The sequence below is a fragment of the Schistocerca nitens genome, chromosome 7 (assembly GCF_023898315.1).
Source record: "Schistocerca nitens isolate TAMUIC-IGC-003100 chromosome 7, iqSchNite1.1, whole genome shotgun sequence".
NCBI lineage: Eukaryota > Metazoa > Arthropoda > Insecta > Orthoptera > Acrididae > Schistocerca > Schistocerca nitens.
In genome coordinates, this window is record NC_064620.1 from 74,887,177 (window position 1) to 76,040,609 (window position 1,153,433).

At 43.2% G+C, this 1,153,433-nt stretch overlaps 1 protein-coding gene across 1 annotated transcript; it reads right to left on the bottom strand.

The window, feature by feature from the left end:
• Positions 1-29,471: 29,471 nt before the first annotated feature.
• Positions 29,472-610,236, bottom strand: LOC126195479 (KH domain-containing, RNA-binding, signal transduction-associated protein 3-like). Its single transcript, XM_049934109.1, has 8 exons — positions 609,949-610,236; positions 185,799-185,935; positions 148,433-148,549; positions 109,611-110,009; positions 82,106-82,464; positions 45,741-45,808; positions 34,195-34,261; positions 29,472-32,493 (listed from the first exon to the last, which is right to left on the bottom strand). Exons 1-8 carry the CDS (start codon positions 610,169-610,171, stop codon positions 32,127-32,129), a joined length of 1,737 nt encoding a protein of 578 aa, XP_049790066.1. The 5' UTR covers positions 610,172-610,236; the 3' UTR covers positions 29,472-32,126.
• Positions 610,237-1,153,433: the final 543,197 nt, after the last annotated feature.

The following is a 1,153,433-nucleotide window of genomic DNA, read 5'->3' on the forward strand; positions in this document are numbered from 1 at the left end:
TAGGTAAATTTGTATCTCGTTAAATTATTTGTATGTCTTCGTGGTAGTTGCAAGTGTTCTGTGACTGTAAAAGTCACATATCTTTTTGACGGATCAATCTGATCTTAATAAGGAATTTTAAACATTTAACACGGGCAGGAAACGTATGTTGTGCCAGAACGGGAACGAAAAGGATTAAATCCAACTGATACTGAATACGACACAGTAGGCTGATTCGCCTTTGTTACAAGCAGTTTCACTTGCACTTTTGCAACATATTCTGTTAGTAGTGTGTCAGTTATGTTCTGATTTCACTTTTTAAGAAATATTGGTAAACAGGAAATCTTTAAACAGCAATCCAAAACCGTAGTAGTCTTCAAAGACCTGAAATTTCACTTTTGGCAATTTCTTAAGTTACCGATCCCACAGAATTTAGCATTACGCAGTTTGTGTGTGAATTTTACGAATATTGCATTGTAACCGATCGTTGTATGAAATATATAGCGTATGTTGAATTGTAGCCTGTACAGTCCTTTCGAAGTTTTAATTTAACCACTAAATGCTTACAGCGTCAACTCTGCAAACTGTAACTGGCAGACAAAAATGTAGTCTCTCGACACAGTCTCCATTGAGCTCTGATCGTTGCTCTAGTGATATTCTACTCTTTGCCTCCAAGGAAAATAAATTGCAAATAGTTTTCGTGTCTGCGTAATTCGTCTGTCGGCGCAGATAATCTCATCATTAGACAAAAATACCCCCCCCCCTTTCCCCCACACCAAGCCATTTATGAGATGTTAAGGAACGGAATAAAAGATTAAATGGAATGAAATCTGGGGAATGAGGTGCACAGCTATTTCCCAGCCAGTAAATTTCTACCACTGCAATGTACTGTCTCCAAACATGCGCGTCATCCTGGCGCATACACTCACTTCAAGACGTTCATCTGGGTCGTCGCTACTTCATAACAGTCTGTGAATGGCCCAGTAACGTTCCGTAATATGCAACAACCACTGCATTTCTCCATCATGATACTACCCATGAATACCAGAAACACTCTAGCTCCCTTTTTCCACCAATTAAATGGTTCTTCCTGCGAATTTTCCCCTTCACCAAACCAACGCTTCCATTGAAGTTTGCGTTCAGAGTATAACGGCCTATCCCCATTATGTATATTTCACATTTCGTCTGCCCAACGTTTATGCCCTGAAGTTCATAGTGCACTTAGCTGAATAAAATGCAGAACTTCGTTCAGAATATTATGTACTAACCCTCTGAGATGTCCACCATGTCATCGGTCTTGCGACTATTAGTGCAACGATCGATACCATGAATCTTATATATCACTGCTTCAAAATGGACATCAAGCGGGCTATATAAACAGCGCTGTCTACATTTATAGTCATTTACTCATCAATGAACAGCTCTTCTGAGTGTTATAGGAGAACCTCCAAGAACGTGCCTCGAATCAATTTGCACTAAAGTGCGCGTCATTTACGAGGGCGGCCCAGTTTAGGTTCGTTCTGCGCATCTGACGTCACAAAACACAGTCAGCCAATGAACAGGAAACGACGTTGCCAGAGCTCGACTGCAGTGCAGAGCACGGACGAGTGTCTTCAGTTTTAGAAACGTTCAGTCATAAATAAATTAATTGAACAAAAGCAATGCCTTGATAGCAGACTTCCTATAAAAGAAAGTTTGGAAAAAGCATTCTTTATACCAACTGCTTCATATTCTATTAATTAATTAAACCAAACAAGCAATAAGCCTCCTAATTCAGGCGATAGCAAGGAAATTCATTCTCACCAACCGCTTTTTCGCAATAAAGAACAGCGGTAATTGTTTATTTCCTATTGTACTTCGATGAAACGTGAGTAATTCATAGTCATACCGACAGTGTTTGTCGGTATTTTGCGTGACTTTTTAAAGTACTCCAGGAACTCTATTGAACGACGAGCTGCGTTAGCGTAACAGTTAAAGTGCTTGGCTGCTAAGCAAAAGGTTTCGAGTTCAAATTTTGTTCGCTGCTTAATATTTTCTTTATTTAAAAACAATATCGAAGTGTCTTACTTCATGAATTTTATTCGTTTTAATGTAATTTTTTGAAATTTCTAGTGGCAACTAAAATCGACCATACGGAAAGTATACGCTGTGGACTTTTACCTCTGCAAACTCTTCAAAATTTCGTGCAATGGTTTACTACATTTAATGCTGCACAATAACTGCGTTGAACATCGAAACAAAATTAAGTCATTTATGGGGGGAAGGTATCAGTAAAGAAGATACGTAGAAAATAAATTTTTGGGCCAAATAGTTTTTGTGGAATCGAATGATAAGTGTGTCAAAGCAGTCGGAAACACCATGTGTCAGCACAGGCGAGCAGTGCAGTGACAAAATCGCGCACAGCGCGGAATGCGGGGAGCACGTCTCTGTAGCAGCGAAAGGGTTAATGCGGCCGTGGTGGCTTTTACTTCATGAACTGCGCGCTCCCCCCTAAACGTAAGTTTGCGAACTATACTACACTATGGCGCTGCTTCTCTTGGCGCGTGCAACTGGCAATGCAGCAATCTCCCGCGTCTGGGCGGGCATGCGCGAGCCGCCAAGATAAAAGAATTGAACTATAGCATAGCATTTCAAGTTTTTGAATGAAACATGTTTTATGACCGCGCACTATTCCTCTTCAATCATTTCTCCGAAACGTACGACCATTAACGAATTATATACGAATTTTTTTCCTCTGTTTTCCTTCTTCTCCGTTAACATTGCCTGTCTTGGATTATAATGACTTGACAAATGTAATGTATTATATAAATCCAATAACGTTATTGTATGTCATTTCCCAGGTATGTATGTAATTTCGTTGTAATTTTATGAATTTCGGCCCATTAGGAAGGTGAGCCCAATTGAGTGGAACCTGTTAGTGGAGTTGAGTACCATGAGTAAAACGGACTGTTGTTATCAGTTGCAATAAACTGTGTCGTCTCTGGTTGGGTAGTCTCAGAACTGTATCGGAGTCTTTGTGAGGGCCGGGCTCCTGAATAGTTTAATATTGGTAAACAGTTTAATTTTGGTGATGTCCAAGTAAACGGGCGGACTGCGCATCAGAGTTGACATTCGACGAGCCGTCCGCTGTTTCTGCTGACAGTTTATGATCTTCGTATTAAATTAACCCGACTAGCCCAGTTCTGTTCCATTTAGAGAAACAGGGAAAGTTTATTTCGGGGGATTTTGGCGGACCAGTGATCAACGAGACAACGGAGCATCGTCTTAGGTAGGAACATGGAGGCGCACAGAAAGGGAGATGGCGCTACAGAGTTACTGTATACGTTATTTTGAAGTCGGCGCCGCCATGTTAGATGCCCCAAAACAACATTAGACTTGTTTACATGGAGGTTGTTAACGAATGCTTTTTGTTCGTAATTTCTGACATGTTCACGCGACAGTTGTTTTGAATAGTAAATATTATGGTGATTACGGTAAAGACAATGTCAGGAAAGCATTTTCAAAAGGTTTTCTGGTCTTAAATGCATATTTGTTCCGGTAAAATGACGCATAATTCCCTCATAAATGTAACTTTCTTTTACTTTGTACATTTCAGATAACCAAGAGGATAAGTATGTGATGTGAATAGGACTATTTCAGCCGGCCGCGGTGGTCTCGCGGTTCTAGGCGCTCAGTCCGGAACCGCGCGACTGCTACGGTCGCAGATTCGAATCCTGCCTCGGGCATGGATGTGTGTGATGTCCTTAGGTTAGTTAGATTTAAGTAGTTCTAAGTTCTAGGGGACTGATGACCATAGCTGTTAAGTCCCATAGTGCTCACAGCCAGGACTATTTCGTAGTCCATTGGAATCCTCTTGTACTTTATTTGCGTCGATAGCTGGTGAAGGTAGAACTCCAAAAACAATGCTTGTTTCCTTACTCTTACTGATCCTTAGCCGGCCGAAGTGGCCGAGCGGTTCTAGGCGCCACAGTCTGGAACCCCGCGACCACTACAGTCGCAGGTTCGAATCCTGACTCGAGCATGGATGTGTGTGATGTCCTTAGGTTAGTTAGGTTTAAGTAGTTCTACGTTCTAGGGGACTGATGACCTCATATGTTAAGTCCCATAGTACTCAGAGCCATTTGAACTGATCCTTACTCGTTACATTTTCAGACCATATGGACAAAAGTTTAATTTCACGTTTGTGAAGAAACCTTACCTACGTTTCCTTTGTTACGCCATAAATGTCTGCAATGAGGAAAGAGCCTCCATTCAGAACTGTGTTCTCGTTTTATTAGTATGCCAGTGCGTCAGTGAGGCTGCAGTATACACATCATCTTGCTTTGAAATGTTACCTATGAAGTGTCATTCAGTGTGTACTCACTAACAGCAATAAACACAAATTAGTCTGTTAAAGCATGTTCCAGAAATTTACAATTCAATAAGTGTCACCAGAAGACAGTTCTGATGTTATTATTCATTCATCCATCACACAGGAGATGAAATTTGGTGCAGTGTACTCCTCAGATACGACTATGATCATCAGAGTGCATAATAAGAAATATTATGTATATTAGATGAAGCGTACATGGGAATAACGATTAAGCTCCATCGAAATCTAAAATTTAGTTAGTGACACTATCTTATAGAGGATTCGAAGTACTATAACGTGTCATAGTTTTGTTTTCTTGTAAAAACGATGAAAGTGCTCGAAAATCTGTGTCTAAGTTCTGATGTACTTGAGAAAAACCACTAGTGTCCACTCGGTGCAGAGGAAGAACGATTAAAATCCATTTTCTACTTAAGAGATTTCTTCATCTCCTTTTAAGTCTCATAATGCTGTAGCTTCATGTTATTGGCTTTACAACACTTGCCAGTCATTCACGCATAGTAAACGAAGCTCGACCAGTTACATTGTTTAGCAATAAAGAAAAAAACCGATTTTTAATGCTCAACAGAGCATCCAAAGTAGGCTGGAAAAGAAGTTTTTTGGTAAGCTGAGCAGAAATACTCATTTATTACCGAGATTGTGCTCCGAGTTATTTCTTAAGTGAAATGGAATGCGCCATAAATGCCTGAGAATGAAGGTGAGCATTCCAGTCCTGTGCAGAATACAATTTCAAGGAAAAGAAAAGGGTTGAGACGTATTTCTAATTCTTTAAAAATATTACGGGTAGCGAGTCACGTTACATATAACGATTGCAGATTGAGATGTTTTCAGAATCTTCCATTTGTAGAAATGAACAGATAAATTAAGGAATTCAATCAAATGGCTTCCTGTGACACTCAAAACTCACCTGACTGTGAGGCGGCGAAGACCAAAGAAAACTCCAGAAGAAGCTGCATGTCATTATTTTCCCTGTGTCTATTAACGACGCAAGCTGGCATTTTTTGTCGAACAACTTTCACGACTCGAAACAGTCAAAACACCTGAAGGCAATGTTTCAGGACAACGATGGTGGACGTCGGCGTCAAATTTTTGATGTCATGACTACCACCCTTATTTTTATCTCCACAGGTAGGAAGCTGCAAGCACACTGTCGATTGTCAATCGACCTTCTATTTTTGCTGGGTATTAATACAAACTCCTGCAGACAAAATATTATTAAGTTCTCCTCCAGTAATACTTAAAATTCGAATTGCATTAGTGTTGTTAACGAGTATTTCAGTATTACAACTTTCCCTAGTTGTCGCGTGACGAAGTATGGTAACATTACGGTTATACTGTGGACACTAGTTCTCCATTACTTTGTTAATTCAGGTTAACACCGAAGTCATACGGTAACTAATGTTATTTTGAAGACACTGGAGCAAAGAATGAACAATTTTGTTCTATTGATACTGTGAACCCACGTTATTAAAGATAGTGCTCGTGAAGCAATACAGGCATTTACAAGCCTAAAGTTAAAACTGTTTACAGCTACGTCATTTCAAGCCACATCTTCACTCATTCCTCTGTTTCGACGTTTACTTGTTTGCTGATTACACTGCCTAATATTTAAAGTTTTCCACCAAGAACATTCTGAATACTAACAAATCTAAGTTTCTAACAGTAGTAAGACAATACGTATTAAATTTATTACCTTGGTGAGGGAACCCAAACTTATTTACTGTAACTGTAACACGTACCTAAATAACATTTCTGCACATTTTTATCTGTTTGTGTGTCTAAGTTACATGTATTTATTTTGTGAGATTAAAGTGTGCAAGTGAGCCGTATCGGCGAAGTCAGTCAGCCTTTCCTAGAGACAGACGCTATCTACTAGAAAAAAAGCAGACACATGTTGGTCCTGGATAGGAAGTCTGCTTAGCTCTGGATTAAGTGGACAGGTTCAAATGGCTCTGAGCACTATGGGACTTAACATCTCAGGTCATCAGTCCCCTAGAACTTAGAACTACTTAAACCTAATTAACCTAAGGACATCACACACATCCATGCCCGAGGCAGGATTCGAACCTGCGCCGTAGCGGTCGTGCGGTTCCAGACTGAAGCGCCGAGAACCGCTCGGCCACCAGCGGCCGGCTAAGTGGGCAGGTACGTGGCTCTTTAGTCGTAACGCTTTACGAGGTGTTAACGTTTTGCCAACATCTCTACCGGTTATGTGCAGTAAGAAGCTTTCAGATGTTATGAGCTAATTGACAAGGTGGGGCAAGCTGTTTGTAGGACACTGTGAAGGTAATTACAGAGCACGTTGCTGAACGCCAGGCCCTTAAACTTTTCATAAAGCAGTCTTAACCTAACAGAAGTGGCAGGTCGGAATTAGTCAAAGTGAAGAACTGTACAGTATTTAATAGTCCAGAAGTAACAGCGGCAGCAGTCGACGGTGTCAATCATCAAATTTAAATTCTGTCACCTGCCATACAGGGATCCTGGAACAATCAAACATATAATTGTACAGCACTACATTGCTCCTGTTTGAGGCGCGTGTAAAATGACGTGAAAAAGGAAAAAATGACAGTCTCGATGGACAAAATATTAGACGCTGCATGGTCAGTTATTTGTGAGTCAACTGACGACGACGACACGCCGGAGTTCGCTGAAGCATTTGCAAACATTCCTGAATACTCAGACATGACGTAAATGATGGAATGATATCTGATGATAAATAACAGTCATTTGTTCGTCTACAGACAACGACGATAGTGATGATTGATTATGTGGCGATGCTGACGCTATACTTAGACGTTACGCCACACACAGAGAGCATGAAATAACTGTTCATTTGGAACGCCAGGCTGAAACTGCTTCGGCCAAAATAATGCTCGTGAAACGCCTGCGGTATCGTACTGTACATGACGGAAATACAAATCTGACACAATAGGAACTTATTATTTCGACGTAAAAAACTGACCTTTTTTTCAATATGCAGTCCAAATGTGAAAATAATGTGTGTGGTCATTGCGGCTAACCAACGTCACTACTTCTAATGAATTTCTAGAATTTCAATAATCCTGATGACCAATGATGTAACGCAGCATCAATGAAGGAGTGTGCAACGTATTGATGCTGGTCTGAGGGAAAGAGTTACAGATAGTGATGTGTGAAGGCTGCGTTGCCCTTTGTTTTGGGACAGCAAAAGTAATTTAAATGGAAATCTGAAGCCAGAAAAAAAGACATTGCTTTTACGGATTCCACCTCCCCATGTGCCGTGACATGACGAAATGCAGGAACAAAGCAGCACTGACCGTCGATTTTTTACAAACGTGAAACCAATCGTATGAGGTATTTCTGCACTTTCGGATTAATAGCGCCATTGTAATGTCACTGTAACGCTCAGCACATTTTAATGGTGTGTGTGTGTGTGTGTAACATAAAAGATTCATCTTGAATTTTTCGGAATCTCTCTTCCGAGAGAAGAGGCAAAACACGTCCTCACATAAACAGCGTAAAATTTACGACCGTAAAATGAAATAACGCAACCGTATGGGCTGTCGTTCCTTCTGCGCATTATATAGGAAAAAATAATTATAGCAGAATAATTATTCTTCATCTCTTGTGAAGAACATATTTAGAACGTAACCAAGGAAATAATTTTCCGTAAACGATAGGCATGCTGTACTGCAGTGAAATGGAAGAGGAAAGGAAGGTGATGATTTGAGCTGAATTATTTAATAGCTTAAGAATCTGTCAAATTGCTCTAAACTTTTAGTACAAGTGAGAACCATTGTATGCGTTGTATTGTTAGGAAAGCTAGAATTCATATGTCACCGCAGAGTCATGTATTGTGAACAGAGGCATGACAGCCGGCCGGCGTGGCCGGGGGGTTCTAGGCGCTTCAGTCTGGAACCGCGTGACCGCGACGGTCGCAGGTTCGAATCCTGCCTCGGGTATGGGTGTGTGTGATGTCCTTCGGTTAGTTAGGTTTAAGTAGTTATACGTTCTAGGGGACTGATGACCACAGATGTTAAGTACCATAGTGCTCAGAGCCATTTGAACCATTTTTAGAGGCATGACAGACGCGATCAAAACAACAATTCGTGACTAGATTTGAAAGTAACTCAGTCTCATGGATACATGCTGAAGTGTCCAACGACGTGCCTGGTCTATATTTCACGAAGAAGCAACGCAGTTACGTCTTATATGACAGTCTCACGGCCAACTATATGCGAACCTGAACAACGAAACTCTTCACGTCTATGTTTAAATTAGCGTCTGTTAATAATCCTCAAGATGAACTGCAAAAGGAATCGCTGTACCCACCAGTATGCGTAACACATTGTTTTTCTAGGCCGCGTTCTGTTGCAAACCGAGTCACGTATTAAGCCACTGAATTATTGAATTGACACTTGACCAGCCGAACCATCGACCCATACGATATATCAAATAAATGAAGCTGTTTCTTCTGTGTCGTGTGTCTCCACAAGGTACAACATGGGACATGCACTTGCGAAACACGGAGCGGCTACATCCGAAACGTGCGTTTCTAGTTTCTGCTTATCGGGACAGTATAATGATGACCTTTTACGAAACAGTAAGTTTCTTGTAAGCGCACTGTGAAACTGAACTAACTAACTTTGCAGAATTTTTCCTGCAATTCATGAAATGTCTTCATTTTACCCCGTCCACATACGCAATATACTGCAAACTGTGTAATGATAATTAGCAATCAGACTAATCTACTTTCCTTTGAGAATACGTTTTCGTTGTTGCAATATCTCCGTGTCATAGCCCTTTCTATTTCATTAACCGACACATGACGTCCAGCGATGGCGTTCACTGAACAACATCCGTTCGAACCTGATAACAAATAATGGAGGAAAGATGAGGTTTAATGTCCCGTCGATGATTAAGTTATTTGTGACGATGCTCAAGCTCGGAGAGGAGGATAATGGGGAGGGAAATCGGGAGATTCTTCTTAAGAAACCAACCTTTCATTTGCCTTGATCTAAGTAACCGGAAGGATTTCATCCATCGTCTACAGAATGTGAGTGCAAAGTCTTACGACTGCGCTACCTCACCCGATTCCCACAGGATGCAGAGTAAAATATGTACTAACTGCACCATTCATGCTGTATCTTTTCCTGTCCATCGAACGTGAGGAAATGACGTGCAGTTTAATGTAAGTTGCTTCCTTACTGGGACACAGATTCCAAACAGATACTGCTGAAAATAAGAAAAGAGATTTAGTTGGAAGACTAAAACGTGACTGATAGCATACGTATAAGTGTAGGATTAAATTAAGGCAAAATTTAAAAAAATTAAAATTGCTCCGATCGAAACTCAATTATGCATAATGTTCGAGTTTGAGCTTCAGTATCCTAGTCGTTAAGACATTCAAAGCCACTGAAGTCTTCAGCCAAGAAGGTCGAAGTTGTTTTTCAAATCTGGTAGAAGAATTAACGAGAATAAGGAAGACTTCAAAATTTTAAAATATAAAGTAACTAACTAGACTACAGTATTTTCAAAAGGTGGGCGCAAAGAACTCACTCCCCCCCCCCCCCCCCCCACACACACACACCCTTTATTTCGAGGGTTAATTAAAAATTACGGAAACCCTCACTTACTGCACTCCACGAGTGACAAAACAAATGTTTGTTATTATTACTGAGTTACAATGTTGAGCACCTGAAACACATTTTATAAGAAGAGAGATAATACACAGAAAATACTGTAAATCAATTTCGGCATACGGGGATCAGTCCATGCTGAAGTTGATTCTGTTATAATTAATACAAATCCTTCGAAGGGGTACACAAAACTGGGATCTTTTAGAAGACAACAGGAATGGGCTATCGGAGGAGCTAGTCTTTACCCAGATTCCATCAGGAGAGTAATGTTACGTGCATAAACTCCTGCGTGGCGGACGGCTGTAGTCGATGACAGGGGTGCAAGCCTCAATTGGATTTTAGGAAAATGTTCGAGACAGCGCCGTAACTGGAATGGTACCTTTGTACGGGGAGACGGGTGATTCTGCCACCTACTAGGAAAGTGTGGCACTCCGAAAATCCTTCCCCGAGCAGTGTGTTCAGACGGTTACCTATGTCGCCGTACGGCCTTTACCGGTAATTAGTTTGCCAAATTATGTTACTATTTGTTTCAGCAACAAGACAGAACTGAAGAAAGAGTTTTTATTACACTTCAAGTGGCTGAGCGAGAAGAAAGCCTCTACGCAAGAGGCAATTCTCCTTTGTGGATGATAGGAAACGTACGCGGAATATTTCTGAGTTGAGTTGCGTAAGACGAACAATGTCTCATGAACGCAGGTAGGTGTATTTTTTAACGGCAGCTGATCGTGGGTTGTTATTCGGTGGCAGACTTGCATTAGATGCTCAAGGAAAATATCTAGCAGGACGAGTCGCTGATAAAAGAAACGAACATGGCGAGTTTTGTTAAGATAAGAACAAACTGTGTTGCATCCGAGGAAGCTGAAGTTTGGCGTGACTTCGAGACCTCCACTTCCTAACCGCTTAACACCGCCGATAGCCGCATAATGTGCGCTGGTTTGTGACGGAATCTGCGAAAGCGAGATCCGCTGTACACAGAAATGTGTCAGCGAACGGGCGCACGATACTACACGCGACGAAATGAAGTGCATACATCCCATTTTTTTTTTTTTATCCGGACTTTGGACTGGTACTGGCACCGGTAACAGTAGAAGTTGACCTGGAAGAGTTCGTCTCCGCATTTGAAAATCAATGTCTCACGTGTGGTGATACAGAAGAAGATGTTTTCGACTGTGGCGATGAGGATGAGTTACTAAAACAGTGATGGAGAAGGAATAAGTGACATATTTTGCATTAGGAATGTACGAGTAAACAATCTCGACTCACAAGCCTTTCCGCTCAAGATACTGAAGAGCCTCTTCTTCAAATATGATTTCCTCACCTGCCTGGCAAAGCACGAGGGATTACAGACGAACGCCGGCCGTGGTGGCCAAGCGGTTAAAGGCGCTACAGTCTGGAACCGCGCGACCGCTACGGTCGCAGGTTCGAATCCTGCCTCGGGCATGGATGTGTGTGATGTCCTTAGGTTAGTTAGGTTTAAGTAGTTCTAAGTTATAGGGGACTGATGACCTTGGAAGTTAAGTCCCATAGTGCTCATAGCCATTTGAACCATTACAGACGAACACTTTTTGTGATTGATGAAATGTATGATACATCATACTAATAACGAAGCATGGAACATGAATCGCCAGTACAAACATTTTTACATTCGAAGGACGTGACAGACATAAAAGTTTTCACTGATCTCTTGTTCATGAGTGCTGTCTTGAAACATTCTGGTTTATGCCACGACGTGTTTTCCGAGATTCATGAGCCACCTATCTTTCCTCGTATTATGTCTCAGGAAAGATTTGCACCCTTTCCACAAAATTTGAGATGATAAAAGAACAAGGGAGTCGAGAATGACAAAAGATAAATTTGCTGCTTTTCGGGAAATTTGAGATACTTTTGTAAACCCATCAGAGTAGTTGAGGATTGATGAAACATCACTCAATTTCCGCGGTCTGTGTTCCTTCAAAAAGTTTATAGCATGTGTGCCGTCAGAGTGCTCTATTTCATTTCAGGCATCCTATGTACCTGAAAAGAACAAACAAAAATGAAGCGTGATCTATCCATACCTACAAGTATTTTCTCAGACTCACTGAATCAGTGACAGCAATCGAAATGTGACACCTGATGACTGGTTTACTTCTTATGAGTTGGCAGAGGAACTATAAGAGAAAACTTCCTTTAGTAGGTACACTACGAAAAAATACGCATCCGATACCATTACCCGCATTGTCGCCAGCACCAGTTGGAACTGCAAAGATTGCTATCAAGATAACAAAATGTTATTTTCATTCAAGCCTAAAAATAATAAAAAGGTAATCCCAATGTCATCAACGCACCACAAAGGAACAATAAGCGATGACTCAAGGAACGTGCGAGTTACTGAATTCCGTAACCCAAGAATAGGTGGAATGAACGTGTTGGACAAACTCTGCAAGGACAAGACTACCTATTGGAAAACCAGAAGTGAACACAGTGATACTTTCAAACATAAGTCGAACCAATATTCCTTTCCCATACGTGTACAAGCCACTTTCCACTGCAGCAAAGATTCTGTGTCACACCCAGTCTGAATTTGCAAACGAAGTATAGACGATTGAACTTGCTTCATCCTTCGAACGGCAGAAATGGAAATGAATTTTGTGCTAAACGCAATTAATGCGTATGTAGAGAGCACAAAACGGCATGGCGCCTTAGGCATGAGACTGATGATTCCATTGAACAGGCATGTGATCTTCCTTTCTGTTCGTGGAATGGTTTGGTTCAAATGGCTCTGAGCACTATGGGACTTAACTTCTAAGGTCATCAGTCCCCTAGAACTTAGAACTACTTAAACCTAACTAACCTAAGGACATCACACACACCCATGCCCAAGGCAGGATTCGAACCTGCGACCGTAGCGGTCGCGCGGTTCCATACTGTAGCGCATAGAACCACTCGGCCACCCCCGCCGGCAACGCTTCACAAATTAAACTGTGATTGTGGACTACAGATGTCAATGTTGGCGTTGGACCAACGTGGAACACGTAAGGAACTGGCCAGGAGTTCCTCTTATGGTGACTTATAAAAACTATTAAGTGTCTGAATAATTATGGCCGGACTAACAGTATAAACACAAATATTTCCAAATACAAATGTAATATTGAAGTACTGCACCATAAATATGGTTTACCGCGAGAAAATGGTGTAATATTATGTGTGGCTTTCAATCGTTGGCATGTCATCTGCCAATTTTTATTTACTGTACTATCACGAAGTTTGGTCCATCAACGAATGTAAAGTCTCCAGTAGGCTTAATGTCAGTCATCCTCTGCACTGTAAACTTTAACCTTACTTATGTACTGTTGTTCTTGTCAAATATGCCAGCGATAACACCAGTGGCTCGCATAACCGGACACATGCCTCTGCTCTCAGCAGTAAGGCAGCTTGCGAGGTAACGGGCGAATTGTGGCGCCCTGAAAATATTCTAACAAGGGAACCTCCCCATCGCACCCACCTCAGATTTAGTTATAAATTGGCACAGTGGATAGGCCTTGATAAACTGAACACAGATCAATTGAGAAAACAGGAAGAAGTTGTATGGAACTGTGAAAAAATAAGCAAAATATACGCACTGAGTAGTTCATGGGTCACATAGGCAACATCATGGACAATGTGAGCTCTGGAGCGCCGTGGTCCCGTGGTAGCGTGAGCAGCTGCGGAACAAGAGGTCCTTGGTTCAAGTCTTCCCTCGAGTGAAAATTTTACTTTCTTTACTTTTGCATAGTTATTATCTGTCCGTTCGTTCATTGACGTCTCTGTTCACTGTATAAGTTTAGTGTCTGTGTTTTGCGACCGCATCGCAAAACCGTGCGATTAGTAGACGAAAGGACGTGCCTCTCCAATGGGAACCGAAAACATTTGATCGCCAGGTCATAGGTCAACCGATTCCTCCACAGGAAAACACATCTGATATATTCTATACGACACTAGTGACGGCATGTGCGTCACATGACAGGAATATGTTGTCGACCCACCTAGCTTGTACACTTGGCGAATGGGTAAAAAGATTCTTCTACCTTGCCCGATTTAGGTTTTCTTGTGGATCTGATAATCACTCCCAAAAAAGTGATGAAAACATAAGAGTTTGTCACATAAACTGAAAATAAAAAATTAAACTTTTTACTCGATGGAAGATTTGAACCAAGGACCTTTCGTTCCGCAGCTGCTCACGCTACCACGAGACCACGGCGCTCCTGCGTTCCGAGTCTCCCTGATGTTGCTTATCTTCTCATGAACTATTCAGTTTGTATATTTTGCTTATTTTTTCATAGTTCCACACAATTTCTTCCTGTTTTCTCAATTGATCTGTGTTCAGTTTTTCAAGGCCTATCCACTGTACCAACTTACAACTAAATCTGAGGGGGGTGCGATGGGGAGGTTCCCTTGTAAGTTGGCGTGCCCGCACAGGACGCTCGTCAAAGCCGCGGCCCAGCAGCAAACACGTGGTGCCAAATGTTAGCCAAACGAGAGGGCTAGCCCCAGCGCATGGTCCAGCCGCGTGGCTGGGAATTCCGCTGTGACGAGGACGGCGCTTTGTGTCGATGAAGGAGACGTCTATGCAGGGAGTGCCAAAGATGGCGGACTTGTGAAACCGTCATAGTAGCCAGATGAATCATGATACCTCAAAAAGAAACATGTACATTACCATTATTTGCACGACGATTCTGATGGTGTAATCAGATTTTCAATATCTTTATTAGTTTAAAGTTTAGTATCTGACGGTGAATGATACAAGTAACACCCAGCTGTAGGAATATTTATATGATTACACGTTGTTTACATGTAAATCCACCATTTCTTATTTGTTTCGATACGTTTGTGTGTGGGTGCGTTGACTTGAAGACATGGCGCGGGTGCTCTAGCCAATCACAGCGCTCGTCATTGAGGAGTTCGGGAGCGGTGCGGCAGTGCTGGACAGGCCGGGACAGGACACGGAAAGTGCTAAACGGCGCGGCAGACGCAGTCGGCGGAAAGACTTGGACAGTGGCGCAGTTTGCGCGTGGTCGCGGAAGATAGAAAATTTTTCGAGTGCCGACCTGTGTGATTTCCGTGGCTTCTGCAGTGAATACGTAGTGTGCATTTAGAAGTGAATGCCTCGCGAGCTATGTTGTTGTTTGTTAATAACTAATTACGTGCTGTAGGAATCTACTGTTTCCCTGTTATTCAACTTATATTTTATTTAATTGCTGGACCATCGACACCAATAAGTGTTTTGCAGAAATATACCGCTTTCTCAAAAGTACTTCTACTGTCGTACTCATCATTTAAAGTCGTTAAGATAGTACCTGCAGATTTTATTTAATTGCAATCTTTCAGTTATAAAGTTATTTCCATAATTCGCAATTGCCGAGTGATAAGAACCTTCGACCATTCCATTAATGTGTGTATTCATATGGTATACTGTAGACTCAGCAGTATTTGGCTTGTAATGCGGCTACTACGTATCCCAGCCCCTAGACAACGAAACCAGCCAATACTTTACTATTGGAATTCTGAGTCGGAGGGTGCGCAGTTAATTTACGAAAGCCCGCAAGCTGCGATACGTCAACTCTGGTAACGAAAGCTCTGTAAATATTAATACTGCACGTTCATCAAGTGCGTATAACTTATGTATTTATTTCCCCATCGGTCTTCAACACTATAACAAAAAGCTTTACTTACATTAAACTTTCCCAGTGTTAGCACATGTAGTTTCAATTCTTGTAGAGCTGCGTGCCGAAGTTACACACAAAAAACAATAGTTTAAGCTTGACTGTACAGCTCAGGGAAGTGCATACCGGGTTCCTGCACGTTTGCAGGTCGCCAAGCTTGGCGAGGCGTGATGTACTGGGCAGCTACTGCACCGTATCCACCGGATTCGCTCCGTTGTTGGTAGTGCTGTGTTATCGCTTCCTAAAGTGCAGTTCGTGATGTGTGAAGCATTCCGGTACGAAGTGGCATCTTTTGTAATCTTGCCAGCTGTTCGCAGTAGTTTCTGAATTAAATCAGCGAAAAACACGTTGTACTGTGTTGTTGCCGAGTGCACGCCTGTTTCCGAGGTTTAGAATTCTGGCGTGAACGATTGTCTCGTTGTTCACGAGAGGGCAAAGTCAATATTAAAAATGCAAGGCTATGTTCCAAACATTTTCGTCCCGAGGATTACAAACTAGACACGTAAAATGAATTGTTGGGCTTATCTAGAAGAAAGTTGCTGAAGTCAGATGCAACTCCATCCCAGAAAATACCTAACTGTTGCGGAAAGAAACTTGTTGCAGGTTCTGACAAAACAAAAGACAACGTAACACAAAAGGGAACGTGGTAGTAACATCAGAATAGTGCGGGAAAAGGCTCTCAAAACACTGGAAGTTTTGCCCCCCCCCCCCCAAAAAAAAAGGGTCGTCAAGTCAGTTAGCACAGAAATCCCTTCAGATCAGATAGTAATAGGCAAAGAGCAAGAATATAAGGATTTGAAAAAAAAAAAAAAATTGGCTATTGTGCAGAGCAGAAACGCTTTACTGGACAAAAACATTACAGCTATGAAGAAAGCTAAGAAACAGTGTATACCTCTCAAAACATGTGTTCCCTCTAGTAAGAATTCGGGAAGAGTAAGTAAGGAGGTTGAAACTATACTTTCTCAATGTTTCACCAAAGGACGAATTCGGTGCCTGCCCGTTTCAAAAAGGAATTGTTTCATCATTAAATTAACTCCTTTGACGGGACAAGTTACATCGTGACTGCCAGACTGCTTCAAGAGTGTCTCGAAAATTTCTTTTCTATAATTCGTGGTCTTGGTGCACTTTAGAATAATCCGATGGCCTTAGAGGTTAAAAATACAATTACGTACCAACACGTACTGGCAAAGCGACAAGTAAGGCTTTGTCCCGTGAGTCTTCCAGAGATCAAACTTCCGCAGAAGACACTGTGGGCGAATTCGAGTAATTTATTTCTAGTGAGTCGTGCAACAAAGTAGCTGACACATGTTAGGATACTTCAGATAAAGAAGATTTGCTTCTAGATGGCGATCTTCGTGATTCAACGTACTCCTGTGAAGATGTCACTGACGATGCTTTAATATATTTGGCAGGATACATCACATTCAAGTGTAAAAACATCGACCGTTCGTTAGGAATTACAACAGCAAAATCCAAAATTAACAGCTAAACAAGACCAGATAAGCGTACTTTCAAAAGGTGCGCTCACTTCTCCATCACCTGTGAAATTTGCTGGAATATCAGATTTCGAAATTATTTTTGCGTTTTCTCTTGGAGCAAACGTGTCAAGGAATCATTAGCAGCACTAGTACAATCAAAATTTCCCGCAATCGAAAACAAAAAATTGATTTGTATGTACGAACGAGAACTTTCATCTCCATTAGATTTTTGACTAAAAGACCCAAATGGAATGCGATGAAGCAGGCTTCGGCGAAAAGAAATCTTATCTGAACCGCGTCATCTTCAGCAACTTCCAATAAAATTTTCCACGTCATCATCATCAAATAAATTTCGTCGTTTATATCATAATATTCTGTAAATATGTCTGAACTAAAGTTGAACGTAAAATTGTAAAATACTCAGCGTGCCCACGTTCTGAAGCCGTAAGTTTTAGTGACGATCATGTACAGCTAGCTTTGGATACCAACGAATATTAGCATCAGTGTTTTTGTCGCTAAACATTTCCTTTCGAATATTTAAAAAACTAGTTCTTTCGAGTCATCCTGAACCCCACCAATGAGATGCTCAAAATCGAGCAAAAACGGACGTGAAAAATTAGTTTACTGTGAGAGATTTTCGTGAGTGCGCGATTGCGCCAGTTGCCACTTGACAACACATCGCCGCCGACAAGCCACGGCGTACTCACTGAAATAGTCTACCTCCCCCGCCCCTCCCCCTCTCCCCGACGAAATATTAGTCCTTGTGCAATATTAAATCACAAGAAGATTATTTCGAAATTTTGATGTACTTATCGGTGAATATCAGCCTCTGTATTACTCAGGCGAGTAACAAAACGAAAGTAGTGAACACTATGTAACTAAACGTTAAGGCTCCGAAAAACACAGATTATAGATATACTCGCGCAAAAGATTCACCAAAGTACTTGAAATTCAATAAAATTATGAAAAATAAATTCCAAGCAAGAGGCACGAGCCAGATAAGGCAGCTATTGACAACGCATAAGACACGTTCACTAGTAATGTCTCGATAGCAACTGCAGACGAGTTCTTTATCTTTACCACTGTCCTTGGCAGAAGAAACGCACGTACGTGGAATGATGCTACTAGTCCGAATGTGACGCAAGGCAACCTCCGCAAAACCGGTGGGACTTGGTAACGCTCAGTCATTTATTACTGGTAGAATACATTGGCTTTCCAGCGGAATTTTTATGCCCACAGAAACAGATACGGCGAACGTCCCTCACTCTGCTACTGACTGAGGAAAAACATAGCTTCGACTACGTTCTGGTATCCACTGTCAATGTACCAAGAAGTGATTAGTTAAATTTTTCTTATTACAATCATTCACACGACGCAGTCACGCATTCGATGCGCGACGTTAAGATGGCCCAAATAACACTAAATTAATTCCCAACAGCGGGATCGTTTGTTTCTGTCTTTCTGCCGAAGTTGTGGTTGACTTCAAATAAAATTCAAAACAGAAGATCCAACGGTGCAGTAGTCTTTTAGAACAGCTGACATCCACTGTGAACAAAGTTGGCTGTAATGAGATCAAACTGCGATAAAAATGGGTTGTAAATTGAGTGGGCTACAATGGAAAAAGTTGCCGCCAAACGCATCTCTAAATCACTGCGGTTGGAAATTCTGGCTGTTCTGAATATGCAGCGAACGAAACGGACTCCACACAATGTAATTCAATTCTCATTTCAAGACAAGGAACAATTTCCGTCTTCTATGAGCACTTCAGCAACTATAATCCGCAAACAAAGTGACTCATTTATTCCGAAAGCTAGTGTGTGTTTACCTACTGTTATGGGTTGTTTTCAGCGAGAATCCATTATACATGGAAGATGACGTTTATTATTTGCTTGTACTGAGTATGAGAAAGAAGTGGTTATCGTTATTATTCCTGTTCAGAATGCGTCCCTTAACTGAAACTATTAGTCTCTCTCCTAGTCAAGGATGAAAATATCCACTATTTCTTAAAGCGACGAAACTTTATTATTGCGTGCCAGAATGAAAACACACGAGAAAACCGCGTACAGCGACACAAATATGAATTGGTTCGGGCTGCTAAACTTTCATTACAGTTTTTCCAAAAGAAGAATAATTTCTCAAGTTATTCCAAAATGTGAACTGCCTCATCACGAGCTCCAAGTTAGCATTTCGTAAGGCTTTTTTTTTTTTTTTACTAGATTCCGTTACGTATTCTTTCCGATTAGTATATATAAATGAATTAGTAATTTTAGAAACTATGTAAATGGACATCGTTTTTGTTTAATTTCTTTATCACCAAGACTTCCGAATAGAAAAATGTTTGAGACTAGGCACTGCTCAGTTCCGCAGGAAATACTACACAGATGGAAATTCCATCGAAGGTTGGCTCAAAAAATGGTTCAAATGGCTCTGAGCACTATGGGACTCAACATCTTAGGTCATAAGTCCCCTAGAACTTAGAACTACTTAAACCTAACTAACCTAAGGACATCACACACACACCCATGCCCGAGGCAGGATTCGAACCTGCGACCGTAGCAGTCCCGCGGTTCCGGACTGCAGCGCCAGAACCGCTAGACCACCGCGGCCGGCCCATCGAAGGTTGCCACGGACTGTCGCTAAACATTTCCTTTCGAATATACCAAAACAAAAAGGAACGAGTATTGCTTTCTTGTGGATCACTCTTCGCGAAGGTCCGCTTAAGCTTCCGGTGTATTGTGGGGTGCCAGAACGCGTACGTCGTTCGCCTTCACACACGTTGATGTTGTTGTCCATTCACTTGTGGACTGTCTCATGTCTGGACCCTCTTCAGAATTTCTTTATCTCTGGTGCTGGCACAGCAGCACGGTCGTGGTCGGCAGGTGGAACAACAGCACAGCTTGCGCGTATAGGCGCACAGAGCGGTAGGAACGGACCACCTACACTTGTCCACCTAGCTGCTTCTGCTGTGTCATCTGTTCGACCATGCCCACAACGCGGCCGAACATCCTCGTTAGCATGACGATGTCGCCCCTTCTGACAGCGTCAGCATATCTGGTTCAGGGCGTGGTATTGTTTCCTTCTGTGCTGCCCCCACTGCTGCGTGTGTGCCGCCCCACATTCCCGTTCCATCTCGTGTGGGCTTCCCGCCCGCGCCTGCTGCGTGCGCTTTCTGACGCCTGTGCGCCCTCCTCTGTTGCTGCAGTGGCACAGCTGCTGCATATGTGACCGTCCGCTGTGGCAGCTCTGCGTCAGCGACATCGCCCGTCCGACCCGCACTGAGGCAACACCGACTCAAAGGAAGGCCTCGGCGCTAGTTCGTGACGTCACGTCAGCTAGGCACGCCGAACGCCAGGTCTGTTGCAGCCAGAAACGCCTGGGGGTGCTTATCACTATAAATCTCTTATTTTTGGACAAAATGTTTGGTATTGTTTTGGATTCTGCAGTTTTATTTATATGAAAGATTTTCTTACTATCGTAAAGCTACAAATAAAGATCATGGTTCTGTATTATTGAATCCTGTCGAAACGAACGTAGATCAATATGAGAAAATGCTTTGCCCCACTGCAAGCTTCGGAAATTTTACATTCAAGTAACTATATTTACTTGATTCATTTTGTTATCGAAACTTACCCCAAACCCATTACAATTAACTCGTTTCATTTAGTTATATTCGTTTGACATCGTCACTGGAAATGTGAACTAATTTACATGTGTAAATGTCCAACTGTTGCCAGTCATTAGATTGCAGTCGTTTTCAACGAAAGGAATTCTAAATAGGAAACAAAATAGCTTCATACATCAAAAATGCTGCCGAGCTTAAACTTTTTTAAACATGCACATTAGAAAAGATAAATATTCCCCTCTTGCAACTGAAAGGAGAAACTTTATAAGATAAAAAAAATTTATTTGATAAAACAAGTATCTCTCTTTTGCCTCTTCTTCTGACCCCCACCCCCTCCCCCAACGTGTACAATCGCAAGATGTTTCAGTAACATTCAGTGCTCCTCACCCCATAGTCAACCAAGATACCTAAAGAAGAGCACCAATATGTTCACAGTTTCTTGTAAAAGCAACCCAGTACAAACGTAACTTCCCCAGATTTACAAATAAGGTAAAGAAGCACGAATTCTGTTGCTGCTGGACCATGAAGTAGTTTTCGTATGTCAATCCTTAAAACAGGTGGAAATTTAAGTTCAGGAGTACACTATTTGTTGAGAAGTGTAATGAATTGCACAATTAATTGATTGCAGAAGTCTCTCAGAACAATGTGTGTTGGTCAGCTACCGCCAATAGTTTCACATTTTCCTGTGTCAGAGAGGGAGACACCAACATTATGAGTATGCCTGCAACAGACCTGGCGTTCGCCGTGTCTAGCTGACGTGACGTCACGAACAAGCGCCGAGGCCTTCCTTTGAGTCGGTGTTGACTGAGGTCAGTGTTAGGGCGCGGGCGTCGGTTGCAGCGCCCCACCAGACGGCTTGTGTCACAACCTGCCTGGAAAGTGGAGCGGGCCACCGTCTTCTTTGGCGCCCCCTTTCGGGTATTCCACGTTGGCGAGCTATTCGTCACGCATTTTCCACCACAGTTCGCATACGTCGGCTCCTCCTCCTCGGTTTTGAAGGCCGCCAGCGAACTTCACGCAAGCGTCAGGCACCGATCAGTGGCTTGCTACGTGCCCAGTGCTCTGACATACGAAGAATTCCAGCAACCCTCGTCGCGACCTCAGGTTCTCCATGGTGACCGCCGTCTTAGCCACTAGGGCGAGTCCGAACAACTTCTGATTTTCGGAGTTGCCCGTGGCGATGGCCGGAAGGAGAGGAGCATCTTTGCTTGTGTTCACGGGTTTCATACGCACCACGAACCCAGGGTGATCAGACCACATTGGCCGCATGAAACTGGAAAACACAGCGTCTATCAGCTTGTCTAGACTCGTGGCGAAAGGGTAAAATGCCCACTGGTATGCGGCCGGTTCACTCATCACGTCTTTGCAGCTGTGGAGGTTGACTCTGGTGATTTTACAGTGAACTTCACACTGTGACCCTGTTGCAGGAATCGACGGTAATCATGTCACTTGGATAATGAAAGGTCCTGCTTGGCAGATCATGGGCTGAGCGTGCTCGTGCCAAGATCTTCATCTGCAGTGGCGGCTGACGTGCCAGCAACGTCTTCTTCGTCTACGACTGTGAATGTGCCGCCAGAGCCACTGAACTACGAGACTATCTGCATATGGTGTGTGTGCTCGATTTACTTGGCTGGTTACAAGTGTAGGCCAGCCTCACTTGTCAACCACAGCCTTACTCATGCTCCCATAGCAGGCACAGGGAATTCTGGCAGCAGGTTTCTCTTCCATTCACCATACTCAGGGATCATATTTGATTGTCACTTGCAGCGTTCTTGACGCTGCTCGTCAAGGTGGAGTTCTTTCTCCTGCCTCTCCCTGTGTTGTTACAGTGGCTCACATTCAGGTGGCTCTGCCTGTAAGCAGAATATGAGGCTCTCCTTCTTGCTATATTTGTTGAGGAGCAAATTCTGAGTCTGCCATTTCCAATGTTCAGTTACTTCTTTCTGTCAGGGAGTGTTGTCAAACTCCGATGTAATAGCAGCGATATATGCCGCTGCTAGGAAGAGTTCTGTAGCGCACTCAGGCCTGCTGTAGCTTCCTGCAGCATGAACTCCCATCTCTTTCTGTTTGGCAGTCTGTGACACCATTGGGGGTCATCGCAGTTGGGGGGTGGGGGAGTGCGGGCTGCAGAGATCGCGGATTGGTTTGCCAACGTAAGAGTCTGTGTCAGTTAATGATTTGCCACACCCGTCATTCTGTTCACCATTCATCTGAACTCAGGCCGTGCCCACAACACCTTAGACGATGGCTAGACGGTGTCATACATTGTTATGACATCAAACGTCTTGGCGAAGTCACACGAAATAACATCATCACAACAATGTTAGAAAATACACGTATTTTCAGTTATTCAAATGTAGTCAACCCTCCCTTTTGCGACTGACATTTGAGAAGATACATGGAATATGAACTTTGGGGCTGTCTGCTTACATATTAGACTGATACCACAATCCGGAACAACTGCCTGCAGGAAGTATGGCTGCATCACAGTGGCACTGACATCTGGGGATTCCACCGATAATGTATTAGATTTTGCTTGTCCTGTGGCTGTCTAGCCATTTAAGGCTCCTGTCTATACTTATTGCAGCATGTCATCTGCATCACAAGTAAAATCTGTACCGAAAATTATAGGCCTAGATTATAATCTTCAAAAATTACATATTCAGGGGAGAAAAGGCATATTTCAATTTTGAGGTTTAAATTTACTGCAGTGGATCATTTCTTGACTGTATTCATCAGGCAACCTCTTACGGTGACAGCTGTCAGTGCCACTGTGACTGCATTCCTCATACTGCTCTGCCATTTGACAGCATAGACAACACCTCCTTTGACTCATCTGATGTCCAAAAATGATAGCACGTAATGAGAATTGCCCATCCCTTGTTAGTCTGGGTGTGGCAGAATGCATGAACATTAGCAAAACTGACAGTCAGATACAGATAAGGAGTTTCGATGACACATTCTTCTTTTGCATACAGATCTGCATTCCAGATCCCCACACAAAGAATTATATATGTAAATGATTAAAACCACACCAAAGTACTAACAACTGAGTGGCCAGTGGCACCCATACTCTGTGTAAAAATTAACTGAACACACATTTTTATTGTTACTACAGCAGTAGGCATTGCAGCTATCAACATGAACATAAAAACAGAAAACATAGTCCTGGGATAAAAGTGCACGTACAGTCTTAATTATTACGTATTACAGCTACTCTTCTTGTAGCTGTGAGTCAATCCTACGAAGATTTTAAAACCACAAGAATTTTTGCATCTTCGCTGTCAAAAACAATTCCAGAGACATGCAAAGCACTTTATGATGCACTCCAGCTATCATCTGTACCCTTGTTGACTTTTATCACTGTCTTCCTGGTCAGTAAAATTTTCATGATCTTCACAGTCAGGAAGTGACTTATCCGCACTCACCACAAATATTGTTTATATTGATGTATTCTGAACTTCTCGGTTCACAGTAAATCTTAGTACCACAAAGTTGGTACAGAAATACCACTGACAGATTAACCACCACACTTACTTTCGAAAACTTTCCTCCTTTTCCTTCCCAACTGGGGACCCTATGCCTTGTACTTTTAAACAAACTCACTGCTCGCTTCGAGAAAAGTTTAATCAGAAGATATTTCCTCTGAAGCTAAGACCACTAAATATTCTTTATTTCATGATGATCGGTTTCAGCAGAACTTTGAGGTCATCAACCGATCTTTGGTAATTTGAAGTGCGTACATACTGATCTCATAGCGGGAACACATTCCTCTCTTAATACAGCATAAGCACATTGGTTTGTCAGTAATAAAAAAACGAAAATATGAAACACACATTGCGCCAAAGGTGTTCACTCGAGTGAAATTGCATATACATTTTACACCTATGCCATTTCACTTCAGTGAACACATTTGGCGCAATGTGTACTGTACGTTTACATCTTAGTATTGCTAACAAACCAATGGGCTTATTTTGTATTACAAATGGAATGTGATCCCACTACGTGGCTGACCTGTACAAATAAGTAATTTCTGCAGATCAGATGATGAGAACAAGCATCTGTTGCAACCGGTCATTGTGAAATAAATAGTATTTAGTTATGTTGGCTTTGAAAGAAATTTCTTTCCATTAAATCAACAGATTGTTCCCATCATGTTACATGTCTAACCTACATCTAGAGAAACGCAACCACTTTGACATAGGCCTCAGTCTTGAAATTTTTATTTAGGTCCTCTTTGGATTTTGCTTCCCACAGACACCATCACTCTTTGTATATATTTATGTACTCACGAAGTCCTTGGTCCAGCAATGGGAATGCAACACGATTGCTTTGTCCACGGCCGAATGCACTGATGGACATTGTACGGTGCTCCACATTCACCTCCTGTGAAGAAGTCCAGGCATTCTTGCAAGCTCTTCTACATGGTTAGGTGTGTGTGTGTGTGTGTGTGTGTGTGTGTGTGTGTGTGTGTGTGTGTGTGTGTGAGTGAAAAGATTCCATAAAAGTGTGGGTTACCTCAAGCACATAAGTCTATGGGCATTTAACACCCTCTTGCTCTAAAATGAAAATATGTCTTAAAACATGTGTCATGCTGCTCGTCCTCGCACCTGCCTGGCAGATGCACCAATTGCCACAAATATTGCCCACAGCATACTGCCCTAGTGTGATACTTGCTGCAGGTTATATACCAGTGCAAGGCAGCAACTGGCTTACCAGAATGTCATTATGTAATCTCTGTATGGTAACAGGAAAAAGGTGTAAGAATGTTCGGGTAGTTGGCAGTTGCATTTAAATTGGGTACTGGAAACCCTTCACAGTGCCCGCCTAGTGGCACTGCACAATCCAGACGATAAGTTTGTGTTAGCCTTAGTGATGACACTGCCATTTGACGTTTACGTCTTGCACAAGAAGCTCTTCGTAAACTACCGATCTCCCTCCTGGCACTGCATTTCATAGACAATCCATTTTTTGTACCACACATTCATGAAATTAGTGGCCGTGGAGGGGTCTAGTGGGTAGAGTGCTAGATTTTAGTTTTGGAAGTCGTAGGTAGGAGTGAGAATTTTTACTCATTTCAGTCCCTCCAGAACAGCTGCAAGTCCACTCAGCCCTGAAACGACAGTGAAGAAAGGCTGTACTCTACGTGCTACCAGGCAACTAGCCTGGTCACGTGATTCTGGCAATGTCTTTTAGCTTTAGATCAATTGCTTAACCAGTCTGCAGAAAGAACTGTTTATGAATGCTTCCGTCTCTCACCCAGTTCAATGAAATAACAACATTTGACCGTAGCCCAGGTTTTTAAAGCTACACCTGTGCAACTTCATAATCACTAAAACCTGAGAAACCAATTTAACATGGACTTACGAGACACAGTAACTACCTCAGTAAATGAAATATTGGCACTCAGTCTCGGTGAGAAATCTTCCAGTAGTTAATACGATGTATAGAATTTATCTAAAATGTTCCTTCAATTACTTGAAAACATTCAATAAGACTAAAATCAATGCCTGAAGACAATGCTCTTCAGAAACACTACATAATAGGGCACTGTACATCAGTGAAATACCATTTTGGCCTTCAAAAGTGTGTGTGTGTGTGTGTGTGTGTGTGTGTGTGTGTGTGTGTGTGTGTGTGTGTGTGAGAGAGAGAGAGAGAGGGAGGGGGAGAGAGAGAGAGAGAGAGAGAGAGAGAGAGAGAGAGAGAGAAACACCACATTTTCTTGCTTGTGGGGAAATAGGCACAAAGAAATGATACCTCAAGCATAAAAAAATTGATGCAAAGAGGAGAAAAACTGCTAATGGAGAGTGTCAAACCCTCTACAACTTTTTTCCCTTTTACAGTGTACTGCATCACAAACAGCACATGATAATTTCTTGATGTATTAGTGGACAACAAACATATTTTCTAACTGTCTTACAAACTCATTACTCTTGTTGCATGAAAGTTTGAAGACGTTTAGAATACATGAGAGTATAAAACTTATCCTTAATTCTGCTGGTATCCATAGCAAAAAAGTTGAAAGATTTCAGTTTATCCGAGCTGTGTGCTGTGGTAATAAATAACAAAAAAAATTTACATGTTGTTATTAAAATAACCTACTCATTTACAAATGAAATTCTCTCTCTCTCTCTCTCTAACACACACAGTAATAGAAAATAACTGTTTCTATAATTATTCACTACTGATACTGTGTAATATTTACATTTCTGGTACTTTGCAAGGAAGAGGGTACATGCTCTGCAGGATTCAACTTCATAACAATAACTGCCTTCTTATTACACCATGCCGTAACTTCTCCAATTCAAGATTTTCCCCCTGAAAGAAATGAAGTCCTTACCTGAGTCCCTAGAGACTTAAGTGTTGTGAACCATGACATCCCAATACACAGTCATTTTATCTTTTATGCATTTTGGTATTTTGGTATTTTATTATTTAAGCCCTGAATGCTTGAAATAGTAGTGCACTGTATGATGCAGTAACATCAACATAATTGACCAGTAGGATTATATGAAAGTATAAACAAAAGTGTAGCTTATGGAAATTTGTATCTGGCTAGTATAATTATCTCAAACCCAATTGTAAAAAAATTGAGAGAAAAATAAATATATCAGAAAGATTTTGTGTGTGTGTGTGTGTGTGTGTGTGTGTGTGTGTGTGTGTGTGTGTGTGTGTGTGTGTGTATTAATATCCTAATTTTATTCTGTTGTCTGCCAAAAATGATGTCCTTGAAAAACAAGTGTATATAGCAGGTTCAAGTACATACATAAATAAATGGCTTACAAGTTGAACGTTCAGTAAATACTAAATTTAGAAAAATAATTAAAAATATATTTCATTAATACTCTATAATTTGTACATCTTCACTGAGCTAGAAGAACAAGCATTTATGGAGTATAAGGAACTTGGTCCCACATATCCCTTTAAAAACATTCACTGCAGCATCACCCATATGAATTTTCTTGCCGAATCTTCTGAACTGATATCCATGCAGCTGGAAAGCAGAATGTTACTGATTAGTTAATCACTATCAGGAAGATTACAGTACAAATTCATCCACACAAATAAACTTCTTAAGTTATACATCATCAAAACCAGAAGTCAAGAGAGTAAACTTACATATCACAGCCTTTTCAAAATTATTTACAAGTCAGGCAACGACAAATATTTCAACTGTTAATTGATCTGTAACATTGGCTATCAAAATTCACTTACTACAAAAAACTTTACAGGGTCAAACGTGAAAACATTTGCCAATAAACAAACATAAATACAAAAAAGAGACATAAAGTCAGTGCTAATTGATTTTAGGCAGGGATAACAAGAATAATACTAATAACTATCAACATTTTGGGGCCCTTTGTACTTCCTCTTAATGAACAGAAGTAACTTATTTCTCACTTCACTTGTGTTAATAATCTACTTCCATCCCAAAATACGCTTAACTATACATCACAAATTATCTACAAATACAGATATTATATTCAATATCTATAGTCATTTTATATCAGTCATTAAAATGAGATCAATACTTGCAACTCAATATTTATTGCTGTGGGTGATGTAAATCTGATTACTTAAATCCACAAACACATGTGGACAACACTGGGTGTTTTCTGTAGCTAAGGGCGGAAGTCACAAGCTAACCTAACAACTTTCAGAGTAAATATGATTTTAGGCTGAGAGTGTGTAAAGCAATTATACTGAAATGTTAGTGAGATCTATATTAATTTAAATGATTTATTTTAATGCTGGTGAAACATATTGTTAGATGCTCCTCTGCTAACTATAAATTCATAACACTGAATTTTAAAACAACATTAAACATGAATTTACCTTTATTTTACTGATATATTACAATTATATTATTAGACTACCTGAACTCATTTGAGTAACTGATCTCTTTAAGAAGTTAACATTTTATTTCATTCTATGTATTCTTTAAAATGTTTAGAATTGTTTTATATGAGATGAATGGAAAGGAATTTATAATTAGCATTTTCAATAAACATAACTAATCCCAAATCAGTAAAGAATTGCAACATCATTAGTTATTATGACTTATTTATGCTTGTGAGTGTTTGTGGTCATACTTAATTAAGTTTCATTATTCGTCAGCGAAGAAGGAGCATAACTTTCTCTTTACATGTCTGAGATGTTTAGTTATAAATTCATTTTTGTAATGCACATACAGTAAACAATATATTTTAGCAGTGCCTTACGCTCCAGTTAACACAGACGAAAATCTACAACTTAAAGAAGTAGCCACAAACAAAATCTCACCGACAACCTAATAAATCATAATACATATCTATATTTTTAAATTATATATTTAAATAAATTATTTACCTGTTTTGCAACTTTCTCCAGAGGTGATGCTCCATTGTTACTCAGACATGTCGTTTGATTTATGATTTATTTTTCGAATTTTCAACTTGTGAATTTATAGTTACTGAGTTATACTTTTTACTTGGAATTTGCTTGAGGTTTCTCTAAAATTGCACTTAAGAGCATATTAGATCTCAAATTAGACATGAAGAACGCAACAAACAAGAAACTATAGACGATTTCTAAAAGGACACTGGATACCTTACTGCATACACTGAAATAAATGATTTCTGAAATTTTGTGTGTGTAAAAACGCAGTGTTCTGCACTCCTTATGAGCACCTGACATCAGTTATTGTCGCTTTTAAGTAAATGTTTGTGTTTTAAGAAAAGACAGAAGCAGATTTCATAAATTTTAATTAAGGAAGATTTCAAAATCTTCATTGAAAAAACATACAATTTTAACCATAACTTTTACATCTAATGAAAACTGCTCATGTAATATTTTTGTGTTTCTTTTACAAGTTTATATTTTAATGCTACGTGTAACATCCTTTTTAAACATTTCACAAAACTACTAACAACATTACTTTAAAGAAATTAATTTAAGATTATTGAAAGAAAAATAAAACTAAATTAGAACATTTTAAATGCTTCTTTTATAATGTACTACACACCACTAACTTTTAAAGGCTATTAAAAAGTTCTTGTCCAAGAACACCACTTGGCTCTAAACATACCACATGTTCCATTATCCTGCAAACATGACCATAGATGACTCAGCCTTTTTACTTATCAGACACTAATTATCTTTAATTACAGTATGATTTCTGAGATTTAAAATATCTAAAACATTTCAGAAGCTAAGGAGAATACACTACAGTATTTTGCATCACACACAAAAATTCAAGACTTAGGCTGCTTTGTCGTATGGACAATAAAGTAATAAGGACACCAGTCATAACAATTTATTCACTGCCCTTTAGGTAAAGGCTTTCCGTCTACGCAGATATCTACTTTAGTGATTAAAAATTCTTTCCTGCCCCTTTTTAGTCATCAATATTGACAGCCTCAAAACATTTGGGGTTATATTTACAATGTTTGTTTTAGATACAGTTTTCAAGTCATTTGCACAAATTCTAAATTATTGAATTATTGGATAGGTATTTCAGATGATCTGCTTGTAAAAATATATTGCAGCAACCTGAGCTACATACTGTGCGATTTAGGCCTACTTTAAATAAAAATCATTCACAAATGTATTTAATTCTTCAATAAAATCAGTACACATGAAAATATATTTATATATATTTCATTTGAACAATGTTTCCTAGACAACGGGCTTCTCAGAAAATTTAAATAGTGAGATGTGAAGTAGCTAAATCTACACATTTTGATATCAACAGATTATTCGTAAGAATAAAGCCCAAGAGTGGGTTAATATAGATTGGACCACTTTAGTAATACCAATTCAGTCAAGACACCATCAGCCACAAACCGAAATATAGGTACCATGGCAAACATTTAGTGCCACACGTGTTCTGATTGTCATCCCATTGAATGCTACTTTCAAACAACTGCTGTGAAGTAACCCTGTATCCAATGGTATTTCAACCAGATTCTTTCAAGAACACACATAAAATCCCACAATAGTTTCCATTCCAAATTCTTAGTACACACCACTGGCCACAAAAATGCGATATATACATATAATTGTATGTAAGTTCTGTAGTTGTGTGAAGCACGTGAAACCAAATCTGAAAGTAAACGCTGTCCACAAAAGTATAGGATTTACATTGGCTTTTACATGATGTCTGATTTAGAAACGAAAAGATTACAGCACTACCATAAAATACTAGTAGTATTTTAGGTCTATCATAATATGAAGAAAATTACTAAATACTGGTTGACTTCAACTAACACATGTTACAGTAAATGTGACAAGAATACTATGTTTACTTCTAATATTCAGTACTGTGAATTGTATATGTGCTTCGACAAAACTAATTCCCACTGCCGATGCTCACAAAACAATTACAGTCAAGTGTTGCACATTAAACACATTTATAAACATCTACATATTTCATGCAGTACCATACACCATCTACACTAGGAGCTATAAGTGTTTTAGCCCAGTACAATTAGAAAACAAAAAACGTAAAACTAAAATTTGCTAAATTTTAGTTCAAAATGATTATAAAGAGATGTGTCACGTTTTTATTTCTGATCCAGCCTTGTCGAATACAGGAGGACGGAGTAGCTAGGGTGAGATAGAAGTGTACTAAAATTTATGCTGAGCCATAGTCTATCGTGAAACAACTCCGTGTAGTGTACTAGTGGAATAATCTATCCCAGTACAACCTGTCACATAAATGTTTTATTTGAGTCTATTGTCCATATTCTGACATGTAACTGCACACTTCATTAACATACAAAATTTACAGCTCAAATAAAATTTTAGCTTTTCCTCTCACACTATGGTGTGTGAAATAATATTCTGAATTTTGGTATTACCAACATGTATGATGTCAATATGGGAGACAAAAGAATGAAATATTACACACCATTTTGCAAGAATAGAGCTACTAATTAATTTAAGGAAAATCAATTGTATGTTAATGTCCTGGTTCAAACAGAATTTTATGTCAGAACACGAGAGATAGTCAAAATGTGAAGCACATATACAATGGGAAAACATTTATGCGACTCTTCACGTCCAACTAAATAAATGAATGAATGTCGAACCAATCGATACTAATGCAAAGGATAGACTAAATACATCTGTCGTTAACCTGTTTTAATGATTAACACCAAATTACTGTATATGGTGTAGACATCCCTATTCTTCTTGTCCAAAGAATAGGACTAGATTAATGTTTTTTCTTAAACTCGAATTGACACCAAGCTTCGCTCCACTTTTCTATCTTCTCTGGTGAGAGCGAGCGTCTGTAATTGGTACAGTATCCGTGTTTTGGTTATGGAGTCAGTAGGCGGCCCGCGCTAGGCTATACTGGTTAGGCAATGCTGCGGCACTCACTGGCAGCGCCGGCCTCTGCTACTGGGTCGGGTGCCGCTGCCGCTGCTGCAGGTGGTGACTGTGGTGGTGCAGGTGCAGCAGCTGCTGCTGTTGCTGCTGCTGCTGGTGGACATGCTGGTGGTGGTGGTGATGGTGGTGGTGATGGTGGGGGCGGGCCGCCGCCGCTGCCGCCGCCGCAGCAGCCGCCGCTGCCGTCGCGCTCATTACTTGGCTGGGCGCGCATACGGAGTGGGGCGGTAGCGCGGCCGGTCCGTGCTCACCCCGGCCACAGTGCTGCTCTTGAAGGCCTTCCAGCGGCTGGCGGAGTCGTCTGCGAACAAGAGGTGGCAAGGAGACGGGGGAACCGGGTGCGGAGCCTATCTTGGAACTCGAGAAACTGAGGGCACTAGAAACGGGAACAACTTCCCGATGACTCAAATAAGCACAATGGTAAAAAGTCACCCCAGGGAGACATCAGACTAATACACTGTGACACTGTCTCTAGCCTTTTTAATGGACTCAATTCAGAATAGGACTAAGACTAGTCCACAAGGTTCTACACGCATGACCCACACAGCTAATGCCATCCATTGACGATTACATCCCATACAGCAACCAAATTGTGGCGCTATTGATACCTACGTTTCACCCACTGCTTGACAGTCCCACCCATTTTCTAAGGGATTAATGCCAGGTGATTTAGTGGGCCAGTGGAGATGTGTTAGGATGCCTGAATATACATCAAACCAGGAAGATCATGGCTGAAGACATCCTGGAAAACGGAACTGTCCACAGAAAACAGATCATGAATATTCAGAAGAAAGTCCAATACTTAGTCACCGAGAATTTTTAACCAAATGGTTTATGTTGAAGACTGATGGTGGTCCAAGTCATGGTACGAAAAACTCCCTAAGACATTAACGAAGTGCTTCTGCCCTGAAATACACACTCCACACACTACGGATTAAATGTTTCAGTGGGTCGTCGGTGCAATCGTAGCCTTGCATCATTTAAAATAACGCGAAATCACGAATTGGCAGACCACACTACATGCCTCCAGTCACTTACTGTCCAGTTTCTGTGTTGTTTGGCCCCCTGAAGAAGTACAGAATTATGTGCCGCTACGAGAAAGGGCCTTTTGCGAGGTACCCGACTCCAATTATTTCCACTGCACGCAGTTCCGTTCGCAATGCTAGCTCGGAAACTGGTCACGTTGGACCTACATCCACTGACAGCATCAATTCCTGTCGGACTTGAAATCTATTGACATTGACAAAACGTGAAACTTGTTTCTCGTTTCTGCCGGTTTGCATATTTTTGCATCCCCCGTTCTCATTCTGCGTTACACGGCTGCAAGTGGTAGCCATTCCTTACAGAACGTTGGGCAATCAGCGCTAATGTGACTGTATGTGGAATTTCATTCACAGTGGTCAGGCCCACATGCAAATACAATGGTTTCTTTCTGACATTCAGTCACGTCTCCACGGCGGAGGGTCACATCACCGTCTAGTGCCAGTTCGACACCATCTGCAGTGCACCAAAGCGACCAATACGCTCTTTTAAGGGTGGACTTCATATTTTGTTCAGTGATATTGTGTTCAAGAGTACTTCCACGCTCATCCAAGGTGAAATGATTTTGACAGGAACGTTTTCTGATGCTGTCGCTGTCAGCTATTACATCCGTTAGTATCTTTATTTTCAGGCCGTAGATGACGACTGTTGGCGGAAGATACAAGCTGCACACTGATTGTCGTGGCGGAAAACAAATGGGCACGTACTAAGTATCAGTATTTTTTTAGTAAGTCTGTGAAATTATACTGTAAGGAGAACTGTCGAATCAGAAGGTGATGAGCGCAAATCTTAGCTTCATAGTTCTCATGCTGCGTTGTCCGCCGTAGAGGTTTTATTTTAGCACTATCAGCCGTGGACCACAGTTCTTCCTCGGGTTACGTCTGGAGTCAGTAAATTACCATTGTTGTAAATGCGGGCAGCGCCCTGCTTAACATAGGTCCAGGAAAAGAAACGGCTGGATTTAGTGCCTTAATCGTGTATGGCACCAATATTGTATTTTTAAGAGCATTTAACTTTCTGAAATAAAGCAGCCTGCCTCCGTGGCCTGGGAGCACCGTCGTTTGCTGATGAAGTGATGGTACCCGCCTCTGGCATATATGTGCCTAAGCAGAAAATAAAATGAAAAGTAAGGAAATCGGCGTCAATTAGTAACACTTTGTATGATGACTGTATTTAGAAATAACTAGATTGCGACACTGATTTACTAGTTGTGACAAATGCGCCACATGCAAATAAAATTTTAAAAAAGGAAAATTACAAAGTGGAGTAAGACTAGACGCAGATAACGTTAAAACAACGTCGATTAGCGAGGACGATGTAGAGAAGTAACAAACCACAGTTATACGCCTTCGTATTCGAGAGGCCCTACCACAGCCTATTTTCCACCGCCATTCCGCTGATGCTCTCGAGGCATCGACAGATACGTGCTGGCTCCGCACATTGACAGTATTTCTATCGAGGTTTTCCACTAACAGTATATAACAACGCGCGAATATGATGACCAGGTGCTTCGTCACACAGTTTGAATACCGCGTATGCTCCGCAGCTAAGTGTGAAAGTTGTGCAAGTCTTCCCAAAAATCTTTTATTAAAAAGGAGGCGGGGAATGTCCAAAATACTACGGCCAAGCGTGCCAGTAAAGCGGAGGACCTACCCCGTTGCCCGTAATTTACATGGTAAGCGTTACGGCGGCGTTCTTAGCGTCCATACTTAAAATGTTTCTCTTTGCTTTCTACAAAAATTTCAAAGCAAATCTTGACAAGCTTCGCGTAGCTACGCTCATTCTTTTGAAAGTTTCACCTGCCGAAATGAAAGAAAATCCCTCCATTACAATGAGCATAATGCCCTGGAAACCTCTGAAGGGGAAAAAGTTACACGTATTAAACACATAGGATGAAATTTCATTTCCCTATCACTTTTCGGAAACTTGCATCGGTGTCTGGAAGTTAATGAACCTCGTATACATCAAATGACTATTGATCTCATTGATTCTTGAAGAAATTGTTTTCAGCCTTTTGCACTGTGTAAAAGAACCCTAAGTACACTGTTTTTCCCCTAATATCGACACGTGGAATAACGCGAGGAAACAATAATTTATTGTATCTAATCGCTTTCAGTGTAGCTATTATTAACTGCGTGAAAATCGCTTACCTTGTCTGAAATTCGGGGACATGATATCCTGCTGTACGAACTATTTGGCGGCTAACTGGTATTTAGCTCGAGCCTGCGCGTTTCAGAGCCTGCGCGTTTCAGAGCCTAGTAAACCGATATGCCATTTCACAACGACCCCAATCTTTCAATAACAGTACTTTTTTTATTGAGTTTATGGAACTTGATACACATGAATGGGTGTAAAACTAAATCCTATCTGTCGCAATTATTCCATCTTTGGTATAGGCCTACAGGGAATCTAAACCACAGTTTTGGGATCGAAATCTACTTTCATCAGCCCCTGATCCTCTCCATGACGGAAATTCAGGAACAATTTTCACATAATGAAAGTAGTAATCATGATGACAGTTTTAGTAAGTGGATAATTATTAGGACACAACTACCGCCCAAGCTGTGGATCGAAACTCAGCCAGGCCGCAGAAACACAGCGCTGGAATTCGCAGCAACACCCCCACGCGAAGACATTCCTTACGTAAAAGACTGCGTCCTTGAATGTTACACTATCATTCAATCCACTGTGGTGATACTACCACTACTGCTAAAACAAACTTCTTGCAGTGACGCTTTGGAAAGGAGCAAAGCCACGAGGTGATGTGAGTTGTAAGGTCAAGAATGCGTGTATTACAGGAAGTTGTTAAGCAGCAGGTGAATGATGCCACATAGTTTTGTCCAGTAGACGAACTGTCTCCAAGATGGGGAAACCAATTTACGACTTCCTTATTAGAGGGACGCCGAGTCCACAATTCGGTTACAAGAAAGTAAATTAAATTCACACGTTATCTAAATTTCACAAATTTTTAAGACCATAGTGATGCACACAGAGCTTCATGCCATAAAAAGTTTGTACTGAAGACAGAAACTGATGACTGTTAACGTGTGGAACTTCACAGCCAGCCTTTTCCCATTCTGAAAGACCCAGTGAAACGACGAATCATGTAGAGCGTATGCGATTGTGTGCCAAGTAATGGTAAGCAGAGATTGCCATTTAATTTTCCAAACAAATAATGCCAGTATTGGATGGAACGTAGTTGCCAACATGGGAAAATGTGATAGGTGAAACCAGTACAAATTAGACAGACAGGAAATGTACGGACAGACATCTATGCGCGTGACCGACCATTATTCTACAACAAATATGTATTGCAAAAGTTGAGTAAGTCGATGGTGTGCGCATTACAACAGGAGGGACAAGACGATGAGCGGAGTGTGAGTGTAATTCCAGTATCTAGTAGCATAGCGCACACAATAAGTAACCCATGGAGGATATGGTTAAATCTGTTATGCTATTAGACAGATAATTCTGGAGTATTATGAATAATACAAAGGAACACCAACCTCACAAAAATTCACAGCTTTTGTTACACAGAACTGGACGTCACGGTTAGCAAGTTAATTCTGAGAAAACTTGTCTTATCTCCGGAATTTTGTTAAGAATCGTGACAAAATAAACACGTCATGTGCGCGAACGAGACGACGAAGTTTCAAAAAGTGCAAAGTACATTATAATTTTGAGAAAAACAGACGGGTGGATTCGCATGCGAATAAATGTTGTAGAAGTGTGAAAATGGTATTACCAAACCAAAGTGCAAAGTTTATGCTTAATTACTGTGTTAGCTGTCCCCCTCGTCCGGTCTGTCGGTTTCTGAAACTGTGATATCACGCGTATCCACACCATCCACAATGGAAACCGACATCACTGTTTACAGTTTCCGTATGTCTTTTTGCGAAACCGGAAATTGCGTTCGATCAAACGGAAAAACAAATGTGATGTCTATTTCTGTTACGGAAAATGAAGCTTCGTACCTACGTAACTGTGGAGTTGCTTTAGAAACTGAAATGCTGTCTATGATCATTCTAAGACAGCCTCTTAACCCAAAGCAAAATTTTCACTGCTTGCCAATGAAATGAAATTTCCTCGCGAATAAGAACAACCAGTCGGACCAGAAATGAGAAACCAAATCGGTCATAAAGAGTGGAGAGAAATTCCCGACAAAAGGTGAACGTCAGGCTTCGAGTGCCTGCCCAGAACAGTCTTGACCTGTCACACCTCTGGATGACTTGATTCACCACAGTTTTATTTGCAAGCAAATCGTCTCCAAATTTTCTACCGTGGTGTGTCTGCCACTATCAAACGTTACGACTATCGGTGTGGTGCTTTCCTTCATTATCATCACTTTCATCACCCCATGTTGTCTCCATGTGGGAAGAGAATGGCAATAGTTACGATGCTCGTCATCTGCATCAGATATTTTACTCTATTTAAACACAGTGTGTTTTTTAATTCGATTAAGTTGTTATGAGTTAAACAGGTTTGACGAATACGAGATAGCAATATGAAGACTACAGTAGTCGCCACCACGTAATTCGTAGCGTTCTTGTCACTGTAATTAGGACGGCGCCAAACGATGTCCATTATATTAGTGGATTTTCGGAAGCCTGCCCCCTCACAAAAGACGACATGTCAGGGTACTGAACGTGTGCGTTGCGCCACTAGGGTTTGTACAGCTGGGCTGGTCAAAAGGCATCGTGAAAGCTGGAGCTGACTCTGGACGGTTCTGCTGTTGTTATTGTTGGTAAATGATCATTCACAGGGAGGATAAAGAAGCTAGAAGCTATACAGGGTTTGATTCACAGGGAGGATAAAGAAGCTAGAAGCTATACAGGGTACGACAAACGTGCCAGTTGAGATTTTGAGATCATAAATGGTGATATTGAAGGTACGTTGTAGGCCGCAGTGTGTTCTGATAGGAAGGGAAGTGACGGTTATGTCAGTATGAATGCGATAGCGGCCTATGTTTGGAGACATTGGGAGTTAGCAGTGAACTAGGTTTGCACCAGCCGCAGATGCTATCTACCTTCTTTGCAGGCACCCTTGGTGCCTTGCCTCCCATATTTCTTCACGTACTGTTACTTTAAGGCCAAAGAAGAACAGTAAGATTCTATGATGTGACCACCCACTTCCATTCAAAAATAATTTTCTTATCCGGGGCATTGCGGGAAACTGCCGGCGATTACTTCGTAGTTGCATGCGATTTCTTCGCAGATGTAACGAATCCCGTAGTACAGGACACAACGGAACGTAAGACTAGCAGCACCTGCCGTACTTTCTAAAAGGAAAGAATAAATGAAGGAAAGCCTTATCATGCAAGAAAGAGAAAGGCAATGATAAGAACTGCTGGGAGAGACATGCTCGTAAAAATATTCAGCAGCTAACACATATATATGATTAAATATCTACGGAATGTTTCATGCGCTGCAACATTCAAAACAACCGTCTACCAACTTCCTGGTTAGACCTCCGAAGAGTCAAATTCCCAGCATCAGCCTTCTTTCTTGATGAGGGTAGTTTTATAATGAAAGAGAAGTAAGATGTGTAGGAAAACAAATATTGTATAAACAAACTTTATGCCTATGCTTTGAAATGAATTTTATACATGCAAACAAAGAAATTCAACTTTACTTCTGTATGACATTCAACTAACAAGATTGCAATTCACAGTAAAAAGACTAATAAATTTAAAACAGTAATAAAATGCATGCTAATAAATAGTATCGTACTGGTAACAAACTTTGGTGCCAATATTTTTGACTATCACAAACTACATAGCCTGAATTCTGAGAAAAGTTTTTCAAATTTAGACTGGATACCAGTGATTATTACTCATGTCACACTGATGGCAATAGCATAAATGCCTGGCGAATTTCACTCTTTAGTAAACGTTCCTATTTTTCAACACCCGAAAGCAAATAAACCAGCAGAATTTAGTGCCTTTACAGAACTTTATATTACGTAGGAGCGCAAAATTTTCTATACATGTCACCTCCATACTTTCCTTTAGGTTTATTTTCAGGTCTTTGCTCCAGGCAAGAGCGAAATATCTGGAACGACTGCATGTTTGAATACATCCTTCTCGACTTGGGGTCGGGGTAATCTCGGATCCGAAGAAGAAGACGTGTTTCTCTCGTGTCTAACAAACCCTTGCGAAAGATGGACACTGATCAATTACGACATTTCTTTAACAGTGAATATTTGACACAAAATCAGGGCGTATAATCAAGTGTGTTTGCACCTAAACAAACCGCAAAGCGTTTGCTCAGAAAATTACTGTTACGTCAGTGACACACTTAAGCACTCATACTACAGCATCGATATGCGTCAGCAGGTTCCAAAAACGGCGAACTACAAGTACTAGTGGGGATTTAAACCTGTGTTCTTGAAAGAGGTAGCTGCAATGTCATCATCCTTCAGCGAAAAGTGAAATAATCCGTAAATTGGATCTATGGAAACTAAATGAAGTCTCATTGGAACACATTTCACTGACTACGTTTACATCTCTCTCTGCTATCCACGTTACTAATTCACTCTTTTTGTTCGTGGCGGACGAGTGAGTAGGAATACATATATCCCACGGTAGACTGCATTCCTCTGCATATTACACACATGATAATTTGGCCTTGATATATGCAGCGACTGACCTTTGATGCACGAACTCAGAATGGCCACTGGTGGTGCGCTGGGGCTATTTTAAAATCCGTTCTTAAAACTTTGCGTTCGTGCGAACTATGGCATCTGCTAGATTACTTGCACAAAAACATTAGGTACCCGATCTATCTCTGACTACAGACACAATATTTCGTAATAATGCGAATCCACACGTCACTAGAACAGCAGTACAAGACTCATTATTATGAATAAATCCTCCATGGATTTCACAATAAAAACGAGGCACTGCGTGGGGCACAAAAAAAAAAAACACCACCTCAATGGACACCTTGATTTGTAGATTCCAAACGTGGAATAGGTACACGGCGCAAGTACTAGGGATTAGCAACATCGTAACTTGTGAATATTAGCGTGTTTTTGGCGCCTGCACCTGCTAGAAGAAGTAAATCGAGATGTTACTCCGGATAATACCGGGCAGAGGCTCCAACAGACGAAACACTTCATGGATAGCTGAACAAAGAACAGAAAGACTAGCCACACGCACGCTGTAGAAAAGCCAGGGCGGTCTGGGTGTTGGGTGGTGGGGGACGCCTGCCACCGTGAGAGACTACGGTGACAAAAAGAAGCATCATACTTAAAACGAGTTTCTTTAAGGATTTCATTTAGTCTAGAATGTATAAGTTTTGATTAATGCATTCTTCGCACTTTGACAAAAGTGTATACTGGCAAACTGTAAGTGTTGTGTGTAACTAAAGCCTGTGTGTTCCAATCTGATGTTTTCAGGATCAAGTTTTATTTCAGATTGCAAGTCGGGCGACTGTGCCACGCCGGCCGAGTAACTGTACGCTTAGATACAGCGCAAGCCCAGCAATCTGCCGTGGTGCGGCTGTCAACTGCCATTCGTGGTAGCCGCGGCCGCGGCGGCTCCTATTCCCGGCGTGATGAATATACATGAAGTTGCGCGCCGCGCTACACGCCGGCCGTCAGATCGATAGTCGCGCAAGCACGGTCACCCGTCAGCGCGTGAGGCACTGCCACGTGGTCACGCCGGGCCATAGTAACGAGACTATTGAGCAGGACGTCTGCCGCAACCACACGCAGCATGAAAAGGCCGTCGTTCCAGTATCTGACGCACCTTTTGGTGCCACTATGGCTGAATAAAAGTTTTGGATACAGCACCGTGCATCCGGTACTGGCCCGACAGACCGCGCCATTTGTGAAATTACATACGCCACAGCACATGTTGCTGATGGTTGTCAACGTGTCAGGCTGCTCGTAGAGTCGTCCGTTTTGGGGTAGCTAGAGCTGTCAATGCGAGATGCTACCTGAACAAGTCGGCAATACAGATCAACATACATTTCTTCCCATCTACCACGTAAATACAGTGTGCGGTCAAAGACGCAAAGTAACGACCGCTTGCTAATATTTAGTGTGGGCTGTACGATATCACAAGACAACGCAACAGTGCTAGGCAACATGCAAGGTACATCTATGACAAAACACCAAATTGCATTACTAAGGAAACATTTTTTGTAACGTGTTAAGGGTTTTACTATCTCGCACTGTGTTCTTATACAGCGAAATGCTTCGTCAAAATCCATCAACTCAGTGGCACTGGCACCTACAGACGTGATTTTGCTCTCCGTCGCTGCGCAATCCCGTGGAAAACAAGCAGAAATTTTCTGACCATGGGAAGGAACTAATCGGTTTTTGTTTGGACTTGAATCGATTCTAATTTGAAGACAGCTGCCAGTCATGAAAGCCATTTGGCTAGAACACAAATTAGCTACATCAGCTTCGTTTTGAGTCATAGCTCGTGCACAACGTTTTCCGTCAGGTGTAAAGAGTTCGTAGAATGGCACTGAGCTGGTCAACTTTTATACAATTTATAAAACTGTCAGGACACATTCATTGAAAAATAGTTGCGCATTAATAATCCACGACAAATAGTTTCTTAGTCATGTGATGAGTTTGTTTCCTGTTCACAGGTTGTTGTACTGCCTACATAAGTAATCTAAATGGTCTCTATGTAGCCAATAATACTATCACGAAACTACAAGAGAGCACCACAGCATAATTTACCTTATTACAACGGAGAAGCCAGGGTCAGATAGGCGTGGAAGCGATAACAATCCCGGAGCAGTGGCGTCAGATGCTTTTTCCGATTAATGTGAAAATTGCTCGCTGCCGGGAAAATCGTTAAGATATAGGTGACAGCAGAGATCTGAATAGCAATAAGGAAACTCATACTGCACAATGTGAGATGTCAGTGACATAGCTTCAGCGCCTATTTGCGTAGCAGAACCCAAGCAGCAGTTTCCAAGCACTCGCCGAGTCTTCACTCCTAAATGCAGGAGAAAACATCACTCAATTACATGATGCGCAAGTACATCTAAATCCCTTTTTTTACGACCATCTTCCTTGATACAGGAACACAGCGAGTAGTTTGGTTGACGTCCAAAGTACCAAACTACCCCAAACTCATGTCGACATCCACAAGGTTCGATCGAAGGGACTGGCATGTTCATAAGCGATGTACATTTGCAGAAACGAATTACGTGAAAAGCTGATCTGTGTAGTAATACGTCGATGACGTCAGCCTCACAGAACAGAACCACCATTTTACAATATACGAGTGATAATGTGTATAAATGTAAGACCATGCAGTACAGAGACCGATTTTCACTAATGGTCCCAGTGAACAGATAGACACTGACCTGCGATAGCTCGGCTTACTACAGCCAGGGAGAGAGATTTAGGAATAAGGAAGGAAGATATAGGTTTCATGCATAAGAGCGGTAATTGGGGGACTGCAACTTCATATACACTACCTGGTCAAAGTCTTCGGACAACTATTAGTGGACCACTTGAACGGTGTGTCCATCCTTTATGACGGCTTGAACTTTGCTGGGGACACCTTCAATGAGGCGTCTGAATGTATGTGGAGGAATGACAGCTCATTCTTTCTCAAGACCGAAATCGGAGAAGGTAGTGATGTTGGATTCTGGAGTCTGGTGTGAAGTGGACGTTCAAACTCATCCCATCTGTGTTCCAGTGAGTTCAAGTAGGGGTTCTACTCATGCCAGTCCATTTCAGGAGTACTGCTGTCTATATACCATTGTGCCTCACAGATGCTGCTTCATGGCAGGCACCTTGTGCTGAAAGAAAAAAATCACGTCTCCGAATGGTTACTCGAGACACACCCCATGCCATAGGTTCATCTCCAACGTACATCACCGTTGGCACTGAACATGGTGACATGTAACGTTTTCGAAAACCCAAACCCTTCGATAGATTTCCATAGGGTACAGCGTGATTTATCGCTCCAAGTTACTTTTTTCCAGTCATCCATTGCCCAGTGGAGTCTTTCGTTACACCTCAAACGTCGCTTTGCACAGATTACAAAACTGTGTAGGTTATGAGGAGCTGGCGGTCCACTGCACCACATTCTTTTTACCTCCCTGAATACCGTCACTCTGGTAGCTGGTAGCACTTTGGAACTCACCAATGATTCCTCCTGCTGATTCCACGCTCACTCTTTCACATCCTCCTCCGCAATGTTCGACATTCTTTGTCCGTTCCTTCGCGTGTCAACTTCAAAAACGCATCACTACTAGTGACATCAAGTCCACGTTCGGAGTCACTGAGCTCTTTTGACCGACGCATTCTGTTGTTACATCTTCGTTACTCAAAATGCAAGAATGTCCGCTTGCTTTTTACAATGGCGGGTCCGACTCGCGCGACATCTGACGTAATTTCCGCATTATATACGGATGTGCGGGCGGGTACGTGTGATCCAAGTAGTTTAACATTAGGTGACTTAAAGCGATAGCGCTGGAGGCAGCTACACTGGAATAATGTGATGGTTTGTGGTAGAAGGGGGAGGGATTACAAAGAAATGGGCTAAATAAAATGATACGTTCAAGATTGTCACTATGATGCACATACCAGTGGCATGAAAAATTCATAAAGCTATCAGAGAAGGTAAAAAATTTCACCATTCAGCACGACGATGTGTTAACGTAAGTATCATTACAATGCCTCTACTCCCTGTCGTCGTCATCTTCCTTTCGATGATCAGGCTACTGACTGATCCGAAATCACCAACAGAATCATTCCCATCTTTTCCGAGGTCTTCCATTATCTCTTTTCCCGTTCGGCTTTGGTTTCAGAATTTTCTGCTGAATTCTATGATTTGGCATTTACATAGATTGTTCGTCTCCTATTTTCATGATACTTTTGGATTTTTCATTCACGTTGAAGATATGTAATTCTGTTCTTCCTCTTCAGAAATCTCGTGTCTAACTCAGTTTTTTCCCACGGCATAAGACTGGAGCTGCCCTCACTCCATTGAATTTTATGATGGTCTCTTTTTGGACTTTATTCCTAAAGTTTTGCTAACGGTAACACAGACAATGGGTGTGTCGTATTTTCAGTATCACACCCTCAGTAACAGTTTCGCAAGATTGTTCTAGAGCTGAACTATCTGATACAATTTTTGATCAGACTGGATACTTTCCTCAGAAAGCCATTATTTGCGTTTGTGTATTTTTATAAAGACTTTTCATTACCTCTACAGGTGATATGCCCGAATGGATATCTATTCGGACATATCTTCCATATGCTATCATGGCTAAAGCCTTCTCAAGATCAAAATGGTTCAAATGGCTCTGAGCACTATAGGACTCAACATCTGAGGTCATCAGTTCCCTAGAACTTACAACTACTTAAACCTAACCAACCTACGTACATCACACATCCATGCCTGAGGCAGGATTCGAACCTGCGACCGTAGCGGTCACACGGTTCCAAACTGAAGCGCCTAGAACCGCACGGCCACACCGGCCGGCCTTCTCAAGATCTTTTAAGGTCATGTTTCAATCCATTTTCTTCCCCAGGAATAAATGTTCTGTGATATTCTTCATGCGGTTATTGACTATCTTTGAATACAGTTTGTAACCAGGGTTTAGAAGGTTGATGCCACGGTAGTTCTTACAGTCACTCGTTTCCATTTCTTGCAGAGAGAGATTACTTACATTGTATATCAATAGTGTGCTACCTTGGAATTCCTACCAGTTTCATTTATTAATTGTAGAAGTCTTATCCAGTGATAAGCCTCCTTGCTTTTATTCTATTAGCAATATAACTGGTCAGATATAGGTGTATGTTATCACAAACATGAAGTGTACTTATTTCTGTTCCTCCCTTTAGAGGTAGGAAGTGACACAGCAAACACAGCAAGATAGCCTAGTTAATTACGACGCTTGTTCGACGAAACGGGTGGGAAATAGGGACTGTGAAACATTAAATGTCATTCTTTTAAGAAAGGTTCCGGTGTAGGTTTCTGTAAAACTGATTGCTCATTTCGTTGTTATTTCCATTTCTTGCGTTATTATAGCTGTTGACAAAAACTCAGCAACACCATGACAAGGATAACACCAAGGACCACTACCGACAGAAACTCAACTGCCTAGTATAGTAGTATCGAAAGACCGTGAAGACATGTACATATGAAAGAGCGAGGCCGTAAAAAAATCTATCAAGGATGCATATGAATTTAAGAAAAATCGCCCAAAAATTGTAATTCAAAAAAAGAGATGGAAGCAGATGACAGAACAATAGGCATATAGTTAGGCTGGCTTAAAAGAAAAAGAATGCAACTATCTCTTTGTACCTGAAAGTGATTATCGTCAAAGAAACTAAATTTGTTTATGTGCACGGCCAGTATCAGGAAGCATAACAATCAACAAATAAATGAACCGTAATGAACCATTCTCCTTACGCTTTTGACAGTGAGACGGTGGTCGTGAAATGCAGTCTCAGGCACAGAAAAAACGATTACGCTTGGAAAGTCACTACAATCTCGTGGGAAGTTAGAGACAGCGACAGAGACGGCGTGGGAGCAAGGAGAGAGGAAGAGATGATGCGCAGCGAGGAGGAGAGTTGACAGCCAGGGTCACGACTTACCTGGGTAGGCAGCTGCCGCGTCGTAATAGTCGCCGCCGCCCTCCTCGTAGTCCTCATAGCCGCTGTACCTGAAAAAACGCCAACACTCACCGCTAGCCTAGGCACTCGCTCTCCGCCGCACCTAGTGCAGCGGGATCTACACATGTAAGAACTGTCACTGCCCAGTACCCCACCAGAATAAGCGACGACCGACGTCGCTCCCAACGAGTACAATATTTAATATTTAATGAAATAAAAGAAATTAGACCTCCGCTTTGATTTTTTTCTGTATTTGTACTAGCAATTTAAACAGAAAATTTTAGTACAGGCATCCAGATTCTGATTCCTGTCCACCTAGTAACAATGAAGGTCCTGATTTCGGAACGTACCGTAGCTGCAGCAATCGAAGGCTTCATGAACATGCCCGTTTTATAGTCTGTATTGGCAATTAAAATGTATTGCCCAATTGTTTTCAGAGTAACGTTGATTTCTGAAACTTCCTGGCAGATTAAAACTGTGCGCCGGACCGAGACTCGAACTCGGGACCTTTGCCTTTCGCGGGCAAGTGCTCCACCAACTGAGCTACCCAAGCACGACTCACGACCCGTCCTCGCAGCTTTACTTCTGCCAGTACCTCGTCTACTTTGGAAGGTAGGAGACGAGGTACTGGCAGAAGTAAAGCTGGGAGGACGGGGCGTGAGTCGTGCTTCGGTGGCTCAGTTGGTAGAGCACTTACCCGCGAAAGACAAAGGTCCCAAGTTCGAGTCTCGGTCCGGCACACAGTTTTAATCTGCCAGGAAGTTTCATATCAGCGCACACTCCGCTGCAGAGTGAAAATCTCATTCTGGAAACGTTGTTTTCTCTTTTTCAACGAGCACAAATTGAGTAGCTGTACACCTCTCTACCTTTAACACTTTAAGCAAAGTGGGGAAAAAAGAATTATAAGTGTACTCTTTACCTTTCTGGCGTATTCATACGAGTTTGAAGGAACGACCCTCCTTAATTGATATGATTCTCTTCTTACTTGGCAGAATGCCGGCTGTGCTTAACTTTTTAACAAAATACTTTATGGCAGACCGAAAATCGAACACCAGTATTTCCCTTTAACGGACACAGCACTTTCGATAAGTCAATTACGCACACACTGCTAACTGCCCCAAAGCTTGAAACAGACGCAGTAATTGTCAGGAAGACATGTCGAGGAGGCGGAGTTGACGCTTCGAGAACATCTGTGAAATTTAGTCCAACAGATCGACAGGAAAAGCACGGTCTGCAAAGAGCAGTGTCCTGATTCAAGTCCACGTACCGGAAGGAGCTTTATCATAAATGATCAATCTCAAAACTTTATTACTGAGCAATCTTCCGCAAAATCACAATATTTTTTTTATAGGAGCCACAAGAGAAAACTTATTTCCTTTACAAAATAAAGAAATCAATATTACTGAGGTTATGGGCAATTTAATTACTCGAAATCTTCGAACATTATTAACAAAATCTGTAAATCTTGAAACAGAAATTATATGTACTGCTGGTAATGGATTTCTTAATATTGTTTGGTGACGATAAATTACTTAACTTCTCGGGCAGTGACTATTATCTATTATTAGCAGTTTTAGATTATTAGCCATATTAACCACAGATTAAAACAAATGGAAAACGTAGCGTGTGACAGCTTTACGTGGAATGTTAGATTTTAAACTTTATATGAAGACATTACAAATTAGTTTAGAATATATTATTACATTAATGAACAGGTATCATACATTTATTCATATGGTATTTAGTACAACTTATGATAATGCATGTCATTAAGGCGAATAAGACATGATAGCACTACTTCTATGATTTGTTATCAAATAATGAACTAAACTCGAAACAAACTGTAGACAGACTGTGTGTGGCTAAATATTGCTTATACCAGGTGCTTATAATGGAAGTGACAGTGTTTCTAGTGCTGCAGTGTGGGCTGTATACACCGAAAAACGCTGAAACATTACAGGTATGTTCAATAATCAGCCTTCTCGCAGAAAAAAAAAATTGGTAGTGCTACCTTGTGCCACCAAGTGAAAATATGCCCTGCAAGCAGTGAGAATGTGGCGCGGGTGCAAGAAAAAGGGAGGGACGATCAAACACATCGTACATGCGGTTCTGGCACATTAATTAGGATATGATCACGAGTTACGAAACACGTTCACACAGTCTCCCAACTCAGCATCACGCTGCATCCTTGAAATGAATGAGCGTATGGCATTGTTGGCCGGGACATGGCATGGTCGACAACTGCTCGCAGCATGTTCAGTGTAATCAGTGATATGTAGTCGTATCTTATCCATCATCATCCCCGATAAACACGATCTCAGAAATACCCGCACAACTATAAGTTAAATGGATTTAGGTCGAGGGCTCTGGAAGATCACATATCTTGAAATTGCCTAGAAATGAAGCGGTCGTTACTGAAGGTTTCTCGAAACATATCTTTCACCTCTCAAGTGACGTGTGATGGTGTCGCCCCATTTTGCATGAAAACAGTGGCCTGGACAATGTTGCGTTCTGGAAAAGGAGGGATCACGTGTTGCACAAGGAGGTCCTCATAACGAGCAGATGTCACTTTACACCTTAATACACCTTACAAGCCGCGAGATGTCATTTCCTCAAAGAAAAGCTGACCGAGAATGGGGGAGCTAGGGAAGTCACATCCCACAGTTACATCAGCTGAGTGCAGTGGAAATTTCTGCACAACACTTGTCGCAGCAGAACCCCACATCCAACAGTTCTGTGCATTCAAGGCACCATGCAAAGTTCGTCCAAAGTACAAATACACTACCGGCCATTAAAATTGCTACACCACAAAGATGAAGTGCTACAGACGCGAAATTTAACCGACAGGAAGAAGATGCTGTGATATGCAAATGATTAGCTTTTCAGACCATTCACACAAGGCTGGCGCTGGTGGAGACACGTGCAACTTGCTGAGATGAGGAAAGTTTCCAACCGATTTCTCATACACAAACAGCAGTTGACCGGCGTTGCCTGGTGAAACGTTGTTGTGATTCCTCGTGTAAGGAGGAGAAAAGCGTACCATCACGTTTCCGACTTTGAGAAAGGTCGAATTGTAACCTATCGCGATTGCGGTTTATCCTATCGCGACATTGCTGCTCGCGTTGGTCGAGATCCAATGACTGTTAGCAGAATGTGGAATCGGTGGGTTCAGGAGGGTAATATGGAATGCCGTGCTGGATCCCAACGGCCTCGTATCACTAGCAGTCGAGATGACAGGCTTCTTATCCGCATGGCTGTAACGGATCGTGCAGCCACGTCTCGATCCCTGAGACAACAGATGGGGACGTTTGTAAGACAACAACCATCTGCACGAACAGTTCGACGACGTTTGCAGCAGTATGAACTATCAGCTCGGAGGCCATGGCTGCGGTTACCCTTGACGCTGAATCACAGACAGGAGCGCCTGCGATTGTGTACTCAACGACGAACCTGGGTGCACGAATGACAAAACGTCATTTTTTCGGACGAATCCAGGTTCTGTTTACAGCATCATGATGGTCGCATCCGTGTTTGGCGACATCGCGGTGAACGCATATTGGAAGCGTGTATTCGTCATCGCCATACTGGCGTATCACCTGGCGTGATGGTATGGGGTGCCATTGGTTACACGTCTCGGTCACCTCTTGTTCGCATTGACGGCACTTTGGACAGTGGACGCTACATTTCAGATGTGTTACCACCCATGGCTCTACCCTTTATTCGATCCCTGCGAAACCCTACATTTCAGCAGGATAATGCACGACCGCGTGTTGCAGGTCCTGTACGGGCCTTTCTGGATACAGAAAATGTTCGACTGCTACCCTGGCCAGCACATTCTCCAGATCTCTCACCAACTGAAAACGTCTGGTCAATGGTGGCCGAGCAACTGGCTCGTCACAATACGCCAGTCACTACTCTTGATGAACTGTGGTATCGTGTTGAAGCTGCATGGGCAGCTGTAGCTGTACACGCCATCCAAGCTTTGACTCAATGCCCAGGCTTATCAAGGCCGTTATTACGGCCAGAGGTGGTTGTTCTGGGTACAGATTTCTCAGGATCTATGCACCCAAATCGAGTGACAATGTAATCACATGTCAGTTCTACTATAAAATATTTGTCCAATGAATACCCGTGTATCATCTGCATTTCTTCTTGGTGTAGCAATTTTTAATGGCCAGTAGTGTATATTTCCAGCCATATGCCATCCATTTCCATGAGCGCGCAAAAAAAGGACAAAGTCATGGTAGTTTAGCCCATCATGGGGCTTCATTTTGTGCACATTCTGAATCTTGAATGGATACCAATATAAACCGTGCCGTAAAATCTTTTGAACTGTTGACTAGGGGAGAGAGAATTCCCTTGACACAGCTGGAGCACTGGCTGCAGAATTTGAGGCGTGTTCTGTACAGTCGACTATAACTACAGCAAGTCATCAACCGTCGTTGGAATGCTTTGCCTCCCTCTCCCTGCCGAATCACCTACTTTACGTGTTGTTTCAAATTTCTTGATCACTTTCTTCATTGACGTGGGGCCACCTCGCAGATGTTTCTGCCTGCGATATCCCCGAAATGCAGTGCTGCTATTCTGATAAAACAACTTTACCAGCAGTACACAGTCTTTCTTCTCAATAGTCACTGCGTTTCGTACAGAAAACTTCACCCTTCTTAATACTTTACACCACTCACTCCAAACCAGAAATCAGCACACATTGCAAAATGATAAACAGTATACTAACGTCAAAACAGGGAACATTCCACATTCTGGCTGCTAATTGCGACATATTTTCACTTGGTGGCACAAAGTGCAACTATTTTCTTAGCGCTCTCCGTGAGCGCACCGATTAGTAAACGTAACCACGTTTTTTAGTGTTCCGCGATGTATACAGCCTGCACTTCAGCACTGGAACTCTATCAGTTGAATTACAACCACCAGGTATTAATGCGTATAGTTTTATCTTATCTATCATTGGGTACTATGTAATTTTCTTCCGTACTTCTTAAATCAGAACTCGATGTAGTTACTGCTACTGTCAGATTATACTTCCTTTTTATGCAATATTGGAACAAGCATTTCAACTCAACAGTTTTCTTTAAGTTTTGCAACGGTCTACTTTTTTAATCATTAGTAAGAATTTTCAGTGGAATTAAATTCATTGTTACTCGCGCAACTTGCTATTATGTGTTAACTCTTACTACGTGGCCCTAAGTCCGAATGCTTCAGGAAAATCCAAATAAAAACATTTGAATTATTAAAAGACCTTCCCAGTAATTTTCTTTTCACTGGATAAGTTAACTTTAGTTCAATTTTTTTACACGCTTTGATTAGATTTAACATGTACATAGCTTAGACTGGTTAACAACATCAGCTGAAACATTTGTCGGCAATATATCGGCTAATACCGCAGGTTTCTGTGTGGCTGTCTGGATTCTGTTATCTTCGACAGCAGAAAACTATTTGCAGCAATGGACGTAATCGTTTATTTATTCTGCGACGTTTTTCCAGTGCGTACTGATAATGCAGGAAAGGGATCCAAAAACTGATGTTGGGCGTCACGGTGAACTACTTCCGAAGTATATTTTCACGTATATACCTCTCAAGCATTCAAACGAATCGATCGGAAGCCGCGCTGGAAGATACCCTCGTTGGCATTCTTTGTAGAGAATACATGTCCCGCTACCGCTGAATTTAGATTATTCATGACTGTGGGACATCGCACACGCGACAGAACGAATCTGATAAAGATTTTTACTTGGGCCCCTTTCACTTCAAAACCCGTAAATGAATGACGAGCCGGTACGTCTTTATTTTCGCAGAAATGAGGATTTGTGTTAGCGACCAAGGCTTCCCTAAATCCAGAGCTACTCATCCTCTGTTGGTCGACGATGTAAACTTAGTTCTAATGGCTGACCTCTCATTTGCGTGTAGCGCAACCGTTGCTCAATGTTTTCCATAGTAGTTCATTGTTACAAACAATACACTTCAGTTGATGTCGGCTAAGTACAAGAATATAAAGTGAGAAAGCACATCACCTCATGTCGAGTAATGTCAGCACAGTCCATATCGCCATGGACGTACGACATATGTCAACTGACTGAATACAATGACATCACGTATTTCTTCAAGAATTCCATTGACGGTAAGATGACGAACCAAAAAGCGAAAAAGGTGGAGCTTATTTCCGCAATAGTGTTGACATTAAGACACGAACATCAGTTCAATATGACAAAATGTGTGTGTCATTGCCTTGTTGAATAGATATCCTTGCATTCTCCTGGGATGGTTTAATGATACCTACACGACAACGATGAAATTGTAATTCGAAACCGAGTTTCATCTTCGTGCGAGTGCAGTGTTTCACCACTGCACCATTTTACTCTTTGTGAAAGACAATACACGCAAAAATGCAAGGCGATACTATTATTTGTTTGAGAATTAAGCATTCCTGTTAGAGCTGACACCGATACACCTGTGTATTTGTAACAATCCTCCAAAAAGTGGTAGCCAGTATCTTTAAGATGGTTAAGGTTAGAGTCTCAACGACTTTAGAAAATGGAAGTGTATTCAGAGTGTCTCTCACTACAATTCATTCGCTGTAAACGTGATGTGGCTTTTAAAAGAACGATTAAAACCCTTCTTCGTGAGGGTCCAAATGTCAAAGACTTAGAAAGCTAATTTTCTTGTCATCCAGCAATTTCTGTAACTTTTCCTTGCAGAAATGAAGTTCAGAAATGTCTTGAGATACCAAAATATGAATATCACAAATAAGAAACTAACATCTATATAAGCATACCAGAACGTTTGTAATGGCGAAATGGCATCGATTCATATTTCACCACAAGCCGTTGGTGTAAAGTTAAACTTCAACTATAGGGGCTAACTTTATATGAGTTTGACTACTAGTACGTGACTATCACACAAATTATAATTTCCCGTTAACAGCACTCGCTGCTGCTTTTTTTTCTTTTTTTTTTAATTATCCCGTTTGAAATTTCATCTCCAGCGAGGCGAGACCACAGAAACAAATTTACCTCGTAAACAAATACTGGGCAACTAAATGTCTGCAGTACGTCTTTCAATTTGTACGAGATGCGATCCTCAGATGGATGTCACAAACTTGGGAAGAGAGAGTTTTTTAGCACGCAGTAACTTGACTTTATGTTGCTCTGCAAGTCTGCTCGTTTCGGGATGACGACACAGATGTCACGTCGAATTCAGTGGGAATGTTCCACTCTTATCATGACGATAGTTTAGCTTGAAACAGTTGTGCTGTGAATAATGACCAGATAATATTTCATGATACCTCAATGGACGACCATACATCCAGTATCAAAAGAACACTGTACTCTCATCTCTGTGGGTTGCCTCTGGAAACAGGCCACATGGCTAAATTCTCATAGAGTCCCAGCTTTTTCCATTGTATAGTTCGCAAACGTGTCATGGCTTGATTCTACGCAATGCCCTCCCGATAACCTTTCATGCTGCCCCAGATGAGTTTTACTCGTGGGGCATGTGAGACACGTCAGAGCGATTTCTTGATATGAGAGAAGCGTCAAGTTGTCAATGTCGCTAATCGAGTACAAACCACAACATACCAACTAAGTCACGCACCCTATGAAGCGGTGCAATACTACGTGTATTAGAAACCATCTCGATTATTTCGTGACCAGACTCTGCTAATTTAAGTTCTGTACCGTCATCTGAAAGGGATCAACTTACGTTTCTTGTAGGCGTATGTTAATGGCATTGTGATTTAAATGTCCTTCAAGTTAAGTCTTTCGAAGGCGGTCCAGGTGAAGAAAGCCAACGTAGTATTCCTTAAATGCTACTAACATGCAGCAACTTATAGTCTATCCTTCATGAAAATATTCTCATGTTACACTTCCACGAAACGTTAACAGCACGACCGATGACGGTCATTTCAGACTCGTAACACAGACTTACCTACAGTTGCACTGCAGCTACAGGCAAAGTAAAGCTCAACAATCACGGAACACGTACCAAGAAAAAAGCGTATTTTACCACATAAAGACTAGGGAAAAATTTTGGCACAGTGTCTTGTTCAATGAACGTCATTGTACGTTACCACAACAATACGGTATTGGCATGCGAATCTTTTTGTAACCAATAATGGAATCGTTCCGGTCGCATGCTGCGATAAAACGTCGAAGAAACACAGAGTCCACTGCTGAAGAAAGAAAAGTTCACACACAACACCTACATGCAGTATAAAACTATTGCTGTGCATACCACATCAAAACAAATGCATGCAACATCAAGTAAAATCATTGACACATATAAGGTTTCTGTCATAAGCCGTAGATGCAACAACAGCTATCAGCCTAACACTGATGACCTGCGGAAGGCTCTAATCTGACACCACATAAATCTGGCGTACAATAGTTGCAGGCAGTATTACTGCTGATGACACGAAGTCATTGGTTATGAAATGGTGTTACGTAAGAAGGTCCAACGGATTACAGGACACAATGAGGTTACTAAAAGCAGTACTGACGTGAAGCATCGTCTCCTCCAGTGACAAAAATCACTCATTTGCAACGTGAAGCATCGTCTCCTCCGCTGATAGAATTTACTCGTTTGCACCACGTTTTACAGGTCAACCTGCAGAAATCGACTGCCTCGTATCTCAGTTTCACCTATCACAGTTGATGGTTCCTATTACCTTTCGTTAGAAACTAGGAGACCGGCTATAATGGTAGAAGTGAGTAACACGAATTTCGTCCACTGGGAGGACACATTCCTCCTCCCCCTCTCCCTCCCTTCCCACAATAATCTAGAGTTCCTTACCGTTCCTGTGTACTACATGGAAAACAAAAATTCTGCAAGACTCCTTTTACCCCTGTAATTGGTGAAGCTGACATAGTTTCCATAGTTTTAAGCTTAACTTTCGACAGTTCTGTAAGAATATTATATGCATCTAGAAACGAAGAAATGTCGTTTCCTTTCGTAATCGGCCCAAAAATTGCAGAGCTACGCTGTCTGCCATGTTTTCGCACACAGTCGTAGTCAGAAAGACAGAAAAATTTCCAAGAAAGCCTTATATTCTACGCTAAAAGTAAAGTCTTCATTTACAAAAAGGGTCTTTCACACTTATCATAATCCACCTACCACTTGTATTCATAATATTCAACAACGAACACGTTCTTACATATATGCTTAACGAAAATTAAGTTTCATTAATGTTCTAAAATCAAACAAGCTCTAGTTGACGAGCTGCCACTTATCAGAGAAATATGTTGTATATTTATGACTCAAACAGAAATTTCGCATAATGGTGAGCGAAGTTGTTGCACAACTAGTTACTCGGACAGAAATTGAACCAACCGTATCTCCATTTTGAGAAATGTAAGAATGAATCATGTCCATGCATTCTTGAAAGAAAAACAGTTCTTATAGGACACAGTAGTGACCAAAATTGGAGAAGTCAAGTCCTATGTATTTACGTTTGAAAACAAAGTATGTGTCGTTTTAACACGCTATTCTGTCCCATGAAAGCCATCTGTCTACTGACACTAAATGAAGGTTACTAATAACGCTTACACCCATCAGCTCCCTTCTCAAAGTATCAGTAACTGGTGTGAACACATTTGTCTGTCCATGATTTCCTGCTCCACTAAGTTGTCCGCTTATAGATGTGATTTTAAATGTCAGCATAGCCAGAAATCGAAACGATTACGCCCAGGTGAAAAAAATGTGGATGGCCTCAATCAATTCACCATTCACTGAAATTTTGGGTTAAGTAAAGTCGGTAGGATGCGTAAAAAAGTTTTTGGTGTCCCGCAAAGCATAAGACATACCCATTTCTCAGCAAAGGTAACTTTTTCCAACAGCGCAGAATTTTTGATAAATAACACGTATGCAGGGCGTTCCTGGAAGAATGGTCAATATTCAGACACATGTCAGGAACGATAATTCGAAGCAAAAGAATCTAGTACACATGGGCTCTAAAATGCATACCTGACGAGTTACGAGCACTTGTTCAGTACAAGAAATGTGTTTCGCATTAGCGAAGATGAACAGGTGTTCACCGCTCCTGAGATATGCGTTTTACAGCCCATGTTTCCTGGACTATATTGCTTCGAATGGTAGTTCCTGTCATGCCCCTGAATATTGACCATTTCTCCTACGACACCCCGTACACCCATCTGTGGAGGTAATAACCACCCTAAAGAGTCTGGCACCCGGAAGTTGATAATACAGCAAATCTGATGCCTCGCTTCCATGACAGCTCAAGGATTCACCATTGTCACACGTGTTTATTGTGGCAATGTATTATACCGCTGTTTGGGAATTTCACCTTGAATGTAAATAAAATGAACGTTGTCAACTGCCGGTCAGCACTCTTTCTCTGAAGCCACCGGCTAAACTGGCATGCAGTATGGTGCTTTTTGGCCTGAGCTATAAATTAATTGGATAAATTAACTACTCTTGCAGGACTAACCACATAAGAATGAGGCTTGCCATTTTCCGCGCAATTATTCCATGATCCTCATCTACATGTCAGAATAGTTGCCCCTCCATCTCTGGTGTGCGATTTGTGCTATGCTACTATGACCTAGTCCTTGTTGCAAATGATCGTGCGTCTGAATATCGTTGGAATACCACTTTTTCAGACGGTATGCAGAGTTGTGGATATTGATGGACGTACACGACGCGGTCCTGTACAGTAACGCCACTGAAGATGTATTTATGGGATTTCAGCCGAACTATTGTTGCCATTTTATGCACATTTCGATGACCGACCCAACCGCCATCTTGAGGAGCTGCGAGATTTGTTTTGTCGTTAAATCAGAAGAGACTACCTTGTCTGGCATTTCTCGTGTTGAGTTACAGATCTCACGTCAACTCTAACACTGCTGATACTGATCAAGTACATTCATTTTACTTTGTTATTAGCACAACATCAATACAGTATCTTGATGGGGAATGGCTGTTGGAAGATGCACTTTTGTAACGATAGAAGTCAGCAGCACAGTCAGAAGACGACTAAGAACAGAGAAAAACAAACATTAAAAAGTAAGCACAAATAACTTCAAGAGAAATGAAGCCTACATCATGAGGAACTGAATGTTGCACGTAACAGTAACGAGGATCAGTCTCAATAGATATTTGTTTCGGACATACGCATATAGGACTTTTTTCGTAGTTAATATCAGGATAGTTTCTATCTGTACCATCAACTGCAAGAATAAGGGAGTATTTATTGTACTAAAGTTTCTGCGTATAGAAATAAATGCTTCCATGACATCGAACGGAGTTCGCTCTCCATACGTTTCTGTTACAGAAACTCCGTTCGATTTCATGGAAGCAGCAACACAGCAGGCCACGTATGAGATGCAAAGTGTATTCGTGATACCCCAAAAATACTTGTATTTGGTCGTCTACGACCCCAGACGTGGTGTACTGATGTAACAACACTCCGCTTAAATTCGCCTTGGATCATACGTCCACAACTGAATCGAAAACTTAGGAAATCATCGTCGTCGTCAGCGTAGTAGTAGTTTTTCTGTACTGTGAGCAAGTCCATGTCTCTACTTTTATGGTCAATCGCTTCCTTCTGTTGTTATATTTATATCCATTAAGCAGATCGTCCAGGATATGAGTCCTCTTCCGACGTAGCCTTCTCTTCCCGTCCAAATATCTTTCAAATTGTTACGAAATTTTCTTCATGCTTTCTCAGTAGACACCCAGTCCACTTTTTATTTTATGTTCACTTACATCCAACAATGTCTTCTTTCTCCAACTCCCAGGGCATCACTCTGTCAAAACTTTTTTCTTCTTCTTCATTCTCCACCACATGCATATTCCAAATGCCTCCAACCGCCACCTGGCTTCCCTTATAACACTCGAGGTTTCAGCGGTGTAACATAGCCCACAAGCTATTACTGTCTTACCTACTTCAAGTGAGACTATAGCGATATGTCCACTTGCACTGAAGAAATTTCCTACCAGTCTTTTCGCCACATTCATAGTGCTTTACTTCTGATGGGACAGAAAAGAAGTTCAAGATGCATAGTTTTGAAGCTTGCCGTGAGTTAAATTAAAAAACACAAATCTACTCACCAGCTCTACATCTACATCTATACTCTGCAAATCACATTTAAGTGACTGGCAGAGGGCTCATCGAACCACCTTCACAATTCTTTGTTACTCTAATCTCGTATAGTGCGCGGTAAAAACGAACACGTATATCTTTCCCCTTATTTTATTATGGTGATCGTTTCTCCCTATGTACGTCGGCGTCAACGAAATATTTTCGCATTCAGAGGAGAAAGTTGGTGATTGGAATTTCGTGAGAAGATTCCTCCGCAACGAAAAACAGATTTGTTATAATGATGTCCATCCCAAATTCTGTATCATTTCAGTGACACACTCTCCCCTATTTCGCGATAATACAAAACGTGCTGCCCTTCTTTGAACTCTCTCGATGTACTCTGTCAATCCCATCTGGTAGGGATTCCACAAGGCGCAACAGTATACTAAAAAGAGGACAGACAAGCGTAGTATAAACAGTCTCCTTAGTAGATCTGTTACATTTTCTAAGTATTCTGCCAATAAAACGCAGTCTTTGGTTGGCGTTCCCCAGAACATTTTCCGTGTGTTCTTTCCTATTTAAGTTGTTCGTAACTAATTCCTTGGTATTTAGTTGAATGTACGACCTTTAGATTTAACTGATTTATCGTGTAACCGAATTTTAACAGATTCCTTTTAGCACTCATGTGGATGACCTCACACTTTTCGTTATTTAGGGTAAATTGCCAATTTTCGCACCATACGGATATCTTTTCTAAATCGTTTTGTAATTTGTTTTGATCTTCTGATGACTTTACTAGTCGTTAAACGACAGTGTCACCTGCAAACAACCTAAGAAGGCTGCTCAAATAGTCTCCCATATCGTTTATATAGAAAAGGAACATCAAAGGTCCTGTAACACTACCTTGGGGAACGCCACAAATCACCTCAGCTTTACTCAATGACTTTCCGTCGATTACTACGAATAGTGACCTCTCTGACAGGAAATCACGAATCCAGTCACATAACCAAGACGGTATTCCATCAGCACGCAATTTCACTACAAGCCGCTTTTGTGGTACAGCGCCAAAAGCCTTCCAGAAATCAATTTGAAATCCCTTGTCAATAGCACGCAACACTTCGTGCGAGTAAAGAGCTAGCTGTGTTTCACAAGAACAACGTTTTCTAAATCCGTCTTCTTTTACGTAATTCATAATGTTCGAAAACTATGTTCCAAAATTCTGCTGCATATTGACGTTAATGATACGGGCCTGTAGTTTGGTGGATTACTCCTACTACCTTTCTTGAATACTGGTGTGACCTGTGCAACTTTCCAGTCTTTGGGTTCGGATCTTTCGTCGATACTGCTCTGATACTGAACATCAATTTTCCCAAGTCAGAATAAATGCCAGAAAATGTTAATACGGCGATTTAATTCCAAATAGCACAATGAATATGATGCAACATATGGTTAAGAAGTCTGCCTCCGCAGCCGTGCAGTCAGCGCGTCAGACTCGCTTGCGCAGGACCCGCGTTCAATTCCCGACACTGCAAGAGATTTTCCCTTGGCGGGAGGACTGGCAAGGAGTGCACTCAACACGGTGATGCCAACTGGGAAGCTGTCAGATTGACAGGTAGAGACTCCAAGGTCTGAACGGCTGGGAGAGCTGTGTACTGACCCCACGCACATCTGCATGACAGCACATGGCAGAGGAAGACACGGCGGCCGGTCAAGATGGGTGGCCTTCAGGCCCTCATTCAAGAATATAGTTTAGCTTCACTATGGCTGTATTCTCTACAGTCACTCTCCAACCAAGAAAGGACTTTTCTTCGGGTTTCTGCTGCGTGCTGTATGGATCCAGTTTCCCCTTAAAAATGTTATATTCTTCTTGGATTTGGTGAAGCGTCGCACGGAATCTCCAAATAGTATCGCAATTACTTATGTCACTGATCTTCACTCATACTTCGTAACAGTCGTTTTCAACTCCATGGCTGAAAGTGTCTAGACAACGAGTACTAGCTCGGCAAAGCACGCCCTTCCACCGATGTTACTAGCTTCGTCGAAACTTCTGAGAACAGGTGAGACTAACTGAGAGTCTTCCTTGGAACTGAGAGTCATTCTCAAACCTTTTGGAGCAGACCGTAATCTCTCTGTGCTGCTTGCATCACGGGCAGTTGGGGGAGATCGAAGTGTATGACGTGCCTCCTCAATGAGGTTACATCCTAGTGCATCTGAGTGTCGAAGAAAACAAGTTGAGAAGATTGGTTACTATTGGAACAATCCACGCAAAGCAGTAGCAATAAAACAATTTTGATGAATGAAATGCATCAGCAGTAATGTTTGGAATACCTAGACCATTCTCATGTTACCTTTTTATTAGGAGACATCCACAGAAGTTAAGAAAGACCCGATTATCAGGATTCAAATTAGCTACATTGGAGTGTTTCTGTGGCGCTCGATTCCCATGCAGATGGTTGGAATGAAAAAATACTTTATTCAGGCCTAGTCACTGAGTTGCGCTCCAATGTTTTGGTATTTACTTAAGGCCCCCGCCAAAGCATCTTTCAGAGTAGAAGGTACAAGACACCGTTAACGCCGACTCAACAGTCGAACGGGCAGAAACTTGGGGCACTACTGTGTCGTCCTTACGTCTAACCCCGACAATTACATACTCCTACAACACAACGATTTCAGGTGCTATCTTTAGAACCAACAGGAAAGGAAATAAGGTCAGGTACACGACGGGAATTAATTTCGAATTAGTACTTGCAACGATAAAGGCACGACTCTTGCGCTATTCCCAACTATGAAAAGACGATTATGTTTATCCCCTCTAAGGGTCATACAGAAAATTCGTTTCTGCTCCCCCTATATATAACATGCGATGTTAATTGGGACACTCGTTTCTATTCGTAAGACTTCACCTCGTGTCTTTTCGGGACACTAATGTAAACGTGGAAGTTGGCATGGTCTCTTGCCGCAGAAACATATGCTGCCGAAGAATAGGTAGTGCAGCAGCAGTTACTTTCGGGAGATTTATTGATCCGGTGACATCACCATTAATGGTTTCACTTTGTTCACGTAAGACTACCATGCTGCTTCACTGTCTAAAATTCAGTGTACACACAGAAACTCTCTTCAGGTGACACACTGGCCGTCAGCACGTATGTCAAACTTTCATGACATATCACGGAATTATATGAAGCACTTATGCGCTAGTACAAGCTCTTGCTCCAGAAACAGCAATTCGATTCTCTAATTGCAGACTTTCCGAAAACCTCAAAACCACGAGAATTTCGCCTTATTCAGTACACTTAACTTTATCTTCCTTCTTCAGTTCTCTTTCCTGATACCCACTACCGTTCCGCCTCCATTTCATTAGGGGTAGTCGCGCCGTGCCTTCGACGTCCTGTGCTATAACGTCATGTAAACGTACGCTATCCATCTCTTCACCTACATTAAGTTCAATATATCTGATCAGATAATAGGTGTAAAACATCAGATGTTCCCAACATTTATAATGAAGTGGCTATAAATGACGTATGACACACATGATGATGTAAGCATTTTGGTTTGTCGCAATTCACCGATTTACATGTCTATACTGCTTCTCATTTGATCAAACGACGCGATGTTTGCCCCATTACAGCTCTTTCAAGCCCAAAAACTTTCTAGATATTCGCCAGGAATCAGAGCTGGCATCTCGACGATGGCCGAGCTTCGCCAACTACTGGACCACGGGACCAGTCAGTGATGCTTCATAATAATGAATGTCAAATGAAAATAAACTACAAGCAGCCACAGACTTAAAACTTATGTTTATATATCCATCAAAATTCTGTCTCTCCACAATTAAATTGTCACAATCACTTTACCTTATCCCACGATGGTGCTTCGAGATAAATCATTCAGTAGACAAAATGTAGTTATGTCGGACCTAAATTAACAGAGAATCATGTGTTAACTAGTAAGTCATTAGTCTTAGGAACGCGTTGATATAGTAAGTATTACGGAAAGTAACGTTGTAAGGGTTGTCCTGTAACGTAACTAGGATGTAACCTATCGTCAAAATCTCCTATGCCACTACATTCACGAATGAACAATAAGATTAAACACTCTACTGCCCAGATCTCAGATTATAGGACAGTTTCGTCAATTATAATGATGTCTAAATGTCAAACCTAATAGTCCGATAATATTAGCAAACCCACCGTAAGTATAATGTTGCATGCACGATTACTCTAGACGTCACATTATTGTAGCACCCAAAAATGATTTATTCAACTTCGTGATTGCAACATTACGGCGATGTAACACATACGATACGTGGCAGGAAATGTTTTTGCAACTTTAGAAAGTAATTTTCATTTTCGCGATGTCACATTAATTTGGCATTTCATCTCCTGATTTCGTGTACACGAAATGACCCTTCCGCAAAAATTCGTTCTTTGTGTTTTGATGTTGTCAGAGTTATAAATATAAATTCATAACCAAAACTATGCATCAACCACACGCACGCGAAGAAACGTCTATCTGTAGATGTGGGCAGTTTTTTGGGGCTAGAGTAGAGCAGGGTAGGGTAGAGGGGTGGACAAAAATACGGAATCATCAATACGGTATAGGAAAACCGTCGGCATTCAAGACAGCTTCCAGTCATCTCGGAATAGTAAAATAACCTGTTTTATGCTTTCAAGGGAATCTTGTAGCATTCTTCTTGTAAAACAGCGGCAAGTTAGGGTAAAATAATATTGCGATCTGGTGTCTGTAGTAGACAGAAGAGATGTCTGTATTAGCCAGAAGAGACGCTACAGTTATCCTCGTGCTCACAAAACCAGTCTTGAACGATGTGAGCTGTGCGAACAGAGGCCCTATCGTCTTGGAACACAGCATCACGATTGGGGCACAAACATTGTATCGTGGGATCGGTCTGATCAGGCAAAATGGGCACGTAATCGCTGGCAGTAATGCGGTCTCGCGGAGCAACCACGGAGCCCACGGAATACCACGATATTGCAGCCCCTGTCATCACCGATTCCTCGCCATGTTTCGTTCTTGTGACGTAAACTCGACCAAAGCTGAAAACGCTGCGAAACAAGACTCATCCAAGCACATGACATTCTTTCATTGCTCCACAGGCAAGGTCTTAAGGCTTCGGCACCACGGGCACTTGTATCACTGATGAGTCGCTTTGAAATTCCAGTTCGAGCTGCAGTTCCCTGCCTCTAGAGCTCCCTTCGTGTTGTTTTCGAGCTAACAATGTTAGCGAGTGCGACATTCTATTCTGCAATGATTTTTTAAATTACCGTCCTCTTATTTTTCGACACCATTCACTTCAATGATCGTTTGTCACTTATTCAACACACAATTCGTCTGCATTGTGACTTAGCGGCTGCTTTCCCGATTTCCCTGTCTGCAGTATAAATCTTCGATACGGTACCTTCTGAAACACGAAACCCTTCAGCTATCTTGGTTATCAAATCACCCAACATATTAGCATCAACAATTTTCCCATGTACGAATGCACTGAGCTCCGACATATTGCACTCACAACTACGCAGAACACTGTTCTGCCGACGACTGACGGTTGCTACGTATTGAGGAATTCGCCCAAGTGCCGTTCGTGTTCAAATAAAATAGTGAAACCTGCATTTCTGTTCAGGCGTGCATTTCTCGCAGCGTTTCCTTATTTTTGTCCATCCCCTGCAAATCGTATAGAAACACAGTCATTATGGAAGGAAAAAGTCTGAAGTGACAGTACGGACCATCCTGAGAGAAACTCATAATACAGAAATACGCTCTCCACTCTATGATTTCCAAGATACCGTTCCTACGAAGCCAGAAATGGAAACAACGACGTTTTATGTTGTGAGTCTCACTTGACGAATTCTTTTCAAGAGTTTTGAGGTAACTCCAAGTCTTTTTGTTTTTCTCGTAGGCAGAAGATTATATCAGGGAAACCGGAAAGTCTTGATAGTTTTGCTGCATGGCCACTGGAGTCGGCTACCCTCCTTTCACTCGGTTGTTGTTGTTGTTGTTGTTGTTGTTGTTGGTGGTGGTGGTGGTATTCAACTAGGTACAAAAATTCCAACACGAAAAGAACTGCTTGCCGGTTTTTGAATGTTATTCGCATGTTCCCCCATGAACCATGGACCTTGCCGTTGGTGGGGAGGCTTGCGTGCCTCAGCGATACAGATGGCCGTACCGTAGGTGCAACCACAACGGAGGGGTATCTGTTGAGAGGCCAGACAAACATGTGGTTCCCGAAGAGGGGCAGCAGCCTTTTCAGTAGTTGCAGGGGCAACAGTCTGGATGATTGACTGATCTGGCCTTGTAACATGAACCAAAACGGCCTTGCTGTGCTGGTACTGCGAACGGCTGAAAGCAAGGGGAAACTACAGCCGTAATTTTTCCCGAGGACATCCAGCTTTACTGTATGATTAAATGATGATGGCGTCCACTTGGGTAAAATATTCCGGAGGTAAAATAGTCCTCCATTCGGATCTCCGGGCGGGGACTACTCAAGAGGACGTCGTTATCAGGAGAAAGAAAACTGGCATTCCACGGATCGGAGCGTGGAATGTCAGATCCCTTAATCGGGCAGGTAGGTTAGAAAATTTAAAAAGGGAAATGGATAGGTTAAAGTTAGATATAGTGGGAATTAGTGAAGTTCGGTGGCAGAAGAAACAAGACTTTTGGTCAGGTGATTACAGGGTTATAAATACAAAATCAAATAGGGGTAATGCAGGAGTAGGTTTAATAATGAATAAAAAAATAGGAGTGCGGGTTAGCTACTACAAACAGCATAGTGAACGCATTATTGTGGCCAAGATAGACACAAAGCCCATGCCTACTACAGTAGCACAAGTTTATATGCCAACTAGCTCTGCAGATGATGAAGAAATTGATGAAATGTATGACGAGATAAAAGAAATTATTCAGGTAGTGAGGGGAGACGAAAATTTAATAGTCATGGGTGACTGGAATTCGTCAGTAGGAAAAGGGAGAGAAGGAAACATAGTAGGTGAATATGGATTGGGGGGAAGAAATGAAAGAGGAAGCCGCCTTGTAGAATTTTGCACAGAGCATAACTTAATCATAGCTAACACTTGGTTCAAGAATCATAAAAGCAGGTTGTATACCTGGAAGAATCCTGGAGCTACTAATAGGTATCAGATAGATTATATAATGGTAAGACAGAGATTTAGGAACCAGGTTTTAAATTGTAAGACATTTCCAGGGGCAGATGTCGATTCTGACCACAATCTATTGGTTATGAACTGCAGATTTAAACTGAAGAAACTGCAAAAAGGTGGGAATTTAAGGAGATGGGACCTGGATAAACTGAAAGAACCAGAGGTTGTACAGAGTTTCAGGGAGAGCATAAGGGAACAATTGACAGGAATGGGGGAAAGAAATACAGTAGAAGAAGAATGGGTAGCTCTGAGGGATGAAGTAGTGAAGGCAGCAGAGGATCAAGTAGGTAAAAAGACGAGGGCTAATAGAAATCCTTGGGTAACAGAAGAAATATTCAATTTAATTGATGAAAGGAGAAAATATAAAAATGCAGTAAATGAAGCAGGCAAAAGGGAATACAAACGTCTCAAAAATGAGATCGACAGAAAGTGCAAAATGGCTAAGCAGGGATGGCTAGAGGACAAATGTAAGGATGTAGAGGCTTGTCTCACTAGGAGTAAGATAGATACTGCCTACAGGAAAATTAAAGAGACCTTTGGAGAGAAGAGAACCACTTGTATGAATATCAAGAGCTCAGATGGCAACCTATTTCTAAGCAAAGAAGGGAAGGCAGAAAGGTGGAAGGAGTATATAGAGGGTTTATACAAGGGCGATGTGCTTAAGGGCAGTATTATGGAAATGGAAGAGGATGTAGATGAAGATGAAATGGGAGATAAGATACTGCGTGAAGAGTTTGACAGAGCACTGAAAGACCTGAGTCGAAACAAGGCCCCGGTAGTAGACAACATTCCATTAGAACTACTGATGGACTTGGGAGAGCCAGTCATGACAAAACTCTACCATCTGGTGAGCAAGATGTATGAGACAGGCGAAATACCCACAGACTTCAAGAAGAATATAATAATTCCAATACCAAAGAAAGCAGGTGTTGACAGATGTGAAAATTACCGAACTATCAGTATAATAAGCCACAGCTGCAAAATACTAACGCGAATTCTTTACAGACGAATGGAAAAACTGGTAGAAGCGGACCTCGGGGAAGATCAGTTTGGATTCCGTAGAAATGTTGGAACACGTGAGGCAATACTAACCTTAAGACTATCTTAGAAGAAAGATTAAGAAAAGGCAAACCTACGTTTCTAGCATTTGTAGACTTAGAGAAAGCTTTTGACAACGTTAACTGGAATACTCTCTTTTAAATTCTGAAGGTGGCAGGGGTAAAATACAGGGAGCGAAAGGCTACTTACAATTTGTACAGAAACCAGATGGCAGTTATAGGAGTCGAGGGGCATGAAAGGGAATCAGTGGTTGGGAAAGGAGTGAGACAGGGTTGTAGCCTCTCCCCGATGTTATTCTATCTGTATATTGAGCAAGCAGTAAAGGAAACAAAAGAAAAATTCGGAGTAGATATTAAAATTCATGGAGAAGAAGTAAAAACTTTGAGGTTCGCCGATGACATTGTAATTCTGTCAGAGACAGCAAAGGACTTGGAAGAGCAGTTGAACGGAATGGACAGTGTCTTGAAAGGAGGATATAAGATGAACATCAACAAAAGCAAAACGAGGATAATGGAATGTAGTCAAATTAAATCGGGTGATGCTGAGGGGATTAGATTAGGAAATGAGACACTTAAAGTAGTAAAGGAGTTTTGCTATTTAGGGAGTAAAATAACTGATGATGGTCGAAGAAGAGAGGATATAAAATGTAGACTGGCAATGGCAAGGAAATCGTTTCTGAAGAAGAGAAATTTGTTAACATCGAGTATAGATTTAAGTGTGAGGAAGTCGTTTCTGAAAGTATTTGTATGGAGTGTAGCCATGTATGGAAGTGAAACGTGGACGATAACCAGTTTGGACAAGAAGAGAATAGAAGCTTTCGAAATGTGGTGCTACAGAAGAATGCTGACGATAAGGTGGGTAGATCACGTAACTAATGAGGAGGTATTGAATAGGATTGGGGAGAAGAGAAGTTTGTGGCACAACTTGACTAGAAGAAGGGATCGGTTGGTAGGACATGTTTTGAGGCATCAAGGGATCACAAATTTAGCATTGGAGGGCAGCGTGGAGGGTAAAAATCGTAGAGGGAGACCAAGAGATCAATACACTAAGCAGAGTCAGAAGGATGTAGGTTGCAGTAGGTACTGGGAGATGAAGAAGCTTGCACAGGATAGAGTAGCATGGAGAGCTGCATCAAACCAGTCTCAGGACTGAACACCACAACAGCAACAAGGAAAAACGTAAACCCAGGTTCAGTTTAGCAGTATAAAGTCTGAATAAAGGACTTGTAAAACACGCTGAACTTGGTGATGGCATTTTTAATAAAATCGGCAAAAATAAACATACAATAAAACAGGAGAAGTAACTACCTTGGTAGACGAATAATTAGCGTCACTGTCTTCGGAGCGAAAAGACCTGTGTTCAATCTTCTGAGTTCGCAAAGTCTGGAACAGGGTCCACTCAGTCTCGTGAGATAAAGGATAAGCCGCTTCAATAAGTAAGCACCAACATCATCATCATCAAGAATCATTTACTGGCAATGATGCTGGAGGTATTGGCGACATGTCCATCGCATGTCTCGGCCAGTCTGAACAGGCCTAAAGCCTAAGCCCTGACGTGTGTTTACGTTTACGGTACACAGGAAGTGGTCATCTGTTAATTTACCGTCACCTACACTGTTTCCATTCCTTACAGTTTCAAACCCATGTACAGTAAAACCTTGCAAAAACCGACATCGGACGGTCCAACTTCCCGTTAGTTCGGCCATCCCGTTTCCGGTATTTGTTTACGTACAAGAGTCGCCAGGTAAATCAGTCGATGACTCATCGCTTCCGATATGGCTCAGTAGCCAGGTGACCGTTGAGAGGTGCTGTAGTTCGATCAGTTTTAGTACGAAATAGCTTGTTTCTATCTCGCTTCACTACTAGTGTGCATGAATTTCTTTTATAAATTAGTGACTGTGTTGTTCTTGCATACCGAAGTGTGTGAAACTAAACTAAGCCATCAACTAAACGCAAACACACGTGACGCTGTCTTTAGCGGCGAAACTGAATATCTCTGAAAGGTTAAATAAAGGCGAGTCCCTTCAAAACATTGTAAGTGAGGCAGAGGTTGGCATTAACAGCACTGTTTAAGACAGAGAAAATATAAGAAAACTCTTGAAAGATATCCAGCGAACACTGATGATGAGAAAGCATTTAAAGTATGCAAGACTTTTGAGGAACCCTAAAAGTGAAATTCTTGTGAATGTGGTTTGAGCAGGAGAGAAGAAAAGAACTCCGTTGTCTGTACCAATCATGAAAGAAAAGGGGTTGATTTTGAGTAAGAAATTAGATGCAGACAATGAGAATGGAAAGTTTAAGCAAGTGAAGGCTGGCTACATCAGTGGAAAAAAAAACGAGACAGCATTAGAAATGCAATCACAGGGTGACAATTATTGAACTATACCAGAGGGTGAACTATTGAACTGTAACACAGGGTTACAATTATTGAACTATATGGAAAAAAGGAAATTAGTTACATACTACGGCGTGTACACAATTTATTCAACATGTAAACTTCACTGTGGATTTCGGATTTAGGTTATGACATGTTCGATATGCTTACCATCATTGGCGATGACGTCGCGCAGACGAATAGCGAAATTCTGCATGACCCGCTTAAGTGTCAGAACATAGATGCTGTTTTCAGCTCAGCAAATGGTTTTGGGTTATTGCTGTACAACTTGTCTTTAACATAGCCCCATAACAAGGGGTCGCCTGTGTTCAGATCCGGAGAACATGGCGACCAATCTAGGACAACGCCAGTAGCCTCTGGGTATCCCAGAGCCAGAATGCGGTCCCGGAAGTACTCCTCCGGGACATCAAACACTCTCCTGCTTCGATAGGCTCGAGCTCCGTCTTACATGAACCACACCTTGTCGAAATCAGGGCCACTTTGGGTAATGGGGATGAAATCATCTTCCAAAATCTTCACGTACCGTTCGGTAGTCACAGGGCCATCAAGGAATATCGCACCGATTATTCCGTGACTTGACACTGCACAACACACAGTCACCCGTTGAGGGTGAACAGACTTCTCGATCGTGAAATGCGGATTCTCAGTCACCCAAATGCACCAATTTTGCTTACTCACAGATCTATCCAAATGAAAGTGGGCTTCGTCAAAAAGCCAAACTGCATGCGCATACTAATTTCCATCATGCCCCGCGGCCAACCATCCAGTCTGAATGTTCTAACGCAAACCGTTCAGAAGTTATGACGATTTTATTTCATATAGTTCAATAACTGTCACCCTGTGTCTTCTGCGTGAAGCTGTCTGCTAACGAAACAGCTGCCAATAAATCTGTTTCGAAATCTGAAAACTTAGTTAAAGAGCTTAAGCTCGTCTTTCATGAAGAGTACACATCGATGAGTTTAAGCCAAACTACAAAATGCTCCCTACAAGAACTCTTGTTGCACAAAATGAGTCTGTAACTGGTACAAAACTTGTCAAAGACATAATTACTATTGAAATCTGTAGTACCACTCACGGTGCAGAGAGAGAGAGAGAGAGAGAGAGAGAGAGAGAGAGAGAGAGCTATACTATACTAATACTTGGCTAAAAAACTACTCATCTCTCTCTATATAGACTTGGAGAAAAGTAGAATAAATGCTTCATTTCTTCCTACCAACGTAATATGCAGAATCCAACCCTTGGCCCAGGGGAGCGCTGTGTGGCCGAAGAGGCGATGACGTCGAAAATACATTGGATCAATTTTACAGCGGACACAAAAATGCAGCAGCTTGTTTCAAGCGATGAAATAAAAAAAATACAAAAGATTTAATCTATACAACTACCGAAGCTTGGGAAGAATTGACGGCATCAACGTTCGAAAAATCTTGGTGCAAACTGTGGCCAAGAACGAATAAAAATAAAGATGAAACGTCAAAAGAAACGAGTGAAGTGAATCATGACGAAACAGTCCAAGCAACAGGCGATGAAAGTTAAGCAATGAACACTCCACTGATTTTGGATTTGCAACTTTACAACCGCACTTTAAGCCCAGAGACGTAAGTGGATCAATACAACCTGACGTTCACCGTACGATATAAGAAGAGTTAACTGATAACAAAATCACTGACGCTGTAACTGCAACACCGAGAACAAGAAAGAAGATGAAGACAACGAAGACAATGAACCTATGGTTCGAGTAATACGTATAGATGCTAAAAATTCATTTGATATAACCCTTCAATACATCGAACAGTGGATTAGGAAACGGCGGCACATCGACACAAAATGAAGGTTGTATGTAATCTGATCAGAAAAAGAACATTAAAGAATTTTTTCGTCCTGCTTAAGAAAATAACGTTTTTCACAGTGTGGCCTGACGTTTCAAACAGAGTGGGCCAGTGCAAGTCAGTTGTGTGTCAATGCAGTACTGTAATAAGGAACGTACAGTTGTTAAACTTTCACTCACAGTAACAGTATGTTACTGTAGGATACAGACGTATTTTAAAGTACAGGCATTACTTTACATTACAATTTCGTGTAATACTTTAATGCGTCGACGTTTTCTTTTCGTTTTAAGATGGAACAGTATTTCCAGTTGAAAACAAAAGTTTTACTGTACTGTATTGTGATGCTACGCGTAAAAAAAAAAAAAAGTTTCTCTGATAATTCAGCCTTTCAGGGTCCCGACCACGCTCCCGATCCCGTAGAGGACGGATTTGTGAGGTTCTGCTATACATCGCAACATTTGGGAACAGAGCACGTGTTTATACAACGTGTGTCCACATTCCTGTTACATAGTTTTATAATTTGTAGTAACGATATGATACTTCTCATTTTGTGTAGCTTACGTTAACATTCACATACTACGCTGTATAATTCATGTCTCGTTTACTTCTGGTAAGTATAATTTTGCACTATCACAACCGTAGTTAATACTGCACACATCAGTTAATCGGTCAGGAATGTATTAAATGTAACAATGAAATAGTATCGCCTCTTCAGATGGCAGCCGTGGAACGTGTAATCAATTATTTTTACATGTTTGTACCTATGCCTACAGCACGGAAACAGTACACTTCTCTATGATAAGTATTCGAACCACTGCAAGCCCTTAAAGAGACTAACAGAAATTTAGTAATACTCGGTGTGATGTTTTCCTCGGAATTATCCAAACTTTCACGTCTCAAAGTTTGCTCGTTTATCCCTGGAGGATCTGAAATTGCCTGATGTTCTAACTCACTGAGCTAAGCCAAGAGCTTCTTGAACACACGATACGTCCTGACTAATGTATCAAACGCTCGCGTCTCCTGCTGACGTAGTTACAGGTTCAAAAGAAGTGATAAATACATAGTAGCTATTATAATCGAAATGTTTCCTGACATTAAGATCTTATCGAAGGAACAACAGTCGCATTTCGCTATTATCTCCCCTGATTAGTGGAAAAGTGCCTACAAGCTTCGAAACTAGTTTCTTTTCTTGATTCCGCAAAATCTGTCTCCATGAATTTCGGTTTTGTTGATGATCACAAGCAAGAAACACGACCCTTTTTGTGGTGGTAACAGTGTTGACATTTGTATCCACAAAAAGCTTTGTATTTTATTTCTGAGCATCGCCAGTGGCCAGTCACAATTACCGTTTGTCATGGTTGAATTAGATCGAAAATATTTGTTACGCTTAATTTTCGCTCTGCAGTACTTTTATTTGCAATTTTATTACAACGTTTCAGCGTATAGGAGAACATTACTAGAGCTATGAGTGAAGACTAGTGCCAATACAGCAAAGTAAAAATTTGGCAATAGAAATAGGTTCCGTGGTTCCTGTCTTGAAAATAAAAATTTCTTGTTTCCTACCTCTGAGGGGTTTTGTGGGCGCACGACAGCAAGGTCTTCAGCGCTTTCTACCTCTGACCACACACGTTTCATTTATGTTACACCATCATCACTGAGTTTCCTTTTATTCAACTGTAAGTAAATTCGTACATGTCGGATTAGAATACATTTTAGTTGGTACTGTGGTAATCGTATACCCAAAAAGTGTTTCAGTAAGAATGTATACCTTAAAAACAGTTTATCGTTCATGTCAGTATCACCTACTGTACAGCTGATATTTTAAATCTAGTTTACCTTATGTCACCGAATAAAGATTTCTTTCCGTACTTCCTACGAAGCGAAAATTCATCTACATCTACATGACTACTCTGAAATTCGCAAGTAATTGCCAGACGAAGGATTGATCGAACCACCGACAAACTTTTTCTCAACCGCTCCACTCTCTAAAATCGGGCGGGAAAAATGAACACTTAAATCTTTCCGTGCGAGCTCTAATTTCTCTTACTTTATTTTACACGTCTAGTGCCGTAGGGTTAAATCGACGAGCAAATCTCCAAGGTACATGAAATCACAACGTAAAGGTAATAACAGATAAAATAAAATGTTGTTTATGAACCCAAAAAAGGCAAGCCATAGGCTTACGTAAACGCTATCAACAATGTAACACAGGTATCAGCTTAATTTTTCAAGGAACTCCTCGATAGAATACGAGTGACCCATGAGGAAACTCTTCAGTTTCGATTTGAAAGCGAGAGGATTAATGTTAAGATTTTTGAATTCTTGTGCTAGCTTACGGAAAATGGATGCAGCAGTATATTGTACACCTTTCTGTATAGGAGTCAAGCAAGTGCGATCCAAATGCAGATTGGATTTCTGCCTGGTATTTACGGAGTGAAGGCTGCTAATTCTTGGGAATAACCTGATATTGTTATATTGAGAGGCGAATGTCAGAAGACCCAGAGTAATGAACAGGAGTCGACAAGAGGTTCGCGAACTTACACCACTAATTGCCCAAACTGCCCGTTTATGAGCCAAAAATATACTTTCAGAATAGAAAGAGTTACCCCAACATATAATACCATACGCCCAAAGCTAATAACTAGACTACAGCCGTGACCTGCACTATTTGAAGCAGTGCCAATGTTGCACACAACATACTCTACTACCAAGCTAGTGTCATCAATAAAGAGAAATATTTTAAAACCACCTGTAATACTAGAGGGCATATCATTTATATAAATAAGGATGAAAAGTGGCCGAAACAGTGATCCCTGGGGCACCCCCTATTTGACCATGCCCCACTCACACCCCACATCATCGTTGTTCTCAACACTGTGGATAATGACCACCTGCTGTCCGTCGTTAAACTAAGGTGTGAATCAGTTGTGAGCTATTCCCCGCATTCCGCAATGGTCCAACTTCTGCAGCAATATTTTCTGGTCAACAAAATCAAAAGCTTTAGCAAAAGAACACAGCATTTTGAGTTGTCAAACTACTTCTTGATAGCAAATTATGTGAAATACTCATAAAATGATCAATTATCCTTACATACACTGTCTTTTCAATAACTTTAGCACTGATGGCATAGAAATAGGTCTAAAATTTGTCTGTATTATCCTTTTCTCTCTTTTTATAAAGCGGCTTTACTATTGTGTACTTTAGTCGTTCAGGAAACTGAGCATTCTTAAAGGAAAAATTACAAACATGACTCAGTACAGGACTAACATGTGCAGCACACTGCTTTAATATTCTGCTAGCCACTCCATCATATCCATGACAGTCTTTTTAGTCTTCAGTGATTTAATTATTGATTCAAACTCCCCTCTCTGAGTACCACAGAGGAGTATTTCAGACATCAATCTCGGAAAGGCATTTTCCGAGAGAGTTATATGATTCCCTGTAGAAACTCATCAGCAATGCTCAGGAAGTGATTGTTAAATACTGTACGTAAATCTGACTTAACACTAACAGAAATATTTTTGCTACGAATTGTCTTCGACCTTGTGCTGCTAACCAGACACTTCCTTCATGACTGATCAAATGGTTTTAATTTTATCCTGTGAATTAGCCATTCTATTTGAATACCACATACTCTTTGCCTTCCTAGTAACATTTTTAGCACCTTACAATACTGATTGTAATGGGCTATTGTAACTTGATTGTGACTACTTCTAGCATTCTGATGTAAGTGCCATTTTGTTCTACATGTTATATTTGTCCCACTTGTCAGCCCAGCCACCCAGGCTGCCTTTTACTGCTAGTACTATGTTTAGATCGTTCTAATCGAAAGAAACTTTCAAAGAGTATGAGAAGTGTGTTAAGGAAAGCATTGTATTTGTCATCTTTTTTATAGGCGCTATAAACATCCTGCCACTTTAGTTCCCTAACGACTTTTAAAAAACTCTCTATTGCCACTGGATAAGCTTTTCTACATAGTTTGTAATTATACACTCCTGGAAATTGAAATAAGAACACCGTGAATTCATTGTCCCAGGAAGGGGAAACTTTATTGACACATTCCTGGGGTCAGATACATCACATGATCACACTGACAGAACCACAGGCACATAGACACAGGCAACAGAGCATGCACAATGTCGGCACTAGTACAGTGTATATCCACCTTTCGCAGCAATGCAGGCTGCTATTCTCCCATGGAGACGATCGTAGAGATGCTGGATGTAGTCCTGTGGAACGGCTTGCCATGCCATTTCCACCTGGCGCCTCAGTTGGACCAGCGTTCGTGCTGGACGTGCAGACCGCGTGAGACGACGCTTCATCCAGTCCCAAACATGCTCAATGGGGGACAGATCCGGAGATCTTGCTGGCCAGGGTAGTTGACTTACACCTTCTAGAGCACGTTGGGTGGCACGGGATACATGCGGACGTGCATTGTCCTGTTGGAACAGCAAGTTCCCTTGCCGGTCTAGGAATGGTAGAACGATGGGTTCGATGACGGTTTGGATGTACCGTGCACTATTCAGTGTCCCCTCGACGATCACCAGTGGTGTACGGCCAGTGTAGGAGATCGCTCCCCACACCATGATGCCGGGTGTTGGCCCTGTGTGCCTCGGTCGTATGCAGTCCTGATTGTGGCGCTCACCTGCACGGCGCCAAACACGCATACGACCATCATTGGCACCAAGGCAGAAGCGACTCTCATCGCTGAAGACGACACGTCTCCATTCGTCCCTCCATTCACGCCTGTCGCGACACTACTGGAGGCGGGCTGCACGATGTTGGGGCGTGAGCAGAAGACGGCCTAACGGTGTGCGGGACCGTAGCCCAGCTTCATGGAGACGGTTGCGAATGGTCCTCGCCGATACCCCAGGAGCAACAGTGTCCCTAATTTGCTGGGAAGTGGCGGTGCGGTCCCCTACGGCACTGCGTAGGATCCTACGGTCTTGGCGTGCATCCGTGCGTCGCTGCGGTCCGGTCCCAGGTCGACGGGCACGTGCACCTTCCGCCGACCACTGGCGACAACATCGATGTACTGTGGAGACCTCACGCCCCACGTGTTGAGCAATTCGGCGGTACGTCCACCCGGCCTCCCGCATGCCCACTATACGGCCTCGCTCAAAGTCCGTCAACTGCACATACGGTTCACGTCCACGCTGTCGCGGCATGCTACCAGTGTTAAAGACTGCGATGGAGCTCCGTATGCCACGGCAAACTGGCTGACACTGACGGCGGCGGTGCACAAATGCTGCGCAGCTAGCGCCATTCGACGGCCAACACCGCGGGTCCTGGTGTGTCCGCTGTGCCGTGCGTGTGATCATTGCTTGTACAGCCCTCTCGCAGTGTCCGGAGCAAGTATGGTGGGTCTGACACACCGGTGTCAATGTGTTCTTTTTTCCATTTCCAGGAGTGTATATAACATTTATTTGAATACTAAAACCTTTTAATATTGAAATTTGTGTATCATGGTCTGGAAGGCCATTCACCTTTTTACTAACAGAATGCCCGTCAAGTAATGAAGAATGAATAAAATGGCTCTACTATTGTTCTCCTGCACCCTGCTTGGAAAAAACGCAGTCTGCTTGGTACTTCCTATAAAGTGAACCAAGAACCCTCTCTAGCTCGAGTAAAAATGCTCTGAACTCAGTGTTAGGGGACCCATAAAGAAAAATAATTTGACGTTTAGTTTCACTAAATTCAACTGCCTCTGCACACATTCAAACACCTGTTCAGCGCAGTGCCGCGATACGTCTACGGACTCAAATGGAATACAGTTTTACGTATGTGGCCATTCGCCACTCCCCCACTACGCAAAGAACTCCTTGAAAAACAGTCAGCTAATCTGTATCCTGGTAAAGGAAGCATCTGGATTGTCAAATTATTTAAGTGGTGCTCTAATATAGTAATAATGAAGATTCAATTTATTAAGATGACGGTTCTCCCTCTGTAGGTGTGCGTCGACAAAATATTTTCGCTCTCGGAGAAGGAAGTTGGTGAAATTTCTTGAAATTATCTCGACGCACAAAAAAAAAAAAACTTTGTTTTAATGACTGCTATCGCAAATCGCGTATAATGCCCGTGACACTCTCCCCTGCTTGAATTTTTTTTTGTCCTTCGTCAATCCATCTGCTAAGGATTCTATACCGTGCAGCAATACTCCGGAAAAGGCGAACTAGTGTAGTGGAGGAGGAGGATATTAGTGTTTAACGTCCCGTCGACAACGAGGTCATTAGAGACGGAGCGCAAGCTCGGGTGAGGGAAGGATGGGGAAGGAAATCGGCCGTGCCCTTTCAAAGGAACCATCCCGGCATTTGCCTGAAGCGATTTAGGGAAATCACGGAAAACCTAAATCAGGATGGCCGGAGACGGGATTGAACCGTCGTCCTCCCGAATGCGAGTCCAGTGTGCTAACCACTGCGCCACCTCGCTCGGTACTAGTGTAGTGTAGGCACTCTCTTTAGATGATCTGTTGCATCTTCCAAGTACACTGCCAATGATACGCAGTCCGATTCGCCTTCTCCACATCATTGTCTGTAAGATCGTTCATAACTGCTTGTGATTGTTAGCCCTAGGTATTTAGTTGAATTGACAGCCTTCAGATCTGTGTGCTTTCTCGTATTACCGAAATTTAAAGGATTCCTGTTAGTACTCACGTGGACGATCTCGCACTTTATTATTTTTAGCCAACTGCCACTTTTCGCGCCATACAAATCTTTCCCTATCATTTTTCAACTGGTTTTGATCTTCTTATGAATTTACTAAACGGTAAATGAAAGTATCATCTGCAAACAGTCTAAGAGGGCTGCTCAGATTGTCTCCTAAATCGTTTATACAGGGTGAATTGCCTAAACTTTGCACCGTACATTTTGCGGAATGGAAAATTTTATTGATCACATTTCGCAGAATGGATTGGTAGTCAGGGGTGCGTACTGTTAGCCATAAACCGACTGTAATAATACTTAGAAAGTGTATTTTTGTGCAAACATATACTTGTTTAAATGGAAAATGCCAACTGAAAAGTAGGGTAAATCAGAATATCTGTGGTGCTTGTTGCAGGATTCTACAGCGCGACGTTAATGAGATATCGGATTTTGTAAAGTTTCCACACCGACGATTCTTTGAGCCATTCAACCTGCATAGTTGTTCGGTACGATGTTGCTATGCTCGCTAACAGTGTGCTAGTGTGGTCCTTGAGTGCATGGCGAGCTGCTTATCAGTCAGCGTGTGACAGTCCAGGCAATAGGTCGTGAGTGGACGATAGGTTTTACCAACGCAGAAAAAGTTGACATGCTCATGGTGTATGGAGAGTGTAGAAAGAATACAGTTCGTTCTTGTAGGATGTATGTGTCGAGATATCCCAATAGACGTCAACTATCTTGGCAATTATGTATCAAACTCTTCAACGAATTACGTGAAAGTGGTAGTGTATCACATAGACATTGTAACAGAAGGAAGAAAGTGACGACAGAAGAGAAGAACTTTATGTTCTTGTTGCAGTTGCAGTTCATGCACATTAGCTTCCATGCAATTGCACGAGGAAGTAGAGTGAGTCAGGCACGTGTCCTATGCATTCTCCATTGACGTAGGTTCCATGCCCATCACATTTCTCTCCATCAAGAGCTGCAAGGAAACGATTATGAGAATCGTGTTAACTTGTGTACACAGGCATTAAGACATGGTTCTCCAGATGAATCATGTATCTTATTTAGTGAAGAAGATACATTTACCAATTGTGGGCAGGTCAATCGCCGGAACGTGCACTGCTTGTCTGCTGACCGCCCCGGTTGGCTTCGTCAGATGGAACGTAGCGTCCATGGAGGGTTAACGTGTGGTTTGGGACACTAAACCACCAGTTCACAGGCCCGTTTTTCATAGACGGAAGTCTGAACGCGCCCAAGTACTGTAGATTCCTAACAAACCATCTTCCACGGATGATATAAGACGTTCCTCTGGAGAGGTACCAACATGGTGGCTGTCCAGCCCATAGTGCACGAAGTACTACAGCATGTCTTCACGAATTGTTTCCAAACCGTTGGACTGAACGCATTGAACCTGTACTTTAGCCCGGTCCATCCCCTGGATTTGATGCCTTTCTTCTGTAGGGAAATCTGAAAGGCTGTGTCTACAGGGACATACCAGCACCACCCGATGATATGCAACGACGTATTACTGCAGCCTCCTCGGACGTCTCCGCTGAAATGCTACCACGTGTGCGGCAGACGTTTCAAACCAGACTGGAAGCGTGTGTTATCGCTGCCGGTGATAATTTTGAACACAATTTACAATGGTCAGTTGTCTCATTATTGGTCAGAAGCTACGTAACTAGTGTATGCACTTGTGTTGTTTGTTAGTGTGTGCTATCACAGGTATCGTACCAGAGTTGGTGAGGGAGATTTTCAAAATACGCAATAGAATCCAAGCAACGAACATCACTGACATTCTAATCTATCTTACTTTTAGTTTGTTAAAGTCAACAGGCACTGTTCAAATCAAAAATTTATTTTGTACAAAAAGATACACTTTCTAAGTTTATTAGATTATAATCAATTGGCTGACAATAAAAGCCGGTGACTAGCAATCCACTCTGTGAAAACCGCACATCACTAGCATTTTCAATTTCCGTAATATTTCCGGTGCAACTTTTTGGGTGATTCACCCGTATACATTACGAACAGCAGAGAGCCTATACACTAACTTCTGGAACGCTACATAAAGCTTATGTTTTTCTGAATGACACTTCGTCACCTACTATGAACTATGACCTTTCTGACATGAAATCACGTATCCAGTCGCACAACCGAGACGATACTCCCTAGGCACGCAATTTTTGTTGGAGCCGCTTGTGAGGAACGGTATCAAAAGCCTTGTACGAATCTAGAAGTAAAGAATCAAAATTTTAGTTCCCCTGTCGATAGCATTCATTATATCGGAAGAATCAGACGCTTGTTCCATTTCAAATGTACGATGTTTCTGAATCCGTGCCGACTGTGTGTCAAGAGATCGTTTAATCATCTTCGAGCGCAAGTTTATTTTGCAAAATCCCACTGCAAATCGACGTCAGTGAATTTTAATCTAAAATGATGATGAATGGTTTGTGGGGCGCTCAACTGTGCGGTCGTCAGCGCCCAGACAAAGTCACAATTTTTACACGGTCCAATTTTTTTTGCAGTCCGATCCAGCCTCTGTCACGAGTGGTGATGATGAAATGATGAGGAAAACACAGACACCCAGTCCCCGGGCGGACAAAATCGCCAACCCGGCCGGGAATCGAACCCGGAACCCCGTGAACCAAAGGCAGACCGTGTGTGGAGTTCTAAATTTCTGAGTATGCTGCACACTGCGCATTCGCAGTAGTGGGGATCTAGGGCGGTGTCTGCTAACGTCAGAAGTTAACTTATTCTGGCCAAGCTCACTCTTGTTATGGAAATGGATTTCGTGCTTCCGCGTCTCTTAATATATCTTGCGTTGTTTGCTGTGCTTTCGTGACACACTGGAAAGGTTTCACGGGATGTCACAGTAAGAATTTTTCCTACTAGTGTTCTATAAATGCGCAAACACATTTTTTCCACGAAGAAAAAGCGGAGACATGCACAAATAAGAACGTTAATAGAGAAATGGAATTCATTCCAAAAGCGAAAAAGTCAGACTTATTTGACAAAAAAATAACTTTTGATGCTTCAAATAATTTACGAAAATTCTGCCAGATGACGAGAGAGAGAATAAAGACCAGTGCCACCATAAACCAAATACGACCGACGTCAGAAGTTACCGATAGTGAAATTAATAATCAATGGGTGAGGTACCATAAACTCTGTCGCTCTGTTTTTTGACAAGGAAGAGAGCAGGATTCCACGCAGAATTTAAACAAAATCCACCACCTCTATTGATAAGGTTACTTCCTAATTTAATTTCAACAGTTTCCTTAATAACACTATCCAAACAGCATGAAGTGCATGCCAGAATCTCCGTGTTGTATACCATTTCCACAGATGACCGGTGTCAAGATAATGCTCTCCAATGGCAGATGTGCTCGGCTGTTGGAAGCTTGTGTGCCGCTTATGCCCAGTACACCTGTCATCCACAGTCCTGACCAGCATACGACATGTCACAACGGCAAGGAATACGGCAGACACCCGCCCTACGGAAACGAAGATCATCCTTTATGGAACCTTAAAGGACCATGATCTAATATGGCGGTCGAAGAACTGCGGATAGGTAACAGTAGGTGGGAGTGTGACTCGGCCGGGGAGCGTGCCGAGATGGTCCGGGCATTAGTGATAAACACTGCGTCCGTGTGGAACTGTGATTAACGAAAGTGGCAAATAACTAGGGAATCCCGGGTTCGAGTCCCCCGGCAAACTTTTCAACTGTCGCCGCTGAACCCGACGAAGTTAGTATCATCATCAGTTCCAACCCTTTTCTTTCCCTTGTCCCCTCTCCACCTTTAACTTACTAACACAGTATACGTCGGGGAAAACTCAGGATCACATTGTTTACCTCTTCGGGGAGGAAACGTATCGTTGCTTGCGAATTTTGGATAAACTTTGCACCAGAGGATTAAGACTGTAATGTGCACAATCGTTTTTGCTGAGGGGTCGTGATCAATCCAACGTTTGCCGAATCTGTACATTATATTAATTCTCCTACCGCCAATCTCATCAAGCAACGCAGTGGCCTAGTTCTGTTGCTAAGAAAGCAACTGAAATTAAATTACCACGTAACCTTATAAATAGAGATGGTCGTTTTTGTTTAAATTCGGCATGGACTCCTGCTCTGTCCGTTGTCACAGAACAGTAGGACAGCTACCACACCCTTGGTTACTGACTTCAATGTCGATAAGTTCTGACGTCGTTCATCTATGGTTTGTGATGGCGCCAGTGGTGTGTGTGTGTGTGTGTGTGTGTGTGTGTGTGTGTGAGAGAGAGAGAGAGAGAGAGAGAGAGAGAGAGAGAGAGAGAGAGAGAGAGAGAGATCTTCCCGGAGCTTCTCTGAAAACCGAGAATTTAAATTACCTTGCACAGCCCTACTTGCTGCAGTTTCGCCTTGAAAATTGAAGGGCGTGCTCCTGTCGAAATATCGGTGGTTGTCGACGACGTTAGCCGGCTGGATTCCCGTAAGTTATTTGAACACTGATTACGCCGGGAGAAACTGATGTCTCATAATTTTCGGTGCTATTTGGTAATTAGCGAGAAAACGAAATATAAAGGATAAAGTAAAAAGGCGATATTAACTGAATTATAGATACCGTTTGGTTGATTTGCAAGTACATATACGTATTGAATTATTTGGACAACACTATTTCTGCTCTTTGAATTATCAAGCCTGTACACAATTTATGACACAACCTTCGATAAGAACAGCCGCGACAAATTTTGATTTCGTCATTAACAAACTATATTATCATTGCTTGATCCTACATTTTGTTACGAGATTTCGATGTTTTTTGTAAAAAGGAGAGTCCGTCTTAACCTCACTTTCACCTGTCAGTTGTCGAACTGCACAGCAGACAGCTCTCACCACATACACAATTTTAGCGTTGGCGTGTAAACATACTAACCACTTGAGACAGATGAGAGACTGTACAGAATGAAACGTTAAGAGCGGGGCAGTAGACTCACTGTCTCGAAGAGTTCATTGCGATATGAAAGTCAATGGTGTACAAGGGGGTTTTAGGTGATCACTAACGTTGCTTCGAAGTACAGCTAAACTTATTGCAGTTGCAAAAGACGCCGTAACAAAAACACTACAATTACGTAATTGTTAGTTCCGACCTGAATAGGTAAAAAGCCGACGAGTGTATACTGCACATTCAGACAGCAAACAGAGAGCTGGTCGGCTACTCACCCCGTAGCAGCGTACGAGTCGTAGGCGGCGGTGTCGTAGAAGGTCCCTGCGGCAGCCCTTTCCTCGTCGCCTGCGCCGCCGTACCCAGTCTCCTCCATGGCAGCGCGCGCGCGGTCCAGTATGCTGAGGACCTTGGTCTTGGTGGGCGTAGGGCGCGGCAGCAGAGCCTGCGGGGGCGGTGGGGGCGGCAGTGGTGGCGCCGGCTTGCGGAGGCCGCCGGGAGGGCCACGCACTGCGCCCGGTGGCGGAGGCGGGGGCGGCCCCAGCAATCCGCGACCGCGCGGGGGCGGCGGAGGACCTGCTGGCACCCCGCTACCCGCAACCGCGCTGCGCAGCGGCAGGGCTCGGCCGCGCGGCACCTGAGGACAAACCTCCATTCAGCATCGTTGCGATGCACGGTTCCCGACCCGTGCGTAATCACGGTTTTGCAGTAATGAATAATACTACTTGGGTAAAAATTGGCTGTTGCTCTGCTTATGCCTATACTTGTGTTCACTAGGTAAACTGATATTGCGGATCCGTTCTTAATAACTTGAGAGTCCTGAGGAGGTCATCTTTACTCCTTAATCAATCGCTGAATAGAGCTCACACAAAAATAATTGACACACAGCTCAACCAAAGCAATAAGTCTCATCACAGGGTATATTCGCCACGTCATAAAGCACTGGCTGGCTACCAGTTCTCAGTTCTCACTAGTAATCCACCACCATTCAGAAGATCAGTCATTGCTGAACGTGTGAACGGAGGAAAAAAGAGTTACCAATTCATTCAGAATTTTCATTAACAGAACCCTAATAACTGCGGTCTATAAAACTATCGTGGCACACTTCAATCGTTTTGCAGAAGATTCATTTCACCACTCAAGATGCCTGAAACAACCGGTGGCAGGAGCAAATTTACGTGGTACATCACTAACTAATTAAAACTCCTCGAGAGCGACCAGTACGTTTTCATCTACCTTGACGACAATGGTATATACCGAATCGGATCAGAACTGACTGGGGTAGATGTGGAGCACCGGTGCGCTCATGGGGGTAGAACCCCTCTCCTGAATGTGACCGCAGCGAAAGGCAGCAAACTGTACATCATGTACCATTCGAATGTTCCCCCAGAGTATTCAAACACACAATGGAAGACCTTCACAATTTGCCTGCTGAAACTTCCAGCTGGATTTCAAACCTGGATGTAGGGCTACAAGCCGTGCGGAGTGGCCGCGCGGTTAGAGGCACCATGTCACGGATTGCGCCGCCACTCCCGCCGGAGGTTCAAGTCCTCCCTCGGACGCGCGCGCGTGCGCGCGTGCGTGTGTGTGTGTGTGTGTGTGTGTGTGTGTGTGTGTGTGTGTGTGTGTGTGTGTGTGTGTGTGTTTTGTTCTTAGCATAAGTTGGTTTAAGTTAGTTTAAGTAGTGTGTAAGTCTAGGGACCGATGACCTCAGCAGTCTGGTCCCTTAGTAATTCAGACACCTTTGAACATTTGTAGGGCTACAAACCCATTATACACTTGAGATTGTCTGCATCTGTGTAGAAATGTACATATTAGCTGTAAATAGTTTTGTATCACCATAGAAAAAATATAATAATTCGATTCGGGTTTTAATTCAGTTTATAATTTTACATACAGCGAAGTTGATGTGTCAAAACGACAAAGCATAGGCAAAATGCCCGGCATTTAATCCATGGAAGCCGTTCCAGAAACCATAAAATCAAATTCTATTCGCATATGGGGACATATTTCCTTCGGAAGAAATTAAAGGGCTAAGCGTAAGTGTAGATTGCCTTGACACAGTTTCTACAGCACGCTCAATGTTTTTGAAGATATGTCGGGGCTGACACCAGTATCAGGAGCATTTCAATATCAAGGTCCATCCGGTTCTTTGTTAATGGTATTCAATCCACGAGATCGATTTCGAAATTACACAATTTCACTTTCAGACATGCTTGTGGCAGCCCATCTCAACCGTAACATTGAAGCAAATAAAGTGATCCAAAATACAATTACACAGAAAATCAGTAACGCTACTGCAAAAGCATGTATATAAAATTGCCACAATTTATGTGCACTCAACAGCATGGCCAAACATAATAGTAAACGAAGTTTCATGCCTAAACAATGCCAACTAAATCTGATTTTAATTGGAGGAACGGAGGGAAAAACACTGCGGTTGAATTACGCCTATTCATCTCTCTGCGAAGTATGTATTTTTCTAAGTATATGTGAAAATTTCAAATTGTGTTGCGGATCGTCACACAGTCTCACTTCGCCACGATCAGCAAGCCAACATGACTGGTAACGCTTTTACTACTGTCCTTTATCGTCAATTGACAATGTAAATTAAACTTTCCTAAAAGTAACAATTTAACGGAGTTACATGACTAAACGTAATTTGCTCTATCTTACACTTTGTGGTACCGTAAAAAAAATGACTACGGTTGCAGAAGATACTCGCACGAGGAGGAGATGTGCGGGAGGAATGCGGTTTGTTTAACATAAAGCCAGCAATGAAGGAACAAGGGCACTGGCGATATTGGACTGGACAAAGAATACTGTATTGTCTGCTGAAATTATCATTCCGGAAACCCTCAAAAATGTTTTAGGTAACAGCAAAAGAAGTGACCAAAGAATGGCTACACAGAGACTTAAAAGTGGTGCCTCAAACGACGAACCCAGTTTAACCTTTCCGTCATTTCATTCCTAACATATTTACACAAGGCATCTGTTACGGATACGACAGTTCTCAAACTAAGGTCCAACAAAAGTACAATGTCTGATGACTACCAGCATTATCTTACAACTCGCCCTCTGTCATCGGAGAGGTTTGTTTCCTTCATGTTGTCCGTACCTATGTCCTGATCTAGCTGAAAATTGAACACAGCCTCTAATGATATTCACCTCATAAATTCGGTTGATTATGATATTTTTTCTCGCTAAATGGCATGGAAATCGAAGGTTTCAAAATTATCTGTTTGTCTAAGTCTGTTGCAGCAGCAAGAGGCAAGGTCAGTGAAAGACTGCATATTCCAAAATTAAAACTGAACATAGAGAGCTGTGGTGTCACTGTGAGCTGAGATCCCTTCAAGGCTGCCAGCTGCTTGCATGAGGAGACAAGTTCACGCGGCCATTCTTGAAATACTGAACGTCGTATTTAGGCTTAAGACGTGTCCTTAAAATATCATCACAAAGAATCCGTTCAGAATATATGATCTGCTACAGCTCGGATGTACCCGAGTGTGCCTCGATATTTTCTCCAACAAAGCGTACCTTAAGAAGCACAACGTTATTTGATGTCTACATGGGCGCTTAATCTCACGACGACAGCAGAATGTCTGAAAACAGGACACTTTTCATTCTGTTATAAATGGAGCATCTGTTCTGAAACGACGACGTAGTTTTAAGAACCGAGCAGGTGACGTCTGAGGAGCAGCGGAGTGGATGAGCCGTCTGAAAAGCAGGCAGGTGACCAAGTACTGCGCTTGCCAAACGACTTTGAAGAAATGTGAACAAGTAATTCCTTAGGTGAAAACAATGGATCTCTGTCATCCAGTGACACACGAAATAAAATTCAGCAAGCGGTTATTCACTATGACTTGCAAGCTAATACCAGGTTCTCAACTTAGATATATTAATATTTGCTACTGTTATGCATCTGGTAGAAATTCCGTACGATCTGTAGAAGCCAAGGACAAACATGAACAGTGATGTCTTTGTTACCTTGAACTTTTTCGGCAAGTCCACAAGGAATATACAACGACGTCTTTAAAGTAAAGGTCACGGAGTAGAAAAATTCCAGCAACTTGTACATATGTTGACTCTCACATAAATCTAGCTACGATGAAAATTCCGCGCGACAAAGTGAGAATACGTTTTAATAAGAGTCTGCGTGAGAGGATGAAGAAACATACTATACAACCAACACTGGATTTGCGTGTCACTGGAAAAGAAAACACACAGTTGTAATCTGGATGCAAATAATCACAATTCATTATAAAATAATACACGTTATATGACAATACCACAGTATTTTGCGACCGTAATAAAAGCATTACTTACACTAAGACTACGTGAGACGCTACATAATCTGTGTTAACCGTGTAACTGCGACTACGGAAAAAATGGCTAAAAACAAAGACAAACTGTGTCATTCAGAGCAGTCTAAGTCTATGAAATTATTGTTGTTTTTGTTGTGGTCTTCAGTCCTGAGACTGGTTTGATGCAGCTCTCCATGCTACTCTATCCCGTGCAAGCTTCTTCATCTCCCAGTACCTACTGCAACCTACATCCTTCTGAATATGCTTAGTGTATTCATCTCTTGGTCTCCCTCTACGAATTTTACCCTCCACGCTGCCCTCCAATGCTAAATTTGTGATCCCTTGATGACACAAAACATGTCCTAGCAACCGATCCCTTCTTCTAGTCAAGTTGTGCCACAAACTTCTCTTCTCCCCAATCCTATTCAACACCCCCTCATTAGTTATGTGATCTACCCATCTAATCTTCAGCATTCTTCTGCAGCACCACATTTCGAAAGCTTCTATTCTCTTCTTGTCCAAACTATTTATCGTCCATGTTTCACTTCCGTACATGGCTACACTCCATACAAATACTTTCAGAAACGACTTCCTGACATTTAAATCTATACTCGATGTTAACAAATTTCTCTTCTTCAGAAACGCTTTCCTTGCCATTGCCAGTCTACATTTTATATAAAATTATTAGTATTATTAAAAACTATCCTATAATGCTTGTCTTAATCTGCCCTTTGAAGAAGCACACGACAAAACTGACCAGTTCTCCCGAATTTCTACAAACCTAGCGTTACATTGCACTCTTAATATACTAATTTCAGTCGCATATCTGCATTCTAGTTATTACTACCACGGGAAACCGCAATCTGGATGGGCGGCAGGAGTATAAAACCCGCTCCACCCAAATGTTAATTCAGTGCCGTAATCAACCTATCTCTGTCAGGAGGAAATACTGTCTAAATCGTCCTGCATATCCTTAAAAGTCAAATGGTTCAAATGGCTCTGAGCACTATGGGACTTAACATCTATGGTCATCAGTCCCCTAGAACTTACAACTACTTAAACCTAACTAACCTAAGGACATCACACACATCCATGCCCGAGGCAGGATTCGAACCTGCGACCGTAGCGGTCGCGCGGTTCCAGACTGTAGCGCCTAGAACCGCTCGGCCACTCAAGCCGGCCTTAAAAGCCATTGAGGGTCAATACTTTACTTTCCTACACACACACACACACACACACACACACACACACAAAAGTTTTGCATCACCCCGGTTCCTAGAACTCCTGAAGATAGACATTGACTGCGGGTATTGAATCACAGATACAGTTCCTTTGACTGTTCATGTCACTAAACTGGCCCAAAGATGTAAACAACCATGCATCAGCAGCGCCTATTAGACGGAGGGAGTGCGACAGCCGATCAGTTCCAGTCATTCCACCAGGAAGTCAGTACACGGCTCGTGTTGTCTGTAGTTCAACCATGCCCAGACGATCAATACCGCAGTTCGATCGCGTCCGCATTGTTACTTTGTGCCAGGAAGGGCTCTCAACAAGGGAAGTGTCCAGGCGTCTCGGAGTGAACCAAAGCGATGTTGTTCGGACATGGAGAAGATACAGAGAGACAGGAACTGTCGATAACATACCTCGCTCAGGCCGCCCAAGGGCTGCAACTACTACTACTACTACTACTACTACTACAGTGGGTGACCGCTACCTACGGCTATGGCTCGGAGGAACCCTGACAGCAACGCCACCATTTTGAATAATGCTTTTCGTGCAGCTACAGGACGTCGTGTTACGACTCAAAACTGTACGCAATATGCTGCATGATGCGCTACTTCACTCTCAACGTCCATGGCGACGTCCCTCTTTACAACCACGACACCATGCAGCGCAGTACAGATGGCCCCAACAACATGCCGAATGAGCCGCTCAGGATTGGCATCACGTTTTCACCGAAGCGTGTCGCTTATGCCTTCAACCAGAAAATCGTCGGAGATTTGTTTGGAGGCAACCCGGTCAGGCTGAATGCGTTACACACACTGTCCAGCAAATGCAGCAAGGTGGAGGTTCCCTTCTATTTTGGGTTGGCATTATGTGGGGCCGATGTACGCCGCTGGTAGTCATGGAAGGCGCCGTAACGGCTGTACGATACGTGAATGCCATCTTCCGACCGATAGTGCAAACCATATTGGCGAGGCATTCGTCTTTATGGACGACAATTCGCGCCCCCACCGTGCACATCCCGTGAATGACTTCCTTCAGGATAACGACATCGCTGGGCTAGGGGTGGCCAGCATGTTCTCCAGACATGAACCCTATCGAACATGCCTGGGAAAGATTGGAAAGGGCTGTTTATGGACGATGTGACCCACCAACCACTCTGAGGGATCTACGCCGAATCGCCGTTGAGGAGTGGAAAAATCTGGACCAACAATGCCTTGATGAACTTGAGGGTAGTATGCCACGACGAATACAGGCATGCATCAACGCAACAGGACGTGCTACTGGGTGTTTAGAGGTACCAGTGTGTACATCAATCTAGACCACTACCTCTGAAGGTCTCGCTGTATGGTGGTACAACATGCAATGTGTGGTTTTCATGAGCAATAAAAAGGGCGGAAATGATGTTTATGTTGATCTCTATTCCAATTTTCTTTACAGGTTCCGGAACTCTGGGAACCGAGGTAATGCAAAACTTTGAGATATGTACAATAGCGTTGTCCTATGGACAATACTATCGTCAGGTTGCTCAATGTCAATCACAGGTCGACTACTCAAACGTTCTTCCAGCAAATCACGCATTTTACAAAAGTGAGTGTACGATAGTTTTGTAAAGCCTTGTCGACAGTTTTGCAAAGGCCTCATCGCTACTGCTGTGGAGGCCAAGTTGCCACTATTACGGTAGGCCGAGTTTGAGAGTTGGTGCACGACTTCTGATACAGTACATCGCTAAGACAATTTCTCCCTGCCACTATTACACAGCTATGTCCCAGCGTCGGGTAACAGGATAGGAGAACGAAGGCTCTACAACACTCCGACAAATTATTAACACAGTCACACAAATGAGTTTAAAAAGTTTACCTATCTTAAGTCTGCAACACTGCTTGTAATATAACACGAAAAAAGGCCCTCAATGGCTACGTGCAAATAATCGTAGGTAAACTTCACAGTACGTAGCAAATATAATTTACAACTACTGTCTGTTCACTTCTAAGAGTTCACTAAATTACGTTCCCTGTGAAGCCTGGACGAGTGCCGAGTCTGTATGGCACTAGCACCAGATCGAATCTTTGCGCCTGTGGTGCTTTAACCCTTGCTGTGTCTTGTGCGAACGACACAGGAGATAGCATCCCTGCTGTCAGAAAACAGTGTAATACGAAACCAAACACCCACAAATATAGTTAGGCGGAATGTGCAAGGACGAACCTTTCTTTGTAATACTGCAGACGCAACACACATGCAGAAACGATTACAAGGGCCATAGAAATTGCATACTCCTGACAATGTATCCACAAGAACTGCAGTCATGTTCGGCAATATGTGCGGCAATATATTTCCGAGCCAGTAATGTTTACAAGGGCCACAGTATGGTAGCGAAATGAACAAAGGCGAGCTAGTGGAAGTTAATGCCGCGCTTCTGCATTTGTATTTCCCAAGTGATAAAAGTTGGCAAGCAAAGAAGAAACCGAGCTCCGTGGATGCGTTCTTTTTCACGTAAACCAACTGTTTCCGAAACATTACGATGTTCGCAGATGTGACATACCTTTTCCACAATGTTCACGCACGATTTCGAATATATTTTTGGATCACGAGCTCATTCGGTGCGGTCAACCGCTCCTGCGACACTCAGCAAAATGACGTCTTACAGAGGGAAGTGCCAGATGAATTCCAACTCCGGTTCACAAGAAGATGTATTCAGAATGACTGAGCACTTATTAAGAATGCTGACCACTCGGAAGAAGTCAGCCAGTGTGTCTAAAATGTGAAGCTAACAATAGTATAGTTCCTGTTGGGCTCCTGCAGGAGCTGGCTGAACAAGTAAATCAGAATTAATGAAGTCACCATAACCTGTTGTTTCTTCCGCGGTGGGGGTGCTGCTGTTGAAGTACCACCCAGCAGACTCTCATAAAATCCCTCATACCAGACACTCCCCCCCCCCCCCCCCATGAACCATGGACCTTGCCGTTGGTGGGGAGGCTCGCGTGCCTCAGCGATACAGATAGCCGTACCTTAGGTACAACCACAACGGAGGGGTATCTGTTGAGAGGCCAGACAAACGTGTGGTTCCTGAAGACGGGCAGCAGCCTTTTCAGTAGTTGCAAGGGCAACAGTCTGGATGATTGACTGATCTGGCCTTGTAACATGAACCAAAACGGCCTTGCTGTGCTGGTACTGCGAACGGCTGAAAGCAAGGGGAAACTACGGCCGTACTTTTTCCCGAGGGCATGCAGCTTTACTGTATGATTAAATGATGATGGCGTCCTCTTGGGTAAAATATTCCGGAGGTAAAATAGTCCCCCATTCGGATCTCCGGGCGGGGACTACTCAAGAGGCTGTCGTTATCAGGAGAAAGAAAACTGCCGTTCAAAGGATCGGAGCGTGGAATGTCAGGTCCCTTAATCGGGCAGGTAGGTTAGAAAATTTGAAAAGGGAAATGGATAGGTTAAAGTTAGATATAGTGGGAATTAGTGAAGTTCGGTGGCAGGAGGAACAAGACTTCTGGTCAGGTGACCACAGGGTTATAAACACAAAGTCAAATAGGGGTAATGCAGGAGTAGGTTAATAATGAATAGGAAAATAGGAACGCGGGTAAGCTATTACAAACAGCTTAGTGAACGCATTATTGTGGCCAAGATAGATACGAAGCCCACACCTACAACAGTAGTACAAGTTTATATGCCAACTAGCTCTGCAGATGACGAAGAAATGTATGATGAAATAAAAGAAATTATTCAGATAGTGAAGGGAGACGAAAATTTAATAGTCATGGGTGACTGGAATTCGAGTATAGGAAAAGGGAGAGAAGGAAACGCAGTAGGTGAATAAGGATTGGGGCTAAGAAATGAAAGAGGAAGCCCCTGGTAGAATTTTGCACAGAGCATAACTTAATCATAGCTAACACTTGGTTCAAGAATCATAAAAGCAGGTTGTATACCTGGAAGAATCCTGGAGATACTAATAGGTATCAGATAGTTTATATAATGGTAAGACAGAGATTTAGGAACCAGGTTTTAAATTGTAAGACATTTCCAGGGGCAGATGTGGACTCTGACCACAATCTATTGGTTATGACCTGTAGATTAAAACTGAAGAAACTGCAAAAAGGTGGGAATTTAAGGAGATGGGACCTGGATAAACTGAAAGAACCAGAGGTTGTACCGAGTTTCAGGGAGAGCATAAGGGAACAATTGACAGGAATGGGGGAAAGAAATACAGTAGAAGAAGAATGGGTAGCTTTGAGGGATGAAGTAGTGAAGGCAGCAGAGGATCAAGTAGGTAAAAAGACGAGGGCTAGTAGAAATCCTTGGGTAACAGAAGAAATATTGAATTTAATTGATGAAAGGAGAAAATATAAAAATGCAGTAAATGAAGCAGGGAAAAAGGAATACAAACGTCTCAAAAATGAGATCGACAGGAAGTGCAAAATGGCTAAGCAGGGATGGCTAGAGGACAACTGTAAGGATGTGGAGGCTTATCTCACTAGGGGTAAGATAGATACTGCCTACAGGAAAATTAAAGAGACCTTTGGAGATAAGAGAACCACTTGTATGAACATCAAGAGCTCAGATGGAAACCACGTTCTAAGCAAAGAAGGGAAAGCAGAAAGGTGGAAGGAGTATATAGAGGGTCTATACAAGGGCGATGTACTTGAGGACAATATTATGGAAATGGAAGAGGAGGTAGATGAAGATGAAATGGGAGATACGATACTGCGTGAAGAGTTTGACAGAGCACTGAAAGACCTGAGTCGAAACAAGGCCCCCGGAGTAGACAACATTCCATTGTAACTACTGACGGCCTTGGGAGAGCCAGTCCTGACAAAACTCTACCATCTTGTGAGCAAGATGTATGAAACAGGTGAAATACCCACAGACTTCAAGAAGAATATAATAATTCCAATCCCAAAGAAAGCAGGTGTTGACAGATGTGAAAATTACCGAACTATCAGTATAATAAGCCACAGCTGCAAAATACTAACGCGAATTCTTTACAGACGAATGGAAAAACTGGTAGAAGCGGACCTCGGGGAAGATCAGTTTGGATTCCGTAGAAATGTTGGAACACGTGAGGCAATACTAACCTTACGACTTATCTTAGAAGAAAGATTAAGAAAAGGCAAACCTACGTTTCTAGCATTTGTAGACTTAGAGAAAGCTTTTGACAATGTTGACTGGAATACTCTCTTTCAAATTCTAAAGGTGGCAGGGGTAAAATACAGGGAGCGAAAGGCTATTTGCAATTTGTACAGAAACCAGATGGCAGTTATAAGAGTCGAGGGACATGAAAGGGAAGCAGTGGTTGGGAAGGGAGTAAGACAGGGTTGTAGCCTCTCCCCGATGTTATTCAATCTGTATATTGAGCAAGCAGTAAAGGAAACAAAAGAAAAATTCGGAGTAGGTATTAAAATCCATGGAGAAGAAATAAAAACTTTGAGGTTCGCCGATGACATTGTAATTCTGTCAGAGACAGCAAAGGACTTGGGAGAGCAGTTGAACGGAATGGATGGTGTCTTGAAGGGAGGATATAAGATGAACATCAACAAAAGCAAAACGAGGATAATGGAATGTAGTCGAATTAAGTCGGGTGATGTTGAGGGTATTAGATTAGGAAATTAGACAAAGTAGTAAAGGAGTTTTGATATTTGGGGAGCAAAATAACTGATGATGGTTGAAGTAGAGAGGATATAAAATGTAGACTGGCAATGGCAAGGAAAGCGTTTCTGAAGAAGAGAAATTTGTTAACATCGAGTATAGATTTAAGTGTCACGAAGTCTTTTCTGAAAGTATTTGTATGGAGTGTAGCCATGTATGGAAGTGAAACAAGGACGATAAATAGTTTGGACAAGAAGAGAATAGAAGCTTTTGAAATGTGGTGCTACAGAAGAATGCTGAAGATTAGATGGGTAGATCACATAACTAATGAGGAGGTACTGAATAGGATTGGGGAGAAGAGGAGTTTGTGGCACAACTTGACCAGAAGAAGGGATCGGTTGGTAGGACATGTTCTGAGGCATCAAGGGATCACCAATTTAGTATTGGAGGGCAGCGTGGAGGGTAAAAATCGTAGAGGGAGACCAAGAGATGAATACACTAAGCATATTCAGAAGGATGTAGGTTGCAGTAGGTACTGGGAGATGAAGAAGCTTGCACAGGATAGAGTAGCATGGAGAGCTGCATCAAACCAGTCTCAGGACTGAAGACCACAACAACAACAAACAACAACCAGACACTCATTCTCATATGTTTGCTGGCGTCTCTGTACACGACCATGATTAGACTGTGTACGTAATGCTGAACACCATCGTCTTCATCAGCTGTTTACAGGGAAGCGAAGGCCACTGCAATGCCAGGTAAACCTGGTAGGTCGCCACGTTCTAGCCTGAACGAGGGCCCCCTAGTCTCCCTGTTAATGTACACCAGTTTCTCAGCACGTTCATCGTCGCTGGCCACGGTCGAGTGTGGGCCGACGACTTCGGTCATGCTGGATGTTACAGTTCAAACACTGTCCTCTTCCCAGTGTCGTAAGCGGCAACCAAGAGTTCATCAGACTGCCGGGCGTTGTGCTGAAAACCAGTGGCTGCCGCTGCTAACACGATCTGTCCGAGCCAACAATGGTGACCTTGGCGACTAGCGCACTTGCAGCACCTATGTCAGGATGTTTCATTAACGGCCAGAAGAACAGTTCTAGTCTCTACCATCTCTTCTACACATGTCCAGCGGCATTTTCTCATGGCCTACGATTAACCGATTGCTCCACCACTATTAGGGTCAACTCCCAGACCAAATGTTCTAGGGTCAGTAGTTTCTGCATCAAGAGGACGCTCCAACTGTGGCATCATCGCCAACTACGGGTTTTAATTTTGATGGTAGAAGTATGGTGAGTGGACTTCCTATTTTTGTTGCTTCTTCCATTCTTGGGCACGGGACAACGTTGGTAGCGAGACCTGATATGCACAGAAACCTGCAGGTACGATGCATGAAACCTTAAGGACACCTGCAGGTGTGTTTCGGTTAGAGGATAACTGTAGGAAGCAGACAACGTATTATACTTTTTTGTTGATAGAGTATGAAAAAAGGCCACGGTCACAAACACGAGCAAAGACGACTCTGAAAGCGGTCAGAAGATGGGTGGAACATGTAACCAAGCAGGAGGAAACTAATGCTACTTTGGAAAGGCACGTGGATACACTGACAGGAGGCAATGAGGCTATACAGGGAGGTTATGTTTGGTTTGTGTGGCACCCAACTGCGCGGTTATCAGCGCTCGTACAAATTTCCAATCTTTACTCTGTCCAATCTCACCGCTTTCATGAATGATGATGAAATGATGAGGACAACACAAGCACCCAGTCCCCGGGCGGAGAAAATCCCCAACCTGGCTGGGAATCGAACCCGGGACCCCGTGATCGATCGATAGGCTGCAACGCTAGCCACTAAACCACGAGCTGCGGACGGACCCTTTTATCAGGTAAAACGACTGAGGATACGTCAGTGTTTACTGATAATTTTGGAAGCAGCCGCGAGTCTGGAGTGTTGTTCAGATGAACTATGTTTGCTCATGGCTAAATTATGGTTAATGGGCGAGGCAAAGACGTACATAATGCAGCATGAGGTGTTGAACAACATAAATAGAATTCAGTAAACAGAGTAGAACAAGATTCTTTAGGCATCATCTCAACGGCATGCCCCAAAAATGGAATGATTCGGTGGTAACGTTCTCAGATACGATTAGCAAAATAAATGTGCAAACTTATGAATTGACACAGTGCGCCAGTATTTTTGAGAACGCTTCCACCCAACATGTCGAGGAGAGTGCAGGTGGAAAATCAAAATAATTTTGCTTCTGCCATTGAGGTTGCTACGTAGCTGGCAACCAAGTGCAGGATAAACGAAGCGCTTTTTCCTCGAAGGTAAAACTCAAGTGTCGGGGCGCCACACTTGGAAGCAATGCAGCAATCACAGTGCTATGAATGTAATACGGTAGGGCACCAAATTCAGGATTTTAGGAATGAGAAACAGAATGGTCAAAGTCACTGAAAAACTATTCCACAACCATCAAACAGCATACCCAGAAAAGTTCACTGCTACAAAGACATATGCTGAGGTGGAGTGTTGTTTGGCCGACATAATGAATGGTACGGAATACAAGTTATTAGTGGACAAAGGGCTATGTGTCGGCAGAAAGTCGTGACCTTCTGGGTACGAAGAGGCTGAATTCTCGGTGTTACAGGTTGTGGGGAGTAGGGGACAATAAAGAGGGTCAACTGTCCTCAACTGTTATATGTAAGCGAGGAACTGTCGAGAGCAACTGGAAGTGTTGCTGCATTCCAGTGAGGGGCACTGAACAATCCTGGTGTTAAAAAATTCTGGAATCCCGGTGTTGGATTTACTGAGTAAGCATCACACTGAAATTTATAATTCACAGCACAATGTCGAACATGACGGACTGTTGTTACTACTGAGAGAAACAGCTGCGAATATACACTGATTGGCCAGAACATTATGACCACCCTACCTAACAGTCGGTGTGTCCAAAACTGGTACAGGTAACAGTGGCGACATGTCCTTATGCAAGCATGAGGCCTTGGTAGGTCGCCGGAGAAAGCTGGCACATCTGCATACACATCGCCTAGTTCCCCTAAATTGTGGGGAGGGGAGTGATGAGCTCAGACTCCATGGTCAGTCACATCCCAGATGGGTTCAATCGGGTTCAAACCCGACGATCGGGGGGGGGGGGGGGGCAACACATCAATTGGAAGTCGCCACTGTGTCCTTGAACCAATCCATCACACTCCTCACCTTGTGACATGGCGCATTATCTTGTTGAAAAATGCAACTGCCGTCATGGTGCCTTGCATGAGCTCCAATGGACGATGGATGCTCCCCAGAGCAGAGATGCGAATCCTCCCCAGAGCATAATGGAGCCGCCGCCAGCATGTCTCCACCCAGCACTACAGGTGTCAATGAGCTGTTCCCCCCCTCCCCCCCCCCCCCAGAAGACAATGGATTCGCGCCCTCCTTTCGGCGTAATGAAGAATGTATCGGGATTCATCAGACCATCAATGCTCTGCCACAGTGCAAACATCCACTGCCGATGGTCGTGTGCCCATTTCAATCGTAAATGTGGATGACGTGGTGTTAATGTTGGCACGTGGATGGGTCATCGGCTGAGGAGCGTTTGATGCACTGTGTGTTCAGACACACTTGTACTCTTCCGAGCATTTAGTCTGATGCTAGGTCCGCCACAGTACGCTACCTGTCCTGTATTACCAGTCTTCCCAGCCTACAACGTCCGATATCTGCAATGAGGGGTGGTTGCCCAACCCCATGACTTCTGGATGTCGTTTCACCTTGGTTTTGCCATTTATTGAAGATGCTCACCACAACACTCCTCAAACACCTGACAAGTCGTCAGGTCCCCGAAATGCTCGTGTCGAGCCTCTGAGTCATCAAAATCTGCCCTTGGTTATGTGCCTTCCCCCACTCTACATACAGATCCATTCTCAATGATACCACATGCACTGTGCTTTTGTGTACACTAGCAGGCATTCCTCGCAACATGACGTTATCGCCTGTACGCGTCTCTATCGATAGTAAGTCGGTGGTCATAATGTTCTGGCTGATCAGTGTTTGCTGACACAAGGTTCTCATAGGATGAAGGTGGAACCCATTAAAAACAGCACACACAATCACTGAGGTTCACTTCACATATAAAATACCAGAAGGCGCAGTGTAGGTACTGACCTCCCAAATGGTATTTTGTGTGTTCTAGAGCGACTGGAACATAATAACAATTTGCATATGTTGCAAGGCATGGCACACACTAAAAATGTGAATGGAAAGTACTTGGTACCAGTTACTGTGGATGATTTTGGCTCTGACGAAGTGGTTTTACTGGAGGGGTTATTAATTTGGTTACCCTGCATGAGGGCACCTCAGAAATGTCAAGTGTGGACCTGTGCAAACTGTCACTGCAACTGCATTACGCAAAAAAGTACAGCACTTGAAGGAGAGTGATAGGGTAGCCATAGAAATGCTCCTGGTATATGCGTAACTCTAGCGTGTTATGTCACACAGAAACTCGTTTTTAGATTGTGATGCAAAAAGAGACAGCCAAAGTTGCAACTCTGGGTCTCTCTTTTTGCGACACAAGCTTGTCATACAGTTCAAGAATCACCAGCGACAGCCGTCAATCAACTGCCGAATGATGGCATTTTTAAAGGGAGTTGTAGTATATGTGAAGTCCCCATTGTCATCATGCCCAAAATATCATCAGAAGGAACATGGAAATACAGGTCTTACTGCCAAAATCGTTACCTCAACGTTGGAACTATCATGGAAGCGTACCCTACATAAAACATCATGGAAACATTGGACAGTCTGAGTCAGGGCAAGCGTTTTTCACCGATGGATCTACAATGTGGTTAATACCAGAAGGAAGTAGTGCAGAGGACCAGCCGAAGACTGCAATTACTATCATATGTTGGCGTTACCAATATGGGCAAATGCCTTTTCGACATTGCCTTGCCAGTTAGCACTGAAAAGCGTTATTTTGCAGTGGCAGGAATGAGCTATTAGGTCATGTAATTAGCAACAATGGCATCAAGGATGACTAGAAAGTGATATGTACAGTCTGACTTCTCGCCATCACAAGCAGGGAAACAACTGCAGTCATTTTTTGGGATTATGAAATTATTATACAAAATAAGTCAAAGTGTTTGCTGACATTACTGGACCGGTAACGCACTTGCTGAAGAAGGGTGGGAAATTTCAGTGGACGGCTGACTGTCAGTCCCCCATTTGAGGGATTCAAAAATGCACTAACAACTAGACATGTGTTAGTATTTCTGAATTCAAAAAAAGTTTATCCTCTCTCGTGATGAGGGCAATCAAGCAGTGAGACGCGTTCCGAGTTACAAAGTCGGTAGTAAAGAGCACCCAACAGGACATGAATCGAGTCACAAAACCAAACAGAATTACTCAACTACATAAAAGGAGATTTTGAGCTTGATCGAAAGTATCACTTACTTTCGTTGTTATTTGTAAGGCAGGAAATTTGAAGTTGTAACCGTCCACATGGCATTAAAGTGGCTATTAGGACCGAAAGATCCTTCAATCACATTGACCTGATGATGGGCATTAAAATTTAGCGAAATTGATTATGAGGTAGTGCACAAATCTGGTAGAAAGCATGGCATTTCAGATGGTTTGAGCAGCCTAACTGGGGGTCATAAAAGAGCATAGCCAAAGCCTTGCAGAATGGCAGAAGGTGCAGACCACTCATGCAAACTGCCACCCATTCTAAAATGCAACCACAGTTCATTATGCAAAATTAGGTACTGTGTAGATGACAAGGTTCAGGCCACATATCATGGCACTTCAGCAATGAGGGAAGAAGAACTACAAGAGGTTCACCATCACATGTTAGCAAGAGATGCAGGGCGAAGAACAGATTGTAGACTAGCTGAAAAATTATCGGTGGAGGATGCGACGACAGGATATTGACCAATATGCAATGAATTGTGTGCAATTCATCAGCCATCGACAAACATGACTTTAAAAGTTAACGTAGACATCTAAGCCATTTGAAATAGTGAAGACGGATATTTTGGGTCCATTTAACCAGACACTGGCATGTAACACGTACACGGTAACCTTCACAGACCACGTTTCACATCTCTCTCTCTCTCTCTCTCTCTCTTTCTCTCTCTCTCTCTCTGTGTGTGTGTGTGTGTGTGTGTGTGTGTGTGTGTGTGTGTGTGTGTGTGTGTGTGTGTGTTTTACCTGACGCTTTTCTGTGCCACTATGCTCTCTGAAGGAAATGTGTGGTTTTCTTTTCATTATGTTACCAGTAATGGGCGCCTGAAGCATTAAAAAACCTTGCTCCATCATTTAACCTGGTGTGTGTGTGTGTGTGTGTGTGTGTGTGTGTGTGTGTGTGTGTGTGGGTGGGTGGGTGTGAGTGCAATGAATAAATGTGGCTTTTCGTGAAAGTAGCCAGTAGCTTTGTATCTGCTGCAGCAGTTTTTCTCTGGGGCTCCAGTTTGCCAATAGCAATAGTGGAAATAGAAACGCAAAATGTCATGCAGGGCCGGCCGGTGTGGCCGAGCGGTTCTAGGCGCTTCAGTCTGGAACGGCGCGACCGCTACGGTCCTACGTCCGAATCCTGCCTCGGGCATGGATGTGTGTGATGTCCTTACGTTAGTTAGGTTTAAGTAGTTCTAAGTTCTAGGGGACTGATAACCTCAAATGTTAAGTCCCATAGCGCTCAGAGCCATTTTTTTTTGTCATGCAGGGCCATCAGAGACAGTGCGACAGTGGGTAAAAGACGTAAGTTGGCAGGTAGCGACAATCGCATTTTTGGTGGCTTTTCACACGACAGGTGAGCGGAAATGGTTAATAATTTTGTGTGGAGAGGGCTCTTACTGTTCTGCTGGTGGTTGTTAAGTACAGACTGGTCTGTGGCCAGTCTACAGAAGAAAGTATTCCAGTTACTCAGTGGTTGAATTTTAATAATTTTATTTCCATTCTTTGGTTGTCAGTTTTAATCATACTAGTTGTTATATTAACACTTTTGAGGAAAGATTTAAGATCAATCCTGAGATTTTTAAATAAGAATGCACTATGTAAGAGTGCACTATACTTCATGTGTATGGTAGAACAAACAGACAGGTCCACAGATTGGTAGTGTAGTGATTTCATTCTCAATGTACCGAATAAACATTCTCAATGTAACGGATAAATTTACGAATTGTAATTATGATTGGTTAGTTGGTTTAAAAAAGGGGGAGGGGGAGGGACCACACTGCTAGGTCATCGGTCCCTCATTCCGATTAAAATAATTCCACAAGGGTGGGAGTATGATAATCGAGACATACAAACCCCAACTGGAAGAAAGGAGACCCCACAAGAATGACACAAGAGCAACAAACACTAAAATGGATAAAATTGGACAAGAAAACCACAGAGATGCAAGAAACATGTGGAAGGGATCAGAAGAAGAGAGCAGATTACCATGGCTGGCTGGCTGGCCATGACAATAAAAAGGAGAAGCCAGCCACTCAGCAACATATTAAAACCTCCACGAATAAAGCACTAGGGTGGAGGACACAAAGGGACAAAGGACATGCGCAAAATGCTCAAATGATAAAATCCACCCCCACGAATAAAATGAAAAACTAAAGCTGCTGTTGAGGCACCATCACCAAACACCAAAGGTAGGGTGCTGGGAAAGTTAAAAGTTCACCGCAGAACGGCTGAAAGTGGGGAGTCCAGAAAGAGGGGCACGACTGTCATTTATGAGCCACAGCGACAATGAGGTGTGACCTCACGACGAAGAAGGTAACCATGAATTAGCTACATAAGGCCAATGCAGAGCTGGCAGAGGCCAACTGATAATTTGTGAGAGGACTGTATGGAAGACTTCCACACATTCATAGTCTCCTCAATAACACGCAGTTTGTTGTGCTTACTGTTACGCCATTCCGTCTCCCAAAGCCAAAAAACCCTGCGGCATAAGAGAGAATGCACGTCAGTTTTGGAGATGCTCATCTCCAGTAGCGGTTTCTGCGTAGCCTTTTTAGCCAGCCTGTCAGCAAGTTAGTTGCCTGGGATTCCGACGTGTCCTGGGGTCCACACAAACACCACTGAATGACGGGACCATTCCAGGGCAAAAATGGGATCCTGAATGGACGCTGCCACAGGATGGTGAGTGTAGCACTGGTCGATAGCTTGTAGGCTGCTCAAGGAGTTAGTACATAGGAGAAATGACTCACCAGGGCCTGAGCGGATGTGCTTAAGAGCACGAGATATGGCCGCTAGCTCTTCAGTGAAAACACTGCACCCATCTGGCAAGGAATGATGATCAATATGTTCTCCATAAACATACGCAAAGCCTACGTGACCATCGAGCCATCGAGGTGTACGTGAATGGACCTCGAGGAGAGGTGGTATCAGGAAGGATTCCAGTTCAGATAGGACAGAACGCACGTGAACCGCAATCTTAAGCCCTGACCTGGGCCGTAGATTCGGGAGATGAACCGCCATGGTTGGGAAAAGGAGACGGTAATTCATATGCGCAGGTGAACTACAAACATGTGTAACCTAACTATCGAGCAGTTGTGCAAGTCTAACCTTCAATGGAGGGACTCTGGCCTCTGGACTCGTTTAAAAAGCTCACGTCACTAGGCGAAAGCCAAAGTGATGCAACTGGGTCGAGTAAACGCAACGCTGGGGGCGCCGCCGAACCACAAACCAGACTCCCATAGTCAAGGTGGGATTTAACAATGGCTCTGTAGAGCTGCAGCAGCATAGAGCGATCTGCACCCTAACTGCTGTTGCTCAGGCAGCGGAGGGCATTGAGGTGCTGCCACCGCTTAAGCTAACAAAAGTGAGGTAGCCAAGTCAATTGGGCGTCGAAACCAGTCCTAAGAATCGGTATGTCTCCACTACAGTGAGTGGATCGACATTAAGGTAAAGTTCTGGTTCTGGATGAACGGTGCGACACCGACAGAAATGCGAGACACACGAACTCGCGGCTGAAAATTGGAAGCCGTGGGATAGAGCCCATGACTGCGTCTTGTGATTGGCTCCCTGTAGGCGCCGCTCAGCAACCCCAGTACTGGAGGAGCAGTACCAAATGCAGAAGCCATCCGCATACAGCGAAGGTGAGACCGATGGCCCTACAGCTGCTGTTAGACTGTTAATAGCCACTAAAAATGGAGAGAGAGTCAATACGGAGCCCCGCAGAATGCCATTGTCCAGAATACGGGGAACTATGGGAGGCACAGACTTGGACATGGAAAGTATGGAGCGACAGCAAGGGTTGGATAAAAATCAGGAGTGGGCCATGGAGACCCTAATCATACAATGTGGCTAGTATGTGATGTCGCCAGGTCGCGTCATATGCTTTATGCCAACGACCAGATGTTGGCGTCTGGAAATGGCTGTTCGGATGGCAGACTCGAGGGAAACAAGATCATCAGTGGTAGAGCGACCATGGCGGAAGCCGCCCTGACATGGATACAGTAGGCCACGTGACTCCAGGACCCAACCCAACCGCTGACACACCATATGTTCCAACAGCTTACAAAGAAAGGTGGTGAGGCTGATGGGCTGGTAGCTACCCACATCAAGCGGGTTTTGCCCATGTTTGAGCACCGGAATGATGGTGCTCTCCCGCCATTGCGATGGAAAGACGCCATCGCACCAAATCCGGTTGAAGATGACGAGGATATGTCGATTGTAGTCAGATGAGAGATGTTTAATCAGCTGACTGTGGATCCAATACAGCCCAGGAGCTGTGTCGGAGCAACGTTAACGGCACTGAGGAGCTCACACTCTGTAAATGGTGCGTTATAGGATTAACTGTGGGGTGTAGTGAACGAGAGGACTTTCCTTTCCATCTGACGTTTGAGGGTGGGAATGGCTGGGGGTAGTTCTCCAACGCAGAGGCTCGAGCATAGTGCTCAGCGAAGTGCTCGGCAATCGCGTTTGCGTCCGTAGATAACACGCCACTGACGTTAATGCCAGGAACACCTGTGGGGTCTGGTACCCAAAAAGACGTCTGATCTTCGTCCAGACTTGGGAAGGTGACGTATGGCACACAATAGTCGTCATTTACCTCTCCCAACACAGCTGTTTCCGTCATTTTATAAGCTGGCGAACGCGGGCACGGAGCTGCATAAAGGCTATTAGGTGCACTAGAGAAGGGTGCCATTTAAGTCGCTGTAGACCTCGCCGACGCTCTTTAATTGCCTCAGCGACTTTCAGGGACCACCAAGGGACTGTCTTGCGCCAGGGTCAACCTAAAGAACGAGGATTCGCGTTTTCCACCGCAGAAGCGCCCATTGCAGTGACCTGCTAAAAGACATGATCCATGACACCATGTGGGGGAGATGCAGATGTGAAGGCTTCCCAGTCTGACTTCCTTAAAGCCCATCTGGGTAGGCGTCCGTGAGCATGACACCAGGGGAGTGACAGGAAGATGGCGAAGTAGCCACTACCACACAAATTGTCATATGCTCTCCAGATGGGAGAAGGAAAGTACTGCAAACTGAGAGATCAATAGACGAATATGTGCCGTATTGAAATGTGTAGTGGCCGCAGTATTTAAGAGGCAGAGGTCGAGTTGTGACAGTAAATTTTCGACCCCTCTACCTCGGCCAGTAAGAATGGAGCGACCACCCAAGGGGTTATGCGCAATAAAATCTCCTAAAAGTAGGAAAGGTATACATTGCAGACAGTTATTTTCTGCGTCGTCCTTATCCTGACAGCCACAGCTTCAACAGGGTTTTGAACGGCCACAGGTTCGCTACATACCGAGTTCAGGACATAGACGCAAACTCCAACTGAAACTCTAGTATAGTTGCTACGGTTCCTGTAGTATCTCTTATAGCCACAAAGGGCAGAGGTCCACAATGCCGAGAACCCGGTTTCCTGGAGGGCAATGCAGAAAGCAAATGGCTCTGAACACTATGGGACTTAACATCTGTGGTCATCAGTCCCCTAGGACTTAGAACTACTTAAACCTAACTAACGTAAGCACATCAAACACACACATCCATGCGAGCAGGATTCGAAACTGCGACCGTAGCGGTCACGCGGTTCCAGACTCAAGCACCTAGAACCGCTCGGCCACATCGGCCGGCTGCAGAAAGCAGCTGTAGAGCTTAAAAGTTGCCGTACCTCAGCATGGTGGTGGAAAACACCGCCGTAATTTTACTGGAGGATTACGTGATCTTGAGACTGGGAAGACATTACACACTCAATGAGGCAGTTACGCCTCAGGGTCACCTGCTGCCACCAGAGGAGTACCTGTGCGATAGACATCCATTGTGTCTGAGGGTCCAGCGAGATCTATGTCTTCAGTGGGCGCCAGAATCTTCACCTCATCCTCAGTCACAGAGCTTGTAGGTAGTAGTGGTGTGGGTGCCACTGCAGTGACTTGTTTCTTGGGGGTCTTTTTAGGTTTCTCTCGCTGCTCCTTAGGTTTGTCCGGCTTTGAGGGCTTCACTGATTCAGTCTCAGCGATTGAGGAGGACCGTAAAGCACTATGGCTAGCTACCTTTGGTTGCTTCAGCCACTGGTGGGTGTGAGCTTTGCCACTGGTAGGAACCTGGGAAGAGAGTCACCCAAGGGATCCCTTCCTGGTAAGAGGAGCTGAAGAAGACTTACGCTTCTCTGGCTGGGAAGTGGGGACTGACGTCCCCGATGGTGGGGGGGAGCGGTGTTGCTCCTGAAGTAGGTTGTGCAGGACCAACAAGGAGAGAAGTGCCCCCCACCATCAAGGGGGTAAGTGGAGTCTCACGACTCTGAGAGCCAACAGTATGCAGTGGAAAGGAAAATGGGGGAACCGTTGTCATAGCGGCACGTAGGTTGAGTTCATATGCACAGGATGTAGCGTCTCATAATTTCTCTTACTCTCAGTGTATGTCAGGCGGTCCAGGGCCTTGTATTCTATTATTTTTCCTTGTTTCTGGAGAATCCTGTAGTTTGGTGAGCAAGGCTAATGGTGCTCTCCACGGTAGACACAGATGGGAGGTGGGGCACAGGGAGTATTGGGATGTGAAGGACGTCTACAATCCCGACAGATGATGCTGGAAGTGCAGCGAGAATACATATGGCCGAACTTCCAGCACTTAAAGCACCGCATCGGGGGAGCGGTATATGGCTTTAGGTTACAGTGGTAGACCATCACCTTGTCCTTCTCGGGTAATGCGTCACCTTCAAAGGCAAAGATGAAGGCACCGGTGGCAACCTCATTATCCCTCAGACCCCGGTGGACGCGCCGGGCGAAATGAACAACTCGCCGCTCTAGATTGGAGTGCAGCTCATCGTCAGACTGCAAAAGAAGGTCCCAGCTTGTCACAGGCGAGTAGTGCCCGTGACTGGGCAGACGATGCTGTTTTCATCAAGACCGACCCCGACCGCATTTTGGACAAGCCCTCGTCCTACCCAAACTAGTCCTCTAAATGCTCCATAAAAAACTGAGGTTTCACTGACGAGAAAGATTCCCATCAACTTTCGTACACACAACGTACTGGGATGAATAAGCTTTGATGCCATCCTTAGCCTGGCGTTTCTCCCATGGTGTGACTGGGGCGGGGGGGGGGGGGGGGCGGGGACGATTTGGGGTCGTATTTCTCAGCATTGAAGTTAGACCTTGACCGCTTAGAGACTGCTAGTTTGACCATCAGCAAGAGATGACGTACTACGCTTCATGGCGTGTCATCCACCCTAATGCCACCCACTCCGATCAGGGGCCCTCCCCATGGGCGTCAGCCAGCCGCAGCAAAGAACACCTGGCAGGATAGCCATTGCTGGGAGTCCCAATGCCCCAGGGTGATGAGCATCTACTCCTTAGCATACGTGGCGAGTTAACGGCGCAGGCATCAGCAGAGCGATCCCTGTGTGGTCATGGGGCTACAACCAACAGGGTAAATGGCGGCCCACCAAAACGGACTGGTTACTATGCTGGATATCAGAAGCAAACGAACTAAGAATTCCATTATCGTCGACAGCGCAGAAAGTGATACTGCACAGAGGGTATAAGAAAACGTACCCAGCAGGGTGGCCTCGCCCAACAACTGGAGAATGAGCGGAAGACCAGATCCACGTCGACAAAGGACGTGAGAGGTCTCAGCGCATGACTGACACAATGCACCAGTAAGGCGCCCTTCCCCAATTGGCTCGCTCTTCGGCAAAATTTTTAAAACTGGAGGTCCAACCCTACAGGGGACCATGATATAAAGGTCGAAACGTGTGAGACTCCTTTTAGTCGCCTCTTACAACAGGCAGGAATACCTCAGGCCTATTCTAACACCCTGATTCGCAGTAGGTGTAATATGAGACGTAATTTTAGAGTATATTGAGTTTTCTGAACTTGAAAGTCAATGGCTTTGTGCAGTCTATTGTAGCGTGAATGCCTGTTATTCGATAACCTGCAGTGAATGTGTACACCCAATCAGCTAGTCAATGTTACGCAAAACATATTCCAAATTTCTATTCTAATCTTCTGTCGGGTTTCTTAACCACAGTAAAATGTCCTGCATTTTCCAATCAATCAGAAGGAAGGAAGATTAGAGTCTAACATCCCGTCAATTGGAGGAGACCCCATCAATCAGTACCAACTGGAGGAGACCAATCAATCAGTACATTGATCTGTAGTGTGGAATTAATATCTGCACAGTCAAATTATTTTTTTTGCTACAAGAATTGAGTTGGTTAGCAGACTTCCTCCATTTGTGAAACATGATCACATTTAGTTCATCCTTTCATTAACTTCCCAAAATATGCTCCCACATTGTTTGTAATCCTTGCTATATTTCTGTAAATTTTGTCTAAGCTGTACCTCAAGGTCTTCTTTGTTTGTACTGTGCCATATGAACACTGTGTTCATCAGCCCAAGTAGTATCTCAGAACACTCTGTAATTTTACATGTATGTAGATGAGCCAGTCGTCCACCTAGAATTAGTACAAGGTAAGGTGAATTTGTCTGAGAAAACGTGTGGCCCTAGGGTGGAGAGTGCCTCGTGACAGACTGAGCAGGCCACTGCGGCCATTACTTGCAAGCCAGATGTGTCAGCAAAGGACCAGATGTGGGTTAATCCCAGTATGGAGAATTTTGGCAAGAGACAATGCTCAAAGAAATAGCAGCGTCAATCTTAAAGACAGTTACATTATGGCTCTTTGAGAGAGTATAACAATTTACAGTATTATATTAACGTAAATCTAAATACATGAGCAATCCCAGAAAAATGAGGCGCATCCAGCGACACAAGAATAATTTCAGTACCTTTAGAACTATACAAATTAATATTGAACAGTGAATGAACAATTTCACAATGAACCTATGAATTAACAAATTTTAAACGCTATGTGAGATTTCAACATCCAGTATCTCAGATAACAGCTATCATCCTGGACAGCTATGTATGTGTATCTATTTTATTTTTGATTAATTACACCGTTTATATCTTTTTATTATGGAAATGTTTGCGAGAACATCGTATTCTCCACATTTACATAGCAAATGAACACAGCATCAATACCTCATATTTTGTCATACTTGTGCATTTATTTAATGAACAGTTTACTATTTTGCCAGTAGCTTTATTAAAGTGTCGATAGCAAGTGCTATTAAAGAAGTGTGTTAATTTAAAAGTGGTCAAATTCATGTGTTAGTGGACACCACAATTCAACAGAGAATGAAAAGACACTTCTGTCAAGATGGAATTATTGTTTCAGGGTGTATACGCCGACAAGGAAAATAAATTCCACTATTTTTCCCGGATTTCCCCATTAATAATGCACTTTCAAATGGTGCAAATGGCTCTGAGCACTATGGGACTCAACTGCTGTGCTCATAAGTCCCCTAGAACTTAGAACTACTTAAACCTAACTAACCTAAGGACAGCACACAACACCCAGCCATCACGAGGCAGAGAAAATCCCTGACCCCACCGGGAATCGAACCCGGGAACCCGGGCGTGGGAAGCGAGAACGCTACCGCACGACCACGAGATGCGGGCAATGCACTTTCTCCCGGGTGAAAATACACTTTTTCCGTGTTAAGTGACAGTATACTTTTCCTCGGAACTGTAAAACTTATCAGTCCTTTGATTACAGTTTTATACACCAGCATAGAATTTCCTGGCACTTTAGAAAACGAAACCCAGGGAAAAAAACACTTTTTGGGAAGACATTTCATGCACAGCAACATGTACACTGCCTATTTTCGTATTACGAAAGTATAAATTCAAATTCCACCAAACATCGCATGTTACTTTCCGAAGCATTGAAATCGAGATTGCGATGCGCTTTTGTAAGCGTCATAGCTCATGTCACATGATCTCGCCAGCGGATAACAGTGGGTATTCAGAGCATAGGACATGTAGTCAGCCAATAGCAACATCACTGTTATGTAGCGCGAACATACAAATAAGGAAAAATTAATGGTTTAAATTAACATGCATAGCCTTGCTACAAGAAAAGAAAAGCCTTCACATATAATATTGGTCTCTAAGATTAATAAGCTGCAAGAGAAGCTAAGCTTTCACATATAATGTTGATCTTTTTTGCGTGTGTTACACTTTAAGACACATCACATAAATGTGCCAGTAAAATTTTTGACGACGACATGAATGTCTGATGTTCTGGGCTGGAAATTCTTCTAAATAGTCGTCCTCAAAGAGTTGATTTTTATATGAGAGTCAAACGCTCTGTAATTTAAGAAATTCGTATTACATTCTCGCACATAGTTCATCTTGCGTAAAAGGAAATTTACTTTGAAAGTAACGCTTTTCAAACAACCATCGCAATATTTTCCCACGACCTGTTAGAAATAGGTTCGTTTCAGCAATTGCCGGAGAGCGCCAGGTAACAGATCCGTTAGATAAAATGAAATAGGCTTGCCTAATATTGCAGCAATTGTAACACACCAAATAAATGTCACTGTTTTGGAACAAATGGTTATTTTTACAACACGACAGAACACAATTCACGAAGTACCAATATCAAAATGCCTATTACGCCTACTACAAGCAAAGCGGAATTCTAGTCAAAGCACAGACTGTTTGACTGCAGGATCACAGCTGCAGGTTATTATTTGCTGCAAATTAGCTGCGAGGCATGAAAGCAGATGTGCACGGCTCGACCCTATGACTACATCGAGCTATTCTTGGAGCACTGGCTACAGGTCGGCTATAGCTACAGCAACAACTGCCCCGGGAATGGGCCGCCTCCCTCTCTGTGGTACAGCACCTAGTTCACTTTTCTTCTCAATAGCCATTTCGTTTCGTACGGAAAACTTCAACCTTGTTAACCCTTTATACCAACAGTCTCTTCATATAAGAAATCGACACGTGTCGCCAAGCAACAAACAGCATATTGACATCAAAAGGAAATATTTCGCTTTATGGCTAATTACACCGCCTTATTTTCGCTTGGTGGAAGAAAGTGGAACAACTATTTTGTTCATCATACTCCGCGAGTGCACCGATTAATGAACATACCTACGATGTTCCAGCGTCCTGCGACGTATACAGCCCGCATTGCAGCACTCTGAACACCCTCTGTTTATAATAGCCATCCCGCCCCTGGAACAGCTGGCTGCATCACCAATAATGCCGGGCTATACTGCAATATTGCTGTGTGTTGCAGCCACATTGCAGCAATAAAATGGTGCACTCCCACCACTTTAAATAAAATTACTGACTAAACATAAATGATGATGTCAAATTTAAAGAATTTCTTACAGGGTTATGGTTGCGTCCAGCGGCGGCGGCGGCGGCGGCGGCTGCGGCAGCGTCGTGCGCGGCTAAACCCTGTTTCGCTTGGTACGGGCTGCCGCCCAGCAGGGGTTGACTAGGCAACAGTACCTTCCGTCCTGCGGCGGCGGCAGCTGCGGCGGCGGCGGCGTCTTGGACGCGCACGCCCGGCTCGCCGGACACGGTCTGGATGAGCTCCATCTCGCGCATCTGCTCCTGCCGGATCTCGTCGTTCGAGTCGGGGATGAGGTACTTGCGCAGCTCTGCCAGAGCGTACGCTATGCGGGCGTGCGCCTCGGCGGGGGGCGCGAACGCCGCTATCTCCACGTGCAGGTCATCGCTCAGGTGAGCATACTTTGGGTCCTTCGACGCTCGAAGCTCCTCTTCCTGTGGAAACACGAAACAAACAAACGATCGAGAAGTTGGCTAAATGGAGGAACACCCTGCAGAAATATTAACTTATCGTGGTTGGCTTTACAGTCACTTAAAGCTTTTAAAAGGACATGGTAGTCGCCACTGACTGTAGAAATTATTTATATTGATTATCGCAATTACGACCTAGTGGTGTATTGTAGGCTCAGTTTTAATGCAAACAATGTACAAGAACAGTGGTTTGTTGCGATTTATGTCATAGATGGCTCTGGTACGACAACATGTAGCCTTGTCAGAGTGTTTTTAAAGTTTGACATGTGCTAAAGCACAGTCTTTTGCAGTGTACCATTTGATAATCGCCTGCAGGCAAAAACTGTAATAGTGAAAATAAATAAATTCTACAGAGGCCTTTTAAAAACCCTGCATAAAGTACGAGTTCAACAAAGACTTAACATTCTGGCTTAAAACAAGCATGATTAACGTCTTCATTGAGTCTGCAAGAAACGATGGCGTGACGGTATGTCTTCGAGTGCAGCGACTGACATTGCGGTACCACAAGTCTGCTAATTACCCACAGCATCCATCTTACGACCGAATATTTACGTCGTATATAAAGTTATTTGGGCTCATATGCTTTAAAATGTTGTGGCTCGCTGGATCACTGGTAAAATACGGATCCTAAGATATCTAGTTCGATCTCGAGGCAGTCCTAGGGTTTTTATCTATCATACACCACATCTTTCACCTCTGGCAATGTTTGTTAATGTGAAAAACGCCGAGCCGCACCTGGCTCGGAGACCACTTTAAATTTTATATTCCCCATTGTTTGAGTTAAGTCAGTTCGCAGGTTGGAGGAACGCAGCGGCATACCACCTCCAACGGGACCAGGCCTAGCAAAGCAAATGGAGTTCAAACCAACTTTCGAGATGGTCATAACATTACTATATTTGATAATAACGGTGGGAGAACAAACGTTTCGCTGCCTTATGAGATAAAGATAATTTTGAGTAACAAGATAGTCTGAAAACCATACGGGCCAGAAAAATATCACAATCAAACACGCGATTCGACGTATGGAGAACTATATCTTCGAGGCACTGTGCTGTTGTCTTGTATGACTGCATGAAAAAGGAATATTTCGACTAAGAAATATTTTGGTAAAGGTCCAACGATACGTCTGTATGTATCGTATAATACTTAGAGACTGTATCATTAACGCCTGGCTCCAAAAAAAAAAAAAAAGCCTACACCACAGTGCAATAAAACGCATCATTTAGTATTTCACTGAAGTACGTGGGTGAGGTTTCGGCATGTTCTAAACATTACCACACAAAATAATTTTTCGTGAAAAACCACGTTATGTCCAGTCCATTTATCCAGCTTCTACGTCTAGCAGGACATGGGAATCTATCCTCTTAACTCTGAAATTGAATCTGAGCCATCACCAACCACTACGTACTTGGTTAAAAAGTTGGAATATTTTAGACACGTGTTCTCCCAGCAGCTCTTCTGATACGTCTAACGCCTTATCAGACTTTCCCACTTTAAAAGTAGTATCGAATAGTGAAACACTGGCTGTGAGAAAACCGGAACGGAAGAGAATCGAAGCATTTGAGATGTGGTGCTCCAGAAGAATGTTGAAAATTAGGTGGACTGACAAAGTAAGAAATGAAGAGATTCTCCGCAGGATCGGCGAGGAAGGGAATATATGAGAAGCACTGACAGGAAGAAGGGACAGAATGATAGGACATCTGCTGATACATCAGGGATGACTTCCATGGTACTAGAGAGAGCTGTAGAAGGTAAAAACTGAACAGGAGGACACAAATGGGAATACAGCTAACAAATAATTGAGGACGTAGGTTAGAAAGTATCGACTATGAACCTTTGAATCGCCTCAGCAACTAGGTAGTTCTGATGAAAATATAAAAGCCAGTTCAGTGCTTTAACGGTAAAATAACTTAATATCATGTTGCAAGAACGCGGCTAGAGGCTGTTCATTCACATTAACGTAAGGATTATTTCTGGAAACTGAGTGCTTTACTCCTGAAGTAATGAAATCAAACTAATTTTAACAACTCATGTGCCGAACTTCACTAACAGATTATACTTAGTGTGGGGTATTTTTCTGAACAGATGGTTATGAACCAATACAACTTCGTGATTTAACCCGTCAAAACGATATAACGTTAAATGTGTATGTCTTCGTGTCTAGAAGAACGACTTGTCTATTTCAATATAAAGGAAAACGTAGCTGCAGTGTTTCACTATTACTTCTCATGAAACAAATTCGAAAAGAAATGAGGGTCGCGTTTAATGTCCCGTCGAGGACGAAGTCATTACACGCGGAGAAAAATTCAAATTGACAATGGTGGAGGTGGAAATTCGCCTTACCGGCTTCAAAGGAAGCGCCAAGGAATTCGTTTAATTCGATGTGGTGAGATTATCGAAAACTTTCATCTGGATGGTCTGGTGGAGATTCGATTTCTCTCTTCCCAACGCGAGCGCAGTGCATTAACCACTGCGCCCCCTCAGCCGGTAACGAAATCAAGAAACAGAGAATCAATGAAGTACGATATGGCATAACGATTGCTGCACAGATACAAATAACGCCCATGTACCGTTCACACATATAAGTCAATATTTTAGTACGTGTAACCTTAAACAGAATCAAAAGGAGCTCTTTAAGATCAGGCATATGTTCATCAAATATTCTGTAGAGTTCAATGAAAAACATTTTAACAGGGTTAACTACTCAGCTCAAAGACAAAAATGTTACTTCTATCAGCATTCACGAAATTCTTCACCTCAGCAATTCGTCGTAAAACTGAAGAATGGAGATCTGCGAAACGCTGTTCGTGGGAAACGGTATAACGAGAATCCTTTGCTTCCAGTACAGTCACTGTTGTTTTTAGCCAGTGGTACATGGCAAAGTGGAAAGGTCTATTAATCATTCAGGGAAGCGAACAAAGTACTTACGTGAGAAAATATTTTTTAAATTATTTCTGAGGTCATGTGGAACTCAATAATTGCTGGAACTACCTCAAACGCAATGATACAAACGAAGATAAAAATTTATTTCCATCTGTATGTTCAAAATCAGTTTACGGGCGAAAAGAAAAATCAGTTTAACAATCCACCATAGGTCGCACTCTGATAATCGACACTCGGCGGGTGAACGGAAGTCGAAAATGAAGGGACAACAATTTTGGCTCAGGTGCCAACAGTCACTCTTTTCCCAGAAAATCAGGGTCAAAGCTTCATTGCCACTTTATCAGCATTTTTGCGCAGTGTGTATCTAGATGAGATGGTAGCGCAGCGGATAGCACGGCTACGAATTTTTGCGCCCTGTGTTCAAAACCACGTGGAAGTACGTGAATCAGTATTTTTTGTGACATCGTGCAATACAAAGGAATTCTTGATAAAAGAACTCAGCATTTCAAATATTATTAAAAACATCTTTCACCAACACAATTTACACGGAATTACACTTTCTAGAATACTGTTGCTATCAGTATCTGCCTCTTATAAGTCAGTGGCAAATTTTGTCCTCGAGTCCAACAAGTTATGTAAAAATGAAACCGTTTCTGTACACTACTGATTCGTGGGGTGGGCATAGTCACTGTGCAGACAGCTCATGTGGATACACGTGCGCCAGCGGACTGATGCGGTAGTGTTAAAACATTGACTATCATTTGTTCGCAAACTATTGAATGTTGGCAACTTAGCCACAAACTGGTGACCCTTTATTTTCACCTTTCTTTCACCATGACAAGTTCGACTGTACCACAGGGCTACGTATGGCGGGTTCCCCCTTGATAACATACGTTCACAAAACGCATCATAGGGCTCAGCATTCAAAAGTTGTAACTTGTTTCCTATCGAATAAATATTTAATACCGTATCCTCGGAGAAAGCACATCATGGAAAACACAATATGGTCGGCTAGCTAACCACACTTACAGTTTTGAAGCTAGCTACCAGGAGGAGGAAAGAACGGTACATCACAAAGCGTTGATTCAGGCAATGAACAACTGTTTCAGCTGCCTACAGTTTTCAACCTCGCGGGCGGGACAGTAAAGCACTGGGTGAGTATCCCGTCTGTTGCCAACTGTCTCCATGAGTTCCGTAACCAGGCCGACGCGTGGCGCAGCGAGGCTCGTTTACAAAGCCCCAGTTCTGGCAGCGACGGCGGGATGCAGGATGCTTACGTTTCGCAACCAGTAGTTAAATAAACGTCAGCCTGCTGGCGTGCCGCCCACGTGGACGTTTTCGTCACCTACTAGGCAATAAATAACGCACTAGTTCGCTTCCTTGTTTAATGACCGAGACAGAGTGATTTCTATTACACATGTTTCAAACTTCAAAGGAAAAAGATGCCACAAAAGAGGCCAAATTGCTCCACGGACGTCAAATTAAGATTGCGCAATGGAACAATTGTGTCATTCACAATTACTTAAAGCAATAAGCTGGACGCATGCTCTTCGATTACCTTACTATTAAAAGTGGTTAGGATTCACAAAATTGACCAGCCATTTGTCCACAATTTCGTGGAAAAGAGTTACGTCACCGTTATGAAATTCGAATACGGTATTACATCTCGCGATTGATCAGCGTTGTAGAAATTCACATACGTACTTTAGTTAGTACGCGTTGTGAGTGTGTGTGTGCGTGTGTGTGTGTGCGTGTGTGTGTGTGTGTGTGTGTGTTTTTCAGCTCGTGGATCACGTCTTCTGCTAGTACATCATGTTTACATACATCAAAATTTTATTACCTACGCCCCTGAGAAACGCCTACCACATGCAAGGAAGGCAGCAGGCGCGCTCGTTACCCACTCCCGGCGCGGAAAGGTAGCAATATTACACATGTACGATCTAGCAGAGAAAACGTCGGAAACTCCGTAAGGCTATTCGCAGCCGATGCGGTTGACTGCAAGAAGGTAACAACGCCAAAAAAACTGTAGCGATTTGCAAGAGGACCTTCAGAGGATTGAAGAATGGTGCAGGAACCGACTTTGAGCGTTAACGTCAAGGAACATAATGTACTGCGTATACGTAGGACAAAAAATCCACTTCTGCACAGTTACACTATAGACGACAAATTGCTGGAAACAATGTCTACCGCAAAATATCTCAGAGTAAGCGTCCAGATAGACCTTATGTGGAATCACCATATAAAACAAATAGCAGGAAAATCAGATGCTAGACTGAGATTCAAAGAAATTATTTCACGGAAATCTAACTCATCTTCGAAGGAAGTGACTTAACAAAACATTTGTTCGGCCGATTCTTGAGTATTGCTCACAGCTCTGGAACGATTACCAGGTATGAGGGGGAGGGGGAAGAAGGAGGGAGGGGTGGGGAGAGAGAGAGAGAGAGAGAGAGATGCAACGAAGAGCAGAGAGTTTCGTCGCAAGGTCTTTTAGTTTACGCGAGACGGTTTGCTCTAGAAAGAGTCCGACGATGTGTTATCTCTTCCCACACACATCTCGCGAAAAGACTGTAACGAGAAAATTTGAGATATTAGAGCTAATATGGAGGTTTACCGACAATCTTTTTTTCTGACACGCCATTCATGAATGGAACAGGGAAGGGGAGATCAGAATAAGGCAGCGTAAGGACCCTTCGCCACACACCGTCAAGCTGAAACTTCCTGGCAGATTAAAACTGTGTGCAGGACCGAGACTCGACCTCGACACCTTTGCCATTCGCGGGCAAGTGCTCTACCGACTGAGCTATCCAAGGTCGACTCATGCCCTGTCCTCACAGCTTTACTTTCATCGGTACCTCATCTCCTACCTTCCGAGCTTCACACAAGCTCTCCTGCGAACCTTCCAAGACTAGGGCTCCTGGAAGAAAGGGTACTGCGGAGTGCTAGTCTTGCAAGGTTCGCAGGAGAGCTTCTGTGAAGTCTGGAATGCAGGAGACGAGGTAGTGGAGGAAGTAAAGCTGCGAGGGCGGGGTGTGAGACGTGCTTGGGTAACTCAGTTGGTGGAATACTTGCCCGCAAAAGGCAAAGGTCCCGACTTCGAGTCTCGGTCCGGCAAAAAGTTTTAATCTGCCAGGAGGTTTCCTATCAGCACACACTCCGCTGCAGTGTGGAAATTTCTTTCTGACACCATCAGAACTGCCGTATACGTATATCAAGCGTGCAAACGAAATTCGATTCGTTATTCTTAGATTTAAACAAGAAATATTTCCTAGAAATAAATATTTCCAAAACACCAAATGAGAAGAACCATTATGATTGTTTCTTCTTCCTTCTAATGTCAACCAGTTACACGAATTTAAAGCTTTTTTCTCGTCTTGGTGGTATCGAGCTACACAACAGCTGTCGTTTTTCGGGAGTCCATGGGAATTAGTAACTATTCGTTTCGTGTACATACAACTTCTGTTTCTGTCCATATCAAGTCTACATAGGAAGCCCGTGGTAAATGTTGTGGAAACGTGATTATATGGGTTGTGGTAGGTAGGTGTCAAAACCGATATCGTTAAAGAATTTCGAGAACGTGTTCGCCTGCGGTAATTTGTTCCAAAAGCACGCATTGGTTTAAGAGTTTCTGTGATACAATTCCTACAAGAAGTTTATACACCAAACTTACCGACTCCATGTGATAGATCATCTAAAAGATGGAGTAATCACTTCTGAATATCTTCAGTACTAGAAAGTAACTTTGTAGTCTTTTTAATTTTTGTCATCATCGATCAATGACTGGAATTAGTCGCACCAATAGAATATCTACGATATCGATCTGGAAAATTAGAGATGGGAAGGGCGCAAAAATCTTGTTTCGGAGAATGCGTATACCAGATCTATGAAGTTGGTTTCTTCCAAAGTAGGCCCAATGTTTCCTAAGTATTGTCTCAATTTGTAATTCTTATTGAGACAGAAACTAAGAGGTAAGGAGCCAGAAAAGGATGACTCGTCAAGGGCGTGCCTACACCACTCCAAAGAGAAGCAGAACAACTCAAAAAAAACTCGAGCTGGTCCCATGAGACATGCTACACTAAAAGATATTGGGCACAACGGAAAGTTTTTATCTTGAAGGTGCCATAGCGGACGTTTGAGGATAAGTCGTATATATGACACACTGTCCACGATGGCGGACCTGGACAAATTAGTTGAGCTAAACACAAACCTTTCACCAAAAAGCGTATGGTGACTAGCACAGAAAACATCTAGATGAATAGAACGGTCATGTTTGAAATTCAGTTGCTTTTAGCGATTGTCTCTTCTGAAAGGTAACAGACACACCACGCTCTAGCTACATCCTTACTTACATGTACCAGAGTTTGAAAAGAGAAGTTCACTCAACCAGTCACGAGTAACCAACAGAACAACACATGGAACAGGCCTGCTTTGAAATATCTTCACGACGATACGTTTATTAACGGACCGTCGGGATTCGTTACCGGGGCGCGACAGCTGGTGGCACTGCGAATCAGAAATGTACGGTGTGTCCATTCGAAACGAGTGCACGATGCGTATATTCATTAGCCAGCTGGTCCTGGGACCCGCAGCAACAGTTCACGCACTTCAATTCAACAGCCCGCACGGCAGAGCGTCACGTATCCGGTCTGGCAACAGTCCAGCCGCGTAGAGCGCTGCGTGTGTGATGGGCACGCACGTCCACCTAATACCAAACAGCATGGCGAATGCTCGTTTCACCATGGAGAGGACCGGCCTATAACCTGTAAAAAGCGACACCTCGGCGTCGTTCTGGTTCACGCTTTTCGATTATAACCCTCGACACCCACGTTGTAACACGTAATGGCGTTAGCTCAATGAAATTATTAACATCTTTATAAATATGGTAGTATAGAAAAGATATTTATCCTGAGCAACCGACAGAACATTGAGCCTTAAGAAACAAAAAGTAATAACCTTCGTGGACTTCACAAAGGCATATGACTCCAACGACACACAGACTCTTATTAGGATCCTGAAGAACAGAGGACTAGATAGAACTACACAAGAACTCATAAAAGGAATTCTGACACACAAAAGCAAGAATGAGATTCAGAGGAGCACTGTCAAAAGAATTTGAGGTCATCACAGGTGTTAAATAGGGAGATGGATTGTTACCATTGTTGCTCAGTATAGCACTGGACGAAGTGATCAGGCAGTGGAGAGCAATAAACGAGGAAATGGGAATACCAAAGACCCTTGTGGGGGGACAAAAAGGACAACAGGGCTCCAGTGGACAGCCTAGCCTTTGCAGACGATGTAGCAACAGTGAGACGGAAGAAGACGCAAAGACACAAATCGACAACGTAAGTTAGCCAGAAAGGTGGGTCTGTGGATCGCCTATAACAAGACAAAGACATTAAATACCACTGCAACTGGGAAACACTGAAATGCACTGTGCAAATAGTGGACAAATTTAAATACCTGGGAGAATTTATACCAGGAAGGAACAGGAGCAAGGAAGGAATAACAGAGAGGATAAAGAAGAATGAGGTCAGCCTTCTGTATGACGAAAGAGATATATATAATAAAAAGAACTTATCCACAGAGGCAAAGATAGCCTCTACAAGGCAACGGTGAGGAATGCAGTATTATATGCTGCTGAGACGATGACACTAGGAAGAAATGGGGCAGAACAACTACAGAAAGAAGAGGTCCCAAAAGAGGTGGAGAGATATTGATGCGAAGACCTAGGGAAGAACTAGGGAAGAACTGTACCGGAACATGAAAACAATATCCTAGGAAATCAGACTCAAAAGGGTAAGGTTTGCTGGACATATAATTAGGTTGAGTATGGACAGAATGACAAGTATGGACAGGAAGGACAACGGGAAAGACTGGAATCAAGTGGATTGTTGAACTTCGGAAGGACTGGTTGGAATTGGGAATCAAGGTCGAAGGAAAGGAATTGGAGGAACAAATATAAACCCATCAATATGCCGGAGATAAACGACAGAGAAGAATACAGGAAAAGATTAGAGTGTCACCAGTGAGGCAGACAGGAGAAAGGACACTGAAGATCTCGGGAGAAGAGAAGAGAAAGAATGAAGAGGTTCTGGGAGAAGAGAAGAAAAATGCAGTGCACGAGGGGGCTACCTGTGGTCCTACATAGGACGTAGCGGAAGAAGAAGAAATACGGGTAGTCTCTCTTAACGTTGGCCAGCAACCGCCAGCCTGCTACCGACAATAGTCTAAAAACTGGCTATCTTCAAGCTGGGTGAAAGAAAAACATTCCACTACACCAGTAAGTTTCTCTTAGCAGTTATTAAAATTATACCTATCCTGTTAACTGAGTTTCATTTTCATAATCCTTGCTCGTAATAAATACTGATGGAAAACCATCAATTAAAACATGTATAGTTACGAGATATTAATTGTACGCAATCGGAAACTTTAAGATGACCAAGCGGTCGATGAAAACTAAGATATTCGAAACTAATAATTAATAGTCCTCTCTGCTGTGGGAAGCACGCTTTAATGAATAACTCGGACAGATTGAAAATGTGTGCTGAACCAGGGGCTCGAACACGTATGCTTACACTGTGGGAGTAATACTTCTCGGACACAGGGCTGATGTCTCAAGTCAAACCTTCAATTTGCCAGTGTTCTGCTTCTGTTTTCCAAACTAAGCGTAGAGTTTCTGTCGGGTTTTCACCCTGATCATGCGGTCACCTTGACACAATATTTCAGCAGTCCATATAGCTGAAATATTATGCCATGATGAATGTATGACACGACTGCAGACCAACAAGATCAATTAATGTGCTGGGAGACTTTACGCAGGCGCATCTACAGATGACTCTACTTACTTGATAATTACATTATACAGGGTGTTACAAAAAGGTACGGCCAAACTTTCATGAAACATTCCTCACATGCAAATAAAGAAAAGATTTTATGTGGACATGTATCCGGAAACGCTTAATTTCCATGTTAGAGCTCATTTTAGTTTCGTCCACCTACGCTCAATGGAGCACGTTATCATGATTTCATACGGGATACTCTACTTGTGCTGCTAGAACATGTGCCTTTACAAGTACGACACAACATGTGGTTCATGCACGATGGAGTCCCTGCACATTTCAGTCGAAGTGATCGTACGCTTCTCAACAACAGATTCGGTGACCGATGGATTGGTAGAGGCGGACCAATTACATGGCCTCCACGCTCTCCTGACCTCAACCCTCTTGACTTTCATTTATGGGGGCATTTGAAAGCTCTTGTCTACGCAACCCCTGTACCAAATGTAGAGACACTTCGTGCTCGTATTGTGGACGGCTGTGATACAATACGCCATTCTCCAGGGCTGCATCAGCGCATCAGGGATTCCATGCGACGGAGGGTGGATGCATGTATCCTCGCTAACGGAGGACATTTTGAACATTTCCTGTAACAATGTGTTTGAAGTCACGCTGGTACGTTCTGTTGCTGTGTGTTTCCATTCCATGATTAATGTGATTTGAAGAGAAGTAATAAAATGAGCTCTAACATGGAAAGTAAGCGTTTCCGGACACATGTCCACATAACATATTTTCTTTCTTTGTGTGTGAAAAAGTTTTCCTGAAAGTTTGGCCGTACCATTTTGTAATTCCCTGTATATAACGTTTCACTGTTTTATATCGGTACCTTTCTTATACAATAAAGGTTTCTTGAAATTACTGCAACCAGTCGCCTTTTGTTGTTCCATTTATTTTTTTATTATTCCGTTACCGGTTTCGAACCACCTAGCGATTCATCATCCTAAGATACATAAATTGTCTTTTTTTTTTCTTTCTGACACCGAAGGAAGTGACTTAATTGCACCCTGGAGCAAGTGGTTCGAGAAGATGCACTAACGCAAAGAAATATGTTTTAAAAAAAATGTTTTCAGGAAAACAGCTCTTTGTACCACTGTTACGAAAGATGTTTCAGCAGCCCGTTAACTTGGGGTTAATAACAGAACAATTACTATCATGATCATTTATAGCAACATAATTTCTCTTGATTTCATACTTTTTCCACTTAGCCTTCTTTCTTTAGACATATAGAAGTTCATCTTCGAAATTCTCTGCGCTAGCATACTCTAAATATTAATGATAATTTTTGCCACAATCCACTCAATACGGTGCTCAGCCTATAAGAATGCTTTCTTCTTTCGTGAGCGCGTATTTTTCTACCTCTTTCTATAAGAATGATTTCCTCTTTCGTGAGCACGTATTTTTCTACCTCTTTATATTTCGATCTTATGTCCCACGACATACCATCACCTCTCCTGCAACATCTACGACATAATGAAAGTTTTCAAGTTTTCCGTTGCCCTTAAGGTCGTATTTTCTTCGCAACAGACTATATAATCTTCTAAGTAACTCATTTTTTTTCCGACTCTGCGTCAGAGGAAGCCTCTGTGCTTTTCATCTTTCCGTGTGCTATTCCTCTTGTGGAGGCTTTTCGTCAAAGCTTTTATTACTTCCGCAGCACGCAATTCAAGTGGCTGAATTAACACGCCGTGGCTTAGTCTTAATCCGCATTTAATAAGCGCTTGTCTTGCTAAAATATATATATGATGCTCTGACCGAAGAGTAATAAGAAAAAACAAAAGTTTTACAATATTATCACAGATGATAGACTGAACAGTCTTACAGATGATGACGACGAGCACGTCAGTACTCTCATACTCGGTGGGAAACTAATTTTCTATTCTTCTTTCATATATTCCCGATGATCAGTGTACAACGAATAGAGTAAAATACTTTGTATTATTATTACCTCTCCCTTTGCTTTTGTGTTGTTACGTACAGAGATTAACAATTGTTTTTGTGGCTACGTATACATCCTAGTACTCTTACCCTCACCTCGTTCTAGTGGATAACATACTGGAAATAAAAAGACTGTTTGGCAATCTGTCTGAAATGTTGCTCTCTTGTTTTTACCAAGGGCGTAACTTGAGATGTATGTCTTCTTCACTTTAACAACGCGGTTACAGGCAGTCCATCACTTTCATTCGCATTCCCGTAGACCCAGGAAAAGAATGTTTATGTTTAGAGTGTGTGTGTGTGTGTGTGTGTGTGTGTGTGTGTGTGTGTGTGTGTTTTGGAGGAGGGAGAGGGGGGAAGAGAGAGAGGGGGGGGGGAGAGAGGGGAGGAGAGAGGGGGGGGGGCCATAGTCAAACAAATGAACATTCCGCACGTATATCGAAGTTACAACGAAGTGCCGATTGATAAATTTTCAAATAATCTCTACAGAATAATTACACGCTCTGAAAATTAAAATAGCTGAAGGGCATATTTAATGGTGTTTCACAGCCAGCCTACGAAATTGTGGGTCAGAGACCTCAACATTTATGAAAAATTCAGCATGTGAATACAATTGGTATACAAGTCTCAAAGCAGACTTGTCCAACGCAAAATGTAAATAATGTTAAATAACCTTTCTATAAACGAGAAAAAATATTCAATAAAGCCATGCACGAGTCACATAATTCTATACCGATGTCGCAAATATTGCTCATTCATAAAAGTGATGCACAATAGTATTTAGTTTTTCGAATCAAATGTCGCAGTGAAGCTAAAGATGCGTGAACTACACAGTGGCACTCCGGAAATAGCACTGGAACGATAAGAGTTCCGAAAATGAAGATGAAGCAGACGTTCAGAAACATTTGCTTCGTGTTTGCACCTACACAGCACCATTCCCGCACACAAAGTACTAGCAAAAATCTGCATTGGAGGGGCAAAGCAGGTCGACATAAGCCCGACACGTTAATAATATCACATTTAAAAGTAGGCTACTGTTGAAACCAAGGGGCACACGACGACCTTCGCGCATATTATGGAGATGCCGAGGAGTCCCCGTTACTCGAAGACTGTGCCCTTAGGCATTTCGTAATGTCAACATGTCAAGAGAGTGCTGAAAGACATCTCAATGTTATCCAAGACATTTTCTACACTCCTTTCTTTGAAATTTTCTAGTCTTGAAATTTTGTGAAACCGTTGTACACAGCATGAAACTGCTGGGCAATTCTCATTGATTTAAGATCTCATTCGGTCCGCGAAATACGATCGGATGGCATAATTGGTAGATTGACACCACGAAAAGCAACGACGCTGCGTCGAGTGTCGGTTGGACATAACGTTTTTAGCGAATACGAAGCTCGTAGGCGTAATGAGCCTCGATCTATCGCTATTCGAACTTGTACCACATCAGTTCTGACATAAACTATGCTCCTGAACATATCGTCCGATTCTGGGGGAAGGCAAATTTATGCCGACATGCCTCGCGAGAGAATACGACCACTGTGAGGTTTACCAAAGAATGTCGCGCATTCACGTGCGAAGCTATAAGAGAAAAATACACACGTGGAGTTGTGAATGTGTGCATACAGAATAGCGCGTCGTTCATATATTACCGAGTAACTACAATACTTGCCAACTGACAGATTTAACATTGCAATTATGTTGCCTCCCGACGCGACACTGGATATTTAAGTGATGAATTGTTTACAGAATTCACGCCAAATCTAAAGGAAGCAAGCAAACGCCAGACGCAGAGAGATGTTTAGTTCAAATGTTAACACAGCGTTTTGTAAAGCTAGTGCTTCGTGGATTGGAAAGCTATAAAAGGAAATATGTACAGTGTTTGTCGCCACGAATACTGCTGATGACACTTAACTGCAGAAACATGATTGAGCAATAAAGTCAGGAAAAAATATGTAATTTAAATAACGACCCAAGTGCCATTCCTACCACGATATCAGCAAACGCCATTAGCGGAAAGATTCACAAATCGAAGGATGCTGTTAAGGTGGTGGTTGTCAGCGTTGCTCAGAAAGGCCCTCAAAGCAACGAGACTTAGAACGGGACTGGGCTAAAAAGGAATGAAATACCAGTGTCTCACGGCGGCGGCTGCCGCTATGCAGCTACGTAAACCAAAATTTGTGTGTGCATCGGACCAGACAATGTCGACCTATGTCGCCTCCACCAAAGCGCCAGCCTGTATTATCAGCGAGAAGGAAACGCGACACAATACGGACAAGAATGTGATACAGGAACAACTGTCGCTGGCCCTTTTTTAATTCTGTTTTCTTCTTGATGAATATTACTATCTCGTTTAATCTTGGCCTTGCGTCTCCCGATGAAGTCTTAACACGACCGAGTTCGCGAAAATGCTTCGAAACAACGACAGAACAGGTACTCGATGAAAATGCCGCAGAGACGTGCAAATAACCTAAATCTATTGTAGCGGTAGTCCAGACAACGGGAGGACAGGGGCGGAGGTAGATATCATTAAAAAATGAAAGAAAGCTAGGCGTCGCTCCTACTGTTCTGCCATTAGCAACTATTCTCATCTCTTCCACGAAATATCATTTAACACTCCAAACTGCGTCGGTTTCATGTCTGAAATCTAGAACTAAACCAAAATTGCAAATATGTTTGACTCCGGGCTGATCGCGATGCTTTAAATATACAAAATGAAACGCCTATGGTGAAATAAATGCGCATTTCAGAAGTACGAAGACGGATTTGAAGTACCTCTACCAATCTAATAATTTTATTAAGGCACGGTATTAGAGTCTATTCACTGAACAAAGGACGTAAAAAAAAATTAATTTAAAAACATGTACAAAAAAGAACTGGACGAAAATATCACAAGTGTTGAGACAGAGGATTATCTTGTCAACGACGAATAAATGTTAATACTTTCATTCGTGCTGGCAAACGCTGTTCTCACAACGTAGTCCTTAAAGAATGGAATAGCTCCGTGCCAAACAGGCAGGAACACAAGCGACCTATTCTATAACAATAAAAATAAAATTTCATTGATAGCACCACCAACTCCGTACCAACTGTACTGTTACGCGAGATCGCATAAGCAAGAAGGCAAACAGAAAGAAAGCTAGATAACAGTAGTAGCAGTAGAGCGCATTCACAATACTCTTACACTTCGCCCCCCAGACCAGGCAGATCAGGTATTACCGGCAGCAGCTGCGTTGACGGGCAGAGGGCGCCCCGCCGTATCTCCTAGCCTTAACGCAGTTGGGCAGGAATTACGGCGCTGCCGGCCCGACCCACAATGCACCGCAGCCGGACGTCCGGCGCGGCGGCAGGGTGCGGAATGCGCGCGCGCGGCCAACGGCTCGCCTGGGCTCCCTAATGGCGGCCGAGTTTAGCGCTAACACCCTTACAGCGCGCCGACCAATTAGCGCTCCCAGGGGGCCACGTGACCTCGCTAATGGTCGCCACTAATTAGAGGCACCACGGCGCCTTTTCACTTTGCGCGGACGCTGGAGCCGTCGCGGTTTCCGGACCCCCCTGGAGGGGTAGCCAGAGCCAGACACACCAACTCTACGCCCCCTGGAAAGTCCGACTCGAGGTCTCGAGTTCGCTACCGCCTTTGCACCTCGAGCTACCATTTGCGTAACAGGAGAAGCGGGTTTCTTTGCTGTTTACACAGGGGCATCGCGCAAACACCTGGATCTTGAGATTAAACTCATTCACTCACGCTATACTACATGGTGTCGTACAGGATTATCCGAAATTAGATTATTTCGCCCTAATTATTCTTAACATTTTTGCGGTTTAACTACTGTCCGTACGTAGAAACAACGTAATTACCTCCTCGCACATTGAGTAGCTGCTGGTGGCATCTATACATGAGGTCAAATACTGTCAACACTCAATATATGGCGCACGGTCACATTTGGCATGCACGATAAAAATATTCAATACTTCTGAGAATTGGTGCACACAAATCTTAAATCGTGCTCAACGAAATTTTATATCATTCCTTAACCTTAAAATAAGGTTTTGGCAATGTGTAGTGGCTGTTAGTTGCACCAAAGTTAGTATCCAGTCACTCCGTTTTCTAAAGTTTCTTTACCGAGGGAAACCAACGATTACTGTCTCAATTTAATTCTCGTGCCATTGAAAAGATGAGTACCATATCTACGCTTATTATCAAAGTACGAAATTTGTGACTGGATTGAGATTTTGTAAGTGAGGACGCAGCTAATTATCTTGAATGGAGATCAGACGACAAGTGCAGTAGTAACATAGGATGAGACCCATGAAAATGTGCTGGGACCCTTGCTGTTCATATTTTAAATTAATGAACTTGCGAGCAATATTAATAGTAACCTCCGACTTTCCGCAGACGGTGCAGTAATCTATAATGAAGTACAGTCTGACACAAGCTGCACAAATATTCAGTCAGATCTTAGTAAGATTGCGAAGTGGTGTAAAGATTAGCAACGTACTTAGAAGGTTCAAAAATACAAAACTGCGCGCTTCAGAAAAAGGGAAAACGTAGTAGCCCATGTCTATAATATCAATGAGTCACAGCTGGAGTCGGTCAATTCATAAAATACCTGGATGTGACTATTTGTACATACATGAAATGGAATTGTCACGTAGTCGCAGTCGTAGGTAAAACAGTGGCAGATTGCTAGGAAAATGCTATGAGTCCACTGCAGTTCATTGGTACAATACTAGCGAAATGTCATCAGTCTACAAAGGAGATACGTAAGTTCATCGGAAGAGGCTGCATACAATTGCTCGTGCGGCCCATCCTACGAGGAGCGTTCAATATGTAATGTATAACATTTTTTTCTGGAAGCAGGTTGGTGTTATCCAGGATTCCCGTACACATTATTCCCCACTGTTTTGGCTACAAAAGACTATTTTTCAACATAACCTCCGTTCAATATGACGATATTAAGCCACATTTCTGGGAGGGCTGGTACCGCTCTAATGGTCGACGTAGTAGCCAACGTCTTGCCGCATCACTAACCTCGCCAGCAACCACTTATTGCTTCCCGCGGAGTGCATCCTTCAGTGGACCAAAGGGATGGAAAGCGGAAATGCGAGATCAGGGCTTTAGGGTGGACGAGGAAGAACAATCCAATGACGTTTTGTGAGCTCCTGTCGGATGTGCAGATTTATGTGGGGCCTAGTGTTGTCATGGAGAAGCGAAAGTTTGTTTGCATTTTTGTGGCGACGAGCACGCTGAAGCCTTTTCTTCAATTTCCTGAGAGTCTGTCGGCACGCGGGAGATCGGACAGGTTTGCACTACCTTGTTGCGATTATGACAGACTCCTCGCCCAACGGCTCACCGCGTTTTTGTTCAGTGCCAGATCTCCGTAGACATTCTGCAAGCGCCTACACATATCAGCGATGCTCTTGTTTCCCGCCAAAAGAAACTCAGTGACCTGTGTCTGCTTGGAATGCACCAATCTGAACGCTACGAACTGCGCCGCCACCTATTAGAACTTCGTGAAACATGTCCCACAACAAATTCCACATTTTTCAATCAAAACTGGCTGAGGAAAAAAATGTAGCAATACTTATTGAACGCTTTCATACAATAAAGCTGAAGTGTCGGGGACCCATACCAAATAGTAGTAACAGCGGATATGGAACGGATACAAATGGCAGCATGAATGGTTAGGGGTTTATTCGATCCATGGGAGAGCGTCACAAAGACGCTAAAAGAAGTGGCACACGCTTGAAGACAGAGCAAACTATCCCTTGAAAATCTCGTTAGAAAACTAATAGAACCAACTTTCAGTGATGACTCTAGGAACATATTACAGCCCCCTATGTATCCCTTACACGAAGATCACGAAGACGAAATTATACTCACGCCAGCGCGCTCACATACGAATAGAAAGGGAAGTACCCTGTACCACGCACTTCCCAGTGGTTTGCAGAGTATCCTGCCGTAGATTAGATCACCTGCAGCAGCGTTCCCGTTGCGCGCTTTCTTCTCAGCTGCTGACAGAAACTTAGTTGCAACGAAGTTATTAGCCGAAATACATTTTTTGAATCACAATATGCTGCACTGGTTGTCGTGGATTGGGTTACAATATCATTTTCGTTTTGGCTTTTTAAGTACTGCTCGCTTTCAGCTACACAGCCATTTCGAAGATCATGGTGTAACCTGTCAATCGGACTTATTTGGGTTACTATCAAAACACGTTCAAGGAACACTTGGCCTGATGTTATTAATTTTTAAAGTTCGGCCACCTAAGTGCATTTTTAACGAGGTATAAAAGCCAACGTTAGCTTTGGGCTTGAAGGTAACTTTTGTGTCCGTAGTTGCTTACAAATAAATTTGATTTTGGATTTTTTTTTCTTTGCCCAGACCTGTATCGTTGAGCATCTTCAGTGGTTTATTTATTGCTTTCTTTCAAAAACTGGAAAAACTGCTTTTGTTTTCTGAACATTGTAGTTTTTAAAACATGCTTAGGTTTATGCAGCATCCTGAATTTTGCAGTACAGCAGTTTTCATCTACAACTATAGAGAACGTATTGACATTAAACTTACATTTGGAATGTAACAGTAACAGTTACACAGCACAGAACAGAAAGCTACAGACACCGTAGCATGTCTTAACAAGGTATAGAATTTTTTTTTTATTTTCCGTTTGAGAGTACAATACTCTTAAAAACTGAAGTTCGTTACGTACAGAGCCTGAAAAGTAATTTTACCCGTTATTTGAAAGAAAAACTAATTATATATGAAGTTAACATTAACAATAATTATAACAGTAGCAACGGACGCATAGTCTAATATCAACGAGGGTACTTATTGCCCAATGAATACTTTGCTGTGTCTTTTCACACCATACCGTACGATTAATTATCGTTAATAGCAAGGCGTGTGGTATGAGACTGGACGTATCAACCCGAAACCGGTAACCACAGCAGCTGAATTTTATAACAATGTAACTGAGACGGACGAAATAAAAATCATCCAACTTCCTCAGTAAATATTTTTAACGGTCATATGCTGAGTGACTAAATTCAGTAATTACTTTAAGGCTATGAGTCCACTTCCAATTCTGAACGTGTTATAGAGTCTGGCGTTTGAAGCTCAACCCCGTCAAGTGCAAATGTCGGCGACCGCCAGTTTTTTCAGACGGGAAAATGATCTTAGAGAATTTCTTCTCGGCACTCTTTGCGGAAAGTTATGGAGGGGAGGGACACACAGAGATGGAAGGCAGGTCCGAGACAAAGCGCGCGGCGAGTCGCGGCCAATTTCGTTACGCAAGAAACAAATGAAACCCGCCGCACAGGCGCCATTAGCGCGAGGGCCGGCGCGCAAACACTTTATTTCCAGCCACGGAGAGGGCGCAAAATAAAACGGCTCTCGTTTCGGTCTCATTACAACTCATTTCAGCAGCAAAGGGATGGATATTTCAGAGAAATTGGCCCAAGGCAGCGGTACAGGCCACACGGCTGGCCTCCGGATTGGCCCCCCATCCCACGGCAGGCGTGATTAGCCATTAACCACCCACTAGCCTCAGCAGCCCCCACGTCGCAGAGGAAACATCAAAATTAACCACAGCTCTGCAACGACGACCTGTAACTAAATCGCCAAGCACCATGTCTTGCTGTGAATTAACACGGCAGAAATATAATGTGTTGAATTCAAGCTGACAGTGTGTTAGCAGAGGCAGTAGCACAATTTCATTTTAATGGAATAGCTTTCCTGAATGTTGCGCGAGCGTAAACGATGATTCACAACAAGAACGTCAAAACGCGAAAGGTGTGAAACACAGCACTACGGTGGTCGTCTTGAGATTCCTGGATTGCTATTGCTTTGAGCGTTGATTGGAGAGAGAGTCCAGCATGAACAAGACCAAAAAGGCGTCTATGCTCTCAACTGGAAATCAAACAAAATTATGGTCGCCAAGGAATACGCATGACGCTGTGGAAGATGTGTCACGGATATTTGTTAACTGTGATTACTGCAAATATTGCGCTGAGAAATGACGAACGCCAACCTCAGTAGCTGGAACATGAGCAAAATGAATGCTGTAACACTAACGCCAGCAGCACATAAAAGCTGTAAGACCGAAGTTACACGAATACTAGTACCACGTTTTGCCTCTGGTTCCCCATTGTTTTGGCACGAGTCTTGTGTGGAGGGATCGTTTCCCTTCTCTGAAAGTGTTTCAGGTAACCGTTGGTTGCATCTGACAAGATAACAGATATAATATTCTTTATGAAACAGTAAAGCTTCCAAAATATTGGGACTTCGTCACTGACAAACAAAGAAACAGTATAGTGAGACAGTGATGAGATACTATCACACAAATACACAGAAAATCCAACTACGGGTTCATTACCTTTAAGAAGATAATCCTCCAAATATAACACAATCTAGTCTAACAAGTGAACTTTTTGCTGGGACTTATAGTCCAATAGTCCGAAGCGGCAAAAGTGCTACGCGTGTTAATTTCACCATTTTTCAAAATATCTTCCAACCATTGTGATCTGTTTCAATCTTCTAAACCGTGATTTTTTTTTTTTTTCAGTATGGAAAAACAGTGTCACTTAGGCCCACCAGCAGAGACGAGCACCATGACTTCAAAGTGCTTCGAAACGACAATGGACAGACTATGTATACCTACCAACCAAGTCACAAACAAGTTGGAAAATTCCAGAAAAAAGTGAATGTGGCGAATGAATCGGCAAATATGGAAGGGGGGACCGGTGCAATTACGTCCACTACTGCCGTGTGGTTCCCAATGTTTCTCAATATCCCTTCGTGATATCTCAAAATAAGGTTTTGTTATTGTGCGAAGTCAATTGAGGCTATCCCTCTACACACAGATTTGAGGCAGCATCTACAAAGATGCTTTTGATCTCCAAAATCGGTTCATAAAAAAGCTTTCGACCGGTGGGAAAAGACTTTCGAAATGCTAATGTAATCAATGCGAATGAAATCTGCGCTCTTAATAATAATTAGCCGATTCAGAACCAAATAAAACGGCATGCATCGACAAATTTGAAGTCAATCGTTTCCACATATGGCACGGAATCTGCAGTGCTTCTCTTCGATAAATGAAGACAGAATTATCGCTGAGTAGCTGCAGAGAAATACAACGAAGGTTGCGTCTTGATAAGGATTGTCCATATTCACTTTTATTTTCTCCCTATCACAAAACGTCAAACCAAAACATTATGACCACTGTCCACAGCGACGTTGCATGCTGCTGGTGGAGTTGCGGGCATGTGACGCGGTAAAAAAAAGTATGTATGCGGAGCAGACACGGGCTGAGGATCACCCTAGCGAAGATATGGGCTGCAAATGGGCAAATCCATTGAGAAAAGCGACTTTGACAAATGTCAGATTATTATTATTATTATTATTACGCAGAACCTGTCAATGATTACCGCGAAAACGGCGAAGCTGGTCCAATGTTCACGTGCTATTGTCGTGAACATTTATGAAAAGAAGTAGACTAGGCGCTAAATGATTGGACGTCCACGACTCTTCACACAACGTTGGGTTCGGAGGCTTGTCTGCTCCGTGAAGTAGGATAGATGGTGATCTGTGGCATCTCTGCCGAAAAATCACATTGCTGGTGCACGCACAAGTGGTCCGGTACACATCGTGCATCGTATACTGATGAACATGAAGCTCCGCTGTAGACCAACCCCACGTGTTCACATGTTGACCCAACGACACCGTCAATCGCGACTGCAATGGGGCACGTGGCAATCGGGATTCGACCGTCGATCAATGGAAACGTGTCGACTCTTCGGGATAATCACATTTTAGCTTCACTACGTCGATGGTCGTCTCCACAAACGCCGTCATCGAGGTGAACGGAGGTGAACGGCGGCTCAAAACGTGCAGTGCGCAACGAAAGCAGACTGTTGGGAGCATTATTATGCTATGGGGGACATTCTCCTGCGTTAGCATGGTATCTGTGGTAGTAATCGAAGACATGCTGACAGTCACGAACCACCTGCATCCCTACATGCTTGGTGTCTCCACTGACGGCGATGTCATCTTTCAGGAGTATAACTGTCAGTGTTTCGATGCCAGAACCGTGCTACAGTGGTTTGAGAACCATTATAGTGAACTCACATTGATGTCTCGGCGAACAAATTCGCCTGATGTACATACTATGGAATCCATCTGGGTCGCTACCGGGCGCAATCACCATGTACGCAAATCAATGGCCCGTTATTTATGCCAATTATATGACCTGTTCGTAGACATCTAATGCCACATACCTCCATAAACCTACCAACAAACTGTTGGATCCCCGATACGCAGAATAAGTGGTGGACGAGCAAGTTCCTAAGCAGTTCGTCCTAACGTTTTGGCTCATCAGTGTATGCACCATAAGCAATATGTTTGCATACAAGAATAATAATAATAATAATAATAATAATAATAATAATCATTCCCGTGGAGGCCCGGGAAAAGAATAGGCCTCCGGTATGTTCTGCCAGTCGTAAAAGGCGACGAAAAGAACAAACCACTAATAGGGCTAACCCCCCTTTTAGTGTGATTACTTGGTTCAGGACAGAACTAAAGAAGCCTCGGACAAGCGCCGTCATGGTCGGGGACGGCGCTTGAACCCTATGCCCGCCCACAATGGTAATGACACTGCTAGCCAACTGGAAAATGATTTAAATCCAAATAGAGGTGTTTTGCAGGATATGCTTCCTGCAACCACCCTAGAAGGAAAACAAAGACAGAGGATGAGATGGTCAGATGAAGTTAATCGACACCTCATGTTCTGTTATTACCAAGCAACAAACCTAGGAACCAACACAACTGGATACAGATCACAAGTATACACAACATTTATTACCAGATACCCAGAATTAAAATTTTTAACAGAACAACGTCTAGCTGATCAGATTCGTGTAATAATAAAAAATAACAGGATACCCCACAGTCAGAATTAGAAAACATCAACAAACAAGTACAACAAATACTGGAACAAAATAATGTGCAATTAGAAGAAGAAGAAAATACAGTAATGGACTCAAACATCCCAGAGCAAACAAACAAAGAACAACACGCATCAATTAAACAATCAGAGGAAAATGAAATTTTAAGACAGCCACCAGCACAAGCACAAATAGAACACGAAGTGACACACATGTTAGATATAGAAGAAAAATTTCAGTTGACATATATAGAATACAAAGACACAAATACAGACATTAGACCATTCTTGCATAGACCACCAAATAGCCCACAAGTCGAAACAACAATAAAAACTATCAACACAATCATACACAACAAAATAAATGAATACACAACTATGGAAGAGTTACAACTACTGGTTTATGTAGGAGCACTCACTACACTAAATATACACACTAGGCAGATATCAGAACCAACCAACACACAGAAGAAACCCACAAAACCAGCACGGCAACACAGGCTACAGATCAGAATAGAAAAACTGAGAAAAGACATCGGACAGTTAACACAATTTATAAGAAATGAAATATCAGACAAAAAACGAAAAAGGTTAGGTAAAATCTCACAACAAGAAGCAATAGAGCAATTAGATGAGAAGAAGCAAAAATTACAAGCTTTGGCGAAACGACTTAGAAGATACAAAAAAAGTGAAAATAGAAGGAAACAAAACCAAACATTCAACACAAACCAAAAGAAATTTTACCAAACAATAGATAACACACACATAAAAATAGACAATCCACCAAACATAAGAGACATGGAACACTTCTGGAGCAGCATATGGTCAAACCCGGTACAACATAACAGGCATGCACGGTGGATACAAGCAGAAACAGATACATACAAGATGATACCACAAATGCCTGAAGTGATAATTTTGCAACATGCAGTCACCCGAGCAATTAATTCTACGCACAATTGGAAAGCCCCTGGAAATGATAAAATAGCAAATTTCTGGCTAAAGAAGTTCACCTCAACACATTCACATCTAACTAAATTATTTAACAGTTACATTGCAGACCCATACATATTCCCTGATACACTTACACATGGAATAACTTATCTGAAACCTAAAGATCAAGCAGACACAGCAAACCCAGCAAAATATCGCCCCATAACATGCCTACCAACAATATACAAAATATTAACTTCAATCATTAAACAGAAATTATTGACACATACAACACACAACAAAATTATAAATGAAGAACAAAAAGGCTGCTGCAAAGGAGCGCGAGGATGTAAAGAGCAACTGATAATAGATGCAGAGGTGACATATCAAGCTAAAACTAAACAAAGGTCTCTACACTACGCATACATTGATTACCAAAAAGCTTTTGATAGTGTACCCCACTCATGGTTACTACAAATATTGGAAACATACAAAGTAGATCCTAAATTGATACAGTTCCTAAACATAGTAATGAAAAACTGGAAAACCACACTTAATATCCAAACAAATTCAGATAATATCACATCACAGCCAATACAGATTAAGCGTGGAATATACCAAGGAGACTCATTAAGGGGATACGGAATCACCTATCCCCGCAATGTTAATATATGCCTACTATAGGGAACATTTTCTCACAAACTACTGGAGACGGAGAGGTAAAAATTTTACTGTATGTGCATTCATATGTTACAACAATACTGAAACAACAGTTTATTGTCAAAGTATTTTCTTACAGAGATATTGTACATTTATTTTTAAGTAAATTTTTTCCATCGCTTTTTACTAGACTATCACCCCTAAGTCTTTTGTAAATCAAGTAATTAAAAAATCGTTGTTTCAGTATGTAATAGGGACCTATGTCACTACGTCATAAAAATTGCAGACTTCTAGGTTGACCAGTACCTGAGATAATGTTCCTAGATGAAGTAAAAAGTAAACTTACGGGAAACGGAGAAAGAAGATTAAAACATTCCTGATCCGTAGCTAATACCCCCTTCACAGTCTTCATAATCATCTTCAAGTCTTCTTTTGGCACCCCTCTGCACCTGTCTTGCTTTTTTCACTAATGTCTTGATTATATTATCAGCATGCCTTAGTCTGTGCTGATCTAAAAAGAACATAGCACGTACCGTACGGGAACCAACACACATACCCAACTTTTGAAGGACCTGGCATTTAGTTATATTTCCAAGATTGAAGGTTGCCACAGCATCATACACACCAAAATGTATTGTATTAATTCCGACAAACACTGTTTTTGGGAGACGATGCCATATCACACTATTCAAGCACTCGTTGGGGTTCTGCGTTTTTCCGTGAAGACATTTCATCAGAAGACTTCCGTCAGCCAGATCTCTGAAAATGGGCTTTATTTCTGCCATGATGGCTGATGGTAGACTGTGGTGGTGAATGTATTTCTCTCCTGTTGTTAGTCCCCTATTGTATTTACACCAGCTGTTTTCACCTTTGGGGCACAAACCATGTTGTGGATGCTCATCCGTGGATGCGGTGTGGAAATATAAAGCCCATACAGCTCTCCTCATTTCTTCAAGATTGCCTGTATTTTGCCTGATTGCAAGGCCATAGCAGTTCTGAATGTGGTCTATTATGGAATCAGTCAATCTTCCTCTGCCATCCAAGGTTTTTCCCATCATCTAGTTTTTTCCCTTTCATAACTGATTTTAACCTTCTCAGCCTGGCACCCATTCTCTTCTGCACATGTCCTATACATTCAAGTTTGCTTATATTTACACTGTTCCCATATGGTTTGCTTTCCAAAACTTCTTTGAATGCTTTAGAGTCACCATCTCCCAGATATTTGACATAGCGAACATTATACCACTGTGAAGAGCGATGAAAAATTTTCTTCACCCCAGCAACCTCCATGCCACCACTACTACCATAATAATTAGCAATACAGTCATCACTGTGTTCATTTTTCAGCCTGCCTGTGCACCTACAGTATTTAGACATTATTGCAACATCAATAACCTTGCCAGTATCAACACCAGTTGCTGTTACAACACCATTGTTGGAGGTGTGGCCCCTTTTCTGCCACGTGCCATCAAACGCCACTGTGAGGTCACGACTGCCGTCATTTTCTTCCACTGCTTCTTCCACAGCAACCTGCATTGACTTCTGTGCTACATCTTCAACTGCAGATCCTAGTACATAATTGTAAGCTTCAAACTTTGAAGGTGCACTTGGAAGATTTAGAACACCACATAGCATATCACCAGCTGCTTTGCCCTTACCAATTGCTCGCAATCCATAAACTAACCTAATATTTACACTATAAAGTTCAGTTTTCTTGTATCCATTATTTACAGTTACTGAAACCGAACTTGGAAACTTACAGCTGTATTTACAAACACTGCATATTAAATTAAACTGGGCAGCCAGGCCAACATGGGATTCTACTTTCAGAGAAACGTTTCCATGACATTTTTTGCAGCACAAACTGTTTTCAAGAGCTTCACACAATATATTCGTATCAATGAGTTCAAAAACTTCATTCCCTCTATCAAGTAAATTATATTTCTCTTCCAAATCTCTTAGTTTTTTATGAGAAGCACTGTTTTCATTTGGTGTAAGTTCGTTCGGCAAATCAGTAATAAGTGGATTCACATTTTCCAACAGTGATGATGATGAACTGCTTTGCTTTGCTAATGAATCATTATTTCTTTTCTTTTGCCAGTTCACACGCTTTTTAAATACTTTTGCTTTAGCTCTAGGCATTTTCACTGCGAAAAATGAAGCACTAAATACGAAATAACTCAACAACAACTACTTTCTTATATCACACTGTTTACAAAACAGTCCCGCCACAAAGTCAAAGAGTAACTTGAGGAAACCAGAGAGAAACATTTTCGGGCAACTAGTGTATAAATAGTCGCTGGAAACCGGGATATTTGAATTCATGTCACTTTAAAGGTACTGCCAAAAAGTTCGTGGTCAGCCACGAGAGACGTGTATAACTAAAGCGCAATACCCGATCTCACAAATATATAAAAATAAAATAGTTATAATTGTAGTAGAGCTATGTATGATACGTCATTTTAAAGAGGAAACATGGCAGAATATAATACACCAATAAAAAAAAATTCGATTTTTTAACCCAAAATCCGATTCCGTATCCCCTTAAGTCCTTTCTGGTTCTGCCTTGCTATGAACCCACTATCCAACATGCTAAATAATACAAATTATGGATACAATATTACTGGAACATACCCACACAAAATCACACATTTGCTATACATGGATAATCTAAAACTACTGGCAGCAACAAATCAACAACTCAACCAATTACTAAAGATAACAGAAGTATTCAGCAATGATATAAGTATGGCGTTTGGAACAGACAAATGTAAGAAAAATAGCATAGTCAAGGGAAAACACACTAAACAAGAAGATTACATATTGGATAACCACAGCGACTGCATAGAAGCGATGGAAAAAACGGATGCCTATAAATATCTAGGATACAGACAAAAAATAGGAATAGATAATACAAATATTAAAGAAGAACTAAAAGAAAAATATAGACAAAGACTAACAAAAATACTGAAAACAGAATTGACAGCAAGAAACAAGACAAAAGCTATAAATACTTATGCCATACCAATATTGACCTACTCATTTGGAGTAGTGAAATGGAGTAACACAGACCTAGAAGCACTCAATACACTTACATGATCACAATGCCATAAATATAGAATACATCACATACATTCAGCAACAGAAAGATTCACATTAAGCAGAAAGGAAGGAGGAAGGGGATTTATCGATATAAAAAACCTACATTATGGACAGGTAGACAATTTAAGAAGATTCTTTATAGAACGAGCAGAAACTAGCAAAATACACAAAGCAATCACTCATATAAATACATCGGCTACACCACTACAATTTCATAACCACCTCTACAACCCGTTAGACCACATAACATCAACAGATACGAAGAAAGTAAATTGGAAAAAGAAAACACTTCATGGCAAGCACCCGTATCATCTAACACAGCCACACATCGATCAAGACACATCCAACACATGGCTAAGAAAAGGCAATATATACAGTGAGACAGAAGGATTCATGATTGCAATACAGGATCAAACAATAAACACCAGGTATTACAAGCAAGCATATTATTAAAGATCCCAATACCACAACAGATAAATGCAGACTTTGTAAACAACAAATAGAAACAGTAGATCACATCAGAAGCGGATGTACAATACTAGCAAATACAGAATACCCCAGAAGACATGACAATGTCGCAAAAATAATACATCAACAGCTTGCCTTACAACATAAACTTTTAAAACAACAAGTTCCTACATACAAGTATGCACCACAAAATGTACTGGAGAATGATGAACACAAATTATACTGGAACAGAACCACTATAACAGATAAAACAACGCCACATAACAAACCTGACATCATACTCACCAATAAAAAGAAGAAATTAACACAACTAATCGAAATATCCATACCCAATACAACAAATATACAAAAGAAAACAGGAGAAAAAATTGAAAAATACATCCAACTGGCTGAGGAAGTCAAAGACATGTGGCACCAGGATAACGTTGACATCATACCAATTATACTATCAACTACAGGAGTCATACCACACAATATCCACCAGTACATCAATGCAATAGAGCTACATCCAAAAAATGGTTCAAATGGCTCTGAGCACTATGGGACTTAACATCTGTGGTCATCAGTCCCCTAGAACTTAGAACTACTTAAACCTAACTAACCTAAGGACATCACACACATCCATGCCCGAGGCAGGATTCGAACCTGCGACCGTAGCAGTTGCGCGGCTCCGGACTGAGCGCCTAGAACCGCGAGACCACCGCGGCCGGCGAGCTACATCCAAACGTATATATACAACTACAGAAATCAGTAATTATTGATACATGTTCAATTACCCGAAAGTTCCTAAATGCAATATAACACATACCATACAGTTAAAAGGAAGTGACGCCTGATCAAGGTCCGCGCCACTTTTCATTTTTAACCAGACTTAACGTCTGAGAAAGTAAAGAATAATAATAATCACAACTTCAAAACAGTGTTAAACCGGACACAATAGACATTCTTGAAATCGTCTGAAGCAACAGGGGACATTCGAGTGGTTTCAAAAAATCCGTACCCGTACTGTTTACACAGACCACTGTTCATCCGCAGGAAAATTGTAAACTGCTACACAGCGCTGCCTTATCGCCGACCAATTACTTAACAAACATGCGTATTTTGCAGATGAGGCGGAAGAGCTGTCGCTGGTAACTTGTCTCACATTCAGTGAAACAGTAGTCAATAACAATTCACCGTAGAGTCCCTAACGTGTGCTAGGCTGTAGTTTAACCACAATATGGCCGCTGGTGATAAGAAGAGTGAGAACAAAAATTGTAAACCATTTAATAGTGGTGATGCAACAGTAACTAGTCCCTTTATTTTATTCGTAAGAGTTCGAAACGTATTAACCGTACTTCTATTAAAGAAAAGAAATAAATCACCATCTTTCTGCATAATACAGGGTGATTCAAAAAGAATACCACAACTTTAAAAATGTGTATTTAATGAAAGAAACATAATATAACCTTCTGTTATACATCATTACAAAGAGTATTTAAAAATGTTTTTTTTTTCACTCAAAAACAAGTTCAGAGATGTTCAATATGGCCCCCTCCAGACACTCGAGCAATATCAACCCGATACTCCAACTCGTTCCACACTCTCTGCAGCATATCAGGCGTAACAGTTTGGATAGCTGCTGTTATTTCTCGTTTCCAATCATCAATGGTGGCTGGGAGAGGTGGCCGAAACACCATATCCCTAACATACCCCCATAAGAAAAAATCGCAGGGGGTAAGATCAGGGCTTCTTGGAGGCCAGTGATGAAGTGCTCTGTCACGGGCTGCCTGGCGGCCGATCCATCGCCTCGGGTAGTTGACGTTCAGACGATAAGGTTTCATAACTAACCTTTTTCGTAGGACTCTCCATACAGTTGATTGTGGAGTTTGCAGATCTCTGCTAGCTCTGCGAGTCGATTTTCCTGGGCTGCGAACAAATGCTTGCTGGATGCGTGCTACATTTTCATCACTCGTTCTCGGCCGTCCAGAACTTTTCCCTTTGCACAAACACCCATTCTCTGTAAACTGTTTATACCAACGTTTAATACACCACCTATCAGGAGGTTTAACACCATACTTCGTTCGAAATGCACGCTCAACAACTGTCGTCGATTCACTTCTGCCGTACTCAATAACACAAAAAGCTTTCTGTTGACCGGTCGCCATCTTAGCATCAAGTGACGCTGACGCCTAGTCAACAGCGCCTCAAGCGAACAAATGTACAACTAAATGAAACTTTATAGCTCCCTTAATTCGCCGACAGATAGTGCTTAGCTCTGCCTTTTGTCGTTGCAGAGTTTTAAATTCCTAAAGTTGTGGTATTCTTTTTGAATCACCCTGTATATCACCTCAGGAAGATGACTGGTTAAGTCGTTTCTGTGACACAAAGCGTACAGTGGGTACACACACTATTCCCGAAGACGGATACACAGTGCGTAGGTGCGCCAGTCGAACGCTCGCTTCATAAAGAGTGCGAAGCATGCTGCAAAATCTCGTTGTGCGCCATAAATAATGGGATGGTGAGAGGCACCCGAACGACAGTAGACAGTCGTCCAAAGACTTCCTAGAACTGGTGGTACGGCAAGCCGTACCGACTTGTTAGGTAGATGTTCCGTTGGTTGGTTTAACAGCAGAAGGGAGGGACCAAACTGCTAAGTAATCGGTCCCTCGTTCCGATTAAAATAATTCCACAAGGGTGGGAGTATAATAATCGAGACATACAAAAGATAGCTGGAAGAAAGGAGAAAACCACAAGGGCAACAAACACTAAAATGGACAAAATCAGACAAGAAAACTACAGAGACACGCAAAAAAATAAGTAGAAGAGTTCAAAACAAGGCAGCTGATTTCCATGGCTGGCTGACCATGAGAATAAAAAGGAGAAGCCAGCCGACATTCTGCAACACATTAAAACCTCCACTCCTGTAACACTAGGGTGCAGGATATAGAGGGACAAAGTACATGCGCTAGATGATAAAACCCACCTCACGAATAAAAAGTAAAACTAAAGCTGCTCTTGAGGCATTTTCGCCCAACACTCAAGATAGGGTGCTGGGAAAGTTAAAGTCCACCGCAGAGCAGCTAAAACTGGGCAGTCGAGCAACAGGTGCACGACTGTCATTTCTGAGCCACAGCGACACCGAGGTGAGTCCATGCAACGGAGGAGCGAACCAAGCGTTAGCCACGTATGGCCAATGCAGGGCCGTCAGACGACAACTGATTCCCTGTGAGAGGACCGCATAGAAGACTTCCACACATTTGTAATCTGCTTAATGACACGCAGTCTGTTCTGCGTACCGTTATGCCATTCCGTTTCCCAAAGCCGAAAAACTCTGCGGCGTAAAACAGAACGCAGGTCAGTTTCGGAGATGCTCATCTCCAGAAGCGGTTTCCTCGTAGCCTGTTTGGCCAGCCTGTCGGCAAGTTAGTTAACTCGGATTCCGACGTGTCCTGGGGTCTACAGAAACACCACTCAACGACGGGTCCGTTCTTGGGCATAGATGGACTCCTGAATGGACGCAACCAAAGGATGCCGAGGGTAGCAGTGGTCGACAGCTTGCAGGCTGCTCAAGGAGTCAGTACACAGGAGAAATGACTCGTCAGGGCCTGAGCGGACGTGTTCAAGAGCAAGAGATATGGCCGCCAGCTCTGCAGTGAAAACACTGCAGCAATCGGGCAAGGAATGCTGTTCAATATGACCTCCATGAACATATGCCAGAACTACCTGTCCGTCAAGCCATCGTGCCGTCGGTGTAAACAACTTCATGGCCCCAGTACAAGTCGAGAATCAAGAGGAAGTGATAGCGGAGAGCTGCGGGGTTAACGGAGTCCTTAGGGCCATGCGAAAGGTCCAGAAGAATCTCCGGCCTAGGTGTACACGATGGAGGTGTACGTGACTGGACCTCGACGAGAGGTGGTAACAGGAAGAACTCCAGCCAGAAGGGACGCGGACCACAATCATAAGCCCTGACCTGAGCCGCCGATTCGAAAGATGAACCGCCGTGGTTGGGAAAACGACACGGTAATTCGGATGCGCAGGAGAACTACAAACGTGTGCAACATAACTGGCGAGGGGCTCTGTCTTCCACCAGGACACTGGTCACCGGACTCGTTTTAAAGGCTCACGTCGCTAGGCGAACGCCACAGTGGTGCACTGGGTCGAGTTAACGCAACGCTGAGAGCGCCACCGAACCGTAAACCAGACTCCCATAGTCCAGGCGGGATTGAACAAGAACTCTGTAGAGCTGCAGCGGAGCGATCTGCACCCCACTTGGTGTTGCTCAGGCAGCGGAGGACATTGAGATGCTGCCAGCACTACCGTTTAAGCTGACGAAGGTGAGGTAGCCAAGTCAATTGCGCGTCGAAAGCAGTCCTAAGAATCATTATGTCTCCACTACAGTGAGTGGATCGTCATTAAGGTAAAGTTCTGGTTCTGGATGAAAGGTGCGACGTCGACAGAAATGCATGACACACGACTTCGCGGCTGAAAACGAAGCCGTGGGATTGAGCCCATGACTGCGCCTTGTGAATGGCTCCTGTAGGCCCCGCTCAGCAACACCAGTACTGGAGGAGCAGTACGAAATCCAGAAGTCATCCGCATACAGAGAAGGTGAGATCGGCGACCCAACAGATGCTGCTAGACCGTTAATAGCCACTAAAAATAGAAAATTAATACAGTGCACTGCGGGAACGAATTTCTCCTGAATACGGGAGAAACTATGGGAGGCACAGACTTGGACACGGAAAGTACATAGCGACAGGAAGTTTTGGATAAAAATCGGGAGCGGGCCTCAGAGACAACACACACAATGTGGCAAGAATATGATGTCGCCAGGTCGTGTCGTATGCTTCATTTAAGTCAAAAAAGACGGCACCCAGATGTTGGCGTCTGGAAAAGGCTGTTCGGATGGAAGACTCGAGGGGCCCAAGATTCCAAGATTATCAGTGGTAGAGCGACCATGGCGGAAGCCGCCCTGACATGGAGCCAGTAGGTCACGTGACTCCAGGACCCAACCCAACCACCGGCACACCATACGTTCCAACATCTTACAAGGAAAGTTGGTGAGCTGATGGGCTGATAGCTATCCATATAAAGCGTGTTTTGACCGGGTTTGAGCACCGGAATGATGGTGCTCTCCCGCCATTGCGATGGAAAGACGCCATCGCACCAAATCCGGTTGAAGATGACGAGGATATGTCGCTTGTAGTCAGATGAGAGATGTTTAATCATCTGACTGTGGATCCAATTCAGCCCAGGTGCTGTGTTGGGGCAATGTGCAAGGGCGCTGAGTAGCTCCCACTCTGTAAATGGGGCGTTATAGGATTCACTGTGGCGTGTAGTGAACGAGAGGACTTTCCTTCCCAACTGTCGTATGAGGGTGCGAGAGGCTGGGGGGTAGTTCTCCAACGCAGAGGCTCGAGCATAGTGCTCAGCGAAGTGCTCGGCAATCAAGTTTGCGTCCGTAGATAACACACCACTGACGTTAAAGCCAGGGACACCTGTAGGGTCTAGTACCCATAAAGAGGTCTGATCTTCGTCCAGACTTGGGAAGGTGATGTATGACACACAATGGTCGACATGTATCTCTCCCAACAGCCCTGTTTCCGTCATTTTATCAGATCGAGAACGCGGGCACGGAGCTGCATAAAGGCTATTAGGTGCACTAGAGAAGGCTGCCACTTAATTCGCTGTAGACCTCGCCGACGCTCTTTAACTGCCTCAGCGACTTTCGGCGACCACCAAGAGACTGTCTTTCGCCGGGGCACCCTAAAGAACGAGGGATCGCATTTTCCGCCGCAGAAACGATCGCTGCAGTGACCTGCTCAACGACTACGTCGATGGCACCACGTGGGAGAGATTCAGAGGTGAAGGCTTCCCAGTCTCCCTTGTTTAGAGCACATCTGGGTAGGCGTCCGTGGGAATGACGCCAGGGGAGTGACAGGAAGATGGGGAAGTGGTCACAACCACACAGGTCGTCATGTGCTCTCCAGTGGATAGATGGGAGAAGGCCAGGACTGCAAATTGAAAGATCAATGGGCGAGTAACTACCATAAGCCGCACCGAAATGTGTGGTGGCCCCAGTACTTAAGAGGCAGAGGTCGAGTTGTGATAGTAAATTTTCGAACTCCCTACCTAAGCCAGAAAGCATGGAGCCACCCCACAATGTGTTATGCCCGTTAAAATCTCCCAAAAATAGGAAAGTTTTACAGAGTTGATCAATCAGTGCAGCCAATGTCTTCAGGGTACTGCACCACCTCGAGGAAGATATACATTGCAAACAGTTATTTCCTGCGTCATCGTTATCCTGACAGCCACAGCTTCAAGAGGGGTTTGAAGTGGCACAGGTTCACTACATACTGAGTTCAGGACATAGACACAAACTCCAACTGACACTCTATTATAGTCACTACAGTGCCTGCAATATCCCTTATAGCTGCGGAGGGCAAGGGGTCCGCATTGCTGAGAACGAGGTTTCCCGGAGGGCAATGCAGAAAGCAGGTGTTAAGCACAACAGCTGCCATACCTCTGCCTGGTGGTGGAAAAAACCGCCGCAATTCCACTGGAGAATTACGTGGTCGTGAGACTGGGAAGGAGTGAACACTCAATGAGGCAGTCTACAATGCAGGTTCGAAAGTTGCCACCAGAGCAGTAGCTGAATGATAGACATCCATTCTGTCTGAGGGCCCAGCGAGATCTAGGTCCTCAGCGGGCGCCAGAATCTCCACCTCATCCTCAGACACAGAGCTTGTAGGTGGTGGTGTGGGTGCCACCGCAGTGCCTTGGTTCTTGGGGATCTTTTTCTTTTTAGGTTTCTCTCACTGCTCCTTACGTTTGTATGGCTGGGAGGGCTTCACTGATTCAGTGTCAACGACTGAGGAGGACCGTGATGCCCTATGGCCAGCTACCTTTGGTTGTTACAGCTACTGGCAGGTGTGAGTTTTGCCACTGGTAGGAACCTGGGAAGGGTGTCACCCGAGGGATCCCTTCCTGGCGACAGGAGCCGAAGAAGACTTACGCTTCTCTGGCTGGCAAGTGGGGACTGACATCCCTGAAGGTTGGGGGGAAGGGGTGTTGCTCCGGAAGTAGGTTGAGCAGGACCAACAGGGAGGGAAGTGCCCCCACCATCAAGGGGGTAGGTGGAGTCTGACGGCTCCGAGAGCCAACTGTACGCGGCAGAAGGGAAGATGGTAGAACCGTTGTCGTAGCGGTTGTAGGTTGATGTCATATGCACAGAATGTAGCCTCTCGTAGTTTTTCTTAGTCTCAGTTTAGGTCAGTCAGTCCAGGGTCTTGTATTCCACTGTTTTTCTTTCTTTCTGGAGAATCCTGCAGTCTGGCGAGCAAGGCAAATGGTGCTCTCCACAGCTGACACAGATGGGAGGTGGGGCACAGGGAGTATTGAGATGTGAAGGACGTCCAGAATGCAGTCAGGTGACTCTGGAAGTACAGTGGGAAGACATGCAGCCGAACTTCCAGCACTCAAAGCACAGGTAATGTGTCAACCCCGAAGGCCAAGATGAAGGCACCGGTGGCAACATCATTATCCCTCAGAGCCTGGTGGACGCGCCGGACGAAATGGACAACTCGCCGTTATAAATCGGCGCGCAGGTCATCGTCAGACTGCAAAAGAAGGTCACTGTGGAATATAATACCCTGGACCATATTTAAGCTCTTATGGGGCTTGATGGAAACAGAAACATCCCCCAACTTGTCACAGGCGAATAAATCCTGTGACTGGGCAGACGATGCTGTTTTGATCAGGACCGATCCTGACCGCATTTTGGACAAGCCCTCCATCTACCCAAACTTGTCCTCTAAATGCTGCACAAAAAACTGAGGTTTCATTGACAAGATAGATTCCCATCAACTTTCGTACATACGAGGTACCGTGGTGAATAAGCTTTGCTGCCATCATTCGCCTGGCGACCTTCATCGCTTGGAGACTGCTGGTGTTTGACCATCAGTAAGAGATGACGTACTACGCTTCATGGCGTATCATCCACCCTGATGCACTCACTCCGACCAGTCCAGTCCCCCCCCCCCCCCCTCCCATGAGCGCCAGCCAGTAGCAGCAAAGACCACCTGACAGGATGGCCACTGCAGTGAGTCCCGAAACCCCAGGGTGATGGGCATCTACTCCTTGGCATACGTGGGGAGTTAACGGCGCAGTCATCAGCAGAGCGATCCCTGTGTGGTCAGGGGGCTACAACCAACAGGGTACATGGTGCCCCCACCACAACGGACTGGCTACTGTGCTAGTTATCAGCCGCAAACGAACTAAGAAGTCCATTATCGTCGACAGCGCAGATAGTGACACTGCACAAAGGATGGAGAAAAACGCACCCAGGAGGGTGGCCATGCCCGACAGCTGGGGAATGAGCGGAAGTGCAGATCCACGTTGACTAAGGATGCGAGAGGTCTCAGCACATGGTGGGCACTATGCACCATGTAAGGCGCCCTTCCCCAATTTGCTGCTCTTCGGGAAAATTTTGAGAAATAGAGGTGAAGCCCTACAGGGGACCATCACATGAAGGCCAAAACGAGTGGACTCCTTTTAGTCGCCTCTTGACAGGCAGGAATACCTCGGATCTATTCTAATCCCCGGACCCGCAGGGGGGAGATGTTCTGTCAACAGTATTTCAAGCGCCAGAAAACCTGTTGCCAACACAGTTACTGTGACATCGTAGGCTTTCCCGGCGTAAAAGTAATTAAAATCTCTTCGGGTTTGCTGCGGGATCCTAAAATCAACTCGTTTCGATATTTCGGCGATCCAGCTGGTAGCCATCTATAGGAGAACGCTGATTCTGCTGTTGGGTCCCGCTGAGACTGACGCCACGCTGCCAGTCGACATCCTACATAGGCCACCGTACCGTACACGACGCATGCGCCGCCCCCAACGATATATCGCACTCAGGGACGATACTCCAATACTCCGGCAGCAAACTCGAAGAGACTTTCAACAGAGTTAATGTTCGCGCACTTTTCGCTTTTCCTTCTCCTCTCGGCTCCTCTTTCCTTAATCTGCGTAAGTCGGGTCACTTCCGACAAAGAACGTAGGTAAGTCACAAACTGCCATTATTTACTTACAAACGATACTGTATAGAACATAATTAGCCGCAACACCATAGTTGAATCACATGTGTGTTTGCAGCAGCAAAGTATTTACACTGCAATAACTTCAATTTCGTACACGAAATATTTAAGCAATCCCCTTAATAATTACATATGTTTCGCACGAAACACAAAACGAAAATCCGTTCTCTTTTGTTGGTAACACACTAAGAAGATAGAACTTCCTAGTTCCGAGTTGCCCTGCCAAACTCAAATAACTGTTTATCGATGTACACAGCTTGTGCTTAGGAACAGTCTGTCAAGTACTGCACGTTCTGTTGACTGAATGACTCCAGAAAATTCTGTGATAAATGAAGGGAAAAAACTTCAAAATAGGTGGAATATTTTGTAATATTTCTTTAGCAATAAAGGTAGCATTTCCTTAGCCACCTTCCACCCAGCCGCAACCTTGGCACAGTCCACACTCACGCTCAGACGCGGCTTGTTCTCGCAGCCCCGTTGAGCTGAAGTTGAGGATGCTAAATGGCCGCTAAGAATTGCACCGCCAAGGTAACTTGGCGCGGCTCTGGATGCCTGCTGCTCTGCTAGCAAGTTGCCGCCACGCTCCCTTTTAGCATTCAGTGCGTCGCCACCGCTTCCCTGTTTTAACTTTAAACGCACTGGCGAAATGCAACGGCTGTGGGGCCAGGTAGTTTTCTTAACTGAGTCCCTTCCCTGCACTCGGCAACGTGCCCGAATTTCTACTGCTGCTTCCTTCTCAAGCACGAACTCTGTGCAAATGGCAGCAAGCACGGTCCATTAGTGCTTACGTTTCTGAAATCTATGCTTCAATTACGGGCATAGAGGTCGTTAGAAATTCCAGAACATGTACTACTGTTCACAAAAGCCAGAGAGAGAGAGAGAGGGGGGGATTGAAAGCTTTAATGCTCCGCAAGAAATGTGAAGTGTATTACTTGTGGAGAACTGACAATTTACGAACAGATATTAAAGCCATGACGATGGCACAAGCCATACATTTCATAAGGTATACGCGGAATATCCGACATTACTGATACGCGCAACTAGGAAATCACTATTTCAAGGATAGGCGGTCCACGAATTATTTTGCGTATCTCGCTGGGGGAAGACAAATTACCATCTACATTACATCATTACATTCTAAACTGGTACCGGCCCAAATAACCATCTAAATCATTCACGTTGATCACGCACTAGTCACCGTGCTCAACAATTCTGCCGGTACTTGAAAGAAACGAAATCCAAAAGCACTGGCAATCCATCACAACCAGGACCGCGCTTCTGACATTTGGCAACCGGTTACTACTGCCCAGTACATACGTCTTGAGTGTGTTTTATGAAATCTCTTCACGTTTCTCGTTTGTGTTCGAGATAAAAATTCACCTAAAAAAGGCAGATACTGGAATGGATGGTGCATATACCTAAGGGTCGTTTCCAACCGATTAAACCGTCGGGCACGATTTACAGCACAGCAAGTAAATATTCATCAGACGAACACGACAGAATACGAAACCACAAAAGAAATTTATGTACGATAATCTAATTTATAGAGGTGAACTTACTTTTTGCTTGTCTTTCATGGAGCCTCGCCCAAGAACCGCCATTTTCGTCATCGTATCTTCTTGTAGTCTCTTCATAGAGTTGCCCTTTGGTCCTAAAAGTTTTCCAACGAAGTTGAACTGCAAAAGAACAATGAAGTAGCTATTAAACACCAAACGGCATATAACACACCATTAACGTTTTCATTATTTTTACAGCTCTTATGGTGAAGAAACTGTTGTTAAATAAATAGTATGAGATAAAAAATTAAATTTCTTTTTTCACATGTCTCACATAAAACAACGGGTTGTATGTAGAAAATGGTTCAAATGGCTCTGAGCACTAGAATTACTTAAACCTAACTAACCTAAGGACATCACACACAGCCATGCCCGAGGCAGGATTCGAACCTGTGACCGTTGCGGTCGCTCGGTTCCAGACTGAAGCGCCTAGAACCGCTCGGCCACCACGGCCAGCTGTATGTAGAAACTCTCAGTTATGGGAGCTACTTAAAAGCTACATTCTTTAACATTAATCGATCGCGTTGAGTGCAACATACTTCATAATATGAGACACGTTCTTCAGATTTCCTGACATTCTCTCAGTTGATAACATTTAACTCCTGTCCACAGTGATTAATGAATAACTTCAGTTACTTTACGTACATTCAGGGACAAATGAAGCGCATCAGCCCTTACACTAGACTAGCCAAACAAACGTATGCCACTAAGTGAACGCAGAGCCAGTATTCATCTCAGGCCATAGGAAACGAGTATACAAACATGGAACGTCCTCAGCTACAGTAGAATAATACTGTATGTTAGTTAAGGTTTTCTATTTGGACATTTGTAGTAAGTTCCTACGGGACCAAACTACTAATGTCATCGGTCGCTAGGCTTACACGCTACTTAATCTAACTTTAACCTACGCTACGGACAACATACACACCCATGTCCGAGGGAAGACTCGAACCTCCGATAGGGAGCTTTTCTATATTTGCTGTCAAAAAATTATCTCTTGCTACTGTGTGCATTTATGTAAAGGAACAATATTAAAACATACCACTCTTTGATGAAGAAAAATCAATTTTATAAAATTCATTGTCCACATCGTGAGATGATTTATTGCCCTATTGGATTTATTCATGAAAATGACTTAATTTAATTTCCCTGTACACATTAACAACTAGCAGTAGCAAGTAGACACATAAGGAATACAAGGAAAAAGTGTCATACATGGCATGTATTCCTCATACGACGCTACAGTTAAACTCACACAGCAGTTTTTAATTATTTTTTCTCGAAAGACACTGCAGTAAAGCTAGTGAGCAGATTAAAGGAGTCATACTTTTCTGCGGCGAGCAGAATTAATTTTGTGACATAGAAGTTTATATGAAATATTAAAACGATCTTTTTCTACAAATATAGAGAGCAATACCAGCAAATATGAACTGATTCATATAATTTTGTGTACCCCATTCTGTATGAATCCATAATTTTTCTTCTTTTCTTCGTTTAAAACATTTGCTGTAATTCGGTGTGTGTGTGTGTGTGTGTGTGTGTGTGTGTGTGTGTGTGTGTGTGTGTGTGTGTGTTAAAATTATTAATGCACCTACGCATTCGACCTCAAAACTGTCGTCTTTTATCAGCTTTCTTTTGCTTGTGCACCATTACACTAATTCACCCATTCGAACACAACCGATTACTGTCCAGTTTCTCACAATCTAGTCTCATATCCATTAAATGCAGTAGATATTTCTTATCATTAGTACGAAAAATTTGATGGTACTTCTGTCACTACCATTTACAGCAATAATCTACCTTTTTATCCCTTACTATGATAAAAAGTAATTGTAACCGACAAATTGAAAACGTCACGTGTCGTCCCTATCAATCTCTTTGCTTCGGTATGTAGGAGAAAGAAGCGGCATTCATTCGCATCAACTGGTGGACGACCTTGTCTTGATTTTGCTTGCGCACTGTAGTCAAGAGTAGCAGCCACTCTCGGGCGCGATAACGCTTCGCACTTAAAAGCCTCATTCAGCATATCTGCTGGTCTATCTTGCTAACAAGAAACGCCTTTTACGCACCTTGCTGCCTCTTTCTGGAGCTTCTCTCTCGCATGTGCTGAGAGTTCTGAATACTAAGCGACAGCAAAGCCAGTTCTTCATTCTTCTTCCAGTTACACTTCTTCCTTTCTATACGACTCACGCGTCTTTATTTTCCATCTTCATTAACTGCCTGTTATCACCTTCCTCTTTCCGTCCCACTTCCGAATTTTTCTCAGACGCCCATTGCTCCCAGCACACACAGTTAAAACCTTCCTTCCCGCAATCTGCATTTACTATTTGCATTTATCTTGAGAGACTGTGAACTTGAGTGTTTTTATCGGCGCTACTGTAATTTCTAAATGTAGTAATCGATGTTATATACATTACGTTTAACGTATAATTTGTAATATGAAATATGTAGAACGCCCGGCTAGATCTAAGAAGCGCCTCATCGGGACCTTAACTCTTTCTCCTGGGCTATGCGAGAACCACTGCCGAATTGCAACAAAATGCGCAAGGTACTTGGGACAATCTATCGCAGGATGCCATTCGGCACCTTTACGATCGTTCGAATGCCATAATACACACCTGTGTTGCCGCCATAGGGCGTTACACTGCGTATTGATGCGAATATTCTGGCACCCTTAACTGTAAAAAGGCGCACTGGATTCGATCTAAATTTGTTATCATATACTCCTATCACGCTATTTCTTATCCTTGAGTGCATAGCCTCTTTTTTTGCATGCATATCAGAAAAATCAGTTCTGTAGATTACTTGGGCAGCTATTATACACACAAGGTTTCCCCACTGTTTATAGAAGCGGAATCCACACAGCAAATTCAACCGCTCAAGACGGGAAGGGAACCCTACTTTGGTCATCAAGAGAAACAAACTCTTGGGAGCAATGTTAAGTACATACAAAGGTACGGTGCTAACAAACGTAAAAATTATTATTCAATCGTGTTTAAAACTGTTGCAATGGGTCTACGGATAAGAAAGTCGATGACAGTTCGTAACACACGAATTAATTGCCCGTTTCGCTACCAATGCACCTTTAAGAAACTTGACAATAGGAATTCCATAGGAATGGAATGGCGTAATTAACTAATCAGAGGATGAACACACCTCTTGGTGTTTGGTGGTGGGTGTTTCAAGTAACACTTTCCCCCTCCGTGCATGAATGGTGCGTGTCTCCGTATTCCTCTTATGGTAATATCATAGTAGCACGCAATACCCCTACCTAGACAACCGCGATGTTTTTTTAACATGTCGCGATGCTCTACTCCACTTACCGGTTTTTCTAAAAAATGTCTAGTAATACTTTCTTGTTATCAAGTTTTCGAATACGGGTACAGTCGGCGGAGTTGCGACCGACTATCGCAAATGAAACGTTGCATTTGCTTAAAACAAACATAGAACTTGCGAATTTGACGCATCGTTGAAGTAGGTGTCATTAGGGGAAGATTAAAAGCTAAGACTGGACTAGAATAATGTATAACGTTCGTGCAGGGTACCCTCCGCCATATGCTGTAGAATTATCAGCGGAATATACAGGGTGAGTCACCTAACGTTACCGCTGGATATATTTCGTAAACCACATCAAATACTGACGAATCGATTCCACAGACCGAACGTGAGGAGAGGGGCTAGTGTAATTGGTTAATACAAACCATAAAAAAATTCACGGAAGTATGTTTTTTAACACAAACCTACGTTTTTTTTTAAATGGAACGCCATTAGTTTTGTTAGCACATCTGAACATTTAAACAAATACGTAATCAGTGCCGTTTGTTGCATTGTAAAATGTTAATTACATCCGGAGATATTGTAACCTAAAGTTGACGCTTGAGTACCACTGTTCCATCGTGTGTATCGGAGAGCACCGAATTACGTAGGGATCCAAAGGGAACGGTGATGGACCTTAGGTACGGAAGAGACTGGAACAGCACATTACGTCCACATGCTAACACCTTTTTATTGGTATTTTTCACTGACGCACATGTACATTACCATGAGGGGTGTGGTACACGTACACACGTGGTTTCCGTTTTCAATTACGGAGTGGAATAGAGTGTGTCCCGACATGTCAGGCCAATAGATGTTCAATGTGGTGGCTGATGTGTCGGCAGCTGGGCCAACACCTTGTAGATAGAGGTGGCTTAAAAAGGCACGCGAGACTAACGCAGACGGGCGTGAAGTACTGGAACAGGATACGTAATTAATGCTATGAAGAAAAGAACGGAGCTTCTCATATACTTATCTTTAATTTCTTCTTGTACATCTCTATGGTGAACACAAGTGAGACTCTAATTACAATCACTGTAAGGCTAATGGCGCCTTGCTAGTTCGTAGCCATTAACTTAGCTGAAGGCTATTCTGTCTCTCGGCTAATGAGAGAGAAAGGCTTCGTACGTCTAGTCGCTAGCTCTGTCGTCCGTACAACTGGGCTGAGTTCGAGTCAGTCTCTCGAGACCTGCCTTGTGGTGGCGCTAGGTTTGCGATCACACAGTGGCGACACGCGGGTCCGACATGTACTACAGGACCGCGGCCGATTTAAGCTACCACCTAGCACGTGTGGTGTCTGGCTGTGACACCACAGTGGCCATCATTTGCTGCACACAATTGCAGTCTCTGGCGTAATGAATGTCGTACACGCCGCAGTACACCTGGTGTAATGTCGCCGCAGGCTGCCACAATGCGTTGTTTCATATCCTCTGGGGTTGTAGGCACACCACGGTACACATTCTCCTTTAACGTACCCCACAGAAAGAAGTCCAGAGGTGTAAGATCAGGAAAACGGGCTGGCCAATTTATGCGTCCTCCACGTCCTATGAAACGCCCGTCGAACGTGTACCTCACCCCTCATGGTAACGTGCATGTGCGTCAGTGAAGAAGACCAATAAAAAGGTGTTAGCATGTGGACGTAATGTGCTGTTCCAGTCTCTTCTGTACCTAAGGTCCATCACCGTTCCCTTTGGATCCCTACGTAATTCGGTGCTCTCCGATACACACGATCGAACAGCGGAGGAGTGGTACTCAAGAATCAACTTTAGGTTACAATATCTCCGGATGTAATTAACATTTTACAATGCAACAAAAGGCACTGATTACGAATTTGTTTATATGTTCAGATATGCTAACAAAACTAACGGGATTCCATTTAAAAAAACGTAGGTTTGTGTTAAAACATACTTCCGTGCATTTTTTTATGGTTTGTATTAACCAATTACACTAGCCCCTCTCCTCACGTTCAGTCTGTGGAATCGATTCGTCAGTATTTGATGTGGTTTACGAAATATATCCGGCGGTAATGTTAGGTGACTCACCCTGTATATGCAGAATAGACTGGGGAGCGAGAAGGCCGTAGTCTTGCTGAAGGAACCATTCCGGTATTCACTTGAAATTATTCTCGGAAAACAATAAACGTAAATGATATAACGTAGACTTTCAAGGCCAGTATTTACAGCCTTAGTCACACCTGTCTTCTGAGAATTAGGTCGAAGTTTAATACATGTTTCTGTGTTGGTGTTTCCTCTCCCTCTGGGGAAAACATCCCCAGAGGAAATGAAGATACGTGTAGCTAATGTGAACTGCCTTTAAAAGCGAATGACTGTACACTGCACTTGCACAGCAAGCAGAACATGCCAAAATGAAATAGAAGAAGCTACGGAGCTTATTGGTAAATAGTGGTAACAGCACCTATTCTTCTACACTACTGTATAGTTCCATAACATCTTAGGTCATGGTTAAATGACGTCACGAATCGACTGTTTTAGGCAAATAGTTTGCCGGTTTTGCCTGCCTGAGAAAGTAGTGTGCACATTGATTCGCTGTTAAAAAGCAGTTTACGTAGGAGAATCGCCTACAGACATCTCCACTGCTTCTGAGGCAGTCTCCTGTTATATAGGAGACACAGGCAGAAAATATGCTTTGGACCACGGCCTATTTCTCTGAAAACCCATGTCACCAAAGAAACAAATGTAAATCTGGATGACGTACTGACGGAATTTTTAATCGCTCCACTCCTTCCCCCTTAAATATTAACCAAGTGTCAGACGAACTACGCCACATGCCACATCGTTTGCAGTCTTCAAATAAAACGCCAACATGAAAATCCTTTCCACCATTGGTAATTAATGTACTTTTAACATGTGGCAAAGTCACTGTGCACACGATCACGATTAAATACTGATCCCAGTATCTGAAACTGCGTTAAACGTTGACGAATGAACCTCTTTGGACTCAGAAAAAACTTAATGATTTTGCTCATGTTTCAATACAAGAGAAAAGTCAATTATTCTTTTACTGCGCTTTCAGGCGTAATTTCCCTATATGACGAATGAGCTCTAAATATATAATCTATCCTTCCACCTCTTATCACTATGGCCATGAGAAAACTCCGGATATTTCAGAATAGTTGTGCTGTCGGTGAATATTCCCTCAAATTACAGTAACGAATTGGAAACGACTAGATCATGGATTATTAATTAACAATATTTCGTCGTCAATCAAAAATTTTATTTTTATTTTGTCCAGCACATTTCGCAGCTACTCTATTTTCAAAGGCTGCACGGATATACTGGGCTAACATCTGCTTCCGTTTTTCGCCTAATAGTCACAGAACGACACAGTTGTTACATTTTACGAGATAAACTATACTTCCAGAGGGGTTAATGAAACAATGTTTGAGGAATGAGAGGAAGTCTAGTAAAATATTACGTACGCTTGATCATGCAACTTTCGTCTTCTACACTGATGAAAAACTTCCACATTTTCACTTACATTTTGAAAATTTAACGTGTTTGTTATAGTACTACATGCATGACTCCAAAGTGCACATTAACCTAACATGTTTGTTACAGTACTACAGCCGGCCGAAGTGGCCGCGCGGTTCTGGCGCTGCAGTCCGGAACCGCGAGACCGCTACGGTCGCAGGTTCGAATCCTGCTTCGGGCATGGATGTGTGTGATGTCCTTAGGTTAATTAGGTTTAAGTAGTTCTAAGTTCTAGGGGACTAATGACCTCAGCAGTTGAGTCCCATAGTGCTCAGAGCCATTTGAACCATTTTGAACAGTACTACAAGTCTCCAAAGGTGCGTATTAACCTATGTTAGAATGACGTGATGGGGTATTATATTTACTATTATTTCTATTCACGGACTTGACGGAATTAAATAAGACATTAAAAAATTACTCATAGGAGTTGCAGTTAACATTTTAATTTGACGTGCTTAACTATACAACTGTTTCAACATTAAACATATACGCAACTGGTTAATTCATTTCTACTGAAACTGACACAGAGTATCACAGAAACACATTATGCCTCCATTTATAGACCAGTGAATAATAAATACATCGTGTGGATATAAAACAATAAAAAATCATAGAAAAGACTGAAATACGTAGTCTGCACAAATGATTAAGATAGGATTTGAATGTAATTTCCTTGTTATCACCGTGTGCTACACTATGGCCCACTAGTCTACAACAATCAAAAACATTTACTACAAAAGTCTTCATTCGCTACCATATTGTCGTCAGTACTCCAGAGCATTTACCAGGAATCGAGTCCAGCCGACTCACTGGAAACGAAAACGTGTATTTGCTTTCCGCAACCGCTGCCAGACTGCGCAGGATAAGAAGCTCGACAGAACCGTGAAAAACAGCTAGCAGGCAAAGCGATGTTTCGTAGGGATTGCACAAAAGTGCACCCCCAACCCGTGACCAGCAGAGGAAAGTGGCGGATGTAAGACCTGTGGAACACGGAGACGACGGAGCATTTTTACGACTTATAACAACGATTAAGACATTACGTCTGAACGTCACGTAGTATAATCCGCCGGAGATTTTACGACTGTGGACTCCAGGCCGCGGGACTGCGACGCAGGAGAGCAGTAACATTTGCCCAAACGACCAACATTTAACCCCAAGAACGCCGCGGAAATTGAATTCCTTGTTGTTTACGACTGCAACGCTCATAAAAACATGAGCCACAAGAAAGAAATGCCCGTATCCTCGGCACGAATTCTCAATCTGACATGTAACAGCATCGCATAGGATGACGAATTTCAGTGCGTGGAACACATTAATGACAAAAGATTCGTGTTGTTGTGACTTACTAAAACGTAATTTAATGGAGTAAGATTTTCTGAAAGTATCTGTAACGAAGGTAACAGAAATAATGTCCCTGGCACAAATGTCTTTTATCACTTTTGAAGAGGGAAGGAAGGAAGCAAGAGTAATCAGGGTGGCTAGTCCAAATCCTTACTTTGAAATTGACCAACATTCTAAATTCAGAAGAGTTCTTCAGTTTAAATACCTTTGATCACGTTTCAACAGTAAAAATATTATAACAATGGATATAAACGAAAAGTAGCCCACGGTCAAGATGTCTGTACTCACTAAACAACCCACTAAAAAGAAAAGCTTTGTTACTCACCAAAAAGATGAAAATATACAACACTATAATCTGCCCCATAGTACTATACGGTTCAGAAAGCTGGACATTTGCAAAGAATGGAAGAGAAAAACTGAATGTTTTCGATAGAAAAGTAACAAGAAAAATCTGGGGACATGTGTCGGAGAATGGCGTATGGAGAGTTCGAAAGAACAATGAAATTTTTTTAGTTAATAAAGCAACCGACTATCACACAGAAATTAAAAAGTAGGAGACTGCAATGGACTGGACATGTGGCTAGAATGGAAAATAACAGAATCGTCAAGAAAGCATTTGAAGGAACCCTCCAGGCAACAAGACCATTGGGCCGACTTCGTACAAGGTGGAAAGATGACATAGAGAAGAACATCGCAGCATTAGGACTTTCCACAGGGTGGAGAGACTGTGAGAGATAGAAGGCAGTGGAAGCAGATCTTTGATGCAACGCGTGGTCTACACGGTCTGTGATCGCTAAGAAGAAGTAGTCACACTTGGAAAAAAAATCCCTGAGATTTTCAGGTGTGCGGAGGAAGATGGTGTCATGAAGCCCCTGTTGGAAATTAATGGTGAGCAGGGAGGGGGCAGCGCATACCACAATAATGACTGTTCTTTCCTCTGAGCTAAGCTGTGTACCAGCCATAATCAGTAGTTTAACTGCAGTTTTTAAATATCGATAATTTATATGGAATAATATTCATGTACTTAAACACACTTCGAAATATTGAGTATTTTAAAATTTGTTGTTTATAAAACTCAATAATATTCAATTTCAATGGCAGATTAAAAACGCTGAATTCTTGTGATTTTGTGAATTCCTGAAATTCCCTGAGATTATCCAATTTTTCTAGGTAAAACATAATTCTCTGAGGATTCCAGATTTTTTCCAAAAAAATCGCGACAGTAGAACATTCTAACTTGCCGTCGACACGCTTACGATATGATTAAAAATCTGGCAAAAAATGCTCCTTCAATTCCTGTAAGTACCCAAGACAGTTTCTGTGAGCGGGCAAAAAAAAAAAAAAAAAAAAAAAAAAAAAAAAAAAAAAAAAAAAAAAAAAAAGGGATACTGTAGATGTACAGTGAAGATATGTGTATGTGATGTGTGTCCGGAACGGGTCAGATGTTTCAACGTATCCTGCAAAAAGCAAATTCTATCTTTCCACTCAGGCAGATAATTTAACCCATCACCGATTGTAGTGAGGCAGTGATTACGCACTGAATTCGAACGCCAAAGGAGCGAGTTCCGAATCCCCTTTAAAGTAGACTCACCATTTTTCTGTGTCACTTGAGATAGCGCTGGCTCGTTAAAGTCACCATTTTCGCTTCCGTACCCTATTCTATTGCCAATGACCTAGTCATCAGTCTCTAAGGATCTCGATGTCGACGACAAACGAGGCTCAGACTTAATATTCTTTTTAATCTTTCGTGAAACTTTATTTCTCACACCACCTTTTGCATGAAATTAAGGTCTAATTTAGGCATTATTAATCGACATCCATACATGGCATGAATGTCTGTTGGTATATTCACAAGTAGTTTAGCACAATGAAACGAACCCTAGGTGTTTGTAAGCTCCATATTCACTAGCACGCTACTATTGGTAGTGAGGTGGCACTATTGATTTCCCATCTGTTTGGCGCCAAGTGATCAGTAGTGAGAGGCTGGCTATCTAACGCGATGGAACCGCGGCAATCTTGGGCCCGCAAAAGTGTTGTAAACATTGTGACACAAGTATAATCATCGACGTGCAGTCGTTCGTGTGCATCAGCACTCAATCGTTCGTGCGCAAAACGCGAATGCAGCAGAAGTTTGGAAAATGAGACAATTGAGTCAAAACACAAGAAATACGATTTGATGTTTCCCCGCATCTCCCGCGTCGCACCACGTGAGAACTGGATTAACTACATTCCCACGAACGTCGTGTTGTTGGATTGCAGTGAATGTATTTGAATGTGACCACAAGAATAACATGTTTAGAGTGTGAGCAGTTCAGCCCTGTAAAGTGCACGAATATTACTAATAATCGAAGTTCTACCAGACTCGTGTGACGTCACTTGGTAGTGAAGCAGCAGCACTCGCACCCGCCCCGCCAAATTCCCCTCTCTACTTATTTGAAAATTGCAGGGACGTTCCAGCATCGTTGGAGTCCAGTACTACGAGGGGAAAAAGCGAACGTGGTTTGAACACTGCAAGGTGAGTGGGAGTTGAGGCATACGATCGTTAAACATTATATATGCAGTCAGTTCTACAAGAAAGTGTACACCATAATTTTAAATGTGACGTCCGCAGGGACGTCTCTGGTAGTGGTCTCGAATCTGTAATCAATGCAAAAAATGGCTCTGAGCACTATGCGACTTAACTTCTAAGGTCATGGCTCTGAGCACTATGCGACTTAACTTCTAAGGTCATCAGTCGCCTAGAACTTAGAACTAATTAAACCTAACGAACTTAAGGACATTACACACATCCATGCCCGAGGCAGCATTCGAACCTGCGACCGTAGCGGTCACGCGATTCCAGACTGAAGCGCCTACAACCGCACGGCCACACCGGCCGGCTGTAATAAATGCAATTTTGCACAGTGTATAGATAAGCGGTGTGAGAGTTGAATGTTTTGTTTTGTCGGTTGCAATTCTAAATGAGTGCAAAATATAAGGAGCGTTCAAAAAGAAACGATCCGGAGGCGTAATTACAGAAATCAGTACCTGTATGTTAGAAGTATTGACCCACTTGTCCCACTGCGACACAAGGCAGTGAATGACTATCTCATAAGATTCTCGGGGCTGCGATGTTAATTAATTCTGCACGTACAGCTGGACGACGTCGTCCGAGGTGAATCGTTTGCTTCTCAGAGCCTTTTTAAGGGGACCAAAAATGACGTAGTCACAGGGAGAGGTGTCCGGACTGCATGGAGTGGCCGAGAACCGCCCATCTGAATTTCTGCAGAAATGCCACGACTGTGTCGGCCGTATGAGGTTTTGCATTGTCGTGGAGCAGATGACCCCACGGGTGAGATTGCCTGGTCGTTTCGATTTGATCGCTTGGTGAAGGGTGGTCAAGCTTTGCGATTAAGGCTGTGCATTCACTGTTGTTCCGTCCTGCAGGACGTGAATCAGAAGGGGGCCATTTTTGGCCCCCTTAAAAAGGTTCGGGGGGGGGGGGGGGGGGGGGGGCGAACGATTCATCTCGGACGACGACGACGACGTCCAACTGTACATGCGGAACTGGTTAACATCGCAGCCCCGGGAATTTTACGAGACAGCCTTTCACCGCCTTGTGTCACAGTGGGTCGAGTGTTTCAGCAGCCAGGGTCAGTTCTTCTAACAAAAAGGTACTGGTTTTTGTAATTATGCCTCCGTCTCCTTTCTTTTTGAACGCCCCTTAAATGTGAAGCGCCACGAGGCAGTGTTCCTTGTAAACCACCCAAAGGAACCAAAGCTTTCATATGGAGCTGCTGCTAAAATTCTTAGAAAGTCAAGGACATTCGTTGCGTAGTGGGTCAAACGATATTTAGACGCTGGAAACGTGGACGACTTACCGGAGAGATAATGACGGCGATTGGATTAACTATTAGGTGATTGTGCAATTAGTAATAACCAATGTTTTTGTGTAAACATATACTTATAATAGTGTTTTTCATTTCATACAGATAACAGCGTATACTTTCTTGTGGAACTGACTGTAATCCCCTCAGCCCATCCGAAGGGTTGGGTAGTTTGGGGGAAGAGACCAAACAGCGAGGTCATCAGTCTCATCGGATTAGGGAAGGACGGGGAAGGAAATCGGCTGTGCCCTTTCAAAGGAACCATCCCAGCATTTGCCTGGACAGATTTAGGGAAATCACGGAAAACCTAAATTAGAATGGCCGGACGCGGGATTGAATCGTCGTCCTCCCGAGTGTGAGTCCAGTGTGCTAACCACTGCGCCACCGAGTTCGGTCACCTCATCCGAAGGTTCGGTTACATGTTGGCAACATTGTAGCTGAAATCGAATTACAACTGTGCTGATTTAAATGTCTTTCTCTACGGTCTTCATGTCAGAGATGAACAAAATACAACCATAAAAGATTTATTTCTATCGTTATAGTTTTTGTTTTTCAAAGTATCTCAACATGTCGTATCTAACTGTAACGACTTATCGATTAAGTTCAGGAAGTCCGTTACTTGATAGACGTGTCTTGTCATTTTGCAGCATACAAAAAACCATTGAAGAATACAGAAAAACTAGCTAACACAAGGAATGGAATTGCTTTCCACCCCTGTTATATAACATCTATACTGGTGAGTAACTATAAACCTCAAAACCAGAGCATTAATATAAGGAAATCATACTGCTGTAGGTGCCATGTAATGAAAATCTTTTGACGACCCAGTGGCCGAGCGGTTCTAGGCGCTACAGTCTGGAACCGCGCGACCGCTACGGTCGCAGGTTCGAATCCTGGCTCGGGCATGGATGTGTGTGATGTTCTTAGGTTAGTTAGGTTTAAGTAGTTCTGAGTTCTAGGGGACTGATGACCGCAGAAGTTAAGTCCCATAGTGCTCAGAGCCATTTGAACCATTTGACACAGGAAACAAGATGATTCGTGCCATTTAAGCACTATCCAATTCCTACGAAAACGATGACTTTAAGCCTAATAATGGAAAAACGCAGATGTGCGCATTTAATCTAAAACAGATAATTAAGTATACTCTGTGATAGTCATCAATTACTCAGATACCTAACTTCCAAATAGAAATACGTACTGCACTCCCGCAACTTAATTCCGCTGCGAGGACATTCAACACCGCTTGAGGTGTACATTCTAGCTCCTTTAGCGTGTCATCCCTTGACTGTACTCTCGAGCCTCCGAGAACGATGCGTCAGCCTGGAGGAACTCTACCAATGCTAATGATGGAATATGACGTATTGTGACAGAAAACATCGACCTTGGTTTTGGGATGATGTCGCAAAACGGAAAGGTGTAACAACCAGAGAACTTTGAAAAGCTAGAGAGATATCACATGGTAATTATTATATCCAAATTGTAACATGGGGAGGTGTCTAAACCGATTGTGAAACTGAACGTCGCAGTGCAGAGCAAACACGAAGTAGTAATGCCTTGATGAAGAAAGTGAGACGTTAGATTGGATGTACATGAAGGATCTCTAGCAACTCTTGTTTTATGGAAATTTAAAATAAATGTTTATTATACACTGAAGAGCCAAATAAACTGGTACACCTGCCTAATATCGTGTAGGCCCCCCGCGAGCACCCAGATGTGCCCAAGACGACGTGGTATGGACTCGACTAAAGTCTGAAGTAGTGTTGGAAGGAACTGACGCCAAGAGTCCTGCAGGGCTGTCCATAAATCCGTAAGAGGGGTGGAGATCTCTTGTGAACAGCACGTTGCAAGGCATCCCAGATATCCTCAATAATGTTCATTACTGGGGACTCTGGTGGCCAGCGGAAGTGTTTAAACTCAGAAGAGTGTTCCTGTAGCCACTCTGTAGCAATTCTGGACATGTGGGGTGTCGCATTTTCCTGCTGGAGTTGCCCAAGTCCGTCGGAATGCACAATGGACATGAAGAGATGCAGGTGATCAGACAAGATGCTAGCGTACGTGTCATCTATCAGAGTCGGATCTAGACGTATCAAGGGTCCCATATCACTCAAACTGCACGCGCCCCACAGCTTTACAGAGCCTCCGCCAGAGTCCCCAGTCCCCTGCTGATTTGCAGGGTCCATAGATTCATGAGGTTGTCTCCTTACCGTAGACCTCCATCCGCTCGATACAATTTGAAACGAGACTCGTCCGACGAAGCAACATTTTTCCAGTTATCAACAGTCCAGTGTCGGTGTTGACGGGCACAGGCAAGGCGTAAAGCTTTGTGTCGTGCAGTGATGAAGGGTACACGAGTGGGCCTTCGGCTCCGAAAGCCCATATCGATGATGTTTCGTTGAATGGTTTGCACGCTGACACTTGCTGATGGTCTGCAGCAATTTGGGGAAGGTTTGCACTTCTGTCACGTTGGATGATTTTCTTCAGTCGTCCGTGGTCCCGTTTTTGCAGGATCCCTTTCCGGCAGCAGCGATGTCGGAGATTTGATGTTTTACTACCGGATTTCTGATATTCTCACGGTACACTCGTGAAATAGTCGTACGGGAAAATCGCCGCATCATCGCTACCTCGGAGACGATATGTCCTACTGCTCCAGCACCGACTATAACACCACGTTCAAAATTACTTAACTCTTGATAAACTGTAATTGTAGCAGCAGAAGCAGATCTAATAACTGCGCCGGTCCTTGTTGTCTTATATAGACGTTGCCGAACGCAACGCCGTATTTTGCATGTTTAAATATCTGTGTACTTGAATATGCCTGCCTGTAACAGTTTCTTTGGCGCTTCAGTACAGATACTCTTTTCTGCCGTCTGCGAGTATTAAGGCAATTTATTATGCTGGACGTCAGATGGTGTTACGCTACATTTACTGAATGTGTGGTTTTATTTTACAACGTTTTCATTGTCATTTTACGACACGAACGAATAAATACCAGCAGCATTTGTAAGATTAGGCGCAGCAGTTTCCGTGTCCCTGGGAGGCATCTTCCCCCGACATGGAATGCTGTCTCGGCGGCCCAGAGGGAGCCACAGCACACGCATCGATTGGCGCGCTCGGCCAGATTATTAAATCACACAAGTCCCGCAGCGAGCCCCGGGGCCAGTAAGCGGATTAGCGATGGCGGCCGAGCGAGGGCACACCAAAGCGCGCAAAGAGCAGCTTGGCACGTGACCGCTTTCCGAATGGCGGTTGTCTCGCGGAAGCAGAAGGTCTGCTCATAGCGCGTGACGGCGACGGAATGCGTCGCGCAGCAGCTGGCCTTGGCGGGAAAATGCAATCCCTTGAGAGTTCTTTCCAAATGCCCATAATATGATTAGAAATAACGACCAGAAAACGACTGAGCAGAGTTGAGGAATCTCCTACAAAGTGCCAAAATTACGGAATAATTCAAATGGCTCTGAGCACTATGGGACTTAACATCTATGGTCATCAGTCCCCTAGACCTTAGAACTACTTAAACCTAACTAACATAAGGACATCACACAACACCCAGCCATCACGAGGCAGAGAAAATCCCTGACCCCGTCGGGAATCGAACCCGGGAACCCGGGCGTGGGAAGCAAGAACGCTACCGCACGATCACGAGATGCGGGCACGGAATAATTAATCGATAAAAACCATTCAAGTAATTAAGCACCTGAAAGCTATAGGAACGTTAAGAAATAAATGTTTTAAAACGGGCCCAACGAATACTGGTATCCAAACTATAAGGCGATCAAGAAATGAGCTTACTATGCAGGTCGCCTAATCAGTCCAGACGGTATTGCAAATTTTTGTTGTTTACTTTATATTTTTTCTACTTAAACTTTTGTCTTTAGTTTTCAGATATCAATTACGGTGACCCGTGTGCCAATTAGAATCGTCATCTCAGCAGAGGATGTTTGTTCCCGTAAAATACGCTGGCGAACAAGCCCTTACGCACTACTTTTTGAAGAGCCAGTCAGGAGCGTGGCACAACGTGAAGACGCTCTCTCTGCCTGGGCATGACATTCATTCCCCCCCCCCGCCTTCCTCTCTGACTATGCTCCGATAATACGTCATATCCAACCTTGACTGACTTGTGGTCTGTAATTCTGCTGCCGGCCGCCTTGACCGAGGGTTCTAGGCGCTTGAGTCCGGAACCGAGCTGCTGCTACGGTCACAGGTTCGAATCCTGCGTAGGGCATGGATGTGTGTGATGTCCTTAGGTTAGTTAGGTTTAAGTAGTTGTAAGTTCTAGGGGACTGATGACCTCAGATGTTAAGTCCTATATAGCTTAGAGCCATTTTGTAATTCTGGTCTGGGGTGCCCAACTGTTAATTCCGCATTACATATGGGTGTCCGCATACTTTGGATAAGGTAGTATAGTTATTCCAGCAATTTTCGCAGTGTGCATCCAAAACAGCATACGATTGTCGCCTTCTAATATTTCGGCTGATAAGCCGCACGGACATATTGAAGGTGTGCCGTCGAAGTTAGAACTACTTGACACGATACTGTGGAGTAAATGCTCGGTACAGAGAAGGCAGACAGCAACAAAAGCGTTGTTATAACTGTTTATCTGCGAACTGTACTTCCACAGCTTCCTGACCCAATGAGTCCCAACAGGATAGGGCTGTGGCCAGCATCTTCAATTTCCTTAATCCATGTTATGGCCAATGAAACCATTTTCAGCCACTGCACATTTGTTTGCAGAGTGTGTGTGCGTGCGTGTGTGTGTGTGTGTGTGTGTGTGTGTGTGTGTGTGTGTGTGTGTGTGTGTCGCTGTGTTCGATGCGCCGTTATTGCACAGTGAGTCCTGTTTTTCCTTAACAACTTACACCTCACCCGCAGAGAGTTTCTTAAATAGTTGCTTTTCGTTAAAGCATATCATCTTCACAGGTCCCAGAATATCTGCCCGTCCTGGCCTGCGGCCGAAGGAACATTCATTTTACGCTTCTTCATTAATCTGCGTTTTCAAAAAACATTTCGCACTTACGGTAGAAACGCCACAGACTTTCTTCCTGCTCTCCCTTTGGTTGGCCTGGTGTTTTCGCTTGCAGAGCTCTCTTACTCTGATGTTTTGTGTATCCATTTTCAGCAATACTGTACCAGTTCGTCCCGTAGGCTGTCACAGTCTGACACTACTACATAGATCGTATGTACAAAAATTTTGAGTACGCTAATACTTTGCGAAGAACGGTCGTAGTTGGACACCTGCAAGCGTAAATCAATATGGGTGGGCTTACGGTGCACGCAACTGCCTAACAATCCACTCTCCTAACGTCGACCTGATTCATCCAAGAACGGTACACAGCAATTCACTTCCCGTTCCATGGTAAACCCTATCTTTTCATGAATGTAGTTCAGTTGCTCAAGAAATACCAATTTATCCTCATCGCTGAGTCGAACTATGAACGTATCACCGACACATGTTAGAAAATTACAGACTCCATAGATCATTTGCGACTGCGCAATTTCTATCTACATGATGCTGAACAAATCAGTTTTGCAGGTTGCATACGCATGATTTTTTGTGAATGGCTACATGTTGGCCATTTACTGATAACTAAATAACATACCGGCTTAAATTTGATAAGAATAGACAAATTAGTCTGGTGCCACTAATCAAGGCAAGTGCAACACACATTTAACAACAAAGTAGAGATTATGATCTCCAAGACTACAGGCATTTAATTACGTGTTCGTCTGAAGAGAAGAAGGAATTTCCCAGCAGAAATGACTTGTAATCAAACTTAAAATTTGCATATCAGATACGAGGTAACATACTGAATTCGTAAGCTGTAGGACAGCCTCACATTCTGAACTCCGACTGCAGTAGGTAAGCCGGGAGACATTTCCTTCAACCGTATTTGGTTAACGTGGAGACGGTAGGTGGCGAAAAGAGAAGTAGCTGACCACCAGAGATTCCATCAAGGTCCTGCATTAAATCCCTAATCACTCTACAGTGTCTATATGTGACGACAGATGGAAAACATGATGCTACATTAAAGGTGTAGGTTATGTGCTGGTATCGGATTTCACCATGTCCCTTTTCCTCGTTTTTAAAATTGAAGGCAACATATCACGGTTACCTCGACAAAAAAAGGTCACAGTTAACCAATGTCAGAGTTACACATATGACTACTTGGTCCCCGTTGCCAGTAAGGTGGTCAACGGTAGAAGAATTTTGCACTTGAATCAGTTACTAAACAAATTGCCATACCAAGTGGCAGTTTGAAAAATGAATCATCATTGTTTTTCAGTACTGCCGAAACATAGAGGTTTACCACTTGATAAAGTATGATGTAGAAAAGAGTAACACAGGCTGCGTCCGCTAAGACTATGGATGACCTTATCTCCCGCTCTAAATTATCAATACAATCTCTTAACATGACACGAATAAAAATAAAGGAACATTGATAATGAATAAAAACTGATCTTCTACAATGAACTGCGTTGAGATTCATGCAGGCAATTCGCATACGTATGTATTTACGTGAGATGTTCTTGAATCTCTGCCTGACAGAAGTCGTTTCTATGGACCGCTTGATTATGAACAGTTCTCTTTCTTCCTGTCTCCGCTGCCCTTCCACTTTCGGCCACAGACTTAATAAACTACGGGGAAATTGGTTCCACGGGGAGACACCGGCGTCTTAACGGAATTGCCGAATTCACTTTTCTCGGGCGGAAAATGCGCTGGGCGGTCCGCGATAAGAATGCAATCACACGCGCCTCCCAAGAGGGGGCACATTACGTGGTCGGGTGCCCGTGCGTCAGCTACCGAGAAGAGCAATTCCGCAGCGAAAGCCACATGTCTGCCGAAGCACACAAACTTCAGCTAGAGCACTGTTTCTAACGAAGCAGGTGCGCTGTATCTACTCGTGACGCTTTTACTACACGTAAGTATTCGTACGTGTATCAAGAATTGATCATCGTCGAAACTATTAGGAAGGGAAAATATGTGTTGCGACCATACCTACATACGCAAGAAATTTTTTTGTTTGTTATTGTCTTCTCTGAGTCTTTAGCAGAATACGCATCTTTAGTTCTGCGCAGGTTTTCCGGTTGTCGTTGACTTGCTTGCCGCTGAGCACGTTTCTCTATATGGCTCGATATTTATGAATTTCTTTGTTGAAAATTATGCTCTTCACTTTCTGTAAAGACGTAATTACTTTGCAAGGCGTCGTGTAAACGAGTTGTGCGTCATTATTTGAAAACACCGGCAGGATTAGGTGCCGTAATAAAGGAAAATTGGAAATTTGTTGTAAGTTCCTATGGGACCAAACTGCTGAGGTCATCGGTCCCTAGGCCTACACACTACTTAAACTAACTTACGCTAAGGGAAACACATACACCCATGCCAGAGGGAGGACTCGAACCTCCGACACGGGGAGCCACGCGAACCGTGGCAAGGCGCCAGACCGGGCGACTACCCCGCGCGGCCATAAAAAAAGGAAAGGTTTCAAATTCCAGAACCTCGGTGTCCACCTTCTCTTCTATTATGAGAAGGAAAGTTGCTACTCACCATATAGCGGAGATGCTCAGTCGCAGATAGACACAACAAAAATACTCTCACATTTAAAGCTTTCGGCCATTAAGGTCTTCGTCAACAATAGCCACACTTACCCAAACAAACCACACTGCCAGTGTGTGTGTGTGTGTGTGTGTGTGTGTGTGTGTGTGTGTGTGTGTCGTTGACGAAGGCCTTAATAGCCAAAAGCCTTAATTTATCTGCGACTCAGTATCTCCGCTATATGATGAATAGCAACTTTCCTTCTCAAAATATTGTAACATTCCATCCTGGACTTCCATTGTTTGATTCTCTTCTGTTACGTTTGATGCCCGGTTTTTGAGGTACAAATATGCAAATATCTAAGCGTACTTAGGCTAGTGTCATTACCAGTATTTTAAAGAGTACAGAGGTGCTAAACAATTTTGCAAGGAGTATGCTAACTTTAGTACGATGTTGCAATGTACACTGTTAGTGCTAAGTGCCACTTGCGGCAGCATTCACTTTCATCGTCGATGAATCTGTAAGTGTGGCTGATCTCTGAATCATTTTAAATTTCATCTGATCTCAAATTTTCAAAGCAGTTGTTATCAAAAAAACCTCTTAAGCTGAAATTAATGCGACTTGATCATTACTTACACTTACTGCATTACGTGTGAAAATACTTTACATAGAATTTATAAAGTGTCTTAAATCTTCGACTGTAAAATCTGCACAAAACCCTCCACTTCACGCAAAATTTACCTACAGCAGTTGTCCATTGTTTGCTTCCTTTCTATTTAGGAAGATTTGCAGCCCTGTAGCATCCGCCATAGGTCGGCCAGCTTTAGCTGGAACGTTCAGACTGTCCGATTTCAACACGTTCTTGATGGCGTCAGTATTTGTCCACGTTCATGTAACAATCTAGCTGAGTCGATGATTGAAACTGTTCGACTCTTCAGTTAACAATGGCCATCGTTTCATAAATCAAATGGCTGTGGTCCTCACGATGTTGGGCCAAGGGGTTCTACAGTACTATTACAACGATGTGAGTTTCCTGCTTTAGTAGCTATTTGTTCAATTTTTTCTTGAGATAACGTTGGTTTTTTTTTTCAAAATTCTTGGGAAACAGTCATTTGAAAACCAGTTGAAAAATGCTCCTGTCGGAGCACAAAAAAGGCGAATATGTTCCTCTTTATAAGACTGTCAGAAAAGCGGGGAATCAGCTGCCGCAGTCCTCATAGCGTCTTCCTCACCAGATATTCTGGTGTGTCAACACATTAGCGCTCTTTTAGCGCGTTCTAAATCCTTTTACCCAATCTCTTTTTGTAATTAAGCCTTCATACTCAGGACCCTCTCACTGCTACTGCTGTGTGTGTGTGTGTGTGTGTGTGTGTGTGTGTGTGTGTGTGTGCCTCTTCTAAAACTGTCTCCTTTTTCTACCATTGATTTACAATACATCCCTGTCTCCTCTCTCACTTAAACTGTTTCCGTTTGTCTTTCTTTCCCACTGCCACTGTCTCCACCAGCTCGGTAACTCCAAACTTCTGTGGTTTCAACTTACTATTCCCCTACACCCAAGTGTTTAAAATTTGGTTCAAAATGCGTCATACCCCACACTAATGTGTTAAAACTACGCCGGTCTGGGAAGGTCCAGATCCCCTAGCCTACGTATGGTCTCCATTCAGCTGCATTCCCTATGTCCTATCTTTTGCTCCCACTGCTCTTATCTCTGGCACTGTGTCCTCTCTCTTCCACCTTCACTGTCTCTCTTTCACTCCTTTTCAGCATAAAAAAAATCACGAGTATGATCGCTTGCCAAAACTTCTGGTAAGAAAGGCGAATGAGGAAACTGGTTCCCACTTTCCTGTAAGTCTTTTGAAGGGATGATACTAGCCTTTTTTGTGCTGCGACAGAAGCATTTTTCAACTGGTTCGCTTCTTTCCCTGTTACAGCAGGGTGTGCTGCTTACATGAAACGAATTACTTAGGTCAGTAAAAGCTTTGAGTTTATTTATATACGTCCTCACATTTATAACGCAGTCCACGCCGAGCCGTTCATAGCACAAGCGCAGCGCCGGCCAGTTAGCTGGACAATGCAGGCGCGGCCCATGCATATAGCTGCCTCAGCGGTAACAGCAACACCCGGCTGGCGTGCCCATGTCAGATGGCTGCAAGACCGTACCGAGCCCGTCACGCTATGCTACGCCGCAGTTGCCTTATCCGCTGCCGGCCTCCTGGGGTTTTATAAGCGGATACAGGATCTGACTTTAATCAGTCTCGTCCTGGACTTCAACTCCGCTGATACCACGACGCCATGCTATTCGTTTCGCCTTCATCAGGATTTCAAACCGGCTCTGGAACTGGACCATTCAGAGATTCCTCTTCACGGCACTTCAGCCTCTGTTTCATCCACAAACTCTGTTGATCGTCGTTCCAATGGCTGCTCTAGCCCACTATTGTTAGTGTAGTATTATTATGTTTTCGGCTTTCCCTTGTTGCGGAATGAAGTTTCTGTCTACTCACGCCTACTATTATTTGTTGTTCCCCATTCACAGACAAAACAAAAAGTACGGAAAATGTAAGTTTTACATAGAATCGTTTACTTTAAATTTTTTAATACTTTGCCAGTCGATCGCAATTCATAGAAAACGGCCAGCTTATTTGTATCTTAAAACAGTAAAAGTATTATAAGAAATGTTTAACTTAATTCGGAGTCTTTCCAGTTTTTCATAATTTTTGGCAGTCGTTTCATGTTCTTTCCAGGCATGTTAAGACCCTTTCTAGCTCATTTTTTTGTCACTGCAGTACCACTTTGCTCACATTTGTATGGGCGTGAAGAACCCATTACACAGTGCATACAGTACTACAGGTGAAAAAATGCTGACTAAAAACCTATTTTCGCTACCTTAGAACACTTGTGATGACACTAGAACGTTTGACATGTGTTCCCTACGTTAGCTAAAACTACATTTACGCCTCAAACCGGATATTACCTCTGGATTTCCGCAACGGATAGCAATGTCGAAAAAAGTTCAAGAGCCCAAAAGCATCTTATTAACAACATACGGTAAAAATTTCAACCATTTGCTACGAGTAGTAACTACCGAAATGGCCGTCCCCTCAATTAATACTTATCATACCCAAAATCATAGTTTTCATTGTTTTCACTGCAAGTACGCATGAACAAACTGTGCTTTAACACGCCTACGGTCCACCCTAAAGCACACCCAACGCAAAAGAACCAACCGATTTGCTCAATTTGCCTGGGCTGGAGGAAGTGTGTATTGTTTAAGTTTTGACCCTGTGCTGAAGGATAGCTACAGTATACCCGTTCTTCCGACAGGTAGTATTCGTCAAACGAAGTTGACACTCGGCCCGTTGGCTGATCGGAGCGACTGTAAGCCGATTTTTCGTTTACGGTCGCTCCCATCAGCCACTGCGCCGCGTGTCAACTCACTCTGCGCGAACAGTATGCAATAATCGCTACATCAGGGGCTATCCAGAACACTTGACCCTTCATCTCTGTGATCAACAGAACAAAGTCTGACAAATGTATTTCCTAATAATGCTATTATGCCATTCTTATGTTCCTGTAAGTCAGGCACAAACTTTAGGCTAAACGTAAGTGCTAAATTTGGTGTGTGTACGAAGCGCACCTAGTGATTAAGAAGTCACGGCGCCGCCTGTTTTCGTAAGAACAGCGCTGCACACCATAGTAAAATGGGTGTGCCATATAGTAGCATCAGCTCTTCGATATAACGGAACTGGCCGCGCCTCGGATGTTGCGGTTGGCTCGCAAGATAGCACGCGCGGCTGTGGCCACGTGTTGCTGCTTGTACTACATACGCCGCAGTACATGGCGGCACTGCGGCACCCAGCGGCCACTCAAACAGGTAGTGTGTCCCAAGGCAGTAAGTTTATATGAGGCGACTCCCAACAAACTGTTAAGAAAGTGGTGTGCATGTTACGGAGGCCTGGACTACTCAGCGAGCAAAGGTAACCCACTCATAATCATACCCTTACACGTGCATTTTCACAGACCTTAGGTATCCTTAAGTCCTTAGTGCATAGGGCGCACTGTATATCCTATAAGGCAATTTGCAAGAGCTCACATACCTCAAGTGCATTTTTAAATCGAATGCATTTTCTCCGCAACAAATTCGTTGAGCATTCAACGCAAAACCTAGAATGCAGGTATGTGATGAGGAAGATGATTCCTTCAGATCTAGTGCGTTTTTGCCCTATGTGGGTACTCTTTCATCGAAGATAGGTCGTATTCTTGAAAAACAGTGTGTTAAGGTGATCTTCCGGCCCCCCACGAAGATTGCAGCTTTACTCGGCTCTGTGAAGGACGATTTACAGCTTCGTAAAGCGGGTGTGTATCAGATTCCTTGTGTAAATTGTGAGAAGTCGTACATAGGTCAAACAACACGCACCGTGCATGAGAGGTGTGTGGAGCATCGAAGATACACACGCTTATTACAACCAGACAAGTCAGCAGTGGCCGAACATTGTATTGATACAGGGCATTCCATGAATTACAGAGATGTGAAGATTTTAACATCCACTTCTTCCTTTTGGGAACCTGTCTTAAAGAAAGCTATAGAGATTAGATAAGCTAATAATTTCATAAATAGAGATAGTGGTTTTAATATGGACAAAGCATGGAATCCGGCTCTTGGGGTAAGTAAACAGCAGAGAAGTCGTCATGATGTCACTGCCGCCGATCATACATCGGTAAGAGAATCGAATGTCTGTACGCCTTCGCCACAGGCGGCGCATATGTAAGCGTATTTCTCTGCCGCCGACCAGCATCTGTGACCAGCATGCGCAGTACCGCCGCGGTGGAGCATATCTACATCTACATTTATACTCCGCAAGCCACCCAACGGTGTGTGGCGGACCGCACTTTACGTGCCACTGTCATTACCTCCCTTTTCTGTTCCAGTCGCGTATGGTTCGCGGGAAGAACGACTGCCTGAAAGCCTCCGTGCGCGCTCGAATCTCTCTAATTTTACATTCGTGATCTTCTCGTGAGGTATAAGTACGGGGAAGCAATATATTCGATACCTCATCCAGAAACGCACCCTCTTCAAACCTGGCGAGCAAGCTACACCGCGATGCAGAGCGCCTCTCTTGCAGAGTCTGCCACTTGAGTTTGCTAAACATCTCCGTAACGCTATAACGGTTACCAAATAACCCTGTGACGAAACGCGCCGCTCTTCTTTGAGGCCGCGCTTGGAATCTTGACATCAGTCTTGTGACTCACTCTCAGGATGGCCGAACGATACGCGGCAGAAATATCAGTGGAGGAAATTTTATTTACGCGGCTACAAGCCCGAAATTTAATGGACATACCCTTACATCTCTTTGTCCAAACAAATAGGTCGGATAACCCGTCTTGCACATTTTTGAAAGTAGTAGGTGCATGATACAGTCTTACAGCAGTTTACAATACGCCCAACAACATGCACACGGTCAACACCAGAGTATTATTGTTCGCAAGCCTAGCAGATGCTAGCGCAATCTGATGTTTTTACAATTTAGGTGAGTGCACTCTACGTTTAACATTTGTATTAAGGTACAACTGATTGCCTGATCCGGACTTGATATCTTGACGCCTGCGCTGATCCGGGCTTGATTCCGACGCCTGCATTTCGTAAACAGCACTTTTGAATTAATCTACGAGAGTGTAAGCCTCAACATGAGATTAGCTTCTCCCAATAATTAGCAGTCTAGAGACGGGACAAGACTCCACTGCCCCTGCCCTCTCACAATGTAACAACAACAACAACAACAACACACACACACACACACACACACACACACACAGAGAGAGAGAGAGAGAGAGAGAGAGATTGGGGGGGGGGGGATGAACCGGGTAACTTGATCGGTGAACACGCTGGCGGTTCATCCGCAGAAAGCTCCCCTCTATACGCCTCTATAAGCCCGTCACACGACGCAACCAGACGGCGGCCTCCTGCAGCGTGCATGGATTGGATTAGCGGGCGAGCGCCTTCTCCCCGGAAACAAGGTTTAGTACTCCCAATTATCCTCTTCGCTCTCAGCCTGAAGACAGGGTCTGATTGTACAACATTAAATACTGTAGCACTGTAACTGGTGATACGTAAAAATGCTGCAACTACTACCTCAACATTCTTAGATCGCTATCAGGCACTTCCCTCATAATATTTCTCAAAGCTGTTAATTTTCCTCGTTTCTGTTCAATTTAAGAATGGAGCATAAGATAAACAACTGGTTTCAGTAGAATTTCGAAACTTTTCTTTACCACTTCCCTACGGCCCTTACTTTAAAATAATACCCTCCTGGAAATGGAAAAAAGAACACATTGACACCGGTGTGTCAGACCCACCATACTTGCTCCGGACACTGCGAGAGGGCTGTACAAGCAATGATCACACGCACGGCACAGCGGACACACCAGGAACCGCGGTGTTGGCCGTCGAATGGCGCTAGCTGCGCAGCATTTGTGCACCGCCGCCGTCAGTGTCAGCCAGTTTACCGTGGCATACGGAGCTCCATCGCAGTCTTTAACACTGGTAGCATGCCGCGACAGCGTGGACGTGAACCGTATGTGCAGTTGACGGACTTTGAGCGAGGGTGTACAGTGGGCATGCGGGAGGCCGGGTGGACGTAGCGCCGAATTGCTCAACACGTGGGGCGTGAGGTCTCCACAGTACATCGATGTTGTCGCCAGTGGTCGGCGGAAGGTGCACGTGCCCGTCGACCTGGGACCGGACCGCAGCGACGCACGGATGCACGCCAAGACCGTAGGATCCTACGCAGTGCCGTAGGGGACCGCACCGCCACTTCCCAGCAAATTAGGGACACTGTTGCTCCTGGGGTATCGGCGAGAACCATTCGCAACCGTCTCCATGAAGCTGGGCTACGGTCCCGCACACCGTTAGGCCGTCTTCCGCTCACGCCCCAACATCGTGCAGCCCGCCTCCAGTGGTGTCGCGACAGGCGTGAATGGAGGGACGAATGGAGACGTGTCGTCTTCAGCGATGAGAGTCGCTTCTGCCTTGGTGCCAATGATGGTCGTATGCGTGTTTGGCGCCGTGCAGGTGAGCGCCACAATCAGGACTGCATACGACCGAGGCACACAGGGCCAACACCCGGCATCATGGTGTGGGGAGCGATCTCCTACACTGGCCGTACACCACTGGTGATCGTCGAGGGGACACTGAATAGTGCACGGTACATCCAAACCGTCATCGAACCCATCGTTCTACCATTCCTAGACCGGCAAGGGAACTTGCTGTTCCAACAGGACAATGCACGTCCGCATGTATCCCGTGCCACCCAACGTGCTCTAGAAGGTGTAAGTCAACTACCCTGGCCAGCAAGATCTCCGGATCTGTCCCCCATTGAGCATGTTTGGGACTGGATGAAGCGTCGTCTCACGCGGTCTGCACGTCCAGCACGAACGCTGGTCCAACTGAGGCGCCAGGTGGAAATGGCATGGCAAGCCGTTCCACAGGACTACATCCAGCATCTCTACGATCGTCTCCATGGGAGAATAGCAGCCTGCAGTGCTGCGAAAGGTGGATATACACTGTACTAGTGCCGACATTGTGCATGCTCTGTTGCCTGTGTCTCTGTGCCTCTGGTTCTGTCAGTGTGATCATGTGATGTATCTGACCCCAGGAATGTGTCAATAAAGTTTCCCCTTCCTGGGACAATGAATTCACGGTGTTCTTATTTCAATTTCCAGGAGTTTATTTCACACATCACTGCCTATTGTGCATATTCAATGCCGCTATGTTTCCTCCAGAAATGGCTCTAAGCACTATGGGACTTAACAGCTGAGGTCATCAGTCCTCTAGACTTTGAACTACTTAAACCTAACTTCTTCACACACATCCACGCCTGAGGCAGGATTCGAACCTGCGACCGTAGCAGCAGCGCGGTTCCGGACCGAAGCGCCTAGAACCGCTCGGCCACAACGGCCGGCCCTCCAGAAGTAATTCACTTCTCTTTCAAGCTCCTCAGCGTAACGCGCTGACCACTGAGATTGGCAAGACAGGACGATAAAGATACAGCAGTTTACATTATATTATGCTGGTGTCTACCATCAGAAAGACTCCTTGCAGAGCACACACTGAACGACAGCAAATACGAGTATTTGGATGCCAAGGAGTGTAGAACGCCGTTCCCTAAGCAAATCAGCAACTGCTTTTCATGAATCACAAGACGCTTTCCGTAAACATGATTCACGGCATATGTGAAAAACAAAGAAGGTTCGCCCGACATCATTCAAATATGTTTTTACGTTATACTTGTGTCATTAGATTTTCTTTTGTTTTCTTCCTATCGAATTCACCAACCAGAATTACGTAACACCTTCAACTGCTCTTCTTTTTCTGGTGTTTCCTATTTTTCCAGAGCTCCAGTTTCTCCCGCGTTGTCTTTTCCTTTCTTCTGTCCATGTATCTCCTAGGTATTTCTTTAATCCGAATGCTACCGCCGATTTCTTCGTCCAGACACAGGGAAATATTTGTTTCGTTAGCCAGTCCTCATTCATTCAGTAGAGATGACCCAAAAGGGTTAATCTTCGCTTAGCCGTCACTTCTGCTATTTTCTTTATATTTCTGTAGATCTCCTCATTACTTCCCATTTGCAGCCATCTGTAGTTTGTACTGCACTCATTTTTTTAACAATCCGTCGCTCAGGTGCCTCTATTCTGTCCAGCTTATAGTCATACCACTGTGGTATAGTGTTAAAGTTTTATTTGTCTAAAAATGCATTTCTTATTGTAAATATACTTTGTCAAACTATATGCTCTTTCCATAGCTACTGCAAAATTTTCAAGTTCATTCTATTGTATAATTTACTTAGTCTATTTTACCTATTTTAGTTTCTATGAATTTCGGTGCATTTTTTACATTTGTCACGAATTTTGTTCCTTTAGCTGAAATTTTGAGACCATAGTTATTTGCTAGTTATTTTGTCTTTAAGACAATTTTTTCTAACATTCCTTGTCATTTGTTCTCTAAAGCGCTCACGAAAGGTAAGAATTGACATTGATTTCGCACTAGTAGCCGCTGCATTTTTTTTCCCCTTACAAATTAACTGGAAACGACTGAAATTACTTCAACCTTTGCTCCGTTTCGTAATGTTGCTTGGTTACCAATTTAGAAACAAGCTGACGCAATATTCAAAAGTGCTTTCATTTCGGACTTAATTCCTGTCTTGTTCATGTCTTCAGGATGTGAGTCGCCGACTAATTTGTTTGAAATGGTTGAGAGACAAACGAAAATACACAAGATACGTTCCATTGCCATCCTGTGAATCAGCAGACCAGGGCAGTATTTTTGAACTCTCGACTGTCTTCTTCCATCCACTGGTGTACACTTCAAGCCACATAACTTAGTGCAAAATGTGGTTAAAGATTTAATCTTCGAAAGAGAAACAAAATCACGAACGGCTGAACGAGATCTACCCGTATGGATTCGTAACCAGTTAGGAGTGCGTCATAAATAGATTACTGGCGCCAAAAAATGCGACGTAAACTTTATCCAGATCAGCCAGCAATGCTCCAAAGCGTCTCGCAATACACGACGACGTCCATCTGACCTAGGGAGCAGGGCGCGTGAATCTCCAAAGAGTGTTTCCCGTCGACTATCAGCAGCATTCCAGTTAAGGAATTGTTGAGCGCCATGTGTGTCAACTTAAGAGCAATATCAGTATTTCCTGAAGTGTTGTGAACACGTGACATACAATGGCTCCGTTAAGACATTTACACGCAAGCGAGTCATAAAAGCCATGTCATGAACTGTATGGCTCCTTTCCTGTCCAGAAAACCGACTATCTTTCCGTTCCGTGCAGATTTTAAACTGAAAGACGAACAGAGGTACACTCTAACCATAATTTATTAGTTATTAACCGCAGACTAAAAATTAGGAAAATGTAAAAAGTTAGGAAATTAAGAAGATGGGACACGTGAAAGTTGGAAGAACCAGAGACTGCTGAAACTTTCAAAGAATCAATAGGCAACGATTGGCGGAAACTAGGGAAAAGAATAAAGTAGATGAATGTGTAGCTTGGGGACACGAAATAAGGAAGGCAGGGAAAGATGAAATAGGTAAACAGGCATGGAGATGTCTAAATCCTAGAATATCACATGAGATACTGACGGTAATTGATGAAAAACGGAAACATAAAAACGCAGCAAATGAAGCAGACGAAAAGGAATACAGACGCCTAAAAATGAGACTGACAAAGAACATAACGGCTAAGCAGTAATGGCTAGAGGATGGTAAGGACACAAAAGCATATATAACTAAGGGATAGATAGATATCGCCAATAGCAAAACTAAAGATATGCCTTTGGAGAAGAGAAGCAGCTGTATGAATATCAAGAGCTCAGATGGAAAACCAGTACTGGTAAAGAAGGGAAATCTGCAGGGTGGAAGGGATGTATAGTGTGGTTAATCAGGGGAAATGATCTTGAAGGCAATATTGTGCACAGTCCAGCCATGTTGAAGTGGATGGATGTAGTAGTTTTTTCACTGGGGGGATTGCAGTGGCGTGGGTGTTGGGAAAGTGGATCAGGCTCATCAGTGGTTCTGTAGGATTTGCAGCAGAGATAGGAAGATAGTGGAACAGGAGGGGAAAATTGCTGCCCTTCAGGCTGAGCTAGATCAGGCTAGGGAAGATCTGGACAGGTTAAGGAGGGAGAACGGCAAAGAGAGGTGGGAAGTGGCAACAGGTAGCAGAAGGAACAGGCCTAGAACTAAGTCTGACAGTTTTGTGGTGAATGTCAAAAATAAGTTTGACCTGTTGCTTCAGTTAGAAACTGATGAGCCTCAAGCAGAGGTAGGTGTAGACAGGACACAACAAACTTTCAATAGGAAATTGAAAAAGAATGTAGGAAAGTCATCGAAAAGGAAGAAAGTTTTGTTGTTAGGCAGTTCTCATGCCAGAGGTGTAGGCCAACTTCTGCAGGAGGAATTAGGACCAGAATACCAGGTCACAAATTTTTTCAAACCAAGTGCTAGTCTGGATCAGGTGACAGAGGATTTAGGTTCACTCTGTAAAGGATTTACCAGGGAAGACACCGTGGTTATTGTGGGAGGGCCAGGGAACAGCATCGACAGAGATCCTGGGTACAGTATAGAGTGTGACCTGGTAAAGATTGCGTCGGCATCGAGACACACCAATGTTGAATTTGTATCTGTCCTGAGACGCCATGACCGGCCTCATTTGAACTCTTCTGTTGGGAGAGTTAATTTGGAGTTGGAACGGCTGCTTGGGTCGGGTGCGGGGGCTCATATTGGTGTGGTTCCTGTTGATTATCTCAGTAGGTGGGACTATACCAGGCACGGCCTACATCTCAACAGGAAAGGGAAGGGGAAACTGGCTGGGGTAATAGCAGGAAATTTAAGGGGGGGGGAGGCACTGCCATGAATGGTAAAATACCAGTGGTTCCAGGTGTTGGAGCAGCACCTTTTTTAGGATAGGTAAGACAGAAAGATGTCAAGTTCTACAAGAGGTCAGGATTGAAACAAATCTTCAGTTTAGGAAAGAAATTAAACAGCACAATTCTAGCACATTGGATAACCAGTCACAGCTATCAATTACAAATTTTCACCAATCACCAGAAATTTTATCTCCACCAAGTTGTATCTCAGTCCTAGGTAATTGCATTGATGAATTAAAGTCACCCAACCCAGTTGACATAATCTGCCTCTCTGAACACCGTGTGACCACTGGTATAGGAACTAGGCCTAAGCACAATGAGAAACTCAGACAGGAGAGTACTGCAAATGTTAGAATAAGGAAAGGTTCTCATAAAAGTATAATTAAAAATAATGTAAGTATATTTCATCAAAATATTGGGAGTTTAAAGAATAAAGTAGATGAGCTTCTGGTTTGTTTAGAAGATTTAGAAGCTGAGAATGAAATAGATATACTATGCCTGTCTGAGCATCACATTGTTACTGATATGGATAAGGTAAATGTAAGTGGATATAAGCTCTCTGCACATGTAATGAGAGAAAATATGGAGAAAGGAGGAGTTGCCATATATGTCAAAAGTTATCATTGTGCAAAAAGTATAGAAACAAAAAAGTTTTGTGTAGAGAAACATATAGAAGCATGTGCCTGTGAGCTTAAATTAAATAAAGGCACATTTATAATTGTAATTGTATATAGGTCCCCATCAGGAAATTTTCATCTATTTCTGAAAAATTTGGACTCCTTGTTGAGCTATCTGTCAGACAGGGGGAAGCAAATTATTATTTGTGGGGACTTCAATGTAGATTCTCTGAAAGAGGGTAATAGGAAAAATGACCTTGAAGTATTACTCGGTTCTTTCAATTTTTCACCCGTTATTGATTTTCCTACTCGGGTGGTAAAGGATAGCAGCTCACTGATAGATAACTTCTTTATAGACCAAGATAAGTTTAACCAGATAAATGCTCAGCCTGTTGAGAATGGTCTTTCTGATCATGGTGCACAGCTAGTTACAATATATGACATAGCTCCATTCAGCAATACTAAACAGTCCTCCAAAGTAGTACGTTCAGTCAACGATTTAACAATTGCAAATTTCAGGGAAAGCCTACAGCAGTTAGACTGGGATGAGGTGTACCGTGAACCTGATGCTAATTTAAAATATAATTTATTTCATGACATTTTTGTAAATGCATTTGAAAACTGCTTCCCCAAGAAAATAGTTAAATGTACTCGTAAGAAACCTTGTAACAAACCATGGCTTACTAAGGCTATAAAAATATCTTGTAACCGGAAAAGGGAAATGTATCTGACAGCAAGAAAGAGTAGTGACCCAGAAACTATCAAAAATTATAAAAACTACTGTGTTATATTAAGAAAAGTTATTAAAAAATCCAGGAGTATGTGTATCATATCTGAAATCAGCAACTCTGATAATAAAATTAAAACAATTTGGAATATTATTAAAAGAGAAACAGGTCAACCAAGAGCAGATGAAGACAGTATTACCATCAAATTGAATGAAAACTTTACGAACAAAAAGTCAGAAGTTGAAAATATTTTTAATAATCATTTTCTAAATGTTGCGGATATAGTAGGATCCAGGTGTTCATTAGAAGATGCTAGGCTGTTAATGGAAGAGGCCATACCTATGCAATTTGATACAATTGAAATCTCACCCACTTCTCCCTCTGAAATTAGGAAAATAATAAACTTGGTTAAAAGCAAAAATTCACATGGAATTGATGGCATTTCCAGCAAAATACTAAAAGCTTGTTCTCAACAGATAAGTAAGATTCTCAGCCACCTGTGTAATAGCTCTCTGGAACAGGGCATTTTCCCTGATAGACTGAAATATGCTATTGTTATACCTTTGCATAAAAAGGGGGATAGATCTGATGTCAACAATTACCGTCCAATCTCCCTTCTAACAGCTTTATCCAAAATTTTTGAGAAAGTAATGTATTCAAGAGTAGCTTCACATATCTGTAAAAATGAAGTACTAACAAAATGTCAGTTTGGTTTCCAGAAAGGTTTTTCAACAGAAAATGCCATATATGCTTTCACCAGTCAAATTTTGAATGATCTGAATAACCGAACACCACCCATTGGGATTTTTTGTGATCTCTCAAAGGCTTTTGATTGTGTAAATCATGAAATTCTGCTAGACAAGCTCAAGTATTGTGGCATGAGTGGGACAGTGCACAAATGGTTTAATTCGTACCTAACTGGAAGAGTGCAGAAAGTAGAAATAAGTAGTTCTCGTAACATGCAAAGATCAGCACATTCCTCAAACTGGGGAACTATCAAGAATGGGGTTCCACAAGGGTCAGTCTTGGGTCCTTTGTTGTTCTTATTATATATTAATGACTTGCCATTCTATATTCATGAAGAGGCAAAGTTAGTTCTCTTTGCTGATGATACAAGTATAGTAATCACACCTGACAAACAAGAATTAACTGATGAAATTGTCAATACTGTCTTTCAGAAAATTACTAAGTGGTTCCTTGTAAACGGACTCTCACTGAATTTTGATAAGACACAGTACACACAGTTCCGTACAGTGAATGGTATGACGCCATTAATAAATATAGACCTTAATCAGAAGCATATAGCTAAGGTAGAATATTGCAAATTTTTAGGTGTGTCCATTGATGAGAGATTAAATTGGAAGAAACACATTGATGATCTGCTGAAACGTTTGAGTTCAGCTACTTATGCAATAAGGGTCATTGCAAATTTTGGTGATAAACATCTTAGTAAATTAGCTTACTACGCCTATTTTCACTCATTGCTTTCATATAGCATCATATTTTGGGGTAATTCATCACTGAGGAATAAAGTATTTATTGCACAAAAGCGTGTAATCAGAATAATAGCTGGAGTCCACCCAAGATTATCCTGCAGACATTTATTTAAGGATCTAGGGATATTCACAGTACCTTCTCAGTATATATACTCTCTTATGAAATTTGTTATTAACAACCAAACCCAATTCAAAAGTAATAGCAGTGTGCATAACTACAATACTAGGAGAAAGGATGATCTTCACTATTCAAGATTAAATCTAACTTTGGCACAGAAAGGGGTGAATTATACTGGCACTAAAGTCTTTGGTCACTTACCAAATAGTATCAAAAGTCTGACAGATAACCAACAAGTATTTAAGAAGAAATTAAAAGAATTTCTGAATGACAACTCCTTCTACTCCATAGAGGAATTTTTAGATATAAATTAAAAAAATATATTTAAAAAAATTAAAAAAATAAAAATAAAAATAAAGAAAAACAAAAAACCACAATAAAATAAAGTTGTTATATTAACTTAAGTATGTTGTTAAATTAACCTAATTATGTCATGCATTGGAAAATTCGACTCGTTCCACATCATTACGAAATATCGTATTCATGATCCATGGAACTAGTATTAATCTAATCTAATCTAATCTAATCTAATCTAATCTATGTTCGACGTCAACCTGTAATAACCACTCAGAGACGGCAGATGGCAGTACTAGCAGTCCAGAGTGTATACACCGTGTCAGCAGCATGCGGAAATCAATGCGAAAACGTAGCAACTTATGTGACGTCCAAAACGACATGATCATTGGTTTTAACAACAGAGGTGGAAGCTTTTCCGAAACGGCTAAGTTTGTTAACTGTTCGCGTGCCGCCGTTGTCGAAGTATACGGTGCATGGCAAAATGGGGCTATACAAAACCTTCGCGGAGGCAGATGTGGTGCACCAAAGGCCACAGATGACACGGGTGAACGACGGCTGCGGAAATGTGTACGGGCGAATGGACGTGCAACTTTGAGCTACTGACCGCCCAGATAAACCAAAGGGCTACCAACAGTCTATCCGTAACGACTGTTCAGCGAATGTTGCTGCATATTGGCCTCCACAGCAGGCGCCTGGTTCATGCAACCAGGCTGAATGCTGTTTATGGCTACGAACGCTGAAATTTGCATGCCAGTACCGCCACTAGATGGCCTTTTCGGATGAATTACGTTTTATGCTCCATCGGATAGATGGCCGTTGATGCGTACGGCCCTGCAACAATCGTCTGAAGGGTCCAGGTCAGAGGAGGGAGTAGAAGGAAGAACCGATCAACTCTTTAAGTGTCCATCCACCCTTGGGGACCGTGCCCACCCTTACATGCAGCGTACTTTTCCTCGGTACTATGCCATCTACCAGCACGACAATGCAATGGATCACAGCTCGCTGTGTACGTGCATGGTTCGAAGAGCACGAGCATGGGTTTACCGAATTCCCCTGGCCACAAAACTCTCCGGATTTAAAACCAAGAATATGTGGGACCATGTCGATCGGGCTGTGCACGACATGGACGCTCAACCGAGAAATCTAGCGCAGCTGTCCACGGCACTGGAGTCGTCATGGTTCCACATTCCTGGCGGTAGCTTCCAGAACCTCACTGACACACTTTCTGCAAGTCTCGCAGCAGTTCGCGCTGCGAAAGGTCGTTAGTTACGCTTTTGATAGGTGATAACTTTAATATGACTGGACAATTTAGAAAGGGAAGAGGAAGTAAATGAAGATGAGATGAGAGATATAATACTGCGAGAAGAATTTGATGAAACAATGAAAGACCTAAGTCGAAACACTGCCACAGGAGTAGATTAAATTCCTCTAAAACTACTGATACTGATGTCCTTGGGTGACACAGCCATGATGGAGGAGACGGAGGAAATGCCATCAGACTTCAAGAAGAACACAATAATTTCAATTCCAAACAAAGCAAGTGCCGATAGAAGTAAATATTACCGAACTACCAGTTTAATGGGACATTGCTGTAAGACACTGACACGAACTATTTACGGAAGAATGGAAAAATTTGTTGAGGCCGTTGTCGGGGAAGATCAGTTCAGGTTCTGCAAAAATATAGGAAAGCGCGAGGCACTAATGACTCTACGAAATATTTTAGGAGATGGGTTAAGGAAAGGTAAGCCTACTTTTCTAAAATTTGTAGATATATAAAAAGCTTTTGCAGTGGTGAGTAGAATACGTTCTTCGAAGTTCTGAATGAAGGAGAGAGAAAATACAGCGAGCGAATGGTTATATATAACCTGTGCAGAAACCAGACGGCAATCCTGAGAGTCGAAGGGCATGAAAGGAAAGAAAGTGATTGAAAAGGGGTTGAGACAAGGTTGTACACTATCCCCGGTGTTACTCAATCTGTACACTGAGCATGTAGTAAAGGAAACCAAAGAAATATTTGGAGAAGGAATTAATGTTCAGGGAGAAGAGAAATAAAATATTTGAGGTTCGCCGATGACATTCTAATTCTGCCACATACAACAAAGAACAAGGAACATCAGTTGACTGGAATGAACGGTGTCTTGAAAGGAGGATGTAAGATGAAAAAAAAAGTAATGGAATATAATCGAATTAAATCAGGCGATGCTGAGATTAAGAAAGAGACTAAAAGCAGTAGACGAATTTTGCTTTTTGGGCAGTTAAGTAATTTATGACAAAGTAGAGAGACTATAATATGTAGACAGGTAATGACAAGAAAGCATTTCTCAAGAAGAGAAAGTCTTTTCTGAAGGTATTTGTCTGGAGGTTGCCTTGTACGGAAGTGAAACGTGGACGACGGGCTATTCAGACGAGAAGACAAGCTTTTGAAATGTGGTGCAGAGAAGGATGCTGATGATTAGATAGGTTGATCGCGTAACTGTTGTGGACGAACTGAATAGAATTGAGGAGAAAAGAAAGTTATGGCAGAACTTGATTAAAACAAGGAATCAACATCATGAGGCAACAAGCAACAGCCAGGGAAGTGTGCAGACTAAAAATCGTTGAGGGAGGCCCTAGGCGTCAATACAGTTAGTGAATTCAAGTGGATGTGGCTTGCACACAACAGGGTAGCGTGAAGGGGCTGAATGTACCAGTCTTCGGACTGACGACGACGGCAACAAAACAAGAAGTTACAGCGACTACGGGAATAAGGGAAATGCGTACAGACAGCATGCCAAACCCTGCTCACTTCATCGGTGCGCATCAACGAATACACACATTACAAACCAAACGCTCTAGACAGGTAACCTTCGTCTCCAAGATGCAGTCATAACAATGTGACTTTTTAAGATTACTTAGATTAAAGACAACGCCACTAAGACCTTTTTTCAGTGTCTAGAGGAAAGATATTTGCTGATGTAACAGACTCTACAAATTACCAACTTCTGCTACGAATGGTAAGGTGGTGGTTGTGGTTTTCGTATAAAAAGTAGTAGAAGCTTGAAACTGTGGTGTGGGTGATATTGGTGAACATTAGGGAAAATGAAGTGATATTCGGGAAATAACTCAAAAGAAAACAGAATCAGATGGGCTCGTTGGGAGTACTCACCTTGGGATGCTCCTTGATGGGCACGAGCACCTTGACTGCGACGCGGATGGGCTTCTCGCGGTATATGTCCACATACTTGCTCTCTCGGGGCAGCGGACGACCTTGCGCCTGCACGCGGGCCACCTCTTTCGTCACCTCTGAAACGACACAAAAATTTACACTAAGCACGTTCACTTCAAACGAAGACAATGCAAAGGTTATTATACAATTTGTATTTTTTTGCAGACACACGAACGAGGCGCATCATCATATATGCTATTTGTATACATTACCGTACTGAAATGCGCATGGTGCCATAGTTAACGTCAACAGAAGTATTTTATGTCCAATTTCACAATGTCTAAAGGCGCTGGTAACTTTCTCAGACTAATAAATATTGCACTATTTTATCAAGAAATCTATCAAATTATATTATGGTAGTAAAACACATGGGATAGATGCCACATCAGGACGTATCTCTCCAAATTTCAGTGCAAATAAGCACATCAGGCAAAAATTTAGTCACTTACGGGAAATATAATAAAGCTAATACCATGTAACACCGTCTCTAGATTTGGCAACAACATGAAATAGGCAAGCCAGAAAGATCACAAATTTCTTCAGGTTGCCAAATCCAGTTAAAGCCAATCAATGGTTACATCCCTTAGAGCTGCCAAATTGCGGTGATGTTGACCGCCATGCCTTATTCGCTGTCCCAGACATTTTTATGCGACTAAGGTCGGGTGATTCAGAGAGTAAGTCGAGGTGTGGTAGGGTGTCTGAGTGTTCCGTCACATCAGCAAGACTTGCGTGCAGTCCCGTGAACAGCGATGTGTCCCCAGCTGAAGATCCAAAACAAAGGACATGATGAAATTAACGCCGCGGTTCGTTTTCACAGTAACCTGAGTGAGTGCGCCCAATTCATGGTACGTAAAACCACCAAAATATCACAGAAATACTTCCTGCCTATAGTGCTCTCAACAAAAACTGGACTCATCGGGTCTTAAGTTCGCCCGACACGCTGCTCCGTTTAAAAAGAGGTAAAATCGTGACTCGTCGGACCACGCTACACTCTCCAGTCAGCTACTATTTAGTTTTCTTGTTATTTGGCTCAATGAAGAGGTGCAGCTTTGTGTATCACTGTGTGCAATGGCATTTTGCGAGGTTACCGACAACTGTTGTCTCGAAAATCGGTTGAGATGGACCTGCATTCAACGACTGCAACTACTCCTATCGGGTTGGAAAGAGTTTAAAATCAAAAAAATGGTTCAAATGGCTCTGAGCACTATGGGACTCAACTGCTGTGGTCATTAGTCCCCTAGAACTTAGAACTACTTAAACCTAACTAACCTAAGGACATCACACACATCCATGCCCGAGGCAGGATTCGAACCTGCGACCGTAGCAGTCGCACGGCTCCGGACTGCGCGCCTAGAACCGCGAGACCACCGCGGCCGGCCAGTTTAAAATCAACTGTTATTGACAAGAGGTGACACGCGTCTCAGGACCCTTTCGGTTAGGGTCTTTTTATGATCACTGTTCCTATGACTTGTTAAATGGCTGCAAGTGGCACACCGTTCCTTGTAAACCCACTGGACAGGCCGCGCTGATACAACAAATCGGGCAACTTCTTTCACGACGTGGTCATGGCGACGTCCGATCTACATAGACATTTTCTCTCATTTTGTCTCCTCTCCACGTCAACCCATTGTACTGGGCTGACTTCACACAACCGAAAGTTGCGCTTCTTTGTTGATCCATTACGGACTGTGGGACAACGGCTGGCATAGGCCTATATTTCTTGATGCAATAATTTACCAACAGCCGTATGTACTGTAGAAATTTATTTTATGAACTTCTTATATGCTACCAGTTTCGGCATAACATTGATGCCATCTTCAGGCCCCACACGTCATAGTCGTAAAATCGCTATGCACGGAAGGAGGCATATAACTGGATCCGTTTTACGACTATGACGTGTGGGGCCTGAAGATGGCATCGATGTAATGCCGAAACAGGTAGCATATAAGAAGTTCATAAAATAAATTTCTACAATACATACGGCTGTTGATAAATTATTGCATCAAGAAAGGTGCGCTCGTAACCCCCCCCCCCCCCCCCCACACACACACAGTCAGTACTGAACTACGTCGGCAGTGGAGTTTCACTTTACCGCCTGATATCAGTTTTATACCATACCAACCACCTGTCCCAGTTTCGCACAGGTAGCAATCCATCTATGGCCGGACGACTTGTTTATAGTATGTATTGATGTACAAAAACCCACCTAATGATTCATTTGTCTATTAGCAAAATCCGTGTCGAGCTCCCTACAGTAGTTTCTGATGTTAACTTTCCCATAAACGTGGTGAGAAACTTCAATATTCTGGTTAACATTCCCTGCTCTATGTAGTTGAGCTAACTCTTACTTTACTGCTTTTCGCACCACATACCGTCATAGCTCCTATCATTGACAAAAGATGTCAATTCACACCTCAATTAAATACTGAACAGGTAAAAAAATAACGTATTTACAAACTCATCATTACTTAGCGATAACAATACATATTCTATGTCTATCTATTATTGAAAACAGTATCGAAGTCCCTGAGATTGCCCCGAACATACAGACAGAAACCACAGCAGATATCTTAACATACAGACAGAAACCACAGCAGATATCTTTTATTTATAACTTGTATAGATACAGCGGTCCGAAGTGACTAGTGTGCATAGCTAACATTTTGTTCGACGAGTTTAGCTGAAAAAAGAAATCACTGATTTTAACATACACTAAAAAACATAACAAAATAACTTCCACAACAAGCTATTAATACTGATTTTAAGGAGATACTCTCGTCTGTGAATGAAGACCTAGACCTGGACGATTGTTGCTTCTTTCTTAAATCTGGATAGCCAGGTGAGCGTACTATACCCGATTCTCCCGAATGCCAAATTTTGTATACTTTATGTACCGCCTTGCTGAGTATGGCAATCGAACTGCTCACAAGGCTGCCACAGTGTTGTCTTCTTTATTTTTTCTTTCTTTTGCACGCAAACTGGATATATTCGATATGGAGGCGAGGGGAAACCCCCACAGTGTCTTTATGTGGCGAAAGTTATCATCATATCAATTGTAGAACCAGGATATGCGCATACAAAAATTACAGCAGAAACAAACTGTCCTATTTATATGGTAGACTAATTTAAGCATCTTAATATACCGAAATTCTCATCCAGATATTCTGCACCTTTCATGAAATACTGTGGTCTCATTACCAGTTATGACAATTTTTGTGCTCTTACAATGCCGCAGTTAAAATATTTGTTATTTTCAAACACTCGTCTGAGCTTTTGCTTTATAATAACAAAATAATTTCATTCGAAACGAACTGCACTGGGATTCATAGGGCTATCGTAAAGGCGTCCGTAACAGAACGGCTGCTCGATGTTTTCACTTTTTTATCTGCACACATGTGTCATTTTGTTATAATCCTGTATTACAGCTTCAACCTGAAATGAGTTGTGAAAATCGTCTGCACTACGAAAGAACACTGTCGTAAAGAGCACATAAACTATTCTGTGGATGGGACAAATTAAATAACTAAAACGAATGTACAGTGCTATTGTGTTTCTGATGATTATCGATGTATACCAAAATGCTTATTATTCGAACACTGACTAAACAGAAGTACCCGTCTCACAGCAAATACTTGTGTAAAAAAGATATCCATGATTCGCAATTTTAGTGGAAGCACCATAATTTCTAGTTTTGTAAGTGCGCTAACCACAATTAAATGACTATCAATTTAAGATACGTAATTAATGTCTTGGTATGCAATCAACACACAGATTAAGGTGAGTACTTCACACCCCAATTAAATACTGAACAGGAAAAAAAAAACGTATTTACAAACTCATCATTACTTAGCGATAATGATACATATTCCAACGTTGGTGTGTGAAGTACTACTTGGCAGAAACAGCTACTGAATGCCCCATTATATCACTGTCTGACCTTGTCCATCGTTTACGTTACTGCTGTTTTACTAGCAATATACATCAAATAAATGACAGTTCATCAAAAAATTACACTCGGCAACAACATAAGAAGGGAGATACATCACAACAAACCGCTGGTGCATGGTATGCAATGTAACATGATATACTGCAGTACGAACGTTCAGAAAGGATAAACAACACAATCAGACGCTTAATATTCACGAGACGAAGCATGCACATAACGTCAAAGTGCCTGGAGTGTGCATACCAGTTCTTTGAGATGCTTTGAGCCGCAGTTTTAGGTCGCAGATTAAGGGCAAAAAGGATAAGTGTGGGGAGAAAAGGAAACATGGCTGGACTGGCTTTACGAAGCAGCACGGAACTTCTCCAGTCCAAGCTTAGGAGCTAAGTAGACTCGTAAGCCGGATTACCGTGTTGCAAGTGCTAAGAGTCCAAAAACCTGTGATGTCGGAAGAGACCAAGTTCTTTAACGATGTTCAAAATAATTCTTATGTTTACGTACATTGATGCCACACACATCACAAAATCAAACATACATTGCACAGCGTATCTATCCTTTTTAAACGATTTGTTCAACATAGAAGTGGGCGAAATACTGTTGGAAAATGAGCTACTATCTTCCCTATTACTTTCTTTCTGTTAAGTAAGATTCGTGTTTTTACAGAGAAGTTAGTGATACATTTGTTTTCCTTGGGTTTCGTAATTCCAGTGTTCCTATCTTCTTATAAATTAATCGAAACAAAAACAAAAGCCAAATGTTGTTTTCAAGTCTTGGCGATCGGGGAAATAGTAACTGGGACGAGGAAGCAAATTGATAGATGTATAATGAAGATCTTGTTGGAACAATTATGATGTAATTCGATATCTGAAAAGTGGATATCTTGATTTAGATGTGTGATAAGAAATGATCCAGTATTACGTGACGATTCGTGGCTCAAACATTAACTTAGTACAACAAAGCTCAATATACAAAACATGCGCAATTTAGGCCTATATAAATTTACCATTCAGACAGAAGAGGAAATGAAACTTAATTTCTTAGACATTACCATACACAGAATCAGCAACAAACAATTTTGGAATTTTCAGGAAACCTACAGCCGCAAGTACAACCATTCAATCAACTCCAACCACCCCTAAGCACAAGTTTCGGACACATGCTATACAGGCTCAACAGAACTTCACTGGACAAACGCAACTACGCACAAGAGCTAAACCCAATACGCCAGATAATCAGAGAGAATGGATACAGCACATAAATGATAAACAAACTGAACAACAAAATTAAAAAACAAATTAAAAGAATCACCAGCCACAATAGAGAACCAACAACACTAACTCCAGATAAACGCAGGGAACCAGGAACACCCTACAAAGAGTACAGCATGACATATACAAACATGCAGTAACAAAAACGTCGACAGAGTGAGAAACATACTGAAGAACCAACGTCTACAAATATCATTCCGCACAAATAACACACTACAAAAAAATCTAAGCACTAATAACACTTCTGCCGACAATTCTCCGAAAGCTGGAATATACTAGTGAACCTGTAGTTCGTGTCAGTCGGTCTACGTAGGCCAAACATGCAGAAATTTCAAAACGAGGTACTCTGAACACCTCAGGGCCCTAGGAGGCGACAGTACACACTTCAATTTTGCAGATCATCGAATACAAGAAAAACCACCATCCAAAAAACATGGAGACTGATATTAAGATCCTCGGAGAAAGCAACAGAGTCTATCAAAAACTCACAATAGAGGAGAACTAGCGGATACAAAAAGCAATAATGCAAGGAAAGAGAGTCCTGAATGAAAATACTACACTTTCATGACAAGCACGCACGCACGCACGCACGCACGCACACACACACACACACACACACACACACACACACACACACACAACAGCCGCATCACACTAGTTCTGACGAAACATTCAAAATTCGCGCCACAGCAAATAAGGCCAACGATGAACAAGTGAGAAGCGACAATACAACGATGAACAAGTCAGCAGCGAAAATAACATAACACCTCTCACTGAGTGTGGAGCCAGAAGTGTCTACTCAGATCACATATCGTCAAATTTTCTAAAGGTACATGTGTAGTGAACTAGTGAACGAAAAAAAGTTTGTGAAAAACTGCATGGAAACAGTGCACTGAGTAGCAGCTGATCGAGACATCAACTGTAGACAGGCAACAGGACGAAATATGTAAGGACAGAAACGCACATAGCCTCTACCCACGAAACAGTTTTTCACTAACCTCTACCCACGAAACAGTTCTTCACAAGTACCCAATTTTTCTTCATAGCTAGTTTGCAGATGATATGCTGTCAAAAAACCGACGAAAAGCGGTACAAAAACCGATGTATAATAATGCAGTTTATTTAGCTATGTAATCTTAAGGTAAATGTCTAAACAAAACAAAGCAAAATGCAGATACTGTAATTCTTAGGCCTACAATAGATAAATTATTGTAAATTTGATATGGAACTTTACAGAACTCAACATTTGACCCAAAGAAGACGACACATAAGTAGTGGAACAAGCAATGTTTCAGCACAGTTTGTTTGTGCAGGTTGCCTACATCAGGTGCATGTATGCACTCAGGGGCAGACCTATTGTTGTTAAGTGCTTTCCCATGTCACTCCCATTTCCTTTTGACTAACAGTCTTTTAACCTATTGTTCCACCCACCGCTCCTCCATCGCTGCTACAGGTACAATTTCAGTTCTGAGTTATTGGAATATGGCCCCCTCTCACTCCTATCAATTTGATTGACTACATAATTAAATTGATCGATTAATTAACCTCTCTGGTGGGAATGTGCCACCCCCCCCCCACCACGCCCCCTGATGGGAAGTTCAAATTCCATCAGGACAATGCAACCTCTACTAACCTAAGAAAATGGTGGGAAGATAGGTCACAATGACTACTTAATTAAATTGATCAATTAATTAACCTCTGGTGGGGAAGTGCCATGCCCCCCTGGCAGGAAGTTCAAACTCCATCAGGAGAAAGCAACCTCTTCTAACCTAAGTCATCCAACCACCACCTCTTTCTAGGAATTGGCGGGAAAAAGATTCAGTTTATCGATCATTTGGAGGGTATTCGAGTGTAGTGTACGGAATATTGTTTAAACAATTTAGACATTGTGTGGAATATTGTTTATTTAAACAATTTATGGGATTCAAGGCATTGTATAGGATATATGGAAATTGGTGGAGAGGAAGGATCTCATAACAGGAAATTAAAGGGTATATTGTTTATGTATAAAAAATTCCGTTTTTGGGGGGTTGGATTTCTCTTGCTCCTCTGCTGTCTGGAAACATGTAGGTTTTGCAAGAAGCAATTACATAGGGCAAACATACACCATAACCTAAGGTTTGGTACTGTACTCTGTGTGCCGGCCGGAGTGGCTGGGCGGTTCTAGGCGCTACAGTCTGGAACCGCGCGACCGCTACGGTCGCAGGTTCCAATCCTGCCTTGGGCATGGATGTGTGTGATATCCTTAGGTTAGTTAGGTTTAAGCAGTTCTAAGTTCTAGGGGACTGATGACCTCAGAAGTTAAGTCCCATAGTGCTCAGAGCCATTTGAACCATTTTGTACTCTGTGTCTTAACCTAATGTTTGGGTATTTGTCGGCACTTGACCTATTGTTCCGTTAACTGGTTTTCCATGGCACCCCCATTTCCTTAAACTATTGTACCGCCTTTGATACCAAATTAAGTAATCAGTTACGTCCTCTCACCATTTTCTGTTACACTTCTCGAATTTCACATGCTCTTCAATGACATTTCTGGCGCATTCTTCTTGTCACTCACTCCCTTAAAATATTGCACTGCGTTTCACATAAAAATTATGCAAATTAATGTAGTGTTCTGCACATAACTTGCTGTTCTGCTCCATGTCACCCACTCATGCTCTCCCCTCCCATTAACTACTGTACTGCTACCACCACATTGATATATAAAATTATGCAAATTAATTAAATCGGTATTATTCACATGTATGGGGTAGTTTTTCTTAATTCGCAGCATTCTATTGGTTGGTGAAATCGATGGAATATAGTTTAAACAAAAGATTGCTAATAAAAAACACATCCCGTGACACGACGCCGGAGCCGCCCCCGCCCTGCGAGCCACTGCAAAGAACGAGCCATCGCTATCACACGTATACAGTTAGAATTCTTCGAGAGTTATACTGACGTCACAGAACTCCAGGGCGCGCTCACGCTGGCCCCATACGCGATGACGCATAGCTCTGATATGGTCCAGCACAGAGAGAGATGTTCCAATGCTTCCCAGAATAGCACAGGGTGCATTGCTCCTGGCGATCCTTTCGCCATTGTTTTCTGCAGATGGGACTTTCAGAAGTAAAATTATTTTGCACAGATTGCTAAATTGCACTGACAGTTAAACATTGCAAAAGTTGCCTACAGATCATCAAATACATACCAGACTCAGAATATTGGAAGCCCGAAAATATTTACCAGTGTAACTACAATTAAATATTATGACTGTTGCTACAGTCTGAGACTGATTGATGTACAGGTAATGTCTCTTCTTAATGACTGGTTCTGGAACGATTCTCAGTATCTATAGCGAACTCTCGCAAATTGCATAGTGTCACAGAAATACTTAACATGCGCTTTTGTAGGAGTTTTCGTGATGTCTCGGCCTTTATGCATGGATATTCTTGCCCTAACACAACCTGTATACGAAAACAGCACAGAATAACATGGCAGCCCGTCCATCACATGTTACCGTTCCTGCTTTCAACATACGCAAACGTTCTCACCGCTAAAAGCCTGTGCTAGCTTGCGAAAACACCGTTAATCATAAAAACATTCTTGTTGTTTGGAAAGAGAGCACTCTCTAAGAACAGACGGGAGATATCAGAACAATTACACAAACAGAATTCGAAGCACTGTCTTACAGAAGAGAAAAAAATGGCCGGAATTTTCGGTATCTTACAGCTACGGGTCTGGAGACGTCCTAATGCCACAGTGGCGGATGAGTGACGGCTTCCCCGCCAGAGATGGATGGTCTGCTTCAACTTGTCTTTGAACACTTGCTTTCTTAGAAATTTCTGTATATACCTTGTCTCCATCTTGTTCAAATCAGTTTGTAGACACTCATGTCCCGGCACAATGGATGTCTTCTGAATGAATAGAGCAGGATGATTGTTTTTGTACAGATCACTATATTGCATCGACAATTAAACCCTGCAACATGCCCTACATATCGTAAAATATGGAAAGGCTCTTACACTCAATTTCACTGTTCTCCCACTGACGACAGGAGCTTGAATATTAGAGCATGAAACAAATCTCCAACCCAGCAAGATATCACCATGTACCATGTCCATGTAGTAAACATACATTTCCTATCCTGCGCCATACAAAATCACCCCTTTTACATCATTCTTACATATACCGTGAAGACAGACAGCACCATATATACTCCTCACTGCACTGGGTATTTCCATGCAAGGTCGGCTGTCATCGACCCACAACGGGTGACCAGAGCACTCTCAGCAGACCGAAATAACTCTCAGAAATGTTTTACAAACCCGGACTCGTTACCCCTTGGCACAAACGCATTACTGTTTCTTGTCTGGACCTGCTTGCTTGCTCCCTTTTCTACGCCCCTAAATTGTTTAAATAAACAATGTTCCACACAATGTCTAAATTGTTTGAACAATATTCCGTACACTACACTTTAATACCCTCGAAATGATTGATAACTGAGTCTTTTTCCCGCCAACTCCTAGGAAGAGGTGGTGGTCGGATGACTTAGGTCAGGGCTTAACAACTGGCCGGTTTTGAGCGCGAGTACTCGCGTCTGCTCAGGCACGTGCTCGCGAGCAGGTGCAAGGTCGCGGAGTAGGGAGGGAGGGGAAGGAGGGGAAATGCGCGTGCATGTTTGAATGTGATCTCGCGTTCTTAGCAGATTTAACTAGCCATCTGAATGCTTTGAACATTTTACTACAAGGCAAAGATCTGCTAATTACTCATTTCATAGATCGAATACGAGCTTTTAAAATGAAATTGACACTTTGGGTGAGTCAGCTGGAAACAGGAAATCTAGCTCATTTTACTAAATTATCATCCATGCAAGATGTCCACAAAGACTGTGAACATTACTCACATAGTTTAGTTGTATCAGCGCTGCCCGCATCTCGTGGTCGTGCGGTAGCGTTCTCGCTTCCCACACCCGGGTTCCCAGGTTCGATTCCCGGCGGGGTCAGGGATTTTTTCTGCCTCGTGATGGCTGGGTGTTGTGTGCTGTCCTTAGGTTAGTTAGGTTTAAGTAGTTCTAAGTTCTAGGGGACTTATGACCACAGCAGTTGAATCCCATAGTGCTCAGAGCCATTTGAACCATTTGTATCAGCGCTTTCAAGATCTGACAGCACTAGACAGTGATTTTGATCTGTTCTCTCCATATTCAGCGAATAGATTCGTCCTGAGCTGCAGCAAGAAATTATTGACTTGCAGTGTGACAGAGAATACAGAGACAAATTTCAGAACAAGAAAAACATTTTGGAATTCTACAGACACTTCCCTCAGGATAGATTTCCTCGTTTGCACAAACTGGCAGCTACAATAATATCAATGTTCGGTTCCACGTATGTTTGTGAAAAACTGTTCTCTGCAATGAAATGTAACAAGACGCGCCTGAGAAACGCATTGTCTGATCGAAATTTAAACTGCACGCTGCGCCTAAAATGCACAAGAACAATTACTCCGAACATAGACGCAATTGTAAAGGGAAAAAAGTACAAGTTAACCGAGAACCCCACATTTCAGTGACACCTTTTATTGTGTAACAGTTCACAAATTAATGCGAATGTAGAGGCATACACTAAGCTAATAAAATTATGTGGCGTATGTACATTCTCCTTTATTTGTTTCATTTGTCGCAGTAATAATTCGTGAGTGATATCCCTGCAGGTGGCCGCGGATTTACATTGACTGGCAGCAGCTGTTGTTTGCCCCATGTGACTTTCCCCACTCTCCGCTCTGGTCCGGTAGTGGGGGTAGCGTGCTCGCACTGCTCAGTGCTCGCGCCTTGCTGCTCACAGCTTGCTCCGCGAGCACGTATGTTGTGAAGCCCTGACTTTGGTTAATGGAGGTGCCCTTTTTACCCGCCATTTTCTTAGGTTAGTAGAGGTTGCATTGTCCTGATGGAATTTGAACTTCCTGGCAGGGTAGCATGGCACTTTCCCACCAGAGAGATTAATTAATTGATCAATTTAATTAAGTAGTCATTGTGACCTGTCTTCCCGCCATTTTCTTAGGTTAGTAGACGCTGCATTGTCCTGGTGGAATTTGAACTTCCCACCGGGGGGCCGTGGTAGAGGGGTGGCCCTACCTACCAGAGAGGTTAATTAATCGATCAATTTAATTATGTAGTCAATCAAATTGCTAGGAGTGTGAGAGGGCCTATTCTAATAACTCAGACCTGAAACTGTACCTGTAGCAGGGATGGGGGAGGGGGAGGGGTCAGGTGGAACAATAGCTGTCAGGGGGAACAATAGCTTAAATGCCTGGCAGTCAAAAGGAAACTGGGGTGACATGGAAAAGCACTTAACAGAACAATAGGTTAAGTACCTGTCAATCAAAGGAGAACAATAAGTTTGCCCCTGAGTGCATACCTGTCCCTGATGTAGACAAACCACACTAACAAACTGTGCTGAAACATAGCTTGTTCCACTACTCACATAGGTGTCGAAATGTGTCTGGGTAAATATAAAGCTCAAAAATAAATAAATTGTGCTTGTATAGGCTGATTTTCACGACAACCCAATTTTTAAATCGCAAACACAGAAAAGTGTCAAGAGGAGCTTCAAACCTTAGTAAAACGAGAACTTCACTGAAACTAGATTACTCTCCTGATGATATTAAATTTATTACTCCTAAGACCCCAGTCATTACTGTAGTTTCGATAGCTATGTGCATAACGCATTTTACTGACTTCTTACTGGTCAAGTAAATGGGTAAAACAACTTGTTGCCAATCACATGAATATAATATTTTATAGCTCACTTGTGGATTTTTCTGCAGCTTGCTAATCCATGTCATGCATCAGCACATTTTCCAGATGGAAAATAGAGCCTGTTGCAATTACAAGCAGCACATATTCTTGTCATCTTCAACGTAAATGTGATCGGTCAGGAATGTGATGGGCTTTGCAGGCCACAGATCGTATCGTAGTACAAACATCTGACAAGACCTGTCCAAGAAGAGAGACTGACATCGAGAGCAATCCTCCTGTGATGTTCTTTGGATGTTAATGGAAGACGTGCACTACAACCCAATTACGCACCTCTCAGGAGAAGCATTCGCAAAGACAACTCCCGTAAACATTCCCAGAGGGTGTTTCAAAATGCGCAACTATTCTTTCAGGTTTAAAGCCTTCGCTTTATGGAAGGGGGAGAGGGGCTTACATGCTTTTCTCGAGACGTTACCATAACGCTCCAACCCTCCGAAGATGCAAGGAATGTATGACGCTGGTCTGTGTCTCCTTTATTTACATCTGCAACTGTGCATTCCGCCAAGGGGCTCGGTATTGGAGTACCGGCCTGATTTTCCATCTTATTCCATTTGCGAATGGTGCGTCGCAAGAGCGAATCTCGGTAAGGCTTCGTATTAACTTTAATCTAATTTTATCCCTCATAGTCATTACGCGAAATGTATGGCGTGGGGTGAGGTGAAATTGGGAAGGAATTGGTTCAGGTCACCAGTTCACAGAACTGTGAGAGCAAGATCTTCAACAATGCGCAACATCTTTGCTGCATGGTTCTCGCTCTCTTGATGGTTGAGCATTTCCGAAATGCACGTACCTCCAGCGCAATTTTTCTGTTTTGTGTTAATTTAACTGCACAGTAATTCTAAATTCAATAACGAACAAAAATCGTTAGAACTAGAGCACTGATGTATTTTCTTCAAGGATGAATGACAATTTCTCAACATTGTTGCAGTGAAACTCAGTCTGAAATCTGGTTTCTTCATTACTTGTTTCATGTATTCACTCGATCTCTGTGTATACCAACAAGGTAAAATTGTTAACAGCGGTCTATGCGTAAAAACCCATCTAGAAAGATTCTAACAACAAAACCGACATTTCATCAAAACTGCAAACGTCATTTTAGGCACACAGGTGCTGAAACAAGTTTGGGTAAAAAGAAAGAACAGCGTGTTTGCAAAAAGGCGAAACCCATATCCTATTATCTCACTGCAGATGGCAGAACCGTTCTCGCCGCTCACTGGTTTGGAGAGCAACTGGTAGCTGGAGCCAAGATTGGAACATCGTCGAAAACACAAGTTTGGACACCTATTAAGTGTTCTGGTTGTTGTAGTTGCTTAAAAGAGTACACTTGGGGCCACAACTTTGATAACGTATTCTGAACACTGTAGCTATGATCTGTGACACTTCCGATAGCCTGCTAAGCGAACAGGTTCTGCGTTAGTTGATTACGCTCAACTTCCAGCCACGCCGCTGCGGCCTGCTTCAGCGCCCGGCCCACGGGTCACGTCCTGGCCAGTCAGTTGCCCCCAGACTCGCTCGGCGACCGCCAGCACCTATTGGCCGCTGTCCGCCCGCACCTGCAGCGCTGCGCTGCGTGCCGAGACAAACATGCGGGCGCCGGGGACGCTCGTGCCTAACGACGCAGATCAATACGACGCGACCACGCTGACGCTATGCCATGCCATGGCCTACCGCGCGCTATCAACTGAAGCTGCCTGTATACACACACACACACACACACACACACACACACACACACACACACACACACAGAAGGAGCCAAACACGCTATCGGCTGGCTAACATGTTTGCAGCCTCAGAATGACGAAATAGCTTAATTACCGTTAGACCCACATGTATATCTACCCTCTATCGGCTATGCAAGCAGAACCATTTACTGTTAAATACACAATGGCTCCTTTCTGTGCCATGCATGGCTGGAGCTTGGAAACTATTTCTACTTGTATGCCTTCGTGCGTGCTGTTTATATTCCTATTATATATTTGCGGCCTCCACGGATTCAGTGCGTTGGGGGCCGAGGAGGAGGAGGAGGAGGAGGAGGAGGAGTAGTTTCCATCTACGAAACTGATTTTTACAATTTATTTGTTGATATTTCACTAGAAACACGACATTCTTCGACTGTAGGTCGGTTAATCAACCTTGGAACCTCACGAAGCATATCCCTAGCGTATGAAGTTAAACACGTCCGCGGCATCTGAATATGTATTAACACCATTTCGCCATACTCATCATGTTCCCAGTTAGTATCCCACAGACTGGTACATACGTTTTACTAGCCGCATCTTTAGCAGATGAACTGCAGTTCCACAGTATTCTACCGTCTTTAGGCTTAGCTGGAAGCGAAATTATTTGATCGTTATATTTCGCATCCCCACAGACTGTTACTTCCAGGCGTATTAGGCGTGGTTGACTCCAGTGGAGACTCAATAATCCCGTAGGCTTTACGCATGTAGTCTGCGCAACTATACATTTATGTAGATTATGTGCTAATTTGCGAATACCGAACCCATCGATATCTACTATCAGCTTTGAATCATGAAAATAGAGACACAAACCACCACCTAAAATCTATTATGCCTGAAACATTCAACGCAAAAGAAATACAATTACTCTCATAACATCACATTCGTCAGCTTCTCTAAGTCAGAATCAAATGTCACCTTCCAACCCTAACTGGACCTGGCTCCACTACGTTTCATTTCAGTTCAGTCTGTCAGCATGACCTACATTCCAAAAATAACCTAATCAAAATTTTAATTGTTGTAGATATACCAATCCTCAGTATCTAGTTATATTAATTATTTTTAGATTGTATTTGTTTACGTGCAACTGAATAAAAGCAATTTATGTTGCACCAGACGCCTTTCGTCTTAATTTATTTAAATCCCTCAATGGCAGTATGTGGTTGTGTTATACATGTGTGATTGATATTTTGTTCGTGATGCTATTCTTCTACCCACGAACCCTTTCCATCAAGTTTTTCAAGAATTCTTAATGATCTTGATAGAAGGTAAGATTCACCTGTAGAATAGAAAGCACACATTTAATGTAACACCAACACACAATACTACTGAAGAAGCCTTAATAAATTAACGCGAAACGGCAACATACAAATTTATTCAGTTTCACATAGGCATAACATAAAAAATCAAGATAATGTAAATAAATATTTTTAACTTTTTTGACATGTATGGCGTGACACACACTACATCGTCAAGTCGTGGGACATTGCCGACGTCTGGTATCGTGAAGTTCAACCCATTCGCTAATTTTGATTAGGTAACACTTCCGGAGAAATAATCACATCTGCGGAAAGTTCGAGACTGCTGCATTAAGAAACGTGAACAGTAATAAATCTAGCATCCTTCCCAGGGCAAATCTGAAATTATTTAGTATATGTCAATTAACATTCATTAATTATTTTAATTGTTGTTTGTAAACTTCTATATTTACTTCACGTACCATACAGAGCTCAAATATTAATCCCCCAAAATAATTAGATAAAATTCTCAAAAAATTCTCAAAAAAATCGATTTTCAAGGTTTCCGACCATCTTAAATGTGCTTGTCAAGGTCGATTTTTATCGACAGACCGCGTGGCCGTGGCTGTGTGGTAGAGTGCTCGCCTACCACGTAGGGGTTTTACGTTAGATTCCAGGCTGACGGAAATTTTCAAACAGAGATGCCTGTTCAAATGGTTCAAATGGCTCTGAGCACTATGGGACTCAACTGCTGAGGTCATAAGTCCCCTAACTTAGAACTACTTAAACCTAACTAACCTAAGGACAACACACACATCCATGCCCGAGGCAGGATTCGAACCTGCGACCGTAGCGGTCGCGCGGTTCCAGACTGTAGCGCCAGAACCGCTCGGCCACCAGCGGCCGGCAGATGCCTGTCCTACTACCAATACCGCGGAGTTTAAAATACATAAAGATGGACAAAAATTACTTGCATTCGAGACTGGTAATCGCTCATTCGAGTCTCGTTTCGGTTACTACTTTTTCGTCGTTTTCCGGTCAGTTCGAATACCTCCGTCACTTAAATATAAAATTTAGCGAATGTATGGTAACTAACAGATGTCTAATTGCTATTTTCATGAAAAATGCATGTCTTCTTATTTCTAATTATATATCGCATACAAAAAGCCAGTTTTCATTGCAAATATAAGAACTAACAAGGTAAAGAAATGAGGAAGTTCTCCACAGAATCAGAGGGGAAACGAATATGTGGAAAACACTGACACGAAGGATAGGTTGGTTGGTTGGTTTAAATGAGGGGGAAGGAACCAAACTACGTGGTCATTCGTCCCTTGTTTCTAATAAAACAATGCCACTAGTCTCCAGAATGAGATTTTCACTCTGCAGCGGAGTGTGCGCTGATATGAAATTTACTGGCAGATTAAAACTGTGTGCCCGACCGAGAATCGAACTCGGGACCTTTGCCTTTCGCGGGCAAGTGCTCTACCAACTGAGCTACCGAAGCACGACGTACTGGCAGAAGTAAAGCTGTGAGTAACGGGCGTGAGTCGTGCTTCGGTAGCTCAGTTGGTAGAGCACTTGCCCGCGAAAGGCAAAGGTCCCGAGTTCGAGTCTCGGTCGGGCACACAGTTTTAATCTGCCAGGAAGTTTCAATGCCACTAGTGTGAGAATAAAACAGGAAAAACCACAAGAACGAAGGAAAGGCAACGAACACTAAAAGAAACAAAAGAGGACGAGGAAACAACAGAGAGACGCTAGAAACAGAAGAGAGAAAAGCAAGAAAGCAGATTACAGTGGCTGGCCGACCATGAGAATAAAAAGGAGAAGCCAGGCCACTATGCAACACTTTCAAACCTCCACCCTAAAAGCACTAGGGTGGAGGACACAGAGGGACAAAGGACATGAGCTAAAACTTAGATCCAATGATAAAACCCACCCTCACCAATAAAACGTAAAACTAAATCAGCCAATGAGGCGTTGTCAGATAGAATGAGCGACAACGAGTCCGGTAACCCAAGATTCGTCGCTGGGCAGTCAAAGTGGGACAGTTCATCAGAATATGGGCCACTGTCAACCAAGCGCCGCACCGACACTGAGGCGGGTCCTCGCGGCGCAAGAGGTAACCGTGAGTCCCCCAAGCGTGGCCAATGTGGAGCCGGCAGAGGACATCTGATTTCCTGCGAGAGGCCCGCATGGAAGACTTCCATACATTCGTAGTCTCCTTAACGACACGCAGTTTGTGCTGCGTTCTATTATGCCATTGTGGCCGAGCGGTTCTAGGCGCTGTAGTCTGGAACCGCGCGATCGCTACGGTCGCAGGTTCGAATCCTGCCTCGGGCATGGATGTGTGTGTGATGTCCTTGGGTTAGTTAGGTTTAAGTAGTTCTAAGTTCTAGGGGACTGATGACCTCAGACGTTAAGTCCCATACTGCTCAGAGCCATTTGTTATGCCATTCCGCCTCGCAAAACCGCAAAACCCTGCGGCTTAAATCAGAATGCAGGTCAGGTTCAGAGATGTTCATCTCCAAAAGCGGTACCCGCGTAGCCCGTTTGGCCAGCCTGTCGGTAAGTTCGTTGCCTGGGATGCCGACGTGTCCTGGGGTCCACACAAACACCACTGAACGACGGGACCGGTGCAGGACGTACATGGACCCCTGGATGGACGCCACCAAAGGATGGCAAGGGTAGCACTGGTCGATAGCTTGTAGGCTACTCAAGGAGTCAGTACACAGAAGAAATGATTTCTCGGGGCATGAACGGATATACTGTAGTGCACGAGATATAGCCACCAGCTCTGCAGTGAGTAGACTGCAGCCATCGGGCAAGGAATGCTATTCAATATGGCCTCTGTGGGCAAAGGCGAAGCCAACATTACCATCAGCCATCGAGCCGTCCGTGTTAACCGCTTCCGAGCCCCGGAGCATTTCACTTCAAGAATTGAGAGGAAGTGACAGCGGAGAGCCGAAGGTTAACACAGAGCTACACCACGGAAATGTACGTGAATGGACCTCGAGGAGAGTTGGTGAAGGGAAGGACTCCAGTTCAGACAGAACAGGCGAAGCGCAACATTTAGGCCTGACCTGGGCAGCCTATGTGGGAGGTGAACCACCGTGGTTGGGAAAAGACGACGGTAATTAAATTGTTCAGGGGAGCTATGAATGTGTGCAACGTTGACTGGCGAGCAGGGAGGGACTCCAGCCTCCACCAGTACGTTTGTCACCGGAATCGTCCTTAAAGCTTCTGTCGTTAGTCGAACTCCGCAATGGTGCAATGGATCGAGCAAACGCAATGTGAGGGCGCCGCAGAACCATAAATTACACTGCCATAGTCAAGGCGGGATTGAACACGGGTCTCTAGAGCTACAGCAGCGTGGAGCGATCTGCACCCCAGTTGGTGTTGCTCAGGCAGCGGAGGGCACTGAGGTGCTGCCAACACTTCCGTTTAAACTGACGAAGATGAGGGAGCCAAGTCAAACGAGCGTCGAAAACCAGATGTAAGAATCGATATGTCTCCACTACAGTGAGTGGATCGTCATTAAGACAAAGTGCTGGTTCCGGAAGACCGGTACGACACCGACAGAAATGTATGAAACACGTCTTCATGGCGGAAAACTGGAAGCCGTGGGCCAGAGCCCATGACTGCGCCTTGTGGATGGCTCCCTGTAGGCGACGCTCATCGACACCAGTACTGAGGCAGCAATACGAAATGCAGAAAACGTCTGCATACATACAGAGGTGAGACGGAGGACCCGACAGCTGCTGCTAGACCGTTAATGGCCACTCAAAATAGAGAGACACTCAATACAGAGTCCTGCGGGACGCCATTCTCCTGGATATGGGGGGGTATTATGGGAGGCACCTACTTGGACACGGAAAGTACGACCGACAGTCTCAACTCACGCACGGCAATGGCGCGAGAAGATCTGAAACACACTTCTCAGACATCTCAAGTGTCTGTTGTACCAAGAGACAGGCAGCTTCGACCAGCAAGCAGGTGTTATCCGTTTCTACGGGGGTTTCATACAAAAAATTGTTCAAATGGCTCTGAGCACTATGGGACTTAACATCTGAGGTCATCAGTCCCCTAGAAATGAATGGTTCAAATGGCTCTGAGCACTATGGGACTCAACTGCTGAGGTCATTAGTCCCCTAGAACTTAGAACTAGTTAAACCTAACTAACCTAAGGACATCACAAACATCCATGCCCGAGGCAGGATTCGAACCTGCGACCGTAGCAGTCTTGCGGTTCCAGACTGCAACGCCTTTAACCGCACGGCCACTTCGGCCGGCTCCAGTCCCCTAGAACTTAGAACTACTTAAACCTAACTAACCTAAGGACATCACATACATCCATGCCCGAGGCAGGATTCGAACCTGCGACCAACGGCTTAACATAGCCCCCGCGGATTAAGTGAATTCGCAATAACGACACAAAAAGGGCTAGTCAAAGCGTCATAGCCGGCCAGAGTGGTCGAGCGGTTCTAGGCGCTACAGTCTGGAACCGCGCGGCCGCTACGGTCGCAGGTTCGAATCCTGCGTCGGGCATGGATGTATGTGATGTCCTTAGATTAGTTAGGTTTAAGTAGTTCTAAGTTCTAGGGGACTGCTGACCTCAGAAGTTAAGTCCCATAGTGCTCAGAGCTATTTGAACCAATTTTGACCCAAGGCGTCATATCGTTTATGCTTCAAATGCCTGTAAGGTAAAGATAGTGACAAAACATCTCACATAACGTGCACTACGTCTAATTCTAAACCAACAAAATGTCTTACAGGCAAGAAATACTATTTACCATTTGGTATACCAAATGATCTGGTGTCTCAAAACCTTGTTGATAATTGCTACTTCTGTTTCAGCTTTTTATCAAAGAATATCGTGTACCCTAACCTACCATCGGCAGTTGGAACCTTTCAAAAAATGTTTCAAAAGGCTCTGAGTACTATGGGACTTAATATCTGAGGTCATCAGTCCCCTAGAACTTAGATCTACTTAAACCTAACTAACCTAAGGACATCACACACATCCATGCCCGAGGCAGGATTCGAACCTGCGAGCGTAGCAGTCGCGCGGTTCCAGACTGCAGCGCCTAGAACCGCTCGGCCACCGCGGCCGGCTGGAACCCTTCCCTGTGATGAAGACCTACCAGTGCCAGATCTTCCATTCACATGCGAAGAAGATCCTTATCCACAAACTCATTGTCAGAACAATCGTAATGTCGATCAAGTGAAGAGAAGCACTTTTAGTAACACACGTAGACATGAACGAGCTAGTTAGTGATTCATACTTATTCAAAGAGCAGGCAGAAATTTTAACTTCACATCTTAAGGAACGGAAACATTACGATAAAACAAAAATTACTCACTACAGGCAAAGTAATAAAGATCTGATACCACACTATCATCCAAGATAAGCCTGAAGGGTGCACTATTCGTACTACATAATGCCGTCTTTACCTACAGTACTCTCTGTGACAAAGATAATTATGAAAATTTGGTACTTTAAGCTATTAACTATGAAGAAGACAAATGGGAAATATGTGGTGATCTTAAGGTACGTGACTTACTAACTGGTCTCCAGAGTATCTCACAACGTGTTGCTGTTGTTTCCTTCGTCTTCGAGACAGCCGTAAAACAGATGGACATTATACAGTTAAACAATTGCCACAAGCAGAGGGATTGGCTCCAGTGAAAGAAAATATGAAATATGAACCTTCGGTGGATTTTCAAAATGTCTTTCTTTCTCCAGTGCACATAATATTCGGACTTACTAAGATTTTGAAAAGGGGAGCTATAGAAATGGCTTACGCACCTAAGTGAAGTATCCCCGAATTAACCGACGCAAAACTGGAAGACGGGACTTTTAGTGAGCCACAGATTAAGAAGTTAATGGCCCATAATTACTTTGAAAAAATATTTGAGCCAGTCAGAGCTTGCAGTCTGGTGTTCTATTAAGGATGTCGTTGAGGGTCCCCTAGTGAATACAAGAACAGAAACAGTGACGTATTAGTGGGAGATCTTATACAGAACTATAAAAACTGTGGATAAACAATGCCTCAAAACTGCACTTCCTCGATTCGCATTTAGATAGTGACGAGCATGGAGATAGAATAGATTCCATCATCACGACATATTGCTGACTGAATGCCGCTATAAAGGTAAACGGAAGCCTTCAGTGTCAAGTGACTACTGCTTGTGTTTGATGCGCGAAGATACACATTCCAGAGGAGGAGAATGTCATCAAAAGCATCCATCCATCCATCCATCCATCCATCCATCCATACATCACCACCACCACCACCACCACCACCACCACCACCACCACCACCATCATCATCATCATCATCATCCAGCAAAACAATGTTGTTGGTTTGATTTAAAAATCTATGTTAGACCTAGGACACTACAGTAACTCAGTTTTTTGCCATGAAGTATATTACTCGTATTATTGCACAAATTTGGTGTAGGAATTATACAGACCACTACAGTCTCTGTTTTCAAACAAAGATTAGTTAGTTACTTTCATGCTCCATGGACATTTTGCACGATAAATCGTCATGAGTGGGACGAGTCGTTTTACATTCATATTGCAAATTAATTATTACATCTATTTGTACTCTAAACATCACCACACAATTTTTTTTATTTTGTAAACCATCGTAAGTACAAACCTGCAGCTTCGGAATCAGCAGGTCCAAATTAGTTCCAACAAGTTTTTTTTTTCCACTGTAATCATACAGCGCAAACAATGTTCGAAATAAAGTGTATCTATAGTGCTTCCCCTGTCCTCTCACTATTCGTAAATCAAAAAGTACTTCAAACGCTGGTTGCTCAGTGGCAACGATAAATCCGACGCGTTGTACCTAACTACCTCAAGCAGCGGTCGTCAAACTGTTCAGCTCAAGTGCCAATACTGACACTGTGGGGCAGCACCTCGGACCGTGAAAGTGCTGATCTTATTATTAACTGGTAATCTACATAAACTTCGATGTTATGAATCCCCAATCGACTAACTGCAGCTACGGCGCGATAAGTTATTCACCGGCCTCCAAGTACTGATCGTTAGAAGTGAGCACCATTCGTGTAGATTGTTCTGTTTTTCTGTATGTTGTCATTCTCAGGAGTCCAAAGGTGTGACTGCGTGACGAAGTGGCGTGGTGTTGTGCTGTGCTGTGTTGTATAGATGAGTGGATCATTAACAGACTATTAACAATAATCGTACTTATATTTAAACGCATTAAGCAACGTGACACACGATCACAAACGTTTACTAAATGGTTTGAGTATCTTTTTTCTTCTACTCACTGTGTCGTAACACAAAAGCCTGAATCATTTAATGCCTCTTGCTACAAATAAGTAGTTTATTCACGAATCTATGTTACGTCTGTGTCGAAATTTATGGCATACCATCTGACGGGTACGAATCGCGAACGACCAGTAGTTGTCAGTGCTGGAGAACATTCCCTTTCTCACTTCCTCTAACCCTGCAATGAACGCGCAACTTATACTTAACCCATTGCTCTAAAAATAAGCACCCAACATTAATCAGCTCACGGCAGAATTCACCAACCTCAATTAAAATTAAGCACATCTTCAAAATTGCTGTCTCTGTATTTTTGCTTGTTATTTAGCAGGAAGACTACACTATTCAAATGGTTCAAATGGTTCTGAGCACTATGGGCAGTAACTTCTGAGGTCATCAGTCCCCTAGAACTTAGAACTATTTAAACCTAACTAACCTAAGGACATCACACACATCCATGCCCGAGGCAGGATTCGAACCTGCGACCGTAGCGGTCGCCCGGTTCCAGACTGTAGAGCCTAGAACCGCTCGGCCACACCGGGCGGCCCTACACTATTAAGAAGTGCTTAACGTTAGTTGAGGTTTTTGGTTTCAGCTGTTAGTTGCTAGGTGCACACTATTGCCCGCGATGGTGAGTGTTCATCGGAGGTGAGGGGGGGGGAAATCTGGAGTGCCCCAGGGAAGTGTGGTACGTCCGCTGTTGTTTTCTATCTACATAAATGATCTTTTGGATAGGGTGGATAGCAATGTGTGGCTGTTTGCTGATGATGCTCTGGTGTACGGGAAGGTGTCGTCGTTGAGTGACTGTAGGAGGATACAAGATGACTTGGACAGGATTTGTGATTCGTGTAAAGAATGGCAGCTAACTCTAAATATATATAAATGTTAATTAATGCAGATGAATAGGAAAAAGAGTCCTGTAATGTTTGAATACACCATTAGTAGTGTAGCGCTTGACACAGTCACGTCGATTAAATATTTGGGCCTAACATTGCAAAGCGATATGAAGTGGGACAAGCATGTAATGGCAGTTGTGGGGAAGGCGGATAGTCGTCTTCGGTTCATTAGTAGAATTTTGGGAAGATGTGGTTCATCTGTAAAGGAGACCGCTTATAAAACACTAATACGACCTATTCTTGAGTACTATTCGAGCGTTTGGGATCCCTATCAGGTCGGATTGAGGGAGGACATAGAAGCAATTCAGAGGCGGGCTGCTAGATTTGTTACTGTTAGGTTTGATCATCACGCGAGTGTTGCGGAAGTGCTTCAGGAACCCGGGTGGGAGTCTCTAGAGGAAAGGAGGCGTTCTTTTCGTGAATCGCTACTGAAGAAATTTAGAGAACCAGTATTTGAGGCTGACTGCAGTACAATTTTACTGCCGCCAACTTGCATTTCGCGGAAAGACCACAAAGATAAGAGAGATTAGGGCTCGTACAGACGCATATAGGCAGTCATTTTTCCCTCGTTGTGTTTGGGAGTGGAACAGGGAGAGAAGATGCTAGTTGTGGTACGAGGTACCTTCCGCCACGCACCGTATGATGGATTGCGGAGTATGTATGTAGATGTATTGCAAAATACGTTTGAGAACCACGAGCCGTACGAACACTTGATTCGAGCCGCAATTTGACGGCCGCTGGTCTAAAGCTTAAGTAACGGACATTTTGTAACGGATACACGTGTCGACGGTGACGGACACACGCCGATGAAAATAGAGTCCTTACTTCTATAGCACTGATCTAGTGGCACCGCTTATTCGACGTATAGCTTGGAAAGTGAACTGACAAACTATATTTACAGTAACCACTATGCTGTCCTGTGTTAAATGTGTGTGTTTTTTGCTTTTGCAGGAACACAGTGTTGATAGTTCAGCGGAAGTTAAGTGCATTAGAGCGTGGGAAACTGTTCTAATATACTATGTCGTCACAGACGGTGCAAACCTCACTTGGTACAGCCGAACTCAGACAGACAGACAGACAGACAGACTGCGTGGGACACGGAGGCGGCCGTGGCGGCGCCGTGGCTGGCGTCCCCCGGAGGCGGCACGGTCGATACGGCCCCCAGCACGTCGCGCCTACCTACACCGCCGCACGCACACGCAACCGCCTGCTGCCTTCCCCAGACAGGTGAAGCGTGTCTCGGGAACAACCGCCGCTAGCTGCTCATCCAGTAACACAGTTAACTCCGGCTTGTTTTTGTTTTCCCTGTCTTCCTTCCTCCGTCAGAAACAAGACAATTTGTGAACAAATATTCATTGGTAGGAATGGTAAAAAGCGGACGGTCAAAACCGATATCGGTATTTTAATCCAAAATAATTGATATTTTCCGATATTTCTTTGGTATCTGTTGTAGCAGGTGTTTTTTTAATCTTTTACTAATAACAGATTAAAAATTAAAGATTTGTCTGCCATTTCTACGAAATTATAAACGAGGAAGGAAATTACGGTAACAGCAATAAATTAAAAACTTAACAAACATTTCATTCATATTATGCAACAGAAATAGCGGCCGATTGTTGCCCGTGTCTACATAATATGCCTCTTATCTGCTTGTAGCCCCTGAAAACGAACAAACTGACATGAAATACAGAGTCCTTCAACCTCAGTTTTCATTCTTTAGCACTGACTATTCGTAATGCCCAAATTGCGGTAATAACCGATTACGTCATCATTTTTAACCGAGTTTCAAAAAAATTCGAATCTACAGGAGAACACTTTTTTTGTATTATCTAAGCACCCATCACTTTTCGAGAAAAGCAACGAACGGTGAACAGACTAAGTTTTTAACTTTTTTGTTAATTTAATATTTTGATTCTGTGTGTTTTGAAACTAAGAGTGTGAAGATTTTTCACACTTTTTCCGGTTTCTACGTTTATTACAGGCAATAATACGAATAAAAACCGAAAATCGGTTTATTTCAGAAATCGGTTATTTTTGAGCCTTTTTAACACGATCAGGTTAAACAGTATCACCGAAAACCGGTTGTCTCAGCGATACCCGTCTTCCCTACCGTAGCTCACAGCACCTCTACAGAAATAGTATCTTTAGGCAAATGAGAAGAATGCTTCCAACAGGTGAGGCGGGGAAACAGTCCTTCCCCTTGCTCCCGTCAGTATCGAGGCTACCCACTGTGTCATCAGCCGTCCAAAAAATATTCCCTTACCTGCGGACTTCAGCTATACCTACATCATTACTCTGCCATTCACAATTCAGTGCCTGGCAGGGACTACCGTTCCACACAGAAAAATGAACACACTTAAATCTTTCTGTACGAGCACTAATTTCTCTAGTTTTATTATGATGATCATTTCTCCCTAAGTAGATTGGCGACACTAAAATACTGTTACATTCAGAGGAGAGGGATAGTGACAGAAATTCCATGAAAAGATTTCGCGGCAACGAAAAAGGTCTTTGTTTTAATAACTGCCACCCCAATTCGCTTATCAATACCGTGACACACTCCTCCCCTATTTCGCGATGACAAAAAACGAGCTGCCCTTCTTTGCACTTTTTATATGTCCTCCGCCAATCGTATCTGGTAAGGTTGCTATACCGCACGGCAATGCACTAGCAGAAGACGGACAAGCGTAGTGTAGGCAGTCTTTAGGAGACCTGTTGCATCTTCTAAAATGCAGTCGTTGGCTTCCCTTCTCAACAACATTAATTATATGACCGATCCAATTTAAGTTGTTCGTAGTTCAATTTCTAGGCATTTAATTCAATTGGTGGCGTTTAAATGTGTGTTCTTCACAGTGTGACCGAAATTTAAAACAACTCCTTTTAGCAGTCATGTGGAGGACCTCACATTTTATTGTTTTAGATTCAACTCCCACTTTTCGCACCACACATACGCCTTGCCTAATCATTTTGCAATTGGTTTTGAGCCTCTAACGACTGTATTATATTGTAAATGACAACATCATATACAAATAATCTAAGAGGGTTGCTCAGATTGTCTTCTACGTATTTTATATATAGGGTTATTCTAAACGATGGACCCATTTTCAAAAATTCGTATTTATTCAAGTAAAAATCCAAAACGAACAACCTTTATACCAATGAAAAGAGAAAGTTTCAAAGTTTCTTTTCATAATTTTTAATATCAGTTTAATAAATTGAATAATTTATAATAATTTGTAATTAAATAGTTTTTAATAATTATTTAATAATTAGAAATGTTATAATTGTTGAATGTGGCTACCGTTTGCTGCATGGCAAACATCGACGCGGTAGCCAAACTCGTCCCACACGCGCGAAAGCGTACCTGTTGTTACTGGGTGCACGGCACCACTAATGTATCTCCTTCTTGCATAAAACTTCCGCCATCTGACTATATGTTTTAAATTCAATTTACTTACAGCCATTATCAAATGAAAAAAAAAATGAAAAGAAACTCGATACACCGTATGGATCGTATAGTGCAGAGAAAATACGGCAAGAAAATAAAAATCAATACATATTTAAGGAACATTACGTACATACCACAAAATGCCTGACATGTCATTCTCGAAACACAACACATATCTAGTCATATACACCAGTCGTCGCATCAGAGGATGTTCGTACAAACTAAAAATTGTAAATGCGCCTGAAATGAAGCACAGCAGAAACAAGTTATCACACTATGTCTTTTTTGCACAAAAACGACTGTGATCATAAAAAGAAGTTAAAAGCGAGCATAGGTTCATCCAATCGACGGAAGGAAATAGAGCTAAAAACAAAGACTTCCCCTTGGAGAAAGGTCCCCAAGATATGCCCTAGAGGCAGCGGAGGTCCCGAACCAAAGATTAAACGTCCTTCGCCATACTGCCACGACTGCGCGATCGAAAGCCCGTGAGCTGTTCCCTAAAATGGCCGGTAACTCAGACGGCATGCCGGTTAACAAAAAAAGGGCATTGGGTCAGGAAATGGCGAACCGTGGAAGGTTGATGGCAATGAGCACAAAGTGGTGGGAGATCACCACGTAACAAATGGTGATGGCTAAAATGACAGTGCCCAAAATGCAACCCAGCTAAAATGATCTCACGATGAGAGGGTCGAGAGAGAGTCGGCCAAGTCATTGGGAGAGGTTTAATTCTCTGGAGCGAGCTTGTTCCCGTGAAGAGAAAACCAGTACTGATGTCAAGGTGACACCGACTGCCGACAGACGGCAACACGGAGATCATCCGAAGGATTGGAAGAGCTAGAAGGCTGAATTAGGAGGACTGCAGCTTTGTCAGCAGCCTCATTTCCCGTCAGGCCGACATGACCAGGAACCTACATGAACATCACGGTGGTTCCCTCAACATCGAGCAAGTAGGAGCTTCCTTGGACCCGTTGAACTAAGGGATAGACTGTGTACACCACACAGAGGCTCTAAAGGGCACAGAGAGAATCGGAGCATACAACACAATTAAAAAGCCTGCGTCGCCGGATATACTGGGTGGCCTGATAGCGGGCGAAGAGCTCTGTCGTAAAAATCGAGAAGTGTTCTGGAAGCATATACCGATAATGATCAATGCCAATGACAAAGGCACAGCCGACAGCAGGTCTTAGAGCCATCCGTGTACACGGAGATGCTATCGCTAACTTGCATGCGAAGGTCAAGAAACTTAAACGGCACATCGAATCTGGAATAGCTTCCGTGGGAAGCGAATGAAATCCAAGATGAACACGCGCTGCCGCAGGACGCCAAGGCGGTGTAGGGTTCACAGCCATCGGCAACGCGGCAGGTAGCGTGAAGTTAAAAGCTGCTAGAGCAGGAGCGAAAAGCGAACTGCGTGAGGTAACAAAGAAGGACGGGCGGCCGAGCATGGCAGAAAAATTGCATGCGTATTAACTGAAGAGGCTATCACGCTCGTGTGACACTGGTAGTTCTGCAGCTTCTAAATAGCGCCTCTCACAAACGGGCTAGTGTAAAAGCGCCAGTGTATTCCACGACGATGGATTGTGTTAAAATGGCGTAAAACATACGGACGTGCAGAGAAATAAATGAAAATAACTATAGTCTAGTTTCGAATGGACAAGGGATCAGTACAAACGGAGGAGGATGGACCGATCCGCTCCCCAGGACGTGCTGCTTAGGAAGCGGGACATTAAAGAGACCAGGTACAGTATGTGGCCAGGTAAGACATCTGGGAGGACCGAGAAAGTTTCCCGTCAAGCATGAGTCCCAGGAATTTTGTAGTTCCAGCGAATGGAAGAGCAACAGCCTCAAAATGTACAGATGATGGAAGAAATCCACTGCGCCGCCAGAAATTCATTGAAACGGTTCTGTCAGTGGAAAAGAGAAAGCCATTGTCGATGCTCCACGAGTAAAGATGATCGAGACATCTCTGAAGACGCCGCTCACGGAGACAAGTCCGTGGAGAAATCAAATAGATCGCAGATTCGTCGACGGAAAGAGAGCTGGAGATGCCTGGTGGAAGACAGTCCATAATAGGGTTAGCGGCAATATCGATGAGGACGCCGCTCGGGTTGGAGCCTTGTGGCACCCTGTTCTCCTGGAACTGGATAAAGGTGTCCCACAAGGCCGAACCCCACACACACCTTGAAAACTTGGTCTTTTAAAAAATGCTGAAGAAATGACTCAAATAGCTCTGAGCACTATGCGACTTAACTTCTGAGGTCATCAGTCGCCTAGAACTTAGAACTAATTAAACCTAACTAAACTAAGGACATAGCACACATCCATGCCCTAGGCAGGATTCGAACCTGTGACCGTAGCGGTCGCTCGGCTCCAGACTGTAGCGCCTAGAACCGCACGGCCACTCCTGTCGGCCCTGCTGAAGGAAATGTGGTAGCCCCACGAGTAGAGTACAGAGGATACCTGTCCTCCAGCAGGTGTCTTACGCTTCCTCCAAATCAAAAAACACGGTCAAAGTCTGGTATTTCTGCAGAAAACCGTTCATAACGTTGGTTGACAAAGTGATTAGATGTTCAACTGCAGAAAGGTGCGCACGAAATCCACATTATGCAGTGGTTAGACGATTGCGAGACTCGGACCACCACACAAGCTGGCCATGAATCATACATTCCATCACCTTGCAAACACAGCTGGTGACCGAAATGGGGCAGTAGCTAGAAGGAGGTGTTGTCCTTACCGGTCTTAGCTATGGGTATGACAGTGGCTCCACGCCAGCATTTGGGAAAGAAGTGCTTGCCTGCAAGAGAAAGATGCTGCAACATCTGAATGTAAACATCGTCCAGCCCTGCGGCACAAGAACGAGAGGAGGTGAGAGCATGGTCAAGCTCCCTCTTAGTAAAGGCGGCCTTGTAGAACTCTTGATTCCGAGAGGAGAAGGCTATCACCCGAGCCTCCTCCACTATTTTTCGATGGAGGAATGCGGGTAATAGTGGGTGGAGCTCGAAATCTCCGCAGAATAGCGACCCAAGGTGTTTGAGATAGTAATAGGGTCCACAATGACATAACCTGCTATAGTCAGCCCGGAAATCGGGAAATGAACTTCGGCCCGGAGAGCCGACGGAGGGTGCCCCACACAACAGAAGAGGGAGTGAAACTATTAAAAGAACTAGTAAATGAAATTAAGCTAGCTTTTCTGCTAGCTGTGACGACACTGCACATGCAGCTGTTTATAATGATTACAGTCCGCCATCGTAGGATGACGGTTAAAAATGCGGAGAGCAGGTCTCCGTACGCGAATGGCGTCGCAGCATGCCTCAGTTCATCAGGGGAGTGGAACACAGCGCGGTAAAGAAGTGCGAGGTATGGAACATTCTGTGTCGGTAAGGATAATGTTCGTAAGGTACTCTATCCGGTCACCACAAATGGGGAAATGTTTGTCGAAGGTCGCCAGCGAGGAGTACAGCCTCCAGTCAGCCTTAGAAAGCTGCCAATTGTGTTTACACACAAGTTGGACAGCAGTCGTCAAACGGATAGTGCAGGGAAATGGCCGCTCGAATATGTATCAGAGAGAACAAACAACTCGAGATGATGGGCAAGCAGAACGGGAGGTCCAAATGCAAACAGGTGTGCATGCAGTCTCAAAGGAACATGGTGTGCTCCATTGTTAAGTTAATTGAGAAGGTCAGTCGAGAGGTAGCCTCTCGGAAAAATCGAAGTGGACCAGAAGGAAACTCGAGAGGTCAAAGCGGTTGCAAGGATGCAATTTCGTTTCTTGGAAGCAACACGCAAGCACACACTGTGATTCAAAGGCAGCCGTAATTCCTCATTTTTGGATCTAATGCCACGAACGTTCCATTGGAGAAGAGCCACAACTGGGAATGGGGAGGACGGAATAAGTGAAGGGCAATGACCTCGGTGGCTGCTGAGTGCCAGCCTTCGAGGACTCACTGCTACAGGGCGCAGAGGCTGGAGGATCCTGTTCCATGAAATCTATGGAGGCGTCGACATTTTTCCTTGATCGGTTGCCGATTCCAGGGCAGAGAAAAGGTAGGCAGTTCGCACTGACGAAATGGAGATTGGCTGGGTGAGGATATCACATGAAACCATTTGCCTTTGTTCGATTTCTTAGAGCTTTTGTGGTTGGCATATGAAGACATTTTTTGGCTTGAGGGACTTAAAAAGCTTTCGCAAGAGTATTACTTCCATACTTTCCGAGCTGCGAGTTGCGGAGCATGTGATTTCACTGCGAGGGAGCAGGTGGGGAGAGCGCGAATATTTGGTGATTTTTGCAGCTGTAGGAGTAGGAGGAGATAGGGATGTTAAGGTGATACTTGGTGATTTCGCAACCGAAGTCCTGAACTGGAGGTGCAAGTCTGCTTGACCATGTTGTTCATGGAGCGAGGCATACCGAGAACAATACTATAAGCACTTGATGTTAAAACGCAGGGCTTTCAATTACCAACAGCTTGCGAGCAACAGGGTAGGGTACTTTTTCCTTCAACCGGATCTCCTGGAAGGCCCACTCATCGAGATACATAGGATACTCATGGGACCAGGCAGCATTGTCGCCATCACAACCGATACAGAGGAGAGGAGGAGGCTGGCAATCACTCTCACGAGCATCTCTACCACAGGGAACACATTTGGCCATGTTTTTAAAGGGCACGTGGGAGTGTTATGATGTTGGTAGCAACACATCGTGCAATTGACCCATGATGATTTCATACGCTGCCATCTTTGATGGAAGCATTACTCGATCAAATGAGAGAAAAAAGTGCATGTAGGCACTAAGTCTGCATCAGCCTTTTTGATTATCCGACAGATCACAAAAAAATGGTTCAAATGGCTCTGAGCACTATGGGACTCAACATCTTAGGTCATAAGTCCCCTAGAACTAAGAACTACTTAAACCTAACTAACCTAAGGACATCACACACACCCATGCCCGAGGCAGGATTCGAACCTGCGACCGTAGCAGTCCCGCGGTTCCGGACTGCAGCGCCAGAACCGCAAGACCACCGCGGCCGGCCGACAGATCACAGTGATGCCCTGATCAGGGTGATACTTTTGGATTTCCCCTCAGTCGAACCACCAAGAAGCCCAGTGTAAATTACACCAGGTGAAGAATTCAGCATGCAACGAGTCTCCACACTAACAGGATAGCCGTGGAAGAGTGAAGCTGTTTGCGGCTGGTGTGCTTGAAGATCACCGTTGCTCTCCAGAAGAACAGTTCCATTACAGAAGCGAGAGCAGAATTTCAGGGGACCTACAACTACATCAACACCTTTCTGAATAATAAACGGATTAACAGCAGAAGACTGACCTCCTTCAGTACATGACACCACGAGGTGCAGCTGGGATTGTCACTGAAACGCAGCCTCGTTCCACATACGTTTAGCAGACATAGATTAACATCATGATAATGGTTCATCGCGAAAAAATCCGCCACGATTGCCAGTGTCTCCAATGTTGCGCTCCTTCCAACTGGGGGCGCCCTGAGAGGGAGCTCACCTGTCTTACGGTATTGTTCACACCTCAGGTCACACCTCCTGAACTCCAGACAGGGGGACCAATCGGCAATTGGGAAGGCAACACCTCAGGCAATTACCCCTCCCTGGGCCTGGCCTGCACCAGAGGGTACGTGCGAATCCTACCTGTCGATCTGGGACTGGGAATTACGCGTTATCCAGTCACCTGTTCCACTTCACTTCAAAAGCATGGGTCGGCCTTCAGGAGCGCACAGGTAGGAGGATGAGAGGAGGTAGGAGATGGAGAATGAAGAAAGAAGGAAAAAAACAGACGAGGGAATGCTTTGATGCTTCAGAGCGCATTTCCGAAAATATCCAAGACATGTTCCCCAAGAGAAGGGAAAAAGAACAGCGGGAGGATAGGCATGTAGCACGGAAAGCAAGGAGGTGCTGTGAAGGCTTGGGTCCCATGGCAGCCAAGTACGAACTCTCCTCCCCTTCCTCTGCTTCGGTATTTGAGGTCTCTCTGTTTCATATTCCTACCTGTGCACTCCTGAAAGCCGACCCATGCGCTTGAAGAGTAACGGGTGACTGGGTAACGCGTAATTCCCAGCCCCGGATCGACACGCACAGTTCGAACGTAACTGCTGGTGCAGGCCAGTGCAGGGAGGGATAACTGCCTGAACTGTTACCCTCCCAACTGGCAATTTTTCCACCTGTCTGGAGTTCAGGAGGTATGAGCTGAGATGTGACAGTGGGGGTAACGACTAGGAGTAACACTTTTCATTACCACTTCACAACTAGTTACAAAGCCAAAACTACTGTGTCAGCTATATGATCATTGGAATGCTAATACCATTATGAACAAGGAGAAAGGAAGTATTTTTTTTTTTACTCTGTGTTCAACAGAATTTTGGCTGAAATGGGTACATCGGCGAACAAAGTATGGTAATGAAGATTCCAGAAAAGCACCAGCGTATCAAGGTAAGCGCCTTACATCTTACTGAAGGTGGGTTTTACAGCTCTACCTGTGGTGTTGTACCTGAAATGAGAGCTTAAAGCCCAGGCTCTAGAGTATCCATCAAGTACCTTTCTTCAGAAGCAGTTCTTATGGGTACAAGCATGCACAGTTTATGATGTTCAATATATAACCTCTCCATTTATGAACATCCTACATAGGTAACGCAAACGTTCTATCATATTATGAAGCCGGTTACAAGCTTAAGACAGCATCCGTTTTACGCAGGACTATTAAGTCCACCACTGTTGATGAAAGATTATTCCCTACCATGGAAACAAGAATGTTTGATTGGATGATGGCCATTTCCCTACTTCATCATACCAATCGATTCGATGTAGCTCACGTTATATGTCGTCAGAGCACCATCTCCCTCGTCTCAAGATCTAAAAGCAGCGGATCACACATCAGGAAAAGAGGTATTCCTAGAACAGAAGGAACGGATCCTGCTTCAGTTGATAATGATGACAATTGTCATGGGTGAGTTCCACCTATAACGGTTCGTGTTTCGCTTTAACGTAAAGACAGGAACTGCTGTCAACTCAAAGACAGCAAAATACGACACCGTAACTAAGCGAACATCGCAGGATGGGGAAAGTTCCCAACATCATTGAAGCGCGGGAAAAGCTGGAGGTGGCTTTTGATCGCCGCAGCGCCTAGCGACACCCTCGATTCAGTTGCCGAGCTCGAGGGCGGAGACGAGTGCGCCTGGCGCGCATTCAGCCGGGGCGGGCTTTCAGTGAAAAACCGCCGAGCAACCGACCTGTCCGCCGTGAAAGCGGCGCAAAGTCCCGTAATCTGCAGCGGCGCGGCCGGCTGCACAAAGCCAGGGGACTCTGCAGAGCCGTGGTGGCCTCAACCACGTGCCGTAATACCCTAGCGGCCTTCCCCACATGCCGTTCTTGAATCACTGAAGTTCGCATGCGGTTTATTCGTTCCGTTTGCTTTATTAACACACGAATCTCCTAAAAATGTACATCTGAATTTAATTGAAACTGTATGTAAAACGTGGGCCCGAAAGCGAAGAGCTTTCCAAATACAGGGAGTATACGTGGACAAGAAAAAAAATTATTGATTTTTCCGGTTAAAAACACTTGGCGCGTGAAAACACTATATCCCGGCTGAAAGTACTTTTTTCCGTGTTAAGTGACAATATATTTTTCATCGAAGCTGTAAAACTTATCAGTCCTCTGAATGGTAAAGATACTATACACCGTCGTAGAACTTCCCGGCGGTTTAAGAAACGATACCCAGCAAAAACCAACATGTTCTGGATAGATCTTACATACGGTTTCGTGAACACTGCATATTTTCGTATTACTGAAGTATAAACACGCATTCCACCTATTGTAGCACAGTAACTTCCAAAGCACTGAAATGGAGATTGCGATGCGCTTCTGCCAGCCAATCATAACTCACGTCAGGTGATGTCGCCAAACAGTGACAGCAGATATTCAGAGCGTAGGACACGTGATGTACGAGTAGTTACCTCGGCAACCTCACTGTCACGTAGAGCGAACACACATGGAGGAAAGTTTAATGGTTTAAATTAATATACATACAATATACCTATAACAAAAGCTAAGCTTTCACATGTAATACTGGTGGTGTTTAGTGTGTGTCACCCTTTATATCAAACATAAATGTTCCAGTAAAACTTTAAATAATGGCATAAATCGCTGGTCTTCTGGGCTCGAAATTTTTCTAGGTTGTCAGTTCTCAAGGTTTTAAGTTATGAATGACAGTCGAACGCTCTGTGATTTAAGAAAGTCGTCGCACAATTATCACGTGTAACATAATTCGTCTTGCTTAAAAGGAAATTTACTTTGAAAGTAACGCTTCCCAAACCATCATTCGCAGTATCTTCCCGAAATCTGTTAGCAACGGAAACACTTGTGACGTCACGCTCATCGACAGCAGTTTGATGTTACAAAGATGCACAATGCATAGTTTTCGTCCTAAAACCTTTGACACATTTTGCTGTCGACAGACGCTTGTGTGTGCACTGTGTTTTGTCGTAAATGACGCATTTTCTTTGCTACTACAGTTTTTATTTTTGTGTTGTTCTCTCGTTTAAGTTGTGCTGATGCAGTATTATTCTGCAACTGCGGATTACAGTAAAATTCTTTGTCAGATTACCAGTTGTTACTGGCCAAAATCACAGAAATTTAACTGAAAACTAAACCAATGAAAAATTTTCCGAAATTCTAAAAATTCCTGGAGTTTTCCCGGATGAAAAAATTCTCGCGTTTTCTTGCGATTGTTCCGGGGCGTATACACCCTGAAATATCTTACGAATTATCTATGACAATCACTTCAACTTAGACGTTGGTATTTTATGTGGAAAGAGCGATATTGTGTTAAGAATAACTCGGCGTCTTGAATGGACTGCAGCTAGCGACAACATCTGCAGTGGAACGAATCTGCTGATGCTGAACATATCATTGGCATTGGTCTTAATATGAACTACGTTAATGCCAGTAAGTCTGCAATCTATCACTCAGTATTCAAGTTATCAACAAAGACTAGAAAATATCGATGGTGGATATTCTGAAGTATCTTGATGAGTTTTTCTATCTCGATAACTTCTAGAACATGAGTGCCTTCCCAACCCTCAGTGCACCAGAAAGAAGATGTACCAATCTGGCTGCCTTTGTCGTCTATTATACATTCAACACAAGAAGTGTTTCGTCCTAAAAGTAAAGCCTTTGTAAATGACTGTACCTTCGACATCTCTGTGATTTTAATAACTGTGGTAGACTCGCTTTCTCGCTGGCAGTGCCTGTAAGGTAAACTTATCTGCGGCAACTATATCAACGAACACAGATGATGGTTCCAAAATACGCAGCCGAAATATTACTACAAAAGTTAACTGCAGAAGACTGCACCATCAGCTTAACGTACAGCACTCAGTAAATTTCATAATAATACACACTGTTCTCCGTCAACAACTTAACGAATACCAGCCAAAGGTAAGTTGAGCGAATAACAAGATTAATGTTACACTAGGTCATCGATGTTGTCCTCCTATCGCACGCCGGGTAGCTGTTTGTATTTCTGTATCTGCACGCAAGTTGACCGCATGTGCCCTATGAAACAGGCGCGCTATATTACGAAGCAGAGAGGCCTGCAACCGAATGTTTGGGTTAAATGTTTCTGTACATATTTAGTTGTATGGGCATTTATGGACACTGCTCGTGTCGAAAGAATAAATGCTAAAATTGTGTGCGCTCAAAATATATATAGTACTTCAAAGTCATTATATAAGTTATGCATTACCGTTTTCATTTTTATACAGGAGTACTCATAAACGTGCAATGAAATACCTTGAGTGTCATCCGTTACGCTACTACGAGACCACGCTCAAAGTTAATGACAGCACGAGACTAGCACGCCTCATCAGTTCCAGTAATAATTCTGTCCAGCGTTTTAATACTTCTTTTACCTTGTGTACAGTGGCTGCAGTGGGTGGAGAAGGACTGTAGCAAAGTTCTCTTCGCAACTGCGATAGTTATCTTCGTGCCGTGATTATTAGTTGGCGTTCTACGGTTCACTTTTAGATAGTCCCGAAAGAAGATTAGGGATTAACGATCCGCCAACAACGAAATCATCAGAAAAGAAGAACACTAACAGTCTGGAGATGGATGCGGATGAAGTGGTGGTTAGGCAGTGACCACTTGAAAGGAAACATGCTGACATTCGCCTTGGTAGATTCTGGCAAACTCCAGGAAACTTAAATGCGAGCAGATCGACGTGAATTTAACTCTCACTCCTTCCGAATGTTAGCCCCGTGCCATTACAATTGCATAACCAAAAATCATACAGATCCTAGGACGGTTACGTCCGCCTGCTTGGCATTGAGTTGTCGGTGCGCTGCCGAAAAACTCAAATGTTAGCAAATCCCCGGAAAGCCTGAAGAATTACGTATTAACCATCTATTCCTAGGAATAATAAACCGAAAATAACCTTGGGAACTTCACGAAGTGGTTCAAATGGCTCTGAGCACTATGGGACTTACATCTGAGGTCATCAATCCCCCTAGAACTTACATCTACTTAAACCTAACTAACCTAAGGACATCACACATATCCATGCCCGAGGCAGGATTCGAACCTGCGATCGTAGCGGTCGCGCGGTTCCAGACTGAAGCGCCTAGAACCGCTCGGCCACACCGGCCGGCGGGGCACTTCACAGCTATTGTTCTTTTTAACAACACTGAAAGATATTCATGACTGCGGAAGTAAATGCGGTGTGAATATTAATTTAAAATGACAGAAAATATACTAGTCTCTAAATTTCCTTTAGAAATTTAAACTTCGGACTCCTTAAACACAATCTCTGATCTTTTCTGGTCAAGAGCTGCGATACGCTGATGCTAACACCACCCGTAAAGTAGTAGTAGTAGTAGTAGTAGTAGTATGGTATTCTGCCTTACGGCAGGTCTTGTCGTAGGTTAAGCCTCTTCCACTTTTGTCTGTCCATAGCCAGTCTTTTCATTTCTGAATATTTGCTCCTTTTATATTGTCCAGCATTTGATATCTTCTTTTTCCTCTTCTTTTTCCCTCCACCATTCCTTCTATTCCTTCCTTCAATAAACAGTCCCTCCGCAAACAATGTCCAATCCAGTTCCGCTTTCTCTTTCTGATAACTTTCAGCATGTTTCTTTCTTCTCCAAATCTTCTTAATACTTCATTCCTTACTCGGTCTTCCCATTTCACTTTTACCATTCTTCTCCATATCCACATCTCTAGTGCCTCCAATCTTCTTTCATCTTACTGCCTCAATGCCCAGGTCTCCGCACCATATAGTGCAACGCTCCAGATGTAACATTTGGCAAATTTCTGTTGGGCAATACATATCATCCATTATTACACTTCCCAAGCAACTGCTCTATTTCCTCTCTCCCTATTTTCATACGACATTTTCTCCCTTTTCCTCCAATTACCATGCTTTTCGTTTTCTTCTTGTTAATCTCCATTCCATACTCTTCTAATTTTGTGTCTAGATCATCTAACATTTGTTCCATCTCTCTTGCACTCTCTGCCATCACAACCATGTCGTCTGCAAATCTTATACACTCCACTCTCCGACCCCCTTCACAGGCTCCTCTCCTTCCTGGGGCCTGCGAGATGACCTGGGGGAGTCGCTGCTACAACCTTGCGACTCTGGCTAAAAATGAGGGTGAGATGCGAATACAAGAACTCAACAAGAGAGTTCTCTTAGCCTCTCTCACCTCAATTCTCCACAATCCTACCTACACGTGGTGCCCCCGTTAAGCTGAGCAACCCAGTGGACGACTGGGTAGCCAACCTCGGCGGGAAACTGAGTCAGCGAGCCGACAGGATGTGGAGGACAGCGGAAGGCAACGGGAAACCACCAGTGGAATTATTCCCTAGACGTTCATGGAATGGGCCACCCGTAAAAGGAACTCAATAAAAACCGGACATAAAATCCTGATTTAGAAACGAAACGTACATCCAAAACTAGCACTTTAATACTTTCTTTCACACTTCGTTTCACTCAACACACAGTGCGTTAAAAATTAATGAGTTATGTGACTAAATAAATTTGAGTGAAGTTGATAAAACACTAAGACATACGATGGACTACTCGAATACAACAAACGAAAAGCACTTTCCAGGGCGGGAGATGTTAAAATAGGCGGCTGCGGCGGCGGCGGCAGCAGCAAAATCGCCCGAGAGCAACGAGATTATTCGTGATCCGATTAAACGGAAATCTATCAATCCTGAACTTCCCCGGGATCGTAGTTATAAACACAATGACTCAATAAATTTTTGAAGTAGATGTATGTAAACCGTCCCGTCACCAAATTCTATATTTAGGACGATTTGTCGCAAACTGGAATTCGTCCGAAGCACGTGAACGTTTATACGACGTAGCCTACTTCATTTTCAGCATTTATGAAACCCATGAAGGGCATCATGAAACTGCGACAACAGACGTAAACATCGAGAAAAGGTACAATATGATATTGTTCTATCAGCGATTACATATCTGATATGGCTGATGATGCTGGCGTACAGGAGGAAAGATTATAATATATTCTACAAGAAGAATTAAATAGGCGGGAATACTGTGTACGATGGATGCTGCTGTTGATCGAGAAGGAAAGCTGATAGGCATGAAAAGCTGATAGGCATAAGAATTTCTCATCAATGTTTGAGGAGTTTTAAAAAAAAACGTATTTTGTGCTCTGATTTCTTACTGTACACGAGACATTCATTCGAGTCCAATATTTGATGCATGTTAAGGAACATGCAACTGAAGTAAAGGGTAGGAACTGTTAGTCTTGCGCCAAACCAGGCAAACTGGTCGAAAAGCTTACGGCCGTGCGTCCTATAACGCAAAAATTACCTTGCAATTGGTAATACAATAAATGGTAGATGTCACGTACATTTCACGAATCACCTACATGAAATAAAAAGGGTGAAGGCTATTGGATTATAGAAGACAAATATGTTTCATTGTAGCAACGTAGGAAATAAGAGTTTCCCACAAAGATTCTTTGACGATGAGAATATGTGAGACATGGATTATAAATTGGCCCAATATCCATCCTACAGTCCACATTTGTATTCTGACATTCACTTACACGTATTCTCACAACCAAAGAAACTTACTGCCACAGACATACCTCGAGTTAAACGAAGAGTGTGTGCTAGCAACAGATGGTTATTTTTATGACTTTCAGTAACATGAGGTACTCATTGGGAAAACGTCTAAGTGCACTGACCGAACTTAAGACTGCCAAAACATCTGTTTGACTGACTTTTACGGCCAGGTATATACCGCTTTTACCTTGCTCCCGTATGTATTGGTCCCTTATTCTGTCATCTCCATTTTTCGAATGGAGGTGCTTCATGTTCCTATTTTCATTTGCAATATGTACACAAATATATTCATTTGTTCCTTTTTAAACCTTAAAGTGACGTCATGCTGCTCTTGTATTCTTGCACATTTCGTTTTCAGAAGGGCTACTTCCAAATTAAACCAGCTGCTAAGGGCATATGAGCAATGAAGAGATTACTTCTAGATTGGTCACATACACAACAGCTGACAGTAACTTACCTTAATTTTTAGATATATTAACTTAGAATGGGCTACTGCGTCTGATCCTCTCATGTGTGTCTTCAGAAGAGAGAGAAATGGGCTGCTTTATGTGAAATACTAATTAACTGAACGCCCCTTTGTCTATTGTACTGCTTTACTAGACCATCACACAATGTCATATGGTCTTGCCTTTCATTCAACCTGAGAATCCACACTCAGCAGATTTTGGGAGGGTATTTTGTATAGTTTCGGGCTCCTCCAATTGCTGTCAGACTACGAATGTAAAGGTTTGCTAGTTCCGTCTCTTTTTTAGCAGTTGTTTTTAATAACACGTATTTTCCGGTACGATCACTGTATAACAGCCAACTGCGGTATACTCGTATATGAATTCAATCCGAACAAATACAAAATAGTACCTGCCTTATAAAAATAAATTTGTATGGCTTGATTTATAAAAAAAAGTTCGCCATTTCACAAACTACTCTATAGCTCCTCAATAATCCAGGAGCACATCTGAAGATGTTCTGGACGAAACCGTCGGGAACAAAATTGTTTCATGCACTACACCACACAACTCTGAATATTCACCAGCAAACCAACGAAACAAGTTGGACAATATATGCAACTGATCAGTAAACTAGAACGCTGTTCACAAGCTTTAGGAAACTTCAGACCATTGATTACGCTTTTCTGGATAAAAAGCGAAATGCTTCCGACGTAAATGAACATGCAATATTCAGAGGCATAAATGACGTTCTCACTAAGTTAGCGAACTCAAAGAGCTTTCGGATTTCGACCCGCAATCCATCCATACGTGGCTGCCTATTTTTCTTCTACCCACTTGTGGATTTCGCCTCTCGCAACACGTTGTGGCTGAAATAGGCAGGTGGAGAAAAATGAAGTTTTTCTGTGGCTCGGACACACAGTTTAACTGCACCTTCTCCATTAACTTTAAATACCACCATACCCAGTAAAGGATAGCAGTGTCAAATCACAGATCTTAATTCATCATCGTCACCATCACCATAATCGTCGTCGTCTAACATCAAGGCGCTATCATTGCAGCCTTAATACTGTCTCCTCTGTTGAGTGTTTCGAGGCAGTGTACTTTTTGATTAAGTCCATTCATTTTTCTTTCTTCCCTAAAGTCTTTCCTTCCAATATGCCAGTCAAGAATCTGTTGTGACGTATCACGCGGCAAACTAATTTTGTTTTCCTCTTTTCTGTGGCAGTTTCATCTACTACTCTGAGGACCTACTCGTCCGACTCTTTCTCCATCTTCTTTTCAGCATCCTTCTCCACATCCACATTTCCAAAGCTTCCAGGTGCTGTATACCCTGTTTCACTAGGACCCATATTTCACAGTGATATAACAGAACACCACAGACAAATCTGTTGATGAATTCGTTCCAGCTTCTAATACGTATACGCCTGCTTATCAGAAGTATTTCTTGTTACTTTAGGTCTGTTTAGCGGAGGTGCAATTCTCCTTCCGATTTCCGTAGTGCACGTACTGCCTAGAGTGCAGAACCGACTGCACTGCTGTATGGTTTCATTATGTATCTTGATGTTTGTTTCTCTTCACTGGATACTTTTTTTTTTTTTTTTTGACAACTACTATTTTGGTTTTGGAAGCGTTCAGTTGCTTAAGTTTGGTGTTTCATCTACGTATTTCATAATTTTTTCATGCATAGAAAGCACAACCACAGGTAACAGGAAGGCGGGGAGGGGAAGGGGGAGGGGGTGGAACCTAGGAGCGACTACGGATCGATCCCTAAGCCGCGGATTAGGGGCTCACGTAGGAAGCCAGCCGGCAGCCGTTACCTGGCGAATGGAGTCCCGCCAGCCAGGCTTCAATCTGCGGCCCCAGTCAAGCTTGGTATGAGCCGCGACACATCGATCTGCCCGGCTGCGACGCTCTGCCTACGCCACGTTCCGACGAAGCACAACGGGGCCAGTCGGTCGCCGTGTCCTCTGCGCCGGATTGGGTAACACGTATGAAATTACCTCTTCCTACACACGACGCCTGTATGTAGAACAGTCCTTCTTTCAGGAAAAGTCCACTAGCCTTACATATGTGTACACTATATATCATCTCTCCTCCGATCCCACAAAATCTTTTGTAAAATTATGTATCTCCCAACAGTTTTCATTGTACGTGTGAACACTTTCCTTGGGTTACGACAGCGTCGTTATTCGCTTTGAACTTTTTACTCCTCCAGATTCTTGGCCGAGTTTAAGAAATTTATCTACATACGCGTCCCTTAAGCCACTGCAGAGTTCGCAGCGAATATTTTTGTGCCACTGCTGGTTGTTCTCTTTGCTGTTCCAGTCATAAACAGAGTAAGGGGAAAAATGATTGCTTCGAAGTCGCATATCTTCTCCTTGCGGTCCTAAACTTAGTAGAATTGTTCTACAGTCCTTCGCAAATACTTTTTCTCTACACATCCTCAACAGCGTTTCGCGAACCCGCATTTGCGACAAACTGAGGAACGATTCCACTGCCTCCAATTTTCATCTCGTTACATCGGGAGAACGTGAGGCAAGACCACAGACCAAACAGGAATTGAACTTTTCTTAAGAAAATAATTGCAGCTTTTGACAACACCTTTATACAGAATGACGAGATTCACGCGTGGTGAAGCAGCACCAACCATCTTATTGAAATCTAGGGCAACATCGAATATAATAGTAACTAGGAAAAACTGTTTCAGGTAACAACGGCAGCAACGTAACATTGCAGGACGAGAACAGAATCTGAGGTTCTTGGCACGTCAGCGGTGAAGTGCATTTCGTATAACTTCGTTATCAAAAAACTAAGTATGAAAACAAGGAAGCCTGAAGATCTCGACGTGAACAGATGCCAAAATACAGTACGTGGCGTGGAAGTGTGGCTTCTACCCTAGGACTAGATGAAAGGAAACGCAGATTTTGACAGGTCGGACAACTGTATGCAAAATTTTATTTGTATAAAAATTATGGTATGAACTGTATAAGTATTGTTTGTATTATTCCAGAAAAAAATCCACTGAATAGGTCTCTGATGTAACAGCCAAGCGCTTATCGAGAGTAACTATTAATTTCAGCAAGAAAAGGGCGTTTAAGTTTATAAAACTTTCACACTAGCTACGGAAAATGGCCATAACAACAAACTTGTTAGCCTAATTAATGCGCTCTGTTTTGTAATATTTAATTTGTAATATGTAATCTCTGTAAGATTTACCTGAAGTTTTCGTAAAGTAGCCTTTATTTTGTCTCTTCTGATTTTGAGTGGTTCTCAACGACTAACTTTCAACCGCATACTTTTCTCGGGATAATACATTTAATTACATGCCTTATAATCCTCCTCTGACACTAAAAATCTGAAGACAATTCTAAAGAGGTTACAAGATTAAGCTGACATACCTTGGAGGAAGAAACGATGAGTCAGTATTTCTCTACACTACCCCATCTCATGCAAGATGTTGCAATCTTGGGGTTTCATCGAATCTGGCGCCTCTGGCGCATATGCAACAGGTCCTTCAGTGCGTGCAGGTTGACTAGTGCAACACTGCATAAATGCGTCTGTGGAGGAATGTACGATATGGAGGACGACCAGAGTGGCTGCCGCGTCGATATCAGTACGGTGCTTGACTGAACACCGTCAGGTTGCTTGATTGGACAAAAGAATTTGGTTTTGCTTACTGTTATCTTGTCCTTGTTTTTGGGAGGCTGTGCATGGTACGTATGGTAGTACGAGATGCGCAGTACACTAGCGGCGTGTGTAGGCTACGGCAATGGGAGAATGGGAGAGGGAACGAGAGCTTTGTATTCGTGGCGTCGGCGTCGGCGTCGCCGTGCCGCTGGCGGCAGCCATCGCTTGCGGCTCAATCAATACCGGGCAGGCAACGGCAGCGTTAGCGGTAGCGGCCAGCGCGCTGTCACTAGTCACACCACGCCACGCCGCTGCCCGCGGGCGGTCGCCTTTGATTTGCGTTACGCAACAACACCCTAGTCCACCTAGGTCGCTTTTCCAGCTTAATTGAATTACTGCGCTGGGTTCATTCACGCTTTTTCAAGGTTGTGAAAAGTTATATCAAACACCGTGCGCCAGAAAAGTACGTTACTGGTATCCTTGAACAAGGATATATCCATCAATTGCAATGTATATTTGGCAATATTTATACACCGGGTGGAAATCGTCAACGAAATATGTTTGTGGGATGTCAGAAGTCTCTCCGTATGTCCATCGAAATGACATGGACACAGCTGAAGACTTGAAATAAAAAATGTTGCAACTGCCAAGATCATGAATTTCAGAAGATGAGTTAAGTATGCTAGATAATTAAGGGTCATAATAGTATCATTAATGCGTTTTATTTAAAAGTTAAGAAAAATAGGGAGCTAGTTTCCAAAGGAAATCGTAACCATCATATTTTAATACAATGAAAAACTTACTTAAAGTGGAAATGCAATAAAAAGTTTTAAGTGGCACAGTTCATTATTCACCAAAAAGATAGTGAAATTCATTCTGCTTTTGTTACACTTTTTCTCAAAACAGGGATACATTCCCAGGCCTCAATTTCATTTAAGCTTCTCCTGGTCTAACTTCTGTTTATCTAACCATAGCCACTGTACTTTGGATTATGTTTAGATTTGCCGTGTTTGTATTACAATACGCTGCATTCTTGAATTTTACAAATTTTATGGAGTCAGATGCATTCATGTTACCCATGATAAATGGCTTTATTTGTCTCGATTGCTGTATCATGTTCTTGTAAATCTTCTGTAACAATACTTTTGGTAACTCAAGAACAAACATTCTGGCGACTTGTGGCGTAGGTTAGTGATCAGACTTACCTCCTTCGCTGGACGAGCTTTTGTAGGGATACATTTATACTTATGTATTCATTCCCTCCATTTTTCAGTTTTTTTTCTCCTCATTGCTACCACTGTAACTTTTCCCTTAATTCGTCGTTTCTCTTCACAAACTGTTACAAACATCTGCTGCCGCCGCCATTTTACCCTTGCTGATAATTAAATGTGCGATACGTAGAGCCGTTCGTACGTTAACAGCGGGGGCTGTTAAACCTCATGCCATCTGTTGATTGCATTTAGTACTACAATATTTATTCGTTGTAGTTTAAGCCTTTTCTATACATTAATGGTCTTGGCATGTACACCCCATTTCACACAAAACTTCAAAATTCCTTATTATAACACTTAAGGCCTTTTTTTATCTCAAGTCTTCAATTACGCACGACTCTGTAACTCGTAGCCCCTTATTTCTGAGAGGATGGTTCCGGGAAGGGAAAAAAGAAAAAAAAATTGTCTCCGTTACACATACGAAAAACATTACCGATAGTGACCATTCGAATCTCGTCGTGTTCACCAATCAATCTGTAGATAACGATTTTGTGACACCAATTGTAGGAATACGAATACGCTGTTCCATACAGATTAATTTAATAACATCAGATGACTGTAAGAAAAGAGTTATCTGGGAAAGTCACAAAGCTTTTAAAATGTTCAAGAGCGTGTCAAGAGAGGCAGCTTGCTAAAATACCTTGTAAGTAATTTTACCATATGCGGAGGCCGTTCAGCGTTGCGTCGGATAAAGTCGCTGAATCTTTAGTGCTGATGCGGCACCTGCTTATTACATTTAACTGTAACGCTGAAGAGGGGCAGGTGCTCTGCCGAAACGCAAAGTTTTAGATTCACCATCCGACCCTCCGCCCTTGCGTCAACAAGATTTACTACGGCGGAAACGCATTTGGCAGCATAATTTTATCAGTTTTTAAATTATTAACACGAAGCACACAAGAAATATGTAGTGACATGTTCCATTTTGTAACACAGGCAGGTCTACTTATGGCCAGAATAATGAACTATTGTCGAAATAGGACCACACTACATTGCCGAATTACGTGTGATTTCTGCCACTCCACCTGGCAGCTCAGCCTGGCATAGGAAACTATCAAAATTCAAAAGTAAACAACACATCAACATTTTGAGATGAACATACATTTACACACATACAACACGCAAAAACACAAGAAATACTACATATAGAACACTTATAGTACAAAAGGCGAAGTAAAGAAAGTAATAATTTCCAACGGGTTAAATGAACAAGAATTTAAATATTATATAAGCGGAAGAGTTGGCCACGCCTAGTAATCCGTAGGGCAAAAGAGGATAAGTATAGGCAGACCCATTTATATGAGGATTCTATCCGCGTTTTCTTGTAATCGCGATTTTAGTTTTAAATACTGTGCTGTTAACAGTACGCGAAAACAGAAATGCATTAGTGCATCTCAACGTTCATCTTCTGTCATGTTTGTGGAGATGTGAATCGTTAGTTCTGGTCAGCAGAGCTGTGAAGTTGTACTTGACATGGCCTTTACTTAAAATGTCGGGTAAAAGGAAAGCAAGTGTTCCTGTCGAGGGAACGAAGCGTGTACGAAGTTCGTATTTATTAGAAACAAAGAGAGAACTTTGGATCGCTATGAGAAAGGGGAGCGTACTGTTGACATTCACTGTGCTTGGGACCAAGTGAATCAACTGTCTGAACTGTTCATGACAATATGAAATCATTCGAAAAACTGCTCACTGTTCAACTGACTTAAGTGTGATAAGACTGACCAAATCTCGCACGTAAGCGACGGAAAGAACGGGGAAAGCATGCTAAGCCACTGGACTGAGCCCCACAACCAACAGAACATGTCCTTTGTCTGGAGCTGCTATTCAAGCTAAAACCAAGAGCTGGTATACAGTTTTAAAGAAAGAAAAATACTAGCCAACACATTTCACAGCCAGCTCGGGTTTGATCGCTTTAAGTACCATTTTGGCCTCCGAAACATTAAAATAACAGGAGAGGCAGCTGCGACAGACGAAGTTGGAGCCGAGGAATTTAAAAGCAGGATGTAAGTAATTATGACACAACAAGACTATGCTGCGAGGCAGGTTTTCAATCTTGACAAAATGGACTTACTTTAGAAACGAATGCCTAGCCCTACGTTCATTTCTATTGAAGAAAAACCAGCACCTGGATATAAGTAAATGCTGCAGCGGATTGCAAATTAAAACTCCTTATTATCTACCACTCTCAGAATCCTGGCGCACAAAGGGGTTTTAAGAAGAGCGGGCTGGGTGTTCATTGTACATGAAATAACTTCAGGGAATTGTTGTGTTTCAGTGTTAAATTTTTAAATGTATAAATTTCGGATTAAAATGCTTTTCACTAAAATAATAATTATTTTTAGTAAAAGTACTAAGAAACGATGCTATTGTAAACTTAATATGTGAGTAAAATAGAATCTAACGCTGTATTTTACATATAAAATGACACTCAATTTACGTGAATCCTGTATGCGCAGCGATCCCGCGGAACGTAACTATCGCGTGTAACGAGATTTGCTTGTAGCTTTAAAACGTAGCTGCTGCGCAAGTCTGTCACGGTCAACCACGTGACGTGATTTTGCTAATTTTCTGTGGCATCAGCAGTGTTATGTAGCTATATACGGCTTTCAGTGAGTGTTGTTTGCATTTCGCAGTGGAAAGCTGGTAACAGCACTGCAAGCTGTCAGAGCTTGTTATTCAGCTTTCACAAACTTTCGTTTTCCCAGTTTATGCGTTTCCGGCTGAGAGAGAGAGAGAGAGAGAGAGAGACTTAAGCTGCAAGCGGTATATTCGGGTAGTCTACGGGATTTTGTAGGTAACAGTATGTCTTTCTGCATTTGTGAGCAAAGACGGCAAGCACGAAAAACGAATACGTGGTTCTTACACTACCTGCCTTCTCCCGGTGGTAGGGGATCTGGCTTCACCAATGTACAGCTACCTGTCCTGAAGTAAATTAGACTGGAAAACGCAGTGCTCGGATACAGCACAATTTACAACCGAAAGGCTGCAATAAGAAGTGATGGCAGGTAGAGAGATTTAGAGCTTCCCTGTGCCATAAAACCCGGGAAAGAGATAGTAGCAACGCAGAGACGTCCGACATACCCCAAGAGGCTGGACCACGTATCGTCTGTGGAAGAAGTGGAAATATCAGTGGTCGCGAGATGGAGTCTTAATTACCAAGAACCATTTTACTACTACTACTACTACTACTACTACTATTACTACTACACAATTTTTCCGACATCAAGTACAATGTGTAGAGACATCCATTTATAAGGTAAGATCTTTAGACTGTGCACATTTTCCAGCCAACGAAAAACGAATTATGATTAAGAAGTTCCCATGCAATACGGATGAAATCCTTATATGCGTGAATTGAACGGAGCGTGGACTGCAAACCAGACTACTTCAACACAACAAAGTCTCTGTTCCTTCCTGGGTGTCTTTCTTACTTACTTACTTCTCAAAGCGGTAAGTCCTAAAATAATGCGTTTCAGGTGTTACGAAACACATAGAAGTCACTTTAGGGGTTAGATATTTAGGAACACACACTATACAAGGTGTCACCTAACGTTACCGCTGGATATATTTCGTAAACCACATCAAATACTGACGAATCCATTCCACAGAACGAACGTGAGGAGAGGGGCTAGTGTAATTGTTTAATACAAACCATACAAAAATGCACGGAAGTATGTTTTAAACACAAACCTACGTCTTTTTAAATGGAACCACGTTAGTTTTGTTAGCCCATCTGAACATACGAGGGCTATCCACAAAGTACATTACGTTTAGGAATTAAAAATAAATAAAGTATTGGAATTTTTTTATTATATACAGATGAAAGCCACACTTAAATACTACTTTTCTACACAGTTGCCATTAAAATTGAGGCACTTATCGTAGCGATGGACGAGCTTGGAAACTCCTTCCTCGTAAAATTCGGCCGCCTGCGCCTTCAACCATGTAATGACTGTCTTTTGGGGCAGAAAAGGTGTGATTTTTTTGGATTTCCTGTTAAGAGGCACTACAATAAACTCTCAAACGTATTGCCAAACTCTGCACAACCTCAGAAGAGCAATACAAAACAAGCGCAGGGAAAAGTTGGGCTCAAAGATCTTGCTGATTCACGATAACGCCCGGGCCCACACGGCAAATGCCACTCATGAAGTTCTCGAATCTTTTAAGTTGGAGTTGTTTTCTCATCCGCCGTACAATCCCGACCTGGCACCGAGCGACTTCCACTTATTCCCAGCAATGAAGAAGTGGTTGGCTATGCAGCGTTTTGATGACGACGCACAGCTTCAGGAAGAGGTAACCACGTGGTTGAAGGCGCAGGCGGCCGAATTTTACGACGAAGGAATTTCCAAGCTCGTCCATCACTACGTTAAGTGCCTTAATTTAAATGGCAACTACGTAGAAAAGTAGTATTTAAGTGTGGCTTTCATCTGTATATAATAAAAAAAAATCCAAATACTTTATTTTTAATTCCAAAACGTAATGTACTTTTTGGATAGCCCTCGTATAAACAAATACGTAATCAGTGCCGTTTGTTGCATTGTAAAACGTTAATTACATCCGGAGATATTGTAACCTAAAGTTGACGCTTGAAACCTCCGACGTTCAGTTGCGTGTTGTAACAAACACGGGCCACGGTCGGCGAGCAGCATCTGCAGGGACATGTTTACGATGACGACCGTGTTTACGGGTGTGGCTGTAGTGCACTGTTGTGGTTTGGTCTAGCTGTCGCAGTGTCCGCATGTAGCGCTTGCTGCTATTCTTATCCTGCATTCGTCTCCGCACGCAGACCAACTGTAGTACACCGTGTTACCAGACGTCTGTGATAGTGTAGTGTTGTAGGAACTGTGACTTTGGTATATTCGAACTCTGAAAAGGCGGAGATGATACTCATCTATGGCGAGTGTCGACGAAATGCAGCTGAAGCCTGCAGGGTGTATGCACAACGGTACCCGGACAGAGAGTACCCAACGTGCCGCACATTGCAAAACATCTACCGCCAACTGTATGCAACAGGTATGGCCGTAGCACGCAAACGGGTCCGTAACAGGCCCGTCACAGGAGAAGCGGGTGCAGTTGGTGTGTTAGCTGCTGTTGCCATGAACCCACAAATGAGTACACGGAACATTGCGAGAGTCGGTGGACTGAGTCAAAGTAGTGTCATGCGCATACTGCATCGTCACCGCTTTCACCCGTTTCATGTGTCGCTACATCAGCAATTACATGGTGATGACTTTAATCATCGAGTGCAATTCTGTCAATGGGCATTAACAGAGAATGCGTTGCAGTTCTACCTGTTTACTGATGAAGCGGGTTTCACAAACCACGGGGCAGTGAATCTACGGAACATGCCATTACTGGTCTATGGACAATCCTCGCTGGCTCAGACAGTTAGAGCGACAGCGACCGTGGACTGTAAATGTATGGTGCGGAGTCATTGGCGACCACCTCATTGGTCCTCACTTCATTGCAGGGGCCCAAACAGCTGCAACATACATCGCGTTTCTACAGAATGATCTGCCAACGTTGCTCGAAAATGTCCCACTGGAAATGCGTCGACATATGTGGTATCAGCATGATGGTGCACCTGCACATTCCGCAATTAACACTAGGCTGACCCTTGACAGGATGTTCGACGGGCGTTTCATACGACGTGGAGGACGCATAAATTGGCCAGCCCGTTCTCCTGATCTTACACCACCGGACTTATTTCTGTGGGGTACGTTAAAGGAGAATGTGTACCGTGATGTGCCTACAACCCCAGAGGATATGAAACAACGTATTGTGGCAGCCTGCGGCGATATTACACCAGATGTACTGCGGCGTGTACGACATTCATTATGCCAGGGATTGCAATTGTGTGTAACAAATGATGGCCACCACATTGAACATCTATTGGCCTGACATGTTGGGACACACACTATTCCACTCCGTAATTGAAAACGGAAACCACGTGTGAACGTGTACCTCACCCCTCATGGTAATGTACATGTGCGTCAGTGAAAAATACCAATAAAAAGGTGTTAGCATGTGGACGTAATGTGCTGTTCCAGTCTCTTCCGTACCTAAGGTCCATCACCGTTCCCTTTGGATCCCTACGTAATTCGGTGCTCTCCGATACACACGATCGAACAGCGGAGGAGTGGTACTCAAGCGTCAACTTTAGGTTACAATATCTCCGGATGTAATTAACATTTTACAATGCAACAAACAGCACTGATTACGTATTTGTTTATATGTTCAGATGTGCTACCAAAACTAACGGGGTTCCATTTAAAAAACCGTAGGTTTGTGTTAAAAAACATACTTCCGTGCATTTTTTTATGGTTTGTATTAACCAATTACACTAGCCCCTCTCCTCACGTTCGGTCTGTGGAATCGATTCGTCAGTATTTGATGTGGTTTACGAAATACATCCAGCGGTAATGTTAGGTGAGTCACCCTGTATATGTAAACAAAGACGTTCTGCAGAGCATCATCACATACACTGAATTATCGATGGTCGCCATAAAAAGATAAAAAGGGTAACTCTTAAATACAGGGAACAAAATTGCATAACATGTGATTGGAAATCGGTTAAAAACAGAGTTTAAACAAATACGTCGTACTGTAGAAATTGTCTCCATGGCAAATAACTGAAAACTGTTGTTGAAGATAGCGACGAAAACTGGAGGAATATCAGTACGCAGTTTCGTGTAAGTTTCATGGATGATATTCCCGCGAAAGGTAATTCCCTAAAGTTGAGAAGAAGAAGTGTGCTACAATGAGATGATGGTAAAGACATAAATAAGGACTTAACAATTCAACACGATTTAATCAGCGACTACTTAGGCGAAAGGCTACATGACTTCGGAGGGTAAGAACCTTGGATGTTTTCCAAGACGTTTTACTATTCTTTGAGCGACACAGTTCAGCTCGACGTTTAACATGCCCGAAAGGCTTCATAATCGATGGGTCAGAAGAGGACAATGTATGTCTTACAAGGTTAAGCTACGCGTTTTTTTTTTTTTTTTGCGGAACCAGTAGTTGAGTCGAGCTATTAGGTGAGGTGCCGTGGTATGTCCCCGCTCCTAATTTCGTCTCCTCAGGAATTTTCTTTTTCTACTGTTGGTAACGAAAGTTTAGGTGCGCGTACATGCGTAACCTCTGTCCTTCGTATTGTTGAGCGTGTTTGTTGTGTGAAGCACACGTGAAGCTTGCGTTACGAAAGAATTCATTTTTTATGCTGAAGTGAGTTTGCTTAGCAGTTAAATTAACCGTCCGCAATTCCAAGCGTGAGCACTGATCTGTACTCAAATATTGGGCTGTATTTCAGTCGTGTGTTGTAGTTTCCGGTGTGCAATCGGCATAGTTAAAGGTTGGCCTACGCTGCTGTAGTGGCCAATATAATAAACCTGAGGCTGTTCGTAACTTCGTCCCCCGTGCGGTTCCTAGTTTCGTCCCAAGGTAGAAATCTGTATTCCTATTGAACACTGATTTGTTTGATATTTATAAGCGTGTACCTTTTTTGGCATGGGAAAAAGCAAGGGATGAGAAATGGATTCATTACACGAAATACTTAGTTTGTTACCACGAAACATGCTGTTTATCTACAGAGACTTTCAAATTCATATTGTACGCATGTATGGAAGCATGGAAAAACTTGAAGACTGTTCATTCATGATATTCAAGTGATTCACTGTGGTGAAACTGCGTGACAATGTTTAAATTAATTGTACTTTATGGAATTTTTATGGTGAACGAAATTACGAACGCTTATATTGTATTTCTATTTTTGCTTTAGTATGTTACAACTGAAATGTAACTTGCCTTCCAGTGGAGCATAAATTCAGAGACTTACATAACAATCGGTAACCTTTTCCGTAACTTCTCAGGACTTAATGCCGGTCCTAACATACGAAGACGACAAAATTTTGGCCCCCTACCTTTCCAGGTGTACTTTCTTTGGGAAGTAATAAAAAAGGGATCTTGCCTTCTCTTCCTTGTGTCCTAATGAAGTACGTTTCTCCCCCTCATACCTAACACCACCAGTTTTTTGTGTTTTTTAAAGAGTGTATTTGTAAATGATGTAGCCAGTGTTGATTAATGTTGCTTAGGTCCTTCGCACAGTAGCACTCACTTCAATAAAAATAATAATCTCATTTTCATTTGTAATGTAATATTTAAAGAAGATTTATAAATTGCAATATATTTAAGAAAGCTTTATGAATTGTTCATAATTAAAAACGCTGATGACATATCATAATTCAATGTTTGAGTTTGCCTATACGTAGGGTTGCCAGGTGTCCGGCTTTAGCCGGACATGTCCATCTTTTTACGGTCGTGTCCGACCAAGTATTTGTTACGTTCGGTCTGTCCAATTTTCGTTGGGTTTTTCGGGGATCAGGTGGAGAACGAACTACTAAGGTCATGTCCAAGCTAACAACGTTGATGATGTGTAATTTAAATCTTCTGATCAAGGATCAGAAGAAACGATTTCCAAGAAAAATTACAGTCTTGATCAAGTGGGTTCAAATGAAAAATAGTAATGCTTAACTACAGATTCTCGCTATTTTTTAGTAAGCGTAACTGAAGTGATCTAAAGAAGGAAGAAGTTTTCGTTTATTTTGACATAAGATTATCTTGTCAAATTCTGAGGCTGTTTACTGATCTCTTTTTTAGTTTAAGCATGTTTATGGTGGATCTCCCAAAAAACTGACTGTAACTGATTATTAATAAACGACTGAAAACACCCGACTGACTTTATTTCTATTTAAAATAAAGAGGAAGTCCGGCTTTTCTATTTTTGGACCTGTCAACCACGCTCCAAGCGCCACCTGGTGGCTTAATATGTTTACCCTGTAACACACCGTGCGGCGTGCGCGAGTTTGGCCACTCATGATGAGTAAAGATGTCCAATGCTTCCTAGATACGCTGTATCCATTAAGGTATGAATTCAACTTGACGCCCTACCAAGACTTAAGCTACATCTTGTTACTGTATAAAGTCTATTTGTATCCATTCTTATTTCATTTTTTGTACAACGGGTCGGAAGATACTGTACAGCGAAAAGCGTCAGGCTACAGCATTTATGCCCCGCGTCGATCCATAATTTATCATACTTCACCATACTTCGTAGAAAAGCTTACAATGATATGTGATCGAAGGCTTTTCCCGGCGTATGTGTTGTTTCCAGGGCTCTCGCGATCGTTTAAGTGCCACGATAATTCGGCGAATAACCTTTCCGCCATCATCAGGTGGTTCTGATGGAATGGTCTGTCTGCTTATTGTCGGTGTTATTTATGTCCGTCAGTCGGGCTTTCCATCAGAACCACCTGACGATGGCGGAAAGGTTATTCGCCGAAATATTGTGGGATTTCAACGACCGCATCCAGCTGGACACCCGAGAGCCCTGGAAACAAGGCTTGCACTGCTGTAAGCCAGAATCACTTAGGATCGGTAGCAAGCTGCATCCCATAAAACGTTAGATGATCACGGAGCATAAACCGTCCATTCAGAAATGCGCCCTGTGCCAGCAGGCGTGAAACACCGCAGCTACCTTACTATCGGTCTTTGACTAGTTTCTGGACACACACCAAGTATGTGCAATGAACTGAATGTGTTTTCGCGTAAAGTGATTTAGCGAGTTAAAGTGCCTCGGAGTGTTCGACTTCGAACTGTCACTAAATTTGTGTGGAGATAATTTTAGAATATGAAAAGGTGCTCGGATATGTGATAGTTAGAATCGGTGAACTTATGTTTGTTACCATTGGATTGGCTCCCGAGGCTGCCTTTTCCTTGATTTTTCCATTAAAAAACAAGGATCATTACTTGGAGACTTTCACTAAGATTTGAGAATTTCCCGTTTCCCATTCCATTATTCACATTCTATTGTATGTTCGTCTGGAACCACTATCGACGGAGGAGACCAATTGAGACATCGAAAAAACTTTACGAGACATGAGGTATGCAAACCTCTTAATGGTGAATTACGGAACTTGGAGGTGTGCTGGACCTTCCCTTTACTGTTTGGTCAACGTAGCCCTTCACACGCAACAATTCGCGAGGAAAAACTTACGGTGTTCCCATGTCCGACGCAGTAAAATATCACGGCAGAAATACTACTTCTCACCACAATTCATTAAATAGTTAGGCAGCGGGCTAAAACATTATCCGAAGGAGAACGTTTACTAAGAGTAAAAATAAATGAATTTCAGCGACTAAGACAAGGATAACTTATTTGAGCCAAACATGGTCGCAGATCCACTAAAATACTGTCCAAAGTAATTAAATATTTAACTCCTTACGCAATCCCAAGCCCACTTTACGGAACATCATTGACGGCTAAGAAGAATGTAAAAAGAGAGACTGCTGAGAATACGAAAAGAGTGAAAGAGATGATGACGAGAAGAGAATAAATAAATAAATAAGTCCGCGTTCTAACATCTATGACACAGTGATGACGGTAAGTTAAAATGTCAAGTATTAATTTAAGTAGTTGCAGTTAACTCACACACACTTTAAGTATATTGCTGTGATAGCCAAATACTGAATTCGTGAATGGCTCGTCACCTCTTATGTTTGGGGTAATCTCCCCACAGGTTTAGTAATAATGATTCAAATTCAAGGTTTTGTGTACCGTGTCTGAATATGGAATTCAAAGAACGCATGCTTTTTTCGCGTGTGAAGTAAAAAGTAGAAGTTACATGCATTGGCAATAATTTAACGGTCTACGTACATTACGATTTAAGTTCATGACAAAACCGTGTTTTTTCGTCGATATTCAGTAAACAATATACGCCTACAGTCGTTAATTACTAGTGCGCCAAGTCAGTAATGTGGCAAATTTGCGATGTAGTCTTAACATCGAAGCTGAACCACGGCGATGTTCGTATACATGCGCACAGCACAGCCACATGTGACTTGCATACTAATTTTCCAAAAATATACTGAGATGTCTAGAATCGAATCCCGTACGACTTTTTTGTTATCTTTTACGCAGCCACACAGTCATCATTACTTCTTTTGACTGATGAAACGGTCTGCAAATTTAAGAAGCTCATAATTCGTTTGTAAACTGCATTGTGAAAAAGGCGACAGATGCGGCTGAATTTCGAGAATCTGCTCGTCTCCACCGGCGCAGCAAGCCGAACGAGAAAGCCTGAGAGCTTGCTAGAGTTAGAGAAGCGAGGTGGAAGCACGAAGTTTTGCCCGCGCGATGAAACCTGCACAAAACACCACCCACTCGCACGAGACGCCCGCAGAAGAGGACAAAAACAAGAAACGTGAGTCGCTAATTTTCTGAAGTTTCATCTTATCCTGCTGTCGCGCCTTGCTCGTTTATTTATTTTCCTTTTTTTCTTACAAAAGTGATTCAGAAAGTTTCTTCTGAAGACTGCGGAAGAGGCCATCTGTTCCTAATTCAGAATTCTACCCGTCGAGGCACAGAAGATCCTCAGCGTCAGTAGTTTCTCGGGCTCTCTTACTTTCCTGCACAGCTACAGTCTTGGATATCAGGATACAATCTGAAGTGCGTCAGTCACATTCAGCAAAAAATCTTCGTTGTATTCTGTCTGTTGTCAAATGGTAGCACTACTCTCAAAATCCAGCACGTAACTCTAATCTTCATGTGTGTAGCAGAACATAAACACAAAAGAGATTTACTTCGTAAGCATAGTGTCTCACACCAAGGTTCGCAGTACTCAATATTGTTGAACGATCATGTCAAAATAAAGCGTTCTTGAAACACTGCGAACAACACCTTCGTCGCTGATAAATTTTATTTCCTTCCAATGCTTGCTTTCTGTAATTATGCTTTGGTCCCATAGTTGCAATTATCACGTTTGGGCTGTCACTTGTGGAATGAAGTTCATCAACCTTTCGTACCCCGCAAATCAAACAGGGAGCTATTTATTTATAATCGCCATTAAAAAAGTGTTCATAGATTTTTTAAATGAAAACCATTATAGCCAGTGTTTTAGCTGTATCAAGTGGGAATCTGTGTTTCACACGCTTTTACACCACGTCATACGTAATCATCGGAACCTCATAATCTTCATTCTACTTGAAATTGGGAAGTTGAGAAAAACATTTTAATATTTACCTTGAACTCATACTCCAAAGTTGACCAACTTTTCCCCAGGACTCTTACAAAACTGAAACGAAAGGAAGGACCCTTAACTTTCATCATTCAATATTAGAATGACAGAGTTTCAACGAAGATGGGTTCAGTAGAGAAATTTTCCAGTGCCTGAAGAAAAGAAATTAAATAAAACTACTTGCAGAGCCTTACTCTATGGAAGTGAACTAAAGAAAGGCATACGGAAGGTGGTAAAAGGTCATACTCCTGATAGCAGAGTAATATCCAATTGCTGTAACACAACACAGAATGAGCAAATCCAGCTGAGATACGTCTAATTCAAATGTAAGTGGACATTTCAAATTAGAGAGGGGCCGGATGACAGCGATACGCTCGCACGAGGCAGATTTGCCGCATCCCCCCTCGAAAAGCAGCCGCCATCCATTCACACGGCATGATTTATGAATAACAGGTTAATTACACCACCACGGTGGCGTAGCGGCTTTGCGGCCACATCAAATTATTACCACTTCTCGAGGAAGAGTAGCCGGGCATTATGGATGAGCACGGCTTTCGCTGACGCGGGACGGCTCAAGCATTTCACACCAACGTGGCTCCGACGTGTTATTACAGCACCTTGCAGAGACCCCATCGTGTACTAGCTATTCAACTTACGAACAACTGTATCCGAAACATCAGCGTTTAGTAGACTTCATCATCCAAACTTAGAAGAAAAAGGAAATGGAAGACCAGATTTTGTAACACACCTCACCATAAATGAAGAAGCAGGTCTGATTGGAAAATAACACGGCAGGTATATGCCGCAGCCGTTCTAATGGACTCATGACAGCATTCGCCTAAAAGGAATAACAAATAATAATAATAAAAAAATTCGCAGGATTGCTAAATATAAAAGAATACCTAATTCTTGGGCGGCGTGTACGCCGTACCCGAAGAGAGTAGAACAGTAGCACATATTAAGAAACATCAACTGAAAGCAGAATGGTCCATTGGCAACAAGACCTCAGAAACCACGCTGTAAGGGCATACTTAGTATGCAGTGTCCTCAAATGCGTTCAGGTGAACCAGGGACAGCTTCCCTTCCTATTTTCCACCTCAAAAAACACATACAAATAGGTTAAAACGCACAAATAAATGTATGCAATTCGTAAGCAGATGGTGTTAACGGCTTGTGCCCCCAGTTTTGGGTTGAAGTAGTAATAAAAGAAATAGAAGACGAACTGCACCTAGTAACACAAACATAAAGCGAAAAAAGTGACTGTGAAGAACGGAAACAACGCGGGAAACACTTCTTCCAGTAGTTTCTAAACTTTCCTGGCTCCTGGCTCTCTCAACACGGATTCTATCCGCGGCGCCCCACGTCAAGTCATTGATCTACTTAATGCAGTGGATACTGTCAGGTTAGTTACGTGACAAACAATTTATTGAACAGATCTATTATTAATACGATTAACGAATGAGATGCTTGTTCACACCAACTTTTCGCATCTCGAACTAGGAGGACATAATGGAAGTCTGGCCCTAAAAAGCGAATTTGTCGATATTATTGTTCGTAACCGACACACAAACAATAATGAATGGTCTTCAAAAAAAGAATTTCATATTGGGAGACAAATGAGCTTCATTGCTATTACAAACTCTTGAAATATGAGACAAAAAAACCAGCGGTACGATCTTCATTATTTTTCCTTTTTCGTAACAGTATTTTTTCCGAACGCTGAAATCATCTATTTATTTTAAAATGAACATATTGTGTCCTTGCAGGGAGAGATTTAACTTTTGAAGGGCATTACGTAAATATGGTAGTTTGGCAAAGACACCCCCTTTGAAGTGTAGGGCATACTGGTGTGATTCATCAAGAAAAGTGTGCAATTTTTGCTGTAACTGTGATGTGCGAGACTATACGTTAAAACGAGAAAGCCATCGTTAAGTTGTGGTAGTGCAACGTAAGTCAACAGATTTCTATTCGATTTGTCTTCAATCGTGATTAGTGCAGAAGGTGTCTAGTATAGAGATATTTTCAGGACGTGGCACACAACGAAGCACCGACACTGGCCACAACTATTCCTATTCCCAGAATGACACCTGAAACTGATTTTTTCGTCTTCTATTTCTCGAATCGCATTAGGGCAATGCCTGTATTTGCGGAGGACTACTGTCTCTTTAACGTTGTTTCCACTACACTTAAACTTCACTGGGTAGAACACCGTTGGCAATAGCATATTACGTTGTGTATTGCCCTCCATCTATGTAGGTCTACTAGAAAAGACTGAACTGTTATGGAAGAAAAACATAATTTATAACCCGTTCCTCTGTAGTATAAATAAAGAATAAAATATCACGAAAATGCTTATGAGAACTCTTAATTAGAAGCGATAGGAGTGGTAAAAACACGATATGCCTAAAATTCGCAACTCTTCGAGCAAATGTTCTTATCAGCCTTCTGCCTTTCTATAATTAATGTGGAAGATATGGAAATCTTGCTGTTTTTCTCTCTGCTGGTGCTGTTTGTTTCATTAAATGGGTAATAACGTTTTTCGTGTAACGCTGTAGTGGTCTTTCAGCAGATTACAAACAGATAATGGTGAGACTATTTCATATACTTTCATTTACGTCCATTCGAATAACTTCGTTAATCCATAAATTGTTCGCTTTTGTTAATGCTTGTCAATGTTGTCCCGAGAACTTTTAATTGGATTCGACTATTTATTTCCCATTCCAAAAATCCCAAAAAATGTAGCAGAGAATAGGTAACAATGATGTAAGTCGGGGTCATGTCAGTATGAGGAAACTGCATCGGGAGACCCCAGAGACAAAAATTTGCATATCCAATAAATACTTTACAGACAAAATGAAGTCAGAAAACCGGGAGATGGGGAAAGCCTCGTGACTTGATGCCATTCAAATAAAATGCGATTCATGTCAGTTACTAGTATATTCAAGAAGCCCCTTCACTGGATTCATGTCGCTGAGCGCATAAAGCTCCATGTCACTACGAGGCAGAACAGATCCCTGGAAATTGTGCCCAAGTCGGGTCAGAAGCCACATACACTATATACTAGACCACTGTGGCCAACTGTGTTGCAAGCCCAAAAAGAGACAAAGTCTCATTGCATCATGCACGTTCTTTAAAAATCACGATGGAAAAACAAAACATACAACCATGTGCGTCAAAGGGCGAACACACCACGGACATTCTCATTAAATTCACGAAGTACTCACACAAAACTCTGTTTTCCAAACCACCACACTTCGTATTTTTGTGACAATTAGATAAAATTTCATGGGTAGCAGAGGGGCACACGCAAGCAAACTTAGGGAATTTTATGTGGAACACAGTAGACGCAACAATATAAATTTAAAATAGTTGTCGAGAACCGTTAGGAGGTATCATCGTCCTTGATTTACCCCTACTAACGCTTAAAAGAGCTCACGACAAAAGAGCGGAAGCAGTAGACAAAACGTTACCAAACACGGCACGAAAGAGAGAAAGTCTGGTTTCTCCATTCACGAACAATATCAGTAATTAGATAACTGTACTCGTATATTTGGCTATTATTTTATATTTGGTAGCCGTCTGTGACTATTCAGTTCTAGTACAAAAAGGTACTGTGGTGTGTCAGACAACTGGATAGACCTTCATACATAGCGAGCCGGTCCTGCACCCGCCAAAGATCACGTAGAGGGCTGAGACACACAAGTGGAATGGGAGTTGGCAGACGCCAGTTTCCCGACCTCTCACAGGGAAATCCACGCTAAGACACGACTCAGCATAAAGCTGACCCTCCATCACAGCAGACATTGTTACGACGAACATAACACGAACTGCTGGTAATATGAATCACACTCTGAATAAATTAGAAACGTGGAATTTACTTTTAACATAAATGAATGTATCTGCACACTTATTTCTGCCTTGTGTGTCCCTTCTCCCATCCCTGTGTTCCTCAGATGAAGAAAACTATACGCAGTACAAAGCTTTTCACTGTACTTCGTGTTCCTTTAGCTGTGATTGTTATGACCCCCTTCAAAGATAAATTTGCGCGTTGCTGAACTGATGCACACAGGATGAGTCCGAACTCCGCCGATAACATTTCGGAGGTTGTTCAAGGGTATTTCGTGATTATCTTGGTGTTATAGACTCGTGGTCTCCGGTTAATAGTTACAGAGTAATTGCATTTCATTTGATTTCTGACCACTTATTTTTTCAGCTGTACTGCACTGAAGGTATCCTCACAACACTGTCGTTCTGTGTGTCCTGTTTGGAAAAACTTGTCAACGGTATGTAATTTGAATGAATGAAACAACAGTAATGGCGATTTTACATTTCACCCGGAAGCTTCCATTCAGTTCTTTCTCGATTTTGTATTTCCGGTAGTGTTAGCCGAAAAGTAACAGTGATACACACAAATATGGACAGGTTTACAGATGACACTTGGCCGACATATGCCTCGTGTGACGGTTCACTGCACGCAATGGAACGAAGCAACTGAGCTTTCCCCACGGCGATGTCAACCAGAAACAACCAGTGTATATGTTTCGTTTGTGGGTTGCTGCCTCAAGATCGTTTCACACTTGTCCAGCTGCCGTGTAAACAGAGCCAGGTGCACGGCTGCCGGATACGCACTTTCCACGTCAACACGGCTGTCATGTAAACGCCGCGGCAGCCTGTGCCGACAGTACCTGACAGGCTGCAGCGACTGCACCACATCAGTTTCACACGAAACTAAACAAATGGATCGCAATAAATTAGCTACGTGGGTGTTCTTTTAGGCTCGTTTCACACTGGGACACTTGTGACGGTCACCGGTGACTGTGGCGAACACTCCTGGGTCACTGGCGTCCCACACTGCAGCTGTTGCCAACTGATTAGTTGGTGAAATGGACTCGAGCGAGGAGGAACTGTTGTTAGTACTTGTAATGAGGAGGAGGAGGAGGAGGAGGAGGAGAATGAAGACAAAACGTTCATTACACATACATCCACTGCTACGTGATCGGCTGGAGAAAGGATTGTATTACACCCTTTATGACGATCTGAGACAATCTGAGAAGTAGTTTTTTCAGTATTTTCGAATGTCAAAAACTTCATTTGATGTACTACTAGAAAATGTGAAAGAAGCAATCACAGGAAAAGACACTATACTAAGGAAGGCTATCCCACCAGAGGAAAAACTTCCTCTTACATTAAGGTAGGTACTGTAGTATTATTTTATTTTATTGAAAGCACATTTTACAGATTTTAACTGGTATTAATATACATTACAAAATATTGTAAAACTTTCACTTATAGTTTTAAGTTCATTGTTTCTCTGCCTGTGCTGTTGAAAAGTATATTAAGGTCTCGTCACTGTACTCGGAGGCCGCTGGCGAGCACACAGCTGGTAACTGATCGAACAACCTCGACTGTCCTCCAGTGTAGCCTTGAACTGTTCCATGATATGCACGGTCGTGATGCGGATCCCCCGTAGCGTAATTTGGTAACGGCGAAAATCGTATTTGGGACGGAGAGGAAGCAGAAGCGCTGTAATATTGTTGGGCATTAATAATGACATCCATCAAATCTGATTTCACTTTCAATCTTGCATGACTGGGTAATTTTTTAAATTCAGGTACTAAAGACTGCGCCGGCCAGTGTGGTCACGCGGTTAAAGGCGCTTCAGTCTGGAACCGCGCGACCGCTACGGTCGCAGGTTCGAATCCTGCCTCGGGCATGGATGTGTGTGATGTCCTTAGGTTAGTTAGGTTTAAGTAGTTCTAAGTTCTAGGGGACTGATGACCTCAGATGTTAAGTCCCATAGTGCTCAGAGCCACTAAAGACTGCATAAACAAGCTATCTTCGTCGGCTTGCTGTGATGAATTGTCTTTTCTGGCGTACTTTTCCTTCAAAATGTTATATAGGATATCTTCTTCTTCAAGACTCTTCATTTCACGTGGCCTTTTTTGCCGTCGCTCAGCAGTTTTTTCACGTGCCTCCTGCTCTTAAGTTTTCTCCTTCATCAAACTCATTTGTCTTCATCATCATCATTGTCAATACTAGACGTAGTGTTCTTACAGTCAGTTGTTAGGAATCGCAGCTGATCGAAGTAGATATACTTCTTCCTACCAGTTGCTGCAGAACCACTCTTTTCTGTTTTTTTCCTTAATAACTCTCTGGTATAACTGGCCCTTAAGCTCTTCCATTTCCTTTGAAGGATTGTGCCTGCAACAAACAAAAACCACCATAGTATTGTAATATCTAATATATAAAAATGAATGTTTGTTTGGTTTTGTTCGTATTTTATGCGCAGCCGTACCGTTCATCCGACTGCGATGAAACTTTGTCACTTGCGCGAAAGTTATAGGCATAGTACAATTATTAACATTTATTAAAATTGTAGTTGCCGGGTGTTTCAGCTGGTTATCTATAATGTCTACGTGTGCGTGCGTGTGTATGATTGTGTGTAACCTGCATAATTTTGTAGTTTTGCTCCATATGCTTTATCTTTTTTTTTTTTTTTTTTTTTTTACAGGTACTTGGGGGCCGGATCATCCATGATGGACTTACATTTTCAGTACAGAATTGGAGTATCAACTATCTCGTATATTATACGAGACGTTTGCTCTGCCATATGGCGTAAAATGAAGTCAAAATTTTTTCCCGACCTCTCGAAAGATCTATGGCTTGCCTCAGCTGAAGGATTCCATAAGAGGACCAACTTTCCTCATTGTGTGGGTGCAGTGGACGGGAAGCATATCAGAATTGTAAAACCCACTTCCAGTGGTTCACTCTACTATAATTATAAGAACTATTTTTCCATTCTGTTGTTAGCTGTTTGTGATTCGACGTACAAATTCTTATTTATAGACGTTGGAGCATATGGGAAATCGTCCGACTCAACTGTGTTTCGTAATACAGTGTTAAATAATAAACTACAAGATGGTACGCTAGATTTACCTGCACCAAAACAACTGTCATTATCGTTTGAAAGACCTATGCCATTCATGTTAGTAGGAGATGAAGGTTTCGGATTGTCAAAATTCGTTTTGCGCCCTTATGGTGGAAAGTATTTAGACATTAAAAAACGTGTGTTCAACTATAGACTGTGCAGAGCTAGAAGGTACATCGAGTGTACTTTTGGAATTCTTGCAAACAACTGGCGCATTTTCTATCGACCACTGGATGTTAAATTAGATTTGGCAGAGTCTATTGTGAAGACATGTTGCCTCCTCCATAACTTTGTGCGTGATCGTGATGGAATACAGTTTGAGGATCCGTTAACTATTCAGGGATTGCAGGAAATGTCACCTTGCTTGGTCCATGGAGGAAATATTGCGAACGGTATCAGAGAAGATTTCGCAAACTACTTCATCAGCCCTGAAGGCGAAGTGCCATGGCAGCTGCAAAAAATCTAAGTGCTAGAAATGTTACGTGAACATTAATGTCGTTAGGCCTAAATGTTCATTGGAATTGTATTTGAAATGTACAGTGTTCAATTATTACCATGTTAAGTGTAACAAACCATACTGTTGCGTTCACTGAACTGATTAAAACTTGCAATTAAAATTATAATTACAATGCACTTTTTTGTATTATAGTTGTGTGTACCTAATTGAACAGAACCCAAGCACGAGCACTGTTCTCATTCGTGTGTCAAAAACTTGTAAGTCAATAGTATTATGGTAAATAAATAAAATTCATTATTATAGTAACAACATATGCGTAAATTATTGTTGTTTTGAATAATATTTTAACTGTATTTTTCGGACCATAAGGCGGAGCGCTTATTAGACTACGAAAAGACGTACTCTTAATTTTGTTATGAAAACGTTGAAATAAAACTATTTATTTTATTTTACTTTCATTCGCCCTGTAGGGGTGAGTACATGGTTTCTGCGCTCATCCATTTTGTCCATTCTTCTCGCATTGAGACTGCATAACAGTACACTTGCTATTGATAATGCAAAAGAAAATGGGTGAGGGATAGCATTCTCCTTGTAGGTTATTAACCTCCTAGCCTCGTACAGGGGTAGAAAATATATTTAGCTATTCTTGTGGTCCGAAAAATACGGTATTAAAGTGAAAAAAGAAAATAGAACTTACCAATTTTGTTTCTTTCATCTATGCTCTTTTCATCGAAATCAGGCACAAACTTCATAATAATTTCTTGCCATGCTTTCATTTTCATGACTTTGTTACTGTAGTCACCGCTTTTCATATCCCAAATAACGGGACGACTTTCCACTTCACTTATAAAATCTTCTGTGTTGATGAACTCTAAACTCATGGCTGCACTGTATGGAGAACCACTGGGCTCAGCAACGGCTGCCTGTCTGTTGGCAACTCTGCACTGCTGTGTCTGTGATCGGTGTCCCAGTGTGTACACTCCAATACAAGCTAATGCATGTCCGGCGGCGACCGCAGCGAACACAGTGTCGGTGTCCGTCACATGTGGCGAGGGTGAGTCACTGCTGGGTCACCGTGACTCGGTGACTCAGTGCAGTGTCCCGGTGTGAATGCTCCAATTCAAACAAATCTATCAGTGACCGTCACCGGTGACCGTCACAAGTGTCCCAGTGTGAAACGAGCCTTATAGTCTCCTGAAGAAAAGACCAAATAGAATGCAGTGGATTCACCCAATCTACATGAGATAATGTTGAGGCTTTCTTTATACTTTTTTGGACTTGGGAAACAATGATAAGAAATTTTTCTACTATTTTACGATGAGCATGCAAACTTTTGACGATCTGCGTGTAAGAAAGTATTCAGTCCAAAGCCGCAACACATTGTTCAGAAAATATATCCAACTTCTGGCGTGTTAGCAATCACAATCAAGGAGAATTACACATTTTAAATTTTATTTTAATTCCCATTCCTGTTTCAAAGTACTTTACTACATTATATAGCATTATAAATTTGAAAGATATTTAAGAATCAAAAATTATGTAGTAGAATACAATACTGTAATATGCAAAACGACGTTTACTGTGAAAAAAAGAAAAGGAAAAAAAAACGAATTTAATGATGATTCGAAGTGGTCTGAGACAGCACTTGACGTGCAAAATGTCCCTGTGCAATCTTTGTAACGGAACTGTACGCTAGGGGGATGGCTATCCCGTGCTGATTGGTGTCCATGGGATGTATAAGGATAAATAGCCACTCTTGCATTTACTGGCTTTTTTGCGTTCTTTCCCTTCAGTTTCGGAGATGATTTGGAACTCTCTCCGCTGAGATATGACTACCACATCGTCATTCAAACCGCCTAGGAACGAAATTGTCCCGCTGAAAAACGACGTATGCGAAATCAAAAATGGTTCAAATGGCTCTGAGCACTATGGGACTCAACATCTTAGGTCATCAGTCCCTTAGAACTTAGAACTACTTAAACCTAACTAACCTAAGGACATCACACACACCCATGCCCGAGGCAGGATTCGAACCTGCGACCGTAGAGGTCCCGCGGTTCCAGACTGAAGCGCCTAGAACCGCTCGGCCACAGCGGCCGGCTTTGTACGTATGCCGATCTCGCTTTTGTTTCAAGGCACCTATTCGCTCAACTGGATCTGGTTTGCTTCCTTCTGCTTTAGCAAATGTTACTTTCTAAAATGTTTCAATGTCCACCATGATAAAAAGAGGTAAGAAGTACAATTTCACACGGAAGAACACAAAAACAATGGGGACTACAACAACAAACGCCAAACACCGGCAGATGTGAACGACAACTACGTCTAGTAGCCCCTGTTCCGGTGGTCACTTAGGTTTGCCGTCGCAGGTAACAGCACGGCAGCTGTGTGCAGTTTCGACGGCTCCGGACAAGTACGAAATGTGTGTCTACAGTGTACCTTCCGAAAGCCGTGTACCAACGCCTTTACATGCCAGCCTGGGAAGTGTGGCACGATCTAAAATTCGAGCCTATCGTACATCTTTGACTCATCTCCCAAACTCTGATAGTTGGTAAACTCGCTCATGAAGTTATGTTGGCAATGATCGTATCCTGCCCCACCTAACCATTCGAATTTCCGAACTCTCATATCGACAGACTTTAGCAGCGCAGAATAGAAAACACAAGGATCGGAAAGTATGTGTACCAACGATCAAATCGTGGCAAACCGCCAAAAACTACACAGCAGCTTACCGTTGAACCAGCCCACGGTCGTTACTCTGCGCGCGTATTCGTCCACGTTATATGAGCAGGTAGATTCTGGAAACTGCGTATTGCAGGCCTTTTCACAGTTGTTAAAGTATCTGGTGGTCGAGTTCGGTTTCACTCTGTATAGCTACAACATGAGCAACACAAAATATGAGGAGACATGATTATGTACCAGCAGGCAGAATGAATGACATCAGATGGAGACAAGTTTCAGTACAACACAAAAAAGTATCTTTAACACTAAGCCTTTATGGAAAGCAACTAAACTGACAACACGCTCATTACAGCCGCTTTCGTCACCGCCAGAGCGACCCAGTGGTGGTTGCGAAAGCAAACTTGTGCGTCGCATTAGGCGACTGGAAAGACCCCATTACTCCGGAGCGCGCTGCCGAGGACCCGTAAGGTCCAAATTTTACTGTTGCCTGCAGGCTCTGCGCAGCTGATGCGCCGCCGCTCTCGTCGATACAGCGGTTATTATGCTAGCCGACAGCTTCGCTTTTATGGCGGCGTATAACCGTAACCCCGATTTAGGACTGCGATTGCTCGCGGGCTAAAATTCTCGTCTCTAGCTAACAGCGGCGATGACAGAGTTGGTGGATCCGTGGAGAGTTAGTACGTAAGACGCGTAAGGCGTCTCGAGCGTTAAAGTTGGTGCTTCGTTTCTTAAAACGACTGCCAGTACAGAAAAGAGAAGCAGTTTATTATTAGTGGCGACGAAATTGCTTCAGTCAATATTAATTGGTGCTACTATATAGTTTCTACGCTCCTAGGCGTGATGGAGAATTGCATCGTCCGACCAAGAAGTCCAGATACTGATTTTATTCCTGGGGTATAGGCGATGTCAGCGGAGTAACTGCGGTGGCAGTTTCAACTAACTACTGTAAACGACAGATGTGCGAAGTTCTATGCAATTCCGACAGATGGCATATCCGTACTGAACCACCAAATGGTGTCTATGGATGGCACTCCTTACAAGCAACATGCTGTAATCGAATTCATGAGTGAGGAAACTGGGTGTTTTTAATACGAAACTGCCATAAAACGACTAAGTGTAGAAAGGGCCTCTAACGGTTCGCCATGATCGAAGAAGGTGCGAATGGCAATTCGAAAATGAAAACAATGCTCACTGCCATTTTTTGACGCTCGTGGAATTGTCCAAGGGGTTCAGCGGGGATGGTTCAGTTACGTTTCAGAGGTGTGTCATGTAGGAAGCGTCTCATCGCTATCAAGTATAATATTAAGGCGCTGTGTACTATCGGGACGGAATTCCCCAACCTATTGTCCAGCCATACAGACAACAATTCAGCTATACGTTCGAAAGTATAAATAAAGACATAAACATACAGATAAAGAAGCGAAAGCCTTAGTGCATAACAAAGTAAGCTGCAAACCACAAACATACATCCACATTACTACTATAATAGAGGGTCTCTTCGGTCGCATTCACGAAGTCAACAGTCTAGCCGTGGTACTTTTTAAATGCATCAGAATCCAAGCGTGTTACAATGTACGGGGTGGACAACACACTACTGAATGTCACTCAGTAGCAAATTATTATTTCACTGACATGCAACGACGTGGGATTTCGAACAGACTACTTTTATTTTAGTTGTAACTTTATTCCTCCACAGTTTAAATGTAATTTCAAAAAGGTTATTATTTAATTCCTTGCTCACCTTCAATGTAGGTCCACACAGGATCGCTAGTATGTCGGTGGTGCAAAATATATTTTACAACATTTTGTGTAAACGTCAGTTCAAGCCGGGTAGGCTGTCATTTCGCGTGTATCTCGATACGGCGAAACTGGGCTACACGAGAAACTCACTCGTGTAAACCATGACAAACTTTATTGAATGCGGTCAAAGGAGAAATGGCATAGAAATATAATAGCTTCTAAGAATACGAGCCCACAACTCAAACGTTAATCCGCAAGGAACAGTACATACAAGTTATTAGATAACTATGCACTGATAACTGGACACTGAAGATTAAAAACATGGAGCATAAATCAAAGAACACACAAAACTGAAACACATACATAAAACACAGCGCCTCTGGTATCTGGCACAAAATGTTTGACAGCGCAGTGTCTGCAAACAAACGTACACGGCGCGTGCGACACACTACATAACGGCAGACGGTCGCTACATAAATAATGTGTACGTAAATATATGGCCGTCAGGATGGGCTCTATACGTTTTATATTCAATTCTTCCCTTACTATCTGAGTGTGGCCCTATTGGTAAGTTCCAAACAAAGTTCTAATGTTCGGAGTTAAAAATTCTAAATCGATCTAGGACTCCTTTTCACTAGTCGCTTCCTTCCCTTCTGGCAATGTTTTTACACGTAAAAAATATCTTATTGCACCGTAAACTCGAGGTCCACCTTTAAAGTCAGTTTGCAAGTCGGGGGAATGCAAGGACATGCCACATCCAGCAGGATCACAATTACTGCAGCACTGTCATGCTCAACTCAAGCTTCGATTTGAGGACAGCCATAGTTAGTTACACGAATTTGATTATTTTGAACTGGAAGAAGCACATTACTGAGCTTCCCAAAAAATTACGTTCAGCTGCTTTTCCTCATTGTGTAATTGCTTAACCTTGGGAACAAATGAATCAACCTCCTAATACATGTATTTTTCTTATTTCCACACAACAATGAGTTACGGAACAATTTTCTGGGGCAACTCATCAGGGAAATACTGAATGCACAAAAACCAACTGTAAAAACAACATGTGATGTTCACCTGCTGTAGTCACGTAGGTACCTCTTAAAGGAACTGGGCATTTTAAATGCATATATTCGCTAATTAAACTCGTCATAATCCATCGCAATTTAAGAAGAACAGCGATATCAATACAAGACTAGAGGAAAACATGACCTGTACTGATTTCGCTGTTCTTAAATTATGATGTATTATGACAAGTTTAATTAGCGAATATATGCCACTTTATGTCCACTGCTTCGCTCGTGCAGAATGTATGGTCTGCACAGATTTCGTTTGTTTTGGGAGGCTGTAATCGAATCTGAATTTCGTTACATCCACTGGAAATGTGCAAATCCTCACTTTAGAAAAGATTTAAGTGACCCTTTACAAAGCTGCCAGTCTTTGCGTAATTAAAGTGTTTCAACGAGTTTAATATCTTATGGAGAGTAGTAGTAGTAGTAGTAGTAGTAGTAGTAGTAGTAGCAGTAGCAGTAGCAGCAGCAGCTTTATTCATCCGTAGATCTCTTTTTACAAGGACACAGTACATGTCAAAGTATTTACAAGTTCAGACCAATTTAAAATACGCTAATTCGAATACATATACAATTACAGACTTCTAGTTAGAGACAATCATTAGATTTACTCCTGGTATACAGTACGTTTTTTTACAAATAACTTATTTAATAATGTAATGCCACAATGTTCACGCATATGTCACTATCAATCACTGCACGCACTATACACACATTGTTTCATAAAACTTCACTCTCTACACACGCAAACACACTGGTGATCTCTGGGCCATTTTCTGTACTGCAACTTCCCATTTGCTATCCTGAAAAACTGAGTCAGCATCCCTCTATAATGAGTAAGATGTTGAGCTCAGAAAGAGGAAGAGGTGTTAGTACTGTGCTATTCATAGCTTGGGGGGTAACTTTTTCTAGAAAAGGAAAAAAGAAGGAAAAAAACACTGTGGAGGTGTTGTGTGGCACGTTGGATGTTTTATAATCATTATCATTATTATTATTATTATATTATTATTATTTATTTTTACAATTTTTTTATCAAACCCCTACTCTTGTTTTATCTAAGTAATCCTTCAATGTATAAAATGTATTGCATAACAGGTACGTTTCAGCTGCCTTTTTAAATAAGTGTATTTTTGCAATTTCTTTAATCTCTTTTGGTAATTTATTGTACAGTTTTATTCCTTGGTAGAAAATGGTGTTTTGAGTTTTATGTTTATTTTTACTTGGTAGATGTAAGTTGAGTCTAGCTATTGTTCCATGGTCATGGGCAGAGTTGTTTGTGCAGTAATTACGAATGATATTTTTGACGTGTACAACTGACTGGTAAATTTATTCACACAGAGCAGTTAAAATCCCCAGAGCTTTGAACAAATCTTTACAATGAGCTTGACTACTATTTTTGGTTATTATTTTATGGCTCTTTTCTGGAGTTTGAAAATTGTGTTCATATTCTGTGAATTTGTTCCCCAAAAAGAATGCCACAGCGAAGAACTGAGGGTACATAAGAATAGTATGTGACTAAAAGACACAGCATGTTACATACTGATGACAGGATTCTAAGGGCATAACATGCTGATGACATTCTGTTTGCAAGTACCTTTGTGTGTTCACACCACTTCAACTGAGAATAAATATTCATTTCTAGAAATTTTGCATTTGTTACACAGTCTATAGAGGCGCCATCTACATTTAATTTAACATTGTCATTTTCCCTCTTCAAACTGATATTCATCACAGTTTTTTTTATATTCAATGTCACTTTATTGCTTATTGACCAATCATAAACTTCCTCGAGAGTTTCATTTGCTTTCTCAGGAGTTCTCTTGTTTTCTCAGTGACTATAATATTGCTGTCATCAGTGAAGAGAAATTTTTCACCATGACTAACACTACTGGGAAAATTATTGATGTATATCAGGACTAGTATTGGTACGAATATGCTACCTTGCGCTTCCGTCGCAAACTGGTGAGCAATGCTTTCAAAACTTTCAAGTAGAAAGCCTGGTTAACCACCCCGCGGAAGAAACTCTGAATGGACGACTCCTCTCACATCTGAAAAACAAAACAGTACTGTTTTATTGTTTGATTTCACCTGACAACCATTCTTAGGAAGAGGCGCGAGTTTTCCACTGACTTGATGCTGCTTTGATTCACGATCGTAAGGATAACATCAAATTTCGTCACCTGTGATAATTTTCGAAAAAAAGCTTGAAATCATTTCGGGACTCTTCTTTCAAAGCACAGCATGGCCTCACGCGACCTTGTTTCTGTTCAGCAGCCACTTTTTCATTCCCAAATCATTTGCCACAATTCACTGCACTGAACTACAAGTCACTCCCAAGAGCTCAACAATTTATAAAATGGTCCGTCGTCGATCTTTGCTGATGACTGCACATATGTTTTCAACAGTTTCATGTGTTCGGGCCGTGGAAGGGCGATCAGAACGAGGTTTGTCATCAACTGACATTTCACCAATTTTTAATACGGGAAAACCACTCATACCCTTGAGTTTTCCCCACAGCATCGTCCCTGTACGCCATTTTCAACATTTCAACAGTTTCTGTTCCACTTTTTCCGAGCAAAAAGCAGGGTTTCAAAGCTCCACGCTGTTCACGAAAAATAGCCACGGCAAAAACGACAATCACACAAAACAGTGTGCACTATAAACTCTGCTGAAAGTAGTCGTGGCCACCTTTCAGCGACGGCAATTTGTTTACTGACTGGAGTGTTCGCTCCTAGCGGCAAAACACGGTACTACGGAAGCTCTGCCCACCACAAAAGCAGTTCGGTTTCCTTTGGGTACCCCATTGTACGATAAAATGACTGACAGGCAGCAGAACGAGTTTGAAATCCAACCTAAATTCATTTCTCGTGGAGAATTCCTATTCCTTGGACGAAATTCTATTTAAAAATTGGTAGTCGTTAAAAAAAAAGTAGTTAAGTTAGTGGCATGAGTAGGACTAAGAAACAATCTTCATCAATGTTAACACCGACCATGTATACCTGCAAACTGACTCGCTCTACGTCATTTCGATAAATGACTCATTCAAATGATCTATAGAACTAACTATATTAACGACTGTCTAGAATACTCAAATTTGTTGCAGACCCTTTCAATAATCTTTGAATAACTATTACAGAGTTCACAGAGATCGATCATGAATACAGGTTGGATATTTGATTGTGTACCTCCAGGCCCTATAAAATTCCGAACGCTACGTCGACTGTTACGGAAATCAAAACAGCAATGCACTAATCAAGATTTCCGTATCATCTCATCTTTCCAGAAGAGCATTTGAAGCACATCGATCTAAAACAGCAACCATCAATTTAAGCGAATGATCACCAGATCTGAAAGTAAACTACATGTTTTCCAAAAAGGAACACAATTAAGTTCTGCACTCAAACTGAAATTACATTTGTCTAACCACTCCCCGACACAACCTGTAGAAGAAGGAAGCTGAACGGAAGGTAACTTTGTTATGTTAAAAGTCTTTTTAAAAACAATGCAGATGGCAAAACTAGCCTTAATATAAATTATGCATAGATGAATGAAGAAGAGTTGGAACCCTCGGAAATGTCTAAATGGTTTCATGGAGACCGTGAATTTGCAAGCGTTTGTTTACCAAAGAAGGAAACAGAGCAGCTCAGTAAAATAAGAAGCTGTGGCTATCAAACAAGTATTGTCAACAAAACAAGAAAACAGTGAGGCTTGTTAAACCACTTCAGCTGACTGCAGTGTGACGGCACGAAGAGTTGAGAGAGCGCCTGTCAGCCAGCTTGAGGGCTGTTTACCTACTTCAACGGAATAATGCGCTAGGCCAGCCGACACGGAACTGCTATTACTGGCGCCACTCACTGTGTAGGACAGCAGATCCACATACTACGTTCAATACACATAATGGCTATGTCTCTCTTCCTGAGCGCAAGCAAATGTGTGTATTAGATAATAAATATAAATTTGAATTACGAGAAATATATTTACAAACGATACTCCTCCGCGAATCGTATGTATGTTACATATACATACTGACAAAATGCGTTACATTTAAAAACGAATAGAACTGTCCTGTACAATTACAAAATATAGTAAGATATGACCAATCGAAAAAGTAAAAACTGTAGAATTATTGTTCGCTTCTTATTTACAAATAGCTTCTAGTTTACTCACATGTTAATCGTTCTACACATTGTTTTCTTGTGTCTGCCTAGGTTTCCACCTGATGGACCCAACACAAATCTCCTCATGGCAGCTTAACGCCAAATCGCCTTCTTACGATGCCATATGGAAATTGGAAATTTGTGGTAAGGTCTTTAGCGGACCAATCTGCTGAGATCATCGGTCCCTAAGTTTACACACTACTTAATCAAACTTTAACTTGCGCTAAGGACCACACACACACACACACACACACACACACACACACACACACACACACACACACACACACACACACACACACACACACACACACACATGCCCGAGGGAGGACTCGAACCTCCGACGGGGGCAGCCGCGTGGATCGTGACAAGGCGTTCTAGACCGCTCGGCTACCCCGCGCGGCGATGCCATATGAATTCAGTGGCTTTTTATATCTTGAAGCTATACTCGGCAGTCCACTTGCAGTTTGTGGAGGGGAGTACTTCTGGTATCACTACAATTTACCGCCTTCCATATTTCTATCGTTAATGGTACCTTGGAAGAAAGACTGTTGGTTAAGTCTGCGTACGAGCTCTAATTTCTGATTTTCTTGTCATCATAATTTCGTCTGACGTATGTGAATGGCAGTAATATGCTAATCGACTCTTCTTGGAACGCACGCTCTCAGAATTTCTACAGTAAACCTCTCTGTGATGTACGATGCCTCTCTTGTAGCGTCTGCCACTGAAGTTAAGTAAGCTTATCGGCTAATGCTCACGTGAATATTGAACTAATTCCTGAAGAACCGTGCTACTCTCTGTTTGATCTTAGCTATCTCTCCTATGCATCCTACCTGGTGCTAATCACAGTCTAACGAGCACAACCCAAGGATTGCTCTAACTAGAATTCTGTCGGCTACCACTTTAGAGGGTGAAATCACATAATTATTTTCAATTATATCACCAATGGTATTGATTAGTGTGATTTACCGTCAATAACTTCTTTTCTATCCGACGATTTCGAGCCATTAAGAAACTGGTGTTTTCTATTGCCTACAAAGACATAAATCCAGTAACAAAACTTGTAAGATATTCCGTAAGCTCGTATTTTGTTTACCAGGCAAAAACGGGGCATGACACGCGCCTTCCCGAAGTCAGTGAACACGAGATTCACTGGGGTATCTTTATGTGGATCTCATGGACGAACGGCTGGAGTATCACAAGAAAGCTGCTTGATTACTGTAGCGGTGCTTCTCACTCTTCAAAATAGCCAAATATGCAAGCACAAAACCTATTCTGTAATTCTGAAAAACATTGACGTCAGCGAAACAGGTGAATGTGCATCTATCCTCCTTGAAAACGGTAAGCCTCTGCACTTTTTCCAATTGCTTGGAATCATCCGTTGGCTCAAGACTTAGATGAACCGCTACCTCAAGGAGAGCAAGTTCATTCGAACAACATACATACCAGATGTCCCAGTAGGAATGGTCAGTAATCAAGGATAGGAATGACCATTCGCTGCAAAAAGACTCTAGCTAGCTGACATGGGACATAAAACGCATGTCTTCAGCAGAAGAAATATGTTCCCCAATAACAAAAATGAACAAGTCCTTCCCGTACAGTATTCATTTTAGAGCCCTTGTTCATAAGATTTTTTTTCTTCAAATGATCGTTCCTTCATATCACTGAATTGACCATTCCCCCTGGGACAGCCTGTATGAATAACGATGGTCTACTTCCTTCTCTGTCTTTAATGGTTTTAGTTAATTTTTACTCCGCAGACATTTTTCTTAATATGTCGTTTCGGTGTTCTGGTCTGAAACTTTGTGACAGAAAACTATCATCTCGCACTGAAACAGGACCAGATCTGCACGTTTACCTTATTTCAGTACCACTTCAGCAAAGCCCTTCACTGGTTTTAAGGTACCAACTGCAATCGGTAATACGAAAGACACCTTACCTGGATGTGGGTTTCATAACGTAAGCTGTGGCAACGACCGGCTCGCTGGTGGCAGCCATATACAATTGATAGTCCACACTCACCTGCAACGAGAAGAAAAACGTTTTAAGATACCGAATGGTTGGGTTTGGAAACAGAATGTACAGCAAATAAAATCATCCGAAAGTTATCGTTTCGAAGTAAAGAGATACGGTAATTATTATTATTGTTGTTATTATTATTAAATTTACATTATCATACCAATCAGTGGAATACAAATGAGCTTATTTTACTAATGCATTTCACTGCTTGTTCTCCTAGAATATCTTTATCTTCCAGCTCAAGTTCCTTCTATGGTCCTGTGTCGACCTTTGTTCCGAGAATGCCAGTTTAATTCCACAGTTTAATTCCAATTCTTTCCTTCGCAACTTTTTCTGGGTTGCCCATTTCCTGAGCGTGTGTTTCAATTACAAGTAGTCATTCGTTCTTAATCATACTGACAGTTGTCTAAGGAGTGTAGCCTAATGCGTCTAAGCGACGGAAAAGTGTGCATATTTTATCGGCTGCTTCCTCCTAAACAATCCTTGCATAAGACGGACACAACAGCAAATAGAGGGCTAAGTTGCTAGAGAGTAGAACGATTTCAGTTCTGTTATCCGTACAGTGCATTTTAGACATCACCAAACTAAAAATAGCAGTCACTCATTTAGAGTGAACACAGTAAAACCCTAGAGAATGTTCACTACATATTGAAATAAAGATGTTTTTACCGAAAAAATTCTGTTCTACAAGTGCATGTTTTATTTCTTTCTCCTGCCAGCTTCCAAGGTTCAAAAACTACACGGAGGAAAAGCCCATTTCTTTCACTGTTCGTAACACACACACACTACTACAACAAAGCTCGAATCACACGAGTCAGTTTTGTTCTGCTTTGCTATCCACGCTCTAAGAATGAAACAGAACTAATCTATCAATACACACGCCTCATGTATTATTCTGACCAGCTTACTGTCAGAAGAGCAGACTGCATTTCCTCCCCTTGCCTGAATACCGGCTTCAGTTTTGGACCGCTGAAACTGGCAAATTCTTTCGCTGCCGCTACCGCATTGCGTGGTAGGATTTATTTTGCTGGACGTCTGTAATGGGCTGTCAGCTCGCTGACTGACACACAACTGGCCGCTTCTCTCGCGTTACAAAACTCTCAAGACAGCAAATCTGAATGCAACGATACGAAGCTGTCAATCAGTTTGAGTATTTTCCAATAATCGTTTGTAACATCAGTAGCTGTGATAGAGCTAGGCATGTATTTTTCGGCCCAATGTATCGAATTTCCTGTATTTGACTTCCTCTTTATTTCTCTTTTTCTGGAATGTTTAAAAAGTTTTCTTTTTTACTATATGCGAGATTGTATTCTGTCCCGAATCTTATCAGAGATGACTGGCTAAATTATTCTTACCGCACAATATGTGAAAATTGTACAAGATGATAGTCAAAAAACCCATTTCTTCCAAAAAACAACCTTTGCGGTAGCATGGGAAAGATTTTAGACATTTCAAGACATGTTTAATTTTATACACATCAGTAATTGAACAATGGTGGAATTTTTTATGGATGACAATGCGCCATGTCATCAGGCCACAATTATTCGCGTTTCGTTTGAAGAACATTCCGGGCAATTCGAGCGAAAGATTTGGCCATCCAGATCATCCGACATGAATATCAGAGAACATTTATGGGACATAATCAAGGTATCAGTTCGTGTGTAGAATCCTGCTCCGGCAACACTTTCGCGGTTATGGACGGCTATAGAGGTAGCTTGGCTCAATGCTTCTGCAGGGAACGACTTGTTGGGTCCATGCCAACTCAAGCTGCTGTACTACTCCGGGCAATATGTCCGACACGATGGTGGTGGTTAGTGTTTAACGTCCCGTCGACAACGAGGTCATTAGTGTCCGACACGACATTATTATGTATCCCTCGACTTTCGTCGCCTCAGTGTATGTTGCTTGAAGTCGCAAAAGTAATAACGGACAGACGGGCTACATCACGCCCAAATTCTGTGTTGGGCAACAACAAAAACAAATGGTAAGCAGTCATAAAATATAAAAACATTACCTCGCTATGAATATATAAATCACGGCCTCACTCTTACGCATCTGTTCATCCCAAGGCATTAGCCACAGAGCTAAACACAGGAACAGAAATACTGTTACTGGGCGGCTGAATAATGGAAAATGGTCGCACTGAGTGATTAGTCGCAAATTAGTAAACGCAACGACAAGGTACCAATACGCCGAAAACCAGATGGGGGCAATGCATCCAGTTTGTCAACACAGAACCTTTGAGGCAGGCAGTGGACGTATTCTCGTGTTGGGGACGGCCAGATGTGATAGAATAGGTGCCCCCGATACATCTCCCACAATGTCTCACCGATTAAGGATAAGGGAATGTACTGTTCGATCACGTGCTCACCCACAGTACCCTGCACGTGAGGTGTGCCTTTATCAATTAGATTCACCACTCCATCGCTTTCATAGTCTATCATAATGGTTTGACTAACTCTCCACGGACATAAGGGTAGGGTGGATGACTGATCCACTCACACAGCCACAGGTCATCTGATATCAATCCATACGAAGCGCTCCTAAACTAGCACGCTGTAGAGCAAGATGTGCGTGCCTTGGACCCAGTTCCAGTTGATCACAATGAGCTATGGGCGGCAATTCAGTTCTGAAGCCTACCCAGCGCTTCTGGTGTCTTACGGAGTTCATGCCACGACGTGTTGCCCCGCCCATAACGACGAAGGGAGTTGCTACCGCGCTATTAGGTATGTTTGAATCACTTAGGAACTCATGAGAGTATGGATCAATATTTACTGTAACATCATTCTCGATTACACCGAAGTCAAGCGGAATTTCCTGACACTACATACGTAGATAGCTTACTGGCATGTTTGCGGCACGAGCTTTAAGCGCCTTCTCCATCCATACGCATGGAGTAATGTTACGTCAACTATAGTAATTGCCACGGCCTTTAGAGGCAGTTGTTCGGTGTACAAATCATTAATTCACCGCAGTTCTGATTTAGTCATATGGACAAAAAACACAGCATTTATTTATTGATTGACAGAGGGAAGGATGACACAAACATTACCTAACATGCCTAGTTTGTCACTGTGCCCCAGCTTTGACGGTCGCAGGTTCGAATCCTGCCTCGGGCATGGATGTGTGTGATGTCATTAGGTTAGTTAGGTTTAAGTAGTTCTAAGTTCTAGGGGACTGATGACCACAGATGTTAAGTCCCATAGAGCTCAGAGCCATTTGAACCATTTGAGCCCAGCTTTGAATGGTTATTATAATCAAGTGGTACCATAGTTTCTTTCTTGATCTACAATGGATGTTCTACCATAATAGCAGTACTATATATGCTTTTATCTTAATTCTGAGCGAAAGAAGAAACACAGTCACTACCCTTAAAAATCAAATTTGCGGTAAGAAGCGTGGAGGTAAATTGAAAGAATGCACTATGGGAATATTTACGCTAATTAAGATGTAGGCCATCTATACATATCAGATGACCGAGTCGTTTGTCATTTTCCAACCACTTGTAGTTAATAAAGCATAATATTATATGAAACGAGTCGCAGCGTGAAGTAACGATACCTGGTGGTGGTTCATTCCATGTCTGTGATTTATCGCCACTTCAGCGACTTGAGAATCAGTTACGCTGCTTGCTAATTCATGCCAGCTGATGATTTGACTCAAAACATTTAAATTATCTCTAACACACATTTTACCGTTATCATTCTTACAAGATACAGGCTGACAGATGGACAGTGCATTTCACTCAGATGTGCTAGCCACAAACATCCCTTGTGATCTGCTAACAGTCTACGAGTTAAAAAAAAAAAAAAAACAGTATAATTAAATACTGATACAGAAAAGGTGCCAGTATGGCTATCAACGATTGCACTGTCCTGTATGAAGAAGAACAATGTGATAAAACGGTCGTTGGAAACAAGTGTCTTCTCTGGAAAGTCAGAAGTTCACCAGAATCTGTTGGAATTCCGACTATTATTTCTCATACGCAGCGCTGCGTCTGTGAATCCCGCAGTCTATAGGTCACCGCAGTAATCTGCCAGCACCGTTAGAGAAAGGTAGAATAACCTGCCTCACCGAAACGGGCACTAGATCTCACAACCGGTTTCTCTAGTGAACAGAGGATCTTTCGCCATAAAAAAAGGAACGCCGCCTAAGAGAAAGCTTCTCGAAGCACCATGAAAGTTACTACAGTGGTAAAGACGCAAAGGGTTAACAAAAACATCAGCCAATGAAACACAGGCAAGGGGGAAGACAGTCTTACAGGACATTTCGTAAAACATGGCCACGGAAGTAAATCAACTCATGATGACTCTTTCATACATAAATATGTTTATCAAATTCTACCTGAATTATTCTTACTTCTGTAAAGGGCAATGTGAGGACTACGTGAGAGAGTGACAGAGAGAGAGAGAGAGAGAGAGAGAGAGAGAGAGAGAGAGAGAGAGAGAGAAGTAATGCATTTCAACCAGGGTGGCTCTTCGAATAGGACTATACAAATTCGAATGAAGTAACTTTGTTATTTAAGTTATTCGCCTGTTGCTTCATTTTTCTTTCGCATTTTTGTAAATATTGCCGAAAGCCGGTTAGCACTGCTAGCTAGCGTGCTGCAGGTCGCCACTTCAAACCCGACCGCTAGAAATTACTTGTTACTTACTCTTTATTATACCTAGAAGACTTTCAAAATTTCTTACGTTTCATAAGGTTTGTATATTCTGGAATATGCGATGTTTCTATAAACAGTAGAACTCTCCGTCTAGGAGGTCAGTTATGTTCTGGCTATACGCTGGTGTTCATAAGAGCTGTCAATGATAAACATCGTACTTCATTGACGATTTCGGATTTGGCTCTGTCGTCAACAAAACAACGACGGAACATAACACATAGGATAAAACAGTAATTCCTCGGACGCTATGCGACGTGTATGCAGTATTGTTTCTTATTAATTCTTCACAGCGAATATGAATGCCTATTTCGTTTTTCCTAGTTTCTGAATCTTTAAAACTACTGTCGAAAGTGCCGTTAGAAGACTGACCTCAAATAACACGAGCCACAAATAGCTCAAGAAAAACTAACTCATTTAAAAGTTGCTGCCGGAAGACAAAACTGCTTTAACAAATGTCCTAGATCTGTAGCTACTCTTGTAAAACAAAACTACAAGTATAATTATCCACTGATTCGTCATCAACCTCGAGTTTGGAAAAACAAGGAATAGACAATACTGAAAATAAAAGGAAACGTACGTGGACGCTAAAAACTTTTTTAAAAATGGGTTATGGAATTGGTTGTGTTTGTCACAAATGGTCATTAGTTCTAGTAACACAACTCTCACAACAATGACACATTCGAAATCCACATAAATGCCTGACGACAGTTTGGAATTAGCCGTCTACGCTTAAAGGGACAGTGAGATAGTGGCGAAGCTACGGAGACGGAGTTAGGTAAATAGACATATTCCGCTATGACTTGGCGTCCTCCGTTGACAACAGGAATGTCTTAGAATCGCCCTTACTTGTCAACGCGGCCAGGTGTGAATAGTGATCACCAAAGAAGTAACATCAATCCTAAAAATCAACTGTTTTGTACGTAAAATAAATAGATCTGTAATATCGAACGATGCAGAGACCACGACATGTGACTCTCTGAAATTTATGTACTTTCCAAGCCTTGACGCTAAGCAAGTCTATTGCCACATGGCAGAGTTTCGAGGACACCGTTCGCACAAATTGGATAGAGCCAAAATTACCCGTCACGGTTCGATCTATGACAGCATTCGAATGACGTCAGAACGCCATGACCGGGGCCTACGTGAAAGACAGGCCGCGGCGAGTACGTCACGAAGGTAGGGCTGAGCTAGCTCGCTCGCTCAACTCAGCAGACAAACTACGTTTCTACACCTGTTAACTCCTAAATAGGTGCGTACGTACAAACGAGAATTGCATCTTCTTCTGGGATCCCCTATTATGGAGTCTGTTATTAGTCCAACAGTGATCGGAAGTCCATAGGCCTACTCAGAATTTTTTACAGTTGTACTGGGGTACAATAAAATTAAAATCATACCAAAAAGATTATCATTTTCATAAGAGACCACTTCTTGTGTGATATAAGGACTGTTAAGCAGAAGAGACTAAATGCTACAAAGTAGCCGTTATACCTTTATATAGAGTATTGATCTTCAATTTTGTTGTAGTGCTGTTACTCAGACTTCATAATAGCAGAGTCCAATGGAAGATGCAATTCTCTTTAATACGTACCCAACCAGCTGCGAGATAAGGTTTAGAAACGCGTTTTGTCTGCTGGGCTGAGCGGGCGAGTTCAGGCCTACATCCGTGACGTAGGCGCCGCGGCCTGTCTCTCTCGTAGACCTCGGCCGTGACCGTTGCGCGAATGTGAATGAACACTTTAGCTTTTCCTGCCTCTGCTACTACAAACTAGCTTGAGCTTTACGTACTTCCCTAGTTACTGACCTAGGAGAATTAAAGCACCTAACTCCACTACATCCGACTGTCTTGCACAGCAGCAAACAACAATAATAATAATAATAATAATAATAATAATAATAATAATAATAATAGACCCCGTGGAGGCCCGGGAAAAGAATAGGCCTCCGGTATGTTCTGCCAGTCGTAAAAGGCGACGAAAAGAACAAACCACTAATAGGGCTAACCCCCCTTTTAGTGTGATTAGATGGTTCAGGACAGAACTAAAGAAGCCTCGGACAAGCGCCGTCATGGTCGGGGACGACGCTTGAACCCTATGCCCGCCCACAATGGTAACGACACTGCTAGCCAACTGGAAAATGATTTAAATCCAAATAGAGGTGTTTTGTAGGATATGATTCCTGCAACCACCCTAGATGGAAAACAAAGACAGAGGATGAGATCGTCAGATGAAGTTAATCGACACCTCATGTTCTATTATTACCAAGCAACAAACCTAGGAACCAATACAACTGGATACAGATCACAAGTATACACAACATTTATTACCAGATACCCAGAATTAAAAAATTTAACACAACAACGAATAGCTGATCAGATCCGTGTAATAATCAAAAATAACAGGATACCCCACAGTCAGAATTAGAAAACATCAAACAACAAGTACAACAAATACTGGAACAAAATAATGTGCAATCAGAAGAAGAAGAAAATACAGTAATGGACTCAAACATCCCAGAGCAAACAAACAAAGAACAACACGCATCAATTAAACAATCAGAGGGAAACGAAATCTTAAGACAGCCACCAGAACAAGCACAAATAGAACACGAAGTGACACACATGTTAGATATAGAAGAAAAATTTCAGCTGACATATATAGAATTCAAAGACACAAATACAGACATTAGACCATTCTTGCAAAGACCGCCAAATAACCCACAAGTCGAAACAACAATAAAAACTATCAACACAATCATACACAACAAAATAAATGAAAACACAACTATGGAAGAGTTACAACTACTGGTTTATATAGGAGCACTCACTACACTAAATATACACACTAGGCAAAGATCAGAACCAACCACCACACAGAAGAAACCCACAAAACCAGCATGGCAACACAGGCTACAGATCAGAATAGAAAAACTGAGAAAGGACATCGGACAGCTAACACAATTTATAAGAAATGAAATGTCAGAAAAAAAACGAAAAAGGTTAGGTAAAATCTCACAACAAGAAGCGATAGAGCAATTAGATGAAAAGAAACAGAAATTACAAGCATTGGCCAAACGACTTAGAAGATACAAAAAAAGTGAAAATAGAAGGAAACAAAACCAAACATTCAACACAAACCAAAAGAAATTTTACCAGACAATAGATAACACACACACATTAAAATAGACAATCCACCAAACATAACAGACATGGAACACATCTGGAGCAACATATGGTCAAACCCGGTACAAAATAACAGGCATGCACGGTGGATACAAGCAGAAACAGACACATACAAGATGATACCACAAATGCCTGAAGTGATAATTTAACATGAAGTCACCCAAGCAATTAATTCTACTCACAATTGGAAAGCCCCTGGAAAAGATAAAATAGCAAATTTCTGGCTAAAGAAGTTCACCTCAATACATTCACATCTAACTAAATTATTTAACAGTTACATTGCAGACCCATACACATTCCCTGATACACTTACACATGGAATAACTTATCTGAAACCTAAAGATCAAGCAGACACAGCAAACCCAGCAAAATATCGCCCCATAACATGCCTACCAACAATATACAAAATATTAACTTCAGTCATTACACAGAAATTAATGACACATACAACACAGAACAAAATTATAAATGAAGAACAAAAAGGCTGCTGCAAGGGAGCACGAGGATGTAAAGAGCAACCGATAATAGATGCAGAGGTGACATATCAAGCTAAAACTAAACAAAGGTCACTACACTATGCATACATTGATTACCAAAAAGCTTTTGATAGTGTACCCCACTCATGGTTACTACAAATATTGGAAATATACAAAGTAGATCATAAATTGATACAGTTCCTAAACATAGTAATGAAAAATTGGAAAACCACACTTAATATCCAAACAAATTCAAATAATATCACATCACAGCCAATACAGATTAAGCGTGGAATATACCAAGGAGACTCATTAAGTCCTTTCTGGTTCTGCCTTGCCCTGAACCCACTATCCAACATGCTAAATAATACAAATTATGGATACAATATTACTGGAACATACCCACACAAAATCACACATTTGCTATACATGGATGATCTAAAACTACTGGCAGCAACAAATCAAGTATTCAGCAATGATATAAATATGGCTTTTGGAACAGACAAATGTAAGAAAAATAGCATAGTCAAGGGAAAACACACTAAACAAGAAGATTACATACTGGATAACCACAGCGACTGCATAGAAGCGATGGAAAAAACAGATGCCTATAAATATCTAGGATACAGACAAAAAATAGGAATAGATAATACAAATATTAAAGAAGAACTAAATGAAAAATATAGACAAAGACTAACAAAAATACTGAAAACAGAATTGACAGCAAGAAACAAGACAAAAGCTATAAATACTTATGCTATACCAATATTGACCTACTCATTTGGAGTAGTGAAATGGAGTAACACAGACCTAGAAGCGCTCAATACACTTACACGATCACAATGCCACAAATATAGAATACATCACATACATTCAGCAACAGAAAGATTCACATTAAGCAGAAAGGAAGGAGGAAGGGGATTTATCGACATAAAAAACCTACATTATGGACAGGTAGACAATTTAAGAAAATTCTTTATAGAACGAGCAGAAACTAGCAAAATACACAAAGCAATCACTCATATAAATACATCGGCTACACCATTGCAATTTCATAACCACTTCTACAACCCTTTAGATCACATAACATCAACAGACACGAAGAAAATAAATTGGAAAAAGAAAACACTACATGGCAAGCACCCGTATCATTTAACACAGCCACACATCGATCAAGACGCATCCAACACATGGCTAAGAAAAGGCAATATACGAGGGCAGTTCAATAAGTAATGCAACACATTTTTTTTCGGCCAATTTTGGTTGAAAAAACCGGAAATTTCTTGTGGAATATTTTCAAACATTCCCGCTTCGTCTCGTATAGTTTTTACTGACTTCCGACAGGTGGCAGCGCTGTACGGAGCTGTTAAAATGGCGTCTGTAACGGATGTGCGTTGCAAACAACGGGCAGTGATCGAGTTTCTTTTGGCGGAAAACCAGGGCATCTCAGATATTCATAGGTGCTTGCAGAATGTCTACGGTGATCTGGCAGTGGACAAAAGCACGGTGAGTCGTTGGGCAAAGCGTGTGTCATCATTGCCGCAAGGTCAAGCAAGACTGTCTGATCTCCCGCATGCGGGCCGGCCGTGCACAGCTGTGACTCCTGCAATGGCGGAGCGTGCGAACACACTCGTTCGAGATGATCGACGGATCACCATCAAACAACTCAGTGCTCAACTTGACATCTCTGTTGGTAGTGCTGTCACAATTGTTCACCAGTTGGGATATTCAAAGGTTTGTTCCCGCTGGGTCCCTCGTTGTCTAACCGAACACCATAAAGAGCAAAGGAGAACCATCTGTGCGGAACTGCTTGCTCGTCATGTGGCTGAGGGTGACAATTTCTTGTCAAAGATTGTTACAGGCGATGAAACATGGGTTCATCACTTCGAACCTGAAACAAAACGGCAATCAATGGAGTGGCGCCACACCCACTCCCCTACCAAGAAAAAGTTTAAAGCCATACTCTCAGCCGGTAAAGTCATGGTTACAGTCTTCTGGGACGCTGAAAGGGTTATTCTGTTCGATGTCCTTCCCCATGGTCAAACGATCAACTCTGAAGTGTATTGTGCTACTCTTCAGAAATTGAAGAAACGACTTCAGCGTGTTCGTAGGCACAAAAATCAGAACGAACTTCTTCTTCTTCTTCTTCATGACAACGCAAGACCTCACACAAGTCTTCGCACCCGAGAGGAGCTCACAAAACTTCAGTGGACTGTTCTTCCTCATGCACCCTACAGCCCCGATCTCGCACCGTCGGATTTCCATATGTTTGGCCCAATGAAGGACGCAATCCGTGGGACGCACTACGCGGATGATGAAGAAGTTATTGATGCAGTACGACGTTGGCTCCGACATCGACCAGTGGAATGGTACCGTGCAGGCATACAGGCCCTCATTTCAAGGTGGCGTAAGGCCGTAGCATTGAATGGAGATTACGTTGAAAAATAGTGTTGTGTAGCTAAAAGATTGGGGAATAACCTGGTGTATTTCAATGCTGAATAAAACAACCCCTGTTTCAGAAAAAAAAATGTGTTGCATTACTTATTGAACTGCCCTCGTATACAGTGAGACGGAAGGATTCATGATTGCAATACAGGATCAAACAATAAACACCAGATATTACAGCAAGCATATTATTAAAGATCCCAATACCACAACAGATAAATGCAGACTTTGCAAACAACAAATAGAAACAGTAGATCACATAACAAGCGGATGTACAATACTAGCAAATACAGAATACCCCAGAAGACATGACAATGTAGCAAAAATAATACATCAACAGCTTGCCTTACAACATAAACTTATAAAACAACACGTTCCCACATACAAGTATGCACCACGAAGTGTACTGGAGAATGATGAATTCAAATTATACTGGAACAGAACCATTATAACAGATAAAACAACACCACATAACAAACCTGACATCATACTCACCAATAAAAAGAAGAAATTAACACAACTAATCGAAATATCCATACCCAATACAACAAATATACAGAAGAAAACAGGAGAAAAAATTGAAAAATACATCCAACTGGCTGAGGAAGTCAAGGATATGTGGCATCAGGATAAAGTTGACATTATACCAATTATACTATCAACTACAGGAGTCATACCACACAATATCCACCAGTACATCAATGTAATACAGCTACATCCAAACTTATATATACAACTACAGAAATCAGTAATTATTGATACATGTTCAATTACCCGAAAGTTCCTAAATGCAATATAACACATACCATACAGTTAAAAGGAAGTGACGCTTGATCAAGGTCCGCGTCACTTTCCATTTTTAACCAGACTTAACGTCTGAGAAAGTAAAGAAATAATAATAATAATAATAATATACGCAGATAATCGTGGATACGAGCAAAAAATCGCACTTCGCAAAGGAATTTTCAATGTTAGGTGTGATTTCACGTGCATTATTCAAGACGTCTTGTTTTTGTTTTTCGGCCTCTTTTTTCCGCCGTTGCAGATATATAAGTTATATACGTTAAATAGCTACCGTCTTTAGCAACTGTAATGCAAGTCTTATCAAGACCAAACGCGCACGTTTCGCTTCATTCTAAAACATCTACAGTGGTCAGTTGTTTTTGCTGTTTACGTCATTCTTCCTGGTCTTCCACGTGTGTGTGTGTGTCACATTTTAGCACACAGCACGGTAACTGCCAGTAAAAACGCTCTTGTTTTGTGTTATAAGAACCATTGCCATCTCGCCATTTCGTGTATTTTGTTTTTAATCCCGTGTGCTGATATCTACCACATATACTTGGAAGAACAGGTAGAAAAAACACCCGAATTGGCGAGATGACAAAGGTTCTTCTCAACACCAAAACGTGCATATCTTTGGTGTCAGTGAAAGTGCTGCGTGCGAAGACCTGAGACATACGTGGAAGAACGCAAAGAATGTCCTAAACAACAACAAAAACAGGACCACTGAAGAGGCTTTACAATAAAGCGAAATGCGTTCGGTCTTAAGACTTTCAATACAGTCGCAAAGGCGATAGCTATTTAACCAATATAAATTAACCGAGATTTTGCGCAGTCCTCGTCAGTTATAGCTTCGGCCTCATATGTGCCACACTGGGTCCAGAAATCTGGGGTCAATTCCCGATCAGTTCTGGTATCTGTACTGTCACATAACGCTTTTCGCGTCTAGAAAACCCTTTAGTGTTCAAACCTGCCTTCAGGGTAATGACAGCTTAACCTTTCTATCACTTTAATGGTTGAAAACGAAGGTTATTTTCTTCCCTATAAAGCAATACGCCAAACATTTCCGAAGGCTGAAATCGACTTCGCCTTTTCTCGTGCATGGTCACTGCCTTCTATCCGCAGCTTTGATAACAGTTTCTTTTTCTGCGCGAAGTTGGAGACTGGCATCTTATCTCTAGTATCAAATCGGCGCACAAAATTACGAGGGTTGCCCAGGACGTAATGCACCGCATTTTTTTTATTTTTTTATTTTATTTATTTATTTTTTTTTTCCTCAGCCGAAAACAGTGCTACTAATGCGAAACGTTACGTATGTATTATTCGAAATCTCCTGAGTGAGCGCACCAAGTTTCCGTCACTTTCGACAGATAGCGTAGCTGGAAGACAGTTTCAAAATGGCGTCTGTAGGTGATTTACATCACAAGCACCGGCCGGCTGTCACACCTGACATGTAGAAGCGAACTCACGTTGTCATTCGCGAGGACAGACGCATTACGACTCGGCAGTTGGCGCTGCATCTGTCAATCAGGAAAGGACGTGTGGCTGCTATTATCCTCTCTTGGATATTCAAAAGTATGTCCAAGATGTGTCCTGCGGTGTCTTATGATGGATCACAAATCGCACAGAAAAAACATTTGTCTTGATTTTCTGCAACGTTTTGAAGCTGAGGGGAGGCCTTATTGTCCCGGATTGTGACAGGTGATGAAACCTGGCTTCACAATTTTGAGCCCTAAACAAAACGACAGTCGAATGACTGGCTCCATTCCCATTCCCCACAGACGAAAAAATTCAAAACAATTGTTTCCGCCGATAAGGCCATGACCACCGTGTTCTGGGACTGTAAAGGTGTGATTCTCATTGATGTGACGCCAAGAGGCTGTACCATTAACTCTGAAGCACATGTTAACACATTAACAAAACTCAAGACGCGCTTCCGGTGGCTTCGGCGCCACAGTAACCCAGGAGAAGTTTTGCTGCAACACGATAATGCTCGGCCCCACACAAGTCTGAGGATTGCTGAACACATCGAAAAAAGGGTTGGACAGTGATACCCCATCCACCCTACAGCCCTGACCTAGCATCCTCGGATTTCCACTTGTTTGGGCCATTAAAGGAAGTCGATCGTGGACGACATTTTGATGACGATGAGGAAGTATTCACATACTGAAGCACTGGCTCCGCCACCAGGACAAGGATTGATACCGAAAGGGCATACACGTCCTTGTTTAGCACTAGTAGGAGGGCACAGAACGGGATGGAGATTACGTGGAAAAATAGGGTGTGTAGATAAAACACCATTCTTTGGTGTGATTCTCTGTATGTTCAATAAAGAATAGTTGACGAAAAATGCGGTGCAGCACTCGTAGTTCTGAACATCGCCGAAAAATTTGATTCCTAACCGGTTCTTGACCAGTGTACACAAAATGCGGCACTCACCGTGAACAAAGATTTGACACGGTTAATTTTCACCGTAACAAGCAGCGGAGTCTTTCATCCGACACGGCGGTGGAGAGAGAAACGTTTAAAGCGGCAGACTTTAGACAGGGAAGCACGTGGGCGATGCGGAGGCGGCCGTCGCCCGACGGCGGTGAATTTTGCAGGGCGCGCGCTCTCACTTATTCAGAAGGCCTCGCCGCTGGCGAGCGCTCCTACGCCCGTCGCGGCTGCTGTAATTATCAGGGGGCCATAATTACCGGGTTAGCGGCTGGCGTCAAGCGCTCTCTACCGTGAAATATTGTGATCCGCGACACCATACTTAGCTCGGGATCTATTTCGCAAAACAGAACAATTTTATCTTCTAGTAGTAACCCTTATTTTGTTCCTGTGATGATACACACTGGTGTTCACGAAGACAGCTATATCCGGAATAAAGTGCCCAAACGGATCGTAGGAACAGTGCGCTAGCGTAAGTATTAAAAACTGCACAGATATGGCGATCACGTACGGCAACCACGCGCAAACACTTGTGTCCGTTATGCTCCTCGCAAATATACATTGTAAACGGGAAAACGAATGCCAGAATGTGTCGGTGACGGATCTGCGTGTGAGTGACATCTGAAGGACCTGTCATCTCGAGATGGGTTGTTTCTCATACGGTTGTGTATCGGCTCGTACGGGTAATGTTGCTGTGATAATGATGCGTTGTGTGGAAGCCAGCGGGTAGAACAAGGCTGCATTCCCAACTAGCGTGAACTCTACATTTAATTCGACCTCGACAGAGGGTGATGTATTTTCTGCAGAGCCATACCAGACTGTACAGCTTCGTCCAGACTGCTTTCTCAATGAGAGTCCTGAAACGATTGTAAACCTATCTGCGTCTACGGCTCTTCGCCGTCTGCTACTACCTGTACTGATGACATGCAAGTCACTGCATCAGCTTTCATTGATTAAAAAACACAAACGCATCGGACTTTCATGGGCACATGAACACTGCGCAGTCATGCAGCATGTTTGAGTCTATTGTTTTCAGACGATTATCACTTCAACCTGCTATACAGTGATGGTCTCAAATGAATTATGGTATCAGTCTAGCAGTTCTTGCTGGGAAGCAGTGCATACGAGTTATGGTATCAGTCTTGCAGTTCTTGCTGAAAAGCAGCATAACACACAAAAGCTAAACAACATTCGTATGATTTCTCCAAGATAGGCCTGTGGGCAAAGCTCTTTGAACACGACGCCTCACCGATCTTAGGATACGCTAAATTTTTTCACGCCTAGTAGTGACGTATCCGTTTATTTAGTAGTAGACAATCATCATTCAAGGAACACGGCGAAACCTTGTCAGAAGATTTTACGAACAGCTTTGTAAACTACTTGAACAAAGTTTTTCCTTTCCCGAAATTTAAACTGATTCACACAAAAACTTCTAAATGGTGCATCTTCTGCAAGGGCATACTGTTCTGCTGATAAGCAGAATCCATTCAGAATCATCCTGTGGTCTATCTCGTCTGTTGATGAGCAGCGTATTCGTAGATACGCATTCACTTCTAGGATCGAAGTCGATAACGCACACCAATGTTGTAAATTTTGAACTTGGGGTAGTCTGTTCGAATAACAGCGAAGCAACAAATTAGCTTCATTTTAATTTGGTTCAAAAACTAATCACTGATTGTAGAGGGAGGGCGGTAGGAGACTGGAGGAATTAACTGACAGGGAAAAGGGTAGCTGTCTCTTTCCTTAAGGAGGAAGTCGCGGTCGATAGTCTAGGCGAGGCAAGTGTCCATCACATGACACGGACAGATGGCTGCCTCTAGCAAAGGGTCTCGGCTGTTCATTGGGTCAGCGGGGATGCGCCTCCTGCTGGGATGCGAGGGCGGATTGACGACTTCTGATTAAGCCCGCCACTCTCAGACGCAAGGCAATCTCTAACTCACGACGCAGCAGAGGACATAAAATGGATTTCGGAGCGTGATTACTCTAAGGGACGATTATATGTGAAGACAGCAAAAATCTACGACGTTTCTCAAACGTAGTAGTACTACACCTTTAGCATGTTCACTGAATAGTGGCCGATCTTTCTTAACAATGTTATTCTTTACTTTTCCTGTTCCATTTGAAAATGGATCGTGGGGCATATGGTCTAATGCATGTTTGCGATGGGTGCCTAGCTTTCGTTTTAGTTCTCTCCGCTGCAGAAAGCTGTAAACACACAGTCTGCTTATGGTTTTGTGTTAGCTATGGAAATGTAATGTGTCTTGCTCTCCCTGTTGTACGAAGTCGCTCCCTTGTTGGCCGAACAGACAGAATAGAAAAATCGCAGTGTATCTGCTCACAGACTGCATTATTTTCATATCTCACTGGGCCAAATACACACACTATCTATATTCATTTGGGCTGACTTCCTCTGTAGCGCTCCTCTAATGACTCAGTCCATCCTTCAAGACAACCACACGTGTACAACGTGCACCTCAGTGTGGTGTCATTTGTTACCTGAGGGTTTGATATTAGTCATATTCTTGCAAGCAGACTTTAGCAATCGCAACTAAGAAGCCAGCTTGAAAGTAAGTGATACGTAACTAGAATAATGCAGAGGCACCAAAGGGGGGGGGGGGGGAGAATAGTAAAATCCCATACTTAAGCTGGAAGGAGGTTTCGGTTGAACATCCTGACAATAAAGATCTCTTCAGGAATGGAACTGTAGCTCGTTATTGACCGGGATGGGAAAGAGCTTGGTCGTCTCCTTATCAGAAAGTTCATACATACCTTTGATTCAGGCGATTTAGGGAAACCACAGAGACCCTAAATGCCTTTGGTTGACGGGGATTTGAACGCCGCTCGTAATATATGCTAGTCCAGTTTCGAGCGGTCCTCCTTGCTACGGCTCTGCAAAACATACGTGGGAGTCCACGCTGGCTGAATTTCTTCAGCGTCCGGCTGCAGTAGTTTGGGGCTCCGATGCTTTCGCAACGCCCTCAATAGTAAGCCACCGCAGAAATCATATCGTAGCAGAATTTACTGCTGTGGTAAGCACAGTAAAAAAAAAATATACTGGGGTCGAGATTTAGACTACTACTCCTTAAATGACAAAACCTTATCAAGCAGAAGAAAGGATCACTATAGCGACGTTTCCGCTAATGCCATCATCAGATCTGTCATTATGATTAGAGGAAGATATGAATAAACGTGGTTACTGTACATTACTAGGCTACAACTGATACGCAATGGTAATCTAAAATTAACACAACTTATCTGCCTTCATTCTTATTTAACAGCTAGCCGAAACGTCGTTGTAAATAAAGAAATATATTTCAGTGATACAGACGACTTTCTTCATAAAAATCCGCAAAGTTCGCAGACTCTTTTAGGGAATTTATTTCTCTTATTAATAATTTCCTTTTTTTAAATTATCTTTATTGCTTAAGAATTTTAACACCAAACGTTAGCTATAATTTTAGCAGTGGGCTCTGTAGTGACCAATATGCGGTATATTACTATAGCTGCATAAAATGCATGCACCATGTTTTTCTCGCCGCCCCGGCTGCGTGTTTCGGTGCTCTTTTGTAACGTGCCTCCGCCGAATGCGGGCAGTAACCCCGGCATCGGAAGTAACAAATGTCACCTGGGTTTGGGATAAGTTTCAGTCGCCTCGCTTCGCGCAGCGGTTTTACTGTTAAGACGCTTGCTACCGTCACGTACGGAAGTGCAGTATGACAGAAGACATGTCTCCATGAAACTAATAACACCAAACAAAGCCGCCTAAAATAAAATGGCGTATGCACTCGAAAAACAAGACTAGAATTTTATGCCAGTGTTTATACTTGTGATCGAGAACTTTCGAAACATTGTCTGAGAGTCATCTCATTTGGTACCTCTGCAAGAAAGCCGGAAGTTCGTTATAGAAAATATGATAACCAGAAATCGAAATAATGTATTTCCCAGTGAATTGCTTTGGCGCCCAGAACGGTACACCGTCGGCAAAACAAAGAAAGCCTTCACAATGAGTCCAACCCACACGCGGACTGCCGATTACTCACTCCGCGAGCGAGAAAATTTACTGCGGGCGTTCCTGGCAAACACGGCGCGAAATGAAAGACGTTTGTTTTAATCCGGGGTACCCGCGGGGCCGGTAATCTGATAAAGGCCGCAGTAACGCGCCGGTCGCTCCCGGTTAGAGGGCGGTGACCGTGCCCTGAAGGTGCCACATCCTCGTCCAACTTTTTTCCCCCTCCTTTCAGTGAGAGAGACTCCGCAGTGCGACCGCCTGGAGACCGAATTACAGGCGGAAATTTCACGGAAATATTTCTACAGCGCTCACGAATACGCGGTGGAAATTAAGCCGTTTCTTTCCAAGCAGCACGGACGGATTCCGTTACCGCGTATTTTATTTCCATATTAAAACTTCCGCATTTGAAGTATGATGTACCGCATCAATCTACGATGTCTGAGAGCAAAATGACACTTACTTTAATTTTTTTCCCTTCAGATTTGATTGAGAGAAGCAAAGTAATGCCGCGCCACCTCTGTGGAAATCGTCGCATTACATTATCGATTAAAAAAAAATTGAAACGCTCCAGAAATTCAAATTTGAAGTACTGGAACATCCTCCATATAGTCCCGATCTTGCCCCTTCTGACTAACACTTGTTTGGTCTACTCAAACAGGCATTAAGGAGCCGTCGATTTGCTTCGGACGAAGCAGTGAAAGAAGCGGTGCATTCCTGGTTCGCAGCTCAACCGAGAACCTTCTTTTATGAGGGCATCAGTAAGCTTGTATAACGATGGACCAAGTGCGTTGAAACGCAAGGAGAGTACGTCGAAAAATGATATTCTTGTAAGCTGCCTATTTGATTACAACAAAATTTTACAACTACTTTGCGGATAATAATTGACTTACCCTCGTAGTAAACTCTACTCTACGGAATTCAATAACAGATCCAAAAATGAAAGAATGAGAGTGTGTATTATTAGCTTTGAAATTTCATTGGAGTGGGACGATTATTGTAGTGCACTCATTTCTGCTAAAACCTCTCGTCTGTAGCTCTTGTTAACGCGTAAACGATTTCGAGTAACTAATGCTGCATGTATAACATTTGCAACGGCGACTGCCCTAGTCACTAAATCTGGCACACACACACACACACACACACACACACACACACACACACACACAGCCGAGGGAGGACTCGAACCTCCGGCGGGAGGGGGCGCGCAATCCGTGACATGGCGCCTGTAACAGTGTGGGCATTCCGCACGGCCTTAAGTCACTGACACTACTAAACATACTAAAGAGGAGAACACGCAAGTGCCATAACCCGATTTCCCAGAAACTTCACTCAGTGGAAGAGGAGTCGAAATAAGCGAAAACGAGTCTCGGCATATCCGTAGATAATCGACCTTTTCTAAGAAAACGACGTTCAACGTTTATGACGTAATTTTGATGCCTTTTAGGGTGGACCGAAATTCTGGCACAGCACCTAGGGTCAAGGCCTCTAACTTTTGATCCACGTGTTCGAAACCAGATTACTGTTTTTACTTCTCTTATACGAGGGCGGTTCAGAAAGTAACCTCCGATTGGTCACAGTGCGGGTTGTGGGGGGAGTAGCGACGCCATCTGTGCGTTCACGCACTCAACAGGTCATTCGGCATCAAGCCGTGGTCGAGTGAACGTCGTACCTGCGCTAGTTTAGTTTTTGTGGCAGTTTGAAATGTGTGCTGCAATAGAAAACCCCGCCAAATGTGAAGTGCGTGCTGTCATAAGGTTTTTTACAGCCAAAGGATATTCTGCAGCAGCTATTCATCGTGAGCTTTGTGCCGTGTACGGACCAAGAGTTATGAGTGAAGGAGTTGTCCGTGAATGGGTACGTTTATTTAAAAGTGGACGAGAAAACGTTCATGATGAAGAGAGGAGTGGTAGACCATCATTGGTGACTGACGAACTCGTTCAGACAGTTGATGCAAAACTTCGTGAAAATCGACGTTTCTCAATGTCGGAGTTGTCTACTGGTTTTCCACAGATTTCTAAGACTCTCCTGTACGAGATAGTTACAGCAAGATTGGGTAACCGTAAGTTCTGTGCACGATGGGTGCCCAAAATTCTTACCGACCACCACAAAACTCAAAGAATAGCCTCTGCATTAGACTTTCTGTCACGTTATGAGGACGAAGGAGAACCATTGTTAAACAGAATCGTGACCGGTAACGAAACCTGGATTAAGTACGTGAACCCTGAGACAAAAGAACAATCAAAGATGTGGGCACATTCAAATTCGCCTACCAAACCAAGAAAAGCCTCGCAAGATTTTTCTGCCAGAAAACTGATGGCAACGGTGTTTTGGGATGCCAAAGGGGTGTTGTTGGTTGAATTCATGGAACGTGGTACGACCATTAATCAAGACGTGTACTGTGAAACAATAAAAAAGTTACGACGGGCTATACAGAACAAACGCCGTGGTATGCTGACTTCCGGTATCATTTTTTTGCACGATAACGCCCGTCCTCACTCTGCTCGCAGAACAACCGCCCTTCTTGAGTCCTTCAAGTGGGACGCTATCAACCATCCACCTTACAGCCCAGGCCTGGCGCCAAGTGATTATCACCTCTTCATGCATTTGAAGAAATGGCTCGGGTCACAGCGGTTTGATGACGACGAAGAGCTCAAAGATGCGGTCACAGGCTGGCTCCAGGCACAAGCGGGTGATTTTTATGCAGAAGGAATTTCAAAGCTTGTGAAGAGATACGATAAGTGCCTCAATCGCTATGGAGACTATGTAGAAAAATAGTGCAAAGATGTAGTTGTAAGATGTATATATTAAAATATTTTTATTTAACTTGGTGTATTTTTTTAAATGAACCGGAGGTTACTTTCTGAACGGCCCTCGTATTTTCCATGTTCGTAGGTTACTACACGAATGTTTCTTATCAAGCTACAGGATACCAGGGTGTTATATTAACTGTAAAATTACAATTGGGTTTCACAATAACTAAAATACATTTATAATATATGTGTGTATGGTTGTTTCAGGGGTCACAAACCGTTTAACTTATCTCTTATATTTTATTCTTACATAAATTCTTATATTTTATTCTTCTATTTATTTCAAGTTTATTCTTCATGAAGATTTCGTCCATATCCTTGGATGATACCGATTGTACAAACATTCGAAACAGAAATACCGAACACTACGAGCATCGCGAAGTGATATTTCTTCGTATAAACGGGAAAGAAACGTCGGTAACACTACTTAAGATTTCACGCATTGGCAGTAATTTCGCAGCAAAATACGCATAACGGATCACTTTACCGAAAACTGGCGCTTGCAATCGATTATGAATCAAGATAGACAACAGAAATTTCACCAAAAACAATTTCACATTATTTTCTCACTCATTTACTGGCCAGACATACAGATGGTAAACGAATGAAGACAACGCTATTTCAATTTACAATTGGAAACATTCCTGTAGCAATCTTCTACAGATATGACTAGATAAACAAAGAACAAAAATTAAAATGGTAGTTGGGTTTCGAACGTAGAGCGCAAAACGGTGAAGAGCCCGACGCTAGCTACCGTACCACCGCTTCAGCTGAACTATTTATTCGCTAAAAAGCACACAAAGTACCTCGAAAACTTTGACCATCGTCTTCTCAGAAATGGCCGAGTACCTACCGACAAGTCGAGAAATATGTTCGCTTATTTTGACTCCTCTTCCGCTAACAAGGGGACCATACGAACTTCCGCTCACCGATTCGATTCATACTCACAGGCCGGGTAAGGGACGACTAGGACTTCTTAACATACGTAAACAGCAAGGCGCAACTCTCAACCGCTTTCGAGAAAATCAAGTTTGGACAGTTTACGCGTGCTTATATACTTCGTATGGGTCGCTAGTAATCGTAGTTCCCAACCAAGCGAGTAGAAGTTTAGTTTCATAAAAGCAAGGTCGGTGGATCGAATCTCGCTTCCGGTACTCTTTTTCTTATGTAATTTCTATGTAATTTTAACAACAGATATGAGTGTTCCGCCGTGAAAATGAGCGATGACCGATCACCGCTTCGAATGTAATCGAAGTCTGAAAAAAACGCATGCACATTCAGAGATTCGGGGTTCATTACAACTGCTGTACGTCGCAATAATTAATGTTCCGCATGTTCCTCCGATCATTATCATCATTATTCGTACAGTATTCCCTTCGTTACTCATTATACTTGCGACACACAACTGTACTGATTGTTTCTAATCTTATTACGAATTTTTGTTGGTTTTTTTTCAGGATAAAGATAATGAACATAATAAATGGCCCAATTAATAGTGACGGACTGCACTAACATAATAATTGCCGGCCGGTGTGGCCGTGCGGTTAAAGGCACTTCAGTCTGGAACCGCGTGACCGCTACGGTCGCAGGTTCGAATCCTGCTTCGGGCATGGATGTGTGTGATGTCCTTAGGTTAGTTAGGTTTAAGTAGTTCTAAGTTCTAGGCGACTGATGACCTCAGAAGTTAAGTCGCATAGTGCTCAGAGCCATTTGAACCATTTGAACATAATAATTACGTTCGAAGGAAAAAAGTGCAGGCAGGTATATTCTACCTATGGACTTCGCGCTCCTGAGACTAACCGCCTAATGAGCTAGTCTGCAGACATCTTGAGTACCAGCAACCATCACAATTACAAACATCACAAAAAGTTTTGAATCACTTCGGATCCGAGAGTTCCGGAACCTGTACAGAAAATTGGAATAGAGATCAACATAAACATCATTTCCGCCCTTTTTATTGCTCATGAAAACCTCACATTGCATCTTTATATCATCACAGAGCGAGACCTTCAGAGCTGGTGGTCCAGACTGCTGTACACACCGGTACCTCTAATACCCAGCAGCATGCCTGTATTCGTTGTGGCATACTATCCACAAGTTCATCACGGCACTGTTAGTCCAGATTGTCCCACTCCTCAACGGTGATTCGGCGTAGATCCCTCAGGGTGGTTGGTGGGTCACGTCGTCCATGAACAGCCCTTTTCAGTCTATCCCAGGCATGGTCGAAAGGGTTCATGTCTGGAAAACATGCTGTCCTGTCTGGTCCAGCGATGTCGTTTCCTGATGGAAGTCATTCCCAAGATGTGCACGATGGGGACGCGAATTGTCGTACATGAAGACGAATGCCTCGCCAAAATGCTACCGATATGGTTGCACTATCGGTGGGAGGATGGCATTTACGTATCGTACAGCCGTTACGACGCCTTACATGACCACCGGCGGCGTACGTCAGCCACACCTAATGTCACCCCAAAACAGCAGGGTACCTCCACCTAGCTGCATTCGCTGGACGGTGTGTGTAAGGCGTTCCCCGCCTGACCGGGTTGCCTCCAAACACGTCTCCGACGATTGTCTGGTTGACAATCATCGGTGAAGAGAACGTGATGCCAATCCTGAGCGGTCCATTCGGCATGTTGTTGGGCCCATTTATTACGCGCTGTATGGGTATGGTGTCGTGGTTGCCAAGATGGACCTCACCATGGACGTTGGGCATCATGCAGCCTACTGCATAAGTTGTAACACAACGTCATGTGGCTGCACGAAAAGCATTATTCAACATGGTGGCGTTGCTGCCAGGGTTCCTCCGAGCCGTAATCCGTAGGTAGCGGTCATCCACTGCAGTAGCAGTAGTAGCCCTTGGGCGGCTTGAGCTGTCATCGACAGTTCCTGTCTCTCTGTATCTCCTCCATGTCCGAGACACCAAAAAACTTCCCTTGTTAAGAGCTCTTCCTGGCACAAAGTAAAATGCGGACGCGATCGAACTTCGGTATTCACTGTCTAGGCATGGATGAACTACAGACAACAAAGGCCGTGTACCTCCTTCCTCGTGAAATGACAAACTGATCGGCTGTCGGACCCCCTCCGTCTAATAGGCGCTGCTCATGCAAGGTTGTTTACGTCTTTGGCAGGGTTTATTGACATCTCTGAACAGTCAAAGGGACTGTGTCTGTGATACAATATCCACCGTCAACGTCTACCTTCAGGAATTCTGGGAACCGGGGTGTTACAAAAGATTTTTTGATGTGTGTATGTAAATACATGTAGAAATTTTAAAACTCCTTATTCTCGAAGACGGTCGAGAGTTGCATCTTCCTGTTTACATGCGTTGAAGTCGTGGTCGTGCCCTACAAATCTTGTCATTATGAATTAAATCGGTAAGGAGAAGATCGTACGAGCGAGGTTTCTGGGAAATGGGGTTATGGCGCTTACCGTGTTCTCCTCGTCCGTGGTAAGAAGCAACAAGATTCAAAGAAGAAATACATGCTCATTCTGTGACAAGGTGTAGTAAAGTTGAATAAGAATTATGCCACAAGCTGCCAACAGTTTCCATTAACTGAGAGAAAGTACGAGGAACAGAAATGGACTAAAATAAATGCAGAATATGAACAATATACTTACAACATTTAAATCGAGCGGTTCACACACGGATTCGGAAGCATGAACAGACATACATGAGTCCACAGAACACTATGAGAGGAAACCAGCTTCTATGAAACAAAAAAAAAAAGGAATGATTTACTCCATCAAATTTTACGAATACAAGAAAAAATAAAACTGAGTGTGGTCAACCTATTCACAAAAAGTGGTAATCAGGAACAGAATGCTACGAAACCAGCTTCTGCGTCATGTTATCTCGGGTGATTTTGAGTTTCCGGCACGTGCTAAGGCGCAACTATGTCCACTTAATTATGGTTACGTAGCCGAATTTGCAGTATTAAATTTTACAAACAAATAATTTTACAGTCACAATGAGGCAGTCGAATTTGTAACAATTTTACGAACAAATAATTTTACCGTCATAAGGAGATCTCGGGCTCATTCACGAATTTCTACATGATTGTGAATCGCAGCTGCAAGAAGTTAATACTGGTTTTTTATTAAGATTTCTCGAATATATTACATAACAAGGCCATAAAAACCTTTCGGTTTACAGGCACGCACTTCAACTGCTGGACTACCAGGCCCACTAACAAAGCATAAATGAAAAACATAGTCATCTAAGTCGCGTATTTTGAATTAAAAATAAATACGGATTTTCGCGCTGTGTTTTCTCGTATTCAAAGTTCACTGCCTTACTAGTATATTTCTTATATTTTGGTTCCTCCAGTTCGCCAGCTCCTACACGAATTGAAAAAAAAAAAATTCACAAAACCAAGGAAAAAAATCTGAACGAAGAAGTTGGCAGTAGTTCAAATTGCTTTTGTAAGACCGTTTGTAAAACCCCATGGGCACGTTCTGTAAACACGCCTACTGGCTCTCCGCTTCAACTTTTTCCACGGAACCCTCCGCCCCCCCCCCCTTCAAACACAAACTGTTTACATGTAACATTTTTACACAGTTTTTGTACTGTCGTGCATACACATGGCAATCTCTGTGATATTTTTTTTCATCCCATTATTTATATGGTCTGTATACCTGCGTGTACTGAAATCATTTATTCTGTTAAAAAAGATGAGCCTGAAGTAGCCCGTTAACATTATTCCGCTAGTGGACAGTTACGACTAATGTGATTATGAATAAATTTCTTCTCCAAACAGTTTCATTTTTAGTATGACAGCGACGAAAGTTCTGGTAATGTTGGACGCTACGTACATATTAATTAAAATGAACTTATTTTTAATGGCTCAAATTTTAGGACACTCACTAGTTCCCGCCCAAGCATACTTGCAACTCGTTCCCGCACCACTCGCGCATTTCCTGCGATGCCTGCCTGACCTCAGCGCCACCGACAGAGCTTGTATCGTGGAGCGTCGCGCCTAATTCCCCACTGGCCTGACCGTGACCTGGCGTGTTCCGTGACGCAACTCGGCGCCGCCTGAACCTTGGGCAGACTTCAAAAATAGTGACCGCTGCAGAAGATAACCCGCCCGTGTGCTCGCTTCCATAAAACTGCTGTTGCCGATGCATTCGCAACTCTGGACTGGTTTTAGAAAATTGTAAATTTGTCAGTACTTTATTCGAAAACAAAAGACAACATGGGGTGGGGGGGGGGGGGTGGAAGGAAGTAAGGAAGGAAGGGTGGGCGAGTAGATAGGTAAGTAGGTGGGTGTCAGGACGGAAGAAAAATCGACGTTTAACGTCCCGTCCACGAGGCCATACATCACCTCGGATAGGACGTAAGTCGCCAAAGGGAAGTTGTATTTTTTTTTTTCCACACGAACCAGCACATTCGCTTTAAACCATTTACAGCAAGCGTGGCTAACCTATATCTGAATCACTGGAGACTGAGCTGAAGCCTGCTCCACTCGTATACGAAGTCTTAAGGACTGTGAAGATAAAGTGAACAGCTTTTGAGAATTTTACGTTACCTTACGAACGTGCGCGATGGCAAGACAAGCTTGATTCACACAGCTTCCAATTATCTGTTTTCCCAATGGGAGAGCGTGCAGTGTAGGCTTTAAACATGGTCTGACAACCAACCTTTCTCCAATTTATTACCGTTTCTCTTGTCTGTAATCAGCACACGCGCTGCAGTATTGTATCCACGTACATTTAAAAAAATTGAATTCTTTGGCAAATTTTACACATGTCAATTCGCTGCTTTATCGCTCTGAACCATCAACATGATCCTACGTACTGATTAAAAAAAACACCACCAATTGTGTCACAGAGTTAGTTTAATCTCGAAAAGAGAAAAATGTAAAGGAGAAACGCTAAGGAAACATTTTAAATGAGCGCAGGTTTTCCCAGAAACCCGAATTGCTCTGAGTTTACAGAATGTGTTATTTCTTTTTCATTAAGAATTTGATTCAACCCGAATGAATTTTAGTGCAACAGACCTATATGCCCTGTCTACACTTTCACTGTGAGCAACGTACGAGTGCGTTAGCTCAGGCTCAGTACATTCAATGAGCTGTCAAGCGTCAATTTAACGCTTCGCCGATTGTTCAGAGAAGCAGCAAATTACGCTGAACTGCCAAACTGCTGCTATAAGCATGCGTATTCAAACATAGAGAGATGGAAACACGCAGAATACGTCGATGCCGTGGGCAACGCATATATAAGACAAAAAGTGTCTGGCGCAGTTGTTAGATCGATTACTTCTGCTACAATGACAGGTTATCAAGATTAAAGTGAGTTTGATCGTGGTGTTATAGTAGGCGCACAAGCGATGAGACACAGCAGCTCCGAGGTAGCGATGAAGTGAGGATTTTCCCGTAAGACCATTTCACTAGTGTACCGTGAATATCAGGAATCTGGTAAAACATCAAATCTCAAACATCGCTGCGGCTGGAAAAAGATCCTACAAGAACGGGACCAACGACGACTGAAGAGAATCGTTCAACGTGACAGAAGTGCAACAGTTTCGCAAATTGCTGCAGATTTCAGTGGGGGGCCATCAACAAGCGTCAACGTGCGAACCATTCAACTAAACAACATCGATATGGGCTTTCGGATCCGAAGGCCCACTCGTGTACCCTTGATGACTGCACGACACAAAGCTTCACGCCTCGCCTGGGCTCGTCAACACCGACATTGGACTGTGGGATGTCTAGAAACATGTTGTATCATCTGACGAGTCTCGTTTCAAATTGTATCGAGCGAATGGACGTGTACGGGTATGGAGACAACCTCGTGAATCCATGGACCCCGCATGTCAGCAGAGGACTGTTCAAGCTGATGGAGGCTCTGTAATGGTGTGGGGCCTGTGCACTAGAGTGATATGAGACCCCTGATACGTTTAGATACGAAACTGACACGTGACACATGCGTAATAATCATGTCTGATCACCTGTATCATGACCATTGCGCATTCCGAAGGACTTGGGCATTTCCAGCAGGACAATGCGACATCCCACACGTCCAGATTTGCTACAGAGTGGCTCCAGGAACACTCTTCTGAGTTTAAACACTTCCGCTGGCCACCAAACGCCCCATACATGAACATTATTGAGCATATCCGGTATATCTTACAACGTGCTGTTCGGAAAGTATCTCCACCCCACGTACCCTTTAAGATTTATGGACAGCTGTGTAGGATTCATGGTGTCAATTCCCTCCAGCAGTACTTCACACGTTAGTCGAGACCATGTCGCGTCGTGTTGCGTCACTCTGCGTGCTCCTGGGGGGGCCTAAACGATGTTAGGCAGTTATACCAGTTTCTTTGGTTCACCAGTGTATGTTCGTAGAACAGTAAGTCCAACCACTCGACAACAGGATGAATAAGCAGTCTAAGCTGCACGTTAAATTCCAATAACATTACCACGACAACTTTTCCAGGGAGTATAGTTGTTTCCCACAAATGGAGCATCGGAGACTTTGAACAGTTGTTCTGTGTGTCTGTAGTCAGACAGTAAGTGACCAACCCCCACCACTGCAGAGACGAGTCCATTTATTGCGGAGGAAACAGTTTCGGGACTGAATCTTGAATACTGAGAACTGAATCCCGCTTAAGTTTGCAGACTTCATCAAGTCGCACATTCAGTCAGAGGGAAAATTATATGTGACACAATCACAGAAAAAAAGAGACAAGTTTGGTGGAGGTAGAGTTTTGCTGCTGATTGCACATAATGTTGTAACTGAGTACGGAGCTTCACACCTTAGTTGGTGATCGGAGGAGTTGTATTACTGCTCATAGGTATAGTGATTACGTTTTACAACGCTTAGTACTATTTTTCGTATAGGCAACTTCTCCACAGAGATCCTGTATGGGGAAGATTACGGACGTCGGACGTCCGCGGCGGCCTCCTCTGACCACCAAAAGTTTTCGAAGTTGCGGTCTACATGGGGTACACTGGGAAGAAACTGCAGCCAGCCTACTACCTCAAGGACTATTCCCAAATTCTGCACACCTTGTTGTCAGAAGAAGCAAGCATCTATACACCTCTTTAATCGACTTAGAAAATTCCACGTTACTGTCAAGGTTCCTGGGGCTGCTAAGCATAATCGAAAAACCTATAATTAACTTTTTAAACTGTAAATGAAATTTTCGCTTTTATTACAATTTTTCAATGTCTGTTGTCGGCTTAGAATTTTCTGGTCACTTGTTTTGGGAACTGGTATGTGCCAAACGTCTTATGATTAACCTCTATCTCGATCTGCAACCAGACATTCTGTCCAGGAAATATGCTTTCATTTCTTAATTACATTTAACTTTTCAACGATGGTACACTGCTGAAAACAGCATAAATACTTTTTTCCTCTGAAGTCTAAATATCTCGACCGGTTTGTGTGGTCTTTCATCTTTTTGTTATTTCTGCTAATTTCGTTGCCTCCGTCTAACTACTACAATATACACCGACGGTCCAAAATGTTCGACAATGATTTTATTCCTGGCGTACAAGTGACTCAAGCGCATTGGCTACGGTGGCAAATTGAACAACTGTAAACAACAGGCGTGCATTTGCCCAGTCAGTTGCGAGCAGGCAATGTTCAGAAGTCGACGTGCTACAGTAGTGTGTCACAAAACAATCGAGCAACGAACTAAACATCTCGAAATCAGGTGTTCAAGATACCATCCAGAATGTTTTTACGATGCGAAAAGTGTGTGCAAAGTTTGGCCCGCACCCTCTGACTCGCCAACAATGAACAATGACGGATAACGCCTGCCGCTACTTGATTGAAATGAAAAACACGGACAATTCTTTTCTGGAAAACTCATCATGGGTGACGAAGACTTTGTGTTATGAATACGAACCTACCACAATACGACAAATTCCAGAATGAGTCAAGGATCGTCGCCAAGACCGAAGACGCACAAGCTGAATAACATCCCAAACACTGTCTTTTCTGAGAGTTCTTCCAAGGTTGTAAGATCGTTCTGTGCGTTGTGGGAAGACAATATAGAACAACCAAAGTATCAGAATCGCCTTCTTAACTTTTCTCTATTTTTTATTCATCCAGTCCCGAAACCTTTTGAACTCTTATAATTTGCTTCGTCTGATCCTGCAATTAATCGTTTCAGGGTCAAGTTCATTCTTGTGGTACAATTTTTTCCATAAACTATCTTACTCGAACATTCGTTTTGTTAACTCTTCGTTTCCCGCCTTATCTGACGACTTTAATTCGTCGACACATCTACACGTCAAAGTCTTACCGTTACTACTTCTAAAGATTTTCTGTGGTCCATATTTCATTTCCATACAATGCTACGCTTCAGCTACCACGTTAAGAATCGTCGTCAATTTCCATTTCATTAACTGCGATCCCTTTCTCTCGCAGTATGCGCCTTGCAAGATGTCGTTCGTACTGACTATTGCTTTATGTAACACGGGATCTTTGAACGATGATTAATACGCTACCACAAAACCAGACTTCAAAGAAAAGAACGAAATCTGAACAGCTATAACATAGTTTAGTTAAACATGCAACATGAGACAGAAAATGAAATTACAGCAGCAGCTCTACCTCTTACCAGTGTTTCCGCAGAATGCGTAAACTATTTTAATTTTGGAAATAGGTTTCCATTCATAAATCATTCTACCGCCACCATACTAAAGCTGTCCTTAGCCCTTTCAGTGAAACCGATAAATATATATGCCACTGGTCTCAAATGCTGTTTATTACCTAATTTACAGTAAACAATCTATTTTTTATTAACATACTGAAAATAGTTTCCCTGGTCAGTATGTATTCCATGTGTACGTTTCGATGTTGGTAGGCTTGAGATACCAGCGAAACGTGGGTAATGGTATGAATATTTACCGATGGTCTTTGAGGCACTAGTCTTCGGAGTGGTTTTATGTTCGTCTACCATTTTTCACCTCTGGCTTTACTCTTACAACATCATCTGATATAAAAGGCTGTACGTTCAATTCACATTGACGTTTCCTAGATTATAAAGTGAATATGGAAGTCTTTCGTAAGCATATTTACAGTTACGCTTCCATTCGTGTCATACACGTACGCAAAAAGGTTGTCGTGAATTCAGTTTGTAGTTACATCACGTTTTGCTTGTTATACGCTGTGAAGTGCTTTTTCTAATTAAGAATGAACAGTGCACATAACATTGTTTCACAAATTATCTCGGAAACATTAGCCGTTGAGATAATATAAATTATTTCCGCTGATAGTGCAAATGTAGGATGATTACTGAAAATATGCAAAAACAGTTCTGCGCACACTTTAATGTAATAGGCACAGTACTTACTCATTTTCGGTTGGTTTTTGTGTAGATCTTACTGACATTCATTAATTTTTCTTTTAGATCTGTAAGAATGACATAACGGAGGTGGTATAGTTCCATGGCAGATGACGTTCTAGCTGGTCATGTAATGAACTGCTAGGAAGAGAGTACAATAGGGCACACGTATGATACACAATTTGGAGGACATTCTGATGTAGCTACTATCTCTACTGTTTGAAACACTACTACGGGTAACTGATGATAATCTGGGTAACACAGCGTCTACTGGGACAGTGGGTGAAAAGTATAGTACAGATGCAGGAGGTAGGGTGGACTGTTCGCCTGTGCTTGAAGATGCATTTCATGAAAGTCGTGAAACTGACTGAAATACTGAAGTAACTGCAAATGCGGATTGATATACATAGTCGAAAGTTGGATGTCAGACGCAGTCTTTGGAGTATGTCATCGTCCTAAGGGTATAGATTTACTAAGACAATTTGATATTATTTCCTGCAGAGTTTTGGAACTTACCAGTGAAACTCCCACGTAAGATTTTGTGCTCCTGATTCACTGATATGAACATTTACCACCCTATAACTCATGGTAGGCTTAGAAAAACATAATGAATTGACCAGTTTTATTGACTAGTACATAATGACATGTATTTCACTGTTATTCTCGATAGGCTATTTTGTGACCTAAGGGTTAAAGCATGTTAATTTTCCACTGAAATTATTCAGCTCAAATAGGACAGTTAACTCCGCAAAATATCTGCCTGCACCACTGATGGCAAACTTCCTGTGAAATCTTACGATACTTGCCTTTCAAGCAACAAAAGCAAACATATCGCATTTCGTTTTAAATATCGGCATGAGTAAAGAAAAGTGATCTCGTCTGGTCCCATGATGTCTTAAAGGAAACTAATAATTTTCTACATATTTCTTAGCAACGCCTTAAAGAATGTCAGTCGCTGCTTTTTTTTTTTTTAAGTTTCTGTAACTGTCTTGGATACACGTATATTCGTTCCAAAATCTCACCGACGGCCATTTAATCCGGCAGATTGTGATTCAAGACTGGGATATTAAAAGAGGTCTGAATAATCTTGCGAACAGATAAAAATCATACAGGCCAAAACACTCTAAAGACTTTCAACGGATCTGCAAACCTAGAAATAAACTCTAGTCACGAAATTTTTAATCCCACCATTATTCACAGCTGGTTCTCAATCGTATTACTATCTCTTTAAACACTATAGATTTCTGCAACAAACGATCAAGGTGTGCTGCACTGTTCGACTAAGAAACTGTTTTCGAATTCGCGTACAAGGTATCCATCACGCTCCTCTCGCTCATCGGGTGGCACATAAATTCGTATTAGCATAAGCGTCCCAGCTTACACGACGGACACATGGTCGTTTATTATCGGTGCTATATATCGTCATTGGCGCATCCGCTGTTACATCTGGCTATATCCACCATGGTGGGTAGGTTGGCTACGTGTGATTCGCATATTCTGACAAGAGAGGCACGAATCGCGACAGACATACGTCGCAACAAGAATCGTGTAACGGTCATCACATTTGTATAATGGTCGACGTAGAATGTGGGAGTGCTGGTAGTGATTATACATCATGACTGACATTTCACTGCTCTGTTCGTGCAACGTCCGCTGTGCAGTAAGAATATCCGCATGAAGCCTCGCGCCATTTTAACTACAATTCAATATAAAGTGATGTCAACTGAAGATTTTGAAAGCCTACTAGAAGGGATGGATACAAAGTTCTACGAATGTCCCGAAATATTTAAGTCAAACTATATGCGTCAATTCTAATTCAAGTGTTCATCGACACAGCTGTTTAACTGTATCAAACTACTTCTTCAGTAACATACTTTGATCACTACGATAATTTACTTTCTGCTGCACGACTCAAACACATGTACATTATCTGATCAAAAGTAACCAGACACCTATTAATGGACATTAATACGGGTGAGTGCCTTTATGGTGCCTTGAACTCTGCTGCAGAACTTCGAGCCCGAATGTCCGTGGAGTAAAGGCAGTCGATACTTCCTCAAGAGCCGAAACCTGAGAAGGTAGTGACTTTGGACGGTGGGATCTGGAGCGAAGTTGACTTCAACCCAAAGCTGTTCCGTTAGGTTCAGGTCGAGGGTGGGCAGTGCAGTCCATTTCAGGAATATTACTGTCCACAAACCACTGCCTCAAGTTGGTGCTACGTGAGTGTCATGCTGTACTATCAATTATCCGTCTGCTAACTGTTCCTCTACTGCACGCGGTACGCAATGCTGGGTGTATATTCCGATTTTTACCGTTTTCTTAATCGCAATAAGTGGACCACACCTCAATCACGAAAAATACTCGTATCATAACACCGCCTCCTCCGCACTTCAATGCTGGCGCTACATATTACGGATGGCAGGCAACGTCCTCGAGGCACTGCAGGCATTGGCTAATCCTAGGCACTTTCATCGGGCTGCTACAGGGTATAGCGCGCGTCTCCAGCCCAAATCACTCGTTTCCAGTCATCCATCGTCTGGTGGAGTGGCTCTTTACACCACCTCAAGCGCTCAAGGGTCGTTAACCATCGAGTACAGAAATGTGTCACTGACTACAGAAATGTGTGGCTTATGAGGAGCTGCTCGACCGCCGCACCCCATTCTTTGTAACTTCCTACGCACAGTCACTGTACTAGCTACACTTCTAGTATCACTTTGGGACTCCCGAATGATTCCTTCCGCTGTTTTTTTTTTTTTCCACCGACCGACTCAGCTATTACTGCTGACCTACTGACAACACAATAATCCCCCCCACCTGCTTTCATACTGGCGAGTCTGCCATTAGTTACATCTTGTGGTCAATTCCAATTAAACTTGGGATCCGGAAACTTTTTAACAGATGGTGTACACTCGGCATTCAATTGCACAGTACATGGCAGTTGGCATCTCTTGAAATTATTTGTTACTTCAGTTCCTGTTCGAAGCATCACGCGAAGAAATGTATATGCAAACTGTAGTTGTCGACGTCACATCTACGATTGGGGCATGCATTTTACAATCTGTCTCGAATATATGTTCTTGAAATTTGCCAAACGGTTTTTCTGGCAAATTTACCGCAGCTTTCTAAATATATCTACAACGTTATTTAGGTATCTCTGATTTTGTACATCCGTTCCATTGCAAAGGCCTTCGTAAAGTAAGCCTAGCTGTTTAATCGATATAATTGCTTTCTGCGTCGTGTCAAGCTGTACACCTTCTGTTATGCCCTGATTTGACGTTTGATATGCAATTAATTTTTTTAATTAATTTCAAATATTCCCAGTAATAAGCACCTGACTCCTTGATCTTGTCGTCTAGTCAAAGCTTAGTATGCCAGAACGCCTAGCCACTTTCAATAATATATACAAAGTCGCAGCCACAAACGACAAGTACTCGTCCTGATGCAGACTGCCTCCAATAGCAGCCAAATCGTCGGTCGTTTTGTCGCATATGATGCTGTCACGAACCAAGAACCATTTTATTGTTGTCGACTCAGTTAAATCTGTTATCACTTCGAAAACCTGCAGGTAACTCTGTGAGGCCATAAACGTCCGTGGGACGCATAACTGAAACGTTCAACACTTTTAGCGCCTAGGAGACGAGAAGTAAAATTATGATGATCTATTCACTATGGCGGCAAACCATTAGAACAGTTTATTTTATTCAGCACCTTTTTTTGCCAGTAGTTCTTAATAATAGAACCATTTAATCTCGACCGTTCTTCCTTCCGTATTTTTCACGAACGGATGAGCACCTAAGAACCTGATGCACTATCAGCAAAAGCTTAACAATTTATTTCGAAATTTACATCGTTCAATCAACTCTGGTATCTCTGTCGGGTGTTTGGTGCAACGACACACTTCTTGACGTCATGCCCAAAGAATTAAACAAAGAAAGCAACAACTAAAACATACATTGCAATCCGGGCGGATGCCAAGAAGGATCTCTTGCATCGATTCTCTTTTGTGAGAAGTAAGATGCAATCATAACCATATTCGCCGAGAACTCATTTAGCATCTTCAAATTAATCTTTATGTCCAAACAACTAACTTACAGGCGGAGGAGAACTGGACGAGGTATGAGCACGTGTCATTTTTTGATAAATCCTACCAGTTGCCTACGATGATCTAGGAAGACTACGCGAGATATATGAATCAAAATGGGTGGAGGAGGATATGAGTACCTTTCCTCCCAAATATGAGTCCACTGTCAAGGACTGCGGTGTGTTATTAGGTAATTTTCTGCTTTGCAGTCCGTCCACCATCCGCTTAGTTTCGTGTGTGGACTTTCGTCTTTCAGATACATTGCAGGGCGTGGTTATATGAAATCAGTTAACTTGCAACAGCTGCATGTCACCTCATTTCAATACACCAATTATCTACTGGCTCGAAAATTTACTTGCAAGATCTCCAAAATTTATTTGCCGAATCTGAAGCATTCAAACGTCTTCTGTAATCATACAAAATCTGAGAAAGTTCTGTTTCGGATATTGCACGATGAACAACGTAGTGCTCCGACATGGTTCAATGACTGGGTGGCGGACTGTTCCGCATAGAAATTTGTGTAGCTGCTGCATTAAAAAAATTAAATAAATAAATAAAAAATTTTAAAAATAAAAAACTTGCAAACAGTATTGCATAATGCTGAAACAATACTCACTCGCAGCAGAAAGCGACTACTGTTAATAATTGGGTTTGTTACTGTACGTGAGAAAATTATCTCTATAACGTACCAGATATTCAGTAAAATTATCAGCAGTCACACACACACACACACACACACACACACACACACACACACACACACACACACACACACACTTCTTCTGACAAAAAATTACACTGATATCTAACGGTAAACATAAAATAAGTAAAATAGAGTACCTCCAGTGGCTGGTAACAGTGAACTTGTTGTTTCATTTAATGTCAATAACAGTCACGGTAAAGCCTAACCTAAAATGTTCGCATTTAAAACTGAAGGAATTGTTCAATATCGCTACAGCTTTACAGTATGCTTCATCAGGGCGGTGAGGAATTCAAAATCTAAACTAATCTCAGCATTATTACAGGGAGTTTTCAGATTCTTCGAATAAAATTGTACGAACTAACAACGACGCTAAGGGTAGCAGTTGTAGAGTTTTTATTTTTCGAGTAGTTGAGTACAATGTCTAGATGGACAGCAAACGAAACAGAATAGTAAAATGGTCCGGAGTGATTTTCATAAACTGAAGAGTTTTCAACACCAAGCAACCTATTTGTCAGAGGACACTTCACAGCGAGCATGTGATACCAGTTTTGACTTAGGGCAACAGGACATGTGCTTTCAACGCGGATCTAAATCAAAACCTGATTGTTGCTACCGGACAATTGAGAGATGCGTGCTAAAATTTACACGGAGAGTCGGGAACAGACTGAGCGTATAACGTGATCAACAAATCGTTCGGATGACATCAGAACGTTGTGGCCATTGCGCGAATATGAATGAACACTTTAGCTCATCTTTCTTTTGCTACTAGAAACTAGTTTGACCCTTACGTATACGAAAGCAGCTTATGTCGGAGAACTGGAACACCGGACTCCACTATCTGACGCTGCCTCGAGAAGCAGCAGACGGAATATTACGCAGAAAATTATGGTTAAGAGCTAAAAATCGTATTTCACCAAAGGTTTTTCAATCTCTCTACTGCGAATTTACTTCACGATTACGTAATACAAGATCTTGCGGAGTCGATCCCACCTCTTCTTACTGCTGGAGAGAGAATAATGGTGCCAGCACAGTATCGAAGATCCAGGCGCAGCTGGAACATCCTGCTGCTTTGCTGCACTAGACGTGTCTCGCCGCTGGAATAAATGACGGCCATCTACGGACGAGACTAGCCGCATCCTTCTTGGTCGCCAGCCTTTTCAGCGGTCGCCGCTGCCGCCGCCGCGTGACATGTTCATGTGTGCAGTCAGGCGTAGCCCGACAGAGTGTCGTCTTTTCTGCCTCCTGAGCTCGCAATATCACAGCAGCACGGTACAATCTTCATCCATCACGGCATTTAGTTTTCGCGTCTTTACTCTTCCTTGCTCAGTTTCCTTTCCACTGACATGAAAAATGTCGCCAGGGAGGTACGCGCGTTCGCTTGTGAGAAAAATCAATCATCCGAAAGAAATGAAATGTGGAGTAAGATTAGGGTATCGACAGTGCGCAGTAGAAGAAACAGCGTCGACGATACCGATTACTGAACAGTATCATTTGTACCCAGATGTATACCGGCGCATTTTGGAATAACTTGAGTTGCACATCGTTTTTGTTCCTTATTCTTTTGCACTCATCCAGATTAATACCGGATGTGCTCTATATTGTTCCTGTTCAAATGGCCCGACTACACATCTGCTTTATTCCGAAGCACGCCACCGCACAATGCTACCTTCATTGCGAAAGAGACACGTCACTTGGTCGGACTATTTTTATTGTTGGTCAGTTGTGTCGAACACAACTATGTGGACCCAACGGAGCAAGACGCGAAATAACAAGAGCAAAACAGCTTATTTTTGTTACTATATTATTGGCCTCAGTGTTCTCAGGATCTCTTTTTTCGTAAGACTTTACTTCCTTGCAGAGCGAAATAACATTAACTACGAAAGGTTATTGTTTCTTAGACTTTTGTAAATGCGCTGGTACCCAAATAGTAGCAAATAATATTGGTCAGTAAACACAAGTATCATACGAAGTTACATTTGGATCCTAACATTAAGAATTGAAGCACTACTCTAATGCACTCCCAAACAGAGAAATGATTAGAATACAACAACAGTTTATAAATGGCTAATACCACAAACCAAGAAGGCAACATCAAATATCTGAGAGGAAAGATAAATCTAATACGTTTATGTAGATCATAAACACAATGACTGAAAGAAATAGCCGTAACTCACTCTGCAGTACACTGGCAGATGGGCAGTACAGGCCTGCAAGCATTTCGGCTCCGAGAATATAATGTAGCGTGGGAAAAATCTTGCGTCATGGCTGGTGTAACGATGTTCATGTTGTTAGAACGGATGTCCAACTAAAACAGACATTCAGAATAATCTGACGAATACTTACCCCGCGTACTACGTAAATGGCTGCCGGTCGAGGCACATATCGAACCACCTTTAGTTAGTAGCGTCTCAGACAGACAAGTAGAACCAAATATCTTAGTCATCAACTGCCTAAATTCTCCTTGATAACAACTGTTAGCGTTTAACCGAGCGACACTGGAAGTGGCCGTCTGCCATAAGTTGACAGTCCCTGGTCTACGTGACTGATTCTATAATAGTGTCGTTGGAGCAACACTTATTTGAGTACAACTATGTATATGGAATGTACAGAGCCTAAGAGACATGACGAGTTTGCGAAGTGCAGCACTGGACTGACTAGAATAAATAAGAACACGATATTTTTACTCCATTCTATACCCTTTCTAATGGCAAATAATCAAATAAACCTACTTCTGAAGCCTTTTTCATTAGATTTAAAACACTCGTAAGATGTAATTGTTTTTCATGTATGGGTCCAAACCTGTTCCTAATTTTTTAAATGAAGTCATTTCTCTGTGAAGGCTGTTTTTACATTCTGAAGTAAACACTATTTAGCAATTAGCTAATTTCGCCCCCTTGGGCATTATTAAGCTACATCACAAAAATTGTTATGCGTTCAGCATGATATATTCCACAAATCAGTATAGGGAAAAACTCATCTGACAGCTTGTCTAATAATATGAGTTTCGCAAAAACTTTGAAGGTAAGGGCACAACTCTCACAGGTGTAAAATCCATATGTAGAAAGGGAGAAGTGCAGCCCTTCTGCAAGTTTTGTTACTGTGTGTGTCATGTGTGTTCCAATTTCATTAGTTTCGCTACCATATGTTTATGGTGTTATGTACCCTGATACAATAATAAGAGCTAAGTGTTGAAATTTTTGTATTTTAGATGAGAAGCTCATGTTTGTCGTAACTGCCCCTGTACCTCCTGAGATGGGCCAGGCTCTTATTACAGATGCCAGATGTTAATTTCCAACCACCCCCCGCCAAAAAAATCAGATGTGTGGACATTAAGCACAACAATTTCTATTGTGATGTAGTTTAATAATAAACAAACAATGAAGTGAAATTAACTGCTAAATAATGAAATTAAAGTGTTTCTTTAACAAAAGCATACGGACGAAAATTATTTTCTTTAAAAAATCCTCTTAAACCTAGCTGTCCACGCGCTTTCGGTAACACGAGCATTCAAGTTACAACATATAGGTTTTTTCTCACATACTCATCACACGAAAAGTATGAGGCTTGTGTCCCTTCTCGATGTAATCCCCCTGCAGTAGCACACGTTAGTGAATGTACGACCATGGAGAGTGTATCTGACCGTTGGAAACGGCCAAGAGTCAATAGGAGCGAGGTCGGATGAGTACGAAGCATGAGAAATCATTTCAAAATTATTACGAAGGAAATGTAGCGTCGCGTTCGCTCGATGCGCTGTTGCGTTGTCTTGATGAAAGAGCGCACGTGCAGTCTTTCCAGAAGTTTCCACGCAATGCTGGAAGGAGTTTGTTCTTAAAAACATCTTGGACATATGCACCTGCTGCTGTAGTGTCATTTGGAACGGACCAAGTTAGGATTATGCCATCGCTGTTCCAGCGCTAGAATTTTTTCGTTTACTTTTGTTTTGTTTTTGTGGCGATGAGGGTATGCTTCCATTGACGTGACTGGCGTTTCGTTTCAGGATTAAAAAACAACATGCATGTCTCTCACACTGTCACAATCACTGAAAAGTAAGTCCCATTCATGCCGTCATCATCCCGTCAACATTGCCTGGCAACACGCCACGCGCGCAGCCTTGCAATCGTCCGTTCGCATTTGTGGCACCCACCTGGAGGGCACTTTTCGCATTGTCAGGTCTTCATGCATGACTGTGTGCACCCATCCTCCGGAAAAGCCAACTTGAGAGAGGATGTGGTCCACTTATTCAGTAATCCTTAACATCAACTTTCTCCGAGGTTGTCTTTGTTTCTTGTCACGCGACGATCGGCGTTCGTTTAACTGTCGCATCCACGAACGCGCTTTAGATATATCCATGACAGCGTCACCACATGTCTCACTTCGCTGGTGATGGATTTCAATTGGTGTCAAACTATGCAATGGAGAAAACGTATGATTAAAAGCTGCTCTTGTGATGAAAACGTTGCCACTTAAAGTATAAAAACAGCGCTCTCTCCGTCGCTGCCGCTAAAGTTAGGTATGGAGTACGAAGCTGCTATCTCTCTCACGCATGCCAAATGGGTGCAAGGGATTTTAAAACTAACCGTACGTTCGTATCTGTTTCCAGTTCTGAGGGGGAAAAAACTGGAGGTGTTGGAATTTGAGTACACCTCGTACAGTCTTCTGATATAGTACCGGAGAAGAGATGGGGCTTATGAGTTTTTCTCACTGGAAAATGGCTGGATCCATAGGACCGCTAGGCTGACACCACATTGGGCTAGGCCGCTCTGGGGCGAGTCCCAGACCGGTTTAGAGAACGGTGAACCTTGTACGGCTGCGCAGGTAAACGAAATACGATGAAAATTCCTGTGACGTGACATGCCATGCCGGGCCGGCCACGCACGGCTGCGACCTCGGCCTCGCGCCATGTTAGTTCCAAGGCCGGCCGGGGGTTAAGGACCTAGCAGTAGCACGCCGCACAAAGGGACAATGCGGACAGGTCGCTCGTAAACCGACACATCGCTCCGCACTCAGGATGCGCTCTCGTTACCAAAGCGTCCGGTATGGTGGTCCACCGCAAACGGCGGACCTGGTATTCAGCTTTATTCTCAGGATGTCAACTGACTAACACGCTGGCTCTTCCCGTACCCGAAAGGAAACCAGGAACGTCGCCTGCAGCACTGATGCTGGACGAAAATGTCGCTGTATATGATTTGCGTGTCGCAAAAGAAAAACTTTAGAGCGGGTAAAGCATACCCCTGCAATTTAAAAGGAGGATTTAGTATCTACACTACTAAAAGTAGGGCAGAATACAGCCCCCACTTGAGATCAAAGAGAATTGTACATTCAATACTAGATTGCGGTAACATTCTGTAAGACTTTTCCGTTGAGATCTCGCACCAATTACATCCGGTGATTAAGGCTTGTGTGTCGGTCATTTGTGACGCTGGTATTTTAATGAAGTATCAACAGTGAGCATCTAGCACAATATATTAGTTAAGCTTTCTATCTGTACCGCCTGGTCGTATATACGAGGGGATACTGAAGATTCGTCCGGTCAGAGGAGAGAAGCTGGTTTTATGTAAAGGTTTCGCGTGACTTTTACACAGCACATTGTAAGCAACGAGTCAATGTAGAGATTCGTCATCTACGCTCAAGAAGTAACCAAAATGTAACCTATACAGCGATCACTGCATAAAAGCGCCTCTAAGGCGAAGATTACATGAAACAGTGAGTACTATTTTACGTCATCGAAATAAGAGGCAGTCACACACCTGGAAAAAAGTCGACAATCAACCAAATTAACAACAGTGCAAAAGGATGAAGTAAATTTCTTCGTCTTTGTGCCACATTTTAAAGGAATTTATAACAGCAATGTACCAGTACATAAAAATGGACTATTTCTGCCAAAATGTCAGGCGCGCTGAACTTCAACGTTTACTCCAGCGGTAATCTTTCTACAGATTATTCAACGATGAGGGCATATATACGTCTATAATTACATATATATAGTACGTACGAATGAGGGCACTAATAGCTGAAATCTAGCTCTGCACGTTATTCCGTTGATGAGCACATGTGTTCTTACGCAAAGGACGCTGAGTTATGGCGCTACTGTGCAATCTTTAGCGGGTTAACATGTAAATACGAGGGATACATGCCACACAAGTACCAATAAGTTGTATCTTGCAGCAGTTCGTGGAGGCAAATAAATGTCTTGGGTAAGACGGTTACGGTTAAGTGTTGTGTTTGTTGGGCACATAGTATTCGAGTCGTAGAGTATAAAATAGCAGAGTGAACAAATTTAGTAGCCACTCCTTGTGACCCGATCGTTGTCGGATTAGACTCAAGCTGATGATCACCGTCAGCGCTATGTGTGAAGGTAATTCAATGTCACCAATCGCTATTTCATTTCACAGCTGTTAAATGATTCTAGGAGGAAGAAACTTTCAATGGCTGTACGAAAAACGTCGATCGTGAGCTTTTGTCCGGCACTTTCTTCCTCACCTTACACTGAGTGCCCAAAGACGTTTGAGTACCACAACGTCTTCTCTCGCTAGACAACTCGGGGCAGCCTCTTGAGTCACACGTCTGACTTCAAGTTTTATATCGCTGGTTTATTCTGCATGCTCGGCGGCCAGCCAGATACTATTCAGGTGACATCGTCTGCGATTTTTTCGGATGCCTGTTGCAGGTCTTTCTATTTGATGCCACTTCGGCGTGATGAAGACGAATGATTGAGACGGCACAACCTGTCACCGAGCAAAGAAAATGTCCGACCCGCCCGATAACAGAATCCAGGGCTCCACGATCCAGAAGCGGCTACGCTGACCACTACACCACGAGCAACGGACATGCCGTAAGCACTGCTCTCACACAAAGGCACGACGCGGCTTCGCGAATATAGTCAGCTGCGCACCGCAAGTAGAGTATTCATAAACGAGTCTCAGTTTAACCTGGGAAACGAATCTCGCTGTCAGTTCATCTGGCGCTCCCCTGGGCCACTTTCAAATCCTGACAATAATTTGTAATGGGTACGATATGGCGGCGGGTCCATCTCATCTCACACACTCCCAAGCAGTCTTACCAACCGGGGTCACATTAATACATTGCTCGATGCTCCTACGAATCACGTACAATGGTTTACCAGTTACAGGGAATTTGAGTACTTTTTCAAACTTATATTAGCTCAGTAGATGGACCCTGTAAGGACATAATGTTCGGCCTTCACGGACTACAATACCACAAAGTAAACGAGCTCAATTAGACGTGACTGTTTCCTGCTTCTATAGTGACTGAATGTCAGCACTGCCAGCTTGATAATAACTTCACGAAAGAGCCATGATGCATTGTCCTCCCTGTCACGCAACCGTGCTTAAGTGCTGTTACGACGATAATACTGAACCGTGTATGGAAGGTCATGGAAACAAGTGTTTAGAGGACACCCACAGTAACGACTCCTTTAAAACCCACAGCCATCACCTACGTACGAAACGGGAAACGAGCCCACAATCACCGCTTTACGAGGCAGTGACGATTCCCTGAGTCGTACAGAACGGCCACCATTTACAGTTAAGGAATCTGTTTAATTTTATGGACGTCATAACAGTTCACGAGCTCGAAGTTATCGTCATCCGAGCTTCTCACGCCAGTGTTGTTTAATTACACTTTCCTCGTTCGTTGGTATTTTCTTAGCAGTTGCTGTCGTACCAGTCAAAAACTAATTCTAGGTATTTTCTTAGCAGTTGCTGTCGTACCAGTCTAATACCTAATTCTATCTTGAGGTTTTTATTTTGTTCGTGCATCGTGTAATACGGGCTGTTTCAAGCTGGGCCCGTGCGTGCCGCGTGCAGCGTCCCTAGCGAGGGGTCGACCACTAGCGGGGCTGGTCGATAGGTCGCCCTCACCTGCTCGACGGTCCTTGAGGCTGCTCTCGACCGCCGTCGAGGCCAGCACGCCGAGGGTATCGTGGCCCCCGCCGACACAAACGGAGCAACGTACTCAAATGTGCCACCGCCATGGCAACTCTCAAGCTAAGAGTACCTGCGTGCTACAAGACGGCCAGACTATCACTACTTTCTCGTTGTTGTCGCCTATATGCAGCAGTGTTCCGGTTCGGGGTTCGCCGTAAGTAAGGATCAAAGAGCAAAGAAGAAGTGAAACAAACCAGTTAAATCCATTTCTTTTCCCCTTCCATCTCAACTACAAAAACATATCCCGATACAACTAAAAATTAAACGAAATGCTATGTAACTCTTAGCTAGCAACCTTTCAACTAAACTCAAGGATACATAAACAACATTACGATTTCTACACAGTAAATTACTATTCATATGCAAAAAAGCAGCAATCTACTGATTTTGTGTTAGCCACATGTTACAATAATTCAACACGAAATATAAACATCATGACTATTCATTACTCATAGCCTGATATCGATAATACTCTATGGGCAGAAACTCAACAAGCTGTAATGACACAGTTAAATCAAAACATTCAATTACATTTGAGACACACACTTTTAAAACATAAAGGCACAACATGCTTTTCGTTAGTTCATTTGTTTATTTTATTTGACAATTCAGTATGAGGTATTTCGATGTAAGTGCCAATGTCCCATAAATGCAACAACTAAGGCCGCCTATTAATGGCGCAGGGAACTGTTTGCATAAACGTTTACAGTTTATTTCTGAGTGAAACTGTAATTATAGTTATTACTATTTATGTGATACGTATTATATACACTCTGTAGTGTTAAATCGTAAGCCATGTACATAATTTTATTACATCTGTGAGGAACTACACTAATTGGACAAAGATTTTATTTGTTATAACAGCTTCGAGTAAGAGTATGTGGACTCCTGGCAACGTGACAGTACGTTTGTATTCGGAATGCAGAGGTATGAAAATGTGCTATCTCGAAGAACAGCGTGTCTTGTCGTAACTGCTGTGCAGATATATTACGGAAGGAGGAAGAACTTTGCTGCACTGAATGACGTTATGTAAGTGTGTCACACAGATGCCACCGAAATACGCGACGTCCACGGCAACAATGCAGCAATCCAGCTACGCTGGTATACTTACTATAACGTGTTTCTTTCGGCACAAATAACAGACAATGCAATGAACTCGCTTTCTTTTGTGCTACAACGTAACGCCATATGGCAATTGTGAATTTGTAACCTAAAGTCGTATAAAGTCGTTTCACTGAAATCTCTCCGCCAGAGCAGTAAAAATAGTAATTTCATTACCTGCACAGTATCTTTTACTACAGCAGTCGTGTTACCTATGCGTGATTAGTAACATAGACTGAATGCTTACATGTATGTATGTATGTATTTATTTATTTACGTACAGTAATAATAATTATTACTTTACCAGACCACGCGAAGCATTTATGACTACCCGTTCTTCCAGTACTCTTTCATTCGTTCGCTACAGGCCCTTTTCCTTTCTTCGGTCCTCTTCGCTCTCTGGGCTTTAGGTGCTGTCTTCTCTGACATTACTTCCCACTTGTGTATTTTGTGTCTATAGACGCTTTTGTCTGTTATGTCCGCTTAATCTATCTGTGCTTTTTCCAGATCAATTTTGACTTGTGCTATCCAAGGTGTAGTGGTTTTAAGCCTCTGTGTGTATCTGAGTATTCTGTTGGTGAGTCTGGTCTGTGGGAGTCTGCTTATATGGCCGTAAAATTTTAGTCGTCTCTTTCTGATGTCCGCTGCGAGGTTGGAAAACTTCTCTGTGGTGTCTCCGGAGTGAAACGTGTATCCTTCGTCTATGAGTTTTGATCCAATCATTTTCCTGATAACTTTTCTTTCCTCGGTGAGGATCTTCTCTAGGTAGCCATTTATGTGTAGCGTCTGTGTCTGGCAGGCGTATAACAAATGGTTCAAATGGCTCTGAGCACTATGGGACTCAACTGCTGAGGTCATTAGTCCCCTAGAACTTAGAACTACTTAAACCTAACTAACCTAAGGACATCACAAACATCCATGCCCGAGGCAGGATTCGAACCTGCGACCGTAGCGGTCTTCCGGTTCCAGACTGCAGCGCCTTTAACCGCACGGCCACTTCGGCCGGCAGGCGTATAACACCTCAGGTTTGATTGTAGTATTGTAGTGACGAATTTTGATGGAGGTGGCAGACTTTTTTGTTTAGATACCCTGTAATGTCAGCCTTTCATTTACCATAACAACACGAAACAATTTCTCTAGCTTTAAAATTCCAGTTTCAAAAATGTGCAACTGCAAAAGTAAGAGTCCATAATTGTGTGCGCTTGCAGTTATCGTTTAACACCGTGTTGAGCAATCCGGTGCACTCAGGGTCGCATCTTTTAATTAAGCAGGATTATTAAATAGAAAAGCCCCGACGACTGCCTTACAAAGCTCACGTATCAAAATAATTTTTAACTAAGGACACACTGCTTCTTAACACGTAATAGGCAGGTAAAAAAAATACGGTACCCATTATGTGATTGTGCTTACTGTCCAATTCGGAATACAATGCATCAGATATTACAATATTGTGGAGAAACGGAATGCGTTCATCATCGATATTTGCATATCAGGTGATAGCAGAATCGAGGAGAAACAACTTGAAAAATTTGCTAAGTACAAAAAGTTGAAAATTAGCCTGCATAGCGACGCCCTTAAACCAATGAAAGTGGTTCCAGTTGTTCTTCGTGGGCGCCTGAATACCACTGACATTGATAAAATATCCAACTGCCAACTACAAAACGGCACTATACTAGTATCTGGACAAATTACCTGCCCATACGCCATCTAGTCAGAGAAGCTTGGAAAGCATCCTATTAACGCTAAAACACGAAATCAATCATAGTGAACTCATCCTTTGTGTTTACTGTTAAGTCACAATCAAGGATTAGGCAGAATCTGCTATCTGCTACACGCAGTAAATAAATATTTCGTTAAGTGAAAGATTATAACTAATTGTACTTTTAATTTAAGTAATATGTGGTTACAATTTGGTTTAAGTTCGAGCCATACAGAATTGTCCGTTATGATAACAAGATCGTTACTTGCACCCGGGGTAACCACCAATCTTGATCAGATTTCCCGTCGAACTGAGGGTGAATTTAAATTCACTGATGACTAACCCAACATAGTTGACACAAAATAAGGCTAACACGAGCCTAAGTATTGCTGATTCGTTCCACCTTATACAGAAATAATTTTACGCCGTATCTTTGACATATATGTTTCGCGTAAGATTCGCTCACGTGATGCAGAAACGCGAAGCATGTACAACACCTGTGTGGCCACAGTAAAAAGAAACGAACTTCCAGTAGTATTACAGAATAGCTGTATGCTCTCTAGACAAATAGACGTTTGAACCCGAGAGATTTTACTGAATTGACTCACTTCATTTGCACATACAATTAAGCTTCTTACCATATCCTTCCTTAAACAACAATGCTCAAATGCACCCTGAAATCTGTTGTGTTCATTGTGTGATGGTTACTGCTCTGCAACGCCATACACTGACCACCTACAGATTTAGACGGCAGAATTAACACACTAAAATATATTTCGATAACAGTGAACGCAACAAGACTGTTTACAACAGTCAGTTGAAACGAATGTTCCTAAAAACGCCGTCTCTTCAATTTTTAAATACTTCTCGGTGTGTGTGTGTGTGTGTGTGTGTGTGTGTGTGTGTGTGAGAGAGAGAGAGAGAGAGAGAGAGAGAGGGGGGGGGGGGGGCGAGTTTGAAATCACAACAGTATTTAAAACTTATGGAACCAGTGAAACACACACACACACACACACACACACACACACACACACACACACACACACAGAGACGTTCACTAAAGACTTTAGACTGATGAAGGTTTGAAAGACAGTGCAATGGCAGTACTAGAGGTGCTATGATCTCTTTCTGCTTTTTCTAGGTTCTTTTTGTATTACTTAGCCACAGATGATATTGCAATCAGCTGTTTATTACTCCTTATCTCCCCTGCCCGTATTACTTTCGGAATCACAGTAATGCAGTACGCTGCCCTTACTGTTAGACAACGGAGCTTTTCCCACTCCTTTTCATTCTTTTGGTTCAAACGATTCTTTCTACGAGCTGACACTGTGCAGGTGTGCTCAAGAGAATAAGGACAACAATACAAATAGGACATCAATGCAAATACTTTCGCAGCCTGAAAGCTGTGACTCTTGATAAAAACTCAAAATGCCAAGACGCTAATCGAGAAAACAGTTTTTTTCCAGGTTTCTGCGTCACACTGAACAGACCCTGTAACAGGATGTAACATAGGCTGCTTGTTACCATGGTTGTTCGTTACTTTTGCGTGGCATGCGGGAATACTTGCATGTCGCTTAATGAACTAGCGGATGCTTCTGGAGTATTAACAATGGGACCCATTATGTAATCCTTATTCACAGACCAACAGCCATCCCTACAGAGAAGCTAACGTTCATGAAATACGTCGTTAATCAGAGATACGTCTTTTAAGAACTATAAATAAAAGAAAGTGAACAACATGTTTCACTCCTAGACACAAATCATGGTCATACAGTAAGCAGTTACTAAGATTTTAAGTTTCCACACGATGGAAGACGAAGCACCAGTGTCATTAATGTGGCATCAATTCTTTGGCCTACCAGAGATGAGACTGTTTCGTTTACCAAACAAATGGTGAAGAAAAGAAACACATGTCCGGCCGTGGTGCTACGAAAAATATGACAGAAGGAATCAGGAACTTGATGCACCAACCCAATATTAGACAACGACGGAAGTAACAGCAATGTTACGACTGGCGCAAAGTAGCAGTGAGTTCGGGGACACGAACTGCACAGTAGTCGCAAGATCTTGAGAACTTGTAATCTCCAAAAACGATCTACACGGTGAGTCTCAAAACTCCTTGACAATTGTTTCACCGGGCTTCACTCGTTAAGTTCTAGAAAATGGGAATGTGAAAGGTTTTCGACGTTCGTCAAATCATGTTTACGTAATTGCATTTTTAAGACAGCATAAACACATTTCATTTTCAAAAACCGTTTGCTTAATAACAAAACGCCAGTGTTAGGTATACACCATAGTGTCTACTGAACCTCTCACGCAACGACTGGTGGAGTGTGGAATCTAGGTAGCTGTTTCCTCCGAAACGTTCGGGAAAAAATGGAACACCGTTTTTAGCAAGAGCAAATTAGTCACCTTTTTTGGTGAAAGAAGTCACTGAGAACTCAGCGTTAAAAGCCCCATAACCCAAGGCCATGTCAGCCAGTAAGGAAAGTCGAACGCTTTTAAATATTATTCACGTACGATTTTTCTGTCAAAAATGGGTGGTACGCATCAAACAACTGATGATCTGCAAGCACAGACTGCAATCGTCAACAGCAATACTTCAAAGGCCTTCCTGATACAGGTTCGTCCGCCTCCAGTAACACTTATCACTTTCAGTGCACAGCATAAATTAATAATCCTCTGCTCTCTATCATACAGAGCTATGCCCGTTTCATATTTCAATAGCTGAACATAAATGAAGTAGCGATTAATTTTCATGATCAGCTCTTTGCGACAGTTGAAGCAGCTACACATCACATTCTTCAGCAACTTATTACCAACCTGTCGAAAGTATGAGAATAAAGTTAAATTACGAAGAAAGCTACAATATTTCAAACTCTCACTGGGCTAGGAGAGAGTATCCAATACATCACAACCTTTCGCCAGCGACAGTACCGTCATCACGGTATGCCAAGCGTCACACTAAATTAATGGCTGCAGCGATGTGGCAATAGTGCACGGACCTGGAATGCGCACGCATGCCCCAGAGACCGTGCACTGGCGAAGCCACGCGTACATGGCATTCCTCGCATGGCGTATAATATAGTCTAGGTGGGTCCCTATGCATTTAGCTGAAACACAGACAAGAACAAGATATATTCACGTATCTCTCGTTACACGATTACTGGGGACAGACTAAGGAGAAATTACGTATGAAAATTGCAGGATTGAAAGCCTTTAAATTTCTTTATTAGAACACTATGAGCTGCTTCTTTAACCTACTTATAAAAATCCATATATTTATATTTTGGTCAATCTTAAATGGCTGCTGATTTCCCTACAACAGAATCTACACAAAGAACATATACACTAAGTACTGCGACGGCGCTAAACAGTTTTCAACTATCAAGTCGCAGTATTCATGGACGCTTAAGCTAGTAGATCAAGGCGTAAATCAGTCATTAGTGAGAATGTTGCTCCTTCAGCACGGGTTCCTAATGCAGCAGTACACGAAATCTATTTTGTACACGTCCGAACTAAGAGTGTTTCATGAAAACAAATACAAAACTTGCTGAGTCCAATTAGAAATCCACATATTTGTAATTATACTAAAGGGAAAAAGTCAAAGGTCTTAAAAGCACTACAGGAGCCATTAACTTTTCTCCAAGAGAATTATGTCTTCTGATGCTATCGAAAAAATTTCGGAATGGCTTTGCTGATTAAGCGAAGTATTAACCGCTAAAACGAAGTTACAGATCTACGCTTCGACACCTTTGAAAAAAAAATGGTTCAAATGGCTCTGAGCACTATGGGACTCAACTGCTGAGGTCATTAGTCCCCTAGAACTTAGAACTAGTTAAACCTAACTAACCTAAGGACATCACAAACATCCATGCCCGAGGCAGGATTCGAACCTGCGACCGTAGCGGTCTTGCGGTTCCAGACTGCAGCGCCTTTAACACCTTTGAAGACTTTATGTACTCTAAAGATAGTACAGTGCAAAATAAAATTGCTGATTAAAATCAAGCCATAGTAAAAATATTTACGCATAATTATGCTCACCGTATTGTTCTTTATTAATTATATCACACTACTTTAGTCCTCATGGACACATCCTACAGTGTATTCCCTACTGTGAACAGCACGTGTTTTGTTTTTATCCCTCCGTCCTCCACCGATGCATATATGTAGATGGAAGGCTGCTGATTAACTTTAATTCCGTCCTGAATAAAGGCTTCACAGCAGACATCAGAATACACAAAAACTTAGGGAAAGGTAATTTACTAACCACAGCTGCAAGCTTAAAGTAAATGGAATACAGTTACAATTCACATTTTCATTTAATTAAACAGTTTTACATTACTTTCATTACGCACATGAATTAAAGGATTAAGTTTCTATTTCACCTTTCCACAAGCTACTAGTTTCAGTGTGGAACAGCACTCACATGCCTATTTTAAATCAGCTTTTTCTTGGACTGTGTACTATCTTTATTCCAACTTTATAGCTATGTTTCAGTGTGCTCTTCCGGCACAGTCGCTAATAACTACATCTAATTAGAAGTAATGAACGTTTAACAGAATAATGAAAACCTTCACTTTACCTTTTTTCGTAAGAAACTGCGCAGTTATTTCGGGAGCACACAAGCTGCTTCACAACGAAAGACCGATGTTTGTTCGAACGATTAAATCAGTCTAGCAATAAATTAGCCTGATTAACTTACAGCGGTACGGAAATCTACGAACACAAAATCAAGAGAGACCAACTCGTATTCAGAAGTCCATGACACACGATTCTACCTAATAACAACGTTCATTCTGAAATAAGTAAAAGCACTTTTCAAAACAAGTATAAAATTATTTTATTGTGCTTCTCTGCCCCAGGCCATGGAAACAGTATCATGACCCGTCTCGCCTAGTTAACAAGTCATGATACCGTTTGTGTGACCCGAGGCTTAAAAACATAACAAAATAATTTCGCTACACGACGATCACTGTGTGTCCCTTAGTAGTAGGCGTAGTCCCTGCAGGAATAAAATGCTATGGAAAAGGATTCGAAGGTGACATAACTCTAGTGGTCAAATGTAAGACTGAATAAATATTACACGGAATGAATGAGTTACAAAGCAGAAAATTTATGTAAACAATCATCGAAAATTATAAAGAGAATAGTAGAAACAAGATAGCTGAACTGAGAAAAACATTTGTAAACTGGTGAAGAACATAAAGCCGTCCTCTTGTGTCGAAAATTGTTGTCGGATGGAATATGGAGTCTCCGAAAAGTTCAGTTGAGGTGGACCATCTAGATGATTAAAAAAATAAGCTAGATGAAGTACGAAATGAACAAAAACCAGAAATAATATATGAGGAAGCAAGTCTATAGAACGAAGCTCACAACAAGAAGGGGGTACGTCAGTGTGATACTACACGGGGTAGAGGGCAGTATCTAATCTTTCAAAACGATAGTGCTTTCAGTCGTGACTGTAGAGACTGTGTCGCAGTTCTTTCCGCCTTATATTGTTTCCGGTAGCCAAACTACAAAAGAGACGGAATCAGCTTTTCTTTAGGAATCTTCGATAGCTACGGACCCCAATGAACATGCATAAGGTCAAAGCGTTCCGAGATTGAAGAACGATTATCTAAATACCGAGAAAAGCAAAACACACCGGTCCAGTATACAAATTATACAATTTATTTTTATGCATGATGAACCGATGCGGCAAGCTACAATCAACTTTATGACCTGGCTGACAATATTAATCAGACTTATTTGGAGATATGTTGCTATCTATAGTTATCTTAAACAAAAAAAAAACAACAACTCTTGAGAAATCTCCGGTCAGATCTAGGATTTCACACTGGCGCAAAAACTGGTAACCAGCTTTAAACATACAAAAATGTAAAACTGTGCACTACGTAATATATAATATCGTATGACAACATTTAACTTCTGGAATCAGTCAACTCATACAAATACCTGGTTGTAAGAATTTGAGAGGGAGTGTAATAGAATAATCACACAGGCTTCGTTACAGGTACAGTAGGCGGTAGACTTAAGTTCACCCGTAGCATACCGAGAGAATGCAATCACTCTGCAGAGAAGATGGCTTACAAAACAATCGTGCGCCCCAAACCAAATGGTACTACCGGAGGATTTCGAGAGAATACAAAGGAGGTCAGCACAAATGACCACAGATTTAACTCAAGGAGGGCGTCACAAAACAGTAAAAAAAGCCTTATCTGGCAGATGTTTGAAGAAATGTGTGGACTGTCCCACAACAGCCTGCTTACTCTGACACCCAGTACTGCGTAAAAAATCTAGAAATATACTAACGCTTCCGCACAGACGGCGAAGACAAGAATGATTATCGCGCGCACGGAGACAATTAAACAGTCACTCTTCCAGTGTTCCCTATGCGAACGGAACGGAAAGAAAGCCTAAAACGTGTTTGCATTGGGAAGGGCCGTCTGCCACGCACGTCACAGTGGTAAGAATGGCAGGTAAAGAGGAGCAGTTAGTACACGCTCCGCGCTGCCAGACTTCCCGAGCCATCTGGCCGGGCGTCGCTCGGCGCAGCGGGGGAGCGAGACGCGATTTAAGGCGGCGACAGCGGCGCTGAATGCGCGGCCATTAGAGGCGCCGGCGCCCGCTGTGTACCCGCGTCGCAAAACGGCGCTTAGCCCAGCAGCTCACGGGCTAACGACTTACCGCCATTCGGGGAAGCAAACCAAATATATGCCACGCGTCAAGGCGCCGACCACTACAAGCGTTTGCATCCATATTTTAGAAACGACTGGAGGATAAAAATTTGGGACGGAAAAAAAAGCACATACGAAGCTTTAATCTTTAGTCGCGACGCAGCCCAACAAGTAAAGATTTTCTAAAAGCTACTGGAAAACGAAGGGCAAGGATAGATTGGAAAGGTACGGAAGCTTTGGGCGTGAAATGCAAAAATATAGGTTACAATTTATTTCTAAATTTTCAAAAATTACACTTTATTTAGTCACTGGCGACTGGCGAAACTTTGGTACTTCCTCATAAACGCGGTTATTCCATCCATATGCATACTCGTTTGGAAATTCACAATTAGCAATTCACAAAGAGTTTGCTTTTCTCTCCGTAGAGCAAGTCGTTTAACGAACAGTGCAATACATAATTATAACGAAGGCTTGTACGACCTGTAATTGCTAGTGAATCATCAGGTTGCACGGTCTTGATTCCTGAAACTTTCATGTTTCTAATGTTTTGTCCATAGTTACGTTGGACATCTTCAACAGCGGAACTCAGCGGGAACCCGGAGCACCTCTGAAGATTTTAGAGGCAGCTCTGAACGAAACGTCAGGGAACGAGAAAGTTTCGTGAGGTACGACCAGATAACACGGAAGATTAACCAGCAACAAAATGGCAGTGCGTAAAGATAACTTACTATTAAGTTTGCGCCAGGAGAAGCATAAACAAATTAGACAAAATCGATCACAGCCCACAACTACGTAAAGGAAGCACGCCAAATCACATCTCATGCTACACTCACTCCTATTTTACTGATGCTGAATCGTTTCAAGGCAGCCTCGCCGACGTCTAACAAGGGGACCAACATAAATGTAAACAATGTTCATGGGTCTTGGATATGTTGTAGAGGGACATGCCCTGAGTATGAGGCTATCCGCTTTTTTAGCGACGAGCTTTGGTTTTCGAGAAAATTGATTTTGAAGTTCCCTGCGCGCTGCAATATTGTCATATTTTGATGTGATGTACCTGTTTCAAATTCATAGTCTCAAGATCGATAATGTTCCATTTATCACGACGAGATCCGCCTCGTTTCACATTCTCTTTCCATCGTTATAGCATTGATTTATGTTTTAATCGAGAGACGCCGTGGGACTGCGAACTCTTTAGCCTGCAATTCGGATGAGCTACTGCAAGAGCGACTGCTTGTTCTTTGTAGGACAGGCACATCATCTGCTGGTTCATGTGCGAATTCGTCGGCGACAAAATCGCCATCTCCCTCTACTCCCGTACACTGCAAAGTAAATAGCTTCATATTATGTCGATTCGCCCGCAAGAAAGAGGTCATCCACACAAAAGTGAAACTTACTGCCTCATATTCGTGCACCTCGTCTTCTACGTTGATGTTTATTAATTCTTCGCCATCGATGATCCGTCTCTCGGCCAACAGGTCTTGTATTGCAATACATTTCTCATTGCCAATTGCAATTGAATTAGCAGAGATCGTGCTGGGCGGTGTATTTTTTAGAAGATTTAAATCACGAAGCAACGTTTCGGCATAAGTGATGACGTTAGTGATTTCGCCTCTCGATTGTTCATTCAACACTTCTACCTCTGATGTATCTTCTTCTGGCTGCACTTCTGTAGACACACTTGGGTCGTCCATTTCACTGTATTCTTCGAATACGCACGGGCACGGCCCTAACCAATGGGCGCTGAAGACAAATGCAAACTAGCGGTTTAGGAGCTAGGTAACCGCCGTTTGTTTGACCACAGAGGTACATGTTCATAATACGCAGAGGATTGTCCGTGCGAACTCTGTGTAGTATGAAATTATATCACCGCAGCCAAATAAAAGGTGGTGGCCAGGGCGATACACTGTCGCAATACACTGAGTTCGCACGGCATGTCCGCGCGGACAGTTCGCTTTCTGTTTGACCGACCCTACACAATTTAAACTTCCTAATAATTTCACAAAATTTACACTGTTTGTTGGTATTCTGTAAAATAAAATGGGAAAATGTCGGGCTATTCTGATTTAAAAAAAAAGGCAAAAACGCGGAAAGGACACGAACACGGTAACTCCAGCGTGGTAGCTGTAGACCTTAACCACTGCCCCACGCTCACTTGGGTGGAACACGGCTAACGTTACGCGTATTACAGCGCGCAGTGAACTTCAAAATCATTTTTTTTTTTCGAAAACCAAGACCCCTCACTAAAAACGTGGATAGCCTCATACTCAGGGCATGTCTCTCTACAACATATCCGATGCCCATCAAAATCCGTTATTTACACTTCTGATGGTCCCCTTGTAAGTGGTATTTTTCCTGTATACAGTATAGTCAGAAACAGTCTGAAAAGCTTGTAAGGTTGTTACCGGGCAGGCTGTGCTCTGTAATAATTGTTACGAAAAAATTCGAAGCGTTGCAACGTTTCAGAGTTAATTAGCATTGACGTTAGCCAATAAAGTCGCTGCATGCGCAAATTCAAGCGGTCCGCCAGGAACCATCAGTCAGTGTTCAGGTGTTTTCAATAGCGTAGATCAGTGGCTCCCAACAGGTGGTCCGCGGACCCCCAGGGGTCCGCGAGCTATGCCAGAGGGGTCCGCAAGATGCTGTTAGAATAAAAAATATATTAAATATATTTCGTATGGTAACAGATTTTTTGTTTTGGCCGCTTCCTGCATGAGCAGGGCTTTAGCGAACGCTAACTTCTGCGTCTACCGTCTTCCTAGAGCCAACTGACACTAGCACACTCTAGCGCAAAAATTGAATTGGATAGAGGCAAATAGTTCTGCTGTATGCCATTAGACTGCGCGCGCTGCCTCTTTGCAGCTGACAAATGACAGTCACTTTACACAGAAACATTTCAGATGACAATCGTCCATTGTTAATTTATTGCTAGTGCTTTCACAGACCGTGTTGTTTACACATTCAATATTCTGCATTAAAACAGTAGTGTTTGTTAAGCGTTGTTTTTCGCGGAAGCTACAGTTCGCGTAGTTAAAAATGGACCGTTGGTTAAAAAGTGGTTCGTTAAAACGAGTAATACCTACAGATGAAGAGGAAGATAATGCATTTGATGTTCAAGGACGTAAGTCAGTGACTCTCAAACCGAAGTTGTCAGTGTCCATTGAACCTAACCCTTCCAAGATCAGTGTTAGGCTTACTGGAAAAATTAGAAAATATAAATCTGATTACTTGGAAATCGGTTTTACGTTCACTGGACCTGAGGAACAGCCTAAACCTCAAGCTCGATATTTTTTCAATAATGAATATGTCAATGTTTTTTCTAAGTACCAAAAATAGAAAACGGATAAAAAGACTCTTAATTTGGCTTTTTTAGGTACTTGATACTGTGATATGACAAGGTACCAATCATGCTCGATGAGGGGGTCCTCGAGAAAATTTTGTTGGGAATCCCTGGCGTAGATAATAGCACACGAGACCGCTCAGCCTTTGGCTCGGCTTCGATCCTTACTACAGTAGCATGTCCAATTTCAGTATTGTCCTCTCGTTAGGTTTTAAAAAACCGAAGGAAAATCACGTTTGCCGATACCGTCCCTGGTGGCCCGCTTGAATTTGCGCTCACAACGGCCTGAATGACTAACTCCAATGCTAATTACCTGGGAAACGACACAACATTTCTAACTTCTTACTTAACACTTATTTCTCAGCACAACCTACCCTGCAAAACTCTTACAAGTCTTCCCGACAGTTTCCGACCGACCAGTATATGAACCTAAATTATTGTTTCCTTACTCCTGTTATCTGACACAGCACGTAAATCCTTAGGAGTGGGACTATTCTGTCACACTCTACGATTGTAAGGTTTACAATTTAAGCATCAACATGCCAGAAGTATGATTTAAGAATTTAATTAACTCAAACAATTACCGGTTCGCATTTTTACAAATCCATCTTCAGTTGGCTTCTTACAGCCTTCCTTCCTTTCCTACTGGTGCATCATTTCGTGTTTGTTAGTGGTGTGGTGCGCTAGTACAAAACGAGCTCCAACAAGAAAGAAATGATAATTGTGAGAAGCCAGCTTACGAGGAATATGTAAAAATTCGAAACTCGTAATAACTTGAGTTAATTAACGAGAGTTGTCGCAGGTTGCTGCTCTATTATACATCTCATAATTTTACTACAGCCATATCTCTCAACACATCAAATTTTGACAAAATAGCGTACACTCTACGATGCTGAAAGCACGCTGGCAGCACATAAAATCCGTGAAATTTCTATACACAATGGAAAAAAGTAATTATTGGGCAATAACGGTGTTCTGTAAACAAGGAAAGAGAGTTGTCTCCTGGGCAGTTCGGAGTACAGCCGTTCAGTTTTATTAAATAACGAGAACAAATGTCGTTACGCCGTCCTGCACACCTCAACAAGACACTGAGTTAGTGAAGTATTATTTAAACTTTGAAATTACTACGGTAGCGTCACGAGTTGTGCACTGCCAGAGGGACGAAATCCACAATAAGAGGGAAGTGTTCTACGTGGCCTAATGTTGGTAGTACAGGCTGTAGTGTGGGCGCCAGATTATATGACTCACGGATCCACCACAACGTACATGATGTGACGCGCCATTTGTGATTATTGGGTCCCGCTGCATTCACATGGCACCACGTGGATGACTTCACAAGCTCTGTGACGACGTGACCCCTAGATAATCGTCCCCGCAGAAACCTGGGAGGTACGTCCATTGTTCGCCGTAACCCCTTTTTCTCAGGCTTAGTGCGTAGCTGCGCCATACAATGTAGTACGTGGGTCACAACAGTTATTATGCAGCTTTCTACGCTTGAAGCTAGACGCCCTACTTCGCGAACTCTGCCGTCTGCCTTCACCTCTCCACTTAATAGTAACAATGGATATTGACCCACATGCAGAGAAGTAAACAGAAGTCGGCGGCATCCCATACAGGAATACTAAAAAATATTGACGTATACGTAGCGGTTTGGTATTACTGTTGCCGAACGTAATCGCGAACTTCTTACAGCTGTAAGTAACTGAACTGTGTAATTACTGTTGGGTATTCCTATGGTTTATGGTATTTCCCATTACATATGGAAATTTTTATATGGGATACACTATTCCCCTTCTTGGAATTAACGGTTCTGCGGCCATACTTTTACTCTCCCTTTGCTCACTACTTGCACTGGAGTCGTAGACCCATGCTCAGGCATTTATTATCGTTCTGATAGCCAAACTGTTACGCTGCAATATGTGTACAGATATACCAGGATGCAACATGACTGCTTGGCTAATGTGAGCCAGAATGACAGCTTGAAAATGAGGTTGAGACCTTGTAACTAGTGTTGACCGCAAAATTATATTACATCAAGATAATTAAAAGATTTCTAAAAAATAATTTTTAAAAATAATTACGCACGCTTTGCTCCATCACCTGTTGAGGCAAGTCTTACAAAATAAATAAAAAGTTCATCTATGGAACTTACTTCCAATGCTCCACTGCAACGAAAAACTAAAGCCTGCATCCAGGAGAATTCAAGTGAGCAGCGATTTAAGATAATAAATGTGGTATTGCATAGCCAAACTTAAGCACAGGGACTATCTTTAGTCTCTATTAACCCTTCGACTGCTATGTGCAACACGGCGGTCGCGCCTCTTGTGGTGCATTGCTGTGCCGCTCGCCGTGAGCTGGGTGGTGAATGCTTCTGGCGCGCTCGCAACGCGCAATGCTTCCAACACGCTCGCTGTTTTTCGGCTTTCGATATTGTTCTGGTCTTTGGACTGGCTTTGGAAGAATTGCGGGTATTTATTTACAATATTTACACTTCATTTTCGTGTGAGGTGTATTTTTATTATAATGTATATACAAATGAAGACGTTTACAATAGCGATGTACTTTTACATTCTCTCAAAACAAGGTTTAACAGTTTTTATTGCTGAAATTGTTTGTGATAAGTTTTGAAGCACGGATAAGCACAAAGAATTACATTGCATTCCTTACAGCACAACTTAGTTTGTTTCCTAACACCATTTCGGGCACAGACTTGTTCTTTTCCCACTGATCTGGTAAATGTGCCGCCACGTTTAGTCTTGTAGGGTACTCTTGACGTTTAACACCACCTGCTGTCTTGCAATCGAAGTAAAAAAATCGCAAAACTTTCTCTAATTACATTGAGATGAAATTTTTCTTACTTCATTTTTGTCCCATATTTCCGGTATAAGCAAACGGCATTGAACACTGCCATGTCCAAAATATGGAAAAACAATTTCCTGTACCACTTAGACGACTTCCGTGTACTTTCCACTGCTTTTATTTGCATGCCGCTTTGGTCGACTAGTCCCACTGACTTATTGTAATCTATTAGCACACTCTGTTTCATTTTCAGATCACTCTTCCGACCTCTTTTTGAAGTCATAGGCATTTCAGCTTTGTGGTACATTGATAGCACTAGTAATTACAGATGGAGATGAATGAGAACAACGTCTGTAGATTGTGAACTATTCGTAACAGAATCTTCATCTGAATCGCTGTCTATTGATGAGCACAGCGATTCTTCAGAGTCACTCTCCTTCAACATCTATATTATCTCTTCGGAGGTGAGGTGGTTTTTACATGCCATCGCAATTCAAAAATTCACTATGCAAACACAAGCGAATAACAGGCGACTGATGTCTGAACAAGGAATACAGTAATCTACATCTACGTGATTACTCTGCTATTCACAATGAAGTGCCTGGCAGAGGGTACAATGAACCACCTTCAAGTTGTCTCCCTACCTTTCCAGTCACGAACGGCGCGCGGGACAAACCAGCACTTCAATCTTTCTGTGCGAGCCCTGATTTCTCTTATTTTACCGCGATGATTATTTCCCCCTATGTAGGTGGGTGCCACCAGAATGTTTTCGCAATCGGAGGAGGAAACTGGTGATTGAAATTTCATGAGAAGATCCCGTCGCAACGAAAAACGCCTTTGTTTTACTGATTGCCACTTCAATTCACGTATCATGTCTGTGGGACCATCTTACCTATTTCGCGATAACAAAAAACGAGCCGCCCTTCTTTGAACTTTTTCGATGTCATCCGTCAATTCCACCTGATGCGGATCCCACACCGCGCAGCAATACTCCAGAATAGGGCGGACAAGCGTGGTGTGAACAGTAGGCCTGTTGCACCTTGTAAGTGTTCTGCCAATGAATCGCAGTCTTTGGTTGGCTCTACTCACAACATTATCTATGCGATCGTTCCAATTTAGGGTGTTTGTAATTGTAATCCCTAAGTATTTAGTTGAATTTACAGCCTTCAGATTTGTGTGACTTATCGCGTAATCGAAATTTAGAGGATTTCTTTTAGCACTCATGTGAGTAACTTCACTCTTTTCTTTATTCAGGGTCAACTGCCACTTTTCGCACCATAAAGATATCGTATCTAAATCATTTTGCAATTCGTTTTGGTCATCTGATGACTCTACAAGACGGTAAATGACAGCATCATCTGCAAATTACCTAAGAGGGCTACTCAGATTGTGTCCTATGTCGTTAATATTGATCAGGAACAATAAAGGGCCTATAACATTTCTTTGGGGAACGCCGGATATTACTTCTGTTTTACTCGATGACTTTCCGTCTATTACTACGAACTGTGACCTTTCTGACAGGAAATCACGAATCCAGACGGCTTGTAAAAAGGCGCGAAACTACAGTTCGACAGAAATCACAGCATCGTCATCTGTTGCTGTGTGTAAAGCAAATTCCTAGTTCAAGTGCTGTGAGGGCCGCTGAAAGCGCTGACATCGACTTCAAATGCAGTTGTGTTCCGCATATTGAAACGCCATCTGTTGCGGTTAGAGCAAACGATAGAGTGTGGCGAGGTCCGCCAGTAGCGCTGCAAATAAACAGACGTCTTATTCAAGCGCAGCTAAACATTAGGCGGGCGAACGTCTCAGAACTTGTACAGCAGTCGGCAGCACCTGGGGCACGGCAGCGCTGAACTGCAGTGGCAATCAGCCACACCCAGGGCACGGCGCGCTCGGACTGCTGTAGCAGTCAAAGGGTTAAACAAACAAAGCGGAATCGCAACTATTACAGTCACCAATGACGTTTTAAAAACAAGCGAAACAAATTTAGTTGACATGAAGACTATATCTCAATGTCAATTCAATTGCCCGTACATCGTGAAGCCATGTAAGCATACTGGTGTATCGCTGACGTATCGATAGTCTTTCAGGCGAGGGTAGAGCGAATAGCCTTGTTCGACGTCGTTTGCCTGTCAGAAGGTCAATGATCAATTGCGTCGGTCTGACAGGAAACAAGGGCGCCGACACTGCTACCAAAGCTGCAGTCCTCGCTAGTTCTTACATTCCCTCCGTTGATCTCTGTGCTACCGTCTGTCAGCAGGTGGTGTCACTTTGGCATCACAACTGGTCCTCCATTCATGGGAACAAGCTCCGGGTTATTAAACCTCTCCCAGCGGCTTGGCGACCTCCCCTCGGCCCTCACGCCGAGGGGAGATAATTTTAGCTACATTGCGTATCGAGCATTTGTGCTTATTGCCCTCAATCTTTCACGGTTCGCAATTTCCTGACGGATTGCCCTTTTTTTTTTAACCACTTACGTTCTCATTTGTGTTTGCCGTCGGACTTATCGGCCACTTGAGCGAACGTCGCGCAAGCTGTCAACCGTGTTTTACTTTTTATTCGTCGTACCAATATGGCGAAGGACATTTCATCGTTAGTCAGGACCTCCGTTTCTCTATGGCGTATTTTACAGATCTTTCTCCATGTACCTGTTTTTAGTTGTCTTCTTTTCCGTCGATTGGGATTATGGTGTATTGCTAAAACAGAGATTTAGGAACCAGGTTTTAAATTGTAAGACATTTCCAGGGGCAGATGTGGATTCTGACCACAATCTAATGGTTATGAACTGCAGATTGAAACTGAAGAAACTGCAAAAAGGTGGGAATTTAAGGAGATGGGACCTGGATAAACTGAAAGAACCAGAGGTTGTACAGAGTTTCAGGGAGAGCATAAGGGAACAATTGACAGGAATGGGGGAAAGTAATACAGTAGAAGAAGAATGGGTAGCTTTGAGGGATGAAGTAGTGAAGGCAGCAGAGGATCAAGTAGGTAAAAAGACGAGGGCTAGTAGAAATCCTTGGGTAACAGAAGAAATATTCAATTTAATTGATGAAAGGAGAAAATATAAAAATGCAGTAAATGAAGCAGGCAAAAGGGAATACAAACGTCTCAAAAATGAGATCGACAGGAAGTGCAAAATGGCTAAGCAGGGATGGCTAGAGGACAAATGTAAGGATGTAGAGGCTTGTCTCACTAGGGGTTAGATAGATACTGCCTACAGGAAAATTAAAGAGACCTTTGGAGAGAAGAGAACCACTTGTATGAATATCAAGAGCTCAGATGGCAACCCAGTTCTAAGCAAAGAAGGGAAGGCAGAAAGGTGGAAGGAGTATATAGAGGGTTTATACAAGGGCGATGTACTTGAGGACAGTATTATGGAAATGGAAGAGGATGTAGATGAAGATGAAATGGGAGATAAGATACTGCGTGAAGAGTTTGACAGAGCACTGAAAGACCTGAGTCGAAACAAGGCCCCGGGAGTAGACAACATTCCATTAGAACTACTGATGGCCTTGGGAGAGCCAGTCATGACAAAACTCTACCATCTGGTGAGCAAGATGTATGACAGGCGAAATACCCACAGACTTCAAGAAGAATATAATAATTCCAATCCCAAAGAAAGCAGGTGTTGACAGATGTGAAAATTACCGAACTATCAGTTTAATAAGTCACAGCTGCAAAATACTAACGCGAATTCTTTACAGACGAATGGAAAAACTGGTAGAAGCGGACCTCGGGGAAGATCAGTTTGGATTCCGTAGAAATGTTGGAACACGTGAGGCAATACTAACCTTACGACTTATCTTAGAAGAAAGATTAAGAAAAGGCAAACCTACGTTTCTAGCATTTGTAGACTTAGAGAAAGCTTTTGACAATGTTAACTGGAATACTCTCTTTCAAATTCTGAAGGTGGCAGGGGTAAAATACAGGGAGCGAAAGGCTATTTACAATTTGTACAGAAACCAGATGGCAGTTATAAGAGTCGAGGGGCATGAAAGGGAAGCAGTGGTTGGGAAAGGAGTGAGACAGGGTTGTAGCCTCTCCCCGATGTTATTCAATCTGTATATTGAGCAAGCAGTAAAGGAAACAAAAGAAAAATTCGGAGTAGGTATTAAAATTCATGGAGAAGAAGTAAAAACTTTGAGGTTCGCCGATGACAGCAGTTGAACGGAATGGACAGTGTCTTGAAAGGAGGATATAAGATGAACATTAACAAAAGCAAAACGAGGATAATGTTATGTAGTCAAATTAAATCGGGTGATGCTGAGGGGATTAGATTAGGAAATGAGACACTTAAAGTAGTAAAGGAGTTTTGCTATTTAGGGAGTAAAATAACTGATGATGGTCGAAGTAGAGAGGATATAAAATGTAGACTGGCAATGGCAAGGAAAGCGTTTCTGAAGAAGAGAAATTTGTTAACATCGAGTATAGATTTAAGTGTCAGGAAGTCGTTTCTGAAAGTATTTGTATGGAGTGTAGCCATGTATGGAAGTGAAACATGGACGATAACCAGTTTGGACAAGAAGAGAATAGAAGCTTTCGAAATGTGGTGCTGCAGAAGAATGCTGAAGATAAGGTGGGTAGATCACGTAACTAATGAGGAGGTATTGAATAGGATTGGGGAGAAGTTTGTGGCACAACTTGACTAGAAGAAGGGATCGGTTGGTAGGACATGTTTTGAGGCATCAAGGGATCACAAATTTAGCATTGGAGGGCAGCGTGGAGGGTAAAAATCGTAGAGGGAGACCAAGAGATCAATACACTAAGCAGATTCAGAAGGATGTAGGTTGCAGTAGGTACTGGGAGATGAAGAAGCTTGCACAGGATAGAGTAGCATGGAGAGCTGCATCAAACAAGTCTCAGGACTGAAGACCACAACAACAACAACAGGATTATCGTTAACTCCTCTCTTTGTCTCCGTGTTCTACAACTATGACATGGGCGCTATGACCCTAGTTGTTTTTGGACAATCTGCAGCTCGTGGTAGAGTTCTCGCTTCCCGAGCACGGGGTCCCGGGTTCGATTCCCGGCAAGGTCAGGGATTTTCACCTGCCCGAGATGACTGGGTGTTGTTGTCGTATCATCATCATCATCAGCAGCAGCAGCAGCAGCAGCAGCATTCATCCCCATTACGGTCGGAGGAAGGCAACGGCAAACCACCGCCTTACCTAGTACGGCGATGCAGGTCTCCCCCATCGTTCCCCTACGCTCTGGCGAAAAGCATGGGACTTCATTTTCATTTCAAAACAAATGAAACAAAACAAACAGCATGTATGGTTGGACTGTTTGAATCTCAAGAGCACTGGTTGTTTCAGGTATCTCACACCGACCTATTGAAACATCCACGTCGAGATTCGGTCAAGCGCAAGCTCGTATAATGAAAGAAGTAATTGTTTAGTACGGACTGTGGTTTTCATCGAATTATAAAGGAGCTTTTGCCCCTTGAATTTCATGTGTGATCTGTGTTACACGTATTTGAATTGGATAATATTACAACAATAACTTCGGCACATCACAATGGATTATGCGGTTGGAATGCAAATACCGACTACGTCAATTCTGGAAAACTCGAATATCATTAAAAACAAGTACCCCACTCATACAGTTATAATTGGTGGAGACTTCAATCTACCCTCGATTTGTTGGAAAAAATACATGTTCAAAGCCGGTGGTAGACAGAAAACATCTTCCGAAATTGTACTAAATGCTTTCTCTAAGAATTACTTTGAACAGTTAGTTTATGAGCCCACACGAATTGTAAATGGCTGCGAAAACACACTTATTCTTGGAACCCAGACCTGGCTGAAAACCTAAGTGGAAAGCTCTGAGATATTTAGCAAGATGTGAATGTATATCGGCAAGACAGATTAGAGGCCATAGGCGGTGGAGTGTTCATAGCAGTAGAAAAGATATTGTCTCGACGTTGAAGTTGAGTGTGGCAGTGAAGCCATAACAGGTGTAGGTGAAACCAAGTTCATTGCTGGATGTTTTTACCGGCCATCCGACTTTGCTGTGACAGTACTAGAATCATTCAAAGCAAGTCAACAGTCAGTAGCGTGCAAATACCCAGATCATGCAATACTAGTTGGAAGCCTGTCATGCAGAAAAGTTTTGAACACATTTTCCGAAAACGCCTTGAACAACTAACTCGGCAGCGCACACGCAGTGGAAATATCTTAGACCATGTACCTACAAACAGGCCGGATCTTATCGACGATGTCAGTACAGAAACGGGAATTAGCAATCATGGTGTCGTTATAGCAACTATGCTTACGGAAGTTAATAAATCAGTCAAGAGGGCTAGGAGAGTGTTTCTGCTAGATAGAGCAGATAAGCAGTTAGAATCTCACTTACACAGTGAATTCGCATCACTTAGCTCAACTAAGATGGATGTAGAAGAATTATGGGCAAATTTTAAGCAGATTGTAAATCGCTGTCTGGAGAGTTATGTGCCTAGTAAGTGAATAAGTGATGGGAAAGACCCCACCATGGTTTAATAACAAAATTCGGTGGATGCTGAGGAAGCATAGGCTGTTGCACTCTCGGTTCAACAGGGAACGCACAAGTGACGATAAGCAAAGGTTAGTAGAGATTCGTGCGTCTGTGAAAGGATCTGTGCGCGAAGCACACGACAGTGGCGGAGAACCTAAGAAAATTCTGGTCTTACGCTAAATCGCTAATTACGTCTAAGGCTTCCATTCAGTCCCTCGTTGACCTTTCTGGAATGGCCGTTGAAGATAGCAAAACGAAAGCTGAAGTTTCAATTTTCAAATTCAATAAATCGTTCACACAGGAGCATCGTACAAACATAGCATCATTTGACCATCGGACAGACTCCCGGGAGGATGACATAGTAGTAAGCATACTGGCGTGTAGAGAAACAGCTGAAAGATGTGACAGCAAATAAATCACGAAGTACGGATGCAATCCCAGTTCGATTTTACAAAGAGTACCCGTGGTCTACGGGTAGCGTCTTTGATTCATAATCAAAACTGCCTAAATTTTGATAACTAATCAGCATTGGCGGCCGAAGACTTCCGGCATAAGGAGTCAGCCTCATTCTGCCAACGGCCTTGTCAAAGAGGGCGGAGGAGCGGATAGAGGTTCAGGGCACTCTCTTGTCCTAGGGGTGGGAAATTGCCCCTAAAGGCGGAAGAATCAGCAATGATCAACGATATGAGGATGCAGAAGGCAATGGAAACCACTGCATTAAAGACACGTAACGTGTATCCACAGGACATGTGGCCTGTAATTGAAGAAGTGTCATGATCATCTCTCCACTGGCAAAAGATTCCGGAATAGACCCCCAATCGGATTTCCGGGAGGGGACAGCCAAGGGGGAGGTTGCCATGAGAAAAAGATTGAATAATCAACGAAAGGATAACGTTCTACGAGTCGGGGCGTGGAATGTCAGAAGCTTGAACGTGGTAGGGAAACTAGAAAATCTGAAAAGGGAAATGCAAAGGCTCAATCTAGATATAGTAGGGGTCAGTGAAGTGAAGTGGAAGGAAGACAAGGATTTCTGGTCAGATGAGTATCGGGTAATATCAACAGCAGCAGAAAATTGTATAACAGGTGTAGGATCCGTTATGAATAGGAAGGTAGGGCAGAGGGTGTGTGACTGTGAACAGTTCAGTGACCGGGTTGTTCTAATCAGAATCGACAGCAGACCAACACCGACAACGATAGTTCAGGTATACATGCCGACGTCGCAAGCTGAAGATGAACAGACAAAGTGTATGAGGATATTGAAAGGGTAATGCAGTATGTAAAGGGGGACGAAAATCTAATAGTCATGGGCGTCTTGAATGCAGTTGTAGGGGAAGGAGTAGAAGAAAAGGTTACAGCAGAATATGGGCTTGGGACAAGGAATGAAAGAGGAGAAAGACTATTTGAGTTCTGCAACAAGTTTCAGCTAGTAATAGCGAATACCCTGTTCAAGAATCACAAGAGGGGGAGGTATACTTGAAAAAGGCCGGGAGATACGGGAAGATTTCAATTAGATTACATCATGGTCAGGCAGAGATTCCGATACCAGATACTGGATATACTGGATTGTAAGGTGTACCGAGGAGCAGATATAGACTCAGATCACAGTATAGTAGTGATGAAGAGTAGGCTGAAGTTCAAGACATTAATCAGGAAGAATCAATACGCAAAGAAGTGGGATACGGAAGTACTAAGGAATGACGAGATAAGTTTGAAGTTCTCTAACGCTATAGATACAGCAATAAGGAATAGCACAGTAGGCAGTACAGTTGAAGAGGAATGGACATCTCTAAAAAGGGCCATCACAGAAGTTGGGAAGGAAAACATGGGTACGAAGAAGGTAGCTGCGAAGAAACCATGGGTAACAAAGAAATACTTCAGTTGATTGATGAAAGGAGGAAGTACAAACACGTTCCGGGAAAATCAGGAATACAGAAATACAAGTCGTTGAGGAAAGAAATAAATAGGAAGTGCAAGGAAGCTAAGACGAAATGGCTGCAGGAAAAATGAGAAGACATCGAAAAAGATATGATTGTCGGAAGGAGAGACTCAGCATACAGGAAAGTCAAAACAACCTTTGGTGACATTAAAAGCAACGGTGGTAACATTAAGAGTGCAACGGGAATTCCACTGTTAAATGCAGAGGAGAGAACAGATAGGTGGAAAGAATACAATGAAAGCCTCTATGAGGGTGAAGATTTGTCTGATGTGATAGAAGAAGAAACAGGTGTCGATTTAGAAGAGATAAGAGATCCAGTATTAGAATCGGAATTTAAAAGAGCGTTGGAGGACTTACGGTCAAATAAGGCAGAAGGGATAGATAACATTCCATCAGAATTTCTAAAATCATTGGGGGAAGTGGCAACAAAACGAATATTCACGTTGGTGTGTAGAATATACACTCCTGGAAATTGAAATAAGAACACCGTGAATTCATTGTCCCAGGAAGGGGAAACTTTATTGACACATTCCTGGGGTCAGATACATCACATGATCACACTGACAGAACCACAGGCACATAGACACAGGCAACAGAGCACGCACAATGTCGGCACTAGTACAGTGTATATCCACCTTTCGCAGCAATGAAGGCTGCTATTCTCCCATGGAGACGATCGTAGAGATGCTGGATGTAGTCCTGTGGAACGGCTTGCCATGCCATTTCCACCTGGCGCCTCAGTTGGACCAGCGTTCGTGCCGGACGTGCAGACCGCGTGAGACGACGCTTCATCCAGTCCCAAACATGCTCAATGGGGGACAGATCCGGAGATCTTGCTGGCCAGGGTAGTTGACTTACACCTTCTAGAGCACGTTGGGTGGCACGGGATACATGCGGACGTGCATTGTCCTGTTGGAACAGCAAGTTCCCTTGCCGGTCTAGGAATGGTAGAACGATGGGTTCGATGACGGTTTGGATGTACCGTGCACTATTCAGTGTCCCCTCGACGATCACCAGTGGTGTACGGCCAGTGTAGGAGATGGCTCCCCACACCATGATGCCGGGTGTTGGCCCTGTGTGCCTCGGTCGTATGCAGTCCTGATTGTGGCGCTCACCTGCACGGCGCCAAACACGCATACGACCATCATTGGCACCAAGGCAGAAGCGACTCTCATCGCTGAAGACGACACGTCTCCATTCGTCCCTCCATTCACGCCTGTCGCGACACCACTGGAGGCGGGCTGCACGATGTTGGGGCGTGAGCGGAAGACGGCCTAACGGTGTGCGGGACCGTAGCCCAGCTTCATGGAGACGGTTGCGAATGGTCCTCGCCGATACCCCAGGAGCAACAGTGTCCCTAATTTGCTGGGAAGTGGCGGTGCGGTCCCCTACGGCACTGCGTAGGATCCTACGGTCTTGGCGTGCATCCGTGCGTCGCTGCGGTCCGGTCCCAGGTCGACGGGCACGTGCACCTTCCGCCGACCACTGGCGACAACATCGATGTACTGTGGAGACCTCACGCCCCACGTGTTGAGCAATTCGGCGGTACGTCCACCCGGCCTCCCGCATGCCCACTATACGCCCTCGCTCAAAGTCCGTCAACTGCACATACGGTTCACGTCCACGCTGTCGCGGCATGCTACCAGTGTTAAAGACTGCGATGGAGCTCCGTATGCCACGGCAAACTGGCTGACACTGACGGCGGCGGTGCACAAATGCTGCGCAGCTAGCGCCATTCGACGGCCAACACCGCGGTTCCTGGTGTGTCCGCTGTGCCGTGCGTGTGATCATTGCTTGTACAGCCCTCTCGCAGTGTCCGGAGCAAGTATGGTGGGTCTGACACACCGGTGTCAATGTGTTCTTTTTTCCATTTCCAGGAGTGTATGAGTCTGGCGACATACCATCTGACTTTCGGAAAAGCATCATCCACACAATTCCGAAGGCGGCAAGAGCCTACAAGTGCGAGAATTATCGCACAATCAGCTTAACAGCTCATGCATCGAAGCTGCTTACAAGAATAATATACAGAAGAATGGAAAAGAAGATTGAGAATGCGCTAGGTGACGATCAGTTTGGCTTTAGGAAAAGTAAAGGGACGAGAGAGGCAATTCTGACGTTACGGTTAATAATGGAAGCAAGGCTAAAGAAAAATCAAGACACTTTCATAGGATTTGTCGACCTGGAAAAAGCGTTCGACAATATAAAATGGTGCAAGCTGTTCGAGATTCTTAAAAAAGTAGGGGTAAGCTATAGGGAGAGACGGGTCATATACAATATGTACAACAACCAAGAGGGAATAATAAGAGTGGACGATCAAGAACGAAGTGCTCGTATTAAGAAGGGTGTAAGGTAAGACAAGGCTGTAGCCTTTCGCCCCTACTCTTCAATCTGTACATCGAGGAAGCAATGATGGAAATAAAAGAAAGGTTCAGGAGTGGAATTAAAATACAAGGTGAAAGGATATCAATGATACGATTCGCTGATGACATTGCTATCCTGAGTTAAAGTGAAGAAGAATTAAATGATCTGCTGAACGGAATGAACAGTCTAATGAGTACACAGCATGGTTTGGGAGTAAATCGGAGAAAGACGAAGGTAATGAGAAGTAGTAGAAATGAGAACAGCGAGAAACTTAACATCAGGATTTATGGTCACGAAGTCAATGAAGTTAAGGAATTCTGCTACCTAGGCAGTAAAATAACCAATGACGGACGGAGCAAGGAGGACATCAAAAGCAGACTCGCTATGGCATTTCTGGCCAAGAGAAGTATGGCAAAAAAGGCATATTTGGCCAAGAGAAGTCTACTAATATCAAATACCGGCCTTAATTTGAGGAAGAAATTTCTGAGGATGTACGTCTGGAGTACAGCATTGTATGGTAGTGAAACATGGACTGTGGGAAAACCGGAACAGAAGAGAATCGAAGCATTTGAGATGTGGTGCTATAGACGAATGTTGAAAATTAGGTGGACTGATAAGGTAAGGAATGAGGAGGTTCTATGCAGAATCGGAGAGGAAAGGAATATGTGGAAAACACTGATAAGGAGAAGGGACAGGATGGTAGTACATCTGCTAAGACATGAGGGAATGACTTCCATGGTACTAGAGGGAGCTGTAGAGGAAGACAGAGATTGGAATACGTCAAGCAAATAATTGAGGACTTTGGTTGCAAGTGCTACTCTGACGGCATTAGCCGCTCACCTAGCTCGCACTTATCTTGAATCTCTCGCCCAGCACAAACTCCCAAACGACTGGAAAAAAGCGCATGTCACTCAAGAATATACGAAGGGTAAAAAGTTACAGACCAATATCACTAACTTCTGTTTGCTGCAGAATCCTTGAACATATTCTCAGTTCGAATATAATAAACATTCTTGAGACAGAGAAGCTTATGTCCACGAATCAGCATGGCTTTCGAAAGAATCGCCTGTGCGAAATTCAGCTTGCTCTGTTCTCACATGATATACTGAGAACTGTGGACGGAAGGCAACGGGCAGATTCCATACTTCTAGATTTAAAAGAGCATCTGACACGATGCCCCATTGCAAGCTGTTAACGAAGGCACGAACATGTGGAATAAGTTCACAGATATGTGAGTGGCTCGAAGACTTTTTAAATAACGGAACCCTGTGTGTCGTATTCGACGGTGAGTGTTCATCAGAGACAAAGGTATCATTAGGAGTGTTCCAGGGAGGTGCGATAGGACCGTTGTTGTTCTTTATAAACATAAATGATTTGGCGGACGGAGTGGGAAGCACTCTGCAGTTGTTTGCTGATGATGCCTTGGTGTACGGTAAGGTCCCGAAGTTGAGTGACTGTGAAAGGATGTAAGACGACTTAGGCAAAATTTCCAGTAGGTGTGATCACTGGCAGCTAGCCCTAAACGTGGGAAAATGTATGTTAATGCGGATGAGTAGGAAGATCAAACCTGTGATGTTCGGATTCAGTATTACTAGCGTCCTGCTTGACATAGTTAAGTCCTTTAAATGTATGGGCGTAACATTGCAAAGCGATATGAGGTGGAACGAGCACGTGAAAACTGTGGTAGGGAAGGCAAATGGTCGACTTCGGTTAATTGGAAGAATTTTAGAAGGGAGTGGTTCACCTGTAAAGGAGACAGCATGTAGGACGCCGGTGCGACCTATTCTTGAGTACTGCTAGAGTGTTTGGGATCCGAAGGAGGTCGGATTGAAGAAAGATATCAAAGTAGTACAGAGTTGTTACTGGTAAGTTCAAACAACACGTAAGTGTTACGGAGATGCTTCGGAAACTCAAATGGGAATCCCTGGAGGAAAGGCGACGTTCTTTTCGAGAAACGCTATTGAGAAAATTTAGAGAATCGGCATCTGAAACTGACTGTCGAACGATTCTACTGCCGCGCAAGAACCATGAAGATAAAATACGAGAAATTAGGGCTCATACAGAGACACAGACAGTCTTTTTTCTTCGCTCTATTTGCGAGTGGAACAGGAAAGGAAATGACATGCAATGGTACCTGGTACCCTCCGCCACGCTCCGTACGGTGGCTTGTGGAGTATCAATGTAAACGTAGGGGCACCCGAAAACACGGCTGGCCGCTTTCGTGTCGCCCCGTTTGCAGTTTTCCGGCCAGCTCGTCCGTGGACGCCGTATATCATGCTGCGCCAGGCGTCCCACAAGAGACGCAGCCGTCAAAATGCAATCCGAGTCGAACCACGAGATTGAGGGGCCGACGAGTATTTCCCTCGGGAGAAGCGACGATAAAAACTGGTGCCCCCAACACACACACACACAGAGAGAGAGAGAGAGAGAGAGAGAGAGAGAGAGAGAGAGAGAGAGAGAGAGAGAGAGACGCACGCCCGGGGCAGTGTTGTCGGCCGAGAATAGAAACACGGCGGCGTGGTGTATTTCCAGACGAGGATGCATGTGGTGCTCAATGATTTCTTCATAAAAAGGAACTGTCCAAATAGCTGTAAAATCCCAAGTTATCCAAGTATTTGACAACAGAGGAATGACATACGCCCACCATCACAGCAATGTCTCTTACACTACGGCAACTGCCACGATATGGAAACTTCATAATATGAGCATCTGATCTGAAATTTAGTAAGTTGACTACTATATTCAAATTTGCTTTGGTCAGTTACGTATTTCGTATGGTACAATTCTTGTTCCTAGATTCCAGCCATCTACAAAAAAAATTGTATTTTTCTTATACTTTTAAATCCTTCATGTGTTATTCTTCTTTATTAAATGTACCTAAAGATGCAACTCGAACGTTGTGAAACCTGTAGTACTATTACAGGAGCATACAAACAGCCGTCTCTAGCTTATTTTTCGAGAATTCACGTGTCCCGCCGTATGGTGACTTTCTTTTCAGTGTCATTTTCTGAAGCTTTCTGCAGGCATATTTTGCTGCGTGGATTGTTGCGGGCTCTACCACGAATTCTTAAAGGAAAAGTTTAAGATATTTGTTTACGTTCGTATTGTGTCGATTCTGTCACATGATAAGGTGGCATTCAAACGTGTCCTTGTTCACTTCGAATAGTAAGTGTTTCTCACTTTAGAATGAAGTGGCAACAACATATTATCAAAGCACAGGATACACAAAAGCGAAGGAAGAAAACTGTTCATTACACAATCTTCCCCAAGTTCCACAACTGAAAGAAGGAAAGAATTTCATAGTTTCTCTGGTGTTCTCCATACGTAACGACTATCTGCCAGAGAGAACAGTGTAAACGTGAACTTCTCGGATTATACGATGCTTCCATTCTTCGGCAGACCACGTTTTGTATCCTCGCACCACGGACATCCGTTTGCGAGAGGGTTCCCTTGGTTCTGAGTAATACGCTGGAACCGGTAATCTAGTCTGTAACATCCTTCAGTGGGGATGCAATTTCACTAAACTGAACGGAGAGATCTGTAGCGATTCACTCTATGTTATACTCCTCCCGTTGGCGTTGCCTACTTTTGCTGAAATGAGCACTTGCCTCAGGCTTTCTGTCCTGACCGCGAACCTGCCATCAACTTGCTCTCATGCTTGTAGGCGCAATTACCTTTCATCTCCAGCTTAATGTGGTTATGGACACGCCGCTAACAGAAATTCAAGTTGAACGGGGAATTACACAGATATGTAAATACGATAAACAGGTATATTAAGTAAAGCGCTCACATACTAGTATAAGAAGCTCATTTAATCAATTAATATGACAGCACTGGAATGAATGGCAAAGCCCACTTGAAATGTTCAGTTCGCGGAAAGTTGACGTTAGGTACCGGTCGTACTTCCAAGCTATCATCGTAATATTTCCTAGGAGTTGTTGCAACGAGCGAGCAACGAGATGCTTAAACAGTGAGGTCGTTGAAAAGGGGCAGGCTTCTCTTAAATTTCTGAAGTGTCAGCAAAAAGCAACACCCACTGCTAAAACATGGCACCCGAAATGTTGATCCATGTGACCGAAGAGGCTGTCGGTACCCATCGCTGAAACGTGCATGGTCCAAAAAGTGACAGCCACTGCTCGTTTGAGCGCTATTTAAAACCTCGGCTCCCAGAGGGAAAAAAATCAACAGACTAAGGTGGCACTAATTTTTATGAACAACCAAACTTTGTTGTTTTACAGCAGTTCTGAAAGGACCACTCTGCGACGTAAAGTCGCAAAGCACTGGCGTCTTTTGACGCCTAACTTCACCTAGGAGGTATATTCCTGTGCGTGAAAGCTTTCCATTTGCTACAAAGACTTCGCTTTAATGGAAATTCCGATTTTGGCGGTTTTATTTACTTGTTCTCGCATCAGAAACATATAAGTTATACGCACTAATAACTATATTATCCTTGCACAAACTTTTGTCATTTCAAATGCAGTTTATGTTCCTTGGTGATGTCTTATCTTCGTTGCAGGAAGCAGGACACACTCGGAATTAAAGCATAGTATGTACAGCAGGGTTTTCTCCACATTCACACTGTTGAAGTGGTTTCACAATTACAGCCTGTACTCAGCATGTGTAGAATTGTCGGGCTCTGATTCTCGCTCCTGGTCGCCGTTCTCTGCCAAAAAGTTGGAGGACAGATCAATAAAATATTACAAATGTTAAAAGCAAGCATCCAATGAATCATCAAGTCATAAAGCCTGATCAGTGTAGCGCCATCTTGTCAAATTAATCTTTTTATCTGCCAACTGCGTATCTCAAAAGGTTCAAATGTCTCTGAGCACTATGGGACTTAAACGCTGTGGTTATCAGTCCCATAGAACTTAGAACTACTTAAACTTAAGTAACCTAAGGACATCACACACATCCATGCCCGAGGCAAGAATCGAACCTGCGACCGTAGCGGTCACGCGGTTCCAGACTGTAGCGCCTAGAACCGCACGGCCACTCCGGCCGGCCTGCGTATCTCAGTCTGTTCCGGAACTTCCAAACCGTCCATTCTCATACTAGTCAGGAGGTAACGTTTCCGAAACATTCTTGCAGCCAGGGGGGAAGATATGTAGGTCGTCGCTCTCCACAGTTGCTTTTTCAGCCGTGGTTTTAAGTGCTGTCGATGTTCTACGAAAACTACTCCTTTTGACTCCAGTCGTTGCGGGTGTGGTTCTTGTCCTCACAGAAGATGACCTATATCCTGCTCGATTGTCAGTCTTTCCTTATTCGTGGCTCTTCCTTTATGCTACGTTGCTATTCCTGCGAGGGGTTAAGACATCCGACTGTAGTCAATTTCAAGCAACCTGTTATGATTCTGCGGGCCTAACTCTGAGCTATGTCCAAATGTTTGACATGTGTTGAATTAAACCAAACAGGACAAGGGACAATTAGTAACTTTTTAATAGAAAAGAGAAAATACCCCATCAGCTACACTATTTACTTCGCCATCTATCAGTCGCCCTCACATCGGAAATAAAAATTATATGCAAATTTGGATACACAATAATTAATGAAGTTTCTTAATTTAAGACCAAAATTTAAAGTTTTATTATGATCCCCTGAGAGCGTATTATCTGACCTACTCACACAAGAAGGTAATGGGATGTACAGGAAAGTCAAAATACAAAGAGGAAACAAATGGAAATTTCAGTGCATTACAAATTAATCAGTAACGCAACAACAGTAGCCTGCGCAGATGCGTCCCGAATACTGTGAAAGCGGACTTAGGCTGAAATCCTTTTATACTGATGCAGCCAGACAAGCGAGGACGATAGCCCGGCTGATACTGCTGGAGGCAGTGAGGCGGCAACGCTTATCGCTTGCTGGAAGCCCGCTCTGCTCCAATTAAGAGCTCACAGGGTGAGGCGCGCGCCCGCCTGCAGGTGGCACGCTGAAAATTCAATAGACGCGCGTTCTTCGCGCCCGCGCCGCCACCGCCCCCTAAACTTGCCACCCATTACTGCCTCGTCTTGGAATCTCGCCAAGAAACTGTTCGCCGAGCCAAGCACAGCCGAGAACTCGCCGGCCGACAGTTAACGTGCAGCGCTGAACAACATACGAGATTCCCGGCGGACTTTTTTATTCGCAACAGTCCAGGAGTATAACGGCTCGCAAATTGTTTAAGAAGAAAGTACCAATTCGCGTATTGGATGAACGCATTTCGTTAAGCAAAGCTCACTCCATCCAGGTATTAGCCGACTATTGAGGTGGTTTCACAATTACAGCCTGTATTCATCACGTGTAGAATTGTCGGGCTCTGATTCTCGCTCCTGGTTGCCGTTCTCTGCCAAAAAGTTGGAGGACAGATCAATAAAATATTACAGATGTCAAAGTAAGTACCCAATGAATCATCAAGTCATAAAGCTTCAATTAATCTAAATCATACGCAAAGTTGATGAAAAAGTATAAGTAAATGTGCGAAAGATACAGAGGTAAAGCAAAATGAATGTGCTTTAACGACAGAGCAACGTAGGTGACACCTTACATTAATTTAGATCATGGACACATTTGTCACGAATTATGTATAAATAAACGAGCTAAAATTGGCAGATCAAGGTACTTGACCACAATTAAGTCGACTGACGATAAAGCGGACAGCTATTCTTATTACATGGCTTCTCATGACATCGCGATTGGGGGAGAATCTTAGGTAAGGTCACTCTGTTGTTAGGTTTTTTGTTTGTTTTTAAATATCAGTTGTTCAAAATGTTGTACAACATCCGTAAAAAAGTAAAATAATCTTAAACTGATTCTGCTTACACTACTACAAAGAGTTATTTCATGCACTATAGCGTGCCCTTTCCTCCGCTATCTAGAAACTGTTTTAAAAGTTTATTTACAGGCGGAAATTTACAAAATATTCTGCAACAAACACAGCTTCATCTCACCAATGGCGTCGAATAGCGATACTGGAACGTGCGCAAGAGACTTCCGATTGCTCTTTTCCTTACTAAATATAGATGCACGCCAGTCATAAATTATGTCATTCAAAATATCCAGACGGAACCAGTGACAGCCGATTTATTACGAAAGACTCGAGTAATCATTGAGTGAGATGAAAAAGAAACTGACGGTGTCTCGTAAACATTGGGGCCACCCATGAGCTGGAGTGCTGCCAATCAACAGCCCCAGCACACCGGAAACTGACGGACTGTACATAGTCCCAGTGATAGCCGCTCGCCAGATAGGGAAAGTGAGCAGAGCTAAGTGCAACTCACCGATCTAGCAGCTCGCTCTCTCATGTAATATACTACTGTGCGACGTAACAGTATTTTCTCAAAAGCAGAAATTAAAGATGCTTCAATGTAGAAGTGCCTTAATAACGAATGATGTACCTATAATTAATACACATTAAAAATACAAACGTGAATTCCATGAACCGCTTACTCAGCTTACAAGGATTTCTGTAATTAATTAACAAAATTTTACGCAATACTAACTTTATTTTGATGGGACCTGATTTTTCATTACGTTTTCCCGTAGGTTCCAAAGCCGGCCAGATTACATATAGCGTGGAAATGGTGTGTTTATCAACTCAATGTTCTGTTTTAACATCGCTAAAGAATCTCTACTGGTGGTAGTGTGATCTTTTCATTCTCTGATCTGCGAATCAACTCACCCAGCTAATTATTGGAGTGACGCGAAGTGCAGTTTTACTTGGAATCCAAAGTTGAGACTTAATATGTATAAGTGCGAAACATTTCTAGGATTAATTATAAACGCCAAAAGAATCCTAGGAATAGTTCAGAAAAGAACTCAAATGACTATATTGTTTCACTTGTCCTTAAACTCCAAGCAATGGTACGCTCTACTACGCAATCGATTCGAGGATGACGAACTTCACAAAAGACCTCTGTCGGTGTTATTACTGTTGATTGAAAATGACAATGTAGTCGCTGGAGAACGCGGAAAAACGGTTTAGGCGACACAATTAGCTTGCTCTAGTTCTGTATAAATACAAATCAATAATGGGTGATAACAAGAAGTACAATAAGCTGTTGACACTCTGAACTAGATACAGGTATCTTCATAGTTAAGTAAATATCCTAGGACTGCGTAGTGAAATTACATGCAGAACCCAATGAAAATCTCGTGCATCTATAGAAACGTAATTTTTTGACGAGAAGAATAGGATACAACAACAAGAAATGAACACACCTGACACGATGATGACCGCTGAGTGTACACGAAAGGAAGGAAGGAAGGAAGGCAATAGGGATGGAGCACATGCTCGGATTGGGGAAAAATGGAGAAGGGAAATCGGTCGTGTCCTTCACAAGGAAACGATCACGGTATTTGGCTAAAGTGATTAAAGAAAACCATAAAAAAACCTAAACCTGGATGGCTGGAGAGAACAAGTACGTTCTACGGAGTGATTAACATCTACTAACGTATGTGTCTGGAACAAGGCTACAAATTGCAGTTCTACAACAAGGTGAGGTAACAAATGTGAGGATCGGGTTATTACCTGATAAGGTAACAATGATCGATGTCAACAACATAAACTGTGAAGAGTGAAGTTACTACTGCAGTAATTCATTGACTTTCGAAGTCCACTGTCGTGGATGATGTACATTTAATGCAACTGAAGAGGCATCAAAATAATTTACGACAAAGATTATTTACATACGTTATAATCACTATAAGTACATGTTAATGACACAAAAAGAGGGTTCTCTTTCTCTAGCAAGGTGACAGTGATTAATAGGTATGGATAGTTCTGACTTAACGTGAAATTAATGAATAAAATTTTATGCTGAATGTGTAAGATCTATGGACTTCGAAAGCTTCCCGTACGTAGATCATGTTGTAGATCAACGTGTTACGACACAGTTCAGGGAAAATCGTGCTGCTGACGATCATAATGCACGGAAAACTATTGAGACAGCCTCTATCCGTCAGTGGACGTCAAATCGCCAATGATTATCATAGCTCATACGGATCACCCGTGATCCGATAACTTCAAAGAATGTTTTTTGGTTTCACGGTTTATGTTCGCATCCTCGTCCTCTTCAAACATCTCAGGAGTAAAGGTGCTGAAGGTGACAACTATTCCGAAACGTAAATCACACAAAACGGATAACAGAAAAACATAATGGTGTTCAGTGAAGTTAATGGGAGTAGTGTAGGTCCATACGTTCGCGTTTCGTTTACTGCGATGTTTTATAAAACTACACTAACGAATACAAGGATTAGAAGTTTTACCTTCGGTTCTCTTTCAACCAACTGTTTGGAACTGGTGTAACGCGAGTACTTTAGTTCGGTTTACATATCTAAAAAGGTAGAGGTAAACTAACCTACTGGATTATCGCAATTGTTTGCACGCTACAGTGGCAGTAATGTTACTACATGCCAACACTATTGGCTTGTCACAGCATGACGGTCCCGAAGTAGAAACTATGTTGCTGTTAAGTTACAGGCGACATTAAAAGGCTATGATCGAACACACCGACTGCATTGCAAAATCTGTTCCTTGATCACTTAAGGAAAGGCATTTAAACCGACAGAAAAAGCGCAGCATTCCTGTAAACAGTTGGATGATTCTTCGTTAATGCTGTTAGTATAAATGACAATGTTAATTTTGACGTACAAAGGCAGAAACTGCGTGTCACAGTGATGAAGCCTACCCGTTCTTTCCCTACATCACTTCAAGCGAACACTGTGATGATTCCTCGACCAACGAGCTGTCTCGAAAACACATGTTGACGAGAGGCTATATACAGACCTCATTCTACATCCCTAGGAGACACATGTGCCACATTTCTACGACAGCTTGCAGTACTTAAAGCGGTCAGCAGCAGGTAACAGAACTGCGTCTGTTCGCAACAGATATAGGTGTAGTCATGGCGTCCTGTGAACTGTGTACGGATGTAAGACGCCCGAATAAACGGACTAAATTTTAACCGAAGTTATGTTCTTCCCTTCGTATTACCGGACGATAAAAGTTGTAGACTCGTCCTTAGTCGCGTTTATATCGAAGAATTAGGGAGTCATAATGAAGTCGCTCTGAAAATTAGGTAATGTATGTTATTTTACGGGTGTGGACGAATCAATACTGTTGTTCTGATTGTGACGCAGAATTTCATAGGAGGGGATCAGTATTATCTTTCTTTCGCGTCAACAAAGAACTTTATAACGTCTGCAACTCCTGAGTCTCGGTCGGGCACACAGTTTTAATCTGCCAGGAAGTTTCATATCAGCGCACACTCCGCTGCAGAGTGAAAATCTCATTCTGGAAACATCCCCCAGGCTGTGGCTAAGCCATGTCTCCGCAATATCCTTTCTTTCAGGAGTGCTAGTTCTGCAAGTTTCGCAGGAGAGCTTCTGTAAAGTTTGGAAGGTAGGAGACGAGATACTGGCAGAAATAAAGCTGTGAGTACCGGGCGTGAGTCGTGCTTCGGTAGCTCAGTTGGTAGAGCACTTGCCCGCGAAAGGCAAAGGTCCCGAGTTCGAGTCTCGGTCGGGCACACAGTTTTAATCTGCCAGGAAGTTTCATATCAGCGCACACTCCGCTGCAGAGTGAAAATCTCATTCTGGAATGAAACACAAGTTTGTTATTCAGAAGTCGGTGTCTGGCTGAATAACTATACGACGATCAGAGTTCTTAGTCATGAGCAGATGCCTGATTTACACGATCGTTTCCTTGTGGGCGTGTATCAAATGTCGTATACAAGTAACACTGAATGTGACTGCCTCTTCAAGGCGACTGTGGACAAAGTTGTTGACCATCTTCGAGTGTTTTTTTTTTTTTTCCCATGGCAAAGATCGAATATCGATGAAACATTGCCGCGCCGTAACTTTATAGCTATTTACACTCATCTTAAATTATCAAACTGTCTAGATTCAAATTTTGGGATTCCTGTTTCTAATATCAGAGAAAGGCGTTCAAGCGAAAGAAATTTTGATAACATCTCTAGAGAGAAATATCTACTGGGATACGGGACACTTGTGCAACTGAAACGATACAGATTTATTGTGGTAGCACTGTGTACAAATAGTGCGAATAAAACTGAAGAGACTTTCAAGGAGCATGTGATTCTGCGAACAGAAATTTTCTCTTCGTGCGGTAAAACACAGTGGCTTTGTTGGTGCCTACACCTGGGTTGCGTCACGAAGATTGAGGCTGGACGCACGAAGAATGCGCGGGGATTTTGCTGCGGCGGGAGAAATAGCAGAGTCTAATTCCGGAACAGTCACACAGAAAACATTGCGCCAGGGCCAATGTAAATACGCAGCTGTAACTTACATCTTTTTTGAGAAAATAATCACGGAACCGAAACAGACGCCACATCAAGGCCAAACCTGACTTCTCATCAAGAAGTTGTTAAACTTAGTGATCAGCCCTTAAATACGTATTTAACCTTTCACTAATTGGCACAAAAGCCAACATATTATTAACAGATTCAAAAGCCAACACATCAGTGACAGATCCGAAAGCCAACATAAACATGTGTGTTCTAGTTCACTGTTTTGTCGGGATGGAATGTACTATTTGGCAGAACAAAATTGAAAATTTCTATATTTATAAGTCCTTGAGTACTACACATACTATTTGCAGTAAGATGGCACTTGGAACACAGTTTACCATGAAATCTGAAAGAAAGAAATCAGACGTGTACAGTATTCTGACATTTCAGGAGAATATCATAAATACAATCAATCAAAGAGCAGAAGGTTAACCAGATGATAAAACTAGAGAGACAGTTTTTACGAAACATTGCATACTAACCACAGAGAAAGACTAGTAGCTTGCTGGCGATATGTAAAGCGAAGTTACGGTACTACGTTCCACTAGAGAAATTAATCTTTATCTAAGATAAATGTTATGCATGTGATAATCACAGGATGGCAACATAGTGAAAGAACTGGAAGCGAGGTGTAGCAAAGCTAATGCAGTGAGCGCTCAGCTACGATCTACTCTCTTCTGCAAGAAGGTAGTCAGTACCAAGACTAAGTTATCTGTGCACCGTTCAATCTTTCGACCAACTTTGTTGTATGGCAGCAAAAGCTGGGAGGATTCAGGTTACCTTATCAACAAGGTTGAGGTTACGGATATGAAAGTAGCTAGGGTGTCCACAATGAGGAAATCAAAGAAAAACTGGGAATGAACTCTATAGATGTAGCAGTCAGGGCGAACAGGCTTAGATGGTGGGGTCATGTTACACGCATGGGAGAAGCAAGGTTACCTAAGAGACACTTGGGTTCAGCAGTAGAGGGTAGGAGTCGGGGCAGACCAAGGAGAAGGTACCTGGATTCGGTTAAGAATGATTTTGAAGTAATAGGTTTAACATCAGAAGAGGCACCTATGTTAGCACTGAATAGGGGATCATGGAGGAATTTTATACGGGGAGCTATGCTCCAAACTGAACGCTGAAAGGCATAATCAGTCTTAAACGATGATGATGATGACATTTCATAACGAATGTGGTTTATCTAAAACACGTAAATCATTGATAAGGAGTATATAAATTTGCTACTTCCGTTTTGTTTATGAAATCTGAGTGGCGTTTGGTAGTATGAATCGGAAGAAACCTAACTACACTGTACTGTCGAAGCCATGGCCGAGTCGTAGGCTTTTCCAGCCAGTTAACACAGTACGGTATAAAATATGGCGCAACTCAGTTTCTGCTCGACTATATGCTTCATTACCCATCCTACTGACTTCTAACGCAGATAAGCTGTGCAACTTGTCTAGGTACGTATCGTCGTGGTTCTGTAGTGACGCAGAGCAGCTCGGCAGGTCATCCGGCCACCCTGAGAGCAGGGAACGTAGGTGGGTGACATTTTGCACCGCCCACGTCGCGTGCCATGTACGAGTACAGAAAGCGCAAGTGACCACTCCAAAGTCTCAGCCCATCATCACACATTTCGACGTGTCTGTGGCAAATGTGAGCAGTTCCATCTCGCAATACATCCGTTATTGACAATCTCGATAAGAAATTAATAATATGCGGACCTAGTCATTTATTTACATATAGATTTGAATAGTTTAGTCATAATGACTGGGTACCAAATATAATCGTCGAAAGTAACTTAAAAATAGTTCAGTTATATACAAGAAATTTGTCCTAATTAGCTCTGGCGAACTGTAAGATGTTTTTCGACAGTCAATACTGAGATACTATCAGTTGGACTGAAAACAAACCAACTTTTCGTGCACGACTAGTTTTACAGCTTACAGGCGTTTTCAGCTTTGCGCTTTTTCCATTACAGCGTGAAAGCAACTGTGTTTTATGGTTACGACGTCAGCATTGCACGTGTCCACGGTCAGAAGACATAGCACTTAACACAGACAAAGGAGTCTTTTAAATGTAACACGTGTCCACTGCAGGACCAACAGCAACCCGGTCGGTTACACACGGTAGAAACTTTACAATACCAAACTCCAGGTGGAAAATTCCCAATCTCATTTCTTTATGTTTGTGTAACATCCATGAGGTCGCGCATTTCTACCTGCTACGAGCTGAGGTTCGTTCAAAAATGTTTCAGCAGAACGAAAAATGACAGAGAAAGATAAGCAGCAACAGAGAAACCTGTGGGAATGACTACGGCTGAAATTCACACCATTCTGCGACGTTACTTTCATGCTGAAATTCTTTTTCAACCATACTCCTTAACAGGGAAGCAGGTATCACACTGTGTTTTGTGGTGTAAAGTAATACTCAAATTACAAAAAACTGCACACCTAGATATGCAGCTAGTATAGTTAAATTTGAGGGAACTCCTCCTTTACACACCATCCAACTTAAATTACAAAACACGGAAATGCGGATTTGAACTCGAGGTTGCTTCCGGTGTCAGAAAATTACGGTATGTCGAGACAGTATCGGTGGATGTTTGCTTCATCTTAAAACCAGAAAATAAATGCTCCACTTTCAAAAGACAGTCACTGATAAATAACACGCGTAACAACGGCCGCCTTTAATCAGAGAGGTGATTAGAAGCGTAAGTCCTATACAGAAACGCCGGTAGTTGCTTCAGCAAAACACCAAAGCAGATAATCTAGACTTTGTACTATCTAGGCATGACTAAGCGCCAACACCTGCTCTCCATTGCCTAATCTTGCAGCATGTGAATTCGCTTTATTTCTGCTAAGGATATTCGGCTTTAAGAATGAAGAGAGGTACTGAGCGCTGTAGAGGTTATTTTAAAAATCTTGAATAAATATTACTTGTGTAAATGTCCTAGTACATTTGGACGTGCATGACTACCACTTACCTCTTTCAAACCTATGGAACACAGGGGTGCAAATCTTGACAGAGCCTGTGTGTTTTTAAATGGCTGTTCTCAGCAATGTCGAATTACTGAAGTCTACACACTTTTTTATTTTTTTAGAAGTATATAATGTGATATATATTTTAAGCTCTAACAGTAACGAATATTTTCCTTGCTCACTATACACTGTAATCGGTATCGACGTCTACGCTTGATATAGTGTCCTCGAACCTCCGATATTGCTTCATGATGTTTAAATAAGCATTGTATGCTGAAGACGCTATAATCTCCTTCTGGAGGAGCGGAGTTCTAATTACTACATCAGCCATCCAGATTTATGTTTCTCTAAATCACTTAATGCGAGTACCGCAGAGAGCATTCTGAGGTCTCGACCGATTTTCTGTCCCATGATCGTCCTGAGATTGAGCTTTGTCTAACGACCTCCTCGTCGTTCGGGCACTCTGGAATTGTCCTATTGTACTCAGAAGCATTCGACTGCACAAACGTGTAACTTTTATCGCCCATGCCAAAACATAAAACATATCAGCATATATGTGACACGCCTTGTTCCGTGCTCCACCTACCGCAGCCAACCTACTATTTATAAACTCACAGACACTTGCGTGAGGTTCGCGGCTTCACCACAGTTTTTCTATGCCTGGATCGCTAACAAATGCCAAGTGTCGTTGACGACTTTTTTACGACCAAGCAGTTCAGGGTCTATTTAGTAATGATAGTTCCTCCGCGAATAATGACGGCTCTGCTACAACACGTATTACATATCCCTTGCGACTTTCGGCAGTTGCACACTACGTCTACATTGCTACAGTCAAGATTTTGAATATTTGCTTCGAAGAAAACTTTAATTTGACAACAGAGAGCCATATACCGTTTTGGTATTCAAAGATGTCTTCGTCGATTCAACATATTTCTCAATGGCTCAAATTCTCCTTCATTTACAACTCCTTTTAACGGAGTTTCACATCCAGTATGTCGTAGCTGCATTTTCCGAAATCAATTTGAAAATGAATTCAAAACGAAGTAGCCTTGTTGGATGATGTACCCTACCTATTCTGGAATCTGTTTGGAGTTATTTAGTGGAAAGACACAGAAAGTGAATCCGGACGGCTGATACAGCATTTTAATCCCCATTATCTTACAGAGAGCTCCACCGCATTTCGCCAAGCAGCTAATTTGCGTTAAGAGTTATCCGCGCGAGAGGGAAGGAGTCTGGGTACTTGCCAACCTTCCTCCTAAAAACGCGAAAAACCTCTTAGTAAGTGCACTTAAAGATACCCTGCTACTTCTTTGACACATCTGTTCACACAGCTTCCTCCAACACGATGAGCGCGCAGTAGCCACGAGGGTAAGTTCCCGAAATTACCAAAGACTGATAGTGTTTTCTTATTTTACCACCTTGGTAGGTACAGTCCTGTTCCCACTGGAACAAGTGGAAAAGATCTAACTGAAAATCTGTGATGGGGCAATATCACTTACGAGAAAGCAAAAATGTAGGTCATAAGGTTGTATACACACAAACAGTACGAAGGATGAATAATGCTGCTGAGACAATGTGTTCGTCAGCTCAGTTCAGAAATGAGACACACCACTCATAGTAAGCACAGAATTTTCATTTTGGGCTTAATATTACAGCGATGCGAGATACTAATTGTGCAACAATTAAATGGAATGTGTCTAAAAATCCGTTAATAACAATACCTTAAAAAACAATAAGATATTTATAAGATTAATGTGGAGGATCCGCAAGGCTAACATTCAGATCTGTGTCACCATCGTTAAGCAAAACTACAGTTATTGGTCTGTCTAAAACGGATGATCTGCCAACGTGGTTGAAATGGTAGTCACTTAGAGGATGCTATTTTCAATACATTAAGGAAATCAAAACATTGACTATTTTATGATTGGGTGTAACTATCAATTATTTACTTTTTTATAAATTGAATTATTAGTTTCGATTTTTTTAAAAGCATATTTTTGTCTCACAGCTTGTATCAATCTACTCTACGTACATACTATGCAAGCCACCGTATGGCGCACAGTGGGGAGTACATCGCACCACTGTTCGTCATATCCTTTCCTATTCGACTTGCAAATGGAGAGAGGGGAAAAACTACTTCCCATACGCCTCCGTACGAGCCCTGATTTCTCTTTAGTTGGTCTTCGGCGCGCCTTACACGGAATGTAAGTTGGCGGCAATAGAATCGTTCTGCAGTCACCCGCAACTGTCGGTTCTCTAAATTTTCTCAATCGTGTTCCGCGAAAATAACGTCATATTTCCTCCGGGGATTCGTATTTGAATTCATGGAGCACTTCAATTATACTAGTGTGTTGTTCGAATTCACCGGTAACAAATCTATCAGCATGTCTGTGAATTGATTCGATGTCTTCCTTTATTTCTACATGGCGGGGATCCCAAACATTCGGGTAGGACTCAACAATGGATTTCACAAGTCTTCTGTCTCCTCTGTACATGAACTACGCTTTCCTATGATTCTTCCATCAAACCGAAGTTGACCATTCGCCTTCCGTAATACTGTCTTTACGTGCTCGTTCCATTGCATATTGCTTTGCAGTATTACGACTTTGTATTTAATCGGCTTGACTGTGTGTGGCAGCAGACCACTAACACTGCATCCAAATATTACAAGACTTGCTTTTCCTGCTGATCTTACACTTTTCTACATTTAGAGGAAGCTGCCATTCCTCATATCAAACTAAAATTCTATTCAACTCATCCTGTATTCTACAGTCACTCAACGACAATATTTCACCGCACAAGACAGTGTCATCAGCAAACAGTCCCTGATTGCTGCTCATACTATCCCTCAAATGCGCCGTATGACGTAACAGTATTTGTAACCACTTCCGGTAAAGTTCAGTTGACAGGTCAGCCACAACACTGCACCCTGCGGAGTCAGACGAGGTGCTGACTCACGAACCGCCAGTTGGCTAGCCTGCCAGCCGTCGCGTAACTCGGTCGCCGTGCCGCAAAGCCAAGGCTGTGCTATACTTAGGGGGGCAGTGCGTCTTACGACACACAACCGCTGTGCGCAAGTCCTGCTCACTGGTGCCAACCACCGAGTTGGCCAGTGTGGGCGAAGCGTCTCAGGTACTCTGTTTTCGAAATACACCGTCTCAACTGCGCGAAACATCCAATAAAATTGGAACGCGGGCTTGCTCAACCACTTAGCGAAGCACAAGTAGCGCCGACGGCAGTGTGCGTCCGTGGAAGACTGGGGCACAAGCTTACAACTTATTCCGCATGCGCTCTGCTGACAAACCTTTACTATTCGCTAGCAAAGGATCGTTTATCAGTGATATATGACTTATTACGTCGAAAAGTAACATTCGTTCCGATTTGTCAATCTCCAGTCTATTTAATAATTTAGAAGTACATAGTCATAAGCAGCGCCCCTTGGGGAATCTTATAGTGCAACGTAAAATAAGGAATGCTTTTGCAAATATACAGCGTGAACTACCAGTAACTTACACCACAAATACTGCGGAGAAGGAAAGTGTATTGATGTGAGGTTTTCACAGAACGGATTGATAGTCAGACGTTCGTATTGTTAGCCTATCAACAGATTGAAACAAAACTTACAAAATTAATTTTTGTGCCAAATACTTTGTTTTAATGGAACAATGTCTAACAAACCAAAAGTGGGGTAAAATGGAATGTCAGTGTTGTTTGTTACAGAATTCTAGCGGAAGTAGTTAACGAGACATCGCATTTGAAAAGGTCTCCCATCGACACTAGTACAATGCTTGTGGTAGCATACACTAAACAACAACGCAAGTGCATAAACCAGTTAAGTCGATTTCGTACAGTAACGAGACAACTGAACATCACAGGTCATGTTAAAAATGACCACCGACAGCGTCAATACACGCTTCCAGTCTGGAGCGGATCAACTGCTGCTTACATGCTAGCATTTCAGCGGAGATGTCCGAGCAGACTGCAGTAATACATCGTTGCTTATCGTCGGGTCTAATCGGTATGTTCTTGTAGACAGCGTATTTCAGCTTTCCCCTCAGAAAAGAAGTCTACGGGCGTCAAATACGGGGTGAAAGTCGGCCAAGGCACAGGTTCTCTGCGTCCAATCCAACGATTTGGAAACAATTCGTGAAGACATGCTGCAGCACTTCATGTACTATGGACTGGACAGCTATCATGTTTATGCCACAGGTTCCTCCTAGTCTGCAGAGCAACGCCTTTTAACTTTTGTGGAAGATAGTCTGGTGGGAGGCTGCAATACCTGTGTGTGTTCAATGTTCCGTCTTTGAAAAACGGGCCTTGAAGATAACAGTTCACTACCACCCCACACCATTTCTTTCACTCCATGGACGCTGACGTTCCTGACGTTCCATCTGATGAAGCCAACGGGGGCTGTTACCATACACAAACACACTGTAAGCAAACATAACAACATTGTACCTAGCAACTACACAGGACGTCGGCATGGAAACGTTTCAAAATAAGATATCTCGTAAACGATTTGCACTAGAATCCTACAACAAACACCACTGACATTCGCATTTACACTATTTTTAGTTTTCAATATCAACAGGAATTGCTCGATTTTAAAAAAGTTTAAATTTGCACAAAAAATACACTTTTCAAGTATTGTTATAATCTGTTTATTGGCTAACATACGAGCCCCTTGAGTACCACTCTATTCTGTGGTAACTGCACATCAATAGCACTTTCCATTTCCGCAATATTTGCGGTGCAAGATTTAGATGATTCACTCTGTATGAGGTCTGTTCGCCGGCCGCTTGTGGCCGAGCGGTTCTAGCGCTACAGTCTGGAACCGCGCGACCGCTACGGTCGCAGGTTCGAATCCTGCCTCGGGCATGGATGTGTGTGTTGTCCTTAGGTTAGTTAGGTTTAAGTAGTTCTAAGTTCTGGGGGACTTATGACCTCAGCAGTTGAGTCCCATAGTGCTCAGAGCCATTTTTTGAGGTCTGTTCAAAAAATTCGGGAACTTTGTCCACAAAATTTTTCTACGCTTACCTTTTACTTATTGTGCATGGTCATCTTCGACATACTCTCCTCCTCACTGATACACCGTTCCCAGCTCCGTTTCTACTTCCGGAAGCAGTTTTCGTACGCCTCTTGCTGGACCGCGCAAAGCGCCGTCTGCGAATTTTCTTTTATCTCGTCTACCGTTGCTAATCTTCGTCCTTTCAACAGGGTTTTCAACTGATTATTGGCTTTGACATTTGACCTGAACTGACGAGGGTTTTTTTTTTTTTTTTTTTTTTTTCCCTCCTTGGTGAACCTTTCCCGATTCACTGCGAAGATTAAGCCTTGATCTCAGCATCATAATGGTAGAGCCACGTCACATCACCAGTTATGATTCTCTTAAGGAACATCTCGTTCTCATTTGCGTGATCCAAAAGCTCTTCACAGATTGCGAGGCGAAGGTCTTTGACTCAAGAGCCGTGGGACGAATTTGGCGGAAATAGGATGCCTTCCAAGATGCTGTATCGCGCTTTCATGACATGATCCAACTGAAATGTTACATTCTTCTGCTATCTCTCGGGCAGTCAGTCTTATATTGGCAAGCACAATTTTGTTGACGTTCCTAACATGAGCGTCGTCGGCAGACATCGAAGGGCGTCCTGAACGAGGTCATCTTTTAACTTTCGTCCGGCTATTTTTAAACTGTGTGAACCATCCGTAACACCAAATACGGCTTAAGCACTCGTCACCACCGTAGGCTTTCTGTATCATTTGTTGTGTCTCTGTAAAGGTTTTCTTTAGTTTCACGCCAAATTTAAAGCAGATGCGTTGCTCCTCTACCTCTGCCCTCTCTAAATTCGCAAACTCTGCGTCATAACGTTCTACTCTATATAGTACTGAACACTACCTAACAGACATACAAAAATGAAACTTACGGCAGTTACACGTCAGGCACAGGCGTGTAAAGGGGATGCCAACCGCATTTCGCTCCAACACATCGTTATGATGTCACGTCATCGTTAAATGATGATGTCGCTGGCGCGCAATTACGGATCTTTCGGATTTTTTTGAACAGACCTCCTATATTCAGACGCAACGTCATATCGCCACACCGAGGAAAAAGTTCAACCAAATTCTCATATACGATTTGCTCCCATGAGCGCAATGCCAGCAGTTCAAATGGTTGAAATGGCTCTGAGCACTATGCGACTTAACTTCTGAGGTCATCAGTCGCCTAGAACTTAGAACTACTTAAACCTAACTAACCTAAGGACATCACACACATCCATGCCCGAAGCAGGATTCGAACCTGCGACCGTAGCGGTCGTTCGGCTCCAGACTGTAGCGCCTAGAACCGCACGGCCACTCAGGCCGGCAATGCCAGCAGTAAATGCTTTTGAAGAACTGGGGTGCGAAAGTAAATCTCTGCTTCTTCTGACGTCAGTGCTACGTCACCGGAGCTATCTTAACTAACGATGAAAAGTTAACATGAAATGTGGTCACATTAATGCACTGTTAATTAATAACAAAGCAAAGTCAACTAAACTGGAAAGGCTATTTTGCTTATAGGCTAACAATGTATGACATTTAATAATGACACGATATTATTTTGCTTATATTGAAATTCTGAAGTATTCCACAGGGAGCACGCGCGCACACAGCTAAAAATGACGACGTTAAGAGCCTTTTTTTATAAACAGTACCGTCTCCATGTTCTGAGCAATTGCATGAGTGTTGAGGAAATCAAAATGTCGCGGTTACCATAATGCATATTCTGTAATTCATTCTGGCTTTCAAGAAGGCTAGTTACGTGGAAAGTAAGATTACTGCTCTCCTGATCACAGCAAAAGACAGATCCGTTCCGAGAATGCGACTCTTCAATTCACCTCAAGAAAAAACAGAACAGTATTAGTAGTTAAACAGAGAGAGATCCAAAATGTTTTAAGTTAATTATTCACCATCAGTGGACATCACTGCCAGACAGAAGAAGAAAGCGATACACCACTTTTAAATTCATTTTTTCGTCGTTATTGACATGACCAAGGAAACAGATAACTGAATTTTTCTTTTTGGGCCATGCTACTATGTAGCCAAGCATACTTTCACAGCGAAAAAGGAATTGTATCTATGTCTCAGGGGTTAGGAACATAATAAGGGAATGAGGAACCGAAAGTAGTCATTGAGTTTTGCTATTTGCCTACGGCCTTATTATTTGCCTCGATCAAGTCTTGTGTTGTAACACGATTATTCCATTACAGGGCATATGAACAAGTGACCCGGATCTTGTGTTGTTCTCCACTCACAGGACACTTCTCCGTCAATTGGAAGAATGCTTCATTTCTGTATGCAGGTACAGCAACGGGGAACGCCGCCCTTAGACCACTGAGTGATCTAACAGGGTGGGGAAGATGGTTTCTTCTGAAAGGATATCCGGCGGCAGCTCGCTCTTCCGTCTGCTGACGCGATTAGACTACTGCGTTCCTTTCAGTTGCTGAGGCCTAGCGGCGAACTACTACTACATTCAAATCGACACATTAAAACTTGATGATCATACAATAGTTGACAGAAATTATCACTCTGCTTAGTCCTCGCCGAGTCGGCAACTGCGGTCCTTCTGACGATGAAGCTATTCCAACAATCGGGTGCAATTTACCATCTGGATTTGGCTTCATACATCCTGAAAAGATACGGACCGTCTCGTTGACTACAGTGTCGTTTTTACAGTATGTTTTAAAGAAAAACACACAGTGTAAAAACGTGATACAGCAGGAAAACCACACCATGTGGTAAGAAGGTATGAATACACAATTTTATGTGCTCTTCAAAAATCTGTAATTACGATTTAGAAACTATTTATATGTACTTAAACAGTGAAGAACATTCCTTATGTTTAACAGCCATAATAAAAAAAAACACTGACGATGCTGCAACTGCAGTGAAACATGTCTGGAACAAAAAACAAACTTGTGTTTTGCTAAAGGCGGACCCCACCCAAAAACATGTCATTTTTTCTTCTTATCCTGGAGAGAGATCTGGAAGATTCTATTCTGCAGAGAGTTCCTATGAGGGATGTCAGTTGGTAATCAATTGTGCGATTGCAAATTTTATTCAGCAACTTTCTGTCGCTGACAGTGTCTTAGGCAGCTAAGTCGACATAGCCAATTCCAGTTATCCTGTCCTGCTCGAAATATAAATTTAACAGCAAGGTAGTATTTTCTGTTAATATCCGTATGGAGTGTAACCTCGAAAGGAAGTGTACGTGGACGATAAACAGTTCCGACATGAATAGAAGCTATTATAATCTGGTGCTACAGAAAAATGTTCGAAATTAAATGGGTGGATTACATAGCTAATGCCTTGTGACAGCCAGAGCGAGAGCACCAGCAGCAGCGAGTACTGTTTGTATAAAGCGTTTATTTTGCATTTTGTTTACGACCTTCCACTAAGGAAGGGATTCTATTTGTGTTTATCTGCTCTGCATAGAAACTAACAGTTCTTGATCGTTAGAAGAGAAATTTATTTTGTACTTATTTGCTGCGCTTAGCTTTTAAATAGTTTTTCTGGGAAAACCTAGCGTAGTTTTCGCGTCTCGTATTTCAGTGAGTGTTTCTTGATTATCAGAGTAGCTCATCAGAAGATTATCTTGGGAATTTGTCACCGTATAGAGTGGGGTAAACATAGTCATGTGTAGGGACTGTGGTTGTTGTGAGCGGACGCAAGGAGAATTGGCTACTCTTCGGGGGCAGGTGGAGGCTTTGTCTGTTAGGCTCATCGAGCTCGAGGCGCAGGCGTCGGCTCGTAGTGGCGTTGGGGCAACTGTGGTGAGACCTATGCCTACTTCGGTGGCCTTGGAATCACATGGAACCCCTGATGTCGCTGCGTTTTCCGGCAGTGAGCATCTTACCGGTCAGCCATCACTCCAGGGTGAATGGCGGACAGTGGTGGGCTCGCGCGTGCCTGGCCGAAAGGCGAAGGTGGGATCTGGCCGCGTGGCAGCTGCCTTACCCCTTTCCAACAGGTACGGGGTGCTTCCTAGTGGTGATGACATCGTTTCCGAGCCACCACAGGATGCCTCGCCTGTTGGGCCAGTGGCCGATTCTCCGGCAAGGTCCCGACAGTCACAGAGGGCGGGCCTATTAGTTATTGGGAGCTCCAACGTTAGGCGGGTTATGGAGCCCCTCAGGAAAATAGCGGGTAGGTCGGGGAAGAATGCCAGTGTGCACTCGGTGTGCTTGCCGGGGGGTCTCGTCCGTAATGTGGAGGAGGCCCTTCCGGCAGCTATTGAACGCACTGGGTGTGACCGGCTGCAGATAGTAGCACATGTCGGAACGAATGACGCCTGCCGCTTGGGTTCTGAGGCCATCCTTGGTTCCTTCCGGCGGCTGGCTGATTTGGTGAAGACAACCAGCATCGCACGCGGAGTGCAAGCTGAGCTTAATATCTGCAGCATAGTGCCCAGAGTCGATCGCGGTCCTCTGGTTTGGAGCCGTGTGGAGGGTCTAAACCAGAGGCTCAGACGACTCTGCGACTATAATGGTTGCAAATTCATCGACCTCCGTTATTGGGTGGAGAACTGTAGGGCCCCCCTAGACAGGTCAGGCGTGCACTACACACCGGAAGCAGCTACTAGGGTAGCAGAGTACGTGTGGCGTGCACACGGGGGTTTTTTAGGTTAGAGGGACCCCCCCTTGGGCGAAACGATAAAATACCTGACGGCTTACCAGAGAGAACATCAGCATCGTTGATAAAGAACGTCCGTCCTCAGAGACCAAAAACAGGAAAAGTTAACGTAATATTGGTAAACTGCAGGAGTATCCAGGGCAAGGTTCCTGAATTAGTATCGCTTATTGAAGGAAATAGTGCGCATGTAGTATTAGGAACGGAAAGTTGGTTAAAACCGGAAGTGAACAGTAACGAAATCCTAGACACAGAATGGAATATATACCGCAAGGATAGGATAAACGCCAATGGTGGAGGAGTATTTATAGCAGTAAAGAATTCAATAATATCCAGTGAAGTTATTAGCGAATGCGAATGTGAAATAATCTGGGTTAAGTTAAGTATCAAAGGTGGGTCAGATATGATAGTCGGATGCTTCTATAGACCACCTGCATCAGCAACCGTAGTAGTTGAGCGCCTCAGAGAGAACCTGCAGAACGTCGTGAAGAAGTTTCGTGATCATACTATTGTAATAGGGGGAGACTTCAATCTACCAGGTATAGAATGGGATAGTCACACAATCAGAACTGGAGCCAGGGACAGAGACTCTTGTGACATTATCCTGACTGCCTTGTCCGAGAATTACTTCGAGCAGATAGTTGGAGAACCAACTCGTGAAGCTAACATTTTAGACCTCATAGCAACAAATAGACCGGAACTTTTCGACTCCGTGAATGTAGAAGAGGGTATCAGTGATCATAAGTCAGTGGTTGTAGCAATGACTACAAGTGTAATAAGAAATGCCAAGAAAGGAAGGAAAATATATTTGCTTAACAAGAGTGATAGGGCACAAATCGCAGAATATCTGAGTGACTACCATCAAACGTTCATTTCTGAGGAAGAGGATGTGGAACAAAAATGGAAAAAATTCAGAAACATCGTCCAGTACGCCTTAGATAAGTTCGTACCGACTAAGGTCCAAAGCGAGGGGAAAGATCCACCGTGGTATAACAATCATGTACGAAAGGTACTACGGAAACAAAGAAAGCTTCATCATAGGTTTAAGAGTAGTCGAATCATAGCTGATAAGGAAAAGCTGAACGAAGCGAAAAAGAGCGTAAAGAGAGCAATGAGAGAAGCATTCAACGAATTCGAACATAAAACATTGACAAACAATCTAAACAAGAACCCTAAAAAGTTTTGGTCATATGTAAAATCGGTAAGCGGATCTAAATCCCCTATTCAGTCACTCGTTGACCACGATGGCACCGAAACAGAGGACGACCGAAGAAAGGCAGAAATACTGAATTCAGTGTTCCGAAACTGTTTCACTGCGGAAAATCGTAACACGGTCCCTGACTTCAGCCGTCGCACGGACGCCAAAATGGAAAATATTGAAATAAACGATATCGGAATTGAAAAACAACTGCTATCACTCAGTAGCGGAAAAGCATCCGGACCAGACGAGATACCCGTAAGATTCTACAGTGATTATGCTAAAGAACTTGCCCCCTTTCTATCAGCAATTTATCGTAGATCTCTGGAAGAACGTAAAGTACCTAGCGACTGGAAGAAAGCGCAGGTCGTTCCCATTTTCAAGAAGGGTCATAAATCAGATGCGAATAATTATAGGCCTATTTCGCTTACGTCAATCTGTTGTAGAATAATGGAACATGTTTTATGTTCTCGTATTATGACGTTCTTAGATAATACAAATCTCCTTCATCATAACCAACATGGATTCCGCAAACAGAGATCATGTGAAACTCAGCTCGCCCCATTTGTCCAAGAAATTCACAGTGCCGTAGACACTGGCGAGCAGATTGATGCCGTATTCCTGGACTTCAGGAAGGCATTTGATACGGTTCCGCACTTACGTTTAGTGAAAAAAATACGAGCTTACGGAATATCGGACCAGGTTTGTGATTGGATTCAGGATTTCCTAGAAGAAAGAACACAACATGTCATTCTTAACGGTTCAAAATCTGCAGATGTAGAGGTAATTTCGGGAGTACCGCAAGGAAGCGTGATAGGACCTTTATTGTTTACAATATACATAAATGACTTAGTTGACAACATCGGTAGCTCCGTGAGGCTATTTGCAGATGACACGGTTGTCTACAAGAAAGTAGCAACATCAGAAGACTCGTACGTACTCCAGGAAGACCTGCAGAGGATTAATGAATGGTGCGACAGCTGGCAGCTTTCCCTAAACGTAGATAAATGTAATATAATGCGCATACATAGGGGCAGAAATCCATTCCAGTACGATTATGCCATAGGTGGTAAATCATTGGAAGCGGTAACGACCGTAAAATACTTAGGAGTTACTATCCGGAGCGATCTGAAGTGGAATGATCACATAAAACAAATAGCGGGAAAAGCAGGCGCCAGGTTGAGATTCATAGGAAGAATTCTAAGAAAATGTGACTCATCGACGAAAGAAGTAGCTTACAAAACGCTTGTTCGTCCGATTCTTGAGTATTGCTCATCAGTATGGGACCCTTACCAGGTTGGATTAATAGAAGAGATAGACATGATCCAGCGAAAAGCAGCGCGATTCGTCATGGGGACATTTAGTCAGCGCGAGAGCGTTACGGAGATGCTGAACAAGCTCCAGTGGCGGACACTTCAAGAAAGGCGTTACGCAATACGGAGAGGTTTATTATCGAAATTACGAGAGAGCACATTCCGGGAAGAGATGGGCAACATATTACTACCGCCCACATATATCTCGCGTAATGATCACAACGAAAAGATCCGAGAAATTAGAGCAAATACGGAGACTTACAAGCAGTCGTTCTTCCCACGCACAATTCGTGAATGGAACAGGGAAGGGGGGATCAGATAGTGGTACAATAAGTACCCTCCGCCACACACCGTAAGGTGGCTCGCGGAGTATAGATGTAGATGTAGATGTAGATGTAGAAGAGGACCTGAACTGACTTGCGGAAGAAAGAATTTATGCTACAACATGACTGAAGGAAGGGATCGGCTGATAGTACACATCATGGCGCACCAAAGAATCGTCAATTTGGTAATGGAAGGAAATACGGGGGCGGGAATGGGGAGTTGAAATTGCAAAGGGAGACTTTCCAAGGCTTGAATACAGTAAGTTAAAACTGACGCATGTTGCAGTAATTGAGCGGTGAAGGTGAGGTTGTACACGACAGACTACAGTGGACAGCTGCATCGCGCTAGTCTTCGGGCAAATACAACAACACAATGAAAATACGTAGGAAAATGTGTCAGTTGTCCTTTGTACTATTTCACCAGACGTTATCTGATTATATTACCAATACATTTATTGTGACAAAGTATACTTCCCCGTGCTTGCCAAAGGCTGAAGTTTACTACTGAGAATGTTTTAATTTTTGCCCTAAACCAAACAGCTGATTGAACTTTGGTGTATGCATATAATGAAGTATCACGGGAAAAGCGACAGCCACACTTCATGGGAGACAGGCATAAAAACGTGATCTAAATACGAGTCAACGCTACAATTAATTTGGAGGCAGATCATACCAGACCTCAGGTTATAGGGGCTGTTTAAATGGAAGGGAAGAAATGTCATGTCCATATTACTGGAACTGAGTGAATACCGCAAGTAACTCATTACTACACTACTTTATCTACAGTGAAGTCTTGGTTGTTCAAATTATTCTGATTTGACTTCTGTGATGCCAGTGGGTGGGAGAAAGTAGCGGGCGGCCCCTCCGCAGAAGCTGTTCTTCGCCGACATGCCCTTATCCTGAAGCAGAGGACGATTCTGGGGAATGGAAGTAGCAGCAGCTGCGCACCAGACATGGCAAAATAAAAGGCGAGAGGCCAGCGACGAGTGTTTGCAGCTGACAGCCAGTGTTGGCAGAACGGCTAACCCAGAACCCGTGCCTGGGGACGTAGCACGAGCACGCCAGCTTCCCGGGGAATTGCCGCTGGCACGATACGTGTCCGGGCTGGAGTTCCCTCGAGAGTAGACGCGTCAGGCGATGGAAACTTCGCCCAGCTGGGGCTTATGGTGCTCGTATATCTGGCACCCAATATTCTGCTGGCCGAGCGTGGAACCCAAGTCTTTGTTTATATCAAATTATAAAAGAACATTCTATTGAGAATAGAAAGGGAGTGGGAAGGCGACTGAACTGTGTAGCTAACTTGTAAGTAATATAGGGGAGAGAAAATAAACATATTCATGCTCCTCTACTGTAGCAACTTGGTCACAGATATGAGACTACAATATTTGATTCAAAATCACATATCTGCAAGAGTACGAGAGTCATTTCTAAACTAATGGCCACATTTCTTTTTTTTTCTTTTCTGATTTGGCTCTGAGTATCCGAGACAGATTATGTTGGTTAGTATTAATTTTTTTAATAATCCTACTAATAGCCGGTAGGCTTCGCTGTCCTGTATCAGGTCACAGTAGCAGGACAATGGGGGCGAGATGCAGATGAAATAGTTAAAGGTTATTAAATTGCTCATAGCTGAATAAACTGCGTCAGCTGAAACCAATCGAAGGAACTATACAGCTGAGTAACGGAAGACTGTGGGTACCGCGTTTCAGTAGTGGTGGGAAGCATATGCACGACTTGTCGGGCAGGCGTTGGTGATGATCGGCAGATTACACCACTGAATTACGTGCGCAGCTGAATGTCAGCTGTAAAGCCTTAGACAAGATGTTAAAGTACCTTGCTTACTGCAATGTACGTGCTAGGGACGGTTACACGAGACAAAAATAAAATCAAGTAAGTTTATCGGGACATACTGGACCGATACAAAGATGAAAGTGATAATTTTCTGAAAACTATCATCACCAGATGTGAGACGTTCGTTGGTTGGTTGGTTTGCGGGATTAAAGGGACCAGACTGCTACGGTCATCGGTCCCTTCTTCCAAGTACTAAAAACAACCACAGAGAATAAAAACGATTAACAGAATAGAGCACAGACGACACAGAACAAGAGAAACTGAGACAAAGACCAGACAAAACGAACTAAAATCACACAGAGTGTGACGGTGGTTGGCCGACTATAGAAATAAAAAAGGAAAAGCCAACCACTTGAAACGCATTAAAAATTCAGTTTAAAACCGGAGGCCAAAGGCCAGAATCAACACAAAACTATAAGATAAAACAGAAACACTTAGATTAAATGATAAAAAACCCCTGCCCGAATAAATCGTAGAACTAAGTCAGCCGTAGCAGAGTCATCTGTTAAAAGGGCAGGGAGCGTGTCAGGCAGTGCGAACGACTGCCTGAGCACAGCTAAATGCGGACACTCCAATAAAATATGGACCACAGATAAAACGGAGCCGCAGCGACATAGAGGTGCGTCCTCACGGCGCAATAAGTGGCCGTGCGTAAGCCGAGTGTGCCCAATGCGCAGCCGGCAGAGGACAGCAGACTCCTTGCGGGAGACCCGCATGGACGACCGCCACACAGTCGTCGTCGCCTTGATTGGACGGAGTTTGTTGGGAGTGGGCAGATTGCGCCATTCAGCGTCCCAAACCGAAAGAACTTCGCGGCGTAAGACTGCCCGCAAATCAGTCTCCGGGAGGCCAATCTCCAGAGATGATTTACTAGTGGCCTCTTTCGCCAGGCGGTCAACATTCTCATTGCCAGGTATCCCAACATGGCCTGGGGTCCACACGAAGACCACAAAGCGGCCGCAACGCGCAAGAGTATGCAGGGACTCATGGATAGCCATCACCAGACGAGAACGAGGGAAACACTGGTCGAGAGCTCGTAAACCGCTCAGGGAATCGCTACAGAAAACGAAGGACTCACCTGAGCAGGAGCGGATATACTCTAGGGCACGAAAGATGGCAACCAGCTCAGCAGTGTAAACGCTGCAGCCATCCGGCAAGGAACGTTGTTCGGAATGGTCCCCTAGAGTTAGCGCATACCCGACACGACCAGCAACCTTCGAACAGTCAGTGTAAACAATTCCAGAGCCCTGATACGTGGCCAGGATGGAATAAAAGCGGCGGCGGAAGGCCTCTGGAGGGACTGAGTCCTTCGAGCCCTGTGCCAAGTCGAGCCGAAGGCAAGGGCGAGGAACACACCACGGGGGTGTACGCAGAGGTGCCCGGAAAGGAGGTGGAACAGGGAAAAACCCAAGCCCGGAGAGAAGCTCCTTGACGCGTACGGCGATCGGACAACCCGACCGGGGCCAACGGTCTGGCAGATGGACGACTGACTGCGGGAACAGGACACGGTAATTTGGATGCCCGGGCAAGCTAAAAACATGGGCAGCATAAGCAGCCAGTAATTGTTGGCATCGTAACCGCAGTGGAGGGACACCTGCCTCCACTACTATGCTGTCCACAGGGCTGGTGCGGAAAGCACCAGTGGCAAGGCGTATCCCGCTATGGAGGATTGGGTCCAGCACCCGCAACGCAGATGGGGAAGTTGAGCCATAAGCCAGGCTCCCATAATCCAGACGAGACTGGATTAAAGCCTGGTAGAGCCGGAACAGGGTAGATCGGTCGGCGCCCCAGCGGGTGTGGCTCAAACATCGCAGAGCATTGAGATGCCGCCAACACACCTGTTTGAGCTGCCGGATATGAGGCAGCCAAGTCAACCGGGCATCTAAAACCACCCCCAAAAACCTGTGTGATTCCACCACTGAAAGAAGTTCGCCGTTAAGAGAAAGCTGCGGCTCCGGGTGGACAGTACGTGGCCGGCAGAAATGCATAATGCAGGTCTTGGCTGCCGAAAACTGGAACCCATGAGCTACAGCCCAGGACTGCGCCTTGCGGATTGCGCCCTGTAGCTGACGTTCAGCAGCTGCAATGCCAATAGAGCTGTAGTAACGGCAGAAGTCGTCAGCATACAGGGAAGCGGAGACAGAACTTCCCACGGCCGCAGCGAGCCCGTTAATGGCTATTAAAAACAGGCAGACACTTAAAACAGAACCCTGCGGCACGCCGTTCTCCTGGACGTGGGAGGAACTATATGAGGCTGCGACTTGCACGCGGAAGTTACGATACGACAGGAAATTGCGGATAAAGATCGGCAGAGGGCCCCGAAGACCCCATCCATGAAGCGTAGAAAGGATGTGATGACGCCATGTCGTATCGTACGCCTTCCGCATGTCGAAAAAGACAGCGACCAGGTGCTGACGGCGGGCAAAGGCAGTACGGATGGCCGACTCCAGGCTCACCAGGTTGTCGGTGGCGGAGCGGCCTTTACGGAACCCACCCTGAGACGGAGCCAGAAGGCCCCGAGACTCCAGTACCCAATTCAAGCGCCGGCTCACCATCCGTTCGAGAAGCTTGCAAAGATTGTTGGTGAGGCTAATGGGGCGGTAGCTGTCCACCTCGAAAGGGCTCTTGCCCGGTTTCAAAACGGGGATGACAATGCTTTCCCGCCATTGCGACGGAAACTCACCCTCGACCCAGAGACGGTTGTAAAGGTCGAGGAAGCGTCGCTTGCAGTCCACTGAAAGGTGTTTCAGCATCTGACAGTGGATGCCATCTGGCCCAGGAGCGGTATCAGGGCAAGCGGCTAGGGCACTGCGAAATTCCCACTCACTGAATGGAGCATTGTAAGATTCTGGGCGGTGGGTGCGAAACGAAAGGCTCCGACGTTCCATCCGCTCTTTAATGGAGCGGAAGGCCAGTGGGTAATTGGAAGAAGCGGAACTAAGAGCAAAATGCTCTGCCAAGCTGTTGGCAATTTCGTCGGAGTCTGTACAAACTGCTCCATTCAGTGAGAGCGCAGGGACGCTGACAGGGGTCCGATAGCCATAGAGGCGTCGGATCTTGGCCCAGACCTGCGATGGAGAGACATGGAGGCCAATGGTGGACACATACCGCTCCCAACACTCCTGCTTGCTTTGGCGGATAAGGCGGCGGGCCCGCGCACGCAGCCGTTTGAAGGTGATGAGGTGTTCAATGCAGGGATGTCGCTTGTGACGCTGTACCGCCCGCCGGCGATCTTTAATCGCTGCAGCGATCTCAGGCGACCACCAAGGCACAGTCCGCCGCCGAGGGGACCCAGAGGAACGGGGAATGGCAGATTCGGCGGCAGTAACTATGCCGGTGGTGACCGATTGAACCACCGCATCAATGTCATCATTAGAGAGAGGCTCAAGAGCGGTAGTAGAGGAGAACAAGTCCCAGTCAGCCTTATTCATAGCCCATCTGCTAGGGCGCCCAGATGAGTGACGCTGTGGTAAGGACAGAAAGATCGGAAAGTGGTCACTACCACACAGGTCGTCATGCACACTCCATTGGACAGACGGTAAGAGGCTAGGGCTACAGATTGAAAGGTCAATGGCGGAGTATGTGCCATGCGCCACACTGAAGTGTGTGAAGGCACGATCATTTAAAATCGAGAGATCGAGCTGCGACAATAAATGCTCAACGGTTGTGCCTCGACCTGTTGCCACTGACCCACCCCACAGAGCGTTATGGGCGTTGAAGTTGCCCAATAGCAAGAAGGGTGGCGGCAATTGGGCTATCAGCGCAGCCAGGACATGCTGCCAGACATCACCATCCGGTGGAAGGTAAAGACTGCAGACGGTAACAGCCTGTGGCGTCCACACCCGAACAGCGACAGCCTCTAAAGGTGTTTGGAGAGGGACAGACTCGCTGTGCAGAGTGTGAAGGACATAGAGGCAGACGCCACCAGACACTCTTTCATATGCTGCCCGGTTCTTATAATAACCCCGATAGCCACGGAGGGCGGGGATTCGCACTGCTGGAAACCAAGTTTCCTGAAGAGCAATGCAGAAGAAAGGGTGAAGGCTGATAAGTTGTCGGAGCTCAGCTAGATGGTGGAAGAAACCGCTGCAGTTCCACTGGAGGATGATATTGTCCATGGCTGAGAAAGGCGTGAAACGACTGGGAAGGCAATTTACGCCGCTTGTTCACTCACTGCCACCGATTCAGTACCCATACGAGTGGCATCCATGGCGTCTGAGGGACCGGCGAGATCAAGGTCCTCAGCGGACGCTAGAATCTCGACCTCATCCTCAGTCGCAGAGCGCGAAGGGTGCGGTGGGGTTGGTGCCACCGAAAGTTCTTTGGCCTTAGAGGTCTTTCTCTTGGACTTCTCTCGCTGAACCTTGGGTTTCACCGGCTGGGAAGGCTTCACCGATTCAGTCCCCGGGACGGAGGAGGATCGTGATGCCCTACGCCCGGCTACTGTTGAGGACTTATGCCATTTTCGGCCGTCATCCTTCCCGCTGGTGGAACCCTGGGAAGGGAGGGTCCCAAGGGAACTCTTACGGGCGAGAGTAGCCGAAGAAGTTAGACGCTTCTCCGGCTGAGAAGCGGGGACGGACGTCCCCGATGGGTGGGAGGAGGTTGCTCCTGAGGTAGGTGGTGTAGGAGCAACCGGTTGGGTAGAGCCCCCCACGGGCAAGGGGGCAGGAGGAGTCTTACTGCTTATCGAGCTGGCTGGAAGTCTTGAAACTGATGGGGCTAGCACAGTTGTTGTAGCAGCTGCGTAATAAGATGTCATTCTCACAGGATGGAGTCTGTCATATTTCTTTTGGCCTCAGTATAGGTCAGCCGGTCCAGGGTCTTATATTCCATGATTTTGCGCTCTTTCTGAAAGACTTTGCAGTCAGGCGAGCAAGGGGAATGATGCTCTCCGCAGTTGACACAGATGGGAGGCGGGGCACATGGAGTATTGGGATGTGATGTGCGTCCGCAATCTCGACATGTGAGGCTGGAAGTGCAGCGGGAAGACATATGCCCGAACTTCCAGCACTTAAAGCACCGCATCGGGGGAGGGATATAGGGCTTGACGTCGCAACGGTAGACCATCACCTTGACCTTCTCCGGTAATGTATCACCCTCGAAGGCCAAGATGAAGGCACCGGTAGCAACCTGATTGTCCTTCGGACCCCGATGAATGCGCCGGACGAAATGAACACCTCTACGCTCTAAGTTGGCGCGCAGCTCGTCATCAGACTGCAAAAGTAGGTCCCTATGGAAAATAACTCCCTGGACCATATTTAAACTCTTATGTGGTGTAATGGTAACGTGAACATCCCCCAACTTGTCACAAGTAAGTAACCTGCGTGACTGGGCGGAGGATGCCGTTTGTATCAGTACTGACCCAGAGCGCATTTTGGACAAGCCCTCCACCTCCCCAAACTTGTCCTCTAAATGCTCGACGAAGAACTGAGGCTTTGTGGATAGAAAAGACTCCCCATCAGCTCTCGTGCAAACTAAGAATCGGGGCGAATAACTATTACCTCCATCCTGAGATTTACGCTCCTCCCACGGCGTGGCCAGAGAGGGGAACGTTTTCGGATCGTACTTTTGAGCATTAAATTGAGCCCGAGAACGCTTAGAGACTGCTGGCGGTTGGCCGCCAGCGAGAGATGATGTACCAAGCTTCATTGCGGGTCATCCGCCCTGATGCCACCTACTCCGACCAAGGGCCCTCCTCACGGGCGCCACCCAGCCGCAGCAATAGCCACCTGGCAGGATGTCCATTGCCGGGAGTCCTGATGCCCCAGGGAGACGGGCATCTACTTCTCGGCATACGTGGGGATTTAACGGCGCAGGCATCAGTAGAGCGATCCCTGTGTTGTCAGGGGGCTACAACCAACAGGGTACATGGCGGCCCCACCACAACCGACTGGCTACCGTGCTGGATCTTAGGTGCAAAAATGTCCAAGGTCGTCGTCGCAGTTAAAAGCAACACTGCAGAGTGCAGCGTGGTAATCGCACCCAGTGACGTATCCTGCCCCAAGAGACGGAAAACGAGAGGGACACCATCGCAACGACGAGAAAGTCGGCTAAAGGTCTCAATGCACGACGGATACAGTGCACCATGTAAGGCGCCCTTCCCCAATTGGCTCGCTCTTCGGAATAATTTAGAAAGATGGAGGTCAAACCCGAGAGGGGACCATCACATAAGGCCGAAACATTTGAGACTCCTTTTAGTCGCCTCTTACGACAGGCAGGAATACCGCGGGCCTATTCTAGCCCCCGAACCCGCAGGGGGGAGATGTGAGACGTGCTGTCATCATTTCTAGCCTACGCAGAGTGTGGTTCTTCTGAGTGTCTCGGAGCCTAAGGCAAAAGTCAATTCATAACGCTACAATATGACGCCAACTGCACTGAAAGTGCAAATTTCCAGCGTTAGGTCACAGAAGACGACAAATTTCGGCTTGCAACACGGCAACTCCGTGTTCCACAACAGTCTTGCGGCAGTCGAACTCATTGCCAAATATGGCTGAACTGTCTAACCACGTCCACCGTACAGTCTTGATTTAGCACCTTCAGGCTTCTATCTCTTGGGGCCTATGAAAGTTGGTTTGCATGTCCAAAATTTATGTTGCTCAGATGCTATCGTCAGAGCTGGAGAGTGACTAGCTTCAGGTGGTTCAGATTATTATGACAGCAGGCAGCATGCAGGCTCTTGATCACCGTCGGGAAAAGCTGACGCGAGTGGCGGGGACTTTATGGAAAAATTCTGGTAAGTGCGAATACGACTCACGCTCCGAGGGTTCCGTACAAACTGAATTATGTGTATAGATACTGTATACTCGGGATCGAGAATTTCGACGATTTCTGCCTTTTATCGAGACTGGCATGATCTCAAAGTATGTCGCCGCATATTATGACTGAATAGACTTGGAAGTTTAGGTTTTTTACACCGTCAAGGGACCATATATCTCTGTATGTCACATAACTGTCAACCTGATACGTCCACCCGTTCCTTAGAAAACGGGGTCTTAACAGGAAAGCACGCAGTGTGAAAACAAAACAAATTATCTAAAACACGTTTTTCGTGTAATGTAATTACACATTAACAATTTTCAGATTATTTTCTTTAGTTGTATTGTGAAACCTTGCGTCTTACCTAATTTCATGATTCCAGGTCAAGTTACCCCCGAGGTTTTGATGCGTGAGTTTGCGAGTATCGAAAGTAAGTGACGTAAACGGCCGTATCTTTTAATTGCATGACATCGAAGCTCCCATGTTTTATATCGCCAAGGGATTGTGGACTTTAATATGTGGCATACCTTTCAACTTGATGTGTCTACCCGCTCCTGAGGGAAATGATTTTCAACAGCCGGACAGACAGTCGGAGTCAGTAAGAGTGATCCTATAACTGTTCCGTTTTTACCGAATGAGGTACGGAACCCTAAATGTGACAATATGTGGCTGAAATCTTACACTTGCGGGTGGGAGTGCAACTCATACTGGTGTCGTAATTACCTGTGACAGTGCAATTCACATAAGATTTCTACACAATAGTTTTCTGTTATACACTTAACACTGAGATACGTAAAATATATTCCGTATGTGCAGTTTCAGTAGTTTTTGACACTAGCTGGTAACACGAGAAAAAAATCTCGAACTGAAAATACACGCTATTAGAAACCAGAGTCATCTGGCCTTTTCGTTTGCAATGAGACTGTTGGCGAAAGGCGAATAGTTTTGACATTTCAAGACAAATGGCTATGGATACAACTGCTACTAGTCAACACGTATTTCATATTCCGGGTTTCTTCAAACTGATGCTGAATTGGTACGTCTGTCTGTGTGCGGGGTCGAGATGTGAGTTCTGTTTGCGAAGATCGTAATTATTTTTCGAGGCGATGGCGGAGGGTGAGGGTGTGAGCTGCCCACTCACCTTCCTCTCGCTGGCTACGGCCTTGAATTGCCAGCTGGTATGAGAGCACTGCTGTCTCATTTAAGTACTTCATGTTTTCGTCATTCGGTAAAGAGAACTGCCAGAGGCAGCGAAACGGCAAAAGCGATTGTGTCGCGCGCTCTTTGTAACGAGCTAGTATAAAAGTTGCTGTGTACACAGAGGTTCATGTTTACGACGTGCCCGTATCGTTTACGCAACGCAGCTAGGCTCTCGCTCCGCCGTTATACTGAATGTGAGGAAATGGTTCTAGCAAACACGCTCCGACCGTTCCGTTAAGGAGAACGCACACTTTATGACCGATTTCCTATAGGAAATTTCATTTCTGGGTACTTCTATGCTCGGAAGTAGAACTTCAGTACTAAAAAGTAATATTACTAGTACATTCGTGCGTCATCCTCAATGAACGTATTCAACGTAATACCTTAGCAGCTACTCTCGCAGTACTGTCTTCCAAAACTTGCAATGTTTCGTGTAACGGCATTAGTACAGAAAAAAAAATCTCCCTGTTGTCGAGTTTTAACCACAATCAGGACAGTCGCAACTTCTAGAGAAACAGCACAAAAATTTCGCAAGGAATAATTCAGTTAAAAGTAAATCTAATTAGCAACCGCACAGGTAATTTTAACACTACAGTGTTAGGAGTGGACCTGCTGACGATGGCATGCGATTGTCTTTCAGTTGTCATCACTCTCAATCGATGGTGCAATTCGACTTTTGTTTAACTGACAGCAGCTTTTGTGAGGTACAAGTGGTTTCAATTGCAGCAAAACTGCTTATTTCTGGGGACGGAATCTTGAACTACTGGATTCGTAATTTGAGCCACTAAACCGTCTGAAGTTAGCTGAGGGCTTACTATCCACAAAGTAAGTTTCATGGAAGCATAACCAGGAACATTTACTATTTTTTTCGCATTCGGAACGGAAAAACACTGCCAAAGTTTACGCAACGACGAATATACTTACAGCTTCGACACAGAATCTCGCCTCCGTTGGACATACCTACGGCTTTGTGGTATCTAGCGCTGCCGCTGCAACCTGCCCACTCACCTGGAAACAAGAAGGGAAGCTCCCATTAGTACTGACCTCGACTTTAATGCCGAATATACAATATTACTTAGGAATGTAACATCGCTACAAACTTTAACGCATGCAGAATGTGTCGCCTGTACCCGCGGGAAGCGAGTTAATTGAAGACAGACAACTGCTTCGATTTTGAATACGACAAGACAAGGAGCACTTCCATGGTCAGATTTCTAATTCTTGCATTCTTCAGGCAATAATATGTAGAGACTACCTTCATTCTGTGTTGTTTCTTGACCAAGATATTATAAAACATGACCGTTTTCCCAAGACGTATGACTTTACAAAAACCAATGCCACAATATAATTTAACAAACCTGCGATATCGGCAAAAAAATAGGTAGCTCGCCTACGACAAGGGTGACTTCAAAGAATCAACTATACCATCAGCGAAGGAATCGTCCTGCCTGACGTGATTAAGAAAAATCCAGGAAAACTTATACAAGGACGTTAAAACCGATATCGTAACTCAGTCAGGTCTTCAAGCCTGCGCCACCCCACTCGGATTTAACTGGAAAGATAATACGTAAGAGGAGTGCTGTTAGTCTGACGCTTACGTAAGGAAGGGGTTGACAAGCCATTACCGCGGTAGCGTGAAGCTGTGTACCACGTCAAGCCCCCTCGCGCACGCGCCTTCTTACTTGTATTGTCACTACACTTGGCGCAATGGTACTATATTAGATTCTTTTGTTTTTAGGATTAGCGATTAACAAGGACTGCGGGCGGTGATGGAAGAACACTTTTAACGGGTCAGTACAGAATTTGATTGTCTAACAGTACCGCCTCTAAGCTTGCCAGTTAGATGTTGGACAATAAACTCACAAACAAATGTTGTTCACTGAAGAGCAAAAATTATCTCGTAACTCCATCTTGAAGCAGCTCCCAATACTTAAGCCTTTTTCCCGAACCCTGTCCTTTCGTTGCATGTCTTCCTGCGCAGCGTCTTCCTATCAGCCGTGAGCGTGCCTTGCGGCCGGCCTATGGGATGAACAAGGACAACATGAGTAGACGGCTACAGCCACGTTCACATCAAACGTCGCCCCTACGGCACTCTCCGAGCCTTTTTGTTCTCCCAACGGCGGAGTAGAGATGTCCTGGGGAGAAAAGGAGAAAGGGCAGCACAGGCGGAGGAAAGGGTAGAGGGAAGAAGGAAAATATGCTGAGCGGCGCTGGAGGAGGGTATTCTCGAGATATGGGCGACCGGATGGACGGTCGCATTCATAGGACGTGGTACGCCGGCAGATAAGCTCCGCTCACAAGTCTCCTTTCCGGACTAAACGTACAGCTCTGACGGCATATCCGAACCAGTACAGCACTAACATAATGAAGTCACCAAGAGCCCTCTACTGAAATGACGTGTGGGGTAGCCCAGTCTCCGCGGTGCGTGTCGTTAAGACACACAAATGACCGCAAAACATCTACGTTTATCGCAAAACTCGTAACGATTTATATTTTAAGTGAGGTGGAGATGCAATAAATATTTTGATTATCACGTCATCAAAATTACTCATTTGCCAGGTGACCAACATGTACTAGCGATCTCTACCGTGTATAACTGTTTACATTCTGGAAACTAAAGCTATATTGTCCCGTCAACGCTGGTATCATCAGAAGCAGTATACAATATACGCAGGCAAAGATGTGACGTTGTTAAAGGAACAGTTACAGCATTTGGCTGATGTGGTTTAGGAAATCGAAAAAAAAAAAAATCTGGTTCTGAATCGCCAGATGGGAATTAGAATATTTCTTTCCCAAATATGTCTAGTTGCCTAGGCCACTGCATTGTACCACTCAGTTTCTGGACATGTTTCCTATACTGTTACTTCAGAATGGTTGTAAGTGCATTACCATGATTCGTCCAGCTTACTCATCATTTACTCGAATTCCAGAACACACAAATCCAGGAATGAGATCGCTATTTAAAGTGCTAGAGGTCCCTATACCATGTGAATCAAGACAAAAGCCTAGCAGCGCGGCCACTATCGCCGGAGATTCGAGTCCAGCCTCGAGTGTGTGTGTGTGTGTGTGTGTGTGTGTGTGTGTGTGTGTGTGTGTGTGTGTGTGTGTGTGTGTGTTTTCTTAGCGTAAGTTAGTTTAAGTCTGGGATCGATGACCTCAGCAGTCTGGTTCCTTAGGAATTCACACGCACAATGTGAAAGCTTAGCAACATTTTAGGAATAGTACCATGGATCCAGTTACTCTAAAACCTTCATGGATCCTGTTACTCTAAAACCTTCACGTACTACTGTAAACGTCTCTAATAGTCGCCATTTCGACGTAAGTGGACTTGACAGCTAAAACACGCTGCTATCAATTGGACTCTGGGGTACTGATCCTTAGACCATAAAGCCATTTCACATTGTAACCTTAGTACACATAGAGTTATTAAGAATCAGCCTTACTGTAGAAACCCTTTTCATTTCCGGAAATTGTTGGAAATCAACTAGTGCCGTCAAAAATGGGAAAATATTATGACCTACTACTGCTGCTGCTGCTGCTGCTGCTGCTACTACTACTACTACTACTACTAGTAGTAGTAGTAGTAGTGCTACGACGACGACGTCGCCGTTACCTAGTATGGCCTAAAGAATTTGTTTCAAAGGCGAGGCAGGTGGTAAAAATTGACTCTCGCTACACAACAACGTGTTACACATTCCTGTCGGGGAGGAACATACTTTGAAAAAGAACGACGCATTCCGTATCAAATCTAGATTAGTGTTTAGTGTGTAATGACCCGGTCGCAGATGGGAAATGAAATGTACGTAAAGAAACCACAAATTGTAATTCTTCAGGCTTTCCGACGAGGCGTTGGCATGTTGAATAATCGGATTTCTGAAGGTTATTCACGTCTTTCCTGCGTAACTCGCAGTCTTTTTCAGGTGCTGTCTGACGGAAGTGACTAAATACCAGTAGCAGAACAGCACCTGAAGACGTCTGCGAGTCACGCAGCTGAAATATCGTGCAGCAAAGACGCGAAAAACCGGCAAAAACCCGATTATTCAACATGACAAACCGCAAATTTATTGGGAGAACTGAACTCATCATTGACAGTCTTGTAGCGTTCAACCAGCACACAAACCTGTCTATATATTCGGCGTGCGGCTACATTTTAATTGTTATTTTAAAACGCTCCCACCTGAAATAGTACGACGAATGAAAGTGTAACCGCGCTATGTTACAGGGTCACTGTGTAGTTCCGTGGTACGGCCTTTGTGACTAATCGGTGCTAGAAGGGAGCGCACTTTAAGGATGAGAGGGAGGGTGGCGGTGGTGCGGGGGAGGGGGGCGGGCGGGGATTACGCTGACCCCAACGCACGAACTTCAGTCGTTCCCGCCCGGGTAGGGCGGACCCCATGCTTAACTGGGAGGTTTAGGGAGCTCGCAGCGCCAGGGTGACGTAAGTCCAATATTTGCTCCAAACACCGATAAACTAGTATTTTTACCCTTTCTGTTCCGTGGTAATTGAAAGATAACATAGTCTAATCGCAGGGTAGCCATGTGGCCTACAACGACCAACTTTTCGAATTCACGACTGCCGTTCGGAGTACGCTGCGCTGTTATCTGCGGACGAAATGTCACCAACTTACAAAATATTCCTTAATAAGAAGATTCCTGAAACGGAGTCGCCCAAGATGGTAACGTTGTTCTGGCTGCTATTTGGGTTGTTATACTCATGCACGCAGTAAACAATGTTGATAACAGCACATCAAATAATCTATGGTCTTTCCTATTGTTATTTCAGTATCTAGCGGATAGCGACTGATAGCGGTTCTCGTTACTGTGGGCAATATAAATACGTAAAAAATCTTCGAGTGAATCGTTCACGTGGAAATTTATAACACTAAACTTATCTTCGCGAAGATGGAAAACAAGGTCAATGTACGAATGTGTAACAATACCGGTGGGATACAAACGGAGCTCACACCAGCTCATCTCACCGCAGTGACATTTGAGTGACAAGCACCATTCCCAACACGCCTCTGCGCCTACTGATGTGGAAAACAAGAACCACATCAAGAATGTAATCTGTCTTTCCTCCCATCTATTAGTTAACCAGCTGAATGTGCACACCCGAACAGAGGAACCTCACGGTTCTGCAAACGAGTTTCAGGCGTAGGTTTACCTTGTGACATGCCGCCACTAGCTCTTGGCACCAAACGGAACAAGCACTAACACACAGCTGTCGTAAATGTGTCGACACTTGCAACCACAAGAAGAGCAGAGATGAGTAATTAGCCGAGAGTGAAGCTGTAGCTCTTTAAAGTGGCCCATTTCGGCGCCTGTGATACATGTTTGTTCTGTATTGGTCTCTAGAGTATTCAGTAAATGAACGGTTGGCGAGGCGCAATATCGCTTTCTGGTGTTAGTCTGTCAGAAGCTAGGATCACGATAACCATTGTATTTACTGCCTTCCATTATAGCATAATGTTCAAAACCACGAAATACTACCATTTGTGGAATTCCTTGATATCTGCAGTAATTTTAGGAACCGAATGGCCAGTCGATAACGAATACTGCAACTATGATAAAAGATCATTGCCAACTTCAATTCAGATTTTATTCCTGGCAAACAAGCACACTTGATGAAACACTTTTCATAACAATCGCGGCATCAGTCATGTGGCTTTTGTATGTTATAAGAGTCTAGGGGTATGAAAGGGAAGCAGTGGTTGGGAAGGGAGTGAGACAGGGTTGTAGCCTATCCCCTATGTTATTCAATCTGTATATTGAGCAAGCAATAAAGGAAACAAAAGAAAAGTTCGGAGTACGTATTAAAATCCATGGAGAAGAAATAAAACCTTTGAGGTTCGCCGATGACATTGTAATTCTGTCAGAGACAGCAAAGGACTTGGAAGAGCAGTTGAAGGGAATGGACAGTGTCTTAAAAGGAGGATATAAGATGAACATCAACAAAAGCAAAACGAGGATAATGGAATGTAGTCGAATTAAGTTGGGTGATGCTGAGGGAATTAGATTAGGAAATGAGACACATAAAGTAGTGAAGGAGTTTTGCTATTTGGGGAGCAAAATAACTGATGATGGTCGAAGTAGAGAGGATATAAAATGTAGACTGGCAATGGCAAGGAAAGCGTTTCTGAAGAAGAAAAATTTGTTAACATCGAGTATAGATTTAAGTGTCAGGAAGTCGTTTCTGAAAGTATTTGTATGGAGTGTAGCCATGTATGGAAGTGAAACATGGACGATTAATACACTCCTGGAAATGGAAAAAAGAACACATTGACACCGGTGTGTCAGACCCACCATACTTGCTCCGGACACTGCGAGAGGGCTGTACAAGCAATGATCACACGCACGGCACAGCGGACACACCAGGAACCGCGGTGTTGGCCGTCGAATGGCGCTAGCTGCGCGGCATTTGTGCACCGCCGCCGTCAGTGTCAGCCAGTTTGCCGTGGCATACGGAGCTCCATCGCAGTCTTTAACACTGGTAGCATGCCGCGACAGCGTGGACGTGAACCGTATGTGCAGTTGACGGACTTTGAGCGAGGGCGTATAGTGGGCATGCGGGAGGCCGGGTGGACGTACCGCCGAATTGCTCAACACGTGGGGCGTGAGGTCTCCACAGTACATCGATGTTGTCGCCAGTGGTCGGCGGAAGGTGCACGTGCCCGTCGACCTGGGACCGGACCGCAGCGACGCACGGATGCACGCCAAGACCGTAGGATCCTACGCAGTGCCGTAGGGGACCGCACCGCCACTTCCCAGCAAATTAGGGACACTGTTGCTCCTGGGGTATCGGCGAGGACCATTCGCAACCGTCTCCATGAAGCTGGGCTACGGTCCCGCACACCGTTAGGCCGTCGTCCGCTCACGCCCCAACATCGTGCAGCCCGCCTCCAGTGGTGTCGCGACAGGCATGAATGGAGGGACGAATGGAGACGTGTCGTCTTCAGCGATGAGAGTCGCTTCTGCCTTGGTGCCAATGATGGTCGTATGCGTGTTTGGCGCCGTGCAGGTGAGCGCCACAATCAGGACTGCATACGACCGAGGCACACAGGGCCAACACCCGGCATCATGGTGTGGGGAGCGATCTCCTACACTGGCCGTACACCACTGGTGATCGTCGAGGGGTCACTGCATAGTGCACGGTACATCCAAACCGTCATCGAACCCATCGTTCTACCATTCCTAGACCGGCAAGGGAACTTGCTGTTCCAACAGGACAATGCACGTCCGCATGTATCCCGTGCCACCCAACGTGCTCTAGAAGGTGTAAGTCAACTACCCTGGCCAGCAAGATCTCCGGATCTGTCCCCCATTGAGCATGTCTGGGACTGGATGAAGCGTCGTCTCACGCGGTCTGCACGTCCAGCACGAACGCTGGTCCAACTGAGGCGCCAGGTGGAAATGGCATGCCAAGCCGTTCCACAGGACTACATCCAGCATCTCTACGATCGTCTCCATGGGAGAATAGCAGCCTGCATTGCTGCGAAAGGTGGATATACACTGTACTAGTGCCGACATTGTGCATACTCTGTTGCCTGTGTCTATGTCCCTGTGGTTCTGTCAGTGTGATTATGTGATGTATCTGACCCCAGGAATGTGTCAATAAAGTTTCCCCTTCCTGGGACAATGAATTCACGGTGTTCTTATTTCAATTTCCAGGAGTGTAGTTTAGACAAGAAGAGAATAGAAGCTTTCGAAATGTGGTTCTACAGAAGAATGCTGAAGATTAGATGGGTAGATCACACAACTAATGAGAAGGTATTGAATAGAATTGGGGAGAAGAGGAGCTTGTGGAATAACTTGACTAGAAGAAGGGATCGGTTGGTAGGACATGTTGTGAGACATCGAGGGATCACCAATTTAATACTGGAGGGCAGCATGGAGGGTAAAAATCGTAGAGGGAGACCAAGAGATGAATACACTAAGCAGATTCAGAAGGATGTAGGCTGCAGTAGGTACTGGGAGATGAAGAAGCTTGCACAGGATAGAGTAGCATGGAGAGCTGCATCAAACCAGTCTCAGGACTGAACACCACAACAACAACAACAATTGTGAACAGAATCGTCTAGTGTAGATTAATCTAATTTTCCTCACAGATAAACTTATAATTAGCCACCCGAAGCAAATGTGATGAACGCTTCAAAGCTTGAAATTACTTCTAGACACCAGATGAATACCATCGCGTCTCCCTGCACTCGACGACTTAAAGACTGCTGCTTCTTGTCTACGTAGCTTACAAAAACCTAACACGTGTTACTGCTGTATGGTTAAGGCAAGTAGTAACTCTGACGTCACTAATGCAACTACAGACTGTTAGAACGACGCAGTGGCGACTTATGAAGATCTTCTAGCCTCTGCTGCAGATCCACGCTGACGTCACTGCTCAAAAACGAACAGACTTGAGGATTGGGCTCGGTCTGTGCAACCGCATCTCGATATAATCGGGGAAGATTAAATACAAATATAGGCGCAGATAAGCTGAAAGAGAAGCACATAAGAATGTGGTATCTACACTCATAATTGAAGGTAAAGTTCTAGGTACGGAACAAATCCGTCGACATGGTATTCACATTTTCACTGAAGGTATGACTATCTTTTTCTTTGAAAATTCTTGCGCTTCACGCCACGCCATAGATAAAATCCAACTTTAATTATAACGAACTGTAAAAAAGGGACAAATTCTAAGAGGTGATGCAACGTTTATCTATGCATTTTTTATCCAGCTAGATCTCAACTACTCTACAGCTGATTTCAGTGTGAATAAAATTTACATGCTGTTTGTATGGACATTTTTAAATTTTAACAGATATACATCTCATATCAAGAAGACGTTACAACGAATATGGAGCTCCTGTGATCAGATCATCTTAACTCAGCGGCCATTAGAAGAAATGTTAACCATTCTAAATGCATTCAGCGAAAGTCTATACAACATTCTGGGAGTTAACAGCCTGGATCAGGGTAAAAATGAGTTTACATCTTTTATCCGTAAGAGTCGCGAGAAATGCCACAAATTACTTAAAAAGCTTCATCAATGACTCCGTGAAAACTTCTTTAAAATTACCTGATGGGTCAAAGGCTCCAACATAGCCTCTCTAGAGGCGGCTAGCAGTACAGATTAGTACGCACTATACTAGCCCAATATCGGTTACCTACGACAACTCATAGAACCCCATGCCAGTTATCTCTTTTTAAAGTTCCTTGGGCCCATGCTAGCCAGAGCTATTTGGAAAGAGCCGGTACACATTTTCACATAACCGTTATTAGAAATTTTAAATAAAAAAGGAATTAAGAAAACACGAAAAAAATTGTAACACAGTATACGAATAAGTAAAATATTACAGAGAAACATTCTCAACTACTGCGAAGAACTCCTGTACAGAATAGATAGGGTGTGCCAGGAGGAAACTGTTGAATCTAAATGTGAAGACTTATGGTTTATCAAGTTTTTCCCTTCCAGTTCTGCTGGAAGCCCGTTGGAAATGGAACAGGTTGAGCAGTGCTCACATTTCTGTGCACATCTTGGGTAGTATTATTCACGTTCAAATCGTTTTTCCGTCTGGTGAACACTGAATGAACGTTCAGTTTCTTTTGAATGAGTCAGTATTGTCATAAACGAATCTCACGTTGGAGTAAATCTACACGTATGGCAGAGTTGCAATTCCGACAAATTTGAACAACGGCATATGCATTATACATTAGATTAAAATGGTTCACATGGCTCTGAGCACTATGGGACTTAACATCTGAGGTCATCAGTCCCCTAGACTTAGAACTACTTAAACCTAACTGATCTAAGGCATCACACACATACATGCCCGAGGCAGGATTCGAACCTGCGACCGTAGCAGCAGCGCAGTTACGGGCTAAAGCGCCCAAAAAGCTCGGTCACAGCGGCTGGCTAGATTAGATTAATCGTGCGTATTTATCACACTGGAGTCCGAAGACGAGGCTCAAAGACAGTTCGAGCTAACATAAATCAAGGTAACGTCATTACTAATAAATGACGAAATAGGCGCCCTTCGCGGCTCCACCTTGCGAAGAGCCATACATCAAGGAGAATCACTCTTGGCAGAACAGTCATCCTGTTACAATAGAACTGCTCGTGAGAATAAAATGTGACGGAAGGTACGAGGGCAAGACATCGGTCAGGCTTATTTCCTACCTGAAATTCATTCATAAACTGAAATCACTCACGAGGTTCTTCGGCTTATAAATATACTGCAAGCTATTTATTCAGTTTTAATGGACATGCTCCCAGCTTGCCAGTACCTACACACCAGGAAATGCTTCCACGGTTTAGTGTCCAAGTTTTCTGAAGGCTGCCGCGGCGTGGAAAGTCAAACGCAGAGCGGCAGTTCGCGTACACCTGTGGAAGCAGGTGAGAGTGAGCTCAGGATATTATAACTTGTGACGACGAGAGTTTCTTTTCTAGGTGGGCCAGGAATAGGCACGGCCAGCGTGGGCACGAACAATTTGGCGGCCGCGCTGCCTGTGAACGGCATTAATTTCGCTAGCTTAACTGCACCTGTGAAGATACCTGGCTATTTTCCGATGTTCCGTGGGACTCAAGTACGAACCGGCTTCTGTAATAAAACTTCGTTATTTTTAGCACATTAGTAATACCGTTTATGTTTGATAAACCCCGTTTGACGTTCACGCGGAGAGCTGCGCACTGAACACTGAGGCGCATCTTGCGTGGATGGCAGATGATGACGTGTGTGTCACATCGCAGTCCACCTCGGATAGTCAAGTCAGTCATTACGAATTGCTGCGAAGGCAAAGTCTATCAGAGTTAAATGTTTTTCTGCTCATTCCACATCCAAAATCAATGATACTAGTATAACCTCGTGTACTCTGAATTTGAGAAAACAGTAACATCACGTAGGATGCATGCTACAAAAACTACTGTTACATCACAGGTTAAGTATGATATAGTACATAAATATTTTGGTTCGCTGGAGCGTACAAGATCTCGGAGTTTGGGGATTCACCATGGAGTGAGCCTCCAACTGCTGGATTTACTGACTCTCCAGTGACGTGACCAGTCACGGGATACCTCTCACCATAGCGTACGACCCTCTTTTACCCAGCGTAGTGCAGCAACACTACGTGGCATGGACTCAACAAGTCATTGGAAGTCCCCTGCACGAACAGTGAGCCATGCTGCCTCTACAGCCGTCCATAATTGCGAAAGTATTTCCGGTACAGGATTTTGTGCAGGAACTGACTTCTTGATTTTGTCCCATAAATGTTCGATGGGATTCATCTCGGGCGATGTGGATGGCCAAACCGTTAGCTCGAATTGTGGCTCGGTGACATGGCGCATTGTCATCCATAAAAATTCCATCGCTGTTTGGGAACATGACGTCCATGAATGGTTGTGAATGGTCTCCAAGTAGCCGAACATAACTATTTCCAGTCAATGATCAGTTCGGCAGAGGACCCAGTTCAATCCGTGTGAACACAGCTCACACCATTATGGAGCCACCAGCAGTTTCCACACAGTGCCTTGTTGACAACATTGGGTCCATGGCTTCGTGGGGTGTACGCCACATTCGAATACCACCATCAGGTCTTAACAGCTGAAACCGGGACTCACCTGACCAGGCCACTGTTTTCCCGTCGTATAGAGTCCAACCGATAATGGTCAGGAACCCAAGAGAGACGTTGGCGGGCCGGTGTGGCCGAGCGGTTCTAGGCGCTTCGGTCGGGAACCGCGCGACCGCAACTACGTCATAGTTCTCAAAGATTCTCCGCGACTGCTACGGTCGCAGGTTCGAATCCTGCCTCGGGCATGGATGTGTGTGATGTCCTTAGGTTAGTTAGGTTTAAGTAGTTCTAAGTTCTAGGGGACTGATGACCTCAGATGTAAAAATAGTGCTCAGAGCCATCTGAACCACTTTTTGAGAGACGCTGCAAGCAATGTCGTGCTGTTGGCAAAGGCACTCGCATCGGTAGTCTCCTACCAGAGCCCATTAACACCAAATTCTGCCAAACTGTCAGAGCGGATACATTCGTTGTATGTCCCACATTGATTTCTACGGTTATTTCATGCAGTGTTGCTTGTCTCTTAGCACTAACAACTCCACTGAAACGCTGCTGCTCTCGGTCGTTAGGTGGATGGTTGTCGCCCATTGCATTGTCCTTGGTGAGAGGTAACGCCTGAAATTTGGTATTCTCGGCATACTCTTGACACAGTGGATCTCGGAATATTGAATTCCCTAACGATCTACGAAGTGGAATGTCCCATGCGTATAGCTCCAACTACCATTTCGCGTTCAAAGCCTATTAATTTCCGCCGTGAAGCCATTATCACGTCGGACACCTTATCACATGCGTTACCTGAGTAGGACTTTTGTCGCTTCAGTGCAGAGGTAGTTGCATGGATTGACGTTGCAAGGGAATGTGCCCCGGTTACCCCTCCACCTCCCATACGCAATTTAACAGTAAATTTACGTCACATCATTAGCGGCTACTGGAGAATCTTTGAGAAAATGGTTGGCTCTGAGCACTATGGGACTTAACTTCTGAGGTCATCAGTCCCCTAGAACTCAGAACTACTTAAACCTAACTAACCTAAGGACATCACACACATCCATGCCCGAGGCAGGATTCGAACCTGCGACCGTAGCAGTCGCGGAGAATCTTTGAGAACTATGACGTAGTTGCATGGATTCACAGGGATACGTTGCATGGGAATATGCACCACTGCCCCTCCCCCCCCCCCTCCACCACCCATGCGCAATTTGCTATATGCATCACGTCGTTGGTGGTTGCTGTAGAATCCTTGGGAACCGTGGCGTGTCAGTGGCTCATCAACCACACCCAAACATACTCAATGAGTTGTTTGTCCCGCGCACATTAAGGCCTGTGAAGCATTGGTAATTTTCGTTCTCTGATGTCACTCTAAATAAAAAGTCATGGACTCAGTAAAAGAAAATACTTGAATTCTCAATCCTCCCTGGTTTTGTAGTTTTCTGTGCAACGGCGCCTCTAATGGTCAGAACTAGAGAACTGGCACATCCCTTTGGCCAGGGCCGCATTTTTTTATGGTTTCATATAAGCAGTAAAAGAAAATTGTTTGCTACCAATAATTTCTCACGATATCTGATTAAGATTTATATGGTTCAAATGGCTCTGAGCACTATGGGACTCAACTGCTGTGGTCATCAGTCCCCTAGAACTTAGAACTACTTAAACCTAACTAACCTAAGGACATCACACACAGCCATGCCCGAGGCAGGATTCGAACCTGCGACCGTAGCAGTCGCACGGTTCCGGACTGCGCGCCTAGAACCGCGAATAATGCGAAGTCATGTATTGAAACACTGGCATTACCGTTACTATCTGCGGTAAAAAAAATTGAATGAGACCTTAAAACATTTACATCTGAGCGATTTAGAAGAATTTACGGTTAATGTTCAAAAACAGAAAGAGTTACAAACACGAGTTAACGAAATGTCTCTATAACAAGTGCTCCAGCTCTAGACAAACTTTTATTACTTTACACGCATTCAAGTTCTTAAACAGGATTGTTGAGTATGCTAGACGTACGAGGTATCTTTAGTGACCGATACCAAAAATGACTGGCGTAATATAAACTGAAGTAAGCTGGGAAATGATGTGTTAAACATTAACTTTTCTAACGTCTCTACTGAGCGTACAACGCATTATCACAACAAAATGTCCGTACAACACATTATCACAACAAAATGTCCTGTACTTCCGTGAAAAGAAGTGCACGATAGTACGCCTCACCAGAATGAGAAAAGAACTGAAAAAAATATCAAGGAATTGCAAACAGCATTAATAACATCTTAAAAAAATACACAATATTTAGAAGGTTACCAACAAACGAGGAAAACAAAAAAGCCCAAATAAAACATTAAAGAATGGAAAAAAGTGTGTGGTGGCGAAAAAGAAGAGTACTGGAAACTGCATTCTTTAGAATCTTGACGACAGATTTACGATAGAAGCTGCCACCATTGTTCCCGGAAAGTTGTTCCGGTGGTGCGAGCCGTCGTGCACTTGAAGCGTAGCTCTTTAACATGAACGCACGTGACCCCATTGTCTAACAGCAAAACAATGAGACCTGTGCACCGCTACGCACGAGTTCTCTCTCCCGCACAGTAAGCCAGCCACCCTCCTGACGTAAGGGCACTCCCAGCGACAGCGGAGTTGCCCCGGCCACACAGTATTAACGCGCCACGCCGTCTGCAAACAAACTCGTGGTCCAGCCGGCCGTAGTTAGCATAACCGGCAGCCGCGCGCGCCCACTGCCAACTCGGCCACTTTCTCGCCACAGAGGGCCCGCCCCCTGTTGTTGCTGCTGTTCCTCTTGTGCGCTTCGTTCCCAGGGCCGGCCTGTCTGCTGAATGAGAGAGGTGCTGCTCTCTGCTGTGGTCACGTGAAGATGTGCAGCTACTCAGCAGTATGCCTCCTTTGTCCTGTCTACGACGGATCATCTCGTCAGATTCATCTTTTTTGTTTACTTAATTTAAGAATTATCGAGCGTGGCATTGTCAGATACGGAATACCAGTTCACACGAACAAGGAAGATAATAGGAATGGGCAGTGATGATACTCACATAATCATTTTGTCACCCTGCTAGCAGAAATGAACCTTGATTACAGACACAAATTACTGGCACAAAAATGGAAAATAAACTGGTAGAAGCGGACCTAGGGGAATATTAGTTTGGGTTCCAGAGAAGGCCATACTGACCCTATGACGTATCTTAGTGAAACGTTGATGATAAAAAGTTCGGACATGAAATTTTTGAAACATGGTGCTACAGAATAATGTTGAGGATTGGCTAGATAAATCGCATAACTAATGAAGAGGTGATGATGAGGTCTCAAACTCCGAGGAGCGTAGGGGACGATGCGGGAGACCCGCACCGCCTACTAGGCAAGGTCCTAGCTAAGGTGGTTTGCCATTGCCTTCCTCCGACCGGAATGGGGATGAATGATGACGACAAAGACGACACAACACCACCTAGTCATCTCGAGGCAGGGAAAATCCCTGACCCCGGCGGGAATCGAATCCGGGACTTCGTACGCGGTAAGCGAGAACGCAACCGCAAGACCACGAGCTGCGGGCAATGAAGAGGTAATGACTCGAATTAGTGGCTACGTAGGTTCGAATGGCTGCAGAGATGAAGAGCTTTTAACATGACAGACTAGCGTGTAGAGCTGAATTAAACTGTTCTCTGTACTGAAAACCCCAGTTGTTATAATACGTGACATACAGGTACGACGATATCGTCCTCTTCGTCACACCTTTATTTTATGCCTTAAAACATTCAAGGTGTCTTATAGTACATGGGTACCAATAAAATATACTGATAATATTATTATTGTTTACAGTGAAATTTATCCCAAGAATATGGTCGTAATGTGCTGAATGTGGAGACCCGAGAGAGTGAAAGCACTTCTTTTTTTGCTCAAAAGGCAATGGAGATGAGGCAGTCTTGGCTGTCACGTTTACCACTTTTCTAATGATGTTTGAAAAACCGATTTACTGTAACCTAGATGTTAGCGAGTGTCTCCGAGTTTTCTAACAGCTTTAAGGAAGACGGGAACTGCATTATTAAGAATGCCAAAATACCTGCAATATTTCAGCAAAAGAAAGAAGTAACGAGCATTGATAGTGCAACAGAATTCTCGTTCCCTTAGCGCAATATCGTTTGCGGAAAAATCTTGCTTTGTTGCTTATCATCGTTTGGGAAAAAATAGTAGGGTTTACTTTATTTTGGAAATTTGGCACTCAACAGAAATAAGTAACACAACATTGGCGCAAACTACTTCTATCAACAGGTTCCAATGGTGGCATGATTGTGCTGCCTTAAAGTCTTGGAACGTACCATTTCCTGAGTGCTAATGCTGTTAGCTATTATTTCGGCATCGCAGACCGGGACGTGGATGTTCCTCAACATGGAAATAATGGCCTGGTCTGTCAGTAACCCGTCTAAGCGGGTTTGTGGCGGGGGCCTGCTAGGCTGACTCCAAAGGCGAGTGATTTCCTCAGGATATGCGGTCTTTCTCCAGCACGAGCTGGAAATAAACTTCAAAAAACAGAAGTCTGCTCTCTGCTGGGTGCTATTAGCGAGAGCATGTCATCCAATGGAAATGCTTGAATTCTGTTCCGGAGGAAGCAGTAAGCAGTCACTGAAGTTTGCTCAGTTCCAATAACTGTACAGGCAGCCATGATAATTTATAAGCTAGTTGTAATTTTAACTTGTACCACCTTTGAATGGTATGATACCTTTTTTAAAAAAAAAGTGTAACTCCGATATATTCGAAGGATACTCGGTAATCATTACATAATAATAATAATAATAATAATAATAATAATAATAATAATAATAATAATAATGTTGTAGCTGCAAATGATAGTTACAGTAACAGACAGAAGTAAACGCATATCGAGGGCCGTTTTTGTGTCAATTATGAGAAGAGCTGAGGAAAGTAAGAAAAATAGGTGGGAGGGAGAGTGAGTAAAATAAATTATGTTTCAGAAGGGAGGCGCAAAGAAAAAAGGTCTGGTAATCTCTGATCTAGAGCAGTGTTTCGGTTTTGTAAGAGTGCGTGCACATGGTAGGCAAAGCGCCTTGTATCAGATTGCGGATGCGTTAGCTAGAGGAAGGTGGTGTTCAAGGAGGGATCTGATATTTAATTAAAAGTCACAGTTTTTCCATGCAAACGGACTGTGGTCCTTTTGTGAGACTGATTGCCTGCTGACTTCAACTCTGTGGAGATCATCGGCAGAATATGCTAAAACCGATTAGGAGACGGTGTGTTAACTGTTAGCAGTGTTCATATTCCGTCAAGTAGTCGGGATTAGTGATCTTCCAGAGAGAGAAATCAAACAGTTCACTTCCGTGTACTTAGCTGCTGTGAATTACGCTATTGCATATACTCGTTGCCTGGACTTCAATCAGACTTCCAAAAAGTCTGGTTGATGTCCAGACAGTGAGTGCACACAGCAGCCCAAGTCACAGCACAAGAAGACGACGACTGGATCGACTATCGCAATTTTGCGCATAAAATGGAAACAATAACTCGGTTGAACACAAAGAAGCACATCAACTGCCTCTTAAAATCTGAAGATGACCGGTGTTAACTGCAAAACATTTCATAGTGGATAAAGTAGTTGCTAGTACTTGAGTATATACTGTGTGGGACTCTCTTGTAATGGTTAGGTAGTTTGGTTCGAATCAATTTTTAATAAAAATAAAATTTTTATTTCGAATTCCTAATCGCATTAAAATAAATTAAAACTTGTCAATAAAGGGGAAATGTAATGACTTATTGTGAAATGGAAGGTTATACACATCCATGATAATGTAGAATAAGAAGTACTTCACTTTGTTTGATCTTTCGCATTTTTGTGTGAAATTGTATTGTACTGCGAATACTAGCATTTTAATGCCATTAATAATTAAAACCGTAAAATTGTTCTTTTATTTAATAAATGTGATTCAGTATCTGTTATCTAACATTTCCGTTTGTAATCGATATGGAATTTAAATACAAGCAAAAACATTTTCTACCAACGAGATTCGAACCAATCACTTCACGATTACTAGAATTATAGCTACGCTTTCAGCTACTTGAAACTACGTTATCATCCACAAAATGTTCAAAGGCGACTTTTTCTAATTTTATTACGGAATTTCGTTGTACTGCTTTAGAGAATACACGGACTTTCAAATTCTGTTAAGTAGAGAAAATCGAAGAGGGCCAGTCCGTAGCGTCCCCTCGATAGCCGACTTAATAGTACAACAGTGGCGGGGACCAATCTGGATAAGCCAAGAACGAATCCAAGCACGTTTGTGAAGCGATACGTCGCGTAATATTTTTCGTGCACCTTACAGTGTGCAGTCCAGCAGCGGCTGCTAGTGCGGCTCCACGCTACGCCTCGGGGGCTCCCAAGTCAGACGGAAGGAACGTCCCACGTTCGATGAAGGCAGCGTAACTGATGACTATTCGGACGCGATGTGCATTCCGACACTTTCTGCAACTGTGCACAAGGATTTTCCCGTCCCTACATACACGAACAGAGCGGAAAAAGGGACGTCGTAGCGTCTGCGGAGGTTCCCACTGGCACGCACAGAAATTAACTAGTGCAATATGAAGGTAGACGCGCGCCGGCCACGTGCCTTTCCTGCCCGCGGCGCACGCTCGGCTTGCTGCCGCCGCGCTCTGCCCTCAGCGTCACCTCTCGCGAGATTTCCCCTGCCGACGCTGACGGCCGGCGCCCAGACGCCGCGACCCGCGTGCACTCACTCTCCTGTCGCCCCGGCACGTGCGGAATGTGTCCTCCCGCACGCGGACAGAAAAATAAGAATGCCCACGCTACGTCTCTCTGCGCAGCGAGCAAGGTCATTCCCGCGCCTCGCGCTCCCACCACCACCGTTAGCCCTACAGGTCTGGTGAAGAATGTTTGGAATAGCGTCAAATTCTAGCTCACCTCTAAATAATATCTGCTGTTGTAGCCTTACAAGCCACATTTTTTTAGCAAGGTACTTAGCGATTGCCACAAAAAAATTTCTCCATCGTCAACTATAAAAAAAGGATGTATCAAAAAGAATTACCTGATTTACACGAGGTAAAAACTAAATGAGTACACTTTCCATTAAATAACCCCACAAAAAAAATCGCATGGGGGTCATGGCTGGCGACCTTGGAGGCCAAGAATGCAGGGCAGCGTCTGGGGGTCCTGTGCGCCCTTTCCAGCATTGAGGCAGTGTGTCATTGAAAAACTGACGTACGTTGTTATGCCAGTGTGGTGGCGCTCCATCCTGTTCGAAAATGAAGCATCGGAATCCTCTTGTAGTTGTGGAAAAGCCTATTCTGAAACATTTTTCCTGGGGGCACATGTGAAGCAAAGTGTGTTCATCTTCCATCTGCTTCGTGACAAGCACAAAGTAGCAGTCGCCATAACTTCTGTAAAAGCAGATACGAATTTAGTTATCGTCTATACGTTGTTCGTACTGTTGCTGGTGGGCGTGCAGAGCATTCGTAAGTGCACAGCTAAAACAAAGATTTTGGGAGGATTTTGCAATTGATCCCATTTTTGTGGTATGTCTTTATGAATAACTACGGAGTTTAAAAATCAGGTCATTCCTTTTGAAACACCTTGTACTTCAACATATTACATGGGAAGTCGAAGTATTATATCATCTCCAAAAATAAAGCGTACTATTTGTTTGCATGTGTATGTCCGAAGTACTGGTACACACTGAAATCCCTGCGCCACAATAGCGTAGCACGCTTCTAGAGAAGCTCAACCAAAGTGGCACAGTCCACTGATAAAGTGCTGTTCCGCGAGGTAATTCGTTTCTGCAGCAGTGGATACGCTGCAGGTATGTCAGGGCAATGCAGATGGCTGAAGCAGTTATCTGGATTACGTTGAAACATTGCAACATTTCCGCTGCTGTCAAAAATTTTATCAATAGGCTGTGACATTTCGTTTTTGCTCTTCTAGCCACGCGCTACGGTATGTGATGCTCGGTTTTCAATGCGTCCCTGAAAACAAAACAAAAAAATTGAATACGCAACTTTATTTTTTCAAGGTGATAATTAAAACTTCATGACTATCCCTCGCATATTCGACCCAGCGAAATTTAATGTTTACGTCTTAGTCTATAAACAGATCTGGTCAAACTACGCAATACTCCGCTATAAAGGAGATCACTGATTAGCACCAAATCAAATTTCCAAAATGCAGAATAGGAATACATTACCTGGGGCTGAATCAGGCGAACAAAATAAAAGTGCTAATCTTAATCCCAACGGACGCTTTTCCTAGCATGACTGCTACTGTGTTCATTGAAGAGTTAAGCTCGTGTAAGTACATGGTGCTTATAATTAAACTTTTTCTACTTGAGCTAGTGCAGACGGAAATCTAGTAACCGTAAGGGTGTTCAACTTCACAGGAATGATGTCCAGACTGTGAGCTGAAGGATTTGCGTTGTTAACAGAATTAGAGTCACCACTTGCAGTTGCCGGCCGGGGTAGCCGAGCGGTTCTAGGCGCTACAGTTTGGAACCGCGCGACCGCTACGGTCGCAGGTTCGAATCCTGCCTCGGGCATGGATGTGTGTGATGTCCTTAGGTTAGTTAGGTTTAAGTAGTTCTAAGTTCTAGGGGACTGTGACCTCAGAAGTTAAGTCCCATACCGTTCAGAGCCATTTGAACCATTTTGAACCACTTGCAGTTATGCGCCGGTACTGGTAGGGTGACGTAGGGCTAAAACGCAAGCATCTATGTGCATTACAGTCGCAGAGTGTCAACATAGGTCTGGACAAGGTGAGCAGGGCTTCACTCGTAAAGCTGATTTACCTACACAACAACAATAGCGCTGCTGCTCTTCGCGTGTATCGACGTTTTAAAGGAATACGTAGACGTTCTCTTTCCGTACCGGGGTTGAAGACCATGATTCGGAAGATTGCATTAACTGGAGACCTGGAAACAACTCCTGGGAGAGGCCGACGGCCAACTGCGTCATAAGTTGTTGAAGAAGTTACTCTTGCCATGACTGAGAATGCCGGACGCAACGTGCCATCTTCAAGCAGTGCACGAGCTGCATCACGACAGCTGAACATTCCGTCTACGGTTCGAAAAGTGCACCGAACAACTGTGAAATGGTATCTCTAGTACGGTTCCAGGCTGTCGTATATGCGTACGTCATAAATACATTGAGCAAGCTTTGTAACCTGGAACGTACAAATGGTACGCAGTTAACAAATATTACCCTCTCATGTAGAAATTATTTTGACGGAGGCGCTATCACGTAGCAGAAGTGAAATTACAACTGCCCTGTATTTTCATTTGTCTCATTCTTGGTCACTGTACAATCAACTCTTATTCAAACAATCCATTTAATAGACACAATAATAATAAATTATGGTTCTACATTTGCGCGAGTGATCCATCGGGATACCACCCTGGAAAGCCTAAAACGCTGACACGGTCATCTTTCAACTCAAAAACGATACCCGCCCACTTTTGTGGACCCCCTTCAAAACAGTTCTGATTATTGCTTAACGTCATCAGTCTACCGAAAATATCATGCAGAGCAATGAGCCTTAACACTGCGTTGAAACATTCCTTCGCTGTCCTCTTCGATCATAAAATCGATAAACATGATATTTAGCAAGTACACAATGAATTTTCTTCATGTCCAAAGTTTGGTGATGATCGTGTAACCTTTCCCGTGACGCACCTAAGTCAACTATCGTTTTCCCACGTACATTTTATTGCGCTCTTCCACCGATGCATGACAGATGAACTGTTTCAAGAGATTCATGTAGTACTTCTCAACCGGCCGGCCAAGCTGGCTCCGGAAACAGGTTTTACTCACTGATCTAGAAATAAATATAATTAAATACAAATGTAGAAACCTCAATGTTGTTTTGGCTCAAGCGATTTTCTAATCTTTCAAATGAAAATGTTAGATAACAGCGAGAAATACTTTTTTTTTTTTTTAACGTTTCAAGTCAGGGTAACTAATTCCAGGTGATATTAAGCAAATGTTACTTTCACTAAAAGCATAGGAGAAAAAAAAACTGCCACTATGCAACAGCAGTGCAACTGCACTGATATAGGACATGGTAATCAGTGCTCGTACATTTGAAAGGTAGGTGAAATCACTCATCAGTGCCAAGGACCGACGAAATCCCGTCAGTTTCTGTACAGAAAATATGAGGAAGGAACTCCACTCTTGAAGATAATTTATTCGTGATTCCTTGGCCAGCCTGGAATTGGAAAAAGATCAACATACATCCATAAAATAGGTTGCAAAATCGCTCCGAAGAACTATAGTGATTTAATATTCATTTATTTGCAAGAACGTTTGAAGTGTAGGGTTTAGCGTCTCTTAAGCGACAATCTTGCTATTGTCCTTACTCAATTTAGGGAAACTGGGGACATCTGACCATTCATGACCAAACGGAGGCCGCAACCCTCACTTCTCCTTAACCACTGTGCTACCGCGCCCTGCGCCTATTTGTTGCGAAATTGTAAAACATTCTCCGAGTTCACCCATAGGTACCTTTCTGCAATAAAATGAACTTATCCATGAAAACAGATTCCGAAAACACCTTTCACGAGAAACCCAACTCGCCAAAATCTTTGTCACGGTTGGAGAATACAGGAGATTCGGCATTAATGTACTTCCCAAAATCTGTCAATTCAGTTCCACGCATTTGAAAGTGCTATGTGATTGCCTTTGAAATGAAAATGTCCTGACAGGCAGAGCGCAGCACGGCCTCCTGGTTGGAGATTCAGTTAGACTACGTCTGTAATACCTCTTGTGCTTCATGTTACACATTAAGTAACTCAGCGGATAGTACTAACTGAAATCTTAGATGGCAGCATTCGATTTATTGGTATAATACCGAAATTGTCTACGACAGACATTCCTAACAGGATACTTGTACAGTCTATACTTAACACTGCTCAAGTCTGTGAGGTCGATGCGAGGGCAAACTAACGAGGAACGAGGAGAGTATACAAAGGGAGTTGACGCAAATGGTCACAAACAAGTTTAAGGTTCCTGGTTCACCAGAAACACTAAAAACAGACGATGGCTCAGTTTCTTTGTAAACGACTGCCAATTTCTTTCCCCACTCTTCAGTCTCCAATGACTTCGTCGTCGGCTAGACGTTAAACTTCTACATTCCCTCTTCGTTTCTTTCTCACTTCCCCACTTGTTTCACTGCCACAAGAACGTAAAAGTAATGTTGAAAAATCGCAATTGACAGGTATCCTACGAATAGATCGTGTAGCGATCGTGAAAATAAAATGCAGGTTAATAAAATCTAGCAAACAATCGTATAAGTAATCATTCTTCGCACGCAATGTACATGAATTGAACTTCAAGAAAGCTTGATACTCAGCACAATATAAACTACCTTCTGACATACATGTTCTGTCATCTTCAGATTTTATACGTAGAGCACACTTTAGTTGTCGGGAGTTTATTATTCAACATGATTTCGCAGTATAACACGGTCTGTGGGTTAATCTCTTTCGCATGAGATGGAAAAATAAGGAAAGAACTAGGGAAAAAGGGTCAGGCGGGTCGAGGATTCAGTAATGTTGGCAGCACATTAAGATAAGCCAGTTCTTACAAAGAGCAGTTATCTAGCCCTTCTCATTAGCATCTATAACGATGCAATCTCGTTGGTATTCATAAGGGTCCATCAGTAATCCACATAAAACTTCAACTTCAAAAGTAGTACAGGGGTGTTAGTTAATCCGCTTCTTGGTGAAAGCAGAGGACTTGTCGCAAAACAGCAACGCCCTGTGCTGTGAGCAACGCATCAAAACATTACTTATTAACCGTTCTAGCAAGCCCGACACACAAACTGTATCCTGTTCAGGTCCTATTTTGCAGATGAAATTAATAATGTTAATTACATAGATGTGGGACCGATGACCTCAGCAGTTTGGTCGCATACGATCTTACATAACGTGGATGCGTTACAGAGTAAAATTTATAATTACATGAGTATAGAGACCTACGATTCGAAACAGTCTACTACCGTCTCAGTGAAAAGCACTTAATGAGGCGGCAGAAAATCATTAGGGTTCAGAAAATTAGAAATTTTTTTCCGCCGTCAGTCTCAAAATTCTAAGGACATCCTACTCATAGCAAACAAGTTCCAAATACCTAGGAATCGTTATAAACAACTTTAATTGGAGCGAAAATACAGAAAAATTGGATGGGAGAGAGTGTTATTACAACACTTAAAAGCTGCGACAAATAAAGAAACTTCTTACATTACGCTAGTCCTCTCTCTTCTAAGAGTATTATTGCTGCGCAGACATATGACTTCAATCCAGAAGGAATCGTTTTCTGGTATCATGAAATAAGGGAGAGAGTGTTCCCATATGATAAGAATGTTGACATGGTAATTAGAACATAGCGATTGTTACTGCACAGCAATCATTTTCACAAAATTTGTAACAACTTTCTTCTCCGAAAGCCTAAATATTTTGTTGCTTCTCATTTACACAGCAATTAGAAAAATCAGAACTCGATTGCAAGGATTTAGTTCTTCATTTTTCCCACGTGCTATTCGGCAGTGTGAGATAGAGAGATACACGGTAAAAGTGGTGCCTTGCTCCCTGTGAACTGCAGTAGATACAGAACTCTTTCGGAATGGTAGTGAAAAAACGCTGCGACAGGTATTCTTCCAATCAACAATGCTTCGTCTACAGCAGATTATATCAAAGTAACAGGAGCTGCAAGGCATTGAAAACTGTAAAAAATATATGAGCCGCATTAAGTCCGTGTCAGCATCAGTTTCACTCTAGATTTTAACCCACATCACTATGGCTGTAAACGCACTCTAGAACAATTATAGCCAACGGAGAGCAAAACTTATTTTTACTGTCATTCATGTTATAGCGAGAGTTGAAGGTAATGTTTTTAATAGTCTGTTTCAGATATTATTCCGAATGGAAACAAGTGCTTTGTTACTGCTGAATTTAGTTCTTTTTTCTAGAGCTCACTTTCGTACGTCTAAAACTTGATATCAAACTTTCTGGTAATGATATTTCATCAACTTTCTGACGCACTAGGAATACCCTAAAACTTTATAACCGATATTTTAAATACAAAGTTATAGTTCCTTTACAGTCTCACTGTCCAAGAAATACGCAGGAGGTGGTTCCTACTACTAAGTAAAAACGGACATTTTCAGTATCCATTGTACTGCAACAAAATTAATTTCATACAGAATGCTTTTCAAGAATCCCTACAGTCTCATTGGTAAGTTTACAAAAAACATTACTGAATAGTGTTTTTTTATAATCTTTAACGTCCAATAGCATATCTTTCTACAGAAAATTTTTGCCGTGCAACCACGGGAGACAAAAGTAAGTTGCATCATTCATATTGCATCCTACACGTCAAATTTGTGTTACATGGAGAGAAAAAGACATTCTGAACATTTTGTTTTTCGGCTTTGACTGTATCTCAGTATCCCCGTCAATGTGTAAATGCACGGTGCCAAAAACATAACTACCTGAAACGAAATAAGTTATCCTTATTAAGAAACACGAGAAGGTGTATGCCGCCTAGTCGTAACTGTGGCCGTTATATGATTCCGTTGTCTCTAACACTGCGTTCTCACAAAAGTGAGTATCATTAGTATCATTTTCATTTTGGCTATCAAGTACGATCCTCTCGGATCACGAAGTCATACTTTTTCAGACGCGTGTTCAGCCTCCACGAGTACAAAAGACGCTATTTGAAAACTATGTCGCAATCACAAAGCTCGAGGGCGCCACACGCCGCCGCCGGCTAGTGTAGGTATTTCTGAGCATCCGTGTGAAACAAAAGGCTGGCAGTCAGCTGAGAATAGCTGCGTGTATCGCGTTACTGCACGCCACGTGCCGTGCGGGGGAGGGTGTGTTGACACGCAAAAGTACAAGCTATCACATGGAGCACTGAGAAGACACTTGCTATAACGCTAAGGAAGCATTCTCTAGGGCTTCCTTTCGCACTCAAGACGACCCAACTGTCGTCTCCGGAAGTCACAGTTCTCAAAGACAACAGCACAGAATCATGGCATCAGACCAAAGGAAATCGCGCACGCGACACATTCCAGGTAAGCAGTAAAATAGTAAGCTTTGTCGTGACGTCTGTGAAAGTAGGCGTTTGTTCCTATGCTATTCACTTGCCCTTCCTTTATTGCAATTTATGCCCATTATACTAGGGAGTCAACTACACACCAGCGACAACGAAGCAGCAGTAAATAATTCAGAACGCATGGCGGTCTCTTTTTATTACATGGAGTAACTTTTTGCCTACATTCACTCAAATGCTTAATAGAAAGTTCGCGACAACTCTTCCTTCAGCGGTCTTGCAGTCAGCCTATGATTATGTAACACTGCGGTAAGCATGCACTGCTTACCGAATAAGGAGGTTCAGCTGTTTAGAAGAATAAACTTGTCAATACTGTGGTCGAGACCAATCAACGTCACGGACAAAAACAGGAAATGTTGTAAAATGCTAATATTAAACCTTCATACAGATACGGAACATAAACACGTATCTCGGCCATATTTAAGAATTCCAATATTAAATTCCGATGAAATAACTGGCAAAAATAGTATGCTAGTCCAACAAATGCTTTATTTTTCTGTTTCAGGCAACGTGATACATGTTTATGATAAGATCTCATCTGTCACATTATTACACTGCTCAGTGTCACTTAATTCATCAGAATAACGCTGTTTGGTGAAGTGCAGAGGAAGAACACCAGACCATTCTCATGAAGATCCTATACTCTAGACCTTAGTTGTAGACAAAGAGAATGTGAGCATTTGATATTTTAAAAAATCGGCACTCGATTCACACCGAGTAGTGAAGCACTGAAAAGTCCTACCACATCGCTGTAACACGAACATACACAATTTCGCAACACAGCTTCCATGTGTAGCCCCTGGGTATACATGTAGACATCGGTCACGATCATTTTACTTCGCCAGTCCATGCAAACACTGCACTACGAAGCACAGAAGAGCTGCCTTAAACGCATTCGAACGACAGCAAACTATTCTGCTTATGCAAACGGCTGCAAGAAACAAGAAGTAAAACGGACGAAAGACTAACGAATGCTGTAAAATGCTTCAATGTAGTAGTGAATGCTATTTACGATAGCCATTCTCACGTCAACTTCGGTTCAATCGCCTGGAATATTGGGTTATTTACTAGGCCATTACGCAAGAACAGCCCGCTATGAATACGTGTAGTGTTCTAAGCATGAATAAGATCTCTGCAGTACGTCTACAAGGAACAATACGTCTGAACAAATAGTGCAGACGAAACGATTGATCTTCAGTTTTATGAAAAATCATCAGTAAATACATGAAGTATGTTGACAAACTGATCAAACTACCGTGTTTTCTAATCTTTTCTGTTACGCTTTATATCCCGCAGCAATCTCGCTCAATATACTCAAAATAGGCGCTTCGAAATTCCATGAACTTAACCGACCAATTATTAGACTTTATCGCAATAACAACGTGTCACGATCGTTACGATAGGTATCTCCTGAAATACGAGGGGCGTTTGAAAAGTCCGTGCAAAGTCCGAGAGATGGCACCACAGGCGCGTATCGAGGTCATGTTTAGTTAGTAGCATCTTTGGAAAGAGCGAACACCACTTTCAGCCACATTAGTCTATTTCTTTGAGTTTGGCATTCGTGTTAATCAAGGAAGAAGAGTGATCGTCAAAAAATGGACGAAAAAGAACATCGTGTGGTGATTAAACGTTACTTTATGAAAGGCAAAACGCCTCAGGAGACTAAAGAGAAGCTTGACAAACATTACGGTGACTCTACACCTTTGATTAGAACAGTTTATAAGGGGTTTCAAAATTTTCGAAGTGGCCATATGGGCACAAGTGATGCTGAACGTTCTGGACGCCCTGTGGAGGTTACGACTCCATAAATCATTGATAAACTCCATGATATGATGATGGATGACAAAGAGTTAAGGTGCGTGAGATTGCTAGTGCTGTGGGCATCTCGAATGAACGGGTACATAGTATTTTGCAGAAACATTTGGGCATGAGGAAAGCTATCCGCAAGATGGGTTCCAAGATTGCTCACGCTTGACCAAAAACGGAACATGTGTTGCAAGGATGGTTTGCAGCTGTTCAGGAAGATTCCCCAGGATTTTAAGCGTCGTTTCGTCACTTTGGATGAAACATGGATACATTATTATATTCCTGAGACCAAACAGTAATCTAAACAATGGGTTACCAAGGCAGAATCTGCACCGAAAACGGCGAAGACCATTCCTTCGGCCGGAAAGGTTATGGCGACCGTCTTTTGGGATTCGCAAGGGATAATCCTCATCGACTATCTGGAAAAGGGCGAAACTATTACAGGTGCCTATCATTCATCGTTATTGGACCGTTTGAAAACCGAGCTGCAAGAAAAACGCTGGCGATTGGACTGCAAAAAAGTCCTTTTCATCACGACAATGCACCAGCACACACCTCAGCAGTTGTGAGGATTCAACTCGTTTCACATCCTCCCCTAATCTCCATACTTGGCTCCCTCGGACTACTACTTGTTCCCCGATTTGAAGAAATGGCTGGCGGGACAAAGATTTTATTCAAACGAGGAGGTGATTGCAGCAACTAATAGTTAAAAAAAACTTCCTGGCAGATTAAAACTGTGTGCCCGACCGAGACTCGAACTCGGGACCTTTGCCTTTCGCGGACAAGTGCTCTACCATCTGAGCTACCGAAGCACGACTCACGCCCGGTCCTCACAGCTTTACTTCTGCCAGTATCTCGTCTCCTACCTTCCAAACTTTACAGAAGCTCTCCTGCAGAGTGAAAATCTCATTCTGGAAACATCCCCCAGGCTGTGGCTAAGCCATGTCTCCGCGGTATCCTTACTTTCAGGAGTGCTAGTTCTGCAAGGTTCGCAGGAGAGCTTCTGTAAAGTTTGGAAGGTAGGAGACGAGATACTGGCAGAAGTAAAGCTGTGAGGACCGGGCGTGAGTCGTGCTTCGGTAGCTCAGATGGTAGAGCACTTGCCCACGAAAGGCAAAGGTCCCGAGTTCGAGTCTCGGTCGGGCACACAGTTTTAATCTGCCAGGAAGTTTCATATCAGCGCACACTCCGCTGCAGAGTGAAAATTCTCATTCTGGAACTAATAGTTATTTTGCAGACTTGGAATATTCCTATTATTCGGAAGGGATTAACAAATAAGAACAGCGTTGGACGAAGTGTGTAAGTCTAAAAGGAGACTATGTCGAAAAATAAAAAAGGTTTACCCTAAATACGTAAGTAGTTTTTATTTTTGCACGAACTTTTCAAACGCCCAACGTAAGTTCACTTCGTATGGGTAATTTTGGAGACATCCGTATATCACACCTGGAAAAAGAAAATGCTAGTTATCGACTTATTCCACGAGAAAATTCTTCAGCCTGCAAGCGATTTTCGTTGTGGATCAGCGTTGCTTGAAGGGATTACAAGATACTAACAGAAACAACCTATCTCTCAACTGCAGCTACAAAATCCTGAGTCAGGAATGCTTGTTTGTTTGCTTCCTTTGCTAGTTTCGTGCCATTTCAGCCTGACCATCAGATAAAAAGTGCAGACTTTAATTTTTATTATTATATTGTTGCTGGTCAATAGAGGTTGAATCGTAGGTCACTATAGGCAGCACTTGTTCTAATATTCCATTGCCGCTAGTTAGTTTTATAGTTCATTCACGTACTTAGATACAACGAACTATCGTTGCATGACCGCCCTACACACTTCAGTTCCACAGAATATGTCGGATCCTAGATATTTTCTTACCACAGACCTTGTAAGTAATAATGAAGTGATATTGCTTGGTGTTTAACCCTGTGAATGCAAGGGCAATATTCTAAGAACTTCGCCAATGCTGTTTAAATATAGCGAAGTACAAGGTGACAAAAAAGAACTTTCCATATTTGAAAGAATGACAAAATACTAATGATTGCGGGGAGAAACTTGCTTATTCAAAAATAGATGCGGGTAAGTGTTGCCCACTGTGAGCAACACACGTTTCTAGACGCTGTTTTTGAAATCTACCACCGCCAGACGTACGGTGTGTTGTGCAATAGCTGTTATCTCCACCTGAGTAACTCTTTTGATGTAGGCAAAAATTTTTCATGTTGTTGGAACATCATATCACATCACGTTTATCCAGTCCTAATTCGTGAAGCTGATTAAATAAGAAGTTGTCAATCATGGCAACGTAACGGTCGGACGTGCCCGTAACAGCTACACTATCCTTTAAAATAAAAAAAAGGAGAGAGAGAGAGAGAGAGAGAGAGAGAGAGAGAGAGAAGCTTAAACTGCACAAAATCAGTTGCTTTTACCACAGGGCAATGGTCTTTCGCCCAAGATTCTGTGGTTATGATCAGATCAATAGTGGAAATTTAGTTTCTTTACACAACCTCGTTGACGTAGGGGGCCTGGGTTCGAGGCCAGAATGATGCAAATATTTAAAGAAATTGATATGTTCCACGAGCATTTTCGTAAAACATAAAGATGAAAAAATTTGTTCGTATTTTTAAATTTAAACATTTTTTCATAAAAGATCAGCAATTAAGATTTATATTGCATTGAAAACTGAATGTGTGTGTTAGGTATGTAGTAAGAAATATGAATATGCGCATTTTCATAAAACTGATTATTAGATGTGTGTTTATTAGCATGTACTTGATGAATTTTACATTTCGATTATGTAGGTATGTGCAGGTATTCGAACTGAATGAAAAAGAGGCAAATTATGACCGTAACGAGACTCAAACCAGTCATCCAGCGATTACCAGCCTCGAGTGTTCATGATTTTTTCCTATCTTTACGTATTTAACGCTTTACGGCAATGCTCGCGAAACATGCATAAAAAAAATTTGGATCACCCAGGAATCGTACTCAGGTCATATGCATGGCAGGCAAGCATTAAAGAAAGTCAATTTTCAAGAGAATTTTTGAGAGTTGCATGTAAACGTTTTGGAAAACTGATTTTTGAATCTGAATTTCATGTACCATAAATATAAAAAATTACAAAAATTCGATTGCCGTGTAGTCTCATTGTGTGTAGTATGAGGCTCTATGGGCAGTCATTGTTTTGTCCATTCTGTCGTTGCTACATATTAGCACGGAGGGATTCAGCTCATGACACAGCACTTAGTCTACGAACTGTTTTCAATATTTTATATTTTTCAATAAAATAAGACTATAGGTATAACGCATCACCTTTTCTACCTCTCATTCGGGGGTGAGCTTGAGGCAGCACGTAACTTGAACGGAAATTTATGTTTGAGCAAAAGTTACTGAGTGTAGCTGATGTTTGTAGATAGATTTAGTATAGGACTACGGTTCACACTGGATAAGTTTAAGGTAATTATTTTCTTCTAAAACTCGGTGTTCTCTGAGGTTATTACAAAGATATGTGAAATAACTTCTAAATTTTCTTATATATAAATAAACAGTTACCTATGAGTATGAATAACGGTATAATGCGCATCTGGATGTCCGTCAGACTCAATGACTGTTTTATAAGCACTTACGTCATTTTTCGTGATTCTTGTCAGATCTACCCAACAACCTGAACGTCGAGTAATTGGTGAACCACTTCCACGAGATTAACCATCGATGTCCGTGAACTGGCTAAACGAACTCCGGCATTTGGGGGTATTCAACACGAGTAACCTACAAAGACCGTTCCAATCACTAGGTAGCTGCGCGTAACGCGAAAACAATACGCTCATTCTACAGAGCGGAACAAAAAGCTGTATTGGAACATCGATTTCGAGTCGTAAATGCATAATCGTCTTTTCCACTCAATGTGACCAGTTCTGCGCTTCCAACAGACTAGTCCATCCGAACAGTCGACGGGGCATGAAATTCAGTCCAACAAGGTAGAAAGGTTACTGCTCCACATTCAATTATTACATCTGATATATAAATGTATGTGGTGTCTGGATCTCCGGAGATATTGGCAAGAACATATTCTGCATTTGTGTGTATCAATAAGGTGTGACGACCGAAGATCCGTTCTTTCACTGCAGATGCACACACAGTCCAATCTCTTGCTGGAATCCGTAATGGCGAATAAGGGGTTCATGGGTACGCTAGTAGTGTGTAACATGCTGGTGTTTTGAATCGGATGGGAAGCGTGCACCGATGGCTAAGGCGCTTAAAGCGACCGCTCGTGTTACGCGGGAGATCCGGGTTCGAGTTCCGGTCCGACACAAATTTTCACCCGTTCCCATTCATTCATTTCGATGTCCAAATGTCGAACATTAGGTGGACTGATAAAGTAAGGAATGAGGAGGTACTCTGCAGCAGAATTGGTGAGGATAACACTGACAAAAAGAATGGACGGGAGGGCAGGGCATCTGTTAAGACATTAGGGGCATGGTACTAGACAGAGCTGTTACATGCAGACAGCAAAAAACTGTAGAGGAAGACAGACACTGGAATACATCCAGCAAATAATTAAGGATGTAGGTTTCAAGTGCTTCTCTGAGGTGAAAATTTGGCACAGAAGAGGAATTTGTGACGGGACGCTTGGGACCGGTCGAAGACTGATTTAAAAAAGCACTTTTTTCGGGAGATACGACGTCATAAATATTGAGCTGCGTCAAAGAGAGACTGTAGGGCGAAATACGCTAGACGTACAGGTGAAATGTTTTAAATATGTGAAATGTTTTAAATATGTGTGAAAAATATTTGGGCGTGTGCGAGGTAAAAAGCCACAGGTAAAAAGCTCATCCGCAACGCCTGGAACAATTTCAATCAGCTTGGTGCACATATTAGTTACTATCTCGCAAGAAATAATGTAGGAGTAAGAACCACAAGCCCCCTATTGCGATGAGTGTGATAACATGCAGAGTGACGGGAAAACGATGACATGGATAGACAGCGAGGGAGGAGGAGGAGACAGACACGGATAGGAGGATGAGGAGGTTGACAGAGATAGCGGAGGGAGAAATGGAGAAGGAGATAGGTGAGGAGGTGGAAAGAGAAAGAAAAGAGGAAGAAATGGACAGAGGCAATAGGAGGAAGAGATAGGCAGAGAGATGGGGGAGGAAGTGACGAAAACACAGAGGGAGAGGAGGAAATAAAGAGAGGGGAGGAGATGGAGAAATAGAGGAGGGAGGAAGAGATGGACAGAGGGAGTGGGAGGAGGAGATTAGCGAAGAGATGGGGAGGGGGAGACGGAATACAAGGTGGAAGGAGGAGCTGGACAAAGGGATGAGGAGCAGATGGACAGAGGAGAAGGCGAGCAGATTGATTTGGGGGGAGGGGGGTAGGAGATGGACAAAAGAGGCGGTGGTATAGATGGGCAGAGAGGGGGAGGAAAGAGGTGATAGACTAATGTAAGACTGGAACGAATACATATCCGGGCAACGCCGGATAGGCACGATAGCTCAGAATAAATTAGAGCAATGTACCAAGGATTAAATATCTCACGTAAGTTAATTTTAAAAATTTACCGGGTATTACGGAAGAGTATTCATTATTAAATTACTAAAACATAGTATTCCCAATTACTGACAAAATGTTTGAAAACTCTGGTAAATATATTCGATGGAACATTTCGTAAGTTATCAGAAAATACTTTGATGGCAAAACTGCAAAAGAAAACCATAATAAAAAGCTGCTATTTATGGCAGATTATTTGTTACAGTCAAATTTACGATGGCGAACAGATGATTGCCAGTATCAGTGGCTAGGAGTCATCTTCAGATCTACCGTCAGTTACAGACTTACAACCACTGCTGTACCTCTCGACAGACACTTTTACAAAACTCTAATTTGCTGAATACATGTTTACAAATACCAATTGTGGTGGAAATATACTTTTCTGAAGAAATAACTTGGGTATGACAGTTGTACGAGAATGTATTGCATTTTTCATATATTTAATATAGGTATGGTGTTCAATTAAGATATAAAAGACCTAATCATAGAAATACCATTTAATTTCATGAACAATTTGTACGTGCTAATAATACATGGGAATTGAAAGAACGTCTGTTTTAATGAAGCATACAACCGGGGTAGTTTAGGGACTCTCACGTCGAGTCGAATGGCGTGGCATTTACGGAGCCGCACTCTTCCAGTTAGCCACACGGAATTATTATGGCTGCAAAGTAGGTTGCTGACTTGGACGCGGGGAAGGAACTGACAACGAGAAGAAATCAAAGCAGGTGGCTGTTGTTGCTTTTCTTTCACGTTGCTGAATCTCAGTTTATGTCCTGGTTAGGGAACACGGAAATAGGATCTCGGCGCTTGAGAAATGGCGTCTGTGCACTGGGCTGCGAGCTCGACGGAAGCAGCGGTAAACAAACAGCACACTGCAAGATAAAAGGTGGCTGCCCACTACCACAACGCATGTGCGTGCAGCGTTTCTTATCCTTCCCGTGCTTCTATAACTGTACTGCTTCAAACAGAGGAGCAGGAAGAATAGGATCGAAACGGGTAAATTGAAGTGGCACTGGCGGTTGCTCGGATTACTGTTCGTATCATGTTAACTCTAACATTCCCCAATAAATCCAACAGGAAGTTCCCGCACCGACGTGTATACAGTACAGCCACACTTCGTTAGAAGTTTAAGCATTAAAAGTTAGACACACGCTTGGCGATAGGTTCCTGCTGCAGTGAACAGTGTTGTCAAGCTAATGTAAATGGATCCGACTTACGTATTATCTGCAGGATGAATGGAACCAGCAGGCGCCACAGCAGTGAAACAAATTCAGATCATTTTCTGTGTACCGCTAATCGTAATCGTGTGCCCTTGACGCCACATGCCCTGTGAAAATACACTGCCTGACAAAAAAAAGTGAAGCATCCAGAAACATGGTCGCATATCCATGTAACTTCGTATACTTACACATAGTCGGCGGGTATCAAATGATTTAGAGTTGCAATCCTGGTGACAGAACGGTCATCGGAGTACAGTAATGTTGTGCGTGGTTAGAGTTGTTACCAGGCCTGGTAAGGTATATAAGGGACGTGAACCGCGTCAGATGCTGAGTGAACACTGTAAAGGATACGTACTCATGAGAGAAAGCGTTATCAGCGCCTGACGGAGTTTGAAATGGGCCTCGCTCTGGGACTCCAGCTGGCCAGCTGTTCGAATCGCGCCAACATCCACATTTTGAGACATTTGGATGTGGCACTGGCTTCTACTGGAACATGAAAGGAGGCATACTCTTCGTTATGGTTACGATAGACCAAATCTGACAACCGCAAGGCAGGTTCGCCGTATTGTGCAGCCAAGCACATCGTAACCCCTTCACATCTGCACCTGCCACCCGAGAACAAGTCAGACTGCCAGCAACATTCTGTGTCCTCACCCACTACTGGTCGGACTAGCAGCTGCCAGAGTAGGGAATTACTGTCCCTTGCGTAATCTGACGTTAACACCACAACACAAACGGCTGCGAGGTGCCATGATCGGTAAGCATGGACAGCTGATGAACGGCGTCGCATCGTGTTCAGCGACGTATCGCAGTTCTGCATTACCCGAGAAGTCCATCGTCAGCGAGTATGGCGGCGATCTGTGGAGAGGTCCCATTCTTCCAGATCCACGCACGGCGAGAGTCTCTATGAACTGTATGCGTGATACTGAAGTACTCCTGTGGTCACGAAGATAACCAGATCTGTACCCGATAAATCATGTGTGCGACCAGCTCGGATGTCAACTGCGTCCCAATGCCAGTATACAGGATCTAGTTACAACAGCTTTGGCCAAGCTTGCCTCATGTAGGATACAATGGTTTTAGGAAGCCCTTCCCAACCGAATCAGGGTGTGCATCCAAGGAGAGGGAGGGTGCAACTTACACCGATAAAAGTGGGCCGTCCTGCGAAATTCTTCATAAATTTGACTTGACTTTGTAATAACATTGCCTCTGAAACCGCGAAATCTCATTTCTTTTCGCCGGCCGAAGTGGCCGTGAGGTTCTAGGCGCTGCAGTCTGGAACCGCGAGACCGCTACGGTCGCAGGTTCGAATCCTGCCTCGGGCATGGATGTGTGTGATGTCCTCAGGTTAGTTAGGTTTAACTAGTTGTAAGTTCTAGGGGACTAATGACCTCAGAAGTTGAGTCCCATAGTGCTCAGAGCCATTTGAACCATTTTTTAGCCATTTCTTTTCTTCATCCCCATCTGGGCACATAACTTTTTTGTCAGTGTTGTACGTTTATTTTTTGTGTGCCATAGCAACACAAAGGCGGAGAATCTCTTATGATATAGCGAGAAACGGACCTTTTTTTTTAAAAAAAAAGTGTTAGAAACAGTCCACATTGCTTTGTGAAACATTTCCATGAGAGGCAGTTTCACTATGTTCCAATACGTTTAATAGAATTCCTTATGTAGCCCTCCGGACGTGGATCCCATTACGTTAAGAATTTCGTTTTTTATACAACATATAAAACAATTTTCGGTTTTACCTATTTTTACCCCCCATGAACCATGGACCTTGCCGTTGGTGGGGAGGCTTGCGTGCCTCAGCGATACAGATGGCCGTACCGTAGGTGCAACCACAACGGAGGGGTATCTGTTGAGAGGCCAGACAAACATGTGGTTCCTGAAGAGGGGCAGCAGCCTTTTCAGTAGTTGCAGGGGCAACAGTCTGGATGATTGACTGATCTGGCCTTGTAACAATAACCAAAACGGCCTTGCTGTGCTGGTACTGCGAACGGCTGAAAGCAAGGGGAAACTACAGCCGTAATTTTTCCCGAGGACATGCAGCTCTACTGTATGATTAAATGATGATGGCGTCCTCTTGGGTAAAATATTCCGGAGGTAAAATAGTCCCCCATTCGGATCTCCGGGCGGGGACTACTCAAGAGGACGTCGTTATCAGGAGAAAGAAAACTGGCGTTCTACGGATCGGAGCGTGGAATGTCAGATCACTTAATCGGGCAGGTAGGTTAGAAAATTTAAAAAGGGAAATGGATAGGTTAAAGTTAGATATAGTGGGAATTAGTGAAGTTCGGTGGCAGGAGGAACAAGACTTTTGGTCAGGTGATAAGTTTATATGCCAACTAGCTCTGCAGATGATGAAGAAATAGATGAAATGTATGACGAGATAAAAGAAATTATTCAGGTAGTGAAGGGAGACGAAAATTTAATAGTCATGGGTGACTGGAATTCGTCAGTAGGAAAAGGGAGAGAAGGAAACATAGTAGGTGAATATGGATTGGGGGGAAGGAATGAAAGAGGAAGCCGCCTTGTAGAATTTTGCACAGAGCATAACTTAATCATAGCTAACACTTGGTTCAAGAATCATGAAAGGAGGCTGTATACATGGAAGAAGCCAGGAGATACTGACAGGTTTCAGATAGATTATATAATGGTAAGACAGAGATTTAGGAACCAGGTTTTAAATTGTAAGACATTTCCTGGGGCAGATGTGGATTCTGACCACAATCTATTGGTTATGAACTGCAGATTGAAACTGAAGAAACTGCAAAAAGGTGGGAATTTAAGGAGATGGGACCTGGATAAACTGAAAGAACCAGAGGTTGTAGAGAGTTTCAGGGAGAGCATAAGGGAACAATTGACAGGAATGGGGGAAAGAAATACAGTAGAAGAAGAATGGGTAGCTCTGAGGGATGAAGTGGTGAAGGCAGCAGACGATCAAGTAGGTAAAAAGACGAGGGCTAATAGAAATCCTTGGGTAACAGAAGAAATATTGAATTTAATTGATGAAAGGAGAAAATATAAAAATGCAGTAAATGAAGCAGGCAAAAAGGAATACAAACGTCTCAAAAATGAGATCGACAGGAAGTGCAAAATGGCTAAGCAGAGATGGCTAGAGGACAAATGTAAGGATGTAGAGGCTTGTCTCACTAGGGGTAAGATAGATACTGCCTACAGGAAAATTAAAGAGACCTTTGGAGAGAAGAGAACCACTTGTATGAATATCAAGAGCTCAGATGGAAACCCAGTTCTAAGCAAAGAAGGGAAGGTAGAAAGGTGGAAGGAGTATATAGAGGGTTTATACAAGGGAGATGTTCTTGAGGACAATATTATGGAAATGGAAGAGGATGTAGATGAAGACGAAATGGGAGATATGATACTGCGTGAAGAGTTTGACAGAGCACTGAAAGACCTGAGTCGAAACAAGGCCCCGGGAGTAGACAACATTCCACTAGAACTACTGATGGCCTCGGGAGAGCCAGTCATGACAAAACTCTACCATCTGGTGAGCACGATGTATGAGACAGGCGAAATACCCTCAGACTTCAAGAAGAATATAATAATTCCAATACCAAAGAAAGCAGGTGTTGACAGATGTGAAAATTACCGAACTATCAGTTTAATAAGTCACAGCTGCAAAATACTAACGCGAATTCTTTACAGACGAATGGAAAAACTGGTAGAAGCTGACCTCGGGGAAGATCAGTTTGGATTCCGTAGGAATGTTGGAACACGTGAGGCAATACTGACCTTACGACTTATCTTGGAAGAAAGATTAAGAAAAGGCAAACCTACGTTTCTAGCATTTGTAGACTTAGAGAAAGCTTTTGACAATGTTGACTGGAATACTCTCTTTCAAATTCTGAAGGTGACAGGGGTAAAATACAGGGAGCGAAAGGCTATTTACAATTTGTACAGAAACCAGATGGCAGTTATAAGAGTCGAGGGGCATGAAAGGGAAGCAGTGGTTGGGAAAGGAGTGAGACAGGGTTGTAGCCTCTCCCCGATGTTATTCAATCTGTATATTGAGCAAGCAGTAAAGGAAACAAAAGAACAATTCGGAGTAGGTATTAAAATTCATGGAGAAGAAGTAAAAACTTTGAGGTTCGCCGATGACATTGTAATTCTGTCAGAGACAGCAAAGGACTTGGAAGAGCTGTTGAACGGAATGGACAGTGTCTTGAAAGGAGGATATAAGATGAACATCAACAAAAGCAAAACGAGGATAATGGAATGTAGTCAAATTAAGTCGGGTGATGCTGAGGGAATTAGATTAGGAAATGAGACACTTAAAGTAGTAAAGGAGTTTTGCTATTTAGGGAGTAAAATAACCGATGATGGCCGAAGTAGAGAGGATATAAAATGTAGACTGGCAATGGCAAGGAAAGCGTTTCTCAAGAAGAGAAATTTGTTAACATCGAGTATAGATTTAAGTGTCAGGAAGTCGTTTCTGAAAGTATTTGTATGGAGTGTAGCCATGTATGGAAGTGAAACATGGACGATAACCAGTTTGGACAAGAATCGAATAGAAGCTTTCGAAATGTGGTGCTACAGAAGAATGCTGAAGATAAGGTGGGTAGATCACGTAACTAATGAGGAGGTATTGAATAGGATTGGGGAGAAGAGAAGTTTGTGGCACAACTTGACTAGAAGAAGGGATCGGTTGGTAGGACATGTTTTGAGGCATCAAGGGATCACAAATTTAGCATTGGAGGGCAGCGTGGAGGGTAAAAATCGTAGAGGGAGACCAAGAGATCAATACACTAAGCAGATTCAGAAGGATGTAGGTTGCAGTAGGTACTGGGAGATGAAGAAGCTTGCACAGGATAGAATAGCATGGAGAGCTGCATCAAACCAGTCTCAGGACTGAAGACCACAACAACAACAACCTATTTTTAATGCCTGACGGAACATAGATAATTCTCGTATTTCCTCCGGTACACCCAACGCCCCAATCTGCTTCTAATATTTTAATGACTTTGGTTTTAATGCCTTTTTTCACTGTGATAGCAGTGCTTGTATTCTGTATGAGTGCATAGGAGGTTATGCTACCTAGATTCAAGGACGATACCTCCTGAAGCAGTATGAAGTCCGCTGCTGCCGAAGTGATGTATTCCTCCATGCATTTACTTTGTTTCTGCTTAACAGCCGGTATCAAATGGAATCGTGTTCCAAATAAACTGCTGTTCTATGTGACATGTGGAACGTACCGCAACACACGTTGAGAAAGTACATTCGCACGTTTACGTCAAATGAGCGCCACCATTTACGCCTGTTTTCACTGACAGCCGTTCGGAGAGCTCTATTCGGTAACTCCGCGTCCATTGGCCGTCTCTGTTCCGGTCATATTAACGTCCGCTCCGTTCACTCCGGCCGGCCTCCAACATGCTCGCCGGCTTTCACGGAAAAACAGTCTTAGAGGAGACATCCGAACGGAGAGCTCTACACAGTAACTACGCGTTAATCTTCAATTAGCCGGATCTGGTGACCAGCTCTAGCACACAGTACAGGTAACGCAACAGCAAACGAGACACGAAAATAGTAGATGGCTTTTTGAATAGTGCACTACATTTCTCGAATTAAGATCTGGAATGAACTCTGAATATTCGAGATCTGGAATGAACTCAGAGAATATTCGACCGCAGACTCTAAGCATCGCCTTCAATGAGTTCACTGCTCGGCTATACGCTAAAATCTTCAAAATAATCTCTCACACGACATAATTTATTTATCACACAGCTATAGTATTTGTTCAAGAAAGGTATCCCCCCCCTCCCCCAGCTAACGTATGCTTTGTGAATGTAGTCCTAGAATTTTACTATGTATTCAACAACCATTTTTTCATAAATTGTACTACGAGAGTTGCCCAGGAAGTAATGGACCGATTTTTTTTTTTTTTTCTCAGCCGAAGCTACGAATGCGAAACGTTACGTATGTATTATTTGAAGTCTCCTGAGTGAGAGCGCCACCCAGTTACCGTCACTTCCGACAGATAGCGTAGCTGCAGGACAGCTTCAAAATGGCGTCTGTAGGTGATGTACGTTACAAGCAACGTGCGGTCATTAATTTCACACTGCAGAGAAAGTAACTGTGGAGAATATTCACAAACGCTTGCTCAAGTCTATGGAGCGTCTGCTGTAACAGGTGTACAGTTAGTCGCTGGGCACGGAGGGTGACGTTATCAGAAAGCGGTTTGGCGGAGCTCCCCGATTTGCAGCGGTCGGGGAGAAGAATCACGGCTGATGCATCTGACATGTTGCAGCGAGCCTCCTAGGACTTCCACTTCTTTGGACCATTAAAGGATGTCATTCGTGGAAGACATTTTGAGGACGTTAAAAAGAAAAAGGTGGTGAATCACACTGTGAAGCACTGACTCCGCCACCCGGAGAAGGACTGGTACCGAAAGGGCATACACGCCCTTGTTTCGCGCTGGAGGAAGGCTAAACGGGATGGAGATTACGTAGAAAAATAGGGGGTGTAGATAAAACGCTATTCTTTCGTGTGTGTAATTCTCGTTATGTTCAATAAAGAATCGTTGAAGAAAAAAATGCGGTGCATTACTTTCTGGCCAACCCTCGTAAATGCATACGATGTTTAATCAGTAGTCCGCTGCTGGTCGTTCTTACCAGTCCCGCATACAAGTAAATAGAATTTAACATTTTATTTTCCGGATTATGCAACGGCCGTCTGGCAGGAGATGGAAAAGGTCGAAGGGTGTGCGCTGTAAGTGCAAGTGAAATGCACCGCTACATAGTGTTCATTAGTGAATTAGTTTCCCCATTACTTGGTTTTTCCGCCTATTTGCGAGCCGCGACGCAGCAAGATAAACGTACAGGTATAATACAACTGTATTTCCGCAGAAAGAAGATTACAATCACGTAACAACATACATTTCGCGTAAAGCAATCCCCACAACAACGTGATTGTTTGGTAGGAGGTATCTGCAGCAGCGGCACCAGATAAGCACTGCTGTGGATGTACGGTTGGTCCAGACCAAGCGTATTTTGCTGCCGCATTAATTGAGCTTCACACACTTCGAAATTTTTCCCTGTACTCAATGGTAATCACGGCGTCGTCTGACGAAGGCCGGAGATGTAATAAAAGAAGAAGAAAGGAAGACAGAAGGATTATTTAAATGCACAATACTTCGACATCATATCAAAGTCGTGGCAGATTAAAAGGATATCACCTAATATTGCAAAATTCTTCACTAACTCAAGTCAGAAGTGTGTGTGATATTATAAAGACAGCACTACGAGAAATGCAGCATCAAATAGAAGAAACACGATTTTATATTCATTTCTCAATGAACAACGATAGTTATAGTTCTATTTGGAATCTCGTTTACCACACTAAAGTCCATCTTAATAGCTGAATGGTCACCGCGGCAGAATGCCATTCGAGGGGGACCTGGTTAAATTCCCGATTGAAATTTTCTCCGATATCTTGTCTTCATCATCATTTCATCGTCATCGACAAGGAAGTCACCGAAATGGTGTCAACTGAGAAGACCTGCACCAGGTGAACGATATAGCCGACGGGAGACCGTGGCCACATGCGCCTTTACATTTGTACCACAGTGACGAGCAGAATACGAAATATCGGAATCGGAAGCCCCCAAACAGCCACTGACAAAAACTTTACGTTATCCACGAAAGCATTACGTTATCTAACACGGTAAGAAAATTTACTTGAACACACTTTTCATTGTTGGCGTGATGCACTGACTCCGGCCCTGTAAGTCCGGGGATCAATGCCGGATAGGGGCGGATATTTTCCCTCGATCCACCAAGACGGTCCCGTGTCCACTTAGTCCTGCTATCAAATGAGTACCGAGTATCACTCATGTGGATAAAACGCGGGCGGGATGATGGCCGCCACCATCCATCTTGTGCCGCGACGAAGAAAGACTGTTTTCTACCAACAGCCCGAGAAATTTACATTGACATCACCGAACCAGTCCCGTAATTTCATAATTTTACGGGTTCAGCTAACTGCATTACACTGCTGATAATTTGCAGCACGGTTTGTAGCTGACAGAATCGCACTGTTACTGTTATTTTCTGTCAAAGCGCAAAAAGCTTGTGAAGATAGGAGTTATACCATTTACTGTTTAGTAAGACTTCGGCTCCTCAAGGGAAATTTTGTCGACTATGGTGTACGCCCAAAGTATGCCGTTTATTCATAAAGTAATTTTAGTACTCGTCTGTATTTATGTATTATGTCGTGTCCTATTTTTTCACGTCGTCGCCTCATATGTTCCACTATTTTAATATAATTAAAATACCACTTGCTCTTTTCAGACTGTGCAGTGAATACATATATGGAAAATACTTCATCTCGTCCGTAATAGTTAATAGACGTTCCACTAACATAACTCCTACAATGCAGATAACAATATAAAAAAGTATGATGCTGAATTTCCAATAGTTTGTCTGCAGCTTCGGGCGCATAGCAACGCGCCTTGACTCTACTATATAAAGGTTCCTTAGCCTAAACTGGATGTAGATTTGCCTTTTAGGTTCAAAAATAATTTCTTCCGCAGCAGTGTATCGCATTAAATGCGCCACACGTAGAGTTGGTTGGTTTAAAGGCAGGGAGAAGAGACCAATCTACGAAGTCATCGGTCCCTCGTTGCTAATAAAACAGTGCCACAAGGGTGAGAATAAAACGGACGAAACATATAACAGAAAACGTAAAGAAAGGAAACCCACAAGAACGAAGGGAAGGCAACGAATACTAAAAGGAACAAAAGAGGACAAGAAAACCACAGAGACGCTAGAAACAGAAGCGAGTAAAACACGAAAGTAGATTACAGTAGCTGGCCAGCCACGAGAATAAAAAGGGAAAGCCAGCTACTCTGCAACACATTAAAACCTCCATCCTAAAAGCATTAGGGTGGAGGACACAGACGGACGAAGGACATGTGCTAAAACCTACATAGAAGTATAAAACCCACTCTCACGGATAAAACGTAAAACTAAAGCTGCTGTGGAGGCATTGTCGCCCAACACCGAAGGCAGGGTGCTGAGAAAGTTAAAGGTCTGCCGCAGAGCGGCTAAAAGTCGGCATTCCAGTAAGAGGTGGACGACTGTCATTTGGGAGCCACATCGACACTGAGGTGGGTCCTCGCGACGGAGTAGGTAACCATGCCTTAGCCACGTATGGTCAATGCGGAGCCGGCAGAAGACAACTGATTCCCTGCGAGAGGCCTGCATTGAAGACTTCCACACATTCATAGTCTCCTTAATGACACGCAGTTTGTTGTGCGTGCTGTTATGCCATTCCGTCTCCCAACACACGTAGAGTACACAGGGCCTACATTTCAAATTACAACGATTCTGGTAAATTACACTGTGACAAAACATCGAAACAGAAGTGTTGCGTAGCTTATGTTCACGTGTTACTACGCGTGGCAAGATCGCACCTGATTATCTCTGACTCTGATTCATATTCCTGACAATGTCTTGGACTGGGATTAGTGCCAACATTAAATAAATGAGGTGGAAAGAATACGAGGACGTGAAATGTGCCACTTTATAAAACAACAAAATGGAAAATATACCGCCTAGTGACACAGCACAAGTTAGGTAATATATCATGGATAGGGCTCGTCAGTGGACACAGAACTTCTATTCTGCTGGAGACAGGGTATTCGACTCATACATATTTCACTAGTAATGCTTCTAAAGTATGGATATTTGTAATCTTCACTGAAACTACGACTCCAGTCTCTTACGTACCGCTCTAGGCGTACTCAAATTTATTACCTGGCTTTCCGAGAAAAAGTATCTGGCTGGCCTGTCTATTGTTTCGCTGTTGACAAGCAATTATGGGGTTATAGGCAAGACAAAATTAGAGTCAGCTTGAAAGCCACAGAAAATGCGTATGGTCGAAATGGATACATATAAAAATATTAACATAATTCGCTTACTATTTTTGCCTTCAGGTTTAGAATACTCCCCAAATACTTATAATGAGAGTTCCAGAAAAACATTACTGATCGTCATGTTACAGCTAAAATTGTACAGTAACACGAAATTAACAGTTGCAGGTAGCACTGGATCATAAGGAAAATTTCATAGAAAAGTTGCTGCTGGTCCCTCGGTTCAATCACTAGCACTACGTCAGAAAAAAAAAAAGAAAAAAGAATCTGGAAGACCCTATCTTTCAACATTCTCATCAAAACGGTCTAGCTTGTAAACAGATGAATGTAGAAAAGTTGCCAAGATTTGCGGAGGTAGCAACATAATTTCTACGCTTATAACAGAGTTAACTGTACTACTCCCTTCGGCATTCTGACGTAACCGGGACTAAATGAAGTGAAACGTTGCCTAAGTTTAAAAAGAGCACAGTGCAGTTAAAAGTATAGGACGACACGAAACATAAGCAATAGTCGAAAAGGGAGTGAGACAACGTTACAGCCTATCCGTCATATTAATCAACCTGTATAACAAGCAAGCAGCAAAGGTAACAAGAAAGAGATTGGAAAAGGAACCATAATTCATGGAGAAGGAATAAACCTTTACTGTTTACCGATGATATAGTAGTTTTGTCAGAGACGGCGAAGGTCTTTGAAAACAGGTTGATCGAAGTGGACATTGCTTCGAAAAGAGGTTGTAAGACGAACATAAAGAAACGTAAAAGAATGGTAATTGAGTGTAGTTGAACCAAGTCAGCTAACACTGAAAGAAGTACTCAACTTCTGCTGTTGGGGCAGCAAAATAATCATCGGTGGTCGAAGCAAGTATATGAAATGTACACTGGAAACTTTTCCCTGAAACCGAGAAAAATGTTATCAAATATAAATTTATTTGCTACGAAGTCTTTTCTGAAAGTGTTCCGAGTGTAGCCTATATGTAAGTGAACGAGGACTATAAAAGCTTTTGAAATGGTGGCTGTACAGAAGAATGCCGAAGATTAGATAGGAGATTGGATAATTACGAGGTGAGGAATTGAACTGGGAGAAAAGAAATTGATGGCACAACTTAACTAAAGAGAGACACAGCGAGGCATCACAGAACAGCTAATTTGGTAACTGAAGAAAGTGTCCAGAGTAAAAATGTTAGAGGCAGACCAGGGGTTAAGTCGCTGTAGTTGCGCAGGCAAGAGGCTTGCACAGGACAGACTAGCGAGATGCGCTGCATCAAACCAGACTTGGGACTGATAAGCACATCAACATCATTTACAAGGTAGCTAATTTAGGAAACTTTGGTCACAACGTATGAGCAGAGACGGGCGAACTAACATGTGGACGCACTACGGCTTACATCAGCAAGTCGGCCCCCGTAACAGCTTTACGGCGCGCGCGCAATCCCCGAGCTGCGCCTCATCCATTATTCGGCAGAACAACACGCAGGGCCGGGCCGGAGCTAAGGAAACTCGCAGGCTACGGAATATTCAATATTACAGCGGGACCTGGCCGCCTAATGGAGAAAAGTCCGAGCGGCCGCTATCTAAAATTAAACTGGGAGTCCCACGCGCCCGATAGCGGGAGGCGAGCCCCCACCCTCTCGAAAATGAGCCAGTAATGAAACTCGCAGCCAGATAAACCGCCGACCGAGTGCTTCTGAATCGGCTGTTAATTAAAAAACTTGGCATACTTGGAAATGAAGGCGACACAACAGCAGGCGGCGAGCTGCTACGTTGGCAGCAGCCCCAACCAGACAATCGACAGCAGTCGGCGGCGATAATGAACGGCGCGTGTGTGATTCCTGGGCTCCCATCATGTCTGCACTGTTGTGAGTGCCCGAGGCGGTATTCTGCTGCTTTACTGCCTTTTTTTCCCAACATTTCTCATTCCTTCCGCGGGTTCGGCACGCTGCAGCTCGTTCCGAACTATCGGGAAGAATGAAACGTCGCGGCACGAGACAACTGCCACGAGTTGCTGTCCCTAGTAGCCTCTTTCGGAACGTACGTATCGACGACGAGAAACGTACGGTGACAAAGGACAACGGATTTTATGACCTCAGTATAGACACAAAGCTAAAAAGCGCCAGATTCAATCATTCGTAAGTGGCGCCCGTATTTAATTTTCTGCTGTCAGATACATTTATCGACTATCATTCTGAAAAAATGAACACAAACAACAAGAAAGAGCAAAAGAATAATATACCGTACAATAGAACAGCAGTTGTGACTGCTGTAACAGTTGCTACTGATCGATGGATGGTGTAAATTTATTAAACGAAGTTACCATTACAATCGAATGAAACTGAAGAGTGGGCTAAAAGTTGACGTCCAGTCAACGGAAAACTCACTACAAATGCAACACAGGCTACGATTGCGGAATGAAACCGGCAGTCCGTGTCTTTTCAAATAAACTATACTGGCATTTGCCTTAAGCCATTAGGCAAACCGCGGAAAACCTCAATCTAGGTAGCTCCCCCGAGTGTAAGCCACGAGCATTACCTCTACGCCATCTCACTCAATGAAAGTGAAATACCAGAACGGAGTTACACGCTACAGCATACCAGCTAAAAACATAAACAATACACCATAGGGGAGGAGGGGAAGGGGGGGGGAGAGAAACATGCTGCTGTGCTCCATCTGTTACCTGTTTTTCGTCATGTCCAATTTTTCAGCTTTTTGCAATAATGACAAAAGGTTTCTCTCCAGGGTGCATGAGAGATGACTGGTCAAAGGACTCTTTTCTTCTTCTCCTCTCTCTCTCTCTCTCTCTCTCTCTCTCTCTCTCTCTCTCTCTCTCCCTCCCCCCCCCCCCCCACCCTTACAGTATCCGTAAGAAGTTGCCTTCAGTAATGAATTTGAAATTCCTGTCAACCGGGAATGGCCGAGATTGTTCTTGCACACAAACGACTAGGAAAGCCGTGACATTATTGTAAAGAGAGAATCGCGATAGCGGCCTGGCATTCGGCTGCTGTGCGTGGTGTGGTATGAGAATTGACCACTGGGGGAAGGACGACGCCGAATCTCACGGCGGATGGCGCTGATGAATACTGATGAAATGAGGCGTCTAATGACGGACTAATGGAGGCGTGGGCGCCGCAATTTGTGCACGATAAATCGCCGCCGATCCGCCCCACCATGAGTAACGAAATTGCGGCCTGCCGCGCGCAAGATCCGTTAAGCTGCATGCGCGCTCCCGGATGTCCAGCGCATTTCTGGTGCGCTGACATCGATTGGGAGAATACACCCGCGCGCATACAGCTCAGCATGAAAATCTCGCAACGCGTATTGAGTCAGCTGTACATAGCACAGCAGTTTTCTAAAGGAGCAGGACTGATATCTACAACCGACCATCTTACATTAAAATGCTTCCAGCCATTAGGAAAGAACAGAGGGAAGATTAGGGCTTACCGTCCAATAGACGACTAAGTTATAGGAGACGGAGCACAAGGCTGGATTGGGAAAGGAAATCGGTCGTGACCTTATCAAAAGAACAATCTTAGCATTTGTCTTTAGCGAGTTACGGAAGGACGGAAACCATGTGGGTGGAAGGGGTGTGAACTGGCTTCCTTTCAAACACGAGTCCAATGTGTTACCAGTGTGCCGCCTCGTTCCGGAAATCAGGCCAAATGCAGGGTTGATGCTCTGTGCAGCTAAAAATAAAAATCACTCCAGAATTCACCTTACAATAGGCAGCAAAAAATGCTTGATGTACTACTGTCTCTCCCGCCTATCCCTAATCGCGAAGAGTGCGCGGTAAAGTTGACTGTCAGAAAGTATCTGCATAAGTTCGAATTTCACTTACTTTACACTTACGTTATTTCGTGAAATATGTGTGGGAGACAGCGTTCTTTGATCTTACTGGAACGAGCGCTTTTGGAATTTTAACCATGAAGTCGGTCTCTTTCGCGCAACCTCTGTCGTAGTGCCTGCCACTGATGTGAGACGAGAATCTACTGGACTAAAAGAACATGTGACGAAGCACGCAGATCATCTTTGGATCTCCTCCAAATCATCTACTACCCTACTTGATTGACGTGCATACTTGGTCAAACAAGTGGGTTTTGTTGGTTATTTCTCGCTTAAGTAAATTGGCCGGCCGCGGTGGCCAAGCGGTTCTAGGCGCTTCAATCCGGAACCACGCGACTGCTACGGTCGCAGGTTCGAATCCTGCCTCGGGCATGGATGTGTGTGATGTCCTTAGGTTAGTTAGGTTTAAGTAGTTCTAAGTGACTGATGACCTCAGATGTTAAGTCCCATAGTGCTCAGAGCCATTTGAACCATTTGAAATTTAATTTCGTAACGATTCCTCCAATGAGTGCGGTTTGCCATCTGACTTTCTCATAATCACATTTATGTGGGCGTTCCAACTTAAATCGCTCCGGTCATGTAACGCCGTATGTCATACAAATGAGCATTTCCTGTGAATGATTACTGATGGGCTCGCTATACAACAATGGGCCTACATTCTGTTTTTATCTGTTTACGTTGTGGATCAGACGCCAGTCCCTGCACCAAGCGCCAATCCACTACAGGTCTTCCTGTACCTTGTTACGATTTCTAATGCTGTGACTTCCAAAAACACAAAACTGGTTATGTGAACGGTCTCATGAGGATCCGAACTCGCTCAACCATGTCTTTAATGATCAAGTGAAACTCCGAATAAGTGGTATTGATCTTTAACCACTGCAAAAACTTTGAAAGCAATTCATGAACTTTAGGTATTACTAACTTTTGCGTCACTAGAGGCACTGCAACACTTGACACTAAATTCATGTAACACCAATACGAAAGAAGACTTATATCATACAAATAGTGGTATGGAGACAGCAAATTAGACAGTCTTCTCACAGTAAGAGTTCTGGGACAAAAAAATGGTTCAAATGGCTCTGAGCACTATGGGACTTAACATCTGAGGTCATCAGTCCCCTAGAACTTAGAAGTACTTACACCTAACTAACCTAAGGACATCACACACATCCATGCCCGAGGCAGGATTCGTACCTGCGACCGTAGCGGTCGCGCGGTTCCACACTGAAGCGCCTAGAACCGTTCGGCCACTCCGGCCAGCAGTTCTGGGACAAACGTCACTGGGGGCATCTGAGTTACTTAACCCTACTGCCGTTTCCTGGCATCTACATATTTAACATCTACAAATTTAACAGCTGTAAATTCTAACAATCTTTCCAGTAGAACAAAATTGTCCAAACATTTCTCTTCGTGATAACATGCTTTAAAGTTAGGCAACATCACTGTGTAACTTACCGTGACTGAATTACATAGAGGCTAAACGTTCTCATTAAGGGCCATTAAAAGCTCAGCTCGAAAACGGATGTTAAGAGCTGAACTTCTAACCGATGTCATTAGAGATTCAGTGATGATGGATGGAATCAGCTGAGGCCTTGTTGGAGGAAGCATCCTGGTGAACCTATTTAAGACAACGTAAAGAGTTCAACAACAGGGTTGCCCGTTCCTCACGAATACGTATTCGGTGAATTAAAGTCCATATTTGGATTAGAAAGATAATGCGGGACAAAAAGCAAAAAGAATGTCAGTCACCACCAACGTAACATACAGAAATTCATGATTTCTTGCGTAGCGAGTGGCCGTTTAATGACAAATCTAGTCGGAACCTCCTGCTCACACGTTTTATGTAGTTGTCACAGCTAGATGCGGTGTCGCACACTGAAGTACGTTCTGCTGCATGGCGAACACTTCATCCGATGAGCTTAATAATCACCACTTTGAACGCACTAACGTCCCTGCACATAGTTTCCAACGTTTAGCTACTCGCAACGGTTATCCACTGACATACTGGGTACGGAGACCCGTACAGAGGCTTAACAGCACCACCTGATGATCCAGCTGTTTGGCCTAGTGCAGCTGAGGCAATTATGCCTCTCGCCGTTGTCGACCGATACGCGATAATGTGTCAGCGCTGTCACGAGCCAAAAACACGTGTAAAACCGCGCCTGCCCGCTCCATTAAATGTAACTTTGTAGCAAATGGAAATGGACGTCGCCGTGTACGTTCGTGATTTTGATAATAGCCCGATGATGAGCACGGGTACTTGAAATTATTTCCATTCTAGCCTTCCTGATGAGTATTCATAACGTACAGGCCCGCAGAGCTAGTAGCAAAAGTGTCGACACACCTGGGAAATACGTACTGGTTGTCAGCATTCACTGGAGAATCAGCAGAAAAACAAATACCACAGTTAAAGAAATTATGGCTGTGGGAAAAATGAGGCAATAAATATCGCCTGCGAAGAACGTCAGAACTAGTCATCAACCGCTAATTCAGAGAGAGTATTAATATAATCACTTCAAGTTTCCTGATCGACTCAGACTGATTAGAATTTTATACGACAATATTAAGAATTCCAAAGGGAATCAGCAAGTGATAATGCCCAAATTTCCTTTTGAATCATTACTAATGTTTATGGTACCGGAACGGACATAGGACGGTGTGTGTTCAAACACGTGTGGCTAAAAAAATTTGGAGGCTATATATATGAGAATCTCTTATGATTAAATCAATCGGGAAAATCGAAGGAAAAAAAACCGCTAGTTTGTGATCAGGACTTACGGTTTCAAACCACGACAAATTTCGGAAACTGAACTAAACAGACCCGACGGTACATAGTGGGTCGGAATTCCGATCAAAACTGATAGAGAAAATATTCCTATTTAGGTTATTTGAGCTACTTGGCTGGCTATGATAATGTTCCCATTATTACATCTTGCATTCAGCAGCTTATTCCAACTGTTGGTCTTGTCAATGTTACCGCTCTGCTAACCATTCGGCTATCCGAGTACGTCTCGTGTTCGACCCAAATCACCATATGCTACACATTACAGAATAGTGCCCCTTGCCTATTCTTCCTCTTTTTCTCGTAGCTCTACTGTGTTCCCGCTAAAGGTCGGACTTTACTGTGTGTCTTTCGTTAAGTGTTTTCAGTCTAGTTACTCGGACCATGAAAGTTTGAAATAGTCTGCTGGATGATGCATATAATTAAAGGCAAATCCCTAGGGTAACTGTTTTATCATATATTAAGAATTTTTTTTAATCAACGTTCGAACCAAAAAATAAAATATCATAAAGCATAATGAAAAGCGAGAGCTAATGTTCATATTCCGTGAGATTCCAATACACGTCGAATTGTTCGATGAACTGTGTATCATTTTCTCCGTGATACATCTCTAAATAAATACTAGAATCACTACCCCAGTAATAACCTACAAATGAAACGGCAGCGACAATATGCCGTCGTTCGTGTGTTTCGTGAAAATAAATTTAATGTTTAACTCTTCGTCAGATTTATACACGTAGGGCATTAAACGATATCTAACACTTAATGTACTTTACCATGGATAAATATAAAACAAAAATTACATCAATCAATGAGAAGAACGAAAATCAAAATATGATTAACCAAAAGTGAAAGCAATGTTTTGTGGAATAAAGACTATGTTGATTTCTTGTTCCTCCAGCATAACATTCGAAGTTAATAGGAGAGTGTTTTGTGTTACGCGGGATTACTGGCAACCAGAAAAGACCGTAACACACAAGTGTTGACGTTACATCAAAGAGTCGCACAAAACAAGACAAATTATTTGAACTTGATCAAACTCAGGGAAAATATTAAGATGCAGCGAATGGAAATGATTACTTTTATAATAAGTCTGACAACTAATTAAATAGTAGATGTGTTCTTGCCTGTTAATGTAAAACAACTTGGAAGGAATCATAAGATCTACTCTAAAAGACCATAATGAATTATTCTACAGGTCAAAATGAAAGTCAGACCTGGAGATGTAGTGGTAAAGCGCGTGCCCGGAAACCGAGAGGTCGCAGGATCCTGTACCAAATAGACGACGTTAATTTTCAATCTACCTTAAAATAATGTGTCCTGCATATCTCAACGAAGTGAGGAGTCGCTAGTAACGACACGTGTTTCGGATTCCACGTTAAACCGTAGGTCCCCTTTCCACGACAGGGAAAATGCAGTAATTAGCGACACCCAAGTCGCCGAAGAGACGTCCATCTGAAAGACTTGCACCCGGCCACTAAGCCACACCAAATTATTATTATTAACGAAGGAGAAAGAGGATTTTCTTTGAATTACAAAAAACCTGAGCTATAATACGCAGCGTAATGGTCTCCAGAAAAACAGGAGGCTCCAAAGGTTGTAAGAGACGTCTCATACTCCATCCCTACTGAAGGAGAAGAGGATAACAAGCATTTTCAGACAAACTTGACGGCATATAAAAAGTGACTTTTTGACCAATCATGGATTTATCCTCCATATCGGTACCATCTTTTCGACTTTCACAAATTTTAAATTAAATTCAAAATAAAGAAGGTCAAAAATCCAAAGATGCCGATTTTTGTTGAAAGAACCTTACTTCTTCGGATGTTCTCTATGGTACCGAATTTTTCAACTTTGGTGTCAGACTTGTTATTGATAAGGACCATTTCTGCTAAGGTTTGACAGAGGTTTGTTTGAAGACTGCAGTGCTTTACTAGGCACGGACATACTGGATGAGTTATGCCGTAACCTTCCTCTAACTTTTGAACTGACACGTTATGGGTGCCTGAAGTCTCAGCAGCTTGTAGTGATGTCAGCTGGCGCCAAAGTTGCAACCTGGTCTACCAACGTTGGACAACATTACGGCGACGAACTTTTGAGACGGCTAATTGTCAGTAGAACTTCGCTACTCGCGTTGAAGAGACGCAAAAAGCACATTCCTCTTACAGTGGCACTCGCCCTTCTGACAGTCGACAACTTGTGGCGGAAAATTGTAGCATCGAATGTTGGTTACATCTTCAGTCCAATACAACCAATTACTCTGTAATGAAGCACCGAAAGCTACGAGTACTTTGTATTATTAGGGTCATTCAAAAAGAAAAGAGCCACGGGCTGCAAAGTTAAAACCGATGAAGAGATCATAATTCCACTGCCTATGGAAGAAGGTGTGGTCCCTATGAGAGCGTTTAGGCCCCAAAATCGCCGTTAGGGTGGCATGGGCGAACACCCATGTGACGGCACAAGGAGCACGTGCACGCGTCAACCGTCCACTATGCTCAATAGCGCTGAAATTAGGGGAAATGGAGGCTTCAAAGGAACAGCTAAGGGGTGCATTGCGTTTCCTGTCAGGGGAAGGAGAGCATTGACCGGAAATTCATCGTAGTAAGTCACAAGTGTGCGAATATAACTGCATGTCCGTTGCAAAGGACCGGCACAAACGATTCAAAGAAGGCCGACGGATGTTGTCGGCCGATGACGCACGACCCGGAACGCCAAACCGCATTACCGATACCGCTGTTCAGCAGGTAGATGTCCTCATTACTGAAGACTGGCGAGTTCCCGTGGCAGTCACTGCCTCAGAGGTGGGATTGGGCGTCTGGATTGCTACGGGCATGAAGTACATTTGCGCCATTCTTCGACGGATTTCCATTCCCCGCACTCCTTCCGCTATAAGGAAGCGCACTACACCGCTTTTGCTCCTCTTTCGGAGCCCCTATTTCTCTGTATTGGGTACCACCGTGTGCATATGCACCTGTTCGCTCTGTCGTCTCATGGGTGCGTGGCGTGCGCCCATACCCGTCTAGCGGCGAGTTTGAGTGCCTCAACACTCTTACGGGGACGAGACCTTCCTTCCGTAGGCAATGACATTACGGTCCGTTTAGCTGTTTTCATTCTGCAACCTCCGGCCAGTTTTCTTTTTGAACGACCCTCATACAGGATGTCCCACAGAAAACCGGTACTACTCACGTACTGGTTAATCATCTCTAGTCGAACTGCTTGTGAAGTGGCAACACTGTCTCGAAACTTGGCTACCCTGTATTTTATCGGAAAGTTGAGGGCAGCTATGTATTCGTGCGTCAGTAGTTCTGAGAAGCGTCTACTATTGAGTTGTTAGAAGAATGGGCCAGTTTGCATTAAAACAGCGAATTGGTATTGAGGAGTGTTAACAAAAAGACAAGCTCCACCAACGAATGTAAAGAAATGTTTCAAGCGAAGTATCCTGGTAGGAAACTCCCCATGACCAACACTATTCAAGATCTGTACAAGAAATGGAGGGCTGTAAGATACGTTCTGAATGTCCAGAGAATTAGGCGACCGACAGTGAGGACCCCCGAAATTAAAGCTCGCGTGGACACTACGAGAAGTCACTGCAAGTCAGTAAGGTGGTTATCGCAGCAGGTTGTTGTGCCTCGTATATCGTGTACTAAAAGATGTGAAATTCAAAGTCTATCGTGTGACTGTGGTGCAAGAGTTGAAATTTGAGGATCAGGAAAAAAAACCGAGCTTTTTACTGAAACCGGCTGTTAACATCAACTGCTAACGGTTACTTGGGCCACTCGCTTTACTTCATGACAGATGAGGCCTGGTTTCGTTTGTCAGGCTATGTAAACTCCCAGAAGTGCAGATACTGGTAGCAGGACAACCTACATATTCTCTATGAAGAACCTGTCCACTCACAGAAGATAGGTGTTTGGTGTGTGTTGTCCGGTATGTGCATTATTGGTCCACATTTTTCAGTTACACCTTAAACAGTGTCAGATCTGTAGAGATCTTTGACTTTCTATGCACAGCTGAGATGCAGAAAGCTGTATACTGTATTCCAACAAGATGGAGCAACCGCTCTAACGGCCAACCAAAGTATGGCCCACAGCAGCAACGTGTTACCTGAAGAACAGACTCGTCAGCAAAGCCTCTGGCCCCCAAGGACCCTGGACTCTTATGTATGGGACATAATAGAAAGTAGAGTGTATGTTGACAATCATCGCACAATAGACAACTTAAAGGGAATATTATTAGAGAAATTGACAAGATCATGCATGTCGCTTGTAACGTCATCGAACGATGTGAACGGTGCTCGGATGCCCATGGCCACCACTTCCAGCACAATTATGAGCAGGTAACAACATGTTTTTTGATGTTACTATTATCTATTCTTTTTTAGTTAGTTCATTGTTACTTGAATCACGAGCGTGCAGCGTATCATTTTTATGTAGGACACCCTGTAAATACAAAATATCCCTGAATATCCTCCGACATTTTGTTGGTGAAGTTTGGGTTCATCATGGATATTTCTTGAATTTGTGGAAGGCAAACGATCAGTACCTGCTAACTACTCTCGTGCGTCGTATAGCGCAATCTCGTGTGTCGTAGGTAATTAAGATCACATGAACAACGTCAGCAAACGTTTCTATTACGAGTTTGCAAGAAAGAAGGGACCTTACTAGCAACTTGGACCGTAAATCGATGCTTGCAGGCAACTAGGCTGATGGAACGCCGCGGGCAGCTGGCAGCGTGAGCGAACACCAGCTGGCTGCCATCGGCCGTCGCCGCTAACAATGGCCCTTGCAGCGCTAATTGGGATGTGCCGGTGCCAGCGCAGCAGTAAGCGTCCGCGCGTCATCGCATAGGAGATGGTGCGCGCCCATATGGAACGGCATCAGCGGTCGCCAATGGAGCGTCAAGTCCGCGGGCGAGCGCACGAGCTAGGCAGCTAGCGTGTCTACCGCCGAGGCTGACGGCAAGATTGATAGCGCCTGGCGATAATTTATAATGCGTTAACTGCGCAGGCAAAACAGTGGGAAAAGAACGCAGCCGATTCGAAGGCAATTTCGAGGTAATGTTTACAAAAACAACAATTTCAAATTTGCTGGTTAATTAGCAAAACATTTTTCCGCTGTGGGTCGAAATTAGATTACGCAGTGTTCATGAAAGCAAACTATTCTGCCCCAGCATAAAAGCTCATTAACATTCAGCACTTCTTGCGGAAGTCTAGGCAATCCATCACGCGCACTAAGGTATTAATAGTATCCCACATCTAAACCAAATAACAAGTTTGATGGTGTGGCCACTTTCCCGCAGAGAGTATATTACTATCCGTTTTATAAAGTCAATCATCTTTTTGTTATGACAATACAATACTCATTAATGTTCCAGGTGCGTTTCGCCTTTTATATTAAGTGCACCTCCAGTGTTTTAACATAGCAGTTTTTGATTTTACCTGTGCCGCATATACGTTCGAAACAGTTCACATCGTAATTTTCAAATTGAGGTCTGTCCTACCAAAATTTGAATTTCCTTTCATCCCCTCATAGATCATAAGGCACTCTTACGATAAATCTGCACATATTAGCGTCGTGACGTAGGCTATAGGTTTTCTTGTTTCTGTTACACTTATTTTTGGTGTAAAACGCTTCGTAATTGGCATGGTAAGAAATTCAGCTTTAAATCACTATAATTGCGATGATTTTGTAGTACAGTTTTTGTTCACTTAGTGTCTCTTGTCTTATGTTTGTTAAGTGTCGCCGACCTGTCGTTAGTTTTTACGTTAGCGTTATGTTAAGACTTGTAGAGTAAGGTTATAGGGAGACGGAGGGAAAGGGGTGGGGGGCGTTCAGAGATTTGACTGTGAATAAAAGAGCTGTCCGACGTGGGTATAGAGAGGGGGGGAGGTTCTAGATTTTCAGAAAACTGGATATTTTGCTTCTCAATTTACAGAACGAATAAGCTACATTAACCTAAAGCGCAAGAAAAATTGTGTTAGCCTGTCATTCTCGAAAATAACGCGCTGAATTTTTAATCTCATGTGTAGTCATTAACCGAAAGAAGAAGAATAGTCTACTGACTACCAAGCTGCGTTTGTTGGTCTAATACTGAGGAAGACGGGAAATAAAGCTCTCATCTTGTCGATTAGATTTCAGTTTTCCGTGGTTTCCGTAAACCACTTTACATAAAATTCCGGATAGTTCCTTTGCGAACCACACGACTGATTCCTGCCCTTCCTTGTACCATCACAGTTTCTGTTCCGCCTCTACTGATCGACAGTACGTTAAACGATATTTACATTAATCTTGATGCAGCAATAAACGGCGAGGAAGTTGATGCGTTCATCGGTAACTACACTGAAAAGATCTGTAAATTGTCGATAACAGACGAAAGCGGTAATCTCTCATGTATTTAGATCACAACCGTGACAAATAAATATTCACTTATAATCTACTCAGTAATCGTACATATTATTGGAATGAACAACAAGCGAGGTATTTTCTAGTAGAGTTCATTATCCCCACTTTAATTCACCATCGACCTGATTCCACTGTCAAACGATACAGAAAATAAAGCCTGGGCTATCAAATAGCGAGGTTTTCAGTTGTATCCTAACTGCTGTTACTGAATGATCGGAAGTTTTATGAAAAATCTAAAACTGAAATCCTGTCTTAGACGAAAGCAGTCCAAATCCTCAGCAATAACATGAGAATGGAATTGGGCTTAAATGAAGGGCAAAATCTCACGAAGAGAAGGAATCGAAATGTCACACGAAGAAACCATCAAGTACAACCAGCCAGAAACCTACAAATGCCAAGGTACTCTGCAAATTGGACATCAAGCATGGTCATGTAAAAAAAGCGGTCAGGAAAGAGGGCATCAAGAGAGACCAGATGAATTTTGAAAAGCAAATTAAATGCTGGCAGTATCATTACGGCACTCAATACCTGGCTGGTACTCGTCAAATGCGCAGCAAACATTGTGCATCAGACACAATTATAGCTGAATAATCTGGACAGGAAAACAAGAAAACTCATAACAATTCATCATGCACTCCACCAACGCAGTGATGTCGACAGGTTGTACCTGCCCCAAAAAGGCAGGAACCATCTCGCAAATGAGGGAGACGGTGGAGAAAGAGAAGCATGCATTGTCAGACTACGTGAGAATCAGCGAGGGATCAGCTCTCTTTGAAATCTACAACAGAAAGTTGGGTAAAGTAAATCAAGAATCAATACTGAAAAGCTGCAGTCCAATGCTGGACTAATAGCCTACGTGTAATAGAATGTGGCATGGGCAGTTTTTAGAGAAGATTGAAGGCACCGAGCAGAGAAGCGCAGTGGTTAGCACAATGGACTTGCATTCGGGAGGACGACGGTTCAAACCTGCGTCCGGCCATCCTGATTTAAGTTTTCCGCGTTTTCCCTAAATCGCTTGAGGCAACTGCCGGGATGGTTCCTTCGAAAGGGCACGACCGCTCCCCTTCTCCACACCTCACTAATCAGAACTTGTGCTCCATTCTAACGACCTCGTTGTCGACGTAAGTTGGTCCTCCTCCTCCTCCTCCAAGATTGAAGGTAAAATAGATAAAGAAAAGACCTACTGAATCCTAAAGAAGGCAACTGAGGGACTGATTTTTGCTGCACATGAATAAAAAATGGTTCAAATGGGTCTGAGCACTATTGGACTTCACATCTGTGGACATCAGTCCCCTAGAACTTAGAACTACTAAAACCTAACTAACCTAAGGACATCTCACAAATCCATGCCCCAGGCAGGATTCGAACCTGCGACCGTAGCGGTCACGCGGTTCCAGACTGAAGCGCCTAGAACCGCACGGCCACACAGGAATAAGCCACCATCAAATTCAGAATCGAGAAATCAGCTAAAGTCATAAAGAGCAGACTCTGCAAAGAAGCTGACGAAACAACTCACTATATCTTGAGCTGTTGCAGAAAGAGCGCTCAGACTTATTACAATCAGAGGCACAATGATGTGACGCGAATGATCCACTGGAACCTATGCCAAAATTACCATCTGTCGGTGGCAAGGAACTAGTGGAACCACAAGCTAGAAAAAGCTGTTGAAAACGACCATGCCAATAATTACTGTGGGACTTCCAACTTCACACAACTGAAATTCTGGAACGTAACACAAAGACATCACAATTGTGGAGAAAAAGAAAGTGTTCATCACTGACACTGAGATACCAGTTGAGAGCAGAATCGACGAGAAACAACTTTAAGAACTTGCCAGATACGACGACCTGAAAATCGAACTACTGCGACTCTGGCGTAAACCAGTGGAAATGGTCCCAATGATTTTGGCACACAGAGAACAATGCCGAAAGATCTTTCATTTTTAGTTCACTACTGCTATTTGAGGTCAGATTTTGTTATTTCGCCATTTCGAGATAGTGGGTGGAGCTGCGGATGCTAGAAAATGGAGTACCAAGTGGAAAAATCGCAACATTTTTGACAAAATCTTCTGTTGTTAGATCAACTGTGTCGTGACAGCAGCCAGATACATTTACGCTATGTATGGGGATAATGCCATTGGACAGAGGACTGAAAGTTAATGGTTTACTCGTTTTAAGGAGGATTTTTTTGACATTAGTGACCACGTTCAGGAAGACCTTGCAATTTGCTGGATATCGTTTAAACATTGACCCACAATGATCCAGGTCAGCGCACTTGAGAATTGGCATATGTGTTGAACTATGATCACTACATCATCGGGCGACATATGCACGCGATAGGGAAAGTTCAAAAATCGGGTGTATGGGTACAGCATGCTCTCAGTCAAAACCGCAAAAATTGGCGGGTGGCCGTATGTGCACCTCTGCTTGCTCGTCATCAATTGGTTCGTTAACAATACCGACCATTTCTATTCTGTATCGTAACTCGTGACGAGAAATGGTGTCTTACACAACGTAAGGAAAAGAGAGGAATAGTTGAGCCCAAACAAAGCAGCAACTACGCCGTTCGAAGACCTGCGCCCATCCACAAAAGCTGTCATGCACTTGGTGGAACAGCGACGGTGTGGAGAACAATGCTTGGCTTCGCCGAGGTGTAAACATCACATTTATTGTTAACATCTGAGACGTTTTGCAGACGCAATCCAAGAGCAACGACCAGAAGACGGCGTGAACTGATGCTACTCCACGATAACGTTCGCTTGCATTCAGCCAGACTGACAAAAGGCACTACACAGGAATCGCGTTCGAAGTCATTCCGCACCTACCTTATTCACCTGGTCTTGCGCCCTCTGATTTTCGCCTTTTCCGCTCTCTATCGAACTACCCTCAACGAACTTCCTTTCCGTATGAGAATTCGCTCCCCACATGGCTTCTCTATTCCTTAACCCCAAAACCACGTTATGTCTACAGCTGCAAATCGAAAAGCTACGCCAGCATTGGGCGGACTGTTGTAAATAGTGAAGGACAATGCATTATTCATGACTGGAGTCTCTTATGTGCACCTGTTTTGTTTATTAAACTTATGGAAAACACTGACATACGCACGAACTTTTCATTATTATTGTGGATTTTTTTTTACAACAGACTAATACAAAATTTGAATCACGTGAGTATTGTACATTTAGACCCTTTGTATTAATAAAATTTCTGCCTAAACAGTAAGGATACGAAATGACACCTTAAGAGATATACAGTGGCTTATTCTTGTAAAAGCCCTCCCTCTGCTGCTACCTGTCCTGACCATGACCCAGGCATTAGCTTCATCTCGTACTTGCAGGCATAAATAGCCTTACATCACAGTGATGCGATCAAGTTACTAACTGAAATTATGGACGAAGGGGGGGGGGGGGGAGAGAGAGGGGGGGGGGGGGAATTCAAAGCTACGTACTTAAAATTGGTAGTCAGGCACGAAGAAATAGATATATTGAAATAAACTCAGATACAAACACAAGAAACTCAATGTGATAGCTCTGAAATCAGTCGCAAAGCGTGCTTGAACTTCTACAGTGTATTGGACTGAGTGTCGCTGCTCGGTCGGCAGGACAAAATCACACATAATAAATTATGAGAAAATGAAGGCGGACGAGAGAGAGAGAGAGAGAGAGAGAGAGAGAGAGAGAGAGAGACTGTGTGAAAGGAAGCTGTATGGGCAGTGGATCTTCGAGCGGTATCTGAACGGCAGCATGGATGATTCCTCGGTTCAGTTGCAGCCGATTTCACCTAGCACGTGTATTCCCTGATAGTGAAAGCGTTTCTGCGAAGATCTGGTTTTAATGTGTGGTAATTTGTAGCTTTTTTTTAAAACACAAACAGCAGAAAATCAAGGAAAATACCTCTCTATGTATTATTATTCTCTATTCATCATCATCTCTCGGCTTGCTTCACATCACACACAAAACTGATATGCAAATTTCCACACTCAATTACCAAAGTTTCCGTATTAATATTTACCCCCAAGAGCTTAATTTTCTTTAGTCTAAATAATTCTAAAGTTTAATCACACTCCCTTGAAGGCTGAATTACAACACAAGAAGCTTTAACGAGCGACTGAATATTCATAATTACACGCTGGAATCATAGAACGTATCAGAAATAACGATATATTCTTCAGTTTTCTCAGGCAAGTTTTGGAGCAGAACAAAAACCTGAGTGAAAGATATACGTGAACGAGCCTCTCGTAAGTTTTTTCACGTTTTTAATCGCGATAATTGGGCAAGGAATAGTGTGGTAGCGGAAGCTCACAGAGGGGAAACAGAAGGGAATTCCGTGGCTGTGTAGAAGAGCCACAAGCCGGAGCGCGTTCTGCGCGAGGCTTTTGATGTGCCACTCGGAGGCAGCGGGCGCGGCTAACCTGATTAACAAACACGGCACGCCGTCCAAGGTGAGAGCAGAGGGGGCGACGCTTCCCGCGCGCTCCCTTCTACATTCTCTGTGTGCAGCCATGTCGATTCCACTCACACACCAGATTTTAAGTGCACTCCCCTACAATGTGCATTATCTCTCAGCACTTCAAGACAGAGGTCTTCCACTTTTTCATTGTTCTTGCTAGGTACAAAGAACAGCTCCGTGACCATTCGTAGCTCTATAGAGCTGGTAAGTGCAGAGTAAAATAGAAGTTAACTTCGGGGGAGGGGAAGGTGCCACTGGCGTTTTAACAGTTCTGCAGACAGTGCTACGCAGTGCGTAAAGGAGAAATAGGATGAAATGCAACAAAAGCAACTTTAATTTTGCATCACACTTGATCTTCCAAGACATTTCAAAATCGCTTTTATAGTTCTTGGTGTGCTTGTGATACAAAAGAAACAGAGGTTTGAAGACTTGTTTACGTACCTGCGTCACTGACCACCGACAGACGAAGTTGAAAGTGTGCCTTTAAGAACAACGCTGTGTAATATTACTGAATTCTCTTATATTTCTTACTCGGAGGACTACGAGTATAATGTAGGTAGTAAATGTTACACGTAATTTTCTATTTATTATATCCTCTTGTTATCTAAATAGGTCTCGCTTCCCAATCAAGTAACGACATAATGATTAAATCCAAAGTCAAGGTCTACATAAATATAATACTACAACCAGCCTGACACCTTAAACTGCTTGCAAGAAAAGTGATGTTTCAGAAGCATGATAGATACAGTCGTCTATTAGATGCTGAATCCAAATTACGATTGACGTGCATTCTACCATAACACGATACTGTCACGAGCGCTACGAAATTTAGGCATTTTTGAACCATAATGAAGACTACTAGGTTGAAAATTTGTGATGTTACACTAGTTACTGGCAAGTAATTTTATGTGAAGCTTCAGAACATCAGCTCTTAATTTTATGTCACATTCTTGAGTTGAATACATCAATAAATAATAATATTGATCATTTTGATTAGAGGCTTGGAATTTTAACATTCTCGCAGCAGATACTCAACATGTAATAAATTTCGACTGTAATGAGAGCAAAACACACTGTTAGCAATGGAAATATAGTAATTCAATATTTAGAGATTAGAATCTCATATACACATGCGGCCGCGTTTTGCATTTTACGCCTGGATGGGTACTCATGTACGAAGTTATTGCATATTTGCTATCTTTCGTTTGTCGGACGCTCGAAAGTCTGGTACACTCCGACCACAGTTAAGTATTTTTCTAATTAATACTACAGTGAGTTATGTCTGCTTCAAGATGTTCAACTTAATAATCTGACAGAATGAAAATCTGAATATATGGAGCTCGCATGGCAATTAATGAATAGTAACTAGACATGCTGCATTTCTTTCGACGGGACATATGACTCATGCTTCATACTTATTTCCAGTTGAAAACATAAGAAATAAAACAAACAAAAAAATTACATGCATCGTTCACATACTCGTTCTACGTGAGCAGCAATGTGTGGACGCTGACACGCTGACTTGACTTCTACTCCGTGCTTTCTGCCACTATTTGCAGTTCATTCAACCCCTTTTGTTTAATACAACCAGTATCTGGTCGTTCATCCAGAGCGCAGTGCTGTCATTCTAGTAACAAGACATGCAATAGAAAGTATGGGAAGAAGTCTTCAAAAGGAGACGTAATGCGCCATTTTTTCTGTAACTTCTTCACTTTTATTCAATTTTCATGCTATTTCACATGGTATTAAGCTGAAGGAACGTCTCTATACGAAACTGCGACTGATTTCTCGAAACACTTTCGCGACTGACTACGAAATTAATTAATCCGTTCTGCGTGTCTTCGTTTGAGGTCACCTATTTTACAGCCGAAGTCTTCACACAATATTTCTCTGGACGAGACAAATTTAAAGACACTGTCATTGTCCCACAGCATGGTCAACAATTTGTGTTTGTAGAGTTCGTTTATTATTCTGTTCGTCCCAGGAAAGCAGACATTAAAAAAGATGCAAGATCGATCGTAACATAAGTTGTCCAACGTAATCGTTACGCTGCGCGACCGAGACACATTAAACCGAGTTATCGGGCAAAAAAGAAGGGTGTTTGGTGGTGCACTGTAAACAACAGCACTGTCACACGCCGAGTTCAGGAGCGGCGAGCGGTGATATTACTTTTTTCCGCCCCCGACAGCCCATAAAATTCTTTTCGGCGCGGCAGGAAACGGCCGTAGCCCAGTGTGTCCCAGGGGATGAGGCGGTGCGAACGGGGCCCCGCAAAATTGCATCCCCCTCATACGGCAATTACTCTGATGTATTATAGAGCTCCCAGTCCACAACCTCCAGCCACTGCCTCTATCGCTCCTCTTAAGTGCTTTTTTCTTTTTAATATCCAGCCACGCATTTGGCGATTCCCGGAAATTATTTTTTGCAAAAGTACCTGGACTGCTCTGCCCGGCCAATTTGCATCGGAATAGCCTAACGGGCACAAGGGCAGTGGATGCATTTCGTGGTGGCAGTACTAGAAGCTCTGGGCATGGCGGTCAGCGCAGCTATAACACGATTAACTCTTTGCGGTTACGTGTCGAGTAATGAACGTAAACTCTTGAAATTGGACCGCAAAAGGGTTTAACGGTAGGCGGCAATCGTGCAATAACCAATGGCGTTTCACGAGAAGAGAGTGATGGAATGCGAATTTGGAGCGGGTACGTGGTATACATGAACCTCTGTGACTGCAACTTAGAAATACAGAGGCTTACTCCATGACAGAGGGATTCGCCTGTATCTCGCGCGAAGACCTCTGCTGAGTTTGAACAGCCAGCAACGATGCTATATGACTCAGGGATCCAACAGGGAGCATCCGATGAATAACACATGACTCAGAAGCCAGATACCTCCGTTATTGCTAATCGTACAATTCACATTTAAAGAGACTGATTTTATTTTGGGACTTATCTAGTCCTGCTGCTTGCCATTCTCATTAGAATAATGGTGAAAAGTAAAAAAAAAAAAAATATATCTGCAAAGCCATACAAATGTCACATTTTATTTCGTCTAACGCTGTTTTCCACGATCCACAAAAGGCAGTATTATGTATGTTGCCCATATCGTTGACGAAAGTGAGCGCCTCTTCTCTATGATTTACCATGTAACTGGTAAATGTTACAGTTTATTTTGCTTGGCGAGCAGCAAATAAAATGTCACAGGTGTGGTGTTCATGTCAATTTATAGATGCTGTTAATGTGAATTCAATTGGCAAATAAGCACGATAACTCGGCCAGTATTTACTGCAGAGAGAAACGAGTAAGTAAATGGTTCAAATGGCTCTAAGCACTATGGGACTCAACTGCTGAGGTCATTAGTCCCCTAGAACTTAGAACTAGTTACACCTAACTAACCTAAGGACATCACAAACATCCATGCCCGAGGCAGGATTCGAACCTGCGACCGTAGCGGTGTTGCGGTTCCAGACTGCAGCGCCTTTAACCGCACGGCCACTTCGGCCGGCAACGAGTAAGTAACTAGCCATGTCCAAATACTGATAAAATGGTCGCCCGACAAACTATTCAGCCACGTGCTGATCACTAAATGAGAGGACCGCTGCTATGAATTACTTTCGTCTCATGTATTTTCACTTTTTAGCAGAGGCTCGACTTCGCAATTTTCATTCATTCTTTACTACTGAATACACTACATACAGTCGACGTATGTTAGCATTAACAACAATACATCAAAACCTGAAGTTAAAATTATGATGTTCAAATTTTTTACAACAGCGCAAGAACACTGATTTTAATTAGAATCATAGGGGGAGCTTGTACTAACCAAATTCAAATTAAGCCGAATATCATAGACCGGCGCTAGTGAGATGATGAGAACAGAAGAATTAAACTTCCTCTCACATCCAGATAAGAGATATACAGAGAAAACATACGAATACACCACGCTACACTAAGCATTAAGTGTATAGTAGTAGGACGATATATTAAGTGGTCATGTGTCAGATATACTGTAAACTTGGATAAGAAGCACGTCAAATGTGGAAGATCTACGGAGTTTTCACGTGCCGCTGATAAAATAAGAATGGCGAAGAGGAGGAGTGGAAACCATGGTCACTCGTCCCCTGAACCGAGCGGGGCAGCGCAATGATTAGCACACTGGACGCGCATTCGGGACGACGAAGGTTCAAATCCACGTCCTTCCCGAATCCGACTTGTGCTCCGTCTCTAAAGACATCGTTGTCAACGGAAGCTAAACACTGATTCTTCATCCTCCTCCTCCTTCGAACCCTGAAGGATCGTTCTCACAGCCTTTCCTTACGTAGTTCTGCGATGGTGAAATTTTCATGGAAGGAATATTCTACCAATTAGTAATGCGTCCTCACTCGTTGCTTTTACGTAAAGAGGCAAGTTGTTTCACATTTTTGTACCGGTTACATGCACTGGTGGGCAATGCACGGAACAGAATTCTGAATCCATATGATACCGCTACTGGGACAGGAATTTAACGAGCAAGGAAGTGGAATGACAAAGCCACGTGTTTTTTAGATGAACTAGTAGGGAGTTAGGGAAGGGAGGGGGTCGCAGTTGTGGTGGTGATGCAGACTGGGTTCGGAGGAAGAACACAACTTCTCTCCCGGCCCACAGAAATTAACGCTAGCACAGCATGACGGACTCTGTTTCTCTGTTATCTGGGTCGCGCTAGAAGCCACAGGGAGCTCTGACGGTACGTTTCCCATGCGCGTATCGTTAACTTATGAAAAGAAGTTTAAGATACAATACAGATCGGCGTGAAAAACTTTATGGAAAGTGGAAACTGTTTTTGTTATCTCCCGCTAGTTGTCTCTCCACTTGAGAGATATATATATATATATATATATATAAATTTTGTGTGTTTATGTAACCTCACTAGCGCAATTAGTACTTGCTGATGAGGATCGCTGATATGTTGTTGTGAATATAGTGTGCGCGTTCCGCAACGCAGTCATGTTTGTGTCAAATGGGTGGCATAGTATGAGGCCATAAAACTCCTATTTGACACGCGTGTTGAACACGAATTCGATCATTCTGATTTTGGATTTCTGCGACTCTCTCCGAATTATATGAGACAAATTACGGAATGCGCTTATTAAAAAAAATAAACAAACAAATACAAACAGGATCGCATTCCTTCACCACTCTTTTTCAACTTACTAGTAGTCGGGTCTCGCTTCTTCAATGTCGAAAATACGTTGAACTCGAAACTTTATTATTTTAGCATTAGTGTGTTATACGAGGGCTATCCACAAAGTACATTACGTTTTGGAATTAAAAATGAATAAAGTATTGGAAAATTTTTTTTATTATATACAGATGAAAGCCACACTTAAATACTACTTTTCTACACAGTTGCCATTTAAATTAAGACACTTATCGTAGCGATGGACGAGCTTGGAAATTCCTTCGTCGTAAAATTCGGCCGCCTGCGCCTTCAACCACGTGGTTAATCAGTAACCCGGTAGAAATACGATTTTTGTGGATTTCCTGGAAAGAGGCACTACAATAAACTCTCAAACGTATTGCCAAACTCTGCACAACCTCAGAAGAGCAATACAAAACAAGCGCAGGGGAAAGTTGGGCTCAAAGATCTTGCTGATTCACGACAACGCCCGGGCCCACATGGCAAATACCACTCGTGAAGTTCTCGAATCTTTTAAGTGGGAGTTGTTTCCTCATCCGCCGTACAGTCCCGACCTGGCACCGAGCGACTTCCACTTATTCCCAGCAATGAAGAAGTGGTTGGCTATGCAGCGTTTTGATGACGACGCACAGCTTCAAGAATAGGTAACCACGTGGTTGAAGGCGCAGGCGGCCGAATTTTACGACGAAGGAATTTCCAAGCTCGTCCATCGCTACGATAAGTGCCTTAACTTAAATGGCAACTATGTAGAAAAGTAGTATTGAAGTGTGGCTTTCATCTGTATATAATAAAAATTTTTTCCAATACTTTATTTATTTTTAATTCCAAAACGTAATGTACTTTGTTGATAGCCCTCGTAGTATCACAGACCAACCATCTGGAACTTCGCATTAATCTGAAACCACGCAAAATATATACACCTCCGTAGCTAACATGTCGGAAGTCGAGCTGCGCAATGCCGGTGACAGACGATTGCATTTGGAGAGTAAAGTCATGATTATTATTGTTGTTGTTGTTGTTGTTGTTAAGTGAAAGACGAAACCACCTTGTTTAATGAATTCACCTAATGAACGAGTCATCAACTTTGTCACATTCTTTCGTTTCGAGATGCACTGCCACCGACCCAGCGTACATTATCTACTTAGGCTTGAAGGATGGTAATGCGTGACATATGACGGCTAAAGTTACTAAGGAAAATTACGGTGATGAATGCAGTGAGTACCCCGCTTAAACTTTTATGATCCGTAATCAGCATCACGTGCATGTCAATCAAAACAGAAAACATCCTAATCGTTGCAGAAAACTAGAATGGCAGGCGTCATAACAGAACAGTCTGTGCAATACGTCATTACTGTTCATGCGAATCAGTAACGATGACACGGTATCTGATTCTCCGCCAGTGACTTCATTTGCTGCGCCTGAAAATGGCGTACCGGTAACAAAGGAACACAGTTACAAGCGGTGAGTGTGAACGGCGGGAAGCGCGGGCCTGTACCCCGTTAGTCACGACACTCCAGGCCGATCGATCGGTCGTATGTTTATGTGCAATGGTTGCGAGCAGGGCCACACCAGCGTCGGCAATTTTTCCCCACGAGAGAAATACGTGCGCAGCATTTCCTGCGGTGACGAAGCGCACCCATACATTACTGTAGTTGCGTGCCTCTTCTGCTGCATTACGTACACAGCCATGACTTGCCCCCTACACATCCCAATGTTAAAACGTCCGTTCTTTTGTTACATTTAGCGTGCATGGGATATGGGGCAACTGCTGAAGCAAACGAATTCGATGTATCTCTAAATTCACAAATATGTCCACTCTTTCTCATCCACTACAGAACGTATTCTTTCGGAACATGATATTTATTTATTGTGGATAAAAGAGGTATGATAGACAAAAAAATAGAATGGCAGAGCAAATGAATCATTTCTTTGTGGCTATTAAGCGAGTTTTTAAAGTAAAGAGCATAAACCATTTCCGTTCTAAAAAAAAAAAAAAAAAACGATAGCTGTCGTCTGTTGTGCGTGCAACATGCAGAATAAACTCTAAAATAGGTCACCAGCGATGAAAAGAAGCGAGACATTTCTTAAGATACAGTGACGATATGAACAGTAATTAATCATAATGTTACAATATCTTTTTTTCTGCAAAAGCACACGCGCAGTTGCTTATTAACTTCGCATTGCCCTCAGCTATGTTGGAGCCTCTATATTTGCAGTTACTAATGCGACTTGCCTGTAGGAACGCTGATTAATGAGATACGTGGGGCTCTATATGTTACTCCACAGTCCAGAGGAACTCCCACTACATAATATCACGTTTGGGCGAAGTTTGGACATCAGGATTTGAATGTGCGGTGTCCACACTAAGTCAGTAATGTCATCTAAGACATCAGTGAATCTGACTTCACACTACACAATGCTATGTGCAATTAAAACAAACCATCTTCGTACAACGGTCCAAAATATCTCGCAGCTTCACGGCTGTGTGCCGCGAGGAGTAGCCACGCTGTCTCAGGCGCCTAGCCACGCTGTCTCAGGCGCCTTGCCACGGTTCGCCCGGCAGGACCCATCGGCGGTTCGAGTCCTCCTCCCTCGCGCGCGCGGGTGTGTGTGTGTGTGTGTGTGTGTGTGTGTGTGTGTGTGTGTGTGTGTGTGTGTGTCCTTAGCGTAAGTTGGATTGAGTTAGATTCAGTAGTGCGAAAGCCTAGGGATCAATGATCTCAGCAGTTTGGTCTCATAGGAACTTACCACCACCACCACCACCACCACCACCATTTCTGAAGTGGGAACTCCACTCTTTTACACAAACACCCATTCTGTGGTATAAATAAGTAGTTAGAGTTGTTAATGCGAATACTTCTTTCGTCACAGAGCTAGGACTTTACAATAAGACCAGTCTAACAATCGATAGAAAAGGGGGAAGAAGGAGAATAACGAAACAATTGGTACGTGGTACCGTAGCATCACTTCTAGATGTGTGAGAGACAGGCATTTTGCTTGTGACCTTTCAGTCTGCAACTGCGAGTTCATTGTTCCACCTCAATGCTGTCCCGAAATTCCAATTCCTAGTTTCACTACAAATTACAAAATAGGGGCGAAGTCTGTCCAGCACACCACAAAGATCTACAACAAATAAATACAAACATCAATAAAAGTTTTGCATCACCTCGGTTCTGTGAGTTCCGGAACCTGTACGGAAAATTGGAATAGGGATCAACATAAACATCATTTCCGCTCTTTTTACTGCTCATGAAAACCACACATTGCATGTTGTACCACCATACAGCGAGGCCTTCAGAGGTGGTGGTCCAGATTGCTGTACACACTGGTACCTCCATTACCCAGAAGCACGTCCTCTTGCATTGATGCATGCCTGTATTCGTCGTGGCATACTATCCACAAGTTCATCAAGGCACTGTTGCTCCAGATTGTCCCACTCCTCAACGGCAATTCGGCGTAGATCCCTCAGAGTGGTTGGTGGGTCGCGTCGTCCATAAACAGGCCTTTTCAGTCTATCCCAGGCATGTTCGATAGGGTTCATGTCTGGAGAAAACGCTGGCCACTCTACCACTCTAGTCGACCGATGTCTCGTTATCCTGAAGGAAGTCATACACAAAATGTGCACGATAGGGGCGTGAATTGTCGTCCATGAAGCTGAATTCCTCGCCAATACTCTGCCGATATTGTTGCACTATCGGTCGGAGGATGGCGCTCACGTATCGTATAGCCGTTACGGCGCCTTCTACGACCACCAGCGGCGTACGTCGGCCCCACATAATGCCACCCCACAACAGCAGGGAACCTCCACCTTGCTGCGCTCGCTGGACAGTGTGTCTAAGGCGTTCAGCCTGACCGGGTTGCCTCCAAACACGTCTCCAACGGTTGTCTGGTTGAAGGCATATGCGAAACTCATCAGTGAAGAGAACGTGATGCAAATTCTGAGCGGTTCATTCGGCATGTTGTTGGGCCTATCTGTACCGCGCAGCATGGTGTCGTCGTCGTAAAAATGGACCTCGCCATGGACGTTGAGAATGAAGTTGCCCATCATGCAGCCTTCTGTGCACAGTTTGAGTCGTAACACGACGTCCTGTGGCTGCACGAAAAGCATTATTCAACATGGTGGCGTTGCTGTCAGGGTTCCTCCGTGCCATAATCCGTAGGTGGTGGTCATCCACTGTAGTAGTAGCCCTTGGGCGGCCTGAGCGAGGCATGTCATCGACAGTTCCTGTCGCTCTGTATCTTCTCCATGTCCGAACAACATCGCTTTGGTTCACTCCGAGACGCCTGGACACTTCCCTTGTTGAGAGCCCTTCCTGGCACGAAGTGACAATGCGGACGCGATCGAACGGCGGTATTGACCGTCTAGGCGTGGTTGAGCTACAGGCAACAGGAGCCGTGTACCTCCTTTCTGGTGGAATGACTGGAACAGTTCGGCTGTCGGTCCGCCTCCGCGCTGCTCATGCATGGTTGTTTACATCTTTGGGCGGGTTTAGTGACACGTCTGAGCAGTCGACTGGACTGTGTCTGTGATCCAATATTCACAGTCAACGACTATATTCAGGAGTTCCGGGAACCGGGGTGATGCAAAACTTTTTTTGATCTGTGTATAAGAACCAAACGGCGGAGAAGTATCTAGAATCTAAAATCTCGTGAACAGTTCATCACAGGCGTCTTTTAATTATTGCCATCGACACTACTAACTTTGGACGGGTATTTTACTCCTGTCCGTTATCATAAAACGCAGCACTGGTATCTTATATTTTTCCATACATTTTTTCCGAAAAGTTTCTCAATTTCGGTATTTAAAGATTCTATAAATGCCAAATAAATAATTTCTTATTGTACATGAAAGTAACATTTTCACTTATCGCACCGAGTAACGAAGCGCAAGACATTATGAACAGCACGTGCATTTTAAGTACAAAAACGATTTATTGACTGAAAAGCGACGATATGAAGTTCTCTATCTCAGATTACTTTCTTCTACGTTTGTTACCTAAACATAGAGAATATTCTATAGCTTACGTTATTAAAGCAGGAGAAATAGTAATGACAATACATGACTGGTTTCCAGGTAACATCCTGAATAAAATCGGACTGACCAGCGTGGCTACGGGTAAGATTCATAAAAAGGACCTTTACGATTCGACAAATTTTCGTTTTTAGTTTTTAGCCGTCGTTTTCTAATAATTCGCACAGCGAATACGCAGTTCTGTTTTGGCTACCAAATTTACGAACGAACCATCTGGTATCAGTGGAGTAGCTGTGCATGAATGAAGAAAATAGAATGACAAAACAAATGTCGCGTTAGCTCTAAGTCTTTATGGAGAGTTTACGTTACGTCGCTTTCAGTTATTTAGGTCTATATAACTACAAGTTACTATTAAAATCGAAGAGAGAATTCAAGTAGTTTCCTAACGTACTGTTGAGGCTTGATTTGAGACCTGCGAATACCGAAAGCATACTCTTGTGAAGTGGGGAAAAATGCCAGAACATTGGCAGCTAACTTGGCATTTCTATCCGTAACCTATCAACCTGGTAAGCAATCTATCGAGCTACACTATCAAGGGGAGGCCACGTTTGGAACGCAGATTTACTGCAACGTTCGTACACTCGTAGTACTCCATGAGGACAACAAAATGTGTAAGCAGTAGCGCGTACTTCTCAAACGTTATTGAAAAAATCGCAAGATAATTTCGGTCGCCAAATATATACCTGTGCATGGCCGTTATTTTCACAAAGCGGCGGCAACGTAATCGTACGTCGTCTGTCGCTGGATCGAGTCCTGTTCGTCACTTTTTTTTTTCCTTCAACACAGTCATATTCATAAAACGTTACATCGTGACTAGAAAAATGGAATTGACACCCGGTTCGTCGAGAACTGCGCACGAGGAATTTCATGAACATTCAACCCACAGTGCAGTTGCGGAACGTCGTTTGAAAGATGCGTTCGTATATTTTGAGAGTCTTCTTCAAGAAGCGGACGTCATTGTTACAGAAGCATCAGCAACGATTTCTGCCGATGCAATGGTGATTGGAGAAGAACTGTATCGGGCTACCAAGGAAATGTTCGAAGAAAAAATACTCATCATTGACGAGGACCTTATTCATTTTGATGGAGTAGACGAAGAAGATCAATTCCGTGAAGTCGAAGAAAATTCGTCCGACGATGAAAATTATGAGCCAGCAGAAAAGGCGATTATGTTCCGTTGTTAAACTGGAGAAAGAGCACCCAAAATGGAGTCTTCGAACTCTCCAGATAAAAGGGTCTAGAAGTTTGAGAAGAAAAAACAAATTGAAGAGATGGGAAGAAAACATAAAATCTGGAGCTAAACGATCGTTAAGTATTCGGTAACTGATTCGTGGACGTATGACCGTTTCGTGGAGTCTCGCCGAAGTTATCACTCTACATCTAATTTTCTATATCTTCAACAACCTCAATCGAAGAAATAATTATATTAATAAAATGAAACTTTGATTTTACTTTTCAGGTAACAACCAGAAACCTACAGCACTGGACTCTGGCTGCTGCAGGCCAATTCCAATCGGAGGACTTCATCTTCAAAGCATCGCTGTCATGGATAAAAAAATTCAAAGTACGGCATAGAATTTGGCAGAGGAAGATCACGCAGTATGTGAGTTTGAGGGAATGTGTGTCTGCGGAAGAAACGCTGGAAGCCCCGAGAAAGTTTCAATTGCAGACGAGGACAGTCATCCGGAATTTCGAAAAAAAAAGAAAAAAAATTGTTATCACTACAGACCAGACAGGTTGCCAGTACCAGTCCACATACAACAGAACTCTCGCCGAAAGAAATTCGAAGACCGTGTTTGTCAGAAGACGCGACGCTAAGGTAACGCACTCGTACACGGCACAATATGCGATAACATTGTGTGGCGAATTATTGCCATACGTGTTTCTTGTTTGCGAGAAGCCAAGAGGAACTTTGGACCAAAGGTTCAGAACATCGTTGACAAATTAATAAAAGATCTTCCGAATGTCGTCGTAACGAGTTCGAAATCCGGGTAACTTACCACGCGATTATATAGTTCATTTTTATCTAGCGTCATGCTTCCCTACGTGAAGAAAGAAAAATTCTTATTAATAAACGATTCTTGGGGGGGGGGGGGGGGGGTCAGACGAATCCTTGTTTGTACGATGAAATTTTCACCGATAAAGAAGGCCTTGGAACATGTACGGTTAAAGTCGTACCTCCGAAATGCACGCCAATTTGCCAACCATGCGATGTTTATTTCTACATGCAAGTTGAACATTTCATTAAGTGTCTTAAAAATTGGTCTTATTTAATCGAAAGAGAACGAGAAATTGCTTCTCGTGAAGACGCTATTAAAATACACTCGATATTACATGACCAATTATCAGCGCCGATATTTAAGGAAATGCTGTGTTATGCATGGTTTGCTTCCAAATTATCGGATGAAAGAGAGGTTTTTAAAAATGTTGGCGAGGTTTGTTTTTCCACGGAAAACCTCAACAGACCTTGCGTATGTGGAAACATAGCATTTATTCAATTCAACTGGTGCCGTTTAACTTTATGTTTTCCATGTTTTTACGAAAAATACCATCCTGCAGCTTGTACTCGTAATGTTGAAAGCGACGATTAGTTGTACATCTTTCGATAGCTGTCTGTGGCAATCAAAATTTGCAGGTAACAAGTAGTTTCGGGCTCCTTCCAGGTATAAGGGATTTCTCGAATCACGGACAAGCAAACATTTTCAGTATCACTGTTTGCGTTTATATGGTGCGGAGACCTGGACACTGAGGAAGAAGATGAAAGAAGATTGGAGGCACTAGAGATGTGGATATGGAGAAGATTGGAAAAAGTGAAATGGAAAGACCGAGTAAGGAATGAAGAAGTATTAAAAAGGGTTGAAGAAGAAAGAAACATGATGAAAGTTATCAGAAAGAGAAAACAGAACTGGATTGGACATTTTTTGAGGAGGGACTGTTTATTGAAGGAAGGAATAGAAGGAATGATGGAGGGAAGAAGGGGACGAAGAAGAAGATATCAAATGCTGGACAATATCAAAGGAGACAAATATTCAGACACGAAAAGACTCGCTATGGACAGACAAAAGTGGAAGAGGCTTATCCTATGACAAGACCTACCGTAACGCAGAATACCATACTACTACTAATGCGTTTGGTCGTTTACTAGTCGGTAGTTATGAATATATTATATTATTTGTGATAATAAAAATTTGTAGACTGCCAAATAACATTGTAAATTTAATAAAAGTTCATCTGGTTACACGTATTTTTCCCGTTATATCAATTGTAAATATAAATAGTAAAAAATATGACTATTGAAAAAAAAAGTGACGAACACGACTCGATTCAGCGACCGACGACCTACGATTACGGGGCCTGGACGCTAATCACTCAGCCGCCGCCGCTTAGTGTTAATAATGGCCGCCGCTTTGTGATAATAACGGTCACGCACAGGTACATATTTGACGACAGAAACTATCTTGCGATTTTCTCAATAACGCTTGAGAAGTTCACGCTACTGCTTACACATTTTGCTGTCCTCATGGAGTACTACGAGTGTACGAACTTCGCAGTAAATCGGCATTCCAGACGTCGTGGCCTCCCCTTGTATGTGATCAAAAGTATCCGTACACCCGCAAAAACATACTTTTTTCATATTAGGTGCATTGCAGTGTGCTGCCATCTACTGCTAAGTAATCCATATCAGCGACCTCAGTAGTCATTAGACATCGTGAGAGAGCAGAATGGGGTGCTCCGCGTAACTCAAGGACTTGGAACGTGGTCAGGTGTCATACGTCTGTACGCGAGATTTACACTCTCCTACACATCCCTAGGTCCACTGTCTCCGATGCTACAGTCAAGTGGAAACGTAAAGGGACACGAACTGCACAAAAGCGTACAGGACGACCTCGTCTTTTGACTGACAGAGACCACCGACAGTTGAAGAGGGTCGTAATGTATAATAGGCATACATCTATCCAGACAGTCCCACAGGAATTCCAAACTGTATCAGGATCCACTGCAAGTACTATGACAGTTAGGCGGGAGGTGAGAAAACTTGGATTTCATGCTCATAAGCCACACATCACGCCCGTAAATGCCAAACGACGCCTCGCTTGGTTTAAGGAGCGTAAGCACTGGACGATTGAATTGTGGAAAAACGTTGTTTGGAGTGACGAATCACGGAACACAATGTGGCAATCCGATGGCAGGGTATGGGTATGGCGAATGCCTGGTGAACGTCATCTGCCAGCGTGTGTAGCGTCAACAGTAAAGTTCTGAGGCGGTGGTGTTATGGTGTGGTCGCGTTTTTCATGGAGGAGGCTTGCATCCCTTGTTCTTTTGCGTGGCACTGTCACAGCAAAGGCCTATACTGATGTTTTAAGCACCTTCTTGCTTCCCACTGCAGAAGAGCAATTCGGGGATAGCTAGTGCATCTGTCAACACGATCGAGTACCTGTTCATAACGCACGGCCTGTGGCCGAGTGGTTACACGCCAGTAACATCCCTGTAATGGACTGGCCTGCACAGAGTCCTGACCTGAATCCTATATAACACCTTTGGGAGGTTTTGGAACGCCGACCTCGTGCCAGGCCTCGCCTACCACCATCGATACCTCTCCTCAGTGCAGCTCTCCGTGGAGCATAGGCTGCCATTCTCTTAAGAAACCTTCCAGCACCTGATTGAACGTATGCCTGGGAGAGTGGAAGCTGTCATCAAGGCTAAGGGATCGGGATACTTTTGATCACATGGTGTATATTTGAAGAAGCGAAACCACAAGTATACTGTTGTTAGAGAAATATTTTCCAGACACGGTTTGTTTAAGACGCTGCTGGCCAGAACAGTGTACATACGTGCGGCTTTTGTGAACAACGTGCGCCAACGGCGAGCAGTAGCCGAAATAACTGATCTCTTGCCGATGAAAATTCGTGCACGGAGCAGGAACCACGCGGATGGCGAAGGCTTGCGTGCGACGCCACTCGGGCATTCCTTTGTGCGCCTGTCAGCCACTGGACAGAGGCGCCCATCTGTTGCGACCGATACCCTTCACATAAACCAGTCGTCCCTTTTCCTCTCCTTGATACTTTATCGCCTGCCACTGCCAGGATAAAACAGTAAGAGGAAGCAAAAAAGTTGTGTTCGCGGTGTTTCCTTTCAGCGTCGATTTATGCATCTTTGAAGCCTGAAGCCAAATACTCCATCCAGAATTTTAGTTTACTTTTAACAAGTCAATCGGCTTTCCAATACAGACTATAATCCTCGTGTGAGGATATATATGTGTGAAATACAACTACCATCTGAAGCACTTACTCGCTGTGTAGACTCTACAATTAATTCAAGATACCGGCATTTTTACCACATATCGGTAACTCCATAGTGTTCATCACTCTTTCCTTCGATGCATCTCGCCCATTTACATTTCCTGCGAATTAAACGCATACAAGTTGCAACGAATAGTCTCTTCAGAAGTTAAACATATACAATCTACACATGTTCCATCAACATTCAGTGTTACACACTCTCATTTGCAAGGAGTTCCCGAATTATAGTTTCGAGCATATTTTTTCCTCTCGACAATGGATGAGAATTACTTTCTCCGGCTACTGTTCTACCTACGATGTAGTTAATAACATCATAAGTTTTGCTTTTATAAAAGAATATTTAGTTATTCAACAACTTCAACTTTGTCCCCTTCAAAGTAACCCCCGTAAGATGTCACACACTTGTGCCAGCGTTTTCTCGAATCTTGGAAGCACCTCTGGAACTCTTTTTTTTTTTATGGTGTTCGGCTCCTTCGGCGATTCTGTTTTTATCTCATCAAGGGTGATAGGATGACGTCCTTTCATTGTAATCTTCAGTGCCGGAAGTGGAGAGGAGTTTCTGTGGGCCATATCCGGCGAGTACGGTGGCTGAGCCAACATAACGGTTTTGTTTTTTTACCAAAAAATTACGAACAAATGAGGTGTGGGCGGGAGCATTATCGTGTTGCAATTTCCACGGGTGATTTCGCCACAATTCCGGTCTGATCAACGCAGATGGTCTGTAACTTCCTGGTAGTATTCCTCATTGACCATAAGGTAGAACTCATGATACTCATCACAACCGATGAAAACTGTAAGAAGAATATGACATCAAACTTGTCTTATGTTTTTCGGTCTTGGTTCTTCGGGCAGTATCCTTTGGGACGACTGGACCTTGATTTCGATGTCACATCCGTACACCGATGTTTCTCCGGCAGTTATAACCTCCTTTAGAAGTTCTGGATCGTTGTCGACTTCGTTCCGCAATTCCTGAATGATGCCTGCGGGTGGACGTTTATGGTCGAAATTCAACAATTTCGGAACAGACTTTGCTGCTACACGTTTCTTGCCCAAAACATCTGAAAAAATTGCTTGGCATTAGCCTAAGTATATGCCGACATTTGCAGCAACCTCCGTGATAGTGATTCGGTGATTTTCCATAACTATTTTTGCTTCTTCCTCATTGTCGTCAGTAATATTGAAGTGCTAGAGCGTCAAGGGCGGTCATCGTCTTCAACAACTTGTCGACCCTCTTTGAAACGTTTACATCTTGTCTTGCCAAAAGCCACAGTCAAAATTTCGAATACGATGCTGCACTTTATTACATTCTCAGGCAAAATTTAATGCAAATTCCTTGATGCATCTTCCTTGAAAGTAAAAATTTGCGGAGTACTCGAAAACACTTACAACCTTTTCGACTGTCAACAATAAACTAAATACTCAAAACAGCTGAAAATGCAAATACAAATCAGAAATACGCGTACCAACAAATAACAAATATTTTTAAAAATCAGCTGTATAAAGGCCGGGAAAGTAAAAAGAAGTCCCTTTACTTTTTGATCACAGCTCGTATTGTGAACGACTTCCACCAATACGCATTAGGTGTCAGAATTTCCCAGTGTCTTGAACGCTGCACGTTATCTTGGATATAAGGAGACGTGGGCAGACGAAGCAACCTCTAGTTTGTCCAGGAAAGTATCTTAGAACGCTTTCTGTTCATGTTTTACATTAATGTCCTTACAGGCAATACCAGTATTGACCTCAGACTTTTTGCTGATGATGCAGTTATCTATTTGATGCACTGTCTAAAGAAGATGTACAATTATTCAGTCAGTTCACAAGATTCTGAAGTCGTGCAAACTTTGGGAACGTGCTATGAATGTTCAGAAATGCAAAAATGCAAAAAAGTAGTATCCTGTAGCTAAAACATTAGTAAGTCACGACTAGAATCAGTCATACAATTTAGAGTGTAACAATCTGTAGGAATATGAAATAGGTATTCTGAAGACTGAAACATATGGTGTAAGAATTCTGTTGATACACGCAGCTGATCTGCGAACTTCTTAGTAACTAGGACACATTATGTGGTAACATAATTAAAATGGCTCAAATGTAGATAAAGCACGTGGTAGACTTTTGGTCATTCGTAGGATGAGGGGAAAATGCAGTCCAGTCTACATGGAAAACTGCTAACAAAACACTTGTTCGACCAGTCCTAGAATACTGTGTACGTGCATGTAACACAGACGAAATACAATTAACAGGGGATATTGAACATACCTGAAGAAAGGTAGCACGAATTACTGGGGGTTTGTTTGATTCGCGGGATGCGGCCACAAAATTCTGAAACACCAGAACTGGCACACGCTTGCAGATCGACGCCACCAATCATGCGAGAGCCTCCTAACAAAGTTTCCAATACGAGGTGGTGAATCTAGGAATCAGCTACCGACTACTTGTCACTAACGCAGGAATCACGAAGACAAGATTAATTACAAATGAACAGACATTTAAGGAATCTTTCTCCCGCGTTTGATATGTGAAGGGGACTGGAAGAAAGATTAACGCGTGGTACAATTGGAAGTATTCTTTGTCATACACTTCACTGTGGTTTACAGAGTACTAATTTACAGGAAGCAGTAGACGCACTACGGCAGCAATTGAAAAATCGTGTAAGATAAAACGGTGGGAGCGTTATGGGTAAATGACGCAGGAAATAATTACCATAATACGGCAGTGCGCGAGGAGGCGAGAAAGACTTGTTTACTCTGCAATGCTAGCGCTACAGTACGGACGCTTCCGAACTGATTGCCACCCTCGACACAGGAAGCAGCAAAGGCAATTACGGCGTCGTGAAATGGTATCGATTCAGCGCGGCGCGGGGCGGCATGAGTTGCGGCTCTCCTCTCGCTGTCGGCTGGCACGCGGCCGTTGTGTGACGCCCCTCGAAACCGCGCGCTGGGAAAGGCACTTGCGGGAGGGCTCTCAAATTAAGAGGATACAGCCGGGCGCCGCGCTCGCCGCTGCCCGTGAATGCTCGTTTAATTTAGAAAAAGCAGGGCGCGAGTACGCCCTCCGAGGCATCTATTTACTTTTCGTCCGGCACCCGCCGCAGTCCGGCGCCTACCCATTTGCTCGCTTTTATTGCGTAATTTTCTCTAATAACGGCGCCAACACAACACGCTTGCTGTCCCGATTCCCTCCGCTGCGCGGCTAGCGGTCCACTAGAGAGCTCAGATACCGACCTGCTCTCCCCGCATTAAATATCTTCCCTCCCTCGGCCGACCAAACAATGGCTGCACACAATAATCCCGGTCCTGCACACAATAATCCCGGTTCGCTTGCTGTCGCGTCATGAAAGGTTGTGGTGCGTGTCATGTCCAGGTACTAGTCTCTTCCAGTCGCTCTTCCTCTAGACACTCTTAGGTTACAGGTTTGGTGTTCCACAGCTCTACAAAGAATATCGTACAGAGGTTACTGCCGAATATTATCAGCAATGAGGAATAAAGACAGACTTCTAAATACGGAAAGCCATTACTATAGATAGCCAAACTTAAGTACACTCAATCACCATTTCGAATGAGAAGTTTCTTATGGGAAATCATTTTCCTGCTTAGGCTGTTTTATTGTAACGCACATATTTGGCTGGATCAGTGTCTCAAAATCAAATTAAGTGCACATTAAAGAACGTAACAGCACGACTCTAGTTTTAAGACACTAATCACACAATCTGTATTCTCATTTTAAGTAGTTACAACACAATATATTAATGTGTTGTATGATGATACAGTGAAAATATCATCATAAATTTATTTCATGTCGGTAATAGTTGTGCTCAGAACTACTATGGTTGTTCGAATCCCGCACTAGGGACGCGACCAGATGTTTCCTCTACACAGATGTGAGGAATGTATCACACTGTTAGCATTCCAATATTTTTTGACTGTGATGTATCTTAGAAATGCCTAAGGGGGTAAAATTAGATTATCGCTAAATGATGAAGCGAATTAATTATTTCAAAACAATATGGCCAATGCAGGAAAATGACTTCGCTCAAGGAGCACCCACACTCATAAGGCTATCGAATTAGGAGACTGAAGAAGAAATTTGGGAAACGACTGGTGCGGCAGGCAGGTAATCGGACACAACGTTACTAGCTAGACACATCTAAGAGGCCAAAGTTATTTATAGAACAATATTTCAGAATCTTGGCTACAAATGGCTAGATCCAACCAGCAGAGCTGAGACATCTCTATAAATCGAAAAACATTATCACAAGACGCAGTAAACTACACACAGCCGTTCGGAAAAATGTAATTTCAACGCCAGTGGGGAAGACCACTCAAGATAAACTGAAGTGGTGTGTCCAGCGAATTTCAAAAGAATACTTCATGTTGCCAAAGAAGATAGTAAAGGCTGAAGTTATGAAAGAACGGGGACGGCCAAGAAAGATTTGTGAGGACGGAACATAAGTCTTGTGGGTGGTGGACTGTATGCAAGTCAGGCGGTAGCTGCAGCTGCAGACAGAGACGTACTGAGATCTTTCGTGCCCTGACGTGGCAGAGGTGGTGGTTTCGTAACATGTCTGAGTGTTCCCTGCATGCTGTATCATCGATGATAACAAGGTAGGGACTGCAACGTTGATCTTCAAACTAATTTCCTGTGATATAGAAAAGAAACATGACCTGATAGGTTGTGCCCCAAGCGTCAAGATTTAACTTTCGCCTGTCTTGGAATCACGAGATCAACGCACTGAATGTTAGGAAAGGTAATCTGAAGGAATGCTACAGATCGCAACAGGCAGGGCAATATCGTAACGGAAAAAGGACACGCCAGAAAACTGGAAGTGAGGAACCATCACGACATTTGTAGTGATGATAGGAAATCGAATCATGGTGGCTTGACAGATTTGTATGCGGCTTGCCGCGGCGATGAAGCGTGATTTTAAAGGGACCACTCGGTGCAGTTTTTACATCAATCTTTGATTGTAGTTTATTTGCGAAGCATTCGCATTGAAATCACAGAAAACTGGCAAATAATAACGACACTGTGACGAAATAAATCTCGGGTGAACAGCCTGGTATGAGTGTGCATACGAGACAATTGCTGTTCACAGACGCCACGTTCAATGAAGATGAAGTAAGTCTGCTTCAGAACCTGATGTTTCTTTATACTCACAAACATCACAGCCCTTACGTTTGTCTTACCTGCATGTTGTACAAGCTTTATATCTCTCTGTATACAAATCCTCATCGTCCTACACTTCGTTTATACTGAGGGTGTATGGTTAGATCTTCACTACTAGGAATGCTTTCCAAAAAACTGGATGTTTGTAAGCTAAGTAAATGTATTTAGCCTCAGACGTCCATTGCTCAGACTGAAATTAATGTGAAGCTATATATAATGCACCCCACAATCGAAAGAACTGTTACAATGAGTTTTGTTAACGTTATTTTCGTATATCGTGTAAAACGTTTTAAAATATATGGTTCTTGCACGATTCGAACCTGGTCCCTCTTCACCCAGAGTCAGGTGCGCTATCCGTTGCGCCACGGAACACCTGCACGACGAATGTGTCTGCTGAGTGTCTTCTTTCAGCACTAAGATTTGCCAAGAGTAAGTTTATTTTGCTTTGGGTCTTAGTTCATGACTGATAGTCGACTATCTACTTTCAAGTAAGAAGCTGTAGTAAAGAATGGGGGTCATTTAGTGTACTCATTTGAGTTTAGGAATATGCAAACTACGTTGACACAACAGTAACTGTCACTGTTAGATTAACTCACATATCAATACTTTTAGCTCAGTATCAATGTTTTATCTGTTTCAGAAACATATGCTTCAACGAGATTGCTTTGTACGTTGACCCAATGTCCGGGTACACTATACAACGGTGTCGCTTCAATATTTCAGAAGCTCTTCGTCGTCCTCTCCCGACTGACACGTTTCACTTCATAATATTCAATAATATGATAACTTTTTACTCCACATTTCCGTCTTCGCATCACGTTACAGGTCAATATTCCATAATTCTTTATCTAAAACAAATGATAAACATAGATTTGAAGTTGAATCGGTGTAAAGAGACATTCAAGTTGGAGAATTCTCGTATATCATCGCGTTTAAAATGCGTAATTTTTAGTACCTATACATTATGTCGTGGTAATGAAGGAACCACTATGGAAGTGAACTGTTTGAATTCCCTCTAACAGAGACAAACTGTCTCAAGTGTGACGACTATTTCTTGCTCTTCTTTTAGCCTCAATCTACTGCTTACAATGACACGTCGTATAAAATGAATTTCTAAGAGCGGCTTGATTTATTGGAAGTATGAACTGTCGTAATGCGTTAGCTCAGCCTCTTACTACTATTTTTCTCTTCGCAGAATGACCGGAAAAGCAACGCTACTGGGAGCATTCCTAACAGGAACACGAATCCTCTTAATGTCCACCTCATTCTATCGTTCAATTTACGTAGCTTTGTGAATACGTTTGGTCGAGGCCGTGGGATGGAAGTAAGTCTGCGGTTTTATCATCTCAGCCAAGCAGAGTAATACTTCTGCAAGACGGGAATGAAAAAGGAAATCTGTCGTGGCCTTGTTGGAGGAACCTCTCTGGCATTTTTCTTAAGTGATTCAGGGAAATTACGGAAAAACCTAAATCAGGATAGCCGAAAGGGGTTTTGGATCCCGTTCCTTTCGAACGAGAGCCCGCGGCAGCCGCGCTCGCTCTCAGGAGAAAGGAAGAAGCGGTCGTAGCGGGATAGGGAAAGGAAGGGCACGTCGGGCCCAGTGGGGGGACGGCACAGCTGTAGGGGGAGGAGGTGGGGGTGGGCGCCACCGTGACCACGGCGATCTACCTATAGTCCTTTTGTAGCTGACGTCAGTCACTTGCCGCTAAGGTGTTGCACATTGACCGACGGCTATCTCTCGGTAACACACAAACACAAGTCATTTCACAAATGCCGTTAATGTGTAACACCGGGGCGATGTTGGAAGTGGCCGCCGTGACATGTCGGAAACGCGAGATGCCCTATCGACAGCTGATTTTAAATGACCAGTGACTGATCTACGCATTTTGTAGCCGTGAATTTGAACTAATGTCCTAAGCAAACCACAACCTCGTGATGTGTAACGTATCCGACAAAGCTGCGGTCGACAATCTACGCAGAACTAAAATCACGATCGCTTTGTTCACGGCTATTACAGCTAGGCTCTACGAGCAAACTCAAGAAAGAAAAAGCCCAGTTTTGGCGCTAAGAGCAAACTGTAATTTCTTGTTATCATTGGTTACCGGAAAGTATCCTCTCACTGGCTACACGAGCTGCCGCGTACCAATCGATGAGCAGTCCTAAGACGACACAGATTCCAGGCGAAGAAGGAATGATGGGTAGAAAGTAAGAGCAAATAAAAAAGTCAATACGCTGATGAAAATGACGTGACAAAGAATTAGAAATAAAAAATTAAACCAATTAATTGAATAAAAACGATAAACCATTTCGATTAGATTTAGAAATAAAAAAAAATGTCACTTACATTTGACGACGTTAAACCTTCAGCTTGGCAGGTTACTACACGAACCACTGCGCAGATGTAAACACCAAGACAAGCTGTTATAAAAATTGTGATCACCCAGTCGCAATGATGTATTGTAGCCTTCAAAAACTCGGTTTCACGCAATTTTGTGCTACGCTTATCTACTGTAGGCCGATCTCTGTGATTATGATACCCGCATATGTACGGTCAATCGCACCTTGTGGGGAAGTGTCCAGTGGTGTTTAGTCAGTGGTGTATGAAACATACATATTTCATTAACTTGTTTACGTATGTTCGTGGTGTGGTTATCATGTACGATGAAATAATAAATAAAGTGCCAGACCCGTGATTCGGGATTCAAACACATTAAGAAAGAATGCCGATCAAGGAATTGCAAGGGAAATGACCAATTGTTGTGGCAGTTTAGCAACGGCGAACGATTCCGGCTTGACGTTGTGCGTTCGAACTGGTGGAAGCCAGCTCCATCCGTGATGTATCAACTGTCAAATAATTTTAATAATTTCCAACCAGAAAGTTAACAAAAACGTTCTATTTTCGCAATACTCTAAACACGAGGAGGGGGTCAACGCGGAACAGACGTGCAGCACGGAATGAGCCTGCTGCGGGAGACGACGCAGGCGGCTTTGCGGCAAAGCGACGCCGGCCGCAGCCCAGATTCCGCAGGCAGAGGCAGCCGGAAGGCGCAGATACCATCCCTCCCCTCCGCCTAATTAACTTCCCACAGGCCCGCTACTGACGCTGTCCGCCGCACAAAGCGCAAACAATGGAGCGACACAACAATCCGGCCAGCCACCACAATACGTCCATCTGCATCTCGCTTGTTCTGCTCACCGTCAACTTGAAAACAGATCGCTGCTATTGTCATTTTGCAGCATGGTTTCACCGACGAGGATGATATTGTTCAACGAGTTCGCAAAACACGACCGATGAATATGTCCGAAACGAGGGTATCTCCACACTTCAGAAACTGACAGGTAAATATAATACCTGGAAGCGTAAAACAGCACTGTGGTTCTGCATGTACAGTTTATAGCAAGTCGTTTGAAGAAATAAATATCAGTTCTGATATACGAATGATAAGGGAGAACGTAGCTGGGAACGGAGAATGCAGTTGGGACGTATAATTAACCTCTAATCAGGAAAATATCTTCGTTTAATACAGCACCGATGCGCAGGGTCGAATCAGTTCTATTTTCTTGTCGTTTCATCACTTCAAAATGATATAAAATTGCCCTGTACGGGGCAGAATACTGTATGGCAAAGAGACCACTTGAACACGTGAAACTTTGTGTGAGCTAACATGAGCATTTGTCATTTTAGAGAACACCGTGTTATTGTAAAAAAAAACAAAGCCAGGAATAAAATGAGGAGCAAAATGTTACCAGGATATTTTTAGTGATATTCTTCTCAATATTGCGCTGATTTTAAGTAGTCATTTCAGTCTACGAGCAGCAGAAGCTCAAGCCGTACAGCAACCTGAATGCCCTTTTCACAGCCGAACATAAACCAGATGACCGAACTATTTAGCAATAGTGAATTACTATGTCAATGGCTGCAAGTCCATTTACAAATGCAAACACCATGTTCAGATTTGCGCTTTAACACAGACTGTTGCTTCTGCCTTATTGAAACGGAGCTACCAAGCTCTCGAGTTTCCTTTTAGGCAACGTCCTTATCTGGTAACTGGCGTCTGGGAGGCAGGCACACGACCTCATAGCTCTCGAGGGCGTATCTTTTTCTGGGTTAAGGCGGCCAGAATTGCTCTGTAAATAAACGCCGCAGTTCCTCTTGCGTGAAGACGCTGCTGCTGCTGCATCAGCCATCATGGAAACCCTCCAATTACGTCCTCTCCCACTGCCGCTGTACTCTCATGTTCTGTTTAATTAGAAAAAGGAAAAAATTGGCTACTTGACGTTGTGACACTGCGTTTCGAAAGTGAATTAGGCTTGACAGCGAACAACAGAAAAATTACTATATATTGCGGGAGAACGGTTCTAGTTAATAACCGTAACATTCACCGCTGTGACTGTAGAAACGAGCAACATCTACAGTGTCAACAAACGTCATCTGAATTCAGTTAGTTAATGATCCCCCCCCCCCCCCCCGTAGTTTTATTACACATTTATTTTTCACCTACTAAAACTGCGCAACATTCAAATTCCCTTATTACACCAACTGAAATTCTGAAGTTTATTCAACTGTTTCCAATGGAGGAAGTGTATTGCAAGGGAACTGTCTTACAGGTAACGAAAATTGCCTTAAAAAATAATATCCGGTATTTTCCCCAAATTTCTTAGTTATTAATGGCATCATAATACGGCAAAGTTTGCAGTGCGTGAAAATATTCTCTGGACAGACGACATTAATGTGTAGGGAAAAACACACAATCACGAAAGTGGAGTTTTATTTCAAAATAACGTCACGATTTGCTGTGATTACAGAAGCTGACAATGGGTGAACATTTACGTTGGCGTGGCAATATGAATCACACACAAATCCTGACATCGACCCTTTCTTTTTATAAATACCAGCCACGTGTTTGCTCTTTTCGTGCAGAAGGCGTTAGCCCAATCCGGACACAGGAGCGACTAGTTCCTTGTGCATTGCTGTGTATTACAAGCATTTACATAATTACCAGTCTAGTTTCACAAGGGGGGGTAGTTGGCCGTGGCCTTAACGTAGAAACTATCCCGACATTTCCCTAAAGTATTTTAGAGAAACCACGGAAAGGCTTAATCAAGATGGCACAACCAAGGCCGGAGCCACGACTCTCCTGAATAAAAGGCAGGTCTGTTTAAAAACAGTGCTACCTCATTTGGCTTATCCCTAGTGTACAATACTGATTAGGAAGAAGTTATTTAATAATGTAAAGACTACTCTGTTCATTAATTTCTCACTCTCAGTCACTAGACACCACACAAATATACACATATTACTCCATAATGACACACTACATGCATAACCAGCTAACGTCAGGATAGACATGATGTTTGGTTTTCATTCTGTGTACCGTAACATCCAATTTGCTAGCCTGAAGACCGAGTCAGCATCCCTCCAGAATGAGTGAGTTCTGAAAAAGGATAAGGTAGTTTATATGCTGCATATCTTTGTAAGGTTTTCCAAAAAATAAAAACAAGAAGAAAACAATAATGTGGAAATAATCGACGAAGAAGAAAAATCTCGTTATTTCGCGTGACTCAATCATATGAAACAGCCACACAGAGGGTTTATGGAATTGTTCTTAAAATGTGTTCCTGTTGTGCGGAAAGCTGCGGGTTCTGGTATCGTCAAATGCTGTAAATGTTTTTATTCTTAAATCATTACGGAAATAACTTCGATCGCTATTTTCATTCAATTAACTGGTTTAACGGTAAACTTTTTTAAATTTCCAAACCTTTTTCATAGCATTTTAATCATTATATTAACTATTTCATTTTCTCTTATTTTGTCTTGTAATCATTTTTGTTTCATTTGCAGTCTTTGTGAATTTAATCGTGCAGACAATGGAAATTCCAGACTGGAATATCAATGTTAATTATTTTTACCAATTATTTATTTATTTTCAGTTTAAGTTATTTTTATTTGTTAATTTCGGTTTAATTTCTTCATTTTATCATCTTATAATTTAGACCACGTTTTTGGACTATTATTTATACTTTTCCTCATTTTCTTCAATTTCGTTTTATTTATAATCTTTTCTTTCATTTAAGTCTGATCTGCGTTATTTTGTATCTAGTGCAACAAGGATTTATATTTTAAATGCCTGTATAACGCGCTCAAAAATATTTACATCTTGTAACGAAAAATACATTTTGACACATTTTCAAGCCAATGTAAATAGATTGTTCGTCTTTTGTTTTTTAACTAATACATCAGCACTTTCAAACGTTTAAATATTACGACAGATAAACAAAAATAATTAAAACGATCTGCACAGACACCAAATGAAAAATAATGATTGGAAGACAAAATAGGAGCAGATGACATATTTAACAGAATAATTAAAATGACCTGACGAAGACCTAGAAATCGCAAAGAGGTTACATTTACATCAATTAACTGAATAAAAATAATGGTCAATGTAATTTCAATAAAAATTTAAAAATAAAAAATTGCAGTACCAGACAAGATTCGAACCAACAACCATATGCAAATCATGAATCTACCTTAACGACTACATTACCATGCCCCTCTGTGCACCGTCGTTAAGGATCACGTGAAGTTCCCTAACATGCATTGCCTTTTAGATAAGGTCCCTGATAGTATGCGGAATTCACGCCATACCATGTATACCACGAACGATACTTATTCCTTTTTCAAGTTTCTCGACGCTCCACTGTTTAAGTGCGGTACATGCTTTGTCCTGATTTGCTGGTGTGGTCTCAAAGTATTTTTCACGAAAGGATTAGCAATTTACCTTTTTTCCTGTCGTTTAACAGTCACAAATGTAGCAAAATGTATCTCATTGATCGACACAACCATGCGAAACCATTAAAATTTCCTGTTTTCTTTCACCGTCACATTTTCGTGAACTGTGGACGTTGTCGTTGATTAATCGTAAACGATGGCTAACAGGGCGAATGGCCGCAGGGCGTGATACTTGGGAGCCTAACACACACATCCGTTCAGGTTGTTCCAAAAATTCGATCCCACCCTGGCGCCTTCTCCTCGTGGAAAAATATGAGCTTATATATAATTCCAAAACGGAAATTTCCAGTTCAATTCATCTTTTCATTTGAGTAATTCATTATTTTTAGTATCAGTTTATTAGGTCTCACTGTGAACAACATTCTTTATGAAGCAACAGATGTTAGATGCAATGACATGTATAAAAAGTGAACGAATACTGGGCGAAAAGGAAGGCAAATAAATGTTGATTACGTGTGGCCCTAAGTGATCCATCCGCGAAGAAGAAGAATTGCTGTGTTATATTTTGCTGCAATCTGTGGGGCAACGCCCTTGTCAACTGTAGACTATAAATAAACCACATCTATTCACCGATGTTAGTCCTTCTTTTCGGTGTGGGATTCACAGTCTGTCCCTTAGTTTTTAATCGCAATTTTAAGACATTCTTTAGCTAGCATCCTGCCTTTAAGAGTATCGAATGTGAAATTTTAATTTAATCGTTATAACATATACCATACAGATGTTCTATGAAGTAGAAACCACATTCATACTATCCTCACTGGTAACAGGCATTTATCAGCTGCTTACGTTATTACTAATGGAGAACTGCCGTTTACGTTACGCATCAAAAAGCTGTACGGCGAGTAACGTCTATAGCACAACTTGCTGCAATGCACACCGGTATTTAACAACAATAATTATTTTGTCATATTATCAGAACACTGTATGTACATCTTAAGCATCACAAGTTCCATGCATCTGTTGCAGTGCGGAGGTTGAGTGTACTTCAGTTTAACTTACTTCGCGCAATTTTAATTAAGTAGGCGGGCGATCGTAGCCTGTACAACAACAAAATGGTTCAAATGGCTCTGAGCACTATGGGACTCAACTGCTGAGGTCATTAGTCCCCTAGAACTTAGAACTAGTTAAACCTAACTAACCTAAGGACATCACAAACATCCATGCCCGAGGCAGGATTCGAACCTGCGACCGTAGCGGTCTCGCGGTTCCAGACTGCAGCGCCTTTAACCGCACGGCCACTTCGGCCGGCTGTACAACAACACACACAGCTCAACCGTGTTAGTGTACGTCCAGATTCCTATTCTATCGACTTTGTCAAGTCCGCTAATAGCGTTACTGTGCATTCGATACGAAGTCATAGAGCTGCCTAGTTCAAATAACAGTACAAGCTTTGAATTATGGTCTTATCGCAGATGCTGTGTGTCATCACCTACACACACACGTACGTAATAATCAGTTATGGAATTTCGAAAGCAGCGCTAGTGTAACATTTACCTTATAAATTAGTTCTTGGGATATCGGTAAAGAGTCTTCATTTATTATGATTTTTCTTTCCATGCCTAGAGTTACACACAATTTCACCTTTGAGGAACGTCACAGCTACAAACATATGCTGATTGTATATATTTTCTTTAACGCATTGATAGCTGTCACGGATTTGCACGATAACAGGAACGGTAAGAAATAAATAACTTCAGAAATTAATCAACTGGGTGTGAACTACTTCTAATGTCCAGCTTGTCGGATATGTATTTAAAACTCACCTGGGAGGTGCAAATCAGCTAAAATAAAAACAGATCATGCGAAAAAAAACTTGAAAATTCCTTGTAATCACAGTCGTTTTTATTGTATTATTTTACTCATTTGTCCATGAACTACGTTACCTGTACGTCTGATAATAAACAGCAATATATACAAAAAAAACTTAATTCACGTCGCAAAACATCGCCAATGGCTTTATAATTTTTGTATTCTGTTTCATTCTTGAGCCCGAGAAGCTGCGTTTGTTGAGAATGGTTTACCAATGAACTGTTTGTTAATGGTTCAAATGGCTCTGAGCACTATGGGACTCAACTGCTGTGGTTATCAGTCCCCTAGAACTTAGAACTACTTAAACCGAACTAATCTAAGGACATCACACACATCCATGCCCGAGGCAGGATTCGAACCTGCGACCGTAGCAGTCGCACGGTTTGTTAATGTAAATGTCGTGTGACTAGGGCCTCCCGTCAGGTAGACCGTTCGCCGGGTGCAAGTCTTTCGATCTGACGCCACTTCGGCGACCTGCGCGTCGATGGGGATGAAAATGATGATGATTTGGACTACACAACACCCAGTCACTGAGCGGAGAAAATCTCCGACCCAGCCGGGAATTGAACCCTGGCCCTTAGGATTGACATTCTGTCGCGCTAAGTACTCAGTTACCATAGGGGGGGAGGGGGGGGGAGAACTGTTTGTTTAAGGGGGCTAAACAAGAGACTCGACGATGATGTTACAATGAGTCTAAAGCTGATATATGAGGCTTGTAAGCTATGTTCCGATCTTCAGAGCGAGTTCTTGTGTTAACCATTTCCACCAATGTCATACGCACCTCGTACGTTCCGTCTTGTGTAGCTACCTGGTTAGACGACAGACTGCCGCAACAATAGCAAAAAATTCTACCCCGATGCGTGGAATTCTTTGTCAAAAATCTAGTTTCCATATCTCGACCAGTTTATTACACATCGGTGTCGTAGATGTTACGTAGGGCACACTGCAGAAGTTCTTTAGTTTCAGTTTATATCAGGTCTTGTAAGAAACCGTTGCTGCAGAAATAAACAGATGCCACCCACGCATTTCCTGCATTCCCGTGGAAAAAAGTTGTTCCAGAATCTCTAGTGCCGGTGCTGGCGAGAGAGCAGCAACACACCGTCGGCAGGCGCTATCGTGGCGCGCGAGACGCCTGCAGGTGTGTGTCTGCTGCGGCTGCTGGTGTTTGTGAATGAGTCGGGAGCTGGGAGCCGGGCTGGCGGTGCGCCAGACCAGTCCGGGCAAACAGCGCGGCAAAACAACTGCAGCACTGCATGCAGCGTCAAAACCTACTGCACGTGGTGGGTTAGGAAAGGGGAAAGAAGCAGAGTTCAACGCCCCTCGTTACGATACGAGTAAGCATACTCGTTTCAGTTCACGGCCAGCAGCAGTTTATGATGCGGTTCGATGACAGCTATCAAACCTACTGTAGATTCGCAAATGGTATCGTCAATACCATCAACGAGACGTACAGACCCCACCAACACTGCGGGTGAGCAGCAAAGTTTCGACTCCTGTGAATATCATTCACCCTACCTCTACAGTTTAATCTATCTACACTTCAAGGTAACTTCTCCCTCGCCTCAACCTTAGTTTTCCTCAATGTCTCCTTCAATTTCCTGTGAAGTACCATTTGATGAATCATCCTTTCCTTGCAGAACATCGGGTCCACAGTGCGCCAAATGAAAAATGAAGCAACTGCCACACCCAAAATAAGAACTTCAATTTCGCCGTGACATGGGTTAAAAACAATTCACTTGCAGCTCCTCCATAGCGTTTGCATTGAACATAAAAGTTGTTAAAAATCCGCTGGAAGTCCTGACAGTACCTCCTTCAGTTTGTCGGTCATAACACGCTGGATGTTTTCAGTGTCACTGATAGGTTCCCGTCTTAAAGCACATTTAATTTTCGGGAATAGGGAAACGTCTGCTGTTACCAAATCAAGTGAGTAGGGTGGGTGTTCAGTCACACAGATCTGTTTTGATACTACACATTGTCACGGGTACTGTGCAAAGAGCCGGCGTGTCGTCAGACAGAAGAACCCACTCTTACTCTGAGAGAGGTGTCCTGGCGCGACATATGGCTAGCAGAGAGACGTTATTTGACTCCGTAAGTCGTATTACCCGGTCACCGTTGTTCCCTCAAGCAGATATTCACGATGGATCACTATGGAAGCAACGAAAAAACATTCACCATTGTCTTGATGCGCGATTTCTGCAACCTGAGTTTCTTTTGCCTCGGTGACGATGTCCCATGCCATTCCATACCCTGGCGTTCTGTCTCTGCGTCGAGTTGAAAACGCAAACTTTCATCCGTAGTTACAATTCGTTGCAACAGATTAGGATCCTCAACAATAGCGATGAAAGTGCTGCAATGCGCAGCTCGGTTCTCTCTCTGTTCTTGTCGATGAATGTGCCACAAACCGGGTACAAATCTCTCTCTTGCGCTAATCTTTCTCTATAATGAACCTGGTCTTTTCCTTACTGACACGAAGTTTCAGTGCAAGCATTCTGGCGAAAATTGTCTCTCACTGGCAACAATTTTCCTAGTTTTCCACATTTTCATCCACTCGAGCAGACACAGAACGTCCAACGGGTCGTTCATCTTCTAAGGAGTCTCTTCCACTCTTATATGCTGAAAACCACCTCAATACTTGTGCATAACTAAGGCAATTATTCCCGTACCTTGCTAGTCTTTCTAAACTTTTGTGGCGTGGTTCCTAAATTACAGTGAAATTTTGCCACAGAACTTTGATCTCCATTGGTACGTTCGACCGCCGCTCCCTGCACAACGTAACTTTCACGGCTGCTGTGCATGCACTGGCTGAGTCATCGACACGATCGAAGCGGCTGCGTCATCACCACACTCCAGTGGATGAAATGCTAACCACATTTGGTGCGCTCCTTGAAAGCGTTCCTAGAAAAAAAATCAGTTTCATTACTTGTTTGGCATACTGTGTCTCTACTACAAGCCCACAGTGAAGTCGCAACAAACGCTATTTGTACCGGGATCAAAGTAACAAAGTGACTGACAGCTACTTATTACGGCCGCTATCGTAATTGTAATTCATTCTTTCTTTTCAACATGTGCTCGGTTTCTTTAAGCTGACTTTTTCTTAATACCCAATAGAATGTCTGCAGCTAACTGCGAAAGTGAGCTGCAAAATGATAAGGATAAGGCTATTATGACCCTCAAAGATGAAAAACATACGAAGGTGTTCAGTAATTAATTGTATGGCTGCGGCCTAATGCGTGCGGGCAACGGCGAGGCGCTAACGTGGCCGCTTTACATGCTGGCGATCAGTTATACAAAGCCAGTCCCTCTTTTATTGCTTAGATGTCTTTAACAGGAACAGTTACATTTTGCTTCTTTCGCGTAGTACAAGTGTTACCGGGTTTCTTTACCAGTGAACTACAATACGATACGCCACTTCCGCCAACGCCTTTACCAATGTTTTGCGCCATCCTCGTCCAATTAAGTTAGTGCTCCTTTACAACGATCTCTAAGTAAGTTGGCTTCAGCACTAACAGATAATGCTCGTTAGATAGGAACAATTAATTCTATTTATCAAGAAGATGTTCAAATGTGTGTGAAATATTATGGTACTTAACTGCTAAGGTCATCAGTCCCTAAGCTTACACACTACTTAACCTAAATTATCCTGAGGACAAACACACACACCCATGCCCGAGGGAGGACTCGAACCTCCGCCTGGACCAGCCGCACAGTCCATGACTGCAGCGCCTCAGACCGCTCGGCTAATCCCGCCCGGCTATCAAGAAGAAAAATATCGAAACTATTGAATTCTGATGGAGGAGGATGGAAATGACGCTTCGACAACATTTCACCACACAAACGAATTTTCTATTGGCGCCTCCGCCCCCTTCCACAAATACTTTCACCCACGTCATTTTTCGGTAATAATTGCGGTAACACTACACAATACATTTGGGCGCCTCTCTCGCGCTGGCAACCCAAGCGGTCGCTACTAACTGTGGTACGACCCATATAGTGCGTTTAAAATTAGTTGCTACGTCCGCTTTCTTGAGGCTATTAAGGAGCTGGGTTAGGAAGGGTTTACTTGTCAGCATTTTCTTCATCTGCCGAGTATGGTGTGTTTTTGTGTACTACTTTATTTTTGTGTCGTGGCTCGTGTGTTGGCAGAACGGTTATTTTACTTGAGTTTCAGCGGATTAAAATCTTCTTCTTTCTTCTTTTCACTGCATCATCTTCCTAGCACTGCGACCGGTCTTCGATGTCTTTTGTGTGGGTCATAGGCGGCCCCCAAACTTCTGATGAGGGGGTTGGTGGACTAGGTCGTCTTCTGGTAGAATCGTCTTGCGATCTTCTGGTGTCTCTGGAGCACTTCAAGTTCTTCTGCTGTTTCGTGCAGGTATACACGTGGAAATTGCGGTTGCACATGGAAGACCCTCCTCAAGATTTTATTCTGGAGAGACTGCAACCGTTGGATATGAGTCCTCGCTGCTCCAGCTCGTACTTCGCAAGCATCGTGGAGCAGGGGCCTGAGGTATAGTCGATAGATGAAGATCCCATTGGCGATCGATAATTCTGATCCTTCTTTAATGATTGGGAACAGTGCTACCAACCGTTGATTAATTTTCTTGAGAGCATCTTCAATGTGGAGGCGCCAGGTGAGTCTTCTCTCCATGAGGACGCCCAGGTATCGAACTGAGTCCTTCCACTCGAGTTCTGTACCACAGATCCGGAGTCTACGCTGAGGCCTAGCGTGTTTCAATGTGAAGACAATGATTTGGGTCTTTGCAGAGTTGAAACTTATTCTACATTTTGCTGCCCATTCTTCTAGTGTGTTGCAAGCACTTTGGAGTCATGGAATCAGTACTTCACGCCATCGACTTTGTGTGTACAGCATAGTGTCGTCTGCACATACGGCCCGCTCAACCTGAGGTACTATTGGGGGTCCGACGTGTAGATAGTATAGAGTTTTGAGTAATATGTTACACGTATAGTTCTGTGTCCACATCTGCTTCTTTTGCCTAAACACAGCAGCGTTTACAGGTATACATTTTACTAACGTTCTAATGCAGTTGAAATTGTAGTGAATCCTAAAGCAGTGTATTATGAAACTAGCAACTAAGGCGAGACACGTCAATAGTTATGAGAAAGCCCATTCTCAGTATAAAACTAAATATGCAGCTTCCTTACTTACATTGTTGCAAAACCCCCACACATTCTAGTTTCACAGGCTATTATTGACGGTCCTTCAAAATTACATTATTTCATTTAAAATAATCTGTAGTTGCTTGAATATCGCGGTAGATATCGAAGTTTCGCTTATTAATCCTATGTCAAAATACTCTTCTCTCTGCGTGCTATCAGTTGCCAAAATATTGTTTCGATATCTCGGACCGTTTATGAGATACGAGGAATTTATGAATATTTCATTATGGCTTTCCATTTTCTCGGCATTGGAGACAATAGCGATATCCTTCGACGTTTAAAGAATAATTTAATATGTTATCTACGTTTTATATGCAGCATCACGCGACCTGATACACACCAAACGCAAATTCATACAGACTACTGTTTTTCGCTATAAACTTTAAGAATTTCTTTCAGTAGTTTAGCTTATACGGAAATATCACAATAACTATGCCCATTAACGAAATTATAGGTAATCCATCATGAATCTGATGAATGAAGCTGTAAGACGTGCGAGACTCGGAGTTTCTTACCGTATAGTTTCTTTAAAACCGAGTGAGAAAGACTGCAGATCGGCCTGCTTGCGCGGCTGACAGCAGAGCAGGCCTGGCGTTATCGTCGCCTGCCGACGCGTTCAGCACACTGGCAACTGCGCTTCCCTTCCACTTGATCCGTACTGAACTGTCGAAAGCGGCAACTTATTTTAAACGCACCACATGCAGAAAAATCTTAAAGATGTGGCCTCTCTGAAGCCCATCACAGCTTAGTTCTCTCCAAGTGGTGGCTTGGGTCGCTTGGGCGTCAAACCAGCCCTGGGAATGTGAGAAGAAACTACGATATCACAACTATGACAACCACTATCCAATTTTGACAGTATCGTGTACTGGTTTATCTGACACTTTGGTATTCGTAGGCAAACTGACTCGTAAAACTAGCCGTCCGTTAGACTTCAGCACCTAGTCGCTATCATTCTGACTCTAAATAATTCTGTGGAAAAATATTACGAACCCGTTAATATCTTCATTCATTCATTCATTCATTCATTCATTCTCTCTCTCTCTCTCTCTCTCTCTCTCTCTCTCTCTCTCTCTCACACACACACACACACACACACACACACACACACACACACACACACACACACACACAGCGTCTTAGTAGATAAGTGCTCTTACCCATATGCTGGTGTGTCGTAAATGCAAGATCGTTTTCAGCAGTGTAGTTGCAGTACTCACCTGAAACAACACAAAAGAAATTTACATTATCGATTCCATTAACGCTCATCTTATGTTTAACTATACAAGTAAGCGTAATTTATTTTAATAATTACTAAGTGTTTGTGGAAGATGATTAAATAACAAACATCACATCATTTCATAGCAAATACTGCTAGCTGAAAGTACTAGATTTATAACAGTATAATAATTAGTGACGTCTTCTTCAGTGTGGTAAATACTGTCTGATTAGCCAACTCGAAACTGAATTATGACGCATTCATCCCGAGGAGTTCATCATCATTCTCTGCATTCTAATTGATCTCCACTCCCGAAATAAAAGTTCTGCTTACAAACTAATTCAATTTCCTATCCCGACTACCACAACTGTATTACGCTATTTTTGTCTCTTCTGAAGTGAGTAACAAGATATATCGCTAGCAATTACAGCCAGAATAAGGAACAAATAAAAAGTTCATATTCGTAATACAGAACCTGAAGCGTGTTACATGCAGAGTGACAATATTTACAAAATTATTCGGCAGCCAGTTTTAAAGTGAACTGAGAGACTGAGCACATCCTATTACGTACAACCTGTATGTTGGCAAATGGAATTCCATTAATAATATCGGCTGCAGCCAGGGAGCAAGCACATGTAACGGCAATGCTTCGTCTACCGTTGTTCTACGCCAGTAGCATGTGACTTTCAGATGCACTTCCTCTTCCTCGCCGCTAGCTGGGGCTATTTGAAGATTTACAGTTTTGAGTTTTAGTAGCAGATTCACTTCAAGTATCGATGTTTCCATATATGCAAATACATGTCCAATAACAATCCCATTTTTAAATAAACCCCATGAAACGCGAGATACGAGTTTTATTGAGCTGGGCAGTAGTTTCGTTAACAAGCTAACCTCAAGTGATATTTACACATTTCTGAATTCGTTAAATTTTGAGAGCCCTTGTTTAAACTTCCGGGTATTTATTGAAGGTCTGTTTTCGGTTTAGATTGGATACAGTTTTTGATTTATGAGACAATTACGAGTACTGTCTTGTTTGGTGACAGGGACGAATTACGGACTCCCCCTGTGCAACAAACACTGGCTAATTAACCGAATGACATTGTCCAGAATATTGCTAGCAGTTTGTCAAGGAAGGCAGTCAGTCAATACACGGCAGGGTTCCAGTGTAATTAATCAAGGACAAGTATGTGCGCCAGAACTTCTTAACGCACTGTACCCAACCAACCAGATCGGTCGAAATGAAATAAATCCATACTTCTTGTATTCACTTTCTAAAAATTCTTTATATGGTTCCATACCACGACTATCATTTCCTTTATCCACCATTTTGGATGTTGCTGTTGTGCTCTTCAGTCCAGAGACTAGTTTGATGCAGCTCTCCATGCTACTCTATCCTGTGCAAGCTTCTTCATCTCCCAGTACCTACTGCAACCTACATCCTTCTGGATCTGCTTAGTGTATTCATCTCTTGGTCTCCCCCTGTGATTTTTACCCTTCACGCTGCCCTCCAATACTAAATTGGTGATCTCTTCATGCCTCAGAACATGTCCAACAAACCGATCCCTTCTTCTAGTCAAGTTGTGGCACAAGTTTCTCTTCTCCCCATTTCTATTCAATACCTCCTCATTAGTTATGTGGTCTACCCATCTGATCTTCAGCATTCTTCCGTAGCACCACATTTAAAAAGGTGCTATTCTCTTCTTGTCTGAACTATTTATCGTTCACGTTTCACTTCCATACATGGCCACACTCCACACAAATACTTTCAGAAACGACTTCCTGACATTTGAATCTAAACCCGATGTTAACAAATTTCAGAAATACTTTCCTTGCCATTGCCAGTCTACATTTTATATCCTCTCTACTTCCACCATCACCAGTTATTTTGCTCCCCAAATAGCAAAACTCATCTACTACTTTAAGTGTCTCATTTCGTAATCTAATTCCCTCAGCATCACCTGATTTAATTCGACTACATTCCATTATCCTCGTTTTGCTTTTGTTGATATTCATCTTCATCTTGTATCATCCTTTCAAGACACTGCCCATTCCGTTCAACTGCTCTCATTTTGGATATATACAACAATTCGCTGTAAACCGAAGCTATCGGATATGAATACTTCATGTAATGAAAGCTATTATCAACAATACATGCCAGAGCCAGTACACCAGCATCTTAGAAAGCACTACAACAGTGGTTAGTATCTAGAACGCACTACACCTCCCCAATCTCACAGCTTTATTTATACACGATGGCCAGGAACAGTCTGGAAAGTTTTTAAGGGTGTTGCAGGGCAGGTTGTGCTGAGAAATAATTTAAAAAAAACCATACGTTACGCCGTTTCCGAGTTAATTAACACTGGCGTTAGCCAATCAGGCCGTTGCCCACGAATTCAAAGTAACTGCTATATACATCTAGTGTCAGTTGTTGTCATAGCGTAGATGATAGTGTACGAGACAGCTCAGACTTTGGTTCGAGTTCGATACTTCCTACCGTCCAATGTCCAATTCTGTATAGCCTCTCTTCTTCGGCTTCAGGAAACCTAACGACAAATATGTTTGACGACATCGTCTATGGCGGACCGCTTGAATTTGTGTGCGCAATGGCCTGACTGGCTAAGTTCAATGCCAAATGTTGAAACTTAACGAAATCTTTTTCTGAGCAATTACCTCTCAGCACAACCTAACCAACAACATGCTTCCCAGCTAACAGTTTCAGACCACCCTGTATAGTTCCGACCTACTGAGCTACTGAGTAAAGGAAAGCGTTATAGGCGCTGTTAAGTCATACTGCGAAAGAAATTAACTGTCGCTTTCAGACGGCACACAGCTTCATTTCAAAATACTCGAGGTCTGAGGGAGTACCCGACTGTGATGATGCAAGGACAGGAGGCCCTCTACACGCTTATATTTAGATACTTCCCTCAGAAGAATGATTAAATGGCGTTCACTACTTACAGAGCGACTCGAGAGCTCAGACGTCCAGTTTAAACAGCATCACCTTCATGTCATCTGAACTGGGGGTACAGACCTAAAAGTCACGTACCACTGATATCGTCCTCAATCCGTAACAAGTTTAAATCGAGAAATTGATGGCTTGACTTTTAAGAAAGCTCGTGTTATCGTTTTAAAAAGACAGAAAATTAATAAATGGCTTTAAAAATGTTAAGCATTGTGAAGTTTATAGAGCATTTAAAAATAAATAAAAAATCAGTTCTGTCAGTCACAGACAGGTATCTAGCGCTAATTAAGCAACCGCGTTTAACTGGCTTCATTCTGACAGGAAACCATCGCTTGAGTAGGAGGAATGTAACATTCTCTGAAATAGTAAGTATACGCAAGGCGTTTGATGCACCGCTACAATCTTAGCGCCGACGATTCGTATCCTCGATGACTATCTGACACAGTGAATTTGTCAAGAAAGCGAGACCATGAAATCTGCTGGTCGTTCTGATGGCCGATGTGAGGTACCGTCTAAGAGGTCATTCTTTTGTGGTAAACGATTAAAATTGTGTAACAGATTGGTAAAACAATGTAAGACAACATTCAGTAGGAACTGGAAAGAACCTCGTAGTTCAAATGGCTCTGAGCACTATGGGACTTAACTACTGTGGTCATTAGTCCCCTAGTACTTAGAACTACTTAAACCGAACTAACCTAAGGACATCACACACATCCATGCCCGAGGCAGGATTCGAACCTGCGACCGTAGCAGTCGCGCGGTTCCGGACTGCGCGCCTAGAACCGCTAGACCACCACGGCCGGCGAACCTCGTAGTACACGTCTGTAACATCAGTAGCAAATTTGCGTAGCCCGTCACAGTTAAATAGGCTGCTTACTAATAAGCAACCTGAGATGCGGAGAAAAAGTAGCGACGTCAGTAGGGAAGACATAACTTTGTTAAAAGGGTTTGAGGAAAGTCATATGCATCAGTTGAGGACGGGCACGTAAGGAGATAATGCAACTAATTCTGAGTACTACACTGGATTAGTGCTGTTCTTATCAAGTAATCATGAGGACAGGCATCGAACGAAATAAGAGCTGCAACCCTAATAGTGTTAATAATGTGGAACAGCCCACATGAAAATGTAGCAGAGACGCTCAGCTAATTTAAATGCGAATATTCGCAAGAGAGGCGACATTCTTCTCGTGAAACCTTGTTTGGTACATTTAGAGGAGCGGTAAACGCGGGAAAGTCAACAACAGTTTTACTGTCTCCTGCGTAGGCCCTATCTCGCGTGGAAGACAAGAGAGAGGTTATGGTACATACGGCGGCGTAAGGACGTTCGTTTCCACATCGCTCCACACCAAATAGAATAGAAAATATCCAACGTAACTACTGCCATGCACTGTGTAGTGATGTACGGAGTATACATGCAAATTTTGAGCGGTATTGCGGAACGCGGAATCTGCGCTACTACAATCTCAACTGTTGTTGTTGACGGTATGGGAAATACGAAAATCAGCAGTAACTGCAATATATTCTGCATCTAGTGTGAGTTCATCATTTCATATTACACGCCAGTAGGACAAGAAGCAGCAGGTGTACGCGTGTTCCAAAAGTGTGCTACTAATCAGAACTCACTTCTGTACAGCCAGCTATAGAATATACCTGCCACCAAATTTAAATCCAGAAAGTCATCCTGGCCAATGAAAGATGCGCCTTTTATATATGATTAGTGTCAACAATGGAGAGAGGTTTGCCAGAGGTTTCCTCCACCAAACTGTCGCCTTCTTTCCGATCCCATGAAAAGAGTAACGGGTGCCTATTTGTATGGCTGGAGGTTCCAGGTTGCACCGACGTGCAACTGAAAGGGTCGTTGTACACATTACACGGTACCGTACTGTAAAGTTTTTATTACGAAAATTTCCTGGACAGAGGTTCAGAGCACTCTCTTGTCCTTGGGGTGGGAAACTGCCCCTAAAGGCGGAAGAATCAGTAATGATCAAGTGCATGAGGATGCAGAAGGCAATAGAAACTACTGCATTAATGACACGTAACGTGTATCCACAGGACAAGTGGCCTATAACTGAAGAAGTGTCATGATGATCTCTCCATTGGCAAAAGATTCCGGAATAGTCCTCCATTCGGAGCTCAGGGAGGTGACTGCCAATCGGGACGTTATCATGAGAAAAAGACTGAATAATCAACTGAAGGATAACCTTCTAGAGTCGGGGCTTGGAACGTCGGAAGCTTGAACGTCGTAGGGAAACTAGAAAATCTGAAAAGGGAAATGCAAAGGCTCAATCTAGATACAGTAGGGGTCAGTAAAGTGGAAAGAAGACAAGGATTTCTGGTCGTATGAGTATAGGGTACAAGCAACAGCATCAGAAAAGGTAGTAGGATTCGTTATGAATAGGAAGCTATGGCAAAGTGTGTTACTGAGAACGGTTCAGTAATAGGGTTGTTTTTATCACAATTGACACGAGGCCAAAACCGACAACGGCAATTCAGCTATACATGCCGACGTCGCAGGCTGAAGATTAAGAGACAGAGAAAGTATATGACGTTACTGAAAGGGTAATATAGTACGTAAAGGGTGATGAAAATCTAATAGTCAAGGGGGTCTGGAATGCAGTCGTAGGGGAAGAAGTAGAAGAAAAGGTCACGGGAGAATGCGAGCTTGGGCCAAGGAATTAGAGATGAGAAAGACTAATTGAATTCCTTAATAAACGTCAGCTAGTAATACAGAATACTCTGTTTAAGAATCACAAGAGGAGGTGGTACACCTGGAAAAGGCCAGGTGATAGAAGATTTCAGTTAGGTTACATTCCGAAATCAGATACTGTATTGTAAGGCGAACCAAGGAGCAGATATAGACTCAGATCACAATTTAGCAGTGATAAAGGGTAGGCTGAAGTTTAATAGATTATGCAGGAAGAATCAATACACAAAGAAGTGGGATACAGAAGTACAAAGGAATGACGAGATACGGTTGAAGTTCTCTAAGGCTATAGATATAGCAATAAGGAATAGCTCAGTAAGCAGTACAGTTGGAAGAGGAATGGACATCTCTAAAAAGGGCCATCACAGAAGCTGAGGAGGAATACATAGGTACAAAGAAGGTAACTCAGAAGAAACCAATTGTAACAGAAGAAATACTTCAATTGATTGATGAAAGGAGGAAGTACAAAAATGTTCCGGGAAACTCAGGAATAGAGAAATACAGGTCGCTGAGGAATGAAATAAATAGGAGGTGCAGAGAAGCTAAGACGAAGTGACTGCAGGAAAAATGTGAAGACATCTAAAAAGAAATGATTGTCATAAGGACGGACCCATCTGACTACTGAAAAAGCAATTCCGAAGTAGGCAAGAGCTGACGAGTGCGAAAATTAACGCACAATTCGATTAACAGCTCATGCATCCAAGTTGCTGACAAGAATAATATACAGAATAATGGAAAAGAAAATTGAGGATGCGCTAGATGACGATCAATTTGGCTTTAAGAAAGGTAAAGGCACGAGAGAGAGAGAATTCTGACGTTGCGGTTAATAATGGAAGCAAAATTAAATAAAAATCAAGACACGTTCACAGGATTTGTCGATCTGGAGCGTTCGACAATGTAAAATGGTACAAGATGTTCGAAATTCTGTGAAAAGTACGGGACGCCATAGGGAGGGGGAGAGAGGGAGGGGGGGGGAGAGGGAGAGGGAGAGGGAGAGAGAGAGAGAGAGAGAGAGAGAGAGAGAGAGAGAGAGACGTGTCATATACAATATGTACAAGAGCTAAGAGGGAATAGTAAGAGTTGATACCAAGAACGAAGTGCTGTTCAGTCGGTACATCGAGGAAGCAATAATGGAAACAAATTAAAGGTTCAGGAATGGAATTAAAATTCAAGGTGGAACGGTTCCAATGATACGATTTGTCGATGACATTGCTATCCCCTGTGAAAGTGAAGAAGAATTACATGATCTGCTGAACGGAATGAATAGTCTAATGAGTGCAGGGTAAGGATTCGGAGTAAATCGGAGAAAGACGAAGGTAATGAGAAGTAATAGAAATGAGAACAGAGGGAAGCATAACATCAGGATGAAGTTAAGGAATTCTGCTACCTAGGCAGTAAAATAACTATTGACGGACGGAGCAAGGAGGACATCAAAATCAGACTAGCAATTGCAGAAAGGGCATTCCTGGCCAACACAAGGCTACTAATATGAAATATCGGCCGTAATTTGAGGAAGAAATTTCTGAGAACGTACGTCTGGAGTACAGCATTGTAAGGTAGTGAAACATGGATGTGGGAAAACCGGAACAGAAGAGAATCGAAGCATTTGAGATGTGGTGCTACAGACGAATGTTGAAAATTAGGTGAACTGGTAAGGTAAGGAATGAGGAGGTTCTGCGCAGAATCGTAGAGGAAAGGATCATGTGGAAAACATTGATAAAGAGAAGGGACAGGATGATAGGACATCTGTCACGACATGAGGGAATGACTTACATGGTGCTAGACGGAGCTGTAGAGGGCAAAAACTGTTGACGAAGACAGAGACTGGAATACATCCAGCAAATAATTGAGGATGTAGGTTTCCAGTGCTACTCTGAGATTAAGAGGTTAGCACAGGAGAGGAATTTGTGGCGGGCCGCATCAAGCCAGTCAGAGACTGATGACAAAAAAAAAAGCCTCATTTTCTCGTATCTTATCTTCGTGGTCCTTACGCGAAATGTACGTTAGCGGCAGCAGAATTGTTCTGCAGTCAGCTTCAAACGCCGTTTCTCTAAGTTTCCGCAACAATGCCTCACAAAAATAGCGTTGTCTTCCCTCCAGGCTATTCCATTTGAGTTCACGAAACATCTCCGTAACACCTGCGTGCTGATATAACGTACCGACAGTAAGTCTAGTATGCCTCGGAAACTGCTCCGATGTCTTCCTTTAATCCAACATGGTGGGCATCCGAAACAGACGAGCAGTAATCAAGAATGGGTCGTACTAACATTCTTCAAGTCTCCGTTATAGATGAGCTAAATTTTTCCGAATTTCTCGAAATAAAACGACGTCGAGCATTTGCCTTCCCCTACTACCAACCTACGTCCACAGCGCTTGACTCAGTCAATATCAGGCATGCCAAGTTTAATAAGTCGTTTCGGCTTCTCTGGACACGTAATGTCTTCCCTGACCTTAGTTGTAAACGCCGTTCCAGCTTTCTCAGGTTCATGAAATGTCCAGCAGATAATTTTTGTTACATGCATTAGATAACTTAGCAACTATGGCAATTCATGGAATCTATTACTTTCTGTAATGGATTCAACAGCTTTGAAAATCATTATGGAAGTATTTAATGTATATTAAAGTTAATAATTGATCGTTTTACAGAAATGAAACAGATAGTTACTAAACAAGAAGCACGAGTACAGCGCAGATAGTGCGGTGTTAGTCAACCTGGCCCCTACCGCCCTCTAGTGAGCGTTCCGACTTTCATTGTGGGTGGCAGGCGGTACAGGTTTTTAAAAAAATTCATTAGATTTTCCTCAAATTCTGACTTGTATTTGGTATGTAGTTTTTATTATACACTTGCTGCCATTCTGGTTCATGAATTTTATAAAGTTACTTTCTTACCCCAAGAATCACCAGGACTGTAGAACCGGTTGGCGATTAGAAAATTTTGATAGTAATCGAGACACAAACATGGGTCGTAGGTAAAAAAGGTTGACTAGCTCTGCTCTAGTGCCGTACTATGTACACATCGCCTTTAATTTAACTCATCCGTTATGGATAATGTAGATCCCCTTGCATGTGTATTAAATGAAATGTAACTACAGACAGCTACAACCAACCACATATGAAATATGTTAATTTTTGTCCTGTACTTTGCTAGCCTATTTAGACAAAATTACATACTCATACTTGCGGTAGGATTTCTGACACAGTGAAGCAACCTCCAGTCCGCAGCATCGTGCTACATACAAGTACATATATGTAAATATCAGTTTGCTTCTCCTGAGGATGAGCATAAAAAAGATGTGTAAGGCTAGTACATGAATAGTATGGAATAAGTCATAAGTGACTGGTCGCAGCTATCTGCCATTATTTCAGAACATGTCCTAATTGGGCTTAAACTAAGCCTTACCGGGCCTGCAGTGTTAGCACATTTGAATCTATTTGCGTGTAAGTTTTATTCAGAGATATGAACAAATGGTGTATCAGTATAATCAAATCGCACTTACTGTAATAGAACCTAAATGTACACTGTGTATTTTGCCTAAAGCTACATTTCGTTACTGTGACTCGTCCAGGCGGTACAATGATGGCGAACATTTTCCTCTGGACTCTGTACAAGCTCACAAGAGCGGTAAAAAAACAGGTATTTGGGTGGCCAACTTGCTTTGCTCAACGAAATTGATAATAGAGAACGATGCCCCAAAGGAAAGCAGGGCCTCCTGTGAGATTCAACGAAAGACACACAGATACGTGGTTACTAACTGTGCCTTTTAATTTTTCATCATCCTTAGCCGCCCCACCGGCAACGATCGAAATGTAATGACCGTCTTCTTTGTGCCATGCAATAACAGTTCTGCGGTGGCAGGACAAGTGTACATCAGTAGAACGAATGCGAATTAAAGAAAAGATACATGTATCAGTGTAAGTAATTTTTTAATCAGCTCCAGGTTCTGTAGTAACACAAGTAACCGTCGTAGCTGTAGCTGTGCCTTGGTCCAGGCAGTGTCGCCATTAACAACGATACCCAATACACAAGGAGGCTCTTCATGTCCAAGTTTTCGTAACGATTTTAGCGGACGGTGAAGACTCCTGCAACAATTATTTGCTATCCTGTTTGCAACCTTATCTCCTATCTCGTTCGCATCCCTCTTTTCTATCTCTCGTAATAGTATTCGGCACGACTTCCTGTGTGATGAAGTGCTCTCAGCCAAACGTGGCTTCCAAATTCTGTGCTCCTGCTATCACTTTTAAGGGAGTCCGGGCAAGTTAGTAACCCCATCTTAAAAGAAAATGTAAAATTTATCCATATGAAAGGTACCTTTTATCATAAACTACCGGGTACAAAAATTTGTAAAAAATATGGCTTGCAGGTCACAATTTCTAACCACTTTGACAGTAGGATTTCAAAAAAAATATTTATTAGTTTTAAGATAATTATTTTTGTAAAAGTGGTCATCAAAATAAGAAACTGACTACATTTTTCTATTTACACGAGGATGTAACTTCTCTGAGATTTACAAAATAGGAAAACTCCTGTGTTAAAATAGTGTATTCAGTAATTTGAACAATTTCTGGCAAGTAGAAGCTGAGATTCCTAAAAAATACAACTAATGGAAAACACTGATTAAAGTTATCAATGCATTCCAGATCCGTAAGATGGCCCTCTTGCATCTCATCTTACACTGCCCGTTTTCCTGCCCGTCTGCGTTCTCCTGCTCTTGTTTCGAGGTCTCTAATAGCTCTCTCGGATGTCATAACTCTTTGTCTAAATTTAACATTGGTTTCACTGTGAAACGACCAATTGTTTGTAGCTATATTTTCAAGACTTCAACATCTTGTAACACTCCCTTCACTGAACGTTGTCACTGCATCAAAACCACAAAAATACAGTGTTCTAATTGATGCAAACACTGTCTTAGGGATTCTGGTCCAGATTACGCTGTTGACGGACTCATTTGGTTTCCGGGAGCCGGCCAGGAGACAATTCTTCAACGGTCTTACAACTGACAAATCTCAGAAAGTTTCCTTCAAGACCTCGACTATGGCTAAAGGTATTGTACTGTATGTTAACAGGGGACCTAGAAACGACGGAGAGGCTCCGTCCCCGCCGCAGCTGTCTACAACCCCACGACGACTACCGCAGTCCACTTCACTCCTCCGCCGCCCCACACCGAACCCAGGGTTATTGTGCGGTTCGGCGCCCGGTGGAGACCCCAGGGAACGTCTCACACCAAACGATTGTAACCCCTATGTTTGCGTGGTAGAGTAATGATGGTGTACGCGTACGTGGAGAACTTATTTGCGCAGCAATCGCCGACACAGTGTAACTGAGGCGGAATAAGGGGAACCAGCCCGCATTCGCCGAGGCAGATGGAAAACCGCCTAAAAACCATCCACAGACTGGCCGGTTCACCGGACCTCGACACAAATCCGCCGGGCGGATTCGTGCTGGGGACCAGGCGCTCCTTCCCGCCCGGAAAGCCGTGCGTTATACCGCACGGCCTACCGGCCGGGCTTGGCTAAAGGTATAGTTGGTTTGTGAATAAATTTCTCACCATTTTACTGTGATTCATGGTATTTGCAACATGAATCACTTCCTGGAGAGCTTAGGCCGTGAATGGGTTTATCGTCTATTGAAAAGAGGTGAAACGAAATTGTCCATACTGCTTTCCTCGTATCTCCTACGCGACCAACATTTTGCCTGACGCCCACAGTGTTTTGTTTAAATGAATTGTATATAACTGAAAGGGAGAAATTCCGTAGATTAAGATAAATGAAAAAAAAGGACTGAAAAGTTCAAGATATCAACTGGTACGAGCCCCTTAACCTCTTGAATGCAGAAGTAAAATGTACTGACATAAGCACAGATAACTACACTTTATCTCATTCTAGGTCAGTATCCATTGAAATCATCGTTTTATGGTCCGAGTCCTGCCTCTGTATCGCATTCGTCACAAATCCAATTATGTTTGGTGCAGATTCAGTGAATCTGTCAATATACCTCCTACAAAACGTACCGCCTCATATTAATAAGTGTACGAACTTTAACAGGACTTAACATTGTGGTGAATTAACGTACATTTGATAAATAAACCGCATAACATAAATAGTACGCAATATGTAACAAATTGCTACAATGCTTCATTTGACTTTCCAATGTTGCAGGATAGTTCCATAGACAATTTCACAAAAATTTGTATTTAATTGCGACATGAAGTTGTAACTTACAGAGTGTCTCAATAATGTAACAGGCTATGCTGTATTAAAATACGGTCATGACTGGTATTAGTGTTCTGTCAATGTAATGTAAATTACGAGGTAGACTTCAGTAGACCAAAACTTAGGCCTGGGATAGTTCTACCGTCATAGCTCTAGCATACCTAACGGGTAATAATAATGGTTTACACTATTTTTAATATTTGCGGATGCAGATTTAACTATCGTTAGTGGCCGCACCGGCGATTGCGGTGCGCATATCTTCTTCTCTTTCGCGCGCCGACCTCTGACCACAGATTGACTTGTTACTGTTCTGAGAAAGAAACAATGTTGGTCGCGCTCCCCTATAACGCTTGTCCAGACCATAAAATGTAGCTGAATAGCACCGATGCGGTTAAGACAGTTTTCTGGGATACGTACTAAACTGTATGAGATGCGGACAGGTTGGTGCCCCGTCGCCAGGAACAGCTCGTAACTGGGACCAGGGGTTAGTTTCGCGAATGGGCGTCGCCTCTGCTAGCGTAGATCGACCTCCAGACGCTCTGCCGGCGCTTCCTCGGACCTGGGCTACGGCCCCCAGTGACCGAGTTACTTTACAGCCCATTCGCATCCTCGGCAGTAACTTGAGCCGTGTGACCGGGCTAACGACCCCCAGTAAACGCTTACTGCCCCAGCGGCGCACCCCGCGCCTGCCAAGTACTAGTTATGGACCGCTGCCTGCGGCCAGTTAAGGTTCCTGACTACTCACTACCAGACCCATTCGTCTGCGGTCTCGGGTGCACACTTTCGGTAAGTGCTGAGAGGGCGATTCCAGATGGATCACAGCTGCGATGCTTTTCGGTCTGACGGGATTCGTAACTGCGCATCACCGTTACAACTTCGTTCACACGAAGAGTCCCACAGAGGTCGAACTTCGTAAAAGACGGAGCAATAAAGGTCGGACTGTAGCGAGGTAAGAAATCGGCAGTGTCTTTTCATAGCAACAACCACATCAAAAAAGTCCCAAGATACCCTAAATGTGGATAGCCGGCCGGGCATTTAAAGTCGTTCTCTTCCGCAACGCGAACTCAGTTTCTTGAGGTGTATTCGTTATTGTACGTCACGTGCCAATGTCTGCCTCACACGCAATAAGAGACATGCACGCAAGCGTGTGGGTGCGCATCTCTTTCTCGACTTGTGCCCATTCATAATTCAATTCAAACCTACATAAAACCACCAGTCGTGTGTTTTGCGGTAAGGTGCAATCGTAAAAATAAGCCCATATATTGGAATAATTAATACATTTAGTGTAACGCATGTACCAGTGTGGAGAAAAGATGGTACTCGTGATTTGTAAGTAATACATCATCATGAGGGACCACTGGTAACGAAGCAAAATACAAAATTGAGACGCTATACTATTGGCGGCAAGGGTAGCTCTGACACTTCGAATTCATGCTACTAGAGACAGCTATCTGAAGTTTGAAGTTTTAGTTATAGATGACTACTGCATCGAGATCTACGACCACATAAGTTTTCCAAATGGTGGTGGTGGTGGTGGTGGTGTGAGGGGGCGGCGAGGGATAGACTGAAAAGTGTTCAATTAAATTTTTAGAGTTTCTATTTTGTTTACTTTCAGCCTCTAATCGCTAGCGAAAAGGGGTTAATGGAGCGCGAGATACTGACGTGAGCCGAATTTCCCGCATTGCGCGTGGGCTTCGGGTAACAAACGTAAGATTTTGCAGCACTCATGGCACAATGGAAGCAGCTATTTCAGTTATAAACACGGTTTCAATGTTATTTTATTTGCCCTCGTCAACGCGAACTATTTATGAACCAAAGTGATTCGTAAAGGAACCAAGATGGGAACGCAAACTATTTTTTAATCAAAGCGGGTCATAAAGGAACCAAGACTTGTTCGTTTATAAAGGGCCCCAGAATTACTCTACTTCAACATGTACTTTTCATATACGAACGAAGACTTTTCATTTAGTTAAAAAGTCTGCTTTAGTTTATTCGTTGCATTATCTCATTACAATCCCCAGAATTAATGAATCACAAAAAACGTCATGCATGATTACAATTCCATGCATTTTTCATAGACCAAACTGCTAACACGATGTCAAATTGAATGCATGCGAAAAAATTGAAATTTTTAACAGCGAGACGTAGTAAAACTAGGCACCAAACGAACAGACGTGGACAGACACGCCACTCTTGCACGTGTGTCCCCTCTGAGTTGAGGATAACACCTGCGTCTGCGCCCGGTGGCTCGTGTGCAGAAATCAGGGACGTACGTAATTGCACTGTTCCATCCACCTCCTTGGCTCTTCGTGGAACGGCAGCATGCACCTAGTGCGCACGGAAAGTTGCACAGGCATAAACATGCAACTATAACCTCTTCTCCGTCTCCTCAGGTATTTTTTTTTAGATACTCTAAAAGTAGGGGAACGTGATGAACAATACGTAAGGCATCTGGACAATCTTTAAGACGAAGAGGAAGAGAAACTCTGCACGATTCAACCATTCATTCCTACAAAGAACGTGGTACTCAGCGTTCGAACTTCCACAATGTCAATCAGAATCAATAATCGGGAAGTGAAATGGACATGCGCATCTCCACAGAATCCGTCGCAAAGATCATCGTTCAGAACTGCCTGATGCAAGTCACTCACTACTCAGTTGTTCCCGATAGGCCAATGACCGGTTACCAGACACTGTGCGGCAATCGCCAAACTGTGAAGCACCCTACCGACCAGCATCACGAACCCATCCGGACATGCAGAAATCTATGTCCATGTCGCAAGATATTTTAAAGATATGACCATTCATATCTCAGTTCCGTCATGCGAACGAGCCACAGTAACGAAGAAATCGTCTGCAATCACATTCATTACTGCTTACTTCGTCACAGGGCTAATTGCTAGTGAACTACGACCGCCAATCATCATTATGTACTTCATACAGAAAATAAAACGACGATAATATGAAAGATTATACTTCTGTGTTATTTGGCGTGACAATATGTAATTTGTAAAAATATCAAATAATAACGCAGTTGTCTACAAAGCTGTGCAACTAGAGGCCAAATAAATACAATTAAAAGAAGATCCAAACAATAAAAACTGTTTTTCGGCCTAACGCCTACAGTTGTCCCTTACAGCCGCATCCGAATTTGTACTGCCACTTAATGTTCACGAATGTCCAATCAGATTATCAGAGAAATCTAAATGAATTAAACATTCCTCACCAAAAATTGGTTTTTATAAAAATACCTTTTGTCCGCCCAAAGATCGGCACTGATGTGCCACCTTCTGCACGTTTGATTTCATTTCTCTGGGAAGAAAAGTAAATACGCTGCAGCAGTATTCTCTAACATACAAGTCGTTCAGCAAGTTATGTTGATAAAAGCGTAACACAAAGGATACAACAGCAAACAGCGAGATGATGCGACATAATAGAATGGTCTGTTTAACATCGATTCAGCTTTTCTATAATTTCTGTTAACTGTTGTGGGTGACGGCAAGGATTCTGGTTCCTCCAACTTTTCCGCATTGGATTTCATATCCGACCTTTAAGCTCAAATAAACTTTTCAGTCTCGAATATTTTCACCGTCAGCCTGGGTTTAATTATTAATGTTACAAAGCGTTCAGAAGCTTAAGCGGAAATGGCTAGATTAATGCAATGAAACGTCTGACATGAGCAGCCAGAGATGATGCATTTTTATACAGAATATTTATTTACGATAATTATGGTTTACTAATTTCAATACATAATAGAGCTAACTGGAATGTTTTATTAAAAAGAATCTGATTAGGCTGCTTCATTTGTATCTACAAAGACACCTACTTACAAAATCATGGTGCGGTGTGGTGATAATCTTATGATTTCTGCAATGTCACACTGATGAAATATTTGAAATAATGTCAAAAGAGTTGTTCATTGTATTACGCTTTTCTTTTTCTTTTTACTTCTGAAATGTTATTTATGTTCGTCTCCAAGGCAACATAAAAGAAAATTTCAAATACTATGATAATATAGCATACATTACCAGAAATTACTTATGCCTTCCGCATATCACCTTGTTTTCATTATACCAACGTTGACGCACGTTTTATTGATGGTTACAAAATCTGAAGGACACTGTAATGTGACACAATCACTGTATAAATACAGACACTGTAACCATAAATAACGTAACCATGCCTCGACGAGATAAAATGACGATGAAATATTTGTCTCACCTTGCGCACGAATGACGAAATGTGCGTGTGATGATGTTTGGTTTGTAGGGCGCTCAACAGCGTCGTCATCAGCAACCGGACAAAGTCCCGATTTTTTCTCAGTCCAATTTTTCCCACAGTCCAATCTAGCCACTGTCACGAATGATGATGAAATGGTGAGGACAACACAAACACCCATCCCCCGGGCAGAGAAAATCCCCAACCCGGGACCCCGTGATCCAGAGGTAGGCAACGCTAGCCACTAGACCATGAGCTGCGGACATTCGCGAGTGTGCTGGCGTCACTCCAGATTCGCAAAATGCGGATACATCTCGTAAGACAGGTTTTCTGTCGACTGCATAACTTAACGAAATCATTTCGATCAGGCTGTCTTTTTTACGATAAAAGTTTCATCACTTTATTCATGGTATGAACGCTGTTCACTATTTAGTTATCTGTAGTAATTTGTGCGAAGCCTGACTCTATTAATGCCTGCATCTCGTGGTCGTGCGGTAGCGTTCTCGCTTCCCACGCCCAGGTTCCCGGGTTCGATTCCCGGCGGGGTCAGGGATTTTCTCTGCCTCGTGATGGCTGGGTGTTGTGTGCTGTCCTTAGGTTAGTTAGGTTTAAGTAGTTCTAAGTTCTAGGGGACTGATGACCATAGATGTTAAGTCCCATAGTGCTCAGAGCAATTTGAACCATTTTTTTGACTCTATTAATGCTCCTAATTGCCTATGTTTTGGTCAAGTAGCCTAATTTATACGACAATAGTAATCACGATATTTATTTCCAGAGGATGTTGTTAAAGTTAGGTATTTAGCGATATAGGTTTGCTTTGTTATTTTGGAAAGTACGCTGAAGGCTGACTGTGCGGTGACTATTTTTCAGCGACTGCATCAGCAAACACAAATAATTTTATGTATTAGTGAAATGATACAAAGATATCAGATGCAAAACAGAATATATCATACTGAAAGACATTCGCCAGTGTTTTTCACTTATTGTAGTGTTTTTTTCTATTGCAATATGACTATTTCACAATATAACCCCTTTAAACCACAAACTGGTCATCGCCAGACTACTCGCACACGTCTCATGCAGTGCCACCAGGAGTCACGTTGCGTTGTTTACTACACGACTGTGTGACAAGGATATGAGGGTACGAGGAATCTCAGCAGTCGGCGTTTGCGGATAGAGTATGAAGATGGCCATTGTATGACTGAAATGTTCTTGTGGTTGTCGGGTGTTCTACTGGGTATCAGCGTCGTTCTTGCAGGTGCGACCTGAGACTGCTCCTCGAGTGGACCTGGTCCAGTATTTATGTTGTGGCCTTCCCCCTAGACCGGCAGCGCTCCAGCAGGTCGCGGCGAGCGGGCGCGGACCGCGACCTGCTGGAGCGTTGGCGGTGGAGGGGTAAGTCCACAACATAAATAATGGACCAGGTCCACTCCAGGAGCAGTCTCAGGTCGCACCTGATGGATACGAGCTACTTTACCGAAATATCGTACAAGAACGACGCCGATATCCGGCAGAACACAAGACAACCCAAGATGTCATTAGATCGCCGGGAAAGCCTGAAGAATTACGAAACTACAGTAAATGAACTAGAGACCAGTGTTCACACATGGAGAGAAAGTGGGGTGTGTGTGCGGATTCCACACAGTTCGACTACGGGTTTCCACATCCCTGAATCACTGATATGCGAAAACAGCCTTACGCAGGTCCGCTGTACATATCCCGCGGTGGACATGGCCAATCTCGGTTCTTGTTTGTGTTACGTAGTTACAGTGTTTGTCCTAGCCACTACTCGGCTAATGAACAAACATCACAGCAATTTGCACCAGCACTACATACACGCGTAGGTCTAGCGAGCAGGCGACAGTGTCATCTTAACCGCAGACGCCGCAGTCTCCCCTCCAGCTGCTGTTAACATAGAAACGCCGTGCCGCCATTGGCGAGGTGTTTGCACAGTTGGCCCCAGTATGCAATGTGGTGGGGGTGCCCGATCTGACGACGCTCTGCTGCAGTCATTTGTACGGGTGGCGGTTTTTTGTTGCCCCTTCTGCTGCATCTGATACAGAGGCGCTTGCGATAGTGGACGCGTGTGCAAAAAGGCCTTTAGTTAGGACGTGTGTTGACTGAGCGATCTGGCAGCTCTGCGCGCTTTAAAGTGGAACAGGTGTGGTGGGTTACGAGCTGACGAACGAGAGCAGGTGACCCCCTCAAAACACGGTAATCCACGTTGTTGGCATTACTGTGTGACTGTGACGAAAGTGTATCCTCATTTTGAAAAGAGTTGGAAGCGTCTACTCCTGAGATTAATCTACTAGTACCATGCGTCATTTCACCAGAAATAGTTAAATTATCCATAAAGTCTGGTCAAATGAGCTACATAATAATAAACACTGAGACTATCGGGAGTGTTACACTACGGAACAAATAAGTAAATGGCATACCTAGCGTTCTGGGGATCAATAAGTAAATGATATCGTTTTTCCTGTATTTAAAAGTACATATGTCGCGGCATATAAAGTGTGTATAGTACTTTAATATAAACACGTCAGACATTACACCAAGGAACAATAATTTTGTAATTCGTTACTGGACATCACCACAACACTAGTTTAATATCAATAAACTGAAGAGGGGCATCAACTACTTACTCTCAAAAATGTGAGAATGCGCGTAAATTCTTCCCGTTAGTAAAAATACTGGCGAGATTTTTAATATGTAAAGGGATGTTGGGTTCAGTACCAGTTTCTGATCCGAATTAATAACCAAGTTAAACTATAAAATTAGCTGACTGGTCCTATATGAAGAGAGAGACTTAAAGAAGTGTAACAAACCGTTGATAACGATATCAGTTTGAGTCAGTATGTAACGAGGGATCATTCGGCAATCATCTGCAATGCGTTGGGTTCTCGAATGCTAAACCAGTTTGTTATAAGCCAAGTTAAACTTACTACGGAGTCACATTCAAACGGTGCTCGCAGAGCGGCATCTCAGCCCTTTTAAGCATAATATTAGTTAGCCATCGAAGTCGAAAACCGCATAGGTAGAGCGCACATGACCGACAGTACGTGGCTGATTCAACGATTATTTAAGAGGCAATTTCATACATTATATGATGATTTATGTGAGATCCTGTAAAGTTTTTCAACTATTATAATATGCCTACAACTTAATTCGACGAGCTGCTATGCATACAGGTCACAAAAAATATCACATTAAGATACTGTGCCGCCCCCACTCCCCCAATGAACCATGCACCTTACCGGTGGTGGTGAGGCTTGCGTGCCTCAGCGATACAGATAGCCGTACCGTAGGTGCAACCACAATGGAGGGGTATCTGTTGAGAGGCCAGACAAACGTGTGGTTCCTGAAGAGGGGCACCAGCCTTTTCAGTAGTTGCAGGGGCAACAGTCTGGATGATTGACTGATCTGGCCTTCTAACACTAACCAAAACGGCCGTGCTGGGGAACTACAGCCGTAATTTTTCCCGAGGGCATGCAGCTTTACTGTATGGTTAAATGATGATGGCGTCCTCTTGGGTAAAATATTCCGGAGGTAAAATAACCGCCATTCGGATCTCCGGGCGAGGACTACTCAGGAGAACGTCCTTATCAGGGTAAATAAATATGGCGTACTACGGATCGGAGCGTGGAATGTCAAATCCCTTAATCGGGCAGCTAGGTCAGAAAATTTAAAAAGGGAAATGGATAGGTTAAAGTTAGATATAGTGGGAATTAGTGAAATTCGGTGGCAGGAGGAACAGGACTTATGGTCAACTGACTACAGGATTATAAAAACAAAATCAAATAGGGGTAATGCAGGAGTAGGTTTAATAATGAATAAAAAAAATAGGGGTGCGGGTAAGCTACTACAAACAGCTTAGTGAACGCATTATTGTGGCCAAGATAGACACGAAGCCCACGCCTACCACAGTAGTACACGTTTATATGCGAACTAGCTCCGCAGATGACGAAGACACTGATGAAATGTATGAGTTAAAAGAAATTATTCAGATAGTGAAGGGAGACGATAATTTAATAGTCATGGGTTACTGGAATTCGATAGTAGGAAAAGGAAGATAAGGAAACGTAGTAAGTGAATATGGAATGGGGATAAGGAATGAAAGAGGAAGCCGCCTGGTAGAAGTTTGCACAGATCGTAACTTAAGCACAGCTAACACTTGAAGACAGAGATTCAAGAACTAGGTTTTCAACTGTACGACATTTTCAGGGGCAAATGTGGACTCTGACCACAATCTATTGGTTACGAACTGAAGATTAAAACTGAAGAAACTGCAAAAAGGTGGGAATATAAGGAGATGGGACCTGAATAAACTGACAGAACCAGAGGTTGTAGAGAGTTTCAGGGAGAGCATTAGGGAACGATTGACAAGAATGGGGAAAAGAAATACAATAGATGAAGAATGGGTACCTTTAAGAGACGAAATAGTGAAGGCAGCAGAGGTTGAAGTAAGTAAAAAGACGAAGGCTAGTAGAAATCCTTGGGTAACAAAAGAAATATTGAATTTAATTGATGAAAGGAGAACATATAAAAATACAGTAAATGAGGCAGGCAAAAGGGAATACAAACGTCTCACAATATGAGATCGACAGACCATGCAAAATGGCTAAGCACGGATGGATGTAGGGGCATATATCACTAGGGGTAGGATAGATACTGCCTACATGAAAATTAAAGAGACCTTTGGAGGAAGGAGAACCACTTACATGAATATCAAGAGCTCAGATGGTAACCCAGTTCTAAGCAAAGAAGGGAAAGCAGAAAGGTGGAAGGAGTATATAGAGGGCGATGTAATTGAGGACAAGATTATGGAAATGGAAGAGAATGTAGATGAAGATTAAATGGGAGATACGATACTGCGTGAAGAGTTTGACAGAGCACTGAAAGACCTGAGCCGAAACAAGGCCCCGGGAGTAGACAACATTCCATTAGAACTACTGACGGCCTTGGGAGAGCCACTCCCGACAAAACTCTACCATCTGGTGAGCAAGATATATGAGACAGGCGAAATACTCTCAGACTTCAAGAAGAATAGAATAATTCCAATCCCAAAGAAAGCAGATGTTGACAGATGTGAAAATTACCCAACTATCAGTTTAATAAGTCACAGCTGCAAAATACTAACACGAATTCTTTACAGACGAATGGAAAAACTGGTAGAAGCCGACCTCGGGGAGGATAAGTTTGAATTACGCAGAAATGTTGGAACACGTGAGGGAATACTGACCCTATGACTTATCTTAGAAAATAGATTAAAGAAAGGCAAACCTACGTTTCTAGCATTTGTAGACTTAGAGAAAGCTTTTGACAATGTTGACTGGAATACTCTATTTCAAATTCTGAAGGTGGCAGGGGTAAAATACAGGGAGCGGAAGGCTATTTACAATTTGTACAGAAACCAGATGGCAATTATAAGAGTCGAGGGGCATTAAAGGGAAGCAGTGGTTGGGAAGGGTGTGAGACAGGGTTGTAGCCTATCCCCGATGTTATTCAATCTGTATATTGAGCAAGCAGTAAAGGAAACAAAAGAAAAATTCGGAGTAGGAATTAAAATCCATGGACAAGAAATAAAAATTTTTGAGGTTTGCCGATGACTAATTCGGTTACAGTCAGCGAAGGTCAAACAGCAGTTGAACAGAATGGAAAGGAGGATATAAGATGAACGTCAACAAAAGCAAAACGAGTATAGCGGAGTGTAGTTGAATTGAATCGGGTGACGCTGAGGGAATTAGATTACGAAATGAGACACTTAAAGTGGTAAATGAGTTTTGCTATCTGGGGAGAAAAATAACTGATGATGGTCGACGTAGAGAGGATATAAAATGTAGACTGGCAATGGCAAGGGAAGTATTTCCGACGAAGAGAAATTTGTTAACATCGAGTATAGATTGAAATGTCAGGAAGACGTTTCTGAAAGGATTTGTGTGGAGTGTAGCCATGTACGGAAGTGAAACATGGACGATAAATAGTATGGACAAGAAGAGAATAGAAGCTTTCGAAATGTGGTGCTACAGAAGAATGCTGAAGATAAGGTGGGTAGACCACATAAATAATGAGGGGGAATTGAATTGGGGAGAAGAGAAACTTCAGGCACAACTTGACTAGAGGAAGGGATCGGTTGGTAGGAAACGTTCTGAGGCATCAAGGGATCACCAATTTAGCACTGGAGGGCAGCGTGGAGGGTGAAAATGGTAGAGGGAGACAAAGAGATGAATACACTAAGCAGATTCAGAAGGATGCAGGTTGCAGTAGGTACTGGGAGATGATGAAGCTTGCACAGGATAGAGTAGCATGGAGAGTTGCATCAAAACCAGTCTCTGGACTGAAGACCACAGCAACAAGATACTGTGAAGAGAAAATGTGTAGTAGTAATGAGAGGTTGTCAGTCGCATTACGATAAGAAAACTACTTTTATTTTTAATCATACATACAATCTTTAATAAAGCACATCTCACATAATGGCTCAGTTTTCATCTATGTATCCCAATTTCAACTATTCGTAACTGTTGATCCTTGCGAATATGAGGAGTCCAGTGAATTTATTTCCTGTGGAGATATCTCAGGACGACTCGCTGCAGGTGTGGGTTTTGCCACTACAGGTAATCGTCCATGGCATTTTGACCCAGGCACTGGCTGAGTGTTCATCTGTGTTGAATGTAGCAGTTTAAATTATTGGATATAGGTTCAAATGTAAAGCACTGCTTTTTCTTGTTATCCAAACATGTTTCAGCATCTCTGTGCCATCATCAGTGGGCTTTGTTTATTGGACAATTGTGAAAGTGAACATATTTTAGGTTGTAACTGATCTAATAGAATGACACCTACACAGTTTTTGTTCGTTATGTTCTTACCGTGATTTATGTTATATGGTTTTGCAGGATCATCTGTATAGTGTCCTGTTTAATTCAGTTACAACCTGAAACATGTTCACTTTTACAGTAGTCCAATAAACAAAACCCACTGTTAATGGCACAGAGGTGCTGAAATATGTTTGAATAACAGGAAAAAACAGTTTTGCATAAAAGGTCTAACCAACATCCAGTAATTTTAATTGAAAACACGGAAGAAATACAATATCTGCAAACCTATAAGATGAATGTAGCAGTTGTAGGTATGCCTTGTTGTTGGGCCCATTCACTGGTGGATGGATGTTATATGCTGCGTGTTTGATGGTGTGTGCTGAAATATTCCTGACCCGTTGTTTGAAATCCGCTGAGATTGCCCGAAATTGACGATAGTGTTGAAAATTTATATTCTCAACAGCTACTTTTGTTCTTGATCGTACTTCTTGAAATCTGGAGTAATCGAGAGCAGAAAAATACTCATCTTCATCAACTGCTCTTGGCATAGTTTGAGGGTGACTCTTATTTTCTTCTCTAAGAACCTGCAAAATTTCTTCATCTTTTTCTCTTTCTGTTCTTTTTGTCTTTACATTCTGACCATCTTCTATTTATGGAACAGTAGCTATTCGAAGTTGATGTACTTCCGTCTTTTCTTTGCAGAGCTTCCCGAAGATGCTCTCTCCTTCAGAGATCGTTCTCGTCTGAAGCAGTCACGTAGGGAACCACGTCTTCTGTGAAGTTCAATACCCGTAACACAAGGTATGCGTCCATAGCTACTTGTTTTTCTATCTTTTTTGTAGGTACTTGGCAACAGGCAGCTACTTCCTATCTTTACACGATCAAAATTTGCTTGATGCATCAACTATACGCAAAACTGTTTTGGAAATATGCAAAGCTGTTTCGGAAATCTTAAAGAAATCATACATACCATCTCCAGCAAAGGTATCACGGTTGGAAATTTCGGAAAATTTTTATGGAACGACCAGTTTCCATAACTGTTTAGGGACCACTGATGGTAAGCACATAAGCACACAAATGTCGCCTCTGTTTGGTTCGAACTACTTCAATTATAAACTCAGCTTACTGTTTCATACTTGTTGATACACGGTATTTGGACAAATCTAGCGACTCTAATGTTTTTCGAAGTGCATCTCTTGGAAATCTTTGACTGAAGATCGTTTGAATATATCATGTGGTCAACAATTACCTCGTGATGAACATGCTAAACTTTTGCGATTTGTTTCCATAGGAGGTGAGGCACTTGCATCATCAACGAGCATTTTGAGACGCTACCCTACTCGATATCTGTATGAGAAAAAAATGATTTTTAACCATAGATTACGTACGCAAGACGTATGACTGAGTGCTGATTTAGAATTTTAGCTAGTATATGGAGGGTATTCCACAAAAACCTAGACGCTAGTCTGCAACATTCTATTCACACAAGTAAGCAGTGTGTGTTCTACACAGCTATGTAGGGAATAAATGTGGTATTCGCTTTGAAGATACATTATATGGGCAGCTATTTGGAAATGCGTCACCACAAGGCACAAAAAGGACAAGTAGTTGAATGCAGACTAGGTCTACGTCACTACAAGGGTCTGGTCATTGGCAATGTAATACATATAGTATAGCAAAGTAATAATGTTAGATTTCCTTAGCTTGGTCAGAACCATTCAGTACCAGACGTAAGTCCTCCTATAGTTTTTTCCTTATGGATCTCTCATGATATTCTGTACTGGAAGTATCATACAAAGACCGATGTTTCTGCACTTCAATAATCCGCCTCTCTGTATCAACATCCATTGTTATCGCATCAACGCAGCATGACTACTACAGGATGACTATTAAACTGGTGGTCATGTACTTAAGGCCATTTAAATGTGTTTAATGGTCCTCACCGACACCCGGATCGGATCGGGTCTCTTTTTTTGTGGGCCCGACTATTTTGTAGGTCGTGTACTTGCCTCTATTAGCATACTCGTGCATCATGTCCCTTACAATCGACAAAATAGTCGGTGTCCGACAGTTGGTCGTGCGCCCTCCCTTAGATCCTCTCCTACCGTGTGAAGTCAATACGGCGCTAAACGTGAGAGGACTATGTACTGCACGCGCAAACAAAGTTCACACTCGGCGCGTTGGATAATGGGAGCGACTGCAAAGGCATTTCCCATTTGCAGCCGCTCCTATCATCCAGCGCGCTAAGTGTCAACTTTGTTTGCGCGTTTAATACAATTTTCAACCAAAAACAATGAAGTGTGTTATCGAATACTCAATGAAAACTAAGTCTGGTTTCTACATTGCCCTCCGAATCAGCTTAGTATCCAACTTCTGTTGGGTGCAACTCTGTTGTTTTTTAACCCTTAGCTTCCCAGGTCATTTTTTGGTCTCACAAGGTCCCACGTGCGGTCTGAGTGAACGCTACGAGGTTAGGTTAGGTTAGGTTAGGGTATGGTATATTTAAACAGCCATATAAATTGTATTCAGCAATTTTGGTGGAACAAATCAGACTTTATGTAAAATCTTATATTAATAAACACACAAAAAATATATTCCAATAATTTTAAAGTTCATTTTTACGAAACAAAAGGCATTTAAGCAGAAAACAAAACAAAATGATCATAGTATTATATGGTAACGTTAATGCTATGAAAACTCAAATACGCCGCACTCCACATTACTTTTTGCTGTACTTTTATTGTTTATTACACACTCAATAAGAAAAATCTCCAAAAAAAGTTTTTAAAAATTGAAAACTGCTCTAGTATTTCCTCTGAGGGGTTTTCTTTGCAATGGCTGGAAATTCAATTTTTAGTCAGATTGGCTTTTTGCAACAAAGGCGAATATAAAGTATCCATCCCTTCTCTTTTGGATCAAAGGTGGCGCATGATGTGCGTTTTTTCAATCGTTCTATGATTTCTACTCTTGGTTCTGCCACAACCAAAACACGGAGAAGGCTGCGCGAAGCTCACAGTGTACGAGGTCGGTTCAAAAAATTCCGGCAACTTTGTCCACAAAATTTTTCTACGCTTACCTTCTGCTTACTGTGGATGGTCTCTTTTTAAATACTCTCTTCCATAATTGATACACCGCTTCCAACACCGTTTCCACTTCCGGAAGTAGTCCTGGTACGCCTCTTGCTGGATTATCTTTTTTCTCGTCTATCGTTGCAAATCTTTCTCATTTCAACGGGGTTTTCAAATTTGGAAATAAAATAAAGACCGCAGGGGCCAGGTCTGGATGAAACAGCACAGCGTTTCGTTTTTTGTGCAATTGTAACCACTAACATGGATGCATGTGCAGGTGCGTTATAGTGATGCAAGAGCCATGAATTGTCTCGCCACATTTCTGTCTGTTTTCTTCTCACATTTTCTCGCAAGCGTCGCAACACGTCCTGATAGTACCATCGATTAACCGTTTGTCCCTGTGGCTCGAATTCATGATAAACTAGCCCTTAAAAAGTCAAAGAGAACTATCTGCCAGGCTCTGTTATTTGACTTGACCTGACGAGCTTTTTTTGGTCTTGGAGAACCTTTCCCGACCCACTGTGAAGAATGACCTTGGTCCTAACAATATAACCATCGACACAAGTCTCATTATCAGTTATGATTCTCGTATGGAACATCTAGTTCTCATTTGCGCGATCCAAAACCTCTTCACAGACTGCTAGGCGAAAGTCTTTCTGGTCTATAGTCATGAGCCGTGCAAGGAACTTGGCAGCAACACGATACATTCCAAGATGCTTTGTCAGGATTTCATGACGAGATCCAACTGAAATGTTACATTCCTCTGCAATCTCTCCAGTCGGTAGACGTCGAAGGGCGTCGTGAACGAGAGTCATCTTTAACTTACGTCTGGGTATTTTTCAATCGTGTAAACCATTTCTAACACCGAGTATAGCTTAAGAACTCATCGTCGTAGGCTTCCTGCCCCTTGGTTTTCTTTTGTTTCACGCAAAATTTAATGCAGGCGCGTTGCTCCTCTAACTCTGCCATCTCGAAATTCGCGAACTGTGCGGTACAACGTTCTACTCAGTACAGCACTGAACAATAACTGGCATACAACAACGAAACTTCCGGTAGTTACGCACTGAACACAGGAGTGAGCAGGGATGCCAACCGCTTTTCGCTCCTAGATACCACTGGCATGAAATTACGAATGTTCCGAAATTTTTTGAACAGACCTCGAATGTGATACTTATTGAGTCGCTTTTTATCTGTGGTGTCACCAACAGTTTACAAGCTTCTTAAAAAATTAAAGGGGTTCGCCTGAGTACTGTCTTTATAGGAACTTACGCCCAAAGCAGAACTTCTATCTACAGATTGTCTCCACACTTCTGTCATCACTCTGATCACTTGTTTCATTCAAGGAATTCACAGGTGGCAAAATAAATTCGTCTTACTTTCGCATTATTCTTATACTGTATTATCTTCACTTTCAGTTTCGTTGTCACTATCTGAACTGCCCTCAAACCAATTTAAAACAGTATCCTGAAACGTGCGGTCTCTGACACCGCTAACACAGAAGAAGTGGCAATAGCAAGGGTCCACTTCACTACTGACAACGTAAACCATGGCAGCTTCGGGAAAGAACAACCAGACAACACTGGAATCTCCTACTGCACCACTACGCATTAGCATCCGCGTTCATGCGGAAAGATTCTGCAGTTATTTGTTGTCGAACAATCCTTGCAACGTCCTATAGTAATTTAACGTAAATTAAAGATGGCGTTCCCGGATCTGAACCACAAACCGTACTTTACAACCGTGCTCGATTAGTTTACTTCGACGTGTTTCAATAACTGTCATGCCGCTTACACGGTGAGGGCAACTTTAGTCACGCAGATACTGTGCGACAAACCGGCATCGGCGCGCCACGTGCAGTTGCGCAACGGAGCGTTTTAGCTGATATCCTTATCACTGCCGCTCGGGCGAACGTAAGCTATCACCGGCGCCTGCTGTCACGTCCAGGTCGTCCGCAGATAACAGAAATTGCCAGCCTCCGACGCTCGCGGGCAGCCGACATTTTTGGCATCTCTCAGCCACATTCGGGAGCCGAATCATTCCATTTTTCCTGTTCGGCCTGTTTCAGCGCATTACTCGTGATTTTGCAACGCCGTATCCTTTCTACGACAGTTTCTTACTATTCGAGGGCAAGAAGTATCGAAGCTGACTCAGGATGCACAACGGTTAATGACATCCTGCAATGAGATGGGTGCAAGCAACATCAATTCATACCATGGTTAGAAAAGGTATATAACACCAAGTACCCCTTCTCTCTCTCTCTCTCTCTCTCTCTCTCTCTCTCTCTCTCTCTCTCTCTCTCTCTCTCTCTCTCTCGTATAACCGAGCGAGCAAGCAATACAATATTATCAAATGCTAAAGCAAGATATTACCGATGTCCCACCTCTGTTCACATCTCCTCAGGCAATCCTGTCACTAGCATATGCTTCTTTTGCTGTCCAAACGGCTTTTATTCGTATTGCTATATCTAGCAGTATGTGAGTCTACGGTGTGTCTTAGCTACGTATATATCGCACGAAGTTCATATAGATGGGAGTAAAATTGCTCCCAACGTCAGGATAACAACAGACTCTGCGGCTAATATCGTTGTAAACATGCAAACTTGCCAGAAAACATCTACTACAAACCCGTCAATACAAAATTCCATGTTGCAGGGTGCACACTGTACTGAAAAGCATATCTCGCAACAGGTCTGCCACACACGAAAAAAAAGAAGAAAGAAATGAAGACCCATAGACGACGGTAAACATCGCTCAAAAAAGAATGTGGGAGGCAATATTTTTTAGAAAACATAAAAATATCATTGTTTTATTCACTTATAATCGACCACTTGGTCTTCGTAAAGCTAAAGATGTGTTTAAGTAAATCTCACGAGTCATCAAATTGAATCTCATTCAATGGTAATTTACGGAGAGATCAATGTTTCTTTACTTTTTTAAGTATGCATATTACACATCTTTCCCAATTTCAACCTAACAATCAGACGATATGTTTAAAAAGAGAGACAGCAAAATACTTTAACTAAAATTACAAAACTAAAGAACTTCTATACGTTACACATACTTGAATACATTACACATTAACACGTTCAAGTACAGTTACGTAGCGTATTCAAGTGCGTGTAGTTGTATATTAAGAACTTAGTTTGACGTTGGTATATTTCCTAGAACTTTACTAACCCACTTTTTTTCTTTCTTGTAACCCAGATAATCAGACAACGACTTGCTAGGAAGTTGGAAACAGTATTGATACCCGTTTGCGTGACCAGGGTTGGTCACACTGTTCCCTACAGGCAGATGCCTAGTACGTGTATTTATGTATTATCACAAACTGCTAAAATTTCGACATACACAGCAGTAAGATGAGAATTTAGCTATTTCCAATAAGCCATCCCAGGCTTACCTCCACCATCATTTAATGTATGTACTAAAGACGAAGAATGGTCTGGAAAGGTTTATCCCAACCAGTTACATAATGATGCGCAAAACGAAAAAAATCGCGGGAATGACTATCAACGAATGACAGTACGCAATCAACTCGGCGCCCGCCACATCGGCAGTTAACGACTGCGCGTCAAGTATCGAGTGCAGAGTTTGCCAGATAGTTCAGCACAATGTGGTAACGAAATTCCGTAACGCTGTGAAACAGCGTGCGCTTTGCCGTGCAGAACTTCTCCCTTTAACATTTAACCAGTGGGGAGCGACACCCTCACAGCGCCGCCGCATTTCGCGGAGGATCGAAAATCGAAGGCGGACCTTCCTTCCCTCTGTGTGCAGCAGAGGAAGCTGTTAACCAGTGAATGATCCTTTCGAAACCCGCTCGCTCTCCAGCTCCTTGCTACGGGAATTGTGAAGATTTCCCGTCGAGGCCAAAGATGTCAAGAGTGCTACACGAGGACGCAAACGTGGCCTCTGGCACTGCACCCGTACCCCACACGACACCAAGGTATGCAGCGACACACAAGCGCATAAGAAAAACTTTGCAAACTAACAAGTATCTAGGAGGCAAGAGCTGTGTTGTACTTTCAGTATCTTCAGAGGGCATCTGATAAAGGAACTCTTAAAATCACCTTAACTTTTTCTTAATGACTGTAGCTATAACGACTGATTAACGCGAGGATTGAGTTTTATTTCACACTACTCTGCAATAATTTTGACCCATATTTGGTCTAATTTTACACCTACAATTGTACGACTGATAATTAAAAGTGAAGAGCAGTACTTAACATGTGGTTAAATAAAATTGCATAACATTTCCTTAAATGTCAGGAAAATTTTCCGATCGTCGTCGGACGATTACACCCTGCCTGCCCCGCCTACTGCTGTTTACAGTAAATTTCCGACACTCTGGCATTAATTACGGAAAAATACGTAATAAAGAAATCACACAGTGATGTTTGAAGACATTAGTAATTCTGCGTGTATGTAGCGCTTCATGCAGAAAACACTATCTGTTTCCGTTGTGTACGCTTAGTTAACACACTGCCACTTACAGAATTCAGAATGCTCTTCAGAAGACATCATACACTGAAAGAGGATTGACAGGGCATCTTCTCTGGTTGGTATTTATCAAATTAGCCGATGCATGTGGTGAGTTAAGACGACGGATTAATGAAAACGTGTAGAAGTGTTTCACGAACAGCAGGTTATACGTATAACAAAATCTACAATCCATAAACGATGTTGTATCAACACAAACGTTGATGAACAGGGTGTAAGAATCAAATTCTGCTCACAGGCCGGTCGGTTTTGCACTTAAAAGCGCAAAACGCGATGCCATAGTTCCGAACATTTCAACCTGATGCATCAGACGGTAAAAGTACACTAAGCACTGACTGATGCAGCTTTGAAAGACGATGTATTTCATTTTTACATTTTAAGGTAATATCGCAACAAAAAACTGACACCTTACAGTTTTAGTTGAACCATTACTTTTACGTCATTGAAATTCGTCTGCGTTGTCTTACATACACGGATTATGCATCTGCCTGTTTCCCAGTCATAAAGCACACATAAAACCAACATCCAGCGCTATGTTGCTCTTTCTCGAATGAGGGAGTTAAGCTAGGTAACCTCCGTTGTAATTTTCTAGACGTTTACGGTCGACACTGCGTTTCAGTCTCACCCTTTGTCTTCAAACGCTTCACTAATTAAACTGCTATCCTTCGCGCGCAAGCTAATGTAACTACGTCAACCGGTAATGCCTGCAGACCACGAGCCATAGGAATGAAGCAATAAGCAAACAAAAATAAACGCTTCAAAGAAAAAAGTTCCGTCCCCCCACGTCCAGCTGACGCCATACAAGCCTTATCGGTATAGGGTGACTAACAGCACATTTAACTGTAATTTAAAAGCCGAACTTTCACACTAATCGTTAACGAAACGGAACGAAATGCCTCCTGAATTCATGTCGAGTAGTCTCGGCGAGAAGTTTTGGATGTTACTCTGACGGCTGGTGCCGTAATGCGATCGTCTGTACCTTCTTGCTATTCTTATTTGGATTCGTGAACTGTGTATTTTTGTTGGTTATTATTTTGCTAACTTATCCTATTTCTCTCATAATTTCGAACAGGTTGCACCATTTTACGTTGTCGAACGCTTTTTCTAGATCGACACATCCTTCGAACTGGTCTTCGTATTTCTTCAATCTTGCTTCCATTGTCAACCTATACGTCAGAATTTTGTCTATGCTGCCTTTACCTTTACGAAAGATGAACTGATCGTCAGATAACAGATCCTTAATTCTCTTTTCCATTCTTCTGTATTAGAATGTCAGCAACTTGGAGGCATGAGCTGTTAAGCTGATTGTGCGATAATGTAAGCACTTGTAGGCTCTACCAATATTCGGCAACGTGAAGAGCCGTTTGTTGCCACTTCCCCCAATGATTTTGGAAGTTCTGATAGAACGTTAGCTATCCCTTCTGCCTTTTTGACCTTAAATCTTCCAAAGCTCTTTTAAATTCTGATCCTAATACTGGATCCCCTAACTCTTCCCTGTCGAATCCCGTTTCTTTTGTAACGTTATCAGCCAAGTCCTCCCCCGCATTGAGGCCTTCAATGTACTCTTTCCACCTATCCGCTCATAGGATTTGCGTACCTGGAAAAAGGCGTTCAACAAAGTAAAATGATGCAAGATATTCCAAATTCTGAGAAAAACAGATGTAAGCTACAGGGAGAGACGGGTAATATAAAATGTGTGCAACGACCAAGAGGGAACGTTACGAGTGGAAGATCAACAATGAACTGCTCGGATTAAAACGAGTGTAAGACAGGGATGTCGTCTTTCGCTCCTACTGTTCGACCTATACATCGAACAAGCAATAAAGGAAATAAAAGAAAGGTTCAGGAATGTGATTTCAATTCTAGGTGAAGATTCGCTGACAGTGCTGTCTTCAGTGAAAGTAAAGAAGAATTACAGGATTTGTTCAATAGAACGAATAGTCTAATGAGTACAGAATATGGACTGAGAGCAAATCGAAGGACAGAAGTAAAGGAAGTAGCAGAAATGAGCACAATGAGAAACTTCATATGAGCACTGGTGATCACAAAGTAGATGAAGTTAAGGAATTCTGTTCCCTAGGCAGCAAAAACCCGTGATGGACAGAGCAATGAGGGCATAGATAGTACATTAGCACTGACGAAAATGGCCAAGAGAAATCTGTTGGTATCAAACATACGTCTTAATTTGAGGACGAAACTTTTGAGAAGATACGACTGCAGCACAGCATTGTATTGTAGTCAATCATCGACAGCGGTAAAACCGGAACGGAAGAGAATCGAAGCATTTGAGATGTGGTGCTACAAGGGAAAGCTGAAAATTAAGTGGACTGATAAGGTAGGAAACGAGGCGGTCCTCCGCAGAATCGCGTAAGAAAAGGAATATATAGAAAACATTGACGAGATAAAGGGGCAGGATGCTAGGACATCTGGTTGGACGTCAGGTAGTAGAGAAAGCAGTAGAGGAAGACAGAGACTGGAATACAGAGGCTGCAAGTGCTATTCTGATACGAAAAGGTTGGTAGAGGAGAGAAATACGTGGTGGGCCGCATCAAATCAATCAGTAGACTGACGACAAATAAATACATAAAAATAATTCTGACATTTTAATGTGTTTATGAGTAATTAATTTCAATTCTTGTCGAAAGGTTTTCGCCACTGAGGCGCAACATGAAAATGAGAAACATCACTGCGATTTTGAAATGCATAATCAACGAAAACATCGAGATTCAGGTGAATGGCAAAGATGTTTCATGAAAGAGTTTACTTTCACGTGGATAAAATGGGGCAGGAAGTTGTTATACATTAATCGAAAATTCAGAAGGTAGCTAATGGCAGACGGCTAGGCAATGTTCTTCACATCTGAGACTATATTCTGAGAAAAACGACATTGATGTTTCTTGCAGCACATATCCATCATACTGCGGGCAAATCGAATATTATCTGGCCATTGTGGATTACTATACACTCTATTCGTGACACTAAGACGATGGTCTTCATCGAGTAATACTGAATTCCGACTTACTTGTCGGCCACTGCCCTAAATATTGTTATATACCTACACAAATCAGTGTTAACTTCTAAGATGGGCAAATACTGCCAAGAGTAAACGACTGTAAAGACAGAATTGCAGCGCTTGAAGGTAAGCGATTCTAGCCGTTCTGCTTGTCAGTTAAGATGGAAGAGAGAGTCCAAAAGATGCTCTGTTTCTTCGTTTGTATGCGACTCAAACTTCAGTACCCATAGCGTCTCGCTCAATCAAGTTCGCTCTTAATGTATAATACTCAACTGCGCATGTAGAGAAGAAAATCAGGTTTAATGACACTAATGTTAACGTTAAACAAGTTTCGTCCATAAGGAAACTAACTTGCAGTTGGTGTACTGCAATTTAATCACGTACTTTTTTTTTCTTTTTTGACCAAGTCACACCCTTTTTGCTTTTAACCTTAACACCCATCTGTCAGAGAAATTGGCAAATGCGACGTAACATCACGTTCTGAGCAAAATTAGTAACTATAACGCGGCGTGCTGCCAACTGACGGGCATTATGAAATCATTTTTATTTATTTTGGAAAAAAAGTGTTCTGCCCACTTCAGTACTGTGAATGATGTCTCAAAGTGGCAAAATTCCAGGTATAAAAATAACATTGTGAATATTAACTAAATGATACGAGCGTAATTATGCGAAAAACAAGATCGAGAAGTTTCGTTATTCACTGCAGCTAAAATACTTCGTCGACAAACAGATGCGCGGCTCGTGAATCAAAAGCGCGACATGTGTCTTCCTCCAGAGAATAATGTGGTCACTAATTGGCGCGCAGACTTTTGAGAACGTGAAGTCCCTCTGGAAGAACTACGAACGCTTGCCAAAGTAAACCCGCAAAGTAGTCAGGCAGCGAGCAGCCAAAGAGGACGTGTCAACTATTCCCACTACAGAGAGAGAGAGAGAGAGAGAGAGAGAGAGAGAGAGAGAGACGGGAAAATGGTTAACATTACAGCGACAGCCACGTCATTATGAGACGGAACACTTTGTCAAATGGACAAAAGGGGGAAAACGTATATGTCGTCACCCCATTTTGGACGATCCGGAAACTTAGTTTGTAACATTTATGTATTACCATACCAAAGCCTGAAGACTAGGGCAGAGGCAAATAAGTGTTCAATGATTTAAATACTAAACCACAGCACTCGGTAATGTGTTAAAAAGCAGCCACCGGATTCGTAATGTTTTTACGAGCAACAAACTAGTTTTTACTCCTTACCGCATGAAATTCATGATAGCTCAAGCTTACGGTATGGTAAACACGCTGTGAAAGGAAACAACCACATTTAATATCTGTAACGGTCATATCAGGATAAATATATTTGCTGGTAACTATTGTACAACTACAGTCTGATTAAAATTACTTGATAGTTGACACTTTACGTGTTGGAGGTGCCTTCCTCCAATCAGGGCGGTCAGCATCAAGCCTGAACTGTTCGTCGTTGCCAAACAGCCGCAACAACTGTCAGTTAACTACCAATTCATTGTCTGGCTTCTTTTCATGTTGTGTTTGAATACCGGAGAATCGTCCCTTTTATTTCGCATTTCCTCCCTCCCTCCCTCTCCCTCTCACACACACACACACACACACACACACACACACACACACAGAGAGAGAGAGAGAGAGAGAGAGAGAGAGAGAGTCGTACACACACACCACACCACTAGCCGAAGACTGCTGAATTCTTTCGCAAAAGACGCGATTCGGCTACATATTCCACTACCATCACAGACACCAGACTAGCGCAGGTAAACTTCGTACGACATGGTGCACAACTAAACTTTTTGACGGCAGAAAATGATCGTTGCAACTCGTTTTATGGATACATAAATATAGCATTATAGTCTCACTCTCTTCCGTAGCGCAGTGGCAACGTTACAGTCTACTGTATGAAAGTGTGTAGATTAGAATACCGCTGGGTGATCATAATTTTACTCTTTTAAATATTTACCAAAACGACTATTATTATTTTCAACTAATTGGTTTCAATCTATTTTTTTACTTTCAATCTTTTGTTGCATCGTTTTCATCAACTTACTGACTTTTTTAATTTCCTCTTATTTTTCTTCCTACGATTCGTCTTTCTTTTTGAATCTGCTTGTGTCGCCTATAACCTGTAAGACTTCCAACCACGATTGTTCATGGGTCAGTATCGCGTCAGCTAGCATAGCAAAAGCGAGAAGTTACAATTCGCTTTTAGGGGTGAAACTGAATTTTTTCTGTCTCGAGTTTGCACGTGCACGTCAGCTGTAAAAGCCGTGAGCAAAGCGAGCGTGATTAATAGTTCGGCCGCAGGTTGCTCACCGCCGTTGCATATCAAGAGGTTGTGGTTAGGTTAAAACACGAGTATAAAATTAGGGTACAAAACGCGTTGTATGCCACAGTTCGGTCACCGGTCGTGGACAGATCATCTTGCGTTTCCGCCATACCTGATGGCAGTAGCTTCCGACATTGCTCCGCGTTGTATGAACAGCACTTCATTTCAGCACTTGGTAATGGCACGCCATGTTTGCATGTCGCCTTTAAACGAGCGATAGCCGATGTAGCAACACTGTAGCGCCAAGTATCAGACATAAACTATCAAGTAATTTTAAACGAACTATAAAATTACTATTTCTGAAAGACATTTTACATAAACACAGCATCAAAAACAATGGAAAAGTTAAACTTGGCCTTCCAAGTATTCACAGGAGCATCGAACGAGTATACTGATTGTTTACACTGAAAATGAAGGGAAAAATCACGTGATTAATTATAGGTATCCTCGTTGCAATTAAAAAATTAGTAGATATACACGGACATGTATTATGACCTTCCTTTCAAAATTACGCATGTCCATGATCAAGAAATAAGAGCATATTTCTTGAACAGGGTGTCAACATGTGAAGATAGCAAGATAAGGCTCTCGTCTCTCTGAGGTGTGTCTCAAAATGTGTAATTAGAACAATTCGGAAATCACGGTAACACATTTGAGTAAAAATACAGCAGCTAGGAATTCATAAAATTTGTTATAACAACGCAATAAGAGATACGGTTGTAGGATTGCGGTTTTTTTGTTGTTGTTGTTGTCTTTGATTGCTTATTCTTGAATTGAGAACAACTGTGTGAGGTGAAATGACAAGTTTAATGTAGCAAAATTTCTCACCAAATTACAGCTTTTCACAGTTTTCAACTCGCCAACATAAAAACAGCGCAATGGGTAACACATCTTCCCAACATCAAAAAGTGAAATAAGTTTATACACAACAATGTTAAATATTAACTCTCTGACAGAACATTAATCTTAAGCACAATATTATGAAAGTTTAGTTGGAAGTCTCTTTACACTAATCCTAAGCACAATAATATGAAAGTTTAATTGGTTGTTTCTTTACAAAATCGCTCCTACACATACGTTATCATGTTGGTCAGTACTACAAAATTCGTCCGATTCCGGTTCAAAGTTCGGTACTATTTAGGATGACAATCAAGTCTACGGTGGATGGTTAGTCAAGTGACAAATTTGAGCGAAAGATTACCCAAGGCCGCTCGAGTTTACAGTGGACGCAAGCTAGTAAACCAACAAAATTTACGCCTCTGCACACGGTATTTACCTTAAGGTGCGACGTCCTACGTTTGCAAGGCCGCTCTCTCCCACTGAAATTACTACAAACTAATCTGGCCTTTATTGAACTTTCTAGCAGAAACTTTTCCTATGTTTCTCATTATGCGATAAAAAATGTACTCAGCCCTAGTCTTATTATGTGGCGATATACACGTGCATGGTTGGAGCAGCGTGCATATTATAGTGCCCTCTCAGTTCTCGCAAGAACAATTAACTAATTTGGCTGGTTCGTTTCTCCACAGTTGGAGCTGAACGTTGCTACAGCTAATTTTAGCTGGAGTGCAGCCGCTGTGAACGCAGTGTCCACACCAATTTCTTCTCTGCGTCGTACGGAGCGTTAAGCGCTCCGTTCTGCACTTGACGCCAATTTCTCTCTTGTCCTACTCGTGGCAGAACTGCCTCCCTCCACTTGGGTCCCTTTTTCACGTCAACGCTTTTTTCGAACAATAGGAGCGTCCCTCTTATATTATAGAAACACCCTCTACCAATCGCAACGTCCCTTCTATCAAACTGTGTCGAAACTTAAGTAGTTTTCTCTTTCCTAGTGAGTTTCCGCCAATCGGACGTTTGGTGCCCATTTTAGACGCCTAAAGTACATTGACCTTTCCGTGTGTCGCACTCGCTGGACGAAAATGCGTCACTTGCTTTTCTTCGTATCCCGTTGGAATTTCGAAACGCAATTTTCTAAAGCTTCTTCTCTGCTCTTCTACCGATGCCCTCGCTACAGGCGGCCCTCCAGCTTGAATCACCTGGCCCGGGGTCACTGTCGTCTTTCCTCCCATCCCCTAAGTGGTCGCCGGCGTAACTCCCGCAGCGCGGTTTCGCTACGCCGTTGTGGAGCTGGCTTTTCAAAAGAGACTCAACTTGCGTTCCCTGTTCTACCTTCCACTCAAAGACATGCATTGTATAGGAATGGTGTACTAATTACCGTTGATTGACTGCCATCCCTTTTTGCATTACATATTGATAGGCAAATGTTCTCATAACTGTCGATTTACGTTAGGTGTCATCACCTTCTCATTGCGATTTTTGAAGGTCACATGTAAGATGCGAATCTGACCATTTATTCTGCCACCTTACACGGTCAAACAAAGTTTTCTGAAGTGGATGGAGGGACGTGGCATCATCCCTAACACAATAGTTCTGTGGTTGGTAATTGTAACGGGGATCCCGATAACGAATCACATAATTTTTTGCTTCAGTATTCAGTGCGACAAATTTATATAGTCGTTCGGTCATCTTGTGAATACTGTTAAACAGCTGAATGGAAATCAGAGTGACTCCTTGAAGCGACAGAATTTCTCCAGATTAGCACTGAAAAGGCGCACGTGTAGTTGTGCATAACCTCGTATTTGTAGCGCTGGGCGTTGACAGCGTTCCTGCGATCTCCAACGATGATGTTAAGCTTCGTACATTCCTACATACATCCACCTCCTCACGAAGTGTCTGTTCGCACTATATTCCTATAACTGGACCTGCAACCAATTTCCGTTCGGAAACTGTAGTGCGATTATTATGCGAAGATGGTTGGTTGGTTGGTTGGTTGGTTGTTTGGGGAAGGAGACCAGATAGCGAGGTCATCGGTCTCATCGGATTAGGGAAGGATGGGGAAGGAAGTCGGCCGTGCCCTTTCAGAGGAACCATCCCGGCATTTGCCTGGAGTGATTTAGGGAAATCACGGAAAACCTAAATCAGGATGGCCGGACGCGGGATTGAACCGTCGTCCTTCCGAATGCGAGGCCAGTGTCTAACCACTGCGCCACCTCGCTCGGTATTATTATGCGAAGACCATTTTCCTTCATTCATAACCAAATCTCGATGTTTAGGACTGTACAGTAAATGAGTACGCCTCTGCAACACGGATGGACACAGTGCCGGGCGTGCGACGTACTAATTGCTGTCTTTCACCGTTGAACGTCATGGAATTAGGTCCGAAGTGGATACAGAGGGGACTGGTTATTAATGGTAGACTTTTTATTTATCTGCGATGAACAATTACTTTGTCTCTGAATGGTCAATCAAGCATGGAAAAGAAACTTTGCGACAAACTCAGTGCTGCTGACACCACAACCTGTGTCTGACACTTCTAGGATCCAGAAGATTCTACTCTATTCAAATAGTGTTCGTGGCATTACTTTGTAAATTTTACCAAGGCACAGTACCCCACTCGCAATGCAAATGCGTGCATGATTGTGGTGATATCGATCTAACGGACTGCTTTTCGTTATCTACGAATCACTTGGCTATTGCAACCTAAGAGCACATGTTGCTCAAAAATATAGCATGAATCCATTTCGTGAAAAATCATGTGGTGTGATTACTTTCTCTTTTCGGACTTTAGACACAACATTTATTACCTCGAATCAACATCCGCAATTTTGTTCCAGTTTTCCAGTAATTATTAAAACAATGAAAAACGCATCTTTTCTTAGATAAAAAATTGACGTTTATAACGTGAAAAAGTGCTTTAACTTAAGGGGGCCTGGACGTCATCAGGGCTCAAAAAATAGCACATTTTGTTTTTTATTTAATAAAACTCTGATTTGAACAGTACTTGTATGCATTACCTTTATATATATTCCCGTTTAAATGCCTTTTTAAAAGGAGATGCAGGGCATGTTTTTGTAAATGCCTAGCTGTCAGACTATGGACAAAAACAAACATGCACACCCTGTGCCAAACATGTTCGAACTAAAGCCAATCTATAGAAATCTTGCAGACTCTGAACTCATAGAAAAATGTTTGTATGGCAAAATGCAGAATACGAATGAAAGTTTCAGTGGTTGCATTTGGGAGCCATTGCCAAAAGCTGTTTGTTTTGTTGGTGTATCGGCTTTTCAGATTGGTGTGATGGACGCCATACATGCTTTAACGGTGGAATAACAAGCAGATTATAAACCACAAACAAACTAGACATCAAAACAGAGGACAACATGAATAATTGCTTCTACTTGTGGATAGGCAAAGCGTGTCTGAAGTTAAAAGCTTCTGAAAAGCAAGACAAAGGAGGCCAGAATAACAAAGAAATAAAACTACAGAAGATGAAAAGTACACTCAGAATCGACAAGATCGTGGAGCTGGAATGTTTTGACATGTTATCACTGAGAATAAAACGACACGTTTGAGTTACCTGTAATAAACATTTTCCCAAACTCAGCGAATATTAAAGCTACAAGAACAAAATTTTGCGGAAATAATAAAAATAACAACAACAACAAAAACAACAATAATAATAATAATATACAGTTAATGCCTTCACAGTGAACTAGGTTATTCAACGATGTATTAAATATTTTACGTTGCAGCATATCATATGTTCTGAAATTATAGGGGGAAATTTTCTATTAAATACACAAAACAAGATACTGGCAAATATCCCTCGTTTATTCTTTTAGTACGTTAGTAATTAAAATAATAAATTTTGTTTTCACCTTTTATTTTGAATAGTGTGGGCGTACCTAAAATAAAAATTCCACGTAATTCAGTATGTAAGATAAAGATCAATTTTCACTTCGTTAAGAATTCCATAGTAATTAAATTTTTGTCACACACAGGTCACAATCGGCCGCTATCCGGCAAGCCAGTCTTTCAAATACGCGCGCCGCCAGTTACGTCGCCGCGTTTCCTACAGCCGCCACCGCAGCACGAGGGCGCTGGCATGAATGATTACGCCGCTGCTGACATGCAAGCATCTTCGGAGCTCCAAGGGCGAGTGCACTTAAGCTCGAATATTTATGCACTGAACCCATTTTGTGTGTCTGCCAGTTGAATAACATTTACAAACTTTCATAGTGGCCAGGGCTCCACATCATCTGAATGGACATTATACTGAAGAAAGAAAGATGTATAGATCTGCGGTACCTCTATAAGTTTCAAATCTACTGTTAGAAGATGACGCTACAGCTAGTGCAACAAGGTTGTGTGTTATGTTTACTATTTGATATTAGGTGTAGAATAAATTAATATCTCAATTCTCTGTTCATGAATAGCATCTGTTCCTTGCTCCTATATGCACAATAGAACCAGCGTGCAAAGGAAGACATAACTAAACTTATTATTTGGTTGAAGTTTCATTTCAATTTCAGGATACTAGTAAACAGTACAGATCATGACGCCCACGTCCCCTTAACCTGGAAAGACGCTAGACAAGGTTTCTCTCATGCTAGGCAAGGTTTTTTCCACAATAGAAGTACTTTTTGCAAGATAAACGTTGATACTAGGGGCAGAAAAACATATTACAATAACATTTAGCAAAGTATATAGGGGTGGAACGATTAAAAATCGTGCTATGTACCAAATCGACTGTCCTCCTTTCCAATTAGCAGCGTCGCTGCGTAATCTCTCAGGATACCCTGTCGGTGCGGTAGCAAATACGGTTTCCTGGCGAGACGAGCACACACAACTCTAACACCTCGGTCGCCATCGGCCATTCATGGCGCGAGACCGCTGCTGGACTCGCGCCATCGCGCCAGCTTTGCGGAGGGACGTCCAATCTGCGCAGCCCACCGGGCCGCGTACCGCCGCAATCTGAATGCATCAGGCGCGCTCGCAGTAACACGCTTCGCAGACGCCGGGTCTTCGTCCACACTGCACGCGGCATACACTACACCAGTTTCTTGTCAAGCCCTCCCGGTCACGTCTGCACCAAGTGTGCCACTGCATTACCGGCCCCAGTGTCAATATATACACCCATGGCCGCTTCTACGTTTCTTCACTTACCACGGTACAGTTACACGTATTACATTACGAAGAACGTTTGAAGTTTCATAGGCGATCGACAGTCATGACGTTACTGACAGATCTAACCTACTTTCGACATGGGAACTATCAACATCCAGAGCTACATTTATACTCCACAAACCAACTCACGTTGTGTGGCGAAGGGTACTTCTAGTGCCACTATTATTTCCTCACTTTTCTGTTCCAGGTGCCACCGGCGCGCAGGAAGAATGACCGTCGATAAACAAAAGTATGGCTTCTAATTTCCCTGATCTTGTTGTCGTTTTTATTTCACTAGACTTGTCTCAGAGGAACTAATATGTTAAGCGACTCTTCTTGGAACATATGCTCTCGGAATCACAGCAGCAAACCTCTCAATGCTGCACTATAAGAAAGTCAGCTCAAAACTAGTTCCCATGTCATAGAAAAATGTTGGATTCCCAGAAAACGATGTTATTAAGAATCCTAAATGGTGACGTGATAAATTATGTGGAAAAAATAAATTTAAAGTTTTAAAATCATATAACAGCGTTAGTACCAACATTCTCACGCGACACCGTATTTCAGAGGCTTCTAATCATTTTTTCTCTGTCTTCCCCACCACCCAACGTTTCCCATCCATGCAGAGCAGTTCTCCAAACATATCTTTTCATCAATCTTCTTCTGGTAACAAGTAACAGTTCCTTTTTGTAGTAAGTCTTCTTGCATTGCGCAAACTTTGCCACTATTTTTACTAACATCTTCCTCCAGTATCCTCTCTATAGTTAACTAAAAGAACATACTACTGTAAGACTGTTTATACAAAATTGCTCTAAACTATCCTTAAATTATACTATGATAACGACCAGAAACATGAAGTGCTTCAAGTACACATGTAGCTAATTTCCAATTGCCCTCGGGTTACTGTAAGTCCTTCACAACCTTTGAACCTCAATCTTTCGGAGAATGCACGAAGGTTTCAGGAAGTAAATAAAATGCAAACGTTAATTTCTTCGAAAGATAAACTAAAATGGAGACTGATGCAAAAGCTAATCAAGTATTCAAGGCCGAATACACTATAAAGACAGCAAGAAATATGAAAATATGGTTCAAATAAGTAATAATAATAATAATAATAAGAAGAAGAAAAAGAAAAAGAAGAAGAATTTACTGTTTTCTTGAATTAGATGGATAGGTCGCGTAAAAAATTAGTAGGTACTGAATAGAATTGGGGAGAAAATGCATTCGTAGCATAACGACAAAAAGAAGGTTCAAATGGCTCTGAGCACTATGGGACTCAACATCTTAGGTCATAAGTCCCCTAGAACTTAGAACTACTTAAACCTAACTAACCTAAGGACATCACACACACCCATGCCCGAGGCAGGATTCGAACCTGCGACCGTAGCAGTCCCGCGGTTCCGGACTGAAGCGCCAAGAACCGCTCCGCCAACCCGGACGACCGGTTTAAGATTAGCGAAGTTAACTTTCCGATTAACACTGTCCACTTATCGCCTGGCACACTCCGCTACAGAGTGAAAATCTCATTCTGGAAACATCCCCCAGGCTGTGGCTAAGCCATGTCTCCGCAATATCCTTTCTTTCAGGAGTGCTAGTTCTGCAAGTTTCGCAGGAGAGCTTCTGTAAAGTTTGCAAGGTAGGAGACGAGGTACCGGCAGAAGTAAAGCTGTGAGTACCGGGCGTGAGTCGTGCTTCGGTAGCTCAGATGGTAGAGCACTTGCCCGCGAAAGGCAAAGGTTCCGAGTTCGAGTCTCGGTCGGGCACACAGTTTTAATCTGCCAGGAAGTTTCATGAATGTTTTAGTTGGACCACTTTTTCGCTCTGTGACAGATGGCGCTGTAGTAGTCACAAACGTGTAAGTACGTGGTATCGTGTAATTTTCCGCCAGTGCGGACAGTATTTGCTTCGTGATACATTACCCGTGTTAAAATGGACCGTTTACCAATTGCGGAAAAGGTCGATATCGTGTTGATGTATGGCTATTTTGATCAAAATGCCCAACGGGCGTGTGCTATGTATGCTGCTCGGTATCCTAGACATCATCCAAGTGTCCGGACCGTTCGACGGATAGTTACGTTATTTAAGGACACAAGAAGTGTTCAGCCACATGTGAAACGTCAGCCACGACCTGCAACAAATGATGATGCCCAAGTAGGTGTTTTATCTGCTGTCGCGGCTAATCCGCACATCAGTAGGAGACAAACTGCGCGAGAATCCGGAATCTCAGAAACGTCGGTGTTGAGAATGCTACATCAACATCGATTGCACCCGTACTGTATTTCTATGCACCAGGAATTGCATGGTGACGACTTTGAACGTCGTGTACAGTTCTGCCACTGGGCACAAGAGAAATTACGGGAAGATGACAGATTTTTCGCACGCGTTCTATTTAGCGACGAAGCGTCATTCACCAACAGTGGTAACATAAACCGGCATAATATGCACTATTGGGCAACGGAAAATCCACGATGGCTGCAACAAGTGGAACATCACCGACCTTGGCGGGTTAATATATGGTGCGGCATCATGGGAGGAAGGATAATGGGCCCCCATTTTATCGATGGCAATCTATATGGTGCAGTGTATGCTGATTTCCTAAGTAATGTTCTACCGATGTTACTACAAGATGTTTCACTGCATGACAGAATGGCGATGTACTTCCAACATGATGGATGTGTGACACACAGCTCGCGTGCGGTTGAAACGGTACTGAATAGCGTATTTCATGACAGGTGGATTGGTCGTCGCAGCACGATACCATGGCCCGCACGTTCACCGTATCTGACGTCCCAGGATTTCTTTGTGGGGAAGGTTGAAGGATATTTTCTATCCTGATCCACCGACAACGCCTGACAACATGCGTCAGCGCATTGTCAATGCATGTGCGAACATTACGGAAGGCGAACTACTTGCTGTTGAGAGGAATGTCGTTACACTTACTGCCAAATGCAATGAGGTTGACGGACATCATTTTGAGCACTTATTGCATTAATATGGTATTTACAGGTAATCACGCTGTAACAGCATGCCTTCTGAGAAATGATAAGTTCACAATGGTACATGTATCACATTGGAACAACCGAAATAAAATGTTCAAACGTACCTACGTTCTGTATTTTAATTCAAAAAACCTACCTGTTACCAACTGTTCGCCTAAAATTTTGAGCCCTATGTTTGTGACTATTACAGCGCCATCTATCACAAAGCGAAAAAAGTGGTCCGACTGAAACATTCATATTTCTTTACGTACTACACGAATATGTAATTAAAAATGGAGGTTCCTATTTAAAAAAACGCAGTTGATAATCGCTTGACCTATGGCAGCGCCATCTAGCGGGACAACCATAGCGCCATCTGGTTTCCCCCTTCAAGCTATACAAGTTTCGTTCTTTGTAGTTTTTTCGTTTGACGCTTATTTCGTGAGATATTTGGCCCGGTCACGATCAATGGACCACCCTGTAAATAAGCATACGAGAAATAATATAAAAACGATTATATTTATACGGTGGCTGATTACTTGGTTTAATTTCTAGTATTACAAAATTGGCAAAGCAAACACAGAAGTTTGTAAAACACCAATGGCATAAGAAGAAAAATACACCAATTCGTATGCACTGTTCTTTGCCTTCAAAGGTCGAAATCTACTGTTCATCAGTTCTGTCTGTACCAGTACTCGATATCGCTCCCACACTGCGTGATGTCACAGTTCTTCGAAATACCTGCAAGACGAAACTTGCAGCCCCGCTCCCAAGAGCGCCCCTTGTTTCTTGCGTAAGCTGAACCCTAGAGATACAGTAACGCACACTGGGTGTGGAATTACTTAGAGCGCACCTTGTGTTCATTTCTAGGGTAGAACCGAGCGCTGCGTCTGCACGACAGGAGAGGCCGTACATCTTCTCCAAACGCGGCGTGCCGGCAGACAGGAGGGCAGTGCGTTCCGCAGTCTACTTGGCCGGCGTGCTCAGCAGGGCGTCAAATTACAGCCGCTGTCTGCAGGCGCTGCCCCCCCCCCCCCCCCCAACCTCCCTACCACCCACACACACGCCGGCTTATCGCGCTAATGGACTGCCATTAGGGAGAAAGGACCCGCAGGCCGTCTGCAGGATTAAACCGGGGACGCTGCAATGGCCAGGCAACGGAGGGACAACAGTGCCGCTACTTCTACACGAAATTCGCCAAGACTGCCAACTCGCGAACCGCTAACCCTATCTCTGCATTCCGTCAATTACCGGTTCGTCAGTTGTACCAGATTTATCCAGCTTTCTAACAGGAATATTTGTGCCAACGATAATCTGTTAACGCTTTACTGTAATATATTCTTGACTCCACGGGCTTTCAAAACCAAGTGATAGCTTGTTGTAGCATGCGGTGTTCAAAACGTATAGTTTATAATCACTTCGACACTGTTAGCAGTGGAACGGGATTCAGAACCTAATCTCGAACTGAAGTACCTCCTGTCAAGTTTATATCAGATGATAAACTAATTTAAGGTGGATAATAGCTGGAAGACATTTCTGAGTTCCTAATTATCACTAGCAAGTTAAATTTGGGTGTAATCAACTCAGTAAAATAACATAACTCCGAAGTTGCAGTTTCTGCCTGAATAACACTAACTTGTCTAACCCCGTTTTTCGACACGGTGCACTGAAAGTTTACGATCCTTCGACCACAGAATGAGAAGGTAGCGGAAAACCTAATTACTCAAACATTTTAATCTAGTCGTCTCAGTAGTGAAGAACAAGAAACGTCCTCTCTCAATCGTTAATAAATTACGCTATTTATGTGATACTTTCTCACGCCGCATAAGCCTTAAGTGCGCCTCAGAACCGAAGTATGTATAAAAGAAGATTTTACGTTTGCTGTATAACATCCCAATGAGATCACTTGGAGGAGGAAAAATGTAATGATAGCCATCCAAAAGACAAGTCTATTTAGGTATGGTCTGATGATTTGGGGAGAGACAAAGACGATGAATGTCCTTGGCAATTACAGCTGTAGGTTCCATAGTTGCCAGCAGAGTGACTGTCAAGTAGTTAGACCTCTGCTTCCACTTTATTGTTCTTCTGGCGTCTTTTAGGAATGCAGGCTTTCGGTGCGCTGCGCTGTGGGTTAACTTATACACGGAGCAGATTAAGAAGGGAACAAAGTGCTAGGAGAAAAAGAAAATGGCTAAGAAAAAAAGCAGGCAAAAATAATGAGAAACAAGACCATTTGCAATTCAGCGGATAACTTCCTTCGTCCAGTTAACAACGGTTTGAATGGTTCATAGATATTAAGTTCGTGCATAACTGCCGTAACTCATAAATAATAATACATACTGATTGCATCTTAGTTCCGTAACCACTATTTAGTTTACCAAACGCACTTCTGGACATTTTACACTTTTAGTTATTTATTTTACAGACTATCCCGTCGTTCTCTTCAACAGTCCTGAATGCAAAAACTCAACTTGCACTCTGACTTGATCGTTAATTTGAACAATTTTTTTACCCACCAGTTTACACTGCATTATTTTAGACTTTTCATAACTTTTTTTTCACGCTTAGTTTCAAAATAGCCTTGTAAGATCTACGATTCATGTTTTAAGTTCTTATGCAATAGGCAAACTGGTCTGCTACCAACAAAACGGTGGTGGTTCGGATGTAATCCATTACCACGCGCTGCTACTTCGTTTTCCCTGTGTAAAGTACTGGAATATTTTTTACTGATTTCGTTCTCTTTGGCTGATGGACTACGTGGAGTTTTGTGTATACAGTTTATTAAGCCATTTTGCAGCATGAAGAATTATTTATAATTTTATCTGTGGTGAAAATAATAACTGACCATCTTTATAACAAAATTTAAGGTATAAAATTAGGTTCAGTAAATTCACAATCGCCAGCAGAAACAATATTTGGATGTATCCTTTTCTATTCACAATCTCATGCAAACTAGCAAATCTTCTCCGAATGACAGGACGTTTCCACACCAATAACACCGTGCAACTGGTGTACGCAGCACCAAAACACTAGGCCTCAAAAAACCAGTAATTTACAAGATTATTTGTGACAACTGCCCCAATTTTTATCTCAGCCAGACTGGCAGAAGCTTTTAATATAGTGCCTTTAGACAAAAAAATTGTATAAACCTGCGATCTTCAGTCACATGAATTAACGTGGAGAGACCGTTTCGAACATTAAAGATAACTTACAGGTATTACATAACACCAACATTAAGAAAATGGGCCTCCTAGAGAAAGTAGAAATATACTTGCAAACCCTCAGTTTGCCCCAGTACATTCTAAACGAGCAACTAATAAACGATTTCCACATAATTTCCTTCACCTATTCACACAACTTAAACATAACACGGATCCGAAACAGTCGGAAATCTGAAAAATAGTATCCTCACTGCAATATAGTTAACTCCTGCACCGCACAGCCTCACAAATACTACAGACGAAAACCAGCACAGACCAAAATCTATACTCTATATGGACTCTCAGAACATCTCAATAAATATTTTTATTAACAGCGTTTCCTAAAATATGTCGTAAGTATAATTATATATATTTTTGGTTTTATAATGTTTCGCTAAAATTTCCGCTGCTAGTAATTATGAAGAAAACAAATTTTAAAAGTCCTGAAAACAACAGTCCGGCGTCCTTAAATACACTGCCAGAACAAATGCAACACCCTCACGAACAAGGTCATCCCCCCCCCTTCCCCCTTCTGTGGGCAACGCAGACGTGTTTGTTCTCGCATGCTAGCGATCATAAACGTGCCGAATGGAACCCAGTGGTAAGACTTTCCCAAGCACCTAGCGCCTTTTGTTGCAATTCAGCAATGGTCCTTGCAGGTCCTTGAGAACGATTAAGTTCCCACTTCATCATGTTCCATGTATGTTCAACTGACGAGAGATCTGGTGGTCTTACTGGCTAGTGTGCAGCACGAAGTGTACAGTGTTGCAGCAGCCGTAGGTGGACACGCAGTGTCCGGCTGAAGAAGCACACTGGTTACTTTATCCTGCAGAAACTCCAAATGCGACCTCGATCTCTAACTGACACCACATCCCCTCACATCATACAGCCTGAAATCAGATCTGTGTGTCACGGGTGAACACACACTAGGGTACGTAGCTCGTAACGTCTACGCCATGCACGTCTACGTCCGTCATTCACATACAGACAGAACCAGAACCTACTCCTATCGCCAAAGACAACAGAGCGCCATTCCTCTCTCCAGTCAACTCTTTCATGACACCAGAGTAGCCACGATTGGTGTTGTCGTCGTTTTCAGCAATAGCATGGCCAGAAGCACACACGATCTCAATCATGCTACAAGCAGACGGTTCCCAATGGTCCCCGATGACAAAGCAGGTGCAGCATTTGTCCAGATGTCGTTCCTGGACGATAATCGGTAGGCCACAGCTAATCATACAATGCTTCCATCCTGACGTGCGTCTGGACTTCACCAAAGTCCAGAACCTTGTCTACTGGCGTGGGTATGTTTCACAGCCCACTGGTGAAAGCAGCGTCACCCCTCCGATACACTGTGTCCAACATTTGCAACAAGTCTCTCGATGCACCATTCAGCTTGCCTCCCGCAACCCCACGATGCGACTCCGTTCAAAAGGCTGAAGCTTTTCGTCAATGGGACATGGCTGTACCCTACACAGTATGTTGTCAACAATACACTTCTAAAGTTAGCACAGTTACCGTCTGCAGAATCAAACCAGAAGGTGCACAGATAGGCCTCATACGCGCCATCTGATCGCCGTCGACCTTGAAAAACGAATCACAATCGCTACAGCCCATTAGTATGTACATGCTTTATACCCTTGTGCCACTGAACACAGTCCTCGAAGGTGTTTCATTTTTTCCGGCAGTATAAGTTCGAGTAAAAGCTTTTGATGTTTTCAACATGCTGCGTCTTCAACATACTTCCTTTGCTTAATTTAGATCCCTTCTCAGTGAGAAATCGGTGACACTTTTGTTTAGAGGTGCTTTTTGCTTTGTAAATAAGAACATGGAGTGTAAAGCACAAGTGTGAAGCCCAAGCTCACAAGAAGAATATTTTGCAGTGTGCTTTATGTGCCACAGCGATTTGCTGAGAATGTGTGTGCTGTGTACAAAACAACAGTTTTTACACTGGCATAGGGACCATGGCAAGACGAAGTACCGTCCACTGGAACACACGTAAGTGAATACAACTGTTTCACCTTAAACCTAAACAAAGGCAAGCATATTAGCATGTTTTTGCCATCGAAACAACATAAAAGTGGCACTAAATATTCAAATATCCTTATGCAGTGCTGGAGCTTACGAGATGCAGCTGATGAAAACTTTTACGTAACTGGAAAAGCTGGCCATCTAAAGAGGGGTATGAATGCCCGACATCGTTTATGGCTCTGAAATAAAGGCATGTTTTAAAGTATTTCGGGCTACTGTCACTAACGATTACGGATTTCGCAAGCCACCATGGATAAATTAACATTTACCTTTTCTTATTTTTAAAACAAGTCTTGCAATTATATCTGAGATTTTATCATTATAACATAGTTGTTAACTTTACAGCACACAAAAATGGGTCTAATTTAAAATATCTTCCCCAATGTCAGAACAGATGACATAATTTTACTTCGTCCTCTCTCAGTTCTTGTAAGCCCGCTACATCTCTAACGATCTTACTGAATATCTCTTCCAGTCCCACTAATTTATCTTCGCGTTCCATAGTTCATCATTATTTACTGACCACAATTAGTAAGTACAGGGTGTACATAAAGTCCGGGGACAGTTCCAATTATTTATTGCACAAGAACTAAACATTGTACAGACGTCATACACATTGCGTTTTTAAGAGAAACTCTGAAAGTGTTTTTTTTCATAAACATTCGATATGCGAAACATGAGTGACCCGGCAGGCGTCAATACGGTAACCGAATTCTTGCCATACCCGTCCCAGCATGGCGTCGTCGACTGTGGCAGTCGCTTCCCGTATTCTCTCCCGGAGCGCTGCTACATCACGTCGTAGCGGCTGTACATACACCAGATCTTTAATGTGTCCCCACAGAAAAAAAGTCACACGGAGTGAGATCTGGTGAAACAGCTGCCCCCCTACTGTAGCATGGCCGATCCATCGATGCGGCAGCTCTGTGCTCAGGTACCCACGAACTTCACGATGAAAATGGGGTGGAGCACTATCCTGCTGAAAGATGACGGAGAGTCAGATTGCATTTGAGGCATCAGCCATTGCTGAAACATGCCGAAGTAGGAATATCCAGTGACAATGCCTTTGGCGAAGAAGAATGGCCCGTACGTGACAAGGCACAAAAAACATTTACCTTTGGGGAATCACGCTCAAATTCAATGCATTCGTGTGGATGCTTACCCCAGATTCGAGAATTATGCATGTTCACTTTCCCATTAGTGTAAAACGTGGCTTCGTCGCTAAAAATTAAGGTATCAACAATGCCATCCCCATCCTCATTCAGTTGTTGGAACTGCGAGCAAAACTCAAAACGCTCGTCTTTGTCGTGGTCATTGAGCTTCTGCACTAGGTCTAATTTGTACTGTTTCATAGACAGCTTCTGTCGCAGGACTTTCCACACTGTCATTAGAGCCATTTCGATTTCACGGGATGCACGACGCACCGATTTCTTTGGACTCCTTATGAATGTCTCTCGTACGCGCTCCACATTCACTTCACTCACACTGGGACGTCCGCTTCTCTTCGCCGGGCACAAGCAACCCGTCGTAACGAATTTGTTGTACCCGTGGTAAAAGACCTTCCTTGTTGGTGGCTTCTTACCGTACTTGGTTCTAAACACCAGTTGAACAACTGTAGCACACTTGTTTTTGTGGAACTCCAACACACAGAAAGCTCGCTCTGCACCTGAACTCGCCATGTTTGCGACTAGCGCTGACTATCGGCAAATTACCAAACTGCGCTGTAACGATACACATGGAGAAAAAAAAAAAAAAACACTTTCAGGGTTTCTCTTCAAAATGACATTAGTATGATATCTGTACACTGTTTGGTTCTTGTGCAATAAATAATTGAAAGTGTTCCCGGACTTTATGTATACCCTGTATCAGTAGCAGTTGAGATTGAAATATCCACGTCTTTTAGCCAAACTTTGGTTAGCGAAGCGCAGGTGCAAATGTAGCTGGGTGTGCCTCATGCCCTCAAACCACTGCTTCATTTCCGTTAGTCCGCTGCTACTTATAATTTTTCATCCTGCCCGGGATTCCGACGTCCCAGGAACTCGCGTATCCATTAGGCTCCATGACAATCCTATCCATAGCCCGTCAGGGCTCCGATAGATTAGTTCAGCACATCGAAAAGTTCCGAAGCGCGGCAGAGTCATCTTCACAGCAGTCTCGACCCACGATTGGTTGCTTCTGAATCTCAGCCTGGGATAAATACGAAGACTGCGCTGCTGGTGATTTACAGGCAGAGCCATGAGATCTTGACATTTGAGAGTTTTTGTATCTTCCACACTAATATTAATCGACAAGGAAGCACTGTTGATGCACCACGCTTCTTCAGTACGGGTTTTTGAGTGGCCCATCAATAAGTGTTCCCGATAAAGTGACCCACCATCTATTTTCTCACCTTTTGTGTTCCATCAACTGCACAGCGTGAGCGTCTGGGTTGTACACAGGGACGCACTATGGTCGATTAGCTCATCCTAACTATGCAGCGATAAAGGACTCTGCTGTGGTTCTTAGTCACCTTTTCCAAACCTAGTAAGGACCACAATAGGGAAAATTTAGTCCACCCAGAAGGTATCACACCAATACCGTGCAACACCGCCTCTAGTTTATCTAATGGACACAATTCTGCGAGTATAAGAGATTAAAACTTTATCTATTTATGATGTGTCGAGATGATCACTCATTGGTGTTTGGATGCCGTAAAACTATCAAAATGTGAGGATGCTGACTGCTATGTTTAACACGCTGTTCAAAGTAGTCCGAGGCATTTTCGCTGGTATGAATACAGCACGATTTAGTGGGCACGTCGAAGTGCGAAAGGGTGGCTGAGTGTTAGTCTCGTCAAACCACGAACGTATGACTACCCACATAATATTCACCATGAAGATGTAGAATAAAAGGGTACACTACACCACTGTAAATGTTGAAATAAACGTGCCGGTTAAGTTTACGTAACCTGAAAGTACGAGTCAACAAGTCATGGTACGGAAAACAACCCCAAAACTTTACAGATCCACTTTCAGCCTGAACTACACCCTCCACGAACTGAACTGCAAACGTCTCTTTGAGTCGCAGTTGAAACAATAGTCGCAGTTGAAACAATACCTTACATTTAAATAAAAATAAAAAAAATAAAGGCAAAATTGCTACTCGCCGGACCACCTGTCCACATTCTGGGCAACTGCAGATGTGCAGCCACATGTGCCGCTGTGAGCAATGGCCTTTTGCGAAGTTCTCGACTATGTCCCCTTCGCAATGTGAGCTCGGAAAGTGGTTAAAAGATACCTATATTCTCTGCTCGCAGTCATTCCCGTCAGTGACAAGGCGTCTCCTATTACTGTCAGATCTTTTTACGACCACTGGTCCTACGCAGTGCTATATGGCCGCGAGTGGTACACCATTCCTTGCGCATATGTTGCACTCTCCGCAATGATGTAACACTCCGAACAAACTCATTCTGGGTGTGATGACAGACACATGCACACATGATTGTTTCTGCCATTCTGTCACGTCTCCCACCCAACTTACCGCGCTGATGAAAACTAAGACGTGGCATATTCACTCCATTTCACAGACACTGACTTAACCCTTTCGTGAGCCGTGGGAAACATGCTTCCCACTACAACGAACTCGCTCCTAGTCCCGTGGGATTCACAGTTCCCACCTCTATACGGTGCTACCACCTAGTGAACAGTGAAGGGTACTACTTCCAATCGGAAGTTCCCGCCGTTTTTGCTGTACCTTCGCGCAGAGGCATTGTATAGCTGAGTGTTGCTCTGTAGAGGAGCCTTTCAGTGCTGTTTGCGTGACATTTTGTGATTTTTTCCTCAAAGCTATAGTATAAGGTAAATACTTTCGATTTACCCAAATTTATAAAGGAAAACGTAAAATTGGAACGAGGAGAATTCCAGTTTGAAACAAAAGGAGCCATTTCTGCAGTAAAATGGATGGATAACCATCCAGTCACTTTCCTGTCCTCAATTCATGACCCATGAGAAACAGCCACAGTGAAAAGTTAAAACAAGGATGGTACTAGTACAGAGAGTTCTTGTCCTGAAGTTGTGGCCAGAATACAACAAAATAATGGATGGTGTCGATAAGTTTGATCAATTACGAGAAAGGTATGCTATTGGCAGACGTTCTGTAAAATGTTGGCACAGAATATTTTATTTCCTGGTGGACGTTGCCGCAGTGAACAGTTTTATCCTGTGGAAAATAAGTAAAAGAGTAAGTGGACAGCATGATCGGTTCACATACCGGACGCATCTAGCCAGACAACTGATCGCTGGCTTCTCATCCCAAAAAAGGCGCGGACAAAAACCTGTCTTTCTGGCAAAAAGGGGTAAAGTACCTGAAGATTTTCGTCATGTGGCTGTAGGGGAGCATCGACCCATTTTAGGAGAAACCTACTGGGCGTGCCGTCATTGTAGTACCAAAGCTGCAGAAAAGAGCACTCGCTGTGTTTGTACATATTGTCAAATACCACTTTGCATAGACCCATGTTTCAGAAAATTTCATGGCAAGTAATTGTGAACAATCATTGTAACAAGAGAAGTAAATTTATCAAATGAATATGACATATATAGAAAAAGTTGTTTTTGTCATTTAACTCCAAGGAAGGGCAGTGGGAAGAATACTTCCCACCTTGTTGTGTGACCTCACTTTCACAGTTGGAGCAAATTTGATATTCTGTATGATAAATACACCTATCTGTTAACTACTATCTGCTCTCCATTTATTAATAAAAATTTCTCAATAATTTTGCCCACGAAAGGGTTAAGGCAGCCTGGTACAAGTTCTACGCCATTTAAAACGACCCACAGCGACGAATGCGCTCTTTTTATAGGGATGACTAATACTTCAGTTGTAATGCTTGTACAATACAGTCGAAACAATTTGATTTTAAACCACCTATTAATCTGTAACGCACCTGGATTATGTGCAGAATGACTTACTGTAATCGTTGAAAATCCGAATAAGAACATATAGTCGACACTTGTTGAACAGGACGAAGGGCCGGAACGAGGGGCGCAGGATAGCAACGCGAGGCTGCAAATCTGCTGCAGAGAGAGAGACGAGGTCCCGCAATGAGCTGGAGTCCTGGCGCGACGCTGCGTCTCCTAGCAACCAGGCGCAGCCCGCCTCCTAACGATTCCGCCAGGGGCTTTCCCGGGCTGCGCTGTCAAGGACGGGACCGGCGCCACTGCCAAACAACGCATCTTACGGCGTTTTTACTGCCTGCAGTCAATCCTCGGCGAATAGGGCTAGTAAAGGGAGACCTTTTAACACTAGGTAATTATATAGGCCCTACTATATACAGGGTGTTACAAAAAGGTACGGCCAAACTTTCAGGCAACATTCCTCACACACAAAGAAAGAAAATAAGTTATGTGGACATGTGTCCGGTAACGCTTACTTTCCATGTTAGAGCTCATTTTATTACTTCTCTTCAAATCACATTAATCATGGAATGGAAACACACAGCAACAGAACGTACCAGCGTTACTTCAAACACTTTGTTACAGGAAATATTCAAAATGTCCTCCGTTTGCGAGGATACATGCATCCACCCTCCGTCGCATGGAATCCCTGATGCGCTTATGCAGCCCTGAAGAATGGCGTGTTGTATCACAGCCGTCCACAATACGAGCACGAAGAGTCTCTACATTTGGTACCGGGGTTGCGTAGACAAGAGCTTTCAAATGCCCCCATAAATGAAAGTCGAGAGGGTTGAGGTCAGGAGAGCGTGGAGGCCATGTAATTGGTCCGCCTCTACCAATCCATCGGTCACCGAATCTGTTGTTGAGAAGCGTACGAACACTTCGACTGAAATGTGCAGGAGCTCCATCGTGCATGAACCACATGTCGTGTCGTACTTGTAAAGGCACGTGTTCTAGCAGCACAGGTAGAGTATCCCATATGAAATCATGATAACGTGCTCCATTGAGCGTAGGTGGAAGAACATGGGGCCCAATCAAGACATCACCAACAATGCCAGCCCAAACGTTCACAGAAAATCTGTGTTGATGACGTGATTGCACAACTGCGTGCAGATTCTCGTCAGCCCACACATGTTGATTGTGAAAATTTACAATATGATCACGTTGGAATGAAGCCTCATCCGTAAAGAGAACATTTGCACTGAAACGAGGATTGACACATTGTTGGATGAACCATTCGCAGAAGTGTACCCGTGGAGGCCAATCAGCTGCTAATAGTTCCTGCACACGCTATACATGGTACGGAAACAACTGGTTCTCCCGTAGCACTCTCCATACAGTGACGTGGTCAACGTTACCTTGTGCAGCAGCAACTTCTCTGACGCTGACATTAGAGTTATCGTCAACTGCACGAAGGATTGCCTCGTCCATTGCAGGTGTCCTCGTCGTTCTAGGTCTTCCCCAGTCGCGAGTCATAGGCTGGAATGTTCCGTGCTCCCTAAGACGCCGATCAATTGCTTCGAACGTCTTCCTGACGGGACACCTTCGTTCTGGAAATCTGTCTCGATACAAACGTACCGCGCCACGGCTATTGCCCCGTGCTAATCCATACATCAAATGGGCATCTGCCAATTGCGCATTTGTAAACATCGCACTGACTGCAAAACCACGTTCGTGATGAACACTAACCAGTTGATGCTACGTACAGATGTGCTTGATGCTAGTACTGTAGAGCAATGAGTCGCATGTCAACACAAGCACCGAAGTCAACATTACCTTCCTTCAATTGGGCCAACTGGCGGTGAATCGAGGAAGTACAGTAGATACTGACGAAACTAAAATGCGCTCTAACATGGAAATTAAGCGTTTCCGGACACATGTCCACATAACATCTTTTCTTTCTTTGTGTGTGAGGAATGTTTCCTGAAAGTTTGGCCGTACCTTTTTGTAACACCCTATATATATAATATCAGTAAAACGTAAACACACAGAGTTTTCAACAATTTTGAAACAATATTTCCAGCTATTACTGGAAGGCCAATGTTTGCATTATGCAGCAAAGTGTTTGAAAACACAGAAACAGCTACCCCTGTCAGTGTATGTACAGATTAGGGGGAACACTGTTTCTGGCCAGCTACCGCACACCACCACTGCATGGCTTTAGTTTACGTTTATATTTCGAGCTGTTCATAAGTCTGATATATTGCGATTGTTCAGTAAATATTCCGATAATGGAGTGGACGGGACAACAAACTGCGGAACTAACAACGTTATATCAATCAGAGGAGCACCTATAAAATGTTAGTGGTACGATTTACAGTATCAACAGAGGGACAGAAACTTATGGGCAGGAAGAAATATAGCATCAAAGACGCTTCCAGCTTCGAAGAAAGGTGCAACAGGAGGTGGTCAACAGAAGCAGATGAACACTGCTCTTCGGCAAACATGTGATATGTTTTTACTAGAACTGCCTCCATTGCAGAAAACAATAATGAAACATAAATTAAACGAAGTGCTATATGAGACAGAGGTGGAATTGTATAGAAAAACTGGAATTGTCAGTGTGTGCGGATGTGACCGGTACGCTGACAACCACTGATTCCCCGACACATTCAACCAAGGCAGTGGCGGCTCTGTTGAGGATCAAATAATACAACATCTGTAAATTATTGTTATTATCGGATACAAACTCGATAAATATATATCTCACACTATGTATATTTCATTCAATCACCTTTACATTTATACAATGCTTCAGGACCTTCGCCAGTGTTCCACAACTTCACGTACTGTCTGCGATACCGCTTGCTTCATAATGAGATATCAATATGCTAGGCTATATAATGAAGCTCTCGTAGCAGCAAGTCTTTAGATGACTGGAGCGGTTTTCCTAAATTTTTTGTCTTTTTGGAAAAATTTGCCAGAATTAATAAATCTCAGGATGCCACCTTAGTGAAGTTACGGAAACCGGGGGCCGTCTTCCATATTCAACTCCCGCGGCACGCTATTCCCACCATTACGTCTACAGAATGTACTGTGTGGCCAGAAAATTCCTTTACACCGTAACTAATGCGTCAACAACGTTAGATATTTAAAATTTGAAACTCCCATCCTGTTCATTTATATTGCAACAGTGCTGAAGTGAATTGCAACGTGATTACCACGTAACTGTCTCGTGACTGTCCGGTGAAATGAATAGTCTGTGGACTGACCATTAGGTTAGGTTAGGTGTTCGCTTTTCTGTGTTTGTAGAGAAACGGCACATACCAGCGACTTCACTTTGGCGCAGCGCTTTGTGAAACGTGTATAGATCCATGAAGGGAAGCACGACGAAATACGACAAAGATGATGGATCGGGTTTTTGTACGGTTCGGTAAGAAACCACCAAGTCTTCAAACTTTGCTCTGGTGGGAGATGAAAGCTTTTCGCCTAGAGAGTGATCGTGCATCGATCCGAAGACAAAGGTGTCGAAGTTAGTGAATCAGCTGTGTGTTCACCCTGCATGTCGACCAGAAAGAATGAGAACTTCGAATTAAAACAAACACACTGCAATTCCACATGAATATGGACTTAGGTCTGTAAGCATTCCGGCCAATGGCCATCACGGACTGTGGCCTTAACCAAAGGGAACGTTGAAACATGTTTATGTTACAAAAACCAGACGTCTACTCACTTGTTTCGATTTACGAGGGGAAGCAGATTGGTAACTGTTATTGAGAATAACGTGTATTCTACGAAACGGTGACTCAAAACATCGGTTAGATGATGTCTAAAGTACTCCAGCCAATAATCACCAAAATAGGCCCAAGATAAAAAAAAATACTGGTACCTGAAAATGTACGCAGTTGTTTCTATCATGGTTAAATACCGTGTAACACAGAAAACAGTAATTGTTAAGAATTTTGGAACTTTTCTTTTCACTCTTGACAGAACTGGATCGGGTTGATGGGGTTCCAGGGAGGTAATATGTCCCTCCAACCCAGATACACTGTGTGATCAAAAGTATCCGGACACCTGGCTGAAAATGACTTACAAGTTTGTGGCGCCCTCCATCGGTAATGCTGGAATTCAATACGGTGTTGGCCCACCCATAGCCTTGATGACAGCTTCCACTCTCGCAGGCATGCGTTCAGTCAGGTGCTGGAAGGTTTGTTGGGGAATGACAATCTATTCTTCACGGAGTGCTGCATTGAGGAGAGGTATCGATGTCGGTCGGTGAGGCCTGGCACGAAGACGGCGTTCCATAACACCCCAAAGGTGTTCTGTAGGATTCAGGTCAGGACTCTGTGCACGCCAGTCTACTAAAACGCGACTACACCATAAAACCACCGGCTCCGAATTTTACTGTTGGCACTACACACGCTGGCAAATGACGTTCACCGGGCATTCCCCATACCCACACACTGCCATCGGCGACCGTGATTCGTCACTCCACACAACGTTTCTCCAGTTCAATCTTCCAATGCTTACGCTCCTTACAGCAAGCGAGGCGTCGTTTGGCATTTACCGGCGTGATGTGTGGCTTATGAGCACCTGCTCGACCATGAAATCTAAGTTTTCTCACCTCCCGGCTGTCATACTATTTACTTTTGTGCTGTATGTGCCCCTTCACGTTTCCCCTTCACTCCCACATCGGAAACAGTGGACCTAGGGATGTTTAGGAGTGTGGAAACCTCGCGTACAGCCGTATGACACAAGTGACATCCAATCACCTGACCACGTTCGAAATGCGTGAGCTCCGCGGAGCGCCCCATTCTGCTCTCTCACGATGTCTAATGGCTACTGAGGTTGCTGATATGGGGCACCTGGCAGTCTGCAGCAGCCCAATGCATCTAATATGAAAAACAAATGTTTTGGGGGTGTCCGGATACCTTTGATCACATAAGAGTACATCAAGGCTGGAAAAGTCCTCACAGAGGAAGGATACGGAAGACAAATCCTGAATAATCCCACTGCAATCGATAATCATTAAGACCATGAGACAGAAGGAAACAGAAGTGACAGGAATGAGAAGGAGAAACGTGGGTGAGCTGCTCTGCCGAAGGAGCAGATGGAGGCCCCCAGGGACATGTTTATGCTGTGGGAGAGACGCCATCTGCATCTGACCAGTGTTTCCTCACCCTCCGAAAACTGGTTATGAGGAAAAGTTGATAAAATCTCAGGAAAGAGAAGAAAGACGACGAGACATTAAAACGACGGATGTAAAAATGTAAGAAAAATTAAATGTCGGGAAGGGCAGGAGCCATGCTGGACCACTGGGCAAGAGCGCCCATGGGCTCCATGGGTCAAGGCGATGGAGCAAGCGGTCGACAAGGCCGAAAAGTTAACCAATGTAGAGGAATATAGTAGAATGTGGGCCACTGTCAGACGGCTCCACACCACAGGGGGGGGGGGGGGGGGGAGATCCTCAAATTACAAGATATGGCCATGGGTCAGCCACATGTGGCCAATGCAATGACGACGTAGAATGGTGGATTCCCTGGGAGAAGCACTGAAGGATGACAGTCATGTTGTCGTGGGGTTCTTTATTGCCCGCAGTTTATTCGGAGAAACCAGGACACATCATTCCGTGTTCCACGCTTCCAACAACTGATTGTGTGAAGTCAACTGAAGGTCTGCTTCCGGTACCCCAACTTGACAAACGGGTCGGCACTGTAATTGCTGCCGTTCACATACAACAGTTCTACAAACAGCGCACGGTCTCTCTTCTAGATAGCCATACTGTTCACTCATACGGCTTGTCAAATGACAGCGTGAATTTTTTTTTCCCCAGCGTAAAATTTTTCTGTATTAGCGTATATACCAAGTCTCGCTGCCATAAGATAATTAGAACTCGACCTTAATGAGTATCTACAATTCAATTATAACCTCACGTACTTGACAAGCCCACCTGCTCCTGTCAATCGGATGGTTAGCGTGCTGGGTTTTGGGCGTATTACCGTTGCCAGATAGGAAGCGTTCAAAGAAAAAAAATCACGAAGGTGGAATATACACAGGTTTGGGATACCTACGTTGCTCGATCCGCAGTTCTGTAAATTTGGAAAAGGAATGGTACGTCAAAAGAAATCCAAGCGTGGCCAACACCAATAAGACCATCCAGTGGAATGCAAGGGGGCAAAAAATAGTAGAAAGATGGGTTTAAAGCACGGAGAGGGAAGTAGCGCTAGAAGGGCTGGAGTCCTTTGTTGACCGAGCATGTAGTCACGAAGGAGTGGAGACCCCCTGAGGGTTTACCCTTGACAGTTTTCAGTTATTTTTACGTACTACTATACAAAGTAAGAAGTGCCCTTACGTTGTGTTTCCTCTCAACTCCATGACTGTCAGTATGGCTGTAAGTATACCTCATACAACAGGGTGGGACAAATAAAAGTGGTCCGGACAGTTGGATACAACTGGACGTGAATGTATGCATATAACCACACCCCATGAGGCGCAGACCACGTGTACGCCCGCCACGTGATCCACACCGGTTCCTTGGAGAACATTTACACATTCTTAACGCATGACGGAGATGACTTTTCAATCTGGTCGCGACCCTAGCTGGTCATCCAGATCACTTGAACTGTCAGCGTGCGACTACTTTGTGTGGGGAGCTCCCAAGTTTAAGGTGTATCGGAACAACCCTCATAGGATTGAAGAACTGCAGCAGAACTTTTCGGATTAGACTGCAACAATTTCAGCAGTCCAGTTTCAATTCGCCTTCAGAAACTTGCTGACAGGGCCCAAAAGTGCCAAGAGATGAATGGTGGTCATTTTCAACATCTACTATAGTCAGGTTAGTCCTGTACTTGCTTTCCTATGCTGTGTTTCTTTGTACCTTGGAACTTTGTTCTCTAGGTCACTTTTATTTGCTACACTTTAGGCTGCTACACTTTGTATGTCTGTCATGCGTAAGATCACTGCACGCAACATGCAATGGCGAATTGAAAACGGGACATTACTATCGATTTTTACATTTTCGACTAGCGCATAAGTGATTACATGTTGCAACTTTCGGTCCTAGAACGCCGCAACATGTTGCGGGTTATGCAGTACCTCACAGGAATATCAAAAAGTTACGTGTTGTTAAAAATCCAGTAATAACACTGAAGAGAGTGAAAAACTTGGGAAAAATGAAAACATACAACGCCAAGACTCTTGTTTGCTTTGAATAAAGTTAAACTAAATAGTCATCTTCTAAAGATAGATGTGACAAGGAGCGAAATACGTTGACGGAAATTAAGTAAAAATTAATTAATTTCGTGTGGCTCACTGGCCTGGTGCAAGTCTTTCAACTGGACGCTAAACAGTGGTTTGGTGGCTACAAAGCCTAATCAATAATATGCGTTAGTCACGGCGCTCCACAACCCATTAACGAAAAAAATCAAACTACATGACACATCTAATAAGAACGATATAAACGTACACCTACAGCAGTTACAGATCCCTTCAGTTCCCAAGTGGCAGCGAAGTAGGTGGTTGAAACGAGCACTTGCATTGCTGTGCAACTGAATAATAAATACCTCAACGAGAACAACTAATAACAAAGCCACAGACAACCACTATTTGATTGCAAGAAGATGGAAAAAAAATACTGGATGAAATGCGCAAAATCCACAATGCGAAATGGGAAAAATATTGAATTTGCCGAGAACGTATTTCACTGTGACTGTCGTATACCAAATAAAATGCAATCTGTGAAAACGAAGTCTAAAAATTGCTACAGAGAGAAACTGGGCAGAAAATACGACCACAAGATATAACGCACGGCCGTAAAGCGTCAGAGAGCAATAAATGGAGAGAACAAGCAAGCCACTGAAATTGTCTCCGAAATCAACTAGTCGAGGAATCAAACAAGCAACTCGTTACAAAATTAAGCAATCAATATACAATACACAATTAAGACCTCCATTTCAGTCAGCGACACGCATTCTCTTAAGGGAACACGACAAATATTTTCGTGTATTAGTTTTGCTTCGAGGCAGGGCTAAGAACCGACATGTTTTTCATTGCTGTTAAACAAATATTATGCTTTTCAAGCATCTGGCTTATTTTCCTATGAAAAACTGTCACTCTTTATAGAGCACATCTACACCGTACTTTTTTCCCTTTATTTTAAAATCGTGAACACAGTTCAACCTAGTTCATGGCTGCTAAAAAATCTACTGCTCGCAACACGCACCGCTCCAAGACGCTTTCATGTATCATTTTTCTTGCTGTGAAGAATGTGTTAATTTAATGGTATCTCTGTTCAAGCGACCAAATCATGCAACATGAAGGGAACGTAACTGAAAAAGGCAATATCCGAACGTTCGAAGACTGGAAACCAAGGGCATCTACGCTTGCGACTCGGATCTAGAAATAGAAATCAAAGTTTCAAACTAAATGATAAGGGCATGTCCGAAAGAACAGCCTCACATATATAATGAAGGCGATGATGGCCAATGATACCTTCAGCGCAGGTGCGTATCACGTCTGAACTCTTACGGAAATCGGCACGAAGCCGCGAGAATCGAGGCTAATGAACAGGGGCACTGCATCAGTAATGTGTGGTGTAAGTTGGAGAATTTGAGTCCGACGGGAGGCACGCTTTAGGGTAATCCGTGCGGTTGTCGTGACCACTGTGTCCCGGTGGTCTAATGCTCAGCGGCATCCGCCTAGTAAATAGAAGAAGACCCGGGATCGAATCCCAGTCCGGCAAAAATTTTCAACTTGCCCCATTGATATCAATCAGTGCCCACTGGCAGCTTATGTCTTTAATTCCTTTGTGTCTTGAAAACGTAATAACTTGAGAAGTAACTGAGATATTTACTGAAGGTATGTTTCTGCAAGTGTGACAATTTAAAAAAAATCACACACATAATATGCCTTGTTTTCATCCATTTTATCCAGAAATGACTCCGCGAATTCCTTCCTTCGCGGCCTGTCCTCAGGCTTGATTTTGTGACGAAGCTGCTGTTCGTGCGCCAGTAGGTGACACCTTTTACGGAGGACATCGTGTACTGACGACGAGATAACTGCCTATTTGCTCCTCGGATTGTCTTCCGAGGTCTCCGGTGGAAGAACGTACGGATTAATTCAACAACAGCCTCAGGAACTGCGTGCTTGGCGTGGTGGTCCTACACAAAAAGCGAACTCCCAGAATCCCGAAGCAGCCTGTCCCATTTCTTGATTGTTACGTAAGTATGAACCTCGTCAATCGTTCGCAGTCCATAATCACGCCGAAAAGGAAGTTAAACCAATGTAACAGAATTAAGCTCCACGAAAGAAACTGCACAGAACAACTGCTGTGGAGTTCACACGGAGACTATGCGCACGCGATAGCAACTGCCGCAAGCGAACACAGAAAACCTGTTGAGTTACCATGTATGTAGAAGCAAACAGCCAAAAAAGGTATCAATTACGCCTCAAGTTATTATATTTTACATTATTTTACGTTTGACCCGGACACCCTGTACTTCTGTCCTTGAAACATATTTGCACTGCCAGTGGCGTAAACAACCGGGAGATGTGCCACAGAATCAATCGTAAGCACAAGAGTCAGTATGAAGTGAAGTGAACTCTAATCAGATTAATGAAGGTGTTACCTCGATTATTATTTTTGATCTTAAACGCAGTAAACTGTAGTAAAAAACAAAAGAAATTGATGCCTCCACTCCTCTGTCCAATACTCTTACGGAAACATGCTGGTGGTCACAGGTCTTATGTTTTCTTGCTTCCAGTCCAATTCGGAAATCTCCCCCCCCCCCCCCCCAAACACACACACACGAATATTTCGAGAACTGACCTTGCCGTCTTCTCCAGGTGCTATGAACGGGACTGACCGAAGAATTATTACCAGTGGGATACTTTGCATGATAAATTACCCCTGTTACAGTTCAATGCTGGGTTCGCGAATTTTTCCCTTTTTGCTCCGATGTATTATTCAGATTTATATATCAGACTTCGTTTTTCGCTCACTTTTTCTTTTCTATTCATACGAAACACGAAAAAATAACGTAAAGCTATGAACGACGCTGGAAAACCTCAGAAACCTATTGCTCAAAGCTTTATGTACGCTCTGTGGCTTTTGGTGTAGGTGGGTGTGATTAATGGTCTTGTTGCTGTGATCTTTAGTTTGAAGACTGATTTTATACAGCTCTCCACACTATCCAGTATATCCTGTGCAAGCTTCCACCAGTTTTGTATTCACTCCTTGGTTTCCGCCGACAACTTTTAGCCGCCAAATTTACTTCCATTACCAAACTGTTAATTCCTGATGCCTCAGTATGTGTGTTGTCGACCTTCCTTATTTTGGTCAAGTTGTGCCATAAAATTCTTTTCTCCAAATTCGATACAGTACCACCTTATTAGTTATTTAATCTCCTCATCTAATCTCCAACATTCTTCTGTAGGGCATCATCCGAAAAGCTTCTATTCTCTTCTTGGCCGCACAGTTTGTCGCCCACATTTCACTTCCGTGCTAGGCCACACTCCTCTGTATTCTCTCTACTTCGACCTTCGCAAATGACTTTGCTGTAAAAAAAAAAAAAAAAAAAAAAAAAAAACCGCATCCACTACTTTCAGTTTATCATTGCCTAACCTAATTCTCTCCCTCATTACCGTCAGATTTGGAAAGACTATATGCTATTATTCATGTTATACTTCTCATTTAACCGTTCTTTAAGTTCTATACTGTGACTGACAAAATTACAAATTCCTTGGCAAACGTCCATGAACTTTTACGCCCTTTCCATATTCCTCCTTGGTTTCCTTTACTGCCTGTATAGATTGATTAAAGAGATAAGCTACAACACCATCTTCTTCCTTCCAAACTACTGCTAGTATTTCTCTCCTTCAACTCATGTGATTGCCGTTTTTCAGTCTGCAGGAGTTGTAGATAACATTCGCTTCCTGTATTTTAACGCTGCTAAATTCAGAATTTTGGAAAGTGTATTTCAGTCAATATTCTCAAAATCATACTCTAAATTTACAATTGACATAAATGTGCCAGAAGATACTACAGGTGGTAAGGAAAAGATACGTACCAAACCTTGTATACGAGGTGTGGCCAAAGAGTAACGGAAATTTTTTTAATTTCGCGGGATTTTTATATCGAATTTTCAATTTTTTTTTGTTATTTTGGCACACATATTGCTGATGTATGTTTGCATTTTCAGATGTTTTGAATATTTAGTTCGCTGTTGACAGTCGAAAAGATTATACGTGTTTTCGAGTGCTCGGGGAATTTTTACTTTTCGAAACCGATGGACGAAAAAATTTGCATCAAATTTTGCTTGAAAAATGGACTAAAATGTAGCACCGCATTCGAAATGTTGACTGTGTCTTTTGGCGAATCTACTGTAAGACAAGAGTTTACAAAGGTATAAACATTTCAAAGAGGGTCGACAGGCGTTGAAGACGACGACTGCCCTGGACGCCCTAGCACTTCAATATTGCTGATGACAATGTGGAAGAAGGAAAAAAATAGTTCTGGAAAATCCCAGAGTCATCATCAGAGAGGTTGCTGCTGATGTCGGCTTATCCTCTGGCTCTTGCCAAGCAATTTCTTCGGATATTTTGGGCGTGAAACATGGAACAGCAAAGTTTCTACCGAAATTGTTGAATATCGACCAAAAACGGCGTCGCGCCGGCATCACTCGGACATTGCTGAATGAAAGTGACAACGATCCAGTCTTTCTACAGAAGGATATAACAGCTGATGAAACATGGGTATACGGTATGACGTCGAAAGCAAGGCCCCGTCGTACCAATGGCAACTGCCCAACGAGCCAAGACAATAATAGTAATAATAATAATAATAATAATAATAATAATTACTCTTTAATATCATTCTTGAAAAAAATTATCAGGACATGGGAAAAAGAAGTCAAATGAATCCAAATTGGTATTAGAAAAGATAACAGATTCAATGTGAAGTGTTTAGCTTTTGCGGATGACCCTGCAATCCTCTCAAATAATAGAAACGAAGCCACTAACGCCATAGAGAAGTTACACGAAATTGCACAAAGAACTGGCCGGCAAATTTCATATGAGAAAACCCAGTACATGGAAAGAGTGCCACATGACAAATTGCCTATTGTGATAATCCATGGGAAAATCGTACCACATTTTAAGTACCTGGGAGAAATCATCCAGCCATCAGGGATCAACGTAAAGACCAATGAGGAAAGAATAAAAAAACTACAGAAAGCATATAAACTCACGTGGAACTATTATTACAAAAAGCCCATATCCATTAACGCAACATTGAGGCACTACAACACTGTCGTACTTCCGGAGGCACTGTATGCATCTGAAACAACACAAATAAGTGGGCAAACTAAAATCAAAGAAATAGAGAAACAAGAAAGGAAAATTCTCAGGAAAGTTTTTGGCCCGATACAAGAGCAAGGAATCTGGAAGAAGAGACCAACATCAGAATTATATAAATACACAGACATGATTACGGATACAATAAGGGAAAGGAGAATGCAGTTCTACGGACATATCCACAGGATGAATGAAAACAGAATCTCAAAGCGAACTCTTAAAGTCATCATCTCGGGCAGGGGAAAAACAAAATGGATAAAAGAAGTTGAAGAGGACCTCAGACAAGCACACACAACAGTAAACGATGCAGAAAATAGAACTGAATTCAGGATCATCAAAAAACATAAATTTGACACCACAACACAGAAGAGACCAAGATGCAAATGGACAGCGGAGCGAAAGAAACAACACAGTGAACACATGAAGAAAATATGGGCTCAGAAAATACATAAACAATCATCACACAGGAATTCAAGTTCAAACGCTCTCTTTAAATGGGAACAATCGAAAACAATAATAATAATAATATCGAGAAATTTGTTAACATGAGAAGGTTCTTCTCACCGTTTTCTTCGATTAAAGTGGTATAGTGCATCATGAGTTCCTATCTTATAGTCGTACTAAAAATAACGAGTACTACGTGAAGTTACACACAGTCTGCGTGAAGCAATCCAAAGAAAACGACCATAATTATGGAAAACCACTCCTGGAAATTGCATCACGATAATGCGCCCGCTCACATCGCACTGCTCGTTCGTGATTTTTTGCCAAAAATCAAAATCGTTATGTTGCCTCAGCCAAAGTACTCGCCGGACATGCTCCCCTGCGACTTCTTTCCATTCCCGAGGCTAAAGAGAACCATAAAATGATGTCGTTTTGTCACCACTGTGGAGATAAAAACAGAATCGCTGAAGTAGCTGAACTACATAAAGAAAAGTGAGTTCCGGAAGTGCTTCCAAGATTGGAAAAATCGCTGACACAAGTGTGTTATATCTGAGGGGTTTGCTTTGAACGGGAGAAAGTTGATGTTGCTTGGTGTTGTTGTTGTTGTAGTCTTCAGTCATGAGACTGGTTTGATGCAGCTCTCCATGCTACTCTATCCTGTGCAATCTTCTTTATGTCCCAGTACCTACTGCATCCTACATCCTTCTGAAGCTGCTTAGTGTTTTCACCTCTTGGTCTCCCTCTACGATTTTTACCTTCCACGCTACCCTCCAATACTAAATTGGTGATCCCTTGATGCCTCAGAACATGTCCTACCAACCGATCCCTTCTTCTAGTCAAGTTGTGCCACAAACACCTCTACTCCCCGATTCTGTTCAGTACCTCCTCATTAGTTATGTGATCTACCCATCTGATCTTCAGCATTCTTCTGTAGCACCACATTTCGAAAGCTTCTATTCTCTTCTTGTGCAAACTATTTATTGTCCATGTTTCACTACCATACATGGCTACACTTCATACAAATACTTTCAGAAACGACTTCCTGACACTTAAATCTATACCCGATGTAAACAAATTTCTCTTCTTCAGAAACGCTTTCCTTGCCATTGACAGTCTACATTTTATATCTTCTCTACTTCGACCATCATCAGTTATTTTGCTCCCCAAATAGCAAAACTTCTTTACTACTTCAAGTGTCTCATTTCCTAATCTAATTCCCTCAGCATCACCCGACTTAATTCGACTATATTCCATTATCCTCGTTTTGCTTTTGTTGATGTTCATCTTATATCCTCCCTTCAAGACACTGTCCATTCCGTTCAACAGCTCTTCCAAGTCCTTTGCTGTCTGACAGAATTGCAATGTCATCGGCGAACGTCAAAGTTTTTATTTCTTCTCCATGGATTTCAATACCTACTCCGAACTTTTCTTTTGTTTCCTTTATTGCTTGCTCAATATACAGATTGAATAACATAGGGGATAGGCTACAACCCTGTCTCACTCCCTTCCCAACCACTGCTTCCCTTTAATGCCCCTCGACTCTCATAACTGCCATCTGCTTTTTGTACAAACTGATGATTATGATGATTAAATAGAGATCATTAAGAAACAGAAAAATCCGCCTGTTTTTTGACCACACCTTGCATACAGTATATCAAATTTTACTGCCCGTCACTGGTAAACTCATGCTGTGGTTGGGAGTCACATATATAAGGAGGGAATACTCAGAGAGCGTTACGCCCGCAAGCTGATTTTGCATACGTCGCACGTTTGTAAGAAACGGCAGCGGTGGCAGCGAGCTGCACTTCGCTGATTTACAGACAGCTTGCAGAGGCAGCCGAGGAGCAGCAACCACAATAACATCAAATTTCCATTAGGGGACGCGTATATCGGGCACGCGGCGGAAGGAGCGAATTTTCGCTTCGAGACGGACGAGGCTCGCGTGCAGCCACCGGCGAAAGAAAAAGAAGGGGAGCAAAGGAGTGGCTGCGATGCGGCATCCCCGGGCTGAAAGAGCGGCGGAGAGAAAGGCAGGCGCGCGGCGCATTAGGCGGAGTGCCGCTAGCAAGCGGCGCCGTGCTATGCCGCGCCGCCCCCGACGGGGAAGACGGCGACGGCGACGCCGACGCCTGTCGCCGCAGGACTGCGGCCGCCTCGCGCTCCCCGGCGTCTCGCGCGGCTGCCATGAAAAGGCGCCCCCAGCGGCGAGGCCTGTCGCTGTGCGCCGCTGTAGAGGCCAGCTGCTGCCATTGCAGCCGCGTCTCCATCCATTCTACGGCATGCTTCTAGCCTCCACAAGGCACGCGTTTTCGTCTCTCCGTCCCCAACGTCTTTGTCTTCGTCGTCTTTTGTGTTTCTGTCTTATTACGGGTTTCAACTAGAGGCTCTCCATCGTATCCTGTTTTGAGCACCTTTCTTCACCTCTTTTTTTCCATCCATTTCTAATATCCACCATTCCAGTTCTTTTCCTACCTCTTCCTCTCATTCCTTCCACTCTTCCCTGTTGCAGACCATTCCTACGCCATAGCCACGCTTTCCTCTTTTTGATCACTTTCAATAATCATCTTTCTTCTCCTATTTTCTTCCTTCGTTAGACAGTCCGTCCCCTGGAACCTTAGGCATCCTTCTCCACAGCTACATTTGAACTCTTGCTAAGTATTTTTCTTCTTTATTTGTAACTGTCCACGATTTACTGCCATATACGGGGGGGGGGGGGGGGGGGGGGGGGCAAAAGAAACCGGACTCCGAGAGCGCTCCCACTCGTAGACGTAGTGCAGGGTTCTCACGCTAGATGGTGTTAGTAGAGACCTTCATGCAGGGGCGGGCTGGAATCCTGCACGTGTGCGGTGCACTTGCACGCGTGCAGTTAACAGGTGTTCTGCGCGCACACAGGGGCAAGCTGGTCACCCGCTTATCTCCCCTCCCCACCATACCTTCTGTCCGCTCCTTCCTCTGCAATGCATTTTGTTTCCTAGCTTGCTTTATTGAATGTAGGAATAAAATTAGTAGTAGTAGTAGTAGTAGTGCTTGAAAGATATCGTGGTTTGAAAGAGTACCTATTACCTAAGATACGTTTTATTTAATTATCACAGGTGGAGTGGAACAAAATAAGGTTAGTAGGAGTGCTTGAAAGATGTCGCGTTTTGAAAGAGTACCTATTACCTACGATACGTTTTATTTAATTATCACAGGTGGAGTGGCACAAAATTTCTACATACAGACAAACGCAAGCAGTTACTTAAATTTTCATCACTGATGTTTGCTCTTAACCGACACTTACTAATTCAGCAAATGGTTTTCCAGCTCTCGCTATATTAAGCTCGTACCGCTGGGCTATTATTGTTGTCGTCCTGAAAAATTGAAAACGGTGCTCCATAAAATGTTAAATCAGTTACATGAGAGACATGACGAAAGGAAGTCGCCGATCTCTCGTGACCACAGCAACTACGACAGATTCATCTAGTATCGTCAGATCGCTCTTCTTAAGCTCTGTCAATTTCCCCATCCGCTCCGAATCCGACAATAAATTGTACTCGTCCTTGTGAAATTTGTTATAATGGCCTTCAATACTAAACTTTCGCTGACCAGCGAGAATACTGCCACATATTAAACATTTTGAATTTTCACGTTTTTGCACAAAGAAAAAATGATTCTCCCATTACTTTTTAAAAGATAGCAAATCTCCACTTCTCCGTTTCCTTGTTTCACTCTGCATTTTCCGGTTCTTGAAATACAACGTTGACTACGCAGTGGTCGCTACGCATCAACGTCCGCAGCTTAGCCTGATACTGCAATGCCGCAACCTGCCGGCTGTCGCCACTGCCCCAGTCGACGATTGCACGCGAGCAGCACACGTGCAGCGCTGTGCGCTCATGAGCCGCGTGCAACGTTTGCCCGCCCCTGGTTCATGAAACAGCTAGGCAGACGGTGTCAGAGTAGAGCTGAACGTGCAAGTGTGGTATTGTGTTTCTCTGTTGGCGGGTTACCTCTGCGAAGTCGTTATGGCAACTTTAAAAGAACAAAGAATGTGTGTGAAATTTTGTATCCTGCTTAAAAAACTGCAATGGAGAGACACCAAATGCTTCAGGAAGCTTTCCAGGACGACGCTATGAGCCGCACACAGGTTTTCGAGTGGTTTGGGCGCTTTAAACGTGGTGAGATGTGTGTTGAAGACAAAGCTCGTTCTAGACGCCCTTCAACATCGCGAAATGAGGAGAACATTGAAAAGGTCCGCCAAAAGATCAACTAAGATCGGCGCCAGACGATCGACCAAATTTCAGCAGAGACAGGAATCAGTTGGAGCTCGTGCCAGCGTATTTTGAGTCAGGATTTGCATATGAGACGTGTTGCTGCTAAATTTGTTCCGCACCTTCTCACACAGGAACAAAAACCATCCGCATGAATGTGTGTCAGGACTTGGAGATTGCACGTGATCCAAACTTCTTGAATAAAGTCATTACAGGAGATGAGAGTTGGTGTTACGGGTATGACCCAGAAACCAAGCAAGCGTCAAGCCAGTGGAGGACTCCCAACTCTCCCAGACCAAAAAAAGCAAGGCAAGTGAGGTCAAATGTGAAGATGATGATCATTGTCTGTTCGTGGAATTGTGCATCGGGAATTCGTACCCCCCTGGACAGACTGTTAACCAACACTTTTACTTGGATGTTTTAAGGCGTCTGCGAGAGGATGTGAGGAGGAAACGCCCGGAACTTTGGCGATCAGCACACACGGCCTTACGAGTGACCCACTATTTGGCATCTCAGAGGTGGTCTGTCGTTCCCCACGCTCCGTATTCGTCGGTCCTAGCCCCGTGCGACATTTTCCTATTTCCACGAATGAAAAAAACGCTAAAAGGGGAGCGTTATGACGATGTGGAGGCGGTAAAAACAGCTTCGCAAAGTGCGTGGACAATATCAAAACTGAAGAGTTCCAACAGTGGGAAAAGAGACTTGACAAGTGCATCGCATGTAATGGAGAGTATTTTGAAGGTGACTGAAGTAATTTTGTAAAAAGGTTCATCAATAAACTTTTTTTACAACAATCCGGTTTCTTTTGGGTCCCCCCTCGTAAGGCTTTTGTGCACGGTCCAGTCACATCAATGTGTCCAAGGGCATGGATAACCACCTTTTGCAGCGCGGACTGCCGCGAGACGTGCACGAAGAGAGTCAATGAGATTCTGGAAAGTACCGACAGCGGTGTGGGGCCATGCCGATTCCAGTGCTGTGAACAGCTGAGTTGGGTTTCGCTGCGAGAATCCACGGCGCTTAGAGTCCTATCGAGATGGTACCACAGATCGTCGATTGGGTTTTAATTTGGAAAGCTAGGAGGCCAGGGTAGTATGGTAATCTCATCCTGGTGCTCAGCGAACCACGCACGAACACTGCGAGCTGTGTGACACGTTGCATTGTCCTGCTTGCAGTTTCCATCGTACCAAGATCTCGAAATGATCAGCAAGGAAAGATGCATACTTGTGTCGATTCTTTATGGCTTCCAAAATGATGAGTCATCCATGAAATGCCACGAAAACATTCCCCAGACCATAACGCTACCTCCTCCGACCGGTACGCGCGATGAGAGGGCATCCAGCTGCGGTATTGGCAAGCAAATGCCAGCCTTCGTCGCCGATGAACGTCAATCCACATGGGTGCATGAACTACGCGCCTGCTGGGGAGGCCCGTACGCAGCAACATTCGTTGAATCGTCATTGAGGAGAAACCGTTCGCAGCCCCTTGGTTCGTTTGGGCAATCAGTCGCTCAACAGTTGCACGTCTATAATTACTACACTACTTTGTCATTACAATGTGAAACAGCGATGATGAAGATGAAGCCAAAAGCCTCTTACATCAGAGAGCTTGCTGAATACAAGTTACAAGCACTGAATACTCTAAACTACTAATTCGACAAAGATGACGACACACTCCGCAATTACAGAGAACGAAGTAGTCAAAGAAAGCTACGCTCGTTACAGAGCTACACTGAATGATCACAAACGAGAGAAACTACAGTCCGTCCCTGAGACACGAGTCTGTAATTCAGTGACAACGATTCACACGTCGGTGACACACACACACACACACACACACACACACACACACACAGAGAGAGAGAGAGAGACAGACAGAGAGAGAGAGAGAGAGAGATTCATTAGAACTGCGGAAGCTGGAGGCTAACGGGGGCAGGCGACCAACGTGTCCATGTGGCGTTGGTTTTTTTAGACCCTTTAATCAGAGAACTACGTGCAGCGAGGCGGCTATGGTTATCACAGGGCAGAGCGAGCGCGCACTGACTTCCAGCTACACTCTGACGGCACCGGCTCTGTCACCCAAAATTAACGGAGCTCTTTAGAAAACGTTACTTACGTATGCAACGGCTGCACTGCTTTTCGCGCTTACCTGCAACAAAAGAACACATCCTTATTGCGCTGCACACGCCTAAATGGTTCTAAATGGCTCTGAGCACTATGCGACTTAACTTCTGAGGTCATCAGTCGCCTAGAACTTAGGACTAATTAAACCTAAGTAACCTAAGGACATCACACACATCCAAGCCCGAGGCAGGATTCGAACCTGCGACCGTAGCGGTCGCTCGGCTCCAGACTGTAGCGCCTAGAACCGCACGGCCACTCCGGCCGGCACACGCCTAAATATCTTGAATTGTATTACCAAGTATAAGTATACAGGATGAGTCCAAAAGAACTTGACGACTTTGGAATGATACAGAAATTTATTGAGATAAGTTACTTAATCGGTAGATGTGTCATTTTATAGAAAGCAACATCAAGTTTGATTCACGTTGCGCATTCCGCCACCAGGAAATCCAGCAAAGCGCACAGTTAAAATGGCACTTTCATTGGTGCAGAGAGTGCTGTGTGTTTTGATTTCGTGAAACGAACTCTGGAACAACTATTCGACGTAAATTTCGCACCGAATAAGCTATAATATCGCCAAGCAGTCCTACAATTTACATTTGGCACAGGAACTTTGTTGAGACGGCTTGTTCGCTGCGACATGATAAATCACCGTGTCTCCCGCGTGTTGATGATTATGCAGCAGAGGCAGCGTTTCCAACACAGGCGTGTGGAAACGCTGACGTGCATGAAATGGTATTGGTGGAGGAACGTGCGTGTACAAAATTTATGCGTGTGGAAAACTCGACTTAACGCGCTTTAAATAGTGTATGAAAGAGAGACCATTATGAATACCTTGGTTCGTACTGCGGGCTGATACGTTATCTTCTGGACTACCCAAGTTTTTTATGCTATATTACCAGAGTCGGTCGATTGGGCAACGCCTAGGAATAATGAGCGTTTTACCAAATAATGTCACTCTAATGGAAGTCAAAGTAATGATCCTCAACAAGCTTAGAGAACCTCAGTAATTTCCAACTTCTAAGGTCCGAACTAACCTACTAGACACCAAGACGAAAGCAAAAGAACACCTCTGTTAATGAAGGTCTACAGAAGTTTCAGATCAAATGTTGCCTTTATTAATCACAAAATAACGTTCTGTCAACCTGACGTCCTGTACGTAGAAGCTAGTATGAGTTAACAGAAAATGGTTAATTAAGTAACGAATTACAAGGAAAGTGGATACCCAGACATATGTCTATATAATATACGGGAAGGATTTAAAACAAATGAGAAAGTTGGTTTCGCGTAATACTGCCTCGCGTTCCACATAACGGAAATAATTTTCATTATCACAAGTGACCTGTGTGTAGGAACACTAAGAAGCAGATATGTTTGGTACAAACACACAGAGCGACGTAAATACTTACCGATTCTTGAAGTGCTTTCTACGCCTCACATTATCATCATATAAGCGTATCTTATACCTGTAGCTGTATTTGTAGTGTGGTGGACTTAGTAATAATGAAAATGAAATGATCGATTGGTATTCTTATTCGGGAACACCATTTGGGATTTTTCGACTGTCTAGTCCTAGTCTTTTTATCTGACGCCACTTTAGTGACTGGTGCGTCGATGATAATGAAATAATGACCACAACACCACACCAAGACCCCGAGACATGGCCGGGAATCGAACCGTGGTCCGCGTGACCTAGAACCAGCTACTACTAGAGTACAAGATGCGAACTTAGGGATAATGACAGCCAGAAACAATCGCAAAACTGTTTATGTGCTTTAAGCGTCGCTCAAACATTAGTAAGTAAGAAGTGTATATGAGATTCACCCGTGGTCTAAGAGGTACTAATCAAAACAGGTTTCAACACCGCCAACGCTTAAATTTTGAATAAAAATAATCAGCAATAGCTTTTTTATGCTATATTACCAGCGTCGGTCGATTGGGCAGCGCCTAGGAATAATGAGCGTTTTACCAAATAATGTCACTCTAACTGGGGGCCGATTTCCAGAAAACACTGGGGTACTCTGCTCCTTCATATTCAACTGTTGCCAAGTGGACAAATGAATTTAAATTTGGCCGGGAGAGCTTAGATGATCCGCGCAATGGTCGGCCAAGAAGTGTCAGTACTCCAGAAATCATAGCAAAAGTGCACAAAATAGTCAGGGGAGATCGCCGATTGAAAATGGGTGAAATTGCTCACGCTTGCCAGATGTCATCTGAAAGGGTATGTCACATTTTAACTGAAGAATTAGAAATGAAAAAATTATCTGCAAGATGGGTGCTGCGACTCTTGACGCTGGATCAAAAACGCATGACAATGGACATATTGGAAAAGTGTTTAGCCCGTTTTAGGAGAAACGAACAAGATTTTTTGCCACTGTTTGTGACCACAGATGAAACTTGGGTGCACTGCTATACCCCGGAGACAAAACAACAGTCAAAGCAGTGGAAACATGCTGATTCTCCGCCACCAAAGAAAGAAAAGACAATTTCTTTGGCGGGAAAGGTCATGGCATCAGTGTTCTGGGATGCAAAAAGGATTCTGTTTGTAGATTATCTCCCCCCTGGGCAAACAATTACTGGAGAATACTATGCTAACCTCCTGGACAAATTGAAACAAAATATACGCGAAAATAGCAAGGTTTAGCAAGGAAGAAAGTCATCTTCCATCAAGACAATGTGCGACCCGGCACATGTCCCGTCACCACGGCAAAATTACACGAACTAAGGTATGAATTGTTGCCACACCCGCCTTATTCACCTGATATGGTTCCTTCAAACTTACATCGCTTCCCAAAACTGATATTTTTTTTTGGTGGACGAAGATTAACTTCAAACGAAGAACTGATAACCGGAGCTGACAACTATTTTGCAGGCCTGGAGGAAACTCATTTTCGAGATGGGATCAAAGCACTGGAACATCGTTAGACCAAGTGCATTAATCTACAAAGAAACTACATTAAAAAAATAAAAAAGCTTCAGTGATGTAAGTACTTTTTTATATTCCGTTCCGAGAACTTTTCAAACCACCCTCGTACATCAGACTTTCGGAAAAACATCATTCACAGGATTCCGAAGACTGTAAGAGCCGCTAAGTGCGAAAATTATTACAAAATCAACTGAACAGCTGATGCATCGAAGTTGCCGACAAGAAAAATATACAGAAGAATAGAAAATTGCTGTAAGATGGTGGTCAGTTTGTCTTTAGGAAAGGTAAAGGCACGAGAGAGGCAGTTCTGACGTCGCGGTTGATAATGCAAGCAAGACTGAAGAAAAATCAAAACTCCTTCACAGGATTTTTCGACCTGAAAAACGCGTTCGACAATATAAAATGGTGCAATATGTTCAAATTTATGCGGAAAAATGGGGATAAGTTACAGGGAACACGGTTAACACACAATTTTTACAAGAACCAAGAAATAATAATAGTAGAAGAACAAGAGCGAAGTTTTCAGATTAAAAATGGTATAAGACAGGGATGTAGTCTTCCACACCTTAATGTTCAACCTATATATCGAATAAGCAATGTCGGAAGTAAAAGAAAGGTTCAAGAGTGGAATCAAAATTCAAGGTAAAAGGATATCAATGATACGATTCGCTGATGATACTGCTATCCTTGGTGAATGCGAAGAAATATCACAGGAGCTGCTGAATGGAATGAATAGTCTAACGAGTGCTGAATAATGATTCAGAGTAAATCGAAGAAAGATGAAAGTAATGAAAAGTAAAAGAAATGTAACCAGAAACAAACTTAGCATCAGGATAGGTGGTCATGAAGTAGATGAAGCTGAAACATTCTGTTACTCAGGCATCAATATAATCCAAGACGGACGGAGCACGGACTACGTCAAAAGCAGACAAGCACTGGCAAAAAGGGCATTCCTCGCCGATAGAAATCTGTTAGTATCAAATACAGGCCTTAATTTGAGGAAGAAATTTCTAGTAACGCACGCCTGGAGCACAGCACTGTATAATAGTGAAATACTGACTGTGGGAAAACCGGAAAAGAAGACAATCAAAGCGTTTGAGATGCGTTGCTATAGATTGTTGAAAATTAGGTGGACTGAAAAGGAATGTGGTAGAGTTCTCCGCAGAATCGGCAAGGAAAAGAATATGTGGAGAACACTAACAAGAAGAAGGGATAGGATAGTGGAACATCTGTTAAGACATGTAGGAAAAACTCCCTTGCTACTAGAGGGAGCTGTAGAGGGTAAAAACTGTAGAAGACAGAGATTGGAATATATCCAGGCAATAACTGAGGACATAGGTTGCAAGCGCTACTTAGATAAAGAGGTTGGCACAGGAGAGGAAGTCGAGGCGGGTCGCATAAAACCGGTCCGGTGACTGATGATAGCTACTTACGCAACTACCATACTCAGACACTCCAAATCTAGACAATAATGACACACGAATGGGAAAAGCAGCGGGTACGCGGATGACATACGTTTCATTTAATCACCGCATCAACAATACTGTGTTAAGACCAGGAGATTCACTGATGAAGACATGTGACACTCATTCGAATAAGGTAGGAACACGAGCGTTACTCTTTTGCACCTATAGAGGATCGAGTAACACACCCTTCAAGATATACTGAACACCTACAAGATGAGGGTGCTCTGAACAAGGTAACACTGGGATGCGCTGAATACCCTTTGCACCAAAACAGACGGGGGGGGGGGGGGGGGGGGGAGAGGAACCGAAAATGAGAATTTGTCTGCCAACAAACACAAAAGTAACAATCAATCAAAATTCACTATGTAGCAACAGATTATCTTCAAGAAGCCGACATAAAAATAGTGCATCAAGTACGGTTGTTCATAAATTTATTTATACATGCATGAATTAAGCGTATACTTAAGACTCAGGTAGTTTAAAAAGTATTACAAAGAGCACTATTGTATAATGGTGTTGAAATTTGAAAGGCACGTGAATGCCTTGGCTACCTACATTTTTATTATTCGTCGCTTGTATAACTATATTGGAGCATGTTCCTTTATCAATTTTTGTTCTATATAAGAATATTAGGCACAAAACATTTGAAAGTATTGATTTTTGAAATATAAATAACTATGCATTGTTGTAACGTGAAATTCAATTTTGAAAACAATACTGTAGCTGCAGACGCTAGGGATAGGAACACGTACACTGGCAATAACATTCGCAAGATGGAGTAATTGCGCGGAGGACGCGACAACGGCGCAGGCGGAGAATAAACTAAAGTCTCCTCCCCCACCCCCCACCGGCGAGCGCTCTCGCTGGAGAGAAGGCGGAAGCGGATAAGGGGGAAGAAAGGGGAGGAGGAGAGAAGCTTTCATGTGAGGGCTGTGGTATACAGCAGGGTTGTTCATCGCATTTTATGCAAAAATGAGGTTTTCTTTGGCGATAAACATAAACATCGTAATGAGTACAAGCGGTATCGTAATGATTCCCGTAGTGGCATGCAATGGAATCAACTCGGCCGTACACCTGAAAGCACACCATTAATGAAGAACGTCGAGAAAACGTGGGAGATGGTACATCACGTGTTGGCCGTGGACCGTGTCTTACATACGACTTCTGTCTCAAAACCTGAGAGACACCATGTTCCATAACTAGAGCCTTCACAATAATTTACGTCTAGCTCTGAGCAGAGCAGGCACGTCCACACCACAACTGGACAAGGGACGAGGAAGAAACTTTTGGCAGGGGTATGTGGCACGGCACACCAAGAATAACCGGCCGCTGCTGGCTGATAGGCGGCTGACGCGTCGAGGTTACTTCACCGCTGCCAGGTGACGGCCGCAAACCAATGGCGCCATTCAGTGCAGGCCAGGCGACCGCGCAGGCGCAAATAGAAACCCAGTTAGATAACGCCCTCTGACGCGTCGCCGCTGACTGCCGCGCAACGTGGCTTCGACGAGCGCCGTGTACAGCCGCTATCCAACGGGAAGTACGTGCAGAACTACGTCACCGCCTTAAAAGTTTACGATAGTGATACAACGAGATCCAAAGGCTGTAAAATTATCTAGCAAGAAGGACAATAATGAGACACTGAAATTTATTTCGGTATCTCTAGCAGTTTACTAGGATATGACACAGTATACACCGATTAGCACTCGAAGCTGCCAAACGAAAACAAATTCAAGGCCTAGTTACTATCTTATGAAGTATTACTGACAATATTTGACAAAGTGAAAGGCCAATTTTTGCGATTCTCTCTCTGAACGGCACACTGTGAATAACAAAAGAAAAAGTAAGTCACAGTAGGCTGTAATGTAGAAGATATTTATTTAGATCGTGCGATCGGCCAATTTCGATGACATGTAATTTTCAAGCACATGTCCTATGTTAGGTATTACATATTGTAGTTGTCAATTATTTTTCACTGCACGTAAAAAGTAGACGTTAATATTCATCCTTATTTATTGAAGAGATTCGCATTAACGTGATAACTTTCAACATCATATATGGAACTTTGCTTCCAATACTACAGCTTGACAACAAACCAAACACTGAAAAATTACAATAGCAGAAAATGGAAACGTATGGTTAGTTCCAATGGGACCAAACTGCAGGTCGTCGGTCCCTAGGCTTACACACTACTTAATCTAACTTACACACACACACACACACACACACACACACACACACACACACACACACACACACACACAGAGAGAGAGAGAGAGAGAGAGAGAGAGAGAGAGAGAGAGAGAGGACTCGAACCTTCAACGGGGAAAGCCGCGCGAAGCGTACCAGGGCGTCTCAGACCGCGCGGCTACAGTAGCAGAAAAAGTATCCAAAAATACTAAATGGTTCTTCATAGGGCAAAGAAGTGGTTTTACTCCTCAACAATGCTCCTTTAGTGTATGACACGCACAGCTTGAAATGATTGAAAAATCAGATTAGTAAGATATTCTTTTTGGTGCAGTTGTAAACCCTGACCATTGTTTGTAAGTAACAGGATTGTGGAGACATATTTCTACATTCCAGGCATAGCAGAAGATGAAAATCAGGTCAAAACCTTACACATGATAATAATAGGAAGGCAACAGGTAAATAACGAAGAACAGTTGTCTAAAATATTATCTAGTATACGCACGGACACGCTTAGTGGCTAGAAGGTAAAAAACAGAGCAACGTGATAACGTCCCCGTACGAAGATGCCATACACGAATTAAAATACTTGAAGAAAGTACACCGGAGTCAACAGAATGCAATAAACTGGGAAAACCCAAGTGACAACAATTAGTCGTATTACAGACGACAGCAGGAACAGTAAGTTTGATACGCGGTTGCACATATTTACTTCAGTACTGATTCTAAATTATCTGAGCTATCAAACCTGTTAATGTACTTATATATTCATTAGACTTGTACATAAGGTCTTCAATGTTTCTGATGACCTGACTGGTACATTCATTTCTTAGTTTACGGCAACTTAACTTTGCATGTTCAATAAAACAAAACAAAAAGAAACATTAGTTTTAAAATTTTCACTAGGTTCATGTCCTATGCATAAAGTGACCGCAATTTAATTATGCCTAATATTCCTGAATCTTTGAACCCAAATTAAGGAATAATAAATACACGACAGGAATAATGAAAGAAAAATGGTTGACAACAAACAGCACATGACTTTTCGAAGCCTCATACATTCGAGTGGTGTAGCTTAGAAACGTGGCCGTTCTGAAATCGACAGAAGCCAATGAGACAGTTACGCGGTTTGCAACTCCATGACGACGGAGAACAGCAGTTCACGTTTTGAAAAAATACACTCTAAATCTGTTTTCTTGATTTCTTGCGGCGTGTAGTATTGTCATAAATGTCTCCTCGGGTGAGAGCAGTGATTCTGGACGTATCCTCAAATGGCGAGAGGTCGTAACACGTAATGCACCTAGGAAAACTATCGAATATGAGCAACACCGACTCAAAGGCAGGCCTCGGCGCTTGTTCGTGACGTCACGTCAGCTAGGCACTGCGAACGCCAGGTCTGTTGCAGGCATACTCATAAAGGTGGTGTTTCCCTCTCTGACACGGGAAAATGTGAAACTATTGGCGGTAGCTGACCAACACGCATTGTTCTGAAAGATTTCTGCAATCAATTAACCGTGCAATTCATTACACTTCTTAACAAATAGTGTACTCCTGAACTTAAATTTCCACCTGTTTTAAGGATTGTCATACAAAAACAACTTCATGGTCCAGCAGCAAAAGAATTCGTGCTTCTTTACCTTATTTGTAAATCTGAGGAAGTTACGTTTGTACTGGGTTGCTTTTACAAGAAACTGTGAACATATTGGTGCTCTTCTTTGGGTATCTTGGTTGACTATGGGGTGAGGAGCACTGAATGTTAATGAAATATCTTGCGATTGTACACGTTGGGGAAGGGGGTGGGGGGCAGAAGAAGAGGCAAAAGAGATATACTTGTTTTATCAAATATTTTTTTGTTTGTTTTATAAAGTTTCTCCTTTCAGTTGCAAGAGAGGAATATTTATCTTTTCTAATGTGCATGTTAAAGTTTAGGCTCAGCAGTATTTTCGATGTATGAAGCTATTTTGTTTCCTGTTTAGAATTCCTTTCGTTGAAAGCGACTGTAATCTAATGACTGGCAACAGTTGGACATTTACACATGTAAATTAGTTCACATTTGCAGCGACGATGTCAAACGAAAGTAAAATAAATAAATAAATAAATAAATAAATAAATAAAAGAAACGAGTTAATTGTAACGGGGTTGGGGTAAGTTTCGATGGCAAAATGGATCAAGTAAATATAGTTACTTGAATGTAAAATTTCCGAAGCTTGCAATGGGGCAAAGCATCTTCTCATATTGATCTACGTTTCTTTCGACAGGATTCAGTAATACAGAACTATGATCTTCATTTGTCGCTTTACGATAGTAATAAAATCTTTCATCTAAATAAAACTGCAGAATCCAAAACAATACCAAACATTTTGTCCAAAAATAAGAGATTTATAGTGATAAGCACGCCCAGGCGTTTTTGCCTGAACAGACCTAGCGTTCGCCGTGCCTAGCTGACGTGACGTCACCAACAAGCGCCGAGGCCTTCCTTTGTGTCGGTGTTGACATGAGACGAGGTACTGGCGGAATTTAAGCTGTGAGAGAGGTCGTGAGTCGCGCATGGGTAGCTCAGATGGTAAAGCACTTGCCCGCGAAAGGCAAAGGCCCCAATTTCGAGCCTCGATCCGGCACACAGTTTCAAACTGCCAGGAAGTTTCGTTACTATCGAACAGCAACGTTTTGGTGATCCAGGCCTTATGGTGAGGGTTAAGGCAAAATGTTGCGTGAGAGTGCTGACATCCAAATATGTGAACACAGAGCACCTATCGGTCAACTTTAATGTGACACTGTACTCGCTCCCCATGTGCGTCTATTCTGGGGTGCATTTGGCCCTGACATTACTTTTGTGGATGACAATGCGCGACCGCATCGCGCAGCGGTGGTAGAGGAACTCTTGGACACGGAGATGTTCGGCGAAGGGACCAGCTTGTCCTTTCCCCCGTCTTAAATCCCACTGCGCAAGTGTGAGATGCGTTGGGAAGACATACTGCGGCACGCCCACGTGCACCAACGAGCATCCAGCTGTTGTCAACCGCAAGGGTGGAGGAATGGAACGTCCAACCGCAAAAACTCCCTACCAAACTCCATTGCAGAGGATGCATTGTTGTTCGTGGCTATCAAGCATCTTGTTAAAAACTATGGCCCGCCGCTAGCTTCAACACAGAGAAATCTCTATGTTGCCAGTCACCGGGCTTTTAATTCCTCGTAAGGTACTGAACTGAAAGTGAAAAACTACGATAGTGCTTACAAAGCGCTTGTACGGAGTATGTTGCATTACTACTCGAGTTAGCCCAAAGGCGATAGCACACGGAACAAATTTAGTACACCAGTATGACTTCAGGTTTGTTTCAGGGTACAGAGGAAGCAAGTATTGAAAAAGCAAGACCTAAGGAAGTCGTCTAACAGTTCGCGAAAACCTACTTCGGAAATTACGAAACAATTTTCTGGCCAGAGACTACGATTATCTTTTAGACTCCTACACGGTGCACCTCGTGATCTAGAGGCAAAGTGTGCTCGGAAACCGAGAAGCTGCAGTATCGAATCCCGATCGGGTCACGGACATTTTCAGTTTGCCTTTAACCTCTGAACAATGTGGAGAGTCGTCAGGAACGATACGTCGCTCGCATTCCACGTTACAATGCTGGGTTCCTTGGTTAGACAACTGGGGTAGGTTAGTGACCCGCAAAGTCATCTTCAACTTTTGTAGTCCTGTCTTCCTCAGTTGCGTGTACGGTATATTGATAATTTTTACTTTCTGGACCGTCTGACTACAACTGAATGATACACACAATTTTCGTGCCATAGGCATGACATGCAGGAATTTTAAAACACGGTACAAAGAACATATCAAGTACTGGAAATACGAAACAAGCCATTCCACATTTGCAGAACATTTAAAACATCATAACCACCATTCTAAAAACATGGAACAATAAATGTAAATAATGAGAATAAACAACCATGACGAACACCTTATACAAATGCAATAATACTTCAACATTCAGAAAGCCATCGCTGAAAACAAACATGTGATAAATGAGCACATACAGATCAGTACGGGCCCCCTACTACACTTAATAAAGATATGCTACGATAAATCAAATCGTCACACACACACACACACACACACACACACACACACACACACACACACACACAGAGAGAGAGAGAGAGAGAGAGAGAGAGAGAGAGAGATCACAAGGCACTTCATAAATTACCCTCGAAAGTTGGTCGGCAACACAAACACAAACCAAAACACTGCATCAAAACAAGTTTTCAGTTCCTAGTGCTCTGAAATGTGGAAAAAATCGTAAGTGGCAATTACAAGAAGAGGAACGGCACCAAAAATGGGCCAGAAACATAATATGCAGAAAATCGACTACGCAACCTGTAAGTAGAATCTAAAATATAACTACACCATAGCAAAACCCAGCTACCAGACCTGTTTATAACCTACAGGTCCATTGCCCCAAAATGTAAGTTAAATAGTAAAAATACGTACACATTCCAGGTCAATGAAGACGCCTTACAGAGAATAAAGGCGAAACACATGCGGCACGGAAATTGTTTCATCCAGTTGATAATAACAGAAGAAATATTGAATTTAATAGATGAAAGGAGAAAATATAAAAATGCAGTAAATGAAGCAGGCAAAAAGGAATACAAACGTCTCAAAAATGTGATCGACAAGAAGTGCAAAATGGCTAAGCAGGGATGGCTAGAGGACAAATGTAAGGATGTAGAGGCTTGTCTCACTAGGGGTAAGATAGATACTGCCTACAGGAAAATTAAAGACACCTTTGGAGAGAAGAGAACCACTTGTATGAATATCAAGAGCTCAGATGGAAACCCAGTTCTAAGCAAAGAAGGGAAGGCAGAAAGGTGGAAGGAGTATATAGAGGGTTTATACAAGGGCGATGTACTTGAGGACAATATTATGGAAATGGAAGAGGATGTAGATGAAGATGAAATGGGAGATAAGATACTGCGTGAAGAGTTTGACAGAGCACTGAAAGACCTGAGTCGAAACAAGGCCCCGGGAGTAGACAACATTCCATTAGAACTACTGATGGCCTTGGGAGAGCCAGTCATGACAAAACTCTACCATCTGGTGAGCAAGATGTATGAGACAGGCGAAATACCCACAGACTTCAAGAAGAATATAATAATTCCAATCCCAAAGAAAGCAGGTGTTGACAGATGTGAAAATTACCGAACAATCAGTTTAATAAGTCACAGCTGCAAAATACTAACGCGAATTCTTTACAGACGAATGGAAAAACAAGTAGAAGCGGATCTCAGGGAAGATCAGTTTGGATTCCGTAGAAATGTTGGAACACGTGAGGCAATACTAACCTTACGACTTATCTTAGAAGAAAGATTAAGGAAAGGCAAACCTACGTTTCTAGCATTTGTAGACTTAGAGAAAGCTTTTGACAACGTTAACTGGAATACTCTCTTTCAAATTCTGAAGGTGGCAGCGGTAAAATACAAGGGGCGAAAGGGTATTTACAATTTGTACAGAAACCAGATGGCAGTTATAAGAGTCGAGGGGCATGAAAGGGAAGCAGTGGTTGGGAAAGGAGTGAGACAGAGTTGTAGCCTCTCCCCGATGTTATTCAATCTGTATATTGAGCAAGCAGTAAAGGAAACAAAAGAAAAATTCGGAGTAGGTATTAAAATTCATGGAGAAGAAATAAAAACTTTGAGGTTCGCCGATGACATTGCAATTCTGTCAGAGACAGCAAAGGACTTGGAAGCGCAGTTGAACGGAATGGACAGTGTCTTGAAAGGAGGATATAAGATGAACATCAACAAAAGCAAAACGAGGATAATGGAATATAGTCAAATTAAATCGGGTGATGCTGAGGGGATTAGATTAGGAAATGACACACTTAAAGTAGTAAAGGAGATTTGCTATTTAGGGAGTAAAATAACTGATGATGGTCGAAGTAGAGAGGATATAAAATGTAGACTGGCAATGGCAAGGAAATCGCTTCTGAAGAAGAGAAATTTGTTAACATCGAGTATAGATTTAAGTGTCAGGAAGTCGTTTCTGAAAGTATTTGTATGGAGTGTAGCCATGTATGGAAGTGAAACATGGACGATAAATAGTTTGGACAAGAAGAGAATAGAAGCTTTCGAAATGTGGTGCTATAGAAGAATGCTGAAGATAAGGTGGGTACATCACGTAACTAATGAGGAGGTATTGAATAGGATTGGGGAGAAGAGAAGTTTGTGGCACAACTTGACTAGAAGAAGGGATCGGTTGGTAGGACATGTTTTGAGGCATCAAGGGATCACAAATTTAGCATTGAAGGGCAGCGTGGAGGGTAAAAATCGTAGAGGGAGACCAAGAGATGAATACACTAAGCAGATTCAGAAGGATGTAGGTTGCAATAGGTACTGGGAGATGAAGAAGCTTGCACAGGATAGAGTAGCATGGAGAGCTGCATCAAACCAGTCTCAGGACTGAAGACCACAACAACAACAACAACAGTTGATAATAATAATAAATTATTATTATTATTATTTTACAAACAGCGAAAACAAAATATCGGTAATAAATGCTTACAGTGGAATATGAGGTACAGAAGTAAACATCTGTGATTCATAGGGGGGAAAATCTTAAAACGTAGTACTGTAGTACCACTTCTTACTAATAATTACTTTCCTAGGAATTCGAGAAATGTAAATGTAAATTATCTGTACACGACAAAGAAAATATTTCTCCCCATCCCCCCCTCATGTATCGAATTTTAGTGTGCCTGAAGTGTGTGACACCACCTGTCATTACCCGCGACTCCGGGCAGGCTCTGAAAAATTTTGCAACAATAAAAGGGCTTCTCTACACAAATATTTACGTTCACTACAGTATTTCGTAAAGAGCGTTCGCAGCCGAGCACTGGGGAAAGTTCGAGAAGATGTGGGAGGACTGAAATCCGGCACATATTGCTCCGAAAGCAGTTATCACTTGAAGAGAATATGGCCAGCCAATTATGTGAACATGGGTCGGACGCGACGTCTGAAAGCAATTAACGGAAATTGGAAGACGGTAAGCACAGTAAATCCTCCTGCTCCTCTACACTCCCCCCACCACCACCTCCCGCGCGCCGGGCAGGAGGCCTTCTCCGGTTATGGAATAGAAGGCCTGGCAGACCCGTTTAAATGCACAGTTCAATCAGTCAGCCACAGGGCGAACTGCTCCCGTTAAACGCACTCGCTTAATCACGTACAGCAAACAGGACCTTCGTTCCCGATACAAGAGTACACATCCAATACCATGCACCCTGACACGAAGTTACTCGTTTAAGACTGTTAACTTACAGGAGCGCGTTCATTACGACTTTGAAACGTTGTTCTATACTTCTCGACAAATATCTGAGTCTTGGGATCACGACAAAATTTCTACTGATGCGGAGGTTTAACTATAAAACCGAAATTAACGTTACTCAAACTGTGCAGCAGCATTGTTGTCCGCAGTAATTTATCTAAGAGAAAAGAATCTAAAATTTCCATTTTTGATAGAAAGGATTCGGTGAATTTGAAGATGTATTGTGCCCCAAGAACTGAATCTGCAAGAAGTGCACTACACTTATTGCATCATAAATGATTGTTAGTTATCCACTCAATAATTTTTGAACGTAAATTACTTTCATGCACAAAAAATAAGCTTATCTCATAGATATAAACAAATGATTGTCACCATCATCTTTGAGTTAATGATCTCAACATCTACATCTACATTTATACTCCGCAAGCCACCCAACGGTGTGTGGCGGAGGGCACTTTACGTGCCACTGTCATTACATCCCTTTTCTGTTCCAGTCGCGTATGGTTCGCGGGAAGAACGACTGTCTGAAAGCCTCCGTGCGCGCTCGAATCTCTCTAATTTTACATTCGTGATCTCCTCGGGAGGTATAAGTAGGGGGAAGCAATATATTCGATACCTCATCTAGAAACGCACCCTCTCGAAACCTGGCGAGCAAGCTACACCGCGATGCAGAGCGCCTCTCTTGCGGAGTCTGCCACTTGAGTGTATTAAACATCTCCGTAACGCTATCACGGTACCAAATAACCCTGTAACGAAACACCCCGCTCTTCTTTGGATCTTCTCTATCTCCTCCGTCAACCCGATCTGGTACGGATCCCACACTGATGAGCAATACTCAAGTATAGGTCGAACGAGTGTTTTGTAAGCCACCTCCTTTGTTGATGGACTACATTTTCTAAGGACTCTCCTAAAGAATCTCAGCCTGGTACCCGCCTTACCAACAATTAATTTTATGTGATCATTCCACTTCAAATCGTTCCGCACGCATACTCCCAGATATTTTACAGAAGTAACTGCTACCACTGTTTGTTCCGCTATCATATAATCATACAATAAAGGATCATTCTTTCTATGTATTCGCAATACATTTCATTCATCTATGTTAAGGATCAGTTGCCACTCCCTGCACCAAGGGCCTATCCGCTGCAGATCTTCCTGCATTTCGCTACAATTTTCTAATGCTGCAACTTCTCTGTATACTACAGCATCATCCGCGAAAAGCCGCATGGAACTTCCGACACTATCTACTAGGTCATTTATATATATTGTGAAAAGCAATGGTCCCATAACACCCCCCTGTGGCACGCCAGAGGTTACTTTAACGTCTGTAGACGTCTCTTCATTGATAACAACATGCTGTGTTCTGTTTGCTAAAAACTCTTCAATCCAGCCACACAGCAGGTCTGATATTCCGTAGGCTCTTACTTTGTTTATCAGGCGACAGTGCGGAACTGTATCGAACGCCTTCCGGAAGTCAAGGAAAATAGCTTCTACCTGGGAGCCTGTATCTAATATTTTCTGGGTCTCATGAACAAATAAAGCGAGTTGGGTCTCTTACGGTCGCTGTTTCCGGAATCCATGTTGATTCCTACAGAGTAGACTCTGGGTTTCCAAAAACGACATGATACGCGAGCAAAAAACATGTTCTAAAATTCTACAACAGATCGACGTCAGAAATATAGGTCTATAGTTTTTCGCATCTGCTCGACGACCCTTCTTGAAGACTGGGACTACCTGTGCTCTTTTCCAATCATTTGGAACCTTCCGTTCCTCTAGAGACTTGCGGTACACGGCTGTCAAGTTCTTTCGCGTAGTCTGTGTAGAATCGAATTGGTATCCCGTCAGGTCCAGTGGACTTTCCTCTGTTGAGTGATTCCAGTTGCTTTTCTGTAAGATATATTCTACTCGCATACGAACAACATTAGTCTGGCACTAAAAATTGGAAATCGGAAATACTACACAGGACAAGAGAAGAAATACTGCTAGGTATCAGCAGAAACTGCATTTAGCTGGTCTGCTTTAAACTGGAGAATTAAGAAATAAATCTTTAAGTACCACTTACACTGCTTTGCTATAATCTATTACGCTTTGTTTGCTTGCAATACTTTACATCGAATGGTGGGAAAACGGACCTAGCACTGAACCAAGACGGTGCTTTTCCTCAGTCTATGATTGTGTAGACATGCCAACTGTGTTGCGGAGTTCGTAACTCTTGCTGAGTTCCGAACTTCATGTTCCACTGTGTGGTGTTCCATGAAATTTGAGAAGACAGCAAACTCTTAGTGTACATAATTTTTTCTAACTTTGATTTTCACACTTTCACCCCTTTTCTAGAGCACAAAATACTATTCCTCTTGCCGACTTGCTTCTTCTTTGGAGTCTACTAAAATTTATCTGTTTGTTAAACTCAATACAGCCTCGCCCAACCACCACAGGTTCTGTTCGCGCACGCAGAAAGGTAAACTACTGTTTTCATTTAAGTTGTGCAGCAGCGAGAGAAGGAGTATCATTGTGGCGAATAGGGCCGGATGTTGGCCAGCTGTACTACAGCCATGTTCATTTGGAACTGATAGATGAGGAATACAACTGCCCTGGACGTTTCGACACTGTGGCAAAGGCTCACATTTGTCTTGACTATGACCGTGCAACGGAAAGAGCTCAATTTGTCTTGAACAGCCTCAGTGATATATAGTACTTGTTAAATATGCATTATTTCCTGTCGCGCTCTGCAATGGCTAACTCTGTAGAATCAAAGATAATTATTGCTATCCTCTTGATCCATCTCGCGGATAGGGTAATTTTCAGACCAACTAGTTCCGCCCCACCACGGACTCATTACGTAAAATTTCCCCAGAAATCTTGGACCATTTTCCCCAGACATCATGGAACACGTCAATCCAATCTTATAATCTGCAAGTTTTAAAGATCGTTTCTTCTTGGTAATTTCCTGTATTGCAATACCAAAGCCTGAAGACTCGAGAATGTCATTTTCAAGTACAGAGAACGAGGGCAAATTTACTTATCGCTATGTGTTGTACTATACTTCAATCAGAATGACGAACTTAATGACACATTGAAGCCGAATCCGACATGTATGACAGCGACGTCGTCGATTCGTTGGGACACGCTTGTGCAGTGTGGCTGTGGCGTAGCGACAGTACGTCACTTAAAACCATCACACCGTCCGTGAAACGATGCACAAAACGAAAGAGAACCACAAAAGTTTTAACAGCTGACAGTAAGTCCGCATCCGTTTGTGCTACATGCCAGTTAACATTGTACTGCGATACGGCAAAAGTGAAAAGAACAGGCGGCGCAGAAAACTCATTCTGTTGACACCACTTAAATAAGGCACTGGAACCAGCCATACTTTCTGATGAATGCTTTATTTCACCGGAACTAGATTAGGGCCTAAGCATAGTACACCAATGTTTAAGGCCTTGAGCTCCACTACCCGCGTCGAAGATGTTTACCTTTCGAGAATCTTACGCCATGTATCTCGTGGTAGCTCTCTCAGCTGCTCCTGCTGCCGACGAGAAAGTCACCGTTTTAAGTTACATGAAAATTTCAATCTAGTGCACATTCCACTGTACAGTGAGAAGTTCACGGATTGTAATTTCTGTCACATCCAAAATTTTAAAACTAATCTATGTCGATACAACAAGACACATACGGCCATCTCAAGTTTGCTCCTGCATTAGGGGGCGTGATGAAGTTGTAATGTTCTGTCCTTAGTAGGAATGGTTGACAGAAATATCAGGAGATCCATGGCGAAATATTTGCGGCTAACATCTCTCTTTGACCCGATTAGTGCGTTAAGAGAAGTAGATCAGGCATCATGGAGTTCTAGGCACTGTACAATTGGTGATTTATGCTCTCGATTGCCTCCGATCTGTGAACAGATACAGCTGATGTTGGGTGATATAACTTTACATTGTCTGTACGAGCAAAACTCAACAGTAATAAAAGTACGACAAGAGACAGAAAAAATCGGTAGACAGTCCGGTGACGTTGCAGAAGTCTTTAGATTTGTAACCTAATGTGATCTTTACATGATTTAATACAGTTGCACAAGTGTTTACGTTTGTAACCTACCGTGATCTTCACATGATTTAATACAATCAGTTCTCGCTGTCAGATCATAGGAAGAATGAAAATGTTGATCTAACACAGCAAAGGCGGTCAACAATTTCAGTGCAAAGTGTGGAGCAGATACCGACTGGTTTCTACTGTTCTGTTCGACATGGCATCGACATTTGCGTCCAGGTAGGCACGGAGTGAGAGCTTACGCTGAACTTGCATTAAAAGGAGTGAACACTCCGCGCCGCACAATGGCCGACAGGTCAGCTATAAATAATATCGTGGGGCGTAAAGAGAGGATGCGTGTTTAACGCTGCGGCAGGCTAGCAGTGTACATAACAATGTCGACAGGCTTACCAAAGAGGGAGGAAAATAATGATAATGGCATGATAAATTACTGCCTCTTCCGCAAACTGGTGACCATTCGCAGAATAAACACGCAAAATTTCACTCTCTGTGAGAATTTAGTTTTTACGTGTAAAAAATGCACACAGGGACTTATTTCGTTTTTCCTTTTACTCGAAATTCATTTTCTAAATGAAATATTTTGTCGCGTCCATAGTTGGCAAAATTGAAAAATACAGACATACATGTTGCATTTAATAGTGGCGAGGTCGTAAGATAAAACTATTTTGGAAGTGACTTTGACTAGGCCAACCGTGATATTAAAGACTGCCGCTGAAATGCGGTTTCACAGCCGTTGCCAACTAACATAGGGAAAATGTTAGTATCGTGCACTACTTTAAAAAAATGACAAAACGCTAAAAATAAAATAAAAAGCACTGACTATACTCGCTCGTTTGCGTATCACGAATTGTCGAAAACATACCTAATCCAACTATCTTATCCGCTACGGTCGCAGGTTCGGACCTGCCTCGGGCATGTGTGTGTGTGTGTGTGTGTGTGTGTGTGTGTGTGTGTGTGTGTGTGTGTGTGTGTGTGTGATGTCCTTAGGTTAGTTGGGTTTAAGTAGTTCTAAGTTCTAATGGACTGATGACCTCAGAAGTTAAGTCCCATAGTGCGCAGAGCCATTTGAACCAACTATCTTACCATTTTCGCAAATATTTGGAGTACAGCTACGAGCTTACATAAATGCGCGACGTACTTGTAAACCATTTCCTGGACTTTCGAATGGGTACCTGTTAAGTGGCTGGTGAGCACAGCAATGCACGGAACGACTTGTGGAAGGAAGGCTGTATTTTTCTGAACAATACCGGGAGCCTTCCGCATCACAAGCTGATCCATATTCAAATGTCTGTGGAACAGCATTTATGAATATGAATGCGTATAGTCCCGACAGGCAATGGAAGACCTCGTAGTGGGGGTTTCGTGCCCGTCCCGAAAGCTCCTTGCAGCCGGCGACGGGGGAAAAAGGCAAGCGAAACAAGCGTGGCTTTTCCATTCGCTCGGCAAGTGCGGGAGGCGAGGGGCAGGGAGAGGTCCGAAAAACGCGTCGCATTTGAAAAGCAACGGGCACAACGCAGGGGGGAGGCGGGGGAGGGCTGAAAGCTAGCTACAGCGTAACGTGGCGGGAAACTACATTTGCGGGGCTCACGGCTGGATCTGGCTGGGTGGCTGTTTTACGGCGGCACGTCGCGCCGCGAGTCTCTAAGCCTGTAAACTAGATCGATACGCGATCCTGCAAGCGCCCGCCGTCTTTACGACTCGGCACGTGCGCGTCTGGCGGAAAGGCTCAATCCTCGGTCCCCGCCGTCACCTTCATTTACTGCCACGCTCCCTGTACGCGAACGCACTGCGACTTAGTTTCGTCTTCTTCGTACCCTAACCATTCCTTCCTCTGATCCGAGTGCATCAAACGACTTCGCGGCCATTAAATTTTCGTTGACTACTGATTTTATTGTACGAGGAGTGATGGTTCAACACATCTAATTCTTAAAGTCGTGAAATGTCAATATTCGATGGTGGCGGTAGTGGTGGTGATCGACTGTTACGAATTAGCTTTACGTAAACTTACAAACTGGCGAAGCATGGAAACACGTTTCGCTAGGACATTGATTCAGATGTCATTGTGAAGAGCCTGTACAAAAACTTATAATACTAGACTGACTGCTACAAAATGGTCATATATGTCGTCTTATTTAAGTCGTAAATATTCTCCGAACTATAGCAAACTCGAGTAAAGGGAAAACTCGAGTTCAATGGGAACAAAACTTATGAAGTCCACATCCGAGCGAACACGAGAGCTAGTACTGTCGAAAAGGAACTAAAAAAACAGCGCAAAGCGATTACGCAGATACCCCATCGGGCGTACGGCGACCACCAACAGTCCCTAGTTGTTGTTCATCTGTACTCTAACCACTATCCTATTCTGTGTAACCATCGTATTAAGAAGATTGATGGTTAAATTACATATTAATACGCAACATTTATGATTTTATCCCGACGTTTTCACGAACAATTTATGGCTCACGCACATTTTTAACTTTAGAGGTCAACTCAGAGGATCATGAGATGCCGGTCAGCTGACGTGTCATACTCTGCCATGTAGTGTCGTTTGAAAGCCACCTGGAGGAACATGAGGTCGGCACGCCACTCTCACGGTCGTTGTCGGCTTTCTAGACCTAGGACTATTTGTCATTCAAGCAGCGACTGAACTGGCCTCTGACGCTGAGTGCACACCTTTCCAGTCCTATCAAGGAAAAATCTCGAGCAATACCGGGAGTTGAATCCATGCCCTGCATGGCAATCAGAAGCGCTGAAAGCTCTGCAAAGGAGGCTAAGTCGGAGTGGAAAGAACACAGCAGTACGGGGAACTGAACACGCGCCCTCCACGGCAGTCTAGCATGCTGACGTGCAATTACGGATGCGAGCACTATTAAAATAATAAGGTAAACAGGGAGTCCAGCGACACTGATTTAGACTCCCAATCCATCACCAGGAACACTACAACCACGCCAGCTGCTTTAAGAATGTTCTTGGTGGCACAGTCAGCAAATACGGAATCTAACCCAATTAAAATGAGCGGAGAGAAGCACTACACGCCACATACGAGTTTATTGCCGCCGATATATTTGTCGCGGGACTCGGGTAGTTGCAATGACTGACGAACAACCGGAGTGGACGTAGGCAAACTCATTTTATTCGGAGTCGAGTACAAAAAGCCAGAGACAAAACGAGAGGAGAGTGGTCGCAGAAAAAAAAAAAAAAAAAAAACCTGTGCTGTCACACAGGGACAAAGCGAGAGTCGGGGGGGGGGGGCGAGAGTGGGCGCCGACCAAACAGCAACAAACGCTCTCGCTTCATTATTGATGTGCTGGCGTATTTCCATGCCAGAAACGAAATCCCTCTTCATTCAGCTTATCAAAAAACGCTTACTGCAAATGACCGGAATATATTTATCCTCTTTCATGACTAAACAATAGTCACATAGGTACAGTGACGCGTCGCTACAACTGCGAAGAAATCTTTTTAAGCTTCGGCAGCGTGGGTGAATTCCACCAACGACCGACGTCAGCCGAACACTCAATGCAACCGATCTCAATGCCCCATCGCCCAAACGAACAGACTTGGGCAACGAAAGGCGGAATTCAGATATATTTAATTATTTTGGCCTAACAGGGTGATGCCCCCTCGTGCAAAATATGGATTGCAAGAAAGTTAATAGCGGGGCGTTCAATAAGTAAAAGAAAACTTTTTTTTCTGAAAATAGGTTGGTTTAAAAAAAAAGGTTCAAATGGCTCTGAGCTCTATGGGGCTTAACATCTGAGGTCATCAGTCCCCCTAGAACTTAGAACTACTTAAACCTAACTAACCTAATGATATCACACACATCCATGCCCGAGGCAGGATTCGAACCTGCGACGGTAGCAGTCGCGCGGCTCCAGACTGTAGCTCCTAGAACCGCCCGGCCAAACCGGCCGGCGGTTGGTTTCATTCAGGATTCTAATACTGTAAGTACCATTATCTCTGTTCAAAGCGATGGCCTTACGCCATCTTGCTGGAAGGGCCTGTATGCCCTCATGGTAGCACTCTATTGGTTGACGTCGGTGCCTACGTCTTGCCGCATAAATAAGTTGCCCACCATCCACGTATTGTTACCCGCGGAGGGCCTCTTCTTTGACTCAACATCGATCACCTCGTGAGAGAATGCCTGCACGTCACAACACTGCAGGTGTGCGGTCGGCCGGCAAGCGGGAGATCGGACAGTGGCAGTTTTGGAAGCACTTAAGTTTGTCTCTAGCACTTCCTTCCCCAAGATATTGATAGTATCTGACTCTTAAAAACATTCAGTACAGTCGATAGAACAAAACAACCAACAGTTATATCTGGGATGTGATATCTGAATATATTCGCAGCATACGCATGGGCCAGACGATCCATTTGTTTTGGGTACCTTCCCACTCTGGTATCCTCTATAATGATGAAGTTGATGCATTAGCCAAACAAGCGGCAACCTCAGGCACCGTCCTGGATCTGCACCTTCCTTTTACAGACTACTTACGTGAAGTCAATGATCACGCAAGACAACAATGGCAGGAAATGTGGAACGTTTCTCAACAGACAAAAGGCGGTTATTACGCAGTGCTACAACCTCGGATTCCTTCACAGCCGTGGTTCATGAGGACACATCTAAACCGATCCACTATTTCTACCATCATAAGACTCCGCTTCAATCATGCCTCTTTCCCACAACATCTACATCGCATCAATGTTTACAGTTCACCAGCATGTGAGTGTGATCCTGAGTCGGAAGCTGATGTCAACCACATCTTATTTATGTGCCCCAAATTTGACCGTGAACGGTTGGTCTTTCTGAAGACATTGCTTCCTCAATCAGCTTCTTCTCTTTTGTGTACTAAAGACGTTCGTCTATATAAAGTGATAGTTAACTTCATCAAGAGTACTGGTTACAATCTGTAGGTAAAATGAAATGTCGTGTGACGAGGGCCTCCCGTCGGATAGACCGTTCGCCTGGTGCAAGTCTTTTCGATTTGACGCCACTTCGGCGACTTGCGCGTCGATGGGGATGAAATGATGACGATTAGGAGAACACAACACCCAGTCCCTGAGCGGAGAAAATCTCCGACCCAGCCGGGAATCGAACCCGGGCCCTTTGGATTGACAGTCTGTCACGCTGACCACTCAGCTACCGGGGGCGGACAATCTGTAGGTTTTAATGGTGTACGTAAATTATAAATATGTCTTGCTGATGAAGATATTTCAGGATTGGTGTGAATTGTAAGCAAAGACACTTAATTATTTTCCAATTCAATTCAATTTTTAAAACATCATGTACAAAACTGTAACAGTTAAGCTTTTTATTCTTGTAAATACGCATTTCTGTATTTGTTTATTCAATTATGTGTACACTGTCACTATGTGCTGGCGATGGCTAAATTGAGTACACACTCAAAGGCCAAATAAACAAAAACTTTATACTACCTTCTTCCGATGATGACAGACGCTTCGCGAACGACTCACTGTGCTTTTGCTCACTGCCAGGTCTCCGTAGACATTCTGCAAACGCTTCTGAATATATTGCGATTCTCTGCTCTTTCGCCAGAACAACTCTATGACATGTCTGCTTGGAACGCAGCTCCGTTACAGACGCCATTCTGAACGCTATGTATAGCACCGCCACGTATCGGAGCTTCATGAAACTATTGTGCCTGAAGCGGGAGTAGTCCATGGTGTCCCACAACAAAATTCATTTTTCAACCGAAACTGACCGCGGAAAAAAATGTGTTGTATTACAATAGTGAACGGTCTTCGTACAATAAAGGAGGAGTTTGCGACATCCCATAGATGAAATATTACATCTCGGAGTCATTTGCATAATTTGAATCGATAATTTTGTAACAAAATTGTTCTCATTCCATCGTCATTTTAAGTCTGCAACATTATTTCTTTATTAACGATGAAATGTGTGTTAACCGTAGGTATCGTAAATTATTCGCTTGAAACTAACTGGCTGCATACACTGAAGGATGCAGATTTTATCCTGTTCGTTGTATTACTTCATCACGCTTAGTGTGTAGTATTCTAGTACAACTGGAATTAACAACAAATACAGCAACCTCAATTTTTTGAACAAAGTATTAAACAGAACGAATAAAGAAGTGACAGTATGGTCACAACCAGCTTCTCTTAGGCTAAAACGAATTTTCTGAAGTTGTACTGCTTTTCAATCTCATCACCAATCACCTTGCGCACGCACAGAAAATTCCTCTCTTCATTCTCATATAGTCGTAATTCTTATCTGGTTGTTCCAATAAGCGAGACCAAAGTGTTTGGTATTCGCCACGTTCTTCTCGGCATAGATGTAACTCAAACCCATTCGTCGGCGTCGTTTTAATAGCACAGATCACAATGCAGCACATATCTCTGAACATAGAATCGTCGTGGCATCCATTCTGCCAAAAGCTAAGCTAGATCGCACGCTCTTCGGTGAAACAGTAGGCCGATGTTAGGGGGCGACCTCCGGCGACAGCGCCTTGCCACCGCTGTTTACCACTATGACCACAGCTTTCGAATAGGCATGCGTGATCGGTTTTTCGGTCATCCGACTTTACTCGACCGATGATGGAAATCAGTGTCCATTCAACCTCTCTAAATCGGGCGAGAACAGATCGAGTGCATAATCGATTAATAAATCTGTTGGGTATGAAACTTGCACAATGAGGAAGACCGAAATGAAACTATCAGGAGCCTCTGAAAAGTTATGTTACAGGTGCAACGAGTCGACGAGAAAAAATACTAATAATGATCGTGATGAATCGACGAGAGAGAGCATTACACATTACCACACGAGTCGTTGCTGGAAGCTATGTGAAAAGATGGTGGAAGGAAAAAATTGTAGGTGCACAACTAGATGCGAGGCAGATCTTCGACGATGTATGATGCAGCAATTCTGTAGAAATGAAGGCGATGTCTGCAGATTTGCATCAAACCAAACTTAGGGTTGGTAACCAAAACACACACAATAGCTCATAAACATGGATTAGTGTTCGCAATCTACGTACTCATATCAAATAGAGTCAGAAGAAACGGGGGATAAAACGTTGAGTGCATTCAATAAGCTTGAGACAAGTGAAAGGCTAATTCCTACGTCTTATGAAGAATTGAGATCACGCTTGTCGAAATTTCGAAACTACACCAGACTTTTGAAAGTGTCCTTGCAATTATTAACATCGTATTATGCATCAGAATGTGGTTTGCTGCATCCGTCAACGGTTTGTCCAGAACTGCGACGTGTCCTGGTCCAATACGGTGTTTACCCCAGAGCGTTGTAGGCGAATGGCGGTATCTTCGATGTTCTGGGCTGCTTTACATGCTGACCCGGCTGGCTTGCAGATCTCTTAAGGGAATCGGGGGGAAGGCGCAATTTTATGGCTCGAATACATCTTATCAGAAAGTGGGCACGTTCTTCGGTATCATGCTCAGTGAATTCGTTGATAAGTGGATGTCGAGGTCTATGAGCATGATTCTAACTGAACATGACTGTATTAAAGTAATATATCACGACCTTGTTTGAAGAAACAATTCAACTAATTTTGGGAAACCGCCATAAAAACGATTCACAACGTTCGGACGGTGACCTGAAACCGTTTATAGGTAGAAATCACTCGACACAAGTACCGTCTATCTCCATGAGATAAGATTAGATTCAACTGGCCTAAGGTGTCTGTAACGCGTTAACTCTAACAGCAGACAATGTTTCACTACTTACTATAATTTAGGATTTGCGCTGCTTCGTACTTTCAGTTGTTATACAAATCGAAAAGTGGGCATCCACTAAAGCAACAGAGGCGTTTTTCCAATTTTTTAAACTTCTCATCCGAGTGTTGATCAGCAATCCATGTCTTAATAGAAACGAGTTATGTAGTGCCACATGAAACAAATGTATCTAGACAATTCAGGTTTTTTATTGTTTACTTTTTTGTATAGGAAGCATGTGAAATAATACCCTCAGATTTCAAGAAGAAAGTAATAATTCCACAGACGGCAGGTGCCGACCGGTATTTTATTACTCCACCAGTTTAATAAGTCATCGTTTACTGAAGTAATTTCTGTCGGGAATATGAATATACCTTCCGCAAGCAAGGATAAAAGATTTCACAACGTATATCATAGAAACGTGCTTTGACCTTCGAATTCGCCAAGAAAAACGGTTAGATAAATTTTGCTGCAGGTTCTCCTCCTAACAAGTCGGCAGACATGGCCTCACTGTTCACTGAATCAGAAAGATAAGAATGCCACCGTGGCAGCAAAAAGAATACAAGAATCGACCCTAAAAGAAGGGAGCTGAAGAGGCCAGACCTGGCAGCGATCGCTTTCTGTCTTCCAAGTGGCGCGGCGGCCTAGACGCGTAACAATGCAGCGCTGCCGGTAGTGAGAAAATTCTTCGAAATACGGGGTAGTATCCAAAAGTTTCCGAGGTATATTAATTAAAATTATTGTATGTTACCCAGATAATATTTTGCACCATGTTCTTCACGGCAGTCCCCTTGTGAACGAATAAATTGGTCGCTACGTTTCTGCCACTCTTGAAAATGAATTCCGGAAGTCTAGTCTTCGGTAAGGTCTACGGTACCTCCCGTGATACCAAATTTTGGTCCCTTCAGAACGAGAAAGGACTTCCACGGATTTCAGTCTGATTAGACAATGGGGTGGGGGTGGGTGGGGGGGAGGAGTGGGAAATTGTCATCCTGTTATCAGTAAAAATTTCCTGAATATCGTAGGCCGCACACAATCGTGGATTGTCATGGTGAAGCACCCTGTCGTTCGTACACCACTTGCGTGGTTTATAACTTGTTCCCGCGATGTGAGATCTTTAATGGTCTGTCTACGATCTTGCAGAACCAGATGCCTCACTTTCTAAACCTTTTCCAATGCGATGTCAGATGACGACCGACCGGTATGGTCGGCAGCACAAGTCCAAGGCAATTTTTGAAACCAGTATGACATAAAGCGTTATCTTCTAAAGCTCTATTCAACACTGGTGAGTTTCTTCAGCGGATTTTCTAAGTTTTGTTCTAAGCTACAAAGACGCGGCGCTTTTTTTAGGTCAGCTAACGCACAGTGCAAACTCAAGAAAACACGTTGCAAATATGTTCACAACAGCTAACCACATCACTCTGCACGGAGCCGCTTCCCGGACTGATACAAGAATAATGTACGGGGAGGGACACTACATCTATTGCAGTGGACTCGTAAACAACTGAGCGCAGGATTCGAATTTCGAAAACTCTTGGAACCAATCTCATATAAATTACAACTGGACTACGAGACAAACGACAATGGAAATAAGGCTGGCCGGAGTGGCCGAGCGGTTCTAGGCGCTACAGTCGAACGGGCGACCGCTACGGTCGCAGGTTCGAATCTTGCCTCGGGCATGGATATGTGTGATGTCCTTACGTTAGTTAGGTATAAGTAGTTCTAAGTTCTAGGGGACTGATGACTTCAGAAGTTAAGTCCCATAGTGCTCAGAGCCATTGAACAATGGAAGTAACTATACAAATTGCGACAGATTCATTCGTCCCAGGGCCAGCTCGTCTACTTGGAGCAGTTGCGGTTCTAAAAACCAACAGAGTAGACTTGGTGCCAAAAAATGTTCAATCTGAGAGTCGGGGCAGACCTGAAAGAATTGTTTAACAAGAATGAGAGCTGTTCGTCATAGTATTCTCAACTTCCCAGCACATTAATTTTGCGCATATGCAACCATTTCAACAACAAATTACAAAGTAACTACGACGCTACACGAGTCTCAATACTTAACTGCAAAAAGTGCACCAATTTTTTCTACAAGTTCGCTCTGCTAATATAAAACCATACTAATACTTAAAAATGGATGAACTGATATGGAAATTTAAAGCAGTTAATTAAGAAATATTTGTCTACTTCTTCAAAGTTATCATCACTGTAGTAACGTTGCCTACGCAAAGCTCTGTGTTTAGTTAGTTACGTGTACTTCACGATCAAACAGAATGAGGCGAAAGAAGGTATTTTCTGAAATAGAGGAAGGAGGAAGAAGCGGAAGGGGGTAGGTGGGAAATGACGACTCCTAGCTGCACAAGGCATCGCGGTATAGTAGTGGCGAAAGTTGAAAATCTGTGCCATACCGAGACTCAAAAACGGATGCTCCGATTCTGTTGAACAACTGCCTAGAGTGTCGGCCACCGGGACACGTCTCCCGTCCGACCAAAATTCTCAACTTATCGCAAGCTGCATTGCATCGTCCCTCCTACACAAATTCTTGATTCCGTGGGGGTTCAAACGATGTTTGTGGATTCGCACCGAAACATACGCCATAGAGCCGCCGCGCTCAATTACATTAATATAACTTCGCATTGTCCGATCTATCGGAGATTTCCACCTAAATCATTGCACCAATTTCAACCAAATTTGCTACACATGTATTTAGTGTCAGGCAAGAACCGCTGTCGGGGGTAAGAACCACCTACCTATCAAATGGATGGTAGGGGAGGTGAAAAAGAAGCGTAGCCCGCAACGCTCGAAACCCTCGACTTTATTCACCCAGTATTTGACAATGAGGACACTTAACGACTTGCAACACACTTTACACACAATTTCAAACCTTTATGAATTTTTTCTCGCTGACGACGCGTACAAAATGACGAAAAAGAAATTTATCGCTTACAATTTTTCCGCTGCTCATGCAGTAAAAGTACCACGTGAAACATGACTCCATAATTTGTTACTTCTTTACTACTGGCTGTATTCAAAACATAAAAATATGCACATAGAGCACAGAATGTAACGGCAAAATTATATAATTGTAGGACAAGTAGTTCTGGAGAAACCGCGCGACTGCTACGGTCGCAGGTTCGAATCCTGCCTCGGGCATGGATTTGTGTGATGTCCTTAGGTTAGTTAGGTTTAAGTAGTTCTAAGTTCTAGGGGACGTATGACCACAGATGTTGAGCCCCATGGTGCTCAGAGCCATTTGAACCATTTTTAGTTCTGGAGATACGGTGCTATAAACAATGAGATAGGTGAAAAACTGGCGCATCAATGTTTAATTTATTACTTCGTTGTTGCTAACTCAACTCCCAACACATTTTTTCAGAGAGTATCCACATATGCCGTCGAATGTACCTACAAAATTATATCGTTGTACGACACATTGTTCAGGAGATATGACATTAACATGAAGCACAAGGGCAGACGCTGCTTAGTACGTGTGGACGCATAGCTATAAACAAACTCCTGGACAACGCCAGGTCTCTCTCCTAGTAATTCTATAAATCAAGAAACATGTTTACAAATTATGGCGTTTCGTTTACTGCCGATAGCAGTCGCCCAGCTCGGGTCACACTGCAAGTGTAGCCAAACGGTTACGTTGGAGCCCATTAGTTATGGCTTATATGAGCACCAATTTTAAAAATGTGATTCTTTCCCGCCAGTACACATCTTTCGGAGAAGTGGTTCGCTAGATTCTGTCAGTTGGCATTATTGCGAGTGAAGATACGGCCAGTGGTACACAGGACGGCATTGTTCAGCTGCAGTGCCAAGGTAAAGGCACAGAAGCGGCGCATGCGCAAACGTCTGGTTGGCGCTAATCCACCAATCCGGTGCCGCGCACAATTCAAAGGGCGCGGTCGGCGGGAACAATTGCGGGACGGAATGTGGTCGTCAAAGGCCCGGCCACCTCGCTGCGGCTGCGCCACGCTCTGACCGACATCAAACTGTGCCCACTGCCGGTACACACGCATGAACGAACACAGTCATGTCCAGTCACCGCTATACAAACTGAAACATCAATGACCATAAATGGAGAGAGAGAGAGAGAGAGAGAGAGAGACCGGTAAATCTGCTGCTTCCTTGTTTTCATAATCGAAATAGGCGATGGAAACCAAAAACCTCTTTACAGAGACAGTGTAGTTCAAGTAGGTATTGAACAATTTAACGAAAACTAACTTTTTTCCTCCAAATAAAAACAACATATATATTTCAACATAATGGCTACTACAGCCATTCATTTGCTTCAGCGAGATCGAGAGTATTTGCTCTCTTAGAGGAGAAAGGTGTTTTTAGAATACTCGTTCACGACACCAATAACGTCATGATACGATGAGGCCTCCAAGCAATTTTCTGCAGTAAGAATTTGTGACGGCAATAATTTGTGAGTGTACTGATGTGTTTCAAACGCACTAATATCGATCACTTTTGTTTGAACTCACTATACAAACCAAGTTACATGGTAAGGACTAACAACTACTGTGCCCTTTCTCGAAATTGTTAACCATGATTCCCAAAATGGTCATAAACTTTCCCGCCAAGAAAATAGTTTTTGCTATACAACATGCAATTTCTCGTTTTTCAAACTACTGTTCCAATTTCATTTTCATCTTCGATGTGTAACGGTAGACACACGTTTCATCCCGAGTAACTCGCCTTTACCGGAAAAAAACCATGATATTATGCAAATTTTTCGAACCAGATTCTGAAACAACCTTGCTTGAATATTAAACACGCAGCACCTACGTTTTTGTGGATACCTTCACTAACTGTTGTGCGCTCGTTCTTACAAAATATGTCATTTCAATAATCCGACGAATACTAATTCTACTGTCTTTCATCATAACTGTGGCCAGGTTTCTGTGGTTCAATGAAAATCTCTATCGGATGCCAGAAACGTAGCTAACAGTAGCGCTAGTACTGGCTCGCTTAATATTTATTAGTTAATAACTGGCTTTCAGTACTATTGCCCATTCCTATATCAATCCTTTTAATTTTAAATAAAGGCGTTTCTTCACTTAAGGCACTCTTCCCTACTCATTCTTAACAAACGTGACTTCGATCTTGGCAATAACGGTACAAACGCTACGTGAAGACGGCTGTTTAATTACATGGATTTTTTCAGTACAGACTAGAGATCAGAAATGAGTTCTGCATATTCACTTTAAGTTAGACAGCGGGTATGACGTCATATCCGAACTTGCTCGGCTACACGACTAGCCCGCCTCCGCCGCTGCCCATTTAACTGGAAAATTTCGTCAGTGTCTGATGTCGGGCTTGAGGGTATACCAGCGCAAAAAGAGTGAATACCCAAGTGTAACAGACCCGCTAGATTGCCGCAAATTACGCAATCGTTGGCACGGCGATTATCATATAGCAAGACAATGATTCGTAGATTAGCTGTGAATATTGTCTTGTTATTTTAATATTTAGTCTGTATTCAGACAACTCGGAAAACTATCTCTCTCTCTCTCTCTCTCTCTCTCTCTCTCTCTCTCTCACACACACACACACACACACACACACACACACTAGCACGCGCGCTACGAGAAAACAGGACCCGATGATGAAGCTATTAAAATAAATTTATAAGTCTTCGAAAAAGTTACAGAAACGAATGATACGCTACACAACTCTCTATTAGGCCACAAACTCAAGTTGTCAGGACCTAAGGAGTACACAAACAGCGCGCTTTTCAGTCGCACTGACGTGACAGTGATGTTCTGTGCCCTGTTTTCTTTTCTCGGATGTTGTTGTTTGGTTTGTGTGGCCCTAGTCCCAGTTTTTACACATTCCAATCAAGCCACTGTCACGAATGATGATGGTTTTGAAATGATGAGGATAACACAAACACCCAGTTCCCGAACAGAGAAAATCCTCAACCCGGTCAGGAATCGAACCTGGGACCCCGTGATCCAGAGGCAGCACCGCTAACCACTAGACCACAAGCTGCGAACTCTCTTCTCGGAACATCTGTTTTCTCATGGTGCAGGTGGGATACACAAGAATACAACCATTCTGTTTGCAGTGGGCGAAATTTGTATAATTCTCGTATGAAGTGTGGACTATGGCATTGATCTTTTTCCAGATATCGCTCTTTCAATAGTGGAGCACATTTGCAATTTTATACACCGCTCACTTAATTTTCGTCTTTATACCCTCGATAGCCTGACAAAAAAAAAAGTTCGTTAGAGGCCATCTAATCCTGACATTCGGTCATTTCTGGACTGTCAGCGGTGCTTCACAACAGCTAGCCTTACACTCCAGCACGCTTCAGTAAGAAATAACGAATCGACGAGTAGAAGCAACCGCAGTGACACCGTTCTCAGCCACGCCATACTCGCGGAGCTGAATCGTGAACGAAAGAAGCCCGTATATAGCCCTGGCGTTAATGCGCCGCCTTGGTTTCTATTGTGTGCAGTCCTCCACATTATATTCATAGTAGCTCCGTTTCTGATTTATAGTGCATGTTACATCCAATTACTCTACAGCAGAGAGCCTGAAACAAAAATCTGAAAAAAAGGCAAATATGATTTCTATCCCCTCCCATACATCTCCGCACTCGTCAGTCTGTTCATAGAGGGTAAGCTGAAAGCTGCCAATATTATGACTTTGCACTGTGTGACTTTGTAACAACAACAACTCTGTACTATTGTACGTATAAGTAATTCTTTTCATCTGATTTTACGATGAACTTGTGTAATTGATGTTCTGATTTCATTTCTTTTTGTTTCATGCCATTATGTTAAGAAAACTGCAAATAAGTTTCAATGTGAATATTAATGTTTATGTCAAAGGTCAAGTAATACTGTAATAGAATTGAAATGTAACAAATGTTGAAACTGTTGTAAGATGTTTAAAATTTTAACTGTGCGTCTGGTCCATACGTAGGCAATGTGTTAGGATATGTAGAATGCAAAACTTCGGGTGAATACCCGGTCTGTCAGGGAGCGGTAAAAGGTGGATGGTAGGCGAGCGCGGGAAAATGCGCGCGGGCACTGCACGGCACAACGGGCACAGCAGTAGTTGGCGTTTAGCACTGGTTTGAGCAACACCTGGAGCGAGGAGGCTCTCCTGGAAAACATAGCTTCACTGAGCCTCGGGTATGCCGTTCCAGCGCCCACACAGCATGGCAAAATTCCATAGGCACTAAATGGAGAAGTATTGCGACGCTAAGAAGAATTAAAGTGCCGATTCGTCATGAGCCATAGCTGTGGTTGTATGTGTGCTCTGTGCCTTGCCATCTTGCCGCCTGCCAACCGCCGCATCGATACTAGCAGGTTGAAACTTTTAGTACTGTATTCGTATGGATCAGAAAGTGAACTGTGTTTGTTTGGTGCAATAATAACCTCAATTTTACCACAACTTTTCCATCATTTAATCATCCTCACAACTAACCTAGACAGGTGCCTTTCCAAACGTTGTGCAATCCGAGTGTCCCGAAACGAAAATTAAAAATTGTGTTTAAAGAAATGTTTTGTTAATGAACCAGTAAATGAATAGCGAGGGTCTATCGAAGTCGAAAGATAACTTTAGTATTGATATAGTAATGAAGTTTACTATTTCGAGACAGATTTAAAGGCATTTAAGTAAGCAGTAAGATGAAATGAGTAGTAACTTATATACTGGAAATCTTGAATGAATAATAATTCACCAATCATTTTTTTTTAAATACAGCGATACTGTGTCAGGGATTATAACTTCTTTCGTACATCTTACGTTTACGTCAACGATACATTGCCAGTTACTAAGACGGGTCACAGCAATACTTTCAGATGAAGGTAACTCAGTAATTCGTAGGTTATAAAATTACGAAGTCGCTTTCTCTTTAGCTCTCCCTAATGTCACTATAAGAATAAATATAACGTAAGATTTTTCAGAATGTAGAGCTAGTCCTGAATGAACTATTATATCCTAATGCCTGACGACAACCTACAGCCACAGTATGTTGTTTCAGGTCAAAAGATAATACGTTCGTAACGAGAAACTTCAGACATAAAAATGATGCGCTCAAAGAGACCAAAATCGTTGCGAGTTCTGGCCGGAGCAGTCTTGTTGTACATCAGCTAGCACATCCAAAAATGGATAATCGACCTTCTGTTCAGTAAGAAACCTACCAAGAACGTAATATTTAAAAGATTCATTTAATATTCTTAAGCAATAGGGAAAATTAGAACCTTTTTCCGACACAACACGTCTGAAACGGATACTTACACACGAGACAAATGTAAACGAGACTCGAAGCTGGTGCACAACTCGCGCAGCGCTCTATTCAATCCACTGCATGTACCTTATATAGACAAATCATTCTTAACAGCAATACTTAGTTTTAAAACTTCCCGCACACTAAAACGGTTTACCAGACCGAGAGACCTGTAACCTTGCCTTTCGCGGGCAATTGTGTGAGTGACAGAGCTATCCAAGAAACGGGACACAACCCGCCCCGACAGCTTTGCTTCCTGCAGTACCACTCCTACCCAACAAATTTCACAGCGTTTCTGTATATCTAGAGAGAATAAGGCAAAATGGTTATGCATAATCTCATAATTACTTTTCGATAAATGTAGTTTGTACATCCATTTAATATAACTATCAGAGATGGAGACATACCCTGGGGAGGTATCGAGTTTCTGAAACCACCCATACGGTAGTGGACGTTAGCGTCCCAGGTATCACACGCTGTAAGGTTTCCGTTATTTGGCTGGTATGCGGCTGTGGGTTCAAATCCATCAGGTTCATTTTTTTAAAATATTTTTATCGAAATGATTGCGATCATTATTTCTTACCAACTAACCTGTTTACACATACATATTTATAATTTTTATTCCTTTGCTGCGTCATTTCATCATCCTTTTAACTTTTTTGTGTGTTCTTATTTTTGCTGCTTCTTATTCATTCTCATTCTTGTTACTTTATAGAAGTCCATGTTACTGCAATCGTTATCACAGGAAGAATGATTCCAAATTAAATAAACTGAAGGAAAGAAAAATGAGGACGATTCGAGCCCACTGCCCTCAAGCATACCTCTCGGGTAACTTAGTGGCTGTGCTATGGTGCCGTCTTGAAATCAATGCAGATTTCAAGGCGCTAGTGAATCATAAGGAATTCTGAAACACTGTTTCGTGGATTACTCCAAATGGAGGGCCCGACAGAGTGGTAAGCCCAGGGTGCGATACCCGGAATCCTACCGTGCCCTACAGTACAGGTGGTTTCAGAAATTTGATCCCACCCTGGGGTACCTCTAAGTAGATGAAATCATGGTAGGGTGTTATCAACGACACTCGAATTTGGTTCCTGTTTCCGACTGGGTTTTGGCTAATATAAATTAATACAAGGCACCCACTTTGTCTTGTGAAACTAACTATAGCGGTGTTCACCACCCTTTTCCATAGCGGCTAGCTGTTTCAAAACAGAAACACACTATCTGCTGTTGTAGCTTGAGCAGTCAAATAGTTAGTACTGACAAATGAAATCTCTTGGGATACAATTACGTCTACTGTAGTTTATCACCTTTTGCAGTCAGACCAAGCTGCTCTGAACAAGACACTTATGCCCATATACTTTCATAGTTAAGTACGTAATGCGCAAATTAAGTAATAACCTCTAACAACCGTCGTTAATGAGTACTGTGGTTTGGAGGTTGTTTGGGGGAAGAGACCAAACAGCGAGGTCATTGGTCACATTGGATTAGGGAAGGATGGGGAAGGAAGTCGGCCGTGCCCTTTCAAAGGAATCATCCCGGCATTTGCCTGGAGCGATTTAGGGAAATCACGGAAAACCTAAATCAGGATGGTCGGACGTGGGATTGAACCGTCGTCCTTCCGAATGCGAGTCCAGTGTGCTAACCACTGCGCCACCTCGCTCGGTTGAGTACTGTGATCTGATTATAATTATCAAGTGAGACTTATCACAACAAAACTCAAATATCACTTCAGAGGAAATCAACTCGAATATCCTATGAGTGTTCTACGACCTAGGTTGTTTTATTCCTCCCACGCTGTGATCTTAAACTTAAATGTAATGGGAATTACAGGTCCTGCAAAAGTTTGGGCGGGAATAATCCTAGTCTAGACAGAAAATACTGTCAGCGAAACCTGCGCAACAAGTTTGCTTCCTGCTATCTGCTCGAAAGATAGCACGCAAGCTTACATCACACAAATGCTAACTACTCTTCCAGGCTCCTACTGGTGGAGAAACCCAAAGTTCTGAACGACAATAATAAATGTTTCTAGTACTACTTCATGGCAAAACAATTTCTACTATCCTACACTCTACTACGCGGCAAAACCCAAGCAGTTCTAAAGGAAATTTACTACAGTGAATTAACTTGAGGTACTTAACCACAAACACGATGGTAGCCGGAAAATAGCGAATATCAGGACACTTCTGCCAAGATCTTCTCCCTATTTTAATTTGTGACTAGTACACAGAAGCATGGTACTTCACTTGTAATCAACTGATAATAAGTGGCCGGCCGAAGTGGCCGTGCGGTTAAAGGCGCTGCAGTCTGGAACCGCAAGACCGCTACGGTCGCAGGTTCGAATCCTGCCTCGGGCATGGATGTTTGTGATGTCCTTAGGTTAGTTAGGTTTAACTAGTTCTAAGTTCTAGGGGACTAATGACCTCAGCAGTTGAGTCCCATAGTGCTCAGAGCCATTTGAACCATTTGATAATAAGTAACTGCCCAGTTCAGAGCTTCCACCACTTTCTTCCTTACTCTTCAGTACAATCTGCCCTCTACCCTTATCAGTCAGTAGCTTCGTCACACATTCACAAGGAATAATCTCTTAATCCGTGGGTGCATACGTCAGTTAGCCAAAGATATTACCTTTTACAGACCGCACTAGTCTGCCTCCGCCAACATGACATTTTTAAGAACATAAAACACTTGTTACCATTGGGCAAATGAATCTTCCGCTGCAATCCAGCACTACGGTTATATTCACAAGATTATACTGTTTTTCACCTTAAGCTTTCGCATAACCAATATTTTCTCGCAAAAATTCCTGTCATATGAACTAGCGACAGAGGCCAATTAAAACGACGAAAAAATGCAAGTCAATTCACGGCTCGTTGGATGGCGGTCGTGTTTTTCGGGGTTATTCCCAGAAGCATATTCAGAGCCCTCATGCAAGTGTCAAAGACACTGTTGAATAAGTGCGTTTATGACACTTCCACAAAAAAATTGAAAAAATTGTCGTCAACCTCGTCTCAGCACGTGTACATTGTTTTTACTACAAATAGAGCAACTACGGACTATCCGACTAAAACTGAATTTTGCTCTATACTTTAAGCTCTACTGAAATGTATTGTCTATATGCTTGTCTAATATTACAAAAACCTACATAACTTGATAGCATATAATTATGTGTTTTCATATTTTGACTTCTGGTAGACTTTTATAAGCCACAAATGTTCCGTCAGAGATCAGTAATTTTAAGCGTTTCTACAAAATAAATGGAAGGTAAGACAGGACAAAAAGGATTACAAACCATACCTTGACTGATACGCGAGCGGATAACATCTGTATCACTCAATGCCATGATAAACGCTAAATTTCCGACATGCCCTGTACCATCTACAGAACTACGTAAAAAATCTTAAAATTGTGAATCAATACGTAGAAAAAGAATCGTACCGAGATTTACTTTGTCATAGCTCTTTACATAACAGTACACAGAATGCGTGCAGGAACTTTCTGCAAGGAATAAATGCAATGTTCTTAACACAGTTGAAAAGTCGTGACAATGACATGATCTGGTAGGTGTAACGTTGAGAAAATAGCGACAATCTGTCACGTAAGACCCATGTAACAAAATGGACGCAATACCTTATATTTTTTCATTGGTAGTAATCACAAGTGCCCCCCCCCCCCCCATGAACCATGGACCTTGCCGTTGGTGGGGAGGCTTGCGTGCCTCAGCGATACAGATAGCCGTACCGTAGGTGCAACCTCAACGTAGGGGTATCTGTTGAAAGGCCAGACAAACACGTGGTTCCTGAAGAGGGGCAGCAGCCTTTTCAGTAGTTGCAGGGGCAACAGTCTGGATGATTGACTGATCTGGCCTTGTAACACTAACCAAAACGGCCTTGCTGTGCTGGTACTGCGAACGGTCGAAAGCAAGGGGAAACTACAGCCGTAATTTTTCCCGAGGGCATGCAGCTTTATTGTATGGTTAATGATGATGGCGTCCTCTTGGGTAAAATACTCCGGAGGTAAAATAGTCCCCCATTCGGATCTCCGGGCGGGGACTACTCAAAAAGGACGTCATTATCAGGAGAAAGAAAACTGGCGTCCTACGGATCGGAGCGTGGAATGTCAGATCCCTTAATCGGGCAGGTAGGTTAGAAAATTTAAAAAGGGAAATGGATAGGTTAAAGTTAGATATAGTGGGAATTAGTGAAGTTCGGTGGCAGGAGGGACGAGACTTTTGGTCGGGCGAATACAGGGTTATAAATACAAAGTCAAATCGGGGTAATGCAGGAGTAGGTTTAATAATGAATAAAAAAAAATAGGAATGCGGGTAAGCTACTACGAACAGCATAGTGAACGCATTATTGTGGCCAAGATAGACACGAAGCCCACGCCTACTACAGTAGTACAAGTTTATATGCCAACTAGCTCTGCAGATGACGAAGAAATTGAAGAAATGTATGATGAAATAAAAGAAATTATTCAGATAGTGAAGGGAGACCAAAATTTAATAGTCATGGGTGACTGGAATTCGGTAGTAGGAAAAGGGAGAGAATGAAACGTAGTAGGTGAATATGGATTGGGGGTAAGAAATGAAAGAGGAAGCCATCTGGTAGAATTTTGTGCAGAGCATAATTTAATCATAGCTAACACTTGGTTCAAGAATCATGAAAGAAGGTTGTATACATGGAAGAACCCCGGAGATACTAAAAGGTTTCAGATAGATTATATAATGGTAAGACAGAGATTTAGGAACCAGGTTTTAAATTGTAAGACATTTCCAGGGGCAGATGTGGACTCTGACCACAATCTATTGGTTATGAACTGTAGATTAAAACTGAAGAAACCGCAAAAAGGTGGGAATTTAAGGAGATGGGACCTGAATAAACTGACTAAACCAGAGGTTATACAGAGTTTCAGGGAGAGCGTAAGGGAATAAATGGCAGGAATGGGAGAAAGAAATACAGTAGAAGAAGAATGGGTAGCTTTGAGGGATGAAGTAGTGAAGGCAATAGAGGATCAAGTAGGTAAAAAGACGAGGGCTAGTAGAAATCCTTGGGTAACAGAAGAAATATTGAATTTAATTGATGAAAGGAGAAAATATAAAAATGCAGTAAATGAAGCAGGCAAAAAGGAATACAAACGTCTCAAAAATGCGATCGACAGGAAGTGCAAAATGGCTAAGCAGGGATGGCTAGAGGATAAATGTAAGGATGTAGAGGCTTATCTCACTAGTGGTAAGATAGATACTGCCTACAGGAAAATTAAAGAGACCTTTGGAGAAAAGAGAACAACTTGTATGAATATCAAGAGCTCAGATGGAAACCCAGTTCTAAGCAAAGAAGGGAAAGCAGAAAGGTGGAAGTAGTATATAGAGGGTCTATACAAGGGCGATGTACTTGAGGACAATATTATGGAAATGGAAGAGGAGGTAGATGAAGATGAAATGGGAGATATGATACTGCGTGAAGAGTTCGACAGAGCACTGGAAGACCTGACTCGAAACAAGGCCCCCGGAGTAGACAACATTCCATCGGAGAGCCAGTCCTGACAAAACTCTACCATCTGGTAAGCAAGATGTATGGGACAGGCGAAATACCCTCAGACTTCAAGTAGAATATAATAATCGCAATCCCAAAGAAAGCTGGTGTTGACAGATGTGAAAATTACCGAACTATCAGTTTAATAAGTCACAGCTGCAAAATACTAACGCGAACTCTTTACAGACGAATGGAAAAACTAGTAGAAGCTGACCTTGGGGAAGATCAGTTTGGATTCCGTAGAAATATCGGAACACGTGAGGCAATACTGACCCTACGGCTTACCTTAGAAGCTAGATTAAGGAAAGGCAAACCTACGTTTCTAGCATTTGTAGACTTAGAGAAAGCTTTTGACAATGTTGACTGGAATACTCTCTTTCAAATTATGGAGGTGGCAGGGGTAAAATATAGGGAGCGAAAGGGTATTTACAATTTGTATAGAAACCAAATGGCAGTTATAAGAGTTGAGGGGCATGAAAGAGAAGCAGTGGTTGGGAAGGGAGTGAGACAGGGTTGTAGCCTCTCCCCAATGTTATTCAATCTGTATATTGAGCAAGCAGTAAAGGAAACAAAAGAAAAATTTGGAGTAGGTATTAAAATCCATGGAGAAGAAGTAAAAACTTTGAGGTTCGCCGATGACATTGTAATTCTGTCAGAGACAGCAAAGGACTTGAAAGAGCAGTTGATCGGAATGGATGGTGTCTTGAAGGGAGGATATAAGATGAACATCAACAAAAGCAAAACGAGGGTAATGGAATGTAGTCGAATTAAGTCGGGTGATGCTGAGGGAATTAGATTAGGAAATGACACACTTAAAGTAGTAAAGGAGTTTTGCTATTTGGGGAGCAAAATAACTGATGATGGTCGAAGTAGAGAGGATATAAAATGTAGACTGGCAATGGGAAGGAAAGCGTTTTTGAAGAAGAGAAGTTTGTTAACATCGAGTATTGATTTAAGTGTTAGGAAGTCGTTTCTGAAAGTATTTGTATGGAGTGTAGCCATGTATGGAAGTGAAACATGGACGATAAATGGTTTACACAAGAAGAGAATAGAAGCTTTCGAAATGTGGTGCTACAGAAGAATGCTGAAGATTAGATGGGTAGATCACATAACTAATGAGGAGGTGTTGAATAGGATTGGGGAGAAGAGACGTTTGTGGCACAACTTGACTAGAAGAAGGAATCGGTTGGTAGGACATGTTCTGAGGCATCAAGGGATCGCCAATTTAGTATTGGAGGGTAGCGTGGAGGGTAAAAATCGTAGAGGGAGACCAAGAGATGAATACACCAAGCAGATTCAGAAGGATGTAGGTTGCAGTAGGTACTGTGAGATGAAGAAGCTTGCACAGGATAGAGTAGCATGGAGAGCTGCATCAAACCAGTCTCAGGACTGAAGACCACAACAACAATCACAAGTTACGCAGAGCGAAGGGTCAATCAGCATGAATTACTTGTTTCCAGCATGAGTAAGTTAGTAAAATAGTTATGTCAACGTTACATATATTTACTTAAATCTTTACTAACAATACAGTTTGTGTCTGTCGGTGACATTCTGTTTCTGCATCTGGACATTTTCTTCTGAGACTTCGAGAAGTAATCGCCCTTCACATCTTGAATCAATAAAACTCGTTCACTTCCTATACTTTCTCACTAGGCCGATGGAAGATAAGCTGCGCCTATGTAAACGGGTGTTCTCAGTAGGCAGATGCCAGAGGATATAGTGACTTAAAAAATTTAATTCTCTCTCTGGTGGCAACAAGTGTGACATGCACGCGATCGCTGCTCTTAGACCAGCTAAGAAAAAAAAAAAAAAAAGAAAAAAGCTAGGATTAATCGCCATCATCACAGCCTAGACCAACAATCAGTTCCCATCAAGGGCACGGCGTACATGTATATCAGATAATCTCATAACGGTCCTCGAAGAGCTTAAATATTGTATGTTCCCAGGCATATATCCTGTGTCTCCCGTCCTCAGCCCTTATACATTGGTGTGTAGCCAACATTTCTCACTGGTTTACGTTCAGGATCCATGATACGTTTCCGTAACAAAGGGAACGGAAAACGAGTTGTTGCCGCTACCAGTTACTCCCCGTGGAGGCCATTCCTAAGAGCCGGCACAGGAAAATCTCTGGAAGTCACGAGCAAGTGGCATGAGACCTATAAATCACTCCGGCCTAACAGATTTATCTCGTGTAAGTGCTGTTTTCGCTCGCGCCGGAAAGTGAAAGAATGGTTAGCGACGTCGGGGAAGGTAGGTTGTTGTTCCTCAGTCTGCTCTCGATGGAAGGAGGCAGGCGGCACGTAATGGGCGAGATTTATTTCTCATACACTTTCCCGGCGACGCTTCCCCCTGAAAGTTTCCCATTCACCTAGAAAACACGAAATGAGAACAGGTGATGTGTTGAACAGAGCAAAGCAAAACAAGTACTTTTTTCTCGGAGACCTGCAGCATAACGTTCAAGGAATTTTCACATATACGATGGTTATCCGGAAACTAAGACTAAAAGGCATGTAGCTTTATCATGGAATGACCGTCGGAGAAGCTGATACCAATGCCGCGTAGCGGGTAGCCAGCGGAAGGAACGAGCATTCACAACATTCAGCAGCTCGTAGATTAATGTTGTGGTAACAGAAATGAGCGTTCTCATTCCGGCTCCCGCCAAGTGAGAAGTGCGTGCTGTAATTCTCTACCTAGATGCTAAAAGCATGAACGCCGCTGCGATTCATCGCGAAGTTGTTTCAGTGTATGGAGAGGACATAATGTCGAGGCAGCATGTGACGAAATGGGTACGGAATTTCAATTTTTGAAGGACGGAAATTCTCGATGAAGGCTGAAGCGGAAGGCCGTCTGTTGTGACTGACGATGTGGAGCAGAAAATCGAAGATCATAATCTCTCTGATCGCCGTTCGACAACTGACGACCTGCATGTAGTTTGTCCAAACATCTCACGAACTGTTGTTCATGAAATCATAACTGATCGACTAAATTATCGCAATTTGTGTACACAGTAAGTGCCCAAGATGCTTACCGAAGCACACAAAATGAACGGAGTCAGTCCCGCGTTTCTTGAGAATGAAGGCGAGGCTTTTCTCAACTCTATAGTGACAAGGGATGAAACTTGATCATATCACCATACTCCAGAAAGCAAACGACAATCAATGCAGTGGCGCCGTACTCATTCTCCTTCAGCCAATAAATTGAAAACTCAGCAAACAGTGAGGATAATCATGGTATCGGTGTTTGGGGACAGAAAAGGGGTTTTGCTCGTTGATTCTTTGGAAAGAGGTAAAACTATAAATGCTGCAAGATATTGTGAGACCATGAAGAAACGTCCCAGAGCCATACAAAACAAACGTCGCGGGATGCTGACAACGGTAGTCTCCTTCATGACAATGCGCTTCCGCACACCGCTCATGCAACACAAGTTGTTGACTTCGTTTGGCTGGGATGTTTAAAGCCACCACTCTCACAGCCCCTATCTCGCACATAGTGACTATCATCTGTTCATTAAATTCAAGGACACCTTCGTGACAAATACTTTTGCGACGACGACGAGGTGAAAAACGAAGTGAAGACCTTGGGTGAAAAAGGCAACGGGAGACGTCTACGACACAGGAATCAAAAACTCGCCCCATGGACGACAAAATGTATTGAGGTAAATGGTGATTATGTGGAAAATTAATGCAAGACCTATACCACAATGCATGTAAATTTTATTAAAATTTTGTACTTCAATTCTTGTAACCTTACTTTCCGGATAAGCATCGTACAATCGTAACTTCGCGTAAATGCTGGATTTGAAACTTCTTTTTTCATATAAATATAGTGGGTCAAGGTTTGTTCTAATGTGATTTCAGAACAGTAGTCATCAAATCAACTCCGGTGCCACTGTACTTAATTACCACAGATGCTGGTCTGCCCGTGCCACCAGCGGTGGTTGTTGTTACTGTCATAGTCCTTAGCCCGAAGATTGGATTGATGCAGCTCTCCACAGTAGACTACCCACTGTCTATTTCTGATACAACACATTAGCGGTGGAGCCACAAGGCCCCTGAGCAATTAAGTCATAAATTTCTCTGAAACAGTGGAAAACGTTGCAAACTTATTCCAATACTGCATAAAGCATACGGTATCCGTTTGTTAGTTGGCAGCCATTTGAAACGATTATAATGTTAAGTATCCTGCAGAACATACACGAAAACTTGTTTAGTGCTGTAAGTCAAGATCCCCATCTATAGGTTTCAACAGGACATTTCGAAACCGGAAAAGATGAAGTTATGCCGAGTCTGCGCAGCTATTTAAAACTATTTCTGAATTAATGGGTTTGAACGTGCTTACAAAGCACGAAGCTATAACTTTCTAAGGACGACGAGTCGACTTTATCATATAGGTAACTACTAAAAAAACTTTAATAGGAAAGACGGTGTACAGAGGACAGCTGATACTTTACCACCACTGCTGCTCCTATAGCTGACTTCTGACCAAGGTTGGATGCAGAAGAAAGGCACAGAAACTGGCACTATACGTATGACCTGCAGGATTCTGCGTGCATCCGTGATCGTAGATAAAAAGTACTTTGAATCCAGGTGACAATCAGTATTACGAACAATGGCTTGTCAGGACTCACTAAGGAATACGAAGAATGTGATATCACTGCTTTTGTCAGTGGTGGAACCGAAACTAGTCTCTTTTGTGCTTCATATTGTATTTTTTGCAAGCAGCGTTTATTAGACACGACCAAAACCGAAAATAAGGTAGGGTTTTGAATTGGTACTCTCTCTTCTGGAGGATACTACTGTAAAACAAACAATATGTTTGTTCCCGCACTTTTTATCTCTTAAGGGCTTTGTCGTGTTTCAATGCCTGCACTGTTTACCACAGGCTCGTTGACTTCAAAGCAATCAAGTCTGCCTTTTTTCCCTTTATCTCTTATATTAATACGTAATGGGCCTTTTTTACAAATTTCATACTGAAAAATGTTAACAGGTAGCCTACTACTTATTACATAGCATGAGAGCTGCGAACTATTTCATGTTTCTTAGGATAATACGACGGTAGAAACAAGTATCAGTTAAACCCTAGTTTGTCCCGGGATTTTAGATCCTTTTTAAGTTACTTACTGCCGTCTAGAGACTTTTACGAACAGTTCCCCATTTTTGGTCACTTGAGCTGCAGAATACAAGGAGAATACATAAGAAGACCACCACAAACAACCACGACTCGTAGGACACTGTTTTATTAACGCTCAAAATTTTCAATTAAATAGTGTTGTCATCACACCAAACCTTTAATTATTCTTACTCCATGACGCTCCTCTAAGAAGGGGGAATGAACGAATTTAGATATGCAATGTTATGCTTGTCGTTGAATGTTGTTATACACACGGCTCCAGCATTATGCGAGCTGCGAGTAAACTGCACTATGAACTGTTACAGAGATAAACTGCTACAACCAACGCAAGCCAAAACTACAAAATTAAATTTTTCAAGGTATACCGTGCAGGATTCTACCAAAGCCGGAAGGCAGGTTAGGAAGACACGAACATAGCAAAAATGCATTCCAGAAATTTAGGACTTATCTCCGGAATGCTTGCAGCTGCGCTGAATATACAATTCAGTACTTGTAATAAAGCTGAAACTGTTACCCAATACATTTTCCAATGCGCTTTTCAATTTGCAGGAGTACTTCCACGGCAGTCTAGTGTCCAACTTACTACAAACAGTAACTCCAGGTGCTTCGTGCCATTGGGCGAATAGCATCTTCTACCGAATTCGCTGGCTGCTCTTACTTGTCCTCATTATTTCTTTCTGCCACGTGCTCCGACCGCCAGCTGCACCACAAAGGGAGTCGGGCCCTGTTATCCGCAGATCCGCTGGGTGCTTCTGCGGCGCGGTCTCAAGTTGTGGCTGTGAGACCACAGCATAGCAATGGGCCCCCGAAACGGCGATATTTCAATGCGGCGGACGTTCGCCGATTCAAGGCTGTGGCGGGCGGGCTCAAGGAGCTCGTGAGTTGAGCCACCGGCAGCAAATCCACAGGCGCTACCCCGACATTCACATCCTCGACACCTTCTACAGAATGCGAATGAGACGCCACACAGACCGGACGTCTGCTGATTATTCCTTTCAAACACGGCGCGCCAAGTTCGTCTTTTTGAATGTCTTCCAAATGATGGTAGTCACGCATAAAAGAACGCTCTCAATAAAGAAACTTTACTTCACAGTTACCAGCTGTAAAAAACAAAATGTGTACCAGGTGTAATTTCAGTATTTCGCGATGAAGACCCGCAGAAACGGAAATAGACGCACTTATTACGACTGAATATTGTAAGGTCAGTCTCCGCAAAGTGAAACATTACTACTTTGTTTTTAATCGGAAGCCGTAAGAAACACTCCTAAACAGCATGCGCAGATAGCCTCGTTGAAACGTCCTATAGACACTAGGCAGCAATATCTGTCTTTGTCCAACATTCTTATAAAAGTGATCTACAGATAGATTAAAAACTACTACTATTACATGTATTTTCTGCAGGAGAACTTGGGAATGGAAACGAAAACCAGAAAGAAAGTGATGAGTTGCTCGTTGATTTAATAATAGAATTTCACTAAATCTACAATGCAAAGGGTATCTCTGAAGTACAAAGAACCGAAAATTCTTCAACATGCAAATGAAATAATGAATTATGTCCACCTGAACTAAGTACTGAATGAGAGTACCGCAACTGCCATTCTGGTGAGGCTTATTTCAAACATGCTACGTGCAGTTAAAATTATCATTGTTTGCTTACAAACGAATTACAATTTAACATTAGCTTTGTGAACATCCTTATGATTTCATAAATGGTTCGACGTTATCAAAATGGATTACACATTAAATGGTGGAGCTTTCATGTCCTGATAATACTTAACATTTTTATAAATAAATATATCGATGAAAAAAACTTTTTAAATACTTCCTACAACGCTAGGTACGAAGAGGAGTAACTTCTTAATGATTGTGCCGACGATTTATGAAAGGAAAAAAAGAAGGGCGGGGTGCCGGGAAATATTCCAAATGTCGGTAGTTGGGGTTGCCGCTCATACTAAACTTCATTTCTACTTCCCGTGAACACTGTAGCAACAAAACCTGTTTGTCAGACTGATTTCTAGTCTCTCATACACAGAATACTGTATTTCACTTTCTTTTTCCAAAAATGATGACTACAAACGGTAACTAGCCTTGTAGCACTACATCTATTTAGGACATGTCTCCAATAATTTTCACGAAAAAAATCGTTCCGTGTAGGGAATCTTACTTCGCAATATCAGCCGTATATAATGGAAAAAATTAGTATTGATATTATGAGCCCTTTATGAGATTTTATGATTGGTTCCATTACAAAGGGCAACGCGTAAGAGCAATTGTATTGGCTGACAATGTTTACTCGGGACAGTAGTTCGAAAAGCTTCATCTTAGAAGGGTATAAAGGCACTCAAGGGCAGAAAGCAGCTTGTATTACTCGTAATACTGCTAGCCTCGATATGGCTATCTACTACACTATTCCTGCAACTGCAGAATTATAACTGTGCACAGTGTTCATGCCTGTGCATTATTAGTGGCGTAATTGAAATGTGAAGAAAAGGTCAGTGGCCTAAAGATACTGACATGTGACGTGGAGACGGCCATTAAAGATCCTAGAAAGAGAAATGGAATGAGCTGTGATAAAATACCAACTCAAACTGTAAAGCCACTGGGAAATAGATCAATATCTACGCGTAACTAATGTCATCAATAGGATACTTTAGAGTACTTGCTCTGAATACCCATTCTAGGCCCATTACCGAAGAAATATAACGGCTACGAAAGCAAAGATTACGCGACAATCAGTTTGACACGACAGATTACAAGGGGCGTCTGTTGCGTGGGAGAGGATCATCTTGGGTTCAGGGTAGGAATAGGAACACAAAATACTGTCTGATGTTTGAGAATGGTATGACAAAGAAAACTGGAATTTAACAAGTATGCACACATCTGATTTGCTAATTGAAAAAATGACTTTGACGGAGTGGAGTAGAGCATGTCTTAGACTGCCTAATAGAAAAGGAGGCACTAGCTATTATTTCCAGTATCTCAAATTTCTTATTCATAACAAAATTTCACCTGGTCACAGTCCACAACCTGCTAATTTCACTTTTTTGCCCTGAGCAAAGCAACCATATAAGATGGTGCAATGATTACACTGATGGGCACTCCCTTCGAGCAGTCACCGTTATGTGTTCCACTACCGGCTTACCACTCAACATGGCAACACCAACACCCTGGCACATCAACAAATGGATTCTGGTACGAGTTCAATAAGTCAGAGGCACTTTTGTTTACACGCTGATGAAAACATTTGGGACACACAACACCAATTCGCTGTGATGGCATGGGAGATATCTAGACTCATAGACTGGGATCTGACGCTATGTAAAGGAGTAATTTATGAATACTTTGGCTGGCCATAGCACCTGCTACAAAACTACAAAACTGGCAGTATAAACCTACAGATGAACCCTTGACTCAATGTAAATCAAGCAGTGTGTCTGCTAAACACAAATAAATCCGAGTGCCAGGTTGTGATCCCGACTATGCTTTAGCCTTCCAGCCAGTCTATTAAATGACTAGATGGACAAAAGAGATATGAAGGAACTACATGGTGATGAAATAGATGAGACAGGTATTGGGAGAAGTTTCAGAAAACGGCGTTGTTTTACACCAATGCTTTTCAATATTTATGCTGAGAAACTAACAGATAAAGCACTAGAAAAAGCAAGAGGCATAAAAGGATGAAAAAGTATAAAGACAAATGTGCATATGATCAAGCACTGCTGGCTGGATCCGAGGAAGAATGACAATTTGACAGTTGTGGAATTGACAAAAGGTATGATGGAATGGATAAATGTCCGAAAGACCACTGTGATAACATTCAGCGATCAAGAAGGTTCCATGAAGTATCACTGGAAGGAAAGGCCTTGGAACACGTAAGATATTTTAGGTACTAAGGAAGTTTGGTACCACTAAGAGCCGCGTGGAATAAATAATGAGGGGAACATCAGTGGGAAAGAGCTTTTGAAAAAAAGCTAAGTTTGTTTTGACACAAAACGAACTCCGACGGAAATTATTGAGATCGAATTAAGAAAGACATTCGCGAAGTGTTTTGCCTGGAGTGCGGTACTATATCGCAGATAATCACAAACAGTGAAAAAGAGGAAAAATAGTGAGGTAGTTTTGAAATGTGGATGTGGAGAAAAATGCTGGAAGCTCAATCAAGGCTTGACAGAATGAAATAATACTTCTAAGAACAGATGAAGAAAGATAATTAGTGAAAACTATAAGAATGAGAAAAACATCTTGGCTGGCACACATATCTGGGCACAAGGCCGTTAATCGTTAATTAACGATGTTAAGTTTTCGAGTAACGGATTAACTATTAAGTTAATTTTAAAAAACCTTTATGGACTTTTTAACTTCCATTAACGTACTTTGAATACGATAATCCTTAATTAGGTGCGTACTATGACAAAAATGACGCCGCGCCGCCCGCGAAAATAATGTTCTGACTGTAGGACCCGAATCGCGGATGGCCTCGCATTCGGGAGGACAACAGCTCAAACCCGCGTCGGCCATCCTCATTTAGTTTTTCCGTGATTTCCCTACATCGCTGAAGGCAAATGCCGGGATGATTCCTTTGAAAGGGCATGGCGCATTTCCTTCTCCATTCTTCCGTCATCAGAGCTTGTGCTCCGTCTCTAATGACCGCGCTGTAGACGGGACGTTGAACACTAATCTCCTCCTGCTCCCGAATCATGGAACAGGGTTGTAGCTCTACAACTGAACACGTTAATTCTGTGTCCTCGAAAAAAAAAAGAAAAAAACAACAATAACAACAAAAACTTTTCGAATGCAAACTGTTCTTGACTAAAAAATCAACAATTTGGGCTCACGCTTCGAGCCTTAATGTGAAACAATGTAGGACAGCACACGAATAGCAGTATGTACAGTTTGAATAAATATTGAGGGCAGGGCCCTGTAAAAAAAAAAAAAAAAAAAAAAAAAAAAAAAAAACTTCGGTATTTCCCAAAGACCCACTATGGGAAGTTCACTACTATGAGTTAGCGATTAACTTCAATTCCGTTAAGTCTCCCGTAAAGTAACGTTTTAACGTTTAGCGAGGTTAACTTTTCTTCAGTAACGATTTAAGATAGGTTCAAATGGCTCTCAGCACTATGGGTCTTAACATCTGAGGTCATCAGTCCCCGAGAACTTAGAACTACGTAAACCTAACTAACCTAAGGACATCACACACATCCATGCCCGAGGCAGAATTCGAACCTCCGACCGTAGCAGTCGCGCGGTTCCGGAATGAAGCGCCAAGAACCGCTCCGCCAACCCGGACGACCGGTTTATGATTAGCGAAGTTAACTTTCCGATTAACACTGTCCACTTATCACCTGGCACGTATGTCCCCTGGCATACATACTGTAACTAAATTGCCTGCAACCAAATGTAACTGATGAGAAGAGCGCACCGAAGACAGGGGAAGAAGATAATTTGAAATGCTTCACGAGATTAAAAATGACAGAAGTTACCAATAGCTTAAGGAAGAACCACAGAACATAGTGAACAGCTGCCAACTGTCGTAAGTCATATAAACCAAAGAAGAAACACCAGCTGCCACTGAATTTATCTATTTATATTGATATTTCATTCGGTGTCGACAACGTTCTGCAACAGAATGCATCTGTATTCTCGCCCTCCCCCCCCCCCCCCCCCTTCCATCCATTTTCATTACACCATTTCAGTAAACATTATAGTACGCACATCGTTACGACTTGTCACACGAGGTGTAGTTGTCTTTCTAAATACTAACAAACGTTACTGGTTTTCAGTTCCATGCCTCCTCTTATAAAATGACTTTTTTTAATAATATCAATATTTATATGTGTGTTTGGAGAGAGAGAGAGAGAGAGAGAGAGAGAGAGAGAGAGAGAGAGAGAGAGAGACTCATTTTTGATTGAGATTTTTACTTTAAGTCGTAACTGGTATCTGAAGTTTGGGTGCTGCCTCCTTGAATGATCAGCTTCTGCACCAGTTGTTGACGTATTGGAGGAAGTTATTGTTCTTTAAGGTTTAAAATACGACTCTGTTAATTACTTGGCCGTATTGCGAATAGCTTTGAGCCCAAGTTTTCATAGCTTTTCACACCTAGGGGACCACTGTTGTAAGTAAATAAGATCAAACAGCAATCTGCTTTTCGTGAGAAAAGGAGATTGCTTAGCATACAAACTTCCTTCGAACTACACGTCCTGCTACATCAAAATTGGTCAGTGGAGTTCAGCACCATACTATTGTACAAGAACATAATCCAATTTCTGTAATTAAGAAATTATGGGAGATTGTTACTTATTGAACGGAAACCATACATAATGCGTTGCTTTTCCTGTATTTTAGTGAACTTTGTACACTTACAATTCTGTCGATTGATAGACGGCAACGACAATGAAGTTTACCTCCCTTTCCAAAAACAAGATATTTCAATTCTTCACTTCCAGAAAATTTGTATACGTAAATGTTTGGCAACTCTTACACGTACTTTACCAGGTTTTATCACTAAAATATCAATTTTCATTAAATGTAACAATACGTTCTGAGCGACGGCCTAGCAACACGCCCTCTTTTTTTAAGAAATTAATTGTCTTCTTTTTTTTTAGAGTCCATGCTCTCTAATACTATCGTTGCGAGGATGTCGCGCTAAAGAGTTTCTTGCTGTCCAGCTGCGCTTCACTTCAAGTACTTTTTGAATCACATTTACATTTAAGGTATTTACATACATTACTGAGCTTCTCAGTATAAAATCAGGCACAAATTAGCTAAAAAAAGGAGTGAGGCACAAATAACATTACACGCTTTAGTAAGTCTCAGAAGCACAAGGTTAGTGCGGCCTCGACAGCCACAAAACTGTTTTAAATACAGACCACCTCTGCCCGTTATGTGCTCGGTTGTAACCTGTAATATGCGAATGCAAGGGGGGAGGTGGATGTCCGGTGTCACCACAGTTCGGCCCAGTTGTCAGAAATACGACTGTCCGCTGGGCAGACCAACGCTTTCTCGATCGGCAGTTGGTGGAAACGAATGGCCTCGACGGGGCACAGCGGGAAGAGAGTGCGCGCAGTAAAGCCAAACAAGCGGTGGCCAAAGCCCGCGGGAGCGACTCTGCGCCGCCATCACTCTCCGCACACCACGGCCGCAAACACGTCCGGCAGTCGAGCGCCTCGTCCGTCTCCCAAACTCTCACAGGTCCCCGTACCATCGCTTTCGGCTCGGGATGGAGGAGCAGCTAGCCAGTGGCATGTATCTACCTGCCTTGCTAAACGGCACCTTAGAGATTTTCAGTGGCCATCATTAGTAACGATGGATCCCTCACCTTAGTTCTCTAAGAGGGCTGTAAAATGAAGGCTACCACTAACACAATCGCATGCAATGAATAGGAGAGCCATTTACTGCTGTCTGAGAAAACTATACGATGAACTCTGCACATACCAAGAGAGCAATTTCTTCCCGTTCTCTCATTTGGGTTGCAGCAGGTAACAGATGAACTGAAAACGAAGTTTCTGATTATGCTATGCCCCGTGGAGCCTGTTTTTGTTGACGTAAGACACTTCAAGGTGGCCGGGAAGATTGAGAATTTCAGGGAGAAGGCGTGCCTGTTACAATACTAACTTCAGTACTGGACCCGTAATTATTCGCTGCGATCCACGCATATCACCAATCTTGTAGGCTGCTGGAGATTTCGAACGGAAGCGTCCACACTGTTCATAAGGAACATTAGCACGTGTATAGTGTGGGTGCTGGATGCTGCGGCTGCTTACTACTGAGCGTAACTAGTATCGAGTTGATGCTGATACAATAGCTCCATATTTAGCACTCTTCTACAACCGATCACACGTTGAAAGATCAGTACCTAAGACTGTAAAGTTGCACAAGTCACACTAGTACCCACGAAAGAAAATAGGGGCAATTCGCTGAATTACAGACCAAGTAGTAGGATTCTGGAACATATACTGTGTTCAAAGATTACGATTATCTCGAAGAAGGTTGTTTTTTTGACAATCAGCCAACGCGGATTCCCATAATATCGTTCTTGTGAAACACAACTAGCTCTTTATTCTCACGAAGTAATGAGTGCTAATTATAGGTGATGTAAAATTGATTCCAGAAGGCTTCTGACACCGTACTTCGAAAGTGACTTCTATTTAAGATGTGTGCCTATGGACTACTGTATCAGTTGTGTGACTGGATTCGTCATTTCCCGTCCCGTCAGGAATATCACAGTTCTTAGTAACTGACGGAAAATCACGATTAAAGCCGAAGTAATATCTGTCGTTGCCCAAGAAAGTAGTATTGATCCTCTGCTTTTCCTAATCTACAAAAACGATTTGGGAGATGATCTTAGATTGTTTGCCAGTATTGCTGTCATTTACCACTGTATACTGTCATCGCATGATCAAATTGCGAAACGATTTAGACACTATATCTGTATGGTGCAAAAAGTGGCAACTGACTCTAAATAACGAAAAGTGAAGTCATCCATGTAAGTACCAAAAGGAATCCGCTAAATTTCGGCTACACAGTAAATCACGCAAATCTAAGACTGTAAATTCAACCTAACACTTAAGAGATTACAATTACGAATAACTTAAGTTGGAACAACTATATAGATAATGTCGTGGGTAAGGCAAACCAAACCTACGATTTATTGGCAGACTACTAGGGAAATGCAACAGGTGTACTAAAGAGAGTGCCTACACTATGCTTGTGCGTACTTTTCTGGAGTATTGCCGTGCGGTGTCGGATCCGCATCAGATGAGATCGCCAGCAGATATCGAAAAAGTTCAAAGAAAGGCAGCCCGTTTTGTGCTGTTGTGAAATACGGGAGAGGGTGCCACGCGTATAATACGTGAATTGGGGTAGCAATCATTAAAACAAAGGCGTTTTTGTTGCGGCAGGATCTTCTCGTGAAATTTCAATCAGCTTTCTCCTCAGTCTGTGAAAATACTTTGCTGGCGCCCACCTACATAGGGAGGAATGAAGATTGTAATACAATAAGAGGAATCAGAGCACGCATAGACAGATTTAAGTGTTCGTTTTACCCGCTGTTCGAGAGAGGAATGGTAGAGAAATAGCTTGAAGGTGGTTCGATGAATCCTCTGCCAGGCACCTAATCGTGAACTGCACGCTAGTCGTGTAGATATGTCGCTGTAGGAAACAGTGAGTTAAAGGTAAGGATGACACACAGCGCCAAATCGTCATTCCTGCTGCTGAAAAGTTGGTGTATTTTTATGAGCCAGATGTAAAAAAGTGTAAGAGTGGTGTAACACAGCCAACCATCTTCAAATAAATAGCGTGTTCAGATGTTAGGGAAAATGGCCATGGCTATCGCATTTGTAGATTACAAACGGATGGTGTTACCCCAGACTTTTCCAAGAGCATTAGTGACAGTAGCTTGCTAGTCAGGTCATGTGTCAATTAGTGGAGCATCACATTCCAAAAAACAGGAAAAGAGAAAAATAGGAAAGAACTTTCCTCTCCAGACGGTGAGGCTTTCTCCTCTACATCATTGCCAAAAAGAGCATTAAGGTAAGACGTTTTGATATTGATAACAGGACAGCGGAAGTTTATAAAAATGGCTCTGAGCACTATGAGATTTAACATCTGAGGTCATCAGTCCCCTAGAACTTAGAACTACTTAAACCTTACTAACCTAAGGGCATCACACACATCCATGCCCGAGGCAGGATTCGAACCTGCGACCGTAGCGGTCGCGCGGTTCCAGACTGAAGCGCCTAGAACCGCTCGGCCACACCGGCCGGCAGCGAAAGTTTCAGATGTGATTTTGAAGTCCATGACAAAGAGGGGTCTTTATTACATATTCCAACAGTGGCAAAAGAAATTGAACACGTGCTTTCTACTGAGTGAAGAGCATACTGAAGGCAACTTATGCCTGAATTTGTAAACTTATGGAACAAAGTTTTTAGAAAATGAGAGCTAGTCCTTGCTGAACATCCCTCGTATTTGTAGGGGCGGTCGAAGTGAAAATGAGACCCTCTGGTGGGCATAATCACATAGCGGCAGTATCTGTCTATATGCTGTTTGTCAGAACATAATTTTAAGTCAGTGAAATGAGTAAGATGACAATATTTAAGGACAGGTTAAGCAGTGTGCTAAATACAGTATAAACGCATTATGAGATTACTTGAGAAAACTCGACTTCACGGATTAATTTTATAAAATTGGGAATTCGCCAATGACATGCTACCACCTGCTCCAGATGCATCATTTTACAATAACTTCAGTGCGCGAAATTTTAAAAGACCAAATTTTATAGTCACGATAGATATGATCCAGTTTCAAGTGACACAGACGAGTATGCAAACAAGAGCATCCTTTTTTCCTTGTTAGTAGTTATTCTCGGACCGGAACTGTAAAATAGTTTTGTCATTAATCAACCAGCCACGCATATAACACAGAGATATTATTGTTTACATCACTATCGGATGACATCAGTGTATTGGTACAATAGGTTTCCACTGTTTTACGTTTCTGCGTTGAAAAAAAGTATGAAATGTGTGATTAACAATCATCAGTCCCCTCGGTTCTGCATAAATAATATCACCCAATGTGCATGTTGTCAGGCTTAACATTACGTCCTACACTTTGTCCTTGTGAGTCCCAAAAGGTTCTTTGCTATTTAACATACATTAACATTTTCCGATATTACCACATACCATCTAACCCTTATATTTTTCTTCGGAAACAGGAAAAACTATCCGTCAGTCTTTATACTTTACTTACAGATCAATTATCAGAGCGTGTATTATTATGCAGAGAACTTTCAACGTACTAAATGCATTGTACGACCTGTTTTAAGCACGAAGGAGGGTGGGTTTTAATACTGCAATAAATAAAGAAAGAAAGAAATCGGATGAGATCGGTCTTTACTGCACTGGTACAATGGGCTTCCACTGTTTTATGTTTCAAAGTTGAAAAAAAATGTAAAATGTAAGCATTTTTAACTATCTTCAATCTCCTCAATTTTGCATAAATATTCAAGTTCAAAAACTGAATCAGTGTTCACCAATAGCAACGTCACTGACCCAAATTTCGGCAAGGTACTTGCAAAGCATGTGGTACCCTCGTCTGAGAATATGAACTCCATGGAGTCAAAACTTAGCTCACTCTTACACTGGTATCACAGGCATTGTGCTTGTACGAGCAGGAAGTCTCCCATTAAGGTGATGCTGAGCCTTCCTCAACACAAAGGTTCCTTTGAGCCCCGTAGTGCTTCAGTACACGTGGGCCTGTTGGAGGTATTTGCTCTCTTCGACCCTTGTACTCATCAACTCAGCCAGTTACGTGTAACACGGGCTCCTTGGCATTTATCACATTAACGAATCGTTGCAGGAGGTGAAGGGCGTGATACATTGTACGCAAAATCTTAGAAATTAATTTGTACTGAACCCTAGATTGTGGCCGACAGTATTTTATCTTGCTAGAAACTAGCCTCGATGCAGCTTGGTACAGGTGAAGTATATGGTATAAAAGTGGAGTGAGGTACAGATGGTACAGTATGTACTATTCCCGTAGGAGAGTCCGAAAATTTTACTGAACTTGATTCTCACTGGTCGGCACATTCGGGTGTTAGGCGCCAAAACGCCGAACTTCTCTTATTAATTATTTATATACTTTTCATTGTACTTAACCCAGTTTTCAGTGTGACAATCTCTCATGGTTACCCTACTAGTTTATCGTTTTTGTTTATTAAATTTCACTAGTTATGAGAAACATAAGAGTAACGATATTGAAACGGATGTGCTTCGGACACTTTCGGGTCCCTTTCGCGCGCCTGGGAGGCGAAGCACTTCGGCTGCGCCAGTCAGACTTGTTTTGGGCGTTCTTCAGAGCCGGAAGTGTATCTCTGATTTGGATAGGCATGTAATATCGGAAGTTGTCAGAAAAGTTACCGTACTATTTAGAATGCTATGTCAAGTGATGTAGAAGACAGTGTAAAAAATGATTATATAAAATGTAAATAAACAGGATACATTAATGAGAGGTGTCGCCTACCATCATTTTCAGTACTGTCCCCGTCGGTGGCGTAACGGTAGCGTTACCGCCTACCACGCATGGGGCCCGAGTTCGATTCACGGCAGGGGACTGGGTGTTGTGTGTCCATCATCATTTTCATTATCATTGACTCTAAAGTCGCCGAAGTGACTTCAACTAAAAAGGACTTGCAATACGGCGGCCGAACTCCCCCGAATGGGGCCTCCCGGCCAACAATGCCATACGATCATTTCAAAAATTGCTCTGAGCACTATGGGACTCAACTGCTGAGGTCATTAGTCCCCTAGAACTAATTAGAACTAGTTAAACCTAACTAACCTAAGGACATCACACACATCCATGCCCGAGGCAGGATTCGAACCTGCGACCGTAGCGGTCTCGCGGTTCCAGACTGCAGCGCCAGAACCGCGCGGCCACTTCGGCCGGCACGATCATTTCATTTTTCATTATCAGTACTACAGATCTTGCCCCCTGTAGATACAGACACTAACCTGGTCAAGTTGCATCCCATAAAAAGCACAATCACAGGTTCAAGTTCGAGATGACATTACAGCGGCCTCGGCCGAATAAGATTCCACGACCGACGAGATGTCTTAAGCGCTGGGGACAACTTTAGAAGACGACAGGTTGGTGGGAAGAACGGTTAGACACTCTTATTCAATCTCTCTAACATCCAGATCTGACATCCAACACCACTACGTATCATTTATAAGATATTTAGATTTGTAGCCTATCAATTGCATAGCAACCGAGCTGCAGTGTCATAAATAATCAATAAGCAAAACGCATTAGCACGTCCACAAACATTAGCTTGTATCATGGTTGATTTTCCATAAAACCAAATTGATATTTCTGTACTTGGCATTTTGCTTGAATCGAAGTGGTACAAAATTTAGTCAGAATTTAGATCGTGGAAAAAGTGAGGTTTAAATGCATTACAATTATGGGTTAACAGTTTCTGCTTGAAAGCAGGAGCACGGGTTCTTTCATTTCGACTTTCCCTTTTTCATTTCACTTTCTCTTCTTCCACCATAACGAAATAATCTTCGCTTCTGAAAACAATGTAACTTTCTATAGCGACGTAACAGTACAACGTTGGCTGCGTCGAAGCTTCTTCATTCCTCTTTCGGTTCGCGTGCCTCTTGCCGTTCCGCCAAACCGGCTTCTATGTTATCGAAATATTAGGCCTGGGACACCAGAGCAACACAGAAGATTCGCCATCACGCTGACTGCAGCCCACCTCAGTCATCGCAAAAGTACTGAGCTGTCCTTTGGATGGAATAGGAACTTGTGATGCACAATGTTCCGGCGCCATCGGGCCAGCCTCGTAGCTTGGTTTAGGGCGACAACAGTGTAACACTTGCGGGAGGGTATGTACGACTGTGTCTCTCCGAGTCAGCCGATTTCCTGTTGCGGGGGGGAACTGCCTGCTGAGATACAGCTGTGAGGCAACGCGGCAACACCGCCACGGCTAACAGCTGCCGCCGGTGCGTTGCACGGGCGGGCGCGCGAGCTGTGTGTGATGTGGATTCCGGGCTCACCGCACAACGCAACACCCGCAGGCATTTCCCAAAACATGTTTTGCCAACAGCAGCAATACTATTGTACCGTCCCTCATGTGTTCATTAGTTCCACCGCATACTGGACCGATGTCACACAACGATTTGGTACACAAATCATTTACTGTCTGGAAAGAATCACTTTTGGGCTAAGAACTACCCACCTATAAAAGGGGTGGTGGTGATATAGGCCACGACGCGAGGATACCCGTACTTTCGTTATCCTGTATTTGAGAATGAGAGCACCTAATAATTGCGACAACCTTTACACATAATTTTAAATCTGTATTAACCTCTCTCTCGCTGACGAACACAATATGATGAAAGGAAAAAAGTTTGTCACTTACTAAATTTTCTTTGTTCATGCAGTAAAACCGCCACCTGAAGTGGGGCGTTTTAATTCAGTACTTCTTTATCACAAACTGTATTTGCGACACATCTAGAAGACAGTACTCACAATATGCCACTGGGTGAACCAGCAAAATTATATCACTGTATAGCACACTGTTCAGAACATACGTTATAAACATTAAGCTGCTTGAAAATGAAATCGCAGCGCAAAATTCGCTACAACTGCAGGTGAAATGTGTGTATAAATACACGTAAATATGTGTGAAATATATTCGACACATGCACATGTGGGCAAAGTCTACACTTCTGGAACGGTTTTAATCAAATTTGGTACATATATTAGTTACAATCTGGATTGAAATACTGTAGAGGTAAGAGCCACCCGCTTTCTCTTGGGTTGAGTGTGATGACGTGGAGACAGAAGGGAGGATGAGGAGATGGACAGACAGCGAGCGGGACGGAGGGGAGAGGCACATACAGAAGGCTGGGGAAATGGACAGACTTGGGAGAGTGGGAAATGGACAGAGGATGGGGAGAGCAGGACATGGACTGAGAAACGGAAGAGGACGAGGTGGACAGAGACGGGAGGAAAGAAGAGACAGACAGAGAGAGGAGGCAGGAGGAGATGGACTAACGTAGGATTGAACTACATAAATACCCGAACAATACGAAGTTTCAGGGTTAGTACTAATATAAAAAATATTGGCTGAACCGTTAAGAGTGACAAATGATGACGTAGTAGCAGAAATGCTTGGAAGGATATATAAAAATAAACAATAACATTAATTACTCTACCTTCTGTACCCTCATCACCGTGAAACAATAGTAAACTAATGAGTTCCCCTCACATAGAATTATTGAATTCAGTGAAACCCTTTCTTTTTTGTACCCGTTAGGGTAAAACATGCTTCCAATTAAACCGCCAGTACCATGTAATGAGGATAATAACGAAGTCAAATGTGTCAGGAGCTCACTAAGGAACATTACTAAATGGACTACTTATCTCTTGCCAGTTTAGTGGCCCTTTAAAACAAAATAATAATAATAAAAAACAGTTACAAGATGAATAATATCAGATATGTTGTTACTCCTGACTTGTCTGCGTCAGAACAATGCCCACAGAAATTGTGTCAATTAATTTTGAGTATTATTACGATAGACATTCAATCGCCGGCCTTGGTGGCCGAGCGGTTCTAGGTGCTATGGTCGCAAGTTCGAATCCTGCCTCGGGCATGGATGTGTGTGTTGTCCTTAGGTTAGTTAGGTTTAAGTAGTTCTACGTTCCAGGGGACTGATGACCTCAGAAGTTAAGCCCCATAGTGCTCCGAGCCATATGAACCATTTTTTGACATTCAATCAACACTTTATATTTGTCAGTCCTGAGAAGCTCTTTCACCTTTAATCCGTAAGTGCGCACGAATAACTTTTTCTCCGCCTAGTATTTGGGCACAATAATCGAAGATCACTTATACCAGGTACAGATGCAATTTGTACGAAATCTTCTTTGCAGGGATCAAACAAGATCACACAGTGCTTTCATTTTACGACTAAGGTAACACACTACGCGCACTTTCACATACATAGTTTCACGTCGACAGCTCAGTTCTTGCACGACGACCTACTCTTTGTTCAACGGAGATGGTCTCATACGTTTATTCGAAACTACCGTCACCGCCATTGTAACCTTATACCTCATGTCACATCCCCTCATATACAAGTTCTACAAATATATATGTAAAATTGTTCATGCCATAATTACTGGAATTTCTGGTTGTCATTAGCAACAACCAAAACAAAAAATAATTTTATAGGAGTATCACAAGTTTTTTCCTCTATGCGATATAGCGCATTCTGTTCTGTGCAGGTTCAATAAATAACATTTTCCAGACTTCAACTCAGCTTCCGATATGAGAAAAGCCTCCACTTTGACTAATTCTTAAAATACAAGGTGCGTTTGATGTACGCAGACTCAGTTTTCTATGCACTTATATATTAAATTAACGCACATAGAAAAATTTAACTGAAAGACACAAGTTTTACGAACAGTAGACTGAAAACAGCTGTCCGTGTCTGGTGTAGTCTGGAAGTTACGGCCAAGTTTTATAAGTTGAAATTCACTTTCGGATAGCGATATTAAAGCCGGTGGTGCAGCAAGAACAATGCTTCCCCGATATAGACCCGGCGTAAAACAAAATTTTATACTGCTCAATCTTCTGATAGAAAATGGATTAAAGGGGGCAAACTTTATGGCGTATCTTATCCCTGAAATGGAAGCGCAAGCGAATTTATAGCTACCAAATAAATGCCACCATTTATTGAAGCTTAAAGATTTCTTGCGCGTGACTTCGAACATAAAGCCGGCAATAGCGCTTTCAAGCAAGGCAGCATAAAAATTAGAATCTCGAAGTGCGTGAATAGGATAGTCTCTCGATTTAAAAGTGAGTGGGGTCTTCAGAACTGATACGGAAAGTATGAGGCATCAACTTTACTTATACTTGCTGAAAAAGCTGAATCCTACAAGCGCGTAGAATTTCCATTCATTAATTTTATTCTTTTGTCACATCAGATTAATCAGCGATTTAACTTCTTCATTTGCTCTCGTTTTTCTACCTATAATTCTTTTACCACATGTAACTTTGTTCATGAGATTTTATTTATTTTTATGTATCAACTTCGATTTAATTTCTTCTGTTTTATCGTGCAATTTATTGCATTCATTATTGATATTCCTTATTATGACTGAATTTCATTTTACTTATGATCCCTTCCTCGTATAACTCTTCATCAATGCTGTTTTGTCCATAGTGTAACAAAAATTCATGTTTTAAATATCTGTATGACAATTACCACAAAACTGTACGTTTTTTATACTGCTGCACTGTAATACAGACTACTACTTCTTTTGTTTTTCAACCCTTAGATCGAAATTTCCAAATGCTTAGGTATTTGGGTAAATAAAAATAATTAAAGTCACATGCACAATGATTCCAAGTGGAAAGAGAATTACTGGAAAAAAATGAGAGCAAATGAAAAAGTTAATATGATTAAAATGAAGTGCAAAATAAAAATAAATTACATTTAAACCAATTAAATGAATAAAAAATGAGCGGTCATTTAGATAAATATTTATAAATAAAAATTTCGAAGCACCTAAAGAGTTTGAGCCCACACCCGCATGTGAGGAGTGTAACCATTAGGCTACGCAACCATTTCTGTGTTAACAAAAGAAAACATGGTCCGTAGTAGTCTGTGATGTAAATGATCTTTACTTAAATCGTGCTATTGGCTAATTTGGGTTTTTTGAAGCTCTAGAGCATCATGCGAAATTTTGAAAAAGTTTCCGTCCGTTACTTGTAAACGAGGGCCCACTAGCGTGACTGGTTGTAGAGTGTGATACCTGGGATCTTAACTTACATCTCCGTATAGATGGTTTCAAAACGTCCGTTCCAATGCTGGGGCCTCTCCTTGTCAGTGAAACACATGTACAGCATGGAATAATTTGGAACTATGATACTGAAAAAGCATCTGATACTGTACTTTCAGCATATACGTCTTATCATATCGCCTGAGTAATATTCGTAATAAAATGGAGCACCTACTGCTGTCTTTACGATGTTATCGGTTATATGGCTACCAGTTTCGGTGCTTTCAGTGGACCATCTTCAGGCCTTAATTGACACTGAGGGGGTACTTGATAGTCGGAGACACAACATCGTTGTTACAGGTAGTGTGCAAAACCAGTTCATAGATTTGGCCGCTGATGAATCGTGTATACGGATCTGTCTTGCATCTTTATTTGGTTTCACTTGATGCCAATAGGTTTCCGGTTATGTTTTAGTTCCTTGGATGGAGTACCTGAATATTGAATTGTATCAGCCGATGTCTTACATTAAGCTTATTCTGTCTTGCTTCTTTATTTGGTTTCACTTGCTGGCAATAGTTTTCCGTTTATCAGAAAGTCTGCGGTTTTGGGTATGGGGTGGTTTGTTTCTTATCAATTGGGAATATGGACGGTGTTGGGAACAGTTGCGACATTTGTCTCAAGGCCATGGGAAACCTCCGAAACCCCTGACCTTACTGTGGTCTCTATCTTCTGTTAGTAGGGCATTTCATCGCTATGGAGTTTGTCAGCGAATGGGTGATTAGGTTGTCGCGCCACAACAGTGGCACTGCGTTGCTGATGCAGATCAAATACATCCTGAACCAAAGGACGAATTTATCGATGACACTGCTTACGTACCTATATACTCCAAGTAAATACCGCAGTTCTCAAACTGCAATCAACATTTCACACTATGACAACTGTGGTGCATGACATATAATAAACTGAACTATGAAGACAAGGAACGAACAAGTTAGGGGGCGATCGATTAAAATTCGCTAACTGACGCCGCTAATTGTCTCGTTGTACTTTTTGAGGCAAAAATTCCAAATATCGATGAAACGTAACGTCTGTTTCGAAGAACATCGATGTTTGTTTCGACCGCGAATCGATATGGTGAAATGCTATTCATTGTGAACCATAACTAGGCGTCATTGTGGAGTGACTCCAAGGCAGTAGAAATGATCGGCGTTAGTAATGAGGCACTATGTCTTCTTCGGTCGATCAGTGTTCTGGCCTTAATCGACTTAATGTTAATCAACAAGATTGTAAAGGACGTAGATAGTTACAGCCTTACTGGCTTAGTAAATTCTGCTCTCATTTTTTTTTCCCGAAGAACACATTAACATTCGATGAATTGCTGAAACGTTGAAGGCGATACGGAAACGTCTGCAGTCTGAATATTTACATACACCAACTCAATTTGGAAGAAAACATTTGATCGTTATTCGGAACTGTGGAATCTACGGCTGGATTGGTATCTTCGATTGGAAAGACATCAGGGTTAAGACTCCTTGTAAATATGGAGCAATATTTTATGGTTAAGTTGTTTCAGATGAAGATGGATTACATTTAACAATTGATGTTGCGGATTATGGCAGCAACAGTGTCAGCGAAGTATTAAAAGAAGCATTTCCAGTAAATCAGGTCAGGAGCTCCCGCTTCCGAAACCTGCACTTGTGACTGAAGAAGATTTCGAAATTCCTTATTATTTTGCAGTGGATTAAGCTATTCCTCTCACAAAACACGTAATGAAATCCTGTCCTCAGAAACGAATGGTGCATATAATTACGGCGTATCTACGGAGATAAGATACCTGTAGATAGTTTTTTTGATATGTTGGCGCCGAAGATAGTGGGGTCAGATACTCAATAAAATGTGATATAAACAAAAGTGATTTGAGAGTTTCACAACTTTACACGAATACGTGATGGTGTATATTCTAAGTACATAGTAGAAATACCCTATTCAGAACTCATATCAAAAGCATGAAAACAAATAGCTATCTAGGTTCTTGCTTAGCCCAAGTGGAGCACTGTCTTTTCGGAACAAAGTATGTATGAAGCCACATACTAAAAGGATTGGACATTACATTGGACGCAGTAGATCAATAAAAAGAGTTGTAGACATGATTTTTAGGAAAAAAACTATCCAGTATTTCTATTTAGCTCCGTATTTTCTCTCTCTTCTACAAATAAATGAATTTAACTTCATTTACTGTACTCGTCCATGACATTTGAATTGCAGTCATTTTCCACTATTTATTTTGAGCTTTCCTACTGCTATAATCAGCAGTGCTGCGATCGTACAAACGCAGGTATTTCTCCACAGGACTACAAAATGAACAACGAACCAAGGATCGTCTCAGTTTTTCGCGCACAAAGACAACTGCACAACCTAAGCAGAAACTTTTGTAAACTGTCAGTAGCCCAGACGCTGCGCGTGGCAAAGGTGTAACATGGTGCATTCATCTGCTAGTGATGTGGCCTGCCGTATTAGTCTGGTAGACCTGTTCGGTTTCATCCAAACGAAGTTGCAAGCTAGATACATGCCTTTTGCCTATCACCATTTCACCCGCCAGGATCACTTGCCTCGTCCCTCCGGTGGGCGGCGACCTGCCTTATACAACCAAGTGTGCTGCTATGACTTAAGAGAGCTTTCATGCGGGAGGCAGGGCTTAACATTTGTGGTAATAAAAAGAAGTTGGTCGGTCGAAATAGGCCGAGAGGGACGAACTTCGCACCCTCCCCCCCCCCCCCCCCCCCCCAATTGGTTCAGATATGACCATATACTTTAAATACTTTTGCTATCTCCTGTTTGTGAATGAAACTGCACTGTTTGTCTCACGTGCTGGAGCAACAAATTGATCTTAAAACAGCATTTTTGAAATAGGCTTGAAAATAAGTTGTTGTATCAATGAAGTAAGAGATCTAGTTGATGACTTTTAATCTGGAACAGCTGCAGACACTCACTGGATGGACAGGAGAAGAAATATACAGAAGGAAAATAATTTCCTGGAGCGCCTTTTGTAAACTAAATAACATATTCGAAACCAAACTTCCAATGCGATGGATGACTGTATGGTTAAAAAAATAAAACAAAATTTAAAAATAAAATACCGATGTATGCATGTGAAATGCAAGATTACAATCAGCACATATTTCTGGAAGTTATTTGCTAATTTCATGAGATAAATGACTGAGACGACCTAATGGGTAGTGCGTAGATGACTTTATAAAGCATGCAAAACCCAGATGAATGCATATAGCAGAAGACTCTAATGAATTGCAAAATCTGGGAGGCCTATATCTGTTAATGAATGACAGATGCATGATGATGATCACGAAGATACAGAGTGAGGTTAAAAACTAGCACGACGATTTGCTGCGGCAAAAACGCATAGCACATATTATTAATAAAATTATAAATCAAACTATGATGGACTTTGATCTTTTACAGATGAAATGCACTTATAGGATTCACAAGCAGCCCACAGGACCATAATTAAAATACTAATTATTTTTCCTTCTACTGAGCGCTAAGAATCATACCGTAATTACGAATGTTTCGCTCATGAGCTATCATTTTAATTTCAAGATCGTCGTGTGGCGAGAGAAGGAAAAGGGACGACGATGACGTCATATTACATGGAATACAAGCACGGTATATGGAAGGATATAGAAATAAATTGGCGGTATCTTCTTCTGGGATTGAACCTCGGCCATGCATAACTACAGTCCAGTGTCTTGCCGATGTGCCACATGGCTTGGACGGGACAGATATGTTGGCCACGAAGAACTCAACGTGAATTCGATGTTCACGTTTTTGTTGTTTCGACCCAGCAAAAATACCCCAGTATACATAATACAGTACATTATTTGACACTTGCCACGCATTATTATACGGTGTGATCGTTGGTTTCCAAACGCAGTTATGTATCGAGCAAGGTGGTGCGGTGGTTAACGTCCTGATTTCGCACCATGGTTCAAATCACTACATTCACTTGTGCGATTTATCTGTATCGCTCTAGGCCAATGTCAAAACGGTTACCCCTGCAAAGGCCGCGACTGACTTCGTCTGCCGTCCTTGCCAATCTCAGATGGCCTAATTAATAAATTTTATAGCAGAGTGCAGTTAAAGAACGGTCTTGTACTGGCGTAACAAGGGCTTCTCATAAAAACAACACACACGCACGCACACACACACTTTCGAAGCCTGATGAATTCCAAGGATTACGGACTGCATTCGTACGCTAGCGTTGTGTTTCGACGCGTGACTACTAACTGTTGCAACCTATAGCGTCCTGCTCTAATCGTCTAGTAAATTACAGCGTCAATTGCGTCGGAGGAAAAGACTACTGAAACTCTTAAGACGCAACAAATCGAATGTGTGCCCCCTCTATGCAACATGGTTATTACTAACTAGGTGTAAGATGACATTTTCGCCGCGTTCATTAGCTGCAACACTTAGCAAACGGATCAGAACTTTTTAACGACTGTGTATACCTCTTGGACATACATAAAATTTTGGTGCAATTTATAATACAATTAGTGGGCCAAGTGGTACATTTCAGGGCAAAACCAGCCGATATAGTTGTGTTTTCGGCCTCACTACGATGTTAATGTGGCAGTGGGCATGATACTGCGTATAGCGATAGCCGCGGGCTTTGCTTCTGGCACATCGCCTGATTCTTCTGTGAAAAATATACATTAATAAATGTTCTATTACTTCCGTTATCTATTCATAGGCATTCAAGACCATTATAGCACCAGTTGTATTTAAAAAGTTGCTATAACATTCTGTTAAATACAGTGGTGAGATCTAAAGTTTCCTGAGAGTTGTACACAAAACTAACCTCTGCGTGTTATCTCCTGCTGAAATTATATACCTTGGATCGTTTCTGACATTAGGGGTACCTATGAACCACGAAAATTCAACACAGAAAAGGGGTTCTGCTGGATTTACTTACAAACCGTGTGACATGTGTAAAATAAACGTAACATAACTTAATATGTGAAATTTGTGCGCAATTAGCCACGACGACCCTCCACTTCAGTAGTTGAATTGGGGCGTCTGCAAAGGGAAGCTGCGTCCACTTTTTCGACAATGATACTGAGAAATGTGCATATCACAGTTAGAAAACCGAAACAATTAGATTATGTATACCTTAAGAAAGATAAACTGAAATTGTACATTCAAGTTCTTCCTGGTTCCACATCCCATATAACCGGCGGCCTGTAATCCGTTGTATGTCCGCACGTGGACCGACAACGATAAAGGTGCGTCGAAATGGTAGACTGATCCGAAACCAGGAGCTTTTAACAGAGACAGAGAGAGTGAGGCGACATATTTACTGCAATTAATAACTGCCATGCTTGGGTCACGAAAGAATAAGCTTAACAAATTAAAATCATAATGAACGAAGTATTTATGAATTAGACGTCCGCTTCCATCGAACGAGCAGGAAGGGCTTAGTAGAATAGACGCTCTCGAATATAAGGACTTTGTGGTCTAAATTGATAATACCACAATACACACACTGGCGTGAGAAGGTGATAAGAGAACTGAAGCCTTTGTAATCGGTTCTGGTACTTTTCCAATGTTCGTTTTCTCATCTGCGTACCCAACACGAACTCTTCGCAAGCAGTATGTTCTCCAATTGCATTGAAATAGTAGCCTAGTAGCCTCGCCCCGCCCCCCACAGAACCAAGACATGAGGTAAATAATAACTGAATGAAATGGTAAAGTTTCACCCATAAATTACAAACAACAACATAAATCTAACTACGGGAGACAAAAATACACAGGATAGCTTGCAGAATGGGCAGCTGAAATAGGTCTGTCTCCTAATGCAACTACCGGTTCTGCAAACAAATTTAGTACCATCTTACGTGATTAAGACCTTTAGTCACTTGAATTAAGATTCGCTAAAAGGAACTGAATGGGCTACAGCAGTAAAATCTGATGACGATATGGCTTATAAACTAAGATTGGTTCCGGCGACGCCACAATGTAATATTGTCGTGACTAACGAAATTTTATGGCAGACAGAAAATCGAAACAGGATATGCTACTTCCGAACAGCAGTCTACATAAATGACCTATGAGGCGGGCACCCTTCGCGTTAGACTAACGACACAGGAAGCTACAAAAAGACTATGCAAGAGAAAAGTAAAAATAAATGTACTCAGACCGATCGACGAAAAAGTAATTGTAAATCAGGGGCTTGAGAGAAAAAGATTGTCACTATGTTGCTGCCTATATCAACGTAAACAAGGCCTATAGCGAATAAGTGGAGAAATAGATTGCGCCTAGATTGAGGCGTTCCTGTCTATTATTTTAATACGCATGTAGATAAGCAGCGTAGGAATGTTGGCTTTTGAGCCGTCCAGTAAACAGCACAGCATGTGGAAACAAAATTCTATAAAATTCGTGTGATTTTCACTACACATTGTTAATAGCACGGGAACACTTCCTAGAGAGTGCATCGAACTTCCTCATTACTCGTCCATGTCTTTGGTTGTTTTCACTATGACATATGAGCGTAATTACGTAGTAATTCCTGAATACGTTCACATCTAGCTCTACAAAACGTAATTAAATATGAATAAAAATAACCATCGTGCATAACACAATGCGAAACGACAGAATATATTCAGCAATGTAGCAATTATTTTTATACCTGTTTGGATATTAGTATTTCCGCTTAATTCGCTTTAATACGCTCACGCTACAAGTGTGATACCTCACAGCTCTCCTGTGTGAAGTGAGACATGAACATATTGGCTATTAGCTGAGGAGTAAGAGCCAAAACTACACGAACAAAAAATTACTCATTTTGCACACTAGGATCCTAGTTTGGGAAGGAAGGTGTGAGGGGGAAGGAAAATGGAAAGTGCACGCTGGAAACAGTTTCCTCTGCTGGCCACAGGTCCCCAGCTTCAAATACAAAACTTTCATATCGTCACATGAAAATTGCGAAACACGCTTCCGACTGATGCTTCAAGCGTTCTTAAATCAACGGATATTTTATTTAGCGATTTTGATAGTAAAAGCAAACAACCGAACGTCAAAGATCGTCATTTCTCTGATTATGCAAACTCCTTGACATTCACATAATCAGGGAAAAGTACCGTATTAAAAATAATGCACGGAAATTAAGTTTAATACAGCATTCGGGTTATTAAAATCGGACTATAAACAACCAAAAATTCCAGCATACCTTATATGAAATATGCTTTTAAAAGGTGCCGGTAGGTGGACGCAATAGGACGATAAGAACGAGATGTAAGTTTGAAATGTAACGGATTTTTTGTACAAGGACACAGCATTACACTATGCTTTGTATCATGCATAAAGCAGGTGGTGGACGATCCTATAACGAATATTTGTATGCAGTTTGCGTTATAAGAATCCTACACTGCAATGTAATTCCATAGCAAACAAAATTAGTCAAAAAAATTTACACTCGAATAATTAAATATCCTAATATTTCACAAATAGCTTTAGTTTATACCGCATCCCTACTAAGAAACCACGAAATATTTCTGCTGCAGAGTGGGCAGCTTAAGAGTAAATAAAATATAGAGCAATAGTGATACTTCGCCAGTCACTTCCGGTTTCAGTATCGAATGTTATATAAATATGTCACTATAATAATGATTTCACTTCTATACTGCTATGCATCTAAACTGAGTTTACACACAAAACAATCGATTTAAACTGTTATCACTATGAATGTAACATTTCATGTCGGTATCAAGGATAGCCTAAGAACAATCGACGTAAAATCGATGTCTGCCCGTACATACGTAATATTTATACCCCACGTTGTTAGTTTTTGGATAACCTATCCGATATAATTTAAAAAATTATATACACGAAGCGTATACCTTGATCCAGTAGACGAAGAGCGTTTGGCCACTGCGAGGAATCCAAGCTCTGTTTTTCTTGCAGCAGTTCACGAACATATTCGCCAGCTTTCTCGGGCGGTATCTGCGTTTCCATGTCTCCTTCAGACTTCACATTGGCACTGTTTGTATCACTCATGCAATCGGTACCACTGATATTGTTATTACGGTTTAAGTCGCCGTTTGCTGCAGAGTTATCCGCCATTACTACACCGAATACGTCCGTTTCCAGCCACTTCCACACAATAAGTGAAGCGTTTGATGCTCAACAACGGCGGTAGTTCCAGCTGCTGCCGCTAGGGGCGCGGCGACTCGTGAACGTTGCGGCGACAAGTGAAGGCTGCCTTGCGCATGCTCGCATGCTGCGGAATGTGCAACGAAAGGAAAAGTACGGTACTTTGTACAGAAAATACTGTAATTAAACAGTCCTTTCATGGAAACCGACTTACGGCACTTACTCTTATGATTCAAAGTTGCAAGAACTGCGAACAGTTCTGAATTCCATGTAAATTAGCATGAAATTCTGAAAACGCTGATCATATAAAACGAAACTCCCTCTCCTTACGGACAGTGAGTGGGCAGCGCTCGCATTTCTTCATTTCAGAATTCAAACAACTTACTAATGCAGATTAGTTTCATAATCATGAGTGTAATTATATATTGCATGAAAGGTACGAAGATGCTTCAACGGGCCGTCGTAACCGGCAAACAACTGTACCTCATGACATTTCTAAAAAGAAAAATGCTGTTTTGATTATCTAAGACTGAAACACGACAAATGGGTCACATAGGAGAAATGTAATTTCAATATTTCTGGGAATCCGCTGACAGGAAGCATCAGCCTGGAAAATACTCTTTGTCGCTTAACATAAACAAAAAATTGAGGAACGTGTTGCATATCATTAACAACGTTCGGCTATTCTTCGTAGACCGCTGTTCAAGACACTATTCCATCTGTGAAAGTTAAGTGCACAAACTACGGTAAGAGAGAGTGAAACGATGAAATAGACGGTATTCGTCCTTGCCAGCATCGAAAGCGAGATTGCAGAAAGCGCCAGTAGAATTAAACATGCGCCTACTCATGTGCGCCATTAGTATATATAACGTGATAATTGCCCACATGAGTAGGCTCGTGTTTAATCATTTAGGCTTTGAGATAGCAGAAAGAGACGTGCTGGTTATTAATGTGGCAAAAAAAAAATCCTTTGCGTACAGTACTGGACAGTATAAGATAGACTTTATTTGCCGTCGAACTTAAAGAGACAGTTCATCTCCCGACAAAGAAAGCTATGTAAAACTGAACGGTACTACAGTTATTTACATGCACGATGAGACACGACAGGGCGTCGGTATCCGCGCAGAGAAGCCTTGATCAACGTCAGGATAGTGAAAATTCCTGCGTGCTATGCTTCAACTCTTTAAAGTGTCGTCAGTCATATACAAACATACATGAGAGACTGAAGTGAATTGTTGAGATATTATGGCAGTGATGGTATTATAACATCGATGGGATCCATGGAATATATAACTAGGGTTTTTAATTAAGAGCACGTATTGTTCTTACTGACAGGAGACAAAATTTCTTTGCGCTATTCTTATTTCAGTCAGATTAAATCCGGAAATACCTTTTCTTAGATAAAATAGACTAAACAAAACAAAATAGTACCTCGGGTATGTTAGTTAGATCTAGCCAAATCATATGGAAGCCGAATCCTATTTTCATGGTTTAATCAGAGAGCATAGAAAAAAGTATATGTTCAAAAGTTGTATCGAAGAAAAGACGACCTGAAGGGTATATACAAACAAGAATGAGAAAATATTGCCGTTGAGCATACTTTTGCTTCAGTGTAGAAGCGATTGATAGGAAATCCTGTTTCGGCTGAGTTAGGTTTTATCTCTTGGGGACATTACTCCCAAAATACTAAATTTTGAGTCTACAGCTACACACCCGACTGCGCAGTTAACACGAACTTGTGTGTGTAATTGTGCATCAAACAAAGAAATACATATTGTATATTTGTACGACCAAAACACGAAACGTCTCATAGAAGTCTTCCATTTCTTAATCGGCTTCTTGAGAGAGAAGGAATGTCATGAGATCGTTGTTCGAGAGAGCAAAAGGTTAAAGCAAACGACATCGTCGGATAGGTGTATTGTGGAACGTTTCATTAAAGAAAGAATCTACTGGTTTGTGGGTAACGACTATGGAGAAAACGACTTACTACGTTCCGGAATTGCAGCTAGAAACTGATTTGTGTCATATGTCAGAACTGCTTCTATCACAGACTCACGCATAATTTCAAGTATTCATTGGAACTGCAACTGCAACTGCAGGAAAGGCACTATGAGTACGGGAAGGACTTAATCATGGCCTTTTTAGATATTGAGAAGGCGTATGACAGTATCTGTAGGGACAAGCTCTGGGATGTGCTGAACGCAAAAGGGATAGATGAAGAGATAACACGAAAAGTCAGAAAAATGTATGAGGGAAGTGAGAGTTGTGTGAAAGTGGGGAGGGATCGTACTGCATGGTTCAAGCTGGAAAATGGGCTGCGACAGGGAAGTGCACTTTCGCCTTTATTGTTTATTATTGTTATGGATGAAATCCTACAGCAAGTATCAGATGCAATTGGAGATCATAAAATGAAAGCAGTGCTTTCTGCCGATGACCTGATGTTATGGGGAAATTGCGAGAAGGAGGTGCAAGAGCAGTTAGATGCATGGGAGGCAACGGCAGCACAATATGGAATGCATTTCTCTGCAAAGAAAAGTGAAATAATTGTCACAACAAGGAAGAAGAATAGGCCAAATGTGGATATAACTTGTGGAGGGGAAAAACTACAAGTGGTAAAGAACTTCAAGTACCTGGGAAGCATGATTGAAAGTAAGGGGGGAAACGCAATGGAAATAAATGAAAGGTGCAGAAAAGCAGGGCAGTTCTACAAATGCATTAGGGGGCTTATTTGGAGCAAGGAGGTGCCACAGAAATCCAAGGGAATTATATACCGAACCTACTTTGTCCCCATATTGGCATACAGAAGTGAGACATGGGTAATGCACAAAAGCGACAAAAGTAGAATACAGGCTAGTGAAATGAAGTTCCAGAGGAGCAGGTTGAGTGTAACAAGACGAGACAGATTGCGAAATGTGTATGTGAGGGAAAGACTAAAGGAGGAACCAGTACAGGACAGGATAGAAAAATCAAGACTGCAGTGGTATGACCACATGAAGAGAATGGATGAGGGAAGAATTCCAAAGAGGATGTTTGATCTGCAATTGGAGGGGAAGAGGCCCAGAGGAAGACCAAGAGATAGATGGGTGAAGGGAGTGAAGGAATGTGTGACGAGAAGAGGAGAGAACTGGACGAAGGTGGAAGAGGGGGAATGGTGGAAAGACAGAACACGATGGAGAGGCTTGTGTTCCCGACAGACCCAGCCAGTGGCTGGAAACTGTCCAAGATGATGATGATGATGATTGGAACATAGGCGAGGTGTGTGAGAAAGGTAGTGAGACTGACAACACGGGCGATCTGGCAGTGCTGTGTTGCTCTACTTGAGCAGGTGCTCAGTCCGAGTTTCAGCTCCGTCCAGCCTTCACGTGATCTTTGAGAGCGCAATCAGTGAAGTTGTGTTATTCTTGTGTGTTACAAAAACTTATCAGTGGAATTTACAGCAACGTTATGCCACCGAGTATTGTGTTGGGGAATCCACGAGCGTGACCTCCCGAAAAGTTGAAGCAGGCCTATGGGAAATTCCTCATCGACAATACAAGTTTTTCACTGCCACAAATCATTTTCGGAAAGCCGATAACATGTTGAACCTCGCTTGGGGAGACCTTCAACCTCAAAAACCGCCAAAAACATCGAACATGTGCATGCTCTTGTGAATTTGTTTATCGAGGAAAAACCGTCAACCACATGTTTACAAAGATGTCCATGAAACGCTCTGGAAAAGAGGGAATCGAGCGAGGCTGGAAATAGCAGACGCGTGGATGCTGCATCATAACAACGACCCCTGTCACACGACCACTTCCATCACGGAATTTTTTACCTCAAACGGCTTTCATGTTGTTTCACATCCCCCAGTAATTACCTGTTCTGTGTCTTTGTGCCCCTTTCTTTTCCCGAAATCGAAAAATGTATTAAAAGAACGTCATTTCGGGACTCTAGAGAACATTCAGAATGTGACCGGCTTCTTAAAGACCCTACCACATGAAGCCTTTCAGCGCTGCTACAAAGACTGTAAACAACGACTCCGCCGGTGTTTAGCTGCAGAAGGGAACTACTTCGAAAGGGGCAATATTGTTGCTTGAAAAAAAAATTAAAAAATCAGTCTCGTTACTTTTCACACACACCTTAAATGCAACTACATATACTCTATCTCAAGCATTCTGTTAAACGAAAGTCGGTAACTTACCCGTTGTTGAGTGCTGTATCGAGGAAGATATACGCTGAAGATCTAAAGACACTGGTATACCTGCCCAATATCGTGTAGGGGCCCCCCGAGAACGCAGAAGTGCCGCAACACGACTTGGAATGGACTAATGTCTGAAGTAGTGTTGGAGGGAACTGGCACCACGAATCCTGAAGGGCTGCCCATAAATCCGTAAGAGTACGAGGGAGTGCAGATCTCTTCTGAACATCACGTTGCAAGACATCCCAGATATGCTCAATAATGTTCATGTGTGGGGAGTTTGGTGGCCAGTGGAAGAGTTTAAATTCAGAAGAGTGTTCCTGGAGCAACTCTGTAGCAATTCTGGACGTGTGGGGTATCGCATTGTCCTGTCCAAGTCCGCCGGAATGCACAATGAATGGACGCAGGTGATCAGACAGGATGCTTACCTAGGTGTCACCTGTCAGAGTCGTGTCTAGACGTATCAGGGATCCCATATCACTCCAACTGCACACGCCCCACACCATTACAGAGTCTCCACCAGCATAAACAGTCTCCTGCTGACATTCAGGAGCCATGGATTCTTGAGGTTGTCTCCATACCCGTACACGTCCATTCGCTCGATACAATTCGAAACGAGACTCGTCCGACCAGCCAACATGTTTCCAGTCATCAACAGTCCATTGTCAGTGTTGACGGGTCCAGGCGAGGAGTAAAGCTTTGTGTCGTGCAGTCATCGAGGGTACACGAGTGGGCCTTCGGCTCCGAAAGCCCATATCGATGATGTTTTGTCGAATGGTTCGCATGCTGACACTTGTTGATCGCCCAGCACTGAGATCTGCAGCAGTTTGCGGATGGATTGCATTTCTGCCACGTTGAAAGATTCCCGTCAGTCGTCGTTGGTCCCGTTCTTGTAGGATCTTTTTCCGGCCGCAGTGATGTCGGAGATTTGATGCTTTACCGGAATCCTGAAATTCACGCTACACTCGCGAAATGATCGTACGGGAAAAACCCCACTTCATCGCTACCTCGGAAATGCTGTGTTCCATCGCTCGTGCGCAGACTGTAATATCACGTTCAGACTCACTTAAATCTTGATATGCTGCCATTGTAGCAGCAGTAACCGTCCTACACAATTGCGCTAGACACTTGCCTTTTATAGGCGTTGCCGACCGCAGCGCCGTATTCTGCCTGTTTACATATCTGTATATTTGAATACGTATGCCTACACCAGTTTCTTTGGCGCCTCAATGTATTACATTTCCATAAAGAAGGGGAACCAATAAGTGAGGAAGAAAGTGAATAAGCAAATTCGACAGATAAAATAGTAAGTCTTCAGATTTAAAACAGTAGAAGAAGAAAATAAACCACGAAAGTACTGAACTGAGCGATCCGCTTTCGTGTCCAAAATGTCATGTCCGAAAGTGACTATAGCTGCTGTTATGTGAACCGAACTGAACGGAATATTTCCGAGGCGGAATAAGGCATACAAGCATTGAGAAGGCTATTGTCTGCAAAGATGAAAACTATTCTCTACGAAGTGGGAGGCTATATTCTCAAAAAAGAAGAATGTAGTATTGGATGAAGTCTTGGAACCATATTCTATAGGCGAGGTACAAGACATCTCACTTTCTTTGTTATACAAAGCAGTAGAAACACACGGTGGTGTTAAAGAGGGCCGGCCGGGGTGGCCGAGCGGTTCTAGGCGCTACAGTCTGGAACCGCGCTACCGCTACGGTCGCAGGTTCGAATCCTACTTCGGGAATGGGTGTGTGTGATGTCCTTAGGTTAGTTAGGTTTAAGTAGTTCTAAGTTCTAGGGGACTGATGACTTCAGAAGTTAAGTCCTATAGTGCTCAGGGCCATTTGAACCATTTTGTTAAAGAGTGTCATCCGCAGTACAACTTATTCACAGCTGTGTGTATTTTGATGTGTAAATTTCATAGCATTTTGCAATTCATATCGTAATTTTACTCTCTCTGCTGTGCCTTTATCAGTCAAATAAAAGGCAAATCTTTGAGTTGGATGGATCTGAGTATTCAAGTACTTAAATTAGAACGTTATCACGGATGTGTCTGTCGGTAGTTTTCGATAATGGGAGTTAAAGGGTCTCCATACATAATCAATAACGTGGCTAATGTAATTATAGACTGGTTTCGCCACACACCTTATGTGCTGAGATTATTATCAAATCGTTGGTGGTAACGGTATACTTTTAACAAGAATTTAGTAGTGTATTGTTAAAAATAAAAGGCTGTAGCCCAGTTTTACAGATGGTTGTCTGATTTACTGAAATACTTAGGTACGTTCCCTCTCCGCTTAGTGCAGCGCTGTGTTTATGTTTGCGCAGGGAGAGGGTGAAACACAGTTAAGGCTCGTAGTCCATTCAACGTAACAGCACTAAAGCTTCGCTTGCACCGTTAGCCTGGCACGAATGAGTGCTCGGTGCGACACGTGCGCGATATTTGCCTCGTCTAAACGGGCACGAGGCAGTGACGAGCGAGTGAACTTGCACAGCACAAGCTGCTGGGCGTCTACCAAATCTGTTGGCATTCGTGTGACGCTGGAGTCACTTTCAAAATGGGGTCGGTAGAGTCCATGAATCAGGCTAACGAAGTGCTTGCGGAATTGTAGTTACGTAACTATAAAAACAGAAATCGACGAGACAGAACAATGACTGACATCACAAAAAACAAAATAAGAATAACGGATTTCATCGAAGCAGAGTTCAAAAACAAAATTGTAACTATTAGTAACGAGTAGACCCAGGAAGATAAAAATAAAAAGCGTGTACTCAGTTCGGAATGGTCTCCCGTAGAAGCTTTCAACGTCAAATCATTTATTGCACCAGAGCTGATCCAGCAGTGGGTACAGGAGGGCGTCTGTGACGCTAGGACAGTGCGAGGGGCGTTCAATAATTAATGTAACTCATTTCTTTTCTCGGTCAATTTCCGTTGAAAAGATATGGAATTTGTTGTAGTACATAGCGAAATATTTCCACTGCATCCCCTATACTTTGATGAATTTCCGACAGGTGGCGGTGCTGTACGCAGCTTTCAAAATGGCGTCTGTAACGGGAGTGCGTTCCATGCAGAGAGCTGTCGTTGAATGCCTTTCGGCGAAAACCATAGCATCGCAGGCATTCATAGGCCATTGTCTACGGAGAGCTGGCAGTGAACGTAAGTACGGTGAGTCGCTGGGCCTGGTGTCTGTCATCATAGTAACGAGGTCGCGCAAAACTGTCCGATTTGTCGCGTGTCGGCTGGCCACATACAGCTGTGACTCCTGCTGTGTTGGAACGTGCGGACACTCTCATTCTAGGAGATAGACGGATCACGGTCAAACACCTCGCTACTCAACTAGACGCCATACAAGTCTGCGCACCCGAGAGGAGGTCACAAAACTTCAGTGGACTGTTCTTCCTCATACACCTGCAGCCCAGATCTTTGCCCAATGAAGGACGCATTCTCTGGGAAGCGGTACGTGGACGATGATGATATTGTTGATGCAGCTAGACATTGCCTCCGACGTCGATTGGTACCATGCGGGCATACAAGCTCACCCAGTAACGTGGTGCAAGGCGTCCCATTGAACGGAGGTAACGTTGAGAAATAGGTATTTGTAGCCAAGGGAGTAGGACGTAATATGGTGTATTGGAATCCTGAATAAAATCAACCTGCTTATAGAAAACAAAAGTGTTGTATTACTTACTGAACGCTCATCGTAGGAGAGGGGTACTGTCAGAGAGAAGCTGTGAGTGCAGGTCACGAGTCAGGTCCGATAGTTCACTTGGGAAAAGAATTGTCCACGAAAGGTTTGAGTCCCCATCTGGCACAAAGTTTCAATCCACGGGCATACCTAACAATGGGTAGAGGAGAGCAACTTCATCAAGAACAGGGTGTTCCAAAATGATCCTTACAATTTGGATCACGAATATTGCAGAAATGGGGATAGGTAGAGGAATGTGGTATGCAGCACAAAGTTCACACTCACTGAAATAGAGTTCAATGTTTCTGCAGTTTGTAGCATGCAGGATATCTAAGCGACATCCCAGTTCCTCCCAAGCCCTGTATAGTGTGTCGTCATTAATCTGCGCAAAATTGCTTCTCTGATGGGAGCTAGTAGTTCCTTCAGGTCCCACACCAGGGCCTGGCGGACAGCATCCTTCACAAAGCCCCAAAGAAAAAAGCCTAATGATGTTATGTTTGCAGACATTTCAGGCCAGGAAGTGGGTCCTGCTCTGCCAATCCAGCGACCTGGGAATGTGTCATCCAAAGACTTCCAAACGATCGAGGTGCAGTGAGGAGAGGCACGATCATGTTGCAGCATGATGCCAAGCTGCAGTTCTTCGATGTGTGAAAATGCAAACTGTTCCACCATGTCGACGTTACTGACGCCTCTGCAGAGAAATACGGTCCCACCACATGTTCATGAAGCAGACCTCGTCAAACGTTTACCTTTGGACTGTTTCCCACAATGTCAATACTAAAGTGGGGGTTCTCAGCACCTCACATCCTCACAATGTGTCTGTTTGCCTGCCCAGACACATGAAAGCAAGTTTCGTCCGTGGACATCACGTTTTTCAGATTGTTGATGCGATCCAGAATGTCAACTGCTTTGCGCTTTGGCCTATCAGAAGAATGAAGCACTGGACCTTGCAGGCAAGAAGCTTCAATCTCTTGTGTAGCACCCTATGCACCTTGGCTAGTGGTAGCTGCAACTGTCGAGACGCTTTACGCATTGATTTGGTTGGGCTCCAGACAAATGACTGTTGTACCTGTTCCACACCTGAATCACTCATGCTCGAACACCCAGAACGCGTCCTCTTCATGAGGCTTCCGGGTTCCTTGAACCTTGCAACATGTTCTGAAGTTACTCGGATGTAAGATTTGATCTCTTTCAACTTTCCCACCCTTTGCCATCTGCTGGAGGTGGGAGGTACGGTCATTTTCGCCAATAATTAATACACGTATCATCCAATTTTGAATATATACGATATCAAAGTTATGAAGATCATTTAGAAACATCAATATTTACTCAATCTCTAGAATACTGTGATGGATCGTTGTTCCAGAAACGAAAAGAAAAAAAAATCTTCGCAAACTGTACTCGTAGTTTGTCCTTCATAACAACCATAACCCAAAGATTTAATGATTATCCATGGTGTATGAGAATTTTGTAACGAATAAAAACTCAGTTCTTTAGATTCTGGGAAAAGGGGAGGGGTGTGTGTGGAGCACCACCTCCTTCTGCCTGTCTTGCCCTCTCCCTCCCCCCTCCCACCCCATACCTTGAGGCGGCCTATGTCTTCACCAATACCAGTAATGTTGCGGTTGTGTATATCGTTTGTTGTGATATGGGATAGTCGATTGGGTCTCGGCAGTAGTGAGTGCAAACTGATTGCCACACTTGCGACTCAAAACATGATTCACTCTACAGGCTGTGCTATGCCTTGTAGGCTTACAACAACACAGAATGACGCTGGCAATTATAACCACCCATACTACTCAGTAGAGGTGCAGCGAAGATTTGTTACCAAAATTTAACTAAAAAATCATAAAAAGAAATGAAACAACTTTCCTGATTAATCTAAAATATTCCTTTTAATGGCAATTGTTTTACGCTGGAACGCCGGCAGAGCGAGTGCAGTTTAGTCATATGGAGCTGCCTGATGATATTTACTAAAGTGAGAGGAAAAAGGTCGCATCGTCAGAGAGTTGTAGGACAAAAAATGATAATATTCATTAAAATTAACCATTAATTTACAGATCCTAAAACAATGAGCCACAGATCAAGGCAAACTACAGTGACAATTCACTATTTCAAGGATAAAAATTACTGAGCATAGATTTACAAACAGAATTACACCAATCGGTAATGACACAAATTTCCGCTCTATTTTGAAAGCACTGTATAAATTCTAAAGGCGCCTGAATGCTGTGTGGAAGACTGCTACTCAACAAGTAAATGACTTTTCAAAGTCTGAGCAGTTCGCAAATGCTGTAATACTGTAGAAGATCGAGTCCCAGTCCCAGTAAAGGGAAATTGCTACAAAGAGCACAATCAAGTTGCGTAATAAACTCGCAAATTGTGAACTGTACAGAGCAAAAGGAATCCAAACGCTAAACGCAACACTTAGTCAAAAAAGCTGCGAAAAGAGCGCCAGGCTGGAGCGCACACCTCTCGATATCTCCGTGACGAAACATCACCCCTGTGGTCCCGTACAGTGAACACCAACTGTGTCCACCTGTCCATCTTCCAGCCCGCTCCTAAGAGCCACCGGCTGGAGGGGAGGCATCACCAATTTTACTACTGTGACAAACGTAAATTTGTCCGTAGTTGCAGAGGAAACCCACAGCAATTTTTCCACAAGCGCTTGTTGAATTGCCATAAGCTGACTAGAAGTTTGCACCGTACAGGCTCTCATGCAGTTCTTTTCCCACATTGTCTACAGTAAAATGTCGGTAGATCATTATCTGCGTATTATGCTTCTAACTAAGTCCGTGAGCATTTCTAGCTACTACCCCCTCCCCTCCCCCCCCACACCCCGCTCCAAGACCACCCAACAGCCAAAGTTTGCAACTGGCCTTCCTCACCACGTTCCAAGAATGGGGACTCATACTCCAGGCTTCACAAGCCCTGTTCCCCCATCCAGAAAATTTAGGCTAATACAACAATAACGAACATATTTATCTCCACTTTGCGACATGTAACTACCCAGTTAGGTCACACACTATATACTTGCAATGCAGTTTCATGTTCTAATGTATTACTAATATTTCTTTAGTATTTGATAAATTTCGTTTGATCTTCGTCCTTTCCGTCCGCCTGTTTAGCTGAAAAGGTACTCCGCACGACCACAACGTATGCACAATCCTCGGGTGCGATGATAAATCAACAGAAACCTAAAATTCTTCCTCTCGGACGATTCGACGAACTTACGGTGTCATTTTGGTTGCAACTGTTGACAAGATTAAGCAACTAGGAATGACTTTGCTACCGGACCCGCGCGAGACGAATTGGCAACTCATACTCAACACAGTCTGCGCAACATTCCAAGAACACAAGACTAGATCCCTCAATCGCTTCCAAAGAGTGCACTTTATAAATATGTGTTTTCTTAGTAAAATCTATCACATCGCCGCCGTGTTACCGATACCCGCTGATATTATTCACAAGCTTCTTGTTGCCGTATATTGGTCTGTTGAAGAGGAAATATCTTCAAAACACCAGTTCACACGATAACACTGGCTCGCTATGCAGGCAGGTTACGTATAAAGGGCGTACACAGTCCGTGTCTTGCGGTCTTCCTAAATAGAACACCCAAAATAATCAGCAGCAACCAGACTGGGATATCCAAGAGTCTATTCACCTCCTCAGTACCTCAGGATGTGAGGCTGCCAGTCAACGTTGGGCACATCAACCAACAGCTGGGATACGTCCGCGTCTACTTCACGGAAATCGCTACCTCTACCAGTCGCCTCAACATTTTACTGCCTCTACAATTTACTTTGAACTGACAAAGAGACAGCAACGAAATCCAATCGAAAGAAACACCCGGAAAAACATGGAACCGTATATTGGCGAACATCACCAACCCCATCCTCACGTCGGACTTAGCTGCTATATGGTATGACACTGAAAATGAAAAGATCACCACAGGCGAAAAGATTCAAAAAATTAATCTATACCCTACACTATACTGTAACCATTGTCATCTTACGGATACAATGGCTCACACCTTCGTTTGTATGATATCGGGATAGGGAACTGGAAGAGGAAAAGGATATCTGCTATTCATAGGACGACAGAGAATGCCATCACTGTGGAGGATGTGTTACTCACACACTTGCACGTATTCCCTGCCGCGAAGAACATACAGTAGTTATATCTGGCTCCTCGGACAGTGTGCGTACTACACTGTCACGCAACAACATGCAGACCTCAAAGCATTCATTTTGTATATTCAGGAAAAACATCATAATTTGAAAAAAAGCCGGCCGGGGTGGCCGAGCGGTTCTAGGCGCTACAGTCTGGAACCGCGTGACCGCTACGGTCGCAGGTTCGAATCCTGCCTCGGGCAAGGATGTGTGTGATGTCCTTAGGTTAGATAGATTTAAGTAGTTCTAAGTTCTAGGGGACTGATGGCCACGGCAGTTAAGTCCCATAGTGCTCAGAGCCATTTGAACCATTTTTTGAAAAAAAAAAAAATCCTAAGTACAAACAGTTGTTCCAAAACTTTGTTATCTGCGCTCTACCTCAAGACTAACAGTCATTCCACATTGTACAGGGTGATTCAAAAAGAATACCACAACTTTAAAAATGTGTATTTAATGGAAGAAACATAATATAACCTTCTGTTATACATCATTACAAAGAGTATTTAAAAAGTTTTTTTTTCACTCAAAAACAAGTTCAGAGATGTTCAATATGGCCCCCTCCAGACACTCGAGCAATATCAACCCGATACTCCAACTCGTTCCACACTCTCTGTAGCATATCAGGCGTAACAGTTTGGATAGCTGCTGTTATTTCTCGTTTCAAATCATCAATGGTGGCTGGGAGAGGTGGCCGAAACACCATATCCTTAACATACCCCCATAAGAAAAAATCGCAGGGGGTAAGATCAGGGCTTCTTGGAGGCCAGTGATGAAGTGCTCTGTCACGGGCTGCCTGGCGGCCGATCCATCGCCTCAGGTAGTTGACGTTCAGGTTTATACCAACGTTTAATACACCACCTATCAGGAGGTTTAACACCATACTTCGTTCGAAATGCACGCTGAACAACTGTCGTCGATTCACTTCTGCCGTACTCAATAACACAAAAAGCTTTCTGTTGAGCGGTCGCCATCTTAGCATCAACTGACGCTGACGCCTAGTCAACAGCGCTCCCTTAATTCGCCGACAGATAGTGCTTAGCTCTGCCTTTTGTCGTTGCAGAGTTTTAAATTCCTAAAGTTGTGGTATTCTTTTTGAATCACCCTGTATTACGTTATGCACGGAGAAGCAACCTACACATAGTCGAGGAGCGCAAGCGCAACAAAGCCACATGTACACACACCAATCAAGAAAACTGTAAATAGTCAAAGGAGAAATCTAATTTGTTGGAGAAATCTCGTGTCTGCTTTTATTTCCTTTATTTTAAACTGACGTCACATATTGCTGCGAAATAAATTTTATTTCCAAATGGTGAGAAGCTACCACCACAGAAGAAGCAACTTGCCTTCCTTTTCTTTACGTTTATTTGTTGTGAATGGTATTCACGCGCAGCATTCATTTGGATATTGAAAGAAGAAAACCACTACATGAATGTGATAACCCTCCTCACATTCTGATGCACCTAAGCTGGGAGAATGGATCTTTCAGGGCGTGACGCTGAGACTTCAGAGAAGATAAACAGAGAAACCCAAACTCGGGAAACGAGAGTGTGGATACATACCTGACACGAAACGGAAAACCAAGAAACTACCCTCCGGGAAGACCAACTTGAAGCATTCACTGAGCTGGGATTTCTCATGCAGCGAAGGCGAGCGTAGACCAGTGCGGCAACACTTCACGCGGATACAATAGCCAGCTGATCGACGGCTGTCCTCCGTAAGAAGAAGCCTGAAGCTGTACATCTCCTGCAGCGATTACCATCTTACAATGAAATAACGGAATGAATAATGAATGTCGTGTACGTCTTTAAAAGTGTAGTCAGTCTGCTGCTGGTCTCTCTCGAACGAGTTTCACTTTAATGGTGTGAGTTGTAACGTTTTCAACGTGGTCGAGCTCTGTAATATGGTTGGTGTTAAATAAAAAAAAAAAAAGTGGTAACGTCCTTGCCTGCCATACAGTTGGCCCAGGTATAATTCCCGGCGTCGTTGGAGAGTTTCTCCGGCCGTGGACTGGCTGTTGTGTTGTCCTCGTCATCATTTCATCATCACCGACGTGCAAGTCACCAAATGTGGCGTCTCCTGAAATAAGAGTTGCACCCGCTGGCCGAACTTCCCCAACGACGCCTCTCGGCCAACAAAGCAACATATAATTTCATTTTTTCCGTCTTTTCTAAGCAAAGACTTCAACTTATACTGTGTGTAAGTAGACGAAGAGATTCGATAAAGTTCGGTTACACTACTGGTAATAAATCATTGGTAACAGACCTAATGTTAAACGACCATACAAAACTGCGAGGAGTATTCGGAAAGTAAGGTTCGACTAGGCGAGAAATGGAAATCACTGTGAAAATCCGATGGAACTTTGCACAGATGTGTTGGGCAGTGCCTTTAGTGCGCCTGTCGATTGCTTCATGTCACTTTTTTCGGTTCAGAGCTTAAAGTGATAACGTAGTAATGCCTAAAACAACGGTGTCTCCCGGCAAGTACGTGGATCTGGTGAGAGACATAAATGTCATGCGTTTCTTTCTTCAAGACAATTTTCAGCCGTATTCTGCAGAAGCAATGGCGACGCTCCTGCAGCGTTTTCGATGGGAAGTGTTTGATCACCCACAATACAGCCGTTAACTGATTCCCTGCGTTATTCATCTCTGCTCACATGAACCGCTGGTTATGAAGACAATATTTTGGCGCAACAACGAAAGATAGACCAGCGTAGAGAATTTGCGGAAAGCACAGGCTGCAGCATTCTATGAAGAGGGTGCTGGAAAGTTTGTACAACGCCACGACAAGTGTCTAAATCGGAGCGGCGACTATTTAGAGAGGTAGCTGGAACGTGTGGCTAACTGTTGCGAATAAATTTTTTTTTTTATTTTCACTGTGGTTGAATCAAATTCACAAAAAGCTTTGCAGCATGTGCCCACTTATCAATGTGATGCTGCACCCCTCTGGCCTGGGTACATCCGCTAGTTCGGTTGAGAAGGATGTCGTAAAGCCGTTGTTGTGTCGTCTGCTGATGCAAACTGGCCCACAACCATTGCAAATTGTCCTTGATATCGTTGACACTGGCACTGGGACGGATTTGGTGTCCGAGCTGGTCCAGCAAATGTTCTTGTGGGGTCACATTTGTGTTTCTTGTCGGTCACGAAAGTACCTTAGCATCAAGAAGACAGTTCATAGAGAAACTTAACATGTATGGACGAGCATTGTCCTGCTGGAAAATGGCACCACGATATGCCATATGAGAGGTAACACACAAGGATGAGGATGTCCGTCACACACGGTTGGGCCATCACAGATCCCTTGCTCATACCAGCCGTGACCAGAAGTCATATGCGATGGCTCCCAACGACATGACGCCAGGAGTAACACCGTTGGTTCTCTGTAAAACATTGGAAGAATGGGAACTCTCCCCATGTGGCCGCCATACTCTCTGACCATGGTCATCCGGGGTCGTACAGAAACTGCACAACGCGACGCCATTCGTCAGCAGCCCATGCTTCCTGGTCACCGTCCCACTCCGAACGCAATCCTTTTGTGCTGTGGTGTTAACAACATCCAAACCACGTGACGATGTAAATCCCTATTCTGGCGGCTGCTAGCCTTCGACCAACGGTGCGGGGTAACATAGAATGTTGCAGCCAGTTTATTACTGTTCTCATGCGGCAGACACAGACGCGAGGGGTGGTGCATTATATGGCGATCCTCCTTTGTGGTGGTCAGACGAGGTCGACGAGACGCTTAACGACGAGTTTACCTGCCCTCATGTGCCCATGCAGTCCAACATCGGTCCATTCTCACTTCCGATTGCCCCAAAGATCTGGATACTGCACGATTAAATCAGTCGGCCAAATGGAGACCCGCCGTGGGTCTGCTTTCAAACTCTGTCAAGTGCTGATAACGCTGTCTCACACAAGTACGTGGAATCAGTCAATATCTAACTCATTTCATGCCATTTATATGTGCTACAAGGCTTGGAAACAACATAGAACACGAACAACACTAACGCACCTGTCACAGAGAATAGGAACTCTAAATCATGTACATACGCGCCAATGGTGTGTACATATACAATGTTATAAGGGCGTACTGAAAAGTAATGCCTCCGAATTTTTTATGTGAAAACTTCTAAATAATTTTAAATAAAACGAATGCTACTAGCGTGCTAGACTGTTATTCGTTGTGCTTATTTATTCCTTTCTCAACGTAGCCACCTGGGTGCCGAACAGTTTTCCCCCAACGAGGGACCAATTTGTTGATACTATCGCTGTAGAATATTTGACGTTGGTGACGGAGCCACAATCTCACATCTGCTTCCACCGCTGCATCACTATCGATGTGAAGTCCTCGACGTTGTTCTTTAAGTTTCGGAAACAGATGACCATCGGCTGGGGCCGAGTCGGGACATTACGGAGGACGGTCGATGACAGTCAGCCCAAGGCTTTCGCGTTGTTACAGATGTCGCATTGTGGCATTGTCGTGCTGAAGGAGAAGGTGCTGTATGTGTGAACAAACTCTTCGAAATCGAAACTCGATTACAGTTCGTTTTTTCTGACGTCCCGACATAGTTACGTTACACACCGCAATGTTACACGCTAAAATTCGTATTTCTCTAGCGACAGAGGACTGCAAATACGTAGACGTGAAGAGCAAAGATGTATAATATCAATAACGTTTGTTTTATTTAAATTTTTTTAAAAGTTTTCACGTATAAAGGTGGAGACGTTACTTCTCAGCACGTCTTCGTACCCCGACATCCGAACATGTTTTCTGCGTTCTATGTGCAACTGTTTTACGTGTACAGCTCTAAACGATTATAAATGGAACTCATTTGTAAATTCATAGGAACAATAATAAGCTAATTTTACGGTATTTCTTCTTTTCGCCGTTAAAGGAAAGGAAGAAGCAAGGGCGATTCGGTTTATTGTCTTATCGACGATGGGGTCATTTCGGTCCAATGTAAAGTAGTTGGCATCCGACCGCTGGGGGACTGGACTACGCCCGCCACCATTATACCAATGGCAGCTTGGGATACTGTCGCTCCCGCTTTGTTACTACTTCCCCTACGCAAAGCACTGTGCCTCCAGTTCTCAAGTGGGGAAATTCCCCAGGCATGGGAAATTTGTTTATTTCAAGAAAAAACTCCGACAGTAGTTAAATTTAAAAACGGATTTCTAACATTATTAAAGACATTGTGGAGATCCATACTATGTACAAATTTCAGAATGTTCACATGATTTTGATAACAGACAGAGACGTTAAGATTCACACGCCATACGATTTAAATACTGAAGACTCTACAAAAAAAACGCCGTTTTCCGAAGCTTATATACAGCAAATACAAATCGATATGTAACTCTGGAATCATCCTTTGCTGAGAGAGGTTTTTTGGTAATCAGGAAAGATAAGTATTTCAGTGAGATGGTAGTTTTCGTGACACGAAGTTATCAGTCTGAAAGTGTTTACCGGATAAGAAAATTTCACCAATTTCAAAATAATTAAGATAACTTTCTCCCTAATTATAATTAAGGAAAAGTATTTGAAATTCTTAGAGTCACAATAGGGATCTACACTAAATGTGACTTTCAGGTTTTTTTTATGTGAATTTGGAGGAAAAAAATATTTTAAATCTATTTCCTATCGCTGCGTAGGGCGGAGTGTTGTTGCAGCCGTCTGCAGAAAATACTTTGCGACAACATCGCAATCTCCTGCCGTGAACATCAGATACTAATTTGTTTAAATAAGACTATAGAGATGGAGAACAACCAAGGATTGGCGAAGAAAGGGGAAAAAAATCTGCCGTGCCTATTCAAAGGAACCATCCTGTCATTCACCTTAAACTATTTAGGGAAATCATCTGCACCTGTTGGAACGTATTATGTTGAGACGAGTGGCATTTAATGCAATAATTATATTCATTATGCACGAAAACAAGCAAGAAGTAGCAAGTACTTACAGGAATAGGAATGCTGACACAAGAAGACAATGGCCGACCTACAAGTTAAGCTGCCCTCGATTTCGTAATGGCGGTGTCATGTTACATGGAACTGACATACAACTGATTGTTACTGACCAAGAAGGTGGATACCTTCGGAACCTCATGTTTTATTACAGTCATAACGTGACTTGAGCACCCAGATGCCGCTCAAAACTGCGAAGCCCACCTTGTGTACGCTCTAGTGTGATACCTTCCCGTTGCGAAGAGCAGAATAACAAAGTGACTGACAGCTAGCTGTTTACAGAATACATGCCATAGCAACAAGCAACCAGAGAACAAGCGTGGTCGTGCCTTTTGTCTAGTTTCCCATTGTCACAGTGCTCCACTGACAATAAATGCAGCTGCTAGCGTAGAGGATTTGACTCGTTTTCATAACAGGTTTTATTTCTTTGTGCAGTTTTTTTAATTATGCGTAAAAGAATGTCTGCAGCTAATAGTGAAAGTGAACCGTCAACAGACAAGAGTATTATTATTCTTAAGGGTAGATCATTAGTGCAGGTTCTACTCATACATCTGTGTCTCCATCCGTACGCTGCAAAAACCACAATGCTGTTCTGATTTACATAAATGATCTAGGTGATAATCTGAGCAGCCCCCTTAGATTGTTTGCAGATGACGCTGTAATTTACCGTCTAGTAAAATCAACAGACGATCAATTCCAATTACAAAATGATCTAGAGAGAATTTCTGTATGGTGGGAAAAGTGGCAATTGGCGCTTAACAAAGAAAAGTGCGAGGTCATCCACATAGGTACTAAAAGAAATCCGATTGTAAGTGGGCTGTTTTGGTCACGTTTTGCGTTGTAAGAATAGCCTTGTCGTGTCCAGTTATTATTTCTTTCATCGCGGAATTGCGACGGATGTGACCTGTAATTGTTGTGTTCCTGTTTTCGCGTTCCGCGATTGTCAGTGTCAATTTCTAATTCTTGTAAGAGCCCCTGAAAAGCTTCAATGTCGTCTTTGCAACGTCCTGCCAAAATAATATGTCGTAAATGCTCAGGTAATCTGATTAAGCAAATGCGGATGAGTTCTGAGGGGCTGTATGGGTTTGACAGGTACTGATTCTTGTGCAACATGTCTTCAAAATATTTCACAAAACTGGAGAATTCAGATTGTTCGAAATGTTTCATCATTATGATGCTATGTTTTACTCGGTCTTGTATAGCTTGAGACCAATATGCTGAGAGGAAGGCATGATAAAATTCTCCTTCACTGTGGCAATCGTGAATGACCGATCGCATTCTTACAGCTGGTTCATTCTCTAAGTAGCCACACATAAATTCGAATCTGTGCTCTAATGACCAGTTGGGAGGAAAACAATGAGAGAATTGATGGAGCCACGCTTGTGGATGAATGTAGTTGCCAGAATTCTTAAATGTTTTGAATTTACGTGTAGTAATGAACAGCTTATAGTCAAAATCATCGTGTCGGCGAGTAGCATATCGGTCATTGTTACGTCGTGTCGGCGGTTCCATCTCAAAATTCGGTGCACCTTGCCAATTTCTTTCATAATTTCCGAAATGCTCTGTTATTATTTTGTGCCTTTTCCGTATTTCTAAGTCCTTCTTCCCTTATTTGAGCGTGAGTGTCCTCTGAAATATGTAATTGTTGTATTACTTGTGCCAACTGATCTTGTACTTCCCGGATTTCTCTTTTGTGTTGTGTATTATTTTGATTCTGATTTTGTTTGAGTTTCCTAATTTGTTCTTACTCTTCTGTGTCAGTAAAGACTACCGGTCTTGTGTCAATCAGATTATCATCTACCTTCGTAGATAAATTATTTAGCTGATCCGCAAGTTCGACTACTTTCTCTGATAATGAACTGATTTCCTCCATGAGTCTTTCTGAACCAAGTTTCAGAGTATCTACTGTGTCCTTCAAGTTTTCCTGAGGTTTTGCAAGTTGCGTAACCGAATTGGTAGATGCAACTGAGTCAATTTTAGCCTGCAAGGTATCGTGATTTTCATGAACAATGGCTTGCATTTCCCTTATGGCTGCTTCGTGATTCTGTAATGCATTTTCATGCCGCGAAAAAATATGTTGAAAATGCTCACAAATTTGTGTTTTTACGTCGTTACAGACTTTTTGACATTTCGATTCGATGTTATGTAACTCAGTAGTTAAATCTTCACGTGTTTGTTGAAGTGTTTCTATAATTTGTTTCTGATTTTGTTCTATTTGTTGCTGTGACTGTTTTTGATTTTGTTCCATTGCATCTAACTTTTGAAGCTGTTGCTGTGTTTCTCTGATTTTGTTTCATTTGTTGCATTAATTGCAATAATAACGTATTGGTGTCTGGAAGCTGTTCCTGTATTTTTTCGGCAGTGCATTTGCACCGGCAACATTAGCAGTTTGAAAAGCAGAAAATGTGTCTCGACTTAATTGAGAAAAAGGTGAGGACGCGAAACCTGAATCTATGGTATTTGCAAGATTGTGTCCTGTCATTTCGAGCTCCTGGGGCGAGCTGTTGCCGACCGATCGATCAACAATACTACACTGTTCACTAGCTGTTTCATTGTCTACACGATTATTTAGAGGCTGGTCCATTTCCCTATGCACAGTTACGAAATTACTATGTTGAACATTAGTTAATTCATTACACAGTGGCGCTAACACATACTCTCGTCTTCACTGTCATTTCTCAGTTTACTTTGGAGACTAATATTACGGTTTTCACACGCCTTAATTGTGACAATATATCACATGATAACACAGAAAAGCACAATTTGAAGAGTAAAATAAGAAAACACTTTAACATAACACTAAAAATAATATCTAATTAATTGCAAGCACAGCTGCGAAATATTTGGTGCAAATCTACATGCATGCCACAACTGTTTTACAGTACATAAATGAAAAACTACAACTACAAAGAAGATTCTCTCTGCAATTATGTGCCAGCAATAAACAATAACTACACTAATTACACAAACTACAAGAAAAAATCAGAAGATTCCAGTGAGGTATCCTGGCAGGGTCACCATATGAAATGTCCCCTTCGAAAAATTGTGAATTACTGTGCTGATTTACAAACAGCTGAGCAAAACTCAACGTACTCAGACAGTTTTCTCTTTACTTTTATTCATCATCACTAAACTGACACAATATTTTAGCACAATGCAATCAGACTTTCAATAATCCCTACAAAAAATGGCCCTGACTAACAATGACCTTTACCTTTCATGAATCACTTAACTCACCAAAATCTTCGTTACTCGAACTACTGCAATACAGCGAGCGCCAATACTGCCAGCTAAATAAAATGGGTCTGAGCACTATGGGACTTAACTTCAGCTAAATAAAAGATTCTAACTACTAAAGGCACTAACTACTGATAGGCATAGTTAGCAAATGAAAAATTTTGATAGAGAACAAACAATGTATTTACCTTAATAATGTCCAAAAGTCATCATATATCAATTCATGACATCCATCGTTACAAGTTTCCTTTTTTCGGCGGACACACGTCCAGATCATCCTCTCAAAACTCTGGCATCTCTCTCCCCACATCCACCACTGCTGACGGCTCACCTCCAACTGCACAACGCTATGCGCTGTTCACATCCAACTGCCCAACACTACACAAGCGAATATTCCAATAATGCCAACCAGCCACAGACTCCACACAGCACAGTCAGTGATTTTCATACAGAGCGCTACGTGGCGTTACCAACATAAAAACCTAAACAGCCCACTTACACGATAAATTTTGGGTATAGGATAAATCGCACATATCTAAGGGCTGTCAATTCGACTATATACCTAGGAATTACAATTACGAGCAACTTAAATAGAACAGACCACAGAGATAATATTGTGGGGAAGGCGAAAGAAAGACTGCGTTTTGTTGGCAGAACACTTAGAAGCTGCGACAAACCCACTAAAGAGAGAGCCTACATTACACTTGTCCGTCCTCTGCTGGAATATTGCTGTGCGGTGTGGGATCCTTACCAGGTAGGATTGACGGAGGACATCGAAAAATTGCAAAGAAGGGCAGCTCGTTTCGTGTTATCGCGCAATAGGGGTGAGAGTGCCACTGATTCGATACGCGAGTTGGGGTGGCAGTCACTGAAACAAAGGCGGTCTTCTTTGTGGCGAGATCTATTTACGAAATTTCAATCACCAACTTTCTCTTCCGAATGCGAAAATATTTTGTTGACGCCCACCTACGTAATGAGAAATGGTCATCACAATAAAATAAATCAGAGCTCGGACGGAAAGCAGAAAGAACCAAACTACAGACAACAACACAACAGAGCCATACACAAACACGCAGTCCCATAACAACTACACAGGATAATCAGAAACAGATGAAAGAACACACAAGATGGTACACAATGACATACAAACACGAACTCACCCATAAAATCACCAACATTTTCAAAAGACAGGGAATAAAGATAGCATACGCAACAGACAATTCTATACAAAAATACACCCCAAAACTATCAAAAAAGACAGAGACATATACCAGAAAGCAGGTATATATCAGCTACAGTGTAACACTTGTGAAGGCACATACATAGCGCAAACAGGGAGAACATTTGATGTCAGATACAAAGAACACACGAGAGACTGGAAATATGGGACAAACCACTCCACATTTGCAGAACACCTAAGAGAAAATGGCCACAAACCACTCACTAGAGAAGATGACATGAAAATAATTAGAATCAACAAAAAAAAAACACCTCCTAACCAGGCAAGAAAATTACCACATACAGAAAACCAAAACAGAGGGGAAAATACTGTTGAATGACCAAGTACACATGCCAAGCAATTCATTATTTACACTAATAGATAAAATAATAGACTAAAGTTCGCAAAATGTATTAATATAATAATACTGTCCAATATAATAATAATAGAAACCAACATCTTTACACTCACTCATCCATGAACACCTCCACAGAATATTGAAACGAAAAGTCAAATCAACTGTCGCCAAAGTTTCCAACCACTCGCTAACAGCTAGTACACCCGCTCCTCCTCCCCCCCCCCCCCAAAAAAAAAAACCCTCGTCGGCTATATCTGCCTCTCTCTCTCTCTCTCTCTCTCTCTCTCTCTCTCTCTCTCTCATACACACACACGGTACAAACATCATAAATAGAAGTTAGTCTCTAGCATAAACTGCGTTAGGTCGGCAACAAATAGGTAAACATACCAAAGAAGATGAAACAAGTAATGGTGTCGCAATATTTACGTTGTGAAAAACAGTGTACGATTAAATTGTTGTATCGAGTGACAAAGGAACAATACTCCACCACAAAAAAGAGTGAGAAACGTGGTGAACAGTGTGTGGAAGGCGAGAACACAAAGGTGTGATTATATGGCAGTGATAAAAGTGGTAGTGCGACCTCCAGATCACATGTGAGGAAACGCACATCAGCAAATCATAAGTAATTACTTTTTTACAAAAAAATCGCGAAGTGAACTGTTTAATAATCTAAAACTAACAAAACTGTATCGTTATAGATCCCACTGATGATGCCTTAGAACACGAGAAGGCGAAACGCGTATGGGGTAAATAAAGTAACTAGCAGCAGAAAAAGGCAGTTTTATTTACAAAACAAATATTTAGGTGTTCCTTTTTCCCACGCGCCATTCGAGAATGGAATGGTAGAGAAGTAGTATGAAAGTAGTTCGATGAACCCTCTGTCAGGCACTTAAGTGTGAATTGCAGAGTAACCATGTAGATGTAGATGTAGATGTAGATGTAGATGCGCTTGGCAGAGGGTACGTCCCATTGTACCAGTTGTTAAGGCCTCTTCCCGTTCTATACATGTATGGATCTCTGGGAAGAGCCGGCCGCGGTGGTCTCGCGGTTCTAGGCGCGCAGTCCGGAACCGTGCGACTGCTACGGTCGCAGGTTCGAATCCTGCCTCGGGCATGGATGTGTGTGATGTCCTTAGGTTAGTTAGGTTTAAGTAGTTCTAAGTTCTAGGGGACTAATGACCACAGCAGTTGCGTCCCATAGTGCTCAGAGCCATTTGAACCATCTCTGGGAAGAATGACTGTTTAAATGTCTCTGTGAGCGTTGTAACTAATCTAATCTAATCCTCACGATACCTAGGAGCGATGCTTCGGGAATTGTAGTATTTTTCTAGAATCATCCTCTAACGCCGGTTCTTGAAACTTGGTAAGCATGCTTTCTAGCCGGATGGTGTAGCCGTGCGGTTCTAGGCGCTTCAGTCTGGAGCCGCATGACCGCTACGGTCGCAGGATCGAATCCTGCCTCGGGCATGGATGTGTGTGATGTCCTTAGGTTAGTTAGGTTTAAGTAGTTCTAGGTTCTAGGGGACTGATGACCACAGATGTTAAGTCCCATAGTGCTCAGAGCCATTTGAACCATGCTTTCTAGAAATTGTTTACGTCTATCTTCAGGTGTTTGTCAAGTCAATTTCTTCAGCATCTCTGTGACACTCTCCCATGGGCCAAATTAAACGGTGATCGTCCGTATTGCCCTTCTCTGTATACGTTCAATACCCCTGTTAATTCTTTTTGGTAAGGAACCCCTGCACTTGAGCAATATTCTAGTATGGGTCGTATGAGTGATTTGTAAGTAACCTCCTTTGCAGACTGATTGCATTTGCTCTACAAACGACTGTGCCTATGTGATCGTTCCGTTTCATACCCTAAAAGGTGTTTCACCCACGATTTGTATGAGTTGACCGATTCCAACTCTGACTCGTTGATACCGTAGTCATAGGATACTGCGTTTCTTCGAGTTTTCAAGTACTCAATTTTAAATTTTTGAACGTGTAATGCAAGTTGCCAATCTTTGCATCACTTTGAAATCTTGGTAAGTTTTGTGCACCTTTTCTCAGACAATGTTGCGTTATAGATAACTGCAACATATGCGAAAAATCTGAGCTTACTATTAATACAGGGGGATTCAAAAAGAATACCACAACTTTAAGAATTTAAAACTCTGCAATGACAAAAGGCAGAGCTAAGCACTATCTGTCGGCGAATTAAGGGAGCTATAAAGTTTCATTTAGTTGTACATTTGTTCGCTTGAGGCGTTGTTGACTAGGCTCAAATGGAAACAGATGAATCTTTCGTTTCAAAGATTGTGTTTAGTGATGAAGCAACTTTCCACACTAATGGGAAAGTCAACCGTCACAATGTCTGTATATGGGGCACTGAGAATCCGCGGGAAACAACTCAGTATGAACGTGATTCGCCTAAGGTGAACGTTTTCTGTGCCATTTCAGCCAATAAAGTTTTTGGTCCCTTTTTCTTCGAAGGTGCTACTGTAACTGGACTACAGTATCTGGAGATGTTAGAGAATTGGCTGTTCCCTCAGCTCGAACAAGAAGCACAACAATTCATATTTCAGCAGGATGGAGCGCCACCACATTGGCACTTATCTGTCCGTAACTACCTGAACGTCAACTACCCGAGGCGATGGATCGGCCGCCAGGCAGCCCGTGACAGAGCACTTCATCACTGGCCTCCAAGAAGCCCTGATCTTACCCCCTGCGATTTTTTCTTATGGGGGTATGTTAAGGATATGGTGTTTCGGCCACCTCTCCCAGCCACCATTGATGATTTGAAACGAGAAATAACAGCAGCTATCCAAACTGTTACGCCTGATATGCTACAGAGAGTGTGGAACGAGTTGGAGTATCGGGTTGATATTGCTCGAGTGTCTGGAGGGGGCCATATTGAACATCTCTGAACTTGTTTTTGAGTGAAAAAAAACCTTTTTAAATACTCTTTGTAACTATGTATAACAGAAGGTTATATTATGTTTCTTTCATTAAATACACATTTTTAAAGTTGTGGTATTCTTTTTGAATCACCCTATATTGTCTGCACGTAGGGGATCATTCTGTTCCAGGTACCTCACTATCCCACCCGAAACGTACGAAGGAAATATGTAGTATTTCACACAGCTTTTTCTGCAGCAGCCATATTAGCGTGCAGCTAAAGGGGTCCTCACACGCGCGATAGTTATTGCGCAATGCTGAGTAACGCGCAATAACACCGTCAGTCCGGGAGCGGTACCCACGGTTTGCGCTCTTTACTGAAGGAGACTGCAGAGACTTAAAAATGTTGACGCTCGCTCAATATAACCAGTAAACGGCTCTTCCTGCCGTGACAGAGATATGTTCAATTCGTTCCGAAACCATTTCCGCAAGGAACTCGAAAAAGTAACTGACAAAAGGTCAGAGAGCGTGCTGGAGGATGTGTATTAAAGCACCATGCGATATTTTGAGAAATGAAATTCCTGACCGTTTAGGAAACGCCAGACACCTCATTGTCCACAACAGCAGAGGAAACCGAAGACCACGTGTTATGAAAGTAAGCAGAAACGGTTATTTTACTTGCAGCAGTTTTCAGAATTGGCAGATAAGATCAGGTCAGCTGTCCAGTGGGCAAACACGTTGTTTTTCCCTCGTAACAGTCGTTACAACGCGGACATAAGACTATGCAAGTTTTCAGTCGGTAGTGCTTAATCATTAAATAATAGTTTCTTTCGTTTGCAGCAGTTGTTACCGTAGAGAAATACACAGAAAATTGCACACGTACGCGATAAATTACACAGTTCATTTGTTTAATTTGTAATTAAATGTTGTTGTGGTTTACGAATCTATGCTGCTGTGGATGAACCCTGCTCAATTGAAAAGTTTAATGGAAACTTTTCAGACTTTTTACATCTGTTCTGCATAATTTCTGTTTGTGTTTTGCAAGGCGAGCAACTCAGTCGCAGTACATACGAGTACCACATCGTCGACCGCAGACGTTTTAGTTACAAAGGCAGAGTTCTAACTGAGGCGTGGCGAGCAAAAATATTGTGCAATAAAATTCTGTCCTTCTTGGTCACGAAGTTTCGCGCAATATATTAACACAATACTGCTGTGCAATAATTCTTGAGCGCGTGAGGACCCCATCACGGCGAACCGCTAACATCGCATTTTACCGTGTCTGACAGTCACATTTTGATCCCGATCCAGCTGTAGGGATACATATCTCGCTTAGGTGGCTGATAACAGCGTGTAGAGAGTAATGTCATGTTTATGTTGTTTATGGCGAGGACGATGAAAGAAAATGGGCACAGAAAACTGATGTCGGGAAACAGCCTATAAGTTTCGTGGAAAAAAAACCGCGGGAAGTAAAAAATGAGTCACAGTAACACGAGTGTAAATTAATAAGTTAAAAATAACGTAATCAACAACTTTTCTATTAAAACAAAATCTTATTCTACAATATGTCTCCACTTCACCCAGAAAGGATATTCATTTTCTTTCTACTCTGTCTGCTGTTTACGTGCAACAAGATGAAATTTTTTAACCCTCAGACTCTCCAATCTACACGAACACCATGTCTTCAAATCCCCGACGACAACAAGCAGTAACACGTAAATGGCTGGAACTCAAAAGATCCACAAAGTTACACTGGAATATTTGCCCCAGAAAGCTATAATCTACGAGATGGATGGAGAAATCAGTGGACCTCGTTCTATGGTCATAAGAAATTAGGCAACACAGATCCGACCATCCAGTTCCAGCGTGCGAACCAACCAAGAAAGCTGTATAGCTCCGTCAACTGCACGAGAACTGACCACGTCGTGACCAAGGCAAAGCTACACAAGTGGGGAATCAGCAACTGCCCAAAAAGGAAATTCGCAGGTTCCTGGAAAGACTCTGTAGACGCAACACCTGCTGCAAATTAACTGGTTTGAGTCTTTTGATATCCACCGATGATGAAAATACAGCTGGATGAGCTTATGACGAAAAATGGATCTCTCAACTTCTTTTTTCTACCGCCAGTTCTCAAGCTTTCTTTACTACCTGTACACACATATATATAGATGTATCTGCTTGTAGTGATTCATATCATTTTATCTTATCTTATGTCAGCTTAATTGTATGTAATTTTAAAATAAAATTCTCTAAGCCATAGGGAAAATAAATAGTTAGTACCATAAAATAGTATCCTTCACATTTACTTCTCACAAAATTAACTTACCTATTCTTAGTACATTTTCACCTTTCTTGAATGTAGCTTTGAATCCGGGAATAACCGTCGATTCTGGTTTCGTCTGAGGTCACAAAACAACGCTTGACTCCGTGGTATGCATAAATTTTTTTTCTTTATTGATTTTCAATTCCCCCCGAAGGGGGCGGGCTGGCAGCAGCTTACTACGCTGCTCTACAGCCTACAGACTTTTTTTTAAATAAAGGAAGAAGAAAGAAACAAGGTAAAACAGGCGATAAAATGGTGATTTAAAGTGTAAAATGGCGTAAAAATGCGGAAAGTTAAAACAGAAAGCAAAAGGGGTTGGCAATGTTGATAAAATACACAGGAATCAGACAAGCAACATAGTAGACACACAATTAAAAAATACGGCAACAGTCTGGTTTCTGTTCGCAAGAGATAAAAGGCACACCCAGCGACAGTATGATGGCCGTTCGCAACAAGTCCCAAAAAACACAACACGGAACACTCACTGTAAAACACGCACTGTAGAACACTCACTGGAGAACACTGCACGAAAGTGGCAGCACAAAGATGACACTCCCGAGCCAAAGGCAGATGGGGGGGGGGGGACCTGTAGGAGGGGGAAAAACAAGGAGGGAGGAGAGGAAAAAAAAACGAAAAGGGGGGGGGGAACCAAGGAGGGAGAGGACTAATAAAGGGGGAGAATGGCAGACGCGAGAGGGAATGAGAGGAGGGAAATGTAAAAGGACGTGGGGGAGAGAAGGGGGCAAAGAGAGGGGAGGTGGGGAAGAAAGAGGATGGAAGGGGGGAGAGGGAGCCCGGGAAAAGGACAGAGGAAAGGAGGGGGAGTGAGGATCAGAGTTGATAGGAGGGATAAATGGAGGGAGAGAGGGCATCATCTGGGAGGGGGAGTTGATGGAAGCCACCTTGGGAAAGGAGATGTAGGGTGTAGAGATGGAGGGTAGGGGGGACACAACGGTGAAGACGTGGCAGGGGGCGGGGATCGGAGAGGAGAGGAGCAACCAGGGGGTGAGGGGGTTCAAGACGGCGGGAGGTGTAGAGGATGCGGATATGTTCAAGGAATAGGAGCAGATGGGGGAAAGGAAAGAGATCATAGAGGATCCGCGTGGGGGACGGGAGGCGTATACGGAAGGCGAGGCGGAGTGCATGACGCTCAAGGATCTGGAGGGACTTATAGAATTTGGGGGGAGGGGGGGCAGATATCCAGGCAGGACTGGCATAACAGAGGATGGGACGGATTAAGGATTTGTAGGTGTGGAGGATGGTAGAGGGGTGCAACCCCCATGTCCGGCCGGAGAGGAGTTTGAGGAGTCGGAGGCGGTTGTGGGCTTTGGATTGGATGGAGCGGAGATGAGGGATCCAGGTGAGGTGACGGTCAATGGTGAGGCCAAGGTAGGTGAGGGTGGGGGGGCATAAAAATCTTAAACCATCGTTTTCATACGTTTTCCTAGGCTGTTCTTGGTACGGGATTAACAGAAACGTCACCCATCGCGTACACGTGTATTTCATTACTGTAATTCATTCCAGATTTGATTCTGTACTCGTCATACAGGCTGGTCCATTGATCGTGAGCAGGCCAAATATCTCACGAAATAAGCGTCAAACGAAAAAACTACAAAGGGCGAAACTTGTCTAGCTTGAAGAGGGAAACAAGATGGCACTATGGTTGGCCCGCTAGATGGCGCTGCCATACGTCAAACGGATATCAACTGCGTTTCTTAAAATAGGAACCCCCATTTTTTATTACATATTCGTGTAGTGCGTAAAGAAATATGAATGTTTTAGTTGGACCAGTTATTTCGCTTTGTGATAGATGGCGCAGTAAGTCACAAACATATGGCTCACAATTTTAGACGAACAGTTGGTAACAGGTAGGTTTTTTAAATTAAAATACAGAACGTAGGTACGTTTGAACATTTTATTTCGGTTGTTCCAATGTGATACATGTACCTTTGTGAACTTATCATTTCTGAGAACGCATGCTGTTACAGCTTGATTACCGGTAAATAGCACATTAATACAATAAATGCTCAAAATGATGTCCGTCAACCTCAATGCATTTGGCAATACGTGTAACGACATTCCTCTCAACAGCGAGTAGTTCGCCTTCCGTAATGTTCGCACATGCATTGACAATGCGCTGGCGCATGTTGTCAGGCGTTGTCGGTGGATCACGATAGCAAATATCTTTCAACATTCCACACGGAAAGAAATCCGGGGACGTCAGATCCGGTGAACGTGCGGGCCATGGTATGGTGCTTCGACGACCAATCCACCTGTCACTAAATGTGCTATTCAATACCGCTTCAGCCGTACTCGAGCTATGTGCCGGACATCCATCGTGTTGGAAGTACTTGCCATTCTATCATGCAGTGAAACATCTTGTAGTAACATCGGTAGTACATTACGTAGGAAATCAGCATACATTGCACCATTTAGATTGCCATCGATAAAATGGGGGCCTATTATCCTTCCCCATAATGCCGCACCATACATTAACCCACCAAGTTCACTGATGTTCCACTTGTCGCAGCGATCGTGGATTTTCTGTTGCCCAATACTGCATATTATGCCGGTTTACGTTACCGCTGTTGGTGAATGACGCTCCGTCGCTAAATGGAACGCGTGCAAAAAACCTGTCATCGTCCCGTAATTTCTCTTGTGCCCAGTGGCAGAACTGCACACGACGTTCAAAGTCGTCGCCATGCAATTCCTGGTGCATAGAAATGTGGTAGAGGTGCAATCGATGATGATGTAGCATTCTCAACACCGACGTTTCTGAGATTCCCGATTCTCGGCGCAATTTGTCTGCTACTGATGTGCGGATTAGCCGCGACAGCAGGAAAGTAAAACATCTACTTGGGCATCATCATTTGTTGCAGGTCGTGGTTGACGTTTCACATGTGGCAGAACACTTCCTGTTTCCTTAAATAACGTAACTATCCGGCGAACGGTCCGGAGACTTGGACGATGTCGTCCAGGATACCGAGCAGCATACATAGCACACGCCCGTTGGGCATTTTGATCACAATAGCCATACATCAATACGTTATCGAACTTTTCCGCAATTGGTAAACGGTCCATTTTAACACGGGTAATGTATCACGAAGTAAATACCGTCCGCACTGGCGGAATGTTACGTGATACCACGTACTTATACGTTTGTGACTATTACACCGCCATCTATGACAAAGCGAAAAAATTGGTCCAACTACAACATTCATATTTCTTTACGTACTACACGAATATGTAATAAAAATGGGGGTTCCTATTTAAAAAACGCAGTTGATATCCATTTCACCTATGGCAGCGCCATCTATCGGGCCAACCATAACGCCATCTGGTTTCCTCCTTCAAGCTGGACGAGTTTCGTTCTTTGTAGTTTTTTCGTTTGACGCTTATTTCGTGAGATATTTGGCTCGGTCACTATCAATGGACCACCCTGTATAATACGTCACAGGCTTACGTATCTTGTGAATCAGTGAGACGCTACTGTTTCGCGCTACAGTGAATTACGTCAGTTTCATCGTATACAACCTCAGTTGTGCTTTTCGGAATGCAGCAGATCTGCAGGTCCAATGCGAGCCCGTTCCAGTTCATTTATACAACAATAAACTCACAGAACCCCTAGGGCGCCCCTTCTACCGAGCGAGGTGGGGCACACTGGACTTATTCGGAAGCACAACGGTTCAAACACGCGTCCAGTCATGCTGATTTAGGTTTTTCGTGATTTTCGTAAATAGCTTCAGGCAAATGCCGGGATGCTTCCTTTGAAAGGGCACGGTCGATTTCCTTCCGCATCCTTCCATAAATCGAGCTCGTGCTTCGTCCGTAACGACCTCGTTGTCGACGGGACGTTAAAAACCAATCGTCTCCGTAGCCCCTTCTTCTTGTACCTTGATTATAGCCTCATTTACACATAAATGTACTGTATTCGTACAATACACACACTTTGGCAGTAAACCATTTTTGAACGACGATCCAGTGTTCTTTTGTATTAACAGCTTTTAAGTCCGCGATTAGAACAGACTTTTTTTTAGATGAAAATCAAGTCAATATATATTCGATTTTCTCTTTGCTATAAAAAATGCAAGCGAATTTCTGCCAAATCACTGATTTCAGTTTTGCTCCTCGTACTAGGATATGGTAACGTTGCTCTGTCTTAAAAGAAATTACGCAGTCTTCTCTCAGATGGACAATTTAAGTTGCCACTGAATCACTATAAAGTTTTGGTAGAGGGTAGCAGAAACATCATAGTTCGGGGACGTCACCTGTTACGCATCTCACGGACTGCATGAACGACAAGGTACGAAAGACAAGGTCTCGTCAACACACAGTCAACGGCGGTGGATAAAATGCAAGTAATCAGAAGGTAAGGACGCAAACAAATTTGCGGAGAGCCTAGCTTCTTGCGATGCAAGAATGCCCGCAGACTGCCACTTTTCAGCTGCTCTTACTACCGAAGTGCGGCGCCGTTTCACGAAACCATATTCATCGATCGCGTGTAATGCAAATAGACGAGAATAATCACAGTAACACTGTTCTTTAACTTTTAACCAGAAAGTGAAAAATACTGGCATATAATGATTGTATAGTCTCCAGTGGAATGTTATGCCACTCTTCGATCAGAACCTCTCCTAACTCCTGTAGTGCGAGGGAGACGGAAATCTGCTCCGGAGTCTGCGCTCCAATACCGCCCGTAAGGGTTCGATAATGTTCAAGTTTGGGGACTGTGCTGGCCAGGGAAGAGGCTGCAGTTCAGTTCCATGCTACTCATACCACGACTGTACTGTCCTGGCTGTGTGAATGGATGAGTTATCGTCCTGAAATATGGCATCATTGTTGTGGAACAACATTGGAACCATGGGGTGTACATGATCACCTAAAATGTTCACATAATCATTCGCTGTAACTCAGCCTTTGAGAATAATGATGTGACTGGCAGAATACCGTGATATGGCGGCCCACACCATCACACTTCCACCTCCATGCTTAAACGTTGGAATCAAGCACTCAGGATTGTGGGTTTCTTTTGGCGTTCTCAGGACGTAAACCCGGCCCGATGTTGGAAATAACGAAAATATTGAGTCGTCGGATCATATGACGTGTTTCCATTAATCGGCCGTCCAGGATTTATGTTCCTGGTACCATCTTTTACGCTTCTCTGTGTTGGTTGTCGTCACTAATAATTTGGGTACAGCAGCTCGTCCATGAATATTCGCTTTATGGGGTTGTCGGCGGACAGTGTCGATTGCCGTAGTTTTGTGTTGTTTTGACACAATTCGTGTTGGCGTGCGACGATCTCTGTCATTTAGTTTTGATTTGCGCCCACTATTGCGTTTACACGATAATGTCTTCCCATGTTTTGTATAGGCTGTCATGACTGTTGGACATTCAATAAGTAGGCTGTCTTGGTTACTGATGCTCCAGCTAATCGGGCCTCCACAATCTACCTTCTATGGAAATGTTAGGCTTTTATTGCACGTCGAACTCGGCCTCTGAATGCAAATTCGAAGAACACACTACTCGTAAACAACCTGCACTGATGCCTAGTCCATACTGAACATATACAGTCCAGCGCCGCACGTGCCTTAAGGCCCTATTACAGGATGCGCGTAAACAGCACATCTATGCAACCAGCGCCCCAAGCATGCATATCTGTAACTACATGTTGGTTCATGTAGACCTGTAACACCATCCACGCGGGATATACCTGGCGCACATGCGCAGTAGATAGTAATATCGCGCGAAACGCAAATAGAACCTTCTGCTCTCTTGTAACGTCGTTCGATCTTCCGCGCGAAACACAAGGGGGACCGTGTGGCATATTGAAACGTCATGCCTTCAAATTATTTGTGTGAGCTCAAGGTTGCTATTTAATAAGAAATTGTTTTGTATTGTTATTTATGAAGTAATTGCTATTCTATTATGTAGGTTACTACTGTTCTGAATTACAGGCTCGACAGTTAGTTTTGTATTACGACACTTGGTTACACAAGTACATTTATAGCTAAATTTACGTTCTGCACGTGGAGGACCGACTTGTTTTAGGAGCTATTGCACTGGCAGTGACAGTAAATCTTCGGATTAGGGCAGAACGACGACGAAAACGAAAAGCTAGACGTTGTTGAGTTCGACCCTGGCAAAGAACGAAGGCTGAAGATTATATTTGTTATGAAAGAAATGAGGCCGCAGATATTTCGGAACTTCGAGAGGATGGAGATGGCCTATTTCGGAAAGCTGCTGTCTATGATAGAAGATGGAATTGGCAAGTGTGACACAGTCGTGAGGGAGACTATCTCACCTTCTCGAAAGTAAGAATTAAATCATATGTTTATATGTTTTGTGATCGTACCAGCCTAGAACACTAACAAAATACCAGCACAAAAAGTGCTGTAACACGTCTGGGTGAAACAAAACAGAAAAAAAGGTGTCTTGCATAAGGCGGAAGACCTCGTCCTGTTTTCATAGCAAGCTCGGACATAACAAGAAGAACTACAAACACCACAAGTACATGCCCTGTTAAGCTGCAGGCTGGTTGTAACATTACGTTTCCTGGCGACTGGGAAATCTTTTACGAGTCACAGCCCACCATTTCAAAAGCTGGTGCGTGTATATGCACTGCAATTTGCTACACTTTAAAGGACCAATACTTCAAGGTGCACCTGTGTTATTTTTCCAAGTTTGGAAAATGAAATATACTACTCAATTTTGCAATCCTCGTCTGTCGCACTGGGCGAAACTGCACAGACTTTCTCGCCATCACTGCCCGTTTCTTTAATCTGGCATGCTGAAATAAAGCAAGAGATGCAATCAAATCAAACATGAACTTTCGTAAGCTAAGGCATTACGATACATACCGAAAATCACCGTGTAACCTTACATGCACATTACTCAGAAAGAAACGACTGCCAACGTATCGTATTACGACACAGTGGGTACATACATACAACTTTCCTCGCTTATGCCTGAATTTAGACGCTTAATGCATGTTTGCTACATTTCATTTCTATAACTCGACGTAATCAAAAGAAGAGATGCTTTCACAAACACTTAGTATAAAAGAACGTCTTGCATTTATGAAAACCTACTTACTGAAAAAAATGCGGAAATTCCCCAACACGAAAATCTGAAATTAGTTACTAGCCACTGAAAAATAAACGAATAACAGGCAGAAAGCACTGCGATACCCCCTTCTGCGCATGCTCGAGTTATCGCTACCTAGTGCGCATGCGCGGATTGACTGCAGTTTAGAACTGCTCTCTATTCTGGCGCGCGTATGATGTCGGTGCTGATTTTCATAGTTTCACACGATCTACCGCTAGAAGGCTGTCGCGCTAGACCAGTGCCGTTTGCGGCGCATCGTCGTGTAATATCCGCTTTACCTGCATTGTTGACCGTCAAACACAACCATCCCATTACTACCATTGTTCACATTATTTTGCCCACCCCCTGTAGTGTTACACTATGGGGAGTGTTTTTCGTGGCTATGTTGTGATCCTCCTATTGTGCTAAAGGAAACGCTAAATGCTTAACGATATGAATACATTTTACAGCATTGGTTACCGCGTACATAGACGATCAGTTTGGAAACGATGATTGTTTGTGTCAACATGACAACTCTCCCCAATGGAACACCTTTGGAATAGGTTAGAATGTCGATGCCGGCGTCCAGTATCAATCACCACCTTCTCCATTACTCCACACACGTTTAGACACCTCACTGAAAGTGTCCCCAGCAGGCGAAGCGTGGATACATCTCACATTAATGTCCAGTAAAAGGTGTCCGGATACCTTTGAGCAGATAGTGTATTAGCATAGACGGATACTTTTATTCGCAACGGAGTTGTTTTCGCTAATATTCGCCAATATACGCGCAGTCGCAGACATCTATAGTCCGTGAGACGAGTGATTGGTACTGACAGTTCCGGCGGGCAGACGGCGCTGTTGCCGAACGTGGCTCACAGCACGCGGCGCCCTGTCTGCTACACGCATTCTCTAGCAGCAGAAATAAAAGCGAGACAAAATACAAATTGTATTGGTACGTGTGAATTTATTTAAAGTTGATGCTTGAAATATATTAACTCGAAAACTGATAAGAGCTATTTAGTACAAGTATCTAAGATGCTGAAACATAATAAAGCTATTTGTTAAACATCACAACTGAAATGAAAACTATTTTCGCAAGTTGTTGAACATTAGCAGTTTTGGTTTCCATTGTTAAGTATTAGCATTATTAATTTGTTCTACTACAAGCTACAGAATAATTGGTCAGTGTATTAAGAGTTATAATCTGAAGAAAGTACTCACAATATGATGATCTGGTTGTAGATCGATAGCAAACTCCCTCCTTACATTCCTGAATACGTTGTAGTTACTGTAATGGAAAAACACCACTCACATCACTGTCAGAATCTGATTTGACATTGTCTTCCTCAGCACTACTCGAACTATCACTGCTCTATCCCAGATGTATAATTAAATTTTCGATGCATTCTTCCACAACCCCTTCGGTTTTGGCCGCCTCTCTGATGGCACTTGCAGTGCTGTTTACAATTTTAGCCCACGTCTCGCTTGTAACTTTATTGATAGCTGCTGGAAGGAGAGTTTCCACTTCAGAGATCGTGAATTTTTTATTGTTTGCAGCAATGTAATTTTTTATCTGCGCCCACACTCCTTCAATTGCATTGAAGTGACAGTGGTATGGAGGAAGCCGAACGATTTCATGCCCGTGCCTTTTAGCAATCTCGTCAATTACATATGCTGGAAATTGAGGTTTCTTTTGTGCCACAATTTCGAGCAGTTCCGCCTTCCTTAAATCTTCTCTGAAATCTACTTTTCGCCGTTTCAACCACTGAATGATACCGTCTTTTTTTGTTGCCAAGGTTGGTGCCTTATCGTGAACAACGGAATGATAAGGCGCATTGTCCATAACAATCACTGATGGACTTGTCAGATTCGTCATAAGCGATGTCTCGAACCATTCTTGAAATACTACACTGTTCATTTCTTCATGGTAATCTCCCGCCTTTTTGACCGAAACATTTTCAAGCAGTTTGGCACAAAACCTTTCGATGTTCCTGCATGTAAGACAATAATACGCCCTCCTTTGCCAACAGGCACTGCCATTGTCCCCTCGGGTGTTCCATCATTCCAGCCTCTACGTAAAGAATGGCTGGCATTGACCCAAGTTTCATCTAACCACACTATACTTTCGAATTCCACACCCATGATCCTGCGCAGAAATCTGCACCGCCATGCAACTACATCTGTGCTTTCCATTAATATTTTGCGTCCGTTAAACAGTAAATAGCTGAAGCCTATATCTTTCAACACTGTACGCAATGAAAATTTGCTCCCTTTAAAAAGATCGTCTTTCTGAAGCGACACCTGTAATTTAGATTGTGGGATGTTCCCTTCTCTTATAATAGCTGTATATATGACGACGAATAGCGTCTTTCTGAAAATCGTCCAAAGCTGTCACCTGCTTATTTCTCGGTCGCTTCTTTCCTGGTGTGTGCAGCTTTGTTGTGCCACTCTCGTCACAATCTACACCATACTGTTCTTTCCCTATCTTTACAACAGTGTTCTTACTTATTTTCAATGCTGCTGCAGTTCTCTTCACAACCTGAACAACAGGAATTAAGGGCCCACCTTTGTCCTTTTCTTTCTCAAAGTAATCCCTCACAGAGCACACGAATTCACGGGCCTGGGTGTGTAGCACACTTTTCTTCCTCCGTTTCACTTCTTGTGTTGGGCTGGTACTACCCGCCGCACTAGACATTGTTTACAACTAAACATAAACAAAGAAACACTAAAAACAACAAAAAAACGAAATAAACTGCGAATTCAACTTCAGACAAACGACGAACGACCGCACCGCCTGCACGCGAGACACTGGTAAGTTTCACAAGCGCAGGCGACCGGGTTTCAGAGCGGCAACGTAGCCCTTGCTACCCGCTCAAAGTCAGGCCGTCATTGGCTGCCTGCCTGCGGTCGCTAGGCAACGGAAAGACGCTACCGAGCTGTCAATACCAAAGACTCGTCTCCCAGACTATAATCATCAACAGTGTCACATACACTTCGTGCATGAGACATTTTGCAAGATATTGGGATTTAACTCGTGGTACAGGTGAGTGTTCTGGTGAGGATTAATTCTAGATCTGCACATATCGTCCTTTCACGCTGATAACGAAATTTTGTTGCCCTGGTTGCAAGTGACACGGCTATCTACACGTGGTGTACCACAGAATGGAGTGCTGCAATGAACTTTTATTACGGAGCGCACACCAGACATTTAATTGTAATGAAGCACGTTGAGACAACTTCTCGTGCCGCGAAACTGTTGCGCGCACGGATAGCAGCAGCAGTAAGTTACGGTTTGATGAAGGGCCGTGGAGCTCCGGTCGGCTATTGATAGCGTGGTCAACATTCCGAATGGTGGACGTCTATTCAAAGTGGTGGATGAATGCTGAAAGCGAGCCACCTGTTGGAGGGGCGCCTTGGGCGTCGTTTTGGACCTAAGGAGAGGCAGATAGCCGCTTTCCAGACGGACACTGTGAACAAAGTTCTCCTATCGAACTAAACGCTTGAACGGTGCACTAACTAACGCTCTCAATACCAACACATTTTAAATAACGTTTATTAGCAGGGGTGGGGGGGGGGGACGAGGTGCTTTACGACCACTACAAAAAATTTAAAAAATATGAATTTCGTTGATTGTTGTTAACTTTTACCCAAAACATACTTTTTAAAGAGATAATGATGTATAAGTAGCGTGCTGAACTTGAAAATATTGTGTATGACATTCAAAGTGAAATGTCACGTCTATTAGTAAAACTTAAATTTTTGGGTAAGTTTCACTGAAAAAACTGAAACATTTATGGAATCTAGTAGTAGACCATTAAAAAAATAAATATTTCTTTCATAATTTCAAAGTATAAATTACCTGATAAGATTATAATATTTTCGGAGAATGGGCTGCTAAAAACATGGCATGTGAAATAATAATCACTAAAAAAATATTGTGGTGTCATAGGAACTTTATGCTGTTCATCACTGACAAGAAGTGTCAATAAAAGGTAAATGAAAATTATGTCCAAAATTATTAAATGTCCAATTTCATAAAGTTCCATCTTGGGACCTTTGCTTTTTCCAGTGTGGATTTAATGATTTTTAAAGGTTAACAGCGGAAAATTTTAAATTTTTTAAATGTTAAAAAATTGTATTAAGTGTCGAATACGGTGTAGTTTCAGAAATAGTTGTTAATGACATTTTCATGTATAGGGTGTTTATAATTAAACTTTCACTACTTGAGCCATTGCAGACGGAAAACTATTTACCGTATGGCAGTGGCGGGTACAGAAAAATCTCAAAGATGGGGCGCTAAAGATATCGCGAGCTACCTTTTCTTTTACCGTAATAAAAAATAATCAAGTCACATGCAAGTTTAAGAAAGTTTTATTTCAACTGATTATACACATATACAAGACATTGCCGCCTTATGACATAAAAAAAGTTACAATTGTGGTTCTCTTCCTTAAATGATGAATTCTAAGCGCCTATTCTTCCTGGCAAGTTAGTTAATTACGTCGTCAATAGGGCAATCAATGTCAGGGTGGGTGTTCAACAGAGCTAAGCCGTTAAGTCGATCTTTCTCCATTGTCGACCTCAGCCATGTCTTCGTATGCCGCTACGTATCGAAGGTTCTCTGTACAAGAAAACAGAGACTTTTCTCGAACAAATGCCAGATAGAATTACGTATCGAGATCACTAGAATGGCCGCGACTTTTCTCTTAGGTATGTGTCAGCTATCTATGTGGCAGACAGAAACGTATAAAATACGATGACGTGGACGCGCATGCTACATAAGGAAGTACAGCTACTCGATAACTCGATTCAGTCGAGTCGACTGACGAAAGAAACGAATGAAGAGCGTGCGGGCTGACTGGCGGGGGCGGCGTGGGTGGCAATGCGGCCGGCCCGCAAGGGGGGGGGGGAAGGGGGAGGGGAGAGCCCGTCCCGCGCGCTACCATACGTATCCGCCACTGCCGTACGGGTACTCAACTTTATAGGAATGATGTTCAGACTGTGCGCTGCAGGATTTGGGTTGTTAATAGTGTTACTTGTGACTTCCGGTTAGGAGTCGGTACTTGGACGATGACGTTGCAGACAGTCAAAATGGGTCTCGACAAAGACGGGCAGGTCTTCACTCGTAAAGCTGTTTTATGAATACGGCAATCCTCCCCTGGTAGCTGTGTGGTCAGCGCGACGGAATGTCCTACCTAACGGCCCGGGTTCGATTGCCGGCTGGGTCGTAGATTTTCTCCACTCAGGGACTGGGTGTTGTGTTGTCCTTATCATCATTATTTCATCCCCATCGAAACGCAAGTCGCCGAAGTGGCATCAGCTCGAAAGACTTGCTCCAGGCGAACGGTCTACCCGACGGGAGGCCCTAGACACACGACATTTCCATCAATATAACAGCAATAGTGCTGCTGCTCTTCGGGAATATTGACGCATTAACGGAATACAGAGAGGTCTTCTTTCAGCACCGGGTCTGAAGAACATGTTTCAGAGGCTCCAATTAACTGCCGATTTGGGAATTGCTCCTGGGAGATGCTGACGGCCACCTGCGCCACAATTTGTTGAAGAAGTTACTGTTGCCATGAGTGAGAATGCTGGACGAAATGTGCAGTCGTCAAGGATTGCATGAGATGTGTCACCACAGCTGAATATTCCATGGGCTACCGTTCTAAAAGTGCTGCGAACAACTGTGTAATAGTGCCTTTTGTGCGGTTCCAGGCACTCGCCGATGCAGATGATAGTGACACTGAGCAACGTTTGTAACCTGGAACGTAAGCATGGTACGCAATTAACGAATGTTATTGTCCCATGTGGAAATTAAAATGTGTTTCTTCCAATGGTATGTTTCCACAAAGTTTCATTGTCCTGCGATCAGTCGTTTACTATGGGGGCCCTCTCGAACAACAAAAGTTTTATTATAACCACCCCGTACATTAATGTTAATCTTTTTAGCCAATCTGTTATCATTAAATACCGTAACAGAATGTTACCAAAAGACCTCTCACAAACCCAATGATATTTTAATCATACGAGGTGTGACAATAAAGTAATGAGACTGATTTTCTTTGCAAGATGTCGCAACCCTGCAGGCTTGCGTAGGCACAATACCTTTGACCTTGGTCTATAAGCTGCTTCTAGTCCAAGCGACACATCGATGCAACTGCTCAGTCGTGAGTTGTGCTCTAATAAGTTTTTGTGTCTCTCGTCACGCAGATGCAACGGCATAATATTGCGCAACGTTATGCCACTTCTTTTTGCGTTAAATTGGGTGAAAACGGTAAGACAACTTACGGTAAGCTTCTGAAGGCTTTTGGAGAGGAGGTTATGTCAATAGCTCAAGTTTTTCGATGACATTAAATGTTTGGTGAAAGCAGAATGAATGTTAAAGATGAAGACCACAGTGGACGACTATCAACCTCATGGACGGATGTCAACTTGGCCAGGGTGCGTGAACTTTTACGATCTAATCGAAGATTATACCTGAAAATGATTGCAGAAGAACTGAACATCAATCATAAAACGGTTCGTCTAATAATAACTGAAGATCTTGGTATGAGAACATTGCTGATAATTGGATTCTGAATCACGATAATGCGCCATTCCATACTGCTCTGTCAGTACAGCAATTTTTAACCTCAAAACAAATTTCAGTACTACCACAGCCACCTTATTCACCAGATATCGCTCCGTGCGACTTTTTTCTATTTCCAAGAGTCAAAACGGCGGTCAAGGGACACCATTTTCAAACAACACAAGATGTCCAAAAAGCTGTGACGAGGGTCTTGGAGGATATTACAGAAGATGAGTTCCAGAAATGTTACCATCAATGGCAGAAGCGCTGGAAAAAGTGTTTGCAATCAGAAGGAAACTTCTTTGAAGGAAACGACACTAAACTTGACTAAAACGGTAAGCAACATTTTTTTTCATATCAGTGTCATTACTTTATTGTCGCACCTCGTATGTGAAAGCTGTCAGTAGTACCAAAGTTAGTGTCCGGACACTAATGAATGACGCAGGAATTTGACAGTAGAAAAGCAAAAGCAGACATACTGAAGCCCATTTTCACAAGTTCCTTTACAAAGGAAGCTATAGAGGTACTCTTTAGTTTACTTTTCGTACCACTGTGAAGATGAGTGGCACTGAGAAATCTCTTCAAGTTCAACCACGTCCCAGTGCTGGATGAAATCCCTGTCAAATTCGACGCAGGCGTATCTCCCATTTTAACAATAACACACCGCAGGTCTCCTGAACAAAAAACAGTGTCCAGTGGTTGGAAGAAAGCAAAGCTCACATCCATCTTCAAAAAAAGGTAGCAGAAGTGATCCATAAAACAATCGTGCATCTGCTCAACGATCTCTTACATCCAGTCTACACCGAAAGGTTGCTGAAGCCATCCACAAACTGCCGTACAGTCGCAACGACGTTCGCCTGCTGTAGACTCCTAGAACATATTCTGAGAACAAACACAATAAGGCATATCGAACGGAATGACCTCATCCATTCCATTCAGCAAGGATTCCGAAAACACGTCATGTGAAATAGAGCTAACGCTTTTCTCACGTGACATCCTAAATACCATGAACGAAGAGAATCAGTTAGACCCAGAGTTTCTTGACTTCTGGAAAGTATTTGACTCGGTATCACAACTTCTTATTCTTGTGCCTTTGTCCCGTGAAATCTGGTTTCGCAGGACAGAGCGGATCAGGTTGTGGAAAGGGGCCAAGATCAATTGCTGTTAGCTATACAATAACATGCACACAACTTTATTCGTCAAACCAATGCACAGCTTTCTCTTTAAAACAACAAAGGTCAATTCACGGCTGAGGGCCCAAGTAACTTCTTCAGTATAAGTTTAAATGATTGCTTTTAAAAAAAAAATGGTTCAAATGGCTCTGAGCACTGTGGGACTTAACTTCTGAGGTCATCGGACCCCTAGAACTTAGAACTACTTAAACCTAACTAACCTAATAACATCACACACCTCCATGCCCGAGGCAGGATTCGAACCTGCGACCGTAGCAGTCACGCGGTTCCTGACTGACGCGCCTAGAACCGCACGGCCACACCGGCCGACTTGCTTTTAAAACACCAGGATTTAGAGTAACGGCTGAAGGCCTTACTTAAGTAAAATTACAATATCTTTTCGTCTAAAGGCCGAAATAATATTTCATATCAGCTAAGGAAATTCTTTAAAAGACAAGCATTTACAAATTTCGGCTACAGGTCATATTAAGGATAATTCAAGTTCATTCTTCAGCTGAAAGCCCATAAAAATTTTCTTTACATAATAAAAGAGAGGCTTTAAGGATAAGCTTTTACAAAGTACAACAGAAAAACATCTTATGACAACTTGAAGTATCTTGTCGGGTGAAGACCCAAACAATTACTCAAGAATAATTAAAGACAACAATAAGATAAACATTTACAGAACACGGCTGAAGACCATTTCAAGAATTCAAGATAATTAAAGAGAAACGTTACAGACAAGGGTTTACATATTAAAGCCACAGATTCTGAAACAAACTCGGCTGAAGACCTAAACACAGAGCAACAAGAATTTTAAATCAAACACGGCTGAAGGCCTAATCTTCAAGTTGTTATGAAGTTCGGCTGAAGGCCATACACTAAACATAAAACAGACAATATTAATGCACCGCTGAAGGCCTGGCACAGTACCTGCGACCAAACAAAATGACGTCCTAACAAGTGACCGGAACGATGCGAAGGCGCTACGCCTCATACTGGTCGAGGGCAACGTCATGCTGCACCAGTAACCTCATCATCCACGTACTCCTTGCCACAGAGTGCGTTCTTCATTGTCCCAAACGCGTGGAAGTCAGAAGGTGCGCAATCCAGGCTGCAGGATGGTTGAGAAAGAACAGTCCAACGTTTCACTGCCTGTGACCATATTCGACAAAAAATTGTCAAGATCAGAGTCGTAACGCGCAAGCAATTCCGCACAGGGGACCCTTCGTTGATCTTTATGGTGTTGTGTTAGACGGCGAAGAACCCAGCGTAACAGACCTCTGATTATCGCAATCGGTGGACGAGTGTGCAGCTCTGCCAAAAGAGACGTCCAGTTGCGCAGCGAGGTGCTTGACTGTGCTCGGTTGATCACCTCGAGTGAGAGGGTCCGCACGTTCCAACACTGCAGTAGTCTCAGCCGTGTGCGACCGGCCAGTACGCGGGAGATCGGACAGGTCTGCGCGATCTTGTTGCGGTGATGACAGACGTCTCGCCCAACGACTCACCGTGCCTTTATTCATTGCAGCTGACATTCTGCAAGCTCCCGTGATTTCTGCTATGGCCCGGTTTTCCGCCAAAAGAAACTCAGCTCTCTGCTTGGAGCGCGTCTCCGTTACAGAAGCCATTTTGAAAGCTACGTATAGCGCTGCCACCGATCCGAACTTCGTGAAACTATAGGGGATGAAGCGGGAGTGTCCTACAACAAATTTCACATTTTTTTGCAACCGAAATTGACCGAGAAAAAAGTGTTACAGTACTTATTGAACGCACCTCGTATTACCTGTACCCTTAGACATTTTGCAAATGATGCAGTTGTTGTTGTTGTTGTGGTCTTCAGTCCAGAGACTGGTTTGATGCGGCTCTCCATGGTACTCTATCCTGTGCAAGCTTCATCATCTCCCAGTACCTACATCAACCTACATCCTTCTGAATCTGTTTAGTGTATTCATCTCTTGGTCTCCCTCTACGATTTTTACCCTCCACTCTGGCCTCCAGTACTAAATTGGTGATCCCTTGTGGGGCGGCGGTTAGGAAATTTACTGTTGTATAAATGTTTGAATGCTGAATTTGTTTGAATGGAGAAACACTGCAATTCCCAGACGATGCACCATATGTGCGGCGGCGGGTGGAATTATTGTTGTTAATGTAGTGTCGGCAGACTTGCCAACACTACGAACACTAATTGAAAGAGGCGGCCAAGATGCACGCGCTAACTCACGAAGGATGGAGTGAGGTCTGAAACAGGAGACTTAATGAATGTGATAAAGAAAATACGTATCTTTGGAATATACTTAACTTTTAATACATCCTTGTATACATCGTTCTTGATGAGACATCTGGAGATTGTCGCGATACAAGTGACTCTTTATATACAAGCTATTTAAGGCTAATGGCGCCTTGCTAAGTCGTAGCCATTAACTTAGCTGAAGGCTATTCTAACTGTCTCTCGGCAAATGAGAGCAAAGGCTTCGTCAGTATAGTCGCTAGCAACGTCGTCGTACAACTGGGGCGAGTTCTCGTACGTCTCTCGAGACCTGCCGTGTGGTGGCGCTCGGTCTGCGATCACACAGTGGCGACACGCGGGTCCGACATGTACTAATGGACCGCGACCGCCACACCTAGCAAGTGTGGTGTCTGGCAGTGACACCACAGTTAATATAAATATGTTTGAATGTTCCTATTATTTAGAATGTTATTTATGCTGTCTTTCGCCGTTCTCAACACTGGCTCTCTAACTACAATATTGGCGACCAGAAAGTGATTAGCAAAACGTGAAGCCTGTAATTAGATTTCCTAGTGCCCACTTTATCTGAGAATACACTTATAGTTACAGCTTATAGCTCTGAGGAATTAGGAGATTGTCTGGGATTTATAATCAAAAACAGTCGTGAAAAAACGTCCTGTATTCTGAAAGTCACAGATGAAAACGAAAGAATCCACACAATCTAACTAACAGTGCAGTTCAGAGTCTAATGCGCTGATGCCACTATAACTGTCCAAGTTAAATATTTAAATGAATGCTCGCCATAATTTGATGATAAGGTTCATCAAACGCCACACTAAATAATGGTAGAATGTTTGTCCCGCGACGGCACGTGAAAATACGACAATACGGAAACTGAAGATCGATAATTAAAGTCAACCCAGAATTAACACTTCACTCGAAAATAATTTCATGGTTACACGTATCCCGAGTAACTTAATACGGCATCCGAGGCTGTTTGTAGCAATGATACCGACGCGACGCGACTCCCGACACAGATGGCGTGCTATTCAGCGTCTGGAGAGAACTGGGGCCTTGCTTCCTCGCGCAGCGTTCTTATGTATAAAGCCGCGGTGCGGACGCTAAGGGAACGCCTGATCAAATCGGCTCTCCCGACTAGCCGCTGGGCTAGTAATGCACCACTTTAAGTTATTGAATAAATCATAGCTTCTTTTGCTGATGGCCGATGAAGCTCTTAATTTAAATGTGCATTCAGCACACAGGTAAGTAATCATAATAAAATTTTGATGTGGCTAAGTTAAATATTTTGGGCGAGAGAATTAATTTAATTACACTGCACGCAGTAGCCGGTCTCTGAACTGGCCCTTTGGAGATACGCTATAGCTATAGTTTTATAGGTATTCAAATGAAAGTTCCGATAGATGGTGGCGCTATACGTGCAGTTCAAAATGGTGTCTGCAACTGACAAGGGGACGCTCCATACTGTAAATCACGGATTTTGATGCGCTTCAAATATGTTGTAGAGGCACTTACGCTGAGTACCTGGCTATCCGGTTTTTTAGCGACGGGTCTTGGTTTGTGGAAAAATCGATTTTGAAGTTCATTGCTGGATTTGTATACCAGTAACATTACATATATTTCGAGCAAGTCAGCGTGGCGCAGCGGTAAAGGATCACGGCTACCGCGCTAGAAGTACGGTGTTCGACTCCTCCTTGTGTAATTTTTTTTCAAAATCGACCGAATTTTTGAATTTTATTTCAAAGAATATCAACAAACAGTGTAAGGTGTGCGAAATTATAAAGATATGTTCAGTTATTATTTTTTTCAAATATTCATTCCGTTTGTGGTTCGCATCATATTCTCCCAACTCATCTTCTTCGCTGAAATCTATCAATTCATCATCAATAATGATCTGTCTTTCGGCCAAGAGATCCTGTATGGCGATACATAACTCATCGCCAATTGCAACGGATTCGGCAGAGATCACGCTAGGCGGTGTATTCGTTACGAGATTCAAATCGCGAAGTAGATTTCCGGCGTATTTAATTGCATTTGTGATTTCGCCTTTTGATTCTCCGTTCAACTCGTCTACTTGTGGATCTTCTTCTGGCTGAACTACTGTAGGAACACTCGGTTCTTACATTTCACAGAATATTTCTAACGCACGGCGCTAGAAACGCTTTGCGAGCAACTGACGCTGTAGTTAGATGCGAACGTAAAGGAATGCAACTCGCATCCTCGTTGGCCTAGGAGCTGGGGTTCCCGTTACGGCTAACGGTATTCACGGGAGAGGGGACGATAATGTGCGGAGATCGATTTCAGGCAATACAAGAAGCGACAGTTGTACGAACATTTAGAACTACAACTGCGAACCACAAACGGAATGAATATTTGAAAAAATTAGTAACAGAATGTATCTTTATAATTTCGCATACCTCGCACTGTTTGTTGATATTCTTTGAAATAAAATTGAAAAATTCGGTCGATTTACAGAAAAAAATTTACACGAGCAGGATTCGAACACGGTACCTCCAGCGCGGTGGCCCCGAACCTTAACCCCGCGCTGCACTGACTTGATCGAAATGTTTGTAACGTACGGGTATACAAAGCACGCAATGAACTTCAAAATCGATTTTCTCAAAAACCAAGACCCGTCGCTAAAAAACGGGATAGCCAGATACTCAGGGTAAGCGCCTCTACAACATATTTGGAGCGCATCAAAATTCGTGATTTACAGTATGGAGGGTCCCCTTGTGAGGTGTGTTCCCAGCGGAGAGCTGTTACCAAGTTTCTGCTGGCGGAAAACCATAGTATCAGAGGTATCATAGGCGCTTGCCGACTGTCTACGAAGACCTGGTAGTGAACAAAAGTATGGTGAATACTTGAGCAAGACGTGTGTCGTCATCGCTACAAGCTCGCACAAACCGGCCGGCCGCACACGGCTGTGACTCCTGCAGTGCTGGAACGTGCGGACACTCTCACTCGAGATGATCGACGGATCACAGTCGAACACCTCGGTGCTCAGTTGGACTTTTCTGTTGGTAGTGATGACACACTCGTCCACCAGTCGAGGTATTCAAAGGTATTTGCCTGCTGGGTTTCTCGCGGCCTAACAGAAGACCATGAAGAGCAACGAACTGCCAACTTTGCCGAATTGCCTCACACAAGTCTGAGCACCCGAGATGAGCCCACAAAACTTCATTGCACTGTTCTTCCTCATCCACTCTACAGTCTGGATCTTGCAACTTTCGAATTGCTTGTGTTTGTCTGAAGGATGTACTCTGCAGGAATCAGTACATGGAGGATGGCGAAGTTACTGATGCAGCAGAACGTTGGTTCCGTCGTCGACCAGTCGAGTGGTGCCATGCGGGCACACAGGCCATCCAGTAAGGTAGCGTAAGGCCGTCGCATTGAACGGAGATTATATTGAAAAATTGGATTTTGTAGCCAAAAGAGTAGGAATAATATGGTGTATAGGAATCCTGCATAAAACTACCCTGCTTCCAGAAGAAAATGTGTTGCGTCTTCACGCTAAAAGATTCCCGTCAAACCTCCTTGCCTAGGGACGCCAGATGAAAGTTGATGTCGTCAAGCCCTGAATGAAAATTGCGCAACGGATAACTGGGCAGGGGAGCTTGAGAGCGCTGCCTAGAGAGCGTGCCCTTTCTGTACGATACTAGGCAAGGGGCTGAAGGGCTCACACCCTGATGTGTGGGTCCCTGCATTCTATATCTTTTATTTTAAATGAATTCCTTTAACTTCACTCCTATGTGATTTTTGGGGTATGTTAAAGATTGATAACTGATTACCTATTTATTTTAAACATTATCAGTCGACTTTACAGCGATTGCAGCAATTGTTCCAGTTTACAGATATTACAGTTTTACAAATTATAGCTCGGGTATATTATATACTAATCTGCATCCACGTTTCTACGGGCAAGACGGAATTGCGTTGGCCAAATGTATACCACCAAAGTCTCCCAATATTTTACATGGGACATACACTATGTGAGGAGGATAACGGGCAAACAGGGGACCAGATACATTAACACAGGGGGTCAAATTTCCGAAATTAAACGAGAACATTCATTTCCTTACACAATCCGAGGCTGGAAATAGAAGAATTAGTACAATTCAAATACCTCTCTTCCATGCTTGAACATTGAGACAGACGCACTGAGGGCACGCCTGCTCACTTACCCGTCTTCTGTAACACTCCCAGAATATGGCGGGCACCCGGAGGTCTTCCTGGGCCCCGGTGGAGGGGGTGGTCGAACCACTTGGCCGTGACCAACCTCTCCACCCCAGATCTTGTGACACTGGAACGTCTTTGACTTTTACCTGCCTGTGCTGTCTCTCTGATCCCCTACCCAGGAGTAAGGTTGGCACTACTATACTACAGAACTACTTCCCAACTAAGATTTGGCCACGCTTTATGGGAAGGTGTGAGGAGGGTTAGGAAAGTTCAAGTGCAGATTCACATTCACGTACACGAAATCCATAATACACGACACATATAAATACGTATTATGAAGCCTGACACATTTCTTTCCACCCGTCCACATGTGTTCTTTTGCACCCGCGGCCGGCCGCGTCGTGCAATAAAATTGGCGGCGGAGCCTCCTCCATTTGCATTTCCCGTTGCGAGCGAGCAGCGAAACCTGCTGCCTATGGTGCGGAAACGACTGTACCGTTTCAACGCGCTGCATATACGACTGGAACTGGAAGAAAAGCTAATACGAGGTACAATACCAAGTACATCTACATCTACATGGTTACTCTGCAACTCACACTTAAGTGCCTGGTAGAGGGTTCATCGAACCATCTTCATACTACTTGTCTACCATTCCACTCTCGAATGGCGCGTGGGAAAAAGGAACACCTAAATCTTTCCGTCCGAGTTCTGATTTCCCTTATTTTATTGTGATGATCATTTCTCCCTACGTAGGTGGGTGTCAACAAAATATTTACGCATTCGGAAGAGAAAGTTGGTGATTGAAATTTCGTAAATAGATCTCGCCGCAAAGAAGACCGCCTTTGTTTCAGTGACTGCCACCCCAACTCGCGTATCATATCAGTGACACTCTCATCCCTATTGCGCGATAACACGAAACGAACTGCTCTTCTTTGCACTTTTTCGATGTCCTCCGTCAATCCTACCTGGTACGGATCCCACACCGCGCAGCAATATTCCAGCAGAGGACGCACAAGTGTAATTTAGGCTGTCTCTTTAGTGGGTTTGTCTCATCTTCTAAGTGTTCTGCCAACAAAACGCAGTCTTTGATTCGCCTTCCCCACTATATTATCTATGTGGTCTTTCCAATTTAAGTTGCTCTTAATTGTAATTCCCAGGTATTTAGTTGAATTGACAGCCCTTAGACTTGTGCGATTTATCGTATACCCAAAATTTATCGAATTTCTTTCAGTACCCAAGTGGATGACCTCGCACTTTTCTTTGTTTAGTGCCAACTGCCACTTTTCGCACCATACAGAAATTCTCTCTAGATCATTTTGTAATTGGAATTGATCTTCTGATGATTTTACTAGACGATAAATTACGGCGTCATCTGTATGCAATCTAAGGGAGCTGCTCAGATTATCACCTAGATCATTTATATAAATCAGGGACAGCAGAGGGCCTATGACACTACCTTGCGGAACGCTAGATATTACTTCTGTTCTACTCGATGATTTACCGTCTATCACTACGAACTGTGACCTCTCTGAGAGGAAATCACGAATCCAGTCACACAACTGAGATGATACTCCATATGCACGCAATTTGATTAATAGTCGCTTGTGAGGAACGGTATCGAAAGCCTTTTGGAAATCTGGGAATATGGAATCGATCTGAGATCCCTTGTCGACAGCACTCATTACTTCATGGGAATAAAGAGCTAGCTCTGTTGCACAGGAACGATATTTTCTGTATCCGTGTTGGTTATGCATCAATAAGTCATTTTCTTCAAGGTGATTCGTAATGTTCGAGTACAGTATATGCTCCAAAATCCTACTGCAAATTGAGGTAAGTGATGCGGGTCTGTAATTCAGTGGGTTACTCCTATTTCCCTTCTTGAATATTGGTGTGAACTATTCTACTTTCCTGGAACAGATCTTTCGTCAAGTACCCTATACCACTAACTTCACACAAGCTCTCTGTGTATGTTTGTAGATACAATAATTTTGAGAGACTATATGTAGTTCAGAACATGTATAAAGCCATACATATAAATATGAAGATGTGTGTATAAAACAGGTAACCATGATAAACCAAATTGTTTGGATCGAAGCTAACTCGCTCACACGAGAAGAGTACGAGCAAAACAACTGAAAAGCCTTATGAAATCTTTATATGAAAGTCAAAGGTTGTCAGAGTTAAGTGATAAAAGAAATAAACAGATATTTTGCTTATTTCAATGCCAAGCCAAAGTAAATCTTTGTTAGTCAAAAAGCATCTAACTTAAAGTATCTGTAATATTAATAGAAGAATATATTACAGGTGTCTTTTTAAAAAGTTAGAGTCTCCTAAAAACAGCTTTTCAGTTTATTTATTCGTTAATAACATTTGCCGCAAATAATGCATCCCACTTTCAAACTATAAGCTGTTCTTCGTGAATCAATACTAGGAGTAAGAGCAATCTACATAAAGCCTTAGCCGCATTTTCTTTGATGCAAATGAATCTGAATACAACTGCTTCGTTAGAAAGAACTGCAGCACTCTTCCAGTGAAAGAGGAGCGGTCTTCATCGTGCAATACAGGCACAACCTTAAGTACTGCTCAATGAAGGGCACGCCGTTTCGTTACTTCCAGGAGATGTCCACAAGAGTAAAAGGCTTTCAGAGAGAAACTACAGATTACTAAAGTCAAACTGAAAGCTTTTGTCTTATTTGTGTTGCAGCAATAGTAACGTACTGACATTAATGAAAGTAGGAAAATAATTTTATTGCACCCCTTTGTTCGGACGGTTAAAATCGAATAAATACGGTTTTAAAATACGGAGGGGTGCCTGTTTTACCACAAATCAATGTAACTGACCAGTATAATTCTGCTTTTGTATACTATCGGTCTTTAAAAGGAAACTTTTCTGAAGACTGCAGAAACAGTGCCGTGCAGGAGTCGTAAATCATGCATTGTTTGACTAAAAGCTAAGTACTTGTCTGAAACAATGGTACAACAATATAAAAGTGAAGCACAGAAATGGACTTGGTAACCAAATGAAAGTTCGCGGTTTGAGAGGGTATATGTGATGCTGCTGCAGTGATTACAATGTCGAATCACATTTACAAAGTACGCGGCAGTATGAGCTCACTTATCAGTATAATGTTACACCCCTTCTCGTCAGGATGCACGCAGTGATTCAGTTGAGAAGGCTGTCCTGAAGCCGTTCTGTCCTCTCCTCAGGCAAGCTAGCCTACAACTGCTGTAAATGGTTGTTAGTATCCTGAATATTGGCATTATGGCATTGGGGATAGGACTGTGGATTCTGCTGGCCGTGGGTGTCCCTAAACATTACTCAGGTAATCGACAGAGATGTTGTAAGACGTCGTGGTCTCCTGACCTTCATTGTTTACATATTCCGCACTCACAATCATATTCCACACATCAAGACGCTTCATTCGAATCCAAACTCGATAAGATAAAGTCAATGTTGTATGAATTCATGTAAACGATATGCAAATAACAAGTAAGCACACCGTGGTTGAAATACTCGAGGTTCCCGTACACACATACTATCCAGACACAACGGTCACAGGAGCTTTTAGTTCGGGAGAGAAACCACACAACGGGACGCTGGTCCCTTCAGATGACGACCCAGCCTATGTCGGCCGGTGATCGCCCGTGGAGCGGACAGCGTGGGTCCGATGGGAAGGGGGAATGACCCCGTGTTTGGCTTAAAAGCAAATTCCGCTACATTGTGTTTGAGCGGCCAGCCTACACATTCTTTACACGTAGCACGCAGTTTCAGAGATTTTCACAGGGAGACAGCAAACGCCAAACGCAAGTGCTACCGGTTTCCGGATTGGTCGCCTTAAACGAAACGTCATTCTCCCATTTTAGAAGAGAAATGCTGATTGGCAGACGATATTTCTGACGCCTAGAGCTGAAGGAGGAATGGAAGAGAACGAAAGATATACCCCTTCACATCGGCGTGGAGAGGCGCAGTTCCGTTGTCGCTCTTGGAGCGAGGAACAAGTCTCTCCTCAGTACTTCACTGGGAGAGCACCTCCGTCGAGAGCGAATAGAAGGGCGACTCTCTATATTTAGTTCTTGCGATTAAGCGTTGCTCACTGTGTTGGGTCACACTTATTGTGCGGTGTGAACTGACAGTGTTATAGTTAAACACCTGCGAGCGAATTTTTGAGTGGCATCGCGGTGAACTGATTATCTGACCGGTGTACCGTGCCAATAGTTAGACTATGGGCGAATAGGAGTCCTTGACTTCATCAAGAAGTAGGGAGGGTTTGATTGGCGAAGGTCAATCCAGATAGAACGAGAGTTATCTTATTTGTCAGCAGCAAGCGGCGCAGACAGCAGTCATCGCAGCTTACGGTATTGTGTACTGCAGCTATTGCGAGCCCCATATTTCCTCCACAACAGTACACTTCACTGCATTTCACACACGACAGTCTCGACCATACCTAGCAACATTCTAAAGGATAATTATTCAAGTTGAGTAGGTGCGCCTCTCAGCCATTCTGCCAAGTCAACAACTTTGTATAGAAATTTCATTAGCGAATCCTATCCTTGAGAGGTAACTTCACATTCCGAAAAGAACCAGGATATAACTTGTTCAATTCATAACTAAAAGTGCCATTGTGATTTCTCAGAATTTTTGCAAAATAAATAATAACTTTCGTTAGTTTCATGTTTTTCTTACACTAACTAGCACTACTCCAGTACCCAATTATCCCACTAGTTACATAAGAAATTTTGTGAATTTTGTGTCATTTCCTTACTGTGGACGACTCCAGAAGATATTTATTGCTGAAAGTCTTTCAGGCATTTCTCTTTAGAACGTTAGGAGCGTCTGTCTGACTTCTGTAGTAGTGCGGGGGTGGAAATTGAATCTTGCAGGAGCCCCAGAGTAAAGGGTACATCTCAGATTAATCCGTTGCGCAGAATAACAGAATCTCATATCCACCCCACGCTCACAATGTGCCATGTGTGGACGAAGATTGTCCAAATGAAAAATGGAACCACAGTAGTGTCGTATTTGAGGAAGTAGATGAGCACACAAGATTTCCATCACGTGCCGTCAGATTTCCCTCAGTCAGAACCAATCACACCCGATGCCTCCCCACGCCACGGCGCCAGCACTAACACCGCTGTGTGTCTCCAAAACATTGGAGGAATGGGGTCTTTCCAGAGGTCGCCGCCATTCTCGCTGATTTCTCTGCGCGATATCAATGAAAATACTATCGGAGACAGTACGTCCAAAACACAGTTACTAAACACAGCCTTCCGAAATTCCTTCACCAGAGAAGACGAAGTAAATATTCCAAAATTCGATCACTTAAGATCCGTACCCAAAGACTGGGAAGTTGCACAGATCACAGCAATATTCAAGAATGATAGTAGGAGTAATCCACTATATTACAGGCCCATATTATTAACGCCAATATGCAGCAGGATTTTGGAACATGTACTGTGTTCGAACATTATGAATTACCTCGAAAAAAAAGAAACGGTCTATTGGCACACAGTCAACACGGATTTAGAAAACATCGTTCTTATGAAACGTAACTAGCTCTTTACTCACACCAAGTGTTGAGTTCTATTGACAAGAAATTTCAAATTGATTCTGTATTTCTGGATTTCAGGAAGGATTTGACGCTGTACCATACAAGCAGCTTGCATTGAAATTACTGGCGTATGGAATATCGTCTCAGTTATGTGACTGCATTCGTGATTGCCTGTCAAGGAGGTCACAGTTCGTAATACTTGATGGACAACGATCGAGTAAAACAGAATTGATTTCTGGCGTTCCCAAAGGTAGTGATATAGGCTCTTTGCTGTTCATTACATACATAAACGATTTTGGAGACAATCTGAGCAGCCTTCTTAGGTTGTTTGCGGAAGAAGATGTCGTTTATCGACTACCAGAGTCATCAGAAGATCAAAACAAATTGCAAAACGATTTAGAACAGATATCTCTATGGTGCGAAAATTGCAGTTGACCATTGTAACGTTGTTGCTTTAATTTGCTATGTAAGCAGTGCTGATAGTAAAAGCGGGTTAAAAGCTGTGAGCTGTCTGGGGAAGTTAACCTTGCATTACTGAGCAACTGTTTCACCAGGCATCCAGTCTAGCTTACCGAATTCCCAACCAGACTAACATTAATTATAATCTTTTAATAGTCATACGACAACCAGTGATATATATATATATATATATATATATATATATATATATATATATATATATATATATATATATATATAAGAGGACTTAAATAAAAAGAAATAAATCAGTTTATATTTGGAAATTTATTTTACCATTGATCATTGAAATTTCAGCATATTAAACGTGAGTCATAACTAAGCTGGTGCCTTATTTAGGACTGTGAAAATGTGAGTTTGTAATCTTACGGAACACATCAAATAGGGAGCCAAGATTGGGAGACTACATTCAACACTGCATTCATAATATAACACACAAAGAACGTTGAAATATATGCAAGAAGAAATTAACCACAACCAACCAATACAATTTTCACCCAAAGAAGTTACGTTCGTAGCACAATCCTGTCCGTCATGTAATTACCACACACTGGTATACTAAATTCATACTAACTCTTGAAACGCGTATGTATTTAGCACAGCGATGGCGAGGCATGACAGAATCTCTGACCAGAGAGTTATTTATCGTTGCTAGTCTGCGCTTGACCGCGCGAGAGTGCAGTTGCATGTAGGGAGTCGGCAGTAGCAGTTGCGGTCGAGTTGCGAGAGCATGTAGTAGCGCGCGAGAGTCAGTCGGAGTTGTGTGTGAGGAGTCGGCGGGCGTCGACATGGGCCTCTGGTCAAGATTCAGGATGAGGTATATTTTTTAAATAAGGTAATGAAGCAGCATTGCGCTCATCTGATAATGTAATGCATCTTAAGTGTAATTAATTTGTTCAAGAATCGCCCTAATAATAATTTTGTTTTCAAACCAAGCATTTTAACAAAACAAACATTTTATTGAAAGAAAGTTTCCCATGCATTTCCTTAAAGAAAAAATTTACTTAAGTTCAAAGAATTTTTGCGATGCATTTCCTCCAAGCTATGGCGAACAATAAGAGCAGATGCAATTTTACTGAGGTAAGAACAGGGCCTAAGATCGACATTTCGGTCTATTTGCGTTTTCATTGTCACTGAGATTTCATTTTTATTGAATTGAGTTTCATTTTTGTGGGGAGCTTACACATGGCTCAGATTGCTATTTTTCATTTATAGTCATTGTCATTAAATTCCATTGCTGGGAGGTTACACTTAGGTCTATGTCCATTAGCATTTGAATAAGAATACTTTATTACAAATTTATGTGGGGAGGTTACACTCTGTGTGAAATCTTCCCGAAAAGAATAGCTGAGGGCTACTTTGACGAATACACCACATGCTTCACGTGATCAACTTGGTTTACACAAAGAGTGTAACTCCACAATAATTTTGATAATTAAAATAAATTAGATCGAAAAGCAATTTACAAAAGAAAAACCTCGAACTGGTTACTGTCGTCTTACTATTAACCTGATAGGTCAAACAATTGTATAAGCACGTGGTACTGTTCTCACAAAGTACGCCCCACATGGGTTGAACATAAAGAAAAGTTGCTATATTGAAAAATATTGTCAAGACGAGACGTTATAATCACACGAGCATTCGCATTTAAGATTGATGACCTTAGCTAGAGTTACTGATCAACACGTGGTTCCACTTTACTCACAAAGTAGTGACAAAGCAACTACCGGAAGATATTCTGAACTACTTCACACGCGAATTACACTGCGTTGCAATTTAAGATAACATTAGATATTTTAGAGATAAACCTGAAATAAAGGTGATTAAATTTTCAGTTAGGCTAAACTTAAGAAATCCATTGTCCTACGGACTTAGCAGACACGTGCTTAGCCGGAGATCTTACCACTTCAGACGCTCGCCGCGGACAGACTGACCTGCGCTCCTACCGAGCGTGCTTCCCAAATACCAACGGAAGTGACCAGAGAGGCAGCTTCCTATACCAACATGACAAGGGACAGACAGGACCATACTAAGCATAGAAACCTCTCTGCTTTTAGAAAGCGTAGCTACCTGTTCCGACGTTGGTCCTACTGTTCTCTAGCAGACAGGCTTGTCTGCTACCATCAAGCATGCAACTAGAAACACATTTGCTCATTCATCCTCTCACACAGAAGGGAAGGGGGATGACAGTATCTTATCATATATAGTATATAAAGAAAGCAGATGTAGGTTCCGTATGAGACTGTGTGACATGAATTACATATAAACTGTGTTTTAAAGTGTAGTAGTGTGACGGATCGTTCTTGTTTATGTGTAAAAGTAACACGTTTCACTGCTCAGTCTCCTCCCACATAGTCAGAAATACCACAGTAAATTTAGAAGAGGAATTTATGCCGTAAATGATAACAGATTTAAGAAATTAACATGAAAGGAATCCAACAGAGACCTTTCATAACCCCAACGCTCCGGGAAAAGACTGTGCAGGGAATTTTCTGGCCATGCTAGGACATTCCCAAGCAGGCTTCTCACACCCTACGTAAACCAAAAATGTAAATAAAAGGCAAAAGGTCAGCAGCTACTTGCTAAAACACAATAATTTCAACACATCTTTAGAATCTACCAATTTCAAAGAGAAAAAAACAATCTGTGACACCTATTTAAAAGATAGTGTAGACCTAATTCGGTCAGCAAGTAAAAACAATGGTTCCTGTGTCATTAATATGAAAACAATTTATGGTTGTTACCCTTATGGAGTTCACCAGTATTTGCTCATTGCAAGAGCCAACTGATCATAGGAAAATTTATGACTGTTTATTAACAAGTAAAATTTATGAAATAGCAAAGGTGCCACAGCAATTAAAAAAAACATGAAAATAACATCAGTATTATAAAGCAGAACATTACAATGCACAATCCGCAAAATCAAAAAAAATGACAAGAGAAAAAAAAACATGTTTTACAAAGTGGTCATCGCAAAAAATTGTATATCTTATAAAACTAATAATTTGTAGAATCAAAATAACTTTGTGGCACTAATTTAATCACTCTACTATATTTCAGTTAGTTAGCAAACAATGAACACTGTGTCATTATACTGAAAATAGAGTTAATTATGTGATTGTTACCCTTATGGGGTTCCTCACTATAAATATGCCCCATGCAAAGGCTAATCGATCACAGTCGAATGAGAATGAATAGCTATCTGACTGATAAACGAAGCAATGCCACAGGAATAAATTTATGAAACAAAATATCACAAATCTAATACATCACACAAAAACAAACATTGATCAATAAAACAGCTCTGAAAGTACAGTAGTCAACGTCTAAAAAAACACCTATAAATAAAACACCTGCAAAATACAAGAGTCAGTCTAATAAAAAAAAACACCAATAAATCGAACCCCTGCAAAATACACGATCAAAGTTTCTCTGAAAGAACACACGTATATGCATTCGACTAAGAACCGTATAATCACTATTCACTGGCACACTCTGTAGTTCCACTGTTCTGAGGCACAATATAAGAGGGGGGGGGGTTTCGTCGCTGCAGCTGTCAGTAGGGATTTTTGTCCATCTGTTGCGTGCAATCCGCCGTCTCTGCCCTCTCATGAAGTTTCTCTTGGTGGCCCGTGTCACGTACATCTCGATTTGGTTCCATGTTTGTGTTGTCAAATTCGTGCGGTATCCTCGTTTGACACGCCAGGTTGATATTGCTGGGCAAGGATGACACTTAATGGCTCTTCTTTGTGCCACCCTTAGCTACCAGAGAACATCGAACTATGATTTACTGTCGCTTGACAGTGGGCATCCGCCAGGAAATGTTGATAGGCGTCGTTGAAGTCTGCCAGTTTCTCTGGACAGTATGTGTCAACAGGCTCCACGCCCCTTGTGCTGTTCCATTCTTGAGTTATCCTCAATTGGCTCGCCGGTTTGATATTCCTGGGCAAGGATGACACTTAATGGCTCTTCTTTGTGCCACCCTTAGCGACCAGAGAACATCGAACCATGATTTACTGTCGCTTGACAGTAGGCATCCGTCAGGAAATGTCGATAGGCGTCGTTGACGTCTGCACGTTTCTCTGGACAGTACCTGTCAAAAGGCTCCACGCCCCTTTATCCCCTGTCTTCTGTCGTTTCACCGTGCCCGTCTCGCCACGGTCGCGTGCGTGTGGTGCGTTGCCAGCAGTTGGATTTCCGCGCGGTGGACCGCTCGCCCATCTGAGGTCATCGCCTCCACGAAGGGTCGCACTGGGGCGGCCGCCCATTAGCTCCAGGTGCAAGGGAAAGTGTTTGTCGCGTGCCCTTCTTTTGTTGTCGACCGCGCTCCCGAAGTGGCCCGGTTGACAGCGGTCCTGCTGGGAAACCCGCCAGTTTACAACTAGCCCTCCTCCTCGCTGCTCCTGCTGTCTCGTAAGAGTTTAGCCGGTTCGCTTTCACGTTCTCAACTGCATTCACAGAAATTGTTCATCATAGTTATGTGATTACAAAATTTCGCACATAATACCACTTAGTATTGTCTTTCTCAATTTTTAAGAACAAAAGTGAGACTTAATTTTTTTAAAATAAAAAAAGTTAGATGAATAGACAATATAAAACTAAAAGTTAAATGACTTGACAATATAAAAAATAAAAGTGAAATGACTTGACACTATAAACATAAAAATTAAATGAACTGACAATGTAATAACTAAATCCACATCACTAATGTGGTTCACTTGCGTTTTAAGAAATCAAATGCTACTTATTAATTCACTAAAATGAATAGGATTATGCCTTGTGCAAGTATAGGTCGATAGGTCAGGGGAGCATAGGGTTCACATGTTATTTACACACACATGCACACCTGTTGTCTATACTACAAACTAACTACCCATAAACATGTTTTACTCAAAATTCTACTTCAATCCACTACTAGTTAATCCAACAAGCTACTTCAGTGCTACTTCGACACAGTGTTTATACCACTACAACATTGTTCTAATTCGTCCTCTTCCTGACGCTCGCTGCATATGTCTTGTCACATGATAAATATGGAGAAACTTTCCTTAAACATACACAGTAAATAGAACAATGGTTATTTACACGCCAAAACATTTATACCAGTTGACACACCTGATAAGAGACTCGCAATTATACATTTATCATACTCATACGAGGGCTATTCCGAAAGTAAGGTCCGATAGGTCGCGAAATGGAAACCACGGTAAAAATCAAAAATGTTTTATTTGCAACAGTTAGATACACCTTGCAGCTACTTATCTCCATAGTCGCCGACCCGACTTAGACGTGTATCGTAGCGTTGTACCAACTTTCCCATACCCTCGCTATAGAAGGCAGCCGCCAGTGCTCTCCGCCAATTCTCTACGCTGGCCTACACCTCGTTGTCTTGTGCCGAAATGTTGTCTTCATAACCAGCGGTTCATGTGACCTGAGCTGAAACTCAGAGGGAGACAATTACGGGCTGTATTGTGGGTAATCTCACATTTCCATTTGAAAACGATGCAGGAGCATCTTCATTGCCCCTGCAGAATGCGGCTGAGAATTGTCTTGAAGACGAAACAGCACGACAGTTATGTAATGTTAGCTGCATAGCTTCAGGGGAAATTTCTCACCAGGCCCCCGTACTTGGCGGCAGACACTATTTTCTAGACATCTTTACGCACTCACTGCGAGCTCAGAAATGAGAAGAGCGACGTGATGCTAACTGGGGTTATACTAGAGACACTACCCAACACATCTGTGCAAAGCTTTATCGGATTTTCATAGTCGTTTCCATTTCCTGACCGATCGGACCTTACTTTCGGAATAGCCCTCGTATATTCACACATAAAACAGTAAGATAATTTCATCTAAAATTACGTTATCACAAGAATTAATCACACAGATGACTCTGAAAAGGGTAAAAATATTTTAATTATACAGGTTATACTACATTTTCGTACCCATTTCGTTCCTTCTTTAAGTTACCTTTCGCTTCCAAATCAGTTATTTCGCCTGTGGCGGTCATTCTGGATTCATTTCTCATGAATGGCAAAATTGTTGTCACCTCTATTCTGTAAAACAGTTTCATCTTAACATATTGAACTTACAACAGACACAAAAGATCCGAATCCTCCTGCAGTTTAAATGACAAATGTTTTGCTTCATCCTTATTACATTAAACCACGCTTTCCTTCGATCCCATAATCAAAATTATTTAATCTTCCTCTACCTTCAAGAGGGAAATTTCCTCAGTACAAATCATATAGGCTGCAGTGCATCCTGCACCAGCGAAAACAGTAAGCTGTAATGCTCACAGCATCAGCAAAACACATAAACGTCGCTTTTCTAGGACAAGTATTAACGCAGAATAATTTTTCAGGCTTTGGCTCAACATCAATCAAGACTACAGAAAGGATCCATATTTCTGTTCCATTCTCCATTTGTTGAAAAAACTGCTCGTATTTGACTACAACAATAATATTTCAGGGCCACGTAAATTACACAACCCACAATTTTTCTTTCACCTTGAAGGGAATCAATATACTGACGAAATCCACAGACAGCACTTTACATACTCAGCTATAAAGAACAAAAAAGACATGTATCATCAATATTAACATATCTTCGTATATTCGGAAGCCAATGGTTAAACAATCGTATTATCGCATCCTGTTTTCAAGATTCTAAACTTACTCATTCCTTTCTCAGAGTTCTCCTATCTTAAAATATTCATACAGCACGCATACCATAGTAAGAGATCCTCATTTATACTGACAGATATAGAATAGTAATAGATAGATAGTAGCACTGAAAGCAGAAAATCGGAAACGAGGCTACTAACAGCTGGGGACCTGGGTTTGCCAGACCCATAATATCCACAGATCGGATATTCCCCTGAGTTTTGCATTAATTCAACACAGATCTTGCTTCCCTCAGGAGCGACTCTTTTCAATTTACACAAAAAACCATAAACAGCATTTCACTCGCTCACAAAGAAACCTTTTATCTTCACATTTGAACCAACCTAAATCCTAATTGCACAAGGAAAGAAAAGAAAACTACAAACATCACTTCAATCAATCACATAGAAACATCTTTATCACTATTTTTACCAACATATTATTCAAAATGCATTTATCACAAATGTAAACTAATCAATTGTTTCTCTTCACCGTCCTCTCTACTCCTCACTGTCCTTTCTACTCAATGTATGGTTTTACGTTTGACACATGGCGTAGCCCTTTTGATTTCTTCGATCGAAGTTTCCACTTCTATGGCGTTTTCATGGGGAATCTTCCTTATCCGATACGGGCCGTTAAAGAGATTAAAAAATTTCTTGCAGACACTTGACCGTTTGTTAGACAGCTTGTGTGATCTGATAAGAACTTTTTGTCCTACATGAAATACTGTTTTTCTCACGTTTTTCTTTTACGCCTTGACTCTGGCTTCTGCTGTACGCTTGCTGTTGCGTAAAGCTAAGTCAAAAATTGCGTTCCGGCGTAGTCTCGGCTCTAGTGGCCAAGGCACCAACTCTTTGATTTTGCTCGGGGGTTCCTTGTTTTTTAGTACAGTGATTGGCGGCAGCTTTGTTGACGTATTAGGCAACTCATTAATTATGTTCTGAAATCCTTTTAGGTGTATGTCCCACGATCGGTGATCACGACTGCAGTATAACCTACATAATTTTCCTAATTCACGCATAATACGCTCACTGGGGTTCGAGCTGGGGTGATATATATATATATATATATATATATATATATATATATATATATAGGTTTAATTCTTCTCCTTCGAAGCATTCGCTGCCAGTATTGCGATCTAAATTGTGGTCCATTATCCGAAATAACCCTTTTCACGCTCCCAACATCATGCAGAAACTGCTTTGCAAATGCAGTTGCCACTGCCCTTCCTGTGGCTCGCTTCAACGGAGTCAGACACACAAACTTGGAGGTTAGCTCCACCGCTATGAAAACATATTAAAAACCTGCTTTAGATCGTATTAGTGGCCCAAATAGATCCACGGCCGCGAGGTCACAAAGTTTGCTTGGTATTACCGGGTGCAATGATGCAGCATACGAGGTGTGGCTAGAAAAAAACCGGACTAGTACTGGTGAAACAATAAAACGAATGCAATAAGGCTGAAAGTCGCGTGGCCTGTCACGTGACTCTCGCTCCGCCTACTGCTCGAGTTTCATCTGCCTCCTGCACTCAGTCTGCCCGTGGCGTCTGTTTTAAGTAGTTGACGTTTTGTCTGTGCGTCGGAAAATGTTGAGTGTACAGAAAGAACAGCGTGTTAACATCAAATTTTGTTTCAAACTAGGAAAATCTGCAAGTGAAACGTTTGTAATGTTACAACAAGTGTACGGCGATGATTGCTTATCGCGAACACAAGTGTTTGAGTGCTTTAAACGATTTAAAGATGGCCGCGAAGACACCAGTGATGACACTCGCACTGGCAGACCATTGTCAGCAAAAACTGATGCAAATATTGAAAAAATCGGTAAACTTGTTCGACAAGATCGCCGTTTAACAATCAGAGCAGTGTCTGAGTTAACAGGAGTTGACAAGGAAAGTGTCGAACAAGTTTACCGATTTTTTCAATGTTTGCATCAGTTTTTGCTGACAATGGTCTGCCAGTGCGAGTGTCATCACTGGTGTCTTCGCGGCCATCTTTAAATCTTTTAAACCACTCAAACACTTGTGTTCGCGATAAACAATCATCGCCGTACACTTGTTGTAACATTACAAACGTTTCACTTGCAGATTTTCCTAGTTTGAAACAAAATTTGATGTTAACACGCTGTTCTTTCTGTACACTCAACATTTTCCGACGCACAGACAAAACGTCAACTACTTAAAACAGACGCCACGGGCAGACTGAGTGCAGGAGGCAGATGAAACTCGAGCAGTAGGCGGAGCGAGAGTCACGTGACAGGCCACGCGACTTTCAGCCTTATTGCATTCGTTTTATTGTTTCACCAGTACTAGTCCGGTTTTTTTCTAGCCACACCTCGTAAGTCACTGTGGTCGACTTTGCTCGCTGACAAGGTCCGCACACTCTAAGTACACAACGAATACGCCGTAGCATGTTATTAAAATAGCATGTCTCTTTCAGTTTTTCACATTTCTGTGCTCCGAAGTGACCATAACTCAAATGTATGTACCATATAATTTTGTTTACGAGTTCCTCCGGAATCGCCAACACCCATCTGGAGTCATCCGGGGCTCGTTTCTTGAATAGTATTCTATTGCGCACTAAGTAGTACTGACGTATTCCTACATTCTCCTTGTCCTCCCACTTCTTCTTTATATCTTTCAATACTGCGTCCTTATCCTGTTCGTCCGCTATACTCCCTAAAGAGGTGGTAACAAAATTCTCGAACGCTACATTCTGTAAGTATAGGATGCTAAAATTATTTTCACCGAGTTCCCCTTCTTCTGTGTGAACCAAACCTATAGGAATGCGCGATAAAGCGTCAGCAATTACATTTTTCTGTCCAGGAATGTATTCTACAGTGAAATTATATTCCTGTAGGTATAGTGCCCAGCGTCCCAGTCTCCCATGCGTGATTTTTGTGCTCATAAGAAATTGGAGTGCACGATGGTCAGTGTACACCCTGGTGGTCCTCCCAAATAAGAAATACCTAAATCTTGAGAATGCCCAAACTATCGCGAGTGCTTCGAGTTCCGTCACGGAATAATTTTTTTTTTTTTTTTTTTTTTTTTTCCAGCCCGCATCTCGTGGTCGTGCGGTAGCATTCTCGCTTCCCACGCTCGGGTTCCCGGGTTCGATTCCCGGCGGGGTCAGGGATTTTCTCTGCCTCGTGATGGCTGGGTGTTGTGTGCTGTCCTTAGGTTAGTTAGGTTTAAGTAGTTCTAAGTTCTAGGGGACTGATGACCATAGATGTTAAGTCCCATAGTGCTCAGAGCCATTTGAACCATTTTTTTTTTTAAATTTTTTTCACATCGAGAGAGCACCCTGCTCCCAAACGCGATTGTTTCCCAAGTTGTAATATCATCATTTCCTTCCGTTTGAAAAAGTACCGCACCTAATCCTGACAAGGAACTGTCCGTCATTAAACAGAATTCTTGTGTCAGGTCGGGATGCACGAGGATGGGAGCCTCTACCAATGCCTTTTTCAATTTATAAAATTCATCCTGTGCCTCTTGATCCCAGACCCACAAAGCGTTCTTCCCTGTTAGTCCACATAGACGGGGTGTACCAAGTACACTAAAATTTATAAATCGCTTATAAAAATTACACAGGCCTAAGAATGCTCGCAACTGTTTTTTATTTGTCGGCTTTGCACACTCCGCTATCGCCGCAGTTTTCTCCGGGTCAGGTCGTATTCCATTTGCTGAGACAATATGGCCTAAGAATTTTATGTTCTCTCGTCCGAACTGTGACTTATCTAAGTTGACTGTTACACCTGCCTTCTCAAAAACATCCAGTAGTCTGTTCAGAACGTCATTATGGTCCTCCCACGACTTTTCCGCAATTAATATGTCATCCACGTAAATTGTCACTCGCTGTTTCAAATCATCAGGTAAAATGCTATTTAATCCCCTTATAAAAGCAGCTGATGAGACGTTTAGTCCGAACGGGAGACGCCGGAATTGGAAACAATTTCCGTAACACAGGAACGCTGTATATAATCTGCAAGATGGGTGTAGCACGATTTGCCAAAAACTCGAACGGAGGTCGACAGATGATAGTACCTTAACCCCGTGGAAACGTTGTAAGAGTTCCTCAAGGCTCTCAGGCCTGTCCGTTTCCGGCATAATAATTGTGTTTAATTGTCTCGAGTCTAGCACCAAACGAACTGAGTTGTCGCGTTTTGGTACGACAAGCAAGGGTGAGTTGTACGAGCTTATTGCCCGCTCAATTATTCCTTGTTCTAACATCTCGTTTATTTCCTTCTCCACCTGGGCTTTATACGCCACGGGAATAGGGTATGGACTAACAGAAAACTTCTGATGGTCACGTACTCTGAATTGGTAAGTAAAACCCTTAATCGCCCCCGGTGTCTCAGAAAATACCCGTTCATGATTCCTAAGTAGGCAATACAATTTCTCCTTTTCCCTGTCCGTGGTTCTGACACCCGCGATGCTCTTTCTCAGTGCATCAGAAAAAACAACATCTTTCCCCTGCTCACCATACGTAGAGCACGACTCACTTACATAGTTCACGAGTAGCTCCAATCTGGGTTGCGACTCGGTTTGAGCTTGAAATTTTAGGCAACTAATTTCTGACTCGGCACGTAATATGCATTAATCAAATACTAAATTAATTGGCTGATCCCCAACTTGAACTATCATTACTCCTCCACCCATGTCAATTACTGCATGGTGGGCATTCATGAAGTCATTTCCTAAAATCATTGCCACATTCAGCATTGGGAGCACAAAGAAGTTGTACTCAAACTCTCTTTCCTGGCAGGTAAAATTAAGCCGAGTCTGCCTTCGGATTTCTACGCTCTTACCGTAGATTGCGCCCTTCACCTTTATTCCTCGCACTTGAAAAACGGGCCAAGTCCCAGTCCCTTCGCATTTTTGAAATGCTGCCTCGCTCACTATCGAGAAAGGGCTTCCAGTGTCAATGACACACTCGAAACATATTTCGTTTACTGCAACTGTCACGACTGGATTTATGCCGGAAATTTTAGCACTCATAGTTTCTTGCAACAAATCCTCTCTAATATCTTCCCTCTCTATATACCGTATGCACTCCTTTGCCATGTCGCTCATTTGTTCCGATTGGGCGCCTTCTGCGCTGATCGTTTGTCATTGCCGGTTTTGTTCATTTCCATTTGCTGGATTATGTCTAGGGTTAGCCGGCCGAATTTCAACATCATGAGGTGCTCCGCCTACAGTCCTATTCCCACCGTGTTCACCGTAGTATCGATTCTGGTTGCCGTAACTATTGCGTTCACGATCCTGTCCACGTCCTCGATCATTTCCGTTGTTCCACCTGTGTTCGCGACTGTCACCCCAGTTTCTATACGGCCTGTCCCGATTATTGTTCCGTTCGCGTCGCGACGACCAGTCACGCCGTTGATTAGTACGACGGCCACGACTGCGATCGCGCTGCTGTGCCCCGTAAGAACTTTGTGCCTGATTAGGCGGGCATTCTGCTGTATTATATTCCAACTCTTGGAGAAGTGTCTTAAACGTTTCCACGTCCTCTTTGCATCGTCCCGCAAGAATGACGTGGCGCAAGTGCATCGGTAATTTGGTGATGCATATCCTAATTAGTTCCGCAGGTCCGTATGGATCGTATAGAAATTGATTCGCCTGCAGCATGTGGTCGAATAGGCATGCTGGGCTGCCGAATCCAGACTGGTTCAAATTTGGCAGCATAATTATGCCATGCTTGACCCTATCTTGTGCCGCTTCCGACCAATAGGCGGACAGAAAGGCTTGTCGAAACTCCCGAGTGGAGTTGCAGTGACGCGCTGCCGACCTCATGCGAATCGCCGGTTCGCCTTCCAAATAGCCACACATATATTCTATCTTATGTGAACCTGCCCAGTCGGGGGGAAGACAAAACTCAAATTACTCGAACCATGCTCGTGGATGTATTCCTTTTTGCGAATTTCGAAATATCTCAAACTTTTTCACCGTAAGGAAATGTTTGAAATCAAATCCCCGCATTTCCTCCTGGCGAGGCCCTTGAATGTTTCTATTTTTCTCATGTCTGCCCCTCAAAATACATTCTTCCCTGTCGTCAAAATCTTCCTCGTGGCCGGAGTCCCTCTCCGCACTGTTCTTACTGCTATTTTTAGTGCTATTGGCGAGTTCGGAATCACACGCCATGCGGCTTTCCAGATGCGCCACGCGTTCTTGTAATTCGCCTGTTACAGCTTTGTGCCGCCTGTTCACTTCGAACTGTCCCTTCTGAAATCTAAGAAGCGAACGCACTTCTTCGGTCTCTGTGGCCGCTACCGGTGTAGTATTGTTCTCGCTTTCCGCCACCTTCATCGTGCCTACGATGTCCGCTAATGCCGCAATCTTATCATGTATTTGTCTGTTGTCCTCTGCCCCAGTCTGCTTCAATTGTTCTACTTGCTGTCCGAGTGCGTGAATCGCTCGACCGTTGTCCGCTACTGTGTTGCTAATGTACGCGGGACAATGCGTTTCCGCCTCCTGGACCCTGGAAAGTACCTGCTCGTGTTCGCTTTGGCATTCTTCTCTCAGCGCTTGGAAATTCCTAAGTAGCTGTTCTCCGCGCTCTTTCGATTCCGCATCGCGACTCCGCTTGCCCTGTTCTAAGGCTTGCAGACGGTCATCGATTTGTTCAAATGTACGGCCTAATTCTTTCATAATATCACTTTTTATTTCACTTGCCAGATTGTTTATTCTTTGTGAGATATCATCGGACACTCTCTGCATCGACTTGTCGACTTTATTTGTCTGCTGGATTAGTTTTTCGTCTATTTGTTGGCCTAGCTCGTGGATCGATTTTTCAGATTTCTGCATCATTTGTTCGCCTAGCTCACGGATCGATTTTTCGGATGATTCTTTTTGTTCTCGGAACGATTTTTCTGATTTCTGCGTCATTTGATCGCCTAGCTCTCGGATCGATTTTTCAGATATCTGCGTCATTTGTTCGCCTAGCTCGCGGATCGATTTTTCAGATTTCTCTGCGTTTTCTTTATTTTGTTGCAATAAGGCTTTCATGAGTTCTGCCAAATCAATTTGGTTAGTTGGAGGCAAATTAATTTCTGGCTCTGATGTGAGCCCGTTCATCCTGTTTTGCATTTCCTCTGAAATATTCCCCAATGCATTTTCGGAACCGTCCGACGCGTTAATATGTAACCTCCCTGTGAAAATAATGAAAATGAAAAGAATTGGTAAGAATTGCAAATAGTGCCATATGTTAGCTTCCCACAGTAATAAAACTCAATGATAATAAAAATGTGCAAAAATTGTTTAGTCCCCACAAAATTACTGAACAATAATGACCCAAATGTAAACTCGACACAAAAATTGAGAAATGAGCATTAATCATTAAACCCACAATAATAGGGTAGCAGCGCTGACCTTAGGCCCTGTGCAATAATTAAACTGATAAATTGATTCTGGGAGAAAAAGCATAGGAAATATTGTTTCAATTGGAATGATTCCTTTTTTTTAAAAAAAACGATTGCTTTGAAAACAGAATTATTATTGGGGCATTTCTTGAACAAATTAATTACAATTAACATACATTACATTATCAGATGTGCGCAATGCTGCTTCATTACCTTATTTAACAACATACCTCGTCCCGAACCTTGACCAGAGACCCATGTCGACGCCCGCCGACTCCTCACACACAACAGTACCAGATTGAGTACAACTCGCAACTGACTGTTCCTGCCGACTCGCTACACGCAACTACTGCACTCACGCGCGGACAAGCGCAGACTAGCAACGATAAATAACTCTCTGGTCAGAGATTCTGTCATGCCTCGCCATCGCTGCTACTGAATACATACGTGTTTCATAACCCTGCACTGGGGGGGGGGGGGGGGGGGGCAAAAATTTGGCAGCGATGGTGAGTCATTTGGACTTGCCATGAGCAACAAATTTTTTCTTAACTAATTAACTTTACAATCACAGAATATTCAGATGTAGATCATGAAGTAAATGTGGTGCACATGCACCGAGTACAAAATATATATACAATGAGTACAAAACAAATGACATAAGTGCACACACACTGAAAAACTCTTTAGCATTTTCACAACAAATAAACATAATGGCAAAAAATCATGTTGACAAGTGACATAAGTGCACATGCACTGCAGTTCAGAACATATCAGCAAATCAAAATGTACATACAATGAGTAGTAATCATGTTAGAAAATAACAAAAGTGCACACGCACTGAAATTCAGAATATATCAGCAAATCACAAAATGTATATACAATAAGTAGAAATGATGTTAGAAAAATGACAAAGGTGCACACGCACTGTAGTTCAAAATATATCAACAAATCGAAATGTACATACAATGAGTAGTAATCATGTTAGAAAATAACAAAAGTGCACTCGCACTGTAGTTCGAAAAAAAATGTATAGGTCATGAATACAAATAATGTTAGCAAAAAATGATTGTCACTATGTTACAAGAATTAGGATAGGAAAGGGAAGGATTGCATCATGGTTGTAGCACTTTAGGTTGCACGCAGCTGCACTGAAAGTCCATATCTTTCCACAGAAGTACAACACCAAGTCAGACAATCTGAAGTTCTTTTCCCAGAAGTGTTTATCAGCGTAGCCAAGACACTAAAATGTCGTAGTAATATTCCATGTTATCATTTTGGCAGTACATCAGGTACACCAAACAGTGTGACCATAATAACGTCTCCATCGCTCACGGTGGTGGACAGCATGTCGTGTCAACACCACGCTCTTACAACGCACACCAACGTAGAATTAGTGCAAAAACCAAATATAGTGCTCCATGATCAAGAGGATATACAGGACAAATGGATATTACAGTAATTCAGGGTAGTTAGGTCAGAAAGTGAAGTACATTAAGTCACATACTAGTCTTCATTGGGAATTACATTAGTAGTTTGCGGCATTCAGAGCCCAGTTATTGAACATTTCTGTACCATGTATGTAGTATTACAGAAAAATGTTCATTAATTGATTTACAGACAACATTGTCATTGTTCATTTCCCAGTTACAAAGCATAATCAGTAGCATTCATTTCCTTGTTACAAAGCATAATTAGTAGCATTCATTTCCTAGTTACAAAGCATTATTAATCATTGGTCATTTCAATACCGTAATCAGTAGCATTCATTTCCTTGTTACAAAGCATAATTAGTAGCATTCATTTCCTAGTTACAAAACATTATTAATCATTGGTCATTTAAATACAGTAATTATCTCAATACAGTAATCAGTAGCATTCTTTTCCCAGTTACAAAGCATAATCAGTAGCATTCATTTCCCAGTTATAAAGCATTATTAGTAGCATTCATTTCCTAGTTACAAAGCATTATTAATCATTGGTCATTTCAATACCGTAATCAGTAGCATTCATTTCCTTGTTACAAAGCATAATTAGTAGCATTCATTTCCTAGTTACAAAACATTATTAATCATTGGTCATTTAAATACAGTAATTATCTCAATACAGTAATCAGTAGCATTCTTTTCCCAGTTACAAAGCATAATCAGTAGCATTCATTTCCCAGTTATAAAGCATTATTAGTAGCATTCATTTCCTAGTTACAAAGCATTATTAATCATTGGTCATTTCAATACCGTAATCAGTAGCGTTCATTATTCAAGTGACATATTATTCATAGCTGATCAGCATTACTCAAAACTCTCTTAAACTGGTATCATTATTTGGGACTGGTAATACATTTTTTGATAGCAATGCATTGTTTTGGGTAATTATAGGGGAAAGCAAGAAAGAAAAAAAAAATTTGCTTCTGGGTTGTTGCTGTAAATGAAGATGTGTAACGTCATTCGTCATGAGTCCGCTGTTGCAAGATTATGAAACAAGTAGAGTATATGTGATCACATTCCTAAATGACACAGATTTAATGAACAACTGCTTATAGCACATTAATTTCATAACTAATTTCTCCTGCAAAAATATACAAAAAATGGATTATTAAGCTGAAAGAAGAAATGCATTTTATGCTGAAAAGTATTTAACTTCGAATTAACAGGTAGTGAAATGTGTATAAAAATGTGTTCCATAGCTGTCCTTTCCAAAACCTTCCGTCATTATACTATGCAATATAACACCTGCTGTCAAAGCAAACTGCAACAAATACTTAAATAACTACATAGCATAAATACATAACTTCAACAATATCCTCATCTGTAAAGAAAAACTTCATTATCCATCACCTCATTATCATAACTCCATTATTATCATCACCTGTAAAGAAAAACCTCATTATCCATAGTAGCATATTCTTCATCATTATTCATCAGCAATTATTATCATCTGCAAAAAAAATCATTTCATTATTCATTACATAACTATTCCTTATCTCCAGCATATTCCATCACTAAAACTAAGATGTGTAGTTCTGTCTGACAGCCTGCATCAATCGCCTCGTATTCTGAAAGAAAAAATTAGTTAAGACTGCTATTCTACGATGTGTATAGTATATTCTTGTTAATGGTTGTTAATTCTGATCCATTTACTCTTCATCACGAAGTATTGCATTCTCTTTCGTTCATTCCGAAGGTGAAATTCCCATTTTGTTTAATTTATTTCTTTCACGCATCATTTCTTTCTGAAATTGATGAACAAAGATTAATATCTTGCATTTACACCATATATTCACTAAATAATGACTGGTTTATGATAACATAATTAAGCATACAGCATACCATGAAAAAAAACGTAATATGTGAAAAAAACCATAGATAGTGTTCAGAGGCAAAAATGTACCCAGTGTATGACAATGTAGCAGTAAAGTAGTCACGATGTTGAGATATCATAAGGCAAAATGTCAAAGTCAACTGGTGTTTGCTATATCTTAATTATTTCATAGCGCATACAAACAAATCATGAAACAATCGTATATACCTAAGAAAGACAAAAAATGTGATGTTCGTTGTGTTCAGCTTGTATGTTGTGTAGTTAATAGAGGCGAGAATTAAAGACTTTAATGGAGAGAAAATGTGATAAAATTAATATATCACTAGATAGAATTGCATAATTATTCGTAACATACGTAATTTTTTATCTGGAAAATGTGCACTGTCTAATGTGTAACGACAAGAAAAGCGACCTGCTAACCTTACCTTGCCGGGCACTTGCCAAGAAAAAATACGACAGTCAGCAGTAAGTAGTCACATAAATATAATTGCATAAGTGGTCATAAAATGTGTAAATTCATCTGGAAAAATATACACGGTCTGATGTGTAACGACAAGAAGAGCGACCTGCTAACCTACCTTGCCGGGCACTTGCCAAGAAAAAAAAAAAAAAACGATAATCATTGGTAATTAGTCATGTGAATATAATTGCATAAGTGATCATAAAACTAGCAAAATGGCATTATAGCATGTTAAATCATAAAGTGTCTTCATTCAATAAAAGGTTTGATGTTTGACCAATGGTGGTTGCCTTTGGATTTTCTGGTTCTCAAAGTTTCGACGTGTACAACATTGGGGTGAGGAATGCTGCGAATCCGATGTGGACCTGCGTATAGAAGTTCAAATTTACTGCACCTACCTTTTCCTTTGTTGGATAAATTGTGTGTACGTCTTAATATTTTCTGTCCAATGTGAAAGTCACGGCGTGTACAAATCTGTTTTTGCTGTCTTCTCCGGCGCTCTGCGGCACGTTTGATGTTGTTCAGCGCAATGTCGATTATTTCGTGGTGTCGTAATCGACGAGATGTAGGAAATGTTACTAATTCTTTAATTTTGTTAGGTGGTTCAACATTTTTCAATATAACAGACGGAGATAGCATAGTGGATTCATTTGGTATGGAATTAATTACATCTTGGAATGATAATATGTGTGTGTCCCAATCAATATGTCTTTTATGGCAGTATATTCTACACAGTTTACCAATTTCTTTCATTAATCGTTCACAAGGGTTCGAAGAAGCATGGTACTTGGATATATAGATCGGAGAAATGGTTCTAGTTCGTAACATACGTGTCCATATAGCAGAACGAAATTGTGATCCAGTGTCAGAAATTGCTTTCAACACATGCCCTACATGAAATAGAAAATGCTTTACAAATGCTTTCGAAACAGTTTTAGCAGTAGCTTTGCGTAACGGAGTGAAGGTAACAAATTTTGAAGTGAGTTCAACAGCGACAAAGATGTAGCAAATACCTCTGTTAGTTCTGGGAATCGGACCAAAAATGTCTACAGCGGCCATGTGTCTTAATTTAATAGGTACAATGGGATATAATGGAGGAATATGTGAAGTCGAGTCTGACTTAGCTTTCTGGCAGATTCTACATGACGCTAAAACTCGTCGTATACGTTTTTCCATGTTAGCAAAATAACAGTTCTGTCTCAGTATAAGAAAACATTTTCTAGCTCCGTAATGTGCATAACTTAAATGAGTATACCAGATTAATTTGTTAACCAGTTCGTCAGGAATGCATAATAACCAATTGTTGCTGTCAGGATAAGAGCGGCGAAACAGAATGTCATTGCGTGCAGTGTAATGGTTTCTAATTGTAACAGTATTTTTATCTTGCCAAAGGTGTTTAATTTCTTTCCATACGTTGTCTTTATTCTGCTCTTGTGCTATGTCCTGTAATGACGACGAAATAAAATTTTCAAATGCAACTTGTTGGATGTACATCACGCTGAAATTTGCTTTGCAGAAGTTGGTTGCGACGTCTTGCTGATTGTTGCTGAGAGAACGAGATAGTGTGTCTGCTGCAACATTTTGTGTGCCGGGAATGTGAACAATTGTAAAATTAAATTCCTGTAAATAAAGCTTCCATCTACTTAGTCTGTCGTGTGTAAATTTAGCTGAAAGTAAAAATTGTATAGCTCTAGGGTCTGTGTAAACTGTAGTGTGTATCCCATAAAGAAAATGCCGAAATCTCGTAAATGCCCAAACAACACACATAATGTTTCAATTTCAGTAACGGAATAATTTCGTTCAGCGGGTGACAGAATGCGACTTGCAAATGCGATGTTTTTAATTACTGTTGAGTGATAAATGTGGTGCATTCAACAAGGCGTGCTTCAAGTTCATAAATTCAGAATGTGCTTGCTTATCCCAGGACCAAATAGTGTTTTTACCTGTCAATTGGCATAATCTAGGTGTGTCTAAAGCAGAGTGATGAATAAATTTACGAAAAAAATTAATTAAGCCCAAAAAACTGCGTAGTTGTTTCTTCGTCGTAGGAACAGTAATGTCACTTAGAGCTTGAAGTTTTTCCGGGTCAGGCGCAATGCCTTCTGCTGAAATTACATGTCCAAGAAACTTTATAGAAGTTTTGCCAAAGTGCGATTTACTGAGATTAACTGTGAGTCCTTGTGCATGAAAAGTTTGCAACAGTCGTTCAAGAATCATATTGTGTTCAGACCAGTTAGCTTCTGCAATAAGAATGTCGTCTACGTACGTCGTGATTCTGTCTTTAAGTTCTCTCGGAAGTATTGTGTTCAAACCGCGAATAAAAGCAGCAGAAGAAATTGTTAAGCCGAACGGTAATTTACGAAATTGATAACAATCGCCAAAACAGACAAAAGCTGTATACTTTCTGCAATTCGGATGGAGCTGAATTTGCCAAAATCCCGATTTCAAATCTAGTGTGGAATAAATAGCCGTACTGTGAAATTTCTGTAGTAGTTCCTCTAGTGTCTGTGGTCGATCTGTTTCATTAATAATTATGTCATTGATGTGACGTGAATTAAGCACGAGGCGAAGTGAGCCATCTTTTTTCTTAACAATATGTAGCGGGTTTATGTACGGACTAACTGCCGGTTCTATAATTCCTTGGTCGAGCATATCTTGCAACTCTTTTTTATCTTGTTCTCTGTGGATATATGGAATGGGATAATGCTTTGCTTTAAATGCGTCGTGCTGTTTGACTTGAAATTCATACATAAAACCGGACATAGTACCAGGAATGTTGTCAAAAACTGGAGCTTGCTGTAAAAGAATTTTGTGTAGTAACGTGCGTTCGTCGTCTGTATTTGCACTGATTTGTTTAACTTTATCAGAAATCATCTGCATTACGTCGTAGTCAGCTTCGTCTGGAGTGTTATAGTTATGTACGTACGTATCCGTGAACAATGTGGAATTGCAGTCTATGCTACGTGATGCACAAATGACCTCTGTACGATTAATTGTTTGTTCTTCCGCAGATAAAGAATGCTGAAATTCTGAAGCCAATTGTATATTTTCGTCCTTCAACATTAAATAGGAATTTTGAAAATCAATAACTGCGTCGTGTTGTACCAGAAAATTCGTACCTAAAATAATGTCTGTCGTCAATAACGGAATAATCCAAAAATTTTAGTGAAATGTGTGATCTGCAGTGCAAAATGATAAATGTGTCTGTAATCTAACGTCTACTCCTTTACTCGATACTGCTCCTTTTACTTTCGTTTTGCCTAATGGAAATGTAGGATAGGTATTCTCTTTGTTACACTCTTTAAAAGTTTCTTCATTTATAACTGACATAGGTGATCCGGAATCGATTACTGCTGAAAATTTCGATGAAACAATTTTAATTTCGATGACAGGATGTGAAATGGTTTTCTGAACAACTGGTCTTTCCTGTAAAAGAGTGTCTCTGATATCGTCAAAAGTAATTACATTTTCGTGAACAACATTCTGCGTGTCAAAGGTAGTGCTTGTGTTACTGGAAGATGCGACCTGTACAGTATGTAGACAGATTCTATCTGACGTGTTATTATTTTCTGGAGGATGTTGTGGCATTTCTACTATTTGAACTGTTCTATTATTTCCTCCAGACGTATTACGCGCTGGATGATACCTACTGTCGGGTTCATTCATGAGAATATGTTCTTGTGGATAATTTTGCTGTTGGTATGACCGACTGTTGTTAGATGTACGCTGAAAATTGTGCTCGTTATTTTTACGTCTGTCGTAATAGTCATTCCTATACGGTGCATTGCGATAGGAATTGAAATACTGTGTTTTCTGCACGTAGTTATTTCCTTGCTGGTGTGCGTTACTATTTGTTGTAGGTGGGACTATACGTGCACGCGGCGAAACATTAAAGTTTGGTTGACCTTGTGCATTACGTTGTTGGTTAGGTATGTTAACCGGCTGACTTTCATGCTGTTGCGAAAAACCTCTATTGTTACTAAAATGTGGTTCCTGCTGCTGATAGTTTTGACGACACTGATAATTAAAATTTTGTCTGCTATTAAAGTTCTGGTGGTTGTCGTTCCTAAAGTGTCTGTTACCTTTCCTACTGAAATTACGTGCCTGATCATAATTGCTGTATGTTTGTTGACCTTGGTTATTATATTAAAAGTTTTTGTTTACGAAGGAATAATCTGATTGCTGCACTTCTAAAAGCTGCAACAGATCTCTGAATGCAGAAATGTTTTCCTTCTGCTGACCCGTTAGAAGTGACACTCTTAATGATCGTGGTAATTTAGAAACGCATAATTGTATGAGTGCAGATTCACTATATGGTTCACTTAAGTACTGGTTTTGTTGGACCATGTGCTCAAAAAATTGCGTCACACTGGGAAAATTTTAGTTCTCATAATTTGGTAAACTAATTAGTTAATCTTTCATTCCACGCTGTGTCGTCTTCGACCAATACGCTGACAGAAAAGCATTCTGAAACTCTTCTACCGAGTAACATTGTCTCGCGATCGGTCTCATACGAGTTGCCGGTTCGCCTTCCAAAAAACTGCAAATAAATTCAAGTTTGTGTGTTACGGGCCAAGTCGGTGGAAAAGCAAAGCTAAATTGTTGTGTCCAATCCAGTGGGTGAATCTGTGTTCTGTCATTTTTAAACACTTTAAATTTTCTCACTGACAGAAAATGTTTGTAATCAAAATTATCGTCTCTGTATGATGGAACAGGTTCAGGATTGTAAGAGAATCTGTTTGACTGTGACTTTTCTGAATCTAACTCACGTACTCTCTGTAGATTACCTAAATTATACGCGCTGCGTGAGTCTGACAAATGTTCGCAAAGTGGCGTCTGCTGTGATGTGTTATTAACTGAAATATTTTTCATCTCTGTTACTTCTTGCTGTAAACATGACAATTTTCTACGTAAGGTGTTATTAGATGAATCGATCTCATTGATTGTCTGCTGTAAATTTTGGAATTCAGGTGTTTGGTTAAACAAAAGCGGTGCAGTATCGTCTGATTTGTTGTCATTATTACTTTCAATAATATCAATACGACTGGCCAATTCATCACATTTTTCAGTCAGTATTTTTACCTGATCATCAGTTTTAGTGTCAGAGGCATTAATCTGTTTTTGCATTTTACGTGTGGTTTCGTTCAGTTTTTTAACGTCAGCTTTAATGTCATCGGAATCCTGTGTTACTTCTAATTGTTCGAGTCCGTCGGTCACTGTTTGAAAATCTGTTGTGTATGTGTCTGTTTTCGATTTAAGATCGGAAATTTCGTCACGTAATTCTGTGTTCGACTGTTTGATGGTATTAATTTCATCGGACACTGCAGCAATATTGTTGTCTACGTATGTTTTTGCTTTCGCGAACAATTTACGTTTGTCTTTCTGTCTCTGTGCAGTGATTGTTTTCATGACTTGACGTTTTACTTTATTTTGATCCTGTATAAATTTGCGGAAACGCGTATCACTGTTTTGTATGTGGTGATTAAAACGTTCGTCAATCTGAGTGTTTTGTTGGTCGAATTTCGCGTCTATCTTTGCATCCATTGTGCGCGAAAGTTCTCCTGCCATTAATTTAAACTCGTCGCGCAATTTTGTTGCCTTCTCAGAGCATTGTTTACCGACTGCACTAATTTCGTCTCTGAGTGATTCTGTTGCAGCTGTTTGCATATCCCTTAATTCTTGAGCAACAGACCTTATTTCTTCGCCACTTTTTCTATCACAAGCCTCAATTTCCTCGCGTAATTGTTCCTTAGTATCATGACATTGTGCGGCAACGGCTCTAATCTGTTCACTAAGCTGGCTGGAATTGTTGTCTAATTTTTCATTAAGCTGTTGTTTGAGATTTTCGTTATTTTCATTAAGCTGTTGTTTGAGATCTTCTTTAAGTTGTTTGGAATTATTGTCTAATTTTTTACTAAGGTTGTCTTGTTTTTGACTCTGTTGTTTGAAATCTTCCCTAAGTTGTTTGTTATCCTCACTCTGTTTGTCTTGTTTTTCATTAATTTCTTTAAGTTGTTGTTTTAGATTTTCACTTTGTTGTTGTAGCAATCTTGCCATAATTTGTTCAAAGTCAATATTACCGGCTCTATTCTCTGTGCTGTTTGATGACGTACCTGCAATTGTCACGTTTTGTGTGACCATTTGGTCATTCTGTTATTTACAAAAAGGTTTGCCAGTCGAATGTACACTGTCAGTCACTATTTCGAAATTAAATAAATCCGTTCTACTTTGAGTATCCTGTTCATTTTCAATAGAAAAATTTGTCTGTTAGGCACGTGAATTTAGCAGACCGGTTGTGTTAAGCTGGGCAGTGCTCATTGCAATAGAGCGCCCCGCGTCATCAATTGTCGTCAAATTAACAGAGGAGACAATTGAGTTCGTTTGTTCATCATTATAAAAATCATCATTAGTGGTTGGAACGCACTGATTGTCAGTGAACGCAGGATTGTCATCATTACACTGCGTGTCACAAGTACTATCGGTGAAGTTGTTTAAGTCGGTAATTTCATTCATTACACCTCGCGATGTACTATTAATAGTTTTTCGCGGCATTTTAACACAAATCACAATTATTCACAAATGAAACAAAGACAATGCAAAATTCAACAAATACAAGTACAACAAAGAGCAACGAATTGCCGATGACCTGTAGAAGAAAGTCACAAAATCAGTAAAAGCGTTGCGCCAAATGCTAATCATATTTAGTAAATAAGAGCAGATATCTGACTACTTTTCCGAAGATTCTCAAAGAAATACGATCCTGGACCGGATGTCGCCAAGTGTAACCTCCCCGTGAAAATAATGAAAATGAAAAGAATTGGTAAGAATTGCAAATAGTGCCATATGTTAGCTTCCCACAGTAATAAAACTCAATGATAATAAAAATGTGCAAAAAATGTTAAGTCCCCACGAAATTACTGAACAATAATGACCCAAATGTAAACTCGATACAAAAATTGAGAAATGAACATTAATCATTAAACCCACAATAATAGGGCAGCAGCGCTGACCTTAGGCCCTGTGCAATAATTAAACTGATAAATTGATTCTGGGAGAAAAAGCATAGGAAATATTGTTTCAATTGGAATGATTCCTTTTTTTTAAAAAAAACGATTGCTTTGAAAACAGAATTATTATTGGGGCATTTCTTGAACAAATTAATTACAATTAACATACATTACATTATCAGATGTGCGCAATGCTGCTTCATTACCTTATTTAACAACATACCTCGTCCCGTTGACCAGAGACCCAAGTCGACGCCCGCCGATTCCTCACACACAACAGTACCAGATTGAGTACAACTCGCAACTGACTGTTCCTACCGACTCGCTACACGCAACTACTGCACTCACGCGCGGTCAAGCGCAGACTAGCAACGATAAATAACTCTCTGGTCAGAGATTCTGTCATGCCTCGCCATCGCTGCTACTGAATACATACGTGTTTCAAATATTCGAAATCAAATTATCTCCTTGGTCCATGTTGCTTAAGTTGTTGGACCGCCTACTTTTAGCTTGGTTACGTGTCTGCATTAGTTCAATTTATATCCGGTACGCGACACACTAATCAAAATAAATGTATCCCCCAAAAATTACGACAGTCACACGAAAGGTACCCAACCTAGTACACACTTTTTCACACGCAAAACAAATTAATATCTTTGATCGAAGTCAGTGCAATTTACAAGCGAGAAAAAAAACACACACATATAAAACACACAAATATAGAAAACAAAACGTCAAGACCAACAACAGAACGCCGCTCAACAGCGCCGTGAATATTTTGAAAGTCTCCTCAGAAACAACGCAGAAGTTTTTTGAGCGCTGTAGGGGAACAAAATTAAGATTATACAACGCTTGCGGGATCACAGAACAGGGTCGCCATGTGTAACGTTATTACTTTAATTTGCTATGAAAGCGGTGCTGATAGTAAAAGCGGTTTAAAACCTGTGAGCTGTCTGGGGAAGTTAACCTTGCATTACTGAGCAACTGTTTCACCAGGCATCTAGTCTAGCTTACCGAATTCCCAACCAGACTAACATTAATTATAATCTTTTAATAGTCATACGACAACCGGTGATATATATGTATAAAAGGGAATTTAAATAAAAAGAAATAAATCAGTTTATATTTGGAAATTTATTTTACCATTGATCATTGAAATTTCAGCATATTAAACGTGAGTCATAACTAAGCTGGTGCCTTATTTAGGACTGTGAAAATGTGAGTTTGTAATCTTACGGAACACATCAAATAGGGAGCCAAGATTGGGAGACTACATACAACACTGCATTCATAAAATAACACACAAAGAACGTTGAAACATATGCAAGAGGAAATTAACCACAACCAACCGATACAATTTTCACCCAAAGAATTTACGTTCGTAGCACAATCCTGTCCATCATGTAATTACCACACACTGGTATACTAAATTCATACTAACTCTCTGTGAAATCTTCCCGAAAAGAATAGCTGAGGGCTACTTTGATGAATACACCACATGCTTCACGTGGTCAACTTGGTTTACACAAAGAGTGTAACTCCACAATAATTTTGATAGTTAAAATAAATTAGATCGAAAAGCAATTTACAAAAGAAAAACCTCGAACTGGTTACTATCGTCTTACTATGAACCTGATGAGTCAAACAATTGTATAAGCACGTGGTACTGGTCTCACAAAGTACGCCCCACGTGGGTTGAACATAAAGAAAAGTTGCTATATTGAAAAATATTGTCAAGACGAGACGTTATAATCACACGAGCATTCGCATTTAAGATTGATGATCTTAGTTAGAGTTACTGATCAACACGTGGTTCCACTTTACTCACAAAGTAGTGACAAAGCAACTACTGGAAGATATTCTGAACTACTTCACACGCGAATTTCACTGCGTTGCAATTTAAGATAACATTAGATATTTTAGAGCTAAACCTGAAATAAAGGTGATTAAACTTTCAGTTAGGCTGAACTTAAGAAATCCATTGTCCTGCGGACTTAGCAGACACGCGCTTAGCCGGAGATCTTACCACTTCAGACGCTCGCCGCGGACAGACTGACCTGCGCTCCTACTGAACGTGCTTCCCAAATACCAACGGAAGTGACCAGAGAGGCAGCTTCCTATACCAACATGACAAGGGACAGACAGGACCATACTAAGAATAGAAACCTCTCTGCTTTTAGAAAGCGTAGCTACCTGTTCCGACGTTGGTCCTACTGTTCTCTAGCAGACAGGCTTGTCTGCTACCCTCAAGCATGCAACTAGAAACACATTTGCTCATTCATCCTCTCACGCAGAAGGAAAGGGGGATGACAGTATCTTATCATATACAGTATATAAAAGGAAGCGGATGTAGGTTCCGTATGAGACTGTGTGACATGAATTACATATAAACTGTGTTTTAAAGTGTAGTAGTGTGACAGATCGTTCTTGTTTATGTGTAAAAGTAACACGTTTCACTGCTCAGTCTCCTCCCACATAGTCAGAAATACCACAGTAAATTTAGAAGAGGAATTTATGCCGTAAATGACAACAGATTTAAGAAATTAACATGAAAGGAATATAACAGAGACCTTTCACCATATATAACGGAAAGTGTGAGGTCATCCACATGAGTGCTAAAAGGAACTCGTTAAACTTCGGTTATACGATAAATAAGTCAAATCTAATGGCATAAATTCAGCTAAATACCTAGGAAATACCATTATGAACAATTGAAATTGGAAGGAACACATGAAAAATATTGTGTGGGAGTTTAACCGAAGTCTGCGTTTTATTGGCAGGACACTTAGAAAATTAACAGATCTACTGAAGAGACTGCCTACACTACGCTTGTCCGTCATCTTTTAGAATACTGTGCGTGGTGTGGGATCCCTACCAGATAGGACTGACGGAGTGCATCGAAAAAGTTCAAAGACGGACAGAACGTTTTATGTTATCGCGAAATGGGGTAAAGAGAGTCAGCGAAATGATTCAGGATTTGTGGTGGACATCATTAAAACAAAGGCGTTTCTTGTTGCAGCGGAATCTTGACACAAAATTTCATTCACCAACTTTCTCCTCCGAATGTGAAAATATTTTGTTGACGACAACATGCATAGGGAGGAATGATCACCATAATAAAATAAGGGAAATCAGAGCTCGCACGAATTGATATAGGTGTTCGGTTTTTCCGCGCGCTATATGAGATCGGAATAATAGAGACTTGTGAATTTGGTTCGATGAATCCTCTGCCAGGCACTTAAAAGTGATTTGCAGAATATCCAGGCAGATGCAGATGTAGATATAGACGATGGACATTGGGGATAGTGCAGAACCTCGAAACATCGCTGAACACAATGCGATGCCATTCATCAACAGTCTTGGCACCCCGCAGCCGTTTTCGTTGTGGTGCTAGGAACAGGCTACGCCTAGGGCGGTAATTCCCTAGTTCAGCTGTTACAGATCTCCGAACAGTGGTACGGATGACAGATAATTTTGCTGGCAGACTGTCACTTGTTGTCGCATGGCGGGCACAGATGTGAATGGGTTACGATGCGCTTGGTTGCACAGTACGGCGATCCTCCTTTGTGGTGATCAGACGGGGCCAGTCGAAACCCTGACGACGAGTATACTTGCCCTCAGATTCCCATGTCGTTCAACATCGGTCCTCTATCACATCCGAAAGCCTCACACATCTGCATTCGGCAGGAATCGACAAGACGGCCAAATAGAAATCCACAATGAGACCCTTTTCAAACTCTGTCAGGTGCTGATAACTCTGTCTGATACGAGTGCACGGTGTCTCACTGTTCTTCACAACTACACTCCTGGAAATTGAAATAAGAACACCGTGAATTCATTGTCCCAGGAAGGGGAAACTTTATTGACACATTCCTGGGGTCAGATACATCACATGATCACACTGACAGAACCACAGGCACATAGACACAGGCAACAGAGCATGCACAATGTCGGCACTAGTACAGTGTATATCCACCTTTCGCAGCAATGCAGGCTGCTATTCTCCCATGGAGACGATCGTAGAGGTGCTGGATGTAGTCCTGTGGAACGGCTTGCCATGCCATTTCCACCTGGCGCCTCAGTTGGAACAGCGTTCGTGCTGGACGTGCAGACCGCGTGAGACGACGCTTCATCCAGTCCCAAACATGCTCAATGGGGGACAGATCCGGAGATCTTGCTGGCCAGGGTAGTTGACTTACACCTTCTAGAGCACGTTGGGTGGCACGGGATACATGCGGACGTGCATTGTCCTGTTGGAACAGCAAGTTCCCTTGCCGGTCTAGGAATGGTAGAACGATGGGTTCGATGACGGTTTGGATGTACCGTGCACTATTCGTCCCTCCATTCACGCCTGTCGCGACACCACTGGAGGCGGGCTGCACGATGTTGGGGCGTGAGCGGAAGACGGCCTAACGGTGTGCGGGACCGTAGCCCAGCTTCATGGAGACGGTTGCGAATGGTCCTCGCCGATACCCCAGGAGCAACAGTGTCCCTAATTTGCTGGGAAGTGGCGGTGCGGTCCCCTACGGCACTGCGTAGGATCCTACGGTCTTGACGTGCATCCGTGCGTCGCTGCGGTCCGGTCCCAGGTCGACGGGCACGTGCACCTTCCGCCAACCACTGGCGACAACATCGATGTACTGTGGAGACCTCACGCCCCACGTGTTGAGCAATTCGGCGGTACGTCCACCCGGCCTCCCGCGTGCCCACTATACGCCCTCGCTCAAAGTCCGTCAACTGCACATACGGTTCACGTCCACGCTGTCGCGGCATGCTACCAGTGTTAAAGACTGCGATGGAGCTCCGTATGCCACGGCAAACTGGCTGCCACTGACGGCGGCGGTGCACAAATGCTGCGCAGCTAGCGCCATTCGACGGCCAACACCGCGGTTCCTGGTGTGTCCGCTGTGCCGTGCGTGTGATCATTGCTTGTACAGCTCTCTCGCAGTGTCCGGAGCAAGTATGGTGGGTCTGACACACCGGTGTCAATGTGATCTTTTTTCCATTTCCAGGAGTGTATAACTCGACATCTGATGCTATTCACACTTCTTATACGCCCTCCCACGCCTGGTAACAACACTGAATACGAACAACAGTAATGCAGTGTGGTGGCCGCTCTAACTGTCACAAAGATTTGCGACTCTAATCATTTGAATATCCGCGAAGGTGTGTAAGTGTACCAAGTTACACTGACATCCAACAAGTCTTCTTTGCGCTTAACTTTTTTTTATCAGGCAGTGTATTTTTCTCTTACTCTTCACTGAAATGCAATTATGGAATTTCAATGAAGTGATTCAAATACTGCAGAATGAAATACACTGAAGAGCCAAAGAAACTGATACGCCCGTCTAATATCGTGTAGGGTCCCCGCGAACACGCAGAAGTGCCGTAACACGACGTGCCACGGACTCGACTAATGTCTGAAGTAGTGCTGGAGGGAATTGACGCCATAAATCCTGCAGGGCTGTCCATAAACCCGTAAGAGTACGAACGGGTGGAGATCTCTTCTGAACACCACATTGCAAGGCATCCAAGATATGCTCAATAATGTTCATTTCTGGGGGATTTGGTGGCCAGCAGAAGTGTTTAAACTCAGAAGAGTGTTCCTGGAGCCAGTCTATAGCAATTCTGCACCCGTGCTGGAACTGCTCAAGTTCGTCGGAATGCGCAGTGGACACGAATGGATGCAGGTGACCAAACAGTCCATCCGCTGGATACAACTTGAAACGAGACTCGTCCGAATAGGCAACTTGTTTCCAGTCATCAACAGTCCAACGTCGGTGTTGACGGTCCCAGGCGAGGTGTAAAGCTTTGTGTCACGCAGTCATCAAGGGTACACGAGTAGGCGTTCGGGTCTGAATGCCCGTATCGATGATGTTTCGTTGAATGGTTCGCACGCTGACACTTGTTGACGGCCCAGCACTGAAATCTGCAGCAATTTGCGGAAGGGTTGCACTTCTGTTACGCTGAACGATTTTCTTCAGTCGTCTTTGATCCCTTTCTTGCAGGATCTTTTTCCGGCCGCAGCGATGTCGGGGATTTTATGTTTTACCGGATTCCTGATATTCACATTACACTCGCGAAATGGTCGTACGGGAAAATCCCCACTTGGATGCTACCTCGGAGATGCTGTGTCGCATCGCTCGTGCGCCGACTATAGAGCCGTTGACACGCGGACCGTGCTGCCGAACGTCAACGTTGAGCGTGCCGAGTTTAACGTTCTGCTGAACGCTCAGGAACGATGCGACTTGTGCATACGGTACGTGGGCCCCAACGTGGTATACACGATCGCAACGCACTCCAGCAGCAGTTGTGGGCTGTTTCTAATTCGTAAATCGTACTGTTTCCTCAATGGGTGCGCGTAAAATTCCGTTAACTCTATTAAAACGCACATCTGCTCCACTGTCCATACGCTAGTCACGTTGTTCTACATGTAATATGCACAAATGAAATCTTCAATATCCATGTACATGTTTTAAGACAAAAAGGAAAGTACCATGTTCAATCAATAAGGAGACACGCTTATAAAAGTTCCATTACAAAACAGTGCGACACAAATTTGCAATAGTTTTCCACATAAAATAAACATTATTTTATAATTCCCACATTTTAGTAAACCCCTAAGGTCATTTGTACTTGAGTAGCAGAATCTTTACAACATGTGAATTACGAAACTTAAAAGAAAAAGGAACAAAATATCTTTACACAAGCAGCGCAAGCTGTCCTGTAGATTAAGCCAATCGAACAAATTCACTCCTCCAAAAAACGTGAACTTACATTTACATAACATCAAATATTGTACTATATACTTACATTAAAATAATAATAAAGCAACACAACCTATCAAAAATGTGAATGTTAGGGAAAAATATTTAGACGTGGCGAGACGCGAACCACCACCACCACCATATCACGCATCTTGTATTTTTATTTTTTAAAGGAAAGCATTCAAAATTTATGAGTATCGGGCAACATTCACTAAGTAATACTAGTATCCTAAAACAATATAGAACCAATAATGAAGCGTACCTGGATTCTATGAAACACTGCATGACATGATGTAAATGTATTTTTTAACAAACACACGTTTTGAATAGACTGGTAGTACTACTGTAAGTACTTTTGACTCTGATTTGTACGTGAGCATGGCATATACTTAGTGGGGAGCACTTTGTAACACTGATTTCACTGAGAAGAAACAGTTTAGACTACTACTTGATTATTTGAGACGAGAGGAGGAACACTTTATCTCTTCTGTTGCACCTGCTCACTTTAACTGCACACTTTATTCTTATGGTTGGGTGGCTAGTGGCGGTGCTGAGGGTCACAGACTTGGGAGGACTCTGCCGCCTGCCGTCTGCAGTGGAATCTGCAGGAAGTTTCTGAAGTTCTCGCGGTAGCGCCCGTGCTGCTGGGCCGTCTTGTTCTCCTCCCTGAAGGTCCATCAGGAAGGCCAGCTGGTCGGTCTGCCTCCTCGCTACGATGGCGTGTGCCGTCATGGCGAGGATCCAGAGAGTCGCCAGTCGCTTGTGTCGTGGAAATGGGTTGGGTCTGGGGCAGTGACTGCTTCCACTGTGATGCTTCCCGGCGACACGTTCTGTTGATGTGCGCCACCATCTGCTGCCATGCTTCCCATATGTTGTGGCATTAGCGCCTGTGCTGCTGGGCCGTCTTGTTCTCCTCCCTGAAGGTCCATCAGGAAGGCCTGCTGGTCGGTCTGCCTCCTCGCTACGATGGCGTGTGCCGTCATGGCGAGGATCCAGAGAGTCGCCAGTCGCTTGTGTCGTGGAAATGGGTTGGAGTCTGGGGCAGTGACTGCTTCCACTGTGATGCTTCCCGGCGACACGTTCTGTTGATGTGCGCCACCATCTGCTGCCATGCTTCCCATATGTTGTGGCATTAGCGCCTGTGCTGCTGGGCCGTCTTGTTCTCCTCCCTGAAGGTCCATCAGGAAGGCCAGCTGGTCGGTCTGCCTCCTCGCTACAATGGCGTGTGCCGTCATGGCGAGGATCCAGAGAGTCGCCAGTCGCTTGTGTCGTGGAAATGGGTTGGAGTCTGGGGCAGTGACTGCATCCACTGTGATGCTTCCCAGCGACACGTTCTGTTGATGTGCGCCACCATCTGCTGCCATGCTTCCCATATGTTGTGGCATTAGCGCCTGTGCTACTGGGCCATCTTGTTCTCCTCCCTGAAGGTCCATCAGGAAGGCCAGCTGGTCGGTCTGCCTCCTCGCTACGATGGCGTGTGCCGTCATGGCGAGGATCCAGAGAGTCGCTAGTCGCTTGTGTCTTGGAAATGGGTTGGAGTCTGGGGCAGTGACTGCTTCCACTGTGATGCTCCCGGCGACACGTTCTGTTGATGTGCGCCACCATCTGCTGCCATGCTTCCCATATGTTGTGGCATTAGCGCCTGTGCTGCTGGGCTGTCTTGTTCTCCTCCCTGAAGGTCCATCAGGAAGGCCAGCTGGTCGGTCTGCCTCCTCGCTACGATGGCGTGTGCCGTCATGGCGAGGATCCAGAGAGTCGCCAGTCGCTTGTGTCGTGGAAATGGGTTGGAGTCTGGGGCAGTGACTGCTTCCACTGTGATGCTCCCGGCGACACGTTCTGTTGATGTGCGCCACCATCTGCTGCCATGCTTCCCATACGTTGTGGCATTAGCGCCTGTGCTACTGGGCCGTCTTGTTCTCCTCCCTGAAGGTCCATCAGGAAGCCAGCTGCTCGGTCTGACTCCTCGCTACGATGGCGTGTGCCGTCATGGCGAGTATCCAGAGAGTCGCCAGTCGCTTGTGTCGTGGAAATGGGTTGGAGTCTGGGGCAGTGACTGCTTCCACTGTGATGCTTCCCGGCGACACGTTCTGTTGATGTGCGCCACCATCTGCTGCCATGCTTCCCATATGTTGTGGCATTAGCGCCTGTGCTGCTGGGCCGTCTTGTTCTCCTCCCTGAAGGTCCATCAGGAAGGCCAGCTGCTCGGTCTGCCTCCTTGCTACGATGGCGTGTGCCGTCATGGGGAGGATCCAGAGAGTCGCCAGTCGCTTGTGTCGTGGAAATGGGTTGGAGTCTGGGGCAGTGACTGCTTCCACTGTGATGCTTCCCGGCGACACGTTCTGTTGATGTGCGCCACCATCTGCTGCCATGCTTCCCATATGTTGTGGCATTAGCGCCTGTGCTGCTGGGCCGTCTTGTTCTCCTCCCTGAAGGTCCATCAGGAAGGCCAGCTGGTCGGTCTACCTCCTCGCTACGATGGCGTGTGCCGTCATGGCGAGGATCCAGAGAGTCGCCAGTCATTTGTGTCGTGGAAATGGGTTGGAGTCTGGGGCAGTGACTGCTTCCACTGTGATGCTTCCCGGCGACACGTTCTGTTGATGTGCGCCACCATCTGCTGCCATGCTTCCCATATGTTGTGGCATTAGCGCCTGTGCTGCTGGGCCATCTAGTTCTCCTCCCTGAAGGTCCATCAGGAAGGCCAGCTGGTCGGTCTGCCTCCTCGCTACGATGGCGTGTGCCGTCATGGCGAGGATCCAGAGAGTCGCCAGTCGCTTGTGTCGTGGAAATGGGTTGGAGTCTGGGGCAGTGACTGCTTCCACTGTGATGCTTCCCGGCGACACGTTCTGTTGATGTGCGCCACCATCTGCTGCCATGCTTCCCATATGTTGTGGCATTAGCGCCTGTGCTGCTGGGCCGTCTTGTTCTCCTCCCTGAAGGTCCATCAAGAAGGCCAGCTGGTCGGTCTGCCTCCTCGCTACGATGTCGTGTGCCGTCATGGCGAGGATCCAGAGAGTCGCCAGTCGCTTGTGTCGTGGAAATGGGTTGGAATCTGGGGCAGTGACTGCTTCCACTGTGATGCTTCCCGGCGACACGGTCTGTTGATGGGTGCCAGCATATGCTGCCATGCTTCCCATATGTTGTGGCATTAGCGCCTGTGCTGCTGGGCCGTCTTGTTCTCCTCCCTGAAGGTCCATCAGGAAGGCCAGCTGGTCGGTCTGCCTCTTCGCTACGATGGCGTGTGCCGTCATGGCGAGGATCCAGAGAGTCGCCAGTCACTTGTGTAGTGGAAATGGTATGGAGTCTGGGGCAGTGACTGCTTCCACTGTGATGCTTCCCGGCGACACGTTCTGTTGATGTGCGCCACCATCTGCTGCCACGCTTCCCATATGTTGTGGCATTAGCGCCTGTGCTGCTGGGCCGTCTTGTTCTCCTCCCTGAAGGTCCATCAGGAAGGCCAGCTGGTCGGTCTGCCTCCTCGCTACGATGGCGTGTGCCGTCATGGCGAGGATCCAGAGAGTCGCCAGTCGCTTGTGTCGTGGAAATGGGTTGGAGTCTGGGGCAGTGACTGCTTCCACTGTGATGCTTCCCGGCGACATGTTCTGTTGATGTGCGCCACCATCTGCTGCCATGCTTCCCATATGTTGTGGCATTAGCGCCTGTGCTGCTGGGCCGTCTTGCTCTCCTCCCTGAAGGTCCATCAGGAAGGCCAGCTGGTCGGTCTGCCTCCTCGCTACGATGGCGTGTGCCGTCATGGCGAGGATCCAGAGAGTCGCCAGTCGCTTGTGTCGTGGAAATGGGTTGGAGTCTGGGGCAGTGACTGCTTCCACTGTGATGCTTCCCGGCGACACGTTCTGTTGATGTGCGCCACCATCTGCTGCCATGCTTCCCATATGTTGTGGCATTAGCGCCTGTGCTGCTGGGCCGTCTTGTTCTCCTCCCTGAAGGTCCATCAGGAAGGCCAGCTGGTCGGTCTGCCTCCTCGCTACGATGGCGTGTGCCGTCATGGCGAGGATCCAGAGAGTCGCCAGTCGCTTGTGTCGTGGAAATGGGCTGGAGTCTGGGGCAGTGACTGCTTCCACTGTGATGCTTCCCGGCGACACGTTCTGTTGATGTGCGCCACCATCTGCTGCCATGCTTCCCATATGTTGTGGCATTAGCGCCTGTGCTGCTGGGCCGTCTTGTTCTCCTCCCTGAAGGTCCATCAGGAAGGCCAGCTGGTCGGTCTGCCTCCTCGCTACGATGGCGTGTGCCGTCATGGCGAGGATCCAGAGAGTCGCCAGTCGCTTGTGTCGTGGAAATGGGTTGGAGTCTGGGGCAGTGACTGCTTCCACTGTGATGCTTCCCGGCGACACGTTCTGTTGATGTGCGCCACCATCTGCTGCCATGCTTCCCATATGTTGTGGCATTAGCGCCTGTGCTGCTGGGCCGTCTTGTTCTCCTCCCTGAAGGTCCATCAGGAAGGCCAGCTGGTCGGTCTGCCTCCTCGCTACGATGGCGTGTGCCGTCATGGCGAGGATCCAGAGAGTCGCCAGTCGCTTGTGTCGTGGAAATGGGTCGGAGTCTGGGGCAGTGACTGCTTCCACTGTGATGCTTCCCGGCGACACGTTCTGCTGATGTGCGCCACCATCTGCTACCATGCTTCCCATATGTTGTGGCATTAGCGCCTGTGCTGCTGGGCCGTCTTGTTCTCCTCCCTGAAGGTCCATCAGGAAGGCCAGCTGGTCGGTCTGCCTCCTCGCTACGATGGCGTGTGCCGTCATGGCGAGGATCCAGAGAGTCGCCAGTCGCTTGTGTCGTGGAAATGGGTCGGAGTCTGGGGCAGTGACTGCTTCCACTGTGATGCTTCCCGGCGACACGTTCTGTTGATGTGCGCCACCATCTGCTGCCATGCTTCCCATATGTTGTGGCATTAGCGCCTGTGCTGCTGGGCCGTCTTGTTCTCCTCCCTGAAGGTCCATCAGGAAGGCCAGCTGGTCGGTCTGCCTCCTCGCTACGATGGCGTGTGCCGTCATGGCGAGGATCCAGAGAGTCGCCAGTCGCTTGTGTCGTGGAAATGGGTTGGAGTCTGGGGCAGTGACTGCTTCCACTGTGATGCTTCCCGGCGACACGGTCTGTTGATGTGTGCCAGCATCTGCTGCCATGCTTCCCATATGTTGTGGCATTAGCGCCTGTGCTGCTGGGCCATCTTGTTCTCCTCCCTGAAGGTCCATCAGGAAGGCCAGCTGGTCGGTCTGCCTCTTCGCTACGATGGCGTGTGCCGTCATGGCGAGGATCCAGAGAGTCGCCAGTCACTTGTGTCGTGGAAATGGTATGGAGTCTGGGGCAGTGACTGCTTCCACTGTGATGCTTCCCGGCGACACGTTCAGTTGATGTGCGCCACCATCTGCTGCCACGCTTCCCATATGTTGTGGCATTAGCGCCTGTGCTGCTGGGCTGTCTTGTTCTCCTCCCTGAAGGTCCATCAGGAAGGCCAGCTGGTCGGTCTGCCTCCTCGCTACGATGGCGTGTGCCGTCATGGCGAGGATCCAGAGAGTCGCCAGTCGCTTGTGTCGTGGAAATGGGTTGGAGTCTGGGGCAGTGACTGCTTCCACTGTGATGCTTCCCGGCGACATGTTCTGTTGATGTGCGCCACCATCTGCTGCCATGCTTCCCATATGTTGTGGCATTAGCGCCTGTGCTGCTGGGCCGTCTTGCTCTCCTCCCTGAAGGTCCATCAGGAAGGCCAGCTGGTCGGTCTGCCTCCTCGCTACGATGGCGTGTGCCATCATGGCGAGGATCCAGAGAGTCGCCAGTCGCTTGTGTCGTGGAAATGGGTTGGAGTCTGGGGCAGTGACTGCTTCCACTGTGATGCTTCCCGGCGACACGTTCTGTTGATGTGCGCCACCATCTGCTGCCATGCTTCCCATATGTTGTGGCATTAGCGCCTGTGCTGCTGGGCCGTCTTGTTCTCCTCCCTGAAGGTCCATCAGGAAGGCCAGCTGGTCGGTCTGCGTCTTCGCTACGATGGCGTGTGCCGTCATGGCGAGGATCCAGAGAGTCGCCAGTCGCTTGTGTCGTGGAAATGGGTTGGAGTCTGGGGCAGTGACTGCTTCCACTGTGATGCTTCCCGGCGACACGTTCTGTTGATGTGCGCCACCATCTGCTGCCATGCTTCCCATATGTTGTGGCATTAGCGCCTGTGCTGCTGGGCCGTCTTGTTCTCCTCCCTGAAGGTCCATCAGGAAGGCCAGCTGGTCGGTCTGCCTCCTCGCTACGATGGCGTGTGCCGTCATGGCGAGGATCCAGAGAGTCGCCAGTCACTTGTGTCGTGGAAATGGTATGGAGTCTGGGGCAGTGACTGCTTCCACTGTGATGCTTCCCGGCGACACGTTCTGTTGATGTGCGCCACCATCTGCTGCCATGCTTCCCATATGTTGTGGCATTAGCGCCTGTGCCGCTGGGCCGTCTTGTTCTCCTCCCTGAAGGTCCATCAGCAAGGCCAGCTGGTCGGTCTGCCTCCTCGCTACGATGGCGTGTGCCGTCATGGCGAGGATCCAGAGAGTCGCCAGTCGCTTGTGTCGTGGAAATGGGCTGGAGTCTGGGGCAGTGACTGATTCCACTGTGATGCTTCCCGGCGACACGTTCTGTTGATGTGCGCCACCATCTGCTGCCATGCTTCCCATATGTTGTGGCATTAGCGCCTGTGCTGCTGGGCCGTCTTGTTCTCCTCCCTGAAGGTCCATCAGGAAGGCCAGCTGGTCGGTCTGCCTCCTCGCTACGATGGCGTGTGCCGTCATGGCGAGGATCCAGAGAGTCGCCAGTCGCTTGTGTCGTGGAAATGGGTTGGAGTCTGGGGCAGTGACTGCTTCCACTGTGATGCTTCCCGGCGACACGTTCTGTTGATGTGCGCCACCATCTGCTGCCATGCTTCCCATATGTTGTGGCATTAGCGCCTGTGCTGCTGTGCCGTCTTGTTCTCCTCCCTGAAGGTCCATCAGGAAGGCCAGCTGGTCAGTCTGCCTCCTCGCTACGATGGTGTGTGCCGTCATGGCGAGGATCCAGAGAGTCGCCAGTCGCTTGTGTCGTGGAAATGGGTTGGAGTCTGGGGCAGTGACTGCTTCCACTGTGATGCTTCCCGGCGACACGTTCTGTTGATGTGCGCCACCATCTGCTGCCATGCTTCCCATATGTTGTGGCATTAGCGCCTGTGCTGCTGGGCCGTCTTGTTCTCCTCCCTGAAGGTCCATCAGGAAGGCCTGCTGGTCGGTCTGCCTCCTCGCTACGATGGCGTGTGCCGTCATGGCGAGGATCCAGAGAGTCGCCAGTCGCTTGTGTCGTGGAAATGGGTTGGAGTCTGGGGCAGTGACTGCTTCCACTGTGATGCTTCCCGGCGACACGTTCTGTTGATGTGCGCCACCATCTGCTGCCATGCTTCCCATATGTTGTGGCATTAGCGCCTGTGCTGCTGGGCCGTCTTGCTCTCCTCCCTGAAGGTCCATCAGGAAGGCCAGCTGGTCGGTCTGCCTCCTCGCTACGATGGCGTGTGCCGTCATGGCGAGGATCCAGAGAGTCGCCAATCGCTTGTGTCGTGGAAATGGGTTGGAGTCTGGGGCAGTGACTGCTTCCACTGTGATGCTTCCCGGCGACACGTTCTGTTGATGTGCGCCACCATCTGCTGCCATGCTTCCCATATGTTGTGGCATTAGCGCCTGTGCTGCTGGGCCGTCTTGTTCTCCTCCCTGAAGGTCCATCAGGAAGGCCAGCTGGTCGGTCTGCCTCCTCGCTACGATGGCGTGTGCCGTCATGGCGAGGATCCAGAGAGTCGCCAGTCGCTTGTGTCGTGGAAATGGGCTGGAGTCTGGGGCAGTGACTGCTTCCACTGTGATGCTTCCCGGCGACACGTTCTGTTGATGTGCGCCACCATCTGCTGCCATGCTTCCCATATGTTGTGGCATTAGCGCCTGTGCTGCTGGGCCGTCTTGTTCTCCTCCCTGAAGGTCCATCAGGAAGGCCAGCTGGTCGGTCTGCCTCCTCGCTACGATGGCGTGTGCCGTCATGGCGAGGATCCAGAGAGTCGCCAGTCGCTTGTGTCGTGGAAATGGGTTGGAGTCTGGGGCAGTGACTGCTTCCACTGTGATGCTTCCCGGCGACACGTTCTGTTGATGTGCGCCACCATCTGCTGCCATGCTTCCCATATGTTGTGGCATTAGCGCCTGTGCTGCTGGGCCGTCTTGTTCTCCTCCCTGAAGGTCCATCAGGAAGGCCAGCTGGTCGGTCTGCCTCCTCGCTACGATGGCGTGTGCCGTCATGGCGAGGATCCAGAGAGTCGCCAGTCGCTTGTGTCGTGGAAATGGGTCGGAGTCTGGGGCAGTGACTGCTTCCACTGTGATGCTTCCCGGCGACACGTTCTGCTGATGTGCGCTACCATCTGCTACCATGCTTCCCATATGTTGTGGCATTAGCGCCTGTGCTGCTGGGCCGTCTTGTTCTCCTCCCTGAAGGTCCATCAGGAAGGCCAGCTGGTCGGTCTGCCTCCTCGCTACGATGGCGTGTGCCGTCATGGCGAGGATCCAGAGAGTCGCCAGTCGCTTGTGTCGTGGAAATGGGTCGGAGTCTGGGGCAGTGACTGCTTCCACTGTGATGCTTCCCGGCGACACGTTCTGTTGATGTGCGCCACCATCTGCTGCCATGCTTCCCATATGTTGTGGCATTAGCGCCTGTGCTGCTGGGCCGTCTTGTTCTCCTCCCTGAAGGTCCATCAGGAAGGCCAGCTGCTCGGTCTGCCTCCTCGCTACGATGGCGTGTGCCGTCATGGCGAGGATCCAGAGAGTCGCCAGTCGCTTGTGTCGTGGAAATGGGTTGGAGTCTGGGGCAGTGACTGCTTCCACTGTGATGCTTCCCGGCGACACGGTCTGTTGATGTGTGCCAGCATCTGCTGCCATGCTTCCCATATGTTGTGGCATTAGCGCCTGTGCTGCTGGGCCGTCTTGTTCTCCTCCCTGAAGGTCCATCAGGAAGGCCAGCTGGTCGGTCTGCCTCTTCGCTACGATGGCGTGTGCCGTCATGGCGAGGATCCAGAGAGTCGCCAGTCACTTGTGTCGTGGAAATGGTATGGAGTCTGGGGCAGTGACTGCTTCCACTGTGATGCTTCCCGGCGACACGTTCAGTTGATGTGCGCCACCATCTGCTGCCACGCTTCCCATATGTTGTGGCATTAGCGCCTGTGCTGCTGGGCTGTCTTGTTCTCCTCCCTGAAGGTCCATCAGGAAGGCCAGCTGGTCGGTCTGCCTCCTCGCTACGATGGCGTGTGCCGTCATGGCGAGGATCCAGAGAGTCGCCAGTCGCTTGTGTCGTGGAAATGGGTTGGAGTCTGGGGCAGTGACTGCTTCCACTGTGATGCTTCCCGGCGACATGTTCTGTTGATGTGCGCCACCATCTGCTGCCATGCTTCCCATATGTTGTGGCATTAGCGCCTGTGCTGCTGGGCCGTCTTGCTCTCCTCCCTGAAGGTCCATCAGGAAGGCCAGCTGGTCGGTCTGCCTCCTCGCTACGATGGCGTGTGCCGTCATGGCGAGGATCCAGAGAGTCGCCAGTCGCTTGTGTCGTGGAAATGGGTTGGAGTCTGGGGCAGTGACTGCTTCCACTGTGATGCTTCCCGGCGACACGTTCTGTTGATGTGCGCCACCATCTGCTGCCATGCTTCCCATATGTTGTGGCATTAGCGCCTGTGCTGCTGGGCCGTCTTGCTCTCCTCCCTGAAGGTCCATCAGGAAGGCCAGCTGGTCGGTCTGCCTCCTCGCTACGATGGCGTGTGCCGTCATGGCGAGGATCCAGAGAGTCGCCAGTCGCTTGTGTCGTGGAAATGGGTTGGAGTCTGGGGCAGTGACTGCTTCCACTGTGATGCTTCCCGGCGACACGTTCTGTTGATGTGCGCCACCATCTGCTGCCATGCTTCCCATATGTTGTGGCATTAGCGCCTGTGCTGCTGGGCCGTCTTGTTCTCCTCCCTGAAGGTCCATCAGGAAGGCCAGCTGGTCGGTCTGCCTCCTCGCTACGATGGCGTGTGCCGTCATGGCGAGGATCCAGAGAGTCGCCAGTCGCTTGTGTCGTGGAAATGGGCTGGAGTCTGGGGCAGTGACTGCTTCCACTGTGATGCTTCCCGGCGACACGTTCTGTTGATGTGCGCCACCATCTGCTGCCATGCTTCCCATATGTTGTGGCATTAGCGCCTGTGCTGCTGGGCCGTCTTGTTCTCCTCCCTGAAGGTCCATCAGGAAGGCCAGCTGGTCGGTCTGCCTCCTCGCTACGATGGCGTGTGCCGTCATGGCGAGGATCCAGAGAGTCGCCAGTCGCTTGTGTCGTGGAAATGGGTTGGAGTCTGGGGCAGTGACTGCTTCCACTGTGATGCTTCCCGGCGACACGTTCTGTTGATGTGCGCCACCATCTGCTGCCATGCTTCCCATATGTTGTGGCATTAGCGCCTGTGCTGCTGGGCCGTCTTGTTCTCCTCCCTGAAGGTCCATCAGGAAGGCCAGCTGGTCGGTCTGCCTCCTCGCTACGATGGCGTGTGCCGTCATGGCGAGGATCCAGAGAGTCGCCAGTCGCTTGTGTCGTGGAAATGGGTCGGAGTCTGGGGCAGTGACTGCTTCCACTGTGATGCTTCCCGGCGACACGTTCTGCTGATGTGCGCCACCATCTGCTACCATGCTTCCCATATGTTGTGGCATTAGCGCCTGTGCTGCTGGGCCGTCTTGTTCTCCTCCCTGAAGGTCCATCAGGAAGGCCAGCTGGTCGGTCTGCCTCCTCGCTACGATGGCGTGTGCCGTCATGGCGAGGATCCAGAGAGTCGCCAGTCGCTTGTGTCGTGGAAATGGGTCGGAGTCTGGGGCAGTGACTGCTTCCACTGTGATGCTTCCCGGCGACACGTTCTGTTGATGTGCGCCACCATCTGCTGCCATGCTTCCCATATGTTGTGGCATTAGCGCCTGTGCTGCTGGGCCGTCTTGTTCTCCTCCCTGAAGGTCCATCAGGAAGGCCAGCTGGTCGGTCTGCCTCCTCGCTACGATGGCGTGTGCCGTCATGGCGAGGATCCAGAGAGTCGCCAGTCGCTTGTGTCGTGGAAATGGGTTGGAGTCTGGGGCAGTGACTGCTTCCACTGTGATGCTTCCCGGCGACACGGTCTGTTGATGTGTGCCAGCATCTGCTGCCATGCTTCCCATATGTTGTGGCATTAGCGCCTGTGCTGCTGGGCCGTCTTGTTCTCCTCCCTGAAGGTCCATCAGGAAGGCCAGCTGGTCGGTCTGCCTCTTCGCTACGATGGCGTGTGCCGTCATGGCGAGGATCCAGAGAGTCGCCAGTCACTTGTGTCGTGGAAATGGTATGGAGTCTGGGGCAGTGACTGCTTCCACTGTGATGCTTCCCGGCGACACGTTCAGTTGATGTGCGCCACCATCTGCTGCCACGCTTCCCATATGTTGTGGCATTAGCGCCTGTGCTGCTGGGCTGTCTTGTTCTCCTCCCTGAAGGTCCATCAGGAAGGCCAGCTGGTCGGTCTGCCTCCTCGCTACGATGGCGTGTGCCGTCATGGCGAGGATCCAGAGAGTCGCCAGTCGCTTGTGTCGTGGAAATGGGTTGGAGTCTGGGGCAGTGACTGCTTCCACTGTGATGCTTCCCGGCGACATGTTCTGTTGATGTGCGCCACCATCTGCTGCCATGCTTCCCATATGTTGTGGCATTAGCGCCTGTGCTGCTGGGCCGTCTTGCTCTCCTCCCTGAAGGTCCATCAGGAAGGCCAGCTGGTCGGTCTGCCTCCTCGCTACGATGGCGTGTGCCATCATGGCGAGGATCCAGAGAGTCGCCAGTCGCTTGTGTCGTGGAAATGGGTTGGAGTCTGGGGCAGTGACTGCTTCCACTGTGATGCTTCCCGGCGACACGTTCTGTTGATGTGCGCCACCATCTGCTGCCATGCTTCCCATATGTTGTGGCATTAGCGCCTGTGCTGCTGGGCCGTCTTGTTCTCCTCCCTGAAGGTCCATCAGGAAGGCCAGCTGGTCGGTCTGCGTCTTCGCTACGATGGCGTGTGCCGTCATGGCGAGGATCCAGAGAGTCGCCAGTCGCTTGTGTCGTGGAAATGGGTTGGAGTCTGGGGCAGTGACTGCTTCCACTGTGATGCTTCCCGGCGACACGTTCTGTTGATGTGCGCCACCATCTGCTGCCATGCTTCCCATATGTTGTGGCATTAGCGCCTGTGCTGCTGGGCCGTCTTGTTCTCCTCCCTGAAGGTCCATCAGGAAGGCCAGCTGGTCGGTCTGCCTCCTCGCTACGATGGCGTGTGCCGTCATGGCGAGGATCCAGAGAGTCGCCAGTCGCTTGTGTCGTGGAAATGGGTTGGAGTCTGGGGCAGTGACTGCTTCCACTGTGATGCTTCCCGGCGACACGTTCTGTTGATGTGCGCCACCATCTGCTGCCATGCTTCCCATATGTTGTGGCATTAGCGCCTGTGCTGCTGGGCCGTCTTGCTCTCCTCCCTGAAGGTCCATCAGGAAGGCCAGCTGGTCGGTCTGCCTCCTCGCTACGATGGCGTGTGCCGTCATGGCGAGGATCCAGAGAGTCGCCAATCGCTTGTGTCGTGGAAATGGGTTGGAGTCTGGGGCAGTGACTGCTTCCACTGTGATGCTTCCCGGCGACACGTTCTGTTGATGTGCGCCACCATCTGCTGCCATGCTTCCCATATGTTGTGGCATTAGCGCCTGTGCTGCTGGGCCGTCTTGTTCTCCTCCCTGAAGGTCCATCAGGAAGGCCAGCTGGTCGGTCTGCCTCCTCGCTACGATGGCGTGTGCCGTCATGGCGAGGATCCAGAGAGTCGCCAGTCGCTTGTGTCGTGGAAATGGGCTGGAGTTTGGGGCAGTGACTGCTTCCACTGTGATGCTTCCCGGCGACACGTTCTGTTGATGTGCGCCACCATCTGCTGCCATGCTTCCCATATGTTGTGGCATTAGCGCCTGTGCTGCTGGGCCGTCTTGTTCTCCTCCCTGAAGGTCCATCAGGAAGGCCAGCTGGTCGGTCTGCCTCCTCGCTACGATGGCGTGTGCCGTCATGGCGAGGATCCAGAGAGTCGCCAGTCGCTTGTGTCGTGGAAATGGGTTGGAGTCTGGGGCAGTGACTGCTTCCACTGTGATGCTTCCCGGCGACACGTTCTGTTGATGTGCGCCACCATCTGCTGCCATGCTTCCCATATGTTGTGGCATTAGCGCCTGTGCTGCTGGGCCGTCTTGTTCTCCTCCCTGAAGGTCCATCAGGAAGGCCAGCTGGTCGGTCTGCCTCCTCGCTACGATGGCGTGTGCCGTCATGGCGAGGATCCAGAGAGTCGCCAGTCGCTTGTGTCGTGGAAATGGGTCGGAGTCTGGGGCAGTGACTGCTTCCACTGTGATGCTTCCCGGCGACACGTTCTGCTGATGTGCGCTACCATCTGCTACCATGCTTCCCATATGTTGTGGCATTAGCGCCTGTGCTGCTGGGCCGTCTTGTTCTCCTCCCTGAAGGTCCATCAGGAAGGCCAGCTGGTCGGTCTGCCTCCTCGCTACGATGGCGTGTGCCGTCATGGCGAGGATCCAGAGAGTCGCCAGTCGCTTGTGTCGTGGAAATGGGTCGGAGTCTGGGGCAGTGACTGCTTCCACTGTGATGCTTCCCGGCGACACGTTCTGTTGATGTGCGCCACCATCTGCTGCCATGCTTCCCATATGTTGTGGCATTAGCGCCTGTGCTGCTGGGCCGTCTTGTTCTCCTCCCTGAAGGTCCATCAGGAAGGCCAGCTGCTCGGTCTGCCTCCTCGCTACGATGGCGTGTGCCGTCATGGCGAGGATCCAGAGAGTCGCCAGTCGCTTGTGTCGTGGAAATGGGTTGGAGTCTGGGGCAGTGACTGCTTCCACTGTGATGCTTCCCGGCGACACGGTCTGTTGATGTGTGCCAGCATCTGCTGCCATGCTTCCCATATGTTGTGGCATTAGCGCCTGTGCTGCTGGGCCGGCTTGTTCTCCTCCCTGAAGGTCCATCAGGAAGGCCAGCTGGTCGGTCTGCCTCTTCGCTACGATGGCGTGTGCCGTCATGGCGAGGATCCAGAGAGTCGCCAGTCACTTGTGTCGTGGAAATGGTATGGAGTCTGGGGCAGTGACTGCTTCCACTGTGATGCTTCCCGGCGACACGTTCAGTTGATGTGCGCCACCATCTGCTGCCACGCTTCCCATATGTTGTGGCATTAGCGCCTGTGCTACTGGGCTGTCTTGTTCTCCTCCCTGAAGGTCCATCAGGAAGGCCAGCTGGTCGGTCTGCCTCCTCGCTACGATGGCGTGTGCCGTCATGGCGAGGATCCAGAGAGTCGCCAGTCGCTTGTGTCGTGGAAATGGGTTGGAGTCTGGGGCAGTGACTGCTTCCACTGTGATGCTTCCCGGCGACATGTTCTGTTGATGTGCGCCACCATCTGCTGCCATGCTTCCCATATGTTGTGGCATTAGCGCCTGTGCTGCTGGGCCGTCTTGCTCTCCTCCCTGAAGGTCCATCAGGAAGGCCAGCTGGTCGGTCTGCCTCCTCGCTACGATGGCGTGTGCCGTCATGGCGAGGATCCAGAGAGTCGCCAGTCGCTTGTGTCGTGGAAATGGGTTGGAGTCTGGGGCAGTGACTGCTTCCACTGTGATGCTTCCCGGCGACACGTTCTGTTGATGTGCGCCACCATCTGCTGCCATGCTTCCCATATGTTGTGGCATTAGCGCCTGTGCTGCTGGGCCGTCTTGTTCTCCTCCCTGAAGGTCCATCAGGAAGGCCAGCTGGTCGGTCTGCGTCTTCGCTACGATGGCGTGTGCCGTCATGGCGAGGATCCAGAGAGTCGCCAGTCGCTTGTGTCGTGGAAATGGGCTGGAGTCTGGGGCAGTGACTGCTTCCACTGTGATGCTTCCCGGCGACACGTTCTGTTGATGTGCGCCACCATCTGCTGCCATGCTTCCCATATGTTGTGGCATTAGCGCCTGTGCTGCTGGGCCGTCTTGTTCTCCTCCCTGAAGGTCCATCAGGAAGGCCAGCTGGTCAGTCTGCCTCCTCGCTACGATGGCGTGTGCCGTCATGGCGAGGATCCAGAGAGTCGCCAGTCGCTTGTGTCGTGGAAATGGGTTGGAGTCTGGGGCAGTGACTGCTTCCACTGTGATGCTTCCCGGCGACACGTTCTGTTGATGTGCGCCAACATCTGCTGCCATGCTTCCCATATGTTGTGGCATTAGCGCCTGTGCTGCTGGGCCGTCTTGTTCTCCTCCCTGAAGGTCCATCAGGAAGGCCAGCTGGTCGGTCTGCCTCCTCGCTACGATGGCGTGTGCCGTCATGGCGAGGATCCAGAGAGTCGCCAGTCGCTTGTGTCGTGGAAATGGGTTGGAGTCTGGGGCAGTGACTGCTTCCACTGTGATGCTTCCCGGCGACACGTTCTGTTGATGTGCGCCACCATCTGCTGCCATGCTTCCCATATGTTGTGGCATTAGCGCCTGTGCTGCTGGGCCGTCTTGTTCTCCTCCCTGAAGGTCCATCAGGAAGGCCAGCTGGTCGGTCTGCCTCCTCGCTACGATGGCGTGTGCCGTCATGGCGAGGATCCAGAGAGTCGCCAGTCGCTTGTGTCGTGGAAATGGGTTGGAGTCTGGGGCAGTGACTGCTTCCACTGTGATGCTTCCCGGCGACACGTTCTGTTGATGTGCGCCACCATCTGCTGCCATGCTTCCCATATGTTGTGGCATTAGCGCCTGTGCTGCTGGGCCGTCTTGTTCTCCTCCCTGAAGGTCCATCAGGAAGGCCAGCTGGTCGGTCTGCCTCCTCGCTACGATGGCGTGTGCTGTCATGGCGAGGATCCAGAGAGTCGCCAGTCGCTTGTGTCGTGGAAATGGGTTGGAGTCTGGGGCAGTGACTGCTTCCACTGTGATGCTTCCCGGCGACACGTTCTGTTGATGTGCGCCACCATCTGCTGCCATGCTTCCCATATGTTGTGGCATTAGCGCCTGTGCTGCTGGGCCGTCTTGCTCTCCTCCCTGAAGGTCCATCAGGAAGGCCAGCTGGTCAGTCTGCCTCCTCGCTACGATGGCGTGTGCCGTCATGGCGAGGATCCAGAGAGTCGCCAGTCGCTTGTGTCGTGGAAATGGGTTGGAGTCTGGGGCAGTGACTGCTTCCACTGTGATGCTTCCCGGCGACACGTTCTGTTGATGTGCGCCACCATCTGCTGCCATGCTTCCCATATGTTGTGGCATTAGCGCCTGTGCTGCTGGGCCGTCTTGTTCTCCTCCCTGAAGGTCCATCAGGAAGGCCAGCTGGTCGGTCTGCCTCCTCGCTACGATGGCGTGTGCCGTCATGGCGAGGATCCAGAGAGTCGCCAGTCGCTTGTGTCGTGGAAATGGGTTGGAGTCTGGGGCAGTGACTGCTTCCACTGTGATGCTTCCCGGCGACACGTTCTGTTGATGTGCGCCACCATCTGCTGCCATGCTTCCCATATGTTGTGGCATTAGCGCCTGTGCTGCTGGGCCGTCTTGTTCTCCTCCCTGAAGGTCCATCAGGAAGGCCAGCTGGTCGGTCTGCCTCCTCGCTACGATGGCGTGTGCCGTCATGGCGAGGATCCAGAGAGTCGCCAGTCGCTTGTGTCGTGGAAATGGGTTGGAGTCTGGGGCAGTGACTGCTTCCACTGTGATGCTTCCCGGCGACACGTTCTGTTGATGTGCGCCACCATCTGCTGCCATGCTTCCCATATGTTGTGGCATTAGCGCCTGTGCTGCTGGGCCGTCTTGTTCTCCTCCCTGAAGGTCCATCAGGAAGGCCAGCTGGTCGGTCTGCCTCCTCGCTACGATGGCGTGTGCCGTCATGGCGAGGATCCAGAGAGTCGCCAGTCGCTTGTGTCGTGGAAATGGGTCGGAGTCTGGGGCAGTGACTGCTTCCACTGTGATGCTTCCCGGCGACACGTTCTGCTGATGTGCGCCACCATCTGCTGCCATGCTTCCCATATGTTGTGGCATTAGCGCCTGTGCTGCTGGGCCGTCTTGTTCTCCTCCCTGAAGGTCCATCAGGAAGGCCAGCTGGTCGGTCTGCCTCCTCGCTACGATGGCGTGTGCCGTCATGGCGAGGATCCAGAGAGTCGCCAGTCGCTTGTGTCGTGGAAATGGGTCGGAGTCTGGGGCAGTGACTGCTTCCACTGTGATGCTTCCCGGCGACACGTTCTGTTGATGTGCGCCACCATCTGCTGCCATGCTTCCCATATGTTGTGGCATTAGCGCCTGTGCTGCTGGGCCGTCTTGTTCTCCTCCCTGAAGGTCCATCAGGAAGGCCAGCTGGTCGGTCTGCCTCCTCGCTACGATGGCGTGTGCCGTCATGGCGAGGATCCAGAGAGTCGCCAGTCGCTTGTGTCGTGGAAATGGGTTGGAGTCTGGGGCAGTGACTGCTTCCACTGTGATGCTTCCCGGCGACACGGTCTGTTGATGTGTGCCAGCATCTGCTGTCATGCTTCCCATATGTTGTGGCATTAGCGCCTGTGCTGCTGTGCCGTCTTGTTCTCCTCCCTGAAGGTCCATCAGGAAGGCCAGCTGGTCGGTCTGCCTCCTCGCTACGATGGCGTGTGACGTCATGGCGAGGATCCAGAGAGTCGCCAGTCACTTGTGTCGTGGAAATGGGTTGGAGTCTGGGGCAGTGACTGCTTCCACTGTGATGCTTCCCGGCGACACGTTCTGTTGATGTGCGCCACCATCTGCTGCCATGCTTCCCATATGTTGTGGCATTAGCGCCTGTGCTGCTGGGCCGTCTTGTTCTCCTCCCTGAAGGTCCATCAGGAAGGCCAGCTGGTCAGTCTGCCTCCTCGCTACGATGGCGTGTGCCGTCATGGCGAGGATCCAGAGAGTCGCCAGTCGCTTGTGTCGTGGAAATGGGTTGGAGTCTGGGGCAGTGACTGCTTCCACTGTGATGCTTCCCGGCGACACGTTCTGTTGATGTGCGCCACCATCTGCTGCCATGCTTCCCATATGTTGTGGCATTAGCGCCTGTGCTGCTGGGCCGGCTTGTTCTCCTCCCTGAAGGTCCATCAGGAAGGCCAGCTGGTCGGTCTGCCTCCTCGCTACGATGGCGTGTGCCGTCATGGCGAGGATCCAGAGAGTCGCCAGTCGCTTGTGTCGTGGAAATGGGTTGGAGTCTGGGGCAGTGACTGCTTCCACTGTGATGCTTCCCGGCGACACGTTCTGTTGATGTGCGCCACCATCTGCTGCCATGCTTCCCATATGTTGTGGCATTAGCGCCTGTGCTCCTGGGCCGTCTTGTTCTCCTCCCTGAAGGTCCATCAGGAAGGCCAGCTGGTCGGTCTGCCTCCTCGCTACGATGGCGTGTGCCGTCATGGCGAGGATCCAGAGAGTCGCCAGTCGATTGTGTCGTGGAAATGGGTTGGAGTCTGGGGCAGTGACTGCTTCCATGTGATGCTTCCCGGCGACACGTTCTGTTGATGTGCGCCACCATCTGCTGCCATGCTTCCCATATGTTGTGGCATTAGCGCCTGTGCTGCTGGGCCGTCTTGCTCTCCTCCCTGAAGGTCCATCAGGAAGGCCAGCTGGTCGGTCTGCCTCCTCGCTACGATGGCGTGTGCCGTCATGGCGAGGATCCAGAGAGTCGCCAGTCGCTTGTGTCGTGGAAATGGGTTGGAGTCTGGGGCAGTGACTGCTTCCACTGTGATGCTTCCCGGCGACAAGTTCTGTTGATGTGCGCCACCATCTGCTGCCATGCTTCCCATATGCCGTGGCATTCCCGCAGGTGATACGGTGCTCGAGGGTGTAGGTCATGGCACATACGTCACACTTGTCATCTGCGACGAGTCTTATTTCCGCCAGTCTTTGTTTGGTTGGTACCGTTCTGTTTACTATTTTGTACCATGTCTCATTTGCATCTATAGGCAACACGTTTTCGGAGACATTTTCTCATATTTGTTTCCAGTTCTAGTGCGGAAGTTTGTTTTCAATTTTCTTTATCGCCGGCTTCCCCCTGAGGGCCCAGTATGCTCTCTCGTATTCTCTCGGCTGTTCAGTGGCCGGGGTTGGCGGCTGTGTTCAGAGCGTAGCTTTTGTTGACGTAATGAAGCCTGACGTGTCGCATTCCGAAGGGGATGTGCCTCGTGTCGATCGACTCTTCTTCTGAAGCGGGCTTGTATCTTGCAATCACTGTGGCTGCGACGCTGTCAGGATTTTTGCACTGGATGGCGAGCGTTCGTTTTAATAGAAGTGCTGCACATTTGGTGTTTACATCCACTACCTAATCCCCCTTTTTTCGTTGGCAGCGAACATGTTGCTTGCGCCACTTTGAATGTATTTCGACGCCACAGCAGGTGGTACACTGCGCTCGTAATTGCTAGAGCAGTTTCGGCCGGGATGCTTATGATTTGCGCCAGGTACCATGCTTTCGACAGGATCGTCCTGTTTATCAGGTCTGTTTTCTATGGATCGTTAGTTTCCTGTTCTGGTGCTGTCTGGAGAGGCTTCTTATGGTATGTAGCACGTCTCTTCATATGCAGCCATTCTAAACGGACAAGACTGTATAAATATTTCGAGAATTTTATGACTTTGTGCTATTTTCTACTATTGCCTGTCTGGTTTGAGTCGTTGGTTCCCAATGGGCAGTGCTCTGCTTTTCTGGGGTTGGTTTGGACGCCTGACGATTTTTGTAATGTGTTCATGATGGTGTTGTAAGGTGCAATATTTTGTGGTTTACTTATTCTAGGACTGGAGACAACTGTGTAAGTTGAAATGACATGTTTAATGTCGCAATGTTAGCACAAAATACACGCTTTTACACAGTTTTCAATGTGGTAACAAAAAACAGTTGTCAGGATAACACATTTCGTCAACATCAAAAAGTGAAATAATCCTAAACACAACAATATTAAATATTATCTCTCAGAAGGTTAAATTATCCTAAACACGACAATATTGAAGTTTAACTAGAAGTTTCTTTACAAAATTGTTCCTACACTTACATTATGCTGTTGGTCAGTACTACGAAAATCGTCCGATTCCGGTTCAAACTTAGGTACTATTTTTAGGATGACAATCAAGTCTATAGCAGGTGCTTAGTTATATGACAAATTGAGAAAAAGATTACCAAGATCGCTCGAGTTTACAGTGGACACAGGCTGCTGAACCAACAACTTTATGCCTCTGCACGCGGTATTTACCTTAAGCTGCGATGAGCTGTCATCTGCTAGGCCGCTCTCTTCCCTATGTTTCTCGTTATACGAGAGAACATGTACTCTTCCCTAGTCTTAGAATGTGGCGATATACAAGCGCATGGTTCGAGCAACATGCATATTGTAATGCCCTCTCAGTTCTCGAAAGAACAATTAACTAATTGGCTGGTTCGCTTTTTCACAGTTAGAGCTAAACGATGCTACAGCTAATTACTCGCTGGATATCAGCCGCTGTGAACACAGTCTTCACACAAATTACTCCTCTGCATCGTACAGAGCATAACGCGCTCCATTCTGCACTTGATGCCAGTTCAGAGAAGAGTCCACGAAAATTTCCGTCTTGTCTTACTCATAGCCGAACTGTCTCCCCACCTGGGTTCTTTTGTTGTTCATGTCACGGCTTTTTTCGACCAATAGGAGCGTTCCTGTTATTTTGTGGAAACTCTCTCTACCAATCGCAAGGTCCCTACCATTAAATTGCGCCGGAACATTGGTTCTTTTCTCCTTCATAGCGCGTTTGCGCCAGTCGGACCTTTTGTGCCCATTCCAGACGCCTAAATGCGTACGTTGACTCTCTCACGTGTGTAGCACTCGCTGGACACATGATCGAAAATGCGTCACTGGTCTTGTTTCGTATCCATTTGGAATTCCGAAATGCAGTTTTCTATAAGCTTTCTTTCTTTCCTGTCCTCCCCGAGATGGGCCATTATACTCGCTCTCCACATCTGAGTCACCTGGTCGGTCGTTGACTTTCCGTCCGGGACAACCCTTTAGGTGGTTTCCGTGGTACCCCCTGTAGTGTAGCCTTGCCTCTGCGTCGTCCCTCTGAATTCCAAACTAAATCGCCTCTCGCTGCTTGTTTCACCTTCCGCTCAAACATGCATTATAAGAATGTGTTAATTACTGTCGATTGAATGTCATCCCTTTTTGCATTACATACTGCTAGACAAATTTGCTCATTACAGCCGAATTATGTGCCATATTCTCCTTCCTGTTGCGATGTATAAAGCTTTCATGTAAGGTGTGAATCTGACCTTCATGTATTCTGCCATCTTACATTATATACTCGCCCAATGTCTTCCTGATCTTCATTAAAGATGCCTAGGTCGTCAACATAGGCCATACATGTTTTTGATTTGTCTCCCACGGAGTATCCTCAGATGTCGTTTGAGAGCTTCCGCAGCAGTGGGTCCAGTGCCATAATGAAGAGAGCCACTGACAATGGGCAGCCTTGCCTCACGTATCTGTCAAGTTTTATGTATTTTGTTTTCTCACAGTACTTAGCATCTTCAGTATGATTTTTGCCCAAAACCGAGTCTGTTTTTCTATGAGGTATATGTGGTCGATCCTGCCGAAGGCCTTTTTGAAGTCCACCGAAATTATGGCACCTGCACTTCTGTTGGCGGCTGCCTGTGCTATTATGTCCCTGTAGGTGCATGTGGCGTCAAATTTGTTTTTCCCTGGTATTGCACATGTCGCCGGCCGTTGTGGTCGAGCGGTTCGAGGCGCTTCAGTGCGGAACCGCGCTGCTGCTACGGTCGCAGTTTCGAATACTGCCTCAGGCATGGATGTATGTGATGTCCTTAGGTTAGTTAGGTTTAAGTAGTACTAAGTCTAGGGGACTGATGACCTCAGATGTTAAGTCCCATAGTGCTCAGAGCCATCTGAACATGTCTGCCATCCCACGCCCGGGTTTCCGGGTTCGATTCCCGGCGGGGTCAGGGATTTTCTCTGCCTCGTGATGGCTGGGTGTTGTGTGCTGTCCTTAGGTTAGTTAGGTTTAAGTAGTTCTAAGTTCTAGGGGACTGATGACCATAGATGTTAAGTCCCATAGTGCTCAGAGCCATTTGAACCATGTCTGCCACTGATGATGACTTTCCCCATAGCCAATTTCAGGTTATTTGGGATGCATTTCGCTATTATTTTATAGTCGGCGTTGAGGAGCGTAATCGGGCGAAACTCTTCAGTGCGGCGGGCGGCTTTCTTCTTAGGGATTAGGGCTGTTTTCCTTTCGGTAAGCCCAGGTGGAATTTCCGCCCCGTTGAATATCTCGCCGACCATCTCCGTGAATTGCACTCCTGGTACGTCCCAGTACGCGAGGTAGAACTCGCGCGGGAGGCCGCCGGCGCCCGGTGCTCTTCCTCCGGCACTGGTCTTCATGGTTTCTTTGACGTCGTCCTCGTCGACATTCTCTGTCAGCAACGCCCTATCTGCGTCTGTCAGCACGCTCCTCGTCTGCTGCAGAATTTCGGCAGTTGCCGCGTCGTCTGTCTCTTCTCGTCGAACCTGTCTCGGAAATACGAGTAGTCTTCGATGTTGACCCGTGTTGCTCGATCAGCGATATTCCCGCTGCCGGTATGGGTTATCTTTCCGGTGGTGTGCGCAGAGCGCGTGGTGGCGCCACCTACCGTGCCGATCGAGGAGCGAGCGGTAAGCTCTAGCAATTAGCAAGATTTTTGCTTTGGGACTCCTAGCAGTAACGTCGTTTGTCAAGTCTTGCGGACAGTACAGGTGCTGTGCTAGGCAGCAGCAAGAGCACATCTAAGAGGGGCTGTTTTCCCGGTTGACGGCGCCATAGGAAACATCGCCGGCGTGGAAGCGTCACCAGATAGGGTTGATAGAAGAGATAGAGAAGATCCAACGGAGAGCAGCGCGCTTCGTTACAGGATCATTTAGCAATCGCGAAAGCGTTACGGAGATGATAGATAAACTCCAGTGGAAGACTCTGCAAGAGAGACGGTCAGTAGCTCGCTACGGGCTTTTGTTGAAGTTTCGAGAACATACCGTCACCGAGGAGTCAAACATTATATTGCTCCCTCCTACGTATATCTCGCGAAGAGACCAGGAGGATAAAATCAGAGAGATTAGACCCCACACAGAGGCATACCGACAATCTTTCTTTCCACGAACAATACGAGACTGGAATAGAAGGGAGAACCGATAGAGGTACTCAAGGTACCCTCCGCCACACACCGTCAGGTGGCTTGCGAAGTATGGATGTAGATGTAGATGTAGATGTTGGTGTATTTCGCTTGCTATATGTCTCCTGGCACCGGGATCTGCGGCGGCTGGCTTCGTCGAACGAGCGAGAGGGTGAGGGCCTTGCTTGTGCTGTAAATTGTGACCGGAATCGACAACTGCGTTCAGTGCTGCTGACTTCATTTTCTTGGCCGGTCGTTGCTACTCTTACTGAGTCTGTCCTCGATCGTGGTTAATTTCAACTTGCTTAGTACGCAATGCTCTAGTGAGAGCTGTATGTGATGTGATGATTAACATTTGCTTGGGCCTGGAGTACTAATACATTCTGTTTGTAGGTTGCTACTGTCAGTGTTTAACCGTCATTGAAAACAGTTTGGCTGGTCCTTGTCTAAGTGTCACCTGGTTATTATATTTATATCACACGACGGAGTTAAGCTGGCCAATTGCTATAGCATACATGGATAAAATTGTCCTTGGATATACTGTATTTTACTGTGAATTGCAATAAATTGCTGTTACGTTTCTATCTGAAATAATAGTGTGTCTGAGAGACACGTGTCTAATTCTAAATGAGTAGTTTCATAAATTCTTACAAGTTACTGAGAGGCCAGTTGTGGGGCGGCAGATAGAATTTAGGAAAAATAATGATTGCTGTATAAATGTTTGAATGTAAAATCCAGTTCCTATTATTTAGAATGTTATTTATGCTGTCTTTCGCCGTTCTCAACACTGGCACTCTAATTCCTTTTTAGCATCCAGAAAGTGATTTAACAAAACGTGAAGCCTGTAATTAGAATTCCTAGTGCCCACTTCATCTGAGAATACAATTACAGCTGCAGCTTATAGCTCTGAGGAATTAGGAGATTGTCCGGGATTTATAATCAAAAACGATATTCCAAAATAGTTGAGTATATTCTGAAAGTCACTACAACCTAACTAACAGAGCAGTTCAGAGTCTAATGCGCTGATGCAACTATAAATGTCCGAATTAAATGTTAAAAAGAATGCTCGCCATAATTTGATGATTAGTTTCATCAAACGCCACACTAAATAATTGGTAGAATGTCTGTCCCGCGACGGCACGTGAAAATACAATACGCAAACTGAAGCTAGATAATGAAAATCATCCCAGAATTAACACTTCACTTGAAATGATTTCATGGTTCCGCGTATCTGTAGTAACTTAATACGGCACCCGAGGCTGTTTGTAGTAGTGATACCGATGCGACGCGACTCCGGACACAGATGGCGTGTTATTCAGCATCTGGAGAGAACTGGGGCCTTTCTTCCTCGCGCAGCGTTCTTATATATAAAGCCGCGGTGCGGACGGCTGAGGGAACGCCTGATCAAATCGGCTCTCCCGACAACCCGCTGGGCTAGTAACGCACCACTTCAAGTTACATAATAAATCATAGCTTCTCTTGCTGATGGCCGATGAAGCTCTTACTTTAAAGGTGCATTCAGCACGCAGTTAAGTATTGATAATAAAATTTTGACGTCGCTAAGTTAAATATTTTGGGCGAGAGAATTAATTTAATTACCCTGCACGCAGTAGATGAGCTCTGAACTGGCTCTTTTGAGATCCGCTATCGCTATAATTTTATAGGTATTCAAAAGAAACTTTTCACATCTTCATAGTGATAGCGGATCTCCAACCTATTTAAATCTAAACATCCTAGCCTTATTTATTAGCCTACTTAATCTATCTTGCTTTCTTAAGGTTTGAAACGAAAACCAGAAAATCATGAATTTCCACTAAAATCTTAATTTGTGAAATCCAAAGTACTGTTTTTATTACATTATTATAAAAGATGAATTTAAATATAAATTTTGAAGTCTCTAGCTCTTTTCTGTTGCGCCAATGATTTTTACAGAAAAACGTCCAAATTTCGAAAATGGCTGAAGTTATCGAACTGATATTCAACACACATTACTTTAGTATTACTTCTGACATGCCAGAAAAGTTTTAGGTTATTTCCTTGATTTTTAAAGTATTGCGCAACATTTATGACGTCAGAGCTAGTTACAGCAGACTGGCTGGCACACAATGGAAAGGCTGATATGAACTTACTACAGCGTGAGTAGGCTGCTTCCCTACATAGTGTTCGTTATTGTGTTGTTATGTGTGTATTGTTATTGGGTGTTTAAATAGTTTGAAACTGATTCTATTAACGAAAGTGCAAGAATTCCTTCAGTGACAGTATGTGGATATTGTAATTAATTCTGATTTAATCACAAATTTAAGTGTGACTATTTGCTATAAGTCGCTTTGTGTTTTGTGTGGGGTGGGAGGGGGCGGGGGAGGATCTCGATATACCATTAGCCTGCACGCTAGTTACTTGCATTTGATTTTGTTTTATCGGGACTTCTGCTGGATGTCTTGGTAGCTCGTGCGGGGTCCCGGGTAGCGTCTTGCTTCTGCTGTTGTGTATTTTCCACCCCCTTAGCCGCGAGTGCCGGCTGGCGGTGTATCTAGTTCGCTCGCGGCTTAATGTATAATTGGCCTTACACACATACGATAATAGGTTTTTACTGCTTAGTTGATGTCCATTAATAGGTTGATCAATTCTACAGATGATGTACTGTAATAAATTATTGTGTTTCTAATTACTTAAGGCAGATGTCAGTCTGTTGTAGATACCCACTAGTTCTGGGATTTTTCGTGCCTATTCGTGACCGTTGCTGCTCCCGTTTGGGGGTCCATGCCGAGCCTGTATTGGAAACAGCTGAGTGGGCAGGCGTCCGCTTCTGGGCATAGTTCGTTGAATCCCACGAAATCCCATGAAATTTTATATTTTATATGCTACATTGTAGGGTGCCTGCCGTTTAAGTAACGTGGTTGTGTGCCATGGTATCTGATTTGTTGTTGCCTGTACTCTGAATTACTTTTGGTAATACCAACCACTGCAGTAACGAATGACTACATTTCCTCGTTAAATTTTAGTAAAATGTTCTTCAGGTTGATCGTAGTTTTTGAGTAAATAATTTTTAACTCGTTTCACTAAATGTGTAATAGGCCATAAGTGCCGTGGTTTATGTGTGTCTAAATTTTGAAGTAACTTCCTCTCACCTAAATGGTGATTTTAATAATATGTTGATGGTTTTATTTGTTATTTATCTTGCTTAAATGTGCCAAATAAATGTTCAGTGCAACTGTCGATGGTGATTGCCTGACGTGTCACTTGGTCCAGTCCTACCACACCAAAGCCTATTGTGCTGAGCTTGTGTCGTTGTGTAGAAGTTGAATTCCATGCTGTGCAGACACATCAGTTGTGTTTTGTTATTTCCATTTTAGTCGTAGCTAAATAGACAACAAATCAATTACGGCCGTCTTAACAAGTTGCCTCTTGCTAAATGCTTTAATCGTAGCTATGTTACTAACTGAAATTTAATTATAACAAATTGTACCAAGAACAATGTTTTTGGGGGGATCCTCAGTGTGTCGTTGCCATCAAATGGCATACTTTCATAATACGCAAGTTACAGTAATTCTTCTGCCACGAATATGATGTTTCTCATTGTTTTATTGTCATGAATTACACAGTCAACAACGAGTTTCCGAGTGATTTTAAATTTGCTGTGTAATGTTGTTGCTTTAATTTGGTCTGAAAGCGGTGCTGATATTCAAGACCATAAAAGTGGGTTAAAAGCTGTGAGCTATCTGAGGAAGTTAACCTTGCATTACTGCGCAACTGTTTCACCAGGTATCCTGTCTAGCTTACCAAATTCCCAACCAGACTAACATTAATTATAATCTTTTAGTACTCATCTTACGATAACCGGTGATGTATATATAAAAAGACAATTTAAATACAAAGAAATATATCAGTTTATATTTGGGCATTTATTTTAACATTGATCATTGTTCCGTTAAAATTTCAGCATATCAAACTTCATTCATAACTAAACTGGTGCCTTATTTAGGATTGTGTAAATGTGAGTTTGCAATCTCACGGAACACATCAAAAAGGGAGCCAAGATTGGGAGACTACATACAACACTGCATTCATAAAATAACACACGAAGAACGTTGAAACATATGCAAGAGGAAATTAACCACAACCAACCGATTCAATTTTCACCCAAAGAAGTTACGTTCGTAGCGCAATCCTGTCCGTCATGAAATTACCACACACTGGTATACTAAATTCATACTAACTCTGTGTGAAATCTTCCCGAAAAGAATAGCTGAGGGCTACTTTGATGCTTACACCACATGCTTCACGTGGTCAACTTGGTTTACACAAAGAGTGTAACGCCACAATAATTTTGATAATTAAAATAAATTACATCGAAACGCAATTTACAAAAGAAAAACCTCGAACTGGTTACTATCGTCTTACTATTAACCTGATAGGTCAAACAATTGCATAAGCACGTGGTACTGGTCTCACAAAGTATACCCCACGTGGGTTGAACATAAAGAAAAGTTGCTATATTGAAAAATATTGTCAAGACGAGACGTTATAATCTCACGCACATTCGCATTTAAGATTGATGATCTTAGTTAGAGTTACTGATCAACACGTGGTTCCACTTTACTCACAAAGTAGTGACAAAACAACTACTGGAAGATACTCTGAACTTCACACTCGTATTACACTGCGTTGCAATTTAAGATAACATTAGATATTTTAGAGCTAAACCTGAAATAAAGGTGATTAAATTTTCAGTTAGGCTGAACGTAAGAAATCCATTGTCCTACGGACTTAGCAGACACGCGCTTATCCGTAGATCTTACCACTTCAGACGCTCGCCGCAGACAGACTGACGTGGGTGTCACCTGACGGGTGCCTCACAAATACAAACGGAAATGACCAGAGAGGCAGCTTCCTATACCAACATGACAAGGGACGGACAGGACCATACTAAGAACAGAAACCTCTTTGCTTCTAGAAAGCGTAGCTTTCCGACGTTGGTCCTACTGTGCTCTAGCAGACAGGCTTGTCTGCTACCATCAAGCATGCAACTAGAAATACATTTGCTCATTCATTCTTTCACACAGAAGGGAAGGGGGATGACAGTATCTTATCATATACAGTATATAAAAGAAAGCGGATGTAGGTTCCGTATGAGACTCTGTGACACGAATTACATATAAACTGTGTTTTAAAGTGTAGTAGTGTGACAGATCGTTCTTGTTTATGTGTAAAAGTAACACGTTTCACTGCTCAGTCTCCTCCCAGATAGTCAGAAACACCACAGTAAATTTAGAAGTGGAATGTATGCCGTAAATGACAACAGATTTAAGATATTAACATGAAAGGAATCCAACAGAGACCTTTCAGCTGGTGCTCAGAAACGGCATATATACGTATAGGCTTGAACTGAATGCCAATATGGTGCCTCACAGCTCTGTGCTGAAGGGAGAAGGCGTGATTGTGACGTAGGTGGCGTTGTGCCATCTGATTGGTCAACGCTCAGACGCACGCTCAGAATTTCTGATAAGCTAGATATCGCTCTGCACGTTCGGAAAGAATACCGAACGCGCTATTCCACGCTATGACGTCAGAAACTCGGCACGCTCAACGCTCAACGTTCGGATGCACGGTCTGTATGCCGACGGCTTAACACCGCGTTCAAACGCACTTAAATCTTGATAAGCTGCTATTTGAGCAACAGTAATCGATTTAACAACTGCGCCAAACACGTGTGTTCTTATATAGGCGTTGCCGACCGCAGCGCATATTCTACCTGTTTACATATCTCTGTATTTGAATGGCTCTGAGCACTATGGGACTTAACATCTATGGTCATCAGTCCCCTAGAACTTAGAACTAATTAAACCTAACTAACATTCAGCAACTCATACCGTTCCATCGGATTCCCGCACAGTGGAAACTGATTCGTCAACAACTTTTTTTCTTCATGGCGAGCTGCAAGACATGCACTGAAGCGCTGCCAAAGCAACTGGCATAGACACGCGTTTTCAAATGCAGAGATATGTAAACAGGCAAAACACGGCGCTGCGGTCGGCAACGCATATATACTTGTATAAACAACAAGTGTCTGGCGGAGTTGTTAGACCGGTTACTGCTGCTACAGTAGCAGGTTACTACACTACTGGCCATTAAAATTGCTACACAAAGAAGAAATGCAGATGATAAACTGGTATTCATTGGACAAATATATAATACTAGAACTGACATGTGATTACATGTTCACGCAATTAGGGTGCATAGATCCTGAGAAAAAAGTACTCAGAACATGCACCTCTGGCCGTAATAACGGCCTTGATACGCTTGGGCATTGAGTCAAACAGAGCTTGCATGGCGTGCACAGGTACAGCTGCCCATGCAGCTTCAACAAGATACCACAGGTCATCAAGAGCAGTGACTGGTGCATTGTGTCGAGCCAGTTGCTCTGCCACCATTGACCAGACGTTTTCAGTTGGTGAGAGATGTGGAGAATGTGCTGGCCAGGGCAGCAGTCGAACATTTTCTGTATCCAGAAAGGCCTGTACAGGACCTGCAACATGCGGTCGTGCATTGCCCTGCTGAAATGTAGGGTTACGCAGGAATCAAATGAAGGGTAGAGCCACGGGTCGTAACACATCTGAAATGTAACGTCCACTGTTCAAAGGGCCGTCAATGCGAACAAGAGGTTACCGAGGCGTGGAACCAATGGCACCCCATACCATCACGCCGGGTGATACGCCAGTATGACGATGACGAATACACGCTTCCAATGTACGTTCACCGCGATGTCGCCAAACACGGATGCGACCATCATGATGCTGTAAACAGAACCTGGATTCATCAGAAAAAATGACTTTTACCATTCGTGCACCCAGGTACGTCGTTGAGTACAACATCGCAGGTGCTCCTGTCTGTGATGCAGCGTCAAGGGTAACCGCAGCCACGGTCTCCGAGCTGATAGTCCATACTGCTGCAAACGTCGTCGAACTGTTCGTGCCGATGGTTGTTGTCTTGCAAACGTCCCCATCTCTTGACTCAGGGATCGAGACGTGGCTGCACGTTCCGTTATAGCCATGCGGGTAAGATGCCTGTCATCTCGACTGCTAGTGATACGAGGCCGTTGGGATCCACCACGGCGTTCCTTATTACCCTCCTGAACCCACCGATTCCTTCTGCTAACAGTCATTGGATCTCGACCAACGCGAGCAGCAATGTCTCGATACGATAAACCGCAATCGCGATAGGCTACAATCCGACCTATATCAAAGTCGGAAACGTGACGGTACGCATTTCTCCTCCTTACACGAGGCACCACAAAAACGTTTCACCAGGCAACGCCGGCCAACTGCTGTTTCTGTATGAGAAATCGGTTGGAAACTTTCCTCATTTCAGCATGTTGTAGGTGTCGCCACCGGCGCCAACCTTGTGTGAATGCTCTAAAAAGCTAATCATTTGCATATCACAGCATCTTCTTTTTGTCGGTTAAATTTCCCGTCTGTAGCACATCATATTCGTGGAGTAGCAATTTTAATGGCCATTAGTGCAATATTTAAGTGAGTTTGAACGTGGTGTTATAATCCGCGCTCGAGCGATGGGACACAGCATCACCGAGGTAGCGATGAAGTGGGGAATCTCCCGTACGACCATTTCACGAGTGTACCGTGAATATCAGCAATACGATAAAACATCAAATTCCGACATCGCCTCGGCAAGATCCTGCAAGAACGGGACCAACGACGACTGAAGAGAAGCGTTCGACGTGAAAGAAGTGCAACCCTTCCGCAAACTGCTGCAGATTTCAATGCCGAGCCATCAACAAATGTCAGCGTGCGAACCATCATCAATATCTGCTTTCGGAGCCGAAGGCCCACTCGTGTACCCTTGATGACTGCACGACATAAAGTTTAACGCCTCGCCTGGGCCTGCCAACACAAATATTGGGCTGTTGATGACTGGAAACATGTTGCCTGGTCGGACGAGTCTCGATGCAAATTGTATCGAGCGGATGGACGTGTACGGGTATGGAGACAACCTCAGGAATCTACGGACACTGCATGTCGGCAGCGAACCGTTCAAGCTGGTGGAGGCTTAATGGTGAGGGGCATGCGCAGTTGGAGTGGTGTGGGGCCCCTGATACGTCTAGATACGACTCCGACAGGTGACACGTACGTAAGCATCCTGTCTGATCACCTGCATCCATTCACGTCCATTGTACATTCCTATTGACTTAGGCAATTCCAGGAAAACAAGGCGATACCCCTCACGTCCAGAATTGCTATAGAGTGGCTCCAGGAACACTCTTCCGAGTTTAAACACTTCCGCTGGCCACCAGACGCCCCAGACATAAGAATTATCGAGCATATCTGGGATGCCTTGCAAAGTGCTGTTCAGAAGAGATCTCCATCCCCTCGTAATGTTACGGATTTATGGACAGCCTTGCAGGATTCATGGTGTCAATTTCCTTCAGAAAATAGCCGAGTCCATGCCACGTCGTGTTGCGGCACTTTTGCGTGCTCGCGGGGGCCCTACACTATATTATGCAGGTGTACCAGTTGTTTTGGCTCTTCATTGTATAGCTGTCATTGTTTTGATAAGAGGGTAAACGATGTCATTGTGTTGAAAATAAAATGTTAATTACGGTGTGAGAGTAATTTGACAGTTCCACTCTTACGACGATACATGTTTCCAACTAAAATTTGTTACGGATGAATTTGGTTGTTGCACATGTTACTTCCGATTTAACCATTTCCTAGTTCTAAAAGTTCAATAAAGTTTTTGAGGTAGTACTTGTGTTTAAATTCTGTAGGTTCGTTTAATATTTCTTATGGGTACTTTCTCGTGAACGTTTAGATTTCTAATTATTCAAGAATGTTTATTGTAAAATCTTTCGGTATTCTGTGTAGAATCTGGAGTGTATTTTAGATCGTATCAGCAGTGTGATTTTGATTGTCAAATGTAGAAAGAAGACCGATTGATTTTATTCTCTGCATTTAATGTGTTCTTTATATCTCACGTTAAAATTTCTTCTTTTTGGCCAGTGTAAAAGCTATTACTGCTGTCACATGTGGTTTTATATATACCTGGTTTATCATATTACGAAGTTCTAGCGGTGGCGGAACGTAATTTTATTGAAAGGTTGTTATTGATGTGAAAGGTTAGTTAAATGGTTCAGATGGTTCAAATGGTTCTGATCACTATGGGACTTAACTGCTGTGGTCATCAGTCCCCTAGAACTTAGAACTACTTAAACCTAACTGACCTAAGGACATCACACACATCCATGCCCGAGGCAGGATTCGAACCTGCGACCGTAGCGGTCACCCGGTTCCAGACTGTAGCGCCTAGAACCGCACGGCCACTCCGGCCGGCGTTAGTTAAATATTTGTGGCTTGAAAAAGAGCATTAATTCTGTAGGAGACTCTACCAAGGTAGACTTCCCGTAAGTATCTTATTTTCTATATCGGCGTCTCGTGATGTCTACTGGTTTTTTCCGCATTATATAGTAGTGTCCGGATACTTTTGATCAGATAGTGTAAAAGACCTTTTGGGTGATAGAGCAGAATAATTTTTCTTCCGTTTCAGCTGTTCGAGCTCGGTACTTATCTAGTCAGAGAGAACAAGCGGATCAACACCACGTGTCCAGAGTATCCTTTGCTATAATTCAGTTCTGGGCCTGTGGCTGTAACAATTACACTTCTGTCATCAACAAAAAAATAGTTTGGAGTCATCTGCTACAGTTAGGAGCAAGTCGTTAACTTCACGTCAGGGAAGGAAATAACCTTCCTATGGGACCTTGAGGAGCAGAATGATACAGTCCCGACTTGATTCGAGCTCATTCCCTGTTATGTGGCTATTTGAAAATACGTTCTGCTTTCTGCTTCTTATCAAAGACTGAAACCAACGAAAGCTCGAACCCTTATCGTTACTGCTAATGTGCTTTCGTTGTATCGTTTGGAAAAGGTGTAGTTAAGCTGCCCGACGGCTTGCAGGAAGTGGCGGTCGTTGAGTCAAGTGTTTTAACGCGTGTAACTGTTACCGCGCAGCACGTTCTCGGAACTGCAGGAAGCATAATATGCGGCGGGAATCAGAAAGCACAGTAGCGAAGCAAATGAGTATACTACAGGCGGTGTTGTGGCAGCTGGACGTATCGCCTTCTGCGAATTTCGTTTGCTTTTCAAATATACACTTCACCTCCTGCACATTCTAGGAATCGCTTGGAGAGCCTCCAGCGTGTAATGTAACACTTGCTTTCCTTGTGTCTTAGACTGAAGTAACCTAGCTGACATTCTGCCGGGAACTCGAACAAAGCAAACTGCTTTCAAGTCTTTTCATCGTTCATGATGGTTTTCAGACAGCATAATTTTATTATGGTCACAGTATGTTGCTAGTACGATGGAGAGGTGGTGGAATTTGAACAGTGTCATAGCATTGTGGATGTTCAGTTTGTGTCTGGTAAGGCCTGTGAGTGGGAACAGTATCAATAGATGGAGTACCACTGTAGATATATTTGAATTTCCATGCATATCTGATGATTGGACTGGATCTCCCGAATTCAGTAATGTGAAATAACCTAATAAAGCCAATACAGTAGAGTCTGAGGAGCCAGTGAAGTTAGAGAGCAAAGCAGAATTGCAGCTTTTTGTAATTAATTGTTTATGTTTTTAGAAATTTATTTCTAGTTCAAGATTAATTTTGTTAATAAAGTATCGACTGGAGAATGAACTGACCAGGACAACAGTCAAACAACTACTGTATCGGTCAGTATGGCAAGTATGATAAGCGCTCTTATTGTAAGATAACATCACCGAAATCTCGGAGACAGTGCACAGCAACTAGACTTCCTTCACACGTCAGAAATGTAACACCTGTTTTGTAACTTATGGGCTATGTGTAGAAGAAGTGATTATGGTGTGTGTCCAGTGACACCCCATACCATCACGAGAGGTGGGGAACGATGACGAATGCAGTTCGGCGACGTTCGTTGTCCTCAGAGCCTCCACACACCTGTACGTCCATTGTTATTCTACACGCAGGACCGTGACTTGTCTAAAATGTGACGTGACGTCACTCCTGTGTCCAGTGGTGTCATTGGGTGCACCCCTGCAGGTGCATCTCCCTCCGCCCCCGTGTTGAGGAAAGCAGAAGCAAAATTTGCCACGCTGTACAGCTGTCGACGTTGTCACACTATCGGTATGAATAATTGTCTTTGTAAGGTCCTGCACGACAGAATGAACAGTATGTCTGTCCTCTCATGCGCTAGTCGCGGGGGCCATCGGTATAGTGCATGGCTTTAAGTGTGTCTCTCCTGGAGCCATCGAGTCCTTGTCTGCACGATGGTCATAGTATCCCAAGTAATGTAAGCAGAAATATCTTGGTACATAAACCGCAGTCTTGACACACTTGATCCTGCTGCTGTGGTGGTAGATGTTGGGTTTCATAACATGATGTTGTCACAAACAGCATTAAAATGCGACTCCTGCATGGGAAACATGCTGTGTTATGTACGGAATGTAGATGATGTTAGTCCTATGTTTTCATTGAAATGCTAATCATTTGCATATCCAAGCATGGTGTACATTTCATTCCAGTTTGACGTTTGTTGCATGCTACCGTCGTAGTATTGCATTGTTAATGGCTGGCAGTGTATTACAGAAAGAATATTCAGTATGGTGAATGTATTATATGACCTGCTTCCGACACAAAACAAAACCTTGTTGTCGACAGGACGCTAAACCGTAATCGTACCTCCACAAAAGGGGCTATGGCCGGCCGCGGTGGCCGAGCGGTTCTAGGCGCTCAGTTCGGAACCGCGCGACTACTACGGTCGCAGGTTCGAATCCTGCCTCGGGCGTGGATGTGTGTGATGTCCTTAGGTTAGTTAGGTTTAAGTAGTTCTAAGTTCTAGGGGACTGATGACCACAGCTGTTAAGTCCCATAGTGCTCAGAGCCATTTGAACCATTTTTGAAAAGGGGCTACGTTTCCGGAAAGTAGAAATAAATACACAACAAGTAAAAAAAAGTGTGGCAAGTTCCCAACTAGACCATGACCCAAACTTGCATCCCTGAATTTGCTTGCCTCATGGAATGGCATAAGACTTCAACGTGTACAGATCTCTTCCTGCTTCCACGGCACTTCCTCCAGCACGTCGTATACATCTGCAGTTGCGTGGACAGCCACCATACGACGTATCTGTCAGCTCCATAGGTGCTCACCTGCTAAACTGCTGGAGTGTTGTCTCTGGGGTATTGGCTACAGTGGAGATATCAGCATAGCTACAGTTTCAGGGCTGTTGATGAGATGACATTCATCTACTCGTTAGAGAAGTATGCAACATGACTAGCTACAAGGGTTTAATCCCAGACAAGACCAAACCAACTGCACCTTCAATGGGTTCCAAGTAACAGTAATGGGAAATTAATCACCAGTCAACGTCAGTCCGTGGCCACCAGACCACCAGAGCACGGGTACACAACCTTGGATTTCATATGGTTGTGTATGAGGCAAGAGCTACGCAACACATACTGCGAGAACTTGCCACTTCACAGGCACAAACGCTTACCTGGCCTCTCTCACTTCATGGCACTAGCCTCCAGATGGCACTCACAAACCTGGAACTCCTACTGCTTCTGCGCCACTGCCTCCTGCATGTCGTATATGTCTGACGATAGCGTGGGACTGCCACCATTGGGAGTGCTATCAGCTGCGACTGTTTTGCTTCTGCCTTATTGTGACAGACAGATAAATCCTTCCGCCGACAGGCACAAAAACAAAACATACCACAGACACTGAGACAGTTACGAGCCAGCAGTTCGAAGTTCAGTTCAGTCTGCAGCGTGCTTATTACAATACTTCCGAATCAGCGGTCGCTATTTAGGAGTAACTGGACTATTAAGAGTGTCTGAAAACACTACTATCATTGATACAATATCATATACTGCCAAGAGAGAGCAAAGAAATTTAGGTATCACTGTATTGGGCTTAGGACATCAAGTGCCACGCATAAAATTGCACCAAAGTACCATTTTGTAAAATACTCTTAATAAATGTTATTAGTTAATTATTATTGCGTTGCCACAGTTCTGTAATAACATGTCCTGTCAGGTAAGTGTTTAATAATTTTAGTTATTGTGTAGCCACAGTTGTGTATTAATGTGCCCTGTCAGATAAGTGTGTAACAATCATAGTGTGCAAAGGCTATCTTCAATTAACTACAGCAGTTTTCTGCTTCCACCGATGTTTGGGCTGAATTAATAGTAGCATCGATTACTGCTTTCACAACACTGTCCATCTCATCAAAAGGGATTTGATGGTGCACTGTTGCTTTAAGCCCTTATAGAACCATGGATTATTCATGAAGCACCTGGACTGGCAATGACAACAAGAGATACAGTTAAACGAATGTATGGACTGTGGTCATTAAAACAAGAACTTTTAGAAAATATCCTATAGGATACTAATCTCGGCTAAAAACGATCTATTAATCTTTGATTATTTGTTTATTCAAATAACACACAATTTATTCGAATAGTGGCCTCATATAGGTTGACAAGAACACAGTATAGGTTTAAGACAGGATAAAAACGATTAATTTTGCAGTTTACGTAGCACATTTGCAGGCACTTATGCATCTGACTTAAAGGATTGAATCCAAGCAGCAAAACCAGTAAAGCTGCAGCAAAATTTTGAAGTTCAATAGCTACAGGATAAACACCTCAATTCGACATTGGTGTATCCGATGCGTTGGATCATACATCTAGTCTCACGATTGGCGCTCAGGTTGTAAGATGCTGTTTTAAGTGATGAGGTGGGGCACATGACCAAGTTTTTAAATAGGGAGGCAGAGCAGAGCTCAGGGATTTTCGTCTTGTATGTGTATATGTGGATAACATGATGTTGACTCTAACCTGGGAGAAAACTTTGCTCCTGATATTGTTCAGCTGGGACTCTAGTCCTTATCTGCTGTTATATATCCCATAATTCATAGGAACCTGCCTTCAGCATCGAGTGCAGCAATAAAGTAAGGTATTTTGATCCCTTTGGAGGTGTGTGAGATTGTATATATGTTTCATTTAATTACATTTTACACATTGTGATTGACAGAGTTGCTTGGTATGATATTGATGGTCGATAACAAGGCTTATCGTTCGGGCAGACCAGATATTTATGCAATTTCAGACGGTTGCTGGGTACCAAATGTTTTCTTGGCACTGCCCTTCTACCTAACTTACTGTACAAATTTTTCATGGAAAGGGGGATGTTTTGAAATGGTAATTAGAGGGATATAATGGAGGAGATTCCTTGGACAATGTTTTTATCTAAAGTATATTGAATGACAGTGACTGGACATACTGCGCTCTTTCTACGTTCGTTTACTTCCATTTAATGTCACGTTGCGATGGCTTGTTTTCTGGGTGATTTTTGTGCGATTGGGAAAGCGCTGGGCGTTGGATTTGGGATAGGTCAGGCAGAGAATGCTACTAAAAAAGCAGTTTTTTGTTATCAGTGCAGCGTAAAGCCTCAGGTGTGTGTCTTCGCGGAAGCTGGGACACTAGAGGCTAACTGCAGCTGGCTATTGTTATTTATAACCTGGGCCCTATCCAGTACCTGAACTGTGCCCACAACGCCTCATATTTTACTCAGAGATTTTTGTAGATAACCATCGCTCGCTTCCCGAAAGAAACACGGCTTACAGAGAATAATGGCCTAACCTCATGAGCTCCAGATTCAGAGGACCTCTGATGTGAGGCTAGTGCAGGGCGTGAGAATGAGGCACTGGTAAATTAATGGATGACGTCACAGAGACGGAGCTACGGCAGCCGATTTTTAGAAGTGGGAAGGTGTTTTGTTATGTGACTGGCGTTGTACCGCAGGAGATTGTCTTGACTGGATTTTGTGTGCTGGGAAAATCAACGCTATTGGACCAGCGTGTATGCATTTTTCGCTATTGGCAGACATGCAGTGTTTCGCAGGAAATGATAGCAGGGCGTAGGAATCAATGAAAATTTGTAGGAATCAGTGGTTACGTGCATAGAAGAGTGGATCGGAAGAGACTTGGAGCTGTACACATCTTGTGCATATCAGCCACGTACACTGGAGACAAATATCAGTGGTCTTCTTAGGAGATGAACAGGGTCCGGAGTTGCGCAGCAAAAACGCTCCCTCGGCTTCTCTACGACAGAACCGTCCGTATGAAAGCAGCATTCACCATGGCTGTCCATCAATGAGAGAGTAAGTAGCAGCATTGTGTGGTAGTCCATTTCCCGGTCTGCCCTTACAGACATCTGTACGATCACGCAGCTCAGGTACACCATTGCTATACTGAATGTTCGAGCGGTTTGATTATTCAGAAGGTTTACAGTCACTGTGTTCGTTTGGGATTATGAACTCTGAGACTCATACAGCATGGTAGAGTTGTTGCATTATCCTACAAATCCATGCTTATTTAATGAGAGTATGATAATTTAATATATGCAAGATTGCCATTTGACTATCATAAAACTTCGGTGCCAAAGGGAACAGAGATGTCACGTTGACTAGGTTTCCTGCTGTTTCCTCTGTGGTATATAAAACTGATTAAAACTAGTTATTTTGCTATGTTTAAAGTTGAATAGTATGATATGAGGTTGCTAAACGATGAAAATTATTTGTTTTACATGTTTAACATGTATAAATTTTATTTGAAATGAGGCAAAACTGTGATTGAAGGTTGTAAGAATACATATTTGAATATCATTGTCGTTTCTTCAAAATAATTTTCATTAAATTTCCTTTAATTCACGTCTATGGTCTCAAATTTTTTGTCATCAGACTACCATTTTCGGTCTATAATGACCATCTTCAGATCTGCAGCAAAATATGGGAAAAACACAAATGCACTAGCAGATTTCTACAGCTTAAAACAATAAAATAGACCATTATGATAAGTATTACTATCGTACATGTGCATTTGTGCGCTTTAAATATTAAGAGGCATACCAGTTTTGTAAAAAAAGCATGTTGTAATATACTGGAGTAATAGCGGAAATGATAAACCCAAAGTTAGCGCCAGCCTCGTCAGATACGAATGAATAATAGTATATACAAGAGTCCTCTTATCAGCAGCACTACTGTTCATAACAAACTTCCGTCCAGTTGCCATAAAATGTTTTTGTTGCAAGTTTGTCAGAGGTCGCTACTGTAGGAGTACACATATTCTTCATTGATTAACTGCACGATGGAAAATTAAAGGGGAATACAATCAGTCAAGTCTGCAACGGGCTTATAAAGTGTAAGAGGCATTACAGTAATAAAATGCAATGAAATAAAACATGGCAAAGGTTAGATTTTTAAAAAGGAAAAAGTTAATAGTCAGTAATTGACATACGCTCAAGTTGCGATATTATAGATAATGAGATAAATAATAAACAGCTTTCCGAGTACACAGAAAAATATAAAAATTACAAAACAAATAGCTAAAGAAGCCCAGTGAATGAAAAACAGACTGCCGCCCATAATCAGCGCCCTGTGTTGGCGCTAACAACGCCAGAACGCCGCATAGGCAAGAAGTGGTTACGGGAACGAGACCGCCAGAGGGCCCCCCGTACCCTGCGGCACGCATTTCCAAGAAAAGAATGATACAACCCCCTACTAGTGCGTGAGCAAGATTATCTAATTAATGAAGTATATCATATAAACAGTGAAGTAACAGGAAAACTCTAGAGTTGTGCGCACAACGTAAGGAAATGCAGTAAATATGTAAAGCACTGTTTACTAGATGGAACTATCAAATCAGAATGGTTCAAATGGCTCTGAGCACTATGGGACTTAACATCTGAGGTCATCAGTCCCCTAGAACTTAGAACTACTCAAACCTAACTAACCTAAGGACATCGCACACCTCCATGCCCGAGGCAGGATTCGAACCTTCGACAGTAGCGATCTCGCGGTTCCAGACTGAAGCGCCTAGAACCGCTCGGCCACTCCGGCCGGCTGGAACTATCAGTAAGATATATAAAACAGAGGCGATTAGTGGTTGAAGTTGAAGATTGTCTTACAAATCAAAGTAGGCATAGAGCACGGAATCGTTCTGTCAATTACGATCCTTTGTTGGATGTATTTATAAATTAAAAGCAAGTCCCTTTTTTCGTCTTGTGGAGAATACGCATTCTATTCTCAGTGTTCGGTGAAAAAGGCCTTTTTGTGTCGGTGAGGATGGCATGAACTGGCGTTGATGGTACTATCTGTTGAAGTAGGTTTTCTGAAGATAGAAAATTTATGTTTGTTGTCAACTTCCCTAATAGTAAGATCAAGCTAGTTAAAGGAGCTCTCTTTTTCAGTTTCAGTCGCCATAAACATATTAAGTGTGGACTCTGAAGACCAACACCAAAGTTTATTGAGTTACGTATAAACATATTCCACCTAGCGGCAATAGTATGAAACAAAACATAGTGACATCGTGTGCTAACAGCGTCACTGTAGTGTGCTGTCTCCTAACGTCAAAAATTCAAAGTAATATAACCCAGTATTTTCTGTGTTGTATATGAAATGTATTAGTTATTAAAATATATAGTAGTGAAATTTGGTTGTGTGTAAAGCAAAGAACTAATAATAATGTAAAAACATTATGTGTTTAAACAGAAAGATGTGGCTACAAATAATTAGCTGCGACGTTGGTTAGTGAATGTACCACGTGACAAAGGACGCTATGAGATCCCGCCTTTTTTTATTACTCGTTGTTCAGAAGCCTGTCTTAAGAGGTTGTTATTAAAAAGTTGTTTGTGAATACAAGTGAACATAAATTACTGTGCCTCGGAAAACAGTGTTAACAATGCTACTTGTGAAGAAGATATCTGTATAAAAGCTGTGTGTCAACGGAAGCAATTTATTTTGGTTCAGTTTCTGCATTTATCGTGAAGCCAGTTCTGCAACTATGATATGGACTCGGAAGACTTCTATTTGTAGCAGCTTGTATGTGTTGCGAGCTATCTTCAAGAGCCGGATGCTTAACTGCAACAGTTTTGTGAATTTATGTAGCGTTTTCGACGGAGGCAAACTGAATGCTCACTACAGCAGCTGAATATTAAGTATTTTTAATCTGAATTTGTTAGAATTTGTGAACAAGTTGGGAAGCAGCTATTGCTCAAACTTAAGTTGTGAGTCAATCTCTCTCCAGTGTGATATTTAAATTTCTTGAATTATATTTTCATTAGGAACAGAATGGTGTGTTAATTGTTTGTATTCACAAAGTGAATAATTTCAAATTTATGTTTCCCTTGACTAAAATAGTTTCCCATACTCAGTAGTTGCTAAAGCAAATTAATATCACAGGAAAGCAATTTGCAACATCAAAAGGTGCTAAGCAATCGTATTTATAAATGTATGCTTTCTACATCTAAAAATATCATCTACCTGTGAACTATGCCAGGAAGTTGATATCGAAAGGTAATGTGCCAAATTCTCTTCTAAGAAGGATAGACACTGTGGTGATTACAATCAGTGAAACAGTACATCCTTTATATGTGACGAAATTCAAGTGTTTTCAAAGTATGAAGGCAGGTTTTAAAATTATGTTTAGTAAGTTAACTGTTTTCATATCATTGCGACAAAGTGAAGTTATGACTGCTTTCGCACACTACAATAACTTATAAATGTGTTGCAAGTTTCGGATTAAAACACCATCCACCACAAGCTCACCGAGCCTTGAACCCAGTGCAGGTTAACCATATTATTAACTTCTGAATATTAATCGTTTACACTAACAGTGCATTTGAAGTGTTTTGCATGTTCGATAAGGATCGAAGCATGTGTTTATGGTTTATGTTCTACACTGTTAGGTGCAGGCAAATGTAAGTATTTTGTGGTTAAATTGTTGTATGGACTTGGCTAAGGTCTCTCCAATAGTCAGTTCAAAGTGATGAAATGGTTAACAGCTTTCTTACCATTTCCTCCTCTATACAACCAGAATTCTAAGTCATTATGCTGTTGGTGGATTGCTTGTGTGCTGCGGGCTTAAAAAAAATGTGGCCCTCAACTACGTACCCTCAGACTCAGAATTGAAATATTAAAAGTTTTGGCTGGTTTAGTTGTCTAGGGACTGGTATACGTAGCTGCCGCATTACAAGCCAAATACTGCTGAGTCTACAGTATACAATATGAATATACACATGAATCGAATGGTCAAAGGTTCCTATCACTCGGCAATTGCAAATTTTGAATGTAATATAGAAATTTATAAATGAAAGATTGCATTTAAATAAAATCTGCAGGCACTGTTTTTAACGACTTTAAATGATGAGTACGATAGCAGAAGTACCTTTAAGAATGCCGTTTATTACTGCAAAACACTTATTGGTGTCGATGGTCCGGCAATTAAATAAAATATAAGTTGAATAACAGGGAAACAATAGATTCCTACTTCTCGTAATTAGTTATGAGTAACAACATAGCTCGCAAGATATTCACTTCTAAACACATACTATGTCTTCACTGCAGAAGCCACGGAAATCTCACAAGTGCACAAGTCGGCACTAGGAAATATTTCTATCTCCCGCGACCACGCGCAAACTGCTCAACACTCCCCAAGTATTTCCTGTGACCGTCCGTCGCGCCTTCCCGTCCAGCACTCCCCTGTCCTGTGCGACCCGATGCTCCTCTCCCACTTCCATACAGTCTCTCCTTTGACTTCGGTAGTCGCCTACCGTAGTAACGAGCGCTGTGATTGCCTAGAGCGCTCCCGCCATGTCTCCAAGCCAACGCACACTCCCAAACATATTGAAACACATACAAAATACTGGATTTACATTTAAAGAACTTGAAATTAATTAAATATTCCTATGGCTGGACCATAAACACGATCTAACACACATTATTAAATACATAAACAAATTAAATAAGCATATATCAGAGGAATAGAAGCAAAAGTAGGCCAGTAGCCTAATGTCTCCGTGCTTTCTAAAAGACAGTAAATATTTGACCTGTTTCTTCATGAATAGTATATATTGGATATAAAGAAAGACATAAACAAATAAATATGTATTTATAAGCATGCTGCTATCGTTTTTTCGTGTAACTGTGGAGTACTTATGGCCTGACATGATTAATAGTAATCGGCCACTTTGACCTCCAATAACTCATATGGTATTCAAGTTACATGCCTGTGATTCATACCAATTTAGGTTTACACTAATAGCTTTCTAAAGACACATCGATCGACAAAATCGGATGAACCGTTTACATTTTGGAGATTCATTGCTGGGTGTTATTTGTATAATTTACAATCAGATACTAAACTTTACACTAATAAAGACATTGAAAATCTGGCTACATCATCAGAATTGTCGTGCAAATAATGGTAATGTACGTGTTTGTTTTTAAGTTATAATGATTCCCCTGGCTATTATTAATTTCTACATGAACTGTCAAATGCCTGCCATTATGGTTTCACAAAGTTCGCCGTCTTCGGCATTCCTGGCATACAAATCTCCATCATCGACACAAAGCCCATTGCTCGACACAGCGTCAACATGGAATTCCCAGCCACGCAGTCGGCCTGCACCATGCGCTGGGGCCGCCCCTCTTGCTTCGGCTAACGTTCGGCACGACGCGGTTGCTGACGAGCCCCGGCTAGCCGAGCGGCCCGTGTGGCCACGCCAACTCCCAACTTAGAATATTTTCAGGGCGCCACAACTCGACCATTAGCTCACAGTGCACAATCGTGTAACGAAGTGCACTTTCATAAAAGTATTACTGAGCAGTTGCTGCATGCGATAGTTATCTTTTTAAACGTTAGATGCTGCACAGCCACATGGAGGTCATTCTTAATTATGGAAGGAAAAGAAAAGCAGCAACAGTATCGCGAGGTCCGCTCATACCTTGTACATAACAATGATTATAGTACAGGGTGTTTCAAAAATGACCGGTATATTTGAAACGGCAATAAAAACTAAACGAGCAGCAATAGAAATACACCGTTTGTTGCAATATGCTTGGGACAACAGTACATTTTCAGGCAGACAAACTTTCGAAATTACAGTACTTACAATTTTCAACAACAGATGGCGCTGCGGTCTGGGAAACTCTATAGTACGATATTTTCCACATATCCACCATGCGTAGCAATAATATGGCGTAGTCTCTGAATGAAATTACCCGAAACCTTTGACAACGTGTCTGGCGGAATGGCTTCACATGCAGATGAGATGTACTGCTTCAGCTGTTCAATTGTTTCTGGATTCTGGCGGTACACCTGGTCTTTCAAGTGTCCCCACAGAAAGAAGACACAGGGGTTCATGTCTGGCGAATAGGGAGGCCAATCCACGCCGCCTCCTGTATGTTTCGGATAGCCCAAAGCAATCACACGATCATCGAAATATTCATTCAGGAAATTAAAGACGTCGGCCGTGCGATGTGGCCGGGCACCATCTTGCATAAACCACGAGGTGTTCGCAGTGTCGTCTAAGTCAGTTTGTACCGCCACAAATTCACGAAGAATGTCCAGATAGCGTGATGTAGTAATCGTTTCGGATCTGAAAAATGGGCCAATGATTCCTTTGGAAGAAATGGCGGCCCAGACCAGTACTTTTTGAGGATGCAGGGACGATGGGACTGCAACATGGGGCTTTTCGGTTCCCCATATGCGCCAGTTCTGTTTATTGACGAAGCCGTCCAGGTAAAAATAAGCTTCGTCAGTAAACCAAATGCTGCCCACATGCATATCGCCGTCATCAATCCTGTGCACTATATCGTTAGCGAATGTCTCTCGTGCAGCAATGGTAGCGGCGCTGAGGGGTTGCCGCATTTGAATTTTGTATGGATAGAGGTGTAAACTCTGGCGCATGAGACGATACGTGGACGTTGGCGTCATTTGGACCGCAGCTGCAACACGGCGAACGGAAACCCGAGGCCGCTGTTGGATCACCTGCTGCACTAGCTGCGCGTTGCCCTCTGTGGTTGCCGTACGCGGTCGCCCTACCTTTCCAGCACGTTCATCCGTCACGTTCCCAGTCCGTTGAAATTTTGCAAACAGATCCTTTATTGTATCGCTTTTCGGTCCTTTGGTTACATTAAACCTCCGTTGAAAACTTCGTCTTGTTGCAACAACACTGTGTTCTAGGCGGTGGAATTCCAACACCAGAAAAATCCTCTGTTCTAAGGAATAAACCATGTTGTCTACAGCACACTTGCACGTTGTGAACAGCACACGCTTACAGCAGCAAGACGACGTACAGAATGGCGCACCCACTGACTGCGTTGTCTGCTATATCTTTCACATCACTTGCAGCGCCATCTGTTGTTGAAAATTGTAACTACTGTAATTTCTAAAGTTTGTCCGCCTGAAAATGTACTGTTGTTCCAAGCATATTGCAACAAACGGTGTATTTCTATCGCTGCTCGTTTAGTTTTTATTGCCGTTTCAAATATACCGGTCATTTTTGAAACACCCTGTATTTAAACGTGTTCCAGACTATCAAGTATGGACCCTTGCCCATTCATCTTCTTACATGATCAATATAACTGATAAGCCAGAACACTACGACCAGCTGCTTATAGCTTGCTTGTCGGTCTTTGGAACAGTGACATCACTGATACTGCATGTTAGGGATCCGTCAGTTTGCTGGTTGGTTTGTGGAGGTAAGTGACATCGGATGCCCACCCACAGCTCATGTAATTTGCGTAAATAACGGGCCTCTGATTTGCGTTCGCGGTGATGGCGCCCGATAACGATCCAGATGCGTTCAATGGGATTTACATCAGGTGAATCTGGTAGCCGATACATCACCCTGAGTTCAGTATAACATTTTTTAAGAGGTCCCAGCAGATGTAATTTCGATGTATTGCTCATGCGCTGCCTGCGATATGCAAGGTCTCTGACCAGAGAGCAGTGTTGACTGCAGTAGGAACTGTGTAGCTGTAGCAGTAAGTTGCTGCTAGTCTGGAGTCTGCTCTGCTCTGGTCTGGTGTATCGTGTTGGCTGGCCCGGTCGCGGTGCAGCGATGCCGGAGCCTGAGTATTATTGTATAAGGTAAAAAGCAGCCTCGCGGATATGTAGCAATGTTATCTCAAGTCCCATGTAAATGTTTTAAAAATGTCCTAATAGTAATCTTTATCGTATAAAGTAATTTTTAACAACTATTGATTTCTATTTAAAGAATTTTCTAATTTCTCCAATCCATGATCATCCCGATTATTGCAAAGGAAAAAATCAGTTGTTTCCCTTTCATAAATGACAAATCTATCGGCCAGCATTGCACAGGGCTGTGCCAGAAAAATTTATTGTAAGAGCAGATATATATGCGTTATCCGGCGACTTCATTGAGGTAAGAACTTTTCTCTTTTTTATTCAGAATGATCTTTCAGGGCCATGACGCAGCACTGCTGACGTCCAAAATTTACCAGGTTAAATTCATAGTCAATTATTGAAAAGTCATAAGTGAGCGACAATTTAATTGAGAGGTTAGTTACATTGTATCATTACCAGGTAAGTGAATTTTTTTTTGTTGGGACGTTACACATGAATGTGAATGACATAATTGTAATTTTTTTACTGTTGAGAGGTTTAGGAATTTTTCTGTTTAAAGGTTACACTAAAATGTGAATGAAAATTTTGTGGGAAGGTTAAATTAGAATCATATTCATATTAATCATTTTATTTTGTGGGAAGGTTGCAACTTCTCAAACCGCTGTAGCACGGTTCTGGCTCCGAGACACGGACAATCATTCTGCTGAGAGATGACGTCACTGCCAGGGAAGACATCAAGCATGAAGGGACGCAAGTGGTTCGCAGCTGTCAGCGTGTCTTCGATTACTACCCATGCAAGCGTGGCAGGCTGTCTCCCATAGCATAATGCTGCTCCCACCAGTTTGCTTCCGTGGCGTGCAGCACGTTTCGAGCCACCGTTCACGTCGATGACGGCGTTTGTGGAGACGACCATCGACCTACATAGCAAAAAAGAGATTCAGCCGAAGAGCCGACACGTTCCATTGATCCACAGTCGAATCGCGACTGTTGAGAGGTTTAGGAATTTTTCTGTTTAAAGGTTACACTAAAATGTGAATGAAAATTTTGTGGGAAGGTTAAATTAGAATCATATTCATATTAATCATTTTATTTTGTGGGAAGGTTGCAACTTCTCAAACCGCTGTAGCACGGTTCTGGCTCCGAGACACAGACAATCATTCTGCTGAGAGATGACGTCACTGCCAGGGAAGACATCAAGCATGAAGGGACGCAAGTGGTTCGCAGCTGTCAGCGTGTCTTCGATTACTACCCATGCAAGCGTGGCAGGCTGTCTCCCATAGCATAATGCTGCTCCCACCAGTTTGCTTCCGTGGCGTGCAGCACGTTTCGAGCCACCGTTCACGTCGATGACGGCGTTTGTGGAGACGACCATCGACCTACATAGCAAAAAAGAGATTCAGCCGAAGAGCCGACACGTTCCATTGATCCACAGTCGAATCGCGACTGTTGAGAGGTTTAGGAATTTTTCTGTTTAAAGGTTACACTAAAATGTGAATGAAAATTTTGTGGGAAGGTTAAATTAGAATCATATTCATATTAATCATTTTATTTTGTGGGAAGGTTGCAACTTCTCAAACCGCTGTAGCACGGTTCTGGCTCCGAGACACGGACAATCATTCTGCTGAGAGATGACGTCACTGCCAGGGAAGACATCAAGCATGAAGGGACGCAAGTGGTTCGCAGCTGTCAGCGTGTCTTCGATTACTACCCATGCAAGCGTGGCAGGCTGTCTCCCATAGCATAATGCTGCTCCCACCAGTTTGCTTCCGTGGCGTGCAGCACGTTTCGAGCCACCGTTCACGTCGATGACGGCGTTTGTGGAGACGACCATCGACCTACATAGCAAAAAAGAGATTCAGCCGAAGAGCCGACACGTTCCATTGATCCACAGTCGAATCGCGACTGTTGAGAGGTTTAGGAATTTTTCTGTTTAAAGGTTACACTAAAATGTGAATGAAAATTTTGTGGGAAGGTTAAATTAGAATCATATTCATATTAATCATTTTATTTTGTGGGAAGGTTGCAACTTCTCAAACCGCTGTAGCACGGTTCTGGCTCCGAGACACGGACAATCATTCTGCTGAGAGATGACGTCACTGCCAGGGAAGACATCAAGCATGAAGGGACGCAAGTGGTTCGCAGCTGTCAGCGTGTCTTCGATTACTACCCATGCAAGCGTGGCAGGCTGTCTCCCATAGCATAATGCTGCTCCCACCAGTTTGCTTCCGTGGCGTGCAGCACGTTTCGAGCCACCGTTCACGTCGATGACGGCGTTTGTGGAGACGACCATCGACCTACATAGCAAAAAAGAGATTCAGCCGAAGAGCCGACACGTTCCATTGATCCACAGTCGAATCGCGACTGTTGAGAGGTTTAGGAATTTTCTGTTTAAAGGTTACACTAAAATGTGAATGAAAATTTTGTGGGAAGGTTAAATTAGAATCATATTCATATTAATCATTTTATTTTGTGGGAAGGTTGCAACTTCTCAAACCGCTGTAGCACGGTTCTGGCTCCGAGACACGGACAATCATTCTGCTGAGAGATGACGTCACTGCCAGGGAAGACATCAAGCATGAAGGGACGCAAGTGGTTCGCAGCTGTCAGCGTGTCTTCGATTACTACCCATGCAAGCGTGGCAGGCTGTCTCCCATAGCATAATGCTGCTCCCACCAGTTTGCTTCCGTGGCGTGCAGCACGTTTCGAGCCACCGTTCACGTCGATGACGGCGTTTGTGGAGACGACCATCGACCTACATAGCAAAAAAGAGATTCAGCCGAAGAGCCGACACGTTCCATTGATCCACAGTCGAATCGCGACTGTTGAGAGGTTTAGGAATTTTCTGTTTAAAGGTTACACTAAAATGTGAATGAAAATTTTGTGGGAAGGTTAAATTAGAATCATATTCATATTAATCATTTTATTTTGTGGGAAGGTTGCAACTTCTCAAACCGCTGTAGCACGGTTCTGGCTCCGAGACACGGACAATCATTCTGCTGAGAGATGACGTCACTGCCAGGGAAGACATCAAGCATGAAGGGACGCAAGTGGTTCGCAGCTGTCAGCGTGTCTTCGATTACTACCCATGCAAGCGTGGCAGGCTGTCTCCCATAGCATAATGCTGCTCCCACCAGTTTGCTTCCGTGGCGTGCAGCACGTTTCGAGCCACCGTTCACGTCGATGACGGCGTTTGTGGAGACGACCATCGACCTACATAGCAAAAAAGAGATTCAGCCGAAGAGCCGACACGTTCCATTGATCCACAGTCGAATCGCGACTGTTGAGAGGTTTAGGAATTTTTCTGTTTAAAGGTTACACTAAAATGTGAATGAAAATTTTGTGGGAAGGTTAAATTAGAATCATATTCATATTAATCATTTTATTTTGTGGGAAGGTTGCAACTTCTCAAACCGCTGTAGCACGGTTCTGGCTCCGAGACACGGACAATCATTCTGCTGAGAGATGACGTCACTGCCAGGGAAGACATCAAGCATGAAGGGACGCAAGTGGTTCGCAGCTGTCAGCGTGTCTTCGATTACTACCCATGCAAGCGTGGCAGGCTGTCTCCCATAGCATAATGCTGCTCCCACCAGTTTGCTTCCGTGGCGTGCAGCACGTTTCGAGCCACCGTTCACGTCGATGACGGCGTTTGTGGAGACGACCATCGACCTACATAGCAAAAAAGAGATTCAGCCGAAGAGCCGACACGTTCCATTGATCCACAGTCGAATCGCGACTGTTGAGAGGTTTAGGAATTTTCTGTTTAAAGGTTACACTAAAATGTGAATGAAAATTTTGTGGGAAGGTTAAATTAGAATCATATTCATATTAATCATTTTATTTTGTGGGAAGGTTGCAACTTCTCAAACCGCTGTAGCACGGTTCTGGCTCCGAGACACGGACAATCATTCTGCTGAGAGATGACGTCACTGCCAGGGAAGACATCAAGCATGAAGGGACGCAAGTGGTTCGCAGCTGTCAGCGTGTCTTCGATTACTACCCATGCAAGCGTGGCAGGCTGTCTCCCATAGCATAATGCTGCTCCCACCAGTTTGCTTCCGTGGCGTGCAGCACGTTTCGAGCCACCGTTCACGTCGATGACGGCGTTTGTGGAGACGACCATCGACCTACATAGCAAAAAAGAGATTCAGCCGAAGAGCCGACACGTTCCATTGATCCACAGTCGAATCGCGACTGTTGAGAGGTTTAGGAATTTTCTGTTTAAAGGTTACACTAAAATGTGAATGAAAATTTTGTGGGAAGGTTAAATTAGAATCATATTCATATTAATCATTTTATTTTGTGGGAAGGTTGCAACTTCTCAAACCGCTGTAGCACGGTTCTGGCTCCGAGACACGGACAATCATTCTGCTGAGAGATGACGTCACTGCCAGGGAAGACATCAAGCATGAAGGGACGCAAGTGGTTCGCAGCTGTCAGCGTGTCTTCGATTACTACCCATGCAAGCGTGGCAGGCTGTCTCCCATAGCATAATGCTGCTCCCACCAGTTTGCTTCCGTGGCGTGCAGCACGTTTCGAGCCACCGTTCACGTCGATGACGGCGTTTGTGGAGACGACCATCGACCTACATAGCAAAAAAGAGATTCAGCCGAAGAGCCGACACGTTCCATTGATCCACAGTCGAATCGCGACTGTTGAGAGGTTTAGGAATTTTCTGTTTAAAGGTTACACTAAAATGTGAATGAAAATTTTGTGGGAAGGTTAAATTAGAATCATATTCATATTAATCATTTTATTTTGTGGGAAGGTTGCAACTTCTCAAACCGCTGTAGCACGGTTCTGGCTCCGAGACACGGACAATCATTCTGCTGAGAGATGACGTCACTGCCAGGGAAGACATCAAGCATGAAGGGACGCAAGTGGTTCGCAGCTGTCAGCGTGTCTTCGATTACTACCCATGCAAGCGTGGCAGGCTGTCTCCCATAGCATAATGCTGCTCCCACCAGTTTGCTTCCGTGGCGTGCAGCACGTTTCGAGCCACCGTTCACGTCGATGACGGCGTTTGTGGAGACGACCATCGACCTACATAGCAAAAAAGAGATTCAGCCGAAGAGCCGACACGTTCCATTGATCCACAGTCGAATCGCGACTGTTGAGAGGTTTAGGAATTTTTCTGTTTAAAGGTTACACTAAAATGTGAATGAAAATTTTGTGGGAAGGTTAAATTAGAATCATATTCATATTAATCATTTTATTTTGTGGGAAGGTTGCAACTTCTCAAACCGCTGTAGCACGGTTCTGGCTCCGAGACACGGACAATCATTCTGCTGAGAGATGACGTCACTGCCAGGGAAGACATCAAGCATGAAGGGACGCAAGTGGTTCGCAGCTGTCAGCGTGTCTTCGATTACTACCCATGCAAGCGTGGCAGGCTGTCTCCCATAGCATAATGCTGCTCCCACCAGTTTGCTTCCGTGGCGTGCAGCACGTTTCGAGCCACCGTTCACGTCGATGACGGCGTTTGTGGAGACGACCATCGACCTACATAGCAAAAAAGAGATTCAGCCGAAGAGCCGACACGTTCCATTGATCCACAGTCGAATCGCGACTGTTGAGAGGTTTAGGAATTTTCTGTTTAAAGGTTACACTAAAATGTGAATGAAAATTTTGTGGGAAGGTTAAATTAGAATCATATTCATATTAATCATTTTATTTTGTGGGAAGGTTGCAACTTCTCAAACCGCTGTAGCACGGTTCTGGCTCCGAGACACGGACAATCATTCTGCTGAGAGATGACGTCACTGCCAGGGAAGACATCAAGCATGAAGGGACGCAAGTGGTTCGCAGCTGTCAGCGTGTCTTCGATTACTACCCATGCAAGCGTGGCAGGCTGTCTCCCATAGCATAATGCTGCTCCCACCAGTTTGCTTCCGTGGCGTGCAGCACGTTTCGAGCCACCGTTCACGTCGATGACGGCGTTTGTGGAGACGACCATCGACCTACATAGCAAAAAAGAGATTCAGCCGAAGAGCCGACACGTTCCATTGATCCACAGTCGAATCGCGACTGTTGAGAGGTTTAGGAATTTTTCTGTTTAAAGGTTACACTAAAATGTGAATGAAAATTTTGTGGGAAGGTTAAATTAGAATCATATTCATATTAATCATTTTATTTTGTGGGAAGGTTGCAACTTCTCAAACCGCTGTAGCACGGTTCTGGCTCCGAGACACGGACAATCATTCTGCTGAGAGATGACGTCACTGCCAGGGAAGACATCAAGCATGAAGGGACGCAAGTGGTTCGCAGCTGTCAGCGTGTCTTCGATTACTACCCATGCAAGCGTGGCAGGCTGTCTCCCATAGCATAATGCTGCTCCCACCAGTTTGCTTCCGTGGCGTGCAGCACGTTTCGAGCCACCGTTCACGTCGATGACGGCGTTTGTGGAGACGACCATCGACCTACATAGCAAAAAAGAGATTCAGCCGAAGAGCCGACACGTTCCATTGATCCACAGTCGAATCGCGACTGTTGAGAGGTTTAGGAATTTTCTGTTTAAAGGTTACACTAAAACGTGAATGAAAATTTTGTGGGAAGGTTAAATTAGAATCATATTCATATTAATCATTTTATTTTGTGGGAAGGTTGCAACTTCTCAAACCGCTGTAGCACGGTTCTGGCTCCGAGACACGGACAATCATTCTGCTGAGAGATGACGTCACTGCCAGGGAAGACATCAAGCATGAAGGGACGCAAGTGGTTCGCAGCTGTCAGCGTGTCTTCGATTACTACCCATGCAAGCGTGGCAGGCTGTCTCCCATAGCATAATGCTGCTCCCACCAGTTTGCTTCCGTGGCGTGCAGCACGTTTCGAGCCACCGTTCACGTCGATGACGGCGTTTGTGGAGACGACCATCGACCTACATAGCAAAAAAGAGATTCAGCCGAAGAGCCGACACGTTCCATTGATCCACAGTCGAATCGCGACTGTTGAGAGGTTTAGGAATTTTCTGTTTAAAGGTTACACTAAAATGTGAATGAAAATTTTGTGGGAAGGTTAAATTAGAATCATATTCATATTAATCATTTTATTTTGTGGGAAGGTTGCAACTTCTCAAACCGCTGTAGCACGGTTCTGGCTCCGAGACACGGACAATCATTCTGCTGAGAGATGACGTCACTGCCAGGGAAGACATCAAGCATGAAGGGACGCAAGTGGTTCGCAGCTGTCAGCGTGTCTTCGATTACTACCCATGCAAGCGTGGCAGGCTGTCTCCCATAGCATAATGCTGCTCCCACCAGTTTGCTTCCGTGGCGTGCAGCACGTTTCGAGCCACCGTTCACGTCGATGACGGCGTTTGTGGAGACGACCATCGACCTACATAGCAAAAAAGAGATTCAGCCGAAGAGCCGACACGTTCCATTGATCCACAGTCGAATCGCGACTGTTGAGAGGTTTAGGAATTTTCTGTTTAAAGGTTACACTAAAATGTGAATGAAAATTTTGTGGGAAGGTTAAATTAGAATCATATTCATATTAATCATTTTATTTTGTGGGAAGGTTGCAACTTCTCAAACCGCTGTAGCACGGTTCTGGCTCCGAGACACGGACAATCATTCTGCTGAGAGATGACGTCACTGCCAGGGAAGACATCAAGCATGAAGGGACGCAAGTGGTTCGCAGCTGTCAGCGTGTCTTCGATTACTACCCATGCAAGCGTGGCAGGCTGTCTCCCATAGCATAATGCTGCTCCCACCAGTTTGCTTCCGTGGCGTGCAGCACGTTTCGAGCCACCGTTCACGTCGATGACGGCGTTTGTGGAGACGACCATCGACCTACATAGCAAAAAAGAGATTCAGCCGAAGAGCCGACACGTTCCATTGATCCACAGTCGAATCGCGACTGTTGAGAGGTTTAGGAATTTTCTGTTTAAAGGTTACACTAAAATGTGAATGAAAATTTTGTGGGAAGGTTAAATTAGAATCATATTCATATTAATCATTTTATTTTGTGGGAAGGTTGCAACTTCTCAAACCGCTGTAGCACGGTTCTGGCTCCGAGACACGGACAATCATTCTGCTGAGAGATGACGTCACTGCCAGGGAATACATCAAGCATGAAGGGACGCAAGTGGTTCGCAGCTGTCAGCGTGTCTTCGATTACTACCCATGCAAGCGTGGCAGGCTGTCTCCCATAGCATAATGCTGCTCCCACCAGTTTGCTTCCGTGGCGTGCAGCACGTTTCGAGCCACCGTTCACGTCGATGACGGCGTTTGTGGAGACGACCATCGACCTACATAGCAAAAAAGAGATTCAGCCGAAGAGCCGACACGTTCCATTGATCCACAGTCGAATCGCGACTGTTGAGAGGTTTAGGAATTTTCTGTTTAAAGGTTACACTAAAATGTGAATGAAAATTTTGTGGGAAGGTTAAATTAGAATCATATTCATATTAATCATTTTATTTTGTGGGAAGGTTGCAACTTCTCAAACCGCTGTAGCACGGTTCTGGCTCCGAGACACGGACAATCATTCTGCTGAGAGATGACGTCACTGCCAGGGAAGACATCAAGCATGAAGGGACGCAAGTGGTTCGCAGCTGTCAGCGTGTCTTCGATTACTACCCATGCAAGCGTGGCAGGCTGTCTCCCATAGCATAATGCTGCTCCCACCAGTTTGCTTCCGTGGCGTGCAGCACGTTTCGAGCCACCGTTCACGTCGATGACGGCGTTTGTGGAGACGACCATCGACCTACATAGCAAAAAAGAGATTCAGCCGAAGAGCCGACACGTTCCATTGATCCACAGTCGAATCGCGACTGTTGAGAGGTTTAGGAATTTTTCTGTTTAAAGGTTACACTAAAATGTGAATGAAAATTTTGTGGGAAGGTTAAATTAGAATCATATTCATATTAATCATTTTATTTTGTGGGAAGGTTGCAACTTCTCAAACCGCTGTAGCACGGTTCTGGCTCCGAGACACGGACAATCATTCTGCTGAGAGATGACGTCACTGCCAGGGAAGACATCAAGCATGAAGGGACGCAAGTGGTTCGCAGCTGTCAGCGTGTCTTCGATTACTACCCATGCAAGCGTGGCAGGCTGTCTCCCATAGCATAATGCTGCTCCCACCAGTTTGCTTCCGTGGCGTGCAGCACGTTTCGAGCCACCGTTCACGTCGATGACGGCGTTTGTGGAGACGACCATCGACCTACATAGCAAAAAAGAGATTCAGCCGAAGAGCCGACACGTTCCATTGATCCACAGTCGAATCGCGACTGTTGAGAGGTTTAGGAATTTTTCTGTTTAAAGGTTACACTAAAATGTGAATGAAAATTTTGTGGGAAGGTTAAATTAGAATCATATTCATATTAATCATTTTATTTTGTGGGAAGGTTGCAACTTCTCAAACCGCTGTAGCACAGTTCTGGCTCCGAGACACGGACAATCATTCTGCTGAGAGATGACGTCACTGCCAGGGAAGACATCAAGCATGAAGGGACGCAAGTGGTTCGCAGCTGTCAGCGTGTCTTCGAATACTACCCATGCAAGCGTGGCAGGCTGTCTCCCATAGCATAATGCTGCTCCCACCAGTTTGCTTCCGTGGCGTGCAGCACGTTTCGAGCCACCGTTCACGTCGATGACGGCGTTTGTGGAGACGACCATCGACCTACATAGCAAAAAAGAGATTCAGCCGAAGAGCCGACACGTTCCATTGATCCACAGTCGAATCGCGACTGTTGAGAGGTTTAGGAATTTTTCTGATTAAAGGTTACACTAAAATGTGAATGAAAATTTTGTGGGAAGGTTAAATTAGAATCATATTCATATTAATCATTTTATTTTGTGGGAAGGTTGCAACTTCTCAAACCGCTGTAGCACGGTTCTGGCTCCGAGACACGGACAATCATTCTGCTGAGAGATGACGTCACTGCCAGGGAAGACATCAAGCATGAAGGGACGCAAGTGGTTCGCAGCTGTCAGCGTGTCTTCGATTACTACCCATGCAAGCGTGGCAGGCTGTCTCCCATAGCATAGTGCTGCTCCCACCAGTTTGCTTCCGTGGCGTGCAGCACGTTTCGAGCCACCGTTCACGTCGATGACGGCGTTTGTGGAGACGACCATCGACCTACACAGCAAAAAAGAGATTCAGCCGAAGAGCCGACACGTTCCATTGATCCACAGTCGAATCGCGACTGTTGAGAGGTTTAGGAATTTTTCTGTTTAAAGGTTACACTAAAATGTGAATGAAAATTTTGTGGGAAGGTTAAATTAGAATCATATTCATATTAATCATTTTATTTTGTGGGAAGGTTGCAACTTCTCAAACCGCTGTAGCACGGTTCTGGCTCCGAGACACGGACAATCATTCTGCTGAGAGATGACGTCACTGCCAGGGAAGACATCAAGCATGAAGGGACGCAAGTGGTTCGCAGCTGTCAGCGTGTCTTCGATTACTACCCATGCAAGCGTGGCAGGCTGTCTCCCATAGCATAATGCTGCTCCCACCAGTTTGCTTCCGTGGCGTGCAGCACGTTTCGAGCCACCGTTCACGTCGATGACGGCGTTTGTGGAGACGACCATCGACCTACATAGCAAAAAAGAGATTCAGCCGAAGAGCCGACACGTTCCATTGATCCACAGTCGAATCGCGACTGTTGAGAGGTTTAGGATTTTTCTGTTTAAAGGTTACACTAAAATGTGAATGAAAATTTTGTGGGAAGGTTAAATTAGAATCATATTCATATTAATCATTTTATTTTGTGGGAAGGTTGCAACTTCTCAAACCGCTGTAGCACGGTTCTGGCTCCGAGACACGGACAATCATTCTGCTGAGAGATGACGTCACTGCCAGGGAAGACATCAAGCATGAAGGGACGCAAGTGGTTCGCAGCTGTCAGCGTGTCTTCGATTACTACCCATGCAAGCGTGGCAGGCTGTCTCCCATAGCATAATGCTGCTCCCACCAGTTTGCTTCCGTGGCGTGCAGCACGTTTCGAGCCACCGTTCACGTCGATGACGGCGTTTGTGGAGACGACCATCGACCTACATAGCAAAAAAGAGATTCAGCCGAAGAGCCGACACGTTCCATTGATCCACAGTCGAATCGCGACTGTTGAGAGGTTTAGGAATTTTCTGTTTAAAGGTTACACTAAAATGTGAATGAAAATTTTGTGGGAAGGTTAAATTAGAATCATATTCATATTAATCATTTTATTTTGTGGGAAGGTTGCAACTTCTCAAACCGCTGTAGCACGGTTCTGGCTCCGAGACACGGACAATCATTCTGCTGAGAGATGACGTCACTGCCAGGGAATACATCAAGCATGAAGGGACGCAAGTGGTTCGCAGCTGTCAGCGTGTCTTCGATTACTACCCATGCAAGCGTGGCAGGCTGTCTCCCATAGCATAATGCTGCTCCCACCAGTTTGCTTCCGTGGCGTGCAGCACGTTTCGAGCCACCGTTCACGTCGATGACGGCGTTTGTGGAGACGACCATCGACCTACATAGCAAAAAAGAGATTCAGCCGAAGAGCCGACACGTTCCATTGATCCACAGTCGAATCGCGACTGTTGAGAGGTTTAGGAATTTTCTGTTTAAAGGTTACACTAAAATGTGAATGAAAATTTTGTGGGAAGGTTAAATTAGAATCATATTCATATTAATCATTTTATTTTGTGGGAAGGTTGCAACTTCTCAAACCGCTGTAGCACGGTTCTGGCTCCGAGACACGGACAATCATTCTGCTGAGAGATGACGTCACTGCCAGGGAAGACATCAAGCATGAAGGGACGCAAGTGGTTCGCAGCTGTCAGCGTGTCTTCGATTACTACCCATGCAAGCGTGGCAGGCTGTCTCCCATAGCATAATGCTGCTCCCACCAGTTTGCTTCCGTGGCGTGCAGCACGTTTCGAGCCACCGTTCACGTCGATGACGGCGTTTGTGGAGACGACCATCGACCTACATAGCAAAAAAGAGATTCAGCCGAAGAGCCGACACGTTCCATTGATCCACAGTCGAATCGCGACTGTTGAGAGGTTTAGGAATTTTCTGTTTAAAGGTTACACTAAAATGTGAATGAAAATTTTGTGGGAAGGTTAAATTAGAATCATATTCATATTAATCATTTTATTTTGTGGGAAGGTTGCAACTTCTCAAACCGCTGTAGCACGGTTCTGGCTCCGAGACACGGACTATCATTCTGCTGAGAGATGACGTCACTGCCAGGGAATACATCAAGCATGAAGGGACGCAAGTGGTTCGCAGCTGTCAGCGTGTCTTCGATTACTACCCATGCAAGCGTGGCAGGCTGTCTCCCATAGCATAATGCTGCTCCCACCAGTTTGCTTCCGTGGCGTGCAGCACGTTTCGAGCCACCGTTCACGTCGATGACGGCGTTTGTGGAGACGACCATCGACCTACATAGCAAAAAAGAGATTCAGCCGAAGAGCCGACACGTTCCATTGATCCACAGTCGAATCGCGACTGTTGAGAGGTTTAGGAATTTTTCTGTTTAAAGGTTACACTAAAATGTGAATGAAAATTTTGTGGGAAGGTTAAATTAGAATCATATTCATATTAATCATTTTATTTTGTGGGAAGGTTGCAACTTCTCAAACCGCTGTAGCACAGTTCTGGCTCCGAGACACGGACAATCATTCTGCTGAGAGATGACGTCACTGCCAGGGAAGACATCAAGCATGAAGGGACGCAAGTGGTTCGCAGCTGTCAGCGTGTCTTCGAATACTACCCATGCAAGCGTGGCAGGCTGTCTCCCATAGCATAATGCTGCTCCCACCAGTTTGCTTCCGTGGCGTGCAGCACGTTTCGAGCCACCGTTCACGTCGATGACGGCGTTTGTGGAGACGACCATCGACCTACATAGCAAAAAAGAGATTCAGCCGAAGAGCCGACACGTTCCATTGATCCACAGTCGAATCGCGACTGTTGAGAGGTTTAGGAATTTTTCTGTTTAAAGGTTACACTAAAATGTGAATGAAAATTTTGTGGGAAGGTTAAATTAGAATCATATTCATATTAATCATTTTATTTTGTGGGAAGGTTGCAACTTCTCAAACCGCTGTAGCACGGTTCTGGCTCCGAGACACGGACAATCATTCTGCTGAGAGATGACGTCACTGCCAGGGAAGACATCAAGCATGAAGGGACGCAAGTGGTTCGCAGCTGTCAGCGTGTCTTCGATTACTACCCATGCAAGCGTGGCAGGCTGTCTCCCATAGCATAATGCTGCTCCCACCAGTTTGCTTCCGTGGCGTGCAGCACGTTTCGAGCCACCGTTCACGTCGATGACGGCGTTTGTGGAGACGACCATCGACCTACATAGCAAAAAAGAGATTCAGCCGAAGAGCCGACACGTTCCATTGATCCACAGTCGAATCGCGACTGTTGAGAGGTTTAGGAATTTTTCTGTTTAAAGGTTACACTAAAATGTGAATGACAATTTTGTGGGAAGGTTAAATTAGAATCATATTCATATTAATCATTTTATTTTGTGGGAAGGTTGCAACTTCTCAAACCGCTGTAGCACGGTTCTGGCTCCGAGACACGGACAATCATTCTGCTGAGAGATGACGTCACTGCCAGGGAAGACATCAAGCATGAAGGGACGCAAGTGGTTCGCAGCTGTCAGCGTGTCTTCGATTACTACCCATGCAAGCGTGGCAGGCTGTCTCCCATAGCATAATGCTGCTCCCACCAGTTTGCTTCCGTGGCGTGCAGCACGTTTCGAGCCACCGTTCACGTCGATGACGGCGTTTGTGGAGACGACCATCGACCTACATAGCAAAAAAGAGATTCAGCCGAAGAGCCGACACGTTCCATTGATCCACAGTCGAATCGCGACTGTTGAGAGGTTTAGGAATTTTTCTGTTTAAAGGTTACACTAAAATGTGAATGAAAATTTTGTGGGAAGGTTAAATTAGAATCATATTCATATTAATCATTTTATTTTGTGGGAAGGTTGCAACTTCTCAAACCGCTGTAGCACGGTTCTGGCTCCGAGACACGGACAATCATTCTGCTGAGAGATGACGTCACTGCCAGGGAAGACATCAAGCATGAAGGGACGCAAGTGGTTCGCAGCTGTCAGCGTGTCTTCGATTACTACCCATGCAAGCGTGGCAGGCTGTCTCCCATAGCATAATGCTGCTCCCACCAGTTTGCTTCCGTGGCGTGCAGCACGTTTCGAGCCACCGTTCACGTCGATGACGGCGTTTGTGGAGACGACCATCGACCTACATAGCAAAAAAGAGATTCAGCCGAAGAGCCGACACGTTCCATTGATCCACAGTCGAATCGCGACTGTTGAGAGGTTTAGGATTTTTCTGTTTAAAGGTTACACTAAAATGTGAATGAAAATTTTGTGGGAAGGTTAAATTAGAATCATATTCATATTAATCATTTTATTTTGTGGGAAGGTTGCAACTTCTCAAACCGCTGTAGCACGGTTCTGGCTCCGAGACACGGACAATCATTCTGCTGAGAGATGACGTCACTGCCAGGGAAGACATCAAGCATGAAGGGACGCAAGTGGTTCGCAGCTGTCAGCGTGTCTTCGATTACTACCCATGCAAGCGTGGCAGGCTGTCTCCCATAGCATAATGCTGCTCCCACCAGTTTGCTTCCGTGGCGTGCAGCACGTTTCGAGCCACCGTTCACGTCGATGACGGCGTTTGTGGAGACGACCATCGACCTACATAGCAAAAAAGAGATTCAGCCGAAGAGCCGACACGTTCCATTGATCCACAGTCGAATCGCGACTGTTGAGAGGTTTAGGAATTTTCTGTTTAAAGGTTACACTAAAATGTGAATGAAAATTTTGTGGGAAGGTTAAATTAGAATCATATTCATATTAATCATTTTATTTTGTGGGAAGGTTGCAACTTCTCAAACCGCTGTAGCACGGTTCTGGCTCCGAGACACGGACAATCATTCTGCTGAGAGATGACGTCACTGCCAGGGAATACATCAAGCATGAAGGGACGCAAGTGGTTCGCAGCTGTCAGCGTGTCTTCGATTACTACCCATGCAAGCGTGGCAGGCTGTCTCCCATAGCATAATGCTGCTCCCACCAGTTTGCTTCCGTGGCGTGCAGCACGTTTCGAGCCACCGTTCACGTCGATGACGGCGTTTGTGGAGACGACCATCGACCTACATAGCAAAAAAGAGATTCAGCCGAAGAGCCGACACGTTCCATTGATCCACAGTCGAATCGCGACTGTTGAGAGGTTTAGGAATTTTCTGTTTAAAGGTTACACTAAAATGTGAATGAAAATTTTGTGGGAAGGTTAAATTAGAATCATATTCATATTAATCATTTTATTTTGTGGGAAGGTTGCAACTTCTCAAACCGCTGTAGCACGGTTCTGGCTCCGAGACACGGACAATCATTCTGCTGAGAGATGACGTCACTGCCAGGGAAGACATCAAGCATGAAGGGACGCAAGTGGTTCGCAGCTGTCAGCGTGTCTTCGATTACTACCCATGCAAGCGTGGCAGGCTGTCTCCCATAGCATAATGCTGCTCCCACCAGTTTGCTTCCGTGGCGTGCAGCACGTTTCGAGCCACCGTTCACGTCGATGACGGCGTTTGTGGAGACGACCATCGACCTACATAGCAAAAAAGAGATTCAGCCGAAGAGCCGACACGTTCCATTGATCCACAGTCGAATCGCGACTGTTGAGAGGTTTAGGAATTTTCTGTTTAAAGGTTACACTAAAATGTGAATGAAAATTTTGTGGGAAGGTTAAATTAGAATCATATTCATATTAATCATTTTATTTTGTGGGAAGGTTGCAACTTCTCAAACCGCTGTAGCACGGTTCTGGCTCCGAGACACGGACTATCATTCTGCTGAGAGATGACGTCACTGCCAGGGAATACATCAAGCACGAAGGGACGCAAGTGGTTCGCAGCTGTCAGCGTGTCTTCGATTACTACCCATGCAAGCGTGGCAGGCTGTCTCCCATAGCATAATGCTGCTCCCACCAGTTTGCTTCCGTGGCGTGCAGCACGTTTCGAGCCACCGTTCACGTCGATGACGGCGTTTGTGGAGACGACCATCGACCTACATAGCAAAAAAGAGATTCAGCCGAAGAGCCGACACGTTCCATTGATCCACAGTCGAATCGCGACTGTTGAGAGGTTTAGGAATTTTCTGTTTAAAGGTTACACTAAAATGTGAATGAAAATTTTGTGGGAAGGTTAAATTAGAATCATATTCATATTAATCATTTTATTTTGTGGGAAGGTTGCAACTTCTCAAACCGCTGTAGCACGGTTCTGGCTCCGAGACACGGACAATCATTCTGCTGAGAGATGACGTCACTGCCAGGGAAGACATCAAGCATGAAGGGACGCAAGTGGTTCGCAGCTGTCAGCGTGTCTTCGATTACTACCCATGCAAGCGTGGCAGGCTGTCTCCCATAGCATAATGCTGCTCCCACCAGTTTGCTTCCGTGGCGTGCAGCACGTTTCGAGCCACCGTTCACGTCGATGACGGCGTTTGTGGAGACGACCATCGACCTACATAGCAAAAAAGAGATTCAGCCGAAGAGCCGACACGTTCCATTGATCCACAGTCGAATCGCGACTGTTGAGAGGTTTAGGAATTTTTCTGTTTAAAGGTTACACTAAAATGTGAATGAAAATTTTGTGGGAAGGTTAAATTAGAATCATATTCATATTAATCATTTTATTTTGTGGGAAGGTTGCAACTTCTCAAACCGCTGTAGCACGGTTCTGGCTCCGAGACACGGACAATCATTCTGCTGAGAGATGACGTCACTGCCAGGGAAGACATCAAGCATGAAGGGACGCAAGTGGTTCGCAGCTGTCAGCGTGTCTTCGATTACTACCCATGCAAGCGTGGCAGGCTGTCTCCCATAGCATAATGCTGCTCCCACCAGTTTGCTTCCGTGGCGTGCAGCACGTTTCGAGCCACCGTTCACGTCGATGACGGCGTTTGTGGAGACGACCATCGACCTACATAGCAAAAAAGAGATTCAGCCGAAGAGCCGACACGTTCCATTGATCCACAGTCGAATCGCGACTGTTGAGAGGTTTAGGAATTTTTCTGTTTAAAGGTTACACTAAAATGTGAATGAAAATTTTGTGGGAAGGTTAAATTAGAATCATATTCATATTAATCATTTTATTTTGTGGGAAGGTTGCAACTTCTCAAACCGCTGTAGCACAGTTCTGGCTCCGAGACACGGACAATCATTCTGCTGAGAGATGACGTCACTGCCAGGGAAGACATCAAGCATGAAGGGACGCAAGTGGTTCGCAGCTGTCAGCGTGTCTTCGAATACTACCCATGCAAGCGTGGCAGGCTGTCTCCCATAGCATAATGCTGCTCCCACCAGTTTGCTTCCGTGGCGTGCAGCACGTTTCGAGCCACCGTTCACGTCGATGACGGCGTTTGTGGAGACGACCATCGACCTACATAGCAAAAAAGAGATTCAGCCGAAGAGCCGACACGTTCCATTGATCCACAGTCGAATCGCGACTGTTGAGAGGTTTAGGAATTTTTCTGTTTAAAGGTTACACTAAAATGTGAATGAAAATTTTGTGGGAAGGTTAAATTAGAATCATATTCATATTAATCATTTTATTTTGTGGGAAGGTTGCAACTTCTCAAACCGCTGTAGCACGGTTCTGGCTCCGAGACACGGACAATCATTCTGCTGAGAGATGACGTCACTGCCAGGGAAGACATCAAGCATGAAGGGACGCAAGTGGTTCGCAGCTGTCAGCGTGTCTTCGATTACTACCCATGCAAGCGTGGCAGGCTGTCTCCCATAGCATAATGCTGCTCCCACCAGTTTGCTTCCGTGGCGTGCAGCACGTTTCGAGCCACCGTTCACGTCGATGACGGCGTTTGTGGAGACGACCATCGACCTACATAGCAAAAAAGAGATTCAGCCGAAGAGCCGACACGTTCCATTGATCCACAGTCGAATCGCGACTGTTGAGAGGTTTAGGAATTTTTCTGTTTAAAGGTTACACTAAAATGTGAATGAAAATTTTGTGGGAAGGTTAAATTAGAATCATATTCATATTAATCATTTTATTTTGTGGGAAGGTTGCAACTTCTCAAACCGCTGTAGCACGGTTCTGGCTCCGAGACACGGACAATCATTCTGCTGAGAGATGACGTCACTGCCAGGGAAGACATCAAGCATGAAGGGACGCAAGTGGTTCGCAGCTGTCAGCGTGTCTTCGATTACTACCCATGCAAGCGTGGCAGGCTGTCTCCCATAGCATAATGCTGCTCCCACCAGTTTGCTTCCGTGGCGTGCAGCACGTTTCGAGCCACCGTTCACGTCGATGACGGCGTTTGTGGAGACGACCATCGACCTACATAGCAAAAAAGAGATTCAGCCGAAGAGCCGACACGTTCCATTGATCCACAGTCGAATCGCGACTGTTGAGAGGTTTAGGAATTTTTCTGTTTAAAGGTTACACTAAAATGTGAATGAAAATTTTGTGGGAAGGTTAAATTAGAATCATATTCATATTAATCATTTTATTTTGTGGGAAGGTTGCAACTTCTCAAACCGCTGTAGCACGGTTCTGGCTCCGAGACACGGACAATCATTCTGCTGAGAGATGACGTCACTGCCAGGGAAGACATCAAGCATGAAGGGACGCAAGTGGTTCGCAGCTGTCAGCGTGTCTTCGATTACTACCCATGCAAGCGTGGCAGGCTGTCTCCCATAGCATAATGCTGCTCCCACCAGTTTGCTTCCGTGGCGTGCAGCACGTTTCGAGCCACCGTTCACGTCGATGACGGCGTTTGTGGAGACGACCATCGACCTACATAGCAAAAAAGAGATTCAGCCGAAGAGCCGACACGTTCCATTGATCCACAGTCGAATCGCGACTGTTGAGAGGTTTAGGAATTTTTCTGTTTAAAGGTTACACTAAAATGTGAATGAAAATTTTGTGGGAAGGTTAAATTAGAATCATATTCATATTAATCATTTTATTTTGTGGGAAGGTTGCAACTTCTCAAACCGCTGTAGCACGGTTCTGGCTCCGAGACACGGACAATCATTCTGCTGAGAGATGACGTCACTGCCAGGGAAGACATCAAGCATGAAGGGACGCAAGTGGTTCGCAGCTGTCAGCGTGTCTTCGATTACTACCCATGCAAGCGTGGCAGGCTGTCTCCCATAGCATAATGCTGCTCCCACCAGTTTGCTTCCGTGGCGTGCAGCACGTTTCGAGCCACCGTTCACGTCGATGACGGCGTTTGTGGAGACGACCATCGACCTACATAGCAAAAAAGAGATTCAGCCGAAGAGCCGACACGTTCCATCGATCCACAGTCGAATCGCGACTGTTGAGAGGTTTAGGATTTTTCTGTTCAAAGGTTACACTAAAATGTGAATGAAAATTTTGTGGGAAGGTTAAATTAGAATCATATTCATATTAATCATTTTATTTTGTGGGAAGGTTGCAACTTCTCAAACCGCTGTAGCACGGTTCTGGCTCCGAGACACGGACAATCATTCTGCTGAGAGATGACGTCACTGCCAGGGAAGACATCAAGCATGAAGGGACGCAAGTGGTTCGCAGCTGTCAGCGTGTCTTCGATTACTACCCATGCAAGCGTGGCAGGCTGTCTCCCATAGCATAATGCTGCTCCCACCAGTTTGCTTCCGTGGCGTGCAGCACGTTTCGAGCCACCGTTCACGTCGATGACGGCGTTTGTGGAGACGACCATCGACCTACATAGCAAAAAAGAGATTCAGCCGAAGAGCCGACACCTTCCATTGATCCACAGTCGAATCGCGATGGTCCCGCGTCCACCGAAATCGTAACTGACGATATCTTTGGGTCAACATGTGAACACGTTGGGTGATCTGCTGCGCAGCTCCATGTTCAACAATGTACGATGAACGGTGTGTTCCGAAACACTTGCGCATGCACCAGAATTGTGCTCTTTCGGCAGTGAGTCGACAGATCACCATCTGTCCAATTTTACAGAGGAGATAGGCCTCCGAACCTCAAGGGTCGTGGACGTCCAACCATTTAGAGCCCAGTAGTAGTTTCACTGTCCTTCTACCTCTTTCTGTAGATGCTGATGGCAGTAGCACGCGAACGTTGGAGCAGCTTCGCCATCTTCGAGATACTCGTTCACAGGCTCTTTGTAATAATAATCTGCCTTTTGTCAGAGTCGCTTATCTCAGTGGATTATCCCATTTGTAGCCCATATCTTCGCTAGCGTGATCCCCTGCCCGTGTTTGCTCCACTTGCATGCTTCTGTTACCGCGTCACGTGTCCGCAACGCACCAGGCGCCATCCAACGTTGCGGTGGGCCCTGGTCATAATATTTTGGCTCATCAGTATATCTGCAACTCGTTGGACAACGGTTCTTTCGTCTTCGTATTATGGTCGGCGAGGTTGGTTTTGGCAAAGCATTGTGCGGCCAGAACTCTTTTTTTTCCGTAGAAGACGTCATACACGTCCTTGTACAGTAACGTGGTTCGTAGTGTAGGTCCTGGTCTATCATATGACATTAACTTTTCACAAAGGTTCAAAGCAAAATAATAGAAAAACGAATAGAAAACTGGAATGACTGAACATTTAAAGTGTGCAGTTTTATGTGCCACTGTAAATAATGGTCTTTTGTGAGATTCTTGATCCCACGGTCGATATATTCAAACACTGTTAACCTGACTGTGAGTCTGAGTCTCCTAGCACTACCCAGAGTTCCAAAAGTGAAAGTTTTTCTAAGCCCCAAACAACTAGATGTACAAATACACGTATCAATAAAAGTTTATCTCTCTGGTTCCCAGAACACTTGAAGATAGATGTTGAGTATGGATATTGTATCACAGACAGAATACCTTTGACTATTCAGAGATGTCACTAAACTCGCCCAAAGATGTAAATAACCATGCATGAGCAGCGCCTATTAGACGGAGGGGGTCTGGCAGCCGACCAGTTCCAGTCGTTCCACCAGGAAAGAGGTTGTCTGTAGATCAACCATGCCTAGACGGTCAATATCGCGGTTCGATCGCGTCCGCATTGTTACCTTGTGCCAGGAAGGTCTCTCAACAAGAGAAGTGTCCAGGCGGCTCGGAGTGAACCAAAGCGATGTTGTTCGGACATGGAGGAGATACAGAGACACAGGAACAGTCTATGACGTGCCTCGCTCAGGCCGCCCAAGGGTTCTTACTGCAGTGGATGACCGCTACCTATGGATTATGGCTCTGAGGAACCTGAGAGCAACGCCACCATGTTGAATAATGCTTTTCGTACAGCCACAGGACGTCGTGTTACGGCTCAGACTGTGCGCAATAGGCTGCATGAACGCTTGTTTCATTCCGATGTCCATGGCGAGGTCCATCTTTGCAACCACGACATCATGCAGCCCGGTACAGATGGGCCCAACAATATGCCGAATGAACTGCTCAGGATTGGCATCACGTCTTCTTCACCGATGAGTGTCGCAAATGCCTTCAACCAGACAACAGTCAGAGAAGTGTTTGGAGGCAACCCAGTCAGGCTGAACGCCTTACACACACTGTCCAGCGAGTGCAGCAAGGTGGAGGATCCCTGCGGTTTTGGGGTGGCATTATGTGGGGCAGACGTACGCCGCTGGTGGTCATGGAAGACACCGTAACAGCTGTACGATACGTGAACGCCACACTTCGATCGATAGTGAAAGCATATCGGCAATATACTGGCGAGGCATTCGTCTTGGAAGGACAATTCGCGCCCGCATCGTGCACATCTTGCGAATAACTTCCTTCAGGATAACGACATCGCTCGACTAGAGAGGCCATCATGTTCTCCATACATGAACCCTATCGAACATGCCTGGGATAGATTGAAAAGGGCTGTTTATGGACGATGTGACCCACAAACCACCATGAGGGATCTACGGCGAATCGCCGTTGAGGAGTGCAACAATATGGACCAACAGTGCGTTGATGAACTCGTGGATAGTATGCCACGACGAATAAAGGCATGCATCGATGCAAGAGGACGTGCTACTGGGTATTACTCGTAGAGGTACAGGTGTGTACAGCAATCTGGACCACCACTTCTGAATGTCTCGCTGCGTGGTGGTACAACATGCAATGTGTGGTTTTCATGAGCAATAAAAATGGCGGAAATGATCTTTATGTTGACCTCTGCCGGCCGCTATGGCCCAGCAGTTCTAGGCGCTTCAGTCTGGAACTGCGTGACCGCTACTGTCGCAGGTTCGAATCCTGCCTCAGGTATGGATGTGTGTGATGTCCTTAGGTTAGTTAGGTTTAAGTAGTTCTAAGTTCTAGGGGACTGATGACCTCCGAATTTAAGTCCCATAGTGCTCAGAGCCATTTGAACCATTTGTTGATATCTATTCTAATTTTCTGTGCAGTTTCCGGAACTGTCGGAACCGAGGTGATGCAAAACTTTGTGTATTTCCAAATCTGAAATGCACTCAAGCCCAAACAGCGTGTAGATGGAGTAGTTAAGGCTGGAGGTAGTTCTGCGATGTTTCGGCTTGTTTTACGAACGATAACTTGGCCCCAGTCATTCAGGTTACGTATAACGTGTTCCAGGACTTTTACTTCATAATTTCTCATAGACGAAATGTTGCTCTTCCTTCTACATCTTCGTGGTGAATATGTTGTAAACACCTCAGTCATTGAAGATTTCAGCACCTGTGTTCATATGGTTGCACGCATTCGATCATGGTTTGTGGAACACAGAAGCTCCCTATCGCATCTCGTCTCGCTCGCTAAAGCATCTAAATCTTTATCTAAATCTACATCTACACAAGCAAACAGAGCAAGCAATAGGCAAACAGAGCATGCCTTCGTACTGCCGCTAATTTCTATTTGTGGTCCTTACGGAAAACGTACGTTGGCGGCAGTAGAATCGTTCTGCATTCAGCTTCAAACGCCTGTTCTCTGAATTTTCTCGATTGTGTTCCTCGAAAAGAACGTCGTCCTACCCCATCCGAATTCCCGAAGCATCTCTGTAATACTTGCCTGCAGGTCGAACCTACCGATAACAAATGTAACAACTCGCCTCTGAACTACTTCGCTGTCGTCCTTTAATCTGGCCAGGTGGAGGTACCAAACACTCGAGCAGACTCAAGAATGGGTCGCACTAGTGTGCTATACGCGGTCTCCTTTACATATGAACCACACTTTCCTAGAATTCTCCCAATAAACCGAAATCATCCACTAGCCATCCCTACTACAATCCTTACATGCTCGTTCCATTTCATATCGCTTTACAACATATTTAATCAAAGTGACAATGTCAACCAGCACACTACTAATGCTGTACTCGAATATGGGTTTGCTTTTCCTATTCATCTGCATTCTCCCATTATTCTGCATTTACCGTTAGCTACCATTCATCACCACAATTACAAACTTTATCTAAGTCATCTTTTATCCTGCTACAGTCACTCAACGACGATCCTTTCCAGTACATCACAGCATCATATTGATGCTGACCCTGTCCGCCAGATCATTTATGTATAAAGAGAGTGATAGCTGTTCTGTCACACTTCACTGGTGCACTTCACTTGTCTCTGATAAAATCTTGCCGTCGAGGACAACATACTGCGTTCTGTTACTGAGAAGTCTTTGACACACTCACATATATATGAAACCGTCCCACATGTTCGTTCCTTCGTTTAGACCAGGGCTTAACAACTGGCCGGTTTTGAGCACGAGTACTCGCGTCTGCTCAGGCACCTGCTCGCGAGCATCTGCAAGGTCGCGGAGTGGGGAGGGAGGGGAAATGCGCGCGCACGTTTGAATAGGGCCGCAGCGTGCCTATTGAATTCGCGCCTACTGTGTAACGTTTAAAATACTACGATCAGCTAGTAACAGTCACTTCGCTGGTTAAGAATCATGTGAAGTCGCCGTTGTGTAACCCCAACCATGCTTTCGCAGTTCAACCCCCATTGGGAGGAATTGTATCTGTTTACTGAAAAAGATGGTGTTGCAAAATGATTAGTATGTCACAAAACGCTGAATTCTTTTACGAAATTTAATTTGCAGCGACATTATATGTCGTACCACGCGAAAAACTACGGACGTGGAAAATGTGATTGACCAGATCGTGCACAGGAAGTTATTAAACTTAAAAGGAAGCTATCCGAAGAAGATCTGGACGACGAAGAAAAATCAACTGAGGCAGCTCTCAGAGTGGGTTACAAAATTGCTTTGCTTTTAGCAAAATCCCTGCGCCCCTTAACTGATGACGATTTAATAAAAGAATGTTTGGTAGCTGCAGCGGAACAGTTGTGTCCATCTCAAGTTGAACAGTTTCTGATTGTGCCATTATCTAACATGACCATTATGCGTCGCATACAGGACATGGCAGACGACGTCCAGAGCCAGTTTGCAAATATCTGTAAAGATTTTATGGCGTATTCTCTAGCTCTGGACGAAAGTGTTGATATCACTGGAACAGCGCAGCTTGCCATATTTATTAGAGGTGTTAATAGAGATCTTCAGGTGAGGGAGGAGCTCCTCGATGTAGTAGCCATGAAGAACACTACAACCGGTGGTGATATTTTAAGTAGTGTTGAAGAAAGTGTTGAAAATATAGGATTGTCGTGGAATTCTTTAGTTTCAGTGTCTACAGATGGTAGAGGCATACACTAAGCTAATAAAATTATGAGGCACGTGTACATTCTCCTTTATTTGTTTCATTTGTCGCAGAAATAATTCGTGAGTGATATCCCTGCAGGTGGCCGCGGATTTACATCGACTGGCGGCAGTTGTTGTGTACCCCACGTGACGCTCCCCACCCTCCGCTCTGGTCCGGTAGTGGGGGTAGCGTGCTCGCGCTGCTCCGTGCTCGCGCCTTGCTGCTCACAGCTTGCTCCGCGAGCACGTATGTTGTGAAGCCCTGGTTTAGAGCCTGCACTGGAGCGCCGTGTTAAATGCTTTTCGGAAATCTAACAATATGAAATCTGCCTATTGTCCTTCAACCATGTCGTTGTTGTTGTGGTCTTCACTCTAAAGAATGGTTTGATGTAGCTCTGCGTGGTACTCCAGCCTGCGCAATTCTCTTCATCTCCAAAGAACTACTGCAACTTACGTCCTTCTGAATCTGCTTCCAGTATTCATCTCTTCGTCTCGTTCTACGGTTTTTACCACGCACGCTTCCATCCAATACTGAATTGGCGATCCTCTGATGTCTCAGAATGCGTACTATCAACCAGTCCCTTATTTTAGTCAGGTTGTGCCACAAACGTCTTTTCTATCGAATATATTGTCTTCTCTTTTGTTATGTGATCTATCCATGCACTCTCCAGCATTTTTCTATAGCACCACATTTCAAAACCTTATAACTCCCTTCTTGTCTAAACTCGTTATCGTCCGTGTTTCACACCTCTTCATTCGTAGCTCACAGGATATTATCTGAGAAAAGGGTAAGCTGAGTTTTGTGCGAGCGATGCTTTCTAAATTGTGCTGATTCGAGGACAGATACTTATGGATCCCAAGGAAATTTATTATATTCGAACTGAGAACCTGTTCTGCAGCAAACCGATAATTTTGCGAGTCCGTTCTTTTAATTTATTATATGGTTCAAATGGCTCTGAGCACTGTGGGACTTAACATCTGTGGTCATCAGTCCCCTAGAACTTAGAACTACTTAAAACTAACCTAAGGACATCACAAACATCCTTGCCCGAGGCAGGATTCGAACCTGCGGCCGTAGCAGTCGCGCGGTTCCGGACTGAGCGCCTAGAACCGCTAGACCACCGCGGCCGGCTTAATTTATTATAGACATTACTCACCCGCTCTTTTTTTCCAGCAGCTTGGCACTTTTAGCTTGGCGAAGGGTTTACGATAGATGCAAGCTAAGTAAGGGACGAATGGAGGAGCACACTTTGTACATTAATAACGCAACAGATATTTTTCTCGACCGGTTTCGGTTTGAAAAAATGCGGAATTTGTTGTGGAATATCGTGCAATATTCCCACTTCAGACCCTACAGTTTCATGAAGCTCTGATAGGTATCGGAGCAATATGTAGCCTTCAAAATATCATCTGTAATGGAGGTGCGTTCGAAGCAGAGAGCTGTCATTGAGTTTCTTTTGGCGGAAAACTGGAGCAACGCATTCACAGGCGCTTGCAGATTACGCAGCACTGACTTGTGCAATGTTAGAACGTGCGGACACTCTCATCCGACGTGGTCGACGAATCACAATAAAACACGTCGCTGCTCAACTGGAGGTGTCTGTTGATACTGCTGACACATTCGTCCACCAGTTGGGGTACTCAAAAGTGTGTGCTATGTGGGTTCCTCGCCATCTAAAAGAAGCCTATGAACAACAATGAATCACCATCTGTAAGGAATTGCTGATCGTGTCAAGTTTGTATCGAACATTGTCGTAATCTATCAAACAGGGGTTCATCACTTCGAAGTAGAAAAAAATGGCATTCCACGCAGTGGCACCTCATCACTTCTCCTCCGAAGAAAAAGTTCAAAGCTGCACCCTCAGTCGGTAAAGTCATGTCGACGGTCTTCTGAGGCCTGAAAGGAGTTGATGATGTCCCTCATGGTACAGCGATCAACTCTGAAGTGTTACTCTCAGGAAATTGAAGAAATGACTTCAGCATGTTCATCGCCACAAAAATGGAAACGAACTTCTCCCTCTCAATGACGTCTCAAGGCCTCAGACAAGTCTGCGCACACGAGAGGAGCTCACAAAACTTTATTGGACTCTTCTTCCTCATGCACCCTACAGCCCGGATCTCGTACCTTCCGACTTCCACCTGTTTGGCTCAATGAAGGATGCACTCCGCGGCCAGCAGTACGTGAATGACGGTGAGTTTATTGATCAAGCAATAGAAGGGCTCCAAAGTTGAGCAGTAGAGTGGTACAATGTGCGCAAACAGGCCCTCCCAGTGAGGTGGCGTAATGCAAAACGGGGTTTTGCAACCAAAAGAGTGGGGGAATAATATGGTGTACTAGCTTCCTGAGTAACACCAGCCTAGTTCGAGAAGAAGAAGTGTTGCGTTACTTACTCAATGTCACTCGTAAAACCGAATTGGTTAGCCATCCACACTAGGTGACTTAACTTGAACTCAAACGACCGGTTTGTTTGTGCGATTCTCCTGCATGAATGATTTCTTAAAAGCCACATTTATAATTTCGGTCTTCCATTTACTGTCTTCTACTACGAGACTGCTCGAAGAGTGACTTCATAGCCATACGACCTTAACCACACGGACATGTAGGAGGCTATTTAGAACAGTGGGTGAAGCATAGAAATCAACATCGCCACAATTTCGTTGCCCTACGAGATCTAACGAGTGGCTTTAGCTGGACGAAGTGAAAGTGAAGGAACTTGTCAACTCCTTTCCATTCCTTTCTGGAATGGAATGGAATGTGTGTGAAATCTTATGGGACTCAACTGCTAAGGTCATCAGTCCCTAAGCTTACACACTAAGTACAAACACACGCACCCATGCTCGAGGAAGGACTCGAACCTCCGCTGGGACCAGCCGCACAGTCCATGACTGCAGCGCCCTAGACCGCTCGTCTAATCCCGCGCGGCTTTCGTTTCTGAAATGAGTCGTTATGAAGCCTAGAGGTGGGCGATGCATTGTCTCGTGGTACCGATTAATGTTTGGCTGGCGTACTTATATCAGAAGCTGAAGGCTACGGCCGGCAGAAAAGTGTTAAACGCTGGCTGTGTAAACAACAAACTACCTAAGTAAATAGAAACTGCAGCTGTCTCATACTCAAGTAGATACTGTACTCTGCCAAAAGCAGGAGAGTTTCGTCACTATCAAATAACGTATCGAAACAGGCTCCCTTAGAGGCCAGTCAGACATGGCGAGTGGTCACGTAGAGAGCCGGGTACAGTTGTTATTTTATGTGAGATAACTGAGCCGTGACTAACGGTGGCTCGATTAATTGCAACCTCCAGAGCGCGCTATCAAGGCGCTATCTCTAGTTTCCTCAACTCCGCCCACTGCCAAGGAGTATAAAGCACGTGCGTGAAACGAGAAAGTTGGCGGGTGCGACATGACTAGTCGGTGATGGTCGACTTTAAGAAGACATATCAGTAAACAATAACCACGGAGACGACGCTAGTACGAGGGGGACAGCTGTAAATTGTACTAGTATACTGTTAGTATCGTCGAAGTCAACAAACGCAGTGTCGAGCTATCCACAACATCTTTGCCGTGCGTCAGGCAGGGCTTGTGGGCTGTTCCCGTAGCAGGGGTGGTTGAAGGCGGCATTGTACGGCGATACGGCGCGCTCTACGTCAGTCGCTACTGCATGTCTGTGAAGCAGCGTCCACACCTCTCGTGCTTGCCACACTTGTCCTCACCAGACTCGTCTGTCAGGAGACTAGTCCAACTTGTCTGGTTCGAGCTCGTGCTGCTTCTACGATGAAGAGCCAAAGACACTGGTATACCTGTCTAATGTCGTGTAGGGCCCCCGCGAGCATGCTGAAGTGCCACAACGCTATGTGGCATGGACTCGATTAATGCCTGAAGTTGGCCGGCCGGTGTGGCCTCGCGGTTCTAGGCGCTACAGTCTGGAACCGTGAGACTGCTACGGTCGCAGGTTCGAATCCTGCCTCGGGCATGGATGTGTGTGATGTCCTTAGGTTAGTTAGGTTTAAGTAGTTCTAAGTTCTAGGCGACTGATGACCACAGATGTTGAGTCCCATAGTGCTCAGAGCCATTTGGACCATTTTGTTTTTGAATGCCTGAAGTTGTGCTGGAGGGAATTGACACCATGAATCCTGCAGGGCTGTCCATAAATCTGTAAGATTACGAGGGGGCGGAGATCTCTTCGAAACAGCACGTTGCTAGGCATCCCACACATCCTCAATAATGTTCATGTGTGCGGAGTTTGGTGGGCAGCGGAAGTGTTTAAACTCAGAAGAGTGTTCTGCATTCATGGATGGAGATGACCAGACAGGATGCTTACGTACGTTTCACCTGTCAGAGTTGTACCTGGACGTATCAGGCATCCCTCACTCCAATTGCACACGCCAGACACCATTACAGAGCCTCCACCAGCTTGAACAGTACCCTACTAACATGCAGGGTCCATGGATTTATGAGGTTGTCTCCATACCCCTGCACGTCCATCCTCCCGATACAGTTTGAAAGGAGACTCGTCCGACCAGACATGTTTCCAATCATCTGCAGTCCAATGTCGGTGTTGACGGCCATAGACGAGGCGTAAAGCCTTGTGTCGTGCACTCGTCAAGGGTACAATAGTGAGCCTTCGGCTCCGAAAGTCCATATCGATATTGTTTCGCAGAATGATTCGCACGCTGACACTTGTTGATGGCACAGCACTGAAATCTGCAGCAACTTGCGGAAAGATTGCACTTCTGTCACGTTGAACGATTCTCTTCAGTCGTGGTTGGTCCCGCTCTTGCAGGATCTTTTTCAGGCGCAGCGATGTCGGAGATTTGATGTTTTGCCGGATTCCTGATATTCACGGTACACTCGTGAAATGGTCGTACGGGAAAATTCCCACTTCGTCGCTATCTCGGTGAGGCTGTGTCACATCGGTCGTGCGCCGACTACAAACCACGTTCAGACCCACTTAAATCTTGATAACCTGTCATTGTAGCAGCAGTAACCGATCTAACAACTGCGCCCGACATTTGTTGTCTTATATAGGCGCTGCCGACTTTAGCGCCGTATTCTGCCTGTTTCCATATCGCTGTATTTGAGTACACATGCCTATACCAGTTCCTTTGGCGCTTCAGTGTACTTTCATCCACACTGTCCCAGTTGCTCGCCAGTCTTTGACCCGTTAGGATCCGCTCTGTACTGTCACTCGTGACTAGTGCCAGCTTCCTAATTTAAAAATGGGCGAAGTGGCTATGGCAAATGCCACCTTCCTTGTGTTGCGGCTGTTAGCTCAGGAACTGGACAGAAAACGATGCAACGAAGACCCAAGAGAACACAGGTGGTAGATGGCCACAGTTTCCAGTGAAACACGTATGTATTCATTGCCAGCGATGGCGAGGCATGACAGAATCTCTGACCAGAGAGTTATTTATCGTTGCTAGTCTGCGCTTGATCGCGCGAGAGTTCAGTAGTGTGTGGCGAGTGGGCAGAGAGAGTAGACAGTTGGAGAGTAGTAGCAGTCTGGTACAGTTGCGTGTACCGAGTCGGCAGGAGCAGTTGCGAGTTGTACTCTGTCTGTAGTAGAAGTCGGATACAGTTGTGTGTACCGAGTCGGCAAGTTCAGTTGCGAGTTGTACTCTGTCTGTAGTAGAAGTCGGATACAGTTGTGTGTGGGGAGTCGGCATGCTTCCGCGGTGTGTGTGGTGTCACCGCCAGACACCACACTTGCTAGGTGGTAGCTTAAATCGGCCGCGGTCCATTAGTACATGTCGGACCCGCGTGTCGCCACTGTCAGGATCGCAGACCGAGCGCCACCACAAGGCAGGTCTCGAGAGACGTACTAGCACTCGCCCCAGTTGTGCGGACGACATTGCTAGCGACTACACGTACGAAGCCTTTCTCTCATTTGCCGAGAGACCGTTAGAATAGCCTTCAGCTAAGTCCATGGCTACGACCTAGCAAGGCGCCATTTGTACCATTGCATATATCTCAAGATAGTCTCACTTGTATCATCAAGAATGCTGTATACCAAAAGACGATATAAAAGTTAAGTGTTCTAGTAGCTACGTTCTTTTCTTTATCACATTCATTACGAATCCTGTTCCAGACTTCGCGCCAGTCGGCGTGTGTGTACGTGTGCCCTTTCGGCTACCCGTCACTGTGGACTGGCTGTCTTGTCAGTCCACTACAGTGTGCTCTGCCCACGAGTCTGGTCAGGATTGTGGTGGACGATGTGTATTATTATAGAAGGTAATGAAGCAGCATTGCGCTCAGCTAATAACGTATGTTAATTGTAATTAATTTGTTCAAAAAAAATTCCCAATAATAATTTTTCTATAAAGTAAATCTTTTAAAGAAAAGTAATCATTTCAATTTAAAGAATTTTCCACTTTTTTGAAGAAAAGGCATTGATTTCAATTTAAAGAATTTCTCCTATGCATTTCCTCCAAGAATCAAAATTAAATATACGCCAGCATTGCACAGAGCTGTGCCGAAAAATAAGAGCAGATATAGATGCAGTGTTACTGAGGTAAAAAATTATCAGATTTAATTATTTCACAGGGCCATAGGTCAGCGCTGCTGTCCTTATAAAATTTGTCAGTTTTAATTATTTGTGTTGAGATGTTACATTCAGTTCATGCTTCATTATTTAATTAACATTATTGTGGGTTTAATGAGCAATGTTCATTCGTTAATGTTTGTGGAGAGTCTACATTTGGGCCATTATTATTCTTTAATTTTGCAAGGAGGTTACGCATGGCTCATTTTATTATTCCGTTAATATAGACTAACTCTATTGCGGGGAGGTTACACCAGAAGCAGAAAAAGATGTAGTGGGGGTGACGTGATGGTTACTTGCATGTTGAAAACATAAATTTCGAGACATTTTAGCGTATATCCTCATCTGATTTTGATAAATTTGGTTGGACTGAAGATAGCAAAGGCTGACAGAAAATTTCAGAAAGCTGTACCAGTTACTGAGTGGTTGTCACTTATGGTCAGACACCTACTGGCGATTCCTACTCCAGTTTCCTTTCGTACCTAAGGCCTCCTAGCAAGTGATATCAAACATTGTTCCTAGAGTACAGGATGAGGCAGAAAGGACAGACGCTTTAGAACAGATAGTATTCAGGTTCAGGCAGTGGTAGGGGGGGGGGGGTCTGATGTGGTCACGTGTTTGCTAGCTCCTGCTATTTTGTTTAGTCAAGGTCATGGAGCTGTCGACTGTGCAACATCGAGTGTTTCCTTACAATGTCATTGTGCATAATAGTGAGTCCATCGTTGCAGCTCGGCGTGAGCTTCATCGCCATTTCAATCCTGCGAGACATGATAGTGCTCTCACTCGTAATGTCATTTTACATTGGGCTGAATCATTTTGTTTACGGGGAACAGTGATGAATGGAAAACAGCCGGGGGTCTTCGCTCAGTAAGAACTGCAAAAAATGTTGAAAGATTTAGGAGACATTCTGCTGAACTGCGTCTCAGTAATCGGCCAGTAGAGCTTATTTTGCATACTGATCTTGGATTTCATCCCTACAAAATGGCCATGGTACAACAATTGAACCATAGAGATAATGGACAATTTCTAAATTTTGCTCGAGAAATGGAGGCCACACTTGAGCAAAATGCCATTATTTTGTTTATGAGTGATGCAACTGATTTACTATGACGTTCAAATGAAAATGTTCAGTTGAACGGCATGGTAAATCAGCAGAACTGTTATTATTGGGCCAGTTAAAATCCAAAAATAATGCTTGAGAGACCATTACACAGTCCCAATGTGGCTGTTTGGTGTGTTGTAACTGGTACAGATGTCTTCAGAATAAAGGATGACAGCCAGAAACAGTTGCAGGATAGAATTTTTTTTTATTAAAACTCTTGACCACGGTTTCGGTACATATAAACATACCTTCATCAGAAGTAAAACTTCCTGAACAGAAAGACACATTCATTAGAAAAGCCATATCAACGAAAGTGAGAAACAGAAACTTAAGTAACAGTGAAATTACTGAAGTAATACAGGCACAAAATCTTTAGTACTTACTAAAATTACATCATGCCATGGAGAATAATAAAATAATTATGCCAAAGGCGTCGTCAGTAATTTAAAACATCTCCATTTATACGACATGTGTAATGGGCACAAGATCATAGCGAACAGTTTAACATCGTTGCTTCGCCTATGGACTATTGAGACACGAGTGTGAAAGCACTAAGGCAGACTGTTTCGCCGCGAGAGGGCACTTGCATGTGCAAGACTCGCGTATATTAAAATCCATAAATACATACATAAGCGCATCAAGTGTCTTTAATTGGCCTGATACGTTTTATTATTAAGACAGAGTTTGAATTAACACAACCTTTATATTTTTTGATGCGCTTATGTATGTATTTATGGATTTTAATATACGCGAGTCTTGCACATGCAAGTGCCCTCTCGCGGCGAAACAGTCTGCCTTAGTGCTTTCACACTCGTGTCTCAATAGTCCATAGGCGAAGCAACGATGTTAAACTGTTCGCTATGATCTTGTGCCCATTACACATGTCGTATAAATGGAGATGTTTTAAATTACTGACGACGCCTTTGGCATAATTATTTTATTATTCTCCATGGCATGATGTAATTTTAGTAAGTACTAAAGATTTTGTGCCTGTATTACTTCAGTAATTTCACTGTTACTTAAGTTTCTGTTTCTCACTTTCGTTGATATGGCTTTTCTAATGAATGTGTCTTTCTGTTCAGGAAGTTTTACTTCTGATGAAGGTATGTTTATATGTACCGAAACCGTGGTCAAGAGTTTTAATAAAAAAAAATTCTATCCTGCAACTGTTTCTGGCTGTCATCCTTTATTCTGAAGAATTTTAACAGTTGCTGCTGTAGCCATGTTTAAAATCTTGGTACAGATGTTATTGGTCCATACTTTTTCCAACAAGATTACAGGAACACTGTAAGTGTAACCTCGGAACGTTACAGGCGGATGGTCACTGAATTCTTCCTACATGAAGTGAGAAGAGAACGTATTCCTGTCCGGCGAGTTTGGTTTCAGCAGGATGGGGCCACAGCTCACACAGCAAGAATGTCAGTGGACGCTATGTGGACTGTATAACGCTTACTGCCCAACAGACAATACTGTATCGGGGAAAACCAAATACAACACTATACTGCGCCGTTTGTTACACTGGCACAACGTGTATTGTTACCCTCTGGGAGGATTTAAGTAAATTGACTGTGAGTTACCTAATGGATTATCGAACCTGAATTTAATATAACAGTAGAAACAATAAAGCTAAAGATTGAAATTTGGAAAATTGGTTAAGTAACCAAGTTTACTTAAATGAAATAAAATACAGTTGCCAGCCTAATTAGGCATAGTAATATGAAACATTACTTTTAAGAATCAGTATTAATTTTGGTAAAGGAAAGCTACCATTACTTCTTTCCCAGAGAAGCGCAAATGAACTTTACCATAACCAAACAAGTGGTACAGTGATGCTAAAAGCTATAAACAGTACATGCAAGTTCTCACAGAAACCGTTAAAGGCTTGTTTCTTCTCAATAGTAATTATTTTGTTATAACTGTTCGACGTGGGTTCTATTTCTGATATTAAAGTATGTGCTTCTAGACCATTTTACCGTGGGAAATTCAAATATGTAAACAAAATATCGTTGTCAGGGATACTTTTTATGTAATATGTATATATATGTATATTCACAATTCATGGCAATTCCTGGCAAACACAGAGACGTTATAGAGAAATACGGGTATGTTGCCGCATCCAGTAGTGATAGAACGTGATAATTACTTGTGCAACAGCAGGTGGGAAGAATCAGACATCATTAGGTTATCCTCCGCCACACCTACGTCATTAAGACCACCTGAAACATATCATTAACTCGAACGGCGACAGCCGGTCGCTGCCTCGGCAGTAAAGCTTCACGCCTCCTAGGGGCAGTTGCATCGAGTTTACAACAGTGGTGTTAGCCGCAATTTGTGTCAGTCTTAACGAGTGGGTGTTTTGGCTGACAAGTAACTGTCTGTCATATTTTCGAGCACGGTTGAATTTTTTAGTTCCTGTGTGTAAACTGATTGAGCCTGGTGCTGAAGGTAAAACGACTGCTTGTTTTTACACATCAGCGTTCCTCTAGTTCCCTACTATTAATTTAACACAGGTGTATTACCAAAGTGGTATTTTTAAATTCGCAGAAATGACACGTCGTCGTGGATGTCGATATAAGCCGGACAACTTCTGCTACATCTGTGGGAAGTTCACTTTTGCCAGAAATAGGAAGAAAATTTCTTCAGTCATAAAGAAAGCATACAAACATTACTTTGGAGTAGAGGTAGGAGACCAAGATAAAGAATGGGCACCACATTTCTGTTGTGCTACATGTTACTGCAAACTAATTCAGTGGTGGAAAGGTAAAGAGAATGTGGCGTTGTTTGCTGTTCCCATGGTGTGGAGGGAGCCTAAGGACAATGTTACTGATTGTTATTTCTGTCTAACAAAAATTCAGGGTTTTACAAACAAAAAGTCGAAGAGGAACATTGTTTACCCAGATCTGCCTTCAACGAGAATGCCAGTTCAGCATTCCGACAACCTTCCAGCACCTTCAAGAGCTCGAGGTCAAATTCCGAGTGACAGTTAAATAAGTAGTACTGAAGAAATCACAGATGATGATTCTTTATATCACTGCACAAGTGAGTCATCGCCACATTTGTTAACACAGGCAGATTTAAATGATTTAGTACGTGATCTATGACTAAGTAAAGAAAAGGCGCAGCTGCTTGGTACAAGATTACAAGAGTATAATCTACTGCACCAAAGTACTAAAAACAGTTTGTTCAGGCACAGAGAACATGCCTTTATTTCTTATTTTTCAACTGACGAAGCACTGACATTTTGCAATGACGATGCTGGCCTGATGAAAGTGCTGAACTTCACTTATACGAGGGCGGTTCAATAAGTAATGCAACACATTTTTTTTCTCGGCCAATTTTGGTTGAAAAAACCGGGAATTTCTTGTGGAATATTTTCAAACATTCCCGCTTCGTCTCGTATAGTTTCATTGACTTCCGACAGGTGGCAGCGCTGTACGGAGCTGTTAAAATGGCGTCTGTAACGGATGTGCGTTGCAAACAACGGGCAGTGATCGAGTTTCTTTTGGCGGAAAACCAGGGCATCTCAGATATTCATAGGCGCTTGCAGAATGTCTACGGTGATCTGGCAGTGGACAAAAGCACGGTGAGTCGTTGGGCAAAGCGTGTGTCATCATCGCCGCAAGGTCAAGCGAGACTGTCTGATCTCCCGCGTGCGGGCCGGCCGTGCACAGCTGTGACTCCTGCAATGGCGGAGCGTGCGAACACACTCGTTCGAGATGATCGACGGATCACCATCAAACAACTCAGTGCTCAACTTGACATCTCTGTTGGTAGTGCTGTCACAATTGTTCACCAGTTGGGATATTCAAAGGTTTGTTCCCGCTGGGTCCCTCGTTGTCTAACCGAACACCATAAAGAGCAAAGGAGAACCATCTGTGCGGAATTGCTTGCTCGTCATGTGGCTGAGGGTGACAATTTCTTGTCAAAGATTGTTACAGCCGATGAAACATGGGTTCATCACTTCGAACCTGAAACAAAACGGCAATCAATGGAGTGGCGCCGCACCCACTCCCCTACCAAGAAAAAGTTTAAAGCCATACCCTCAGCCGGTAAAGTCATGGTTACAGTCTTCTGGGACGCTGGAGGGGTTATTCTGTTCGATGTCCTTCCCCATGGTCAAACGATCAACTCTGAAGTGTATTGTGCTACTCTTCAGAAATTGAAGAAACGACTTCAGCGTGTTCGCAGGCACAAAAATCAGAACGAACTTCTCCTTCTTCATGACAACGCAAGACCTCACACAAGTCTTCGCACCCGAGAGGAGCTCACAAAACTTCAGTGGACTGTTCTTCCTCATGCACCCTACAGCCCCGATCTCGCACCGTCGGATTTCCATATGTTTGGCCCAATGAAGGACGCAATCCGTGGGAGGCACTACGCGGATGATGAAGAAGTTATTGATGCAGTACGACGTTGGCTCCGACATCGACCAGTGGAATGGTACCGTGCAGGCATACAGGCCCTCATTTCAAGGTGGCGTAAGGCCGTAGCATTGAATGGAGATTACGTTGAAAAATAGTGTTGTGTAGCTAAAAGATTGGGGAATAACCTGGTGTATTTCAATGCTGAATAAAACAACCCCTGTTTCAGAAAAAAAATGTGTTGCATTACTTATTGAACTGCCCTCGTATTTCACAGGAGTGGAGACTTTTCATAGATGCATCGAAAACAAGTGTGAAGGGTGTTTTGCTCCATAACGGAAATAAAATACCCTCTGTTTCAGTAGCTTACGCTAGTTTGACAAAAGAGAATTACGAATTCGTACAAAGGATGCTAAATTCATTAAAATACAATGAACACAAATGGAAAATACGTGCAGATTTCAAGGTAATTGCTATGCTACTGGGAATGCAACAAGGCTACACAAAGTATGCCCGTTTTCTTTGCGAGTGGGATAATCGAGACCGAAATTCTCACTATGTGAAAGTCTGGTAGCTCATGATATATACTACTTCCACTGCTTCACATCAAACTTGGCCTGATGAAACAATTCGTGAAGGCCATGGATCCAACAGGCTGTGGGTTTGCATATCTAGCTACCAAATTCTCCCATCTTTCAGCTGCAAAAATAAAGGAAGATGTAATTGTGGGCCCACAAATCAGGGAGCTGCAGCAAGATGCAAATTTTGAAGCATGTTTAACTGATAAAGAAGAAACCGCATGGGACTGTTTCAAGATGCTGTCGGAAAACTTCCTCGGAAGAAGAAGAGCTACTAACTACAAAGCAATGGTGAAGGATATGATCAAAGCATATCAGGATTAGGGGTGCAATATGTCTTTGAAGGTACATATGATGGACTCTCACCTGGACTACTTCACAGAGAGTTGCAGTGACGTATCGGATGAACATGGGGAAAGATTCCATAAAGACATTTCTACCATAGAAAGGCGCTATGAAGGGAAGTGGGTACCTTCTATGTTAGCAGATTATTGCTGGAATATCATTCGAGAGAAGAAAGATTCACAATACAAGAGAAAAAAGTGATGTGCATTACTATTGTTTGTCAATTTTCTGTAATTTCTCATGTCAAATAAATGCTTCAAACTGTATACACAAAGGTTACTGTGTTATATGTTAGATCCCACCCTCCATTAATGTGATGAACTGATAACATAATAAAGATGTGCATTTGTTTGCCAAATTTCATCTCACGTTTGCTGTACTATATCAGAAACTGAAAAGAGAAATAAAATTGCGATTACTCAAAAACTATCCCTGACAGAAAAACCAAAAACAGTTTTCAATTCAGCACTCAAAATACAACTAGGATCACAATATTTTTTATCAGAAATAAAAAAAGTTTTTGTTTTGTTTTGTAGAAGAGTGTTATATACAGGGTGTTTCAAAAATGACCGGTATATTTGAAACGGTAATAAAAACTAAACGAGCAGCGATAGAAATACACCGTTTGTTGCAATATGCTTGGGACAACAGTACATTTTCAGGCGGACAAACTTTCGAAATTACAGTAGTTACAATTTTCAACAACAGATGGCGCTGCGGTCTGGGAAACTCTATAGTACGATATTTTCCACATATCCACCATGCGTAGCAAAAATATGGCGTAGTCGCTGAATGAAATTACCCGAAACCTTTGACAACGTGTCTGGCGGAATGTCTTCACATGCAGATGAGATGTACTGCTTCAGCTGTTCAATTGTTTCTGGATTCTGGCGGTACACCTGGTCTTTCAAGTGTCCCCACAGAAAGAAGTCACAGGGGTTTATGTCTGGCGAATAGGGAGGCCAATCCACGCCGCCTCCTGTATGTTTCGGATAGCCCAAAGCAATCACACGATCATCGAAATATTCATTCAGGAAAGTAAAGACGTCGGCCGTGCGATGTGGCCGGGCACCATCTTGCATAAACCACGAGGTGTTCGCAGTGTCGTCTAAGGCAGTTTGTACCGCCACAAATTCACGAAGAATGTCCAGATAGCGTGATGCAGTAATCGTTTAGGATCTGAAAAATGGGCCAATGATTCCTTTGGAAGAAATGGCGGCCCAGACCAGTACTTTTTGAGGATGCAGGGACGATGGGACCGCAACATGGGGCTTTTCGGTTCCCCATATGCGCCAGTTCTGTTTATTGACGAAGCCGTCCAGGTAAAAATAAGCTTCGTCAGTAAGCCAAATGCTGCCCACATGCATATCGCCGTCATCAATCCTGTGCACTATATCGTTAGCGAATGTCTCTCGTGCAGCAATGGTAGCGGCGCTGAGGGGTTGCCGCGTTTGAATTTTGTATGGATAGAGGTGTAAACTCTGGCGCATGAGACGATACGTGGACGTTGGCGTCATTTGGACCGCAGCTGCAACACGGCGAACGGAAACCCGAGGCCGCTGTTGGATCACCTGCTGCACTAGCTGCGCGTTGCCCTCTGTGGTTGCCGTACGCGGTCGCCCTACCTTTCCAGCACGTTCATCCATCACGTTCCCAGTCCGTTGAAATTTTGCAAACAGATCCTTTATTGTATCGCTTTTCGGTCATTTGGTTACATTAAACCTCCGTTGAAAACTTCGTCTTGTTGCAACAACACTGTGTTCTAGGCGGTGGAATTCCAACACCAGAAAAATCCTCTGTTCTAAGGAATAAACCATGTCGTCCACAGCACACTTGCACATTGTGAACAGCACACGCTTACAGCAGAAAGATGACGTACAGAATGGCGCACCCACAGACTGCGTTGTCGTCTATATCTTTCACATCACTTGCAGCGCCATCTGTTGTTGAAAATTGTAACTACTGTAATTTCGAAAGTTTGTCCGCCTGAAAATGCACTGTTGTCCCAAGCATATTGCAACAAACGGTGTATTTCTATCGCTGCTCGTTTAGTTTTTATTGCCGTTTCAAATATACCGGTCATTTGTGAAACACCCTGTATGAATTATTATGTGATCACCAAAAGCTATGAAAGTCAGTATTAAAATAGAAATTGGACATGGACTTAGTCCTATTTCAATAGTTACTTTCCAAATAGTACAAATATAAATAAAAGTTTTTACACTCATTAAGAAGTAATATTGTTTCTATTTTTATGGTTAAAGGCAATTACAGTAACTTTAACTTTCACAGGCAAAGACAGGTGGGGGCCCTCAAACTGTCTTTCCAAACATTACTACACAAAGCACACAAAACTATAGAATTTCTTCAAAAAGCAATTAATAAACTCATTGTTAAAGAATGTTTTCTCATACTAAGCAACACAAAAGTGAGGGCCCTTGAAGTGTCCATTACAAAAAACAAACTAAACTCACTTTTCTGAGGCAAATGGTGAGATGCAAATTATGGTATTATTCTTTCACTAATTTTACTCACATTGCAGGACTTTAAAAACAGTTAATGTCAGTGATCTTTTACACAGGTGCTTAAGAATGACTTTAAATGCAGTTTACTTTAACTAACCTCAAAATAACGTGCTTCCTTTCGTCTTTAGCACAACCAGTAATTTTCACTGACAGAATTAAATGCAGTTAATCTTTGAAGCACAAATACTTTGAATTAAAACAAATCAAACATTATGGAAGTTTTCATAAATGCAATACTAACTACCTCCCTTGATTTCAATGAAACCCACAGTAGTTCTATATTCTTGTTGCATTCAAAACTAAGCAACACCACCAATCACTTATTTTCAATCGTTTTTCACATGCAGGATACTCGGATGTTAGTAATTATGTGGAATGGATCCTAAGAAGTATGATGAGAGGACGCAATTCAAGGGACAGACACACAGTTTAACATAATTTGCCTTATTATTGCAAATTAAACAACACTTAAATATACTGGTCCACACTTAACATAAATCTGACCTCTTAGATTTGCTGAAGTGATGGCGCAATATTGGTGGCGAGTACATAGTGGCTACCTGGTCTTTCCTCTGGATGTAATTTGCTCTATTACTTTCTTCTTAGCGACGGAATTACCGACTTCAGAGCCTTTTCCAATAATAGAGCACCATTTTAGAGTCGTACACATATCCGAGGCCTTTCCATATTAATCCAGGTACTGAATGTCTCACTCGCCACTTGCGCTGTTCACTCACTTGCTGCTCAGGCCAGACTTTCCAGCAACTAGTTAGCTAGCTGCCGACTGCCTGTGTTCTCTCACTTGGCGCCCAGACTGAGCGCCACATCCACATTTTAGCCCGCGCCAACCACTTTTTGGCGCGCGTCCACTCACGTCCGTTACACATGGGAAGTACTGTTGCTTTTCATTTTATACAATGCAAGTCCATAGGTATGAACCATATTGTACATAGTTGTAAACAAACATCTTTAATAAAATCCCAACAATTAACCACATTAATAAGTCAAAATAAAATCACCATAATTAAGTACTACGTTTCTCCAGTTAATAAAAAGAATTTAAGTGGTAAAGAGAAAACATTTTACACAACTTTTCACTTCATTACAATAGGTCGAAGACATTACATAGTAAAAAAAATACATACTGGACATTAAACAGAATTAATCAGTACAAAATATTTACAGAATTAATTATGGAGTTACAACTTGTAACCTCCCCACAAAAATTTCTAAAGACAAAAATTTAAATGTTGTGCTAAGTGTAACCTCCCCGTAATTATATTTAATCACAATGACAATAAATCAGATTTAGCAATCTGACCCAAGTATAAGTTCCTCACAAAAATGAAAGTCAATTCAATGATAATGAAATCTCAGTCACAATAAAAATGCAAATAGACCGAAATGACGATCTTTAGGCCCTGTTCAATAATTAAACTTAAACTCTTACCTCAGTAAAACTGCATCTGCTCTTATTTTTCGCCATAGCTCGAAGGAAATGCATTGCAAAAATTTTGAATTTAAGGGAAACTTTTCTTTAAAGAATACCAAGGGAAATATATCTTTCAATAAAATGTTTCTTTTGTTAAAATGCTTGGTTTGAAAACAAATTATTATTGGGGCGATTCTTGAACAAATTAGTTACAGTTAATTTACATTACATTATCAAATGTGCGCAATGCTGCTTCATTACCTTATTTAAAATACATACCTTGTCCTGAATCTTGACCAGAGTGCCATGTCGACGCCCGCCGACTCCTCACACACAACTGCCGATTCCCTACATGCAACTGAACTCTCTCGCAACTCGACCACAACTGCACTCTCGCGCTACTGGACCGCAACTGCCTCGCAACTGCACTGCACTGAACTGCGACTCGACCGCAGCTGCCTCGCGCAGTCAAGCGCAGACTAGGAACGACAAATAGCTATCTGGTCAGAGACTCTGCAATGCCTCGCCATCGCCGCCACACAACATACGTGTTTCATAACCCTCCACTGAGGGGGCAAAAATTTGGCAGCGATGGTGAGTCATTTGGACTTGCCGAGCGCGGCAAAATTTTTTCTTAACTAATTAAATTTACAATTAGAGCATATATACAGATGTAGTACATGAATTAAATGTGGTGCACATGCACCGAGTACAAAACATTTCAGACAAAGACAAAATGTGAGTACAAAACATATTAGCAAATCAGAAAAATGTATATACAAATTATTTGGTAGATAACAAAGTGCACACGCACTGAAAAAATTCTTTAGCATTTTCAGAACAAATAAACAGAATGGCAAAAAATCATGTTGACAAGTGACATGAGTGCACATGCACTGCAGTTGAGAACATATCAGCAAATGACGAAATGTATATACAATGAGTAAGAAATGACATAAGTGCATACGCACTGAAGTATTGAACATATCAGGAAATCATAAAAAGTATACAGAATGAGTACAAATCATATTGAAAAATAAGAAAAGTGCACAGGCACTGAAGTTCAGTAGAAAACATATTAACATATAACATAAGTGCACATGCACTGAAAAACTCTTTAGCATTTTCATAACAAAAAAACGCAAAGGTAAAAAAAAAATCATTTTGACAAGCGACATAAGTGCACATGCAGTGCAGTTGAGAATATATCAGCAAATCAGAAAATATATTAATAAACGGCAAAAATACACACGCACTGTAGTACAGAGCATATCAGAAAGTCACAAAATATATGCGAATGAGTACAAATGGCATAAAGTGCACACGCACTGAAAAACTCTCTAATATTTTAACGACAAATAAACCTAATGAGTACAAATTATATTGACAAATGACAAAAGTGCACACGGACTGTAGTACTCTCTAGTATTTTTCTACAACAAACAAACAAATCAAGGAGTGTGATAAAGTGCACATGCACTATACAAGTCTTTAGTAATTTCAGGATAACTGATCTTATTAACAAAAGAAAGGAAGTGCACACGCACTGTATATGACTTTTTCATTTTACAAGAATTAGGGAAGGGATAGGAAGGATTGCATCATGGTTGTAGCACTTAGGTTGCACGCAGCTGCACTGAAAGTCCATATCTTTCTACAGGGGTACAACACCAAGTGAGACAATTTGCAGTTCTTTTTCCAGAAGTATTTATCAGCGTATCCAAGACACTGAAATGTCGTAGTAATATTTCCTGTTATCATTTTGGCAGTACATCAGGTACACCAAACAGTGGGACCATAATAACGTCTTCATCGCTCGCGGTGGTGGACAGCATGTCGTGTCAACACCACGCTCTTACAAGGCACACCATCGTAGAATTAGTGCAAAAACCAAATATAGTGCTCCATGATTATGAGGATGGACAGGACAAATGGATATTACAGTAATTCCAGGTAGTTAGGTCAGAAGGTGAAGAACATTACATTAGTAGTTTGCGGCATTCATAGCCCAGGAAAAGTCATCATTGAAAACAGGAGCTAATTAATGGCATAATTAATAACATAATTAATTTAGTTACATTAATTATCGGCACTTAATGGTCAGCAAGTATTGAATAGTATAAAACATTGTTCATCATTCAGTATTATTCAGAACTCTCTTAAATGAGTAGCATTATTTGAAACTGGTGATACACATAATTAAGAAGTCATTATTAAAAATCAGTTCATTACAGTCATAGCATTAATAATCATGGGAATTATAAGTAGTCTCATTACAATAAACAGTGGCAGTTATTTGCCAGTTACAAAGCATTATATATATATATATAGTATCATTAAGAAGTCATTACTGAAGTGACGTACTATTCAGAGCTGATCAGTATTATTCAGAATTCTCTTAAACTAGTAGCATTATTTGAGACTGGTAATACATTTTTTTTGTGCTAGTAATGCATTGCGTTGGGATCGATAATTAATTGCTGAGGCATAACAATATTTGCTTTTAACCTATTGCTGCAAATGAGGATAGGTAACGTCATTCGTCATCTGTAGCAAAGTTATGTAACAAGGCAGTATATGTGATCACATTTATAAATGATAGACACAAATGGGTAAAAAATAAAAATGCAAGTACTAGAACAGGTATAATAAGTAACAGGTTTAGTAAGTATCATGAAAAGCTTCTCCTGAAAAGAAAAAAACAAAAATACAAAATGGATTATTGAGCTGAAAGAAGAAACGCAGACTACGCTGAAAAGTAGTGAACTTCGAATTAACAGGTAGTGAAATGTGTATAAAAATGTGTTCCATAGCTGTCCTTTCCAAAACCTTCAGTCATCATACCATACGATATAAAACATACTGTCAAAACAAACTGCAACAAATACTTAAATAACTACTTAGCATAAATACATAAACTTCAACATCATCCTCATCTGTAAAGAAAAACTTCATTATCCATATTATCTTAACTTCATTATTATCATCACCTGTAAAGAAAAACTTCATTATTCATAGTAGCATATTCTTCATCATTACTCTTCATCAGCATTCATTATCATCTGCAAAAAAAATCACTTCATTATTCATTACACAACTATTCCTTATCTCTAGCATATTTCATCACTAAAACTAAGATGTGTAGTTCTGCCTGACAGACTGCATCAATCGCCTTGTATTCTGAAAGAAAAAATTAGTTAAGACTGCTATTCTACGATGTGTATAGTATATTCTTGTTAATGCTTGTTAATTCTGATCCATTTACTCTTCCTCATAAGGTTTTTGTATCTTCTTTCGTCTATTCCGTAGTTGAAATTCCCATTTCTGTTTAATTTATTTCCTTTACGCATCATTTCTTTCTGAAATTGATGAACAAAGATTAATGTCTTGCATTTAAATCATATACCCTCTATATAATGACTGGTTAATGGTGACATAATTAAGCATACGGCATAACATGACAGAAAACGTAAAATGTCAAAAGCATAGACAGTGTTCAAAGGCAAAAATGTACAGAGAATATCACAATGCAGCAGCAAAAAAAAAAAAAAAAAAAAAGAAGAAAAATGTAAAATAGTCACGATGTTGAGATATCACAGGGCAAAAAATGTCAAAGTCAAATGGTGTGTTATACCTTAACTATTTCACAGTGCATACAAACAAAACATGAAAACAATCGTACATAAAAAAGAAAAAATGTGACGTTCGTTGTGTTCAGCTTGTATGTAGTGTAGTTAATAAAGGCGAGAATTAAAGACTTTAATGGAGAGAGAATTTGATAAAAGTAATACGTCACTACATAGAATTGCATAATTATTCATAAAATGCGTAAGTTCATCTGGAAAAATATGCACGGTCTGATGTGTAACGACAAGAAGAGCGACCTGCTAACCTTACCTTGCCGGGCACTTGCCAAGAAAAAATACGATAGTCATCAATAATTAGTCACATAAATATAATTGCATAAGTGGTCATAAAATGTGTAAGTTCATCTGGAAAATATGCACGGTCTGATGTGTAACGACAAGAAGAGCGACCTGCTAACCTTACCTTGCCGGGCACTTGCCAAGAAAAAATACGATAGTCATCAATAATTAGTCACATAAATATAATTGCATAAATGATCATAAAAATTAGTAAATAGCATTACAGTGGGATAAATCGTAAAGTATGTTCACTCAATAAAGGGTTTTATGTTGGATAAGTGGTGGTTTCCTTTCGATTTTCTGGTTCTCAGAGTTTCGACGTGTACAACATTGGGGTGAGGAATGCTGCGAATCCGATATGGACCTGCGTATAGAAGTTCAAATTTACTGCACTTACCTTTTATTTTATTGGATAAATAGTGTCTTCGTACTAATATCTTCTGTCCAATGTGAAAGTCTCGGCGCGTACAAACCTGTTTTTGCTGTCTTCTCCGGCGCTCTGCGGCACGTTTGATGTTGTTCAGCGCAATGTCAATTATTTCGTGGTGTCGTAATCGACGAGATGTAGGAAAGTTTACTAATTCTTTAATTTTGTTTGGTGGTGCAAAGTTTCTCAGTATAACAGACGGAGATAGCATAGTGGATTCATTTGGAATGGAATTAATTACATCTTGGAATGAGAATATGTGTGTGTTCCAATCAATATGTCTTTTGTGGCAGTATATTCTACACAGTTAACCAATTTCTTTCATTAATCGTTGACAAGGGTTCGAAGAAGCATGGTACTTGGATATATAGATCGGAGAAATGTTTCTAGCTCGTAACATGCGTGTCCATATAGCAGAACGAAACTGTGATCCATTATCGGAAATTACTCTCATCACATGCCCTACATGAAATAGAAAATGTTTTACAAATGCTTTCGAAACAGTTTTAGCAGTAGCTTTGCGTAACGGAGTGAAAGTAACAAATTTTGAAGTGAGTTCAACAGCGACAAAGATGTAGCAAAAACCTCTGTTAGTTCTCGGAATCGGACCAAAAATGTCTACTGCGGCCATATGTCTTAATTTAACAGGTACAATGGGATATAATGGAGGAATGTGTGAAGTGGTGTCTGACTTAGCTTTCTGGCAAATTTTACATGACGCTAAAACTCGTCGTATACGTTTTTCCATGTTGGTAAAATAACAGTTCTGTCTCAGTATAAGAAAACATTTTCTGCCTCCGTAATGTGCGTAACTTAAATGAGTATACCATATTAATTTGTTAACCAGTTCGTCAGGAAAGCATAATAACCAATTGTTGCTGTTTGGATGAGAACGGCGAAACAGAATGTCATTGCGTACAGTGTAGTGGTTTCTAATCGTAACATTATTCTTATCTTTTAAAAGTGTTTTATTTCTTTCCACACGTTGTCTTTATTTTGCTCTTGTGCTATGTCCTGTAATGACGACGAAATAAAATTTTCAAATGCAACTTGCTGAATGTACATGATACTGAAATTTGCTTTGCAGAAGTTGGTTGCTACGTCTTGCTGATTGTTGCTGAGAGAACGGGATAGTGCGTCTGCTATAACATTTTGTGTGCCGGGAATGTGAACAATCGTAAAATTAAATTCCTGTAAATAAAGCTTCCATCTGCTTAATCTGTCGTGTGTGAATTTAGCTGAAAGTAAAAATTGTATCGCTCTGTGATCTGTGTAAACGGTGGTATGTCTGCCATAAAGAAAATGTCTAAATCTCGTGAAAGCCCAAACAATACATAATGTTTCCAATTCCGTAACGGAGTAATTTCGTTCAGCAGGCGACAGAATACGACTTGCAAATGCGATGTTTTTAATTACTGTACAACCATCTTCTTCAATTTCCTCAAAAATATGTACGCCTAAAGCGGTGTTGGAACTGTCGGTGGCAATGGAAAAATTTCTGGTAAGATCTGGGTGCGATAAAAGTGGAGCATTCAACAAAGCATGTTTCAGGTTCATAAATTCAGAATGTGCTTGCTTATCCCAGGACCAAATAGTGTTTTTACCTGTCAATTGGCATAATCTAGGTGTGTCTAAAGCAGAGTGATGAATAAATTTGCGAAAAAAGTTAATTAAGTTCAAAAAACTGCGTAATTGTTTCTTTGTCGTAGGAACAGTAATATCACGAAGAGCTTGAAGTTTTTCCGGATCAGGTGCAATGCCTTCTGCTGAAATTACGTGTCCAAGAAATTTTATAGAAGTTTTGCCAAAATGCGATTTACTGAGATTAACTGTGAGTCCTTGTGCATGAAAAGTTTGTAACAGTTGTACAAGAATCAGATTGTGTTCAGTCCAGTTAGCTTCTGCGATAAGAATGTCGTCTACGTACGTCGTAATTCTGTCCTTAAGTTCTGTCGGAAGTATTGTGTTCAAACCACGAATAAAAGCTGCAGAGGAAATAGTTAAGCCGAACGGCAATTTACAAAATTGATAACAGTCACCAAAACAGAGAAATGCTGTGTATTTTCTGCAATTCGGATGGAGCTGAATTTGCCAAAATCCCGATTTCAAATCTAATGTAGAATAAATAGCCGTACCATGAAGTTTCTGTAGCAGTTCCTCTAAAGTCTGTGGTCGATCTGTTTCATTAATAATAATGTCATTAATGTGACGTGAATCAAGTACAAGGCGAAGTGAGCCATCTTTTTTCTTAACAATATGTAGCGGGTTTATGTACGGACTAACTGCCGGTTCAATAATTCCTTGGTCAAGCATCTCCTGCAATTCTTTCTTAACCTGTTCTCTATGAATATACGGAATGGGATAATGCTTGGCTTTAAATGTGTCGTGCTGTTTGACTTGAAATTCATACACAAATCCGGACATAGTACCAGGAATGTTGTCGAAAACTGGAGCTTGCTGTAAAAGAATTTTATGTAGTTGCGTGCGTTCGTCGTCTGTATTTGCACTGCTTTGTTGAACTTTATCTGAAATCATCTGCATAACGTCGTAGTCAGCTTCGTCTGGAGTATTATAGTTATGTACGTACGTGTCCGTGAACAATGTGGGATTACAGTCTATGTTACGTGATACGGAAATGACCTCTGTACGATTAATTGTTTGTTCTTCCTCAGATAAAGAGTGCTGAAACTCTAAAGCCAATTGCACATTTTCATCCTTCAGCATTAAATAGGAATTTTGAAAATCAACCACTGCGTCGTGTTGTACGAGAAAATTAGTACCTAAAATTACGTCTGTTGTCAATAAAGGAACAATCCAAAAATTTGAGTGAAATGTGTGACCTGCAATACAAAATGATAAATGCGTCTGTAATTTAACGTCTACTCCTTTACTCGATACTGCTCCTTTCACTTTCGTTTTGCCTAATGGTAATGTAGGATAGTTATTCTCTTTATTGCACTTGTTGAAAGTTTCTTCATTAATAACTGACATAGGTGAGCCAGAGTTAATTACTGCTGAAAATTTCGAAGAACCAATTTTAATTTCGATGATAGGATGTGAAATAGTTTTCTGAACAACTGGTCTTTCCTGTAAAAGAGTGTCTCTGATATCGTCAAAAGTAATTACATTTTCGTGAACAATATTCTGCGTGTCAAAGGTGTTACTGGAAGATGCGATCTTTACAGTATCTAGTCAGATTCTATCTGACGTGTTATTATTATCAGGACGATTCTGTGGCATTTCGACTATTTGAACTGTTCTACTATTTCTTCCAGACGTATTACGTTCTGGATGATACCTACTGTCGGGTTCATTCATGAGAATACGTTGTTCCTGATCATTTTGCTGCTCGTAAGACCTACTGTTATTAAACGTACGCTGATAATTGTGCTCATTGTTTTTACGTCTGTCGTGATAGTCATTCCTATACGGTGCATTGCGATAGGAATTGAAATACTGTCTTCTCTGTACGTAGTTATTTCCTTGCTGCCGTGCGTTACTATTTGTTGGACTGGGGACTATACGTGCACGCGGCGAAGCATTAAAGTCTTGTCGACCTTGTGCATTACATTGTTGGTTAGGTATGCTAACCGGATGACTTTCGTGCTATTGTGGTGAAAAACATCTATTGTTACAAAAATGTGGTTGCAACTGCTGAAAATTTTGTACATACTGATGATTACTATTTTATCTGATATTAAAATTACGGTGGTAGTTCTTCAGTGCCTAATGAAAATTGTCACTTTCGGTAAAAATTTGTCACATCGGGTATTCATTACATTTTACTTAAATCTAGGTAGAGCAATAGTTAAAGAGCTGTTTTGATAGATATAAAGGATAGTAGAAGGGAAGACAGCAGTGCAGAAAACTAAAGATGAAACAGCACTACTACAGCTCGGGGCCCTATGCACGCTACGGCACATATTCATTAAAGCGTAATGAATCCCCTGAGGTCCTTACGCACTGCAAATAAGTTTTAGCTTTTGCGTTACAGGCAATGGTGGTAAAATTTCAAAAGCAAGTTGTTGTATCCATGCTAATTCCAGTTTCTGCATTATAGGCAATAACGGTGAAAATACAATGACAAATTGTCGTATCGAGTTCAAAGCTAGTTTCTGAAATACAGGTAATAGCGGTGAAAGTACAAAAATAAATTGTCGTATACAGCTCAAAGCGTGTACCTGTGTTTTGTCATTATTAAATTCCTTAGATTTTCTTATAAATGCAAATTGCTTATAATCAATGTTCTCGTCACTGAATTTGAGAACACGTTCAGGTTTGTGTGAGAATCTGTTTGTCTGTGTCATTTCTGAATCTAAGTCCCGTACTCTCTGTTGATTACCTAAATTATACGCACTGCGTGAGTCTGACAAATGTGTTATTAACTGAAATATTTTTTATCTCCGTTACTTCTTGCTGTAAACATGACAATTTTCTACGTAAGGTGTTATTAGATGAATCGATCTCGTTAATTGTCTGCTGTAAATTTTGAAATTCAGGTGTTTGGTTAAATGAAACCGGTGAAGTATCGTCTGATTTATTGTCATTAGTACTTTCGATAACGTCAATACGACTGGCCAATTCATCATATTTTTCAGTCAGTATTTTAACCTGATCATCGTTTTTAGTGTCAGTACTATTAATCTGTTTTTGCAATTTACGTGTAGTTTCGTTCAGTTTTTTAACGTCAGCTTTGACGACATCAGATTCCTGTGTTAGTTCTAATTGTTCGAATCTGTCGGTCACTGTCTGAATATCTGCTGTGTTTTTGATTTAAGATCAGAAATTTCATCGCGTAATTCCGCGTTTAACTGTTCGATCGTATTAATTTTGTCGGACACTGTAGCAATATTGTTGTCTACGTATGTTTTTGCTTTCGCAAACATTTTACGTTTGTCCTCTTGTCTCTGTGCAGTGATTGTTTCCATTACTTGACGTTTTACCTTATTTTGATCCTGAATAAATTTGCGGAAACGCGTATCACTGTTTTGTATGTGGAGATCAAAGCGTTCGTCAATCTGAGTGTTCTGTTGTTCGAATTTCGCGTCTATCTTTGCGTCCATTGTGCGCGAAAGTTCTACCGTCATTGCTTTAAACTCGTCGCGTAATTGTGTAGCTTTTTCAGAGCATTGTTTAGCGACTCCGCTAATTTCGTCTCTAAGTGTTTCTGTTGCAGCTGTTTGCATTTCCCTTAATTCTTGAGCAACAGACCTAATTTCTTCGCTACTTTTTCTTGAAGAAGCCTCTATTTCCTCGCGCAACTGTTCCTTAGTATCATGACATTGTGCGGCAACGGCTCTAATCTGTTCACTAAGCTGTCTGGAATTGTTGTCTAATTTTTCATTAAAGTATTGTTTGAGTTTTTCGTTATCTTGTTTGTTATCTTCACTCTGTTGTCTGACCTGTTCACTAAGTTTGTCTTGTTTTTCATTCTGTTGTTTGACTTGTTCACTAAGTTGTTTGAGATTTTCATCATTGTCGTCTAATTTTTTACTCTGTTTGTCTTGTTTTTCATTAAGATTGTCTAATTTTTCATTAAACTGTTTGTTATTTTCATTAAGGTTGTCTAATTTTTCATTAAACTGCTTGTTATTTTCACTAAATTGTTGTTGTAGCAATCTTGCCATAATTTGTTCAAAGTCAGTATTAGCATTTCTATTCCCCGTGTTGTTTAGTGGTGTACCTGCAATTGTCACATTTTGTGTGACCATTTGGTCATTCTGTGACTCACAAAAAGGTCTGCCACTCGAATGTTCATTGTCAGTTACTATTTCGGAATTAAATAAGTCCGTCGTACTTTCAGTACACTGTCCATTTTCATTAGACAAATTTGTCTGTACATTATTTGAATTTTCCAAACCGGGTGTATTAAGCTGGGCAGCGCTCATTCCAACAGAACGCCCCGCATCATCAATTGTCGTCAAATTAACAGAGGAGACAATTGAGTTCGTTTGTTCATCAGTAAGATAATAATCATCATTAGAGGTTGGAACGCACTGATTGTCAGTGAACGCAGGATTGTCATCATTATACTGCGTGTCACTAGTACTATCGGTGAAGTTGCTTAAGTCGGTAATTTCATTCATTATACCTCGCGATACACTATTTACAGTCTTTCGCGGCATTTTTACAGTAGTCAAAATTATTCACAAAACAAATAAGCACAATGCAAAAGCAACAAACACAAATACAATAGAGCAAAGAATTGCCGATGATCTGAGGAAAGAAATTCACAAATTAGTAAAAGCGTTGCGCCAAATGCTAATTATATTTAAGCAAATAAGAGCAGATATCTGGCTACGTATCAAAGATTCTCAACGAAATACGATCCTGGCAGGGTAGCCAAGTGTAACCTCCCCACAAAAATTTCTAAAGACAAAAATTTAAATGTTGTGCTAAGTGTAACCTCCCCATAATTATATTTAATCACAATGACAATAAATCAGATTTAGCAATCTGACCCAAGTATAAGTTCCTCACAAAAATGAAAGTCAATTCAATGATAATGAAATCTCAGTCACAATAAAAATGCAAATAGACCGAAATGTCGATCTTTAGGCCCTGTTCAATAATTAAACTTAAACTCTTACCTCAGTAAAACTGCATCTGCTCTTATTTTTCGCCATAGCTCGAAGGAAATGCATTGCAAAAATTTTGAATTTAAGGGAAACTTTTCTTTAAGGAATACCAAGGGAAATATATCTTTCAATAAAATGTTTCTTTTGTTAAAATGCTTGGTTTGAAAACAAATTATTATTGGGGCGATTCTTGAAGAAATTAGTTACAGTTAATTTACATTACATTATCAAATGTGCGCAATGCTGCTTCATTACCTTATTTAAAATACATACCTTGTCCTGAATCTTGACCAGAGTGCCATGTCGACGCCCGCCGACTCCTCACACACAACTGCCGATTCCCTACATGCAACTGAACTCTCTCGCAACTCGACCACAACTGCACTCTCGCGCTACTGGACCGCAACTGCCTCGCAACTGCACTGCACTGAACTGCGACTCGACCGCAGCTGCCTCGCGCAGTCAAGCGCAGACTAGGAACGACAAATAGCTATCTGGTCAGAGACTCTGCAATGCCTCGCCATCGCCGCCACACAACATACGTGTTTCAAACTGTTTATCGTGGTCGCGTCATTTCCCGGTTTGGTGATATTAGTTGGCCTCCTTGTCCCCCAGACCTGTCCAAGGGCGACTACTTTTTGTGGGGTTACGTCAAGTCACGTGTATATGAGCATAAACCACGTATACTTGAAGAACTGAAGGAAGCAATTCGTGTGGAAGTCGTTCAAATTGACAGAGCAATGTTGGAGGGAGTGGAAGCTGACTTCCGTGGGCGACTTGAGAAGTGCCTCGCTGAAAACGGCTGTCACCTGGCAGATGTTGTTTTCAAGCATTATTTTTGTAAAATTCCAACATCACTTGAGTATTATTCTATAACTAAAAGTGTTTTTGAAGCACAGCTAATGATATATTGCTTTTTTCAAAACGTCCATCCTTTATACCTCACCTGGTATGCGCAGCTCTTGGTGGCTTCACTTTTTTGGATTTTGTTTTATAATGGGAGTTTGTGCTATCCCTCAATACAGGATACTGTTAATAAATACAATGAAGAGCCAAATAGACTTGTCCACCCGCCTAATATCGTGTGGGGGCCCCACGAGCACAGAGAAGTGCCGCAACACGACGTGGCATGGGCTTGAGTAATGTCCGAAGTAATGCTGGAGGGACTAGCACCATGAATCCTGCAGGGCTGTTCATAAATCCGTAAGAGGGGTGGAGATTTCTTTTGAACAGCACGTTGCAAGGCATCCCAGATATGGCCAATAATGTTCATCTCTGGGTAGTCTGGTGGCCAGCAGTTGTGTTTAAACTAAGAAGAGTGTTTCTGGAGCCACTCTGTAACAATTGTGGACGTGTACGGAGTCCCATTGTCCTGCTGGTATTTGCCCAAGTCCGTCTAGATGCACAATGGACATGAACGGATGCAGCTGATCAGACAGGATGCTTACGTACGTGTTTCTTGCAGAGTCGTGTCTAGACGTATCAGAGGTCCCATATCACTCCAGCTGCACACGCCTCACACCATTACAGAGCCTCCGCCATTTTCAACAGTCCCCTGCTGATGTGCGGGGTCCAGGGATTTATGAGGTACACGTCCTCCCGCTCGATACAATTTGAAACGAGACTCGTCCGACCAGGCAACATGTTTCCAGTCATCAACAGTCCAGTGTAGTTGCTGACGCGCTCAGGCGAGGTGTAAAGCTTTGTGTCGTGCAGTTATGATGGGTACACGAGTGGGCCTTCTGCTCCGAAAGCCTATATTGATGATGTTTCGTTGAATGGTTCGCACGCTGTCACTTGTTGAGGCCCAGCGTTGAAATCTGCAGCAATTTGCGGATGGTTGCACTTCTGTCACGTTGAACGATTGCCTTTCAGTCGTCGTTGGTCCCGTTCTTGCACTGTTTGCGCATGACGACGAGCAGATCTTTTTGGGCTATGCAATAGTGCAGCACCAACATTTTCCACGGCTTCTGGTGTTTGCACAGTTCTTTCACTTCTTCCCGGTTTGCCATTGCAAACAGAACCTGTTGTTGGAAATGCATGTAGCCACCTCACAATGGTTCGTCCATCTGGAACTTTCCCCTGTTAGAGATGGGACCCCTCCACGCCCGCACCAACGTGGTGACCAAACCAAAAGTTCTACTGTCACCTCCGTAAACATGTTAGTTATCTAGTAAGTGGATCACAGGATGCTGGGCTGTGATGTTGTCCGTGCGTCTGGGTAAGGCTACGCATTAACACGGTCCATCAGGTGATAGATAGTGGACGAAACGCGAGTGAGGGTAGCGATTTGAAGAGCAGAGGGAAAAAAGTGAAATGGCTCGTGCCGTGGGAAAAAAACCTCTGCGACAGTGGGATGGGTAGTAAGAGCAGTAGTGGCTTACTAGCTGCGATAGCTCATGCAAGGTTGGATTTGTTAGTATAGGTATCATGCATCATTACCGTGACAAGCGATGGCGATGTGTCCCAGTTGCTGCAGCTGCTACATTCCTGGAACAATCAAGATCGTTATACAGTAGTGGGAGATCGGCCATAGATCATCTCACTGTGTGGGGGGATGTGTGGAGCTTGTTTGCATGCAGTGTACGGTACGGCTTCCCTGTGTGGTGCCAGTTATTCGGCAGTGTATTTCAGCTGGATATCCAGTAAATGCGTCTGATTAACAGGGGCTCGCCTGTGCCTTTATGTTTGCGTATGCTTGGCCATAGATGTTATGTCCTTGCAAGTACGTCTTTTGGTCTTTTATGTTTCCATCTATGGTTGTGGTCGTAGTTCCCCAGATTCAGAATAAACGGGTTCTGCGAATGTCTGGAGTTTCTGTATAGTCTTGTGGTGAGTTTGTGGATTACCAACTTTCCCATGACGTCCCAAGTTGAAATGTGGCCGAAATAGACGCTGGGTAGCATTAACAGAGTCGCCATTCTTGAAATAACTTTCAACAGCAAAGACACGATGCTGTGCACTCCACCGCTCCATATCACTGTCACACTCGAAATGGCAGCTCATTAGTACAAGAATGCGGCACGAGCTGGCGCGAATTCCTGCAATACGTAATTGTACTACGCAAGTGAAATTACGCTATGAACGCTGCCGCACCCTGTATAACCGGATAATTTTTGAAAACTCTGAAAATCTAGGACGGCACATAGAGGAACGAGGAAGCGTTACCTCGGAAATTATGCAGACTGGGTTATTTCCGAGGGTTTTTACTCTGAGAAGCGTACCATTGTATGAAGTCCTAATTAAGGGGTATATGTATTTCCTGGCAAACTTTCCGCGCTCGACGACAAAAGACTAAAATATGGTTGGTTGGCATTCGGAAGAATCTGTAGAGAGGTAGAATATTCCATGGTTTCGAGAATATGATTCGCCTTCTGCACTTACGAGTGAGGGGAGCCGAGCTTTGCTGGGAAGCCAGCGCTGGAAAGAAAGAAGTCTTCCGTTTTGGGTGCCTGTATTTGATGTTCGCTCAGTATCAGCTTTGTTGCTGCAGACGGACTTACTGTCTTTGCTCTCAGGAGATTTTATAGTTAGAACGGTTAGGCACTGTAGTGTTGCGAACTTATCCGATTCTAGACTTCGCCTCCAGGTAGGAAGTCGTGGATGAGTACCCAGCGTTCCGTGATTGAGAGCACTTCTTCTGTTGAGATGTTATCTGACGTCCTTGTGGCTGGGAGTTCGCGTTTCTCGTCTGTAGAACACAGAGAGGGGAAGACAATATTAAATTATACTAGTCAGAGGACCGTCTTCTGCTGTCCTAGGGTTGAAAGAGTTGTTTTTATATTTTCTGGCTGGAGTTCTTCCGTCGTCGCAGACGTGTACGAGAACCATCACTCCGACACACCGGACGCACTACATGTGGTGATATTGCTCACTGCTTCGGCTTATTAGGGCTATAAAGCTAAACATCTTTGATCACGTAATTTTTATTTCCACGTAGGTTGCACACCAGTGTAGATCATCTTTGAAAAGTAGTGTCTTCTAGTGACTGGTACGTAGATCATGTCAGTCATTTCGCGTTATTTATGTTAGATCGTGTAGCCATAAAAAGGGGTAGATTTGGGCAATTGATCAATCATATTAGTTAGGAAATCCATTTGCATCTCTTTATGTCCATTGGACATTGATATATAAGCATTTGTAATATGTAAAGGGGTTTTAATCCGCCATAAATGTATAAGCAGAAACAGCAGTATCGTTTCTAGTTACTAGTTCCCTTAATTATTCATTTATGTTTATGTTGTAATTTATATGTTGATGAGCAAGAAGAAGGAGATCACCATTAAGAGATCCTAAGCTCTGCTTCAGGGGGTTCTCAGACAGGGCCAAATCTTCATTTTCGCGTTCAGTGTTTTCCGTTGCGCACATTCATTTTTACACCCCACTGGAGTAGCATCGTGGAAGCTTACCCGTGCTCCTATTTTTTTATTCATTACTAAACCTACTCCTGCCTTATCCCTGTTTGATTTTGTATTTATACGAGGGTCACTCCAAAAGAAATGCACACTATTTTTGTAAAAATACAGTTTTCATTCTGCATGTGTGAAAGTTTTTCAATGTGTAGATACATCCTTCCCACTTGTTTTCAAACTTAGTTCAACCTGTTCCCGTGAGTGGCACCGTGACAGCATGTCTTCAAGATGGCTGCTACACTTGACGTTCGTCAGAAGCAGCATGCTGTCATAGAATTCTTGTGCTGTGAAAACGAGACAGTGGGAAACATCCACAAGAGGTTGAAAAAGGTGTATGGAGATGCTGCTGTCGATCGCAGTACAGTTAGTCGGTGGGCAAGCAGGTTACGTGATGAAAGGGGGCACGGCAATATTGAGGATTGTCCTCGCAGCGGCAGGCCTCGTACTGCACACACTCCAGACAATGTGCAGAGAGTTAACGGATTGGTGACTGCTGACAGACGCATCACAGTGAACGAATTGTCACGCTACGTTGGGATAGGGGAAGGAAGTGTTTGCAGAATACTGAAAGTGTTGGCGTTAAAAAAGGTTTGTACTATGTGGGTTCCCAGAACGTTGACAGTGGCTCACAAAGAAACAAGCAAACGATACGCAGCGAACTTTTGGAACAGTACGAGAAGGGTTGAGATGAATTTCTTGGAAGAATTGTGACAGGTGATGAAACATGGCGCCATCATTTTTCACCAGAGACAAAGAGGCAATCAATGGAGTGGCATCATGCAAATTCACCCAAGAAAAAAAATTCAAAACCACACCTTCTGCTGGAAAAGTTATGGCTAGGGTGTTTTTCGATTCCGAAGGGCTCTATGTGTCGACACTGAAGAAACTTCAAGCTCGACTGAGTCGTGTTCAACCACATCGGCAAAAGCAGGATGTTTTGCTGTTGCACGACAATGAACGGTCACATGTCAGTCAAACACCATAGAAGCGATCACAAATCTCGGATGGACAACACTGAAACACCCGCCTTACAGTCCTGACCTGGCTTCATGTGACTCTCATCTCTTTGGGAAACTGAAAGACTCTCTTCGTGGAACAAGGTTTGAAGATGACGACTCCCTTGTGCACGCTGCCAAACAGTGGCTCCAACAGGTTGGTCCAGAATTTTATAACTCTACATGCACGTCCAATACGTTTCCGCGAGAAAGTCAAATACCTCGGTGTCTGGCTGGACAGGAAATTACTCTGGGGGGACCACATACAACACATGACCAACCGAGCTAGCGCGAGGCTCAAACAGCTCTATCCTATGTTCAACAGGCGTAGCACACTAAACAGAAGGGTGTCGAGGTCCATGTACATGACACTTATCCGACCCCTGATGACGTACGCAGCTCCCGTCTGGGGATACGCTGCGCCTACACGCCTGCGCCGTCTGCAGCTCATACAAAACAAAGTACTCAAAATCATAAGCAATGCTCCACGATACACACGCATCGCGGACCTTCACCGGGAATACCGACTTGAGACTCTCACGGAGGTAATCCACAAACTCGCCACAAGACTATACAGAAACTCCAGACACTCGCAGAACCCGTTTATTCTGAATCTGGGGAACTACGACCACAACCATAGATGGAAAAATGAAAGACCAAAAGACATACTTGCAAGGACATAACATCTATGGCCAAGCATACGCAAACATAACGGCACAGGCGAGCCCCTGTTAATCAGACGCATTTACTGGATTTCCAGCTGAAATACACTGCCGAATAACTGGCACCACACAGGGAAGCCGTACCGTACACTGCATGCAAACAAGCTCCACACATCCCCCACACAGTGAGATGATCTATGGCCGATCTCCCACTACTGTATAACGAACTTGATTGTTCCAGGAATGTAGCAGCTGCAGCAACTGGGACACATCGCCATCGCTCGTCACGGTAATGATGAATGATACCTATACTAACAAATCTAACCTTGCATGAGCTATCGCAGCTAGTAAGCCACTACTGCTCTTACTACCCATCCCACTGTCGCAGAGGTTTCTTTCCCACGGCACGAGCCATGGCACTTTTTTCCCTCTGCTCTTCAAATCGCTACCCTCACTCGCGTTTCGACCACTATCTATCACCTGATGGACCGTGTTAATGCGTAGCCTTACCCAGACGCACGGACAACATCACAGCCCAGCATCCTGTGATCCACTTACTAGATAACTAACATGTTTACGGAGGTGACAGTAGAACTTTTGGTTTGGTCACCACGTTGGTGCGGGCGTGGAGGGGCCCCATCTCATTTTACCGTGCGGATATACAGGCGCTGGTTAAACGATGGCGTAAGGCAGTTGAGAGGGATGGAAATTATGTGGAGAAATGAAAATATTGTTCCTAAAGGATGCATCTACACACTGTAAAACTTTCAAACATGTACAATAAAAGAAGGATATAGAAAAAAAATGGTGTGCATTTCTTTTGGAGTGGCCCTCTTAACACTGTATTCACCGGACCAGAAGTCTTGTTCCTCCTGAGAGCGAACTTCACTAATTCCCACCGTATCTAACTTTAACCTATCCATTTCCCTTTTAAATTTTCTAACATACATACCCGATTAAGGGATCTGACATTCCACGCTCCAGTCCGTAGAACGCCAGTTTTCATTGTCCTGATAATGACGTCCTCCTGAGTAGTCCCCACCCGGAGATCAGAATGTGGGACTATTTTACCTCCGCAATATTTTACGCAAGAGGACACCATCACCATTTAACCATATAGTAAAGCTGCATGCCCTCGGGAAAAATTACGGCGGTAGTTTCCCCTTGCTTTCAGCCACTCGCAGTACGAGCATGACAAGGCCGTTTTGGTTAATGGTACAAGGCCAGATCAGTAAATCATCCAGACTGTTGCCCCTGAAACTACTGAAAAGGTTGCTGCCCCTCTTCGGGAACCAAACGTTTGTCTGGCCTTTCAACGGATACCCCTCCGTTGTGGTTGCACCTACAGTACGGCTATCTATATCGCTGAGGCACGCAAGCCTCCCCACCATAGGGGGGTTACTCCAGACAAATACTTTAGACAAATACTTTCAGAAAAGACTTCCCAAGACTTAAATCTGTCAACAAATTTCTCTTCTTCGCAAATGCTTTTCTTGGCATTGTCTCTCTACATATTATATCCACTCTACTTCGGCCATCACGAGTTATTTTGCTGCCGGAATAACAAAACTCATCTACCACTTTAGGTGTCTCGTTTCCTAATCTACTTCCCTCTGCATTACCTGATTTAATTCGACTACATTCCATTATCCTTGATTTGCTTTTGTTGGTATTCACCTTGTATACGCCTTTGAAAACGATGTCCATTCCGTTCAACTGCTCTTTCAAGTTGTTTACTGTCTCTGATAGAATTTCAATGTCATCTACAATCCGCAAAGTTTTTCTTATCCCTGAACTTTAATTCCTACTTCAAATTTTTCTTTGGTTTGCTTTACTGCTTGTTCAGTGTACGGATTGAATTATGTCTCACTCCCTTCTCAACCAGCGCTTCCCTTTCATGCCTCTCGACTCATAACTAACGTCTGGTTACTGTGCACGCTGTAAACAGCGTGTCGCTTCTTGTGTTTTACCCCTGCTACCTCCAGAATTTCAAAGAGCGTGTTCCAGTCAACATTGTCAAAAGCTTTCTCTAAGTCTACAAATGCTACAAACTTGGGTTTGCCTTTTCTTAACCTATATTCTAAGATAACTTGTAGGATCAGTGTTTGTGGTATACCCATGACAGTTCATGTGCGACGTTTGGGCTCTTCCTGTGTATAGATAACAGAGTAAAAGAAAATAGCAAATAAATAAATAAAAAATATGATTGAATTAATTGATCTTTGTTCTTGTAGCGCCAGTTGTTTGAAATTAGCTGTACGGAATTGATCATGATATTGTTTGCTATGGGCAGCGTGTTGCAACCATACTTAAACGAATAGTGTGCGTCGGAGCTCTTCACGTGTCGTCCAAAGACCTTAAGAGCCAAAGTATGATTTATTTTGTAATTATCATGTGGCCACTTTTAGAACTGTAGTTTGAATTATTTTTCAAATTATTATCTGATCACTTTTACATTATGCCGCCTTGAGTACTAGGATACTTACAGTTCTATCAGACCTGTAAAATCAGTTGAGTGAACCTTAGGGTACTGCGTTTAAGTTTGTGCCAGAGTATAGTTGCCAAAGATGTCGCCTGGAAGTTTGTTGTTTTGTTGTGGCCTTCAGTCCGAAGACTGGTTTGTTGCGGCTCTCCATGCTAGTCTATCCTGCACAATGCTCTTCATCTCCGAAGAACTACTACAACCTAAATCGTTCTGAGTCTGCTCACTATATTCATCACTGAGTCGCCCTCTAAGATTTTTATGCCTCCAATATTAAACTGGTGATCCGTTGATGTTTCAGTACGTGTCCTATCAACCGAGCCCCTCTTCTTCTCAGGTTGTGCCACGCGCTTCTTTTCTCCGCAGTTTTGTTTAGTACTTCATTAGTTATGTGACCCACTCAGCTAACCGTCAGTATTACTCTTTAGCACCACATTTCCAAAGGCTTCTATTCCCTTCTTGTCTAAACTGGAATTTATTATGCATAAAAGGCGAAACGATATTGCGCTGAATTGTTTCATTGATCAACTGAATCATCTTAAGCTGTTTTTAGACCAACTGTCTTTCAGCCAAATTTGAAAGAAAGCTGTATGTTTATAATCTTAACGCATTGATTTTTTTGTTCGGTTTTGATTACAGTGTTTAATGTTTTAGGAGTGGCCGAGCGGTTCTAGGCGCTTCAGTCTGGAACAGCGTGACCGCTACGGTCGCAGGTTCGAATCGTGACTCGGGCATGAATGTGTGTGATGTCCTTGGGTTAGTTAGGTTTAAGTAGTTCTAAGTTCTAGGGGACTGATGACCTCAGATGTTAAGTCCCATAGTGCTCAGAGCCATTGGAACCATTTAATGTTTTATTGTATATTCGGTAATTGTTATTACGAATTACAGGTACAAGAAATCACCTTCTCAAAATTTTATATTTTCTGAAGATAAATGGGAATGTGAGTAACCTTACTTACAACTTTGGAAGCTGTGAACAGGTAATTACACCAGGGTTGAAAACAAAAGCGTAATTTGAAAGCAATATTAGTTTTGAAGGGCAAATCAACCAGGACCCTGCATTTCCTAGTTGACTCGTTCTGTATCACCGTTCCAGTAAATGATACTGTTTTTTCTCCAGTTTTGTTATATGTTGTTTCCCAATCATAAATTTCATACATACCCAACAAAAGCGGGGAAAACTCAAGCATTTTTACTTATAGATTCATATGTTTGTTGTTGTGGTCTTCAGTCCTGAGACTGGTTTGATGCAGCTCTCCATGCTACTCTATCCTGTGCAAGCTTCTTTATCTCCCAGTACCTACTGCAACCTACATCCTTCTGAATCTGCTTAGTGTATGCATCTCTTGGTCTCCCCCTACGATTTTTACCCTCCACGCTGCCCTCCAATACTAAATTGGTGATCCCTTGATGCCTCAGAACATGTCCTACCAACCGATCCCTTCTTCTGGTCAAGTTGTGCCACAAACTCCTCTTCTCCCCAATCCTATTCAGTACCTCCTCATTAGTTATGTGATCTACCCATCTAATCTTCAGCATTCTTCTGTAGCACCACATTTCGAAAGCTTCTATTCTCTTCTTGTCCAAACTATTTATCGTCCATGTTTCACTTCCATACATGGCTACACTCCATACAAATACTTTCAGAAAAGACTTCCTGACACTTAAATCTATACTCGATGTTAACAAATTTCTCTTCTTCAGAAACGCTTTCCTTGCCATTGCCAGTCTACATTTTATATCCTCTCTACTTCGTCCATCATCAGTTATTTTGCTCCCCAAATAGCAAAACTCCTTTACTACTTTAAGTGTCTCATTTCCTAATCTAATACCTTCAACATCACCCGACTTAATTCGACTACATTCCATTATCCTCGTTTTGCTTTTGTTGATGTTCATCTTATACCCTCCTTTCAAGACACTGTCCATTCCGTTCAACTGCTCTTCCAAGTCCTTTGCTGTCTCTGACAGAATTACAATGTCATCGGCGAACCTCAAAGTTTTTATTTCTTCTCCATGGATTTTAATACCTACTCCGAATTTTTCTTTTGTTTCCTTTACTGCTTGCTCAATATACAGATTGAATAACATCGGGGAGAGGCTACAACCCTGTCTTACTCCCTTCCCAACCACTGCTTCCCTTTCATGCCCCTCGACTCTTATAACCGCCATCTGGTTTCTGTACAAATTGTAAATAGCCTTTCGCTCCCTGTATTTTACCCCTGCCACCTTTAGAATTTGAAAGAGAGTATTCCAGTCAACATTGTCAAAAGCTTTCTCTAAGTCTACAAATGCTAGAAACGTAGGTTTGCCTTTCCTTAATCTTTCTTCTAAGATAAGTCGTAAGGTCAGTATTGCCTCACGTGTTCCAGTATTTCTACGGAATCCAAACTGATCTTCCCCGAGGTCGGCTTCTACTAGTTTTTCCATTCGTCTGTAAAGAATTCGTGTTAGTATTTTGCAGCTGTGGCTTATTAAACTGATTGTCCGGTAATTCTCACATCTGTCAACACCTGCTTTCTTTGGAATTGGAATTATTATATTCTTCTTGAAGTCTGAGGGTATTTCGCCTGTTTCATACATCTTGCTTACCAGATGGTAGAGTTTCGTCAGGGCTGGCTCTCCCAAAGCCGTCAGTAGTTCCAATGGAATGTTGTCTACTCCGGGGGCCTTGTTTCGACTCAGGTCTTTCAGTGCTCTGTCAAATTCTTCACGCAGTATCGTATCTCCCATTTCATCTTCATCTACATCCTCTTCCATTTCCATAATATTGTCCTCAAGTACATCGCCCTTGTATAGACCCTCTATATGCTCCTTCCACCTTTCTGCTTTCCCTTCTTTGCTTAGAACTGGGTTTCCATCTGAGCTCTTGATGTTCATACAAGTGGTTCTCTTATCTCCAAAGGTCTCTTTAATTTTCCTGTAGGCAGTATCTATCTTACCCCTAGTGAGATAAGCCTCTACATCCTTACATTTGTCCTCTAGCCATCCCTGCTTAGCCATTTTGCACTTCCTGTCGATCTCATTTTTGAGACGTTTGTATTCCTTTTTGCCTGCGTCATTTACTGCATTTTTATATTTTCTCCTTTCATCAATTAAATTCAATATTTCTTCTGTTACCCAAGGATTTCTACTAGCCCTCGTCTTTTTACCTACTTGATCCTCTGCTGCCTTCACTACTTCATCCCTCAAAGCTACCCATTCTTCTTCTACTGTATTTCTTTCCCCCATTCCCGTCAATTGTTCCCTTATGCTCTCCCTGAAACTCTGTACAACCTCTGGTTCTTTCAGTTTATCCAGGTCCCATCTCCTTAAATTCCCACCTTTTTGCAGTTTCTTCAGTTTTAATCTACAGGTCATAACCAATAGATTGTGGTCAGAGTCCACATCTGCCCCTGGAAATGTCTTACAATTTAAAACCTGGTTCCTAAATCTCTGTCTTACCATTATATAATCTATCTGATACCTTTTAGTATCTCCAGGGTTCTTCCATGTATACAACCTTCTATCATGATTCTTAAACCAAGTATTAGCTATGATTAAGTTGTGCTCTGTGCAAAATTCTACCAGGCGGCTTCCTCTTTCATTTCTTAGCCCCAATCCATATTCACCTACTACGTTTCCTTCTCTCCCTTTCCCTACACTCGAATTCCAGTCACCCATTACTATTAAATTTTCGTCTCCCTTCACTATCTGAATAATTTCTTTTATTTCATCATACATTTCTTCAATTTCTTCGTCATCTGCAGAGCTAGTTGGCATATAAACTTGTACTACTGTAGTAGGTGTGGGCTTCGTATCTATCTTGGCCACAATAATGCGTTCACTAAGCTGTTTGTAGTAGCTTACCCGCGTTCCTATTTTCCTATTCATTATTAAACCTACTCCTGCATTACCCCTATTTGACTTTGTGTTTATAACCCTGTAATCACCTGACCAGAAGTCTTGTTCCTCCTGCCACCGAACTTCACTAATTCCCACTACATCTAACTTTAACCTATCCATTTCCCTTTTCAAATTTTCTAACCTACCTGCCCGATCAAGGGACCTGACATTCCACGCTCCGATCCGTAGAACGCCAGTTTTCTTTCTCCTGATAACGACATCCTCTTGAGTAGTCCCCGCCCGGAGATCCGAATGGGGGACTATTTTACCTCCGGAATATTTTACCCAAGAGGACGCCATCATCATTTAATCATGATTAAAAAAAATTACGGCCGTAGTTTCCCCTTGCTTTCAGCCGTTCGCAGTACCAGCACAGCAAGGCCGTTTTGGTTATTGTTACAAGGCCAGATCAGTCAATCATCCAGACTGTTGCCCTTGCAACTACTGAAAAGGCTGCTGCCCCTCTTCAGGAACCACACGTTTGTCTGGCCTCTCAACAGATACCCCTCCGTTGTGGTTGTACCTACGGTACGGCTATCTGTATCGCTGAGGCACGCAAGCCTCCCCACCAACGGCAAGGTCCATGGTTCAAGATTCATAAAGAAATCAAATACTACTCTACAACTCGCAGCTCATCCGAAAGGGGTTCGAACGCAGCCCTTAGTTTCTCTCTGGAAACGTCTTAACCACTGGCGGAACTCGCCTCGCGGCTGAATTCAAAGCTCCAATACGCCGGTACCTCTCACTTTCGACGTTGTAAGCCGCGGGGGCAATAGTTCAGGTGCTAAATAGCGCTGACCGCGAAACGCAATAGTCTGGAACTGAGTTCCGGCCCGTCGCACAGCATTATTCTGCCAGGCAGGAATTTCATTACGGCTCACGCCCCGCCGCGCCGCGGGGTATTCATTCTGGAAACAAGCACCCGCCTGTCGCCGAGCCATTCCCTGCCGTATCCCCTGCCATATCCTTCTCCCAGGGAGCGCTTGTCCAGGAACGTGCGCGGGACCGCTCGCAAGGAGTTCGGAAGTGCGGTGGTGTGACGTCTTGTGGCGGACCGTGATGTGCGTTCGGGTTGCTGAGTTGCCACAAAGTCGAGCACCGACGTTTTAAATATCGCAGAAATGCCTAAAGTGAGTAGGAAAGATACAAGGGGTGGACAAAGTACGGAAACACCAAAAACACAAAGCTTTACCATACCTAATACGGTGTACGAAAACCATTCACATTCAAAGCAGCTTCCAGTCGTATCGAAAGAGCTAATACTGGTCCTGTATGGTTTTCAAGGGAATGTCATACCATTCTTCCTACAAAATGGTGGCAAGTTCAGGTAACAATGAGGGAACTGGATAGTGGTCTTTTTTTTTCTTTATTGTGATTTCATTCCCCTGCCCCATATGGGCAGGGGAGGGCTGTCAGCGGCAAAATCTACCGTTCTTCAGCCGAGTGACATGACAACTAAAACAAGAATAAAATGTTACATATAAGGCGATAAAAAAGGGGCACATAAAACAGAGTAATGGGAGAAATTGGAGGTAAAAATAGACTGACATGGAGACGTTCATGTGGAACAGTTAAAAAAGTCACCAGAAAGTTAAAAAACACAGTTGGCGATTCTTAAAACACAGAGAAGACACTGAATGGACATGCACAGGTTAAAAGTCGGCCACAGTAGTAAAAACACTCCGGAACAACACACTTAAAACCCACTTGTAGCACACACGATGAAGAATAAAATTGCCAGGCGGGACCTGCCGAGGGAAAGGGCAGAAAGGATGGAAAAGGAGGGGAGAGCAAGGGGCAGCAGGGGAAGCAGCGGGATGGAGAGAGGAGGGGCATCAGTGAATACACGAAGAGGCAGGAGAGACGTGGGGTGGGAGATGAAGAGGGAAGACAGGGCAGGAGGGAGTGCAGAGACACTGAAAGAGGGCACAAGAGAGGGAGGGGGAGTAGGAGGGGGAGCCGCTCAGGAGGAGGGAGGGGGAGGAGAAGGAGCCCTGAGGAGGAGGCAGGAAGATGGGGTTAGTGCTGGTAGGAAGGGTAGATGTCAGGACGAAGCTCATCATCCGCGAGGGGTAGATGGTGGAAGTTGCGTTGGGAAAGGAGATGGTGTGGAGATGGAGAGAGGGTGGGACGCAACGGTAAAGGCGCGGCAACTGGTTGGGGGTGGAGAGGAAGGGAGACACCAGGGGGTGAGGGGGAGCAAGGCGGCAGACAATATATAGTGTGCGGATGTGTTCAAGGAAAAGGAGAAGGTGGGGGAAGGGGATGAGGTCGTAGGGGATGCGCGTGGGTGACGGAAGGCGGATGCGGCAGGCAAGGAGGAGCGATAGCGGTCGTACACGCTCCCCTCTAATGTAGACCACAAAAGTTCAATAATATTGAGATCTACTGATTGTGGTGGGTGGTCAGAAGAGATAGACAGTTCGTCCTTTTGCTCACAGAACCAGTTCTGGTGGATGTGAGCTGTGCGAACGGGGGCCATGTCGTCTGGGAACACAACGTCACCATTGGGGTGGTGCTTCAAAAAGAATATATATATTACGAATCATTATGTTGCCAAAACTACTGACCACTGCGCCATGGCTCGGTTATTTGAGGAACGAATACATTGTCCAGTTTATGTTCATTGCCGCTAGATGTCAGCTGGTTTCTGTTTGCTTGGTTACCGTTACATGTTGCAGAAATGGAATTGAGTTCTCAAGTTTCCGAATTGTAATTCTGTGATTACAGTGCACAGACGTTTCAGGTTGAGGTACCAAACTGATCCTCCAAATGCGTGGAACATTCGCAGGTGGTATCGGCAGTCCATAGACGCAAGATGTGTGTAATGGAAAGTGTCCTGGCCGCCCTCGTGCTTCCGACGGAAACGTCGCACGATTTCAAACTTTACAAATCTGGTGCTTTCCGAGGCTGAACAAGGACGCTTCATTTTTCAACAAGTCTTTGTACCCGATTATTGGACGCGTCAGGTGTGTTACGGCAAGAAAGGAAGAATGAGTCGATTGTTGGTGTTAATAACGACCATCCTCCTTTACCTCCTCTGCATTACTGCAGATGACGTGTCACTGAGCACATTTGTTCCGTGCATGCAGTACACGTGAGGCGCCTAGTTGTTTCCACGGCACTGTGTGGAATACGAAGGTTCTGTTATAGTTCACTGACCTGCTGTCTTCAAGTTGATGTCCCCAGCGCAGAAAACAGCACGCAGGTCGTAGGTTCTGTATCATGAGGCTGAAAGTGACTTTTAGAGAGGTTCTGTTCTGAAATAATGTATCACTTCTTTGGGATGTCACTCGCGTATTTGAATATAGCCACACGAGAATGCTACACGATCTTAATACAACACCTTCTGATACAGCAAAGTACATGATCAAACACAATGTTTACGAAAATGTATCTTTACACTATTTGTGGCACGTGTCTGTGCCTCATGACTACCGGAGTGAATCTTTTAACACTGAATACTGGCAAACACATCCTGCCACAGACAACATGATTGTACATCTTGACTGCCTAATCCAGAGTGACGAACAGGAATTTAAATAAAAATTGGAAACACATCCTACGACAGACAACATGTCTGTTCTTATCGAGTGCCTAATCCAGGGTGACGAACAGCCCGAAACACTTCGCGCGCTAGACCAGAAAAGGCGTGACCCGAACGCTTCTGAAGTCCTTCGTCTGCAATTTCGTCAGTCTTTTGTTTTTGATTTAAATTGTTTTTAATAATTCTAAAATGACTGACTGATAGTCAGCTGTTGAGAGATATTTATATTAAAAAGTGAAGTCATTCCAACTAGTAGTTTAACTAATAATAATAACTATACTTTAACGTTTTGGCGCCCTTGCTCCGAACACAGCAGCCGATCACAGAGCAGTAGCATTATGCAGGCGGTCTTTCTCACGGGAATGGTACCAAATCTAACATCTGTCACAGGTACCTCACACCACATTTCGTCATCTATATACTTTTTGCATCTCCACTGCTCTGGGAACAGCTTCTTGGAGCCTAACATGATGGCTGAGTAAGCCAGAAATATTACAGTGTGAATATCTGAATGAATCTCCACCAAGCCGTTGGACTGGTCATCAGACAGCCGGCGTTTTACTGCTTCTCAGCTGGTCTCCGCGGTCGCCGGACTTAAGACAGAAGTGTAAGTATTGTGTGGTAGCCGCAATGGCCCACTATACATTCGGTGTTAGGTGCGAGGTAACTCGGGTCGAGGCAAATCTGAGCGAATTTTCTGACCGAGAGCCTTTTTCATACGTGGCTTCAGAATTTCGTGTCTGTTTTGGAGACGTAGTTTCGGATCCTGTATCGAGCAGTGGAGGCTGTGGTACTTCCTTCTAGTGGCACGCAGTTATCCACACTGCAGACTCCCGATGGCGCATGGTAAGCACTACACTGCTCCGGCAGGTGAACTGGTCACTGCATACGGCGTTTACCTCTGCAGACAGCAGCAGCTCTAGCTCCACTTGAATATCGCGCATTAGCACGTAGTTTGTCGTTCACAGTCTCTGACAACCTAGTGATAGCGTGTCCACATTTTAAGTGGGAAATGTGCTGTAGGGACTCCACCCATTGCCGACTCTGTCAGCCGCATCGCAGAATTTTTTGTGTTCATTCAAATTAACAGTTACTTATATTTGGTCATCGAATGGTTTTCGACAATAAATCTGTGTAGTCACACAATTTCAGTAGATATCAGACCCGATATCCCATTTTAAGTTAATTTATGTGAGAGATACTTAAAGCAGGAGGAGGAAGAGGAAGAGATTAGTGTTTCACGTCCCATCGACAACGAGGTCATTAGAGATGGAGCACAAGCTTATATTAGAGAAGGATGGGGAAGGAAATCGGCCGTTTCCTGAAGCAATTTAGGGAAGTCACGGAAAACCTAAATCAGGATGGCCAGATGCCGTTGTTCCCCCGCATGCGAGTCCAGTGTGCTAGCGACTGTGCCACCTCACTCGATATACTTAAAGCGGCTGAAAAATATATTACATTACATCCACTTCAGTTAGGCCAAAATAGTAATTAGATAGCCAAAAACTCCATTATGCATAGTTTTATAGTGGCACAGCTGAAGGGTGGTACTGTCAGGTGAAGTCCTATCTGACAGGTGGAAAGTTAGGAGTGGTATCTGTAGTGGACTGACAAGGCATCCAGTCCACAGTGACGGGTAGCCGAAAGGGCACACGTACACACACGCCGACTGGCGCGAAGTCTGGAACAGGATTCGTAATGAATGTGATAAAGAAAAGAACGTAGCTACTAGAACACTTAACTTTTATATCGTCCTTTGGTATACAGCATTCTTGATGATACAAGTGAGACTCTTTAGATTCATGAAGTAACTAATGGCGCCTTGCTAGGTCGTAGCCATGGACTTAGCTGAAGGCTATTCTAACTGTCTCTCGGCAAATGAGAGAAAGGCTTCGTCAGTGTAGTCGCTAGCAAAGTCGTCGTACAACTGGGGCGAGTGCTAGTACGTCTCTCGAGACCTGCCTTGTGGTGGCGCTCGGTCTGCGATCCTGACAGTGGCGACACGCGGGTCCGACATGTACTAATGGACCGCGGCCGATTTAAGCTACCACCTAGCAAGTGTGGTGTCTGGCGGTGACACCACAGTATCCCATGTTACCAAAATAAATTCCCACCATGGACATTTTGTAAGATCCACCTTAAGAATCAGTGCTGGATGAAATGTGTACATTGGATTAATTAACACCGCAGAAGTTTTCGGCCCTAGCAGTGGAACTTAAGTTGAAGTATTCACAATTCTTTTATTCAAAAATATAGCTCGTAATACAGGATGTGTCACCTACTTCATTCACAAGCATGATTTGTATGGCTCTGAATTTCGCACCAAAATTTTAAATGAAAAAAAATTAAAAAGGCATAACATGAAATTACTTGGTAAACAGCTGAACATGGGTACGATGAAACTGAGGTAGTTCAAATAGCGGTTAGCAAAGTTAATTGGAGGGGGATTGAAATTTGCTAAACATCACCTCCCTTTCGTAACGAATTTAGTGCAACCTGCCTATGGATTAAAAACAAGATTGTATGGCTTGGAAGAGAAACTGTGACTCTGCTGTCAAACACGACTCTGCTGCCAAACACTGGGAGGCTAAATTGAAGATGATGTTGAATCCCTAAGTTCCGTTCGTCTTAGGGTGCAGGTGCTTCAAGTTACTCTCACCCTAATCGTTGACGTAACAGTGAGCAGATTGTTGGTGGTACGGCTAGCAGAAATCAAACGCTCAACTGGAAGTGCTCTGCTGTGGACTCGAACACTGGACTCCGTTTGTCTCTGCAGAGGAAAGACGCCTTTGAAGTCTGCCATCCCAGTTGTGAGCGAAGCCAACAGTCTCACACTGCTACAGAAGCCAGGGCCACTTCTCATTCCACGTCCTAAGCAATGGTCTATATTTTTTAGACGTTAGAATGAAGACTGTCTGCATTTCGCTCCTAGAGCATTTCCCGAACCATCCTTAAAAAGTTCAGTTTTCTCCATCGATGGTGTAACTGTTAGGTTGTTAAAAATCTTCCACCAGAAACTGGCAAAACATAAGTTCAATAAGCTGGCTTTCCGCTCCTCTATTCTTGAAAAAGTAGACTCAAATATTATGTCATACTGACGTCTCATTACAGCCACCAATTAGAGGTCTTTTTAGCTGCTAACGTGGTTTCCTCTCTCCTTGGGAAAAGAAGTAAGAGAAGCAAGTAACTTCGTGCCCTGGCATCAGCCTGGTGACCACCTGCATGCTACAGTTTCTCAGCATCCTGTCTTCATGTTACACAGGACCAACTGCCGCCTCTAGTGTGCAGAATTAATGCTTTCATGGCACCTTTCTCTAACAGAGTGCAGGCAGTAAAAAGCACCTTTCTCCAGCTGGACCTTGCAATGCCTCTGCCTCCTTGGCTCATATTTTTTCAGAGCAATTGCCTCTGTCATATTGGTGTCATTGAGCCTGTGTCCAGTCCCTCACTTTCACGCGGACAATGCATGGCACCCCATATGCCTTTACTGTTGTCAGCCACTTTCCAAATTTCAGAACAGCTTGTCCCTCACCCGTAGGGTTCTGATCCGCTTGTGTTTCACTCTGAATGTCCTGCTCCGCGACCTGTAGCATGGCACAACTTGAAAGTTTACCCAAATAAATTTTCATAGTAGCCTGAACTAGGTTAAGTGCAGTACAGTAAAGAAAAAGAAATGAAATCGTCCGTTACTATCACTAGCTTTATCCGGCCATCCTCCTTCAGGTTTTCCGTGATTTCCTTAAATCTCTTCGGGAATATTCCTCGATAATTCCTTGAAAGGGTACAGCCACGTTCCTTATCCATCCTTCCCTAATCCGAGCTCGTGGTCCGTCTCTAATGACTTCGTTGTCAGTGGGACACTAATCTCTTCCTCCGTGACGAACCTAAACGGCTTGATGCTTTTCAATTCCGTAACATTACGAAACTGAATTGTGCTTCTTGTGAATAAAGAAAGTTTGCCAACAGTACTAGGCCAGTACTTACAAAGTTTATTGCAGTAGTAGGTCACAAAAACAAAATAGCCTCAACTTACTCGTACAGTATGAACAATGACAAAATAGTTCTGGTCACACACATGGGATTAACAGTTATCACATGTAAAATGAATCTGGTTAGTTCTATTTAAGGATTTTCAGAATATACGTGAGTGTATTTTGAAGCTTGTGGTATGTCACGCAGAACCAGATGCCATCTGATACCTTTCTGATTGCAAGACTGTAGAGCAACTAGAGGAGGCTATACAAGACTCTAAAGTTGTTCAGTGCAATTTGTCATTGGGTGTCTAACCTGTAAATATGACCACACACAGCGTACAGTTTTTAACAAACGTGAAAAAAATTCATATTCATTCCTTCTTGGTGTTCGTTGTTTCAAGTGTAGTTTTTAGGTCTAATTTCTCAAACATTATATGTTAACAAGTTTCCAGTTAAGGCATTGAAGTAGATGCTGACAAGCATAACTGCATATTTCTTAGAAATTTTCATTGTAAATCTAAGAGATATGTTGCTAGATGCTGTTTCTGGAATTCATCAATCAGTGAAAAACGGTCACATTACATCATTACTCTTAGAAAATTTATGAATGTTGAATCCTGAAAAATCACTACATAAAGCTAGGATTTCAATAATAGAACATAAATAGCTTTTCACTAATTTATTGCACTCTGCCTGTTACGAAAATGTTCAGTTCACCACTAAAAATGCTATAAAATATGTGTAATAATATGTGGATGCGACTGCGAAGTGTCTGCAGTGTACTTTCAGGAACAAAGGCAATAAATTTTTCTAGTTACGGCATCGGTTGGTCTTCTGCACGCAGCACTTTCAGCCTAGTCTCTGCCAGGAACTGTGCTCACGGGGAAGGTCTCGCTAGCCATCTGTTGGCTGGACGCCATGTAGATCGAAACTTAGACTTAGTTGCAATTCAACACAATGGGGGTAAGCCATCGGGGCAAGCGCTGGAATTGCCCTGAAGTAACGGCATCTACAAACAGCCGAACGAATGGCTGTGCCGGCGATTAGGGAACCACCAGCGCGGTTCGGGGGCAGTTTTTCTTGAAACGACAGACGCCAACGACTGAATTATTCGAAAAAAAAAAAAAGATCCCACTGCCAAACAAATCCATCTGTTACGCAGATACTCTGCACCTAATTGCTCCGTGGGAGGATACAGCGTACATTCAGAGGAGATAAATAAAAGCAAATAAACTACAAAACCCAGTGGCTGGAAAGTGAACTAGTCTAAACTGTTTTGGTGTTCTCAACGTGTCATGTGCTTTGTCATGTAATCCATGCGTTCCTCTGCTGTCCTAAGCTCTTTATACAGGGTGTCTCTCCTCTGATTTTCTGTAGTGTTTCGCCAGATATTTGCAAATGAATGTGGTTCAAATGGCTCTGAGCACTATGGGACTTAACAGCTGAGGTCATCAGTCCCCTAGAACTTAGAACTACTTAAACCTAACTAACCAAAGGACATCACACACATCCATGCCCGAGGCAGGATTCGAACCTGCGACCATAGCGGTCAAGCAGCTCCAGACAGAAGCCCCTAGAACCGTTCGGCCACTCCGGCCGGCCCAGATATTTGCAGTTTCGTTTTGCAAGTTGTAGCTGGCGTCAGCCCAAATGAATACTAATCATCACGTCTTTCCTACGACGCCCAGCGTCGACGGAAAGCATCGGCTTGTTTCCCGCTGCTTATCAGTGTCTTGGTCCGTGCTGACTGCTTCTGCCACGCAGCAGCGCTACACAGTCGCTGCTGAAGTGCTGGTTATTCTTCGTGTTTTAACGTTCCTGTTAATACGTACCGATAAAATGAATACCGCACTAGACTTAATCTGGACAGCTCTATTGAATGGTCAAGTAAAACGCCGCATTAAAAATGATTTTGCTCGCAGTGGGAAGCAAAGCGACGCTTTCCATTGACACTGGCCGTTGCATGAAAGACGTGATGAATAATATTTGTTTGGGTTGAAAAAAAATGGTTCAAATGGCTCTAAGCACTATGAGAATTAACATCTGAGGTCATCAGTCCCCTAGACTTAGAACTACTTGAACCTAACTAACCTAAGGACATAACACGCATCCATGGCCGAGGCTGACGTTTGGGTTGACGTCAGCTGTACATGGAAAAAACGAGATTGTAAATATCTGCCGAAACACCAGGGAAAAAGCGCCTGAGAACTGTTACCAGAGATAATCTGTGAACAGATGCTTCCTAAGTCCGATCTCTGTGTTGACTATTTCAGGCTTTATTTTCCCCCGCAATTTCTTCCACGTACTTCAGTTTACATTTCCAGACAAACTAATCCTGACTGACTTAATAATTCCTATTAAACCCTTTTCTTCAGCTATTTCCCCATCCTGTTCAATAATTCTTCGTTCGTAAGTAATTTCTACACTTAATTTATGGAACCCTTCTGTAACAATTATGTTCCCAACTCACATTTTCTATTGTTCGCTACTTTTATCTATAGTTTACTTTTTCTCGTGGGAACTCTATTCTCAAAATTCTCTCTATTAAGTTTCTCGTGTTCTAAAGTTTCAATTGAAATGAACCGTCTTCGGCGAATCTTCACATTGTTATCTGTTTTGTAGCCCTATCACTGCACTTCCCAGTTTTACTTTCAGTTTCTCTATGATATACTCAACATGAAAGTTTATCAGATGTTATGACAATCTATGGTCCAGTCTCTAATGTGAGTACGCCATACTTTGTTCCCAACTTTCATACCGCACTTTTTTAGGTAATGCATGTTCTTCATCGCCTGTGAACAAATCTTTCTCCACTGTGTTACTTACAAAGTCAGAGAAAACTTACTTTTTTGTCTACGGGGGTTTAATATTCTTTCGACACTATGCCGCCTATTCAGGTGGAGAAAAAAAGGGATGAATCCATCATCAAAGAAGTCAAAGGTAGGTAGAAGGTAATGCTGTAACTAACCAGATGGTTGTTTTGAACACCACAGTGCTTTACTTGTCCTGATGCCATGTCGTAGGCCATTACGTTCCTCCGACCTTTCAGCTGACTTAAGCAGCCATTTATGACAGGAGTTACAACATAGCATCTATTCCGAACCACGATACAACTTAGCATTTTTCACATTAAAAGTTCATTGCCAATTGTGAAAGAAGTGATGAAGTGATAGGAAAAAACTTACTACCGATTGGCGATCGAACTCGGAGCTTTGGATACCAAAATAGAAGTGTTAAATGAAAACACCTCCAGCCGTCTAAATTTCCGGTTTTATTTTATTTTTGCTACCAGTATCAGCGTCACATTACGGCATCTTCAGGCTTCCTGACCCATGTGCAGGAAGAATCGCACCTCTTATACAATCAAAATAGGGGCAAAAATACAGTCACTGGTATCCGCAAACTTCTTTTTAACAAAGCGATTCCTTCGATCATCGCCTTCAAGTGGTAATAACTCAATTTCAACAATTACTTTTTGTGTTTATTTTAAGACAAATATAGTCATTTTACAGTTGGCTTCAAGGACTGTCAAATGGTGTGTTGTTCACCAAAGGAGAGTGTCTATAGCTTTTTTTTTACAGTGTAATAAACAAGTTTACATGAAAATGTTAATAATTTTGTTCCTTACACGTGATAATAAATTTATTCAATCTTCTGGTACTGTGATTTCGACGCTTTCATCACGTTTTCCGTAGCTTCTCTGGAATTGATTTTAGTGTTTTGATGAATATTTGAAACTTCAATTTGAACAGTCAGAATATCTCTGTGGTGCTTGGTATCCATAACCACACAGCGGCACAGTTTACCCCTGCCCCCAAGCGAATTCCTGGCTGCTTTCGCACAACAGCCAGGAGGTCATCATCCAGCCTCCTTCTCAAGCATGCTGCTGCGACTGTCTTAGTTAGCTCCATGATACTCAACCAAAGCTTTCATTCTTATATTATATCATACATAGTGGACAATCCTTTCGTATAGTTACATAACCTCACATTCCTTTACAGCTCATTTCTTGATGTGAAGCACAAGACAACGTAGCACAATTACTTCTTGTTAGTGAAGGTACATCGGCACGTGCTTCGAATCAAGAGATATTTTTTGCTGCAAAGCAGTGTCGGATTAGACGACACACAACAGTGCCAAACGAACGAATACATAAAAAACGTGTAAACAGAACACACTTCCTGATGTGAGCGGAGCCAGCCGCGGTGGCCGAGCGGTTCTAGGCGCTTCAGTCCGGAACCGCGCGACTGCTACGGTCGCAGGTTCGAATCCTGCGTCGGGCATGGGTGTGTGTGATATCCTTAGGTTAGTTAGGCTTAAGTAGTTCTAAGTTCTAGGGGACTGATGACCTCAGATGTTAAGTCCCATAGTGCTCAGAGCCATTTGAACCGTACAGGAACCGCGAGACCGCTACGGTCGCAGGTTCGAATCCTGCCTCGGGCATGGATGTGTGTGATGTCCTTAGGTTAGTTAGGTTTAACTAGTTCTCAGTTCTAGGGGACTAATGACCTCGGCAGTTGAGTCCCATAGTGCTCAGAGCCATTTGAACCATTTTTTGAACCGTACAGGAAATACCACCACTGTAGACAGCTGACCTGCAGATCTCTGGTCATGCATTGGCGCGTTTGAGTTTTGAGTGTATAGTGCGACACGAACCACTGCCCCCCCCCCCCCCCCCCCGCCCTATTTCCATTCAAATGTTAAGACAGGACACCACTTATTATGTAAAAATAAAGTCAGCGTGCTGCAATGCATGTCTGAGAACGTGTCCTTTCGCTAGGAGGTAGGTACTCTACCTATGTTTGCCGGCCGCGGTGGTCTCGCGGTTCTAGGCGCGCAGTCCGGAACCGTGCGACTGCTACGGTCGCAGGTTCGAATCCTGCCTCGGGCATGGATGTGTGTGATGTCCTTAGGTTAGTTAGGTTTAAGTAGTTCCAAGTTCTAGGGGACTAATGACCACAGCAGTTGAGTCCCATAGTGCTCAGAGCCATTTGAACCATCTACCTATGTTCTAACACTTGTCAGTGCTTGTCTGAGACATACATATAATCGCTGCGGAGTCTCCTAGGTAGCGGCCACATCTGCCCACTGTGGCACTTGCCTGTCTGAGACATACATCTGCTCACTCCATAGTCTCGTAGGTAACTCCCACGTCCACTCACTTTGTTGCTTGCCTGGCTGAGACATACATCAGCTCGCAGAACAAAGTAGCTGCCCTGTCCACCGTCCACTAACTTTGGTGCTTTCCTATCTGAGTCATACATCTGCTCACTACAGAGTCTCCAAGCTAACTCCTGCTTGCTGCAGAGTCTCCAAGGTAAGTGGCGCGTCTGCTCACTGTTGCACTTGCCGGGCTCATGCACACATTTGCTCGCTGCAGAGTCTCCACTGTAACTGCCACGTCCTCTGTGTCGTGCTTACCCAGCTGAGACCTACGTCTTCCAGCTGCATAGTCCGATGCTATATGATACTCAACCAAGGAAAGTGCCTTAGCTAGCAGATGTGGCCGTTACCTTGAAGACACTGCACCAAGCAAACAGATGTCTGAGCCAGGCAACTGCCACATTCGCTCCGTGGCAGTTGCCTGGCTCAGAAAAAAAATGGTTGAAATGGCTCTGAGCACTATGGGACTCAACTTCTGAGGTCATCAGTCCCATAGAACTTAGAATTACTTAAACCTAACTAACCTAAGGACATCACACACATCCATGCCCGAGGCAGGATTCGAACTTGCGACCGTAGCGGTCTCGCGGTTCCAGACTGTAGCGCCTAGAACCGCATGGCCACTCCGGCCGACGCCTGGCTCAGACATCTGTCTGCTTGGTGCAGTGTCTTCAAGGTAATTGCCACATCTGCTAGCTATGGCACTTGCCTGGCTGAGACATACACCTACCAGCTGCATAGTCTCCGATGTAACTGCCACATCCGCTCACTGTGGCATTTGCCTGTCACATGTGCTAGCTATGGCACTTGCCTGGCTGAGACATACATCTGCCAGCTGCAGAGCCTCCAAAAAAACTGCCACATGCACTCATTGCTACACTTGCCAGGAAGAGAGTGTGTGTCTCACGGTAACTGCAGCTTCCGCTCATTGTGGCCTTTCAGCTTTACCTCCCTAAGAAAAGGGACAGTAGGTGCTCACAAGTACAGCTCTAAAGTATGCTACAGTGGGCGGATTGACTTGATACATTGCAAAGACAACACTGAATGTCACTACGAAAGGGAAAAGTGAGTGCCAGAAGTGAGCAATCATCGATGATATTTTATATTGATAAAAAGAAACACCTTTGGTGACGAAAATAAGCACTTCATTACAGTTGGCACAGACAGATTTAAAATACCTCTACTAATTATGCAGGACTTAAGGTCACTATGAACGCAGAAATGAGGAATCCCTTGATTTGGTTCACTGGTGGGTCTGTTGAATCACATCTGAGTTCACTACTTCATGCTGCCAAGGAAGCAGCAATAAAAGCAGTTGGAAGAAGCTACTGGCCCTAAACGAGTGAAGTACATTATATTTCACCTGCAGGACGGGATAGGCAGAATTTGTGAGATGCAAAAAGAATTACCTTATCGATAAACTTTGGAATAATTAAACAATAACTGACAATTGCTGTGCAAGTCTTCTGGATCAACTTGATGAAAGAATGCTCAAGAAAACGCTTGGATAACAAAAGAAAAACAACATATTTTATGAGGTCAATACATCTGACTATAGAAGTGAAACAGCAATGGGAAAAAAGAGGCATTTTAAGCAAAAACCACTGCGTCATCCATTCTATTAAACAGATGTGGCACCCTATGTCATGCACCTATTCCCACACGTAATGAAACTTGAGGCTGGAAAATATTTACCTCAAGTGGAGAGGTCCTGGCAGTCCCAGTGGGGTATTTTGCAGACCTTCAGGAGTTACATGTCAGGGACCGAATGTTGTCACTCGAAAGATGTTGGACAAAGTGCACTGACCTTAAAAAGTACTGCATCGAAGAAGACATGTACCCCTGATCAAAAAGCACGAACTTTCTCCGTTAGCGCGATGAGTTTTGTCCTTGTCATTGTATTACTAATACTTACGGCGCTGCAGTAGGGTCTTCAGTTTATCTAAAAACTTCTGTGGACAGGTTAGTAATCGAAGACTGTCTCCATCTGTTTTACCGCACGATTTAAAGATAAAGTTTATGAAAATTCTGGATTATAGCCGTCTGCCGTGGGATAAACGCCACCATGTTGTTGCTGTTTTTCGATATGCGTTTAGGAAGCGAATAAGTAACCTATATTGCTACAGGACTAAGCAGGTTCAAGGTGATGGTTCATTGTGCATGATCCCAGTTGCAGACTGGACATCTAACGGCTTCAAGAGGGTACTAAAAGTTGTGTTCACAATTTCATTTAATTATTGACTGAATTCAATAATTTAAAATGTTATCTTACTCTTCTCATTAAGAGGCATAATATTGTTTTAAACACTTAACACAGTAATGCAAGTGTTACAGTTAGAAACTGTGTATAAGTTTTGAGGCAACGTAGCGCACGACGTGGAAATCACCCAGACTAATTGAGAAAGAAAGCACTTAGTGACATCCAACAAACTTTCCACCTTTATGCAACGTTTTGTTGCTGACAAGCCCCCTCCCCCACAAAATAATGAAAGGAAACTAGTTTATCAGTTACCACATCTTAGCTGTTCATGTACAAGAAAATCAGCATCACGTATGAAGTTTTACTTTATTGTTACTTTACTAATAATTCTATTCCCAACACATTTTGCAGACATATCCACATATACCTACAGAATTATATTATTGTACGACATATAGTTAAGGAAATATGACGCCATAAACATTGAGACACGTGAAAAACTAGCGTTTGCTTAAAATGGAAAGCAAATTACTCTGAATATATTTATACAGTATTTGAGAATGAAGGCACTTAGTAACTTCCAACAAACTTGCCTAAACTTTTTCTCGCTTTCATGCTTAACGTCAACAATTTAAGACGTTAACCCAGCTGTAAAATAATCAGACGTTCGACCTGTTTTATATAAGGGGATTATATTCTTTAAGGAATCTGAGGTTTATTGGCAAATAACTGAACAGGATAATCTGTCATTAACTGCAACTGAGTTTTGCTCTAAATCTAGCAAAAACTGCATTCAGGAGAGCTAAAACTGTGCCACTGCCGCAGGCGTCACTCTCACATTTCCAAATTTGGCAGACACGAAGAGGTCAGGTGTCGTGACCCATCGATGTGGTCGAGCCTCGGCACACTAATCTGGAGCCACTCAAAATTAACTCCTATGAAAGCGTTTAAGTCACTACGAATCAGATTTAGAAAAAAATCGAAGTTAATGGTCGTGACAGGGTATCCATTTCAGCCGGCCGCTGTGGCCGAGCGGTTCTAGGCACTTCAGTCCGGAACCGCGATGCTGCTGCGGCCGCAGGTTCGAATCCTGCCTCGGGCATGGATGTGTGTGATGTCCTTAGGTTAGTTAGGTTTAAGTAGTTCTAAGTCTAGGGGACTGATGACCTCAGATGTTAAGTCCCATAGTGCTTAGAGCCATTTGAAGAAGATCCATTTCCAGCCAAGTGGAATCGTCAGTATATTTGAAACTAAGGACATTTTGCTTTCAGCTATGAGGCCCGCAATGTCATATGTTCCAAGAAATCTGAGAACTAATAATTTGTATCCGTACAGATGTGCTTTGAAAGGAATGCTCTATTTAAGGGCGGGTGTAGCGTAACGTACATTACTTCAGTTTACTTGTCAATGGCTCTGAGAGATATTTAGCCTTTGTTGTAAGAGAGAGTATTTTTAATTTCCGTTCGTCATTGATACGGGAGCAACTCTACTTGTGAAACTTCCTGGCAGATTAAAACTGTGTGCCCGACGGAGACTCGAACTCGGGACCTTTGCCTTTCGCGGGCAAGTGCTCTACCATCTGAGCTACCGAAGCACGACTCGCGCCCGGTACTCACAGCTTTACTTCTGCCAGTATCTCGTCTCCTACCTTCCAAACTTTACAGAAGCTCTCCTGCGAACCTTGCAGAACTAGCACTCCTGAAAGAAAGGATATTGCGGAGACATGGCTTAGCCACAGCCTGGGGGAGGTTTGCAGAATGAGATTTTTACTCTGCAGCGGAGTGTGCGCTGATATGAAACTTCCTGGCAGATTAAAACTGTGTGCCCGACCGAGACTCGAACTCGGGACCTTTGCCTTTCGCGGGCAAGTGCTCTACCATCTGAGCTACCGAAGCACGACTCACGCCCGGTACTCACAGCTTTACTTCTGCCAGTATCTCGTCTGCTACCTTCCAAACTTTACAGAAGCTCTCCTGCGAACCTCCCCCAGGCTGTGGCTAAGCCATGTCTCCGCAATATCCTTTCTTTCAGGAGTGCTAGTTCTGCAAGGTTCGCAGGAGAGCTTCTGTAAAGTTTGGAAGGTAGGAGACGAGATACTGGCAGAAGTAAAGCTGTGAGTACCGGGCGCGAGTCGTGCTTCGGTAGCCCGTGAAAGGCAAAGGTCCCGAGTTCGAGTCTCGGTCGGGCACACAGTTTTAATCTGCCAGGAAATTTCATATCAGCGCACACTCCGCTGCAGAGTGAAAATGTCATTCTGGGAACCACGCGGTTAAAGGCGCTACAGTCTGGAACCGCGCGACTGCTACGGTCGCAGGTTCGAATCCTGCCTCGGGCATGGATGTGTGTGATGTCCTTAGGTTAGTTAGGTTTAAGTAGTTCTAAGTTCTAGGGGACTGATGACCTTAGAAGTTAAGTCCCATAGTGCTCAGAGCCATTTGAACCATTTGCACCATTCTGGGAACTCTACTTGTGTTGACTTTACTCGTCCATTGGTAACCTGAGCAACGAGATAACCTCTCACAAAAATTGTGTTCAACGTATATCATGGCAACGGCCTTGCTGCAGTAGTGGATACAGCGGTTCCCGTGAGATCACCGAAGCGCTGTCGGCCTTGGCCAGAACGTGGATGGGTAACCATCCAGGCCGCCATGTGCTGTTGTCCGGGGTGCACTCAGCCTCGTGATGCCAATTGAGGAGCTACTCGACCGAATACTAGCGGCTCCGGTCAATGAAAACCATCATAACGACCGGGAGAGCGGTGTGCTGACCACACGCCCCTCCTATCGCATTCCTCAACTGAGGATGACACGGAGGTCGGATGGTCCCGATGGGCCACTTGTGGCCTGAAGACGGAGTGCTTTATATTATGGGAATCCTATCAAAGAAGATTTAGGTTACACTTAAAGGGATTTGAGTTATACCAGCCCAACAGAGGTTTTAGTTATTCCAGAACGACTCTAGTTTCTTGAGCTGTTTTCGAGCAATATCTGTCATGAAATGATTTTCAAATGAAGCTTCGCGCCACTATGAGCGCTACTGTTACCTGAGTCACTTTGAGCTTCCTGACCATTTGCAAGTAGTACCTTGACTGCTAAACAAAGTGAAGAATCCAGAAGTGGAGAAGAAAAGGAAATAAAAACTTTACGAGTTGAGAGAGTACGTAACGTTAATTCAGTGATTACAAGATGGCGTCAAATTTACAAAGAACCTGGCTTTATGAGCCCTTCTATCAGAATAACGTTGCACCACCTCTGGTCTAGATGCACGCACTCATTTGGCTGGGAAGAGTGTCATAAAGCCACTGTGCGCTCTCCTGGAGGAAAGCTGCCCCACAACGATCGTAACATGCCCTTGACACCGTGGATACTGGCATAGGGACGGAGCTGACGTCCGAGCCGATTCAACACGCGTTCTGTCAGCGAGTACCTCAACATCACTCAGAGAGTTCACAGAGGCTCATGGCGTGAGCGTGTGTGTGGACGTGCATTGTCCCATTGAAAAATGGCACCACAATCATGTCGTATGAGAAGTAACGCTGGAGGACGCAGGATGTCCGTGACGCACCATTCTGCAGTCAGAGTAGCTTTAGTCACTACCAACTGTGATCTGACGTCATCCGATGGTTCGGCACACTGTGACACGAGGAGTAACACAGCTGTGCCTGTTCAAAACATCGGAAGAATGGGGCCTCTCCAAGGTCGCCGCCATATTCGCCGTCGATTCATCGCTGAACACAATGCGAGGCCATTCATCAGCAATCCACGCTTCCCAGGCAGGTCACCACTCCAGACGTGGCCTACGCATCGGGTGGGTGCTGCTTGTCTGCAACAAGTGGTGCGCGATGACGCAGAATTCTGCAGCGACTTTATTACTTCTTCTTGGGCAGCAGACGGATATGCGAACGGGTTGTGATGTACTTGCTACACAATACGGAAGTCTTACCTTGTTGTTGTCAGACGTGGTCTACATCTACATCTACATCTACATGGATACTCTGCAACTCACATTTAAGTGCCCTGCAGAGGGTTCAACGAATCACCATCACAATTCTCTATTATTCCAATCTCGTATAGCGCGCGGAAAGAATGAACACCTATATATTTCGCTACGAACTCTGATTTCCCTTATTTTATCGTGGTGATCGTTCCGCCCTATGTAGGTCGGTGTCAACAAAATATTTTCGCATTCGGAGGAGAAAGTTGGTGATTGGAATTTCGTGAGAAGATTCCGTCGCAACGAGAAACGCCTTTCTTTTAATGATTTTCAGCGCAAATAATGTATCATTTCTGTGACACTCTGTCCCATATTTCGCGATAATACAATACGTGCTGCCTTTCTTTGAACTTTTTCGATGTACTTCGTCAGTCCTACCTGGTAAGGATCCCACACCGCGCAGCAGTATTCTAAAAGAGGACGGACAAGCGTAGTGTAGGCAGTCTCCTTAGTAGATACGTTACATTTTCTGTCCTGCCAAAAAAACGCAGCCTTTGGTCAGCCTTCCCCACAACATTTTCTAAGTGTTATTTCAAATTTAAGTTGTTCGTAATTGTAATACCTAGGTATTTAGTTGAATTTACGGCTTTTAGATTAGAGTCATATATCGTGTAACTGAAGTTTAACGAGTTCATTTTAGTACTCATGTGGATGACCTCACACTTTTCGTTATTTAGGCTCAACTGGCACTTTTCGCACCATTTAGATATTTTTTCTACATCGTTTTGCAGTTTGTTTTGATCTTCTGATGACTTTATTAGTCGATAAACGACAGCGTCATCTGCAAACAACCGAAGACGGCTGCTCAGATTGTCTCCCAAATCGTTTATGTAGATAAGGAACAGCAAAGGGCCTATAACACCACCTTTGGGAACGCCTGAAATCACTTCTGTTTTATTCGATGACTTTCCGTCAATTACTACGAACTGAGACCTCTCTGACAGGAAATCCCAAATCCAGTCACATAACTGAGACGGTATTCCATAATCACGCAATTTCACTACGAGCCGCTTGTGTGGTACAGTGTCAAAAGCCTTCCGGAAATCCAGGAATACGGAATCGATCTGGAATCCCTTGTCAATAGCACTCAACACTCCATGTGAATAAAGAGTTAGTTGTGTTTCACAGGAACGATGTTTTCTAAACCCATGTTGACTGTGTGTCAATAGACCGTTTTCTTCGAGGTAATTCATAATGGTCGACCGGAGCACTGCCCTTACGTTCTTATGCAGTCCAACATCGGATCGCTGTAACATTAAAATACCTGACAAATCTGGATATTCCACGATTCGATCATCTGACCAAGTGGATACCAACAATGAAGCCCTTTCAAACTCTGTCAGGTACCGATAGCGCTATCTCGTACGAACGCAAATCATCTCCGTGTCCTTCACAGTGTTCACTAAACATCTGACGCTGCTCACGCCTACCAGACGTAGTAACAGCACTACATCTACATCTACATCTACATTTATACTCCGCAAGCCACCCAACGGTGTGTGGCGGAGGGCACTTTACGTGCCACTGTCATTACCTCCCTTTCCTGTTCCAGTCGCGTATGGTTCGCGGGAAGAACGACTGTCTGAAAGCCTCCGTGCGCGCTCTAATCTCTCTAATTTTACATTCGTGATCTCCTCGGGAGGTATAAGTAGGGGGAAGCAATATATTCGATACCTCATCCAGAAACGCACCCTCTCGAAACCTGGCGAGCAAGCTACACCGCGATGCAGAGCGCCTCTCTTGCAGAGTCTGCCACTTGAGTGTATTAAACATCTCCGTAACGCTATCACGGTTACCAAATAACCCTGTGACGAAACGCGCCGCTCTTCTTTGGATCTTCTCTATCTCCTCCGTCAACCCTATCTGGTACGGATCCCACACTGATGAGCAATACTCAAGTATAGGTCGAACGATTGTTTTGTAAGCCACCTCCTTTGTTGATGGACTACATTTTCTAAGCACTCTCCCAATGAATCTCAACCTGGTACCCGCCTTACCAACAATTAATTTTATATGATCATTCCACTTCAAATCGTTCCGCACACATACTCCCAGATATTTTACAGAAGTAACTGCTACCATTGTTTGTTCCGCTATCATATAATCATACAATAAAGGATCCTTCTTTCTATGTATTCGCCATACATTACATTTGTCTTTGTTAAGGGACAGTTGCCACTCCCTGCACCAAGTGCCTATCCGCTGCAGATCTTCCTGTATTTCGCTACAATTTTCTAATGCTGCAACTTCTCTGTATACTACAGCATCATCCGCGAAAAGCCGCATGGAACTTCCGACACTATCTAGTAGGTCATTTATATATATTGTGAAAAGCAATGGTCCCATAACACTCCCCTGTGGCACGCCAGAGGTTACTTTAACGTCTGTAGACGTCTCTCCATTGATAACAACATGCTGTGTTCTGTTTGCGAAAAACTCTTCAATCCAGCCACACAGCTGGTCTGATATTCCGTAGGCTCTTACTTTGTTTATCAGGCGACAGTGCGGAACTGTATCGAACGCCTTCCGGAAGTCAAGAAAAATAGCATCTACCTGGGAGCCGGTATCTAATATTTTCTGGGTCTCGTGAACAAATAAAGCGAGTTGGGTCTCACACGATCGCTGTTTACGGAATCCATGTTGATTCCTACAGAGTAGATTCTGGGTTTCCAAAAACGACATGATACTCGAGCAAAAAACATGTTCTAAAATTCTACAACAGATCGACGTCAGAGATATAGGTCTATAGTTTTGCGCATCTGCTCGACGACCCTTCTTGAAGATTGGGACTACCTGTGCTCTTTTCCAATCATTTGGAACCCTCCGTTCCTCTAGAGACTTGCGGTACACGGCTGTTAGAAGGGGGGCAAGTTCTTTCGCGTACTCTGTGTAGAGTCGAATTGGTATCCCGTCAGGTCCAGTGGACTTTCCTCTGTTGAGTGATTCCAGTTGCTTTTCTATTCCTTGGACACTTATTTCGATGTCAGCCATTTTTTCGTTTGTGCGAGGATTTAGAGAAGGAACTGCAGTGCGGTCTTCCTCTGTGAAGCAGCTTTGGAAAAAGGTGTTTAGTATTTCAGCTTTACGCGTGTCATCCTCTGTTTCAATGCCATCATCATCCCGGAGTGTCTGGATATGCTGTTTCGAGCCACTTACTGATTTAACGTAAGACCAGAACTTTCTAGGATTTTCTGTCAAGTCGGTACATAGCATTTTACTTTCGAATTCACTGAACGCTTCACGCATAGCCCTCCTTACGCTAACTTTGACATCGTTTAGCTTCTGTTTGTCTGAGAGGTTTTGGCTGCGTTTAAACTTGGAGTGAAGCTCTCTTTGCTTTCGAAGTAGTTTCCTAACTTTGTTGTTGTACCATGGTGGGTTTTTCCCGTCCCTCACAGTTTTACTCGGCACGTACCTGTCTAAAACGCATTTTACGATTGCCTTGAACTTTTTCCATAAACACTCAACATTGTCAGTGTCGGAACAGAAATTTTCGTTTTGATCTGTTAGGTAGTCTGAAATCTGCCTTCTATTACTCTTGCTAAACAGATAAACCTTCCTCCCTTTTTTTGTATTCCTATTAACTTCCATATTCAGGGATGCTGAAACGGCCTTATGATCACTGATTCCCTGTTCTGTACATACAGAGTCGAAAAGTTCGGGTCTGTTTGTTATCAGTAGGTCCAAGATGTTATCTCCACGAGTCGGTTCTCTGTTTAATTGCTCGAGGTAATTTTCGGATAGTGCACTCAGTATAATGTCACTCGATGCTCTGTCCCTACCACCTGTCCTAAACATCTGAGTGTCCCAGTCTATATCTGGTAAATTGAAATCTCCACCTAAGACTATAACATGCTGAGAAAATTTATGTGAAATGTATTCCAAATTTTCTCTCAGTTGTTCTGCCACTAATGCTGCTGAGTCGGGAGGTCGGTAAAAGGAGCCAATTATTAACATAACTCGGTTGTTGAGTGTAACCTCCACCCATAATAATTCACAGGAACTATCCACTTCTACTTCACTACAGGATAAACTACTACTAACAGCGACGAACACCCCACCACCGGTTGCATGCAATCTATCCTTTCTAAACACCGTCTGTACCTTTGTAAAAATTTCGGCAGAATTTATCTCTGGCTTCAGCCAGCTTTCTGTACCTATAACGATTTCAGCTTCGGTGCTTTCTATCAGCGCTTGAAGTTCCGGTACTTTACCAACGCAGCTTCGACAGTTGACAATTGCAATACCGATTGCTGCTTGGTCCCCGCATGTTCTGACTTTGCCCCGCACCCGTTGAGGCTGTTGCCCTTTCTGTACTTGCCCAAGGCCATCTAACCTAAAAAACCGCCCAGCCCACGCCACACAACCCCTGCTACCCGTGTAGCAGCTTGTAGCTAAACACGAACAACACTACCGCACTCTGATGGCCGTTCTACCTTTCACAGGGGATTGCAATTCCTATCATTTACATACCTACCGTTGGCGTATGTGTTGTGTTCTCTCAACTCGTCTAATACATTTGAGCCCTGCGTGGTTCATGCTCCTGCCATCATGTATTTTACATCCTGTTTTTAACGTACTTCCACCTCAAATGGTTCAAATGGCTCTGAGCACTATGGGACTCAACTTCTGAGGTCATTAGTCCCCTAGAACTTAGAACTAGTTAAACCTAACTCTCCTAAGGACATCACACACATCCATGCCCGAGGCAGGATTCGAACGTGCGAGCGTAGCGGTCTCGCGGTTCCAGACTGCAGCGCCTAGAACCGCACGGCCACTTCGGCCGGCTACTTCCACCTCACTACGTTAATTTAAATTACTACTGTCACTGAGTTGCTGCTTTTCCTGACCGTGAGCGGCGTTAGGTGTGAATCGCTATATCCTCTCTCGTAGTATCTTTGCTCGACTGCTATTACTTCCCAGTCGTTCTCTGTCATGCGGCACTAATACAGTCGGGTTGGAGCAACAGTGAGGTCTGCATTGACATGGCTCGCCCGACCATTGCCGCCACGCATCACTTGAGCCGGGGCACCGTCTTGGTGGATCGTCGGTCGGTCGTCCTACCGGACGACGCGTTTTGGCTCGCCGATCGTCCATGAGTCGGCTGTGTGTGTGGGTGTGCATTGACTTCCGATTTGTCTTCGTGTGTGTTGGGTATCGTTCACGTCTTCGTCCAAGTGTTTGTCAGGTTGTGTGTGCAGTTGGTGTTATTTCCACTGACGACTATTTTAGATGTTGTCGGCATTCTGAGAGGAGTCGGTCGGTTGCTGCAGACCAGGGAAGTTTCTCCGCGCGGTGCAGTCGGCTGGGTCCGCTGGCGGTCCCTGCGCAGTGTCGGAGCGTGTGTGCAGTAGAGATGGGGGATCCGTTCTTGAACTAATTCATAGAGTTGAATCTTTCAAAGGGGTGAACAATCAGTGATTCAGAAAAAAAGAACGGTAGCTCCAAACGTTTCCCACGGCAGAGAGAGAGAGAGAGAGAGAGAGAGAGAGAGAGAGACGGAGCATATCAGCAGCGCCTCTGCTGGTCAGAGCACAGTGCACGCCACACAACACAGCCAGCGCCGGCCTCTGCCCTGCTTCTACCTTGCCTGCCTGCATTGTGTAGTGCCCCATTGGATTTTGTGTTTCACATATGCCGTGCCGTCTCTGTGCGTCGTCTGCCGTGTGCAGTGTCTGGCGCAGCTTAACTTCGCATCGCACTCTGTCAGCGATCGTTTCAGTCGCACGTCCTGCCCTCTGGGCAGTTGATGCGAGCAACAGGACAGAGCCACCTAGCGGATAACATAGGAACTACTTGCAAAAACCTGCTCGCAAGGGAGCGGACGATTTGTCTCGGAGCGGGTGAGTTCACCGCTCCCCCCACCCTCGGAACTCGCCCGCTCAACGCTCACCCCACCGTCTCGACTCTAGCCAGAGCGTTGAGCAAAGCGACTCAGGTGTCACTCTGGTCTCTGCGTCTCAGCTCATGCAGTAATACAGCTCGCGGCTCGACCTGCTCGACTCAGCGCCTCTGCATCGGAGTTCGTTCCCACTGGATATTGTTCTTCGTAGTAATACCGCTATGTATATTACATTATTATGTTATGTATACATCAATCGTTTTTATTTTATTTTTATTTGTTTAAACTGATTAGATTAGGTTCCTGATGACTCCTCTTACCATAGGATTTTTATTATGGACACTCGAATTTACGCTTTAATTACGAGCGAACCGATAAACGTATCGCAAAATGTGACACACCAATATTTTCCTTGTTTTATTCTGCGTAAGGCTATATGCAGCACTTTCGTTTTACAGTCAAATTTATATATTTTTTTCTTATTCTGGTACGGATTTTGCGATTTTAGGCGTCTTCAGAAGGAAACGTTCACTTTAAAAATATATGGCTTGCGATGTATTTGTATGAGGTTAATGAAATTTTAATACATTATAGCCAAATATATTGTTAATGTAAATCTCAAGTTACAACATTTTCCGATCACCCAAAAAACCACGATAGTGCAAAATAAATCAATAATCAAAAACTTTGTCATATCGTGGAAATTTCAATAAACAATACAAAATTCTTACTCATTATCTGTGTTACTTCAAAATAGGATCAAATAAGATCAAAATACAGGTATAGTACTGGAATAAACCAAGTTTAAAGGGCAATGTGCCTTCCATTTATTTTCTATTGTAAATGAGTGGTGAGTCATGAAAAAGAGCTAATTCATTTCAGGGAGTGAACAGTTCTGATCCAATCTCTGAAAAGAACAGTTTTGCCCATCTCTAGTGTGCAGCTCTCCGATCGCTACGAGCTTCGTGGTTCACCGACCCAGGACGTCAAAGTTGAGTAGTGGTTTCAACTACCCAAGCCACGTCCATTCATGTTCTGGTGGTTCGTTTCGGTGGTTCGCTGTTGGGGAGGTTTTGCTGTGAGCAACACCGAGTGTTTCTGTTGCTGAAATTTAGCCGCCATGCAATGCAATTAACTATATTGGTTGAATACAATTCGAGTGCACCAGCGGAATTTTCTGTCTTGTGGCCGTTACTGTTGCGGTTACGTGCCCTGGCCACTAACGTGATTTCAGGCAGCGTCCTTTGCTCACCTGTTGTCGCTGTCCAACGTGGTGTGTAGTTATTACAGCTAATACATATTTCATTGTGGATAATCACGTTCGTAACTTTTTGTGTACCGATTGGTGGCAAGCAAGTCGTTTGTCGGTCGGTCCGTGGCTGTCCCCTGCTTGGGTTCCGATGGATCAAGTGTAGTTGGGCTCACCACCTGTCCCACCTAAGTGAATGAGGGCAGACCGACCTTCCTGGAGGCTTCTGAGTGCCGTTGTCTTTACTGTCTTTACTGTCTTTCTCACCGGTGTTTAATTGTCTGTCGCTAATATATTATAGCCAATGCTTTAAAAGAAAATTTTTTAATTGTATTTTATGTAAATCAATTTATGCAAATCAATTGTGGGCCTTCAGCCTTGCAACCTTATTCTTAAAATTACCTTTCAAGATTAAACAATGCGGCCTTCTGCCTTTGAAATGTTATGATAATTTATTTTTAATCTTGAAAATTTTATTGTGGGCCTTCGACCGTTTGTATTGCACCTTCTTTATGTTTGTGTATCCACTTTTGCCTTGAGCCTTTCAGCCTAGCTGTAAAAATATATATATATATATATATATATATATATATATATATATATATATATATATATATATTAATTATTTTATTTGCATTTTTAACTGCATTTTTATCATGTTGCTTTTTAAGATTTCTTGTTTGGAGGTCTTCAGCCGTGAAAGATTTAGATTTTGAAACTCGTAGTTGTAAAGGTTCGGCTATGTGCCGTTTTGGTTTAAAAGTGTTATTAAATCACAATAAATTAAAATTAGAATGTGAAACTGACCCGAACCTTATTTAGCCCTTTCCACAATGCTAATTACCTGTTCTGTCCGACCGGTTTAGCGGGAGTTTCAGTATGGTACCTAGGAAACCTGCTTTTTCGGATTTCTAGACAACAATTCAAGCAAATCGTATTAATGAAGTTTATTACTGTAAGATAAATGACAGTACTTAACTTTGAGAAATGTACAATGAGATGTGGCAAAGAAAGGCTACATGAAACATAAACAATCTCTTCAGTGTATACAATTCCAAAACATGTCCAGTAATAAACATCTAAGTCACTACTGTAGAGCACGTAGATCGGCTAGACTTCATCTGGGCTGTGGCCAGGCCGTTCCTGTCTCGGTGTCGCCCTACAGAGGGGTCCGGCAGTGTACGAGGGTCACTCCAAAAGAAATGCACACTATTTTTGTAAAAATACAGTTTTCATTCTGCATGTGTGGTAGTTTTACAGTGTGTAGATACATCCATCCCGCTTGTTTTCAAACTCAGTTCAACCTGTTCCCGTGAGTGGCGCCGTCACAGCATGTCTTCAAGATGGCTGCTACACTTGACGTTCGTCAGAAGGAACGTGCTGTCATAGAATTCCTGTGCTGTGAAAACGAGACAGTGGGAAACATCCACAAGAGGTTGAAAAAGGTGTATGGAGATGCTGCTGTCGATCGCAGTACAGTTAGTCGGTGGGCAAGCAGGTTACGTGATGAAAGGGGGCACGGCAATATTGGGGATTGTCCTCGCAGTGGCAGGGCTCGTACTGCGCACACTCCAGACAATGTGCAGAGAGTTAACGAAACTGGTGACTGCTGACAGACGCATCACAGTGAACGAATTGTCACGCTACGTTGGGATAGGGGAAGGAAGTGTTTGCAGAATACTGAAAGTGTTGGCGTTAAAAAAAGGTTTGTACCATGTAGGTTCCCAGGATGTTGACAGTGGCTTACAAAGAACAAGAAAAACGGCGTTCAGCGAACTTTTGAAAGAATGCGAGAATGGTGGAGACGAAGTTCTTGGAAGAAGTGTGACAGGTGATGAAATATGGCTCCATCAGTTTTCACCAGAGACGAAGAGGCAATCAGTGGAGTGGCATCATGCAAATTCACCCAAGAAAAAAAAAATTCATAACCACACCTTCTGCTGGAAAAGTTATGGCTACGATGTTTTTCGATTCCGAAGGACTCTTGCTTGTGGACATCATGCCGAGTGGAACCACCATAAATTCTGATGCATATGGGACGACACTGAAGAAACTTCAAGCTCGACTGAGTCGTGTTCGACCACATCGGCAAAAGCAGGATTTTTGCTGTTGCACGACAATGCACGGCCACATGTCAGTCAAAAAACCAGGGAAGTGATCAAAATACTCGGATGGACAATAATGAAACACCCGCCTTACAGTCTGACCTGCCTCCATGTATCATCTCTTTGGGAAACTGAAAGACTCTCTTCGTGGAACAAGGTTTGAAGATGATGACTCCCTTGTGCACGCTGCCAAACAGTGGCTCCAACAGGTTGGTCCAGAATTTTACCGTGCGGATATACAGGCGCTGGTTAAACGATGGCGTAAGGCAGTTGAGAGGGATGGAAATTACGTGGAGAAATGAAAATATTGTTCCTAAAGGATGTATCTACTCACTGTAAAACTTCCAAACATGTAGAATAAAAGATGGATTAAGAAAATAGTGTGCATTTCTTTTATAGTGACCCTCGTAGAATTGGCTGACGTCGTCTCACAGCTCTTTCTGCTCTAACGTTCCGGCCCGAAATGCCGGCGCTTGATGTTACGCCGAGACAGAATGGAGTTACATCGACTTCCGACCATGTCTTCTGGTTGTCTCACCTTTTCAGTCAGGCAGTGTATTTCAAGTCAGTAGAGCTCCAACCGCCGAGGCTGGCGTAACTAACCACAGTAGTAGTTCCTGTTTGTACACAGGGTTTAGTTTAAACACATTCTCATGTGCTTCTGGGAAAAAAATGAATAGTCTGTATTAACTACACTAATGTTTATTAACGTTTTTTTCTGATTGGAAGTGTTAGCTTTACTATCAAGTGAAATCATTCTGTGGTGAAATGATCGCTAGAAACATGGCAGCAGCAAAGCTTAGATTGGACCTAGCGACTGCTCAGCTCATGGTCAAATTCATGATTGTATAGGTGAAAGCAGTTTTATGTCGGTCAGTAACTGCGATTGTTGCGCACAGATGAAAGGCAAATTGACCGTTGTTTAGAAAAATGGAAGGAGCGTCGATGTCAGGAGCTACCGTTGGCCCTGATGGTAGCGAGGAGCGTGGGGCGAGGATGTGGATTTGTGGCCACGGTTGAAACTATTGTTTATAGACAAGTCGCAACGGCAGAAAATGTTGAGGTGCAGGAGATCCTGCAGATGACCGACGCTTGGGGCACGGATTGGCGGTTGACCTTCGACAGAAACAAATGTTACATATTGGTCGTAAACAGGCGGGAAGACTCTTTTACTGTATGATTATATGTTTTACGAACAGTCACTGGAAACAGTTACATTCAGTGAATATCCGCGAATAAACGTACGGTGCGATTTAACTCGAAAAGACCACATAAAAGGACACGTAAATGTCAGACCGAGATTCATCGGAATAATCCTCAACAAGCGTACCCCACCTACGAAGAGGGCAGTTTACAAAACCCTGATATTTGAGTATTGCCCTTCAGTTTGGGCCCTTTACCAGGTAGGATTAATAGATGAAATAGAGAAGTTCCAAAGAAGAGGAGCGCGTTTCGCCACAGGTTCGTCTGATAAACACAAATCCCACTGCAGCGTAGTCAGCAAGCTACGAGGGTAAGTCAACTATTATTCGCGAAGTAGTTATAAAATTTTATTGTAATCAGATAAGAAACTTGCAAGAACGTCATTTTTCGACATAATCTCCTTGCGTTTCAACGCACTTGGTCCATCGTTGTACAAACTTCCTGATGCCCTCATAAAAGAAGGTTCTCGGTTGAGCTGCGAGCCAGGAATGCACCGCTTCTTTCATTGCTTCGTCCGAGGCAAATCGACGGCCCGTGATGCCTGTTTGAGTGGACCAAACAAGTGATAAAGGGGCAGGATCGGGACTATATGGAGGATGATCCAGTACTACAAATTTGAGTTTCTGGAGCGGTTCAGCAGAGTCGGCAGCAGTATGCGGACGGGTATTGTCGTGCAACAACACAACACCTTTTGACAGCAATCCTCGGCGTTTGCTTCGAATTGCAGGCTTTAGCCTGGCAGTAAGCATCTCACTATAACGTGCGCTGTTTATTGTTGTGCCTGTTTCCCCATAATATTCCAGTACTGGACCTTGTGCGTCCTAAAAAACCGTAAGCATCAGTTTTGCTGCGGACGAATGGGTCTTGAACTTTTTCTTGCACGACGAATTTGGATGTTTCCATTCTACAATCTACCGTTAACTCTGCTGCTTGTGTTGATGGATCCATGTTTCGTCACCAGTAATGATCCTGCCTAAGAAGTTGTCCCCTTCGTTACCATAGCGATCCAAATGTTTTTAGCAGATGTCCAAGCGCGCCGCGCGGAGTGGCCGCGCGGTTTGAGGCGCCATGTCACGGACTGCACGGCTCCTCCCGCCGAAGGTTCGAGTCCTCCCTCGGGCATGGGTGTGTGTGTTGTTATTAGCGTAGGTTAGTTTAAGTACAGGGCTATTACAAATGATTGAAGCTATTTCATAAATTCACTGTAGCTCCATTCATTGACATATGGTCACGACACACTACAGATACGTCGAAAAACTCATAAAGTTTTGTTCGGCTGAAGCCGCACGTCAGGTTTCTGCCGCCAGAGAGCTCGAGAGCGCAGTGAGACAAAATGGCGACAGGAGCCGAGAAAGCGTATGTCGTGCTTGAAATGCACTCACATCAGTCAGTCATAACAGTGCAACGACACTTCAGGACGAAGTTCAACAAAGATCCACCAACTGTTAACTCCATTCGGCGATGGTATGCGCAGTTTAAAGCTTCTGGATGCCTCTGTAAGGGGAAATCAACGGGTCGGCCTTCAGTGAGCGAAGAAACGGTTGAACGCGTGGGGGCAAGTTTCACGCGTAGCCCGCGGAAGTCGACGAATAAAGCAAGCAGGGAGCTAAACGTACCACAGCCGACGGTTTGGAAAATCTTACGGAAAAGGCTAAAGCAGAAGCCTTACCGTTTACAATTGCTACAAGCCCTGACACCCGATGACAAAGTCAAACGCTTTGAATTTTCGGCGCGGTTGCAACAGCTCATGGAAGAGGATGCGTTCAGTGCGAAACTAGTTTTCAGTGATGAAGCAACATTTTTTCTTAATGGTGAAGTGAACAGACACAGTGTGCGAATCTGGGCGGTAGAGAATCCTCGCGCATTCGTGCAGCAAATTCGCAATTCACCAAAAGTTAACGTGTTTTGTGCAATCTCACGGTTTAAAGTTTACGGCCCCTTTTTCTTCTGCGAAAAAACCGTTACAGGACACGTGTATCTGGACATTCTGGAAAATTGGCTCATGCCACAACTGGAGACCGACAGCGCCGACTTCATCTTTCAACAGGATGGTGCTCCACCGCACTTCCATCATGATGTTCGGCATTTCTTAAACAGGAGATTGGAAAACGGATGGATCGGTCGTGGTGGAGATCGTGATCAGCAATTCATGTCATGGCCTCCACGCTCTCCCGACTTAACCCCATGCGATTTCTTTCTGTGGGGTTATGTGAAAGATTCAGTGTTTAAACCTCCTCTACCAAGAAACGTGCCAGAACTGCGAGCGTGCATCAACGATGCTTTCGAACTCATTGATGGGAACATGCTGCGCCGAGTGTGGGAGGAACATGATTATCGGCTTGATGTCTGCCGAATCACTAAAGGGGCACCTATCGAACATTTGTGAATGCCTAAAAAAACTTTTTGAGTTTTTGTATGTGTGTGCAAAGCATTGTGAAAATATCTCAAATAATAAAGTTATTGTAGAGCTGTGAAATCGCTTCAATCATTTGTAATAACCCTGTATTTTGTAAGCCTAGGGATCGATGACCTCTGCAGTCTGGCCCCTTAAGAACTCACTTACATTTGAGCATTTGTCCAAGCGCATTTGTTTATGCAACTGTGTGAGTTGTTTTGGGAGCCATCTTGCATAAACTAAATGAAACCCAAGTCTGTTGTGCAAGATATCGTAGGCAGAACCATGACTAATTTGTAGACGATGTGCCACTTCGTCAATAATTAATCGTCTGTCTAAGAGAATCATTTCACGTGAACGCTCAATGGTTTCTTCATTTGTGGCGGTAGACGGTCGTCCGGCTTCTTCATCGTGTCTAACACTTGTGCGACCATTTTGGAATTTTTCAATCCATTCGTAGACACTCCGTTGTGGCAAAACACTGTTCCCTTACTGTACCGAAAGTCGTCGATGAATTTCGGCCCCTGATACGCCTTCCGACGACAACCGATCACTGAACGTTGCTCTTCTTTGGTGCAAATAGACAGCAGAGCAGCTATGATTAACAGCACGGCAGCTATAAAGAAACTAACGTAGCAGCTTGAAAATTGCAAAGATATAACAACAGATAAACAAAGCATGCAGTACTACAAAAATATAACTAAATTGCGGATAATAATTGACTTACCCTCTCACATACCGTTGTCACAAATAAGACTCAACACGAGTGACTCGAGTTTTTCGCCACGTATATGAAGTGTTGTTTGTTACTATGACATGTAGGTGGATCACTTTACTTGATTCCTCGTCATTACGCTGCAATGACTTTTTAGTGTTTTGTCGCGAGATGTGGCATAAAAACACATGCTGCTGAAACTTTTTCCGTGTGTAACAAGGCACTCCGCGAGACCCTAAACAACTGTCAACTGAGGATGTTCAACGAACGTAACCAGTACCGGAAATGAACACTTTTCTTAACAGCAGATGAGGTGGTGTTTTACGTAAGTATATTAAAGTATTAACAGCTGTGACAGCGCATTGCACAACAAACTTCTCTTATCGTTTCCCTGTTACTTTTTCACTGTCTTCTGAGAACAACAGGCTTTTAGTATAATGAAACTTGCTAGACAGCTGTCCATTTTCAGTCGTTGCCGTTGCTGCAGTAAACCCTTTTCGACGAACGCTCGTAAATGTTGGCAATGCTTTTAGTACTATAGTAAATTGTAAGATGATTGAATTTGAATTAGCGATTCAGAGTATTTGTGAGTTTTACTGCACGGGAATTTGTCAACAAAGCAAACGAATAAATATATGAAATGCTCATCCGCGGTTTGTTTCTGGGAATAGTTTTCTCTCTTTGTTGTGAGACGCGTTTCAAGAACGTACGATTTCACCGTCATCAAATTCAGATGAGAGAAAGGGAATCTATTCTTAGAAGTCTAAGTCTTTCATTACACAAAATTGCATGGACACTTCTAGGTAATTTTCCGTGTAATTACTCTGCCCATAGTGAAAAGTACGGAATTATTCATATGTAACAGTGAATAATTATGTGTAGCGCATAATTACTATGTTTGGTAATACGCTTAAAACCATTGGAAATGAAAGCAGGGAGATGCTGGATACCGAGAAGACTTCGGTGTGTAATGCTCAACTAGACATGTAGATTAAAAGAGCAGACTGAGAAATAGGAAACTGTAAATTCACTTTAGAGTAAGACCAGCAATGAGTTTGGTGGATACAGTGACAGCGACGAGAGGAAAGTGAAACAGAAACAATCTCCACCACTTTTGTAGTCCTGTCTTCCTCAGTTGCGTGTAATATTACGGTATATTGATAATTTTTACTTATGGACCGTCTGACAGCAACTGAATAAAACACAATTTTAGTGCCATACGCGTTACGCCTTTATTTTCTGCAAGACATCATCAGTGGTAGATTGTGTGGACACTTTCTTACATATTACACTCCTGTTGCATTTTTGGTGTTGTTCTTCTTTTTATGAATGCCAATTTGCGATTTTTTCCCCACATTCGACAGCACTATGAACTGAACGCTTGTTTCAATGCAATGTCTTGGTTTCTGTTCCAAAACATTACATTGAAACAAGCGTTCAGTTCATAGTGCTGCGGAATGTGGGAAAAAACTGCAAATGGGCACTCATAAGAAGAAGAACAACACCAAAAATGCAACAGGAGCGTAATATGTAAGAAAGTGTCCACGCAATCTACCACTGGTGATGCCTTGCAGAAAATAAAGGTGAAACGCGTATGGCACTAAAATTGTGTTTTATTCAGTTGCTGTCAGACGGTCCATAAGTAAAAATTATCAATATACCGTAATCTTCAACACGCTCATGATTTGCTTAGAACACTAATAGCGAGGATGTAGATAGCCATGTGTGGAAGTCTTTACAATTATTTTTATTTGGCCATTGACGCTGCTGCCCTATACAACCTTAAATGTACAAAATAAAATATAGATTACACAAGTCATTGGCAACAATGATTTTGTCCCAGTTGATGAAGATAACTTTCACAACGAATTTATGAAGTGTACAAGACATTTACCAGATATGATTTACACTGCATAAGATATCGGGAATAATCGCGTTACAAGAAATAATAGAAAGAAGTCTAGATTATCAGGAATCAACAACATAAATTCTGAATTCAGATCTTTAAATCACTTTCTGAAATTAATGTCCTTACGCTGCAGTCATGGACTGTGCGGCTGGTCCCGGCGGAGGTTCAAGTCCTCACTCGAGCATGGGTGTGGGTGTTTGTCCTTAGGATAATTTAGGTTAAGTAGTGTGTAAGCTTAGGGACTGATGACCTTAGCAGTTAAGTCCCATAAGATTTCACACACATTTGATCATTTTGACTTAATGTCCTTAATAACATGTAAAAAATTAATTTGTCAACGTCAAAAGAAAAATAATTCCAGTTCCGAAATTTTTTTGTCTGTTACATGTTGACATATTCTGTTTGTTCTTGACACAAAATTGGCTTTACTTGAGTTCAGACTTTCTCTTGCAGAATTATCTATCCACTTCCCCATTGTTGCAAATTGCTGCATGTTCTACGATCCAGACCTATTCAACCGACTGCAGTACACTTCTAGTTCCAAGATCCGTTAGTGTAGAAGATTATTTTGACTTCGAGATGGTAATACACTGTCCAGTCACATTAATGTGACAACCTGTCAAAAGACTGAATAACGACCTTTTGCAATGCGGATCTCTGCAAGACGTGTGAACCGTATCATCTTCATCTTTGCCTAGGTGTGGTGTGTCGTCTTCCGGAGCCTTGGCTTTGCTCTGCCGCGATTGGTCCGTTTGCTTTTAAATTTCGGATGGCGCTCCGTTCTGTGGTGAGATCTGATGATGACGAGAGTATCGAGTGCTGCTGCCGGACTGAGACGGGGAGTTTTGTTTCTGGTTGTGTGGCAGCGCAATGTTGCGGCAAAGGTGGTATAACTTCCTGTGAACGCCCGTGATTGCTGCGAGCGTGTGTACTCGGGACGGCGGCAGTCGTTCTGGACGGGCTGTGTGATAAGGAAGCTCGGCGTGGCAACTGTTGACGCGGCGTGTCCGCGTTGCTGTGGCGGAACTGGGGCGATTGACATAACACGAGTTGGTGCTGGTTGCAACCTGTCGCCGAATGCTTGTCTGCCTTCTGGACTAACGGTGAGAATTTCTTGACTTGATGTGTCTCACTCAATTTCTGCCCGTGTCGTCGGGTGTGTTTTGCTCTAAGGTCGTGTGCCATGGTGTTTCGCCATTTTAGTAGGCTCAGGCGTGCCCAAAATCCCGATTCAATGATCTGCTGTTATATTGTCGAGTGTAACTATCTCTAGAAAAGAGTGTTAAATCGCTGTGCCTTAATAACTGAACCTAAAATATTATCTGTGGTTGAAATTTTATTCTGACCCCAGTGCAATAACGATCTTGTATTTTACTGAGTGATATTATTATTATTTACTAAGTCGAAGATTTACGAAGGCCAGTGGGCGTCATTAACAGTTCCTGCCTAGACAGGCGTTATATTTTGAACCATGTGTTTCAATGTTTACTAATTTTTATTTTATGTGTTATAGAGAGTTGCTGTCATGCCCTATGTGGACGATTCGCCACGTTGGTGAAGTTTCTAGTTGTTCTGCTGGTCTGTGCCATATTGCTAAAGCAGGCAGTCCTAGCACAGCTGATTGTAAATTTTTCCTAGTGGCGAGGAGTGGTTAAGTGTCAACTCACTAACTCCAGCCATTCTCAGATATTTATTACTACTGATATTCAGGCCCTTCAGGCCGAGTGGCGACGTCACTACCCCTTTTGGTTATTAATTTGATCTTATCAGCTTGTTTCATTAAAAAAAACCTTTGGTATATGAATTTGTCTTTTGGTCTTTACTGCTCCTTTGGACGAAGTAAATTAACTGTTGGTTTTGCATTCTTGTAGCATTATCAAGACAGCATTTGTGGTTATATGTGATTGGCCCTTCTGGACGAATGATTAAAGTCATTCCTTTCAGTAACTTATTGTATTGGTCAGTAATTAATCAAAAGTGTTGGGTCCTTCAGACCGTGATTATCTCCTTATGTTGTGAATGTTCAGCGGCCCTTCAGGCCTGGAATATATATATATATATATATATATATATATATATATATATATATATATATATATATGTGTGTGTGTGTGTTTGTTTTTAATGTTTAATAAAATTAAAGTGTGTTTGAAACTGTAACCTCATTTGGGTGTACGCTTTCACTCCCTGCAGCCTTTGAGCTCTGCTTACCTTGCGTTTTGGTTAACGTTTCCCATACCACGACGTATCAACGTGCAGGAAGGCAGTCAGTGGTGTTCTGCAAGATACTGGCAGGGGTGTGAAGTCATGCCGACTCCAGCGACGTGGCGAGCTGCGCCAGGTTTCTCGCTTGAGGATCCATGGTGCGAACAGCCCGATCGATGTGGTCCCAAAGATTCTCAACTGGATTGAAATCCGGAGTGTTCCGTGGCCAGGAGTGTGCGGTAAACTGAACTCTTCGAGCCACGCACGCACACTGCGAGCTGTGTGATACGTTGCATTGTCCAGCTGGTAGAGGCCATCGTGGAAAGGAGAAAAAGACCTGCATGTAGGGGTGTACATAGTCGCCAAGGATAGATGACGAGATCACCCGGGCAATGCCACGAAAACATTCCCCGGACCCTAACGCTTCCTCCTCCAGCGTGGACCCTTCCGAAGATTGTTGTGGAGTGTTTTCTTTGAGATGTTTCACGCCATACCTGCCAACGGTCATCTGTCCGATGGAGCATTACACGTAATGCATCTGGAAAGGCCACCTATCCCCATTCACTGGACGTCGAGTTGCGGTTGTGCCATGCAAATACTAGCCTTGATAGCAGATGAACAGCAGTCAATATGGGTGCGTGAACCAGGCTGCTGCAGAGGTCCATGCTGCGGTCTTTCCAACAATAAAATGATGAAAGGACGTGGTGTGGCCCTCAACTACGCACCCTCCGACTCAACGTAGCAATATTTAAAGTTTTCGCTGGTTTCGTTCTCTAGGGGCTGGGATACGTAGTTGCCGCATTACAGGCCAAATACTGCTGAGTCTACAGTATACGATAAGAATACACCCATGATTCGAATGGTTGAAGGTTTATATCACTCGTCAATTGCGAATTATGAATGTAACATATAAATTTATAAACGAAAGATTGCCATTAAATAAAATCTACAGGCACTACCTTAATGACTTTGAATGATGAGTACGACAGTAGAAGTACTCTTGAGAGTGCGGTATTTTTCTGCAAAACACTTATTGGTGTCGACGGTTCAGCAATTAAATAAAATATAGGTTGAATAACAGTTAAACAATAGATCCCTACTGCACGTAATTATGAGCAACAACATACCTCGCGAGATATTCACTTCTAAACGCACACTACGTCTTCACTGCAGGAGCCACGGAAATCACACAAGAGCACAGGTCGACACTCCGAAATATTTCTATCCTCCGCGACCACTTCCAAACTGCTCCACTGTCCCAGTCTTTCCGCCGACTGTGCGTCCGTCGCGCTGTACTGTCCGCGTTCAGCACTCACCCCCGTGTCCTGTGCCGTACTCTCCAGAACTGCCGCACTTCCCAACTGCCCCCGTGTCCTCTCTCGAAAAGATCCTCCTCCCCACTTCCATACAGTCTCGTCACGTGTCCTTTTTGCAACGATCGCTGTGATTGGCTAGAGCGCACCCGCCCAGTCTTCAAGCCAACGCATACTCACAACATAATGAAACATACACGAAATACTGGATCTGCATTTAAATACTTGAAATTAAATAATTATTCATACGGCTGGACCATAAACACGCTCTAACACACATTATTAAACAGATAAACAATTAAATAAACATATATCAAAAGAGAAGAAGCAAAAGGTAGGCCAGGAGCCTAATGTCTCTGTGCTATCTAACACAAAGTAAATATTTAACTAATTTCTTCATAAATAGTATATACCGGATATAAACAAAGACATAGATGAATAAATATATTTATAAGCATGCTGCTACCGTTTTTTCGTGTAACTGTGGAGTACCTATGGCCTGAGGCGATCGATAGTAATCGGCCACTTTGACGTTCAATAACTCATGAACTATTCAAGTTACATGCCTCTGATTCATACCAATTTCGGTTTACGCTAATAGCTTTCTAAAGACACGGCGATCGACAAAATCGGATGAAGCGTTTATATTTTGGAAATTCGTTGCTGCGTGTTACTCGTATAACTGCTATCTGTTTTCTATGCAGATTGTAAATAACCATTGGTTCCCTGTATTTGACCCTTGCCACCTTCAGAATTTGAAAGAGACTATTTCAGTCCACATTGTCAAAAGCCTTCTCTAACACTACAAATGCTAGAATTGTAGGTTTGCCTTTCGGTAATCTATCTTCTAAGATAAGTCGTAGGATCAGTATTGCCTCGCGCGTTCCACCAAACTGATCTTCTCTGAACTTCGCTTCTACCAGTTAGATAAAGATATCGAAAATCGGATTACACCATCAGATCGTCGTGGAAATAATGGTGACGTGCATGTTTCTTTTTGAGGTATCATGATTCATCTGGCTACTATTAATTTTTGTAGGAACTGTGAAATGTCCGCCATTATGCTTTCACAAAGTCCGCCATCTTTGGCACTTCCGGCATAAAGAAATCTCCTTCACCGACGCAAAGCACCGTCCTCGTCACAGCGGAATTTCCAGCCACGCGGCTGGACCATGCGCTGGGGCCACCCCTCTCGTCCGGCTAACGTGCGCCACCACGTGTTTGCTGCCGGGCCCCGGCTGGCCGAGCAGTCACGCCAACTTAGAAAATTTTCAAGGCGCCACAATTCGCCAGTTACCTCACAATACGCAGCGACCTTCGCTGAACGGTCGATGATGAGGCACTGTTGTAGCCCCTTTCTTCACCTGGGCGGTCAACTGCCCAACAGTTACACGTCTGTTCCCCAGTACACATCTCTGCAGCTGTCGTTCACCTATGTCATCTATGGCTCATGGTGCACGACAGTTACCTCTGCGCCGGTTTTGGATAGCGCCATTTTGCCGGGCACAGTATACTTTAACCATGCCGCACTTGGCCCTTCTGAAAATGCTTCCACCCTTGGCCCAAAATCCAATGATAACCCCCTTCTGGACGTCAGATAAAACGCTCCGTTTCTGCATTACCACAACGTCTGCACTGTTTTCCGCTGCTGCGGACACGATTTGTACAGGTGACCAGAAACAGTCTAAAAAGCTTGTGTGGGTGTTGCAAAGCAGGCTGTAATGAGAAATAACTGTTAAAAAAAATTCGATCCGTTGCGCCGTTTCCGAGTGAATTAGCAGTAAAATTAGCCAGTCAGACCGTTTCGCATGCCGCCAGACATATGCTTCGTTCGGTTTCCTAAAACCGAACATGAGAGCGATACGAAAATTGGGCCTGGACGAATAGTATCTGGCGCGCCGCTTTAATTTTCGCGCGCAACGTCCTGATTGGCTAACTTCAAGGTAATTAAGATGGTGTAACCTCCCAACAGAAAAATAATTATAATATTCACATTAAGTGTAATCTCCCAACAGAAAAATCTCGTTTAAGTTCCCAATAGAAAAATTTATTTCCAATAATAAAATTTCAAGTTTTAGTGTGACCTTCCGTTAAAGACTGACTGCATATCGAGATTAATAAGTTTTGACGTCAGCAGCGCTGCGTCATGGCTCTGTGAAATCATCTTGAATAAAGTGAAAAACTCTTAAAAAATGGTTCAAATGGCTCTGAGTACTATGGGACTTAACATCTGTGGTCATCAGTCCTCTAGAACTTAGAACTACTTAAACCTAACTAAACTAAGGACATCACACACGTCCATGCCCGAGGCAGGATTCGAACCTGCGACCGTAGCAGTTGCGCGGCGAAAAACTCTTACCTCACAATTTATTTTATTTATCGTATGATGTCGCCGGATAACGCTATCTATATATCTGCTCCTATAAGAAATTTTTGGTACAGCCCAGTGCAATGCTGGCCACTAGATTTTCATTTGTAGGAAAACAACAGATTTTCTTTTGCTTAATCAACGTGAGTATGCACAGGAAAAATTCGTAAGATCTTTAAACTCAGATAAATGACTGGCAAAAGTTTTCTTCAGAACAAAAGTTATTATTGAAACATTTCTGCAAGGAATTACATGGGACTTAAACATTAGAATTGTGGTTAAATCAGTTTGTAACCTCCCCACAAAATTATTTATTTATTTGTTTCAGTGTAACCTCCCAACAGAAAACTTCCGTAACCTACCAATAATGCAATGTGACTAACCTCTCAGCGCGGGATTAGCCGAGCGGTCTCGGCGCTGCAGTCATGGATTGTGCGGCTGGTCCCGGCGGAGGTTCGAGTCCTCCCTCAGGCATGGGTGTGTGTGTTTGTCCTTAGGATAATTTAGGTTAAGTAGTGTGTAAGCTTAGGGACTGATGACCTTAGCAGTTAAGTCCCATAAGATTTCACACACATTTGAACATTTTTGAACTAACCTCTCAATTAAATTGCGATTCACTTATAACCTTTCAATAATTGACTGTGAATTTAAACTGGTAAATTTTGGATGTCAGCAGTGCTGCGCCATGGCCCTGAAAATTCATTAAGAATAAATTGAAAAATCTTACCTCAATTAGGTCGCCGGATAACGCGTATATATCTGCTCCTATAAGAAATTTTTCTGACGCAGCTCAGTGCAATGCTGGCAGATAGATTTGTCATGTATAAAAAGAAACAACTGATTTTTCTTTTCAAAAATCGGGACGACCAAGGATTGGAGAAATTAGTAAATTCTTTAAATTGAAATGAATGATTGTCAAAAGTTACTTTTTATGAGAAGGATTATTATTAAGAGATTTTTTTAAAAACATTTACGTGGGACTTGATATAACAATACTACATATGCGCGAGGCTGCTTTTAGCTTGTACTACAACACTCAGGTTCCGCCATCGCTCCACCACGACCGGCCCAGCCAACTCGATACACCAGACTGCAAGCTACTACTACTACTACACAGTTCCTACTGCAGTCAACACTGCTCTTTGGTCTGAGATTCTCTTATAGCTTACATATCGCAGGCAGCGCGTGAGCAATCCATCGAAATTACATCTGCTCGAATGCGCTAGCAACAAATTCTTTAATCATGGATCTCTTACAAGTTGTAGCAATTAACAGATGTGCGCGGCAACAAAGAACAATAATATATTTTTTTTACCTTACACTACATCGCTCAGGCACTGCCATCGTCCGGCACGCCCGGCCCAACACAAGTCAACCGCTGGACTGCCCTGTCCGAGCTCCAGAACTCAAGTGCTCTGTGCGAGCTACAAAACACGACTGCTCTTTGTGAGCTACTAAACTCAACTTACTGCCAACACTGCTCTGGCGTGCGATTCTATTGTAGCATAACATTCCATTTCGCAGGCAGCGCGTGGGCAATCCATCGAAATTACATCTGCTCAAGTGCGCTAGCGAACAGTATACCACAACATTGAACACAATTCATCAGGTCCTTTGCTGGAAAGTGTATCGTCATATGTATAAAACACAAATTTCCCAGAATAAAGCAAATTAATACTGAATGAATCAAATGATAGTTGCGTGCAATAATATGCTTCATTGGCTGAAATACAACGTATTACGTAGCGGAAGATTCTTCTGGTAATCCATACAAGATTATTTTCTTAATCACACGTTTTCTGGACCTCTCACGCTTACAATGGAAACGGCGCAAGGTATCGCTTTTTTTGTCACCCATTATTCCTCAACAACCTATCCTGCAATATTCATACAACTTTTTCAGATTGTTTCTGACCAGCTACAAATACTTGACAGCTGCCGGCACGGTAGTTCAGCGTGTTCGGACAGAGGGCTGCGTGCTCTCTGTAATAAAAAAACTGAGTCAAGGAACCAACGATCAATTTGAACGGATGTCTTGTGACGTCCGCTCCGACCAAACGCAACGAACGATATCGAACAAAATGAGCACAAAAAAAAAATGCTAGTGGTGCCACTTGCAGCCCGTGAGTGGTTATCGTCGACGTCGGTTATAGGCAGTGGTCACGCTTTGTGATTTGACCGTGTATAATAATATGAAAGTGTAAAAATCTTCCTGAAAACGCACCAACCAGTTATTGATTCAGGACTTCCAAGACACAAATCGCCATGTGAGAGGATTGTCACTGTTGGAACTTAAGATAATTCGGTAATTAGTGATTAATGGAGGCATTTCCAGTAAACAGTGGCATAAGCAATTACATAGTCAATTAACTACTTAATCAAAACATTTTCGTAGGCTGTGCAATGGGACTCGTATGCTGTGATTCAATTAACAAAACCTTTTGTCAAGAAAACAAAATATACAGACGCCGCATCTGAAGAAAACCTTATGTAAACCAAAAGAATCATGATTATTTTGTTGTATTATATGACAAAAACATGAAATTTGTATGAGTAAGCCACTTTGCCGTCCCACAACGGACTTAGACCCGCTACGAGCTGCGCTGAAATAAATAATTCATTCAAAAAGTGTGGCCGCTCGTGGTTTTTTCTGCAGTAATACAGACAGAATTTTTGTTCGCCTCACTCGCTACTGCATTAGCACAGAGGGGAATAAATAATGATGTGAAGTGCTCTCTGCCGTACACTAGACAGCGGCTCTCTCAGTCCTTATGGTAATGTAGATGTAGGCAAACATCACTCTGATAGCGACCTGCAGTTCTATCCGCTACCGCCAGATGGTAGCAGCTGCCGGCCAAAGCGCCAGCCATGCAGCTCGTCTTCTTGTGGAGATCAGGGGTGGTTGCTAGAATGTTTACAGTAATTTTCTGCAAGAAATTGTAGAGCTCTTTTGATGTGGCTTATCTTATAATCTACCACCAATATTATAGACTAATTACACATTTTTTCCATAGGTTCAGTTACCAGAAAAATAACATACTATTTCCGTTCATGCCTATTGTAACAATGTATGCCGCAATGGAGGGAGTTCTTGCAGTTGTTAGATCTACTGCAGCATATTACGAATTTATAAGGAACATAATAATTTTATATAATTTATTGTTCTTCTTCTCATATACGTAACTTGTTATGAATATGTGAAGATTTCGCCCTGGAGCAACGATCTATTGTTTGCAGTTATCTTTGTTCGATAGCATTATTTCCAAACAGAAATACCATAACATTGAACACAATTCATCAGGTCCTTTGCTGGAAAGTGTATCGTCGTATGTATAAAACACAAATTTCCCAGAATAAAGCAAATTAATACTGAATGAATCAAATGATAGTTGCGTGCAATAATATGCTTCATTGGCTGAAATACAACGTATTACGTAGCGGAAGATTCTTCTGGTAATCCATACAAGATTATTTTTTTAATCACACGTTTTCTGGACCTCAAACGGTCAGAAGTTCAATCTCTTAAAACTTGTCTGCGTTCCTCTCACGCAGGTCATGTTAAGTCGTTACATGTTGTTTCTGCCTATTAAAAGTTCGTATCTGAGTTGCTTCTTACTGTGAATTATCTATACATCAAGTTCAGAACAGTTAGCTCTAAATCTGTCAAAAACGGAACATGTGTCAGTTCTGGGGTACCCAAAACTTGTAGTTAGTCACAAAAATCCGTCGATATTGTACGTATGACATCGAGTTTGTAGGATTTTCTCCGAATAAAACAGGTATAACTTTCGAATATTAAGCTCTTCTGGCAAATATAACTGCTTGCTACATGAATGCTATAATATGATTTACGGCCTTTCAGTGACTGTGTATGATGATGAATTTTAAATACGATTTCTCTTTTAGGTTTGTTTGGTCTAGTGTTAAGTTTTCTCTGGCCTCCGTATATATGCTTTCCCTGTAGTAGCCAATACCTTTTTAAGGCAATGCCAAGAATGTTATTGTTGTTATGGTCTTCAGTCCTGAGACTGGTTTGTGCAGCCCTACATGCTACTCTATCCTGCGCAAGCTTCTTCATCTCTCAGTACCTACTGCAACCTACATCCTTCTGAATCTGCTTCGTGTATTCATCTCTTGCTCTTCCTCTACGATTTTTACTCTCCACGCTGCCCTCCAATACTAAACTGGTGATCCCTTGATACCTCAGAATATGTCCTACCAACCGATCCCTTCTTCTCGTCAAGTTGTGCCGCAAATTTCTCTTCTCCCCAATTCTATTCAGTACCTCCTCACTAGTTACGTGATCTATCCATCTAACCTTCAGCATTCCTCTGTAACACCACATTTCGAAAGCTTCTATTCTTGTCCAAACTAGTTATCGTCCATGTTTCACTTCCATACTTGGCTACATTCCACACAAATACTTTCAGAAAAGACTTAATGACACTTAAATCTATACTCGATGTTAACAAATTTCTCTTCTTTCGAAACGCTTTACTTGCCATTGCCAGTCTACATTTTATATTCTCTCTACTTCTACCACCAACAGTTATTTTGCTCCCCAAATAGCAAAACTCCTTTACTACTTTAAGAGTGTCATTTCCTAATCTAATTCCCTCAGCATCACCCGACTTAATTCGACTACATTCCATTATCCTCGTTTTGCTTTTGTTGATGTTCATCTTGTATCCTCCCTTCAAGACACCATCCATTCCGTTCAACTGCTCTTCCAGGTCCTTTGCTGTCTCTGTCAGAATTACAATAGCATTTGCAAACCTCAAAGTTTTTATTTCTTCTCCATGGATTTCAATTCCTATTCCAAATTTTCCTTTTGTTTCCTTTACTGCTTGCACAATATTCAGATTGAATGACATTGGGGTTAGGCTACAACCCTGTCTCACTCCTCTCCCAACAACTGCTTCCCTTTCATGCCCCTCGACTCTTATAACTGCCATCTGGTCTCTGTACAAATTGTAAACAGCCTTTCCTTCCCTTTATTTGACTCCTGCCACCTTCAGAGTTTGAAAGAGAGTATTCCAGTCAACATTGTCAAAAGCCTTCTCTAAGTCTACAAATGCTAGACGCGTAGGTTTGCCTTTCCTTAATCTATCTTCTAAGATAAGCCGTAAGGTCAAATTGCCTCACGTGTTCCAACATTTCTACGGAATCCAAACTGATCCTCCCCGAGGTCGGCTTCTACCAGTTTTTTCCATTCGTCTGCAAACAATTCGTGTTAGTAATTTGCAGCCGTGACTTATTAAACTGATTGTTCGGTAATTTTCACATCTGTCAACACCTTCTTTCTTTGGGGTTGGAATTATTATATTCTTCTTGAAGTCTGTGGGTATTTCGCCTGTCTCATACGTCTTTCTCACCAGATGGTAGAGTTTTGTCAGGGCTGGCTCTCCCAAGGGTATCAGTAGTTCTAATGGAATGTTGTCTACATTTGCGGCCTTGTTTCGACGTAGGTCTTTCAGTGTTCTGTCAAATTCTTCACGCAGTATCATATCTCATATTTCATCTTCATCTACGTCCTCATTCATTTCCATAATATCTCCCTCAAGTAGATCGGCCTTGTATAGACCCCCTATATATTCCTTCCACCTTTCTGCTTTCCCTTCTTTTCTTAGAACTAGTTTTCCATCTGAGCTCTTGATATTCATATAGGTGATTCTCTATTCTCCAAAGGCCTCTTTAATTTTCCTATAGGCAGTATCTGTCTTACCCCTAGTGATATATGCCCCTACAGCCTTACACTTGTCCTTTAGCCATTTTTTTCTTAGCCATTTTGGACTTCCTGTCGATCTCATTTTTGATACTGTTCTATTCCTTCCTGCCTGCTTCATTTACGGCATTTTTATATTTTCTCCTTTCATCAATTAAATTCAGTATCTCTTCTGTTACCCAAATATATCTATTAGCCCTCGTCTTTTTACCTACTTGATCCTCTGCTGCCTTCACTATTTCATCTCTCAAAGCTACCCATTCTTCTTCTACTGTATTTCTTTCCCCCGTCCTTCTCAATTGTTCCCTAATGCTCTCTCTGAAACTCTCTACAACCTCTAGTTCTTTCAGTTTATCCAGGTCCCATCTTATTAAATTCTCACCTTTTTGCAGTTTCTTCAGTTTTAATCTACAGTTTTAATCTGAGTCCACATCTGCCTCTGGAAATTTCTTACAATTTAAAACCTGGTTTCTAAATCTCTGTCTTACCATTATATAATCTATCTGAAACCTTCCAGTGTCTCCATGCCTCTTTCACATATAAACCATTCTTTCATGATTTTTAAACCAAGAGTTAGCCATGATTAAGTAATGCTCTGCGCAAAATTCTACCAGGCGGCTTCCTCTTTCACTCCATACCCCCATTCCATATTCACCTACAACTTTTCCTTCTCTTCCTTTTCCTACTATCGAATTCCAGTTATCCATGACAATTAAATTTTCGTCACCCTTCGCTATCTGAATAATTTCTTTTATCTCATCATACATTTCTTCAAAATCTTCGTCGTCCGCGGAGCTGGTTGGTATATAAACTTGTACTACTGCTGTAGGTGTGGGCTTCGTGTCTATCTTGGCTACAATAATGCGTTCACTATGCTGTTGGCAGTAGTTGCCCGCGCTCCTATTTCTTTATTCCTTATGAAACCTAGTCCTGTATACCTCTATTTGATTTTTTATTTACAGCCCTGTAATCAGCTGACCAGAAGTCTTGTTCCTCGTGCCACCGAACTGAAACTAATTCCCATTATATGTAACTGAAACCTATATATTTCCGTTTTTAAATTTTCTAACCTACCTACCCGATTAAGGGATCTGACATTCCACGCTCCGATCCGTAGAACGCCAGTTTTCTTTCTCCTGGTAACAAAGTCGTCCTGAGTGGTCCCCGCCCACAGATCCGAATGGGGGACTATTTTACCTCCGGAATATTTTACCCAAGAGGACGTCATAATCATTTTAAGCATAGAGTAAGCTGCATGTCCTCGGAAAAAATTACGGCTGTAGTTTCCCGATGCTTTCAGTCGTTCACAGTACCAGCATAGCAAGGCCGTTTTGGTTAGTGTTACAAGACCGGATCAGTCAATAATCCAGACTGTTGCCCCTGCAACTACTGAATAGGCTGCTGCCCCTCTTCAGGAACCACATGTTTGTCTGGCCTCTCAACAGATACCCCTCCGTTGTGGTTGCACCTACGGTACGGCCATCTGTATCGCTGAGGCAAGCAAGCCTTTCCACCAGCGGCAAGGTCCATGGCTCATGGGGGGAGGAGAATACTGGTTGACATACCTGAACATCCTGTATTTGTTCATCTCTAGTGATGCATACCTTACAGACAAAAGCTCGACATGCAGCTTCATCTGGACTTCCCTTTGGTCTCCTTTGCATCATAGTCAGGTGAGGTTTGTGGTTGAATTCCTTGATTAATCTGTTCCCTTCTACAAATGGGATATTCTGAAAACATACTATTCGCAAGTACTTATAATCGTCACCTGTATCGAAGCTCATGGCCAGTAATCTTTTAGAAGAATCATAAATATGCCCCGACACTTTTTGTGCATAATATCGGCAACAGTAACACATGGAACAGATGAGTGTTTCTGCTCAACTAATCGGGAAAAACCACTTTTCCACTCTACTTTGGAGGCACAATGTGGCGCAGTTTTATATCCGTCTTTGCTTTATTACTAAACAATGTAACGGTTCGAATTCCCTTTACGATGCGTGAATAACTGTCAAGTATTATTTGCAAGTCAGTAATATGCAGCTACAGCATTATAAGATGAAACATAAAAGGAGAAAAAAATATAGGCAGAAAATGGATCTGGATTGTTCTTCCTCAGCACCAAGCCGACCTTGGTCAAAATTTTAGCACAGATTTTCGAGCACCTTGATCGTTTTTACAAAAAAAACAACTTTACCACATAATAATACTTCCATTTCTCTACAAGGGTGCCTTATGAACTAAATTTTAGGTTTCAGTATACCTTGATCGTTACTCCCTGCAACACACCAGCCAATTGTAAAGGGAAGAGACATTTTATTCAGTCAGAAACTCGCGCTGAAATCAGCTTGGCAGGAGCACGTTTCGCACTATGCTCCAAGGACTTGTTTGCTTATGGACATCCAGCGGCCGCTAACGTGACCGTGTGATCAGGAAAACCTGTCCGTTGTGCAACACAGTATCATCTCGTTTCTCATGGCCAGTGCAAAATTAAAGCTTACCGCAACATTAATGAATATTGAACTATATGTGTCACAGAAGAGACAGGAGGCTCATCTGAAACGTAAAGATGGACGATTACGCATGTGAAGACGCAGCTTCGATATCCGCATTGGTTTATACATTATTGGAAGTTAAATATCATAAATAATTCCTGAGTGGTAAAAGTGTATACCTTGGCAACGCATTGTGCGATTGTAACAAACGAGGTGTCTACTGATACATCTCGTAGAACTGTACCGGACTGAGATAGTACACTTACGGAATTATTCACATGTTTAAACGAGAGACCGAAAAGTGAATTTCATGCAATTAAAAACAACTTTTTTTACTAAATAAAAATGGAGAAACATTAAAAGTCGCGGGAGAACTGTAAACTTTAGATACATAGGAAACTTTTTAATGTATAATTTAAATTGTTTATTGATATTTGCCGTTATAAACTTCAAAATGGAGAAAGACTATCGAAATTATTGTTTATAAATAAACCACGGCTGATAAAAGAAAACTGAAAAGGCATTATACAGGGTGATTCAAAAAGAATACCACAACTTTAGGAATTTAAAACTCTGCAACGACAAAAGGCAGAGCTAAGCACTATCTGTCGGCGAATTATGGGAGCTATAAAGTTTCATTTAGTTGTACATTTGTTCGCTTGAGGCGCTGTTGACTAGGCGTCAGCGTCAGTTGATGCTAAGATGGCGACCGCTCAACAGAAAGCTTTTTGTGTTATTGAGTACGGCAGAAGTGAATCGACGACAGTTGTTCAGCGTGCATTTCGAACGAAGTATGGTGTTAAACCTCCTGATAGGTGGTGTATTAAACGTTGGTATAAACAGTTTACAGAGAATGGGTGTTTGTGCAAAGGGAAAAGTTCTGGACGGCCGAGAACGAGTGATGAAAATGTAGCACGCATCCAGCAAGCATTTGTTCGCAGCCCAGGAAAATCGACTCGCAGAGCTAGCAGAGAGCTGCAAATTCCACAATCAACTGTATGGAGAGTCCTACAAAAAAGGTTAGTTATGAAACTTTATCGTCTGAAATTGGTTCAAGCACTGTCTTCAGCTGATAAGATTAAAAGAATCGATTTCTGTGATTTTATCCTTGCTCAAATGGAAACAGATGAATCTTTCGTTTCAAAGATTGTGTTTAGTGATGAAGCAACTTTCCACACTAACGGGAAAGTCAACCGTCACAATGTCTGTATATGGGGCACTGAGAATCCGCGGGAAACAACTCAGTATGAACGTGACTCGCCTAAGGTGAACGTTTTCTGTGCCATTTCAGCCAATAAAGTTTTTGGTCCCTTTTTCTTCGAAGGTGCTACTGCAACTGGACTACAGTATCTGGAGATGTTAGAGAATTGGCTGTTCCCTCAGCTCGAACAAGAAGCACAACAATTCATATTTCAGCAGGATGAAGCGCCACCACATTGGCACTTATCTGTCCGTAACTACCTGAACGTCAACTACCCGAGGCGATGGATCGGCCGCCAGGCAGCCCGTGACAGAGCACTTCATCACTGGCCTCCAAGAAGCCCTGATCTTACCCCCTGCGATTTTTTCTTATGGGGGTATGTTAAGGATATGGTGTTTCGGCCACCTCTCCCAGCCACCATTGATGATTTGAAACGAGAAATAACAGCAGCTATCCAAACTGTTACGCCTGATATGCTACAGAGAGTGTGGAACGAGTTGGAGTATCGGGTTGATATTGCTCGAGTGTCTGGAGGGGGCCATATTGAACATCTCTGAACTCGTTTTTGAGTGGAAAAAAACCTTTTTAAATACTATTTGTAATGATGTATAATAGAAGGTTATTTATGTTTCTTTCATTAAATACACATTTTTAAAGTTGTGGTATTTGTAGTGTCGGCAGACTTGCCAACACTACGCACACTAATTGAAAGAGGCGGCCAAGATGCACGCGCTAACTCACGAAGGATGGAGTGAGGTCTGAAACACGAGACTTAATGAATGTGATAAAGAAAATACGTATCTTTGGAATATACTTAACTTTTAATACATCCTTGTATACATCGTTCTTGATGAGACATCTGGAGATTGTGGCGATACAAGTGACTCTTTGTATACAAGCTATTTAAGGCTAATGGCGCCTTGCTAAGTCGTAGCCATTAACTTAGCTGAAGGCTATTCTAACTGTCTCTCGGCAAATGAGAGAAATGGCTTCGTCCGTATAGTCGCTAGCAACGTCGTCGTACAACTGGGGCGAGTTCTCGTACGTCTCTCGAGACCTGCCGTGTGGTGGCGCTCGGTCTGCGATCACCCAGTGGCGACACGCGGGTCCGACATGTACTAATGGACCGCGGCCGATTTAAGCTACCACCTAGCAAGTGTGGTGTCTGGCAGTGACACCACAGTATTCTTTTTGAATCACCCTGTATTTCTTGGAAAATTTACTTGTGATTTGATGTGTCATATGCATATAACATATCAAAATTAAAAATTTCAGCAATTTTCATGTTCAGTGGTTTAACTGACTTTAATTGTGCTTGACCGAGGTTTCCCGGGTGAAAAGCGGCATTTTGGGGGGAGACTATGTTCGGACTCCGTTGGAGACGGTCGGGTTGTGATAGTCTGTGTTTCTAGAAGGTTTTATCTGATGAGCGATGAAGTAGCCGCTAGTTCGCGTGTGTGAGTTATTCAGTGTTCCTGCTTTCGGATATAGAAGTTTTTCGACATGTAATGGACTTGTTATTTTTCGGATTGCGTGTGATAAAAGCCGCACTTACAAGGTTTCATTGCGTAACCAATGTGGAGTTCATGGTTTTAGATACTGTGGAACTTAAACGGTTTTCTAAAGATGATCCACGCAAGTAATCGTGGTTTACTCAACCCTCTCCAACATCTTAAGGAACTCGGTCAGGCTCTGAAATTAATTTATTGTCAACTTTGACTTTCGATTTCTCTATGTTGTTATTGGAAACAAACTCGAATTTTTGAAGCTTTAAAAAAAATACACGAGTGCGTTGGTGATTTTTGCATAGCAAATCCTGCCTCCATTTATATTAAATACTTTTGTGGCACACTGGGTACATTGCGACCAATTTGTGTTGGCTCCCAATAGGCGAAACGTAGCCAAATTTGTAAGTCTATCCACATTTACGCGTTCCCATTGAAGTGTTTGTGCTGTCTAATGTGGAGTAAATCTTTTCATGCAGTAGCACGTGGGGGCTCCGAGCTGATATAGAACTTGTGAATAGTTTAAAGCTTTGATTTTCGGCGAGTTGACGAAAGGGATCGTATTTTATTTCGTCATCCAGACATCTCGACTGCCTAATCCAGAGTGACGAACAGGAACTTAAATAGGTCGGCTGGGGTGGCCGAGCGGTTCTAGGCGCTACAGTCTGGAACCGCGCGACCGCTACGGTCGCAGGTTCGAATCCTGCCTCGGGCATGGGTGTGTGTGATGTCCTTAGGTTAGTTAGGTTTAAGTAGTTCTAAGTTCTAGGGACTGATGACCTTAGAAGTTAAGTCCCACAATGCTCAGAGCCATTTGAACCATTTTTGAACTTAAATAAATATTGGAAACACATCCTACGACAGACAACATGTCTGTTCTTCTCGACTGCCTCATCCAGAGTGAAGAACAGCTCGAAACACTTCGCGCGCCATACTAGAAAAGGCGTGACCCGAAGGCTTCCAAAGTGCTTCGTCTGCAATTTCGTCAGTCTTTTGTTTTTGATTTAAATTTTTTTTAATAATTCTGAAATGACTGATTGATAGTTAGCTGTTGGGAGATATTTATATTAAAAAGTGAATTTATTCCAATGAGTAGTTTAGATAATAATAATAAGAACTATACTTTAACGTTTTGGCATCCTTGCTCCGAACACAGCAGCCAATCACAGAGCAGCATTATGCAGGCGGTCTTTCTCACGGGAATGGTACCGAATCTAACATCTGTCACAGGTACCTCACACCACATTTCGTCATCTATATACTTCTTGCATCTCCATTGCTCTGGGAACAGCTTCTTGGAGCCTAATATGAAGGCTGACTAAGCCAGAAATATTACATCTATCCACTGAAAATGTTTACTCTGCATTCTGATAATCCCTTTCAGACTGTACATGAAAAGAATCTATATTTTTCCTTACGTCAGGAGAATGTCACTCTTGAAATAAATTAAGTTCCATTTTTAGGCAGATCTGTCACGAACAGAACAGCAACGAAGTTCTTCACCGTTGTTGAACTGCGCGTCATACACAGTGTTAATATCGTTTTCCTTCACCGAGATATACGGACGAAGAAATTTTGAAAGTTTTTCAAAAATTTCTTTTGACGTTGAGCAGAATAATAATGGTGATATGGTTACTAAACATTTTGGTAAACAGGAAGACTGTATACAGAACAGCATAGGCAAAATTAATAGCTGGGTTGACTTCTTTGTGGTGACAGCTGTGCTGTCTTTGGTGCAATATCAGAGTAGCTATATGAAGCCGCCATGTAATCACTGTTGCATATTTTCTTGGTAAACCATGGAAGGATTTTCTTGAAACAAATGGGCTGTTCTGGAGTTGACTGGTAAGTTCTGTGATAATATTTGTAGTTATCTGCTTGCATTCAATGACGTTCATTTTATACAGAGTCGTCAGAAAAGGTCTGAAAAGCTTGTAAAGGTATTGCAGGGTAGGTTGTGCTGAGGAATAATTTTTCAGAAAAAAAAAATTCGACACGTTACGCCGTTTCCGAGTTACTTAACACTAAAGTCAGCCAATCAGGCTCTTGCGCACGCAAATTCGAACGACCCGTCAGCTACAATTGGCGTCAGCTGTTCTCATAGCGTGGGTAATAGCGCAGAATGTTGCAAACCCTCGGCTCGGGTTCGATACTTTCTACCGCCTCATATCCAATTTTTTGTATCGCTCTCTTATTGTGTTTTAGGAAAACAAAGGAAGAACACGTTTAGTGACACATTCCTTGCCAAGCCGCTCGAATTTGCGCTCGCAACGGCCCGACTGACTAACTTCAATGCTAATTAATTCGGAAATGGCGCAACGTATAGAATTTTATTCTGAACAGTTATTTCTGAGCACAACCTATCCTGCAAAACCCATAATTAACGGCTTTGTATTTTGTCTCACTGACTAAAGTTTGTAAAGGATTCAACACCCCGCTGGGGCAAATGTAACCTCGATGTATTGCTCACTTGCTAGAACGACAATTCATAGGCGCTGCCTGAGACAAAAAATATCTCTGCTCATGTTAAAAGAGAGCTGCAATAGAGTTGCAGGTCAGAGCAGTCTCTGCCGCAGTTGCAGTCGCTCGCTGCTACAGTGCTACAGTTCATTTATCTATCATTCATCTATTGAGTATTGAATAAACTGTGGATGAAGCCCGACCAACAGGCATTACATGCATTGATCAAAAATGATAGTGCATTGAGAATGGGCAGTTTCTAGCTGAAATCTAGATCTGCTAATAAAATTTAAAAAGGACGACTGATAGCTGAAATCTATTATTTACAAATGAATAATAACTGTGATCAGCCGCAGAGCTAAATGATACCGTGGAATGAGATGATGATGAACAAATGAATAATTGTTACTATAGTGAAAAATCAACAGTGTAATTAAGTCAACCATCTACTGTAAGGTAAATTTTATTATTTTTATAGCCATGCGCATTGAGATGTCTGAGATGTTAATATGAATTTGTTTCAATCTTTTCTTTTGTGATTGGTCAGCACCAGTTGACCCAGATTTGTAGTATATTCGATTTTCTCGTGTACCGGATTGTAGATCTTTATCAATAACGTAAAAAATTTTCAGAATATAATTGTTTTTACCAGTCAACTATAAAAGTATACTTTCCCCTTAATTCATTGCCAGTCCCGATCCAGTCATTTATCTAAATTAAAATATTCCAGAATTTTTGTCAGATTGTAGTCATGTGCTCTTTGGCACTCAGATGACCGGCTGTGCAGCTGTGTCACTAAGCAAAGTCAGTTTTTCTAGTAATTCAGATCTCAGACAAATGTTATCCAGTATTAATAGATAGGCCAGCATTGCACTAAGGTGCGCCATTCACGAGCAGATATATAGACAGCGTAATCCGGCGACACCATCACGAGGTAAGAATTTTTCAGTTTATTTCTCACGGGCAGATCCAGACTGATTTCACAGGGCCATGGTGTAGCGCTTCTTACGTCAAAATTTATCAGTTTTTCATGAGTTAAGATTTATCAGTTTTCATACGTCAGAATTTAATTATACAAAGTTCATTATTTAAATTTTTCATTTATACTGGAAGGTTACAAGTTTTATGCTATGAACTATAGAGCTGCAATAAACTTAGCCTCCAGATACACTGTCCTGATAGACCTTGTAATACCCTATTATCTAGCTACAAATAACCGAGGAGTTCAGCAGCTCGCTTCCTTCGTCCCCTTTTCTAGTTTCTTGGTAGATACTCGAAACTTATTTTGCTAGTGAGGGTGCATAAGTTCAACAACCTGGGAGGTAGAGATATGCATAAAATATTCGTGTCGATACTGAGTTCGTTGCTGGAATAAATCAGAGGTGTTCTGATGCGCAACAAGGCGACGCTAGGGAACTGCAGCCGCGGTAATGCAATTTGCTGCTCAAAAGATACTGCAAACAGCCAGCGATGATAAAACGAACGGTATTTACTGCAGCTGCAAGGCTAAAGCTGGAAAAATGAAAAACTGTACTGTCCAGAATTTTATTAACGTTCTATAACCCGCTGGACTATGCACTGTTTATTGTGATGGGGAATAATTTCAGTTGAGGTCACGCTATTTATTCCTACGAGGGCGTGCTGAAAAGCAATGCCTCCGAATTTCTTCTGTGAAAACTCTTAAAGCTTTGAGAATATGACAAAGGCTATTGGTATTTACGTCTTTATCCTTCATGTCTGCATATCTGAGCCCTCCGGCGCTAGAGGATTCCGAACTGCAGCATGTAACATGGCGGTGGGTACTGTAAGTATGTCCGTGCGTGAGAAACAGAGTGCTGTAATTGCGTTTCGATTTAGAAGAGTTGGTCCACACATGGGGCACATTCTCCTTCAGCACGACAATGCCAGACGACACACGAGCGCTGTGACATCACGAACAATGTGACGCCTTGGGTTCTCTGTCATCGAACATCCGTCTTGGCCGCATCCGATTTTCATCTCTTTCCAAACCTTAAGGACACCTCCGAGGACTTCACTTTCATAGCGATGAAACGGTTCAAGCAGAGGTGGAATTGTGGTTCCGGCAACAAAGTCAAACATTCTACAGTGACAGTTTTCAACAAACTGGTCTTTCGTTGGGAAAAATGTGTTTGTGCCAAGGATGACTGGGTTGGAAAATAAACATGTAGACATGAAGAATAAAGATGTTGTATGTTAATAAAGATTGTTTAATTTAAAAAGCCTTAAGAGTTATCACATAAAAAATTCGCAGGAATTACCTTTCAGCTTGCCCTCATAATTCAGAACCTCCGCGTGAAACCTTAGACTGTTAAGCAAAACACAGTAAGACTAAAATAAACACTTGCAGCTCAATTGACATTAAGTATGTGATATCCTTATGCGAGACTGAACATTTCAATATACACTACTGGCCATTAAAATTGCTACACCACGAAGATGACGTGCTACAGACGCGAAATTTAACCGACAGGAAGAATATGCTGTGATATGCAAATGATTAGCTTTTCAGAGCATTCACACAAGGTTGGCGCCGGTGGCGACACTTACAACGTGCTGACATGAGGAAAGTTTCCAACCCATTTCTCATACACAAACAGCAGTTGACCGGCGTTGCCTGGTGAAACGTTGTCGTGATGCCTCGTGTAAGGAGGAGAAATGCGTACCATCACCTTTCCGACTTTGATAAAGGTCGGATTGTAGCCTATCGCGATTGCGGTTTATCGTGTCGCGACATTGCTGCTCGCGTTGGTCGAGATCCAATGACTGTTAGCAGAATATGGAATCGGTGGGTTCAGGAGGGTAATACGGAACGCCGTGCTGGAGCCAAATGGCCTCGTATCACTAGCAGTCCAGATGACAGGCATTTTATTCGCATGGCTGCAACGGATCGTGCAGCTACGTCTCGATCCCTGAGTCAATAGATGGGGACGTTTGCAAGACGACAACCATCTGCACGAACAGTTCGACGACGTTTGCAGCAGCATGGACTATCAGCTCGGAGACCGTGGCTGCGGTTACCCTTGACGCTGCATCACAGTCAGGAGCGCCTGCAATGATGTACTCAACGACAAACCTGGGTGCACGGATGGCAAAACGTCATTTTTTTCGGTTGAATCCAGGTTCTGTTTACGGCATCATGATGGTCGCACCAGTGTTTGGCAACATCGCGGTGAACGCACATTGGAAGCGTGTATTCGTCATCGCCATACTGGCGTATCACCTGGCGTGATGGTATGGGGTGCCATTGGTTACACGTCTCGGTCACCTCTTGTTCGCATTGACGGCACTTTGGACAGTGGACACTACATTTCAGATGTGTTACGACCCGTGGCTCTACCCTTTATTCGATCCCTGCGAAACCCTACATTTCAGCAGGATAATGCACGACCGCATGTTGCAGGTCCTGTACGGGCCTTTCTGGATACAGAAAACGTTCAAATGCTGCCCTGGCCAGCACATTCTCCAGATCTCTCACCAATTGAAAACGTCTGGTCAATGGTGGCCGAGCAACTGGTTCGTCACAGTACGCCAGTCGCTACTCTTGATGAACTGTGGTATCGTGTCGAAGCTGCATGGGCAGCTGTACCTGTATGCGCCATCCAAGCTCTGTTTGACTCAATGCCCAGGCGTATCAAGGCCGTTATTACGGCCAGAGGTGGTTGTTCTGTTTACTGATTTCTCAGGATCTATGCACCAAAATTGTCTGAAAATGTAATCACATGTCAGTTCTAGTATAACATTTTTGTGCAATGAATACCCGTTTATCATCTGCATTTCTTCTTGGAGTAGCAATTTTAATGGCCAGTAGCGTAGTTAAAAGTAGATATTTTTCTGGAAATCTCTCTCTGGTGGTCTTCAGTGCTAACACTTGTTTCAAGAAGTCTCCAGTCTATCTCGTGCAAGTCTCTTCATCACTCAGTAACTATTGGAACCCACATCCATTTAAGCCTTCTTATTGTATTCAAGCCTTCGTCTTCCACGATTCCCCCTCCCTCCATTTCCCTCTTCCATCCATTGCCAAATTTCCGATTCCTTTTTTTTAGTCACGTTGTGCCATAAATTTATCTTTTCCCCAATTCGATTCACTACGATCTAATTATTTAGGCTATTCGATCTGTCTGTCAAATGTTCAGCATTCTTCTATAGCACCACACTTTAAAAGCTCCTATTCATTTCTTGTCTGAACTGTTTGTCATCCACGTTTCACTTCCGTATAAAGTTACACTCCAGAGAAACATCTTCATAAAGTGATATACAAAGTTTTGATACAAGTACAATTAATTTTACACAGTCAGATTTTCGATAATTTCAGTAACACATCGATTATCATAATTAAACGGTTATCATCAGTTACATCTGCTACTGACTGTATACATGTGTAAATGACTAAGTGATTAATGGGCAGAATTCGAGAGACCGTGTAATTTTTGGATGGTTGATAGTCCATGGTATGTTAGGTAATACAGTTTACGAAAAATAATAATAATGCGAATTGCACTGAAAGCAGCTTAACGAAAACCATATCGGCTAAAACAATAACAATGGTTTACCAAAACTGATAGGATTAGTTTGAAGGCTCTTCTTTTAGTGTAAATGAATAACTTTTGAGTTTTCAGTTGGTATAAAATTGATCATTTTGGTTTGACGTCACCACTCAGTCGCCAATGTTCACTTGTTTAACAAACTATTGGGAGTAAGCTTCTCGACTGTGTATCGCCTCTCCATTTATAGCAATGCTTTCCACACCAGCCAGTATTAGTTTTTAAAATCAACGTATTGCTTACTATGAAACCGGAATCTAGATGTGTATAATTTGACAAAGGAGATATAAAAAACCTAAATAATTAAAGACTTGACTACATATGCATTTTCTCGCTCATAATTTACAACAGGGTCAAAAAACAGTTTTGATCGGCAGCTTGTACAATACGCAGCTGGATTTCGTCCACACAGTTACTGCCCAGATCAAATTCTCAGCCTGAAATTAATAACGCAATATTACAGTCACATAAATAGCTCTTCACCTCATTCAAATATAAAACAAAATACGTACGGTAGTATCCATAGAGCCACACTTTTTAATTTCCTTGGAGGACATGGCCTTAATTCAAAATTAATAAAAACATCGAACTAAAAAGAGCACAGTATCGAAAGTGCAGGGGAGGTGGTTCAAAATCGTTCAAAATGAAGAATGTCCTCAGACAAGGTGACGGAATATCATCAGTGGCCCTTGATCAGATCATGAAGATTTGGCAAAAGGAAACTCCACCTACAGTCAAAATTAGAGTAAACCACTCAATAAGAACAAACTGCCTCAGATTTGCAGACTGTCGGTTTCTCTTAACCTTCGTAGAAGTTCGTGTCCATATTACTAGTCCACAAAAAGTCAACAAAAATTAGGTTTACAAATATCATTATAGAAAGCTGAGACAATGCAAATTAAATAGCAGTTCATACTTACTCTCCACAGGCGATTAGAAAGTTAACATAGTGCTGCAGTGCAAAGACCTGTCGGAAATCATCGCGTGCAGTCTAAACGAGGAAGCAACATCGATAAATAGAATCAACAAAAAGGAAAAAAACCTCATTTTCAAACCTGGTCAACAAAGTTGCATAATAAGAGATGTTTGTCCGTCACTATTACGATGCAACACTACAAGACAATACTCTCCCGGAAGCTTCTTACCAGTCACTAAATTTTGTTGACTTACTTAAATTGTTTAACTGAGGAGCTGCATGACTGAGAAGTAGTGTCTCCGGTCTCGCAAAGTGACACACGGCCGGGAGAGCGGTGTGCTGACACACATGCCCCTCCATATCCGCATCCAGTGACGCCTATGGTCTGAGGGTGACCCGGCGGCCGGTCAGTATGTAACATCCAAATATAGAACCCATAATGACCACCATTTTGTTGCAAAAGGATTAGCAAAATTAGTCATCCTGACAGTGACGGCAGCTTCTGACAATAAAATGTACACTCTTGTCAGTTTGATTAACTGGGATGTTATATAAATACTCGTACTAATGATTATCATAAAGAAAGGACTGCATGAAAGCATACCATGTGATACAAAACAGAAACCTTAAAGAAATAATTCAAAAATTATTATTTACGAAGGTTAAGGCCTAGACCATAAATCGACCAAAGATAACATTTATCCTTGAAGAGAGTTGTAGCCACATCGAGCTGTAAGTTCTCTGTGACTACATTGTATCTCGACAATGAAGATGTTAACTTCACTTCTCTCTTGTACTCTGCAGCAGTAGTACGCATGTTAAGCGCTGCTAAATTGTTTTAAAACTGACTTGAAGTTTAAAGTTTTACGATATAGCCTGGAAATATTAGAAGTCGGACTAAAGTAGGATCATCTTTACCGTAAGACAAACAACGGGATTTTGATGTATGTGACAGAAAAGTGAATCTTGTGATTGCTGATTTGTGATGGGACTTAGCCTTCGTGGTACTTAATAGTCACGAACATCAAAGGTCACAGAAAGAGACTGATCGCCGACATAAACTCGATTATTAGACTTGAGTAGGCCACAACTAAACGCAATCACGAAGAGATTAGAATTTCGCTGTTTGTCAGAAGTTATTGTCAAAGTCAGGATTACTGACGTTAACGGACATAATTCCCTAAATGAGGTATCGGTGTGTGTGCTCAGCGTAGGGACAAACAATAATTACGAAGAACAATAGACCTTAATTCAACTTTAATTCTACGTGTCGCCTACATCATTTCATGGACATTTAAAGTGTATTCGTGAAATTAACTGATTATTCTGATAACATAAAAGTGCCAAGTGAATTAGTGATAGCTTAAATGTGAACAGCATTAAATTTACACCAAAATTACGACGCATTCTGAACACTGCTCAAGGGTATGTAATATCTGGAGTTACGTCGTGTACTTGTTAAATACGCGACGTAGCGACGCTTTGACGATGGAATAATAATTAACAACATAATATCCTCAAAAAATTCATAGTGTAGCCTCGGCTTGGGTGATGGAATGGTGATTCAAGACACAACGTTTGAACAACCATTCTCAAACCGGGCATAAGAACTACAGTCAGCAAGTTTGCGTAAACTGAAGAGTCTGTCGCGAACACGCAAGGGACTTTTGGTTATTTCAGGTCAATGGAGGCATCTCGTTATCGAGTGGTGCAGTCGCTAAATTTATAGGTGAGGAAGATCGACAGACAACGAACACAACTGCTTTCATTATAAGCAAGGGCGGCGCACACAGTCCGGCGTGCTGCTCCATCGAGACAGTGATATCATTTTCGAGATACAGTATCTGAAAGTAACCAAAGCGCGCGAGGAGTTTTTTTTTATTAATAGTTACAGATTGGCGTTTTCGTGATTGACGGACGCCGTTCCACGTCATCTCGACTGGGACACCCATCACCATCGAGCCGAGAGAGAACAGTGCCACAAGTACCATTGTACCTTCATGACCTGTTCGGGCGGAGTTTAATTTACTATTACTTAAGCTGTTTAATGAGGCAACATACTTGTTACAAACCTCATCTTCAGGTTACAGTAGCCATACTAAAACATTTCGCCGACGCCTCCACATCATCTTTCCCGCACGTTGGATAGGACGCACATGCCCTGTAGCACGGCCTGATCCATCACTCTCCTTAAACCCCCTGGAATTTTACCCCTGGGAGCGTCGTGTATGCTGAACCAGTTCCTGAGTGCAGACACTTCAACAGTGCTTTCACAATACCTACGACGCTATTCGGAGAGAGGCCGGAACGTGCAAAAGAGTGCGGTAATCTATGATGAACGCGTACGGCGCATCCCATGGAGGCCACGTGGAAAATCTGTTGTTGCACACCTCCATTACCGGACACATGTTCATAGGACATTTTTTCCTCCATTTCGTCAGGAATCCATCCCTGCAGTTCGTCGGTTTTATTAATGTTCGCCCTGTATATGTGTATTTCTGTTAAGTGTTTTTGCATTGCCATCCTAGCCTGACAGGTTTGTACCTCGAAAGCTTCATTAAATAAACCAACTGAAAAATCCTCCTGTATGTGTGTGTGTGTGTGTTTGTGAGTGTGTATGTAAGTTTCTCTCCCACTGTTTCCTTTTCAAATGGTTCAAATGGCTCTGAGCACTATGCGACTCAACTTCTGAGGTCATCAGTCGCCTAGAACTTAGAACTAATTAAACCTAACTAACCTAAGGACGTCACACACATCCATGCCCGAGGCAGGATTCGAACCTGCGACCGTAGCGGTCACGCGGTTCCAGACTGAAGCGCCTTTAACCGCACGGCCACACCGGCCGGCGTTTCCTTTTCCCCCATTGACAGTTTGCCCTGTGTATCTCTCCCAATGTTAATCCCTCCATGCCTTTCGTTTACTCTTCCTTGCCACCGACTCCTTCTTTGCCACTTTCAGTGTCTCTTTGTCCCACTGCCATTGCTTTTGTCACATTCCTTTTATCTCCCATTGTCACTGTCTCTTTATCATTCCTCGCTTGCAGTCTTCTATCTTTTTCTTCAACCACCATTGTCTCCTCTACATTGAAGTCCTTGCCTGGGGTTTTGACTTTAGAAGTGGTAATAGGGTATGGGAGAAAGCGGGCAAATTTTTTCGTCTGTAAATTCGCTGGTGTGGAGGGTGAGAGACGGCGGATCCAGACATCCCATGTCTATCTATGATCTCCACTCATCATTGTTCTTCGTTCCTACTTTCTCCTCCCTTTTTAGCTCCCACTACTATTATCTCCATCCATCGTTCTTTCTCTTTTACTGCCACTGTCGCTTAATCGCCATCACTCTTTCTTCTTCTTTCTGGCACTGCCTCCTCTCTCTTCCTCCGTACAGTCTCTCTTCTACTCCCATCCAGCAGAGAAAAGCGCGAATATGTTCGTATGCCAAAGTTTTCGGCGAGGAAGTTGGAATGAGGATCTGCTATTCTGTCAGGATCTTTTAAAGTGGAGCGTATTTGCCTTTTTTGTATTCCGACAGGAGCATTTCTCAACTGGTTCCCTCCTTTTCCCTGTTACAGCAGGATGTGCTGCGCATACAAAACGAATTCAGAAAGTCAGTGAAGTTTTAACGGTTTATTTATATACTTCGACACATTTGCATACTTTGACACAAACAAACATCAAATAAGTACGCATAATATAATGCTGACTCAAAATCGTCTCCCATCCAACGCAGGTTCACTTTACACTACTTAACATTAAAATGCACAATATTTTTAGTCTACATCTACAGTGTACCAAAAAACGTGGCACTTGATTTGCAGTTACGAAGAACTGCATATCGCAGAATAATTTTTTCTAAGGTGCTTACCGCCCGATGGCACTATCGAATAATTTCTATGTCAAGAGAGCTCGGGCAGGCGTGAAGCACCTGTTGTGAAGAGACAGCGCATCACAAGATTTTATTGCTGAAAAAAAAAGCGACGAAAACATAGTTTAGTGACTTCAGAATTAAGAAAATACGGTAAAAATTTCGACAGTTTGCCCTGAGTATAATTTATAGAAGTGCCCATTCCCACAATTGTGAATTTTGGTACCAAAAATCATGATTTTTTGCGGTTTTCACAGCAACCACCCATGAAAAATGGTGCTTTGATAAGACCTTAAGGCGCGTCCTAGACCATACCTAACACAAAGGAATCAACCGATTTGCTCAATTTGCCTAGGCTTTAGGAAGTGTGTAATATCATGTTTTCACCCTGTACTGTAGGATAGTGACAATTTCGTTCTTCTGATGAGAATTCGAATGTTCGCTTAGTTAAAAGCTATCCAAAACGTTTGACCCATTACTTCTGCGATCGATAGAACCCGGCATATGATCCCTAAAAAATCGCATTTTCGAGTGCCACTTTTTGGACCGCATTGGTAAAGTGCAATGTCGTGCACGGCCGATTTAGGTAGGTCAAAAATGTTTTGTGTCTGGTAGTGATCTCCGAGAAACTTTTTCACATCTTTGAAACAATCACAATGGATGAACAGTCATTATGGCTTTAAAAAGTGCTCAACAGTTCGTCAAAACTACAAAAATAACCGCCAGAACTAGCAACGATAAAAAAAAATCATATCAAAGGAATTAGTAGAATTTTTCTCCAACGAAACTGTCTATCGAGAAAGTTACCGAATAGTTAATGTGATGGCCAGAAATCAGTATCTTACAACTTGTGATAATAAAACTGGAAAAGCAGATGGGCGATAATGGTTCCGAGAAATCCAGCACGATTTAAAAGCAGTTGAACGCGAGGCAAAATTAACATCCTTCGTAAGGCTTTCCAATTTTTAGCAGAAAATGATACACAGAAATGCCTTATAAAATTCATACGAATTAGGAAATCGCGACTAGAGAGAATCAAAAGGTACTGGGCGCACTACGGGACCCAAACAGTACAAATTTCAAAGAAGAAATGTACGTGGAACGAGTCAATTGGTCCAATATGACCAACAAAAATATTTAAATCATGAATAGACGATACTGGACAAGCGACATCCAACGATAGGAGCATCGCGGTAGCAGCGGCAGGTTTCCCCTGAATATAAGTTCCGCCTTTCTTTATAAGTGGAACAGCTTTGGGCGTTTTGCGACGTAACAAAAGTCATTGCTGTCTGTCCGGATAGAGTCATCCCAAATTACGACCTAACAATAAACTGTCAGTGGCTATCCATCGCCGAAGAAGCATCTCAATTACGACTGGTGAAATGTCACACCTTGGTGTGGGAAATGCGCAAGGTTCACCGAAGTCAGTAGGGGTCTCGTGCACCGTCGCTTTTAAGCTCAAATCCTAATACAATTAAATATTCCTAAACCAGTCTATTAGCAGAAATAAATTAACGAAATAAAATATATAACAAATAAATAACTAAAATTAGAATCAAATTGTTGAATGAAATACAGTGGTATAATAATGTGGACTAAACGAGATTGTTTAAAGTTCGAGCCAAATGTTTATTTTAGAAATATGCAAGAAAATACATGTGAATGGTGTCCTTACACAGATAAAATTGATACATCGGTTGAACAATAGTTTAGCCAGTAGTGCAACAAGTAATTACGCAGTGCAGGCATAGCACATTTACAGAGAGTAGCATGCACAAATTAAATACATAATGCCATGCATTATTCACGAGAAACAGTAGCGAAATCTTAAAGTTCGTCAGCACGAAATATCACTAACAATATCAGCAAGAGCTAAAGTTCATTAATCACCAATGTTATTGCGATAAACATCTAACCTGTTCGTTACAGAAAAATGCAGCGAAAATACAACAGCTATCTTAAACTGAAAACGATTAAGTTATCACGGCCACAAAAGTAACAATCACTGAATACCACACGAAAGTCTGTAATTACTGACAGAATTCGATGTCCAAAACTCACTCTGATTAACTGTTCTAAGTCCCGAAATCTTTGTAGGTGTGCAGCTAGCGACAATCACAAATTTACTATAGTCTGCTTAAAATTACTTGGTAGTTGATGTTTGTCACTTGCCTTTACGGTGTTGCCCCACCGACTGCCGCTCACCACTCGCTAGCAGCAACACACAAACATGGCAGATCACTTTACGGGTGCTGTTAATCTGATTAGCAGTTAATGTGTTACGTGGAGCAATGTTGGAAGCAGCCTCAGCGAGGTGTGACGGAAATGCGAGGTGCTCTGTAGACAGCTAATTTTATTGACTGCACTGCGGCATTCGACGTGTTTTCTAGCCTCAAATATAAACTGATGTCCCAACCAAACCACAACTTCGTGATGTAGAATGTATCCGAGAAAATGGCAATCTACTATATGTGACAGAACTAAAATCACAATTGCTTTGTTCATGGCGATTAAAAATAACCTCTACGAGCAAACTCAAGACAAAAATTTCAGTTTCAACACTAAAAGAAAACAGCAATTTCTTACTGTCATTGGTTACCTAAAAGCATCCTCACACTGGCTACGCGAACTGCCGCGTTACCACTCGATGACCAGTCCTGGTTGACACTTGGTTGTGATTATAGGCGACTCAGGCAGACTCCAAACAAAAAAGAATAATAGGAAGAAAAATAAGACCAAAGAAGAAGGTCGATACGATTATGAAAAAGACCAGGCAATGTACTAGAGATAAAAAATCATATTTAAACCATGTACTTGGGTAAAATAACAATTAAAGTCTTGTGATCAGATCTAGAAATAATAATAAAAAAAGGTTTCGCCGCATTTGACGAAATTCGACCCTGCTACTTTGTATACGGTAGGTTAATACGCCACCCACTGCGGTGGAGCACTATACCGCAATAGTTTGTTGTACTTATAACTCTGGTGATCAAGTCGCAGTGATGAATTGCAGCCTTCAAAATTTCAACTTCGCGCAGTTTCGTGGGAAGCTTATACAGAGTAAGTCGATCTCTGGAATTATATTAACTATATATGAGCTGAACCGCGTATTGTGCAGAATGACAGAATGATCTTGTACTGTTTGGTTAGAGCCCTGTGTGAAACGTGTGTATTTTGTTACCATTGTTTTGTGTGTGTGTAATTTTTAGTGTGGTTATCTGTGTGATGAAATACGACATAAAAGTACCCAGGATTTTGGATCAAAACACATCAAGAAAGAAAGCTGGACAAGCTTCTTTCATTATTGTGGACAAGGAATTGGAAGTGAAGTGACCAGTTGTTGTAACAGTTTAGCAACGGCGAAAGGTTCAGCCGTAACGTTAAACGTTCTGATTAGAGGAAAGCAGCTCCAAGGCGTGAGGTGTCAGTTATTAAGTCATTTTAATCGGGCTGTAAGACCTCCGAGCGCCACCTCAGACAATGCAGAGCTATTGGCGCCGAAATCTAACCCACCTCTCTTTTCACATGAAGGAACCTCGACAAAAGACCACGCAGCCACTCTGCGAGCTACTTTACGCATTTAGTCACGTGACTACTACCGAACTCAATACACGTGTCCACAAAAGACCACTATTCAGTTTTTAAACATTGTCTTCACACTATATACACACTAGAGAGTATATAGAGCCAGTCTGCGATCTCATACTCGTATTAAAACATTTGTATCTCATTTTAGCAAATATGAATAAACTGACGAATGTCTCATCACACCTGGGACATTAATGTATTCCGATTCAAATTCAAAACTACAAAATAGTGCTTTTTAAGTAACGAATTATGCTTACTTAAACGTAGGGATTTGCTGGATACTGGACAGTGATACCTCTGCTGATCTCATACTATGTTTTTATGTGGGAAATCGTAGTCGTGGCACAATTTGCACATCACTTAGCACATTGTAGACATATAAACGATAGAGCGCAGCAATCAGTTGTCCTTTTTTTGAAGGTTTTATTACTCAAATTCAGATTTCGGCTGGTGCCAATCCATTACAACGCACTATTTTTTAAACTGTGACTGACGCCCGAACAACAGGGAACTAACATGCATCGAGTTTAAAAAATAGTGCATTGATAATAGCTAGACACTAGCCGAAATCTGTATTTGCGTAATAAAACCTGCAAAAAGAAAACAAAGGACGACTGATTACTGCGCTCTATCATTTATAAATTACATAACAGTCGCTGAGTGCACCCACTTTCCTAAAGGAAGGTAACCTGATGAAATTGTTTATATTTTTGTTTAACTGTAAAAGAAACATGACATCATAATTGCTGGTGTTGTTAGCTTTCATATGATGTATTGCAAGTGTATATTTTATGTTTGATTTATCTGTTGTAAGGGGCCGGCCGCTGTGGCCGAGCGGTTCTAGGTGTTACAGTCCGGAACCGCGCTGCTGCTACGGTCGCAGGTTCGAATCCTGCCTCGGGCATGGATGTGTGTGACGTCCTTAGGTTAGTTACGTTTAAGTAGTTTTAAGTCTAGGGGACTGATGACCTCAGATGTTAAGTCCCATAGTGCTCAGAGCCATTTGAAACATTTTGTTATGATGGACGATCAAAACGTTACCTTCTGAGGGCGACGCGCCAGGGCATACGTAACCCAGCGCGACTCACATGAGCCTATGTTAGCAGCACCGACATATAGGCAAAGCATTTGCGTAGCACAAAGAAAAAGTTGGCAAGAAAAAGATAAATGAGGCTATTGGGCTTCGTGAACGTGTGTTTTTTCTTTATTTTAAAAGTAAGCGAGGTGCCTTAGAAACGTTAATTCGTGAACTGATACTGCATGTATACATTTTCCAGAACGCTGATACATGATTTCGAGTGTATCGTTTAAAAGTAGTTCGTCCGAGAATTCGCAAAACAAATATCAATACAAATGACTGTATACGAGCTGGAGCACCTCAATTTCTGGTTAGTGGTGATTCACACAGAAGTCCGTTTTACATCTCTAAAGTGAACGTCTCATCGAGATGCCTTTTAGTACAAGGTCCTTTGGTGGAACGACTCAAGGAAATTATTAAAACAGTTGGAACTAATAGTGAGCTGGAGATTCATGAGTACTGTGAGAGATCTATTAATTTCATAAATGCGATTCATCTGCGACGAGAGTTACGGAAGTGGAAGTTGGGAAGTTCGGACGAGGAGATTAGTGAAACTTTCCTCGACCTACCCTCGGTGCAAATTTCACTGGTTGCAGTTCACAGGACACATGAAATTTGCTCTCTGGTAGCTGCTTAAACGAACATGCACCGCAATAAAAAAAAAAGAGTTGGCAAACTGCCGCCCACGAATACACGTAATAAAACAATTATTATTAGTTTTTGCGTCCTAGCTTAGTGCCTTTAAAGAGTGTTTTACACCAGATGCGTTTCGCTTTTACTTTTATGTGGTCGTTGGCGTTTTTCTTTTGTTTACATATACCCAAACCACTGCCTTTTCCCTTTTTCAGACTATGTAGTCGAGTATGAAAAACACCAACGACCACAGAATTTGCATTCTAAATAAAAGCGAAACGCGTCTGATGTAAAATACTCTTTAATTGCAGTAGTCCGCAGCTCGTGGTCATGCGGTAGCGTTCTCGCTTCCCACGCCCGGGTTCCCGGGTTCGATTCCCGGCGGGGTCAGGGATTTTATCTGCCTCGTGATGACTGGGTGTTGTGTGCTGTCCTTAGGTTTGTTAGGTTTAAGTAGTTTTAAGTTCTAGGGGACTGATGACCATAGATGTTAAGTCCCATAGTGCTCAGAGCCATTTGAACCATTTTGGATTGCAGTAGGCTTAGGACTAAATAATTGATTGATTACAACAAACGTAACACATGACGAAACTTCAAAAATATTTAGACGTCTTACGGACCTATGTAGAATAACGTTACGGATCACTACTGCAGACCTTCTACGAAGATGGTAGCAGCAAGAATATTCCTCCTCAAATTTCGTCTTCGTATATATTTTCCATGTTAAATAGCTCTGGTCGTAGATACACGTATCACATTCATAGATTTAGTGGTTGTTCCGGTTGCCCATTTCTGGCCGCGCAGTTTCTTCTCAGACTGCCATAAATATGAATTTATAGAGGGCGGTGAGTGCATAATATTTTGAATACGAACCCATGTACGCAAACGTCGTACAACGATGCTACAGAGGGTCAAAGTTATAGGCGCCGGTGCCTGTAAATGTTTGTGTTGTAAGTAGGCTGTTCAGGTTTTTATGTTGGTAACGCCACGTAGCGCTCTGTATGAAAATCACTGGCTGTGCTGTGTGCAGTCTGTGGCTGGTTGGCATTGTTGGAATACTCGCCATTGTAGTATTGGGCAGTTGGATGTGAAAAGCGCGTAGAGTTGCGCAGTTGGAGGTGAGCCGCCAGCAGTGGTGGATGTGGGGAGTGAGATCGCGGAGTTTCGAGAGCGGATGATCTGGACGTGTGTCCATCAGAGAGAGTTAATTTGTAAGACTGTATGTCATGAACTATATATATAATGACTTTTGAACATTATTAAGGTAAATACATTGTTTGTTCTCAATCAAAATCTTTCATTTGCTATGCCTATCGGTAGTTAGTGCCTTCAGTAGTTAGACTCTTTTATTTAGCTGGCAGTATTGGCGCTCGCTGTATTGCAGTAGTTCGAGTAACGAAGATTTTTGTGAGGTAAGTGATTCATGGAAGGTATAGGTTATTGTTAGTCAGGGCCATTCTTTTGTAGGGATTATTGAAAGTCAGATTGCGTTGCGCTAAAAATATTGTGTGTCAGTTTAGTGATGATCAGATTAAGTAACGTTTTGCTCAGCTGTTTGAAAATCAAATAACGTAAGGGGTTTACCAGCACAGTAATTCATTAATTTTTCTAAGGGGACGTTTCAGTGTATACAGGCTGATTCCGTGATGATGTTACAAGTTTTCAAGGATGATGGAGACGGATGTATGTAGCAATTTGTGGTAAGGGTCCCTGGCTCGGAAACGAATGAGTCAATGTACCGGCACTGTTGTTGCTAAGGATGTAGGGTATGCAACAAATATCTAGTAAATATAGTCTCTAAAATGCATACCTGAGGAACTATGAACATTTGTTCATCTTCGCTTGTGTGGGTGAACAAGTGCTCATGGCTCTTAAGGCATGCATTTTAGAGCTAATGTTTACTAGACCTTTTTCCCTTCTTTTGGTCCATACCGATAATGATGTCGCATACTCCTTGACAGAGCGTAGGGGACGATGCGGAAGACCCGCACCGCTGTGCTAGGCCAGTGTCCTAGCGGAGGTGGTTTGCCATTGCCTTCCTCCGACCGTAATGGGGATGAATGATGATGATGAAGACGACACAACAACACCCAGTCATCTCGAGGCAGGCGAAAAATCCCTAACCCCGCCAGGAATAATCGAACCCGGGACCCCGTGCTCGGGAAGCGAGAACGCTACCGCGAGACCACGAGCTGCGAACTGAAAGTTGTCTTTTTTTTTGGTCATCAGTCTACTGACTGGTTTGATGCGGCCCGCCACGAATTCCTTTCCTGTGCTAACCTCTTCATCTCAGAGTAGCACTTGCAACCTACGTCCTCAATTATTTGCTTGACGTATTCCAATCTCTGTCTTCCTCTACAGTTTTTGCCCTCTACAGCTCCCTCTAGTACCATGGAAGTCATTCCCTCATGTCTTAGCAGATGTACTATCATCCTGTCCCTTCTCCTTATCAGTGTTTTCCACATATTCCTTTCCTTTCCGATTCTGCGTAGAACCTCCTCATTCCTTACCTTATCAGTCCACCTAATTTTCAACATTCGTCTGTAGCACCACATCTCAAATGCTTCGATTCTCTTCTGTTCCGGTTTTCCCACAGTCCATGTTTCACTACCATACAATGCTGTACTCCAGACGTACATCCTCAGAAATTTCTTCCTCAAATTAAGGCCGGTATTTGATATTAGTAGACTTCTCTTGGCCAGAAATGCCTTTTTTGCCATAGCGAGTCTGCTTTTGTGGTCTTCCTTGCTCCGTCCGTCATTGGTTACTTTACTGCCTAGGTAACAGAATTCCTGAACTTCATTGACTTCGTGACCATCAATCCTGATGTTAAGTTTCTCGCTGTTCTCATTTCTACTACTTCTCATTACCTTCGTCTTTCTCCGATTTACTCTCAAACCATACTGTGTACTCATTAGACTGTTCATTCCGTTCAGCAGATCATTTAATTCTTCTTCACTTTCACTCAGGATAGCATTGTCATCAGCGAATCGTATCATTGATATCCTTTCACCTTGTATTTTAATTCCACTCCTGAACCTTTCTTTTATTTCCATCATTGCTTCCTCGATGTACAGATTGAAGAGTAGGGGCGAAAGGCTACAGCCTTGTCTTACACCCTTCTTAATACGAGCACTTCGTTCTTGATCGTCCACTCTTATTATTCCCTCTTGGTTGTTGTACATACTGTATATGACCCGTCTCTCCCTATAGCTTACCCCTACTTTTTTAAGAATCTCGAACAGCTTGCACCATTTTATATTGTCGAACGCTGTTTCCAGGTCGACAAATCCTATGAAAGTGTCTTGATTTTTCTTTAGCCTTGCTTCCATTATTAGCCGTAACGTCAGAATGGCCTCTCTCGTCCCTTTACTTTTCCTAAAGCCAAACTGAACGTCACCTAGCGCATTCTCAATTTTCTTTTCCATTCTTCTGTATATTATTCTTGTAAGCAGCTTCGATGCATGAGCTGTTAAGCTGATTGTGCGATAATTCTCGCACTTGTCAGCTCTTGCCATCTTCGGAATTGTGTGGATGATGCTTTTCCGAAAGTCAGATGGTATGTCGCCAGACTCATATATTCTACACACCAACGTGAATAGTCGATTTGTTGCCACTTCCCCCAGTGGTTTTAGAAATTCTGATGGAATGTTATCTATCCCTTCTACCTTTTTTGACCGTAAGTCCTCCCAAGCTCTTTTAAATTCCGATTGTAATACTGGATCCCCTATCTCTTCTAAATCGACTCCAGTTTCTTCTTCTATCACATCAGACAAATCTTCACCCTCATAGAGGCTTTCAGTGTATTCTTTCCACCTATCTGCTCTCTCCTCTGCATTTAACAGTGGAATTCCCGTTGCAGTCTTAATGTTACCACCGTTGCTTTTAATGTCACCAAAGGTTGTTTTGACTTTCCTGTATGCTGAGTCTGTCCTTCCGACAATCATATCTTTTTCGATGTCTTCACATTTTTCCTGCAGCCATTTCGTCTTAGCTTCCCTGCACTTCCTATTTATTTCATTCCTCAGCGACTTGTATTTCTGTATTCCTGATTTTCCCGGAACATGTTTGTACTTCCTCCTTTCATCAATCAGCTGAAGTAATTCTTCTGTTACCCATGGTTTCTTCGCACCTACCTTCTTTGTACCTGTGTTTTACTTCCCAACTTCTGTGATAGCCCTTTTTTCCTCTTCAACTGTACTGCCTACTGCGCTATTCCTTATTGCTGTATCTATAGCGTTAGAGAAGTTCAAACGTTTATCGTCATTCCTTAGTACTTCCGTATCCAACTTCTTTGCGTATTGATTCTTCCTGACCAATGTCTTGAAATTCAGCTTACTCGTCAACACTACTATATTGTGATCTGAGTCTACATCTGCTCCTGGGTACGCCTTACAGTCCAGTATCTGATTTCGGAATCTCTGTCTGACCATGATGTAATCTAATTGAAATCTTCCCGTATCTCCCTGCCTTTTCCAAGTATACCTCCTCCTCTTGTGATTCTTGAACAGGGTATTCGCTATTACTAGCTGAAACTTGTTACAGAACTCAATTAGTCTTTCTCCTCTTTCATTCCTTGTCCCAAGCCCATATTCTGCTGTAACCTTTTCTTCTACTCCTTCCCCTACAACTGCATTCCAGTCGCCCATGACTATTACATTTTCGTCCCCCTTTACATACTGCATTACCCTTTCAATATCCTCATACACTTTCTCTATCTGTTCATCTTCAGCTTACGACGTCGGCATGTATACCTGAACTATCGTTGTCGGTGTTGGTCTGCTGTCGATTCTGATTAGAACAACCCGGTCACTGAACTGTTCACAGTAACACACCCTCTGCCCTACCTTCCTATTCATAACGAATCCTACACCTGTTATACCATTTTCTGCTGCTGTTGATATTACCCGATACTCATCTGACCAGAAATCCTTGTCTTCCTTCCACTTCACTTCGCTGACCCCTACTATATCTAGATTGAGCCTTTGCATTTCCCTTTTCAGATTTTCTAGTTTCCCTACCACATTCAAGTTTCTGACATTCCACGCCCCGACTCGTAGAACGTTATCCTTTCGTTGATTATTCAATCTTTTTCTCATGGTAACCTCCCCCTTGGCAGTCCCCTCCCAGAGATCCGAATGGGGGACTATTCCGGAATCTTTTGCCAATGGAGAGACCATCATGACACTTCTTCAATTACAGGCCACATGTCCTGTGGATACACGTTACGTGTCTTTAATGCAGTGGTTTCCATTGCCTTCTGCATCCTCAGGTCGTTGATCATTGCTGATTCTTCCGCCTTTAGGGGCAATTTCCCACCCCTAGGACAAGAGAGTGCCCTGAACCTCTATCCGCTCCTCCGCCCTCTTTGACAAGGCCGTTGGCAGAATGAGCCTGACTCCTTATGCCGTAAGTCTTCGGCCGCCAAAGCTGATTATTTATCAAAATTCAGGCAGTGGCGGGGATCGAACCCGGGACCGAAGACGTTTTGATTACGAATCAAAGACGCTACCCCTAGACCACGGCTACATGCAATTTTAGCAACAAGAGTACCGATTCATGTATTCCACTGTCAGAACGGTTTTCGCTTATAACTTTCGACTCGTTCGTTTCCGGTACAGCAACCCTTACCTCAAATTGATATATTTGTCCTTTTCAATCTCCTTGAAAATTTGTATCATCATCACGAAATCACCCTGTACACACGCACATTTACAGGCGCCGGGGCTTATAACCTTGACGCTCTTGCAGTGTCGTCGCATGACATTTCCGGACATGGGTACCTGTTCAAAATATTATGTACTCACCCTCATCTACAAGTGCTGGAAGTTTGTAATGGGCATTTCCGAACACCCTTTATTTACAACAACCACATCAGGTACCTCTACGTACGCGCGCTAACTCTCGAAGTGAAGCGAAGTGATAGTATTGGAAGGAAAATCAACATTGTCCGTATTTTGTTGTTTTGTTGTCAGTAAAATCGATTTTCGGTCACTTAGTGACCATCCTTAGTGCTGTAATATACAATTAAAATTGGTAGGTACTGGTATCAAGCTATAACCACAAGCTTAGAGCGATCACATAAAGTCAAGTGATAGCGTTTCACGTGAAGGCACTGCAGCGCTGTCGTTATCAGAATGAGGAAGTAAGGCTGAGAGTGAGAGAGATACGTTTAGAAGCCAACCTTGCTGGGCAATACGGACAAAACCTGGGCAGTACGTAGGCGACTACCTGCAGCAGCCCTCTCCATTAGCAATATTGCCACGTACTGCAGCTACGTCGCCGGCAACCCGATTTAAGCCGCAGATCGCCGTAAAATACGACCCGTGTGAAAGCGCCAACAGCCTCTCCTACCTTCCTTCAGAAGCTCTCCTGCGAACCTTCTGTGAAGTTTGGAAGGTAGCAGACGAGATACTGGCATAATTAAAGCTGTGAGAAAGGGTCGTGAGCCACGCTTGGGTAGCTCAGTTGGGCAGTCTGCTGCCGGCAGTGCTGCGAGGCGGTCACGCGCCAGAGCACTGAGGGCGAGGCGCGCACCGTGTGTTTGTGTTTACTTCGGCCGCTGTAAGTGCCGTTTTCCTTCTACCGCCATGGCGCACAACTATTGGAAGAAGACATTACGTTTCAGCTTTTGTTCAGACTTCGGGAGACCCAAGGCCCTGGAGATAGAACGATTTATTCGTGACGAAGTTAAAATACCACCAACGGATCTAACTGGTATCCACCTGTCTATAGTTAGCAGTACCGTATAGGTCAAAATCATCAGCTATGCGGCGTGCGACAAGGTGCTTCAAGAGGCAAAACGTTGACTGCGCTTCTGTCATTCCGACGGCAACGTCGGACCCGTTACCGTCGATCACGCAGGTCTCGGCACATGAACGATAACGATCTTCGAACTGCCGTTCGAACTACCTGTTGACGTCGTCATCGCTGTGCTCCATCCCTATGGCAACGTTCTGGAACATTGGGTTAGATAGAGCAGCAATCAGTCGTAGAATTAAGTTGCTTTAATATGAGATTTATAGTCACAACGCAGATCAGATTTCGACCTGTGTCAGGTCATCATCAATGCTAGAACAAATACAAGAGTATATATTACAATATGATTTACAAAAGTTATAAGTCCATCACATCGTTGTCTTTTAATGTTAACATTAGATACCAGTGTGGAATTGTAGCAGTTGTTCGTGCTCAAGTGAATGCTTATACAGTTCAACCATTACTGTCATAAAATTATATGTTGGTTTCACAGTACACATCGGTTTTGCGTATGGCGCCCTCTATGAGCTGCGCCTGAAGTTTACAGTTTTGACGACATTTTTTGTAATATTTATGTTGTATAGTAACTAAGTAGTAACATGAAATTATTATGAGTAAAACTACGTAATATTAAAATTCTTACTTTTCCTCGTGTCTGTAATGTGCTAGATGTTGTAACCTCCCACACAAAAATATTAATTAAATAATGATCCATGAACCAAGCGTAAACTCCGCACAAAATTAATAATTAAATGAATTTTTGTAATATTGTAACCTCTGAACAAAATTGGCTCCCATTTGTAATCTGTGTGCAGAAATGCATTCACATTTAATGTAACCACAAAATGCAATTCGTAAATCCGGAAATAATAATAAAAAAAATTAGTAACCTGGTAAATTTTATGTGGACAGCAGCGCTGACCTTCGGCCCTGTATTCGGAATAAAAAAGCAGAAATTCTTACCTCAATAATAACTGCAAATATATCTGCTCTTATGTAGAAATTTTTCGACACAGCTTCGTGCAATGCTGGCGTATATTTTTTTTTGATTCTTGGAGGGAATGATCATGCATTGGAAATATTCTTTAAATTGAAATGATTGCTTTTCTTTAAAAAAGTTACTTTATATTGTAAAAATTATTATTGGGGCATTTTTTTTGAAAGAAATTAAATGACAATTAGTATACATTACTGGATATGCGCAAGGCTGCTTTTTTACCTTCTATAACAATACTCATCTTCCAGAGTCCTGACCAGAGTTCCGAGCAGAGCACACAGCCGACACGCGCCGACTCCCGCCGACTCACGCAGACTACCCAAGACTATTACTGTCGACTACTGTCGACTCGCGCAGACTAGCGACGAGCAACAACTAACGACATACTACTCTCTGGTCAGAGATTCTGCCATGCCTCGCCCGTCGCCGGCAAAGCATACGTCTTACATAACCCTCCACTGGGGGGGGGGGGGGGGCAAAAATTTGGCAGCGATGGTGAGTCAATTGGACTTGCAAATTTTTCCTAATTAACTAAGTTTACAATCACAATATATATATATATATATATATATATATATATATATATATATATATATATGCAGGACATGAAATAAAATATAGTGCACATGCACTGAGTACAGAACATTCAAGCAAAGACAAAATGTATACACAATGAGTACAAATCATATTAACAAATGACAAATGTGCACACGCACTGTAGTACTGAACATATCAGGCAATGACAAAATGTATACACAATGAGTACAAATCATATTGAGAAATGACAAAAGTGCACACGCACTGTAGTTCAGAACATATCAGCAAATCACAAAATGTATACGTAATGAGTACAAATCATATTAACAAATGGCATAAAGTGCACACGCACTGTAAAACGCTTTAGCATTTTTGCAACAAATAACCATATCAAGGAGTGACATAAAGTGCACACGCACTGTGGAAGTCTTTAGCATATTTGGGACAACTGATCTTGTTAACAAATGAAATGAAGTGCACACGCACTGTATATGTCTTTATCATTTTACAAGAATTTAAACGCATTGTATAAGTGTTTACCATTTTACAAGAACTAGGAAAGGAATCGGAAGGATTGCGTCATGGTTGTAGCACTTTAGGTTGCTCGCAGCTACACTGAAAGTCCATATCTTTCTACAGAAGCACAACACCAAGTGAGACAATCTAAAGTTCTTTTCCTTGAAGTATTAATCAGTGTAGCCAAAACACTGAGATGTCGTAATAATATTCCATGCTATCATTTTGGTAGTACACTAGGCACACCAAACAGTGGGACCATAATAACATCTCCATCGCTCAAGGTGGTGGACAGCATGTCGTGTCAACACCACGTTCTTGCAAGGTACACCAACGTAGAATTAGTGCAAAAACCAAATATAGTGCTCGATGATCATGAGGATAGACAGGACAAACGGATATTGCAGTAATTTCTGGTAATTAGGTCAGAAGGTGAAGGACAATAAGTCACATACTAGTCTTCATTGAGAATTACACTAGTCTAACAACTGATTTGAGTAATTGGTGGCACTCATCGCCCAGTTACTGAACATTTCTGTACCATGTATGAAGTATTACAGAATAATGTTCATAAATTATCTGTTTACAGAGTACTTTGGCACTCATTGGCCAGTTACAAATCATCAGAAGTCATCATTCAAAACAGGAGCTAATGAATGGCATAGTATTAACATAATTCACGTAGTTATAGTAATCATTGGCATTCATTACCCAGTTACCATGTATTCTTATATTTTTATAAAACCTTATTCAGTATTATTCAGAAGTTATCATTCAAAAAGAGAGTCAATTATTGGCATAGCATTTATAGAGTATAACAAGATATTATTTACAGAAATTATAGGCATAGTATTTATGCATTATTACAAAGCATCATTCAGTATTACTCAGAACTGATCATTCCAGTGACATAGGACATATTGAAAATGTAACATACTGTAACTATTATTCAAGGTCTGTGACTAGAGAACATTATTCAGTATTACGCAGAATTCATCATTCAAATGACATATTACTCAGAATTACTCAGAACTTTTTTTTTTGTGCTAGCAATGCATTGCGTTGAGATCGATAATTAATTACTGGGGCATAACAATATTTGCTTTTGAGTTATTGCTGCAAATGAAGATGTGTAACGTCATTCATCATGAGACAGATGTAGCAAGGTTATGAAACAAATAGAGTATATGTGATCACATTCATAAATGACACAGGTTTAATGACCAACTGCTTATAGCATATTAATTTCATGATTAATTTATCCTGCAAAAAATACAAAATGGATTATTAAACTGAAAGAAGAAACGCATATTATGCTGAAAAGTAGTGAATTTCGAATTAACAGGTAGTGAAATGTGTATAAAATATATATGTTCTCTAGCTGTCCTTTCCAAACCTTCAGTCATCATACCATGCGACAAAAGACATACTGTCAAAACGAACTGCAACAAATACTTAAATAACTACATAGCATAAATACATAAACTTCAACATTATCCTCATCTGCAAAGAAAAAACTTCATTATCCATATCATCATAACTCCATTATTGTCATCACCTATAAAGAAAAACTTCATTATCCATATTAGCATATTCTTCATCATTATTCATCACCATTCATAAATACATAAACTTCAACATTATCCTCATCTGCAAAGAAAAACTTCATTATCCATATCATCATAACTCCATTATTATCATCACCTGTAAAGAAAAACTTCATTATCCATATTAGCATATTCTTCATCGTTATTCATCACCATTCATAAATACATAAACTTCAACATTATCCTCATCTGCAAAGAAAAAATTTCATTATCCATATAATCATAACTCCATTATTATCATCACCTGTAAAGAAAAACTTCATTATCCATAGTAGCATATTCTTCATCATTATTCATCAGCATTCATTATCATCTGCAAAAAAGTCACTTCATTATTCATTATACAATTATTCCTTATTTCTAGCATATTTCATCACTAAAACTAAGATGTATAGTTCTGTCTGACAGCCTGCATCAATCGCCTCGTATTCTGAAAGAAAAAATTAGTTAAGACTGCTATTCTACGATGTGTATAGTATATACTTGTAAATGCTTGTTAATTCTGATCCATTTACTCTTCGTGACGAGGTATTGCATCTTCTTTCGTTCATTCCGAAGGTGAAATTCCCATTTCTGTTTTTTTTTTTATTTTATTTTTTGCGTTATTTCTTTCTGAAAATGACGAACAAAGATTAATGTCTTCCATTTAAATCATATGCCCACTAAATAAAAACTGGTTTATAGTAACATAATTGAGCATACAGCATAGCATGACAGAAAACGTAATATGTCAAAAACATAGACAGTGTGTAGGTGCAAAAATGTACACAGAGTATCACAATGTAGCACCAAAAAAAAAAAAAAAGTAAAATAGTCACGATGTTGAGCTATCATAAGGCAAAATGTTAAAGTCAACTGGTGTTTGTTATATCTTAAATATTTGATAGTGCATACAAACAAAACAGGAAAACAATCATACATACATGGAAAATGGAAAATATGCACGGTCTGATATATAACGACAAGAAATGTGACCTTCTTTGTGTTCAGCTTGTACGTTGTGTAGTTAATAGAGGCGAGAATTGTAGACTTTAATGCAGAGAGAATTTGATAAAATTAATATGTCACTAGATAGAATTGCATAATTATTCATAAGATACGTAAGTTTATCTGGAAAAATGTGCACGGTCTGCTGTGTAACGACAAGAAAAGCGACCTGCTAACCTTACCTTGCCGGGCACTTGCCAAGAAGAAATACGATAATCATCAGTAAGTGTTCATGTGAATATAATTGCACAAGTGGTCATAAAAAAAATAGGAAATGGCATTACAGTGTGATAAATCATAAAGTATCTTCATTCAATAAAAGGTTTGATGTTGGAGACGTGGTGGTTCCCTTTGGTTTTTCTGGTTCTCAAAGTTTCGACGTGTACTACATTGGGGTGAGGAATGCTGCGAATTCGATATGGACCTGGGTATAGAAGCTCAAATTTACTGCATCTACTCTTTCCTCTGTTGGATAAATAGTGTGTACGTACTAATATCTTACGTCCAATGTGAAAGTCACGGCGTGTACAAACCTGTTTTTGCTGTCTTCTCCGGCGCTCTGCGGCACGTTTGATGTTGTTCAGCGCAATGTCAATTATTTCATGGTGTCGTAGTCGACGAGATGTAGGAAAGGTTACTAATTCTTTAATTTTGTTAGCTGGTTCAACATTTTTCAGTATAACAGACGGAGATAGCCATCCTTTTTCTTAACAATATGGAGCAGGTTTATGTACGGACTAACTGCCGGTTCAATAATTCCTTGGTCAAGCATAGCTTGCAATTCTTTCTTAACTTGTTCTCTGTGAATATACGGAATGGGATAATGTTTCGCTTTAAATGTGTCGTGCTGTTTAACTTGAAATTCATATATAAAACTGGACATAGTACCAGGAACGTTGTCAAAAACTGGAGCTTGCTGTAAAAGAATTTTGCGTAGTTGCGTGCGTTCGTCGTCTGTATTTGCACTGCTCTGTTTAACTTTATCAGAAATCATCTGTATAACGTCATAGTCGGCTTCGTCTGGAGTATTATAGTTGTGTACGTACGTATCTGTGAATAATGTGGAATGACAGACTAAGTTACGTGATGCGGAAATGACCTCTGTACGATTAATTGTTTGTTCTTCTGCAGATAAAGAGTGCTGAAATTCTAAAGCCAGTTGTACATTTTCATCCTTTAACAGTAAATAGGAATTTTGAAAGTCAATAATTGCATCGTGTTGTACCAGAAAATTCGTACCTAAAATAACGTCTGTCGTCAATATGGGAACAATCCAAAAATTTGAGTGAAATGTATGACCTACAATACAAAATGATAAATGTGTCTGTAATTTTACATCCACTCCTTTACTAGATACTGCTCCTTTTACTTTCGTTTTGCCTAATGGTAACGTAGGATAGGTATTCTCTTTGTTACACTCGTTGAAAGTTTCTTCATTTATAACTGACATAGGTGATCCAGAATCGTTTACTGCTGAAAATTTCGATGATCCAATTTTAACTTCGATGACAGGGTGTGAAATGATTTTTTGGACGACTGGTCTTTCCTGCAAAAGAGTGTCTCGGATGTCGTCAAAAGTAATAACATTCTCGTGAACAAGATTCTGCGCATCTGAAGTATTGCTTACGTTGCTGGAAGATGCAACCTGTACTGTATCTAGTCAAATTCTATCTGACGTGTTTTTATTTTCAGAAGGATGCCGTGGTATTTCAACTATTTGTACTGTTCTGTTATTTTTTCCTGATATATTACGTTCGGGATGATATCTACTGTCTGGTTCATTCATGACAATATGTTGTTGCGGATGATTTTGCTGCTGATAAGACCGACTGTTATTAAATGTACGCTGATAATTGTGCTCAATATTTTTACGTCTGTCATGATAGTCATTTCTATACGATGCATTGGGATAGGAGTTGAAATAGTGTGTTTTCTGTACGTAGTTATTTCCTTGTTGCTGTACGTTACTATTTGGTGGAGCTGATGCTATACGTGCACGCGGCGTAACATTAAAGCTTGGTTGACCTTGTACATTACATTGTTGGTTAGGTATGCTAACCGGTTGGTTTTGTTGCTGTTGCGGCGAAAAACCTCTATTGTTACCAAAATGTGGTTCCTGTTGCAGATAATTTTGACGATACTGATGATTAAATGTTGTCTGTTATTAAAATTACGGCGATAGTTGTCGTTTCGGGAGTGTCTAAAGAGTACTGTCACTTTCGGTAAAATCTGTCATATCAGGTTTTCTTTACACGTCCTTAATCATAGATAGAGCGATAGTTGAAGAGCTGTTTTAATAGGTGTAAAGGATACTAGAAGAGAAGGCAGCAGTGCAGAAAACTAAAGATGAAATAGCACTACTACGGCTCGGGGCCCGTGCACGCTACGGCACATATTCATTAAAGCGTAATGAATCCCCTGAGGTCAATTACGCGCTACAAATAAATTTTAGCTTTTGTGTGACAGGCAATGCCGGTGAAAATTCGAAAGCAAATTGTTGTATCCAAGCCAATGCTAGTTTCTGCATTACACGCAATGGCGGTGAAAGTGCAAAAATAAATCGACGTATCCAGATCAAAGCGTATACCTGTGCTCTGTCATTTTTAAATACCTTAGATTTACACTCCTGGAAATGGAAAAAAGAACACATTGACACCGGTGTGTCAGACCCAGCATACTTGCTCCGGACACTGCGAGAGGGCTGTACAAGCAATGATCACACGCACGGCACAGCGGACACACCAGGAACCGCGGTGTTGGCCGTCGAATGGCGCTAGCTGCGCAGCATTTGTGCACCACCGCCGTCAGTGTCAGCCAGTTTGCCGTGGCATACGGAGCTCCATCGCAGTCTTTAACACTGGTAGCATGCCGCGACAGCGTGGACGTGAACCGCATGTGCAGTTGACGGACTTTGAGCGAGGGCGTATAGTGGGCATGCGGGAGGCCAGGTGGACGTACCGCCGAATTGCTCAACACGTGGGGCGTGAGGTCTCCACAGTACATCGATGTTGTCGCCAGTGGTCGGCGGAAGGTGCACGTGCCCGTCGACCTGGGACCAGACCGCAGCGACGCACGGATGCACGCCAAGACCGTAGGATCCTACGCAGTGCCGTAGGGGACCGCACCGCCACTTCCCAGCAAATTAGGGACACTGTTGCTCCTGGGGTATCGGCGAGGACCATTCGCAACCGTCTCCATGAAGCTGGGCTACGGTCCCGCACACCGTTAGGCCGTCTTCCGCTCACGCCCCAACATCGTGCAGCCCGCCTCCAGTGGTGTCGCGACAGGCGTGAATGGAGGGACGAATGGAGACGTGTCGTCTTCAGCGATGAGAGTCGCTTCTGCCTTGGTGCCAATGATGGTCGTATGCGTGTTTGGCGCCGTGCAGGTGAGCGCCACAATCAGGACTGCATACGACCGAGGCACACAGGGCCAACACCCGGCATCATGGTGTGGGGAGCGATCTCCTACACTGGCCGTACACCACTGGTGATCGTCGAGGGGACACTGAATAGTGCACGGTACATCCAAACCGTCATCGAACCCATCGTTATACCATTCCTAGACCGGCAAGGGAACGTGCTGTTCCGACAGGACAATGCACGTCCGCATGTATCCCGTGCCACCCAACGTGCTCTAGAAGGTGTAAGTCAACTACCCTGGCCAGCAAGATCTCCGGATCTGTCCCCCATTGAGCATGTTTGGGACTGGATGAAGCGTCGTCTCACGCTGGTCCAACTGAGGCGCCAGGTGGAAATGGCATGGCAAGCCGTTCCACAGGACTACATCCAGCATCTCTACGATCGTCTCCATGGGAGAATAGCAGCCTGCATTGCTGCGAAAGGTGGATATACACTGTACTAGTGCCGACATTGTGCATGCTCTGTTGCCTGTGTCTATGTGCCTGTGGTTCTGTCAGTGTGATCATGTGATGTATCTGACCCCAGGAATGTGTCAATAAAGTTTCCCCTTCCTGGGACAATGAATTCACGGTGTTCTTATTTCAATTTCCAGGAGTGTAAATACACATACAAATTGCTTATAATCAACGTTATCGTCACTGAAAGTGTGAACAGGTTCACGATTGCATAAGAATCTGTTTGTCTGTGTCTTTTCGGATTTTAAGTCACGTAGTCTCTGTAAATTACTTAAATTATACTGGCTGTGTGAGTGTGACATATTTTGGGAATGTGCCGTATGCTGTGAGGTGTTATTGACTGAAATGTTTTTCATTTCTGTTACTTTAATACGTTCCTCAATTTGGTTGTTCTGTTGTTCATATTTCTTATCGACTTCCGTATCCAGAGTGTGTGAAAGTTCTGGTGACTTTAAATTAAACTCGTCGCATATCTGTGTTGCGTTTTCTGAACATTGTTCAGTGACTGCATTAATTTCATCTCTAAGTGATTCTGTTGTCGCTGCATGTGTATTACTTAATTCTTGTGCAACAGATCTAATTTCTTCACTACTGTTACTAGCACAAGCCTTAATTTCGTCACGTAATTGTTCTTCAGTATCATGACGTTGCACGGTAACAGCTGTAATCTGTTCACTAAGTTGTTTGTTGTGATCGTTAAGGTTGTGTTTTTCATTCGACAGTTTGAAACTTTCATTAAGTTGTTTGCGCGATTCAGTAGGTTGTTTGAAATGGTTATCTAGTATTTCATTCCGCTGTTTGAGACTTTCATGAATTTGTTTGTTCGATTCATTGAGTCGTTTGTAATTGTCGTCTTGTTTTTTATTGTTTTCATTAGTTTGCTGTTTGAGAAGGTCGTCTTGTTCTTTCTTGAATTGTAGTAATAATGTTATAACTTGATCCAAGGCAGTATTACCTACTCTATTATCTGTGCTGTTTGATGGTGTATCTGCTTTTGTCGCGTTTTGTGTAACCAGTTGGTCATTTTCTGATTCTTGAAATACTTCGCCACTTGGATGTGCACTGTTATTCACTACATCGGAATTAAATAAGTATGACGTATTCTGATTACACTGTTCATTTTCGTTAGAAAAATTTATGTGTTCGTTACGTAAGTTTTGCAAACCGGGTGTGTCAAACTGGGCAGCGTTCATTGTAACAGAACGTGCCGCGTCATCAATTGTCATTAAATTAACAGAGGACACAATTGGATTTGTTTGTTCCTCATTAGCATTAGAATCATTACTAGTGGTCGGTACGCACTGATTATCTGTATTTGATGGATTGTCATCGTATTATTCATTGAGTTGTTTGCACGATATATTAAGTTGTTTAAAATGGTTGTCGTGTTTTTCATTCAACTGTTTGGAATTTTCATTAAGGTTGTCTTGTTTTTCATTAACTTGTTTGAGATTGTTGTTTAGTGTTTCATTCCACTGTCCGAGATTTTCATTACGTTGTTTGTACGATTCATGAATTCGTTCGAGTCTTTCTTCAAATTGTTTGCACTCATTGTCTATTTTTTTATTGATTTATTGTAATAATGCCATAACTTTACCCCAGCCAAGATCATCGGTTCTATTATTTGTACTGTGTAATGGTGAATCTGCATTTGTCACGTTTTCTGTAACCATTTGGTTATTCTGTGATTCTTGAAAATGTTTGCCAATCGGATGTGCACTGTTAGTCACTACCTCGGAATCAAATAAATTTGACGTATTCTGATTACTCTGTTCATTTTCATTAGAAAAATTTGTCTGTTCGTCACGTAAATTTTGCAAACCGTGTGTGTCAAGCTGGGCAGCGTTCACTGTAACAGAACGTTGCGCGTCATCCATTCTCGTTAAATTAAGAGACGACACAATTGAATTTGTTTGCTCATCACTAGGATAAAAATCATTTCTAGTGGTCAGTACGCATTGATAGTCTGTAAATGGAGAATTGTCATCATTACACTGAGTGTCGCAAGTACTATCGGACAAATTATTTGAGTCGGCTATTTCACTCATTACACATCGCGATGTACTGTTAACAGTTTTTCGCGGCATTTTTACAAATCACAATTAAGCACAAAAGAAACAAGGACAATGCAAAATGCAACAAACACAATTACAACAAAGAGCAACAAATTGCCAATGATCTGTGAAAGAAAGAGTGGCAAATTAGTAAATGCGTTGCGCCAGATGCAAACTACGTTTAAGTAAATAAGAGCAGATATATGACTACTTCTGAGAAGATTCACAAAGAAATACGATCCTGTCCGGATGTCGCCAAGTGTAACCTCCCCACACAAAAATATTAATTAAATAATGATCCATGAACCAAGCGTACTCCGCACCAAATTATAATTAAATGAATTTTTCTAATATTGTAACCTCTGAACAAAATTGGCTCCCATTTGTAATCTGTGTGCAGAAATGCATTCACATTTAATGTAACCACAAAATTCAATTCGTAGATGCGGAAATAATAATAAAAAAAAGTTAGTAACCTGGTAAATTTTATGAGGACAGCAGCGCTGCCCTTCGGTCCTGTATTCGGAATAAAAAAGCAAAAATTCTTACCTCAATAAAAACTGCAAATATATCTGCTGTTATGTAGAAATTTTTCGACACAGCTTCGTGCAATGCTGGCGTATATTTTTTTTTTTTTTTTGATTCTTGGAAGGAATGATCATGCATTGGAAATATTCTTTAAATTGAAATGAATGCTTTTCTTTAAAAAAGTTACTTTATATTGTAAAAATTATTATTGGGGCATTTTTTTTGAAAGAAATTAAATGACAATTAGTAAACATTACTAGATATGCGCAAGGCTGCTTTTTTACCTTCTATAACAATACTCATCTTCCAGAGTCCTGACCAGAGCCCCGAGCAGAGCACACAGCCGACACGCGCCGACTACTACAGACTACTGCTGTCGACTCGCGCAGACTAGCGACAAGCAACAACTAACGACATACTACTCTCTGGTCAGAGATTCTGCCATGCCTCGCCCATCGCCGACCAAGCATACGTCTTACAATGTTTAAAATTACTATAGCACGTAACAGTGACAGTTTACGCCTCATGGGCTAAAATTAATTATAAAACTGATATGGCTACGTAAAGTACGTTATAGGAAGTATTGCATACTTTTGTCGTTTTGGGACCTGTCTTAACTTGATTAGTTGTTACTTGACAAACGATATAACGTGAACTTTATTTACAAAATGCACTTTGTTGGCGCTTGTAGCGCTTGTAAGCATCATTTCAATATGTCCCACTTAGTGGCCGAGAAATAAGAACAATAAGATAAAGCGTGATGTTTTGAACACTTATTTAGAAAAATGACAGTTTTACGTATTAATTGTTGCTAATAGTTACCCTCTTGAGTTTGTGTGTTATTCTAATGCAATAAGTTATGTAAATATAGTGTTATGAAAGTGGTACTCGTTTAGATCTTATGCATGTGGCTGCTACATAATGGCGTGAGGTTGCGACTGGTCGAATTTTTCCCTGCTTTCAAGTAGGCAGTTTTCATTATGACCCGATCATTGATCAGGTTACACTTAGCATTTCCTTGGTGGCAAAAGATCTCCATCTCCTCAAGAAGATCGAGGAGTCCACCCTTCTCGCCTCTATGTAGCAACCTTGCATTTGACGTTAACACCAGCAATCTGTTTAGTTGACAATAAATGTGCAGCCAGCCTTGATTTCTCTGCTGCGTCTTTTCTTTCTAGAGCAACATGTTCCTTAAACCTAGTTTCCAGTCTCCTCCCTGTCTGACCTACGTAACATGCTCCACAATTAGGACAATCAATTTTATAAACACCAGATGAATCAAGTACATTTTTTACATCTACAGTATGTTGTAAGATACATCCTAAATTATTTGTTGTTCCAAAGGCTACTTTCACTTTGTATTTTCTGAAAATCGATGCAATTCTCATGCTCATTTTCCCATAATAAGGCAAGGTGACAAATTTTGTACTTTCTTTTGGTATCAAGGTATTTATCTCATTACCATATTTTTTCTTTACATTCCTACATATCATATCGACAAATGTATTAGGATAATTATTCACTTTAGCGATATATCTTATAGTTGCCATTTCATTGTCATGTTCTTCTTGTTGCACCATGGGGACAATTTCAAATTTATTCCGTTTTAAACGGTACCAGACAGGTCCGCACTGAGTTGCAGAAACACGTGCCTTCCTATCTACGTATCGGAGGCTGCCGTGCCATCATAATGTACGACGGTCAACCTCGCACCTGTTCCGGTTGCGGTTACGGTCTGAATGCATTCAACGACGTGTCGCGCAGCTCCCGTTGTCGGAAGCGACCGTCACACCCATGATGACCGCCCTACCAGTTACTTACAGAGCGGCTCTCGCCACGTCTACATTTTCGTCCAGTCTGTCGTGCGGTCCCTCCGATCGGTCGGCGCGTCCCACCGTCCCAGTCACCTACGGACGGTGCACACGTCCCACCTGACAACCTTTCCGCCGAAAAGGTTCACGCACCGGTTGCTGAGGAGACCAGTACCTCTTCACACCCGTCTGACTATTTCACTGTACCCACCGACGCCTTCGAACCAGGTCGACGCTCTTCCTTGCCGTCGTCTGACACTGAGGAACACGTGCGCAAACAACGCTCGTCACCTAGGCGCAAACGCCGCCGCCGTTCACCCATGGGATCTCAAAACGTCGCCACCCAAGACGGAGAAGACGACACCCAATCAGACGACATTTCCACGCAGGGGCCGGCGGACAGCTTTCACGATGAACAAGACATTTCGCAGGACGGGAACACCATGGAGGTCGCCAAGCACAATGAAACGATCGGTGCACAGTTTGAGACGCCTGTCTCCCCGCCGACAGCTCCAGATCTCTCTCACCACGACGCACTTTCCATGGACATTGGACAGACCCACGGGACAGGAGCATGGGCCGACGACGTTGAGGAAGATACGCCCCCTCCTCCGAATGAGTTGCCTCCCCCGGACTAGGCTGCCAGTTAACATCAAAAGCGAGGCACTGCAGCTGATGGGACGGGACTTCCTGTCGGTGCCCTCATCATACTCCCCTTGGTGATGTTGGATGCGCATCCACCACTACTGAAACAAACGTACCAGTTCGCCACACTGAACACCAACTTGATCGGCACTGCACCCAAGCTGCAGCTCCTATGTGACATGCTTCGGGCCTCTGACGACGACGTCGCCCTTCGTCAGGAAGTTCGCGTTGCCACACTACCACCGGTCTACGGTTACGACTCATACACGTAAACATGTGATCAATCAGGGCGTGGAGTGGCTTCCTACATACGCGAAGGAATCCCACTCACAGACACGTCAATCCTTCCCTCTGGCAGGGGCATGGCTGTTAGCATCTTCGACACGCGCGTCATCAATATCTACGCTCCCTCTGGCTCCACGAACCTTCGGCAGCGGCCCACTTTTTTCAGACATGACGTGGCGCCCCTGTTTTCGGGGCGCTATAATAGCCTTATCATGGGCGGTGATTTCAACTGCGTCCTCCATCCGCAGAACCAAATGTCTGGTTATTCGCCGTGCCCGGTGCTGCTCACCTTAATCGAAGATGTTTGGGAAAAAATTCATTGCAATACCCCCGGTTTTACCCATTATACAGCACATTCTGCGAGCAGACTGGACCGGTTTTATGTCTCTGCCCACCTTGGCAACGAAGTCTCCCAAGCAGAACGATGGCCTCCTGCATTTTCGGACCATTGCGCCATCATTTGCCGCAGTCAGTGTGGCCCGGCGAAGGTTACTGGAAGCTTAATGCTTCCCTCCTGAATGATCCACACTGCCGACAATATATTGCCACTACATGAGCATCTTTCGAAAGACGCCTCACGCAGTACACATCCACGTTTCATTGGTGGCTCAAATGTGCCAAACATGAGATAAGAAAGGTCTTCATGCAATGTGGCAAGGAAGCAGCGGCATGGCATCGAGACACCATAAATTTTCACTACGCCGTCCTCCGTGAGCTCGATGCGCTGCCTCCATCACCTGAAATCCATAGGGAGGGACAGCGTACTAAAGCTCGTCTCCTCTCTCTCCGACGTGCACAACTGTATGGTATCGTGGTGCGTTCCCGACGACAAGACCTCCTCCACGACGAAACGCTATCCGCAATCCGTACCGCATCCGACCATCGTCGTCGACGTCGACGTCTCGTCCCCAACATCACGACCTCCGACGGTGTTCACCACACAACACAGGCGGCAGCGGTGTCTGCCTTTGCTGAACATTATCGCCAATTTTATGACGACGAACACGCCAATTCCTGATGACTCCATCCTCCCCCTGATCGGACCCTCACCGTAGCGGAGTCAACCTCCATGATGTCTGCAATCACCGGAAAAGCTGGTAGATATGATCAACAAGGGGGCCAAGAACAAATCACCAGGATCGGATGGTCTCCCCGTGGAGTTTTACCGGGCGTTCACCACGTTAATGCTTCCTCGCTGGACGGTAATGATTGAGGAACTCTTTACTCCGTCCTTCCCAATTCCACTTGAATTCGTCACTACGATCCTTTCAGACTGCACGTGATTGTGCGGCCACCCTACAAACAGCCCTAGGGGAATGACGTGACCTCATCGCGCTGGGGCAGTTTGTCGCCTTCATGCAACACTGGTATCTATCGATTTCACGAGTGCCTTTGATCGCGTTCGACACCCATTCCTCCTCATGGTGGCGATATGTGTGGGGTTCCCATTACCCTTTGTCGATGCCATTCGCCGGTTACTACTTCCCGCGGTTTCGATGGTACAAGTCAATGAGAGGCTTGTAGGACCCATTCCTATACGCCGCTCTGTGCGTCAAGCATGCCCTGTGTCTGCTTTACTATATGCCATTGCACTTCAGCCCCTCATCACTGGTCTTACCTCAAGACTGCAGGGTCTCATTTTCCGTGACCGCACCTTTCATTGCAGGGCTTATGGGGACGACTTCGTCTTTCTCACCAGCTCCTCCACGGAACTCAATGACAGCATCCACCAGTATGGACGTATTTCTGGTAGCATTCTTAATGTCCGCAAATCGACTGTGACGCACATTGGGCGTGGCCTCCCTGTTATGGTGCCGACCCCACTCCCAGTCAGTACCACCCTTCGTTACTTGGGTATCGAATTTACGAGCTCCATACACCGCACAATGGCCCTCTCTTACTGGCGGCTTTTGCAGTCGATTCGACACCATGTTCTCGGTCAAGTGCACCGTAACTTAAACCAATTCCAACGTGTGTCCTATGTCAACATGTATGTCGCCCCTGAACTGGTACACGTCGCCCAGATCCTCCAAATGCTGTTACCCCTTGGCCGCCACATTAAATCAGCTTTGGATATTTCGTGTCAGCAGGGGCACTTTTCAAAAGTCCGCTACAACACTCTAACGTTGCCTCCAGAAAAAGGTGGCCTCGGACTCGTCAACGTGCGGGTACGATCTTGTGCACTCTTTGTCCATAATATGTAGCGACACTGGCGGGGGCCGGTCCCGTCCTTAACACGCAGTCTCTCAGATATCCTCCGACCAGCTCCTTTCGATCCACCGGTCAGTGTGGCACCTATTTCTACATTATTGTACCATGTCGACAATTGTTTCATAGAATTGGGCTACGTTAGGGCAGATCTTCCAGTCACCCGTCCTCCCCGTACAAAAGACTATTAGCTTTTGTTTATGCTGTCCCAACCTTGCGACTCCATGGTGCTACAGCACCCTGACATTAACTGGTGAACGGTTTGGGGTGTTTACATGCACCCTTTTTACCGTCATCTGTGTCTGCACTCTGGTATGTTTTAGTCTACGACAAGTTCCCGACTAATAGTCGACTTTATCGAATAGGACTGGCCACCTCCCCACTCTGCCCTGACTGTCAGCTCGAAGACAGGGACGAGCACCATCTTACGTGCCCCCTAAAACGAAACGTTTGGCTCCTCATCCAACGAATCGTGGGTTTTTACCTCCGTGCCCCGCCAACGACGGTAACCCCAGATTTCTTGTTGTTGCCCCAGACATTACACTCCCTCTTGCTAAGCACCATATACTCATCTGGTTTCGAGGACTGGCTTTAGAATACCTCTTCCAGAGTGGTCCGCATTCAGTCCTCAACTTCTGGTAGAAAGCTGTAACCGCGCATAGCACCCTCACCTGAAAAACATCTTACTAACAATCTTTTGCCGGTTGTCTCCGCAGCGTCTTCCTTGACCCCCCTCAAAGTTGGGGTGTGCCATGCCTACCCGCCCCTTGATGCAACATCCTGATCCACGTTCTCATGCATCGACAAAAAAAGACAGAATGTGTTATATTTTGTTGTATTTAATGTTTCTCTAATATTTTTGTTAAACTAAAAATCATTTGTATATGTTTAAATTTTACCTTGAAGAACTGTTGCTTTTTGCATAAATATGTACTGTTAGTTTGTTCAATTAAAAAAAAAGATGGTAGAGCGGTCGCTTAGCATGTGAGAGGTACCGGGATCGATACCCGGCGCCTCCAGAACTCTTTTTTTTATTTTTTACCCATTCTCACAAAAAATTCAGACTCACCTCTTACGCAAATTGAGTGAAATGCAGTCACAGATTTTATTTAATACGTAACTTCGAGTTCGAAATTTCTTTACTCGATCATAATACATTCTATTTTTTTTTTAAAAAAGTTGTTGGAGCACTGGCCCGCAATTTATATAACTATTACCATTTAGGCTTTGGATGAGGAGCTGAAAAAAAAGTCGATAGACCACATGTCCGCGAAAGGCTAAGGTCCCGACTACGAGTCTCGATCCGGCACACAGTTTTAATCTGCCAGGAACTACATACGGCGCACACTCCGCTGCAGAGTGAAAAATTCCATTGTGGAGACGTCACTATTGACTTTGCCAAAGGTTGTGACGTGCACATACAACTGAATGTCGTTTCCCACACAGAGTCCCTCTACGACATCTTTGGCACTGAGGTGACAGTGCGTACTTCTTGTGGAAGCTGTTGCGTAAACAGATGACGCTGTTTCTGTTGCTGCGACCTGATGGTCTGATGCAACTCTCCGCGCTAGTCTGTCCCGTGCAAACATCTTTATCTGTACGCAACTACTGCAACCTACATTCGAGGGAACCCGTTTCCTGCGTCAAGCCTTACTCTTATTTTTTGCCCTCCCCCTCCCCAAACTTCCCCATATTACAGATCTGACGACTGCTATCAACTGATCCCTTCGTTTAGCCAGTTTGTGCCACAAATTTCTTTTTTCCCCGATTACATTTAATACCTCTTTAGTAATCAGGTTTACTCATCTTATTTTCAACGGTACTCTGTAGCACCACATTTTAAAAGCATCTGTTCTCTTCTTATCACGTTTCAATCAAGACAAATACCTTCAGTAAAGCATTCCTAACATTTATATTTATATGTTAACAAATTTCTGTTTTCGGAAATACTTTTCGTGTTATAGCCAGTCTGCATTGTATATCTTCTTTAATACAGCCATCATGAGTTTCTTTATTGTCCAAATAGCAAAACGCATCTACTACTTTCAGCAGCACCTGATTTAATTCTACTACTTTCCAGTTCCCTTGTTTTCCTTTTTTTTTGATATTCGTCTTATAATCTCTTTTCGAGACACAATTCATTTAGCTCATCTGATCTTCCAAGTCCTTTGCTATCTTTGACGCCGGCCAGTGTGGCCGAGCGGTTCTAGGCGCGTCAGTCTGGAACCGCGCGACCGCTACGGTCGCTGGTTCGAATCCTGCCTCGGGCATGGATGTGTGTGATGCCTTTAGGTTAGTTAGATTTAAGTAGTTCTAAGTTCTAGGGGACTAATGACCTCAGATGTTAAGTCCCATAGTGCTCAGAGCCATTTGCACCTATCTTTGACACTATTAGATATCCACAAAAATCAGAGTTTTAATTTTCGTCCTTGAACTTTAATTCTCTTTCCAAATTTCTCCTTGGTTGCCTTTACTGGTTCAGATTAAATCACAGATTCTAATCTTGTCTCACTCCCTTCTCAACTACTTCTCTGTCCGCCGACTCTTATAACTGCTGTCTGGGTTTTACAGAACGTGTGAATAATCTCTTGCTCCCTGTACCTTATCTCTAGCCGGCAGCGGTGGCCGAGCGGTTCTAGGCGCTTCAGTCCGGAACCGCGCGACTGCTACGGTCACAGGCTCGAATCCTACCTCGGTCATGGATGTGTGTGATGTCCTTAGGGTAGTTAGGTTTAAGTAGTTCTAAGTTCTAGGGGACTGATGACCTCAGATGTTAAGCCCCATAGTGCTCAGGGCCATTTGAACCATTCTGTTAAGTTCCATAGTGCTCAGAGCCATTTGAACCACTTTGAACCTTATCGCTAATATAATCAGAAATACAAAGAGCGTATTCCATTCAACGTTAGCAAAAGCTTTCTATAAATCTACAGTTGCTGTAAACGTAGTTTCCCATTTCGTCTAAGATAAGATGTAAAGTTCGTAGCCTCCGGAGGACATAGTGCCTACTGAATTTCCCCGAGGTTCGTTTCTGCCAGTCAATATTTTGCAGGCATGAATTATTAAGGTGATGGATCAGTAGAATTCACACCTGCCAGCGCTTTCTTCTTTGCAATTGGAATTAATACATTCTGCTTGAAGTTTGAGGGTGTTTCGTCTGTCGCATATAACTTACATACGAGGCCAGGTGGAACAATTCTGTAAGTGTGCGAAAAATGGCAAAGTAACATTGGCAAGAGGAGGAAAGAAAATCTGTTCAAGCATGCATGACTATGGGAAAGATAGATACTGTCTAGAGGAAAGTTAATGAGACCTTTGGAGAACAGAGAAGCAGTTGTAGGAATATTAAGAGCTTAGTTGAGTAACCAGTACTACATAAAGATTGGAAGGCTGAAAAGCTGGAAGGAGCACTTAGGAGGACTATACAAGGAAAATAAGTTTGAAGACCATCCACTAATACAATATATACGAGGAGGTGCTGAAAAGTAATGCCTCCGAATTTTTTATGTGAAAATCATTAGAGCGTTTTGAATAAAAACTGTACGTGTTTATTCTTCGTGTTAACTTATTTATTTCTCAACATAATCACACTGGCGATGAACACTCTCTCCTCACGAGAGCAGTTTGTTGATTCCATCGCTGTACAATGTTTGACTTTGTTGACAAAGCCACAACCTCGCCTCTGCTAGCACCGCTTCAGCTCTATCAAGTGAATTCCTCGAAGGTGTTCTCTAATGTTTGGAAACAGATGAAAATTGGATGGGGCCAAGTCGGGAATGTATGGAGAACGATCGATGACAGTAGACCCAAGGCTTCGTCTGCTGCGGCTGTCGCAGCGGTCGTGTGTGGCCTGGCATTGTCATGCTGACTTAGAGGATGCTCCACGTGCTTTCGATTACAGCACGCTGTTTCTCAGGCACCGACAGAATAACGTTACACACCGCCCTATTTCATGCAACAAATCGGAGCCCTCTTGCATCACTAAAGTGGGAAAGTCAACCGAGTAAAACGCATGACATGTAATAGCTCAACCGATATTGAAAACAGAGTAAAAAATTCGGAGGAATTAATTTCCATCAGGCCCTTGTATAAACAGAGTGGTCAGAAAATGTCTGAAACGCTCGTAGTGATGTTGTAGGGAAAGTTGTACTGAGACATAAATGTTAAGAAAAAAATTCGATACGTTGCGCCGTTTCCGAGTTGTTTAGCATTGGAGTTAGCCAATCAGATGGTCGCGCGCGTAAATTCAAGTTTCAGCTAGCGAGACAGAGCAGTCGTTGGGCAACACGGCCCCTGGCTGGCCGCTTGAATGCTAAATTCTGTGCTAAATAACTCGGAAACGGAGCAACGTATCAAATTTCTTTCTTAACATTTTTTTCTCAGTACAACCTGCCCTGGAACATTCCTACAAGCATTTCACACATTTTCTGACCACCATGTATATGAGAGAATGTTGACTTCTATAGGCGCCTTCTTTGGACTTACCTCTTTCTGTGCACTGTAAAATTTTTCACGCTGCATAATATCAGCTAGCTCATCTTCATCCACCTCCTTTTCCCCTTCCATAACATTTCCTTCAGGTTTTGTTACTAGTGTGCACGTGGGACAGGCAAAAACCTCTGCGCCGTACTTCTGCCGTCACCTCTGATGTTGTTTCTCATATACACCACAATTTTTCAATTTTGGTAACTGTTAACCGAATAATTAGTCATCCATGTTCAAACTTTCCATTACAAGTAATTGCACAACTATTCCACCTTCTAAGCAAATGCAAGGAAATTGTCTGTAAAGTTGTTTTTACGGTGTACAAAGTCCCCGATGTCCTCTTTCTCATCATCCTTACTTGCAACTAGGAATCGATTTACATAAATTTTTCACAATAATTTGATTATGAAATAGATAAATTTGAGACCCAATAAGAGTGAGAAGACATATTATCCGATGTCATTTTCCTGCAACGTACGACGAATTATCTCCCTATGGCACAAGCATGCGTATAATATTGGTAATGTGAATCTGGAAAAGCGCATCTTACATACACTATTGCCCAGTAATTTCCATACACTACGAATTCCGCTGTTATTAATTGCGCTTCGTGATATCTCTTGCCATTTGCTCAGACTTGAAACAGCGACAATTGTATTACATTTTGCTTCATTTTGCAATCAGTGTTACAAATGTAGTTAGTTCTCCGTTCCTGTAACTTGTCAATGTTCCGTTTATTCCCTCTCAGTTGGATGCGACATCATTTTTTACTGTCAACGGCTTTATTTCAGATGTTTCCACAATGAGCAGTTGTCCAAGCCCATGTAGTAGTACTACCTTCTTTCCTCTGGCCTGTCCTTGTAATTTTGTTTCTTTTACCAAAAGAACGACTCCCTTCCCACCCCTTACCCCCTCCTGAAGAGCAACCTTAATTGAGTTGGCTAAACTAAGTACTCCTCTATGTTGTTGTTGTTGTGGTCTTCAGTCCTGAGACTGGTTTGATGCAGCTCTCCATGCTACTCTATCCTGTGGAAGCTTCTTCATCTCCCAGTACCTACTGCAATCTACATCCTTCTGAATCTGCTTAGTGTATTCATCTCTTGGTCTCCCTCTACGATTTTTCCCCTCCACGCTGCCCTCCAATACTAAATTGGTGATCCCTTGATGCCTCAGAACATGTCCTACCAAACGATCCCGTCTTCTGGTCAAGTTGTGCCACAAACTTCTCTTCTCCCCAATCCTATTCAATACTTCCTCATTAGTTATGTGATCTACCCATCTAATCTTCAGCATTCTTCTGTAGCACCACATTTCGAATGCTTCTATTCTCTTCTTGTCCAAAATATTTATCGTCCATGTTTCACTTCCATACATGGCTACACTCCATACAAATACTTTCAGAAATGACTTCCTGACACTTAAATCTATACTCGATGTTAACAAATTTCTCTTCTTCAGAAAAGCTTTCCTTGCCATTGCCAGTCTACATTTTATATCCTCTCTACTTCGACCATCTTCAGTTATTTTGCTCCCCAAATAGCAAAACTCCTTTACTACTTTAAGTGTCTCATTTCCTAATCTAATTCCCTCAGCATCACCCGACTTAATACGACTACATTCCATTATCTTCGTTTTGCTTTTGTTGATGTTCATCTTATATCCTCCTTTCAAGACACTGTCCATTCCATTTTACAAAATTAACGCAATTCTATTACTGGAAGCTCCTAGGATAAAAAGGGTGTGGCTAACATGTGTGCGAATGCAAGAGGCCCTGCTGTGTTATCCGTTTCCTCTGTACGCGGTGCTGCAGTTGTAAAGGCACTGGCTTCTCACTCGGGAACAACGGAGCTCAAATTCCCCTCTGGATCTGTGTGCCGCTAAATTAGTGAGGCGAATTTCGGGATGCTTATTGTATCAGGGCCAAAATCAGTTCTTTCCCCTATCCTCCTCCTTGTCCAATTCGAATGACAATCACGACGTTGATGGTATGTCTAACTCTGGGCTTCCCGTTAACATATCCAGCAACTCTTTCCACGATGTTAGTTATTCTCGGATAATGAATTCTGCTGTAGAAGAGCCAGCCGATTACACTTGTCTCCTCAGTGCAACACTCCGTAAAGAATGGGCTGCCATTCACCAAGAGACCTTCCATCACCTGACTGAACAGATGTCTGCGAGAGTGGAAGCTGTCATCAAGGCTAAGAGTGGGCCAACACCATTTGAAATCCAGCATTACCGATGGAGGGCGCCACGTACTTGTAAGTCATTTTCAGCCAGGTGTCCGGATACTTTTGATGACATAGTATACATAGTATACCGGGTCAAATATCTCACGAAATAAGCATCAAACGAAAAAAACTACAAAGAACGAAACTCGTCTAGCTTGAAGGGGCAAACCAGATGGCGCTATGATTGGCCCGCTAGATGGCGCTGCCATAGGTCAAACGGATATCAAATGCGTTTTTTGTTAAATTAGTAGGACCACTTTTTTCGCTTTGTGATAGATGGCGCTGTAATAGTCACAAACGTATAAGTACGTGGTATCACGTAACATTCCGCTAGTGCGGACGGTATTTGCTTCGTGATACATTACCCGTGTTAAAATGGACCGTTTACCAATTGCAGAAAAGGTCGATATCGTGTTGATGTTAGCTATTGTGATCAAAATGCCCAACGAGCGTATGCTATGTGTGCTGCTTGGTATCCTGGACGACATCATGCAAGTGTCCGGACCGTTCGCCAGATAGTTCCGTTATTTAAGGAAACAGGAAGTGTTCAGCCACATGTGAAACGTCAACCACGACCTGCATCAAATGATGATGCCCAAGTAGGTGTTTTAGCTGCTGTCGCGGCTAATCCGCACATCAGTAGCAGTCAAATTACGCGAGAATCGGGAATCTCAAAAACGTCGGTGTTGAGAATGCTACATAAACATCGACTGCACACGTACCATATTTCTATCCACCAGGAATTGCATGGCGACGACTTTGAACGTCGAGTACAGTTCTGCCGCTGGGCACAAGAGAAATTACGGGACGATGACAGATTTTTTGCACGCGTTCTATTTAGCGACGAAGTGTCATTCACGAACAGCGGTAACGTAAACCGGCATAATATGCACTATTGGGCTACGGAAAATCCACGATGGCTGCGACAAGTGGAACATCAGCGACTTCGGCGGGTTAATGTATGGTGCGGCATTATGGGAGTAAGGATAATTGGCCCCCATTTTATCGATGGCAATCTAAATGGTGCAATGTATGCTGATTTCCTACGTGATGGATTTCCGGCACATAGCTCGCGTGCGGTTGAAGCGGTGTTGAATAGCATATTCCATGACAGGTGGATTGGTCGTCGAAGCACCATACCATGGCCCGCACGTTCACCGGATCTGACGTCCCCGGATTTATTTCTGTGGGGAAAGTTGAAGGATATTTGCTATCGTGATCCACCGACAACGCATGACAACATGCGTCATCGCATTGTCAATGCATGTGCGAACATTACGGAAGGCGAACTACTCTCTGTCGAGAGGAATTTCGTTACACGTATTGCCAAATGCATTGAGGCTGACGGACATAATTTTGAGCATTTATTGCATTAATTGGTATTTACAGGTAATCACGCTGTAGCAGCATGCGTTTTCAGAAATGATAAGTTCACAAAGGTACATGTATCACATTGGAACAACCGAAATAAAATGTTCAAACGTACCTACGTTCTGTATTTTAATTTAAAAAACCTACCTGTTACGAACTGTTAGTCTAAAATTGTGAGCAATATGTTTGTGACTGTTACAGCGCCATCTGTCACAAAGCGAAAAAAGTGGTCCAACTGAAACATTCATATTTCTTTACGTACTACACGAATATGTAATAAAAATGCGGGTTCCTATTTAAAAAAAAACGCAGTTGATATCCGTTTGACCTATGGCAGCGCCATCTAGCGGGCCAATCATAGCGCCTTCTAGTTTGCCCCTTCAATTTAGACAAGTTTCGTACTTTGTAGTCTTTTTTTTTTTTTTGACGCTTATTCCGTGAGATATTTGGCCCGGTCACGATCAATGGACCACATATATGTGTGTGTGTAACGCAACACCACATAAACGAAAGTTGGTAGGCGTGTTTATACATCTGAAAGATGACGTCTATTCAAATTTCGCGCCATTCGCTTAAGAGTGGCGCTATTGAACGATGTCGTGTAATAGAGCTACGAGAAACTGTATGTTCCTTCTGCGATATTTTGGAAAGACTGGGCAGGAATACAGCCGCTGTACATGATTGCTGGTGGCGGTGGTCACGAGAATTTACGATCGCAAGAAGACCGGGCTCTGGACGGCCACGTGGCGCTACCCAGAGGGAAGACCATCGTGTTCTGCGTGTGGCTGTGGCGCATCGTACTGCATCTGCAGCAGCAATCTGAGCAGCAGTCGCCACCACAGTGTTACAACCGCGCGACCGCTACGGTCGCAGTTTCGAATCCTGCCTCGGGCATGGATGTGTGTGATGTTCTTAGGTTAGTTAGGTTTAAGTAGTTCTAAGGTCTAGGGGACTGATGAGCTCAGATGTTGAGTCCCATAGTGCTCAGAGCCATTTGAACAGTGTTACAAATCAGTTACTTCAAGGAGAGCTCCGAGCCAGACGCCCTGTAGCGTGCATTCCACTGACCCCAAACCCCCGCTTCACTGGCGTCAAACGAGAGTTCATTAGAGGGTACGGTGGAGGTCTGTTGTGTTTTCTGATGACCTCGGTACTACTGATGACCATGTATTGTTAGAAGAAGGCCAGCTGAGAGCCTGCAGCCAACCTGTCTGTGTGCTAGACTCACTGGAGCTACACGTGGAGTTACCGTCTGGGGTGCGATTTCGTATGACAGCAGGAGCACTCTCGCGGTTATTCCACGCACCCTAACTGCAAATTTGTAGGTCAATCCGGTGATTCGACCTGCTGTACTGCCATTATCAACAGCATTCCAATGGGTGTTTTCCAACAGGATGACGCTCGCCCACATACCGCTCTTGTAACCCAACATGGTCTACAGTGTGTCGACATGTTGCTTTGGCCTCCTCGATCACCAGATCTGTCTCCAATCGAGCACATATCGGACATCATCGGGCGACATGTCCATCGTCATCCGCAGATAGAATTAACTGTCCCTTTATTGTTTGACCACACGCAACAGGCATGGAACTCTATTCTACATACTGACATACGGCACATGAATAACACAATACATGCTCAATTGTATGCTTGTATTCACCATTCTGGCGGTTACACTTGTCATTAATGTACCAGCATTTGACATTTGCAACGGCGTATCTCGTGCTTACGTTAACCTGTGATCTTGCAATGTTAATCTCTTAAATATGTTACCTAGATACATGTATTCCCGAAATTTCATTATTCTACATTCTTTTTTTGGTGCTCCGATTTTTTTTAGAGTGACAAAAAAGTCAGTGCCGAAAACATGGAGGAAGATCAAGACATAATTAAACTTCATAAACATAATGCTTCCAAAACTGCGGTTCTAGCGTAATAATAACCATAATAATAATAGTACGTTAATAGCTGTACAAATTTAGAAAGCAGAAATTTTACAGATTATGGTCTCCATAGTCACTTACTACCCATGTCCTCTTTGTGCAGTTTTATTTTTAGATGGTAATGTTCACATATTCGGTTACGCAGTACACATTCACACGTTGCGTTTGGATCATGACATATGTATTGTTGCAGATAAGGTTCTGCAAACAAGGACCTCCATTCTGGTAATGTCGTATCTCAACTAGAGGGTTTGCTTGTCCTTGTTCGGTCAGTCATGGAACTTGTGCCGTTAAAGTCTGGAGGTGTGTATTCTCTTTTTTCCTTCAATTCTTTTAATAGTGTCTTTTAAGATGGTAGAATCAGGTTTTGAAGGAGTATGGATTCCCTCGCCAACATATATAAGAGTGTGCTTTGTATTGTTTTGAACACTCCGATCGTCTTCTTCTTATATTTTGCCTTTACTCTTTTTAGTGGTGTTAGGTTTTTCACTGTGAGACGTAGTCCGACGATTTCTGTACGTTACCTCAGTGTTTGCGAGATTTCGGTTCTGAATAGTGCCACTGCTGCCTCTAGGCTGAGAGATCTAACGTTATCCATTTCGTGAATAGCCGTTATTGCTTGTGCTGCTTTCTTTGTTCCGTTTTCAGACAATGATCTTACGCTTGTTTGTATCATGGCACTTAGGTGTTTGAAATCTGACGCTATGTTTCTAGCATAATAATAGGCCATCACAAATGTTTCATGTAAATTTTCTTCGAATGTGGCTCTTGGTCGGAAGAGTGAACGCTTAGTTTTCACTTACTTTCAGTACTTGAACATTTTAATAGTAGAAGGACATATAGAGGAAGTAGTAGTTGAGAAGTGAATGAAACGGGGTGGTAGTGTATCCCATTCATTATTCACTCTGTACACTCAGCAAGCAGTAAAAGAAACTAATGAGATATTTAGCGAGAGAATTAATGTACAAGGAGAATAAAATTTTCGAGTTTTGTCGATGACATTGTAAGTCTGTCTGAGATAGCAAAGAGGAGGAATGGACAGTTCATTGGACTGGAGAATATCTTGGAAAGATGTAATAAGATGAACCTCAACAAAAGTAATGTAAGGGTAATGAAATGTGGTCGATTAAACCAGCTGGTGCTGAAGGACTTATATTAGAAAATAAGATACTTGAGTTGTAGATTAATATTGCTTTTTGGGCAGCAATATAATTGGTGATGGCCGAAGTGGATCTGATATGAAAAACAGAATGGCAGTTGCAAGATAACTATTTCTGAAAAAGAGGAATTTCTTAACACTTTACTTACTTTAACTTTTAAGATCCTCTCCACCCTTCAACAGTGGCCCTGCATTCCCATTCGCCAGCTTTTCATGGCACTCTTCCTCTTTCATATCTCTCTCCCTCATCATTCCAATTACTCCCGCTCTCCATGTTAATCTTGGTCGTCCACACTTCCTCCTTCCTGTCGGCGACCGTTCCAAGATTGCTTTTGGCCTTCGCCCTTGCTCCATTCGCCGTTCATGGTCGTACTATTGAAGAGCTCTGTTTTCAATTCTTTGCACGACTAGTTGTTCCACATCCGTTATCTCCCTAGTTTCCTCATTTATTCTCCGCTCTGTCCTGGATATCCTGACCGCCCTCCTTATTCTCTTCATCTCTACTGCCTATGCTCTACTGCTCTACCGCTCCCCCAGGGTCCATCCTTCTGTGCCTTACGTTAGTATACTTTGCACTATTGTTTGCAGAATCCTCTTCTTTGTTTCTTTCGAAACTTTCCAGCTCGAAAGAACTCTGTTTGGCATTTTAATTGCTCCTGTTGCCTGCTGGATCCGGCGTTCCATACCTGCTTCACAGCTTCCCAAGGAACAGATAATCTGCCCTAAGAATGTAAACTACTTTACAGCTTTAATAGTTCCTTGCGGCAGTACTATATCCCTTCCATCTGCTCCTGCTACCAGATATTCTGTTTTGCTCATATTTCTACAAAGTTCGCCTCATTCAAATGCTTCCATAAACTTCTTTACCATGAATTTTTACACCCTCTCTACTTTGTGCTGTCAGTATCTGATCATCGCAAATAATAATCAGTAGATTGTACCATGCTGAGAAGGAAATCCCACGCTTCCGCACGACTAATTCCACTGTTCCAATATATACTGTATATATATGTTAAACAGTCTCTGCGATTTACTGCAGCCCTTTCTAAGTCCTTTCGATGTTTGGAATGTCTGACTCAACTTTCTCCCTACTTTAACTGTTGTGTGCGACTGATGGTATATTCTTTGAATAAGGGATATCTGTTGTGCTTCTACACCTATATACACGATCCCTTCCTACAGCGCGTTGATGGGTGCTGAATCATACACATTTTCTAAATCCACAAGTATTAGGTGTATTCCCCGATTCTTAGAATACATCTTCTCAGTTATTTGTGTAATGCTAAAAATATGATCCACACAAGATCGTCCGACTGTAAAACGCGCCTGTTCCTCTCACATCTTTCTCTCAATCTCATACTCCAAACTGTTTTACAGCACAGCGCTAAAAAGTCTGCTGATAGAAGCCATAGCACTAATTCCCCTGTGATTATTTGGGTGCTTCTTTCTTCCTTTTTTGTAGATAGCCGATATGTATGATACACACCACTCTCTTGGTACTTCATCTCCGTCCACAATGTGACTGAGCAATTTACGTGTAAGTCTCACCATCTGAGGGAGCCCATATTTCCACAAATCCATCTCAGCTCCTTCCGGCCCACATGCCTTTCCATTTATTGTTTTTGTCAGCATCTCTTTTACCTCTTCTTCTAATGTAGGTTCTGTATTACCTAATGTACTGTTTTTTTTGCAGACTTCTGTCACTTTTTTTTTCTACTGAAGGTTATACAAAGTACTTTTCCACTGCCCAACAGACATAGGCTGTACTGTGTGCGCAGGATTGCTAACCATTTTCATCTTCCTTATCATCCTCCATGCCTCTACCGATCTTCTACATCAAAGCGAATGCTCTGTTTCATCACATACTCTTTCCCACTCTTCTTTCTTACACTTGTCTGATGATTTCTTAGCTTCTTAGCCCTCTTTTTATGTAACTACTCCAGTCCTCTTACCTCCAAGAGCTTAAACTTATATGACATAGTTCCTTCTTTCCCTCAGCAACCTCCAACAACTCCGTCGTCATCCATTCAGTTCTTATTCTTCTCATCCTTTCTCTTCCAAAACCCCCTATCGCTGACTGTTCCAGCAACTGTAAAGGTTGGTAAAGCTATCTCTTCATCAGTATTTCTAAAGATCTTTTGCCTATTCGTTGTATTGTTTTATGGCTTCAGTGATTCTTACATCCGGCATATGGCTTGTATGTTCTTGCAATATTAAGTGATATTGTTTTATTATTGCTATGTCTCCCACAGGGAGATGCTTGATAAACAATAATAAGACACAACTAAACAAGAACAAGGATTTATTACGACCACAGTAGAGAGATTTAATTACAAAGGAAAAACTCTTCTGAATAAAAAAATAATGCAACTTCTCAGACACCAACAGCCATTCGCCTGGAACACTGTGAATAAAACATAATGAGACGTGAAGACCTAGCCACTGATAATCCCTAACGACGGAAGCTGAGCGTTCGGCGACGTTGGTCGACAGATGCCTCTCGGGACATCGCTGGAAAGTTGTAGGTCCCATTCCAGTGACTTCCGACCGGGCTCTGACAGGGTGCTAAGAGCCGGCACATTAATTGGCCCAGAGCTTCGGTGGCGCGAACTGCCGTCCTCTTGGCTTGTGCCGCCCTGTATAGCTGCGGAGCGGAGGAATTGGTGATGATCCAGTTCCGCACACGTGAGACGTAGGAGGGAATATGAGTATGTCCCTGACACGGACCTCTGGCGGCGCTTGCCCTGCCGCCTGTCGTCTTAGTTATGATCAACGCAGTCCCGGGAACCAACGCCTTGTACATATGCAACCCCGTGATGATTCAGTGTCAGAGTGATTGTCGATGCCTTTAGGAGACCGTCGGGTTTATGGCAACTATGTCATCATTTATCTTACCTATTAAAGCGTAACCAGTCACGTATCTAAGGAAATTCATTTCACATGCTTCTATTGTGTTTTCATATTTCTTGTTAGGGTCAAGCTTTCGCATCAATGACTATCGTGGAACCTCATAGGACTTTCGCTGAGTATTTCTGTGGTCTTTTTCCCAGCGTTCTGCATAAATTTCCAAAGAAATAGTTAAATAAGTCTAACTTAGTTTCTATTTAATTGTTTGCTATGTATATTTGCCTTAATATTTCTATGTATTAACTTGTTCTATGATCTGCTTGTCAGTTTCAATCTGAACTCACATGGGCTGGTGTCGTAAGAATACAGTTGATTTTGTCTCGGTGATGGAGACGTTCAGATGGCATTCTCTGGCTGTTTTACATCAATTAAAGTCAGCTTCTCGTAAATCATTTTCGTTCTGACTAACAGACACTTGACTACCAGCCAAAAGTACTGTTGTTAATTTTAAAATGATTTATTGTCTGTTCCCAAGATATGGTTACATCGTCGATATACTGTAAGTAGGCTGTTTATGTTTTCTTATTGGCAACGTTACATAGCGCTCTGTATGAAAATCACTGGCTGTGCTGTGTGCAGTCTGTGGCCAGTTTTCATTGTTGTCTGCCATTGCAGTGTTGGGCAGTTGCATGTTAACAGCACATAGCGCTGTGCAGTTGGAGGTGAGCCGCCAGCAGTGGTGGATGTGGGGAGAGAGATGGCGGAGTTTTGAAATTTGTAAGACTGGATGTCATGAACTGCTATATATATTATGACTATTAAGGTAAATACATTGTTTGTTCTCTATTAAAATCTTTCATTTGCTAACTATGCCTATCAGTAGTTAGTGCCTTCCGTAGTTTGTATGTTTTATTTACCTGGCAGTAGTGGCGCTCGCTGTATTGCAGTAGTTCGAGTAACGAAGATTTTTGTGAGGTAAGTGATTTGTGAAAGGTATAGGTTAATGTTAGTCAGGGCCATTCTTTTGTAGGGATTATTGAAAGTCAGATTGCGTTGCGCTAAAAATATTGTGTGTCAGTTTAAGCACAGTGTTGTATAATTGTTAAAAAGGGGACGTTTCATATGGCGACCCTGCCAGGATACCTAACTGGAATCTTCTGATTTTTTTCTTGTAGTTTGTGTAATTAGTGTAGTTATTGTTTATTGCTAGCGCGTAACTATAGAGAGAATTTCCTTTGTAGTTGCAGTCTTTCATTGTTGTACAGTAAAACAGGTGTGGCATGCTTGTAGATTTGCACCAAGTATTTCGCAGCTGCAATTAACTAGATATTATTTTCAGTGCTATGTTAATGTGTTCTCTTATTTTTGCTCTTCAAATTGTGCTTTTCTGTGTTGTCGTGTGAAATATTGTGACAATAATGGCGTGTGAAAAACGTAATACTAGGCTCCAAAGTAAACTGAGAAATGACAGTGAAGACGAAAGCAGTGTGTTAGCGCCACCATGTAATGAATTAACTAATATTCAAAGTAGTAATTCGGTAACTGTGCATAGGGAAATGGAGCGGGCGTCAAATTATGGTGTAGACAGTGAAACAGGTAGTGAACAGGGAAGCATTATCGATCGATCGGTCGGCAACAGCACGCCTCAGGAATCGGGAATGACAGAACACAATATTGCAAATACTGTAGACTCAGGTTTTGGTTTCTCACCGTTTTCTCAAATGAGTCAAGACACATTTTCCGCTTGTCAAAATGTGAATGTTACCAGTGCAAATTCACTGCTGAAAAGCACTGAGGAACATGTTTCAGACACCAGTGCATTGTTATTACAATTAATGCAACAAATGGGACAAAAGCTTCAAAAGTTAGACACAATGGAACAACACCACAGACAAACACAGCAACTGTTAGACGCAATGGAACAAAATCTTCAAAAGTTAGACACCACGCTTGAACAAACGCGTGAAGATTTAACTACTGAGTTACATAAAATCGAATCGAAATGTCAAAAAGTCTGTAACGATGTAAAAACACAAATTTGTGAGCATTTTCAACCTATTTTTTCGCGGCATGAAAACGCATTACAGAATCACGAAGCCGCCATAAAAGAACTGCAAACTATTGTTCATGAAAATCATGAGACCTTGCAAGCTAAAATTGACTCAGTTGCATCTACTGATTTGGTTATGCAACTTGCAAAAACTCAGGAAAACTTAAAGGACACAGTAGATACTCTGAAAATTGGTTCAGAAAGACACATGGAGGAAATTAGTTCATTATCAGAGAAAGTAGTTGAACTTTCGGATCAGCTAAATAATTTATCTACGAAGGTAGATGATAATCTGAATGACACAAAACCGGTAGTCTTTAATGAAACAGAAGAGTGCGAACAAATTAGAAAATTCAAACAAAATCAAAATCAAATCAATACACAGTACAAAAGAGAAATCCGGGAAGTACAAGATCAGCTGACATAGGTAATACAAGAATTACGTATTTCAGAGGACACTCGCACCCCAGTACGGGAAGAGGGACATGGAAATACGGAACAGCCACAAAATAATAACACAGGGCATTTCGGAAGTTATGAAAGAAATTGGCAATGTGCACCGAATTTTGAGATGGAACCGCCGACACGACGTAACAATGACCGACATGCGACGCGCCGACATGATGATTTTGACTATAAGCTGTTCATTACTACACGTAAATTCAAAACGTTTAAGAATTCTGGCAACGACATTCATCCACAAGCGTGGCTCCATCAATTCTCTCATTGTTTTCCTCCCAACTAGTCATTAGAGCACAGATTAGCATTTATGTGTGGCTATTTAGAGAATGAACCAGCTGTAAGAATGCGATCGGTCATTCACGATTGTCACAGTGAAGGAGAATTTTACCATGCGTTCATCTCAGCATATTGGTCTCAAGCTACACAAGACCGAGTAAAACATAGCATCATGATTATGAAACACTTTGAACAATCTGAATTTTCCAGTCTTGTCAAATATTTTGAAGACATGTTGCATAAGAATCAATATCTTTCAAACCCATACAGCCCTTCAGAACTCATCCGCATTTGCTTAATGAAATTGCCTGAACATTTAAGAAATATTATTTTGGCAGGACGTTGCAAAGACGACATTGAAGCTTTTCAGGGACTGTTACAAGAATTAGAAATTGACACAGAAAGTCGCAGGATGCGAAAACGGGAAAATAATCACTACAGGTCACATGCGTCACAATTCCGTAACGACAGAAACAATAACTGGACACGACAAGGCTATTCTTATAACGCAAATCGTGACAAAAACAGACACCATCCGTATGACAATCACTGGCAGGGTAATAGTTACAGAGAAAGATCGCATTTCCGTAGTAATGAATATGTTAGAGATAACCATGGAAACAGACAATATGGGAACCAAAACAATTATTATCAAGGGAGACAGAATAACTTCAGACGCAACAGTTCGGCGCACTGTTACGATTCAGGGAGAAATTCTCCACCACGTGACGGACAAGGGAGAAACTACGGAATCTACCGACATGACGACAGACGATATATTCGTAACGACAGACCTCAATTGCATCAGAACTAGCGGGATTTAAACAGGGCAGGGCCTTCTCGGCAAGGTGAATTTGTAGAAGTTAGGTCTCCTAATCTCAATAACGACGCGCGCCAACAAAGAAACAGACAATGACTTGCACAGTAGGCAGCTGCGTGCTCCAGCTGGCTCAGAGAAAAATAACATACACTCCTGGAAATTGAAATAAGAACACCGTGAATTCATTGTCCCAGGAAGGGGAAACTTTATTGACACATTCCTGGGGTCAGATACATCACATGATCGCACTGACAGAACCACAGGCACATAGACACAGGCAACAGAGCATGCACAATGTCGGCACTAGTACAGGGTATATCCACCTTTCGCAGCAATGCAGGCTGCTATTCTCCCATGGAGACGATCGTAGAGATGCTGGATGTAGTCCTGTGGAACGGCTTGCCATGCCATTTCCACCTGGCACCTCAGTTGGACCAGCGTTCGTGCTGGACGTGCAGACCGCGTGAGACGACGCTTCATCCAGTCCCAAACATGCTCAATGGGGGACAAATCCGGAGATCTTGCTGGCCAAGGTAGTTGACTTACACCTTCTAGAGCACGTTGGGTGGCACGGGATACATGCGGACGTGCATTGTCCTGTTGGAACAGCAAGTTCCCTTGCCGGTCTAGGAATGGTAGAACGATGGGTTCGATGACGGTTTGGATGTACCGTGCACTATTCAGTGTCCCCTCGACGATCACCAGTGGTGTACGGCCAGTGTAGGAGATCGCTCCCCACACCATGATGCCGGGTGTTGGCCCTGTGTGCCTCGGTCGTATGCAGTCCTGATTGTGGCGCTCACCTGCACGGCGCCAAACACGCATACGACCATCATTGGCACCAAGGCAGAAGCGACTCTCATCGCTGCAGACGACACGTCTCCATTCGTCCCTCCATTCACGCCTGTCGCGACACCACTGGAGGCGGGCTGCACGATGTTGGGGCGTGAGCGGAAGACGGCCTAACGGTGTGTGGGACCGTAGCCCAGCTTCATGGAGACGGTTGCGAATGGTCCTCACCGATACCCCAGGAGCAACAGTGTCCCTGATTTGCTGGGAAGTGGCGGTGCGGTCCCCTACGGCACTGCGTAGGATCCTACGGTCTTGGCGTGCATCCGTGCGTCGCTGCGGTCCGGTCCCAGGTCGACGGGCACGTGCACCTTCCGCCGACCACTGGCGACAACATCGATGTACTGTGGAGACCTCACGCCCCACGTGTTGAGCAATTCGGTGGTACGTCCACCCGGCCTCCCGCATGCCCACTATACGCCCTCGCTCAAAGTCCGTCAACTGCACATACGGTTCACGTCCACGCTGTCGCGGCATGCTACCAGTGTTAAAGACTGCGATGGAGCTCCGTATGCCACGGCAAACTGGCTGACACTGACGGCGGCGGTGCACAAATGCTGCGCAGCTAGCGCCATTCGACGGCCAACACCGCGGTTCCTGGTGTGTCCGCTGTGCCGTGCGTGTGATCATTGCTTGTACAGCCCTCTCGCAGTGTCTGGAGCAAGTATGGTGGGTCTGACACACCGGTGTCAATGTGTTCTTTTTTCCATTTCCAGGAGTGTAGATGCTAACCTTGAGAAAAATTCCAGTATTCTTTACCGACATATACCACACGATGATTCCGTTGAAGCTGGAGCTCTGCATAGTAGTAATTTACTTGAAAATACATTCTGGATTTAAAGTACTTTCTGTAAGATACCAGATGACTCAGTGCTTAGTTTATGTGACAGCTACACGATTTTATCATGACGCTACTAATGAGTGACAATATACAATAATGCTTTTGCAGTGTTTCTGTTTTATTTCTGCACAGTTTTTCTGTATTATTCAGGAAAGTAAAACATGTTTTAGTAGTAACTTTTGTGGTATAGCTACAATGAGACAGCCTTTTTCGTAGCACAACAATACATTACATTATAGTACTTTCTTGATCACGGTAAGGTACGTAATAACTACGGTATCCATACGCAAAGCATTTCACTTTCGTTTATGATGAGGTAAGTATATTGACTTTAGCAGAACTTTGCTTACAGAGGACGATAACTACGACACTTCCACAGAATTATCTTACAGCAAGACGCACATTTAGCGCTACAGTACACGAATTTGAGAGATTAATTTTGTACTTAAGCCATTTATTTTTCAAGATTTTTCAATTGCAAAGAAAGTTTTCGATGATACATTTCATTCCATTGCTGTAATCTGTAACGTCTGAGGGTATAATTACATTAATCCTCAGGAGGGTACACGCTTACTTTGTGTACCATGTGTTTGGCAAGCACAAGGAGCCCTAGCATAATATGGTATTTGCTTATACAACTTTACACATCGTTACCATAGTTCTCCAACACAGAATTACACTGCTACCTGATTATTTAACAGAGAAACAAACATTTTTTTACTACATCAGTGACACATGTTTACGCAATTACACAGTTGGGTAACTTCACACTTACGAAATTGTATTTTGTCTGTACTTTGTGAACTGTTCATATTTTTTCGGACCCATTGTGATATTATGAGAGCTTTGAATAATATACACTCCTGGAAATGGAAAAAAGAACACATTGACACCGGTGTGTCAGACCCACCATACTTGCTCCGGACACTGCGAGAGGGCTGTACAAGCAATGATCACACGCACGGCACAGCGGACACACCAGGAACCGCGGTGTTGGCCGTCGATTGGCGCTAGCTGCGCAGCATTCGTGCACCGCCGCCGTCAGTGTCAGCCAGTTTTCCGTGGCATACGGAGCTCCATCGCAGTCTTTAACACTGGTAGCATGCCGCGACAGCGTGGACGTGAACCGTATGTGCAGTTGACGGACTTTGAGCGAGGGCGTATAGTGGGCATGCGGGAGGCCGGGTGGACGTACCGCCGAATTGCTCAACATGTGGGGCGTGAGGTCTCCACAGTACATCGATGTTGTCGCCAGTGGTCGGCAGAAGGTGCACTTGCCCGTCGACCTGGGACCGGACCGCAGCGACGCATGGATGCACGCCAAGACCGTAGGATCATACGCAGTGCCGTAGGGGACCGCACCGCCACCTCCCAGCAAATTAGGGACACTGTTGCTCCTGGGGTATCGGCGAGGACCATTCGCAACCGTCTCCATGAAGCTGGGCTACGGTCCCACACACCGTTAGGCCGTCTTCCGCTCACGCCCCAACATCGTGCAGCCCGCCTCCAGTGGTGTCGCGACAGGCGTGAATGGAGGGACGAATGGAGACGTGTCGTCTTCAGCGATGAGAGTCGCTTCTGCCTTGGTGCCAATGATGGTCGTATGCGTGTTTGGCGCCGTGCAGGTGAGCGCCACAATCAGGACTGCATACGACCGAGGCACACAGGGCCAACACTCGGCATCATGGTGTGGGGAGCGATCTCCTACACTGGCCGTACACCACTGGTGATCGTCGAGGGGACACTGAATAGTGCACGGTACATCCAAACCGTCATCGAACCCATCGTTCTACCATTCCTAGACCGGCAAGGGAACTTGCTGTTCCAACAGGACAATGCACGTCCGCATGTATCCCGTGCCACCCAACGTGCTCTAGAAGGTGTAAGTCAACTACCCTGGCCAGCAAGATCTCCGGATCTGTCCCCCATTGAGCATGTTTGGGACTGGATGAAGAGTCGTCTCACGCGGTCTGCACGTCCAGCACGAACGCTGGTCCAACTGAGGCGCCAGGTGGAAATGGCATGGCAAGCCGTTCCACAGGACTACATCCAGCATCTCTACGATCGTCTGCATTGCTGCGAAAGGTGGATATACACTGTACTAGTGCCGACATTGTGCATGCTCTGTTGCCTGTGTCTATGTGCCTGTGGTTCTGTCAGTGTGATCATGTGATGTATCTGACCCCAGGAATGTGTCAATAAAGTTTCCCCTTCCTGGGACAATGAATTCACGGTGTTCTTATTTCAATTTCCAGGAGTGTATTTGGTATGGGATCACGATTTTTAAAGTACGTTTGAGGCAGATGACACTTTTGGTATGAGCAGAGAATTTTTTTTTAGGTTTTGAAATTATTGGAGGAAGCTACGACGATTTAGAGAGTTGACTGAGGTGTTATGATGTTATTATTACGATGACTATGTGTATTATGCTGTTGCGGTATGTTTATGATCAATAAGCTGATGCTATATGAGTTATTTGAGTATGCTACGTATCATTTATGATGAAATATTGAAGAAGTGTCGACGAATAAGGTAAGGAATAATGAGTAGTGGTTAGGGACTCTGGTTTGTGAAAAAGGTTGTTGGAAACCAAGAATCGTACTTAAAGAGTTATGAAATGTGTGTACGAGGGCAGTTCAATAAGTAATGCAACACATTTTTTTCTCGGCCAATTTTGGTTGAAAAAACCGGAAATTTCTTGTGGAATATTTTCAAACATTCCCGCTTCGTCTCGTATAGTTTCATTGACTTCCGACAGGTGGCAGCGCTGTACAGAGCTGTTAAAATGGCGTCTGTAACGGATATGCATTGCAAACAACTGGCAATGATCGAGTTTCTTTTGGCGGAAAACCAGGGCATCGCAGATATTGATAGGCGCTTGCAGAATGTCTACGTTGATCTGGCAGTGGACAAAAGCACGGTGAGTCGTAGGGCAAAGCGTGTGTCATCATCGCTGCAAGGTCAAGCAAGACTGTCTGATCTCCCGCCTGCGGGCCGGCCGTGCACAGCTGTGACTCCTGCAATGGCGGAGCGTGCGAACACACTCGTTCGAGATGATCGACGGATCACCATCAAACAACACAGTGCTCAACTTGACATCTCTGTTGGTAGTGCTGTCACAATTGTTCACCAGTTGGGATATTCAAAGGTTTGTTCCCGCTGGGTCCCTCGTTGTCTAACCAAACACCATAAAGAGCAAAGGAGAACCATCTGTGCGGAATTGCTTGCTCGTCATGTGGCTGAGGGTGACAATTTCTTGTCAAAGATTGTTACAGGCGATGAAACATGGGTTCATCACTTCGAACCTGAAACAAAATGGCAATCAATGGAGTGGCGCCACACCCACTCCCCTACCAAGAAAAAGTTTAAAGCCATACCCTCAGCCGGTAAAGTCATGGTTACAGTCTTCTGGGACGCTGAAGGGGTTATTCTGTTCGATGTCCTTCCCCATGGTCAAACGATCAACTCTGAAGTGTATTGTGCTACTCTTCGGAAATTGAAGAAACGACTTCAGCGTGTTCGTAGGCACAAAAACTTCAGTGGTCTGTTCTTCCTCATGCACCCTACAGCCACGATCTCGCACCGTCGGATTTCCATATGTTTGTCCCAATGAAGGACGCAATCCGTGGGACGCACTACGTGGATGATGAAGAAGTTATTGATGCAGTACGACGTTGGCTCCGACATCAACCAGTGGAATGGTACCGTGCAGGCATACAGGCCCTCATTTCAAGGTGGCGTAAGGCCGTAGCATTGAATGGAGATTACGTTGAAAAATAGTGTTGTGTCGCTAAAAGATTGGGGAATAACCTGGTGTATTTCAATGCCGAATAAAACAACCCCTGTTTCAGAAAAAAAATGTGTTGCATTACTTATTGAACTGCCCTCGTAAATGCGTGAATGTATTACAATGCCGACGAAAATTTTTGACTCTGTTATATCAATAGGATTTTGTTTCTACAGATTTGTGACGCGAATTCTTGACCTGAGAAATATTTTTATATGAGACTGCCACTGTAGCGGAAACTGCTGTCGTAAATATTTCTGTAAGAAAGTTAAGTGATCACCTGCACGTAATGCGTCGTGTGCACCGAGCTGTGTCAGACGCCTGGAGAAAAAGCCATTAGTGTGTGCCTTTTCAGAGGCACAGGCAGAAAAAAAAGGGAGGCCATTATCCTCGCTATTGACATTTCTTTGTCGAAAGCATCGCAAATACGACACGCTCAAACTTGAAAACATATGATTACACTGTGGAGCTCTTAATTTATGATATTTACTAAAATGCTTAATGAAATGATGAGAAACATTTTTACATCAATTGTCTTTCTAGTTGAGAGATTGCTCAATTTTTTTAATATCTAGTTTCTAGTTGCCCTGCAGCATTGGTTAAAATAAAATTTTATAGATGTACTAATATAAATATTTTATGCCTACAGACCCAGTAAAGAATAACTTTATGATATGCTTCAAAAAAACGAAGGAGCACAAAAAGACATTTCCCTTCACAGGAATTGCATACAGAATTTTGTTTTCAAGTACTTGGTAATTTCTTTTGTAGAATAAATTGTGATGCATCACTCTGGTGTTAAGATGTGACATAGGTATTAAACATGGCCATTTTTACTGTAATATTTTTTCTGCTTGAGCTATGTCATGTTTAGATATAAGTTATTTTATTTGCTGCTGCTGTTTGCCAGGCATAGTGTTACTGATTTGACTTTGTGTTACTCTGCTAAGCCAGTTTAATACTGATTTATTTTTCTTGTTTGCTGCTCATTGCCTTATATTAGTTGTAATATTGTTGCTTACTTTGCCAATTTGTATTTTTTTTGTCCTTGCTGTTTGTGTTAATTTGTTATGTGCTGCTGCATTGCCTCGTCCCTTGGTATATATATCTGAGCTCAGTAGATTTAAGTTAGCTTTTTTAAGCTATATAAGAAACTAACTATGATGAATTGGAAGAAATGCATTGAGAAGCTATAAGAAAATGGTTTGGCCAAAAAACGTAGTGCACAGTGGAGAAAAACTATTTTTGAAAGAGGATGTGAACAGAATACAGAAAGCATGCTTGGATAGGATTTTTTTTTTTTTTTTTTTTTTTTTTTTTTGCTGGAGCAAATGTTGAAATAAGAGGGATGATATAGGGAATGAAGTTTTGGGTTGGACTGCAGTACCAAATGTTACACTGAAAACGAACCCTGTCCTTTCCATTGTGTTATCCCCCTATGTGTTTGTGTACTCTTGTATATTTGTGTTTTTTCTGTCTTTATGTGTTTAGCTAATAAGAGTTATGTTGTAGAATTTCTCTGATAATATGTTATTTTCTTTGTAAAGATGTTTAGACATTATGTATTCTGTTCTGTTTTAATGCTCATGTGTGAAGTTGATGTTTCGAAAGTTATTCTGATCTTTTATGTATGTACTCATGTCATAATTCCTGTAACACTGATGTATATGTTATTTCGATTCTTTTGTAAAGCCTGTACTGCAAATGTTATCTGTATTGTCATGTTCTTTAATGATGTATTTTGTACCTTTGTAATTGTATTCTTATGTTATAAAATTGTAATTGACACCAGTTCATCATATTATTAACTTGTAAGTTCCATTTCACTGCACACGTTTCTGTTGGTCATAGTATATGGACAATATGTGAGAAGTAGGGACTGTTAGTGTTTGCACATGTGTTAATAATTCAGCAAGGGACTGGATAATAGCATTGCTGGTTCTAAGGACAATTCCAAAAACTTTGTGAGTGCACAAGTGGTGGTTATGGACTTGCTATATTATCCGCAAGACTCTTCAATGGTGATTGTGCACCTGCACAGTCACAACAGATGGCTGCTGGCAATCTCTACAAGGACTACAGTGGGTCTGCATCTTTGATGACCCACCAATACCATTATTTCTACAAGGACTGCAGTGGGTCTGCACCTCTGGTGGCCCATCAATACCGTAATCTCTACCAGGACTACAGTGGGTCTACTCTGTGATGACCTGCCTACCAATATTCTTCAAAACTTCGAATGACTATGCTGTGGGTTTGCTCTGTTGTGACCCATTACTTGTCTTACTTGTCTGCATGTCGAGAGTCAGCACTGTCTTTCCGTTGGAATGACAACACTACTGCTTCAAGACTGCATGGACATCCACTACTTCCGTGTGCATTTTCTTTTACTGCTAAGACTTTGAGAAAAAAAAAACACTGCAATTTTACTGTGATGAATGATCAGGACTGTCTTTATGGACTGTGAGAAAATTTTAGCTTTTGACCAACATTGTATCAATAAGTGTGTGCATTTGATATCTTTGTTATTGTAATTATGAAAAATTTTATCAAATCATTATTGGCCACTGCCCGAACCAATTTGTAAAATTTTTTGTGGGGAGCATGGGGGCTATGTAAATAGGCTGTTTATGTTTTCTTATTGGCAACGTTACGTAGCGCTCTGTATGAAAATCACTGGCTGTGCTGTGTGCAGTCTGTGGCCAGTTTGCATTGTTGTCTGCCATTGTAGTGTTGGGCAGTTGGATGTTAACAGCGCATAGCGCTGTGCAGTTGGATGTGAGTCGCCAGCAGTGGTGGATGTGGGGAGAGAGATGGCAGAGTTTTGAAATTTGTAGGACTGGATATCATGAACTGCTATGTATATTATGAGTTTTCAACACTATTAAGGTAAATACATTGTTTGTTCTTTATTAAAATCTTTCATTTGCTAACTATGCCTATCAGTAGCTAGTGCCTTCCGTAGTTTGAATCTTTTAATTAGCTGGCAGTAATGGCGCTCGCTGCATTGCAGTAGTTCGAGTAACGAAGATGTTTGTGAGGAAAGTGATTTGTGAAAGGTATAGGTTAATGTTAGTCAGGGCCATTCTTTTGTAGGGATTATTGAAAGTCAGATTGCGTTGCGCTAAAAATATTGTGTGTCAGTTTAAGCACAGTCTTGTATAATTGTTAAAAAGGGGACGTTTCATAATAAATATTAAAGAATGGGTGAGAGAGGACACCTTTGTCTAATTCCTTGGTTTATTTCCGCCACATTATGACTGCTGCCTGCTGTTTTTATTTGTATTTTGTTTTTCATGTAGAAACCCTGTACAGCTCTTATGAGATGGGATCCCTCTGTGTCTTAAAATTTCACACAGTTTGTTTTGATTGACTTTATCAAACGCCTTTTCGCAGTCAACGAAGGCAAGAAATCCATCTATAGCAGTAGTCGTCAAACTGCAGCCCGCATGCGGCCCGAATCAAGTATTTTCCCGGTCTGCGATTCTCAGTCTGAGTTAGAATAATATCTATCTACCAACTAACATCCAAATCCAAAAACGTCAACTAACGTTAAGAGCTTCTTAAGAGTATTTTTTCTGATCAGTAACAAATTAAAATACGTACAGGGTCAGTAATATTTTAATATGTACTTAAATTTAATTGACGTCGGTGAATTGGGTCGTAAGCTAACAGTATGATGATGGCTTCCCTCAGGGGCAGATTATAAGTAGGGCGACCACTGCAGGGTTACAGCATATGAGAGGGAGAATGTTTTATTGTTTGTCTTTCAACGCTGAGAATGCACTGGCTTGCGCGACTCGTTGCTATGGTGTAAATTTTGATACGGAAGTATCATGGATTCGTGAATGCGTCTTATCACCCTGAAATGCAAGGAACGTTAAATTAATTAAAATTGTTGTAACAGAACGTAGTGGAAAGAAGAAAACTGTCATTTAAATAATTTACCATACTGTATAAGGTGTCCCACATTAAACAGTGCATTTAAATGTGGCTACAAATACAGTTACTAATCAAAGTCAGTCGCACATGTAGCAAAACCAGCAACACTTTACACTTTACCACGCAACTATAGTCTCACAATTGTTCGATCGCAGAAGTTGTCAGCAATCTGATACAGACCAAAGTCAACATGAAGTGTTGTGAATGGTGCCGCCTTTTAACAATCAGTACTCGGAGGTTGGTGGCCAACGTACCGTGCTGTAGGTACTCTGTTGATGGCTGATAACAGACTAATTTATGTAGCTTGCGAGTTAATAGTAAGATGAGTACCGCTGCACAGTGCCAGTATTGGCTTCTGAGCGAAAACGTTTGATGTTCAATGGGCTGTAGGATATTATTACTACAGAGTCGCTGCTCCCAAATACACTTTAAAGCTGCTGCCAGCCTGTTTGCGTCTAAAGTAATTGCATGGTCAAATGTGACATCGGTTTTCAAAGTGTTTGCGCTTAGTGTGTCTAGGGCGGGACGTGTAAATCATCCTGGTATTTATTCCTGTGTATGTGAAAAACCGCCTAAAAGCACATCCAGGCTGGTCAGCACGCCGGCTCCCGTAGATGATCGGCGAGGCAGATTCGATCCGGGGCCGGTGCGCCTCCCCGTGTCGCGGAACCAACCGATTTAACGCGTTCCGCTATCGACGCAGGTTTGAAAACAATTTCAGTTGTATGCTCTTGCGGTGACTGGCGGAAGAAATCTTTTCGTTTCTTTTTTGACAACTTTTTCAGTGTCCTTCAAAAAAACTTAAAAATGAAACCATTGACTAGGTTACTGATTAACTCAGTCCACACCAAAGTATTTTGAAACTCACTACTTATTTAAGCAAAGTTGTTAGGAAAACGTGCGCGCAGCTCTTCTTGAGTTCTCTGAGTTCAGCATTAATCAGGAAAACAAGTTAGATCTGTCTCTGGACTCTTCATTTATTTTAAGACAACGGAAAATGAGATCACAGTAGAGATAAAATTACTCAAGCGAACGTGAAGCCGATAGTAAAGGTAAATAGACGAGAAAAATAAACGTGAAAATACTGAATAAAACTATGAAACTAAACGAAGAGAGTTACGTGACAGCAGGGGGAGGTTCGATACGATGTTCTACAGTGTCGCGGACGATCTATATCTACATCCATACTCTGCAAACCACTGTGATGTGCATGGCAGAGTGTACGTCCTATTGTGCCAGTTATTAGGGTTTCCTCCCATTCCATTCACGCATGGAGCGCAAGAAGACTGATTATTGAACACGAGATTATTAAACTCTCCTAAAATTTACGACTGCAGCTGGTACCAATTGGCGGTTCCCGGGAATCTGGTACTGTCAGCATATGACGTAAAACTGCACATTTTGTACTTATTTTGTATGTGACATACCATTGGAGACCTTATAACAGTATTTAACTAGTGCATAAACTATAAATTAGGGCTTTATTTTGAATAAAATATGGAGTAGTAAAATTTACGATGGTTTAATAACAATGTAACATGTTCCTCCCTGTAGTGTTCCAAGATTAAATGACTCTGTGCGTGCTGTAATTAATATAATCTTGTCCTCAAGATCCCTATGTGATACGTTGAGGATTGTAGTATATTCCTAGACTTATTATTTAACGCCAGTTCTTGGAACTTTGTAAGCAGGTTTTCTCGGGGTAGTTTATGTCTATCTTCAAGAGTCTGCCAGTTCAGTTTCTTCATCATCTCTCTGACACTCTCCCGCGAGTGAGACAAACCTGTGACCATTCGTGCTGCACTTCTCTGTATATGTTCAGTATCCCCTTTAGTCCTATTTGGTACAGGTTCCACACAAGGGCCACACGAGACTGTTTGGGTTTCTCCTGTTTTTTTTTTTTTTTTTTTTTTTTTTTTTTTTTTTGGGTCATCAGTCTTCTGACTGGTTTGATACAGCCCACCAGGAATTCCTCTCCTGTGCCAACCTCTTCACTTCAGAGTAACACTTCCAACCAACGTCCTCAATTATTTGCTGGATTTATACAAATCTCTGTATTCCTCTATAGTTTTTGCCCTCTACAGATACCTCTAGTACCATGGAAGTCATTCCCTGATGCCGTAACAAATGTTCTATCATCCTGTCCCTTCTCCTTATCAGTGTTTTCCACATATTCTTTTCCTCTCCGATTCTACGTAGAACCTCCTCATTCCTTACCTTATCAGTCCACCTAATTTTCAACATTCGCCTGTAGCACCACATCTCAAATGCTTAGATTTTCTTCGGTTCCGCTTTTACCATAGTCCATGTTTTACTACCATACAATGCTGTGCTCCAGACGTACATTCTCGGAAGTTTCTTCCTCAGATTAAGGCCTATGATTGATGCTAGTAGACTTCTCTTGGCCAGAAATTCCCTTTTTGCCAGTGGTAATCTGCTTTTGATGTCCTCCTCGCTCCGTCCATCGTTGGTTATTTTTCTGCCTAAGTAGTAGAATTCCTTAACTTCATCTACTTCGTGACCACCAACCCTGATGTTAAGTTTCTCGCTGTTCTCATTACCGCTACTTCTCATTACTTTAGTGTTTCTTCGATTTACTATCAATCCATATTCTGTAATCGTTAGATTGTTTATTCCATTCAGCAGATCATGTAATTATTCTTCACTTTCACTCAGGATAGCAATGTCATCAGCGAAACGTATCATTGATATACTTTCGCTTTGAATTTTAATTCCTCTCCTGAAGCTTTCTGAAGCTTCAGGAGTGGAATTAAAATTCGAGGTGGCCCACCATTCCTTCTTCGATGTACAGATTGAACAGTAGGGACAAAAGACTGCATCCCTGTCGTACGCCCTTTTTAGACCGGGCACTTCATTCTTGGCCGTCCGATAATAATTTCCCTCTTGGTTGTTGTACATATTGTATATGACCCGTCTCTCCCTATAGCTTGCCCCTACTTCTCTGAGAATTTCGAACATCTTGCACCATTTTACATTGTCGAACGCTTTTTCGAGTCGACAAGTCCGACGACGTGTCTTGATTACTGTTTAGTCCTGCTTCCATTACCAACAGCAACGTCACAATTGCCTCTCTGGTGCCTTTACCTTTCCTGAAGCCAAAGTGATCATCCATTTCTTCAGTATTCTGCCAATAATCCGAAGTCTACCATTTGAGTTGCCTACGGATGAGCCTATGTGATCATTCCATTGCATATCCCTACGAAGTGTTACACCCAGGTATTTGTATGAGTTGACTGATTCCAACTATGACTCATTGATATTGTGGTCATAGGATACAACGTTTTTTTCAGTTTGTGAAGTGCACAATTCTACGTTTCTGTACATTTAAAGGAAGATGCTAACTGTTGCACCATCTTGAAATCTTATCAAACACTAACTGAATGTTTATACAGCTTCTTTCTGACAGTGCTTCATTATAGATAACTGAACCATCTGCGAAAAAATTCTCGGTTACTATTAATATTGTCCTCAAGGTCATTAATACACTCCTGGAAATGGAAAAAAGAACACATTGACACCGGTCTGTCAGACCCACCATACTTGCTCCGGACACTGCGAGAGGGCTGTACAAGCAATGATCACACGCACGGCACAGCGAACACACCAGGAACCGCGGTGTTGGCCGTCGAATGGCGCTAGCTGCGCAGCATTTGTGCACCGCCGCCGTCAGTGTCAGCCAGTTTGCCGTGGCATACGGAGCTCCATCGCAGTCTTTAACACTGGTAGCATGCCGCGACAGCGTGGACGTGAACCGTATGTGCAGTTGACGGACTTTGAGCGAGGGCGTATAGTGGGCATGCGGGAGGCCGGGTGGACGTACCGCCGAATTGCTCAACACGTGGGGCGTGAGGTCTCCACAGTACATCGATGTTGTCGCCAGTGGTCGGCAGAAGGTGCACGTGCCCGTCGACCTGGGACCGGACCGCAGCGACGCACGGATGCACGCCAAGACCGTAGGATCCAACGCAGTGCCGTAGGGGACCGCACCGCCACTTCCCAGCAAATTAGGGACACTGTTGCTCCTGGGGTATCGGCGAGGACCATTCGCAACCGTCTCCATGAAGCTGGGCTACGGTCCCGCACACCGTTTGGCCGTCTTCCGCTCACGCCCCAACATCGTGCAGCCCGCCTCCAGTGGTGTCGCGACAGGCGTGAATGGAGGGACGAATGGAGACGTGTCGTCTTCAGCGATGAGAGTCGCTTCTGCCTTGGTGCCAATGATGGTCGTATGCGTGTTTGGCGCCGTGCAGGTGAGCGCCACAATCAGGACTGCATACGACCGAGGCACACAGGGCCAACATCCGGCATCATGGTGTGGGGAGCGATCTCCTACACTGGCCGTACACCACTGGTGATCGTCGAGGGGACACTGAATAGTGCACGGTACATCCAAACCGTCATCGAACCCATCGTTCTACCATTCCTAGACCGGCAAGGGAACTTGCTGTTCCAACAGGACAATGCACGTCCGCATGTATCCCGTGCCACCCAACGTGCTCTAGAAGGTGTACGTCAACTACCCTGGCCAGCAAGATCTCCGGATCTGTCCCCCATTGAGCATGTTTGGGACTGGATGAAGCGTCGTCTCACGCGGTCTGCACGTCCAGCACGAACGCTGGTCCAACTGAGACGCCAGGTGGAAATGGCATGGCAAGCTGTTCCACAGGACTACATCCAGCATCTCTACGATCGTCTCCATGGGAGAATAGCAGCCTGCATTGCTGCGAAAGGTGGATATACACTGTACTAGTGCCGACATTGTGCATGCTCTGTTGCCTGTGTCTATGTGCCTGTGGTTCTGTCAGTGTGATCATGTGATGTATCTGACCCCAGGAATGTGTCAATAAAGTTTCCCCTTCCTGGGACAATGAATTCACGGTGTTCTTATTTCAATTTCCAGGAGTGTATAAAACGTGAACAGCAAGGGTACCAGCACAATTTCTTGGGCCACACCCTAATTTACTTCTACATCTGACGATGACTGTCCATCGAAGATGCTGCGTCCTCGCTACCAAAAAATTCCCAATCTAGTCACAGATTTCGATTATACATTGTATAATCGTACTTTTGGCAATATGGGAAAATGTGGTTCTGAGTCAAATGCTTTTCGGAAATCAAGAAATACTGCAGCTATCAGATTGCCTTGATCAAAAGCTTTCATTATCTCATGTGAGAAATCTGTGAGTTGGGCTTCACATGGTCGGCGTGTTCGGGATCGATGCTGATGACTAGTCGGTTGTGGTGCTTAGACTTGAACGCTGATGCGTGATGCTATCAATTAATATTTATTGAAGGCAACCAAATGGGCAGTGCTCTTCAGCTAAACCACTCATACAAAAGTCTCTTTACATAGTGGATTATAACTCCATTTACATGTATTACAAAAAAATTACTCTCGATGTAGCGTAATTCCAAGTCTCTACACTCTTTTTCGAGCATCGATTAGCTCAACTGTGCACAAAATCATGTCAAGTGAGACATAACGTTTGTTAGAACAAGCTCAAGCCGAGACTGGCCTCCTATTGCGCTTTTCTTCCTTCAAACACTATTCTCTTCGTGTCACAGGTTTAATTAAGTGCATGACCGATTTGAATTTGGTTGGCTATGCTGGTGTCTAGGTGTCGGCCACACACATCTGTCGCATTACCATCTAATTGTTCTGTTAAGTTCTGTTAACTTTATTATAGTGTAATCTGCATTATGGTTAGTGAAATGAATAATTTTCTAAACAAAACGTTTGGTAATAGCGTGGGAGAAGCGACAACAAAAGCGAAACACCAACTAGATTATGAGTGTGTGAAGCCCGGCGCATCATGTTACTGTTCAGGCTTAAAGTCCGGTCCAAACACGATGCTGCTCGAAGTTAAAGTCCAGAAAATATGTGGAAAAATAACCGATCTGCTATTCAGGCTAATTGTCGAATTTTTTTTTCAGTTCCTTACACATTTTGTACTTACCATTACAAAATGTACACAAATAAATGCACCCCACATAAATACTCGATCCTGCATGTTGATTCTTTTGAACTGTTGAAAGATACTACATTCATTGTTGATTCATCAAGATTTTCAGCGCAACGTCATTTGCTTGTTACATAATGCCATTTGCTTGTTACACATTATCGTCACACCAAATAAAATTTACATTCAAATCATCACTACCACAAATATTACACTCGAATTTGGCTAAAATTTCAGAAGCTTTTCCGTGGTGCCATTAGTTTTTTGCTGTGATCATTGGTTTTTGCATTATATGCGTTTTTATCAGTGAGATCATTATTTGCTTTTACCTGTTATTAAACATTTTGAAAGTTACATGTCTATTGATATGGTAATTTTCTGTCTAATACTGTTGCTAAATTTATTGGTTCAAATGGCTCTGAGCACTATGGGACTCAACTGCTGAGGTTATTAGTCCCCTAGAACTTAGAACTAGTTAAACCTAACTAACCTAAGGACATCACAAACATCCATGCCCGATGCAGGATTCGAACCTGCGACCGTAGCGGTCTTGCGGTTCCAGACTGCAGCGCCTTTAACCGCTAAATTTATTGTTTTGCAGTTTACTTTGCGCAAAAAAAGGCTTTTTGTAATTCTCGGAATTAATATTGCCCGTCACAGCTCAATTTGTATTGTATTAATATAGAGGGGTCCAAAAAATGTATCCACTGTTTAAAAGTCCGTAACTTGCAAACTAATTGACGGAGTTGTCTAATTTTTGGTGAAAGTGTAGCTTAAAGTCCAACTTAAAGATATCACTGTAGGTGCTCGAAATGGTCACCATTAACATCCACACACAAACGATGCCGCCGAACTGCATCATGATCTATTGACTGCAACGTGTTCAATTGGATATTTACACATGAATGTACGATGGATTCTCGAAGCTCATCCAATGTGCGTGGCTTTTGTCGATAAACGACGTCCTTTAGTGTTCCCCACAGGTAGAAGTCCAGAGGAGTTAGGTCTGGGGAATGTGGTGGATACTCCACAGCACATCTACGGCCTATCAGTCTTCCTGGTAGATTTTCGTCGAGATACGCCCTAACACGATTTTGGTAGTGGGCTGGGGCACCATCTTGTTGAAAGTAAACTCTTCCGACTCCATACAAGTCTCGGATGGCAGGTAAAATGGATGTCTGAAGCTTCTGAAGGTACACCTCATCGGTAACTGTGCCCTCAAGGAAGAATGGCCCAATCAAGCCCCGGTAAGACAACGCACACCACACATTTACTTCTGGCAAATTCATGGCTTTGTCTACATGGACGTTCGGATTTTCGGCGGTCCAGTAGATGGAATTGTGAGGACTTACTGTACCATCGAGTTTGAACTGTGCCTCATCAGACCACACAATCATCTCTGCAAACTCTTCATCGTTGCGCACCATGTTAGTAAACCACTCGAAGTACTCCATTCTACGATCTGGGTTGTCCTCGTTCATTACGTGTAGCAATCGTGGGAAGTAGCACTTCCACTTTGCTGTCTTCAAAATTCGCCGAAGACTTGAACTGACTTCCTTTCATCGAATGTAAGCCTTGCGCCAGCCATGTTTACTCGAGTAACTAGGTGCAACTAAAAACAAAACACACAACGCTTGTGTGGCGATTGCAGGAACTACAAACTATTACTACCAAAGATGAGACAACTCCGTCAAATTAGTTTGCCAGTTATGGACTTTTAAACAGTGGATACATTTTTTTGGACCCCACTGTATGTCAAATATTATTATATCTACACAGTTGTTTATACATTCTTTCACGACACGGTTTTCTCATTCACTTGTTGTCACTGCCTGTTCTATATCTTTATTATTATGGAGTTAAGTTGTACAGCGGCTATGGAATAACTTACGTCCTCTGAATTAGCGCCACCCTAAAGCGACGAATGGACCGGCAATGGTGACACGCCTGCGGGTATCCCTCCTCGCAGTAACCGCCCAGGTTACCTGCTGCCCTTCTGACAGCTGCTCAGTTCGTGGTACTCTTATTCCGCAGACAGCAGAGACGAAGTGTCGCCTGCTAGGTAAGCAGACAGCTGTAGCCGCTACCTCCTCGCGATCTATGATCGCCTCTGCAAGGACTCTCCCTCGTCGCGTCACGTGTCAAACAAGCAAGGGCTTCTTTAGACGCGCCTGTCTGTAATGTCCCAATTTCGGAAATCTTTATCACCCCTGGCAATATCAGGCTCGGAAAAAAAGCTGGAAATGATTTCATAAAACTTTTCAGGTAATTACAAACAGAAATGACACAAGAAATGTATGGGGAAGCTTACCTTTTAATCCATGTGTGTAACTGTTGTATGATTTGTTTAATATACACTCCTGGAAATGGAAAAAAGAACACATTGACACCGGTGTGTCAGACCCACCATACTTGCTCCGGACACTGCGAGAGGGCTGTACAAGCAATGATCACACGCACGGCACAGCGGACACACCAGGACCCGCGGTGTTGGCCGTCGAATGGCGCTAGCTGCGCAGCATTTGTGCACCGCCGCCGTCATTGTCAGCCAGTTTGCCGTGGCATACGGAGCTCCATCGCAGTCTTTAACACTGGTAGCATGCCGCGACAGCGTCGACGTGAACCGTATGTGCAGTTGACGGACTTTGAGCGAGGGCGTATAGTGGGCATGCGGGAGGCCGGGTGGACGTACCGCCGAATTGCTCAACACGTGGGGCGTGAGGTCTCCACAGTACATCGATGTTGTCGCCAGTGGTCGGCGGAAGGTGCACGTGCCCGTCGACCTGGGACCGGACCGCAGCGACGCACGGATGCACGCCAAGACCGTAGGATCCTACGCAGTGCCGTAGGGGACCGCACCGCCACTTCCCAGCAAATTAGGTACACTGTTGCTCCTGGGGTATCGGCGAGGACCATTCGCAACCGTCTCCATGAAGCTGGGCTACGGTCCCGCACACCGTTAGGCCGTCTTCCGCTCACGCCCCAACATCGTGCAGCCCGCCTCCAGTGGTGTCGCGACAGGCGTGAATGGAGGGACGAATGGAGACGTGTCGTCTTCAGCGATGAGAGTCGCTTCTGCCTTGGTGCCAATAATGGTCGTATGCGTGTTTGGCGCCGTGCAGGTGAGCGCCACAATCAGGACTGCATACGACCGAGGCACACAGGGCCAACACCCGGCATCATGGTATGGGGAGCGATCTCCTACACTGGCCGTACACCACTGGTGATCGTCGAGGGGACACTGAATAGTGCACGGTACATCCAAACCGTCATCGAACCCATCGTTCTACCATTCCTAGACCGGCAAGGGAACTTGCTGTTCCAACAGGACAATGCACGTCCGCATGTATCCCGTGCCACCCAACGTGCTCTAGAAGGTTTAAGTGAACTACCCTGGCCAGCAAGATCTCCGGATCTGTCCCCCATTGAGCATGTTTGGGACTGGATGAAGCGTCGTCTCACGCGGTCTGCACGTCCAGCACGAACGCTGGTCCAACTGAGGCGCCAGGTGGAAATGGCATGGCAAGCCGTTCCACAGGACTACATCCAGCATCTCTACGATCGTCTCCATGGGAGAATAGCAGCCTGCATTGCTGCGAAAGGTGGATATACACTGTACTAGTGCCGACATTGTGCATGCTCTGTTGCCTGTGTCTATGTGCCTGTGGTTCTGTCAGTGTGATAATGTGATGTATCTGACCCCAGGAATGTGTCAATAAAGTTTCCCCTTCCTGGGACAATGAATTCACGGTGTTCTTATTTCAATTTCCAGGAGTGTATATTGCTGAGTATTCTGTTCTGGCGTTCAGACTGCAAATATGTTTCCCTATTTCGTTAGTAGTTCCAACCGATCTCAAGCTGAGCACCGTCCCCCCACGGCCACTTGCTGTGCTTCAGCTGCGGCCCTTTACTCCTTAAGATTTTATAACTAGCGTCCAAATTAAACGTCATTCAGAATGAAGGGGTAGAAATGTATAACACGTCTGCCGGGTTGTGATGAGAACGGTTGTACAATATCTGACCACTGCGAGGACTCATTTGGAACTAGCGTCGTAGGTCTATGCTGCAGTCTTCTTCAAAATGTGGTAGACTGAACCTGTGGAATGGTTGTCGCCCTCTATCGACCTTCACTGACGGTGTCTTGCCCAGGATATTGTGTCTCGCTATTGATCTTGTCTTTGTTAGCTGGCACAGTTGTGCTGTTAACACACTGGGGCAGTACTCGGTACACTTTTTCCAAATGACCGTGATCTAACAATTCTTTCGACGTGAAATTCAGAAAGGTCACATTTAGCTTGCGTCTTACAATTTCTCAGGTGAATTTGTCATACACTGTCTTACACAATATAGTCGCCTTTGTACATGGCAGAGCTTTCCAAACAGTCCCTCATGTCGATACACTTCTAATACATACAGGTTCACGAGATACCTTTCACTAATAATAATAAAAGACATTTTCAAGTGTTCCACCTCGGCTGTTCTCTTCACAAGTATTCAATTTATTATACCTTGCACGATTGACAAATTTCAGCGTTACGGGCCATTTTGAAGCGCAGTACGTGTCTGTAAGGTGTACAGTTATTATCCTGTTAATAAACGGCGTTTATCAACAGGATAATAATTTGTACAACACATCGACACCCACTATGGAAATTGGCGAATCGTGGAAGGTATAATAAATTGAATACTTATGAAACAAAACCGAGGTGGAGTACTTCAAAACGTTCTTTAACGAATGTACGCCTGTGGTGCCCCACATCAACAAAATCGTTAATAAAAGAGAGTCTACGAGGTGTGGCTAGAAAAAAACCGGACTAGTACTAGTGAAACAATAAAACGAATGCAATAAGGCTGAAAGTCCCGTGGCCTGTCACGTGACTCTCGCTCCGCCTACTGCTCGAGCTTCATCTGCCTCCTGCACTCAGTCTGCCCGTGGCGTCTGTTTTAAGTGGTTGACGTTTTGTCTGTGCGTCGGAAAATGTTGAGTGTACAGAAAGAACAGCGTGTTAACATCAAATTTTGTTTCAAACTAGCAAAATCTGCAAGTGAAACGTTTGTAATGTTACAACAAGTGTACGGCGATGATTGTTTATCGCGAACACAAGTGTTTGAGTGGTTTAAACGATTTAAAGATGGCCGCGAAGACACCAGTGATGACACTCGCACTGGCAGACCATTGTCAGCAAAAACTGATGCAAACATTGAAAAAATCGATAAACTTGTTCGACAAGATCGCCGTTTAACAATCAGAGCAGTGTCTGAGTTAACAGGAGTTGACAAGGAAAGTGTTAGGCAGATTCTTCATGAAAGTTTCAACATGAACAAAGTGTGTTCAAAAATGGTTCCAAAGTGTCTCACAATTGAACAGAAGGAACGCCGAAGAATGATTTGTTCTGACATCCTGGAAACTCCTGTTAACTCAGACACTGCTCTGATTGAAAAACGGCGATCTTGTCGAACAAGTTTACCGATTTTTTCAACGTTTGCATCAGTTTTTGCTGACAATGGTCTGCCAGTGCGAGTGTCATCACTGGTGTCTTCGCGGCCATCTTTAAATCGTTTAAACCACTCAAACACTTGTGTTCGCGATAAACAATCATCGCCGTACACTTGTTGTAACATTACAAACGTTTCACTTGCAGATTTTCCTAGTTTGAAACAAAATTTGATGTTAACACGCTGTTCTTTCTGTACACTCAACATTTTCCGACGCACAGACAAAACGTCAACTACTTAAAACAGACGCCACGGGCAGACTGAGTGCAGGAGGCAGATGAAACTCGAGCAGTAGGCGGAGCGAGAGTCATGTGACAGGCCACGCGACTTTCAGCCTTATTGCATTCGTTTTATTGTTTCACCAGTACTAGTCCGGTTTTTTTCTAGCCACACCTCGTATATATGATATTTTAAAGAAATATAAATTTTTTCGAAATAAATTCGCTGACTGCGAATATCTTGGCATCAGCTGTTTAAGCATAAATAAACTACGCATTAAAATATGAAAGTTAGTACGATTCCGGGACCCGAACCTTTATTTCCCGCTTTTCAGTAGCGGTTGCCTTGACCACACTGGCCGTGTCACGCTACCTACATCCCTATATCACAGTACTCTACATTCATTACTTAATGCTCTCAACTTTACTCTGTATTCCCGTACCAGTGAGAAAGAGACTACACCCATGGTATTATCATCTTGTGCCAGCTTCGCCATGTCATATTTACTTGCACGTCTAAGCGAACGGACATTAACGGCAATTGACAACCGTCATTAACAGGTAGTACATCTAACACAGCTAATGCCATGATGTTCGCAGTCAGTGAATTTATTTCGGACGGTTGTCAATCGTCATTAATGTCTGTTCACCCAGAGGTATAAGTAAATATATTAATTTTTATATTTGATTTCTACGTACAGTGTATTTATACATTAAACAACGTTTCATAGATACGAAATTTACAACACTATTTTGAACTCATTTACTCACGTCGGCTTGACGAACGTTGCAAATGTGTCTTATATTAGCTCGGACGTAGGACAAATTCACACGCGTTATCTGATCTAACTCTCAGACTTTACCTTTCAAATGTTTGTGTTTTGTTGAAATATGGCGCAGCAATTTATTCGCTACCATGCTTGCATCGGAAAGTTGTTCTCCGCACATCACACACTCTGGCGCAGAACATCCTTCATCTCCTGTACACGTGAATCCCATTTTGAAGCACTCTTCACTACAAAACCTCACTTTTGTGTTCTTGTTATTGCATGACAACGCGTAACAAATAGATGTTTGAGACACACTGTTTGATTGTTATTCTGTATCTACTGAAGTTTCAGACACATTACTTGCCTGTTGCTCTACATCTGGTGTTTCATAAACTACCAGAAGTCTGTTTCTGACTAATAAATTTATTAATTTATAATGATTTTGAAAATTATGTCACTTTCAAAGAAGTAAAAGAATGACACTGAACCGTATCATCTTAATCTTTGCCTTGTGTCGTCTTCCGGAGCCTTGGCTTTGCTCTGCCGCGATTGGTCCGTTTGCTTTTAAATTTCGGAGGGCGCTGCGTTCTGTGGAGAGACCTGCTGACAGCTAGAGTATCGAGTGCTGCTGCCGGAGTGAGCCGCAGAGTTTAGTTTCAAGTTGTGTGGCAGCGCAATATTGCGGGAAAGGTGGTATAACTTCCTGTGAACGCCCGTGATTGCTACGAGCGTGTGTACTCGGGACGGCGGCAGTCGTTCTGGACGGGCTGTGTGATAAGGAAGCTCGGCATGGCAACTGTCGACGCGGCGTGTCCGCGTTGCTATGGCGGAACTGGGGCGATTGACATAACTCGAGTTGGTGCTGGTTGCAACCTGTCGCCGAATCCTTGTCCGCCTTCTGGACTAACGGTGCGAATTTCTTGACTTGATGTGTCTCACTCAATTTCTGCCCGTGTCGTCGGGTGTATTTTGCTCTAAGGTCGTGTGCCATGGTGTTTCGCAATTTTAGTAGGCTCAGGCGTGCCCGAAATCCCGATTCAATGATCTGCTGTTATATTGTCAAGTGTAACTATCACTATGAAAGAGTGTTAACTCTCTGTGCCTTAATAACTGAACCTAAAATATTATCTGTGGTTGAAATTTTATTCTGACCCAAGTGCAATAACGATCTTGTATTTTACAAAGTGTTGAGTGGTATTATTATTTAGTACTGGCCGTCACATTTACTAAGTCGAAGATTTACAGAGGCCAGTGGGCGTCATTAACAGTTCCTGCCTGGATAGGCGTTATATTTTGAACAATGTGTTTTAATGTTTAGTAATTTTTATTTTATGTGTTATAGAGAGTTTCTGTTATGCCCTGTGTGGACGATTCGCCACGTTGGTGAAGTTTCTGGTTGTTCTGCTGGTCTGTGCCATATTGCTAAAGCAGGCAGTCCTAGCACAGCTGATTGTAAATTTTCCTAGTGGTGAGGAGCACGGGCTGGTTTTAAGTGCTAACTCACTAACTTCAGCCATTCTGAAATATTTATTACTACTGATATTCAGGCCCTTCAGGCCGAGTGGCGACGTCACTATCCCTTTTTGGTTATTAATTTTATCTTGTTAGCTTGTTTCATTAAAAAAAACCTTTGGTATATGAATTTGTCTTTTGGTTTTTACTGCTCCTTTGGACGAAGTAAATTAACTGTTGGTTTTGCATTCTTCTAGCATTATCAAAACAGCATTTGTGGATATATTTGATTGGCCCTTCTGGCCGAATGATTAAAGTCATTCCTTTCAGTAACTTATTGTATTGGTCAATAATTAATCAAAAGTGTTGGGTCCTTCAGACCGTGATTATCTCCTTATGTTACGGTTGTCATTCTGACATTACAGTTGCGAATGTTCAGCGGCCCTTAAAGACTGGAGTTTAAAAATTTTTATTGTGTTATATATATATATATATATATATATATATATATATATATATATATATATATATATATATATGAAAGCGTGATTTTTTAGGTGTGTTTCTACATCTGAGCGATATCTATTCAAATTTCGCGTCTGATGCAAGAGAATGGCTCTAGTAGCGCCACTACGAGCATCTAAATCAGGTTTGCTTTAAATACGCACTGTAAAGCTCTTGAGCTTTAGTTATCTCTGAGACTGGGCGCGGTGAGTCGATGTCTGTCAAAAATGACTTTAAGGAGACAAAGACGACATTATTAACACCTCAATGATGTTCCATCCGCGATACTGCAGAAAGACTTGGCAAGAATGTGCTGGCAGCCGTGGTCACGGAAATGTGAGGCAAGTAGCCCCGCTTCCCGACGGCCACGTGGCCCTACCGACAGGGAAGACCATCGTGTTTGGTGCATGGCTCTGGCGCATCGTATTACATCTGCAGCAGCAATCTCAGGAGCAGCTGGCACGACAATGACACAACCATTGTTACAAATCGGTTACTTCAAGGATAACTCCGGGACAGACACCTTGTAGCGTTGTAAGAGGTATGCGCTGCCTGCAATAGGCAAGGCATAGGAGAGTCAGAGACTCTAGCGACTGACCAGGAGCAGTATGTAGTTAATTGTTGCTTGTCGCTAGTCTGCAGCAGCGTTGCCAATTTAGCGACTTTGTCGCTAGAAATGTCGACTTTTGCCTTCGTCTTAGCGACAAAAAAGACTTTTTAGCGACAAAAATTATTTAGCGACTTATCTGGCGACTTTTGGAGTACAGACGACTCAAAACTATTTTGGGCCAGTATTTTCATTAACAAAACTAAGATTTTAACTATAGAAATTGTCTGAGTCAAGTTTGTCTGAAGAAAATAAAGTTTATGTGAAGAAGAGATGCATTCAGTTTAGCCTGAAACTCATAAAAGAAATTCAACAAAGACTGCCAAGTAAAGTTACGACCCTGAAAAAAATTTCAATGCTTAATGTTGAAGAAACACTAAAAGTGAATAAAAATAATGCTGTAGCGGATGTAGCCAAAGAACTGGGCTTTAGTGGCGATTTCATAGGCTGTATGTTGCAAGAATGGCATAATATCAACTTCATTAGGTGGAATAACACTTCTTACACTGTTTTATTTTGGAGTAAGGTTTTGCAGTATGAAAATGCCGCAGGGGAGAATCCTTTTTCTTTGATTTCACAGCTAGCAATAACTGCTCTATGCCTACCGCATTAAAATGCAGAAATGGAAAGAATATTCAGTTCTATGAACATTATAAAAACGAAACAACGTAACAGATTATCGTTAAAGACAATTAATGCTTTGATCATATTGAGACCAGCTGAAGAAACAAAATAAAGATTGTGCGTCTTTTGACATACTGTCAGACGTATTGGAGCTTGTTGGAACGAACAAAAGTTACCCTTTTGCGACAAAACCAGTCGAACTGCAACATCATCTTTTGAACGACGTTCAACACTCTACATCAACTACAGTTCTGTCAGAGCATGAAACAGAAGTTTTTCGATCTGAGTGACGACGATGAATAGCTCACATGCCGATATGTATATATTTTGTAACCTAATTTGTTTTCTTGCTTTCTTTTGTTACAGATATAGTTGTATACTTCTAGTATATTTGACTACTGTGGTTGAAACAACAATTTGTGTTGCGTCAATTATGATAACATGTTTAATTAAACTTTAGCGTATTTTATATATATGTTGTTGCAAGCGATGCGTCATTTAAGTAAGACAATATAGCAATTACGTATGAGAGTTTTTGTTAATATTTTATCCCCCCCCCCCCCCCCCCACTGGCTTATTGCACCATTCACAGCACGAAATTTTCAGTACACCCCTAGTAAAATCAGTTTTAGCGACTTTCTGGCGACTTTTGATATTGAATCTAGCTACTCGGGTTTTTTTAGAGTTGGCGACACTGGTCTGCAGTAGTCTGCGGTTGTCTGCACTAGCCGGCAGTAGTCTGCGCGTGTCTGCGCTTGTGTGCAGTCTACTCTGGTCGGGACTCTGGAGGATGAGTATTATTGTATAAGGTAAAGAAGCAGCCTTGCGCATATCTAGTAATGTATGTGAACTGTCATCCAATTTCTTTAGAAATGCCGTAATAATAATTTTTGTAATATAAAGAATTTTTTTTAAAAAAGCATTCATTTCAATTTAAAGAATTTATCCAAGGCATGATCATTCCTTTCAAGAATCACAAAGTATAGGCCAGCATTGCACGGAGCTGTGCCGAAAATTTTTTAGGTAAGAGCAGATATATTCGCCGTTTTTATTGAGGTAAGAATTTTTTTTTTTTATTCAGAATACAGGGCCGTGGCGCAGCGCTGCTGTCGTCCTAAAATTTACCAGGAATTTTTCCGTTTCGAACTTAACATCAAATGAGAAAAGAATTTTGTGGGTACATTAAATGTGAATGCATTTCTGCACAGAGACTATAAATGGGAATCAATTTTGTTAAGAGGTTACATTAAATAAGAATCAAATTCATTAAATTATTTTTTGTGGGGAGGTTACACTTGGCGACATCCGGCCAGGATCGTATTTCTTTGTGAATCTTCTGATAAGTAGTCATATATCTGCTCTTATTTACTTAAATGTAGTTTGCATCTGGCGCAACGCATTTACTAATTTGTCACTGTTTCTTTCACAGATCATCGGCAATTTATTGCTCTTTGTTTGTTCTATTTCACTTTGTCTTTGTTTCATTTGTGCTTAATTTTGATTTGTGGAAAATGCCGCGAAAAACTGTTAACAGTACATCGCGATGTGCAATGAGTGAAATAGCCGACTCGAATAGCTTGACTGATAATATTTGCGACACTCAGTGTAATGATGATAATCCCCTGATTGTAGACAATCAGTGCGTACCGATCACTAACATTGATTTTGATCCTAGTGATGAACAAATAAATTCAATTATGTCGTCTGTTAATTTAACGACAATTGATGACGCGGCACGTTCCATTACAATGAACGCTGTCCAGTTTGATACGCCTAATTTGCAAAATTTGCGTAGCGAACAGATAATTGTTTCTAACGGAAATGAACAGTGTAATCAGAATACGTCAGATTTATTTGATTCCGAGGTAGTGACTAACAGTGCACATCCAAGTGGCGAAGCTTTTCAAGAATCAGAGAATGACCAACTGGTTACACAAAACGCGACAAAAGCAGATACACCGTCACACACCACAGAGAATACAGTAGCTAATTTTGGCATGGATCGAGTCATAGCATTAATCATACAACTTAACGAAAATATCAAACAACAAATTAATGAAAGTCTTAAACAGTCGAATGATAAGCAAGATAACAATGTCAAACGGCTTAATGAAAAACATGACAACCTTAATGAAAAACTAGACAACAATTCCAAACAGTTGAATGAAAAATTAGACAACAATTCCAGACAGCTTAGTGAACAGATTACAGCCGTTGCCGCGCAATGTCATGATACTAAAGAACAATTACGTGAGGAAATTAAGGCTTGTGCTAGCAGCAGTAGTGAAGAAATTAGATCTGTGGCACAAGAATTAAATAATACACATGCAGCCACAACAGAATCACTTAGAGGCGAAATTAGTGCAGTCGGTAAACAATGCTCTGAAAACGTAACAGTTACGCGACGAGTTTAAATTAATGTCAGCAGAACTTTCGCGCACACTGGATGCAAAAGTAGACGCGAAATTCGACCAACAGAACAGCCAAATTGACGAACGTTTTAATCACCACCTACAGAACAGTGAAACGCGTTACCGTAAATTTATACAGGAATAGAATAAAGTAAAGCGACAAGTCATGGAAACAATTACCGCACAGAGACAGGAAGATAAGCGTAAATTGTTTACGAAAGCAAAAACATACGTAGACAACAATATTGCTACAGTATCAGACGAAATTAATACTATCAAACAGTTGAACACCGAATTGCGTGATGAAATTTCCGAGCTTAAATCAAAAACAGATACACACACATTAGACTTTCAGACAATGACCAACAGATTTGAAAAGTTGGAGCTAATACAGGATCCCGATGCCATCAAAGCAGACTTTAAAAAATTGAACGAAACCACACGTAAAATACAAAAACAAATTAATGCTTGTGACACTAAAAACGATGATCAGGTAAAAATACTGACTGAAAAATATGATGAATTGGCCAGTCGTATTGACGTTATTGAAAGTAATAATGACAGCAAATCAGACGATACTTCACGAATTTCGTTTAATCAAACACCTGAATTCTAAAATTTACAGCAGACGATCAGTGAGATAGATTCGTCCAATAATACATTACGTAGAAAATTGTCAACTTTACAGCAAGAAGTGACAGAGATGAAAAATGTTTCAGTCACTAACACGTCACAGCATTCGCCACATTCTGAACATTTCTCACACTCACACAGCCAGTCTAATTTGGGTAATTTACAGAGAGTACGTGACTTAGATTCCGAACAGTCACAGACAAATAGATTCTCATACAATCCTGAACCTGTTCAGACATAGAGAGACGATAATTTTGATTACAAGCATTTTCTATCCGTGAGAAAATATAAAGTATTTAAAAATGACAGAACACAAATTCACCCATTGGATTGGATACAACAATTTAGCTTTGCTTTTCCACCGACTTGGCCCGTAACACACAAACTTGAATTTATTTGCAGTTTTGTGGAAGGTGAACCGGCAACTTGTGTGAGACCGATCGCGAGACAATGCTACTCGGTAGAAGAATTTCAGAATGCTTTCCTGTCAGCGTATTGGTCGAAGACGACACAACGCGGAATCAAGGATCAATTAATTAGTTTACCGAATTATGAGAACTCAAATTTTTCCACTGTCACGCAATTTTTTGAACACATGGTCCAACAAAACCAGTACTTAAGTGAACCATACAGTGAATCTGCACTTATTCAATTATGTATTTCTAAATTACCACGATCATTAAGAGTATCACTTTTAACGGGTCAGCAGAAAGAAAATATTTCGGCGTTCAGAGATCTGTTACAGCTTTTGGAAGTGCATCAATCGGATTATTCCTTCATAAACAAAAATTTTTCATATAATAACCAAGGTCAACAAAAATACAGCAATTACGATCAGCCACGCAATTTCAATAGCAAAGGTAATAGACGCTTCAGGAACGACAACCACCAGAATTTTAATAACAGACAAAATTTTAATTATCAGTATCGACAAAATTATCAGCAACAGGTACCACATTTTGGTAACAATAGACGTTTTTCACCGCAACAGCATGAAAGCCAACCGATTAGCATACCTAACCAACAATGTAATGTACAATGTCAACCAAGCTTTAATGTTTCGCCGCCTGCACGTATAGCATCAGCTCCAACAAATAGTAACACATAGCAACAAGGAAATAACTACGTACAGAAAACACACCATTTCAATTCCTATCGCAATGCACCGTATAGAAATGACTTTCATGACAGACTTAAAAGTAATGAGCACAATTTTCAGCGTACGTTTAATAACAGTCGGTCTTATCAGCAGCAAAATCATCCGCAGCAACATATTATCATGAATGAACCAGACAGTAGATATCATCCCGAACGTAATACGTCAGGAAGAGATAACAGAACAGTACAAATAGTTGAAATGCCACAGCATCCTCCCGAAAATAATAGCACGTCAGATAGAATTTGACTAGATACAGTACAGGTTGCATCCTCCAGTAACGTAAGCGATACTTTTGACACAGAGAATCATGTTCACGAAAATGTTATTACTTTTGACGACATCCGAGACACTCTTTTGCAGGAAAGACCAGTTATTCAAAAAACCATTTCACACCCTGTCATCGAAGTAAAAATTGGATCATCCAAATTTTCAGCAGTAATCGATTCTGGATCTCCTATGTCAGTCATAAATGAAGAAACTTTCAACGAATGTAACAAAGAGAATACCTATCCTACGTTACCATTAGGCAAAACTAAAGTAAAAGGAGCAGTATCTGGTAAAGGAGTAGATGTAAAATTACAGACAAATTCATCACTTTGTATTGCAGGTCATACATTTCACTCAAATTTTTGGATTGTTCCCTTATTGACGACAAACGTTATTTTAGGTACGAATTTTCTGGTACAACACGACGCAATTATTGACTTTCAAAACTCCTATTTAATGTTAAAGGACGAAAATGTACAACTGGCTTTAGAATTTCAGCACTCTTTATCTGCAGAAGATCAAACAATTAATCGTACAGAGATCATTTCCGCATCACGTAACATAGACTGTCATTCCACATTGTTCACAGATACGTACGTACACAACTATAATACTCCAGACGAAGCCGACTATGACGTTATACAGATGATTTCTGATAAAGTTGAACAGAGCAGTGCAAATACAGACGACGAACGCACGCAACTACGCAAAATTCTTTGACAGCAAGCTCCAGTTTTTGACAACGTTCCTGGTACTATGTTCGGTTTTATGTATGAATTTCAAGTTAAACAGCACGACACATTTAAAGCCAAACATTATCCCATTCCGTATATTCACAGAGAGCAAGTTAAGAAAGAATTGCAAGCTATGCTTGGCCAAGGTATTATTGAACCGGAGGTTAGTCCGTACATAAACCCGCTCCATATTGTTAAGTAATAGGATGGTTCACTTCGCCTCGTACTTGATTCGCGTCACATCAACGACATTATTGTTAATGAAACAGATCGCCCACAGACACTAGAAGAACTTCTACAGAAATTTCATGGTACTGCTATTTATTCCACATTAGATTTGAAATCGGGATATTGGCAAATTCAACTCCATCCGAACTGCAGAAAGTACACAGCATTTCTCTGTTTTGGTGACTGTTATCAATTTTGTAAATTACCGTTCGGTTTAACTATTTCTTCAGCAGCATTTATTCGCGGTTTGAATACAATACTTCCGACAGAACTTAAAGACAGAATCACAACGTATGTAGACGACATTCTTATTGCAGAAGCTAACTGGTCTGAACACAATCTGATTCTTGAACAACTGTTACGAACTTTTCGTGCACAAGGACTCACAGTTAATCTCAGTAAATAGCACTTTGGCAAAACTTCTATAAAATTTCTTGGACATGTAATTTCAGCAGAAGGCATTGCGCCTGACCCGGAAAAACTTCAAGCTTTACGTGACATTACTGTTCCTACGACGAAGAAACAACTACGCAGTTTTTTGGGTTTAATTAACTTTTTTCGTAAATTTATTCATTACTCTGCTTTAGACACCCCTAGATTATGTCAACTGACAGGTAAAAACACTATTTGGTCCTGGGATAACCAAGCATATTCTGAATTTGTGAACTGAAAGAAGCTTTGTTGAATGCACCACTTTTATCACATCCAGATCTTACTAGAAATTTTTCCATTGCTACCGACAGTTCTAACACCGCTTTAGGCGTACACATTTTTCAGGAAATTGAAGAAGATGGTACTACAGTAATTAAAAAGATCGCCTTTGCGAGTCGCATTCTGTCACCTGCTGAACGCAATTATTCTGTTACAGAACTTGAAACATTATGTGTTGTATGGGCATTTACGAGATTTCGGCATTTTCTTTATGGAAGACATACGACCGTTTACACAGATCATAGAGCTATACAGTTTTTACCTTCCTCTAAATTTACACACGACAGACTAAGCAGATGGAAACTTTATTTGCAGGAATTTAATTTTACAATTGTTCACATTCCCGGTACACAAAATATTGTAGCAGACGCACTATCCCGTTCTCTTAGCAACAATCAGCAAGACATCTCAACCAACTTCTGCAAAGCAAATTTCAGCGTCATGTACATTCAACAAGTTGCATTTGAGAATTTCATTTCGTCGTCATTACGAGACATAGCGTAAGAGCAGAGTAAAGACAACGTATGGAAAGAAATTAAACACCTTTAGCAAGATAGGAATAATGTTACCATTAATAACCATTACACTGTACGCAATAACATTCTGTTTCGCCACTCTCATCCTGACAGCAACAATTGGTTATAATGCATTCCTGACGAACTTGTTAACAAATTAATTTGGTATACTCATTTAAGTTACGCACATTATGGAGCCAGAAAATGTTTTCTTATACTGAGACAGAACTGTTATTTTACCAACATGGAGAAACGTATTCGACGAGTTTTAGCGTCATGTAAAATCTGCCAGAAAGCTAAGTCAGATATGACTTCACATATTCCTCCGGTACATCCCATTGTACCTGTTAAATTGAGACACATGGCCGCTGTAGACATTTTTGGTCCGATTCCCAGAACTAATAGAGGTTTTTGCTACATCTTTGTCGCTGTTTAACTCACTTCGAAATTTGTTACCGCCACTCCGTTACGCAAAGCTACTGCTAAAACTGTTTCGAAAGCATTTGTAAAACATTTTCTATTTCAAGTAGGGCATGTGTTGAAAGTAATTTCTGACAATGGATCACAGTTTCGATCTGCCATATGGACACGTATGTTACGAGCTAGAAACATTTCTCCGATCTATATATCCAGGTACCATGCTTCTTCGAACCCTTGTGAACGATTAATGAAAGAAATTGGTAAACTGTGTAGAATATACTGCCATAAAAGACATTGATTGGGACACACACATACTCTCATTCCAGGATGTAATTAATTCCATACCAAATGAATCTACTATGCTATCTCCGTCTGTTATACTGAAAAATGTTGAACCACCTAAAAAAATTAAAGAATTAGTAACCTTTCCTACATCTCGTCGACTACGACACCATGAAATAATTGACATTACGCTGAACAACATCAAACGTGCCGCAGAGCGCCGGAGAAGACAGCAAAAACAGGTTTGTACACGCCGTGACTTTCACATTGGACAGAAGATATTAGTACGCACACATTATTTATCTAACAAAGGAAAAAGTAGATGTAGTAAATTTGAGATTCTATATGCAGGTCCGTATCGAATTCGCAGCATTCCTCACTCCAATGTAGTACACGTCGAAACTCTGAGAACCAGAAAAAGTAAAAGCAATCACCATGTCTCCAATATTAAACCCTATATTGAATGAACATACTTTATGATTTATCACACTGTAATGCCATTTCCTGATTTTTATATGACCACTTATGCAATTATATTTATGTGATTACTTACTGATGATTATCGTATTTTTTCTTGGCAAGTGCCCGGCAAGGTAAGGTTAGCAGGTCGCTTTTCTTGTCGTTACACCTCAGACCGTGCACATTTTTTCAGATAAACTTGCACATTTTATGACCACTTATGCAATTGTATTTATGTGATTACTTACTGATGATTGTCATATTTTTTCTTGGCAAGTGCCCGGCAAGGTAAGGTTAGCAGGTCGCTTTTCTTGTCGTTACATATCAGACCGTGCACATTTTCCATTTTTCATGTATGTATGATTGTTTTACTGTTTTGTTTGTATGCACTATGAAATATTTAAGATATAACAAACACCAGTTGACTTTGAGATTTTGCCTTATGATATCTCAACATCGTGACTATTTTACATTTTTTTGCTGCTACATTGTGATACTCTGTGTACATTTTTGTACCTGCACATTGTCTATGTTTTTGACATATTACGTTTTCTGTCATGCTATGCTGTATGCTTAATTATTTCACTAGAAACCAGTTTTTATTTAATGGGTATATGATTTAAATGCAAGGCATTAATCATTGTTCATCATTTTCAGAAAGAAATAACGTGCAAAAGAAACAAATTAAACAAACCACAGTGGATTACTATGAAATGGGAATTTCACTTTCGGAATGAACGAAAGAAGATGCAATACCTCGTCACGAAGAGTAAATGGATCAGAATTAACAAGCATTAACAAGAATATACTATACACATCGTATGATAGCAGTCTTAACTAATTTTTTCTTACAGAATACGAGGCGATTGATGCAGGCTGTCAGACAGAACTACACATCTTAGTCTTAGTGATGAAATATGCTAGAAATAAGGAACTCTACACTATGAATAGTTGTATGATGAAGTATCTTTTTGCAGATGATATTAAATGGTGATGAATAGTGATGAAGAATATAGTAATATGAATAATGAAGTTTTTCTTTACAGGTGATGATAATAATGGAATTATGGTGATATGGATAAGGAAGTTTTTCTTTGCAGGTGATGATAGTAATGATAATGAAGTTTTTGTTTGCAGATGAGAATAATGATGAAGTTTATATATTTACTGTTAGTTAAGAAATGATATGTAGTTATTTAGGTATTTGTTGCAGTTCGTTTTGACAGTATGTCTTATGTCGCATGGTATGATGACTGAAGGTTTTGGAAAGGACAGCTAGAGAACATATATACTTAATACAAATTTCGTTACCTGTTAATTCGAAGTTCACTACTTTTCAGCATAATATGCGTTTCTTCTTTCAGCTTAATAGTCCATTTTGTATTTTTTTTTCAGGAGAAACTATTCATGAAATTAATGTGCTATAAGCAGTTGGTCATTAAACCTGTTCTAGTACTTGCATTTTTATTTTTACCCATTTGTGTGTGTCATTCATGAATGTGATCACATATACTGTATTTGTTTCATAACCTTGCTACAGCTGACTCATGACGAATGACGTTACTCATCTTCATTTGCAGCAATAAGTCAAAAGCAAATATCGTTATGCCCCAGTAATTAATTATCGATCCCAACGCAATGCATTGCTAGCACACACACACAAAAAAATGTATTACCAGTCTGAAATAATGGTACCAGTTTAAGAGAGTTATGAGTAATACTGAATGATGTTTTCCAACCACAGACTTGAGTAATAGTTACAGTATGTTACTTTTTAAATATGTCTTATGTCACTTGAATGATGAGTTCTGAGTAATAGTGAATGATATTTTGTAATAATGCATGCATGCTCTACACTCATCAGCTCCTGTTTTGACTGACGACTTCTGATGTTTTGTAACTGATCAATGAGTGCCAATAATTATTTTTAAATATGTCATATGTCACTTGAATGATGAAAAATGTTTTGTAATATTCAATACTTGCTGGCCAACGAATGCCACTGTTTCTTATATTTTAAATTTATATTATGTCACTTACATGCTATAGATATGAATACCAGTTGCTTGATGCTACACTCATTAGCTCCTGTTTTGAATAATGACTTCTGATGGTTTGTAACTGGTCAATGAGTGCCCATGTTCTCTATAATCAAATGACTTATGAACATTATTCTGTAATACTTCATACATGGTACAGAAATGTTCAGTAACTGGGCGATGAGTGCCACCAATTACTCAGATCAGTTGATAGACTAATGTAATCCTCAATGATGATTGGCATAAGACTTAATGTCCTTCACCTTCTGACCTAATTACCAGAAATTACTGCAATATTCGTTTGTCCTGTCTATCCTCATGATCATGGAGCACTATATTTGGTTTTTGCACTAATTCTACGTTGGTGTACCTTACAAGAACGTGGTGTTGACACGACATGCTGTCCACCACCTTGAGCGATGGAGATGTTATTATGGTCCCACTGTTTGGTGTACCTAATGTACTACCAAAATGATAACATGGAATATTAATACGACATTTCAATGTCTTGGCTACACTGATTAATACTTCAGGGAAAAGAACTTCAGATTGTCTCACTTGGTGTTGTTCTTCTGTAGAAAGATATGGACTTTCAGTGCAGCTGCGTGCAACCTAATGTGCTACAACCATGATGCAATCCTTCCCTTTGCTATCCTAGTTCTTGTAAAATAGTAAAAAAACTACGTGGTTGTGCACTTTATGTCGTTTGTTAAAGTTGTACTCATTGCGTATACATTTTGTGATTTCCTGATATGTTCTGTACTACAGTGCGTGTGCATTTTTGTCATTTGTTAATATGTTTTGTACTCATTGAGTATACATTTTGTCATTGCTTGATATGTTCTGTACTCAGTGCATGTGCACTATATTTTATTTCATGTTCTGCACTTATATATATGTATGTGATTGTAAACTTAGTTAATTAAGAAAAATTTGTTGCTCATGGCAAGTCGAATGACTCACCATCGCTGCCAAATTTTTGCCCCCCCCCTCCCAGTGGAGGGTTATGTAAGAGGTATGCGCTGCCTGCAATAGGCAAGGCGTAGGAGAGTCTCTGACCAGAGAGTAGTTAGTTGTTGCTTGTCGCTAGTCTGCAGTAGTCTGCGGTTGTCTGCACTAGTCGGCAGTAGTCTGCGCGTGTCTGCGCGTGTCTGCGCTTGTGTGCAGTCTGCTCTGGTCGGGACTCTGGAAGATGAGTATTATTGTATAAGGTAAAGAAGCAGCCTTGCGCATATATAGTAATGTATGTGAACTGTCATCCAATTTTTTTAGAAATGCCGTAATAATAATTTTTATAATATAAAGAATTTTTTTTAAAAAAGCATTCATTTCAATTTAAAGAATTTATCCAATGCATGATCATTCCTTTCAAGAATCACAAAGTATAGGCCAGCATTGCACGGAGCTGTGCCGAAAATTTTTTAGGTAAGAGCAGATATATTCGCCGTTTTTATTGAGGTAAGAATTTTTGCTTTTTTATTCAGAATACAGGGCCGTGGCGCAGCGCTGCTGTCGTCCTAAAATTTACCAGAAATTTTTCCGTTTCGAACTTAACATTAAATGAGAAAAGAATTTTGTGGGTACATTAAATGTGAATGCATTTCTGCACAGAGATTATGAATGGGAATCAATTTTATTCAGAGGTTACATTAAATAAGAATCAAATTCAGTAAATTATTTTTGTGGAGAGGTTACAGCGTGCATTTCACTCACCCCAAACCACCGAAAATGTTCTATGGTGTCGAGCGAGAGTTCAATGGAGGGCAGGGTGGAGGTCTCTTACGTTGGCGGTGAGTTGAGGGCCTGCAACCAACGTGTCTGCGTGATAGACACACTGGACCTACACCTGGAGTTACGGTCTGAGGCGTCATTTCGTATGACATCAGGAGCACTCTCGTGGTCATCTCACGTACGCTGACTGGAAATTTTTACGTCAATGTGGTGATTCGACCTGTTGTGCTGTCACTGATAAACAACATTCCAGGAGGTGTTTTCCGGCAGGATAACGCTCGCCCACATATCGCTGTTTTAACGTAACGTGCTCTGCAGGATGTCGACATTTTGGCTTGGCCTACTCGATCATCAGATCTGTCTCGAACCGGGCATGTATGAGACATCATCGGACGACAATTCCAGCATCATCCACAACCAGCATTTACCGTCCCTGTACTGACCGACCAAGTGCAACAGACATGGAACTCCATCCCATAAATTGATATCTGGCACTTGTACCACACAATGCATGCACGGTTGCATGCTTACATTCAACATTCTGGCTATTACAACTGTTATTAATGTACCAGCATTTCACATTTGCAATGGTTTATCTCATGCTTCCATTAACCTGTGATCTTGCAATGATAATCTCTTGAATATGTTACCCAGACAAGAGTTCTCTCGAAATTTCATCATTCTACGTTAATTATTTTTCAGTTTTCGGATTTTTTCCCGTCAATGTAATTATAGTGGCGAACATAATTGATCAATGATCCAACATCATAAAATCACGATTCGTGGAATTCAATCATTTATGTTAATTATGTTACAGCTTGTGTGAGGCGACAACTGAAATGAATAAAGAAAATAGCAACATTTCCTTCTTATTTTCACGAGAATGGCCCAGTGCTGTGGTCAGCGCCGAACTATATGGCGCACTGGCCCAGACGAGGACTGGTATTTGGTAGGTTTGAAATTAAAGATCGCATCAAGGTAGTCTTTAAAAAGACCATAGCTGCTTCCTTCTCCATCTTCGGAAGTGCAATAAAAAAAATTTAGCAGCCAAATTGGTACGATGGAACATTTTTATTTCCTCAGTGACCGGTTTCGACGATCTACCTGTCATCTTCGCGCCTAGAACCGCTCGGCCACTTCGCCGGCAGTGTCAAAACAGATAGCTGTAATCCGTGGAACTTATAACTACACGAAACGTTTTTGCTATGACGAACAGAATAGGCCGTAGTATGGTAACTGTATCTTCCATCATACATTCCATAAGGAGCTTGAAATGTCTTACTATATGTGAAAAATGCATGCGATTAAGCTAGATTTACTGGAATTTCCAGGCGAATATGATCATACCAGACAGATGCTGTAAAACTGTGGTTGGTCCTATTCCGATGTTGAAGTGTCTGTAAAAAGACTGAGGCTGATTGCTGTGAATTTATCTCCTGTCCCGCCGCTAGACGGATGCTTGGATATCGCCGGATGTCCGCAACAGCTTGTCGGGTGTGAGTACTGCTCGTATGTGAAACTGCACGGCATGGAAGTCTGGCGGGTTGCCGACTGAGAGGCTGCAGGAGCGCTCTGACTTCCACCGTGTTTAAACTAATGAATGGTTTCCATCCCCCCCCCCCCCCCCCCCCCCAATGAACCATGGACCTTGCCGTTGGTGGGGAGGCTTGCGTGCCTCAGCGATACAGATGGCCGTACCGTAGGTGCAACCACAACGGAGGGGTATTTGTTGACAGGCCAGACAAACATGTGGTTCCTGAAGAGGGGCAGCAGCCTTTTCAGTAGTTGCAGGGGCAACAGCCTGGATGATTGACTGATGTGGCCTTGTAACATTAACCAAAACGGCCTTGCTGTGCTGGTACTGCGAACGGCTGAAAGCAAGGGGAAACTACAGCCGTAATTTTTCCCGAGGACATGCAGCTTTACTGTATGATTAAATGATGATGGCGTCCTCTTGGGTAAAATATTCCGGAGGTAACATAGTCCCCCATTCGGATCTCCGGGCGGGGACTACTCAAGAGGACGTCGTTATCAGGAGAAAGAAAACTGGCGTTCTACGGATCGGAGCGTGGAATGTCAGATCCCTTAATCGGGCAGGTAGGTTAGAAAATTTAAAAAGGGAAATGGATAGGTTAAAGTTAGATGTAGTGGGAATTAGTGAAGTTCGGTGGCAGGAGGAACAAGACTTTTGGTCAGGTGATTACAGGGTTATAAATACAAAATCAAATAGAGGTAATGCAGGAGTAGGTTTAATAATGAATAAAAAAATAGGAGTGCGGGTTAGCTACTACAAACAGCATGGTGAACGCATTATTGTGGCCAAGATAGACACAAAGCCCATGCCTACTACAGTAGTACAAGTTTATATGCCAACTAGCTCTGCAGATGATGAAGAAATTGATAAAATGTATGACGAGATAAAAGAAATTATTCAGGTAGTGAAGGGAGACGAAAATTTAATAGTCATGGGTGACTGGAATTCGTCAGTAGGAAAAGGGAGAGAAGGAAACATAGTAGGTGAATATGGATTGGGGGGAAGAAATGAAAGAGGAAGCCGCCTTGTAGAATTTTTGCACAGAGCATAACTTAATCATAGCTAACACCTGGTTCAAGAATCATAAAAAAAGGTTGTATACGTGGAAGAATCCTGGAGATACTAATAGGTACCAGATAGATTATATAATGGTAAGACAGATTTAGGAACCAGGTTTTAAATTGTTATACATTTCCAGGGGCAGATATGGATTCTGACCACAATCTCTTGGTTATGAACTGCATATTGAAACTGAAGAAACTGCAAAAAGGTGGGAATTTAAGGAGATGGGACCTGGATAAACTGAAAGAACGAGAGGTAGTACAGAGTTTCAGGGAGAGCATAAGGGAACAATTGACAGGAATGGGGGAAAGAAATACAGTAGAAGAAAAATGGGTAGCTCTGAGGGATGAAGTACTGAAAGCAGCAGACGATCAAGTAGGTAAAAAGACGAGGGCTGCTAGAAATCCTTGGGTAACAGAAGAAATATTGAATTTAATTGATGAAAGGAGAAAATATAAAAATGCAGTAAATGAAGCAGGCAAAAAGGAATACAAACGTCTCAAAAATGAGATCGACAGGAAGTGCAAAATGGCTAACCAGGGATGGATAGAGGACAAATGTAAGGATGTAGAGGCTTGTCTCACTAGGGGTAAAATAGATACTGCTTACAGGAAAATTAAAGAGACCTTTGGAGAGAAGAGAACTACTTGTATGAATATCAAGAGCTCAGATGGCAACCCAGTTCTAAGCAAAGAAGGGAAGGCAGAAAGGTGGAAGGAGTATATAGAGGGTTTATACAAGGGCGATGTACTTGAGGACAATATTATGGAAATGGAAGAGGATGTAGATGAAGATGAAATGGGAGATACGATACTGCGTGAAGAGTTTGAGAGAGCACTGAAAGAACGGAATGGACAGTGTCTTGAAAGGAGGATATAAGATGAACATCAACAAAAGCAAAACGAGGATAATGGAATGTAGACAAATTAAATCGGGTGATGCTGAGGGAATTATATTAGGAAATGAGACACTTAAAGTAGTAAAGGAGTTTTGCTATTTAGGGAGTAAAATAACTGATGATGGTCGAAGTAGAGAGGATATAAAATGTAGACTGGCAATGGCAAGGAAATCGTTTCTGAAGAAGAGAAATTTGTTAACATCGAGTATAGATTTAAGTGTCAGGAAGTCGTTTCTGAAAGTGTTTGTATGGAGTGTAGCCATGTATGGAAGTGAAACATGGACGATAACTAGCATGGACAAGAAGAGAATAGAAGCTTTCGAAATGTGGTGCTACAGAAGAATGCTGAAGATAAGGTGGGTAGATCACGTAACTAATGAGGAGGTATTGAATAGGATTGGGGAGAAGAGAAGTTTGTGGCACAACTTGACTAGAAGAAGGGATCGGTTGGTAGGACATGTTTTGAGGCATCAAGGGATCACAAATTTAGCATTGGAGGGCAGCGTGGAGGGTAAAAATCGTAGAGGGAGACCAAGAGATGAATACACTAAGCAGATTCAGAAGGATGTAGGTTGCAGTAGGTACTGGGAGATGAAGAAGCTTGCACAGGATAGAGTAGCATGGAGAGCTGCATCAAACCAGTTTCAGGACTGAAGACCACAACAACATGGTTTCCATTACTAAATATTGTTGCTGAAACAGTAATTTGAAAAAATAAATCATATTTAATGTCAGTCTTTGTGTTAGTACTTACTAAACACCACGACATTGCATCGGACTTGTGTGAAGATATTCTTTATTTTAATTTTTACTTTTTGTACGAATACCTGATGATAGTCATAAGATGGAAACTGTAGCGGTTCCACCTGTTTTTTATTTCTTCGTTTGTTGTCTTCGGTGTCGACGTAATGCGTCGCGACATTGGCTGAAAACTGGGGCATTTAATTTGGACACCGACTACGGTAAATAACATAGCCGAAAGATGCACAGTTCCGTTTCACAATACTTTAATTTCACTCTTCACAACCCCTAATAATACGCAGTTATATCGCCAGTACACTATTGTTATAAATTTTGATAAGCCTCATTAATAGTTAGCAGACGGACCTCCACACACTGCTACAATGGTTTACTGTTGAACATCTACGAGCAGTAAAAACCTAACCACAAAGTTCACAATTATTGAGGAATAATCATGTACGTATGGAGCAGACAGTGTCAGTGTTTTAACACACGGCCTAATTGTTTAACACTCATTCCACAGTTAATTTGAAGCATTGTTGTCGTTCTAACAAACACAGGTTCCTCGTCTGAAACTCGGTCGTGGACTGACTGTCTCGTGACCTAAAATAGGGCCCCTATATAACAGTCCCTGAAACTACACATTGTTTAAAGTTAAATTTACAGAAATTACAATTAAAACTTCACTCATTAAAGTAACTGAATACATCGAAAAATTGCGTCTTTTTGACAGTTTCGTCTACTACGAGAGTTAGGACGAATTATTTGTTTACATCGTGAAATTAACAAATGTAGTTACGCAAACAGTACTTTGAACAAAACTGTTAATTACTTTGGAATTAATTAAGGGCTGGTTTTGCTAACATGTTTCCAACTAAAGCCAAATAGATACCTTAAGATTACTAGTATTTCGTCTTCCAAATGTTTATAATTAGTGCAGAATTTGTATTTGTTGATACGTCAACAACAGGATTTAAATTACGAAACAATTTCTGATTTCACCCTGTAACAAAAGATACTAACTAGTAATAGTAAAAATAAATTAGAAAATCAATTAAATACATAAATCTAAGCACAAATTTAGATCTGGTGTTATATTATTTAAAAATGAGGGCCAACCTTTCTCTTTTATGAAAATGTAGATTATATTCACGTATGTTAATGGTAATTAGTTAAAACTGAAGAAACGAATTTAAAGAGGCAGATGGCAAAACAAGAGGGGAATTAAAATTATCCCAGCTTGTCTCGTCACAAACCTAGTTATAAGATAGGCTGCTATGCTGCTGAGTGATTGTGCACCATGAAATTCAGAAAGTCGGAACAAACACGGAAGTAGGTAAAACTGCTGTAGTTTCTTGCACTTTACATAGCTCAGGTTCTTTCGTAACTAGCCACAATTTCTAAGCAACTAAGTCATCGGTTACCGAATATCCTCAGGTAACTCACTGAACGTCTTCTTAGAGACTGCATCTTCACCTGGAATATAATAAATAAAATAACCCTATATATATACTGAATGTACGGTAGTGTGAGGTTAAAGAGCTATGAATAAGCAACGGACGAACAGTCTCTCAGAGATGATAAAAGTGGGAGGTGTTGTCATTTGTCATATGAGAACATTGTCACGACTTCGATTCTTTTTTTATTGGACTGAATACTCGAAATGTCTGATGGCTCTTAACTGCCTGTTAAGGTCTGTAATGTATAACAGTGATCAGCGAGCTTGAAAATACATCAAGTTTTGTTAACTGTAAAGGCCTTTCGCTTTATATAGAAATAGTATCCTAAACGCAATATCAGCATAATAAGAGTGTTTATATTAATATCATTGTTGTCCGCCACTGCGGCACGTAATAAATTTTTTATTAAATACGATCAAGGGAGCCGAGTTCTTCTAAAGATAAATAGTGGATTTTCTAAATATGATAAAACTCTGAATATATATTGCAAATATTTTAAAAATTTTCAGTCAATGTGTCCGTACCATAAACCGATTACGTTATTACTTAGTCACCTGGTCAAAAATCAGCTCTATTTTATTATTTCACGAATACTTCATGAGTAATAACTGAACTAATGTTTTCTTTTGTGTCTGCTTTCTTTAACGAAGCCTCACCGATGAATATCTGTGGAATCATGCTTTAGATTTGTGGTCACCGATGTAAAAATAGTTTCGCGCCCCAAATCAGATTACGTATAATTTAAAACTTACAGTCACAAGCAAACTTAATTAATCATTGCTCTGAATTACTTATAGTTAATTAATTAAAGATTTATTTATACGCATTCAACAGATTTTAACCCTCTACGAACAAAGAATAAGAATAATTTATTTTTACTGAAAGACACATCGAACACGTGATAACATGATTGTGGAGCTGTCTTGGGACATGGTGAATTCATGTCCTGTCCTTAATGTGCACTCCTTGTTATGAAGGTTACTTCTGATTCTATGTATCCTCTTATTTTTGGTTGTCACATTTGGTCTATGACTGAAAAACCGTCATGATGATCTTTCCATTGGCAAAAGATTCCAGATTAGTCCCCCATTCGGATCACCGGCAGGGGACTGCCAAGGGGGAGGTGACCGTGAGAAGAAGACTGAATAATCAATGAAAAGATAACATTCTATGAGTCGGAGCGTCGGATGTAAGTAATTTGAATGTGGCGGAGAAACTTTTTTTTGTTATCAGTCTTCAGACTAGTTTGATGCGTCCCGCCACGAATTCCTGTCCTCTCCCAACATCTTCATCTCAGAGTAGTACTTCGAAACTATGTCCTCAATTATTTGCTGGATGTATTCCAATATGTGTCTTCCTTTGCAGTTTATGTCCTCTACAGCTCTCTTTAGAACCATGGAACTAATTTCCCGATGTCTTAACAGGTCCTATCATCCTGCCCCTTTTCCTTGTCTGTGTCTCACAGACATTCCTTTCCTTTCCGATTCTGCGCAGGACCTCCTCATCCCTTATCTTATCAGTCCAAATAATTTTCAACATTCGTCTTTAACATCACATCTCAAATGCTTCGATTCTCTTCTGTTCCGCTTTCCCCACAGTCCATGTTTCACATCCATACAATGCTGTGCTCCAAACGTACATTCTCAGAAATTTTTTCCTCAAATTAAGGCCTATGTTTTGTATTAGTAGACTTCTCTTGGCCAGGGACGCACTTTTTGCCAGTGCTAGTCTGCTTTTGATGTCATCCTTGCTCCGTCCGTAATTGGTTATTTTGCTACCTAGGTAGAATTCCTTAACTTCATCGTGACCATCAATCCTGATGTTGAGTTTCTGGCTGTTCTCATTTTTGCTATTTCTCATTACTTTCGTTTTTTTATTTATCCTTAAACCATATTCTGCACTTATTAGACAGTCCATTCCATTCAGCAGGTCGTGTAATTCTTCTTCACTTTCACTCAGGATAGCAAGTCATCAGCGAATCGTATCACTGAAATACTTTCACCTTGAATTTTAATTCCACTCCTGAACTTTTATTTGCGTCTTTGCTTCTTCGATGTACAGGTTGAACAGTAAGGGCGAAAGGCTACATCCCTCTCGTATACCCTTTTGAATACGAGCACTTCGTTCTTGGTTGTCCACTCTTATTATTCCCTCTTGGCTCTTGGCTCTTGTACTTGTTGTACGAGGGGCGTTCAGAAAGTAAGCTCCGATCGGTCGCGAAATGGAAACGACTATGAAAATCCGATAAAGCTTTGCACAGATGTGTTGGGTAGTGTCTCTAGTATAACCCCAGTTAGCATCACGTCGCTCGTCTCATTTCTGAGCTCGCAGTGAGTGCGTAAAGATGTCTAGAAAATAGTGTCTGCCGCCAAGTACGAGGGCCTGGTGAGAAATTTCGCCTGAAGCTATGCAGCTAACATTACATAACTGTCGTGCTGTTTCTTCTTCAAGACAATTCTCAGCCGCATTCTGCAGGGGCAATGAAGATGCTCCTGCATCGTTTTCAAATGGAAATGTGAGATTACCCACAATACAGTCCGCAATTGTCTCCCCCTGAGTTTCATCTCTGGTCACATGAACCGCTGTCTTTGAAGACAACATTTTGACATAGACAACGAGGTGTAGGCCAGCGTGGAGAATTGGCGGAAAGCACTGGCGGCTGCCTTCTATGATGAGGCTATTGAAAAGTTGGTACAACGCTATGAAAAAAGTCTAAGTCAGAACGGCGACTACGTAGAGAAGTAGCTGAAAGGTGTAGCTAATTGTTACAAGTAAAACATTTCTGATGTTCACTGTGGTTTCAATTTGGCAATCAATCGGAGCTTACTTTCTGAACAGGCCTCGTATATTACCCGTCTCTCCCTATAGCTTGCCTTATTTTTCTCAGAATGTCGAACATCTTGCACCATTTTACCTTGTCGAACGCTTTTAGCAGGTCGACAAATCCTATGAACGTGTCTTGATTTTTCTTTAACCTTGCTTCCATTATCAACAGCAACGTCAGGATTGTCTCTCTGGTGGCTGTACCTTTGCTAAAGCCAAACTGATTGTTACCTGACACATCCTCAATTTTCTTTTCCATTCCTCTGTATATTATTATTTTAAGCAACTTGGATGCGTGACTTAAGCTATTGCACGATAAATCGCGAATTTGCCAGCTCTTGTAGTCTTCGGAACTGTGTCGATTTTTCCGAAAGTCAGATGCTATATCGCCAGTCTCATACATTCAACATACCAACGTGAATAGCCGTTTTGTTGCTAGTTCCCCACAATGATTATAGAAATTATGATGCAGTGATATCTATCCCTTCTGCCTCATTTGACCTCAAATCCCCCAAAGCTCTCATAAATTTTGATTCTCATACTGGCGCCACTATCTCTTCTAAATTGACTACTGGTTCTTCTTCTTCTACATCAGACAAATTTTATCCGTCATAGAGGCCTTCAATGTACTCTTTTCACTTGTGCGCTCTCTACTCTGCGCTCAACAGTGGTTTTCCCATTGTATTCTCAACGTTACTTCACTTGCTTTTAATATCACCGAAGGTAGTTTTGACTTTCCTGTATACTGGGTCAGTCCTTCCGACAATCATTTCTTTTTCGACGTCTTCACATGTTTCGTACAACCATTTCGTCTTTCTATTTAGCAGCGCGGGATTAGCCGAGCGGTCTCAGGCGCTGCAGTCATGGACTGTGCGGCTGGTCCCGGCGGAGGTTCGAGTCCTCCCTCGGGCACGGGTGTGTGTGTTTATCCTTAGGATCTACATCTACATCTACATTCATACTCCGCAAGCCACCCAACGGTGTGTGGCGGAGGGCACTTTACGTGCCACTGTCATTACCTCCCTTTCCTGTTCCAGTCGCGTATGGTTCGCGGGAAGAACGACTGTCTGAAAGCCTCCGTGCGCGCTCTAATCTCTCTAATTTTACATTCGTGATCTCCTCGGGAGGTATAAGTAGGGGGAAGCAATATACTCGATACCTCATCCAGAAACGCACCCTCTCGAAACCTGGCGAGCAAGCTACACCGCGATGCAGAGCGCCTCTCTTGCAGAGTCTGCCACTTGAGTTTATTAAACATCTCCGCAACGCTATCACGGTTACCAAATAACCCTGTGACGAAACGCGCCGCTCTTCTTTGGATCTTCTCTATCTCCTCCGTCAACCCGATCTGGTACGGATCCCACACTGATGAGCAATACTCAAGTATAGGTCGAACGAGTGTTTTGTAAGCCACCTCCTTTGTTGCTGGACTACATTTTCTAAGCACTCTCCCAATGAATCTCAACCTGGTACCCGCCTTACCAACAATTAATTTTATATGATCATTCCACTTCAAATCGTTCCGCACGCATACTCCCAGATATTTTACAGAAGTAACTGCTACCAGTGTTTGTTCCGCTATCATATAATCATACAATAAAGGATCCTTCTTTCTATGTATTCGCAATACATTACATTTGTCTATGTTAAGGGACAGTTGCCACTCCCTGCACCAAGTGCCTATCCGCTGCAGATCTTCCTGCATTTCGCTACAATTTTCTAATGCTGCAACTTCTCTGTATACTACAGCATCATCCGCGAAAAGCCGCATGGAACTTCCGACACTATCTACTAGGTCATTTATATATATTGTGAAAAGCAATGGTCCCATAACACTCCCCTGTGGCACGCCAGAGGTTACCTTAACGTCTGTAGACGTCTCTCCATTGATAACAACATGCTGTGTTCTGTTTGCTAAAAAATCTTCAATCCAGCCACACAGCTGGTCTGATATTCCGTAGGCTCTTACTTTGTTTATCAGGCGACAGTGCGGAACTGTATCGAACGCCTTCCGGAAGTCAAGAAAAATAGCATCTACCTGGGAGCCTGTATCTAATATTTTCTGGGTCTCATGAACAAATAACGCGAGTTGGGTCTCACACGATCGCTGTTTCCGGAATCCATGTTGATTCCTACATAGTAGATTCTGCGTTTCCAAAAACGACATGATACTCGAGCAAAAAACATGTTCTAAAATTCTACAACAGATCGACGTCAGAGATATAGGTCTATAGTTTTGCGCATCTGCTCGACGACCCTTCTTGAAGACTGGGACTACCTGTGCTCTTTTCCAATCATTTGGAACCCTCTGTTCCTCTAGAGACATGCGGTACACGGCTGTTAGAAGGGGGGCAAGTTCTTTCGCGTACTCTGTGTAGAATCGAATTGGTATCCCGTCAGGTCCAGTGGACTTTCCTCTGTTGAGTGATTCCAGTTGCTTTTCTATTCCTTGGACACTTATTTCGATGTCAGCCATTTTTTCGTTTGTGCGAGGATTTAGAGAAGGAACTGCAGTGCGGTCTTCCTCTGTGAAACAGCTTTGGAAAAAGGTGTTTAGTATTTCAGCTTTACGCGTGTCATCCTCTGTTTCAATGCCATCATCATCCCGGAGTGTCTGAATATGCTGTTTCGAGCCACTTACTGATTTAACGTAAGACCAGAACTTCCTAGGATTTTCTGTCAAGTCTGTACATAGAATTTTACTTTCGAATTCACTGAACGCTTCTCGCATAGCCCTCCTTACGCTAACTTTGACATCGCTTAGCTTCTGTTTGTCTGAGAGGTTTTGGCTGCATTTAAACTTGGAGTGAAGCTCTCTTTGCTTTCGCAGTAGTTTCCTAACTTTGTTGTTGTACCACGGTGGGTTTTTCCCGTCCCTCACAGTTTTACTCGGCACGTACCTGTCTAAAACGCATTTTACGATTGCCTTAACTATTTCCATAAACACTCAACATTGTCAGTGTCGGAACAGAAATTTTCGTTTTGATCTGTTAGGTGGTCTGAAATCTGCCTTCTATTACTCTTGCTAAACAGATAAACCTTCCTCCCTTTTTTTATATTCCTATTAACTTCCATATTCAGGGATGCTACAACGGCCTTATGATCACTGATTCCCTGTTCTGCACTTACAGAGTCGAAAAGTTCGGGTCTGTTTGTTATCAGTAGGTCCAAGATGTTATCTCCACGAGTCGGTTCTCTGTTTAATTGCTCGAGGTAATTTTCGGATAATTTCGGTTAAGTAGTGTGTATGCTTAGGGACTGATGACCTTAGCAGTTAAGTCCCATAAGATTTCACACTTTTTTTTCTTCCTATTTATTTCATTCCTCAGCGACTTGTATTTCTGAATTTCCCTGAACATTTTTGTTCCGGCGTAACATCAACCGCCGGCACGTCGGCCTGCAACGTTAGAGCAGAGAGGGCTGTGGGACGACGTCAGCTGACAATACGCTGACTAGGACGACACCACGATTGGAGCGGTATCTGTACGAAGAGAATATAAGTGCCGCTCCCCCTAGCCGCGAGGAGAGTGGACGACGAGCCGCCATAGAACGCCACTGTAGTGAGTTACTATCTCTATTGTTTTGCTTGCACTGAAATTTTATATACCGAACGACATTGATTATTTCCATGTCGCTATTTGCTTGCGACATTCTTTTGTGAATACGCAAAGTTAAGTATTCTCAACTTAACTTACTGTAATAAACTCCATCAATATGCTTTGCCTGCACTGTTGTCTAGCGATTCGAGAAAACAGCTTCCTAGACACCCTACATTAGACGGGTGGGCAGGATACGACAATTTTTGTACTTCCTTCTTTCATAGATTCTTTCTTCTGCTACCCATGGTTTCTTCAGAGTTATCCTCTTTATACCTATGTTTTCTTTCCAACTTCTGTGATTGCCCTTTCTAGAGATGTCCGGCCGCGTGGAGTGGCCGCGCGATTAGAGGTGCCATGTCAAGGATTGCGCGGCTCCTCCCGCCGGAGGTTCGAGTCCTCCCTCGGGCATTGGTGTGTGTGTTGTTATTAGCATAAGTTAGTTTAAGTAGTGTGTAAGTCTACGGAGCGATGACATCAGCAATTTGGTCCCTTAGGAATTCACACACTTTTAAACATTTTTTGATCAGAGATGTCCGTTCCTCTTCAACAGTACTACCTTCTGAGCTACTCCTTATTACTGTATCTATAGCCTTAGAGAATTTCAAGCGCATCTTGTCATTCCTTAGTACTTACGTATCCCACTTCTTACCGTATTGATTCTTCCTGACTAATCTCTCAAACTTTAGCCTACTCTTCGCCGCTACTACATTGTGATACGAGTCTATATCTGCTCCCGGCGGAGGTTCGAGTCCTCTCTCGGGTGTGGGTGTGTGTGTTTGTCCTTAGGATAATTTAGGTTAAGTAGTGTGTAAGCTTAGGGACTGATGACCTTAGAAGTTAAGTCCCATAAGGTTTCACACACATTTTTTTCTATATCTGCTCTAGGGAATCCCTTTCAATCCAGTAACTGAATCGAAATGTCTATCTGACCATGATATAATCTAACTGAAAACATCCCGTAAAACCAGGTCCTTTCGAAGTATACTTCCTTCTCTTGTGATTCTTGACCAGAATATTTGCTATTACTAGCTGAAATTCATTGCAGAACTCAGTTAGTCTTTCTCCTCTCTCATTCCTTGTTCCCTCCGCCCCTGGTAGTTGAGTGGTCAGTGCGATGGAATGCCATACCTACCGGCCCGGGTTCGAGTCCCTGCTGGCTAGGAGATTTTCTCCGCTCAGGTACTGGGTGTTGTGTTGTCCTTATCATCATTTCATCTCCATCGACACGCAAGTCGCCGCAGTGGCGTTAACTCGAAAGACTTGCACCAGGCGAACGGTCCTCCTGTAACCTTTGCTTCTACTCCTTCCTCTACAACCGCATTCCATTCCCCTATGATTATAAGACTTTCATCTCCCTTTACGTACTGTAATACCCTTTCAATATCCTCAAACACCTTCCTATCTCTTCATCTTCAGCTTGCGACGTCGGCATGTATACCTGAAGTTATCGTTGTCGGTGTTGGTTTGCTCTCGACTCTAAAGAGACTAACCATATTACTGAACCGTTCACAGTAACACACTCTCTGCCGTACCATTCTATTGATAACGAATCCTACTCTCGTTGTACCATTTTCTGACCAGAAATATTTGTCTTCTTTCCATTTAACTTCACTGACCCCTACTGTATCTAGACTCAGCCGTTGAATTTCAATTTTCAGATTTTCTAGCTTCCCTACCACATTCAAGCTTCTGAAATTCCACGCCCCTACTCGTAGAACGTTATACTTTCGTTGGTTATTCAATCTTTTCCGCATGATCGGATCCCCCTTGGCAGTCCCCTTCCGGAGATCCTAATGGGGGACTATTTCGGAATCTTTCGCCTATGGAGAAATCATCAAGACACTAGAAAACCTGAAAATGGAAATGCAAATGTTCAGTCTAGATGTAGCGGGGATCAGTGAATTGAAATGGAAAGAGGGTAGGAATTTCTACTCTGATGTTTGTAGGGTATGATCAACAGAGGAGTAAAATGGTGTAAGGGTAGTAAGATTCGTCATAAATAAGGCGATAAGCCGAGAGTGGGATGCTGTGAACAGTTCCGTGATAGGATTATTCTCACCAGAACATACAGGAAAACAGCGGCAACCATAATTCAGGTATACCTGCCGACGTCACAAGTAGACGACAGAGTAAAGTGCTGAGGGTACCGAACGGGTAATGCAGTACGTAGAAGGATATGAAAATCTGTGAGAGGTAACAGAAGAAAGAGTTACAGAATATGGGTTCGGTAGTCGCCATGAGAGAGGAGAAAGACTAATTAAGATTTGTAATAACTTTCTGGTGGTAACAGGGAATACAGTGTTCAAAAACCATAAAAGGAAGAGGTATCCTTTGAACAGGCGTGGAGACGCTGTAAGATTCCAGATGGATTACAAAATGCCTAATGTGGTGTAGGGAACCAGCGGGAATTCAAAACAGCTTCCAGTCTTCTCGGAATGGATGAATGTATGTCTTGTATGATTTTCAAGCGAAACTTTTACCATTCTTCCTCCAAAATAGTGGCATGTCGGGTAACGAAGAAGAATGTGGATAGTGATCACGCAACCTTCTCTCCAAAGTAGGCACAAGCGCTCAATAATATTTAGAGCTGGTAACTATGGTGGCCAGGGTAGTTGTGACATTTCATCTTGGTGCTCACAAAACCGAGCTTTGTGAACAGGGGCCTGTCGTCTTGGAAGACATCAGACTGGGGAACAAACATTACCATGAGATGGACCTGATCAACCATTATGTCATATAATCCTTGGCAGTAATGCGGCCTTGGAACGTAACCAAGAGGTCCAGGGAACAGACCAACATGGCTGCCCAGTCATCACCAAATGGGCGTCACGTTTCACTCTTCGGACGTAAATTCAGCCAGGAACTGTAAACAGTGCGAAATAAGACTCATTCGGCCAAATGACTTTCTTACATTCCTTCATAGTCCATATTTATGGTTTCGGCACCAGGTTTTCCTGTTACAGGCATTTGCATGACTGACGACTGCTTTTGGAATTCCAGCTCGCCCGGAAATTACACTGAAGAGACAAAGAAATTGGTACACCTGCCTAATATCTTGTTGGGCCCCCGCGAGCAAGCATAAGTGCCGCTACACGACGTGGCATGGACTCGACTAGTGTCTGAAGTAGTGCTCGACGGAACTGACACCATGAATGCAGCAGGACTGTCCACAAATCCATAGGAGTACGAGAGGGTGGAGAACTTATAACACTGCAACAGCGTATTTACGTAGCTTACGTAATCAAATACCAAATTTGGTTTATTACGTAGTACGTCCCCAACAGAACAAATAGTCCTGTCACGGAAAAGCCACGTATAACACTCCTAACTGCTACTGCTATACCTTAACCTCAAAACTGGGGGCAATTTCCAAAACAAAATTATTTTCTTATAGCGATTATGGTATAAAGCAACAGAGTAGTGTTACCCTCTGAGAGGAATTTTGTTAAGTTGACCGTGTTGTACCTAACGGAAGTGGCTTATCGGAAATGAAAGTCAGAATTACGAAAATATTTGAACAATACTAAACAAAATTTTGCCTATCTGCACTGTTCAACGGATAAAGAAAACGGCCGCCAGCCTAACTAGGCAAGAGAATGATTAACATTCTCGTTTAAGAAAGTAGGTATAAGTAACTATAACGGACAAACACAACCTAGACTTGGCCACACGCGAGTGCAATGAACTCTGACACACATATGTTTTAAGATTGAAGTTAACAACTGGAGCAGCACAAAAACTATTTGCAAAATTATAACATGTACAGAAAAACACTATCACTTTCAGGGCTTACACAAACTGAGTGGTCTTTATACTGTTAATATGCACACAAGAGAGACAAACACTTAGTAATCATGAGCATATTATTTCCTACTATGCAGTTTTCTACTTTTACTACCGTGAGACATAAGATTAACATTAATGTAAGATACTGATCCACTTTCTGAGATTAACAACAGGCAGTAATGTGATCATTTACTAAGCAAAACTCTATAAGCCTCAGTTTTGAGAGATTTTAATTAGAAGTTGGCAACAACACATTAATAAGCAGTTTTACTAGGAAAATTATTTCAGCAAGCATCATTAACTCTAACTCACTCTCTTACCACATTAACTTCAACTTTCACTTTACTATGTTCAAGAGGCATTAATTATAAAACTGGATTTTTAACGTACTTTCAGTAAGGACACTCGGTAATCACTTTAGTTCAAACGGAGAGGACCCTGAGAGGTGTTATGATGAGGAGAAAAGTCAAGGTAAGTACATAAATTCAGATATAAATTACCTTATATTTCAGCACAATAACACATCCATTAAGCTGATCCTTCACTGTACATCATTATAGTATTACGTTACAGTGATTGCGCAATGTGGTGGCAACTGCATGTTGGTAGGTGGAATTGCAGGCAGAATTGCTGGACTCTGTCATTTCTTGGTGGCGATGATAGATACGAATTCCAGAATAGTTCCAGCTATTTATCCATCCATCCGAGGCCTTGGAAAGTAGCAGAAAAAACCTCTCTCGGAACCAGCACCATATGCGTCTTTTACATGGCAGTGCCCGGACTCGTAGCTCATCTCCGACTGCTGGCTCGTTCCCGACTGCTGGCTCGTCCCCGACTGACTATCGGTTCCACCTTTTCCACCTAGGCCAACCACAATTTGCGCGCGCTACACAGTTCCGTTCCCGAGGGGAACCACAACAACTCTTACATATAGAATAGCTAAGAGCCCTAAGTGAGGATCAGCAATTTACATAACAGCAACCAAATACATTAAATAAAACAGAACATTTGCACATATTGACATTTCTACCAAAAATTATTCACGCAAAATTACAATCATATACAGTAAGTTTTATTCCCTCCAATTGGGACAAAGCATTTAAACGAGAGATATGCTACACAGCATACAATCAGACCATGACTCAAAGTTTGTGCAAAGAAAGAAATATACAGTTTTATGTTATCGATTCAATCGCACACAGTTACAGGAGCTCAGCCATTTAACATTAAATGAAACAAAAGTAAAAATAAATCAGCACAGCAGTAGAGCTATGGTGTTACAAACTCTTCTGAACAGCACGTTGCATGGCATCCGAGATATGCTCAATACTGTTCATGTCTGTGTAATTTGATGGCCAGCAGAAGTGTTTAAACACAGAAGAGTATTCCTGGAGCCACTCTGTAGCAATTGCGGAGGTGTGGAGTGTCGCACTGTCCTGCTAGAATTGCCCAAGTTCATCGGAATGCACGATGGACACGGAGGGATGCAGATCATCAGACAGGATGCTCCCGTATGTGTTACCTGTCACAGTCGTACGTGGAAATGTCAGGGGGTCCCATATCACTCCAACTGCACACGCCCCACGCCATTGCAGAGCCTCCACCAGCTTGAACAGTTCCCTACTGAAATGAAGGATCGATGGATTCATGAGGTTGTCTCCATACCCGTACACGTCCATCCGCTCGATACACTTTGAAACGAGACTCGTCCGATCAGGCAACATGTTTCCCGTCATTAACAGTCCAATGCCAGTGTTGGCAAGCCCAGACGAGGCGTAAAGCTTTGTGTCGTGCAGCCATCAAGGGTACACGTGTGCGCCTTCGGCTCCTGTCGTCAATATCGAGGATGCTTCGTTGAATGGTTCGCACGCTGACACTTGTTGATGGCCCAGCACTGAAATATGCAGCAATTTGCGGAAGGGTCGAACTTCTGTCACGTTGAACGATTCTCTTCAGTTGTCATTGGTCCCGTTCTTGCAGGATCTTTTTTCGGCAGCAGCTATGTTGGAGTTTGATGTTTTACCGGATTCCTGATATTCACGGTACACTCGTGAAATGGTCGTACGGGAAAATCTCCACTCCCTCGCTACCTGGGAGATACTGTGTCCCACCGCTCGTGCGGCGACTGTAACGCCACGTTCAAACTCACTTAAATCTTGACAGCCTACCATTGTAGCAGCAGTAACCTATCTTACATCTATGCCAGACTCATGTAGTCTTATATAGGCGTTGTCGACCCCAGCGCCGTATTCTGCCTGTTTACATACGTCAGTATTTGAATACGCATGCCTATACCAGTTTCTTTGGCGCTTCAGTGTACCTGCTTATAGAGCTCCCTTCTTAATGTTTTATTGCTGACAGGTCTCACAAGTGCGACATTCAGTTTTCCAGTGACTCTTACAGCTGTCGTCCTCTTACGTTTCATCACAGTCATCTTCAATGAATGTCTGTCACGATCAGTCAGCACACTTTCGTCCGCTTCGTGACTTAGCTGATGATGTTCTTCCGCCTTCCCTACATGCGCTGTCTCTTGAAACACCAAACACTTTCGCTACATTGGTTACGGAAACACCTAACATACGTGCACCAGCAATCTGGCCATGTTTGGACTCACCTACCTCTGACTTAACGCAATCATAACTACACACAACACTGTTCTGATCGCGACTGACACTTGCAGCGTATTGAGGACGTTGGACAGCCGCCGTTGGTGGTCATATACAACAGCGCAACCTACAGGTTTGGCGAGCAGCTGCTTTTATGTTCAACAATGGGTTTCTCGCAGTGTTTTCATATATTTGTCGAACCACTGTAGATTCAGATCAAAATTTAGTTATGATGAAGAGTAGGCTGAAGTGATTACGTAGGCTTTCCCGGCGTAATAAGTCTTGAAAGTCTCTTCGGGTTTGCTGCCGGATCCTAAAATCAACTTGACTCGATATTTCGGCGATCCAACTGTTCGCCATCTTCAGGAAATGCTGCTTCTGCTCATGAGTCCCGCTGAGAACTGACGCCAGGTTGCAAATCGACGTCCTATATAGTCCAACGTTCAGTACACGGCTCATGCGCCGCCCATCACGGTTTCTACCTTCCAAAACAGGGAGGTGGCGCCGCCCTTAGTGAAACACTGCTGGCAACGATATATCGCAATCGAGGCCGCATCGAAGAACGTTCAGTTTTGATGCGAGATAATACAGGATTCCGCGTTTTGATAAGAGGAAACCCATTGTCTCTGTTGATTAAATTATCAGCCAACCTAATTTCAATCGCCTCTTTATAGACACTCCTCCAAAAACCGGAAATGTTGGCAACCGCAACAGTTTCCTCAAATTTCATTTTGTGTCCCTGATTTAGGCAGTTTTCTGCTACCGCCGATTTTTCCGGCTGTTGTAGCCTCGTATGACGGCGATGTTCCACACACCTGTCATGCACTGTGCGAATAGAACGGCCAACGTAAGCTTTCCGACATTGACAGGGAATTTTGTACACCCCGGGTCTTGGGACTTAGGAAACCCGGTGTGTAAGATAGGGATACAGTCTTTCGTCATTACTGTTCAATCTATACAGGGTGAGTCACCTAACATTACCGCTGGATATATTTCGTAAACCACATCAAATACTGACGAATCGATTCCACAGACCGAACGTGAGGAGAGGGGCTAGTGTAATTGGTTAATACAAACCATAAAAAAATGCACGGAAGTATGTTTTTTAACACAAACCTACGTTTTTTTTAAATGGAACCCCGTTAGTTTTGTTAGCACATATAAACATATAAACAAATACGTAATCAGTGCCGTTTGTTGCATTGTAAAATGTTAATTAGATCCGCAGATATTGTAACCTAAAGTTGACGCTTGAAACCTCCGACGTTCAGTTGCGTGTTGTAACAAACACGGGCCACGGTCGGCGAGCAGCATCTGTGCCAGTACCGACAATTGGACGTCTTTTGTGTAAGACCTACTGTGATTGCTGTATAACGATTGAGTAGCCAGAAACAGTATAATGCAGTCTAAAATTTGGAAATTCAAGAAAAATATTTCTCCTAAGCCCCGAAACGAACACGCGAACTCTAAGGCAAAACGCTACTCATTGCACTAATTGAGTCGCTTAGCTATGGAGTAATGAATGAATGTACTTGTCGTATAGCCCGCTTCCATCACTGAGTAGCTGAAAGATGATAAGAGTTCCGTGCATCCTAAGGCCTTGTGAGGATTTTTGGGAATAACACCCAAAGAGAGTTAGTTCACTTTTTTTATGGTAAAGTGAAAGTGGCGGTGTCAGTTAGAGGTCGATTTTATTTTCGTTTAATTTTTCCTTCAGATAAAGCTTAGTCAGATAAGGAGATAGACGCAAAAATTAGCTCACTGGGAAAAAGTGATGGGCATAGAAGGCTGCCATGAGGAGGACCTGGATGCGATTCCCTGTACTGCGAAGCACTTTTCTTTGTTCGGGGTAGTGGTATGACGTACGTTCAGCCTCGTGATGCCAATTGAGGAGCCAGCTGACAAGAGTATAGCAGCCCCACGGTCTGGAGAGTCTGCACAACGGGCGGCAGGGCGGCGCGTTGACCAAACAACCCTTCATGCTGCATCCACACGACGCCGTAAGGCAGGGGATGACACGAAGACCACCTATCCCTTGAGCCCTCACGGCCTGGCGAAAAGCCCGTTTTTTTGCTAGTCATGCATGTGATTAAAGCGTTGCCAAATTACCTTCATTTGACGTCAAATTTTAGATCCCGAGCAGAAGTGTTTCTCACAAGGGAACCTCCCCATCGCACCCCCCTCAGATTTAGCTATAAGTTGGAACAGTGGATAGGCCTTGAAAAACTGAACACAGATCAATCGAGAAAACAGGAAGAAGTTGTGTGGAACTATGAAAAAAATTAGCAAAATATACGAACTGAGAAGTCCACGTGCAACATAGGCAACTTCAAGGGTAATGTGCAGTCAGGAGCGCCGTGGACCTGTGGTTAGCATGAGCAGCTGCGGACTGAGAGATCCATGGTTCAAGTCCTCCCCCGAGTGAAAAATTTACTTTCTCTATTTTCGCTAACTTATGATCTGTCCGTTCGTTCATTGACGTCTATGTTCACTGTAATAAGTTTAGTGTCTGTGTTTTGCGATCGCACCGCAAAACCGTGCGATTAGTAGACGAAAGGACGTGCCTCTCCAATGGGAACTGAAAACATTTGATCGCAAGGTCATAGGTCAACCGATTCCTCCACAGGAAAACACGTCTGATATATTCTATACGATACTGTTGACGGCATGTGCGTCACATGACAGTAATATGTTGTCGACCCACCTAACTTGTACACTTGGCGAGTGGGTAAAAAGATTCTTCTGCCTTGCCCGATTTAGCTTTTCTTGTGGATGTGATAATCACTCCCAAAAAAGTGATCGCATCGAACGGACAGACGGACAGATAATAATTGCCTGAAAACAAAAAAATTAAAATTTTCAGTGATGGGAAGACTTGAACCAAGGACCTCTCACTCTACAGCTGCTCACGCTAACCACAAGACCACGGCACTCCTGACTTTAAGTTACCCTTGAAGTTGTATATGTTGCACGTTCGTATATTTTGCTAATTTTTTTCATAGTTCCACACAACTTCTTCCTGTTTTCTCGATTGATCTGTGTTCAGTTTTTCAAGGCCTATCCACTCTACCAACTTATAACTAAATCTGAGGGGGTGCGATGGGGAGGTTCCCTTGTCAGGTAGCAGCTATCGACGACGCTGAAACATCCATACTAGTATGTTGTGTGGCCTCCACGGGCAATGCAGGCGCTGACGCTGGCATCCAGTCGATTGTGCATATTGTGAATACTGTCCTGGGATTCGTTACGCCACGTCTGCTCGATCTGTTCACGTAGTTCTGTAAGAGTTATTGGTTGACGACTCGCACGAGTAACTTCTCGCCCATTATGTGCCACACGTGCTCGACTAGAGACAAGTTTGGATATCGTGCTGGCCAGGGAAGTTGCTGAAATTTTTACCGAGACCAGACTGGAGTGGGGCCAGTGTGTCCTAGACGAATGTGCTCTACTAGACAACGCTCACCAGGTCTCCGTCGTACGCGCAGGCGAGCATTGCTTGCGTGCAGACAGAAACTGTTTTCATTGCTGAAGATCACGGTGCACTTGCGAGGTGCCGGGGCTAGCAGTGAGTGTAGCAGTAAATTTAGCTAGAATTTTTATATGGAAATGATGCTCTAAGGCCCCACTTTCCTAACTCCGACTTTGGCTGTTGCACATGGATTAAAAAGGAAAAGCGAACTGATTGTAATCGACCCTACAAGTGGAGTAGAGAAGAGTTTGGCACCTGCAATAATTTAATTTGATAAAAATTAATTTGACAGTGGAAAGTTTAGTTAATGTCGCGACAGATGAAAGGGTTGCTTTACCTAACTGCAGAATGAAATTTCTGTTCAAGATAACAATTGGATTTATTCTGGCTAAATTGAAAATGAAAAACACGTGAAACATTTACAATATGTCAATTTGATACACAGATAATTGCTGTGAAGGTGAAGTTGTCCATAAACTAGCTTGTGACATTGATGACCAAGTGCTATGTGGAGCCAATTATTTGCGACTCAGATCTTAAGAAAAACACCCAGCAAACCCGACATTAATTGCGCTGCAACGGTAGTGAGAAGTCAGACAGTGAAAACCCAAGACAGAACCAAAATAGAAAGAATGGGAACGGGCGCCCCTACTGAGCTCTGATTATCATGTGGCAAAATTCTCTAATCTGCCGGTGTGACACACATTACCAGGCTGTCTTCTTTACTGCAAGAACACGTTCTGCCGTACCGGAGTCGATGGCTGGTTGCTTGGATGTCTCGTCGTGGTGATGATAATGTCCCGAGTACAGCCCGATACTAGTTATCCTGGCCAGGTTGTTCCAGACAGCACACAGTAATTCCACAGCCTTCACATGCAGAGGTACTGAAATATTGTCGCCGGTCCGTGAACAGCTCAGCATGGCGTCGTTGTGACGCTCTTCCATTGCGTTCGATCAATCCACACAATTGGGTGCATATCGCCAACCCTTCATCAGCAAATCTACCCATACATCTATGTTTCTGTTAACGCGCACTAACACTATAGCAACAAAGAACTATGGATAGTACGGTGCGGTACTGAAAGTAATCGTGAGCCGAAGAGTGAAGTGTGGTTTACTGTTATCAACGTAGTGCTGTGAATAAATGGAACGCGAATGTTTCCAAACAAGACACGCAGCGCACCCCGTCGACATTCGCACTGTTGAAATTAGCACTCCTGACATTTACTATACAGATACAAAGCTAACTGGGACAAGATACCAAGCGAAATGCAAAAACTCTGTAACGAGCCTACGGAGACCATGTGTCCCTTGTACCAAAATACTTCGAAGATATTCCTGGATAACGTAATCGGCGGAGTTCAGCTTCATAGTCATTCCTATTGTTAAACAAATTTACACTGAACCGCCGAAGAAACTGGTATAGGCATGCGTATTCAAATACAGAGATATGTAAACAGGCAGAATACGGCGTTGCGGTCAGCAAATTCTGTATAAGACAAAAAGTGTCTGGCCCTGTTGTTAGATTTTTTACTGCTGCTATAACCCCAGGCTATCAAGATTTAAGTTAGTTTGAACGTGGTGTTATAGTCGGCGCACGAACGATGAGAATCAGCATCGCTGGGGTAGCGATGAAGTGGGGATTTTCCCGTACGACCATTTCACGAGTGTACCGTGAATATCAGGAATCAGGTAAAACATCAAATCTCAGACATCGCTGCGGCCGGAAAAAGATCCTGCAAGAAGGGGACCGACGACGACTGAAGAGAATCGCTCAACGTGACAGAAGTGCAACCCTTCAGCAAATCGCTGCAGATTTCAATGCTTGGCAATCAAGAAGTATCAGCGTGCGAACCATCAGCGAATCATCATTGATATGGTCCTTCGGAGCCGAAGGCCCACTCGTGTAATCTTCATGACAGCACGACACAAAGCTTTATGCCTGGGATCGGCCTGTCAACACCGACTTTCGACTGTTGAACACTGAGAACATGTTATCTGCTCGGACGAGTTTCGTTTCAAATTGTATCGAGCGGATAGACTTGTATGGGTATGGAGACAACCTCATGAATCCATGGACCCTGCACGTGTATGGGTATCGAGATAACCTCATAAATCCATGGACGCTACATGTTAGCAGGGAACTGTTCAAGCTGGTGGAGGCTCTGTAATGGTGTGGGATGTGTGCAGTTGGAGTGATATGGGCCCCCTGATACGTCTAGGTACGACTCTGACAGGTGACACGTACGAAGCATCCTGTCTGATCAGCTGCATCCATTCATGGTTCAAATGGCTCTGAGCACTATGGGACTCAACTGCTGAGGTCATCAGTCCCCTAGAACTTAGAACTAGTTAAACCTAACTAACCTATGGACATCACAAACATCCATGCCCGAGGCAGGATTCGAACCTGCGGCCGTAGCGGTCTTGCGGTTCCAGACTGCAGCGCCTTTAACCGCACGGCCACTTCGGCCGGCCATCCATTCATGTCCGTTGTGCATTCCGACGGATTTGGGAAATTCCAGCAGGAAAATGCAACGAACCACACGTCCAGAACTGCTACAGAGTTGCTCTTCTGAGTTTAAACACTTCCGCCACCAAGCTCCCTAGACACGAACATTATTGAACATATCTGGGATGCCTTGAAACGCCGACCGGAGTGGCCGAGCGGTTCTAGGCGCTACAGTCTGGAGCCGCGCGACCGCTACGGTCGCAGGTTCGAATCCTGCCTCGGGCATGGATGTGTGATGTCGTTAGGTTAGTTAGGTTTAAGTATTTCTAAGTTATAGGGGACTGATGACCTCAGAAGTTAAGTCCCATAATGCTCAGAGCCATTTTTTTTTTTTTTTGCCTTGAAACGTGGTGTTCGGAAGAGATCTCCACCCCCTGTACTCTTACGAATTGATGGACAGCCCTGCGGGGTTCATGGTGTCAATTACCTCCAACGCTACTTCAGATATCTGTCGAGTCCATGCCACGTCTTGTTGAGGCATTTTTGAATGCCCGTGGGGGCCTTACACGATATTAGGCAGGTCTACCAGTTTTTTGGCTCTTCGGTGTAATTGTGTTATGGCAATTTATGTGGCACGGATGTTTGGAATTTTCTTACTGACTTATTGTGTCTGTGAATTGCCCTTGTGCGTTAACATACAGTATCGTGGAGCTGATTTTCATTCTGAGGGCAGAACTATTTTTTGTGATATTCCAAAAGTTACTTTAGTAGTTTCGGACAGATTAGACATTGTAAAAAAGAGTTATTGTGTCACGACCGGCTTACATTATCGCAGATACGTTTTTGAGTAATTACGTTACACATTACTGTTGTAGACTTTCTTAAATATTTGGCAGGGCACGCATTCCTTTAAATTAAAGTAACATGATTTAGATTTGAAGAGGGTAATTTTCTCTTTGTACCCACGACTTATTTACGTAATAATAAACACGTGTCTTTGTCTAGATTACGAGATTCACTGTTGCAATAAGTAATTAGTTACGCAGTGGAACTGCCTGTATTGGACTGGCGAACATATTATGTGTAATAATTATGTTATTTTCTTTTTTAATTTTCCTATTGGTAGTGATTCGCCTTACTTTTTCAAAACTACCACGTAATCCAGTAGCAGATGAGAATTCCATTTTTATATAGTAAATGTAAGTTTGCTCCAACACTTTTCGGTTGTGCTTCGAAACCAACTCCCTCTTTTCCGACCTATTAGGGTTACGATCATTCGGCGAATGCAATTTAACCATGTTGTAGTTCGTTTGATTTGACAAATTGTGTCTAGTTCGTTTAAAATATTGTTTTCGTTCCGTGTGTTAAGGAAACACACATAGTGGAAAAATTAACTGTCTTACTTGTTGAACAAAATTAATTAATAGTTTCAGCTAAACGAAACAATCTTGAGATCGCTACTACCATGTTGCACGTACATTTAGAAGCGCCATAGGACGTCGCAGTCTTCGACGAACCCACCCCAGTTCCTTCTGTAAGAGTCGTGATCTGCATATTTTTCATTTCGCAGAATCCGAGTCAAGACCGGTCGTCACCTGTCCTTAGGTAACTCCGAATTTATGGAAGCTCAATAAAGTTAGCTCTTCTGACTCTTTCGGTGCAGCCTTCTTGGCGTTTCAGTTTCCCGCAAGAACTTTTGCCTCCCAATACGCAAATAAATTTCTCAGTACCATCTTACCTGCGAATACTGTCCTGCCGCTGAAAGAAGTTCCCGGATTAAATCAGAACCCAGCTTCTGCATCCAGCTCCGCATAACTGAGGAAGGAAAAGTTTCGTCTGCGAAGTCGAACATTTCTGCTAGATTCATTGGTATGGAGAAATTGTGACTGATACATCTGAATTAATCTTACAGTGTTCGTAGCGCGGTCCTTGCGAATGTTCTTATCATCAAGAACTGAACTGTAACACAGTATGAGGAGAAATCAGTATATCTCTGGTTTCCTTCTCGTGTGTGGTCTAGTTGCTACGTGTTTCACATTTATTGAGCTGCTATAACACAGGGATAATCTGCATACTAGTTCAGATAGTTGCTATGTGTACACAGTCCACCGCTGTATACGATGTAGTGCTAGTCAGCCCTCTAATTAACCTACAAGGTGAACACACAGCAGTTGGGTTTCCGTAACTTTTTATGTTTATGATACATGAAGTTCAGAACTCAGATACCAGTCTCGCCAACCAAGTTGATTCAACTCTCTAAAATTCTCGACAAAATCGACTTTGAAATTTTCCGAGCGTCTTTAATATTGGAAAGTAAGGTCTCTTTTCCCAACAGGCACTTCGGAGCTGTGGTAGAGTGCTAACCTTGCAACTGGGTGGCTTGGGTTCCATCCCTGGCCCATAGAAATTTTTAAACATAAAGGTAGAAAATTCATGTTTTGAGTCCAGAAAGCTCTATGCAACAGAAACTGCAGATCATTTTGCCATTTTCATTGCGAAATTGCCGGCTTGTTCATGTCTGGGGTAATAATAGAGGGCTGTTTTCCTGGTTTGTCCGCTAGCGTAGTGAAAGGTGTTTGCTACTGGAAGGGAGGTCTGGTTTGTTTTCGGTTCTAATCTTGATGGAGGCAAATAGACTATCAGTAAAGCAATTTTAAGAAATTCTCGCGCCCGCAATACGTTTTATTGCTACCTTTATTCTGTACCGGCGGCCTGTGGACGTAAATATGAAAATCTTGTAGAGTTGCATACTTTTTACTGCCTACTTTTTCCGCTTCTGTCAATAATTGAACTGACTTAAGTGTGGCACTGAATGATTTTTAACTGAATTTCGTTATGAATCTTCACGCATTGCTAAATTTCCACACTTTCATGGTAAGTCAGCAACGGTAATCCAGTATCACTCGTCTGAACGTTGACACAGACCGTTTCGCGGCCGAATGCGTATAATATTTTGCTAATTCGTAACGATCTGGGGTACTTTGTCTTATTAAAATAGTTATGTCATCTGGATAAGCTGAAATTCATTTTTATTAGTACAGTTCATACTAATTAGCGTTTCTTCTTTCACTTATATCTTTTATTTATGTGTTGTGTTTAACAGACTAATCAGCATTAATATACTCTTACACGTGATTTAAAGCAGTGTGACAAAGTCCGGATAGTTTTTCAATTTCACACCTGCGCATAGTATGTTGGTAGCACTTCGTCGCCTTGCCTGTTATGCTGTGTAGCAGACTTTACAGCTGTGCGGATCAGCATAACGAAAAGGCGAGGGGTCTCTCTCGTTTTGTCCACGACAGTACCTACATGTACGGATTTTGACATTGATACCTACATCAGAATATTTTATGGAATGTATGGCTGACATGTATGGCTGACATGTATGGCTGTTAATCACATAAGTATTTTCTATTTTTCCTATGTATCAGCAGGCCTGTTATACATTTTGATTCAGCTAACTGAACTTAGTTGGTTACACCATTCTTTTTTTTGTAACATGTGTGAAGACTGTAGTAGCCGAAACCGATAAAAAGTGGATTGCAAAATTCGTGTTATAAAGACGGGCCTTTAGGAGTAAATATAAATTCTTAATACCATTTTTTAGCAAAACATCATTTAAATTAAAAACAAACATTACGAACTACATTTTTCATGTTTACATATTTTAATCTTCACTTATATGATGGTAGAACTTGAACCTTTGTTCAAAAATCTACCACACTCCAAAATCGAACGCAGGTTTACCTCACGGCAGGCAAGCATTCTAGCGCAGATACACGATGCCTGTCGACAAGTCGGCATTATTTTACAGCACTGAAGAGTGTCGGAAAATTTCAAAGTAGATTTTCTCGAGAATGTTTGACAGTTGTATCAAACAGCTTTGTGGGATTCATATTTGAGTTCTGCACTTGATGTACCATAAATATAAAAAGTACAAAAAATGCGACTGCTGTGTAGTTCACTTGTTAACGAACTTCTGAAGAAATTCATAATATTTAACATTTCTAACGTAGTGAATATACATATATTTATGTAAAAGGCTGTGGCGAAGTAATCAGCAAAACTAGATATTTTCATTTAACGAAACAGTTTTTTGTATTGTTTCACAAAACTTTATCAGCTTCGTTTCACCTAGTTAATACAAAGTACAACGTTTCGCCAAGAACCCAATGCTGAATCAATTAAAATTATTACAAGTGTTAATTCTAAATTTTTTTAAAAATTTGACGGACAATGTAAACATTTAGCGTAATTGGCCGGACAAATGGTCAGAGAGATGACAGGAAGAAGGGCAAAATACTGAAGTTAGTCTCCTAAAATTGTTTCAGTGCGGAAGATCGTGTTAGATCTCTTCTTTCCATCAACGGAGATAGTGAGTCAAGTGATCGTGTATTAAATCAACTAAAAGCCCTCAACAGAGAAAAAGCACCATGACTGGACGAGATACTTGTCCAGTTGCAAAGAAGTAATGCGAATGAACCTCCTCCTGTTCTAGCAGTGATCTATGGTAGGCCTCTTGAGCAACGATGCATAGCGAGTAACTAGAAAAAAAACCTCTCATTCTCTTCGTTCAGACGAATACACATAAGTATAGGTCTGTTAGCCATGGCTCACGTGTGCATTTGACATGTATACTGAACACACCTCCTCCTCCCCTTATCTTCCTCCCATCTCCATCTCACCATATCGTCCTCCCCTTTTGTGTGTCCATCTTCTACTCCCCCTCTTCCTTTTCCACGTGACCACTAACGCTATACCACATCTACCTGCCTCTCACATCTTCCACTTGCACCCCCTCTCTGCCCTTCTCCCCTCTCTCTACCAGTCTCTTCCTCCCCCTCTCCTTGTCTATCTCCTCCTCCCCACTGTCTCTCTGTCCATCCCCTCCTCCCCTCCCTGTCCATCTACTCCTCCTCACTCTCTCTCTCCATCCATCTCATCCTCGCTCTCTTTCCCTATCCTTCTCCTCATCCACCTCTGTCCACATCATCCTTCCCGATGCATCTCACCTCTATCCAACTCAACCCTGTCACCTACCTATGCCCTTCTGCAGAAGTAGCACTTGCTTAAGAAGTAGAAAAAACAGGCCAATACTACTCCCATAGCACATCTATCATGCAGAGCAGACTATACAGTAGTGATGTAAAAGAAATGCGGTTTCAACCGTATCTAAATTCCTATTGCAGCTAGCAGGCTATAATCGCCACAGTGCTGAGCTCAATGAGGCCTGCTGTTTCAGTGCCAAATTAGAATGAAATCGATCCAGGGATTTGGGAGGAGAAGGCAGACATGCAGAATTATGGAATATATTTTATAACTTCACATTATTATGTTTTTGAGGGACCAAAATATCATAGCAATGAACAAGGACTCCGCATTCAGACATCTTGCAACACGGCTCACTCCACTTGTCCATGAGAACCAGAGCATAGTAGACAACTGCCCAGGTTGATTCGACGTTGCTTGACATCAGGAAGGCATTTGATCCTGGTTCAAATGACCCAAATGGCTCTGAGCACTATGGGACTTAACTTCTGAGGTCATCAGTCCCCTAGAACTTAGAACTACTTAAACCTAACTAACCTAAGGACATCACACACATCCATGCCCGAGGCAGGATTCGAACCTGCGACCGTAGCGGTCGCGCGGTTCCAGACTGTAGCATTTGATCCTGTTTGGCATTGTCATTTAGCGGACAAAACGCGGGGCTACTGAGCACTGGACCACAACCGTGACGGGATTGAGGACTTCCTAACAGCTATAGGGCCTAACAGTTACACTTCATAGAAGATAGGAGTGGTCTGTGGAAAACGTCTGATGCTCCATGAGACTGTATGTAAACGATGCTGTGCTCTATACAGCACCAGAAGATTTTGGGAAAGCCTGTAGAGAATCGATGACTGGTGTAGAGATTAGCTATTAACCTCAACATAAATAAATGTAACGTACTATGAATAAATATGTGAAGAGACTCATTGCTGTATGGTTACACCATTGGCGACAAATGACTGTAACCCGTAACCATGGGAAAATACCTAGCAGTAACTACCCAGAGCGATCTTGGGGATGCCACTACGAAATTCATAAGAAATTCTTAAGAAAATTTAATTCACGCAGCAAGAAGCAGCTTAAAAATATTTATAAGACCGATTCTCGACTACCACTTATTAATCTGCGACTCTTACCAGGTTGTATTAATGGAAGAGATAGTAAAGGTCCAAGGAAGAGCTGGAAGTTTTACCACTGCTTAGTACACACTGGCCGTTATGGAGATTCTCAGTGAATTTCGGGGGCAGATGCTACAAGAGAGGCGTTGTGCATGAAAAATAGCAAGTCCTTTGCTTTGGACCTGCCTTTCTTCCACATTATTTATTCAATTGAGCTGACAGATAAAACTGGGGTACTTTCATTAGTTTAGGGTGGGTCTGACCAATGAGACTATAACCAAGGGTTGACAGTGGTTGTAACACTGAATTCAGTGGTAGGAGCATGAAGTTATTAGTGGGAGTCGAGCACTTGTTATGTTGGACAGCCATAGCTGAGCCAGGGTAAATTTGTTGTTGCGAGTTCGAAGAACACGGTGGGTCGCGAGAGTAGGTATGGGCAGAGGGAGGTCAGATTCTGGCCGGCGCTTTCGCGCAACGGAGGCAGAGGCAGAGGGCATGGCGTCAGCCACAGGGGGTCCATTGGCCGCGGATGAAGGCAAGCCTGCAGTGGGTCGCGGCATATTGTCCCAGACACCTGAAGCACAACTCTTTACGACTACTTTCGCCGAGTTGCGAAGGACCGAGGCACTAACAATTGTTCTCAGCTAAGGAGCAGAGGATTCCGCCGATTCTGCAGATCGGTACCAGTTAGACTTGTGAATACATTTCGCCAAAATGGCCAAAATGGGACAGCACTGTGAGTCGCGCACGGCTCGTGTTCCTGCCATTTATTGTTTGTCATCTTCTATTACGGTATTGCCACCTCGTTTTCTTATTCCATTTACTGGCGTCACTAATTTCCTGCCTTACTTGACCGTGAGTGGCACTGTCGTACCATCTCTGGAGCGACCGGTAGTATTTCCGGGTCGTCGTGTGTCTGGCAGTCAGTTGGAGACGCAGCAGCAGTGAAGTCGGGGACGGAGCGCCGGTGAGGCGCCGACAGCCAGTTCTCGCCGACCGCTGGCGACACCCATGAACTGTCCGACGGAGGGAGACTGGAGCGGGACGACAGTTGGTTGGTCGTTCGGTTGGTCGTCTCATCGGCCGACGTATATTTGGTCCTTTCACCGTTTCCTGGCCTGGGCAGTTGGTCGGTTGGCGTGGAGCAGCGAGGAAATCTCCGTGGCTCGTGTCTGGCCGGGCCGCTGGCGGCGTCCACGCGCGGTCGGAGTGTGAGGGGCTGTTCCCATTGCTACGAGGTCCGTGGCTCACCGATCCTGGACACGAAAGTTGAGTCTTTACTTAATCTACCAGCCAACCCGAACTGTTCACTTTGTGTCGTTTGACTTCCCGCGAGCAACACCGTGTGTTTTCAAGTTGGCAAAATTCCAGCCGCCCTCCTGTGGAGTTTAACTTGATTATTTTGTAATTGAAGTGCACCAGCGGAATCTTCTGCCTTATCGCCGTTAACGTTCCGGTTACCTGCCCTGGCCGTTGACGTAAATTGAGACGGGGTATATTCCTCGTCGTGTTGTGGCTGTCCAGCACGGCGTGTAGTTCGACAGCTGAATGTGTAATTCGTTGTGGGCGCCGATACAGTCTGCGTTGTTCCATTGAACTCCCTCTTGTGTGCTGGTCGAGTGGGCGGAAATTATCGTGTCGCTTGGTCCGTCGAATGTCTGTCGGTCGGGTTGCCGTCGGATTGAGAATTGTTGGGCCGACTGCCTATCTCACCTAAGCGAGCGTTAGTGTTTGAATTCCAGGCCGACCCTTGGAAACTTCTGAGCGCCGTTTGATGTGTTGCCTTTCTCATTTGTTCTTGTTGTTTGTTTATGTATGGCTTCTAGCCGATTTCAAGTTAAAGTTGTTTTGCCCTTAGGGCGTGAGATTGTTTGGGCCTTCAGCCTAATTTAGAGAAATATTCTAAGATGAGGCCTTCTTCCTTTTTAAATTCAAATTCTTGTTTTTGGGTCTTAAGTGATTTGCCTTCAGCCGGTTTTAAATTAAAGTTGTTTTGCCCTTGAGGGGTGAGAGTGAATGGTGCATTTAGACGGAAATTAAGTTCTAAAATTAATGTTCGGCCTGCTCTGTTTTTAATGTTTTCTTTACTCTTGTAATGTTTGTCAAACGAATAAAGTAGTATGTTCGAGTGCAACTGACAGCCACTCATTTTGGCCCCTTTCCGCAAATTAAACTATCTGTCCTTCCCTGCGGCTATAGCAGGGGATCTCACACGGCAGGACGCCCAACACTGTGTCACTGTGAGAGCTTGTTGCGTTGTTTTCAAGGCCACATAGGAACGACAGCCACGCTGTTTCCCGCGCACGCAGAATAGCAGTGTGTTGATTGGTCTCCGACTGTAACGTCAGAAAACGTAACAGTGGACACCAGTTCAATGCCCCGATATGTGTTAGGATTGGAGGTACAGTTTATTACCATGTTATGCATAGGCTAATATGTGACTGGCACAGGAGAGTGCTACCGTTTTCGACTGGCGGTTTTCACCTTTTTGGGGCATACTCTATGCAGAGTGTTTTGTCGACTTACATGAAGTGCGAGGAAGTGAGAGCTCGGTCTTGTAGAGTGGAGGCGAGTGGTACAATATGGTCAGGTACCGTGGAGCAAGGAAGTGGATTCGCCGGCCGAAGTGGCCGTGCGGTTAAAGGCGCTCCAGTCTGGAACCGCGAGACCGCTACGGTCGCAGGTTCGAATCCTGCCTCGGGCATGGATGTTTGTGATGTCCTTAGGTTAGTTAGGTTTAACTAGTTCTAAGTTCTAGGGGACTAATGACCTCAGCAGTTGAGTCCCATAGTGCTCAGCGCCATTTGAACCAAGGAAGTGGATTCAGTCTTGTGGCTTGGAGGAGGGAAGTCGATCTGAGGTTGGGCCCTAGAGTCTAGGCACTAAGGTGGATCTGAACGAGAGGAGGATAGGGAGGTACACTGTTCAACCTGACGCACGGGTGTGCTGGCCACTGCATTCGAGATTTCTACATGCGCGTCGTGAGCGTTTCGCAGTACTGGCACTAGGAACCTCGAGAGTGAATTTCACTCACTACACTGTGTGTCCACAGCAACAGCAGCCGCTGCCCTATTTAATGCCTCTGTGGTAGTTTGTTTAGTTCACTGTCAGTGCCAATTATAATGGTCACAGTCAGATCGCGTTATCCATTTTTAAAGTCGGAATTAGAGTCAATTTGCCACCCCCTGTCCATCCTTGCGGTACAGCAGCGCACTTCATTTTCGGAACGCAAGCATAAATACACTCCTGGAAATGGAAAAAAGAACACATTGACACCGGTGTATCAGACCCACCATACTTCCTCCGGACACTGCGAGAGGACTGTACAAGCAATGATCACACGCACGGCACAGCGGACACACCAGGAACCGCGGTGTTGGCCGTCGAATGGCGCTAGCTGCGCAGCATTTGTGCACCGCCGCCGTCAGTGTCAGCCAGTTTGCCGTGGCATACGGAGCTCCATCGCAGTCTTTAACACTGGTAGCATGCCGCGACACCGTGGACGTGAACCGTATGTGCAGTTGACAGACTTTGAGCGAGGGCGTATAGTGGGCATGCGGGAGGCCGGGTGGACGTACCGCCGAATTGCTCAACACGTGGGGCGTGAGGTCTCCACAGTACATCGATGTTGTCGCCAGTGGTCGGCGGAAGGTGCACGTGCCCGTCGACCTGGGACCGGACCGCAGCGACGCACGGATGCACGCCAAGACCGTAGGATCCTACGCAGTGCCGTAGGGGACCGCACCGCCACTTCCCAGCAAATTAGGGACACTGTTGCTCCTGGGGTATCGGCGAGGACCATTCGCAACCGTCTCCATGAAGCTGGGCTACGGTCCCGCACACCGTTAGGCCGTCTTCCGCTCACGCCCCAACATCGTGCAGCCCGCCTCCAGTGGTGTCGCGACAGGCGTGAATGGAGGGACGAATGGAGACGTGTCGTCTTCAGCGATGAGAGTCGCTTCTGCTTTGGTGCCAATGATGGTCGTATGCGTGTTTGGCGCCGTGCAGGTGAGCGCCACAATCAGGACTGCATACGACCGAGGCACACAGGGCCAACACCCGGCATCATGGTGTGGGGAGCGATCTCCTACACTGGCCGTACACCACTGGTGATCGTCGAGGGGACACTGAATAGTGCACGGTACATCCAAACCGTCATCGAACCCATCGTTCTACCATTCCTAGACCGGCAAGGGAACTTGCTGTTCCAACAGGACAATGCACGTCCGCATGTATCCCGTGCCACCCAACGTGCTCTAGAAGGTGTAAGTCAACTACCCTGGCCAGCAAGATCTCCGGATCTGTCCCCCATTGAGCATGTTTGGGACTGGATGAAGCGTCGTCTCACGCGGTCTGCACGTCCAGCACGAACGCTGGTCCAACTGAGGCGCCAGTTGGAAATGGCATGGCAAGCCGTTCCACAGGACTACATCCAGCATCTCTACGATCGTCTCCATGGGAGAATAGCAGCCTGCATTGCTGCGAAAGGTGGATATACACTGTACTAGTGCCGACATTGTGCATGCTCTGTTGCCTGTGTCTATGTGCCTGTGGTTCTGTCAGTGTGATCATGTGATGTGGCTGACCCCAGGAATGTGTCAATAAAGTTTCCCCTTCCTGGGACAATGAATTCACGGTGTTCTTATTTCAATTTCCAGGAGTGTATAATGCGTGTTATGTTGAGCTATGCTCCATGTCATTCATGTCTTTGGAAATAAATCTGTCTTGTCACTGAACTCTATTTGTTATTCAGGTATTCAAGATTGATTGATTACCTTGATTAATTTTATTTTTCTGTCAGGTGAGGTTACTGTAGAAGCACGCCACCTACCTTATAGCTCTAAATAGGAGCAGGAGCGTTATGGAGATTCTCAGTGAACTTCAGTGGCAGGCACTACAACAGAGGCGTTGTGCATCATGACAGGGCTACTGCTGAAATTGTAAGAGCGTACATTCCGAGAAGAGTCGTGCAAAAAAACGCAAAGAGTAGATTAAAGAAAATTAGAGCCCGTATGGAGGTTTATCTACAGCCGTCTCACACCCGGCATTCACGAAACAATCAGAGAAGACTGGTGCCACAAGTATCCTCTGCCAAAGAGGCCTAGCGAAATACATTTGTAGAAGTTCCTCTCAGTTATTTACTACTGTGTGCGTGACTGGAAATTTTTGTTTCTTGTAATATCACACAAGTAATGCTGTTTTGGTTGCTTATAACCAGCTAAGACCATCATTCTCAGTGATGTTAATTTACGTTAACCACTTACATATAGTAGCACAGACATGGCATGTTATTATACTGATTGTTAGATTAAAACTGTACACGTCTGAGGCGACTTGAAATCGATTGTGTATCTTTCGGCTGGTAATGCTCTTGTTGACAGAACTATACGAGCACTCAACGTACCTCACGGCTCTAAACAGACCTTATCTCTGACATAGTTTTGTAAACTGCAAAAATTTTCTCCAGGATGTACACTAACTGATCAAAGCTACCAAGACACTACTAGTGGACATCAATATGTGGTTTGTCTATATGACGACTTAAACTCTTCCGGGGACACTTTCAATGAGATGCCTAAATGTCTGTGGAGTAATGGCAGCCCATCATTCCTCAGAGCAAAAAAAGAGAATGTGGTGACGTTGGAGCAGAGATCCGGAGCCAAGTCGACGTTCGAGATTTTCCCAAAGATGTTCTGTTGGGTTTAGGTCGGGACACTGCGCAGGCCAATCCATTTCAGGGATATTATTGTCCACAAATCACTGCCTCACGTTTGTTGCTTTATGACAAGGTACGTTGTCATGTTGATGCAAACAAGGCGTGTTGCTTTATGAGAAGGTACATTCTCATGTTGATGCAAAAAATCATCGTCTCCTAAATGTTCCTGTAGTGTAGACAGGCCACAATGCTGTAAAATATGTTTAAATACTTCCACATGCTCTGCATTCATTGGTAGCACACCGCGCCTTGTACACGTCAACCGTGGCGCTCGGGGGTCACAGGGCCAAGTTACGACGCTTGAAGATAGGCGTATCAGAGCCCAAAACCAGTCCTGTGATAATAAAAGAATTTGAAAACTGAAGCGGTATTTTCAACCTGTGGTATAATGCTCAGTTGCGGATGTTCCTCCAATAGGATTGTTTGCATTAAATGTGGATATCAGCGGACTTTGGCCAGATAGTTAAGGGAAGTCTCTCTAACAAGGGAATCACTTTTGACAAAGCTTAGGTATCCGAGTAATGAGGGAATTAGTATATTTCATCAAAATATACAAGGTATTAGGGATAAAGTTAGTGAACTGCTTATAGATGTTGACTCTGAAATTATTGGTATATCTGAACACTTCTTAAATAAGGAGATAATTCAGAGGCTTCCTTTACCAGGATACAGGTTGGCTGGCTGCTTTTCGAGGAGCTCTTTGCGGTGTGGGGGAGTAGCCATGTATGTGAAAAACGGCATCGCATTTGAGTCAATTGATGTTTCAAAGTACTGCACTGAAAAGGTGTTTGAATGCTGTGCAGGTGTGGTTAAATTTAACGGAGTTAAACTTGTAACTGTTGTTATTTATAGATCCCCAGACTCCGATTTCACAGCATTTTTGCTAAAGCTAGAGGAGGTTCTTGGTTCACTTTATAGGAAATACAAAAAGTTAGTTATATGTGGTGACTTCAATATTAATTGTATAAGTGATTGTGCAAGGAAGAGGATGCTGGTAGACCTCTTTAATTCATATAATCTTATGCAAACCGTATTCTTTCCAACGAGAGTGCAAGGGAACAGTAGAACAACCATAGACAACATTTTTGTTCATTCCTCATTACTAGAAGGGCATTCTGTTAGAAAAAAGGTGAATGGCCTTTCAGATCATGATGCGCAAATTTTAACTTTAAAAGATTTTTATGCTGCAACTCGTGTTAAATATAGTCATCAGCTGTTCAGGAAAGCTGATCCGGTTGCTGTAGAGACCTTTGTAAACCTTATAAAGGAACAAGAGTGGCAAGATGTTTATAGCGCTGAGACAGTAAACGATAAATATAATGCTTTTCTAAAGACCTTTCTCATGCTCTTTGAAAGTTGCTTTCCGTTACAACGTTTAAAACAGGGTACTAGCACAAACAGGCAGCCTGGGTGGCTGACTAGAGGGATAAGAATATCTTGTAGAACAAAGTGGCAATTATATCAAAACGTTAGAAACAGTCAAAATCTAAATGCAGCAGCCCATTACAAACAGTATTGTAAGGTGCTTAAAAATGTTATTAGGAAGGCAAAAAGTATGTGGTATGCAGATAGAATAGCTAAGTCTCAGGATAAAATTAAAACCATATGGTCAGTCGTAAAGGAAGTTGCTGGTCTGCAGAGACAGGTCGAGGATATAGAATCAGTGCGTAGTGGGAATGTCCGTGTTACTGATAAGTCGCATATATGTACAGTATTTAATAATCACTTTCTGAATATAGCAGGTGAACTAAATAGAAAGCTAATTCCAACAGGGAATCATATAGTGCTCTTAGAAAAAAGTGTTCCGAGACTGTTACCTGAAATGCTCCTCCATGATACTGACAAGAGGGAGATTGAGTTAATAATTAAATCACGAAAGACCAAGAACTCTCATGGATATGACGGGGTATCTAGCAGAATACTGAAGTACTGTTCTATGTATGTTAGCCCAGTACTTAGCCATATCTGTAACTTTTCCTTTAGGAGTGGTCGGTTTCCTGATCGATTAAAATACTCGGTAGTGAAGCCACTTTATAAAAAGGGAGACATTGATAATGTTGACAATTTTAGACCTATTTCTATGCCATCGGTGTTTGCTAAAGTTATCGAGAAGGTTGTATATACAAGGTTACTGGAGCATTTAAATTCACATAATTTGCTGTCAAATGTTCAGTTTGGTTTTAGAAATGGTTTAACAACTGAAAATGCTATATTCTCTTTTCTCTGTGAGGTTTTCGACGGATTAAATAAAAGGTTGCGAACGCTATGTGTTTTCTTTGATTTAACGAAGGCTTTTGACTGTGTTGACCACAAAATATTACTGCAGAAGTTGGACCATTATGGAGTAAGGGGAGTAGCTTACAATTGGTTCGCCTCTTACTTTAAGAACAGAAAGCAGAGGGTAATTCTCCGCAATATTGAGAGTGGTAGTGATGTTCAGTCCCAATGGGGCACTGTTAAGTGGGGCGTTCCCCAAGGGTCGGTGCTGGGGCCACTGCTGTTTCTTATTTACATAAATGATATGCCTTCTAGTATTACAGGTGATTCAAAAATATTTCTGTTTGCTGATGACACCAGCTTGATAGTGAAGGATCTTGTGTGTAATATTGAAACAGTAACAAATAATTTAGTTCATGAAATAAGTTCGTGGCTTGTGGAAAATAATTTGATGCTAAATCACAGTAAGACTCAGTTTTCACAGTTTCTAACTCACAATTCAGCAAGAACTGACATTTTAATCAGACAGAATGGGCATGTTATAAGCGAGACGGAACAGTTCAAGTTCCTAGGCGTACGGATAGATAGTAAGATGTTGTGGAAAGCCCATGTTCAGGATCTTGTTCAGAAACTAAATGCTGCTTTATTTACCATTAGAACAGTATCTGAAATAAGTGACACTTCAACACGAAAAGTAGTCTACTTCGCATATTTTCATACGCTTATGTCGTATGGTATTATTTTTTGGGGTAATTCTTCTGATTCAAAAAGGGTATTTTTGGCTCAAAAACGGGCTGTTCGAGCTATATGTGGTGTAAGTTCGAGAACCTCTTGTCGACCCCTATTCAAAAATCTGGGAATTCTGACATTGCCCTCACAGTATATATTTTCTTTAATGTCGTTTATTGTTAGCAATATTAGCCTATTCCCAAGAGTTAGCAGCTTTCACTCAGTTAATACTAGGCAGAAATCAAATCTGCATGTAGAATGCAGTTCCTTGACTCTTGTGCAGAAAGGAGTGCAGTATTCTGCTGCATCCATTTTCAATAAGCTACCACAAGAACTCAAAAACCTTAGCAGTAGCCCAAACTCTTTTAAGTCTAAACTGAAGAGTTTCCTCATGGCTCACTCCTTCTATTCTGTCGAGGAGCTCCTGGAAGAGCTAAAAAATTAAGGAAATTCCAGTGTTACATTGTTGATTGTCTTCATTTAAACTTATGACTTGTCACCTGAATATGTTTTTTTTTCTATATTTCATTTTATCTGTTTCTAATATCGTGTTATAATTTCATGTATTGACTCGTTCCATGACCATGGAGATTTCTCCTTAATTTAGTCCCACGGAACAATAAATAAATAAATAAAAAAAAAATAGTGTATTATTGGACAAGATGGAGCCACTGAGTAATCACTCTCGGACTGGCTTACGTACAGCCCAGCGGTTCTTTTAGGAATAAATAACTTATTGATGTAAGTCACGAAAACTGTGCGCTGGGCAATGACTCGAAACCGATTCCTTGCCTTTAGCAATCAATGTTGTTCGCCGTTCAGATATCCAGGTACATATATTGGTACAATACACGATGTTTACTCTCCATGAAATTTTTATGATATGTTCTCCGCCGCAGAATGAAAGTTTCGTTCTGGAACTAAAATATTAAGTGAAGGGAAAATATATGGAATCTCATGAAGCTGAATTTTAGATATCTTCTGTAGAAAATGAGTGCTTTAAGGAACGGGAGGTTGTCAGAGACGGATAGTGGTTACTGCTCATGGAGCCGAAACGGTCGCTTAACATGCGACTTTCTTTTATTTTATTTTCGTATCCGGAACCGGTGTGCCTGTGTTATCTTTGGTATTGTGCCAAAAATGTGGAAACAGCTCGCTACCTCCTTTCATATGATACATGTAGCAGTCGATACCGAATGACATGAAAAACGACTCGTAGCTCCCGAGTGGAGGCAGTGAGATACATACTCAGCTGTCTTGTCTACAACAGCTTTCATGTCACATTCGGTATCAGTGCATTTGGACTGCCTATTTTACCCATCGATGGCCAAGAAATATCTGCGCAACGGCAGCTATTTTCTTTTGGCTAGATAATAATATTATTTAATCTGTGAAGGTAGGCAACGCGTATTTTTGATCAGAATGTATAAGCATCCGCAAGGGATGGGGTGGTGGGGGTGGGGGGAGAGACAGGGGCAGCAGACAGGGGCGACAGGGGACGTCTGCCTGCTCTTTAATCTGGATTACAGAGTTTTTAATCTTTAGACAACGCCCGGAGCATTTATAGTGAAACGTATCTGTGGCTGTACTAAACTGCACACTTAGAACTGCCGACTGCAACAGCCAACCGTCTGTTCACGGGAAACCATAGTTTCCTTGACGCAGGGGTGGTTCAGGAACTGACCTTCACTCAAGACAGATGAAAACCTTTGGAGAAATTTGCCGAAGTAGAGTCCCCAATCTATCTTTTGAAGGTTCCTCGTGTCGCTGAAGAGTCGTGAACACCAGGAAGCACAAGACCACTTGATTCAAACTGTTCATTAACATAACTACATCAATTCGACAGCAGTGGTATTACATAAACCTAAGCACAAAAAGAAAGTATTCAGGACTATTGAAATGTCCCCTTAGAAAAATTATACAAGACTGTGCTTAAACTGACACACTATATTTTTAGCGCAACGCAATCTGACTTTCAAAAATCCCTACAAAAGAATGGCCCTGACTAACATTAACCTATACCTTTCACAAATCACTTACCTCACCAAAAATCTTCGTTACTCGAACTACTGCAATACAGCGAGCGCCACTACTGCCAGCTAAATAAAAGATTCAAACTACTGAAGGCACTAACTACTGATAGGCATAGTTAGCAAATGAAAGATTTTTGATAGAGAACAAACAATGTATTTGCCTTACTAGTGTTCAAAAGTCATAATATATATAGCAGTTCATGACATACAGTCTTACAAATTTCAAAACTCCGCCATTTCTCTCCCCACATCTACCACTGCTGGCGGCTCACCTCCAACTGCGCAACGCTATGCGCTGTTAACAGCCAACAGCCCAACACTACAATGGCGAATATTACAACAATGCCACCCAGCCACAGACTGCACACAGCACAGCCAGTGATTTTCATATAGAGCGCTACATGGCGTTACCAATATAGAAAACTAAACAGCCTACACTATGGTATACAGTGTGGCTGATCTTCCACATCCTCCCCACCCTGGTCGACTTGCAGTGGGACGACCTGCTGGACTGGCCTGGTAACATCCCTTCCAACTGGTGGCAGTTCGAGGTAGTTCATTTCGAAATGTTAGTAGTTATTTTAACCTTTCCCTGTTCCAGACGTGATGGAGAAGGACATATTCTTGAAGTACTATATCTACACTCCAGACCTTCAGACTCTGCTAGTGTTTTTGGCGTGATGGAATATCCGAAGGGGAAATAAGTTGTCTTTGCTCCACTGCTTCCAGAAATCCTCGGGTATCTTCAGCTTAAGTTTAAATTGCCTTACCTAGGCTCAGAGCCTGCCTCCAATGAGAAAGTGAAGCGGGTTAAGCACTTGGTCCCCAGTTTTTGTGAAGAATCTTGAGTTAAGAGCGGCTTCTACGTTCACGAGTATCGTTTACAGGCCGTCGTCATCCATGCTGCGACGCGCTAGCACTTTGCGGAGGCATCGTTTAATCGAACCAATCAACATTTCTCACTGTCCTCCCCGACGCATCTTTCTGAGTTAAAACGACGCAAGCTGTAGCGCAAGTGACTGTGGAGTGGAAGGGGGAACCCAAAAACATACAGGGACACCAGCATTAATAGTGATACACTCTTTATTTAAGTTCAGAACAAAAATTTCTCCATCTAACTGTTTTAATGGTTGCAATAAATAACAAATTTCGTATAGCAATAAGTGAGAGTTTCATCAACCCCTCAGGAAAAGTGAACATGTGTACTCAGTCAGCCCTTTATGCCAAAATTAATATAACAATGCATCTCATAGAAATATTAAGTTAATATTGCCAAGAAAATTTGAAGGCAAACCATAGCCATGTTGAGACAGCATTTGACCACAGAGGCTCAGATAATTAAGGTCCTTCCTGTACAAATAATTAAAGTTGGTAAAAGTCCTCTAAAAATTAAGAACTAATATATATGACAACAATAAAATAATTAAATACATCTAACCAGGGGGGCAAATAGCTGCTAATTTTCCCATGTCTGTGACCAAGTTATACAGAACCAAATTAAAAATAATTTCGCTCCTGCAAGGCAATTAAATGCAACTTCTCCAAAATTTACCTAAAGTGGAAATACAGAAATAAAAGAACGATTAATAAACGTTAACACTAGAAGCAACCAATCTCAAGGACAAACTACTGTCGTGTCTAAATGAATCTAAACCAGTGGTTCCCAGCTTCAGGGTAATTACCCCTTGAGGGGTAAAATGGAATTTTCTGAGGGGTAAAAACTTAAACGATTCGATTTTCTTTCAGTCACGAAACTAAATGATTTTTAAAAGATCATTACCACTATCACAAAGTTGTAAGACTCTAATATGGATTATATAAGTTATCGATAATCACTTTTTCTCACTTTTTCGTAGGATTAATGTGGTGGAGCTTACATATCTCACATAGTCCACCCACTACACACGTATGTTGTGCTTTGTCCCGTACGCTAGTGATGATAAGTGAGACATATTCATAAAGAATGATAAATATCTCAAGAAAATACCTTCTCCAAGTTGTAGATAGTACCTGCAGCAGTCCAGAAAATGCTTCATTACTCATTTCGAAACAATCTGACAGCACGACACAGCAGTAACTACGTAAGGGCTAGTATAGTGTTGTACACAGTCTTATTATTATTAATATTATTATTATTAATATTATTATTATTAGAGTGATCAGACACAAAGTATTAACAGCCTGACGTCGTCCAATTTCTGCCAGTTTAGAAGTAAGGAGTGCAGCAATGAAGAGATTTACGAAGCACAGTAAGTGTAGTGTACACATGTGAACTTGTTTGATTTTAAATGGGGTCGCAGTGTGCAGGTCAAGCAAGTGCCGCAATGGAGAGAAGTAATACAGAGGAAGGATGTTTTCTAACAAGTGTCTACCCTCACTGTGGATAGTTAGCTTTCTTATCTGAGAAGGAGTTGTGGATAGCACTTACGATGCACCTCGGATTCATTCGTCATTCGTTATAACATACATAGACGCACGCACACACACACACACACACACACACACACACACACACACACACACACACACACACGTCTTTCTTCATTTTAAAAATATAGTGTTTCATGAAAAGTCTTTCATTCTACACTTTAGTTAGATGCTGAAGTTGGTGTTAATGTGCGGAGGGGGGCAACAGACGCAGAGGGGGTGGGGGGGGGGGGCGGGAGGGCGGGAGGCTAGTAAATGTCCGATTGCACTCAGGGGTAATAGTCTAAGAAAGGTTGAGAACAAAAATGGTTCAAATGGCTCTGAGCACTATGGGACTCAACTGCTGTGGTCATAAGTCCCCTAGAACTTAGAACTACTTAAACCTAACTAACCTAAGGACATCACACACATCCATGCCCGAGGCAGGATTCGAACCTGCGACCGTAGCGGTCGTGCGGTTCCAGACTGAAGCGCCTTTAACCGCGCGGCCACTCCGGCCGGCTGGTTGAGAACCACTAATCTAAACACTAGCTTACCTAAAACATAGGACTTCAGTTCTTACAATTTTCCAGGCCAGGGAAATGAATAACCAGATTATTAGAACATTCAGTGTGAGGGTGAATTAGCCCCGCACAATGGGATAAACACATATTAATTTGCCATTTCAGGCTTCAATTACTACTACTGAATTAAAAAGAATTACAGCAAAATATCACAAGATATACAAATTTAGACCGCGACCCCACCAGTAAGGCAGACCAATCACTCTCGTTTCCAGGCGAGATACCGCGACGGTGCCACACATAACAGACTATAACAGGCTAAGATTGGCCATAAGCTAGTACACTATGCGATCAAAAGTATCCTGACACCTGGCTGAAAATGACTTATAAATTCGTGGCGTCCTCCATCGGCAAAGCTGGAATTCAATATCGTATTGGCCCACCCTTAGTCATGATGGCAGCTTCCACTCTCGCAGGCATACGTTCAGTCAGGTGCTGGGTTTCTTGGGGAATGGAAGCCCATTCTTCACGGAGTGCTGCGGTATCGATGTCGGTTGGTGAGGCCTGGCACGAAGTTAGCGTTCCAAAACATCCCAATAGTATTCTATAGGATTCAGGTCAGGACTCTGTACAGGCCAGTCCATTACACGGATGTTATTGTCGTGTAACCACTTCGCCACAGGCCGAGCATTATGAACAGGTGCTCGATCGTGTTGAAAGATGCAATCGCCATCCCCGAATTGCTCTTCAACAGTGGGAATCTAGGAGGTGCTTAAAACATCAATGTAGGCCTCTGCTATGATAGTGCCATGCAAATCAACAGGGGGTACAAGCCTCCTCCATGAAAATCACGACCACACCATAACACCACCGCCACCGAATTTTTTTGTAGCCACTACACACTCTGGCAGATGACGTTCACTGGGCATTCGACATACCCACACCCTGCCATCGGATCGCCACATTATGTACCGTGCTTCGCCGGCCCTTGTAGCCGAGCGGTTCTAGGCGCTTCAGTCCGGAACCACGCCGCTGCTACGGTCGCAGGTTCGAATCCTGCCTCGGGCATGGATGTGTGTGATGTCCTTAGGTTAGTTAGGTTTAAGTAGTTCTAAGTCTAGGGGACTGATGACCTCAGATGTTAAGTCCCATAGTGCTTAGAGCCATTTGAACCATTTTGTACCGTGATTCATCACTCCACACAACGTTTTTTTACTATTCAGTCGCCCAATGTTTACTCTTCTTACACCAAGCGAGACTTCGTTTGCCACTTACCGGGGTGATGTGTGGGTGATGAGTAGCCGCTCGACCATGAAATCCAAATTTTCTTAACTCCGCCTAACTGTCATAGTACTTGCAGTGGATCCTGATGCAGTTTGGAATTCCTGTGTGAGGGTCTGGCTGGTGTTTGCCTGTAACACATTGCGACCCTGTTCAACTGTCGCCGGTTTCTGTCAGTCTACAGACGAGGTCGGCAAGTACGCTTTTGTGCTGTACGTGTCCCTTCACGTTTCCACTTCACTATCACATAGGAAACAGTGGACCTGGGGATGTTTATTAGTGTAGAAATCTCACGTACAGACGTATGACACAAGTGACATCCAATCACCTGACTTCGTTCGATGTCCGTAAGTTCCGCGGAGAGCCCCTTGTGCTCTCTCACGATGTCTAATGACTACTGAGGTCGCTGCTATGGAGTACCTGGCAGTAGGTGGCAGCACAATGCACGTAATGTGAAAAACGTATGCTTCTGGGTGTGTCCGGGTACTTTTGATCACACAGTGTGGCAACAGAATAGATCTAATTCAGTTACATACATACAGAGCAAGTCAACAGATTTATGAAAGCATTGGTGGGTACCTAAGAAAATCCAGGGCGGGAGAGGACACAAGCATTAGTGAACGCAGCCACGCGGCAGTCAGTCACGCAGACTGTAATGACACAAGTACACAAACGCAGCGCAATGGCTTAACAGCTCGAATAAATAAACCGGACAGGCCGGTGTAACGAACGCAGGAAAGAACTCAGGGCAAACTGCAAGCCGACGCGTGTATCCAACTCAAAGCCCCAATTCGAAAATTTATGGCAAACAATAGATTAAAACAACAAAATCCACTCTTGACATTAAAAAAATTAAAGCAACCAGAGCTCCGGTTAGAACTCATCTTGCATGATACACGTTTAAACTTACACGAACAGCAATCGCCGCATGGGGTAGGGTCGCGGTATGAGGCGGCTTGCAGCGGCTCGCGCCGCGCCTCCCGTCGGAGGTTCGAATCCTCCCTCAGGAAAGGCTGTGTGTGTGTGTGTGTGTGTGTATGTGTTGTCCTTGGCGTAAGTTAGTTTAAGGTAGATTAAGTAGTGTGTAAGCCTAGGGGCCGATGAACTCAGCAGTTTGGTCCCATAGGAACTTACCACAAATTTCCAAATTTACGAGCAGCAATCACTCTTTAGTTTATCAAGCGATCTTTAATCGCAAAACATACGGTCAACCGTGTTGCTTATCCTGACCCTTCTATAACTTCCAGAAACTTTAATTCTTACATAGGATAGCCACGCAATAGCGAGGTTATTAATTCAACAAATTAAGACAATGACGACAAGCAGTTTACCACTGTAGTTTAGCACATCGAGTACAATTTAAATTAGGAACAAGACAGCGAGCTGCGGCACGTGGTCACATTAGAGGTTCCGAACACAAAAGGCTTGCAACGTGAGACAGTGTATCAGAAATACGTTGCACCTGCAACATTTCGTTCTCACCACGGTCGCTTGAGAGAAGAACTAGCCATTAGCAAGTACCGAGGTACGAAAATAGCGTCCGGCGGAACGCACCAGCCGCTTCCCAGAGAAGACGCGGGCAAGCCCCGCTGCACGTCCACAGCTTAGCCGTGGCGCTGCGGCCCCACAAGAGCACCACTTCGGCTCTCGTTCTACGCGCCGTCAACTTGTGCTGAAATCAGTCCAGACGTCTGTCGTTATCCGGCATTCGGTGCTTAACACTTTCGCTGCGGCTGACGCTTATAAGCGTCACAACAAGCCATGAGCCAGTGCGGCTGACGCTTATAAGCGTCCTCGCTCACTGTCTGATTACTCAGTCTAGTTGCAGCGTTTAAGCTAGCATCAAAGCGTGTAAACTTTTGTTTTGTGTGGTCAGTTACCGAACGTATATTGTTCGTAATGAACCGACACCTGGTCCTTCCAGTGTGAAAAGGAGCAGGAAAAGTGTCAAATCGACATAGGAACAGTTACTTAGTGTACTAAACGACAGTGATTTTCTGTGCAGTGAGGACGAGGCATACCACGGAGATTGCCATTCAGAGGGTGCAGAAGAACTGCAGAGTGATGATAGCGTGGAAGCACAGCTTTCGAATCTGTTTCGTGACAGTTCCGATACTAGTCTGACGACCTCTAACAGAGTCAATCTTAAAAATGCGCATTTGAAGTAAATATAATTTCAAATGAATCCAGTTTCCCTTCCCCTTTTTTTCCTTCATAATAATTTGCGGTTTAGAATCCAAATTTTTGCTGAATGCGGTGGATTTGGTGCTTGTTTGTACTGTATTTTTTGTTACATTATCAACAGATCACGAACATTTGAATGACGCCTGTGACCCCCATTGGTGTCAGCAAACAGACGTTAAAACATGACCACAATACAGTCGAAGCTTATTTGACGTAATGCATCTAAGGTGTCATCATTAAGTCAGTACAGAACATGATCCTACAGATCTTACATGGTCTTGACGTCAGCCTGTAGCTCAGATGTGCTTAGGAGCGTCGGCTCCGAGCGGTGCCTGCCGTTTCGGAGTGTTACCGGCCCGCACTGGCACGTTGCCGGGCAGCACTGGAGAGTTGCGCGCCTGCACCGATGCCGCAGCGAAAGTGTTAACTGCCCGCGGCACAGAGCCACAACTCCAAGCTGGGCGAAAAAGGCCAGCAGGCCGCGCTGCCGCCCACACCTAACGGGCAGCGGAAGAAAGCACAAACGTGCGAGTCGATGTATTGCCGGCGAGCTACACGGCTCACTCCCCACCCCGCCACTCGTGGTACTATAATTTTCCATTTGATACCTTGTTTCGCGACGAACCGGTGTGTCTTGTTAGCCCATGTTGTTGTTGTTGTTGTGGTCTTCAGTCCTGAGACTGGTTTGATGCAGCTCTCCATGCTACTCTATCCTGTGCAAGCTTCTTCATCTCCCAGTACCTACTGCAACCTACATCCTTCTGAATCTGCTTAGTGTATTGATCTCTTGGTCTCCCTCTACGATTTTTACCCTCCACGCTGCCCTCCAATGCTAAATTTGTGATCCCTTGATGCCGCAAAACATGTCCTACCAACCGATCCCTTCTTCTAGTCAAGTTGTGCCACAAACTTCTCTTCTCCCCAATCCTATTCAATACCTCCTCATTAGTTACGTGATCTACCCACCTTATCTTCAGCATTCTTCTGTAGCACCACATTTCGAAAGCTTCTATTCGATTCTTGTCCAAACTGGTTATCGTCCATGTTTCACTTCCATACATGGCTACACTCCATACAAATACTTTCAGAAACGACTTGCTGACACCTAAATCTATACTCGATGTTAACAAATTTCTCTTCTTCAGAAACGCTTTCCTTGCCATTGCCAGTCTACCTTTTATATCCTCTCTACTTCGACCGTCATCGGTTATTTTACTCCCTAAATAGCAAAACTCCTTTACTACTTTAAGTGTCTCATTTCCTAATCTAATTCCCTCAGCATCACCCGACTTAATTTGACTACATTCCATTATCCTCGTTTTGCTTTTGTTGATGTTCATCTTATATCCTCCTTTCAAGACACTGTCCATTCCGTTCAACTGCTCTTCCAAGTCCTTTGCTGTCTCTGACAGAATTACAATGTCATCGGCAAACCTCAAAGTTTTTACTTCTTCTCCATGAATTTTAATACCTACTCCGAATTTTTCTTTTGTTTCCTTTACTGCTTGCTCAATATACAGATTGAATAACATCGGGGAGAGGCTACAACCCTGTCTCACTCCCTTCCCAACCACTGCTTCCCTTTCATGCCCCTCGACTCTTATAACTGCCATCTGGTTTCTGTACAAATTGTAAATAGCCTTTCGCTCCCTGTATTTTACCCCTGCCACCTTCAGAATTTGAAAGAGAGTATTCCAGTCAACATTGTCAAAAGCTTTCTCTAAGTCTACAAATGCTAGAAACGTAGGTTTGCCTTTTCTTAATCTTTCTTCCAAGATAAGTCGTAAGGTCAGTATTGCCTCGCGTGTTCCAACATTTCTACGGAATCCAAACTGATCATCCCCGAGGTCGGCTTCTACCAGTTTTTCCATTCGTCTGTAAAGAATTCGTGTTAGTATTTTGCAGCTGTGACTTATTAAACTGATAGTTCGGTAATTTTCACATCTGTCAACACCTGCTTTCTTTGGGATTGGAATTATTATATTCTTCTTGAAGTCTGAGGGTATTTCGCCTGTCTCATACATCTTGCTCACCAGATGGTAGAGTTTTGTCAGGACTGGCTCTCCCAAGGCTGTCAGTAGTTCTAATGGAATGTTGTCTACTCCCGGGGCCTTGTTTCGACTCAGGTCTTTCAGTGCTCTGTCAAACTCTTCACGCAGTATCTTATCTCCCATTTCATCTTCATCTACATCCTCTTCCATTTCCATAATATTTTCCTCAAGTACCTCTCCCTTGTATAAACCCTCTATATACTCCTTCCACCTTTCTGCCTTCCCTTCTTTGCTTAGAACTGGGTTTCCATCTGAGCTCTTGATATTCATACAAGTGGTTCTCTTCTCTCCAAAGGTCTCTTTAATTTTCCTGTAGGCAGTATCTATCTTACCCCTAGTGAGACAAGCCTCTACATCCTTACATTTGTCCTCTAGCCATCCCTGCTTAGCCATTTTGCACTTCCTGTCGATTTCATTTTTGAGACGTTTGTATTCCTTTTTGCCTGCTTCATTTACTGCATTTTTATATTTTCTCCTTTCATCAATTAAATTCAATATTTCTTCTGTTACCCAAGGATTTCTATTAGCCCTCGTCTTTTTACCTACTTGATCGTCTGCTGCCTTCACCACTTCATCCCTCAGAGCTACCCATTCTTCTTCTACTGTATTTCTTTCCCCCATTCCTGTCAATTGTTCCCTTATGCTCTCCCTGAAACTCTCTACAACCTCTGGTTCTTTCAGTTTATCCAGATCCCATCTCCTTAAATTCCCACCTTTTTGCAGTTTCTTCAGTTTCAATCTGCAGTTCATAACCAATAGATTGTGGTCAGAATCCACATCTGCCCCTGGAAATGTCTTACAATTTAAAACCTGGTTCCTAAATCTCTGTCTTACCATTATATAATCTATCTGAAACCTGTCAGTATCTCCAGGCTTCTTCCATGTATACAGCCTCCTTTCATGATTCTTGAACCAAGTGTTAGCTATGATTAAGTTATGCTCTGTGCAAAATTCTACAAGGCGGCTTCCTCTTTCATTCCTTCCCCCCAATCCATATTCACCTACTATGTTTCCTTCTCTCCCTTTTCCTACTGACGAATTCCAGTCACCCATGACTATTAAATTTTCGTCTCCCTTCACTACCTGAATAATTTCTTTTATCTCGTCATACATTTCATCAATTTCTTCATCATCTGCAGAGCTAGTTGGCATATAAACTTGTACTACTGTAGTAGGCATGGGCTTCGTGTCTATCTTGGCCACAATAATACGTTCACTGTGCTGTTTGTAGTAGCTAACCCGCACTCCTATTCTTTTATTCATTATTAAACCTACTCCTGCATTACCCCTATTTGATTTTGTATTTATAACCCTGTAATCACCTGACCAAAAGTCTTGTTCCTCCTGCCACCGAACTTCACTAATTCCCACTATATCTAACTTTAACCTATCCATTTCCCTTTTCAAATTTTCTAACCTACCTGCCCGATTAAGTGATCTGACATTCCACGCTCCGATCCGTAGAACGCCAGTTTTCTTTCTCCTGATAACGACGTCCTCTTGAGTAGTCCCCGCCCGGAGATCCGAATGGGGGACTATTTTACCTCCGGAATATTTTACCCAAGAGGACGCCATCATCATTTAATCATACAGTAGAGCTGCATGTCCTCGGGAAAAATTACGGCTGTAGTTTCCCCTTGCTTTCAGCCGTTCGCAGTACCAGCACAGCAAGGCCGTTTTGGTTAATGTTACAAGGCCAGATCAGTCAATCATCCAGACTGTTGCCCCTGCAACTACTGAAAAGGCTGCTGCCCCTCTTCAGGAACCACATGTTTGTCTGACCTCTCAACAGATGCCCCTCCGTTGTGGTTGCACCTACGGTATGGCCATCTGTATCGCTGAGGCACGCAAGCCTCCCCACCAACGGCAAGGTCCATGGTTCATGGGGGGTGTTAGCCCATATTTCTCATATTTTTTCAGTCAGATGCACGGAAAGTTTGGGTGCTATCACTGTAAATAGTATGTGGAATGCCACGCCAACCTATAAACCTTTGAAGAACTGATAAGAATCGGCCCGTTGTTCAGTTGGTGGCTAGTTCCAAATGGGCAGCTCTATTTACAGCATGGATGATTAACAGACTGTAACATTTATAGCAATTTCTGTATTTGAGACTTCACTCAATCAGCTGGCAGTGGCCAGCGATGGTATGTGCAGTTTTGCAGGGAAGACAACTACGTATGACAGTTTTGATCACACGCTGGGACTGTAGTATCCAGAAGGACTCTCTTTGTTGTAAAAGAACTAGTTCTTCTCTCAAGTGACCGTGGTGAAAACGAAAAGTTGCAGGTGCAACGTATTTCTGATACACTGTCTCACGTTGTAATCCAAGATAGTGGTGGTTGATATACGTGTATATGGTAACAAGTTTGGTGAGGTAACGGTTTTATTCTAGAATAAGGGGATGCTGTTCTTCATTAGGCTCCTCGGCTTATTGCAGGCGTCCTCCTAAACGTAACAGAAAACCATCGAAATGTGGGTTGAAGCATTTTATCTTCGATGTGCTAGTAAGCGTCAGGCCTTTGATTAAAACGATAATTTCTGAGGAGAAGCATTCTTGCTGCACGGTCTTAATCCAATAGAAACGAGCCTATGCTATCCCTTCTGCAGTGAATTCTTCGCACGTGTCAGTCTTCAGAAGGAGTTTCCTTTTCAAGAGGAGAACTTTAGCAGTGGTGAATCTATTTCCGTATATGGGTGGTTGTGGAGAATGAATGAGGAAAGTCTTAGGAGCTCTGCCTAGTTTTCTAGCTTCCAATACAGTTTTAGGTACAATAGATGCGATATGACTGTTCGGCCATAAATCTGGACGTTGTGATATCCAAGGTGGTCCATTCCACTGGATGTACAATAATCGAAAGGTTTGAGATGTAGACCCTACTGAAATTAAATCCGCTGGTTTGCTTTGCCTGTACAGTGTCTCCACTGAGACGGTGTGGTGAGTCTTGTATTTCTGTAACTCTGTTACATACAAACGTTTTACAAGTGGGGGATCATCCTCTGTCCCTCCAAGTGATATGATGAAATTAGTTCAGAGGTCACTCATCCCGGATCAGGGGTTGTGACCTTGCAGTAGCGGTGTAGTAGTCCGACCTCTGTCAACGCAGCTGACAGTTCAAGCCGAGGCAGAATTTTTGCTACGATGGATACCGGCGTTACTAATCTGGTAACAAATGTCTTTCTGGGACAGTCTAGCGAATATGTCATGAAAACTATGCAGATGTGTAAGAGGTACGAATTACTCTGGGCATTACGCTGCAAATATTTGCTCTCTGTATATGGCATCCATATCGAAGCCATTGCTGGAAAACGACCTTAGCACTCCTTAGGCGGTTTGATTAATCATCCCACTTGTCGAAACTCTTGTAGATTCATCGTATCCTATGTGTAGGTATCCTTGCAATTTTTAGGTTCCTTATACAACCTCATTTAAAATCTTTAACTTTAATCTAGACATTATTAGACAGTAAAATAAAACTGTTAAAGTTAGATGATGTCTCAGAACCTTATCCACCAACTTTGTGGAATGATAGGCCACACACAGAGGTGACCACAATCCTTCCTATATACGGTTCTTCAGCTGCTGAATAATTTCTTAACGGAAGTCATTTTAGCAAGTGGATCGTTCTTTTATTCTTTTATTTTAAAATAAACAGTCTGTTTCATTATTTGACAAATAGCTAATTTCGCCCGCTAGACACTATCAAGTTACGTGATGCCAAAAACGTTATGTCGCTGCAAGTAAAACAAGGATTAATTAAAAAATATAAAAATACGCGCATCAGTTATATCGAAATAACATTTTGTTGCCGCACCATTATACACAACAAATTAAAATACGTTGGAGTAACACTGGAGGGGAAGCACATATGGCGTGGTCAAAGTTTTAAAGTGAAGTTGGATTTACGCCAAAGAGCAGTACAACCGTAAGGTGTTTTAACGTGTTGTTTACACGTTATACGTACTAGGGAGGTGCAGAGGGCATGGAAAGCATAGCCAACTCGAAGTTGTTTTACTTCTAATTGTAAGGAGACCAACCAATGTGTGTTTTAATTTCAGAGTGTTTGCTAACGTTCTTATTTATGTTACGAATCTCCGCACAGAGGTAACTGAACCGTGTATTTTTATATTTGAATATATTTTTATTAATTCTTCGTTTTACATCAGTATGCCTCACAACGCGTAGACCACCATTTGTTTGAGGTCGTTGCCATCTCTGTGTCACGGTGATATGAGGGTAAAATGGAATATCGTGGAAACAGACGTGAGTGAGGTATTTCCACGTTTTGCTGTTTGTAGAGCTATCGAAAAGAAAATTTAGGGTCTGTCAGATGAGGGGCAATTTGGCTTTAGGAAAGGCAAAGGCACGAGGGAGGCGTTGCGGTTGTTAATGAAAGCAAGACTGAAGAAAAATATAGACATGTTCATTGGTCTGTCGACCTGCAAATATCATTCGACGATGTCAAATGGTTACCAAATGGTGTTAGAAATTCTGAGAAAAGTACGGATAAGACGAATAATGAACAATGTGTACAAGAACCAAGAAGGAACAATTAGGCTGGAAGATCAAGAACGGAGTGCTCGTATTAAAAAGGGTGTAAGGCAAGGATGTAGTCTTACTGTTCAGTCTGTACACCAAAGAAGCAATGATGGATATAAAATAAATGTTCAGGAGTTGAATTAAAATGCTACGATTCGCTGATTCGCATTGCTATCCTGAGTGAATATGAAGAAGAATTACATGATCTGCTGAATGGAATGGACAGTTTAATGAAAGCAGAATATGGATTGCTGGGAGATCGAAGAAAGAAGAAAGCAATGAGAAGTAGCAGAAATGAGAACAGCGAGAAAATTAACATCAGGACTAATGGTCATGAAGTAGATGAAGTTAAGGAATTCTGCTACCTAGGCAGGAGGACAACAAAAGGAGACTAGCATTGGCAGAAAGGGCATTCCTGGTCAAGAGAAGGGTATTAGTATCAAATATAGGCCTTAATCTGAAAAAGAAATTTGTGAGAATGTATCTTTGAAGCACAACATTGTATGGTAGTTAAACATGGACGTGGGAAAACTGGATCAGAAGCGAATCGAAGCATTTGAGACGTGATGCTACAGATGATGAATATTAGGTGGACTGATAAGGAAAGTAACGAGGAGGTTTCCCGCAGAATCGGCGAGGAAGGAAGAAGGAAGAAGAAGCGACAGGTTGATAGGACATTCTTGGTAGCAGAGGGGGCTTTAGAGGGTAACAACTGCAGAGGATGGCAGCGATTTGAAAACAAGCAGCAAATAATTTAGATTTTGGTTGCAATTGCTACTGTGAGATGGAAAGATTGGCATACGAGAGAAATTCTTGGCGGGCCGCCTCAAACCAGTCAGAAGAGTGGTGCTATAAAAAAAAAAAGCTATATTTTGAAGCAAATGTTAATTTTATTTGAAGAAATCTTATAGTTTTTAAAAGATTATGTGGAAAGCCTGTCCAGACATTTTGATTTCCGGTAGTGAATATCGATCAAATAATAGTCGATAAAAAGCTGAACAGTGGTGCTTCTTCGTTGAATCGAAAACTTCATGTGGTAGTTGTGAAACGTAAGTAGTTACCTAGAGTGCCACCGTTTGTGCGTTAGCGAATATGAACTTCGAAACAAGAGCAGCGTAGAGAATATCGTAATTGTAAAACTGTAAGGTAAACTATCTGCTGGCCTCGTGTCAATGACTGAAGATTATGTACCAAAATAGTTAAGGCTTCCGCAAAAGTCTCAGAACTCCGATTCTCAGGTGTTATATCCTGCGGCCTGTCCACAGTGAATTAGACTGAGCTAACACAGTCTGAGACTGAATTCCAGTAATTACGTTGGGCCGGCCGGTGTGGCCGTGCGGTTCTAGGCGCTTCAGTCTGGAACCGCGTGACCGCTGCGGTCGCAGGTTCGAATCCTGCCTCGGGCATGGATGTGTGTGATGTCCTTAGGTTAGTTAGGTTTAAGTAGTTCTAAGTTCTAGGGGACTGATGACCACAGATGTTAAGTCCCATAGTGCCCAGAGCCATTTGAACCAATTACGTTGGACAAAATCTGCAACGTAGTGAGACGTCAAGTTTTCGAATTTCCAATGAGAAATGGTGCTAGTCTCAATCGCCGCCATTATTGACCTATGGAACCAGCATCGTACTGCGGCATCATCGTGGCAATACTGTCACTCCAGCAAGCTGAGAAGATGACCGTGTTTGAAAGTGAGGGTATGATATTTGTCGAAACGTCTAACCATAGCACTATTTAGCTAATGACAACAAAAGCGCCGCAGTCGGCTCTTGGATCTATTAATCCTAGTAAAAGGACCTGATTGAATCCTGTTCGAGGCATTCAGCTGTAGTAATATAAGCCTGAAATTTGGTCAATTTGAATCACAAAGGTGGTTTACGTACGACAAAAACTTACGTTGTCGTAGCTCTCACTGTCCCTGTGTTTAGTGACAGCTAATAATATTGACTGACTTGTTTTCCTCGGTTTTAAACCAGAGGCCGATACTGGTAGTCCTCCCACTCATTATCAATTAGGAATCCATCCACTTACTACTATCCTATCGAAGCTTTGTAATGCGCCAAATCTCAAACAATTCATACAGTATCCGACCATCGGGAGGACGACGGTTCAAACCCGCGTCTGGCCACCCCGATTTAGGTTCTCCGTGATTTTCCTAAATCGCCTCAGGCAAATGGCGGGACGGTTCTTTTGAAAGGACGGGGTGACTTCCTTCCCCATCCTTCCCTACTCCGATGGGACCGATGACCTTGTTTTTCCCCTCCCCCAAATACGAGGTGCATTCAAGTTCTAAGACCACCGACTTTTTTTCTCCGGACTGGAAAGAGATAGAAACATGCGCATTGTTTTAAAATGAGGCCGCGTTCATTGTCAATACGTCCCAGAGATGGCAGCACCGTATGGCAGATGGAATTTTACCGCCAGCGGCGAGAATGAGAACTGTTTTAAATACTTAAAATGGCGACGTTTCCCTTACTTGAACAGCGTGCAGTCATTCGTTTTCTGAATTTGCGTGGTGTGAAACCAATTGAAATTCATCAACAGTTGAAGGAGACATGTGGTGATGGAGTGGATGTGTCGAAAGTGCGTTCGTGGGTGCGACAGTTTAATGAGGGCAGAACATCGTGTGACAACAAACCGAAACAACCTCGGGCTTGCACAAGCCGGTCTGACGACATGCTCGAGAAAGTGGAGACAATTGTTTTGGGGTATCGCCGAATGACCGTTGAACAGATCGCCTCCAGAGTTGGCATTTCTGTGGGTTCTGTGCACACAATCCTGCATGACAACCTGAAAATGCGAAAAGTGTCATCCAGGTGGGTGCCACGAATGCTGACGGACGACCACATGGCTGCCCGTGTGGCATGTTGCCAAGCAATGTTGACGCGCAACGACAGCATGAATGGGACTTTCTTTTCGTCGGTTGTGACGATGGATTAGACGTGGATGCCAGTTTTCAATCCAGAAACAAAGCGCCAGTCAGCTCAATGGAAGCACACAGATTCACCGCCACCAAAAAAATTTCGGGTAACCGCCAGTGCTGAAAAAATGATGGTGTCCATGTTCTGGGACAGCGAGGGCGTAATCCTTACCCATTGCGTTCGAAAGGGCACTACAGTAACAGGTGCATCCTACGAAAATGTTTTGAAGAACAAATTCCTTCCTGCACTGCAACAAAAACGTCCGGGAAGGGCTGCGCATGTGCTGTTTCACCAAGACAACGCACCCGCACATCGAGCTAACGTTACGCAACAGTTTCTTCGTGATAACAACTTTGAAGTGATTCCTCATGCTCCCTACTCACCTGACCTGGCTCCTAGTGACTTTTGGCTTTTTACAACAATGAAAGACACTCTCCGTGGCCGCACATTCACCAGCCGTGCTGCTATTGCCTCAGCGATTTTCCAGTGGTCAAAACAGACTCCTAAAGAAGCCTTCGCCGCTGCCATGGAATCATGGCGTCAGCGTTGTGAAAAATGTGTACGTCTGCAGGGCGATTACGTCGAGAAGTAACGCCAGTTTCATCGATTTCGGGTGAGTAGGTAATTAGAAAAAAAAATCGGAGGCCTTAGAACTTGAATGCACCTCGTAAACCATCCAACTAACCTACCCGACCAGAAGTATCTGGACTCGTATTATTAGACATTAATGTGTGTCCACCCTCAGCTCTTATGTTGGTTTGAGCTCTGCTGTAGACACTTTCAACGAGATGTCTGAAAGTCTGTGATGGAATGACAGCCCAATTTTTCCTCATGAGCCGAAACGCGAAAAACTAGTGATGTTTTATGCTCGGGTCTGGAGCGAAGTCGACATCATAATTCATTCCAAAAGAGTTACATTGGGTTCAGGCCGGTCTATTGATGAATGTTACCGTCAGCAGACCACTGTCTCACAGATGCTGCTTTGTCACAAGCTGGACTGTCTTTCTGACTGAAACAATCATCGTCTCCGAGCTGTTTCTCTATTGCACGCAGAATACAATGGTGTAGAATTTGTTCTTTCCTTACGCATTTACCGTTTTCTTAAGAGCAATAAGGAAACCACACTCTAACCACGAGAAGCACCCTCATACCGTAACGCCAGCTCTTCCACAGTTTACTGTTGGCACTATACATGATGGCAGGAAACGTTCTCTAGGCATTCACCAAAGCCAAATCCTTAATTCGGATTGCCACAGCCTGTAGCGTGGTTCATCAGTCCTATTCATTCGTTTGCAATCATTAACTGCCCAGTACCGTAGTTTTTTTTACATCACGTCGAGTGTCGCTTAGCACTGACTGCATAAATATGTGGCTTATGGAGCTGCTCGAAAATTGTATCCCATTCTTCTTAACTTCCTACGCACAGTCATTGTGTTGACTGGACTGCTGGCAGCACTTTGGAACTCTCGAGTGATTTCTTCTGCTGATATGATTCTTTACAATTACTCTTCGCAGTGCTCCGATTCCTGTCCGTCTGTACATGATTGCTGCCTTTGTTTGGAGGCAATAACTTCGTTCTGAAATTAACACTCTTCCTGCGTACTGGCATCTGAATGGTTGGAAGTGGTTGGAACTATCCCCTATAATACGAGACAGGTATCTGAACCACTGCACCACTTTGTTCGGTTATGCATAAAAAAAACCAGAGACTATGTTTTAGAAAGATACGGTGCGAGTGGGGAGCCCAGAAGACATGGTCAGATGTCAATGTAATTTGGTAGACCTACGCACCATTGGCGGGTACATTAGATTATTAATTCCGTGTGACAGGTAGAACGGCATTCAGAATTGGTTAGTTTGAAACAGGTCTAGTAGGAGACGAGGTACTGCCGGAAGTAGAGCTGTGAGGACGAGGCGTGAGTCGCGCTTGGGTAGCTCAGTTGGTAGAGCACTTGCCCGCGAAAGGCAAATGTCCCGAGTTCGAGTCTCGGTCCGGCACACAGTTTTAATTTGCCAGGAAGTTTCAGGTCTAGTGGGAGTTTGTTATTTGCATTATTTTTGGAATTTGTACATAGTACGGTTGTCTCAAACGCTAAGCGATAATTTTGGATCGCTTATTATTCGCGAGCAGCCTATGGTCGGGGTAGCTGAGTCGGTGGGAGAGGTGCCTGTTTTGACATCGCTGCTTGGCAACGAGGAGCGCGGTAGTAGCGAAACAAGCCGAGCAGAGGACTCGTGGCAATGTAGACGTAAAGTTATTTTCCTCTGTATTTAAGTACAATGATTTGTGTGTGAATATTGAGAAATAGTGAAACAGTGGAGAAAGATTTGATTAGTGATTTAGAATGAAATGAGGTGTAATGAGATCAGAAAAGATTATGAAGAGGAATGAACATAATGATTTTATTTATTGGCACTGCAGTCGCGCGTAGTCTAGAATCATTGCCGAATGAGACTTCCATATCAGGGAACTTTAGATTATTCATTAAAGATTGAGTAATTTTTACAAAAGGTGTTTTTCATGTTCATTAATAATTTGTTTAACATTTGTGGAAATAAGAGTTTGCTATCAGTGATGTTCTTTATCAAACTTAATGAGTGTTCTTGGTTCAAATGGCTCTCAGCACTATGGGACTTAACATCTGAGGTCATCAGTCCCCTAGACTTAGAACTACTTACACCTAACTATCCTAAGGACATCACATACATACATGATCGAGGGAGGATTCGAACCTGCGACCGTAGCAGCGGCGTGGTTCCGGACTGAAGCGCCTAGAACCGCTCGGCCACAGCGGCCGGCAATGAGTGTTCTAACATGAATTATGTACAAGTAATAGTATATCAGACAATTTAAAAACAGTTTGTTGAATAAATATTTCTCCTTGGAGCATTGTCCATATCCTCGATCCAAGTCATTTTTATTTAAAGTAGTGTCTCACTCAGTTATGTGTATAAAATAGGTTACTTGTTGTCTGTAGCATTGGATTAAGCTCTCAGCAAATGTATTTACAAAATCTACAGCTGGCGCGCAGAGAGCAGGAAGCAGCACATTTCCAAGCAATTACATTGCGAGGTAAGATATTTTCATTTCAGGATGAGTTTTATACCAAATTATCAACGCACTGGAACCATTCCATGAACAGTATTATTAGGCACATCATTAACGCACATGGACCACTTTGTTTAATTAAGGAGATTAGTAGTAAAGTTTAGGATTTAGTTGGATTGTAAATTTTTTTAGAAAGACTATAAAACTGGGGCAAAGTCACGGTGTATTCCCGCAGACAGATATGCTTAGTTTCTGTCGTAGCTGGAAATGCACAATCACCCAAAGCTAAACAACAACAAAGCTAAACCAACCACGCCAGTTACGAGCTCCAAATCAAACGAAAATATTTTATAAAGAAAACTTTCACTTGAATAATTTTTAAAGAAAACGTACATTTTTGTTTGAGGATAGACTTTTTACCAAGTCTGCGAGTGCGTAAAAGGGACGTGAGCAGCGTCTCATGTGTCACTGAAGTCACTGATGAGAGTGCCACTGAAGCAGAGTTATTAAACACGGTTTTCTAAACTCCTTCACCAAAGAAGACGAAGTAAATATTCAAATGGTTCTGAGCACTATGGGACTTAACATCTGAGATCATCAGTCCCCTAGAACTTAGAACTACTTAAACCTAACTAACCTAAGGGCATCATACACATCCATGCCCGACTCACGATTCGAACCTGCCACCGTAGCGGTCACGCGGTTCCTGACTGAAGCGCCTAGAACCGCACGGCCACTGCGGCCGGCAGTAAATATTCCCGAATTCCAGTCAAGAACAACTGCCAAGATGAGAAACATGGAAGTAGATATCCTCGGGGTAACGAAGCAGCTTAAATCGCTTAATAAAGGCAAGGCCTCCAGCGTATACCGGTCAGGTTCCTCTCAGACCGTGCTGATAAAATAGCTCCATATTTAGCTATTATATACAACCACACGCTCACAGAAAGATCCGTACCTAAAGACTGGAAAATTGCTCAAATCACACCAATACCCAAAGAGGGAAGCAGGAGTAATCCGCTAAATTACAGGCCTATATCACCAACGTCGATTTGCAGTAGGGTTTTGGAACATATACTGTATTCGAACATTATGAAGTACCTCGAAGAAAACGATTTATTGACACATAGTCAGCACGGTTTCAGAAAGTATCGTTCTTGTGAAACACAACTAGCTCTTTATACTCATGACGTAATAAGTGCTATCGACAGGGGATGTCAAATTGATTCCGTATTTTTAGATTTCCAGATGGCTTTCGACACCGTTTCTCACAAGCGTTTTCTAACCAAACTCCGTGCCTACGGAGTATCGCCACAGTTGCGCGACTGCATTCGTGATTTCCTGTCAGAAAGGTCACGGTTCGTAGTAATAGCCGGAAACTAATGGAGTAAAACAGAAGTAATATGCGGCGTTCCCCAAGGAAGTGTTATAGGCCCTCTATTGTTCCTGATTTATATTAACGACATAGGAGACAATCTGAGTAGCCGTCTTAGATTGTTTGCAGATGCCGCTGTCATTTACCGTCTTGTAAAGTCATCATATGATCAAAACGACTAGCGAAATGATTTAGATAAGATATCCGCATGGTGCGAAAAGTGGCAATTGACCCTCAGTAAGAAAAAGAGTTCAGTTATTCACATGAGTACTAAAAGAAATCAGCTAAATGTCGATTACGCGATAAGTCACACAAATCTGAAGGCTGTAAATTCAAGTAAATACTTAGGGATTAAAATTACAAATAACCTAAATTGGAACGATCACATAGATAATATTGTGGGTAAAGCAAACCAAAGACTGCGATTCATTGGCAGAACACTTAGAAGGTTCAACAGGTCTACTAAAGAGACTGCTTACATCACGCTTGTGCGCCTTATTCTGGAGTATTGCTGTGCGGTGTGGGATCCGCATCGGATGGGACTGACAGATGACATCGAAAAAGTACAAAGAAGGGCAGCTCGTTTTGTATTATCGCAAAATAGGGGAGATAATGTGACAGACATGATACGTGCGTTGGAGTGGCAATCATTAAAAAAAATGGCGTTTTTCGTTGCGACGGGATCTCCTCATGAAATTTCAATCACCAGTTTTCTCCTCCGATTGCGAAAACATTCTGTTGGCGCCCACCTACATAGGGGGAAATGGTCATCACGATAAAATAAGAGAAATCAGGACTCGCACAGAAAAATTTAAATGCTAGTTTTTCCCGCGTGCCGTTCGAGAGTGGAACGGTTGAGAGACTGCTTGAAGGTCGTTCATTGAACCCTCTGCCAGGCACTTTATTGTGAATAGCGGAGTAATCACGTAGATATAGATGTTGAGTGATCGTTGTGAAGGAGATGCCTTCACTCGTGTGAGACAGCACCGGACAGTGTTTGAAAGGGTTCTCATTATGGGTCCCCATTTGGTCAGCTGGTCGAATCACGCAGTATCTAGATTTACTGGACGTTTAGATGTGATAGTAGCCCGATGTAGGACTACCTGGAAACGTGGGGCACCCATACACACAATCAGGGCAGTGGTAGACTAGGTCTGACTACCACAACGTAGGAACGCCACATTGTGCAACAAGCACGTCGTAACCTGTTCACATAGGCATCTACCAGCCCAGAAGGAGTAATGGACTCTGTGCAACATTCTGCGTCATCCAGAGGTATTGGCTGGAGACTAAAAACAGTCGGACTAGGGACTTTATGGGCTGCCATTAACACCACAAAACGAAAACGAACATCTGTGTTTGGAGTGGTGCTGTGAACAACTGTATGCCATGGACATCCTGCGTCCTCCTTTGTTGGCTCTCATTCTACAAAATCAAGATGACATTTTTCAACAGAACAGTGCTCGTGCATTCACATCTTGTGTGTCTCTGAACTGTCTAGTGAGGCACTATCGTACCTAGCAAGTTACGCAGATCTCCTCCCGACAGAAAGTGTGTTGGAGCTGTTCGGACATCAAATCCATCACAGTACCAGTGTCCCCGATATCTGGTTGTGGGCCAGTTTGGCTCAGAAGAGGTTACAATGGCTGTGTGACACTATTCGAAACCGAATCAGTGCTTGCATCCAGAGAGGGTGCAACGTCACACTCATATGTGGGTTCATACTGCCAAGTTCTTTAAAATGTGTCTCGATTTTGTTATCAACCAAATAACATCACATATCCTCTCAGCCCGTGAAGTTCCGCGTCGGCTTCTCCTCTCCTCCTTGGTACTGTATTTGTTTTTATCAGACAGTGTGCAAGTAATGAAAGTTTCGCCCAGCAACATTCGAAGGAAAATACAAAAAGAGGAAAAAAATGAACAGTTAGAAAACTTCTTCAAGACGTATAGCTAACCTCCCTCACTCTAACTCTTCGCACAAGGAAACGTTGACGGATCCAGATAGTGTAATACCAATCCCATTTTCTGATATTTGCAGCTGTGACTTATTAAACTGATTGTTCGGTAATTTTCACATCTGTCAACACCTGCTTTCTTTGGGATTGGAATTATTATATTCTTCTTGAAGTCTGTGGGTATTTCGCCTGTCTCATACATCTTGCTCACCAGATGGTAGAGTTTTGTCATAACTGGCTCTCCCAAGGCCATCAGTAGTTCTAATGGAATGTTGTCTACTCCCGGGGCCTTGTTTCGACTCAGGTCTTTCAGTGCTCTGTCAAACTCTTCACGTAGTATCGTATCTCCCATTCCATCTTCATCTACATCCTCTTCCATTTCCATAATATTGTCCTCAAGTACATCGCCCTTGTATAAACCCTCTATATACTCCTTCCACCTTTCTGCCTTCCCTTCTTTGCTTAGAACTGGGTTGCCATCTGAGCTCTTGATATTCATACAAGTGGTTCTCTTCTCTCCAAAGGTCTCTTTAATTTTCCTGTAGGCAGTATCTATCTTACCCCTAGTGAGACAAGCCTCTACATCCTTACATTTGTCCTCTATCCATCCCTGCTTAGCCATTTTGCACTTCCTGTCGATCTCATTTTTGAGACGCTTGTATTCCTTTTTGCCTGCTTCATTTACTGCATTTTTATATTTTCTCCTTTCATCAATAAAATTCAATATTTCTTCTGTTACCCAAGGATTTCTATTAGCCCTCGTCTTTTTACCTACTTGATCGTCTGCTGCCTTCACTACTTCATCCCTCAGAGCTACCCATTCTTCTTCTACTGTATTTCTTTCCCCCATTCCTGTCAGTTGTTCCCTTATGCTCTCCCTGAAACTCTCTACAACCTCTGGTTCTTTCAGTTTATCCAGGTCCCATCTCCTTAAATTCCCACCTTTTTGCAGTTTCTTCAGTTTCAATCTGCAGTTCATAAACAATAGATTGTGGTCAGAATCCACATCTGCCCCTGGAAATGTCTTACAATTTAAAACCTGGTTCCTAAATCTCTGTCTTACCATTATACACTCCTGGAAATGGAAAAAAGAACACATTGACACCGGTGTGTCAGACCCACCATACTTGCTCCGGACACTGCGAGAGGGCTGTACAAGCAATGATCACACGCACGGCACAGCGGACACACCAGGACCCGCGGCGTTGGCCGTCGAATGGCGCCAGCTGCGCAGCATTTGTGCACCGCCGCCGTCAGTGTCAGCCAGTTTGCCGTGGCAAACGGAGCTCCATCGCAGTCTTTAACACTGGTAGCATGCCGCGACAGCGTGGACGTGAACCGTATGTGCAGTTGACGGACTTTGAGTGAGGGCGTATAGTGGGCATGCGGGAGGCCGGGTGGACGTACCGCCGAATTGCTCAACACGTGGGGCGTGAGGTCTCCACAGTACATCGGTGTTGTCGCCAGTGGTCGGTGGAAGGTGCACGTGCCCGTCGACCTGGGACCGGACCGCAGCGACGCACGGATGCACGCCAAGACCGTAGGATCCTACGCAGTGCCGTAGGGGACCGCACCACCACTTCCCAGCAAATTAGGGACACTGTTGCTCCTGGGGTATCGGCGAGGACCATTCGCAACCGTCTCCATGAAGCTGGGCTACGGTCCCGCACACCGTTAGGCCGTCTTCCGCTCACGCCCCAACATCGTGCAGCCCGCCTCTAGTGGTGTCGCGACAGGCATGAATGGAGGGACGAATGGAGACGTGTCGTCTTCAGCGATGAGAGTCGCTTCTGCCTTGGTGCCAATGATGGTCGATGCGTGTTTGGTGCCGTGCAGGTGAGCGCCACAATCAGGACTGCATACGACCGAGGCACACAGGGCCAACACCCGGCATCATGGTGTGGGGAGCGATCTCCTACACTGGCCGTACACCACTGGTGATCGTCGAGGGGACACTGAATAGTGCACGGTACATCCAAACCGTCATCGAACCCATCGTTCTAGAAGCTCTAGAAGCTGTAAGTCAACTACCCTGGCCAGCAAGATCTCCGGATCTGTCCCCCATTGAGCATGTTTGGGACTGGATGAAGCGTCGTCTCACGCGGTCTGCACGTCCAGCACGAACGCTGGTCCAACTGAGGCGCCAGGTGGAAATGGCATGGCAAGCCGTTCCACAGGACTACATCCAGCATCTCTACGATCGTCTCCATGGGAGAATAGCAGCCTGCATTGCTGCGAAAGGTGGATATACACTGTACTAGTGCCGACATAGTGCATGCTCTGTTGCCTGTGTCTATGTGCCTGTGGTTCTGTCAGTGTGATCATGTGATGTATCTGACCCCAGGAATGTGTCAATAAAGTTTCCCCTTCCTGGGACAATGAATTCACGGTGTTCTTATTTCAATTTCCAGGAGTGTATAATCTATCTGATACCTTTTAGTATCTCCAGGATTCTTCCAGATATACAACCTTCTTTTATGATTCTTGAACCAAGTGTTAGCTATGATTAAGTTATGCTCTGTGCAAAATTCTACAAGGCGGCTTCCTCTTTCATTTCTTCCCCCCAATCCATATTCACCTACTATGTTTCCTTCTCTCCCTTTTCCTACTGACGAATTCCAGTCACCCATGACTATTAAATTTTCGTCTCCCTTCACTACCTGAATAATTTCTTTTATCTCGTCATACATTTCATCAATTTCTTCATCATCTGCAGCGCTAGTTGGCATATAAACTTGTACTACTGCAGTAGGCATGGGCTTTGTGTCTATCTTGGCCACAATAATGCGTTCACTATGCTGTTTGTAGTAGCTAACCCGCACTCCTATTTTTTTATTCATTATTAAACCTACTCCTGCATTTCCCCTATTTGATTTTGTATTTATAACCCCGTAATCACCTGACCAAAAGTCTTGTTCCTCCTGCCACCGAACTTCACTAATTCCCACTATATCTAACTTTAACCTATCCATTTCCCTTTTTAAATTTTTCTAACCTACCTGCCCGATTAAGGGATCTGACATTCCACGCTCCGATCCGTAGAATACCAGTTTTCTTTCTCCTGATAACGACGTCCTCTTGAGTAGTCCCCGCCCGGAGATCCGAAGGGGGGACTATTTTACCTCCGGAATATTTTACCCAAGAGGGCGCCATCATCATTTAATCATACAGTAAAGGTGCATTTCCTCGGGAAAAATTACGGCTGTAGTTTCCCCTTGCTTTCAGCCGTTCGCAGTACCAGCACAGCAAGGCCGTTTTGGTTAATGTTACAAGGCCAGATCAGTCAATCATCCAGACTGTTGCCCCTGCAACTACTGAAAAGGCTGCTGCCCCTCTTCAGGAACCACATGTTTGTCTGGCCTCTCAACAGATACCCCTCCGTTGTGGTTGCACCTACGGTACGGCCATCTGTATCGCTGAGGCACGCAAGCCTCCCCACCAACGGCAAGGTCCATGGTTCATGGGCTTTCTGTTATGGGCTTTTTCTGTTATGGAAGCTAAATAAAAGATGATGGTCGAAGTAGGGAGTATATAAAATGTTGACTGGCAATGGCAAGAAAAGTGTTTCTGAAGAAGAGAAATTTGTTAACATTAGTGTAGATCTGAGTGTTAGGAAGTCCTCTCTGAAAATATATGCATGGAGTGTAGCCATAGATGGAAGTGAAATGTGGACGATAAACTGTTTAGGCAAGAAGAGAGTAGAAGCTTTAGAAATGTACTGCTACAGAAGAAAGCTGAAGACTGAATGCATAGATCACGTAACAAATGAGGAGCTATTGAACAGAAGTGGGGAGAAAATCAATTTGTGACACATCCTGACTAGAAGAAGGGAGCGGTCGGAAGGACACATTCTGACGCATAAAGGGATCGCCAATTTAATTCTAGAGGGAAATGTGTGGGGTAAAAATCGTATGACACAAGTGACACCCTATCACTTGACCACGTTCGAAGCCCGTGGCTTCCGCGGAGTGCCCCATTCTGCTCTCTCACGATGTCTAATGACTACTGAGGTCGCTGATATGGAGAACCTGGCAATAGGTGGCAGCACAATGCACCTAATGTGAAAAACGTTTGTCTTTGGGGTGTACAGGTAGTTTTGATCATATAATGTGGGTCACCATTTGATGCTGGAAAGTTAGTGCACCAGTTACGCTAAGGTCAATCTAACTGATCTACATGGGTTACATATGAGTGTACTCCTTAAAGTTTTTACTTGAATGTTTATATTAAAGAATTTGGTGATTGCCTGTAAATGCCTTTCATGATACGTTAGCAGAAAGTTTCATTCTTTGCGAAGTTCCAGTAACTGCTAGTTTAAGAATTTATCATGACAGACTTTGCTTTTGTATTGATCACTGCATTCAGTTTTGTCATCATCGTGGTCTCGCGGTTCTAGGCGCTCAGTCCGGAACCGTGCGACTGCTACGGTCGCAGGTTCGAATCCTGCCTCGGGCATGGCTGTGTGTGATGTCCTTAGGTTAGTTAGGTTTAAGTAGTTCTAAGTTCTAGGGGACTGATGACCACAGCAGTTGAGTCCCATAGTGCTCAGACCCATTTGAACCATTTGTCATCATCTTTGGTGAATCATTGTGCGTTAATGGTATGTACATCTGAGTTACGTTTTCTACATTATTCTATATAATTGACCCTGAATAAAGAAAAGTGTGAAGTTACTCACATGAGTACTAAAAGAAATCAGCTAAATTTAGATTACGCGGTAAGTCACACAAATCTGAAGCCTGTAAATTCAGCTAAATACCTGGGGATTACAATTACAAATAACCTAAATTGGAAGGATCACATAGATAATATTGTGGATAGAGCAAACCAAAGACTGCGATTCATTGGCAGAACACTTAGAAGGTGCAACAGATCTACTAAAGAGACTGCTTACACCACGCTTGTCCGCCTTATTCTGGAGTATTGCTGTGCGGTGTGGGATCCGCATCGGATGGGACTGACAGATGACATCGAAAAAGTACAAGAAGGGCAGCTCGTTTTGTATTATCGCAAAATAGGGGAGATAATGTCACAGACATGATACGTGCGTTGGAGTGGCAATCATTAAAAAAATGGCGTTTTTCGTTGCGACGGGATCTTCTCATGAAATTTCAATCACCAGTTTTCTCTTCCGATTGCGAAAACATTATGTTGCCACCCACCTACACAGGGAGAAATGATCATCACGATAAAATAATAGAAATCAAGGCTCGCACAGAAAAAATTAAGTGCTCGTTTTTCCCGCATGCCGTTTGAGAGTGGAGAGACAGCTTGAAGATGGTTCATTGAACCCTCTGCCAGGCACTTTATTGTAAGTAGCAGAGTAATCACATAGATGTAGATGTAGATGTATGTGACATCACAGTCACACATGGTTTGTTACGAACGGTAAGCACAAATATTCATTTTCTTATGGTTAAATTATGATTCGATTTGAAAATATTTTGTTAACATTTCTGGTCTTACGGCCAAATCTCATAAATAGTTCTTTGAGATCAAACTGTTGTGACCAGCCAGCGTAAAGTTGCTAATATTTGGTCTTTACTATTACTAAATGATGAACTGACTACGTTTACAAGCCATGTCGTTTCGAATAAAATATCCAGCTTTCGATAGATGTCTCTGTCATCATCAGGAGTTGAAATCACTTAGTCAGTGATTTTAACTCCTGAACTGAGTGACTTCAACTGCCGATGATGATGGCGGAGACAGCTGTCGAAATCTGGATTGTTTATTCAAAACGACACGGCTTGTAAACGGAGATTTTATTGAAGCATGTCACAGCGAAAGACTCCGAGGAACTGAAATTTGTCCGCTACATCCACCAGCACCATCCATTCCACCATTGCAACATTTCCTGCCGTTTTACATTCAATATATCATTATCTGACAAATGGTGTACACGTCATTAAATATCTAGATAACTGTAAGTAAAATTAAATACCTCGGCGAAAGTGCCAAATATTGTATTTGGTGTGATAAGTTCATGGCGTGACGTAAGGCAGCCACGGGAACGGCGGACAGATAAAAGTTTTATGTGCTCCTGATATTGATCCAGGCGTCAATACTGCGCCGAGCCTGTGGCCGTAAAATCATAAAAAACGAAGCTATGCTCTGGAAACAAGAAACAACGAAACTATGTCCCTAACAGAGGGGAAACTTTCTTCAGGCTATCGTCCGTTATAGAACTGATTGTGCGAACTTATACAGAACAATACAAAAAACGCACTGTAAATTGATTTTAGAGTTGCACTGCACTGGTATTCCATTTCATATTTTGAGGACTTACGTGTGTCATGAATAACTGAAATACCGTTATTGCAAAATTCCTGTATACGTATGCAGGAACTATACTTGTGATGAAAATCTCAGTGAAATGATGAGTGTTATACTGATCGTCTGTCACCGGTTGAATACCCAGAAGCTTTTCAACAGCACTGCGAAGGCCGTTAACATTCATAATAAGTTAGGGATATCAACAAAATTATTTTCTCTGTTTTCTGTATTTATTTATACACTCAATAAAAGTTAATATTATATAAAAATAAAAGACGGGTACACGAAAGGGATGCAGTGACTGAGAAGGGAGTGAGACAGGGTTGTAACCTATCCCCGATGTTATTCAACCTGTATACTGAGCAAAACAAAAGGAAAATTTGGGGTAGGTATTAAAAGTCCAGGGAAAAGAAATAAAAACTTTGAGGTTTGCCTATGACATTGTAATTCTTTCAGAGACAGCAAAGGACTTGGAAGAGCAGTTGAACGGAATGGACAGTTTCTTGAAAGGAGGATATAAGATGAACATCAACAAAAGCAAAACGAGAATAATGGAATGTAGTCGAATTAAATCAGGTGATGCTGAGGTAATTAAATTACGAAATGAGACATTTAAAGTAGTAGACGAGTTTTTCAGTTAGGGAAGCAAAAAACTGATGCTGTTCGAAGTAGGGAGCATATAAAATGTTGACTGGCAATGGCAAGAAAAGCGTTTTTGAAGAAGAGAGATTTGTTAACATTTAGTGTTGACCTGAGTGTTAGAAAGTCCTCTCTGAAAATATTTGCATGGAGTGTAGCCATATATGGAAGTGAAATGTGGACGATAAACGGTTTACGCAACAAGAGAATAGATGCTTTTGAAATGTACTGCTACAGAAGTAAGCTGAAGATTAGATTCATAGATAACGTAACAAATGAGGAGCTATTGAACAGAAGTGGAGAGGAAATAAATTTGTGACAAATCCTGACTAGAAGAAAAGAGCGGTTCGAAGGACACATTCTGACGCATCAAGGGGACGCCAATTTAATAGTAGAGGGAAATGTGTGGGGTAGAAATCGTAGACGGAGACCAAGACATGAATACAGGAAGCTGATTCGGAAGCATGTGGGTTGCAGTAGTTACTCGAAGAATGTTTAAATGTGTGTGAATTCTTAAGGGACTAGAATGCTGAGGCCATCGGTCCCTAGACTTAGACACTACCTAAACCAACTTGAACTAGCTTACGATAAGAACAACACGCACACATGCCAGAGGGAGGACTCGAACATCCGGTCGGAGGGGCGCGTAGTCAGTGACATGGCGCCTCTAACTGTGCGGTCACTTTGCTCGGCGATGATTAAGAAGCTTGCACAGGTTAGAGTAGCATGGAGAGCTGCATCAAACGAGTCTTCGACCTGAAGACCACAACAACAAAAACAAAACGTTTATGCTTCTCTTGTAGTGTTGATCTGAAGTTTTTATTAATATTTTCGTAATAAGGTTTGATAGAAGTTTCCGAATCGTCAGTCCCGCCAGACAATCTCCTCGGAGCTTCTCAGGAGCTGCAGTTAAGAATTTTGTTTTCTCTCCTAACAGTGTCGAGAAAAGGCACGTCGTAATGACAAGAATCTTCACGGGTGCCTTACTGCTGAACTAATATACAAGGGCACAAAAGTGTGTCGTGCAAGACAATTACTCCAAGATCACTAAACTCTTTGAATTATACAACATTGTTTATAATGCGTGTAGTAACTGGAGGTGAGAAAGAACTGGCGGTGTAACAACAGCTCTTCACATTAGTAAATAACTTCTCTGCAAACTGCTCCATCAGCAGCAAGGTCATAGACAATACCTTCACAGATTGTTCTTTAGTCAATGGACACAGGTTGAGGAAGATTGGTGACAGCTTGTGAGATCATGATGCACAGCTTGTAACACTAAGAAGTGTTACACATGTACACTGTACTTTGGTGTATAAATGTCATGTTAAACGGGGACCTAGAAACGACGGAGAGGGTCCGTCCCCACCGCAGCCGCAGTGGTCCGCAACCCCACGACGACTACCGCAGTCCACTTCACCCCTCACCACCCCACACTGAACCCAGGGTTAGTGTGCGTTTCGGCCTCCGGTGGACCCCGCAGGGAACGTCTCACACCAGACGAGTGTAACCCCTATGTTTGCGCGGTAGAGTAATGACGGTGTACGCGTACGTGGAGAACTCGTTTGCGCAGCGATCGCCGACATAGTGTAGCTGAGGCGGAATAAGGGGAACTAGCCGGCATTTGCCGAGGCAGATGGAAAACCACCTAAAAACCATCCACAGACTGGCCGGCTCACCGGACCTCGGCACAAATCCGCCGGGCGGATTCGTGCCAGGGACCAGGCGCTCCTTCCCGCCCGGAAAGCCGTGCGTTAGACCGCACGGCCAACCGGACGGGCTGGTGTATAAATAGTTCTTCAATATTTAGATTTTTACAAAACTGAAATTTATAAATCACTATGTAAATCAGAGTTTTTACGAATACTGAAAGTTCTGAGAATATAGCATATAAACTGTTACAAATAAAAAATGATCAATGTGTTGGGTCAACTTATAGTTCAGGTCTTATAACAATAGGTAGGGAGAAGCGAAGTATCTTTGTAGAAGGAAGGCGCGAAGGATTCAAGTGGGAAGGTGGAAGGAGACAGCCGCCATCCAGCACTTAACACGCCGTCAGAGCGAGGCTAATTTGTCGGTGGTAAAATGGTGGACGTTATTACGGTGATTACGCCTTAAGCAGAAGGCACAATGGAATCCATAGTTGGTTGTGAGAGGTGCTATGTGTGATCTACACACAGATAGAGGCTGCGAGGATCTCGTAAACTAGGCCATCTAATTCATCACATCGTCTCACCATCTCCAGGAAGAGTACCAGTTACTTGTGTAAATGTATGGATCAATATTTACGTCAAATGTATTATCATAGTTGCGGCATTTCGAATATATGTTTAGCTTGTGATTAAGCTAATTCCTAATCCCAGTACCCTAAACTATGAACCTTAGTGAGAGAACATTTGAAAAAATAAGATTGGGCATAAAAATGATTGTTGGAACACTAAAGTAGTTTTTTTGTTCGCTGTTAGTCAGAAATTGTATAAGCAACTCTAAGCAAATTACAGCATATAGCTTTAGCAACTTTAGTATATTGTCTACAAAAAAATTCAAGTTCTCTCTATCCTTTACAAAAATAAAGAAATTCAGTCAAATTGAGGTTGAACAACAAGAATATGAGACCAGAAATTTTTTGTTAGCTCTTCGTTCAGATACACTTGGATGTTTATACATGTATGTAAGGAAATACTCCCTTTCCTCTCTTACCTATTTAAATATTCATTTGAGCGTTTCTGTTTTTTGTTTGGTTTTGTTTTCGGTTGTAATCTTCTTAAGGGACGTCTCTCATGACAGTACAACAATAGTGTGCAGGCATACAAGAGTACAGGATGCCGTGACACCTTACTTCCATTGCTGAAACATCTTGATGGAAGCGCTCTCCGCACCCATCACTCCCAGCGACCCAGTTGCTAAGAAGCAAGTCGAACTGTGAGGCCAAGAAGTAGGTCTTGAGCCTCAGGTCTTGGTATGTCCTCAGAAGTTCATTAACAGCTCGTTTGTAATTTGGAGCTGTTAATCTTGGGAACTCTGAATGTCATTGACTTTACTGTTTTGTTTAACCAAGAACCGAGTTTTCTTGCACATGAATTACAAAAAATATTTGGTTCCCAAGGTTTATCCTCATCTATTTTACGCTCGAAGTAATGGTAATATTTTGCCTTTATTAATGGAGTCAATGCACACCTACCAAACGTTAGTCACAATGTTAACAGATTTACGTGGCAGGATCTCCCAGCGGATCCCTAACTATTTGGAGTGGTTGACTATGTCGTTCTGCCGATTATATTACCTGAAGACCGTTTTTGCGACAGACGTTTTATTATGATTTGACTGTTGGGGTCGTCCATTTGATCCTCGTCTGGATTTTATGTGAATTGATTATGTGTACGTGAGGATGCAGCTGTAAGCTGCGAAACCAGTCGTTTGAACAAAGCACCATTTAACAGCTATTGTGATTCTTCGTTTATCAAGACGTGACATATCCTCCATGACAACATGGTATATTCCAACAGGATAATGCAAGAGCACATGCAGCAGTTGACACTGCAAATGCCTTGGGGAAAGTATGGATCTTTAGCTTTTCTGATAGGCCACCTGACTTGTTATACACAGAATGTGGTTGGGTTGCGACGGAAGATGAATACTTCTATACGAAACTCCAGCCATCAAGTTTCATAAATTGAAACACAGTTTGTTTCAGGCTTGGCGAGTTTCCTCAAGATGAGTTACACAGTGTGTTTGCTTCCATACTACGCTACTGGCCATTAAAATTGCTACACCAAGCAGAAATGCAGATGATAAACGGGTATTCATTGGACAAATATATAATACTAGAACTGACATGTGATTACATTTTGACGCAATTTGGGTGCATAGATCCTGAGAAATCAGTACCCAGAAAAACCACCTCTGGCCGTAATAACGGCTTTGATACGCCTGGGCATTGACTCAAATAGAGTTTGGATGGCGTGTACAGGCACAGCTGCCCATGCAGCTTCAACACGATACCACAGTTCATCAAGAGTAGTGACTGGCGTATTGTGACGAGCCAGTTGCTCGGCCACATTTGACCAGACGTTTTCAGTTGGTGAGAGATCTGGAGAATGTGCTGGCCAGGGCAGCAGTCGAACATTTTCTGTATCCAGAAAGGCCCGTACAGGACCTGCAACATGCGGTCGTGCATTATCCCGCTGAAATGTAGGGTTTCGCAGGAATCGAATGAAGGGTAGAGCCACGGGTCGTAACACAACTGAAATGTAACGTCCACTGTTCAAGTGCCGTCAATGCGAACAAGAGGTGACCGAGACGTGTAACCAATGGCACCCCATACCACCACGCCGGGTGATACGCTAGTATGGCGATGACGAGACACGCATCCAATGTGCGTTCACCGCTATGTCGCCAAACACGGATGCGGCCATGATGATGCTGTAAACAGAACCTGGATTCATCCGAAAAAATGACGTTTTGCCATTCGTGCACCCAGGTTCGTCGTTGAGTACACCATCGCAGGCGATCCTGTGTGTGATGCAGCGTCAAGGGTAACCGCAGCCGTGGTCTCCGAGCTGATAGTCCATGCTGCTGCAAACGTCGTCGAACTGTTCGTGCAGATGGTTGTTGTCTTGCAAACGTCCCCATCTGTTGACTCAGGGATCGAGACGTGGCTGCACGATCTGTTACAGCCATGCCTGTCATCTCGACTGCTAGTGATACGAGGCTGTTGGGATCCAGCACGGCGTTCCGTATCACCCTCCTGATCCCACCAATTCCATATTGTGCTAACAGTCATTGGATCTCGACCAACGCGAGCAGCAATGTCGCGATACGATAAACCGCAACCGCGCTAGGCTACAATCCGACCTTTATCAAGTCGGAAACGTGATGGTACGCATTTCTCCTCCTTACACGAGGCATCACAACAACGTTTGACCAGGCAACGGCGGTCAACTGCTGTTTGTGTATGAGAAATCGGTTGGAAACTTTCCTCGTGTCAGCACGTTGCAGGTGACGCCATCGGCGCCAACCTGGTGTGAATGCTCTGAAAAGCTAATCATTTGCATATGACAGCATCTTCTTCCTGTGGGTTAAATTTCGCGTGTGTAGCATGTCATCTTCTTGGTGAAGCAATTTTAGTGGCCAGTAGTGTACAATGAATAAAAGACCTCGAACTGACACTGATGATGGACACCAGTTCCCAATGGAATGTAAGTTTAATCGTTTAATACTGTTTGATGAATACCGCTGTCAGCGTAATTTGGTTGGAAGTATTGTGCTTGAGGGCGACGAAGCCCACCAGTTCGTGAAATACGGCGCACTGTTTGGGAATACCCCCGCGCGACCGCAGTCGCTGACGGGGGAACGCGTGGCTCGCGCCCCGAGCCCGGCAAAACAAAACGCGGCATGCGGGCGGCGCCAGAGTGGGCGAAGCGACGGCTGCCGAACTGCAGCGCGCGACCGGCGCGTCAGCGCGGGGATTGCCTGCCATTCCAGGCTGCGGCGACAGCTCGCGCGCTCTCCGCGGCAGGTGAACCCGTCCCGGCCGCCTCGCCGCATTGCACGCATACTTGCAGCCGCTGCCACCGGCGACTGCCGGTCCGGAGAAGGGCAGCGGCGGAACTCGGCGAAGGCATCTACATCTACATGATTACTCTGCAATTCACATTTAAGTGCTTGGCAGAGGGTTCATCGAACCACAATCATACTATCTCCCTACCATTCCACTCCCGAACAGCGCGCGGGAAAACGAACGCCTAAACCTTTCTGTTCGAGCTCTGATTTCTCTTATTTTATTTTGATGATCATTCCTACCTATGTAGGTTGGGCTCAACAAAATATTTTCGCATTCGAAAGAGAAAGTTGGTGACTGAAATTTCGTTAATAGATCTCGCCGCGACGTAAAACGTCTTTGCTTTAATGACTTCCATCCCAACTCGTGTATCATATCTGCCACACTCTCTCCCCTATTACGTGATAATACAAAACGAGCTGCCCTTTTTTGCACCCTTTCGATGTCCTCCGTCAGTCCCACCTGGTAACGATCCCACACCGCGCAGCAGTATTCTAACAGAGGACGAACGAGTGTAGTGTAAGCTGTCTCTTTAGTGGACTTGTTGCATCTTCTAAGTGTCCTGCCAATGAAACGCAACCTTTGGCTCGCCTTCCTCACAATATTATCTATGTGGTCTTTCCAGCTGAAGTTGTTCGTAATTTTGACACCCAGGTACTTAGTTGAATTGACAGCTTTGAGAATTGTACTATTTATCGAGTAATCGAATTCCAACCGATTTCTTTTGGAACTCATGTGGATAACCTCACACTTTTCGTTATTTAGCGTCAACTGCCACCTGCCACACCATACAGCAATCTTTCTAAATCGCTTTGCAACTGATACTGGTCTTCGGATGACCTTACTAGACGGTAAATTACAGCATCATCAGCGACAACCTAAGAGAACTGCTCAGATTGTCACCCAGGTCATTTATATAGATCAGGAACAGCAGAGGTCCCAGGACGCTTCCCTGGGGAACACCTGATATCACTTCCTGACAGGAAATCACGAATCCAGTCGCACAACTGAGACGATACCCCATAGTCTCGCAGCTTGATTAGAAGTCGCTTGTGAGGAACGGTGTCAAAAGCTTTCCGGAAATCTAGAAATACGGAATCAACTTGTGATCCCCTGTCGATAGCGGCCATTACTTCGTGCGAATAAATAGCCAGCTGCGTTGCACAAGAACAATGTTTTCTGAAACCACGCTGATTACGTATCAATAGATCGTTCCCTTCGAGGTGATTCATAATGTTTGAATACAGTATATACTCCAAAACCCTACTGCAAACCGACGTCAATGATATAGCTCTGTAGTTCGATGGATTACTCCTACTACCCTTCTTAAACACTGGTCTGACCTGCGCAATTTTCCAATCTGCAGGTACAGATCTATCGGTGAGCGAGCGTTTTATATGAGTGCTAAGTAGGGAGCTATTGTATCAGCGTAATCTGAGAGGAACCTAATCGGTATACAATCTGGACCTGAAGACTTGCCCGTATCAACCGATTTCAGTTGCTTCGCAAACCCTAAGGTATCTACTTCGCCGGCGGCGACAGGTCGGGAATGCAGGACTCCTCTTATACACGGCAGCACTGGATGGTAAAAAGTAGGTCCGCCAGCTAAATGCCAGAACACATCCACGTTTCGTAAAGTTTTTAAAACTGCTAAAACTGCCATCGAAGCTTCATTGGAATCGATTGATGGGCGGTTTCAACATCCCGATGGGCTACAAATTCTAATCAAAAGTATCTAGAAACCTGTTCTGCAGGTCTGAGTGAAGCCTTTTGCACTGTTATGCGGCATCACGTGCGTTCATTACGTTGTTGGTGGTTAGGCAGCGTCAGGGGGCGGCGGGCGGCGCAGCTCCACACACCTCGCCGTCTCGGAAGCAACTCTCTCTAACTTCTCCTTACTACAATTTTCCGAAGTTGGTTTAAGAAAAAGGTATCTGGCTGTGTTTTCAACTGACCAATCAGGGTCTCAATGTTAACCTTAAGCTCCACCTACAAAAATTCTGTCTGTCCAATGAGAAACGTTATACTTTTCGCGGTGGGGCAATGTTTTCAATGTTTGCAACGTAACAGAGACGCGTATAGTCTCGCACTAAAACTCACAGCTGGTGTGGCCCATTTAGTGTTATCGTAAGATCTATACTGTTCTTCTGGAGGGCTCTATCTTTTAACATGTGCTGGGGGCTGCTCTTGGGGGTTGGCCGGCGATGTGGGTGTTCTTTATCGTAGGGCCTTCTAGCTTACATGACTCTGCTCTCGACTTCTGTTCTCGTTTCTCCCCTCGGAACTCGTCTGTTTCACGGTGGGAAGGTATGACATGCATTTAGGCGTTCTTGTGTTAGTCTGTGGTATTCCATTTGCTCACTCGTTGATCGTATTACTTTGGGTAATTTAATGTCAGGATTTATTCGGAGCTATGTGACATACTGCCGGATTTGCAATCATGTCAGGGTTTTCATGGAAGGTGTTGGATTTGCCTGACACCTTACAGATGTAGCCGCCCTTCGTCTGTATGGCGGCGTCAACTCTGCTGAGAACACTTTCATGAGGCGTCAGGGTGTCTGTGGAGGGACTGATGTGTTAATTCTTTTGACACATCGATGTTAAACACATAACCAATTTGTAGTTGCCATGCACTTCTTTATTACAAACACATGCTGTTAATGAAACCAACAGTAACATTGATTATAATAAAAGGCATCTGGCCTACAGAAGTTGCAACCGTACTCAGATTAAACATTAATGCATCTAGCTGGCCGAGGTGGCCCAGCGGTTCTAGGTGCTACAGTCTGGAACCGTGCGACCGCTACGGTCGCAGGTTCGAATCCTGTCTCGGGCATGGATGTGTGTGATGTCCTTAGGTTAGTTAGATATAAGTAGTTCTAAGTTCTACGTGCCTGATTACCTCAGAAGTTAAGTCCCATAGTGCTCAGAGCTGTTTGAACCATTAATGCATTTAAGTAGGATAGACACAGATCATTCAAAATTTACTTAACCAATTTTCACTAATTAAAAGAATGTTCATAAAACCACCATTAATCAAATTTAACGGACATAAGTGAATGCTTCATGACTTAGCTAGAAACTCACTTTCACATAACCGTATCAGATTCTAAATCTGCTTCCAAAAACTAAGACTCCACAAGGATTATAATAAAAGGCAGCTGCCCTACACAACCAGCAGCAGGACATGCTCTTAATTATGATTAGAAGAGTAATGCATGTAAGTGCGACAGAAGCAGATCTTTCAAAATTTACTCAACCAATTTTCACTAATTAAAACAATGTTCATAAAACCACCATTAATCAAATTTAACTGATACAACTGAATGCTTCGTGGCTTACATAGAAACTGGCTTTCACAGAAATATAAAATTCTAAATCTGCTTCCAACAACACAGACATCTTCCATGGACTGATCTTAAGCAATTGTAACAAATTAAAAGTATTATCAGATTAATACACACAACTAAGCTTCTCTATAGTATTATTTACAGGTACGAGGTTCATATACGTTTCATGGCCAGAATATAAAAATAACATATTAAATAGTCTTAAAATGGAACTGTTTCAATTTTTACGTTGAAAATTAGTGATGGACGCGAGCAAACCGAAAGATTCTACTAGATACAGGAGATCTACGGACCAAAATGTAAAGTAGAACTATACTCAACTTTGAGCCACAATTAAGCTTCCAGAAAACGACAACGGAAAGATGGAATTGCAGGACACTAACAACATAACCATAGACACCGATCCAGGTCCTTAAATTTCTTTCTTCCACCGTGATAGCCCGATCGGTGTTTGCTCGCGTCGACCACTGCCAATTATCTGAAATATAAACACATAAGCGGCAGACAATATTCTGGAGCATCAGATACGCAATACATATCTGCCCAACTGGTTATAAATAAACTTCTAATTATACACTGCACAAATGAACCCAAGCAGAACTAACCTACGTGACAACTTACCCAGTAATGGCTCTTCGCCGGCCGCAGTGGCCGAGCGGTTCTAGGCGCTACAGTCTGCAACCGCGCGGACGCTACGGTCTCTGGTTCGAATCATGTCTCCGGCATGGATTTGTGTGATGTCCTTAGGTTAGTTGGGTTTAAGTAGTTCTAAGTTCTAGGGGACTGATGACCGCAGAAGTCCCATAGTGCTCAGAGCCATTTGAACCAATGGCTCTTAAGATTTGATTAGCCAATTCTCTACACAAACGAAGGAAATAATAACATAGCAAAAGGAAATAGGAAAATTATTTAGGCCCGCTCTTGAACGTCAGGCACAGACTTATGTACTACATGGGATGACCTTTAGCTACGCATTAAGCACGTCTTCATGTCTATTTGATGTGCGTAGCTAGCACTCCCTTAAATACCATCAACATATTAGGCGGCCAGATCAAATACAGTAACATTAACTGAAACAATCAAGATAGTTTTCAGCGCACTCGGGTATTCAATTAACATGAACAGAACCCACCAAGGAACAATTCGACGACTCCAGTTCATTCATTTCGAGTAACATGTAACAGATGACAAGGAAATCTGTCCTTCAAATCTCAAGGAAATCCCAGTCACCGTCGGCAGCGGATCTGCATTCAAACGGCTCAACACGCCGCAGCAGCTGGCCACGCTCCTCCGTCGTACCGACTCGGTCACTAGCCAGCGCCACACTTCGCTGTCGCTCACACACTCACCTGAACGCAATCCCCTGCAGAGCTCGCTCGCTGCTCCTTTTATGACTTCCTCACTGTGAGGAGGTTCGATTGGAAGTTTGTGGCCTGTTGGCCTTTACTCCCCTGAGAATCTTGTCGAATCTTCTTTCTGTACTGGTAGGTTTTTCTGGACTGGCAAGGAGTGCCGATGACCTATTTCCTGTACTTGTCGGTATGACGATTTTTCTTCTTCTTCTTACTACTTGATGCTGAGGGCTCTCCCTCGGTTGGGATGTTGTGCAAAATGCATCCCGCTTTATCATACTCTCCGTTGACCAGAGCGATGATGATACAGCGCATTTGCCACTCTGTGAAGATAGGGTAGGAGTCAATCAGATTGAACTCCTCCCTAGAGAGACCAAGAAGGCCTTCTGGATACCCTAATGGGCGATGTGGGAGTTGTGGTTTAGGATGGGTAGGTGGAACGAAAGGATAAGGGTTGTCGTGGTGGGGGTACGTACCATCGCGAAGCGATGCAGCTATCTTCTGCGTTACAGCGCTTGCGCTGTACATGTCTGGAAGCGGGAGGAATGGGACTTCTTCCCACTCATCTTCTTGCGCTGCTGCTTCGGTGTCCGTCTTGGGCTGTGTTGCCTCCCCTTCGGCAGGCACGTCGGTCTGCGTGGCCACCGTCGCGAAATCCTCCCGTGGAGGAGTCGCCTGGGTGGCGGAAGCTGCTTTGGCTGAGCGAAGCTCCTGCGTCAGCTCAGCAATCTGACGCCGAGCCTCGCCCAGTTCCGCCAGCATGGCCGCCCTCTCTTCCGCCATGGCGGATTTGAAGGCGGACATGGCGTCTTGTACGGCGTCGTTAAGGCGCCTGGTGACGACGTCTTCTGTGCAAGTGACCACCTCTTCGTGTGTGGTGGTCACTTGCTTCTGCGTCTTCTTCTCCGGTCCGCGCCAGTTTCTTCTGTAGGCGCAGGAACGGGCGTTGGCCGCGTGTGCGCCACCGCAGTTGGCGCAGGTACAGGGGGCGTCCTTCTGCTTCTTGCAGTCACGTGTGTCGTGTGCTTGCGCACACTTCAAGCACGCGACTGCTCCGCTGCAGTGCTTGGCGACGTGGCCAAGCTTTTGGCAGCGAAAGCACTGCAATACAATCTTCCTCTTCTTCTTGCCGGATGTTCCTGCTAACGTGAGCAGCAACTCCGCCAAGGCAGCAGCTTTACGTCCCCTTCCTCGTCCCGACATCTCGAGTGGCAACAGCGACAATCAGCTTATGCGCAACTCTCGCCTACCGGCAACTCTCGCCTCCCTGCAGAGCGCGCGCACCGCAGTTAAGTAGCCATCCGCCAAAGATGCGAAGAAGACAAGCAGGCGTCGAAAATCGACTCACAACGACCGGGATTACAATCGATGGAGACTGGCGCCAGTAGCGCACCAGCTCAGGGATGGCAGCCCATTCTTCCTCAAGAACCGAAACCAGAAAATGTAGTGATGCTGGACGCCAGTCTGGAGCGAAGTCGACGTTGTAAGTGATTACATAGGTAACTTCATGGAGGATTAAAACTGTGAGCAGAACAGAGACTCGAACTCGCGACTTTTGCTTCTCGCGGACAACTGAGATACCCAAGCACGACACACGCCCCGTCCTCGCAGCTGCCAGTATCTCGTCTCCTACCTTCTCGTTTCCACTTCTGTGAAGTATGGAAAGTAGGAGACGAGATACTGGCAGAATCGAAGGTGTGAGGACGGGGCGTGAGTCGTGCTTGGTTAGTTCAGGCGGTAGAGCACTTGCCCCCGAAATGCAAAGGTGCCGAGTACGAGTTTCAGTCCGGCACACAGATCTAATCTGCCAGGGAGTCTCATATCAGCTGACACTCCGCTGCACAGTGAAAATTTCATTTCCGGATTCCATAGGTGTTCCATTGGGTTTAAGTCAGGAGTCTGGGCGCAGGCCAGTCCATTCCAGAAATATTACACAGAGCAACAAAAATTTTTTTTGAAAAACTTTTTTTACTTTGATAGCTGATATCTATAGATTTTTTTGAGCTGAATCCAAATGTAGCCTTAGTTTTTTTGTATCACCCATAATTTTGGAGCAATATGCTTTTAATTATATAGTATAAAAATCCTATGCTATATGGTAAACGGGGAAATTAATGAAACGCTCTGTTACAAAAAACGCATGGTTTGTATTTACAGTAAGCTACTTAAAAATGGTTCATACGGCTCTGAGCACTAGGGGACTTAACATCTGAGGTCATCAGTCCCCTAGAACTTAGAACTACTTAAACCTAACTAACCTAAGAACATCACACACATCCATGCCCGAGGCAGGATTCGAACCTGCGACCCTAGCGGTCGCGCGGTTCCAGACTGAAGCGTCTAGAAACGCTCGGCCACACCGGCCGGCAAGCTACTTAAAACAATGATATGTATTAATAGAGGTTTCACTTGTCAGCTCGAATTGGTTTCTATTTTCTTCCTGTGTAGCTTTTTCTACAATGAGTAGCTTGCTGAACTTCTCAGTGAAATAACCAACAATAGTCCCCCAGTTCCAGCGGCCTTGGTAGCGTTCTTCCATCACTTTAATGCCCTGGCGAAAACGCTCTCCTTGCTCCTCACTAACATTCAATACCAAGCTCATTTATCAGACCAGGAATTTATGAGTAGTACACTAAATCACCTTCTTATTGAAAAAACTTGGAAATTGGTGTTATCTCTTTCTATACATATATATGCTGGTTCTAATTGCCAACAAGTTCTTTTCTTTTAATCTAGAGCCAAGCAACTCAGCTTTTTCTTTCGTTAAGCCCACATCCCTAACCAAATCGTTAAGCTCGGTCTGAGTAAACAATTTGGGCTCTAGACTTTCTGTATTACCATGGAATTCATCATTATCTGGCTCATCTAAATCAGACTGTACATCAGAAAATACTTCTGTTGGAACAGAATTTAAATCATCTTGTGGTTCAGGAACCGGCAAATCTACACTGTACCCTACTGGTCGGATGGCGGATGGAAGGTTAGGGTAGCCTATTACCTTCTTGGTTTTCGAATTATGACCAGTAATATCAACACTGCAAAAGTAGCAATCATTGGAACGATTTCTTGGCTCCCTCAATATCATAGGAACAGCAAGTCTAACGGCTTTTTTCTCCTTTTTGGACCATTTTCTCAGATCTTCAACACACACATAACGTACCTTATGTGGCGCCCAAGATTTATCTTGATCACCAAGTTTAGATCCAAAGTATGACAGATAAACCTTTTTCACAAAGTCTGCAATGGTTTCTTGGTGTTTTTTTTATCGCAATTCACCACAAATATAACAAAAATTGTCAGCAGAGTTTTTACAACCACGATTAGACATTGTACTGTGCACATGTACATGAAACGGGAAAGTGAGGTTAGGTTGACAGTAAACAAAACACCATCTGTTAACACAAAACAGGATTGCCTTTTTTTGCCAGCAAATGTTTTTCAGCAGTGCTACCAATGTCATCTACATTCATTACACCTTTTTAAATTATTTTAACTGTATAAAAGCTGTTAAATTCTTTTAAAAATCTCTTAATTTAATAAATTTAACTGCGAAATGCGAAGAAATAGTGGGTGATACAGTTTATTAAGTATCATTTTTGGATTTCCCGCCCTAAAAATCATAAGAATAAGGTATCAACAAAAAAGTTTTCTATCGTTGGCATGTGTTATCCACAAATGATTACCTCATAGATGCTGCTTTATGGTATCGTGCATTGTTACACTGATACAATCATTGCCTCTGAACTGTTTCTCTACTGCACGCAGTACACAATGCTACAAAATGTATTCATATCCTTCCACATTTAGCGTTTTCTAACCAATAAAACAACATCACATCGTAACACCGTCTCCTTTGTACTTCACTGTTGACACTACACGTGATGGATAAAATTGGAAATGTGTGGTAAGTCCTATGGGACCAAACTGCTAAGGTCATCGATACCTAGGCTTAAGAACTACTCAATCTAACTTAAACTAACTTACGCCAAGGACAACACACACACCCAGGCCCGATGGCCGATGGAGGACTCGAACCTCCGATGGGGGGATACAGGTGGTGGATGGCAGACAACATTCCCCAGGAATTCGCCAAACCCAAACCCTTCCATGGGATTGTGTAGCGTAACTTTTCACCATTCTAAACCACTCGATGCCAGTCATCCACTGTCCAGTGACGTATCTCTTCACACCACCTCGAGCTTCGCTTAGAAATGACTACAGAAATGTGTTTAACATTTTGTATTTGTGTGGGTCCACAGCCTCCAGATGCTTAATGAACGAAAACATGGTAAGTAGTGGGCTGTAAAGCGATGTTTATTTAATCGTGGCCGCGCGGGGTAGCAGCGCGGTATGAGGCGAATTGGCACGGTTCGCCTGGCTACCCCCGTCTGAGGGTCGAGTCCTCCCTCGGGCGTGGATGTGCGTGTTGTCCTAAGCGTAAGTTAGTTGAAGTCAGATTAAGTAGCGTGTAAGTCTAAGGACCGAAGACCTCAGCAGGTTGGCCCCATAGGAACTTACCACCACCACCATTTAATCGTACGATTAGCCAATTTCTACTAAGCGCCATTGTCAGGCACATTTGTAACATCTGTATTTCATGTCATTTTCAAATCATTCTTTACTACAAGTACTTGGCTACTATGTACCTTCAACTTACACTCCTGGATATGGAAAAAAGAACACATTGACACCGGTGTGTCAGACCCACCATACTTGCTCCGGACACTGCGAGAGGGCTGTACAAGCAATGATCACACGCACGGCACAGCGGACACACCAGGAACCGCGGTGTTGGCCGTCGAATGGCGCTAGCTGCGCAGCATTTGTGCACCGCCGCCGTCAGTGTCAGCCAGTTTGCCGTGGCATACGGAGCTCCATCGCAGTCTTTAACACTGGTAGCATGCCGCGACAGCGTGGACGTGAACCGTATGTGCAGTTGACGGACTTTGAGCGAGGGCGTATAGTGGGCATGCGGGAGGCCGGGTGGACGTACCGCCGAATTGCTCAACACGTGGGGCGTGAGGTCTCCACAGTACATCGATGTTGTCGCCAGTGGTCGGCGGAAGGTGCACGTGCCTGTCGACCTGGGACCGGACCGCAGCGACGCACGGAGGCACGCCAAGACCGTAGGATCCTACGCAGTGCCGTAGGGGACCGCACCGCCACTTCCCAGCAAATTAGGGACACTGTCGCTCCTGGGGTATCGGCGAGGACCATTCGCAACCGTCTCCATGAAGCTGGGCTACGGTCCCGCACACCGTTAGGCCGTCTTCCGCTCACGCCCCAACATCGTGCAGCCCGCCTCCAGTGGTGTCGCGACAGGCGTGAATGGAGGGACGAATGGAGACGTGTCGTCTTCAGCGATGAGAGTCGCTTCTGCCTTGGTGCCAATGATGGTCGTATGCGTGTTTGGCGCCGTGCAGGTGAGCGCCACAATCAGGACTGCGTACGACCGAGGCACACAGGGCCAACACCCGGCATCATGGTGTGGGGAGCGATCTCCTACACTGGCCATACACCACTGGTGATCGTCGAAGGGACACTGAATAGAGCACGGTACATCCAAACCGTCATCGAACCCATCGTTCTACCATTCCTAGACCGGCAAGGGAACTTGCTGTTCCAACAGGTCAATGCACGTCCGCATGTATCCCGTGCCACCCAACGTGCTCTAGAAGGTGTAAGTCAACTACCCTGGCCAGCAAGATCTCCGGATCTGTCCCCCATTGAGCATGTTTGGGACTGGATGAAGCGTCGTTTCACGCGGTCTGCACGTCCAGCACGAACGCTGGTCCAACTGAGGCGCCAGGTGGAAATGGCATGGCAAGCCGTTCCACAGGACTACATCCAGCATCTGTACGATCGTCTCCATGGGAGAATAGCAGCCTGCATTGCTGCGAAAGGTGGATATACACTGTACTAGTGCCGACATTGTGCATGCTCTGTTGCCTGTGTCTATGTGCCTGTGGTTCTGTCAGTGTGATAATGTGATGTATCTGACCCCAGGAATGTGTCAATGAAGTTTCCCCTTCCTGGGACAATGAATTCACGGTGTTCTTATTTCAATTTCCAGGAGTGTATAATTAAGAGTGATTTGAAAATGACTTGAAATACAGATGTTACAAATGTGCCTGACAATGGCGCTGTACAGAAACGTGTGGCTTACGAGGACCTGCTCGTCTTCTGCACCCCATTCTTTTTAACTCAACACGCTCAGTTATTGTGCTAGCAGGACTGCTGCTAACATTCTGGAACTCACGAGTAATTCCTTCCGCCGATTTCATGCGATTGTTTTTACAAACATTCGCGACAATACTTGACTGTCTCTGTGCTTCAGAACATGAGGTCTGCCTGGTCTTGAATTAGCTGTGGTTAAACCCTTGCTTTTTCACTTCACAACCCCCTCACCAACAGTCGAACTTTGGCAGCTTTAGAACCGATGAATTTCTTACTCAGGTGACATCCAGTGATTAGTCCACGTTCGAAGTGACAGACCGCTCCCGACCGACCAGTTTTGCTGTATTCCTTTTTTTTTTTTTTTTTTTTTTTTTTTTTGAGTCATCAGTCTTCTGTCTGACGAATTCCTGTGTGCCGAGTCTCGGTCCAGCACACAGTTTTAATCCGCCAGGATGTTTCATATTAGCGCACACTCCGCTGCAGAGTGAAAATTTCATTCTAAATTATTTGCTGGATGAACGCCAGTCTCTGTTTTCATCTGCAGTTGTTATCCTCTAAAGCTCCCTCTAGTGCCAAGGAAGTTAGTCCGTGATGTCTTAACAGATGTCCTGTCATCTTGTCCCCTCACTTCTTGCCAGTGTTTTCTGTATGTTCCTTTTTCCCCGATTATGAGGAGAGCCTCCTCATTCGTTACCTTACCAGTCTACCTAATTTTCAACATTCGTCTGTCTGGTTTTCCCAAAGTCCATGTTTCACTAATATGCAATGCTGTGCTCCAAAGATGCTTTCTCAGAAATCTCTTTCGCAGATGAAGGCCTATGTTTGATGCTAGTAGAATTCTCTTGGCCAGGAACGATTTTTTTGCCAATCGTACTCTGCTTTTCATGTACTCCTTGCTCCGTCTCCGCCCTGAATTATTTTGCTCGTTAGGTAGCAGAATTCCTTAACTTCATCTACTTCGTGATCCACAACTCTGATGATAAGATTCTCGCTGTTCCCATTTCTGCTACTTCTTATTAATTTCGTCTTTCTTCGATTTGCTCTCAGTCCATATCCTATACTCGTTAGACTGTTCATTCCATTCAGCAGATCCTGTAATTCTTCTTCACTTTCACTGAGGATAGCAATGTTATCAGCGAATATTATCACTGATACCCTTTCCCCTTGAATATTAATGCCACTCTTGAACCTTTTTTTATTTCCGTCATTTTCTTCGATGTACAGATCAGCATGGGCTAAAGACTACATTCGTGTCTTACACCCTTCTTAATATGTGCATTTCGTTATTGGTCTTCCATTTTTATTATTTCCTGTTGGCTCTTGTGCGCGTTGTTCTGTCCAAAGGTTGCATTTCATTGGCAGGACACTTAGAGGATGCAACAAGTCCACTAAAGAGACAGCTTACACTACACTCGTTCGTCCTCTGTTAGAATATTGCTGCGCGGTGTGGGATCGTTACCAGGTGGGATTGACGGAGGACATCGAAAGGGTGCAAAAAAGGGCAGCTCGTTTTGTATTATCACGTAATAGGGGAGAGAGTGTGGCAGATATGATACGCGAGTTGGGATGGAAATCATTAAAGCAAAGACGTTTTTCGTCGCGGCGAGATCTATTTACGAAATTTCAGTCACCAACTTTCTTTTCCGAATGCGAAAATATTTTGTTGAGCCCAACCTACATAGGTAGGAATGATCATCAAAATAAAATAAGACAAATCAGAGCTCGAACAGAAAGGTTTAGGTGTTCGTTTTTCCCGCGCGCTGTTCGGGAGTGGAATGGTAGAGAGATAGTATGATTGTGGTTCGATGAACCCTCTGCCAAGCACTTAAATGTGAATTGCAGAGTAGTCATGTAGATGTGGATAACTTACTCCTATTTTCTTCAGACCTGCGAACATCTTGCACTATTTGACAGAGTCGAACGCTTTTTCCTGGTGGACAAATCCTATGACCGTCTTTGATTTTTCTTTAGTTTGGCTTCCATTATCAACCGCAACGTCAGAATTGCCTCTCTTGTGCCTTTACGTTTCCTAAAGCCAAACTGATAGTAATGTAACACATCCTCATTTATCTTTTCCATTCTTCTGTATATCATTCTTGCCAGCAACTTGAATGCATTAACTGTTAATCTTGCTGCGCGATAATTCTCGCACTTGTCAGCTCTTGCATTCTTCGAAATTGTGTGGATGATATTTTTCCGAAAGTAAGATGATACATCGCCAGACTCATACATTCTAGACACCAACGTGAACACTGGTTTTGTGGCCACTTGCCCCAATTAGTTTAGAAATTCTGATGGAATATTATCTATCCCTTCCGCCTTATTTTAAGTCTTCCAATGCTCTTTTAAATTATGATTCTACTACTGGATCCCCTCTGTCTTCTATATCGACTCCTGTTTCTTCTTGTATCATGTCACCAGACAAGTCTTCCCTCTCATAGCGGGCTTCAATGCACTCTTCCCACCTCCACGCTCTCTCCTCTGCATTTGACAGTGGAGTTTCCATTTCACTCTTAATGTTACCACTCTTGCTTTGAATTTCACGGAAGGTTGTTCTAACTTTTCTGTATGCTGAGTCAGTTCTTCTGACAATCATTCCTTTTTCGATTTCTTCACTTATTTCAAGAAGCCATTTCGTGTTGGTTTCCCCCGCGTTTCCCATGTATTCCATTACTCAGTGACATGTATTCATGTATTCCTTAATTTCCCTGAACATTTTTGTATTTCCTTCTTTCATCGATTAGCTGAAGTATTTCTTTTGTTACCCATGGATTGCTAGCACTTACCTTCTTTGTACCTATGGTTTTCCTTCCAACTTCTGTTATTGCTCTTTTAGGTATGCCCATTTCATTACTGTCAATGTTTCTATATTGACAACACATTGCCGCGCGGGAGTAGCCGAGCGGTCTAAAGCGCCGCAGTCATGGACTGTGCGGCTGGTCCCGTCGGAGGTTCGAGTCCTCCCTCGGGCATGGCTGTGTGTGTTTGTCCTTAGGATAATTTAGGTTAAGGAGTGTGTAAGCTTAGGGACTGATGACCTTAGCAGTTAAATCCCATAAGATTTCACACACATTTGAACATTTGACAGCACATTACTCCCCTACTCACTTGTGGGTTCACAGATTGTGACATCTAGTGGTCATTCCTCCTGCATCTGCTTTAAGAATATCCAGTGGTGAGGGATACAGTGGTAACTTATTTGTAATAAAATATTTACTTTAATACATAGTTGCACTGTTATTTCGTCAGACCATTACCAAGTACCATCATCAGGCCACACATCTACTAGGGATGGCCTGACGACGGTACTTTGTACTCGGACAGTTAATCATTAGACAAAATGAATGCACGAAAACAGACTAGAGCAAATATTTTTTCTGATTGTGTTGCTCGCTGTTCCACCCGACAGTATGCAGGGAATATGTAACACCAACTGTGTTGAATCTACAGTACCTCCAACTTCCATAAAGTCTGCAGTAATTTTGGTCGCAAAAGTGTTACCCAAATTATAGAAAAGTTTTCGGCCTTCATCTCACAGAGATTGAAAGAAACAAATATCAGATTGACCCCACTTTATTTTTACGATATTACAATAGCAGTTTAAAAGCTCAACACAAATATGAATAGAACTGAGTGCGAGTCTAATGCATTTAAAACAGACAATACGACTTCAGTCCCTTACATCTGCATCTACGTGGCTACTCTGCAAATCACACTTAAGTGACAGAGAGCTTTCATCGAACCACCTTCTCATTAAATCTCTATTATTCGACTCTCCAACAGCGCGCGGAAAAGCCAGCAATTATAGCGTTCCGACGAACACCTGTATCTTGCGACAGTTTAGCACAAGATCTCCCGTCCAATTGGACATGCTGTTTCGTTAACCATACGATTACTAAATAAGTGCAACTTCCACTACAATTTTTAACAATTCTGATTTGGCAATAAGTGAGAAAAAATTGAAGGTATTGACATGTTTTTTAAGCGATAAAGACTCTCAGTAGCTATTTTCAGCAGTAATGACAGCCATTATTGAAGCCATGTCCTCTTAGTAAGGTGTACTACCAAAATTCATCAATGTATTTGGTAATATACCTTGTCATGTAAAGTTCTATGTGCAATGACAATAGAACTTGAAAACATTGATGACTTCACACAGGAATTCCAAATTAAACAAAGTCATTTGCTTACACTATTAAATAAAATTTTAGTTACATGTGTTTCATGATCATAATATCGTCTTAAACTACTAGATTCTTTTAGAAACTGAAATTATGGTCTACACTAAAAATCTGTAAGAGTTAAAAATAATTAAATGCTACTCATTTCCATTTGAAATGACCGAATATGATGTTTGGAATGTTTACTTAGCTCTCATTTCCTTGAGTAAACATGAATTAATTTTATGGTGGAGGGGAGTTTTGCATTATTTGTAATTTTAATACTGTCACAGGTAAGGGCTGTCAACACTGTGGATCCCATTCTTTTGTTCCTAGAGAAGCCGTTGTGTTTACATAAATGTCCTTTGTTGGGCTTAGAGAAAAACTGTTTGCTCTTCTTTCTCAGTAATTTTCTGAATCTGACATTAAATTTTCGCAGCGAAATAAGAAATCAAGAGCAAAACTCTCTTTACCTTCAAAAGTGCGAAAGACATATTAGAAATTAAATTTTCTTACTAAGATTTATTTTGTTTACATTTCACATTAATTCAAAGGTAGCACAAGGACAAGAGCGTAACCAGTTGTGTACGTAACATGAGGTGACACGACACCTTGCTGCCTTTGCACTTGGGTTTTGAAGATGGAAATAATCCTTCGTGATCAATAAAGTAATTTTCCACCTGCTGTATGACATTTTATGCGACCTAGTCAGCTTAAGTACAGAACTACGCATATTTAATAAAGGTTCATTTACCAACTGTTGCTGTTCCTCACTCAAGATGTATTGTGTGTGTGTGTGTGTGTGTCATCGGTCCCTAGACTTACACACTACTCGCACTAATTTAAAAACTAACTTATGCTGAGAACAACACACAAACCCATGCCCGAGGGTGGACACGAACCTCCAGCGGGAGGGGCCGCGCAGTCCGTGACATGGCGCCTCAAACCGCGCAGCCAGTCCGCGCAGACTCAAGATGTATTTCCACAGCTGTAGCCGCCCACTACAGGGTTTACTACGGTATTATTGCTACGTACCGCCGGCCGCGGTGGTCTCGCGGTTCTAGGCGCGCAGTCCGGAACCGTGCGACTGCTGCGGTCGCAGGTTCGAATCCTGCCTCGGGCATGGATGTGTGTGATGTCCTTAGGTTAGTTAGGTTTAAGTAGTTCTAAGTTCTAGGGGACTGATGACCGCAGCAGTTGAGTCCCATAGTGCTCAGAGCCATTTGAACCATTTTTTTTGGCTACGTACCTTCGAACATTCAGCATCCTTCAACAATTTCCAATCGGTCCTGCTGTCATATCATCTGCACCTTCTATTCTTGACACATTCTCCATCTCGTTACCACTTGTTCCGTAAGTTGCACGACAGCCAGCTGAGTGTGGGACCTGACGGTTGATGTTCCTATATCGCTCATGCAAATGACTCGACGATCTACCTCAGAGCCTAAAAGATCTCAACCTGCAAAGTTCCGTTAATATTTTTTCCTTCTGAGCCATCAGACTTCTCAATGGTTTAATGCGGCCCGCCACGAATCTCTCTCCAGTGCCGAACTCTTCACCGCAGAGTAGCATTCGCAACCAGCGTCCTCAGTTATCTATGTATTCCAATCTCTATCTCCCCCTACAGCTCCCTCAACTATTACGCGAGTCGTTCTTTGATATCTTAACACTTGTCCATCATTTCATCCCTTCTAAATGTCAATGTTTTACACATATTCCTTCCATCGCTGATTCTGCGGAGAACATCCTGATTATCAGTCCACCGAAATTTCAACATCCTTATATAGAACCAAATCTGAAACGCTTCGACAGGTTTATTTTTCTGTTTCCTACAGTCCATGTTTCACTGTCATGAAAAGCTGAGCTCCAAACACAATGAAAGGATCGAATAATGGACGAAACGCTCGTGCACTCCACTTAAAATTCCTACTCGCACTTTACCGTCATCATGTAGTATTCAGGAACTGGTCAAAGAGTGCTGGTGGTTGCCCCAGGGGATAGTTTACCTCTGCAGTTGATTGGTTGGTTTGTTTGGGGGAAGAGACCAAACAGCGGGGTCATCGATCTCATCGGATTAGGGAAGGACGAGAAAGGAAGTCCGCCGCGCCCTTTCAAAGGAACCATCCCATCGATTTAGGGAAATCACGGAAAACCTAAATCAGGATGGCCGGACGCGGATTGAACCGTCAAAATGGTTCAAATGGCTCTGAGCACTATGGGACTTAACAGCGGAGGTCATCAGTCCCGTAGAACTTAGAACTAATTAAACCTAACTAACCTAAGGGCATCACACACGTCTATGCCCGAGGCAGGTTCGAACCTACGACCGTAGCGGTCGCGCGTTTCCAGACTGAAGCGCCTAGAACCGCTCGGCCACTCCGGCCGGCGATTGGACCGTCGTCCTCCCGAATGCGAGTCCAGTATGCTAACCACTGGGCCATCTCGCTCGGTCTGCAGTTGATGTAGCAGTTCTGTGCCAACCTCTTGGCCATGTCCATTATGCCGGCCCCGTGAGTAGCTGGCGGCGTACGGTGTGGTCACTGCCGAGGGACACACTGGTCCCTGGGACACTTACTGTGCTGTGTGCCGAGGGAGCGGCTGTTTGCAGGGACGGTGAGTGCCACAGGCGTCGTCACAGCTGGGACTGCAATGCGCGGGTGACCTCACACTTGGTTTTTACATCCCTTCTTATTTTTCGTCATCGATATCAATTTTGATAATTAATTTAAGGTTGACATCGCACACTGAACCACGTTCAGTGTTCAACGTCCCGTAAGCCAAAATATTACTAATTTCATTGATTTGCTTACAACACGGTGGCTAGAGTCTCTGAGGCGTTTGGTTTCACCTAACTGAAGGCGGTGGAATTTATCTCTCACGACGTATGATTATTATTTTAATTGGTAACGGAAGTGATATACAGGGTGAGTCACCTAACGTTACCGCTGGATATATTTCGTAAACCATATCAAATACTGACGAATCGATTCCACAGACCGAACGTGAGGAGAGGGGCTAGTGTAACTGGTTAATACAAACCATAAAAAAATGCACGGAGGTATGTTTTTTAACACAAACCTACGTTTTTTTAAATGGAACCCCGTTAGTTTTGTTAGCACATCTGAACATATAAACAAATTAGTAATCAATGCCGTTTGTTGCATTGTAAAATGTTAATTACATCCGGAGATATTGTAACCTAAAGTTGACGCTTGAGTACCACTCCTCCGCTGTTCGATCGTGTGTATCGGAGAGCACAGAATTACGTAGGGATCCAAAGGGAACGGTGATGGATCTTAGGTACAGAAGGGACTGGAACAGCTCATTACGTCCATATGCTAACACCTTTTTATTGGTCTTTTTCACTGACGCACATGTACATTACCATGAGGGGCGAGGTAAACGTACACACGTGGTTTCCGTTTTCAATTACGAAGTGGAATAGAGTGTGTCCCACTGGAAACGCGTCGACGTATGTGGTATCAGCATGATGGTGCACCTGCACATTCCGAAATTAACACTAGGCTGACCCTTGACAGGATGTTCAACGGACGTTTCGTAGGACGTGGAGGACGCATAAATTGGCCAGCCCGTTCTCCTTATCTTACACCTCTGGACTTCTTTCTGTGGGGTACGATAAAGGAGAATGTGTACCGTCATGTGCCTACAACCCCAGAGGATATGAAACAACTTATTGTGGCAGCCTGCGGCGACATTACACCAGATGTACTGCGGCGTGTACGACATTCATTGCGCCAGAGATTGCAATTGTGTGCAGCAAATGATGGCCACCACATTGAACATCTATTGGCCTGACATGTCGGGACACACTCTATTCCACTCCGTAATTGAAAACGGAAACCACGTGTGTACGTGTACCTCACCCCTCATGGTAATGTACATGTGCATCAGTGAAAAAGACCAATAAAAATGTGTTAGCATGTGGACGTAATGTGTTGTACAGTCTCTTCTGTACCTAAGGTCCATCACCGTTCCTTTTGGATCCATACGTAATTCGGTGCTCTCCGATACACACTATCGAACAGCGGAGGTGTGGTACTCAAGCGTCAACTTTAGGTTACAATATCTCCGGATGTAATTAACATTTTACAATACAACAAACGGCACTGATTACGTATTTGTTTATATGTTCAGATGGGCTAACAAAACTAACGGGGTTCTATTTAAAAAAACGTAGGTTTGTGTTAAAAAACATACTTCCGTGCATTTTTTTATGGTTTGCATTAACCAATTACACTACCCCCTCTCCTCACGTTCGGTCTGTGGAATCGATTCGTCAGTATTTGATATGGTTTACGAAATATATCCAGCGGTAATGTTAGGTGACTCACCCTGTATATTTCATTTAATTCTGATCAGTTTCCAATTTTATTTTAATTCTGCAAAACCATCGCTTTCGTGCCAAATGTACGTAGGACTTTCTATAATTGTGTTTTCTGTAGTATCTAAGAATAATGAGTTTTTTGGAAATCAGTTTAAGTAAGCTTAGATTTCGTTAACTTTGGTTAGTCATATCTTGAATCCTGTTCTATTGTAGCAAGAACCATATGTAATATGTAACGAACACATGGTCCTTTTTTTCTACTATGCTAACGAAATTTGTCAGATTTGAATAATGCATTCCCATTTTCATGTGTGGTTAACTATAAGGATTTGGTGTCACTCTTCTTCATCATCTGTCGCCATTGTTAGAATATAGAACATCTGGTTGAATAGAGCATGATAGCGTGGATAATAGCACTATCTCCCACAGTTACAAATGTGTGTGTGCACATTTATGCTTGAATATTATATTAAAATTCCGTTACATGTACACATAAGGGTCAGATGCCTATAAAGTTACTATCAAACCGTTGCATTTGGCTGGCTCTGAGCACTATGGGACTCAACTGCTGGGGTCATTAGTCCCCTAGAACTTAGAACTAGTTAAACCTAACTAACCTAAGGACATCACACACATCCATGCCCGAGGCAGGATTCGAACCTGCGACCGTAGCGGTCTCGCGGTTCCAGACTGCAGCGCCAGAACCGCGCGGCCACTTCGGCCGGCCCGTTGCATTTGCATTCAGCATTAATGTGATTAGGGGAGACGCTAGACAACTACGAATTTATACACGTTCGAATATGAGTAACCTATTTACATTAGCTTTCCCCCTTACAGCACATCGTCAGAAATTTCTTCCTCTAAGGTCAATGTTTGTTACTAGTAGGATTCTTATAGCCATAAGTCACTTTGCCTGTCGTGGACTACTTTTCATGTGCTCCTTGTTTCGTCCTCCAAAAGTTACCTTGCCTCCGAGGTAGCCGCATCCTTTGGCTACCTCGTGGTCCCCAGTTTTGATGTTATAGTTATCGCTAATCTCATTTTTCCAACTACCCATTAATTTTGTAAGTCGGTCAAATCTCAGTACACACCATTTACTCTCAGTTCATATTCTATACTCGTTAGTCCGTTCAATTCATTAAACGGGTCCTGCAGTTCTTCCTCACCTACAGTGAGGATGGCACTATCATCAGCAAATCTTGTTGTTGATTTCTTTTCGTCCTGAATTTCAGCTGCGCTCTTGAACCTTTCTTGTATTTCCACCATTGCTGATTCAATGTATACGTTGAACAATAGGGCGAAAGACTCTATCATGTCATATACACTTTCTAAAACGAGCAGTTTGTTTTTTTATCTCCCATTCTCGCTGTTGTTCTTGTACAAATTCAATTTTGCCTGTCTTTCTCTATCACTTACATATACTTCCTGAGAATATCAAACATTTTCTGCCATTTTACATTATCGAATGCTTATCCTAGGTGGACAAAATCTATGACCATTTCTCAATTTTTCGTAAGTCGTACTTCCATTATTAAGCTCAACGTCAGCACTCGTTTACCTTTCGTAAGTCAAAATGGTCTTCTTCGTGCAAAATCTCAGTTTCCTTTTCCATTATTCTGTAATAATTCTGGGTAACAACTTAGATGCATGAGATGTGAAGTTGATTGTGGAGTAGTTTCCGCACTTATCTGGCATTGTTGTTTTAGGATTGGATGGATATTAACCGAAAGTCCGTTGATATGTCTCCAGACTCATAGATTCTGCACACCAAATTGAATACTCGCTTTGTTACGACTTCGCACAATGATTTCAGAATTTCTGAATTCGTGAACAGCGTTACCAATCTCTTCCACCTTATCTGGTGCCGAGTTTTCCAAAACTCTGTGAAACGCTTGTTCTATTATGTTACCGGACAATTTGTCCGCCTCGTAAGTGTCTTGAATGTACTCCTTCAACCTATCCGCTCTCTTCTCTGCATTTAACAATGGAATTTCCATTGCACTCTTAATACAAACTCAGTTGCTTTTAATTTCACCGAAGGTCGTTTTGACTTTCCCATATACTGAATGTGTCCTTCGGATGACTATTTCTTTTTCGATTTCACGCATCTTTCCTGCAGCTATTTCGCCTTGAGTTCCCTGCGGTTCTCATTTAATTCATCCTAACTGCAGGGTGCCCCAGGAAGAATGGTCGGTATTCAGGGATATGATAAGGAAGATCTTTCGAAGCAGAATAGCAAGTAAAGATAGTTTCTAAAATGTGCATCTTAACAGCTATGAGAACTTCTTCAGTAGAATGGAACAGTTCTACAGTAGCGAAGATGTACAAGTGCACATAGATATGCATTTTAGAGCCCATGTTAACGCAACCTTTTCGCTTTGAATGACAGTTCCTGTCATATCCCTCGATAATGAAGTTTCCTCCTGGGACACCCTATTAACTGTTTTCTTGCTTTTTCTGAACATTTTTGTACTTTCTTCTTTCGTCGGCCAACCGAACTATTTCTTATATTTCTCAAGGTTTTTTCGCAATTACTTTACCTGTACCTATATTTATCTGTCAAAATTCTGTGATTACCCTTTTGAAGCTGTCCGTTCGTCTTCAGATTAACTGCCTGTTGTTGTATTCATTGTCGCAGTATCTACAGCGTTGCAAATCTTCGAAAGCACCTCATCATTCTTCAGTAGTGCACTATTCTACTTCTTTCCGCAATGATTCTTCCAGACGATTTCTATTAAACTTCAGTCTATTCATCGTTACTAATCTGTGATCTGAATCAGTATCTATTCTTCAATTCGCCATAAATACAGCACGTGGTTTTGTGAAGCTGTCTGATAATCATATAATCTAGTTGGAATCTTTCCTTTTGTAACGACGATGATTTCGAAGGGTTGCAAATGAAGCACCTAATGAGTTGCTCTGTTACGGTTTCTCTGTAAGCAGATACAACAAACTTCCGTGCACTGAAGAAGCAGCTGCTTCCCAGTTTCCGCTGCCGGCACACCATGTCGTTTACGTAAACGATTTTCTGCTGTGGTCGCTGACCTGGTGCCATGACAGGTTTCCAAATGATAAGGCAATGAGGTCTCATCGCCTAATCGACCCCAGGCCGCAGAAATTGTCTTCACTCCAACCCCGGCTAAAACTGGTAACAGGAAGTACATTCTCTTGGAGTAGCACGCTGTAGTGATGTGTCTGAGTCTATGAATCCACCGAGAGATGCTCTCCGAGCCCCCATTCGTTCGTGGACCTGAGACTGGCACCCATTCCGTTGCAGACCTTACAAAATATCACTTCGCAAGTTGCCGCCATATTTATTTGACATATGCTGGCTACCATCGCATTGGAAGCAGTCTTGTGTAAATTCAGATTAGCAGTTAGGTCGCGTCGCGATAGCATGCTCGCATCCACTCCACCCAACTTTATTCCACGCTGCCAGTATCACGCAGTCAACGATGATAACAAGGTACGAACTGTCCCTCTTCCCTCATTTGCGTCCGTAAATGACATTCCTAGTGGCAAACGACATTCTGTATTGATATTTACGTCAAACAGTTCATCTCATTTCGATGAAGACAACTCTCTAGGAACTGCATGATCTCACATTTTTGTTTTATAGTATTTACTATGTTATCAAGTTTTCTTACAGAATGACGGCACACTAGCGAGTAATCCACAACCGTGAGTTGATTTCATTTCAGTGTGTCACAGGAATACCTCACATTTAATCTTCTTCTGATCAATAATATAAATTGGTTCCTTTTACTGCTTGTCTGTTACTCGTTTGTAGCTATTCCCTTTGTTCCTTTTCAATATTATTTATGTGGCAACAGAAGTACCTGCCTAACGAGAAAAAGTCCGATACCTCCTCGGTTAGTGGACAGAAGATGTACAAGTAGTAATTCTTTCATTTGCTTAGAAGAAACTGTGACAGTCAGAGCAGCTGATTAGGTGCTTCATTTGCATCTCTTCGAAATCATCGTCGTTACAAAGGGAAAGTTTCAACTGGGTTATATCATGATTCCGAAATCACATACTGAATTTGCTGCGAAATGAGGAGTAGATACAGATTCAGATCACAATTTAGTAACGATGAGGAGTAGACTGAAATTTAAGGAAGTTGTCCGAAATAATCAATGTCGAAACAAGTGGGAGAGTGAAATACTGGAAAATTATGAGGTGCGTTTGAAGATATGTACGGCTATAGATATTGCGATACTGAATACAAGAACAGGAAGTTCAGCTGAAGAGGAATGAACAGCTGTAAAAACGGTAGTCACAAATTTTGGCAGGTAAATGTAGGTACAAGCAAAGCAACTGCGAAGAAAAACCTTGGGAAACATAAGAAATACTTCAGTTGATTGACGAAAGAAGAAAGTACAAAAATGTTCAGAAAAGGCAAGAAAGTAATACATAGTGTGTCCCAGGGGGCAAGGTCATCTACACTCCTGGAAATGGAAAAAAGAACACATTGACACCGGTGTGTCAGACCCACCATACTTGCTCCGGACACTGCGAGAGGGCTGTACAAGCAATGATCACACGCACGGCACAGCGGACACACCAGGAACCGCGGTGATGGCCGTCGAATGGCGCTAGCTGCGCAGCATTTGTGCACCGCCGCCGTCAGTGTCAGCCAGTTTGCCGTGGCATACGGAGCTCCATCGCAGTCTTTAACACTGGTAGCATGCCGCGACAGCGTGGACGTGAACCGTATGTGCAGTTGACGGACTTTGAGCGAGGGCGTATAGTGGGCATGCGGGAGGCCGGGTGGACGTACCGCCGAATTGCTCAACACGTGGGGCGTGAGGTCTCCACAGTACATCGATGTTGTCGCCAGTGGTCGGCGGAAGGTGCACGTGCCCGTCGACCTGGGACCGGACCGCAGCGACGCACGGATGCGCGCCAAGACCGTAGGATCCTACGCAGTGCCGTAGGGGACCGCACCGCCACTTCCCAGCACATTAGGGACACTGTTGCTCCTGGGGTATCGGCGAGGACCATTCGCAACCGTCTCCATGAAGCTGGTCTACGGTCCCGCACACCGTTAGGCCGTCTTCCGCTCACGCCCCAACATCGTGCAGCCCGCCTCCAGTGGCGTCGCGACAGGCGTGAATGGAGGGACGAATGGAGACGTGTCGTCTTCAGCGATGAGAGTCGCTTCTGCCTTGGTGCCAATGATGGTCGTATGCGTGTTTGGCGCCGTGCAGGTGAGCGCCACAATCAGGACTGCATACGACCGAGGCACACAGGGCCAACACCCGGCATCATGGTGTGGGGAGCGATCTCCTACACTGGCCGTACACCACTGGTGATCGTCGAGGGGACACTGAATAGTGCACGGTACATCCAAACCGTCATCGAACCCATCGTTCTACCATTCCTAGACCGGCAAGGGAACTTGCTGTTCCAACAGGACAATGCACGTCCGCATGTATCCCGTGCCACCCAACGTGCTCTAGAAGGTGTAAGTCAACTACCCTGGCCAGCAAGATCTCCGGATCTGTCCCCCATTGAGCATGTTTGGGACTGGATGAAGCGTCGTCTCACGCGGTCTGCACGTCCAGCACGAACGCTGGTCCAACTGAGGCGCCAGGTGGAAATGGCATGGCAAGCCGTTCCACAGGACTACATCCAGCATCTGTACGATCGTCTCCATGGGAGAATAGCAGCCTGCATTGCTGCGAAAGGTGGATATACACTGTACTAGTGCCGACATTGTGCATGCTCTGTTGCCTGTGTCTATGTGCCTGTGGTTCTGTCATTGTGATCATGTGATGTATCTGACCCCAGGAATGTGTCAATAAATTTTCCTCTTCCTGGGACAATGAATTCACGGTGTTCTTATTTCAATTTCCAGGAGTGTATATGTAGTGTTAGCCTTTGATTTTCCCTTTTCAGATTTTCCAACTTCCCTACCACAATGAGATTCCTGACATTCCGCCCTACTTCTCGCAGAATGTTACCCTTTCGTGTGCCGTAAGGGATCAGGCAGGTTAGCCGTGGCGGCTCGTTTTGCTGGCCTAACTACCTCTGGCAATGGTATGAGATAGTCACCTACCTCCCTTGTGACTTACCTTTGGTTTTCCTGGTTGAGGTGGAGGTTCTGCACGGCGGTAGGAGTTGTGAACTGCACGTGACGAAAGGAGGAGCAGCAGTTCTTGGCGGCGCGGTTTGGTTGGGCAGATGTGGGTTTGACAACACATGTACCCAGCCGGATCGCCGAGCGACTTGTCGAATTGTGGGCAGCCGCTAAAGAAGGTCGTACTCTGGAGCTCTGGCGGCGGGGACCTTTCGTTACTCGAAAAGAAGTTAAAAGGATAATTGACGGTGGGGAGAGCGCACCGAAACATACTGCCTACGGACATTCTGGCCCTGTGCTTTTATTATTTAAAGGAAAATTGGCACAGTATTATTGTGTCTTGTTCAGTGAATAATATGTATTTGTTTGTTATGCAGTGTGTCTTGGCTTGAGAGTAGCCAATGGTTGTTAGTGCGTCTTCTTTGAAGCCACGTGATTCTGTTAATTGGTAAACCGCTTGTGTGCACAAGCTTGGGGTGCGATGTTATGAACTGAAGTGATAACACCGGTGAGTGGCACTATACCCGATGGCAATGACATGGTACTGTATCAGGAACTGGGTATGAATCTGAAACCTAACTGTGATTTAGTAAGTAAATTTGCTCTAACCTACGTTGATGTGTTTTAGTCATAACTGAATTATGCAGCGCTGCTACTGAGTGAAATTTTCTGCTTTGCTTAAGCTCACCTTAACTAGTGTTTCTTAAAGCCTTTTTAGCAATACTTATCCATGCCTCAGGGGGTTTAAGTGCAACTGCTCTGTTTGTACCCGCACCTCGTCAGTTACATGTCCTCACTTATCATCTTACCCCGATGTTTGCAGCCGTGACTTCTGGGCCTCTGCCCTGGCGGCATCCTGCCCAGCGCCCGAGGTGTAAGTTATTGCCACAGGAGCGCTTTGCTGCGTCGTCTGTCATACCTAGCAAAAGTTAAGTAGCTATCTTGTTCCTTGGAGCTATACGTGGGTTGAGCGACTGCCGCCAGGGTTGCAGGCTGTGGAGTTTAGCAGGATTGACTCATGAACTTTGTAAATTATCCTCTTACTGTTCATAAAAGAAGTGTGTTCAAACTCTCTAGTACCTGTTCTTCATAAAATCGGATGTGCTCTGTATTTGGTAAATGTAGTTTCCCTTTACTGAACGACTCAAATTTCATTCTTACCGTTCATAAACTCAGATGTTTTGTGTTTATTGAATACTGTTTCCTTTTGTTTATATTGTTAAATTTCACTAGTTTGTCACTTTATATGTTACTATAATTCTAACGGTTTTCGTGTTGTTATTAATCTGGAATTTAATTGATCAGCATTTTTTTATTGAATAAATATTAATTTGGTGAAAACGACGAACTATCTAATGGATCTCCCTTCAATGTGTTGATGTTTGATCATTTCCTATCCTGAACCTGTTACCTTGGTTTCAGCAGGAACTAACGTTCGAAGCAAAAAAGTCTAGTAAAGATTTGCTCTAAAATATATATCTACGTGCACCTGTTCATCTTCTCTACTGTGAAACTTACGACTTACTGAATTTAACTGTTAGAAGGACATTAAAATGATCCACCTGCACTATCAGATGTGCCTTTACCAAGGCAACACATTATTTGGTCCAGATATCTGAGGAAAATTAAAATTAATGTATTAAATTGCCAATTAAGTGGGTCAAAAAGTCAATTAGTTAAGCAATTTGTCTGTGATTACTATCATTATATTTCTAATTAAGTGTACTGTGTTAAATCATCTGTGAAGAATATGGTATTGAGGCACTTGCGTGACCAACTACTGTTTCTGTGTTTCGAGGCATGACAACATACATCTAATGAATTATTCCGAGAGTCGGGGTATTAAACGTTAAGTGTTACATACTTTATAATAGTCTTACGGTTATATGTGCCTCCAGCCCTTTTCTGCGCATGCTTCCTCCTTTTGAGGTTTTTAAACACGGTCTTCGCTGTGACTCTATTTAATTTGTTGCGGAACTCATTTAGTCTCTCTCATTTCTCATTCTACCAGGGCTTATATGCTCCCGTAACTCTGTCTTCTATCCTTTCCCTACCACAACGCACCAATGACTCACGATCATTAGACTATTATCTCTCGTCACACACTGAATTGCTCATACACTATCTTCATACTCATTCACTATCCGTTCATCTTCAGCGTGTATACTTGACGTATTGCGGTGACAGCTGAACTGTTTATAGTAGCTCACACTCTGGCCTACCTACTTTTTCATGGTGAATGCTATTCCCGTTACACAATTTAATGCTTCTGTTGATCTTACTCTACATTCGTCTGACCAAAAACACCTTCTTTCCGTTACACTTCACTGAATCTCACTATATCTAGTTTTAGCCTTTTCCCTTTTCAGATTTTCTAACTTCCCTACCACATTGAGACTCCTGACAATCCGCCATAATTCTCGTAGAAAGTTACCCTTTCGTTGATTATTAACATTTTTTCCACACGACCACCTTCCCATTGGCAGCGCACTTTCGGAAATCTGAAAGGAGACTGATCTGGAATCTTTTGACAATGGAAAGGTCATCTTCACACTTCTTCTATAACAGGTCACGTGCTATTTGGATACACATTACGCGTCTTTAATGCTGTGGCTTCCATTCCGTTAATTATTACTTTGCTATTCCGTCTTTTAGGGGTAGTTTCCCAAACCAAAGACAAGAGGGTACGCTGAAACTCTCTCTTTCACAATGCCGTTGGTAGAACGAGAGTGACTCCTTATAGCGGAAGTCTTGGGCTGCCGTTGTTAATGATATGTAGTCAGTGTTTAAGACGTATTTGATTGCTAATCAAAGCCTTTATCCCTAACAATTAACACTGGATATAGCGAATACGCATGAAGTATTCATACCACTCGTCATACGTTGTAACTGATTTTTTATTTCAGTGAAAAATATTCAAAGTAAGGTAGTATAAGGATAGAACTTAAATCAACATTTGCGCCAGATGTGGAAGTACTGGAGTATCAGTTGGTAGTGTTCGCGCAAGATGCTCATTGCACACTTTCCATTTCTGTCAGCGTATGTAATCATAAATACTGGCCATGAGCCATTGACAGAGTGTGAAATTGTTTTCTTTCACGTCACTCTGTGCAACAGAAGGCATCTGTGAAGGATACTGTACATTAACCTTTCCCCAGCTCTAACTCGCTTGTGCGCTCGACACACGTGTTGAACACACCTCCTCCTACCCCTCTCTGTGTCCATCTCTTGCTCCCTCTGTCTGTCCACCTTATCCTCCCGCCTCTACCTCCTCCTCCCCACTTCTCTGTCTCATCATCTCTTTCCCCCTCTTTTTCCATTTTCTCCACCCTTTCTCTCTTCCTCTTCACTACCTCTGCCCATATGTTCATCCCCCTCTATGTTTTTTCCCCCTCCACCAATCCATCTTCCATTTCCAACTGCCTACTACGCCTCTACAACTTTCACCTGCCTCATGAATCTATCTGTCCCCAATCTTTCAGTTCATTTCCTCCTCCCCCTCAGTCTGTCCATCCCCTCGTCTATCCATCTCAACCTGTCCCCAGCCATGCTCATCGGCACTTATAGCCCCTGTAATACAGCTCAATAAAACAGGCTGACACTACTTACACAACATGCTTGTCAATTCTGGGCCTTGATAACCACTTATATGCCCCTGATTTAAAGGCAGCCACGCAGAGCAGGTTGATAAAGCTGGCTGTTACTACTCCGACACAACACACCTACCATGCAGGGAACCTTTTATGTCAGGACGTGGATAACAGTTTCCAGCAACTGACATGCAGGCTGACCTGCAAAGCAGGTTGATTTGGAAGAGCGAACTGTTCCCACACCATGGCTGTAGCGCAGCGCAGCCTGTAGCCAGAGGCTATAAAACACTTGGCTGGCTGTATCTCTATTTCTATTGGAACTCCACATTGTAGATTCCTGTGAGGCCTATTTCTGTGCCAGGTTGTGTCGAAATGGATCTAGTGGTTTGGGAGGAGATCCTGGACATACACACATAGACTCTGCTTTAAATATACAAAAATGTAAGACGTTATTGTTACCACTTCTAGAGTACTGTCCGAGTGTTTGGAGTAGTCACCAAGTAGGGCTGGCAGGAGGTGTTCAACAAATTATTCAGAGACGGTATGTTAAGGTCGTAACAGGTTGGTGCAGACCATACGGAAGTGTAACAGAAATGCTAAGGAAACTTCAATGTAGGTTCCTAGAGGGATGACGTAGTTGTCGCGGAACAGTGTTGGTTAATTTTATGAAACCTGTCGTCAAGGAGCACAATTCTGGCGCCACCATTGTATTTCTAACGCAGCGGATGTTGGCAGTAAGATTACAGGGACAAGGGTACATACAGAGGCGTTCAGTCATTTTTCCCTCACTCAGTACGCGAACAGAATGGGACAGAAAATCTACATACAGTGTTTCCCTCCTAACAGTCGTGCGCCTGAGTAGCGCTGCTGCAGCGTTGTAGCACACAGCACTGGCCAGGACAGTGCTGTCGCTACTGGAGTTGTCGTCATTCTTCACATTTTACTGCCTCTTAATACTTTACTGTTATACACGCTCCAGTCACATTAATGCGACCACCACCTACATTCGACGTCATCGTGCAGCAACCCCTCACAGAAGGCAGGTGACAGCACTGTCAGTGTGGGCTATACGAAGCATGTCTGCAGAGACGCGGAAAACAGCGTTGTCATAATGTGGAAACGGACCAATGTATCTGACATCCAAAAGGGCAAGAGTGAGAGTATTTCCGAGACGGCTAAGTTTGTACATCTACATCTACATCTACGGGATTACTCTGCTATTCACAATAAAATCCCTGGCATAGGATTCAATAAACCACCTTCAAGCTGTCTCTCTACCATTTCACTCTCGAACGGCACGCGGAAAAACGAGCACTTAAATTGTTCTGTGCGAGCCCTGATTTCTCTTATTTTATCGTGATGATCATTTCTCCCTATGTAGGTGGGTGCCAACAGAATGTTTTCGCAATCGGAGGAGAAAACTCCGGGTTCCAGGGTTCGATTCCCGGCGGGGTCAGGGATTTTCTCTGCCTCGTGATGGCTGGGTGTTGTGTGCTGTCCTTAGGTTAGTTAGGTTTAAGTAGTTCTAAGTTCTAGGGGACTTATGACCACAGCAGTTGAGTCCCATAGTGCTCAGAGCCATTAGGAGGAGAAAACTGGTGATTGAAATTTCGTGAGAGGATTCCATCGCAACGAAAAACGCCTTTGTTTTAATGATTGCCACTCCATTTCACTTACGTGTCTGTGACACTGTCTCCATATTTCGCTGCCCCTCTTTGTACTTTTTCGATGTCATCCGTCAGCCCGACCTGATGCGGATCCCACACCGCACAGCCATACTCCAGAATAGGGCCGACAAGCGTGGTGCAAGCAGTCTGTTTAGTAGACCTGTTGCACCTTCTAAGTGTTCTGCCAATGAATAGCAGTCTTTGGTTTTCTCTACCCACAGTATTATCTATGTGATCGTTCCAATTTAGGTTATTTGTAATTGTAATCCCTAAGTATTTAGTTGAATTTATAGTCTTCAGATTTGTGTGACTTATGGTATAATCTAAATTTAGCTGATTTCTTTTAGTACTCATGTGATTAACTTCACACTTTTCCTTATTTCGTACCCAACAGATATCTTATCTAAATCATTTTTCAAATCGTTTTGATCATCTGATGACTTTACAAGACGGTAAAAATGCAAACAATCTAAGACAGCTACTCAGATTATCTCCTACGTCGTTAATATTGAAACGTCCCCTTTGAAAAATTATACATGACTGCGCTTAAGCTGACACACAATATTTTTAGCGCAACGCAATCTGACTTTCAAAAATCCCTACAAAGGAATGTCCCTGACTAACATTAACCTATACGTTTCACCAATCACTTACCTCACAAAAATCTTGGTTACTCGAACTACTGCAATACATCGAGCGCCACTACTGCCAGCTAAATAAAAGATTCAAACTACGGAAGGCACTAACTACTGATAGGCGTAGTTAGGAAATGAAAGATTTTGATAGAGAACAAACAATGTATTTACCTTAATAGTCATAATTGACATCCAGTCTTACAAATTTCAAAACTCCGCCATCTCTCTCCCCACATCCACCACTGCTGGCGGCTCACCTCCAACTGCGCAACGCTACGCGCTGTTCACATCCAGCTGCCCAACACTACAATGGCAGACAACAATGCAAACTAGCCACAGACTGCACACAGCACAGCCAGTGATTTTCATACACAGCGCTACGTAACGTTGCCAATAAGAAAACATAAACAGCCTACTTACAATATGGATCAGCAACAATAGAGGGTCTATAGCACTTCCGTGGGGAACGCCGGATGTTACTTCTGTTTTACTCGATGACTTTCCGTCTATTACCACGAACTGTGACCTTTCTGACAGGAAATCACGAATCCAGTAACTCAACTGAGCCGTTACTCCGTAGGCACGCAGTTTGGTTAGAAGACGCTTGTGAGGAACGGTGTCGAAAGCCTTCTGGAAATCTAAAAATATGGGATTAATTTGACATCCCCTGTCGATAGCACTTATTACGTCATGAGTATAAAGAGCTAGTTGTGTTTCACGAGAACGATATGTTCTGAATCCGTACTGACTATGTGTCAATAAGTCGTTTTTTTCGAGATACTTCATAATTTTCGAATACAGTATATGTTCTAAAATCCTACTGCAAATCGATGTTAGTGATATAGGCCTATAATTCAGCGCATTACTCCTACTTCCGTTTTCGGGTATTGAGCAATTTTCGGGTATTGAGCAATTTTCCAGTCTTTAGGTACGGATCTTTCGGTGAGCGAGTGCTAAATATGGAGCTATTTTATCAGCGTATTCTGACAGGAACCTGACTGTTACACAATCTAGACGGGGGGCCTTGCCTTTATTAAGTGATTTAAGCTGCTCCGTTCAAATGGTTCTGAGCACTATGGGACTTAAAATCTGTGGTCATCAGTCCCCTAGAACTTAGAACTACTTAAACCTAACTAAACTACTTAAACCTAACTAACCTAAGGACATCACACACATCCATGCCCGAGGCAGGATTCGAACCTGCGACCGTACCAGTCGCGCGGTTCCGGACTGCGTGCCCAGAACCGCTAGACCACCGCGGCCGGCGCTGCTCCGTTACCCCGAGGATATCTACTTCTATGTTTCTCATCTTGGCAGTTGTTCTTGATTGGAATTCAGGAGTATTTACTTCGTCTTCTTTGGCGAAGGAGTTTCGGAAAACGGTGTCAACAACTCTGCTTCACTGGCACTGTCATCAGTGACTTCACCGTTGCTATCGCGCAGTGAAGGTACTGGTTGCGTCTTGCCACTGGTGTGCTTTATGTATGACCAGACTCTCTTTGTGTTTTCTGCCAGATTTCGAGACAGAATTTCGTTGTGGAAATTATTAAAAGCATCTCGCATTGAAGTACGCGCCGTATTTCGAACTTCTGTAAAACTTTGCCAATCTTGGGGATTTTGTGTTCTTTTAAATTTGGCATGCTTTTTTCGCTGCTTCTGCATCAGCGATCTGGTCCTTTTTACGTACGGTGGGGGATCGTGGGGGATCAGTACCATCACTTATGAATTTATGTGGTATATATCTTTCAATTGCTGTCGATACTATCTCTTTGAGAATATTCCACAACCTTTATACACTTACAGGATCAGATCGGAAGGAGTGAAGACTGTCTCTTAAAAAGGCGTTAAGAACATTTTTATCAGCTTTTTTAAATAGATATACTTTGCATTTCTTTTTGATGGTTGTAGGTATTACGGTATTCATCCTAGCAGCAACTGCCTTGTGGTCGCTAAACCCTGTATATAAAATGTTCGTATGCCATCATGGTTAAAGCGCACAGAGTACGGAAAAATGACGCTTTACAAAACCGTCTTCGAGGCAACTGTGGAGCACCATGGGCCATGGGCAACAGAGGTGAACGACAGCCATGGAGATTTTACGGTCGAACAGGCGCCCAGCTGTTGAGCAACTGACCGCCCAGATGAACCAAGCGGCTACGAACAGTGTCTCCTCAGCGACCGTTCAACAAACGTTGCTCCGTATGGGCCTCTACAGCCGCAGGCGCCTGGTTCATGAACCCATGCCAGATTTTGTTAACTGGCGACGCAGGCTCGAATTTGCACGCCAGTACCGCAACTGTATGACAACTGACTGGCCTTTCCAGATGAATTACATCTCATGCTTAGTTGCACAGATGGCCATAGACGTACTTTACGTGAAACGTCTGAAAGCAAAGGCCATATAATAATCGTCGGAGAGGTGCGGGCCGAAGGAGGGTGCGTTTTGGCATGGGAAATGTTTTCGTGACCTTTCCTGATTAATCTCTACATTTCGGAAAGCACAGCGGATCAACACAAGTACGGATCCGTCCTTGGGGACCATATCCACCCCTTCGTGCAGTTTGTTTTTCCTAGCAAAATGGCATCTATCAGCAGGATAATGCAACGTCTCACACAGTTCGCAGTGCACATGTGTGGTTCGAAGAGCACCAGGATAATGAGTTTACCGTGCTACCCTGGCCGCCAAACTCCACAGATTTAAACCGAACTCAGAATTTTTGGGATCACCTTAATCGGGCTTTTTGCGCCACAAATCCTTAACCGAGAAATCTAGCGCATCTGGCCAAGGTACTGGAGGAGGCATGGCTCCCCATCCCTGTCGATAATTTCCAGAACTCTTCTGACTTTCTTCCTGCATGCCTCACAGCGGCCCGCTCTGCAAAAGGTAGTTATTCTGGCTTTTGACAGGGCGTCACATTAATGTGTCTGGGTAATATATACAGGGTCGTCCACAGATCGTGACCGCGCCAAATATCTCACGAAATAAGCGTCAAACGAAAAAACTACAAAGAATGAAACTTGTCTACCTTGAAGGGGGAAACCAGACGGCGCTATGGCTGGCCTGCTAGATGGCGCTACCATAGGTCAAACGGATATCAATTGCGTTTTTTAAAATAGGAACCCCCATTTTTTATTACATATTCGTGTAGTACATAAAGAAATATGAATGTTTTAGTTGGACCACTTTTTTCGCTTTGTTACAGATGGCGCTGTAATAGTCACAAACATATGACTCACAATTTTAGACGAACGGTTGGTAACAGGTAGGTTTTTTTAATTAAAATACAGAACGTAGGTACGTTTTAACATTTTATTTCGGTTGTTGCAATGTGATACATGTATCTTTGTGAACTTATCATTTCTGAGAACGTATGCTGTTACAGTGTGATTACCTGTAAATACCACATTAATTCAATAAATGCTCAAAATGATGTCCGTCAACCTCAATGCATTTGGCAATATGTGTAACGACATTCCTCTCAATAGCGAGTAGTTCGCCTTCCGTAATGTTCGCACCTGCATTGACAATGCTCTGACGCATGTTGTCAGGCGTTGTCGGTGGATCACGATAGCAAATATCCTTCAACTTTCACCACAGAAAGAAACCCGGAGGCGTCAGATCCGGTGAACGTGCGGGCCATGGTATGGTGCTTCGACGACCACTCCACCTGTCATGAAATATGCTATTCAATACCGCTTCAACCGCACGCGAGCTATGTGCCGGACATCCATCATGTTGGAAGTACATCGCCATTCTGTCATGCAGTGAAACACCTTGTAGTAACATCGGTAGAACATTACGTAGGAAATCAGCATACATTGCACCATTTAGATATCCATCGATAAAATGAGGGCCAATTATCCTTCCTCCCATAATGCCGCACCATACATTAACCCGCCAAGGTCGCTGATGCTCCACTTGTCGCAGCCATCGTGGATTTTCCGTTGCCCAATAGTGCATATTATGCCGGTTTACGTTAACGCTGTTGGTGAATGGGAATGTTACGTCATACCACATACTTATACGTTTGTGACTATTACAGCGACATCTATCACGTACTACACGAATATGTTATTAAAAAATGGGGTTACTACTTAAAAAATGCAGTTGATATCCGTTTGGCCTATGGCAGCGCCATCTAGCGGGACAACCATAGCGCCATCTGGTTTCCCTCTTCAAGCTAGACGAGTTTCGTTCTTTGTAGTTTTTTCGTTTGATGCTTATTTCATTAGATGTTTGGCCCAGTGAGTATCAATGGACCACCCTGTATATATATCATTTTGAAGAGAAACCCTGAAAGTTTTTTTTTTCCATGTATACCACCACAGCGCAGTTTGGTAATTTGCCGATAGTCAGCGCTAGTCTCTCGTACGCTCTCCATATTTGCTTCACTCACACTGGGACGTCCGCTTCTCTTCGCCGGGAACAAGCAACCCGTCGTAACGAATTTGTTGTGCCAGTGGTAAATGGCCTTCCTTGTTGGTGGCTTCTTACAGTACTAGGTTCTCAAAAATGGTTCAAATGGCTCTGAGCACTATGAGACTTAACTGCTGTGGTCATCAGTCCCCTAAAACTTTGAACTACTTAAACCTAACTAACCTAAGGACATCACACACATCCATGCCCGAGGCAGGATTGGAACCTGCGACCGTAGCGGTCGCGCGGTTCCAGATTGTAGCGCCTAGAACCGCTCGGCCACTCCGGCCGGCAATATTTGGTTCTAAACGTCCGTTGAACAGCTGTAGCACACTTGTTTTTGTCGAACTCCAGCACGCAGAAAGCTCTTTCTGCAACTGAACTTATCATGTTTGCGATTAGCGCTGACTATCGGCAAATTGCCAAACTGTGCTGTGGCGGTTTACATGATAAATGATATCTGTACAATGTTTGGTTCTTGCGCAATAAATAATTTAAAGTTTTCCCGGGCTTTATGTACTAACAAACATTTGTGGGTATTGCTTGTAGTTTGTTACAATTATCAAACATGTTTCTAGTACGAAACTTTTACTATATTGTGCATTACATTGTGCATTAGGTACTGGAAAATGGTCTCTGACCGAAACTGATCGTACAGTTAAGTTATACAGCAACTTGAATTGTTAAATAATGTTCTGTGGATACCCATATGTGTCTTCAATACAGTCGTTTCCATTGCCTTCTGCTTCCTCCTGCCTACGGATTAGTGCTGGTTTTTCCGCCTTTCAGGGGCCCTTTCTCTCCCAAGGGCAAGAGAGAGCTCTGAACCTCTGTCTGCTCCTCCGTCCTCTTTGACAAGGCCATTGGCAGAGCGTGGATGATTTCTTTGTGCCGGAAGTCTTTGGCAGCCATTGCTGATGATTTTTATTCAAAATTTAAGCATTGCCTCTCGTGGAACCCACGATCTATATGCTTTTTATTACTAGTAAGAGACTATGCTCTTAGACCACGAATCCCGATTGTTGGAAAACATAGTGAAGCACTCACAGCATTACTGCTCCTGTATAACACACTGTACTCCGTCTGAGGTATCATTCCACTTCAATTGTTGAAGAGTGAAACGGAGGGTTAATATCCTCAAGATACAAAGCTGTATCCTTGTTTCTTTTAGCCGGGAAACAACACTGAAGAAGAAGAAAGATATTTACGCGGAGATGAAAGGAATGTTGCAGGGTGAAACAGTAAAACTACAAAATCACATTTTTAAATTCAATGTTCCGTACGCGTCATGAACGTCTTCTGCATCTTCTGAGAAGGTACAATAATAATTTCGTGTCCTAGCACCATTGACTGCAAAGTTACCGAAGATTATCTTCCGTCTCCTACAGCTAACTAATACGGCATTCAGTGAAACCATAACACTAATTTGCATGTGGCTCGTTATTAGGGCGATGCTCCTCCTTGATTGACTGGCATTGCCTTTACAGCATCTGGAAATAACATCTAGTCACAGAGTTGCTGATACGTGCCCTATGGCATGAAGACACTATCAAATTTTTTTTACTGATCGGTAATAGAAATATCCGTGGATCCATTACGTTAAGAACAAGAAAATACGTGAAAAGAAACAGCATTTCTTACAAATGAAACGCTCAGAACAGACAAGACTTTTTCTGAATGGAATATATTACGTGGAGAGAGTATTCGATGATGGATAGAACTATTCTGGGTATACTGGAAGGAAAGAGATCGGGCACTTGCAGCCATAGCTGTTATAAATGATTCAGGAACTTGGAGAGGTAGAAATAGATGGCTGTCGGAAGGAGAAACGTGGCATCCCTCGAGAAGCCGAAGAAATGACGTATGGTTCGCTCTGAGTGGATGAGAAGGCCGTTGGATACGCTACAAGAAAATGTAAGCCTTAAAAATGAGTCGTGACAGGATACAAGAAGAAAAAGTGTAATTCCACTAATGGATATACCTTAGGGACACTGCAGCGCAGACAGTAGCTATTTTCGATGCTTTCTGGACGAAATTGTGCTGTATGTGCAAGGCGCTAGAGAGGTAAGAATTTCTTATCCAAAATAGCACATTTTTTGTGCGCATCACATTGTTAAAATCGTCACGTTTTTAGGCGATTAAACAGATCCTTAGTGCCGATTTTTAGTAAATTCGTTGTTTTATTGCTTTTTATTCAGTTAGTGTGAAAATTAGCCTCCGGAAAAATGCATCTTACTAAGTTGGACATTAAAGAGTATGCTAGTAGTAAGGTCAAATAGAATATTGAACTCTCCGTTAACATGGGTTGTCTTAGGAACACAGAATACCCTTAGCAACCCTTAATTGTTTTAAATGTACGATCCAGACAGGTGTTCTCCTTTTTCATTGATACAACAATTACTTTCTGGGATGGCTGAATCAGGAAAGATAGAATTTGGTCACAGCATGATTCACTTACGTTTTAAATACCTTTAAAATTTTTTTTGTGATTGTTTATCTTCTCTGTAGGAAGATAAACAAGAATTTTTGCAGCCAAGATTGCGTGTTGATATATTTTGATATCCTCAACGACCGGTTTCGACAGGTCTAGCTGTCATTTTCGGATCTACTGGAAAGATTATTACTATGCATTAATCAGACAACCACGACAGTAATATTATTTCCAGAAGATCCGAAGATGACAGCTAGACCTGTGGAAACAGGTCACAGAGGAAATAAAAATACTTCAGCGCACGATTTTGGCTGCAAAAATTCTTAGTTTTCAATAAAGATCAGATAACATCCGGTAACATGTGTAAATTATCTGTAGGACGAGAACAAAATTTTGAGAGTATTTGTGCTTTTATTTTCCCCAGAAAGTTTAAGGCGTTATGGTTTACCGTCCCGTCGACAACAAGCTCATTGGAGGCGGAGCACAAATTTCTTTTAAAGAAAACATCCCGGGATTCGCAAGTGATTTAAGGAAATCACGGGACACCCGAATCGGATCTCCTGGAAGCAGATTGAGACCACAATCCTCCGTGATGCGCGATCTCTTAAAAGTGCGCCACCTCGATCGTAAGATGTTTACAAGCTACGCTGCATCCCAGTACTGTAGGCACTAGTTTAGTTCAGCCTAGGTGTTAGCGTGTTTCGTGGATCGTAATCGCGACAACATGTTGCGATGTTGCACCAGGGGCGTAACTTTTCTGGGACAACCTGTGCTATGCCCCGGGGGCCCCGAGGGCAAATGGTCCACTGATTTAAAAATAAAAAAATAAAAAGTAAAATGGGGCTAGTGCCGGTATTATTATTATTTCGTGTGGCTTATTGGCTTGGTGCAAATCTTTACATTAGACGCCACTTTGGTGATTTGCGCTTCCCTAACCTACACCAGTTATCCGACGGTGGAAAGGGGATTCGAACCACGTGCTTCTATTGATTCCTCAAATCGGCGAGAGGTGAAGGCTAGGTCAAAACGAAAACAGACAAATCTGTTGTGCGACTCTATCCCGCTACTCTCGACTTCCCTTGCTGCTGTCCACCAGGTACGACGAGTGTATAGACAACTCTTCTGTAGGATGAATGAGTTTGCGAGTATCAAAGTATGTACCGATATGGCCACATCTTTTGATTACATTGACTCAGACCCTTAAATTAATAACACCACAAGGAACCTTTGACCTCAGTATTTAACATAAATTTCAGCGTGATGCCTACACTCGTTCCTGAGAAAAAGGGGTCCTAACAGAGAACTATACCTTTTTACTGAATTAAATTAGAAGCTTAAATTTTTGACAACGCCAAGGGACCGTAGACCTTTGTACGTGACATAATGGTTCAAATGGCTCTGAGCACTGTGGGACTTATCTTCTAAGGTCATCAGTCGCCTAGATCTTAGAACTAATTAAACCTAACTAACCTAAGGACACCACACACATCCATGCCCGAGGCAGGATTCGAACCTGCAACCGTAGCAGCCGTTCGGCTCCAGACTGTAGCGCCTAGAACCACATGGCCACTCCGGCCGGCTTACGTGACATAAATTTCAATTTGATGTAGCCGTATGTCGAGCAGAAACATGGACGATAACCAGTTTAGACAAGAAGAGAACAGAAGAAAAAAATGGTTCAAATGGCTCTGAGCACTATGGGACTCAACTGCCGAGGTCATTAGTCCCCTAGAACTTAGAACTAGTTAAACCTAACTAACCTAAGGACATCACAAACATCCATGCCCGAGGCAGGATTCGAACCTGCGGCCGTAGCGGTCTTGCGGTTCCAGAGAGAGAACAGAAGATTTTGAAATGTGATGCTGCAAAAGAATGCTGAAGATTACATGCATAGGTCGCGTAACTAATGAGGTGGTACTGAGTGGAATTGGGAGGTAATTTTGTGGCACGATCTGTCATATAGAAGGAATCATTTGATAGGACGCATTGTGAGACATCAAAGGGTCATCAATTTAGTACTGGAGGAAGTGGTGGGGGGCGGTAAAAATGGTAGAGGTAGACCGTGAGCAAATTCAGATGGATGTAGGTTGCAGCAGTTTTTCAGAGATGAAGAAGAGACCTACATAGGTTAGTGTAGCATGGAGACTTGCGTCAAACCAGTCTTCGCACTGAAGTTCACAGCAACAATAATTATCTTTACGAGTTTCTGAGGTCTTAACTTTCGGAGAGACAGACAGCTGGACGGTCAACAAATTGAATCTGAAAGCTTTCCGTTTTGACCTTTTGAGGTCCGTAACCCTAAAAATTAAAAATTGGAATTCTTTTTTCCATCGTTCTCTTCGTAATATCGATGTCCTGCTGCCCACAACTAGGTACTCTATAGAACTATGCCTCTACGTCTACATAGATACTTCCCAAGCCACCGTGCGTTGTGTGGTGGAGGATACCCTGCTTGTCATTTCCTTTCCTATTTCACTTGGAAATAGAGCGAGGAAAAAACAACTGGCGATATGCCTCCGTATGAGCCCTAATTTCTCGTATCTTATCTTCGTGGTCCTTACGCGCAATGTATGTTGGCGGCATTAGAATCGTTCGGCAGTCAGCTTCAAATGCCGGTTCTCTAAATATTCTCAATACTGTTTCTCGAAAAGAACTTCGCCTTCCCTCCAGAGATTCCCATTTGAGTTCCCGAAGCATCTCCGTAACACTTAAGTGTTGTTCGAGCCTACCGGTAACAAATCTAGCAGCCCTCCTCTGAATTGCTTCCATGACTTCCTTCAATCTCACCTGGTACGGATCCCAAACACACGAGCGGCACTCGAGAATTGATAGCACAGCCTCTTACATGCGGTCTCCTTTACATGTTAACCACTCTTTTCTAAAATTCTCCCAGTAAACCGAATTCGACCATTGGCCTCTTCTACCACATTTCTCAAATGCTCGTTCCTCCTCATATCGCTTTGCAACGTTAGACCCAGATATTTAAACGACTTGATTGTATCAAGCAGGACACTAGTAGTACTGTATCCGAACATTACAGGTTGGATCTTCCTACTCATCCGCATTAAGTTACAGTTTTCCACATTTAGGGCTAGCTGACATTCATCACATCAACTGGAAATTTTATCTTCCTACAGTCTCCCTACAGTCACTCTTCTTCGAACGATGGGTGAGAATTCACAACTAACAGACATACCTGTAGCGTATCTGGATAAACGTATTATATTAACTGGAAATAGAACAGTGGAGAAATGAATATAACGGCAGCTGTTGAGGGTGGAAATGAATAAGTCAATTGTTAAGAGACACGCGTTGTATCGGGAAACCACGACATTCTTTCTGAAGAGACTCAGGCCCTGGCGGACATTAGCAGATACTGTGGTAGTTACTAGCTACTAGTTAATAGTTACTAATACTTCTTACTGACAACTCAACAGCTGACTGCCTACCATCAAAGTGAATGTAAGTCATATAGTTGGTGTGGCACAGATCCCAAGCACTGAATAATAAAAAAAGACTAGGTATTTTGAAATAAGTCCGAAATGATTTGAATAAAGATTTTCATTATCTCAACACACAATAAAGCAAATTTGCTGACTAGCCTAGACATTCAACCTACAATATTCAGATTCTCGAAGACCAACAACGGCTGTCTTCCTCTTGACATCAGAGCATAACAGAATCGTCGCTTTAGAGCACAGCGCAAACCAGAATCGAAAGAGAGGCGAGTTAACTTCAGTCGAGCAGACCCGCATGGTCTGACATTCACGAACGAATCGAACTGAAATAAACAGAATCGCCACGGCCAGAAAACGGCGACGTAACTATGCTAATAAGTTGGGCCGTGCTCATATCGATGAATCGAAAATGATTAAAATAGGTGCCCACAACCTAGAGAAAAGACAGTTATTGCGACCTGTTATATAGGAAATATAATGGGAAGCAATGAAAATTCCAAATGAACAGAAAACTTTTAATATTGTTCGAGGATGAGCACTCGATATTTCGTATGGTAATAATACCACTTCTAAGGCAACTGTAATAATAAAAATAATACGATATAAAATCGGGCAACATAGACAGCACGTTCTGCAGCCTGCTAGCGGGATCACGTCTTTGCTATTCGCTATCTCTGCACTCACCGCTAGTGCCCGAAGCGCTCATCAATATCTCTTACAGCTAGCCTAATGTCTGTCTTCACCATAATTATTTCCAGCTAATTTCACTGCATTCTCTTTTCTCGACCTTGTATTTTCCTTTATTCCCGTCAAACACAAACATGTTTTACATAATTGCTTCTCTTGTATTTAGTCTTCATCAGTCATATGTTTAGACAACGCCTAGATTTGGACTGTGCGGCTGGTCCCGGCGGAGGTTCGAGTCCTCCCTCGGGCATGGGTGTGTGTGTGTTTGTCCTTCGGATAATTTAGGTTAAGTAGTGTGTAAGCTTAGGGACTGATGACCTTAGCAGTTAAGTCCCATAAGATTTCACACACATTTTTGAACAACGCCTAGTTCTCTTTGACTTTTGTAAATTAGAAAAATGTAATTTCGAAAACCCGTGCATTGGGCCTGTTAACTTGAAAAATAGTAACGCTAGCATTAGTTCCCACATCAGTAAAACTGAAGTGCAAACTGACTTTCAATAGGGTCAGCACAGGAAATCGGAAATGGTAATGGAAGAAAAAGTAAGAAAATATAAGGGAAGATACAGGAAAAAAAGGATAAAATAGAGAGAAATGTTAAGGATGAGGGAGAGATGCAGTGATATTATTAGCTAAGAAGGCTTGTGCTTAGCTGTACACAGAAGGCAACACGAAAGGCTTCACCCCTGAACGGAGATCGTAGATAGATCACTTGGAAGCTGCTGCAGAGAAGTGAGGCTACAGTGGAGGAGGAGCTGAAATATTTAGATTTACGCTCATGATCAACATGGACACCACAGTTAGGTTATAGCTATGACAGAGTACCTGGTATGTGAATAGAGGTACTGGGAAATCTACGTAATAAGGAACTGGGGAAGAAGACGTGGAATGTGAGATTTAACTCGTTCCTGAAATGAACTTGTACTTCAATCGTTTGTCTTTTGAGTGTAAAAGAGTATGACCAGATGGCCAGTCGTTGTAGGCGTCTCTTGTAACGCTAATGATTAACCTGAGACGTTTATACACTCCTGCAAATTGAAATAAGAACACCGTCAATTCATTGTCCCAGGAAGGGGAAACTTTATTGACACATTTCTGGGGTCAGACACATCACATGATCACACTGACAGAACCACAGGCACATAGACACAGGCAACAGAGCATGCACAATGTCGGCACTAGTACAGTGTATATCCACCTTTCGCAGCAATGCAGGCTGCTATTCTCCCATGGAGACGATCGTAGAGATGCTGGATGTAGTCCTGTGGAACGGCTTGCCATGCCATTTCCACCTGGCGCCTCAGTCGAACCAGCGTTAGTGCTGGACGTGCAGACCGCGTGAGACGACGCTTCATCCAGTCCCAAACATGCTCAATGGGGGACAGATCCGGAGATCTTGCTGGCCAGGGTAGTTGACTTACACCTTCTAGAGCACGTTGGGTGGCACGGGATACATGCGGACGTGCATTGTCCTGTTGGAACAGCAAGTTCCCTTGCCGGTCTAGGAATGGTAGAACGATGGGTTCGATGACGGTTTGGATGTACCGTGCACTATTCAGTGTCCCCTCGACGATCACCAGTGGTGTACGGCCAGTGTAGGAGATCGCTCCCCACACCATGATGCTGGGTGTTGGCCCTGTGTGCCTCGGTCGTATGCAGTCCTGATTGTGGCGCTCACCTGCACGGCGCCAAACACGCATACGACCATCATTGGCACCAAGGCAGAAGCGACTCTCATCGCTGAAGACGACACGTCTCCATTCGTCCCTCCATTCACGCCTGTCGCGACACCACTGGAGGCGTGCTGCACGATGTTGGGGCGTGAGCGGAAGACGGCCTAACGGTGTGCGGGACCGTAGCCCAGCTTCATGGAGACGGTTGCGAATGGTCCTCGCCGATACCCCAGGAGCAACAGTGTCCCTAATTTGCTGGGAAGTGGCGGTGCGGTCCCCTACGGCACTGCGTAGGATCCTACGGTCTTGGCGTGCATCCGTGCGTCGCTGCGGTCCGGTCCCAGGTCGACGGGCACGTGCACCTTCCGCCGACCACTGGCGACAACATCGATGCACTGTGGAGACCTCACGCCCCACGTGTTGAGCAATTCGGCGGTACGTCCACCCGGCCTCCCGCATGCCCACTATACGCCTTCGCTCAAAGTCCGTCAACTGCACATACGGTTCACGTCCACGCTGTCGCGGCATGCTACCAGTGTTAAAGACTGCGATGGAGCTCCGTATGCCACGGCAAACTGGCTGACACTGACGGCGGCGGTGCACAAATGCTGCGCAGCTAGCGCCATTCGACGGCCAACACCGCGGTTCCTGGTGTGTCCGCTGTGCCGTGCGTGTGATCATTGCTTGTACAGCCCTCTCGCAGTGTCCGGAGCAAGTATGGTGGGTCTGACACACCGGTGTCAATGTGTTCTTTTTTCCATTTCCAGGAGTGTAGTTTTCAGTGTTTCTGTATTGTTGAACGATATCACACTCTTGGAGATTTGATAGAACTAATGACTACCTAGTTTTACACGTATACCTAAAGTTCTTCTAACGTATGCGGAGTATTTACTGCGATGATTATACGAGAGAAGTGAAAACTTCGTTTCGTACTGAGACTGTATCCTCACAAACTGATTCGAAGCGAAAGGCAGCTTTGGTGGGCAGTGTGCAATACTATTAACATGCAACATGCCTCTAGGCCCGTTTCAAGCCTTATGTCGGGTCCGAAGGAAAGGAGAGAAGCTGTGACAAGATGTAGGAGGGGGAGGAGATTAATGTTTAACGTCCCGTCAACATCGAAGTCAAAACGGATTATAAGCTCGTATTAGGGAAGGATGGAGAAGGATACCGGCCACCGAGCGAGGTGGCGCAGTGGTTAGACACTGGACTCGCATTCGGGAGGACGACGGTTCAATCCCCCGTCCGGCCATCCAGATTTAGGTTTTCCGTGATTTCCCTAAATCACTCCAGGTAAATGCCGGGATGGTTCCTCTGAAAGGGCACGGCCGACTTCCTTCCCCATCCTTCCCTAATCCGATGAGACCGATGACCACGCTGTCTGGTCTCCTTCCCCAAAACCAACCAACCAACCAACCAAGGATATCGGCCGTACCCTTCCTCAAAGGAGCTGTCCCAGCATTTGCCAGAAGCGATTTAAGGGGAGACGGAAGGCAAGTGGGCTTCACAAATTCATTTTTTAGATTTTAGCATATTTGAAATGCTTCGTCTTTCCTGCGTGAAACAGTTTTTGTTTTACATAAATACGACAATTTTTTCGCGAGATATAATGGTTTTCCTGACACTTTGTGCAATCTGGGGATGGTGACAGCAAGGTTTATGACCGGGTATGTGCAGAACAACCCTATGGTCCTAATGTCACAATTTCTAAATTAGAGTGCACTGTGCATGTCCTGAAGATGGTTCAAATGGTTCTGAGCACTATGCGACTTAACTTCTGAGGTCATCAGTCGCCTAGAACTTAGAACTAATTAAACCTAACTAACCTAAGGACATCACACACATCCATGCCCGAGGCAGGATTCGAACCTGCGACCGTAGCGGTCACGCGGTTCCAGACTGAAGCGTCGAAACCGCACGGCCACACCGGCCGGCTGTCCTGAAGAGAATGGGGTCCAGGTTGAGAACATTATTGAAAGAAAAGTCAAAAATAGTATTGGAAGATGGTAAGAAGATAGGTGGTAAAGGTCGCCTGACAAATGTTGAAATAGATACATTACAGAATTATTATGGGTGGGCCATAAGAAGAAATGTAGGGAGTTTAGAAAACATGAAAAAAGGTGTATGGGCTATCTTTTTCCATAAGCTTTCCATAAATGAAAATCCAGTGCACGGTCTTTGCTCGAATGATCCTGACACTTGGTGCAAGTACAGGAGAAGTGCCAGATATGACCACAAACATTCTTTACCTGCATCAATAATGAATGAAATTACACCCATATTTAGAGACCTTTGTAAAGATACCTTGTTGAAGAAATGTCTTCATGGGAAACCGAAAATTTAAATCAATGTATGAAGTCTGTCATTTGGAACAGGTTACCGAAAACTGTATTTATTCAGTTTACAACCCTCAAATTTAGTGTTTATGATGCTATTTTATGCTTCAATGATGGTGTAGTTACAAAACTGTATGTTTTGGAACTATTGGGCTAAAATCAAGTGGAAATACTGCAAAATCCTTGGTTCAAATAGATAAAGAGAGAATCCACAAAGCAGATATTGCTAATTTAAATTGCACAAAAGGAGCCAGACGGAAAAGAAGAGGGACCAAGAGAAGAAAAGAAGATCAGTATGATTCTGATGATGCTCAGTATGGTGCAGGAAAATATTAGTGATAAGTAATTCTCATCAATAGCTACACCAGAATTGCAATATTAAACATTAAATGGATTTTTCTCAAAACTACATTTTTTTACTTTCAGGTACCATTATTTGATAAACTCTTGGGGTTAGAAACATGAAATTATGAAATTTGGTCAATTTGTACCGCAGATGGTAATAAGTTATTACAAGTAAAGTGAGAACCACCAAACAATCAGAAACTGTTTTATAATAATTAATGTACAAAAAAGTTAAATTTTACAAGTGAAAGAATCAATTTTATTTTTGTAAATTGAGGCATATATATATATATATATATATATATATATATATATATATATATATATACAATAAAAATTTCATTGTTTTATCACTTATAGTTCTTTTACTTTTCTTCAAAACCATAAGAGGTATTCTGTTCATTTTACTTGTAAATTGAGGCATATATATACAATAAAAATTTCATTGTTTTATCACTTATAGTTCTTTTGAAAAGTGTATCTAGTCAAAGGGTAAAGTAGCATTGGCAGAATAGGGATAAAAATTGCCTTCCGTCTCCCCTTAAGGAAATCGCGGGAAACCCACATCAAGATGGGCGGACGCGGGTTTGATCCGTCGTCTTCCCGAATGCGAGTTCAGTGTGCTAACCACTGCGCACCTCTCTCGATGACAAGGTGTAGCTGTTCGTGTACACCTAGATAGAAATGTGTCAACTGATAGGGTAATCTTGTCGTGAGGAGCAGTGAATACCGGGTACTTGCCGAGTATCGGATACTTCAGTAGTTTTTGCAGTTTTCTTTCCCACAGCCTGAAAAAACGGCAAAGTGAAAACGAATCACCTGCACAGCCAGATTCCAACGAAATCGGCACAAATACCTGTACCTGCAAGGAAATAAATATTATATTGTCCATAGCTGTTCCCAAGTTAATGGTTGGTGCACCAGGCAGTGGGGTAATATTTATGCAGAATTAAAGGAACATCGAGGAAAATCAATCTTGTCTGCGCGGGCAATTAGAAACCCACAGGAAAGAGCAAAGGAAAGATCAAAGGCAGTCGGTTCAAAGCCGTCGAATCACAGATCACTCACTGCCGGCGCTGAAAATAAATTTCTAGACATCGATGTTTATACTGACTAACCTGAACGCCCTCTAGCGCTCGCGAGCGAGAGAGAAGATGGGAATGAAAATCCTCGCCGATAAATAGGGACGTTGAAACTGATGACGTTAAGATTACAACTTTCCAGTTCCAACCACTTAGGAGTTAACAGAAACCTATTAATTCTGAAATTGGTTCCACTTATGTCTTGATGTACAGTGACACCTGCGGAAGACGAAAGCAGAACATGAGAAGTATCCGAATGCTGAAGAAGGATTCTTTACAGCTGAAAGTATGTGCTTAATCACAGATACAACGACGCTAAAAGTAATGAAAGTTCCGTAACTCGGACAGCACGCTTCGTAACAGGTTGCTCACTGTCGCTTTGAAACGTAACACTTAACACATGTGTCCCACTGTACGCCTTGGTTGTTTTCGTCTCATACAGGAAAGACTTCGGTCCTTTATTCATTGTTGACAGCCACATGAAAACACAAAAACTGAATATAAAATGAAACTTCCTGGCAGATTAAAACCGTGTGCCGGACCAAGACTCGACCTCGGGACCTTTACCTTTCGTTGGCAAGTGCTCTACCATCTGAGCTACCCAAGCACGACTCACGCCCCCTCCTCACAGCTTTACGAGGTGCGGCTAGAAAAAAACCGGACTGATGCTGGAAAAAACATTTATTTACAATTTCATGTTATCTCCTTCAATGTACTCTCCTCCTCGGTCTCTACACCGCTCCATACGAATTTTCCATTGTTCATAGCAATGCTACAGATCATTTTCGGTAAGTCCATACATTACTTCCGTCGCTTTTTCTTTTACTGCTTCAACAGTCTCAAATCTAGTTCCTTTGAAAGCTGACTTGACTTTGGGGAAAAGAAAAAAGTCACAGGGGGCCAAATCAGGTGAGTAGGGTGGATGATCTAAGATGGGAATGTTGTGTTTTGCCAAAAACGTCTTCACTGACAACGCACTGTGAGCTGGGGCATTGTCTTGGTGAAGGATCCATGACTTTTTCTCCACAAATCGTTCCGTTTTCTCCCTACTCGCTCACGTAGGGTAGCCAGGACGCTAATGTAGTAATGCTGATTCACTGTTTGTCCCTCTGGTACCCAATCAATGTGCACAATCCCTTTGATGTCAAAAAAAAAAAATTATCATTGCCTTGAATTTCGATTTTGACATTCGTGCTTTTTTTTGTCGTGGAGAACCAGGAGTTTTCCAATGCATCGATTGACGTTTAGTTTCGGGATCGTAAGTAAAAAACCACGATTCATCGCAAGTAATAACATTTTGTAAGAAGGTGGGATCACTTTCAATGTTTTCCAGGATGTCAGAACAAATCATTCTTCGGCGTTCCTTCTGTTCAATTGTGAGACACTTTGGAACCATTTTTGAACACACTTTGTTCATGTTGAAACTTTCATGAAGAATCTGCCTAACACTTTCCTTGTCAACTCCTGTTAACTCAGACACTGCTCTGATTGTTAAACGGCGATCTTGTCGAACAAGTTTACCGATTTTTTCAATGTTTGCATCAGTTTTTGCTGACAATGGTCTGCCAGTGCGAGTGTCATCACTGGTGTCTTCGCGGCCATCTTTAAATCGTTTAAACCACTCAAACACTTGTGTTCGCGATAAACAATCATCGCCGTACACTTGTTGTAACATTACAAACGTTTCACTTGCAGATTTTCCTAGTTTGAAACAAAATTTGATGTTAACACGCTGTTCTTTCTGTACACTCAACATTTTCCGACGCACAGACAAAACGTCAACTACTTAAAACAGACGCCACGGGCAGACTGAGTGCAGGAGGCAGATGAAACTCGAGCAGTAGGCGGAGCGAGAGTCACGTGACAGGCCACGCGACTTTCAGCCTCATTGCATTCGTTTTATTGTTTCACCAGTACTAGTCCGGTTTTTTTCTAGCCATACGTCGTAACTCCGCCAGTACCTTGTCTTCTGCCTTCCAAACTTCACAGAAGCTCTCCTGCGAAACTTGCAGAACTAACACAGCTGGAAGAAAGGATATTGCGGAGACACGGCTTTGCCACAGCCTGGGGGATGTTTCCAGAATGTCATTCTGAATGTAAAATCTCTGTACTTCATTTTCCTATACAGGATGAGCATTAATAAAACCGACAAACTGCAGGGATGGATTCCTGACTGGAAATGGAGCGAAAAAAGCCCTACGAATATGTGTCCGGAAATGGACACTTTGCGTGCAACGACAACAAATCTCCCCGGAAAACGGTACTGAGATGCATCACATCCACGTCACAATAGATGTTCAAAGTGGCCTCCATTGGATTTTAGATGAAAGGGATAGCAGCGCTTGTGTTGCAGCATACACATAACAGCACTTTGGCTTACACCACGTCGGTGGGCCACTTGCCTGGGGCTTGTACTAGGGTTCGCCTCAATATATTGTAGAAACTGGTCCTCTACATTTGGTGTGCGTACGTTTCCCTGCCTCCCTGCTCGTTCCTCAGTCTGAAACATTCCATTATCACACAAACGCCTAAAAAAGGATTGAAATGTTTTGCTATGTGGTTGGTGTATGTGACGGTATAGTCGTGCTGCCTCTCGAGCGTTTCCATCTGCTTGGGCGCATACAAACAATATCTCGGCATGTTCCCGACATGAATACCGGGCCATTCTGCTGCTAACAGCACGCTGCATCAATCACACAGCCTGCAACACACAAGGAACACGGCACGTATTCAGAGGAACGATACCGTCGAAACGATACATTTCCGGATACATGTTCATATGATCTTTTTTGCTTCATTTTCAGTCAGGAATCCGTCCCTGCAGTGTGTCGGTTTTATTAATGTTCGCCCTGTGCATTTTCACATACTCATAGTACGTGAATAGACGAATACAGTCAGAAACGCACAACCAATGCGGACACGTAAACGTGTTGCAGTTTCCGCGCTGGAAAGACACTGCACTCGCCAGTTCTTTCCCGATGGAACGTACTCAAGCCAGGCACGAGTGAAACCCAGCCTGGACGATCCTGTTACCGAGTCACGGCTGCAGAACGGAACAGCTGCGAGCCAACGTTCCCAAGGAAGGAGTAGGCTGCAGGCGCGCGGAAAACACTATGACCGCACGGAGCTGTTTGTGTCTGTAAAACGTAGCGAGACAGGAACTTGTGGCTGCCTATTACAGTAACAAAGCGCAGATGGCATTGGGTTGTTTAAAATTATTGAAATTTAAGTAGCAAAAATGAAATGAGTGTAGCAACAACTCGCTTTCCTGTTCGTGAATCTTATCCAATTAAAATTTGAATCATTTCTTTAATATGTAATATTCTGTAACACTGTTATTTCAATAATTAGTTAAATATCGCTCGTCTCTACAATATGAAGGGATTCAGAGGTCAGATGGAGGTGCTGAGACTCTTGGTACGCGGCAAAACAAAGGTTCAAATGGCTCTGAGCACTATGGGACTTAACTTCTGAGTTTCTAACATTCTGCGTGGTGTCTGTTTGTTCTATGTCGTGTCTCCCTACCACTTTCGCGCAACGACGCTCTGAGCGTGTTTTTTTAGGGAATTGACTAGTTTGAACCTGGGACCTGTTGCTGGTAAGGAGACGCCAGACCACACACGACATGTAGAATTCAGAGGAGTTCAGTGAGACGAGCGATGATATACCCAAATACTTAATGATTTCAGCGTCAGCTCCACTGCACTCCCTGTAAAAGAATCTTAATACTAACTAAATTTAGTGGAAGGGGTTCAAGGCTTTCCTATTTCTAGTTAGCTGGTAGAATAATGTCGAAAAAGCAGTTAAGTTTACCATTGGAAATTTTATTCTACTCATAAAATATTGTTTATAAATTGTACTATTGATAAAAGGAAATATTTTAATACAGGATGGTAAAAACCAACTGCGTTCAACAAAAATGTGAAAGAATATTCCCTGAATGGGTTTCCAAGTTCTACACTGGATCGAAGGATGACCTATGCCATATCACATCTATAATCTAGGTTTAAATTAAGTTTCACAAAAGAGAAAACTATCAAAATGGTCTACAGTGACCCTCAATTATCTTTAATTACTTATCTAACTTGTCGTAAATTACAGTGGCTGATGTGGCTTCTCAATAACTATATAACAGAAAAATCATTTTTACTTCAAGTGGCAAATGTGAACACCATGAGCTTTAATTGACGATCGACACTAGTATTACGCAAAAAGGGGGTGTAAAAGATGAGACTTCTGCAGTTCTGAGTGAAGCTTTATGCGCTGTTATGCAGCATCGCGTACGTTCATTACCTTGTCGGTGTTCGTCAGGGGGCGGCGGACAGCACAGCTCCGCTCACCTCACCGTCTCGGAAGCAACTCTCTCCTAACTACTCCTTACTACAATTTACCGAAGTTGGTTTAAAAAAACTATCTGGCTGTGTTTTCATCTGACCAATCAGGGTCTTAATGTTAACCTTAAGCTCCGCCTACAAAAATTCTGTCTATCCAATGAGAAACGTTATACTTTTCGTGGTGGGGCAATGTTTTTAAAGTTTACAACGTAACAGAGACGCGAAAAAGTCTCACGCTAAAACTTGCAGCTGGTGTGGTCCTTTTAGCGTTACCGTAAGATCTATAGTGTTCTTCTGGAGGGCTCTAGCTTTTAACATGGGCTGGGGGCTGTTCCTGACGTAACAGAGACGCGAAAAGGTCTCACGCTAAAACTTGCGGCTGGGGGTGGCCCTTTTTGTGCTATCGTAAGATCTATACTGTTCTTCTGGAGTGCTCTAGCTTTTAACATGGGCTGGGGGGTGGTCCTGACGTAACAGAGACGCGAAAAAGTCTCACGCTAAGGCTCTAACTTTTAATATGGGCTGGGGGGTGGTTCTAACGGTTAGCTGGCGACGTGGGTGTCCATCCCTTATCGTAGGGCCTTCTAACTTAACACGTTTCTGCTCTCGGCTTCTGTTCTCGTCTCTCCCCTTGGAACTGCGTCTGTCTCACGGTGGGAAGGTATGACATGCATTTAGGCATTCTTGTGTTAGTCAGTGGTATTCCATTTGCTCACTCATTACTCGTATTACTTTAGTTAATTTAATGTCACGATTTATTCGGAGCTATGTGACATACTACTGGATTTGCTTATCATGTCAGGGTTTTTATGGAAGGTGTTGGATTTGCCTGACACCTTACTTGTTTCATATAGTACATTGTAAACTGGTCTTCTGCTGCTTCCAAACCGATGTTATTGGATGCACCCTTTGGACATCGTGATAAAGCATCTGCTAATACATTCGCTGGTCCTTGTATGTGTGTAATAGTGAAGTCAAATTCTTGTAGTATTAACATCCATCTGGCTAACCTCCCATGAGTTAGTTTGGCGGATAACAGAAATTCTAATGCTTTGTGGTCAGTGTATACATTTTTTTTCTTCCGAATAGGAAGTATCGAAAACGTTGGAAGCCCCATGCAATGGCCAATGCTTCCAGGTCCGTGACTGAATAGTTTTTCTCGCTTTTTGTGAGTACCCGACTGGCAAATGCAATTGTTCTATATGATCTTAGCCCTGCCTGTTCGTATTCTTGGAATAAAACAACTCCTAAACCTGTTTTCGCGCTATCAGTGGCCATACAAAAATTTTGTGTTAGATCAGGATGTGCTAAAATCGGTGCTGTTGTTAGTGCGTTTTTCACTTTTAAAAATTCTTCATTGGCTTGTTGATCCCATACCCATGGCGTGTTTTTTCCAGTCAATGCACATAGTCGTGGTCTAGCGAGAGAGTCGATCCAAATAAATTTTTTATAGAATCCGGTGAGACCTAGAAATCCTCCGAGAGTTTTCTTATTATATGGAGTACTGAATTCTTTAATTGCCGTTAGTTTTTCTGGGTCGGGCATTATGCCTTTCTCGGAAATTATGTGTCCTAGAAATTTGACCTCTCGCCTTCCAAATTTGGATTTTGTTATATTTACTGTGACCCCATGCTCTTTCATGATCAGTAAAAACTGATTTAATGTGTCGTTGTGAAGTTCCCAAGAGGGTTCTGCTATAATCACATCGTCAACATAACAAGTAATTTTTTGTAAAATTTCAGGACTGAGTATAGTATTAAATCCCCTAATAAACGCTGCTGATGATATGTTTAAACCAAATGGCAATCGTTTAAACTGGTAACGTCTACCTAATACGATAAATGCTGTAAATTTTCTACTTTCTGGGGCCAATTCTATTTGCCAGAAACTACTCTGTAAATCAATTGATGAAAATATCTTAGCACCGTGGAAGTTTTGTATCAATTCCTCTAATTTTTCTGGGCGATCTGTCTTAGTGATTATGATTGTGTTGATCTGTCTGGAATCAAGCACTAACCTGATGCTCCCATCTCGTTTTTGTACAATATGGAGCGGGCTGTTATATGTGGAGGTAGCTGGTTCAATAATATCGTCATCCAACATTTTAGATATCTCTGGAATACTTTATTCCTGTAGCTTAATGGGATTGTCTAGGGTGGCACTCTAAATGGTTTGTGCTGTTTTACTTCAAACTTGTACTGAAAGTGTTTAATACTGCCAGTCTTAGGTAAAAATACCTCTGCTTTATCTCGTAAAATACCCTCTCATACTCTTTTACTGTGTTCCGAAATTCCTAGAACTTCTTGCAATTTTTCGTCGATTTCTTTATGGACTTCTAACATGAGTTGAGGCGATTCCCCCTTTTGTGCATACTATTCTAATTCTTCATCCTCTTTATCTCACGTCATTCTTAATTGTTTGTTTATAACTGGTATTTCTTCTAATTTTAGCTTTTGCTCAAAGAGAAGTGTGACATTCCCGAATGTTACGCTACCTTTCCCCATATCTATTATCGCTCGTCTCTCATTTAAAAAATCTGCACCTATAATCAAATCTACAGTTAGTTTAGGTATAATGACGAAGTTGGCTTCGATCTTTTGACCTTGACACGAAAGAGTTAACCTTGTTTGTCTCGTAACTTCCGCAGCATTGTTTCTAATAGGACCGCTTACTTTAATCTTACGTGTTTTCAGAACCGGCAATTCCTCATTGGCATTACACTACATGAATAAATTTTCTGAGATCACAGTCAGTTCACTTCCGCTATCAATTACAATATTGACTGAGATATGCTTTACATGGCCGTCACAATTGGTTGAATTTGAAAGGGTTGGTTCTGTTCTTCTTCTTCTTGCATCAACGAATCCTCCACTGAATCATACATGAGTCTTTTTAGGAATTTCCCTTGTGAATTCGAACTTCCTGTAGGATAAGCTTCGACTGCTACTTCTCTCTCTTTTATTTCTTCTTCTCTATTTATTCCTTCATTTACGCTTTCTTCAACATCCTCTACTTTTTCCTCATCCTCGTCTATCTTCTCCTTCTTCGTCGCTACTTCCACATAATCGCATCTAAATGCTCTAATTATCGCTACATAACTTCCTTCATTATATACGTTGGGTTGTGTGCCCACTCGTAACTTATTTTCAACTTCTGTCGACTGCGCATTATCCTCATTGAATTCTCTTTCCCTGGTTTCCATCTCAAATAGCTCTGCAATACTCATTACTTCGTCCTTTCCTCCTACATTCGTTGTGCATACCTCTGGTAATTCATCTTCCTCGTCAGTATTCTCCCAATTAATTTCGTCCCAACACGATATTGTTATTTTCTTGTCTTCGTTTTCATCTGGTCCCTGCGGATTTGTTTCTTCCTTCTTCTCTTCTCGTGATAAGATTTTTACTTCTCTGTTCAAGGTGCTGCAATTGTCCTGGGTCGGTGCGTCATTCTCTTTGGCATGAGCGCTTAGCTGTCAATTCGAACGTTTATCGGCGTTTGGTGGTCTTACCTCCACCTCTTCTATGTGTATTCTCTTTTCTTGTTCAGCTTGTTGATAGTGGTTTCTTTGTTGATAATTTGTCGGTCTATTGGTTCTCCAGTATCCGTTTCGGTTGTCGCTATTCCCTCTGTAATAGTTGTTGCCGTTCCTGGGTGAATTATAGTTATTGCCATATTCTCTTCTAAATCCATAACCGGTTCTTTGTTGAAATCTATTGTCGTTTCTTGGTGCGAAGTTATCACATGGTTCGTAATTATTGTTTCTTCGTACTGTGTATTGTGGATTCCACTACTTTTTGCTTTCGTTTTCACGTGCGTTTCGTCTTTTTCTTGCGTCATCTTCCAAAAATATGAACTCTAGTTCCCTTAGAATACCTTTAAATGCTTCGACGTCACTGCCTCCGCGACCTACTAATGATTGCTGGTATTTCAATGGTAGCTTCATCGCCCATAATTTAATCAACTCTCCGTCACTGTATGGTACATCTAAGCATTGATTTTTCTTTGCCATTAATTCGAAAAATTTCACAGGACTCTCCTCTCCTGAATTTTCAAAATATGGGTTCTGTAATAATTCGTACTTCACTCTGTTCTGTGCTTCGCTGGACCAATATCGTGAGAGAAACTTCTCTCTGAAATCTTCGTACGATCGGCATGTCGCTGCAACATTCTGCATGATTTCTGCGACTGTTCCTGACATGTGTGCACATATAAAGTCTAATTTGTGTGCTAGCACCCAGTGTTCTGGTAATCCTACTCGGAATTGATCAATAAAAGTTCGTGGATGTAATGAGTTTCCTTCTCGAAAGTGTTGAAATTTTCTGACTGTGAGGAAATGATCGTTGTCGTACTTCGTCATAGTTCCATATGAAATTCGCGATTCTTAGCCACTTTTGTTTCTGATCATTTCTCCCGTCGTTCTTTCCGATTGTGGTAGATCCATTGCATATTGTCCACTGTAACTTTCGCCTACCCTTGCGTAGTATCGTTGGAGTGGTACGCAATAATTTTCTTCCTTCGGTTGTGAACGTGTAGATGAATGCATTGCACTGTACTCTTCGCGACCTGGCTTTCCATTGTCACGTACGTTACTTTCCGCCTGTGATTGGAATCGCAAATGCGTAATATCTTCGTTAATTGCTTGTTTTTCCGGCGCTGTTACAGATACAGATGTGGTTGCATACTCTGTGCTTGTTCGGTCCTGTTCACTACGCTCTTCAATGGTTTGCAACAACTCTGTTCGCAATTTCTGAAATTGTCGCTTCGTTTGCGCTTCTATTTTGACTATGCGGTTATCATATCTTTTCAGCGCTGCTTTTGTGATAAGTTTGTGTAACACACTGTTTTCAACAATTTCACGCGCTGTACCTGCTGCTTGTCTAGTAATTACGTTTATCTGTTTCTCTTGTTTCTTGACTTCTCCCTGGGTGTTGTTACGTAATGTTTTGATCTCATCCTGAATGTCATTACGCAATGTTTGTACGTCCACTTGTACCTTGTCAATGTCTGTTCTCAATTGATTGTGACCTGTTGTTAAGTTTCCTATCACTTCTCGAGATTCGTTGCCTCGTCTTCAATATGACTTAGGTGTAACTGAATTTTTTTGTTTTGCTCTTTAATCTCACGCAATTGTCTCGTGATTTCTGCAATTTGGTTCGTCGTTTCTGCATTCTGAATTTTAATTTGGTTCGCTATGTCTTTATTTTGCCTTGTCATTGTTTCCGTAATTTGTTGTAATAATTCTGCCAGATTGGTGGGTCCTATTGCGTTTTCTTCCGACGTCCTACGCTCTGTGTTTTCGCCCAAGTGTTGGTTCGCAACCGATTGCATTGAACTGTGCTGTGACACGTTTCTGCTCGCATTCCTTGTACTCTGTGGTGAGGGAGTTCTGATTACTTGTACTATGGGTTCTACGTATTCAAGACGCAAGTTAGAATCCTCATCGACTGTCTCTCTACTTTCCTGCTCCTCGGTCGTATGCTGATTTACGTTTTCTATGCCTTGACGTACATTATCCTCGTTATGGTGCGTTATATGTACTATTTCTCGCGATACTGCATCGTCTGTTGTACTGTCCTCTATTCTCTGTCCATTTTCATGCTGGTTCTCTACCTCAATTCGGTCAAGGTCTCGATCTGCCATTGCTAATCTTTCCGAATCCCTTATTTTCTGTTTTAAAAGCAATTCACGCGCCCTACTTCGAGTCAACATGCGCTCATACGATCTCACGCGTTTCATAAACTTTTTGTTCACACGACTTGACAATCAAATGACTTACTTGTTGGGTCAGAACCAACTTGTCAACGATGTATCCGCCACCTGTGCGCTTGCATTGGGGAGAAAACTTAATTCTAACAATATTAAAATTCATAACTTAATTATGCTATTGTCTCTGCCAGAATGTCTCACTTTTATAGAATACTTTCTTACTATCTATCGCTGCAGCTACAGTTTTCGACTATTTATAACGTTCAAAAAAAATTTTTTTTTTTACGAAAATTTTTCAACAGGATATTTTTCTGACCTAGTTAGGCATGTGGTCGACCTTCAATCATGGTAGTTTACCATACTGGCAGGGTCGCCGTTTTCTAACATTCTGCGTGGTGTCTGTTTGTTCTATGTCGTGTGTCCCTACCACTTTCGCGCAACAACGCTCTGAGCGTATTTTTTAGAGAACTGACTAGTTTGAACCTGGGGCCTGTTGCTGGTAAGGAGACGCCAGACCACACATGACATGTAGAATTCAGAAGGGTTCAGTGAGACGAACGATGATATAACCAAATACTTAATGATTTCAGCGTCAGCTCCACTGCACTCCCTGTAACAGAATCTTAATACTAACTAAATTTAGTGGAAGGGGTTCAAGGCTTCCCTATTTCTAGTTAGCTGGTAGAATAATGTCGAAAAAGCAGTTAAGTTTACCACTGGAAATTTTATTCTACTCACAAAACATTGTTTATAAATTGCACTATTGATAAAAGGAAATGTTTTAATACAGGATGGTAAAAACCGTGTTCAACAAAAATGTGAACGAATATTCCCTGAATGGGCTTCCAAGTTCTACACTGGATCGAAGGATGACCTATGCCACATCACATCTATAATCTAGGTTTAAATTAAGTTTCACAAAAGAGAAAACTATCAAAATGGTCTACAGTGACCCTCAATTATCTTTAATTACTTATCTAACTTGTCGTAAATTACAGTGGCTGATATGGCTTCTCAATAATTATATAACAGAAAAATCATCGCGTTTCAGATTTTTACTTCAAGTGGCAATGTGAACACCATGAGCTTTAATTGACGATCGACACTAGTATTGCTCAAAAAGGGGGTGTAAAAGATGAGACTTCTGCAGTTCTGAGTGAAGCTTTATGCGCTGTTATGCGGCATCGCGTGCGTTCATTACCTTGTCTGTGTTCGTCAGGGGGCGGCGGACAGCACAGCTCCGCTCACCTCACCGTCTCGGAAGCAACTCTCTCCTAACTTCTCCTTACTACAATTTACCGAAGTTGGTTTAAAAAAACTATCTGGCTGTGTTTTCATCTGACTAATCAGGGTCTTAATGTTAACATTAAGCTCTCCCTACAAAAATTCTGTCTATCCAATGAGAAACGTTATACTTTTCGTGGTGGGGCAATTTTAAAGTTTGCAACGTAACAGAGACGCGAAAAAATCTCACGCTAAAACTTCCAGTTGGTGTGGTCCTTTTAGCGTTATCGTAAGATCTATACTGTTCTTCTGGAGTGCTCTAACTTTTAACATGGGCTGGGGGGTGGTCCTGACGTAACAGAGACGCGAAAAGGTCTCACGCTAAAACTTGCGGCTGGGGGTGGCCCTTTTTGTGCTATCGTAAGATCTATACTGTTCTTCTGGAGTGCTCTAGCTTTTAACATGGGCTGGGGGGTGGTCCTGACGTAACAGAGACGCGAAAAAGTCTCACGCTAAGACTCTAGCTTTTAATATGGGCTGGGGGGTGGTCCTAACGGTTAGCTGGCGACGTGGGTGTCCATCCCTTATCGTAGGGCCTTCTAACTTAACACGGTTCTGCTCTCGGCTTCTGTTCTCGTTTCTCCCCTTGGAACTGCGTCGCCGGCCGAAGTGGCCGTGCGGTTAAAGGCGCTGCAGTCTGGAACCGCAAGACCGCTACGGTCGCAGGTTCGAATCCTGCCTCGGGCATGGATGTTTGTGATGTCCTTAGGTTAGTTAGGTTTAACTAGTTCTAAGTTCTAGGGGACTAATGACCTCGGCAGTTGAGTCCCATAGTGCTCAGAGCCATTTGAACCATTTTGGAACTGCGTCTGTCTCACGGTGGGAAGGTATGACATGCATTTAGGCATTCTTGTGTTAGTCAGTGGTATTCCATTTGCTCACTCGTTACTCGTATTACTTTGGTTAATTTAATGTCACGATTTATTCGGAGCTATGTGACATACTACTGGATTTGCTTATCATGTCAGGGTTTTCATAGAAGGTGTTGGATTTGCCAGACACCTTACAAGGTCATCAGTCCCCTAGAACTTAGAACTATTTAAATCTAACCAACCTAAGGACATCACACACATCCATGCCCGAGGCAGGATTCGAACCTGCGACCGTAGCGGTCAAGCGGTTCGTGACTGTAGCGCCTAGAACCGCGCGGCCAGTACGTGACAGATCGTTAACCATGTTCAGCGAGAATCGCACTTCACAGATTATGTATCCCGTAAAAAATGCTTCAAATGACTCTGAGCACTATGGCACTTAACATCTGAGGTCATCAATCCCCTAGACTTAGAACTACTTAAACCTAATTAACCTAAGGACATCACACACATCGATGCCCGAGGCAGTATTCGAACCTGCGACCGTAGCAGCAGCGCGCTTCCGGACTGAAACGCCTAGAACCGCTCGGCCACCACGGCCGGCCGTAGGAACAGTCATTAAACCTATTTTGAAATGGAAGAAAATATAGCCATAAGTAACGAATCGTGCAGCTCTTACTAACGTAAACTCCACTATTTCAAATAACTAAGCAACCGAATCTCAGATGTCAAACTCTGTCCACCAGGCTGCCCGTAACAACTAAAGCGGAAAAGTACATTCCTGTTGTGGCAGAATTTAGCACGTTAAATCTCAGGGCGGGTCAACTAACAACCTCGCCAAAATGTTTTACAAACACTTAAGTAAAATGGTAACAGTGAAAAGGCACTCACATTAAATTAGACTAACACCACTAAAATGCTTAACTAAAATGATTTCAGTGAAAGGCACTCTGATAAAGATATAATTCGCCGGCCGTGGTGGCCGAGCGGTTCTAGGCGCTTCAGTAGTTCTAAGTCCTAGGGGACTGATGACCTCAGATGTTAAGTCCCACAGTACTCAGAACAGAACCATTTGAACCATTTTAAAAGTTAGACTTCACTGTATTGAGAAAAAAGAACAACACACAGTTCAGCCCTCACCATGTTCCTCGGTAAGCCACTCGAAATATGACCAACTTAAACGGGCAGTTCTGATTAATATATCTCCACTAACTCTGTAAGACAGACCATGCATGTTTCACACGTTACACGAACAGTTGCGACTAACGTCTGTAATGAAACAGAGTTGCTTCCATTAAGGTAATCTTTAGTTCTTTCGGAGCGAACCCCCATAAAGAGCAAACACAGCAGATCTTGTGAAGGAGAAACTAGTGAATGTACTGTGATTTTAACAAACAAGGTGCAGAAGCCACAGAAAGGGTCTCACCAAAATATTTGATGAATCGGTAGCGCAGTGGCACTCGAAAGCTGCACACACTCGGCGCAGGCAGATTTCCAGAGTCCGTTCGCCATCACAGCCAGTCCAAAACACCGCCTTCGTGGGCTGAGGCGGGTGCTCCGCAAAAGTTGTTTACTGTCGGCTCCAGGCAGAGGAAGTAAACGGTCTTCGTGCCCCGCAAATGCTCCTTCCAGTTCAGCCCGCCAGTTCTGTCAACCATCGTGCCGGTCAAAGCTCCTCGAGAACCACCAAAGATCGTGCCCCGCTGTCGTGATCTAGCGATCGATTGACCGATGGCAGCTGGCACGGCTCATTGACGAAACAAATTTTTCAACAATTTGGTTATGGTTTCTGTGTTATTAGTTACGAAAAACAGGGAGAGCTATACGAAAAGACGGCTAACACAATGCGCACAAGAACAAAGTGGGAACAATAAAAATGGAAGACGAAGAACGAAATGAACGGAATAAAAAGGGTGTAAGCTAGGGATACAGTCTTGCGGCCCTACTGTTAAACTTGTACGTCGTAGAAGCAATGACGGAAATAAAAGAAAGGTTCAATAGTGAGATTAAAATTTAAGGTGAAAGAATATGATTGCCCTTTCAGACCCGAATTTTTTCTGGAGGAAGGAAAATTTTTTTTTAATAGTGTAATGGACTTGGATGATTTTTTAATGATTTTAGAAGCAACATTTATAAAAAGATATGTTACTATTTTCGAAAAAAATTTTGTACACATTTGTGTACACTGGGTCTCAATCAACACCAAAATCATAGCAGATAAAACTAATTTATTTAAACATTACACACAAATTTGAAATCATTTACACACAAAATACATGCAAAATTCACCATAGTTTTACTTAAAAAAGAAATGAGTCAGGAATTATGTTCATTATGTGGTTCTCATTGACATGAAATTAACGGAAACAGTTTTTTTTCCTTTGACAAACAAAGATGTACATTACATTTTTCACATTTTATTCATGAACGTTCCTTGCATCCCGGAAATTTGCACCTGGTAGGCAGTGCACCACTTTCATGAAGAGGCAAGAGTTGTGTTCCATCAAACTGAATCTCTTCAGGAAGCCTAGTTTCTCCTCGTCACCCTGAACAGGTGTATCTGGAGGTGTGCCAGATGGTCGGCCTCGTTTTCTATTCGAGGTATCCAGACATCTGTTATGGATGGCAGCGTATATAGGCCGAACTTTATAGAACTTGTCCTTATTGTCTGCTAGTATAGCCATGTTGTTAACAAGATGTAAATTTGTTCTGAGTTGAAAGAATCTATTTCTGGGCATACTGTCCAAGAATAATTGCATTTTCAATGTTGTGTCCCAATACATTCAGACTCTAGGAAATTTTAGTGTTCCCATAATTATATGAAGCCCAAACAAGATTTAGAGTTCCGCTGGTGTAGTCTGTTTGAAATTGCTAATTGTTACACTCTGCAAGGGATATAGGTTTGTCACATCAGCCATAGTACTGAACAGATCATTGGTAATACTCTTGCTGGAGAGTTGAAGGAGAAAGTATTTCCTGTTCTTCAATACATTGTTCCCATTCGTAATATGAATCCAGTATAGAGAGAGGATGATGACGCCACTTGATGTCCTTTTTTTCTGACAAAGTGTATTTTACATCACTGAGCTCATTGTTCGTAAGTGTATGACTGTCTTGAATATCACTATCGTTGTTATCATTGTCACTGCACATACCACTTTCATTATTTGCAGTTGACTCATGATTGGTTTCTCCCCTCTTTATTTTGTTAGCCCCCACTTTCACTTCCTTCTCTCTTGAAGTACAGTAGGATTCTACATCAGGAACTGATTCTTCATCTGATGATAAATCGAAATCTGACACCTCTCCATTCAGCAGCATCTCTAAAATGGCATCTGCATCTCGCTCAGTGTTGAAATACTGTTTCTTCGACATGATGAACAGAACTGAAATATTCACAAATAATGATATCAGAAGTGGTATTTCCCTAAAATAATAATTTACAGTAAACCTAACGACATTGTCATCAACTGGAGCTTCAGTGCTATGTCAATTTTCCTAATTGTTGCTCATAACAATACCTAGTAATACAACATACTTCATATGTTTTGAATAAATCCCAGTCAAAACTCATACAATCGTCAGGATAACAAGAAACTGTTCCAACAAGCACTTCATTTGCAGGAAACAGAAGATACTCAAAGTTATGTAAAACATTGTTCTTGAGACCTGATGGCTACAATTGTGCCCACAGAAAAACATCGCTTCTTTTTGTTGACTAAAACAAATAATTTTGAAATATTGATTGTTGTAATAAATAAATCGAACATTCTACAATGTTCATGCAAAACAACAATACTGGTACTCAATTATACTGTGGGTTATAGCTTACCAAAGACTACCAGATACTTTCAAGGCCACAAACTGCTCTGCACTGCTACATTAATCTGTTGATATGTTTATAGTGCTGTACAACAGATGGCAGCACTTGCGCACGGTGAAAAGAATGAACATTCATAAATGTGTACATCAGCTCCAAATTGAGGAAAAATATTTCTATTGCAGTTAAGACGTCGTGAAAATTAATGTACACAATTGTAACCACAGGGTCTGAAAGGATTTTGATTCGCCAGTGACACTGCTATCCTCAGTGAAAGTGAAGAAGAATTGCATTATGTGGTGAACGGAATTAACAGTCTAATGAGTACCGAATATGCATTGAGGGTAAATCGAAGACTAAAGCAAGGAGGAGTCGCAGAAATGAGAACAGCAAGAAATGAGAACAGCGAGAAACATCAGCATTGGTGATGACGAAGTAGATGAAGTTAAGGAATACTGCTACCTAGGCAGCAAAATTACCAGTAACGCACGGAGCAAGGAAGACATCAGAAGCATCCTAGCACTGGCAAAAAGGGCATTACTGGCCAAAAGAAGTCTACTGGTACCAAAAATGAGTCTTAATTTGAGGAAATAATTTCTGAGAATGTGCATTTGGACCACAGCGTGTCCTGCTCTGAGATGGAAAGGTTGGCACAGAAGAGGAATTCTCATTTTTAAAAATTTCATTAACCTTCAAAATAAACAAGGCGCCACGATTCTCATATTGTTTGTCAGAGGCAAATCTGGTAACCCCTGCTGTAGAGGACATGCGGATTCAGTGGTGAGAAAGGAAAAGACGGCATATCTGTGTTCATCAACTGGACATACCACTCCAATTTAGGCACCACAAACACCCACCTACAACCAGTTACTGTGGTGATTCACTCATCGCTGAAGACCAACTTCTGTACAACTTATCTTCCACCTTCTTGACGGAACGGCTCGCACCGACTTACGCAAGGAAGTCCTTCGCCTCTAACTTCTTTTCGGCACCAGCGCACAGCATAGAATACCGTATACTGGTAGTATAATTTGTGTTCTGAATAGAGTTCAGCAGTAAACTTGACAATGATGTCCTCCGTGTAATAGATCTTTCTTTTCACTCCCGGCTTTTGCAGTTCAGTTTGTGACAGTTGTGCGGTGTGGCAGTTGTGAAGAGATGGAATTTGTTGACACTACTCTGGAGCCCAAGACACTTCAGGTATTTTCTGGCTTTTACATTCGTTCGCTTCGCCAACTCACAATCAAACTGTCAGAGTTCATCCCAACCTAGAGATCTAATTAAACTACCGGTCAGTCTGTCAGCACAACCAGGTTTCTCGCATACACATACGTGGACTTTGTAAACGCCAATGGTGGAGGAGTATTTATAGCAGTAAAGAATTCAATAATATCCAGTGAAGTTATTAGCGAATGCGAATGTGAAATAATCTGGGTTAAGTTAAGTATCCCCTCGGGAGAGCCTGTAACTCCTAGAGGGCGCGTCCCCAGGTGGCGGATCAGGGAACGCCTCCCAGATATGGGTGGTAGGAGGGAAATCAAATACCTCCCGCGGACCAACAGGCCGGGCAGAGCAAGTTCGTTAGCTGAAGTGAAAGCAACTGCTCTAGGGGTAGGCATCCCCGAAATCAAGACCCTGGTCCTCCAGGTTGGGGGTTGTGCTTAGGGCCAGCGACCCTATCACAGGATCCTGTAGGAGAAAATGGATTGCTACGAATCAGAATGACAAGAATGCTGGGCCACCAAACTTGATGACGAACTTGCAAAATTTAAAGGTTATGAATATGGGAACATGGAATGTATTAAGTCTCTATAGATCAGGATCACTGACAAATGTCATACAGGAACTTGAAAGGTATAAAATGGATCTAGTTGCAGTACAAGAAACCAGATGGACGGGTAATGGAAGTATAAACAAAAATAAGTATACAATAATGTATGGGGGAAATGATACACAAATACATGCACTAGGGACAGGATTTATAATAAACAACAAATTGTTACCTTTTATTAGGAAATTTGAGGCAGTGAATGAAAGGATATCTCACATTACGATTCAATGCAAATATAAGACTTTAAATGTTATAAATTGCCATGCTCCAACAGAGGATAAAGAGGACAATATTAAAGAAGAATTTTACAACAAATTGGAACAGGTATATGATACATTCTCGAAAAATTCAATTACAATAATTCTAGGAGATTTCAATGCCAAGTTAGGACATGAAACTCATTATAGACCTACAATTGGACCTCATAGTCTACATCAGCAGAGTAATGAAAACGGAACAAAACTTATTAGCTTTGCCACTTCCAAAAACATGTTGATCAAAAGTACATATTTTGCACATAAAGATATACATAAACAAACATGGGCTTCAAGAGATGGCATCACAAAAAATCAAATTGATCATGTATTAATCGAAAAACAACATCATAAATGCATACATGATATCAGAAGTCAAAGGGGAGCAGACTGTGATTCGGATCACTTTCTTGTAAAAGCCAAGTTCAAGATCTCACTCTCAAGACATAAATGGTCTAAATTAAATGGTGTTCCTAGGTTTAATACAATGAAACTGAAAAACCCAAACATTCTCAACCAGTACATTAGAGAATTAGAAACACACAAACCTGAAGTGGAAAGTAAAATTAACAATGATGATACTAATCAAGCTTGGAACGCTCTGAAAGAAAATATCATACGAGCAACTACCTCAGTTTTGGGACATTTTACTACAACTAAGAACCCCTGGTTTGATGCCGAGTGCTCGAACGCTATCGAAGATAGAAAATTAGCAAGGGAAAAATTCCTACAAAAACCAATAACACAAAACAAACTTATTTTTGAAGAGAAACAGAAACTTGCCAGGAAACTCATTAGGAAAAAGAAAAGGGATTTTATGAATTACAAATTAAAAAGAGCTGAGAATGACCGTACCACAGACTCCAGAGGATTTTTCAAGAGCATAAATATGTTTAAAAGTGGGAATATAAAAAATTATGGACAGTTCATAACAGACCCAGATGGCTCCTTGCTAACAGAAAGAAGTGACATTGCTAACAGATGGAAGGAATATTTTAATGAGTTACTAAATGCTCCAACTATAAACGTCTCTCAGGAAGATGACAATGAATATCTTACTGCTGACCCATCGGACGAAGAGCCCAGCTTAGCAGAAATTAAAGAAAGCATCAAGAAGCTGAAGAGACATAAAGCTCCTGGAAGTGATGGTATAGACACAGATATATGGAAGCTCAGTAAATTTCCTTTTGTAAACTGCTTACACAAAATCATCACCAACATCTGGAAGCAGGAACAGGTCCCACATGATTGGAAAGAAGTAGTTGTGTGCCCTATATACAAGAAGGGGGACCCAACAAATTGTTCAAACTACAGAGGAATTGCATTACTAAACACAACATATAAAATTCTGACAAATATACTGTTAGCAAGGATAAGCCCTTACGTTGAAGACTCCCTAGATGATGCCCAATGTGGATTTAGACCTAACAGATCGACTATTGACAATATATATGTCCTAAGGATGTTGGGTGAAAAGAAATATGAATTCAATCAAAATGTACATATGCTTTTCATTGATTTTAAAAAAGCTTTTGACAGTATCAACAGGGAATATTTATGGAAGTGCATGAGGCAGATTGGCATCCCTAACAAATTGATAAATTTAATAAAATCTTGCACTTTAAACTCAAAATACAAAATAAAAGTAGCCAGCAAACTTTCTGAAGACTTTGAGGTTAAAACTGGAGTCAAACAAGGGGATTCACTCTCACCAGTTCTTTTTAACATAGTAATCAATAGAATAATTCAAAAAGTAAAGCTACTACAAATTGGAGCACAACTGGAAAGCAAAATTAATATTGTAGCATACGCTGATGACATTGCATTATTATCTGACAGTGAGAATGATTTGAAGCTTCTTACAGCACAATTAATTAAAGCCACAAATGGCACAGGCCTCCAGCTGAATACAGACAAAACAATGTACTTTATCTTATCCCGCTATCCATCAAATAATAATGTACTGCAAATTAATAACACAGCTTTCACAAAGACAAATGAATTTAATTACCTTGGTACAATAGTAACCTCTGACAACTCCATAAAAATTGAAATAGAATCACGAATTCAGAAGGCTAACAAATGCTACTATAGTCTCTTGACAGTTTTCAAAAGCAAGTTAATTTCTAGGAACACCAAACTACAAGTATACAAATCATTGATTATACCAGTACTCACCTATGGATCTGAAACCTGGACTCTCACAAAAAAAGAGGAAAACAGATTAAGAGTATTTGAACGAAAAATTTTGAGAAAAATATTTGGACCCATAAGAGATAGGATCAGTGATGAATGGAGATTGCTAAATAACAATGAAATTTACAAATTATATAAAGACTCCGATATAGTGGCCAAAATTAAAGCCAAAAGACTGAAATGGATAGGGCATGTCATCAGAGCACCACCAAACAGGACCATCAAGAAAGTGACTGAAGAGATTCCCACCGGAAGACGACCTCTTGGACGCCCACGCATGAGATACTTGGACAATATTCAAGACGATCTCAGAAAACTAGGACATGACAGACAGTGGCAAATTACTTGTAAAGACAGAGCAAAGTGGTTCAACATTGTCCATTCTGCAGCAAAAAGCCTTCATGGATTGTAATGCTTAATAATAATAATAATAATAATAAGTTAAGTATCAAAGGTGGGTCAGATATGATAGTCGGATGCTTCTATAGACCACCTGCATCAGCAACCGTAGTAGTTGAGCGCCTCAGAGAGAACCTGCAGAACGTCGTGAAGAAGTTTCGTGATCATACTATTGTAATAGGGGGAGACTTCAATCTACCAGGTATAGAATGGGATAGTCACACAATCAGAACTGGAGCCAGGGACAGAGACTCTTGTGACATTATCCTGACTGCCTTGTCCGAGAATTACTTCGAGCAGATAGTTAGAGAACCAACTCGTGAAGCTAACGTTTTAGACCTCATAGCAACAAATAGACCGGAACTTTTCGACTCCGTGAATGTAGAAGAGGGTATCAGTGATCATAAGTCAGTGGTTGCATCAATGACTACAAGTGTAATAAGAAATGCCAAGAAAGGAAGGAAAATATATTTGCTTAACAAGAGTGATAGGGCACAAATCGCAGAATATCTGAGTGACCACCATCAAACGTTCATTTCTGAGGAAGAGGATGTGGAACAAAAATGGAAAAAATTCAGAAACATCGTCCAGTACGCCTTAGATAAGTTCGTACCGACTAAGGTCCAAAGCGAGGGGAAAGATCCACCGTGGTATAACAATCATGTACGAAAGGTACTACGGAAACAAAGAAAGCTTCATCATAGGTTTAAGAGTAGTCGAATCATAGCTGATAAGGAAAAGCTGAACGAAGCGAAAAAGAGCGTAAAGAGAGCAATGAGAGAAGCATTCAACGAATTCGAACATAAAACATTGGCAAACAATCTAAACAAGAACCCTAAAAAGTTTTGGTCATATGTAAAATCGGTAAGCGGATCTAAATCCCCTATTCAGTCACTCGTTGACCACGATGGCACCGAAACAGAGGACGACCGAAGAAAGGCAGAAATACTGAATTCAGTGTTCCGAAACTGTTTCACTGCGGAAAATCGTAACACGGTCCCTGACTTCAGCCGTCGCACGGACGCCAAAATGGAAAATATTGAAATAAACGATATCGGAATTGAAAAGCAACTGCTATCACTTAGTAGCGGAAAAGCATCCGGACCAGACGAGATACCCGTAAGATTCTACAGTGATTATGCTAAAGAACTTGCCCCCTTTCTATCAGCAATTTATCGTAGATCTCTGGAAGAACGTAAAGTACCTAGCGACTGGAAGAAAGCGCAGGTCGTTCCCATTTTCAAGAAGGGTCATAAATCAGATGCGAATAATTATAGGCCTATTTCGCTTACGTCAATCTGTTGTAGAATAATGGAACATGTTTTATGTTCTCGTATTATGACGTTCTTAGATAATACAAATCTCCTTCATCATAACCAACATGGATTCCGCAAACAGAGATCATGTGAAACTCAGCTCGCCCTATTTGTCCAAGAAATTCACAGTGCCGTAGACACTGGCGAGCAGATTGATGCCGTATTCCTGGACTTCAGGAAGGCATTTGATACGGTTCCGCACTTACGTTTAGTGAAAAAAAAAAAATACGAGCTTACGGAATATCGGACCAGGTTTGTGACTGGATTCAGGATTTCCTAGAAGAAAGAACACAACATGTCATTCTTAACGGTTCAAAATCTGCAGATGTAGAGGTAATTTCGGGAGTACCGCAAGGAAGCGTGATAGGACCTTTATTGTTTACAATATACATAAATGACTTAGTTGACAACATCGGTAGCTCCGTGAGGCTATTTGCAGATGACACGGTTGTCTACAAGAAAGTAGCAACATCAGAAGACTCGTACGTACTCCAGGAAGACCTGCAGAGGATTAATGAATGGTGCGACAGCTGGCAGCTTTCCCTAAACGTAGATAAATGTAATATAATGCGCATACATAGGGGCAGAAATCCATTCCAGTACGATTATGCCATAGGTGGTAAATCATTGGAAGCGGTAACGACCGTAAAATACTTAGGAGTTACTATCCGGAGCGATCTGAAGTGGAATGATCACATAAAACAAATAGTGGGAAAAGCAGGCGCCAGGTTGAGATTCATAGGAAGAATTCTAAGAAAATGTGACTCATCGACGAAAGAAGTAGCTTACAAAACGCTTGTTCGTCCGATTCTTGAGTATTGCTCATCAGTATGGGACCCTTACCAGGTTGGATTAATAGAAGAGATAGACATGATCCAGCGAAAAGCAGCGCGATTCGTCATGGGGACATTTAGTCAGCGCGAGAGCGTTACGGAGATGCTGAACAAGCTCCAGTGGCGGACACTTCAAGAAAGGCGTTACGCAATACGGAGAGGTTTATTATCGAAATTACGAGAGAGCACATTCCGGGAAGAGATGGGCAACATATTACTACCGCCCACATATATCTCGCGTAATGATCACAACGAAAAGATCCGAGAAATTAGAGCAAATACGGAGACTTACAAGCAGTCGTTCTTCCCACGCACAATTCGTGAATGGAACAGGGAAGGGGGGATCAGATAGTGGTACAATAAGTACCCTCCGCCACACACCGTAAGGTGGCTCGCGGAGTATAGATGTAGATGTAGATGTAGATGTAGATGTAGACGCTGTAAGCGAATGGGGGTGGGTTTGGTTATAGTTCCGTCTGTGATTGCTTATTGTACCCACTCACCTCGTAAATCCAATCGTTATTCGCTTATTCCCTTGCAGTCTAGGAACAGCAGCTTGAGTATTGCTGTATTAAACAATAACTAACAAGAGGAACAAAGGAGTGCAAATTACCAAAATTCCAGTTTTAGCCTAGTATAATCCATTGATGTATTTTTTTTAACACTTGCGCTACACAGGGCTGCACTGTTACACTCTTCACAAAATAACAAATATGTTGATACACTGATACATGCAGTAACACTACACCGCAATAAATCATCCCACACTGCAATCCAGATGCGGCGTTCGTGGCAATATAGGTAATCCAAGTTTCATTTACCGGCGCGGATGAGATGCTCGCCGGCATCTAATCATGTTCTCGCGATTGTTCTCGTGGTTTATGACTTCGCGAACCACGGATTTCGTCTCGTGAGGTACACGAATGATTACACAGCATAAAACACCTTTATAGTCACAAAATTTACTTGTTCTCTTAGCTTGATTCCTTAACATCTTCACACCACGCACACGGTTAGAAAACCACCACCTGACTCTCTCGCTCGTTCTGGAGCGAAAAAACAAAAGCAGCGACCATAGCGATGTTATCATAATCGATATCAGAGCTACTCGATACATGCTTACAACGCTAGATGGGAAACAAATTTTTAGTGTGCATTTGAGCGACCTTCACAAACCGTCTTATTCCAGCAAGAGCCCCAGACCCCTTGGAAATGTCTTTCTGCAAATGTGTAAAAGTGTCACTTCGTACGAAAGTTTCAACCCCTCGCAGACACTGCTCAGTGGAAAGATGGTACTTCCCAGGAAGGACAATTCCTGAAAGGAAGCAGCCATAGCGGATGCTCTGCAAGAGCAGGCTGAAAGGTGTGCTTCCGGCTGGCGATTCGATGCTTGAACATCGAGGCGGCCTACAGGAGCGGGTACACCCCATCACAAATGTGATCCACCAAGCTGTCGAAGCATACAGAGACTCCAGGACAGCAAAAGAGACAGTTTGTATCCTACTGGAACAACACGCACCGAATATTAAATAATACGGAAATGTTCCATAAATTGTTCGATTCCAGTTATGGTTCAAATGGTTCAAATGGCTCCGAGCACTATGAGACTTAACATCTGAGGTCATCAGTCCCCTAGAACTTAGGACTACTTAAACCTAACTAACCTACGGACATCACACACATCGATGCCCGAGACAGGATTCGAACCTGCGACCGTAGCGGTCACGCGGTTCCGGACTGAAGCGCCTCGAAACGCTCGGTCACAGCGGCCGGCCCTGTCATGGTAGTATGGATTGTCAATCAGAAGGATTTCTGGAACCAAATGTAAAACTATCTTACGCCACAGAGTGAAATAGCGTTCTATTGACGTTAACAGCGTTATCTTGCATTCAACGTAACAACTCCATCGGGAACCCGTAGAGAAACTATGACAGCACTAATACAGAGACGAATAGAGGTTGGGCGAAAGTATGGAAACACGCGAGAAATATGCTCTTGAGCACAAATGCAAATACTAGCCAAGCCTGCTGGATGGCTGTTGTATTTCACCACGAATGCCGTCTGTACAATGTTTTCAGTACAGTACGTCGTAAGTTCTCTGCGATGTTGTGAGTACGTTACACCGGAGTTAAGTACGGTGTATTCGGATGTGGACAAGTTGTTGATTCCCGTACAGTGCGTGCTTTCGTAACCATGGTAGCCGAAGTGTTTGGTGTTTGAAGAGGCAAAGTATCCAAGGTTTACACCGCATACATGGACAACAGCAAAAGTATCCTATGCTATGTCACAACGCGGACGAAAATGTGCGTCTAGTGATAGAGACGGTCATTGAAGAGGACAGTGACGAAAAGTAAGAGGATGGACAGCTGCAAATGTCATTGCCGAACTGAATGTACAACACGAAGATAGCACCATGAGCTGGAAAGTTCAGGGCGAGGTGGAATTTCAAAACGACGTATCAATGATGCATATGTCTGTAACAGGAAAACGTGGTGCCGAAGCCATAAAACCTAGATGTTGAGCAATGAAAGGAAGTGTCTCGGTCGGACGAGTCTTGTTTTACACTGTTTCCAACCTCTGGTCGAGTTTACGTCCAATACCCTGCAGGGTCACGTTTCCGCCAAGGATAATGTGACCATACGGGCTGATCTTGTCCATCCCAAGGCACGTTCCCCAATGATGACGGGGTATTCCAAAAAGACATGGCCCTTGTCCATACCTCTCGCGTGGTCTGGGATTGGTTTTGTGAACACAAGGATGAATTGTCGTATCACTCCTTAGCACTACAGTCACCAGGTCGCACTGTTACTGAGCCTTTGTGGTCTACTTTGGAGAGAAACTTACGTGATCAGTATTCACCTCCATCATTGTTAGCTGAAATTGCCCCTATTTTGCAGGGAGAACGGTATAAAATTCCGTTGTAAGGCATACACGACCTGTATTTATCTATTTCGAGACGACTAGAAGCTGTTTTCCAGCCATCGGGTTTCCTACACCTAATTAGGCGTGGTAATGTGTTTTTGGTATTTCAACATTTTTGTCCGCCCATTGTATAACCATCAAGTCTCCAAATGGGACAACGTACCTTGTTATAGTAAATATCTGCCACTAAAGCCTATCCCAAGAAACTGTCGTTGTTGCTAATATGGCCTGTTTAGAATGGCAATCACGTCTCCTGAAGGGAATGTCTCCGGAATTCATTGGTGAAATATGAGTACAGTTAGATGGAGCCTTACCTGAGAAAAACGTATTTGAAATACACTTATACTTAATATTAACTATTTCATGATGAAGTCAGGGGCGACTCGCAACCACACATTTGCGACTACCTCGCATACTGCTCAGATGCGGATCTATTTACACCGGATGGGTTTTGCTTCCGTTGTCTTGCACTTGCGTCGTGTTTCGCTATTAATTATGATAACACCGTATACACGAAAGCATCGAAAATGCAGAGAAATAAAGTTGTCAGGAAGAACAGCTCGGTAATAGTGACTTTAGGAACACGTCGCGACTCATTTGAGCCATTTTTACTGTGATTTACATTTTTAATACAATCACTGTGAGTGCATCATCTCAGAGAGATAGTATCTCATCATCTTTATGTAATCACTCACGTCAACAAATCCATTTCACTTGTAAAACCTCTGTATACGGGTAAGAGATGGATATTTGTCGGTCTTGTCATCTCAGAGCGGTGACGTGAACGTCTGCCACATAGATATAATGTCGAGCGTGGCAGTTTAATAGAGTAAAAAACTCAGAAGCAATATTTCAACATGCTTTGGAAAGGGTGGAGATAAATTCTTCTTCGCGAAACAGCTTAATGGAATCCCTTCGTCGATGAGTAAACGTCCTAATAGAAGCAAAGGGAGCTCTACTCGCCAGCAGTTTCAAGGCTGACGTATTTGGAATGAACATCAAGGGTGACTAAAGTATAATACTGCGCAATGTAGAGACAACCTTAAAAGATCCCTCTCTCTCTCCCTCTCTCTTACACATACACACACACACACACACACACACACACACACACACACACACACGCACACACCCACTCACGAACATACACTGCGTCTGTGTAGATACATGCACACACAGGGTGTCTGGGGAGGACATGGACTCTAAAATGCACACCTTAAATGCGAGGAGCGCTTGTTCAGAGGAAGAGATGTGTTTCCCTTTATCTAAGACAAAAAAGTGATCGCAGCTCTTGTCATATCCCTTATCACTGGTCGTTCCTCGTGGGACACCCTGTACATCACAACACGAATTTTATTTTACAGCTATCTGAAAACAGTGTTAAAGTATACACTAGGTCTTATTTCCTTATTCGTTTGTAGAACGCTCCAGGAAAACGAGTATTAGGATGGCAACAGCGGACTAAATTTTGTACTCGAATTGAATTTAGCACTTTATTGGGAGCTCAGGTGGGGCAGCCCATCGACCAACTGGTGTAATATTTTCTCCGCTGATATTTATGGTAGTAATTATTTTCCCTGGCTTTTTATCCGGTGAGGCGCGTAATTTTTATACGTGGTGGTCTTGGATTCCTCACGGCCCATTTTTCACGCAGCCTATTAAACAAATATAGTTAAAATGAATGAAATAAATTGGAGAAAAGATAAGTGAAAAATTTGAGATATGCACGCTTCACTAGGGACTGGCGGACCGCCCAAACGCACTTGTCTGGCATGAACGAATTCTTGCGGTAACTGTTTGAGAAGTGTGCGCCAGACATACTCTTCTGCGATCCAGCTCAATGACAGATACCCAAGTTACTCTCATGCGATTTTGGTGCAGCCATTATAGAGCAGATCGAGGGAAGCAAATCAAATTAAATAAGCTCGCAAACTGCATATAACTGAGTCTGTAAGTATTATTAATATGTATTTTCTTTACCTTTATTTTCTTTAGCTTTTTTAATAAAGCCTTAAACATTTTTATTTTTTATTTAATATTTAATATTCTCTTACATATACAGGGTGTAACAAAAAGGTACGGCCAAACTTTCAGGAAACATACCTCACACACAAAGAATGAAAATATGTTATGTGGACATGTGTCCGGAAACGCTTACTTTCCATGTTAGAGCTCATTTTATTACTTCTCTTCAAATCACATTAATCATGGAATGGAAACACACAGCAACAGAACGTACCAGCGTGACTTCAAACACTTTGTAGCAGGAAATGTTCAAAATGTCCTCCGTTAGCGAGGATACATGCATCCACCCTCCGTCGCATGGAATCCCTGATGCGCTGATGCAGCCCTGGAGAATGGCGTATTGTATCACAGCCGTCCACAATACGAGCACGAAGAGTCTCTACGATTGGTGCTAGGGTTGCGTAGAAAAGAGCTTTCAAATGCCCCCATAAATGAAAGTCAAGAGGGTTGAGGTCAGGAGAGCGTGGAGGTCATGGAATTGGTCCGCCTCTACCAATCCATCGGTCACCGAATCTGTTGTTGAGAAGCGTACGAACACTTCGACTGAAATATGCAGGAGCTCCATCGTGCATGAACCACATATTGTGTCGTACTTGTAAAGGCACATGTTCTAGTAGCACAGGTAGAGTATCCCGTATGAAATCATGATAACGTGCTCCATTGAGTGTAGGTGGAAGAACATGGGTCCCAATCAAGACATCACGAACAATGCCTGCCCAAACGTTCACAGAAAATCTGTGTTGATGACGTGATTGCGCAATTGTGTACGGATTCTCGCCAGCCCACACATGTTGATTGTGAAAAATTACAATTTGATCACGTTGGAATGAAGCCTCATCCGTAAAGAGAACATTTGCACTGAAATGAGGATTGCCACATTGTTGGATGAACCATTCGCAGAAGTGTACCCGTGGAGACCAATCAGCTACTGATAGTGCCTGCACACGCTGTACATGGTACGGAAACAACTGGTTCTCCTGTAGCACTCTCCATACAGTGACGTGGTCAACGTTACCTTGTACAGCAGCAACTTCTCTGACGCTGACATTAGGGTTATCGTCAACTACACGAAGAATTGCCTCGTCCATTGCAGGTGTCCTCGTCGTTCTAGGTCTTCCCCAGTCGTGAGTCATGGGCTGGAATGTTCCGTGCTCCCTAAGACGTCGATCAATTGCTTCGAACGTCTTCCTGTCGGGACACCTTCGTTCTGGAAATCTGTCTCGATACAAACGCACCGCGCCACGGCTATTGCCCCGTGCTAATCCATACATCAAATGGGCATCTGCCAATTGCGCATTTGTAAACATTGCACTGACTGCAAAACCACGTTCGTGATGAACACTAACCTGTTGATGCTACGTACTGATGTGCTTGATGTTAGTACTGTAGAGCAATGAGTCGCATGTCAACACAAGCGCCGAAGTCAACATTACCTTCCTTCAATTGGGCCAACTGGCGGTGAATCGAGGAAGTACAGTGCATACTAACGAAACTAAAATGAGCTCTAACATGGAAATTAAGCGTTTTCGGACACATGTCCACATAACATCTTTTCTTTATTTGTGTGTGAGGAATGTTTCCTGGAAGTTTGGCCGTACCTTTTTGTAACACCCTGTGTATTCACATTAGGTCACAGTTTACGGGAAACTGTCGTATTACTAATCATTTGACTGGCTGACACTGCCTAGCACCACAAACTGACAGCTTCTGTAGTACTACATGTCTGGGAGTTCATTAGAGCCGAGCACCGACACAAAGGGGGAAGTGGGCCACGTGCTTCTCATTACGAAAACTCCCAATCGCGCCCCCTTCAGATTTAGCAGTAAGATGACCCAGTGGATAGACCGTCAAAAACTATACACAGATCAAGTATGAAAGCAGGAAGAAGATATAGTGAAAAAACAGGAAAACTCGAAACATCGAACGGTACAAGCTCATGATGTGCAACATCCAGTGAATGTTACTAGCTGTGGGGTCGTAGTTATGTATTGAACTGAGCCGCGGGAGGTTCATGTTCAAATACCCCTCCAGCCCATTTTTTTTTTTTTTTTTTTGAAAATTGTAAACTATTCATCCGGTCATTGACGTGTCTTTTCGCTATATTCAAATCTGCGTCTGTGTCGTGGTGTAATGTCCGTTCGTAACAGCGACGTGTAAGGAAGGGACTTAACAGATGTACGTATCCCCTTTTTGTTCTACGCAAGTACCACATGTACGACTCTTGCATTCCGTTTTGGAAGTTTTCGCTCTTGGATTGCTTTGTTGTAACATAGTTCACATCTGATTATTTGTTGTTTTCATTTCTGTGACAGGTCTATGCGGCATCTCGCCTGCTCTCACTATTCATCACATTTACTAGCGTTGGTAGTATATTGTAAGTAGCGTGAGTAAAAGGTCGCTATGTGTAAGAAGCGTGAAGCGCACTTTGAATGTATCCTGATGGCTAATAAGAAAATGCTATCTGACATTGAAATCAACGCAAAAGATTGGGTCGCCACCAACTCTAGCCACATGACAATTAAGAGGTTGCGCTGAATCGGAAAATTTCTAAATTTATTGATAAGAAAAATTCACAAAAGAACATTCATTGTAAAGTCACTGATAAAGAATGGGATGTAATTATTTATATGATCCAGACATTGTTCACGTGAATCAAATATTGAATAAAGCAAAGAGTGCGTGAACACTGTGCATATGTGTAGCTTTCAGCAACATTCCTGAAAACAAAATCTATTCCAAAGCGTTTGTTTTAAATAAAAAGGGACACTAATTATTGGACCTGTGCGCATGGAAACGCTATGTATGGGCTAACAAGGAAAACTGCAAGGTAAATGGCGTAGCTAACGGAGACGTAACATCGGTACACTGTGTAAGATTGGAGGCGAAATTATTTATTCATTAACACATTGATGTAAGGCATCTATACAACTGCTGTTGCCTGCTAAGTACAACTGCTTGTGAAACGCTATACGTTTTATGACACACTCGTGTGCCCATGTGGTTCTCGGGGACACAATTTCTACGTACTGTAGCCAAATTTCAGTAATATCAAACCACGCAATCGCGAACAGTTAACAATTTTACACATGACACATTTGAATAGACAAAGGATAATGCTTCAATATTAACCCACGTGGGTGGTTTCAAACAGACATAAAGTAATGCGACAAGAAAATCCACAAAGAGGAAAAAACTATCAAGGTTAGGAAAAGATTAGAATGTATACAGACGCAGTTGCAGGCGCACAAACATTTACACTGAACCGAGGGCGCTTCATCATACGCAACAACTTTGTGCTACGTTCTTCTTACGGATCAAAGTCTGCATTAGGAATCAAACTGAACGTCTGCAAAAGCCTTGCATTCCTTGATGCGACCCAGCAAAACAATCTTTATAAGATGAAAAGCGACGCCAAAAACTAACAGCTCCCCTGTCTCTATGAGACAGCGCGCCACGTGGTTAAGTCAACTCACCATTCATCGAAGAGACCTCGGCTGCAGACCCTCGGCGAGCTGGAACCAGACTGATCGTCTCACACACTCCAACGTCTCATACGCGACCCCGCGCCCAGGAAAGCCCAGAGATGAGGCTTCCGCCACCAACCTAGCACCGGTAGCTTTCACACAAAGGGAGAAAACCTCTTTGCCTACCTGAAAACTACAAGGTTTGGCCATTCTGTACCACTACCGCTGATTCTCTGCAGCAGACTAAACCACAGTATAGCAAAATGAAACACACCCACATTCATTCACTCGCTCTGTATCACTGGAAAGCAAATAAAATGATAATGAAAGGGGACTAAAAGATCCTTTCAATATTCTTACCGCGTACCATATTCTATAACCAGTGTCCAGTATGACAGTTGCCAAAACTACAGAAAGAGAACAGAAACCCCGTGACTGGAGGGAAAGTTCATAATTTTGCGACCGAGCGAGGTGGCGCAATGGTTAGCACACTGGACTCGCATTCGGGAGGACGACGGTTCAATCCCGTCTCCACCCATCCTGATTTAGGTTTTCCGTGATTTCCCTAAATCGTTTCAGGCAAATGCCGGGATGGTTCCTTTGAAAGGGCACGGCCGATTTCCTTCCCCATCCTTCCCTAACCCGAGCTTGCGCTCCGTCTCTAATGACCTCGTTGTCGACGGGGCGTTAAACAACACTAACCAACCAACCAACATAATTTTGCGGAAAAAATGCGGCACGAGGGAGATTTGAATACGGATTTCCCACTTCGCAGTCCAACACTCTAACCACACAACCACGACGCATTGATTTTTACTACACACACGATGTTGCACATCTTCAGCTTGGACTGTTCACTGTTTCTACTTTGCTTCTTCTTTCACAGTTCAGTATAGCTTCTTCCTGTTTTTATGCTTGATCTGTGTTCAGTTTTTGATGGTATATCCACAGAGTCATTTTACCACCAAATCTGTGGGGGGTGCGATGGGGAGTTGTCAGAAGCCGCTTTCGGCTACAGAGGGTCTGGGAAGAGACTTGATGTGTTTTACAGGAGCGGACATTTACTGCCCTGACGGAGAGCAGAGTGTGGTGGCTGCGGTTTGTAGTACTGGAAGCTACAAAACCCCCGTAGCGCGAACAGAGCTGGTGGGAGGTTGCTCTCTGGTGGGACGTAAAAACCTCCAGGATGGCGTGCCTGGAGAAAGAGCGTCGGGAGCGGAACAAGGCGAAAAGACATTCTTTTAGTGTGAAGGAATGAGCAGGGCCAGAGACGACGGTTGCACTCTGACCTGCGAGAAATCTTCTCACGAAAAGCACCGGGTGCGCTTCCAGCCGAAAAGCAAAAATGCGTTTTTGATTGGCGGGGTGCTAAGGATGTGGGAGGGGAAATGGAAACTTCCAGAGGATCTTCTGAAAGGAGTATGTACAATACTTCAGATGATTGGTTGGCAGATTCATGACCCCATGTGGTAATGTTTTTGTCGCAGCAGTCAGGATACGTTGAGTTCAGTTTGTTTGACTACTGAGAAGTTTTCGAAAGTGCCAATGAGGGTGCAGGACTTCTGTTTCTCTCCACTAACGAGTATCAGACAGTCTGAAAAGACAATCAAACATATGTTCTGCTAATCTCTAAATTACATGTAGGGTTGAATCTGACATTGTGCACTTCATACGTATGCAATTTTTTACACTCTCCATGTTTTTTGAAAATAAATAATTTACAGTATCCAAGTTGTGATTCATTCTAGCAACATGCTGACAGTAACAACTGGATTGACGAGCTAAACTGAAGTAAAGTAAAACCGCAAAACAATACTTTGCTTTATGGAAATCCCTAACTGTAGGTTGTCATGGGAGGATCATCTTAATCATTTGCAAGCTTGAGAATTCTATTGTGGAGACAACATTAGGCAACAACAACGTTCAGTTTTAAAGTTTCGGTAATAGACAGCATTTATTTTGACCACTGTAGTTACTGTTGTGTTACGTGTGACAAACACTACCGGGGTTTACAGCTTAAGTATGAAACTTTGGAGGTTTTGTGTTGTATTTTGAAAATTAAGTCAGTGATGTTGCAAAGTTATTTTATAGGTGGGTAATTTTTTCGAAGCAAATATTTCGTGAAACAGTAAAAATGAAGAAAGATGTGATAATAATGGCTCATCAAGCATCATGTGTAAAAAAATTTAATTCTGAAAGTTTGTTGACTTGTAAAGAGAGGTTCGAAATTTATGTGCTTATCAAGACGCGTCTACATGCAAATTTTAAGGCAAAATCTCTAATATCGGAGGGTTGACAGCTGTGAACAGAAATGCATTAGGTTAATTCATATCAGTTGAAGACATAAAGTCTAAAATGAGTCCATGATCATATTTTTGGCACTTTATTTTACAGGATCGTCTTGATCACATACATTTTTACATTTCACTATGACCGGTTTCGGATACTGCCATCACAGATCATAAAATATTCTGATGTAGTATCAACGTCAAACTAAACATGTGGGTACATAACAAGTGCATACTATCTGAAGATGGCAGTAGCCGAAACCGGTCATTAGTGAAATGTAAAAGTTTATGGGATCAAGACGGACCTGTAAAAAAAGTAGTAAGGACTAAGACTTTAAGTATTTAGCGTGTTGTGAATAATTTCAAAGAAGCATAAAATTAGAACATGTGGCTGTGTCCAATTTGGAACTCACTGAATCTTCAAAAGCATAAATATTTCCTAGAATACAAATCCATGCTCCGTCAAATATCCTGAAGAATTAACAATCAGCAAACCAAAAGACCGCAGACACGCGAGTGACTTTGAACAACAATTCAAGTGAAAAATATGATATCTGACGTTACAATATTATAGAGAGCAAAACTGTTTGTTTAGCCAGAGTGGTAAAGTAAACTTAAAATGCCAGAATACGGCAAAAGTATTAATGGAAAGTATTAATTTACCAAGCACTGAAAGTGATCCTCTGCAAACATTTTGACCAAATTAGAGTTCAAAGCAACAGTCTCGACGCTGTAATTACACGATGGCTGGCGTTACCGACAGGGAAAGTTGGAGGAGTGGCCACAGGAAACCGCTGTAGTTGTATTCCGAAGGGCTGTTGCAGGTGCATCTTGTAGCTGTCTTGTAAGACGTTGAGAGTGCTACAATTAAGGAAGGCTACTGAAGGCATCTGACGAAATGACAACTCAACACGGAATAAAGTTCTGCGGACATGAGCAAACTAAACGTTACAAATGAATATGCAGAAATGTTTCTAGACCGATACATTTCTGGAAGTTTTTCTTGCAGCTTGTATCAAGAGGGCATTGTGCACCAGCGTCAAGCTGTCATTTCTGGAAAATGTGTTTTTTGTTTAGCGTGTGGAAAGAGGGCGTTATGAATTATGCAACAGCGTCAAGTTGACTAGACTATTTTTTTTTTGTGATAGCGACAAAATTACAGTTTTCCGGTTATATACACTTACGTGCGAAACTTAAGGACGAAAGTAGTTTTCGTGTCATGTGTCACTGCCAAATAACGTTGCTCGATGAATCTTGGGCCCCATGTAGGAAGAACTGCTACAGTACAGGGCAGAGGGTAACTGAAAGAAATACGCAATGAGACGAACAGAAATGACACTTTTATTCAAAGACAGTAATTAACCTGAAGCCACCGCTATGCATGATGGTCTCCTGGACATTACAAACGGCAGGACGTGGTACTTAGTGGAATGAGCGACCACTAGGACTCTTATGCGCGCTCTGCAAGGTGTTAACATGCTGGCCACGAGGTTACTAAGGAGTTCTTGTGGTAGGGCGTTCCACTCCTCCAGCACCGTAGTTGACAGCTGCTGTAAGATGAGGCAGGGACCTGGTGCTGAGTGGTAGTATACTGGGCCATAATTTTAGTAACAAATTTAATAAACGGTAAACCACTTTATTGCCACTTAAAAAGGGTCTGAAAAAATCTCATGAGCCACCACCAGAGTTTAATTTACTTGTGAATTTTTCTTTTGGACACAAGGCAACTGGTGGCAAAATTTAGAAAACCTCTAAAATTACATTCAAGAAAAAATTTTGAGAAAATAATCTTAATAAATTACTTTCTGAATACTTGAAGTGTAATCCAAGGCTTAACACAGATACACTCCTGGAAATGGAAAAAAGAACACATTGACACCGGTGTGTCAGACCCACCATACTTGCTCCGGACACTGCGAGAGGGCTGTACAAGCAATGATCACACGCACGGCACAGCGGACACACCAGGAACCGCGGTGTTGGCCGTCGAATGGCGCTAGCTGCGCAGCATTTGTGCACCGCCGCCGTCAGTGTCAGCCAGTTTGCCGTGGCATACGGAGCTCCATCGCAGTCTTTAACACTGGTAGCATGCCGCGACAGCGTGGACGTGAACCGTATGTGCAGTTGACGGACTTTGAGCGAGGGCGTATAGTGGGCATGCGGGAGGCCGGGTGGACGTACCGCTGAATTGTTCAACACGTGGGGCGTGAGGTCTCCACAGTACATCGATGTTGTCCCCAGTGGTCGGCGGAAGGTGCACGTGCCCGTCGACCTGGGACCGGACCGCAGCGACGCACGGATGCACGCCAAGACCGTAGGATCCTACGCAGTGCCGTAGGGGACCGCACCGCCACTTCCCAGCAAATTAGGGACACTGTTGCTCCTGGGGTATCGGCGAGGACCATTCGCAAGCGTCTCCATGAAGCTGGGATACGGTCCCGCACACCGTTAGGCCGTCTTCCGCTCACGCCCCAACATCGTGCAGCCCGCCTCCAGTGGTGTCGCGACAGGCGTGAATGGAGGGACGAATGGAGACGTGTCGTCTTCAGCGATGAGAGTCGCTTCTGCCTTGGTGCCAATGATGGTCGTATGCGTGTTTGGCGCCGTGGTAGAGGCGGACCAATTACATGGCCTCCACGCTCTCCTGACCTCAACTCTCTTGACTTTCATTTATGGGGGCATTTGAAAGCTCTTTTCTACGCAATCCTGGCACCAAACATAGAGACTCTTCGTGCTCGTATTGTGGACGGCTGTGATACAATACGCCATTCTCCAGGGCTGCATCAGCGCATCAGGGATTCCATGCGACGGAGGGTGGATGCATGTATCCTCGTACAATCAGGACTGCATACGACCGAGGCACACAGGGCCAACACCCGGCATCATGGTGTGGGGAGCGATCTCCTACACTGGCCGTACACCACTGGTGATCGTCGAGGGGACACTGAATAGTGCACGGTACATCCAAACCGTCATCGAACCCATCTTCTACCATTCCTAGACCGGCAAGGGAACTTGCTGTTCCAACAGGACAATGCACGTCCGCATGTATCCCGTGCCACCCAACGTGCTCTAGAAGGTGTGAGTCAACTACCCTGGCCAGCAAGATCTCCGGATCTGTCCCCCATTGAGCATGTTTGGGACTGGATGAAGCGTCGTCTCACGCGGTCTGCACGTCCAGCACGAACGCTGGTCCAACTGAGGCGCCAGGTGGAAATGGCATGGCAAGCCGTTCCACAGGACTACATCCAGCATCTCTACGATCGTCTCCATGGGAGAATAGCAGCCTGCATTGCTGCGAAAGGTGGATGTACACTGTACTAGTGCCGACATTGTGCATGCTCTGTTGCCTGTGTCTATGTGCCTGTGGTTCTGTCAGTGTGATCATGTGATGTATCTGACCCCAGGAATGTGTCAATAAAGTTTCCCCTTCCTGGGACAATGAATTCACGGTGTTCTTATTTCAATTTCCAGGAGTGTATTTAATAAGATCAACTATGTGGCGTTTAACAATACATTCCAAAATTTAAGCTAATAGGCTGATGTCAAGTTAACATAAAATACAGTCAGCTGGTCGTGCAGACGAGGCGCTCGTATAGGGTAAAAACAACACTGAGCTTGATTGATCAGGGGAATTTTTAGACCCTCGTTTTGGTACGGTTAACAGAGAGAGAGCAGCTATTTTAGGACTAAATATTTTTTTGACTCAAGACGCTATTAGCGGAAGTCACAATGTAAACCACGTGTGTACTCAAGCTATCCTGTAACGCACACCCATGACCAAGGGAGATCTAGAACCTCCGACGGGGGCATCGAGCATTGTTATGCATAAAAATTAATTAAGTCGCAATGCACCCTTGAGAAGGCACACACGGGGAAGGCGTACAATGTCTCAGTATCGTTGACTGGTGAGGGTACCGTGATCAAAGATTCGGAGGTCAGTACGCCCGTTCAACATTATGCCTCCAACTCATAACACCCGAACCACCTCCATGGTTAAGCGCAGCAATGTTTATGGGTCATTACGCGTTTCCACCACCCGCCATAAAAGTACATCCAGGGTGCTATCACGCCAGCAGCACTTGGTTAGGGGGCGCTGTCGGCGTTGTTCCCACTGCTCCGAGTCTTGATGAGACGGCACGAGACGAGAGTGGGGAGTTACTTGCCTCACTTTCAGTGCTACGTTGGGTCGTGCTGCATTTGGAAGTTGGCAGGGAGATTTGGTTAATCGGCACACGAGCCGGAAGGAACAGTTGTAACCATGTGGTGGTAGACATTTGCCGGACGGCGAGTAAAGAAGCAGTTGCTGTAGGGCCAAGTACGAGAAGTGTCTACAAGCAAGTACGCTTTGAAGCTCTCGGCATTTCACGATGAACTGTCAGTGCGGGGCGAGGCCACTGTGTGTCTTTTTCTGCGCCAAAGGTTTGTGATTCCAGTGGAGGGAAGGAAAAGAGGGCTTCTGCGTATGAAGTGCGGCACTGACTGCGTGATTCAGTAGCTGACGGTTGCGTCTTGGTGGCTCAATTATACAGTATAGTCTACAGTGCTGAATAAAAGTCGAGCACTAAGTGTATTGTATAACAAAAAATACTACGCACGAAGGTCTATGGTTATCATGTAACAAGTAATGGTTGTTGATGGCATGCTGTTCGTGGGAATGTGGTCCCTGAAAGTGAGGGCCATTTTGATTTTGCTATATTATATGAGGCTAACAGATTTGTATGTTGTATTATACAGAAAGCGATCTTGTTTGTATGACACTGAGAGCATGACTAATGCCAATTGTTCAAAGAACGTCACCTTGTTACTTTCGCAGTGTGTGTTTTACTGCACAGGCGTTTATTGAAAGCCGGCCGTTGTGGCCGAGCGGATCTAGGCGCTTCAGTCCGGAACCGCAACCGCACTGCTGCTACGGTCGCAGGTTCGCATCCTGCCCCGGGCATGGATGTGTGTGATGTCCTTAGGTTAGTTAGGTTTAAGTAGTTCTAAGTCTAGGGGACTGATGACCTCAGATGTTAAGTCCCATAGTGCTCAGAGCCATTTGAACCGTTTTGTTTATTGAAATACAAGCACGAATAGTTCTGTAATGTGTTGACAGTAGCTTGTCGTAGTGACTACACCCCCTCAACTCCGTCCGAACAGGCCTGGGAAGGCCCAACGGTACCGACCGGCCGCCGTGTCATCCTCACCACATGTGTCACTGGATGCGGACATGGAGGGGCATGTGTGGTCAGCAAACCGCTCTCCCGGCCGTATGTATGTTTACGAGACCGGAGCCGCTACTTCTCAATCAAGCAGCTCCTCAGTTTGCCTCACAAGGGCTGAGTGCATCCCGCTTGCCAACAGCGCTCGGCAGGCCGGATGGTCACCCATCCAAGTACTAGCCCAGACCGATAGCGCTTAACATCGGTGATCTGACGGGAACCGGTGTTGCCACTGCGGCAAGGACTCTGGCACACACCTCAACAAAAGTTTGAAATATCATAGAGATTACCACAATGACTTGTGGCTTGTGCAATACCTTATTAAAAATAAACATAATTCCTTCTGAAAACAAGAAAGATTTGGTTAGTTACAAAAAAAGATTACAAAACAAAGCAGGCTCTTTCCTTTATGTACATCTTGAAAACAAAAACAGTGAAAATCTTTACCTCATCATGACGATTAACAGTCAGTACTGAGTATGTCCTCCCCGCATGTGGGTGATTTCTCCCACTCTGCGAGGCATGCCGTGGATGAGACCATCAGATCTATGGTACGAGGTTCCACTCCCCAGTGGCAGCCTCAGCAAGATCCTGAAGATTGTCAGGTGGATTCGGATACTATGCAATGGCCACCTTCAACAAGTCCCATGCAAGCTCATTTGCATTCATGTCTAGGGGCTGCGCTGGTCAGTGCATAAGGTTTATGTTGCGTTTTTGATGATACCGAGACACTGCTAGAGTACGGTGCGGTCTTGCATACGTCAGCGACTAGGATGAAGCTGTCATCGACTTGTCTGTAGGGTCTTACAATCGTTTGTCGGAACTCTTGGAGCTACTGGGGACCAGTTAAATTACTATAGACTGGAACTGGAGTGATCCGTCGTCCCATCATATGGCCGCCCAGAACATTACACTCCCACATCTAAACGGATGGACCTCCTAAACATATCGGCGTTTCTGGTGTCGTCTAGCACTTCTACAAACTATAACACGTCTAGTGTTCAGTTGCAAACCAATCCTGGTCTTGTCGGCAAACATGACGTTTCTGTATTCTCCAATGGTCCGATGTTGATCCGCGAGAGCCCGCGTCCTTCGACTGCGTCGTTTCCGTTGCTTCAATGCAAAAATTGCTATTGGTCTTCTGAAATGAAGACAACCCTGATGCAACCTTCTACGCACTGTTTGGTCTGAGATACGAATCCGTGTTGTCCGGGTGAAGTCATTTCCAATACTTCTCGCAGTTGATGCTGGGCGCCCGTGAACCGACAGTTGGAGGAAACTATCCTGCGTTTGTGTTGTCTTACGAGGACTACCATGTCTCTGTACTTTCTCCACTTTGAGTGACATGTAACCGAGCGGCAACATCTTGCTGTGTATGACTTGCTGAAAGTAAAGCCACTATCCTGCCTCCATCAAAGTGTTGTATGCTGCTACGTGGTTATTACTGTAGTACTAAACACAAACTGAATGTAGCTGTTGTTGATCCTGGTAGGCTCGTGGTGTGCCGCTGCGGCAGCGGTGTGTTTACATGACTGCGAAACCGGCACAAAGCATGCTGGTAGTAAACACCGTCCAGTACAGGGGCTGTAACTGGATAATGCACGAGTTGCCCAGATCAGTGAGACCTCTGGTATTGTGGACTGCATTTTACAATAGTAATCCAAACGTTTCTTGAGTAGTGTAGTTGGTGACGGCAGTAGCTTTAGACCATTATCTAATTATGAGCGATGTAGATGGCATTAATTACATCTGATAGTTGTTTTAGTATCGTATGGTTCATTGCAGAAGTTATATCCACTGTGTGTCCTGTTTGCATCCAGCGGCCACATATTGTAACTGCTACTGTTCTTTCCATTCTGTTTGCTGGGGCAGACATTTGATTTTAATAGAGTCTGAGAGTCTAGTGTCCTTCTAGATCACTTTATAACCTACATCGAGAATTTTGTTCCATACGTAACCAGTTTCAGCCACTTCAACGGCCATCTTCAGATCTACACGCATCAAAAAAGTATTGTATCACCCCGGTTCCCAGAACTCCTGAAGATAGACGTTGACTGTGGATATTGTATCACGGACACTATCCCGTCAACTGTTCAGAGATATCACTAAACCAGCCCAAAGATGTAAACAACCATGCATGAGCAGCGCCTATTAGACGGAGGGGTTCCGGCAGCCGATCAGTTCCAGTGGTTCCACCAGGAAGGAGGTACACGGCTCGTGTTGTCTGTAGTTCAACGATGCCTAGGCTGTCAAGACCGCGGTTCGATCGCGTCTGCATTGTTACTTTGTGCCAAGAAGGGCTCTCAACAAGGGAAGGGTCCAGGCGTCTCGGAGTAAACCAAAGCGATATTGTTCGCACATGGAGGAGATACAGAGAGACAGGAACTGTCGATGACATGCCTCGCTCAGGCCGCCCAAGGGCTACTACTGCATTCGATGACCGCTTCCTACGGATTATGGCACGGAGAAACCCTGACAGAGACGCCACCATTTTGAATAATGCTTTTCATGCAGCCACAGGGCGTCGTGTTACTACTCAAACTATTGGCTGCATGATGCGCAACTTCACTCCCGACGTCCATGGCGAGATCCATCTTGGCAACCACAACACCTTGCAGCACGGTACAGATGGGCCCAGCAACATGCCGAATGGATCGCTCAGGACTGGCATCACGTTCTCTTCACCGATGAGTGTCGCGTATGCCTTCAACCAGAGAGTGCATCAAGGTGAAGGTTCCCTGCTGTTTTGGGGTGACGTTATGTGTGGCCGACGTAGGCCGCTGGTGGTAATGGAAGTCTCCGTAACGGTTATACGATACGTGAATGCCATCCTCCGAAGGATAGTACAACCATATCAGCAGCATATTGGCGAGGCATTCGTCTTCATGTACGACGATTCGCGCCCCCATCGTGCACATCTTGTGAATGACTTCCTTCAGGATAACGACATCGCTCGAGTAGAGTGGCCAGAATATTCTCCAGACATGAACCCCTGTAACGCCGGAAATGCATATCCTCGATTTCCATCTATTGTACTATAATTTTTTTCCCTTGTTACCTCAAGATATGACATTTCTGTCTCTTTATATATTGTAATTGTTTTACTGTTTGTATATATATATATATTTATGCATTTATGTTGGTTTGTTTTGTGAATATTATTTGTATTTATACGCTGGGTCTGTCGTAGGGAAAACTATGCTATCGAACGAATACATCGATAGGTCGTGTGGAGAACCAAAGTGTTGAGGATCTTTGGTAGGGTTAACTCTGCCGCGTGGAGCGCGGGCAGAGCAGAGGGGGTCTGGCTGGGGTGGTGCAATGGAGCAGGTGTGTTGTGTGAAGCTCCCGCGAGTTGCCGCGCTTTCGGGGTTTGGCAGCATGTAATTGCGCTCGACTTGCGATGATAGTTTCTGACATGGTGTCGCGGACGGGAAGCATTAGCTGGCGCACATCAAGAGCCCGTTTCGTCTGGTGACCGTGTCGAGAAGAAGGCGCGCCAACATCCAGCTTCTGCAACAGCGACGGCCGACAATGAGTGACTGTCGCCACATCCTCGATCGACGGCTTCAAACCTTCAATCAGCCAACAAGGAAGACTGGAAGCACGTAAAGTTTTAGAACTGTATGGCAGACCTCAGCTTTTCAAACTTTTAAAATTGTTGCATCACAAAATTACAGCAACTTAGCTTGAAACTTTGTTGCTCATTGTCCCAATTGCATTGCCAAGCAGGGTCCCTTCCTTTTCCGAAATGAGCCCGAGTGTCGTTGAAATTCAAACGCCAGCATCATTCGATTTCACTGCTTTAATTTCAAAGTTCAGTTAAGGTATTCATAGCTGGCTACAATATTTAGATTGCACAAGCACAAATTAAGACTGCGAGTTTAGTTACCGTATTTTAGTTACCTGTGACTGCAGCTCAGCTTGGTACGTACTAAATTTTACTATTGTTAATTGTTCAGAATCATTTAATTCAAGTTCAAAGTTAAATCTCTTATTTCTAAATTGCGTAGATTCAAGTAGCTTTTGAAATGATTGTTGAGGTAGTCCAAGACTAACCGTATTTTACTGAATTTCGATGTGCTTCAGAAAGAAAGCTCACTATTAACTTCAGTCACTAAATTAACTTTCGATTTTCCGGTTTTATTAATTCTTTTGCTAAATTAAGTCAGAGTGTAGCGAAATTTATTACTTCTGACAAACTTTCAGTTTTCACACTACACGTGTCAACCTTCAGTTGCCACGCTTCTAGTGCTAATTATATGCGTAATAACCTTTCTTTTTCAGTTACTATAGTAATTGTCCTTAGGACTGGCGACCGTAATTTCCCCCAAATCTCAAATATCTAATTACCGCTAGTTAATTGTTAACGTAACGGCCGCACATTTACTTTCTTTATTAACTTTACCCCTTTTCAAAATTAATTTCCACCAGTTTCATTTGCATTTTTCCTTTCATTTGGATGTAACCCTTTCCTCCCTCTTTACCGACAGATTAACTTCGGTGATGATTGCTTTTCCCAAATTTCCATTAGGTACACGCGGTTTAATTTTTCACTGTCATTAAGGTCGATAAGTGAGGGGGAGGTTACACCCTATCGAACATGAATGGGTTAGATGGAAAAGCGCTGTTTATGGACTAGGGATCTACGACGAATCGCCGTTGAGCAGTGGGACAATCTGGACCAACAGTGCCTTGATGAACTTGTGGATAGTATGCCACGACGAATACAGGAATGCATCAATGCAAGAGAACGTGCTACTGAGTATTTAGAGGTACCAGAGTGGACAGAAATCTAGACCACCACCTCTGAAGGTCTCGCTGTATGGTGGTACAAGATGCAATGTGTGGTTTTCATGAGCAATAAAAAGGGCGGAAATGATGTTTATGTGGATCTCTATTCCAATTTTCTGTACAGGTTCCGGAACTCTCGAAACCGAGGTGATGCAAAACTTTTTTGTGTGTGTGTATATTCACAGAACTTGCAACATATTAGACGTATGTATATAAATGTGTGGTGCCTGTTCTTTCGGACATGGCCGATGCTAGCTGCATCGGGACTTCATGCAAAGTTAGCGGCAACGAGTGAAAATGTGTGCCGTATCAGGATCCGAACTCAAACCGAAACGATGCGTTCGTCAAGGCCGGAGGAGGTGGAACGTCGCACTTACTAGTAGGCTTATATTGCCTAGCTCTTTGTAAATTTGGCTCTGTTTTGTGATCACTAAAACAACATCACATACTCTCTCAACCTGTCAAGTTCCAGTTTGTTTCCTGCTTCCCTTCTGCGTAGTTCACCTTTTCTGTCAGGCAGCGCTTTAAAAAAAGTAATTTTAATGCCATTCAGTAATGGCCTTTTTCAGAGTTCCAACTTTTCCAATTAACGTACTGTATTTATCAGTAACATACCATCCACTCCTGTCATATACTCCATGAGACGGGGTTGCCGGCTGGTGTTGCAGAGCGGTTGTAGGCGTTTCAGTCTGGAACCACGCGACCGCTACGGTCGCAGGTTCGAATCCTGCCTCGGGCATGGATGTGTGTGATGTCCTTAGGTTAGTCAGGTTTAAGTAGTTCCAAGTCTAGTGGACTGATGACCTCAGATGTTACGTCCCATAGTGCTCAGAGCCATTTGAACCACTTTTTTTTGGACGGTGTTTCGTATTGCTGTGGTCATTGCACCTTTTTGTTTAGAAAATACTGAATGGAAAGCACATGTCTGGAGCTACAACAAAGATGAGGAATTTTATGAACGGTTTGTGTGTCACAGTGTTTTGTTTAGAGTAAGTGCACTGCTTACTCTGCAACACTTTGCTCATCCTCCTGAAACAGCGTAAGAACTAAGGCACGACGGAACACCGTCCACTGGAAGACACAGTGTAAGCCAGTGGTTCCAACGTTTGTTAAACCATTACCCCTGAGTGTAATTAGACGTAGCTGATAACCCCACCCTTCCCCACACCTGCCATTTGTTGCCCCCCACCCCCACCCACATTATCACCAACATTAGCACGTAAGTAAATAACGAAAAAGACAAATGATATCTTGTGTGTGTGTGTGTGTGTGTGTGTGTGTGTGTGTGTGTGTGTGTGTGTGTGAGTGAGTGAGAGAGGGAGAGTGAGAGAGATAGAGGGGAGAGAGAGAGAGAGAAAGAGAGAGAGTTAGAATGAATGATGAAGCAATTTGCTCTGCGTCTCAAGTGCTAGCCACAACTCCTTCTCGGATAAGAAAGCTAACTATCCACCTTGATGATAGACATTTGTGACAGAACATACTTCCCCTGCATTATTCCTCTTCATTGCGGCATTTGCTTGATGTGCACACTGTAACCTCACTAAAAATCAAACAAATTAAAATGTGTGCGTTGTACTTATTGTTTGTGGATCACTTGATTGCTGGACCTCTCACTTGTGAACTGGCACGAACTGGCCGACTTTAGGCTGTTAATGCTTTGTGTCTAAGCAGTCTAATAACAAAAATAATAATAATAATAGTAATACTGCGTACAGACTTATGTAGTTAAAGCTGTGTCGAGCTGTAAATTAATCCATTTATCTGTTTCGAAGCGAGTAACTAAGCAATTTCTGGGCGACTGCAGGTACTATCTATAACTTGGAGAAGACATTTTCTTGAGATATTCAGCGTTTGTTACGTATGTGTCTCACTTTTATCATGAGCAATGTCCGGGACAAAGCACACCGTATGTGTGTAGTGGGTGGACTACGTGAGGAACCTGTAACGTCCACCGCATTAATGCTATTAACTGAGAAAAAGTAATTATTGATAATTTATATAACCAGTATCAGAGTCTCACAAAATTGTGATAATAGTAATGATTTTTCGAAAATAATTTAGTTTAGGGACTGAAAAAGAATCAAATCTCTTAGTTTTTACCCCTCAGAAAATTTCATTTTACCCCTCAGTGGGTAATTACCCCAGGGCACAATTGGTACAAGCGGACGGCATACTGCTGATGCAATGATTGGAAAAGTCAGCCACGGTGGACATGGTAGAATGAAACACGTAATGGCATTAAAATACAAGTTTTTTTAAAGTATTTGCTGTTCGTTGCAATGTGGATAAAATGACAATATTTCTGAAAATCACGTAAACATGCAAAAAATTTAAAGATCAGAATGGTTCCCGGACTTCTTATTTTCCATCAGACCTTTCAGTTTTCTAATCATACAATGAAGGCTTTCACGACCGGATGGTACTGTTGTTGATAATTCTTCCGGGTTATATGGCCGTGGTCCATGGAATTCTTCTATTCCTAACGTTTCGTCCAATACTACATTGGACATCTTCAGAGGTATGACTGGTCCTGCTGAGTCCTGCCGACTGACGAGTCGGGCTTTTTTTACTTTATTGTCAGTTTAAAGCCTATACAATAGGCAGGCTGGCAGCAGCACACTACGCTGCTCTTCAGCCAAAGAAGACATAAGCAGAAAAAACAGGAGAAAAACAGTAAAGGCACAAAATGGTGGGCGATAAAACAGGAGACACAGAGAGACAAACACGGAGCCGTTCACACTCGACGATAAACCACACTGCAAACTGTGGAGACGACGCACAAACACTGAAGAAGACGATGGCACTGGTGAACAACGGAGTGTGACGGTGAACACTGAACACTAAACACGACGGTACACACAAGACACTGATGGCGGCGATCTCCGGCGCGCGAAAGTCCACGTAACGTGTGCGAGTCCGGGGACCTGCCAAGAGGGGAACGGGGGTGAGGTGGGGGAGAGGGGAGAAAAGGACGCCAATGGCGGAGGAGACGGGGGCAGGAGGGAGAGGGTCAGGGGAGGGGAGGCCCGGGGGAGGAGGGGAGAGAAAAGGAGGGGGGAGGGAAAAAGGGAGAGAAGGGAGGGAGGGTGCCCTGAGGAGCATGCACAGGAGGAGGGAGGGAGGATCAAAGTTGGTAGGAGGGGTAGATGGAGGGGAGGAGGGCATCATCAGGGAGGGGGAGCTGGCGGAAGCCACCTTGGGAGAGGGTAAGGAGGGTGGAGAGATGGAGACCGGGTGGGACATGGGAGTACAGGCGCGGCAGCGGGCGGGGGTGGGAGAGGATCGGGGAGACGAGCGGGTGAGGAGGATCGAGTTTACGGGAGGTGTAGAGGATGCGTATTCGTTCGAGGAAGAGGAGGAGGTGGGGGAAGGGGATAAGATCATACAGGATCCGCGTGGGGGAGGGGAGATGGATGCGATAGGCAAGGCGGAGAGCATGGCGTTCAAGGATTTGGAGGGATTTATAAAAGGAAGGGGGGGCGGAGATCCAGGCGGGATGGGCGTAACAGAGGATAGGGCGGATGAGGGACTTATAGGTGTGGAGGATGGTGGAGGGGTCCAGACCCCACGTACGGCCGGAAAGGAGCTTGAGGAGACGGAGTCGGGAACGTGCCTTGGCTTGGATTGTCTGGAGATGGGGAGTCCAGGAGAGGCGACGGTCGAGGGTGACGCCAAGGTACTTAAGGGTGGGGGTGAGAGCGATGGGACGGCCATAAACGGTGAGATAGAAATCAAGGAGGCGGAAGGAAGGGGTGGTTTTGCCTACAATGATCGCCTGGGTTTTGGAAGGATTGACCGTGAGCAACCACTGGTTGCACCAAGCGGTGAACCGGTCAAGATGGGATTGGAGAAGGTGTTGGGAGCGTTGCAGGGTGGGGGCAAGGGCAAGGAAGGCGGTGTCATCGGCAAACTGGAGAAGGTGGACGGGGGGTGACGGCGGCGGCATGTCCGCTGTGTACAACAAGTACAGAAGGGGGGAGAGGACGGAGCCTTGGGGCACACCGGCGGAGGGGAAAAAGGTGTAGGAATCGGCATTGTGGATGGTGACATGGGAAGGACGGCGGGAGAGAAAGGAACCGATCAGACGAACGTAGTTGATGGGAAGGGCGAAGGTTTGGAGCTTGAAGAGGAGACCGGAATGCCATACGCGGTCATATGCGCGTTCGAGGTCAAGAGAGAGGAAGATTGCGGAGCGACGGGAATTGAGCTGTTCGGAAAGGAGATGAGTGAGGTGAAGGAGAAGATCGGCGGAAGAGAAGGACGGCCGAAAGCCACACTGGGTAACGGGGAGGAGGCGGTGCTGGCGGAGATGCTGGTGGATGCGGCGGGTGAGGATAGATTCCAGGACCTTGCTGAAGACCGAGGTAAGGCTGATGGGACGGTAGGAGGAGACGGCGGACGGCGGTTTGCCAGGTTTGAGGAACATGAGGATACGAGAGGTTTTCCACAGGTCGGGGTAGTAACCAGTGGACAGGACTACATTGTAGAGCCTGGCCAGGGTGACACGATCGTGACCAGGAGCGGTGTTGCGTTTGGTGCGGAGTGTAGTAATGAGATCCTGTGTAGTGATGGGGGCATTAAGTTCCGTGTGTGGAATGTTGTCCAAGTACTGGAAACCAGGAGCGAGGGGAGGGACAGAGGTGTCAGTTCGATCGCGGATATCGGGGAAGAGGGAGTAATCGAACCGGGGATCATCAGGGATGGAAAACACATCGGACAGGTAGGAGGCAAAGTGGTTGGCCTTACTAAGGGCGTCAGGGAAGGGGTGGTCATCGTGGAGAAGAGGATAGTAGGGGGAGGGCTTAGTTCCGGTAAGGCGACGGAAGGCGGTCCAGAACTTGGACGAGTTTATAGGGAGGGTAGCATTTAAACGGGTGCATGTCTGTCGCCAGTCCCGGCGTTTCTTAGCCGCGAGCAAATTTCGAATGTGTCGTTGTAGTTGCCGGTGGCGTCGTAGGGTGTCCGGGTCACGCGTGCGGAGGAAGGCACGGTAGAGACGACGGGATTCACGGAGGAGGAGGACGGCCTGTGGCGGCAAGGTAGGACGGTGGGGGTGGATGGCAACAGTAGGGACGTGGGCCTCCACGGCCTCAGACAAGGTCTGCTGGAGAAAGGAGGCGGCATGGGAGACATCATCGGGATGGCGGTAGGCGAGAGGGTGGCGGTCGACCTGAGTGGAGAGGGTATCCCGGTAGGCATTCCAGTTGGCACGGGAATAGTCATGGATGTACTTGGGGGGAGGGTCATGACGAGGGTCGGGGCGGGGGCGACGACCGTCTGAAACGGTGAGGAGGACAGGGAGATGGTCACTACCAATAGGCTCCAGGACATCCACCGTAATGCGACCAAGGAGGTTGGGGGAGGAGAGAATAACATCGGGAGTGGAATTAGATTCGGGGCGGGTGTGCTGGGGGATGGGGATGAGGTCGCCTTGAAGGGAGGAGAGGAACCGATGCCACCGCCATAACTGGGCAGCGGAGCGACTATGGATGTTGAGGTCGGCGGCGATCACATAGGAGGAGAAGGTACGGTCGATGTGGGAGAGGAAGTCGAAAGGAAGAGGGGCGTTGGGGCGGACATAGATGGTGGCACAGGTAACGGTAAGGCCGGGGAAGAAGAGACTAAGGATCAGGTGTTCGGTGGGGTCGGGAAGGAGAGGTTGGAGCCGAACGGGGATCTGGCGGTGGTGGCCAATGGCAACTCCGCCACGCGCAACTGGGAGGGGATTATCGGATCGGTGGAGGAGATAGGGGGAGGTGTGGATGGAGTGGTGGGGTTGGAGGAAGGTTTCATTGAGGAGGAAGGCATCCACACGGTGGGTAGCAAGGGTGTGCAGGAAGAGGTTCTTGTTGGCGGGAAGGGAGCGGATATTGTTGAACAGGATACGATGCCGTCGCGCCATGATAAGGATTTATACGAGGGTGTCAAGGCGGGAGAAGGTGAAATGGGCCTGGTTATTGGAATAGGTGGCGTACATTTTAAGGTGGAATATGGAACGGGCGGCGAGGGAGATCTGCTGGAGGGTGTGGGGGCGCTGAAAGGGATGGACGTTTTGGAGGACAATAGTGAGGAACCTGATGATGTCCTCAGCAGTGGGGGGGGGGACGAAGGGAATTGCCAGGAGGGGTGGGGGCGTCCAGGGGACGGACAGGTACGGTGAGTTCAGGGGTGGTGGGAGGGGGTCGGGCTTTACACTTTTGGGAGTAGGTAGGGTGGGGGAGGCTGCAGGTATTACAGGAGGGAGGGGATTGAAGGTTGGGGCACTGCCGGAGGAAGTGCGCTTGTCGACAATGCGGGCAGGTGGGGGCCTCGCGGCACTCTGCTGTTGTATGTGCATTGTAGCGCAGAAATCTCTGGCAGCGCAGGGATTGAGGGGGGGGAATGGGAGGGGTCTACCTTGTACCGCTGATTGAAGAGGAGGGCACCCTCCTTCAGGAGACGGTCAATGGAGGGGGCGTCCTCAGAGAACACCCGCATATTGCGGGTGGGGCCGGTCGCATTAAAAATGCGGCGGACAGCCCGCACCTCCAGGGTGGGATGGGCCTTCAGCTCCGCCAACACCTCCTCCTCCATGATCGACGGACTAAGCCGAGTGATCACGGCGGTGAGGGTCGGCGGGCGACGCGGGGGTTGGGGTTGGCGGGTAGGAGATGGGGAGGGAGCAGGGGTGAGGGAGGCGTTAGGACCAAAACGGGTGATGGGGAGGTGGGAGAGGATGTCAGTATGGAGGGTTGGGCTGGGGGAGGAGATAAGAACAGAATCCCGTCTGGGAGTAAGGAGAGATATGGGGGCGGCAGGGAAATGTTGGCGGAGGAGGAGGGAGAGATTCCGGGCCTCGAGGAAGGAAGGATCGGGACGGGACAGGAGATATTTGTAGAGACCGGGTGGGGAGGAGGAGGAGGAGGAGGAGGAGGGAGCGGGGCCTGGTGGGGAGACGTCCATGGCATTTTGGGGCGGGGATGGGGGGCGGGGTGGAGCCTTTTTAGGAGCAGAGGAAGTGGGGGCGCCACTAGGGCGTTTGACAGCGGCTGATGGGCGGGTGGTGATAAGAGGGACGGGAACGATGGGGAGGTGGCGGGAAGGGACAGGTCCCGGCACGGACGCAGCAGTCGGCGCCGGAGATAATGACTGTGACGGTGCAGGCGAAGGCGTCAGTGATGGTGAAGGCGACGATGATGGCGGTGGTGGTGGTGGCGGCGGCGATGGCGATGGCGATGGCGACGGGGAGAGCTGGGCGTGGGCAGTGGCCCGACGGGCCACCACCCGAGCCGGAGCTGCAGTGACAGGCTGGGGGAGTGGGGGGAAGGGATCAGAACGAGAGGAAGAAGCGGGAGAGGGGGCGACAAAGAGCGAGGGCGAAGGGATAGAGAGGAGAGGAGGGATGGAAGGAGGGGGGTGGGACTGGGCACACCAAGTGATAGTGGTGGAGGCGGCGGAAGGGGACGTATACACGATGGCGGTGGTGGTAGTAGTGACGGTGGTGGTGGGGGCGGACATGACGACAAGGAGAAGAAAGAAAAAACACAGCACTAAAAGGACAGGACACACACTGGGGGACGGCTGACGGCGACGGCTGACGGCGACGGCTGACGGCGACGGCTGACGGCGACGGCTGACGGCGACGGCGACGGCGACGGCGACGGCGACGGCGACGGCGAGAGGCAGGAACGCTGCTGCCGCGGACGGGGCCGGGGCGGTGGCGGCGGCGGCGGCTGCTGCTGCTGCTGCTGCTGCTGCTGGCTGGACTGCTGCTGGCACCGGAGGGCTGGCTGGCTGGCTGGCTGGCTGGCTGCGGGACCACTGCTGCAGGCCGGGACCGGGAACTGCTGCTGCTGCTGCTGCTGCTGCTGCTGCTGGGCTGGCTGGCTGGCTGGCTGGCACCTGGAACACCTAACACTTCGATAAGCGCTAGAAGTGCACTATCGAAGGGCGGTAACCTTGCGGTGTACCGCCGAAGATGACGAGTCGGGCGTCGGAGAGCGGCCTAAATACCGACGAAAGTGGGCGTGTCTAGCTTGCACATAGTAGCAGAGAGAAAAGTAGTCAAAGATAAAATGTAACTATCGATAATAGTCCGTCATAGATAAAAATCACTTATCGATTCTGTAACGCCACTGTCCATATGTCGCTTAATTTCAGGGCCTCTTCTTTTCTATTAAAATTATCTTCATGTTTATAAATTTCAATAGCCTCCCTATACAGTCGTGGATAATAGTTCTTGATAGCACTTAGAACTGTAGTTTCAGAAAACTTAACTACATGGTCACCAGACTGAAGTGCATGTTCCTCAACGGCCGATTTATCTGTTTTACCCAGTCGGCAAAGACTTTTATGCTCCTTTACCCTCGTACTAACACTTCTTTTCGTAGTACCAATATACACCTTGCCACAGTTACACGGAATTTTATAAACACCATTATCATCTAGCGGTGTGTATAAAATTGCGTGTACCTTTGGCAAGGTCTATATTGGTACTACGAAAAGAAGTGTGAATACGAGGGTAAAGGAGCGTAAAAATCTTTGCCGACTGGGTAAAACAGATAAATCGGCCGTTGAGGAACATGCACTTCAGTCTGGTGACCATGTAGTTAAGTTTTCTGAAATTACAGTTTTAAGTGCTATCAAGAACTATTATCCACGACTGTATAGGGAAGCTATTGAAATTTATAAACATGAAGATAATTTTAATAGAAAAGAAGAGGCCCTGAAATTAAGCGACATATGTACAGTGGCGTTACAGAATCGATAAGTGATTTTTATCTATGACGGACTATTATCGATAGCGACATTTTATCTTTGACTACTTTTCTCTCTGCTACTATGTGCAAGCTAGACCACGCCCGCTTTCCTCTGTATTTAGGCCGCTCTCCGACGCCCGACTCGTCAGTCGGCAGGACTCAGCAGGACCAGTCATACCTCTGAAGATGTCCAACGTAGTGTGGGACGAAACGTTAGGAATAGAAGAATTCCATGGACCACGGCCTTATAACCCCGAAGAATTATCAACAACAGACCTTTCAGTTGTGAACTTCTGCGAATACTTTCGCCCCTTCACCCACCGAGGCCATCAACCTTCCGCAGGGCAACTGCGCGCTTTTAATGTTTCAGCGGTCCCGGTCCTGCCTCGGGCTGCGCGCGCCCCGTGAGCGATGTCTGGCGGGCCGCCATTTGGATTCAGCTGCGGCGCTACAGGCCATTACAAAGGACCGAGATCTGTTTGTAGCGGGTGCCGGCAACGCGCATTTTAATGGCGCGGCCCGCGGATTTCCATAATATGGTAATTGCGACGGTTACCTCGGGACGTTTTTGCGCCGCCGGTTGTTTGTGCGGCAGAAGGCCCGCCGGGGAAGCGCGCGCCTGCCGAACGCAATCGATAGCCGAGGATAAATCTGTGCAGGCTCGCCGCGCCGCGCCGCCCGGCCACGAGATATTAGCCGGCCCGCTCCAGCGGCTCGGCTCGGTACCGCTGCAGGGACGAGGGCCCGGAACTCCGGCCCGTGCAGTTCCACAGATACTGCGTCTCCTGCCCGCAGGGATCGATATCTGCACGAGGTCGAAGAGTGGTCGACTGGTGCTGATTGTAAAATCTTCAGCCCACTAACCTGAAATATTTGTTTACACCTACATCAACATAAATACTGTGCAAACCATCATATGGTGCGTGGCGGAGGGTATGTTATACCACTAAAAGTCTTTTCCTCTCAAGAAATTTTTTATTGCCAAGATCGCCTTCAAAACTACTTTTTACTTGCCGGTTTCGACTGGTACAGGGTGGCGCACGAAATGTGTTACCAATTGTTTCTTTCACAATTTGCGACGCACATTAGACATTCCGCTGGGATCTCTACAGCAGTACCAGCAGAGCTTGGAAAAACAAATGAGTTACGAAATGACGCGTAATTCACGATACTGTCGCTAGGAGACTAGTAAGCAGCAATGGCTGACGATGGAAGACTGACGACCCAGCAACGACCGGCAATTGTGTTACTTTTTCATGAAGAGAAAAGCCTTGTTGTGACTCAGAGGCGTTTTCGACAACAGTTTAACACACGATGGGTCCGTTGCAAGAAGACCATCCACAGGTTGTACGATAAATTTGTACAGGAAGGAACAGTATCGGAAGCGAAGCGACCTCGGCCTAAGCCTGTTTGTTCGCCGGAGAATATTGAAGCGGTACGAGTTGCTGTACAGAGAAGTCCCGGGGAATCGTGTAGAAAGGCAGCGGTGCAACTGGGAATATCCAGACGCTCCGTTCAACGCATTCTTAAAAGTGACCTCCATGTGTACCGGTACAAGATGACCTGTGCACAGAAGCTCACTGAAGAACACAAGCAGCAGAGACTACTGTTTGCTCAGTGGGCGGAGGATAGGGAAGAAACTCTCAATAACATTTGGTTTTCAGACGAGGCGCATTTTCATTTAGACGGTGTGGTTAACAAACAAAATGTACGCTTTTGGGACACTGAAATCCCACAAGTGCTTCATGAATGACAACATTATGCTCTGAGGATTACAGCGTGGGCAGCAATTTCCAGTCACGGACTTATTGGACGCTTTTTATTTGAAGAAACTGTGAACAGCGAGCGTTATTTGAGCATGCTTCGCAATAGCTTCATTCCACATCTTCTTACTACTGCCTTGCCCTTCAACTCGCAGTGGTTCATGCAAGATGGAGCAAGGCCACATACTGCAAACACTATGTTGGAGTTTTTACACGAGCATTCGACATAGGGATCATTTCACTCAGGTTTCCAGGTCGCTTGAATGACGGACAAAATTGGCCCCACATAGACCTCAATCCATGTAACTTTTTTCTTTGGGGGTACCTAAAGGAAAAAAATTTCCCGAAACGTCCACGTGATTTCATGGAGATCAGAAGACTTATTCTTCAAGCTTGCAGTGAAATTACGGAAGACATGTGCCGTAGGGTAATCACTAACTTCAGTGTTCGCTTGAAGGAAGTTATGAAACGAAATGGTGGACATATTGAGCATGTGTTGACTTAGAACAAATCTCCATGGACGGCTCTTCATTGTAGTATATGTTCCTTTCAGATTGTATTGACAATAAAGTTTATATTCAAAAACAAAATGGTAACACATTTCGTGCGCCACCCTGTATGTTTGTCATCTTCAGACCTGTAACATTATACATTTACATGTACCACATCTACCATCATTATTTTTGCTAGGCATTGCAAGTGAGGAAACCTCAATTATACATTTACATACAGGTAGACTTCGATATACGTGGATTCGTTATCTGCGTTTTCGCATATACACGATTTTAGTTTAAAGTTCCAGTGCTGCGGTTTGTTAACAGCACGCGAAAGCAGTTAGCCTCAAAGAGCATTTTCTTTCGTGTTCGTTGACACGAGAATCGTCAGTTCAGGTCAGCAGACCACTTGACAAGGTCTGTATTTACACTGAAGCGCAAAAGAAACTAGTATAGACATACGTATTCAAATACAGAGATATGTAAACAAGCAGAATACGGCGCAGAGGTCGGAAATGCCTATATAAGACAACAAATATTGGGCACAGTTGTTAGATCACTTACTCCTGCTACAATGGTAGGTTATCAAGATTTAAGTGAGTTTGGACGTGGTGCTATAGTCGGCGCACAAGTCATGGGACACAGCATCTCCGAGATAGCGATGAAGTGGGGATTCTGCCGTACGATCATTTCACGAGTGTACCGTGAATATCAGTAATCCGATAAAACATCAAATCTACGACATCGCTGCGGCAGGAAAAAGATCCTGCAAGAACGGGACCAATGATGACGGAAGAGAATCGTTCAACGTGACAGAAGTGCAAACCTTCAGCAAATTGTTGAAAATTTCAATGCTGGGCCATCAACAAGGGTGAGCGTGCGAACCATTCAACGAAACGTCATCGATATTGGCTTTCGGAGCCGAAGGCTCACTCGTGTACCCTTGATGACTGTATGACACGAAGCTTTACACCTCGCCTGCTCCCGTCAACACTGATATTGGACTGTTGATGACTGGAAACATTTTGCGTGGTCGGACGAGCCCCGTTTAAAATTGTATCGAGTAGATGGGTGTGTACGGCTGTGGAGACAACCTAATGAATCCGTGGACCCTGCATGTCAACAGGGGACTGTTCAAGCTTGTGGAGTCTCTGTAATGGTGTGGGGCTTGTGCAGCTGGAGTGATATGAGACCCCTGATACACCTAGGTACCACTCTGATATGTGATACGGACGTATCCTGTCTGATGACCTGCATCCATTCATGTCCATTGTGCCTTTCGACGGACTTGAGCAATTCCAGCAGGACAATGCGACGATCCTACACGTCCAGAATTGCTGCCGAGAGGCTCCAGGAACACTCTTCTGAGCTTAAACGCTTCCGCTGGTCATCAAACTCCCCAGACATGAACATTACTGAGCATATCTGCGATGCCTTGCAAAGTGCTGTTCAGAAGAGAACTCCACCCCTCGTACTCTTATGGACTTATGGGCAGCCCTGCATGATTCATTGTGTCAGTTCCCTCCCGCCCTACTTCAGACATTAGTCGAGTCCGTGCCACGTCGTGATGCAGCTCTCAGCGGCCGTACACGATATTAGGCAGGTGTACCAGTTTCTTTGGCTCTTCAGCGTACAATGTTGGGTAAAAGGCAAGAATGTGTCCCCGTCGAGGGAAATAAACGTCCACGGAGTTCGTATTCAATAGAAACAAAGAACTTTTGAGTCGGTAAACATTCGACGTGCTTTTGTGCTTACTGAATGAACTGTGAGGACTATTCATGACAATGCGGAATCAGTTTGAAAAACTGCTCAGTCTTCAGCAAACGTAAGTGCAGTTGGAGTGACCAAATCTCTATCGGGGGCCGTAGAATGGAAAAAAATGCTAAGTCACTGGATTGGGTACCACAACCAACAACGCATGTCTCTACCCGGAACTGCTACTTAGGCTATAGCCAAGACATTCTACTCAGATTTAATGAAAGGAGAGGACGATCCAGCACTTTTCTTGGCCATCTTTGGTTGACGAGATCGCATCAAGCATTGTTTTGGCTGTCATAACACTAAAATAACACGAGAGGCAGCTGGGGCGATTGAAGCTGGATCCGAGGAATTTAAAAACGCGTGTAAAGAATTTTGACGGTAAATAACTATACTGGGAAGCACGCTTTCAACTTTGACGAAACGGGCTTTTTTCCAAATGAATGCCTGGCCGCATGTACGTATATAGGCATATACAGATACAAGATTTAACGCTGCTTTCTTTTCGAAGGAAATGTTGCTGGGGAATCCAAATTAAAACCCCATATCATTTAGTACTCTCAAAATCCTACAGCACTAAAGGATTGTGACAAGGAGAAGCTGGGAGTTCACTGGAGACAGAATAAAACGGGTAGATGACTTCTGTTATTTTCAGTGACTATTCTAATTAAATAAATAGATAGTTAAAGGCTATCTCTGTAAAGAAGAAACCCACTTCAAAATTCTTCTCCTCCTTGATGACGTTCCCAACCACCAACTTTCTATTAGTGATTCAAATCAAAACACTCAATTAACTTTTCATAACCGGGATTCACAGTCATCAAAATTTTCTGAAAGACATCATGTTTACGCCAGTGACTGTTAAACTTTTTATTTCCACTTTTGCAATTTCGGCCTTAGGCCATTATCAAGTGCAGATGTTATGGTTTTACACCATGTCAACCTTGTACACGCTGAAAAATTTATATGTCGTTGTCATTTGCATGTATATAACAGCAAATGACAACGACATATAAATGTGTCAGTGTGTATAAAGTTGACATGGTTTAAAGCCAAAACATCTGCACTTGATAATGGCCTAAGGCCGAAATTACAATAGTGGAAATAAAAAGTTTAACAGTCACCAGCGTAAACATGATGTCTTTCAAAACACTCAAGTTTTGTTTCCGCCACCGAACACTACATCTATTCGGAAACCCATAAACCAGGTAGTTATTTCTACATTCAAGGAATACTACCTGCATACATCTTTCCCCCATCTTGTAGAAGAATGTAATTAGAGTGAAGAACTTACCTTCAACATTTTATGGCTACACTTTAATATTAAGATAACGATTGGTGTTATTAGAGACGCACGGACCGACATCACTCCAAAATCTATGACTGGTTGTGTTCAGACGCTGTGCCAGTGCTATAAGATGAAGGCATCACTGACATCACCGCCTCAACGAGAGAGATTGCGGATGTTGAACATTCACATTGGATCCAATGATGTCGATGAATAGCCGGCCGTAGTGGCCGAGCGGTTCTAGGCGCTACAATGTGGAACCGCGCGACCGCTACGGTCGCAGGTTCGAATCCTGCCTCGGGCATGGATGTGTGTGATGTCCTTAGGTTGGTTAGGTTTAAGTAGTTCTAAGTTCTAGGGGACTGAGGAACCGTGCGACTGCTACGGTCGCAGGTTCGAATCCAGCTTCGGGCATGGGTGTGTGTGATGTCCTTAGGTTAGTTAGGTTTAAGTAGTTCTAAGTTCTAGGGGACTAATGACCACAGCAGTTGAGTCCCATAGTGCTCAGAGCCATTTGAAGCCATTCTAGGGGACTGATGACCTCAGATGTTAAGTCCCATAGTGCTCGGAGCCATTTGAAACATTTTGATGTCGATGAAGAGAATGTGTGACTTCCTCATTCCGAGGAGCTGACTAATGAAGATTTGATAATTTTCATTGATGACAGTAATAAACGAAAAAAGAAAACGAAGTAGTTGAGCCCGTCAGAAAGCTGACAACTTAAACTGTGGAAGAATCCTTCAGAATGATGGATGTTGCAGTAAAAATTTTTAAGGAACGTGATCTTGAAGAAGTTAGGAGTCTAATAGAAAGAGACACGCCGAGTAATTAGTTAAATGTACATAGAGTTGTATAATCAATTGGTAAAGAAGACTTACGTAGCTGAGAATTAAAGATTTATTTGCGAAACAGGGTGGCACTTGAAATGAACGACAAGAGCCTAGCGAGAACGTTTCAGCTACAGAGGATTTGAAGTAAGGAAATCTGTCACGGAAACAAAACTTACCGGACTGTAAGACCATAAAATCTTCCGATATAGATAATCAAGAGGCTATTTAGGATGCAGACTTAGTGTACGAGCTCTGTTCAAAAGATTTCGGAACATTCGTAATTTCGTGCTAGTGGTGTCTAACAAGGGAACCTCCCCATCGCACCCACCTCAGATTTAATTATAAGTTGGCTCAGTGGATAGGCCTTGAAAAACTGAACACAGATCAATCGAGAAAACAGAAGTTGCGTGGAACTATGAAAAAATAAGCAAAATATACAAACTGAGTAGTCCATGCAAAAGATATGTAACATCAAGGACAGTGTGAGCTCAGGGTCGCAGTGGTCCCGTGGTTAGTGTGAGCAGCTGCGGAAGGAGAGGTACCTGGTTCAAGTCTTCCTTCGAGTGAAAAGTTTAATTTTTTTATTTTCAGTTTATGTGACAAACTCTTACGTTTTCATTACTTTTTTGGGAGTGATTATCATATCCACAAGAAAACCTAAATCGGACAAGGTAGAAGAATCTTTTTACCCATCCCCCAAGTGTATAAGTTAGGTGGGTCGACAAAATATTCCTGTCATGTGACGCACATGCCGTCACCAGTGTCGTATAGAATATATCAGACGAGTTTTCCTGTGGAGGAATCGGTTGACCTATGATCTTGCGATCAAGTGTTTTCGGTTCCCATTGGAGAGGCACGCCCTTTCGTCTACTAATCGCACGGTTTTGCGGTGCGGCCGCAAAACAGAGACACTAAACTTATTACAGTGAACAGTAAACTAATTACAATGAACAGAGACGTCAATGAACGAACGGACAGATCATAACTATGCGAAAATAAAAAAAGTAAAATTTTCACTTGAGGAAGGACTTGAACCAAGGACCTCCCCTTACGCAGCTACTAACGCTAACCACGAGACCACGGCGCTCCTGCAGTAACATTCTCCTTGTTGTTGCATATCTTGAGCATGGACTACTCAGTTTGTATATTTTGCTTATTTTTTTCATAGTTTCACACAACTTCTTCCTGTTTTCTCGATTGATATGTGTTCAGTTTTTCAAGGCCTATCCACTGTGCCAACTTATAACTAAATCTGAGGGGGGTGCGATGGGGAGGTTCCCTTGTAAGAACGAAAATGCGGTTGGCATCCCTGCTCACTCATGTATTCAATGTGTAACTGCCGGATGTTTCATTGTTGTATGTCAGTTATTGTTCAGTGCTGTACGAGTAGAAAGTTGTGTTGCACAGTTGGAGTATTTCGAGATGGCGGACTTAGAGGAGCAACACGTCTGCATTAAATTTTGCGTGAAACTAGAGAAAACCAATACAGAGACACACAAAATAATGCAGAAACCCTACGGTGATTTTTGCTTAAGCTGTACTAGGCGTTACGAATGGCCGGACGGAAGTTAAAGACGATCCTCGTTCACGACGCCTGTCGATGTTTACCGGCGACGCTCATGTCAGGAAGGTCAGTGTAATTGTGCGTGCCGGTGAATGATTGCATCTTCGAATTCATCGTGTTGTCGCCAAGTTCGTCCAGTGGCTCATGAGTCAAGACCAGAAAGACATTCGCCTCGCAATCTGTAAAGAGCTTTTGGGTCGTACAAATGAGAACGAGATGTTCCTTACTAGTTATCATAACTGGTGATCAGACGTGGGTCTATTGTTATGATGTTGAGACCAAGGTTCGATCTTCACAAAGGGTGGGGAAAGATTCTCCAAGACCAAAAAAAGTTTCTCAGGTCAGGTCAGGTCAAAGCCATGCTGATTGTTTTCTTTGACTTTGAAGAATTAGTTCATCTTGAATTCGCGCTACAGGGACAAACTGGTAATTGATGGTACTATCGGGACGTGGTGCGACGCCTGTGAGAAAATGTGAGAAGGAAACGATCTGAGATGTGGCGAGACAAGTCACAGCTCTTACATCACGATAACGCACCCCCAAATTCATCCCTGTTGGTGCGTGACTACTGCACAAAAAACCAAATCACTCTTCTGTTTGATCCTCCGTACTCTCCAGGCCTGGTCCCTGCGGACTTTTTTTAAAATTATTTACGAAGTTGAAAACCCCGTTGAAAGGACGAACATTTGCAACCATAGACGAGATAAAAGAAAATTTGCAGAGAGCGCTTCAGTGCGTTCCACCTAGAGCGGGCAGGTACCATGAATGTTCCCGGGAGTGGAAACGGCGTTAAGGGCGATGTATCATTTGTGGAGGAGAGTATTTCGAAGGAGACCATGTACAATAAGTGAAAGGTAAGCGTAGAAAAATTTTGTGGACGAAGTTCAGGAATTTTTTGCGTAGACCTCGTAAATGATTTTTGTGTATTATTGTGTACCATAGTTAAATTTGTAAGTGTCAAATTTTTGAATTAAAATGCATTTCAGAAAGATGATAATGGTTATTTTTAGCAAAAATGCTTTGAAACTCTGCTACTTTAAACGAGAAACTAATCCAGTATTTTCTGTATAAAATGACTCCCTATTGACGCGAATTCGGTATGCGCTACTATTCGCGGAACGTAACTGCGGCGTGTAACGAGAGTTACCTGTACCTTCTAAAACATTTCTGTCGCGTTCCATTGTGTATTCATTACTCAGGCCACATTACCATTTTGGTGGTGAGTGCATTGCACACTCACACAGATATGTCAAAAAATAAAATTACAAACAGCTTTGTCACAAGTAAAAACATACGCAGCTAAAATGCTCGTTATGGAACTTGGCACGTCTACATATGTAGCATTACTTTGATGTTTGTCAGTTGTTAAAATCCACAATACACAGGAAAATTGCACAGTGACGCCAGTGCTGACATTTACGTGACGAATGAAGCAGGTCTTGGCAGCTTCTCACTCGAAATACAAACTGCAACTGAGTGGCATTGATGCTGACTCGAAATACATACTGCAACTGGATGCCGTGGATCCAAAGGTGAGGCATTTAAGTAACTACAGCCACTAGAGGGCTCCCACGTAGGGATTCAAAACTTGTTCATAATTCTTTTTCTTTGCGTATAAAATTAATTTAAAAAAAAATATAAATATTACTTTAACAGTATAACATTTGAGAAGTATATTTATTTTTGTATGATAATTGTTTTAATATTTTCGTTATTTGCTTCAAGAAATTCTTATTCACTAGATTTATTATGGGTCGGATATTGGTATTTTATGTTATATTATACTAAGGAATATATACAGTTGGCACTCGGTGCGTACACTACCCTTTTCCCATAATCTTTTTAAATTCCTTACAATATACGAGTACATAGGCTGTTTAATACCACTATTAAAACCATTACAAGATACTTAACACGTTATATTAGTCCTGGAGGATGGGATCGTCGGGAGGGAGGGGAGGGGGGAATCTATACTGAAACCGAGATTTGGCTGTGCATATATTTATCTACATAAGAACCCTCTGCTGGCTGCAGTTATTTACGTGCCTTACCTTTGAGTCAATGTCATTCAGTTGCAGTACGTGTTCGAGTGAGAAGGTTCGAAGATGTACTTCACTCGTCATGTGAATGTAAACATTGACATAAATGTGCACTTTCACTACATATTGTGGATTTTAACAACTGACAAGTATCGAATGCGTGCTACATATGTAGATATGGCAAGTTCCACAAGGTGCGTTTCAGCTGCGTATATCTTTACTTGTGTCAAACCTGTTTTTAATTTAATTTTATGACAAGCCTGTGTGGAATGTGCAATATACTCTCCACTAAAACGTTACCATGACATGGGTAATGAATGCACATTGATAGTAAATAAATGTACAGGGTGATTCAAAAAGAATACCACAACTTTAAAAATGTGTATTTAATGAAAGAAACATAATATAACCTTCTGTTATACATCATTAAAAAGAGTATTTAAAAAGGTTTTTTTCACTCAAAAACAAGTTCAGAGATGTTCAATATGGCCCCCTCCAGACACTCGAGCAATATCAACCCGATACTCCAACTCGTTCCACACTCTCTGTAGCATATCAGGCGTAACAGTTTGGATAGCTGCTGTTATTTCTCGTTTCAAATCATCAATGGTGGCTGGGAGAGGTGGCCGAAACACCATATCCTTAACATACCCCCATAAGAAAAAATCGCAGGGGGTAAGATCAGGGCTTCTTGGAGGCCAGTGATGAAGTGCTCTGTCACGGGCTGCCTGGCGGCCGATCCATCGCCTCGGGTAGTTGACGTTCAGGTAGTTACGGACAGATAAGTGCCAATGTGGTGGCGCTCCATCCTGCTGAAATATGAATTGTTGTGCTTCTTGTTCGAGCTGAGGGAACAGCCAATTCTCTAACATCTCCAGATACTGTAGTCCAGTTACAGTAGCACCTTCGAAGAAAAAGGGACCAAAAACTTTATTGGCTGAAATGGCACAGAAAACGTTCACCTTAGGCGAGTCACGTTCATACTGAGTTGTTTCCCGCGGATTCTCAGTGCCCCATATACAGACATTGTGACGGTTGACTTTCCCGTTAGTGTGGAAAGTTGCTTCATCACTAAACACAATCTCTGAAACGAAAGATTCATCTGTTTCCATTTGAGCAAGGATAAAATCACAGAAATCGATTCTTTTAATCTTATCAGCTACAGACAGTGCTTGAACCAATTTCAGACGATAAGGTTTCATAACTAAACTTTTTCGTAGGACTCTCCATACAGTTGATTGTGGAATTTGCAGCTCTCTGCTAGCTCTGCGAGTCGATTTTGCTGGGCTGCGAACAAATGCTTGCTGGATGCGTGCTACATTTGCATCACTCGTTCTCGGCCGTCCAGAACTTTTCCCTTTGCACAAACACCCATTCTCTGTAAACTGTTTATACCAACGTTTAATACACCACCTATCAGGAGGTTTAACACCATACTTCGTTCGAAATGCACGCTGAACAACTGTCGTCGATTCACTTCTGCCGTACTCAATAACACAAAAAGCTTTCTGCTGAGCGGTCGCCATCTTAGCAGCAACTGACGCTGACGCCTAGTCAACAGCGCCTCAAGCGAACAAATGTACAACTAAATGAAAATTTATAGCTCCCTTAATTCGCCGACACATAGTGCTTAGCTCTGCCTTTTGTCGTTGCAGAGTTTTAAATTCCTAAAGTTGTGGTATTCTTTTTGAATCACCCTGTATAATTGCCATTTCCTCATTCGTAGTGCCCAGCAAAAATAATGGTAGCAGGCAATGTGGTAGCGAATAGATGGTTGGTCTGTCGTTGGGCGGCAGGAATCGATAACGTATTCGGGATAATTATTCGTACTGTGTTTCGCTCTGTGCATCGAACAACCAACGACGGAATTAAAAATTGAATACTGTCATTAAAATTAGGGTGTATGTACACTGATCAGCCAGAAGATTATGAACATCGACCTACTATCGATATAAACCCGTACAGGTGAAAGCATCAGCTGCTGGTCAGTGCATGTAGTGGCAGTCAGCGTGCTGTCCGTGTGTAGAATCGGAAAGGCGTGCGATCTATCTGAGTTTGAAGGAGAGCAGATTTTGATGGTCCGTAGGCTCAGTAAGAGCATTTCGTAAACTGCACGACTTGTAGGGTGTTCGAGGAGTGTTGTGGTGACTGTTTCAACGCGTGGCGAAACTGAGGTGAAACCACGTCCAGACGTCGTGGGGCTGGTAATCCATCCCTCAATACAGATGTCGGACGTCGAAGGCTGGGCAGGCTGGCAAAACAGGACAGGCGGCGGACTGTGGGGCAACTAACGGACCTCCGAAGCCGTCGACCCATGCTTGTGCTAATGTTAACACCACGACATCGCCAAATACGACTGAAATGGGAACGTGACCATCGGCATTGGACGTTGGGGCAGTGGCATGGCCTGATAAATCCCATATCTTCTTCATCAAGTCTATAGAAGGGCGCTAATCATTCGTCTTCCAGGGCAACAGATCTTTGACACGTGTACTGCGGAACGGAGACAAGCTGGCGAAAGCTCCATTATGCTCTGGGCAACATTCGCTTGGGCGTCCATGGGTCCAGTGGAGCTCGTGCAAGGCACCATGACGGCCACGGAATATCGTACAGTGGTTGTAGACAATATACATCACTTGATGACGTTTCCTGTAAGCAGTGACGTTTTTCTCAAGATAATGTGCCATGACACAAGCCCGGGAATGTGATGGAATGGTTCTAGGAACACAGTGGCGAGTTCCAATCGATGTGCTGCCCCTCCCCCCTCTCCCCATCCCCCCCTCCCACTTCCATTCCCACGAACTCGCCAAATCTGAAACCGATCCAACACATTTGGACTGTAATAGAACGTGGCGTCAGAGCTTGTTGCATCCATGCCACGACGTGCAGCCTTTGTTATTCGTGCCAGATGTTGACATACCGGCTATTAGGTAGGTTGTCATAATGTTCTAACTGATCAGTGCATAGAAATGATGAGATTTACTGATGACACAATCATCCTCTTTGAAAGTGAGGAACATTTGCAGTACCTATTGAACAGAATGACAGTCTAATGAGAACACTGAGAGTAAACTGAAGAAAAAACGGAAGTAGTGCGGAATGTCGTAAATGAGATTAGCGATAAATGTGAGCAACATGTAGTAGACAAAGTACAGGAATTATTCTGGCTTGGAAGCATAAAGAAAAATGACAGACGATGGAAGAAGGACTTAAAAAGCAGAGTACCACTGGTATAAGAAGTCTACTGATATGAAAAATCGGTCTCGAACTGTGGAAGAAATTTCTGAGAACGTACGTTTAGAGCACAGAATTGTATGGAAAAATCTTGGATTGTGAGGAAACCGGAAAAGAAGCGAATCGAAGCGTTTTTCATGTGGTACTATAGAACGATGTTGAAAATTAGGTGGACCGATAAAAACTGAGTACTTTCCCGAGAGGTGGGAATCTTTGACAAGAAGAAGTGACAGGATAATGTTACGACATCAGTAAATGACTTGTATGGTAATTGATGAAACTGCATGGAAAGGCAGAGATTGGAATATATCCAACAAATAATTGAGGACGTTGGGTGTAAGAACTACTCTGAGATGAAGAGGGTGACACAGGAGAGAAATTCGTGGCTGGCAGCATGAAACCAGTCAGAACACTTAAGAAAAAAAGATGTACGGTCACTGTGTGTGATTTATATTCCATAATGTGAAAGCACACTTTATTTAAAAGTTATTGGAGCTACTAAAACTGGAAAAACCGAGCAGCTGCGTTAGTATACCAATATAGAACAGACATAATTAACCACTCTTTTACATACCGTAACGAAGTTTTTGGTCATAACAAAAAATTATGATCTTATGATTCTGAAGTTTTGGAAATGAAACAGGCTATACCGCTTGCTAGTGTTAATTTTTTACACTGTCACAAAATTCAAAAATGGTTCAAATAGCTCTGAGCACTGTGGGACTTAACATCGGAGTTCATCAGTCCCCTAGACTTAGAACTACATAAACCTAACTGACCTAAGGACATCACACACATCCATGCCCGAGGCAGGATTCGAACCTGCGAACGTAGCTGTCGCGTGGGTCCAGACTGAAGCGTCTAGAACCGCTCGGTCACACCGGCTGACGTCACAAAATCGTCGGAACATTGTATGTGGGAGCAACAAGCTTTGTTACATAAAAGCTAATGTAGCATATTTGGGGAACATTGTATGTGGGAGCAACAAGCTTTGTTACATAAAAGCTAATGTACCATATTTGTAAAACATATACACCAATATTTTATCTTTTGTTCAGACATAAGTCCAGCACACAGCACACACAATTTCGAAAATTACTTCAGCAATCGTGTAGCTAGCACAACCAGACACGAGCTCCCTCACTATTGAAACAACTACCGAATGATCCCATAGAAGCCGGTCGGTGTGGCCGCACGGTTCTAGGCCCTTCGATCTGGAACTGCGTGACCGCTACGGTCGCAGGTTCGAATCCTGCCTCGGGCATGGATGTGTGTGATGTCCTTAAGTTAGTTAGGTTTAAGCAGTTCTAAGTCCTAGGGGACTGATGACCGCAGATGTTAAGTTCCATAGTGCTCAGAGCCATTTTAACCATTTTTTGATCCCATAGAACATGGCGGCTAATAATAGGGTGTTGCACCGCACAGATATAGTATCTGTCTCTTCGTTGTAGTGTACTTTGACTGGGCCAGTTTAAAGCCCGTTTTACAAGAATGACTTTCTGGTAAAATGGACTGCTCGTTATGGGAACGCGTCACGTGCTTGCGTGCAAATCAACATGCAGTGACATCAGTTATCAGTTGGCTGTGGCGACTGTGGTGTTGTAACATCTTGACTATGCTGCAGACTGCGTATGCGCAGCAGCAGGGGAGTCTGACGTGGTTTCTAGTATCGGAAATTAACCCATTCTCGCCGAGCTCGCTCCTGTTATAGTAACAGATTTTGTACTTATGTTTCTTCTCGGTCTTTATTTTTCTATTTTTTATTTTTATTCTTTTTAGTCAGTAGCGGATGAGGTATGACTTGGATTTAGTGTTATGAAGTTTGTATTATGGAGGGCACTGGACTAGGTGAATCCGTACAGGTGTGTAAGCCACAATGCCAGGGTGGTGTAGTGGATAACGGATCTGCCTTGGTAAGCAGAAGACCCAAGTTGAAGTCCTGGCATTAGCACAAATTTTAATTCATTACTTCAGCTTCTATCAGTATCGAACATAAAGCGTAGACTAAATACGTCTCCAGGAAAATATATACCCATGAAATCTTTATTTTTTGTTTACTTTGTTTTTGTGACACATGCACAAAAATTTGGTATTGTTCCTACTAATATTCTCCAACAAGACAGAGACAAGTATCTGAGAGCAAAACTATATTTACATCTTACAGTTCTTGCACAAATTATAGTCTGCACTATGCATACATAAGAACATAATTAGATCACTGATTTTTAATGAAAATTATTTCAGGAGCGAATAAATCTGATCTACACTCCTGGAAATTGAAATAAGAACACCGTGAATTCATTGTCCCAGGAAGGGGAAACTTTATTGACACATTCCTGGGGTCAGATACATCACATGATCACACTGACAGAACCACAGGCACATAGACACAGGCAACAGAGCATGCACAATGTCGGCACTAGTACAGTGTATATCCACCTTTCGCTGCAATGCAGGCTGCTATTCTCCCATGGAGACGATCGTAGAGATGCTGGATGTAGTCCTGTGGAACGGCTTGCCATGCCATTTCCACCTGGCGCCTCAGTTGGACCAGCGTTCGTGCTGGACGTGCAGACCGCGTGAGACGACGCTTCATCCAGTCCCAAACATGCTCAATGGGGGACAGATCCGGAGATCTTGCTGGCCAGGGTAGTTGACTTACACCTTCTAGAGCACGTTGGGTGGCACGGGATACATGCGGACGTGCATTGTCCTGTTGGAACAGCAAGTTCCCTTGCCGGTCTAGGAATGGTAGAACGATGGGTTCGATGACGGTTTGGATGTACCGTGCACTATTCAGTGTCCCCTCGACGATCACCAGTGGTGTACGGCCAGTGTAGGAGATCGCTCCCCACACCATGATGCCGGGTGTTGGCCCTGTGTGCCTCGGTCGTATGCAGTCCTGATTGTGGCGCTCACCTGCACGGCGCCAAACACGCATACGACCATCATTGGCACCAAGGCAGAAGCGACTCTCATCGCTGAAGACGACACGTCTCCATTCGTCCCTCCATTCACGCCTGTCGCGACACCACTGGAGGCGGGCTGCACGATGTTGGGGCGTGAGCGGAAGACGGCCTAACGGTGTGCGGGACCGTAGCCCAGCTTCATGGAGACGGTTGCGAATGGTCCTCGCCGATACCCCAGGAGCAACAGTGTCCCTAATATGCTGGGAAGTGGCAGTGCGGTCCCCTACGGCACTGCGTAGGATCCTACGGTCTTGGCGTGCATCCGTGCGTCGCTGCGGTCCGGTCCCAGGTCGACGGGCACGTGCACCTTCCGCCGACCACTGGCGACAACATCGATGTACTGTGGAGACCTCACGCCCCACGTGTTGAGCAATTCGGCGGTACGTCCACCCGGCCTCCCGCATGCACACTATACGCCCTCGCTCAAAGTCCGTCAACTGCACATACGGTTCACGTCCACGCTGTCGCGGCATGCTACCAGTGTTAAAGACTGCGATGGAGCTCCGTATGCCACGGCAAACTGGCTGACACTGACGGCGGCGGTGCACAAATGCTGCGCAGCTAGCGCCATTCGACGGCCAACACCGCGGTTCCTGGTGTGTCCGCTGTGCCGTGCGTGTGATCATTGCTTGTACAGCCCTCTCGCAGTGTCCGGAGCAAGTATGGTGGGTCTGACACACCGGTGTCAATGTGTTCTTTTTTCCATTTCCAGGAGTGTATTTAGTGAGCAAAATAGTATGGGATGTTATTTGTTACTTACAGAGGAAACAAGAAACAATGGATAAAGTATATAGGTGTATTTACTGTTTTCTAAATACAGGTTCATTCATCTGTACCCCTAGGGTTTCAAAAGGTGAACACACAGAAACTACAGGACATACAAAAAATAGACATATCAGTGTACAGAGTGTGACTCCCAGTCTGTAATTCAAATTAATGGTGTTCAGTGTCGGGAAATGTTTGTGGCCACATTAACGTGAATGTGTGTATGCAGTCGACTGAAGTCGCTGGCACGAATTGCCTGGGAGACCAACACAGTAGTCCACTTTGGAAATCTGTTAAATGGGTTGCCTATCTGCAGGTTCGAACTAATTCGACGTGACAGTATGGAGTACACGATTTGTCTACATTTTGTGACAAGCCTACCAACTATAGCAACTATACTACGGCTCGTATATGAATCGAAACGTACAGATTTGCTCTTTCTCCTGATAGAGGTAATTTTTCTCTATTCTCATATTTGTTGCAGTCGTTGAGTCGTGCTGCGGCTCGCGTTGGCGCTGTTTGTAGGTTTCCGTCCTCTGTTGGAGGCCCGACGGTATTGCTTAGTTGTAATGGTTGCAGTTGTTTGTCTTCTTCTCGTCTTGGCTGGCGCCACTCGGCTTCGCTAGCGTTGCCTGTCCGCTAGGGGCAGCAGTGGCGGTTATCAGTATGTAGTAACTGTTGCGCCATCTTTGGGGCTACGTCGTTGTTTTTCCGGGTCGTGTGAGTGGGCCAGTTCGGTTGGGGACTCAGGAGGAGCCAGGTCCGCGCAGTGCCAGAACACGCCGGGACCGCTGGTGGCACGCATGGACTGCCGGATGGAAGGGCTGTGGTCACGAGGGTACACGACCTCGTCGTAAACCGGATCCAGCAAGCTTTAAGATGTCGTGTGACTAGGGCCTCCCGTCAGGTAGACCGTTCGCCGGGTGCAAGTCTCTCGATCTGACGCCACTTCGGCGACTTGCGCGTCGATGGGGATGAGCGGAAAAAATCTCCGACCCAGCTGGGAATCGAACCCGGGCTCTTAGGATAGACGCCCTGTCACGCTGACCACTCAGCTACCAGGGGCGGACAGCTTTAAGCTGAGTGCATTTCAATCCAAGTAGAGAAACCTCCACCACTATATCTCGCGATTCTCCAGTGACTTGGGTTTGTGTTTCTGCTCGTAGTGTCGCCGAGGCGAAGAGCAGCGAGTGGAGTGCTTGGGGAAGGCGGATCTGATTAGCTTTCCTCGACTTTTTATTACTACTTACTGCATTCAACTTGTTAAATTTTGTTAAGTTCAGCCAGCGGTAATTTTTCTTGTCTGTTGGCCACTAACGCCCCAGTTACCTCCCCTGGGGGTTAGTGTATGTAATGGTGGTGTACGTTTCCTCGCCTTGTCGCTGCTGTCTGGTAAGGCTTGTAATTTTGACAGCTTTCTTGATTGTAGGCCGGTTGGTGATTCTTCTACTCTGGTGGTAGTGGTTCCTTTCTCGTTCCAGGCGCTCTAAACACATTATTCACGGGATGTAGTGCAGACCATCGATTCCGGACTTGACGCATTGCTCCATTGTTGCATTTGGTTTATCGGACGTCAGCTAGCTTCAGCAAGATTATCATTCGTTAGACTGACACTAGCCTGAGTTACCATCTTGTGAAGTGAATGCAACTCTTGGTTGCGTATCTCATCCCTCGTGAAAGTGTTTGTTGCCGGACCTTCTCAGAGGTCCATTCCTGGAGCACCGTCTGTGGGCCTTTGGTTCTTGTAAGACATGTGTGTTCTACAAGGAGGTCTGATGGCCAGTAGTTCAGTGTAACACTCCTTCAGTCCACACCTTCTGCGGGTATAATCTGCCTCAGTACCCTTTAGGGAGCTTATGTACAGGTTCTTGTGTTTTATTATTGTATTATTTATTACAATACCTTTTAATGCCTACAGTAAAGGGTATGTAAGTCTAGTTAATAGTTCTGGTCGCCGTCCGGAATAAATCTAGCAGTGTAGTGTTTAATGGATGTTAGGGATTGTGTTACAAAGTTTACCATCATCTTATTTCACCCGTTTGTGGTTCAGTCGCTTGTTTTTTTTTTAAATTTTATTAACCTTTGCTACTACTGTCTTTGCTGTTTTACAGCAGGTTTCTAAATCTTTTATATTATTGCCGTTCCTGGCGTGTAAGGCCTTCAGCCGTGATTGTGGTCACTTGCCTTAAAATTCTAATTTGGTATTTGTATTTACGCAGTAAGCCTTTAAAACCTTATTCACTGCCATTTCTGGCGTCTGATGCCTTCTGCTGTGTTTGTGGCGACTTGCCTTTAATATTTCAGTATATGTAATTAGTAAGTTCTTAATTTATTGCCATTCCTGGCGTGTAAGGCCTTCTGCCCAGATAACAGTGGCTTGTTTTTTTAAAACATTATCTGCTGTATCTGTGTTTAATGGTGATTTACTAAATTGTATCTCACTGAAAACAGCCGGCCGGTGTGACCGAGCGGTTCTAGGCGCTTTAGTCTGGAACCGAGCGACCGCTACGATCGCAGGTTCGAATCCTGCCTCGGGTATGGATGTGTGTGATGTGCTTAGGTTAGTTAGGTTTAAAAAGTTCGAAGTTCTAGGGCCTAACCCTATGAACCATGGACCTTGCCGTTGGTGGGGAGGCTTGCGTGCCTCAGCGATATAGATGGCCGTACCGTATGTGCAACCACAACGGAGGGGTATCTGTTGAGAGGCCAGACAAACGTGTGGTTACTGAAGAGGGGCAGCAGCCTTTTCAGTAGTTGCAGGGGATGATTGACTGATCTGGCCTTGCAACACTAACCAAAACGGCCTTGCTGTGCTGGTACTGCGAACGGCTGAAAGCAAGGGGAAACTAAAGTCGTAATTTTTCCCGAGGGCATGCAGCTTTACTGTATGGTTAAATGATGATGGTGTCCTCTTGGGTAAAATATTCCCCCATTCGGATCTCCGGGCGGGGAATACTCAAGAGGACGTCGTTATCAGGAGAAAGAAAACTGGCGTTCTACGGATCGGAGCGTGGAATGTCAGATCCCTTAATCGGGCAGGTAGGTTAGAAAATTTAAAAAGGGAAATGGATAGGTTGAAGTTAGATATAGTGGGAATTAGTGAAGTTCGGTGGCAGGAGGAACAAGACTTTTGGTCAGGTGAATACAGGGTTATAAATACAAAATCAAATAGGGGTAACGCAGGAGTAGGTTTAATAATGAATAAAAAAATAGGAGTACGGGTAAGCTACTACAAACAGCATATTGAACGCATTATTGTGGCCAAGATAGACACGAAACCCACGTCTACCACAGTAGTACAAGTTTATATACCAACTAGCTCTGCAGATGAACAAATTGATGAAATGTATGATGATATAAAAGAAATTATTCAGGTAGTGAAGGGAGACGAAAATTTAATAGTCATGGGTGACTGGAATTCGAGAGTACGAAAAGGGAGAGAAGGATACATAGTGGGTGAATATGGATTGGGGGAGAGAAATGAAAGAGGAAGCCGTCTGGTAGAATTTTGCACAGAGCATAACTTAATTATAGCTAACACTTGGTTCAAGAATCATAAAAGAAGGTTGTATACATGGAAGAATCCTGGAGATACTAGAAGGTATCAGGTAGATTATATAATGGTAAGACAGAGATTTAGGAATCAGGTTTTAAATTGTAAGACATTTCCAGGGGCAAATGTGGACTCTGACCACAATCTATTGGTCATGAACTGTAGATTAAAACTGAAGAAACTGCAAAAAGGTGTTAATTTAAGGAGATGGGACCTGGACAAACTGACTTAACCAGAGGTTGTAGAGAGTTTCAGGGAGAGCATAAGGGAACAATTGACAGGAGTGGGGGAAAGAAATGCAGTAGAAGAAGAATGGGTAGCGCTGACGGATGAAGTAGTGAAGGCAGCAGAGGATCAAGTAGGCAAAAAGACGAGGGCTAGTAGAAATCCTTGGGTAACAGAAGAAATATTGAATTTAATTGATGAAAGGAGAAAATATAAAAACGCAGTAAATGAAGCAGGCAAAAGGGAATACAAACGTCTCAAAAATGAGATCGACAGAAAGTGCAAAATGGCTAAGCAGGGATGGCTAGAGGAGAAATGTAAGGATGTAGAGGCTTATCTCACTAGGGGTAAGATAGATAGTGCATACAGGAAAATTAAAGAGACTTTTGGACAAAAGCGAGCCACTTGTATGAATATCAAGAGCTCAGTTCTAAGCAAAGAAGAGAAAAGCGAGCCACTTGTATGAATATAATGAGCTCAGTTCTAAGCAAAGAAGAGAAAGCGGAAAGGTGGAAGGAGTATATAGAGGGTCTATACAAGGGCGATGTACTTGAGGACAATATTATGGAAATGGAAGAGGATGTAGATGAAGATGAAATGGGAGATACGATACTGCGTGAAGAGTTTGACAGTGCACTGAAAGACCTGAGTCGAAACAAGGCCCCGGGAGTAGACAACATTCCATTGGAACTACTGACGGCCTTGGGAGAGCCAGTCCTGACAAAACTCTACCATCTGGTGAGCAAGATGTATGAGACAGGCGAAATACCCTCAGACTTCAAGAAGAATATAATAATTCCAATCCCAAAGAAAGAAGGTGTTGACAGATGTGAAAATTACCGAACTATCAGTTTAATAAGTCACAGCTGCAAAATACTAACGCGAATTCTTTACAGACGAATGGAAAAACTGGTAGAAACCGACCTCGGCGAAGATCAATTTGGATTCCGCAGAAATGTTGGAACACGTGAGGCAATACTGATCATACGACTTCTCTTAGACGAAAGATTAAGGAAAGGCAAACCTACGTTTCTAGCATTTGTAGACTTAGAGAAAGCTTTTGACAATGTTGAATGGAATATTCTCTTTCAAATTCTAAAGGTGGCAGGGGTAAAATACAGGGAGCGAAAGGATATTTACAATTTGTACAGAAATCAGATGGCAGTTATAAGAGTCGAGGGGCATGAAAGGGAAGCAGTGGTTGGGAAGGGAGTGAGACACGGTTGTAGCCTGTCACCGATGTTATTCAATCTGTATATTGAGCAAGCAGTAAAGGAAACAAAAGAAAAATTCGGAGTAGGTATTAAAGTCCATTGAGAAGAAATAAAAACTATGAGGTTCGCCGATGACATTGTAATTCTGTCAGAGACAGCAAAGGACTTGGCAGAGCAGTTGAACGGAACGGACAGTGTCTTGAAAGGAGGATATAAGATGAACATCAACAAAAGCAAAACGAGGATAATGGAATGTAGACAAATTAAATCGGGTGATGCTGAGGGAATTAGATTAGGAAATGAGACACTTAAAGTAGTAAAGGAGTTTTGCTATTTAGGGAGTAAAATAACTGATGATGGTCGAAGTAGAGAGCTTATAAAATGTAGACTGGCAATGGCAAGGAAATCGTTTCTGAAGAAGAGAAATTTGTTAACATCGAGTATAGATTTAAGTGTCAGGAAGTCGTTTCTGAAAGTATTTGTATGGAGTGTAGCCATGTATGGAAGTGAAACATGGACGATAACTAGGATGGACAAGAAGAGAATAGAAGCTTTCGAAATGTGGTGCTACAGAAGAATGCTGAAGATAAGGTGGGTAGATCACATAACTAACGAGGAGGTATTGAATAGAATTGGGGAGAAGTTTGTGGCACAACTTGACAAGAAGAAGGGACCGGTTGGTAGGACATGTTCTGAGGCATCAAGGGATCACAAATTTAGCATTGGAGGGCAGCGTGGAGAGTAAAAATCGTAGAGGGAGACCAAGAGATGAATACGCTAAGCAGATTCAGAAGGATGTAGGTTGCAGTAAGTACTGGGAGATGAAGAAGCTTGCACAGGATAGAGTAGCATGGAGAGCTGTATCAAACCAGTCTCAGGACTGAAGACAACAACAAATGAAACAAGTTCTAGGGGACTGATGACCTCAGATGTTAAGTCCCATAGTGCTCAGAGCCATTTGAACCATTTTTGAACTGAAATCACTATTATTTACACAGTTGTTTATTCCTTCATTAATAACGTGTGGTATTTTTATTTATTGTTGAGTCTGCAATTACTGGTTTAAAATACATTGTGTGTAACTGTAAACGGTAACCAATAGTAACCGATTACAGCCCCGTCCGTAATCGTATTCGAATCTTGCCATCCCTTGACTACCAGGTTTCAGTCGCATTCTAGATCCCTGGAGGAACTTACGGATAACCCTGTATTGTCTGACGTGGTTACAGTTATATACAGTGAAGAGCCAAAGAAACTGGTTCACCTGCCTAATATCGTGGAGGGCCGACGTGAGCACACAGAAGTTCCGCAACACGACGTGGCATGGTCTCGACTAGTGACTGAAGTAGTGCTGGAGGGAACTGACTCCATGAATCCTGCAGGGCTGTCCATAAATCCGTAAGAGTACGAGGGGTGGAGTTCTCTTCTGAACAGTGCGTTGCAAGGCATCCCAGCTATGCTCAATAATGTTCATGTCTGGGGCGTCTGGTGGCCAGAGGAAATGTTTGAACTCATAAGAGTGTTTTGGAGCCACTCTGCAGTGTGGGGTGTCGTTTTGTCCTGCTGCAATTGCCCAAGTCGGTCGGAATGCACATTGGGACATGAATGGATCTAGGGGATCAGACAGGATGCTTACGTACGTGTCATCTGTCGGAGTCTTATCTAGACATATCAGGGTTCTCATATCACTCCAACTGCACATGGCCACACCATTAGACAGTCTCCATCAGCTTGAACAGTCCCCTGCTGACATGTAGGTTCCATGGGTTCATGAGGTTGTCTCCATCCACTCGATTCAATTTAAAGCGAGACTCGTCCGATCAGGCTACATGTTTCCAGTCATCAACAGTCCAATGTCGGTGTTAACGGCCCCAGGCGAGGCGTAAAGCGTTTCGTTGTGCAGTCATCAAGGGTAAAAGAGTGGGCCGTCGGATCCGAAAGCACATATCGATGATGTTTCGTTGAATCGTTCGCAAGTGACACTTGTTGATGATCGAGCACTGAAATCTGCAGCAATTTGCGGAAGGGTTGCACTTCTGTCACGTTGAACAATTCTCTTCAGTCGTCGTTGGTCGCGTTCTTGCATTATCTTTTGGCCGCAGCTGTGTCAGAGATCTTATGTTTTATCGGATTTCTCATATTCACGGTACACTCGTGGAATGGTCGTAAGGAGAATCCCCACTTCATCGCTACCTTGGAGATGCTGTGTCCCATCGCTCGTGCGCCGACTATAACACCACGTTGAAACTGACTTAAATCTTGGAAATCTAAAATTGCAGCAGCAGTAAGCGATCTAACAACTGCGCCAGACACTTGTTGCCTTATATAGGCGTCGACGACCGCAGCGCCGTATTCTGCCTGGTTACATATCTC

Bases quoted from the DNA above. Each gene is read 5' to 3' on its own strand.
- LOC126195479 (XM_049934109.1), bottom strand. From the start codon at position 610,171: ATGGCGGATAACTCTGCAGCAAACGGCGACTTAAACCGTAATAACAAT. The intron at 148,550-185,798 runs GTGAGTACTCCC...GTTCTTTTGCAG, and splicing joins CCATCAAGGAGCATCCCAAG to TTCAACTTCGTTGGAAAACT. The intron at 110,010-148,432 runs GTAAGTTCACCT...GTGTTTCCACAG, and splicing joins CCATGAAAGACAAGCAAAAA to GAAGAGGAGCTTCGAGCGTC.